This window comes from Chiloscyllium punctatum, chromosome 32 (genome assembly GCF_047496795.1).
Source record: "Chiloscyllium punctatum isolate Juve2018m chromosome 32, sChiPun1.3, whole genome shotgun sequence".
NCBI classification, from domain to species: domain Eukaryota; kingdom Metazoa; phylum Chordata; class Chondrichthyes; order Orectolobiformes; family Hemiscylliidae; genus Chiloscyllium; species Chiloscyllium punctatum.
The window spans coordinates 53763451-54916883 of NC_092770.1; the positions used below are offsets into that span (position 1 = coordinate 53763451).

General features: G+C 41.8%; 1 protein-coding gene across 13 annotated transcripts; it reads right to left on the reverse strand.

Moving 5' to 3' along the window:
• Positions 1-20026: 20026 nt before the first annotated feature.
• On the reverse strand, positions 20027-766681 carry LOC140458187 (calcium-dependent secretion activator 2-like). 13 transcript variants are annotated; one of them, XM_072552408.1, is made up of 31 exons: positions 765826-766681; positions 597437-597550; positions 517921-518253; positions 447015-447095; positions 445198-445434; positions 438437-438558; positions 382483-382594; positions 366669-366808; positions 319327-319393; positions 319018-319126; positions 317773-317985; positions 295517-295653; positions 271199-271386; positions 238735-238836; positions 225420-225483; positions 222353-222476; positions 222008-222025; positions 193660-193763; positions 182419-182575; positions 162699-162840; positions 139002-139121; positions 128162-128317; positions 112475-112622; positions 109710-109724; positions 102533-102607; positions 99985-100068; positions 98569-98601; positions 60323-60430; positions 42501-42548; positions 27081-27185; positions 20027-21961 (listed from the first exon to the last, which is right to left on the reverse strand). In XM_072552408.1, exons 1-31 carry the CDS (start codon positions 766174-766176, stop codon positions 21782-21784), a joined length of 3987 nt encoding a protein of 1328 aa, XP_072408509.1. In that variant the 5' UTR covers positions 766177-766681; the 3' UTR covers positions 20027-21781. The 13 variants fall into 13 exon arrangements, with proteins under 13 accessions (XP_072408509.1, XP_072408508.1, XP_072408516.1 ...); XM_072552407.1 differs by having other exon boundaries at positions 222008-222028; XM_072552415.1 differs by lacking the exon at positions 139002-139121 and having other exon boundaries at positions 222008-222028.
• Between the last annotated feature and the right edge of the window lie 386752 nt (positions 766682-1153433).

Consider the following 1153433-nt stretch of genomic DNA (forward strand, 5'->3'; position numbering starts at 1 on the left):
TTTTATCTAGATGGTGTGCTAATAAGGAGCACTTTGAGACTTGGACATAGTCTTTAGATATATTTCCGAGGTAGGCATATGTCTTAGAATGGAAAACTGTGCGTTCCAGGCACCCCAAGTGATCTACTTGGGCCATAGAGTCAACAAAACCAAGTTACACCATTGGAAGATAAAATGATCAAAAGTGCCCTGGCTCCCACGTCTGCACTGGAGCTTAGGCTCTCCCTTGGATTGGTGAATTATTACAGAAAGTTCATACATAACTGGGTCTCCATCTTGGCACCTTTGGATAAGCTCTTAAAAAAGGGTCAGCCTTGGAAATGGTCATGTAGCCAAGCCATAGCTTTCAGGGAAGTGAAGAAATAGCCATGATCCAATGGTCAGGCAGAAAGAACAGTCCAAACTTTGAAGGCAGGCTTAAAGAAACAGCCTACAGCTTCACAAGGTACTAAATTGTCCCAATTCCTGTTTGATCATAGGACCACCCCTCCTGCAACGACAGGGCTAGCTCTAGCAGAGTTGCTGGTAGAGAGAGGACTCCGCACTGGATTAAGTCTAATCTTCACGGGTCTAGGGGAACAGGCTGAAACAGCATTTGGAATGTCAAAGCCAGAAACAAGACTTCACCAAGCAAGAGAGACAGTTTACTTCAGGGGACACAGTTTGGTGTAGGAACCATGGGAATGGTTCTACATGGGGAAGAGGCATAGCTGACACAAGGTTAGGTCCAGTGGTGTATAAAGTTCAGGTAGGTGCAATGGCCCTGACCAAGCATATGGACCATACGAAAACTTCAAAGTTGCAAATGGTGTGGGAGCAAAATGTACTCGGCTCCTCAATAGACTTTGACTGTTTTGGAAGCCATGGGTTCTCCCTTTCCAACAAGTATTGAAAATATTTTGGAATTGGAGATGGACATGGTGGACGTCACCACTTTAATGCCTTTGCTGCCTGATAAAGAGAACAATTTCTTCTGAGATGCTCTGGGCACGATGAGTGAGCTAATGTGCATTATATATCACCTGTACAAGACACAGTTAGAGAAACCTGGCCGGGTGCTAAAACATCCCAGGAGGAGCTACAACAGAAACAAAAACTGGCCTATGTCCTTGGATTCATGGTGGGAGGGATGTAGTGATTGTAATGAGGGCAGCCAAGTGAAACTCATAGAATATGAGTCCCCTGATTGGGGCTGTTAATCTGGTCCAGTCAGGGAACTCATATTCTACAAGGTCTACTTGGCTGACCTTGTACAATCATGACATCCCTCCCCCTCCAAGTCTTAGGTCATAGCCATTTTGTTTTTGTAGCTCGTCCTGGGGTGTTTTAGCACTAGATCAGGTTTCTCCAACTCTGCCTCCGATACGGGCAGTAAATAATGCACATTAGCATCCTTATAGCACCCAGAGAATCTCAGAAGAAATTCATTCTCTTTATCAGGCAGTAAAGGCATCAAGATGGCAGCATCCACTGAAGATCAGCTTAATGGACATGGCTGAACAGTGCCTCAGGAGACTCAGAGTACCCATTAAGGATGCAGGAGACATTTGCAGCTTGCTGTAACATGACTTAGAAGGATGGACAACATATTCTTACCTTGCCAACAGTGTGCACATTTCATGAAAGAATAAACAAAATATTTGTAGAAATCTGCAGTCTGCTGGCTTCAAGTGCTTCAGCATGTATTGTCTTTGCCAGAGCTGGAAACTATCTCTGCAATGATGCCAGTTTGTACCAACAGGGGTGCAGATTTGCATTTTGACGGGTTCCTACAGGAATCACATGTGGCAATCCAGGTCACCAGAATGTTTGTGAATTGTAAGAGCTTCAACGCCCTCAATGCATAGCTCATGTGCAATGACCAAAAGATTATGAGATAGGTCTGTACAAAACCTTCATGGAGCTGCTCAGATTAATCTGTTCCAAGTCAGTGCATTTTCCCCGAGCTCCTCCAAGGTTAGCACAGGTTTTCCAGCTGGCTCATTGGAGACAAAGGTCATCCAACTGGATGACATGCTTCACACCATCAGCAATGTCCAACAATGAAGGACTCGAGCATAAAAATCGAAGCCATATGATAACAAAATACATTAGAGAGTAAACAATCAGGCTGGTGAAGATATGCTTCAGTTGGTAAGACAGTCTGAAAGCAAACCTTCTATACTTATCAGCCAGGGATTGGAGAATGAGTGAGGCATGCTTGTACAAGCTCATTAAGGAGGAGATGAGCAAGGAGAAGCAAATTGCAGAGGATACTGTTCCTTCACAGCAGGAAAAGAAACAAGCAGAGAAATGTGATGTCACCATGGCACTAGCAGTGACACAGGTAGCTGCTCAGAATGCCCACATATTGGTCTGACTTAATTAGATTGTGTAAGTTCACTCTCAGGCAACTGCAAAATCTTTATTCTTTTACTGCCACGCCTGCATGGCGTTACCACTGTGATTGCAGTCAGGCTGATCAGATCTCATCTCTGAGTGTTGAGATGTCCTCAGCCAAATGTCCTCTTGGTTTTAGACTCTGAATGCCTACCAAAGACTGTTCTACCTGCATCTGTGCAGACTTTGAAATTGGGAAATGATCAATTGGAGAAAGTGGGTGAGATATGAAAGTTTTTGAAATTCAGCCCCATTTCTATGCCCCCTTTGCCTATCCTCCCTTGCATGGATCACCTATTGTTCTTTCTTGCAGTGAGATGAGGTGTGCTTTACCGCAATTCAGAGAGATGCTGATTTTCCGGTGCAATGCTTTGGTCAGTTCTGCTGAAGGTGGTATTTTGAGAGTGCAAACCCATTAGTGAGGATCAGCACACACTTGTTAGACTGCTGCATTTGATCCTTCAAGCTAGTCACACCTCTTTTCATGGATAAAGGCATCATTGTATAGGTCCACACATTAAAATGTTTCTGCTTAAGGAATACACCTCTAATCTCTGTGCAAACACGCTCAGTGACACTGGAAAGTCTCCCTCTACCTCAAACTTAGTCTACAGTTGTTCTAAGGTTACCAGCAGGCTAAGTCTCTGTGTCCAGCTGAGCAGATCTTCTAACGTCTTTCTATCTTTGACATGCGCTCTTCAGTTTTGCACCAGGTATTGTAGAGAAAGGCAGGTAGTACAGGAGTCGTCTGTGTCCTTCCCCCTTTCAAACCGACATACTGATAGGGGAGATGATTGTGCATAGGAAAGCAACCAACTTCATGGTACCATGGGTGGGTCTACTGCACAAGAGGGGAGAAAGCAGCACTCAAGTCATGGAGATTCAGTTGTAAGGAGAACAGACAGACCTTTCTGTGGCTGCAAAAAAGACTTCAGGATGATAAGTTGTCTTCCTGGTGTCAGGATCAGGGATACACAGTTGCCACAACCACTTAATGAAGGAGCAGTGCTCCGAAAGCTAGTGCTTCCAAATAAACCTGTTGGACTATAACCTGGTGTTGTGTGATTTTTAACTTTGCACACCCCAGCCCAACACCGGCATCTCCAAATCAGGATCAGGAATGTCACTGAAAGGCTACAGGGCATTATGAAGGGATAGAGCAAACAGAGATCATGGTACATATTGGTACTAATGAAATACAGGTATGCAAATATAAAGGATGAGGTCCAGCAGAACAATTTAAGGAGCTATAAAGTAGATTAAAGAACACAGCCCTAAAGGTAATAACCTCTGGGTTACTTCCATTGCCATGTGCTACTGAGTATAGAAATAGGAGGTTAGTGTCGATGAATACGTGGCTAAAGAGATTGTACAATAGGGAGGGCTTTAGATTTTGAGGACCACTTTTTGGGGGTGGTGGGATAGGTTGTACCTGAACTGAAATGGGATCAGCCTCCTTGTGAGGAGCTTTGCTAATGCTGCTGGAGAGAGTTTAAACTAATTTGCCAGAAAGCTCAAAACAGCAAAAGGAAGGGTAAACTTAACAAAGGACATTATGGGCAAAAGATGGCATGAAAGAATAATAGAAGGTAGAATAGGAAAATTCTAAGTTATTCCACAGACAATAAGGATAAAAGGATAAATTAGGGAAAGAATGGAGTCTATTAAAGACAACAGTGATAATTTGTGCATAGAGCCAGGGGATGTAGTGCTGTAAATGAATACGTTGTGTCAAAGTTCACTCACGAGAGGGACAGTATGGGTATAGAAATTAAAGTCTGTGTTATACTTTAATTTTATACTTAAAGAAATGGGGATAACCAGAGAAGAGACTTTTAGAGGACTGGCAGATTTGAAAATGAATAAATCTCTAGGGCATGATAAAATGTATCCCAAGTTGTTGGGTGATGCAAGGGAAGAAATAGCAAAGGCACTAGTAAAAACTTGCAATTCCTCTCTGTCACAGGAAGGGTGTTAGAGGGCTGGAAGACAGCCAATGTGGTACTGTTATTCAAGAAGGGAGCGAGGGCTAAACCAGGAAGCTGCAGGCTAATCACTCTAACCTCAGTGATGGGGAAACTATTGCAAACAATTGTGAGGGATCAAATTAATCTGCATTTGGAGAGGCAAGGATTTATCATTAAGAACAGTCAGAATGGTTTGGTTAAGGGGAGGTCATGTGTGACCTTTGAAATTTTCAAAGAGGTGACCAAGTATGTAGATGAGGGTGACGCATTTGTTGTAGTCTACTTGGATTTCAGCAAAATCTTTGAGGTCCTTCATGGGAGACTGATAGCAGAGGTAAACCCCATCAAATCTGAAGTGATATGATTAATTGAATCCAGAATTGGCTGAGTGGCAGGAAGCAGAGGGTGATGATAGAAGGTGTTTTTGTGACTGGAAGCCTGTCTCCAGTGGTGTTCTGCAGGGATCAGTGCTGGGGTCCTTGCTATTTGTGGTATGTATAAACAAGTTAGACTTGAAAGTAGGACGGTTGATCAGGAAGTTAGCAGATGATATGAAAACCGATGAGGTGGTAAGTAATGAGGAGGATAGCCTTCAATTACAGGAGGATATAGATAAGCTGGTCAGATGGGCTATGAGTGGCAAATGGAATTCAATCTGGATAAGTTTGAGGTGATGCACTTGGGCAAGACAAACAAGGCAAAGGACTGCATGATAAACAGTAGGACTTTGGGATGCATTGAGGATCAGAGGAACCTTGGTGTTCATGTCCACCAGTCCTTAAGGTAGCATAACAGACAGATAAGAAGGCATTTGGGATAGTTGCCCTTATTAACCAAGGCATAGAGTTTAAGAGCAAGGAGATTATGCTTGGACTGTATAAAACGTTGGTTCAAGTTAGAGTTTTGTGTGCGGTCTTGAATCAACATTATAGGAGTGATGTGATAGCACTAGAGAGGTTGCAGAGGAGATTTCCCAGGATATTGCCTGGTCTGGAGAATTTTACTTATGAAAAGAGATTGGATAGACTGGTGTTGTATTCCTTGGAGCAACAGAGACTGTGGAGAGACATGATTGAGATATATAAAATTATGAGGGACATAGACATGGTAGTCAGAAAGAAACTTTTCCCCTTGATAGAGAGATCAATGATTGGGGTATCAGCTTGAAGTAAGGGGCAGTATATTTAGAGAGGAAAATCTCTTCATCCAGAGGATGGTGGGAATCTAGAACTCTCTGTCTGTAAGGGTGGTAGAGGGAGAAACCTTCATAACGTTGAGGAAGTATTTAGATGTGCACTTGTGATGCCAAGGTACACAAGATTATGGGTCAAGTGCTGGAAAATGGAGTTAGAATAATGAAGTGGTTGTTCTTGACCAGCACTAACTGAAGGGCCTTTTTTCTGCACTGTAGACTTCTGTGACTCTATGACTATGACTCAATCTTCAACATCTGCTCTTATTCATTTTTAATGTGAAAACCTACCTGCCTGTCTTGCTAGTCCCATGCAACCATGTGAATTTGACCTGAAACGTGGTCTGCAGGAGTCCTGTGATAGAGCATGCTCAGAGTGCATATCCTCTTCTGAGGAATCTTCAACTATCTCTTGCAGCATCTCCCGTGGGACACTTGCTGGGCTTGTGGGAGATTAAAGACATATATTTGAACAATTAAAGTTATTGTTCTTAAGTGCATGTGACCATATTACACTGGCGAACGAGTTTGTTTTAATATAACTGAGTGATGTATTCTGTGCACTGTGTAATAAATAACTCCATACCAAATTGCTGGAATACCCTAATTTCCCTATTTTCAACATCCTGGCATTCTGAGACTTGTCTCATCCCCAAAGCTTTGTTGGCAAATGTCAGTATTATGATACCTTCATTTCTCTGCCCCTCCCTCTATCTTCTCCTACAAAGAGGGAAAGAAGAAACCAAAGAGTGAAAATAATGGCATATGCTAAAAAGAGGATTTGATAATAAATGGTAATGATGACTACAAGGGAGTCAGATGACATTGCATTAAGAAAAGGGTGGATGGTTAAGTGGGAAGGTCAGGAAATGCATAGACACATAATAAAGTGGTAGTGTAGATGGTAGGTACGAAGTGATATGCAGGAGTTGGATTGGAAAGGCAGACTGGTGGGGTTGGGATGATACACACATCAGATATTGCTGAACATGCCATTTATACCCACCTTGTTTGCCTGGTTATGTCACTAAATTGTTTCTAACACTGACTATTGTCATGACTATTGTATACAAACTTACACATGTAGCCTGGGTTTGGTGCTTACTGATGTTACTCTACATTACATGCACATTCTAAGTAACTGACTTCATGACACAGAGAGAAGGTGAGGTGAGTATGTTTATAGTGAATGTCACATGTTGTGATGTCATATGACTGTCTAAAAGGTACAGCATCGGTGTGGTCTGTAATCTATGCCATCGTATAACATTGCCCTTACCTTCACTTTTCCCTTTAAGGAATGCAAAATCTTCATCCAATAAACATGCACAAGGATGCGTATAAATATATTGCCTCTGTTGGTTCAGAGGATGCCTTGATAGATGTACAACTTGATCAGAACCATTTCCAATACATTTATCGCATGGGTGTGTGACTCCACTCTGTGGAATGCTGTCATTGTTGATAGATGTGTTTTGTTTGTCATAGATGTGTGGTTGTTGCCTGGCATGGTATCTTCTGTAATCAAGTCAATATCCTATATAATTGGTTATGCAGTTCAGGTATACTGTCAATTTCTTCACAGGAGTTTACCATTGCTCACTACAATACTAGATGACCTTAGCCGGTCATAACAATGTGGTATCTTTCCATAATCCACATGTTTGTGCAAAAATCTTAAACATGTTTTCTTTGTCCTGATTCAAGTTAGGCTAACTGCCTGCATGCTTGTTGAACATAATTGCATCTCCCTTCTTACCTATAATGTGTTGCAAACATGTAGTTAGGTGGTTAGAGAGTTGGAGTTAAGAACTGTGTGAATTTGTTCTACAAACAATAGAACTGCTTGTGAAGCTACTCCATTGCCTCGAGGAATAGAATATAGATTTAACATAGCTATCCAAAAATCTGGATTGGTGGCTTGATGTTTAATAATATTGGGTTTTAGAGTATGAACAATACATTCTGAAGGTGATTCAAACATGGATAAGGAAAAGAAGATCTCTGATGAATATCCCATTTCTTGCATTTGTCTTGGAAGGGTGCGCCAGGGTAATAGAATGGTGTGGACCATTGTTGGACACAATTTGTTGAGGTACATTGAACATTCCAAATACAGTGATCAATGTGTCAATATTGTTTACAAATGTATCCTTGATTTGCTTCACAAAAGATAAATTTGATAATAGAGTCAGTCACTAAATTCAATAGTAACATGAAGAATATCAGTCTCAATCTTGCACCATGGCTCCAAAGAAATTTTGTGTCGAAGGAGAGTTTCTCTTGATTGGTGAGGTTCAGAAGTTCATAAGATATAGAAGCAGAATTAGGCCATTCGGTCCATCAAGTCTGCTCCACGATTCGTTCATGGCTGATCCTATCGGAAAGATGTTGTGAAACTTGAAAGGGTTCAGAAAAGATTTACAAGGATGTTGCCAGAGTTGGAGGATTTGAACTGTTGGGGGAGGCTGGACAGGCTGGGGCCGTTTTCCCTGGAGCGTCAGAGGCTGAGGGGTGACCTTATAGAGGTTTACAAAATTATGAGGGGCATGGATAAGGTAAATAGGCAAAGTCTTTTCCCTGGGGTCGGGGAGTCCAGGACTAGAGGGCATAGGTTTAGGGTGAGAGGGGAAAGATTTAAAAAAGACCTAAAGGGCAACTTTTTCACGCAGAGGGTGGTACTTGTATGGAATGAGCTGCCAGAGGAAGTGGTGGAGGCTGGTACAATTGCAACATTTCAGAGGCATTTGGATGGGTATATGAATAGGAAGGGTTTGGAGGGATATGGGTTGGGTGCTGGTAGGTGGGACTAGATTGGGTTGGGATATCTGGTCGGTATGGACGGGTTGGACCAAAGGGTCTGTTTCCATGCTGTACATCTCTATGACTCTATGACCCTATGTGCTTCTTACCCCCTTTCTCCTGCAGTGTCTTCATATCCTTTCAACTCATTACCAATTAAAAATCTGTCTTGAAAAAACTATGTTTCACATGACAGATGAGTTGATCGATATTCTTATTAATGCTGGGTCAATATATAGATTCATGCACAAATATAACATGGAACATTACAGTGTAGTACAGGTTCTTCAACCCTCAACGTTGCGCTGACCTGTGATACCAATCTGAAGCCCATCTAACTTACAATATTCCAATATTGTTCATATGTTTATCTAATGACCATTTCAATGCCCTTAAAGTTGGTGAGTCTACTACTGTCACAGGCAGGGCAATCCATGCCCTTACTACTCTGAGTAAAGAACCTACCTCTGACATCTGTCCTATATCTATCAGTTTAAAGCTATGTCCCCTCGTGCTAGTCATTACCATCTGAGAAAAAATGTCATCTCTCTAATCCTCTGATAATTGCACTTCACAGGAGGGTCCCAAGCACTGAGGATGTCACCTAGACAGGGGATGAAATGTCTGCAACACAAATTCCTAGCTCGGCGAACAGAACCACAACAACGAGCACCCAAGCTACAAATCATCTCACAAATTTTAAAGCTCTGATCATTGTGTATGTCTCTATTAAATCACCTTGCAACCTTCTTCTCTCTAATGAAAACAGCCTCAAATCTCTCAGCCTTTCCTCATAAGACCTTCCCTCCATTCTATGCAACATCCTGGGAAATCTCCTCTGCACCCTTTCGAATACTTCCTATAATATTGCAACCAGAACTGTATGCAATACTCCAAGTGCAGTCACATCAGAGCTTTGTACAGCTGCAACATGATCTCATGGTTCTGAAACTCAATCCCTCTACCAATAAAACCTAACACACCATATGCCTCCTTAACAACCCTATCAAGCTGGGTGGCAACTTTCAGGGATCTATGTACAAGGACACCGAGGTCTCTCTGCTCAAACACACTACAAAGAATCTTACCATTAACCCAGTATTCTGTATTCCTGTAGTTCTTTTCTGATGTTTCTCTTATTCTTTTCTGTCCTCATGTGACCTGTATGAATGCTTGAGCATGTTGGTAGATCTTGACGAATTGTGACTTGTTTGCCTTTCAAAATTGCACTATTGGAAAATTCTTGGTCCTCTCAGAACAACCAGAAAGAATGTACATGTTCAGAATCCAGAGATAGTGAGGACAGGGGCCAAGGGGTGCTGGGCATGCTGGCTAGGTACAAGGAGCAGGGCAGAATGGTGGTGTGGGTGTGGGAACAGGGTAGGGATTGGATGAGGGTGTGGGACCAGAGTGGAGGGGGCCGGTAAGGGTGTTGGAATAGGTTGTGTGTTGCTGGAGAGACTGTGGGATTGCAAAGGAATCCAGTTAGTAGGAATACATCATTAGGACAAGAGCACTGTACTACATCTGCACAAAGATCAAAGATCGCAAATATGGAAGCTTTGCTGTCCCAGCAGCAGTGAATCTATGACACTGGTCAACTGTCTCAAGTATAAAGCATTCCCATAAAACATTGGTTGGTTGATTGCTGTGGAACGTGGCCACTCTACCAGAACCATCCCATAATTGAAAGCCTCCCAAAAACTCAAATACACAGCAACTCACTGAAATTAGCCTTCGTCCAGCTACACATTTCAACCTGTGATTGTACCTTGCTCTTATCCATGACCATCTGAAACATGATGGAACACTCACTGTTCCCCAAGCATTCTCCCATTTAAATATCCTCCTGCTCAACTTCATATTCCAGAACCTAATCTGCACTCCAGGAATTCTACATCACAAATCCTTTGAGTCATATTTCTGTTATTATTACTCTGTCAGAGTGCCACTTAGTGACTGACTTGTATCTCCCAATCACTAATCCTAACGACCATGCTATGGGCATTTAGGTATATGAACTCAAAGTTTTCCCAGACTGCCTGACATTTGGCCCCTGTCTGATCTCTTCTATTCTAAAGTATTCTGTAAACTCATGAATATTGGTTCTCATGCTCTCTGTCTACCTTAAATGACATATCATCAACCTAAACATGTTCACTGTGTTTCTCTCCACAGGTGCTACCTGACTTGTTGAGCATTTCCAGGATTTACTGATTTTATTTCTGAATTCCAAGCTTTTTGCTTTTTCCTATCTCTTCTCTAATATTTCATCCTATTTCCATCTCTCTGATAAATTAGTTTACTTCTTTCCCTATATTAATACTATAGTTAACTTTCCTCTGAGAACAATGACCACATTGAGGTGCAACTTGTTCACTTGGACAGTTCTCTTTTGCACCAAAACCAATCCTAGTGCCCAGGAATCTGAATGCCTCCCTCCTGTACCATTTATCCAACCACATGTGAACTTGTTTTGCATTATTTCTGAGTTCACTAGCACTTGGCACTGAGTAAAGTCCTGTTTAATTTTTTCCGCTTCCACCTAAACCTCTGAATGTAGTACATTGTCCAAATAAAAATGTTAGTTTATTCCCCTGATATTTGAATTTCTGATGGTGACTGTTCTTCTGTTCCCTCCTGTAATTTGCTCAAAGTGCCATGAATTTTCTTTAGGTTGCATTGCCCCATGAGTCTGCACCCTCACTGCTAATTTAGTACTGAAAATGTCCTAAAGGGATTGTGCTTTGCCTGCTTCTTCCTTCCTTGCTAGATGGCCGCCAATGTACTATTCTCTCAAACTCTCTGTTATTATGCTCCAATTCTCACTTCTAAATCCCTTCATTTATGGCAGTGCATCATATGCCTTCAGTTGAAGCACACCACTTTTCCATTCCTCCTTACTTTTTAATCTGCTCATTCTGTTACAGTTTTGCTCAGTGCATGAAGCAAAATTTTCCATGGCCTTGGACCCTGCTCCATCTGTGATCACTTGGCCTCTCAACCCTCCAAAGTATCTGTGGTCCTTCAAAGGTTAGTATTTAGAGCATTCCTAATTCTAATTCTAATTATCCACTACTGGCACTTATGCTTTCAGCTACCAAGGCCCGAAGTTGGGGAATTCAGCCCTTGCACGTCTAACCATCCTCCTGAAAGAAGCTCCTTAAAACTTAGTTCTCTCACTCAGCTGTTAAGTCTCTTTATATGACTCAAAGTTTTTTTTGAGAAAACACTCGTGTGAAATACCTTGGGATGTTTAATTAAATTAGGTGGATTATCAGTTTTTATTTATCTCATGACAATAACTTGTTTACATTTAGTATTAGTTATCATCAGGCAATTTTCACTGAAGAGCTGCAGCCGGAATATTAGTGAGATAAACATCAAGGATGGTTCCCAAGTTTTGAAGGCAGCTGTTGGAGCACCACCGTCTCAAGTTTCAATTCAATAGAGGATGCGTTTTTTAAAAAAATGTGCATACTTGCATGCAATGCCCACACCTGGATACCACAAGATAAACACTTTTAAATTGCCATTGAAATTCAGCATTAGTTGTGGTGGTCTTTAATGGCAATATTTATTTAGATAAAGAATGCGAGCTATCTGCCTAATTTTACACCATTCAGACTGAAACGATAGTCAACATATTGCCTTAGTACACGCTTACAGTTACAAGTTGAAGTGGTACTGTAACTATCCATCTAAGTTCTACGGCTTTTACTTGAATCCCAAGTATACTGCTTTGTTGACAATATATTTTTGCCGATACAAAGAGTTGTCCATTCGTACGGTTCCACGAAGCCATTTAGGTTGAATTGTTCCAAATGTACACGCAGAAGTAATGGGCAGTGCAACTACACATAGTCCCGCTTTCTTACGAGAGGGACATAACTAGTTGTGGTTTAACTTGAGGGTCATCATATGTGAGGAGGTGGAGAAGTTGGGACCTTCATGGTAACCTCGGTCATACGCGGGAAATGATGCTGTGCAGTTGGTGTTACTCGACCGCACTCTTAACGTTTCGCTAACGAAGCGGTCTAACCCAGAGAGTGGTTGGTATCTGGGACACACTAGCCAAAAGACTGAAAAAGGCAGTTAAGAAGTAGTTAGATGAGCATTTTAAATACGATGCCTGCAAGGCTACTACTGGATTAGGTGCTTCATGTTTGAAATCGACTCAATGGGCCTTTTTCTGTGCTTTCAAAACTCTACGATTCTTTAATTTAACAATCATTTGCTTATGTCTGATGAATTGTAAATAATTCCATTAATGTGGACCTGCGCAAAATATTCAGGAAAGAGTTGCTTTTGATTTGCGATTACTGTTGTGTACAGTACACTCCCTGTATGTCAACTGTAACGTTTATTCCCATTTGACACTACTACGACTATTTTAATCAACGCGTTGAGATGTTATGATATCTCTGGAGCAGATGGAACTTGAACTCGGGAGGTAGGGACACGAGGTCACAAGAGTGTCAAAGAAAGCTCAGACAAACTACGCCTGGCATTCCTGGGGGTCTCCTATTCGAGTGTTGTGTACTTTTTAATCTGCTCATTCTGTTACAGTTTTGCTCAGTGCATGAGGTAAAAATTTCCATGGCCTTGGACCCTGCTACATCTGTGATCTACAGCCTCTCAACCCTCCAAAGTATCTGTGCTCCTTCTAAGGTTAGTATTCTTAATTCTAATTATCCATTACTGGCAGTTATGCTTTCAGCTACCAAGGCCTGAAACTCGGGAATTCAGCCCTTGCATGTCTTGGCAACAAACCTAACTATCCTCCTGAAAGAAGCTCCTTAAAAACTTAGTTCTTTCACTCAGCTGAGAAGTCTCTTTATGTTACTCAGAGTGAAATGTTCTTTTTTTAAAAAAAATACTTCCTACACTCGGGGGTCAACGCAGAACGGCACACCCGGGATGAACTCCTCTAGTCTGGTCTGTGAGCCCCGTAATGATGGAGACCACCGAATTGACCAATGTGCATTACCCAAGTCTCCACATCGTTTTTTCGTTGCTCAACGTGTCGCAGTCGAGTGGGGACATTGCTGATTCTGCCACATTCCTTAGAATTTGAGCCACAGTTAAGTCCACAATCAATTTCAGACTGTAACCCAATACCTATTTTCCAGAACACAGTTGAAGCCCGTTTCGATACTCCATCAAACTGCTGTCGTTTTCCAATGTGCGCGCTATCTCTGTACAAACAATACGCGGCGAAACTGCGATGTGTGTGTGTGTGGAAACACTTAACTGATCTGATGAAAACAAAGCTGATGTGGAAGAGGTGCTCATTGTTGGTGGTGCGGTGCTAAATTGCAACATGAATTTAGCCATTGCTCTGCGCTTTTAAATACAACAGTGCCAGCAAATCGATAATTGAATCCACAAGTAAACGTGAATATCCGCGTTTAAAAAAACCTCAAGGTTAGGCTTTGAGAAGAGTATTGTCACCATGAAATGGTGGCTGATTGTTTTGTAATAGTGATTATGAACGAATAACGCAGCGTTGGCAGTAATTCAGCCAATGAGCTGTAATCGCACACATGTTCTGAGCAGATTGTGGCAGAATTACAATTATTTATTATCTCCCCAGTCACAAATCTGCATAGATGAACCTGGTAATCGGTACATCCTGAATGGCAATTCATAATTCTTACTGATAAATATCTTATCAAACGAATGCAAATGAGTTGTCTGCCTCAGACATAAGGTTCTGAGGACATCACGATTTCTCGTCTGGCTGGTGTGCCTTTTGAGTACTAGTTGTGAATGCAGCACGGAGCAATCTGTTTGTAGAGGCAAGCAAGTTGCTAAAAGTGGGGCCCCAGTTAACACTGAGATTAACAACCGATTGAAAAAGAGTTTAAACTGACTGCAAAATGACAATTCCGTCACAAGTTGAGGTTCTACTGTATCAGCACTTTTCCTCCTTGGAGGTTGCTTCGTTGCAATTAATAGCCAATTCCTCTCGTTTATTCAGCGTGATGTCACCCACATGTCTGGAAGCAGATGGCTGCTAAATTGTAGCGATTTTTGGGAATTCCGTGTGAAAAAAAATAGATTTCGAATATGATCTGTTAGCGCCGCGAACACAAACGGATTCGTATCGTATGTTACACAGTAAAATCAAAATCACAGGCTTAATTCAACATCGGCCTTCTTAGCTCTTCAAGTATTATTTCTTGTACTTGTTCCAAGTTTACGTGGTCAACAGCATGGATAGTCTGACTATTAACACTTGGTAACTTGAACAAACCCAGTAACTCTTATTAGCAAAACGAACAATCCTTAATTCTGCTAGCACAGTTCAGCTGCAAAATAAAACAGCTGATGTGTAATTGTTTCGGTCGCACTGCATCACTGTTTTCACACGAAGTTAGTTTATTTATGAAGTAATTTTTTTTCATGCCGATTAGAAATTGATTTGCTTCAGCTTCACAGCAGGTTGACATCAATAGTGTAGTTGAATCTAAATTGGTATTTAATCCCTACCGCGTGGAAGCAGGTAGTTCGGTCCATCGAATCCACACCGGCCCTCCAAAGAGAGTCCCACCCAGACCCACATTCCTACCTCGTTAATCTCGATCCACCTAACCCTTGGAGGTAGACAGCTCATGGAGAAAATGTGCAAACTCCACAGGGACTCTAACCCGAGGGTGAGAATCGAGCATTATGAAGCCACAGTGCTAACCACTGAGCCACAGTCCGCTCCAACCGGGGCATATAGTTCAGGTCAGATTCTCTTCGAATGCGAGATCTTCCGAAACGGTTTAGTCCACGCTTCTGTGTCAACACTAAAATGCTGTTTATCAATCTTAGGGATCTGTATCGTGTGCGATTCGCCCCTTTCTCGGGGCGAATTGGAATTTACAAAAGTTGAAGCGCCGATACAATTGATAAATAAATAAAATAACGAAGGGCAGAATAGTTAAACGAGAATGTGACAATCTGATGTCACTTATTTTGCAGTTAAAGAAGTATTTAATTCTAGCCCAGCTAAAGCTGCTTGTAAAACCGTGTCGCTGTGGTTTGTACGAGAAAGGAGAAAAAAGCCTTTAACAATGATCCAGTGATGTCCACTTTGTTAATGCTGTAGTTTCTTGGTGGTTTTGTCTGAAATCTAATTAACGCGTGAAGTGCTTTTTTTTGGCGGGGAGGATAGTGGTACAAAAATGTTCAAGATGAACACATTATGCAATGACATGAGTGTAAATGGCAGGGCCAAATTTCAGGGCAATAATTTGTTGGCAGGGGTAAACGTTAGTTCGAAATCAGATGGAGCTGAAAGCTAGTTGCAAAGTTAGGAGTGTATTGTTGGCATGCAACGTTGTAGGTTCAGTCTGAGTCTCTTCAACATTATCCATATGATTGTCACATTCTCGTTTAGCTTTTGAAAAAATCTAAATATTATACTTATAACATCTAGCGTCCTTTTAAACGTGATGGTTTTTCTGGGATTAATCTCAGTTAGAAATGACCAGTTAAAACACGCGAAGAGTGAAGAATTAAGTTGCTCAAGAGAATGAAAAGAAATAAGGCAGATTTGAAGGAGCCGCCGGCTCTTTGAATCTTAAGATTCTTTGTTGGATGTGCACCAAGAATCGCTGGGATCTCCTTTTCAATGTTCACTCTCCTCGGTAAAGAGGGGGGGTGGGGGGGTGCAAAAACCGACGGTGTGACGCGGATTAATCGAATGATGACACGTCTAATGTATCAGGATGAATATAAAACATAAATAAATACGGTGTGTGGTTTGAGGAAGTTGGGAGAGCTGCGGCTTTTTAAAAAATATGCAAAAATTAGCCGAAATTGAAGGTCTGCTGTTGTGAAGATTTCCTCATCAGCATCAATAGTAATAACAGCATAGGTTAAGGTAGCACGTTTTGAAATGGCCGACATAATTAGGAAAATAGTCGGTGGCTACAGAAACTGAACAGAAAGGGTAATAAAAACAGAACAAGGCATCTGATTTCATAATACTGAAATTCGCTTATCTTTACCCATTGGAGATGTATCTATTATCTGAGTCGGTTTTTTCTTCTATATTGTCTTAAAACGTTTTAACTTATCCCCCTGAATTGTAATTTAACGCTCCCAGATACTATATTAGCATTACATTGAATGCTCCTTTACCCTAATCGAAACGCTCTTTCTCTCGCTAACGTGCTGTGAATGCAACACACTCAAATTGGTAGCTCAGGCCCCTCTTCCATTAAACCGCTATTATGTTTGATCTTTTGATGGGGGAGTTAACACAACGTTCGGCTGCTTCTCATTATTACCAATTAAACAACTGAAGAACGATCACATGCTTTAAGCCCCGCTCTCGGCGAATATGCGTTATGGGAAAGTCTGACACAGCACTCTGTTGACAGTGCTTCACAGTACGAGATTGCGGGAGAAGAAAACAAGAGTTTGAACGCTAAAACATTTAGGTGCGTCTGCCACAATACATGTTGTTAGTGACAAGAAACATTGCCAATTACCTCTGCGTCAGTACCATCGCCAGCAGCATTAAGACGACCCACTTCACATTTGGTAACTTTTTGTGGCCCAGTTTCCTAATCTATGGAATGCCCATTAGTGACCGAAAGCAATTTTTAAGCTGCCAGAGTAGTTTAACTAGAAGCGCTTCAATTACAAAAGCACTGACAAAGGAGTCTACTTATTACTGGTTATTGCACTTACATTAACTGTACATCGGGGCAGTGCCATTCCACGTCGTACTGTGTGATGCTGTCATGTCGTCAGTTAAAAGGCTACTGACAAACAGTTTTGTACCTCGGGAAACCTACACTTACTGTGTTTGAAACCCCGTTGCCTTTTACTGACGGAAACACAGTGGTATCTCTCCTCTGCCCTCCTCGATTTCAAAATTACCCAGGTCCCGTCTCATACAGACGGGATAATAATCAGACACTGGATTAGTGGTGCTGGAAGAGCACAGCAGTTCAGGTAGCATCCAAGGAGCTTCGAAATCGACGTTTCGGGCAAAAGCCCTTCATCAGGAATCATTCAGCCTGAACCTGCTGTGCTCTTCCAGCACCACTAATTCAGAATCTGGTTTCCAGCATCTGCAGTCATTGTTTTTACCTCTAATAATCAGACAGTAAATGCACAACGGAAAGAACAGCCCCATAACTTCTGCTATGAGAGTCTTTGCAGTGCAGCAGTGAGGGTTTTACACAGATCAGCCAAAAAGTGGCTCACACTGACCTCCTTTATTGGTGTCAATGGAGCCAGGTTTAGCTCTACACTTATATTTCTCTCCATTATTTCATATTTGCAGACCTTGGAGTATTAGCGTAGCATTAAAAATCCACTGACAAAAAAAAATCAGCAATTAGTTTAATATTAATTAGAATTGCACATTAATGTAGTAAACCAATGCTACGCATAACTGGCGTGTTTTGTAAATTAACAGCAGCGAACCGTGAAACACAAGGATTTGTCTGAATTTTCAATAGTTCGGCAGAAAATCACAAAATATTGAGGACAGAGTCGATTGTAGACGATGACCAGACTGTGGTGCAAGATGTGCACAAATTATTACACGGAGTCCGTGTGGACTCTTAAGGATTTTTTTTGTTTTGTTTCCAGTGAGTACCTTACAATCTAACCCTGTCTCGATTAAATGTATTCCTTTAGTACCGAAAGAACTGACGATTCAGGAATCTGTTGGCTCTCCACCTTTTACAATGCAAGTCAGTTTCCATGTTGGGCGCAGGTTGAAAGCAAAAACACAAACGAGACTACATCAGACTGTAGATGCTATTGCCCAAACCTTTCACCGATTTCAACATTTTATTAGCGCTGTGTATCAAAGGGATGTTCATGTCTTTAGGTTATTTCTCTACACCCCCCGCCCCCACCCCACCCCACCCCTCCACTCAACCCCTGCAGCTGGGAACCTGACAAAGACCATGTCTGTATATAAATGTTGCTGCCTTTGACTCTGTTTTCCACCACGGTTTAAACAAAATATCCTCCTGATAGTGAACAAACGCAAGCACCTTTCCCCTCGCGTGGAATTCTCATCTATATGCATGACAATAATGTATTATTTCTTTATGGGAAGGGAATTACTGCTAGAACAGGAGGACTCTCGGATAATACATTGCATTCTCCAGTCTCTGAAGAATTTCTTTTTTGACCAGTGTCCTCTGGCTGTCAACAAACTGTCCACCTTGTATGACAGTCCAGATGCTGATTGTGAACCGGATGTTGCCTGTACACACGGTGATATCCGGAACCAAGTATTTCACAGGGAATTAACAATCTCCATTGAAATCTCAAGCAAGGTCAAATATTGCAATTTCAAAGATTCAGTAACGAACACAAAAATTTTTGAAACCACTTTATTTTAGGAAGCAAATGGAATACATTCCTGTGGAAGCAGATAAAAAGGGGAGGGGGAGATGGTGAGAGGTGAAATAAAGGGGATAATAGAAAGTTTGTGAAAAGCTCGTATTGATCAGATAGGCCGAATAGCTTTTATTTTGTGCTGTGATGTATTTGTGATTTTTGGTGATTTCAACATAGATGGTTTCATAACGCAACCAAAAATGATCAATCTGTGAATGTTTCTGTTGTGATTCAAAATATCAGGCTGCATCCCTGAATTCCGTCATTTTTGTAGCTCCTTTCTGAAAAAATCTTTGCATGGCTGGTCCACATTTATTTCATGAAACTCTTTTGACACATTTAGAGATGTTGCTCCGGTCAGTTAATACATTTAAATTTCAGAGTGTTTTCATTCCTATTAAAACAATTTTAGAGTGTTTTCATTCCAGTTAACGTTGGCCAATGTATCATTCAGCAGTTATTAAAATCTCCAAAAATATTGCAGAGCCGGAAATATCTGCATTTAGATTGGAACTCGTCTTGTAACCCATAAAGCATCACCTTAGCTCCAACTTACAATATTGTAGTCAACAGGCATATCAACAGATCTGAACAATAAATTAAATAAATGATAATTAATGCATCTCTTGAGGGAAGTAAGATGGGCTATTTTTCTGTACCTCACGGTTTTGTTCACAGTATGTCTAACGCCGCCTGAAGTGACAAAAACACAGACTCAGCAATTACATTTTGACCCCAAATATTGACTGGAATTCATCAAATAATCTTAATTATAAATTTGTTTTTTTTTTAAAAAAGCCATTTTGTCAATTTTTGAAACAAAGAATGGACGGATTGAATTTAACCAATCGAGCTGTCAGTTGGCAGCATTAACAACCACTTCGCCCCATTGACTGTTATGAAACAGGTTCCAATCAAAAAGAGACAAGGAATGGTTTATGTTGATATTACTTCTCCGCAGTGAAATCCAACTGTTCACACCGCATCTTATACCAAAAATAAATATATGGTCAAGTACTCAGAGCGGGATGGCAGGTTGCTACACTGTTTCGTTCATTCACAAAATTTCACCGGGCGCTAATTATCAAAGGCGGACGTGTGGTGATTTTCTGTACGGACCTGAAAGCAGATGTACAAACTGTCTATCCCAAACCCAAACATGTTGCAATATTAAATGCCCTGCAAGTCCAGTCACATACTGAAAATCTGGATATAGCATTGAGTAGAACCGAGCCCACTCTGAAATGGCTGTGCATTTGCACTTGGTTCTGTATTATTCTTCAGTGTTGCTATTGTTTAAAGACTTCGCCACACTGCATTGAGGTTGTACACGCTTTATTTACAGGAAGATGACCACTCACACCACAATTCCAAACATGAGAGTGCTAACCATTTCAGTCTGGATGCTGGGATAAACTGAGTTAAAAATCGCACAACACCAGGTTATAGTCCGACAGGTTTATTTGAAAGCTTCGAGATAAACCCGTTGGATTATAACCTGGTGTTGTGTGATTTTTAATTTTGTACACCCAAATCCAACACCGGCATTTCCAAATCAGGTATAAACTGACATTGCTTCCCTTATCTCTGGCCAAGGCGAACATAGTGAAAGTTCATTTCCATAGCGCTGAACTGCTCAGTTTAAACACAGAGGGCGGGCAATCCCTCTCACAGTAACAACCGCTGACAAATATTCGTGGCTTAGGTTAGAAATGCAAAATTGAACGCTAAATCTTGTCACACTTTATGAATGAGATGATTCATAAAAACTGCAATTTATCGCGATATAAAATGCAAATTAAATCCATTTATTGCATCGATGATGGTGGTTAGATTCCTTTACGCGTCTAAATCATTCAAGAATTCCGATTTTTTAAAAAAACAAATGAACTACACTGGGAAGAAAAGATTAAAAAAAGCCCAATCTGATCTTTTAAACGTTCTTTCCCAGGCACAGAAATACATCTCTTGGTGTTCCAGGTAAGTCTATTAAAGAACACAAATTGGAAATACCAGATGAGAGTTTATTACAATGATGGCCGCGACTTCTTGCCATCGTTTTTTTAAAATGTGACATACAATGGTCGTGACTATTTCGGGAAATACTGCAATATTTTACTCGTCTCCCTGTAGACAGGTGGGGATTTTAATGGAATCTTCATGACTACGCTGGTACTAACGTACAGAGGACAACGGGGTGTGTGTGTGTGTGGGGGGGGGGGGGGGCGGGGAATGCTTTCCTAAATACGCAGACCCTCGATCTCAGCAATGATACCGGAACGATACAGGTTTCAAAATAAAATGCAAGGAAACGTTAGGTCTCAAGTTAGGGTGCTGAACGGGACGATTTCCCACAATTGCTTCATCTCTCGCCTGGTTCTACAGTCTCTCTTTAAAAGCTTGAGATAAAATGTGCGGTATCGCCCTTGTGCCAGACTGCCGTAAGCGCACAGTATTATTGAAGCTGCAATTATAAAGGCATCGCTATATTTACAAAGATGCCCAGCACATTAGGCACAACTGACATCTCAATAATAACATGGCTGTTTATTCTATCATGCTGCCTCATGTCACCAATTAAGACTACAAACAGCACAAATGACTAATAGCCTCGTACACTACTCCGACAGGAGTCCACAATGTATGGTGGTGTTTTCTTTGCTGGGAATGTGTAAACAGTTGGAATGTGTCACGTTGCCCTGGCACATGCGGGCACTTCCCCCACTGCAATCCTCCCTCCCTCCACCATCCTGCCAGTAATACTCCCAGTCCGCGAAAAGTTGGAAGCCAAGACTTCTGGCAGCCCCTCTCTCCAATGCTGTGTGAGTTGGGAGATCTACCCAGTGTGTTGGTATGGCCTGATTCAGGAGCAGACGGACACTCATTGCACAGTTCAACACAGAGTTCAGCCACAATTATACCCTCCCATGTCACTCCCGCCCTACGGTTATGCTCTAAAGTTGGAGAACCTCATTACACCAGAATGATGTTTTACACCGTTCTCTGAAGAAATGGTACAAACACTGGTTGGAAAACAAAATGAGTCCAAACGACCAGCTACCTCCGTTGCATTCTATTTCACATCTTCGCTCTCCTCGTCGCTATCTTTCATAGTGATACCTTGGAGACCTCCACCCTCGGACACCGATGCTGTAGCTTCTTCCACTGTCAAACGGGTGTGGATGGTTTCATATGCTTTACAGTTCAATGTCCCTTCTAAAACTCCTTGCAGCCTGAAGTCCCTGTACGATTTCTGAAGCAAGAAAACACCTTATTTTAAAATTCAACTCTGGTGAGGCATTTTAAAATGTGTTAGAATCTGCAGCTTGCAAAATATGCCTAGGTAACATTTAGTTTTCAAACAAATAAGATCTCCAACAGTCCAAAGATGTGCAGGTTAGGTGGATTGGCCCTGGGGAATGCAAGGTTACAGTGTCAGGGTAGGGGGTGGGTCTGGGTGGGTCCTCTTCAGAGGGTCAGCATGGACTCAATGGGTCGAATGGCTTGATTCCACACTGTGGGGATTCTATGATACTTTTTCTGAGATTTGTAACACTGGGTAATCAAACACAATCGATGTAAGGCAAACACGTTGGTTTCTGTTGTGGTCACATGAAACATGTTAATGACCTCATTAATTTGAACCCGATCTTAACTCACAATGACTTGTAGGTGCAGGTATTGGACTGGGGTAGAGAAAGTTAGAAGTCACACAACACCAGGTTATAGTCCAACAGGTTTATGTGGAAGCAATAGCTTTCCAAGCGGGGCCCGATTTATGCTTCCACATAAACCTGCTGGACTATAACCTGGTGTTGTGAATTTTAACTCAACTCACAATGATGTGTAATGGAGGGCTGCATTGCTGGAGGTGTCCTATTTCCGATGAGATGTTGAAGGGAGGTTCTATGTATCCTCTCAGGTAGTTGTTGTATGCAAACTGGCTGCTGCATTTGCTATGTTACAAAGGTTAATGCACTTCAAAATTGTATTTTATATTAAATAAATCTTAAATATACATTGATATTTAAATCGGTTTAGATGCTAAAATACGTTTCTTTCATTTTCATATTTTTCAGTGCAATTATATAGTTATTGCACTGAAGGGACCCCAGTACTATGAATTTACTTAGTTTGGTCTGTCAATCTAAATGCTTTGTCCCAAGACTGGAATCTAAATGCCAAGTATTGTAGGGAACAGGGCAAGTGTATAGACACAATGATATCTAATCTAGGCACTGCTATGAAGATTTCAGGACCAATGTTGAAGGGAGGTAGTTTAGCTTTTAATTGCTAAGATCTTTTTATTGATTGGAAACATCTCTGATTATTACAAAGAAAATAGCTACACTTAGAGGGGAAGTAAGACTTTTCAAAGTAAAATCACTGTGAATTCTCAATACTACGATGCTGCCAAGAATTCCTATTTCTAGTCAACTTCTCATGGTGTTGACTAAGTTTATTATTTCAAGTCAAGAGAGATAAGGGGTGAGTGTTATTAAAATGAGTGGGATAGAAAAAGGAGATAGGAAGCTGAAAGCACTTGGACAAATACATAGATAGGAAAGGTTTAGAAGGATATGGACCAAGTGCAGGGGAATGTGTTAATGTGGATGGACATTTTGGTTGGCATGGACCAGTTTGGGCTGAAGGGCCTGCCTCCGTGCTGTAGGACTCTATGACTTAGTGAGTTTTGAGAAGATTTGTAACTCAGGTTGGAAGATTCATTTCCAGACATTTCGTTACCCTACTAGGCAACATCTTCAGTGGGCCTCAGGCGAAGCAGTGTTGAAAATTCCTGCTTTCTATTTATATGTTTGGGTTTCTTTGGGTTACTGATGTCATTTCCCCTGGTGATGTTATTTCCTGTGGTGAAGTCACTTCCTGTTCCTTTTCTCAGGGGGTGGCAGATGGGGGTCTAACTCAATGTGTTTGTTGATAGAGTTCCAGTTGGAATGCCATGCCTCTAGGAATTCTTGTGCATGTCTTTGTTTGACTTGTCCTAGGATTGTCCCAGTCAAAGTGATGCCCTTCCTCATCTGTATGTGAGGATACTAGTAGAGAGGATAATGTCATTTTGTGGCTAGTTGATGTTCATGTATCTTGGTGGCTAGTTTTCTGCCTGTTTGTCCAATGTGGTGTTCGTTACAGTCCTTGCACGGTATTTTGTAAATGACATTAGTTTTCCTCATTGTCTTGTATAGGTCTTTCAAGTTCATTAGCTGCTATTTTAGTGTGTCTATGACTCTCTAATCAGGTACAGGTGGAAATGTCAGGTTGTGAGATGGATGAAAAAGACAGGAGAGAAGTAATAGGGAGGAATAAAGGGTGAATAATGCAGATCAGAAGCAGTATGGGACACTGGCGAAGAGAGCAGGAGGAGAGAAAGGATGTTGATTTTATTTGATTTAATTATTGTCATGTGTATCTTGTTAGAAAATACAGTGAAAACTGTTGCACAGTTTTGCCACTTGCTGGTGCCATCTGAAAACACAGAAAAATAAACCAAAACATAGAAAATGAAGGCAGAAAAATGAGGAAATCAGGAAAAAGTGTTCAATTTTACAGTCCTTCATGTTAAGTGCAGCATTATGGTCCATGGGCCTGGTGGTTAGGTACGAGACCCTTTCAGTGCACCACCGCCACTGGAATGAAAGTTACCATTCCTTGGTGCCATCTTGTCTCCACTGACTCCCTCGCTACTGTAAGTACTTAACGGACCTCGCCAATGCATACCCCACCAATGCTGCCGGGTACTGTACTGGCACCAACTCCACCCCCATGCCAGCATGAGTCCGCTTCTGGGCCACCTCACCACCGGGAACCCAAACTCTCTCCAATGCTGCTGCCATGAGTCCATGATGCTGGGCCCACGTAGGGCTCTTCACCCAGCAGGAAGTAAAATAAAAGAGAGAAGACAGCAAAAAAAAGGAAAAGAAAAATGGACAGAGCAGACGAGTCCCAGGCTCAGAAGCCCTGTTCCACTGCCATCTTCCTGGATGTGACAGGAGGGGAGCATGCAAAGGTTAGAAGGGAGTGAGAGGGGTGGCAGAGAGAATGAGATGGAAGTGCAAGTGAGTGAGAGGGTGGAAAAGAGGGGACTGGAAAAGCATGCGTCTAGGAGAGGTTGGGTCGAAGAAAAGGGAATAGAAGAGATAGTAGGCCAAGGAAGAAATAAGGCGAGAGAGAGAGAGACAATAGATAATTTGGGAGGATGTAAGGAGCATGATAGCTGAGTATGAGTTAAATGTTTTTGAAAAGTGAGACCAACATTATTCAAAATCACATTGAAGACAGAATGAATGGCTGCCTTTATAGTTCGCTGGTTAGTCTGGTAAATTCTAGCCTAACAATGTTCCTTCTTTGACTCCCCAGCTCTGTTATCTGCAACTTTCATACATTCTCCAACTGTTATTCTTGATCAAATGATTATCTGGCTTACACCAGTTGGTCAGTATCATGAGAAGGGGTCTTAACCTTCCACGTTGGATGCAGTTGAAAACATTGATCCCCTTAGTGTCTGTGCATGCTGTGAGGAGGACAAGGATTCTTACAGAACATTGGATTAAACAGAAATAACCAATTCTATCAACAAAACACACTTATCACTCCCTGAGAAAAAGAACAGGAAATGTGTCACCACTGGAAATGACATCACCAACCCAAGGAAACCTAAACACATAAATAGAAAGCAGGCCATGCCACCAGTGCTTCATCTGGAGGCTCACTGAAGATGTTGCCTAGTATGATGATGAAACTTCTGAAAATGAATCTTCCAGCTCAGCGAGCAAACCTACATCCAGAAATAACCAATGTGTTGTACAAAAGGAGACAATGGCATAGTCATAATGTCATTGGACTAGTAATCCAGAGACTCAGGCTAATGAAGATTGAGGAGCAATTTGTTCAAATTCTACCATGGCAATTGTTCAAATTGAAACCCAGTCAATAAAATCTGATATATAAAGTTAGTCTCAGTAATGGTGACCATGAAACTATTACTAATCATTGTAAAGCAAAATTGCTTCACTAATATTCTTTTGGGAAGGAAATTGCCATTCTAGCTTACACATGATTCCAGATCCAGAGCAATGCAGCTGACTTAACTACCCTCTGAGATTGCCCAGCAAGCCACTCAGTTCAAGGGAAATTACAAATGGGTAACAAATGCTTGCCTTGCCAGTCATGTTCACATCTCATGAAAAATAATTTTTCAAAAAAATTAGTGCACCTAATGTATCTGTGGTGGTGGATATTGTATAGGATGGTCCAATTAGTTTTTTTTAAGTGCTTCAAATAAAACAGATTGTAGACAAGAGAAGATAGGAGAAGGGGTGGGGGCAGTGAGGGGAATGTCTGAAATGTGACTGGAAATTTCAAGTCTTCGCCATCTGATTTAATGTCAACCACTGACCCTGCAGAGAAGGATCGGGTATAAAATTGGCATAAAATTCCAAACTCTGTTTCTTTCTTCCTAACCAGGTTAATAATCTACCTTCAATTCCACAATCTTAAAATATTCAATCAGATGAGTTAGGTAAAAGCTACCGTTAACAATATTACAGCAGAATATACACATTGAGGAGAATTATGAAGCCCACCAGAGTCAGGTATGTCCAGAATTTCCTCCCCATCACCGCCCCCTGCAGTTTACTTACAGTTGTAGACTACCCAATGGTCAGTCTCACCCATTCTCCCATTCACAAAGGTGATCTAGTATCTATGATCATTTGTATTCCACAAGATTTTAAAAGTGCTGAGAGTCTGCCCTCTCTCTCTCTCTCCCTGATCTGCATTAACAGACTGCAGCTTTCTCTATGCTGATAAGCTTCCTATTGGCACTCTGCCATTGGAAACCCATCCATTGACCTTAATAGTCTAATCCAACAAAAATTGCGTGATACACCCATGTTGTCAGAACCTGGAAGTGACATGGAAATCATGGCCCAGCCACAAAATAAAATTATTCCCACGCACCATTATATCATCTTTACAAGTCTATAAGATTGTATCTTGATCTTGAAAAGAAGGCGTGGTCTTTGTCCTCCCCTTACAGAAATACAGATCTGATCCTGACTTTAATCCCGATCATTAATGATTCACTGAGTTTGCCTTTTGAATAGTTGTTCCTTTACTACCAAATAAAACCTGTCTGACAAATCTCCCTTCTCTTCGCAAGCATGCAATAAGACAATGTCAAATATGTTGAAAAACCTCATTGCATGAAATGCAGATAACGTCAGTGAGGTGAAGATGACCTTTGCCTCTTTTTACAAACTAAATGGAATTTGTCAGTTATATGTCCTCTGAGGGTAGCACCTTTAAATTTTTTTCTAAGTGCCCTACTGAAAAATCAGGGAAATTTTTTATACCTTGACTATTTTTATGAGCGTCTTCAACTGGTAGAGGTGGAGTTGCAGATCCAAACGGTCTGTCAGCCAGACACAGATGACTTTCATTGAGCTGGTATACCATTGCTGGGGGAAGAAAACAAAATTTCTACAGCCATGAGAGCTAAACACTATGAACTGAAAAGTACATTTGCTTTTCTTTGTAACAGGATTATTGACCTTGTACAAGTTATACACAGGGTGTTGCCTAGTCATTGGCCCTTTACTCATGGGCTTCTCATTTTAAACCACATGGAAAGTAGTTTGTCAACAAATTAAAAATTGTGATGAGCTGGTTGGTCCTCTTAACCTTTAATGTAAAATAGCTGAAGGCCAGGCTGGTTGACTTACTTCAAGATGAGTAACATTCAAAGGGAATAAAACATGCATAAACTTTATTCAACACAAATAAACAAATACAGATTTAGATCTGACTTCAATACCACTTCTACCTGCTTTTTCAAAATATTGATTGGTTAAACCAACTCAACATATGACCAAATCCAATATGACCAACAGGGAAGACAGAACCATTTTTGATTGACAGCATCTTTCAGCTTTGGCAGCTAAGTATATTGAGGCAACATTTACTCACTACTAACTTTAAGCAAGTGTAAGACTTAACATACATATACAGTAAAATTAAACAGCATGTAGTTTAAAATCAAAATGCAATCTTCCAATTTTGGTATTATAGACATTTCCCTTTGCAGTTAGGGAGGTGGTGGAATGTCATTGGCCTGTAATCTGGAACCCCAGGCTAATGTTATGGAGACACAGCAGATGATGAAATGTGAATTCAATAAAAAGAAACTTGAATTAAAAAAAGAAAGCTGATCTTATGGTAACCAAGTGACCTCTGTTGATTGTCACAAAATCCTCTCTGGTTCATTAATACTATTTAGGGAAGGGAATCTGCCATCCTTACCTTCTTTGGTCTACATATGATTTAAGACCCACAACAACGCGATTGAGTCTTCATCTCACTCTGGGCAAATAAGGATGTGTAGTAAATGTGGCCAAGACAGTGACATCCTCATCCCATGAATCAATAAATAAATTCAGCTACTTATACAGGTCACTGCAATGTGACCACAATACCATACTATGCATGACAATGGCACGTCTGACTTGTCCAAGTGACTTACCCATTGTAAGATACTTATGCTATAATGTAGAAAACAACAAATAGGAATAAAGATAATTTGGATGAGGAGATCAGTGTTCTTTGTGCTCACTTTACGTAACAAATATATTTCTCTTTTAATCTTTAGCATCACCAGATTAGTCAAAAGCTATTTTTCAACCTATTAACATACAGCCATCTTGCAGAATTTCATTGGATATTATAGAATGTGGTTGTGAGTTCAATGCAAATTGTAAACATAAAACATATGGCTATACTGACCCCACTTGGGCCATGAGCAAACTGTTTCTCATTGCTAAGAAAACAATATTTAAGTGGTGTAGATTCAACATACCATGCTTTGCTGAATTCCCCATCTTTGTTACTATACCATGAGGAGATACACAATGCAGGCCATTGTGTGCAGTAACGGTGCTCTCTGACAGATGAGGAGACAACATCACAGGACTATCCTTGATAAGTCTGTTTCTGTAATGCCCATCTGTCTGTATCTATTGGTTAAGAAACTAGGTGAGAACGCAAGCAGCAGAAGTCTAATCTTCAGACTGAACATCACTTTGGAAAAAATAATCAGGAGTTTTAGGAAACAGAGAGGTTCAGGTTACCATATAAGCCATTATGTACAGAAGTGGTTCCTAACATCACCCCTGAACAATGCATTGTCATATTAAGGTTATGTGACTTGTCCAGTACACCCTTACGTTTGCCCATTTTGTATTACCTTCAAAGAATAACGTGGCTCACAATAAGTCTGACTGTGACTTGGATTTAATAAAACAAATTTAGTCTTCAAACACCTACATAGATCATTCAATTCTGAGGGAAGTTTAGACACATTTTTAAAGAAGGAGACATGGAATTAATAAAGGCTATTATGGATCCTCAAATCTGCTCTTAATTAAGACTACTTGCAGAATACTATTTTGGTTCTACCCCACTTGAAGTCTATAGAACTAGATCCAGTAGTGCAGTATTATTGACTCACCTCCAAATATGGTTTCTCCCCTGCATTTAGAGGTAAAGAACTGTTAGGCTCAAATGTGTTTGTGGCTTTTGTTCTGTCATTTCATTATGACTGGAGTCAGGCCATGCTCCCGGCCCAACCAGACTGATGGGCAATGCAGTTTTAACAGTTCATACAATTGCTCAAGGGTTCTGACAGTCATTTCAGCAGACTGCACAAATGGGGTGAATTTAGCACTGTATGTTCTCTAACATGCATACTTCTGCATGTTAGAGAATTAAGACCTTGATTTTAAACTTTCAATCTGCTAGAATGAACCCAAAAGAAAATGATTCCAAACCAGTGATGTACAGTTTCAGATCCATGAAAGATGAGGGGCGGAATTTAATACCCAACTTCCTGGTGAGTGTTGTGGAGGGATGGGTGGTCATTTGTTTAATCAGGTGAATGGGACCCCTGCTGTTTCCCCTCTTCCACCCTGATTAAATCTGTGACAGGATGGCCCATGGACAACTTTTCTGCCCTATTGTCAGTTGAAATCATTAAGTTGTGGGCTGGGCAGAGTTAGGGGCTCACGAATGGGGTGAGCGCTGGGATCCAACCCTCCTTCCTGTTACCTGGATCCAATGATCACCTGAGGCTCCAGGTGTACTGGCACTGGCCATTGCCTCCTTGGTGGTGCTATTGTTCTATGAGACCGTTGACCTCTGATCCGGGAGGTAGGGCATCAGCCTCCGCGGGGGTCACTGATCCAGGAAAGGCCAACCCCTCTCCAGTTAAGTGCCCAAGTGGCACTTAATTCAATGGGCACTCCCAAAAAGAGGCAACACAGGATCCTGCAGATTATTCAGTCTGTGGGTGAGACCCCTGTTGCTTCTGTTAAATACTAGCACATAATTCTCACAATGAGATAATTAAACATGATGGAGTCACTTACAATCTGTGATTTATAATAGTGACTGCAGTTAAAAAAACTCACATTACCCTGTTGATTCTTCATTTATTTCTTGTAAGACTTTGATTATCCACTTCATTTTCTGCCCACATCTCTCAAGAACCACAGGAAACAAGGGAGAATTGCTGTGTTTGACATGATGTGACCTCTGTATTTCTTCACACCTATTGTCCATGACTCCAGCTTGGCAAGTCACATTAGCAACCCATTGCTTCATCAAGCATCCGCTCGCTTTCCAGCTCAGAAAGGTCCAACAAATCAACAGGAGTGCAGAAAACAGAACATCAGTCTAATCTCACCATTTAAGGAATGTTTTCTGCGCCAGTATGAGCGACGATATTTTAGAGACAGCTAAGAGGTGATGCTGGAAGGATGACTCAGGTGAATTCAACAATGAAAAGCTGCTGAAATGTTCAAAACCTTAGCACTTGTACATTTTAATAATGAATGTGTCAACAGGGACACAGCACACTCAGGGTTGATGGCTTCTAATAAGTATGAAAATTACCTTAGCGGGGCCATAAGCACTCCCACTTTATTGTCTTTCTTTACTGCTCCAAATGCCTGCACTACCTCCTCCCCCAAACACTGCGGACATTTAGTCTTGAATTAATAATCCATTGCAATGAAAAGAGGTAGGACATGAATGCCTGGCACTCATCCCCAACTGTGTTCAGCATTACTACAGGCATTGAAAGACACCCTACCCCCCTCAGCACTTATTGTTGGCGGTCGGTGACAAAGCCGGGAGACTGCACTTGCCTAAACACTACAGCTGAACCAAACTGGGTCTCTTGCAGCTGCGGAGGCTTCACTCACAGCCCACGAGCTCCACAATAGCAAGAGCAAACTCTTTGTCAACCCTAGACTCTGACAAGTATTGCAGGGAGGTTGCCATGCATGACAATGGAAAATGAGGTTCAGCAACATGTCTGGAGGAAGGTGCAATGAGCTAAAAAAGCAATATAACGGAAGCAGCAGTGAAGTGAAAACGGAGCATTTAGTGACTATTTGCATATATTTTCACCCCTTCCCCGAACTCTGTGTGCTCAAACAAGTGGAAATCATTCTATTTTAGATCTGAGTGATCTGTTTGCTTGCATTTTCCATGGGCCTCTCACACTGCTTGAGAGCTGCCACTTAACAAAGAATTAATTACAGCCAAATTTCATAAACACTCATTACATTCAAATTACTAGTGTCAGAAGAGGTTGACAGCACAAAAACCCATCAGCTTTCCTGCTCCTATTCATTGTTAGAGAAAAAAATGACTTGGTGGTGTTAGCCAATCTGCGTGGCTTGCTAGAGTGGTGCATAGTGGAGCGGCTGTGATTTGTCTCAATGCAGTAGCCAGAATGAGACACCAAAAGAAAGATGCTGTGGTTAACAGAGTTACTGGGTTGATAGCTACTATTAAGTACACTTTCCCATAAGTCAAAGTGAGTCTCCGAGCTCTGTACCATGAGCTTCCATGCTTGGTTGAACACTTCCACAGGAGAGCCACTAACTTAGAAATCTAATCACAGATTGTATGCGCTTTTGGTGCTAAATGACCTACCAAAGGACAGGAAGCATACAGCCATTGAAAGGTGAAGTTGAAGGCCAGCACAGAAACAAGATATTATGGCCATTACATAATGCATTGTCTCTAATTGCATACTGAAATTCGACCTGTCCCCGGTGTTACAAAGGATGGGACTGGCCTCACTGCTGCAAAACACTCCAAGTAATTGGACCGTGTCATATCACCTGTCCATCATGGAGAAATTTGCAAAGAAAAACATCTTTGACCACTAGTCCATCAGGACGTGGTTAGCACATGGTGTCCTCAAAACTCTGAGGCAAAAAAAAGAGGGTCCCAGGTTTGATACTAGCCTTGGGTGACTGTCTGTGTGGAGTTCGCACATTCTCCCGGTGTCTGCATGGGTTTCCTCAGGGTACTCCGGTTTCCTCCCACAGTCCAAAGATGTGCAGGTTAGGTGAATTGGCCATGCTAAATTGCCCAGAGTGTTAGGTGAAGGGGTAAATGTAGGGGAATGGGTCTGGTTGGGTTGCTCTTCGGAGGGTGAGTGTGGATTTGTTGGGCCGAAGAGCCTGTTTTCACACTGTAAGTAATCTAATCTAATCCTATCACATGTTCCCTGAGCAGACTGTCAAAGTCATTTGGCTGCATGTCTCATCACTAGAACTTTCCAACAAGCACCAAGACATCGCTTGGCTGGTGGTGAGAAGGGCACTATCTGTGAGATCCTTTATGCACGTTCGGACTCTCTGTGCCACCGCCTGCTGCTTTCGAAGTGGCTGCAGGGTGGGGTTTGAGACTGTCACACACCTCCTTTTGGAATGTGTCTTTATAAAGGAAGTCGGAAGGAAGATGTAGTGGTTTGTGTCGAGCAGCTCCGTGACATGGGACTCTGTGCTATAGGGTCTGTTCCCCGGGATGCACACCAAGACAAACATCAACTCTGCCAGAAGGATCATCAACTCTTTGGTCTGCCTGAAACTTGTTGGTCTTCCAGACAAGGAGTTGACCCTGACTGAGTGTTGCAGACTGGCTTATTTCAAAGTCCAGGACTATGTGTGACGGGACACATTAAAGCTTGGGGCAGATGCTACCTAGGTGCAATGGGGAAAGATCACTGTTTGATTCTTCTTCCTGAAGGTAAATGGAGGTCCATCCAGTTATCGTCCCCTTCTAGTGCCTCAAATATATGCAAATAATCGTACTTTATATGTAAGAGAAGTCTTTGGTTTTTTGGATTGAATCAAAGTCCAATGTTTTGTTTATTTACTTGATATGCAACTGAACAGAACTGAACTGCTTTTGTGACAATGTATATGAACAGAGTGATTTTTTTATGAATAAAGTATACTTTTGAAATAAATAAATCTCATTGAATAATGCATTTTTCAGGCTCTCACTGTGGGGCTACTGTGTCATTAAAATGCAGGTTCATGTTTTTCTGACTGTTGCTTCATTCATGAGCTGCTTTCCATTAGAAGGTCCCATATGAGGAATACCTCTTCTGTATAAATGATAATAATATAGATGGTCTGAGAGATTTCACAAACATACATAGTAGGAGCAGAAGTGGGCCATTTAGCCCCTCAAACATGCTCCCCCATTTAATAATAACAGCTTATCTGAATTCCACATTCCCATTTGCCCCCAAGCTTCAGGTTCCTTCCTTAACAAGAATCAAGCTACTTCCATCTTATATATATATTCAATGACTGTGCCCCTCTTGCTTTCCAAAGCAGAGAGTGCCAAAGAAATAGAAACCTCAGAGAAAAAAAATCTTAATCTTTGATCTAAAAGGGCATCCTCTAATTTCAAAACAGCGTCCCCTAGTTTTGAAACAGTCAATAGGGAAACATCCTTCATCACCCTTAAAAAGAAACATTCTTTCTACACCCACCTTATCATGATCATATGTAATTTAATAAAGGAACCCCTCATTTTTTTACACTCCATAAAAGAAAATAAACAAGCCCAATCTGTCTGACAATTCCTCATAAGAGAAGCAGTCAATCTACTAAACCTTTTCTGAACCACCTCCAATATATTTATATCTTTCCTTTAATATGGAGACCAAAACTGCAGACAATAATCAAGATGTGATCTCACCAATGTCTTGCATAACACAACATCCTTATTTTTGTGTTCAATTCCTCTTATGATAAAGGATAGCATTCCATTAACTTTCTTAATTACTTGCTGATCTGCATATCATATTTTGTGGCTCATACACTGGACTATCTTGATCACTTGGCACCTCAGGTTTTTTTTCCACAAGTAACACTCTGCTTTTGTATTTTTTTCTCTGCCAAAGTGTGCATTTGTACATTTTCCCACATTATCCACCACCTGGCAGATTTATGCCATTCCCTTAACAAAATTGCAGACATAAGTATGTATGTCCTCTTCACAACATACTTTCCAATCGATCTTTGTGTTGTTTGCAAATTTAGCGACCATTCCTTTGCTCCTCTCATCAAAATAAAATACAAGTTGTGAAAAGCTGAGTAGAATCTTTAAGACGTCACTCATCTCATCCTGCCAAACAAAAAAAAAGACCCCTTCATGCAAACTCTGTTTTCTGCCATCATGCTGCCACCTAATCTTCTATCCATGGTAGTGTGCTACCCCATACAGCAGAAGCTTCTACTTTGTGAATTAGCTTTTTTATGTGGCACCTTGTCAAATGCCTTCTGGAAGTCCAAATGTGGTTTGTCAACAATCTCAGTTTTATCCACAGCACACATTACTCCTTCAAAGAACTCCAGTAGATTGCTTAAACATAATTTCCCTTTCACAAAACCATGCTGACTCTTCTTGAATACCTTGAGTTTTTACAAGTATTAATGATCAATTTTAATGTGATGGAAATATATGATTTATATATATTTTAATAACATTGAGTTTTGGTATTTTTGTATATTCTATAGGGAAGATAAATTTGTTCACTTCATTTGCCATTTCCTTACTATCTACTAACTTCCCATTTCCATTCACTAGAGGATCAATGTTCCCTTTATTCACTCTTAACCTTCTAAAGCACCTGTAGAAACTCTTGGTATCAATCTTTTCATTCCTAGCTAGCATTCTGTTGTAATCTAATTTCTTCCTCTGATGTGCTTTATATCTTGACTGGCCATCTGTCCTGCTACTCACCTTTGTGCAGTTATATGCATTTCTTTTAGTATGATCGTTTCCTTAACTTAGCCACAGATGGTTGGTCCACCGCTCAGAATTTTCCTTTAAAATAATAATATATTTATTTTGAGTATGTTGAAGGACCCTTTTAAGGGTCTACCACTGCTTCTCTGTTGATTTATTCCCTTGCCTAGTATGCTAATTTACTTTAGCTGCTCAGCGTTCATGTCAGATAGTTGCCCTCATTTAGATTTAAAATACTAGTCTCAGACACACTCTTTTCCCTTTCAATCTGTTGGTAAAATATTGTGCTTGTGTTACCTAAAGATGCCTTTACTCTCAGGTCATGAATTAATCCAGTCTTGTTAAACAATACCAAGTCTAATACAACCTGCTTTCTGATCAGTTCCAGAATGTGCTGCTCTAAAAAGCTATCTTGAAAGCATTATATGACTTCATCTAGACCATCATTCCCAACTTGATGTTTCTGGTTTCTGTGAGACTAAAATCACCAGTGAATATTGACATCCCTTTAACATATCACCCAATATTCCTTTTTTTCAACTTAGTCCTAACATTGTAGTTACTGCTAGATAAACCACATTTAAGTACTTACTTCTCTTGATATCTTCATTTTGCCCAAATCAGTTCTACATGCTGATATCATGAACTAAGGCAGCTCTAACCATTACATTAATGCCAATATTGAGGACGCAATCCTTGTCGTGCGGCAGCCAGGTCTCCATAATGGCCTCAGATCATATTTATTGACTCCAATGTATGTGATTAATTTGTTTTTTTTTTCCAAAATTTATTTATTTTGTTATGGATACTATGCATATTGAGGAACAGAGCCTCCAATTTAATCTTTTTGTTATCTTTGTAACACGTCATTTTGACTATTGTTGCAGTCATGTTTTTTACCACTGGCTGTTTGTTTTCTGTGACACTATCTAGCTCTCCTGCCTTGACCCAGCCCTTGATTTGCTCCATCTACCCAGTTTTGATCTTTCACGCCTTTTTTTTAAACTTTAACATCCTCTGTTCTTCCCTAATTATGTGGTCTGCTAGAATTGCAATCACAGCACTCTTCAGGTTTAGACTGCACTAAGCTTGCCACAAAATATTATATTTAAAATGATTCAAAAATGAAACCTAACATCAACCTTTGCTAGACTTGTTGATAGATGTGGGACTTTCCATTTAGATGTTTTCTCATGACCTGAGCTCCCATGAATGTGTGCATTGCAAATGCTCCTTTTCCATTTAATTTCATTCTTACAGCCATCTAGATACTACACACATATTTGAATTTAGAGAGAATTAGCAGATAAAAGATTCAGTAGGTTTAGGAAAAGTTAAAGTAATATGTTTTATTTTACATGAAAACATGAGGAAACCGAAATCAGTTACAATAATTTATTGGAATTGAAAACAACATTACTCGGAAGGATGTTAGAACCAAGATCTTATTGCACATGGCTTTCACATCTGCAATGAATGAACAGCTGTGTAAATCTTTGTAACATTTAAGCAAAGTTTTTTAGATTAGATTAGATTACTTACAGTGTGGAAACAGGCCCTTCGGCCCAACAAGTCTACACCAACTCGCCGAAGCGCAACCCACCCAGACCCATTCCTCTACATTTACCCCTTCACCTAAGTTATAGCTCATTAACTGAGATAATTTAACCTAATATTTCTTTGTCTCATAAAATTTTCTAACAAAGTATGAAGAGTTCATGCACATTAATGATTTATGCACTTTCCAACAGAAGTTGCTGTGAAACTGAGGTCTACTGGTCAACATAAAGTTCCAAGACAATATCAATATAAGCTGAAGGCTCGAGATAATTCTCTCAACAAAAATTCTCCAAAACCTCTGTGGGGTACTTCCTGAAAAAATCATCCATTTGAGAGAATTTGTTGCAGAATGTAAAAAGAAAACTATGATTTCATTCATGGTTTTTTTTGTGGTCCTTTGGATCATTATTTCCTCGCCATTCTATATAGTTTCCAAAACAGTACTTGATCTGTGTTATTGAGAATGCAGTATACTATCCCTTTTTTTAATGAGCCTCAATTACAGCTCTGGAGCTGTCAACAATATGAAATTCAAGGATTTGGGTTTATTAAAAGCTTCTAAGCTCAGCTATGAGGTCTTCCCACTAAATTACTAACTGCTGCTCAGTTTGCCCAATCAGATAGACATTCAAGATCCCATGATCCTCTTCAATAAAAGCATGGGAGCACTCCCATTGTCTTGGCCACCATTTATTCCTCAACTAATAACACCAAAGCTTGTCTGGTTATGGATTCATTTCTTGTTTATAGTGTATGGACTGGCTGTCCACTTGCTTATATAACAATAGCACTCTGAGGGTTGGTGTGGACTTGTTAGGCCAAATGGCCTATTTCCACACTGTAGGGATTTTATAGTTGCATATGAATAACACTGTGATAACAGGCAAACATAATAAAATCCTTAGTAAACACAATCTCTTTCTTTCTTTCCTTACTTTTTGGAAAGCTTAGCTACCTGAGAACATGTCATTTCCCTGCATGGCACACAATCAAACTAACACTTGAGTGAAGGTTGGATTTCCAGATCTGCCTCTTTATATTGAAGGGGAATGAGGAAGCAGAGCTGGACTAATAAAATTGATTACAAAGCAAAGACAAAAATTGACTTAAAGTGAAAAAGGCAGCTCATTGGACAAGTATAGCCCTGAAAAAGGGTTGTATAAATCTAAGAGCCATTTTGCATTTTAGAAATAGTAACAAAGTCCCTCACCTTTCGTCCTTGCTGAACTTTGGTAACACATCAGCTTTGACAGTGAGTTGGCAGGAAGTTTCTAGTAACGGGGCCCATGCTGATCAGCGAATAATATTTTGTATAGCACACAGAACAAAACACAAATTGCTCATGCAACTGTGGTGATAAATAGAGAGATGACAACCAGAAAGTGTCAGGAAAAACATTTGTTTTCACGCGCAGAGCTTCCTCTGAGCTCCTCACAGTTAATACCAGCCAACGCAACAGCTACCCTGACAGCAGAAGCTTTCCATACTGGTTGCATTGAAAGGTAATCTACTTTTCGCTCTTCTTTCAGTGCTGCAAACCTGAGTGGATCAGCAAATCAGACTGCTGCTCAAACCTTTGCACCCTTTTGCTGCTCCATGGCTTCCTGCATTAGATTTCTAGAGTGGGAACATTTCTCTTAATTAGTCACAGCTAATTAGTGTTCTGGCATAGAAAAGGAGGCAGAAATGTCAGAGGTACAAGGCTACATCTTCTTAATCCTTTGACAATAATTTAGCCCCCTGGGAGGAGCTCAAGCTGTGGTAAGTAGTAACTGACAATAAGGCAAAATTAGGTGGGCAGCAGACCATTAGAAAGGAAGAATGAGAAGCACTATCAGCTCCTGCTGAGCACCAACAGGAGACTAACTACACTGACAGATGAGGTGCCTGTTTAAGTCTGCTGTGTTAATTAGCTGAATTCTACTTTCTCTGCTACATATGGGCAGTTGCAACATGTGGAGTTGTATGTTTTCCTCTTTTTTTCTGATTCATGCCAAATAATAGCTCTGAACCAAAGACATTCTCAGATTTCACAAATTAACCTCCTCTTTGGATTTTCCAATTTGATCTAAAATCCTTTCACCAGGATATAAATTTCTACGAACTGCGTTGAACTGAATTGAAATAATTTCTGCCTGTAGAAATGGCCATTGTGGTGTACAGGAGAAAGATCTGACAAAAAAAAAATGAAAAATGGAGATGATTAATCAATTGCAAAATTATAAATGTAGCTTTGATCTAATTATAAACACTATTGCATCATATGCAGTAAGCCCCTAAATGGGAATTGTTGCTTTAAAGACACTGCAGTACAGATTTTCAACAGCAGTTCACCTAACACTACCGAACAATTCCCTTTTTCATGATCTCTCTATTTTCCTTTCAGATGCTTCTTCAAACATACCTTTTTGTCCAAGCTTTTGCTTAACTGTTAAGATGTATCCTTCTTTGGCTCATTATCAATTTTTGTCTCATTACAATCCTGAGATACACTTGGAATTCTTTATTACAATATAGATGCTATGTAAATACAAGTTGTTGTTAAATCTGTGACAACACTAACTGGGGAATACAAGCAGAAGAGTGAACTGACTATGCACAGCACACCAAAGAGTACAATCAACAACCCTGCTGTTCCATTCATCGGCGCAGCAATCCTTCTGTTTTCAGCATGTGACACTTGTCTAATTATAAAATCATCAAGGCAAACAAACATATTTCCTTCCATAGTATAGTACCATTTAGAACAATATACAATCCAACTTAATAAGCTTCAGATGTTTTGGGGGAGCACTGAATGTATAAAGTACAGACTGAAATCCCAAAAAAAGAAATCTCACTGCGATCAGTCATAATAGACTGTTGAAGCAGGCAACACGTGATGGTTACAGCTGGCATCAAAGAGCACCTCTGCAATTGGATGCATCTACAGTATTAACCAAAAATTGAATAGCATTAATAAAAATAATAGACATTGAGGGGTGATTAATCGGCTTTAATCTTTATTGGTTCGAGGTTTGTTCTTGCAGATTCGGTTATCACCTGGATCCTTACACTGAATTATTGTTGGAAACATCTTTTAAGTGTTGGTTTAATTTTAGTTCCTTACTATTCAATAGAGGTGATGTGGTTAACAGTGAAAGTACTGGTCACTCAGTAAAGGAGTAACTTTTCATGTACAAGCATGGACAGCGAACCTTGGAAATGTCTAAAATCATGTCTGCCTTTAAAGCCTGAACCTTTCCTTACTTAACAGCTACACATTTTCCAAGTGCAGAATAAATGAAACAAATAGCATATTCATTAGCATTTCACAGCCAAATATATAGTTTTTGGAGTGCAATTATTCTTAAGGAAGTAAATGCAGCAAATAATTCTCTCAAGTCAAAGTCCCATAAACAGTGAATGAAAGAATAACTGGATGATCTATTTTGATGGTGTTGATTAGGGGATGAATGTTGATCAGCACACCTGGAACACTTTCTTGGCTATTTTCCTTTTGACTGAGCCAGAATAAATATACGGTAGCTTGTTGAACACATCATCCATATTATTGAATTGTGACAATGAGGTCTACTAGATAACAATCAGGAACAACAACAACAATGTTTAATTTAGACATGTAGAGGCCAATAGCTCCAGCCATAGCTACCTCATCAGTAATCTATTAGCTCAGCACTGGTGAGAGATTGAACCTGGTCCTGTATCATCCAAATTTTGGTCAATAGGTTGGATAGAATACTGAGGATCACTAAAGATGAAGCATGGGGTGCTGGGAGATCAGTGTCTGGTACGGGGCAATTCTGTTTTATGCTTGTCTTTCAAAATTGGAGTTAATAAGAGTTCATTATAATGAACTCAAAAAAACATCAATCATCCTTCATTCTCTTGGAAAACATTCTTCACTTTGGAAATGACTTCAGAGTTATCAAGATCTTAAGGAACAAACACAAGAGAATGCTGCCGCAACACAACAGATTTGGCAGCATCTGTGGAGAGAGTAACAAATAATGTTTTGAGAGCTGGTATGACTCTTCAGTTCTTAACATGTTATATCAAGACTTAAAATATTAACTGTTTCTCTTTCCATAGACACTGCCAAATCTACTGAATTTCTCCAGTAGTCTCCCTGTTTCAGATTCTCAGCATTCACAGCATTTTGCCCTTTTTTGAAGATTATAGGAACAGTGAACTAAAGACTACACCATAAAACTAAGTCGAATCAGTTGAGATGAATCTCATTAAATTTTGAATACAGGTCAGAAACCGACCTCTTGGCCATTGCAAATTTCTCTGCCCTCCCTTCATCAATGTCACTTGACAGCATTCAAGATTTGGAGCATCATAATTTCCTGTGTTCTAGTCATGAATTAATTGCCCAGTACCTATGTAATACTCTAGCACCTTGCAGTAAAGGATTATAATAAATGATTGACATCAAAAATAGTGTACTCTCAATGTGGTTTTGGCTTTCCCTCTTGGATTGGATTTGGTCAACGAGGATACATAGATTTAACCAACCTGATTAGATGTGTTATAACACACCTCTGCAGCAGGTGGGACTTGAATCAGGGCTCCTGACCCAGAGGTAGGGACACTACCATTGTTCACAAGAGCCTGTGATGGTGCACTAGGATGGTTTAACTTTTCATTGTATTTTAATAATACTCATATGGAACAAATCATGAAAATATGAAGAAACCAACAGAAAGTTATGTTTAATCAATATACTGAAAATCACTATGCCTTAAAAGGAAATTGTGTGATTAAAAAAAAAGCAGCATCTCATCAAGAACTCTTACCTCAATAACAAAGGTGAAATCACACATTTCAATGCAAATTATTTTCTAATTGAACTTTTCTTACAATGTAGTGAGGTTCTAGAGGAAAGGATTTTAATTACCTATGCTGTGTGAATCATACATTTAATAAATAAATAAATAATAAATAGGCTGAGGAGTTGCAGATGGCGTTTAATTTGGATTAACGTGAGGTATTGCATTTTGGTAATGCAATTAAGGACTGGACTTATACAATTAATGGTCGGGCCCTTAGCAGTGTTGTAACACAGAGAGACCTAGGGGTTTAGGTATATAATGCCTTGAAATTTGGGACACAGATAAACAGTGTGGTTAAAAAGGCATTTATCATGTTTGCCTTCTTTGCCCAGACCATTGAGTACAGGAGTTGAGACATCATGTTTCAGCTGTACAGGATGATGGTGAGGCCTCTTCTGGAGTACTGTATGCAGTTCTGGTCACCCTATCATAAGAAGGATATAATTAAACTGTAGAGGATTCAGAAAAAAAAAATTACCAGCAAGTTGCCAGAAATGGAGGGTTTGAGCCATAAAAATAGATTTTAAAAACTGTGACCTTTTGCACTGGAGCGTAGGAGGTTGGGGGGTGACATTATTGAGATTTAGAAAATCATGAGGGGTATAGATAAGGTGAATGACAAGTCTCTTTTGCTTAGGGTGGGGGAGTTCAAAACCAGGAGGCATATTTTTAAAGTGAGAGGAGAGTTACTCGAGAGGCAACTTTTTTTAATACAGTGTGGTTGGTGTGTGGAATGAATTGCCAGAGAAAGTGGTGGATGTGGGTACAGTTACAATGGTTAAAAGATGTTTGGACAAATTTATGAACAGGAAAGGTTTAAAGGAATATGGGGTCTAGGCACAGGCAAGTGGGACTTGTTTATTTGGGAACATGGTCAATTAGACTGGGTGGACCAAAGGGTCTGTTTGCATGCTGTATGACTCTGATTTGATGGGTTGTGATATCTGGTTGGCATGGGCACATTGGACAGAAAGGTCTGTTTCTGTGTTGTGCATCTCTATGACTCTATGATTAAAATTTTAAAATAGTTGAAAATACACAGCAAGTGAAATTGCCATTGGCAAACATCCCAACTTGAAAATAATTATTGCATCCTTTAATAGAGTTTCCATGTAAATTATATGAAAATTACAAAGCTCATGACTAATTAAAATCCAGACATGAAGATAATTCACTAAACTGTGCAACCAACACAACTTTCAGAAGCACAAATTGACGAGAAACACCACATGAAGGGCTTTAGAAAGAAACCATTACCTCAAATAGCCTCAAGTACATCATTGAACTTATACCATCCATCCTTTTCTAAAGGTGGAAGAAGGAAAACAATGATTATGGCATGAAAAAGAAATAGCATTGACTTTGTTCACTGGAGCAATGAAGGAATACATACTGGTGGGGCAACCATACTCTGTCCAAAGCAAGAGGATGCGACTGTATATAAAGCGGATTTAAAAAAAAGAATGCAACCCTTAATACATTCAAATTTGTAGTACATTGATGGTTTAGCTTATGCTTATTTTAGATACAATGGGCAGTCATGATCTTTCATTCCGGCAACAAATATCATCACTAATTTCAACTGGCACATAAGTCTATTCAGTTTACACAAGTTAATGAAAATGGCTCATATGATGACCTATGCAAATTCAGATTCTGTTTATTACTTTGGCATGTTTATCTATTCATCCTTCCAACCCCTATCACACATCAGGTGACATGGCCAAGCATACCTCTTAGAATCTTGGTTTATTTTGTGCATCTGTTCCACCAGGCAGAAGTAATGTGGCATTAATCAAGTCCAGTTATAAGAATCCTGCACAGAGTCATAACAAGCCATAATCTGCTGAATTCCAGTTTGGAGTGTCACTCAATGAAGTATTTAATTAAGTATTTGAATGGCATCATTGCCTCTGTGTCAGAAGTTACAGGGGTTGAATCTTATTCTTTGGGTCAGCAGTAAAAAATCTATAGGGCTTTAAATTCAGGGAGATACCAGCGGTGTTCCACAGGGATCAGTATAGGGCCCACTTTTGTTTTTCATTTATGTAAATAATTTGGATTGGAATATAGAAGGCGTGGTTTGAGGATGACACCAACATTGGTGGTATAGTGGACAGTAAAGAAGGTTATCAAAGATTACGAAAGAGATTTTGATCAACTGGGTCAATGCGATGAAGAGTGGGAGGTGGAGTTCAATTTGGATAAATGCGAGGAACTGCATTTTGACAAAACAAACAAGAACAGGAATTATGTCATTAAAAATAAGGCCTTGGGTAGTGTTGTAGAACAGAGAGACCTAGGGGTTCAAGTACATAACTCTTTGAAGTTTGTGCCATATATAGATTGGGTGGTTAAGAAGGCATATGGAATGCTTGCCTTCACTGTTCAGTCCTTTGAGGAGTTGGGATGTTATGTCGAGATTGCACAGGATGTAGGTGATGTCTCTTCTTGAGTGCTATATCCAGTTCTGGTTGCCCTGTTACAGGAAGGATATTATTAAGCTGGAGAGGGTTCAGAAGAGATTTACTAGGATGTTACCAGGTTTTGGTCATGGGGAGAAGCTGGATAGGTTTGGACTTTTTTCACTGGAATGTAGAAGGCCAAGGGGTGACCTTTTAGAGGTTTATAAAATCGTGATGGGTATAGATAAGGTGAATGGCAGATGTCTTTTCTCGAGGGTGGAAGATTTCAAGACTAGGGGGCATATGTTTTAAGATGAGAGGAGAAAAATTTTAAAAGGACATGGGGGCAATTTTGTTTACACTGATAGTGGTTCGTGTGTGGAATGAACATCCAGAGGAAGTCATAGATGCGGGCACAGTTACAATGTTTATAATACATTGAGATAAGTACATGAATAAGAAATGTTTGGAGAGATCTGGGCCAAGCGCAGACAGGTGGGACTAGTTTAGTTTAGGATTATGGTCGGCATGGACTGTTGGACTCAAGGGTCTGTTTCTATAAAAAAAACAGAAGTTTCCGGAAAAGCTCAGCATGTTTGACAGCATCAGTGAAGAGAAATCAGAGTTAACCTTTTGGATCTGGTGACCCCTGAGGAAGGGCCACCGGACTTGAAATGTTAACTCTAATTTCTCTTCATAGATGTATACAACAGGTAGCAGCTTAAAAGGAGCATGCAAATCTTTCTCCTGTTTTCTGAAAGAACAACATAAAGAGTAATGAACAAATAATATACACAATGTTATACCATGAAAACTGGCAAACAATTGATCATAAGAGATTAATCAAAGGCAAAAACAATGGCTATTATCATACTGACTCTGGGCCTTGTTCAAATCAGAAACCCTTTATAAGAAATCACAATGTTTTTGGACCCTTTTCCTTTTTTTATTAATATTGATGAATAGTGAATTGTAATAATGGTGAAATATAGAGTATAGTTTAGAGACAGGACAAAGTTTCTTTAACCTTTTCTGATTCAGTATGTGGATGTACCCACTAGAGAAGGTGCAAAACTTGACCTACTCTTTGGAAATAAGGCAGGGCAGGTGACTGAGTTGTCAGTGGGGGAGCACTTTGGGGCCAACGACCATAATTCTATTAGATTTAAAATAGTGATGGAAAAGGATAGACCAGATCTAAAAGTTGAAGTTCTAAATTGGAGAAAGGCCAATTTTGATGGTATTAGGCAAGAACTTTCAAAAGCTGATTAGGATCAGATGTTTGCAGATAAAGGGACGGCTGGAAAATGGGAAGCCTTCAGAAATGAGATAACGAGAATCCAGAGAAAGTATATTCCTGTTAGGGTGAGAGGAAAGGCTGGCAGGTATAGGGAATGCTGGAAAACTAAAGAAATTGAAGGTTTGGTTAAGAAACAGAAGGAAGCCTATGGAAGGTATAGGCAGGATAAATCGAGTGAATCCTTAGAAGAGTATAAAGGCAGTAGGAGTATACTTAAGAGGGAAATCAGGAGGGCAAAAAGGGGACATGAGATAGCTTTGGCAAATAGGACTAAGGAGAATCCAAAGGGTTTTTACAAATACATTAAGTACAAAAGGGTAACTAGGGAGAGAATAGGGCCCCTCAAAGATCAGCAAGGCGGCCTTTGTGTGGAGCCACAGAAAATGGGGAAGATACTAAATGAGTATTTTGCATCAGTATTTACTGTGGAAAAGGATATGGAAGATATAGACTGTAGGGAAATAGATGATATCACCATTCAAAATGTCCATATTATAGAGGAGGAAGTGCTGGGTGTCTTGAAACGCATACAAGTGGACAAATCCACAGGACCTGATCAGGTGTACTCAAGAACTCTGTGGGAAGCTAGGGAAGTGATTGCTGGGCCTCTTGCTGAGATATTTCTATCATTGATAGTCACAGGTGAGGTGCCGGAAGTCTGGAGGTTGGCTAACATGGTGCCACTATTTAAGAAGGGTGGTAAGGACAAGCCTGGGAACAATAGACTAGTGAGCCTGACATCGGTGGTGGGCAAGTTGTTGGAGGGAATCCTGAGGGATAGGATGTACATGTATTTGGAAAAGCAAGGACTGATTAAGGATTGTCAACATGACTTTGTGCGTGGGAAATCATGTCTCACAAACTTGATTGAGTTTTTTTGAAGAAGTAACAAAGAGGATTGATGAGGACAGAGCGGTAGATGTGATCTATATGGACCTCAGTAAAGCGTTTGACAAGATTCCACATGGGAGACTGGTCAGCATGGTTAAATCTCATGGAATACAGGGAGAACTAGCCATTTGAATACAGAACTGGCTCAAAGGTAGAAGACAGAGGGTAGTTGTGGAGGGCTGTTTTTCAGACTGGAGGCCTGTGACCAGTGGAGTGCCACAAGGATCGATTCTGGGTCCTCTACTTTTTGCTACTTACATAAATGATTTGGATGTGAGCATAAGAGGTACAGTTAGTAAGTTTGCAGATGACACCAAAATTGGAGGTGTAGTGGACAGTGAAGAAGGTTACCTTAGATTACAACAGGATCTTGACCAGATGGGCCAAAGGGCTGAGAAGTGGCAGGTGGAGTTTAATTCAGATAAATGCGAGGTGCTGCATATTGGGAAAGCAAATCTTAGCAGGGCTTATACACTTAATGGTGAGGTCCTAGGGAATGTTGTTGAACAAAGAGACCTTGGAGTGCAGGTTCATAGCTCCTTGAAAGTGGAGTCACAGGTAGATAGAATAGTGAAGATGATATTTGGTATATTTTCGTTTCTTGGTCAGAGTATTGAGTACAGGAGTTGGGAAGTCATGTTGCGGCTGTACAGGACATTGGTTAGGCCTCTGTTGGGATATTGCATGCAATTTTGGTCTCCTTCCTATTGGAAAGATGCTGTGAAACTTGCAAGAGTTCAGAAAAGATTTACAAGATTGTTGCCAGGTTTGGAGGACTTGAGCTATAGGGAGAGGTTGAACAGACTGGGGCTGTTTTCCCTGGAGCGTTGGAGGCTGAAGGCTGACCTTGTAGAGGTTTACAAAATTATGAGGGGCATGGATAGGATAAATAGACAAAGTCTTTTCCCTGGGGTCAGGGAGTCCAGAACTAGAGGTTTAGGGTGAGAGGGGAAAGATATAAAAGAGACTTAAGGGGCAACTTTTTCACACAGAGGGTGGTACATGCATGGAATAGCTGCCATAGGAAGTGGTGGAGGCTGGTACAATTGCAACATTTAAAAGGCATCTGGATGGGTATATGAATAGGAAGGGTTTGGAGGGATATGGGCTGGGTGCTGGCAGGTGAGACTAGATTGCGTTGGGATATCTGGTCAGCATGGACGGGTTGGAACGAAGGGTCTGTTTCCATGCTATGACTCTCTGAAGCAACAAAACTGCACAAACCTAAATGAAGCAGCACTTCATTCATATTTTCCAGGTGCTAGTTATTTTAGATAAAGATTTCCAATTCATAATGATTTATAATTAGTCCTGCCCTCTGGGAACCTGGTTAAGACTGTCCAGACTCATAATGTTCAGGGCACAGCAATCAACAGAAATCACAGACTTTTATCCCATTAGCCTGGATTAGGTTAAAGCCTAGGTCAAAGGAATCATACTCAGAACTAAAGAAATATACCAAATTGAAAGGGCAAAGATAGACGAGAAAGAGCTTCTTCTGTGTTTTTGAACTTAAATTGGATAATCTGAAGGGAACAAAAGGCCCAATATCTGGATTTGGCTTCAGATGAAGTCTGAAATTAAAAATTGAGATGAACAAATCATGACTGTACTTGCAGTAAATTTATTGGAAAATAATTTTAAGATATTATTGGTCCACTCCACCTCTGAAACTGGGCAAGGGAAGACTGGCAACTGAACTTTTCTTGTACTTTTCATTAACAACTCGGTCTGTATTTTTGTACTCCTGAACTTCAATGCACTGCATCATCACATCTAAAGGACTCCCATGGCACCTTTTCAAGACAAACCTCATTCACTGGATGTGGGCATCATTGGCCAAGCCAACATCTTTTGCTCATCCTGGAGAAGGTGGTGAAGAGCTGCCTAAGAATATGTTACTTGGTAACATTATAAGATTGTAGGAAATAAACATCTTATTTCAAGCATCGAATCTTGTCTTTGGTGCAAAATTAGCTTTTCAATCTTCTTTTGTAACCCAGACCAATACTGAATAGATTAACAAACCAAGCCCCCGCTTATGATCAATGGGAAAACATGCAGTAAATCTAACTGAACAGCTTGATGAATGGGGGTGGACTGGGGGTGGTAATTAAGTTTATGTTATCAAAATAACATGCTATTATTTTATGCTATACTACTGCTAAAAAGAAACATACTTAGTTTCTGAAACATTACAATAATGGACAAGTTTGTGATGCCTCTGGCAATGCTGTAATAGTGCAGATATGGAAGACATAAACTGGAATTGAATCATTCTTTATCCTCACTTTGTTATGATTCTGAGAATACATTTTAATTACAGATTCTCACTATATCCTGTTTTCTGACTGTGTGCTAATCCATGGATCTACTGGTATGCAATTCATCCTCTAGTCCTTAGTCACAGTGAACAATTAATTTCTGAACAAGTGCAACTCGATAAAGGCACAACCAAATAGACTGTACAAGGTTTTAGCACTACAGTTGTTGGAATGTTTTTTGGTGCCCACAGATTTTGCTATATCCAACACACTCTGTGACTTCTTGATGTTATATGTATGAATCAAGTTGGCTGAAGACCGGCATCTGCGATCATGCACGAATACAAATATATTAACAGTTTAATTTGGAAACACTGTGGCAATCAAAAGGTCTTCAGAATGACTTGGTTTCAGAATTGGTTTTTCAAATTTGCAACAAAACCAGAAACTAATTAAAAGAGAAAAAGTAACATGACAACTGAAGACATAATAACGAAGTAGGGAGAAGGATCACGGTCACATTGCAACACACGTATGAAGAAATGAAAGACTCACTCACTGGTGAAAGCTATTTATATGCTAATATGGTTTATGGATTGATGAATGTGTAAATCACATTAAGGGAAATGGTGAACTGCCTAATGTGCTCAATTTGTTTTAGCCACGGTCTTCATGTACTCTGTAAAGAAGCTTTATGATTATAGGATTGTTCAATGTGTATAGGAAGAGTTTTGGGGATTTCTCCATTATTATCATGAATTAAGTTGTAAGCTATTAATAATGATTAAAGGTTTTCCCACCTTATTGGTTGGAATAGGTTGTATCCATTGTGTTCATTTTGTGTTGCCATTAAAACATTAATACTCACTTCTTTGGAGCAAATCAAAAACTAACCTTTGCAACAGGTAGTCCCATAGACAAATTTAAAATAAATGAAATTACTGACCTACTGAGTACTGACAACCATTTCATTAACTGGCTTCTGCACCAGAAAACAAGATGGAAACTGGAGCTCACTTCCTGATCTGATAGGGTAGGCAACTGTGGCTCTACCGACTTCTGCAGGTTTCACCAAATGTTCCTCTTCATTAGTCACCACAATAATTGGGAAAGGGTCAAACTATTAGCTAGCCATTTAGTTGTTTTTTTCACTATTGCTCACAGACTTTGCCCTGCTTCAGTTCTGTCATTTTTATATTTAACAAACAAAAGAGTCCAAAGGAACAGTTCACAACTATGTTCAGGAGATTAAGTTTTCATTCCTGGAGACTCCAGGGCAGTTCTGGATGTTTGATAACACTATAGTCTGAGAAGGCTGCGCTACAGACCTGAACAGAGCTGTGCAATCTTCAGGCTGCAATTGGAGAATGGCAAATGGAAACATGAAGGTAGAAACCTTGTAAGACACGTAAAAGAGTGCCTGACCTTGCCTTTATGGGTTTTATTAATCATTGTACTAATTCTCCTCTCAACTATTCTTCATTACAGCCAATGGAGTCCTGGACAAAGCTGATTAGCAGATTCTTGAGACATCACCTACGGCTGGGTGCATCTGGATTGTAAAGATACAAAATTGACAGGAAAACCTGGACTTCTGCATCTAATTAATGACAATTGAATATCATTTACCATTTAATTCTGTCCTTGGAGGAAACTCTGAAAAGCAGTGGACAGTATCAAGGTAATGGAGGCTCAAAGTAATGAATGAATCTTAGCATCTAAACCCTCGCACTTCAACCTTTTCTGAAATAGGTATTTTCCAGAGAAAAAATTGTCCTGTGATATTTATCCAATACTTGGGCTTGATTTATATCATAATGCTCATTCATTACTCATTCTTTCTACAACTGGACCTGAGTTTGCCTTGTGTCTGCTCATTTGCTCCTCTGATGCCCTCCTATTTAGCCTGTCTAGCTGCCTTCTATTCACTGGAGATGTTTAATGGTTCACTGATGTGCAAGATTATGCCAATAAAATGTTTATTACATGTTCTCAACCCCTCTCTCCAGCTGTGCAGAACGAACCTAAGCATCAACATAACACTATTCCCAGAAAAAAACATAGACATATGTTGAGATTATTAGAAGCTGATTAGACACCCACTGACTACTATGAATAAATCACAGAAATGGCTCAGGGTCACATTAATGGCTTTGTTGTTGCATTTCTAAAATGGGGTATTGAAAGTAACAATGTTGGTTTTAAGGTGGGACTTGCATACAATTCACAGTAGTGGAACATTACTTACCATTTGATCCACAAGCATGCCTCAGGAAATCAAAGGGTTAATTGATATCATAATCAATGTTTATCAATGACTGGCCGCAGTGCCCGGCTGTGACTGGCACTTCAAACGTAGCAATCAACTTTGGAATGCGCAAGTCAATTAGTTTGTTGCCCAATCTTTACCTGTTTCTGAGCTGCTTAAGTCAAATATTGAAAAATAGAGCTGTGAGAAGAACTTTGTAAAACCAGCACAAAATATTGAATTCTCGTTTGTCTTACTTTCTAATGCAGTTGTGCTCAGAGGGTGCGTCAATGTTTTGTGTTTTTACCCCTCAGCTTTGCACAGTTGTAGCGAGCAGAATGTCAGGCTGCTTCCAAAGCACGTTTGGTACTTCTGGTGTTCGTATTGCAGACGAACTACTTGTGTGTGCCAGCCTTATGCTTATGTTACCAAAACCAGCTTCCTTATTTCAATGGCACAATCCTAGATTCACAAAAATCATGGTTATGATCCTGCCATAGCTTTCAGCATAGGAGGTATCTGGTCCATTATGTTAGCCTTGGCTCTTTGCTAGAAGAATCCAACCATGTTCCTATTCTACAAGCCCTGACTCATCTGTTGCTTCAAATATTTATTCATCTTTTTGACCAAAAGTGTCAAGGATCTCTATTTCAAGTTATTTCTATGGTAAAGAATTCCATGCTTCAACAACATTCTTCAATAAAGACACTTTTTCTATTTGATGACTCTCATATCCAACTCCTCGGTCAGAGGAACTAGATTTTCACCAATTTTCTTTATTAAAGTTTAAAAATTTCCTTAGAATCTATTCCAGTGGATATAGCTCAAATGCGCACATCCTAGTCTAAATCTTCTATCTAAACCATAAATAAAAGGGGACTTACCACTGAAGTACATTACTGTCAACTCTTCCTGAATTTGACCAACACTGCCACAGTCTTGCCTTCTGCTTCTAGGTCAGAATGTTGGGTGTTCAAGAGTCACTCTAACTACTATAGACTGACACTGCTGTCCAGTAGTGAGAGAGTGCAGCAGTGTCGCAGGAGCCATTATTCATATGAGACATTAATCTAAGATCTCATCAGCCCACTATTGCGGACATAAATGATTCCATGGCACTATTCAAAGAAAACAGGAATTCTTCCAGTGCCTTGGTCAGATTCCTGATGAAGGGTCCTGCCCGAAATGATGATTCTCCTGCTCCTTGGATGTTGCCTGACCTGTTGTGCTTTTTCCAGCACCACACTTTATCGGCTTTGACTCTCCAGCATCTGCAGTTCTAGTATTTATACCTCAACTAACAAACGAATTTGGCCTTTCAGTCTAAAAAAAATAGAACAGGGTACTTTCTAATTGGGGAAAATGTACAAACAATGGGAGTCCAAAGAGTCCTGAGAGTCTGGGTCTCATCAATATTTTATGAAGCTGTACAGAAAATAATCAAATGGCTAATGGAATGCTGATCTTTACATCCAAAGCGTCAGTATACAAGGAGGAAGAAGCAATGCTTCAGATATGCAAAATCCTGGAGAACAATCTGGGTACCAAACCTCAGGGAGAATATAATGGCCTTGTAGGAAATACAGCTAGTTTTTTTTAAGAATGATATCAAAACTCCAAAGGTTAGGTTATGAGGAGAGATTGTGCAAGCTACAGTTGTACTCTCTAGGATTTAGAAAGTTAAGGCTAAGATTTGCTAACAGTTTTCAAGATACTAAAAGAGACAGATTGAGTAGACAGTAAAACTATTTGCACTGGTTGGGCAACCCAGAACTTGAAGGAACACTGTAAAAATTAGAGTCAGTATTTTCATGGACTGAAATAGGAAACAGTTAAACACATTAAGGCTGGTAGAAAGTTTGGAATTTTCTTAAGTGCCAATTGAAGTTAGATCAATTAATCATTAAATATTTGAGATTGATGGATTTTTGTTAACCAAAAATATTAAAATAACATTGGGAGAAAGGTGGATCTATGGAGCTAGTCCACATATCAGTCAATGTCTGAGTAAACTGCAGAATAGGCTCAAATGGCTAAATGACCTCTCTTGCTCCCAATTATTTCAGACCTGATATTTCTTTTGTTGCCATTTGTGGGAGTTTGCTCTGCTGATTCTTTTCCTGCACAAGTACTCTCAAAACTGGCAGCCTTTGAACTGAGCCCACGCTGGATTTCAGAACTTTCAGCAATGAAAACTCAAAATGCCTTAATCCAGTTAACAGGAACACACATAAACCAAATTATGCAATGCCCAGATCATCATTGTAATTAAGGCGCTGGACAACTAAAGCATTGTGCTTTGCAGATGTGAGTTCAAATCCCACTCTCGTCGCTGTTTCTGTAAACGCTCATGCCAGCACACCAACTGTACGTTTGGCCCACTTGTGCTGCAATGGTAGCATCCCTACTCCTGGACCAGAAGACCTGGGTTCAAGTCTCATCTGTGAGGAGAAAGTGAGGACTGCGGATGCTGGAGATCAGAGCTGAAAACTTGTTGCTGGAAAAGCACAGCAGGTCAGGCAGCATCCAAGGAACAGGAGAATTGACGTTTCGGGCATGAGGCCTTCTCCTGAAGAAGGGCTCATGCCTGAAACTTCAATTCTCCTGTTCCTTGGATGCTTCCTGACCTGCTGTGCTTTTCCAGCAACACATTTTCAGCTCAAGTCTCACCTGTCCCAGAGGTGCGTAATAACATCTTTGCGCAAGTTGATTAGAAAAAATATGTTAAATTAAGAAAAAAATTAAATGACTAAAAACCAAATTATATGATTGCAAAGCATTTTCAGTCAATGCTAATATAAATTCATTTTTTCATGCAGTGAATTTATTACTCTTTCATGATTCTTCTACTTCTTTTAAATTTAGGCAACCTATTTAAAATGAAAAAAAAGATCAATACGTACGTCCAACATTTAGTTAACTCCCATTTCTGGGTAGGCGGTTTTGAGATTCTGTCTGTATTAAAACAGTGACCAAACTTCAAAAATACTTTCCTGGTTGTAAAATAATTTGGAACATCATGTGGTTCTGATAGGTGCTGTATAAATGCTAATTTATTTGATTTGTAAAGTTTATTTTTTTAACCTATGTATCACCAACTTTCTACTTATACTGCTATAATTCACCTTATGCTATATTTATGATCTTCTGGTTATCTTTCTGTATGACACCTTATTGAATGTCTTCTGAGAAAATACATAAGTCCCACAAACCAAGATGTTGCTGGCATTTATTTAATCAGATATTCTTCTGTAAATAATATTTTTAAACAAAATGTTAATTTCATTACACAACTCTATACTAGCTGTCCTGGAATAGGTCATGCATTTCTAAATGCTCCTTTTCCCTGCAAGATGGGTTTGTAAATTTGTCTGCAACTCAAGATAAACCAACAGGTCTGTAATTAGCTTATCCTACTTTCCTTTCTGGAAAGAAGTTTTACATTGACAGCTTCCCTGTCCTCTGACACAAGTTGCATATTTAACATTGCAATTATAATTCTGAACAGATTTTTTTCATTTGGCTATGATACATGTTATGAATAGAAGGGATCTAGTTTTAGTGACATAAAGGTATGTAGCTCCTGCACCTAGGTATCTCACCCACAATTCAAACTGTGGAAGAACAAACTGATACGTGGAGTTGCAAACCAGAGGTCTCAGGAATTGCCCAGCTTCAGCCAGGCACTAGTCCCACCACTTTCTGATGAAGGGCTTTTGCCTGAAACATCGGTTTCCCTGCTCTTCAGATGCTGCCTGACCGGCTGTGCTTTTCCAGCACCACACTCTTGGCTCTAAACTTCAGCATCTGCAGTACTCACTTTCAACCAATCCCTATGACATAGCTAAGATTAGTTACTCAGCATGGCAGCTGACCATTACTGTTATTAGGAGTTAAGTTCTGAACATACTATTTTCTTTTGAATCAATTGTCAGCTTGATAAGTTAGCATTATCACACCTTGAAGACACAAACATATTTAATCAGATCATTTGATAAATAAGCACATTTCTCACTTCAACAAGCTGTCTAACAAACGATATAAGGTGAGATGAAGCTTCTAAACGGATAACAGTGTAAAGTGGATAAAACAGCTTTTGACGGAAGTAATGTGCTTAATGGTTTTTGTCATTCATGATTAGGAAACACCAATTCTATTCTACTATTCTTGAAATGTTCAGCCAGTCTGCCTCTTGAGGATTTAGCACTTAACAAATTGCAACACAAGACAAAAATAAAACACTGGAGAGATGAAGCATATGCTGACATGATTCAGTAGAAGTACCAAACCCAGGCTGGAGTTGCTAATGCAGGTTTGGTGTCTTGTGAAGTGCCAGCTGGATGAATACTAATTATTCTACCCCTGCAGGGCATCACCACTTCAGAAAAAACATCGTCTTCGCACAAATTAGCAACGGGTCCGCTTGAAACAGCTGACAATATTTCCGTTACAACTGCCTAGTTCAGCCTTAAAAAAACTTGGCACGAGAGATAAGTTTCACTTTGGTCACCCATATTCTAACAGACAGAAATGTCAACAAGACTTATCTGGTTCAAGACTGCTACAGAACCTTGCACACAGTACAGCCAGCATATTGAAGTGATGGCTGCGAACTACTGTTATCAAAATATTTGCAATGACACACATATTTAAATAAATTGCCATAATAAATGGGGAGAAGCTTTCATGAAAGAACATACCTATTAAAGAAAAGACAGACAAATGGAGCTATTAGTCTAATGGATTCAATGTTGCACTTGAAGCAATTATTTAAACACATATCATTTAAGCTGTATTATAAGCCTTATGGAAAAGAGAAAGTATCAGTCATCAAAGGATATATTTGTCACAGTTGAAGTGCCACAACTGGGGCAATTATTTAGTCTTTACAGCATATCAGGGTATTATATGCCAACTGGTCAGCTTCTTAGAAAAGGCCCACTTACATTGCCCCACCAACAGGCTGAATCTCAAACTCTGAAGACTGTTCCTTGACAGTGTCAAACAGCTTGTTCCACCAGCTACCATTACCTTTGAATGAGATTCTAATTTGTTCACAACTGGGGACTGTTGTGGAGTTCATTACAATTAATCTTGTGTAAGGACAAGAAGAGTTTTTTTTGCCTCAGCTATTATCTCCCCTGCTCTCCTGAGAGACACTGACACCTTCCTGGTCTCTTCTGAATTAACAGCTATTACGAATGAACCTTGGCAGCGAATGCCAGTCGGCTGTTTGATTACAGAGCGAATCATGGCCGATCTCCATCCTGCCCTCACCTATAACTTTAACCAGCTTGGCCAGTAAGGTCCCTGCTGACTGGATAAACTTACTGGACTATCAGGAAGGGTTGGTGTGGGACACTCATTGCAGTTAAGAGAGTGGAGATGCTCATATCATTTTCCTGCGATTGGTTTAAACTGAGATGTAAGAGATTAAGGCATGCGTTAATCTACAGCCCCACGATACTCCTCGAAAGCAACTACCTGAATCTCTTATTATGGCCAGTGAATTCCACAAGTGAATATCTGAGCCACTAAGTTTGGGAAGTAGGAAGGTTTGATTCTCAGGCTGAGTTAAATTAGCTAAACCCAATTTGAGCAAAGGTTGGTGTGCTTGCATTGGCTTCAGCAGCTTGATGGTAAATAGGGGAAAATACATTAGGCTTCCTGCTGCTGATGCCTGATTACTTGATGGCTTTGCATTGCATATGTTCCATTAATTCTCAAAATGAAGAGGAAAGCCATCACACAAAAGATTAATCAAATTTGCAGAATCTAAGATGGCTAATGAAACTGATTTCTGGTCAACATACAGTGATGTTCAGTGAAATATCGGTGTGGGGTTGTCAGCTGAGGACAACATCTGGACTCTCGTGCTCTCTGTGCTGATTTAACTACATGAGAGTTACATGAACAATGATCCTTTGGGTGAAATGTTCGAGAATAACGGTATAGGTAATTAAGCAAGGAGCTGATGGCTTCTGAAAAGTAGATGAAAACAGTAATCAGCACAAATAAACCTAAGAATATTATCAGGAAATGTTAGGGTAAAATTCAGGTGTGTCTGTTTCCATATTGAAAGAATTATTAATTGAGGTTAGTGTATCTGATTTTTACCCTTCCTCATTTCCAGGTTATCAACTCTAACTAGAAAATCATGTTGAAAATTTACCATATTTGTTTGACCAACATTTAAAAAATTTACAATAGATGGAAATGTATTCGAAGAAGATTAAAAGCAACATTCTGAAGACAATAAAATCACGCAAAGAGAGATATAATTTTCAATGGTATGGTACATAATAAACAAAACAATGCCAAATTCTCATTCTCTTAGTATGGTCTCCTGCATATACCATGATGAGAGCGCTGCAAGTTGATCCTTAGTTTAGATAAAGCTATGCAATCTGATATCTCTTTGAATGTACACTGGAATGCTTATGACCTTGTATATGTGTGTCCACATTCACTCAGATCTGATTTGACTGGTCAGTGTTGAGATAAACCTTAGCTTTAATGACATTTACAAAACCCAACAGCAAGCACAGCTTCCATTCTCAACCAGCTAGCTTGGAATGCTAAATAAATATTCCATAGGGGACCATTACTAACAAGTATGTTGAAGTGAAGTGGTGCATTCTGAGGCAAAGCACCAGCTCAAAAGACTGCCTCATGTCATCCTGGTTTTTACATCAGTGACATTGAAAGGAACACGGGAGAGGATTACTATTACACTTCTGGATCTTTCTAATGGGAACTATGGCTGAGATATTTCGCAATTCTCTTCAATTGTGGTCTGAAAAATTCAGAATTATCTTTGCTAAAAGGCTCCTTATGGTGAATAAAGTAATAAATAAATACATGGATCCAACGAACAAATGTCTTGATATTTTGATTTTTGTTTTACATCTTGCAGTAGTTACCACCTTAACAGGAATAACCTTCTATAGCACCTGGCAGAATTACTGAAAAACTCTATAAACGTGGCACAAAACCCACTTCACTTTTGCCCTTTGAGGCTTAGGAAAGATCAGTAAGTGATTTCTAAGTGTAGATCTAAACCCATCACACTTCAGAACTAATGCGAGATAATTGTACTTGCATTTACAGAGGGACGTCATCTAGGTCTACAACTCAGAGAATAGCATGATAGAAATTAATTAGTTGTTTCAGGATAGCCAATTTCAGCAAACATGCAATTTCAAAAAGGCACGCTGGATGTGAGCTTATGAAAAATTGTCTTCAGCTGCCACTAAGACGAAAAGATATTCAAGAACTTCTGACAGTTTCATATTTTTCAGACAATGAAAACCTGTTGAATATAAGTATAATATCTACAAATATTATGCAGTCTACCAGATAACATTACTTTAGTCATTACATTTTTAAAACTTGTGTATGGAGATTTCCATTAAAGATCATTTAAATGAAGATTAGGAGTTGTATAATTTGCTACTGATTCATTATTATCTGGATTATAGTATTGCACAAAGTTGAAATGACCCCCCTCAGTGTTTTGAGGAATTGCATTCCTTCACTCCTGGAACATTTTATGGGGTTTAAATAGTGCAAAGTGATAAATGTGTTCAGGCCAGAGGCAAATTAAACTTATTTTTAAAGCCAAGATCTATAAACGTGTTAAAAAATGGTATATATTGCAATTGAAAATACTAGAAACGAGCAAATAACTTACAAAATATTATGCTTGCCAAAACAAAACATGAAATATTTGTTTTACAATTTAAGATGGCCAAACGTTAATGTTGGGAAGAAATCCACTTGGAGAAATAACATGGGTCAGTGAAAAAAACATCAGAAAGTAGACAATGGCATAGTGAGATGAAATGATGTGCTGTTCAAACAGTCTGTATTTAAGCCATTCCCCATGATACATTCAGGCTACATGCAAAACATGTAGCAAGACTGGGAAGCTAGTCAATAAATAATCTCAGCTGCATAAATCCAATCTAATTGTAAGTGTGGGATGATTCTCTTAAAATGGGTTCAATGGTGCTTTCTCTGAAAATGCAGATCTAATGAAGCTTTTGACAATCTCGAATTGAAGATCTTGGATTCCTTCAGAGCTGGTAATTTGTCTGAGAAATAGTAGAAAATGGACCTTCCTGGCAGCTGCCCTTACCATATCTGATATTTACTTTGAATTTGGTCAAAAATCACACAACACCAGATTATAGTCCAATGGGTTTATATGAAAACACTAGCTTTCAGAGTGCTGTTCCTTCATCAGGTGCTGGTGAGTGTGGAAGACCTTAGACAGAGAATTTATATGGAAGAGATCAAAGGGTCATGCAAACAAACTGAACACACCTCAGATGGCTTTTAAATCTTTAATCAGTCAGAAGGGAGGTGCAGGTTTTGATTGATTAATATGCAAATCTCAGAATTTCTTTCAAGTCACTGAGATAACTTCAGGTGTTTTCAATATAAAGGAGGTGACACTTCTGGTCAGGCAATGTATTTTAGGCATGAGATCTTGTTTAGAGTTTGTCTGTGTCTTAACCTGGAGTCAGACTGGTTCTTTTTCCAAAGTAGGAGCTCATGTCATATTGACTGACTGTGTGCACACAATGTGTAGACTCCAGGTTAAGACACAGACAGACTCTAAACAAGAGCTCACGTCTAAAATACATTGCCTGACCAGAAGGGTCACCTCCTTTATATTGAAAACATCTTAAGTTATCTCAGGGTAGTGACTTGAAAGAAATTCTGGGATTTACATATTAATCAATCAAAACCTGCACCTCCATTCTGACTGATTAAAGATTAGAGAGCCATCTTAGATGTGTTCAATTCGTTTGCATGAGTTGTATGACTCTTTGACTTTTTCCTTATACATTCTGTGTCTAAGGTCTTCCTCTCTCACGAGCACCTGATGAAGGAGCAGCACTCCAAAAGCTAGTGTTTTCACATGAACCTGTTGGACTATAACCTCATGTCATGTGATTTTTGACCTTGTCCAACCCTGTCCACCACCAGCATCTGCACATCATACTTTGAATTTATAATTCCGTGCATAAGACCTTTAAGTTGGGTATCTATCAACACATGTCTCAAAGTGTAATATATATGCAATATAATATATAAGTCTCGTCTCTTTCATGACTTTGGGAGTGGTGCTGAATAAGATTTGAGTGCTGGTTTAAAACAGGAATATATTTCTTGCTGGTTTTCTAGACAGAGGTCAATAGAAGCAGCTGGATGCTCTAACAGGTAGGATGACAAAGTTGGGGTGTTCTTCAATCAAATCTATCCGGTGACTTTGTGATATATTGACACTGAGACCGAACTACATATTGATGTTAATTGATGAAAGTGCTTTCTCTCTTTAACAAGGGAAATAGAAAAATTGCCCCCATAATATTTAACTACAATACTGAAAAATCCATGTAACCCCCCTTAACAGCAAAATCCATTAGACTAACATGCCAGTGTGAGACTTGCCAATATTAATGTGAAAGGAATGAGGATGAGAAAAGATGATACAAAGGAGATAACATACTCATTTAGTACTACTGATTAGGATGAATTATTTAAAGACATTGTACAACAAGCTAGTTCCTTCACTCGGTATACTACAGGGTTATTTCTGTATGAGTGAAATATCAGTTTAGGTTTCCACATTACATATACAACAAGCTGGAAATAGTACAGTGATGCAATCTCTTGTGATAGGTAAGCTCACAAGTTTGCTCCTAATACTCACTATATGCAGAGAAACACCATGAAAAATAATACAAAAATTAATAAATACATTAACTCATGTAACACAGTCTCAGTTCTGGAGAGCATCCCCACATATGTAACTGAGAGTGGCAGATGGGATCAGTTTGGAAATCAATGTCAACATTTAACAACATGTAGGACAGCGGGTCTCCAAATGCTACTTATCCCTCTCAAGAAACTTTTTATGGCGTTATTTTCTCAAATGCCTTGCAAGGGTAGATACTTACATCAAACATATTTTCTATATACATTTCCTCATTGACCTTGTCCCGAAGTATGTCCTGGTTCTGCCTTACAAATGTGATGTAGGTGTCTGCTAGGTCCATTCCAGGTTGCTAGAATGAAATAGATGAAAAAAAAATCTCATTAATGTGATTTGTCTTGTTAGATCTGCACTTGTGTTCCTTATTCCCCGATGTTTTGATTTAATTTTATTTATTATTGTTACACGTACTGAGATACAGTGAAAAGTATTGTTTTGCATGCTATACAGGCATATCATACCATTCCTAAGTACATCAGGGAAATAGAACAGAATGCAGAATATAGAGGTTTGTAAAATCATGAGGGGCATAGATAGGGTAAATAGACAAAGTCTTTTCCCTGGGGTGGGGGAGTCCAGAACTAGAGGACATAGGTTTAGGGTGAGATAGGAAAGATATAAAATGTACCTAAGGGGCAACTTTTTCATGTAGAGGGTGATGTGTGTATGGAATGAGCTGCCAGAGGAAGTGGTGGAGGCTGGTACAATTGCAGCATTTAAGAGGCATTTGAATGGGTGTGTGAATAGGTATGGTTTGGAGGGATATGGGCCAAGTGTTGGGAAATATTAGATTAGGATATCTGTCCAGCATGGACAAGTTGGACTGAAGGGTCTATTTCTGTACTGTACTTCTCTATGACTCTACGTTTCACTTAATGCATTTGGTGAAAACTAAAGAATGGCTACCGATGGCAAGGGAGTATGATTGAATGGTAACTTTAGGCACCAAACATGTGGAGGTCTGAAGAGCAGACCTCATGAATGCTGATCAGAAATTTTGAAAGGAAAATGTAATCACAAAATTGTATGGCTGACTGTCCAATTGGTTACATCCAATATGGCATGATACATAAAAGGAGTGCTAACAGGCTTAAAAGACTGCTCTTTTAAAAACTGTGAATGTTGGAGTTCTGAAACAAATAAAAACAGAAATTGTTGGAAAAGCTCAGCAGGTCTGGCAGCATCTGTGGAGAGAAAACAGATGTTTTCAAGTCCAGTGAGCCTTCTTCAGAACAGGTAACGTTAGTACTGTTTGCTTTCCATAGATACTGTCTAGAGTGTGCTGCTGCAAAAGCACAGCAGATCAAGCAGCATCTGAGGAGCAGGAGAATCGATGTTTCAGGCATAAGCCCTTCATCAGGAATCTGATGATTCATTCCTGATGATGGGCTTTTGCCTGAAACATTGATTCTCTTGCCCCTCAGAAGTTGTCTGACATGCTGTGCTTTTCCAGCATCACACTCTCGACTCTGATCTCCAGCATCTGCAGTCCTCACTTTCCCTCTCCATAGATACTGCAAGACAAATAAAAACAGAAATTGCTCCCAGACCTGCTGGGCTTTTCCAACAATTTCTGTTTTTATTTGCTTCAGAACTCCAACATTCACAGTGTTCAGAAAAATTAGTCTTACAATTTTAACTGTCTTTAAGTAATGCCTTAATTCTTGTCTCACAAAATATTTGTATGTATAACATAGAAAACTACAGACACTGAAGAGAATAAGAAACATTTCTAGATATTGGAAAATGTTGCCAGCCATTTAGCATTCACGGTAAACATTTGGAAACGAAACAGAAAGCTTACATTCATACATAGCACATTTGTTTCCCCCTTGGGATATCCCCAAGTGCTTCAAAGCCAACACGCTGTATTTTTGTATGTAGTTTAAACACAATCATCTCTGCTGCACTACATGGGTACTGCTTCAAGCTAGAGGTATTGGATCATCATTAGATCCATTTATACAGCGCCAGTGACCTGAGTTCCATTCCACTCTTGGGGGACTGTCTGCATGGAGTATGCACATTCTCCTCGTGTCTGTGTGGGTTTCCTCCGGGTGCTCGGGTTTCCTCCCAGACCAGAGATGTGCAGGCTTGGTGGATTGACCATGGTAAATTGCTCATGGTGTCCAGAGATGTGCAGGCTTGGTGGATTGACCATGGTAAATTGCTCATGGTGTCCAGAGATGTGCAGGTTTGGTGGATTGACCATGCTAAATTGCTCATGGTGTCCAGAGATGTGCAGGTTTGGTGGATTGACCATGCTAAATTGCACATGGTGTCCAAATACGTGCAGGCTTGGTGGATTAGCCATGGGGAAATGAGGGGTACAGGGATAAGTTAAGGGGAGGTGGGTCTGAATGGGATGCTCTTCACAGGGTCAGTGTAAACTCAATGGGCCGAATGGCCTGCTTCCACACTGTAAGGATTCTATGTTTCTAACTGTGCATACAGAGGGAGTCAGTGCATTATTGACAGTGAAACCCAACAATTCCTAATGGATGATACAACAAATGAGTTGCAAAGTAGTGCTGCCACTCATGATTACCTTGATAACTTCTATGATGGTGGGAGGAATGGACTGAACATCCTTTCTCCAGTAAACACTGAGGAGGGGCCACTTTTATTGAATTGCATGATAGATAAGTGAGAAGAGATAAACCCTCAGCATTACTTATGTACACAGCCTGAAGCAAATCTCATGGTCTCTGCAAACTTTGGTAGGAGGGGCAGCGGTGAGCACAATTAAAGCAGTTATGTTGGAATAATAACCCTCATAGCTTTCATTATGTTCAGCCTGCAGGAGTAGTAAATTCACACCAGCAACAGGCTCAGATTGAACTGACACTTCACAAGCCAACTAATCAAGAAATCAAAAGCAAAGCCATGAAAGAATGACATATTCAAAACAAATGGCAGTGAGTTCACTGGGATGAATGCAAGAACTTGCAGAAATGGGGAGGTGGGGATCAGAGAAGCAGAGTGAGAGCAAGTGAAGAAAAAAAACACACAGGATAATAAACCCCTAGGTTTTCACCCCAAGGAATAGCCTGCAGTGAAAATGGTGGATGTGTAAGAAAATTATCTGTTTTATTGCCCATTTTAACCCTAACCACTCAAAAACCAGGATTTTCAAATTTTTAAAGTGGGCTGAAGTTTGACACTTTTACCATCATTTGCTAACTTTCATCCCAAATTGATTGACAGACTTGCTGTGTCTTTTTTAAAGTAAATTTAAGACAGCACTCTCCTTACTGCTCATCCACCTGTCACAGACAAGGAGACATATGGGCATTTCACACCTTGAGAATAGATTTTGTCATGCAGTCTGCAGTCTTGAGACAGTAACTAATTATTACTAGAACATACACAACTTGGATGGATTCACAGCAGCAGCTGCTGACATTTACCAATTAGAATTACAGTTCTTTAAAACAATTTATTCTATATTGTAACTAGCACAGAGTAATTATTTATAATGAATGGCTATATGATACATCCCTTATTAGTGCACATCTTGAAAAACTGTCAAGTTCTCTAGTTTGTCAGCAGGTACCAAGATACTAAGAAAGGAAGCAAACAATTCTTTCATTATTAACACCATTAAACTCCATAGCTCAGCTCATCAGATTGCGCAGGTCACCTTTTGTACTAAAGTAAAATGAAGAGGAAACAAATTGCTTTCTCACACTGAGTTAGCACTTATTAAAAAAATACAAACAACTTGAACTTTGATCTCAGTTCTATCATCTTATTTTTCATGCACTAATGTGTGAATGTCCATGGGAACAATCAGTATGAATATTTTTACAAAATGCAATCAGGATGATGTACAGAATCTGAAGTGTAACGAGGCATGGTGGGGTGGGGGGCAGCATGAGGAGGGGGGGGGGGGGTTTAAATTAGTTATGATTTCTCTGCTAAGTATTGAAGACACAAAGACCTCAATGACAGGTATTGCTGGTTAGTTTTTGTCTATCCTCTTTTCTAGATCTGCCTTCCACCACCCAATAAACTGTTAAGTGTGATTCTAATTCTGTGCTTGTGAAGTCATTCTGTCCAAACCAATAAATTGACTCAGTTGAGAAGTGAACAGTACTAGTACTGAAACCAAGTGTACAATAAAAGCAAGGTGTGGGGTGAGTAGAGGGAGGGACGAAACCAAACGTCTAGCCACATTTCATACCAGTGTTCGGGAGGTGAGCTGGAGTCACAGTGAAAGTCCAACCAATGCCAGATTGTAACTTTAGATCATCATAATTTCCCAACAATGGTATAATTACAACATGAGCTATGTTTCTGCTCTCACTGCATGGAGAGTGAAACTTGTGATTGCAAACTTTCAGTTTATCTTAAACAGCATTGTCAACCTCCAACAAGGTTTGGTTAGGGGCCAATTAGGTAGGCAGCTGAGTTTGTAATCTAGTTTAGCTCTCCTGTAGACAGTTAGTTTAGAGAGGATGGGACCATAATCCAATGCAGTTGCAGCTGCTGAAGGACTGTTACCAGGATTTAAAGGAATGTCCCTTAGAGGACACAAGTTGGGTTAAGGTTTCCAGCTGTTGGAATAAGATTGGAAGTTGGGAATGATTATATTACGGAAGATTCAGATCCTCTTTCTTGATGCATCATGAAGTGTTGTCTCTGCTGCATTAATTGGATAGGGGGTGCAGTGCTGTATTTAATGCTTCAGAGCACCTTAGTTGACAGCAGTCAAACATGTTTTGCAGCAGGTTTGCAATGTACACCTATATTGTAAAATTTGGGAACAGAGGCAGATGTTCATGAAAAGATATTTTATGCAAAGTCAGCTAATTTTGACAAGATTCATAGTGGGTTTCTCAAGCACTGGTTGTCTGCAGCTGTCATTGCCCCAGATATGTCTGACAGACGGAAAATGTCATACTGTTTTGCCAATGGGGACCCGAAGGTCCAGGTGGACTGTGGGTGCATGCAACTGCTGCCACGGAGTGTGCCCTGAGATGTTGGTGTCTGGTGGCTAAGCTGGAGGAATGCGTAGTGAGTTGGAATCACTATGTTTCTGTTCAGATTTTCATGCTGAGAATGGTTACCATCTAATTTCTATCTGGCAGGTTGGAAAATGGGAAACTGTACATCAGTCAGACGGGATAACATAATAATGAGAACGTATTGCATGCCACTGTATCCAAATAGGCTGCACACTGCTCACTCGTGAGAATCTTATCTTGGTTTCCAATACTTGATAGGAGAATGGGTTTTTGTTTGCTTTTAACATTGGGAATCTCCTTACTGCTGATACTATTTAATTTCCCCAATTTTCTCACCCTTGTTCAGGAGCTGGAAAGGCTATGCCCCAGGTTACAGCCACAAAACCATAGTAACATTTACGAAATAGATGGCTCAAGTATGCATGGTGCAAAGTGATGGCTGTCAATACACAGGTTTTTTACTCATCTTTGCAAGGCCGTCCCATTACCTCCCACCCTCTTCCAATGCTTACTTATTAACATTACTACTGAAATTCCAGATACACTGACATCTACTCATCCAGAAAATTGTTGCAGTTACAACCTAGTCACAGGATAAATATTTACGGTCATACAGGACAGGCTAGAGACTGAACAGATCTTTGTCTCTGATATTGCTTCTTCCAAGTTGTTGCTTGGCAATTCTAAGACCTTAGCCTTCTTTAAAATGGCCTATCTCAGCACCAATTCAGAAGATAATGCAGGAGCAGTGAGACTTAGGGCTGTTACTAGTCTATCCTGTTGGCCCTTATTCCTTTTCACTCACTGTTGCATAGCCATATATAAAAATGCAACAAAACAAACAGGGCATCAGCCTTGCCTCCTTCTGAATTGTCAATGTGGCTCAGTTGGTAGCACTGTCCCTCTGAATCAGAAGGTGCTTTTGGACAATAATTCAAAAAAGGGTAATTAGTGGTAAAGCATTTTGAAATGTCAGGTGGTTGAAACAAGTTGCTATATGAATGAAATTCTTTTTTACTTACTCATAAACACACACTCAATAAACACATATAATCCAAGCACGGTTTGAATTCATAATTTGGAAATAGAAATCCAACTCTTGTTCTTTTAGGTCATTACAGTTCGAGATAGGAGACTGCAAACGTTTCCAGTGATCAGAAATCTCCTCAGCACTCCCTCTCACTATGCTTGTGACAGAATTGATATAGCAACTTTACAAGTGAGGTGGACCAAATACCAAAAGTTACAAAAACATTCCAGTCCTCCATGAAGGCACAGCTCAGCATGTCAGCAAAAATTTAGAAAAAACTGAAATATTTTCAACCATCTCCTGCAGAAGTCCTGAGCAGATGATCAATCTTGGCTTCTTCTAGAGGTCAGCTTCATTTGCGGCATCTACTCTTAGTTCATTCAATTCAGTCCAAGTGAAATCAAGAAATGATTGAGCATACTGGGCACAGCAAGGACTTGGGGCCCTGTCAACATTCAAGCTGCAATGCTGATGATTTGTAGTTTAGAGTAGTGATTTTCCACCAGTACGTGTACCATGATAGGGTGAGAAGTGTGCTGTGAAATTATTGTGACTCAGCACTGCTTTACCTGATGTTGAGCTCACATCCATGCTTTCGATCTCTTCCAGAGCCACGCTGTCTATAATTGAAGGTAGCATCTGCTCCCATCTACTATGAAAGCACAAATCTCCAGAGCTGCAGTACATGGATGTCTGATACCATTCATGTTGGGGGAATTCTGAAGATTCAATGGACCTGAAACTTTAACTCTGAGTTCTCTCCATAAATGCTGGCAGACCTGCTGAGATTTTCTAGCAATTTCTGTTTTTGTTGAAGGTGGATGGAGCGTTTGTCCGTGGAGCAAGATTTGCGGGTATTCTTCTCAACAATTCCTTCCCACATCAAAAGGCTTTGCATACACTGGCGGGCCCAGGTTTCCAGCTAACCTGGTAAATTGCTGTTTACTCTATTTGTGGTTTGCTCTGATCCATTGTTCAAGAAATAGTTGAATTGAACAGATTTTGATAATGTGTCTGTGCTCATGGTCAAAGACGATTTATATTTTGCCAGTGAATCTGAAACATTAAGACCATAGCCGTAGAAAATGCAAGTAAATGTGACACTTATGAGCAATCAATTCAGCTGAAAGAAGTGGGTGTGCCGTGGAATCGTTTGTCTCATTGAAGTGTGCCTTGATATTAAAAAGGTTGAGAGCCACTGGTCTAGAATTATCATTGCCTCTATCTAAGCTGCTCAAGTGCAGCTAAAACACCGTCATCCTCCTGTCAAGCTGGAAAATGGCTCAGTTATGCACTGGTCACATGAAACGGGACAAATCCAAACTGGCCAGTTACCCTGACATCAGTTTACACCTCATCACTAACAACATTAGCAAGATTGTGCTACAAGGTGGCACTTAGTATAACCTGCTCACTTACTTCAGTTTCAGTTCAGCCAGGAACATTTAGTTCCAGGCCTCATTAATTATTTGTCAAAAATGGTTAAACAAGAGCTGAATGCCAGAGGTGCATGAGAATGACCATCCTTGACATCAAGGTTGCAGTTAACCAAGTAAGGCATCAAAGTGCCTCATAACATTGAAGTCAAAAATGACACAACACCAAGTTATAGTCCCAACAGGTTTATTTGAAAGCACTAGTTACTCAGGTGATGAAGGAGCAGCGATCCGAAAGCTACTCCTTTCAAATAAACCTGTTGGACTTTAACCTGGTGTTGTGTGATTTTTAGCTTTGCAGAAGTGGGTACTTCAGATGCTGGAGATTAGAGTCAAGATTAGAGTGGTGCTGGAAAAGCACAGCAGGTCAGGCAGCATCCGGGGAGCAGGAAAATCGACGTTTCGGGCAAAAGCTCTTCATCAGGAAAGAGGACAAATTCCTGATGAAGGTCTTTTGCCCAAAACATCAATTTTCCTGCTCCTTGGATGCTGCCTGACCTGCTGTGCTTTTCCAGCACCACTCTAAATCTTGATTTTTAACTTTGTACACCCCAGTCCAACACCAGAATCTCCAAATCATGATTTACATTGAAGTCAGTAGGAATCAGAGAAAATCCCTCCACCCACAGGAACTAACACAAAGGAAAACAGCTGTGGTTATAATCTCCTTAAGCCCAGACAATCAGTCTAAGAATTCTTGAAATCAGTATCCTAGGTCCAACCACTTTCAGCTACTTCACCAATGAGCTTCCTTCCATCATAAGGTCAGAAGTCGGTGGTGTTTATTGATCAATGCATAGTTTTTAGTTTCATTTGAAACTTTTCATAAAGTCCCAGTTTTTGCCTGCGTGTAACAAGACCAGGGCAACATTTAGGTTTGGGCTTTTAAGTGCCATACTACAGAAGTGCCATGGAATGATAATCTTCAACAGGAGAGTATTTAACAATTCCCATGATTCAATCTGCTACCTTTATGGAGTACCCCAGGATCAATATGTTGGTAGAGCTGGGACTGTGGAGAGGTTAATACTGGCTGAAAACTCAATGTAAACAGTTAGGTCAATATTCGCCCCCAAACTGTAAATATTCACCACCCACTTCACCTTCAACAACATAATCTACAAACAAACCAACGGCACACCCATGGGATCTCCGCTATCAGGATTCATAGCATAGAACATAGAACAATACAGCGCAGTACAGGCCCTTTGGCCCTTGATGCTGCGCCGATCCAAGCCCACCTAACCTACACTAGCCCACTATCCTCCATATGCCTATCCAATGCCTGTTTAAATGCCCATAAAGAGGGAGAGTCCACCATTGCTACTGGCAGGGCATTCTTAGAAAGTTAGCCACCAGGATACATGAACACCATTACTGGCAGAAGCGGTAATGCAAAGACTAGAACAAACAGCCCTACCAACCATCAAACCAAAAATCTGGGTCTGCTACGTAGATGACACCTTTGTCATCACAAAACGAAACAAGATAGAAGAGACATTTAACATCATCAACAACACCCTCACAGGCATAAAGTTCACCAAGGAGGAAGAAACGGACAATAAACTCGCATTCCTGGACGTCACAGTCGAAAGAAAGGACAACGGAGAACTACAAACCTGCATATACAGAAAACCGACAAACACTGACCAAATACTTAACTACACCAGCAACCATCCCAACACACACAAACAAAGCTGTATCTGAACACTATTCCAACGAGCCACATCACACTGCAGCACAGATGAACTTCGGAAAACAGAGAAGAACTACCTATACAATGTATTCAAGAAGAACGGATACTCAAAAAATACAGTCCGTAGATTCCTCAAGAACAAACCACGACAAGCAGACCAGACACAGCCAGAAACCCTAACCGCCTTACCATACATCAAAGAAGTTTCAGAAATGACAGCCAGACACTAAGACCCCTCGGAATCCTAGTAGCACACAAACCCACCAACACTCTCAAACAAAAACTAACAAACTTAAAAGACCCAGTACAACCCATGGACAAAACCAACGTCATCTACAAAATTCCATGCAAGGACTGCCACAAACACTACGTAGGACAATCAGGAAGAATGTTAGCCACCAGGATACACGAACACCATTTGCCACAAAAAGACACGACCCTCTTTCCTCATAGCCCTACACACGAATGAAAAAAACCACCATTTCGACTGGGACAACACATCTATCCTGGGACAGGCTAAGCAAAGACATGCCAGAGAATTCCTAGAGGCCTGGCACTCCAACCACAACGCCATAAACAAACACATAGATCTAGATACCATCTATCAACCCCTCAGAAAACCAACAGGAAATGACATCACCACAAACCCCAGTAACTCCATCCAGGACAAACATATAAATAGAAAGGAGGAGACAACTGCTTCGCTTCACTTGGAGGTTGCCACTGATGATGTTACCTATCCAGTTAATGAAACGTCTGGATATCAAACCTACAGCTCAGCGGGCAAACCTACACCCTAAACCTCAACCTGAGCTACAAACCTTCACAAACCTCGCAAAAATGTGTATGACTTGCCAAAGCTTGTCCATAACCTGCAAACATTAAGCCAGAAGGGCAGTGGAATACTCTCCATTTGCCTGGATGAGTGCAGAATCAAAATGTGTGGTGCTAGAAAAGCACAACTGGTTAGGCAGCATCCGAGGAGCAGGAGAGTTAACTTTCCAAGCAAAAGCTCATCATCATGAATGAACTTATGAAGAGCTTATGCTTGAAATGTTGACTCTCCTGCTCCTCAGATGCCAACTGTGTGCTACTAGGATTCCGAGGGGTCTTAGTAGTCTGGCTGTGCTTTTCTGGTAGCTCACGATTTGGCTCTGATCTCCAGTATCTGCAGTCCTCACTTTCTCCCTGGATGAGTGTAGTCACACAAATTCAACTTGGTGCGTTTGAGGACATTGCAACTCATTTTAACAGAATACAATCCATTATCTTAAACACAGACACTCTCCATCACTGATGGACTATGGGAGCAGTGTCTATCATCCACATGATGCACTGCAGCCACTCACCAACATTTCCTTGATTGTACCTCTCAAACCCGTGACCTCTATCGCAAGGAAAGCAGTAATGCATTGGGGCATCAGCCTAGATTTTCAACTCTTCTCTCTGGAGAATCCATAACCCTTTAATACCTGCTTTGCACTCCTTTCAAAGGGCAAACTGTTGAGAAATACGAGATTGAACCAAATTCTTAACTGTCTTGCGATATCATAGAACATATGATGGCATTTTAAAACATTTTTTAATATTGATAGGAAAATAAATTTTTGTACATTTTGTACAGGTACATTTCAGGTCAGAATTGATTGTGTGAAAGGGAATCTTTCCCATTTTCTTAACATTTTAATCCATGTTCTGTGCTGGCAAGGCAATAACCCACCAGCCAAAAACTCTCCTTCCAACATATGCTTCCTTTGTTAAAGGAGATGTTGGCTCTTATACATCTCAAAGTCTTTTCTTTGCTGCACTAACTGGTAAAGCAGCAATGGAAACAGCAGTTATAATAGAGGGTGACCTCCATATTGTGTTGCTAACCTTTCCATTGCTGCCCATATCGAACATAGATAGAGACGGAGATCCCTGACTAGGCTGCAAGTTTTACTGACGATGTTTTTAATTGCTGAAGCAATTTTCCATTTGTCCCTTCAAGCTGCTTGCCACCATTCAGGGCTTGAACTCTGAACTGTGCAAGTCCTTCAATGGCGTTTAGCAGTTGGTTATGAGGGCAATTTGCCTCACCCACAGAGAGGGAATATCTGCACACTTGTGTGTTTCATCCAGTGAACTGGTCCAGCAATGTTAAGGCTAATCAAGCATGAGGCAATTGAGTCGGTCTGACAGGCAGCACTATGAATCAAAGGTTCAGGTGCTTGAGATTGAGCAGTGGGGCCCAACTCCAGCAGAATTCTTCTTCTGCAGACAGAGTAAGTGAAACCTCTGACTTTCCTTTCACATACTGGCGATCTGTTCACTGAAAATTCTCTTTCCACACATCACCAACACATTTGAATACATGCTACAACATGGGGCCTGAGTCCTACCGAATTTCAGCATTGTGCCTCATTGATACCAAGCAGCATTGTGCCTGGGGAGTCAATTATTTCATCCTGTTTTCACATCCAATCGATCCCTATACAGTAAAATCAGAGTGTGTCGGATCTTGGTTGGGGGTGGGGGTGGAGAAAGGGGCTTATAAGCTCTTCAACATAGCTGAGGAAGCCTCTCAGTAAACTGATTTACTGACTGATGTGATTTATGTCAAAAAGTGAAAACACAAAGATTCAGTAAATGTGAAAAATGTACTTATATTTTGACTTGTTCTGACCTTAAAATGACAAGACCTTGTACAGTAAAAGACATTGAAAAAATATTGGGAGTTACCTTTGGAAAAACTCAGTAATCGTTTTCTGTTTCACATGCTTGTGCAATAAAGTCTGCCATGTTGTTAATACAGTTGAACTTGCTCACTGTGCTCATGCTCCTTTGCAAAACCCTGGAGCATCGCTACATTTCATCATCGAACATTATAGAGTGATCTGGTGAAAGGCAATTAAACAGTCCAATTTCATCTGTGTTAAAAAAGGCATGTACTCATTCACGATGTAGGCAAAACCATTTTGTAGACACTGCTACCGCACCCTCACCACTTACAGAAGTCAATGCTGTGCCTTTTCCTGAATTGTGGATTAGTGGTGCTGGAAGAGCACAGCAGTTCAGGCAGCATCCAACGAGCAGCGAAATCAACGTTTCGGGCAAAACGTTGATTTCGCTGCTCGTTGGATGCTGCCTGAACTGCTGTGCTCTTCCAGCACCACTAATCCACTATTTGGTTTTCAGCATCTGCAGTCATTGTTTTTACCTTTTCCTGAATTGGTCCAGCCATACACCACTGCAGATAAACTCTTTCTGGCCCAGCCAGTAATGGTTAAGTTTGCTCTGATTAGCTCACGTGGTCAGATGACAAGCGAGCATAGGTTTGGCTAGTCCGGAGTCACCAATCCATAACTTCTGTTTATCATGGGCACCCTTCTATGGGATTTCCCATTGTGCCAGCAGAAATGGGATTCCCATTCTGCCCGTGGAAATGGCAGACAAGATGAGTTTCAGAACATCTTACAATATCAATGTATACTTTAACTAATAATTTGAAATATAGTGTTATTTGGGAAAATAATACCCCCTCATATCATTTCCCTGAAGTGCATACAAATTGAAATTGGTCAATATATCCCAAGCAGAATTTCCATTAACTTGGTATTGGTAGGCACAGTATATCAGGGGGACGAAAATATCTTGGGTGTTAATAAATTTGAACCTTTGTCTAATACTCCTGTACATTGAAGTGAAAAATCAGGTGTAACACAAATCAGGTTGCTTTCGCACTTTCACCTATTTTGTGAGAATTACCAAATGCAACTTTCTATCTCCAGAGTTCAATACATAAAGAGATACAGATCAGCCACGCATTGTTACACCATTGGGTACGAATAAACTAGATGTTAAGAGTTCCCTAACTGTGGTTTATTTCTGAGCGCAGTATTTGCCTGGACACAGACATCGAACATTTTAACGGCTTATCTTTAGTTGACTTCTGATTTCTTCATTTTGAAATGAGCTCTGTGAACTTCTGATTATAGGATGTCCAACCCACTTAACAACCAATGTGATATTATTGAAATGTAATCACTATTGGAATGGGGGGTGGGGGGGGGGGGGGGGGAGTGTGGGGGTGGGAGGGGGAAACATGGCAGCCAATTGTTCCATTCTTTTTCTCCTTATAATAATGATGCTATTCAGGGTGTGTCTTCCAAACATGGCTTCTTCAGAAATGCAGCAAATAGTTTAATAAGGATTCCTTCTTCATAGCACTTTGTAACATCAGGGCAAGATGAGCCATGCCCACTTTTACGGACTGTAGAGGATGGAGAAATAGTGAGCCAATTAGCTGCTCAAGCCCACTCCACCAGTTAGATCACGGCTGATCTTTCTACCTTGATGTCATTTTCCTGCACTATCATCTCCATAACTCAATGTTGTCCATATCTAGAAGCCGAACCGTATCAGTCTTCAACATGCCCTATGTGTGAGCATGAAACAACCCTCTGAAGTGGAGACTCAAGATTCACCACCATCTGAATGAAGAAATAACTCCGTTATCTCAGTCCTAGTTGGCATGCATCCTTATCTGATACCACCTCCCTTCGTTCACACTTTCTAATGGTAAGTACAATGGGGCAGTATGGTGACTCAGTGGTTAGCACTGCTGCCTCACAGTGCCAGGTACCCAGGTTCTATTTCAGCCTCGGGTGACTGTCTGTATGGAGTTTGCACATTCTCCCCGTGTCTGCGTGGGTTTCTTCCCACAGTCCGCAGATGTGCAGGCTACGTGGCATGGGAAATGCAGGGGTGGGGGTTAGATCTGGGTGGGATACTGTTCGGAGGGTTGGTGTGGACTTGATGGGCCTGCTTCTACATTGTAGGCATTCTATGAATACCCTTCCTTTAGGGCAGGGCACCAAAACTATACATAACATTGCAAGTTATGAAGGCTCCAACAATTGCAGCAAGATCTGTACACTTTTACTCAAATCCTCAAACAATAAATGGCAATATTTCACTTGATGCGTGATTGCTTCCCTTGCCTACACGTTTGCTTTCAATGACTTATAAACAAAGGCACCCCAAGTTCCTTTGCACATCAAGGCTTCCTAAACTCATACTATTTCAGAAATACTCTGGATCTCAGTTTGTTCTATTCCCAAAGTGTGTGACTTCACATTTTCCAAAATTATATTCTATTCGCCATGTTCTTGTCCACTTTATGTTATCTAATCCACTCAAAGCCTCTTTTGGTCGGCCTTACCACTCACATTCGCAGCTAGTTTTGTGTCATCAAGAAACTTGGAAAAATTCCTTTTGATCCCCATGTCCAAATCTCTAGCTGCTGTAATGTTGTAAAATTATTCTAAATTTAGGTCATTTAACAGTTTCTCAGTGTGAAAATGAAAGAGTTTGGGCAAACTTAGTGGATAGGGTGGCAGCTGGGTGTGTCAGGATGCCTGTTGGATAATGGTAGGTGGGTAGATTGGCAGCTGGCACAGTGAAAGGATGTCAGTGTTGACAGGTGCTAGCTAGATAGGGTAGGAGGGAATGGAGGCCAGACTGGTGAGATGGGTTTGGAGGGAAATTAAAAGGTTACAGCAATTGTTGAATGGGTTCAGGCATTAGAAGTTGAAGTATGAGCTGAATAATGGCCTCAAAGAGATTTCTGTGCCCAAGGGTTCGTGAGAAAATTGGTCAGATAGAGGTGGATGATCAGCAGCTGGGATTGGGGGAAGTCGATTGTAGAGGTACCACCAAGTTAAGAAGTTCAGAATTGTCTGAAGTCTCTGACTCTTAACTCAGACTCCTTTTTACCCCAAGGTTTTCAGGGACTGAGGGAACAATCCATACTAACTTCAAACTTCCTAGTCAATTCCCACTGAGGCATGGCATTGGGACTTCTGCATGTTCTTGGACCTTCATGTTTGGTCAAATATCTGGTCTCCAACTATACAGAGACTGGAAAACTTTGTTCATTAAGTATGGAAATTACTGACAAGAGTTAGCCATGCTCGAATTTATTCTGGATCCAAGTGGTTGAAAAAATTAGTATAATGAGAATCTAAGCTTTGTGACACCAGTAGAAAAAGGGTCATTTTCCAACTGCACCCAGAATGACCAACAGTGAAAAACCACAAGCTAGTGTAAGCATGCTGACAATTGTGAAACCCTAGGACTTTATTTCTGGATGCAATGCTTTTCTCAAATCACCCAGCTATTGTTGTAATTAGAAATGCATTAAAAAAAAGGGAACAAAAAGTGATTAGGTGGTGGTGCAGGTGTGCTTCTGAAAGCTTTTAAATTAAATCATTTTAATTTTGACGCAGTGCAGTGGCTTATGTTAAATAGCAAGAATTGTTGATATTATATAGGATTAGTGTCACCGGGACACTGAGTGGGTTTGAGTGTTTTACAAACTTGTATCAATCTATTGTACCCATTTAATCAAAGATGTCAAATTTTTTTTAAACAGCGAGTTGAATCTTACTGTTTATTGGCAAGTCACAATGCATTTGGTGGAGTGATTAATGCTGCAAGGCCAAACATGTTTCCTTTCTATATCTTAACAAAATCACATTAGTTGGCATTTCAGCTATTATGATGAGCATCTCATCTGATTTCCAGTCCACCTTACAACACATCATTCCCAGAGCAACTCACCGCTCACAAGAGATCCTGGAACTGACTGGCATTTCTGGTCTCAGTATCACCTTGCGAAGGCCGTTGTGCACCAGACAAGCATTGCCAGTGCGGAGCTGCCTTGTATTTTCCCGTGACAGGCAGGTAGTGGCACATTAGTCCAGCTGGAGCTGCTGTTGGATGGGTGGGACTTGCTCCTGCCCCGGGACCAACAGTAGAACCCATGCCAGCCTGGCCCGAGGTTGCCACCCAGGTCAGTGCAGTCTCAGTTATCTGGAGGAATGCCGAGCACTGTAGGAAGAAGGGCAATGTCCTTTTCCATCAGCGTGAGCGGTACCACCTTCTCACCGATACCGTCACTATCACTGCCACTAGACCCATCTCCCACCATGGCTCATACTTTATCATCTTTGCTCACCCTAGCCCATGACACAGCTAACCCTGCATGCTCTCTGTGGAGTCCATTCACTCGCTTAGGAAATCTCTCCACTTGCACTGACATTCATAGCAATGCCATCCACTTTCATCTACCTTAACACCTGCCTCTTTCTCCTTCCAGCAGCTAAATAGCCTAAACAGTGGCAGAAAGAGTCAAAATTGGTGATGTGCTGCCTATAATATCGCACCTCACCCCTCGTGAAAGGATTCTGACTCTGACCACACTGAGCAAGTTCAGTATAAGAGTTGCCTTTGAATTACTGAGCCAGGAGCCTGCGAGGGAAGGCTATTTTGACATGACTGAGGCCTGCTGAGAACCTTGGCAAACTCCCTGGCTTTGTGTTCTGCTAAATGGCCAGGCCAGGCAGAAGTAATGTGAGCCTGGTCTCGCTGGCTGAGGGGACAATGCAAAAAATGACAAGGCAAGGCAAGGCAATGCAATGCAAATCAGGAAAGTTTGTGAGCATCCAGGTAGACTTAGTATTGGGGATCAGTTAGCTTAATTGGCTGGACAGCTGGCTTGTGATGTAGACTGATGCCAACAGTCTGGGTTGAATTTCTGCACTGGCTCAGGTCACCATGGAAGTTACTCCTTCTCAACATCTCCATTCGCTTGAGGTGCGGTGACCCAGAGGTTAAACCACCACCAACCATCTCTCTAACGGGACAGTAGACCTATTGTCTCTCGAACTATGGTGTCTTTACTTAGTTCCTTTAGGTTTAGAGTCAATAAGTGCTGTGATAAAAAGTAAAGAACCTGGAGATGCAGCCTGGTCCAGTCCATTAGCTGGGTGCACACTCTGAGCGTACTGCGCCCTTGCTACACATTACAATGATTGTTGCCAGTGCAGGTCGAGGTATTGCACTGAAGTGCTGAAACATCATGTAAGTATATTGGAGATGTGCCATTAGGATTCTTAGAGGATGGCACATGTCAGATGCCAATGTCTGAGTGTGTGTGGCTGGTGCCAATGGAGTTGTGCCCAACATGTTGGTGACCGGTGTCCAAAATACAGGTTTTTTGGAGCAGGCAGTGAGAACCCGCTCTGGTTTCCATCTTGAGTTTTCCCAACAGCTAGTTTACATAACGACTTTGGTAAGATTGCAACTTGTCGTGCATTGGCTTCTTAACAAGGCACTTAATAAACAATAATGTGTGTCACTTGGAAACTTGTTGCTGCCTAGCAAGACCTTTGCCACACCACTTGAGAGAAGTATACATGATATGGCAAAAATCATCTCAACCAATTCTACCACTCATCTCACCAAAGCCCATGTCGTTCTGAGCCTGATAAGATTCTGTCTATATTATCAGTTGTGTACGATTGAAGCTGGGATGAGACAAATTTTAAACGCCATTTCTCATTGATTTACAGATTAGATTAGATTAGATTAGATTACTTACAGTGTGGAAACAGGCCCTTCAACCCAACAAGTCCACACCGCCCCGCCGAAGCGACACCCACCCATACCCCTACATTTACCCCTTACCTAACACTATGGGCAATTTAGCACGGCCAATTCACCTGATCTGCAATCTTTTGGACTGTGGGAGGAAACCGGAGCACCCGGAGGAAACCCACGCAGACACGGGGAGAACGTGCAAACTCCACACAGTCAGTCGCCTGAGGCAGGAAATGAACTCGGGTCTCTGGCACTGTGAGGCAGCAGTGCTAACCACTGTGCCACCGTGTTATTAATGACTATGATTTATCAACCCATTTAATAGCTATGCTTTTCAAATATTCAGATCTGCAAGATTCAATAAAAACAAACCAATAAACATAGGGTACAAATCAGTTTGGTTTCACAGCCCAGAATGAACATTCTTGCTGTATTAGTTGATGTGGGAGTGGAGGAGAGTACTGTCTGCTTTTGTTGGAAGTAATGACAATGTTGACATGTTGACGTTTTCGAGATACCCAGTGACGTGTGACTCAGTTATGTGGAGAGTTAAAATAGGCTTGCATTCTTCTAAAGCAGACAGGGTGAAGCTGACAGTAAGAAAGGCATTCAAAATTATGTGAATTTGTAAGAGCAAACAAGGGGAAACTTACAATGGAGTATACAAACTTAAGATCATTGGTCAAAGAACTAGAAGAAACAGGAATAAAGCATCCACAATAACATTGCAATGAGATATATTCTCAAACGGCGCTGTACATAGCCATGTTGCTACATTTCATTCTCATTCCAGGATCGATAAAGAACCATTTGATAGGTTGTTGTGTATGCATGATTCAGAATGAATGAAACTTGGTCAGAGCTTGAAATGGGGTAAATTTACTCTCAACTTTTCTAGGGGTTTCACCACTGCTAGCAACTAATATTTTAGTGTTGTTAATGGCATTAACTTGTCTTTACCTTTAAAAAAAACTGTGCTTTGTGGGATTCTTAAGTTTTGAAAGGAACTTATGAAAAATAATTTGCTGCACAGGCCTTGAAGGGGTCTGAAGAGTGATACTTATCCAATTCTTCATGGAATCTGTGCATCATGTATTTTAACTGGATCAAGGGCACATACTTTTTTTACACATCATTTTAGCCTTTCTAAATTACACCTGGACGTCTTGGGTATTAATTAGTAATGAACTCATTCACATACGCAGTCACTAGGAAACGGGTCTATATAACAAGTTAGATGGGCTGCCAGGATGAATGAACTTTTGTTAGTCAGAAAGAAAAAGTTGTTTTGTTTTGTCTTACTTTTCTTAAGCAGCCTTGTTATCTAAAAGAATGGCTTTTCACAGGTAGAAAGGCTTGTACAAGTTTAATTCAGGGTGTAGCCTTCAGTAGCTTTGGTGAAGGTTAATCACTAGTTAACCTGACCAGATGAACACATGGGCCAAAAGAACAAAAAATTCCCCACTTAATTATACACTGCAAAACCTCTCACTTCCTGCTGTTAAACCTAATCCCACAGGTGCAGTTTCTGTATCTCAGGCTGTTTAGTGTTTGGTGGGCCTGGCTCTACAGCCTTTTCACAGCAACAGATTTAGCTTGAGAACTAACTGATTAACCTTTCACTGAAGGTCACAGAAACTGATTGTGCGATTAAACATTGTCATGGTGCTATTTTCTAAGAAGTGGAATGGAATATAAAACAAGCTGTTCCCATTTGATTATTCCACTCTAAACTGCACTTCTTCACATCATAATTTCATGACTATAATGAAGAAAGGGTAATTATTTACTGGCAGCTCCTGACCTATTGATAGCTCTTCAGGCTTATTGCCGATTTTCTCCTTAACTTTAACTATCCAAGTGCTTGACTCAGATTTGGGATATCCATCTTCAAACATGCCAATTTAGAGCATGATATAAAGCAATTATGAGTTCACAGGCCAACAGACTTTCTTGTATGGTGTCTTTATTGAGCGAGTTGTGAGATGGTCGCCTATAGTGAATGCCTCATGAAGAGGTCACATGACTATTGCAAGCTAGTGCTGTAGCTGTTGATTGACAAACTCAGAGATTTACAAGTCTATAACTCCCCTCAGAGTACAATTCATTTCTCTTATCCATTGTGCTGTCCCAGTAGGGTATTTTAAGCCTAAGATAATTCTGTCTTTGATGAGATCATCATTCAGGTGCTCAGATTCACAGGATTCTGTGGGTTGTGTTAATGCAGTCACATAACTATCAATAGAATTATAGAGACATACAGCATGGAAACAGATCCTTCGATCTAACTCGTCCATGCCGACCAGATATCCAACCCAATCTAGTCCCATTTACCAGCACTTGGCCCATATCTTTCTAAATCTTTCCTATTTATATACCCAACCAGATGCCTTTTAAATGCTGTAATTGTACCAGCCTCCACCACTTCTTCTGGCAACTCACTCCATACACACACCATCCCCTGTGTGAAAAGGTTGCCCCTTTTATATCATTCCCCTCTCACCCTAAACCTATGCCCTCTAGTTCTGGACTCCTCCACCCCAGGGAAAAGACCTTGTCTATTTTCCTATCCATGCTCCTCATAGTTTTATAAACTTCTATAAGGTCAGCCCTTGGCCTCCAACACTCCAGGGAAAACAGCTCCAGCCTATTCAGCTTCTCCCTATAGTTTAAACTCTCCAACTCTGACAACATTCTTGTAAATCATTTCTCAACTCTTTCAAGTTTCACAACATCCTTCCGTGAGGAAGACGACCAGAATTGCACACAATTTTCCCAAAAGTGACCGAACCAAAGTTCTGTATAGCTGCAACATGACCTCCCAAGTCCTATACTCATTGCTCTGACTAATAAAGGAAAGCATACCAAACACCTTCTTCCCTATCCTATCTAGCTGTGACTCTACTTTCAAGGAACTATGAACCTGCACTCCAAGGTCTCTTTTTTCAGCAACACTCCCTAAGATCTTACAACTAAATGTAGAAGTCTTGCTTTCCTAAAATGAGTAACCTTGCATCATTCTAAACTAAACTCCATCTGCCACTCCTCAGCCCATTGGCTCAGCTGATCAAGATCCAGTTGTAACCTGAGGTAACCTTCTTCACAGTCCACTACACCTCTAATTTTGGTGTCACCTGCAAAGTTATTAACTATACCTTTTATGTTCACATCCAAATCATTTACATAAATGATGAAAAGTAGTGGACCTAGTACCAATCCTTGTGGCACACCACTGGTCACAGGCCTCCAGTTTGAAAAGCAACCCTCCACCACCATCCTCTGTCTTCTACCTTTGAGCCAATTCCATATCCAAATGGCTAGTTCTCCCTGTATTCCATGACACCTAACCCTGTTCACCAGTCTCCCACGTAGAATCTTATCGAATGCCACATATATCACATCTACCACTCTGCCCTCATCAATCCTTTTGGTTACTTCTTCAAAAAACCCAATCAAGTTTGTGAGAGATGATTTCCCAAGTGCAAAACCATGTTGCCTATCCCTAATCAGTCCTTGCCTTTCCAAATATTTGTAAATTCTGTCCCTCAGGATTCCCTCCAACAACTTGCCCATCACCAATATCAGGCTCACTGGTCTATGGTTCCCTGGTTTGTCCTTATCATCTTTCTTAAATAGAGGAACCACGTTAGCCAACCTCCAGTCAAGGTCAATAGGCTCATTTTCACCTTGAGCTGTCATGTGGACACTGTTTATACGTTACCTTCAATTAAGGTTCAAAGTGTGTCTTTAAGGATTTCAGCATTTTTGCCAGCTATTATTTTCTGTTCTTTGCAGAGATTTAGTTCACACCTTGTAAATCTCCCTGATAAGAATGATAACAAGCGTGGTTGTTCATACTCATGAATTATATATCCCAATTGTATAATTTTGCCATTGTGGGTGGAAAAACATGTCACTTGGTTTTTGACCAGTGCCAAGAGAGGGAAATTTGTGGTCATTGTGTTTTGCCTAATGCTTTTAGCAGTGGCATGCTTCTTTGTCCCTTTTTGTGGTTTTCAGCTACTCTAACATTGCTGCATTCCTCTTTTAGTAGCTACGTTTCTCTACAACTCTTCAACACACAATGCCAGTCCCACTCTAACACCATGTTACAAGCTCATTGGTCAACAATTCTTACTTGAAATGATTGTAAGTTGGCTGGCTATAGTGAATGCCTGATGGCAGAGGTCACATGACTACAGCAAGAGGAAGCACATTCATATAATTTCCATCAAAACAAAAGCTGGCCAACATATTAAAAATGTTGACATGTGCCCAGGGAACTCAATAGCTGAAATACCCCCAAATATATGCCTATAAAATATGCAAAGAGTAACAGTACTGAAAAGCAAAGTGGGAGGTATGCATTATAAACTATTTGTTGTCTCATTGAAGTAGCCTTTTGTGGTGGTAGAAATATAAATTGCTAAAAGAAAATTAAGAAAGCTGAATGTGTGATATTATTAAAGATGGTGGGGATGGAGAAGTGATGTATTAAGGTTATGATCCTCAGTAATTGTTTTTCAGGAATCTATTCAGAATGCAGAATGGTATATTGACCAGAGTATTTTACTGAAAGAATGAAGTGTATATTATAGGTGTTTTAGGTGCAATGAGTTAAAGACAAAACATTGCTGAGGCTAAATATCAGAAAAAGATCTGAATTAAAAAAACACTTCTTTCTCTCATGTATTTATCTGAATGAGTGTTAAATAGTCATTTAAATGGTTGAGCAATTCCAATTCTATCAGTCCAAAATAAAACCAATAGCAATGTTAGCCTTTCAATACTGATCACAATTCAGAAGTGGATAATTAGAAATACAAAAAAAGTGACATATTTTGTGCAAAACATGTGTTTTACAGGAGAATGTTTCGGTGCTAACTCTCTACTAGCAGATCAAGTTAAGCATTAGAAAAAAATTATGTTGAGAAAAATTCCCATGGTAACTGCAGCTTTAGGAACAGTTCACATTGTGTAAATCCCAACAGGCTATCACATTCTAAATCACGAAGTCAAAAAAAGCATAACGTAAAAAAAAATGTTCTTCTTGACAAATATGTGCAATGAGCAGAAGACAACGCATACTCCTAAGTGATAGCACATTAAGGCTTGTGTAATTATATTTAGTTACTTCAGGTAACTCATCATCTGTACATCATTTTTCTTACTTACAAATAACTCTAGACACTAAACAAATAGCATTTCTACATGAACCTGATTTAAGTTTTCACGGCCAATGAAAGATGGACATCTTTAAAACTGTAATGTTCGGCTTTCAACTGTTGAAAACTGTTTCTTCATTGACATGTGAGCAAGCATGATTTATTGATTTATTTATGTATCATTAGGGCATTTTACATTTAAAATTGTTAGTTATATCACTCATTTTATTTTGAAGTATGTCAGGAACCTCTTTGGTTGGGGTTGGTTCGATGATTTATCACGCTCGCATCAATCAACAAGCCAAACTCCACTGAGATACATCCACATGAAATGTATGGATGTAGATCAAAAATGACTCCTGAAGATTTGTAAGATGGTTTGGGAAACTGGTGAGGATGGCTGGGAATTCAACCATGCCCATTTGATAACTGAATATAGTCAAAAACCTACATTCCATTTGATGCAGCCAATTGGCACGCATTCATGTCCATGACACCTTGAATTATGAATGTGTTGAGAGAAGGCTCCATATCTAAAATGTACACCATTACTTCAGTCTCAGCATCCTAATGCTGTTTGCTGTCTCACCAGAGAATCTTCTTGTCACATTGGGATTGCTGCTAAGCTGATGGTGCAGAGGTCAGCCAACATGTAGAGTCAGGACCCACCTCATATTTTCTGTTATACGATTGATAGTACCTGTACATTTGTCACATTTCACAGATACAAAATCAGATGTGATTCTCCCCAATGGGGACTTCACACAAGTTAGACAGCTTCATCAATGGATGGAACAAAACAACATGAAACACGTGGCCTGTACAAACATGGACTGCCCATGTAGAAAACAAATCATTGATATTGCCCTTACAGTTGAAAGCTCAAGATCAAAACATGGGAGATGAAGATTGAGCTTGATGAATCTTAGGATTGCGCCTATATTTTGAATGACTAAATTCAAACCAAAGACTGGCTCTAGCATGGCCATCCCTATTGCTGTGTGATTGCAGCATTTAATTTACAAGCCTTAACTCAATGGTCGGAGTTATAGGGAGAGGTTGGACAAGCTAGGACTTTTTTGTTTAGAGTGTGGGAAACTGAGGGGGGACTTTATAGAGGTGTATAGTATCATGGGGGTCATGGATAGGGTGAATACACTTAGTCTTTTTCCCAGGGTTAGGGAATCAAGGACTAGAGGGCATCAATTTAAGGTTAGAGGGGAAAGAATAAAAGGGAATCTGAGGGGCAACCCTTTTTTTTCACACAGCATGTGGAATGAGCTGCCAGTGGAAATGGTTGAGGCGGATACATTAACAAAATTTAAAAGGCATTTGGACAAAAACTTGGATGGGAAAGGATTAGAAGAATATGAGCCAAGTGCATGGAGATAGGATTAGCGTGGACAGACATTTTGGTCAGCATGGACCAGTTTAAAGCACAGTAATGATAAATTGGTAAATCAAAATTATGGGAAAATTTCTGACATGAAAACTACACAGAATTGGGTTGAATGGATAGATGCATCATGTGTAATTGAGGCAAATAGAATCCAATAAAGTCCCAAATATGATGCTACCCATATCTGATCTGAGCTGGATGCCAGGAGTGTTTCACTTTCTGTGAGCATCTCTGGATTAGTAAGAAAATAATAAATTAGGTAGGTTCTCAATTGCTCTTCCAAGTGAAGTGTTCCTCAGTATATAAAATTTGAGGAAAGGTTGGGGAGCTGTTGTATATGGAGATCTAGATACAACTTAAAGGGAGGGTGGTAGAGTCATAGAGTCCTACAGCACAGAGACAGGCCCTTTGGCCCAAACTGGTCCATGCCGACCAAAATGTCTGTCCACACTAACCCCATCTCCATGCACTTGGCCCATATTCTTCTAATCCTTTCCTATCCAAATATTTGTCCAAATGCCTTTTAAATGTTGTTTAATGTACCCGCCTCAACCATTTCCACTGGCAGCTCATTCCATAAGCTTGGAAAAAAAAGTTGCCCCTCAGATTCCCTTTTATTTTTTCTCCTCTAACCTTAAATTGATGCCCTCTAGTCCTCGATTCCCTAACCCAGGGAAAAAGACTGAGTGCATTCACCCTATCCATGTCCTGCATGATACTATACACCTCTATAAAGATGCCCCTCAGTTTCCCACACTCTAAGAAAATAAAATCGAGCTTGTCCAACCTCTCTCTATAACTCAGACCATTGAGTTAAGGCAATATCCTTGTAAATTTCTTCTGCACTTTTTCCAGTTTAATAACATCCTTCCTATAACAAGATGACCAAAACAGAACACAGTACTCCAAGTGCAGCCTCATCAACGTCCTGTATAACTGCAACATAACTCCCTAACTTCTATACTCAATGCCCTGACTGATGAAGGCTAGTGTGCCAAAAGCCTTCTTCACTGCGCTGTTTACCTGTGACTCTACTTTCAGAGAACTATGAACCTGAACTCCAAGATCCCTCTATTTCACTACACTCCTTAAAGCCCTACTATTCATTATGAAACTCCTATCTTGATTTGACTTTCCAAAATGCAAGACCTCACACTTATCTATATTAAACTCCATTTGCCATTTCTTGGCCCACATCCCCAGCTGATTAAGGCCCTGCTGCAATTTCTGACAATCTTCATCACTGTTCACAATACCCCTTATTTTAGTGTCATCAGTAAACTTACTAATCATGCCTTGTACATTCTCATCCAAATCATTGATATAGATAACAAACCGTAATAGGTCCAACACCGACTTCTGAGGCACTCTACTAGTCAACACGCATCCTTCCACTATTACCCTCTGCTTCCTAACATCAAGCCAATTTTGTATCCAATTTGCCAGCTCACCCTTGATTCCATACGATCTAACCTTCCAGAGCAGCCTGCCATGTGGAACCTTATGAAAGCCCTTACTGAAATCCATATCGACTACATCAACTGCCCTGCCCTCATCAACCTTCCTGGTCACTTCATCAAAGAACTCTAACAAATTTGTGAGGCATGATCTTCCACTCACAAAGCTATGCTGACTACTCCTAATCAAATCCTGTCTTTCCAAACGCACGTATATCTTATCTCTCAGAATCTTCTCAAGTGACTTACCCACCATGATGTTAAGCTTACTGGTCTATAATGCCCAGGCTTTTCTTTGCAGCCCTTCTTGAATAATGGCACAGCATTCCTACCCTCCAGTCTTCTAGGCCCTCACCCGTGGCTAATGATGATGCAAAAATATCAGTCAAGTCCCCCACAATTTCTTCCCTGGCCTCTTGTAGTGTTTTTGTCTATATCTGGTCAGTACCAGGAGGTTTATCCACCTTCAAACATTCTAACACATCCAACACCTCCTCGATTGTAATAAGGACTGTCCCCAATATATCACCACTAACCTCCCCAAGTTCCCAAGTCTTCAAGTCTTTTTCCATGGTAAACACAGTGGAGAAATATTCATTGAGAACCTCGCTCATCTCCTGCATTTGTCCACTTTGGTTCTTGAGGGGCCCTATTCTCTCTCTGGTTATTCTTTTTCCTGTAATATACTTAAAGTACTTCTTTGGATTCACTGTGATCTTCTCAGCCAAGGCTATCTCATGCCCCTTTTCACCCTCCTGATTTCCTTCTTCAGTAAATCCCTGTATACCTCCAGGGATTCCCTTGATCCCAGCTGCTCGTACCTGAGCCACGCCTCCATCTTTTTTTCTGGTCAAAGCCTCAATATCGCGTCATCCAGGACTCCCTATTCCTGTCAACCTTGTCCTTCACCCTCACAGGAACATATAGATCTTGAAATCTAGCTATCTCATTTACAAAGGCCTCCCACTTGCCAGAGGTCTCTTTGCCTGCAAACAAACTACTCTAGTCAATCCCTACAAGTCCTGTTTAATTCCATCTAAATTTGCTTTGCCTCAATTTAGAACTTGAACCTGTGGACCACATGTGATGAATGAAAAACAAATGTCAATTTTGAATGATTAAATTTCAAAAAGGAGACTGCTTGGGTACAGCCAGAATAGAGGAATCGGGAGTATTCATCATTTAGTAGAAAATCACATTGTGACAAAGCTCCATTCTTCAGTTCATTTTCTATTTCTTGGATTCCAACCAACGACCCTACTTAAAATTGATTTGGATACAGTGTGCAGTTTTAAATAGATTGGGGCAATAATATCAGCAATATTTCTCAGAAGAATGACTCTGATATCCTGATGCAAAATTAGTTCACGCAATTTGGAATGCAGTTTTTCAGTACCTAATCATGTAGGGTAGCAATTCTTGCTTATTGACAGGATGCAGAGAAATTCAGTTAGGGACTGCCCTTTAGTATTGTGACTGTTATGAGAAAGGAGTAAATTTAAAGATTTTAGGGAGTTTCACATCTAATTGAATGCTTTTGAAGTGAAGTCACTATTGTAATGTAGGCAAAGCAATTTGACTGATACGTGTTTGGTAAGGCACCATAGTGAAGCTTTTCAAAACAAAATTTAAGATGCATGGTATCAAATAGGTTTTACCTGTAAGGCAACAGAGCTAGCAAGGTGCCTAAAATAAAGGGACAGTAAGTTGATATTTCTCATTTTAGTAAAATATAGGTTGTAGCAATTCTCATAGGTATTTGTCAGCATTTATGTTGTCCATTTACATCAATGATTTGAAAATGGGCACTGAAGATTTATATTCATGTTTGTTAATACAGTACTGTCAATTCAGGCCTTTTGGCCAATTGGAGGTGAATGCAATTCATAGAATCATAGAATCTCTACAGTGTGGAAACATGCCATTAGCCCAACAAGTCCATGTCAACCCTCTGAAGAGTATCCCACGCAGACCCATTCCCCTACCCCTATATTACTCTACATTTCCCTTGACTAATGAACATGATGGGCAATTTAGCATGGTCAATTCACCTAAGCTGCCCATCTTTTGCACTGTGGGATGAAACCAGATCAACTGGAGGAAACTCATGCAGACACGGGAGAACACGCAAACTCCACACAGACAGTTGCCAGAGGCTGGAATCAAACCTGAGTCCCTGGCACTGTGAGGCAGCAGTGCTAACCACTGAGCCACCGTGATGCCCATTGACTGTACAAAGTTCACACGTTTGGAAAGGGGGCAGGTTCAATGTATAGGAATTAAAAGTGAATTAGGACATTTTGGGTTAAAGAACTGCGAAAATAAACAAAAATGAAAGTCAAGGTCCTTAGTGAAACTGAGAAGCAGAACAAAATTGTTATAAAAGATCCTTAAAAGATAGGGTGCAATTTAAGCATTGGGGGAACAAATTGGATTCAGGAGTTTATATAAAGAAGAAAAGCATAAAATAGAACAAACTGATATTGAATTTTTGAACAATACTGACATGTGACTGTTGGTGTGTTACATACATTCCTGAGCAAAGAATTTAAAGACTGTCAAAAGCCTGAAAAGATACAAGGAACAATCATGAGGAGTGATGTAGAGAATGACTGGTCTAGTTATGAAAAAAGAAAGAGAATTTTCACTGGAGCAGAGAAGGTTAATTGGTATTTTAATTCCCAAATTATAAATGACTGTGTACATAATCCCAAATATTTTTACTCTCAGAGATTCAGCAAAGAGACACAGAAATAAAAGAAGAAACCTACGGTTATAGAATGCTTTTGACTGTATCAGAACATCTTACAGAAACATAGAATCTAGGAGCTGGAGCAGACCACTTGGTGTTTTGAGCCTTTGCTGTCATTCATCATGATCATAACTGATCCTCTATCTTAGTGCCACATTGCTGCTTTCTGTCCATACCCCTTGATACCTTTAAATATATAAAAATGCATCTATGTAAAATAAACTCTCTCTCTTGAATGCATTTTGTCACTTATCCTCCATAACGTTCTGCAGTAGAGAATCACTAGCTTTTGAGTGGAAAATATTTTCATGATCTCAGTCCAAAATTGTTAACCCCATATCCCAAGACTGTGTCCCTCGTTCAGATTCCACAACCAGGGAAAACAGCCTCCCTGCATCTAGTCTGTCTAGTCCTGTTAGAATTTTATATGCTTCAATCAGATCCCCTCTCTGTCTTCTAAACTCTAGTGAATTGAGGTCCAGTTGAATGAATCTCTCCTCATAGTACTGTCCTGCCATCACTAGTATCAGTCTACTGAACCTCTGTTGCCCTCCTTCAATGGCAAATATATCTTAGCCAAGGAGACCAAGACTGCATGCAATACTCAAAGGGGAAAAAGTTCGTAACTTATGAAATAGTTTTCATGGATTATTTAATTATTGTTCCATGTAGGGAAAAGCAGCAACTAATTCAGACACAAAAATGCATCAGCAAAACGAATAAGTGACTAGAGTCTGTTTTAGGGATTTTTTTTAAAGAAGAGTACTCTGCTGTTTTGCAAAATGGTGTCATGAGATCTTTTATGTGCACTCAAGTGGGAAGAGGGACCTCAATTTGACATCTCATCCACTGTATGCCATCTTTAACAGTGCAGCATTCCCTCAGTACTACACTGAAGTATCCCTTTGGAATATCTGCTTTACTCTCTAGAAGGGGCTTCAATTCTGAATCAGTGAAGAAGTGAAATTGTTATCATTAAGACAAGGCTCAGGGTCAGAATGGTAATAAGTAGAATGAAGATGGAAGCTGTGAATACAATTTGGTAGAGGCTGGTCAAACAGAAAATAAGAAGTGTGGACTTTTGTGCAGAAAGTTTATTGACTGTAACAGTCCGATTGTTCTGTCACCCAGTCCCAGCTACACCTTCTTTATTTTTCTGTACATTTTAATTTTTATATTTTCCTAATCAACCTGTTCAGTGATATTTTTACATACCTCTGGAGTAGGTGGGACTTGAACTTCATGTTTTCTGGTTCAGAGGTAAGGACACCACCACCGTATTTCAAGATTTCTTTTGGGATGTCAATTAATCAACTAGCAGCTAAGACCAAACCGTCTAACCTTAATTACTAGCTATATTAATTAAAATTAGAAGTTATTTATTCACGTAGCGGATGGTTAAGTTGTGGAATACTTGACAAGCTGCTACTTGATGCAAATACGTCATTTAAAATGGAACTGGAAATTGAAAAAAACAGATCCAATTGAACATGGAGACAAGGCAGTGAAATACAACAGAGGCAGATACTCCGTTTGAAGAATTCGTACTGGTGGAAGCATGATTGTCTGCATTGCCTCCAGTGTTATAATTTCAGTGATTCTATAATTATATGACTTGTGTTTGAAACTTGCCCAACTGGTGTGATGAAGGTTTCCTACCTATCTGTTGCTTCAGGAGCTGAGAATGAGATAGCCCTTGGTAACTGCTTATCTCATTCTAGGGTGTGAAGTCCTCAGTACAAAATTCCTATAACTTGACACAAATTGGCACTAAATTAGTAATCTTGTAAAGGGGATGAGTGTGGCAAGTGGAAAATTTCATGCTGAGTTTGGAAATTGTGCACATTTTGTGTGTAATTAGAAAGGTTTAGTTTGCATTCAGCCACTGCTGTACCTGACTCAGGAGTGCTCAGTGCTGACAAGGTGTCAAGATGTTCCATTATCATTCTGATGAGCACAAATGCATCAAGGAAACAACAGGAAGATTTGCTTTTTCTTTTTAAAAGGAAAGAGTTGGCTTTGCTGTTCTGATCAGCTGTGTCCAAGTACAACCTTGACCAAAAGAAACTGAGCTAATCAAGCATGAAATCCAAGTTCCTTTTTGAAAAACTGTGAGAAAAATGCAGTAGCAAGTTAATTATTGTGTTTCTAGTGCTTGTTCATACGTGTAGCTCACACACAAACAAAGGAAATGTTTTGAAGAACAGGAACAAAAATATTCACGTCAAAGATTTATTGTTAAGAGATTGCTTGAATTGTATGTAAGTGTCATTTGGACGCATTGCATGTAACATATAACAGTGCCTTTACGGCCAACTTTAATTGATGAATATTCTATCAATTACTGATCTTTAACGAGGATAGTTGGGAGTTAGATGATCAGATTAAAGAAACAGCAGTTAATGAAGGTGGTCACCAGATTCTGAAACACAAACCATTTGTCTGACAAGTATCCAGGAGAAAATAATGCAAACATGATAAGGCTCTTAACTCTGAAGATTCAAAATACTACAAGTGTTTACAACCTGCCCTTCAGAAATCAACAATCTAACTGCGACAACAGTTTTGAGCAATACAGGGTTAAAATATAGTGCCTGGATCCTGTACCTAAGCTGAATTCCGAGTGGATTGAAGGGAGCTTGAGGAGATTTTCAATTTAATTGGCAGGTGGGCCTCTTCAGGTGGGAGAGCCAATGAGTTGGTGAACAAGGGTGTGCCTTGAAACAGCAGTATATTCTGAAGGCTTGTGAATGGCTCAAAACATACACCTTGGCCAGAGCTACCAGTTATGGTTGAATAGGTTGACCAGTGGCCATGGCTGCTCCACTTGCAGCCCAGCAAGTTTCGTAGGATGTCTCCAGCCTTCCCCACACACCCCTTCACCACTACCCTGCTGCAAGGAGGTGAAGGCTATTCCATCAACAGGCTGCAACCACATTGAAGGGTTTGATCCCCACCCTGTATTCCCTCAAATATCCAGATGACACAGGGTCCTTAGTTCACACTTGGGTTTGCCTGTTTGATTCCCCACTGCTACCAATTCCCACCCTCCCAACCTGTTTCCCTTTCCCAATTTCCCCCACTTCAAGAAAATCTTGTATATTCTGTAGCACTGAAGTGGTACTGGAAGGGAAAGCCAGGGACCTTGCCCAAGATTAGGTATTATTTCTTCATTCACTGTCACACAAGCATAGAAAATAGTACTCTTGCTCCAAATACAGATATAACATACTTTGGAATTCTCCTTAATCCTACTCGCCAAGAATATTTAACTGTCCCTTGTAGCCCTCCTAATTCTTTGTTTAAATATTTTTCTGCTCCCAATGAATTTCTCAAGGGTTTTGTTTGATTTCAGTTTCCTAAACTCTGCACATGCTTCCATTTCCTATTTGAACAAACTTTCACTATCTCATCAACCAGGGTTCCCAAATCTTGCCATCCTTATCTTTCATCCTCACAGGAACATGCTGGACCTGAACTCTGATCAACTGGCCTTTAAATGATTTCCACAAGTCAAATGTGGATTTACCCTCAAACAGTTGCTCCCAATCTAGTTTCTCCAGTTCCTACCTAATATTGTTGTAATTAGCCTTCCCCCTATTTAGCACTTTTCACCAAGGACCAGTGCTTTCCTTACTTATAATTATCCTAAAACTTACAGAATTATGATCACTGTTCCCAAAATTCTCCCCCACTGAAAACCCGGTAATCTGGCTATACCTATTTCTCAATACAAGGTCTAATATGTCCCGTCCATAGATGGATAATCTCCATATAGTTTCAAGGAACTCTCCTGGGTGTTTTAACAAATTCTGCTGCATCCAATCCCATGACACTAAGGGGGTCCCAGCCAATATTGATAAAGTTAAAATCACCTGATAACAACTTTGTTGTTTTTACATCCTTCCATGATCTGCTGACATATCTGTTCCTCTAGACCTCCCAATAGCCAGGAGGAGATAAAGTACAACTCCATAAAGGCGATTGCACATTTCTTATTACTGCCTTCGATCCATATGGCCTCACTGGATGAGCTGTCCAAGATGTTCACTCCTACTGCTGCTGTGATGTTCTCCTTAAACAATAATGCAACCCTTCTGCCCCATTTACATCCCTCTTTATCTTGCTGGAAGCGTCAATTGAATATTAAGCTGCTAGTTCTGATCTTCTGTCAACCAAGTTTTTATAATGGCTAAAACAACATAGTGCAATGTACTATCCATCATCTACCTTAGCTGTCTTAATCCTTGCATTAAAACAAATACACTTCAGACTGCCAGTCCCATCATATTCATTAACCTGGTCCTGCCTGTTCTTCCTATTTGACGTACAAGCATAAGGTAAACGACAACATCACGGTTTACAACAGAAAGCATTGTCAATGAGTATTATTGGATGGAGTGTCAGATAGTTAACTATTGTAAAATACGCAGCTCTTGCATTTCTAAAGGTTTCCTCAAGAGCCTGAAGAGACTTGCACAACATGCACCATCTTTCATTCCACAAGCTGCAGACAGCAGCACAGGCACTAATCCTTTAGAATTAGGTACGAAGTATTGTGAAAACTGAGATGCAGAAAAACAAGTGGCAAGGGCAGACAGGCTATGGAAAAGTATTTGCAGAAATATCAATTTGCACTGGTCAGCATTTGCTTGAAGGATTTGAACAACATTGAACCTCCATTAAAAATAAATTATCTATCTCAAAATGATCACTTTACACATTTGTCTATGACTATTAAACATAATCTGCAAGGTTTGGTTGCTATTGCAGAAAAGTTCATCAGTTACATCCGTGCAGTCATTCAGAGAGGATTAATGTTTCGGAACCAGTGACCCTTCTTCAGTTCTGAAGAAGATTCACTGGACCCGAAACATTAACCCCGCTTTCTCTCCACAGATGCTGCCAGACCTGCTGAGTTTTTCCGGTAATTTCTGATTTTGTTTCTGATTTCCAGCATCTGCAGTTCTTTGTTCATGGAGGATTCTTGATTTTGTTGTCAGCGACAGACAGGTAGCATCTCTGGCATTTTTAGTAGAGATGCTGGAGTTAGATACATGGCATGTTGTTGGAGCAAAACTTGCAGCACCCATGGCAGTTTTGTTTGGTTGCCCCAGGATATGGTTTCAGACAGAAAGAAACATGATATGCGGTTTCACTGACTGCTCTGTTACTTTCTCCAAACTAACGGCATTTCACAAAAGCATTCACATAGCACTCCAACTGTGGAGAATTTTTCAGGCTTACATTACTTCTTCAAATCATCGTCATGACTATAAACAGATGAACTGGACTTTCATTTTCATACTGCTTATAGGATCTTGGCACCTTAAAATGGTGACGAACAACAACAATTTTAGTTCAAAGTAATTGATTGAACATGGATCACTCTGAAAATCCAGACTCATTCATTCCTTCTTTTGTCAGTTTCCGTACACTAGGGGCAGTAGGTTACCAGATGATAATGGTTTTGCAAGGCAGCTTGAAAACTAACAAGAATCCCATGTTGACTTTTCTCAAGACTTGGCTTTGAGGGCTGTTGAACAGAGTAAGGGGGAGGGGATCAGAGGTTGGTGGGCTCAGCAAACAGTGCAGGGGATGGCTGTAATGTACTTTAGGTCAATTGTAAGTAAACATTAGTGAAGTGAACAACTCAGACTCTTTGATGAACAGTTTCCAGTCTGGAAAGATGCTTCCTGGACATTGCTGCCTGAGTTACTTGCTAGATCACTAGCTTAAACACAAGGTCATTGACCAGAAATGTTAACACTTGTTTCTATCTCCAGAGATACGTCATGGCCAAATTTAGTGTTTCCAGAGTTTTATGCTTGCATTTTGTATGTCCAACAAGTTACAAGTTAACTTCATAAACAAAAACAGAACTTGCTGGATAATCTCAGCAGGTCCACAGCATCCATGAAGAGAAATCAGAGTTGACATTTCGATTTCTGTGACCCTTCATAACAGATGCTGCCAGACCTGCTGAGTCTGTCCTGCAATTTCTGTTTCTGATTTTCAGCACTTGCAGTTCTTTCTATGTTTTTTAAGTTTAACTTTATGTTGACTTTGTTATTAGGTCAGGTCAGTCCATTGTGGGAATTGAACATTAACCTAAAGAGATTGAGAAGTTTCCTCTATTTTGATTGTTATTTTGCCTCTTGTTCTAAACTCAGACTGAAAATTTACTGCTCTCAATCCCTCAACAAGGAAATCTACAGAGACCAGCCAATTGAAGAAGTGATATCAATTGTGCCACTTCAGTGGCCAAAAGTAAGAGGTGAATAGAGGATTAAAATTCTTCCTGAAAGATCCGAAACACAAACTGAAGAAGAAACAACAGTTAAATGTGGTAAGACTGCAGCAATGGGGTGAAAATTGCATAAACATTCAAGACATACAGCACAAAATATTATTAATTTAGGTGGAAAACATTCATTATCTGACACAAAGTCTGATGACACATAATCTTGCTGCACCAGGTGGACAGGCTCTGACTCTTCTGGAAATTCAAAGACCCAGCGAAGTCAGGGAAAACTTACAGCACCCATAAAAGTGTGGGCATTGATTAGTCATCCAACTACAATGATAAATAGGGCGAGCAAAATGAGATGCTGGGAAGTTGCACAGAGTTCAATGATGGCAAGATTGGTAGCCATATTATGATGATCTTTCAACCTCCCTCCGTCTTAGCAATAACCCCATTTCAAAGCATTTGAAATTCTAGGGTTCCAGACAGGAAAAAGGCAGTCTACACTATCACCGTTCACTCGTAATGTAAGCCCACATTCTGCCTGAGGACAGTATGTTGGGAGTTATAGAGATAAGAACAGTAAACAACTAATGCAATGAGTTAAGCCATCTTGCCAGACAAAGTCCCTTTTCACCCTGAGGTCACCGAGAAGCACAGGGAATAGTTCAGACCCCAATGGGAATACTTTGGTTAGTTCCACACTCGTTGCCTTACAGCAGATTTATACTTGAGAGTTGTGGTTGACTCTGAGAAAATAAAAGTCTAACATTTGTACCTGTAATGGAAATTACTACTACAACAATGACACCAAGGCATCTCAAAGTTGAAACCATTGGTAGAAACTACTCAAGTTTTGTCTTGTAATGTGATGTCATCTGAAACCAGAGCTAAACACGATTGTAATATAATCCATTCTTTCCTTTATAACTCAATAATAACAGACTACATAAAGAACACTTTGGCTAACATGAGTGGCTTTATACAATTAACAAGCTGCAGTCTAATGAATAAATGAACACATAGAGCTTACAACTTGAATTGTCTTCTGGTATACAGCAGTCACTTTGCTCTTCAGTGAACAGTAAAACTGTAACCTGTACTGAAGCATCATAAAGTGCTCTTTTCTTTATGCATTTTTTACATTTAAAGTAAAACTAGCTTGTTTGTGTTTCCAACTGGATCGATAAAAATTTAATTTTCCTGCCATCACTTACCAAATTAAATTTTTAAAAAGTTTCTTTTAAGTATGGAATAAGATAAAGAATACAGTTTAAAACATCAACTAACATCTTCTTCCTGCCTATCCCTTATCATAACCAGACTCTTAACAGCAAACTATTGTTCCCAGGACTGTCTCATTTGGCGATCTCTCCAACTCATACTAATACTTGTGCTAAAAAAATGCCAGGCAATTACCATCTCCAGAAAGATTCAATCTAATCATTACCCTTGATATTCAATGTCATTACCATCACTGAGCCCCCTACTACCAACATCCGATGGGTTAACTTTGACCAGCAACTGTAGTAGTCTTACCATATAAATACTATGACTACATGAGCAGGTCAGAGGCTCAAAATCCTGCAGTGAGTAAACCCTAACCCTAAGCACATCTAGAAGGTATAAGTTAGGAGTGCTTGTCACTTGCCTGGATGACTGTAGCTCCAACTCAAGACAGCATCCAGGATAAAGCAGCCACTAGATTGGCATCACATCCTTAAACATCCACTCCTTCCACCCTGACACTCAGTAGCAGCAGCATGCATCATCTACAAGATGTGCTGCAGAACTTCACAAAGGCTCCTTTTACTTCCACCTGCAAAAACAAGTGCAGTCGATACATGGGAACACCATCAGCTGCAAGTTTTCCTCCAAGCCGCTCACTATCCCGATTTTGAAATTTCTGGCAGTTCCTTCAATGGCACTGGGTCAACATCCTGGAACTCCGTTCCCAATGTTAATCAATTTTACATCCAACTTTCATTCTTTTCTCATTTTCACCTCATCAATCTCTGACTCTCCCTTTCTCTTTCTTAACTTTGCTGTTTCCATTTCCGGGGATAGACTTCCACAATCCATTATAAATGCACAGTTACAACACTTCCTCCCCCCACTCTATTCCATTCTCCTAGTTTCTCACTTTCACTTGTATTTATTTCAATGATACCACCTTCTATGCAAGTGATTCTGAAAAGTCTCGATTTTGCCTCAACTGAGGATTCTCCACACCGTGCCTGACCCTCAACCATGTCTGACCCATTTCCCATAGTTCTGCCCCTTTCGTCCCTTTGAGAACAGGACAGGGTTCCCCTTGCCCTCTCTTTCCACCTCATCACCCTCTTTATTCAAAGCATCATCCTCAGTTATTTTTGCCACCTCGAGTTTGATATCATCACAAAATTGCATTCTGCAGTTATCATTCTCTCCACCTGTGGAACTCATTGCCGCAGAAGGTTGTGAAGACCAAGTCATTGACTGTGTTTAAGGATCAGATAGATTGATTTTTTGATTAGTGAAGGGATCAAGGGTTACAGGGAGAAGACAGGAGAATGGGTTTTAGAAACACACCAGCCACAAATGGTGGAGCACATTTGATGGGCCAAATGACCAAATTCTGCTCCTTTTGCTCTTATCATCCAGGACAACTTTGTCCACTCCTCTGTTACTCCCAGCACATCTTCATTCAAAGCTTCTCACTTTCCTAAATAATTGCAGAAAGTAAAGTACTTGCCTCTTTACCTCCTTCCTCCAAGGCCCTAGATATACCTTCCAGGTGAAGCAGTGATTTCAAGCTAATCTAATTAATTTGCTGTTCACAATGCCATCTCCTCTACATTAGCAAAACCAAACTCAGACTGAGTGAATGTTGTGGATCACCTTTTCTATATATTGCAAGTACAGACCCCAGTCTTCTGGGTGCTTGCTGCTTTCGTGCTCACATTTCTATCCTTGGCCTCTTGGCGTGATCAGCCAAGTCCAACACAAACTCATGCTCCTTTTCTATGTGCAATAATTTGCCTTTGGGACTCAGCATTGAGTTCAAAAACTTCAGACCATAATTTATGTCCTCCATTTTGATTACTCCTTCTTTCCTGAGTGTCTTGTTTGCAGGAGTTCACACCCAATAAAGTTGACCCTTTTAATGCTGTTAACACCTACTAATAACATCTACATTTCATTTTTATCTCTTCTCTACTACCATTAGCATACTCTTTGCCTTTTGCTCTGGGTGCAATTGTGTCATCTATTTCACTTGCTCCTCCTCCTTGCTTTCAACAGCATAATCACTTCTGCAACCCCTTTCAGTCCAAAGAAGAGTTACTCTTTGCTTTTATCACTGACATATTGGAAAGCTTCAAGCTCAGAATAATAATAAGTGCCATCAGTGTCCTTCAGGTATTTAAGAATTAAAACAATAAGGAGTGTTAAGAAAATTCACTATTCTCCCCTCTGTATCCCACCTCTTCAATCATCTACCCACCCATGAAACAAATAATTCATTAATCAATTGATATGATTGACTACCATTGATCCAGATTGTTGTTTTAGCACAACAGAGAAAATGTCCACACTTTCCTGTATTAGACACTGTGGAATCCAGATAATATCAGCTCCACTTTTAGTATAGCCAGAGAGTAGGACTAAAAATGCTGTGAGGTTAAGAGAAATAAAGCAATAAATTGAAAAATGTGGCATTTTCTGGAAATTTTTCTGTGCACCTCTAGGCGATTTAGGCTTGCACCAGGAAATGCAACACATTCCTAGTTCAAGGTTGTAGTGTCAACATCAATAACTCACTGATTTTCTGAATCAATACTCAAAAAATGAAATGAAAAAGTAGCAATACTTACGGGTACATCAACGTACTTTGCAGCAGCTTTCACCTTCAGGGAAAGAGAAAAAACAATTAGATATGAGGCTACAGTGAAAGCCAGACAACTCTTGAACTCTTTCCCCACCACAGTGCTATGGCTGGAGTCTCCAATCTTCCTGCTCACCAGCTACAAGCTGATATTTGTTCCATATTCACAGGTGATTGCTAAACTGCTTGGCTAGATTTGCAGAATCAGCACACTGGCATTTACATTTAACAACATATTTTGCCCTGATTTGTTTACAGCCAGCCAAGAGTGCACTACTACAACACATCATTGGAATGCACTGGCTGCTTCAGGCATGACCTTATCCTCCTGTGATGCTTCATTCAGAAGAAGTCAAGTAGAACGATAATGGCCAGGCCTACTCCATTCTGAGCGAGACAAGACAGAGACAAGCTGTGGTGTGATGTTGGATAAATGTGGAAAGAGTCTGAGGTATGGCACAATACTTGAGGAAGGGAAAGATTATTAGAGGATAACAGACGATAGAAACCATTTGTCCTATCTTCTGAACAACTGTGGATGTGCATTCCTGGATATCAATTTCAGGACTCAAGAAGCTAAAAGCACTTTACTGTGTTTTGGACCAAATAAAGTTGCTGGCATAGGCCCTCAATATACCGGAATTAATTATTCTCAAAATGGTCACATACTATCAGGATCAGGGGAGTATTAAAATGATGAAGACCTGTGACTGTGAATGGGTGAACCTTGAAATAAATTCTATAATCCGTGTGATTTTCTGACATGCACTCATGGGAGCAAGTTGCCTCACTATTGCAGGCTTAAATCTTGGAGCCAATTTTAATTTGCTGAAATGGAGTACTGGCCTTAGACTAAACACCCATTAACTGGACAACTGTGAATTTTACATGAGACTACTGCTGGGCAGCTGAGACAATTGTTTTGTTTCAGGCTGTGACCTATTCCAATCTGAAAATTGGATTATGACTGCAGGTTTAAGATAGAATTAGCTTTGATCATGCAGGGTGCCCTCTCTGACCGGTTTCACTGGTGTTTGAGCCATATAATCATTTTTGTGGTGACAGAAGAACCTTCTTTGAGCCCCACAGAAGTAGCATGGGCACTGCCTCTTCCCAACCTTGCTCCCAGTAGCACTGGGCTGTTTTGAAACTGATGATTTAGGTTGGAAGGTCCTTTTGGTGCTTGCAACTTGCTGGTTCAATTTAAATGAGTCTGTGGTCTTCAAACAGACTCTTGCAGCCAAAAGTGGAAGGCTGCTTTTGGCTCTCACCCCCGACCAATTTATCCATCCATAGGAATTAAGCAAATGCTTGATTTCAAGACTTTCACTCGTGTTTCAATTCAAATACAGTATTGCAGTACCTTATTCATAAAAGATAAGCACAAATTCCTCAGATTACTTACAGTGAATGATAGAATTGAGGAGAAGAATGTTCCTTCATCATATCTTGACAACTTGGATAGTACACCTTCCAGTACGAACACAAACTTGGGGGAGAGTGGGAGAAGAAAATGTTGTAACCATGTGAGGAGCTATAACACAGATTCTTGAAACACAGAAGGAGACTATGCCACCACATAGGATATGAACACGTTACAACAAAACTCTACTATTTTAACCAGTTACCCTATAAATAATACAGGCCATTCTGTGTTAACGGGCGTTTCATCAGTGTGAATTAGCTATAATGAGATTGACGAATTGTGGATACTGTTTGGATAACATGAACCTTCTACTGAACAGGTACAGCCATTTTCTGTTAGTCATCTTCCACAGCGCGATTTCCTATAGAGCTAGATCGCAGTTTGACACAACTGTCGTGTTATAGCAGAATGACCTGTACACAAGGATAAGCTGTGGAAAATGATCTTACACTGTTTAAAACTTAGCATTAAGTTATATTACTTGTTCAGGAGAGATAGATCTCCTCCCTCACATTTCCTCACCACATGCACTGCATATATGGGATTACAGAGTCATACAGCATGGAAACATGCCATTTGGTCCAACTTGTCCATGCTGACCAAGTTTCCAAACTAAACTAATCCCACTTGCTTATGTTTGGCTCATGTCCCTTTAAACCTTTCCTATTCATGTTCCTTTCCAAGTATATTTTAAATGTTGTAACTGAAACTGCACATACCAATTCCTCTGGCAGTTCACTGCACGTACAAACCACCTTGTGAGAGAAAAAAATGCCTCTTTTAAACCTTTCTTCTCACACTCTGGTGGGCCTTTTGGTAAAGGCATCATGCTGGCAGTAAACAAGAAGTAGCCCTTATCTGGCCACCTGAGTGGTTCAAATGGCCTCTTGACAAGTGTCTAAGCCATTGATGTCCTTACAATTGGCAATCTGACATGGTGACTGGAAGCTCTCAGGCTCCCCTCTCAACCTCTACTCTTGCCACTCTGCTTGTCCTCTCATCTTGTTGGAAAATTCAGCCTGATTACTCCAGTTCTCTCTTAGCTGATCTCCCATCCTCCACTCTCTGTAAGTTTCAATTCACCAAAACCCAGCTTCTTGTATTCTTTTCCTCACTATTCCTGAATGTCAATCACTCCAAATCAACAATTCAAAGGTATTACTTTTGTCCTTCTCGAAAATCAATTGTCTTACCTCACTCCCCCTTTGCCCATGTTACAACACCCACCACACCTTCAATCTCTCTGCTGTACCAACCTGTTCCTTTGTTAATCCTTGGCATCCTTTGGCCATATCATTGATTGACCTGGTTTTAAGCATCCAGATCTAATTGTGTAGAATACCCTTCCTCAACCTTTCCATCACTTGCATCTCTTCCAATGCCAACTTTAAAATCCACTACTCACCTCCAGCTACCTAAACACCAACTCCCATGGCTGGGTACCCATCTTTTTCCTTTGGTCACCGTGAAACTTTAAACACATTTTTTGGTGTTAAGGCACTATAAGCAGACAAAGTGTGTACTGACTTTTGTTTTGTGTGGTTTGTGGGGAATTTCATTCGTGCAACACCTCAGCAGCCGACTTGTCTTTTCATGTTCTAGCCCAGGCATGTTTTATAAAATTAGCAAAGAGGTGTTGAAGTGTTTTGACCTCTAACATTCTAAACACCAAAATTAAACTTTTTCTCCAGATTGCAGGACACCCAATGAAAAATGTAATCAACGCAGGACAGATTACTGACTGGATGCAGTCTTGTATCTCTCAACTGAAGGTAATCGGTCCTAAGATGGTCAAGCTGAACCCAGTTAATATAAGCCATCTTTGGACAGATGTATAACAAATTTCCCTTTAATTATAATAAAGTTGATTCAAATGGGCTATAAACATTACAAGAATGGTAACTGCTGCAGTTTCCAGTGCCAGCATTCTGAGAGGAAGATATTCCTAGGTGATAAAGGCTTGTGGGTTATTATGCTGCTCATGAATTGAGACTCAGCACTGCTGTAAGAAATGTCTACTTGGAGTAGAAACGAAGACGATCATAATAGGCACCATGACATTTGATACTGAGCACATTGTTTCAGATATTTTTACTGACTGCCTCAGGCGCACAAAAAAAGAATCAGCACACACTTTGACTTATCATAACTGAATGATTGCAAGTTCCCAAGACTGATGTTGCCTTTCTGCAGCCAATGATTGATGCCGAGTAAAAACTGCATTCTTTTTTTAGAATCTACAGTGAATGAAGAAACAATCTCTAGATTTGTATAATTCATGGCATGTGATATACATATACAAATGAAAAAGAGAAATGCTCCCAGTTTATTCTAAAGCACCAATCAAGCGATGATTTAAGTGTTTTGAAGACTGCCATAGGCCCACAATGAACTCCAATATGTTCAGTTTTAATTCATGAAGTGACTTGACATCACCTTGCCTTGAAGCAGTGTCGGGAGCAAGGAGAACCTTGTAGCACCATCACATCCATTAAGCAGTGCATCTCCTCAGCAAATCATTTCTTACCTTTGAAACCAGAAGGGAAATCATTTCTTTGAAGGTTCCTTCAATCAAATCATCGATCTTTGAGTGATACTGCTGCTGCAATTTGAAAAAGAGAACAAAGTTACAAATGGACAGAGAAAAGAAGAAGTGATTTTGAAAACAATGCCTTGTTCTACCTCAAGCACAATTAAAAGCTATAATTGGGGGATTTCAAATGAAAAACCTTGAGCCCAATCTCCCCACCGAATGCTGTTTTACATTCAGTGCTGGAAAGCTTCCCATGTACTCTGTCGCGTTAAGCAGCTAATAGATCTATTATCTGAGTGAATTGAGTTGCAGACCTCATTCAGGCACAGGAATGTGAAGGATACTTTTTTGTCGGCTTCTTTGCAATTAGGACAACCATGTGCTTTTTCTGAAGACCCGCCCAGTTGGATGAATGAAAGGCTAGGAGAAGATTCAATTAATGCAACATTTTATGTCTGACAACTCTCTTAAGTCATTTAAGCTGCTCTGTGGAAAAAAAGAGAGACACTGATTGTTAGCTGCACAAGGGGCTCTGCATTCGCACAGCAAGCAGCAGTTCACTTGGGTTCAAAGAATTCTTGCTGACAATAAAGTTAACTTAAGATGAAATTAAATTTTTTTTCTGTCAACAAAGCAGGAAGGTTAGTAATAAATTAACCGGTGATACAGAGCCGAACAAAACATTCTCCAAGAACCATGCCATTCCGCTTTTTTTGTGAACTGCTAGACTTTAAATTGTTACGATTAATAAAATATCAAACGTGTTCCCATCTTTCATTAATAACAGACAATATTGTCTCCATAGGTTCGACTGTCATTTGTAGGGAGTTTTAATTACAAGGACTAACCTGTCAATTCAAGGACTATTGAGTATGAAACCTTAAATATGACTGAAACTAATTAATTCAAGTTGAAACAATGCCAGTTTTCAGCAGTATAAAAGAACCAGCCTTTCATTTCTATTTTCTGCAGTGTTTTCCTGTAATGGATTACTTCATCTCAGTTTAACTACAGAGTTTTCCACAGGATTCGGGCTCACTACCGGAACTAACATTAAGGCTATTCCTAAAACAAGGGAGAAGTTATCCCATTTGTAGTCCGAGTATGTTGGTGAGTGTGTCTCATTGTGTCCATCACTCATGGCGCAGAACTGATTTTCTCTCATTATCTTCTGCTCTTCACCTCTTGAGTGAGTTTCTTGGGCAATCATGTGGCTAGAAAGATAGAAATGCTTGCTACTGCAGATACCTCAGATATCAGAGATCCTTCAAATGCGACATTGAGGACGACAGTCCCAGTGCAGCACTTTAATATGGACCACATGAAGACTAGTGTGCAGGGTTTGTGATAGAACCTGGTTGGCAGACTTCATTCCACACTTTCAAGCACCTTGAGAGAGTAGAGAACCACTGATGATTCCACATATTTCTGCAAAGTTAAATTCAGTACATTTTCAACAGAGAGCTCAGCCATTCAAGGCTGGGAGATATACAATGGGTGGTTCACATGTCCACTCTCCTTCACAGCATTATAGTCTGTTGAGAAAAACTGCCTTTCAAGTGGTACAACACTGTCCTAGAGGACGGGATGGGACCATTCACCACAGCAGATTCGCCGCCGCCAATTAGCCATGGCCCTTTGACCACCGAGGACGCTTAGCCACCACCCATTGGGCGCTGAAGATGATTCGCCACCGCAAATAAGTTATATATTTTGAATATTTTTGGTAGCGTTTACTTGTTTTAATAACCATTTATTTTTGTTAATAGACTTTTTTTATTTAACAACGTTTAAAATGTTAGAGAACAAGCATATCTAAACTATATAAAGTTGTCATTATATTGGTTAAGGTATTGTTTGTGTTGTTTCAGTAACAACTTATTTTCGTTACAGGAGAGCATTTTTTTAAGCTTGTATTTTTTTTCCATTTACCCTCAAGTCTTCAAAATGGAAACAAAAATTATTAGTAAACGAGGAAATAAGAAGTTTTACCACGATGGTTTTATATGTTTTTGATAAACTATCCAAGAGTGATTCAAGTATTAAGTTTTGGCAATGAGAACAAAGAAAATAATTTGACGAGAAAGGAATGATAGGAGACGCAGACAATAGAATAAAAAACATTGTTTTTGAATACGGTGAAAGAGATTGTTTGGAATATAACTATCAAATGAATTAAAATTTCATTGTTTAATATTAATGTGAGATTTTACTGCCATTATAAAGATTTTTAAAATATAATTCATTTTTCTGTTAAAGTTTGTAACTCATTTTTATATATAAACCAATAAAATGATATTTATTTCACCTCTTTTTTTATCAATATGTAGTATGTTGTTGTATAAATAAAGGGGACTGAGAAATCTGAAAGAACAGGCGGGAGGGAAAACAATCAGTACATATATATACTTCTGGTGGTGAATAGTCTCCAGAGGTCAAACGACCCCAGTGGAGAAACGCTGGTGGAGAATTGGCAGTGGCTAATCATCTGCGACGAATCTGCTGTGGCAAATCGTCACCAACCCCCTAGAGGATGCTCAAGCTTTTCAGGGTAATATAGCAGTCTATGCAACTATGAAACATTGAAGAGTGATAAAGAAAGGGTCCAAAGGAGATTCCTCAGGATTCTTCTCAACCTGATGCCTGTCATGAGAGACATCATTATACAACGCTTAGATATGATTTCCTTACAGATGCCGCAAGAGCAACCTAATCTTAGTGCACTGACGTCATATGGGGCTATCTCAGTGACTTTTTATCGTGATCATATCGAACGTGTCATTGAATGTTAACTGTACATGCACTGAAGTGGAATCACTTGAAGCTACCAATGTAAAATAGCATGGAAACAAGACATTTACTCAGTAACATTAAAGAGTCAAGGATTAGAAAAAACAGAAAGGCCCACATATCCCTTGCACTATACAAGGACCACTTGCCAAATTGCCAACAGAATCTGAGATAATTAAATAAAGTTCAAACTCAGCTCAGTCATCCTGGAAATTGGTTTCAATTGGTTTATCTCTGGGTCTGAAAATGTGTTGCTGGAAAAGCGCAGCAGGTCAGGCAGCATCCAAGGAGCAGGAGAATTGACGTTTCGGGCATGAGCCCTTCTTCAGGGTCTGTCATGCTTTCTTGCATGGTCCCCTTGGTCAATGCCCTCATCATCAGTCTCCATCTTCATCCTCAGAAGACTTCTGTCCATTCCCATATTTAATTATCTGCAGCCAGGATGTCATCCCCTTTGCTGGTTTCGGTTAGAAAGGACACAGCATGCTGCCATGATACAGGGCATCTTTGCTGAGCTATACCGCAAGGCCCCATTGATGCAGTCCAAGCACTCGTCTTCAGCATGTTTCAGAGAGATGAAGAAAATGACAGTGACACCTGTAGATTCTCATCATTCTCCTCCATCTCTTTGGTGGATCTTCACCTGCTGCTTCTCCCTGTGGAGGTGGTGTAGCCACCGCTGGAGTCCCTATTCTTGTAGCATTTGCAAGACAGAGCTGTAATTGCTGTTCCTTTCTCTGTTGTCTTTGGAGTTTAGACCAAAGAGAAAATGACCCTAGTGACAGTGTTCTCCGTGTTACCTCCTTGGGCAGGTCAATGTTGTGGCATGTCAGAAAGATGACATTTTTATTAAACAAACTCCTGAGCTTTTACATTTATGACCGTGAAGCTTTCCAAGGAGGTCACTGTCATGCTTCCAGAAGAATCATGGAGATATATTACTGCACCCAAGTGCATGGTGAACATTAAAATTGTTGTGTGCTTTGGGAGTAGAATTCTGTCAGTAAATCATCAAGATAGTCAGCCAGCCAGCACTCCACCCTCCTCCCCCCAACTAAACTACAGATTGCCTTTTGTAACCCCAAACCATGTACCTGCACCACAGTCAGAGCCTCTGGCAGGGTTATCATCCTGAAAAGCATTTGTCAAATGGGAATACCAGGTTCAGCTTTTCACTGCCTTGTTCTCATTACATTTGCTTAGCTGACATAACAAGGAGACAGTTAGTGTGCATGATCTAATAGTCTTGATTGCTTGAGGCCACTATTCTTCATTCTTGGACAATGCCTATGAAGTGTCAACTGATGCTGACATTACTAAGTCAGCGGAGGCTCAATAGTGCAATTGCTTTTCGCAGGACCTCTCAAACAAACAAAAACACAGTAACATATTTCATCCACTTTGCACCATATTTGAAATAATTGCGCAGTTGAATTTCAATGCAACATCATGAGGTTCCAGCTTTGTGTCAGAGTGAGTGACTTTCAGGTTCTGCCTATGTTGTAGGAGTTCTCCCATTCTTTATGTTCTCTATTGTCTTGGCTCCAATGAACGTTTAGTCTCCCCCATTTAGTTGAGCGGCTTGACATAACTATCAATGTCCCCACTTTACCTCCAGAGCCCATTGCTTTGGAAATTCCCTTATCCTTGTTGGGCCCTCTTGATGTTGAGACCAGAGTTACTGTGACCTGTCTGAACCTTTCCTATTGACTCAGACATCCCACTGTGACAATTATAACCAGCCTATTTCACAGAGACCATTCCCTCGAGACACCGAGCACAATGAAGCTTGTTCCCAGATTCAAGTTGCCTGGTTTTTCCAGGACTCCAGGGACAGCCCATGATAAACTCTCTGATCATTAGTGAGCAAATCCTCAGCACTGACTGTGGGCCACTACCCACACTGACTTGGCAGGACAGTCACAAATATGACAGTGTACCTGCTGGGCTACTGTCTCTACAGTTCTCCTGGTATTGACTTATATGCTGCAAGGACACATTTAAGTGCCTGACTGACCATGGACAAACCAGCAGCCTGGAATTGGATGAGCCTCTTCACTGACTGTGACCAAACCCACTGGCTGCCTGTAGTCTCTCTTCACTAGACTAAGGACTGATCTTTCAAACATTGCATTTTGCTTGAAACACATGCAGTGTGTTTGCCATGTAAATTGCTGGTACTTGCTGCAGTTCTGAAGATGACGTGGCATCATGTCCATTCCTGTCTGACCGACAGACTGTTCAGCACTCCCTATTGTCTCATGCTGCATACCTTTCCCTCTGTGCTAAAAAGCAATGCAAACCAGAGAGTCAGGCAGCTTGTGACTGAGCATTAAAGACCATGTGTGCTAAGAAAGCAATATGGGGCTGGTAGGTAAGCACTATTGTGAGACAGCATTAAGAAAGCAAGTATAGAGATATAGAAAGCATGTGTCCATGTAAGTGCAAAAGCATCCTTTGTAGATGCACTGGATAGACGTTTGTTTCCACACACAAAGCAGCTTGGAAAAAGCATGCAATTCATAGATGTCCCTGAGCTCCTAAGAAAGTTGAAGGGCCTGGTGTCTGAGTTGTTCCAAGAGCAGGCATGATGATATGGTGATGCTGGTCATTTGCTCATGCCAACTTGCATAGAAGAGGGGTCAAGGAGGATGGTAACCATGGAGAATGCAGAGACATTGGAAGAAGCAGTTGTATTCAGCAAGTTGCAGTCACCAGCAGCTCTGACATACAGGTCAGGAATTTGCACTGCCTCATTTCTCATGTAAGATAGGAGGAATTGGAAATGATAATAAATAAGGCAAGTTGGGGTTTTAAGGAGATGCAAATGCATAAGCATAAGGCATTCGCCATTTAGTGGCGTGATTCAGAAAACACTATTTAAGGCTCAAGGGAAAAATTAAGAAACCTTTTCTTGAGTTGACAATCTGATCCCAATATTTTTCTACCTTTCTCGCCATTACACATGTTACACAGGGAGGGGAAATTTCTATCGAAAAGTGAAAACACAACAGATTGCATGTTGGTATTGAATTTATACAGATCGAAATTTAAACATTCCTCTGCAAAATTTTATCTTGCAAGATCTTCTTCTAAATGTAACTTTTCATTGATAATAGTTTAAAGTCAACATTCCACATTGTTTATTGGCGTGAACTTTGTTAATTTTCATATTTTTTCTGCCACAGAAGGAGTTGGTATAGAAGAATAAAGTGGCGTCTCCATTGTTACTTGCGCCAGACGATGTAGAAGCCAAACACACAATAAGTATAAGGCCAATTGTTGACTCTTACTTAAATCACAATTGAATGTAGTTGACTCAGCATAGACAGAAGGGCAGAATCAGGGAATTCAAACTGTCTTTTCCCTAATGTAACTACAGACTTAAATCCAGCCCAAACTGATGGGGTGATCACTTACTCTTCTTTGGTTGTTGTAAGGCACCAAAATGAACTGTGGAAATCTCACGGCCTCATTGTGGGTGAGAGCTTAGAGAAAATTATCCAGCTTACTGCCACCAATGGGAATATTCATGTTGATATAATATCAGAACTATTCTGAGTTTGAGATTAAGGTGTCATGTTGAACTAGACACACAAAGATTTGATTCCTAGCTCCTTTGTGAGGCATTTAACCTTGCAATGCTTGACATCAACACCAGGCGAAAAAGAAAGCCATCAGACTAAAATAAATTCTACATTGTGGCATTTCAAAATTATAAACACCGTTAACATATTTATTACAACAATTTAAAAATGCCTCTAATAGTTTTAATTTGTTCAATGACAAGTTCTGCACAACAGCTCAGAGAGAAAAACTGACAAGTTCACAATAATATGATCATACTGAAATTGCTCGTCGAGAAAGAAAGGGGCCTCTTGGTGATGGGGCTGGGCAGAACTGCAAAAGAAAATGAGACGTCTGTATAACATAGATTCACAGAGTTACTGTGCACAAGGTGCAGACTTTTAAGGCCAGCAATTATTTTCAGTGCAACTTCTGTCAGATACTGGATAAAGGAAACAATTCCTTCACTTTTATAAGATGAGAAATTAAAAAAGAATGTTGTATACTGTTGAATTTCTACTGATACTTTTCTTGCACGTTTGACTACCAATACACATGTTTTAAAAAGTTAACAAATCAGGTTCAAACATTTAGACCAACTGCTTTGTCCTCAGTTCTAGTAATGCCTTTGGCATTTGGTATGAGTGGAAGCCAGCTAATAAGATTGCTTGCTTGTCAATTTCCAAATTGTCCAATTTGAAGTCACCAAAATTTGCTCCTGCACATGATTGGATGTCACACTGAGCATCTCTCTTTATTAAAGTCAGAGCTTAATAACAAGACAGCACACAAAATAATCAAAAGCAACACTTACCCATTGCTTACTAAACTGGAACCGGAGATGGGGAACATAAATGAAGAAAAGAAGGCAGAACACAGGAAGAAGCAAAAGGACAATGATGAACATTTAGCCAAAATTCATGTCAATCTGTAAATCATGAGGGTATGATTTAAGACTAAAAATAAACTAATCCAAAATAATAATGACAAAAGCCAACCAAATGAAAGAACTAGATGAAATACATTTATTTTGATACAATGAAGATAGAAGCAAAAGAAACAGATCATGTTTAAATCTCACACTGGGGAGACAATCAATCACTCCTCCATAATGGACACCCCAAGAACACTAAAGATATTGGACATAATCTACTGAGACCAGCAAAGGATGAATGGAGGTGGGATTGGAAGTGAAAAGTCAACATCTGCTCAATAGGCTGCCACATTCCTATGGTGAGTGATGGAATCAGTTGCTGTTTGACAGTGTACCAATTGTAAAGAAAGTAGGATTGTAGGAATGGTGCGCTAGGATCCTCCTAGCAGTTTCCTGCTGAGTGCTGATCCAGGCAGTTCAGTTGAGCCAGTAGGAGCACAGTAGAATTAGATTCACACCTCAATAGATGTTCCCAATAGGATTGGTCTCACCCACAGCACAAATTAATCCAGAGGAAGGTGTTCACTCTGCACAAGGGGACTACCCAGCATTAGTTTTGATTCTGATGCTCATCTCGGACGTCACCCTGATGCTGAGGTACTGACACACTCTCCCTGTTATCTGTGCACCTCTCCTAAAAGGTGCCTTTAAACTGACAAAGCTCTAGGTCCTTTGACTGTTCCTCCAGGAACCTGCCCACCCTTCTTGATTGGACAGGGCTCTGAATTGGAAACTCTCAATTGGCCTTTTGAAAAATATCTCACACGTGGGTGGGACAATCTCTGACAATCGGGAACAGGGACTAAAATGTCCCCGATGGAAGTAAATTTTCAAAGATGACAATACACCCAATAAAGCGTACTGCTTTTTCAAATTTGAAAAGGAGGCCATAAACTACATTGCTTGGGGAAAGTAAAACATACTCTTTTGTAATTTCCCTGGACTCACACTCCTACTTGAAAGTTATTCACGCAGCATGGCTGAGAATTGGAAATCACGTATGAGGTGATTAGGACCGAATACAATCCTGTTAAGCTGGATTCCTATCTGCGAGAAAACCAGAAGCTGACCCTAACCAATCAATCCCTATGTTTTGATGCAATGATTGAAGAAAGCACTCATTCATACAAATAATTCATTTACTAAACACTGCAAAACATTTTCTAATGTGTTCAGCTCATTAACAATGGTTAAATAGCATTCTAAGTACATTTGAAACCACATTCACTTTGTCAATAGAATGGTAATAGTGAGATAATACATGAAATAATATATTGTATTTTTTCTAATTTTATTTCATTTCAATTTGTTGCTTGACAATTGTACAACACTTTCAGAAAAAAGGTAAAGACAGAAAAATAGTTAATTTTTTTTTCTTTAATTTCATTGTGACATGGAATGGATAGTTTCAAAGTTCATATTTTCTGAGGTAGATCTTAACTGAAAAGGGACACTGCAAAGGCCTTGCAGTTTCTATGGAAACCAAGAATGGCAACCAAATATCTGGGAAGACTGAACATGAATAAAAGTCTATAAAAAGGACAATGAGCTATCTGAACTCAGTTAGTTGCCTCATGGTGCAGTACAGAAATCTGAAGAAAGTGAGGTCCAAATACAGAATCTGAAAATAGGAAAGCATATTGTTGCTGCAGATGGTTCAGGTTCTTGAACATAACATCAGAGCCATCTGATCCACAACATCAGACTCTTGTAAATAGAGTTGAAAAGGCTCTGCAGATATGGACCATCTTTTGTGAAGACCATGTCTATGGAGTGTGGATTGGTTGTGCTCTTTTGTTAGCTGGGGATCAGGTTAAATTCTAGAAGAGGAGCAACTTAAGTCCTTTGTGAGACAGGCAAAATTTTGAAGGACATCATGAGAGAGATGTAATGTTGACTGGGCTGCTGAGCTAATTCTTAAGATATGCCTTAGTTGTATTTGTCACCTAATGTTTAATTTTTAATTTATTGGTTATAATTGACAGTAATTTCTCTGTTGATTCATGTTTGACTTACATTGATTTTGAATTAGAGTGTTTGGGAATTTGCCCAACATTTGATTTTGCATTTGTTTTGTTTGACTTTTGCACATTAAAACTTCTTTTGTTTTAAACCATTGAAACTTGTGGCTTCATTTTTTCCACTAAATAACTGGGATTTCGGATTTATTCTGATATGTTCCAATCTCCACCAAGATCATAACGATAGCATATGAAAACATTTTTGACTGTACAACTTCAAATTATCCATGACCTTTCTTTTGCTGTGTACTGAATGATTTCTATTGTGGGATCACACCAAAGCCAGATTCTTATTTTCAGTTCCTATTTAAAGCGGTCTAAATGATAAGGTCCTGATTTCACATAAAGCAATGAACCCAGACAGGTATTTCTATGGAAAGTTCACTGTCAGGAAACAAGCCCACAGCGCGAGGTGTTCATTCCTAAGAGACAACTGTTGGGGCTTTATGGTGGGAGAGATGGTAACAACTTCAGGTTCACCCAAGATGTAAAGTCAATGTTTTAAAATAAAATGACTTTCGAAATATTTGAAAACAGTTATTTATATATAAAAAGCAAGCAATCAATACATAAACAGTGGAAAATACAAACAGAAGTGAAATAATGAATAAAGTTAATGTCTACCTCTTGTGCACCTTCTAAAATGCACAGTTTTGTAGACTGTTTCTTGGCGTCCACAAGCACATTGATCATGGTACAGACAGAAGAAGGAACACGCAAATCTGTTGACTTGTTCATTTTTTGTAACTTGGCTTCAAATGCAACTCTTGTTCTGTTTAACAGAAACAAAAATGTCGTCTTTCAGTAATGGCTGCTTCTAGTAAATAGTTGCTGTTAAACTGCTAATAGTCAAAGAATTAGAAATATGCAAGCAAGCAGATGAAAGGGAACCCATTTAAAATCAGTTATGATAACACAAATCTCAATTTAAAAAAAACCGATGGGTAAACGTTTAAATTTACTCTTTCACACGTCAGCTACATTCTTTTACACGGCAGCCTTTTTCAGACCTCCAAAAAGTACTGAGAGTTGTTTCAGGGAAAAACTGAACAAATTACAGGCCTTTTTCAGACTCACTATTGTCTCACTCACTTTATATCACCCATTCGGATGCAGCTGAGTTAACCAAGTAAAATGGTGTCATGCCATTGCACAATGAGGCTCCAATATGCTAAACTAATTATAAAGATCAAACATCTTTCATGACTGATAATGCTCCTAACTATGCTAACACATATTATTCTTGGAAAATAAATTTCACAGGGTTGAATTCTTCTTGCATGATCAATAAAGAAATCAAAAACTTCAGTTCATGTTTGAATAACTGATTTTAGTCATAGTGAACTTATGAAACATTTTGTCTTTTTAAAACTTAAATGTGTGTGCTCCTCTGTGGTATGGTTAAACATCTGTTAGTCATTGAAAGGAAATCCGCCCAAAAGTAAAGATATTAATAAACATGCCAAACTCAATCCACACTCTACTACAGGCCACTAATGGCATTAGAGAGACTTGGACCAGACAGGGTATTTGGAAGGATAAAATCGACAACCCAGTCTGTTAATTTGCATTATATTTTGAATTGTGTGTAAGATAGTTACAAGTGAATTCTATTATTGAAATTCATTTAATTTCTGTTAATTCAGTTTTAATTATTTTGTTTCTCTGGTCCCTTTGCAGCTGTCAAAACTGCTGCCAAACTCAGTTGGCAACAGACAAGCATTACTGCTGGCATGCTGAATGGGAGATTGGTTGACACTCTGCCACCTGTTAGTGTCTCAGAAGGATTCCCTCAATTAGAACCAACTGTCTTCAATCAGGTTTCAATGTGGACATTGTCCACAAGCTGCTGTTGCACAACTCCAGTGGCTGCTGAAATAACTCGAGAGAAGCTGGTATCCCATCACCGAGCCATCCTTTATTTACATGTGGAGAGTCCTTGACCCTCCACTGGCAGTGGAGGCCCAGTCTCTGGATTCTTTTAAGAAAGAATTGGATAGAGCTCTTAAAGATAGTGGAGTCAAGGGGTATGGAGATAAGGCTGGAACAGGATACTAATTAGGAATGATCAGCCATGATCATATTGAATGGCGGTGCAGGCTCGAAGGGCAGAATGGCCTACTCCTGCATCTATTGTCTATTGTCTATTGTCTATTGACCCTAATCCAGCTCTATCAGAGCCAGCTCTCAAGAGTGGACAGAATCTCTGACACTCCTGTTTATATCTGTCAAACATAGATCCCTGATGGGAGCAGGTTAACAGCCCCAATCAGGGAACCCATATTCCATGAAGTCCAGGTGGCTGACCTTGCTTCAGTCACTACATCCCTCCCCACTCTGAATCCGAGGATATAGGCCAGTTCTTTTTTATTGGAGCTTCAGCTGGGGTGTTTCAGCACCGGGTCAGGTTCCTCTAACTCTGCCTTTGAGACAGGTGGCATGTAATGAAAAGTAGCCCACCTCTTGCGCTCAGAGCATCTTGGAAGAAATGTATTCTTTTGTACAGGTGGAAACGGTGCCGAGGTGGCAACATCTGCCGTGTCCATCTCAGATTCCGAAGTATCATCAACACTTGACTGAGAGGGAGAACTCACGGGTTCTGGAACAGTCAGAAAGGTTGTCGAGGAGCAGGGTACATTTTGTCCCCACACCGTTTGCGAGTTTGCAGTTTTCACGTGCTTGGTTAGCACTGTTGCACCCACCCAAACTTTGTACATCACATATCCTGACCTCGCACTGACCCATGCAGGGCCTTTCCCATTGTCATTAGACCAAGCTTCATCCTCTGAAGTAAACTGTCTCATTTAACAGAATCTCGTGTCTGGCATTGGTGTTCCTGATGCTATTTCACCCTAACCCTACATCCAGGTCCAGAAAGATCAGATTTAACCTGGTGCAGAGTCTTCTCCCCATTTCTGCCAGAGCTATCCCTACAGTTGCATGAGGGGTAGTCCTACAATCAAACAGGAACTGGGACAGTTTGGTATCTGGTGAAGTTGTAGGCTGTTTCTTTAAGTCCGCCTTCAAAGTTTAAACTGCTGCTTCTGCCAGCTCCTTGGATGATGGATGGTATGGAGCTGCCCTTACATGTTGAGTACCATTTGACTTTTGAAAATACTCAAATTCCCTGCTGGTAAACGATAGCTCATTATCTGTGACCAACACACCCGGGAGTCCATGTAGTGCAAAAGACGTGCTCAGTTTTTCTATCATCATCTCAGTGTTTGACTCCAAGATCACTTTGTTCAGCAACACTCCCTAGGACCTTACCATAAAGTGTATAGGTCCTGCTAAGATTTGCTTTCCCAAAGTGCAGAAGCTTGCATTTATTTAAATTAAACTCCATCTGCCAATCCTCAGCCTATTGGTCCATCTGATCAAGATCCTGTTGTAATTCAAGGTAACATTTTTCACTGTCCACTACACCTCCAATTTTGGTATCATCTGCAAACTTACTAACTATACCTCTTATGCTCACATCCAAATCATTTATATAAATATGCAAATGTTTTTCAGAAAACTCTAGGAGCCAATGCCAGCTTGCCTGCTGACCAGGAAGCATTTCCATGATTCTGGTGGGACCGCCATCAGAAGAGTCTGTAATGGTTTTTAATTTTCTGGATACACGTCCAGTCACAGCTGACAATATCAGACTTTGGACACAGAAAGATTCAGCCCTGTCAAAACAGAAACATCCAGTGGTGATGGGGGATACCAAACAGCTATCACAACCACAATCAGACCCAGAGAGACCAGATCACCATCAGCAATGATGTATTACTATGAGGAGCAAGGGTGATTGTCCCAAGCAAATGTTGCTGCCAGATCCTAACTCAACTCCATCAGGGACATCAGGGGGTTTCCAAAATGTAGATGTTGGCAAGACGTTATGTCTGGTGCCCAGGATTGGATGCAGACATAGCTGCATTGGTGGGGCAGTGTCCAGAGTTTAAACCAGGACATGCAGCTCCCCACATTCATGAGAATGGCCAGGTAAACCCTGAACTCAGTCTGTGAAGGTGCTTTGACGGGCTCCTTGAGAGGGGAAAGGGACCTAAGGGGCAACATTTTCACACAGAGGGTGGTACGTGTGTGGAATGGACTGCCAGAGGAAGTGGTGGAGACTAGTACAATTGCAACATTTAAAAGGCATCTGGATGGGTATATGAATAGGAAGGGTTTGGAGGGATATGGGCCGGGTGCTGGCAGGTTGGGATATCTGGTCAGCAAGGACGAGTTGGATCGAAGGGTCTGTTTCCGTGCTGTACATCTCAATGAGTATTTGGAGAGACAGCATGGCTTTGCGCATGGGAAATCATGCCTCACAAACTTGACTGAGGTTTTTGAAGAGGTAACAAAGAGGACTGATGAAGGTAGAGCGGTAGACGTGTTCTATATAGACTTCAATAAGGTATTCGACAAGGTTCCTCATGGGAGACTGGCTAGCAAGGTTATATCTCATGGAATACAGGGACAACTAGCCATTTGGACACAGAACAGGCTCGTAGTTAAGAGACAGAGGATGGTGTTGGAGAGTGCTTTTCAGACTGGAGGCCTATGACCAGTGGTGTGCCACAAGGATCGGTGCTGGGTCCACTGCTTTTTGTCATTTATATAAATGATTTGGATTTGAACATATGAGTTAGTAAGCCTGCAGATGAAATGAAAATTTGAGATGTGGTGGACAGCGAAGAAGGTTACATCAAAATACAATGGGATCTTGATCAGATGAGCTAATGAGCTGAGGAGTGGCAGATGGAGTTATTTGATAAAAATGCGAGGTGCTTGGAAAAACAAATCTTAGCAGGACTTATACACTTTATGGTAAGGGCCTGGGAAGTGTTACTGAACAAAAAGACCTTAGAGTGCAGCTTCATAGTTCCTTGAAAGTGGAGTTGCAGGTAGATAGGATAGTGAAGAAGGTGTTTCTTATGCGTTCCTTTATTAGTCAGAGTATTGAGTACAGGAGTTGGGAGGTCATGTTGCGGCTGTACAAGACATTGGTTTGGCCACTGTTGGAATATTGCATGCAATTCTGGTCTCCCTCCTATTGGAAAGAACTTGTGAAACATGAAAGGGTTCAAAGAAATTTACAAGAATGTTGCCAGGGTTGGAGGATTTGAGTTATAGGGAGATGCTGAACAGGCTGGGGCTGTTTTCCTTAGTGCATCAGAGGCTGATGGATAACCATGTAGGGGTTTATAAAATCACAAATGGAAAGGATACGATCAATAGACTCAGTATTTTTCCTGGGGTGAGGGAGTCCAGAACTAGAGGGCATAGACTTGGGGTGAGATGGGAAAGATATAAAAGGGACCAAAGGGGCAACTTTTTCACACAGATGGGTGGTGCGTGTATGGAATGAGCTGCTAGAGGAAGTGGTGCAGGCTGGTACAATTTCAGCATTTAAAAGAAATCTGGATGTGTATATGAATAGGAAGGGTTTAGACAGATATGGGCCAAGTGCTGGCAAACATGACTAGTTTAGGATATCTGGTTGGCATGGTGAGTTGGACCGAATGTTTCTGTGCTGTACATCTTTATGACTCTATTTGATTAGGACTTCACTAGGGCAGCCATTTTCTAATCAAAAAATGTTGAACTAGTCTAGACAAATCTTTTTCAACCATTAAGCTTGGGTCCAAGCCCTTGACTACAGTCAGCGGTGACTGAACCAGCTGCTTCTCATAAGAAATCGGAACCGAAATTGTACACATAATCCCCCTGGTATAGGTTTACAGTCTACTGCGGTCTTATGTGACCTTAAGGGTCAGAATCAAGAGCGAAAGTTGTCAAAGACTCATTCTGCCATCATTGAAGTGCCGTGCCAGTATCAACCTCCATCAGAATCAGGTGACCATTTAACAAGATGTTTATTTTGATTGGTTCTGATTTGGATGTTGATAAATAATTTAACTGTTCCAAACCAAGTGTCGGTGGATATTCCAGGATGTGCACTCTCCTGGATACCGGCCTATGAGTTCTCTTACTCAATTTAGGACTCTTCTAATGTCTCCAGTCTGCATACCGGCAGCAACTACAGTAGCTTGCCGGCCTGGATCTTGAAGATAATTTTAACCGTTTGGTGAAGGCTTGGCTTTGTCTTGGGGTTTTGCTGTGCGCTAACCTAGAGTCCCTCTGTTCAGGATATGTTCTGAGTGAGACTATACAATTGCCTTCACACAAGTGGTGTTCAGCCAAGCTCAGTCAGACTGGCGAGGGTGTCCACATCTATCAGAACACCCTGCAATTCACATGCTCCACTTGCCACATTTTCCAATGATAAAACCCAGTGGTAGTGCCTGTTTGAAAGCCAGTTAGTCTTCAGCTAGTAGGAGCTTTTGCATCTTTACATCATTAATCCCAAATACTAAACAGTCTCTCAACATCTCATTGAGGGTTAAACTGTCTCAGCCAGTCATCTTAACGTTATCAAAAATCCCAAGATGCATTCCGCAGGTTCTTGAATTGCTGAGTAAAAGCGACTAGTGGAGGCTTGGGTTCGTAATATTACTGAACTAAATCCATAAACTCTTGAAGGGTTTTAGTATCTGGTGCCTCAGAGAAAGTTAGGTTCTCAACAGCAGAAAAAGCTGTGGGTCCACAAGCTGTCAGGAGTATTACTCATTGCTTTTCATCTGCCCAATGCAATTTGCCTGAAAAAAAAAGCACATTCTTTCCACATACTGTCTCCAGTCTTTGATGGCAGGATCGAAGGAATCAAGCTTCCCAAATAATGGCAGAATGCCAGAACTGCTTACCACAACTCAAAGACAACTGTTGGAAATGAATTTCTTCTTCTTGCGAGTGAGATAATGCCACAGAGGCCAGTATTCCATCACCAAGTCTCCCTTTATGTATATGTAGAGAGGCCTTGACACTGATCCAGCTCCCTCAGTGCCATTTCTCAGTGAACAGGATGCCTGACACTCCTGTTTATCTCTGTCAGCCAGGGCTTCCAGATTGGACCAGATTAACAGCCCCAATCAGGGAACTCACATTCTATGAGGTCCACCTGGCTGACTTTGTTAAAATCACTTCAGCTGATTTCACTTTAGCAACAGAAACATTCAAACTGTGCAATCGTCAGATTCCCCACATCTGATTTTATGATTTTATGAAGGTCATTAATGAAGCAGCTGAAGATGGTTGGGTCCAGGATTATCCTGATGAAATGCTGAAGTGATGCTCTGGAGCCGAGAAGACTGACAGCCAACAATCACAACTCTTTTCCTTTATGTGGATATGGCTCCAACAAGTAGGGTTGCAGCACCCAAAGTGATGCAAAGCACTGTACACGTTCACCACAACTTCTTCTGACTTGAACTATACTGGTTGAGCTGAGTTGTTCAATATTTGATTGACTATTTCTGGGACATGTTGACCTTTAAGACGTGAAGAATCCTAATTTTCTCAACTGCATCCTGATGTATTTAGTTCAGTAAATCACAATACAGGCATTCATGCAGCCTGACTGGGTTGCCACTTCTGTGAAAAAGTGGTAAAAAATGATGAGAAATATCTCCCTTTTATGAATCCATAATATTTGCTATTCACTATTGCACAGAGTTTACTTTCAGAAAACAATTCTATAATTCCTACGAAATGGAATTAAGATTATTAGGTCTATAAATGTGTATATCTGTTTTGTTCCTATTTTTATGGATATGGGTAACACACATTAGCCTGTCTTCAGTACACCATTCAACGTTTCGGGCAAAAGCCCTTCATCAGGAATAAAGGCAGTGAGCCTGAAGCATGGAGAGATAAGCTAGAGGAGGGTGGGGGTGGGGAGAGAGTAGCATAGAGTACAATGGGTGAGTGGGGGAGGAGATGAAGGTGATAGGTCAAGGAGGAGAGGGTGGAGTGGATAGGTGGAAAAGAAGATAGGCAGGTCGGACAAGTCAAGGAGACAGTAACTGAGCTGGAAGTTTGAAACTAGGATGAGGTGGGGGAAGGGGAAATGAGGAAGCTGTTGAAGTCCACATTGATGCCCTGGGGTTGAAGTGTTCCGAGGCGGAATATGAGGCGTTCTTCCTCCAGGCGTCGGGTGGTGAGGGAGCGGCGGTGAAGGAGGCCCAGGACCTCCATGTCCTCGGCAGAGTGGGAGGGGGAGTTGAAATGTTGGGCCACGGGGCGGTTTGGTTGATTGGTGCGGGTGTCTCGGAGATGTTCCCTAAAGCGCTCTGCTAGGAGGCGCCCAGTCTCCCCAATGTAGAGGAGACCACATCGGGAGCAACGGATACAATAAATGATATTGGTGGATGTGCAGGTGAAACTTTGATGGATGTGGAAGGCTCCTTTAGGGCCTTGGATAGAGGTGAGGGAGGAGGTGTGGGCACAGATTTTACAGTTCCTGCGGTGGCAGGGGAAAGTGCCAGAATGGGAGGGTGGGTCGTAGGGGGGTGTGGACCTGACCAGGTAGTCACGGAGGGAATGGTCTTTGCGGAAGGCGGAAAGGGGTGGGAAGGGAAATATATCCCTGGTGGTGGGGTCTTTTTGGAGGTGGCGGAAATGTCGGTGGATGATTTGGTTGATGCGAAGGTTTGTAGGGTGGAAGGTGAGCACCAGGGGCGTTCTGTCCTTGTTACGGTTGGAGGGATGGGGTCTGAGGGTGGAGGTGCGGGATGTGGACGAGATGCGTTGGAGGGCATCTTTAACCACGTGGGAAGGGAAATTGCGGTCTCTAAAGAAGGAGGCCATCTGGTGTGTCCTATGGTGGAACTTGTCCTCCTGGGAGCAGATACGGCGGAGGCGGAGAAATTGGGAATACGGGATGGCATTTTTGCAAGAGATAGGGTGGGAAGAGGTGTAATCCAGGTAGCTATAGGAGTCAGTGGGTTTGTAAAAAATGTCAGTGTCAAGTCGGTCGTCACTAATGGAGATGGAGAGGTCCAGGAAGGGGAGCGAGGTGTCAGAGATAGTCCAGGTAAATTTAAGGTCAGGGTGGAATGTGTTGGTGAAGTTGATGAATTGTGCTCCCTCGTGCTTCCATGAGGAGGTTGAAAAACCTCGTGCTCCCGTGAGGAGGTTGAAAAACAGACCATACAGAACCTCATCACCTCAAGAGATCTCCCACCCACAGCTTCCAACCTCATAGTCCGGGAACCCCGCACTGCCCGGTTCTACCTCCTTCCCAAGATCCACAAGCCTGACCACCCTGGCCGACCCATTGTCTCAGCATGCTCCTGCCCCACTGAACTCATCTCTACCTACCTTGACACTGTCCTATCCCCCCTAGTCCAGGAACTCCCCACATACGTTCGAGACACCACCCACGCCCTCCACCTCCTCCAAGACTTCCGTTTCCCTGGCCCCCAACGCCTTACCTTCACCATGGATATCCAATCCCTCTACACCTCCATTCGCCATGACCAGGGCCTCCAAGCCCTCTGTTTTTTCCTCTCCAGAGATCCCCAACAGTACCCTTCCACTGACACTCTCATTCGTTTGGCCGAACTGGTCCTCACCCTTAACAAATTCTCCTTTGAATCCTCCCACTTCCTCCAGACCAAAGGTGTAGCCATGGGCACACGTATGGGCCCCAGCTATGCCTGTCTCTTTGTTGGCTATGTAGAACAGTTGATCTTCCGTAATTACACCGGCACCACTCCCCACCTCTTCCTCCGCTACATTGATGACTGCATTGGCGCCACCTCGTGCTCCCGTGAAGAGGTTGAGCAATTCATCAACTTCACCAACACATTCCACCCTGACCTTAAATTTACCTGGACTATCTCTGACACCTCGCTCCCCTTCCTGGACCTCTCCATCTCCATTAGTGACGACCGACTTGACACTGACATTTTTTACAAACCCACTGACTCCCATAGCTACCTGGATTACACCTCTTCCCACCCTATCTCTTGCAAAAATGCCATCCCGTATTCCCAATTTCTCCGCCTCCGCCGTATCTGCTCCCAGGAGGACAAGTTCCACCATAGGACACACCAGATGGCCTCCTTCTTTAGAGACCGCAATTTCCCTTCCCACGTGGTTAAAGATGCCCTCCAACGCATCTCGTCCACATCCTGCACCTCCGCCCTCAGACCCCACCCCTCCAACCGTAACAAGGACAGAACGCCCCTGGTGCTCACCTTCCACCCTACAAACCTTCGCATCAACCAAATCATCCACTGACATTTCCGCCACCTCCAAAAAGACCCCACCACCAGGGATATATTTCCCTTCCCACCCCTTTCCGCCTTCCGCAAAGACCGTTCCCTCCGTGACTACCTGGTCAGGTCCACACCCCCCTACGACCCACCCTCCCATTCTGGCACTTTCCCCTGCCACCGCAGGAACTGTAAAACCTGTGCCCACACCTCCTCCCTCACCTCTATCCAAGGCCCTAAAGGAGCCTTCCACATCCATCAAAGTTTCACCTGCACATCCACCAATATCATTTATTGTATCCGTTGCTCCCGATGTGGTCTCCTCTACATTGGGGAGACTGGGCGCCTCCTAGCAGAGCGCTTTAGGGAACATCTCCGAGACACCCGCACCAATCAACCAAACCGCCCCGTGGCCCAACATTTCAACTCCCCCTCCCACTCTGCCGAGGACATGGAGGTCCTGGGCCTCCTTCACCGCCGCTCCCTCACCACCCGACGCCTGGAGGAAGAACGCCTCATATTCCGCCTCGGAACACTTCAACCCCAGGGCATCAATGTGGACTTCAACAGCTTCCTCATTTCCCCTTCCCCCACCTCATCCTAGTTTCAAACTTCCAGCTCAGTTACTGTCTCCTTGACTTGTCCGACCTGCCTATCTTCTTTTCCACCTATCCACTCCACCCTCTCCTCCTTGACCTATCACCTTCATCTCCTCCCCCACTCACCCATTGTACTCTATGCTACTCTCTCCCCACCCCCACCCTCCTCTAGCTTATCTCTCCATGCTTCAGGCTCACTGCCTTTATTCCTGATGAAGGGCTTTTGCCCGAAACGTTGATTTCGCTGCTCGTTGGATGCTGCCTGAACTGCTGTGCTCTTCCAGCACCACTAATCCAGTATTTGATTTTCAGCATCTGCAGTCATTGTTTTTACCTTCAGTACACCATTGGCCAGCCATAAAATCCCTACAGGTAGGAGCAGGCATTTGATCTATTGAATCCACACTGACCCTCCAAATAGGATCCCCACCCAATAAACACTGCATATTCCATGGTAAACCCACCTAGCCTGGACATCCCTGGACACTATGGCCAATCCACTTGTGAGGACACCAAGGCACCCAGAGGAAACACATGCAGACATGGGGAGAATGTGCAAACTCCACACAGTCGCCCGAGGATGCAATTGAACCTGGATCCCTGGTGCTATGAGGCAGCAGTGCGAACTACTGAGCTACTGTGCTGCCCCATCCAGTGTCCAGTCACTGTCTCTCAAACTGCGCATGTGTGGCCAGAAGTTTCTTCACTCATCTCTCTCAATTGAATACCAACTACCTCTGGATCTTAATCCTTCTCAGTCTGTCTATTGCTTCAATAATGTATATATCGAAGTCAGTGATTTTGCTTAGGTTAATTCTTTTGCAACACAGCTCATGACGCTTCATGGCAGAGGTAGTCATTCAGAATTTTTATTCATTTTGGTTCATCCTCAGTAGCAAATGCACTTATATTTTAACATTTTGATGGATTCTCTTGCAAATGTACATATTATGGAGTAGCAGCAGATGTGGAACATTTGGTGCCTCAAGTCTGTTTTGCTAGTCAATAAGATTGTGCCTGATCTGTTTGTGTCCTCAGTTGTACTTCACTGCTTATCTCCAAAACCTTTTTTGTGTCTCTTGTTAGTCATGAATCAAACTAACCTCACGTTAAAATATTTAGTGACCCAGTCTGCACGAGAAAATTTCACAGAACAAAACATCCTCAGAGTGAAAAAAATATTAAATCAGAGTCCCTTCGTTATAAAATGTGTCCCACCATTTTGGTCTGCTCGACATGAGGAACCATTCATTCAGAATTCATCCTGTCAATTCCCTTCATGTTTCAATAAAATCAATTTTTATTCTTCTAAATTCCAATAAATGCAAGCCCAACTTTTCCAATCTTCATCCAAGGGATCAATTGTGTGAACTTCTCTGAATGCTTTTCATACTATTCTATTCTTTTTCAAGTAAGGAGACTAAGATTGCTCAACATGCTCCAGATATCATCTCAACAATGATCCGTACAACTGCAGCAAAACATTCCTGTTTTTATATCCCATTTTCCTCTTGATAGACAACTTTCCATTTACCTTCCTTATTCTTGCTCTGCCTGCACAACAGCTCCTGTGATGTACTACCAAGACACCTCTCACTGCGATGGTAGTGAAAATAGATTTTTTTTTAGGCCCCATTTTATCCTTCATTCTATGTTCCTTTTTTACCCTCATGGACCAGGTATCCAACCTGTCGATTTTCTGGTCTGTAAGGCTCTCAACTACTCACTGGATTAACTTGTTGAGCTATCAGGGAAGTTCAGTGTGCCAGCATAACAGAAACAAATACCTTTCATACACACGTAATCCAGCCCCAGAAACCCAAGGCTTTTATTAACTTGTCACTCTCTCTCAACAGCTGTGATTATTATTCTTTAAATAGGTTTATGGAACTGCAACTGAAAGGATTATATTCCCTGGAGACAGCATTTTCCCTTTGTTGTCACATCCGAGGGGGGAAAATAGCTTCAACTTGCTTCATAAAACACAGCTTGGTTTACTCGAATATGCTTCTTCATCAAGTTTATTTCTCTTATAAACTGTAGCTTTGCAAGGATTTGTATTACAATATCAATACCTCCCAGGCCATATAAACCTGGATGATCCTAGTGCAATGTTTGATCTGTGTCAAATTAAGCAAAATGGGGGTAGTAGTAAGACACCATGATTGATCTCTGAGACCACAAATTCTTAACAGAGAATGGGAAACGTAGTGAACCACAAGTCTTGCACTGCTCCTGCTACCCACCACCCCACCTCCCCACCCTACCTCCCCACCCCACCCACCCCCTTGAAAGGTGCATTCACAGATAGGCTCTCAGCTGTGAATTAAAAGCACAGCACTGTGAATATTGGAGATCGAACTTAAAACAGCAAGTACTGGATTAACTCAGCAAGTCTGCCAGCATCTGTGGAGAAGGAAACAGAGTTATCATTTTGCGGCTGGTATGACTTTTTATTGAAACTTCAGTTTGTGGGTAGTGTAAGGTTCAGCTGTGCTGTAATGCAATGTCCCTATTTCCAACACTGAAGGAAATATCCCTCTAATATTTACAGATCAAAGTGCAGAATAAAATTTCCACTTACTTCCAAAAGACATACATGCTATTATTATCATTTTTGAAACAAACACTTTCATCAAACTTTTTGAGGTGACTTGCAAAACATTTCATAAAACTAGTTTAGAAAATTCTGAAAAATTGATCTTTCAATAACACAGTTCAGCTTTTGATATTCAAAATAATTTGCAACACAGACCAACCACATGCATTTTCAAAACAATTCCTTTAACTATATACGTGTGTGGAATATTCCCAGACTTGCACAGTTGGGCAAAAAATTTGTCCATTCATTCAGATTAAAACAAGACTGTGAAGTATTTAATTTGAATCATGAAAGCTAGCTGAGGATGGAAATCTTCCATAGAATGTACAAAGTAATATTGATCACTTTTGAGTAAGGAGCTCTATGAGCACGTTCCATTAAATATCTAAGCCTTGTTTCTCTTTGCTTTTTGCATAAAGCAGGAGTACAAATGACACCACTTGAAGAGTCACTGAGGAATCATTCAGTCCAACAGTAAGAGAGCTGACTCACTGCAGACAGTTTAAATGAGATTTCTACAATACCTTGGAGTAAATAGCTGCCTGCTGTTCTCAAATGTGCTTCCATAACTCTTCAGCTGAATAATATCAAGCAAGTTTCCTTGACTATGTCACTAGAATTCAAGGCTTATTGGAAATGTGAATATCAACAGAAAATAAGAAACCAAATGAAGCCATTTTGAAATCTGATTCACTGTTTAGTTTTTAAATGAAATCCGGATAAAGATTTGTTTTCTCCCTATCTATGACCACATGCAACATTCAACAAAATTAGGTTGTCAAAAGTTGAGATTCGGGGAAACGGGTCAGTTTACTTATCCCCATGACCACTGCTAATCACTGCTAAATGGGAAGTCCAGATGAATAGAGAAGATGTTCACTAAAATGTTTAGCAAGAAACTGTCAAAAAAAATTATGATTAGATTTGATTGTCACGTGCACAGGAGTAGTGACAAGTGTGCAAAGTTGCCATTCTTTGGCACCATCTTGGTTAAATATTTTGCCAACAGTTGTAAAAGTTTTATCCATATGGCCATACTCCCCTTTAGCAAAAACATTTAAATCCCAATGGTGATTTTTTTTCCCAAACAAACCATCAACCAAACACCATAAATTATCTATGGTCTTACCCGAGAAAGAAATGTGCTGCATTCATTTAACTTGAAATTCAATTGGACAGTACCAGTTTTCCAGGTGAAATGTGCACTGTTGAACCCAATACAGCAATGTGGTCTAGGCATGCTCACCCTGCATCAAAAGTGTGTTACACCCCATTTGAGGGATGACAGAGAGTTGATGGGGTCAATGCTGTTGCTCCATTGCAGATGGACTTCCAAAAGATGCCTGATACAATGTCACACAACAGATTTGTGAGAAAGGTTACAGCTCATGGAATAAAAAGGACAGTAGCAACATGAATACAAAATTGCCGGAGTGATAGGAAACAACAGTAATGATCAAGGAGTATTTTTCAGGTTGTAGGAAGATTTGTAGTAGATATTCACAGAAACTGGTATTGGGATCCTTACTATTTCCTGATTAATAATCTAGATCTTGGCATGCAGGGCACAATTTCAAAGACTGCAGAAGATACAAAAATTGGAAGCCTTGTAAACTATAAGGACAGTGTAAAATTTTGAAAGAACTTCAATGGGTTGGTAGAGCACGTGGAAAAGCAGCAGATGAAGTTCAATACAGAGAAGTGTGAGGTGATGCATTTTGGTAGGAAAAAACAATTTTAAAACAGACAGTATAAACGAAAGGGCACTATTCTGAATGATGTGCAAGACCTGGATGTAAATATACACAAGTCATTAAAGCAGGACAGGTGGTGACCTCGGTTTTTAAAGCATACAATATTCTTTAACATACCACAGAATACAGAAGAAGGGAGGTAAGGCTTAACCTATATAAGATATAGTTAGACTGCACACAGTTCTGGATGCTACTCTTTCAAAGGAATGTGAGCACATTGGAGAGAGTGCAGAAGAGTGGTTCCATGGAAGGGATTCTTCAATTATGAAGAAAGATTGGAGAAGGTGGAACTTTTATTTTGAGAGGAGAATTATAGAATCCCTACAGCATGAGAAGGTTAAGAAGAAATTTATCCAAAGTTTTGAAAATCAATGAGCAATCTGGACAGAGCAGAAGGAGAAAAACTGTTCCCACTCATAAAAGGATCAACAATGACAGACTTAAAATGATTTGCAAAGGAATTAAAAATAATGCAACAAAAACTTTTTCACACAGCAAATGATCCAGGTCTGGAATGCATTGCCTGGAAATGTGGTGGAGGCAGGTTAAATTGAGGAGTTCATGACAGCATTTAATGCCACTTACATAGAAATAATATGCAGGGTTATGGGTAAAGAGTAGAAGAATGACATTAAGTAATGCTTATTCAGAGACCTCCTTTGGCACCACAACAGTTCTGTGATTCTTGGATATGATGTATGTTGTATACATTCAGTGAACAGGTTTGAAATGGGCAGTAGCTTCACTGCTTCTTCAGGTCAGGCATAATGCTTATTTGAAACCCCGTTGTGATTGCTTTTGAAAATCTTGTACACTGTGGGAAATTTCTCTGGAGTACAGTTGTTAATTAAGTGGTTTCTGTAGGCACCTTCAAAACCACTGAATAGGTAACTTAACCATTTTACTTGAGTATATCCCTACTGCTAGCCCACAGTTGCACACCCTGTACTCAGTTGCTTCCCTCCCCAAACTTATCTTTGGCATCCAGCCACCAATCTTGGCCAATCATGGTGTGCCTCAGCGAACTGTCTCTGGAATCACTGATGGTCCTGTAGTTCACTTGTAATATACAAATAAGGCCAGTGGCAATTGTTGCACTGTGACCTTTTTAGCCATATGCAAGATATGCTCACCTGGATTATGTCCCTCAATCCTATATTCTTGATGGTGTAATGCTTCATCAAACAATGCTGAAAAGCACAAAGCTGTTTTGTTAACGGATCTTGTAATACTGCACTTACCTTTTCACGCAGGCTTCAATCATGTCACTGGCCATGAGTTTGAGTCTCTGGTCCAAGTGCTGGGAAAATTCAGGTTCTGGCCAATGTAGATCATAAACAAACATCTGCAGTGCATCTAATTTCCAGAATAGATCCTCAGATGTGGAAGAACCATTCCTGAATTGGAAAAGTATTGTGAGATATAGGAATCATTTTGTCTCACCGACCATGTCAATGTAGAGCACTTAGTCAGCAAACAGACTTATACAACAGAGACCTAATATCCACTACAAACACAGACATCCAATACATGAACTGTCATTAATAATAGTTTGGTGTATGGGTGTTCTCATCACTGCCTTTCGCCCAGAGGAATGAGATAGAATGGAGAAAAGCAGTTCCTTTCCACTAGTCATTGATAACAAGTGGCTGCCTCAGTGTCATCTGGTTGATGGAAGATTTAATAAACAGAGCAGCCAACAAGGTAAGCAGTTTAAATGTAGCAGTGATAACAATTTGAAGAGCTTTCAATCCAGAGAGTGATTTTGCAAATTACTAAACAGATATATACCTGAAACATTCATAGTTCTTGATTAAACAGTTGATGAGAATAGCAATTTTGTAATTACCTTGATTATTTTTCACATCTTAGACATGGTTACATATGACAACAATTCAGAGCAGCTCGCTATTTATTGGCCAAGTTTTATGAGGCAGAACTATTGGAAATAAGTGATTAAAATAACCTTCCAAAAAAGAAAATGCACATCAACAAACTGATAGTAAACACTCCTGATGGCTTAGTTCCGTAAGTCAATTAACAATCAAAAGGTCCAAGTTTTTCTCCTGTTTGGGCTGAGCTGTCATTAGTATTAAAGGCCCCGGGGTTAGGGAGGGAATAAGTGCCTGAGATTCCATTTCCTGGTCACCACACAAATACTAATGCTGGAAGTGCATATGGAATTTGTTTGAAGTTGGGTTCAGGCTTGGCTATGGGAAATATGATCAAATAGGCTACTAAGTTCACTGTCTAGGTTAATACATACAAATTAAGTGAGATTGTGCATTGCTTATCAAACCATATCCCAGCAATGACTCAATGCCTTCAGGATAGAAGGCAGAAATGTTTTAGAGAAAAAAAATCATCTTTATAATGTGTACGCACAAATGGTAGTCACTTTTAATCCCTGATTCAAATTATAATGCAGAAATTGAAAGTACCAAGTGCTTAGTAAGAGACAGTTTAGAAGTCAGAATAAATTGTGAACATAATATTTGTGCAGATCCAATCAACTAGCTTTTTGAAGAATTACATATATACACAATATTTGTTCCTGCACTTTGAGAACGTTCAATTTTGATCAAATATTCTTTTCAAATCAGCTCCTACCCCTTCTCCATCAGGCTCTTTGTCCGGAGTAGCAACACATACACAAAATAATCATTTCTGTCGTTGTGTTCGACTTTTTCAATGTTGTGACTTTGAACACACACAAAAAAAGGTCCAAAAGAAAAAGTCAGAAAATGAACTTTATATCGCACAGCATTTTTAAAAAGTACAACTGAAAAAAGTGTGAGAGAGAAGGCTCGAGGGATGTCAAGAAGCAGGTGTGAAAGGATTAAAGGATTAACTCAATGGTCAGGGTTATTCAAGCACTTGTGTAATCATGGAGTTTTGATAGGATAATTTACATCTCGGTTAGAAAAGGTATCCTTCTTTGAATTTCTGACTGAAAAGGTTGGTGGGTTGATCTAGGAAACATAGAGGTCCAATAACAATATCCTGGTTAGTTGGTATTTATTTATCTCAACAAAAGTCACAGTGGTCAAAAACACTGCACAGGTAACTTTCCTACATCTGTTAATCATTTAGACATATGTGCATCTGCATTTAACACAAAGAATAAAGGAGCATTGGAAATGATTGCAAGGCAGTAATTTAATCATGAGGTTCAGGTAACAGCAAAACTCATGTCTTCCAGCTCTACACTTAACCTCCAAACTTCATTACAGTCTTGAAATCTCTCTTTACTCTGTATTCTAACATGAATCATCAAGGTGCTATGCAGCTACCTGTTTAATTGAACTTTTCATAAATTCTTAAGCTGTTCAACCATGATTGTGCTCTATAACAACAGCTTGCACTTATGTAGCACCTTGAACACAATAAGACATCCCAAGGCATTGTGCATAAATATTAAACACTCTGTACACTATTTTTCACATAATCTTACCCTAACTCTAACCAAAAACATGTCTTTAGTAGGCTCAATTCCAAGCTGAATCACAGAAAGATCACCAGAACATCATTATGTATTTTAAAATGCTAGCATTAAAAAGCAACTAATTTCAATTGAATGATTCACAGTAAGCATGATGGAAATTTACAAAAATGATTTGTTTACTGTCTAGGGCATAATTACCCTAACATAAAAGACTAAGTTAATTAAAATATTTTTTTCAACAACAGGTCTCAACGTTCTCTCCCTTGATAAACACTTGCTAAAAGAATCTCACAGTCTTGAGTCTCCTCTAAAGATTCAGTGGGTAAGATTCTCACTGGATCAATCAGTGCAAACCGATTGAGAGTAGAATGGACCCAGAACACTGTACTGCCGAAAGATCATTCAGTTATTAAAAGGTAAGTTTAAAGAAGCATTTGAAAAACAGAGACAGCAGTAATAATTGAAGCCAATGGAAATTAACTCTTGTAGTGCTCACTTCCATCAAAGGTATTTGAGGCCTCCGACCAATAGGTAGAGGCCATTTTGTCATTGGGTGGTTTAGAATACTGGACTTGCTTCAAGCTGGCTGGATACTGATCATCCCAGCTCTTCATTTTTCTCAAGGGATTTCCAAACTTTATCTTTTCTAATTAGTTAATTAGATTTTACAGAATTAAAAAACACTTTTGAGCAGTTGCTTCTTTCCTCTACCTTTATGTCATATGCTTAGAGTCCACTGTTGCAAAGTGCAGGCAAATTTCTCTATTATTTTATTTGATTTCTTTGATCTACCTTCCCCTTAACACTGTTTCTTTTTGTTGACACGAGGAATAACTTTGTTGTCATCTTTCCAAACATTTGGTGCTCATGACCACCTCAAAATAGACGTTTAACTCAAGCAATTAGGCTAGAGCTGAGGTGAATATCAATCGCTTCTACTGTTCCACAATGCTAAAACTTTAGTTCTGGGGCAAAGGGCTACAGCTTTAAAATTAGAACTTGGTCATTCAAAGGCTGATGGTAGAAAATCCCCTTTACACAAAGGGTAGCAAAAAACTGGTACTATCTCACCTTAAAAGATGCTGAGGCATTGCTAATTGAAAATTTCAAAACAGACTGATAGATTTTAATTTCAGATTAGTGGCAATAAGGGAAGTAAATCTGAGCAAAAACGGTTAATATATAAATCGGTATAATTCAATGCTATCGTAGGCCTGAAGAGCTGAATCATGTTATTATGCTGTTATTATGTTTCACATTGTCTGCACTGATAGGGAAAATTACTATTACATAATACATTGGTACCCTCAGTTATCTAGTCACGAACATGGACTCACTAAGTGGATGAGACTGGGTACCTACACACTATAGTACTGATCAATATGGACTATCTCAAAACTTTATCAATCTAAATTGTCAAATATGACGTCTTATTGTTAGTGTTAATATAAATATGTGTATATCTTGGCTGCTCTGTACATCAGGTCAGGCAGCACGCAAGGAGCAGGAGAATTGATGTTTCGGGTGTAAGTCCTTCATTAGGAGAGTGGAGGAGAACGCAGTAGGGTTGAAATCAACTAGGAGAAAGTGAGGATTGCAGATGCTGGAGATCAGAGTCGAGAGTGTAGTGCTGGTTCCTGATGAAGGGCTGCCTGACCTGATGTGCTTTTCCAGCACCACACTCTCGACTCTGATCTCCAGCATGTGCAGTCCTCACTTTCTCCCTATTCAGTACAAGAATCATATTAATGTGAATCAAAGTTACAGTATCAAATGGTCATGAGAAACAATTAAGAGTAACACAGAAGTCAGTGAGCTTTCTAAAACTCCAGCAGCAATGAGAGACAAAAAAATAATTTCAGCTGGACTCTGATAGAAAATAATGTCTGGAAATTATGAAGAGTAATAATTTTGAATGAACACTGATGTATTCATATTAATTTCCTGTTTCTATTATTTTAATAGATGAATTTGGTCGATTTATTTTCAATGCATACATTGAAATAATGGACCACAGAAACTGATAGTCCTGCATTAAGTGTGCATATAATTATGCTGCTCACAGAGATTTCCAGTCTATAAAGCTTAAAAATTTTCTGCAGAGGACTCTGATAGAATTTCATTGATAAGTAACAGTGAAAGTCCTTTACAGCACAACTCCCTTTAAGAATTCACCAACCATCGCACACTGAGAGTGACAACACTAAAATTGATTTTAAAATGTAGCCTAATTAAATGCCAATTCTTGTTGAAAATTAACAGAGGTCCACATAAATAAACAGACCTGCAAATTACATTGCTTTTGCCAGTAATAGTTCCTGAAAGTCAAATATCTCATGTTGAGAACATCTCACATTGAAGAGCTTTTGGTTACAAATAGGCAAGTATTCACCAAGTCCAATACTTTTGGGAAATAACACAGTAAAATTGGCTGGCAAACTAAGGTTATATATAGATAGCAATCCTTCATTCTAAAAAAAACATGAAATTTTAAAAGCAATTTGTAATATCATCTTAAAGGGACTTGCGCCAAACTGCATACACGTGGGAAATAGCTGAAGGTGAGGAACATACGAGTTGTATTCCATAACTGGGGACTGTGAACTAATTAGAGGCTTGAGTTTATAACCTTGTACTTTAATTAGCTCTTTGTCCTCGATGTCAGCATGCAATCTTTGTGTTGACAAACATTTTAAGAGTTTGCTCAACTTTAGTAGGCTTATAGACCAATGCTCATAGTGAAAACAATGGAAAACTAAATCTCCTAAAATGAATCGAAACCTATTCAGAAAGGGATCAGCTAAATACAAGTGCCAGCTACACACATTGGGATTTGTGTAATGAAATATGGAGCAATCAATTTCCTAGCAAAGTCAGCGTGCAAAGAGGACAAAAGACACATACCAAACATATGCACACACATTCAGAGTCATGTTGTTCTTCACAGTAAAAGAAGGATACCTGATAGTTCTACCTGGCAGACAGTCCAGATATCATGTGGCAGCAGGTGATTGGCAGTCAGTATGATATGAACTTATTCAAGTTATACTGTAACTGTCTTTCAAACTTTTGGATCTGGTTGCTTTTAAGTTAACTTAATTTGAAGACTAATTAAAAATCACCTCTTTAATGTCACTAAATTTGAGAGTCTAGTCTTTGTAATTCTTGCCAATAAATCAGTGAGCTGGGCGCGAACTTGTTTGAAACTGCTGCATTATGCATGTTGGTGGCTGTGAGGGAATGACAACTTCTAATTGCAAGCAATCCACAGTTTTGATTAGTTATCAACTGTGCAGGAAGTGTTTGCAACAACTAAACTCCCCCTTGCAATTATATCAAACATCTGTACAGAAAGGCGTTAAGCCAACAGGATTATATTCTTTCAGCTCACAGATCATATTCCCCTTTACAAATACCAACAAGATATCGATTGTTCAAGTCCACATTGCTCTCTTTACTGTGGCATAAATATTTTCACCATATTAACACAATATTTCGGAAGTTAATGTTGACCACCTGCCAATTGATTTGAAAGCGTTTGCTTCAATTTCATGAAACAAAAAGCTTAAACATGACAAAAATAAACCTTACTTATTTTCCAAAGCTGTTGGAGGGATATGGTTAGAAGAGGTTTATTTGAAGAGCCGGTTGGGGCTTGTAATTACACAGGGAGCAACTTGCACAGACAAAACAAACACTGAAATTGCCAAGATTCCCCATTTAAATTATAGAAATGTAGGAAAAGGAGTAGGCTATTCAGTAAGTTCAGCCAACTGTATCATTCAATTCAATCATGGCTGATCATTTATCTCAATGAAACTTGCCTGCAATCTCCACATCCCTTGATGTTATTCGTCTTCAGAAATTTATCAACATTTGAGCCGAACATGCTCAATGACTTAACCAGCACAGGCCTCTGAGATAATGAAGTCTAAAGATTCACCAGACAGATTGAAGAGATTTCTCATCTCAGTCTTAAATGACCCAGCTCTTTTTATTTTGTTATTATTAAGCTAAAAGTATTAAATTACCTTAAAAAGGTTGGGCTTGTCATTTTGATCCTTTTGAATATGACTGTGTCCAAATTGATATTGTACCTTTGAGTCAACCCTTTTTTGCAAATGCTTTTGTAGTGCAGTGTGGAATCTTGCGCTGTCCCTCGGGAGGGCGGGAGGTTAATGTCTAATCGGAGGTTGGTTTGAGGGGGAACTTAAGTCGGGCAGGAGTGTGGCTCATGGAGATCCTGCTGCCTTACTGGTTCCACCTCAGTTAGCAACATAGAAGGAAGGCTTGTGGATGACCTTCATTACCGAATGACAATTGAGACCTTTAGGTGGCCAATTAATGCCTATTTAAAAGGACCTCATCCCACTGCTGTTAGTATTAATCTGACCAGAGTGGGCTGCCCACTCTGTGAGGAATCCCTCACTCAAAAATACTTAATGTCTGAATTAAAGATCAGGCATTAGGAAAGGGGCTACCCACTGAAGCCACCCGCTGCTCTTTATAGTGAGCACCCACCCCACCATGCAACCTTCAAACAGTAACCTCCTTCTGCCATGGCTGACCCAAAAGTCTGGGTCTCTGCTTGGTTAGACACTTTCTTTTCCCTTTTAATCATTCAGGGGAAGTGGGCTGTCCTGGCTGGGCCACGACTGAAAGCCCATCCTTGATGCCCTTTCGAAAATGGTGGCGAGCTACACTCTTTAAAACAAGGGAGTGAATTCCAGGATGTTGAACAGCCACACTGAAGGAACAGCGATGTCTTTCCAAGTAAGGATGGTTCATTGCTTGGTGGGGAACTTGCAAGTGGCACCTGCTTCTACCCTTGTCCTTCTAGATAACTGGGGCCATGGGGGTTTGGAAGGTACAATTCTTGGTGAATTTCTTGTGAATCTTATAGTTGGTATACACTGCTGCTACTGAGCATGAATGGGAGATAGAATGGATGTTTCTGAATATGGTGCCGATCAATTGGGCTGTTTTATCCTGGTTGGTGTCAAGTTTCTTGAGTGCTGTTGGAGATGACTTGACCCTAGCAAGTGGGAAGTATCCTTTCACAATCCTGACTTGTGCATTGTAAATGATGGACAGACTTTGGAGAATCAAGGGATGAGTTACTCGCTGCAAAATTCTAAGCCTCTGGCCTACTCTTGTTGCCACTGTAATTACTTAGCTAGTCCAGTTAAGTTTCTGGTCAATAGTAATCTCCAGGATGTTAATAGTGGGAGATTCAACAACGGTATAAAATTAAATGTCAAGGGGTAACAGTTTGATTCTCTTGTTGGGGATGGTCGTTGCTTGGCACTTGTATGGCAAGATTGTTCCTTGCTCCTTCTCAGCCCAAGCCTGGATACCGTCCAGGATTTGCTGCATTTGGACAAATACTACTTCAGTTGGGATGTCAGTTAGTTCAGCTGGGTAGTCAGCCAGTTTGCAATGCAGGGTTTAAAGCCAATGCCGACCATGGTTACCATGAAGGCAATCTTCTCAACTTCTCACCTTGTCTGAGGTATCATGACCGTCAGGTTAAAGTACCACGAGTCATCTATTTCTCTCCAATGAGGCTGCAACCCTATGGTCCTCTGGAGCTATGGCAACATTACCTTCACCTTCAGTATCTGAGGAGTCACAAATGGTGTGGACCATTGATTATCAGCGAACGTCTGAATTTATTGTGGATACATAGTCATTGCTGAAGCAGCTGAAGATGGCTGTGCCGACGACACTAAGTTAGAACTAGGTGCAGGAGTAGGCTATCAGCTCCTTGAGCCTGTTCCACCATTGATTATGATTATGATTATGATTATGGCTGATCTCATCTTGGCCTCATCTCCACATTCCTGCTTGCTCCCATATCCCCTTAATCCATTTCTAATTAAAACTCTGTCTATTTCCTCCATAAATTTATTCAGTGTCCCGGTGCACTCTAGGTAATGAATTCCACAGGTTTCTGACGCTTTGAACAAAGTAATTTCCCCTAACCTCTGTTTTAAATCTGCCACCCCTTATCCCAAAACCATGACCTCTCATTCTAGATTGGCTCCAAAAGGAAACAACCACTCTATGTCACCTGCTGTATATTGACATGGCCTTCTGAATTTCGGTGGTATATGCTGCTGAACTAACTTTAGAAACCCACCAGGTATCAGTGAGTATCATTGTTGGCATTACCACCATCTCCATAATGCCAGTGTTGAATATTTGCCTGCAGTTTTCAATTAGGTTTGAAGATTAAATCTCCTCTGTCATTTTACACATCTCTGTTAGATTACCTCTCATTCTTTCGAACTCCAGGAGTAAATGCCCAAACTGCTCAATCTCTCCTCTTCAAACAAGTTTTTTACCTCTGGATTTAATCTAATGAACCTTTTCTGAACTGCCTCCAATGTAATTACAAGGGGACCAAAAACTCCAGGTGTGGTCCTTACTGATGCCTTGCACAGTTGCAGCAATATTTCCCTACTTGTATACTCCATTCTTTTTGCAATAAATGCCAAAATTCCATTTGTCCTCCTTATTACATGCTCCTACATACTAGATTTCTGCCACTCATGCATAAAGACACCCAGATCCCTCAGTTCCAATGCACTCTGAAGTTTCTCTCCATTTAATATTAAGCTGCCTTTTTATTCTTCTGACCAAAACGTATAACCTCAAATGTATCTACATTAATCATCATCGACCAAATTTTGGCCCATTCACCTAAGCTATCTATATACATTTGTAAATTTCTTATTTCGTCATTCCAACTTACTTTCACACCCACTTCAGTAATATTTGCAAACTGGGCTACACTACCTTTATCCCTATGTTCAAGTCATCACTACAGGCCATAAATAGTTGGGGCCCTGAGGACCAAACGCCAGGGCATCCTACTAGTTACAGTCTGACAACCAGAAAAAAGATCAATTTATCCTGACTCTTTTGCTTCTGTTGGTTAGCCAATCTGAGCTAATACTTTACCCCTATAATCATATTGTGTGCATTAAATGTTTTTTTGTGGCACCTTATCAAATGCCTTCTGGCAATCTAGATGTATTACATTTACAGGACTCCCACTATACACTTTGCTTGCTACATCTTTGAAGATCTCTAGCATTTTAGTCAAACATGATTTATCCTTCATAAAACAATGCTGACTCTGATGGTTGTGATTTGACTTTCCAAATATCCCACTTCTACTTCTTTGGCAACTGATTCCAACAACATATGTGAAACTAATTAATGTCTAGTTTCCTATTCTCTACCTCCCTTCCCTTTTGAACAAGGGTATTAACATTAACACTTTTCCAATCCCCTTTCCAGAATGTAGGGAATTTTTTGAATATTATAGATATGATTACCAATGTCTTGAGGAGCTCCTGCAAAGGTGTCCCGGAGCTGAGATAACTGATCTCCTACAACCCAGATTATCTTCCTTTATGCAAGACATGACTCCAACCTGCGCAATTTCTCATAGGCTCTAATTTTGCTTGGGCTCCTCAATGCTACCTGTGGTCAAGTGAAGCTTTGATATCAAAGGCAGTCACTCTCACCTCACCTGCTGTATAATGGCATGGCCTTCTGAATGTCTGTGGTATATGTTGTTGAACTAACTTTAGAACACCACCAAGCATTAGTCAGTATCATGCTGACATTATCCATCATCTCCACAATGCCAATGTTGAATATTTGCCTGCAGTTCTCAATCAGGTTTGAAAATTAAGTTCTGTTCTACGACAAATTTTATAACAACTAAATGAATAGGAAATAAGTGTGCAATATGTGCCAGTTCTAACTTACAAGGTGTCAAAAGAACTCCCTTTATATTGACTGCTGGTTGTTAAAAGATGATACTTGCTGGTTAGAAAGAGCAGGATTTTCTCTTCCAGGCCCCACAAATGTCTTTTGGATCACCATCACTATTTTATCCTAGCATCCTCTCCAGTGGCAGTTATTTTGGCAGATCCATCGCCTCTGGAGGCAAATAAGCTACTCCTGGTTGTGTGTTTGATGTCCCCAGGTCACTAACAAAACATTAATGAGACTGTAGCTCAAATGGTGAATTGGTCCGACATTACAGATGCATCTTTACTATTGTACTTACTCAACACCAGGCCAAAAACACTCCCTATTTTCCAAAAGATGATTAACTTCTTTTTAATGACATAATCTGAGAGTAGAACATAGATTTTTAATTGTTGCTTTGCATTTTACTGTACTTGGCACAGATTGCAACACATAATCAGAGCATGCTGGTCCCTTTGATGAAAGCTCTCTAATTCCTTATGACATGCAGTATAGATGTGCCACTAAACCACTCCGAAACTGAAAATGAGTCTTGACCTTCAATTTTTCCTCTGCATCGTTATATGGCTGAGCTTGCAGTGAATGATTTAGATACAGTATGAAAAGGAGACATTGTTTCAAACATTTGTTTCTATTCTCAGCACTTGCGTGCACATGCGCCTCTGTAAACCTCTCTACTGACATTGAATGCTCATGAACTACATGGTGCTCATGCAATAACAGTACAGTAGCTCATTATCTTGAACTATGTGTGCAGCTAAACCCACACATTCGGCACAAGAACAAATGTATACTGCATGCAGACCTCACAAGCAAGCGACTACACAGTTTTGCAATATACACACGTGGAATCATATAAAGATGCCATCCAAGATGGTGGAGAAAAGCTAGGCATTTGAGGAAGATTAAGAGGCAGACTTGGGACTTTTGGTAGGCTCACATTAGCGAGGTTATTGGTGAGGTTCCTGTGGAGGAAAATCGTGAAAATATCAGTAGAAGCAAACTGTCAGAGTTCAGCAATAAGAAAGCAGTTTGTTCAGTGCAATGCAGAAGTAGTGTGTTCCAACTCAAGCTAACAGTTCAGTCAACATAATAAATTAACTTACAAAGATCAATGGGGTATGCAAGGCAACCATAGTACAGAATAACCTTTTACAAGAAGATATAATGATTACCATCTTAAAACAAATAATTTTACAGACAATACCCTTCAAAGCTAATTGAAATAATAATCTAGGATGGTTCATACTGCAAAAGTGATTCAATGAAATTACTGACAATCCACATGATCATTTTCATTGTTGAGAGTTCAAGAACCCAAATACACACATTTTTACATCTATTCCTCAATCACCTAATCATTCAGAACTACTGTGAGATACAAGCACAGCAGACGTATCTGATAATTCCCTATTTAGAAAATGCAAAGGCATTGTTGTATACTTTAATTCAGGTATTGTCTTCGTACTTCTTTAATTTGCTCTGATGACATGTATGCTCGATGTAGCTGTGGGATTATCAGGTTTTACTGGAAAACTACTGTTACTCTTAGCGTGAACTAAGCTACAAAGTGATGTTAGAGAGTGAACACTCAATGAACACAAACAACAGGCAGTTACAATTTGTGTGATTGCAATTTGGAGTTTGTTCGGTATACAGACTTGAGTTGTACATATAGACAGATTGGAGTTGTACGTGTAGACAGATTGGAGTTGTACGTATAGACAGATTGGAGTTGTACGAGTAGACAGATTGGAGTTGTACGAGTAGACAGATTGGAGTTGTACGGATAGACAGATTGGAGTTGTACAGATAGACAGATTGGAGTTGGTCGTGTAGACAGATTGGAGTTGTACGTGTAGACAGATTGGAGTTGTACGTGTAGACAGATTGGAGTTGGCCATGTAGACAGATTGAAGTTGGATGTGTAGACAGATTGGACTTGTAGGTGTATACAGATTAGAGTTGGTTGTGTAGACAGATTGCAGTTGGCCGTGTAGACAAATTGGAGTTGTACATGTATAGAGATTGGAGTTGTACTTGTATACAGATGTGTGGACAGACTGGAGTTGCACGTGTGGACAGATTGGAGTTGGACACGTAGACTGATTTGAGTTCTATGTGTAGACAGATTGGAGTTGTACATGTAGACAGATTGGAGTTGGCCGTGCATACAGATTGAGTTGTACTTGTATACAGATTGGAGTTGTACTTGTATACAGATTGGAGTTGTATGTGTAGACAGATTGGAGTTGGCCGTGTAGACAGATTGGATATATACGTGTACACAGATTGGATTATATGTGTATACAGATTGGAATTGTACATGTACACAGATCAGAGTTGACCATGTAGACAGATTGGAGTTGGTCGTGTAGACAGATTGGAGCTGGCATGTAGACAGATTGGAGGCGTACGTGTACACAGATTGGAGTTGGTTGTGTTGACAGATTGGAGTTGTACGTGTAGACAGATTGGAGTTGTACGTGTAGACAGATTGGAGTGGGCCGTGTAGACAGATTGGAGTGGGCCGTGTAGACAGATTGGAGTGGGCCGTGTAGACAGATTGGAGTGGGCCGTGTAGACAGATTGGAGTCGTACTTATAGAAAGATTGGATTCGCACGTGTAGACAGATTTGAGTCGTACGTGTAGACAGATTGGAGTCGTACGTGTAGACAGATTGGAGTCGTACGTGTAGACAGATTGGAGTTGGTCGTGTAGACAGATTGGAGTTGTATGTGTACACAGATTGGAGTTGGTTGTGTTGACAGATTGGAGTTGTACATGTAGACAGATGGGAGTTGTACGTGTAGACAGATTGGAGTTGTACGTGTAGACAGATTGGAGTTGTACGTGTAGACAGATTGGAGTTGGCCGTGTAGACAGATTGGAGTGGGCCGTGTAGACAGATTGGAGTGGGCCGTGTAGACAGATTGGAGTGGGCTGTGTAGACAGATTGGAGTCGTACTTATAGAAAGATTGGATTCGCACGTGTAGACAGATTGGAGTCGTACGTGTAGACAGATTGGAGTCGTACGTGTAGACAGATTGGAGTTGGTCGTGTAGACAGATTGGAGTTGTATGTGTACACAGATTGGAGTTGGTTGTGTTGACAGATTGGAGTTGTACATGTAGACAGATGGGAGTTGTACGTGTAGACAGATTGGAGTTGTACGTGTAGACAGATTGGAGTTGTACGTGTAGACAGATTGGAGTTGGCCGTGTAGACAGATTGGAGTGGGCCGTGTAGACAGATTGGAGTGGGCCGTGTAGACAGATTGGAGTCGTACTTATAGAAAGATTGGATTCGCACGTGTAGACAGATTTGAGTCGTACGTGTAGACAGATTGGAGTCGTACGTGTAGACAGATTGGAGTCGTACGTGTAGACAGATTGGAGTTGTACATGTAGACAGATTGGAGTTGTATGTGTACACAGATTGGAGTTGGCCGTGTAGACAGATGGGAGTTGTACGTATAGACAGATTGGATTCGCACGTGTAGACAGATTGGAGTCGCACGTGTAGACAGGTTGGAGTCGTACGTGTAGACAGATGGGTGTTGGTCGTGTAGACAAATTGGAGTTGTACGTCTACACAGATTGGAGTTGTACAAGTAGACAGATTGGAGTTGGCCGTGCAGACAGATTGAATTCGCACGTGTAGACAGATGGGTGTTGGTCGTGTAGACAAATTGGAGTTGTACGTGTACACAGATTGGAGTTGGCCGTGTAGACAGATTTGAGTTGCACCTGTAGACAGATTGGAGTTGGCCGTGTACACAGATTGAATTAGATTAGATTAGATTACTTAGATTAGATTAGATTAGATTAGATTAGATTACTTACAGTGTGGAAACAGGCCCTTCGGCCCAACAAGTCCACACCGCCACGCCGAAGCGTAACCCACCCATACTCCTACATCTATATCTACATCTACCCCTTACCTAACACTACGGGCAATTTAGCATGGCCAATTCACCTGACCTGCACATCTTTGGACTGTGGGAGGAAACCGGAGCACCCGGAGGAAACCCACGCAGACACGGGGAGAACGTGCAAACTCCACACAGTCAGTCGCCTGAGGCGGGAATTGAACCCGGGTCTCCGGCGCTGCGAGGCAGCAGTGCTAACCACTGTGCCACCGTGCCGCCCACCAGTTGAAGTTGGATGTGTTGACAGATTGGAGTTGTAGGTGTATACAGATTAGAGTTGGTTGTGTAGACAGATTGCAGTTGACCGTGTATACAGATTGCAGTTGACCGTGTATAAAGATTGAGTTTTACGTGTATACAGTTTGGAGTTGTACTTGTATACAGATTGGAGTTGGCCGTGTAGACAGATTGGAGTTGGCCGTGTAGACAGATCGGAGTTGGCCGTGTAGACAGATCGGAGTTGGCCGTGTAGACAGATCGGAGTTGGCCGTGTAGACAGATCGGAGTTGGCCGTGTAGACAGATTGGAATTGTACGTGTAGACAGATCGGAGTTGGCCATGTAGACAGATTGGAGTTGGTCGTGTAGACAGATTGGAGTTGGTCGTGTAGACAGATTGGAGTTGTACGTGTAGACAGATGGGAGTTGACCATATAGACAGATGGGAGTTGTATATGTAGACAGATGGGAGTTGTACGTGTAGACAGATTGGATTTGGTTGTGTAGACAGATGGGAGTTGGCCATGTAGACAGATGGGAGTTGTACGTGTAGACAGATTGGAGTTGTACGTGTAGACAGATTGGAGTTGGCCATGTAGACAGATTGGAGTTGGTCGTGTAGACAGATTGGAGTTGGTCGTGTAGACAGATTGGAGTTGTACGTGTAGACAGATGGGAGTTGACCATATAGACAGATGGGAGTTGTATATGTAGACAGATGGGAGTTGTACGTGTAGACAGATTGGATTTGGTTGTGTAGACAGATGGGAGTTGGCCATGTAGACAGATGGGAGTTGTACGTGTAGACAGATTGGAGTTGTACGTGTAGACAGATTGGAGTTGGCCGTGTAGACAGATTGGAGTTGGCCGTGTATACAGATTGGAGTGGGCCGTGTAGACAGATTGGAGTCATACGTATAGACAGATTGGATTCGCACGTGTAGACAGATTGGAGTCGTACATGTAGACAGATTGGAGTCATACGTGTAGACAGATTGGAGTTGTACGTGTAGACAGATGGGTGTTGGTCGTGTAGACAAATTGGAGTTGTACGTCTACACAGATTGGAGTTGTACAAGTAGACAGATTGGTGTTGGCCGTGTAGACAGATTGAATTCGCACATGTAGAGAGATTGGAGTTGTACGTGTAGACAGATTGGAGTTGTACATGTAGACAGATGGGTGTTGGTCGTGTAGACAAATTGGAGTTGTACGTGTACACAGATTGGAGTTGGCCGTGTAGACAGATTTGAGTTGCACCTGTAGACAGATTGGAGTTGGCCGTGTACACAGATTGAAGTTGGATGTGTTGACAGATTGGAGTTGTAGGTGTATACAGATTAGAGTTGGTTGTGTAGACAGATTGCAGTTGACAATATATACAGATTGCAGTTGACCGTGTATAAAGATTGAGTTGTACATGTATACAGATGGGAGTTGTACTTGTATACAGATGGGAGTTGTACGTGTAGACAGATTGGAGTTGTCCATGAAGACAGATTGGAGTTGGCCTTGTAAACAGATTGGAATTGTACATGTACACAGATCGGGGTTGGCTGTGTAGACAGATTGGAGTTGGCGTTGTAGACAGATTGGAATTGTACATGAAGACAGATCGGAGTTGGCCATGTAGACAGATTGGAGTTGGTTGTGTAGACAGATTGGAGTTGGTTGTGTAGATAGATTGGAGTTGTACGTGTAGACAGATGGGAGTTGGCCATGTAGACAGATGGGAGTTGTACATGTAGACAGATGGGAGTTGTACATGTAGACAGATGGGATTTGGTTGTGTAGACAGATTGGAGTTGTACGTGTAGACAGATTGGAGTTGGCCATGCAGACAGATGGGAGTTGTACATGTAGACAGATGGGCGTTTACGTGTAGACAGATTGGAGTTGGTTGTGTAGACAGATTGGAATTGTACGTGTAGACAGATTGGAGTTGTACATGTAGACAGATTGGAGTTGTACATGTAGACAGATTGGAGTTGTACATGTAGACAGATTGGAGTAGGATATATAGACAGATTGGAGTGGTACTTGTATACAGATTAGAGTTATATGTGTACACAGATTGGAGTTGCATGTGTAGATAGATTGGAGTCGCATGTGTAGACAGATTGGAGTCGTACATGTAGACAGATTGGACTCGTACATGTAGACAGATTGGAGTCGTACATGTAGACAGATTGGAGTCGTACATGTAGACAGATTGGAGTTGTACATGTTGACAGATGGGAGTTGGCCATGTAGACAGATGGGAGTTGGCCATGTAGACAGATGGGAGTTGTACATGTAGACAGTTGGGAGTTCTACATGTAGACAGATGGGAGTTGTACATGTAGACAGTTTGGATTTGGTTGTGTAGACAGAGTGGAGTTGTACGTGTAGACAGATTGGAGTTGGCCATGTAGACAGATGGGAGTTGTACATGTAGACAGCTGGGAGTTGGCCATGTTGACAGATGGGAGTTGTACGTGTAGACAGATTAGATTTGGTTGTGTAGAGAGAGCGGAGTTGTACGTGTAGACAGATTGGAGTAGGATATATAGACAGATTGGAGTTGTACTTGTATACAGATTAGAGTTATATGTGTACACAGATTGGAGTTGCATGTGTAGATAGATTGGAGTCGCATGTGTAGACAGATTGGAGTCGTACATTTAGACAGATTGGAGTCGTACATGTAGACAGATTGGAGTTGTACATGTAGACAGATTGGAGTTGGCCATGTAGACAGATGGGAGTTGTACATGTAGACAGCTGGGAGTTGGCCATGTAGACAGATGGGAGTGGGCCATGTACAGTTGGGAGTTGTACATGTAGACAGATGGGAGTTGTACGTGTCGACAGATTGGATTTGGTTGTGTAGACAGAGTGGAGTTGTACATGTAGACAGATTGGAGTTGGCCATGTAGACAGATGGGAGTTGTACATGTAGACAGATTGGAGTTGTACGTGTAGACAGATTGGAGTTGGCCATGTAGACAGATTGAAGTTGGATGTGTAGACAGATTGGACTTGTAGGTGTATACAGATTAGAATTGGTTGTGTATACCGATTGCAGTTGGCCGTGTGGACAAATTGGAGTTGTACATGTATACAGATTGGAGTTGTACTTGTATACAGATGTGTGGACAGATTGGAGTTGCACGTGTGGACAGATTGGAGTTGGACACGTAGACTGATTTGAGGTCTATGTGTAGACAGATTGGAGTTGTACATGTAGACAGATTGGAGTTGGCCGTGCATACAGCTTGAGTTGTACTTGTGTACAGATTGGAGTTGTACTTGTATACAGATTGGAGTTGTATGTGTAGACAGATTGGAGTTGGCCGTGTACACAGATTGGATTATATGTGTATACAGATTGGAATTGTACATGTACACAGATCGGAGTTGACCATGTAGACAGATTGGAGTTGGTCGTGTAGACAGATTGGAGCTGGCATGTAGACAGATTGGGAGGCGTACGTGTACACAGATTGGAGTTGGTTGTGTTGACAGATTGGAGTTATACATGTAGACAGATGGGAGTTGTACGTGTAGACAGATGGGAGTTGTACGTGTAGACAGATGGGAGTTGTACGTGTAGACAGATTGGAGTGGGCCGTGTAGACAGATTGGAGTAGGCCGTGTAGACAGATTGGAGTGGGCCGTGTAGACAGATTGGAGTCCTACGTATAGACAGATTGGATTTGCACGTGTAGACAGATTGGAGTCGTACATGTAGACAGATTGGAGTCGTACGTGTAGACAGATTGGAGTCGTACGTGTAGACAGGTTGGAGTCGTACGTGTAGACAGATGGGTGTTGGTCGTGTAGACAAATTGGAGTTGTACGTCTACACAGATTGGAGTTGTACAAGTAGACAGATTGGAGTTGGCCGTGTAGACAGATTGAATTCGCACGTGTAGACAGATTGGAGTTGTACGTGTAGACAGATGGGTGTTGGTCGTGTAGACAAATTGAATTAGATTAGATTAGATTACTTAGATTAGATTAGATTACTTACAGTGTGGAAACAGGCCCTTCGGCCAAACAAGTCCACACCGCCACGCCGAAGCGTAACCCACCCATACCCCTACATCTATATCTACATCTACCCCTTACCTAACACTACGGGCAATTTAGCATGGCCAATTCACCTGACCTGCACATCTTTGGACTGTGGGAGGAAACCGGATCACCCGGAGGAAACCCACGCAGACACGGGGAGAACGTGCAAACTCCACACAGTCAGTCGCCTGAGGCGGGAATTGAACCCGGGTCTCCGGCGCTGCGAGGCAGCAGTGCTAACCACTGTGCCACCGTGCCGCCCACCAGTTGAAGTTGGATGTGTTGACAGATTGGAGTTGTAGGTGTATACAGATTAGAGTTGGTTGTGTAGACAGATTGCAGTTGACCGTGTATACAGATTGCAGTTGACCGTGTATAAAGATTGAGTTTTACGTGTATACAGTTTGGAGTTGTACTTGTATACAGATTGGAGTTGTACGTGTAGACAGATTGGAATTGGCCGTGTAGACAGATCGGAGTTGGCCGTGTAGACAGATCGGAGTTGGCCGTGTAGACAGATCGGAGTTGGCCGTGTAGACAGATCGGAGTTGGCCGTGTAGACAGATTGGATTTGCACGTGTAGACAGATTGGAGTCGTACATGTAGACAGATTGGAGTCGTACGTGTAGACAGATTGGAGTCGTACGTGTAGACAGATTGGAGTCGTACGTGTAGACAGATTGGAGTCGTACGTGTAGACAGATTGGAGTTGTACATGTAGACAGATTGGAGTTGTATGTGTACACAGATTGGAGTTGGCCGTGTAGACAGATGGGAGTTGTACGTATAGACAGATTGGATTAGCATGTGTAGACAGATTGGAGTCGTACGTGTAGACAGGTTGGAGTCGTACGTGTAGACAGATGGGTGTTGGTCGTGTAGACAGATTGGAGTTGGTTGTGTAGACAGATTGGAATTGTACGTGTAGACAGATTGGAGTTGTACATGTAGACAGATTGGAGTTGTACATGTAGACAGATTGGAGTAGGATATATAGACAGATTGGAGTGGTACTTGTATACAGATTAGAGTTATATGTGTACACAGATTGGAGTTGCATGTGTAGATAGATTGGAGTCGCATGTGTAGACAGATTGGAGTCGTACATGTAGACAGATTGGAGTCGTACATGTAGACAGATTGGAGTTGTACATGTAGACAGATTGGAGTTGGCCATGTAGACAGATTGGAGTTGTACATGTTGACAGATGGGAGTTGGCCATGTAGACAGATGGGAGTTGGCCATGTAGACAGATGGGAGTGGTACATGTAGACAGTTGGGAGTTCTACATGTAGACAGATGGGAGTTCTACATGTAGACAGTTTGGATTTGGTTGTGTAGACAGAGTGGAGTTGTACGTGTAGACAGATTGGAGTTGGCCATGTAGACAGATGGGAGTTGTACATGTAGACAGCTGGGAGTTGGCCATGTTGACAGATGGGAGTTGTACGTGTAGACAGATTAGATTTGGTTGTGTAGAGAGAGTGGAGTTGTACGTGTAGACAGATTGGAGTAGGATATATAGACAGATTGGAGTTGTACTTGTATACAGATTAGAGTTATATGTGTACACAGATTGGAGTTGCATGTGTAGATAGATTGGAGTCGCATGTGTAGACAGATTGGAGTCGTACATGTAGACAGATTGGAGTCGTACATGTAGACAGATTGGAGTTGTACATGTAGACAGATTGGAGTTGGCCATGTAGACAGATGGGAGTTGTACATGTAGACAGCTGGGAGTTGGCCATGTAGACAGATGGGAGTGGGCCATGTACAGTTGGGAGTTGTACATGTAGACAGATGGGAGTTGTACGTGTAGACAGATTGGATTTGGTTGTGTAGACAGAGTGGAGTTGTACATGTAGACAGATTGGAGTTGGCCATGTAGACAGATTGGAGTTGGCCGTGTAGACAGATTGAATTCGCACGTGTAGACAGTTTGGAGTTGTACGTGTAGACAGATGGGTGTTGGTCGTGTAGACAAATTGAATTAGATTAGATTAGATTACTTAGATTAGATTAGATTAGATTACTTACAGTGTGGAAACAGGCCCTTCGGCCCAACAAGTCAACACCGCCACGCCGAAGCGTAACCCACCCATACCCCTACATCTATATCTACATCTACCCCTTACCTAACACTACGGGCAATTTAGCATGGCCAATTCACCTGACCTGCACATCTTTGGACTGTGGGAGGAAACCCACGCAGACACGGGGAGAACGTGCAAACTCCACACAGTCAGTCGCCTGAGGCGGGAATTGAACCCGGGTCTCCGGCGCTGCGAGGCAGCAGTGCCAACCACTGTGCCACCGTGCCGCCCACCAGTTGAAGTTGGATGTGTTGACAGATTGGAGTTGTAGGTGTATACAGATTAGAGTTGGTTGTGTAGACAGATTGCAGTTGACCGTGTATACAGATTGCAGTTGACCGTGTATAAAGATTGAGTTTTACGTGTATACAGTTTGGAGTTGTACTTGTATACAGATTGGAGTTGGCCGTGTAGACAGATCGGAGTTGGCCGTGTAGACAGATCGGAGTTGGCCGTGTAGACAGATCGGAGTTGGCCGTGTAGACAGATCGGAGTTGGCCGTGTAGACAGATCGGAGTTGGCCGTGTAGACAGATCGGAGTTGGCCGTGTAGACAGATCGGAGTTGTACATGTAGACAGATGGGAGTTGTATATGTAGACAGATGGGAGTTTTACGTGTAGACAGATTGGATTTGGTTGTGTAGACAGATGGGAGTTGGCCATGTAGACAGATGGGAGTTGGCCATGTAGACAGATGGGAGTTGTACGTGTAGACAGATTGGAGTTGTACGTGTAGACAGATTGGAGTTGGCCATGTAGACAGATTGGAGTGGGCCGTGTAGACAGATTGGAGTCATACGTATAGACAGATTGGATTCGCACGTGTAGACAGATGGGAGTTGTACGTGTAGACAGATTGGATTTGGTTGTGTAGACAGATGGGAGTTGGCCATGTAGACAGATGGGAGTTGTACATGTAGACAGATTGGAGTTGTATGTGTAGACAGATTGGAGTTGGCCATGTAGACAGATTGGAGTTGGCCGTGTAGACAGATTGGAGTGGGCCGTGTAGACAGATTGGAGTGGGCCGTGTAGACAGATTGGAGTGGGCCGTGTAGACAGATTGGAGTGGGCCGTGTAGACAGATTGGAGTCATACGTATAGACAGATTGGATTCGCACATGTAGACAGATTGGAGTCGTACATGTAGACAGATTGGAGTCATACGTGTAGACAGATTGGAGTTGTACGTGTAGACAGATTGGAGTTGTACATGTAGACAGATTGGAGTTGTACGTGTACACAGATTGGAGTTGGCCGTGTAGACAGATGGGAGTTGTACGTATACACAGATTGGATTCGCACATGTAGACAGATTGGAGTCGTATGTGTAGACAGGTTGGAGTCGTACGTGTAGACAGATTGGAGTTGTACGTGTAGACAGATGGGTGTTGGTCGTGTAGACAAATTGGAGTTGTACGTCTACACAGATTGGAGTTGTACAAGTAGACAGATTGGAGTTGGCCGTGTAGACAGATTGAATTCGCACGTGTAGAGAGATTGGAGTTGTACGTGTAGACAGATTGGAGTTGTACATGTAGACAGATGGGTGTTGGTCGTGTAGACAAATTGGAGTTGTACGTGTACACAGATTGGAGTTGGCCGTGTAGACAGATTTGAGTTGCACCTGTAGACAGATTGGAGTTGGCCGTGTACACAGATTGAAGTTCGATGTGTTGACAGATTGGAGTTGTAGGTGTATACAGATTAGAGTTGGTTGTGTAGACAGATTGCAGTTGACCGTGTATAAAGATTGAGTTGTACATGTATACAGTTTGGAGTTGTACTTGTATACAGATGGGAGTTGTACGTGTAGACTGATTGGAGTTGTACGTGTAGACAGATTGAATTTGTACGTGTAGACAGATTGGAGTTGTACATGTAGACAGATTGGAGTTGGTTGCGTAGACAGTTTGGAGTTGGCCATGTAGATAGATGGGAGTTGGCCATGTAGACAGATGGGAGTTGTACGTGTAGACAGATGGGAGTTGTACGTGTAGACAGATGGGAGTTGTACGTGTAGACAGATTAGAGTTGGCCATGTGGACAGATGGGAATTGTACATGTAGACAGATGGGAATTGTACGTGTAGACAGATGGGATTTGGATGTGTCGACAGATTGGAGTTGTACGTGTAGACAGATTGGAGTTGGCCATGTAGACAGATTGGAGTTGTACGTGTAGACAGATTGGAGTTGGCCATGTAGACAGATGGGAGTTGTACATGTAGACAGATGGGCGTTATACGTGTAGACAGATTGGAGTTGGGTTGTGTAGACAGATTGGAATTGTACGTGTAGACAGATTGGAGTTGTACATGTAGACAGATTGGATTTGGTTGTGTAGACAGAGTGGAGTTGTACGTGTAGACAGATTGGAGTTAGCCATGTAGACAGATGGGAGTTGTACATGTAGACAGATGGGAGTTGGCCGTGTGGACAGATGGGAATTGTACATGTAGACAGATGGGAGTTTTACGTGTAGACAGATGGGATTTGGATGTGTAGACAGATTGGAGTTGTACGTGTAGACAGATTGGAGTTGACCATGTGGACAGATGGGAGTTGTACATGTAGACAGATGGGAGTTGTACGTGTAGACAGATTGGAGTTGTACGTGTAGACAGATTGAATTTGTACGTGTAGACAGATTGGAGTTGTACATGTAGACAGATTGGAGTTGGTTGCGTAGACAGTTTGGAGTTGGCCATGTAGATAGATGGGAGTTGGCCATGTAGACAGATGGGAGTTGTACGTGTAGACAGATGGGAGTTGTACGTGTAGACAGATGGGAGTTGTACGTGTAGACAGATTAGAGTTGGCCATGTGGACAGATGGGAATTGTACATGTAGACAGATGGGAATTGTACGTGTAGACAGATGGGATTTGGATGTGTCGACAGATTGGAGTTGTACGTGTAGACAGATTGGAGTTGGCCATGTAGACAGATGGGAGTTGTACATGTAGACAGATGGGCGTTATACGTGTAGACAGATTGGAGTTGGGTTGTGTAGACAGATTGGAATTGTACGTGTAGACAGATTGGAGTTGTACATGTAGACAGATTTGAGTAGGATATATGGACAGATTCGAGTTGTACTTGTATACAGATTCAAGTTATATGTGTACACAGATTGGAGTTGCATGTGTAGATAGATTGGAGTCGCATGTGTAGACAGATTGGAGACGTACATGTAGACAGATTGGAGTCGTACATGTAGACAGATTGGATTTGGTTGTGTAGACAGAGTGGAGTTGTACGTGTAGACAGATTGGAGTTAGCCATGTAGACAGATGGGAGTTGTACATGTAGACAGATGGGAGTTGTACATGTAGACAGTTGGCAGTTGGCCATGTAGACAGATGGGAGTTGGCCATGTAGACAGATGGGAGTTGGCCATGTAGACAGTTGGGAATTGTACATGTAGACAGATGGGAGTTGTACGTGTAGACAGATTGGATTTGGTTGTGTCGACAGAGTGGAGTTGTACGTGTAGACAGATTGGAGTTGGCCATGTAGACAGATGGGAGTTGTACATGTAGACAGATGGGAGTTGTACATGTAGACAGTTGGGGGTTGTACATGTAGACAGTTGGGAGTTGTACATGTAGACAGATGGGAATTGTACGTGTAGACAGATGGGAGTTGTACGTGTAGACAGATTGGAGTTGTACGTGTAGACAGATGGGAGTTGGACATGTAGACAGATTGGAGTTGTACATGGAGTTGGTCATGTAGACAGATTGGAGTTGGCCATGTAGACAGATTGGAGGCGTACGTGTAGACAGATTGGAGTTGGTTGTGTAGACAGATTGAAGTTGTACGCGTAGACAGATTAGAGTTGTACGTGTAGACAGATTGTAATTGGCCATGTAAACAGATTGGAGTTGTTCGTGTAGACAGATTGGAGTTGTACATGTAGACAGATTGGAGTTGTACATGGAGTTGGTCATGTAGACAGATTGGAGTTGGCCATGTAGACAGATTGGAGGCGTACGTGTAGACAGATTGGAGTTGGTTGTGTAGACAGATTGAAGTTGTACGCGTAGACAGATTAGAGTTGTACGTGTAGACAGATTGTAATTGGCCATGTAAACAGATTGGAGTTGTACGTGTAGACAGATTGGAGTTGTACATGTAGACAGATTGGAGTTGTACATGGAGTTGGTCATGTAGACAGATTGGAGTTGGCCATGTAGACAGATTGGAGGCGTACGTGTAGACAGATTGGAGTTGGTTGTGTAGACAGATTGAAGTTGTACGCGTAGACAGATTAGAGTTGTACGTGTAGACAGATTGTAATTGGCCATGTAAACAGATTGGAGTTGTTCGTGTAGACAGATTGGAGTTGTACATGTAGACAGATTGGAGTTGTACATGGAGTTGGTCATGTAGACAGATTGGAGTTGGCCATGTAGACAGATTGGAGGCGTACGTGTAGACAGATTGGAGTTGGTTGTGTAGACAGATTGAAGTTGTACGCGTAGACAGATTAGAGTTGTACGTGTAGACAGATTGTAATTGGCCATGTAAACAGATTGGAGTTGTACGTGTAGACAGATTGGAGTTGTACATGTAGACAGATTGGAGTTGTACATGGAGTTGGTCATGTAGACAGATTGGAGTTGGCCGTGTAAACAGATTGGAGGCGTACGTGTTTACAGATTGGAGTTGTACTTATATACAGATTGGAGCTATATCTGTACACAGATTGGAGTTGCATGTGTAGACAGATTGGAGTTGCATTTGTAGACAGATTGGAGTTGTACGTGTGGACAGATTGGAGTTGTACGTGTGGACAGATTGGAGGTGGACGTGCAGACAGATGGGAGTTGTATGTATCGACTGATTAGAGTTGTACATGTAGACAGATTGGAGTTGGCCGTGTATACAGATTGGAGCTGGCCATGTAGACAGATTTGAGTTGTACATGTAGACAGATTGGAGTTGTACATGGAGTTGGTCACGTAGACAGATTGGAGTTGGCCATGTAGACAGATTGGAGGCGTACGTGTAGACAGATTGGAGTTGGCCATGTAGACAGATGGGAGTTGTACATGTAGACAGATGGGAGTTGTACATGTAGACAGATGGGAGTTGTACGTGTAGACAGATTGGAGTTGTACGTGTAGACAGATTGGAGTTGTACGTGTAGACAGATTGGAGTTGGTTGCGTAGACAGATGGGATTTGGATGTGTAGACAGATTGGAGTTGTACGTGTAGACAGATTGGAGTTGGCCATGTAGACAGATGGGAGTTGTACATGTAGACAGATGGGCGTTATATGTGTAGACAGATTGGAGTTGGGTTGTGTAGACAGATTGGAATTGGCCATGTAGACAGATGGGAGTTGTACATGTAGACAGATGGGCGTTATATGTGTAGACAGATTGGAGTTGGGTTGTGTAGACAGATTGGAATTGTACGTGTAGACAGATTGGAGTTGTACATGTAGACAGATGGGAGTTGTACATGTAGACAGATGGGAGTTGTACATGTAGACAGATTGGATTTGGTTGTGTAGACAGAGTGGAGTTGTACGTGTAGACAGATTTGAGTAGGATATATCGACAGATTCGAGTTGTACTTGTATACAGATTCGAGTTATATGTGTACACAGATTGGAGTTGCATGTGTAGATAGATTGGAGTCGCATGTGTAGACAGATTGGAGACGTACATGTAGACAGATTGGAGTCGTACATGTAGACAGATTGGATTTGGTTGTGTAGACAGAGTGGAGTTGTACTTGTAGACAGATTGGAGTTGGCCATGTAGACAGATGGGAGTTGTACATGTAGACAGATGGGAGTTGTACATGTAGACAGTTGGGAGTTGTACATGTAGACAGCTGGGAGTTGGCCATGTAGACAGATGGGAGTTGTACGTGTAGACAGATTGGATTTGGTTGTGTAGACAGAGTGGAGTTGTACGTGTAGACAGATTGGAGTTGGCCATGTAGACAGATGGGAGTTGTACATGTAGACAGATGGGAGTTGTACATGTAGACAGTTGGGGGTTGTACATGTAGACAGTTGGGAGTTGTACATGTAGACAGATGGGAATTGTACGTGTAGACAGATGGGAGTTGTATGTGTAGACAGATGGGAGTTGTACATGTAGACAGATTTGAGTTTTACGTGTAGACAGATTTGAGTTGTACGTGTAGACAGATTGTAATTGGCCATGTAAACAGATTGGAGTTGTTCGTGTAGACAGATTGGAGTTGTACATGTAGACAGATTGGAGTTGTACATGTAGACAGATGGGAGTTGTACATGTAGACAGTTGGGGGTTGTACATGTAGACAGTTGGGAGTTGTACATGTAGACAGATGGGAATTGTACGTGTAGACAGATGGGAGTTGTATGTGTAGACAGATGGGAGTTGTACATGTAGACAGATTTGAGTTTTACGTGTAGACAGATTTGAGTTGTACGTGTAGACAGATTGTAATTGGCCATGTAAACAGATTGGAGTTGTTCGTGTAGACAGATTGGAGTTGTACATGTAGACAGATTGGAGTTGTCCATGGAGTTGGTCATGTAGACAGATTGGAGTTGGTCATGTAGACAGATTGGAGTTGTACATGTAGACAGATTGGAGGCGTACGTGTAGACAGATTGGAGTTGGTTGTGTAGACAGATTGAAGTTGTACGCGTAGACAGATTAGAGTTGTACGTGTAGACAGATTGTAATTGGCCATGAAAACAGATTGGAGTTGTACGTGTAGACAGATTGGAGTTGTACATGTAGACAGATTGGAGTTGTACATGTAGACAGATTGGAGTTGGCCATGTAGACAGATTGGAGTTGTACATGGAGTTGGTCATGTAAACAGATTGGATTTGGCCATGTAGACAGATTGGAGTTGTACATGGAGTTGGTCATGTAGACAGATTGGAGTTGGCCATGTAGACAGATTGGAGGCGTACGTGTAGACAGATTGGAGTTGGTTATGTAGACAGATTGGAGTTGTACGTGTGGACAGATTGGAGTTGTACGTGTAGACCGATTGGAATTGTACGTGTTGACAGATTGGAGTTGGCCATGTAGACAGATGGGAGTTGTACATGTAGACAGATGGGAGTTGTACATGTAGACAGATGGGAGTTGTACGTGTAGACAGTTTGGAGTTGTACGTGGAGACAGATTGGAGTTGTACGTGGAGACAGATTGGAGTTGTACATGTAGACAGATGGGAGTTGTACGTGTAGACAGATTGGAGTTGTATATGTGGACAGATGGGAGTTGTACATGTAGACAGATGGGAGTTGTACATGTAGACAGATGGGAGTTGTACGTGTAGACAGATTGGAGTTGCTTGGGTAGACAGATTGGAGTTGTACGTGTAGACAGATGGGAGTTGTACATGTAGACAGATGGGAGTTGTACGTGTAGACAGATTGGAGTTGCTTGGGTAGACAGATTGGAGTTGTACGTGTAGACAGGTTGGAGATATACATGCAGACAGATTGGAGTTGTACATGTAGTCAGATTGGAGTTGTACGTGTAGACAGATTGGAGTTGTACATGTAGACAGATTGGAGTTGGCCATGTAGACAGATTGGAGTTGGCCATGTAGACAGATGGGAGTTGGCCATGTAGACAGATTGGAGTTGTACATGTAGACAGATTGGATTATATGTGTAAACAGATTGGATTTGTACGTGTAGACAGATTGGAGTTGGCCATGTAGACAGATGGGAGTTGGCCATGTAGACAGATGGGAGTTGTTCGTATAGACAGATGGGAATTGTACGTATAGACAGATGGGAGTTGTACATGTAGACAGATGGGAGTTGTACGTGTAGACAGATTAGAGTTGTACGTGTAGACAGATTGGAGTTGGTTGTGTGGACAGATTGGAGTTGTACGTGTAGACTGATTGGAGTTGGCCATGAAGACAGGTGGGAGTTGGCCATGTAGACAGATGGGAGTTGTACATGTAGACAGATGGGAGTAGTACGTGTAGACAGATTGAAGTTGGTTGTGTAGACAGATTGGAGGTGTACGTGTAGACAGATTGGAATTGTACATGTACACAGATCGGAGTTGGCCATGTAGACAGATTGGAGTTGGTTGTGTAGACAGATTGGAGTTGGCCATGTAGACAGATTGGAGGCGTACGTGTGTACAGATTGGAGGCGTACATATATACAGATTGGAGCTATATCTGTACACAGATTGGAGTTGCATGTGTAGACAGATTGGAGTTGCATGTGTAGACAGATTGGAGTTGTACGTGTGGACAGATTGGAGTTGTACGTGTGGACAGATTGGAGGTGGACGTGCGGACAGATGGGAGTTGTATGTATCGACTGATTAGAGTTGTACATGTAGACAGATTGGAGTTGGCCGTGTATACAGATTGGAGCTGGCCATGTAGACAGATTTGAGTTGTACATGTAGACAGATTGGAGTTGTACATGGAGTTGGTCATGTAGACAGATTGGAGTTGGCCATGTAGACAGATTGGAGGCGTACGTGTAGACAGATTGGAGTTGTACATGTATACAGATTGGATTGTACGTGTAGACAGATTGGAGTTGTACATGTAGACAGATTGGAGTTGTACGTGTAGACAGATTGGATTTGTACGTGTAGACAGATTAGAGTTGGTTGCGTAGACAGATTGGAGTTGTACGTGTAGACAGATTGGAGTTGGCCATGTGGACAGATGGGAGTTAGGCATGTAGACAGATGGGAGTTGTACGTGTAGACAGATGGGAGTTGTACGTGTAGACAGATGGGAGTTGTACGTGTAGACAGATTAGAGTTGTACGTGTCGACAGATTGGAGTTGTACGTGTCGACAGATTGGAGTTGTACGTGTAGACAGATTGGAGTTGGTTGTGTGGACAGATTGGAGTTGTACGTGTAGACAGATTGGAGTTGTACGTGTAGACAGATTGGAGTTGTACGTGTAGACAGATTGGAGTTGTACATGTAGACAAATTGGAGTTGGTTGTGTAGACAGATTGGAGTTGTATGTGTAGACAGATTGGAGTTGGCCACGTAGACAGGTGGGAGTTGGCCATGTCGACAGATGGGAGTTGTACATGTAGACAGATGGGAGTTGTACGTGTAGACAGATTGGAGTTGGTTGTGTCGACAGATTGGAGTTGGTTGTGTAGACAGATTGGTGTTGTACGTGTAGACAGATTGGAGTTGTACATGTAGGCAGATTGGAGTTGTACATGTAGACAGATTGGAGTTTACGTGTAGACAGATTGGAGTTGGTTGTGTAGACAGATTGGAGTTGTACGTGTAGACAGATTGGAGTTGGCCATGTCGACAGATGGGAGTTGTACATGTAGACAGATGGGAGTTGTACGTGTAGACAGATGGGAGTTGTATATGTGGACAGATGGGAGTTGTACATGTAGACAGATGGGAGTTGTACATGTAGACAGATGGGAGTTGTACGTGTAGACAGATTGGAGTTGCTTGGGTAGACAGATTGGAGTTGTACGTGTAGACAGATGGGAGTTGTACATGTAGACAGATGGGAGTTGTACGTGTAGACAGATTGGAGTTGCTTGGGTAGACAGATTGGAGTTGTACGTGTAGACAGGTTGGAGATATACATGCAGACAGATTGGAGTTGTACATGTAGTCAGATTGGAGTTGTACGTGTAGACAGATTGGAGTTGTACATGTAGACAGATTGGAGTTGGCCATGTAGACAGATTGGAGTTGGCCATGTAGACAGATGGGAGTTGGCCATGTAGACAGATTGGAGTTGTACATGTAGACAGATTGGATTGTATGTGTAAACAGATTGGATTTGTACGTGTAGACAGATTGGAGTTGGCCATGTAGACAGATGGGAGTTGGCCATGTAGACAGATGGGAGTTGTTCGTATAGACAGATGGGAATTGTACGTATAGACAGATGGGAGTTGTACATGTAGACAGATGGGAGTTGTACGTGTAGACAGATTAGAGTTGTACGTGTAGACAGATTGGAGTTGGTTGTGTGGACAGATTGGAGTTGTACGTGTAGACTGATTGGAGTTGGCCATGAAGACAGGTGGGAGTTGGCCATGTAGACAGATGGGAGTTGTACATGTAGACAGATGGGAGTAGTACGTGTAGACAGATTGAAGTTGGTTGTGTAGACAGATTGGAGGTGTACGTGTAGACAGATTGGAATTGTACATGTACACAGATCGGAGTTGGCCATGTAGACAGATTGGAGTTGGTTGTGTAGACAGATTGGAGTTGGCCATGTAGACAGATTGGAGGCGTACGTGTGTACAGATTGGAGGCGTACATATATACAGATTGGAGCTATATCTGTACACAGATTGGAGTTGCATGTGTAGACAGATTGGAGTTGCATGTGTAGACAGATTGGAGTTGTACGTGTGGACAGATTGGAGTTGTACGTGTGGACAGATTGGAGGTGGACGTGCGGACAGATGGGAGTTGTATGTATCGACTGATTAGAGTTGTACATGTAGACAGATTGGAGTTGGCCGTGTATACAGATTGGAGCTGGCCATGTAGACAGATTTGAGTTGTACATGTAGACAGATTGGAGTTGTACATGGAGTTGGTCATGTAGACAGATTGGAGTTGGCCATGTAGACAGATTGGAGGCGTACGTGTAGACAGATTGGAGTTGTACATGTATACAGATTGGATTGTACGTGTAGACAGATTGGAGTTGTACATGTAGACAGATTGGAGTTGTACGTGTAGACAGATTGGATTTGTACGTGTAGACAGATTAGAGTTGGTTGCGTAGACAGATTGGAGTTGTACGTGTAGACAGATTGGAGTTGGCCATGTGGACAGATGGGAGTTAGGCATGTAGACAGATGGGAGTTGTACGTGTAGACAGATGGGAGTTGTACGTGTAGACAGATGGGAGTTGTACGTGTAGACAGATTAGAGTTGTACGTGTCGACAGATTGGAGTTGTACGTGTCGACAGATTGGAGTTGTACGTGTAGACAGATTGGAGTTGGTTGTGTGGACAGATTGGAGTTGTACGTGTAGACAGATTGGAGTTGTACGTGTAGACAGATTGGAGTTGTACGTGTAGACAGATTGGAGTTGTACGTGTAGACAAATTGGAGTTGGTTGTGTAGACAGATTGGAGTTGTATGTGTAGACAGATTGGAGTTGGCCACGTAGACAGGTGGGAGTTGGCCATGTCGACAGATGGGAGTTGTACATGTAGACAGATGGGAGTTGTACGTGTAGACAGATTGGAGTTGGTTGTGTCGACAGATTGGAGTTGGTTGTGTAGACAGATTGGTGTTGTACGTGTAGACAGATTGGAGTTGTACATGTAGGCAGATTGGAGTTGTACATGTAGACAGATTGGAGTTTACGTGTAGACAGATTGGAGTTGGTTGTGTAGACAGATTGGAGTTGTACGTGTAGACAGATTGGAGTTGGCCATGTCGACAGATGGGAGTTGTACATGTAGACAGATGGGAGTTGTACGTGTAGACAGATTGGAGTTGTACGTGTAGACAGATGGGAGTTGTACGTGTAGACAGATGGGAGTTGTACATGTGGACAGATGGGAGTTATACATGTAGAAAGATTGGAGTTGTACGTGTAGAAAGATTGGAGTTCTACGTGTAGACAGATTGGAGTTGTACGTGTAGACAGATTAGATTGTACATGTATACAGATTGGAGTTGTACATGATATAGATTGAAACTGACTGAGTCCCAAGAACCTGCTCGTAGCACCTTAGGAGCAACAACAAGCCAATCTGAAAATGACCTGCTTGTCCTGGTTAATTTGAACTTCCAGTCTTTGGGATATTCAACCAACATACTAAGCATCATATCGGCACTGAATTTTACATAGCACATTACTCATTGTGTGAGAGGCAGAAGACCAAATTAAACAGCATATCCTTTCGGTAGTTTGCAATAAAAATCGTACTGACATAACCAACCAGACTGGACTTGCCAACCAATCAGAATTTTTTTCCCCCATGCTGTATAAAAGTTTGTTTCACCTTTAATTGGTATTCTTGCTAATTATCCTGATGAGTACAGGATGCAAAACTTCAACAAAATGTGAAATAAAAACAGAAAATGCAGGAGATGCTCAGCAGGTCTGTCAGCAACTGTGGCGAGAGAAACAGAGTTAACGTTTTGAGTCCAGAGATTGTTCTTTGCAACTCAAATTCTGAAAAGTTAACTCTCTATTTCTCTCCATAATTGCTACCAACCTGTTGAGTTTTCCCAGCACTTTCTATTGATTTTTTTCATATTCCCAGCATTTGTAGTCGTAGAGATGTACAGCACAGAAACGGGCCCTTCAGTCCAACTCATCCATGCCAACCAGATATCCCAACCATTAGTTGTATATTGCTTTTTGATTAGATCAGATTCCCTACAGTGTGGAAACAGGCCCTTCAGCCCAACAAGTCCACACCGACCCTCCGAGGAGAAACCCACCCAGACCCATTTTCCTCTGACTAAAGGACCTAACATTATAGGCAATTTAGAATGGCCAATTTACCTGACCTGCACACCTTTTGGACTGTGGGGGGAAACAGGAGCACCTGGAGGAAACCCACACAGACACAGGGGGAATGTGCAAACTCTACACAGTCACTCAAGGCTGGAATCGAATCTGGGTCCCTGGCGCTGTGAGGCAGCAGTGCTAATCACTGAGCCACTGTGCTCTTATACAACAAAATGTCTTTGTTCAACAAAACTCAAGCTCTGTACTACAAAATGTGTACTTATTTCTCTTGTTGATTTTGTTTTCACTTTAAATTAACTATAGTATATAAATTGTCTATCCTAGTGATGTTAGCACGGGTTAATAATTTTTCAGGCTGCTTACATTAAAATCATTTAGTTGAGCAATTCACATAATGAGACAAAGACCAATTTAGTTTTGACAATCAAAGTTCACAGTGTAAAAATAAAACTACTGGCTGCCAGAATTTGTTTTTTTTTCCAATATACTGTTCTGTTGAATTTAAGATTTATTTTAAGAAAATAATGTTCAGATACTGATTCATGACTTTTATACTGTAGTTACTTAGTGCAAAAGAGTCAAGCTGCAATTGTACAGGTTCTTAATGAAACCACAGCAAGAATTTTGATGTACTTCCACAAGGGTATACATACTTCAGAAATGGTCCAACGACAATGCTAAAGACTAATTCTTGAATTAGAGGGTTGACCTACAAGAAGAGATTAGTTTTACCAGACTGATTCACGGGATGGCAGGCTTGCCCTGTGAGACCAAATTTGGTTAATTGGACCTGTATTCACTGGAGCTTCAAAGAATGAGATCAGATCTCATTGAAACATGTAAAATTCTGCCAGTGCTGGACAGACTGAATGCAATTGGTTTTTCACCTGACTGAGGATTTAGAATAAAAATCGTGGTCTCAGGGCAAAGGATAGGCCAGTTTGGACTGAGATGAGGAGAAATTCAGTCAGTGGGTGAACCCACTGAATATTCTACCACCAAAGAGTATGAAGTCAAGGCACTAAATATGTAAGAAAGAAAGAGATATATTTCTAGAGGCTAAGGGTGTCACTTAGTATGGTGTTGAGACACAGGATCAGCCATGAATGATTGGCCTACTTCTGTGTCTATGTTTCTAAACTATTTTCCTATGAATACTTCTCTGATTTGGAGAGCATAAGTGGCTTCACTGACCCATGAAATTCTGAGAGGGCTTGCCAGGGTAGATTCTGAAGGGATATTTTCATTGTTGGTACTAGGGGCATCATGTAAAAATAATGGGGTGTTTATTTAGTGGAGGAAAGATTTCTTCCCAAGATTGAATTTTTTTACATCTAGTTGTGAATGTTTGGAGTTCTCTACCCTAATACATTGTGGATCATTGAAGACTGCGACAAACAGATTTCTGGACTAGGGAATCAAGGCGCATAGGCAATGGATGGGAAAATGAAATTGAGATCAAAGCTCATTTATGCTACAGCAGGCTCAGGAGGCTCAGTAGTTCCTATTTTTTATATGTTTGTGATGTGTTCTTTTATTGTTGTGAATAGCTTTTAAGTTTGATCAACTGGGATCCATTTTCCAATCTCTCTGATGAAATTCATAGGTCCTTGCAGCAAAGTAATGCACAATGAATAACAATGAATGGACTGAACCACCAATCTAGATGTCTTATGACATCACAGACAAGCACCTGCTCTGTTAAAGCTAGCTCTGTATGAACAGATTGTATCAATGAGAAAAAAGAAGCTAATTCAAAATTACTTACTTCACTGGTTGCCATGTTTCTTGTTCAAAGCTTTTATGAATAGACTGAGCAATTGCCGATTCCATCAGATCAATATAACGTACCACCAGTGGAACAAAGAATTCTTGCAAATGTTTGTGAAATTTTCCATTGCACAATTGAGCTTTGAAAGAAGAATGAATTGCATTCATTAAACTTCAGATTTATAAATAGATATTTTCAATACATGCCATCATGCATCACTTGGATGTATAGAAACACATAACAGTATTTCAATTAGACCTGGAATAGAAATCAGAGAAGCTGCTGGAGCACAAATTAGAACCAAAATATTCCTGAAATGAGGAAGTCCAACAAATGTGAATAACTCACCTGTGGTTATTATACCAAGATAGATCTATGCAATTTCACAAGAATTCAGCAATACAACTGTCAGTTCATTCCAAGTTCAAAAGTTTTGTGTCAGAACTGCCTTCTCAAATAATACATTTATTACCACATGTCCGAAGAACAGGAATGAAACAATTCCTTTCCACTGAATAGTTTATGTACAGGTGGAAATGGATAGGGTGATCTAATGTAAGAAGACTCAGAGAGGGCTTCTGCAAAGCATTAACCCTAGCACAAACCCATTGGGCTGGATGCTCTGTTTACAATCTGCAAATTCTTTGTATAATTTCCAAATGCTAATATTCTAATAAATATTATCGACAATGTATGCTTGAAATGTACTCAATCAATTTCCCTTCCCCATTTAATTAATAGGTAATTGAAGTCAATTGAAGTAAACAGATTTATTACACACCAAAGTAAATATTAGGAAAAGAGCACCTCTAAAACATGTGGACAAAAAATATCACTGACAGCAATTTCAAAGGTTTTGTTTCATATAACCTCGCTCTGGGCTATTTTCTCTTTACACAAAGAAACATCAGGATTTTCATTCAGTCAGCTTGAACTCACTTCTCCGTATATCTTGTATGATAAATATTTCACTCCTTAGTTGTGCTAGTTTTGTTTTACTTGCTGAAAGTAGAAAACAGCACTTTTTATTTATTTTTCTATGTTCTAGTTTATATTTCAATAGGCTTTTTAAAAACTTGCCTAATGGTGTCTGTTCCCTCTGAACATGTATTCCTCCTTCTCACACCCCAGCAACCATTATTACACAATTTATTGTTTCTGTCAATTTATTTCATCCTGTAGTATGTTTGGAGATTTTAAAACAAAACTGCCACAATAATTATGAACATTTTTTTTCTGTGATGCTTCCAAAGTTGATTTCACTTACTGTTGGATTTCCCAAGGAAAGACGTTCCTGCATTCAAACTACAGGGAAGATATATTTGTCATGACGCAGTGTAGAGTCACCAGAATATGACCTAGGCTTAAATGTGAAGACAGTTTGCATCAAGTTGATTTGTATTCCTGGACATTCCAAAATTTGAGGGGTAATTCAACCAAGATACACAAAATTATGAAAAAGATTGATTGGATAGACTTAGAGAAACTGTCTGCCCTGGTGGGGGTGTTTATAACACAGGAAATAAAATTTAAAATTCAAGCCCAACCATTTAGAAGTGGAACCAGAATGCAATTTTTCCTCAAAAAGGTGTAGAATTTTGGTTAGACAGTCATTGGCAAGTTTAGGTCAGAAATTTATTATCAGGAATGATTAAAACTGGCAATGATCCTGATGGTCTAACTGTGAATGGATTAAGAAAAGTTTAAGTTATATATTTACATTTATATGTTTATAAAAGTTTACATTTACAAATGCACTTTCCATTTTCATACAATGATCTGCTTTCGATCATTTTTGCACTTCAATTATATTATTCTTACTGATATATTCATTAACATGCTTGTTCATGACGATCATCATATGTTTGGAGACAACAAAACAAATACTATAGACCTAGAGATGCGCCTGCGAAGGTTAGAGATATGTGGCTACACAAAAGATAACATGTACAATCCCCAAACCTCCTCAGGTGTTACTTTCCATTTCTAAGCGCATTGGCTGTAAAAGCACACCATCTCATTGTTACAAAAACAAGGCTGTTTCTGCAAAAGCACACTGTATGTGCTTTGTGTGTTTCAGCAAGCATTATTGTCATTACTGTTGCCATTGCCACCCACTGAGACACTGTGACTGCTGCACTGCCTTCACGGTTGCTCTAACTAGTTATCACATCCCTCAAGACTGGGCAAAACAAGATCTTCTGTACAGTAAGCACACTTTATTTTCTACACAGATGTTACTTGCGCTGTGTGAAGGCAACTGAGGAGTCCATTCCAATCTGCTCCAACTGAATTAAACACCTTGCTTTCAGTCACCCCTTCTGTTTCCCTGGCAGCACATTAGGGCAAAGTGTGCAGCAGAATCTGATGCATCTTACAATCAACCATCCATACATTTTGTGCACAGTATTGTCTAAAGATGCTTGTGCTGACAACTGTGTTCCATTTTGGAGCAATGCTCAGATCTACTGTTATGCTAGGTCTAATGAGCTTGTCTGTTTGTACGCTGTGTAATACAGAGAGCCACAGAGAACAATTAGCTAAATTTCGAAAACTGACTCTGACAGTGAACATGCCTTCTTATAGGATTGTGCGATTGCTGCAGCTAGTTGCATTTTTATTATTTGAATACGTCCATAATCTATCCATATATTTGTCTTTTTAGTTGCATGGCCATACAAAGCCTGAAAGAGATACACAAGCAATGATTTTAATCTTGCACTCGCCAGGGCACAATTGCAAGAATACCACATTTCAAAGAGAATAACAATTTATACTGCAGAAGATGGTGCTGATCGATTGGGAAAAAAAATTGTTCCCTGTGAAATTTGATACTTTTGTGCTTTAGTGAAGAATGCAAGATGAAAAGATTTGACAGCATAAGAGTTCTGTATGATTTAAATGTAGAAGGCATTTGTAGTGTATATGCATCATAATTTATACAGAAGCATCAAATCTTTTAAAAGCATAAACAGAATCTCTGATTAGACATGAAGGTTCTATAAAGCCATTTCCAAAATTCAAATCGCTTTGTCCTCACTTATAAATCTCTTCAGAGATTTTTTGCAAAGTAACCTCAGATCCTCTTCACTTTCCATATCCCAGCCCCTTTGCTTTGGCCATTACAGGCTGATTTCATGCACCCTCCTGTATGCTTCTTCTCTATGCTAATCCACTCCTTGCCACTCCATGCCATATCATGATTGATGGTCGAGTCTTTAGGCACCTAGGTCCCATTTTCTGATACCTGCTCCTCAAAATCTTCTACCTTTTTACCATCTGACCTCCTTGAAAAATGTTTTGCAGAGCTAATCTCTAAAGTTGCTTTAGACCACCTCTTGCAATTTTTCACTTACCATTTGTCATCTCTTTCGCCTCACACGCACACTGTCTATTTGTAACTGCAGATGACCCAGCACCCACTCCAAATATAAACTTATTTTGCCTGGTGCATATCCTTCAATGTTCAACAAGGCCTTTCTGTGCACTAATTCTCTTATTTGACCTCCTATAGTCATTTTTGAAAGGAAATACTGTTCCTTTTACCAATCCACATATGGTAGAAAAAATAACTAGTCTTTGTGTGCAACTTTCCCTCGCTGTAATATCAACATTCCAGCCACTCATCCCCAGTGCCAGGAGTAGCCTCGAAAATCAGCTAATCTGAAATTACACCAGTGCATTGTTCCTGCATTGAATTGAATTTATTGTCACCTGTACCGAGGCACAGTGAAAAGCTCGGTCTTACGAGCAATACAGGCAGATCACAGAGTTAAGTAGGTAAACAGCAGTAAAAACAAAACACAGGTACTCGCGAATGTTAAGAGTTTGTGAGTCCATCTAACAATAGTAGGGTAGAAACTGTTGTGAAACTGGTTGGTGCATGTGTTCAGGCTTCTGTACCTTCTCCTCACTGGTAGAGGTTTTAGAAAAACATTGCCAGGGTGGGATGGATCCTTAAGAACACTGGCGGTATCCTTGACAGCGGGCCTGGTAGATGAATTCTATAGATGGGAGGTTGGCCTTTGTGATTGTCCGGGCTGAGTTCACCACTCTCTGCAACCGTCTCCGATCTTGAATGGTAAAATTGCCATACCAGGTAGTGATACATCCAGACAGAATGCTCTCGATGGCGTACCTATAAAAGTTGGCAAGGGTATTCGCCATCAAGCTAAATTTCCTCAGATGCCTGAGGAAGAAGAGACGTTGTTGGGCCTTTGTAACCAGTGCATCCACATGAAGAATCCAAGAAAGCTTGTAGGGAATGACCACTCCCAGGAGCTTGACACTCTCCACTTGCTCCACCTCCATGCTGTTAATGTGTAGGGGGGCATGAGTAACATCCTGCCGAAAGTCAATAATGAGTTATATGGTTTTGCTGGCATTGAGAGCTAGGTTGCTCTCAGTGCACCATTTTTCCAGGTCTTCCACCTCCCTCCCGTCTGTAGTCTGTTTCATCGCCATCTGAGATTCGACTGACTATGGTGGTGTCATCAGCGAACTTGTAAATGGCATTAGTCTGGTATTTAGTGACACAGTCATGGGTATATAGGGAGTACAGTAGGGGGCTAAGTATGCACCCCTGGAGGGCTCCAGAGTTGAATGTTAGTGAAGATGAAATATTGTCCCCAGTCTTCACTGTTTGTGGCCTGTGGGTCAGGAAACCGAGGATCCAGTTGCAGAGAGTAGGTCTTAGTCCGAGTGCATGAAGTTTAGTAATCAGTCTCGAAGGGTTAATAGTGTTGAAGGCTGAACTGTAGTCAATGAGTAGGATTCTTATGTAGCTGTTCTTGGTGGCAAGATGTTCTAGGGAGAAGTGGAGGGCAAGTGACATCTAACGTGAATCTGTTGGTCCAATAGGCAGATTGGAGTGAGTCAAGAGTAGTGGGAGGCTGGAATTGATTAATGCCATGACCTGCCTTTCAAAGCACTTCATGACCACTGAAGTTAGAGCCACTGGGCGGTAGTTATTAAGACATGCTGCATGAGCCTTCTTAGGCACAGGGATGATGTTGGCCCTCTTGAAACAGGCAGGGACAGTGGTCTGCTGCAAGGAGAGGTTGAAGATGTCTGAGAAGATCTCTGTCAGTTGATCTGCGCATGCTATGAGTGCACTATCTGGTACTCCGTAGGTCCCATTGCTTTCCTTGGATTCACACGAAGGAAAACTGATCTCACCTCTGATGCAATATCTGGTGGGATATTTTCCTCAGGACTTGTCGGAATAGGTTTGACGTCTCTGCAGAAATTCTGATCAAAGTGAGCATAGAGGGCATTGAGACGATCTGGGAGTTTTGTGTCATTATCTGCTATCTTGCACTATCTCTTTTTAGAACCTGTGATGTCATTCAGTCCTTGCCATAGTCGCTGGGTGACTGTCTGGGTCTCTAGTTTGGGTCGGTATTGGTCCTTGGCTGTCTTAATGACTCTGCAAAGGTCATATTTGGATTCCTTATATTTGAGTGGGTCTCCTGATCTGAAGGCCTCACACCTGGTTTTTAGCAGGTTATGTATGTCCTGATTCATGCAGAATTTACTGTTGGGGAACACCCGGATTGCCTTGCTTGGTATGCCGTCCTCCACACACTTACTGATAAAGCCTGTGATGATGGTGTTGTGCTCGTCCAAGGTACCTGCAGAATGTTTGAACATGGCTCAATCAGCTGATTCTAGACAGTACCGGAGTTGATCCTCTGCCTCCTCCGACCAACACTGGACCTGTATCCGTGAGGGAGGATCTCCCGCTTGAGCTTTTGTCTGTAAGCCGGTAGAAGACGACGCATTGTGGTCGGAGTTCCCGAAATAAGGGTGGGGAGTGGAGCGGTAGGCATCTTCAAAGTGGTGTAGCACTGGTCTAAAATGTTCAGGCCCCTGGTGGGGCAGGTAATGTTCTGGTGCTACTTAAGCAACACCTTCCTTAGATTGACTTGATTGAAATTGCCAGTCACAATAAACAAGGCCTCGGGGTGCTCCATCTACAGGGTGTTCGTGATGGAGTACAGCACATCCAGAGCTTCCTTGACCTTTGCTTGTGGTAGTTTGTACACAGCAGTTAGTATAGCAGCGGTAAATTCCCATGGTAGATAGAAGGGGCGGCAATTAATAGAGAGGAGTTCAAGGTTTGGGGAGCAATAGCTGCCCAGGATTGCAATGTCCATGCACCACAAGTTGTGGATTAAAAAGCAAGCCCCTCCACTCTCTGTCTTACCTGAGCATGCTGTATGGTCCATACGATGGATAGAGAAACCATCAGCCTGATTTGCGGAGTCGGGAATGGATGGGTGATTTACAAATTCATAACTATACTCATTACATTTCCAGACCCTTGTCATTGTAATACAGTCTATAAAAGCAGTGGCCAAGAATCACTTTCAATTCACACCTAACCATGAAAGGTTTAGCATGTTGCAGGGATGGACTGAATGTCAGTGATTTAATCTCTGACAGCAATCAGCATCCTTCAGATTCCAAATATGTGAATACCATAGAGAAGCATCCAATCTTGTATTTGTTGCCAACATTTTCCATCAGTTACAATGATTTAATCTTTGTTGAAATAGAGATCTGCTGAAATGGCAGACCTGCTATCTATGATTTTCCATCCATTATGAATTAATAGATGGCAAACCTTCAGGAGCATACCTTTGAATTCTCGATATGCAAACCCAGCAGGCAAGGCATCCTGCCAGGAATATGAAGTCATTAAATAGGATGCATTATGTTCTGCAGAATCTTTGTCTTTTTAAAAAAATATAAATCTACCTGAAACAAACCCATAAAGTTCCCACAGTTTATTCAATTAAATAACATTGTGGAGTCTTAATCAATTCAAGTCATCTAATTTATGACGATGATCATTTGCACAAGGGTAGGCAACATCTGAAAGATTTGCTAATAAATATAGGTAAACAAATACCTGTCCACTTTCATTTTTATGCATATGTTAAATATGGATGTAAGTTTGCTCGCTGAGCTGGAGGGTTCAATTTCAGACGTTTCATCACCATACTAGGTAACATCATCAGTGAGCTTCTGGTGAAGCACTGGTCGTATGGCCTGCTTTTTATTTATATGTCTAGGTTACCTTGGGTTGGTAATGTCATTTTCCGTGATGATGTAATTTCCTATGGTGATGTAATTTCCTGTGCTTTTCCTCAGGGAGTAGGAAATGGGATCCACATCAATGAGTTTGTTGATAGACTTCTGGTCGGAGTGCCATGCTTCTAGGAATTCTCATGCGTGTCTCTGTTTGGCTTATCCTAGGAAACATGCGTGGGAAAATTTGATAATGCTCTTTAGGAGGGTTGAAACTAATTTAGCAGGGGAATGGGAACCTAAATTGTAATTCCAGGGTCCAGGGAGGTTGAGAGTAGTGAGGTCAGAAATATGGCTTCAAAGTCACAAGAGTGCACAAGCAAGCAGTAAGGTAGTTTGAAGTGTGTCTACTTCAACTTCAGGAGCATCCAGAATAAAGTGGGTCAACTCGCAGCATGGGATGGTACCTGAGACTTCGATGTTGTGGCCAATACAGAGACATGGATAGAGCAGGGACAGGAATGGTTGTTGCAGGTTCCAGGATTTCGATGTTTCAGGAAGAACAGAGAAAATGGTAAAAGAGGGGGAGGTGTGTGGCATTGTTAGTCAAGGACAGTATTACGGTGGCAGAAAGGACCTTTGATGAGGACTCGTTCACTGAGATAGTATGGACTGAGGTTAGAAACAGGAAAGGAGAGGTTGGGACTTTTCTATAGACCTCCAAAAGTTCTAGAGATGTAGAGGAAAGCAAAACAAAGATGATTCTGGATAGGACTGTGAGTAACAGGGTAGCTGTTATAGGGGCCTTTAACTTTCCAAATATTGACTGGAAATGCTATAGTTCAAGTATGTTAGATGGGTCAGTTTTTGTCCAATGTGTGCAGAAGGTTTCCTGACCGTATGTAAACAGGCTTACAAGGGGTGAAGACACATTGGATTTGGTACTGGGTAATGAACCCGGCCAGGTGTTAGATTTGGAGGTGCGTAAGCAGTTTGGTGATAGTGACCACAATTCAGTTATGTTTACTTTAGCATTGGAAAGCGATAGGTATATACCACAGGGCAAGATTTACAGATGTGGGAAGTGTAATTATGATGCAATAAGGCAAGATTTAGGATGAATAGGATGGATAAGAAATTGCAGGGGATTTGGAGCTTATTCAAGGAACAGCTACTGTGTGACCTTGATAAATATGTACCTGTCAGGCAGGGAGGAAGTAGTCGAGCAAGGGAGCCCTGGTTTATTAAAGAAATTTAATATCTTGTCAAGAGGAAGAAGGTGGCTTATACGAGCATGAGACATGAAGGCTCAGTTAGGACACTTGAGATTTACAAGCAAGCCAGGAAAGACCTAAAGAGAAAACTAAGAGTCAGGAAGGGACATGAGAAGCTGTAGGCAGATAGGATCAAGAAAAACCCTAAAGGTTTCTATAGTCATATCAGGAATAAAAGAATGACTCGAGTAAGATTAGGGCCAATCAAGGGTAGTAGAAGGACGTTGTGTGTGGAGTCCGAGGAGATAGGAGAAGCGCTAAATCAATATTTTCATAGGTATTCACACTGAAAAAAGACAATGTTGTCAAGAAGAATTTGGGATACAGGCTACTAGACTAGGTGGGATTGGTGTGGGAAGAGGTGTTAGCAATCCTGGAAAGTGTGAAAATAGATAAGTCCTCTGGGCTGGATGGGATTTATCCTAGGACTCTCTGGGAAAACAGGGAGGAGATTGCCGAGCCTTTGGCTTTGATCTTTATGTTGTCATTGTTTACAGGAATAGTGCCAGGAGGATAGCAAATGTTGTCCCCCTGTTCAAGAAGGGGAGCAGAGTCAACCTGGTAATTATAGACCAGTGAGCCTTACTTCGCTTGTGGGTAAAATCTTGGAAATGATAATAAGAGATAGGATTTATAATCATCTAGGAAGGAATAACTTGATCAGAGACAGTCAACGTGGTTGTTTGAAGGGTAGGTCATGCCTCACAAACCTTATTGGGTTCTTTGAGAAGGTGACCAGACAGGTAGATGAGGGTAAAGTGGTTGATGTGGTATATATGGATTTCAGTTCAGTGTTTGATAAGGTTCCCTACGGTAGGCTATTGCACAAAATATAGAGGCAATGGGATTGAAGGTGATTTAGTGGTTTGCATAAGAAATTGACGAGCTGAAAGAAGACAGAGGGCGGTGGTTGATGGATAATGTTCAACCTGGAGTTCAGTTACTAGAGGTGTACCGCAAGGACCTATTTTGGGTTCACTGCTGTTTGTCATTTTTGTACATGACCTAGATGAGGGCACAGAAGGATAGGTTAGTAAATTTGCAGATGACACTAAGGTCGGTGGAGTTGTGGATAGTGCCGAAGGATGTTGCAGGTTACAGAGGGACATAGATAAGCTGCAGAGCTGGGCTGAGAGGTGTTAAATGGGGTTTAATGTGGAAAAGTGTGAGGTGATTCACTTTTGAAGGAGCAACAGGAATAACGAGTACTGGGCTAATGGTAGGATTCTTGTCAGTGTAGCTGAGCAGAGAGATCTTACTGTCCATGTACATAAATGCCTGGTTGATAGGGTTGTTAAGAAGGCATATGGTGTGTTAGCTTTTCAGAGTCACAAGTTCATGTTGCAGCTGTACAAAACTCAGGTGTGGCCACATTTGGAGTATTGTGTACAGTTTGGGTCACCACATTATAGGAAGGATGTGGAAGCTTTGGAAAGTGTTCAGAGGCGATTTACTAGGATATTGCCTGGTATGGAGAGAAGGTTTATGAGGAAAGGCTGAGGGACTTGAGGCTATTTTTGTTAGAGAGAAGAAGGTTGAGAGGTGACTTAATTGAGACATATAAGATAATCAGAGGGTTAGATAGGGTGGACGTGAGAGCATTTTTCCTCGATGGTGATGGCTAGCACGGGGGGACACAGTTTTAAATTAAGAGGTGATAGATATATAACAGATGTCAGAGGTTGGTTTTTTTACTCAGAGAGTAGCAGGGGCATGCAACGTCCTGCCTGCAACAGTAGTAGACTTGCCAGCATTCCTGAAGAGGGGCTTATGCCTGAAACGTCGATTCTCCTGCTCCTCGGATGCTGCCTGGCCTGCTGCGCTTTTCCAGCACCACACTTTTCAACTCTGGTCTCCAGCATCTGCAGTCCTCACTTTCTCTTCCTTGCCAACATTAAGGGCATTTAAATAGTCATTGGATAAACATATGGATGAAAATGGAATGATATAAGTTATTATTCCATTATGGTTCCACAAGTCGGCGCAACATCAAGGGCCAAAGGACCTGTACTGCACTGTTATGTTCTATGTTCTATCCGTGTCCACTGTAACATTTTGAAGTCATCAGTACAATGTGCTATCAATAATACAGTACTGTGGGAATGAGTAGTGATGTGAAATAGTCAATTAAAATCAATCCTGTCATTTCATGGAAGTGCACCATTCGTACGTTCTGAGAAATCATTCAGTAGCCCCGCAAAGTCCTTCACGGTCCTCTGACCTCTAACTTAGCTCAAAAAGACTTTCCTATTGGTACCAGTTATTGACTCTCTTTGTCTCTTAAAAAATATTTGGTTGCTCTAATAATGGTTTTTGTAACTCTTAGCTAATTTTAATATCATTGGTACACTATAGACATGCTTAATGAGATCCAATGAGAACACACAATCAGACAAAACCAGCAAAGGTCAGATATTGACTGTCAAAGTCAGATTCTCTTACTTTCACAACTTTCATTTGTAAATGTTTTAACTTTTCCTTCTTCATTGGAAGTCACTTGGGATTGACAATGACTTGCTTTCTCTCTGGCCAGATAGATTCTAAAATGGCTCATAAATCCAAAGGATGGTATACAGACTCTGCTACATGTTGGGTAAATAAGGCTTGAAGAATCAATGAAATAAGATAGATGCTTGCAAGTACTCTCCAATGTCTCACCTTCAACTCTGCATGTTTTAGGCAAAGTCTCTTGAGGTGTTTGGTGCATTTTTGAATAAATCATTTCCATTTTGAATGGTCACAAGCCAAGGACGATCATGAGTCTCCTCAGGGTTGATATGAGGACATCCCTAATGCATTTCCACTGGCCTTCCATTACGAGTTCCTGTTGTGACTGGATTCCAAGTGGAACAATTATTGTGGTGAGCTGATGTCAGGCATATGGACAACCTGTCCAGTCGAGCTGATTTTGAGTGATTAGCATCTCAATGCTGGGCGTATTGGCTTGGGAGAGCATGCTGCTTTTGAACCAAATTTCTGGTTACCAGATTTATAGGATCTTAGGAAGGCACGTCTAATCTAATGATGTTCTTATTCCTGCCAATAGTCTCTCTACTCTCCCTATCGGAGCCTCTACGCTTTCTACAGAAGGTTTTGTGCTCTCTTTTGTAGTCTTTCCACTGACATCCCCATGCTTTCTACTCCTTCTATTGATTCACATGTAACATCTGTGTCTCTTACTTTTTCTATTGATGCCTTCAATGACATGATTGCTGTGCATTTTCCGTCTCATGTGCTTTTTTTCCCCCTCTGTATTGTGTTATCTTTATTCTTCCTCCTGATGTGTTGCTGGACTGTTAGCTTTGTTCTGATGTGATCATCCACTTTTTCTATTTGTCTCCTTGGTCATTCTGCTGATTTCCTTAGATTACTTACAGTGTGGAAACAGGCCCTTCGGCCCAACAAGTCCACACCGCCCCGCCGAAGCGTAACCCACCCATACCCCTACATGTACATCTACATCTACATCTACATCTACCCCTTACCTGACACTACGGGCAATTTAGCATGGCCAATTCACCTGACCTGCACATCTTTGGACTGTGGGAGGAAACCGGAGCACCCGGAGGAAACCCACGCAGACACAGGGAGAACGTGCAAACTCCACACAGTCAGTCGCCTGAGGCGGGAATTGAACCCGGATCTCCGGCGCTGTGAGGCAGCAGTGCTAACCACTGTGCCACCGTGCCGCCCACAAATTGTGTAATGCTGTAAAGCTTATTCAAATAATAACTTTACACTTTCTATTACAGGCTAATTTGCTTTCACTCAAAAGCACTTATTGTACAGAATCAAAAATAAATCATACTAGCTTTTATGTAAATACATGGAAGATTTACCAGATGCATTTGCTCCTATCATAAACGATCTCTGCAAAATAATCAGTAACTGTCATAGAGAATCCGTAATTGTGGAATTGGACTGATTTCCTTAATGAGAAAATCATCATTTCCCAATCCATAATTCTAAGACGTGGCAGATTAATAATTGTCATCATAAAATCTATGCACTAAACAATTTTACTGCCTGTTCTAATTGTTTTGACAAACAGTGAAAATTAGGCTGACTATGAGATATTGACTTCGACTGTGTCGGGACTCCATATAATACAGGCAAAGCACTGAAAAAAATGCACTTTCAGACATATGGTTAACAGTATTCACATAGTGGAAGCCTTCAGAGCAATGAAATGAAGGTGAAGATCACAAATTAATTGTAAACGGTAACAGTATATATGGCTATCACAGATACTGATTAACACAATGTGAATAGCCAAGGACAGCATCATATTAGTACTCTATAACCTGCTATGACAAATAGATTCAGTAATTTATCTTAATGAATGTCTGCTCAGACTTACTTTGAAATCATTAGTGGATTATTTCTTTCCCACTGTCTACACATGCCTTGTCAAACTCATACTGTGTTTCTCTGTCCCAATTTAAGCATCAGTCCTACAAGTTCATTTCTAGAACCCACAAGATATACAGTACTGGCAATGCTTCAATTGAAGGCCTGGTGTTAAGTGTGCAGGATTGCTCTGCGTGAAGGGTTTAAGAATCTACTCACATACAGTTATCTAATCCAGAAAGCTGAGCCGAAATAACTTGAAAAAATATAGTCTTTTTAATTGGCTCAATACAGTTAAAAAAAAACTAATCCACTGAGACCCTCACCTTTTTATTTTAGAATGAGATTCTGATAATGAGAGATGACTTTCTTAGTCACTCTGGGCGGTAATATGGATAATTTGATTCCACTTCACTGTCCCTGTTAATTATTAACACTAGCCTTTTTATTGTCCTGAGACTACATTCTGTTGTTTGACCATTCAATTCTTTTTAAAGAGCTATACTTCAGTAAAGAAGCATGTTGATTTTAAAATGCTTCATTAAAATGTCGTTGTGTTCATTTATTTCAAGCCTACCTGCATTTTCACAGCATCTTTTTCTTGCCTTTGTGAGATTATCCCCCTCAGTCAGAGCTACCAGACTCACAGTAATTCTGTCTTGCCATTTTGTGCAGGAAAACTTGTGGTCGACAATTTCCCTCAGTCAAGGAAGATGGCCGTCTTTTGGAAGATCCAATACAGCAAGTCAAAAGTAGTCTCCGGCACCAGTCCCAGGGGCTTGGAATCAATCAGGCAATCAGCAACTTGGGGCAGTCAAAATGAGGCTTCAGTCCACATAAGGGATGGAGAGCCAAATAACAGGTAACCCACACCCTTTTGGAATGAGAGGGAGATGGGTAACAAGGGAGGTAAAAGTGGGCAGGATAGCTGTTACTTCTGGTGCAGGTAGACAGCTGTGTGGCCTTTTAAATATGTCACAGGCACAAGTAATGCTGATCTTTCAGTAGATACCCGGCGGGAGGCGATTTGTTTTGGGAACGCGTATGGTAAGATGGGGCCAGAATCTGACCTGACCTAGGTGCACGGTAGGTAGTTAATGAGGTCAGTGTGGCAAGATATGGCAAGAAACTTTGAGAATTCTTGTGGTGGAAATTGCTCAGAAATATTTGATGTATCTCGAAGCTGATCATACATAATTTAGATATGACCAGTTACTGATTCTGGTATTTTCAGACAAGGATGAAAATGTATGAAGAGGTTTCATGGTAATAACACTGCTGTACCAAGTTTTCAACAGTGAGCAGAGCTAATTTAGAATCACAGATTCCCTACAGTGTGGAAACAGGCCATTTGGCCCAACAAGTATTGGAACATAGAACAATACAGCACAGAACAGGCCCTTCGGCCCATGATGTTGTGCCGAATTTCCATCCTAGATTAAGCACCCATCCATGTACGTATCCAAATGCCGCTGAAAGGTCGCCAATGATTCTGACTCTACCACTCCCACGGGCAGCGCATTCCATGCCCCCACCACTCTCTGGGTAAAGAACCCACCCCTGACATCTCCCCTATACCTTCACCTTAAATGTATGTCCCCTTGTAACACTCTGTTGCACCCGGGGAAAAAGTTTCTGACTGTCTACTCTATCTATTCCTCTGATCATCTCATAAACCTCTATCAAGTCACCCCTCATCCTTCGCCATTCCAACGAGAAAAGGCCGAGAACTCTCAACCTATCCTCGTACGACCTACTCTCCATTCCAGGCAACATCCTGGTAAATCTTCTCTGCACCCTCTCCAAAGCTTCCACATCTTTCCTAAAGTGAGGCGACCAGAACTGCACACAGTACTCCAACTGTGGCCTAACCAAAGTCCTGTACAGCTGCAACATCACTTCACGACTCTTGAATTCAATCCCTCTGCTAATGAACGATAATACACCATAGGCCTTCTTACAAACTCTATCCACCTGAGTGGCAACTTTCAAAGATCTATGTACATAGACCCCAAGATCCCTCTGTTCCTCCACCTGACTAAGAACCCTACCATTAACCCTGTATTCCGCATTCTTATTTGTTCTTCCAAAATGGACAACCTCACACTTGGCAGGGTTGAACTCCATCTGCCACTCCTCAGCCCAGCTCTGCATCATATCTAAGTCCCTTTGCAAACGACAAATGCCCTCCTCACTGTCCACAACTCCACCTATCTTCGTATCATCTGCAAATTTACTGACCCACCCTTCGACTCCCTCATCCAAGTCATTAATAAAAATTACAAACAGCAGAGGACCCAGAATTGATCCCTGCGGAACTCCACTTGTAACTGGGCTCCAGGCTGAATATTTACCATCTACCACCACTCTCTGACTTTGACCGGTTAGCCAGTTTTCTATCCAATTGGCCAAATTTCCCTCTATCCCATGCCTCCTGACTTTCCGCATAAGCCTACCTTATCAAATGCCTTACTAAAATCCATGTACACTACATCCACTGCTCTACCCTCATCCACATGCTCGGTCAACTCCTCGAAGAATTCAATAAGACTTGTAAGGCAAGACCTACCCTTCACAAATCCGTGCTGGCTGTCTCTAATCAAGCAGTGTCTTTCCAGATACTCATAAATCCTATCCCTCAGTACCCTTTCCATTACTTTGCCTACCACAGAAGTAAGACTAACTAGCCTGTAATTCCCGGGGTTATCCCTATTCCCTTTTTTGAACAGGGGCACAACATTCGCTACTCTCCAGTCCCCTGGTACCACCCCCGTTGACAGTGAAGACGAGATCATTGCCAACGGTACTGCAATTTCTCTCTTGCTTCCCACATAATCCTAGGATATATGTACCCTCGTTCTCGTCATTCTCAGGTTTCTCACATACGCATAAAATGCCTTGGGGTTATCCTTGATCCTATCCGCCAAGGATTTTTCATGCCCTCTCTTAGCTCTCCTAATCCCTTTCTTCAGGTCCCTTCTGGCTATCCTGTATCCCTCCACTGCTCTGTCTGAACCCTGTTTCCTCAACCTTATGTAAGCCTCCTTCTTCCTCTTTACTAGACATTCAACCTCCCTCGTCAACCAAGGCTCCCTCACACGACCATTTCTTTCCTGCCTGATAGGTACATACATATCAAGGGCACGTTGTATCTGCTCCTTGAAAAGGTTCCACATTTCCACCACATCCTTCCCTGACAGCCTATGCTCCCAACGTATTCTCCTCAAATCCTGTCTTACAGCATCGTAATTTCCCTTCCCCCAATTGTAAAATCTACCTTGTTGTGCGCACCTATCTCTCTCCATAACCAAGGTGAAAGTCACAGAATTGTGGTCACCATCACCAAAATGTTCACCCACTAACAAGCCCATCACTTGCCCCAGTTCATTACCGAGTACCAAATCCAATATGGCCTCCCCTCTGGTTGGACAATCTACATACTGAGTTAGAAAAGCTTCCTGGACACACTGCACAAACACCGCCCCATCCGATCTACTTGATCTAAAGAGGTTCCAATCAATAATTGGGAAGTTGAAGTCACCCATGACTGTGACCCTGTGGCTTCTGCACCTTTCCAAAATCTGTTTCCCAATCTGTTTCTCCACATCTCTGCTGCTATTGGGGGGCCTATAGTAAACACCCAACAAGGTGACTGCTCCTTTCCTATTTCTGACTTCAGCCCATACTACCTCCAGAGGCAGATCCCCCTCAAACTTCCTTTCTGCAGCCATTATACCATTTCTAATTAGCAATGCCACGCCCCCTCCTTTTTTACCACCCTCCCTAATCTTACTGAAACATCTGTAACCAGGAACCTCCAACAGCCATTCCTGTCCCTCATCTATCCACGTTTCTGTGATGGCCACAACATCGTAGTCCCAGGTACTGATCCACGCCTTAAGTTCACCCACCTTATTTCTGATACTCCTTGCGTTGAAGTATACGCACTTGAGCCCATCTCTGTGTCCGCAAGTATTCCCTGTCAGTGCTACCTTCTCCACAGCCTCCCTACAGTCTTGGACATCCTGACACACAGCTAGCTTACTTGCTGGACTACAAGTCCGGATCCCATCCCCCTGCCAAATTAGTTTAAACCTCCCCGAAGAGTGCTAGCAAACCTACCCCCCAGGATATTGGTGCCCTTCTGGTTCAGGTACAACCCGTCCTGTTTGTACAGGTCGCACCTTCCCCAGAATGCAGTCCAATTGTCCAAATACCTGAAGCCCTCCCTCCTACACCATCCTTGCAGCCACGTGTTCAACTGCACTCTCTCCCTATTCCTTGCCTCACTGTCACGTGGCACCGGCAACAACCCAGAGATGACGACTGTCTGTCCCAGCTTTTAGCTTCCAGCCTAACTCCCTGAGCTCTTGAATGACCTCCCCACCCCTCTTCCTACCTATGTCGTTGGTGCCAATGTGTACCACGACTTCTGGCTGCACACCCTCCCCCTTAAGGATTCTGAAGACACGGTCCGAGACGTCTCGGACCCTGGCACCCGGGAGGCAACAAACCATCCGAGAGTCTCGCCCATGTCCACAGAACCGCCTGTCCGTCCCTCTAACTAGAGAGTCTCCTATAACGAGCGCTCTCCTCCTATTCCCCTTTCCCTTCTGAGTCTCAGAGTCCATACTGATATTCTGGAGAGGAATCCACCCAGACCCACTCCTCCATTAGTCTACATTTACCCCTAATAAACGCATCTAATCTATACATCTCTGAACACTATGGGCAGTTTGGCATGGTCAATTCACCTAACCTGCACATCTTTGGATTATTCGAGGAAACCAGAGCACCTTGAGAAAACCGACGCCAACACGGGGAGAACAAAACCTACTATATCTTCTGTTTTGAAGTGACTTTACACTTTGAATATTGGGAATGCACTTCACTTCAGGGAGAATGTTCAAACTCCACACAGTCATCAGAGGCTGGAACCGAACTCAGGTCCTGGCACTGTGAGGCAGCAGTGCTAACCACTGAGCCACTATGCCACTCTAATTTACAATTAATATGTGCAGGTTATCCAGATCATCTCTACTATTTTCAAAATTGTTAATCACATGTTCAAACCATTAATATTGGGAAGGCACAATCTTATCCACAGAACCTGTCCCTTTGTTGATTATTTCTTCCTCTTTTCTGATCATTGTCTCAAGTTGAACCTGACTTCTTGCAACCTGTTTCAAATCCCACAACTGTCCATCACAAAGACATTCATTTCCATGTTCCACACCAGGGTCACAGATGCTGATACTTCAAAGCACTTTTGTTACAATACTCCACTTCTTAAATTATTGAGGCATTGGTCTAAAATGTAACAGGAGAAGTAAGACCTATTTAGCTTCTAGCACAGGGGTTACTTCATTGAGTGGGTTAGAATCCGATCGTGAACTAGATTCCCCCTTTAAGCAGTGAAGTGCATTCCCTAGTATTCAAAGTGTGAATCATTTTCAAACAGAAGATATAGTAGCTTTTGTGGAGTTATACCAATGGCAAAAGTCTACAACCATGGGAAAGAGTATCAATGCTCCCGGCTAAAAGTTCTCATATAGGTCTAGTATGGGTCAGACCCTTTAAATTACTGCATGTGTGCTTGTGCAAAAAAAAATTACCCATGTATTCCCAAACAAAAATTAGAGGGAATGTTGTTAGTACACATACAGAATTTAAACTTAGGAAATCAGTGCTGTTCACAAGTCTGCTGCCTCTTAATTTTAATGGGCAGAAAAATCTCATGAGCCTGCCGTGTCTTCCTAAGAGGCAAACAAAGTGTTCCTTGGGTGCCTGTTTGCAAAATCTCCATCTTTGTGCAAAGTACTACTGTTCAAAGTAAAACACAAACAGTAATTTTCCAATGAAAGAAAAATGCTGCAGAAAGCAGGGAATCCAATCAAAGAACAAAGTACTGGAGAAACTCGGCAGGTGTAGCAGCATCTGAGGAGACAGAAACAGAGATGATGCTCCTCGTCAGACTCTTCTACATTGGGGCAAAGTGGGGTTTTTGAAATGGCAAGGAACTGGGATCTTGGGTCATTCTTAAGAATGGAGCATGGACGTGGTCACAAAGTCTGTGTTGGATCTCACTCAAGGAAAGGAGAATGCATTGTGAACAGCGAACACAGCAAACTGGATTGAGAATAATATAACTGCTTTATGTGGAAGGGGTATTATGTGCCTTGGACAATGAGTAGGGAGGAGGTGACTGGACGTGTTAACGGCCCAAATAAGGTAAATGTAAGGCTGTGGATGTACAAAGGAATGTGTGCATTCTTGTACACCAGACAATGACAGACAGGACCGGCAAGCAAGTAGGAAGGCAAATAGTATGTTGGCCTTAATTGCAAAAGGGCTTGCGTTCAGAAGTAGGGTTATCTTACTGCAGTTATATGGAATCCTGGTGTGACCACATTTAGAATGCTGTGCACAGTTTTGGTCTTGCTCTTTAAAAAAGGATATAATTGCCATTGAGAGAGCCCTAGGCTGATAACAATACATAGGCTGAGAGCTAGGAGATGGCAGGACTGCCCTATGAGGAGAGATGTTTCAACTGGCCCTCCATTCACTAGAGTTTAGAAGGATGAGTGGGAATCTGATTGAAATGTATAAAATTGGAACAGGGCGGGACAGATTAGATGCAGGGAGGAGTTAAGGAGTTAAGGAGCCCAGAACGAAGAGATACAATCTCAGGATACAGAGTAGACCAATTTGGACTGAGATGAAGAGAAATTTCTTCACCCAGACAGTGGTGAGCGTGAGGAATTCTGCCAAACAAAGCTTTTGGAGCAAAAGAACTGAATGCTTTCAAGAAGAAGGTAGATATAGTTCTTAGGGCTAAAGGAATCAAAGGGTATGGGGAAAAAAATGGGAACAGGGGACTGCACTGGATGACCAGCCATGGTCATACTGAATGGTGGAGCAGGTTTTAAGGGCTCACAAGCCTAGTCCTACTTCCATTATCTATGTTTCTATGTAAAATGTGGCACGGTTATGAGAAAAGATGCTGCAACAAATCTGAATAGAGCAAAGCTGTACTACTGAAACCAACAGATACTTACGTTCACTCCTTAAATAATTATTGAGAAGTTGAAAAAGTGGAAAGGTGTCCCAACAATCTGGGGGCTGAGCTTCAAGAGTTGCATCCATGTCAACAGCAAAGAGCGACCAAAATATCTCTGCATGCTCCGCCATTAGGTCAGGCCACCAGGCAAAGGCCTATGGAACAATTAGCAAATGTCAACTTAAGGCTATACAATGAGAGCTAGGCCAGACAATTGTTAGATAAAGTTAACATTTCCTATGAAATTTCTGCAAGTACCTGCATAAAAAGAAAAGTGGGGGGGCGGGGGGGGGGGGGCAGGGAATGTAAAATATTGCTCTACTCAAAAAGAACAGAAGTATATCCATATGAACACATTCTTCCCAATTTAAAACTAAATACAGATTTATGGTTTTCAGTTGTATGAGTCCAGTAATAGCTTTGGTTGGAAACACAAGATATGGATATCCCACTCTCATTGCTTTTGGTGCACTTTCCTGACTGGACATTATTGAATAAACCAGAATCATTTTATCAATACGTCATGCATAATTGTGAGTTATCTAGTGGGATAGTATTGTGTACAAAATGTGAATTAAAATTTAGTTTGTTTTTACTGTATAAGCAACCAAGTTGAGCAGCTTCCCAAGTGTTGAAGGCTGGCTGTTACAATGCTTCGGCAAGAAAAAGAGGTGGAAAGGCAAAAACTCTCATTCTGTTTCCTTCAGTTTAGCACCTTATTAGGCAGATGATTTGAACTCTGTGTAAAACACAAGTATTATGTTGGCTTGCCACTTCCATCCCTTCCAGTTTTTTCTCTCATTCCTATTGTCAAACTATCAAAAAAGTAGGTCTATGCTAGTTATCAAGACACCAACTTTTGCCATGTGCTGTACTGACTTTCCAATCCAGGAAATGGATAGGGACCAGGTAATATTGAAGTGTTTTGTTATTGACTCAGGAGAATGACAACAAGTCAGGTGTCCATTTTAATGTAGTCAAATGTCTCCGATAGAAGGTGGGAATGGAGACTGATGGTTTTACACAGGTCGTCAAAGCCTTAAAATCTTATCCTCCACGTTGCTGATGTACTTTTAAAGCATAATTGTGAAGGCCACTGGCCTTTCAAAGGCATTTGTTGACAAAGCTGTTTCTTTAACAAGGTTAGGTTGTCCTTGGGCTTTTTTTCAGAGAAGTTGTAAATGACACAGGTTCTGAAAAGTCTGAGGTTGGATGGTTTTTAGGGCCAATTTGTTTACAGCTAACTGATACTGTCTCAGGCAGAAGGCTATCAATTTTTTAAAAACTTGTATAATGAAAGGGGAGTTGCCAGTTCTCTTGTCTGAATCCAGGTAGGTGTGTGTGTGTGTGTGTGTGTGGCTGAAATGACCTGAAAGAGTCATGACCATCACATGAGGGATATGTGAAATAGGCTGGGAAGTATTAACCTAATTGTGCACGTTGTAGATGTAAGAGATGCTTCCGATTAAGCAACATCCTTAAACCACTAAAGTTGGCACAAGTTCAAAAGGAGAAAGTGAGGACTGCAGATGCTGGAGATCAGAGCCGAAAATGTGTTGCTGGAAAAGCGCAGCAGGTCAGGCAGCATCCAAGGAACAGGAGAAGCGATGTTTCGGGCACTTTTCCAGCAACACATTTTCAGACAAGTTCAAAAGGAGATTGAAAGCTTGCTCCAAGATGAATTACAGTGACTGGTGCTCATCCATAGTCATGGTGCCAAAACCAGATGGTACTCAGCGGTTATGTGTGGTCTACTACAAAGGTTACAAAGACTGATGCATATCTGGAAGAGTGAATTGAGCAAGTCCGACAAGCAATTTATACTTCTAAGTTGGACTTGCTCAGCAGATACTGGCAAGTGCCTATGTCAGAAAGAGTAATGGCAATTTCAGCTTTTGTAATGCCAAATGGACTGTATCAGTTTAAAGTCATGCCATTTGGCATAACATATACGCCAGCCATATTTCAGAGACTAACCAATAAGGTCATTGCTGGATTACCTAACTGTGTCATTTATATAGATGATCAGGTGATTTTTATTCACACATGGAAAGAACATTTACAATATTTATCAGACTTGTTTGATCAACTTCGGAAGGCAGGCTTGGTAATAAACCTGGCTAAACCTGAATTTGCCAAAGCCTAAGTCACCTTGCTGGGCCACGTTAACGGACACATAAAAATGGCCCCACAGGATGCAAAAAGGTCATTTGGGAGTTTCCCATATCATTGACAAAATGGTTCCTGGGATTGAGTGGATTTTACCAAAAATTTGTATCAAAGTTTAGCAGTGTGGCTGCTCCACTCACTGAATTGCTGAAGAAAGGCAAGAAGTTTCAGTGGACAGCGGACTGTCAGAAAGCATTTAACAGCCTGAAAGCTGTGTTAACCACTGCTGTAGTATTAGCCACACCTAATTATGTAAAGCCATGCAAGGTGGCTATCGATGCAAGTGATGTGGGTGTTGGATCAGTTCCCTTGCAAGATGATGAGAAGATAGAAAGACCTAACGGGCATTTCTTTAGGAAGTTGAATATTCATCGGCAGAAATTTTCAATGGTTGAGAAGGAGACTTTGAGCTTGGTGTTGGCGTTACAACATTTCAATGTTTATGTTACCAGTAATGTATCTGAGACATTCATATACACTGATCATAACCCATTGAAGTTTGTGGAGAAATTTAAGGACAAAAATACCAGACTGTTTAGATGGAGCTTGTTGTTCCAGCCATTCACTTTAAAAATTGTGCATGCGGCAGGACGAGAAAATGTGATTGGTGACGCATTGTCGAGACTCAAATGAGAAATGAAGGCGTTCGGGTGGCAGGAGTACAGACTGAAGCAGAATGTAGCTGTGCATGTTTGCATATTAATAGTGAATATAATATATATGCGTGTTTTGGAGTACTAACTAATTTTTTAAGGGGTTTTAAAAATGAAGCCTTCTTTGGATATTGATGGTTCTCTTTTTTAAGGGGGGAGGTATGATACACCTGTTTCTTTAACAAGGGTAGGTTGTCTTTGGGTTTTCTTTCAGAGAGGTTATAAATGATACAAGTTCCGAAAAGTCTGAGGTTGGATAGATGTTAGAGCCAATTTGTTTATAGTTAACAGATATTACCTCAGGTAGAGGGCTTTCGAGTTTAAAAAGGACACTTGCATAATGAAAATGGAGGGGCCAGTTCTCTCAGTTCAGCTGTTCTGTGGTCTGGGGTGTATGTGTGTGTGTGTGTGTGTGTGTGTGTGTGTGCGTGTTTGTTTGTGTGTAAAAGGCTGCTGGATGCTCTCTCTCTCTCTCTGTCTCCAACTTCATTTCTGCAAGAACTTGTGTTTCATTATACCTTTTGTCCCACCGGGTGTTTATGGGTATTATTGCATGTATTTTGGAACAGTATCATTAAATTAGGATAGTCTGTTGGGTTTTTGGATCGGATAAGTTATTTGATATTCTGTTCTGTGTGTTTCATTCAGTAATCTTGTAAATAAATTCTGTTTTGTTTAAAAACTAAGTGGTTTGATCAGCTGATTCTTTCCTGGAATATCCACTGTACATCTGCTTAAAGCAACTAGCAAAGTTAGGGTCAGGGCTATCTTCTTGAAATGTTTTATGGGGTCTGGCCTGGTCCACAACAGATTACTGGAGAAGAATGCAAATTTTACTCTTCTTAACCTGTGCATTTTGTTACAATTAGTGTAATTAATCATGTTTAAAGATTTATCTGATTTCAGAGTTGTTTAAAGGATCTCTGTTTATTCACATTAAAGGGTCTCTAAACACAGCACTTAGAGACAAATTAAGATTCTATTTTGGTCAGTTGAGTTCAAGATACAAATGGAACCACAAATAGGCAAAAAATGAAGCAATGGTGAAGCTCAGATTCTGATCAGGAAAGTTAAGGCAAATTGGAAGAAATGCAAAATTTTCTACCATAGTAGATTTTTGTGCAAATAGCTCTCTTACAAAATTAAGGGAAGGCTCTAAAAGTTTTAGTATTGATCTTTTTTCACATGCTGAAATATCAGAGGCAAGCAATGAGCTTCATATACATAAAGGGTAGTGCACATGAATAAGGCCAGCGGCCAGTGAACTGACAATCAATCATTTCCTCTTTCCCTACCATTTAATGTTGTCTGTGAATCCTAGTTTTAATAATGAAATGCTGATAGCCTGTGAAGAAATTGGGTAAGGGGAGAAAGAAGCAGGAATGATAATGTGGGGGATAGAATGCAGATTCATGCTTGTAAATAAAATCTGAAAATGGGACCCTTACTCATTAATAAACATTGTTATTCAGAAAAAAGGATCTTGCCTATGTAGCAACCCACTACACATTTTGGAATCAGATTTCATTTACAAACAAAACAACAAAAACTCAAATTAAACTTTAGCTATTTTTCACATGTGAAGTACATGCCAATTTCAATCCAAAAATGAAAGAAAAATTAATGGCTCAGTTAAAATAGTTTCAATGAAATATACTTTACTGTGATTAAAACACATTCAAGATTTTAGCCCTGGGACTTTCCGCTTCCATATTGTAAAGTCAAGGGAAAAAGGAGATATGAAGATTATTTCCCTGCTCTGATATCGATCTTTTAAATGATTAGAAACAATGCATGCCTCTTCAATGGTAGCAAATGTTAAGAAACGCCCAATGATAGAATGCACCCCCCCCCATCCCCGGTCACATACCTCTCTTCCCTTTAGGAATCCGCATGTATGAAAGTGTTCATTGAATAGGAAAGAAAAGAATCCAAACATTTAAATACAAGTTAATGACTTAATTTGAATATAACATCATTTTTCTGGAATTACAGGTGACCCTTTATTGACCAATGTCGCATTTGCCTCTTCCTCACTCTCCACCCAAAGTCCAGACATTAATCCATCTGTTCAAAACTTTGAGATGAGGCTTCACAAATACAAATTTTGTGCAGAGTAGCACTTCACAGTACAGCCATAATTCAATTAACCCTGTACCTATTTCCTGTAAAATGCACTGTTAAATCAGTTATATTCTGCTGTCAGTATATGGAAAGGAGGTGTTAACAACAAAGAAATGTAATTAATATTTTCCATTAATACTACTGATATTTGCTGATTACTTTTACAGTTTCAATTAAATAAAAAAAATCCTTCTTGACATTGTCACAATTTAACATTTTCCAATAGTAATTATTGCATAATAGAAAACTGAAATATAGGCAATTTCATTAATCTTGGTTTAAGAGTCAAGGTTCTTTATACAGAACTGGTATTGATAAGAGATAACAGACGATACTCCGACCAGAATTCAGATTACCTGATGTATCATAAGTCAACATCTCTCTAAAATGAATAGCAAACAACAATTTCAAAATATAGTCTGTCTCACACTGTAACATGTCCTGATATTAGTATTGTTAAAGAGTGAACAACTTATTATAATAATGTTCTGTGTGTGCAGATTTTGTATATTCCAAAAATAATTAACCTTGCTCGTTTCTAATCTAATTCACATTTACTTTTTTTTTGTCTTCAAATTGCAGTCAATCATTTTTGCCATTTAAATTCAAAGATAAATGTAACATAAATATGAATCAGATTAGCAACAAACTAGGCTAATTATTTCAGGAGTATAAACATCGTCTCCTTTTAAATGTATGTAGCAAATGTCAAATTTATAATTCTTTCATAAAGCACATTAACTGAATAGAATATTTTAGATGTTCATTATTAATTACTTTCATTTATACTGATATGTAGACACAAGGTGAGGTAGAATAAAGACTGCTCACAACTTCCAACATGTTCGATGTTAGGGTAAAATGGTCAATGTTTTTGAATGATTGTCAAAACGTAGAAACATAGGAGCAACAGCATACTATTCAGGCCCTCAAGCTTGCTCCCCAATCCTAGATCATGACTGATCATCCAGCTCAATGTTATTTTCTTTCTCTGTCCACATATCCTTTGATGTCAATAATATTGACGAATCTCAGTCTTGAATACATTCAATGTCTGAACTTCCACTGCCCTCCAGGATAGAGAATTCTGAAGATTCACCATACGCGGAATAAATCTCATCTCAATCCCTCTATTTTGTGACTGTATCCCCTGGTTCTAGATGCCCAACAATGAAGAAAGTTCTTCCTGCATCTACACTGTGATGTCCTTTCAGAGTTTAGTATGTTTTAATGAGATTACCTTATGTTTTTCTAAACTCTGGAGAATATAAGCCCTTTGGCCAATTGTGCCTGCACCAGCTCGTTCAATGCTCATTAAAGTATCAGGCGTCAGGGAATCAGAGCAGAAAACAGATATATTACCCACAGCCCATATGTTCTACTCTTGCTTTCTAAACTCCTGTCTGGGACTTTATTAAAAGCCTTCTCAAAATCCAAATACACCACACCCACTGAATCCACATTTTTAACTCTGCTGGTAACATTTTCAAAAACATTCCAAGATGTTTGTCAAACGTGATCTCTCTTTCATAAAGCCACATTGGCCCTGCCCAATAACATCATTATTTTCTGCTTGAACTCTAATCACACCTTTTATTATGGATTCTAATATCTTCCCAAATAATGATGTTAGACTAAAAGGTCTGCATTTTCCCATTTGCTCTCCTCCTTTTTCAAATGGTGAGAATATATATGCAACTTTGTAATCTGCAGGTTTATTTTGGATTAGATTAAATCCCCTACAGTATGGAAACAGGCCCTTCGACCCAACAAGTCCATACCAACCCTCTGAAGAGTAACCCACTCAGATCCATTCCCCTACCCTATATTTACCCCTGACTAAAGCACCGAATACAATGGGCAATTTAGCATGGCTAATTCACCTGACCTGTAAATCTTTGGATTGTGGGAGGAAACCCACGCAGACACAAACAGTACGTGCAAACTCTACATAGTTGCCAGAGGTGGGAATCGAACCCCGGGTCCCTGGCATTGTGAGGTAGCAGTGCTAACCACTGAGCCACTGTGCCACCCGTCAGACTAGATAACAGACTAGAATCTATAGAATTTGGAAACATGATTAACTTCATTATCTCTATAGCCAATATTCCAGGGTAAAGATTACTGGTTCCCAGGAATTTATCAACTTCCATTAATTTATCGAGTACTACCTTTTCATTCTGCTAATTTCTTTCAGTTTCTCATTCTCATTATCTGATCCCTTAATTCTGTATTTTCCTCAAAGATTTCTTATAACTTCCTGTCCTCACAAAGCCAGACACAAATTCATTGCTTAACATCCCTTTCATTTCTCTATCTCCCATAATACATGTTCCTGTTTCTGCATGTAATGGACCCATTTTGTCTTTAGCTAATCTTTTTCCTTTTTGTACAAACATACAAATTTTTACAATCTATTTAATGTTCTTAGCCAGTTTACATTCATATTCTCATCTCTCCCCTTTATTCAGTTTCTTGATTCTCCTTTGCTAAATTCTATAATGCTCCCAATCCTCAGGTATATTACTTTTTTTGGTAACTTTATAAGCCTCCAGCTTTGATCTAATACTATCTCTAAACTCCTTCGTTACCCATGAATGACTCATATTGCCTTTTTTGTGCCTTTGCAGAATATATGTTTGCTGTTTAAATTTTAGGGAAAAATTCATTAATGATTCATTAATTAATTTGAATTCAATTCCAAATTTCTACTGATAACCCCCAACAGCAATTTTCTATAGAAAGTGTGCCTGATTATATTTCTCTTGAAGAACCACAAATAACTTTATATTGACAAAACTGCCGTCAATGTTTTGTAGTGGTTGTTATATCACATAGCAACCAGCAATGAAATTAACCTGTTTTATTTTAAGAGTACAATGTTTCCAGGACACCAGGAGAATTGTTTTATATGGAATATTTAATTATTTCTGAAAATTACTCAAATAGCACAGTAGACCATTTGACAAAATAAAACGTTCTTTTGTTGCACTGATAGAACATAGACTGTGTGTGCAAGTCCTTGTATCACTCTCCTTCCCACCTGATTGGCATTTAAATCATTGCCTTTCCTCAAGTACTATCTTTTCAAAGCCATCATCACATGCTTTTTCATAAACCACACAATCGTAGCTCCTCAGCCATTGCAATATTTCTTCCATCTCTTTCAGAAATTATATAATCATAGCCCCTCAGTTTTGCAATAATTGTTCCATTTCCAAAATCCTTGAACATGTGATTATCTCCCAAATATATGCCCATCTTGCCCCCATCTCTATGTTTGAATCTATCCGGTGAGATTTCTACCATTGTTACCACCTTCAGGCAAATGGACATCATGCTCAGAAACTCAACTGGACTTTTCCCAATTTAAATTACTGCTTAAAAACTACTTTCTTAAAAGCTTTTTTTTTGTCACCCCTTCTGCTATCTGTTTTGACTGAAATCCAAATTTTGCTTGGTCTGTGAAGTGATCTCGGACAATATTTGTACAGTAAAGAAACATCTATTAACAAGTTACTGTCATTGTATGACTGGAATCTGATTTAGGATTTGAATGCTGATAACTGAGCAAGTTTTCTTTAAAAGCACATACATGGGATATCAGTCAGACTAATTCATTTATAATAGAATCCGACCACAGCATGCTCCAAAAATGAACAAAATTATTAATCTCTAACACATCAAGACATCCAGATTTCCAACCCTTTATGTACCGGTATGCAGGATAAATGCATTCACAAAATCAACAAGCTCAAACTTGATCTTAAATCGATTTAACAAGAGTGATAAAAAGAGAAAAATGCTCACGTGAATCATAGGTTGAAAGGAGGAGGGATTATCTGACACAAATACAATGTTAAAAAAAGAGATCACACAAGCTGAGAGGCCTGGGAAACATGCATAGTGACTGAATTTAAGAAGATATAAAAAAAACTACTTTAGTCCCATTCAGTTAAAAGGCAAGCAGAGGAAATATACACAAAATCCAGTGGAAACTAAGGAAGATCATAAAATAATTAATATTCTGAATGATTATTTCTTTTAGATATTCAGAAAGACAGACACAAGGAGCAGATCCCTGTCCCAACAGAAATAAGTGCCAAAAAATTAAAACATTGATATAAATAAGATGGAATTCCTGAGTAAACTTAAACAGCTAAACTACATAAGTCAGTATTTAGTTCAGAGTACTGTCTTTGAATATGGACAGCAGAGTGGCCTGTTTGTGATGGATTGGAATTTGGGGCATCCCTGGGTGGTATCCAATAATTCTCTCCTACTTGTTGTCCATAATCAAAGGAGGGAAAATAATGGACATAAACGTTTCAGTAGCACAACTATTTCATAAAATGTGATTAGTGATCGGGAGGAAGTTTGAAGTGTCTCTGTAGAATAATAAGCTATTAGACACAAACCAACATTGATTCAGAAGAGAAAGACTATGCTTGAACAAGCCCCCCAACTATTTTGATGAACTAACAAAGCAAGTGAAATGAAAAGTCCTTTGATTTGGATTTGAGCAGCTTTTTGACAAAGTCTCCCAAAAAAGTCTTTAGTCAAATTCAAAGTTGTGGCAGGCAGGCTGGGGTGGGGGAATAATTCAGATAAAACAGTTCAGAAATTTCAGACAATGTGTTGCAACAAATAAATATGAATTAATATAAACTGGAATTTCAACACCAGCTGAAGGGACATCTATCTGGGCACTTTATCATTCTCTGGACTCAACTTCACATTTAACAATTTGAAAACATTATCTTTCATTCTGATTCATATTTTGATATGTTAAATCCTGTTTTTCATGTCTTTGCATTAGGGCAGAGTGTCGAGTATTCTGTCATTCACACTCACTCTGGACAAATGCTCTTTGGCCTTTGTTCCATCACATCTTTCTCATTCAATCGCTTTCACCACTGACCCTATCCCAGAACTTCTCTTTGATCTTAGTATTAGTCCCTTGCTCCTCCTTTCAAGCTATCATTTGTTTAGTTCTGTAGAAGAGTCATGGTTGACCTAATGTGTACCTGTTACTCTTTCCACCTAAGCAAAAAAATCCCAAAGAACTGTGGATGCTGGAAATCAGAAACAAAATCAGGAATTGCTAGGAACACTCAGCAGGTCTGGCAGCATCTTTGAAGAGAGAAAGGAGAGCTAACGTTTCGGGGCCAATGTTTACCAGCAATTTCTGATTTTGTTTGCTCTTTCCATTTGGGAGCTGAGTATTTCTAGCATTTTCTGCTTATAGATCGTATATCCAAGTTGTGGCTCTTAAAATTTGCTGACAGCTGCTCCTTAAATCTTTGCATCTCTATAACAAATGCAATATATATTTGAGAAGAATCAACTGAACCACTTAAAGTGAAAACTGTGTCGACATGACCATCATAGCAGTAGAAGAGATGTTTAATGATGATTAGTGCAATTTTATTTATCTTTTTAAACAGAGCAATGAACAAAGAAACTACAAATAAAAGTAAGCAATTCAGATCTTAAGCTTGCTCTGCCATTCAATGTGATCATGCCATTTTCCTGCTTTCTCCTCAGACCCTTTGATGCCTTCAAAATGCAAAACATATCAATCTCTTTTTAGATATACTCAGTGACTTGGCCTCCACAAGCTTTTGTGGTACAGAGTTCTGGAATTCTAGAAATGAAGAGATCTTTCCTCATCTCAGTCTTAAATGCCCTACCCTGTATCCTGAGACAATCCCCCCCAGTTCTGGACCTCCTAACCAGGGAAAGCATCTAGAATATTCCAGGCCAGAAGAACGTTATACATTTCAAGCAGATCCTGTCTCTAAAATCTAGTGAAAACCGACCTAGTTTTATTCGATAAATACATGTGGATGCAAAAGTTCTGTACATCACAAGTATCAAGACAGCTTGCAAACTGGATATATTGTTGCTGTGAAGAAAGCACATAGGTAAAAAGATTGATTAATGCTAGAGACAGCCACTTTAATAAGAATTAATGGATTTAAATCAAACTCAGAAACTATGATTAGTACATTGAAAGGTTAACAGGCACCTAGGATGGTTTGAATTGTTACCATGCCACGTGAACTTAAAGACTGGCTCTCCATCATAGAAACCAGCCGACGTTCATTTTCATTAAAATCAATGGGAACCAAAGAAAAAAAATGATGTAGGCAGTGCCAAGTTGGCAATCTAGCCCAAGGCTTCAACTTGTTCTAAAGGAAAACTTGTTTGAGTATGAGCAATATTCAGATGGCAAATCTTAAGGCCCTTGGTCAGTTACATGCCCGTTTTACTGAGTAAAAACAACCCACCTCTGAATGGTGTTCCTCATTCTGTTGAAGTACCTCAATACATAGTTCGGCCAGTCGAATCACATCTTCCAATCTTCTGGCAGGAGCTCTTTGGCTCAAGGTCTCTATTGTTGTTAAATGAAAATTATTTCAGTCCATCTGTTTATAGATGTATAATATGCTAGAGCAAGAATAACTTCAATGTAAAACTGCACAAGGAACAGCAAGCTATTAATGAATCACAGTATTGTTTTAATTTGCATGGAAACACAAGGAATTTTAGTACAATAAACAAAAAGCTGCTTGTTTATTTGGATGTCCTGGAGGGTTGGACAACATTGCCATGTAATCTTCAGTGCTGACAATGCACTCACTAAGTCTCCTTCTTCCAAATCTAATTTCTCCAATACCTAGGATAGGATAAGCAGTTGCAGGGGTACATCACCATCTGCAAGTTCTCTACCAAGCACATAACACCGTGACTTTGGAACTATAATCTCTGTTCCTTAACTATCACTGATCCCAAAACCTGGAACTCTCCTCTGAACAGTACTGTAGGTATACTGACACCTGATGATGTGCCTTAATTTCCTATTTCGAGGTGGGTCATGGGAGTCAGGAAAATTCATTATCTTGGAATGAAGCAAAATATTTAAGGATATGGTCCTATTGATTGGCAATAGAAATGTTTCTCCTGAGGTGCAGGTTGGCTGTGGGTCTCGCAAAGTAGAATACATAGCAGAGTAGATGAATCAGTCTGGAAGGGCAGTTCTGATCCATTTGTGTGCACTGCCGTAATACTGCAAAATGCATCTAACATTCTATTGGTCCCATATGGTCACCCCAGTACCTTTTCTGCGCTTTCTTTTTATTCTTTTTTTTATTAAATCTAGTCTGAAGCAGAAAGAAGCATTAAAGCACAGATTTGTGGCAGCAAAAGGAAATGAAGAATGTAGCTTGGAGAGTTTGGCTGAAAATGCACTGACATACTTTTGCTGCTCCTTTGAAATAGGAAGTTGGATTCAGGGAGTAGGGAGCCTGAAAGGTCCCAGGCTCCTCTATTAAGCAACACCCTGAATGAACTCCCAGCAGCAAATATAGTCCTTGCACAACCCTCTTCTATGGAAGGGCATGTCAGGACTGTAAAGTTTTAGCTCAAGAGGAAAAGGGAAGCATCTTGAGATAATCAATTTACATCCCTTGCATATATACTTCCCAATGACAAAAGTATTTATCCTTCACAGAAATTTCCCAAGAAACACAACAAACATTCATCATAAATGTCTTCTATCTCCCTACTATCGGAATGGATTTCTGGAGGTTACATTCTATCTCCTGTGAAACTCCTTTACTATGATCATGCTAAAAGGAGATCTGTTGTGCCATTAAGTTGTTAATAACATATGACTCCAGACACAATGGAACATGCAAGTTTAAATCTAAATGTACAAAATTATCTTTGTTTACACCTGACCATCACTGTTTTTCATCTGTCATTAAAATGATCACGTCTGCTCCAGATTTCTTTGATCCATCTTTATTTTATATGGCCTCTGTCAGGTGGAAGCAAAGGACATTCTGGATCTCTAGTGGCTTTCCTTCTTTAAGGTCGGTGTGATTCTTTCAATGCTTTGCCTGTCCTGCCTGATGTAAGGCATTTTGTTGATGCATGGCCATCTATCCAGATGCTTAATTCAGAGCAGGATAATCTCATCCAAATCAAATCTAGAATTGCAGTGACTTTGTTCCACTTCAGTGGTAGAGACCTATCCACTTTCTCTTCTGCCAATGTAACTATTTGATCCTCCAAAGGGAGGCTTGTGCACAATGAAACATGCAAAAAAATGAAAGATCATCCTCGGTTTTATCCCATCTCGAGGAATCTGGGTTTCAAGTAGTAGAAAGAAATTGTAGCTTCTTAATGGTAATGTTAGTTGAATGCTTTCCCCCATGTATTGTGGAGAAACGTCACTCACTACCACAATTATTTATGAGCCTGTAATGAGCAGGATAAACCATTCTGCCCTCGCATCTGTCCATTAGATTATAGAGCCTGTCCTGTATCCCTCTCGAACAAAATTCCATTAATCCTAGTCTTTCCAGCAATTTTAAGGGGAATTGTTGAGTGGCATCGCTTTAATTTTTAGATTATATCCTCTCATTCTTGTTTCCCAGACCATAGAGGTTTTGTGTATCTATTTTATGATGTCATTTTCACATTTTAAATGTCTTGATCAGATCTGTCTTTCCTAAATAAAAGGAAATTAAATTCCAAAGGAACTGCTTGTAAAATTGAATCATGCTTAATAAAGTGTTGCTGCATTTCTGTTTCTGACAGGTTTGAATCTATAAGACATACTAAACAAATATTGTCTCATTAAAATATCTAGCTTCAGTTATATATTGATCATTAACCTCCTGACAGTGTAAGAAAATCTGTCTCCATTTGTGCTTAAGACTGTAATAGAATTTCTGTGCAAAAGTCTCACAAAACTAGAATTCTCCAGTCTACAGTAATTTGACAATATTCCTTAACTCATTGAGAACATATGGAATAGAAGCAGGAGGCAATGTAAATTTCTCAAACCTCTTTCATTCATTAGGATCATGACTGATCCTCTCCTTCAGCTTCACGTTCTCATACATCACCTGTATCATTTGATAAAGAGAAACTACGGTATTAAATACACTCAAACAGCTCAAGACAGGCTGGTATCCCATCACCAATTCATCCTTAATGTACACATGGTGAGTCCTTGACACTGGCCCAGTTCCCTGACAGCCAGCTCTCAGAGTGAACAGGATGTCTGACCAACCTGTTTATATCTGTGAGCCGGGGGTCCCTCACTAGACCAGATTAACAGCCCCAATCAGGGAACTCACATTCTATGAGGTCCACCTGGCTGACCTCATTACAATCACTACATACACTTAATTATGTCCACAGCCACAACCTTGTGTGCAAGTTCTAAAGCTTCACAATACTCAAATTAAGAAATTCCTCCTCATCTCTGCCCTAAATGATCAGCTCCTTATTCTGAGATAGGCTTCCATGTTCTGGATTCCTTAGGCAGGAGAAACAACCTTTAAGCATCTAACTTATAAAATATTCTGCACGAGTTTGACATTTCAAGGAGATTACTTCCCATTCTTCTAAACTCAACAGAGTGTAGACCAACTTACCCAATGTTTTATAATTGGACAACTGCCTCATATACCAGGAACCCATCCAATGAGCCTTTCCCCCACTGCATTCAAAACATGCTTATCCTTCCTGAGGTATCGAGATGAGAAATGTATACAGCAATCAAGATGTGGTCTTATAAAATCACTTTAATTTAAAAAATTGTGGAACACAAACTGTTTTTTTCTGAAATTGATATCTCTACTAATTTTCAGTGCCTCAGAGAGGCATGAAGAGGCCTAATTTCCCAAGTTTTTGCGAATTGTAGTGTCTTACTGGCTATTCAGGGACACTCAAGTTATCATGGCTCACGTTTTGAGGGACTTACCTCACATTTAACTGTGCTGACTATTCAGCTATAAAATAAAGATCTGCAGATGCTAGAGGTCTGAAGCAAATAAAAAACAGAAATTCTGGAGAAACTCAGCAGATCTGGCAACATCTGTGAAGGGAAAGTAGTGTTAGTAGTTAGGGTCCAGTGACCCATCTTCAGAACATTCTGAAGAAGGGCCACTGAACTAAAAAAAATAACTCTGCTTTTACTTCACAGATGCTGCAAGAGCTGTTGAATTTTTCCAGCAATTTCTTGTTTGTTTTTGACTATTTAGTTCTTTAACAATTTTAGCTTCTAATACACATTATCATTCCTCATGGACTAAATTTTCACTTTAATTTGTATCCAACTTCCTTTTCAGTTCTTAGGTATCAAAAGCAGCTTGCTATAATTGTCAAGACTATTCTGTGATATGGCAAGGTAAATACAAACTAAAAATTATGAATAGAAATCATGCCATTCAAGAGATTTAATATACAATGGCATGCATCACACAACACAGACGGTCCAAGAACATCAACTGTGATGCTTCTATTTAGTTAAGCAAACACAAGCATTCTGCCAATATATTGAAAAGTCAAGCGACAAGGCTGAATTAAATCTGAAAATCATTTTGAAAAATATCAATTTTTTTTCATAATAACGACTCAATATTCCCTTTTCAAACTAGGAATTTCAATGTTCCTTTGAACATAGAAAAAGAGCACAGTTTTCGTGGAGTACCCAAGAATCATCCAAATATTCAAGGCCTGAATTTAATGGCCAGTGATGGAGGAAATGTCAGTATCATTCAGAGAACACATGGCACACAACTTAATGTAAATGTAGATTCTTACAGCAAACATCTCTTGATATGGATTAATAGCATGTTTAAATTACTGTATAATCAATCAATTAAATTTAGTTTGTTGTTTTCCTATCCTTTTTGTATCATGTGCATTTTCAATGTTTTTTTTGTTTTGCTGCAAATTTCTACGGATCATTGAGAGCTCTTTTTTGTAGCTCCTCTTCATTGTTATGACAAAGCTGTAAGCCAGACAGTGTTTTCTTGCAGATGCCTGTTCATTGTTTATCTGTTATTATTTGGCAGAGAGTTTGATGTTTTGAAAAGGTTAAAGCAATACTCCATTCCTGGCGCAGAGTTTTGCAAGATTGGGCAACAGAATTGACAATCAAAATATAAGAATTCTTGCAGACATGCTATTGCCTACTGAGAGTCCATTTCCATCAGCTTTGTCATATCTGACAAAATTACATCCCAATGAAACAAACATTGGTCTGGTGACTGAAGACCACCAATGCAATATTTTGTTAAGTCAATCAGCTTTTCCATTCTAAGTGGCCTCTGCTATAGCAACTTTTGCGGATTATGTTTTGGTTTTTTTGGCAAAATTCGAAGTGTGAATTCACATGATGCAGATGCAAATGAAATGGTTTGACTTCTACATTTTCACGGAAATGCCTAAGAAAAACATATTCTTAGACTCAGCAGAAGAACTGCATTATCAAATATTGCTTATGCATTGAGATGCATGGTAATTTTATATATCCCAAGATGGAAGATGGGAAAAATTTCTGGCTGTAACAGGCTGCTCCTTTTTTGAGGTATTTTAGGTGTTAGAGGTGATTTCCTCGAATTCCAGGAGCAGCAATTACTGTTTTATATGCTGTTTTGGAGCTTTGGAGAAAAAAAATTAAAACAATGGCACTTCTAAAAGGGAGAGAAATAGACAAAGGCAGCACTAGGTGAGGTCATTGCAGGATAGAGAGAGAGAGAGAAAAAAAACACACACTGCTAACTGACACAGCAGTGAACCTACACAGTTACTGCTTTTGCTGTTGAATCCATGCATCACTAGACATGGGAGTGTATCTGGGAAAATTAACAAACAGTGAAATTCACAACTGATCATGTTTAGGGGAGATCACAGCACAGAGACAGATAAGTGAATAGTTTTAAGTGTGGTCTAGGGGCCTTGCTGTAAGTCTGCATTAGTGACTAGAGTGGTTTCTTTCTTGATTATATGTTATATTGAGGTATGTCTCTTGATTAAACTTAAAAATATAAGCCAGAAGTATTAAGTTAGCCTGGTGCAGTGTTTGTACAGGAATAAGACTATTTTCTAGGTCTGCAGATTGGAGTAAGCAAAAATGGTCCTTAGGAGAATGATATGCTCTTCTTCTCAGATGTGGACATTTAGGGAGAGTTTACGTGTTACTCAGGATTATTTTTGCAATAAATGCCGTTGGTTGCAAATCAGATCGAATGGAATGATTACAGCAACAGTTACAGGCAATGAGGAATTTACAAGAGCTAGGGGGTGTGATGGATAGCAGTTATAGGAAGGGACAAATGTCGCAGATACAGTCACATAGATGGGTTAACTCCAGGAAATGTAAGAGAGGTAAGCAGTTAGTGCAGGAGTCATCTGTGGCTATCCCCAATTCAAACAAGTAAGCTGGTTTGGAAAATGTAGGGGATGATGGATTCTCAGGGGAATGTCGCACGAACAGCCAAGTTTCTGGCATTGAGACTGACTCTAATGCAATGAGGGGTATGTCAAGTTCCAAGAAATCGATTGTGTTATGGGACTCTCTAGTCCGAGGTACAGACAGACGTTTCTGTGGCCAGTAGCGAAAAAGCAGAATGGTGTTTTGCTTCCCTGGTGCCAAGATCAAGGATGTCTCAGAGAGGGTGCAGAATGGGCGGCACGGTGGCACAGTGGTTAGCACTGCTGCCTCACAGGTTGACCCGGGTTCAATTCCCGCCTCAGGCGACTGACTGTGTGGAGTTTGCACGTTCTCCCCGTGTCTGCGTGAGTTTCCTCCGGGTGCTCCGGTTTCCTCCCACAGTCCAAAGATGTGCAGGTCAGGTGAATTGGCCATGCTAAATTGCCCGTAGTGTTAGGTAAAGGGTAGATGTAGACGTAGATGTAGATGTAGGGGTATGGGTGGGTTACGCTTCGCTGGGGCGGTGTGGACTTGTTGGGCCGAAGGGCCTGTTTCCACACTGTAAGTAATCTAATCTAATCTAATGTTCTCAAAAGGGAGAAGGACCAGCAGGGGGTCATCATACACATTGGAACCAATGACATAGGAAGGGAAAAGGTTGCGATTCTGAAGGGAGAATATAGACTTAGGCAGGAATTTAAAAACAATGTTCTCGAGAGTAGCAATATCTGGATTCCTCATGGTGCTACAAGCTAGAGAAAGTGAAATAAGGAAGCTAGAGCAGATGAATGAATGGCCGAGGAGCTGGTGTATAGGAGAAGGATTCACATTTTTGGATCATTGGAATCTCTTCTGGGGTAGAAGTGACCTGTATAAGAAGGACAGATTGCACCTAAATTGGAAGGGGACTAATATACTGGCAGGGAGATTTGCTAGAGCTGCTCGGGAGGATTTATAATAGTGGTGGTGGGGGGGGGGGGGGGGGGGGGGGTGGTTTGGGACCCAGGGTGATACTGAGGAAAGAGACCAATCTGAGACTGGTACAATTGAGAACAGAAGCGAGTCAGGGAAGGTAGGACAAAGCAGAGAACAAGGTAGGATTAATAAAATAAACTGCATTTATTTCAATGCAAGGGGTCTAACAGGGAAGGCAGATGAACTCAGGGCATAGTTAGGAACATGGGACTGGGATATCATAGCAATTGCAGAAACATGGCTCAGGGATGGACAGGACTGGCAGCTTAATGCTCCAGGATACAGGAAGGATGCTACAGGAAGGATAGAAAGGGAGGCAAGAGAGGAGGGGAAGTGGCGTTTTTGATAAGGGATAGCATTACAGCTGTGCTGAGGGAGGATATTCCTGGAAATACATCCAGGAAAGCTATTTGGGGGGAACTCAGAAATAAGGGAATATCACCTGATTGGGATTGTATTATAGACCCCCTAATAGTCAGAGGGACATTGAGAGACAAACTTGTAGGGAGATCTCAGCTATTTGTAATAATAACAGGGTGGTTATGGTAGGGGATTTTAACTTTCCAAACATAGACTGGGACTGCCATAGTGTTAAGGGTTTAGTTGGAGAGGAATTTGTTAAGTGTGCACAAGAAAATTTTCAAATTCAGTATGTGGATGTACTGACTAGAGAAGGTGCAAAACCTGATCTACTCTTGAGAAATATGGCAGGGCAGGTGACTGAGGTGTCAGTGGGGGAACACTTTGGGGCCATCGAGCATAATTCTATTTGTTTTAAAACAGCAATGTAAAAAGACAGACCAGATCTAAAAGTTGAAGTTCTAAATTGGAGAAAGGCCAATTTTGACAGTATTAGGCAAGAACTTTCAAAAGTTGATTGGGGTCAGATGTTTGCGGGTAAAGGGACGGATAGAAAATGGGAAGCTTTCAGAAATTAGATAACAAGAGTGTATATTCCTGTTAGCGTAAAAGACAGGACTGGTAGGTGTAGGGAATGCTGGATGACTACAGAAGTTGAGGGTTTGGTTAAGAAAAAGAAGAAAGCATATGTAAGGTATAGACAGGATAGATCGAGTGAATCCTTAATAGAGTATAAAGGCAGTAGGAGTATACTTAAGAGGGAAATCAGGAGGGCAAGAAGGGGACATGAAAGAGCTTTGGCAAATAGAGGTAAGGAGAATCCAAAGAGTTTTTACAAATACATTAAGGACAAAAGGGTAACTAGGGAGAGAATAGGGCCCCTCAAAGAAAAGCAAGGCGGCCTTTGTGTGGAGCCGCAGGAGTTGGGGGAGATAGTAAACGAGTATTTTGCATCAGTGTTTACTGTGGAAAAGGACATGGAAGATATCAAATGTAGGGAAATAGATGGCAACATCTTGAAAAATGTCCATATTACGGAGGAGGAAGTGCTATATGTCTTGAAAAACATAAAAGTGGATAAATCCCTAGGACCTGATCAGGTGTATGTTAGAACTCTGTAGGAAGCTAGGAAGGTGAATGCTGGGCCACTTACTGAGATATTTGTATCATCGATAGTCACAGGTGAGGTGCTGGAAGACGGGAGGTTGGCTAACATGGTGCCACTGTTTAAGAAAGGTGGTAAGGACAAGCCAGGGAACTATAGACCAGTGAACCTGACATCGGTGGTGGGCAAGTTGTTGGAGGGAATCCTGAGGGACAGGATATACATATATTTGGAAAGTCAAGGACGGATTAGGGATAGTCAACATGGATTTATGCGTGGGACATCATATTTCACTGACTCCATTGAGTTTTTTTGAAGAAGTAACAAAGAGGATTGATGAGGGCAGAGTGGTAGATGTGATCTATATGGACTTCAGTAAGGCATTTGACAAGGTTCCCCATGGGAGACTGGTTAGTGAGGTCAGAGCTCATGGAATACAGGGAGAACTGGCTATTTGGATACAGAACAGGCTCAAAGGTAGAAGACAGAGGGTGGCAGTGGAGGGTTGTTTTTCAGATTGGAGGCCTGTGACCAGTGGAGTGCCACAAGGATCGGTGCTAGGTCAACTAGTTAGCAAGTTTGTAGATGACACCAAAATTGGAGGCTTAGTGGACAACGAAGAAAGTTACCTTGGATGACAACGGGACGTTGATCAGATTAGTCAATGGGCTGAGGAGTGGCAGATGGAGTTTAATTTAGATAAATGTGAGGTGTTGCATTTTGGTAAAGCAAATCTTAGCTGCACTTATACACTTAATGGTAATATCCTTGGGAGTGTTGCTGAACAAGGAGACCTTGGAGTGCAGCTTCATAGCACCTTGAAAGTGGAGTCACAGGTAGATAGAATAGTGAAGAAGGCATTTGGTATACTTTCCTTTATTGGTCAGAGTATTGAGTACAGGAGTTGGGAGGTCATGTTGCGGCTGTACAGGACATTGGTTAGGTTACTGTTGGAATAATGCGTGCAATTCTGGTCTCCTTCCTATCAGAAACATGTTGTGAAACTTGAAAGGTTCAGGAAAGATTTACAAGGATATTGCTAGGGTTAGAGGATATGAGCTATAGGGAGAGGCTGCGGCTGTACAGGACATTGGTTAGGTTACTGTTGGAATAATGCGTGCAATTCTGGTCTCCTTCCTATCAGAAACATGTTGTGAAACTTGAAAGGTTCAGGAAAGATTTACAAGGATATTGCTAGGGTTAGAGGATATGAGCTATAGGGAGAGGCTGAATAGGCTGGGGCTGTTTTCCCTGGAGTGCAGAGGCTGAGGGGTGACCTGAGAGAGGTTTATAAAATCATGAGGGACATGGATAGGGTAAATAGACATTTCTTTTCCCTGAGGCCAGAACTCGACGGCATTGAGCATAGATTTAGGGTGAGAGGGGAAAGATATAAAAGAGCCCAAGGGGCAACTTTTTCACGCAGAGAGTGGTGTGTGTATGTGGAATAGGCTGCCAGAGGAAGTGATGGAGACTAGTACAATTGCAACATTTAAAAGGCATCGGGATGGGTATATGAATAGGAAGGATTTAGAGGGATATGGGCCGGATGCTGGCAGGTAGGACTGGATTGGATTGGGATATCTGGTCAGCATGAACGAGTTGGACTGTGGGGTCTGTTTCTGTGCGGTACATCTCTATGGCTAAGCCCAAGTGTTGCTTTTTGTTTTTCTTATTGTTAATATTCTGCTCCTATTTATACCTAGCATTTTCTGTTCTCACACATTAAGCATAGTTATTTCAAGTGAATGAGAATAACCTACAGAAAAAGAGTGCATCAATTTCACTGCTAAGAAGGTACAAAAAAGCCACTAATGTAAAGTATGCAATTTGTGTTGAACTTCGTTATAAAGGCCATAAGAGTAATGCTATGCTCCCACAAGACAAATTTTAGTGAGAGTGTTACATACCTGATATTAATCTCCACTTTAGCATCGTTAGGCTTAAAATGTAATAATCTCTGGCGACTGCCATCTTGTAAGTATTAATCTTTTTAAAAACCTGGTCCCAAGCAATACTTCTCACTGAGAGATTATCATAGTGCGGGCTGATTCTTGTGTACAAGGCAAACAAGAAAAGACAATGTCCAGTAAAATAGAAATATCTGCAGGGTATCTTCTTTGAGTTTTGTATGATAAATAAATGAACAGACAGCCTTGGCACCTGCCTTGCAAAAAGAAAGACTGGCTTTCTGCCATAATTACATGATCTGAAGAAAGGCACTTTTGGTACAGAATAAATATATCTCTCACATGCAGAAGCCACGCTAATCAACTGCACCACACAGCAGGTACACCACTAAAGTCTGTCAAACACATGAAAGAAGCAATTACAGTACTTGTGTTGTGTTTAGGAATGCCACTTTGCTTCAGATTGGATATACTTGTCTGCTTTTTGGCTGGCAGATTCTGCCATGGAGCATGCTTAGACTTGGGTGACTGCACTGTGATGTTCAGGCGCAGAAGGTGGGTTTTAATATATATATAAAAGAACAGGGGAGAGAGAACAAACAATAACCATGTAATAGAATAATAAAGAGGCTGATGCACAGGCAAGCAATGAGGCATGAACATAAAAATGTCTTCAAAAGAATGCACTTTGCTGAGTTGTACCAAGGCCATTGGCTCCAGGCATTCTCAGCAGTTCAATTAACAGCCCCTACGATATAATGGACTATTGGTAAAAGAGCACTTTGGACAGATATATTAATGGAAATGTGAGTCTCAATGTAGCTGTTCAATTATTGTGAATACTTCAGACACAAGAATGGGAAAAGTAATGAAAAAAAGCACTTAAATGTGCAAATGGATGACCTGTACAGAACAACAGGCGAGCTAGAGCAGATTACAAGGCTGCAATACAATTCAGAAGGTGCAGCCAAAATGATAAACTAGCGACAACGAGGCTCAAGTGATTGATGCAAGTGATCAAACCTTGGAATAAGTAACACTTTTCTTTAATATAACTCAAAAAGTCCAAGAACTGAATAACAATTCAATGTTATGTGGTTCAGCATTACAGCTGCCTGAGCCATGTGACACATCACAGGTACCTGTCAATGTTCAAGAAGGGGAGTAGGGATAATCCTAGTAACTATAGGCCAGTGAGTCTCACTTCTGTTGTGGGCAAAGTCTTAGAGAGAATTATAAGGGATAGGATTTATGCACATCTGGATAAGAATGATGTGATCAAGGATAGTCAGCATGGTTTTGTGAAGGGCAGGTCGTGCCTCACAAACCTTATTGAATTCTTTGAGAAGGTGACGAAGGAGGTAGATGAGGGGAAAGCGGTAGATGTGGTATATATGGATTTTAGTAAGGTGTTTGATAAGGTCCCCCATGGTAGGCTACTGCAGAAAATACAGAGATATGGCATTGAGGGTGAGTTGGAGGTTTGGATTAGGAATTGGCTCTCTGGAAGAAGACAGAGGGTAGTAGTTGATGGCAAAGATTCATCTTGGAGTGCCGTCACTAGTGGTGTTCCGCAAGGATCTGTTTTGGGACCATTGCTGTTTGTCATTTTTATAAATGACCTGGAGGAAGGGTTAGAAGGTTGGGTGAGCAAGTTTGCGGATGATACGAAAGTCGGAGGAGTTGTAGACAGTGAGGAAGGATATGGCAGGTTACAGCGGGATATAGAGAAGCTGCAGAGCTGGGCAGAAAGGTGGCAAATGGAGTTCAATGTAGCTAAGTGTGAAGTGATTCACTTTGGTAAGAGTAATAAAAAGATGGATTACTGGGCTAATGGTAGACTACTTGGTAGTGTGGAAGAGCAGAGGGATCTTGGTGTCCATGTACACAGATCTCTGAAAGTTGCCACCCAGGTAAATAGTGCAGTGAAGAAGGCATATGGCGTACTGGCTTTTATTGGTAGAGGAATTGAGTTCCGGAGTCCTGAGGTCATGCTGCAGTTGTATAAGACTCTGGTGCGGCCGCTTCTGGAATATTGTGTGCAGTTTTGGTCGCCATACTATAGGAAGGATGTGGAGGCACTGGAACGGGTGCAGAGGAAGTTTACCAGGATGTTGCCTGGTATGGTAGGAAGATCCTATGAGGAAAGGCTGAGGCACTTGGGGTTGTTTTCATTGGAAAAAAGAAGGTTTAGGGGTGATTTGATAGAGGTGTACAAGATGATTAGGGGGTTAAATAGGGTTGACAGTGAGAACCTTTTTCCACGTATGGAGTCAGCTATTACAAGGGGGCATAGCTTTAAATTAAGGGGGGGTAGATATAGGACTGATGTTAGGGGTAGGTTCTTCACTCAGCGAGTCGTAAGATCATGGAATGCCCTGCCAGTAGCAGTAGTGGACTCTCCCTCTTTATGGGTATTTAAGCGGGCATTGGATAGGTATATGGAGGATAGTGGGTTAGTGTAGGTTAGGTGGGCTTTGATCGGCGCAACATCGAGGGCCGAAGGGCCTGTACTGCGCTGTATTGTTCTATGTTCTATGTTCTATGTAATGTACATATACTTTTCAACATATCTCACATCATGTGGTATGAAATGTTAATGTAATCCAGTACATCCACTCCACCCAGGAATTCCTAAAAATCATCAAAAACACCAAAATAGAGGAAGACGGAGCAATGATCTCAGTCGACGTAACAACACTGTTCACCTCCATCAACATTGACCTGGCAAAGGAAACACTCACCACACTTTTAGAAGAGACCATCTCACACACACACCAACCACCATCAATCACATTACCAACGAAAACATCATGAAGCTAGTGAACCTGTGCCTCACCACCCATTTCACTTTCAACAACATGGTCTACAAACAAACCAACGGCACACCCATGGGATCTCTACTATCAGGATTCATAGCAGAAGTGGTAATGCAAAGACTAGAACAACAGACCTACCAACCATCAAACCAAAAATCTGGGTCTGCTATGTAGATGACACCTTTGTCATCACAAAATGAAATAAGATAGAAGAGACATTCAACATCATCAACAACACCCTCACAGGCATAAAGTTCACCAAGGAGGAGGAAAGCGACAACAAACTCGCATTCCTGGACGTCACAGTCGAAAGAAAAGACAACGGAGAACTACAAACCTGCGTATACAGAAAACCGACAAACACTGACCAAATACTTAACTACACCAGCAACCATCCCAACACACACAAACAAAGCTGTATCAAAACACTATTCCAACGAGCCACATCACACTGCAGCACAGACAAATTTCGGAAAACAGAGGAGAACCACCTATACAACGTATTCAAGAAGAACGGATACTCAAAAAATACAGTCCGCAGATTCCTCAAGAACAAACCACGACAAGCAGACCAAACACAGCCAGAAACCCTAACCACCTTACCATACATCAAAGAAGTTTCAGAAATGACAGCCAGACTACTAAGACCCCTCGGAATCTTAGTAGCACACAAACCCACCAACACTCTCAAACAAAAACTAACAAACTTAAAAGACCCAGTACAACCCATGCACAAAACCAACGTTATCTACAAAATTCCATGCAAGGACTGCCACAAACACTACGTAGGACAAACAGGAAGAGAGTTAGCCACCAGGATACACGGACACCAGCTAGCCACAAAAAGACATGACCCTCTCTCCCTCGTATCCCTACACACAGATGAAAAAAACCACCATTTCGACTGGGACAATACATCTATCCTGGGACAGGCTAAGGAAAGACATGCCAGAGAATTCCTAGAGGCCTGGCACTCCAACCACAACACCATAAACAAACACATAGATTTAGATGCCATCTATCAACCCCTTAAAAAACGAACAGGAAATGACATCACTACAAACCCCAGGAACCCCATCCAGGAGAAAGATATAAATAGAAACCAGGAGACAACAGCTTTGCTTCACTTGGAGGTCGCCACTGATGAAGTTACTTAGCCAGGTAATGAAACGTCTGGATATCAAACCTACAGATCAGCGAGCAAACCTACACCCTACACTGTAATCCAGTAATTAGAGTGAAATGTATGAAATTTATGCAATATTAAATGTAAACTTGACTGCTGTGATAAGATTATCACTACAACTGTTTGTGGACAATAGTATTTGAACTCTTTAACTTATTTCCAGACCTCAAAGCGGTTTTTTGTATTTCAGAATGGCTTTAACAGTCATTTTCATTTTTGAAATAAATTCAAATACAGAAAAGTAGATTGTTTTAGACTAAACATTATTTCACTGCAAATTGATTACTTGGTCATAACTTCGTTACTAAATTAGTTCCAGAGATTAGCACACACACTTGAGGATTCCTGAATTTGCATTTGGATCAAATTGCTTTCAAAGAAGTAATGAGACACCTTGTTTGAATTTGATAAGACTGGAAAATGACATGCTTGGATATGCAGGCTGGAATTTTATAGGGGTTGGAGTAACGTGGGGAATAGCAAGGCTTGTAATAGAATCAGATGGATTGTCCGGTAAGGCAGGTACACTGGGAGCGTCTCACTCCACCTTTTATGGTTTTTGTCAAGACGCTGAGTTAAGCTTCCCATTAGGCAATGGTGGGTGGGCAATTTAAGAGGATGATTGCTTTTTAAATGCGTCCTTAATGGCCCAACTCATTTCATTAATATTCAGCTTCCTAGCTTACCAAAATAGCTAGACGTCGAGAACTCAACATAAAAATCAGAGCAGGTGTTCTGGTGACTTCAGCTTGTTGCTTTCTCTGAAGGGACTCCATGTTGGACACCCCATGCTAATATCTTGGGTATGCTCCACTCGCCCCGGCCACATATACTGCCATCCAATATGTGCCTGACCCCGATGACAAGTCTCCGATGCTCTTACAGGATGTTTCTGTGCTTCAATGTTGCACTTCAAGGTATTCTAGCAATGACCATTGAAATGCTGCAGCAAGGACTGTGTGCTTTCACGGACACAAACCCAGCTCACAGACTGGACCAGGTTACATCTCTGGCCTCTTTGCTCGGTATCATGGCACCCACTCTTTTGAGGCTACCTGGATGCTCACAGCATCCCTACTTTCTCTTGCTGTGCTTTTTTTTCATTTTGCCCCCTCGATCAAAGATACCAGCCTTGCCACTTACACACAGACAAAGTCAGGAAGCTTGTCATGGTTGTCAGTAGGTCTCAGGCATATCAACGGAGATAGCCTTTGCTCATGTGGTCCTGGCACAAAAAGGCAATGGCTGCCTCGAATACCAGTCCAGAGGCTTGGATGCAACCAGTCACTAGGATGCTCAGAGTCAGATCCTCTCCACATGAAGTGTGAGGAGCTAAATGACAAGCAGCACTCTACCCATCCAACTGCTTCTGCCCATTTGGGGGATGTTTTCCTCTAGACATGGGTAATAAGGGAAATGAAAGAGGTTGGCACAGCTATATTTTTGGTGAGGCTGGGGAGGTGACCTGAGTGTGTGAGCAGACAGCGCAAGGTGCTTGCGGGGTTTGAGCTAGCGGGGTTTGGTATGTTAGAGTGAGAAAGGGAAGACTTTGATGGCAATGGTGAGCATGGTACAGCATAGGACTTCTTAGGAGGTGGGTACAGCAGCAGAGATGTTGCGAGTGTAAGGTATTGCAGAAAAGATGATGGCATTTCCCTTGGCAGATGACCTCCTTCCTACAGTACTGGACACTCCACCAGAAGGCTGAGATTACTTCAATCTGGGTATCAACTTTGGACCAGGTTGACATGGTAAAGGGTCCAGTGACTTCCTCTGCTGGGGTTAGTGGGGGACAAAGAGGAAAACTAACTGTGTGGCAGTCCATCCAGTGGATCTCCAGGTCCTTGCCTGGAAAGCTGGGCACCACTTTCCCTACATCTGAACTGTGCTGGGCAACACTGGACTGACAGTCCTTCACAAGTTCCTTAAGGTTCACCTGATGAAACCTCCAATGCCGACAGACTCTACTATGGCATCGGCTCCCTCCACCTCAACTGAAGAACCAGGGACAACACTGACAAGTAACAGGAGGCAGAGAAAGTCAAAAACCTATTGAGTGGCATTGCTCGCTGTACAATTTCTCATATTTGGATAAATTTGATTCATTTTCAATATCTGTTTGCTTGACCTTCTGTCTAGCCCCGACTATAACTGTGCAAACATGATGTCTAAATTTATGCCCATCCACAATGTACCATGGATTGATGTCTTTTTTGAGATCATGTTGAAGCAAGAAGAACAAATTGTATCTAAGGCTGTGGGTTACACTGGCACCATTGCTTTCACATCTCAGTCAAACATTTGTATTTTCACCCTGGTCTTTGCTTACAAAGGCGTTGACGCTGAATGAACTGGTCAACAATGCCTGGGGCAGGGATGTGTACAGCACTCAGAGAGTCAACACATTAGGATCGCCAGGGACTGGGGAGCCTACAGGTCTGTGTCCAGTACAGTGCATGGGCATCTGTGTGTCACGTCCTTGCCCTTTAAAGAGCTCACATCGTTGCACCCTCCAGCCCCTCCTCATCACAGCTCGGGACACTTAACACATCCCCACTGTAAGGTGTTGCAACCATTTCCTTTCACATTGGTTCAGTTTTCAGCTCAATGGAAAGTGACAGCGAATACCCTCTGGTTTGCAGCCTCTACCTCTATGCGTCAGTGAAGCCCATTCTGATGCCCTTCCTGATAACCCTTCCTACAAAGCCCAGAAGCTTCACAGTTCCCCCACACAACCCATTGACATTAGCCTGCAACTGGCCACCTTTATCCCCCCCTGCTCTTCGTACACAAGAGGTGACCTTGCAGGGTGCAGTCATACATCTTCTCCTCTTGATACCAGGTTAATCCAGATCCCAGACCTCCCACCTTCCTGGGTGATCAAGTTACGTCCATGCTTTATCATACTCCCACCATTCAAATACACCCACCTGTCACAATTGACATTCCTTTTTCCACTCAGCCTACATTTCCCATTCCCCTGAAATAGGTTCCTGACACTTCTTCTGGTGGTAGCAACTCTTGTTCCCAACCCAAGCCCCCATCATGACATACTTCGTCTACTCCAGAGGTACAGATTTCTTTACTGACAATACCCAAATGGAGCACCTAACCATGGCCAATCTTCAGGACTGGTACCAGAGGCTGGCCTTGCCTCACTGTGCTGGAACACTCAATCCTCTGAGTACCAGAGGCTGGCCTTGTCTCACTGTGCAGGAACCCCCAATTCTCTAGACTAGTACCAGAGGCTGATCTTGCCTCACTGTGCTGGAACCACATGACTGACGGGTACCTTCATGCACTACAGTAAGGATGTCTCCTCTAAGACTTTTTGACATGGCTGCCTAAAGGCTATACATACAGTATGTTTGCCACGGATGCTGTAGGCATATGGTGCTGGTGTGAGAGTGATATGGTACACTGCCATGCAGCGAGATGCAGGCCCACTTGACTGAGGATGGTGGAGCAGCAAGATGGTGGCTGTGTGACCGCACTAATAGGAATGGCAGCGCAGGGATGGTGTGAGCGTGCAGGCAGGTTCTAGGTGAATGAGCACTAAGAGAGTGAATGAGTAACCCTGAGATGCAGCCTAGTTCAATCTGTAAGCAGGCTGCATCTCACAAAGAGTTCCTGTTGCAGCCTTTCATTGTTAGTCTCTGCTGTGCCCTGAAAGGTGGATCTCAACTACTTAAATGCCCTGTAAGTGAATATAAGCGATAACCATACTGGCCATAAACAGGTCCAGGCAGCGGGCCGTGGAGTGGGTCGTTATAGCTGACTGCTTGCCCCTCTTCAGTGGGTATGTCAGAGTCCGGGTGTCCTTGGAGAAGGAGCACATGGTATCCACCAACACCCTTGAGCTGTTCAGAGACAGGTGGGCCCCACAGGGAGTGGAGTGCATGATTTCCCCCTCCAATTCTATTTTGATCTAATCCCTGCCCTCTCCTTCACTGTTTGATCACGCAGCATTGCTCTTTGATGAGAAGGGCACTGCTTATCACTGGCCACTTGGGTGTTTCCTTTCTTTCTGGTGGTGGAAATTGAATAAAGATTTGTATGCGTTGTGTCTTTCACTATGTATCACACCTGCACACATATGTTATGAGTGCTGGGAAAGAAAAAACACGAGATTAGAATCTCCTCAGTTGAGGACTGACAAAAAAAAACCAAGAGTCTCCTGGGCCTGGCCAAACTGGCCATAAACAAATAAAAGGAGAGATCAGAAATATATATACATATATATGAGTGTGTGAGATAATATGGGGAGCTGAGGGTTTTGCAACTATTTGATACCATAGTCTCGAGATAAGGGATACATATGGCTGGTGGCCATGTTCTGAGATGCTATTATGTGGTGACCATCATAAAAGTTCTCACCAGGTACTCACTGTACTGACTTCTATTTCGAGAAGTCTTGATGCTTAGTTTGCTCGTGGTGGGTGGTTGGATAGGAAGCTGCATATTAATGAGGTGAGCTATGGCATTATAAAGTCTTTAACAAGCAATAATCCTCCTTAATTGGCAACTTGCTGCCTCGTGAGAATCTCACTTTGGATGCCTAGAGCTGAAATAAAAGTTGCAGTGAGTTGCTCCCAATGTCCAGATTGGCGGCTCCTCACATTTCTCATCATTGTCCACATTTTCCAGACCACATTTTGGCTAGTTCACTTTTAGATTGATACTGAACAAAGTCAGAGAATGGTTTACAATACAGGTGGAGGCAACTTGAAGTCCACACCAGCTCTCTGTAAGAGGAATTTTATTTACCCCACTCCCCTGCTCTTTTCCTGCAACCCTACACCTACAGTTATATCCCATCAAAGGTATAATGAGGAGGAATCCATCAGTGATACTTTACAGATTACACATCAACTTCCAAAGTACACTCAGCACTGTGGGCTACTTAATTCTTGGCTTATGGGCCTTTGTTCACTTCCTCAATATCACTGGAGAATGCTGTGTAGGAAGTAACTGGCCCGAATCAAGGTAAGTCTGGCTTGTTTCTAGCCCATTTCCAGCACCAATGTGAATTAAGGAAAAATATTGTGCAAAAGACTGGTCAAATGAATGCCAATAGTTTTGCCTTCTCGCCCACAATCCAGCAGAGGTTACTGGGTAACAAGCAGGAGGAGGAATCATGACAGCTTTTGTCCCTCCCTAAAACAGAAATGCTCGGACTATGGAAACTTGAACAAGCAAGCTACTGTCTGACTAAGATCAGTCTACTCAGAACAAATCCTCCAAGCAACAAATCTTTAAAACCTGGACTCAACATCTTGCTACCATGCTATGTAATGTAGTTATAGACCCCAGTTGTTTGTCCTCAACAACATCACTACCATCAGTAAAATTTGGTTTTGCATCACAACCAGGTATTTCACATCTTCATAACAACAGCCTAGCTGATTGTTCTCTCATTAGCCAAGAGGTCTTTAGAATAATGGAAGCACACTTATGTGACCTGGCTGAGGTCCAGACTAATTTGTCACCCCAAAAAAATGTGACAAAATCACCATCACCTGCCAATGTCCTTCAAGGTATATAGCACTTCAAGTCACAAATCCTGAAATTCGCCAATACCAATCTAACACCACTGTGGAAATGCTATCGCCACAAACCTGCCGCAGTATGAAGACAAAGCCCATTAACACCTTCTCAAGCATACAGGGAAGGGAAAAATAAATCTGAGCTGGTCAGCATCTAATACATCCTCGGAATAAAACTTCAAGAAATGCATTTACAAAACTCCCAAGCATTTCTATTTATATTATAGTCCCAGACTTTGGCAAATTAAGTATTACTATCATAAAGACCTGGGTTCAAGTCCCACCTACTCCAGTGATATGTCAGAATGTCTCCAGACAAGTTGATTATAAATCAACTAAAGCATTAAAATTATCTATAGTCTGCTCAGTCCATGATGGCCATGCCAGTGATTTAAACGCTCTTTCCTTGCATTCAGGCAGCACATTTCAGATCCTAACAACTCACTGCTAATAAAAAAAGTCCTCATCTTTCAGATCATCTTGCCAGTTAGCTTACCTCTGGTTACAGACTCTCAGGCTAACAGAAATAATTTTTCCTATCTAATCTTATCAAAAACATTCATAATTTTCAGCTCCTTCACCTAATCTTGTTCCTCGTCCATGATACTATTACAGTAAAGCTTCTCTGTACTGTCAAGTCCTTGATATCTTTGGTATCCAAAACTGACCAGTGGAGGGCTAACTGAGAAAGGGATTTATACAGGTTTAGCATAGTTTTCTTGCTTTTATAGTGTATCTAAAGTATATAGGATCTCATGTGTCATTTTTACAGTTTCCCAAATTTATTCAGCTATCAACAAACATTTACCTCCTCACCCTTCCTTCCCTGAAACCTGTCTAAAAGTGTTCCCTTTAATTAAGATTAACTATTATTATACTACCCAGCAGAATGTATCCTCTTTTGAGAAACATTTTTGAATTGTATATTGGTGTTCCTGTGCACTTGTATTTTAATAAAAACAGGAAGATAATAAAAAAGATTTGAAGATTTTCAAAAGTTTTCTGTGGCGGTATTAAGCTTAATGTGAAAATTCCTTGGTAGAATATTTTAACTTCAACAATTCAAATAAAACATGGCAATGAGGGAGCTAAAGGAACATTACACAACCCTGACAAGAAACAATTTATGAAAAGAAATTAGACACATGAGATTAATCTCAGCAACGTATTGGTGTGAGAGTTAACACATTATTATATTGGAATCTCTTATTTGTGTTGATAATTGTCAACATATAATTTGAAAACATTTTCAGTTTTTCACCAATTAGTACATCCAAGTAATTTTTTTACTCTACATTATTCAACAATACACTTTTCATTGTGTTTTCACATTTACTATTTTTAGCTCCAATGTGTTTCACCTTACATTTCTCATGAGATGACGTTAATATGCCTAGTTGTTAAATCTCTGTAGATCCCGTTCAATTATTCATCTCCCTGTTTATCCTATTTACCAATAATGCCATAGTTACACTCTAGCTTCAATAATCTTTATGTTATTATTAAGACAGACTGAATAATTTCACAAAAGCTTGGCAAATTTGGTGTTCATGATTATTCAATTTATATTTATAAATGTGTCATCAACATACATCACCATTTTAATATGAAATTTACAATTCTGTCTCAACCTAGAAACTTTAATTTTAGTACAAGTACAATTTAGTGAGAAGCTGCACGGTGACAGCGGAGTGTTTGTCGACACCCACAGCCTCCATGAGCCACAGCTTAGTAAAGTTGTTTGTGCTGACCCGTCTGTGTACAGCAAGCTCCCACTACAAGTTCCCACTTCCGAAGGAATTTATTAATTGTGATCTGCAATTAAATTTGTTACCATATGTGCCAATTCAGTTATATAAAGGATTCCATTTTGTTCCCCTCAGTTGTGACCCCAATCTTTCAAAATTTTTGACCTGGCATTACTTATTTTCTTGGATAAAGATGCCAATCATTATGAGATTACAAAAAGGTGTCAATTTAACATGTAGTATCCTAATGTTGACCTTTGTTTAAAAACTAATTTCAACTGGTTAGATTTCCCAGTTTTATGAAGAAATGAGGAAGGTATAAAGGGGACGTCAGAGGTAGGTTCTTTATGCAGAGAGTTGTGAATGCATGGAATGTGTTGCCAGCTGTGATGGTGGAAGCAGAGTCATTGGGGACATTTAAGCAACTGCTGGACATGCACATGGATAGCAGTGAGTTGAGGGGTGCGTAGGTTAAGTTACTATATTTTACATTTGGATTAAACCTCGGCACAACACCATGGGCCAAAGGGCCTGTTCTATGCTGTACTTTTCTATGTTTTTTAGATTACAGTGTGGAAACAGGCCCTTCGGCCCAACAAGTCCACACCGACCCGCCGAAGTGCAACCAACCCAGACCCATTCCCCTACACTTCACCCCTTCACCTAACACTACGGGCAACTTAGCATGGCCATTTCACCTAACCCGCATATTTTTGGACTGTGGGAGGAAACCGGAGCACCCTGAGGAAACCCACGCAGACACGGGGAGAATGTGCAAATTCCACACAGTCAGTCACCTGTGGTAGGAATTGAACTGTGAGGCAACTCTGGTGCTGTGAGGCAACAGTACTAACTGCTGTGCCACCATACTGCCCATTTTCTATATTGTTCCATTAGTTGGATGAACTTCGGATCATTCGGGAGGCAGAGGGGGTCATAGATCGGAGCTATAGGGAAGTAGTAACTCCAAAGATGGCAGATAGATGGGTGACAGTGAGGGGGACTGGGAGGAAGCAGCCAGTGCAGGGACCCCCTGTGGTCGTTCCCCTCAAGAACAAGTATACCGTTTTGGATACTTGTGGGGGGGACGACTTACCAGGGGTAAGTAACGGGGCTCAGGCCTCTGGCACGGAGCCTGTCCCCGCTACTCAGAAGGGAAGGGTGGAGAAGAGCAGAGCAATAATAATTGGGGACTCGATAGTTCGGGGCACAGATAGGCGGTTTTGTGGGAACGAGAGAGACTCACGTTTGGTATGTTGCCTCCCAGGTGCAAGGGTACGTGATGTCTCTGATCGTGTTTTCCGGGTCCTTAAGGGGGAGGGGGAGCAGCCTGAAGTCGTGGTCCATATTGGCACCAATGACATAGGTAGGAGGAGTGCTGAGGATGTTAGACAGGCTTTTAGGGAGCTAGGTTGGAAGCTCAGAGTTAGAACGAACAGAGTTGTTGTCTCTGGTTTGTTACCCGTGCCACGTGATAGAGAGGAATAGGGAGAGAGAAGAGTTAAATGCGTGGCTACAGGGATGGTGCAGGAGGGAGGGATTTCGGTACTTGGATAACTGGGGTTCTTTCTGGGGAAGGTGGGACCTCTATAAACAGGATGGTCTGCACCTGAACCTGAGGGGCACCAGTATCCTTGGGGGGAGGTTTGCTAGTGCTCTTGGGGGGGGTTTAAACTAACTCTGCAGGGGCATGGGAACCCAGACTGTAGCTGTAGGGTGCAGGACCTGGAGTGTAGGGAGGTTAGGAATATGGCATCAATCTTAAAGGAGGGTGCCTGTAAACAGAAGACTGGCTTGAAGTGTGTATACTTTAATGCCAGAAGTATACGAAATAAGGTAGGTGAACTCGCAGCGTGGGTTGGTACCTGGGACTTCGATGTTGTGGCTATTACGGAGACGTGGCTAGATCAGGGACAGGATTGGCTGTTGCAGGTTCCAGGGTTTAAATGTTTTAGTAGGGTCAGAGGTGGGGGCAAAAGAGGGGGGGGTGTGGCTTTGCTTGTCAAAGATAGTATTACAGCGGTGGAAAGGAAGATGGACGAAGATTTGCCATCTGAGGTAGTTTGGGTTGAGGTTAGGAATAGGAGAGGTGAGGTCACCCAGTTAGGAGTCTTTTACAGGCCTCCTAATAGTCCTAGAATCGTTGAAGAAAGGATTGCGAAAATGATTCAGGAGAAGAGTGACAGTAATAGGGTGATTGTTATGGGAGACTTTAACTTTCCTGATATTGATTGGGAAAGCTATAGCTCAAGTTCGTTAGATGGGTCAGTGTTTGTGCAATGTGTGCAGGAGAGTTTCCTGACACAATATGTAGATAAGCCAACAAGAGGTGAGGCCATACTGGATTTGGTTATGGGTAACGAACCAGGCCAGGTATTAGAACTAGGGGTAGGTGAGCACTTTGGGGACAGTGACCACAATTCGGTGATTTTTACTCTAGTGATGGAGAGGGATAAGTGTGTACTACAGGGCAAGAGTTATAGCTGGGGGCAGGGAAATTATGATGCGTTGAGGCATGACTTAGGATGTGTGGATTGGAAAAGTAGATTCCAAGGCAAGAGCGTAATTGATATGTGGAACTTGTTCAAGGAGCAACTATTGAGTGTCGTTGATAAGTACGTACCTATCAGGCAGGGAGGAAAGGGTCGTGTGAGGGAGCCGTGGTTTAATAAGGAGTTGGAATCCCTTGTTAAATGGAAGAGGGCTGCCTTTGTAAAGATGAGGCGTGAAGGTTCAATAGGGGCAATTGAGAGTTATAAGGTAGCCCGGAAGGACCTGAAGAGAGAGCTAAGAGCAGCAAGGAGGGGACATGAAAGGTGCTTAGTTGGTAGGATTAGGGAAAACCCTAAGGCTTTCTATAGGTATGTTAGGAATAAAAGAATGACTAGGGAAGGAATAGGTCCAATCAAGGATAGTAATGGGAAGTTGCGTGTGGAGGCTGAAGAGATTGGGGAGGCGCTGAATGAATACTTTTCGTCAGTATTCACTCAGGAACAGGACATTGTTGTCGATATGAATACTGAGGCACGAATAAGTAGAATGGATGGCTTTGAGATATGTAAAGAAGAGGTGTTGGAAATTCTGGCAAGGGTGAAAATAGATAAGTCCCCTGGGCCTGATGGCATTTATCCCAGGATTCTCTGGGAAGCAAGGGAGGAGATTGCAGAGTCATTGGCCTTGATTTTTGTGTCCTCTGTGTCGACAGGAGTAGTGCCAGAGGACTGGAGGCTAGCAAACGTGGTTCCCTTGTTCAAGAAGGGGAGTAGGGATAATCCTAGTAACTATAGGCCAGTGAGTCTCACTTCTGTTGTGGGCAAAGTCTTAGAGAGAATTGTAAGGGATAGGATTTATGCACATCTGGATAAGAATGATGTGATCAAGGATAGTCAGCATGGTTTTGTGAAGGGCAGGTCGTGCCTCACAAACCTTATTGAATTCTTTGAGAAGGTGACTAAGGAGGTAGATGAGGGGAAAGCGGTAGATGTGGTATATATGGATTTTAGTAAGGCGTTTGATAAGGTCCCCCATGGTAGGCTACTGCAGAAAATACAGAGATATGGCATTGAGGGTGAGTTGGAGGTTTGGATTAGGAATTGGCTCTCTGGAAGAAGACAGAGGGTAGTAGTTGATGGCAAAGGTTCATCTTGGAGTGCCGTCACTAGCGGTGTTCCGCAAGGATCTGTTTTGGGACCATTGCTGTTTGTCATTTTTATAAATGACCTGGAGGAAGGGTTAGAAGGTTGGGTGAGCAAGTTTGCGGATGATACGAAAGTCGGAGGAGTTGTAGACAGTGAGGAAGGATATGGCAGGTTACAGCGGGATATAGAGAAGCTGCAGAGCTGGGCAGAAAGGTGGCAAATGGAGTTCAATGTAGCTAAGTGTGAAGTGATTCACTTTGGTAAGAGTAATAAAAAGATGGATTACTGTGCTAATGGTAGACTACTTGGTAGTGTGGAAGAGCAGAGGGATCTTGGTGTCCATGTACACAGATCTCTGAAAGTTGCCACCCAGGTAAATAGTGCAGTGAAGAAGGCATATGGCGTACTGGCTTTTATTGGTAGAGGAATTGAGTTCCGGAGTCCTGAGGTCATGCTGCAGTTGTATAAGACTCTGGTGCGGCCGCATCTGGAATATTGTGTGCAGTTTTGGTCGCCATACTATAGGAAGGATGTGGAGGCACTGGAACGGGTGCAGAGGAAGTTTACCAGGATGTTGCCTGGTATGGTAGGAAAATCCTATGAGGAAAGGCTGAGGCACTTGGGGTTGTTTTCATTGGAGAAAAGAAGGTTTAGGGGTGATTTGATAGAGGTGTACAAGATGATTAGGGGGTTAGATAGGGTTGACAGTGAGAACCTTTTTCCACGTATGGAGTCAGCTATTACAAGGGGGCATAGCTTTAAATTAAGGGGGGGTAGATATAGGACTGATGTTAGGGGTAGGTTCTTCACTCAGCGAGTCGTAAGTTCATGGAATGCCCTGCCAGTAGCAGTAGTGGACTCTCCCTCTTTATGGGTATTTAAGCGGGCATTGGATAGGTATATGGAGGATAGTGGGTTAGTGTAGGTTAGGTGGGCTTTGATCGGCGCAACATCGAGGGCTGAAGGGCCTGTACTGCGCTGTATTCTTCTATGTTCTATGTTCTATGTTCTATCCTCTTTATCTTTATTCCAACAAGTGCTCATCAAGATATCCTGGCACTTTATCAGCAATTCAGATGGATATCAATCCTTAGTTGAAAGATGGATCCATCATTTTCGTCTCTTCCTCAAGCTATAGATTACCGTCAGCTGATTTTCTCTTCTCCGTAGGAGTAAAATTAACATTCTTGAAGTTTCTTTTGTCAGGAGGAAGTAGATTGCCACTAACTAATGCTTTAGTCCAGGTTTATTCTGCAATGTAACAACCCAAAACTCAGCTTAGTTTCTCTTGCTTAATTGTTTTTGATAATATTGGATATAACTAAAGTAGACTGGCTACCGTACAACTGTGTCTCAGTTTCTCTGAAACACAGCTTTCTCGCTCATTTATCAATATGCTCCTTGAAAGCGCTTATTCTCTTTTGAGATAGAAACAGAGAGATATACAGCACAGAAACAAACCCTTTGGTCCAACCTATCCATGCTGACCGGATATCAGAGATAGATTTAGTCCCATGTGCCAGCATATTCCTCTAAACCCTTCCTTTTCATACACCCATCCAGTTGCCTTTTAAATATCCAAGGAGATAGTGAGGAAAGAGATCAGTCTGAGACTGGTACAGTTGAGAAAAGGAGTAAGTCGAATAATCTGGGCAGGCAGGAACAAAGCAGCGAACAAATTAGGACTGATAAATTAAACTGCATTTCATTGAATGCAAGAGCCCTAACAGGTAAGGCAGATGAACTCAGAGCAAGGTCGGGAACACGAGGCTGGGTTATCAGATAATTACACTCATTCATTTACCACTTAATTACTTTCCTTAAAGCCAATCCTAATACATACTTTATTTTTTGAAATACAATTGTTTCCTTGAAAACTTCAAAGTTAATCCCTTCCTTTCCAACTTTTAAGTCCCAATGCTTTGATCCCCTCCTGTGAGTGCAATAGTCTTTGTCCCATTACACGTGGACTTTCACTCTCATTAAATTCCATCAAAATTGGTGTGAAAGAATGATTACTAAAAGAAAGAAAGACTTGTTTCTATAATAAACTTTTCAAGATCATCAGCCTTTTCAAAATACTTTACAACCAATAAGTACTTTGTTGTCATGCAATCATTATTGCAAAATAGCAGCTAATTCAAGCTCAGCAAACCCAAATAGAATAAAATTCATAGAATCCCTACAGTGTGGAAACAGGCCCTTCGGCCCAACAAGGCCACACCGACCTTCTGAAGAGTAACTCACCCAGATGCATTCCTCTATTCTATTATCCCATATTTACCCTTCACTAATGCACCTAATCTACACATCCCTGAAAACTATGTGGCAATTTAGCATGGCCAATTCACCTATTTTGCACATCTTTGAACTGTGGGCAGAAACCCATGCACATACGGGTAGAATGTGCAAACTCCACATAGACAATCGCCCAAGGCTGGAACTGAACTCGGATCCCTGCGCTGTGAGGCACCAGTGCTAACCACTGAGCCACCGTACTACCCCAAATGTACAGAAATGTGGATAATAAGCAGAAAATTGTGATAGATTGATCAATAAGTGGTGTCCAAGATACTGGTCACGATTCCCTTGTTTTTCTGCAAATGCTAGGAGATCTTTATCATCTTCAAAGTTTGGGAGAAGATTTGTAGTTCGGGTGCTCGTTGTTGTGGTTCTGTTCACCGAGCTGGGAATTTGTGTTGCAGACGTTTCGTCCCCTGTCTAGGTGACATCCTCAGTGCGAACAGAACCACAACATCTTTATCAACTGTCCTGGCATATAGCTGGACCTCTGTTTAATGGCCATCTAAAAGAAATGTCACATCTGACAGTGCAGTACTCCCTCAGCACTGCATTCGACTGTTTTTGTGTAGAGATTATGCTGTCTCAAGCCTTTCCCAGAAAACAGCAAATTGTCTTCAAGTTATTAAGCACGATGTGAGGAATGTTCAATGAAGAACTGTACTTTGCATTTTCTATTTTATTTGAATGCAAGTCAAATAAATAACCATAAGCCTCCCCCAGTTGAGAATAGTATCTGACAGACAGTTATTGTTGGGCAATGACTTATTTTAAAGAGGTGTAACCATCAACCAGTGCATCTATCCAATTACCTGGTTCTTTTCCACTGGCTGCTTGAAATGACAAAAGAGTGTAGAAAGAAGAGAAAATAAATTAGCCAATGATTGAAAAAAAATAAATCCACAGAAACTATTTATTTAACAAGGCTCCACAAGGGACTAGAAAAAAACAGCTTTAGTGAAAGGTCCCATGAGGCAGATTAATGCAATGAACTGAAGGAGATTCTGAAGCTCACCAAATGAGATTTTAATGAAGCAATATGCATTTGCAGAAGTATGGTTTAGTTCAATGGGAAACAATACTCATGACAAAGTGTTCAATTAATTATCTCAATTGGCTCTCTATGCCACATGGATAACTATATCAAACATACCAACCTTCGATTTTGGCATACTCTGATAGGTGAGAGTAATTGATCAAAGCAGCCTTCTCTAGGCATTTTCGTACTACTTTCTTGACATCTTCAGGTGGCACAGGAGTGGCTATGTCTTTCATCAGAACCTTTATCAAAGAAAATAAGCAAATGTATAAAGTATGCAATGCCTCACATGACATTTTCTCTCCTAACATCCCCACTTAATTTTCATGGAATCATATCATCCTTACAGTGTGGAAGCAGGCCATTCACCCTATCGAATATACACCGACCCTCTGAAATGCATTCCACCCAGGCCCAGGCCCCTCCACCCCATCCCTGTAACCCTACATTTCCCATGGCTAATCCACCTAGCCTGCACATCCCTGGACACTACATGGCAATTTAGCATGGCCATCTTTGAACTGTGGGAGGAAACCAGAGCATCTGGAGGAAACTTTTGCGGATTCGGGGAGAATGTATTCACACAGACACACACCCAATGTTGGAGTATTCTTTATTATTTTGAAAAGACCCATTTGTGCTGAATTCTCCCTTTTGACTTGTCTACCGACTGCTACTGGAAGTACATATGTGAAAATTATTTGAGGACAGAATTGGTCCTGGTTATGATGTCCACTGCAAATGAACAACCCATTGACATTCACTATCCTGGTTATTTATTGATGAATTGACAATATGAAAGTAGTGGATTACATCTGATGTTCATGAATATATTTACTCTGTATCGTATATCACCAGTAGGAAAGGAGGGAATAAAAGAACAAACTGTGAGGAAAAAATCTTAAAGTCTTTGATTCCATGTCAATATGGCACTGCTATTGCTGCCCTGTACTATGAATAAATTACTAACATTTTAATTTTAATATATGAAAACAGCCCAGGTGCATCTTGAAATGTAAATGAAGGATAATCTGCATTCTCAGTAAAACAAATGCTGGAGACCTGAAATCAAAAGAAACAAGAAGTGTTGCATTTATGAAAAGAGTTATGTTTGACTTGAACCCAAAGAGAAAATGCTAGAAAATCTCAGCAGGTCTGGCAGCATCTGTAAGGAGAGAAAAGAGCTGATGTTTCGAGTCTAAGTGACTCTTTGTCCAAGCTAAAAGCTTGGACAAAGGGTCAGTTAGATTCGAAACGTCAGCTCTTTTCTTTCCTACAGACGCTGCCAGACCTGCTGAGATTTTTTAGCATTTTCTCTTTTGGTTTTAGATTCCAGCATCTGCAGTAATTTGTTTATATTCGACTTGAGCCTGTTTCTCTCTGCAGATGCTGCTGGACCTGTTGAGCGTCTTTCGCATTTGGTTTTAAGAATTTTGTTTGTGATTGTTTCACAGTGAAAAGGAGGTCAGTTTTATCATTGAACTTTTCTTGATGATGATAGAAACTGAACAATTGATTATTGCTGCCTGCCTTTTTATGATCTAACACAAAACTGAATCGCATTCATGCTCTCCAAGGGCATTTAGACCCCTATTTTTCGCATAAATCCTCCCTTCATAAAGGTGGATGCTGCAGAACAGATGGGAACATTCCAATGAAGTCATGCTGGACTTGAAACATTAAATGTACTTCTCTCTCCACACCTGCTGCCAGGCCTTCAGATTATTCCTAGCACTTTCTGTTCCTATTTGTCCCATGTACAGTATTTCTTTAGGGCTGTTCTAATAACCACAAAAACTATTCTGACAAAAAAAGTCCCTTTCTTTGTGAAATCATTAAGTTTTCTAGCTTCTGCACTGCTGTTGGTCATCTGGTCCATGCTCATTAATTTCTTCAAGCTGCATTTTCACCTTTGCTTTATGTGTAATTATAATGTCTTCTGCTTAAATGCATATGGTAGAAGAGTTTACTTGAATCTCATTTATCCAAGCACAGCAAAACCATAAAGACTTCCACCATATCCCTTCTTAGTCCTCTCTTTTTAAGAGAAAAGTCACAGGGTAATCAATCTTTCCTCATACATTACTCCTTTAAATTCTGAGGTTCCTGCACCCACACAATTCACTAAAAATGCCATAAGTTCTGTATATAAAAATAGACAGTTCTCAAAAGGCTGCATCTGCTGACACCAGACACGTTTTAAAAAAAAGCTAATAAAATTAAGCTAGTGAACATTTAAAATGAAAAGAACTGAATGAAAGAGTATGTTGGTAAATGTAAAACAGATCTGAAGCAAGGCAGATTATACAAAAAAAACTTCAATCGGATTTTTTATTGTGCATACACATGTGCAGAATCAGAAAAATCAAAAGTGGGCATGTGCAGTTAGCAATTATCAGTATCTGCAAACACTTCATTCTCAAAATGTCTCACTAATATCAAAGACCGTGTTCGAATAATGTCTCCTCATGTGTGTGTTCTACCTTTGCTATGCATCCAATATTCAATGGCAATGTTGTGCTGATTATTTTAGTGGCCTGTCCAGTGTTATCAATGTACAATGAACCTACTTATTAATAAACATATTAAAGTCCCTTGACTACATCCATAACTTTTTTTTTGCAATTGCACCTGTCAGCTAAAACTAATTAATTGTTCGCAGCTCCTCCTTAATGGTCAAAATAATGAAAATCCCCATTGAATTGCAGCAAACAAATGATTCTCTTTAAATACTTCTACTGCTTCTTGTTTAACTGTCAACGCTTGGGCTGACAAACTGGAAATGGTGCTCATAGCATGCCCTGAATATAATATCTGAAACCATAGGTAAAGGGGGTATTTCTGAATTTAATTGAAGAACCATCTAGCCAATGGATATTACCTTACTATGCATAAACAATCATGGATATTGAAGGAAAGTTTCAATTCATAAAGCCTAGAAACATGTTTATTTCTCTGCTTATTGAAACCTTTCCAAATACATTTGGATGGCTAAGAGAACTAACTGTGGAATCATGAATCACAAATTATACTACAGTTCTATTAAGTTACTTTGCATAAAAGAAATAAGACTTATCAACATGATTTATGAAACATCTTGACTTATTAATGCATGCAACAAAGGGCAAAGGTATTAAAACAAAACTAAGAATTAAGAATACACTTTCATCGCAATTTGAACATACCCTTTCAAGCAAAGAGAGTGTGGCTTTTAGTGCACCTTCTGGTCGTCCAAATGGAAAACAATACCTAGGACATGAAAGAAAAATTCAGAAATCTTTAATGTTAAAAAAAACAATAGCACAATTTATATAATAAGTTACGGACGTCAAGTAGGGCTTGCTAAATGCATATAATCGTATCATCAAATAATCAATTATACCAGTGGTTAATCAGTAAAGAACAAACTGGATATAATTGGAACAAATTACATCAAAGAGCAGGGCACCTCATCTTTTGATTGGGAACTATGCAGAATTTTGGATTCAACTTTAAATTCAAAAATTTTAAATCATTACCCTTGCCCTATTTTGATTTGTTTGTTTCTTGAAGGTTTGGAGTTTCTCTCTTATTTCCTTTACTTTGCTTTCACACGGTAGGTATTCATAATCCTTAATTCAAAAAGACCTTCTTTTCATTCGCTAACCTATTCCACAATCACTCTTTAAGCCATGCAACCTTTTGCAAGCTCCTTAACCCCTCAGACTATCACAGACTCCTTTTTGTGTTTTTTTTCCCTCCCTCCGCTCTACTGGCTCAAACCTTTCTCAGTCCAAATAGAAGGTCACAAACCTGAAATGTTTGCTCTGTTTGTCTCCCCACTGAGTTGCTAGACCTTTTGAGTCGAGAGTGTGGTGCTGGAAAAGCACAGCAGGTCAGGCAGCATCTGAGGGGCAGGAGAATCAACGTTTCGGGCATGAGTCCTTCATCAGGAATGACCTTTTGAGTGTTTCCAGAACTATCCAATGTCTGGAAAGGTTTGACATTTGTTTTAGACTTTCATGTGTATACGCAACTTTTTAAAATTAAAATTTGAAGAGCTAAAGAGAAAATAACCTGCATTTAATTAGTCTTTATAGAGGTTTATAAAATCATGATCGGCATGGATAGAGTAAATAGACAAGATCTTTTCCCTGGGGTGGGGGAGTCCAGAACTGGTTGGCATACATTTATGGTGCAAGGGGAAAGATTTAAAAGGGACCTAAGGGGCAACTGTTTCATTTAGAGGGTAGTGCATGTATGGAACGAGCTGCCGGGGAAATGGTGGAGGCTGGTATTATTACAACATTTAAAAGGCATCTGGATGTGTGTATGAATCGGAAGGGTTTAGAGGGATATGGGCCAAGTGCTGGCAAATGGGACTAGATTAGGTTAGGATATCTGGTTGGCATGGACGAGTTGGACTGAAGGTCCATTTCTGTACTGTATATCTCTTTAACTATGACTCAAGTTACTTTCACAAACTCAGACATCTGAGAGCACTTTGTAGCCAATTAACTAACTTTGTAGTCACTGTTGTAATGGGGTAAACATAGCAGCCAATATGCAAAACAATCTCTTACAAACAATACAATAACCATCTTAAACTGTAACATTGATTGAAGAATACATATTGGCCATGGCACTTGGAAATAAACCTGTCTGCTCTTCTTCAAAAAATGCTTATGAGATATTTTACAAATCAGTCAAGATCACAGATAGGGCCTTAGTTTAATATCTTGCCTCAAAAATGGCTCTACCAATAATGTCGCATAGCCTTAGCTTCACACTGGAGTGACAGCCTGGACTTCTGTGCACAAGTCTATGGAATGGAACTTGAACCCAAAACCTTTTGACTCCAAGGTGAGTGAGTGATTGATTGAGCCATTGTTGACATTGCAAATTACAGTTTTAGTGAATACTTTGTGGTATAAAGCTGAGTGATAAATTTCTGTATTGTCTAATTGGAAGAGCTACATCCTAGAATAGAATCATGCACCTGAAAATAATACAAAAGTGAAAGCATTAAATTGTGTAAAGTTACAGCATTCAAAGGTTAACCAGTGCTGTGGTATCTCAATACAATTCAGCTGCTGACAAGCTCTGCATTCAAACTTCTCATACAACCAAACCATATACTCTTGTTCATCAATGCAAGTTAATCAAGAGTCATAAGTAGCGTTATTTGTTATTTCTACCATGTACCAACTGACACAGTAAAAATGAGACAGCGTTCCTCGAGGACTGAGGGTGCTACATGGACAGCACAAACTGTGCAATCATACACAGGGCGGCATAAAGTGCATAAGAAGTGCAAAACACGTAAGACAGCGTAGAAATTCCTGACATATCAAGACTATAGGCACAATGGTGTACAAATTACAGTGTAATAAAAGAATGACAAATAATAAAACATCGTTCTAGTAGCAATTCAAAGTTTGCAAAGTGTTTCAGATGGAATAGAGTCTGATCATATTATGATAAGGAGCCTGATGGTCTGGGAGAAGAAACTGTTGCACAGTCTGGCCGTGAAAGACCGAATGCTCCAGTATCTTCTGCCAGGTGGCTAGAGGGAGAAGAGTTTGAGTGAGGGGGGTGTGGTATCTTCCACAATGCTATTAGCCTTTTGGATGCAGTGTGTGGAGTAAATGCGGAGGGTAGAGAGACCCCGATGATTCTCTCAGCTGTCCTCACGATCCATTGTAGGGGCTTAAGATCCGAGATGATGCAATTCCCAAACCATGCAGTGATGGAGCAGCTCAGGGTACTCTTAATGAACCTTCCATAGAATGTGGTGAGGATGGGGGGTGGGAGGTGGGCTTCCCTCAACCTATGCAGAAAGTAGAGATGCTACTGAGCTTTCTTGGCTATGGAGCTGGTGTTGAGGAGCCAGGTGAGATTCACTGCCAAGAAATTTAACGCTCTTCACGATCTCCACAGGGGAGCTGTCGATGTCCAGCAGAGAGTGGTCGCTCTGTACCCTCCTGAAGTCAACAATCATCTCTTTCATTTGGTCCACATTCAGAGACAGTAGTAGTTCTTCCATATTTGACACTTCGTAATATTATGGTATTGCTGTGCTGACACGACAAATTCTGCACATCTAAAAGGAAGCTATACTTGCAGTGAGTGGCAATGAGAACAGAAGCATCAGTATCGTATTCCTATTTCTGACCTGTGCTCTTTTCGATTGTAGCTCTCTGCTGGACGTGTGAGATCAGTGCTTAACACCATTGAATCAATCGTCAGTCTTTGACAGTCAGTTCAATGAATCAAATCTGTTTTGGAATTTGCTCCAATATCTGAAATAGACTTTGGGAACCAGGGCACTAGGGTAGGTAGAAAAAGCATATTTGCTTAAACTTAAACCTTAATAATTTTATGAGAAAATAAAATTAAAATAGATTAGGTCATATTGATGAGAAAACATAACTAAAGTTGACGTCTTCAACAAAAAAACTGCAAGCAATGGTTAAATGCTTGAATATTTTATTGAATATTGACTTCCAAATGAAAATTGCTGATGAATAAGGTTAACATTACAGTAATAAAGTAATGTGTAATGCTTAAGCAGCTTTATTCCTGCAAAAATATCATTTTCAGTATGTTAGCTGATAAATCACAGATTAGATAAGATCAAGGTGACTGTTATTTCTCTGGGATTGGTGATGTTTAAGGATTAGTTAATAAACCTTTATATGTTGCTATAGCTCGTTTTGAAGTTTCTATGATTACTTGCCCATCCACACTGCAGATTTCCACCAACTGTCTATGTAGCACTATGTTGCACACTACACCTGTCCATAAACAGTGCATTTCCAGTTTTATATCTCAACTATCTTAACTGGACGAGAAAAAATATTGATTAGAGAAAAATACAATATTGTAATAATTACTTTGTGTTGAGATCTATAAAAGACATGTCAAGAATTTGCTTCTGTCAGATATTGTTCAAAGTCCTAATCTACTGTCAGCATATGAGAGATACTTGTTATTAAGCAGTCAAGCCTGTATGATTAGATTAGATTCCATACAGTATGGAAACAGGCCCTTCGGACCAACCAGTCCACACCGACCCTCCGATGAGTAACCCATCCAGACCCATTTCCCTCTGACTACTGCACCTAATACTATGGGCAATTTAGCGTGGCCAATTCACTTAACCTCCATATCTTTGGACTGTGGGAGGAAACCGGAGCACCTGGAGGAAACCTACACAGACACAGGGAGAATGTGCAAACTCCACACAGACAGTCGACCGAGGCTGGAAACAAACCTGGGACCCTGGTGCTATGAGGCAGCAGTGCTAACCACTGAGCCACTGTGCCGCCACAGTATCTATTTTGTTTCAGCTTAAACACCAATTCTAGGGTCTTAGCTCATAAGTTAAATAATTTTAATCCATAAGTATAACCTATTCAGTTTACTTTTCTAAAATAAATGAGCAACATATTTGTTGTTGTACTTTACTTGCTTCCCTAAGTAGGTTTTCATGAGCAGATAGGCATAATCTCTGTGTTGTTTTGCCAATTATCTATTTCCATTAGGATGTGACTGATTGAATGCTACAGATCCCAAGGATTACATGTACTACTGAATATAAAGGAGATCTCCCTGCAAATGTTCTGAACACTGATCAAAACTTCTGACTATATGATTAACACAGCCTAATTTCTGAATGGGTTCAATGTTTGATTACATAAATCAAATCAGTGCTTAGTGTTTTGCACCAACTGTTTAGTTCAATTTCAGGGTTATTGATCATGGAATAGCTTAGAGGTAAAAACAATAACTGCAGATGCTGGAAACCAAATTCTGGATTAGTGGTGCTGGAAGAGCACAGCAGTTCAGGCAGCATCCAACGAGCAGCGAAATCGACGTTTCGGGCAAGAGCCCTTCATCAGGAAGGGCTGATGAAGGGCTCTTGCCCGAAACGTCGATTTCGCTGCTCGTTGGATGCTGCCTGAACTGCTGTGCTCTTCCAGCACCACTAATCCAGATCATGGAATAGCTTGTCAGCTCATGCAGTGTATGCAGATTCATGCAAGCATTCAACAGATTGCTGAGCAAGTTCCCAGATGTGGCAGATACTGTTGCATTAGGAGGTAGGTGTGATGTCGGATAATTTACCTCATCATCAGTCTAAGATCATGGTTGACCAAGAGTGAGTTCTTTTTTATACATTTATTTTCTCCCACTTTGTTCTTATTTATAAACTATAAATTCACCAAACATTTCGCAGTTCCAATTGAAGGTCTGAAAAGTTAGATGGCTGAGTTGTTTTCATTGATCCTCACTCGATCTCAATTTTGGGTCAGAGACCTGGAAGCAGCCCTGGCAGGATGCCACTTGTAATCTTCCCTGAAGGAGGGAAATTAGGAAGTTGTTCCTGTGTGCTGTAACAAACAATGGATGGTAGTTGGACTAGGAAAGGGTGATCCCAATAAAATAGCCAGTAGGTAGGCGGGAACTACTGAGTGAGACAAATCACTATGATACCTCAAAATGGAGATTATTTCTGCAACTTTGGGAAAAAAAAATAGAAATCCCATATGGCCATAGCTGTCTGGCCATGTTTGGAGATGGAGTAAAGGCATCATTGGCGCCTGACTTGCCAACCAAGTAATCATCTCCAAAGAGCAGGAGGCTGTGCTCGATAGGTCCACCTCAAGTTTCTCACTAATTTGATTAGATTAGATTAGATTAGATTACTTACAGTGTGGAAACAGGCCCTTCGGCCCAACAAGTCCACACCGCCCCGCCGAAGCGTAACCCACCCATACCCCTACATCTACATTTACCCCTTACCTAACACTATGGGCAATTTAGCATGGCCAATTCACCTGGCCTGCACATCTTTGGACTGTGGGAGGAAACCGGAGCACCCGGAGGAAACCCACGCAGACACGGGGAGAACGTGCAAACTCCACACAGTCAGTCGCCTGAGGCGGGAATTGAACCCAGGTGAACTGACTGCCTACCTTCCTTGGATAGCTTAGCTGTACATCATTGAACAGGTTAGACTCAATGAAGGCTACTCTCCTACTTTTTCATATGGGTGCATCAGAACAGTTGAACAAAATTAATATCCTTTGAAGTTGAAAACATAGAATAGGAGCAAGAGTAGGTCATTAAGAGTTTCCAATCTGCACTGCCATTCTATATGATCACAGGGTATCATCCAACTCAATATCTTGTTCCCACATCCTCTGCATATCCATTGATCCCTTTAGATCTAAGAAATACATCTACCTCTTTCCTGAAAACATTCAAATGTTTTGGCCTCAGGCACTTCTGTGGCAGAGAATTCCACAGGCTTGCCACTCTTCAGGTGAAGAAATTTCTCCTAAGAGGAATTTGTTAAGTGTGTACAAGAAAATTTTCTGATCAGTATGTGGATGTCCCTTCGGAAGAAGGTGCAAAACTTGACCAACTCTTGGGAAATAAGACAGGGCAAGTGACAGATGTCAGTGGGGGAGCACTTTGGAGCCAGCGACCATAATTCTATTCATTTTAAAACAGTGACGGAAAAGGACAGACCGAATCTAAAAGTTAAAGATCTACATTGAAGAAAGGCCGATTTTGATGGTATTAGGCAAGACTTTCAAAAGTTTCAAAAGTTGATTGGGGGTGAACGTCTGAAGGTAAATGGATGGCTGGAAAATGGGAAGCCTTCAGAAATGTAACAATGAGAGTCCAGAGACAGTATGTTCCTGTTAGAGTGAAAGGAAAGACTCGTAGGTGTAGGGAATGCTGGATGACTACAGAAATTGAGGTTTTGATCAATCAAAAAGAAGGAAGCATATGTCAGGAACAGACTGCAGAGATCGAGTGACTCCTTAGTAGAGTATAAATGCGGTAGGAGTAGATCTGAGAGGTAAATCAGGAGGGCAAAAAGGAGACATGAGATAGCTTTGGTAAATTGGGTTAAAGAGAATCCAAAGGGATTTTATAAATACAATAAGGACAAAAGGGTGACTAAGGAGAGAAGAGGGCCCCTCAAAGATCAGCAAGGCAACCTATGTGTGGAACCGCAAAAGATAGTGGAGATACTAAACGAGTTCTGAATGTAAGTTTGCTCGCTGAGCTGGAAGGTTTATGTTCAGACATTTTGTCACAGTGAGCCTTGGAATGAAACACTGGTGATGTAGCCCACTTTCTATTTATATGTTTGAGTTTCCTTGCAATGGTGATGTCATTTCTTGTGGTGACATCATTTCCTATTCTTTTTCTCAGAGAGTGGTAAATGGGTTCCGAGTCAATGTGTTTGTTGATAGATTTCTGTTTGGAATGCCACGCTTCTAGGAATTCTCGTGCATGTCTCTGTTTGGCTTGTCCTAGAATGGATGTGTTGTCCCAGTCGAAGTGGTGTCCTTCCTCATCCATATGTAAGGATGTGGCTAAGTATGGAAGGAGGGTGGCTAGGATTTCTGGATGTGTTTTGTCTGCTTGTTTGGGTTTGTTGCTCAAAAATCAGCTAAAAAAAGCACATATATACAGTGTATTCAAGAAGAACAGGTACCCAATGAACACAGTCTGCCGACTTCTGAGCAACAAATCCAAACTAGCAGACAAAACATGGCCAGAAACCCTAGCCACTTTCCTCTACATCAAAGGCATCTTGGAATTGACTGCCAGACTAACTCATACCCCTTGGCATCGTGGTAGCCCACAAACCCACCAACACACTAAAACAGCAGGTAATGAACTTGAAAGACCACATAAAAGCAACTAAAAAGCATCTTGCAAGAACTGTAACAAACAGGTAGAAAACTAGCCATTAGGATGCATGAACATCAACTAACCACAAAACAACATGACCCTCTCTCACTAGTATCCTTACATAAAGATGAGGAAGGACAACACTTCGACTGAGACAACACATCCATCCTAGGACAAGCCAAACAGGGATTAGCATGAGGATTCCTAGAAGCGTGGCACTCCAACCGGAACTCTTTCAACAAACACATTGACTCGAATCCCATTTACCACCCTCTGAGAAAAAGCGTTGGAAATGACATCACCACAGGAAATGATGTCACCATGGGAAATGACATCACCAATGCAAGGAAAATCAAACATATACATAGAAAGCAGGCTTACACCACCAGTGCTACATTTAGAGGCTCACTGAAGATGTTATCGAGTATGGTGACAAAACATCAACAAGCAAACCTACACCCAGATCCTCAACCTGAGCTACAAATCTTCTCAAAACTCGCTAATTAGTATTTTGCATCAGTGTTTACTGTGGAGAAGGACATGGATGACATAGAATGTGGGGAAATAGATAGTGACATCTTGAAAAATGTCTAAATAGGAGGAGGTAGTGCTGAATGTATTAAAATGCATAAAGGTGGATAAATCCCCAGGACCTGATCAGGTGAACTCTGTGGAAAGCTAGGGAAGTGATTGCTGGGCCTCTTGCTAAGAGATTAGTGTCCCTGATAGTCACAGGTGAGGTGCCAGAATACTGGAGGTTGGTTAACGTGGTGCCACTATTTAAGAAAGGTGGTAAGGAAAAGCCAGGGAACTATAGACCGGTGAGCCTGACATTGGTGATGGCAGGTTGTTGGATAGAATCCTGAGGGACAGAATTTACATGTATTTGGAAAGGCAAGGACTGATTAGGGATAGTCAGCATGGCCTTGTGCATGGGAAATCATGTCTCACTGATTTGATTGAGTTTTTTTGAAGAAGTAACAAAGAGGATTGATGAGGACAGAGAAATGGATGTGATCTATATGGACTTCAGTAAGGCCTTCAACAATGTTCCCCATGGGAAGATTAGCAAGGTTAGGTCTCATGGAATACAGGGAGAACTAGCCATTTGGATACAGAACTGGCTCAAAGGTAGAAGACAGAGGGTGATGGTAGAGGGTTGTTTTTCAGACTGGAGGCCTGTGACCACAAAGTGGCACAAGGATCGGTGCTGTGTGCACAACTTTTCATCATTTATATAAATGATTTGGATGTGAGCATAAGAGGTATAACTAGAAAGTTTGAAAATGACACCAAAATTGAAGGTATTGTGGACAGCAAAGAAGGTTGTCTCTGAGTACAACAGGATCTTGATCAGATTGGCCATTGGTCTTAAGAGTGGTAGATGGAGTTTAATTCAGATGAATGTGAAGTACTACATTTTGGAAAGGCAAATCTTAGCAGGACTTATACACTTAATGGTAAGGTCTGGGGAATGTCGCTGAACAAAGGTAGCTTGGAATGCAGGTTCATAGCTCCTTGTCACAGGTAGGTAGGATAGTGAAGAAGGCATTTGGTATGCTTTCCTTTATTGGTGAGAGTATTGAGTGTAGGAGTTGGGAGGTCATGTTGCGGCTGTACAGAACATTTGGTTAGGCCACTTTTGGAACACTGTGTGCAAAACTGGTCTTCTTCCTATAGGAAGGATGTTGTGAAACTTGAAAGGGTTCAGAAAATATTTACAAGGGGGTTGCCAGGATTGGCAGGTTTGAGGTATAGGGAGAGGTTGAAAAGGCGAGGGCTATTTTCACTGGAGCATTGGAGGCTGAGGGGTGACCTTACTGGGGTTTATAAAATCATTGGGGGGCATGGATAGGGTAAATTGACAAGGTATTTTCCCTGGGTTAGGGGATAACAGAACTGGAGGGCATAGGTTTATGGTGAGTGGGGAAAGAATTAGAAGGGACCTAAGGAGCAACTTTTTCACACAAAGTGTGATGCGTGTATGAAATGAGCTGCCAGAGGAAGTAGTGGTAGCTGGTACAATTACAACATTTAAAAGGCATCTAAATGGGTACATGAATAGGAAGAGTTTAGAGGGATATGGGCCAAGTGGGACTAGATTAATTTTGGATATCAGATTAGCATGGATGAGTTGGATCGAAGAGTCTGTTTCCATGCTGCAGAATTCTACGATTCTAAATGGTCTTCCCTGTATCCTTAAACTGTGACCCCTATTCTGGATTCCCCAGTCATCAGGAACATCCTTCCCACCTTTCCCCAGTCTAATCCTGCTAGGACTCCATATGTTTTAATTGGGTCTCTATTCATGTTTTAAACTCTGGTAAACCATAAGAAATAAATAATTCTCTAAATATCGACTGAATTTAAATGATATTGAGCAAAGGGAGACCATTTGATTTTTTTTTGTTGTATCCACGCTTGTTCATACAAGTGACATTTTATTTCAACCTATTTTACTTAGTAACTACATTAACAGTAGCTGATAGTAACAACAGACTATTGTATTTGTGGATAACTCACAGCCCATTTGAAGGATACTGAGAAATACAGACATACTAATATGTAACCTTTAGACTGAGTCTGCCAGTGACTAGTAATTTTAATGAAAATGGCTGGAATTAAAAGTCTATTCATCTGATGCAAAATGTTGATTTTGAAGTCAGCTCCCAACCAAAGCGCATTTTCTAAAGATTACCGAATTGAGATCAAATGAACAGAAATTGAAAAGCACACAACATTCAATCTACTTCAATTCACACTAACTCTTCTCCTTGTAGTGATCGCAGACACTATCATTATTTTAAATTGGAAATAGAACACAAAATAGGCCTAATTGTGAGGGAAAGTGCTGCAGGAGAGGCTTGTCAATTTAACTGAGTCCCTATAAGGTCTCCTATTCTGTCTGAAGTGTTTGATTTTATAAAAAAAAGTGAAAGCGGCATTTTGTCTGAATTGACTTTGATGTTTTAACAGGTGCATCAAAATAATCTCCATTAAAATATTGAACAGAGTAATTTGAGTGACTACATTGAACAGTCATGTACTAATATTTCAGTGTCATTTCCAAGTGCAGAGCTGATCTATGGAGTTGCACACAGTGGATGAAATGTTTGTATTTTAACAGGAAAGTAAAAGCCGGTAATCTCGAATCCGACACGGTTAGACATCCTGCCTGATGTCCAGATGTTTAACAGGCTACCAATCCGATACACTTACTTTACATCTGTGTTAAACCCCATACTCTGCACCACCAACTTAGTCAAGAGTAGAAGTAAGCTTCAACTGAACTGATACCAAGGATGGGGAATAATTAAGCCTGGGCACGCAGTTGAACAATTAATGCTGACATCTGTATTTTGTTGTAAGCACCTTTTAGTAAGCTCATCATTTTGGAATTGTACTCTCTCTCAGTGCAGTATGCTGCAACTGAGAGGCAGGGGTGATAGGTGGACTTACAGCATGACAAACTTCGATTAAAAACAGAATGGAAAAATTATACTGCAAGCAAGTACAGCTGAAAGATTTTTTTTAAAATGCATTCATAATCTACATCTTATACCTTTACATGGAAGTTTATTTTGTTCAAAAATGTTTATTAAGTAAACCTTGTGGTAGTCCCTCAGAATGAAGTGACACAAGAACCTGTGCATCAAGTCCTTTAACAGGGGGAGGTTGACCAGGATATTCTCTAGCCATTACCACTTGCCACTGACACATTGGAAAGATCAGTAGATTAATAGGCAACCAATTTGGTTGCTAATGAAGCACCTTCTTGTAGTTATGAACCTAAAACTTCTGACTCAAGAGGTAAGGGTTCCAACATATCACCACCAGACCTCTCTTTAAGTTAACAACATGCTTTATTTTCTAAACTTTCTTCTGTCTACATGCAAAATCTGACAGAATGGAACAATAGCAATGTCAGGTCACATGTGATTGATATTTGTTCTTCTAATGATAAAAGTGAATAGAAAACTTTGACAACAAAGGAATCACATCATGAGACATGCATTTAAACAGAGAAAAGTAGAACTTCAGATTTAACATGCAGACATTAAGTTTCAACTTCAAGTTAATCACTTTCTGTCTGAATCAGACATCTGTGGATTTAAACCCCAGTCAGATTGTAGTTTGTAACCTATGCTAGAATTAAGTGTGGTCACAACGGAGTGCTGTACTACCAGAAGTGATGCACTTGGATGAAAGTGTTCATTAGAGAGTCAGCGTCCTTGTTTAAATAGATATAAAAGATCATTTGGTGAAAGGCTATAAAACATGTCCTGGCTACATTTTTTGCCATGGCAAATTTCACAAAATCCAATTATTTTGTTAATTCTTTGGTCATTTGTTAGAACTTGTGCACATTTCATCTGCTATATTTACTGATAAAACACCAGGGACTACATTTCAAAATTAATCCTTTGCTTGCCAAACACTTTGGGATATTCTGAGAATGTGTTCAACTGTAGATGAAGGCATCTTAATTCGAGTGGTGCCCTTTAACACTACACTTGAAAACTATTTTGCCCAGTTTAAAATAGAATGAGTTGGAATTCTATGCTCTGTTTTACTAGTTAAAATAGCATCTAGTAGTACTTCTCTTTGAAAGTCATTTCAGCTTGAATGAAGTATTCCTTCACCTACTGCTCAATAATTTGTCATCATCCTAGCAACACCCATGGAGGCCATGGTAGATGGAGGCTTAATTTAAAAAGTCCATGTCATTGACACTACCAAACCGTAACATACGGGGGCGGCATGATGGCAGCCTCACAGCACCAGGGACCCGGGTTCGATTCCACCCTCGGGTGACTGTCTGTGTGGAATTCACACATTCTCCCTGTGTCTGCGTGGGTTTCTTCTAGGTGCTCCGGTTTCCTCCCACAGTCCAAAGATGTGCAGGTTAGGGAGATTGGCCATGCTAAATTGCCCATAGCATTTGGTGCATTAGTCAGAGGGAAATGGGTCTGGGTGGGTTACTCTTTGGAAGGTCAGTGTAGACTTGTTGGGTCGAAGGGCCTGTTTCCACACTGTAGGGAATCTATTCTAATCATCCTGGGAGGTAAGCCACAGTGAAAAGCAACATAACAATATGGTGGGAACTAGCTCAGTTTATTGACATCTTGTAAGTCTTGGAAGGATTCTGTGGTTTAGGTTGTGTTCTGGGATCTATGTGGAGTCTGCTAGCCTTTCCTGCCATGGGGCGAAAGTGAGGACTGCAGATGCTGGAGATTAGAGTCGAGAGTATGGTGCTGGAAAAGTACAGCAGGTCAGGCAGCATCCAAGAAGCAGGAGAATCAATGTTTCAGGCAAAAGGTCTTCATCAGGAATTCCTGCTATGATTCTGTATCTTAAGTAGGAATCCACTCTGCAACCACCACAGACGTGCACACCCAAAACACTTAGCTTGAGCTAGGGGCCATTTCCCTTAGATCCATGGTTGTATCAAATGCTTGGCTCATTCCCATCCATCACCTCAGATGTTGGGCCCACCAGCATTGGATGGTAGATGAACAGACAGACAGGTACCCTGTTTATTTCCAAATTAGCCAGAATTAAAATAGGAATTCACGCATCCAGGCATGAGAACAGTACAACATGGGGTGATCCTCAATGCCAAGGAAGCAAAACCAGCTGCAATAACAACAGAAATTTCTAGAAAAGCTCAGCAGGTCTGATATCATCTTTGGAGAGAATGCAGCATAAAGACAGCCCTGCTGAGTTTGTCCAAGCAATTTCTGTTTCAGATTTCCAGCATTGGCAGTTCTTGATCTTATTGTAGCAAAACCAGCTTACCTGAAGTGGGTGATCTGGTTTTCAAGGAGGCACAGAAGCCTTTCTTTAATTTCATCAAACCTTTCTTTCTCTTCAACTGTTACAGTTCCAATTCCATCTGGTCTGAAAAAGAGAAGGAAAGACACCCTTTCAAAGGTTGGAAGTCAAAACAGAAGTTCACTAACTCACTGATATAAAATGACACACAATTTTATACAATCAGGATACCTCTTCTTCTCTAATTCAGTTATACAATGAGGGCACCACTGCTAGGTCAACATTTATTGGCCATTCCAGAGGGCAGTTAAGAGTCAGCTGCATTGTTGTGTGTCTGGAGTCACATGCAGACCAGACCAAGTAAGGACGGCAGATTTCTTTCCGTAAAGGACATAAGTGAAGCAGACATGTTTTCCTGGTAATTGACAATGGTTTCATGGCTATCATTAGACTCTTAATTCCAGATTTTTATTGAATTTAAATTTCATAACCTACCGTGGTGCATTTTGAACCCAGGTTCTCTGACTCTGAAGGAGCTTTGCTCCCTAAAGAAGCCTGCAGTGCTATCAAAAATTTAGCAAGATACTTCACCCAATTTTCCAACAGTTTTAATCACAAAGACATGGGCTTACCAATCCAGATTTGCAATGTGTGCACTCAATAAGCAGGATTCCAGGTCAGGAAAGCAAGGACAGAATGTTCCTCCCATATTTTGCTGCCTATTTAAGATGAAGGTCGCAAGGGAAAAGACTTACAAGATAGCTGAAGAGGATAGGGACACACCAGATGGACTCAGGAGTGAATGGCTTGAGAAAAGGCAAGAGAGGCTTTCTGAACTGGGGAGAAAGCTAGCAGGGTGTAGGGGAATGGGAGTAAGTTGTTCTCAGTTGGTGAGACAGCCATAATAAAATCTATATACTTATTTTCATTCTCAAGGTATGTGCATTGCTGGTCAGGATTTGTTATTAGTTCATGGGATATCAACATCTCTGAAGAGCCAATATCTGTTGACTATCCTTAATTGCCGTTGAAAAGGTGGTAAGTTGCCTTCCTGAACTAGCGCTTTCCATTTGGTATAGACACACCCACATTGCTACTGGGAAAGTAATTCATTGACAGTTTGAAGGAACAATGATTGCATTAGTCCTGGTTTTAAGAACAGGACAATTTTCCACATTGATGCCAACATTATTGTGGTGGTGGAACATTAATTGGCTTGTGGTATGGTAAGATCTGGAGTGCAAATCTTCAGCACCACTACTGCAATGTTGTCAGGGCCCACATCATGGTCCATGGTATCTATCACCATCAAGCCAGGTAATTGAACCTGGTTTAATGAAGAGTGCAGGATTGCAGCAGCAGCAGCATCGTATATTCTTAAACATGAGGTGATAGTGCTAAATAGTCCCACTACCAACAGTCCTGCAGTCCTATCGCATCCAGTTCTAAAGGGAATAAGTGCAGGAGAGGATCCACAAATATCCCTGTCCATAATAATGGGAGAGCCCAGTACATAAGTGCAAAAGCCAAGATTGAAACATTTGCAATCATTTTCAGTCTGAAGTGCTGAGTTAATAATTCATCTTGGCCTCCTTCAGAGGTCCCCAGCATCACAAATGCCAGTATCCAGTCAATTTGATTCAATCCACATTGTAACAAGACATGTTTGGAGGTACTAGATGGTCTGAGTTCTAACCTTTGATGTGCACCTTATCAAATGGATATCTAGGTACATCATATCCATATTGAATTGGAAACAAAAAATGATAATAAATCAATCAAACACAAATTGTCTATCACAAAATGGTTATGAACTCTCCTCAATTGCATTGAACTTTTCTTAGTGCCCTGCCATAATCTTGTTAATAGTAAATTCCAGCAATCTCCCTCTGATAGACGTTAGACTCAGTGTCTATAGTTTCCTACTTTCTGGCTCCCTACTTTTTTGAATGGAGAAGTCACCTTGGTATGTTCCAATCTGATTACAAACTCACGGATGTTTGGAAAATTAAAACCAACGTATCTACAATCTCAGCAGCCACTTTTAAGATTCTAGGATAAGGGCCTAATACTGGAAAGTGGGATTACTGTTGATTTAATGTCACTTGGGCAGTACAGGCTCGATGGGCTGATGAGCCTCTTCTGTATTGTATGATTCTATGATAGAATGCAGTTCATCAGGATTTGCAGGGACTTGTTAACGTTTTCACTTCCTAAATGCAGTAGGAATCACCTGATGAAGGAGCGTCGCTCCGGAAGCTAGTGTGCTTCCAATTAAACCTGTTGGACTATAACCTGGTGTTGTGTGATTTTTAAATTTGTACACCCCAGTCCAACACTGGCATCTCCAAATCATAAATGCAGTAGTGCTGATATATGAGATAATTTTGGTAATGGACACTGAAGTCCCTCAACCAATGTATATTCTGTGCTCTTGTTGATTCTTGCTTCATCCTCATGGTGCACAAATACTAACTCATCAACTGATGGGAGGTTAATAGATTGAAAATCATACAGTTGTTTCCTTGCCAACACTGGACCATATAACAGAAGGGTTTGGAGTCAATATTGAGGACCTCCAGAGGAACTCCCTGCTCACTCTGTACCACTGATCCACTGTTGGTGGGATGGGTCTTAACAATGGATAATGAAAGTATTGACCGCAATGTTGGTTTGGAGGTTCTGACTTTGTCAGGCTTTCTTTCACTAGTGAGATAGCTCTCCCAATCTTGGCAGAAGCTTGCAGAGGTTAGTAAAAAGAACATGGCATGGATGATAGGGCCAGCTGTCTCACTGTTGCTGTGACACGGTGGCACAGTGGTTAGCACTGCTGCCTCACAGCGCCAGAGACCCGGGTTCAATTCCCGCCTCAGGCGACTGACTGTGTGGAGTTTGCACGTTCTCCCCGTGTCTGCGTGGGTTTCCTCCGGGTGCTCCGGTTTCCTCCCACAGTCCAAAGATGTGCAGGTCAGGTGAATTGGCCATGCTAAATTGCCCGTAGTGTTAGGTAAGGGGTAGATGTAGATGTAGGGGTAGGGGTATGGGTGGATTACGCTTCGGCGGGGCGGTGTGGACTTGTTGGGCCGAAGGGCCTGTTTCCACACTGTAAGTAATCTAATCTAATCTAATCCAGTTTTATGGTTTTGGGTTTTTTTCTGAAGGGATATGTTACAATGGAGTGGCTTGCTAGTCCATTTCAGATGGCAGTTAAACACACTCTTTTGGATTTATAGGGTGTTACATGTAGGCCAGACTAAGTAATGAATGCAGATTTCCTTTCCTAAAAGGGAATTGGTGAACCAGATAGGTTTTTACAACGATGGATTATGGTTTCATGGCACCATTACTGAAAACAGCTTTCAATTCCAGATGTTTAAAATTAATTTAATATATTTCCATGGAGGGATTTGAACGTATGTCTCGAGGCCTTTAGTCCATTGGCATTATCGCTACACCACCATCACCCACTCATAGCTGCCCTGACAGTGTTTGGATAGAACAGAATGACTTGTCAGAGGGCACTCACAGTCAAGTGGATTCACAGAAATGGATAAGCATGGCAGCTTTTCTTTCCAAAAAAGAACCACTTATTGTTGACTTACACTGATGATGTCTTTCAATTTTCAGATATGATTTTAAATTGAATTCAAATCCTTCTAATGTTGTGGGATTTGAACGTGTGTGCTATGCTTGTTAATCCAGTAATTTAACCACCACATTACATTCACCATTTCATATCCAGATCAATATCACACACATATCAATAACCATGTTTTCTCCTAAGAATACAGGGACTATCAGTATCTTTTGCTGTGATCTATAACTATGTAATAAATAAAACATTGGATATATCTACAGTTTAAGATCTGACAATCCTATTTGGTTCCTTCCAGGTCAACAGGGAGGAAATCTGTCACATTAATCAATTAGAAACACACAGGTGCAGCAAAGGGTACTGATGTCTATTTCTGGAAGTAAATGACACAGTTTCTCCCTGTTTTATGATAAACAGGCAACTTGCTGACATGCTTTTGGCCAGTGGCAAGGGGCTGTACCAGGGTACAATGTCAAAGCAACTTATTTCAGTGGAGCTTGTGAAAGGGGATGCTTTTAACTGCAATTAAAAGCTGAGTTCCATCTCCACAGGTAGACCTCTGTTGGTCCTCCAGCTGCTGGAATTCCTGCCACCCCCACCCACCCTCTTACTCAACCCTATCTTGTTTGCACATCAAGTAGAAAATTCCATTTGCCCTCTTAACCATGTCCTTAATTGACATTTTAAATAAGCAACGTGAAGCTTTTGCCCTGAGCTGACTCCAGCAAATTGAGTCAAGGATAGTATGGTGTTGGCAAACCTGCATGCCAGCCAGAGGTGTCACTTCTTGAGCTTCCCTGACCCACCTCCCCCATTATTACCACCTTATCAGTGCAAACATCCTGCCCAGCTGCCAAGTAGTTGTAAACTGAGAGAGCACATACAGTGACTGGCATCCGCCCAACGACTGGCATCTGTCCAAACTGTGCAGAAACATAGGCCACTAAATGCCCACATCATTGAGCTATGTTGAAGTTATCACAAGAAACAACTGTACGATTAAGTCAACAAAGTGTACTCGGCATGTCAGGAAAGCCACTGGGAATAGATTTGACAAAAAAAAAGGCAGATATTAAGGTGGCAAGGAATGAATTCACAGTACCATAATGTACTAAGCACATGGGCTAATCATGATTACCACATACACACATGCAACTGGCCCACGGTACGATCAGACATGCCTACAGTTCCTAAAATCTTTACGATGTTCAAATCCGGAATATATAATAAGCTGCGACTTATATCTAAAAGAGGACTTCACACAAGCACACACAGGTACAATCATTAAGGCATTAGTTTTGGCATTTCTATGCAAAGTATTGGCTATTTTTGTTTGTCTGGCTCACGAACCATTGTTCCCAGTAAACTAAAGGATACAGAATTGTTAGTTCCATGTAAAGTACAGACATCTTAATATACCTCTTCTACTGGTCAGACTTGAAACCTAGCTCAGTTTCTCCCTAAGTCTTTGCAAGGAGTGTCAGATAGCAATCAATTGCTGAAATCCTCTGAAAAGAACACATACTGAGAAACTGAAATATAATCACCTGAATTTAAGTCTCCATTCAGCCTACAATGGATAGCCCCAGTGACGATGTATGATAGCCTGCAGCCTTTGTGCCACCTTTGTGTCGTCTGGTTATTCTAATGCCAGCTGCATTCAACCAGCACAAACTATAATGTTTAATGGCTGCACACATTAACCTCATGCCTAGAATTACTTAAAGCTGAACTACACCTTTTAAAGAGCATGGGCACAGCTGTTTTCACGTTTCATACTGGAGCCCTTGGAGAGGTAGATGGAAAGATTTCCTCATCTTCAGGGAGCTAGAGGGCCCTCAAAACATGTAAGATGATGACAATGGAAGCAGTCATTGAAGTTTACAGCAGGTGATAGCCCCATGAACTTGGCGCAGTACCATAACAAGTTTAATTAATTATTTTAACAACTACTTATATGAGTAGCCAAGGTCAGTAAATGCATTTTCAAACACCATATCTTACCAAGTGCACCACTAACCTCAGTTACTATGAAATGCACATTTCTCCATGACTCTCCTACCACTAAACTTTACTGACCATGACTCAAGCCTAATATTCCTTGACTTCAGCTCATCCTCACACGCAAAGAAAGCCTCACATTCACAACTCAAAACTTGCATACATTGTCAGTTATTCAATCATATCAGCTGTACCACTCAAATATATCGCATGATAATCACTGACACACCATCTGCACTCTCACTGCCTTGTCGGAGACTATGGTGTAAAATTAGAGGCAGCAGGAACTAACTCGAGGGGTAAAGGCATTCCGATATTTTCCAACCACACGAGGAGATTGAGCTGATCATTATGGGAAAGCTATCAACAAAGCTGAAAACATTAAAGATGATAGTGTTCTCACATCTAATCCTCCTACCCAATCCCTACTTCTCTCATTCCATAATTTCTTTTTACTTACAAGCTGTTGATGGTGTCCACATTTTTTACTTGCTTCCTTACTCCCAGAACTTCATTTATGTTTGTCTTTCTTTTCTGATAAAATCATAGAGTCATAGAGAGGGACAGCACAGAAACAGACCCTTCACTTCATCTTGTCCATGCTGTCGAGATGTCCTAACCTAATCTAGTCGCGTTTGCCAGTAATTGGCCCACATTCCTCTAAACCCTCCTGTTCATATACCCATCCAGATGCCTTTTATGTGTTGTAATTGTACTAGCCTCCAATACTTCCTCTGGCAGCTCATTCTATATACGCACCACCCTCTGCGTGAAAACATTTGAAATTTTAAAAATCTCAAACCTATGCCTTCTAGTTCTGGACTCCCCATCCCAGGGAAAAGACCTTGTCTATTTACTATATCCATGCCCCTCATGATTTTATAATTACAAGCTTACTTGTAGTTCAGATAGAAAGATGCTATCAAGTCCAATTTTACCTCTTACAATTAGTTAAATGAAGCACAGTCCAGATCTGCCTCCTTCTTATACATCACAGTAGCATGAACTTTAACATCTCACTGATATCTATGAAAATCACAGTAAGCAAAGACCCTCAAAAACATGCGTTACATGGACATTAGGTTGGAACTTAGTGGTTTAACATTGTTATGCAAGACACATCAAAAGCAATTTGAGTATAGGCTACAAATGATCTTCAGAAAACTGTAAGACAGATTTTTTTTTGAGCTGGGCCTAATCTTGTACTGTGATAGATACGTAAAACGAGCAAGTGCTGAATGTTCTAATTACAGCATCCTTAGAACATCAATACAGCTTAGAATCTATTGATTGTTTTCATTTGCAATTACATCTCACATTTCAGACTGGAAAACAGGAACAGAAACAATGCCTTTGTGAATTAGCTACAGTTTTGTCAAGCTGAATTTCACTTCATGCTGCATTTAACTTCCTGTTTTGTTAATTCACGCAGCATGGAAAAAGGCCCTTCAGTCCAACTCATCTATGCTGACCAAGTTTCCCAAACTAAATCAGTCCCACTTGCTTGCATTTGACCCATACCCCTCTAAACCATTCCTATTTTTGTAGCTATCCAAATGTCTTTTAAATGCTGTAACTGCATCCGCATCCAACACTTCCTCTGGCAGTTCACTACATACACGAACCACTCTCTTTGTGAAAAAGTTGCCTCTCAGATCCCTTTTAAATCTTTCTCATCTTGCCTTATAAATATGCCCTCTAGTTTTGAACTCCCCTACTTGAAGGGAAAGGCCATTGCTATTCACTTTATCTATGTCCTTCATGATTTTATAAGGTCACCCCTCAACCTCCTACCCTCCAGTAAAAAAAGTCCCAGTCTATCCTTATAACTCAAACTCTCATTCACAGCAACATCATGGTAAATCTTTTCTGAACCCTCTTTAATTTAATAATATTCTTCCCAGAGCAGGGTGTTCAGAACTGTACTCCAAAAGTGGCCCCACCTACATCCAGTACAACCTCAACATGATGTCCCAACTCCTACCCTCAATGGTATAAAGTGTTCACATGGAGTTTTGTAATCAATGACTGCAGATTGCTAATAAACTATGCAGCTGTTCTTGCCTATTCAAAAGGATTCTGTAATCCATGCTCAACACAAGGAAAGTTGAATTGTTATCCTTTCCGAAGAAGAGGACATCCATACTGGCATTGTTAGTTAACAGATACAATTTTGCTTGAAGATCTTTTGGGCATTTGCACATTGTGTAAAGTAAATCCCTTTTGAAACACTCTTAATGTGGCAGCTGTTCCACATTCCATTCACTCAATCTGCTATCCAGGAACATGCTGTGAACCAACGTCCTCCAATCTTGAGCCTGTCTTACTGCTTTCCAAAGCTTGGAAACATCAGACTGGCAGCATAAAACAAAATGTCTCCTCTTCTTTTTAAATTTCTTCCACAAACAAATTCAGACACTAACTATGTATTAGGAAGTACTACAAAATTGGTCAGCATTGCTCATTTATTAGACTTGAAATCTTTATGAAAGCGTGCAAAGGTTAAGAGTACATGCATTACTGTAGCAATACTACACTGTTTCCTTATCAATTGTCTGCCATTCTTAGGATAATGACTGGTAGAATATATGGGAGTTAAGAGCTCTTCAATACCCATTTACTGTAGGTAGACCCACAATACCAACAGAGAGGGAAAAGAAGCTTGTAGTTTATGAAGATCCCTTGTTCAATAAGGCAGCGCACCAACTTTTCTCAAGAACAACTAAGGATGGGCAATAAATGCTGCTCCAGGCCGCAACATCCACATTCCACGAGTAAATAAATAAAAGCATCATTGCCACTAACCGCAAATGAAGGTTATTAGCTAATGAGATAGAAACATGAGATAAAAACCCTTTTGATTATATTTCAAACATCATTATTAAAAGTGCTTATTGGCATAGAGAAAATGTGAGAAAATGCATTCACCTGTATAATGATATGTCTTTGTATTAACAACCAATTTCTTTAGATTATAATCTGGTCCACTAGCTCGCTTTTAGTCTTAATCAGTTTCTGCATCATCAGCCCACAAATTTTCCTTTAAACTTCCTAATAGTCAGAATAATCAAAAAGATCCTCAAACAAGGATGTTTAGATTGGGTGATAAGACCTTCCACCTTCACCTTGGGCAGAGATTAAATGCCTCTGGAGTTGCAAGAACCCTACATGCTGAATTGGACAATCTCTCTCCCAACTCTTCCTTTGGACCTATCTGGTCTAGGCTCTTCCCTACCTCACTGGTAGCCAAGCTTACCAATGGGGCTAACTTCCAGGTGGGGAATATATACCCTGTGTTAGAACACCATAGCATACAGGGAATCCGAGCCCATTCAAACCTGCATCCCTACCCATGCTCATGTTAGCCTGCAGTCTGCATAAAAAAATGTGAATGGGGAATGCTTAATTTATTGAATGGAGAGTGAAGAGAAGGTGAGAAAGATTGAATGATGTGTGTGATGAAACAAATGGAAGTAATGAAATTTTTTTGAGTCTTTAAGTATACTGACAGTCTTGCAGGACAGAGTCCACACCAGCAAAAGTAAATTTTCAAGTTTGGCTGTAATTATGACGCACCACACCTGATTCACAGTTAAGTGAGATATCTTCGAATCAACCTGTTCGGAGACAGTATTGCCCACCTCTGGAGCAGGTGGGACTTGAACCCAGGCCTCCTGGCTCAAAGAGAGGACCACTACCATTGCACCACAAGAGCCCTGAAATCCCTTATATCTGAATGCATCAGGAATAACTATTTTGTGCTGTGTTTAATTAACAACCCCCACAAGTTCAAGTCATTGTATAGGTTTCAATGTAAAGTGTTGGCCGTAATTTTAGCAAATGCAACGGGGCAACAGGTTAAAGTGTCAGTTTGGTGACAGTGACTAAAATTCGGTAAGTTTTAAGAAAACAGACAGCGGTGAGGCCGGGCCTTTGGACAATATGGTGAGGGAGTGCGAGTGAGTGTGATAGTGCCCTGCAAACCAACTGAGAGAGAAAACAGCCAGGTTCAAGTGGACACAGTGGACTGTCTCTGCCGCTATTGATGTCAAAGTTATAAATGTAAAAACTCTCACCCCTTTCCTTTCCTTCAGTCTGACGTGTCCGCCTGCTGACTCCCCCCCTGACTCTATCTTATCTCCTGCCCTTTTGCATCTGCTCAATACAGTGACTACCGTTTTCTTCTCGTTGCTATTTTGCCATCTTATAGTCATTTTCCTGCCATTTTTAATCAGTTTTTTTATTTCATGGTTATGGCTGCTGTTGGCTTGGCCTTTATTTGTTGCCCAGCACGAATTGCCCTGAGCTGGTGGTGAGCTGCCTGTGGAACTGCTGCCTCCATGGGGACACCCACAAGAAAAGGGGGTTCAGGGATTTTAACCCAATGACAATATAATTTATAAGCCAGGAAGTCGTGTGACTTGAAGGAGAACTTGCGGGTGGTGGTATTCTTATTCATCTGCTTCCCTTCCCTTAGAGGTTGTGGGACTTAGGGTGTGATGATATTTATGGCTTTAAGAGATGTATCTTGTCCTGCTTTTTAAATTTTGAATGGAGGCTTTGAGACAGAGGTGTTGAGCTGTCTACTCCAAAGAAATAAAGTAAACAGCTTGTGAAGCAGCTGAATTTTTTTTAAAGTTGCAGTATTAGAAGCAGCACGATTAGAGTCGGGATCCTAAACAGTTTTAGTTTAGCTTTCAGCATTTGTTGGGGTCTTGAAGCTGGATGTGGAAGCTGTTATTCCTCTCTCTATTACAGCTAAGTGTGCATTCTCTTTTCAGGTGTTGCATTTGGTTGGTTTAAGTAGGGTGTGCCATTGTGTATTAATGGCTCATTCAGTCAATAAGAGCTTTCTGAGGGTGGAACAAGTCAAATCAGGGTTTTCACAGAAAGTGAGTATAGCAAACCTTTCAGAATTGGCAGACAAGTTGAAGTTGGAGTTGCCTGTGTCTGTAAGGAAAAGGGAAATAATTGCTAGGAGTGCAAACAAAATAGTTGGAAAATGGCTAAAATTCAATGGCAAATAGAACACTTAAACATGAAAAGGAAATGTTATAGTTTAAATTACAAATGAAAGCAGAAGAAAGGGAGAAAGAATTTTTGAACTTCGGAAGTTGCAACTGAAAACTGAAAGTTGATTTAAAATGGCAGAGGTAGAGATGAGAGGTAGGAGCAGTGATGAGGACAGTGATCGAGAGCAATCCGATCAAAGTGAAAGGCAGGTGGGAGTCTGTTTAAATACAAGTTGTTCTGCTATAATGCATGTTTTGTTAATGCGAATTCACTATAAACGTGATTGACAAACTGGGGATACTTTCTAAGGGCTGATGCCCGAAACGTTGATTCTCCTGTTCCTTGGATGCTGCCTGACCTGCTGCGCTTTTCCAGCAACACATTTTCAGCTCTGATCTCCAGCATCTGCAGTCCTCATTTTCTCCTCGAACACTTTCTAAAGTGTATACTTTAGAACTCTTAAAGTGTATATTGTTTTTTTTAGATTAGATTACTTACAGCGTGGAAACAGGCCTTTTGGCCCAACAAGTCCACACCGACCCGCTGAAGAGCAACCCACCCAGCCCCATTCCCCTGCATTTACCCCTTCACCTAACACTACGGGCAATTTGCCATGGCCAATTTACCTAACCTGCACATTTTTGGATTGTGGGAGGAAACCGGAGCTCCTGGAGGAAACCCACGCAGACTCGGGGAGAATGTGCAAACTCCATACAGAGAGTCGCCTGAGGCGGGAATTGAATACGGGTCTCTGGCACTGTGAGGCAACAGTGCTAACCACTGTGCCACCCACTGCTGCATCTAAGGGTCGCATCAGCAAGTAACATTTTAGTACATTTGCAGAACAGTGAGTTCATATAAACAAACCCAGCTCATGGACTGGAGCAGGCTTCAAGTCAGGCCACCCATCTTATAGTGTGATTCCGGCCCCATTAATTTAAATGGTGCTGCCATTACGTGATTTTCTTATAAAATGGGATTGCATGAGAACGAACTATAGTAGAACCGACCAAATGTCCAGTCATTGCCTAGGTTTGACGAGAAGGATGTAGAAGCCTTTTTCATTTCATTTAAGAAAGTGACTAAACAAAAGGAATTCGTCGGTGACCACATTGGTATTGTTAATCCAAACAAAGTTGGTAGGTAGATCTAGTGAGGTTTTTAAATCACTATCAGACGAGGCATCTAAGGCATTCGATGAGGTGAAGAATGTCTCCTTGAGTGCATATGAACAAATGCCAGAAGCCTGCAGACAATGTTTTAGGAAACTAATGAGGGAATCTGGTCAAATGTACAAATAAGGACATTGAAAATAGATCAGATGTTTGATACTCTTAGATTGTTATTTTGGATGAGTTCAAAAATTCACTTCCTGAAGTGGTGCAAACTCTTGTGGAAGAGCAGAGTTAAAACTCTAGAGGATCAAAAATTGATAAAGGATGGTTAGCTTGGTTTTGTGTAACAAAAATAGTGTCGCTCAAACTTGATTGAGTTTTTTGAGGAAGTTACCAAAAAGGTGGTTGTTGGTAGAGCAGTAGACCTTGTATATTTGGATTTTGGTCAAACCTTTGACAATGTTCCTCATGGTAGACTAATTAGTAAAGTTAGGTCACATGGGTTTCAGAGTGAGGTTGCCAATTGGATAAATAATTGGCTTAATGATAGGAGACAGAGTCATGGTGGAGGGTTGCCTTTTGGGCTGGAGGTCTGTCACTGTGGTGTTGCACAGGATCGGTTCTGGATCCTCTTTTGTTTGTCATTTCTATTGGTGCCTTAGATGAGAATATAGAAGGCATGGTTAGTAAGTTTGCAGATGACACCAAAATTTGTAGCACTGTCGACAGTGAAGAAGGTTTTCTAAGATTACAAAAGGATCTTGGTCAAATAGGTCAATGGACTGGAAATTGGCAGATGGAGTTCAATCTGGATAAATGCTAGGTATTGCATTTTGGTATAATAAACAAGGGTAAGATTTAAACAATTAATGGTAGGGCCTAGGGTAGTGTTGTGGAACAGAGGGACCTATGGGTGCAGGTACATCATTCTTTAAAGTTTGCATCACATATTGAAAGGATGGTTTAAAAAGGTGTTTGGCATGTTTGACCTCATTGCTCAGTCCTTTAAGTTAGGACTTGGGATGTTATGTTGAAGGTTGTACAGGAGGTTGGTGAGGCCTCTTGTGGAATACTGTGTCCAGTTCTAGGAAAGATATTATCAAACCAGGATGATGTGGTGTGGAAGGTTTGAATTACAAAGAATGACTGGATGGCCTGGAACTTTTTCATTGGAGCATAGGAGGTTGAGAAGAGACCTGATAGAAGTTTATAAAATAATGAGAGATACAGATAGAGTTAATGGTAGTCGTCTTTATCCTAAGATGGGGAATTTTAAGAGTAGGGGGCACATTTTTAAGGTGACAGCAGAGAGATTTAAAAAAGACAAGGCAAATTTTTTTAAGAGAGTAGTTTGCATGTGAAATGAACTTCCTGAGGAAGTGGGTGTGGGTACAGTTACAATGTTTAAAAGATATTTAGATATATACGTGAATAGGAAAGGTTTGGAGGAATATGCACCAGGAGCAGGCAGGTGGGACAAGTTTAGTTTGGGATTATGTTTGGCATGGACTGGTCTGTTTCCATGCTGTAAAGCTCTATTAGCAGAAATGGCAGATGATTGAATTAGTTCCTAAATCAATGTTTGGCTTCCAACATCAATTTCAGTCTGTGAGGGATAGAAATTGGGAAGTAAAAGAGAAAAGTTCAGGTACTAAAAGAACAGGAGATCTCATTGGACATAGTAAAGATAGTAAGTTTGCAGATGGCACCAAAATTGGAGGTGTAGTGGACAACAAAGAAGGTTACATCGGATTGCAACAAGATTTTGATCAGATGGGGCCAATGGGCTGAGAAGTGGTAAATGGAGTTTAATTTAGATTAATGTGAGGTGCTGCATTTTGGGAAAGCAAATCTTAGCAGGACTTATACACTTAATGGTAAGGTCCAAGGGGACATAAATTTAAGGTGAAGGGTGGAAGGTATAGGGGGGATGTCAGGGGTAGGTTCTTTACCCAGAGAGTGGTGGGGGCATGGAATGCGCTGCCTGTGGGAGTGGCAGAGTCAGAATCATTGGCGACCTTTAAGCGGCAATTGGATAGGTACATGGATGGGTGCTTAAGCTAGGACAAATGTTCGGCACAACATCGTGGGCCGAAGGGCCTGTTCTGTGCTGTATTGTTCTATGTTCTATGTAAAAGTCGAATCTGATTGACGTGCACAAAGTTATTCAGAGCAGAGATAGGGTGGAAAGGAAGAAACTTTTCTTTTTAAGGGTCAATAGCCAGGTGCTTAGATTTCAGTTAAAAACCAAAATTTAAGAAAGGCTTCTATTTTCACCAAGAGGGTAAGGGGTTCCTGGAACACACTGCCTAAAAGTCTAGTAGAGGCCAGAAATATCACAACATTTAAATAGTTTGCAAATGAACACCTGAAGCACCAAAGCATAGAAGGCTATGTACCAAGTCCTAGAAAATTTGGCTAGAGTAGATAAATGTTTCATGACCAGTGTGGACAAGATGGGTTGAAGGGCCAATACTCTGTGACTATGATTAAAGTCTCTCAGTGATATACAAAGTTTCTGGACAGGCTGGGCAATGTGGGAAGCAACTTCCTGATTTTAACTGTGCAAGTGCTGGCACTAGAAGTTGCAGTTTTATAATATTCCCCACAATGGCGGTGAGTGTTGATAGCCTTTTTGATTATTCCTGATGCAAAATCTGGCCCAACATTCTTCATCAAATAAAATTTAACATTTTCCTGTTTTATTGAAAATATCACAGGTAACAACCAGTTTTAAAAAAAAATCAAAGTTCAGATCATTACCAAAATAAACATTTATTTTATTGTACCGAGTGAATGAGAAGGGAGTGGGACAGCACATGAATGGTGTACTGTAGAATAAGGTGGTGGGTTGAGAGTTTCATGTGGGGTGAATCAGGGGAACTGGAGACCAAAGGCCTGGTACTTTCTCATACTAGTCAGGACAGTAGTACTGTTGGCCAAATCATCCACAACACAAGCTTCTCTCAAGCGTTGGTACTTCATTACCTACTGTGAGATGGTGCATACGGTAACCTAATGAGCTTTTAAAGGCATGAATTGATTTGATAAAAAGGATACAGAAAAATAATTTTGACTACCAAATTGAGTTAGCTGACCTCAATCAGAGATGCACAATTGGCCTCACCTTCCCTGAGCTATAAGGAGGAAAATATCGAGCTCCCAACCTCTGCTTAGTGATTGCTGCAAAGATGTTAACATGAGATCATTGCACTGAACATGAAACATGACATCCTCAGATGCAGGAAGCCTCTGGGCCTTTGCTTTTCGGAACACCTGTGACTAAAAATACTTGACTGAGTATCTTTATGGATATAGGAGTGACATATGGATGGTTGCTGCAATCATCAAATCCTAACCCAAGAAAAGGGTTAGAGAACACTGCAAAAACAAAGGGGATCAAAGTTTGCACCAAGTTAAAACAAGTGAAAAATAGGAAAACATATACTTTTGATGAAAATACATGACATTGCCAAAAACCCATTTAGAGGTTAGGCAATTTGGGCATAGAGGACATTTTCAATTCGTCAATGGGCTGAAGAGTGCAGGCCGAGCTTAGTTTGGATAAAAATTAGGTATTGCATTTTGGTAAAACAAACATGACAGGACTCATACAATTAATGGTAGGGCCCTCGGTATTGTTGCAGAACAGAGAGACCTGGGGGTACTGGTACATAATTCTTTGAAGTTTAGATAAGGTGGTTAAGAAGGCTTTCAGCATGTTTGCCTTCATTGAGTACAGGAGTTGAGATGTTATGTTGAGATTGTACAAGAAGTTGGTGAGGCCTCTTCTGGAGTACTGTGTACAGTTCTGGTCACCCTGTTATAGGAAAGATATTAAGACCCTGGAGAAGGTTTAGAAGAGATTTACAAGTATGTTGCCGGGTGGTGGGTTTGAGTTATAAGGAGAACAGAGAACATAGAACAATACAGCACAGAACAAGCTCTCCAGCCCTCGTTGTTGCGTCGACCTGTAAACTCACTTAAACTCATCCCCCTACACTACCCCATCATCATCCAAGGATTGTTTAAATCTCCCTAATGTGGTTAAGTTAACTACATTTGCAGGCAGGGCATTCCACGCCTTTACCACTCTCTGAGTAAAGAACCTGCCTCTGATATCTGCACATACAAGCTGATGTAATCATCCTAGAAAAAAAGACTTTCACTGTGTACCCCTATCTAATCCTCTGATCATCTCGTATGTCTCTATCAAATCCCCTCTTCGCCTTCTTCTTTCCAATGAGAACAGACCCAAGTCTCTCAGCTTTTAAGCATAAGACCTTCCCTCCAGACTACATAACATCCTGGTAAATCTCCTCTGCACCTTTACCAATGCTTCCACGTCCTTCCTGAAATGGGGCGACTAGAACTGTACACAATATTCCAAGTGCGGCTGCACCAGCGTTTTGTACAGTTGCAGCATGACATTACGGCTCAAGAACTCAATCCCTCGACCAATAACGCCTAACACGCCATGTGCCTTTTTAACAGCACTATCCACCTGGGTGGCAACTTTCATGGATCTATGTACATGGACTCCAAGATCCCTCTGCACATCCACACTACCAAGACTTTTATGCTGGACAGGCTGAGACTTTTTTCACTGGAATATAGGAGGTCGAGAGGTGACCTTATAGAGGTTTATAAAATCATGAGGAGTATAGAAAGGTGGAGATGTATTTTCCCTAAAGTTGGGGGTTTCAAGACTAGGGAGCATATTTGTAGGGTGAGAGGAGAAATATTTTAAAAAATGCTGAAGGGAAATTTTTTACACAAAGAGTGGCTCATACATGGAATGAAGTTCCAGAGGAAATGATGGATGAAGTACAGTTACAATGTTTAAAGAAATGCTTGGAGGGAATGGGCCAAGCACCGGCAGGTGGGACTAGTTCATTTTGGGATTATGGTTGGCATGCAGTGGTTGGACCAAGGGTTTGTTTCCCTGTCATGAATTAAGAGGTTTAGTTTTTCAATTCATTTTTTCATGTTAAAGTAAGAATTTAATCAGACTACAGCCTAAACTATCTTTCAAAAGTCTTAATATTTCATAACAAGAAAGTAATTATTAATTGTAAATGGTGCTGTATCTTTGACTTCAATCGTGATGCTTGGATGAACAGAGCTGAACAAATATGAAACAACTCATGCAGATTTAGACAAAGCACTGGTAGCAGTCACATCTCATCATTCCTCACACACAGCTTCACTGCACATGTTAGAAGCTTATAGCAAAGAACCGACTGTTTGAAATATCCCAGTGGAGCGAATGTAAATCATCTTGTCAGAATAACCATGATCAAGCTTTTGAGGGGTCACACCAGGCTAACTGGTTAGTGATACAAATGTATCTTTAAGTTACGTGTGTCATTGCTGGAAGGACAGTTATGTCACCATTTAAGGGCAAAAATGACCACAAATCGGAAAGAAACAGTTTCTTTTAAAAAAGAAAAAAATGTCATTCTGCTAACTAGCTTGGTCAAGGCAGATTGACGAGGTTGAAACTATTCTCAGAAAATACAGAAGTGATGTTATCAGAGCAAAAGGATCTGAGTATTATATCAAAACAATGTGATAAATATGACATGAATTAGTGAGTAACATCCCCTTGATATCCCAGTGCAGATGACAGCGTGTCACCTTCTTTCAGTTCAGTGACAGACGTGAGATAGTAATTCCTGACTAATGTTCACTCTGCCCAGGAGTTGTCAGAGTACATTGGAGTCAGCGCTGAGATGCTGGTGCATTCTGTCGTATTCAAGCTCACTTGAGTGGGTGACAGTTCCAAGTTACACTTGTCAGGAGCCAATTAAGGCTATGTGAGATGACATGTGAGAAAGGTGAGCCAGGAGAATGTCACTTTTGACGACCTTTCCTTGAAACGAGTATCAGTAGACGGTTGAGAACTTGTCACTTTGACCATTGATTTTGATAGCTGCTCAGACAAGTGCCGTCATATCATATAAGGAGGGCCACCTTTCTGTAATGGAAACTATGAAACATGGCTGCATTATTTATTTAGGGAAGAATTATTTCCAGTGGCCACAGAGGCTTGTGCGTGATCCTTTAACTGGAACAGAACGGTTGGAGAACTTCAACATTTTAGTTGAAAGTAAAGGAGGAAAGGCTCGCACTTCCCCAGCCACAGGATGTCCCAAATCTCCAGGCTGGGAAGCATCTTTGAGGTATTGCCACTGTTGCAATGTAGGCAGCAGCAGTGTCCAAACTGTGCAACCTTGTAATCACTGCGACACAATACAGTCATAGAGACAGACAGCACAAAAACAGACCTTTTGGTTGCACTGGTCCATGCGAACTAGACATCCTAAACTGCCCTAGATTCCATTTGCCAGTATTAAACCCTCCCTATTTATGTTGCCTTTTAAATGTTGTAAGTGTACCCTCCTCCACCAGTTTCTCTGGCAACTTGTTCCAGACACGCATCACCCTCTGCATGAAAAGGTTGCTCCCCAGGTCTCATTCCCCTCTCACTTTAAGCCTATGCCTTCTAATTTTGGATTCCCCTACCATGGGAAAAAGACCTTGGCTATTCACCTTAGCTATGTCCCTCATGATTTTACAATACTCTATAAGGTCACATTTCAGCTGCCAATGCTCCAGGGATAAAAGCCCCAATCTATTCAGCCTCTCCCTATAGCTCAAGTCCTCCAAACCCAGCAACATTCTTCTTAATCGTTTCTGAATGCTTTCAAGTTTAATAATATCTTTCATAGACAAGGGAGACCAGAATTGAACACAGTATTCCAGAAGTGGCTTCACCAATCTCCTGTACAGCCGCAAAATGACCTTCCAACTCCTATATTTCATGCAAGTTTAAAAGCCTTCTTCACCACCCTGCCTACCTGTGACTCCACTTTCAAAAAAATATATACTTGCATTCCTTTATTTGGCAACACTCCCAGGACCCCACCATTAAGTGTACAGGTCTTGCTCTGATTTGTCTTACCAAAATGCAAAATATCACATTTATTTAAATTAAACACCATCATTGGCCCACCTGATCAAGATCCCATTGTATTCTGAAATACCCTTCTTCATTATCCACCACATCATCAATGTCGGTGCCATTTGCAAACTACCAATTGTACCTCCTATATTCACATCCAAATCACTTATATAAATGACAAAAAGCAGTGGACCCGGCTCCGATCCTTGCGGCTCACCACTGGCCATGTGCCTCTGGTGAGGATTGATTATTTAGGTTGTGTTTCTGTATGTGGCTGCACTGGTGGTGGAGAGCCTGGCCAGGCTGAGAAGAAGCCTGTCAAGAGTGAAGATTGGGAGCTGGCATGGCCATTTGACACAATGGTCTGTTCATTAAAATAAATGAATGTAAAACAATGTGGGTTGAGATTTGCCCTTTTTGCTATGCATGTGCCAATCAACTTGATAAGTGAGAATAGGCAACTTTCTTGGTTTATTGAAGGTCTCAGTACTGCCCTTCCTGGTCACCAGAAGCCAGAAGGAGGTGAGGAAGCTTCAGTGCCCTAAAGACCACTCCTCGAGGTATCCAATAATGAGAAGGTAAGTGATATTTACCTTCTTGCTATGGAGTGAGGGTCATACGAAAGGAAGATTCATGGTGGTTTTCAGGTGCAAAATCCTTATGCCACACCTATGTCTTTGTTTTCCCATTCTATCAGTTTCATCAGCCATACACTTTTCTCAGCTATCATGATGAGGCTACTTTGTATTCTCAATCCCTATTACTTCATTGCTACCCATTCCCAGATTCAAAGGGGTAACTTTTACAGTTCCTTGATCTCCCAAACGTCCCACCACACCTCCAAAACTGCCTTCCATTGTACATGGGTGGGAAATGCACCAGCCAGTATGCCTGCCCTTGGGGCTATTGAGGCCCTTGCGTGATTCATGAATGGCCACTTGAAGGCCCTATTCTGCCTCCACTACAATTACATGTGTGGAGGGCAGCCTGGCAGCTTTCACTGTGGGACCTGCTGTTGGCAGGAATTGCATACCTCCTTTGAAGGTGCCCCATGCCCCACAAATGAGAGAGAGAGAGAGACACACACACACACACATAAATGCAATCTGCCTGAAGGCTGGAATCAATACTTCCTTCAGCTCCAAGAATTGCCTGTAGACCTGGCAGTGCCCACTTCTTAATTCTAGCACTACAAAGACCACAGAGTTGCTGGCCAGTCAGAGTGACCAGCTGCTTTCTTAGGCAAGACTTCTTCCCAGATTGATATGGGATGGGGGGAGGTGGTGTACAACAGACTTTTCAACATTTCACCATTCAATATAATTGCACCGTTCAGAAAATCCAGTTCATTTAGAACTGTATCTCCCACATCCTGTCCCATACTCAATGTCAGTTCTGCAATATCACTGCATCTTCATAGAGTAACTTCACAACCCAACCCTCTTTACTCAACCCTTCATCGTCTTGCTGCACAACATTTTCAAAGTTTTTTTTATATATTGAGATCATAGATGCGTAGGTTTATAGCACAGGCCATTCAGCCCATTGTGCCTGCACTGGTTAACTAAAACTTATTAAAAATTTGTGTCTGGGATGTGGGCATCACTGGGCTAGGGATTCATTTATTACCAAAAGGCAGTTAACAGTCAATCGCATTAGTAGGTATATGGAGTCACATCTCGGTCAGAACAGGCAAGCATGGGTCTTTTTCTTCCCTAAAAGACATTAGTGAACCAGATGGATTTTTACAACAAAAAAAACCAGTAATTACAGGGCCACCAATAAGCTAGGGCTTTTCATTCCAGGTTTTTACTGAATTCAAATTTCACCATCTGCCATTGTGGGATTCAAACCCATGTCTCCAGAAAAGTAGCCTGGGGTTCTGGATTCCCAGTCCCATTGTCATTCATTGTAGTCTATCAGACTCCACTAATCCAATTCTCCCAGTTTTGGCTCATAGTCCTGGAGGCTATGGCGATCCAAGGGAATATCTAAACACTGCTTAAATGTTGCAAGACTTTCTGACTCAATCACCATTTCAAGCAATAAGTTGCAAATCCCCACCAATTACTGAGTGAAAAAGATTCTCCTCAAATTCCCATTGTAGTCTTTTATCTTAAATCCATGTCCCCCGGTTATTGACTCTTTGACAATCGGAAAAGAATGCTTTCCTATCCACCCAATCTTTGCCCCACATCATCTTACACACCTCTGTCATCCCCCTTTCAATTTTCACTGCTTCAAGGAAAACAACCTAAATCTGTCCAGTTCAGACCCTACAGCCAGGAGGCATTCTCGTAAATCTCCTCTGCACTCTCTCTCATGCAGTCATAACTTTCCTATAATTTAGTGATCAGAACTGCTCACAGTATTCCAGTTTATGGCTTTAACAAGTGTTTTATACAGTTCCCTCCCTGCTTTTGTATCCTATGCTTTGGCTAATAAAGGCAAGCATTCATTGTGTCTTCTTACCCATCTTATCTACCTGCCATACTACCTTCACGGTTGTGGGGATGTGCACACTACTCTCCCTAATCTTCAGTATTTTTCAGAGTCCTATCATTCATAAGACTTGCCTCACTAGCTCGTCCCAAGTGATTTACATTACTCTTTTCTGCCGGGACCTTCTGTTCTTTGAGTGCATTTCAATCACAACCCTCAGACCATTTCCATTCCCACCTTTAGAGGTGCCCCACTCCATAATTCCAAAACTCCTCAGCCATAATCCCAATTCTTCCCTCTTTTAAAAGTTTCCTCAAAATATTTGTACCATCTTATCTAATTTTGGTCTTGATTTGCAGTCTCAGGCAAAGCAAAGGTGCTTTCTGTTGACATTGAAGAGTGACTCACTAAGATCTAATAATCTGTACGGTCAGAATTTCACTTGTCATTGTACAGTGGATTGCAGCATTACAGTGGACTCTCAGCAGGGAATTGTCTTGATGCAGTCAGGCTGTCTCTGGAATCAACAGGTTAAAAAAATCCCACAGGCAGTGAGCTAGGAAGTGAAGATCATTAAAATCAAATCTTTAAACATATTTTACAGAGTATAGTTTGATTCTTACAAAGAGCATGATGTAGTAGTTGGGAGACAGCATTCAGTTAAAATTTAGATTTTTAAAAATCTAGTAATTAATCTTAAAGGACATATTTTACAATTGACCATCAGAAAATTACTTTTCAAGACCAGATTGTTTACTCAGCAATAATTATTACTAAGATTGCTGTCAAAACTTCACTTACACCTGACTGAACAATGTGTAATGTTTTATGGGGGTTTTCATGTGTGAATAAAACAAAGGAAGCACTCACCAGGTGAATGCATTGCTGGTTCTGGGGTTGGGGATGGGGATGTGAAGGGGGGGAAGTACATGGAGCAAAGTAAGACAGTGGAGTGAATGACAGACTGTGTTCCTCTGCCATGCAATACGCCTCACATTCTGACTAGTTTCAGAACTGTAATGATATTGACTTCAAAGTCCTTTATCAAATTTTCCACAAAATTCAGGTCATTACCGCTCTTGCTCTTGACCAACTTTCTTAATTCTTCGATCACTGTTACCATTGCCTTGCCAAAAGGCTTATATATCACAAAGGCGTTCTGCAATGGCAGCTTGTCCAAATATTGCTTTTAAATATGGATCTGTTACTGTCTTGAACTCTTCCTTAAACTTTGGGCTAAATCATAAAAGTAAAGATATAATTGTCACAGTCCTATTAGTCCATAGTAATTGAGAGACAATTGGTGGTGGTTTATCTTGAGAGGCGAAGGGAGGGGTTGAGGCGGATAGTCCTTACGGTAAACTCAGCTGGTGCGGGAAATAAACCCACTGTTGGTATTACTCTGCATTGAAAAATAGCCATCCAGCCAACAGAGCTAACCAATCACTTGCATTAAGATTTGGAGCAGGGTGTAGACGTGTATATTAATTCAGGCTCCAAATAGTGTTTCAGAGCTCATCCCTATAGTTAGTTGTCAATCACATTGCTGTGTGTCTGGAATCATGTGTAAGCTAGTCCAGGTAAAGGATGGCAGTTTCTTTCTCTGAAATGCATTAGTCAACCAGATTGGTTTTTCCAACAAGTGACAATGGTCTTCATCAGATTTTTAATTGCAGACTTTTGTTGAATTCATATTCCAACATAAAAGGTCCCCAGACTCAAGTTCAAACTCAGGTCCCCAGAAAACTACCTGGGTTTCTGGATGAATAGTCCAGTGATAATATCACTAGGGCATCTCTTCTCCTTACAATATGTTAAACACATTAGCTGGTTACAGTCACATCTCCCAATTACAGTTTGTATGAATAACTTATAATTTAGAAGAGATCCTTTCCAAACACATTATTTAGGTATGCAGCCTCAACTCCTGCATGTACATTAAAGTAAAACAAAGAACTATGGATGCTGGAGATCTGAAACAAAAACAGATTGTGGGCAAAACGCAGCAGCTTCTGCGGAAAGCATACCGGCTTAATGTTTTGAGGCTACTGACTCTTCACCACAGTCACCCAACTCAAAATGTTAACTTTCTTTCACCAACAGTTTCTGATTTTGTCCCTGCAGGTACAAATTAGATAATTGTAGACTTTCATTCGTAAACAAAGCACATTAAGAAGGCTTTGTGTGCCAGCAACAAAGAATGCCTGTTTCAGAAAAATGCCTTCGGAAGGAAACCAGCCCTTTCGAGTTATACAATGCAGTACCACCCTGATATCCAAATTTATTACTTAATTATCTTTGATTTGCAAATTATTTGCATGTGCTCTTATAGTTGATATCTATTTGTTTGAAACAAAATTGTTTAATGTCATAACTGTGAATACTTGAGAAATTGCTAGCGTAATTCTTGAAAACCTCTAGTTAGGAACGTAAGTAGCCAGGAACTTAGAGGATGGAGAAGCTGGTTGCGGTCAGTGTAGTGATTATAACGAGGTCAGCCAGGTGGACGTCATAGAATGAGTTCTCTGACTAGGACTATGAACCTGGTCCAATCAGAGAACTCTGGCTGATGAATATGAATAGGAGTGTCAGAGGTTCTGTTCACTCTGAGAGTTGGCTCTGAAGGAGCTGGATCGGTGTCAAGCACTCTCTATGTGTAAAGAAAGGGTGACTTGGTGACAGGATTGTGGACTCTGTGGAGTTCAGTCAGTCTATCAGTTGACCTAATATTCATCCATTTAAGTGAATATGTTATTTGTAGAGCCAAGTTGGCCACTTCATTCAAATTGGGGCAATATTTGTTTCAAGCCAAACATATAGAGTGAAAGATAGGCTTAAATATGAATTAGGTTAAGTAAAATATAATGGAGTGAGTTAAAATTGAAGTTAGACGAAGTAATGAGTAAACTTTGCAACAAATGTATACTTTATATTGAGTATTAGTACTTAGAAGAATTAAAATAAAGAAGGGTTTGTTTAATTACAGTCTGAGCTAGTTCCCTGCCTTTTGCCTATCACACAAGGGAGGAATATCTGGGAAAAATATTTTGAGTACTCCTCTCAGGCACACATCCTGCATTTTCATCATAATTTGAACCTTGCCAGCAGCAGGTGACAGGGATTGCCAAGTTCAGCTGCCGGGATACATGTCCCCAACTTCTATCTCCAACAACAACCTGCATTTGCACTGCATCTTTAACAAAATGAAACACCCCAGATTGCGTCACAGGAAAGGTAGGTGGGTCAAACTTTGACACAGTCACATAAGAATATAATAGGTGCTGTGATCAATAGCTTGCTCAAAACGTACATTTCAAGCCGTGTCAAAAAGAGCAAAGGGAAGTAGAGACGTGGAGAGGTTCGGGGAGAAAATCAGAGCAACTGAAGGCACCAAAGGTAAAGCAATTAAAATTCAAAATGCACAAGAAGCCAGCATTTAAGGAATACAGGTATTTTGGAGAATTCTAGGGTTAAAGGGAGTACAGACATGGGAAGGGGTAAAGACAGAGAGAACTTTAAAAAAATAAGAATTTTCAGATTGGGTTAATGTCTAACTGGAAGACAATGTAGAGCAGTGAACAGAGGACTGGGAAAGAGTACAGGGTGCAAATTTGGAATATGGACATGGACTCAGGATATGATAAAATGATCAAAGCCTTTGCAAGGAAAGGAAACATTGGAATTGGGGTAAGAATTTAATGGGGTCAAGATTCAGTTTATATTAAGAAAGGTGATCACAGTAGATCTGACAATTTCCATTGACTTCATACTGCATTTCCATCTCCAGAAACTGTCTGAGCTTAAACCACGATTGCTGATGATCTATCCAACCTCTCTTACCTATTCTGCTCCTGTGTCCATCAGACAATGAAACCCTCATTCTGCTGTCACTTTAGACTTGACTATTCCAATGCCCTCCTGGTTGATCTTCTTTGTTCAATTGCCTTTAAACTACAGTTCATCCAAAGCTCAGATCCTAACTTTATCAAGGTCTGCATATGGATCATGCGCTTGTTAATACTTATTGACTTCCAGTTACCCCAAGAATTACATTTGAATTCTCATCCTTACCTTTGAACCTTGAACTCCCTGAAGATCCCCATTACCACAAGAACATAGGAACGGGAGTGGGCCAGTCAGCCTGTTGAGTCTGCCCTACAATACAATCATGGTTGACCGAACTCTTCAAAGACATTGATCTATCCATCCCCACAAAACCAGCATGCTACTGGTAATCAGAAATGTATCAATCTATACCTTAAACATACTCAAAGATGAGATAGAAATTTCCAAATACTCCAAGCAAAATAACTTCTCCAATCTCTAGTTTTTTAAAATAAGCTTTAAGATATCATCCTAACATCTGTTTTTCAGCTCAACATCTGTCTATTCAAGTTTTGGTAGACATCTTTACCTAAAATATACTAGATAACTGGAATTTGTTGTCAAACTTTGTCCTCTTTATTACTGGCAAACACTGTTCTGATAGTTTCTATCAAGTATCCATCCTTATCTCCTGCATCACAAGGTATCTTCCCCCTTAACTTGTATTTTCAGCACTTATTCCCTTGCACCATTATGCATTTGTTTTGTGCAAACTTAAATTCTTCAAAGCCAATTTGAAGTGACTAAAGTAGATAACCTGTAAGATTATGAAAATATAAACACACAAATGCGGAATAGTAGTAAGCCATGTGGTCCTTCGCTCTTCAAACAAATTGTAGTTAATCTGACACATCACAGCCCCGTCAGCCACTAACTGCCTTACTTATTAAGAATCTACCTATCTCAACCATTTAAAGAAGTCAAAGACCTGCTTCTACTGTCTTTTGAAGAAGAGTTCCAAAAACTCATGGTCCTGTGTGAAAAAAAATTCTCCTCACTTCCGCTTTAAATGAGCAACCTTTTGTTTCTAACTCCCTTGTTCTAGGTTCTTCCAAAGTCGAAACATCCTTTCCACATCCACCCTGTCAAGATGTCTCAGGATCTTTATATGTCCAACCAAGTCACTCTTAATTTTCTAAATTCCAGCAGATACATGCTTAGTTTGTCAAAACTTGTCTGGAAAATATGGGCTGTCTTATTAGTCCAGTAAACCTTTTCCAACTATTTCCAATGTGTTTACATCCTTCCTGAAATAAGGAGACCAATACTGTACATTGTACTAAATACCTAGCCTCATCATGTATAATTGAATCATACCTCCCTATTTTCATATTCAATTCCTCTCACAATCAATAATAGCATTCTATTACCTTTCCTAATTATTTGCTGAAACTGCATATTAACCTTTCACAAATCATGCACTGGGCCACTCAGATCTCTCTGACTCTCTTGGCTCCGCAATTTATCACAATTCAAATAACATGCTTGTTTTACATTGTTCCTGCCAGACACGTTTTACATTTTCCCACATTATACTCCATTTATCTGATTTTCTTTGTCCACTTGCTTATCCTCTCGTTAAAGCCTCTTTGTGTCCTAGTCACAACTTTACTTCCCAGCTATATGTCATCAGCAAATTTAGCAATCATATCTTTGGTTCCGATTTGGAGATGCCGGTGTTGGACTGGGGTGTACAAAGTTAAAAATCACACAACACTAGGTTATAGTCCAACAGGTTTAATTGGAAGCACACTAGCTTTCAGAGCAACACTCCTTCATCAGGTGGTAGTGGAGGGCTCAAGCCTAACACACAGAATTTATAGCAAAAGTTTAGTGGGATGTAACTGAAATTATACATTGAAAAATTGATTGTCTGTTAAGCCTTTCATCTGTTAGAATACAGTGATAGTTTCACTTCTTTCATGTGTAAATCACAAAAGCTTTTTTTTAATAAGTTGCATTCTCGGGTTAGCTGTTAACAATGGTGATAGCTAGACAATATTTTTGGTTCCTGCACCTTAGCTATTTGCATAAATTGCAAAACATTGCGGCTCCAGCACTGATCACTGTGGCACACCACTTGTTAGATATGGACAACCATTCATATAGAAAATGACCTATTCACGCCTACTCTCTAATTCCTATTAGCTTGTTAATTTTTCAGCTATGTCATTATGATATCCTCCTACACCAGGAGTTTTAAGTTTTCAGCTATGTCATTATGTTATCCTCCTATACCAGGAGTTATAATTTTCCAACAGTAAATTTTGATGTGGCACCTTGTCAAAAGCCTTCTGGATATCCAAGTTCTGTACATCCAAAAGATCCCCTGTATCGATAGCATGTTACTCCTACAACAAACTCCAGCAAACCAATTAAATATTGCTGAAAACAAGACGTATTGTGTTCAATTTTTTCATTTTCCACTCATCAGGTCAATTTACAAGAATACCAATGCAAAGTCAAACAATATATTTATCTTGCACTAGAAGAGTGTGCTGATTGTTAGAAGCGTTGCCATGGATAATGCATAGTTAGCTCAGACTGACAGTTAATATCAAGCTTTGTTTAACATTAAACCAGTTTTATTCTGGTTGATAAAGGCATTGTCCTGAGGAATGAACCAGAGAATAGCATTCACCTAGGTCGTTCAGCTGAAACAGGCACAGAATGTGTATATGTCCTTTAATTTGGATTCTAACTTTTCCCTCCTTTTTCTCATTATTTTCTGTTTTAATGTTCTTTTGACCTACCACCCACGTCTGTGCAATTATATACCTTTACTTTAATTATGATACTATCTTTAACTTTTTTAATTAACCACAGATGTTAAGTGCTATCAGTTTTTTTAATGTATTTATTATGAGCATTCTGAAATATCCCCTTAAATGTCTGTCACTGCATCCATATTAACTTATTCCTTGGCATAACTTTCCTAAATTTAATTTTATCTTTAGACAGCTCTGCATTCATGCCCCATAATTGCCCTGAATTAAGTTTGAAATACTATTCTTGGACAAACTCTTTTGTTCCTCAAACTGAAGATAAAATTCAATCATATTATGAATAGCGTTACCAAGGAGCGCTATGAGTTTATTAATTAATCCTACCTTATTGCACAATACAGAACAACTTCAGTTATTTGAACGTCAATTATCCGAATTTTGGATTATCCGAACATGATCTCAAGGTCCCATAAAAACGCTGTCTGAACAATCAGTTATTCGAACAAAATACTCCCTGCCTGTCTTGTTCAGATAATCGAGGTTGTTCTGCTCCAGGTCTAGTGTAGTGTGTTCTCTGGTCAGCTCCAAAACGTTCTGTTCCAAGAAACTATTCCAAAAAGATCCTTTAAGCTCATCTATTTTAGCTTTGCCCATCTCACTCTAATCTACATAGAGATAAGAGTTTCCAAAATTATTGCTGTGCCTTTCAGATAAACTCCTATTATTTCTTCATGTTCCACACTACCATGTGTTTTGTATGAAGGTGCCTAACTACTCCCACAAACTACTTCCCAATATTACAATCTCTCTCTTCGACCTAAACTGTTTCGACATCCTGCTTTCCTGAACACAGACTGTCCCTCTCAATTGTGCTTTTGCCACCAGTCACTCCTTCACCTTTTCCTAGCTTCCCTGAATGTCAGGTTCCCTCCAAATTTTCAGTTCTAATGCATGCCACCTGTAGCTATGTTGCCACAATGACAAACAGATTGTACTGACATATTTCTATTCACCCTCACCACGTAGTTTAAAACCCTAGTCTACTGCCCTAGGTAAGTGCTTATTAGACTACTAGCAGCAGCATGTTTCAGGTGCAGACTGTTCCAATGATATAGCTTCAACTTTCGCCTGGACTGGTGCCAGTGTTCCAGAAACTGAAATCCACATCTGCCGCACCAGTTTTTGAGATGTATCAGTTTCTCAAACCCTATTTGCCAATGCCAATTTGCCACGTGACTCAGGTAATAATCCACCAGTTCTGCATCTTATTTTGGTACCCAGCTCCTCGTACTGATGATGTAGAACTTTGTCCCTTGCCTTCAAGGAGCACGGTGACTGGATCTTTTCCTTTCTACTGTACATTCCACTCCAACCCTGAGCAAATGTCCCGAACCCTGGCACTAGATAAGCAAATCTGCCGCATATTCTTTCCTGCAGACAGCAGTGTCAATCATCATAATCACTAGCCCTCACTTTGCTGTCTACTGCTACTAATACATTACCTTTTGTTCCCTCCACTTGAATGGTTTCATGTACCATGGTCAGTTATGTCATCACCCCCTACTTGTTCAAACAAGCTAAAAGAACTGCACACGTATTCGATAATTGTAAATGTTGAAGCTCCTATGTTCTGCCCTCTGGGTCTCCTGTCCCTAAACACTGATCAAATCAGAGGAACCAACTGTAATTGGTGTCGCTGTTTCCAGGGAAATGTTTCCCTTTCCAATGTGTCGCAGGTTCTGCAGCTCAGCCTCCAGCTCAATGACTGTGAGCTATAGCTCCTTGAGCTGCAAATGTTTGATGCGGTGCACTTGTCCTTTATTACACTGGCATTCAGGAACCCCCACATGCTGCCACTGTGACTCATCATCTTTCCTGCCATTTTAATGTATTTAGTTAAGTAGCTGCTTCATTATTTTATTCAATTATTTATTTCCTCTTCTATTCACTTTATTCATCTTGTCACCAGTTCCTCTAGGTTTTTAAGCGTATGATTAGATGTGAACCGTCTCCCAGATACTCATGACAGAGCTGGCTTGTACCCCTGTTGTGAAATAAGAACTAATTCCGTAGGGAAGCTCCTTACTCTAACTGCCTTACTCACTCAACTCCGAGCAGTCTGTTCAAAGTCACACTCAGTATTATATCATTGAAATGCCTGTAGTTATATGCTTTGAGTTAATTCACCTCCAAGTACAGAAATAAAAGCTCAAGCTAGCAGCCTTAACTAATTAATTTCAGTTCGTTTGATGGAGACCTGGTAAGTCACAGCTTTAGTCTGAATGAAATATAGAATTTGAGCAGTAAATTTCAGTTGTGATTAATGTAGAATGCAAGCAAAAGTAAATTTTTAGATAGGCATTAAGATTCCTTTACTCATCCAACTTTGTACAAGTCGCACTCAGTGCAAAGTAGCACTGAGGTGCCTATGCTTAAATGGGTTAGCTCAGCTTCAGGTACCGAAAAAACAAGTTTAAGCTAGTTTCCTTAGTTAACCAATAAACTAACATTATTTTGCAGCATTTTCTCCTATTTTCAGTGTGCTTTAAGTATCTTAGGCTAGAAAAACTATTGAAAATAACCATGAGGTTGCCGAATAAAGACCATCAAAGAAGTATGAATGAGAATCGAGCAACTCAGGAAGCAGTGATCAAGTGACGAAATGGGGAGGATTGTAATGTAGAACTAACTGATTATTCAATTTGGTGCTCACTGCAGAGGGAGCAGAAATTGCAGCATACATTGGACAGGAAATGATGGTAAGGAACATGAAATTCCATTCTATCAGCATTTTCTACAGCCACTGCCCTTCACTGGGAGCACTTGATTGGAGAATCAGTCTTGCAAACTTTAACATGTTAAAGTGAACTGAGCAATTTATCAATCAATTGATCAAACTGATGTTACCAATCAAACAAGACTGGAATAAAGCTGGAAATTAAGCAAGAGGGGAAAGCACAATTATTTTCTCCCGAACATTAAGCTTCTCAATTGAATTTGTCAGTGCTTAAGAAAGAGCAGATATTCAGTTCTAGATTATGTGAATTATGTTCCTTGTTTATTTTAAGTCTGTGTTCGATGGAAGTTTTAAGGCTCAGTAGGTAATGGCCCTGCCTCTGAGCCAGGAACTCTGGACTCAAATTTCACTCCAGGACATGTGTCTAAAGGAATGTGCACTAATAACATGGCCAAACAGATTGGGCTCTAATTTCTAATTCCTTCCAACATAACCCAATGGAAGCAGTGCAGGAAAGATTATTGGTCTGCTATGTATTGGACAATATTCAGATCCTCTACCATCATTATCCAGGATACAACATGCATTCAAAAATAAGTGTTGCCACAGTAACTCAGATTCCTCAAGGACATGATTGGTTCAGTTGACTGAATGACTGATACACATCAAATTGGTGTCCAGAACACAGAATCTGATAACCCTGTTCCCCAGATAATGCCATAGAGTTGTATAGTACGGAAACAGACCCTTCAGTCCAACTCGTCCATGCCGACCAGATATCCTAAATAAATCTAGTCCCATTTGCCAGCATTTGGCCCTTTTCCCTCTGAACTCTTTCTGCTCATATATCCATCCGGATATCTTTTAAGTGTTATATTTGTACCAGGCTCCACCACTTTCTCTGGCAGCTTATTCCATACAAGCACAATCCTCTGCATGAAAACGTTGCCCCTTAGGTCCCTTTTAAATCTTTCCCCTCTCACCTTAAACCTATGGTCCCTAGTTTTGGGTCCCCCAGCCTGGGAAAAAGACCTTGTCTATTCACCCTATCACTGTTCCTTATGATTTTATAAACCTCTCAGCCCTCAGTCTCTGACAGTAAACAATCCCCGCTTTTTCAGCCTCTCCCTATAGCTCAAATTCTCCAATTCTCCAAGACTAGAATTGAAAACAGTTTTCCAAAAGTGACCTAACCAATGTCCTGTACAGCTGCAACATGACTTCCCAACTCCAAGACTCAATGCACTGACCAATTAAAGGCAAGCATGCCAAATGCATTCTTCATTATTCTAACTACCTGGGACTCCACTTTCAAGGAACTATGAACCTGCACTCCAAGGTCTCTTTGTTTAATGGCATGCTCCAGGACCTTACCATTGAATGAATAAGTCCTGCTCTGATTTGTCTTTCCAAAATGCAGCACCTCAAATTTATTTAAATTTAACTCTGTCTACTAGATGGAGTTGACTTCAGACCTGTCTTCAAGGCAGAGAAATCAAGAAGAGGAGGACATGATTGATCTAAAGTCCCAAACATACCTGCCCTGCATTTTTAACTGTGCCTTTCTGTGGCCAAATTTCTCAGCTCCTCTCAAAATGCCTTTAGGTTCCTTGCTGGGGTATAGTATCACTGATGCTTGTTGGCCTGCAGGACCTGAGTCAAGTGGCTATCCTTTATCTATGAACCTTGTCAGTATGTATCAACTGATTATTACATACTGTAGTTTTAATGATATTGGTTACAATCACTGCTTTCTTCATAATAATGACTGTCAGTGGCAGTATTATGGCACACAAGGTCCATACATTAATTTGTGAATAAAATAACAGGGTTACATATTAATCCTACGTAAATGACACATCTGTTCAACAATTTTTGGACAACTATCAGTTGCATTATCAGGAAGGGGCTGTATGAGCACGCTGCTTATTGGATTGCATTTGTCTTTTCTTTTGCTTGCACACAATCATTTGTCTTTGCTATTGATTTTTGAGTTTATAAAATCACCTGTTGCCATGGACGTGAGAGGCACAGAAAGCAAAGCTGTAATGCAGCAGAGTTGGATCGATCATTGTGCCACCTTCTGCACGTTCTATCAGCTCCTTGAGATAGCAGAGATGCCGATGACATCCTCGCAGACCATAACGAGAACAGTATTCGTCCAGGACAAAAACTTGGCCAGGACTAAACCAACCCTAAGAAGGTAAACAGAATAGAATTTAGTTACACTCATGTAATAACCTAGAATTGGCTACTATTGTGTGGACCCACAGGAGATGGCGGAGATACTAAACCAGTATTTTCCATCAGTGTTTACTGTGGAGAAGGAGATGGAAGATATAGAATGTGTGGGAAATAGATGGTGACATCTTGAAAAATGTCCATATTACAGAGGAGGAAGTGTTGAATGTCTTAAAACCCACAATCCAAAGATGTGCAAGTTAGGTGGATTGGCTACGATAAATTGTCCATTGTATCAAAGGATGTGCAGTCTGAATGGATTAGCCATGGGAGATGCTGGGTTACAAAGATAGGTGAATCTCAGTGGGATGCTCTTTGGAGGGACAGTGCGGGCTGAATGGCCTGCTTCCACTCTGTAGGGATTCTATGATTCCACGATGATTCTAAATGACTGATGAATGGCCTGGTAAGATTCAGCAAACAGAAACTGCAACATGATCACATTGCTCTTCCAGATTAATATCTCACAGGAAAGTGGAATCCAGTGTACACTCACAGCCAAAACAATACAGAAAAACTTTCCCATCCATTATATTAAGTTGACATATCCAGCAAATTAAAAGAATACAGAGAAACCTTGATTATCCAGCATTCGATTATCTGAATTTCGGATTATCTAGCAAGGTCCCAAAGCTTAGCTAAATTGTGTCATCCCAACATTCGATTATCCTAACAATCGATTATCCGAACAAAATACTCCCCGCCTGTGTCATCTGGATAATTGAGGCTCCTCTGCAAAATTCAGAGAGATGAAGGGAGGCTCAAACTTTGACTTATTGTGACTGCACCTTTAAAGACTTGATCTGTAGGGTTGGTGAATGGAAGCAAACGTAAGACTATTTTGCCGTATAAGGGCACAGTGGTTAGCACTGCTGCCTCACAGCACCAGGGTCCCAGGTTCAGTTCCAGCCTCAGGCAACTGTCTGTATGGAGTTTTCACATTCTCCCCGTGTCTGCATGGGTTTCCTCCGGGTGCTCCGGTTTCCTCCCACAATCCAAAGATGTGTAGGTTAGGTGAAATGGCCATGCTAAATTGCCCATAATGTTAGGTGCAGTAGTCAGAGGGAAAATAGGTCTGGGTGGGTTACTCTTCAGAGGGTCGGTATGGACTGGTTGGGTTGAAGGGCCTGTTTCCACACTGAGGGAATCTAAATCTAAACCTAAATCTAAATATATCAGCTCTGAAAGACTGGGGTAATTGAGGCAAAACTCACTGAAGCACAAAAAGAGGAGTCAACACTTCAAACAAACATGCTCAATACATTCCTGAATTGTTAAAAAGGAAATCTGTATATGTGCAGGATCCAATCATGAAAATCAGGAACCCAACAAAAACTGTAACTGAAGCTGAGACCCCAAGGTCACACACAATTGAGATCGAAACTAGTCAGCAAAAGAAAAGAAACAGTGTGCATTCAACCTACAATTGAGATGGGAAAACAGAAAAGAATGCAAACGTTGGAAACATTGCTATCCAGGGAAACAACATGAACAACATTACCAGCAAATGAGACAACATGAGCAATAGCAAACATGATTCCTGCAATAGCAGGATCAATGTACACAATGCTGCCTGTGCAGTGTGTCAACTTACCAGGAAGAACAATGGATGCTAAATCTACCAGATGGAGGCATTACATTTGTCTGCCTAAGTGACATTATCAGAAATATTTAAAAAAAAACACTTTATACAAGACTCTAAGAAGGGGTTTGGTTTATTTTTAAAAGCCAAATAGTAGCCTACTTTCAAAAAATTAAATAACTGAAGCTGTTACATTCATAGAGGCAATCATTTAAAAAAAAAGTGTCACAAATTCTTATAATATCTACTAATAATGTAAGTTTTCCAGGGGACCACACTCGTGAGAGTTGGGAATACTCCTACCTAACTGTAGATCTAAATATGTGTAAACTCAACTCTGTGCCCCAGAAAGGACCTGGAAATACTCGGGCCCTGGAACAAAGGTCAGTAAATGAAACTCCCATCATCCAGCAAGGTTCATTCAACTGCACTTTCCAAATGTGCAACTATTACCATCTATGAGGACAAGGGCAGCAGATGGATGGGAACACTACCACCTGCAAAGTCCCATCCTGACATGGACGTATATCTCCATTCTCCACTATTGCTGGGTTAAAATCTGGAATTTCCTCCCAAACAATATAGAGAGTGCACCTGGCAACTTGGACTGAAGAAATTCACTACTACATTTCCAATAGTCATTAAGGACGGACAATAAATGGTGCATTGGCCAACATCATACACATCCCACAAAAGAATTAAAAGTAAATAAATTTGAAACTTAACAATCAAATGGAAAAATATTGTATTTTACAATGCCTTTTTTTGACCTTGGACTTTCCTGGTGTGTTACAGCCAATAAACATGCTGTTGCGACTATAAATGGACACAATCACGGAATGTAAATACCAAAGTAATCACAATCTGCGACATCAAGGACTAGAAACAGACTAGTGAAATGATTTAACATTATGCCTAGGATTCAGCATTGTTGGGAGAAGGTGCTGATAATAATCAGTTTTTGTCCTATTTACAGGAACCTGTATTGTTGATTGCATGGAACATCTTGTGAGAATGCCACAAAGGCACTTTAAACATCTTGATCATTATAATGTTATTTCAACATATACTTGAAGATTAAAAAAATGCATGAAACATTTCAGAACTACTTTTGTTCCTTGAGAATGAAGTTTCCATAATTCAGGGCGACTCAATATTCAGTTTAATCATTTATTTATTGCAAACTCTGCCTACTTTATGAAATGAACCCCAGCCTTGACAAACCTGAAAATGGAATACAATGACAAGAAAATGACAAGTAAGCATCATAAGCCTTATACTTGACACAAAAGAAGCAAGGACACAGTATGTGCGAGAGTCATTACTCACAATGCTGAGGTCCACATGCCATTAATGGTGTATTTCTTGTTGGACCCTTAATTGTGCTATGGAAGCAATTCATATTGAGGAAGAACACAATCAACTCACACACCAAATCAATAAAGCAATCTCTATTATCTCTCTCCTTATATGCCAAGGGCAGCAGAAGAGAAAGAATACATTTTTTCATTAAATTTTCTGCAGGAAAGTATTGAATTAGGAACTTTCAATGTTCCAGCCTTTAAGAGAAGGTTGATTCTTGTGTCGAATCATTCAACTGAGCGCTAAACTGCATTTGAAAGGATGTGTTTTATAACGTACATGAGCACGGTGTGCCACAGGACTAAGAAAGGTTATTGCTGAATGGTCAGTTGATGCTTACATGATAGCTCCTCTCTATGGTTATGTAACCACTTAAGTTCAAATACAATTTTAAAATGTCAATTCTGCAGAACTGGAAGGAGGAACAAAACACTGAAGACTGTGCACATGTATAACAGGCAATTTTGCTCATTGCTTCAAACAATCTATGCTCTATGCACCGAAAAAATGATAAATGCAACACATTTCGTGCATTATATATTGCTGCTTCTTTGACCTCAGAATGCCTGAAAACACTTTGCAGTTAAAGTAGTTTTGAAGTACAGTCCCTGTTGAAATATGTGCAAAACTGCAGTTAAGTTGTAGACAGGAAGTCGCACAAACAGTAAAGTGCTAATTGCCAGATAACATGTTCTAGCAATGTTTGGAGATAGATAATGATTAGTCAGGGGAGGATTTCCTGTACTTTGAAATCGTGGCAAGAGACGGCTTGTGTTCAGCCAATGGAAGAGGTAGGGATCAGGTCGAACATTTCATTCAAAAAATTGCATCTCCAACCAGTGCCAGTGTTTCCTTAGTGCTGCACAGGAACTGGCAGCTTAGATTACAGTTCTGGTCTTCAGAATAGGTCTTGAACTCATAAAATTCTAACTAGGTAGCAGGAGAGTTGCTAATGTGAAGTATGATATTTTTTATTTTCGACTGTGATATTTTCCATTTGAACGGGAACACCTTCAGTTTCCACCAAAACCAAAGGAAGACATTATTTAGAAAAACTGGCCCTTGCTGATTTATAAATTTTGCAAGCTAAATCTCTAAGATTAGAAGAGGTAAAATTACTGACTGAATATCTGGAAGTGTATCATTTTACCTTTCCAAAATAAGCTGGATCTGGGCCTGACAAACATACAACATGAACAAGAAATAAACCTAGAAGGCCTAAAAATGCAAACTTTGTTCATTTGTTAGAACAAATGTGTACACTACTCTGCACCAAGAGTGAATAATCCAGTAAAACAAAAAGGGTCAATTTCTACAAGAAGTAGTGGACTCTCCCTCTTTATGGGTATTTAAGCGGGCATTGGATAGGTATATGGAGGATAGTGGGTTAGTGTAGGTTAGGTGGGCTTTGATCGGCGCAACATCGAGGGCTGAAGGGCCTGTACTGCGCTGTATTCTTCTATGTTCTATGTTCTAAGTCCTGAGAAGTCTGTTCCAACTCTGTAATAACAGGACAAGAGTCGAGAGTGCGATGCTGGAAAAGCACAGCAGGTCAGGCAGCATCCGAGGAGCAGAAAGTCAATGTTTCGGGCAAAAGCCTTCATCAGGAATGCTCAGGAACTGATTCGTTATGCCACATAATTAAGCAATTTAGGTAGAAGATCAGACAGTGAGGATTCTGGGTAATCCAAGATGGAAGACGAGAAGAATTTCTGGCTGTAACAGCTGCTCCTTTACTGAGGTATTTTAGGTGTTGGAGATGATTTCCTCGAATTCCAGGAGCAGCAATTACTGTTTTATATGCAGTTGCATTGCTTTGGAACTCTGGAGAAAAGAAATTCAAAACAACAGCAGTTTTAAAAAGGGAGAGGTACAGACAAAGGAAGCACATGGTGAGGTCAGTGCAGGAGAGAGAGAGAGAGAGAGAGAGAGAGAGAGAGAGAGAGAGAGAGAGAGAGAGAGAGAGAGAGAGAAACTGACACCACAGTGAACCTACACAGTTACTGTCTTTGCTGTTTTAATTCATGAATCGCTGGACATCGGAGTCCATCTGGGAAAGTTAACAAACAGTGAAATTCACAACTGATTTTGGAGGAACTATTCGGGCAAAGTCACAGCACAGAAGCAAATAAGTGAATAGTTTTAAATGTGACCTACAGAAAGTCTGCAGTAGTGAGTAGAGTGGGATCTTCCTTGATTATATGTTTTTTGAGATATGTCTCTTCATTAAACTTAAAATATAAGCCATAACTATTAATTTAACCTGGAGCAGTGTTTTGTAGAGGAATAAGACAGTGTTATTTTCTGGGTCTGTAGATTGTGAAGGAGCAAAAGTGGCCTTTAGTAGAGTGACATGTGCTTCTTGTCAGATATGGGAGTTTGAGGAGACTTTACAGGTTACTGTGGATTATATCAGAAATAAATGCTGTTGGTTGTGAATCCTATCAGATCGAATGGATTGGTTGGAGAGACAGTTAGAGGCAATGAGGAATTTGCAACAGCAATGGTATATGATGGATGGCAGTTATAGGAAGGGGGAAAAGTCTCAGATACAGTCACATAGATGGGTTAACTCAAGGAAATGTAAGAGAGGTAGGCAGTTAGGGCAGGAGTCTTCTGTGGCCATCCCCACAAGTATGCTGTTTTGGAAAATGTAGGGGGTTATCGATTCACAGGGGAACATAACACGAACAGCCAAGTTTCTGGTATTGAGACTGGCTCTAACACAATGAGGGGTATGCCGGGTTCCAAGAGATCAATTATGTTAGGGGATTCTCTAGTCCGAGTGACAGACTTTTCTGTGGCCAGCAGTGAAAAATCAGAATGGTCTATTGCTTCCCTGGTGCCAGGATCAAGGATGTCTCAGAGGGGGTGCAGAATGTTCTCAAGGGGGAGAGGGGCCAGCAAGAGGTCATTGTCCACATTGGAACCAATGACATTGGATGGGAAAAGGTTGAGATTCTGAAGGGAGAATATAGAAAGTTAGGCAGGAATTTAAAAAGGAGGTCCTCGAGAGTAGTAAAATCTGGATTACTCCTGGGGCTACGAACAAATGAGGGCAGAAATAGAAGGATAGATCAGATGAATGCATGGCTGAGGAGCTGGTGTATGGGAGAAGGATTCACATTTTTGGATCATTGGAATCTCTTTGGAGTAGAAGTTACCTGTACAAGAAGGACAGATTGCACCTAAATTGGAAGGGGACTAATATACTGGCAGGGAAATTTGCTAGAGCTGCTTGGGAGGATTTAAACTAGTAAGATTGGGGGTTGGGGGGGGGGGGGGGGAGGAAGACCGACCCAGGGAGATAGTGAGGAAAGAGATCAATCTGAGACTGATACAGCTGAGAACAAAAGTGAGTCAAGCGAGTCAGGGCAGGCAGGGAGAAGGAAGGACTAATGAATTAAACTTCATTTATTTCAATGAAAGGGGCCTAACAGGGAAGGCAGATGAACTCAGGGCATGGTTAGGAACATGGGATGGGATATCATAGCAATTACAGAAACATGGCTCGGATGGACAGGACTGGCAGCTTCATGTTCCAGGATACAAATGCTACAGGAAGGATAGAAAGGGAGGTAAAAGAGGAGGGGGTGTGGCATTTTTGATAAGGGATAGCATTACAGCTGTGCTGAGGGAGGATATTCCTGGAAATATATCCAGGAAAGTTATTGAGTGGAACTGAGAAATAAAAAAGGGATGATCACATTATTGGGATTGTATTATAGACCCCCCAATAGTCAGAGGGAAATTGAGAAACAAACTTGTAAGGAGATCTCAGTTATCTTTAAGAATAATAGGGTAGTTATGGTAGGGGATTTTAACTTTCCAAACATCGACTGGAACTGCCATAGTGTTAAAGGTTTAGATGGAGAGGAATTTCTTAAGTGTGTACAAGATAATTTTCTGATTCAGTATGTGGATGTACCTACTAGAGAAGGTGCAAAACTTGACCTACTCTTGGGAAATAAGGCAGGGCAGGTGACTGAGGTGTCAGTGGGGAAACACTTTGGGGCCAGCGACCATAATTCTATTTGTTTTAAAATAGCGATGGAAAAGGATAGACCAGATCTAAAAGTTGAAGTTCTAAATTGGAGAAAGGCCAATTTTGATGGGATGAGGCAAGAACTTTCAAAAGCTGATTGGGGGCAGATGTTCGCAAGCAAAGGGATGTCTGGAAAATGGGAAGCCTTCAGAAATGAGATAACAAGAATCCAAAGAAATTATATTCCTGTGAAAGGCAAGCCTGGTAGGTATAGGGAATGCTGGATGACTAAAGAAATTGAGGGTTTGGTTAAGAAAAAGAAGGAAGCATGTGTAAGTTATAGACAGGATAGATCGAGAGAATCCTTAGAAGAGAATAAAGGCAGTAGGAGTATACTTAAGAGGGAAATCAGGAGGGCAAAAACAGGACATGAGATAGCTTTGGTAAACAGAATTAGAGAGAATCCAAAAGGTTTTTACAAATACATTAGGGACAAAAGGGTAGCTAGGGAGAGAATAGGGCCCCTCAAAGATCAGCAAGGCAGTCTTTGTGTCGAGCCGCAGAAAATGGGGAGATACTAAATGAGTATTTTGCATGAGTATTTATTATGGAAAAGGACGTGGAAGATATAGAATGTAGGGAAATAGTTGGTGACATCTTGAAAATGTCCATATTACAGAGGAGGAAGTGCTGGATGTCTTGAAACACATGAAGGTGGATAAAGCAGGTCTCTGGTCTCCTTCCTATCGGAAAGATATTGTGAAACTTGAAAGGGTTCAGAAAGATTTACAAGGATGTTGGCAAGGTTGGAGGATTTGAGCTGAACAGGCTGGGGCTGTTTTCCCTGGACCATCGGAGGCTGAGGTTGTAGATCTTATAGAGGTTTCCAAAATCATGAGGGGTATGGATCGGATAAAGAGACAAAATCTTTTCCCTGGGGTGGGGGAGTCCAGAACTAGAAGGCATAGGTTTAGGGTGAGAGGGGAAAGATATAAAAGAGACCTAAGGGGCAACCTTTTCATGCAGAGGGTGGTACGTGTATGGAATGTGCTGCGAAAGGAAGTGGTGGAGGCTGGTACAATTGTAACATTTAAAAAGCATTTGGATGGGCATATGATTAGGAAGGGTTTGGAGGGATATGGGCTGGATGCTGGCAGGTGGGACTAGATTGGGTTGGGATATCTGGTCAGCATGGACGGGTTGGACCGAAGGGTCTGTTTCCATGCTGTACATCTCTATGACTCTATTTTAAAATCAAATCCACTATTCCAGATATGTGTAATGTCCTTCTATCTCAGGAATCTAGCAAGTCAATTCATAAAGGTTTGTAATGGACCCAATCTTTGCTCATCCATCTTTCCAAGCGAAGTAGCAATAAAAGCCAAAGAGAAACTGTAGATGTTAACAGTAAAATCAGGCAGCCATTCAATTCATTGGGGCACATCCTGGCTATTTGTTCGAGCAATCCAAAAGTTTTCCTCTGGACTCTTGGATATTCCTTTTCTTTAAGTATTTAGCAACCTTTCTCTCAAAATATGCAATAATCTGCACCTCAATAACTCCCAGTGGCAAAGCATTCCATGACCCTTTGTGATGCAATTTCACAAAAGCTATCTCAACCTCTTAATGGCAATTTTAAATTGGTGGCTCACTGATTGGTGACTGTAATATTCCTTCACACTCAAGCAAACTATTTCTGGGACTCCTGCGAATGTTGCTCTTGAACGAGTTGCTATTATTAGTGCAGCAACAGCACAGGACAAAGCACTCAAACAGATTTCCCTCATTGCTGAAAATGTGTTGCTGGAAAAGCGCAGCAGGTCAGGCAGCATCCAAGGAACAGGAGAATCGACGTTTCGGGCATCAGCCCTTCAGATTCAGCTCTGAGCTCCAGCATCTGCAGTCCTCACTTTCTCCTCGAAGGTTTTGATCATTGCCAGAGAAGAGCATCAATACTTTTTTTAAAATCTTGCACCTTTCTCTCCAAAATTATCACTGAGACTGAGAACTTAATAAATCAAGAGTCAGTGCCTGGATTTATTTACCGTATTTGAAGGCTGCTCAGTTCCTACTTACTCTAACTCAGAAATAATAGTTTTAGTATGGCAAAGATGCAAACATTTTCATCCCATTTTATAATGCAATAATGTTTAAACTTGGTATGTTCCATTATTTACCCATTATCACAAAAACAAACACAGCAGGTTTCAGTGTAAGTAAGATCTGAAATGCAGCTACCTTGCTCCCCAGAATATATACACAAAAGAAATCACAAAATAGGAAGAGACTGCATGAGACTGCAGTAAGTTAATGAAAAGAACAATGTATTTGCAATGTTTGCGTGTAAATATATTAATGCAAACATCCTGCTGTTCAGTGAATGCTGTTTCATTAACATTTAACAACATTAGCGGATAATCCCGTTCAATTGTTCATAGAGTCAGGTGAAATCCAAAATTTCCTACAGAGCTAACAATGGAGTTATAGTTTTTGTACATACAGAAATCAGTTAAGAGTGACTTCCTGATAATGGTGTAACAAATGGGTAATAACATTGTGATGAACAATGTAACGTTGCTGATTAACACTGGGGACAAACAGGCCAAACTTGGAACAAACCATGATATGAAATGTACATGTTATGAAATGAGGAGAAGAATGCATCTGCAGAAGTGTTTATCAGACAGTAAGATATATAATGAATTCAATTAGTTCATATTCTCCAAGGGTTCTATTTAGCTAAATCATATAAATCAGGACAATCTCACGTTCATTTCTTAGTTTGTGTTGAATTATTTGACCCCTGCCAATGTGATGGTGTGGTTTTTACAATTGGTCTGAGCTTGATCCAGGATCAGGGACAGTTCAACAAGCCTAAAGGTGGTAACTAGGGTAGCAAGCCCGATGTAATGGGTAAGACACCAGGCTGGACTTTTACCGTCCCCTCAGTGGGGAATGGTGGGTGGAGTGGCATACAATCCTATCCCTTCTGCCCTATCATTTCGTCCACGGTGGGAAGGGTTGCAGACAGCTTTCCTACCAAGAGCCCAATTTGTTTCCACTGATGCAGCCAATAAATGACATCTTCCAGCCCCTGCTGCATTTAATCAGTGATTGTGGATGGGCAGATATTGGGTGGAGGGGAGATTTGTGGTCAAGAGTTCTGCTGTCTCAAGAAATTAGCCTTATTGTCTTCCAGGTGACCTTTGGGGTTGAGTATAGAAGCTCTGCTATTTAGTCCTCTTTGACCCTTTCTGTTCACTATGTTATGCAAATATATATATAAATATGCACCATCTATAATGACCTATACTTCAGAAATATCATTTGTATGTCACCCTGTAATGTCCTGAAGCTTTGCAGCCAATGAGGTCACAATTGCTATGTGGGAAACATTGAATCATATGATATGGTCAACTTGCCCAGGTCCAACAAGCATCATTATGATAATGACCCAGATTATCAGTTTTTTTTTTCATGATGTTGGCAGAGGGATTAATACTTACTCACATGATTGATGCATTCTTCTTTGAAATAGTGCAACAGGTTCTTCTATATTTAACGGAGGGGACAACCAGAGCCTTAATAAACGTCTTGTTTGAAATATAGCATATTACACCAATACAGTGCCTTGACTTTTCACTTTTGAAGTAACAACAGAAGACTGTTTCTTCAGTCTCAAAGTAACGTAAGTCCTTCATCTCTGGTACCATTCTGGCAAATCTCTAACATATCTCTTTCAGGCCTTGACATCCTTCCTGAAAGTATGATGCCCACAATTCTACCCAGAATTGAAATCCATGTATTTTATAAAGGTTCAACATAACCACTTTTCTTTTGTATAATATACATATTTGCTTTTTTTAAAAACCATATAGTTAAACTTAGAAACATAGAGCCATTGAATCCTTACAGAGTAGAAACAGGCTACTTGGCCCAACAAGTCCACACCAACCCTCCAAAGAGTAGTCCACTAGACCTATTCCCCTATCCTATTACTTTACATTTCCTCTGACTAATGCACCTGACTTACACACCCCTGAACACAACGGGCAACTTAGCATATCCAATTCTCCTAACCTGCACATCTCTGGACTGTGGGAGAAAATCAGAAAACCTGCAGGGAACCCACACAAACAAGGCGGGGGGTAGGGGGGGGGGGGCGAATGTGCAAACTCTACACAGACAGTCACTTGAAGCTGGAATCAAATCTGGGTCCCTGGCGTTGTGAGGCAGCAGTGCTAACCACTGAGCACCCCCCACCGTGTTGCCCTAAACTTATCCTCCGCCTTCAAGGATTTATGTACATATTGCCCTATGTCTCTATATTAATGCAGCCCATATAAAACTAAGGCATTTAGTTCATTATCTCTCCTTATACCAAAATGCATTATTCAGTTTTTGATGCCACATTTTAACTGACATATACCCACCCTTTGCACCATAGCACCTAAAACTTTCTGAATGCTGTTATTATCATCTTTATCAATTCCTACATTTCAGAGTTTTATGCTGTCAGCAAATCTTAAATTTATGTGCTTTATATCCAAGTACACATCATAATATAGATGAATAGTCCTACTAAACACTACGTACCTAACTCCAGTCTAACCACTATTATGTACTTTCTGTCCTTTAACAAATCTTGTACACAAATGCAACTGCCTCTTCAATCCCATAATCTTTAATTTTATCCCGGAGTGAATTGTGTGGTATGTTGTTAAACCCCTTTTGAAAGTCCGTGGACACAACGTCAACAACGTTGCTCTCAACCTTTGTTACTTCAAAAAAATTCAATGCGACGACATCAGTTTAGGATATCCGGTCAGCATGGATAAGTTGGACCAAAGGATGTGTTTCCATGCTCCATAATTCTATGACTCTAAGTTTGATAAATGCATTTAACAAATCTGAGCTAACTTCCATTTATTAACCCAACCTTTCTAAATACCAATTAATTTTGTCCAAGATTATTTCCTTTAAATATTGTCAGGCACTAATGTGAAGCTGGTTAGTCTACAGTTAGCCATTTTGCCTTTATCCCCCTTTTAAACAACAGTGGTGTAACACTGAGTAGTCCAGTCTACTGATGCTTACCTGAAATCCGAAGAGGATTGGGAGATTGTAGCCTGAATGTTCTCAATTTCCATCTTTGCTTCTCACATCCAGCCCAGACAATTAACTTTTCTACTTCAAAAATTGCAATCATTTTATTTATTTTTATTCTATTGAATGGTGCTACTGCCTCCTCCTTTACTGATTGGTAATGAACAAAAATCACTTTGGTTTAAATTATGATTTGCCACTGGGTCTGCTGACTCTCACAGTTCATCAGGCTTCTGTCACTGACTAATAAAAAAAGCATTGCAATCACCAAATGTACAACTCGATAAAAGCTGCCTACCTTCCATCTGTTAATATTAGATACACTAATACAGATTGGAATGCTTTGACTTCAGTCGTATCAAAATGCATTGCCACATGACTTGGTTTCTGGTGTAAGTGTGATGAGAATGATATATAGTTATTCTCCAGCAAAACATATGAAAATCACTTTCATGCCAATTGCTTTGTGAAGTGTAGCACTCTTTGTTGATTTTACTTAATCTGTGGCTTTAATGATATACATTGGCCTCCAAATAAATTAATTCCCTGCCTTTGGACATACCCTTCCATGGTTATGATTTGCAAAGAAGCAGATCTTAATGAAACAAGCTGAAACAGTGAAGGATGATTCTATCTATCCAAAACCTCTGAAATAGGGATATGCTCCACTATTAGTGAGTTTTGAGAAGATTTGTAGCTCAGGTTGAGATTCTGGATGTAGGGTTGCTTGCTGAGCTGTAAGGTTCGTTTTCAGACGTTTCGTCATCTTACTAGGTAACATCTTCCGTGAGCCTCCAGATGAAACACTAGTGGTATAGCCTGCTTTCAATTTGTGTGTTTGGGGTTCCTTGGGTTGGTGATGTCATTTCCTGTGGTGATGTAATTACCTGTTCTTTTTCTCAGAAGATGGTAAATGGGATCCAAGTCAATGTGGTTGTTGATAGTGTTCCAGTTGGAATGCCATGCTTCAAGGAATTCTCATGCATGTCTCTGTTTGGCTTGTCCTAGGAATGGATATGTTGTCCCAGTCGAAGTGGTGTCCTTCCTCAACTGTATGTAAGGATATTAGTGAGAGTGGGTCATGTATTTTGTGGCTAGTTGATATTCATGTATCCTGGTGGCAAGATTTCTGCCTGTTTGTCCAATGTAGTGTTTACTACAGTTCTTGCAAAGTATTTTGTAAAATACAATAGTTTTGCTTGTTGTCTGTATAGGGTGTTCTAGGAAAAAGTGAGGACTGCAGATGCTGGAGATCAGAGCTGAAAATGTGTTGCTGGAAAAGCGCAGCAGGTCAGGCAGTATCCAAGGAGCAGGAGAATCGACATTACGGGCATGAGCCCTTCTTCAGGAATGAGGAGAGTGTGCCAAGCAGGCTAAGATAAAAGGTAGGGAGGAGGGACTTGGGGGAGGGGCATTGGAAATGCAATAGGTGGAAGGAGGTTAAGGTGAGGGTGATAGACCGGAGTGGGGGTGGGGGCGGAGAGGTCAGGAAGAAGTTTGCAGGTTAGGAAGGTGGTGCTGAGTTTGAGGGTTGGGACTGAGACAAGGTGGGGGGAGGGGAAATGAGGAAACTGGAGAAATCTGAGTTCATCCCTTTGGTTGGAGGGTCTGTATAGGGTGTTTCAAGTTCATTGTCTGCTGTTTTAGTGTGTTGGTGGGTTCTTGGGCTACCATGATGCCAAGCGGTCTGAATAGCCTGGCAGTCATTTCCGAGATGTCTTTGATGTAGGGGAGAATGGCTCAGGTTTCTGGATGTGTAACAAGCAGACAAAACACATCCAGAAACCCTAGCCACTCTCCCCTATATCAAAGACATCTCAGACCAAAAGACAGGTGAATTGGCCATAGTGTTAGGTGCAATAGTTGGGGGAATGGGTCTGAGTGGGTACTCTTCAGAGGGTCGGTGTGGACTTGTTGGGCCGAAGGGCCTGTTTCTGCACAGTACGGAATCTAAATAATCTAATCTAAACTGTAACAAACACTACATTGGACAAACAGGCAGAAAACTTGCCACCAGGATACACGAACATCAACTAGCCATAAAAAGACATGACCCATATTCACTAGTATCCTTGATACAGATGAGGAGGGACACCACTTCTACTGAGACAACATATCCATCCTAGGTCAAGCCAAACAGAGACACGCACGAGAATTCCTAGAAGCATGGTATACCAACCAGAAATCTATCAACAAACACATTGTCTTGGATCCTATTTACCACTCCCTGAGAAAAAGAACAGGACATGACATCAGCAAAGAAATGATATCACCACAGGAAATGACATCAGCAACCCAAGGAAACCTAAACACAATAACAAAAAGCAGGTTATACCAGCAGTGCTTCATCCGGAGCCTCACCGAAGATGTTACCTAGGATGGTGACGAAACTTCTGAAAATGAACCTTCCAGCTCAGCAAACAAACCTACATCCACGCTCCACTCTGTTGCTCAGCTGCACAGATGTAGCTAGTGCACCTCTCACATTTCTATCAAGACACTACTTTTGCTGAAAGTAGGTGTAGGTGTTTTGGATCTAATAGTAACTTCTTTTAAGATCCAACACTCTCAGTATTGTAATCAAGAACAGAACAGAGATAATTCTCCAGCAACAAGTGCACCTGTCTACCCACATACTATGGTCAAGAAGCAAACACTGTAACTCCAGGAAACTGGAAACAAAAACAGAAGATGTTGGGAATTCTCAGCCAGTAAGGCACAGTGTGGAGAAACAGAGTGATTGTTTGGGTCAGTGCACTTCAACATGATCCACCTATTGCTCTTGCCCAACATCAGTATTGGCATTCTTTGTGGTATGTGCATGTATGGTGGGTAACTACCAGAGTGGGTGAGATTTCAGTATTTCAATGGCACATATTGATACACATTTTTGGAAGGGTACTGTCTCCTTCAACATCCCCATCCTTTAACTCCACAAAATCTATCCTAGACAAAAATAAATTTTGGCCCACTGGCTATTGCAATAATCTACACAAAGTATTTAGGGCTCACTTGCCCAGCCCTTTGTACTTCAGTGTGTTGTGAATGGAGTTGCAATTGGTTTCAGTGACTGAGTGGCTCTTAAATTTCATTGTTTCTGTCACATACATGAGGGTTGTTACATTACAACTTTAATATTGATAAAAATGCAAATCCCAACAGGTTTAGAGGGTGGGTGAAAAATTACAGATTTTTTCTGTAATTCTACTGTTCAAGAGATCAGTCACAATTACTTTCTAACACACTAGCATCTGCCCAAGGCTTTTCCAGTGACCAACCAAGCAATGTACACTTCTCAGAGTTAAGGCTTTAGTCTTAAATCTAGAAAAATACGTAGCCAATATTACTTTCGTCAATCTCTGTTAAAGGAGTATTTCCCCCTAGGAAAATATTTCCATTTATTCCCCCCTGAGCTATGTGACAAAGCATTTGTCTGCAAATCCATCACCTGAATTATATCAATATAAATTCCTTTGTTAATACTGTTCTGGTTGATTAACATCTAAGAGGAAAACACCCTGCCACTTCCATGTATGAGGTACACAATTTAATTACAGATAGAAACTGAAACACAATGTTAATTTTGAGAAATATTTATTCACTATTAAAATATGGGAGAATTAATATACAAACATATTGTCTTGATTTTCTAACAAATGTATATTCCTGATAAAAATGAATAAAACTATTCAAAAACCTGAGCGCAAGCTATGTTTCTACCTAATGTTCCTATTAAATTATGCTAAATATATAGTGTTCAGCAGTCTGAGAGGCATCACTCATGCCTTGTACTAGGATAAGTGTCACACATACAGAGCCAACCAAAACATATTTAAAAGGACTACATACTAAAAAAAACTACACACAAAACTAAATTTTGCCAGGAACAATGATTGCACCTCACCTCACACTAACTTTCTGAGGAACGTACAGAGATCTTCTCTTCACTGTATGCAAGACTATTTTCTAATTCAGGTTAACACTGTTAATTAATTTGTTAAAGTGTGTGGTTGTGTTTTAATGAAATATCAGCATGTGTATTCTTTGCACCCAGCTATTTCAGAAACTAATATACTGTACAGATACACAACTCCAGTGGTTACCATGGAAATTATTTCCTGGTGGTCCGTTATTGCTGGGACATGTCTCCAGCTGCTAAATAGATAGAAAAACAATGGTTGAAGCATTTATGACCACCAACATATTTGACTGCCTCATGAATTTCTCCTTTAGACTCACGTCAAAAAAAAGGCCAAATATTTACACAAACAAAAAAATTTCCTAAAATTTCTTTTCAAAACATATGGCTTCTGCAGACAGGGTTTCTGCTCATTGTTCGATTACCAATACCCTGTGAAGTTGTAATTGATCTTTCTCCATAGTTACAAACTATGTTTTAATTGCTATTCCTGTGAGTACGTTGTAGTATTTTCCACCGCTGCCACCATGTAATATTGGGCTAGGAGTGGTTGTTGCCACTTACCCTCTTTGGCCCTTGTCTAGGACCTGTCCTATTCTCAGTAGTAAAGGATAGACCACTGATGAGTCCAAATAGAAAAGGCACTTTTCTTATTTCACAAGGTAGGTTACTGTATGATAGCAACAAATACAATTCACATCAGGCATGATTCTCAGGATTACATTAGTTGCTTGCAAAAGCTAGTGCAGAATTCATTGTCACTACCCAAAGATTATTTGACATCATCAGATTGGGTGGAGCTCAATGTTACATGAACATTGATGCCTTTAGAACCATTACCTTATACAACAGTGTTCAGCCAGGAATTCCAGAATTTTGGTCCAGAGGTGATGATGATGGTCATTGCATAGTCAGAATAGTATGTGATATGCAGGGAAGTTTGGTAGTAAAGATGTTACCTTGACAGTTCTACACATACGTCTCTACATAATTATTTTAGAGCTCTGAGGAAGGGTCACCAGACCCAAAACACTAACTCTGATTTCTCTTCATGGATGCTGCCAGACCTGCTGACCTTTTCCAGCAACTTCTGTTTTTGTTTCTGCATTTTTGTGAGTTGTGTGGCTCACTGGCATTATTGATGATCTCTGTACTAATAACAGAAAAGAGTTGAATTGAGGAGTAACTTGTCACATGATATTCATAATTTTTTGAGCGATACATCCTTATGAAATCTTTCACACAGATAGCCAGATGCCAGTTGTCATAGCTACACTGGACTAGCAAAGTGAGGAAGTAGCTCATCCTGGTGCCACAGGCTTCCACCACTACCGATGAGATGTTGTCAGATCCTACATCTTTACTGTGTCCAATCATTTCTCAGCAGTGAATCAAACTGGCTGAGTAGTAGCATCTCAAATGGCAGGGACATAAGAAATGGGAGTGGTTGCAGGAGTATGGCTTTTGAGCTGGCTCCACGCTTTCAGTACAATCATGCTTGATCTTTGGCTTTAACACCACAAATTTACCTGCTCCCTTGACTCCGTGAGAAGCCAAAGTTTTGAATATGTTGAACACAGAGGAAGGTAATAATGGTTCTTCCACAAAGCTCCATGGGAGTGATGTTGTATCTCAGCACTTTAATCTAAGACTGTGCCTCCATGTTTGAGATTTCCCAGCCAGGTGCAACAATTTCATTGTGTTTTGCTGACAAGCCCCTTTAGAATTTTGTATGTTTCGTTGAGATTGCTTTTCATTCATCTGAACCCCAGGGAATATAGATCTAACCTGATCAACTTCCCTTTGTGGGATAACCCTTTCATCCAGGAATCAGTCTAGTGAATGTTTGCTCTAAAACTCATAACTTTTTTTTAAAATCTAGAGACCAAAACTACAAACACTATTCCAGGTATGGTCTCACAAAATGCCAATAAACAATTATAGGGAAGTATCTTTATTCCTGTATTTTCTGTAAATCCAAACAAAGACATATACTGGTTCCCCTTTATTTACCCTACCAGGTACATCCTCAAAAAACATTTAATACTTAATAAACAGAATTTGCCTTTTGCAAAATCATGTTCACTTGATCTGATCAGAGCTGAAAATGTGTTGCTGGAAAAGTGCAGCAGGTCAGGCAGCATCCAAGGAACAGGAGAATCGACGTTTCGGGCATCAGCCCTTCTTCAGGAATGAGGAAAGTGTGTCCAGCAGGCTAAGAGAAAAGGTAGGGAGGAGGGACTTGGGGGAGAGGCATTGGGAATGCGTTAGGTGGAGGAAGGTCAAGGTGAGGGTGATAGGCTGGAGTGGGGTGGGGGCGGAGAGGTCAGGAAGAAGATTGCAGGTTAGGAAGGCGGTGCTGAGTTTGAGGGATTTGACTGAGACGAGGTGGGGGGAGGGGAAATGAGGAAACTGGAGAAATCTGAGTTCATCCCTTGTGGTTGGAAGGTTCCCAGGCGGAAGATGTGGCTCTCTTCCTCCAACCGTCGTGTTGCCATGGTCTGGCGATGGAGGAGTCCAAGGACCTGCACGTCCTTGGTGGAGTGGGAGGGGGAGTTGAAGTGTTGGGCTTACGGGGTGGTTGGGTTGGTTGGTCCGGGCCCGGACCAACCAACCCAACCACCCCGTAGCCCAACACTTCAACTCCCCCTCCCACTCCACCAAGGACGTGCAGGTCCTTGGACTCCTCCATCGCCAGACCATGGCAACACGACGGTTGGAGGAAGAGAGCCACATCTTCCGCCTGGGAACCTTCCAACCACAAGGGATGAACTCAGATTTCTCCAGTTTCATTTCCCCTCCCCCCACCTCGTCTCAGTCAAATCCCTCGAACTCAGCACCGCCTTCCTAACCTGCAATCTTCTTCCTGACCTCTCCGCCCCCACCCCACTCCAGCCTATCACCCTCACCTTGACCTCCCTCCACCTATCGCATTCCCAATGCCCCTCCCCCAAGTCCCTCCTCCCTACGTTTTTCTTAGCCTGCTGGACACACTTTCCTCATTCCTGAAGAAGGGCTGATGCCCGAAACGTCGATTCTCCTGTTCCTTGGATGCTGCCTGACCTGCTGCGCTTTTCCAGCAACACATTTTCAGCTCTGATCTCCAGCATCTGCAGTCCTCACTTTCTCCTCCACCTGATCTGATCAGCCAATTGAGCCACACAACTCACAAAAATGCAGAAACAAAAACAGAAGTTGCTGGAAAAGGTCAGCAGGTCTGGCAGCAGAAACTTTCTTCTCATTAAAATAAAAACAACAGATCTAAGGAGTGCTACAGTAAATTAACAAGAGTCTATTTACCACCACCTTCAAAGTATTCACCTGTCCCATTGTCTTTCTAAGGCTAAGAGTTCCAAAATTGCATACCTCTGTGACAGAAAATAAATTCTCATAATCTCTGTCCTGAAAAGGAAGCAATTAATTTTAAACTGTGCTCCCCAGTTCTGGACTCACCCACAAGAGGAGACATCCTTTCTATGTGTACCTTGTCAAGACCATTCAGAATCTTATATTCCTCAATCCAGTCACTCTTCATTCTTCTAAAGTCCAGTGTAAACAAGCTCAGCCCTTCCAATCTTTCCTCATAAGGCAACCTGATCATTCCCAGTATAAATCTCATAAACCCTCACTGAACAACCTCAAATTACTTCACATTCTTCCTAAAATAAGAAAACTGCAGTATTCAAAATGTAGTCTCACCAATGCTCTAAGTAAGTGAAACACAACATCATTACTTTATGTTCAATTCCTCTCATAATAAAGTAATCTACTAGTCTCCTTACATACTTGCTCTACTTGCACATTAACTTTTTGTTTGCTTCATGAGAACAGCTAGATTCTATTATTATTCTAATTCTATTTGACATTTTTGACAAAACAGCTACCATAAATGTGTTCTTACAGAAAACTTGGACTGCACACACTTATCAAATTACCGACGTTAGACAAATCAAACTGAGTTCTTATTGACCAGTGATGTCCAACAAAACTGCCACTTAATGCATGTGGTTCACCGACCACAAACTCATGGTAAATTGAGATGCTGAGTTCAAAAATGCTAAGCTGTTTTAAACCTGCAGTGGTGGATAATGAGTATGGGTGTCATTTGCTAAATGTTTGTTTGTTGTTCCGAGCTCAATTCAGGACATATAATCACCAAATTGGTGTTTGACAGAAGTCACATACTAGTCTAACCATGACTATGCTTCTTAGAATATAATGCAGTTGTTAAATTTCTAGGGATATGAATACTGATTGTTACAATTAAAATAGTTTATTGTTGGGCACAGTTTCTGTTCCAGTTCTCTCTAAAAGATGATACATTCAGATCTACAGGTCTGCTCTCTGAAGTGCAGGGATAGGGCAGTCAGACTTCAGAATTTTCTTGTGGAGTCGAGTAACATACAGGTTGTTAATTAAACAATTAGTTTTATTTAGCAGGTGGCATGTGGACTTTGTAAAACAGTCAAGGTGAACGAGCAATGGAATAGGTGGCCCAATTGCCAATGAGGATTGAGAAGTGCAATGAACTAAGAGTTACAAATGGAACAGGTCATTTGGCCTCTCAAGACTGCCCATCTATTCAACAAAATCACAGCTGGATTATAGCCTCAACTCCACTTTCCTGCCAACCTCGACTGTCACTGCTATAGAAGCAAGTTACTGCAGATCTGGAGATCCAGAATCAAAACAAAATATGCTAGGGAAACTCAGCACCTGTGGTGAAAGAAACAGAGCTAATATTTCCAAGACCAATAACCACTTCCACTACCTCTGGGAAAGAAAATCCACTTAGCCACAAGCCTCTGAGAGGCACACATTCTCATCTCCAACCTAGATGGGTGACCCCCAATTTTCAAACTGTGTCCTCTAGTTCTAGGAATAGTCACTGGACCTGAAACATTAACTCTGGTTTCTCTCCACAGATGCTGCCGACCTGCTAAGTTTTTCCAGCAATTTCTATTTTTGTTCCTCTAGTTCCAGTCTGACCCACAAAGGGATCCTTTCAGCTTTCGTCGTGTTGATTCCTGAAGAATCTTTTATGTTTCAAGCGGATTGACTTTCATTCTTCTGAATTCCACAAATACATATTCAACCTTTTCTCAAAGGATAGATTCCCCATTCCAGGAATTAATCTGGGAACCTCCATCAATTGCTTCCATTGCAATTATGTCTGTTCTTAAACAAGGAGATCAAAACTGAATGCTGGAGAGGGTTCAGAAGGGATTTACCAGGAGGTTGTTGGGTATGGAAAGTCTTAGTTATAAAGCAAGGCTGGATAGGCTGGGACATTTTTCACAGGTGCATAGGAGGTTGAGCGGTGACCTGATAAAAGTTCATCAAGTAATGAGAAATATAGATATAGTTAATGGTAGTTGTATTTTCCCTAGGATGGGGGATTTCAATAATGGGGGCACATTTTTAAAGTGAGAGGAGACATTTAAAAAAAGGCATGGGGGCACATATTTTACACAGAGGGAGGCTCATGTGTGGAATGAACTTCCTGAGGAAGTGGTGGATGTGGCTACAATTACAATGTGTAAAAGACATTTGGATAATTACATGAGCAGGAAAGGTTTGGAGGGATATGGGCCAGTAGCAGGCAGGTGGGTCTAGTTTAGTTTGGGATTATGTTCAGCATGGAGCGAAGGGTCTGTTTTGTGCTATATGACTCTATGACTCTGTGTGATGAAACCAATGCCTGTACAAGTGTAGGTAAAAAAAACCTTTACTTTTATATTCCATTCCCTCTACAATAAACATTTTGCTTGCCTTCCTAATCACTCATCACTGCACTGGCATACTAACTACTGGTGATTCATGTACCAGGACACCCAGATCCTTCTGTACCACAGAGTTCTGCAATAGGTGTTGTTTCTCAATTTGTTCTGACCAAAGTGAACAAGAAGTGATGTGCCAAACTGAGTCAGTGCAGCAAAATCCAAATCTTGCAGCAAAATCCAAACTTTACCTTCATATAACTGTGGAAATGAGTGACTAAAAGGAATGGACTGCTCTTTGTGTAAAAGGAATGATTAAATGAGGTTGGTCATGAGTTAAACGCCTATTAAATCTTTAGATTCTGTGCTCAGAAATGTTAAGTGAGAGAACATAGGCAAGGCAAGGGTCAGAGCACCGAGGCCAATAGGTAGAGATTAGTCTATTCTTTTCCATCATTCAGGTTCCTCACACGCCAACCTAGAAAAAACAATGCAGCTTGCTCACGACTTCTCTAAATAAAATACTGCACACTCTCAGAAACATAACACTTCAATTAACAGATCTCCAGGTCACCATTGTTCGAGAATATACAGCGCGTTTTGATTTAAAATCAGGGTTGCATTCCTGAAAATCACAAGCTACATGAAAAGACTATGTGAAGTACTACTTCCCAAAGGAATCAATGTTAAAGCTGGAGTTAGGTTCTGAAGAAGTTTTCTTAGGAAAGAATTCAATGTTATGCCTGTACCCTCTAAGTTGAATTATTTTAGAAAAACTAAATTCCTGCATTGGTAAATAAAATAACTGATAAAATAAAAGTTTCAAGGCACCTGTATTTAAAAAAATGCAATATTTTATTTCTTGTGCCTCATGTAGTGGACCCTCTGGTCATGGAGCCAGGTGAGTGCTGGGGCAGGGTCTGTGCTACAAGGTCATCACTCATCGGGTTGTGGACTGGCTGTGGGACTCTCACTTACTCCAGGCTGCATCATGGCCACTGTCTGGTTTTGTATTTTGTGGGGTCCCTTTCTGCTGGGCTGCTGCCTTCTCTGGGGTCCACCTGGCCCATGGCTCACTTGGGCAGCCCCTCATGGCTGTCTGCTGATCAAGGCATGTCTTGACTGTTCTCTCCCTTTGTTCTGCCAGCTGGGGTCTGTTGCAGGTGGCCCCACTGCTTTGGCTAGCATCTCAGGGCTGGGGAAGGGGGGGTTGGGGGGGGGGTGGGTGGAATGGGAGCAGATGGGAGGTATTGGTTTTGGTCCAAAGTCAATGTTACACCATTGACCAGGGCTGTCAAACTCTGATGTTACCGGTGCTCTGCAAGCCAGTTAACAGAGGGCTGGGCATTGGAGAAGTGGCCAAGAGGGGCAGCTTCATCATTTCCAAGCAGGTCCCAAAGGGCGTGGCAGACTCTCATTGGGGGGAGGAAGCGCTACTGGACGGAGATGGTATCATGCCGAGGGGTAAGCGGAGATTCCGGCAGGTGGACTGGAGTCTGGTGGTTGGTGAGGTCCTGGTGAAGACCTCAGGCACCAGGACAGCATGGGGAGAGGCTGCAGGCTACAGACAGGAAGAGGACATGCTCTATGGGGCCAATCAGATTAGGTAATGTTTATGAACAGTACGGAACATACAAAGTTAAAACAAATCTCACTGAACACAACAAGATTTCCGTCCTATTACCTCACTGAATGCAACAATTTTAAATGTAGACTCCCTCTGGGCAGCTGAACTCCTCTGTGCTGATATCCACATTCAACAAACTAATTTACAAAACAAATGACCTTTTGGGTGAGTTGAAGTGCAGCTTTGTTTGATTAAGATTCAAGTCAAAATATTTGCTCTTAATAAACTGGGATGTGGGCAGGGGTGTGTTGTGGGGGCAATACAGGATGGACATTTGGAAAATAATTCCTGACCTTCACAAAATAGATACTGTCTCCAGAGGAAGATACGAGTGATGTGAAAATGCAAACAGGAATACTGCAGCTGCCACAATCAGAACATCCCTCAATGGAAAATGAGTAACTGCTGTATCCTGAACAACTACAGCAGACATGCTGCACTTTGAAGCTTCACAAACTAAAAAGGACTACTATAGATGTAAACAGATGACAACTTTTGATTGTGTGTTGTGCCTTGAAACACCAGTGTAGCTACTTGCAAAGCCAATAAGTGCGCTGAGAGGTTATTAAAGGTCTTCAGTCCCTCTGCTGTCTCTTGACTAACTCATATCATACTGCTTTGGTCTATTCTCTTTTCCCTTTGGTAACACAGCAGTGTATCATTTTCAAGACTGAAATTGAGTGTAGAAAATCCTTAATTCTACTCCTGGCGGGAGGTGTTTAACAGCTAGCATGGCGGGAAGAGTCATTTTGTCCCCGCCACCTCTCTCAGCTGGTTACTCACCAGACAGGAATATGAATCATTCAGCCTGTGCTCTAACGTTTTTCTCTGCAGCATTTCGAACAGGGCGGAATGATCAAACTTGCAGGGATCAGCAGAGATGAATTCGTCCATTCCATGCTTCTGAGCTCGGTCTGCATCTGCAGAAGAAATGACAATAATGAAATTCTGCATTTGGCATGTTTGTTTTCAGTTCAGATTCAGATAAAAACAAAATATATTCCAAAGCAGAATTTTTGTCTGAAAAGTGACCTTTAAGTGGATGGGTATTTGTTTATATTAATATGTAGAGAGAAGAAGCACAGAATATGTCACATGCATGGCAGTGATTGAAACTAATCTTTAACTACTATTGCAAATATTCGAAAACATATTGGTTTTGATTCCACTGTCCTTATATTAATGCTCATCATTACTACAAATTAAATTTAACAGCAACTGCAATCCAGACATTGCCGTCACCAATACTGTGCGCCTCCACAGGGTGTTGAAGGCCGCAATGATGAAATCTGCGCAGAAATCCCTGTAACGGTGTAAATTTAATGTAATTAACAATAGTTATACACTAAAGATAGATTAAAGAAAAACAACTGGCTTCGCAGAATCAGGAATAAGTGAGTTTTCAATATCGTAGCAAGTGATAATTATTGTACAACCTCACTTTCTAAAAACAATAAATTTTACAAGTGAGGAATCTCCATTCTCTAATAAAATTAATGCTGCAGATTTTTAAAAAAATCTTAACTTGTTTTGTTCTCTCGGCTTAGTGTCTGCTTTTTCATGTTTCTCCTTTAATCCCACGTGTTTGCTCCACCATTACGTTTTTCTGTATAATGATGTAAAATTAATTCATACACCCGATTGTGATGGTGGTCTAGTAGACCAGAGTCCTAAGCTAAGCTTTTGGGGACTTCGGATTTGAATTCCAAGATGGTACATTTGAATGTAATCAAATCTGGAATTCAAAGCTAGTTTAACAGCAACAATGTAACAACTGTGCATTGTTGTTATAATTCGATCTGATTTCCAATGAAATCCGACATCTTTAACTGGTCTGGTTTCCATGAGAGTTCAGACTGACATCAATGTGGTTGTCTCCGAACTGACCTCTGACACGGTCCCAGTTAGCCACTCAATTCAAGGGACAACAAGTGCTAGCACAGCCAACAATGTTCACATCTCAGGACAAATAGAAACTCTGTGCGTCTCAGTAAGAATTTCTGAATCTGACTGATCGAAGAGGATGCCCTGTAGTTTTACCTGATCACAAGCATCTTAAATCTCCTGGAGATGAGAATGCACTGAATAATCCCCAAACTGCAAGCAATTCCTGCTAGCAAGCCAAATAATTTATCAGCAACTGTATCCATGTTGGATGGCAAAAGTTATTGTTTCATTGCTCACAGCAAAATTTACTATTATCACCTAGATGGATGGCTTGGATGGAACAGATTATGGGAAAATACACCTTTGCCATGTGGAGGCTATATGAATCACTTCCTCTCTTGGACTACTAAAACCTGCTATTGATTGACTTCGGTCTTATTAGATACAAAATGCCTATTGAAGTGCAATATAGACTCTCACCACATTAAATAAGACAAAAGATATTGCAGCAATATGGCAGGTTTTATTGGTTCCATGCACATTGATGTGGCATCCATGAGGGATTGACCCAGTCATTGCTCTGTGGTTGATTCTACTTAAGGACTCATTTAAGAAGTTAATTGGAATTCTTATTTGCAATTGAATAGTAAATGGGATGTAAATCTTTTGTAGGTAGTCATCACCAAAATCTTTTACTATTCCTAGTTTGTTTGAGTCGATTTAGATGAGTTGCGGATAGAGATCAGATGGATTTCTTTTAGAATTGGTTTGATTTTGTTGTTAGGACTTTATTGTTCAATGCAGACTGTGATAATCCAGATGACATGATTTTGTTTCAATTTTTCTCAACTGCATCACTTCTGTAAGCTGTAAACCCTGCCAAAATCCCATTCACAACTGATAATCTGGAAATAATATAATTCAGGACATCTATTATCCAGATATTAAAATATTAGTTTGGGAGTTAAATTATTGTAAATGGTCTTTGATCCTTTGATTCACATTCAGAATTTCCTATTAACCTACAGTCTTCTAAACCTACTGCCACCTAGATTGACTGTGCCTTCATACACTTCTGTTGATTTTGTGCCTTTTGAAGATACACTTTCAGCGATCCTTTGTCCTGTGACTATTAAAAAAAGCGAATCATTGTAATTTCTCCGACTGGAATCATTTCTTTGCCGCAATTCAAGTGTGCCTTAGCTGTCAACCAATGCACAGAGAGGAAAGCATTATACACTGCTTCTTAAAAGAGGCAGATATTTCCAAGAGGCTCACCTCTCATTGGTTCTACTATACCATAAGGCAAGTTTTTGATCAGCTTAAAATTGATTTTTCTTGCTCTCAATGCTAACTTGGTTCCTTTTAATTCCAAAGTAGGTCAAATTATGTTCATTACCTTAAAACTTTAATGTGTTTGTGCAGCAGCGGCAGGTTTGAGGTCCGAGATAATTGCTTCATGCAAGTGCACTGAACTGCTTCACAAAAATATTCTTCAGAAAGGGAGACAAAAGCTTACAGACAAACCCAGTAACGACAAATCTCATGATAAAATTCATTATTGATCTCTAGGCGTGATGCTAACCTAGTCAGTCATTTTTAGAAATTTAGCCCCAGATCATATTGATCCACGTCAAGTCCAACATTCAGAAATGAGGCAGGATGGAGCCCATACGTAATACAATCTGAAGGATACACAGTGTCACGTGTTTGAAAGGACTGGCAAAATAATCTATCCTACTTAGCAGTATCAAAGAACGAATCAAATCTATGTGACAGATCCTTCAAAGGTGGATGTGGCATATAAAAGTTCCTGACGGCATTAACAGCTGGGTTTAATGGGATTTCAGGTACGATGATGAAAATACAGGCGGTGTTAGACATATTTTACATCTATTTTCAGGCTTAGCAGTTTTGGTGATTTTATCCAAAAAGCAAACAAGGACAGTCTGAAAAGAAGGCAGGCAGTTTGACACAATCTGTAACATGCAGAAAATTCTCTTCAGACTAAGCTCCTGGATTTTAAGTATTCATTCAAAATTGGAGGAGAAAGTGAGGACTGCAGATGCTGGAGATCAGAGCTGAAAATTTGCTGCTGGAAAAGCGCAGCAGGTCAGGCAGCATCCAAGGAGCAGGAGAATAGACGTTTCAGGCATGAGCCCTTCTTCAGGAATCACTCCTGAAGAAGAGTTCATGCCCGAAACATCGATTCTCCTGCTCCTTGGATGCTGCCTGACCTGCTGCGCTTTTCCAGCAACACATTTTCAGCTTCATTCAAAATTGGTCTTTCAAGGAAGGCTAATGAGCGGCAGGAAATGGGATAGAACTCAGAATGTTTTTAGCACATGGACCATTTGGTCCAGATTATCCACACTACCTCACTCTCAAAGCAAGTCTGTTCCACTTACCTACCCTTTCCTCATAACCCTGCCAATTTTCCTGATATAGGAATTAATCCAATTTCCTGTTGAAAATCACAACTGAATGCATCTCAGGCAGCATCTTACTGGCACCTACAGCCATTCCTAAGCTGCCAGGCTCTCAAGGGGATATCAGAAGTCAAAACTTTACAATGATTCTTCTTGGCTGTTTGCCATCTTTAGGTTGCTGGCTAGTTATATTGAGGGTGATGTTGTCATTTGAATTTTCCTGAACATTGTGCTGGCAGGGAAGAGTCCCTCCAACTGCTAATGTGCATTGAAATCTCTGAGCAAAATGTTTGACTGAGAAACACTGATAACATTTAGGCTGCCACAGACACCAGCTAAACTATATTGTTAAATCATGGTGTAATCAGAGGTCAATTTTCCCTTGTACAATGCTTTTGTCCAGAGAGTGGTAGAAGTGTTACATGGATGGTAGCAGGACTGACTGTGGGGCCAGACTGCTCAGGGTTCAAATCGCACTCCATGACTTGGTGGCCATGGAAGAACACAGACACTGGGTACTGGCATGCATGATGCCTGTACCAGGCTTGGGTGAATGAGAAGAGTTAGTGTAGCAGGAAGCACAACAGACTGTAAAACTGCCTGCCAAAAACAAACAAAAAACTCATGGTTGATATGAACAGGCACAGAGACATATGTTCAACCATCAATGGTGACCTCATGAAACACATCGGTAAAACAGAGAGAGAGAGACTTGTCTCCAAAACATTATTTGGGCACAGAAAATATTTTGATGCTTGAACAGGATACCAGAGCCTACCCATTTTTCTCACCCGTACAATTATTTCATTTCCCTCCATGCTGCTGGAGCAGGGAATTCTTTACATCAAACACTAATCAGAGGAAATTCTGTACTCAGAGCTCCTTCAGGTTTTTGGTGTTGATTAATTAGCAGTTAAGAATAGAATTGGATTGATGAGATGGGGTCTAAGGAAGGAAGTGAGAGAAGCACAGTTTATTTGCTGTCAAGGTCGTAAATGGTACAACACAAAATTAAATCTAAGATTTTCTTGGTTGTGATCACACAGGCGACTGACTGTGTGGAGTTTGCACGTTCTACCCGTGTCTGCGTGGGTTTCCTCCGGGTGCTCCGGTTTCCTCCCACAGTCCAAAGATGTGCAGGCCAGGTGAATTGGCCATGCTAAATTGCCCATAGTGTTAGGTAAGGGGTAAATGTAGATGTAGGGGTATGGGTGGGTTACGCTTCGGTGGGGCGGTGTGGACTTGTTGGGCCGAAGGGCCTGTTTCCACACTGTAAGTAATCTAAATAAAAATAAATATCGCAAAGCTGGATTCAAGTGTGAACAGATGAGCAATTTTGATTTAATAACTAAATGGAGATGAAGGAGATGGTGTACAGCAGTAAATTTAACAGGGAGGGGCAGGAAGGACATGTTTAGGGAGGGAAATAACAAGGATCATGTGAGATAATAGTGTGTTTTCTGGATTGGCTTGATGCACTGTTATTTTCTCCGAAATCACAAATTCCAATTAAGTACGAGAAGTGACCCTGAGTGAAGGACCCACTAGAAATTTCAATCACACATTCAATTCAAACATACCTGAAGGGTAAAATGGGGGTCAAGTTAACTTCACTCTTTCAACAATGAACCTTGATACTAAGGACGCACTTTGTATGACACTGTGCTCTGATCACTACAATCAGAGAGTCACAGAGCTGTACAGAACGGAACAGACCCTTCGGTCCAACCCGTCCATGCCAACCAAATATCCCAGCCTAATCTAGCTCCATTTGCCAGCACCCGGCTCATATCCCTCGAAACCCTTCCTATTCATATACCCAATCAGATGCCTTTTAAATGTTGCAACTGTACCAGCCTCCACCACTTCATCTGGCAGCTCATTCCATACACGTACCACCCTTTGCTCGAAAAGGTTGCCCCTTAGGTCTCTTTTATATCTTTCCCGTCTCACCCTAAACCTATGACCTCTAGTTCTGGACTCCTCCCAACCGAGGACAAGACCTTGTCTATTTACCCTATCCATGCCTCTCATGATTTTACAAACCTCGTTAAGGTCATTGCTCAGCCTTCAATGTTCCAGGGAAAACAGCGCGAGCCTATTCAACCTCTCCCTATTGCTCAAATCCTCCAACCCTGGTAACATCCTTGTAAAGGTTTTCTGAACCCTTTCAAGTTTCACAACATAATTCCAATAGGAAGGAGACGAGAATTGCACACAATATTCCAAAGGTGGCCTAACCAAAGTCCTGTACAGCTACATCATGACCTCCCAACTCCTGTACTCAGTACTCTGACCAATAAAGGAAAGCATACCAAATGCTTTCTTCGCTATCCTATCTACCTGCAACTCTGCTCACAAGGAGCTATGAATCTGCACTCCAACGTCTCTTTGTTCAGCAACACTCCCTAGGACCTTGCCATTAAGTGTATAAGTACAGCTAAGAATTGATTTACCAAAATGCAGCATCTTGCATGTATCAAAATTAAACTCCATTTGTTACTCCTTGGCCCATTGGCCCATCTGATCAAGACCCTGTTGTAATCTGAGGTAACCTTCTTCGCTGTCCACTACACCTCCAATTTTGGTGTCACCTGCAAACTTACTAACTATACCTCATATCCTGACATCGAAATCATTTACAAAAATGACGATAAGTAGTGGAATCAGCACCGATCATTATGGCACTCCACTGATCACAGGCCTTCAGTCTGAATAATAACCCTCCACCACCACCCTCTGTCTTCTACCTTTGAGCCAGTTCTGTATCCAAATGGCTAGTTTTTTTTAGATTAGATTAGATTACTTACAGTGTGGAAACAGGCCCTTCGGCCCAACAAGTCCACACCGCCCTGCCGAAGCACAACCCACCCATACCCCTACATCTACCCCTTACCTAACACTACGGGCAATTTAGCATGGCCAATCCACCTGACCTGCACATCTTTGGACTGTGGGAAGAAACTGGAGCACCCGGAGGAAACCCACGCAGACACGGGGAGAACGTGCAAACTCCACACAGTCAGTCGCCTGAGGCGGAGATCTAACCTTGCTAATCAGTCTCCCATGGGGAACCTTGTCGAATGCCTTATTGAAGTCCATATAGATCACATCTACTGCTCTGCCCTCATCAATCCTCTTTGTTACTTCTTCAAAAAACTAAATCAAGCTTGTGAGACATTCTTTCCCACGCACAAAACCATTTTGACTATCCCGAATCAGTCCTTGCCTTTCCAAATACATGTACATCCTGTCCCTCAGGATTCCCTCCAACAACTTGCCCACCACTGACATTAGGCTCACCGGTTTATAGTTCCCTGACTTGACCTTACCACCTTTCTTAAAAGTGGCACCATATTAGCCAATCTCCAGTCTCCCGACACCTCACCTGTGACTATCGATGATACAAATATCTGAGCCAGGGGCCCAGCAATCACTTTCCTAGCTTCCCACAGACTTCGGGGGTACGCCTGATCAGGTCCTGGGTATTTATCAACTCTTATGCTTTTCAAGACATCCAGAACTTCCTCCTCTGTAATAAGGACGTTTTTCAAGATGTCACTATCTATTTCCCTGCATTCTATATCTTCCATGTCCTTTTCCACAGTAAACACTGCTGCAAAATACTCATTTAGTATCTTGCCTATCTCTTTGGAATCTCCTCAAACCTATTTGCCAAAGCTATCTCATGTCCCCTTTTTGACCTCCTGGTTTCCCTCTTAAGTAAACTCCTACTAGCTTTATATTCCTCTAAGGATTTACTAGATCAATCCTGTCTATACCTCACATATGCTTTCTTCTTTTTCTTAACCAATCCCTCACTTTCTTAGTCATCCAGCGTTCCCTATGCCTACCAACCTTTCCTTTCACCCTAACAGGAATAAACTGTCTCTGGACTCTTGTTATCTCATTTCTGAAGGTTTCCTATTTTTCAGCCATCCCTTTACCTGTGAATATCTGGGCCCATTCAGTTTTTGAATATTCTTGCATAATACTGTCAAAATTGGCCTTTCTCCAATTTAGAACTTCAACTTTTAGATCTGGTCTTTCCTTTTCCATCACTATTTTAAAACAAATAGAATTATGGTCGCTGGCCCCAAAGTGCTCCTCCACTCACACCTCAGTCACCTGACCTGCCTTATTTCCCAAGAGTAGGTCACGTTTTGCACCTTCTCTAGTAGGTACGTCCACATCCTGAACCAGAAAATTTTCTTGTACACATTTAACAAATTCCATTCCACCTAAACCCTTAACACTATGGCAGTCCCAGTCTATGTTTGGAAACTTAAAATTCCCTACCATAACCATCCTATTATTCTTACAGATAACTGAGAGCTCCTCACAAATTTGTTTCTCAATTTCCCTCTGACTATTAGGGGGTCTGTAATACAATCCCAATAAGGTGATCATCCCTTTTGTATTTCTCAGTTCCACCCAAATAACTTCCCTGGATGTACTTCTGGGAATATCCTACCTCAGTACAGCTGTAATGTTATCCCTTATCAAAGATGCCACTCTCCCTCCTCTCTTGCCCTCCTTTCTGTCCTTCCTGTAACATTTGTATCAAATTAAATTGCCAGTCCTGTCCATCCCTGAGCCATGTTTCTGTAATTGCTATGATATCCCAGTCCCATGTTCCTAACCATGCCCTGAGATCATCTGCCTTCCCTGTTAGGCCTCTTGCATTGAAATAAATGCAGTTTAATTTATCAGTTCTACCTTGCTCTCTGCTTTGTCCCTGCCTGCCCTGACTGCTGGACTTGCTTCTTTTCTTAACTGTACCAGTCTCAGACTGATCTCTTTCCTCACTATCTCCCTGTGAAATCATCTCTGATGGCAATTGGTCTCACTGTCTGTTGTGTGCTTGTACTTACGAATCTGTTTGTATATCTGTATCTTGACTTGCAGGTGGTGATAAATGGAAAGGATAATACAACCCAGCTGGAGTCAGCTGAAGTGTGCATGACCCTGAACTAAGTCTAGAGCTGGTATCCCATTACCAATTCACCTTGTATTTACACATGGAGAGTTATGCATGGAGAGTCCTTGATGCAGATTCAGCTCCCACAAAGCCATCTCTCAGAGTGAACAAGATGTCTGGCAGTCCTGTTATTATATGTCAGTCAGGACTCCCTGACAGGAGCAGATTAACAGCCACAATCAGGGAACTCATATCCTAGGAGTTCAACCCGGCTGACCGCATTACAATCACCATGTTCCTCCCCCCACAGTCTGCGGATACAGGCCATTGTTTTCTGTAGCCCCTCCCGTGGTGTTCACCACTGGATCAGGTTCCTCCAACTCTGTCTTTGATACGGACAGCGTGTAATGCACAGTAACTCACCTCTTGCACCCAGAGTGTATCAGAAGAAATTTATTCACTTGTTCAGGTAGAAAAGGTGTCGAGGTGGCAAAGTCTGCCATGTTCATTTCAGAGTCTGAGTTATCATCAGCACTTGATCGAGACAAGAACCCTTGGATGCTGGAACAGTCGGAAAGGCTGTCGAGGAGCCGGGCATGTTTTCTCCCAAGCTGTTTTTGAGTTTGCAGCCTTCATATGGTCCATGTGCTTGTTCAGGACTGTCGCACCTCCCTGAATGCTGTACATCACCAGTCCTGATCTTGCACTGACCATGCCCCTTACTCATGCAGGGCCATCTCCTCGGTTCCTCCACCAAAACTTTGTCCCCTGAAGTAGACTGTCTCTCCCAATTAGTGGAGTCATTTGTCCAGCATTGGCATGCCTAATGCCATTTCACCTCTTCCTACCTCCCCCCACCCACCACTCCCCCACGCCCAGGTCTGGGAAGATAAGATTTAACCTTCTCCCCATTAGCAACTCTGCTGGAGCTATCCTTGTAGTTGCATGAGGGGTGGGTCCTGTAATCAAATAGGAACTGGGACAGTTTGGTATCGAGTGAAGTTGTCAACTTTTTCTTTAAGCCTGCCTTCAAAGTTTGTACTGCCCTTTCTGCCAGGCCATTGGCTGGTGGATGGTATGGAGCTGACCTTATATGTCGAATACTATTCAACTTCAGGACATATTCATATTCCCAGCTTGTAAATGATGGCCTGTTATCTGTGACCAACACACCCAGGTGTCTGTGTAATGCAAAAGATGCATGCAGCTTTTTTATTGTCAATCTATTGACATTGTCAGCGTGACTGGAAGTGTCCAGAAAATTTAAAACCATTACAGATACTTCCAGTGGCTGTAGCACTGATGGTACGTCTGCCAGCAGGATGTAGCTCAATGCATCCGCATTTGCTACTGTACCTTGCAGACAGCATTCCAACCTGTAATTACACACAGTACTACATGCAAAAGTGAGGATTGCAGATTCTGGAGATTAGAGTTGAGAGGGGATGAAGGGCTGAGCAGGATGAATTTCTGATGAAGGGCTTTTGCCCATAACATTGACACTCCTGGTCCTCAGATGCTGCCTGACCTGCTGTGCTTTTCCAGCACCACACTCTCGACACTTACTATTACTGCCCTCCACTGAATTCTACCTGAACTTATGGGTGACAATGCCTTGTCCTCTTCAAGTAGACCTGGCAGGGGCTTGTGGTCCATTATTATTACAAATTTGCATCTGTAAATGCACAGACCCAAAATATGATCGCCAAACTATCCTTCTCTATCTATGCGAATTTACACTCTGCATCAGCAAAGATCCTGGATGCACTTACTACTGGACGTTCGTCTCCATTGATTCACCTATGACCTAATACTACCCCCAAGCCATACAGGGAAGTGTCACATGTCAATAATCAAACATGCTAGATCTCACTGGGGTCATAATGTGGCAACACCTCAGAGGATGATTGCTGCTTCTTCACTTCCCTGAAGGCTGTGGTTTGGTGGTGCAACCATTTCCAAAGCTCACACTTTTTAGGAGTTGGTGCAGAGGTACCAGGATGGACGCCAGGGTTTAGCGTCACAGAGTCATAGAGATGTACAATATGGAAACAGACCCTTTGGTCCAACCCGTCCATGCCGACCAGATATCCCAACCCAATCTAGTCCCACCTGCCAGCACCCGGCCCATATCCCTCCAAACTCTTCCTATTCATATACCCATCCAGATGCCTCTTAAATGTTGCAATTGTACCAGCCTCCACCACTTTCTCTGGCAGCTCATTCCATACATGTACCACTCTCTGTGTGAACAAGTTGCCCCTTAGATCTCTTATATCTTTCCCCTCTCATCCTAAACCTATGCCCTCATGTTCTAGACTCCCTGACGCCAGGGGAAGGACTTTGTCTATTCATCCTATCCATACCCCTCATGATTTTGTAAACCTCGATAAGGTCACTCCTCAATCTTCGATGCTCCAGGGATAACAGCCTGTTCAGCCTCTCCTTATAGCTCAAATCCTCCAACCCCGGCAACATCCTTGTCAAGCATTTCTGAACCCTTTCAAGTTTCACAATATCTTTCCCATAAGAAGGAGACTAGAATTGCATGCAATATGCCAAAAGTGGCCTAACCAATGTCCTGTACAGCTGCAACATGACCTCCCAACTCCTTTGCTCCAACTCCATGCCAACCATATATTTTAATTTAGCCTAAATAAAGTGGTGGCACAGTGGTGGTTAGCACTGCTGCCTCACAGCGCAAGGGTTTGATTCCAGCTTTGGGTGACTATTGGTGTGGAGTTTGCACATTCTCCCCATGCCCATGTGGGTTTCCTCTGGGTGCTCCGGTTTCCTCCCACAGTCCAAAGATGTGCAGGTTAGGTGAATTGGCTATGCTAAATTTCCCATAGTGTCCAGGGATGTGTAGGTTAATTAGTCAGGGGTAATGTAGAGTAATAGGCTAGATGAGTGGGCTTGGGCGAGATAGACTTTGGAGGGTTGGTGTAGATTGGGTTGGGCCAAATGGCCTGTTTCCAGAGTGTGGGGATACTATGAATCTAGTCCCCTTTGCCAGCATTGGCCCATCTTCCCCAAAACCCTTCCCATTCATTTACCCATCCAGATGTCTTTTAAATGTTGCAATTGTACCTGCCTCCACCACTTCCTCTAGCAGCTCATTTCATACACACACCACCCTCTGTGTGAAAATGTTGCCCCTCAGGTCCCTTTTAAATCTTTACCCTCTCACCTTAAACCTATGCCATCGAGTTTTTAACTCCTCTGCTCTGGGAAAAGACCTAGTCTATTTACCCTATCCATGCCTCTCATGATTTTATAAACTTCTATAAGGTCACCCCTCAGCCTCCAATGCTCTAGGGAAAACAGCCCCAGCCTGTATAGCCTTCCCCTGTAGCTCAAACCCTCCAACCCTGGCAACATCCTTGTAAATGTTTTCTGAGCCCTTTTCAAGTTTCACAATATCTTTTCTATAACAGGGAGATAAGAATGCAGTCTACCATGCAGAACCTTTTTGAATACCTCACTGAAGTCTCACACCTGCTGTTGTGTCTTCATTAATCCTCTGGTATTTCTTCAAAAAAACTCAATTAAGTTTGTGACACACTATTTTGCATGCAAAAAGTCATGTTGACTATCCCTAATCAGTCCTTGCCATTCCAAATACATGTAAATCCTAAGCCTCCTAATTTCTGCCCCCCCCCCCCCAACAACTTACCCACCACTGATGTCAGGCTCACTGGTCCATAGTTCCCTGGTTTTTCCTTACCAACTTTCATAAATAATGGCACCATGTTCATTAACCTCCAGTCTTCTTCCACCTCACCCATGGCTATTGATGATATGAATATTGCAACTAGAGGCCCACCAATCACTTCCCTAACTCCTCACAAAGTTCTAGGATACATGTGATCAGGTTCTCTGGATTTATCCACCTCTATGTGGTTTAAAACATCCAGCACCTCCTCCTCTATAATATGGACATTTTTCAAGAAATCACTATTCAAGTTCTCTAGCTTCCATGTCCTTCTCCACAGTATACACTGATCCAAAATAGTCACTTAGTATCTTAGCCATCTCCTGTGGTTCCACACAGAGACAACTTTATTGATCTTTAAGAGGCCCTATTCAGTCCCTGCTGACTCTTTTATCCTTAATGTATTTGTAGAATATCTTTGGATTCTCTATAACCCTATTTGCCAAAGCTTTCTTATGTCCCCTTTTTTGCCCTCCTGATTTCCCTCTTGAGCATATTCCTACTACCCTTATACTCCTCGAGGGATTGGCTCGATCCAGGACATCTATAACTGACATATGCCTCCTTCTTTTTCTTCACCAGCACCTCAATTTCTCTAGTCATCCAGCATTCCCTACACCCACCAACCTTGCCCTTTTCACAAATGGTTACATAATACCTGTAGAATCTCATTATTTCTTCAGGAACATGCTTTTCTCTCGTCATCTCCACAGCAGCTAGTATACCGTCATCAAGTCATACTTTACTTACGTGCGGAGAATCCTTGACACTGATCCAGCTCCCTCAGTTACAGCTCTCAGAGTGAACAGGATGTCTGGCATTCCTGTTCAGCCAGGGCTCCCTGATAGGACCAGACTAACAGTCCCAGTCAGGGGACTCAAATTCTATGTGGTCCATCTGGCTGATCTCATTACAATCACTACTACCCTAGATCAAACAGAAGGCTAGAAAGAATCTGGTAGAAAGTGTCTTCTGCTGAATATAGGTAATGACGTGGTAAACATATTTGCAATAATATCCTCTGTTCAGGACTTTAATTGAAGAATACTGATTGAAATTCTAAAAGAGAATTTACAATTTCTTTACAAACATGTTTCTGTCACTGCATTTAATGATCTGAGGAATTCCCACTTCTAAAATGTCTTCAGTAAAACATGAGACATTTTTTATGAATTAAAAAATGAAGAAGAGAGTAGAGTAACACATTCCTAATTATGCTTCATCTGTGAAATTGCAGATAAATGGAACGGGAATGGGCAGCTGAGTCAATAACTGATCAGGAGGTGGAGAATTACAATTTACAGCTCACTCACTTTATCACTTGTGCATTATAAATCTCTGCAAAACCAGGTCTGCTAATTAGGTAAAGTGAATTCTATTTCAGTGGCTAAACCAGCCCTGTGTCAGTGAAGATTGTGATGCATTAAATTTTTTATCCCACAATTTCTTCGAGACATCATTGCAGCAATTCCTCAAAAATGTCAGCGCTGTAGTCCTGCTACAGAACAACTGAGACCTACAAAAACTAACTGGGACATTACAGTGACTTATCAAGTATCTCAGTAATTTACAAAAGATTTTACAAAAGATTTTTTTTTGAGTTTCCCTAATTACAGACCATCAAGAGATTACATTCCTGTTGTGTTGCAACTGGCTCGTCGGAGTTTCTGCTTTGTTTCCTTTGAGTCTTATATCAATGCATGAATAACAGGGTATGTAAAATTTCAGCAATTGAACAACAAGGAGAGATAGCAGGTGTCACAGAACAACCTGTGAAATCTGTCCAGGAGATGCTTCTCAATATAGTTTTGCACCAGTGAAAGGGTTAAGAATAAAGTTTGACAGTTCCTCTACAGAATACAAACTCAAAACTCCAGGTTCATACCTACAGTTGTCACTTGGACAAATGCTAATCATTTGTAATATAAACACTTCACTTTAATGCTCAAAGTTAACTAAACAGTTGTTGAAACTCAGTGGGTTAAAAAAAACATTAAATTTTAATCCTCAGCATTGAGGCTACATCACGGGTCAACGGAAGTCAATAGAAAGTCTAAACACACAGTTTTAAGTTTTCACCAAAAACTTGGCATATGAACGGAAACTGTCACTATTGGATCAGGTTGAAGTAAGTTCCTTTAAATCGGTGTAACAATTGACCTAGTGACACCAGAGACTACTGGCTATATACTATTTGACTGGACCACAGTCTCAAAGTCTTACAAATTTTCAAGTATCTATCCAATTCCCTATTGAAAATTCTAACTGAATGAGCACCCATTGCTCCTTCAAGCACTGAAGATTATACAGTTCATGAATTTAAAAAGAAAATCCTCAGCTTTGTCTTGGATCTTTTGCCAATTATTTTAAATCTTTACCCTCTGGATATTGATCCTCCAAGCAGTGCAAACATTTTCTCCCTATTTATTCTATTAAATCCCTCTATAATTTTTGACATTGGTGTATTTTCCCTTTACCTTCTCTGCACTAGAACAGTCACAGCTTTATGTCTGCATGTACTTTAAGGCCCACATCCCTGGTGCCATTTCAATAAATCTCACTATTCCCATTGTCCAGACATCCGTCCTGAAGTGTAGCACAGAATCAGGCACAATACCTCCAGTTAGATACACTAGAAAATTAATCAGATTGAAGAAAGGCACGTATAGTTTTTCAGCTCGGTTATGCACTTCTTTCATGTAATAAGTGAAATGATCAATAAGTGAACCTCTTGGTCAACAGCAAATTCTTTCATAGAACCTTTGGGATCCACAAGACTTCCAAAACGTATGAGCGTATTCGAAAAAGCCTTTGTTATTCCAGCAATTCCTCTGGGTTGATTTCCCCACCTCCTTCACATTGTGCTCCTTTTTCAGTTGAGGCTATGAATTTACTAAGCAAACTTCACCTGGCATGACCTTAGTTGATTCCTGCTACAGGATTGTACATTAAAAAGTATATCAGTGTTGGATTCTTCACCCAGGGTCAAGTCTTTGACTGCTGTAGCATCAAAATGGCAATTGTTTTAGTCTCAAGTTCACTCAGTTGCATTTTCCTTCATTTTTCAAGAAATTAAAATGACAAACTTGAGGCTATTAATTAATATCCCTGGAAGGATCATTCTTTCCAGGCTGCAATTAATATGAAGTGTTAACTAATCCAAGAATGAGAATTTGAATATTTCACCAAAAAAAACTGCAAGGCAATTAAAACATTAAGTTAAACAAAGCTTTCAAACTGATACATAAATACTGCTTTTAGGCATTGCAAGTAAATTCACTACCAAGGGATAAATTTCAAACAAGGTCTTTTGCACGAGCAAACTAGAAGCACAAATGAGACAAGGCAGAAGGCCACAGCACGTAGACATGTGAAAGAGCAGGTTTCTGCTGCATGCAGTGTTTAAAGGACAATGGTAAAGCAAGATGCTAATACAAGCCTCTAATGACAGTTCACGCAGCCCACTCAAGAGGAACAGAGACAGTTGCCAACACACACCTAGCACTTACCCTTGATTCCGGCTACATGTTAGCAAAGCAAGGAGAATAAAGCATATTGAGGTGAACCAAATTGACAATAGAAAGATTTAGGGCTGTGCCGATCAACAGTCTGATGCGGCCAATTAAAAGTCTTTGACATCAGGCTGAAGTGTTTCACGGAGCATTCCAGCATGACCTTGGACAGTGGTGGTTACAATAAAGGACCAACTGTATATTGCACTCAGCTGCACATTGCAATAGGTGCTATGATGCCATTAATTTTTTAAAAATATATTCAATCTTGGGAAGTCAGTATTGTTGATAAAGCCAGCATTTATTATCCCTCACGACTTGACATTGAGAAGGTGGTGGTAAGATGCCTTCTTGAACCATTGCAGTCCATTTGGTTCAGGTACACCAATGGTGCTGATTGTTCAGGAAAAATTAACTGTACAGATAAGATTTTGCCCAAGGCAAATTTGTTACAGTTGACAATGTGGCAGCAGTGCAACAGTATTTTGTTCATGTGGGCTCTTTCTTGGCTCACCCAACAAGTAAGCCTGCCCACACTTCCCAATTGAGTAGCACTGCCCCTTTAAAGAGTAACAGACAGAAAAAGAGACACAAACAATTATTGAGTTTGTCACTGAGCCACTGATGACGAGTGGAATAATACACCACACACATATACACGCATACAAACACATACCATCTTATCAAATGGCAGAACAGGCTTGAGGGACCGGATGGCCTACCCCTCCTAAGTCAAATGATGGACAAGTTCTCTCTCACACACACACACCACCCACACCTTGCATCAGATGTTATAAATTTATTCCATAGAAAAATGCCATTACCAGATTGATTCAAGCAGTTTCAAATGTTTTATAATTTATAAAAGTCTTTGCTTAAATAAATGAATGTAAAGGAATGAGAACACATTTGGTGTGACATTATTGCCCGAGAATAGTAACTTCATGGCTGCAGATTGCATCCTTTTTAGAAGTCAATATGTTGTAGGACATAATTAACTGGCTCAGTAACAGAATAATCAATTCATTCTGCAGCAACCTGCTGGATTAAAAGTAAATTCCAAACTTGACTGTTCAACAAACATACTGAGAATTCATGCACGATCCTAAAAATGGAGGAGACGAAACATAGACATATTTTTAAAAATTAAACACAATATATTTACTTACAAAAAACTGAAAAAAAAAGCAATCGTCAAACTGTTACAACAGTGTAACTTGGAATATTTGTGGGGAAATATGGTACTTTTCTATTCAGGGAGGCATTTTCCTGAAAATCGTACAGTAAAACTCACATTGCTGAGGGTTGGACTATTTGACCAAGATCCCGAAAGTAAGTGGCCCAGGGGACAGCCTGAAAAGGTGCTCAACTAATTTAAGTATTTGGATTGGTTTCAGGCGCCCAAAACATCACTTCATCGTTTCGGGATTCAACCAGACAGCATGTGGGAAGTACATGCTCCTCAACTTCAGTTGACAATCCAGTTAAAGCCCAAAGGTATGTCCCATTCTGCTTTGTGGGCCAGGAGGATTAAGAAGCCTCTCAATATTATGGTGGCCAGCAGACGAAGGGAGAGAAATTGTGGGCCCAGGAGCTATTTCTGGCCCAGGCCCCCATGTCCCAACCTGAGCACAACAGTCCCCAAAACCCTCAGGCCACAGTTATCGAGCCCTGATGCTCCCCTTGCTTGGCCTCAGCGCTGGTGGCCAGGTAGCAGTCCTGTTCACAGTTCATTGTAAACCTTGTTGCTTCACAGCAACCTAAAAATGTGCATGTAAACAACCCACAAGTTAACCACTTCAACTTACCGCTTATGTGGTCCCTGAAAACAAAAATTACAAGCACACTGCCTAATTAAACAAATTGCCGCTACACCACACAAAAGAGAGTCCATTGGTTCTCAGCACTCAGCTTCAACCTGTAGCTCACCAGCTCTGTGTTAATGAACCTACCACCAAAGCAAACTAGGATTTTTAACAACAACATGTTGCAGCTTTATAAGTCTTTTGTTAGGTCACAGAGTATTGCATTCAGTTCTGGTCACCAAATTACAGGAAGGATGTGGAGTCTTAGGAGAGGGTGAAGATGAAGTTTACCAGGATGCTGCCTGGATTAAAAGGTATGAGCTATAAGGAGAGGCTAGAAAAGCTTGGGTTGCTTTCTCTGGAGTGGCAGAGGCTGAGGGGAGACTTAGAGTCATAGAAATGTACAGCATGGAAACAGATCTTTTGGTCCAACCCGTCCATGCCGACCAGATATCCAAACCCAATCTAGTCCCACCTGCCAGCACCTGGCCCATATCCCTCCAAACCCTTCCTATTCATATACACATCCAAATGTCTCTTAAATGTTGCAATTGTACCAGCCTCCACCACATCCTCTGGCAGCTCATTCCATACACGTACCACCCTCTGCATGAAAATGTTGCCCCTAAGTCTCTTTTATATCTTTCCCCTCTCACCCTAAATCCTATGCCATCTACTTCTGGACTCCCCGATTCCAGGGAAAAGACTTTGTCTATTTATCCTATCCATGCCCCTCATAATTTTGTAAACCTCTATAAGGTCACCCCTCAGCCTCCAACGCTCCAGGGAAAACTGCCCCAGCCGGTTCAGCCTCTCCCGATAGCTCAGATCCTCCAACCCTGGCAACATCCTTGCAAATCTTTTCTGAACCCTTGCAAGTTTCACAACATCTTTCCGATAGGAAGACCAGAATTGCATGCAATATTCCAACAGTGGCCTAACCAATGTCCTGTACAGCCGCAAAATGACCTCCCAACTCCTATACTCAATACTCTCACCAATAAAGGAAAGCATACCAAACGCCTTCTTCACTATCCTATCTACCTGTGACTCCACTTTCAAGGAGCTACGAATCTGCACTCCAAGGTCTCTTTGTTCAGCAACACTCCCTAGGACCTTACCATTCAGTGTATAAGTCCTGCTAAGATTTGCTTTCCCAAAATGCAGCACCTCACATTTATCTGAATTAAACTCCATCTGTCACTTCTCAGCCCATTGGCCCATCAATTATGAGATGCATTGATAGGGTTGATGGTCAGAATAATTTTCCCAGAGTTGAAATGTCTAAAACTAGGGAGCATGCATTTAAGGTGAGAAGGGGAAACTTCAAAGGAGATGTGAGGGTCAAGTATTTTTTACACTGTAGGAGTGGTAGGAGTCTGGGATGCGCTGCCAGGGATGGTGGTGGAGGCAGATATGGCAGAGGCATTTAAGGGACTTTTAGATAAGCACATGGATACACAAGGAATGGAGGGATATGGACAAAGGGCTGGCTGAAGGAATTTGTTTAATTTGGAATCATGTTTGGCACAACATCAGGGGCTGAAGGGCTCCTTCCTATGCTGCACTGTTCTGTGTTCTACGTTTGAGAACACTAGGCAGCTGGCTAGCACACTCTGCCACTTGCTCTGCCACAAACCATGTGCAAGAAAAATCTAACTTCTAGCTTCTTTATGTCACGGTCAACATCATATAAGGCATAAAGAGCATTTAGAAACAGGGTCTTTGAATGGTAAGAAAAATAATGTTTTAAGTAAAGAATTATTTTATGGCAATTTTGCTGATTAACAGATATTGTACAATGGAAGTTTATTTTTCATATCACCTTTGGTCAAAAAAATACTGTCACATGCCACACATAAGCTGGAGTGCTGCCTAATATTGCCTCTAACTCTAAATTAGAACAAATTATTTTTTGTACTTTGTCGCAACAGTTGTACCTGCATCTTGATTCTATTACCAGAGAAGTCACTATAAATAAAGCATATGCACCTTTGTTCATGACTTGCTATTGTTTATCTATTCTTGACGTCTATTTAGATAAGGTTGTCACTTCATGGAGGATTCTGTGGAAACCTCTCCTGCTACATCTTTTAAAAGTATCTCTAATTGATTTTCCTTCATTTTCAATAATACTGCGATTACTATGGCTGAACATATCAGTTGCTGAGCTGACCGATATGGAGAACAACAGTTTTTCTCAGCTCAGTATGCAGATACTGAACCTGGTGTGTAGGCCACAAGCTATATATTTGCTGCAAGATGAAGAGATAGATCAGCTATTGTGACATTTTATTTCTTGCATGCATGGCATGCTTTATCATTGAAAATTTAGAGCTCACAACACTGGTATGAAGCCCAATTTGAGACTTCTTTACCCACACAGCAAGGGAACATTCTTATGGAACAGTGTAAAGATGTTAGCTTTTCCACATTTGTTTAATAGTACAAGAATGCTACACTTAATATGTTGGAGGTGATATTATTTAACAATACTAATATTTGCACAGCTAGTGCTGCTGGCTCCCAAATAGATTTTTGAAACAAAACCATACTATAGCCATGACTCCATATAAACTTAGCCCAGAGTTTACATGAGAAGAAAAAGCTAAAATAGGAAACAAACTAAATGCATGAGAAATGTTAAAAGCAATCAATTAGCATCAAAGTTTGTGATGAAGAGAACTGTCACTGCTAAGTAATGGGAACTTTGATTAACAATACTTATGGTTGGGATTACATCATCATACTGCTGAGGATAACAGAAAAGAATTCTCAGGCTGGTATGATAGACTCCTGCATGGAACCCCTGCTCTCTCCTCTAAACAAATTACACTTGGAAAATATAATGGCACATTTTTAAAAAGCTTCCAAGAAAAGACTTCACAACAATTCTATTTATGAGATAGATGGCCAAGTATGCATGCTACCAAATGTTAAACGTGAGCAAGTTCCAAATATTCAAAGAGTCCATGGCCAAATGTTTGTACTAAGTGGATGTAGTTGTTTGATTGAACTGCTACTCCATCAGGGAATAAATTCAACCTGCAATTCACATTGATGCTATTGGGGCACATATATGTCTTCAAAGAGCTTCGTGTATAACCTGACTGGGCAATCAGCTTGTAGGATAACCAAATAACGAACAGAGTGGGTTGGTAGGTTAGCCACACAGTTACGGTCTTGCACTGTTTCAATAGATTTCAGCCCAGAAGTGCTGGCCCTGCTTGTTTTACTCCTGCATCTTATTACATCTAACAGTCATTTGTGAGAAAGCTTCAATGCCAACACTCTAAAGGTAAATACCAACATGTGCTTTGGTGTTGTTAAGTAGCCCCCTGCCTTGAGAGGTTGCATGCACACACAATCTCTCAGTGACACTGCACAATGTTCTTGAGACAGCTTTAACAAGAAAAAGACAGTCACCCACTTCCATCTGGCATCCACCTTTGTCAAGAAAATCTGAAATGGGAGGGAGTTCCTTTTCTAGATTCATCCCAAGTAATTCCGTAACACAGACTTCTGTGCTCTTTACGCTGTTCCCAGGGATGCCCACAGAGAAAAAGATCAGTGCTGCTGGAGGATCATTAGCTTGCTGAAAGATGCTCATTAGTTTGACAGAAACTTGCTGATTTTCAACCTGCCCTACTGCCAGGTGTTGCAGACTGACATATTCATAATAGAGGACTGCATGCTGAAGGATACAGTAAAGCTTGGAGAAGGCACACAGACTCAATAGGTAAAGACCAAAATCTAAGGTCAACTGGCCATTGTATTTAAAGGGATCGAAATTTGTGTCAACTCCTTCAGGATGATTGCACCAAAGCACTTTTGATGTGAAACATAATTTATAAATTTCACCTGGGACTATAAATGCAATCAGGTTTATCTGAGTGCCATGTATTGTGTTGTAAAGATTAAACTATTGCATTTTGTGCAATGTCAAATTTGCGCTCTTTATATATTGTATCTTTACTAACTTTTTGAATAAATTATAGCTTAGAAAACATCTGATCATGTCTTAATATATTTACAATCAATAATGCTGAAAAATAAGTAGCATTTTTTTCATACTGCTCGACAAAATGGCAAGTCATTATTTTCTAAGCATCTCTGTTTTATGTGTAAAAGCAAATAAAACAGTACTTACTGGAAAAACAATGCTCTTTATGAACAAAAACAGAAATTGCTAGAAAAACTCAGCAGGTCTGGTAGCATCTGTGGAAAGAAATCACAGTTACCTTCTCAGGCAAAGTGACCTTTCCTCAGAACAGTACTCTGATTTCTCTCCACAGATGCTGCCAGACTTGCTGAGCTTTTCCAGTAATTTCTATTTTTGTTTCTGATTTACTGCATCTGCAGTTCTTTTGCTCTTTATGAATGCAGGTTCACAAAAGTTTGTCTCATAAGTCTAATATTTGGCAATTTAATGAAGTGATGCCTGACGCCTGTAGTGAAATGTACAGTTCAGAATTAATGTCGCGGATCATCCGCATGGTCCCAACATGCATCTTTCAGGGTATATCTGGTTCCCGACTTAGAAAGAAGGCTAAGGACAATTAGCAATTAGCAACGACATGCATTGCTTTTGATAGCAACGCTTACACATTAGATAATTAAACGCAGAAATATAACACTGCCAAAAAAAATTACAGGGCTCTCACAGTCCTCTGGTATTTCATTTATATGGATTGTGTTACTGGAAATCATTTACATTTTGCAGCTTCTGAATAAATAAAACATCACATTAATTTGGTTTGGCATACTCACAGAATTGAGAGATAGGCACATCTGGTAGCTGTGCACTTCCTCCCTTGGCATTCAGCTTCTGGACCTGAGATGGAGGGACAGGTTTGTAGGATTGGCCTGTAGCTCTGTACATAGCTTGAACCCACAACACTCGATCTTGTTCGTCATCACTTGCAAACACAACTGTGTCACCTTCTTTAACTGCGTTGAAGAATGCCCGGCCACCATCCAGACCTTTAAGTGAATATGCAAGATCAAGTTATAGTTTCCTTTCTCATGCTCGCCTCTTGTTTAACAAGTCAACTCTTCCTCACTAATCAACTTCCTTCCTGAAACTTGAAACTTCTCTTGGCTTTCCTTGATACTGATTCCTTTAGACCTAGGATCTGGTCTGTAACCCTTCTCAATTCTAGAACATTTTGTAATGCATTATCCAAAAGCTGAATGTAGCACTTCAAGTATAATCAGACTTGTACTTTGTCAAGACTTGACCCAAAACCTGTATACATGTATTTGGATAGACACCTTACTACTCCACTTGAATTGTTGAATTGTATCTTGGACTTGCTCTGACTTTGAGAATGCACCCAAAGTTTCTCCACATACCTATACCTACGCCTCCACACACATCCCACACAGAAGTTTGCTCTCCTTCATTTTAATTAATTGAATATTTATGATTACTTTTGAGAAATGGGTAAACATTTTCAGTCCTTAAAGTTGCAAAAACTCTTAGCAACATAATTTGTGCAGGATAGGTCTTTTTATATATCAGCCGGAGTGTTTTTCATGGATAAGCAGTGAGGATTTGGTGGGATAAAGCTTGACACTGAAAATCTTTATTTTTCACAGAATCATACAGCAAAGAAAGGAACTGTTCAATCAATTGAGACAGCTAGACCACCAGTGTAACCCACTTGTGGCTCTGCTATGTTGGCTTTTGAAACAGTTGAAAACAAAAAGGACGTACTTCACTTGAAACATCACAAGATACACGTTAGTTGCATTGATTTATTGTGATGTGCAGAACGGAACCAATCCAAAATCAGGAACACCACACAAAATGTGCTGCAGAGAGCAAATATATACATTTTGACACAGAAATTGCAGACTTCGACTACAATCTACATTCTTCTTACACCAAAAAATAAAATCACATTAGAAAGTCAACTCTTCAATATATTCCACCCTTTCTGCTATCTGATTAAAACATTCTGATCTGTGAGCACAAAACAATTAATAGTTTTCTCTCTGACAGTATACTACCTGGCTGGTGCTCTGTGTAATCCACTGTGTATCCTTCCAGTTGCATTAATTCCTGAGGTTCAGATTTCTTCTCTCTGTAACTACACATAGCAAATGTGTATTGGCTAACCTGAAACAACAGGCATGATCGAGTTAGCTGGGTGGGCATATTTAACTGGATCCCCAGGTAACTGCAGTTAAGTACAATGCAAAACTTGCTATAGACAAATACACCTCCTTGGAATAAATATGTTTATGTCATTTATACCCATCATCCCAAGGCAAAATAAGAAGAAATGAAAAATGAACTCGAATAAATCACTCACTAACCTGAACCAGGACGAAATAGCGCTTCTTCCATCTCTTCCAAACCTTCTGCCCAAGTGCATACAGGTATCTGTAGCCAAGAAACAAGATTTCAGACAACAAGTAGGTAACAACAATATCCAGCAGGGCATACATTCAGAAGTTTTTCAGGAAGGGAAACAAGATATGGTTTTCAATAAGCCAAGTACTCAGAGGGTCATAGAGTCCTACAGCATGGAGACAGACTCTTTGGCCCAAACTGGTCCATGCTGACCAAAATGTTTGTCCATGCCAACCCAATTTAACTGCACTTTGCCGGTATCATTCTAAACCTTTCCTCTCCACATTTTTGTCCAAATGCTTTTTAAATGCAGTTAATGTGCTCAACTACTACTGCTGGCAGCTCATTCCATATGTGTACCACCCTCTGTGTAAAACACCTACCCCTCACGTTTCCTTTTATTCTTACCCCTCTAATCTTAAACTGATGCCCTTGCATCCTTGATTACCCAATCCCGGGAAGAAGACTGAATGTATTCACTATACTTATGCCTCTCATGGCCTTATACACTTCTATAAAGGTACCCCTTCAGTCTCCTACGCTCTGAACAAAAACACTGTGGCTTATCCAACCTCTCCCTATAACTTTTGATAGGGCTTCTTGATGCCAAACTCAATCAAATACAGTTGGTTCTACTATAACACGTGTTCCTTCAAACTGGCTTTAACGAGATTGAAGAATTTAGACCAGTATTTGTCGATCACAAACTTTCCTTCCTTGTACTGGCTATAATGTGATTCCGGCCCCATTAGTTTAAAAGGTGCTGCTATTGAGTGATTTTCTTATAACGTGAGATCGCATGAGAATGGAACTATCATGTTATGTCAGAACCGATGTAATGCTTTGAAGTGAAGGGCAGGGTCTCTATCGTCTTTAATTTAGCTCTTGTCCACGCTTGGACCAAGGTTAATCATGTGACTCCTGGGAGCCATTTTGTAAGACTGTGTGGGTTCATTTTGAAGCCATATTTACTCTTTCTACAAAATAGATAATAATAATAAAACTACATATATGTGACAATAGTACTAAGAATAATGTAAGTAGGACAAACATGGAATGCCATGTTTATAGCGTTTTTGATTCAAAAAGACTTAGCAGGGTGACCAACAAAGCAGTGAAATCCAATGTCCACACCAACCAAATTATCAACAACATTTTCCACAGGCACTGTCACATCTCCCTTGCAATGTGTATAGGTTAGCAGAGTTAAGAATTATAAGCCAGCACTTTCCAAAGAAATTGTGTTCTCCTATTCAATATCACTTTAAACTTAACTCATAGACATTTGTCTGCTCCTATTAGTCTACCTCCTTACACAAGTCCAAACCGACAGTTCAGTCTGTGGATAATTATGCGGCTGATCTGATATCAATCATTTCAATAATACATTATCATTCTGGCTAGATTTTAGTCCACTCCCAACCAGGATTGAATAGCAGCCCTCTCAGCAAGACACATTGACTAGGCTGACATGTGATATCTACCAATTTTTGAATGTATTCACAGAATTGGGAAAGACAAGTCTTGTCAGAAAGATTTCGGTTTTATGAAAAGCAATGTTACATGCAAAATCTGAGATTTAAAAAATATATAAATATTGGTTAATGAGCTGCGTAAATGAGACAACTGTACAGTCAGATGGAGATGTACAAAGAGATAAATCAGATTACCATAAAATCAGCATGTGTGGAAAAATACAGAATGGTTAAATTTTTTTCTTCACTTTAAACTGGATTATATTTGTTCTGGAAAGTAGCCAAGTAAGGATGTTACTTGCTCCAGTAATTCTGCTAATCATCTGGAGTTGCAGATCATGGACGACAGTCCTTATATAAATGAATCCTGACATTCTGTCACATAATATGACCATTTTGTTTTCCCCTTATATATATAGGGCATATAAATATTGGGTGCCATGCCTCAAGGTTACGTTGCATAACACTGTTTTTAAAGCTCTTGAAGAGTTGATCATCCTGGTTGCCAGAAGAACCAGATATCTCCCCAGAACTCTCTCATAGAGAGGAGGCAAACAGCCTCTTTAAACAGGTGTACTTCACAAAATGTTGTATTACAGCTATCCTTTGTTTATCAGTCCCTATTAAGGCAGCTGGTCTCAGATGTCCAAATGGCAGTCTACTTTAAGCCTGTAATCTGCTTATTTAGCACAGGATTAGCTAACAAAGAAATTAACACACAGTCAGAAAGCTGGGTTCAACATGGTTCTCAGTGTTACAGCACCAGGATTAACAAATTTACTATCAACATCACAAGATAATCCTAGAGATCACATTCCGCCTCACATTTTTACACTAACCAAGGGGAGCTTTACTGGAATCACTCGGGCCACTGCAACATGATGGAAATGCAAACTATAGCAAAATCACAAAGATTACAGATGAGAGAGATACCACAAGTGGCAGCTTTGTTCGTACTTAAATAAAATGTTCCTTTGCTGTAAAAATTTGCAATTTATAGTTGAAGGTCTTCTAAAGTAATACAAATCAAGTTAAAGGAAGAAGAAAATTTTTCAGCAAAGTGGACTCGGAGAATATGTTATAATTTGTGTAGGCTTTGGTTTAAAATTCTAGAGATTAGAAAAATTGAACTAGAAGCACACATTTTGTTTTATTCATTCATGGGATGTTGTCATCACCGGCTGGATCAGCATTTATTGTTCATCACTAATTGCAATTGAAAAAGTGGTGGTGAGCTGCCTTCTTGAACTGCTGCAGTCTATTTGCTGTAACTGGACCCACAATGTCATGAGGAAAGGAGTTCCAAGATTTTGACCCAGCGACAGTGAAGCAATGGTGATGTATTTCCAAGTCAGGTTGGTCAGTGGCTTGAAGAGAAACTTGCAGGTGGTGGTGTTCACATGGATCTGCTGCCCTATCTCTCTGGATGGAAGTAGTTGTGGGTTTGGAAGGTACTGCTGAGTGGACCTTAGTGCACTTCTGCAGTGCATCACATTGCTGCTATTATCATGGTGGAGGACACGAATGCCAATAAGGTGCCAATCAAACAGACTGCTTTGCAAAAATTCACAGAGGGGCAGCCTGTGTGTACCATCATCAAGATTCACAGCAACAACTCAACAAGGCTCCTTCAGCGGCTCCTTTCGGACCAGCAACCTCTATCATCTCCAAGAGTAAGGGGAACAGATGCACAGGACCAACACCACATCTAACTCTGCATCAAGCCACTCACACTCTTACTTGGAAACATAAAGCCATCCTTCAGTATCATTGGGTCAAAGTCCTGGAACTCCCTTTCTGATAGCATTGTTGGTGAACCTACACCCTATAGGTTCAAGAACACAGTAAACCAACACAATTCTCAAGGGCAATTAACTATGGAAAAGAAATGCCTTCTAGCGGCACCACAACCTGTCAATTAAGTAAAACAAGAGCACTCTTCAACATTCACCCCTTCAGGATGATTATCAATCCAACCCTCCAATGAGGATTCACTCATAGTTACACTCTTATTGTGCTCATTCCTGGCACCAACTTAAGATTCTCTCTAACTGCTCACAAGGTTACCAACATTAGCCCCTCCTTCCCTGCAAATGCTGGTGGGGAATTGGAGTCCAATCTTCCATTGGATATTTCTCTGTGTCACTCTCCAGACCTATCCATTGAATAATATCGGTAGTCTGTGAGGCAGCAATGGCAAGGGACCAGATTGTGAGGACGAAACAAAGGTTTGTTGAAATGTCTCATTCTCCCTCTAGTTCCTCTCCCTCCATGACATACTCATCACAGGATTCTCTCTTGGCTGAGGCCAAAGGCTTTCCCACTCCCTTTGACTTCTGGTGGCCAAAGTATTCTGGTGGTGCAGTGTGACTGCAACACTAACGCGATTTCCTCTGCTTCATAGGCAGGTTGCCATTTGGTGCTGGGAATCCTGCCAGTAGATTCACAGAATAGAATTATAAACACGGAAAAGGCCCTTTGGCCCATCCAGTATATATTGCTAAAAATAAACTATCACCGACCACTCGACTCTCTTTCCCGCACTAGGCAAGTGTTCATTCAAGTACTTCTTAAAGATTGTGAGGCTTCCTGCTTCAACTATTGCAATCTAAACTCCCCCAACCCCACCCCACCTTCTTGCTGAAAAAGCTCTTCCTCAAGGCCCCCTAAACACCTGCCTTTCACTTATGCCCCCTTGTTATTGACCCTTCAGCTAAGGGGAACAGCAGCTTTCTATTCACCCTGTCCATGGTCCTCGTAGTTGCATACTCCTCTATCAGGTCCCCCCTCAACCTTCTTTGCACAACAGAAAAGAACCTAAGCCTATCCAGCCTCTCTCTCCTCGGCTGAAATACTCCTCCCAGGCAACATCCTGGTCAATCTCCTCTATACCCACTTCCAGTGCAATCACATCCTTCCTATAGAACTGCACACAGTATTCCAGTTGTGGCCTAACCAAAGTTCCATGCAACTTCAACATGATCTTTCTGTTCACATAATCTATGCCATGATTGATAAATGCAAGTGTCACTAAATGCGCTCCTAACAACCCTATTAACCTGTCCTGCCACCTTCGGGGACCTGTGGACAAGCAACCTAAGATCTCTTTGTTCCTATGAGCTTCCTAACAACTTGACATCCATGGAGGACTCCTTTGCCCTGTTCCTTCTTCCAGCCCACCCTACATTACCTGATGGTTGTAGCGATTGCAGGAGGTGAAAGGGAGAGCAAGTCACTTCCTTCCTCACCACAACTCCTCTGAAAGGAAGCAAATGCACCATTGATCTCTCTCTCTCTCTCCCTCTCTCTCTCCCCCCCTCCAAATATTTTATGGAATGTATTACTATCTACACCTAGACAAAATAAAACAGAGATTCTATACACCTTAAAATAATTTTGCAAATAAAATTCAAATCCTAAAATGTGTCAGCTGTGACTTAATTTGTCCCCCTCAGCTCTCTGGCTGATGAAATGCTGCACTGTCAGAGATGCCATCCTTTGGAAGGGGACATTAAAATAGAGGCCCTCTCCCACAAGTACAAAAGGTCTCAGTTATCAATTGAAGAAGAATAGAGGTTATTCTCGATGGTCTCCTTATCAACATTGATCTTTCAACCAATGTCATTTAAACGTAATTGTCTAGCATTAAACATTTGCAGGGCCTGTCGTATTTACTACTGACAACAGTCACCACTACAATAGTTACCGCAGTCCACCACTGACAATGCTTTAACACCGAAGGGGGTTTGAGACATTTGGAGACAGTGTAATGAGATTCAGAAATGTTCTGAGAAAGGGTCACTCGAAACGAAATGTCAACTCTGATTTCTCTTCGCATGTGCTGCCAGACCTGCTGAGCTTGTCCAGGTATTTCTGTTCTCATTTCTGATTCACAGCGTCTACAGTTCTTTCGGCTTTTGTTCAGAAGTGTAATCTCTTTTCTACTTTCCCCATTTAAATGAAGTAGATTGGAGAGTTCTGCCTTTTTTTGAGCCCCATGTTGTTTTTCTGGTTTGGGAACCATTACAGAAGGCTGATCTCAGACAGACCGATCAACATCGAGATGGGCTATGGCTAAATTCATGGGAAAAAAATTACTATTGTTGGAAGCACGAAACACATTTTTTTCCATTAGTAGTTAAATTAATGCATTGCAAAGAGGAGAATGTGGTTTTCCTTGCAGATCTATATGGGAGCTGGCCTTTTCTTCCTCAGAAATGCACCAATCTAGCTTGAATTACGAGCTCATTGTTTGGACAAAGTTTCAGATGTTCAAATAATGAAAGACAAACATGCTGAAAATCAATAAATAGGGAAATCAATACACATAGCTACTTCTCTCTGTAAGAGCTTCTTCTTATAAAGAAAATACCCTGTCAAGGTCCAAAGAGCAATTTATGCAGTCTGAGAAATCTAGGACATTCTGATCAAGTTCAGTTAACAGCTGGCAAAAGTAATCATCCACTTGTGAAAATGATTTTCAGTTCATTCTCAAACACCTTTCAGACTCTCATGATCCCATTTAGCTGATAACAATACAGGATGGCTCTGGGCATCGCAGCATTCAGTGTTCGAGCCAATGGGAACCAAACACCCAGAGGCACTTTCAGTCCTCAGTGCACAGTCTGTGAAAGGAGCTGTCCGAATACTACATTCCTTCTTTTATTTTGCTACTGCAAAAGTAAGCCATTTTCATCTTCATGCAGCAGTACATGGGAATAAAAAAAACAGCGCGACAAAATAATGTCTAAACATTAACACAACCAGGAGACTGAGTGAATAATCCTCAAAATAATTGAGTTATCATCCAATATTCAGAAAAGGCCTTGAGGAAGAGCTTTTTCAGCAAGAAGGTAGGATGGGGGTGGGGGAGTTTAAATTGCAATAGTTGCAACCGCCTTCTACAGTAAAACTTGAGCATTCAGTGTGCATATCAACTGTTAAATAATCACCTCAATTACTTTTTAAACAAGTTTCAACCAAAATCTATATATACACAATTGTATTCAATGGCCAATCTTTACTTGTTACTTGCAGAATAAAACATTGCAGGTAAAAATCTCCTGACTCCATCCACTTCTTGTGTCAATAAGTGTCTCTTTTTGAATATCACCATCTGATTAACTAATGAAAACAACTAAATACTCCCCACTAGGGCAGTGCAACAACAACAGCAAAAAATAAGGGATAGTAGGAAAAAAAGAAGGGACTTAATTAAAATGGGGTTGTAGGGGGGAAATAGAGCACTTCAGCCCCTGTGGTGCTAGCATTCTGTAAGTACCATCTAATCAATACTCTCCAACTGCACACATTTAACTTCAACTGAAACAATTAGCAATTGAGAGTCACCATTTTTTAAAAAATCAGCAAACTGACAGGGTGAAGATTTGGCACTGTTTTTCAATTAGATCTGCATCTGAGCTACAATGTAACCCAAATCGAAGTCTAATTTCTCTGCCGGCTTTATGAGTTGGAAACTAAAATTTTGAGAAAATCTGGGTGAGAACACTCAGTCCTGATAGTAAGCAATCATGAAGTGTTATATTCTTCAAAATAAATTGTCAAAGGTGCAAACAAATCTGTTTAGACATAAATATTGTAGGAAAATGTCAAAAACCTCATAACAGCTTGGTGCTTTAAAGAGCCACTGAAGGTTGAGTTTTTTTTTGTCAATTATAGGAGCCAAAGTTAGCATCCACTAATGACAAATATCAAGTAACTCCAACTCAGGCTGAAGATATTCAAAGATCACTTAGGGTGTGTCCAAGTCAGGTTGATCAGGAGAATAAAGTAGGTTTTAATTCAGTAAATCCTCATTTAAAGTCACTCCGATTAATGTTGTTACACTTTAACATTGGGGCTAGTCACTGTCCATTACTGTCACATCGCTGTCTTATCCCCAACTTTATTCAAAGACTAAATGACGAGCATTGTGGTCAACTCCAAATGTAGCCATGACTGGGTGGTGACACTCTCTCTCTCAGTTTTCTGAACTGGTGAAGCCTCAGTGACCTTGGACCGGGACAGAGAAAGCGGAATGAATGAAGAAGGACTTCAAATACTGGAAATGGTGTGTGAGAGATTCAGGTGAAGCTGGCTATCTGCAATGCCACATTTAGCAATAAAGGAATTTAGCGATGTAAAGTATTTCAACTTACTGGGTATAATGCTTTTTCTCTGAAAAGGAACGTCCTGCAGAATGTAATGTGAGCTTTAACATTGATTCCTACAGGAAACCAGGATTAATGTAAATGTCGCTTCACTTTAAGAATTTCAGGAAGGCAGCCACAACTTTAAGTGAGGACTTCGTGCATGTAAGAGTGCTCCACTGGACCCAAGAATTCAGTGATATTCACGCACATGACCAAAACATATTCACACACGATATTCACACACATGCCCAAAATATATTCACACACATGACCAAAATATATTCCTTTTGCCAGCTCTGACAATCCTTGCCTCAATAAACAGAAAGGTTCACAAAAAACAAAGCAAATTTCTCAAATAACTTCCATTATCTCAGGGTATTATCAATGTTATGATGAAGGTAACACCACAGCTAATTTGGCTATTTCAATATTTGGCCAAGATTTTTTGGCCAATATTTCAATATTTGAAATATTGTCAAATATTTCAATATTTGACAAACACTCAAAGTAAACGTTTCAGTGACGTTGCTCATGGGATAGATGTTCGGAGAAAGTGAGGACTGCAGATGCTGGAGATCAGAGCTTAAAAATGTGTTGCTGGAAAAGCGAAGCAGGTCAGGCAGCATCAAAGGAGCCTCCAAACAGACCCCACCACCAAGGATATATTTCCCTCCCCTCCCCTATCAGCGTTCCAGAAAGACCACTCCCTCCGCAACTCCCTTGTCAGATCCACACCCCCCACCAACCCAACTTCCACTCACGGCACCTTCCCCTGCAACTGCAAGAAATGCAAAACTTGCGCCCACACCTCCCCCCTCACTTCCCTCCAAGGCCCAAGGGATCCTTCCATACATGTCAGAAATTCACCTGCACCTCCACACACATCATTTACTGCATCCGCTGCACCCGATGTGGCCTCCTATACATTGGGGAGACAGGTCGCCTACTTGCGGAACGTTTCAGAGAACACCTCTGGGACACCTGCATCAACCAACCCAACCGCCCTGTGGCTGAACACTTTAACTCCCCCTCCCACTCCGCCAAGGACATGCAGGAACCCTCCAACCACAAGGGATGAATGCAGATTTCTCCAGCTTTCTCATTTCCCCTCCCCCCACCTTTTCTCAGTCCCAACCCTCAGACTCAGCACCGCCTTCTTCTTCCCGACCTCTCCACCCCCACCCCCTCTCCGGCCTATCACCCTCACCATAAACTCCTTCCACCTATCGTATTCCCAACGCCCCTCCCCCAAGTCCCTCCTCCCTACCCTTTATCTTAGCCTGCTTGGCACACTCTCCTCATTCCTGAAGAAAGGCTAATGCCCGAAATGTCGATTCTCCTGCTCCTTTGATGCTGCCTGACCTGCTGCGCTTTTACAGTAACAAATTTTTAAGGGATAGATGTTAGTCAAGAACAGTAAATGGAACTCATCTGCCCAGCTTTAAAATGGCACCGTGACTTGTTTTAAACATACACCTGAGAGGCCTATTGGGACTCAGATGTAATGTCTCCTCTAAAGGACAACACCTTGGATATTGCTTTCGTGCCAGCCTGCAATTTTGTACTCCAGTCCCTGGAGTGAAGATTGAACCCACAACTTTCTGACTCAGAAGGCATTAAAAAGAAAACAAACAAAAAAGGATAGAATATCCATAATATTGAGTCAACATTTGGACACAGGCTCTGCAGTTTAGCAATGGTTTGAAATCAGTTAGAGGCTGGTAAAGCAGGAAGGTATGCACTGAGAACTGATCAAATTCACCTCTCGCTGTGCCACATGTGGTGTCAATACCTGAAGCCACTTTTCTTGCAGCCCATTCAAAGGTTTCCCAGCCAGCTACAATGCCAACTCATCCTGTCACATGCATTCAAAATGAGTTCCAATCATCACACACTTTTAAGCACCAGCACCAGAAGAGCTAGCTCAGAAAATGGCACTGCTGCTTTCCGATTTAGAATTATCGGATGACTCTGATGATTACTGTCCTTTGTTTGGGCTGGTTAGTCCCAGAGCATAAAAGTGTGGTGCTTGAAAAGCACAGCAGGTCAGGCAGCATCCAAGGAGCAGGAGAGTCGACATTTTGGAAGGGCTTATGCCGGAAATGACAACTCTCCTGCTCCTCAAATACTGCCTGACCTGCTGTGCTTTTCCAGCACCACACTTTTTGACTCTGATCTCCAGCATCTGCAGTCCTCACTTTATCCTAGTTCCAGAGCACGACGAACATGAATTCAAAACACAGCTTACAAATTTGCTCAAGAATCCAAGGTGAGAGTCCCTCTGTTGAGGACTCAACCTGTTCTTTGATTTGTGCAAAGAAACAATTTCAGCACAAAGTGATGGATGGGTCTGCTGTACTCCCGAAAGCTGTCCCACCCTAGAGCAAAAGTGAAGCCTTGGATACAACTTCTCCATCCCTGAAGAAGGGCTCATGCCCGAAACGTCGATTCTCCTGCTCCTTGGATGCTGCCTGACCTGCTGCGCTTTTCCAGCAACACATTTTCAGCTCTGATCTCCAGCATCTGCAGTCCTCACTTTCTCCAACAACTTCTCCAACTTAAAGAAAGGATAAAGCGCCATCTATTGACCAGTGGTTGTTACTACATGAGGATAATTCACTCCAATTGTTGCTGAACTAGCTTAAGAGGCAGCAAAGAATACTGAAGGGGCAAACTGTTCTGATTAAGTGAAGTTGAACTAATAATGCCAGTTAATCTTTTATCTGAGCCATTTTTCCATATTAGCTTGGCTCCCACTTTCAAGGTTCTATTTTGTATAGATAAGTTCAGCAAGTTCACATCTAAAATCATTTCTAACATCCTGTGTGAACTACATAGAGGACATTATGGGTTTAACATTTTTTTTCCTGTTTTCCTTTTGATGCTTGTAAGAGGTATGGAAAGAGGAACAAAGCATTAAAACTCCTTCTCCACTGTCTAATGCAAACAAAATGTCCATTCCTAAAAGTGACATTTAGATCAGGGCCATAGTTCATTAAAAAATCTTGTAATATTTGACGACTATGTACATTTTTTGATAAGCATTAATATATGTCTGATAGATCTGATGTACTCAGATACATTAATAAATTAACAAAATTTTACCCAAGGTGTCAAAAGATGCTCAGACTGTCAATCTCAATAGCTTAAGTACTAATCCTTTTGGCCTAATATGTTCAAATGGCACACAGGATGTTAATGAATCCATTTCTATATTTAATCTAGCACCTTGTGGCATCAGTTAAACTGCCAGACTTTGTCCCATTCTCACTGATCTGCATCAATTTTCTAATGAATGAGGTTATTAGTCTTTCCGTGGAGCAACGCTGCAGGCATCCATATCTGTCCTTGTATTTTTACCACCACTTTGATTGTTTTTTTTGCAACATCAGTATGTAGCTAGAACACAGTTATCAAATCTTAGCTTACAGTCCAACCTTATTTGTTTTCTCGATGAAACCTTTAATGCATTCACTGATTCATTGCTTATATCATTCCCTCATCCACTATTAGCAAACTGCCCCTCCCCTGCCCCATTCCCACCCCAAATAATTCTGCAACTCGCTCTTGCAAAGACCATTCAACTCCACGCGGATACGTGCTTTGGCCAAGACACCAGATGAACATATGGCAGACATGAGTTAGGTTGCTTCCAATGATATCCATGCGCACCCACATGCAGAAAGCAGCAGGGATTGCAGTTATATTTCTCTGACATCCACAAGGGGGAGCCAAACATCCATCTGTGAGAGGAGCTGGAGATGTCACCCCTTGGCTAAGACTCCAGCAAAATGCTACATGTTTTTTTCCCTACATGCTGGCACACCTGTTAAACCAAGATTATGAAATCTTTGTGGAAAAAAAACTCAGTACTACCTTTCTTCTTTTAATGTTATGTTGTGGGGAAAGAATTGACATTCTTATATTGACACCCTTGACACTGAATCAAAAAGGGGGGTCTTAAATATACAATCACCACTTTATTCAGACAATGACACAATCACTCTGATAGCCATTCATCAGCTGCAGGTGAGTCCTCCACTGCAAAAGCTTGTTGGCACCATGATGCATGGTCAATACATTTCATCTGCTCCCATGACAGATTGCATGATCTGCTCAGGGTCCAAAGGGGATTGGAGACTGGAATGTTAGAAAACATCAGCTAATGCCCGCCCCTGAAGTGCCAGCATGTGTGTGGGATTTGAAAGGAATGGGCACTTTTGTTTCCCTGCAAGTATTTATGGTTTGGAAAAGGTGGATGCTAGGAAATTGTTTCTGTTAGGCGAGGAGACTAGGACCCGTGGACACAGCCTTAGAATTAGAGGGGGTCATTTCAGAACAGAAATGCGGAGACATTTCTTCAGCCAGAGAGTGGTGGGCCTGTGGAATTCATTGCCACGGAGTGCAGTGGAAGCCGGGACGCTAAATGTCTTCAAGGCCGAGATTGATAGGTTCTTGTTGTCTAGAGGAATTAAGGGCTACGGGGAGAACGCTGGTAAGTGGAGCTGAAATGCGCATCAGCCATGATTGAATGGCGGAGTGGACTCGATGGGCCGAATGGCCTTACTTCCACTCCTATGTCTTATGGTCTTATTCTCCTGTCAAAGACCGTGAAACAGGCAAATGTGGGATGATGGCTCTGTAAAGGAGATGTCTGAACTGGAAACAAGATTCCCAGTTGGAGCTGCCTCTCCTCTTCAGCATTCATTGGAAATGAGCAAGCTCTGTATGCAGTCCCACATAGAAAGATCGCTCATTTGTATCATTCTTGGGGCTTTGGGTACAGTGTAAGTGAGGGCTCAGAGAAGCGAGAGTCTGTGCTGGTGGTATCAGGGAGCTCTCCAGGTAATTTAGTGCCTTACAATAGGGCATACCATATTGTGAGAACAAAGGATTAAGATATCTTTATCGAGCTTAACATTCAGCACTAAGAAATAATCAGTGCTTTTAAATATTCTGCTGAAAGTTTGAAACTGCCTTGATATTGGGACTGTCCTTTTTTTTTAAAAAGCTCAATTTTCAACATTATTAATATTAATAACACATGAATGGAAATCCTCTTTTCTGTCTCAATCTCTCCTTCTAATTGAATGAATGTGATTCAGTTTGTCAGGATCATTGATGACGTTGCCCTAAGTCCTGCCAATGGGACTCAATTATAACACTGAGGTGCACAGGTTCGATCAGACACTCAGAAATAAAACCGTCCCAACATCGAAATTGTACAGTGGTGGTTTTTTTTCACTGCTGTGGGATACTTTGCAAACTCTTGAGCACGCTAATTAAATCACACCCTGTACTTCAACATATGTTTCATTGAGACTGCAGGCTGAGATCAGTTGCCAAGTAAGTTTTGTGCAGGGTTTGTACTTTAGATGATATGAGTGGGATCTCTTTTATTTCTGCCTCGCCCTGCCTCACCATTAAGGGCAGTCAAACCTAAAGCATGGGGAGACTATGGTACATGGCACACTCATTAAGGCTAGCAATCCTGAGGCTTTGGGAATATGAGTTCAAATCCCACCAAGGCAATTGGTGGAATTTCAATTCAATTTTATAAGTATAAACCTGGAATCAAAATGAGCCTCACTAATGAGGACTATGATATCTATTATTGATTAATGCATAAAACCCACCTGCTTCACTCATACCCTTTAGGGAAGGGAATCTGCCTTCATTATCTGGTCTGATCTACATGTGATATGAGATCACCCATAGGTTGACTCCTAACTGCAATGGCCTACCAAGCCTTTCAGTTCAAGGACAATTAGGAATGGGTGACAAATGCTGGTCTTGCCAGTGATGCAGAGATGTGTCAGTGCAATTTGGATGTGTTGAATGTATAAGCAAATGCAGTACACTGTGGATAAATAGAAGATTATCCACTTTGGTAGTAAAATCAGGAAGGCCGATTATCTGAATGACTATAAATTGGGAAAGGGAGAGGTACTCAAAGACCTGGTGTCCTTGTGCATCAGTTGCTGAAACTAAGTATGCAGGTGAAACAGGTGTTAAAGAAGGTAAATGCTGTTGGCCTTCATTGCAAAAGGATTTGAGTAAGGGAGCAGGGAAGTCTTGCTGCAATTATACAAGGCCTTGGTAAGACCACACCTGGTGTATTGCATGCAGTTCTTGTCTCCTGATTCGATGGATGATCCTGCTAGCGGGTGGGGGTATGCAATGAAGTTTTACTAAACTGATTCCTGGGATGGCTGGACTGACATATGCAGATCGAGTGAGAGTAAGAGCGTGAAGATGACTATATTCACTGGAGTTCAGAAGGATGAGGAAGGGAATCTCATAGAAACCTATTAAATTCTAACAGGACTAGACCAGGGTAAACACAGAAAAGATATCCCCTATGACTGAGAGTCCACAACCAGGCTGAAGGCCACTTGGGACTGAGATAAGGAAGCTCTTCACCTGGAGAGTGGTGAGCTTGTGAATGCTGCGAGCAGATGAGGCCAAAACATTGAACATTTTCGAGGAATGTAATACAGTTCTTGGGGATCAAGGGGTATGGGGAGAAAGCAGGAACAGGAGACTGAGTGAGATGATCAGCCATGAGCATATTGAAAGGCAAAACAGTCTCAAAGGACGAGATGGCTGACTCCTGCTCCTGTTTTCTCAGTTTCTATGCTGCCCACATGCCATGAAAGGAACGAAGAGAACTCATGCAGTTTGATGTGCAATTTTGGACGACAGGTTCTCCCAGTTATCAAAGTCAATGCTGCTATACTTCAAGGAAGGTTTCAGAGTGTCTTCGTATGTTTTCTTCAGTCCTCTCCTGGTAGTTTGGTCATTTGATAGTTCAAAAAATGAGGACCTTATGATTGTACTCGTCCATGCGGACACAGGGTCTAGTCCGTCACATTGGACTTTTTAAGGGTTTTGCTTGAATGTTTCTGAACCTAGCTTTGGAAAGGACAACAGTTCAATGGTGCTCTCATTGAATCTGGCAGGTGCAACCTTATGTGGTGTGGATACACAGTCAAGGTCCAACCGCAGAACAGGAGAGCAGGGCAACTGTCCACAGACTAGGACGTATGTTGAATTGCAGAGGTCCTAGGTGTCAAACAATGGCTACCACAGATTGTCAAAGATTGAGCTGATGCAGCTGATTCAGTGTTGGAGCTCTTCATCAGTGGTGGTCGACAAGGTATCAGAGGGCTGAATATATTCCAGAGCCTTCCCTTCAGTATATACAGGAGGGGACTACTTGGCTGGCAAGATGTGGTCTGACATTTGAGCTTTGTTGGAAATAGCTGGTAACATCTTGAAAAACGTCCATATTACAGAAGAGGATCTGCTGGACATCTTGAAACACAAAAACGGATAAATCCCCAGGAGCAGATCAGGTGTACCCGAGAACTCTGTGGGAAGCTAGAGAAGTGATTGCTGGACCTCATACTGAGATAGTTATATAATCAGGAGTCACAGGTGAGGTGCTGCAAGACTGGAGATTGGCTAACGTGATGTCACTATTTAAGATAGGTGGTAAGGAAAAGCTAGGGAACTATAGACCGGTGAGCCTGACATTGGTGTGGACAAGTTGTTGGAGGGAACCCTGAGGGACAGGATGTACATGTATTTGGAAAGGCAAGGACTGATTAGGGATAGTCAATATGGTTTTGTGCGTGGGAAGTCATGTCTCATGAATTTGATTGAGTTTTTTGAAGAAGTAACAAAGAGGATTGATGAGGGCAGAACATTGGATGCGATCCACATGGACTTCAGTAAGGCGTTCGACAAGGCTCCCCATGGGAGACTGATTAGCGAGGTTAGATCTCATGGAATACAGGGAAAACTAGCCATTTGGATACAGAACTGGCTCAAAGGTAGAAGACAGAGTGTGTTGGTGGAGGGTTGTTTTTCAGACTGGAGGCCTGTGACCAGTGGAGTCCCATAAGGATCGGTGCTGGATCCACTGCCCTTCATCATTTATATAACTGATTTGGATGTGCAAAGTCAAAAATCACACAACACCAGGTTATAGTCCAACAGATTTAATTGGAAGCACAATTGTGTCATCCACAACCCACCTGATGAAGGAACGGCACTCCGAAAGCTAGTGCTTCTAATTAAACCTGTTGGACAAAACCTGGTGTTGTGTGATTTTTAACTTTGTACACCCTAGTCCAACACTGGCATCTCCAAATCATGATTTGGATGTGAACATAGGAGGTATAGTTGGTAAGTTTGCAGATAACACCAAAATTGGAGGTGTAATGGATGGTGAAGAAGGTTACCTCAGATTAAAACAGGATCTTGATCAGATGGGCCAATGGGCTGAGGAATGGCAGGTGGAGTTTAATTCAGATAAATGCAAGATGTTGCATTTTGGGAAAGCAAATCTTAGCAGGAGTTATACACTTAATGGTAAGGTCCTAGGGAGTGTTGCTGAACAAATAGACCTTGGAGTGCAGGTTCATAGCTCTTTGAAAGTAGGTTCATAGCTCTTTGAAACTGCTGTACTCAATACTCTGACCGATAAAGGAAAGCATACCAAACACCACCTTCACTATCCTATTTACGCACGATAGGATAGTGAAGGTGGTGTTTGGTATGCTTTCCTTTATCGGTCAGAGTATTGAGTACAGCAGTTGCGATGTCATGTTGTGGCTGTACAGCACATTGGTTAAGCCACTGTTGGAATATTGCGTACAATTCTGGTCTCCTTCCCATCGGAATAATGTTATGAAACTTGAAAGGGTTCTGAAAAGATTTACAAGGATGTTGCCAGGGTTGGAGGATTTGAGCAATAGGGCGAAGCTGAATAGGCTGGGTCTGTTTTCCCTGGAGCGTTGGAGACTGAGGGGTGACCTTATCGAGGTTTATAAAATCATGAGGGGCATGGAGAGGGTGAATAGACAAGGTCTTTCCCTGGTGTGGGGAATCCAGAACTAGACGGCATAGGTTTAAGGTGAGAGGGGAAAGATACTTAAGGGGCAACATTTTCATGCAGAGAGTGGTACGTGTATGGAATGAGCGGCCATAGGAAGTGGTGGAGGCTGGTACAATGACAGCATTTAAAAAGGCATCTGGATGAATATATGAATAAGAAATATTTGGGGGTATATGGGCTGGGTGCTAGCAAGTGGGACTAGAATAGTTTGGGGTATCTGTTTGGCATGGATGAGTTGGACCAAAGAATCTGTTTCCATGCTGTACAACTCTATGACTTGATAACATTCAAATAACTTATTGTGTGTAGAATTGAAGAGATAGAGAGTTACTTGCACTGAGAGGAAAGTGAGAAAGGCAATGCAGTCATCTGCAAATTGTTGAGCGTATACATTTACGGTGGTCAGTTCACTCACTTATGGCAATCAATGTTCTTAATCTCATCATTATTTGAAACTGAGACCAGCAGACAGCTGATTTTTGATGACACATACAGCCACTGTCAAATAGACTGAAAGTAGCATGAGCATGATCACAAAGCCTTTCTGAAACCTTACTGATTTTGAAGACATCTCTCACTCAAGACAGTGCAGCCATGTCTTCATGAAGTGAATGTAACATTCCAAGACATCCAAACCACTGGAACACAATCTACTCATGATTAACCAAATTTTGTTTTGGTGGGGTCAGTGAATGCAAACGAAAACTTCCTGGTATTCTCGCTTTTTTTTTGGAGGCTTGTTGGCAACAAAGACCATGTTGGAGGTTCCTTTGCAAGGTGTGACGTCCTTCCTGTTGCAGGTTCCTTTGAAGGTCTGAAATCCTTCCTATTGCAGGTTCCTTTGGAATGTCTGAAATCCTTCCTGTTGGAAGTTCCTTTGAAGGTCTGAAATCCTTCCTGTTGCAGGTTCCTTTGAGGGTCTGAAATCCTTCCTGTTGCAGGTTCCTTTGGAATGTCTGAAATCCTTCCTGTTACAGGTTTCTTTGGAAGGTCTGAAATCCTTCCTGTTGGAAGTTCCTTTGGAAGGTCTGATATCCTTTCTGTGGAGGGGCAGTTGACAGACCAAGCTGGGGATACATCAACTGCTGATTAGGAAAGACTGAGAGTGACCCTTGTGCCCATGGATTTGGTTGTGCCATTGGGAACAAAGCCAATTGTAAAACTGAAAAAGATATGATATTTCAGCTGGAATCACTATGTCACTGTTATCATCATGTATGTGTAGGCGCAAAGACATGAAGGACAATTCTATTCTGACCTTGATGAAGTCCTCACTGGCAAAGCAGTAAAGATCATCCCTCTGGGGACTCGAACTCTAGGACTGGCTGTGACTCTAGTGGCTGCAGTAGAAGTGCTGGGATAAAAATGGATGGGAAAAGCCACTGGAAATGGTTTCCATCTGCTGAGAAACTGCTTTGAATGGCCTCCAGGTAATAAGCACCTTCCTCTGCCAGAAGACAAGACTACATGGAAGAATGCTCGATCAAAACATGGTACGTCTTGGAGTATTCTATTATTCTGATCAAAGACCTAAGTGATGGCTGTATCACTCCAGCAATGCAGAGGGCAGATACACAAATAGATAGATTCAATCAGTACACCCACCACTGGATATCACTGAGCAGCAAGAAACCACAAGGTCCAAAGAGAAACAAGCAAAGTCTCAGTCCTAATGGAGCCCAGATGAAGTCAGCACTTTCAAAGAACTGACAAATAATTCAGAAACTCTTCTCACACAACTCAACTCCAGAAGGCTAGCATCAAATGAAGTCAGCTGTGTGAGGCTGCTGTGCCCAAACCATTGAGTTTGAGTATCATCGTTGCCAGGATTGATTCAAGGGAAATGATGATAATATCTGTGATCTCCTGGAACAAAAATGAGCAGCTTTCACTGCCTGTCAGATAATCCAAGGTCACAGGTGAGACAGTGGCATGGGAGATAAAAGGATGTATTGTGGGACTGAAAACAAATGGGATGCACACAAGCTGATCATCATGATATGTGAAGCTTTTTCTTGTAGCCGGTATGGCCACCTACAGGCAGAGATCAAATGGGAAACATTTTCCATTCACTCACAGGATGGTGATTTTCTTCTTCAAGATGACATTGGAAATAACATTTAGATCAACTCTGCAATCGTGAATTTACAGTGGCAATCACACTGTCCAGTACATCCACCTGTGGTTGGATCTCTGGATGGCTCAGTGTCAAATGTTTTTGCTAATGCTCCTATGAAAATCATTAAGAGAATAATTCCACAACACGCAAGTACATGAAATTGTGCATGATGTTGTGGCTTTACACCACTGGGGGAGCTACAACTATTGGAAATACAAAGCCAGTGGCCCTGATGGTATTCCAGTTGAGATCAAAGATAGTGAATTTTTTTCTTGCATCAAGACCTATTCTCATTCATTTGACAGATTCAGGAGAGAATTAAAAAGAAACCCTCCGACTCCTCCCAACTTCAAGGATGCAACGAATGTACCCATTGTTGAAAAGAGGGATAATTCATACTGCAAAAGTTCAATCTTCTCCATACCATGAGTAAAAAGTTCTGAAATGCATTCACCTGAATTGTCTATTTCATGTGTTTGACAAAGTCCCAAAGACTCTGATATACACCCTTCGCCAAAATTAAATGCTTTGTAAACTAATTGCTTTGGTGATCTGACATCTCATTGATGAAAAACTGTTTGTAAGTTGTAGCAATATTAAAGTAGTCTCAAGTATTCTAATCTGTCAAAATTGGCCATTACAGTTCTCTGTACATGCATGCAGATAAAGATAATTGCACTCAAATTGCATATTTTCAGAATGATTTCAAACAGCTTGTCTTGTATGCTGAGATTAAAATATCATGGAATAGAATGCTGGCTCTTGTGTCACAATAAAGCTCTTAGAAATGATATAACAGAAGTTTGACAAGATAGGTCTGGGTTCTGATGTCTATTATGTCTCAAGTCTGAAAAGCTATTTTATTTCCCAAGAATAAAAACAATTCAATCAAAGTACAATTAAAATCAAAACCACACACATAATACTTCCATTTTATAGTTTGTGCAGTCCGCAGCCTTTGAGCTTAATGAATTAAACATGATCTTAAATGAAGAGAAAAAGATACTCAGCAGTGAAATGACTTGTAGTCTGCTGCCACTGTGTGGTCCGAAAAGAACACTTGTATTGCACTATTGCAGCACCACATAAGAATGTCATAATAAATAATGAAAGCAATTGCATTCATTTCTGAATTGAGTTTTTGCTGCATGAATTCTGTTTGTTAAGCAGTCAAAGAACTGAAAGCTAAGACATCATGAACGACACTGTGCTCAGGCACAATGAAACTATCCTCGCATTGCACCGATGGGTTTTATAGCCGCATTTGCAAAAATACTTGACATTGAGCCGTGCAAGCAGAGCTTAGGATAGGTAGAGGTTGGTAGAAGAGGCAAGCTTTGAGTGTTTTAAAGGAAGGGAGAGCAATGGAGGTAGAGAGGCTTAGTATACACAGACCAAGGAGAGTATGAGCCTCATTGAGGCCTGCATATTCTGTCTACCACTCTCACCCACAGGCCAGAAAACAGTCTTACTATTAAGATCAATAGATTGAAAATAATTCATGCAGATATCCAAAGCTGTAGGCTCTCAGCTTTCTACTGGAGTGTGCAATCAACGGTGGGAGAACCATGAGCCTCACAATAAACCCCCTGTAATATAAAGCCATTGACAGATTAGTGGGATTAGTGAAATGAGAGTCAAGCACCTGGCACTCTCCCAATGGAACATTATTCAGAGACGAGAGAAGTGAAAGACACGAGAAATAAAAATTATGGAAGTACCTTGAATGGAAAAGAAACTGGTGGAAGGGTAGGAAACCAGAGCTAAGGAGTGGCATGGTAGCTCAGTGGATAGCATTGCTGCCTCATAGTGTGAGGGACCTGGGTTCGACTCTCACCTCAGGCAACTGTCTGTGTGCTCCGGTTTCCTCCCACAATCCAAAGATGTGCAGGTTAGGTGAGTCGGCCACGCTAAATTACCCACAGTGTTAGGTGCATTAGTCAGGGGTAAATACAGGGTTAGGGGAATGGGTCTGGGTGAGTTACTCTTCGAGAGGGTTGATATGGACTTGCTGGGCCACATGGTCTGCTTCCAAACTGTAGGGAATTTGATCTATCTAACAGTTATGCCAAATTGGCATAGTTTAGAATAAAGAGTGACATACCTAAAGGCTCAGTTTGTAAGTTATAAAGGAAATGCTCAATTTAAGAAGATCAATGTCCATTTACTCTGTCTTCTGCAGTGGTAATTTAATGTCTAGTTTTAGTTGGAAATTCTGTGCACCTATTGTTCCTAAGATCATTGACATGCATTACTCCTCATTTAAGAAATGCCTCAATGTTCTTATCTTGTTATTTAAATCCTTCATTATTTCTAAATTCCTGTCCAACCTGACAATTGTCAGGGAATTCTGTCCTCTTCCAAATCCACACAGTTCCAATTTGCAAAACTTCCAATTACAGGCAGCCATCACTTTCACTCCTTTGGATCGGAGCTATGGAGCTGCCTCCCTAAATCTCTCTTCTTTCATTTACAATGTTTGCTAAAACCACCTCTTCAATCAAAGTTTGTTTGTCTGCGCTTTTATGGTTTTGTGCTAAATTTTGTTCGGCGATCCTCCCATGAAGTGCCTTTGGGCAGTTTAAAATATTACAGTTGTTATATTAAAGCAAACTACTGCTGTTAAAGACTCTGCAAATATTAGTGCATAATTACACTTCAAACCAACCCTAGGTCTGTATCACTAAAAAGGGTTAGGCATGTCAGGTTAATTTCTTCTATCACATTCTTTGCCCCTACTCTCTTCATATTGCGACCCTAAATGGTGGCAGATCTTGCCTGCTCAGTGGTTTGGAATTCTGTGACCTCCTTACCCTCACAGTAGAATCTGGATTCCTCTCAACCTCTTAAGAACCTTTTTCCCTAGAAGGTTTCGACATTGATGGAAGCATACTTCCATACGCATGACTCTTATTCTCTTTGGGCTTCCCCCATCCATAAAACCTTTCCATGTTTCTCTTTGATTGATACTCATACCTGTCTCTGCAGCATTTCTCTTCTTACTGAGATAGCCCAATGGCTGAACTGTCCAATGACTTTGTGATCTCGTTTCTTTTTAGATTAGATTCCCTACAGTGTGGAAACAGGCCCTACGGCCCAACAAGTCCACACCGACCCTCCGAAGAGTAACCCATTCATACCCATTTCCCTCTGACTAACACACCTAACGTAATGGCAAGTTTAGCATGCCAATTCACCTGACATGTGATAGGGTTAGGGTTAGGGTTAGATTTGGATTGTGGGAAGAAACCAGAGCATCCGGAGGAAACCCATGCAGACACGGGGATTATGTGCAAAATCCACAAAGACAGTTGCCTGAGGCTGGAATTGAACCTAGCTCCCAGGCGCTGTGAGGTAGCAGTGCTAACCGCTGAGCCACAATTGCAAACCACCATGTGACTTTTCTCCTCCTCTTCTGCTACATGCTGGATACTCTCTCCTTGTTGCAGGTACACTATTCAGTATTGATCGCCTCCAATTCTGCCTACTGGCAGCCATGGTAAGTGACAGTATTCTCCTGCACTGCATTTTAAACCCAACGATCCAACCACAGGTTCGTCCAACTGTAGGTCCAGATCACACTGAATTAAGGAGCTATGCTCCACCAACATCTCCAAATATGCCCTTCAACACTGCAAACCCACTCTACATGTGATGCTAGATAGGAGATTCCAGCAAAATGGAATGGTTGTGGTTGGATTGCCAAGCTCTTTCTGGACTTGAAAGCAACAGGAGATAGAAATCAAACACATCCAGAAATTGGTGTACAGCAAAGATCTATATCTTAACCACCCATTTCTAATATTCAATTACCATAAGTCCATAGTTTTGAATGTGCTATATGTGGCACACAGGATAACATTCTTATTATTTCAGAGGATCAATTCCAACATAAATAGACAAAGTCTTTTCCCTGGGGTTAGGGAGTCTAGAATTAGAGGGCATAGGTTTAGGGTGAGAGGGGAAAGATATAAAAGAGACTTAGGGGCAGAGGGTGGTACGTGTATGGAATGAGTTGCCAGAGGATGTGGTGCAGGCTGGTACAATTGCAACATTTTAGAGGCATTTGGATGGGTATATGAATAGGAAGGGTTTGGAGGGATATGGGCTAGGTGCTGGCAGGTGGGACTAGATTGGGTTGGAATATCTGGTCGGCATGGACGGGTTGGACTGAGGGGTCTGTTTCCATGCTGTACATCTCTGTGACTCTATGACTGGAACCTTGAGTGATTGATTAAACATGGCTGCATTGGTGCAGATCACATGTCCCGCTGTGTTGCAGTTGCCAAAAAAGCAATTAAAAAGGGGAAACAAAGCCAGCAACTTAAAGTTGTCATTTGTGAACTGCACTTTAAATTTATAATCCATTAACAATCTGCAAGTCACCCCACACTAAATAAAAACTAAGCTCCAAGTCAATTTTTACCTCAATTTGCTCAACAATAATTTTAATCAAATGGGTCCAACCTTAGTACGAATGATTTGAGCTTCAGTTTGGTGACAGTATTACAATTAAGTCACATAGGCTAACGGCAGCGAGATGCATTGTGCATGATATGGTTTAATGCTCCTGTCTTAATAAAACAACATTTACCACGAAGATTAACATGTGAGATATACTGCTTACAAATTAAAAACACTCTCTTGGGTTGCTGTACAAGGTGCTATGTCGGAGAATTCAGTTTCACTTCAATCCGGCTAAATGACTGCCCTCTAGTGGTCTAGGAAGGCAGAAAACTGAAACAAATTGCTATCAACAGTCTAAGGAAGTCTGTATTGCCAAGGGGACTGAAAAGCGTAATAAATCCTGAATTCTTTGTGGCTATTTTGCTCAGTCTAAGGAGTCAAAGGATGATTTTTTTTTAGAAAAGATCGTTTAAAAACTCATTTTCTTGAAGTATTCAGTAACTCACAACATACAGGGCTCATTCTTTGACAGAGGGAAGTATGTATAACAAGATGCAATGCAATCATCCAGTTAATAAATTTTACTTTAAGTGCACCTTGAGTTGTAAAATTCCAGGTTCATGCAAAATTACAGATTAACCGCAACCCAGATGGGCTCTCTTGGAAATTAGAAGTCATTTAAGCTCACAGATAAATGAATAAGAAATGTTTTGGAGGCAGCAAATCGTGGGCGATAGCTGCGCATTAACTGTTGTGATCAACACATCGTCTATCATTAAAATTGTAGCTGCCCCCATTGAAGATGATGGGCAGTTCCAGGCATGCTGGAAATGTCACTGCTGGATTGTATTTCAAGAATTATGTTGATTCTCCCTGATTTTGAAAAAAAAACTGAGTTGTCGAGTAGACAGGAATATTATATCCTGTTCACACAGCTGTGATGAAAGTAGGACAGCAAGTAACTTTGTTTTTGACACATTGTGACTATAAAAGATCATTTCTTGATGGGCGTATTAATACAAGCTCGCACGGCACAGGAATGCAGCAATTATTTCTGTGACGAAAACGTGTAGGTGCACTCCCCCACCCCAAACCTGTCGATACAATTATGAGGCATAATGACAGCTCTTGTGTGTGTACTGTAATTAGTGTCACGCAGACTCCTGAACATTCCTTAGGGTCATGGAACTGCTTTGTTTGCAATTAGCGTAATGGGGGAGAACCATTTTCCCTCAGCTCATCACATCGTTGGTTTCTTTGCACCATTTAGAATTAACAAGTCTCTTCAGACTGTCAACTGGTTCAGTTACAGGTTGAGACAGGATGCTGATTTACAAGAACCTTTCACTGTCCTCACCACCACCTCATGTAAAACCCAAGAAAGCTGCCTCAATACTCTCAATTTGTTACGTTGAGTGTGCAGCAGCCGGGTTTCCATGCTGGACACCTGAATCGGGGAGTCACAGTCCATCCAGCTGACCAGTAGTACCTACCTGCATATTTTCATGATGGAGGGGCAGGAATGGCCAGCAGCCTTGGCACTGGTGAAGATGGAGGAGGGTTGATGTCAGTCTATCACACTGAACCAGGGTTGATCCCCTGGCTTGATGAAGGTTAGAGTGGGGGTTATGCTTGACCATGAGGTTACACATTGTACTGGAGTACAATTCTGCTGCTGTTGATGGCCACAGTGCCTCATGGATGCCTCATCTTGAACTGCCTGATCTGTCTGTCCCATTTAGCACATGATAGTGCGCTACACAACACAATGGAGGTTATTCTCTCTACAAGAACTGTGCGGTTAATCGCTCTTACTGATTTTTGTCATGGATGTATGCATCTGCAACTGGAAGATTGGTAAGGATGAGGTTGAGTATGTTTTTCCCTCTTGTTGGTTTCCCCACCACCTGCCGCTGATCCAGTCCACCAGCTACGTCCTTTAGGACCTAACCAGCGTAAACAGCAGTACTGTTGCCAAGCCAATCTTGGTGGTGAACATTAAAATCCTTCACTAGAGTACGTTTTGTGCCCTTGTCACACTCCGTGCTTCAGAGACCTGATAGAGTTTGCTGAATCATTGGCCTCATTCTGGAGATGCTCACTTACCCTCACCTCTCAGCTCCATCCTGCCTAAATCCCCTCAAATCCCTTACTAATCTAATCTCCCCATGGCACACTCAACTCCATACACACATACCCCCACTATTTGTTTTATATACTCAGGAAGTCTAGAATTACACTGGGATGACTTTGGGAAGCTCATTAATTCAATCAGAATTAGCAAACCTACTCCAAAAACAACTTAAAAACCACAATTCTCTTAACTACTTAAAAATTTATCAAAGTATACAAACTGTACCTGAAAGACCAGTTAAAATCCTTTTGACTGCTTGTAAATCTGCCATCAAATTGAACTCTCAAACACCTTGCCAGCTGTACCAGTGACCCCTGCTGAGCTAATTCCATTAGTGTCTTGGAACTCAGCCCAATATTCATAATGTGATTCAATTAATCAACTGCATCAACAAAATTTCCATAGTAGAATATACTAAAGCCTTTTCAACTAGTTAGGGATGCAATCGTCTTTGAAGTCCTCAACATTGATTTTGCGCCCAATGAAGTCTCATTGCTTTGGATTAAACATGGACAGAGAAACCTTCAGCTTATTACTATATACTGTCCTGCCTTGGCTGATGAATTGGTACTCCGCCATGTTGAAAAGCACATGGAGGAAGCACAGAGGGGGGCAAGGGCACAAAACATACACTAGTGGAGGAATTCAATGTTCATCACCAAGATTGGCTCAGCAGCAGTACTGCTGTTTGAGCTGGTTGGGTCCTAAAGGACATAGCTGGTTATCTGGATCTGCGGCAGGTGGTGAGGAAACCAACAAGAGGGAAAAACATACTCAGTCTCATCCTTATCAATCTGCCGGTTGCAGATACATCGATCCATGACAAAGATCAGTAAGAGCAACACCACACAGTTCAGGTGGAGATGAAGTTCCACTTTTACATTGAGAATAACCTCCATTGTGTTGTGTAGCGCACTATCATGTGCTAAGAGAGGCAGACTATGAACAGATCAGGCAACTCAAAATTAAGCATCCATGAGGCACTGTGGCCATCAACAGCAGCAGAATTGTACTCCAGCACAATCTGTAGCCTCATGGTCAAGCATAACCCCCACTCAACCTTTCCCATCAAGTCAGGGATCAACCCTGATTCAATGGTGAGTGCAGAACGGCATGCCAGGAGCAGCGTCAGGCATATTTAAAAATGAGGTATCAACCTGGTGAAACTATCAAACAGGACTATGCACATGCCAAACAGCATAAGCAGCAAGTGATACAGCTAAGCCAGTCCACAACCGAAAGATCAGATCTAAGATTTGTAGTCCTATCACACCCAGTTGTGAACTCACTGGAGGAGGAAGTTCCACAAATAACCTCAACGATGGAAGAGCCCAGCACATCAGTACAAAACACAAGGCTGAAGCATTTGCAGCAATCTTCAGCCAGAAGTGCTGAGCAGATGATCCATCTCGGCCTCCTCCAGTGATCCGCAGCATTATAGATGCTCGTCTTCAGCCAATCCGATTCACTCCATGTGATACCAAGAAACAGTTGGAGGCAATAGATACTAAAAAGGCGATGGGCCCAAACAACATTCTGGTAATGATTCTGAAGACTTGTTCTCCAGAACACGCTGCTCTCCTAGCCAAGCTGTTCCAGTACAATTCCAACACTGATATTGACCCGACAATGAGTAAAGTTGCCCAGATATGTCCTGTGCACAAAATCAGAACATATTAACACCAGCCACTTACTAACCCGTCAGACTACTCTCAATCATTAGTAAGGTGATGAAAGGTGTTAAATGCTATCAAGCAGCACCTGCTCAGTGACGCCCAGTTTGTGTTCTGCCAGGGCCACTCAGCTCCTGCCCTCAATATAGCCTTGGTTTAAACAATGACAAAAGAGATGAATTCCAGAATTGAGATGAAAGTGACATCCCTTGACATCAAGCCTGCATCTGGATGGGTATATGAACAGAAAGGGTTTAGAGTGCTATGGGCGAAGTGCTAGCATATGGGACTAGATTAGGTTAGGATATCTGGTCGGCATGGACAAGTTGGATCGAAGGGTCTGTTTACGTGCTGTCCATCTCTATGACTCTATAACTGCGTGTAGCATCAAGGAGCCCCTAGTAAAACTGGAATCAATTGGTCATGGGGGCAAACCCTCCACCAGTTGGAGACATAACTAGCACAGAGGAAGATGGTCATGGTTGTTGGAGGTCAGTCATCTCAACTGCAGGACATCTCTGCAGGACTTCCTCAGGGTAGTGTCCTAGGTCCAAACAGCTTCAGCAATGACCTTCCTTCCATCATAAGGTCAGAAGTGGGGATGTTCGCTGATGATTGCATAACGTTTAGCACTATTCACGACTCTTCAGATACTGAAGCAGTCCATGTTCAAATGCAATGAAATCTGGACAATATGCAACCTAGGGCAGACAAGTGGCAAATAACAATAACAGCACACAAATGTCAGCCTATAACCATACCAAGAAGAGATAATCTAATGACCATCCCTTGACATTCAATGGTGTTACCATCACTGGATCCACCATTATCAGCAGCCTTAGGGTTAACACTGACCACAAACTCAACTGACTCCCTACATAAATATAGTGGCTCCAAGAGCAGCTCTGAGGTTAGGAATACAGCAGTGACTAATTCACCTCCTGACTCTCAAAGCCTGTCCACCATTTACAAGGCTGAAGTCAGGGGTGCAGCTTCAACAGAAGTCCAGATGCTTGACACAATCAAGAACAAAGCAACCCATTTGTTTGGCACCACATCCTCAAGCATCCATACCCTCCACCACTGACACCCAGTAGTAGCAAGGTGCATTGCAGAAATTCAACAAAGATCCTTCGACAGCATCTTCCAAACCCACGACCACTTCCATCTAGGAGGGCAAAGGCAGCAGATACATGGAAATACCATCACCAATTGCTAGTTCCCCTCAAAGCCACTCATCATTCTGACTTGGAAATATATAGCTGTTCCTTCACTGTTGCTGGGTTACAAATCCTGGAATTCTCTCCCTAAGGATATTGTGGGTCTACCTGCAGCACATAGAATGCAGTGGATCAAGAAGGCAGCTCACCACCATGTCCTCAAGGGAAATTAGGGATGGGCAATAAATGCTGACCAGCCTGCAATGCCCACATCCCACCAGTGAATGAAAATAAAACAGCATAAGGGCTGATCTGAAATTCTTGGAATATATGGAAAAGAGCATGTGCACAGATTGACATTTTATCCAGTGAATAATGCACTTGCATGCATTTGAAGACTTCTTCCGTTTTCATAATGGTGTTCAACTTAATGGTCACTTACACTTTTAAACTGACCCTTACCATTAATCACAGTATTAAAAACATTTAGAACATATATAGCATTCGATTAAAATGTGAACTTAGCAACACCTTTTATGCATGTCTTTCATACTGTTCTTGACTCCAAATCATAGCTTCCCCATGATTCACAATAATTCTAGGCCTTCAAAACTCTGCTCGATTCCACAGAATCCTACTGTGCAAAAACAGGCCATTCAGCCCAACAAGTCCACACCAACTCTCTGAATAGCATCCCACCCAGACTCACTACTCTACCCTATCCCTGTAACCTCAATGGTTAATCCACCGAACCTACACATTCCTGAAAACTATGGGCAATTTAGCATGGCCAATCCACCTAACCTGCCCATCTTTGCACTGTGGGAGGAAACCACAGTACTCAAAGGAAATTCACGCAGACACAGGGAGAATGTGAAAACTCCACACAGGCAGTCGCCTGAGGCTGGAATTGAACCTGGCTCCCTGGTGCTGTGAGGCAGCAGTGCTAACCACTGAGCCATCTGAAATGCCATCTTCCATACAGGAGATGACAACGTGAATATAGCAGAATGTGGGCTTGCAACCCATCCCCTTATCCCAGACTGATCAAAACTGCTAGGAATGCAGGCAGAAATCCCAGTATTGGACTTTGCCTGCCACTTTTAAAGATACTTGCTGACTCCATTCCTGTGGAAAAGAAATCCAGCCTGAATTTTATCATCATCAACTAAGTTCCTAATCAAGTATCAATGCCCTGCACAGAGTACTTTTGTTTTACAAGGAAGGCGATGTATAATTGGAACTCCACTGCAAGCCACAGAAGCAAAGGCTGGAAAGTTCTGCTTGGGCAGATTTTCTAACTTCCCTCATGAACATTCTGCTTTACTGGGATGTCCTGTTTCCCTTTCAAAGGAAAGAAACTTTCCCAAGTAAGCAGGAGCAGTGGAATTTCTTCACCTGTAAATCTCTATTGAGTACTGTACTTGGCTGAGATGCAGTAAGGTTGAAAGCATGTTACAGTCCACAAAACAAATACCAACAGCAAATTCTTCTGATGTAATACTTAAAGGCAAACCTCTGCCTTCCATCACTCCAGATGCATTGGTCTTGTGTAGATCCCAGTCCAAACTCTTAAGCTAATCAGAAGGCATCACAACCTATAATGTTACACTATAAAGGTAAACACCAAACCTGAATAGTCTGCTTGCAGTTACTATTAATCAATAAACACAGAATCCAGACCATGTGCATGTCTGAGATTACAACAATATAATTGGATAATATTGTATGACTAATTCTCAAGACATCTGTCTCAAAAAGACATTAGGTTTTTGTGTAACATGGGCTAACATTAGGGAATGCTCCAACCATATCATACTGGCAATGATGTTTTATCCAGAAGCCACATCACTAGTCTAGTTATATTTGTTCCAAAATGCTGTTCAAAGAAAGCAAGCAAATTGAAATAAGGTTAACCAGACAGCTTCTCAATGGAATGAGGACTCCTTGTCTGGAGAATTTCCCAAACCTTGTTTGATAAAATGATAGATCTGTGCACCTTCTCACAATAACAGCATTGTTCCAAATATTACCAATATAATTTTGTTTCTGTCGAAGTGAAAAGATTTTGGAACTGAATCTAATATGGAGATCAGGAAGGAAAATGTCTTTGTGGTTGAGAATGGCACAGCAAGCTTGACAGGATGTTTCACCTAATCCTGCGACTATTCCTGATATGATAATGTTTTTAATTGTAGGCCTGAAAATTACCGTGTGTGACAACTTACAAACCTTAAAAGCATGTATATCAAATTCCTCTACGTGCTGTTTAACAGGGCTGGTAACTTATTTCAAATTTAATGGGTTCACATTTCCATCAAAATAGCTGACAAGAAGAACTTGATATCAATGCTTTAAATACACACAGTGTGGGTTCCAGGCTGTGGGCCAATTCCAATTGAGATAGAGACAGAAAGAAATGCAGTGTTATGAAGAGAGTATGGGAGAAGTGGACTAATTTGATACTCCTTTCAAAGAACCAGCACAGGAAGAATGGATTGAGTGATCCTCCAAGGTTACAGGCATTTGGCCTGTTGCTAATATAGCCCATTTTCTGAGAACAGGTCATTTTAACATTTGTGTAGACTCTTTACTTGGAGCTGTACAACAGAGGAGGCAGAATCTAGAGACAAGAGAGAAGGAGATAGAGAGAGAAAGAGATTACAATTCAAAGTCTAAATCGGTCATGGACTTCTGCGCTGATGACCTTTAACGTACTTCAGAATGGGGGGTTGCTATATATGTTGAAGGGCTTTCACCCGAAACATCGATTTTCCTAGTCCTCGGATGCTGCCTGACCTGCTGTGTTTTTCCAGCACCACTCTAATCTAGACTCTGATTTCCAACATCTGCAGTCCTCTCTTTTGCCTGGGTTGCTATATATGTTCTGAGTAGATCCAAAACTAATTTAGTCCTTTGCAGGAAGCAGTGTGGAATTCTTTGCTAGCATGGGAATACCTTGACGCAGTTAGTGTCAAGAATACATTACAAGGGATGGTCTGTGAAGCACCCTGAGATTAGTTTAATGAGTAGAGTGCCTCACGCATGTTCCAGATCATACCATAATTGCCACTGACGTCATAGTTTTCCAAGTAATATCTGAAGGTGTTATATTTCAACACATTTCTCAAAAGGTTATTTTTTTGTGAGAGAGTAAATGATTAAGTTGAAGTGTGCCAGAGGTATTTGTATTGCATTTGCTGTAGGGATAAAGTTTCACTCTAGATGGTGCTCTTGTTTCAGGTTTTCCTGGATTTGGCGCAGTACTTCTCTATAATGTCACAGGATACTGTCAACTGTGTTACCATGGGGAATGAGAAAAAAAGCTGATTGCTAAATCTAATCATGTGACATTAAATATTAAGTAGAATAAACCAATATTGCCCTGGAATTTAGAAGAATAAGAGGTGATCTCTGAAATTTTTCCAGTTGCTTCAGTCTTTCACAAGGCCAATGCTGAAAGGTTGTTTACCTTGGCTTGAAGACTAAGGTGAGGAGAAATAATTTCACTTAGAGCGTTTGAAATCTTTGCAATTTTCTATCCAGATGCTCAGTAATGGAGTATAGTCCAAACAGAGAGGAATTTGCCTTAGGTCACTCATGAATTCATGGAATTTGGAGAATAGGGAGGGAAGCAGGATTTGTAAACTAAAGAATACAGTCATTACACTGAAAAAGGCATGTGTTTTCCACACTGATCTATCCCATTGCTGGGCTTTCTTGCATTGATCCTCTGATCTAATCAACAAGAGGCTCCTGACCAAGAAATCCAAAGGAAACATTGATCAAGATGTAAAACAAATTTCTCCCATCATGATGATAAAATCAGGTTTACCTGGGTCACCATTGCCTTACGTGACTTGGTGTCAGATTTTGCTCTAAAAGGCTCCTGTGAAGAGTGCTGGGACACATTATTACAATAAAAGTACTGTTGGCAAGACCAAAATTGGATTGGGTGACCACTTTCTGCAACAGCTCTGTCCTGTTGCCACATTTAATCATCACCTGTGTGACTCGGAAATTCAACTCTCCCTCTCCCACACATTAACTTACCGTGTTTGACATCTTACCTCATTCCAATCAAACCAAACACAAGCTTCAGAAGCAATAAGGATAGGTATTCAAGTTGTTTGTGTGAAGGGAGGTAGGTGAATGCATTTTCTACGCTGTACTTAGCTGTTTTCATTTTCTCACACTAAGACAATCATTACTTATCATTCACCAATTTGGACAGTTCCTTAGCTTTTTAAAAAGCCAATTTGTCAACTACTTATCCCAGTAACTGCCTCAATTTTCCAGCACTTTGAATCCCTGACCTGACATATACCTACTGTGCTCTCTCACGTCTTCCTTTTGCTCAGTTATGTTAAGGGCGATAACATCTTCCAAATTCTATAATCTGTTGTGTCCTTTCAGGATTTTCTGATTTCATTTGCATCAATACAAAACTTGTATCAATTCTAACATTTGTAAAGATAGCAAAGTCTTTGGCCAAGATTGCATTGATTGCTGTTTGGATGCTGATGAGATCGCTGTGTGGTACAGAATGCGACACAGTGGGACTTGGCGCCAGGCTAGCAATTTCTTCATTCAGCTTTCTGTTGCATTAATTCATTCAATCATTTGAGCAAAACCTTGGAGCTTAAACTTACGCTGACATTTCACAAAAGATGTAATTAGTATAGACATGCATTTCATCTGAATTGACAGACTTGCTATCTTCCTTCATGGCACTACCTGAAATGCACTATAACTAACGTCCTCATTTTAGGTGTCATTAAAGAAAATTGGTGAAACAAAAAGCCTTAAAAGTCAATGCTTATTCTCTTGATGGGACAGAGAGAGACAGGCAGATTTAGAAGTAGATTGAGAGTCACACATAGAGAACGAGATAAACAGAAAGAGTCAGAGGCCAGGATTAACTGTTTCATTAATTAAACTCTTGCAATTTAAACAGCCAGATTCAACTGTGTTATTTGGATGCACAAGCCTCCCTAGGGGAGATGAGATTTAGATTAGATTCCCTACAGTATGGAAAGAGGCCATTTGGCCCAACAAGTCCACATTGACTCTCTGAAAAGTAACCCACCCCGACCCATTCCCCTACCCCATATTTACCCCTGACTAATGCACCTAACACTATGGGTAATTTAGCCTGGCCAATTCACTTAACCTGCACATCTTTGGACTGTGGGAGGAAACCGGTGCACCTGGAGGAAACTCACGCAGACATGGGGAGAATGTGCAAACTCCACACAGTTGCCCGAGGTGGGAATCGAACCTGGGTCCCTGGCGCTGTGAGACAGCAGTGCTAACCACTGAGCCATCATGCTGCTAATTAATTCAGATATAGCTAGCACAGCAACAAGAGAGTTTACCTGGAAACATGAGATCCAAGAGGGAAGAGGTTATGTCACCTCTATAGACAAATGTTAAATGATCTCTCAGTGGGAGGCAAGGTCACGTAAGTTTTGGAAATATTGCTAACTGCAGCCATATAAAATTCATCTCCTCGATAAGCTTGCTGACTAATACTGTTAATTTGTATCTTCTCAAGAGAAATTAATCTCACCAATTTATATTAATTCCAGACACTAATCTCCACTGTCAAATTGCACAGAAAAAAAACTGTTGACTGTGAATTACTAAGACACAACAGAATTGTCTTCGCAATTTCAGTTTTTCATTCTGTCATTTAGCCATTAATTATGCAGATTACTCCGATGGAGTTACGTTAGTGTTGCCCATGAAATGTTAAGTCCTTACTTCATAGTCCGGCTACATTTTTGATGACTTGTGTAGAAAAAATAATTAATTCCCTTATTAGCCTGTGCATGTTCTGATTGGAAATCAGAAGAGTAAGTCATTTTTGGTACTCTCTATCATCCTATAGAGATGGAAGTCTGCTATCCTGAACTGGCTGTGATCCACACCCACACTAATGCAATTGTCCCTTCACAGTCCTCTGAATTGGCAAGTCACTCAATGTAGTTAACTACCACCACCTGCTTAAAACTGTTAGGATCGGGCAATAAATGCTGATCTTGCCAGTAATACACTCATCCTAAAAGTTAATTAAAAAGAAACTGCAAGTATAAACCGCAGACTGGATACAAAATTGGTTGAGTGATAGATTACAGAGAATAATGGTTAAATGATATTTTTCAGACTGGGGAAAGTTTTGTATTGGACTTTCCCAGGGGTCGTTAGTGGAGTCCTTGCTTTTCCTGATATGTATTAATGGTCTCGACTTTGGAGTACAGGAGACAGCATCAATATTTGTAGATGATATGGAACTTAGAAGCATTGTAAACTGCAAGGAGGACAATTTCAAAAGAGCAGCAGGTTGGTAGAGTGGTCTGATAGGTAACAGATCAAATTCAACGCTGATAAATGTTAAGCAATGCATTTTGATAGAAAATACATGGAGACACAGTACAAAAAAAAGGACAACCTCAGAGGGGGTGTAGGTGTACATGTGCATAAGTCATTAAAAGATGGTAGGTCAGATTGAGAGCAGTTAATAAAGCATGCAGTATTCTAGGCTTCATTAATAGGGGCTTAGAGTTCTAGAGCAAGGAGGTTAAGTTGAATGTATATAAGGACAGAGACATAGGGAATAGAATAGTGTGGGAAAAATATCAAATAGAAGGACTCTAATTATAGATGTGAAGAGTCTAATGAAAAAACATGGGAATCAGAGCTGAAAAACACATGTCTCACACACAAAAGGGATACACCATGAATTTCCAAATGCTGAGAACTTGGGAGATGATGAGCTGCTTTGTACATTGCAAACCCAAGTTAGAGCCCAGAGTGGGAGGATCAGATAATTTGAGGGGTAGAAGCTGATGCATGTACCGATCACAGTGAACAAAAGAAAGGCAATGTCACCAGGGACTGTCTGGCTGCAGCAGTTTCCTGGGTGATGTACCAGCCAGAAGAGTCAGATAACTGGATAGTGGAATGAGCAAGAAAGTCTACGGGAAAATACAGAAACTGGTTAAATATCGAAGAGGACGGGCAAGAGATGAGAGCCATGGATTAGCAAAAGGGAGTAGAAGAACGGAGAACAGGGAAACATAACTCAAGTTTGAGAAATAATCTAGGAGATACCTATAGGAGGAGGTAAAGATTATGTATAATGGAGAGGTGCCACTTCCTGTACATGGGCCTGTCTAGATCATGTGAAGCATTTGTGACTCCCCATATGCCAGAGGATGGCCACTCTTATATTATAAAGATACAAGCAATGCAGTGACCTCTTGCAATTATACTCGTCACATCAGGCCTCTCTGTTTCAGCCATTGTGCAGTCCAACAGCTGAAAGAGAGCAAGAGGTAATGCAGTGCTACAAATCAGTACTTCCATCATATTCTGCAGAAGCAATTATTCAGCAGCTGCCAGTCTCCCCTGCAGCCATCTGCAGATTAAAGAAACCATTAAATAAATGGTTTACTGTGCATTGTTAATCATGTACAAAAAGTAAATTAATCAAAAACTGCCACACAGGGAGAATGACTGCCAGGCCTATCAGTGTTGACAGGACTTCCAGAAAAACAAAGAGTCAATCTTCATGATAATATTGCTGCTTTTGAGGGGAGTTATTAGTATAATATTTCCTCATCTTGAAGAATGGATAAATAGAGTGAGTTGCATCTGATTTTCCTCTTTGGCACTTGGCTATAAGAAAATGTCTGAGAGGTGGTAAAGAAAACTATACAAATAGAAGGGAGAATTGCATTTCCATTCCAGCTCATTTGAGCTCTACATTAAGAGACAAAAAGATGGCTGGACGACATTATGGCTGTGAGATCCAATCCAATTAGTTTTCCAACCTGTGCTGAAATCAAGAGAGGCTTTAGGCAAAGTCTGTCCCATTAGGGTCAAGATTAAATTGTTGCTGGAAAAGCACAGCAGCTCAGGCAGCAACTGAGAAGCAAGAAAATTAACGTTTCGGACAGAAGCCCTTCATCAGGAATCAGGCCTGATTCCTGATGAAGGACTCCTGCCAAAACATTGATTTTCCTGCTCCACGGATGCTGCCTGACCTGCTGTGCTTTTCCAGCAACAATTTAATCTTGACTTTGATCTCCAGCATCTGCAGTCCTCACTTTCGCCCTGTCCCATCAGGGTCAGGCCCTGGTTACCCTCACAGTATGTCCAGAGCTGATACCCCAATGGACATGCGAGAGGATTCATTCCCAAAAATAGCTTCACTTTTTGGCTGGTGCTTTTGAAGGAACACAATAGGCTGAATTTTCAGAAATTGGCTAGATATCAATTTTGGTGAATTTCTCCAAGTGCACCTCTTGAACCTGACCACCCCAAGTGGTCCTTTAGCTGAGTCCCAGCATCTGGACTGATATTTGGAGACTGCTCTTGATTTGCCTAACTGAAAAGCGTCTTCCTTGAGTTGATAGACAACGACTCCCTTTAGACTGTGGGATATGCTACTTGGCTAAAGCACATGCAGTGTGTTGTAGGCACATGTTACAGGTGTGAGATTCTTGTAGTGAGGTGCTGCAGAGCAACATAACAACCTGCCTGACTTTCTGACTGTGCTAAAAGGGAATTCAAAACAAAATTACTGGGAGCCTTTAAACTCTGGCTGAGGAGGCAAAGTGTAAAATGCCAAGGTAAGACAGAGATACAGTAAGCACCCGTGCAGGTGTAAAGTGAACAAGTGAATGCCAAGAGAGCAAACGAGGCTTCCCAAGATGCAGCCTGTTCCAAAACATGAGATGGGCTCCTGCCCCTGCCCACACACCCTCCTTGTTGAAGCACGACAATAAAAGCAGCTGTTGTGCTTCGAAGTACTGAACCGAAGTCCAGAAACATCTTGTGAGTGGCTCAGAAAGTGTCTTGAGGTTGTGTGAGGTTGGTCAATGCCAGTGGCCAAGGTCCATGGACGTGGGTGCGTGCAATTGTTGCCCATGGAGTGTGCCCTGATATGCAGATACTAGCTTCCATTTGATGGAGCAAGTTGCGAGCTGTAGTTGCTAGGTAACCACTCTGATGTTCATGTTGGGAAATGCCGTTGCCTAGTTTCTATCCAGCCAGTGGGAGAGTGGGAAATTACATATAAATGGGGCGAGATTAACTCATAATAAGATGATAATATGGGCTAATGCATGCAGAAAGGCCTCTCACTGCTCACTAGTGAGAATCCTTTCTTGCTGTTCCACACTTGGTTGGAAAATGGGACCTTTTGTTCCTGACTTTGAGATCATGTGAGATCAGCAGTGAGGATAAGCTCAATGGTCTCACTAATGCCCACATTGATCAATGCGTGGGAAGATTCTGCTGACTTTTTCTAAATTCAGTTTAGCTGGAATTTCCTTAAATAGGTTTATTCCATCATGGAAGTTTGGCATTCAGCTGCAACAGCCAGTAAGCACTAAAGTAGGATTCTCTGTTGTAAGTGGACAGGGAGGTGGTAATGGGGGCCAAAAATGGATTACCTTTCTAACTCCTGCCAACTAAGTCTAGGTCAGGAAGGGTCAAGATCAGTCAGCCTGTCCAGAGTCCAACTGAGGTCCTTAAGTTGCCAATTAATGATCTCAGCTCATTAGCCATGGTGGGCTAATGCTGCCTTTTGACAAGTTGACAGGTATATATCTTGGTGAACTTGTCAACAGCCTGGAAGAGAAGGATGGTCCCTTCTGCTCAGGGACTGTGTGCTCAATGAAGGGACTCATTGGTTTAAGGGTTGGCACCAAGGTAAAACACCACAGCCCCTGTCCAGAGCCTGCCTGCCTGACCCCACTGAAAGTACCCCACTTTCTGGGGCTCCACTTTCATTTCTCCTCTTGGAGTCTAGTACAGTAACTGGCTATGGCTACCTGCCACATAGTGGCACTAGCATGGACAAGTTTCTATCCTCTAATTGGTTCTCAGCTCTCAAAAGCTGTACATCTGTCTTACAGAAACTGAGAATGCTGAAACTGACCAAGAAGAATCTGGTAGGGCTCTAAATATGTTGGGGCAACTGGAAATGACTGTAGCAGGGTTGTCACTAGCGTTTCAGCAGTAGACAGGTGTACAGAGCAACGATAAAACCAGCCTAATGGGTCAGTTATTGAACAAAACAAATACTGTCAGTTATTCATCACATGTACGGACATTCTCTGGTACTTTCTACAAAAACTTATTGCAAATTAGATTCCTTAGTGATCAGGACGAGTAACTGGACAAATACAGCAAAGGAAAAATGAGATTGAGAGGTAAAGAAGATAGCATTGGATATCTTTTCAAAGTCAACAATATTAATATCTGATGGAATGAGTGAACTCCACATTTCTAAAAGTCAAAGTCCAATGCTAAAGAGATTAATTGGCAAAAAGTAAGATTTACCACACTATTAAATAGGTAGTGAAATTGGTATTGACAAATCCTAATTTTTCTCACAAGTTTTGACTTTCTTTATGTAAATATAGCAACTCCCTGTGGACTGATGTATTTAAATGTGAAGCTAGATAGTGAGATGATGTTTTAAGAGAATCATCTCATTTTGAACAATGACTTCTGGATTTCAACATTGAACTGCACGTGTTCAGAGAATCCCTACAAAGCGGAAGCAGGCCATTTGGCCCATCGAGTTGACGCCAACCCTCTGAAGAACAGCCCACCCAGACACAACCCACTATCCACTACCCAAACTTTGTAACCTTGTATTTATCATGGCTAATCCACCCAGATTGCTCATCTGAAGACACTCTGGGCAATTTAGCATGCCAATCCACCTAACCTGCACATCTTTGGACTGTGGGAGGAAATTGGAGCATCTGGAGGAAACCCACATAGACAGTCACCTGAGAGTGGAATCGAACCTGGGTCATTGATGCGGTGAGGCAGCAATGCTGACCACTGAGCCATAATGCTGGCCATGAGTTGCAAGTTGCTACTGGATATCCATGTAATTAATCATCAGCCCCGTCTGTTATTTCCAGAACAAAACCTGACACTTTACATATGGTCATCATGCCATTTCACAAAGGAAAAAGTTTCAATCAGCTTCTTCATATCACTGTCCTTAAAAAGAATGTGACTGATGATGGTGTAGACAATACACTGAAACCTTCTGACAATCAGAAAAAAATATTTTTAAAGATCCTTCCGCCTGCTCATGGAACTGAAGCTTGTACCCTTGGATCATAACTGATCTCAAGTTGTAATTTCCTTTTTAGTACTTTTGCAAGTACTTTAAGTTCTTGACACAATGCAAAGCAATTAAGCCAAAGCACGCTGCTCACCTAACCTTGCTGATGCTTCAAATCATGATGGAGAACTCAGAGACCATTTCCAATCCCTCAAGGCTCATTTTTCCAATTTATCTGTCAGCGAGGAGCTTTGCCTGACCACTGTGCACATCAGCAAATTGCAGTGTACTGCCTACATTTATAAACTTGAATGAAATCCATGGCCACAAAATACATATTTCTAATACATACTGTCAGCAGGCAAGGCTGAACCTCTCTCTGGTATCACAAACTCACTAACATTGAATTTTGTTGACTTAGAAACTGCTTCCCAGCTTTCATAATAGCCAGAACTTTCTAGAATTAGAACGCATCTAAGGTGTCAACCTATGCATCAAAAGGTGCTGTCCAGAACTATATATTTAAGCTTTAGCAAAATGGTTCACTGTCCGACATCATTCAACTGGTAGCAATTAGTACAATAATTCTGGAAGTAACTGAAATTGAAACCAAAGGTAATGCAACCACAGTAGTGTTGGAACTTATTCACAGCCCGAGTACCATAAAGGAATCCTCCGAGTTTGGCTAATATTCGGCACCTTAAAGGGGCTGTCCCTCTGTCTGGCACAAGTGGGGCAAAAGGCTTCACTGGGGATTAAAAGAAAAGTGGAGGTTTGAGCTTATTTTTCAACATACTGCCATGTGTCTCGGGTTAAAAACAAAATCTATACAAATTCCTAGTTTAGCTCCAGTTGGAAATATGGGTCAAATTCTAGGGCATGTCCTCAAATTTATACGTTGAACTATGAAGTTAACTCTTTATCCCTTCTGGGCATCCAGGGATTGGCAAGAAATGCTGGCAGCCCACCCCAAACATATGTTTCCTTAAGCATGAGGCTAGTGATACTTCTCTAAAAAGCACTGTTTTGAAGTTTCTGGACTCCTGGCACAGCCTCAGCAATGAGCTCAGTAAGCTCAAGTCAATTTCAGCTTCCCAAAGTCATAAGACAGTTTAATATATTTTCAGAGATAGTAATAGCTGATTAGAATGGTATTACAGAATATGTTTACAGGCGCTCCTCAGATAACAAGCATATCAGCCCCTGGACTTTGTTCAAATACCACTTATCAATATTTGTGAAATTCAAGAAGATAGATGACACTACATATAAGTATAATTAAAAATCCAATTACACTAATAGAGAAGGAGCAAAACTTGACTTTCTCTTGGGAAATAAAGAAGGACAAATAACTAAACTGTTAGTGGGGGACACTTTGGAGCCAGTGATCATTGATCTATTAGGTTTAAAATAGTTATGGAAAAGAATAGATTGATTTAAAAGTTAAAATTCTAAAGTGGAGTAAGGCCAATTTTGATGGTATTAGGAGAAAACATTCAAACGTTGATTGGGAGAGGCTATTCACCGGTAAAGGGATGGTTGGAAAGTAAGAGACCTTCAAAAATTATATAACATGAGTACAGAGGCAGTTATATTCCTGTTAGTTTGAAGAGGAAAGCTGGTAGGCAAATGTTAGGTACAGACCCCTCCTATTCATGCATCCATGCATATGCCTTTTAAATGTTACAGTTGTAGCAGCTGCCACCACTTCCTCTGGCAGCTAATTCCACACATATACCACCCTCTGCGCGAAAATGTTGCCCTCAAGTCACATTTAAATCTTTCCCCTCTAAATCTACACCCTCTAATTCTGAACTCACCTACCTTGGGAAAAAGAACTTGGTGATTAACCCAATCCATGCCTCTCATGATTTTCTAAACTTCTAGAAGGAGAAAGTGAGGACTGCAGATCAGAATCGAGAGTGTGGTGCTGGAAAAGCACAGCAAGTCAGACAGCATCTGACGAGCAGGAGAGTCAAAGTTTTGAGCATGAGCTCTTAATCAGGAATGGGGTGGGGGGGGCACCCAAGGGGCCTTAGAGATAAATGGGAAGGGGGGGGTGGGGCTGGTGCGAAAGCTGGGAATGTGACAGGTCGGAGTGGAGGGTGGGAAGTTTCACAACATCTTTTCTATAGCAGGAAGACCAGAATTGTATGCAGTCTTCTAAACGTGGCCTCACTAATGTCCTGTTCAGCTGCAACATGACATCCCAACTCTTATATTCAATGCACCAACCAATGAAGGCAAGCATGCCAAATGCCTTCATCATTACCCTGTCTATCTATGAGTACACTTTCAAGGAACCAATCACTTACACCCCTAGGTCCCTTTGTTCAGCAACACTTCCCTACTACCATTCCAACATTGAGCAGTCACTGAGTTATTTTGTCACTGTTGTTAAAAATTAATTTCTGGTCAAGATTTCTCAGTGTATGATCCAGACCATACCACAGTACAAAATGATTGATAGAAAACTGGATGTTTTGCTTTGTGAGGCTTCACCTGAAATCTTTCCCTCATTTATAATGTTGACAACAAAATCTGTCAGAGATAGGAATATCTTGTTCACCTCAGATCACAACACCTTGTGTTACTCAATTATAGGTAGAAAATTAACTGGCTCGATAATTATAAAGTGGCAGGAACAAGAAAATAACACAGAATTGATGGCTGAAATGGTCTGCTGATACTGAGATGGCAGCCATCCCATTGCTCAATTAATCAGTTAATCAATTCCACACAGCCCTTGCTATTGAATGGAGAAAGATCATGCTGGGCATCTGTATTACGTGCAGTTCTCATCAAGCAGCTTCTAAAATGTGCTTCCTCCAGTATCTGACAATATTAAACTGCTGCTAAGCCTATCCAGACATGGTCATCAGTGTCAATGCTTCCATCAGCCAAAAAAAAAGTTAATTTTGTTCAGTGTTTTTTTTAACCAGGTGTCTAATAAACAAGAAATTATAATTTTCTAAACTGGACCATTAACACACAGACGGAATTTCATTACAAGCTTTTTTAAAAAGTTAAACTGCTACCATTGATTCTTATAAGCAGTTTTTTAAACCCAGCTCCACACCAACCCCTTGTTGTTTTATCAGAAATTCAATTTACTGCGAACAACAGTTGCTTAGTTATTAAGCTGGACACCGTGAGTATGGGAGCACCATTAGTTCAGTCACTGCATCACCACAACCATGTGTTGGTGAGAAAGCTAAATTAAGACATAGCAGTGATGGCACAAATTCAGCTTCTAGCTTCATTAAAAATACATTCCCAATATATACCAATAGATAGGTTGAGAATTTGCTCAGAGAATGAAATGATAAACTAAAGGCTCAGGGTCTAAATGCACAAAGCATTAGAAATAAATGGATGATGAGAGTGCAGATATAAATGAATGAGTGCAGTTTAGTGGTCGTTACAGAGACTCGGCTGCATGGTGACATAAATTGGGACCTGATCTTGAATAGTACTGTACAGGACAGTTAGAGAAGATGGAAAGATAGGAAAAGCTGGAGGACTGGCTGTGATAGTGAATTATGGACATGGGTTTGCTCACTGAGCTGGAAGGTTCGTTTTCAGCGAGCAAACCTACATCTAGAACCCCAACCTGAGCTACAAATCTTATCAAAACTCACTAAGAGTGAATTACGTTATGAGCACAATACAGAAGTTTTCGCAAGAAAATCAAGTGACTTGTTCAATACAATAAAGAGATTCAACGGAGTAACTCCCTGATAGGGTCTGTTATAAATGGAATGAGTCTGCTCCTCCCCTGACATTAGCTGATATTTCTAAGTCTATAATGGATACACTGGTTTTATCCACCACTACCTTTAGTGACAAAGTAACAGTAATGCACGGTAATCTCGCTGGACTCCAGCTCTGCACACTGTTACATGCTCTCAATTATTTCTGTGACTCACAGGTCTACAGCTACCAACTGCAGTCAATGTGTATTTATTAGCCCAGGTAGAAGCTGACAAAACTGTACCACGCTATGCATTCGACATGTCAAAGACAAAAAAGGCAATTGGAATTTGATGGCCTTGCCAACGTTAATAATAACACTGTGTAAAAGGCCATTTCAAGCTGCTCATCAGTTCTGACACATGTAGGACTGGATTCGCTTCTTCACTGATAGGGGAAAACAACTTCTGGCTGCACTACTCCAGCCTTGTTTTCTCGTTGGGCATGAAGAGAATTGACTCCCAGCAGGATCATGGCCTACAAGAGATCATCTCCATTTTCTAACAAGCTCCTGGCAGGATTGCCACTGAAACACTTAGAGATGGGAGACGAGTTAAAACGAGGAGAACATTGAAGGTTATTGTATAAAGCCTTACAGAAGGTTTCAGCAAAGATCAAGGCCTTCAGCAGGTATATAATCAGCATTTGGATGTAAGACTTCAGACATACTGGCTTCTTCCCCACGATCCTAAGAACCACTATGATGCCTCGCACAATGGTCCCACGGTCAGCAGTAAGTTGGAGGAGGATGCAGAGGGAACATGTTAGAGTAAAATACATACAAAAACTGGGTAACATCTTCCCTCCACTTCTTGCATATGTTGGACATACGGGAACAGTAGTAGCATTACTAGCAAGGGTGGAACAGGAAATAAAAATGGTCATCAGAGGCGTTGATTTCTCCTTTCAATCAATCTGGTGTCTGAAGAAAATCTATCCCTTACACCAAAGCCCATACTCTATGATCTACAGGTCTACAGCTGCCAATGTGCATTTATTAGCCAAGACAGAATCTGACCGTACATCAAAGCTCATACAGTCAGCTCTGAGTCAGAGTTTGAAAGCTCAAGTCCCAAATCAATCATACTCAAGTACACCATCTAGGTTCCTAATACTAAAGGAGTGAAGCACTGCAGACTTTCAGGAAAGATGTTAAAAATGAGATCTTGTCAGAACTCTCAGGTGGACATACAAAATCCTATGGCACTATCCTGAAGAGGAGCTGGGGAGCTTCCCCTGGTATCCTGGCCAATTTTGGGTGCTGGCAGTGAGAAGAGAGGGCTCTTCATGCCAGAAAGTAGTAGAAGGAGTCCACCTCATTGTGCAGCTGGGGAGCACCTCTCTGTCCAGCTTCATCTCCCTTTGCCTCCAATTTCTTCTCTTTGACCTCATGCAGCTGTTTCTCCTTACATGAGGATTTTGGCATCTGACCATGGAAGGCAACAGACTCAGACTTTCAGGAGACTGATGACCTGCTCAATATTAGTCTTAATGACAGTTGGCACCTCTGTCTCTGTCTGGTGCACCATTAGAGGAATGAGTGATCATTTCTTTTAGCCCAGGATCTATCCTCATACCTTTGCAGTTAAAGCCCAAGGCAACCTTAATTAAGAGGAGGGATGGCCAATGCCAGGAAAGCAAGCTCATACATGGAGGAAGCTCTTTTATGGTTGACATTAGGATAGGACATTGAGTGTAGAGAAGACTTTCCTGCAAAAGGATCTTCCTGGGCAGCCATTGAGTTCAATTATTGATGCCCTGCATCTGAGGCAGTCCAACATTGGGAGGAACAGTCCAATGTACCTGTCCTGATGGTCACTAAATGAATGTGCTATTCAGCTCTGCACCCAACATGCAGTAGAGGACTGCCATTTTGGAGATGCCATTAAGGTCAACAGCTGATCTTTGGAAGAAGCGTGAAGCAAAGAAGTTCATGGCTGTACAACTGGGCAGTACAACTGACATGGCTAGATGCCCAGTGCTACAAGATGTGAGGTTGCAGTGATGAAAGCACAGACATCTGTGAAACCTAGCAGCAAAATTAGGAAACATTATTATGTGTAAAGAGTGGAAGCATAAAACTTTCTTCCACAAATTGCAGCTGATGCAACAATTGATCTGAGATTGATAGATTTCTGATACCCAAAGATATTCAACAGATCTGGATCAATGGCACGAACACAGAGTTAGACCACAGATCAGCAATGATCTCAAACAGCAGAATAGGTGCAATAGTCTATTCATGACCCGATGCTGCTTGTGGGCCCTTCTGATGTTGTCCTTCTGACATTACAACAGTGACTACACTTGCAAATTATTTAAGAATGCACTCAAACTGCAGTGATTTCCTACCAACGTGATAAGTTTCCAACAAGTAATAGTATGATTCCAACAAGTATGATTCCTGCAGGTTTCTAATAAACAAACAAAAAACACCATTGAAATAAATGCACAGAACTGTCACAAAGAAGGGAATAGAAAGGCTCTTAATGAATCTTGCTCAAAGTCGTGCAAGGCCAATTCTTCAAGGTTGAATGGAGAGGGTGACTGAGAAAGATCCTTGAATATTCTCCATCATAAAGCACACAATACAAAGTAAGGGCAGGGACAAAATTAAACATAGTAAAATAAGGCATAATCTGAGGTTGCTGAACAGTTTTGAATGGAAAAGAAATTATGTTTCCTGCACTTGCATCAGAGATGAAATTGCATTCAGCACAACAAGGATTAGTCCTGGACCTCTTGGTCTGTGTAGCTCACACAAAAGTAGTGCCTTGATTAATTTAGACAGAGAAATGAATACAATATGCACTCAAATCAATGCTTCTCATTTTTCACCTGCCTTTTTCCTAACTTCAACAAATTTAAAAATGTTTACTCAGACTATTTCACGTGGACCTAGACAAAGCTGAAGGTCAGCAGACTGAAGGAGAATGCAACAAAAATCTCCATGAATGAGAGATAGAAGTAGGAGAAATCAGTAACTATAAAGGGGAGTAAAGGAAGGCTGAGAATCTAAGGGTTAGGAGTGTGACACCATGTGCAGATACAAAGAAATGTTGGGGACTGGGAGTTTGATTCTGATTAGAATGAAGTTAAAAAGTCCCACAACACCAGGTTATAGTCCAACAGGTTTATTTGAAACCGCAAGCTTTTGGAGGCCCAGTTCCTTCCTCAGGAAGTAATGGGGCTCCGAAAGTTGGCGGATTCAAATAAACCCGTTGGACTATAACCCAGTGTCGTGTGATGATTGACTTTGTCCACCCCAGTCCAACACTGGCACCTCCACATCCTGATTAGAATAAGTAAAGTACTGGATTAGAGCAGGATCACACTGTCCAGAATGAGATACAACACCATATCCCACAATTACTGCGATGTAAGACTCTTAATTCCAAAGAGAAACCTTGTTTTTAAACATATAATCAGTAGACACAATAATAACATTCCAAATCAATAGCCATCTTTCCAAGTTTGAATAAAATCCAGCACTCTGCCTACTCTTCATAACATATTCATTAAAGTCCACACTCAATAAATTGTGGCTCACTCCAAGAAACATTTAACAACACACCTGGTCATTCAGAGCTATATTTTTTTCAAATATTCATTATGAATTACCACTTTAAAAAAGCCAAATTTATAACTACATGCTTCATAGTTGCTTTAATTCTAATATGCAGTAATATAACTGGGCATATTACTCACTCATGTCCATGACATTTGTAGGCAATATATATGCTCCTGATTTGTTCTCTTTAAGATACAATTCCCTACCATTTATACAATTCCCTACTTCAGAGATTAACCATTGCCATCAAGTACAATCTGATCTGGGAATGAACAAGTGTCATATCAACATTTTTGGTCAGGATTTACTGGTGATAGTTAATACACAGATATTTTGTGTAACCAGGCTGTTTATACAGTTTTGGCTTTTCGCACAACCAGTAAAGACTCCCATTCAACAAGTCACTCCTTCTCTTGGATGACATCTTTAGAATGTTCTTTTCGGTCACACATGTTGTGTTATTAATGAAATAAAAACTCCGATCTGTGATTTTGATAAATGATTCTGCAATCCTCCCCATTGCAATGGTAAGCACAGTGGGTCAGAGTTGGACAACCCATAATTTCTTTGCAATGTGAAAAGATTGCAAAGAAATACATTTATTTGCCTTGGGGAAAGATAAGGGCTCTGGGCTGCTCTCTTGCTTGGTTTTGGCCATAGCATTGTGTGTTAGAGATTGACATTTCAGCGCAGCCTGCAGACCATCTGCAAGACTCTCAAGGACCAATGATCTGAGAATGACACTTTGAAAGCCACTGCCCTGAGCTACAAAAAGGAACTGCTGACTTTGACAGCTATTGACTATACAAATTTATTTGAAACGTGTCAGACCTCCTCTCAATGTTCCAGACTTACCCACAGTGCTTCATGTTGGGAGGTTTATCCATCCTCACAGCTAGTCTTATTTTTAAATCTGAATCTTGGCTATTTTTGGGAATGATCATCTTGTGCCATTCTGGTGTCTTCGGACTATTTGGAGTTGGATAGAGAATTACCTGAAAGACAAAGGATACAGAATCAGGCTTCCAATTGTTGGTGAGACAGAGACAGAGGCAAACAGGCACGTTTCACTTGCAGGCATGAAGCTGCTCCACTTCATTATTGCTGGTCACCTAGTGAACAGATAAAGCTGCTATCAGATGGAGATTTCTATCAGCAGGAGTTAATATATCTGACAGCTGTTTGAGTGCTGTTTTTAGAAATGTACCATTATTGACAACTTAGCACTCTAGATTTCTCTCATATTCGTCCTCTACAAAGAGCTATCTTGAAGGAAAAGTGAACTCAGTTAAATGAAAAGGTGTTAAGAAGGCTATTAAATGAGGGACAGCATTGAGGTGAAGTTGATGAGGAAGAGACTGGTTAAAGGACCAGCAATCAATGGATCAGTCGAAAGTGGCTGGTGCGGAAAGTATTAATGTTATTAAAAAAGGAGCATATCACAGAATCAGAGCAGCACAGGAGGCAGTCACTTGGTCCACTGTGCATCTGCTGCCTCTCCAAATGTGCATCTCAATTGGTGTCATTCACCTGCTCTTTCCCCTTAACACAGCACATTCTCCCTTGTTCAGATACCAGGCTAATTTCGTCTTGAGAGAATCAACTTAGCCAACATCGACACACTTTCAGGAAGTGCATTCCAGACTCATTACTCGCTGCAAGAAATTACTGCTTTTCCCATGTCACTTTTGCAATTCTTACATCTATATCCTCGCATTCTCAATACTTTCACAAGGAGGATGAATTTGTCCCCACCTAAGCTGTCCAGAACCCTCATGATTTTGAATACCCCTATCAAATCTCCTCCCAGCCACCTTTTCTTCAACTGAGGCCAAACCAACTTTAATGAAAGTTCAGCAAAACTTCTGAAACAAAAGCAGAACAATGCAGATGCTGGAAACCTGAGATGGCAAAGAAAATGCTGGAAACACTCAGCAGGCCTGGTGGCATCAATGCAAAGAAATATAGAATTAACATTTCAAGTTCAACATGTCTTCTTTGGAACTGAAGAAATTGGTTTTATATTGTAGCAAAAGGTCAGAAGGAGCAGGTCACCAGAATGGGGACAGATGACAGACAAGTTCTGAGGATGGGTCACTGGACGTGAAATGTTAACTCTGATTTCTCTCCACAGATGTTGCCAGACCTGTTAAGCTTTTCCAGCAACTTCAGTTTTTGTGATGGACAAGGGCTGATATTGTGGAACTCATTACTGAGACAGAGATAGTGCTGGAGATCAAATAACCAACACAATTTCCTTATAGGACAACATTTACATCAAGAAAAAATGGGGACCTGTAAGAAAGTAATTGCAATAATCATGCCTTATCCCTTATTAATGAAGCCAAAGGTTTCTAATCACAACAGGAGGACAGATTTCTGAATGAAACGTTGATGATACCATAAGATTTAGATGCAGTGTCAACGTACAGGAGAAGGATAATGGAGAGAGCACCAGCTGGCATCATAGTGACAGCATCCAAAGAGAATAAATTTGCAAGCTCCTGTCACAGATTGTGTTATTACAATCTGTCCATTACAAATGGGCTCCAAAACGCAAAATAATAAGTTCACGCAGGTCAAGGTTGTTTTATGTTGTTACATTCTAGTTAACTGGACTTACTCTGGTTCAAACCTTGTTATATAAAAGCTTTCAGGAAATAAATGACTTTCTAAATGAACGTGAGGGATAATACATACTGGAAAAAGAGGCTTTTCTTCCAGCTTCCGAAACAGTTGATCATAAGTTAATCCCAAGCAAAACATATCGATTCCCAAGGAAGACTTGGTGATATTTAAAATGGCAGACAGAAGGCTATCTGGTACTGGAATGGACATTGTTGTGCTGAAAATCAGACTGTCCAGTACACAACAGGAATAGAGTCCAAAAGTAGGAAATGTATATTAAACCTTTACAAGACAGTGGCTAGGCCTCAAAGGGCTATTACATGTAACATTACCAAAATAAATCCCCACAAATCCCCACAAAGAGCGGCGAAGGCCTTTTGGTATTATCACTAGACTATTATTCCAGAGACACAGGCAATGTTTGAGGTTCAAATCCCACCACGGCAGATGGTGGAATTTGAATTCAATAAAAATCTCGGATTAAGATGCCCAGTCAACAGTTGCTGATTTTTGGGAAAAACCCATCTGGTTCACTAATGTCCTTTAGCTAAGGAAATCTGCCATTCCTGCCCAGTCTGACGTACATTTGACTCCAGTACCATAGTATCGTGACTAACTTTCAGCTGCCCTCTGGGAAATTAGGGATGGGCAATACATAGAACATAGAACATAGAACAATACAGCACAGAACAGGCCCTTCGGCCCACGATGTTGTGCCAAACTTCTATCCTAGATTAAGCACCCATCCATGTACCTATCCAAATGCCGCTTAAAGGTCGCCAATGATTCTGACTCTACCACTCCCACGGGCAGCGCATTCCATGCCCCCACCACTCTCTGGGTAAAGAACCCACCCCTGACATCTCCCCTATACCTTCCACCCTTCACCTTAAATTTATGTCCCCTTGTAACACTCTGTTGTACCCAGGGAAAAAGTTTCTGACTGTCTACTCTATCTATTCCTCTGATCATCTTATAAACCTCTATCAAGTCACCCCTCATCCTTCGCCGTTCCAACGAGAAAAGGCCGAGAACTCTCAACCTATCCTCGTACGACCTACTCTCCATTCCAGGCAACATCCTGGTAAATCTTCTCTGCACCCTCTCCAAAGCTTCCACATCTTTCCTAAAGTGAGGCGACCAGAACTGCACACAGTACTCCAACTGTGGCGAATAAAAACTGGCCAGGCCAGTGATTCCCATGTCCCATGAATTAATTTTAAAAAAAAACAGGGGACTAGTACCTCTCCAGCAATAGTCAACATTTACAATAATTGGTCATGCATATCCACTGTATCCACAGTAACAGAGATCTTGTTCCCAGAGACAACAGATTCAACAATGACCTGTCATGAAGGTCTAAGCCCTCTGAGGCAACAGATTTTGAAGACACTGACCCTCTGCCTGTAGATCCTGTGTTATCTCCTTTGAGCTGTGTTTCCATGTCTCTTTCTTCCGCTTTTTGGAAGTGCACTCATGAAGGATAACTACATAAGCTGCTCCTATGTGTAATGAAGCCTGAAGCATGGAAGGTCAGATCAAAGTGAGGAAAGTCACTTTGGTGCAATTACATTCAATAATTTGGAAAGCACCAGTGAAGTTTGAAGTCTGGCTCTCTGTTCAAATTTTCTGAGCACAAATCTTTCACATAGGCAGCTTAACAGCTGTTTAAAAATGTGTTGCTGGAAAAGCGCAGCAGGTCAGACAGCATCAAAGGAGAAGGAGAATCAACGTTTCGGGCATAAGCCCTTCTTCAGGAATGAGGAAGGTTTGCCAAGCAGGCTAAGAGGTCTTAGCCTCTTGGCACACCCTCCTCATTCCTGAAGAAGGACTTATGCCCAAAACGTCGATTCTCCTTCTCTTTGATGCTGCCTGACCTGCTGCGCTTTTCCAGCAACACATTTTTAAGCTCTGATCCCCAGCATCTGCAGTCCTCACTTTCTCCTAGCTTAACAGCGGTGCAGACTTCAGGGTTGTTATTTTCAATGAAACATTGCTCCTCACCGTGTTCTCTCCTTGTTGATCATTTGAACTCCATGCACCTTGGGAAATCAGTTTATTATCTGTTAAACTAGAATCCTGGGTCAAATTCTCAACTAGTTGCCTATTCCCCACGTGTAAATTACTTAACCGAACCTCACGTAAAGATGCATCCTTGTTAAACCCAGCAGTGGGTGGAATCATATTGCGTTTCTGACCCTCAAGCATTCAAACCAATTGGCCTTGGCAGTCAAACTCTGCCCATTGCATCCAACTCGGTTCACCACAATTTAGGAAGCTAGTGAAAGTCTGGAGAGAATGAATAAAAAGCTGGTTTGGAATTATCCATGGATGAAAAACTTCAGTTTCATGGAGAGAGTGGAGAAGCTTTGGCTGTTTTCCTCAAAGCACCAAAAGGTATGAGGGAAGTAATATAGTTGTTCAGAATCAAAGAAGATTTTGATCTTTTTCTCATATTTATTCTATTTCCACTGATGGAAGGATCAATAATCAGAGGATAAAAATTTAAGGTGATTGGTCAAAGAACCAGAGGGTAGTATGTTTTCCTTCCTACAGTGAGTTATTGTGATTGAGAAAGCACTGCTTGAAAACACAACAGAAGCAGATTCAAAGCTGGGAGGGAGGATCCATCCAACCATTCTACCTAGGAGCTGGCAAAGATAAAATGGGCAGGATACTCTTGTTCTGTGATCTATCATTCTATCAATTTTGGTGATGAGGTCAGTTCCAAGTCTACTATTCCACCATAGAATCTATGTGTTATAATTCATAGACTGACCTTAAAAATTTTTGCAAAGTTGTGAAATAAATAGATAGATTGAAAAATGTACTATCGCAGCCCATAAGGAAAGACAGAGAGAAGAGGGGTAAAACACAGCATTATGATGCACTTTCTTGAGAGGATGTGTCATAAGTCATCTTTAATCAATGTAGCTTCACTGCACAATGGAAGAATATGCACATAATCAATGGTTAAAAGTATGCTGTAAACAAACAAAGCACCAGCTGGATGTGTCATGCTGTGACCAACCGAATAAGTCACTGGTGTCTGACTTCATCTATATCATGTCTGAATATGTTGTACTGTGGTGAATAAACCCACTGACTTTATCAAATGGATACCAGATGTGTTTTAACACGGACTCATTTATTTTCTGACAATCGGGTGTTTTTATGTTATCTGCTAACAAGTCCTCCTCCAGAGACACTTCAGACTGGATTAACAACTTGACAGGGATCCACACATGACAGTTAAGAAATGTGGGTGTACACCTTGAATCTCAGTACTTGTCTTTACTCTCTATAGAGAAAATAGTTAGAAATGTATCTATTATGGTAATATCACTGACAACCTCATCATAGCAGGCAACAATTACCTCAGATGACTTTTACAGCATAATTATATTTCATTATCCTGATGTGAAAAATGAATTAGAGGTAACAGCCTAAATTCGTATTGTTGTGTTCCATTTTTAGAAATTAGACACACTGTCTTTCCAAGATTGGGAATTTTCCAAGAATGGCAATCGTGCATTGATTTCCAAGTTCATTAACAACTAACATCTGAGCCCACATTGGCAAGATGCGTGGATCTTAGCTCAATAATGTCACCATGGGAAACATCAGAAAGTAGCAAGTTTCATTGTTGATGATCTTCTTGAAAGTGTACAGGTTGCATGAGTTAAAAGATATGCCCTTATCTATGTTAAAGAACTGGCAAATTGCTCTAATTGACATCACTAATTGAGTAAATTGTTGATCATCTTTGTGAAAAGTGAATTAATTCAACCTATTGTGTTGCTCTATTCATTTTACGTAACTCAGTCTTTTATTGATGTGAGTAAGGAATACTCTGGGCAGCATTCCAGGGATTCCAACATTTCATGTGTGCGTGTATGAACAACCATGCCCAACAGTTTGAGTAACGAGTTGAGACAAACTACACATAGTATTAGAATGGAACAGACGATCAGTAATTTTTATTTGATAGACAATACATTGCTATACATTAGGACCACAATTGCATCTTAATAATATAGCCCCTAGCAGTAGCTACAATGTAGGACAATATTTACATCAAGGTAAAATGGGGACCTGTAAGAAAGTAATTGCAATACTCAGAGGAGGTTTTAATGTTCATATAAGTTGAACAAATCAAATTGGCAAAGGTAGTCTGTACGATGACTTTGAACAATGTGTTCAAAGGTAAGTTGATAAGGATATAGGAGGAGGCATTTAAGGAGATATATTCCATTGAGATAACAGAAGATTCTCTGAGAATGGTGTTCCATTCATGACCAACTGAGGGAATTAAGGGTGATATCAATACGTAAGAAAAGATGTACAGTGCTACAAACATTAATTATTTGATGGTACAGAATGGAATTTGCTGAAAAAAAACATGTTCTGCTGAGGCTTTTCATATTGCATTCATCAGGACAATTTGCAAGAATTCAAATGGAAAACCAACATTTATGAGAAAGTGCCGATTGGTTGGCTAGTGGATTCTGATTGGATGTGGCATTGCCATGGAGAATGCAATCATTTATGGCCAGGCAAAGTTAGAAGTTTTTTAGTTTCAAACCAGTCGGGGCTGCCCTGAGAAATGACCCAGCAAACGTCTGTCACCCATTTTGTTCAGTGCATGTACATGTCATTTCTATCTGCAAAGAGCATGGTCCTGTTTATCAATATATGCAGTTTCCAGTATTTGCAAATCTGCTACTCTGAGAGCCCAACTGACACTCCTAAACTGGTGATCAGTGTCATTCCTCGCATGCTCAGAAATATCCAGCAAATGATGTCTAATTGTCGAATTGGGCCTATACGGATTGGAACTTAATTAAACCTAAAAGACTCTGAAATGATTTAATATGGTAAATAATGACAGGAACAAGATACAATTTAAAAATAAGGGATCCCCTATTTAGGGTGAAAATGAGGAGGAATTTCTTCTCTTAGATGGTCATTTGTTTTCTGAATTATCTTCCAAAACTGCAGTTTAATTGTCAGGGGTTATGGGGGACAAGTAACGAAATTGAGTTACGGTCCCAGTCAGGTCAGCCACGATCCTATTGAATCACAGAAAAGGTTCAATTAAGTGAACTGTCTACTTCTGCTCTTATTACTCATAATTTACTAATTCAGCAAGAGTCTGTGTTGATAATATTGTGATTTGAAAGGTACTTTCTCACTCATACTTTATAAATATATGAGAGTACAATAAGCCAGACTTCACTTTCAAAACAGAGGTGAGGCTAATGGCATCATCATAATTTATGAACATATGGTTCAGCAATAGAGGGCTGGTTATTGACTATGCTCTATAAGATTGCTATACAAGTCGTCTTCCTTCACATTAAAGGCATCTCACTATCTGACCCACCGTCAAGATGTATTGAATGATGTGAAGTTACTGTCTGTGTGACAAATGAAATGAAACTCACAACAGGAAGTGATAGCCTGTAATTTCAAATCTAAGCACTTTCTTAATAGAATATGATGAAAATCAAGCATTTAAAAGTAGCTACCGTGAGTGTGAAATTTCATTCCTTCAGGTTTGGATTTTGGAAATTTAAAAATGCACAGTTGTTTTCTTCTTCTTTTGGATTCTTTTCATGTTCCCTTGCTCTAATCTATCAACTCTTTTCTTGATGTTCTTGATTTTACCAGGGGTCACCGATTATAATTGACACTTTGCTGTCAGTCTGTGCATGGTTTATTTCACAATCCTTTGGTGGCCTGTCGAGGAGAGATTTGGTACTTGTGCATTCAGCTCAGATTTCTGATGCCTGGTTCCCTACTTTGCTACATTTTCTGTTCACATTTCAACAACTTGCTACATAACAAGGAAACAACCTCTAAGTTCAAGGGCACTTCTAACTACCAGCCAATACTGTTAGAGATCCTGTCCCAAGAAAGTCTGGCTCATCACCTCTGAAAGGTTTCAGAATTTCTTCCGTGTGCTATAAATTGGTAACACTTTGCAGTCACTATTACAACTCTCTATGAAGTACGTCACTAGAATCTGATTGAATCACAATCACAGCCAGCGCCAACACGTCCCTGAGAGGAGAGAAGAAAAAGGGGGAAACTCAGTGGGCAGAAAGAAACAATGACATTTTAAAATGATCGCAGACAGGTTATGGATAACTTCCATATGTTTTTCCTCAGTTAAACAACTACTTTATGTACCCAGACACATTCAGTAGATCCCTTCAGGCCTACCTGGTCAGGTTCACCTGAGTTATCAGTGGCACCCTCTAGGATTCAACAGTCCAACACACTGCTGACAGGGCAATAATGAAGACTACTCCACGTGTGCATCTCTGAAAGGTCTCAAGGTACAAGGTAAGGTCACAAAAGGTAGGCGGAGCAAGACGGGTAACCGGGAAAGTTGTCTGCTCTAAGGTTGGGAAGTAAGTGAACCCTGTTACCTTCGCAAAGTCCTGAACTTCTCAGCATTATTAATTGCTGGACCCCACTGAGTGTAATACGTAACAGAGGCTGCAGAGTGTGTGAGGGAGAATGAGGGCAAAAGGGAAAGCGAGGTGCAAGAGAGAGAGAGTGAATAGCACCACACAGCTTGATGCAACCACATATATTGGTCCTCTCATGTGAAGCTGCATCATTAAAAATGTACATTATTATCGTTTTTACATCCAGCCCCATCAGCATAACTTTCTGTTCTTCTTTCTCCCTCATGTACTTACCTAGCATTTATGCCATTTGCCTCAACTACTCTGTGTGATAGGAGAATCTATGTTTCGGACATCAGCCCTTCTTCACGAAACATCGATTCTCCTGTTCCTTGGATGCTGCCTGACCTGCTGCGCTTTTCCAGCAACACATTTTCAGCTCTGATCTCCAGCATCTGCAGTCCTCACTTTCTCCCCTACTCAGTGTGATAGCATGTTAAACTTTCAATCATTGAGTCACGCAATTCCATTTACCATACCCAAAATTCCAGAGGCTAGCGTTCTGAATGGGTTCACATGCAAATATCATCTGCTATTTGATAGCCCAAGTTTAGACTCTGTGAATTGTGAACATCTACTGTTTTAGAATTACAACTTCCTACAACTTATTGTTAGTAAATAACTCGACTGAGAGGTTTACATTTAGTTGAGTTAACATATCTACTGATAAGTTTAAATTTAGTTTATATGTTCAGTGTGCTGCAGTAAAGTGGCCATAATCCTTGAGGACCATTGGGCTACCTTCTCATTAGACCGGAGGGTCAGCACTCTTCAGACAAGGGGAGATGTTGAAAAGGACAGTCCTTCCTGGTAACCTCAGCCAGTTTGAGAATTGAACTCATGCTGTTGGTATAACTGCATTCGAAACCAGCCATCCAGCAACTGGGTTCTGGTTGGACACCACTTACCTAGACTATTTACCAAGCAATATTTCATAAGAGAGTGAATGTGACTCCAGCAAATGCTTAGACAAAACTAAGTGCTAAGATTATTAGTTACAACTTCAGGCTTCTTGAAAAGAATATTCAAATCATATTTGTTATGAAGATGTGGGTGTACTGTACCTTTAAGAGAGTTAAAAGCTCGCAGTGACAGTACATATGAAGCAGAATCCCCAAGAAGAAGAAGAAAAGACGACAGGAATACAGAGAAACGTGAAAGCTGCCTGGTTTTGAGATAACAGGTTGTGTTTTGTCAAGCTTAATCTGGGGTTTTATCGGACTAGGCTTGTAGAAGGGAAGGTGAAAGATAGCTTAGAGGAAGGAGTTGTAAATAGTTGTTAGTTCATTATTCTCTGCTATACTTTAAGAAATAAAGTTGTTAAATTTATACTTTAAATAGGTCTTGGCCTCTCAAATTTTCACAGATTATTGCATGGGGTAAATCTTTTCTGTGTTGCTGTTTTATATTAAGCAAGATATTCACAGCTATTATTTTCACTGAATTGCTTGTTTTCCTAAGTTTGTTATCATGGAAAATAAACTTGTTTTCTATTGTCTAAATACTATTGATACATTCACTCTCTTATCAGGTATTGCTTGGTAAGTAATCTAGATAAGTGCTCTCCAACCAGATCCTGTTAGCTGATGGCTGGTTTGTAATGCATGATGCCAGCAGCATGGGTTCAATTCCCAAGTGAGCAAACTGTCTTTCACAAAGGGTGGCCAATGATATGGAAATGGAGTTTGATGGATGGACAATATAACCTGTGAGATATGTAAGAAACATGACGCACTTTGTGCAAGTCTGAGCAAAGGCTTCAATAAGACAGGAATGGAACCAGAAATTAAGTTTAAAGGAACACTGCTTCCAGGGATTTGCTGCTGTAGCTGGAGTGGTCTAGTTAATCACTGAAGACAACAGGCAAGGAGGCGGCCTTGATAGAGTGATTTTCCATTTTAGGTTATATTTATTTCTTTCTTTTTATGATATAGTTTGTAATTTTAAAATTATTATATTCAATAAATTACTGTTTAAACACATTATGTGGTATTGTCATATGTTCCTCTTACATGTCGAGTAAGAATCAAAACACAAAGAATACTCCACAAAGGCACTTTCATGTACACTGTTCACATCAGGATTCTGCTGCCAAATGATTGCATGCCTCGTTAGAAGGACCCAAACATAGCAATGCAAATAACACAGCGGCTGCAATTTGTGATGAGCTGTCAAGTATTAGGGTGAACAGATAAATACATTTATTTCTACAATATAGGGAAGTGCTTTGAACAGACAGGTGCTAAAATGCTAGCAGACACCACGAGTCAGAAGGTATGATGAGAAACCATACAAGGTAGCTGGGAAGACATGGTCAAGAAGGACCTTAGCTGTGTGGATGTGTCAGTAATAAAGGCCAGCAACTCGCGAGGATAACCAAGAGACCTTCAGAGCCCAGACCAACATGATCAGAGGGATTCTTAATGTGATTGAGTCCTTCATAGTTGAATCATCATGCTCTTACCAGCTCTACTATAAATAATACAACAGTTTCCCAATCCTGGAGGAAAGCTGCAAGTTGCAATAGATGACACCACATGAAAGAAAAAAGGAATTTGAAAGGAAAGGCTGGAGTTGCACTGATCTGTGAGGATTTACAGAAGGGCTTGAATGAGTTACAGTCTAGCAGTTGGGAGACGTGGAATAAGGCGAAGAATAGCTACGGATGGGGCAAGTTAGATGGGGAACAAAAAAAAAGTAAATCTGGAATAGGAACCGGCAGAGAAAATCCCCAGCCAGCTCAAGTCAGGCTGGATCTTTAAAATTCCACCGAGGCTTTGGGTAGGGGCAAAAAGGAGAGAACGGTGGCTTGATTCACTCAGGTTGCACTTATCTGAGAGGGTTGAAAGCAAAGGCAGATGAGAAATGGTCAAGGAAGCCCCATTCCAGAATTAAGCTCAAAACAGATGATGCCAAACAAAGACTCAGATTCCTGACATGATAAGTAGCTCCATGACAAGGAATAAGCAGTTTATGTTGAGCTGCTTAATATTTTATGGGTATGTTGAACTTTAAATACAACTTGAAAATTAATAAGAAAAAGTAAATGTGACACCCTACGAGTAAGGCACTGACACATTAAACGTGCAATGGAAGCTCTACAACTGTTTGGAGTTTTATTTACATCAGAGCATGACCAAACATAGTCCTAAAATTCTTGCTCCAATTCATTTCAGGCATTCAGTAGGAAATTCATGGAATCCCCACAATGTGGAAACAGGCCATTCAGTCCAACAACTCCCTGAACAGCATCCTACCCACATTCAGAATCCCAGCCCACTCCACCCCTGCAACCCTGTAGCTCCCACGCAGACATGGGGAGAATGTGCAAACGCCACACAGAAAGTTGTCCAATGTTGGAATTAAACCTAGGTCATAAAGTCATAGAGGTGTACAGCATGTAAACAGACCCTTCAGTCCAACTCATCCATGCCAACCAGATATCCTAACCTAATCTAGTCCCACTTTCCAGCACTTGGGGCCTGTATCCCTCTAAACTTTTCCTATTCATATACCCATCTAGATGTTTTTTAAATGCTGTAATTATACCAGCCTCCACCGCTTCCTCTGTCAGTGCATTCCACATATGCACCACTCTGCATGAAAATGCTGCCCCCCACCCCCCGACAGGTCCCTTTAAAATTTTTCCCCTCTCACCTTAAAACTATGCTCTCTAGTTCTGGACTCCCCACTCTAGGGAATACTTTGTCTATTTATCCTATCCATGCCCCTCATGGTTTTATAAACCTCCATAAGGTCACCCTTCAGCCTCCTACGCTCCAGGGAAAACAGCCCCAGCCTTTTCAACCTCTACCCATTGCTCAAACCCTCCAACCCTGGCAACATCCTTATAAATCTTTTCTGAACCCTTTCAAGTTTCACAGCATCCTTCTGATAGGAGGGAGACCAGAACTGCACACAATATTTCAAAAGTGGCCTAATCGATGTCCTGTACAGCTGCAATATGACCTCCCAACTCCTGTACTCAATGCTCTGACCAATAAAGGAAAGCATACAAACACCTTCTTCACTATCCTATCTACCTGCGACACCACTTTTAAGGAGCTATGAACCTGCACTCCAAGGTCTCTTTGTTCAGCAACACTCCCTAGGACCTTACCATTAAGTGTATAAGTCCTGCTAAGATTTGTTTTCCAAAAATGTAGCACCTCACATTTACCTAAATTAAACTCTATCTGCCTGTCCTCAGCCCATTGGCCCATCTGATCAAGATCCCATTGTAATCCGAGGTAATCTTCTTCACTGTCTACCACACCTCCAATTTTGGTGTCATCTGCAAACTTATTAACTATACCTCCTATGTTCACATCCAAATCATTTATATAAATGACAAAAAGCAGCAGACCCAGCACCGATCCTTGTGGCACACCGTTGGTCACAGGCCTCCAGTCTGAAAAGCAATACTCCACCACCACCCTACCTTCTACCTTCAAGCCAGTTCTGTATCCAAATGACTAGTTCTCTCTGTGTTCCATGAGATCTAACCGTGCTAACCAGTCTACCATGAGGAAGCTTGTCAAATGTCTTACTGAAGTCCCTGGTGCAATGGGGCAGCAATGCGAACCAATAATTTTTGACAGCAAATTGGCTTAAAGGAATTATTAAGATTTCTTTGATCTCAAAGTTACTTAGAATGTCCAGTTAATATCAAAGCCAGTTTGCTTGGTTATTGATGGGTGAGTGACATGGAAGTGAAACAGGTGCCAATATTACTTTCAAAAACTTGAAACTACATTTAAATAAATAGTCTGTTCTGAAGCGAATACGAAGATGAATATCTTGGTATAGGTCCATTTGTTATAAAGTAGAAGCAGAAAGACAGCAAGACTGACTCCTGGGATGACAGGACTGCTGTACAAAGAGCGTCTGTATCTATTAGGAGGGTACTTACTGGAGCTTAGACAAATGAAGGAGGGATCTCATAGAAACCTATAAAACTCTCACAGGACTAGACTGGGTAACACAGGAAAGACATTCCCAATGACTAGGCAAAAGTGAGGACTGCAGATGCTGGAAACCAGAGATTAGATCTGAGTGGTGCTGGAAAAGCACAGCAGGTCAGGCAGCATCCGAGGAGCAGGAAAATCGACATTTCGGGCAAAAGCCCTTCATCAGGAATACAGGCAGGTAGCCTCCAGGGTGGAGAGATAATAACTGCAGAGTCCAGAACCAGGGGGTTCCAGTCTAAGGATATGGGGTAAACCCTTTAGGACTGAGGTAAGGTGGAATTTCTTCACCCAGAGAATGGTGAACCTGTGCAATTCTCAGTCACAAAGAAAGGTTGAGACCAAAATATTGAGTTTTTCAAGAAGGAATTAATTATAGTTTTTAGGGCTAAAGGGGTCAAAGGGTATGGAGAGAAAATGGGAACAAGGTACTGAGTTGGATGATTAGTCATAATCATATTAAATGGCAGAGCAGGCTAGAAGGGCTGAATGGCCTATTCCTGCATCCATGTTCTATGTTGTATCATCAAAAGCTTTACTGGAAGACTCAATTAATGATATTAATTAATAAAGGCTGGGCCCACTATTAATATTCCAAACAGAAAAATTTGCCCCAGTCAAATAACTTTTTCTCAGGCTCATTCAGAGGAAAAGAACAAAAATATATAACAAATCTGAGCAGGATTTGGCCATTCAGTTCCTACTGTGCCAGAAAGATCACGACTGATTTGATTATGGCTTTAATTCCGCTATCCATCCCGCCTTCTATAACTTTCAAAACTTCATAGCTCCCTTGTTAATCAAAATTGAATATATTCAACATCTCAACCTCTGCTGTTCACCGGGATGAGAGTTCAAATACTAACAATCCTCAGAAAAGAAACACCTCCTTATTCCCAAGACAAATGGGAGCTCTACTTTGAAACTGCATCCCCCCCAAGTTCTAGATAATACACAGAGTAAAATATTTTCTCAGATTTACCCTGTCACAGCCATCAGAATTTAAATGATTCAATCCATAAGATCATCTCCTATTCTTCTGAATGCCAATAAGCAAAACTATTCAACATCTCCTTGTAAGACAAATGCATCATCCCAGACTTCAGCTGAATGGAACTTCTTTGAACTGCTTCTAATGGAGCTACACCTCTCCTCAAGTGAAAATGACCAAAACAGTATTCAAAGTGTAATTCAACTAATGCACTGTGGCAAGGCTTCCCTGCCTGCATTCTCCAAGCACCTTGCAATAAATGCCAATATTCCATTAACCTTCCTAATTAATTACTGTACCTGCACACTAATGTTTTGTCATTTATCTCCAAGGGCACACAGGTCTCTCTGCACCACAACATTCCACAATCTCCATTGATTCTAATCTTCTTGAGAAAGTGGACAATCTTCCCACATCATATTCCATCTGCCAAATCTTTGCCGAATCACCTAATCAGACTCATTTTGGGAAGTCATGGAGACTCTGTGCCTTTTTAAAAAATAGTTTCAGGGCCCAAATCCAGAAGTTTCACTCCCATTTCTGGTAAATCTCCAGGAGGAAAGTGAGAGTGGAATGCAATGCACATACGCGGGAAACTAGACTCAAGCAGGGCTATTTGAACTCAGTGCTAAGTCTGAACAGACCATGAGGGGTAAGGCTGAAAAAAATCTAACATTCAATACAACAACTGGGACAAAGCGGTTTGCCTCAGCTTTGGTCAACCATTGTGACTGTCTTCAAACTCTTTCCAGTGGGCAGGCCCCAGTCTAGCATGCACTCTTGCCCAGAATGAAGATCCCATTATTTGAAAGCGTTTCTCTCGAGCTAGGTTAGAAAGTTAAAATGAAATATTTAGAATGTTTCCTGACTGTGCAACTGCCTCAGATGTGAAATTCCTGGCCTAAATATCCTTCTTAAAATTGCTTTCTCAACTTTATATTGGTACCAAATTCTACCCTTCATTTAAGTAATTTATCTAGATCATAAACAATTTTGGAAATAGCACTAATTTCTGTGGTACTCCAGAAGTTAGTTTGCCAAGTTGAAAATGACCCATTTAACCTGATTTTGCGTCCTATTAGCTAATCATCTATTACATTGATACATCACCATCAATCACATGAACTCTTTTTCTGCACCATAATCATTTCCATGGCACCTCATCAAATATCTTTGGAAATTGTGACTATATTGTCTCTGGTTGTATTTTGTTTTTATAAATATCCAACTCCTACTCTTTAACACTGGGTTTGAGCATTTTCTCCAATGTCAGACATGAGATGAATGAGCCTATAGTTGCTGGGTTTCTGTCTCCTGTCTTTCTTAAACAGTATTCTAGAAAAGATAGACAAGTACAGTAGTACAAATGATCCACATCCATCAATGGTAGAGCACAGATACTAATGATTCTCAGATACTTCCACTAAAGAGGAGTTCTAATTGACAGAAGCATGAAGTGGTGAAGAGGTTTTGTCGTCTTGAGTTAGAAAACAGAACATTGAGCTTATCTCGTGTGGCCATCATGAAGTCACAATTTGCATGAAAAAAAAACTAAGGGTTTTCATTACAGAAATGCAACTCCTGAATGTGAAGGTGAGTCTTACCTTCCCCAATTCTTTATCTTCCAGGGCAAGAACTCCTGTGCTCTCTGTGAAGAATTTAATCTTCACAATTGGTCGAGGATGTGTGGTGGTAAAATCTCCCTGAGTGCCCCACCTGCAAAAGATAGAAAGCAAGGAGTGATTTCTACTTTGTTTTTAAATGCACGGTTAATAGCTCCGTTTACATTGTTTTTTTAATCACACAGACATAAAGGATATTTTATCACTATTGTATACATCCAAGTAGGTTGGCAACTTGTGCGGTTATAGCAGGGGTATTGTCATGAAATGGTAAAGCCTCACTTATGCCAGATGAGTTACACCTGCCTCCTTTCTGCTTAGAATCTCACACCAAGCACACTGATCCAATCATACAGAGGAGGTTGCCAAATTCTTAAATTTATCTGAACACTGTGGCAAATGTGATGTACTAAACACATAGATAAAGTCTCAATTGGTTTTAAAAATAAAAGGAATCATTAGCCAGTAAGGAGAAACATTTTTGGTGGTGATACATTGTACTGTGGGAAACCAGCGTGCAAGGAAAAATATCATCAATAAGGCTTCCTCATATCATGCTTTAGCTTTCGTGTCTTTGTTAGTGTTAATGTGGTGTTCTTCCTTTTCAGTGCAAGGACGGGTGCCTAAAAAGATAAGAGGTTTTGAAATTACTCCTGATACGGACACACAGTTCATCTCCTAAATGTAGGCTTACATGTGGATTTTTGCATTAAATTTAATAAGATGTTAAACAATAAATTTTGCAGACAAAGATATTAGTTAATGACTGTTTTTGCACAGTGTGTGTTCTCGGATAAACCTGGTTTTTGAAATCCACAGGTCACAACATTAAATTTTGTGCTCAGATCTCTTCATGGTCTTGTTACTCCCTGTTTCAATTACTTTCCTTAGAGTCATACAGCATGGAAACAGATCCTTCGTTCCAACCAATTCATACCAACCATAATCCCAAACTAAACTAGTCCCCCCGCCTGCACTTTGTGCATATCCCTCCAAACATTTATTTGTGTATTCATCGAAATGTCTTTTAAACTTTGTCACTGTACCCGCATTCACCATTTTTTCAGGATGTTCATTCCACTCATGAGCCACTCTGTGTAAAAAATTGCCAATCAGGGTTTTTTCACAAATCTTTCTCCTCTCACCTTAAAAATATGTCCCCTAGTCTTGAAATCCCCCACTCAAGGTAAAATGACACCTGACATTCACCTTATCTATAACCTGCATGATTTTATAAACCACTATAAGGCCATCTTTCAATCTCCTACACTCCAGTGAAAAACATCCCAGTCTATCCAGCCTCTCCTTGTAGCTCAAACTCTCCACTCGTGGCAATATCCTGGTAATTCTCTTCTGAATCCTCTCCAGCTACATTCTCTCCGATCCTTCCTATAACTGGGTGACCAGAATTGGACACAGTACTCCAGGAGAGGCCTCACTAATGCCCCATACAACGTCAACATAACATTCCAACTCCTATACTCAAAGGACTCAGCAATGACAGCAAGAATGCTAAACATCTTCTTAACTACACTAACTATATGTGATAAAAACTGATCTCTCTGATCTAAAACACTACCCAAGGGCTTTTTATTAACCCTATTACTCTCAGAAATTTCTACACACCTCCAATACTGGCCTGTTGCATGTTGTCATTTTCCATTGTTTCATAATGTGCAATTATTTTGGATTTATGCTCTGGAGTTCCTTCATGCCAGGTCTTTGTTCTTACTTCGCATTCCCTCTTTAAAAAAGTTCACAAAAACCTACCTTACTCCAATCTAGTTTTTGTTTACTTGTTCTAATATCTCCTCATATGGCTTGAAATCAAATTCTTTCATAATTCTCATGCAAAACACCTTGGAATATCTCTCCTCATTACAGGTGTTCTTGTAGCTGTATAAATGCTTGACATTAAGGGATTATCTCTCTCTCTTTACTTCAGGCTAACTACGTACAGCATTTCATTTATTACACTTGTCATCCAGCCTCCAAAGGTTCTGTGCAAAATTTAATGAAACTCTTCATTTCAAATGGCCACAACAGATTTAAGAAAATTATTTAATTTCAGCCAAAATTAAATGCATCTTTTTACAATTGTATGGTTTGAAAGCACCAAGGACTTAGTAAGAGGACATAGAGCAGGCAGTTATTAATGGCTAACATCTCGGTCCCTGATTCCAGATTAGTCATCTCAAATGTGCAGTCTCATTAAATTAATTAATTGAAAAAAGATACAGCATCCTCAATTAAGACAATTCAGCACAACACACTCAAGTACATTTCAGCGTCCTTGCAAAATCTTTTTGCCCGCTGTTATTAGACTTCTGAATGGACCTCTCAAGTTTTAAATTTAATATTCAAATCGTTCTTTGTACAGCTTCTCTGCAACCATAACATTGCATTCCTCATTCTGTTCTATTACCCTCATGTACCTTGTATGGTATGATTTGCCTGTAGTGCACACAAAACAAAACTTTTCCAATTACCTAGGTACATGTGACAATAACAAATCAAATCAAATCAAACTGAGGTATCATTTCCCAGGAGCTCTATGCAACAGCAATAGTTAGATTTTACAAATTAAATATTGCTAAATTCTTTACATCAACTTGTAAAAACATTTAGGATCTACTAAACATCCAGAAATAAAGTATTGATAGTCCTTTATACCAGCAGTATTTTGCTTTTGAAATTGATGAGGCACATTGGCCATTATTGATGTTCTTGTGCATTTCTGAACTTCTCATTTGAAGCTCAGTTGATGCCCAGAAATATTACTGACCGGTTAGATAAATAAATGCTTTTTTCTGTATGAATAGTGGATAGTGAGAGATGCTGAGTGATAACTTTCTCACCTCGATCTTAAAAGCATATCAAACAGACTGGCAATTTTCTTTGAACAGTCCTGTCACAATTCTGTTCTACTTCAGCTGGTCTTGCTACTCAGCAGTCAATCATTGTTGAGGTGTGAGAGTGCCTAGTCCAAGAAATTTGGAGTGTACATCTGAGCTTGCTCGAGTTACTTCATCCAATTCTGGTATAGCAAACAATGACTACCCTTCAAAAAGTATACTGGTGGCTGTTGAGTACCTCAGAGAAAGTGAGGACTGCAGATGCTGGAGATCAGAGCTTAAAAATGCGTTGCTGGAAAAGCGCAGCAGGTAAGGCAGCAAAGGAGCAGGAAAATCAACGTTTCGGGCATAATCCCTTCTTCAGGAATCCTGAAGAAGGGCTTATGCCCAAAACGTCGATTCTCCTGCTCCTTTGATGCTGCCTGACCTGCTGCGCTTTTCCAGCAACACATTTTTAAGCTGTTGAGTACCTCGAACACTTTGGGCTTATGAAGATTCTTTCTTTCAATCGTCAAATTGTGACATATTCATGTTGAAACTTTGGTGGGCTTGAATTGACGGGGTCCAAAGAATACACGTAGATCCTAGAAAGACTGCAGAAAGGGCAAGAAGACACTTTGATAATGGCAGAGGAGGTTTGAAAGGTTTGGAAAACCTACACTTTTAACGAGTTTTGAGAAGATTTGTAGCTCAGGTTGAGGTTCTAGATGTAGGTTTGCTCACTGAGCTGGAAGGTTCATTTTCAGACATTTTGTCACCATACTAAGTAACATCTTCAGTGAGCCTCCGGATGAAACACTGGTAGCATAGCCCACTTTGTATTTATGTGTTTAGGTTTCCTTGGTAGACCTAGACTGTTTCAGTTGAAGGATGAAAATGAAGATTCACTACTTTGATTCCTGGGATGAAAGGGTTGTTTTCCATGGAGGGATTGAATAGAACGGGCTTTTTTTCACAAGAATCAGATGATCGTATTGAAAAGTATTAAACACTTAGAGGGCTGGACTGGGCAGATGCTGAGCAGTTGTTTCCCCTACCTAGACACTCTAGAACTAGCATTCAAAGTCTCATAGAACATTGAACATAACAGTGCAGTATAGGCCCTTTGGCCCTCAATGTTGCCCTGACCTGTGAAATCAATCTGAAGCCCATCTAACCTACACTATTTCATTATCATCCATATGTTTATCCAATGACCATTTAAATGCTCTTTATGTTGGCGAGTCTACTACATTCCACGCCCTTACTACTCTCTGAGTAAAGAACCTACCTCTGATATCTGTCCTGTACCTGTCACCTCTCAATTTAAACTATGTCCCACCGTGCTGGCCATCACTATCTGAGGAAAAAGAGTCTCACTGTCCACCCTATCTAATGCCCTGATCATCTTGTAAGTCTCTATTAAGTCACCTCTCAAGCTTCTTCTCTCACTAAAACAGCCTCAAATCCCTCAGCCTTTCTTCAGGAGATATTCCTGCCATACCAGGCAACATCCTGGTAAATCTCCTCTGTACCCTTTCCAAAGCTTCCATATCTTTCCTATAATGTGGCGACCACAGCTGCACGCAATATTCCAAGTGTGACTGCACCAGAGTTTTGTACAGCTGCAACATGACCTCGTGGCTCCGAAACTCAATCCCTCTAACAATAAAAGCTAATGCACTGTACACCCTATTAACCTTGGTGGCAACTTTCAGGGATCCATGTACATGGACACCGAGATCTTTCTGCTCATCCACACTAACAAGAATCTTACCATTAGCCCAGTACTCTGCATTCCTATTTTCTCTTTCCAAAGTGAATCACCTCACACTTTTCCACATTAAAATCCATTTGCGACCTCTCAGTCCAGCTCTGCAGCTTTTCTATGTCACTTTGTAATTTGCAACATTCTTCAACACTGTCCACAACTCCACCAACCTTATTGTCATTTGCAAATTTACTGACCCATCCTACTATGCCCTTATCTCGGTCATTTATAAAAATGACAAACAGCAGTTGGCCCCAAAACAGATCATTGCAGTACACCACTAGTAACTGAACTCCAGGACAAACATTTCCCACCACATACCACAATCTGTCTTCTTTCAGCTAGCTAATTTCTGATCCAAACAGCTAAATCACCCTTAAACCCATGGCTCTGTATTTTCTGCAATAGTTTACCATGGGGAACCTTAACAAACACCTTACTGAAATCCATATACACCACATCAACCGCTTTACCCTCATCCACCTGTTTGTGAGGCATGACCTATCCTTCACAAAACCGTGTTGATGATCCCTAAATAAATTATTCCTTTCTAGATGATTATAAATCCTATCTCTGATAATCCTTTCCAACACTTTACCCACAACCAAAGTTAGGCTCACTGGTCTATAATTTCCAGGGTTGTCTCTCCTCCGCTTCTTGAACATTTGCTATCCTGCAGACTTTTGGTAATATTCCTGTAGACAATGATGACATAAAGATCAAAGCCAAAGACTCTGCAACCTGCTCCCTAGCTTCCCAGAGAATCCTAGGATAAATCCCATCTGACCCAGTGGACTTATCTATTTTCACACTTTCCAGAATTGCTAACAGAATTGCTTATGAACCTCAATCCCATCTAGTCTTGTAGTCTGTATCTCAGTATTCTCCTCGACAATATTGTCTTTATCTAGTGTGAATACCGACAAACAATATTCATTTAGCACCTCTCTTACCCCTTCGGACTCCACGCACAACTTCTCACTACTGTCTTTGACTGGCCCTAATGTTACTCTAGTCATTCTTTTATTCCTGACATACCTGTAGAAAGGTCGAGGGTTTTCCATGATCCTACCTGCCAAAGACTTCTCATGTCTCCTCCTGGATCTTCTTGCTCTGTCATTAGGTCCTTCCTGGCTAACCTGTAACTCTCAAGCGCCCTAACTAAGCCTTCATGCTTCAGCTTTTCATAAGTCTTCTTCTTCCTCTTGACAGGAGACTCAACTTCTTTAGTAAACCACGGCTCCCTTGCTTGACCACTTCCTCCCTGCCTGACAGGTGTATACTTATTAAGGAGACCCTGTAGCTGTTCCTTGGACAAACTCCACATTTCAGTTGTGCCCATCCCCTGCAGTTTCCTTCCTCATCCTATATCTTGCCTAATCACATTATATTTGTATTCCCCCCAGCTATAACTTTTGCCCTGCAGTATATACCTGTCCCTTTTCGTCGCTAAAGTATACATAACCGAATTGAAGTCACTATCACCAAAGTGCTCACCTACCTTCAAATCTAACACTTGGCCTGGTTCATTACCCAGTACTAAACCCAATGTGGCTTTGCCTTTTGTTGGCCTGTCTACATGCTGTGTCAGGAAACCCTCCTGCACACATTGGACAAAAACTGACCCATCTCAAGTACTCGAACTATAGCATTTCCAGTCAATATTTGGAAAGTTAAAGACCCCCATAACAACTACCCTGTTACTCGTGGTCCAATCCAGAATCATCTTTGCAAACCTTTCCTCTACATCTTGGGAACTATTCGGAGGCCAATGCATAACTCCCAACAGGATGACCTCTCCTTTCCTCTTTCTAACCTCAGGCCATACTACCTCAGTAGATGAGTCCTCATCAAACGTCCTTTCTGCCACCACAATACTGTCCTTGACTAACAATGCCACATCTCCCTCTCTTTTACCACCTTCCCTGATCTTGATGAAACATCTAAACCCTGAAACCTGCAACAATCATTCCTGTGCCTGCTTTATCCATGTCTCCGAAATGGCCACAACATCAAAGTCACAGGTACCAACCCATGCTGCAAGTTCACCCATCTTATTCTGGATACTCCTGGCATTGAAGTAGACACACTTAAAATCACCTTTCTGCCTGCTGGTACACTTCTGCGACCTTGAAACCTTGTTTATGAGCTCACTACTCTCCACCTCCTGTAGAGTGTTGCAACAATTCAGGTTCCCATCCCCCTGCTGAATTAGTTTAAACCCTCCTGAAGAGCATTAGCAAATTTCTCCCCCAGAATATTGGTACCCTTCCGGTTCAGGTGTAGTCCATCCCGCTTGTAGAGGTCCGACCTAACCCAGAATGAGCCCTCTCAGATCAACTCTTTTGGGATTGAGATCAGAAGTGTCACAACATGGGGTAAACCCTCCTGCTTAATGTAAAACCAGCAACACAGAAAAGATTTACCCCATGCAGTAATCTGTGAAAATTCCAGTGGCCAAGGACTCTTTAGAGTAAAATTTAACAACTTTATTTCTTAAAATAAAAGAGAGAATAATTAGATAACCACTATTTACAATTTCTTTCTCTAACCTATCTGTTACCTTCCCTTCTATAATACCAGTCCGATAAAACTCCCAATTAAGATTTATAAAACAACATTTCTTATTTCAACACCAGGCAGCTGTAGGTTCTTGTCTTCGGATCTTCCTGTGTCTTCTTTTCGCCTTGTTAGGAATTCCTGCATCACAGGTTACTGATTGAAAAGGTACTTTTAAGAGAGAGCTATTTTCAAGCAGTCTGTTTACATTCTGGACCATGGCAGTTCTCCTCTCAACTGTTCAGTTTCCCCGGTCTTATACTCCAGAGTATCGGAATGTGTCGTTGGTTTTTAAGATTATCAATATACTCAATTCAAACTTGATTGGAGTTGGTTATGTTTCGAGTATAATTTAAACTGATTGGCCAAATTCGAATTCGTTTTTGTCTCTAAGCAACAAACTAATCCAGTGGTTCGACTCAGTGTTATGTTGTTACCATTTTTGAGTACACTTGGTGTTGGGTCCGGTAGTTCTGCTGTTTTTAACTCTCTTAAAGGTATACCCACATCTTCATAACAGGAGGAATTCCTTCACTTTTAGACTGAATTTTCAGAATTATTTACAACAGACAGCTGTCACTACTTGACTGTTGAGTATATTTTCATGCTCACACAATACAGAATCACAAGTTTATGGAAAACATACACTACTTTTAAACAAATTGGAGAATGGACACTCTGCTTTAGTAGGAAAATGGAGTAGAGGGGTCAAGAGTTCATGGAACCATACAAAGTCCCGGAAGTTAGCCTGATGTTTTGGAAAAGACATTAAAAAGAGAACAACTTTTGAGGACATTTCATTGAGCAGGCATTAAAACCAAACAAACACCCTCATCATGTGGATTAATGGCTGACCTAATTACAGAAACCTATTTGCAATGGGCTTACTTCCTGGAATCAGAGCGGAATTCCGAGGAATGAGTTTGGGAAGAATTCCGTTCGATCTCAACCAGTTATAAATGGTTGGAACTCAAACATCACTGCATATCAGCAACGAAAGCATCAATGAGCATTTACAAGGACAATGAGAAAGAGATGGTCTGGTCAGATGACAAGAAACAGCTTTATGTTTAAAGGCATTTAATGTGACATATCTGTTTGGAACAGATGCATAGAAAGAGGAGAGTTCCAGAACAACAAAGATACAGAACCTTGCCCAAAGTCAATCAGAAAACAGATTAATTCAGACTGATCACTATCTATCTTTTTAAGGAACCAAACCAAGTTTTCACTGTAAAGGTCAAAAGGACTGAAGGCAAAGGAACTTGCGACATCAAGCAGTAAACCACTGCAGATCCATCTTCATAAACTTCAAACATCTGCTTCTTGAGAGAACTGAAAAGGGAATGATTGGCTGGCAACTTTTTGAGGTGAAGGCTTGAAATAGAGAAGTAAAAGAATGATTTTTTTTACTTGTAAGGTCTACGTGCTAGCTATCTCTTTTATAATGACCTTTTCTTGCCTGTGTCCTTGAGGCAGAGTGAGTGGATGCTGTTGCAATTACATTCTGGGTGCTGGAAAATTGTTTATTATCCTTCTTTTTTCATGAAAAAACCTGCCACTTGTCTGCCCTTGAGCTATAACATTCTGGGGGTAAAAAAGTTTTCTTTTGAAATTAATGTTTTTTCAACCAGTAAAGAAATGGAAAAAAGGATCTGTTGTATTATTACTCTGCTATCCCTAAACTATTCAAGACTTGGATTGATAGATTTGTAAACACTAAGGTGATAAAGGGAGATGGGGATAGAATTGGAAAAAAATGTTCTGCCATGATCTTCTGGAATGTCAAAGGAGACTTGAGGATTGGATGGTAGGGCCACTTCCTGTTCCCATTTCTTATGTTTTTAAGCTGGTAAATGTAGTGCAGGGTCAGTAAGTACCATTCAGCTGACAATCACATTCGCTCTGAGTGTCTTAAAAACATCACAAAGTGCCTTAAGGTGAGTTGAGAATTAAAGCAAATTAAAGGAAAGTCTTGTTTGTTCAGTGAAAGTCAATCACTTCGGCTGTAGACTTGTTCCACTAATTAAATCCCACGTTGAGTGGGTGTAAACTGTACTTTCGATCAGACAACACACTTTTTAGTGCTGGGTGCATTAAGTTAACATTGAAATTCTCCTTAGCGGGCTCAATCCTTGAATAAATTCAAGCATGAAATTAATATATTTTTGGATATTAATGGAATCATGAGAATGTGAATCTAAGGCAAAATATCAGCCATGATATATTTGAATGGCAGGGAAGACCCAAGGAACCAGATAGCTTACTGTTGCTCCTATTTCTTGTATTCTTATGAATAACATAATTGTTGAACAGACATATATTCAAACTGAAAGTTTAGCATTTCTTCATGCGAAGGGTGATTAATATCTCAAAAGGCTTTCGAGATAGCTTAATGAAAGCAAAGAGTTTGAGAGCAACCGAGGCACATTTGGGTTTTGTGAAGCCTCCAACCTCCTGTCTTTGCGAAATTCATCCAATTATAGCAGTTTGGGCTGACTTACAATCAAAGTTGAAATTAACTTCCGAGGCCAATATTCCAATTTACTTCTCTTTTCCCTGAACTCATGTTTACCCATTCCTCACTCTTCAAATCAAGTCCACACAGTAGACACAGGCAAGCTATTAGCCCATGGGAGCATCATAGCTGATTTATATCCAAAATTACTTCACATCACTTTTGTATGTTTTGACTGGACTACTGTCAAGGACAGGAGCAAAATCAGAAAGTGCTGGAGAAATGCAATTGGTCTGGTAGAAAGCATTGACAGAGAAGCAAAGTTGAAATTTTAAATCCAGTGAGCCTTCGTCAGAATTGTTCTGGTGAAGGGATATTGGACTCGGAATGTTAACTCTGCTTTCTCTCCACAGAAGCTACCAGACCTGCTAAGTTTCTCCAGAACTTCATTTTCTGTTTCAAATCTCCAGCTTATGCAGTTGTTTGCTTTATCAATAACAGGACCCCTGGCAAATATTCAACCTCTCTAATGAAGGGGCACTGAGCTTTTGTAAGCCTTATTTTTAATCAGGTAGCTCTTCAGTGATATTAGTCAAGGAATGGGAATCCTTCGACACAGTTCATTAGGAAACTGGATAATGTATTTATCAACAGAGCCATCAGAGAGCACACTTAAGAACTGCACTGATTCCACTCCACCAAAGTCTAGCTCTCTCAGTTTCAGCTTTCTAGATTTTGCAACTGTTGTTCATGAACCACATAAATGGTTAGGAATCACACAACACCAAGTTATAGTCCAACAGGTTTATTTGGAGGCACTAGCTTTCGGAGTGCTGCGGAGCTAGTGCTTCCAAATAAACCTGTTGGACTATAACTTGATGTTGTGTGGTTTTTAACTTTGTACACCCCAGCCCAATACCAACACCTCCAAATCACAAATGGTTAACACTTTAACTGGAGACCAATATGATTGGAGTACACAATTAACAACACATCACCATGAAAGAGCTCAATATAGATGCTTTTGGCAGCCTATTGAGAGTAGCAATGTTGATCGTAATGAATGCAATTAGAACAGGATTCAATTGTACACCAAAGCATGAAAGAAGCTCCAAGTGAATTGAGACAACATTGCATAAATAACAACCAATTTGTTCCTACTGATGGTTGCCAGACCTCTGTGTCTTTCGCAGGCATGTTTAAACTTCAAAAATTGTAATTACAGCTTATTTTACTGACTTAGTAGTTCAAGCACCATTAAATGTGCTGGTTTTCCCGCAGCTAGATGGCATTTTATGCCTTAACCACATCATAACCGTCAAAATAGCAATCAATGCATTGGTACGAAAAGATATTACAACAAGCTTTGTGCTTGAGCAACCATGCTGGAGGTAACTAGCTCAAAACATCAAATCAAAAGAATCATCACATTTTCGTTAACTCTGTGATCATGCTGATAACTGCTTGAATTGAGAAATCACTCTTGTCAAGTCAGCTTGCAGTTAACAGCAGTGCTAAATGGGTTGCAGCTTCAAAAATCTGACAGGCTAATCATTTCCTTTCTCCAAACAGAAGTTGACAGACTCCCAGATTCAGAGGTGCAGCAGTTCTCTGGTAACTCACTTTACTGGCTCGCATGAGCAAGGAATTTATTCAACCACAATGTGCATCACAAATGAGATCAAACTGGCTGCTAGCCAGAATCAGAAAACTTACATTTCCATTTGCTGCCAATAACACTGTGATCGACAGAAATTAACTCTATTGTTTTTGCAGGTAAGATTACAAATCAAACTACAGACCAAGGATTAAATCTGAGCCCTTCCTCCTCTGCATAGTTTGGAAGAACGCAATTTCGTGCATTGTAAGGTGAAGTAACTCCACAGAGGCCAGTATCCTGTCACCAAATCACACTTTATTTACACAAGAACAATCCTTGATTTTGACTACTGATTCTGAAAAGGGAGTACTATAGTGTCAGTATCGCTGACACTCCACTTTTTATCTGTCAGCCAGGGCTTCCTGATTGGACTCAATTAACAGCCCCAATCAGGGAATTCATATTCTATGAGATCCACCTAGCTGACTTCAATATGTCTCATTTTATCGAAGTCCAAGGACATATGTTAGTCCTTTCTCTTGGAGAAAATCCTGGGGTATCTTAGCACTGAGTCAGGTTCCTCCAACTCAGTGTCTAATACGGCAGTGTGTAATGCACAGGAGCTCACTTCCTGTGCCAGGACTGCCTCAGTAGAATTGCACTCTCTTCCTGTGATGGCAAAGGCAGTGAGATTCCAAATCTGTCGTGTTCATCTCTGACTCAGAGGACTCGTCAATGGAAGGGATGAACACATGGGTTCCAGCAGCCTTTTGGACTGTCCCGAGGGACAGGGCAGGTTTAGCTCCCACACTGTTTGCATATTTGTGGCTTTCATAAGGTCCACATGCTTGTCCAGAACTGTTGCACCTACCTGAATTTTATACCTGAATTTTATACGTCAACCTCCACCCCATGTCTGGGAAGGTCAGATTTAACCTGGTGCGGATTGGTTTGCCCGGTAGCAACTCTGCCAGCGCTATCCCTGTAGTTGCATGCGAGGTGGCCCCATAATCCACTCGGAACCAGGGCAACTTGGAATCTAGTGAGGCTGGAGGCTGCTTCTTAAAGTCTGCCTTCGAAGTTTGGCTGCTTTTTCTGCCAGGGCATTGCATGATGGAGGGCATCCTTCTATGATGAATACCATTCGACTTAGGAAATCAAATTCCCTGCATGCAAATGATGACTCATTATCTGTAAACAACACTGCCAGTGTTCTGTTTATTGAAAATGGTGCACACAGATTTTCTATCGTCATCCCAGTGTTTGACGAATACACTCTATGCATGTCCAGCCACTCTGAGTAGGCATCCATGATGACCAAGAACACTGAGCCTATGAATGGGCTTGCATAGTCAATATGTACCTGAGTCCAGGGTTTACCTGGCCATTCCCATGAACGTGGGGGAGTTGCTGGCCGTAATTTTTGTCCTTGTCAGCACTCTGGGCACTGCTCTACAAATGGGGCCACGTCTGCTTCCAATTCTGGCCACCAGACATAACTTCTCACCAGCATCTTCCACTGGATGACTCTGGTAGAGTTCAGCCAGCATTGGCTCAGGACAATCACTCTTGCTTCTCATAACAGTTTTCCATCCTCTAGTGCGAGCTGGCCTCTCTGGGTCCAAAAAGGTTTCAATTCTTGAAAGGTTTTAGCAACTGGTGCTTCAGGGAAAGTCAGGATCCTCATTAAAAAAACTGCCACTCCACGGGCTGTCAGGAGAACTACTTGTTGCTTTTCATATGTCCCAACATCATTTGCCCAGAAAAATTAACACATTCTTGCCCCACACTGGGCCCAGCCTTTGGCAGAAGGATCAAATGGGCCAAGTTCCCAAATAAAAGCATGATGGCAGAAATGCTTCCTTCAAGTCAAAGGTGGAAATGAGTTTCTTTAGGATCATGCTTTTCTCATGTCACCACTGAAATAACTTCACAGAGACTGATATCCCGTCATCAAGTCACCCTTTACTTACACATGAACAGTCCTCTTCAGAGTCAGCTATCAGAGTGCCAGTATCTCTGATACTCCACTTTTTAATCTGCCAGCTAGGGCTCCATGATTGGACCAGATTGACAGCCTCAATCGGGGAACTCACAATCCATGTCCAGCTAGCTGGCCTCGTTACCATGACTACAAAGGTATTATATAATTCTTAAAGCACAGGAACAGGCTATTCTGCCCAACAGATCTTTGTTGCCTTTCTCCTTGTTAGTTTAATTATTTTAATTCTCCTTTTAAAAAAGACAGGAATTGTCCCTTCTGAATAGTACTCGAGCACAATCCTATTCCTGCCATCACACTTCCTCCAAAATGCACATTTTGTTCTTTAACTACAGGGGAACCTCGATTATCTGGTGTTCGATTATCTGAATATTGGATTATTCGGCAAGATTGCAAGGTCCCGAAGCTCAGCTAAACTGTGCTATCTGGCATTCAATTAACCGAATGAAATACTCCCTGCCCGTGTCCTTTGGATCATTGAGGCTCTGTACTCTCTACTCCTGTTACAAATGTTCTGGGGACCTGGGCTTGAATCCTGCCATGGCACATGGTGGAATTTGAATTGAATAGATATCTGGAATGCAAGTGTCTAATGAGGACCAGGAAACCATTAACGATATTCAATAAAATCCCTACTGGTTCAGTAATGTCCTTTAGGGAGGGCCTAGCTGGCCGACATGTGACTCTAGACCCACAGCAATGTGGTGGATACTTAACTGTCCTGGGAAATTAGGGATGGGCAATAAATGCTGGCTTAGCCAGTGATGTCTACATTCTGTGAATGAGTAAAAAAATGGTTAACCTTTTTTATCCCTGCTAGGACCCACACCAACCCTTACCACTTCTGACATGCCAGGACAAATCTTTCAGGTTCCCATCTATTTCAACAGTCTTCTCATCCCATATTTTCCTCTTCACTTCCTCACTGAACTAATTATTTTACACTTGGCTCTCAAGTCAAGAATTCACCTGACATGCAACTTATACTCTTTTTATTTTTGTTCCTTATTTTCTCTATTTTCCTCTTCCCTCTGGATGTGGGACAAAGAGGATAGACAGATTTGAATATTCCACTTTGTTTCCAAAGTAGTGCACATTTTCCAAAAACTTGTGATTTTATCTTGCATGTTTATGACAATATACTCAAGTCCTTTGGCCAAGTGAGTTCCAAATGCCAACTTCAATTGGCTTCTGAGTCCCAAGTTTCTTGCTAACCTTGCATTATCTTGCAGTCTCCAAGATTAATTTCTAGTAGACAGTTAGGAGAAACCCAGAGGGAGAACAAAAGGAATATTAAGCATAGAACATAGAACATAGAAGAATACAGCGCAGTACAGGCCCTTCAGCCCTCGATGTTGCGCCGATCAAAGCCCACCTAACCTACACTAACCCACTATCCTCCATATACCTATCCAATGCCCGCTTAAATACCCATAAAGAGGGAGAGTCCACTACTGCTACTGGCAGGGCATTCCATGAACTTACGACTCGCTGAGTGAAGAACCTACCCCTAACATCAGTCCTATATCTACCCCCCCTTAATTTAAAGCTATGCCCCCTTGTATTGTCGTGTGAACAGTTTCATTGATCATTTTTATAAAATATTGGAAATGGGCAGAAAAGCCAGATGCCCAGTAATTAAGAGTCACCAACTGGAGAGAATTCATTTTCCAATCGGTGAGAGGAGGCTCTGCACCATGAGCTATGATGAACCGATAGATCAATGGCATTGCAGTAAGACCCATTCATCCATGGTCCCTTCACTCATTCACTACCCTGGATTGCTCTCAACTTTAAAACTGGTGCCCTCATTTTTACATCCATCCAGGAGCTGCATTCTAGCTCTCGCCTAGTACTATCTTTGTAACTTTCTCTGCTTCCACAAACTACTGGGGTATTCATGCTCATCTGGAAATCTAGCCTCTCCAGCATTGGATTTTTAATTGCTTTACCATTGGCAAATGAGCCTTCAGCTGTCAAAGTGCCACTCTGGAATTCCCTCCCTGAGGGTCATGACCTGTCCTACCTGCCCATTTTCCTTCTCACCTATCCGCTCCACCCTCCTCTCCATCACTTTCGCCCCCACTCTCACCTTCCCCCCAACCCCATCCTCCTCCCATTTATCTTTCCATCCCTGAGGTTCTCAGCCTCCTTCCTGATGAAGGGCTTTTCCCTGCACTTCTATGCTGCCTGACCTGCTGTGCTTTTCCAGTACCACTCTAATCTTGACTCTGATCTCTGGTTATGTTCAATCCAAAGATAAGTAACCCAATTAGAATGTTGGAGAGGCCAACAAGATGAGGTCCTTCCCGAGTTGGAACCACAGCTGTGTGTATTTATCTACTGAACCAGTTAACATCAATTGTCCTTTTTATTCAAACAAGATGACAATCGGGAATGTATGGCGGGAAAGCGTGATGGAAACAGTGATTGTCAAAACAAAATTGAAACAGGCTTGAAACAGGCGTGTAGGACATAATTCAATAGTTCTTTCAAAAAGGACTTGCCCAAGCACAATGATCCAAACGGAATCTCAGGGCTTAGAAGGAAGCTAGATTTCCAAAAGCTCAAAATCCCTTAGCAGAAACAAACAGAAAATGCTGAAAAATATCCAGCAGTCAAGTAGCGTTTTCAGGAGCAGGAGAAAGTGGGAGAGCAAAGGAAAACTAGAATTATTAGCTGATGACTCTTCATCAGACCTTCAGTTAACTAACTGAATCAGTGCTGGGAATTTTAATTAATTGGCATGTTTGGATTTAGTGAGTTATGTCAGCATCTTCAAAGATCAAAATCCTGAACAAAATTTATCAACATCATGCCCAGTTTCCACCTTAAAGGAGGTCAGCAGATGGGAGAAGACCAGCTTAGAGACAGATTGACACTTTAAATGTGATAATGAGGTGGTGTGCTCACTGTTAGGTCCTATTTTGAAGCTTACCCTGGATAACCAGTTTCCGGAGTTGAAGGAATGCTGGCGATCGATCCTGGATGAATGTTGGAGTATCCAGGTGGGTAAGTGCCTTTACACCTACCTGCTGGATTCAGCATACTTGCATGGGCAACCCTCAATGAACTTCCCACATTGTTCCACACCATACATCTAACCTCCACTCCAGGCCTTCTGTCCTGTATCAGCTTAACAGGTCTCTGCTCCATCTTCCATGAATCCCACCTCACTCCCTGTTTTGATCTCAGATCCTCTTCACAGGCACCCACTCCCATTCCCAGAATTCCTTCCCCTCCATAAACCCACCCAACACCAGTTAAAAGAAAACAGTAATACTTGGAAAAGAGCCTACTGGTCGTACTGAATTATTCAAGACAAGTCTAATTCACCCTCTGCCATCCTTCCCAAAAAACCTCCAATCCCCTTCATATTCCTCCAATATTTGTTTCCTTCCCCATCCCATGGGGCTGACTCCACTTCCTGGCATTGAGAAAATTGTCTTGTGTCTCCAATGACCAGTTCCCCACCCATTAAAAATACACAGTGTGCAGCGAATTTTAAGTTGTCCATGTTTTAACCTGCAATCCCCACCATGACCTAACCACTGGTGCTGCGACATTAAAGTCCAAGCCCTTAATTGGTTCTCTCCACTGCAAATCATAACTTGCCATTACATGGAATTTTCTACTTTTGTTAGCGATTTCCAACAGCTGATTTTATTTTGTGCCTTTGACACCTTCCTTTGTTTAGTTAAAGTGGGATTAGTCAAGCATTTGAATAAGAACTGATCCTTTCCTCCTTGTTACAAACTATAGGATGAACTTGTACAGATTCTGCATAGGCACTGTACATTAATCAGATTTTTCACATTGGTCTCTGGGAGACACACATCTATTTGCAGTAGACAGAGTGTCGGGCCATGGCTGATTCTGCCCTGAGATCAGCAACGAGTTGCTGGATTGACTGCAAGGCAGTGAACAAAACTGGTCCCAAAAACAGGAACATTTTATAATTGACTTGTCTTATATAGTAAAACTGTCTCTGTGATGGCAGAAACATGTCCACTACAGAATGAGATGAGCTGAGCTGAGCTGGAAGCTGCCAGATTAACACAGCAATTTAGAGGTGCAAACTGAACAGGAAATTGAAACCGTGTAAGTTGTGGCATCTTATGTGACATTTAGTCACCTGTTTAATTTAGTGAAAGCCTGTTTCACTCAATTTGAAAAGACATAAGCTCAGGCAACAATGGCGACATTTCCGCAACAACTCACCAAATGAAAACAAAGTGCTAAAATCCCCACAGATCAAAGTGGTAATACAATGAGGGAATATGAGAATGAGCATCTGTACAAATTCATCTTCCGAATGTAGTAATGATAGATGACTTTTCATTAGAACATGAATATTGATGAACTAGTTAAATCAGAACCATGTTCCATTTTGGTCACCTTGCTGTAGGAAGGACATTATTAAACTGGAAGGAGTGCAGAAGAAATTTACAAGGATGTTGCCAGGTCTCAAGGGTATGAGGTACAGGGAGAGGTTGGACAAGCTAGAACTTTTTTCTTTAGAGCGAAGGGGGAATCTAACACAAGTGTATAAGACCATGAGAGGCATATGGATAGGGTGAATGCACTCAGTCTTTTTCCCAGGGTTGGGGAATCGAGGACGAGAAGGCATCAGTTTAAGGTGATATGGGAAAAAATAAAATGGAACCTGAGGGGCAACTTTTTTTTACACAGAGGTGCCATATGGAATGTGATGCTGCCGGAAATAGTTGAGGCAAGTACATTAGCAACATGTAAAAGGTATTTGGACAAATACACAGATAGGAAAACTTTAAAAGGAGCTGGGCCAGGTGCAGGAAAATGGGGTTAGTGTGGATGGACATTTTGGTCGGCATGGACCAGTTTGGGCCAAAGGGCCTGTCTTCATGCTGTAGGACTCTGTGTGCAGGTTAATCCAGTGTCATGTAAATCATAAACCAACGAGGTTAAAGAATGAATAGAGCACAGGCTCAAGGAAAGTGCCTGGTTTCATTTGACTATTGTGAAATTATCTTCAGATTTTATCAACAGTTTAAAATATGTCCATGGGACCAAGAGCTTTCCACCAAGTGAAATAGTGACTGTGCCTCAGGGGTGGTAGCACTCTCACACTGAGGGGCAAAAGCAGTTATTTCAAATTCTACACTACAGCCTTGAACAAATAATCCAGGGCAATGCTCTGAAACAGGAGTACTGCAATGTTGGAAATGCCATGAGTTCAAATCTTGATGTGTTACCTGTTCTTTCAGATATATGTAAAATATCTCAAGTTAATTAGGAAAAAGAAATAGTTCTGGCCCATATTTATCATTCTACCAACACAGACCATCTGGTTAATATACCATGGGTGTTCAGGGGTCCTTATGTACAAATTGGCTGCCAGACTTTCTATTTACAATCATAACTAGAATTCAAAACAAATTTCATTGTCTGTCAAATATATCAGGATGCCCTGCGGTTAAAGTAGCTATTTAAATCCATTTTTCTTTCTATCTTATGAGTATGATTTCCAGCAGTTATGTATGCTAAACTTTGTATACTATTACTCATTTTTCAAATTGAAATGTTTCAAATATATTTGTCACTGTTTCCATTGTTTTGTGATCTGGTTTTACAGGAATCTGAAACAGTTGTTTAACAACATAAGAGCACATGAAATAGGAGAAGGCCATATCTCCCTTTAATTATTTCACCATTCAGTTGAATTTTTATATTAACTCACCCTTCATGGTCTATTTGATATCTCTCAATGCCTAACAATGCAAAAGGCAACTAAAACTGTATGCAGTGCTAACCAAAGCCTTACAAATTGCAGCAATACTTTCGTGTTTTTAAATCCTACTTGACAAAGTAACACCCTATTTGTTGGTTGCATGAAGTCTTACTCTAATTAATCTCTCTTCATAAGGATGCCTCATTTGCAGATTAATAGATACACTCTCTCAAGTCTCTGGTAGAACTTCGGTTTTCTCCCACATTTTCTCTAGGACTCTCCCAACCATTCAGAGGCTCTCACAATTCTCATTTCCCTCCTGTGCCTCAAATGGACAAACCCACTGTAAATTGACTATAACGTGGATGATCCTCCAATGGTCCCCAGTGGCACCAGTCTTCAGCCAATTTGATTAACCCCATGTGATATCAAGAAACAGTTGAAGGAACTGAACTGTGCGAAGACTCTGGACCCTAACAACATCCAGCAAATGTACTGAAGACTTGTGCCTAGCTGAGCTTTTCCAGTATAATCACAACACTGGCATCTACCCAACAACGTAGAAAATTGCCCAGTTGTGTCCTGTATACAAAAAGCAGGACAAATCAAACCTCTCCACTATTGATCATTAATAAAGTGATGGAAGCGATCATCAACAGTGTTATCAAGCAGTGCCTGCTCAGTGACATGCAGTCAGCTCCTGACCTCATTACAGTCTTGATTCAAACATGGACAAAACAGCAGAATTCCAGAGACGAGGTGAGAGTGACAGCCCTTGACATCTAGGCTGCATTCAACTGAGTGTGGCATCAAGGGGCCCTAGCAAAACTGGAATCAATGGGTATCAGAGAGCAAACGCTCCCTGGTTGGAGTCATACCTGCCACACAAGAAAGTGGCTGTGTTTGTGGGAGGTCAGTGATCTCAACTCAGGATAGGGTCCTAGGCTCAACCATCTTCAGCTGCTTCATCAATAACCTTCCGCCATTATAGGGTCAGAAGTGGGGATTTCATTGATGATTATACAATGTTCAGCACCATTCATGGCCCCTCAGATACTGAAGCAGTCATATTCAACAAGATCTGGACAATATCCATGCTTAAGCTGACAAGTAACAAGTAGCTTTCGCAGCAAACAAATGCCAGGCTATGATCATCACCAATAAAAGACAATCTAACCACTGGCCCTGGGCATTCAATGGTGTTGCCATCACTGAATCCCACACTATCAACATCCTTCGGGTTACCATTGACCTGAAACTCAACAGAACTTGCGATATAAACACAGCAGCTACAAGAGCAGGTCAGAGGTTAGAGATTTTGCGGTGAGTAACTCACCTCCTGACTCCCCAGAGCTAGTCTTCCATTTACAAGATGGATTCAGGAGTGTGAAAGAATACTCCCCACTTGCCTGGATGGTTGCAGCTCCAACAACATTCCAGAAGCTTGACACTAACCAGGATAAAGCAGCCCATTGCATTGGCACCACATCCACAAGCATCCTCTCCCTCCACCACAGATGCTCAATAGCAGCAGTGTGTGTTATCTGTGAGGTTCACTGCAGAAATTCAGCAAAGATCCTCAGATAGTATCTTCCAAACCCACAACCACTTCCATCTAGAAGGACAAGGGCAGTAGATAAATGGGAACAACACCACCTGCAAGGTCCTCCCCAAGCCACTCACCATCTTGACCTGGAAATATGTCGCTGTTCCTTCACTGTCGCTGGGTCAAAATCTTGGAATTCCCTCTTTAATGGCATTGTGGATCAACCTCGAGGAGGTGGACCCCAGCAGCTGAAGAAGGCAGTTCACCACCACCTTCTCAAGAGCAACTTGGGATGGGCAATAAATGCTGGCCCAGCCAGTGACGCCCATGTCCCATAAATAAATAAACATTTGCCAGTCAGAGCAGGTAATGCTTAGAGATTGCATAGTACTGAAAAAAGCAAGAGTATGAAGGGCTCAAGAGTGTCAGGTTTCCATTCTATCCAAATCCTTACAGCTGGTTTAATCCATGACCTCGCTGCTGTAAAGAGACATTAAACACCACCAATTTTTATTGGGGCCAAATGCAACACACCATAGCTTTCCCTGTCCAAGTCTCCCTAGTTTTCTGACTAGGAACATCTCAAACTTCTCACCAAGCACTCTCCCCTCAAATATATCGAGCACTAGGATTAGAAATGGTCCTCAGCGCATGTGACAACTACTGTGCATTAGCATCACAGCGTGATTTTAAAATGTTCAGTAACTATTCCAAAACACAAGTAAAATACCAAAGTTTTGATGAGTCCAGGGGACCAACTAGCAAACATTACTGGAACATTTTTGTGAGAAACAGAGTCCTGTTTTGGGTGTTAACTCCTTAAAATTGTGCGTTCTTAGCTCAGGAATGGAAATATATCACAGATTTTCTGGGTGTTTGGAAAAATTATAAAATAACTGTGATTGCAAATGTGCAGTAAATAATAAGAAAAGGGAAACTGTCCTTCCTAACTCTCAGATTTTTCACCATTTGGTGACATATCACCTTAATGTACAAGCTAGTCAAATAAATGTCAAATAAAGAATGAATGATCAAATTGAAATTAACTAACCTGACTTGCCTTGCCATCAATCCCTTGCCTTTCCTTGAATTGAATCTTGTCTTCGCTGATGATCAATGATAATTAACATTACTTGCCAAGAGCAGAAAGCTCAGTCATCACGGTCTTTTTTTGTAAACAGTGTGTCTAAATGTTGTGATTTTCATTGTAACCAGAGTGATTACGCAATCAGAATCAATTCAAATATCTCAAATTACAATTAACATTATTGTGCATTTAAAATTCAAAACTGCCAAAATGTGAGCCTTAGTATTGTGATATAAAGTCACCCAGATACATTGGTGTTAGAAATATAATCTCTCCATGGCCAATAATAAATTTCCACCTTTCAGAACTTAACAGATTTGTTAACCGTAAATATCAAACTTAATTCACACTTAGTAAATAAATGAAAAACATGATGGCACATAATTCTAAGGAGCAATGATAAATTCCACTATTTCCATATGAAGGGAAAGTGCTACAGATGCTGGAAATCTGAAATAAATATGCTGGAGAAACTCAGGTCTGACAGCATCTATGGAGAGAGAAACAGTTACCTTTTTGAAACCAATCTTACTGTTCTTCATAACATATATGTAAGAGTCATCTTTGCATTAGAACAAAGAACAATACAGTACAGGAACAGGCCCTTCGGCCCTTCAAGCCTGTGCTGAAATATTTTGCCCTTCCATACTAAAACTGTCTTCACTTACAGGATCCATATTCCCCTACTCCTTATTCATATACTTGTCCAGGTGCTTCTTGAATGCTGAAGTTGTGTCTGCTTCCACCACCTCTTCTGGGAATGCATTCCAGGCACTCACCACCCTTTGTGTGAAAAACTTGCCTCGCACATCACTTTTAAACTTGCCCCCCCCTCACACCGTGAACTTGTGCCCCCAAGTAATTGACCCCTCCACCCTGGGAAAAAGCCTCATACTTTCCACTTTATCCATGCTATTCACAATCTTATAAACAGATCAGATCGCTCCTCAACCTCCAACGTTTCAGTGAAAACAAAGCCAGTCTATCCAACCTTTCTTTATTACTAAAATCCCCCACACCTTGTAAACCTTTTCTGTACCTTCTCCAAAGCATCCACATCCTTCTGGAAGTGTGTTGACCAGAACTGTTCATAATATTCCAAGTGTGGCCTAACTGAAGTTCTGCAAAGCTGCAACATAACTTGTCTATTCTTATATTCAATGCCCCTTCCAATGAAGGCAAGCATGCCATAGGCCTTTTTTATTACCTTATCACCTTCAGTGATCTGTGGACCTGCACACACAGATCCTTCTGCATATCAAAATTCCAAAGGGTTCTAACATTTACTGTATAATTTCCATTGTACGTGACCTTCCAAAATACATCAACTCACATTTGTCTGGGTTAAACTCCATCTGCCATTTTTCTGACCATGCCTCTATTTGATCTATATCCTGCTGTATCCTCTGACAATTCTTCTCACTATCCACAACATTGCCAATCTTTGTATCGTGCAGAAATTAGACAATTAGACAAGCTAATTTTCCTCCAAATCATTTCTGTAGACCACGAACAGAATTCCCAGCACTGATCACTGTGGAACACCACTTTCATTCCAAAAAGCATCCTTCCATCGCTACCCTCTGTCTCCCAAGACTAAGCCAGTTCTGTATTCACCTTGCCAGTTCACCCCTGATACCATGTGACTTCACCTTCTGTAACAGTCTGCCATGAGGGACCTTGTCAAAAGCTTTACTGAAATCCAAACAGACAACATCAACTGCTTTTCCCTCATCAATCATCTTCATCACTTCCTCAAAAAACATGATTCAGTTAATGAGACACGACCTGCCCCATACAAAACCATTCTGTCTATCATGAATAAGTCCATTTGATTCTAAATGCATATAGATCTTGTCCCTGAGAATCTTTTCCAATAATTTTGACCATTGATGAGAGACTCACAGGTCTGTAATCTCCAGGATTATCCCTTTTACCCTTCTCAAATATTGGGACAACATTGGCTGATTCTCCAGCCCTCTGGGACTCCACCTATAGCCAAAGAGGATACAAAGATGTCTGTCAATGCTCTAGCAACTTGTTCTCTTGCCTCCCTCAATATTCTGGGATCGATCCTATCCGGACCCAGGGACTTCTCTGCCTTAACACTTTTCAAGGCGTGCATCACCTCTTTCTTTTGAACAGCAACTTGGCTTAGAGATTTGAAACTATCTTCCCTGAGATCATCATTCGAAACGTTCACTCTGTTTTTCTCTCCACAGATGCCATCAGCTGTGCTGAGCTTCTCCAGCATTACTTGTGCTAATTTTACATTACTTCCATGCTGTTTCTTCAAATGATTGCAAATTTGTTTTTGTCTACAGCATTATTAAAGGAAAAGTCTGCTTTCATATTTAAATAAAATCTGAAACAACTTTAGACCAGAAGACTTAGAAGAAGGACACCAGATTCTAAAAGAGATTGCACAACAATTTAAAGATTAACAGGTAAAGGGACAATATTTTTTCTATATCTCTTTTATTTATCCTTTCTCACCTTTAAAAACATTTTCAAATGTTCGCTATTCAACCCCAAACAAAAAATAAATGAAAAAGACAATGGCTTTTCACTTCAAAATGAATTGCTGTTTATTTTTCATTAAGAACACTCATCAAATTAAAGCTAAATATCTAGAATATTTAAAATTGTAATGTCTCCCAAACATTTTCCAGGCTGTAACTTATCTCTACAGGACAAAACAGTGGCAAAATTAAATTTCAAACATGAATAACAAAAACCAGTAATTTTAAAATATAATATACTTTTATGTTTTCAAATTTTAGCCACTTAATCTTAAACTGGAACAAAACATTAACAATTGCATTAATACTCTATAATTTGAATAACTTAGAAATATTGATTCTTGCAATGAACTCAAAGTTCCAAAACTTGCATTATATTCCCATTCCTGAGCTAAGGACACAGAACTTCATCATTTAAGGCAAGGCTCAAGCTTCCATCAAAATATATGCCCGGTATGGACAGAAGAAGTAACAGACTTACAAACTCAACATTAACACCAGACAACAAAGGCTGTATGACTTCTGACTTTGCAGGGAAAAGCACAAACGTGTCAAAAAATAAACTGAAGCTAGAAGCTTCCAGCACATGCACACACAAGTAACAAAATCAAAATTCAGATCTCATTCCCTTAAATCAGAAAAGGCAGTTATTTCTCTTTCACAAATGTTTTAACAATTGCTCGGGGATTTCTACCTTATTTCTTTTTCTCTTAACCATTTTCCCTTAAAAGTGTTTCCTTAGCACTACAGATGAAAGCATTTAATATCAGCCTTAGTGATGTTTTCAACTTTTGTCATTGCTTTTTAAACCACCCTCTCCATGTCATATTTTACAATTTTATGTTATTTTCTGAAGAATCATTCTCATCCATTTGATGTTTCAACTGGTTTCGAGCTAATTGTGCATTAATCACAGCAGTGCTAGCTTTTAGGATGGAGATTCATTGTTGCAACGTGATTTTTGTTCCATTCCAAACCTTAAACCTGTTGATTCGGTCATTGTCTCCCGATTTCTCTGTTTACAATATCATTATATCTGAGTTCAAAAGTGAATGTTGTAGCAAGTTAGAATCTCAGCCACTCACATTTTAACAACTTCTGGCTTAGCCTATCTTGGACATAACTCTATTTTCTGCTGTAAAAACTGTTTAACGCTTTGAATGTCAAAAGCTTGTTTCGTGTGTAAGTGGGTTTCAACATGGACAAGTCGCTCAAAGTTGTTGCATGCCCCAAAAAATTCCTCTCCCAGAATGCATGCTGCTCAAACTAGTTATCTCAAAGCTCTGACATTCTCTCAAAAAAGTCAGTCAAACATAGCCAGACCCATCTCATGGGATCCCTACAATGTGGACACGGGTCATTCAGCCCATCCAGTCCACACTGACCCTTGACGACCATCCCACCCAGACCCACTCTATCTCTGTAACCCCATTTCCCATGACCCACCAAGTCTGCACATCCCTGGACACTATTAGCATGGTAATCCAACCAACCTACACATCTTTGGACTGTGGGAAGAAACCCACACAGACACAGGGAGTGTGCGCAAACTCCACACAGTCACCCAAGGATGGATTCGAACCTGGGTCTCTGGCGCTGTGAGGCAGCAGTGCTCACCACTGAGCCCCTGTGCCGCCCTGGGGCGCTATTGTCTGTGTTTTGTAAATTCTGAATTTTTGAAGGGATTGGCAGGGATGACAGGAAAAGATTGGCAAAAATAAATCAGTCATTGGGATTATTTTAATGAGATAAAGTCAGAAAAGGTTTATAAAGTTATCAGGTAGACAACAGCAAAAAAGATTAATACTCTTACATAACTTTATACAAACTAAAGGGGAAGTGGTGGTATAGTGGTAATGTCATTGGAATACCAGTTCAGGTGCCCAGGACATGGGTTCAAATGGCAGATGGTGAAATTTAAAGGCAATAAAATTTTGGATTAAAAATTTTAAAAAAGCTAGTCTAATGGCAGCCATGAAAAATTGTGGATTGCTGTGAAACAAATCTACTGTTCACTAATGTCCTTTAGGGAAGGAAATACAGGTCTTGTATGTGCTCTCCATACCTCCATGTGACTCCAGGCCCACAGCAGTGTGGTTCACTCTCACTTTCCCTCTGGGCAATTAAGGATGGGTTAGAATTACTGACTTAGCTAGTGACACCATGCCTATTGAAAAACAAAATTATGACTGGGTGGAAAGCACGTAATGCTGTCTTTTATAATCTGATTTCGCACAGTCAGTCTTCAAGGTCTCAGCTTTCTGTTCCAAATGCAGCGAATAACTCTCACAATCTCTCCACCGTGGCATATTTTCTTTGCTGTATTCCCATATTTAAGTTTTATAATTCTATTAAATTACCAAGACAGCTCCTAATAAAATCAGATGTGGGTTTCTAATAATACATACAGATTTTAAGTATTATCATTCTGATTAGTAATTAATAATCCTACAGTTCAGCTGAACAAACAATATGTTAATAGCAGTAGCCTGAAGCACACTACTGTATCATCGTGTTAAATCATTACTCTACAGGTATGGCTGAAGGAATAGTGCCTTATTTTGACTCATTGCATTGATAACTATAACTAGGATTTAGAAAATTCACATATTTCCAAAGTATTACATACAAAAGTATCATAAGCTACATTTCTATTCAAATCAATCGCATGCACATTAGTTTCTACCAATGGAGTTATTCCTCTTTTGTCAACCACATACTGTAAGAAAATGTGAATAAAAAAATCTTTCTGGGAAACTTAATGATTGAATTAAAATGTTATTCTCTGGGTTGATGATGCACTCCATCGCTTCTGTTGTGCACCAGTCATTCAAAAGTGGAAGTCACCAAAAGGCTCATATGACTGCTCTCTCATTAGGGTGAGAAAACAGGGTTTCCATGGTAACCTGGCCAGTGCGGAAATTGAACCTGCGCAGTTGGCGTCACTAAAACACACATCGTAAAAGAGCCGTCATGCAAGGGCAATAAGCAAACAGGTGGGATACCGTACACCTTTGGTGGATGTACATTTGGAAGTCAGGCCAATCAAGGCACTCTATCATCAACTGTCTGAACAATGGCAAACTTGGTAAGGTCCTGCAGCAATCTAACAGCGAGCTCTGAAATCTGCCGGCCCTCTAAGCATTGGATGGCCAAAGATCAGGAGCATGGGATTGAAATGCAGCCAAAAATGGAGCAGCAGCCCCTTCAGGTATGTAAGAGCAACCTCTCACACTCATAAAACAGGGACCCCGCTGGGCCAGAAACTTATGGGAAGCCCGGGGGTTAATGGGGCATACAACAATAACTGGCCTTTAGTCTCATAAACTTGCTATACTAATTCAAATAGATGCAGCTTAGCTCAGCATCAGTCAACACTTTAAGGAGGATCTGTGAGATGGTGGGGGTTGGGGAGGGGCAGGTGATGTGGCAATGGGGAGAGAAGTGAGGAGAACATAATGATTTAATTCTTCTAAATGCTTGAATCATGAACCAGTTACAATGTAGACTTTAAGTTAGTATTCATTCCAAGTTTACATCAAAAACATAGGAACGTTTTATTGAAATTTAAATATTTTCTAATTACAAAGTCACTGATGTAATGATCTTCCTGGTGAAAATAAGAATTTGGCACTTTTAAGACTGTTCCTATTTGTGAGTCACTTCAATTTAGTTTTAGAAGCTGCCATCCTCAGATGGATTAAATGTTGATTTACATGGAGGAACTGACATTAGCAGAGCCAGACATTCTTTGCCAAGTGATTTGTTAAATGTCACTATATCCATAATATGTTACAAGGTCTACAGCTACCCACAATCCAAAGAAATAAAAGACGCATTTTCTTTAGCTCCTAATTTTGTTTGCTTGTCCATCAATTTCTTTTTTTAATGCCTTGTTCAGTATGTTTTGTTTTGCTGGGGAGTATTGGACAGTCTTAAATCCCAAAGAGCCAAAACTGCTGCCTTGATATTCCTTTCCTGGTGACAGGCCAGCTCTCAAGTACAAAAGAAAGAAAACATAGTGACCTTGTTGGTTCCATCACAGCATCTCAAAAAGGATACATTGGAACCAAAAGCTTTGTATTCATGTAGTGCCTTTCACAACTTCAGAAATGACCCAATGTAATTACAGCCAATGAAAGTGCAAAGACTTGCAATGGAAGAAACATGGTGGGTAATTTGCAATAGTATGGTGCCATAGACAACTGTGTAATAATGAACAATATGCTGTTTTGTTGACATTAACTAAAAACAAAGTGCTGGAGAAATTCAAGTGGGTCTGGCAGCATTTTTTTGGAGAGAGAAACAGAGATAATATTTTGAGTTGACTTTGAGAGTCTTAGAACTGGAGAATCTTAAGGGATTTGAAGTTAACAAGTATATGGTAAGTGTTGTGTCGTCCCTTTTCTCCAACCTCAAGTCCCTCAGATTTAATCCATCTGAGGATGGCAGCCTCTAAAACTAAATTGAAGTGACTCACAAATAGGAACAGTCTTAAAAGTGCCAAATTCTTATTTTCACCAGGAAGATCATTGCATCAGTGACTTTGTAATTAGAAAATATTTAAATTTCAATAAAACGTTCCTATGTTTTTGATGTGCATGTGACAGAATGATTCCTTTAGCTACAAGCTCCTTCTATAAAATGCCTTGTTTTGGCCTCAAACACTTTCTTTGGTGGTGAATTCCACAGGCTCCCCACTCTCTGGGTGAAGAAATTTCTCCTCATCTCAGTCCTAAAAGGTTTACCTCTTATCTGAGTTCCGGACTTTCCCACAATCAGGAATATCCCTCCTATCTAAACCTGATGGAATTTCATAGGTTCCGTAAGGACCTCACTCACCTTTTTGAACTCCAATGAATACAATCTTAACTAACTCAATTCTCCTCACACATCAGTCCTGCCATCCCAGGAATCAGTTTTGTAAGCCTTCATTGCACTCCATCTAGCAAGAACATATTTCCTCAGATAAGGAGTCAAAACTGCACACAATATTCCAAGTGTGGCCTCACCTGCACAATTGTAGCAAGACATCATTGTTCCTGTATTCAAATCCTCTTGCCATGAAGGCCTGCATATAGTTTCCTTCTTTACTGTGTGCTGCACCGCATTTACTTTCAACAACTGATGCATGAGATCACCCAGTTCTCACTGAGCATTCCCCTCTTTCAATTTACAGCCAAATAATAATCTGCCTTCTTATTTCATTATCAACATTATATTGCATCTGCCATGCATTTGTCACAGCTCACTCACTTAGCCTTGTGTCATCTGCACATTTTGAGATCTTACATTTAGCCACCTCATCTAAATTATTAATATTTAATATTATCCCAACCTGCCTTTTGTCCAGATCTTGGACACAGACTGCTTTGAATTCTCTGGAGTCATGAATAATACTGGAGATCACTCAATCACCAGCGAGCATCTCCTCTTTTGACCTTACGATGAAGCAGCTGAAACTAGTTGGGTTTAGGGTACAATCTTGAGGAACTCCTGCAAAAATGCCCTAGAACTGAGATAATTGCCCAGCAACAATCACTACTAGCTTCCTTTGTGCTCTATTCATTGGACAGATTTTCCTCCTATTCTCACAAATTGGGTGCCTTGTATTTAACACACTGAGATTGCTTAAGAAAATTGGAGACCAACATCAATTACGGGAACCTCTTTTTTACTTCCATATCTGAAAGGGTCCAAGTTAATTCTGTCTGTGGCACCAAGTGCTGAACAGTCTAGCCGACAGCTCCTCAAAAGGTTGGCTGTTGTGCAACTGAGGAAACACCTTAAAATACTTATTGAGCGACTTTCCGTGGGGTCATGAAGAGTGCTTCCTCCTGACACCACTAACATCCAGCAGCTTGATCTCTTTCAAGATTTGGGAGCTCTTCTGTTCACAAAATGCTGGCAAGATCAACAATAGAACTGGCTAACTTCTGTGTCGTTCCAGAACCAGGGAGCTGTAGCATCTCACTGGTGGCAGTAACTGCATTAAAATGATGCCTAAATCCTGTAGCAGTTAGAGTGGGCAGTGCAGCCAGTCCGTTAATTTTGCTCTTATTTCTAGAGTACGTTAAAAAAAACCCAAACTAATACCACCACCAACCACTGAGATAAACATCAAATACGGCTGTTCAAAAGTAGTCAGAGGAAATGGCAAATGCCTCTGCAATATTCAAACAATATTTCTCAAATTCTAATTTCATCTAAGTTTAGTTATGAATACAAATTATAAAAACAAGTTCTTGGGGCAGAGAACCACTGACATGACAAGCATTTATTGCCCATCCCTAACTGCCTTAGTTAGGCACCTTCATAAATTGTTACAGTTCATGTGATACAAGAGTTGTTAATGGGGGTCATTTCAGGACTGAGACACAGTGACAGTGAAAGAATGATGATACGTTAGGATCGTGCATGACTTGGTGGGGCGCTTGAAGGTATTGGTGGTCCCATGTGCCTGATGTTTAGTCAGTAAAGGCTCAGAGTTTGAAATATGTTCCAACTTATCAAACTTTCCATGTGACAGATCAGCGATTTCATAGAGAAAACAAATAATTCCAAATGAATGAGTTGACCCAACAGCATGCATTGATGTTACACTAAAATCCAGTACTGAGCACCATGCCGGTTCGCAAAGTTTGCAGTCCATTATCAAACAAATTTTAGAGATACTTTTCTATCAACATGAACTTGTTTTGTCAACTGATGTAGTTGCAAGTTCCAGACACTAGATGATGCTATGGAGCAGGTTTCTGAAGTCAGACCCAAAATTCACCATCCTCTTACACTGGTCAACTGACCATGGGTTGACGTGAGTGCACAAAGAGTTAATGGAAAGATTGTTCATCTATAACAAAGTAAAATATTCAGACTGACACCTTCATCAAAGCCCCTTTCACGACACGACATCATATTTTGTCCTTTCAATGCTGCAGAGAGTGAGCAATGACAAAATTGTTCACATTCAGTTCAGATTGCATCACCACTGCAGGCTGTTTATTTTCTGCACGACATGTAGTAGTTTCATTTCCTTCGAGCTGCATTCAGGATAATTAATTTATGCATTGGAAAATGAAAATAAACAACAAGATTTGGTTCAGGCAGAGAAATCGTAGTCAGTCAATTTTGCAATTTTCTTTTGCTCTTGGGAGCTCTGCACAAGATTACTGAACCGGCCTACCATTAGTCAGTAAAACATTCTCCCCGGGCATGGGTTGCTTGCCCCACAAACAGCTAAAGCACCTCAACAAGCTGTCAAAGTAATGGTATAAATAAATGGCACTGAAATATCAATCAATTGCAGAGCCCCAGCCAATCCCTGTAGGCAACAGTTTGGACAGCCCATCGGACAATAGGCTAAAGCCAAGGAATAAAATTAATTGGCTCAGCTGAAGCACATTTTGGCTCATGTCATCGGTTATAATTAAGTAGGGAGGGGGAAACATATTGGCAGCATATAAAACAAATTTCTGCATCCTGCTACATTCATTACCTTTCTGCTTTACATTGTGTAGATCTGTTCTGACTGATATTTTTCTTCCAAGTGATATTGAGACAGTTACATTTGCCTTGTTGACAATAAACAGATTTTTCATCTCAATGTATTGCGATCTCAATACATTGAGAAGCCTAGTGAATATCAAAGATAAGGACAACTAAAACAAATGGGCTCACAGGGTCAGAAATTTGAAGAAGTGACTTTTTTTTGAGACTTCAACCAGACCTTAGACAGATTGAGAGATCAGTGCAGTATTTGTGCCTTCTAAAAACAGAGGAAGAGTACCTTTACATTAAATGGTCTGTTTTTTTGCCTGAATAAAATTAATTTCTAGAAATCTGCCTGTCAAAGAATTTTTAGTAGATTCCCATGTCATAAACTAAACAGCTAGTCATCATAGAAACATAGTGTGCAGGAGGATGCTAGCTTGCCTGTGCTTGCAGCTAGCTAATTAATCCCACTTACTTGCTTTTCCCCAAAGTCTTGTGTTTTTCTCTTCTTTCAAGCAGTCATCCAAATCACTTTTGATAGTTACTGCTAAATCTGCTTACATTATTTTTTCAATACAATCACAATGCAAAACAATTACTAGATTAAAAAGACAGCTCCTTGTGTCAAATCAGGCAGTTTACCAATCATCTTTTTCTTGTAATTACTAACCTTTCTGCCATTAGAAAAAGTTTATTTCTTAATTTATCAAAACGTTTTTGCAGAACATCTCCATGAATTAAATTTTGTACTTAAACTGCATGATTTAGACTTATTTTGTCATGCTGGCTTGTCCTGTCTATTCACCGATTACATTTTCTTACAACACATGGTATGCATTCACTGCTTCTTTTACTGGAATAACCGATTTGTTATTTTCTTCAGTTAAACAGTGTTGCAGCCTTGGAATGGGACAACCATTCTAGAAGATGAATGAAAATTCCTCAGAGTTGGAAAAGTTCAGAAAGTAGTTGCTAGTATCTCAGGTTCATCCCAATACAGGAACACCTTTATACTTTGGCAGTGTACAAAGGACATTGCAAAATCACCACAGTCCTGCTGGATCATAGGGCTGCTCGCTCAAGAGAGAGAGACAACTGGTGGTGGCTTAACCTCAGGGTCACTGCACTTCAGGCAAGAGGAGAGGCTGAGAAGGAAAGTCCTCTATGGTGACCTCAACCCCTACTGGAATTGAATACTTGCTGTTAGCATCACTCTGCATCACAAACCAGCTATCCAGCTAACTGAACTAACCACCCACCACTGTCCATGACAGCACTAAATACTGGAGCTGTCACAAATATTGCAAAACTGTGCTCAAACACTTTTGGCATTTACTTGACATTATATGGACAGTGTCGAATCCACGGATTAATGTGTTTTGTGGAAACAGTACGCATGATGTTGAAGGGGTGATATTTTATATAACTAAATACCCTTAATGGCACAGCCTAGAAACTGCAGTATTCACATGGCAGACACCAATTAGAAAATGAGACTATTATTCCTAGAATTTTAACTGTGAAAAATTCTTGACAAATGCAGCGGAAAGAAAACAAACACTAATTCTTAGTGCGGAAAAGCTTTTCGCAATTCACCAAAAATGTAAATGCAGCATTTTCCGGGCTTAATGTCAGCGCTAAAATGTCATATTTGCAAAATACATATGCTCTAAAAATCCGGTTAATCCGGTATCATACATTTTTCCCCTCATTTATTTTTCCCACCTGTGCCTCATGTGGCCTCCCAGTCACTGGAGACCAAGTGATAAAGCAAGGAGAGGAAGAAAAGCTTTGAATTCATTGTAAATGGTATAGCCTGCTATTGTGATTCAGGATCAAGGATTGCCCCTTTCTGCTGATGAAGCTCAGAACCCTGCAGCTCCACACAGCAAGTTTTCAAGACCCAAGCAGAGTGCTGGTTATTAGTAACCCCTTGCTGCGAAGCAACCTTTACAATAAAAGCCAAGTTTAATGACAATATTTAATGGGCTGTGCACTGACTGAAGTTTAATAAAAAATTTATCAGTACAGTGCTTGTTTGGCTGTGAAATGAGAGTTCATTAACATTAGTAAAGGCTGATCCTGTTATTATGTGATTATTCTGATTCAGCCAGCTACTTCAGTCACTAATCGATTCATCCTTGACTTCTTCGAAAAAAAGATCGGTACTTCCGGTACCTCACTTAGGATTTCCATGGCAACTCTCATCTCCACTGAGGAGGTCTGCCAGTTTGTTTTAAAGCGACAAAATGGCTTGGATTTGATTTAAAACATGTCAGATTGACAGGTTTCCTGATACAAACTTAAGTTGCAACATTAATGGGAGTTGGTGCACAAAACTTTGTCAGCAAGAATAATAGATTACTCTGAAAGCTGCAATAATATGTTTATGGAATTTTAATATTTGTAATGCTATAGGTTGTGCTTTAGAGCTACTGAGTTGTCAACTTAAAATCTGTTGGTCTTTACTGCCTTGGAACAATCGACTTGTAAAGCTGATTTGAAAAGTAAAGATAAGCATGTTAACTCTGAAGAGGCACGGGTAGATGTATGTCTCTAGAAATCCCACCAGGACCAGGCTTTATGTCTGTCTGACTTTTCAGTATGTTCTGCAAGGGGTAGAGTGCCCCTTGCCTGGTGACTACCCTTGACATCAAAATTCCTGCCTGTCCTAAGGCCACCTATGCCGATCTCCATAATACTATTCAACACTGCCCATCTCAGCTCATCTGCTGCTGAAACTTTCATTCATTAATTCTACATTTGACTATTCCAACACAGTCCTGCCTAGGATCCAATTCTCTACCCGACATAAAGGTGAAGTTATCCAAACCTCCGCCAATGTCCTAACTTGCATCAGTCATTCCTGTGCTTACTGACCTGTACTGGTATCCAATTCATCAGTTCCTAGAATTTCAGATTCTCATCTTTTAGATAGTTTATGTACTTAACTCTTGACAGCAGCTGAGAGTGAGATCAAGGTACTTGGAAGATAAGGTGCCAAGTGAAATGCACAAGATGGCAAAAGGGGTGCAGTGCCCAGGGTAGGGTGAGAGATATTGGGTCTGGCATGGGATGGCTGCTGGTGTGGCAGGCAGTGATGCTGTGCAGACAGGGTGTATTGTCCCTGGGTTTGTTGGGATGAGGGGGGACAGTGGTGGAATGTCAGGACAGGGTTTGGGTAATGTGTAATGGTGTGGTGGAGATCGAAATTAGTTGAAGGGGTTGTGATAAGTTGGGGAAAGGGTCAACTGAATAGTTACTTGGAATTAGACAAGGTTTTTATTGGTCTAACCTTCTTGAGCAACTTTTCTGAACTGCAGCAGAGCCCTTTGAGTTCTTCATTCTAGATGTATTTTGGAGGATTCCAAACATTGAGGAAATGTCAAGTGGAATCTTCAATTTCCTGGGCAATTCCCTTCCAATCTATTACAATGGAGATTCTGCAGGGTACCATGTATACCCTCGTGTAACTCCCAACTATGCTGCAGAAATGATTTTCTGGCCATCAAAAAATCAGGGCTAATATTTCCTTGTGTGGTTTGGTGACATATTTTGTTTTAAAATGCTCCTGTGAAGCATCTTTGGATATTTTATTACATTAAAAATTGTTGTTATAGAGTCATACAACATGGAAAACCTTCAGTCTGTCAACCATGTTTCCAAACTAAACTAGTCTAACCTGCCCGCATTTGGCCCAAATCCCTCCAAATCGTCCCTATTCATGCACTTATCCAAATGTCTTTTAAATGTTGTAACTGTACCTGAATCCTCTGGCAGTTCATCCCACACAGAAACCACTCTATGTAAAAAAAAAGTTGTCTCTCATGCCCTTTTTAAACCTTTCTCCTCTCATCTTAAAAATATGCCCCTGGATTTGAACTCCTCCACCTTAAGGAACAACCTTTGCTATTCACCTTATCTATACCCTACATAATTTTATAAACCACAAAAAGGTCACCCCTCAACCACCTAGGCTGCAGTGAAAAAGGTTCCAGCCTATCCAGCCTCTCGCTATAACTCAAACCCTCCATTCCTGGCAACATCTCAATAAATCTTTTCTGAACTTCATTCAGCTGAATAATACCATTCCTAAAACAGGGCGACCAGACCTGCACACAATACTCCAGAAGAGGCCTCACCAATTTCCAGTACAACCTCAATATAACTTTCCAACTCCTATTCTCAAAGGTCTGAGTAATGAATGCAAGCATGGTAAACACCTTCTTATCGTTCTACAACGCTACCCAGGGCCCTACCATTAACTATATCAGTCCTGCCCTTGTTTGGAGATGGTGAGGACTGCAGATGTTCTCCTGCTCCTCTGATGCTGCTTTACCTGCTATGCGTTTTCCAGCTCCACACTTCATTAACTCTGTCATTGTATGTTTAACCAAAATGCAATACCTTACATTTATCCAAATTAAACCCCATCTCCCACTCCTCAGCCCACTGACTCAATTGATTAAGATCTCTTTGTATCTCTTTGTAATCTCTTTACTGTCTACTACACCATCAATTTTGGTGTCATCTGCAAATTTCCTAACCATGCCTCCTATATTCTCATCCAAATTATTCATATAAATGACAAACAAAAGTGGACCCAATACCGATCCCTCTGGAACACTGCTGGTCACAGGCCTCCAATCTGAAAAACAACCCTCCACCATTTTCCTCCATTTCCTACCATAAAGCCAATTTTGTATCCAATTGGCAAGCGCACTCTGAAACCCAAGTGATTTAACTTTACCAATTAGTTTGCCATGCAAAACCTTGCTTTGTTGCTGATATGAAACAAGTTCATGCTTTTTTATCCTAGAAGTCATAATAGCTAAGAGTCTTTGAATAACAGAATCTAGATGCCTTCTAAAATTGTCTAACTAGTGACTAAAATGAACCTTGCATTTTCTAGAGAATACACAATAAATGCCAGTTGTGCCAATGACATACACGTGCTGAGAAATAAATTTTTTTTAAAATTTCAAATTGCAACTGGGTCACTATTGTTTCATTTTATTTTCATGTACAATCTGGAGATAGAATCATAGAATCGCTACAGTGTGGAACCAGGCCTTTCGACCTAGACCCACACCAATCCTCCAAAGAGCATCCTACCAGACCTATCCACCGATCTTATCCTCTGTAGCCTTGCATTTCCCATGGTTAAATCTTTGGACTGTAGGAAGAAACTGGAGTACCCAGAGGAGACCCGTGCAGACAGGGGGAACAATGTGCGTACTCCATACAGTCATCTGAGGGTGGAACTCAGCATGGGTCCCTGGAGCTGTGAGGCAGCAGTGCTAACCACTGAGCTACTGTGCTACAAAAGACATACTCTAAATTACAATCTTGATGAAAAGTCTTTGATCTGAAGTGTCAGTTTGGTTTTCCATTCTGTAGCTGCTGATGTGACGTGAGCATTTACAGTGTTTTCTGTTTTAATTATGCATCAGAGTCTCATGATTTTATTCCACATTAGGAATGTTTCTCACTAACTTCATTTATTGCTGGGTATGCTGCAAAACTAACTCCTACAGTTCAGAATTGCTTAATTGGCTCCAGCAAGTTTGAATATTTAAATGGAATTTAAGTTTCTGTAAAAAAAAACCTCTTTTGGCACAGTGGTAACATCCCTAACCCTGAAATGAGAAACCTGGGTTCAAGCATCACCTACTCCAGAGGCATGCAATAACATCTCTGAGCAGGCAGATTAGGAAAATAGGTTAAGTTGCTGTAAAATGGCTAGAATCAATCTACGTGTAGATAGAAGTGATCGTACAAATGACCTCTGAGCAGACAGATTCGGAAAATAGGTTAAGTCACTGTAAAATGTAAAATGTCTAGAATCAATCTATTTGTAGATTGACGTGATCTTACAAATAATGTCTGAGCAGACAGATTCGAAAAATAGGTTAAGTCTCTGTGAAATATCTAGAATCAATCTACATGTAGATAGATGTGGTCATGCAAATAATCAGTGAAAGGGGGAATACATTCAAAAGTAAGAACATGGTGTTGTACTTGTGCTATCATATTATGTCATTAGATTACAGAACAAATCACCAGATTACTTTCAACAAGATATGACTAATCTGTCATCACATTAACCATGCTGCTGTTGCCAAACTACATCGAATTCCATTGCAAAGGTTATGGTACATGTGTTGCAGAAATGGAAAATTGTCTTAAAAGCATGACACTTTGAATAATTGGGATTCATGAGAGGTTTTCCATTGAATCCGTGCACTACTTTTGTAGAGATCACCATAAGTATCTTGCAAAAGACCTTCACCAGAAACTGTGCTGAATAAACAATGAGATCAAAGATTATGAAGTGCAGATTAGCAGCTCAATCAGACAGGCCAGAGGCTGGCAGCGGAGTAGGGGGCTGAGCCCGGGGCCTGTCTGTTCCCATTGGCTTACATCCTATTTTTTTCCTTCGCTCATCTTTAGTTGTTTCTCTTTTCTCATCGTTTTTTTTAATCTGGAGAGTTGCAGGTCAAGGAGGAGGCCTACGGTGGCAACAGCGGAAACACCTGGACGAGCTGGACACAGCTCCAGCTGGTGGGCAAGGAGTAAGTCCCTGGTTGACTAATCCGGACCAGAATCGCAGGCTAGGCTGAGGCTGCAGATCCACGGCTAGGCCCAGATACCTGAGGAAGTAGTGGCGGTCTGGGCTCAGAATGGCGGTCTCCTGGTGAGTTGGTCTTATCCCACCTTGGACAAGACCCAGAATGGCAGTCATCTTTTCAGAGGCTTCTGGCCTAGTATTCCAGTGGCCTGATATGGCAGTCACAACCTGGAAAAGTCATCTTGTCCCAGCATGGTGGTCTCAGCCTGGTTGTACTTCAGGTATTCCATCATTCCTTAATTGGCTTTCCCCCAGCTCAGCAGCTGTTAATGAACTGTGATGAATTTTTGTCTTAATTTAAATTTTTTTCATTATTATGTATGACTTCTTCATTATTATGTATGATGTCGGAGCCACGGTGGGATGACTTATAAAACTTTTCACTGTATTTTTCACATAAACGTACATGAGAATAGGTTTCTATTCTATTCTAGAATAGAAAATCAAAATGTGGTATTTATATGTAAAATAGACATGCTTGGGAGATCAATAGAGTGTCTGATGTTTTTCTAGGTGTCAGTCCTGGCTTTATTGGAGCATTTTTTCCATACTCATAGGCTCTTGGGAGCACCATGGTGGTTCAATGATTAGCACTGCTGCCTCACAGCGCCAGGGACCCGGGTTCGATTCTAGCCTGGTCAGAACATTGAGTATAGGAGTTGGGATGTCATGTTGCAGCTGTACAGGACATTGGTTAGGCCACAGTTGGAATACTGCATGCAATTCTGGTCTCTTTCCTATCGGAAAGATGTTATGAAACTTGAAAAGTTTCAGAAAGATTTACAAGGATGTTGCCAGGGTTGGAGGATTTAAGCTATAGGGAGAAGCTGAACAGGCTGGGGCTGTTTTCCCTGGAGCGTCTGAGGCTGAGGGCTAACCTTATAGAGGTTTACAAAGTTATGAGAGGCGTGGATAGGTAAATAGGCAAAGTCTTTTTCATGGGGTCGGGGAGTCCAGAACTAGAGGGCAGAGGTTTAAGGTGAGAGGGGAAAGATATAAAAGAGACCTAAGGGGCAACATTTTCACACAGAGGGTGGTACGGGTATGGAATGAGCTGCCAAAAGAAGTAGTGGATGCTGGTACAATTGCAACATTTAAGAGGCATTTGGATGGGTATATGAATAGAAAGGGTTTGGAGGGATATGGGCCAAGTGCTGGCAATGGGAATAGATTAATTTAGGATATCTGGTTGGCATGGACAAGTTGGACCAAAGGGTCTGTTTCCATGCTGTACATCTCTATGACTGTCTGTGCGGAGTTTGCACATTCTCCACATGTCTGTGTGGGTTTCCTGCCATAGTCCAAAGATATGCAGGTTAGGAGGACTGACCATTCTAAATTGCCTATGGTGTCCAGGGATGTATCGGTTAGGTGGATTAGCCATGGGAAATGCACGTTTACAGGGATGGAGTAGGTCTGAATGGGATACTCTTTGGAGGGTGAGTGTGGACTGGGTAAAGGTGATTGGCTGCTTCCACATTGTAGGCGTTCTATGATTCAGGTTTGAGTTGAACACATTATAAAAGGTGATACTTCAAATCACATGGTACAGTTGAAGTTGGCATTTTTCTGCTGAGATGTTAAAGTATCAGTTCAGGTAGAAATAAAAGATACCATACCAGGATTTCAAAGAAGAACAGTGGAATCCTCTTAGTATTCTGTCCAACATTAATTAGTTGATAAACACAAGTAAAACAAAGCCACTGAAAATTTTTATCTAGCCAGAATATTACCATGAACAAGAATGCACAGTACTGCAGGTAGCAATTAATATGGGGGGTAGTGCAGGAAGCAGAAGGTTGTGGTACAGGATCAACCATGAATTTAATGAATGGCAGAGCATGCTGCAGGGCCCAAACATCCTCCATCTGCTCATGTTTTTTATGTCCTTATGGTTAGCCTGAGAAACAACCATATACCAGCCTCCACTTGGTGTCCAATGGCTGATCCATGTCTTTTTAATCATGTGGCTTCAATTCACTAATGACTATCCTTGGAGCACTTCCTCAAATATTGAATGTACAGCAGAGCAGTCTTGAAAGGTCAACTGACATGTTCCAGGTCTTATGTTCGCAGCTCACAATACAAATTGTATTAACAATGCAAAGTTTTAAAAATCAGTTCAGTACTCCCTCCAACAAATTTGTGATGATCCAAAATGTGACACCCAATTTGGCTTTTGATACATGTTAAGTTGTTCAAAAAAGTTGATATTTACTTGAAAAGCAAGTTATTACAGGATACAGTGATAAGGCAGGAAATTGGAAATAAGATGATAGTTGCCATAGCCAACAAAATGACAGTGAATGTGACATGAATCTGAGGAACCAGCTGCCACCTAGACTGATCTGTGTTATGTATTAGAATCTACAAGAGGAACCCAGTTGATTACCTTTCAGTTCAGTAAAAAGGGTTTAGTAAGTTCAGCAAGTTAGGGTCACAAAAATATGACCCTAACTATAGACTGCTGTCCTTCTTAAAGATCAGCTACAACAAAATGACACTTTATTGTTGGTGGTAAACAGAGGAAGACACTTTGAATGATAAACTTCTGTTTGGCAAAAAGGGAAAGACAACAAAAAGTCAAGTAATCTAGCATTGGTAGAAATTGAAAAAAAAATAGGTGAATGTGCGAGTCAGTGAGTGGTTAAATAAAACTATGCTTGATTAATTTGATTGAGTTACTTGACGAAAAACTAAGGGCAATAAGTTGACGTTTCTGTGTGTATGGAGTAGTTAGAGTTTGGAATGCATTGCCTAGAAATGTGACTGAGGCCGTTTCAATTAAGACATTCAATAGAGCATTGGATGGTTACTTAAACAGAAACAATGGGCAGGGTTATGTGGGAAAGGAAGAAGAATGGCACCAAATTAAAATTCTCAAGGCAGACACAATGAACTTCAACCTGATCTGTAAGGATTCAATGTGACATTGCATTCTATATTAATTATCAATATTAGTGCGTGTGTATGTTTGTGTGCGTGTGTTAGGTTTTTGGGTGGGGGATGTGGGGAGTTTGGACAGGGGAAATCAGTCAGCAGTTTTGTGTTGCAGAATGGTGTCAGTGACGGTGGTCAAATCACAATTCATGGAGTAATGCCCATCATTTCCTGTAACCAATCATCTCTCTAACAGAGAGAGATACTTATCATCCATAGTATATTATGGTTCATCAAGTTATCTAACAAGAAGGTTCCCATAACCAGGCTGGCTGAAGTTATACATGAAAGCATATATTAAAACCACCTGCCTGTTCTCATGATACTGGACATGAATTATTCTTGTTACCATCCCAATTTTGGGGTGGTTGGGCAAACAAATTCGGAAGTAATGCAGAAGTGTGCCAAGTGAGAATCTCAATACATATTTTGTATAGTGGACAGTTAAAGGTACCAGTCTCAAAAAGGTGGGAAGTTCATCTTAATATCTACTTGGGAACATTAGATCTCCACATCAATCTTTTTATTTCTGGCTGTGCAGAACGCCTGATCTCAAGCACCTCCATTCTAAATTTATCTTCTGGTTGCCTGGCATGAGTAAACAATCAAGATGTTGTGAAAAAGCTTCACTTTAAATAAAGGCAAGAATATTTTTAGAAATGCTCAATTAATTCATTGAAATTTTGTGAGTTGTTTTCTCTCTTGGCATACAGTATCCTGGACTTTGGTGTCAACTGATGTAAGTGTTTTTTAAATTACTGGCAGTACTACAGACACTAACATATTTGTGATGATCGGATGAGGAAGACCATGAATACATGAATGCTAGTCAGGTCAAACTGCATGAATTTATGACACTCTGTTCCCATTAGTCAGTACATGGACAGATGCATCAGTGGGAGGAGAAAAATTAAACTAGTTAGGAAAGCCATGGAAGAAGTTGCATTTGCAGACACCAAACTGATCACCGTGACTATCTAACTAACTATAATGTGAGATGCTCTCTCATATATGCTCCAATGATAGAATGCCACACATTCACCTCTTTCTGAATAATCACAACAGTTGCATTAAGTTAAATGAATTGATAACATTAACCAGAAATAAATGAGTATGATAAGACAAACACTACAGAGACAAGTTGAGGCGAACTTGAATATTCATTGATTTTTTTTACATTTCCTGCAGATTGGGAGAACAGACGAGGAAGTGGAATAGCTCTGTTAATAAAGGATGTGATCAGTTCAGTTGTGAACAATGATCCTGGTTCAGAAGACCAAGGTGCATGATCAGTTTGGGTGGAGGTATCAATAACTAAGGAAGGGATCATAGTTGGAAGTAATTCACAAGCCCCTTGTAGGACAAAGAATAAATCAAGAAACAGTTGGCACATGCAAGAAAAGTATTACAATAATTATGGCTCATTTTCATCTTAAATCGTGCAAATTAAATTGATAAAGAGAATGAGATTATACTGAGGATAGCTTTTCTTTAACAACAATACTTTGTGTAATCAACTAGGATGGTTATAACAGTCATAATGTGTAGTCGAGCAGGATTCATTAATTATCTTATTGTAAACGTACAAGAGTCATGAGTGATCCATTGGTAACTTGCAAAAAATATATGTTTGATATGTATTATCTTTTTTTCTACTGTTGCCAAACATTACCCTGACGTTGGTGGCTGGGAAAAGGATGAATAAAAAATTTCAAGGAAGAGAAATAGTAGTATGAGAGAAAACCACAAAAAATGATGAGAGAAAAAGCTTATCTACATCAATAAAATGAAGAGAGTAGCTAAATTAAGTGTTGGTGCCATGAAGGATGAGACTGCGGATTTATGTAATGGCAAAGAAGGAATGGCAGAGGGTTTGAAGAAATATTTTTTCATCTTATAGATGAACATGTGAAATACGAGCAAAAGTAGACCACTATACCCACTGACTCCTCTCCATTATTCAATAGGAACATGACAGATGTGTTTATGTCTCAAATTCCATATTCCCACCTTGTAGGAGTTCGGAGTTCAGTTTAGTTACAATACACAGTCAAAGTATCAAAGTGTAAGTTTTCAATTTATGTTTAATTTTTTAGTGAGTGACTAGGTTTAGAACTACACAATTCCTTTTGACTTTAATCCCTTGTTTTTTTTACTGAATGTCTGAGAATATTTTACCTAGTTCATCTTGGATTGCCATCCACTTACGTTACTCTAATTTACTCTGCTGTAGTTTGATATTTCTTGTTTAATTTATAAATAATGTACTCTGCTTTTAAAAGTAAAATGGCCTTTCCAAACACAGTCATAATTAATACCCAGTAGGAGGCATGCAAAAAGCAGAAAGACTGTCATTTAAAAATAACTGATCTAATCAACAACATAAAACCACAGTTAGGTAAAAGTCTAAGTTAATGAGGCACTTACACTAAATAAGCAAAATTCAAGAGGATTAGCTAATCATGCTTCTTATCTGGAAGAAAGAACATCAAGCAGATACCATGTACTGTATGTGCCTCACTTAGCCCATAAGATTAAATATGAGGTTAAGCTAGCCAGTAATGTAAAGGAAGACTGTAGGAGTTTCTTTAAATATATAAAAGGGCAAAAGAAAGGTAAAAGTGGACATTGGATTGCTGAAAAATGATGCTGGGGAGATAGTAGTGCAGAATGGCTGAGGAACTGAGTATTACTTTGCGGTATAAGATACAAGTAATATCCCAAAAATTCAAGAGAGTCAGGGGCAGAGCTGAGTATGGTGGCCATCAGCAAGGAGAAGGTGCGAGAAAAATTGGTCTGAAGATGGATAAATCACCTGGACAAGATGGACTACACCCTAGAATTCTAAGGGAGATAGCTGAAGAGATGGTGAAGGCATTTGTGATGATCTTTCAGGAATCGCTAGAGTCAGGGAGGGTCCCAGAGGACTGGAAAATCGCTAACCTGACACCCCTGTTTAAAGAGGGAGTAAGGCGAAAGAGGGAGAATTACAGACCAATTTGCCTAGCCTTGAATCCATTGTGAAGGATGAGATTTTTAAATACTTGGAAGTGTATGGAAAAATAGGACAAAGTCAGCGCGGTTTCATCAAAGGGAAGTCATGCCTGACAAATCTGCTAGAATTCTTTGAAGAAGTAATGAGCAGGTTAGACCAAGGAGAGCCAACAGATGTTATCTACTTGACAAGGTGCCACACAGGAGGCTGCTGAGTAAAATAAGGGCCCATGGTGTTACAGGCAAGGTGCTAGCATCAATAGATGCTTGGCTGTCTGGCAGAAAGCAGAGAGTGGGGATAAAAGGGTCCTTCTCAGGATGGCAGCCAGTGACAAGTGTGTTCCGCAAGTGATAGGACCACAACTTTTCACTTGATACTTTAATGATCTAGATGAAGGAACTGAGGGCGTTCTGGCTAAGTTAGAGGGACAGGTAGCATTGAGGAGCGGGGAGGCTGTAGAAGGATCTGGACAGGTTAGGAGAGTGGGCAAAAATATGAGAATTGGAGTACAATGTGGGAAAGTATGAGGTCATGCACATCAGTAAGTAGAATAGAGGCATGAACTATTTTCTAAATGGGGAGAAAATTCAGAAGTCTGAAGTGCAAAGAGATTTGGGAATTCTAATCCAGGATTCTCTCAAGGTAAACTTGCAGGTTGAGTCAGTAGTTAGGAAGGCAAATGTAATGATGGCATTTCTTTTGAGAGGACTTAAATATAAAAGCAGGATTGTACTTTTGAGGCTCTGAGAGACACTGGTCAAACCACATTTGGAGTATTGTATACAGTTTTGGGCCCCATATCTCAGGAAGGATGTACTGGCCCTGGAGTGGGTTCAGAGGAGGTTCACTAGAATGGTCCCAGGAATGATAATCTTCACATATGAGGAACGTTTGAGGACTCTGGGTCTGTACTTGACGGAGTTTCAAAGGATGAGGGGGGATCTAATTCAAACTTACAGAATACTGAATGGCCTGGACAGTATAGATGTTGGGAAGAAGTTTCCATCGGTAGGAGAGACTAGAACCAGACAGCACAGCCTTAAAGTAAAGGGAAGACCTTTTGGAATGGAAATAAAGAGAAACATCTTCAGCCAGAGAGTGGTGAGAATATGGAATTCATTGTCCCGGAAGGCTGTGGAAGCCAGGTCATTGAGTATATTTAAGATGGAGATCAAGGGTTACGAGGAGAAAGTGGGAGAATGAGGTTGAAAAACTTATCAGCCATGATTGAATGGTGCAGCAGACTCAATAGGTTGAATGGCCTAATTTCTGCTCCTTTGTCTATGGTCTAAGATTCTAATAATACACTGCCTTCACCAGTCAAAGTTCAGGGAAACTGTTTGTCAGGCCTGTCCTTGTGATTTGGAAAGAGTTAATAAGGCCTACTTTTCTGTGGTACTGTGTGCAGAAAGATGCAAGAAGAATTTGGCAAGAGATAGGATCTCAGCCAACTGAGGATCAACATGTTATTATGAATCAACTAAGTCCACTTCTGTTGTACTTGTTTTATAACCTTAATATTTTTGAGAATCTTATTTGAATGCACAGGTACACAGAGTCATTTTGTATTTGGTCAGATGATTCTTACAATTAATGATAAATTGGATTTCATAATTCTATAATTTTTGCCCGACATGTTCCCTCGCTAACAAGAATTTCACTTAAAAAATACTAAATGTCACCGTCCCACTACCTTTTAAGGCTGAGTTTCAAAGTCACACAATTCTACATGAGAAATGTATCTTCTCATTGCTGTCCTAAGAATAAAACCATCCCACAATTTTAAAACATGCCCCCTCCACTCTGAATTCATACATAAGTTGGAAACATCCTTTCAGCGTCCACCCTGTCAGGACCAATCAGGATCTTATACACTTCAATCAAATCAACCCTCATTCTTCGAAACTCCAATGGAAGACAAAGCCCAGTTTATTCAACCTTTCCTCACAAATAAACCTTCTCATTCCATGTATCAATCTAGTTAACCTCCTCTGAACCACCTTCCTTTGATATATCCGTCCTTTGATAAGGAGACCAAACCTGCACAGGGTATGGATAGATATGGTCACATCAATACTTTATATGACAGAAGCATGACATTCTTACTCTTGTATTTAGTTCTTTTTGCAATAAAAGATCAGAGTAGAAAACACAAAAAGCACCCCAAGAATATGAGAAAATCAGAAGACAGAGTGTAACTTAGAATTACAATCACTGGAAAAGAAGCCTTTGGAAAATGAATGAGACTAAACCATGGGGACTAACCTGCAACTGAAGACCTGTATCCATTTAAAAGAAGTAGCAGCAGAGGTGATGAATTAGTATAACCTTTCAAAATTCCCTGGATGTTGCAAAGTCCCAATGTATTCAAAAATTGCAGATATAATACCTCTATTTAAGAAAAAAAGGGAGACAACTTGCAGTCCAATAACTTTGGGCAGTTATTCTAACACTTAGCTACAGGAAGCAAGACATTGAGATAATTATAATACAACCAGTTAGAGTCAGTATGGTTTTGCAAAAAGGAAAGTATTTGACAAATGTATTGTGGCTCTTTGAGGATATAATAAGCAGAGTGGTTGAAGGACAACCAGTAGATATAGTGTATTTGGATTTCTAAAAGACATTTGATAATATACTCATTGTGGTAAAAACTCATTGCATTGGCAGTGACATATCAGCACAAATAGTGGATTAGCTAACTAACAGAAAACAGAGTAAGTAACCGGTTTTCAAGTTGGCATACCAAATAGTGGAATGCCACAAGATCAATGTTAGGGCCTCAACTACTTACTATATCAATAACTTAAATGAAGGGACTGAATGCAGACCACATACTCTCTACAGTGTTGGTCATTTAATTTATGAAGAGATATAATTTCACTACACAGTTTAGAGTTCAATAGCTGGATTTTCAGGATGATGAGATTGTCTTAAGAGGAATGGTTGAGCAGATTGTGCCTATACTCATTGAGGTGAGCAGAATGATAGGCGATCTTATTCAAACATGCAAAATTCTGTGGGGGCTTGAGAGTGTAGATCCTGACAAGAAGCTTCCTTTTGTGGGAGAACTTAGAACTAGGATTTTCAAAATAAGAGGCCTTTCATTTATGATAGCAAAAAAAGAACTTCTTCTCCCAGAATCTTTGAAAATTTCTTCCCCAGACAGGAGTAGAGACTGGGTTATTAAATAAATGCACCCTGGCAGTCATACCTATCATGGGGGACTTGCACTTTATGGACATTCAGCAGAGCATTGGCTGAAGCTGCCTTTAGTCACAAGATTGGGATATGAATCAGTGTTCATAATTGTGGGCCTGCTCTCGATATTCTCATGGTGCAAACATCTCTCCTATAAGTAGCCCCCATGTCCTTAACACCCAAAACTTTCTTTACATTTTCCAATATTTAGACACGTGAAAGTGGGAACTGGGATGTAACAATGCTGCATGCTATGTTACTGGTTGTCATAACCTTAGGTACTTATTCTAAGATGCACTTCTTCAATCTTTCAAAAAGTGGACTGATTAACACTTTGAATAAATAATCTTCATCAACTGGTTTTATTTTGCAAACAGTTAAAAAATGTGAAAACATCATCTAGGTACTGGGTAATGGAAATTTATTTAAATCCCCTCTTAATTTACAGAGTAATCGAGTATATTCCTCCTCTACAGAAGATCAAGGTTGAAACCAGATTAATTCTGCAGATGCAGAGAGGTTAGTCCCCCTTGAGGGAGATTCTAGGACCAAAGGGGTTAATTTCAGAATATGGGGTCACATAAAGATGAATTTCATCTGAGTGTATTAAATCTGTGGAATTCCTTATTGCAGACGGGTGTCAAGGTTGGGTCACTAAGTATATTCAAGGCTGAGATAAATAGATTTTTAATCAGTAAGGGGATCAAGGATTATGGGGAAAAGGCAGGAAAGTGAAGTTGAGGATTATCTGTTCAGCCGTGATCTCATTAAATGATGGAACAGATGGGCTAAATGGCCTACTTAGAACATAAGAACTCAGAGCAGGAGAAGGCCATCTGGCCCTTCGAGCCTGCTCTGCCATTCAACAACATCTTGGCTGATCTTTTCACAGTCTCAGCTCCACTTACCCGCATTCTCACCATACTCCTTAATTCCTCTATTGTTCAAAAACAACCTATCTTAGCTTTAAAAGCGTTTACTAAAGTAATGTCAACCACTTCACTGGTCAAGGAAATCCATAGATTAACAACTTTCTGGGTGAAGAAGTTCCTTCTCAGTTCAGACCTAAATCTGCTCCTTCTAATTGTGAGGCTATACCATCTTGTCCTAGTTTCACCTGCCAGTGGAAACATCCTCTCTACTTCTATCTTATCTATTCCCTTCTTAATTTTATGTTTCTTCTAAATTCCAATGAATATAATCCCAATCTACTCAGTCTCTCCTCATGAACCAACCCCCTCAACTCCAAAATTAACTTTGTGAACCTCCTTTGCATCCCCTCCAGTGCTAGTTCACCCTTTCTCAATTAAAAAGACCAAAACTGCACACAGTACTCCAGGTTTGGCCTCATCAGTGCCTTGTACGGCTGTAACATTACCTCCCTGCTTTTAACTTCGATCCCTTTAGCAATGAATGACAAAATTCCATTTGCCTTCCTAATTACTTGTTGTACTTTCAAACCAAACTTCTGCGATTCATCCACAAGAACACCCAGGTTCCCCTGCACAGCAGCATGCTGCAACTTTTTACCATTCAAGTAATCATGCTTTTTACTGTTAGTGCCTACCAAAATGGATGACTTCACATTTATCAACATTGTATTCCATCTGCTAGACCTTTGTCCACTCACTCAAAGTATCCATGTTCCTCTGCAATGTTTCACAGCCCTCTGCACACTTTGTTCTGCCACTCATCTTAGTGTAATAAACAAACATTGACACACTACACATTTAGATGATTTGGAGTGGTCCCCAACTCCAAATCATCTAAAAAGTGAATAATTGTGATCCCTGAAGTACAGCACTAGTTACTGATTGCAAATCAGAATAGTACTCATTTATCCCCACTCTTTGCTTCCTCTATCAATCCTCTATCCCTGCTAATACTTTACCCGTAACACCATGCATCCTTATCTTATGCAGCAGCCTCATGTGTGACATCTTGTCAAAGGCCTTTTGGAAATCTGGGAAACACCACATCCACTGGGTCCCTGTTCTCCACCTTGCTCGTAATGTCTTCATAGAAATCCAAAAGATTTGTTGAGCATGACCTTCCTTTCATGAACCCATGCTGCGTCTGGCCAATAAGTCAATTTCTATCTAGATTCCTTGCTATTTCTTCCTTGATAACAGACTCGAGCATCTTCCCCACTACAGAGGTTAAGCTCAATGGGCTATAATTCACCATCTTTTGTCTACCTCCCTTTTTAAGCAGTGGCGTCACATTTGCTGTTTTCCAATCTGCTGGAACTGCCCCAGAGACCAGTGAATTTTGGAAAAATACCACAAGTGCATTTGCAATTTCTCCTGTCATCTCTTTTAGTATCCTGGGATGCATTCCATCAGGGCCAGGAGACCTATCTATCCTTAGCTCCATTAGCTTAGCCAACACTAGCTCTTCCGTAATAATGATTGTTTCCAGGTCCTCACCTATCTTTGTCTCTTTGTCACTTACTGGCATGTTATTAGTGTCCTCCACTGTGAAGACCGATGCAAAGTACTGTTCAATACCTCAGCCATTTCATCATATCCCATAATTAACTGCCCCTTCTCATCCTCTAAAGGACCAACATTTACTTTAGCCACTCTCTCATTTTATGTATTTATAACAACTTTTGCTATTTGTCTTTATATTCTGTGCTAGTTTTTTCTCATGTTCAATCTTACTTTTCTTTATAGCTGTTTTTGTAGCTTTCTGTTGACCTTTAAAGTTTTCCCAATCTTCTAGATTCCTGCTGTTTTTGGCCACTTCATATGCCTTCTCTTTCAATTTAATAGTCTCCGTTATTTCCTTAGACGCCCATTACTTCTCCTCTTACAGTCCTTCCTTTTCACTGGGATATACTTTTGAAAATTGCTTTGAAAGTCCTCCACTACTCGTCAACTGTCCCACCATGAAATCTTTGTTTCCAGTCTACTTTAGTCAAGTCCTCCCTCCAGCTATTGTAGTCTACCTTGTTTAAGCACAGGACCCTGTTATTGGATTTGATCTTCACACTCTTCATCTGTATTCCATATTCAACCATACTGTGATCATTCCTTCCAAGAGGATCCCTGACTATGAGATCATTAATTATTCCTGCCTCATTACACAGGATATATCTAGGATAGCTTGCTCCCTTGTCGGTTCCATTACATGCTGTTCAAGAAAACTATCACGGATACACTCAACGAACTCCTCCTCAAGGCCACCCTGACCGAGCTGGTTCGACCAATTGACATGAAGATTAAAATCCCCCATGATAATAGCTATATCATTTTTGCAGGTATTAGTTATTTCCATATTTATTGCCTGGCCCAATGTGATGTTATTATTTGGTGGCCTATAGACTACGCCTATCAGTGACTTTCTTCTTAGAATTTCTAATTTCCACCCAGTTGGATTCAACCATATTCTCCATAGAACCTATATCATTTCTCATCACTGCCCTGATATCATCCTTGAATATCAGAGCTACACCATCTCACTTACCTTCCTGACTGTCCTTCCAAATAGTCTGGTCCCCCAGTCTATTTAACTTCCAGTCGTTTCCATTCTGTAACCAAGTCTCATAATGGTGACTAAATCATATTCATTCGCGATGATTTATGCTGTTAACTCATCGACCTTGTTACAAATGCTATGAGCACTCAGGTAAAGTGCCCTTCTGCTATATTTCTTACTCTCATAATTTCCGACATCTCTGACAATATCTACTGAGTAATCCTTCCTTTTTGTTTCTTTCATAGTCTGCCTTGTATTTAAACCCTCCTGCACACATGCTAATCTGCTGCTTACCTTTTTATTTACCATCACACTTCTTGTCATTTTCCCTTTCCCTTCCCCCGACTCACTGGCTTAAAGTCCTAGTGACCACCCGAATTATCCTTTTCACTATAACTTTGGTTCCAGATTGGTTCAGGTGGAGACCGTCCCATCGGTACAGATCCCCCTGGTTCTAAAGCTGATGCCAATGCCCCATGAAATGGAACCCCTCCTTTCCACACCATTCCCTTAGCCAAGTGTTCACTTCCCTAATTTTCTTGTCCTGAAGACAATTTGCATGTGGCTTGAGCAGTACTCCAGAGATTATGACCGTTGAGGACCTGTTCTGTAGTTTGGCTCCGAATGCTTGACAATCCCCAAATGGGTCCTCCTTCCTAGGAGAAAGTGAGGACTGCAGATGCTGAAGATCAGAGCTGAAAATGTGTTGCTGGAAAAACGCAGCAGGTCAGGCAGCATCCAAGGAGCAGGAGAATCGACGTTTCGGGCATAAGCCCTTCTTCAGGAATGAGGAAAGTGTGTCCAGCAGGCTAAGATAAAAGGTAGGGAGGACGTACTTGGGGGAGGGGCGTTGGAAATGCGAGAGGTGGAAGGAGGTCAAGGTGAGGGTGATAGGCCGGAGTGGGGGTGGGGGTGGAGAGGTCAGGAAGAAGATTGCAGGTTAGGAAGGCGGTGCTGAGTTCGAGGGATTTGACTGAGACAAGGTGGGGGGAGGGGAAATGAGGAAACTGGAGAAATCTGAGTTCATCCCTTGTGGTTGGAGGGTTCCTAGGCGGAAGATGAGGCGCTCTTCCTCCAATGTATTGCTATGGTCTGGCAATGGAGGAGTCCAAGGACCTGCATGTCCTTGGTGGAGTGGGAGGGGGAGTTGAAGTGTTGAGCCATGGGGTGGTTGGGTTGGTTGGTCCGGGTGTCCCAGAGGTGTTCGCTGAAACGTTCTGCAAGTTTGCAGCCTGTCTCCCCAATATAGAGGAGGCCACATCGGGTGCAGCGGATGCAATAAATGATGTGTGTGGAGGTGCAGGTGAATTTGTGGCGGATATGGAAGGATCCCTTGGGGCCTTGGAGGGAAGTAAGGGGGGAGGTGTAGGCACAGGTTTTGCATTTCTTGCGGTTGCAGGGGAAGGTGCCGGGAGTGGAGGTTGGGTTGGTGGGGGTTGTGGACCTGACGAGGCAGTCACGGAGGGAGTGGTCTTTTCAGAACGCTGATAGGGGAGGGGAGAGAAATATATCCCTGGTGGTGAGGTCCGTTTGGAGGTGGCGGAAATAACGGCAGATGATACGTTGTATGTGGAGGTTGGCGGGGTGGTCGGTGAGGACCAGTGGGGTTCTGTCCTGGTAGCGGTTGGAGGGGTGGTGCTCAAGGGCGGAGGAGCGGGAAGTGGAGGAGATGCGGTGGAGGGCATCGTTGACCACGTCTGGGGGGAAATTGTGGTTTTTGAAGAAGGAGGCCATCTAGGTTGTACGGTATTGGAACTGGTCCTCCTGGGAGCAGATGCAGCGGAGACTAAGGAATTGGGAATATGGGATGGCGTTTTTACAGGGGGCAGAGTGGGAGGAGGTGTAGTCTAGGTAGCTGTGGGAGTCGTTCGGTCGGTTTATAGTCAATGTCCGTGTTGATTCGGTCGCCCGAGATAGAAATGGAAAGGTCTAGGAAGGGGAGGGAGGAGTCTGAGATGGTCCAGGTGAATTTGAGGTCGGGGTGGAAGGTGTTGGTAAAGTGGATGAACTGTTCAACCTCCTCGTGGGAGCACGAGGCAGCGCCAATACAGTCATCGATGTAGCGGAGGAAAAGGTGGGGGGGTGCCAGTGTTGCTGTGGAAGATGGACTGATCCACATATCCTACGAAGAGACAGGCATAACTGGGGCCCATGCGGGTGCCCATGGCTACTCCAAATCAAAGGTCCTTGGACTCCTCCATTGCCAGACCATAGCAATACGATGGTTGGAGGAAGAGCACCTCATCTTCCGCCTAGGAACCCTCCAACCACAAGGGATGAACTCAGATTTCTCCAGTTTCCTCATTTCCCCTCCCCCCCAACCTTGTCTCAGTCAAATCCCTCGAACTCAGCACCGCCTTCCTAACCTGCAATCTCCTTCTTGACCTCTCTGCCCCCACCCCTACTCCGGCCTATCACCCTCACCTTGACTTCCTTCCACCTATCGCATTTCAAACGCCCCTCCCCCAAGTCCCTCCTCCCTACCTTTTATCTTAGCCTGCTGGACACACTTTCCTCATTCCTGAAGAAGGGCTTATGCCCGAAACGTCGATTCTCCTGCTCCTTGGATGCTGCCTGACCTGCTGTACTTTTCCAGCAACACATTTTCAGCTCAGGTCCTCCTTCCCAGCCTGGCCTATGTTGTTAGTCTCAATGTGGACCACAACATCTGGATCCACCCCTTCCTGCTCCAATATCCTTTCAAGCCAGTCAGAGATGTTCTGCGCCGTCGCACCAGGCAGGCAGCACACTGTGCGGGACTCTCAATTAGGCTTACAAAGGATACTATCTGTCCCCCTAATTATAGAATCCCCTATAACAATGACTTGTCTTTTTGCTCCCCCTCTCTTGATTGGCTTTCTTCACCATGGTGCCATGGTCAGCTGGCTCATCCTCCGTGCAGCCCTTTTCCTCATCCACACAGGGAGAAAGCGTGTCATACCTGTTGGATAAGGTCCAATGCGGAGGTTCCTCCATTCCTGAACTCAGGACCCCCTACTGGCCTCACTTGCAATCACGTCTTGTCCCTGATCACTAATTGAATTTGAACTACTTAGTCTACCAGGAGTGACTGCCGCCTGAAATAAAGCATTCAGTTACTTCTCCCCGTCCTGGGTGTGCAGCAGTGTTTGAAGCTCAGATTCCAGCTCATCAATTCTGAGCCAGAGTTCTTCCAGCCACCAAAACTTGCTGCACATCTGGTCATTCCTGTTCACAATGGGATCAGCCAGCTCCCGCATCATACAGCTGCAGCACATCACCTGCCCAGCCATGTCTACCTAGTTAATTACTTTATTAATTTATATAAATTTATGAGTTAATTAATTTCTAGTACTTCTCTGCTATGCTCTTTTTCAAATAATCTAAACATAGAGAAATGAAAAAAAGAAAAAAATTTTTTTAACCAATCACATGATAAAAAAGAAATAAAAAAAACCTTATCTTCTCAACACACTTTTTTTTGGTTAGAGGAGGGTAGGTAGGAGACACTGCATGTGTAGTGTCTCGGATTTAGCTACTGCCCAAATATATCAGTTAACTCACCTGCCCAGAGCGCAATTTGACCACTCCCACTTCTGTTCCTGCATGTTATGGTCTAATGGCTATTTCCACCGTCTTCTGAAAAAACCCTTCCCACCATTCCAAACTCTGGGCCTTCTCACCTTCAGCCTTTCCTTTCTCAAACTATTTTTTTAAAAACTGAAGTGTCACACCATCACTTTCTGATTTATCTCAATATCTTTTATTTCCTTTATAACTTCAACATGCTGCAGCTCTTTTATTTGACATTTCACCCAACCTTGATAATGAAAAAATATTTCAAGAAATGCACCCTTTAGCCTTGAAAAACACATCCAGCAAAAAGGATGAATGGCTATAATGAACAATGTTTATTTTAATAGCCAACTACCAATGAAAACAGCAATTTGATGAATACTTATTACAGCCCCACTAAATCATGCATCCTTTCCATATTGCTGTATGTGTTTTATTCATTTAGACAGAGAGAAAGCCTTATTTACATTGCATCATTTTGAAAAGCTGTAGTTATACAAACAATAGGCATGAAAGGTACATTTACATTTAATATTGAACTCAAAAGTGATTCAGCTGACATCTCCGCTCCAGCTTCTGTTCCTATTCAACACAGAGAATAACCTTTTGTTCAACTGGCATGCATTAAAATCTAATCTATTGAGTTTACAAAGCTTGGGAGCTCTATTCTCTCAGTGGTATAATAAGACTCCCAAAGAGATCACTATACAGGTTAAAAGCTCTAATGTATTGATAGTATGTTTGATAAAAAGAAAGACCACTCACTGCACTTGGCCCAGGTTTATTTTCCTTACAGTGTGCTTACAAATATTATATACACAGTTAATGGCAAATGTGTGTGTTTTCTGTCCTCCTAATCAGCATATTTGTTTGAGTGAGTAACTATACCTTGCAGACAATATTCCAAACACAAATTGTACTGAGGTCTTGGCCAGGACTGATTCAATGGGCCCAAGGTGGAGAAGAATGAAGCTGATCAGTGCTTCTGTTTTCCTCACTGGATGTATTTGGGTCTGGATTGCAGGTGAGGATAACAACGGGCTCAATTGCAAAGCCACACATTATTGAATCGTCAACCTCACACTTGAAGTGCAAGCAATCACTGGAAGTGACACGCAGATGAGGCAAAGTACAGGAGGGTGTTCATGGAAACATACAACAAAAACTTTAAGGTGAGGCTTGAAGAGAAACTTGCATTAAATGCAGGATGAACAAGAATATGAATATACTTGTGGTATATGGTACAATAGCTGAGGGCCACTTTGGCACAACATGGCTAATATGTCGATTCCCTCTGGATGAACATTGTGACATGTGGCGCCACTTAGGAAAGCAAAAACCATTTGGAAGCACAATGATCTGAAATAAAACCAATAGTTATGAATAAAACCAAGCTTCACAGTTCACAAATGGTAAACCTAGCCAAAAGTCTTATCTGACTGCAATGTTATTTTATTATTAAATGTGGACAAAATCAGAGCTCGAGCAAGCAGAAAACAAGGTGTAGATGTTCCAGACAAAACAAATCTGTATCAAAACAGAGTCACTTACTGTGGCCTTGAGGCTTCTGCTTGGTCAGTCTGAAGTTTTTCTCCACCTTCCACTTCCATTGTGCAATACACAATACGATTGGGGGCCACTGATTTCAACCCCTGAACTTCCATTATAACAATCTAAAAACACAATAGAGAGAGGCTTCAGAAATAGTGAGGGAAGATCTTTGAAAATACATCCTTCTTGCTACAAGGGCCGATAATGCTTACGCATTAGTAGGAGTTGATGTCTCTATCAAGGATAACGTGCTGCATTTAATATTAGAACTGATTAGCTGAAAGTCTGAGGCACAAAAAACACTGGCTTTTTTCTACTGATCCTCCACTAGGGAACAAAGGCACATACAGATGTGTGAGAATGGCACCGCAAAGGATTGGGCCTCTTGTTTGATAGAACTATGATGGAGTGCTGTCAGATATCAAAGTGCGCTTTTGAAGGTTTCTGCTAAGCTTTGCAAACTGTATCACATATGCTTAAACCAAATTCCTTCCTTAGCACTGACATTTCCCTGTCCCCAGTAGCTTCAGCAGCTATAAGTCCAAAGGCTTATATCACTACCCGCACTTGCTTTGATATGTTTCAATGCCATTCACAGACAGACATGTATATGCTGTGCTGAAATATGTTATTCGACACAGCGTTAATTGGGCATCCAATTTAAAAAGTCAATTGCTCAGAATTGGGGTGGGCATGGGAAGATTTATTAGAGTTAGTTAATTCAGCTGCATAGGTTCACTCTGAGTTGATCTTTATTTTTCAAAAGTGGCAATGTCCAAAGAAAAACTGTATTGAAGATCCAATTGGAAGCTCTTCAGTTAAGCTTCTCAACGAGGTATTACCAAATGCACAAAATTTCCTGATCTGGGGCACTGGATTTGAGTGATCACATATGCTTTAAATGAAGGGCTGCAAAATATCAGTGAAAAGCAAAACTTAATAATTTTAAATTAGTCTTATGCAAAGTGGGATCGATGGCAGGTATCCACCATGCCAACTACTCACTTTCTAAACACAGGGCTTGCAGTATGCAAGATGTCCAGTATGGCCCACTGTAGCTGAATGATGTGAAACTGTGCACAAGCCTCATTCAACTCTCCCAGATAATATTCAAATTATGCAACTGCTCTATAATGCAGCTGTGTTGTGGAACAACCAAAAATAAGTCAAACTACGTAAGCTCAGCAACAGTGCCTGAATTATCCATTCCCCTACACCCTCTGTCAAGAAGTCCTCATACATGGGAACTCCCAGCAGCTGCTCACCAACAGCTGGCATGTAAACATCTCACTCTGATCCAACAACAAGCAGCAGGGTTATTTGCAGGAGTACCAGAAAATTACTCAACAGAAGTGACCTCATGCAATTTGGCAAAGGATAATACCTGAATAATCCTGAAGCTATCAAAACTTCTGTAAATAAAGATTGTAATCCCAGGTGACTGCCTGTAACATGAAAGATCAAATCGGATGCATGTCCCAACATTTACAATGCGTGATTGCTTTCATCAGCAGCTTAAGAATATTGATTCTAAATGTTGTAATTCTTGGGAAACTAGTTAACTAGTTGCCAGGATTCAGCTTCTCTCCACTTTGTGAGAATGTGAGTTATGAGAAGATTTGTAGCTCAAGTTGAGGTTCTGGATGTAGGTTTGCTCGCTGAGCTGGGAGGTTCATTTTCAGACGTTTCATCACCATACTAGGTAACATCTTCAGTGAGCCTCCGCATGAAGCACTGGTGGTGTAGCCTGTTTTCTATTTATATGTTTGGGTTTCCTTGGGTTGGTGATGTCATTTCCTGTGGTGACATCATTTTCTATGGTGATGTCATCTCCTGTTCTTTTTCTCCAGGGTTGGCAAATGGTATCCAAGTCAATGTCTCTATTTGGCTCGTCCTAGGATGGATGTGTTGCCCCAGTCGAAGTGGTGTCCTTCCACATCCATATGTAAGGATACTAGTGAGAGTGTCTTTTTGTGGCTAGTTGATGTTCATGTGTCTTGGTGGCTAGTTTTCTGCCTGTTTGTCCAATGTAGTGTTTGTTACAGTTCTTGCAAGGTATTTTGAAAATGACATTATTTGCCTGTCGTCTGTATAAGATCTTTCAAGTTCATTAGCTGCTGTTTTGTGTGTTGGTGGGTATGTGGGCTACCATGATGCCAAGGGATCTCAGTAGTCTGGCAATCATTTCAGAGATGCCTTTGATGTAGGGGAGAGTGGCTAGGGTTTCTGGACCTGGATACTCTCACTAGTATCCTTACAAACGGATGAGGAAGGACACCACTTCGACTGGGATAACACGTCCATCCTGAGACAAGCCAAATAGAGATATGCATGAGAATTCATAGAAGCATGGCATTCCAAATGGACCTCTATCAAAAAACACATTGACTTGGATCCCATTTGCCACCCCCTAAGAAAAAGAACAGGAAATGACATCACCTTAGGAAATGATGTTGCCACAGGAAATGACATCACCAACCCACGGAAACCCAAACATATAAACAGAAAGTGGGCTACATCACCAGCGCTTCATCTGGAGGCTCACTGAAGATGTTACCTAGTATCGTGATGAAATGTCTGAAAATGAACCTTCCAGCTCAGCGAGTCAACCTACACCCACTATATGGGAATGTCCTACTTACTGTTTGCTCTAATTAATTTCTTTCCTCAGCTTTTAACTTTGACCACCAATCTTCTCCAATCCATCTATTAAAGCAAACTGACAGAGCAGAATAATATAATACTTCAGACTAGCATTGCTTAGTGGACAATTGTCTAATGATGGATACATGTTGGTGGTCTATGATAAAGCCACAGCTGATTGAATGACAGAGTTGTAGGCTTTCTTATTTTTTTCATTTTCATTTTCTGCCTTTCTGCAAACTCTTCTGCAGTTAATTCCCAGAAAGGACAAGGACATATTTCTGTGATAAACGTGCTTGTGTTCTGTGACATAAGTGTTTCAGTGACTTCGGGTTATGTAGATTGGGGTAACATGCAAGGTGTAGCTGATGCCTGTCCCAGGAAAATGGTCTGCAGACTTTTAAAGGAAATATTTCAGGTCAATGAGTCACTGAACTATGATCTAGGAGAGAGTGAGGACTGCAGATGCTGGAGATCAGAGTTGAGACTGTGGTGCTGGAAAAGCACAGCTGGTCAGGCAGCATCTGAGGAGCAGGAGAATTGATGTTTCGGGCATAAGCCCTTCATCAGGAATGTATGCCTGAAATGTCAATTCTCCTGCTCCTCGGATGCTGCCTGACCTGCTGTGCTTTTTCAGCACCACACTCTCAACACAGAACTATGATCTGCCAACTTCACATACAGCATGAGCAAATTGTATATTAGATTGCACAGGCTGGGTGCAGAGCAAACAGAAGTTCAGGTAACAACATCTGTTCAAAGCCTGACCTGTATGTATTTGTGCAGCTCTGTGCAGGAAAAAGCCCTGCGACAGGGAGCTTGTCTGCTATTAATCTTGTAGCTTTGTCATCCCATCCTAACCAAGCAGAAAAGCCCAAGGTGAACTGGGAAGTGATGCACATTAGTGTTGATGCTGCTGTCAACATTCTTTGCACTTGTTGACATTGCAGTGAGTTTGTCAGCCAAACTGTGGAACAAAATGATAACCTTCCATTCATTAATGCAGTGGTCAGCAAGATCTATTTTCCATGGCCAAACTTTATCTAGGAAGTGTTCCCTTACTCACAAGCGAATATACAAACAAACCAGACAGGTCCAAACAGCAGAAAGCAAATTTCAGGAATATCAATGCTGACCAACGTTTGATCAAAAATGAAAGTCACCATAAGAATGAATATTTTGTACTTCTTGTGTTGTGGTTACTGGAGAAGACTGTTAATGGCAAAAAAAGTTCCTCATGCAATAACCCTGACAAATGTGTATTTTGGTCAGTCCTTCTCAGACCCTCTGAGTTCATAGAGTCATAGAGATGTACAGCATGGAAACAGACCCTTCGGTCCAACCCGTCCATGTTGACCAGACATCCCAACCCAATCTAGTCCCACCTGCCAGCACCCGACCCATTTCCCTCCAAACCCTTCCTATTCATATACCCATCTAAATGCCTCTTAAATCTTGCAATTGTACCAGCCTCCACCACATCCTCTGGCAGCTCATTCCATACACGTACCACCCTCTGCATGAAAAAGTTGCCCCTTAGGTCTCTTTAGTATTTTTCCGCTCTCACCCTAAACCAATGCACTCTAGTTCTGGACTCCCCACAACTTGTCTATTCACCCTCTCCATGCCCCTCATGATTTTGTAAACTTCTGTAACGTCACCCCTCAGCCTCCGACGCTCCAGGGAAAACAGCCCCAGCCTGTTCAGCCTCTTCCTGTAGCTCAGATCCTCCAACCCTGGCAACATACTTGTAAATCTTTTCTGAACCCTTGCAAGTTTCACAACATCTTTCCGATAGGAAGGAGACCAGAATTGCATGCAATATTCCAACAGCAGCCTAACCAATGTCCTGTACAGCCGCAACATGACCTCCCAACTCCTGTACTCAATACTCTGACCAATAACGGAAAGCATACCAAACGCCTTCTTCACTATTCTATCTACCTGCGACTCCACTTTTAAGGGGCTATGAAACTGCACTCCAAGGTCTCTTTTTTCAGCAACAGTCTCTAGGACCTTACCATTAAGTGTATAAGTCATGCTAAGGTTTGCTTTCCCAAAATGCAGCACCTCGCATTTATCTGAATTAAACTCCATCTGCCACCTCTCGGCCCATCTGGTCCAGATCCTGTTGTAATCTGAGGTAACCCTCTTCGTTATTCACAACACCTCCAATTTTGGTGTCATCTGCAAACTTACTAACTGTACCTCGTATACTCGCATCCAAATCATTTATGTAAATGACAAAAAGTAGAGGGCCCAACACCGATCCTTGTGGCACTCCACTGGTCACAGGCCGCAGTCTGAAAAACAACCCTCCTCCACCACCCTCTGTTTTCTACCTTTGAGCCAGTTCCATATCCAAATGGCTAGTTCTCCCTGTATTCCATGAGATCTAACCTTGCTAATCAGTCTCCCATGGGGAATCTTGTCAAAAGTTGCTCTCCTTATTTCTGATACAGGATGTCCCCTGAGATTTTGAAGCATCTGGAGTTTTTGGACCTAGCTGCGATATTTAAAATCACTCCTCCTTCAGTTTTTTGCGGGTTCCTCTCTGCTGTCAAAAAAAATACATTACCATAGACCCTGGAAATCTGAAATAAAATCAGAAAATGCTGGAGGAACTCGACAGATCTACAGAGAGAGAAAGAGTGAAGGTTTGGAGCCTGATGTGACTCTTCTTTCACACACTTCTGAACTGCCATTTTGGATTTGTTAAGTGTGTGTGAGAAACTGTCTCAATCTATATGTAGATGGCCTTACTGGAGAATGGGCAAAACTCAGCCTCCTCTTGGGAAGTAAGGCAGGGCAAGTGCCTGTGGAGTTAGTGGGGGGGCACTTTCAGACCCGTGACCATAATTCTATCAGTTTAAAATAGTTATTGAAAACGAATAGGTCTCATCTAAAACTTAAAGTTCTAAATTGGGGCAAGGCCAATTTTAACAGTATTAGATAGGATTTTTCAAAAGTTGACTGGGGGAGGCAGTTCACAGGTCAAGGGTTGACTCGCAAGTGGGAGGCTTTCAAACGTGGAATAAAGAGAGTTCAGGGCCAGCATGTTCCTATTCGTGCGAAGGGCAAGACTGGCACAAATAGGGAACACTGAACAATTAGAGATATTGAGGTGCTGGTCAAGAAAAAGAAAGAGGCATGTATCAGGTAGAGACCACTATATCAAGTGAATCCCTTGAGGAGTCAACGGGATGTAGGAATACACCTAAGAGGGAAATTAGGAAGGCAAAAAGAGGTCATGAGATAACTAGCAGTTAAGGTTAAGGAGAATCCACAAGAGATTCAATAAGCAGATTAAGGACAAAATAGCAATCAGGGAGAGAGTAGGGCTCCTTAAAGATCAACAAGACACGGTGGCACAGTGGTTAGCACTGCTGCCTCACAGCGCCAGAGACCCAGGTTCGATTCCCGCCTCAGGCGACTCTGTGTGTGGAGTTTGCACAGTGTCTGCGTGGGTTTCCTCCAGGTGCTCTGGTTTCCTCCCACAATCCAAAAATGTGCAGGTTAGGTGAATTGGCCATGCTAAATTGCCCGTAGTGTTAGGTAAAGGGGTAAATATCGGGGAATAGGTGAGTTGCGGGTCGGTGTGGACTTGTTGGACCGAAGGGCCTGTTTCCACTGTAAGTAATCTAATCTAATTCATGAATCTAATCTAAGACTGCGTGTGGAACTACAGGAGATGGGTTAGACCCTAAATAAATATTTTGCACTCATATTTATGGTGGAGAAAAACATGGGAACTCAGGGAAATAGTGATGTCTTGAAAAAAAAAGAGTCCACATTCCAGAAGAAGAGGTGCTGGAGATCTTAAAATTCCTAAAGGTAGGTAAATCCTTGGCACCTGATCAACTGTATCCCAAGTGTCTCCCAAAGAGAAACGGTTCATGTTCACTTCATTTGTGACCTTTAAAAGCCAAATCTCCCATCTCTCAGCTCCAAGCGCCCACAGCTGTCAGAGGCTCATGCAGCAGGATCTTAGAAGAGAACAAATTTATTCTTGCCGTGCCATTTTTGCAGCAATATGCTAACAAATCATTTTTCAATTCAACAGTGGCAAATTTAAAATTTTAATGTCAGACGGATCCCATGAATCCCAATTGACCAACCTCCAGCGTGAATGACAGGACGACGTCGGATTTTGAGAGCTGGATCTCGTTTTCATCGCCAATGTCCAAAAAGGAGGAATTCTGGGACCGTTTCAGCTTTTGCAGTTTAAACTCTGGTCCTCCCTTTGCCACTGGCAGACTTTCCAAGTTGGCCATGAGCAGGTTAACGGAAGATTTCAGCTCTTCAATGTACATATTCTCCATATCCTTCTGGACAAACTTCAGAAATTTTCGCTCCTTTAAAAAAAGGAATAGAATAATAAAACATCCAGAAGTGTAAGAACAAATAAAATGATAACAATTGTGCCAATGACAGACCCTGCAGGATACTGTGAAAGTACAGTGAATAAGCATGGGCTAGCAATATATACAAGGGCAGCTCCCTCCTTTTGTTGTGATTGGGTGCTTGTCAGAAATGTGTGTCTACATTTAAGCTGATCTCAACACAGCCTTTTTCTGTTATTTGAATTTAAGTTTGAATTCCCCTTGCAGGCCCAAGACGCTAACAGTAACAATGGTGTCTACATGTTTGTGTTTCTAACAGTCCAGAATAGGCCTGGACACTCCAGGCTGATAGATGAATCTTCAGGACAATGCTGTGAGCAACAAGGAAGAGAGAGAAAAAGAGTAAAGGGATGTTAAAAATAAAACTTGCTTCAAACATTTCTTCTCCTTGTTTATAAAATACTAGAGTTGAAAAAAGATATTTAATTGTATGTCAATAATCATTCAATGGGCAATGAAGAATCTATTCACTTCCCAGTTCAGATGGGAAGGCAGTGCTTTGAGGATAGTCATGCTGAGCAACCAATGGTGGGAGTCTGGGAAACTTGTACAATTAAATATTGCAGAATACATACAATTAGTGTTATCAGCCTTATTTAGGGTTGTATAGAATACTTTCACCACTGTCCCACAAAGAGGGAAAGCACTTCTGCTTGCACCTGGTAAATTGAGTACTTCGATGTGCAGGACAAAATCAACCTGCTTAGAGTCTTACAACAGCCACAGTCAAGTGTGGATGCAAAAGCTTAAATAAGTCTGAAGATGGCCTCGTGGTATTATCGCTGCACTGTTAATCCAGAGACCCAGGTAATGTTCTGGGGAGCAGGGTTCAAATCCTGCCATGGTAGATGGTGGCATTTGAATTCAATAAATATCTGGAATTAACAGTCTAATGATGACCATGAATCCATTGTTGATTGTCAGAGGAAAAACCCATCTGATTCACTAATGTCAGTTAGGGGAGGAAATTGCCATCCTTATCTGGTCTGGCCGACATGTGACTCCAGACCCATAAGAGTGTGGCTGACTCTCAACAATTAGGGATGAGCTATAATTGCTGGCCTAGCCAGCAGTGTCCTCATCCAGTGAATTAATAAAAAAAAGTCAGGTGATTTGGCCATGCTAAATTGTCCATTATGTCCAGGGACAGACAGTCCCAGTGGATTATATACAGTAAACGTGGAATTATGGGGTAGGGGGCTGGGTTTGGGTGAGATGCTCTTTGGCGGGTTGGTGCAAATTCAATGAGCCAAATGGCCTCTTTCCACACTGTTGAGATTTCATGATTCTAGTAAGGAAGTAATGTTTTTGGACTGGAAGTGTGCATTGTATGCAGGAATTTTCATCACCTTTAGGTGGATGCTGTTCGTCATCTGAATGTGATCGAGTCCCCATATGGCATTGCTGTAAGATTAGCACCTAATTTCTCTGCTGAACTGATTGCTCAACATGGGTAAACCTGCATTGTTTAATTTCAAATACAGTTCTAATATTCATAATAGGTAGAGTATTCATTATCAGTCAACGCTTACTTTGGCTAACTGTTCGGCCATCTGCAGTCTCCCATCAAGTTCCCGTCGAATCTGAGCTGCTTGTTCATCAGCATTGTCCAGCTAAAATTCAAAATACATTTCGAGAGGTTAGGGCAAAAACCAAAAGGAAAATTGTTGCTGATGCTGGAAATCTGAAACAAAAACTTAAAATACTTCAAACGTTCAGCAGGTAGTGTAGTGGCTGTGGAAAATGGGATTGTCAATATTAATCAGAAACATGCTTGGATATGCTAACACCTCTGACCACCTTACATTCACCTTTAAGATGATTAAGACTTTTCTCCTGGTTTGCTTGCGAGCATTAAAAATTAAATCTCAAGTTCTTGGAGAGTGATCTCCAATTCTACATGATTGTTGGACAACTGGCAAAACAAGTGGAGAGAAAACCAAAAATAACATTTCAGATTGGGAACCTTTTCTCTCAGGGGCTTGGGAGCAAATCTTTACACTTAGGTGGACAGAATACCATGTATAAAACATAATTTACTTTCTCTCTTGCTTTCTTACCCTGTTAAATTAAAAAAAACAAACATATTTATGTGTATGCAAAACTTGGGAGACATCTGATGGACTTAGAAGTAGTAATGTACGAAATAATAATAAATAATAGAAAATGGCAGGCAGTTTTAAACTAAGTCAAATTCCCGGGTAACTGTCCAACTGAATACACTCGGCCTTCCCTCTGAATCCTCCTAAACCCATTCCCTTTTCCCATTTTAAAGGCTGCCAATATGGAGCTGGTGATAATAAATACCTATCATTTCGAATTTGGGCTCTGAAACTCATGAGCTATGAATTCTTAATGATCGCAAAATGAACAAAACATTATTAAAAGGAACTAGCATTTCAACAGACTGTGCATCTGTCATGCCTGAGGATCAATTCTTAATGAATTTCTGGCTGGAAATGGTAAGGTAATGGAGGCAGATTAATAGGACTGATGATGCAGATAATTAACTACATTTCCACATTACATATAATTGTAATTGTTTGCAGATCCATAGTATCAAGTCAGAGTGTTTCCAGTTAGACATTACTCGCAATGATTTACAGCAGTCTGATCAGTCTATCATAACCAGAAAAAGGGAATCTGAAGTGCTGTCAGTTGAAAAGCTTTTCTTCCCTCCCTCTAGTGTATTTGTCTTATCCTAATATATCAAAAGGTTACTGTAAATCCTCTAACATAATAATAATTCAAAAATGTACTGAGTACGTAACTTTAAAAAGGAGTTGCAGACTCAGCAGAGCTATCAATCTTGGTGAATGTTAGAAGCGAGATTTATAATCAGTGATGACACAGATCAGAAATCTATTTAAAATAGGAGAAGCCAGAAACATGTCAAAAATAAGTAAAATTTAAAACACTTGGCAAGCCTAAAACATGATTCTTCATAAGACTCAGAGCTGGAAGGTCATTATCACATTTTGTTATTTGGTTTAACTTCAGTGTAGCTTTGTTTCCCTGGAGATGAATGACACACCTCTGACTGAGAACTTTAAACATCAAATATAGATGGCTTTAATGACACACCTTGGGTTAAAAAAAACATTGTTGAATAGATTCTTTTCATGATCAGATTCAATAATCTCTTCTTCAATTTCTCAGAAACATTATGATATCACACCCAAACACAAAAATAACTTCAATAGGTATTTATTTAAACTTTGAATTTTCTTTACAAAATATATTCCAAGTTGTGTAAACAGAATTCCATGAGATGATTTTTATCCAATTTAATCAAAGTTTCACTTTACCCTCCTAAGAACTGGAGATCTATTGTTTAAAAATATTCAGCCATAACACCACCAAAAAAATCATACATACAGGATTGCAATCCTCAGAATCACAGAATCTCTACGGTTTGTAAAGAGGTCATTTGGCCGATTGAGTCTGCACTGGCTCGCCAATGAGCATCCCATCCAGACTGTACCCCCTACTCTATCCCTCTAACCCCATTTCCCATGGCTAATCCACCTAGCCTGCACCTCTCAGAACCATATGGACAATTTAGTACGGCAAAACCACCTAATCTGCACGTCTTTAGATTGCAGGAAGAAATTGGAGGAACCCCACGCAGACACGGGGAGAACATGCACACTCCACACAGACAGTTGCCCGAAGATAGGATTGAACCTGTGAGGCAGCAGTGCTAACCACTGAGCTCAGATATTACTCATGTTTAGCATCAAAAGGACAACCCTATCCATAACAGGAACTAAAATATGATTTCATATGCCCAATGAGCATATTAAATGAAGTGACAACATAGTTAGTGAATGCACTGGCAGCAATCTTCACAGAATTCTTACATCCTGGAAAAGTCCCAGCATATTGGAAACTGGCACTGTAACAGCATTATGGAAAAGGGAAGGAGACAAAAAACTGGTAACTAGCTGTTTGCTTAACATGGCTACTGAGAATGTTAGAGTATATAATAACGGATGCAATAGCAGAGCATTTGAAGATACATAATATAATTAAGCAGAGTCAGCATGGCTTCATGAAGGGGAAGTCATGCCTGACAAATTTATTATGAGTTCTTTGAGGAGGTAACAAGCCGGATAAAGCGATAGCAGTAAATGCAATATATTTGGATTTTCAGAAGGCATTTGATAAGGTACTGCACTTGCTGCTTAATAAGAGGTATTGAGGGTAATATATCAGCACGGATAGAGAGTTGGTTAACTTAACAAGTACAGTGAGTCGGGATGAGGAGGAAGTTTTCAGGATGGCAACTTGTACCTTGTGGAGTACTACAGGGATCAATGCTGGGACCATAAAGTTTACAATACGTACCACTGACTTGGATGATGGAAGCAAGTTTACGAACGATGCAAAAGGATGGGAAATGCTGAGGATGACACAGAGTCTATAGAGGGAGATGAAGAGGTTAACTGAGTAAGCAAAAGTTTTGTAGATGGAACTTAATATAGGAAAATATTATGGGTCATGCACTTGAGCAGAAAGACTTGAGGAGCTGAATATTATTTAAACAGAGAAAGACTATTGAAAGCTGCAGCCGGGTGGGATTAGGAGTCATTCTGCATGAATCCTAAAAAAGCTAGTATCCAGGTTCAGCAGGAGATCAGAAACATTCCATTTTAAATGCTGACCTTTATTTTAGAGGGAATGGAATGTAACAATAGGTGACTGGCAAAAATTATAAGAGGCATAGTTAGACTACTCCCAGAATACTGTCAATGGTTTTACTCCCTCTATCCAAGGAAAGATTTTACTGGCACTGGATCCCAGACATACAGACTTATTTTTGAGGAGAGATATCAAAGAAAGCACATGCAACGTGCCTTACTGACTATTGCCCAGTGGCTCAGACCTCCATATCATGAAGTGCTTTGAGAGGCTGCTCATGGCCCACATCAACTCCAGTCTCCCAGCCTGCCTTGATCCCCTGCAATTTGCCAACTGACGTAACAGGTCCACAGTGGATACCATTTCCCTGGCCCTACACTCATCCCTGGAACATGTGGATATCAAGGACAGCTACATCAGACTCCTACTCATCGACTACTAGTCCACCTTCAACACCATTATCCCCTCCAGACTAATCTTAAAACTCCAAGATCTGGCTCCACCCTCGACAACTGGATCCTTAGCTTCCTGACCCACAGACCACAATCAATGAAGATAGGCAAATGAACCTCCTCCACAGTAGCCCTCAACACTGGAACCCTCCCCAACAATGGGTCCTCAGCCCCCCTACTGTACTCCCAATATAACAATGACTGCATAGCCAAATTCCTTATGAATGGCATCTTCAAGTTTGCTGATGACTCCACCATGGTAGGATGGATGTTAACAGTAAGCCAGAATACAGAAGGGAGATAGGGGGCTTGGTGTCATGGTGCAATGATAACAACATTTCTCTCAATGTCAGCAAAACAAAAGAACTGATCATCAACTTCAGGAAGAAAGGAAAAGAACGTGGCCCCATCTACATCAATGGAGCTGAGTTGGTGAGAGTGGAGAGTGTCAAGTCCCGAGGAGTGATGATAACCTGGATAATCTGTCGTGGACTTCCCATGTAGATGCAATGGTCAAGATGGCACAGGAACACTCCTCTTCCTCAGGCAGCTTAGGGAATTCAACATGTCCATAAGAACTTTCACCAACGTTAACAGGTATACCACTGAAAGCATTCCACCCAGGTGTATAACGGCCTGGTATGGCAACTGCTCTGCCCAGGATCATAAGAAAGTACAGAAGTTTGTGTGCACAGTCAGGCATTGCGGAAGCCAATCTCCCATCCATGGACTTCATTTACACTTCTCATCGCTGTGGAAAGGCTGCCAACATCATCAAAGATCCCTCCCACCCTGGTAATGCTCTCCTACAACCTTTTCCGTCAGGCAGTAGATACAGAAGCTTGACCACATGTAACAACAGATTCAAGAACAGCTTCTTCCCTGCCGTTATTATCAGAACGGACTCTCTAACTTCATATCATGTTGATCTTGCTTTGTGCACCTCTTGTGCAGTGTAACCTGAATGTCTCACTCTGTCCATGCATCCTATGTACTTCCTTGTTTGCTATGATCTACCTCTACTGCTCGTAAAACAAAGACTTTCACTGTACTTAGGTACAGGTGATTACAATAAGTCAAATCAAATCAAATCAAGGTTTTGTATGTTGGGTCTGTATTCATGAGAGCTTAGAAGAATGAAAGATAGCCTTATTGAAACATGTAAGATTCTTAGGAGACTTGACATAGTAGATGTGAAAGGTTACTTTGCCTTTGTGGAAGAGTCTAGGTCCAGAGGGCACAATCTTGGTATGAGATTAACACCATGGGAGAATTGAGGGCTATCAGGAGTCAGGGATGTTCCTAATATTCAAAGCCCTAAACAAGAATGCATGATGCCTAATGCTAAATTGAAAACTGCACACAAATTACAACTTTGAAGGAAAATATAAGGATGGCTTAGCCAAAAGCAAATTCAAATGACCTCCATGAAATCTTCTACCTCAGGAAACAGCTGTTACATTCAGGAGAAATCAGCTGAATTCCAGAGAACTGTGGCACAACTTTAGTCACAGGAAAAGCAAATGAACTTTGAAGATTTCGTAAAGAAAAGGGAATTATTGGAGGGGAGAAGTTAAAAAGAGTTTCTAGTATAAGTCTTTGTAAACTATAGCAAAAGGTCTACAGCACTAACTTTCAATAAAAAGTTTGGTTTTGTTTAGAATCAGCAAATCTCATGATGTTGTTTTGTTAATTACTGTCTGTTCAAGTTGCTCATTAAATGTTGATCGTCTGTAATAAAATTGTAACAGCGTCGTACATACTTTACTTTCCACTAAGATACCATACAAAAACACTGCACTTACTGTTTCTTATGAAACTGGCATTGCAGACTGGTCAACTTTATAGTGCAGTGCAACCTTATAGACAATCTTACAGCTTGTAAAATGACATTGTATTGATCTGGAGGAAAATGCAGTGGTATGTTTAGTAAGCTTGCAGATGACTTCAAAACAGGTAATGAGAAGGATTGTCAAAGGATATAGCAGGATATAGTCAAATTGATTTTTGGGCAGGCAAATGGCAGGTGGAATTTAACCCAGACAAATATAAGCTGATATATTTTGGAAGACCAAATACAATAAATGGCAGAGCCTCAGGAGCATTGACATACAGAGGGATCTGGGCGTACAGGCCCACAGATCCCTGAAAGTGGCGACACTTATGGTTTAAATGCTCGAGAAGGCATACAACATACTTGCTTTCATTGGTTGGAGCACCAAATATAAAAGTTGTGTTACAGCTATGTGATACTTTAGTTTGACCACACCTGGAATATTGCATGTAGTTCTGATGATCACACCCCCTACCAGAAAGACATGGATGCTTTGGAGATGGTGCAGAGAAGGCTTAGTGGGATGTTGCCTGGTCTGAAGAGTTTTAGTTATGAGGAGAGGTTTGGATAGACTCAGATTATTTTAACTGGAAAGATAGAGGCTAAGAGGCAACCTAATAGAAGTCTATAAAATTATGCGAGACATAGAAAAGGTGGATAGTCAGAGGCGTCTTTGCCCCCAAGATGTTAATGTCAACTACAAGAGGGCACAGATTCAAGGTGAGAGGGACAAAGTGTAGGGGAGAAGTGTGGGAAAAATGTTTTACCCAGAGAGTGGTGGTGCCTGGAACACACTGTCTGTGAAGGGGCTGTAAGCAGACATGTCAGCAACATTTAAGGCATATCGTGATAGACACACAAACAGGAGGTAAACAGAGGGATAGAACTGCATTTGGGCGATAAGTCTAAATAAGGATCAGTGGTTAACACTGTTGCTTCACAGCACCAGGGTCCTGGGTTTGAGTCCAGCCTTAGGCAACCGTATGGAGTTTCCACATTCTCCCCGTGTCTACGTGGGTTTTCTCCGGGTGCTCCGGTTTCCTCCCACAGTCCAAAGATGTATTTATGTGAATTGGCCATGCTAAATTGCCCATAGTGTTCAGGGGTGTGTAGGTTAGGTGCATTAATTGGGGTAAATATAAAGTAATAGAGTAGCGGAATGGATGTGAGTGGGTTACTCTTCGGAGGGTCGGTGTGGACTTGTTGGGACCAAGGGCCTGCTTCCACACTGTAGGGATTCTATGAAGGACTAGGAAGGCCCACCAACACAGGGTTGGTGGGCATTCATCAGGAATGTGGTGGGGGGGAGTGGGAAGGACTGAGAGTTAAATAGGAGGTGGGGGGTGTCTGCCAAGGACATGTAAGTCCTGGGCCTCCTCCACCACCAGATTTCACCAGTTTCCTCATCTTCCTTCCTCCCACCTCTTCCCAGATCCAACCCTCCAACTTAGCACCGCCCTCTTGAACTGTCCTACCTGTCCATCTTCCTTCCCACCTACTCACTCCACCCTCCCCTCCCCTCTGACCTATCACCATCACCACCCACCTGCATCTACCTATTGCCTTCCAAGCTATATTCCCCCCCAGTCCCACCCCCACCCTCCTATTTACTCTCAGCCCCCTTCCCACATTCCTGATGAAGAGTTTATGCCCGAAATGTCTACTCTCCTGCTCCTTGGATATGCCTGACCTGCTGTGCTTTTCCAGCACCACACCTTTTGACTCTGACCTTCCAGCATCTGCAGTCCTCACTTTCTCCTCTCAAGAAACTTTGTCCCAGACTGGGCAAAACCTGTCATGGACCCAAACTGCTCGACCTGAAAGCTAGCAAAGACCAAAATCCAGCAAGGTCTCAGTTTTTTGTCTGCAGTTTTGACAGTGACAACAATAATAGTTCAGAGACCTTTGAGCTCCTCCAATTCTGGCTCACTGTTTAACCTTTTCTATTCAGTTGAGGCTCCTCTGGTCTTATAGAACATAGAACATAGAAAAATACAGCGCAGTACAGGCCCTTCGGCCCTCGATGTTGCGCCGACCGAAGCCTACCTAACCTACACTAGCCCAATAACCTCCATATGCTTATCCAATGCCCGCTTGAATGACCAGAAAGAGGGAGAGTCCACCACTGATACTGGCAGGGCATTCCATGAACTCACAACCCGCTGAGTGAAGAATCTACCCCTAACATCCGTCCTATACCAACCTCCCCTTAATTTAAAGCTGTGCCCCCTAGTAACAGCTGACTCCATACGCGGAAAAAGGTTCTCACTGTCAACCCTATCTAAACCCCTAATCATCTTGTACACCTCTATCAAATCTCCCCTAAACCTTCTTTTCTCCAATGAGAACAGCCCCAAGTGCCTCAGCCTTTCCTCATACGATCTTCCTACCATGCCAGGCAACATCCTGGTAAACCTCCTCTGCACCTGTTCCAGTGCCTCCACATCCTTCCTATAGTATGGCGACCAAAACTGTACACAATACTCCAGATAAGGCCGCACCAGAGTCTTATACAACTGCAACATGACCTCAGGACTCCGGAACTCAATTCCTCTACTAATAAAGCCCAGTACGCCAAATGCCTTCTTCACAGCACTATTTACCTGGGTGGCAACTTTCAGAGATCTGTGTACATGGACACCAAGATCCCTCTGCTCATCCACACTACCAAGTAGCCTACCATTAGCCCAGTAATCCATCTTCTTGTTACTCCTACCAAAGTGTATCACCTCACACTTAGCTACATTGAACTCCATTTGCCACCTTTCTGCCCAGCTCTGCAACTTATCTATATCCCGCTGTAACCTGCCACATCCTTCTTCGCTGTCCACAACTCCACCGACTTTTATATCATCTGCAAACTTGCTCACCCAGCCTTCAAGCCCCTCCTCCAGGTCATTTATAAAAATGACAAACAGCAATGGTCCCAAAACAGATCCTTGTGGAACACCGCTAGTAACTGCACTCCAAGATGAACCTTTACCATCAATTACTACCCTCTGTCTTCTTCCAGCCAGCCAATTCCTAATCCAAACCTCTAATGCACCCTCAATGCCATACCTCCGTAATTTTTGCAGTAGCCTACCATGGGGTACCTTATCGAACGCCTTGCTAAAATCCATATACACCTCATCTTCTGCTTTACCCTCGTCCACTTCCTTGGTCACCTTCTCAAAGAACTCAATAAGGTTTGTGAGGCATGACCTTCCCTTCACAAAACCATGCTGACTATCCTTGATCACATTATTCCTATCCAGATGTTCATAAATCCTATCCCTTACAATTCTCTCTAATTATGCTGGATAATAGACAATTATTTACCCTGTGCAATGCTGAAGTCTGTAAATACCAAACTTGAGCAGTCCAACATACAGGCCAGGGCAAGATTCCAACAATTCATGCCACTCTATCAAAGCAGACTCATGGCTCGAAACATGGGCAAGTGGAAATGACAGCTTACAAAGGTGCTGCTTTTCCAATCACAATTTTGCCCTCCCCACCAGGCACTGGCCCCTAAAGGAGCACAACGCCAAGATAGCAGAGGGATCACGTGAGGCCAGGAAGAAATGGACTTGCAGGAACAGCACAAACCAACGGCAGCTACAATCTCAGATAGGCTGGAATGAGGAAGCGGAGGAAGTCAATCTATGGTCAGGATGGAGATTGTGGGAATGACAGAGGGAAGGAGAAAAACTATGAATGGAAGGTAGAGGGGAGTCTTTGCGAAGGAAGAAGTAACGAATTCTCTATGAAACAGAATCCACCTGAAAGACAGAAAGAATCCAGAAACTGGAAGCGAGCTGGACACACGCATCCTTCCCTCCTACTCCTCCCTCCTCAAAAACCCTTCCAGGAAACAGTCCGAGAGGAAGAAAATCCACAATGAAGGGTGACCCGCAATTGGACATCCATGTTCATTGGAATTCTACTGAATTAGCTCAGAACGCATGCCATTAGTGGTGCAGCAAGGTCAGTGTTAGTTAAACCCAACACCTTAGCTCAACCCCTGACCCCTCTCCTCTCTCTTCCCTGGTGATCAAGGTAGTGGTTTTGAAAGGGTTCACACTGAATATAGCACTGAATACTACACCCAAAAGACAAGATTTGGTTACTAAATTACACAATGTGTGAAATCATCCATTTTGTTCACTGAAATCTCCACTTTTGCCAGAGATAGTGGAAAACCTCCATCTTGGCGGATATATTTGGCTAAGGGACTTGAGGCTGTTTTCGTTAGAGTGAAGAAGGTTGAGAGGTGACTTAATAGAGACATAAAAGATAATCAAAGGGTTAAATAGGGTGGGCAGGGAGAGCCTTTTTCCAAGTATGGTGACGGTGAGCACGAGAGGGCATAGCTTTAAATTGAGGGGTGATAGATATAGGACAGATGTCAGAGGTAGTTTCTTTACTCAGAGAGTAGTAAGAGTATGGAATGCTTTGCCTGCAACGGTAGTAGATTCACCAACTTTAAGTACATTTAAGTCGTCATTGGACAAGCATATGGACGTACATGGACTATTGTAGGTTAGATGGGCTTCAGATTGGTATGACAGGTCAGCGCAACATTGAGGGCCGAAGGGCCTGTACTGAACTGTAATGTTCTATGTTCTATGTTCTATTTAACAGAAAAGTTCAGCTCCCAGTAGAGATTGGAAAACAAGATGAGACTATGGAGCTGGAAATCCAAATTCATTAAAGACAGAATTGTTGGAATTACTGATGAGTCTTGGTCAGATTTGTTTTTTAAACAGTCCAAACAACATTTGACTTTGGAGAAAGTCATTCAGATGGTGACTGAAGCAGAAGTCTGAAAGCAACACAGATCAATCCTAAGAGGGATGATCAAACTTATCAGAGGAGATCAAACTAGAGAAACACAAAGACACAAAGTTAACATGAAGAGTAGCCCAGAAAGATGTTAAAATTTAGTGTCAGCACTGTGGAACAAGAAATCTTCACAGGCACAAGCAGTGGCCAGCTGTTAAAAATGAACGTTAAATCTGTAAAACAATAGAGCACTTCCAGAAAATATACACAATTAGGGCACAGTTTCAGAGCAGTAAGAATCAATTATTCACACAAAGATCTTAATGATGTGGAGCAACCTACAATATAATATTCACAAAAATAGAGGTCCAATATATTCACTGGGGGAAATATGTGATCTAAGCAATTTATTTTGGCAAGAAGCAATTCATGAGCACCTCATTAATTGTAAGCTCAACACTGGAACACCATTGCTACATTATCAAATCAAATACTATATTGGCAAGGCTACATTTGAACTACAGCATACAATTCTGGTCGCCCTGTAATAAGAAGGATATCATTAAATTAGAAAGGATTCAAAAATTATTTACAAGAACGTTACTGACACTGGAAGATTTGAATTATAAGGAAAATCTGGACAGGCTGGGACCTTTTTGCCTGCAGCGTAGGAGGCGGAGGCATGACATTATAGAGGTTTATAAAATCTTGAGGGGCATAGGAAGGTGAACAGCCAAAGTCTTTTCCCCAGGGTAGATGTGTTCAAATCTTGAGGGGAAGAATTTAAAAGAGACTTACAGGCAACCTTTCCACACAAGTGATGCATATATGGAACAAGCTGCCAAAGGAAGTGGTAGAAGTGGGTACAATTGCAACATTTGAAAGACATTTGGATGGCTACAAGAATAGGAGAGGCTGAGAAGAATATAGGCCAATTGGGACTGGTTCAGTTTAGGAAACCTGGTAGGCATGGATGAGTTGGGCCAAGGGGCTTGTTCCTTTGCTCTATGGCTCAATGACTGCAGTTGAAGAAACAGAGGCTACAGCCTACAATATGGCCCAGGTGCAGACCATACGATCAAGGTCATTGTACAAGCAGTGTTGCAAAAAGGGACTTCAGAGAGTAGAGAATGTAAATGCACAACATGAATCAAGAAGTCTTACTCGAGTGTGGATACAGGACTTGACCTCAACACTATATAAATGGTTAAAGGAGTTAAACTAGTCACAGTTGACAGAGAACTGGCCAGGAGATAGCCAATCATACCATGACTGGTCAAGGAGATCTCTGTTACAACTGGTAAAAGATCAGCCTGACATGGAATCGCAGGAGAGAGAAATGTTAGTTGTTGAATATCTAGTGAAGATAAACCAGTGGAATATTTCATAGCTTCCCAGATTCATAGTAGAACCCAGAAAAATGACAAAATCCACACAGATTATCCATGTTGGCATAAGAGAATTATTTCATATGGTCATCAGGATGGAAATATGACTGCACAGGGTTGACAGAAGTGTTTTCCAACTCTATCAAAACCAAAGAGAATTCAGATGACAAAAGTAAATAAATGTTTGAGGTGACATAAATGAGAAAACTAATGCATTTTGAACCTTTTGAGCTCAACAGCAACACAGCCTGGTGAACAACTCATTACGGCTGACTTGAATTTGATGTCAGATGATGATGTGACACGGATTCATAAGGAACAGTCAGATCTTCATTTTCCAATACAGAATCATCAGTAAGAGTGACCAAGACCTTGCTAAGTAAGCAGCAATCCACAAGTAGTATGACTAAAGAAGTTAACATATTGAGTTAACCAGTAAAGCAAGCAGAGGGGGTGAAGGCAAGCTTCAAAATAACCCACAAGATGAAATGCAGAGTCTAAATACCTCAGGCCAGACTTGCCAGCAGTTTGAGAATAAAGATTTTGTTTACTGACCAAAGATGGGTTGCATAGAACTCCACGGATGCCACCAACTGAGGTTGAACATCCACAGATTCAGAATACAATTAAAATGGAATTACCTGATCAGAGATCCAGAATATGAAGGAATGGCCTGATTCAGAAAGCTGGGACACTAGAAAAAAGAAAATACGTGTTTCATCAGGGCAACCATCCTTCATAAAGGAAAAGCATGAAATGAAAGAGGGTCCAGATGAGGTAATGGGTTAAGCAAGGAAATATTTCCCATGAAGGACATCCAAGAGTGAAAAGGTCCTGCAGTGGAGAGAGACTTCATAGATCCCAGAACAAAATCAAGATCAGCAGTCCACAAGCTAAAGACCTACCAATCTTCCAAGTCTGATGAGAATACATTCTGAGAGAACTGAGATTTGAGTGCGAGCAGCAGCTAAGGTAAGACTTTGTTTTAAAAGTACTTACCGGTAGCGGGCAGCGGTGTTTTTTTTCACTCTCTCTTCACAGAAAGAGCGGGAGCAGCAGAGGGAAGTGACGACGACCAGAGAGGCAGCCGAGACCTGGAAGCAGGTAGAGCGTAAGCTTACCTGGGTAGGTTTGTTTCCCCTTTAAAAGCGAGCAGCTGAAGAACCCGAGGCACTACGGAGGTAGAGCCTCCCACCCGCCCTCCTCCTCTAACCTAATAATAAGATCCGTTGTGGTAAGTAGGTAAGTGCTGAATTTTGCTTGTTATATTCTTTAGACCCAGTTTTGTTTTAAAATAAAGGTTAGCTTTAGAGGGATGGCAGTGAAGGCAGTGCAATGTTCTTCCTGCAACATGTATGAGGTGAGGGATTCCATGGACGTCCCTGCTGATTAGACTTGCAGGAAGTGCACCCATCTCCAGCTCCTCCAAGACCGTGTTAGGGAACTGGAGCTGGAGTTGGATGAACTTTGGATCATTCGGGAGGCAGAGGGGGTCATAGATCGGAGCTATAGGGAAGTAGTAACTCCAAAGATGGCAGACAGATGGATGACAGTGAGGGGGAGTGGGAGGAAGCAGCCAGTGCAGGGACCCCCTGCGGTCATTCCCCTCAAGAACAAGTATACCGTTTTGGATACTTGTGGGGGGGACGACTTACCAGGGGTAAGTGACGGGGCTCAGGCCTCTGGCACGGAGCCTGTCCCCGCTACTCAGAAGGGAAGGGTGGAGAAGAGCAGAGCAATAATAATTGGGGACTCGATAGTTCGGGGCACAGATAGGCGGTTTTGTGGGAACGAGAGAGACTCACGTTTGGTATGTTGCCTCCCAGGTGCAAGGGTACGTGATGTCTCTGATCGTGTTTTCCGGGTCCTTAAGGGGGAGGGGGAGCAGCCTGAAGTCGTGGTCCATATTGGCACCAATGACATAGGTAGGAGGAGTGTTGAGGATGTTAGACAGGCTTTTAGGGAGCTAGGTTGGAAGCTCAGAGTTAGAACGAACAGAGTTGTTGTCTCTGGTTTGTTACCCGTGCCACGTGATAGAGAGTCGAGGAAGAGGGAGAGAGAACAGTTAAATGCGTGGCTACAGGGATGGTGCAGGAGGGAGGGATTTCGGTACTTGGATAACTGGGGTTCTTTCTGGGGAAGGTGGGACCTCTATAAACAGGATGGTCTGCACCTGAACCTGAGGGGCACCAGTATCCTTGGGGGGAGGTTTGCTAGTGCTCTTGGGGGGGGTTTAAACTAACTCTGCAGGGGCATGGGAACCCAGACTGTAGCTTTAGGGTGCAGGACCTGGAGTGTAGGGAGGTTAGGAATATGGCATCAATCTTAAAGGAGGGTGCCTGTAAACAGAAGAGTGGCTTGAAGTGTGTATACTTTAATGCCAGAAGTATACGAAATAAGGTAGGTGAACTTGCAGCGTGGGTTGGTACCTGGGACTTCGATGTTGTGGCTATTACGGAGACATGGCTAGATCAGGGACAGAATTGGCTGTTGCAGGTTCCAGGGTTTAAATGTTTTAGTAGGGTCAGAGGTGGGGGTAAAAGGGGGGGGGGGTGTGGCTTTGCTTGTCAAAGATAGTATTACAGCGGTGGAAAGGAAGATGGACGAAGATTTGCCATCTGAGGTAGTTTGGGTTGAGGTTAGGAATAGGAGAGGTGAGGTCACCCTGTTAGGAGTCTTTTACAGGCCTCCTAATAGTCCTAGAATCGTTGAAGAAAGGATTGCGAAGATGATTCAGGAGAAGAGTGACAGTAATAGGGTGGTTGTTATGGGGGACTTTAACTTTCCTGATATTGATTGGGAAAGCTATAGCTCAAGTTCGTTAGATGGGTCAGTGTTTGTCCAATGTGTGCAGAAGTTTCCTGACACAATATGTAGATAAGCCAACAAGAGGTCAGGCCATACTGGATTTGGTTCTGGGTAACGAACCAGGCCAGGTATTAGAACTAGAGGTAGGTGAGCACTTTGGGGACAGTGACCACAATTCGGTGATTTTTCATCTAATGATGGAAAGGGATAAGTGTGTACTACAGGGCAAGAGTTGTAGCTGGGGGCAGGGAAATTATGATGCGGTGAGGCATGACTTAGGATGTATGGATTGGAAAAGTAGATTCCAAGGCAAGAGCGTAATTGATATGTGGAACTTGTTCAAGGAGCAACTATTGAGTGTCCTTGATAAGTACGTACCTATCAGGCAGGGAGGAAAGGGTCGTGTGAGGGAGCCGTGGTTTAACAAGGAATTGGAATCCCTTGTTAAATGGAAGAGGGCTGCCTTTGTAAGGATGAGGTGTGAGGGTTCAATAGGGGCGATTGAGAGTTATAAGGTAGCCCGGAAGGACCTGAAGAGAGAGCTAAGAGCAGCAAGGAGGGGACATGAAAAGTCCTTAGTTGGTAGGATTAGGGAAAACCCTAAGGCTTTCTATAGGTATGTTAGGAATAAAAGAATGACTAGGGTAGGAATCGGTCCAATCAAGGATAGTAATGGGAAGTTGCGTGTGGAGGCTGAAGAGATTGGGGAGGCACTGAATGAATACTTTTCGTCAGTATTCACTCAGGAACAGGACATTGTTGTCGATATGAATACTGAGGCATGAATAAGTAGAATGGATGGCTTTGAGATATGTAGAGAAGAGGTGTTGGAAATTCTGGCAAGGGTGAAAATAGATAAATCCCCTGGGCCTGATGGCATTTTTTCTAGGATTCTCTGGGAAGCAAGGGAGGAGATTGCAGAGCCATAGGCCTTGATTTTTGTGTCCTCTTTGTCTACAGGAGTAGTGCCAGAGGACTGGAGGCTAGCAAACGTGGTTCCCTTGTTCAAGAAGGGGAGTAGGGATAATCCTAGTAACTATAGGCCAGTGAGTCTCACTTCTGTTGTGGGCAAAGTCTTAGAGAGAATTGCAAGGGATAGGATTTATGCACATCTGGATAAGAATAATGTGATCAAGGATAGTCAGCATGGTTTTGTGAAGGGCAGGTCGTGCCTCACAAACCTTATTGAATTCTTTGAGAAGGTGACTAAGGAGGTAGATGAGGGGAAAGCGGTAGATGTGGTATATATGGATTTTAGTAAGGCGTTTGATAAGGTCCCCCATGGTAGGCTACTGCAGAAAATACAGAGATATGGCATTGAGGGTGAGTTGGAGGTTTGGATTAGGAATTGGCTGGCTGGAAGAAGACAAAGGGTAGTAGTTGATGGCAAAGGTTCATCTTGGAGTGCCGTCACTAGTGGTGTTCTGCAAGGATCTGTTTTGGGACCATTGCTGTTTATCATTTTTATAAATGACCTGGAGGAAGGGTTAGAAGGTTGGGTGAGCAAGTTTGCGGATGATACGAAAGTCGGAGGAGTTGTAGACAGTGAGGAAGGATGTAGCAGGTTACAGCGGGATATAGAGAAGCTGCAGAGCTGGGCAGAAAGGTGGCAAATGGAGTTCAATGTAGCTAAGTGTGAGGTGATTCACTTTGGTAAGAGTAACAAAAAGATGGGGTACTGGGCTAATGGTCGGATACTTGGTAGTGTGGAAGAGCAGAGGGATCTTGGTGTCCATGTACACAGATCTCTGAAAGTTGCCACCCAGGTAAATAGTGCAGTGAAGAAGGCATATGGCGTACTGGCTTTTATTGGTAGAGGAATTGAGTTCCGGAGTGCTGAGGTCATGCTGCAGTTGTATAAGATTCTGGTGCGGCCGCATCTGGAATATTGTGTGCAGTTTTGGTCGCCATACTATAGGAAGGATGTGGAGGCACTGGAACGGGTGCAGAGGAAGTTTACCAGGATGTTGCCTGGTATGGTAGGAAGATCCTATGAGGAAAGGCTGAGGCACTTGGGGTTGTTTTCATTGGAGAAAAGAAGGTTTAGGGGTGATTTGATAGAGGTGTACAAGATGATTAGGGAGTTAGATAGGGTTGACAGTGAGAACCTTTTTCCACGTATGGAGTCAGCTATTACAAGGGGGCATAGCTTTAAATTAAGGGGGGGTAGATATAGGACTGATGTTAGGGGTAGGTTCTTCACTCAGCGAGTCGTAAGTTCATGGAATGCCCTGCCAGTAGCAGTGGTGGACTCTCCCTCTTTATGGGTATTTAAGTGGGTATTGGATAGGTATATGGAGGATAGTGGGTTAGTGTAGGTTAGGTGGGCTTTGATCGGCGCAACATCGAGGGCCGAAGGGCCTGTACTGCGCTGTATTCTTCTATGTTCTATGTTCTATGTTCTATTCCTCCAGACTGCCTGAATGTGTGAAGTCAGAGATATGGGAAAAATGAAGTAGAAGTAAATATAATGCACACATGGAAATGAATGTGTAAGTGTTAATCCTAAAAAGAAAAAACTTGGGCGGGGGGGGGGGGGGGGAAGAAACATGATACATGATAATGGTTCATAAAGGGTTATCGTTGAAGACTGTATTAGCCTGCAGCCCATATCCTAAGGACTCAGAGGGGCAATTCTGCTCATCTTAACATCTCAAAAAGGACAAACATATTATTCTAAGTCAGACTTAGTAACAATGTCTAAGACATTTCCATGAGATTGCAAACATGCAATAAACCACCTTGTTTAAGAAATTAATCTATTCTCATCAAAATACCTACGGACTTTCCTCTCACTTTAACCAAAGTAGGCCTTGGGGCCATGATGGAAGCAATCTACCCAACTACACGTTGGTAGTAGTTAGCATCGCATGCCCATATATCAAAGACTTGGAGCCTAATTTATATTTCTAACTCAGACTCTTAAGCAAGGGGTAATAACTTCGCTCTGCTGCTTTCCACTTTATAAATGGCGCTCTCTAGCAACTACCCCTTGTATAAATGGTCAATTCATTGCTTTTACATTAAGTGTGATTTTTTTTTAAAATCAATATCGTGCTATAACTACTCCTTCTGAAATTTGGCACCTTGAATGAAAAGAAATAGAACAGGCTCCTCATGCAAAAGGTTTGGATACAGCCAACTCCCACAGCTACCTAGATGACACCTCCTCCCACCCACCCTCCTGTAAAAACGTTATCCCTTACTCCCAATTCCTCCACATCCGTTGTATCTGCTCCCAGGAGGAGCAATTCCATTCCAGAACTTCCCATGGGCCTCCTACTTCAAGGACTGCAATTTCCCCTCCCATGTGGTCAACAATGCCCTCCAATGCATCTTCTCCACTTCCTGCACCTCTGCCCTTGAACTCCACCCTCTAACCACAATAAGGATAGAACCCACCCCAGTCCTCACCTTCCAACCCAACTAATCTCCAGATACAGCGCATTATCCTCCACCATTTCTGCCACCTATGATCAGATCCCTCCCCCCCCCCCCAACCCCAGCACAGACCTATTTCACTCCTCACCCCTATCTGCGTTCTGCAGAGACCATTCCCTCCGCAAGTCCCTCGTTAGGTCCACACTAACCCACCCTCCACTCCCAGCACCTTCCCTTGCCACTGCAAGAGATGTAAAACTTGCATCAACAACTCCCCTCCTCACTTCCATCCAGGGTCCCAAAGGATCTTTTCACATCCAGCAGAGATACTCCTGCACATCCAAACACCTCATCTACTGTGTCTGTTGCTCTTGATGTGGTCTCCTCTACATTGGGGAGACAGAACGCCAACTCACAGAACGTTTCAGGGAATATCTCTGGGAAACACGCACAAAACAACCCCACCATCCTGTGGCCGACCACTTCAACTCCCCCCTCCCACTCCCCCAAGGACATACAAGCTCTGGGCTCCTCCACTACCAAATCTTAACCACCCAATGCCCGGAGGAAGAACGCCTCACCTTCTGCCTTGGGACCCTCCAACCAGATGGCCTCATCCTCGATTTCACCAGTTTCCTCATCTCCCACCCCCCACCTCATCCCAGATTCAACCCTCCAACTTGGCACCACCCTTTTGTACTATCCTACCCGTCCATCTTCCTTCCCACCCCTCTGGCCTATCATAATCACCCCCCCCAGCTGTCTTCCCCCACCCCCAGCCCCACCCTCCTATTTATCTCTCAGCCCCCTTTCTGCACTGACACTCCTGACAAAGGGCTTATGCCTGAAACGTTGATTCGCCTGCTCCTCGAATGCTGACTGATCTGCTGTGCTTTTCCAGTGCCACATGTTTCGACTATAACTTGCCTATTCAGGCTATACAATACAAACAGTAGCACTATCACCATATCCTTCCCATAATGTACAAACCCTTCAGTCATTCCTGAGTGTGGAAAAATTTTCAATTGTGAAATGGCATTAGCCCTGAGGAACATTCATGGACTATGACCAGTGACCAGTTCAGCAACCACCACAATTTGGGCCCTACATCCATAGGAACTACTAATCTTCTAACTCCCTAGCAGCTTCAACCATGAATCCTTATTAATTCCTCCTTCCCCGTCCTTTCTCTAACTGGCAATATAAATCAATTCCCAATTCAGCCATACATAGATTAGAGCTCTATAGAGGATGGAACATCACTGTGTGGAGATGATCAATGCTTCACATCCTCTCAGCTAAATCCTCAGTTCATTATGGATAACCACAGAAAATTATTTGAAATCCTTTCGGGATAGAAAACAAACGATATAAAAATAAAGCAACACTGTTGGCCATACAGTCTTGAAAGATATATTTATCTTTAAATGTTTAGAGGCTTACTTCAAATTAGTACAGTCAACATAGTCCCTGAGCAACCAAATCCCAACCAAGCCTATGTCGTAAGATGACAGAAGTACACGGTACAATGAGCAATTCATTCAATTTTGCTGTTGGAAAGAATAATGATGTCAATATGAACTTCATATCTGGCTTGTTACAGATGTTCCAAACTTTCCTAATGAGAATCCCTCAAATTTATCCGTTTGGTGGAACAGATGACCAGATTGATCTGAACGAGTTTCCAATTTAAAAGCCCCGCCACTGCTACTATTAATTAGCAACACTGCTACCAAGCAATGATATTTCAAGGTGTCAGAATGCCTCAGAAATGGCTGGGGTTAAAGAAATCATGGGGCCATGCAGAGGACTGCCCCAGGTTGAATCCTTTGAGCGTGCTCAGTTAGTCAATCCCAAGACAACAAAAATAGAAAGTGTCACAGTTGGACTCAAAACGACTGGGTAAGAGAGGGAAATAGGGGGCAGAATTTCCTGTTCTGATTGCTAGAGCAGAACACCAGCACCGGAAAATGAACAGAAGGATAGAAAAATGTTTGAATGTGATGGCCTCAACAATTCAGCTTCACACTGAATACAAGGCATGTACATGAAGTAGAAAGGATCAAAGCCTTAAGGAAATGCAACAAAAAAAAAGAAAAACAACATCGATTTACCAAAGCTTTAAAATTAGTGCAATGATTTCAATTTCAGCAATAATGTGCCTCAAACATATTTCTTTTGTTCCGAGTTCAGTCACCCATCATTAAACATCTCTTTTAAAGGTCTCCACACAGCTGCAAATCAATTTGAATTGATTGATAGATCAAACTCAATGCCTGTAATCAAATCAATAAAGGGATTTCAGACATGTTTCAAAATACATTTGTAAATTCGTTATATGGGGTAAAAGCGACAAGGGAGACTTGTTAAAATCGATTGTTCATCTTCACTGGCAACGGGGGTGGTACCAGGGGACTGGAGAGTAGCGAATGTTGTGCCCCTGTTCAAAAAAGGGAATAGGGATAACCCTGGGAATTACAGGCCAGTTAGTCTTACTTCTGTGGTAGGCAAAGTAATGGAAAGGGTACTGAGGGATAGGATTTACGAGTATCTGGAAAGACACTGCTTGATTAGGGACAGCCAGCACGGATTTGTGAAGGGTAGGTCTTGCCTTACAAGTCTTATTGAATTCTTCGAGGAGGTGACCAAGCATGTGGATGAGGGTAGAGCAGTGGATGTAGTGTACATGGATTTTAGTAAGGCATTTGATAAGGTTCCCCATGGTAGGCTTATGCAGAAAGTCAGGAGGCATGGGATAGAGGGAAATTTGGCCAATTGGATAGAAAACTGGCTAACCGGTCGAAGGCAGAGAGTGGTGGTAGATGGTAAATATTCAGCCTGGAGCCCAGTTACAAGTGGAGTTCCGCAGGGATCAGTTCTGGGTCCTCTGCTGTTTGTAATTTTTATTAATGACTTAGATGAGGGAGTCGAAGGGTGGGTCAGTAAATTTGCAGATGATACGAAGATAGGTGGAGTTGTGGACAGTGAGGAGGGCTGTTGTCGGCTGCAGAGGGACTTAGATATGATGCAGAGCTGGGCTGAGGAGTGGCAGATGGAGTTCAACCCTGCCAACCCTGTGAGGTTGTCCATTTTGGAAGAACAAATAAGAATGCGGAATACAGGGTTAATGGTAGGGTTCTTAGTCAGGTGGAGGAACAGAGGGATCTTGGGGTCTATGTACATAGTTCTTTGAAGGTTGCCACTCAGGTGGATAGAGTTTGTAAGAAGGCCTATGGAGTATTATCGTTCATTAGCAGAGGGATTGAATTCAAGAGTTGTGAAGTGATGTTGCAGCTGTACAGGACTTTGGTTAGGCCACAGTTGGAGTACTGTGTGCAGTTCTGGTCGCCTCACTTTAGGAAAGATGTGGAAGCTTTGGAGAGGGTGCAGAGAAGATTTACCAGGATGTTGCCTGGAATGGAGAGTAGGTCGTACGAGGATAGGTTGAGAGTTCTCGGCCTTTTCTCGTTGGAACGGCGAAGGATGAGGGGTGACTTGATAGAGGTTTATAAGATGATCAGAGGAATAGATAGAGTAGACAGTCAGAAACTTTTTCCCCGGGTACAACAGAGTGTTACAAGGGGACATAAATTTAAGGTGAAGGGTGGAAGGTATAGGGGAGATGTCAGGGGTGGGTTCTTTACCCAGAGAGTGGTGGGGGCATGGAATGCGCTGCCCGTGGGAGTGGTAGAGTCAGAATCATTGGCGACCTTTAAGCGGCATTTGGATAGGTACATGGATGGGTGCTTAATCTAGGTTAGAAGTTCGGCACAACATCGTGGGCCGAAGGGCCTGTTCTGTGCTGTATTGTTCTATATGTTCTATGTTCTATGTACTAAACAATACACAAAGGCTGCGATAGAGGATGGAATGGGTTTTTCAAAGGAGTTTTGAAAGTGTCCCGATGGGAATTGTGCTTATTAATAGTTGTTTCTTAATAATCACAGATTCAAAGGCTGAAATGACATTTCTTATTGAGAAGTTCTAAAGTCATAGTATTAATAACCCATTGCTTCCCTTCCCAGAATTTATTTAGCAACACACTACTTCCTTGGAATTTATCCTTTGAAAACAAGTAATACATGGTTTTACAATTTGAATGAATTATTAACCAACAATAGTGCCTGACTGTACATCTTATATGAATAGGTTGAAGTTTGCCATGTAAATATGCCTGTAACAAATGAAAATGTGATCTTGCAAACACAGATTAAGGATATATCTCCATATTTTGTTGGAGTGCAATTTGGAGAGATATGTGCGGATGTTAGTGGGGCCTTGAACTGCTGCCCTTGTCCTTCTGGGAGGTAGAAATCATGGATTTGGAAGGTGCTGGCGAAAGAGCCTTGTTGAGTTGAGTATTTTGTAGATGGTACACACTGTATGTAGAGGGTCTGAATACTTAACAAGTTGAATGGGGTTCCCATCAAGCAGATGGTTGCCTCATTGGATAGTTTTAAATCTCTGAAGTGTTGAAACTGAATGCAACCAAGAAAATGCAAAATATTCCATTATGCTCCTGACTTTTGCCTTATAGAAGGTAAAAAGGCATCGAGGGAATCACTTTTTGACTGCAGAATTGCTAGTTATTGAACTGCTCTTGTAGCAGCTTCATTTAAGTTTCTGGTCAATGGTAACCCCAAGATATTGATAGTAACATCATTGAATGGCAATGGGAAACCATTAGATTGTTGAAGATAATCATTGATTTATATTTGTATGATACCAGTATTACTTCGCACACCTAAAACACAAGCTGAAATATTGCCAGGGCTTATTACATACAAGCACAGATAGATTCATTATCTGAAGAAACACATATGAAAAGGAACATTGCATAAAACCCATGAACATCTCCAATTCTGACTTCACAATAGAGTGAAAGTAGTTGCTGAAACAGCTGAAGATAGTTAAACAAAGGAAAGTGCACTGAAGAACTCCTACAATGATGTTTTTGGATTGAAATGATTGGCTTCCAACAACCAAAACCATCTTTCATTGCACTAGGTATGATTCCAGTGGGAGGACTGCAGCCTTACCTCCCATCCGCCCCCACCCCATCAATCCCACTACAGAAACCGACCCCCATCCCATTGATTTTAATATTGTGAAGGTTTCTTGATATTACATTCTGTCAAGTCCTTTCTTCATGTCAGGAACAGTCATTTGAACCTGAACTCTGGACATTAGCCCTTTTGTTAATGTTTGAATAAAGTCTATCGTGAGGTCTTGAGCTTAGTTGTTCCTGAGAGAACTCAAAATGAGCATTGGTAAGTAGATCATTGGTGAATACAGTTAAGTGTTGCTTGACTGTACTGCCAATAATACCATTCCTTATTTTGTTGCTGATCGAGTGTAGATTGTTTTGGTATTGGATTTCTCCTCCTTTTTGAAAAAGGAAATAGCTGAACAGCTTTCTGCCTTGTAGGATGGCGTTGAGTATTGCATTATCCTGAAATGCTGTACTTGGTTGGAGGTACTGCATCGTCAAGTGCACATGTGCATTTGCCTAGCTGCGCCACTCTTTAAATTAGGTTGTCCTCTGTTGCAGATTTCTCAAGAAAATTAAATACTGACAACTGACTAAAATAAGAATCTAAATCAGTGCTATTCTCCATCAAGTTTGTGTTCAGAAATAGTTAACCACCCAGGGACAATGCAAAATTATAGATGCAATGCCCTGCATTCTTTTTGTTTTTCTCTTTCCCACTCATTTGCCTTAATTTGTGTAGGTGGTGACATTTTTTCCTCCGACATAAAAGCTTTTTGTAGGAACTCTTATTGATCAGTTCCAACTTTCAGAGATGGCCTCAAAGCAGCAGATTTTTTTTAATACAGCTTGCAAACAGCATGGAATAAGTATTATACAGTCTTGAAACAATATCACACGGTTTTCTAGTGCAGTGCAACATCCCAATGTCTGGGCCAGATTTCAGAATTCAAATCTCATTTTCAAGACATGATGGCCGTGAAGGTTGTGTTCATAACATGGTCAAACGGATTGATTGCCAGTCTGAAAATGCTTCCAATAGACATGATGGTCAGGCAGGAATAGCAACAGAAGGCAATGGTAAATCACAACGTACTTAGAGGAGAAAGTGAGGACTGCAGATGCTGGAGATCAGAGCTGAAAATGTGTTGCTGGAAAAGTGCAGCAGGTCAGGCAGCATCCAAGGAGCAGGAAAATCGACGTTTCGGGCATGCGCCCTTCTTCAGGAATGAGGAAAGCACAACGTACTTAGCCAAACATAAGCATGAACCAATTCACTAGAACTTCAAAGTCACCAACACCTTTTTAGAGAGCGATGGAAACTATATTAAGTCATCAGTATAAATGGTTTGAGACCCATCTATTTGTTGGAAGTTAAATCTAAAAGGATTAAATAGTAAGAGGGACACATCATTTGAATGCCCAAGTTCGTACCGTATCTTATTGAGCATTTACTCAGATATATATGAAATTTAAACTTCGGAGCAACTCTGATACGTGCAGGAGGTTGCTGTCAACTAAATGTCTTCCAGTAGTCCACTTCAATTTATGTCATGCTTTTGAAATCTGCACAAGTCTCAAATGTAATCAAGAACATTTGCGAAACTTTCCATATGTGCTCGTTAAATTGTCATCTATACATCAGACAAGGTAAAGAAGTATCTCAAATACATGTAAAACTAATACAGCCAACCTAAGTTCCATTTAGATTACATTGCTTCACTCACAAAAGACAAATCCACAGTTCTTTCACTATGAAATAAACAAAGCCCAGTGATGGCACAATGCTACAGAAGAAATTGCGAGGTCGGTCCAGCAATCTGAATCCAGAGGTGGTGGTGGACACGCCAATGAGTAATGGACTTCAAGGCTTACACACAGCATTGAACCACAAAACAAAAGCCTGTGCACAAGCACTGTGAAAGAGTACAGGCGGATTGCTCATGGTACAGCATGTGGTGAACAAAGGGCTGGATTTTCCAAGGAACAGTCAGATTATCACCCTGTTCCTAATATTTTACATTAATAAAGAGTTCTGCATTTTTTCCTGACAGGAGATCCCAATCACAGATACTACAGAAATCCGAAGATTTTCTTAAATTCAACTGTGCCCTTATCATGCAGGGTAGTTGGAGGAAGGCAAACCACATCTCTCTTTCTCCTGGCAGTAGTCAGCATGCTCTAAATGTCCAGTAGCACAAGGAGCCGCTCTGACAGTTTCTGTGAAAGGTTAAATGTGTATGGCAAGTGTGAGATAAGTGTGCAAAATGGAAGGATACTAAATGGGCAGAGCACAAATGGGAAGTGTGCCAGGTAAGTAAATAAGAGCTTAGGGTGGTCAGGGTGGATGGGGGACTATAATATATTCCAATAGGAGACGGGTAGATTCATGTGACAAAGGGAGAGGGTGCTGGGTCCAGTGGTTGGTTGTTGTTGTTGGTTTTGGTGGCTGGATGTGGTGTTACGTGCCTGGGGGAGAGATGGGTGACGGGACTGTCAGGTCCCAAGGGGTCCCAATCATGTTGCATTGGTGTTTCAACCAGAGTGCGCTCTGTCAGGGGTTCTGAGTCTTTCATTAAGGAAATGCTACCCCAAGGTGCACAGGAAGTAATTGTAGATCTTGCATCTTTCTGTGAACAATGGTGAGAAGAAACAAGAACAGGGTACACCAAGGATGATGGTGAGCCAACAAACGATGGACCGTAATTTGCTTTATCAGTTAACAGTGAATGAGAGGCAGGCATTCCCTTGTTTGTCCCACTCTGTTAAGATATACTTAACTATAGTTACTCAGCATGTGCAAAAGAAGTGATGAACTGCAAGTATAACTGGATCCCAGATCTATAGGGCTCTCAATAAAGATATTCCGCTTCTTCATCTTAAATTGATCGCTCTATTCAATAAAACTCTTTAGGTGCACTCAGATAAATACAATATTAGAGAAATCTACCAATCAAAGAATTGTAGAATAATACTGGAAAGGAAAAGACTATTTAGTCAATCATGTATGTGCTAGCTCTTTGAAAAATCTATCTGTAGTGATTGTAATGAGATCAGCCAGGTGGACTGCATAGAATATGAGTTCCTGATTGGGTCTGTTAATCTGGCCCAATCAGGGAGTCCTGGCTGACAGATATAAACAGGAGTGTTCAGTGCTTGTCACTGGCCACTTGGGTGTTTTTCATATCTTCCTGGTGGTGGAAATTGAATAAAGATTCGTGCACTTTGTGTCTTTTCACTGTGTCTCACACCTGCACACACACACCATGGGTGCAGGGGATAAAAATAAGCACTACCGCACTTAGGTGGTAGTGTGGGGGTTAAATTAAAAAATATACAAAAAGAAAAAAAAAAGAAAAAAAAAAAACCAGGAGATTAGAATCTCCTCAGTTGAGCACTGACTCTTAGCTGACTGGCCACAGCCAGTGTACTAAAAGAAACAAAAAAAAAATAAAAAATAAAAAAAATAAACAGGAGTGTTCAGTGCTTGTCACTGGCCACTTGGGTGTTTTTCATATCTTCCTGGTGGTGGAAATTGAATAAAGATTCGTGCACCTTGTGTTTCTCACTGTGTCTCACACCTGCACACACACACCATGGGTGCTGGGGAAAAAATAAGCACTACCGCAGTTAGGCGGTAGTGTGGGGGTTTTAAAAAAAGAGAAAAAAAAAGAACAGGAGTGTTTTGCCCTTTGATGTGAAGGGCAGTGTATGTCACTGGCCACTCGGGTGTTTGCCTATCTTGAGAGTTGGAAAAAAAACAGGAGATTAGAGCCCGGGTGTCCTTGGAGAAGGAGCACGCGGTGTCCACCAACACCCTGGAGTTGTGACTGGCCACTCGAGTGTTTCCTTCCTTTTGAAAAAAAAAGATAAACAGGAGTGTCTTCCTGGTGGTGGAAATTGAATAAAAATTTGTACACCTGGTGTCTTTCACTGTGTCTCACACCTGCACACACACACAACATGGGTGCTAGGGAAAAATAAACACTACCGAGGTTAGGTGGTAGTGTGGGGTTGTAGAATTTAAGAAAATATATATATATATATATATAAACAGGAGAATATAAGCACTATTGCTGTTAGGTGTCAGTGTGGGGAAAAAGATTAAAAAAAAGAAAAAATAAATAAACAGGAGATTTAGAGTCTCCTCAGTTCAGGAAAAAGAAGATAAAAAAATATAAACAGGAGTGTCAGGGGTTCTGCTCACTCTGAGAGCTGGCTCTGACGGAGCTGGATCAGTATCAAGGACTTTCCATGTGTAAGGAAAGGGTGACAAGATACTAGCCTCTGTGGAATTATTTCACTATCAACTTAGTCTCACTCCTCCTCTTTCTCCATAGACCAGCAGATTTTCCCCTTCAGGTGACTGGGTGAAATTTCACTGGTTTGTGTGTGAAGTGAAAAATCAAAGAAACATCTGAACCTCTGCAACCAAGGAAGCAAATTCTCAAACATAACACAACCTTGAAACAATTTCTGCTGACAAAACTGCAAGTGAAAATTTGGCAGTTATTATTCTGGTACACAAACCTGAGTTTCAGCTCCAACAGATTGCACGCCTAACTTAAACAAAAACAAGGAGACTGTCATCACAATTATAGTATACCAGGCATTTTGCAGAGGATGGATGCTACCTCTTTGATTATCAAAGGAATAATATCTGACATTCAGTTAACCCTCTTTCTTAATCTGAATAAGCACTTGGCCTTAGGCTCTCCTGAGCTCAAGTAAACAGTCAGTTTCTATCTGCAGCCTGCCAGATACAAATTAACCAACCAAATTTGCTATCCAGAGTTCCTATACAGCACGCTCGGCTAAAATCTCCATGATGAATATTTTTAAATCATAGTACTCATAAAGGAGCAATGCTCCAGGACCAGAAAGCATTAAGTACCATCCCTCTGAATGCAAAGCTGCTACTCAAAAGATGTACACATGCGCATATATAGTATAGGGTGTTGTTTTGAAGCAAGGTTGAAACAGTGTCAATAGGTGCTGTACAAAAAAGTATGCCTGTTCAAAATCTGGATTTAGCACATAATGTTGGAGCTAAAGGTTAATTCTCATGATTTAAATGTCCATGGAGGCATTGAAACAGGCTGTTACATGTTTATCACACAAACACTAATTCAAAGGAAATTTTGTGAAACAGTATATCTGGTGCCCACTTATCCACTTCCATTAAAGGTAAGGAGTAAAATGGCTGGTAGACATCCATTTATTTCACAATGGCTCCACAACTGAATGAGAAAGGGTGCCCACATTTATCTGAATGCAGCAATGGAGTCCTTGTGGGTACAGAAGTGGAAGCATGTTTTATAAGCTGGGGATTTGAAGGAAGCCACAGAGGCTGCGGATCCAGTATTACATGTGTGGAAATCACCAGGTAGGTCACAAACACGAGGCAGTAGTCAAGGCAAGATCCCACTGTCAAGCACGCTATCCTGTATCACCATCTATAACATCAAAACTTCAATACACTGCACTCACCAATCAAGCTCGCTAAACTCTAACATTCACTTATTCACAAGTTCTACACTGCTGCATGCTTCACAGACACACTACACTCTCACTCACATGGTGGACAAGATGGACAGCAGCAGGACCTGACTGGGGAGAGGGAAACATGACTTTGGTCACTCCCTTGAAGATGTGTACTAGTGACAATTGACAGGGACTGTGGCAGATGCGATAGCCATAGGTTGAGTGGGGAACATATCCATGACAATTCCTGATCACTATTCTACAGACCCACACTCACTCCCACGCTCCCTCGTGGGATCCTCATCACACATATCCTCTGCAGTGTCTACACTAGCAATGCTCTGGCTTCACAGCTCCATTCTTGCAGACATAGAACATAGAACATAGAAGAATACAGCGCAGTACAGGCCCTTCGGCCCTCGATGTTGCGCCGATCAAAGCCCACCTAACCTACACTAACCCACTATCCTCCATATACCTATCCAATGCCCGCTTAAATACCCATAAAGAGGGAGAGTCCACTACTGCTACTGGCAGGGCATTCCATGAACTTACGACTCGTTGAGTGAAGAACCTACCCCTAACATCAGTCCTATATCTACCCCCCCTTAATTTAAAGCTATGCCCTCTTGTAATAGCTGACTCCATACGTGGAAAAAGGTTCTCACTGTCAACCCTATTTAACCCCCTAATCATCTTGTACACCTCTATCAAATCACCCCTAAACCTTCTTTTCTCCAATGAAAACAACCCCAAGTGCCTCAGCCTTTCCTCATAGGATCTTCCTACCATACCAGGCAACATCCTGGTAAACTTCCTCTGCACCCGTTCCAGTGCCTCCACATCCTTCCTATAGTATGGCGACCAAAACTGCACACAATATTCCAGAAGCGGCCGCACCAGAGTCTTATACAACTGCAGCATGACCTCAGGACTCCGGAACTCAATTCCTCTACCAATAAAAGCCAGTACGCCATATGCCTTCTTCACTGCACTATTTACCTGGGTGGCAACTTTCAGAGATCTGTGTACATGGACACCAAGATCCCTCTGCTCTTCCACACTACCAAGTAGTCTACCATTAGCCCAGTAATCCATCTTTTTATTACTCTTACCAAAGTGAATCACTTCACACTTAGCTACATTGAACTCCATTTGCCACCTTTCTGCCCAGCTCTGCAGCTTCTCTATATCCCGCTGTAACCTGCCATATCCTTCCTCACTGTCTACAACTCCTCCGACTTTCGTATCATCCGCAAACTTGCTCACCCAACCTTCTAACCCTTCCTCCAGGTCATTTATAAAAATGACAAACAGCAATGGTCCCAAAACAGATCCTTGCGGAACACCGCTAGTGACGGCACTCCAAGATGAACCTTTGCCATCAACTACTACCCTCTGTCTTCTTCCAGAGAGCCAATTCCTAATCCAAACCTCCAACTCACCCTCAATGCCATATCTCTGTATTTTCTGCAGTAGCCTACCATGGGGGACCTTATCAAACGCCTTACTAAAATCCATATATATCACATCTACCGCTTTCCCCTCATCTACCTCCTTCGTCACCTTCTCAAAGAATTCAATAAGGTTTGTGAGGCACGACCTGCCCTTCACAAAACCATGCTGACTATCCTTGATCACATCATTCTTATCCAGATGTGCATAAATCCTATCCCTTACAATTCTCTCTAAGACTTTGCCCACAACAGAAGTGAGACTCACTGGCCTATAGTTACTAGGATTATCCCTACTCCCCTTCTTGAACAAGGGAACCACGTTTGCTAGCCTCCAGTCCTCTGGCACTACTCCTGTCGACAAAGAGGACACAAAAATCAAGGCCAATGGCTCTGCAATCTCCTCCCTTGCTTCCCAGAGAATCCTAGGATAAATGCCATCAGGCCCAGGGGACTTATCTATTTTCACCCTTGCCAGAATTTCCAACACCTCTTCTCTACATATCTCAAAGCCATCCATTCTACTTATTCGTCCCTCAATATTCACATCGACAACAATGTCCTGTTCCTGAGTGAATACTGACGAAAAGTATTCATTCAGTGCCTCCCCAATCTCTTCAGCCTCCACACGCAACTTCCAATTACTATCCTTGATTGGACCTATTCCTTCCCTAGTCATTCTTTTATTCCTAACATACCTATAGAAAGCCTTAGGGTTTTCCCTAATCCTACCAACTAAGGACCTTTCATGTCCCCTCCTTGCTGCTCTTAGCTCTCTCTTCAGGTCCTTCCGGGCTACCTTATAACTCTCAATCGCCCCTATTGAACCTTCACGCCTCATCTTTACAAAGGCCGCCCTCTTCCATTTAACAAGGGATTCCAACTCCTTATTAAACCACGGCTCCTTCACACGACCCTTTCCTCCCTGCCTGATAGGTACGTACTTATCAAGGACATTCAATAGTTGCTCCTTGAACAAGTTCTGCAGTAAGATTCACACTCCAGGTTAATATGTAAGAAAAGGATCAGCCATTTTCTGCATGTAACCGACTCATGGGGAAAGGGGAGGAAAAGGGAGAGGAGAAGGAGAATGAGGAAGAAGGCAGTTTGTCAGTCACTACCTCTGACACAGCCACCAGTTCAGACCAATGGCACTAAGGCAAATTTAGACACATGGGTACAACACAGATCCTAACAAAGGGATACAGTGTGTTTTGGAGGACAGCAACCACAGTATACTATCTTGCCAGGGGAGAGGGGATTCTTTTAGATGATGACATATTTATTGAGGACTATGTAGAGCCGCTACTGAAAAAGTAATATTGGACTAAAATGTTTCTTCTGTTTCTCTCTCTACCGACCTGTTGAGTTCGCCAGTATTTTGTTTTCATTTGTATTCATAACTACTACACGATAATCAGCTAATCCTGTAATAACCTCAAGGTAATGTGAAATATACTTTGAATTTAAACACATGCTACTATAGTAGTGATTTTCTATGGAAGCAGCCAAGCAGTAATAAAACTATATTGATAGCTGGTAGGCTTCTGTCAACAATGCATTGGAAAAGCAAGAAAAGATTTTCATTTCAATACAGAAACTGAGCAGAATTTTGTTTCAAAATTTTAAGGGCAGAAAATGTAAACAACTTAGCAATCCAATGGCTCTAAGCCACACAATTCAGGAAGTGAACCTCGCTCCAGTCAACAAGTGAAGTCTGGATTGCTTGAAATGAGTTCAAATGGTCCTCCTGCATTTGGGTTTCCCCTTTGTCGGAATTAGACTCCAGTCCCTTCTCAACATCATCCCCTCTCACAAAATAAGGTCTGTCGGAAAGCTGGATGGAGCTTCTGGATTCAGTGAAAATCCAGCTCATTAAAAACCTGTTCCTCAGATGTTGCCTGGCCGGCTGAGAATTTCAGTATTTTTTGTTTGTGTGAAAGAAAAGCAAGTGCTTGGTTACAACGCTTGTGCACTGTAACAATCATTATTGCACGCATAAAGTGACATATACTTTGTATTTATCAAGCATGAATTGAATTGAAATGCAAGTGAAACAAGAGATTGACTAAAACAAACAGTTGGGCTGCGTGGATTTGGAAAGCAAAATACCTTCTGAATATCGTTGCACAATGGTGCCACAAATGGTGACATTTTAACAGGTTTTGTCAGCATCACAGTGTGAAATTGCTGCATGTTGGCAACTATCAGAGCACGTAGGGCGCAAAGTCAACAACTGTCAGTATGCTGGTCTAGCCCATGCAAATCTGCTTTGAATGCCCTTCAATTTCATAAAACATGTCAAGTTAAGCCAGCATTTACCCATGTGAATTATGACTGAAACAGATAGTCTGAGTTGAACCCAGGAACAGATTCATCTTGCAATTAAAAGGTTGATGGCAGAGCAGTGTCACATGTTTCTACATCACACACTCAACCATTAATACTTCCATTTTTTTCTACAATTTTAACACAATCAAGGACATATTTCAATGCCCTTTTTTTGCCTTACATAAAATACGCTGCAATATCCTTTTCATTCAAAACTTGTTGTCAAGTTTTATCGCAGATTTCTATTCCAACTTGCAAACAATGTTCAATTGAAGTAACCTAAACTTTCTTAAAATCTGATCATGGACTTGAACAAAACATTGCTTTAGAGAAGATAAATGCAAAAATGTGCAAGAGATACTCAACAGGTTTGGTTGGCAACATCTGCACAGACAAAACCAGTTTTCAAGCCTGATATGACTCTTCTTGGTCAGTTCTCAAGAAGTGACAAATTGGATTCGAAACATTAACTCTGTTTCACTCTCTGCCAGACCTGCTAAACTTCTCTAGCACTGGCTGTTCTTATTTCAGATCTCCAGCATCTGCAGTACTTTGCTTTATTTGAATGCTACAGGAGTATTCTGAGAAAGCTCCACAAATAAAAACTGGACACCATCATAAATTTTGTTCAGGTTCTGCCCTCATGTAACTAATTAGATTAGATTAGATTAGATTACTTACAGTGTGGAAACATGCCCTTCGGCCCAACAAGTCCACACCGCCCCGCCGAAGCGCAACCCACCCATACCCCTACATCTACCCCTTACCTAACACTACAGGCAATTTAGCATGCAAATCTTTGGAGTGTGGGAGGAAACCGGAGGACCCGGAGGAAACCCACGCAGACACGGGGAGAATGTGCAAACTCCACACAGTCAGTCGCCTGAGGCGGGAATTGAACCCGGGTCTCTGGCGCTGTGAGGCAGCAGTGCTAACCACTGTGCCACCGTGCCGCCCACATGTATTAGAGTCATAATTTAAACAATATTCACAACACATTGATAAAAGCCTGTGTAACAGGATTTAAAGGCTTACATTTCTCTTAGTTAGGACACTGGTATTCTCAGATAATTTCTCATTATGACAATGGAGGATTCTCCATGGGCTTACATCCCTCCTTCCTCCCTGGTAAGTATTCTTTTCTGTAGCTCTGATACCTCCACAGTAACATTTTAGGCATTTGCTCAGTATTAGAAACAATGTTTAAAGTTATATCCTGGGGTACTGGCAAAGGTCAATTGGAAAACAGAATTCTATCATGCAAACAATGTACATCAGTTGTAACAATAAAGTAATTGGTGTAAATCCGCATAAAAAAAGACAACTTCCTAAATACATTCTGGTGACAAATTGGTGGTTGGATGAGGACTTATTTCCTGTAATGGTTAATAGTTCATTGATTTGATTTGGCTTATTGCAGTCACATGTACCTAAGTACAGTGAAGACATTTGTTTTGTGAGCAGTACAGGCAGATCATAGCAAATCAGGAAACACTGATCACAGGGTGCTTAGACAGAACGAGGCATACAAGGTTACAGCTGCACAGGGGGTGCACAAAGCAAAATCAACATTAACAAGATCAACATTATTTGAAGTTAAAGAGGTCCATTCAGCAATCTAACAATGGCAGGGAAGAAGCTGTTCTTGAACGTGTTGGTGTTTAAGATTCTGTATCTTCTCCCTGATGGAAGAGGTTGCAAGAGAGCATTACTGGGGTGAGAGGGGTCTTTGATAATGTTGGCAGCCTTTTCACGTGTAAATGGAGCCCATAGATGGGAGGTTGGCTTCCATGGTGGTGTGGGCTGTGCACAGAACTTTCTGCAGTTTCTTGTGGCCCTGGGCAGAGCAGTTGCCATACCAGGCTGTTTATACACTTGGATTGAATGCTTTCTATGGTGGATCTGTGAAGGTTGGTGAGGGTCCTTATGGACATGCCGAATTTCTTCAGCCACCTGGAGGAAGAGGAGGCATTGTTGCATCTATGTGGGAGATCCAGGACAGTTTGTTGGTTAATGTCATTCCTAGGAACTTGATGCTATTGACCCTCTCCATCTTAGCTCCGTTAATGTAGATAATGGTGTATTCTCCTCCTTTCTTCCTGCAGTGACCAGTTTGTCAATAATGTACATGATAAGCACCTGAAAGAGTTAACTTGAAAGCTTTGCAATAGCTCCAAGCACTGATGTACAAAATGATTGTTTCTGAAGGAGCGAGTCAATTATTCTAGTTTGATTTTTATCGTTGGTCAGTTTTAAAATTTATATCTGCACAGCCTAGATCAAATTACTATCTCTAGTGTTAGTCTTAAGCTAATGTAACCTGCTATCTTAATACCTTGTTACTTCAGTACATGCCTCTTGTGCTGGAAACCTATTAGTGATTAAGCCTGCACGATTTAAACGCTAGCTTTGAGCACTGTTGCTACAAAAAGGGTGGAACCAGCAAATCTCCCAAAGATTATTCTAGTAGACTTTGCCTTCAACAGCTGACTCTTCCAAAATTCAAATTCTACATCAGAACTCAAACAACATTCATACTTTAAGTAACTTCATCAGCAATTCATACTCTCCAGCCCACTTCACAATTCATTCAGGCTGTGGCCGATTTTATTGTAAACATCAAACCCGCATTCCCAATAACCACTAAAAACCTTCCATCCTCTGGCTTAACACGAATCATTCTACCTTTACTGTAAAAATATTCTGGTTCCAACAAATTTTCAGGAAGAGCATTCCAAAGACTCTCAACTCTTTGCAAGAACAAAATTCACCTCTTCCCTCTTTTAAATGAGTAGTCACAGATTATTAAACAATGACTCAATGAAATTCTTCCATACTGGGAAACATCCTCTCCGCATCTATCCTGTCAACCCTCTCAGAATCTTTCAATCAGGTTGTCCCTTACACTGCTAAACTCAAAACTTTCCTCATGAGATCCCCCTAATTCCAATTATACTGTGGAGTTGTCAATGTTAGACCGGGGTGGACAAAGTCAGAAATCACATGTTATAATCCAACAGGTTTATTTGAAATCAAACGTTTTTGGGTGCAGCCCCTTCATCAGGTGTGGTGAGAGGGAAGAGCACATAGGCACGGAATTTATGGGCAGAAAGATCAAAAGATCACATGTCGTGCAACATGAACCCAAGATCACAGGTGAGGCTGTCTTCATGGGTACAGAACTTGGCTATCAGTTTCTGCTCGGCGATTCTACATTGCTGTGTATCTCAAGGTCCACCTTAGATGATGCTTCCCCAAAGATCGGATGCTGAATGTCCCAGATCACTGAAGTGTTCCCTGACAGGGAGAGTACATTCCTGTCTGGTGATTGTTGCCCGGTGTCCGTGTCACACTATATGTGACCCCACCATACTGTTCTGTATCTGTAAAATGTTCCTTACTGTCCTATTTTGTCACTGTCACCCTAATAAATTGTTATGATCTCTCTACCTTAATTTTGGATTACTTTTTACTTTGGTTAGATTTTCAGCATGTGACTCTTATACCTATCATGTTATTCCAGTCATTTAGTTTGTCTCCAACACCACTTTATTTCTAATTTTTTGTAATTATCTCTCTGCCTCATTTAATCGGATTATAGGTTACTCCTTCGCTCGTTATTCAGCTATTGACATTTTATTCACTGTCTTACACCCTTGGTCACCTGCAGAGATTTATTATTTAACACTCCAATCACACCAGTTATACGATCTTTTGACCTCTCTGCCCATAAACTCTGTGACAGTGTGTTCTTCTTTCTCACTTCAACTGACCAAGAGGCTGTCCTCTGAAAGCTTGTCATTTCAAATAAGCCTATTGGACTATAACCTGGTGTCATGTGACTTCTGACTAATTCCATAATTTCATAAATCTTCTCTGAACTGTTTCCAATGCATTTACATCCTTCCTTGCATAGTACTTCAGTTGCAGTCTCACCAGCATCCGATACAACTGAAGCAGAGCCTCGCTATTTTTGTGTTCAGTTCCCCTCACAATAAATTATGACATTGTATCAGCTTTCCCAAAAACTTGTTGTACCTTCATACTAACCTTTTATGATTTATGCATGAGGATCTCCCTACATCTCAGAGCTCTGTAATATCTCACCATTTGCATTTATCATTTAGTTTTCCAGCCAAAATTTTGAATTTTGCCATAATACTCCCGTTTGTCACATCATTGCCCTCTCACTTACCTTATTTCTATCTTTCTCTTGTTTCCTTATGTTCTTCTCACAATTCACATTCCTACATTTCTTGTGTCATCAGCAAATTTGGCAATCGTGCCACCACCTATTCAACTAAATCCATTCAATAAATGGATTTAGCATCAGGGACCTGGATTCGATTCCCACCTCAGGTGACTGTCTGTGTGGAGTCTGCACATTCTCCCATGTCTCCATGGGCTTCCTCTGGGTGCTCCAGTTTCCTCTCACAATCCAAAGACGTGCAGGGCAGGTGTATTGGCTATGGTCAATTGCCCATAGTGGTAGGTGCATTAATCAGGGGTAAATATAGGGCAGGGGAATGGGACTGGGTGGGTTACTCTGCAGAGGGTTGGTGTGGACTTGTTGGGCCGAAGGTCCTGTTTCCATAATGTAGGGAATCTAATCTAAATGATCAACAATTCAGGTCCCATCACAAATTCTTGTAGTGCAACACTCATTGTACTTTGTCAACCTGAAAAAAGATGCAGACTTGCCTTCTTGTTTCCTGTTAGCCAGGCAATCATCTATACATTCTAATATGTTACCCTATATAACATAAGCTATCTTTCTCCCCACAATAAACTTTGATGGGGAACCTTATCAAATCCCTTCTGCAAATCTAAATACAGTAACATCCAACAGTTCTCCATTATTCACAGCATGTAACCTCCTGAAAAATGTTCAATAGATCGGTCAAACATGATTTCTGTTTGATGATACCATGTTCACTAAACTTGACTGACCTGAATTTATCCTCATGCCCTAATATAGACTTCTTTAATAATAGCTTTTACTACTTTCCCTGTGACAGTCATTAAGGTAATTGGCCTTTTGCTTCTTGCTTTCTGTTTCCCTTCCTTTTTGAATAAAGAATTTACATTTGGTCACCTTTTTGAAAGAAAATATATCGGCTAGTTCACCAGCCACCTTTTCTTTAAGGCCAAAATAAAACAAAGAAGTAAAGGTGCTTGAGATCTGAAACAAAACGCAATGTTCTGGAGAAACTCAGCAGATCTGGCAGCATCAGTGGAAAGGAAATAGGAATAGGCTAGCCACTGATATGCATTACAAATCCACCAAGTCCCAAAATTACCTTAGCTATCCAACCTCACACCCTCTTTCCTGCATGGACTCCATTCCATTCTCCCACTTTCTTCATCGCATCTGTTCTGATGATGCCACCTTGAAATATCCATTTTTTTCCACAACTGAGGACTCTCAGCTGTGTTCCACCCATCCCCTTACCTCTGTCCTCAACCCTTCTAATTTCTGTCTTTGCAATATTGTACACTTTTGTTTTTAGTTTGATAATATAATTGATATTACTATTGAATGACAAATGGTAGGTCTATCCCTTGGAATTTTTCTTAATTAATGGACTGTATCTATTCTATGCACTCTGAATATTCCATTGAATATCTATAACTGTACTTCATCTATCCTTTAAACTAAGTTGTCAAATTACTTTGCTTTCATACCCTCATAAGTCTCCAATTTAAATCTGAAAATAACACAAACTTGAACCCATTTCTCTCTCCCTCAAGCTGAATGTAAAATTCAGTCACTGCGACCTATGGGCATCTTCATAATGCGATCAAGTAATCCCACTTTAGCACAAGTTACCAGGTCTAATCTAGCCTGTGTGACCCCAGAACATGCTATTTGAAAAATCTTCCCCCAAAACATTCTAATGAACTCCTCATCCAGGCTACCTTTGCCCATCTGACTTTTCCAGTCAATCTATAGATTAAAATCTCCTATGATTATTGCCATGTCTTTGTATTAAGCATTCATTATTTATTCCTTTGTCTTTCACCCTATTGTGTGGTTGCTGTCAGGGGGTTTGTACACCACTGTCCCAAATGAAATCTTGTCTTTATCATTTCTACCCAAATAGTTTCCCATTTTTATTTCCTAAACTTAGGTAATCTATCTCTATGGTGCTAATACCATCACTAACTAACAGATCTATCAGTCCATTTTCTTCAAGTTCAGTATCATTCCGAAGAATGCCAGCTTCAGCACAGTTTAGGTGGAGACCATCCCAACAGTCCAGATGTCTGCAACCCACTTCTCCCCCACCATTCTTTGAGCCACACATTCATCTTTCTCAAGTTATTTGCGTTCTGCCAATTTGCACGTGTCTCAGCTCGTTATGGAGAGATTATGATTTTTGAAGTTCTGTTCCGTAATTTGACGCCTCGCTCCTCATACTGACTCTGCAGAGCCTCCTTCTTTGTTCTGCCTCTGTCATTGTTACACCCTGTGTAACTGTCAAACATTGCTCTCCAGATCTGAGCAGTTACCCTGAAGCTTGGCACAGCAGTCTGCTCTCATGGTCCTTCCCTTCACTAAACTGTCCTATACTATCACTACATTCCTTCTACTCTCCCTGTTTTGAATGGCTTCTTGTACCACTCTATGGCCAGTTAGCTCATCCAGCCTGCAGACCTCACTTTCAACCAGAGACGCTGAAAGAAACTCAAATCTGCAGGACAATTATAAAGATTGAGATCCTGCCATTTGAGTTCCCTTAGCTGTCTCAGTCAAAGTCACACTTTCCTGTCCTAGAATACTGACTGAATCAGACATTCTAGCCCTAGTCTGTGTCTTAGTAAAAAGAATCCAGGTCACTTTTCCCTTCCTATATGTGTTTCAGTGTCTGAACTAAGCCTCCCACTCAAATTCTTGAGCCAATGGCTTTCAAAACTTTCTTACAGACGTTTTTGGTCTGGACCAATTGGCAGAACTTCCACATGCGACAACTGTGACACATTACCTGTCCTCCCCTCCTCAATGCATTTTAATTATATTGCTTTCCATATATTTTATAAACTTTACCACCACTTTGTATATGACATTTAAACTTAAGAACAGCAGACAACAACTTAACAGAGGCTCACCAAACAGCTAAAGGCCAATATCAATCAGCTGTAATGAATCTACCTCTATTTCTTCTCGGGATCCTCCCCTCTCCTCTGGATGCTGCTGACCTATTGTCACAGGGTTATCACCTGACCCGCACCTCTCGACATACCTTGGTTCTCCTTTCTCAAATTTCATTAAGGAAACACATCGTTTTATAGAATGGTTAACCAAGATCCTGGATGCTGTGGTGCTGTTATCAGTTCACACTTCCAGTGATATTTATTACAAAACTTTAAACACAATCACATAGGAACAATGCTTTGAGGCTTGTTTGAAATGACGACTGCAGTAAAATTTAACTTGTACTCTAATTATGAGCCTGTACATTTTATATGCAGGGCAAAAGTTTGCAAAAAACAGCAGGGCAGAAATTGGAGAAAGCAAATGTGAAGCTATGTAATTAAGTTACAGATTCAGCTAGAAGTGCTTCAAGAACTGATTGGATAAAGAATATCCGTCTTCAGATAAATAAGTATTTTCTAATCACGTATATTTCCTCATGGTGGTTACCTGTTCTGCATTTAAATCCGAGATTGCATAGACAGCAAAGCATGTGAAGCAAGACAAGATTATATTCAGTGTTATTCACCAATACATTATACATTTTGTTCTCATCTCTGTCTGGTGTTAATCAGCAAATTCCATCAGGAAACAACAGCCTTTAAGAAAAAAAAATCTTCCTTTGAGTCAGATGCGAACATAAGAATTACAGTTAGTAAGTTTGCAGATGACACCAAAATTGGAGGTGTAGTGGACATTGAAGGGGGTTACTTCAGATTACAACAGGATCTTGACCAGATGGGCCAATGGGCTGAGAAGTGGCAGATGGAGTTTAATTCACATAAATGCGAGATGCTGCATTTTGGGAAAGCAAATCTTAGCAGGACTTAATGGTAAGGTCCAAGGGAGTGTTGCTGAACAAAGAGACCTTGGAGTGCAGGTTCATAGCTCCTTGAAAATGGAGTCGCAGGTAGATAGGACAATGTAGATAGGATAATGTAGAAGGCGTTTGGTCAGAGTATTGAGTACAGGAGTTGAGAAAGATGTTGTGAAACTTGAAAGGGTTCAGAAAAGGGTTCAGAAAAGATTTACAAGGATGTTGCCAGGGTTGGAGGATTTGAACTATAGGGAGAGGTTGAACAGGCTGGGGCAGTTTTCCCTGGAGCATTGGAGGCTGAGGGCTGACCTTATAGAGGTTTACAAAATTATGAGGGGCATGGATAGGGTAAATAGGCAAAGTCTTTTCCCTTGGGTCGGGGAGTCCAGAACTAGAGGGTGAGAGGAGAAAGATATAAAAGTGACCTAAGGGGCAACTTTTCACACAGAGGGTGATACGGGTATGGAATGAGCTGCCAGAGGAAGTGGTGGAGGCTGGTACAATTGCAACATTTAAGAGGCATTTGGATGGGTATATGAATAGGAAGGGTTTGGAGGGATATAGGCCGAGTGCTGGCAGGCGGGACTAGATTGGGTTGGAATATCTGGTCAGCGTGGACAGGTTGGACCGAAGGGTCTGTTTCCATGCTGTACATCTCTATGACTCTATGACTCTATGACCATTTCTCTGAAAGCTTATTCTGCACCGATATAACAATGATTTGGAGGTGCCGGTGTTGGACTGAGGTGTACAAAGTTAAAAACCGCAAACACCAGGTTAAAATCCAACAGGTTTATTTGGAAGCACTAGCTTTTGTAGCACTGCTCCTTCATCACGTGGTTGTGGAGGATAAGATTGTAGTATGTAGAATTTATAGCAACAGCTTACAGTGTGATGTAACTGAAATTAGATATTGAAAAAGACCTGGATTGTTTGATAAATCTCTCATGTTTTAGAATGGGCATATTGGTTTCAGTTCTTTCTGAAACCAAGAATCCTGGTCCTTTTCCATATATAGTTTCAGTTACATCACACTGTAAACTTTTGCTACAAATTGTGTGCCTGAAGATCTTCTACTCCACAACCACCTGATGAAGGAGCAGCACCATCAACTGCTTTACCCTGATCCATCTGTTTGGTCATCTTTTCAAAGAACTCAAAAAGGTTTGTGAAGCACAACTTACCCTTCACAAAACAGTGCTGATTCTCCCGAATGAAATTATTACTTTCTACATGATTATAAATCTAATCGCTTATAATCCTTTCCAAAACCTTACCCACAATCGAAGTAGGGCTCACTGATCTGTAATTACCCAGGTGTTCTCTACTCCCCTTCTTGAACAAGGGGACACCAATTGCTATTCTCCAGTTTTCTGGCACTATTCCTGTAGACAATGACGACATAACATTCAAAGCCAAAGGCTCTGCAATCTCCTCCCTAGCTTCCTGGATAATCAGAGGATAAACCCCATCCGGCCCAGGGGACTTACCTATTTTCACATTTTCCAGAATTGCCAACACCTCCACCTTATGAATCTCAATCCCATCTAGTCCAATAGCCTGCATCACAGCATTCTCCTCAACAACACTGTCATTTTCCTGTGTGAAGACTGGTGAAAAATATTCATTTAGCACCCCTCCTATCTCCTTGGTGTCCACACAGAACTTTCTGCTACTGTCCTTGACTGGCCCTAATCTTATCCAGTCATTCTTCTATTTCTGACATACTTGTAGAAAGCTTAAGGGTTTTCCTTGATCCCACCTGTCAAAGACTTCTCAGGTTCCCTCCTGGCTCTTCTTAGCTTTCTCTTCAGGTCCTTCCTGGCCAACCTGTAACACTCAAAGTGCCCTAACTGAGCCTTCATATCTCATCTTTACATAAGCCTTCTTCTTCCTCTTGACAAGAGATTCAATTTCTTTAATAAACCATGGTTCCCTCGCTCAACTATTTCCTCCCTGCCTGACAAGTACATACTTATCAAGGAAATGCAGTAGCTGTTCCTTGAACAAGCTCAACATTTCAGTTGTGTCCATCCTCTACAGTTTCCTTCCCCATCCTATGCATCCTAAATCTTACCTCATCACATCATAATTGCCTTTCCCCCAGCTATAAATCTTGCCCTGCAGTATATACCTCTCCCTTTCCATCACTAAAGTATACATAAATGAATTGTGGTCACTCTCACCAAAGTGTACACCTACCTCCAAGTCTAACACTTGGCCTGGTTCGTTACAGAGCACCAAATCCAATGTGGCTTCGCCTCCTGTTGGCCTGTCTACATACTGTGTTAGGAAGCCCTCCTGCACATATTGGACAAAAATTCACCCATCTAAAGTACTTGAACTAAAGTATTTCCAGTCAATATTTGGAAAGTTAAAGTCCATCATAACAGCTCCCCTGTTACTTTCCCTGCTATCTAGAATCATCTTTGCAATCCTTTCCTTTACATCTCTGGAACTATTCAGAGGCCTATACAAAACTCCCAACAGGGTGAACTCTCCTTTCCTGTTTCTAACCTCAGCAGACGAGTCCTCATCAAACGCCCTTTCTGCACAGTAATTTTATCTTTGACTAACAATGCCACATCTCCCCCTCTTTTGCCATCTTCCCTGTTCTTACTGAAACATCTAAACCCTGGAACCTACAACCACCATTCATGTCCTATCCATGTCTCCAAAATGACCACAACATTGAAGTCACAGATACCAACCCATGCTGCAAGTTCACCCACTTTATTGAAGTAGACACATTACATTACATACACTCCTGCAACGTTGAAACCTTATTTATGACCTCCTGTACACTGAAGCTACAATTCTGGTTCCCATCCACCTGCTGAATCAGTTTAAACCCTCCCAAAGAGCACTAGCAAATATTCCCCCGCCCCCTCCCCCGCCCGCCCAGGATATTGGTACCCCTCTGTTTCAGGTGTAGGCCTCCCATTTGTAGAGTCCCACTTACCCCAGAATGAACTCTAATTATCCAGGTATCTCAATCCTTCCCTCCTGCACCATCCCTGTAGCCATGTGTTCAACTGCTCTCTCTCTCTCTCTTCCTCGTCCCTCTAGCATGTGGCACTGGTAACAAACCAGAGATAACAACTCTCAAGCTTACACCCTAGCTCTTTGAATTTCTGCCATAAATCCCCATCCCTTTTCCTACCTATATTGTTGGTGCCTACGTGGACCAGGACTTAGGGCTGCTCTTCCTCCTCCTTTTGGATCCCGAAAACATGATCTGAGACATCACGGACCCTGGCACCTGGGAGGCAATACACCAACTGTGAGTCTCTCTCGTTTGCACAGAACCTCCTATCTGTTCCCTTAACTATGGAGTCCCCAATGACTAATGCTATACTCCTCTCCTCCCTTCCCTTTTGAACAAGGACATTCTGTGTAATTATATGCAATGATGCCAGTGAAAAATAAAAGCACAAAATGGTGAGGGCAGTGTGATAGTTTGCAAGTTTCATTTTACGACAGTCAGGCTTTCCTTCCAATACTTCAGTATTTTATCAATGTTAGCCATCATCAGAAGAATAAATGTCATCTCCCTGCCACCCAATGAGTATGAATCAAACCGCACCAATCTTCAGTTATTTTGCCTCACTCTTCTTTCCTGGATCCATCTGGTCGAATCAACATGACCATCTTAACCAGTTCCAAGAGCAGATTATATTGCGTTATGCACGTAACTGCCTTGTTAGGCAAAACAGCTATCGTGCACCTACTAAAACAGTTTTCAGTGCAAAACAATCCATTGGATCTCACATATTCTTTTGCTGCATCAACACTGAAAAAAATAAAACCAAAATACTCCCTGAAAGCAACTTTGCAAACAATCAGGCAATCAAGCATTTGGGGAAAATAGCGCAATGGATTGAAAATAATTTGAATTCGCGAAACCCAATGCAGAGAGATTCTTGCCTTACAACAAAGCATTATTCACTGTCTTCTTGAAGAGACAATCAATGTCAACAGTAAGAGTGCACGAACTGCAAACACCTTTGTGGTATGAAGAGGGTCAGGGACCTCATTATTAATCACAGGCTGGTCATAAAGGTCTCGCTTGAAAGTCTCACAGAAGCTAGGAATTCATTTCCTTAGCTGACAACCTGACTACCGTCCCCAGCTGTGAAAGAAAAATCATTACCTCCTGCTTCCCCTTGAACGGTGCAAGGATTGGGACAGAAAACACATTATAGATATATTCAACAACAACTGCTTTCATATAGCATGTCAGCCTGGTCAAATATTTGCTAAAAGGAAACCTGAGTTAAATATTATTGCCAGTCTTCAGGGAAAATGAAGCTTGGTGGGCATGATGCAGTGGGGAGAGAGACACCAATATCATTTTCGGTGCTTGAAATGTCAAACCGCTATTTGAAGTAGTGCAGACAGTTGTGATTGTGATGGCTATAAAATATTAATGCAGTTTCTTCAAAATGATGCCCTTCTAGGAAGCAACACTGTCATTATTCTGTCTGTAGTAATGATCCAAAACATGGATTATTGAAAGACTGCTTAAATGATCTGTGAGAATCAGTAATAATGGGTTTGAATTTAATTAAGGGATTGTCATTTTCTTTTCAGCACTAAACCCTTGTTTAAAGTTTTTATGCATAGAATACTAATCATTCTTCCTTTTGATTAGTATTTGCACCCATTGTTCTCCTTACCCATTCCCCAAGTCTCCCGCCCAGAAGATAAAATACTGTGCAATTTTAAGCAGGTCACTATCATACTTCAATGCTGAATTAGAATGGCACTTTTATTAAAGCCAATTTTTATTACAGCTAAATTTCAATTTGAGGGATGGATAATAAGGCAAATGTTAATAATGTTGCAGTGAGGAATATCAGCATTGCAAAGACATACTGTTTCAAATGGTTGATTGCAGTTTTGATCTGTGTATTTGATCTCTTACACACTGGCACCAGTCCTGAAAACCTCTTTTGTATTTAGTGTTATTAGTGGCCCAGTAGGTCGCACTCTTCCCTGTAATGTGTCTTGGGTTCAATTCTCCAATCCAGAGACTTGAACATATAATCTACACTGAAGCTTCACTGCAGTACCAATGGAGAGCTGCACTGTATGCTATCATTTGGATGAGATGTTAAACAGAGGGCAGTTCTACTCTCTCAAGTACAACAAAAAGATCCCATCAGTCATACTTGGCTCCCTGGCCAATATTGTTCCCTCAATTAATGTTACCAGAAATTGATATCTCTGGAATGGTGCACACAAATTGGCTTCCACATTTTATACATAAGAGCAACACTTCATACCCAAGAAAGTGCTTAGAAACATCTTGTGGTTATTAAAGGCTCTATATAAATCCAAGACTTGGATAGGGAACAGGTAGTAGTACCGATTTTACGTAATGGTCAGAGAATTGTGGACACTGCATAGATCTAGCTACAGCAAGTACATTCCTCAAGAACACGTGGCAGCAGGCCTTTTTGTTGAATTGCTCTGATCATCTATCTATAACTGGCTTTTTGGCACCTGTTTTGCAGAAGTTCTTCTTATGTCTCTTGGGATCAAAAGAAAGTGTGAGTTTAGCTAATCATAAGATCAGACAGGTGACCTTCCCCGAGACTTGCTTGTTATGTTGCTCATCAGCAGCCCTTAAGAAAGTACACAATACAGACCAGTATGATCCAAAAACACATGTAAGACAGATGTGCAGGAAAAACAGTGTTCTGGACTCGGCCTCCTTTTTGTTCTGTCACCCTGTTAATGATCACACTGTCTCTTTTTGATCCTTCCTCTGATGGGACACTATGAAGCTAAAAATTAAATGTTAATCCATATTTCACGAACTTTTTAGCACAGCCATGGCATTATACCAACTCTATCTTTGTGATATCGTTTTCTGAAATGTTAGAGAGATTGCTAACAGTAAACCAGAAATTAGATCAGACACAAGTTACTTTTTGTCAACCCACTGACAGGGAAATTTAACGATCGTCCGCCCATTCCTGTTCTACTGCAGTAGTTCTGCACGTTTAATTTTCTTCTGATCTCAGTGTAATCTCAGCTTCAACTACACTCTCAGATAATGGGTTATGGTTGATTACTTACTGCTGCATGAAAAAAAAACATTTTTTTCCCAATTCCGTCCTGCATTTCATCCAAAATCTTAAATCTGTGACTCTTCATCCTTATGCCATTAGATGACAAGAACAGCTTTTCTTTCGTTTACTTTCCAAACTTATCTAGTACATCTCTACCCCTTAATCTCCTCTGCTTCAAACAGAACAATCTAGTTTCTCCAACGTGCCTGCCTCCTGCAATCATTCCAGTAAATCTCCACTGTAACCTCATCTCCTTCCCATACTGTGGTGACCGGGAGTGAATGCCACACTCCAGCTGTGGTTTAGTCAAAGTTTCAAGAAATGTTTACTATAACTTTGCTGCTTTTGGAGTCAACAGTTCTGTTTATGAAGCCCAACATCTTGCATGATTTGCTAATAATTCCCTCAAAATATTCTCTTGTTCAAGGATTTGTATTAACGGTCTCTCTGTCCCTGTACACTGACTGGATCATTACAGTTTATTGCCTTTTCCTGTCCCTTCTGCCAACATGTATTGTCTCACAGTTCTCTGCATTTATTCCACCTTCTACTTGTCAACCTATTCTGCTAATCTATCCAAGTCCTGTTGCAAGCAATTTCATATCACCTGCACTGTTCATCATCCCTCCAAGTTTTGCATCATCGATTTGAAATGTTACTCTGTATTCCAACATCTAGGTCATTAATATATTTCGAGAAAAGCTCAAGCCATAAACTTGCGGAACATCACGGTCTCCAATGCGCCAGTCTGAAAAAGAATCACTCCCCACCAATTGTTATTTTCCATCTCTAAGCTAATTACTTATCCAAGTTGACACGGACTCTCCTATTCTATGAGCCTCATTTTTCTTCTACAGCTTTTTATGCAGCACTTTAGATCCATATAGACAAAATCTTTCACATTTCTTTCATCTATCCTCTTATTATTTTATTAAAATAAAAATCCAATTACATCTATTAAATAGGATATAATTTTTGCAAATTCACACTGCCTCTCCTTAATTAACTCAAATCTCTGCAAGTGCCGATCATGTTCTTCCCCTCGATTACAGTTCCTGGGGATGTTGCTATGGGGACAGCTACTGGCAACATGGTGTCCCTCTATGAGTCAAAGAGTGACAAAATGAGGAAACTGGGTTTACCTGGTCATTTCTCTGCAGGGCGATGGGTTCTTCCAACAGGGGGAAAATGCCTTTGGAACTGAGAAGACATTCACAAGGCTGACTAAAAGGGTCAGTTAGATTCGAAACGTCAGCTCTTTTCTCTCCTTTCAGATGCTGCCAGACCTGCTGAGATTTTCCAGCATTTTTTCTTTTGGATTCACGAGGCTGACTGTGTCGTCAATGGTTGAGTAATCTGCAATCCTTCATGCCACTGTTGAACAGTCACAACAGCTGAATGATGTCAGGCACATACTAACCAGTACTATCAGAATACCCGAGTCTCCCCAGATCATTTTCACCTACCCCTAACATGTCTTAGACTCTTGCGATTTCCTTGCTGATTTGTTCAGCTATTGTTCTGTTTAGATGCCTGGAGAATTCGTGTACTCATTGCTACAATCAGCTTAAGAGGCACCCACACACAAAGTATTTCAGTCGCATCTGCCGTTGTTGTGGCTAATAGAACATAGAACATAGAACATAGAACAATACAGCACAGAACAGGCCCTTCGGCCCACGATGTTGTGCCGAACTTCTAACCTAGATTAAGCACCCATCCATGTACCTATCCAAATGCTGCTTAAAGGTCGCCAATGATTCTGACTCTACCACTCCCACGGGCAGCGCATTCCATGCCCCCACCACTCTCTGGGTAAAGAACCCACCCCTGACATCTCCCCTGTACCTTCCACCCTTCACCTTAAATTTATGTCCCCTTGTAACACTCTGTTGTACCCGGGGAAAAAGTTTCTGACTGTCTACTCTATCTATTCCTCTGATCATCTTATAAACCTCGATCAAGTCACCCCTCATCCTTCGCCGTTCCAACGAGAAAAGGCCGAGAACTCTCAACCTATCCTCGTACGACCTACTCTCCATTCCAGGCAACATCCTGGTAAATCTTCTCTGCACCCTCTCCAAAGCTTCCACATCTTTCCTAAAGTGAGGCGACCAGAACTGCACACAGTACTCCAACTGTGGCCTAACCAAAGTCCTGTACAGCTGCAACATCACTTCACAACTCTTGAATTCAATCCCTCTGCTAATGAACGATAATACTCCATAGGCCTTCTTACAAACTCTATCCACCTGAGTGGCAACCTTCAAAGAACTATGTACATAGACCCCAAGATCCCTCTGTTCCTCCACCTGACTAAGAACCCTACCATTAACCCTGTATTCCGCATTCTTATTTGTTCTTCCAAAATGGACAACCTCACACTTGGCAGGGTTGAACTCCATCTGCCACTCCTCAGCCCAGCTCTGCATCATATCGAAGTCCCTCTGCAGCTGACAACAGCCCTCCTCATTGTCCACAACTCCACCTATCTTTGTATCATCTGCGAATTTACTGACCCACCCTTCGACTCCCTCATCTAAGTCATTAATAAAAATTACAAACAGCAGAGGACCCAGAACTGATCCCTGCGGAACTCCACTTGTAACTGGGCTCCAGGCTGAATATTTACCATCTACCACCACTCTCTGCCTTCGACCGGTTAGCCAGTTTTCTATCCAATTGGCCAAATTTCCCTCTATCCCATGCCTCCTGACTTTCCGCATAAGCCTACCATGGGGAACCTTATCAAATGCTTTACTAAAATCCATGTACACTACATCCACTGCTCTACCCTCATCCACATGCTTGGTCACCTCCTCGAAGAATTCAATAAGACTTGTAAGGCAAGACCTACCCTTCACAAATCCGTGCTGGCTGTCCCTAATCAAGCAGTGTCTTTCCAGATACTCGTAAATCCTATCCCTCAGTACCCTTTCCATTACTTTGCCTACCACCAAAGTAAGACTAACTGGCCTGTAATTCCCAGGGTTATCCCTATTCCCTTTTTTGAACAGGGGCACAACATTCGCTACTCTCCAGTCCCCTGATACCACCCCCGTTGCCAGTGAAGACAAGAAGATCATTGCCAACGGTACTGCAATTTCCTCTCTTGCTTCCCACATAATCCTAGGATATATCCCGTCAGGCCCGGGGGACTTGTCTATCCTCAAGTTGTTCAAAATGTCCAACACATCTTCCTTCTCTTCTAGCTTATCAGTCCGTTTCACGCTCTCCTCTTCAACAATACGGTCCCTCTCGTTCGTAAATCCTGAAGAGAAGTACTTGTTCAAGACCTCTCCTATCTCTTCCGACTCAATACACAGTCTCCCACTACTGTCCTTGATCGGACCTACCCTCGTTCTCGTCATTCTCAGGTTTCTCACATACGCATAGAATGCCTTGGGGTTATCCTTGATCCTATCCGCCAAGGATTTTTCATGCCCTCTCTTAGCTCTCCTAATCCCTTTCTTCAGCTCCCTTCTGGCTATCCTGTATCCCTCCACTGCTCTGTCTGAACCCTGTTTCCTCAACCTTATGTAAGCCTCCTTCTTCCTCTTTACTAGACATTCAACCTCCCTCGTCAACCAAGGCTCCCTCACACGACCATTTCTTTCCTGCCTGATAGGTACATACATATCAAGGACACGTCGTATCTGCTCCTTGAAAAAGTTCCACATTTCCACCACATCCTTCCCTGACAGCCTATGCTCCCAACGTATGCTCCTCAAATCCTGTCTTACAGCATCGTAATTTCCCTTCCCCCAATTGTAAAATCTTCCTTGTTGTGCGCACCTATCTATCTCCATAATTTTCACACAGAAATAGATTTACTAGTATATTTACTGGTATTACAGAAATGTTTTACTGGTATTTACTGAGGGATAAATATTGGCCAGAACTCTCGTGCATTCTTAAAGCAATTAAATAATAGAATGGTTATTGCCCAGAAGAAAGCCTATACTGACGCTGTTCAAATACAAGCTAATTCTATTCTTTCCTAATTTGCTCATCAAATTCTCATTTCAATGAACTATCCAATCGCCTTCTGAAAGTCAAAACTGAATGTGTGCCTTCACCACATTCTTCTGTAGTCCACTCCACATCCTAATGAGCCACCGCATAAGGAGATGTCATTTCATTAAAAACCAAAAGAACTGCAGCTACTGTAAATCAGAAACAAAAACAGAAGTTGGTGGAAAAGCTCAACAAGTCTGGCAGCATGTGTGGAGAGAAATCAGCATTAACGTTGCCGGTCGAGTGGCTCTTCCTCATAACTTCCTCATATCATGCTGGCTTTGGTTTTTGCTTTTCACCTGAAATCAGTGCCCTCTAGTTGGGTCTTTCCATGAATCAGAACATTTTCTCCCCATCTACTCTGTCTTGACCCCTTACTTGGAACACCCCTACCAAATCTCATTAGAAACTGCTCCTCTCCCCAGCTTTGCCAATCATTCACAGAATGAAGACACACTTATGTATGGAATAATTCTCGTCAACCATTTCTGCTGCCTCATGACCATCGACCTGAAAGTGAACACAAAAACTTGATTTAGTATCTCACTCAAATGACGGCACCTCTGAAAGTACTGTAGTTCACCTTGCACAGAGGAACCTCAATTATCCGGCATTCAATTATCCAAATTTTGAATAATCCGAACAAGACTGCAAGGTCCTGATACTTGGCTAAACTGTGCTATCCGATATTCGATTATCCGGCATTTAATTATCCAAACAAAATACTCCCTACTCGTATCCTTCAGATAATCGAGCATCTTCTGTACTACACAGTGTTAAACTCAATTTGTGTTAAATTCCCTAGAGAAGAGCTTCAGTGCATTATCTTTTGACTCAAGGACCAGGTATTATCATAGAACTAAAATGGACACGTCAACCTTTTTGGAAGAAAGCACATTACACCTTTTGTATTTAATTCCTTATTAACATCAACAGGGCTAGTTAAATATACAGTTTAACACATCAAAACACCCTTGTGGAATTGTAACTCGACAGCATCAACATAGACACATAGGAAATAGGAGTAAGATTAGGCCAGTTGGCCATTTGAGTCAGCCCTGCCATTCAATACGATCAAGGCTGATCATCCAACACAGTGCCCTTTCCTTGCTTTCTCCCTATATCCTTTGATTTCTTAAGATCTATATCTTTTGTGAAAATCTTCATTGTTTTCACCTTGACAGTTTCCTGTGGCAGGTTCACCACTCTCTGATTCCTCTTCATCTCTGTCCTAAATGGCCTAACTCTTTTAACTTAGACTGTGACTCTTGGTTCTGGACTCGCTGGTCATTGAGAACATCCTTCCTGCAATGACCCTGTCTAATCCTGCTTCGTTTTTTTTAAATCTGGGTTTCTGTAAGATCCCTCTTGTTCTTCTAAATACTAGTGAATATGGAATCATAAAATCCTTACAATACAGCAAGAGGCCATTTGGCTCACTGAGTCTGCAGCGACGCTCCGAAGAGTATCCCACCCCATTCCATAAACCCGCATGGAGTTTTTCACTATGCTAACCCACCTAGCCTGCACATCCCTGGACTCTACAGGGCAATTCAGTATGACCAATCCACCTAACCTATACACTTGTGGGCTGAGGGAGGTAACTGGAGCACCCATCAAAAATCCACGCAGACACAGGCAGAATGTGTAAAAGCCACACAGACAATCGCCTGAGGCTGGAATCAAATCCAGGTCCCCCGTGCTGACAGGCAGCAGTGCTAACCACTGAGCCACCCTGTTGCTCCAGTCCTACCCAGTCTAACATCTCCCCAAATGTATGTCCTGCCATCCCAGGTATCATGCTGGTAAGTCTTCTTTGTGCTCCCTCATAGCCAGAGCATCCTTCCTCAGATAAAAAGAGCAAAACTGCACACAACACTCCAGGTTTGGTCTTATCAATGCTCTCTACATTTGCAACAAGACATCCCTACTCCTTTACTCAAATCCCATTGCTATGAAGACTAGCATATCATCTGCCTTTTTCACCACCTGGTGCACTTGCATGCTTACTTTCAGTGACTGGTCCCTGGGGACACCCAGGTCTTGCTGCACCTCCCCTTTTCACAATCACTATTCAGATAATAATCTGCCTTCCTGTTTTTGCTATGAAAGTGGACAACCTCACATCTGCCCACATTGCACCAAATCTACCACAGATTTGCCCACTTCCTTAATTTGTTCAAATCACACTGAACCTTCTATGCAGGTTCGCCTTCCAACCCAGCTTTGTGCCATTTGCAAAGTTATAGACACGACATGTAGTTTCCTCATCAAAGTCATTAATCGTGGATAGCTGGGGTCCAAGCAGTGACCCTGGTGGTGATCCACTAGTCACTGTCTGCCATTTGAAAAAGAACTATATATTCCTACCCCTTGTTTCCTGTCTGCCAACCAGTTCTCAATCCATTTCAGCACACAATCACTGTTCCATGCATTGTAATTATGTGAGCTAATCTTTTTATTTATCGAAAACCTTCTGAAAATCCAAGTGAACATATCAACTGGCACCCCCTAATTCACTCTACTAGATCCATTCTCAAAAAGGTTTCAGCAGATTTGTCATTAGTTTAGTTTAGTTTACTTACAGTGTGGAAACAGGCCCTTCGGCCCAACATGTCCACACCGCGCCCCCAAACCACAACCCACCCATACCCCTACATCTACCCCTTACCTAACACTACGGGCAATTTAGCATGGCCAATTCACCTGACCTGCACATCTTTGGACTGTGGGAGGAAACCGGAGCACCCGGAGGAAACCCACGCAGACACAGGGAGAACGTGCAAACTCCACACAGTCAGTCGCCTGAGGCGGGAATTGAACCTGGGTCTCTGGCGCTGTGAGGCAGCAGTGCTAACCACTGTGCCACTGTGCCGCCCATTCCCTTTGTAAATCCATCAAACTCTGTCTGCCCTTGACAGTGACTTCTAGTGCCCCACTATTACATCTTTTATAATGAACCATGGCAAGTTAAAAGGTCTATTGTTGCCCTTTATAGCAACTGTTCTAGAGTCTTCAGAACTCTAGCTGCTCTACCTGCTCGAGAGACAAAAATAACTGCAGATGCTGGAATCCAAAGTCAATAAACAGGAGGCTGGAAGAACACAGCAAGCCAGGCAACAACAGGAGGTGGAGAAGTCAACATACTAGGTGTACAGGACACCTGAAGAAGAGTTATACTTGTAATGTTGACTTCTCCACCTCCTGATACTGCCTAACTTGCTGTGTTCTTCCAGCCCCCTGTTTGTCGAGCTGCTTCTACGGCCACTTCCTTAAGTAGTCCGGGAGCTAATGAAGCTAGTTTTCTGGAGAAATCATTCACATGCTATTTATAATCATAACCTCACTTCTAATTAATGCTTTCTGATGCCAAGAGGTAATGAGGCAGTCAAGGCAGAGCTAACATTTCATATCTCCATTGTTTCACTTCAGCCATCTGTCAAGTACTGACGCCATTACTCCAAATGCCCCAGCACCAAAGGCAAGTCCAAGAGTATTTCCTAGTGACTACCTAACCTTGAATGCTGTTTTCAAAGGGACAATGACATTCTGTTGACCAAAAGAGCTGAACTGACTTGGCTGGTACTAGCTCTTTGACATCATTGACTCCACATTCATCTAAGGTTCAACCAATCAGTTCAGTCCAGCAGTTCAACTTTCATAACACTGACCCCGTACAGTCTTTCATGAACCCCCACCCCACGCCCCCATCCGCCTCCTTAGATCCTTGTTTTATCATCTGAAGACTCAACTTCTCTAACACCCTTCTCATTGACCTCCTGAGATTCCCCCCCAACATAAACTCTAATTCAGCTAAAATGCTTATGTTTGCATATTGACCAGTGTGAAATCTCACTTACACCACCCTTGTCGGTACTGTTTTAATACTCTTTGCCTCTCAGTGTATCAAATGCAAAGTCATCAATAATAAAACTCTTTACAGTCTAAGTCTTTAATCATACAATCTGTATTTTTAAAATCTCTACTCTTCTATTTCTGACCAACTTGTGTTCCTCACTCTCTATTCTCAGTAGAAATTTCCCTATGTTGCTGTATCCAATCCACCTTGAAAATGCTCCTTAAATTCTTATTTTCTGTGACTGTGCCTTAATCCAACTCACTTTATAATTCTCACCTAGACCAGACCCCAAACTATGAAGTTCCAGTGACTTATACCTCACTCTCTTGGCGGAGCAGGTAACGACTGTCTGATGGTGTTTAGTTTAAGTCATGATATAGTCCAGTTATTTTTTTAAACGGTTAAAGTTTAAAGTTTTTTTTAAACGCCTAGCGGATCCAGAAGCTGGTGACGTGCTAGCTTATCTGGGAAGGTTTTTTTTTCCTCTATAAAAGCGCGCAGGCGAGGAATCTGAGGCACTACAGGGGTAGAGCCTTCCACCCGCCCTCCTCCTCTAACCTAATAATAAGACCCGTTGTGGTAAGCAGGTAAGTGCTGCATTTTGCTTGTTTGTTTCATTAGATCCAGTTTTCTTTTTAAAGTTTATATTTTAGAGGGATGGCAGCGAATGTTCCTCTTGCAAGATGTTTGAGGTGAGGGAAGCCATTAGCGTCCATGCTGATTACACTTGCGGGAAGTGCACCCATCTCCAGCTCCTCCAAGACCGTGTTAGGGAACTGGAGCTGGAGTTGGATGAACTGCGGATCATTCGGGAGGCAGAGATGGTCATAGATCAAAGCTTTAGGGAAGTAGTTACTCCGAAAGTTAAAGACAGATGGGTGACAGTGAGGGGGACTGGGAGGAAGTAGCCAGTGCAGGGACCCCCTGCGGTCATTCCCCTCAATAACAAGTATACCGTTTTGGATAATTGTGGGGGGGACGACTTACCAGGGGTAAGCAACGAGGTTCAAGCCTCTGGCACGGAGCCTGTCCCCGTTGCTCAGAAGGGAAGGGCAGAGAAAGGTAGAGCGATAGTTATTGGGGACTCAATAGTGAGGGGCACAGATAGGTGGTTTTGCGGGGGCGACAGAGACTCACGTTTGGTATGTTGCCTCCCAGGTGCAAGGGTACGTGATGTCTCTGATCATGTTTTCCGGGTCCTTAAGGGGGAGGGGGAGCAGCCCCAGGTCATGGTCCACGTTGGCACCAACGACATAGGTAGGAAGAGGGGTGAGGATGTTAGGCAGGTTTTCAGGGAGCTAAGTTGGAAGCTCAGAGCTAGAACGAACAGAGTTGTTGTCTCTGTTCTGTTACCCATGCCACGTGATAGAGAGTCGAGGAAGAGGGAGAGAGAACAGTTAAATGCGTGGCTACAGGGATGGTGCAGGAGGGAGGGATTCTGGTTTCTGGACAACTGGGGTTCTTTCTGGGGAACGTGGGACCTCTATAAACAGGATGGTCTCCACCTGAACCTGAGGGGCACCAGCATCCTTGGGGGGAGGTTTGCTAGTACTCTTTGGGAGGGATTAAACTAACTCTGCAGGGGCATGGGAACCTGGACTGTAGCTTTAGGGTACAGGACCTTGAGTGTAGGGAGGTTAGGAACATGGCATCGATCTCGAAGGAGGGTGCTGGTAAACAGGAAGGTGGCTTGAAGTGTGTATACTTCAATGCCAGAAGTATAAGAAATAAGGTAGGTGAACTTGGTTGGTACCTGGGACTTCGATGTTGTGGCCATTACAGAGACGTGGGTAGAACAGGGACAGGAATGGCTATTGCAGGTTCCAGGGTTTAAATGTTTTAATAGGGTCAGAGGTGGGGGTAAAAGAGGGGGAGGTGTGGCATTGCTTGTCAAGGATAGTATTACAGCGGTGGAAAGGACGATGGAGGAAGACTTGCCATCTGAGGTAGTTTGGGCTGAGGTTAGAAATACGAAAGGTGAGATCACCCTGTTAGGAGTTTTCTACAGGCCTCCTAATAGTCCGAGAGATGTAGAGGAAAGTATTGCAAGGATGATTCAGGAGAAGAGTGAAAGTAATAGGGTGGTTGTTATGGGGGACTTTAACTTCCCAGATATTGACTGGGAAAGCTATAGTTTGAGTTTGTTAAATGGGTCAGTGTTTGCCCAATGTGTGCAGGAGGGTTTCCTGACACAATATGTAGACAGGCCAACAAGAGGTGAGGCCATACTGGATTTGGTTCTAGGTAATGAACCAGGCCAGGTGTTAGACTTGGAGGTCGGTGAGCACTTCGGGGACAGTGACCACAACTCGGTGACTTTCACTCTAGTGATGGAGAAGGATAAGTGTGCACTGCAGGGCAGGAGTTATAGCTGGGAGCAGGGAAATTATGATGCGTTGAGGCATGACTTAGGATGTGTGGATTGTAAAAATAGGCTTCAAGGGAAGGACACAAATGATATGTGGAGCTTATTCAAGGAGCAGCTATTGGGTGTCCTTGATAAGTATGTACCAGTCAGGCAGGGAGGAAAGGGTCTTGTGAGGGAGCCGTGGTTTAATAAGGAATTGGAATCCCTTGTAAAAGGGAAGAGGGCGGCCTATGTAAAGATGAGGCGTGACGGTTCAGTTGGGGCGATTGAGAGTTATAAGGTAGCCAGGAAGGATCTAAAGAGAGAGCTAAGAGCAGCGAGAAGGGGACATGAAAAGTCCTTGGTTGGTAGGATTAGGGAAAACCCAAAGGCTTTCTATAGGTATGTCAGGAATAAAAGGATGACTAGGGTGGGTATCGGTCCAGTCAAGGATAGTAGTGGGAAGTTGTGCGTGGAGGCAGAGGAGATTGGAGAGACACTAAATCAATACTTTTTGTCAGTATTCACGCAGGAACAGGACGTTGTTGCTGATGTAAATATTGAGTCACAAGTGATTAGAATGGATGGCCTTGAGGTATGTAGGGAAGAGGTCCGGGGAATACTGGAAAGGGTGAAATTAGATAAGTCCCCTGGGCCTGATGGCATTTATCCTAGGATCCTCTGGGAAACTAGAGAGGAGAGAGCGGAGCCATTGGCCTTGATTTTTAGGTCGTCGTTGTCTACAGGAATAGTGCCAGAAGACTGGAGGATAGCGAATGTGGTCCCCTTGTTCAAGAAGGGGAGTAGGGACAGCCCTAGTAACTATAGGCCAGTCAGTCTCACTTCTGTTGTGGGCAAAGTCTTAGAGAGAATTGTAAGGGATAGGATTTATGAACATCTGGATAGGAATAATGTGATCAAGGATAGTCAGCATGGTTTTGTGAAGGGAAGATCGTGCCTCACAAACCTTATTGAGTTCTTTGAGAAGGTGACTAAGGAAGTGGACGAGGGTAAAGCAGTAGATGTGGTGTATATGGATTTTAGCAAGGCGTTCAATAAGGTACCCCATGGTAGGCTACTGCAAAAATTACGGAGGTATGGCATTGAGGGTGCATTAGAGGTTTGGATTAGGAATTGGCTGGCTGGAAGGAGACAGAGGGTAGTAGTTGATGGTAAAGGTTCATCTTGGAGTGCAGTTACTAGCGGTGTTCCACAAGGATCTGTTTTGGGACCATTGCTGTTTGTCATTTTTATAAATGACCTGGAGGAGGGGCTTGAAGGCTGGGTGAGCAAGTTTGTGGATGATACAAAAGTCGGTGGAGTGGTGGACAATGAAGAAGGATGTGGCAGGTTACAGCGGGATATAGATAAGTTGCAGAGCTGGGCAGAAAGGTGGCAAATGGAGTTCAATGTAGCTAAGTGTGAAGTCATTCACTTTGGTAGGAGTAACAAGAAGATGGATTACTGGGCTAATGGTAGGCTACTTGGTAGTGTGGATGAGCAGAGGGATCTTGGTGTCCATGTACACAGATCTCTGAAAGTTGCCACCCAGGTAAATAGTGCTGTGAAGAAGGCATATGGCGTACTGGGTTTTATTGGTAGAGGAATTGAGTTCCGGAGTCCTGAGGTCATGTTGCAGTTATATAAGACTCTGGTGCGGCCTCATCTGGAGTATTGTGTACAGTTTTGGTCGCCATACTATAGGAAGGATGTGGAGGCACTGGAACAGCTGCAGAGGAGGTTTACCAGGATGTTGCCTGGCATGGTAGGAAGATCGTATGAGGAAAGGCTGAGGCACTTGGGGCTGTTCTCATTGGAGAAAAGAAGGTTTAGGGGAGATTTGATAGAGGTGTACAAGATGATTAGGGGTTTAGATAGGGTTGACAGTGAGAACCTTTTTCCGCGTATGGAGTCAGCTTTTACTAGGGGACACAGCTTTAAATTAAGGGGTGGTAGGTATAGGACAGATGTTAGGGGTAGATTCTTTACTCAGTGGGTTGAGAGTTCATGGAATGCCCTGCCAGTATCAGTTGTGGACTCTCCCTCTTTCTGGTCATTCAAGCGGGCATTGGATAAGCATATGGAGGTTATTGGGCTAGTGTTGGTGAGGTAGGCTTCGGTCGGCGCAACATTGAGGGCCGAAGGGCCTGTACTGCGCTGTATTTTTCTATGTTCTATTTTCTATGTAAATGCAAATTGTTCTCATTTCAATCTCTTCACTGAAAAGTACTGAATTCTCAACGTATTGACTGGATGCTCAGGCACTGCCAAATGAGGTATTTCCACAACATAGGTGGCAAATTATTTATCTTCCAAGTTGATATTAAAAATGTCTCGGAGGATCACGTCATTTGGGATCCTTACTTAGAAACAAGATTTCCAAGATGAAAATTTAATTGAGATAAATTAACCTGTTTGCCTGTAGATAATGAAACAGAAACTATTTTAATCATGAGACAATAAGCTGCAATCAATAAATTCATGCAGAAAGGTGAAAAAAACTTAAATAAGCATTCATTCATTAAAGCATTACATAGATAGCGCATCAGCAAAGTTGCTACTTAATGTTCAATTCATAATACTTTGACAGAGAAAGCAAGGGAGGAAAGTCACAAGCAATAACTTGAAAAATATAAACCCCAAGCAATCATAGAAATTACACTGCAGAAGAAAAACATTTGTCCGCTTCAATCAATGGAATAAAATTGCTATCTATTCTAATCCCATTCTTACTGTTGAAATAATCTAATTTATTGTAAGAGATGCCATAGTCTCTGTAACAGTTGTCACATGAAGCGGATAACACTGCAAAGTTTAGTAATGTTTTCTGAAGCAATAACATTGAGTTATACCAGCCAGGCAAAATCAAACTTTATCTATTCACCACGTGAAAATCTTTCATCTCCTCAAACACAAAATGATCCTTTCAATCTTCTGTTTAGAAGATTGTATCTTTGTATCATATTAGTGCAACCCAAAGCAGTCATTGTTGTTATGTATGCAAACATGAGTCAATATTCACACAACAAGATTTCATATAGTATCTTGAGATGATGAATAAGGAATTAATCTGTCTTTTTGTTCGGTCTTATTGATGAAATTAATCAGGATATGGGAAAAGTCGACACATTTCTCTAAATGCTGTCATAGAATTTTAAAACCAGAGTGTGACAACTCAAAAGAAAGATGACATGACTCATACTATAGCACTCTAGTACATTATATTGATGTGAATTTCACTGCACCTTACACATGGTGCCTACAGTCAAGTGTCTCGGTGAATATTTATTTTATAGCTGCTGGGAAAGTCAAGTAAAGAGCAGGGGACTGAAAATGGGCAGGCTGGAATTCAACAAGGAACATTTTAAAAAGCTAATAATTCAGAAATTTGCACATTCTGGTTACAAAGCAGACATTAGGGTGGCACGGTGGCTCAGTGGTTAGCACTGTTGCCTCACAGCGCCAGGGACCCAGGTTCAAATCCCACCTTGGGCAACTGTCTGTGTGTAGTTTGCACATTCTCCTCGTATCTGCGTGGGTTTCCTCCCACAGTCGAAAGATGTGCAGGTCAGGTGAATTGGCCATGCTAAATTGCCCATAGTGTTAGGTGCATTAGTCAGAGGGGAATGGGTCTGGGTGGGTTGCTCTTCAGGGAGTCGGTGTGGACTTGTTGGGCCTAAGGGCCTGTTTCCATACTGTAGGGAATCTAATCTAAAAAAATGTGAAGCAATGTGGTAATTCAGCAGCTGAGAATTATAATTACCGTTATTGAAAATTATGGCCTGGGGCTATGTAATTTCCAAAGTTCACTCATCAGTGTTGTTGGGATGAAAATGTGTCCAAGGAACATAATTGATACTTTGGAATCGTAGAAGGGTTACAGCACAGGAGGCAGCTATCCAGCCTTCCATAACTATGGTGGCCATCTAAAAAAGCAACTGATCTAGTACCACGCTCCTGCTTGTCTCATTACCCCCCAAGGCCTGCAAATGCTTCTTTTTGGATAGTGATCCAATTCCTTTTTGAATTCCTCAATTGAACTTACCTCCATCACACACTCAGAAAGCATATTCTAAATCCTAACCACTCACTGCCTGAAAAGCTTTTCCCTCATGTCACCATTTCTTCTTTCAGCAATTACCTGACATTTTTGTCCTCTGATTCTTAATCCTTCCATCATTGGAATTAGTTTACCACATGTATTCTGTCCAGGTTCCTCATGATTGCCAGTAACTCAATCAAATTCTCTCAACTCTTTCTTGTCCAAGGAGAGCAAACTTAAGTTTGCCAATCCTTTGACATTACTGAGCTTCCTCGTTCTTGGAAACATTCTTGTAAAACCCTCATTGGTACCTTCACATCCTTCATACAGCGCGACATCCAGAACTGGGCACGATACATCAGATGATAACAAACTGTTGTTTTACACAGATTTAAAATAACTTTGTTGCTTTTGCTCCTATGCCACTGTTGATGAAGTCCAGGATGCCATATGCTTTGATGGGTCTCACAAATTAACTTCCACCTTCAGTGATTTGTACATAAATTGGTATCTCTGCTCCTCCATCTCTTTTAGATTTTAACCCTTAAGTTTATCTTCTCTGCATTAATTTTATCAAAATTACTCCCTTTCACACCTCACTGCATTATATTTCACTGGCTACTACTTTGTTCATTCCATCAGTCAATCACTTCTCTTTATTCATTCCTGGAATGCGGGCTTTGCTCGCTAGGACAGCATTTAGTGCCCATCTCAAATTGCCCTTGGGAGGTGGTATTGAGCAGCCTTTTTGAACCACAGCAGTCTGTGTGTTGTAGGAAGATCCACAGTGCCATTAAGAGCAGGTGTCCCAGGATTTTGACCCAGCAACACTGAAGGAATGACAACATACTTCCATGTCAGGAGGGTATATTGTTTGGTGAGAGATTGGCGGACAATGGTGTTCCCATATATAACTGCCATTCTTTTTCTAGATGACAGTGATTGCTGGTTTGGAAGGGGCTGTGTGAGAAGCCATGGTACATTTTTGTAGCACATTTTGGAGATTTCTCAATAGCAGCATAAGACCATAAGACATAGGAGTGGAAGTAAGGCCATTCGGCCCATCGAGTCCACTCCGCCATTCAATCATTGCTGATGCGCATTTCAGCTCCACTTACCAGCGTTCTCCCCGTAGCCCTTAATTCCTCTAGACAACAAGAATCTATCAATCTCGGCCTTGAAGACATTTAGCGTCCCGGCTTCCACTGCACTCCGTGGCAATGAATTCCACAGGCCCACCACTCTCTGGCTGAAGAAATGTCTCCGCATTTCTGTTCTGAAATGACCCCCTCTAATTCTAAGGCTGTGTCCACGGGTCCTAGTCTCCTCGTCTAACGGAAACAATTTCCTAGCATCCACCTTTTCCAAGCCATGTATTATTTTGTACGTCTCTATTAAGTCTCCCCTTAATCTTCTAAACTCCAACGAATACAATCCCAGTATCCTCAGCCGTTCCTCATATGCTAAACCTGTCATTCCAGGGATCATCCGTGTGAATCTCCGCTGGACACGTTCCAGTGCCAGTATGTCCTTCCTGAGGTGTGGGGACCAAAACTGGACACAGTACTCCAAATGGGGCCTAACCAGAGCTTTATAAAGTCTTAGTAGTACATCTCTGCTTTTATATTCCAACCCTCTTGAGATAAGAGACAACATTGCATTCGCTTTCTTAATCACAGACTCAACCTGCATGTTTACCTTTAGAGAATCGGTGATGAAGTGAGTGAATGTTTGTGAATGTGGTTCCCATCAAGCTGCCTGTTTTGAATGGTATCAAGCTTCTTGAGTATTGTTGGAACTGAACTCATTTAAGGGAAGTAGGGAGTATTCTAGTTTAGTTGAGAGGTGGTGCTGGAAAAGCACACCAGGTCAGGCAGCAACCAAGGAGCAGGAGAGTCGATGTTTTAGGTAAAAGGCCTTCATCAGGAAAAAGGGCTTTTGCCTGAAACCTTGATTCTCCTGGTCCTCAGATGCTGCTGGACCTGCTGTGGTTTTCCAACACCACACTCTTGACTCTAACCTCCAGCATTTGCAGTCCTCACTTTCGCCTAGTATTCTATCTCACTCCTGACTAATAACTTGTAGATCTTAGACAAGCACTGGGACTTCAGAAATTGATTATTCATTGCAAGCTTCCTCGCTCCGGCCTGCACTTTTAGTTACTGCATTTATATGACAAGTCCAGATCAGTTTCTAACAATGACAACCTCCAGGAAGCTGACAGTGGAAGTTTCTGTGATGGTGATGCCACTGAATGTCAAGAAGCGTTAGTTAGATTCTCTCGTTGGAGATGGTCATTGCTTGGTACTGTGCTGCATGCATGTTACTTTTCACTTGTCAGAGTATATTGTTCAGGCTTTGCTATAGTTGAACACGGGTTGCGTTAGTATTTGAGGAGTCACAAAAACTGCCGAATATTGTGAAATCAACAGTGAACATCCCGTTTTCTGACCTTATGATGGAGGGAAGATGATTGTTGTAGCAGCTGAAGATGGTTGGATCTAGGGGATGACTCTGAGATGTTCTCAAGCTGAGATGACTGACCTCCAACAACCACAACCATCTTCCTTTGTGGTAGGTACAATCCCAATTCAAACGTTTTCCCCTGATTCCCACTGAATCTAGTTTAGCTGGGACTCCTTAATGAAAAGAGTCTTAATGTCAAGAGAAGTCACCAGTACCTCATTGCTCGAAATCGGGTATTTTAGCTATTGTTCCCTTCTTTGAAGCCAAAGCTCTCATGAGTTCAGAAGCTGAGTGGCACAATCAAAACCCAAATTGAGTGTCAGTGAACAGGTTGTTGCAAAGCATGTGCATTGTAGGGTAGAAGCCAGTATTTTAGCTGGACTGAAACCGTTTGTCCATGAGCACAGCAAGTTCTGGGGCATATGTCTTCGGTTCGATTGTTGGAGTATTGTACAGAAATAAAGTATTTGCAGTATCCAGCGTTTCAGCCAGTTCTTGATATCATTTGAAGTGAACTGAATTGGCTAAAGATTTCTGAAGAGGTTAGATCCTTTTTTTGGTCCACAACAGCCAATATGTTTAAGTTTATGAATGCTTGCAAATTTTGAAATTGTGTAATGAACAAACTCGTAGTTATTAACATACATTAGGAAGCAGAGAAGTCTGAACATTGGGTACTCCATTATGAATCTTCCTCCAGTCTGAAAAATAATCATATCACCATTGCACTTTGTTTCTTATCACTCAACCAATTTCATTTTTATGTTACTACTGCTAATCCACCAGCTCTAACCTGGCTATAAGTTCATTCCATAGCAGTTTATCAAATTGCTTTTGAAAGTGCTTGTACATCACATCATCAGTCATTCTCTCATTGACCCTATCTGTCATCTTATCAAAAAAACTCAAGTTAGTTCACCTGACCTTAACAAATCCATGCTGGCTTTCCTGAACTAAATTGGATTCCCTCAAGTCACTCTTAACTTTGTCTTGAATTATCAGTTCTAATAGCTTCCTCAGCATTGAAATTAAGCTAACCAGCTAACATTGAAATTAAACTAAGTGTTGGGCTTATTTTTAAACTGTTTTTGTCCAAAGGTACCACATTTTCAATTCTCTAGTCCCTAACACTACCACTCCCTCTAAGGAAGATGAGAAATTATGACTTGTGAAGCTACAATTTCCACTTTTACTTCCATTAGCAGCCATGGATGCATTTCACATATCCCTGGGCCTTTGCAGCTTTAAGTACCAACATCTTAACCAATACTTTTTTCTCTTCTTTCTCCATGATTTGGACAGTATTTTGTTCCTTAGGAAAGACTGGTGCAAATTATTCACTGGATGCTTCAGCTATGCACGTTGCTTAAATGCATAAAGCCCTTTTTTATCCTTAATTGGCACCACTCCCCCTCTTCCATCCCTTTACATTTCATATAGAAGACTTTTGGATTCCCTTTCATGCCAGCAGTGAATCTATTCCTATGCTTTCTCTATGATTCACTTACTTGCTTTTCCAATTCTCCCTTGAACCTTTTATATTCAGTCTCATCCGAAATTCTATTCTTCACATGGTGTTGCCATAAGTACACTTCTGCTGCTTCACCTAAACTTCGATTTTGTCATCCAGGGAGCTCTGGACTTATTTGCCCTGTTTTTCCCCTGCAGGATCCCTGGATTGTACTTGAACTCTCTTAGAGTCGTAGAGATGTACAGCATGGAAACAGACACTTCGGTCCAATCCATCCATGCCGACCAGATATCCCAACCCAATCTAGTCCCACCTGCCAGCACCCGACCCCTATCCCTCCAAACCCTTCCTATTCATAAACCCATCCAAATGCCTCTTAAATGTTGCAATTGTACCAGCCTCCACCACTTCCTCTGGCAGATCATTCTATACAGTACCACCCTCTGCGTGAAAAAGTTGCCCCTTAGGTCTCTTTTATATCTTTCCCCTCTCACCCTAAACCTATGCCCTCTAGTTCTGGACTCCCCGACCCCAGGGAAAAGGATTTGCCTATTTACCCTATCCATGCCCCTCATAATTTTGTAAACCTCTATTAGGTCACCCCTCAGCCTCTGACACTCTAGGGAAAACAGCCCCAGCCTATTCAGCCTCTCCCTGTGGCTAAGATCCTCCAACCCTGGCAACATCCTTGTAAATTATTTCTGAACCCTTTCAAGTTTCAAAACACCTTTCCAATAGGAAGGAGACCAGAATTGCACACAATATTCCAACAGTGGCCTAACCAATGTCCTGTACAGCCGCAACATGACCTCCCAACTCCTGTACTCAATACTCTTACCAATAAAGGAAAGCATATCAAACAGCTTCTTCACTATCCTATCTACCTGCAACTCCACTTCAAGGAGTTATGAACCTGCACTCCAAGATCTCTTTGTTCAGCAACACTCCCTAGAACCTTACCATTAAGTGTATAAGTCCTGCTAAGATTTGCTTTCCCAAATGCAGTACCTCACATTTTTCTGAATTAAACTCCATCTGCCACTTCTCAGCCCATTGGCCCATCTGGTCAAGATCCTGTTGTTAGCTGAGGTAACCTTCTTCGCTGTCCACTACACCTCCAATTTTGGTGTCATCTGTAAACGTACTAACTGTATTTCTTATGCTCACATTCAAATCATTTATGTAAATGACAAAAAGTAGAGGGCCCAGCACCGATCCTTGTGGCACTCCACTGGTCACAGGCCTCCAGTCTGAAAAACAACCCTCCACCACCACCCTCTGTCTTCTACCTTTGAGCCAGTTCTGTATCCAAATGGCTAGTTCCCCCTATATTCCATGAGACCTAACCTTGCTAATCAGTGTCCCATGGGGAACCTTGTCGAATGCCTTACTGAAGTCCATATAGATCACATATACTGCTCTGCCCTCATCAATCTTCTTTGTAAAACTCAATCAAGTTTGTGAGACATGATTTCCCATGCACAAAGCCATGTTGACTATCCCGAATCAGTCCTTGCCTTTCCAAATACATCTACATCCTGTCCCTCAGGATTCCTTCCAACAACTTGCCCACCACTGAGGTCAGGCTCACTGGTCTATAGTTCCCTGGCTTGTCTTTACCGCCCTTCTTAAACAGTGGCACCACGTTTGCCAACCTCCAGTCTTCCGGCACCTCACCTGTGACTATTGATGATACAAATATCTCAGCAAGAGGCCCAGCAATCACTTCTCTAGCTTCTCACAGTGTTCTCGGGTACACCTGATCAGGTCCTGGGGATTTATCCACTTTTAACAGTTTCAAGACATCCAGTACTTCCTCCTCTGTAATCTGGACATTTTGCAAGATGTTACCATCTATTTCCCTACAGTCTATATCTTCCATATCCTTTTCCACAGTAAATACTGATGCAAAATATTCATTTAGTATCTCCCCTATTTTCTGTGGCTCCACACAAAGGCCACCTTGCTGATCTTTGAGGGGCCATATTTTCTCCCTAGTTACCCTTTTGTCCTTAATATATTTGTAAAAATCCTTTGGATTCTCCTTAATTCTATTTGCCAAAGCTATCTCATGTCCCCGTTTTGCCTTCCTGATTTCCCTCTTAAGTATACTTCTACTTTCTTAATACTCTTCTAAGGATTCACTCGATCTATCCTGTCTATACCTGACATATGCTTCCTTCTTTTTCTTAACCAAACTCTCAATTTCTTTAGTCATCCAGCATTCCTTATACCTGCCAGTCTTCCCTTTCACCCTGACAGGAATATACTTTCTCTGGATTCTTGTTATCTCATTTCTGAAGGCTTCCCATTTTCCAGCCGTCCCTTTACCTGTGAACATCTGCCTCCAATCAGCTTTCGAAAGTTCTTGCCTAATACTGTCAAAATTGGCCTTTCTCCAATTTAGAACTTCAACTTTTTGATCTGGTCTATCCTTTCCCATCACTATTTTAAAACGAATAGAATTATGGTCGCTGGCCCCAAAGTGCTCCCCCACTGATACCTCAGTCACCTGCCCTGCCTTATTTTCTAAGAGTAGGTCAAGTTTTGCACCTTCTCTAGTAGGTACATCCATATACTGAATCAGATTCTCAACAAAGGCAGTCTATTGTTCAGTTCAGTTTCAATGCCTAACCTTTGAATCCAATTTATCACTCTCAGATCCATTCTTACTCCATTGGTTGACACCAGTTAATTATTCTAATTCTGGATTCTCCTTGTCCTTTCCCATTGGCAACCCCGACCTTATGATATATAATGAATGTGTCCTAATGAATGCGACAAATAACCTACTTGCCCCAACTTATTCCCAACAGTCAGATTCAGCACAGTCTCCTTGCTCATTGGATAGGCAACATCATCCTGAACCGTTGCCCCTCTGCCCTTTACCCTATGACTACCTCAGTCAATATCCAAATAATTCAAGTACCCCCTCATAGCCACCTTATAATTCATGCACTTCTCTGTAAATCCTTGTAAATTTGTTACCCTTAATCTTGTCCACTAATTGATTTCATATATAAAGTACACTGAGAAAGGCAAGTGTGCCTCTTTTGTGCCTTAGCTGTAGTCATGTAATGTTCTCCCACACAATATTGCCAACACTCCTCCTTTCCTTTCTTTTCTATCTTTCCTGAATATCTTGCATTCAGGAATATTTAAACCCTAGTGTTTACCTTGTCTGAGCCATTTCCCCAAGCTATGTTGGCAAGTCTTATTTATAGCATTCACATGCACTAACTGGAACTCTAACTTAGAATGTTTTACTTTTCCTCTCACACTGAACTGACCCAAAACCTTACTACTTCCTCTTCTTGAAGTAACTGTATTTCTCAGCATTCTTTGTATTTTGATATCCCAATCTGGTATGACATTGTGGTTCCCACTTTCCTGCCAAGTTAGTTAGAACCCTCCCCCAAGCACCATCACATCACATCACCTCACAAGGCAATTGGTCCAGTTGTTGTTTTGGTGCAATTCATCATGGCTGTAGCAATCCCACCTGCCACGCAACTGATCCCAATGTCTCAAAAATCTAAAGCCCTCCCTTCTAACACAAATTCAGCTGCTCTACCTTATATCTGTTCTGACTTGTGTGTGGGGCACTGGGAGAAATTTGGAGATGACTAATTTTGCAATCCTGTTTTGCTAATTTCCGACGCAGATCCTTAAATTCTGACTGTAGGGCTGCATACTTCTTCCGACTTAAATCACTGATACTGAAATTAAACACAACTGCTATCCCTTTCCAGGGGGCCTCTGGAGTTCTTCATTGACATTCTTGTCTCTGGCACAGGAAGGCAACATCCCAGCTCAGATTTAATCTTTCTCTGCAGAAATATCTATTTTGATGCCCTTGTAATTTGTTTTTTTTTCAGATCAGCATTGTTCTTCCACTATTATTTGTGGCCCCAGTACAGTTAAGGCATGAATGGTGTTATAAACACAGCCAAACCCCCACAAAACACTTTAAAGAGGTAGCCCAGACCTAACCTATTCTTATTTGAAAAGGCAGACATATAGTGGATATTCCAGGAGCAAGACAGCCCATCAAACCAGCAAAACAGAATTGATTTACACATTACGGTTGAAACATCAACAAAAGAAAACAGAATTTAGAATAACTTAACTATTTGGAAACCCAATAGACTCAAAATCGCTAACAAAGGAGCTGTTCCAATATCCTCAACATCCCAAAAACACACCCCTTGGCAAATGGTAAATTCAAATTCAGATTCTTGCAGGCAGGTGAGATTACAAAGAGAAGAGTCAGGCAAGAAAACACACATCGAAGCATGGAACCTTTTTTTCAAACAATAGCAGCTTCTCTGCTACCAGTACTTTCTGACTGTCTGCTAAAACAAACCAAACTGGAAAATAAAACCTGAACTGGGCAAACTAGTCACTCCCCTGCCATTGTTTAAAGTAGCCGCTTCCAGAACTATTGGCACCTCTGCCTTTACCACCTCTCTTGAAAAGAAACAAGAACACAATAACCTTGTGGAAGGGGCAGCATTGTCACAATGGCCACAGACATGGATCTAACTGTACCCTCCTGAGGAACCAACACTTCCACCAACTTTCAGAACAGAATGCTGGCTGAAAAGGGGTCTCCTGTACTACCTGCCTGCCGATTCATGAGTCCCTTACAGTCATCAATTCCTTCTCTGCTGCATAGTCGTAAACTGTGGGGTCACATCTATAAAGATGCTATCCATGGGTTGCTCAACCAGACACACCAATGACACAGCTGCAGTTCAAGTTCAGAAACCTGGAATTCAAGCTGCTGCAACTAAGCTGCACATACGGGTACCCAGGAACCTTACAACACCAACTTGAAGTATTCTACTGAATGAGTCAAATGTTGGTCTTTATACTGGGAGAAAGTGAGGACTGCAGATGCTGGAGGTCAGAGTCGAGACTGGCGGTGGAAATGAACAGCAGGTCAGGCAGCGTCAGAGGAGCAGGAGAATCAATGTTTCGAGCGTAAGCCCTTCATCAGGAATCTTATGCCTGAAATGTCGATTCTCCTGCTCCTCAGATGCAGCTTGACCTGCTGTGCTTTTCCAGCACCACACTCTTGACATTGGTTATTATACGACTATCAGTGATGGATTCACATTTCTGACTTTCACTAGTTATCTCATAAGCTGATGAGCAGCTAGTCTTTCCTGCCTGGAATCAGTAAAAGTAGCATCACTTCTCTCCAAAGGATCCCAGCTCAAATTACTTCAGGGAACCCGAATCCAGTGCCCAAATCATGGAAACTAAAGCACAGCAGAAGAACTGCTCATAATTTGGCGTTGTATTACCGCCCGCAGTCCGAAAGGCGATAACAATGCCAGTTCCGGGACTGATTTACACTTGGCAGAGTTCAGAACATTCACATGATACAGAAGTAAACCACTTTAAATCATGCAGTTCAATCTCCAGAAGTATACCACTTTAAATCATGCAGTCCAATCTCCAGCAGCCTGTCAACCAGAACAAATTGCTATGAGATTTACTGCTGGCAACAAAATCACTTTGGAATAAACAAATCACACAGACTTCCAGGGCATTGTGACCTGACCCTTCGCCAAAGCTGGAGTTCCGAGATTCAATGTCATTTTATTACACGCTTACCTCAACCCTCAGAAATGGCAGGATAGTGGGTTATTGTTGGACTTCGAAATCTCCAGTTTTCAAGAAAACAAAATCTAAAAGCATTATTTTAAAGGCTCCTGACCGCAATCAGAGTCTCATTGTATGATGCCATCCACTGGAATCCCCTCCAAAGAGTGCCACAGCAACTGATATTCCCTGTTAAACCATGGCAATGTGCACATTCAAGGGGTTAGAACATACATAGAACATAGAAGAATACAGCGCAGTACAGGCCCTTCAGCCCTCGATGTTGCGCCGATCAAAGCCCACCTAACCTACACTAACCCACTATCCTCTTGCAGTGAGTTCCAACACAGCTGATCTGCTGGCCTCCGCCTTCCCAGTCTTCCACAGTCCAACCTTGGACAGAGTCAACTCTAGCAGCAGGCAGGTTCATTACATGGCAAGGTGAAGTGTTCCTCCTATTTGAAATCCTTTTTATTGAGTGAGATTATAAACTAAAGTGCTCTCGGTCTGGTCAGGTGTGCATAAACGATCATATTGCACAATAACAGGGAACTGCTGAATGCCTCACCAAGTACTCTAGTCTATGTTTAACCTTCAAGCAACATACTGAAGCCATTTAACTCATTGCTTATTTTGAGAGATCTAGTTGAGGAGAAACAGGCACCTGTGTAACAATAGTGACTGTGCTTCAAAAGTCCTTTATTAACTGTGAGATCTTCCAAAGTGGCATGAGATCATGAAAGATGCCTTATAAATAAAAATTCAAGTCCATGCCCTTTCTTTACTTTCACCAAACCTGGAAGTAATATTATATAATCAGATTATAGTGGCATCAATTTTAACTTTAATGAACTTTAAAATCCATTATGTGCATTGTAAAGGAGTAACATCAGTCTATTAGAAATTATATAGCGCTGTAAACTGTGCTACATCACTATAAAATGATGCTACTGCCATGCTTTTTAAGGTCAATATGAAAACCTGGCTCAGCAGCTTACCTGGCAAGCATTATAAAGCAATTGATGTTCAATTTTCTTAATCCCAAGGATCTGCTGGAACATTTCATACAACTGCTCCTTGCTAAGAATGAGCTCTGACACTGCACTCATGGCCATCCGTGTTGGCTTACTGCGCAGATCTTCCTCGCCTCTGTAAATAGCATCAAACTTGGCCATCCAGGAACTAAGCACCGTCTCCTTGCTGAGGCCATCGATCTCTGGCAAACTGCGCACTCGCTTTTCAATGTTCTTTTTAAAGACATCGCGAAAGTCATTTGCAGAACACCCTCCGCTGTGAACCATCCTGGCCACACGATCACTTTTGAGAAAACTCTGGATTGGGGAAAAGAAAAGCAAATTATCACATTTCAGCTGTACATAACTTAGCAGAAAAAGCACGGACAGCCACAGAAAATGTTGGCAATGCAGAGCACCTCCATTGTCATTTGTAAAGAGCTACGGACCTTTGTAAGTCTAAAAATAGTCCTCAAAACAATACAGAACTCAAAATGTGAGAAGAATCTTTAAGTATTCCAATTGTGAAAACAATCAATGATGGAATGGTCCACAGAACTATTTTTAGAAAACCAGAAACCTTGTATAGAATGATGCAAATAAATGGTGGGTGGCATGGTGGTACAGTGGTTAGCACTGCTGCCTCACAGCGCCAGAGACCCGGGCTCAATTCCCGCCTCAGGCAACTGTCTGTATGGAGTTTGCACATTCTCCCAGTGTCTGTGTGGGTTTCCTCCGGGTGCTCTGGTTTCCTCCCACAATCCAAAGATGTGCAGGTCAGGTGAATTGGCCATGCTAAATTGTCCATAGTGTTCGGTAAGGGGTAAACGTAGGGGTATTGGTGGGTTGTGCTTCGGCGGGTCGGTGTGGACTGGTTGGGCCGAAGGGCCTTTTTCCACACTGTAAAGTAATCTAATCTAATAAAATCGCCTTAGTGAAGCTATTAAAAGAACAGTTCAAGTCCCACCATGGCAAATGGTGAAATGTAGATGCAATAAAATAAAAGTATGGAGTGAAATACTTAAACAAGTATGTAATTACAGTTGATTGTTGTAAAAACCCATCTGCTTCATTAATGCCCTTTGAGGAATAAGTATGCCATCCCTACCTGTTTTGGCCACATGTGACTGTAGACCCAATGAAATATGGTTGTCTCTCTACTGACATCTCAGCAATTGGGAATGGGTAATAAAAACTGGCCCAGCCAATGCCACTTACATTCACTAAAATTCACTAAAGAGGAGGAAAACAACAATAAACTACCATTCCTAGATGTCGCAGTAGAGCGAACAGCCAATGGGAATCTTCCAACCAGTGTGTACTAGAAAACACCACATATGGACCAAATACTGATCTGCAGATGCAATCATTCCAACATCCACAAACAAAGCTGTATTAGAACATTATTTCAATGAGTCACCACACACTGCAGCACAGAGAACTATAAAGAGCAAGGAAAACCACCTATACAGTGTATTCAAAAAGAATGGGTACCCAATGAACACAGTCCACCGATTTCTCAGCAACAAACCCAAATAAGCAGACAAAACTCATCCAGACACCTTAGCCACTCTCCCCTACAACAAAGACATCTCGGAAATGACTGCCAGAATACTCAGATCCCTTGGTATCATGGTAGTCCACAAACCCACCAATACACTGATAGAGTAGCTCATGAATTTAAAATACCCTATTCAGACAACAAGCAAAACTAATGTCATTTACAAAATACCTTGCGAGAACTGTAACAAATACTACATTGGACAAACAGGCAGACAACTAGCCACCAAGATACATGAACATGTCACATTAGCTCTGCAGCGGTGAGTGAATTTCTAATTTATAGTCATGCATGCAACCCTTTATGATTGTTCTTTTTAAGGAACCAGATAATAATAATTTATCCTGTAAATGTGTTACAATATAGTTATTCATTCATTTGTTCACAGAAGTTAACAACATAGGTACAGCCATATCACGATTATGGCCCACATCAGAATGATTCTGGATTAGTGGGGGTGCTGGAAGAGCACAGCAGTTCAGGCAGCATCCAAGGAGCAGTAAAATTGACGTTTCGGGCAAAAGCCCTTCATCAGGAATACAGGCAGAGAGCCTGAAGGGCGGAGAAAGAATGATATCAAGTGCAAGAGGCTATCAATATATTAACTATCTTCCTCATGTGCCTGGCTTGTTTCCCCTTAAATGCACCTACATTTTATTGCCTCAACTATTCCCGGAGGTAGGTGATGAGTTTAAAGTTACGCCACATGAAATTTAATTTGAGAGAGTTGATCACTCTCTTGATTCTACAGGAGTAGAATCCCATGTAGCTGCAAAGGAATCAGAAAGGTTGCTCTGTTTGTTATTCTAGACAGATTGCCAAAAGATTGCTAAGAATCCTTAAATTCCGCCTAAGTCAGAGAGTTGGCATATACTTATGGGCATAGTACTATAATCAAACCCACAATACAAATTGAAAAAAAAGTAATAGTCCATACAAGGAAAAAGGTGTAAAGTTTTTTCAAATTCCAATCACAATGGGAGTTTTCACCCTTTCTGTGCTCCATACTATTTTCTTCTCTTCCAGTTCCAATTATGTCTTTAAAACATAAATTGGCTATTTCTCTTCGTGCATATTGATAGAAATTCTACCTTTTCCACTGTTTTCCATTTCGTGATTTTCTTTTTGCCTTTTGCTTGAAGACTATTTTTGGGTGGCATGATGACTCAGCGGTTAGCGCTGCTGCCTCACAGCACCAGGGACACAGATTCGATTCTGCCTTCGGGCGACCGTCTGAGTGGACTTTGCATGTTCTCCCCATGTCTGCATGGGTTGCCTCCAGGTGCTCCGGTTTCCTTCCACAGTCCAAATACTGCAGGTTAGGTGGATTAGCTATGCTAAATTATTCATAATGTACAGGGATATGTAGGTTAGGTGTGTTAGTCTTGGGAAAGCAGAGGTACAGGGTAAGGATAGGGGTGGTAGGTCTTGGTGGGATGCACTTTGGAGGCTCAATGTGGACTTGATGGGCCAAACAGCCTGCTTCCATAATATAGGAATTGTATGATCCTAGGATTGCCAATAGTGAAAATGAGCGCAGTATTCAATGAAGTAAGATTAAAAACAGGCTATGCAATGCATGGATTATTCAATCCTTATTCTAAAAGTGATCGCCACTTAACAAATACTGCTAATTTTACAGGCTTCATAGTTAAATGGTTAAAATTTACAACACCGTGAGAAGTAGCGTTTGTTGGAGTACAGGTGGGACGGTGGCACAGTGGCACAGTGGTTAGCACTGCTGCCTCACAGCGCCGGAGACCCGGGTTCAATTCCCGCCTCAGGCGACTGACTGTGTGGAGTTTGCACGTTCTCCCCGTGTCTGCGTGGGTTTCCTCCGGGTGCTCCGGTTTCCTCCCACAGTCCAAAGATGTGCAGGTTAGGTGAATTGGCCAAGCTAAATTGCCCATAGTGTTAGGTAAGGGGTAGATGTAGATGTAGATGTAGGGGTATGGGTGGGTACGCTTCGGCGGGGCGGTGTGGACTTGTTGGGCCGAAGGGCCTGTTTCCACACTGTAAGTAATCTAATCTAATCTAATCTAATCTAAACAGGTGTCTTCCTATTACAATAGAACCTTGATTATCCGGACATCGATTATCCGAATTACAGATTATCCAAACAAGATCTCAAGGCCCTGTAAAAAGGCATTAGGCAACACAGCATTCAGTTATCAGTTAAATGGCTATGTTGCCGGATAACTGAGAAATTATCCATAACCGGCACTCACAAATTACCACTTGTTTCCTGTTATCCGCACAATCAATTATCCAAACAAAAATCCCCGCCCATCTCGTTTGGATAATTGAGGTTCTACTGTATACAAGTATTATGTAAGATGTAAAGCTGAGGTACTACAGCACCACCAATGCAGAAAGATTGACTTACAGTGTCAATGTTTACATAGTTGATTTTATCATAGGTGTTGGCAGAGGAAAGTAAAATGAACAATGACAAAACACAAGGAAACACAAATGTGACAAAATATGATATCAGTAAGGAAGTATTCTCAACATCAATGGAAACAGCATAGTGTTTTTCAAAATATACATTAACCTCCAAGACATTGAGTGCCTAATAAAGCCACTATAGTTCTAATGGACAATAGGGCTGCTCACTCATTACAGAGAGATGACTGGCAATGATTTAACCTCAGGATCACCATGCATCTAGTGAGGGAAGATGGAGGGTCCTTAATAGTTACCTGCCACACTGATAATGGAAATGGAAATGAACACACGCTGTTGGTATCATTCCGTATCGCAAACCAACTTCCAGCCAATTGAGCCATTCCTTAAAATTTAAGAAATCCAAATGAATAGATTGAACAGAGAACTAACAATTGTAATATCACTAGCAAGCCACTATGTGAAAACTACTCCTTTTATTAAATTAATGCACTTCCAAGTTATTTGATATGGGAAATACTCAGGACATTTTGAATTCTAGGTTTTAAATAAATTCAAATATTATTAAGTTAATGAAATTTATTTCCTAAAATGAAAGCCAATAAAATGAAATTTTAGTGTAAAGGATAAGCATTTGAATTTGTGAAACATAACTCTAGATCAGCACCAATTGTTGCAGAATCTGTGCAGACTGGTTGCAAATTACTCATGATTATATGACATTTTCACAGGGTATTGTTAGATAAAATTGGGACGTATGGAACAATTACTCATTATTTAATGCTCCTTAGTTGTTTCTTAAGGTGTGCTCTTTTAATCCAGTAAATATTCATCAGTTTAAATGCAAGGAGTCATGCAGAGATGATAAAGGCCATTGTGTCCAATTCTAAAGACAAAACTGAATACTGCCAGCCTGTTAAAAGGCAATTCTTTTCCCTTCAGACTGCAGACAGTATTTACTTAACAACGCACAATATCATTTGTAAAGTATTATTTCACCACAATTCAGAGCACTTGTCTTTGCACTAATGTTTCATTCCAGCGACCCTGCTGCTCCTGGTTCCAATGGGGTAGCTGAAATGTGGTTCAGGCTCCGTGGTTGGCTGCTTCCTGGCACATGCCGTTTCTCTGGCAACACGTCAGTGACAGATGCCAAGGTCTGTGCCTGAGCCCAACAAGCACAATATTGTTCCAGCCACAGTCACAGGTACGTGAGCCATGTACAAAGTAAGATGGAGATTCTCAGACAGATACAAAGGGATGCTTCTATTGCAAACAATTCTGCATTTTGAACATCATACTACAATTTCTCTCTAAGGAAAAGGTTCTTGAGGGCAGCAGTCATGTACCCAACTCTGGGCCAAAAGACTCAGGTTCCACCTGCTCTAGAGATATATAGTAACATCTCTGAACAAGTTGATTTAAAAAATTGACACTTTGAAAACAACAGTAAGGTTCTTGCTTCAAGGCAGAGGCATGGATAGGGTAAATAGACAAGGTACTTTCCTTGGATGGGGGAGTCCAGAACTAAACGGCAAAGGTTTCGGGTGAGAGGGGAAAGATTTAAAAGGGACCTAAGGGGCAACATTTTCACACAGTGTGTGTATGGAATGAGCTGCCACAGAATGACCTGGACAATTATAACATTTAAAAGGCATTTAGATGGTAATATGTTTAGGAAAGGTTTAGAGGGATATGGACCAAATGCTGGCAAATGGGACTAGATTAGTTTAGGATATCTGGTTGGCATGGGAGAGCTGGACTGAAGAGTTTGTTTCCGTGCTATACATCTCTTTGACCACTCCATGGGTGAAGCACCAAAAATCCACCCAGTCACTCGAGTGTTGTTTTGAAGAAGTTCTGCATTGTCAAAGGCGCTTTCACATGATGTTCAAACCAGCACTCGTCTACTGGTTCAGCTGAATATTAAAATTCACATGACACTATTCCAAAGAAAAGCATCGGAGTTTCAACTTTAGTCATTGTGGTCCTGCAGGAAATTCTTTACATATCAGGACGCTTCGTGATGCTAACTTTCGTTTTAACCACAAGTATTTGTGGAATTAAATGACCCCATCCTGGCAGATTTGGGAGGTTGAAGATGGAACATCTGATCAGACAATAGGAAGAGGGTTGGAAATTCTACGACTCACACCAATCAAATTCGAGTCGGGAATTTTGCGAGGTGCCTTCCAGAGGGGTCCTTATCCCCGGATAATTGATGCCTAATTAAGGAACCTAGCATCCCCAAGGACATTGGGGGAAGGGTTTCAAGCACTCAAGAGAGCACACTCTGCCCTGGTATCCAAAGCCCCAACACCATCAATGGAGACGCCACTTGTCATGACCCTAGTCCTGCCTACATTCGCTTATCTCCAAGAATCCATGGGTGATCCTTGATGAAAATCCCAGTGGCTACTAGCACCATTGGCCTGTAATTAACTATAAGCTCAAGAGCAGAATTTTCAGACTGCTGGAGGCTTAATAGAACAGATGGTTCATTACTATCAATGCATGCTTTGAATGTAATACCATTTGACCTCTTAGAAAAAAGCAACACCGAGCTCCCCCATTGGTTACTCCAACAGATGGATGAGACCATCACTCCCAGACTAAATCCAGTCTGGCTTTGGCTGTGATATATGTAATGTATAATTAAACGGACGGCATGTATAAGTTTGCAGCCTGAGAGAGATGAGAGTCAAGAATGTGGTGCTGGAAAAGCACAGCAGATCAGGCAGCATCCAAGGAGCAGGAGAATCAACGTTTCGGGCAAAAGCCCTTCATCAGGAATGAGGCTGGGAGTCTTGGGGATGGAGAGATAAAAGGGAGGGGTAGTGGGGCTGGGGCAAGGAAACTGAGAATGCAATAGAAGGATGGAGGTGGGGGCAATTGTGATAGGTCAGAGGGGAGGGTGGAATGGATGGGTGGGAATGAAAGACAAGTGGGACAGGTCATGAGGGCATTGCCGAGTTGGAAGGTTGGATCTGGGATAAGGTGGGGGCAGGGGAAATGAGGAAACTGGTGAAATCCACATTGATACCATGGGGTTGGAGAGTCCCTAAGCATAAGTCGAGGCATCCTTCCTCCAGTCGGCGGGCGATGGAGGAGGCCCTTGACAGTGTAGGAGAGGGAGTTGAAGTGTTCGGCCACAGGGCGGTGGGGTTGGTTGGTGCGGGTGTCCCGGAGATATTCTCTGAACCGCTCTGCAAGTAGGCATCCGGTCTCCCCAAAGTAGAAGAGACCGGATTGGGAGCAGCAGATTCAGTAAATGATAGGTGTGGAAATGCAGGTGAAACTTTGATGGATGTGGTAGGCTCCTTTGGGGCCTTGGATGGAGGTGAGGGAGGAGGTGTGGGTGCAGGTTTTGCAATTCCTGAGGTGGCAGGGGAAGGTGCCAGGAGGGGAGGGTAGGTTGGTGGGGGGGGTGTGGACCTGACGAGGGAGTATTAGAGGGAACAGTCTTTATGGAAAGCGGATAGGAGTGGGGAGGGAAATAGACCTCTAGTGGTGGGGTCTGCTTGTGGGCGGTGGAAATGGCGGAGGATGATGCAATGTATACAGAGATTGTTGGGGTGGAAGGTGAGGACCAGGGGGACTCTGTCCTTGTTGTGGTTGGGGTGATGGGGTTCGAGGGTGGAGGACAGGGCGTCCGAGCCCTCCGTTTTTGCCTTTCCTGATGTCCTCACCAGTACCCTTCCACTGACACTCTCATTCGTTTGGCTGGACTGGTCCTCACCCTCAACAATTTCTCCTTCGAATCCTCCCGCTTCCTCCACATGAAAGGGGTAGCCATGGGCACCCATATGGGCCCCAGCTATGCCTGTCTCTTTGTCGATTATGTAGAACAGTCCATTTTCTGGAGTTACACTGGCACCACTCCCCACCTCTTCCTCCGCTACAGTGATGACTGCATTGGCGCCACCTCGTGCTCCCATGAGGAGTTTGAGCAGTTCATCAACTTCACCAATACATTCCATCCCGACCTTAAATTCATCTGGACCATCTCTGATACTTCCCTCCCCTTCCTAGACCTCTCCATCTCTATCAACAATGACCAACTCAATACCGACATCTTCTACAAAGCCACCGACACCCACAGCTACCTGGACTACTCCTTCTCCCACCCTGCCTCCTGTAAAAATGTCATCCCCTATTCCCAATTCCTCCACCTCTGCCGCATCTAGTTCCAGGAGGACCAATTCCACCACAGAACACACCAGATGGCCTCCCTCTTTAAAGACCGCAATTTCCCCTCCCATGTGATTGATGCCACTCTCCAACACATCTCATCCACTACCCACACTTCTGCGTTTAAACCCCATCCCTCTAACTGCACCAAGGACAGAACCACCCCACCCCCCCAACCCTGGTCCTCACTTTCCACCCCATCAACCTCCGTATACATCGCATCATCCTTCGCTATTTCCATCACCTACAAACGGACCCCACCACCAGAGATATATTTCCCTCCCTACCCTTATCTGCTTTCCGTAAAGATTGTTCCCTCTATGACTCCCTCACCAGGTCCCATTCCCCCACCAACCCACCCTCCCCTCCCAGCGCATATTCCCCTGCCACCACAGGAATTGCAAAATCTGTGCCCACACCTCCCCCCTCACCTCCATCCAAGGCCCCAAAGGAGCCTTCCACATCCATCAAAGTTTCACCTGCACTTCCACACATATCATTTACTGAATCTGTTGCTCCCGATGCATTCTCCTCTATATTGGGGAGATAAGACGCCTACTCACACAGCGGTTCAGAGAACAGCTCCAGGTCACCTGCACCAACCAACCCCACGGCCCATGGCTGAACATTTCAATTCCCCCTCCCACTCTGTCAAGGACATGCAGCTCCTGGGCCTCCTCCATCGCCACTCCCTAACCATCTGACACCCGGAGGAAGAACACTTCATCTTTCACCTCGGAACCTCTAACACCAAGGCATCAATGTGGATTTCACCAGTTTCCTCATTTCCCCTTATCCCAGATCCAACTGTCCAACTTGGCACCACCCTCATGACCTGTTCTACCTGTCCATCTTCCTTCCCAACTATCTGCGCCGTCCTCCCCTCTGACCTATCACCATCTTGCCCCCCCCAAACCTCCATCCACCTGTCACACTCTCAGCTAGCTTCCACCAGCTCCATCTCCGTCCACCCCCAAGGCTCCCAGACTCATTCCTGATGAAGATCTTTTGCCCAAAATGGTCAATTGTCCTGCTCCTCGGATGCTGCCTGACTTGCTGTGCTTTTCCAGTATTACACTCTCGACCCTAACCTCCAGCATTTGCAGTCCTTACTTTCACCTGCCTGAGAGAGAGATGTCAATTACTCTTGTGATTCATTGGTACAATTGCATGGATCAGTATCATTGCAGAGGTGATTATAAATTCTGGACTATTACAGTTCGAAAACTACTGTGAGGAAAGAAAGAGTTCAAAATAGAAATCAGACCTGCTTTAGAAATCCAAGATCAGGTATTTGCAGATTAATATTAATGTCTAGTTTTATACAGGGCACTACACCGGAAGCAATGTGAAAGGCATTTCAAAGACCACCGGTAGTTTGTAAAGTGGACTGACTGACACAAGCTCGAAAATATGGACAATGCAACTTTAAAAAGCAGTGTTACAGTATTACAGGAGCTGGCTCTGCAACAGGTCAGCCCACTTGCAACAGCATCAGAATCTGACAGCCTTGTCTAGATCTGGAAGATTGAAACATCAAATGAAAATAGACTAAGCCAAAAAAGGAAGGGTCTTTAATCTGAAGGTCAGATTGAAACTTGATCAGTGCTGATTAGCCTTACAATCAAAGGGCTTCTTGCTCATTCATGTTGTCAGTATGCAACATTTCTCACTAATGGGATTCAGGTATTTGATGGTCATATTAGGAAAAGGGTGATGCTTTGGATAAATTATAGTTGCATTGTTTAACATTCAGAAGTGTCCAAGCATTGGGATGTATGCATCAACTGCAAGAATATGGAAATGATGCATTAAATCTTGTTCCATCTGAAAACTGACCACAATATTTACTTTTTGCTTTGCATATATTGCATATTTAACACTTATTAAACTGAGTGCTTGTAGACTAAATGCAGGAATTTATTATTTGATTTGCTTCCAAATATGCCAGGCACTATCATTCTGTTGCAACCTAAGTGTAGGCAGTTAATCTGATTTGTTTTCTAAACTGACTATTGAAACAGCAGGAAACAAACCCATAATTCTTAATAATAAAGTTGGTCTGATAATTTCAACAATGAGTATTCTAGCTTTAATTTATTGTTCAATCAAACCTGCAATAAACTCAATCTCCAATTGCTTACTATTTGTTTCTCAGGTTATTTGTCTGCTCCTTTTTCGGCCTAATCAAGAACTCCCTACATCTATATTCAAATGTCTAAGCATCAGCATAATTCACATGGAAGTAGATTGAACAGCAACATTTAAACGGAAGCTGGGTGTAACACTTGATCAGAAATATTTACAGCATTATAGGAGTTGAATAATATTGAATAGCTCTTTCAAACAGAGACCTAGGTATGACAGATTGAAGAACCACCTTCTCTAGAGTATAATATTATAATTTTCTGGATTAAGGGAATAAATTAGACATGAACGCAAGTCCTAGTCATGACAAGACCCACATAAATTGATGCGACAATTTCTGATGGAGGGTTCACCATGAACAGGATTTGACAATTTAGCAGAACTTCAGTTTTTATATGAAGTTTAATTACTTTCCATTGAATCCAATGGACACAGTAAGGTTTGCTGCTTGCTGCAAAGAGTTATCAATGCAGGTCCCTTCAACATTCAAACAGAACAACTCCAGAGTTGATTGAGAGTAAATGATACTCAGTCAACTTTATATCGAATTAGAGTTTAGAGTTTAAGAGTTGTCCTAGAGGTGTGTAAGAACATGACTGAACAGGTTGATGAAAAATAATGATAGAGAACGGTTTGAAAGGAGGACGGACTCCAAGTTAGAAAACCCCTCAAACAGCGACCATTAAGAGTGAGTCCAATTAAAAACTGACATCAAAAAAAAAGAGTTGGGTTCTTAAACCTCAGCTCTTGTGGAACAGAATTCCTTTCCTTATTCTGAGCCAAGAAGAACTGAGAGTTCAAGTCCCACCTGCTCCAGATATGTATCAGAACATCTCTGCACAGGTTTACCTATAATTGGTCTTCCACCCATATCATTAATAATTTTTTTCTTAAAACAAAAGAGTTGGGGTCTTATGGTGCACTGGTGCACTAGTAAGTAATTCTTCAACTTGACCTGCCCCATGGCTCCTACTGCTCCAGAAGGCCTTGGTGGCAGGTAAGACTGACGAATTTGGCATATTTTTCTTTAAAATCATTAACTTTGGTGACCTCTGTGGGAATAGTGGGACTTGATTTCCAGCCTGCTAGCCAGTGAGTCATGACAAAAACAACCATCACTGTCTATAAACCACACTGCAATACTGCTCCATAAGTTGTACAGATTCAATAGTACGCACAAACACGGATCTCAGATCTGTCTCCAATGACACCATGCTTCCATTGAACCAACAATGTCTATCCAGATATCCTCACCCAAACACTGTGTAAATATTGGGGACCACGGCGCAGATGTTTAAAATACTAGAAATATATAAGATGGGTGAATGGAAATGTTTGCTTTATAGCTTTTCCTGCATGCTCTGCAAAAATAAAACCTTCTATTTATCATTTATTTGACGACAGCTTAAATCGTCCTGGATTGAATGCAAAAATAACCAACATCTGGACCTCAGTGCTGTGTGGCAGTGCTACTTGAACTCAATCTGTCAGCTGTTGCCTTTCAAGGCAACATCAAATCAGCCCAGATCTCATCTCCATCCATATGTTGCCTTTTCAAATGCAGAGCTAAGGAAGCACTCAAACCAGGATGCCAAATGAAGTTTTACATAATCAGTCACAATAATTAGATGGCTTGAAACAATGCAGATAGCAGTCAAGACATTTTGATGGACAGAATGGGGGAGCTAATTGATAGCTAATCCTAGACTCTGTCAACTGGAACTGACATCTATTAGGAAAAAGAATCAATGCCAAATAACCACTAGACTGTCAAAGCCTGCAGAAAGATGATTTTAAACGACTGAAGGACTTTGGTTTATGGGCATTTATCTTCTGAAATTAAAATCTGGTGAGCATGCACTTCTCAGGAAGGTAACAAGTCAAATTTACGAGGCAGTAGCAAGTTAACATGTACTCTTCTTAGCCCTGGATCAAAGTCACTGCCACAAAGTGCAATTCTGAACTACATTCTCAATCTCATGAGTGGTACCACTGTGTGTATCGTGGGGGGGGGATCAGTAAAGGAGACTTCTCAGTTTGAGCTGCACGTCAGAGAACAGGAGGCACATGCACAGCCAAGGTGACCGAACACACCTTCAGAATGGATGGCCAAAGAGGAAATGCTAGTTCATTCCGCAATGTCAATGACCCATTATCTTGATAAAGGAAATAATCACCATAAATACCAATTTACACATGTCCAAATTAAGAGGAGATGTACTTGTCATCACAATTTTCAAAGTACAGGATGACCCCCGTATCCATGGGTCCGGTTTCCACGATTTCAGTTACCTGCAGTTTACCAAGGCCCGAACATATTATAGGGAACCTTCTGGAACCAGGGGCCAGGGGCTGCCAGGAAGGCAAATTTCCCGTTTAACTGAATGGGTTCGCACCTATCCGCAGTTTTGGGCTTCCGCAGTAGGAACACATCCCCCACATGTACGGGAGGAATACTGCATTACCAAACTGGCATTGCTCTGTCTCGATTAGTTAGCAACCAATTGCAGCACATTAGTAATAACATACCCTTAATAGTTCTCAAGCAGCTACTTAGCAATTTCTTCTATATTTCAGTGTCAAAAAGTTTATTAGTACAGCAGCAACATGAATATTTGAGAATTAACAGCTGCGCAGTTGAGAAACCCAGGTCAGAGGCTTTTCAACCGCAGCGTACCAATGGGCAATAACAGCTTCTTATCAGTGCCATTTCCTGAATGGGAATATCCACCTGTACTGTGAGGTTTGGAGGGAATGGAGAATGGAGGCAAGTCCAAGTCCAGTCTGGCGCAGGAGACAAGTTGGAGGCCATGCCAGCATGCCAGACGAGTCCCAGGGGCGGGTTGCCTGATGCAGGAGTTAGTCTGAGCTTAGACCTGTCTGGGAGATGGGTCCCAGAGGCACGTCACAGGCCAGAGTCCGGAGCAGGATGCAGTCTGAACCCCGGCTGACCTGGAGATGGGTCCTGGAGATGGGTCTCGGAGATGAGTCCAGGCAGGAGGTCAGCACGTGCAGGCAGCAAGGCCTCATGTTCTGCAGCCCGTCGGGCAGGAGCTCAGTGAAAAGGATTATAATTTGAGTGCCTTTTAAAAATAAACTTTTATTCTTGTTCTGGACCTGGAGTAATTCAAGTAATTTTTAAAACTTTGTATTCCTATGCAAGACTAATTTGTTTACTCTTTCAATTCTGCAACAAACACTTAAAGTATCTGTACCTTGGTACCCAGTACCTAAGATGGCGCCAAAGTGGTGACATTACAAACTTTTGACTGCACTCATTCGAGTGCACATGTCTATAGAGACTACTCTAAGTCTAAAATGTTTATAACACCCTGCCAACAAAACATATTTAAAGCATAGCCCATAGCATTAACTAAACTTTATTATTGCACTCACAACTTGTGAGTAGGGAACTGAACAAAAAGCTAAAGCATTGGACATCTAAAAGGCTGGCTTTTATTTGTATTCTAGTTGAGATGCTACAAGATCCCAGGAGTAAAAGGGAATATTTAATGGATGTCTACTGTCCTGTGGAACAATGTGGCACAGACCACCATCCCGGTTGCGGTTGAGACAGGCAGAGGCATACATATACACTGAATTAACTTGCGACTACACCTCACCATTAACTGCTCAAAGTCATTGACCAAATCCACTGTCCTCTGAAGCCATCCTCTCCTCCACTTCTATATTTTCCAACAGCTACTCTACTCTATTGATATAGTTCTTTTGGGTGTTCTATACTGAAGTAATTAACTAAAAGGCTTAAACTAAGTAGAACAGGATACACAGACATCATAGAATTGTTAATAGTACAGGAGGCCATTCAGCCCGTCATGTCTGCATCAGCTCTTAATGAGCATTGTGTCTTAGTCCCAGACGCCTGCCTATTCCTCACACTAGTGCACATTGTTTCTATTCAAATTTGCATCTTCAATACCTCAATTGAGTCTGCTGCATGTCTCGACAGTGCAATCCAGACTCCAAATACTCAGTGTGAGAAAATCTTTTCTCACAACATATTTGCAAATCACTTTAAATGTGTACTCTCACTATATCAATTATTTTATGATTGGGAACAGTTTTTTTCCCCATATCCAGACTTCCCATGATTCTTAAAACTTCCATGATATGCCCTACAGGCTTATTTGGAAGGACTAGTTTTCGGAGCGCCGTTCCTTCATCAGGTGGTTGTGGAGATGAAGATCGTAATCACAGAATTTATAGCCAAAGGAGTCCAGTGTCATGGAGATGTGATACATTAAACAATTTTAGTTTGAATCTTTCATCTTTTCTAATGGGATATGCTGGCTTCTGTTCCTTGATATGTAAATCCCAGAACTTCTTTTAAATTACATTCTCAAGGCAGTTCAGCTTTTCTAACGAAGTCTGTCTGTGAATCAATATTTAGTCAGACTGACAAGCCCTCTGCATAGTTTTACAGAGTTTTACATGGATTCATGAAGTTTTTGAGCAAAATAAAGTGCAATTCTGCAAAAACAAATTCACCCCATAAATTTTTGTGTGCACGTGTGTAGGAGCAACAGAATGAGTGTGCATGTGGGTGCGAGTGCACATGATAGAGCATGTGTGTAAACTTGGTTAAGCATGTATGTGAGTGTGGCGGGGTATGTGTCTGTGAGTGTGTGTGGGTGTGAGTGCAGGGGGTGTATGTCTGTGCATATGAGAGCAAGAGAGAGAGAGAGAGAGCTTGTGTATAAGGGAGGGTCTACATGGGGTTGAGTATGTAGGAGTGTGTGTGTGTGTGTGTGTGTGTGTGTGTGTGTGTGTGTGTGTGTGATAGAGTGTATCATGCAGTGGGGTCACCTGTAGTATGACATGAACCCAAGGTCCCAGTTGAAGCTATCCTCATGGGTACCGAACTTTGCTATCAGCTTCTGCTCGACCACTTTTCACTGCTGCTGCCTGCCCCGAAGTCCGCCTTGGAGGATGGTCACCTGAAGGTTCAAAGACGAATGAAGTGTTCCCCAACTGAGGGGTAACACCCCTGTCTGCTGATTGTTGTGTGGTGTCCATTCATCTGTTGTCATAGCATCTGCTCGGTCTCGCCAATGTACCTTGCCTCAGGGCATCCTTGCCTGCAACGTATGAAATGGACCATGTTGGCCGAGTCATGTGAGTACTCAGTGCATACACGGTGGGAGGTAAGTCCATGTGTAATGGTGTTACCAGTGTTGATACTTTGACACGTCTTGCAGCTGCTGCTGCTGCGACAGGATTGGACGGTGTTGTTGTCCTGAACGCTGGGCAGTTTGCTGCACACAAGGATCTATTTAAAGTTTTTAATGAGGGGTACCCTGTCGGTTGCAGCCTGTGTCTTTCTCCTGAGGAGGTCATTACGATTTCTCGGTGTGACATGTTGGAACTAGCAGTTGATGAGTTGTGCATCGTACCCCATTCTAAAGAGGTCATCCTTGAGCATTTTCAAGTGTCCATTACTTTTCTCATCTGATCAGATCCTAAGTGTGCATAGGGCTTGTCCGTAGAGGATGGCTGCTTTAATATGTTTCGGGTGGAAGCTAGTGTAGCATCATGAGGTAATCCATGGGTTTGCGGTACAGTGAGGTTTGAGGTGCCCATCCTTCGTGGAGATGCATGTGTCCAAGAATGAGACAGATATGGAAATGAAAGAGTAGTCCATGGTAAGTCTGATGGTGGGATGAAATTCATTGATATCTGTAGTTGTTTCAGTGACTCCTCACCATGGGTTCATGGGAATGATCTCAACCAGGACTTGCGTTCATGTCACACTACAGGTGATCCCACTGCATGATACATTCTCCTCACACACAGGCACACACACACACCCTTACATACTAACACACCCATGCAGACCCTCCCTCATATACAAGCTCTTTCTCTCATATGCACACACATACACCCCCCACACTCACAGCTGCAAGCATCCTCTCAAAGACAATAACCCATCACACTCACACGTAACCAAGCTTACATGTACACATTATCATGTGCACTCACACACATATGCACACTGACTCTGTCGCTCCAGTACATGCACACATAGAAAGTTAAATAGAATGGGGTGAATTTGTTTCTGCAGAACTACCTTTTATTTTGCTCAAAAACTGCATGAATCCATGCAAAACTCTGTAAAACTATGCAGACGCCTTGTCAATCTGACTAAACATTGGGACACAGACAGACTTCACACCTATTGTTAGAACGCTGAACTACCTTGAGAATGTATTTTACAAGAAGTTCTGGGATTTACATATCAAAGAACAGAAACCAAATTATCCCACTATAAAAGATGAAAGATTTAATATAAAATTGTTTAATGTATCACATCTCCATGACACTGGACTCCTTTGGCTATAAATTCTGTGATCATGATCTTAACCCCCACAACCACCTGATGAAGGAGTAGTGCTCTGAAAGCTAATGCTTCCAAATAACCTGGTGTTGTGTGATTTTTTTAACTTTGTCCACCTCAGTCCAACACAGACACCTCTGAGTCATTCATTATATGTCCTCTTCACCTTGTCTCCAAGGAGAAAATCTCGATCCTTTCCAGTCTATTCTTACATGTATAGTTTCTCATCCCCGGAGCGCCTGATGTCAGCAGATAGTGCCTTCAATAACAGACACTGAGGCTCCAGAGGAAACATGGTCACAACCTCGATGGTCAGGTGACGCACTGCTGCTCCCGAAAATGTTGCAGCACGCGTCTTGCCTTGCCATAGCACATTGGTTGAAAATCACTGTTCTGCCAAATGCTCTCCAGCCATGCCCTACCACCTTCACTGATCCATGCGCCATCCAGGTCCATCTATACCAACATGCCCTTAAATATGGTACCCTTTATGATATATTGTCTGTGTGTGTTCTTAACAAAATGCATCATGTCACACTACTTCACATCGGTCCTATCTGCTCACTCTACCAGTTTGTCTATGTTTGCTGGAGTTTGACACTGATCTACTCTCAGTTTCGCAAATTTCAACACTATCCTCTGCACACCAAGATCTAAAGTATTAACATATATTGAGAAAAATAAGCATCTCAATTCCAACTCTAGAGGTAATCCAGGAGAATTCTAGTATCCTTATTATTCAATTGATGCAAACTCTTGGAAGTCCTGTTGAATAAGTTTGGAACTAAACACTGATTGCAAAGATATTTTAAAGAAATGACGAATTTTCCTACTGTACTGCTTTCTCGACCAAAAGTGATCAGAAGCTCCAGCAGAGAAATAATACCCCAGATTTTCACCTTTTTCCAAGTTCTGAACAAACTTTGTTTTAAAATTCAGGCTTCTACAAAGCAGAGGAAAAAAATCGTCTATCATAAATGGCTACTCTAAGTGATGCCATTGTCAGCAAAACTGTGCCTGCTGAATTCAGCAGAGCCTGGGATAGGAGAAAGTCTCATAAGATTTACCTTAAGGAATATACAGACATCACGAGCATTTCATGATACAAATAATTTGAAGTTAAATAAAGTAAAAGAGCATTATAGTATATTTGCTTTTAGTGGGAATAGGATTCTTTGAGAAAAAGTCTTCTTCACAATCCAGAAAAGAACCCATTCTTAGAGCAACCAAGTTCCACTGCTACCTTATTAATTTGACTGAATTTTTTTTAATGATTGTGACTCTGGATTAATGAAATGATCTAAAATAACTCTTGGTGTATCTGATGTGGAAGATAAGAAGGCATAAACACAAACTGATGTCAGAAACTGACACAGTCTGGGGTAATCTGCTAGAGTTTTTCTGGAACCTTTAGAAGCAATGGATGGAATTCTACGTTTGTGTGAATCATGAGGTGAATGTATTCCTTCATCTATTCTGATGTTTGAAATTAGAATTAATATTGCTTAATTTCTTCAAACTTTTGTCATTTAATCATTCTTGCTCCTATTCCATCATACACCTTCTCCTTTTGTTAATTTTTTCACACCTTGCACCCTTTTATCTGGAACTTGACTGAAAGTTTTGCAGCTCCAGCATTTTCTAGCTCTTCAAGGAAGATTACGACCAAAACTTGCAACTCTGATTTGCTCTCTTCAGGGGAGGTGATGGCCTAGTGGCATTATCATTGGACTGTCAATCCAGAGATCCACGGAATGTCCTGGGGACTCAGGTTCGAATAGTGCTACTGCAGATGGGGGAATTTAAATTCACCTATTGTTGGAAAAATCCATCACTTCACTATATCCTTCAGGGAAGGAAACTGACATCCTTACCTGATCTGGACTAAATGTGACTTCAGACCTACAGCAATGTCATTGACTCAACTGCCCTCTGGACAACTCGGGATTGGCTGTAAATACTAGCCTAACATGTGACACTGTCATCCTGTGAATGAATTTTTTAAAAACTCTCAACACACATTGCCAAACTTACTCAGTATTTCCAGCGGAAAAATATGCTGGAAAAGTACATTCTTTCCTATCAAGCAGTAGGACTGACCACACAAAAACCCAGCAGTTGGTTCAAAATCAGGGGTAAATCTGTTCATGTCCCAATGAAATTATAATCTCAGAACATCCCAAATAATCCACGTTTAGTCACCTTTGTAATACCATTACAGCAATAACTCTTTATACTGTCAGACACATTAACATTCATATTGCATCAATTGATTTTGATTCCACACAGATTTTATCAGGTACACTTTTCATGTATTAGTCAGCAAAACTTACTGAAAAGTAAGTTTTGCTGAAAAGTACTGAAAAGTACTTCAATTGTTTTGTTCTAACTTTATGTTTAAAAAGAGAAGAGGGAGTCCTCAACATAATCTTGCAAATTATCTTCCTGGAACATATCTCTGCTGTTATCTAACAGAGGTGAACAAAGTTCAGAGAACCACCTGGAATGGTTTCATGTCCACTGCGCTGGCATTACTGACCCAGTGTTGCCACTGATTCTATCTCTCTCCCTGGTAGTGGTCTGACGCTGGATGGAACTGCTTGGAAACCTCATGTATTTGATCCCATAGAACATAGAACATAGAACATAGAACAATACAGCACAGAACAGGCCCTTCGGCCCACGATGTTGTGCCGAACTTCTAACCTAGATTAAGCACCCATCCATGTACCTATCCAAATGCCGCTTAAAGGTCGCCAATGATTCTGACTCTACCACTCCCACGGGCAGCGCATTCCATGCCCCCACCGCTCTCTGGGTAAAGAACCCACCCCTGACATCTCCCCTGTACCTTCCACCCTTCACCTTAAATTTATGTCCCCTTGTAACACTCTGTTGTACCCGGGGAAAAAGTTTCTGACTGTCTACTCTATCTATTCCTCTGATCATCTTATAAACCTCTATCAAGTCACCCCTCATCCTTCGCCGTTCCAATGAGAAAAGGCCGAGAACTCTCAACCTATCCTCGTACGACCTACTCTCCATTCCAGGCAACATCCTGGTAAATCTTCTCTGCACCCTCTCCAAAGCTTCCACCGTAGGGCGGCACGGTGGCACAGTGGTTAGCACTGCTGCCTCACAGCGCCAGAGACCCGGGTTCAATTCCCGCCTCAGGCGACTGACTGTGTGGAGTTTGCACGTTCTCCCCGTGTCTGCGTGGGTTTCCTCCGGGTCCTCCGGTTTCCTCCCACACTCCAAAGATGTGCAGGTCAGGTGAATTGGCCATGCTAAATTGCCCGTAGTGTTAGGTAAGGGGTAGATGTAGATGTAGGGGTAAGGGTGGGTTACGCTTCGGCGGGGCGGTGTGGACTTGTTGGGCCGAAGGGCCTGTTTCCACACTGTAAGTAATCTAATCTAATCTAATCTAATCTTTCCTAAAGTGAGGCGACCAGAACTGCACACAGTACTCCAACTGTGGCCTAACCAAAGTCCTGTACAGCTGCAACATCACTTCACGACTCTTGAATTCAATCCCTCTGCTAATGAACGATAATACTCCATAGGCCTTCTTACAAACTCTATCCACCTGAGTGGCAACCTTCAAAGATCTATGTACATAGACCCCAAGATCCCTCTGTTCCTCCACCTGACTAAGAACCCTACCATTAACCCTGTATGTGCTACTGACCACATACCTGCTCCATTCATCCATTCGTTCCACCTCAGCTCATCTTTTAATGAAAGCACCATCCATTGACATTAGCTACTCCAATGCAAGCCTGGCCAGCCTCCCATGTTCTCCTCTCCCAAAAGCCTAAGGTCATTCAAAGTTCTGCTACCCATGAGCAAACTCTCAATACTTCTGTTCAACTTTCCTTTGTTTTTGGTCTGGCTCCTACAGTAATGAGAGATTCAGACTCTAAGTGAACAGTAATGGGCTGTTGTGGATAAATCAGCAGAAGTTACCTTTAATTTGACTACTTAAGAAATCTCACAGACAATCAAGTACTGAATTAGTGATTTAAACTTTATTGCATGTAGCAAGCAAAATGAGACGCCTCAAGTAAGCAAGTCAAGCCTCACAATCCAAGGTGGCAACTATCTGATTAATGATGGAACAGATTCCACCAACAGTGCCTGCCTCTGGAGGTGTCCAAGGGTTGATGCTTGAACAGTGTTGTTCTGCAAAGGTGCAGTTCTGGTGTTCGATTCTTTTACAGATTTTTATCCTTCAGGTCATTATTGATAATTCTTTAAGTTCTTTCATCCAAATTCCTGCAAGTCTGCAGTTTGTTTTCTCATCCGAAGTAGCTTCTTTGTTCCTTGTTACATTTGACATTGTCCGTCTGTTTGAAGACACAGTTCTCCTGTGATTAATTCCTTACATGCTTCTGCAGGGCAATCCTTGTGGTGAAAAAGCATCCAGTTTATCAAGCAGGTGTCAAAGCAGTTCTGTTCATGTCATTTTAACGCCCTGTTACCCCCAAACATGGCTATTTGCTTTCAATTCCTATACAAGTCCTAGTTTTTATTGGCTTATTCTTGACCAAGTTATTGCTGTTTCTTTTTGTTCACCTTTTGTTTATTCCTTCAATCTATGAACAAAGTGTTGAAGTTTATAATTTCACGAGACTCTGTTGAACTTCACTACGTACAGAGGGTGTTGAGACAGGACATCTCATCCAGAGTCCTTTAGATCCAGGTTTCAGTTCAGTGTGATCTCATATCATCATGACAAAGCTCCTTTCACATGTTCAGTGACTATAGAACAAGTTACAAATTACTTAAATGGGAGCTGCAGATTAAAGAATACCTTAATTCCACTTTTTTGTCTTTGTTCCAAAAGCTCTCCATGGGCTCCCCCTTCTCATTCTTGGCCCAATCCTCAAGCCCAAGTACCACTTAATATGTCTTCATTCCTCCTATTCTAGCCTCTTGACAGGAACAGTGCTGCCTGTATATCTAATCCACATTGTGGCTGTCAACGTGTGTTTAACTGTTCCTCATATCTTTCTGGACAGCACAAAAAATCTGGGCCAGCAAAAATTGCCTGTAGAAATACATAAGAAAAGAAAACACAATTTGCCAGCAACAAAATTTACTTCTGTTCTCAATCCATAGTAGGATCTCAATCTGAATGAGACTCAGAGAGTGCAGCCTCCTTAAGCTAAACCTAGCTATTAAGGTGCTATGGCACAATCAGGGGAACACACTTGGTAGATAATGGAGCTCCTATTCCCAGATTCATGGTTTCAAGACCCACATTATTGTTCTCCTTTAATATTTGAGAGAAATGGCTTCAATTGTTTTCTTCCCATAAATTGTCTTTAAACTAAATATTACAAATCAATTTTCCATATTTGAAGCTGAGAATTTACTCAACATCCTTTCGTGCCCTGATTAAACTAAATTTACTGCATCATTCACTACATTGTCAGAAGTAGGCTTTACAAGGATAACCACTGATACATGATTTACAGACAACATAGAAGAACCTGTAATTGTTTATGGACTGCACAGACTAGAAAATGTGTTATTTTAAACTTTGTTAGTCTGTGTCAAGCCAACTTGTTTATTTTTCTTATATCCAGTTGGCAAGTGCTCCCTGAGTGTTGTGACACAGCTAATAATTTTTCATCACATCTGTGTGATGAACAATGGCATGTTTTAGAACATTAAAAAGTACTGTGTAAATTCAAGACATTATTATTTCCATTCTGGATTCTAGTGCATGCTTGACTTCCTTCTCCTTACTATTTGCGGCATTCCTTCAACTCTTGGCCAAATGCTTCTCTACCTTATTCTTCTCCCTTGAGATGCTCCCTAAAATGTAACTCTTTGACCACATGTCCCAATATCTCACGTGGATCTGTCTCAAAGTCCTTACTGGAAACAGGGTGGGATGTTACTAAGTTAAATGCCTGTCGTTATGGCGAGAAGGTAGTAGGTATAATTGCTCTATGAAAATGCTCCAGCCTATTTGGCAATTGTTTTTCATAAGTGTTTTTCAGAAGAATTACTCCAATTCATTAAACTTTAACCATACTTAAAAGTTACCTTTAAATACAGTGACTCATTTTCATTAATTTTGCAACATAACCTTTGTATACATAACCATAAATCTGGAAGAAATAATTTCAAACTGCTTGATATTAAATTCAGTGACAACTACTTTGAATAATAACTTTCAGTTCTTTGGATGTTCTATTATGCTGTTGATAAAGGCCAATGAAAGTTCAACGTGCCTAAGGATTTCTGGACCGAGTGGTAATTCTGGTGCTCCACAGGAGGATGATGGGGATTTGGAATTGTTTACTTTAAGACGACCAAATGCAGCTTTCAAAACATTGAATTAATGAACAGCTATTGACAGATTGGCCGATAAGCCCCTCAACTCCCAAACATCTATGGTTTGCCCGAGACCTGCGTATTACTAAACTGAAGTTGATTTGAAACCAATTGAGTGAATTGTACGAGTCATACCTAAATAGTCTTTTGCGCTGGAGGGTAAGAGAAAAAGGTAGTCAATATTCCCAGCTACCTTCACATTAATTTTTTAAAAATTTTGATAACAGAACAGAGGGAGGAAGGGGGAATTTGATGAAGTGTGCGTGATCTATATATAATTACAACTTTAACGGTTTGTATCTTAAATTAGTGACATAAGTGCTGGTCTATTTTTGTGAAGGGTTTAAACTGAACTATTATTTTAAATGAGCATGTATCAGAGAGCAGGTGACGGCAAGGACCCCTGGAGTGTTAATGGAAGCTTGTTTATACTGTGCAGGTTAACAGCAGGAGAGGAAAAAAAACATTAAGCCATTGGTTTTAGGATGAGAAGTTTTAAAAATTTAGCTCAAAAGATTTTGGTTCAGTTCAAAGGGAACCTGGTTGAGATGCAAGTCCTCTCCAAAAAGAGGAGATTGTTCAGAACAGCGAGGAAAGAAATCTCCTCAGTGAAAGAGAGCGGTTTGTGAAACTTCCAGCCCAGGGCTGCTTGGTTGGAAATCACTGATTATTCAAAGCTGAGAAATTCAAAGAACACAGTTGTGTGAGTTTTGAAGGAAAAGGGTTTCAGAGCTCATAGGACAAAAAGGTCTGTTTCCGTGCTGTATATCTCTATTACTCTATGACTAAATGAGAAGCAGTTAAAACTAACCGGCAGACTGGACAGGTAAACAAAATTTCACTGGATTTTGATTACTTATGAAGTGATGGTGTTGGGGAATAGATGCATCATAGAAGCAGAGGTAGGTATGTTAGTCAATTTAGCTTCTTCTGCATTTAATATGATCATTACTTATCAACCATTGCCTTTCCCCTACACTATCTGTAATCAAACATTTATCAATATTTACTTTAAATATACTCAAAGACTGAGTTTCCACAGTTTTCTGTGGTAGAGATTACAAAGAGTAGCAACACTGGATGTAAGTTTGCTTGCTGAGTTGGAAGGTTCGTTTTCAGATGTTTCAGTACCATATTAGGTAACATCATCAGTGAGCCTCTGTTGTCCTAGGATGGATGTGTTCTACTCAAAGCGGTTTCCTTCCTCATCTGTATGCAAGGATATTAGTGAGAGTGGATCATGTCTTCTTTTGGCTAGTTGATGTTCATGTGTCAACCAGGATACATTCATCAGACATTCCTGATGAAAGGCTCTGCCCAAAATGCTCCTTAGATTTGGCTTGAACTGTTGTGCTTTTCCAGAATCACACTTTTCGACTCCTATTCAATTGATGCAAGGCCTCACCACATCTATACTCAAATCTTCTTCTGATAAAGTCTAACCATTCCATTAATGCTTCTAGTGACTTATCAACAAGGATATCAAGGTCCCTTTGCATATGGACACTTTCCAAACTCTCACCATTTAAGAAATACTCTGAATACTTACTGTTCCTATCATAGTGGATAATGGCAGATTTTCCCACATTCCATTCCATCTGCCAATCATTAAGCCTGTCCAAATCCTCCTGAAAACATTTTACTCTTACCCACAACAGGTATTCCCATTAAGCTTTGCATCATCTGCAAATTTTTAGATATCATTTTTGGTTCCCTACTGCCATATCATTGATATACATTGCAAACAGCTGGAGCCCCCAACCAAATCTTTGAGGTACCCAACTAGTCTCAGTCTGCAAATGTGAGAAAGGCACATTTATTCTGATTTCATTTTCTGTCTGTTAGTTAATCCTTAATTCATGCTGTTGCTTCAGAAAATGAACCTCATTTTCGAACATAATGCAAATTACTATCATGCCATAGTTACTCACTACTAAAGGTTCTTTTGCAACAGGATCATTAATTAGCCCTTTATCATTACATAATTCCAAATACAAAATAGTCTATACACTAGTCCGATCTTCAGTATGCTGCTCAAGTCATCCAGAAACTTCTCATTCCTGATGAGGGGCTCATGCCTGAAATGTTGATCCTCCTGTTCCTCCAATGCTGCCTGACCCGCTGTGCTTTTCAAGCACCACACTCTCAACTCAGAAACTTATCCTCCACAGATAAAGTGCTCAGTTAGTTTACCCAGTCTATACACAGATTGAAACTGCCTATGATCATGGTTTGCTCATCCTATATGCTTTTCTCATTTCATGCTCCACACTAATACTATGATCTGGTGGTCCAGAAACTCCAATGTCTGTTCTATGTTATTGTTTTTGAATTATACCTAAACAAATCCTATTCATTGTTCTTCCAATCTAAGGTTTTCTCTTACTAATTCAGTCCCTAGTCCTGGTCACCATGCAGCCACGTCTCTGCTATTATACTATACCTATTGAACTCGAATTGTGCCTTTAGATCATCTAACCTTGCTATAAATGCCGAGTGCATTCAGATTGGACACGCTTAACTTTCTTTCTTGACAACAGTCTGCATTCTCGGCATCCTTGATGCACAGCTTTATATTTTCTGTCTTCTAGATCCCTTACAGTTTTTTTCTACTTCCTGTTACCAGCTTAATTCCCTTCTGAATTGGGTTATAATCATCCCCAGAGGAGCTAGGTTAAACCAAAGCTGATAACAACAGCGAAGATACCTGTCTCAGTCCTGTTAAGATGTAACCTGTCTTGCTTGTAACAGGCCTACCGTCTCCTGAACTGGTCAAAATCCCTCAACAATTGGATGCTCTCACTCCTGACTTTTCCAGCAATGTGTTAAATCAACCAATCCTCCTGCATGCTCACTCGTGCTAAGATTTGAACATGTATAATGTGGAATTTCAGAACGCTGAATGAACACAAATGCAAATAGTCATGCAAATTCTGGTCTCTCTCCTATAGGAAGGATATTGTGAAACTTGAAAGGGTTCAGAAAACATTTACAAGGATTATGCCAGCTATATGGAGAGGAGGAAGAGGCTGGGGCTGTTTTCCCTGGAGCGTTGGAGGCTGAGGGGTGACCTTATAGAGGTTTGTAAAATCATGAGGGGCACAGATAGGGTAAACATACAAGGTCTTTTCCCTGAGGTGGGGAAGCCCAGAACTATATGGCACAGGTTTAGGATGAGAGGGGAAAGATATAAAAGAACTCTAAGGGGCAATTTTTTCATGCAGAGGGTGGTTGCATGTATGGAATGATGCCAGGGGAAATGGTAGAGGCTAGTAAAATTACAACAATAAAAAGACATTTGGATGGGTATATGAATGAGAGGGTTTTGGAGGGGTATGAGCCAGGTGCTGGCAGGTGAGACTAGATTAACTTAGGATATGGTCGGCATGGACGAGTTGGATCGAAGTGCCTCTTTCCGTGTTGTACATCTCTATGACTCTATGTGAGCCAATTAAGAAAAGATTACGTCACACGTGCTGTATGGCTAAGAGATGATGCTCATCAAATCAAACAGAAGGCAGTGGGTTAACACAGGAAAGCACACCTGGACCAGGATTTTTTTTTTAAACCTTAGCCAACAAGCTTAATAACCACAGTGACAATGCTGCAAGTACAAAATGTCAACTGTCGCTTTCTAACATCAGCTAAAATTCAACCACTGCTTGATGTTAAGTGTGACAGACAAGCTGATTTGGAATGGTTGTTTCCAATATTCCCTTCAGCATGCAGCAGCTGCAATTCAGTTCCTGTCATAAGAGCTCTGTTGGGAACAACAGTGCCCTGAGCCACAGGACAACAACTAACAGTGCATGTTCAGCCTTAAAACCTTATGGACTACCAGCATCAATAAGACTCTTCCTTGACTCTAATTAGACTGTCAGTAATTACCAAAGCACTGATGAAGCAGGTAAATAAGACTGTACATTGTCAATCATCACAAAATAGATTTTAAGCAATTTCAATTCTGAATTTTATTTATTTTTTCCAAATGGATCTAGGTGTCAGTATGAAGGTGGCACATTTATTGCCCATCCTTAATTGACCTGGAGACAGTGATGATGAATTACCTTCTTGGACTACTGCAGTTCTTGTGGTGTACAGGCATCCATAGCACTGTTGGGCAATGGGGTCTGTGAAAGGTAGTGGTGGGGTGTGGTTCCATGATAGTGTAGGCATAGCAATATAGTTTCAATTCAAGATAGTGAGACTCTTGGAAGGATCTTGCAGGAGGTGGGGTCCCATGTATCTGTGGCCTTTGTCCTTTAAGATGATATCATTGTTTTGGAAAGTGAATCGTTGCACTGGTAAATGGTGCACACTGTTGCCACCGTGTTTGTGGTGAAGGGAGTGAATTCTCAAGCTGATAGATGAGGCTCCAATCATGCAGGTTGCCTTGTTATGCATGGGGTCGAGTCTCTCGAATGTTGTTGGAGCTGCACCTGTCCAAGCAAGTGATAAATATCCCATCATACTCCTGACTTGGGCCTTGTCGATGGTGGACAAGCTTTGGGATGTCAGGAGGTGAGTTACTTGCCACAGAATTCCCATCTCTATCTTGCTGTTATGACCATCATATTCATATGGTTAGTTTAAGTAAGTTTCTGGTCAATGGTAACCCAAAGGATTTTGATAGTGGGATTTCCACAGTGGTAAAGGCATTGAATGTTTAGTAATGACAATTAGATTTTCTCTTGTTGGAGATAATCCCTGCTCGGCACAAGTGTGGCATGAATGTTACTTGCCACTTATCTACCTCAGCCTGTTGTCCAGATCTTGCTGCATTTGGATATGAACTGCTTCAGAATCTGAGGATTGCAAATGGTACTGAATGCTGCAAATAATTAACTGGCCTCCCAGTTCTGCTTTTATGAAGCACAGAAGCTGTAGTGAGATCAGGAGCTGAATGGCCCTGGAAGAACCCAAACTGAGCATCAACAGCAAATACTGTTTATTATGTACTCCTTTTATAACACTATTGACAATGCCTTTTGTCACCTTGCTGATGATAGAGAGTAGACTGGGTTGAAAACGTGTTGCTGGAAAAGTGCAGCAGGTCAGGCAGCATCCAAGGAGCAGGAGAATCGACGTTTCGGGCATAAGCCCTTCTTCAGGAATGGGGTCGAGACGTCGATTCTCCTGCTCCTTGGATGCTGCCTGACCTGCTGCGCTTTTCCAGCAACACATTTTCAGCTCTGATCTCCAGCATCTGCAGTCCTCACTTTCTCCTGTAGATTGGGTTGCCTGGGTACATTTGTCCTGCTTCTTGTGGACAGGACATTTCAGGGCAACTTTCCACATCGGCAAACTGATGTGTACCTAGCAATCTTTTCTTGGGGAATGGAGAACACAAATTGAGGGACCATTCTCAGCAAATGCACAAAGGACAGATATCTGAAAAAATTGATTACAATGCATTAGTTTCTGATTGGGCTGACTGGGTTAAGTGAAGAAGATAGTTAAAGTTCCTTACAGGAAGTGAAAGCCTGAAGCAGTATATAACAATGTGGAAAATGACTAAAATAAAGTGACAGGTGTAAAAAGATGGGCCTTTTCAAGGCAAGATAATCTGTGAAGAATGCATTTAAAATATACATGTGCTGTTTCCAAAAAAAAAGTCATATGTGGCAAAGGGTTGGCTACCGTGGTGAACCATTCCAAGTGTTTTTTGGTAACTAAGCAATACTAATTGGGTTTTTATCTTTTGATGCTCAAAACAGCAAGACTTTTAAAGAGGTTTCAGTGTCAGCAACCTCCAGCTACATGCAAGGAATGCAAGTCTTGATAAAGTAACGGTACACAGGTCACATGGCAGAAATACTTTCTATATCAAAATGAATTGTGGTTCATCTGATATCATATGGTAATCACACATGAATACACAATCTCTGGAAGATATGAAGTCTATTAGTCAGTTTATTCAGTGTACAGGAGATGGGAGGTCATGTTGCGGTTATACAGGACATTAGTTAGGCCACTTTTGGAATACTGTGTGCAATTCCAGTCACCCTCTTGTAGGAAGGATGTTGCAAAACTAGGAAGGGTTCAGAAAACATTTACAAGGATGTTGCCAGGATTGGAGGGTTTGAGCTATAGAGAGAGGCTGAATAAGCTGGAGTGGCTTTCCCTGGAGCATCACAGAGGTTTATAACATCATGAAGGGCATGCACAGGATAAATAGATTAGATTAGATTAGATACCGTACAGTGTGGAAACAGGCCCTTAAGCCCAACTAGTCCACACCGACCCTGTGAAGACCATTTCCCTCTGAATGATGCACCTCCTGCTATGGGCAGTTTAGCATGGCTAATTCATCTGACCTGCACATCTTTGGACTGTGGGAGGAAACCGGAGCAAACCCACACAGACACAAGGAGAATGTGCAAACTCCACACAGACAGTCACCTGAGGCTGGATTCAAACCTGGGACCCTGGTGCTGTGAGGCAGCAGTGCTAACCACTGAGCCACCGTGCCAACAAGGTCTTTTTCCTGGGGTGGGGGAGACCAGACCTAGAGAGCATAGGTTTAAGGTAAGAGGGAAAACATATCAAAGGAACCTAAGGGGCAATTATTTTCACACAGAGGGTGGTGTGTGTATGTAATGAGTTGCCAGAGGAAGTGGTGGAGGCTGGTACAATTACAACATTTAAAAAGGCATTGGGATGGGTACTTCAATCGGAAGAATTTAGAGGGATATGGGCCAGATTTACATAGGATATCTGGTTGACATGGACAAGTTGGATGAAGGCGTTCGTTTCCGTGCCGTACATCTCTATAGCTCTATTATGTGGTCTTCACAAAATCTAAGAGGCAATACCAGAGATAATCATAGATGTTTACATACTACAACACACTTAAGCAAAGCTGTGATTTCTCATGGGTGAATAAATGAAATGAGGAAGGAAACGGTCAGGGCATAGAAGTCTATTATACAAATCACTCAAAATCCACTAAGTTAACATGGGAACAATGCCATTAGAGATAATTACAGTTTAACTGATTAACTGAATGCTCATTCTTAATGTTGAAATGCGAGCTAAGTAACTTGTTCCATTCTTTGAGCAAAACCCTATTGATAGCAATTGGCAACTAAACAGAAGAAAAGCAGGAAGCTTTTAAAAGCAAGTGGTTAAAACAGCTTGAGAATACAGCAATAATACCTATACAACTGGGGATGCTACAGCTATCAACAGTATTCTTTACATAGCTTTCCTTCAATACTGCTTTGTTACTGAACTTGAATTCTCAGCCTTAACAATCACCACCAGAGGATTATTTTTCTCTTGTAGGTTTCTCATGAACCTCTGAATTGAACTGAGAACATTTACATCTACATGAAGCCAACAATACAATTGAATCCCTACTAAATATTTCAAAAGAACGCACTCAAAAATCAGATCAAAGAGTCTAATAAAGAAGGATAACTGTCTTCACCACCAAGGAAGAGGAAAACAAACTCTTGTGGAGCAAAAATAATGCCAAATATTATTTGCTGCCCTACAATGGGCCCACAAACAAACAGTTCACATTATGTACATGAGTTAAAAGGAATTTCTTATCCCACCCAGACAAACTGAATTATCACAGGCACAGAGAATGCTGAAGACACTCAATCAGCATGGCAGCATCTGCAGAGAAACAAAGTTAGCATTTCAAGTCCAGTGAGACTCTTCTTCAAAGAAGTTTATCTCGACTAAATGCTGTTCATTCATTTTTGAAATATCTGAGGATTGGCATTTTCTGCACTTATTCTCCATCTAAAAGATGCCCGAGATGATAGGACTTTCGCCACAGGAAATGAGCCAACGAATATCTAAAGGAGTTCCAGGATTTTGGCCCAACAATGAAGGAATGGGGAGACCCTGCCCAAAGTAGAATGCTGTGTGTGACTTAGTGATCGTGATATTGCCATTCCTTAATTTACTCTTCTAGGTGGTAGAGAAAACCTTGGTTGATTGCTGCATGGCATCTTGTGGATGATATATACTGTCATCATGGTAGAGAGCTCACTGTTTCTAATGGTGGAAGAGGTGCTAATCGAGTAGGCTGCATTTTCCTGGATGACATTGAGCTTTGAGTGCTGTTGCAGTTAGACCCTTCCAAGCAAGAAGTCACTATTCCATTGTACACATTAAAAATTTACTTTGTAGTTGACAAAAATTCTTTGAGGAATCAGATAATGACTCAGAATCAGACTCTATAATGGCGAGAGTACAACAGGGCTCAATAACCACAGCTCAGAACTCTAGGGACCTGCAATGCTCAGGTCCAGAGCTCAGGAGGAGAACTGAAGCCTGTAATTTCTGTCCCTGCCCTTATCCTGAACACGGAATGTCTGATCGGCTCTTGCGGCAACAGTTATTCTGTTACTGGCCCAGTTGAATTGATGGTCAATTGTTATACCAAAGGTGAAATATTTGGTGACAGCAATGCCATCAACTATTGAGGAGTGGTGATGAGACTGTCTTGTTGGTGATGGCTATTCATTGGCCCTCATGCAGTACAAATATTATTTCCCATTTGTCAGCCCAAGTCTGCATGTGAAGCGAGTTTTGTTGCATGCAAACCTGGATTGTTTCATCATTAGAACCGCTTTGGAGGAAGGGTCACTTGACTGGAAATGTTAACTCTCATTTCTCTCCATAGATGCTGCCACACCTGCTGAGATTTACACTATCTGCAGTTCTTCTGGTTTTTATAGGGTGAAATTGAACTGCTCCTTCAAACAGTCAGTGCTGATTTGAGGGCCACATGACCTCCTCCTGTATGTATATGTCTATAATTCTGTGACCACAATGGAGAAAAGATCATTAAAAAATAACTTGAGGGGTTTGCCTTGGATGAGAACCTTCATCCAACAATGTTCAGTAGTTGAAATGATTGGCTTTTAACCATTGTAACCACCTGTCCTTGTGTTGACTCCTGCAAAATATTTCCCTAATTCTCACTGGCTTTACTTGGGATTTGTAATACCAGACTGAGCTGCTATGGTGTTAAGGCCGATTGCTCTCACTTCAGTTCTGGAATTCATCACAGATGCATGTTTCCATGAAGTCTTTGAGGGTAAGGAGTGGAGTTGTTCTGACTGGAGATCAGTGAGGACATATCATTTTGACAGCATTGATAGTAACTCTGCCATTATGGTGATGATTGAGAATCAGCTCATAGGGTGGCATATGGAACGTTTGGATCGGTCCTGTTCTTTGGTGAAAGGGCATAACAGTCAATTTTCCACATGATTGGGTAAATTTCAGCACTGGACCTGCATTGAAACAGCTTGGTTTAATGAGCAAATGGGTTCTGGAACATGTCTTTATCACTGCAGTATGGTTAGGATTAACTGGTGTGTTGGCAGGGCCTGTAGATGTCCTCCAGCGCAAATGGAGCAATCATATCAACAGTGCTTCTTGCTTAGCACCTTCCATGATCTGAATCTTACCTTAGACATCCCCAACAAATTGAAAACAGCAATAATTTCATCAAAGTTGTTTCTTAACCCAGGGGAGACAACACCTAAGGTAGACAAGCAGGAAGGTGGAAGAACACAGCAAGCCAGGCAGCAATCAGGAGGTGGCGAAGTCAACGTTTTGGGCATAATATAGGTCAATATAGAATCTTATATTGGTTTAAGGGACATGAACTATGCTGAAGTGTGTGGCAGACTCAGATTATAGATGTAGCAAGGTCCATCTCAATGGCGGAAGTACCTGGTGGCAGTTTGTATGCTTTTCACAGACAGCTTTGCAGCAGCTGCGTGTTGCCAATTAGGGAGGGATTATTGCTTGTTAAACACCTCATTAATATTCAGACTCCTGTCTGACTAAACAAGCTCAACCATCAGGAAAACCCAACAAGGAAACCGGAGTCAGTACCTAACGGATTCAACTCCATTTGCTCCAAGTGACTTCCATATTGGAAACTGGGCACCAACGTCTCCATAGATACTGACCACATGTCCAAATATATCTGACATGCGCCAGCCTCTGAAATACCCTCAAGGCACCTGTCTGATCCACATACAGGGTGCCTATGCACTTCAATGCTGCACCAGCAACTATCATTGTGGCACTGTTGCAAGGACACTGTGTACTCTGGGGTATGCTCATGGACTTGATCAGGTTGCAGCTCTGGCCTTGATGTTTACTGCCGTAGCATTCACTCACTTCACCTTACCTGGAGACGCTCAACATCTCTGCCTCGCACTACTCTTTTTTAATATATACACTAGCTCCTCAGTCAGAGGGAGCAGGCTCACAGTACTGCTGTCCTGCTGTGCTGTTTAGAACATACACAAATCCAGGAATCATGCCATAGTTATCAGTGCAATCAAGGGAAATTGTCTTTACTCAGGGATTCCTTGCACAATAAATCCAGGCCCAGCTCGAGAGTCAGGCTCCTTTTCGTACAAGGGGTGAGGAGCTGAATGATTCTTCCCACCCTACTGGCTACTGTTTTCCTCCTGGATTAATAGATGCTCAGGTATTCGAGAAAATCAATGCAATGGCAGAACTATTACTGCTTCTTCACGTGGAGAGGTGACCTGAATGAGTGAGTAGGCAGCACAGAGGGCATGCAGAGTTAGTGGTGTTGGGGTTGACAGTCAGTGGGGAAGATGTTGCAGTAGCAGTGAGAGTGGTCGAACATGAGCCTTGGAAGGAGGTGAGTATAATAGCAGTGACTGAGTGTAAGGTAGCAGAGAGAGAGGATGATGGTACTTACCCTGGCAGAGTGGTGAAGGACATGTGCCTTCGTCCCCCAGTTCCTCCAGGTGGCTGAGACCACAACACAGATGACAACCATTATCCAGGCTGGCACGGTCTCCTGTTGTGGCCTTGACTGATGGCCCTCGGGAGGAGGACGTCTGCATCGGCAACACCCCACCTAGCAGGACCTCTGGGACCATGCCTGCAAAGCAGGGCACTGACTGCCTTGTTTGCCATGTCTGGCGCAAACGTTACTAACATATAGGGCAACACTGGACTGACTGTGCTTCTCTGAGTGCACAAGGGATACCAGTAAATTCCAGGATATCCACAGAGTGGTGACTTACTCCAGCAATAGCACATGGTAAAATGGGGCAGAAATCAAAGTTTAATAAGAAAAGGGCCTTTGTAGTTTGATCCAAAATATTTACTAACTATAAAACCCACTTTGATTAGATTTTCAATGTGCAAAAATATCATAAATGAGTGAATTTAGTGAAAATCCATGTTGAAAAAATGCTCTTAATTTGTCACCAGGTTGCAGTGGAAGAAATTATTTGAAAATACATCCACTTAAAAAAGGACATTACCATATCCTCAAGTCAACCCAAAATACGTCATGACCAGGAAATAAAATTATAATCAATACCATCCAGGTTAACTAACTTGCATGCAGATCTCAAAAGGAGATGTGTTTGTTGTTTGTTTAGCAAGGAAACCGATTTGTGCAAGGCATGAGGAGGAATCCCTGCTTCATATTGTATCTTGCAATTGGAGCTTTGGGATCCAGTTCAACAATCAAAAGGTCTCAGTTTTACAAGTGAAAGACAGGACTTTTCAACACGAGAGGAGATCTTCCGCATTAGACTGAAGTGTCAACTGAGATTACAGATTCAAGTTCAAGAATGGAGCTTCAAGTTGGTTTGCAGGTGCAGCGGGTAATTAAGAAGGCAAATGGAATATTGTCCTTTGTTGCTAGAGGGAGGGGGGTTCAAAAATGGGGAGGTTATGTTGCAGCTGTAAGGGTGCTGGTGAGGCCTAGGTTGATTCCACAGTGTGAATTTAAATTTGTCCACCCCAGTCCAACACCGGCACCTAAACGTCATGGATTCCAGAGTTGCGAGGGTTGGCTTATGAGGAGAGATTGAGTTAAGAACAAACTTCTTAACTGGGACTGTACCGATTGGAATTGAGAAGAATGAGTGAGGATCTTAAAGAAACATACAAAAATTATGAAGGTAATCAATAAGATAGAAGCAGGGAGGTGAAACTAGAAATAGGGGACATAATAAGGGGGAGCAGATTTAGGATTGAGTTAAGAACAAACTTCTTCATCCAAAGGGATTCGTGCAATTGTCTGCCCAGTGAAGCAGTTGAGGCTACCTCGTTGAATATTTTTAAGGCAGAACTACATTTCTGAACAGTACAGGAATTAAGGGACATGTAAGAGCATGGGTAAATGGAGCTGAGGCCACAAAAAGATCAGCCATGATCTGACTGAATGGTGGAGTAGGCTCGACGGGCCAGATGGCCTCCTCCTGCTCCTTTCTCCTATGTTTTAATGTAAATGAAACATGAGAGATGTTACAGGAGCACGGGTGGAAATTAACAAAGCACATTTGGTAAGACAAATCACAGAAACCCGCTAGAACTCTCAGTGAGAAACCCATGCAACTCAGAATTAGACAAAAAAAAACTTAACACCAGCCCTGTTATGATATCACCTCTTCAACATTAGTGTATGCTGTAGTGCCTATGTCCACTTGGCAACTCCTGTGTTATGTTTCATGATTATGTGTCAGAATACCTCTGGATGGAGGTTTGCTCACTGAGCTGGAAGGTCTATTCCAGATGTTTCGTCACCTTTACTAGGTAACATCTTCAGTGGGCCTCCGGGCGAAGCACTGCTAATGATTCCCGCTTTCTGTTTATATGTTTGGCTTTATAGAGTCATAGAGAGGTACAGCATGGAAACAGACCCTTCAGTCCAAACCGTCCATGCCGACCAGATATCCCAACCCAACCTGCCAGCACACGGCCCATATCCTTCCAAATTCTTCCTATTCATATACCCATCCAAATAACAGGACATGACATCACCACAGCAGTGCTTCGCCTGGAGGCCCACGGAAGATCAAACCTAGTTTGGTGATGAAACATGTGGAAATAAACCTTCAAGCTCAGCGAGCAAACCTACATCCAGAACTCAACCTGAGCTACAAATCTTCTTAAAACTCACTCAGAATACCTCTTGTTGGCTGCCAATAAAAGCTCATGCTTGGACTTGCCCAAGTGCTTCGTTGTCAGTAATGTTCCTCTACTGGACAATGACAAGATGAAGGTGACCACCGTGCATTGGGGAAAGAGTATCGGGCACTCAGAGTGGATCCTGAGGTGGGACACATAGAGAACAGACAAACTGTGAACCATGGTGGTTAAACAACTACTAGAGTGAGCAATTGTGTGAGGGTGTGTTAGCCACGGCCAAGGTAACTTTATGACTGCTGTGCTATTATTCTGTCAGTGAGAGGCAACCCTGAATTGCCAATGCTTGGTCTGGTGCACAGTAGCTTATTAAAGGTGGCACAGTCTTTCAGTGAGCATCTAGAGAGTTGTGAGTTGTACCAGGAATGGCACATGGTGAGATGGGACTGAATTAGATGTGAGACACACCGCATGAGTGTGCCAAAGAGATGGGTTTGGTAAGATACAGTGATATATCTCACTTAGAGTGGGCCTCCCTACAGAAAATTCGATGCAACTCAGATCTAGCTAGAAAAGTACAAGGTTTAGCCTATTATGTTTGAACATAATTAACAGATGTAATAAATATCTGTAGGATTCTTCAATACCACAATATCCACTTCCAGTTTGTCATATTATTTGAGAAAAGATAAGCATTGCCGCATCAGGACAGAACACCTTGCTGGAGCATCCGCAACTGCCAAACTATTTGGCATCAAGACTGATAAGAAGGCTTGCTGAAAACAATTAAATCTAAACTTCAAAAATTTGACAGATGCATGGGTGGGTGGGGAGCAGAGGGATACAGATGCTTAGGAATTGGGTGACAGGTTTAGACAGTAGATTTGGACTGGCTCAGGCTTGGAGGGCCGAAGAGTTTGTTGCTAGGCTGTAAATTTTCATTGTTCTTTATTCTTTGAATGCAGTTCCTTTATTTTCCATTACATTGGTGCACACTTAACCCAGAAGTGCTTTTGAAAAGATTGCCGGCATTAACTATTGAGGCCAACTCAATTAAAAATTTCAAAATGGACACCAGTGTTTTTTTGATTCGAACAAGGTTCCTGCATGGTCACCAAACCAAATGTGTAAAAAGACTTACAATCCAGATCAACCATGACTTGGTTGAAAGGCAGTAAAGGCCGAGGTGTGTTAAATGACTGTCTCCTGTTCCCAAGACATCCCCAGAGCAGCCTTTATCTCACAATCTAAGGGTTGTAATTTCCTGCAGAGTTATTACAATGCTGCTGGTGACAAGTCCCACTCCTTGATAGCTTCCAAGTTGCTGAGAAGCAACCACTTTTCATATAATTGCAGGACACTGGGTACCAGGAATGGTTAGTTTATTTCAAACTGCAAGCAGTTTTGTATCTGGAGTGGTACAGGATACACAGAGGATAAATGGAATTATTTTAAAGTGGCTTGAGAGGTGTAATTATGCAATGGTGAGTGATGTGTGATGAGTGATCACTGCTAACATCTGCCTTGGGAGGCCATTTTGCAGCAGAAAAGGTTTTAATTAATCAGCTACCCACAACTGTGATAATCAGGATTGTGTTACCATGGTGCTAAATAAAACACTTAACCATGCACTTGGTTCCTGTTCTTACTTGACTTGTGTTGGTCAATTTTAGCTCCAGCAATTTGAACATTTCAAATCAATTTCCATGCATGATTAATCATCTGGAAATTGCAGAACGCCTTTAGTGAAAGAGCTCAACAATTATGAAAATGCAGGAAGAAAGCCTTGTGGAAAAGTTAGACATATATAATAAATTTTGATTAACATATAGAGGGGCAAGGGGAAGCCTTGTATTACTGTTGTATGTTTCAGCTTTTCTCAATCAACATTGAAACGGTGGCTGATTAAACAAACCCCATTAGAAGGTTGGCTAAGAATAATGTTGTTTCATGAGGGTAATCTGAAACAGATTACTTTATTTGTTTTAGGACATCCTTCTCAAAGGATCCCAGTTAAATTGGAAATGGCTAGAGAGCAGTTGCATCCTTCCTCTCACATCATTATTGACAATTCGGGTCATTTTGCAATACATGGAACAAATGGGCTCCATGCTCATCCAAAGACGACAAAGCATTATCAGGCCAAGGTCTATAAGTATACTTAATGGTACAGTATTATACTTAGGTAGTTAAATTATTTTTAAAAGCATTTGCAGGTTGTGAGTGTCATTAGCTTGGCCAGCACTGACGACAAATTCCCTGATCAATGTTGCGAAGGTGATAATAGGCTCTCTTCTTAAACCACTGCCTTCTGTAGGATGTAGATTCACAGTGCAATTATAGAGAGAGTTCCACGATGTTGACCTAGTTACAGAAAATGACCATCAACATTGTTCCCTGAGACTTAGAAATGCTAGTGTTAGACTGGGGTGGATAAAGTTAAAAAATCACACAACACCAGATTATAGTCCAACAGGTTTATTTGGAAGCACTAGCTTTTGGAGCACTGTTCTTTGATCAGGTGATTGTGGAGATTAGAGTGTGTGTGAATGTGAGAGTGTGCGCGCATATGAGACAGTGTGCATGAGGGAGAGTTTGCGTGCATGCGTGTAAGGGAGGGTGTGCGTGTGCGTGTGCGCAAGGGAGGGTGTGTGTGTGCGCGTGAGGGAGGGTATGTGTGTATGAGTGAGGGTGTGTGTGTGTGTGAGAGGAAGGGTGTGTGTGTGTGAGAGGAAGGGTATGTGTGTGAGAGGAAGGGTGTGTATGTGTGAGGGAGGATGTGCGTGTGTGAGAGAGGGTGTGCGTGTGAGAAGGTGGGGGTGCATGTGTGCGAGGGGTGTGTGTGTGTGAGGGAGGGTGTGTGCGCGTGCGTGAGGGAAGGTGTGCGTGTGAGGGTGTGTGAGTGAGGGAGGGTATGTGAGTGTGCGTGAGGGAGGGTGTGCGTGTATATGTGAGGGAGGGTGTGTGTGTGTGAGGGAGGGTGTGCATGTGTGTGTGTGAGAGGGAGGGTGTGCATGTGTGGGAGGGTGTGCATGTGTGCGCATGTGTGGGTGTGCATGTGTCATGCAGTGGGCCCAATTAAGGACATTCCCATGGGTACTGAACTTACTGAAAGTTCGGTACCATGGGATTGGCCTCAACTGGGTCATTGGGTTCATGTCCCTGTGACCCCCACTGCACAATGTATACACACACACATTCACATACACGCTCTCTCACATATGCACACACATACATACACCCCCCACACTCACACCAACACAGGCAACCTCTCACATACACCCCATCACATTCACAAACACACTTAACCAAGCTTACACTTACACACACACACACACACATATATATTATATATACACACTATCACGTGCACTCACACCCATATGCACACACTCACATGCACACTCAATCTGTCACTCCCTTATGTGTACACATTTAAGTTTATGGGGTTAATTTGTTTTTGCAGAATAACATTTTATTTTGCTCAAAAACTGCATGAATCCACGTAAATCTCTGTAAAACCAGACAGAGGGTTTGTCAGTCTGACATAGCATTGGGACACAGACAGACTTCACACTTAATGTTTAAAAACCTTAGCTATCTTGAGAATGTAATTTGAAAGAAGTTCTGGGATTTACATATCAAAGAGAAACCAACATATCCCATTATAAAAGATGAAAGTTTTAATCTAAGATTGTTTACTGTATCACATCTCCTTGACACTGGACTCCTTTGGGTGTAAATTGTGTGAGCATGATTTTAATCTCCACAACCACCTGATGAAGGAGGGGCACTCCGCAAGCTAGTGCTTCCAAATAAACCTGAACTATGTCCTGGTGTTGTGTGATGTTCCCAGTCGGGATTGTGTGGAATTTGGAGGGAGCTTGCAGGTGGTGACGTTTATGTTGCATCTGCTGTTTTTGTTCTTCGAGACAATACAGATCTTAGGTTTGGACAATGCTGTCTAAGGGCTCTTGGTGAGTTGATGCAGTGCATCAGTGGTTGGAAGAGTGAATGTTGAAAGGGTTAGATGGGATATCACTTACCTGAATGGTGTTGAGCTTGAGGATTCAGACAAGAGAAGAGGTTTCAATGCACACCTGACGTGCCACGTAGATCGTGGAAAGTCATTCAGTCAGAACATTCGCTGCAGAGTTCTGAGCCTTTGACCTGCTCTTATAGTCACTATATTTATTATGGCAGGTCCAGTTTGGGATTTGGACAATGGTAACTCCCACGATGTTGACATTGGGTGATTCAGTGATGGTTAATATGATTGAATGCCAAGGGCAATGACTGGATTCTCTCTTGTTGGAGATAGTAATTGTCAGACACTTGTGTGGTGCAAGCGTTACTTAATAGACCAAGCCTTTTTATTGTCCAGCACTTGCCACATTTAAGCATGGATCAGAGTTGGGAGGGGGGGTTCCTGGGGAGAAGGTAGCAAAGTGTACTGTAGGTGAATGGGGGTGAGAATGGAGGTGATAGGTTAGAGGGGAGGGTGGGAAGGGAGATTGGCAGGGAAGACAGGTCATGAGGACAGTGCTGAGCTGAAAGGTTGGAACTGGGGTAAGGTGGGGGGGGAGGGGGGGGGGAGGGGAAAGGAGGAAATTGGTGAAGTCCACGTTGATGCCCTGGGGTTGAAGTGTTCCAAGACAGATGATGAGGCATTTTTCCTCCAGGCATCGGGTGATGAGGGAGCAGCGGTGAAGGAGGCCCAGGACCTCCATGTCCTCGGCAGAGTGGGAGGGAGAGTTGAAATGTTGGGCCACAGGACAGTGTGGTTGATTGGCATGGGTGTCACGGAGATGTTCCCTAAAGCGCTTTGCTAGGAGGCATCCAGTCTCCCCAATGTAGAGGAGACCACATCTGGAGCAACGGATACAATAAATGATATTGGTTGGTGTGCAGGTGAAACTTTGATGGATGTGGAAGGCTCCTTTGGGGCCTTGGATGGAGGTGAGGGAGGAGGTGTGGGTGCAGGTTTTGCAATACGGGAGGGTGCCAGAGCAGGAGGGTGGTTTGTTGGGGAGTGTGGACCTGACCAGGTAGTCACGGCGGGAATGGTCTTTGCGGAAAGCAGAAAGGGAAATAGATCTCTGGTGGTGGTGTCCGTTTGGAGGTGGCGGAAATGTCAGCGGATGATATGGTTTATGCGAAGGTTTGTAGGGTGGAAAGTGAGGACCGGGGGGTTCTATCCTTGTTACGGTTGGAGGGGTGGGGTCTGAGGGCAGAGGTGCGGGATGTGGATGATATGCGTTGGAGTGCATCTTCAACCATATGAGAAGGGAAATTGCGATCTCTAAAGAAGGAGGCCATCTGGTGTGCTCTGTGGTGGAACTGGTCCACCTGGGAGCAGATACGGCGTAGTCAGAGGAATTGGGAATATGGGATGGCATTTTTGCAGGAGGTAGGGTGGGAAAAGGTGTAATCCAGGTAGCTGTGGGAGTCGGTGGGTTTGTAAAAAAGGTCAGTGTCAAGTCGGTCGTCATTAATGGAGATGGAGAGGTCCAAGAAGGGGAGGGAGGTGTCAGAGATGGTCCAGGTGAATTAAAGGTCGGGATGAAATGTGTTGGTGAAGTTGATGAACTGCTTAATCTCCTCGAGGAGCACGAGGAGGACTACTTTACTGTCTGAGAAGTCACAAATGGTGTGAGACATTGTGCAATCAGTGACTATCAGTACTTCTGACCTGATAATGAAAGGTGAGTGCTGGGGGCACACAGTAATAACCTGGAGGATAAAAAATTAATAAAAAAGTTTCTTGTTTGTAAAGATATCCCCAAAATTTGATAAAAGGTGACAGAAGAAGAAAGTCTTCTTGGCAGTGTGATATCAGAGATAGTGAGGACTGCAGATGCTGGAGAAGTCAGAGTTGGAAAAAAACACAACCCTTCATCAGGACCTGGGTTAAGCCTGGAACATCAACTCTCGTGCTCCTCAGATGCTGCCTGACCTGCTATGCTTTTGGCAGAGTGATATGATGATCTGGAATGCCTGAAGGGAAGCTGGACATAAATTGCAACTTTGAAAAGAAAATTGAATACGTGAGGAGGGGAAAATCGCACAGTTATGTGAAGAGCGCAAGTGAGAAATACTAACTGGATAGGTCTTTCAGAATGCTATGAAAGGAACATTGGGTTGAGAGTCCTCCTTCTGTGCTGCTGAGAATCTATGATTCAAAGTCCTGCACTTCCAAACAAAAAGCTGTTTAATGATTTCATACATTCATGAAATTTCACTGAAGCCTTTTCTAAGATGATCACCAAACTCAATTCCAGATTTTACGAATCGACCAAATGATTGGTTTCAAAATATTTGTCATAAATTTTTCAACTTGGCATCTTATATTTCAATATAAAGTGAGTCAGAAACAGAAAATCCTTTTGATGCTGACATCAGGTTAACGAGTCAGCTATAAAATCAGTGCTTCCCAATCACTAAGGGAGGTTTTGCAAGCTGAACACATTCTACAGAGTTTTGCTGCAATATGAACTAGTCATAGTTGATGTCACAGGCTCTACTTGCGTCAATGTCACTCATTTGCGAATGCAATTGTTTATCCTTCTTTTCCTATTGAGCATGAAAATCTGAGAAGGAACTGAACCTTTTGCTGCCTTGTAATTAGTGTGCAGATACATTCCCATGAAATGTAGTGTATGTTTTATTTATAACAATACGCTAAAGACATCACTTCAGTTATTTGATAGATGTCAAGAGGTTTTTGTAAAACATTTACAACAATATTTTTTACACAAGGCATTGCCAAGGGTCAATTAAAAATGGTCCTACTGCTAAATTTCTGTCACTTTGAGCTGAATTCAGCTCTAATTGGCTTTCAAATTTTTAAGTCCAACTTATGCTAGTTATGTTGTACTGTTCCTCAGCCAGAACATTTACAACAACTTGTAATATATCCCACTTCACAAATGCATTGTTGAGCAGAACCTGGCACAGATTCCTTCAAGTATAGAGTGGGAAAGGTGGCCTCACGGTCAGTTGGTCAAAGACAGGTTTCAGGAATATCTGGAAGGCACAAGAAGAGAGGAGTAGAGGAGCAGCAGAGGTGATTATAGTGAGAATGCTAGAAATTTCGACAGAGGCAGCTCAAAGGACGGCCACCAGTGGTGGAGTGATGAGAACCACAAATCTGTAACAGAGATTTCAAGGAAGTCACAGCATGAGAAAGGGGTGTGAATTTGGAAGAATTTGAGGGAGAATTTTTAAATCAAGGCATTGCCTGACCAGGAACCAACGGTGGCCATTCAGAACAGGATGACCAGTGATTGGCGCTGGTATAGTTTAGAATACAGAGCGAAAGGGAGGACTGCAGATGCTGGAGATCAGAGTCAAGATTCAAGTGGTGCTGGAAAAGCACAGCAGGTCAGGCAGCATCTGAGGATCAGGAAAATTGAAGTTTTGGGCAGGAACCCTTCATCAGAATACAATCAACAGAATTGTTTATTCTGTTTATAAAAATTTATGAAAGTTGCAAGGTGGAAGGCTGACCAGGAGGGAATAATTCAAATCTCTTCATTTAGTTCCTGTCCTGGGTGTGTTTCAATCCATATTTATTCTAGTACCACTCATATACTCAAAGGATCTGATGAGATACCCACTTAAGAGCAGAAAGTAAAACCGGATTCCAGTATAAATTAATACAATAATTTTTGCCTCCCTTCAGGCAAGTTACATCAGAATTAATCTCTGCACACAGTCTCTGTCTATTTCTCTACACACCATTCTGAGTTATAGAGGTCTACAGCATCAAAAAAAAGGCCAACCAGTCCACTGACTCTGCACTGGCCAGAAACAAACACCTAACTATTCAAGACCCATTTTCACCAGCTTGTGGTTGGGTTAGACTGCTACTACCATTCTTCTTCCCTGGCTGTAAGGGGCTGTATGGTCTACAATGATAGATGAACATGGCATGGGTGATATGGTGGCTCAGTGGTTAGCACTGCTGCCTCACAGCACCAGGAACCCAGTTTCTGCACAAGCTCCCCGTGTCTGCATGGGTTTCCTCAGTGTTCTGCGGGTTCCTCCCACAGTCCAAAAGTGCGCAGGTTAAGTGGATTCGAGTGTGTTGCTGGAAAAGCATAGCAAGTCAGGCAGCATCTAAGGCTCAGGAGAATCGAAGTTTCTGGCATAAGCCCTTCATCAGGAATGGGACCTGCATGGGACCCAGCTGTGCCTGCCTCTTTGTCGAGTACATGTTCTCCAGCATCTGCAGTCCTCACTTCCTCTGGTTAGGTGGATTGGCCATACTAAATTTCCCCAGTGTCCAGGGATGTGTAGGCTAGGTGGATTAGCCATTAGAAAATGTAGGGTTACAAGGACAAGGGTGTTGGTCTGAGTGGGATGTTCTTCGGAGGGTCTGTGTGAACTTTATGGGTTGAATGGCCTGCTTCCACACAGTAGGGATTCTTTGAAAATCATTAATAGGTCTTAAAGAGAAGAGCCTCTTGTCTGAAGTAAAACGTACTTGACTGCTACTGCAATAAACTGCTGAATTTCAATCTGTGTTCATTTACTTTGCTTTCCAAGTGGAATGCTCCACAGTGCAACACCCTCAGCCCTGCATTGGCCGCCCCCTTTCTCACAGTTGTCCCCCAAGTTAGATTCTTGACCCTTCCCATGCTCTCAGTCCTGTTGCTTATTCTGGAAACTTTATTAACTTCTGCTGAGCTTCCTCCCCTCTCACTCCCCTCAGTAAGACAAAGGAAGGCATGAGTATGATGAAAGGCAATTGCACAGGCACTAGTAGTGATGCAGGGGCAGGAGAGGTGCGCTTAGTCAATGAGTGGGAAATGTCTGGAGAAGAGTTAATATCTTGGGAGGTGGCTGAAAGCTGTTGAGTGGACATGATGCAAGCAAAAGTGAGAGCTGCCCTCCATGGTCAGAGGCATGTGCAATAGCAGAGTTAGAATGAGTAGTGGTGTTCCTGCATACATGTCATAGCAGAAAACAATTTGTGGCACTTCGCTCCTGCAGAGTGCAGGTGGTTAGTAAGCTTGTTCCTGCATTTCTGAGCATTTCATCGCACCGACCCAGGACATTATCAGTGTCAGGATGGCTAGGTCTAGTGACAGCAGCAGTGCCCTTCTCTCTACCACCCCATCCATCAGCAACTTGAGGGCCCTGTCAGAGAAGTGGAACAACAGCTTGCCTTTCTAGGCCATGAGCTCAGTTTCAGTGGTGCAGGACCACAGGGAGGGGCAGCTCCTGAGGTGCTGTAGGTCTGCGGTTTAAATACTGCACCAGCAGAATGCAAAGTCCAACCAACAGTGCACACTACCACCACCTCCTGCCAGACATGTGCATGAGCCACACACCATACAGGTCACTCCCGTAACTAAACAAGCTGAAGAGCAGAGAATGGTGTGAGAAACGTCGATGTGGGCCAACATGAATCGCACTTGAAAAGAAACATTTTGCCAAAAACTTCAGCCCTTTTCCTCTGGTAAAATAGTGTCTAGCTTTCTTTGAAGCCAAAACCAACCTAGAAAATAATGTCAGCGATATTTCACTCCAAGTTATCAGAGTGGACAGAAGAATGTCATACAAACATGTTACACATCTTATGGTTCATCTGTTCGTGTCACCAGTCGATCTCTTTGATAGATACACAAATTAATCCAGTCAAAATTCCCAAATGGGGAGAAGATTGGCATGAAAATTGATGGCCCATTTACTGAAGCAAATAGGCACTGAATATTTAAAACAAAAAATGAGTGACTCTTGTCTACCACTACGCATACTGCATATTAATATCGAGGGATTCCAGAAAAGCAGCAGAAATCAAATAGGTTTGACAGTGCCCTATGATACCATAAAACATTGAGTAGAAATGCACTTCACTACATCTCATTCCGGTTTTGAATAAAATTTTATTGAATAAAATCTTCCGACCAGCAACACCAAGACCTCAGAATAAAAACTAACGTTGCTTGTTATATGAAACCAACTAATCCTTTCAGAATAAGTCAAAACCATATTAGTTCATGATGGTCAGCTTTTTAATCTTCATTCATCAGTGAACTTAGTAGAATTGCTGTTATCAGCACCATTCTGTTGCTGCACATGAGCTCACAGCCTCACCAAATCACTCACAACTGAAGCTGTGCTGGGGTATCATCAAACTAATGAGAACTGGATTCCTCAAGCCTTTGTAATGTAGTCTACAGCCCACTGATTGTAATTAATTACAATCATGTTCAGCCTAGAGTGTAGTTTAACAAATCAGCTCGAAGCAAAATTAATCTGGAGCATATGAATCCAGCTGATGATACAAGCGAGGATTCAGACACTTCATAAATCAGATGTATTCCCATTCTCATTCCAGAGAAACCTTGCAGGGTGTCTTCATCCTAAAATTACCCTAATGTGACATCAATCTTCCACATACTCCCATGCGAGCTCATCAGGGTGTCACTGTCAACAGCTTCGATTCTCATACACCGGGAATTAAAATGGATCATGGAACATTAGGCACTATACATCCAGCCTATCAAGGATACCAATTCTGCAGGCTAACAGCGGCAATCATTGCTCTCCACCCCTAACTCCATACCCGATCAGAAAACAAATTCTCAGCAGATCAGTGCTTTTTGCAGTTGGAGTTGATGTTTCAGTGTTGAGATGAGCAGCCCAACAGACCCTGTTCCTCAGCCACTCCACTGAAAACACAATGGGAAGCATTGCCAAAATCCACAACACATTTTTCAAAGTTTCACAAACCAACATAGGCCATTTTATGATCTTTTGGTTGTGGCTAAGCTTCTGACTGAAAGAGTCTGATAAATTCAGAGGGAGATGACAAAACAGCAATAATGAGTACAAACCTCCAGATACCCACTTCGGTAGACTCCTTAACAGGTCAACATACAACTGGAGCACTATTGTTCTAATCATGGTCTTTATAACTAAAGTCCCAGTAGCATTCCCAACAAGATAGAAGAACAAGTGGCACAAAAAGAGAAATAAATGGTATAAATCTATTCACTAGCACAGAGCTAAGGTTACAGGGTGCTCTTGATTGGAAATAAATATTCCAGGACAGATGTTTTAAAAAATAGGATGGAAAAGGAGGCATAGTCCTATTTTGTTCCAGGAGTCACAGATTAATCAATAACGGGGTCAAAACTTTAAAGCAGCCAAGCAACAGTTTAGTTTCTGATATATAAGCCAAAGAGGTTCAAATGAGCAGAGCGAACAGGAGATTCCTAGAGCAGGGGCAGAGTGAACGAGAGATTCCCAGAGCGGGAGCAGAGTGAACGGGAGATTCCCAGAGGGGGGAGGAAGAGCGGATGGGAGATTGCCGGAGTGGGGACAGAGTGAACGGGAGAACAGCAATGGGGGATCCCCGGAGCGAGGGCAGAGCGTACGGGAGATTTCCGGAGTGGGAGCAGAATGAATAGGAGATTCCCAGAGCGGGAGAAAAGCAAACGGTAGATTCCAGGGGGGCAGAGCGAATGGGAGATTCCCAGAGTGGGAGCAAAGAGAACAGGAGGTTCCCGGAGCGGGAGAAGAGCAAACGGGAGATTCCCAGGGGCAGAGCGAACAGGAGATCCTGGAGCGGGAGAAGAGCAAACAGGAGATTCCCAGAACAGGAGCAGACAGAACGGGAGATTCCCGGAGCAGGAGCCGAGCGAATGAGAGGTTCTGGAGCAGGGGCAGAGAGAACGGGAGATTCCTAGAGTGGGGCAGAGAGAACGGGAGATTCCCGGAGCGGGAAGGAAGAGTGGACAGGAGATTCCTGGAACGGGAGAAGAGCGAACGGGAGATACCTGGAGCGGGGGCAGAGCATATGGGAGATTTCCAGAGCGGGAGCAGAGTGAACGGGAGATTCCCGGAGGGGGGAGGAAGAGCGGATAGAGGATTCCTGGAGTGGGGACAGAGTGAACGGGAGAAGAGCAACGGGAGAGAGAAGGGTGTGTGAGTGAGTGAGTGAGTGAGTGAGTAAGTGAGAGAGAGAGAGAGAGAATGGATTGTGAGAGAGCGTGTCGAGTGAGAGAGAATGTGGAGTGAGAGATAGAGGAGTGAGAGAGAGGAGAGAGAGAAGAGAGGGTGGGGAGTGGAGTGAGAGGAGAGAGAGTGTGGAGTGAGACAGTGGAATGAGAGAGAAAATGGAGTGAAGAGAGAGGGAGGAGTGAGAGAGAGCGGAGTGAGAGAGAGAGTGTGGAGAAAGAGAATGGAGTGAGAGAGAGTGGAGTGAGAGAAACAGTAGAGAGAGAGAGAGAGAGAGAATGGAGTGAGAGCGAAGTGTGTGTGTGATAGAGAGAGTGGAGTGAGAGTGAGTGGAGTGAGAGAAAGTGTGGAGAGAGAGAATGGAGTGAGAGAGTGGAGTGAAAGAGAGAGAGAAGTGAGAGAGGAGAGGGAAAAGAGGAAGAGAAGGAAAGAGGGAGGAAGGGAGAGAGGGAGTGGAGTGAGAGAAGAGAGAGTGTGTGGATTGAGAGAGAGTGGAGTGAGAGAGTGTGATTGGGAGAGTGGAGTGAGAGAGAGAATAGACTGAGAGAGAGAGAAAATGGAGTGAAAAGAGATAGAGAAAGTGGAGTGAGAGAGAAAAAATGGAGTGAGAGAGTGGAGTGAGAGAGAGACAGAGAGAGAGAGTGGAGAGGGAGGGAGAGTGTGGAGTGAGAGAGAGGGAGTAGTGAGAGATAGACAGTGGTGAGAGAGAGAGAAGTGTGGGAGAGAGGGAGGAGGGGAAGAAGGCGAGTAGGAGAGAGGGAGAGAGGGAGAAAGGGAGTAGAGTGAGAGGAGAGAGTGTGTGGAGTGAGAGAGAATGAAGTGAGAGGGAGAGTGGAATGAGAATGGAGTTTAAAAGTGATAAAATGGAGTGAAAAGAGAGAGAGAGAAAGAGAGGTGTAAGAGAGTCGGAATGAACAGGAGTGAGAGGGGAGTGGAGTGAGAAAAAAATGGAGTGAAGAGAGAGAGAGGAGTGAGCGAGTGGAGTGAGAGAGAAAGTGTGGGGAGAGAGAGAGAATGGAGTGAGAGAGTGTGTGGAATGGGAGAGAGACAGAATAGAGTGAGAGAGAGAAGTGAGAGAGAGAGATTGGAGAGAGAGAAAAATTGGAGACTGGAGAGAGAGAGAAAATGGAGACAGAGGGAGACAGAATGGAGTGAGAGAGAGGGAGAGAGAGTGTGGGGAGAGAGATAAAATGGAGTGAGAGAGAGAGGAGTGAGAGAGATTGAGTGGAGTGAGAGAAAGACGAGAGAGAGAGTGAGAGAGAGAGAGACAGACAGACAGACAGAATTATTGTTATAGTATGCATTAAACTCCTTAGGATTCAATAAAGTTACTTATTTCATCCTGAACTATCATGTTTATAAAGAACCTTGATGAGAAAGGATATTGGCACAGAAAAATCAGGAAGTAGAATCAGTATGGGTTAAGATTAGGAACAAGAAATGGCACAATACATCGAAAGGAAGGGTTTACTTTTGCTGTATGTAGCTACATCCATCAGGAAATGTTATGTCAGGATATGCTCTGCTCGTTGATCTTGCATTATCCTCACATATCTGCAACATCAGTCCTTCATCTACACACAAGTCAATTCCGCTTTCTACTGCCATCTACATGCCCACTTCAAGAGATCTCAATAACTTCAGCTCTGACCAAATGGTGAAACCCCCTTATATTTCAAGGACCACCTCTACAATTGTCTGACTGCACTTTGAAATATGAATGTTCAGACTTATGTTAAAAGGGCCCTTATTTTCATCCAAAGATCTTCCTGTCCAACATTGAGGTAGACAGGAAGGTGGATAGGCTAGAGCATTGAGACTATTTTCTCTTGTTCCAAGTTTGCTTACTTGAAAAGACCATGTCTTCTTATTCTCCTGTATCTTTGTTTGCAGACTGAAATGGGAAAAGAACTGTTTTTAAAACCAAAGATTGCTGTAAAATTGGAATCTTTTCTAGTTGGCCTGTTGAGACAGGTCATTTAATCTCCTCTGAAGCAGGTGGCACTTGAACCTAGGTCAATTGGCACAGAGGCAACGACACAACCATTGTACCACAAAAGCCCCCCATTGCTGAAAGGTTCCTGCATGATTTTAAAAGCAAGTGACCTGATCCTCATTGTGAGTATTGTTTACACAGCTGCTGGTTCAAGTAGCAGTGGAGAAAGTGCAACTGATCTGGAGCCATGTTGTGTACAAAAGAAGATTTAACTGTCAACAAGGAGCTGATCAGTCTCTGACTAGTGACCAGTTATCCATGACGACAATGATGTGCTTTATTCTCTGATGACTGAACAGCATGGGGCTATGAACAAGTCAGATAAGTGATCATATCTTCACCAGCACAAGAGCAATGTCTGTTCTCTATAGCAAAACCCACTACATGTCTTAAGAAAGCAATATATTTTTCCTTTATTGTTCGCTGTGATGGTTAGCGAATAAATCAAGAGACGATATATCAAGAAGTGAACCAGCCACCCTGTGCCTCTTACAAGCCGGTGAAAGCATCTGGAATAGGAAGGCCAAGAGCACCATTCTGTTCAGCACAGGAACCATCTCAACAGATCTTGTAAACAGACACAGATACAGGAATAGGCCATTTATCCCCTTCAGGGAAAAGTGAGGACTGCAGATGCTGGAGTATCAGAGTTGAGGGTGTGGTGCTGGAAAAGCACAGCTGGTCAGGCAGCATCTGAGCAGCAGGAGAATCAATGTTTCGGGCATAAGCCCTTCATCAGGAAGGAGGCCCATCTATCCCCTTCAGCCTGTTCTGTACTTCTATGCGATCATGACCGACCTGTGGTCTAACTCGATATACCTGCCTTTGGCCCATATTCCTCAATATCTTTGCTTAAACAAAATTCCCAGGTTTAAAATTAACAACTGACCCTGCATTGATTATCGATGTAAAAGACTGTTCCAAAATATCTACCACACTTTCTCTATACAAGTGCTTCCTAACATCTCTCCTGAAAGATCTGGCCCTAATTCTCAGACCCTAACTCTTAGTTCTAGAACCCTTAAGCAGTGAAAATAGTTACCTTCATCTACCTGTCCTTTCCTGTTACTATCTTGAAAATGTAGATCACAACACCCCTTAATTGCCTAAATTCTAGAGAAAACAGATCTAATTTGTATAATCTCTCCTCATAATTTAACCGCTGATATCTAGATTCCATTCCTGTAAACCAATGCTGTACTCTCATCTCAGGTGTGGTGCCCAAATCTCTCTCAGTATTTCAAGTGGAGTCTAATCAGGGTTTTGTATAACTGCAACATAACCTCTACATCCAATCCTCAAGATATAAGGACTGGTATTCCATTAGCTTTCTTGATTAAAATACCACAAACAGATGCAAAAACTAAAGATCAAAGTACTGAGCCACCAAGTATCTCTGGATTTAACTTTATACCATTTAGAAAGTACAAGGAGAAAGTGAGGACTGCAGCTGCTGGAGATCAGAGCTGAAAATGTGTTGCTGGAAAAGCACAGCAGGTCAGGCAGCATCCAAGGAACAGGAGAATCGACGTTTCGGGCATGAGCCTGAAGAAAGGCTCATGCCCAAAACGTTGATTCTCCTGCTCCTTGGATGCTGCCTGACCTGCTGTGCTTTTCCAGCAACACATTTTCAGCATTTAGAAAGTACCCCAATTATTGATTTTTGTTTCAAAATGAATGACCTCACACATGCTGACGTTAAAATCCAATTTCACCTGAGTCCCTTTGTAATGTTATCATCATCTATCATCTACACTGTTTACAATGCTGCCTAATTCTGTGTTGTCAGTAAATTCGATGTGATGACTTGCTATACCATTATCCAAGTCATTTATAAATAACACGTATAATTGGGCCTGAACACAGACCCTTGTAGGACATCAGTGGTAACATCAGGCCAACACCCCCAGCATCGAGGCACTGATTCTTCAAATTGGCTATGATAAGCTGGTGAGGTCATCCGCATAACCGACACAAGACTCCCCAAATAGGTGCTCTGCTCCCAGCTCCAAAACTGCAGGCAAGCCATAAGTGGACAGAGGAGGTGCTTCAGTGATACCCTCAAGGCCTCACTGGCAAAGTGCCGCATTCCCACAGAAACCTGGAATCACTGCCCCAAGATTGTCCAAAATGGAGGAGCAGCATCCGCAAAGGCATCGGGCACCTCAAGACTTCTCATCGGGAAAAATCGGAAGCCAGGTGAAAACAGTGAAAGGAGGGCACTGCCACAGCAATGCCCCACCCACCCTTTCCCGTGACCACCACCTTCCCCAAATGTAGCAGAGGCTGCAGGAGGGTTATATCGGACTGTGGAGCCACCTACACAGATTCACCCCGAGAGTGGAAGAGAGTCATCCTCGTCTGTGAGGGACTGTTGATGAATGAATAATGAATGAACTCAAACAATTTTCCAGCCACGTTAGTAATGCACCCTCAATTCCACTTGTATCTTACTTAACAAGCACTTAGGTGATACTTTGACAAATGTTTTCTGGAAGACCATCTGGACAGTACTATAGATGTTACTCTACCTTAGTCACTTCTGCAAAACATTCGATGAGTTTTCAAATGCATGACCGAGGTGTCATGAATCCACGCTGCAAACCCCCTGCCCCCCAGTCCCAAATGATTAACACAAAATGTTCACGTTATTCATGTTCAGTTATCTTGTCTTTGATTTATAGACTCAAACATTTCCCCACCACACGAGTTAAGCTAACTGGTCTCCAATCCCTAGTTTTCCTATTTCATGGATGACACGTAATTTTCCAATTCAGAGGGACAACTTCTGAATCGAGGGGATTCTGAACAATTATAGTTAGGACATCTACAATGAGCTCCCTTCCTTCCTTCCTTTAAGACCCTTGGATGGAAAATGTCAAGTCCTGAGGATTTGTCACTCTTGAGTTCCTTGGATTTCCTCATTATTGTTGCTTTGTTTGCATTAACTTCATGTAGTTTCTGTCCCCAGTCTACTGTTAATTCCCTTGGGACATTCAGCATATTATTCTCCTTTTTGACTGTAATTACTGAGGTACAGTAGTAATTGAACATAATTAAACAAAGAACTGCCAGTGCTGAAAATGTTGCAAGAGAAATTCAACAGGTCTGGCAAGATCTGTGAAGTGAAAGCAGAATTAGTGTTTCAGGTTCAGTGACCCTTCTTCAGAACCGATGATAGCTAGGAAAAGGTGAAATGGACACTGAACATGGGAAAGGGTGTAAAGGAGGAAGCCATAAGGGAAGAGGGAGTCCAGAGGGAGAGGAAGACAAGCAAAGGGAAGGATAATGGTAAGCCTGGAAGACAGAAAACCTGATTATGAGGACCATAACTGTGCAAAAAGCAGCCCTTGTAATGACAGGACCAGGGCTATGGGAGTGGGTAAAGGACATGGAAGGTGGAATTCAGGCCTAAAAATTATCGAACTTGATATTGAGTCTTGAAGGCTGCAGGGTCCCCAAGTGGAAAGTATCTTTTACCCACCCAGACACCTCAGACCCTGTCATCACATGGCTATTTTCTGCATTACAAATGGGTTAGAGTTTTGACTAGTGGAGTTAAGTGCTGATGGTTCATAATGGTTTACAGGTGACTGGAATCAATGTATTTATAATAGATAGTGATTCTTGTTAAGTTCAGAAAATCTGGTTTGTCCTTTTTCAAATTATGTCAACATAACAGGTATCTTGGGAAATTCTGGATACTTTTAAAAATCTTTGATGACTCCAAAAGTAGCAAAGCTCGACTTGCAGCATGCCAGCCTTGGTGAACCATACCACCCTAGGTGGCACATCCTTTGTCTTCATAGAATCACTTCTGGCTATCTCTGTCCTCCTCTGATTTAAGCACTGCATTTATTATCCTTTGTTATCATAACTTGATATAATTGTGTGTGTGGTACGATCTAATTCAATCTTACCTCTAGTTTTGGCAAGTGTATTCCTTCTAAAGGGCGTTCTTGTTTGTTTCTTTTTAGTGTTTAGCTCAATTCATGTTCTAAATTTTAGATTTTACTTGCACTTTTGTGGGACTCTTCCTATTCTGCAACAAGCACTGTGTCAGAGTACTAAAAGCCTATATTCCCTAAAACTCTATCTAATTCTTTGAATAGTTGTTGTGTATACATTTTAGGAACACTACACAGCCTTGTCATAATCCTCTCTTCACTTCGAACATAATGGATTGTCCATCTTCAAGCTGATGCTCACTGTTTGGTCCAAAAGTAGACACTGGATAAAACCCACATCTTTACAATCAATTGCATATTTCAGCAACACACCTACAAACCTTTGGTGACAAACATGATTAAATACTTTGTCTTGGTCTATGAAGCGTACATAAATCTTCCTGTTTACTTCTGCATATTTACCAAACATTGCTTTAAAGTGAAATATTCTGACTCATATATTTACTCCAGCCCATCTTTCACCAATTTCTACTTCAAATGTGTTATTATTCCTTTTCATAATAATAATAATAATAATAATAATAATAATATGATTAGATTAAAAATCACAACACCAGGCTATAGTCCAACAGGTTTATTTGGAAGTACAAGCTTCAGAGCACTGCTCCTTCATCAGGTAGCTAGTGAGGCAGGATCATAGGACACAGAATTTAAAGTAAAAGAGCAAAGTTTCATACAATTGATGCAATTGAATTGAACAAACCTAGATTGCTGTTAAGTATTTAATCACTTAGAATGGGGATGCAGGTTTCAATTGAATAATATGTAAATCCCAGAGCTTCTTTCAAGTCACAATATGAGATAACTTAAGGTTTTATTAAAAAAAAGGTTGACACCTCAGCTCAGACATTGCATTATAGGTGTGAGGTTAGAGCCTGTATCCCAACCTTGAGTCAGACTAGTTCTACTTCCAAAGTAGGAGTTTATAAAATGTCACGTGGATTGACTGCTGACAGATTGTGTGCTTTTTGAACAAAATAGAATGCATCTGCAAATATGTGACAGAGACACAGACTTGATAGAGTGTGCACACAAACAGGACAGAGTATTTGCCTATGAAGGTGAGAGAGAGTGAGTGTGTGTGTGTGAGTATGTGTGTCTGAGAGAGAGCATGTGCATGAGAGAGGGTCTGTGTGTGTGCGAAAGTGAGTGTGAGAGAGAGAGGGTCTGCATGAGTGTGTGTATGTGTGCTTGTGTGAGCATACAGAGTAGTGGGAGTGTGCTTGTGTAAGTGTACAGTATAGTGGGATCACCAGTAGTGTGACATAAACCCAAGATTCTGGTTGAGGCCATCCTCATGGATGTCGAACTTGGCTAGCAGCCTCTGCTCAGACACTCTGCGTTGTTGTGAATCCTGACGCCCTCATTGGACGATGGTGACTCAGCGATCAGGGATATTCGGCATTGGATCTTAGAGGTGTTCCCTGACTGGGAGGGAACACCCCTGCCTGGGGACTGTTGTGCGGTGATTGTTATCTCATCAATTGTATGACAATTTGATCTTTCTCTATAAATTCTGTGTCCTATGATCCTGCCCCACTAGCTACCTGACAGAGGAGCAGCACTCTGAAAGATTTAAACCGTTTAGGAGAGTGGTCCAGGAAATAGCTGATGAAATTCAACGTGAGTAAATGCGAGGTCTTGCACTCTGGAAAAAAAAATACAGGCATGGACTACTTTCTAAGCGTTGAGAAAACTCATAAAGCTGAAGTACAAAGGGATCTGAGAGTGTTTGTCCAGGATTCTCTGAAGTTTAACTTGCAGGTTGGGATTAAAAAAGCAAATGTAATGTTGTCATTTATCTCAAGAGGGTTGGAATGTAAAAGCAGCAATGTGCTAATGAGACTTTATAAAGCTCTAGTTAGGCCCTATTTGGGACACTTAGTCCAATGTTGGGCCCCCCACCTCAGGAAGGACATACTGGCACTGGAACATGTCCAGCGGAGGTTCACGTGGATGATCCCTGGAATGGTAGGCCTAACATATGATGAATGGCTGAGAATCCGGGGTTTGCATTCATTTGTGTTTCGGAGGTTGAGGAGAGATCTAATAGAAATTTATAAGATAATGCATGGCTTAGAAAGGGAAGTTGTTTCCGTTAGGTGGGGAGACTAGGACTCATGGGCATAGTCTTGGAATTAGAGGGGGTCAATTTAGAATGGAAATGAGGAGACATTTCTTCAGCCAGAGAGTGCAGAATTCATTGCCCCAGAGTGCAGTGGAGGCCGGGACGTTAAACGTCTTCACAGCAGAGATTGATAAATTCTCGATCTCGCAAGGAATTAAGGGCTTTGGGAAGAGTGTGGGTAAGCATAGTTGAAATGCCCATCAGCCATGATTAAATGGCGGAGTGGACTCGAGGGGCCAAATGGCTTTACTTCCACTTCTATGTCTTATGGAAAGCTTGAACTTCCAAATAAACCTGTTGGACTAAAACCTAGTGTTGTGTGATTTTTAATTTTGTCCACTCCAGTCCAATACTGGCACCTCCACATCATTATTATTATGATCACTTTGATTCATTAAGTTTATAGTTCTGAAATGATTGCTTTCCACTGCTTCAGGTTTCTTAACAAATAGTGTGTGCGCGGTGAGTGTGTATGGGCAGTGAGTGTGTGGGTGGTGTACACATATATATGTGTGACCAAAATTTCTTTTTGCACTTCTAATTTTGTTTCCTCAAGGCCTTATAGATGTTCTATTGTTACTTTATCCATTCCTGGAGCCTTTCCATACACATCAATTTCAAATAATTCCTTACTCATGACAACATATTTCTTTCCAATGTTTGGCTCTGTATGCTGAGAACGCACTTGATTTGGAACACTGAACAATTCATTTAGATATCCTTTCCACCTTTCTCAAATGATATTTTGCCATCGTTATCTTTTCTGTGCCCGCTATTTGTGCCTTCCTAGCTCCAACACATCTCATTATAGCATTTCTCTTTAGCCTTTCTGACTACAGATGGCCCTCATTTTCTTTTCAGTTTCCATCACACTTAGGAGTACTGTTTTTTTCTCTAGCATCACTGGTAACATCTTATAGGTCATCCATTGTTTGCCATGATGTTTTTTGCCAAATTGATTGTACGTACTCTGTAGCTTTGTATACACACTCTTACATTTCCTGTTCTAAGTGTTTTTTTTTCTCTCAGTACTAAGACATTCTGAATTTTTAAAAAACTTTTAAGAACGAATGACTTTGATATGCTCGTCCTTCAGCATGACATCTTCAAAGTGGTAACACCTTTTTTCTTTCTTAATATTTGTCACAAAGGGACAAAGATCTGAATGTACATCCATATCAGGATACTTGTATGTTCTTTATACCATTTCTAAAATGCTTCACCATCTAAATTAATTGATATACACATCAATTGAACTTCTCCATGCATTTCGTCTTCAAGTTGGTTATTTCAAAAAGATATATGCAATCAGATCATTTTTCTGACCAAACTAATATTAATCCCTTCTGTTTCAATAGACAATAGGCGCAGGAGTAGGCCATTCTGCCCTTCGAGCCTGCACCACCATTCAATGTGATCATGGCTGATCATACTTAATCAGTATCCTGTTCCTGCCTTATTTCCATAACCCTCGATTCCACAATCCTCAAGTGCTCTATCCAACTCTTTCTTAAATGAATCCAGAGACTGGGCCTCCACTGCCCTCTGGGGCAGAGCATTCCACACAGCCACCACTCTCTGGGTGAAGAAGTTTCTCCTCATCTCTGTCCTAAATGGTCTACCCCATATTTTTAAGCTGTGTCCTCTGGTTCGGCACTCACCCATCAGCGGAAACTTGTTTCCTGCCTCCAGAGTGTCCAATCCTTTCATAATCTTATATGTCTCAATCATATCTCCTCTCAGTCTTCTAAACTCAAGGGTATACAAGCCCAGTCACTCCAGTTTTTCAGTGTAAGTTTCTGGATGCAAGGACATTGGTAATCTTACAGTAAAAGCTCCTCAGTGAAAATGTAATCACTACACAACTCAATTCTGCATGAAGTGTGAACGCGATACACTCTCAAACAAGAATTTAAACTTAACAGAGTCAATTATACAGATCCTAAAACAGGTAGCTCCAGAGATAATGGATGCACTGGTTTGAATTTACCAAAACAACCTAGATTCAAAACCTGTCCTGGTGCATTGTAAGTTAGCAAATGGAAATCATTATTCCAAAATAAGTAAGGAAGGAAGGAATAATTGGAGAAGCTACAGACTTGATATCAGTTGTCAGGAAAATGTTGAAATGTGGTCTTTAGGAAGAGAGGCGATAGCCTAGTGGTATTAGCGCTGCACTGTTAATGCAGACAACCAGATAATGTTCTGGGGACCTGGGTTTGAATCCCAAAATGGTAGACAGTGGAATCTGAATTCAATAAAAATCTGGAATTAAGAGTTCTATGATGACCATGAATCCATTGTTCATTGTTAGAAAAACCCATCTGGATCACTAACGTCCTTCATGGAGGTAAGCTGCCATCCTTACCTGGTCTAGCCTATATGGTATCTCATATTATGATTTGAAAGCAGCTCTAGGATTTACATATTAATCAATTTAAACCTGCATCCCCATTCTAAGATTAAATACTCAACGCCAATTTGGGTTTGTTCAATTCAATTGTATGACACTTTGTTCTTTTACTAAAAATTCTGTGTCCTACGATTCTGCCCCACTAGATACCTGATGAAGGAGCAGTGCTCTGATAGACCCACAGCAATGTGGTTGACTCTTAACAATTAGGGATGGGCAATAAGTGCTGCCAAGCTAGCAACACCCTCATCCCATGAATGAATTTTTAAAAAGTAGAAAATAATGTAATAATCAGACAAAGTCAACATGGTTTTACAACAACAGTAATGAAGGGAAATGGCATACTAGCCTTCATTAAAAAAGGCATTGGAGTACAAGGGGGAAGAAATCTTGCTATGATTGTACAGAGTTTTGAGAGACCTCATCTGGAATACATTGCACAATTTTGATCTCCAAATTGAAAGGAGGAGATATTTTCCTTGAAGACAGTACAACATTTTGGGGGATGGTGGTATTGAACTAGTAATCCAAATATCCAAGGATCAATGCACTCAAGACACAGCAGTAGAATTTGCATTCAATTAATTAATCTGAAATAAGCTAGGCTTAGTAATAGAGCCCTGCATAAGATTTGAGATTTTTTGGCCAAGTAACAATACTCTGATATTATGTAATGGTCAAAGAGCTTAATAAGGAAAAGTACTACTCTAACAATTTTAAATAAGTTGTCATACATTACACAGATTACATCTAAAATTCAATTTCCAGAGAAAGGGCTGCTGTAAAATGTTACACATGGGCAAATGTCCAATTACTCCATTTGCTGCACACCATTTGCCAGTCCAGTGTGGAATAAGAAAGAGCAGAGGAGCAATTTCTGCAGTAACAGGGGACTAAATTATTGTAAAAAAACCTTATATGTTGCAAGATATATTTTTTTGTCTGCTTTTGACACCTTCTGATGTAGTCTGAAGTGCTACCTGCAATCATTTCATGACTTATGATCAATGAAAAAAAAACAAAATCTTATGCCACAAAATCGTCTCACACTAGAGGCATGCCTGAAACATTTTGATGAACAGATAATTGCTTTGTAGCGCAGCCCATCAGCTGACCACCAGAAAGAGCATCACATAATTGCTACAAATAAACATACATTTGATCAACGGAAGCTGCTGTTTTCTCGTTCTGCAAAGCACGCTTTCCATGAATATCAAAGCAATTATAGATGATCAGTAAATCAGCACTTAATACGTAGAAGAATTTGCATTTATGTCACACCTTTCATGATCTCAGAATATGCAAAAGTCCTTTAATGACTTACTTTTGAGGTGCACTCAATGTTGGCATGATGGGAAACATGACAGGCAATTTGCACACAGTAGAGTGTCACAATCAGCATTGTTATAATGACCAATAATCTGTTTCTTTCTAGTGATGTTGCTTGAGGATGGTTTGTAGCCAAAAACACGGAAGAGAATTCTTCTTTGAAATAAAGTAATGGAACCAATTACATCCCAATTGGAGGGCCGAGGTGGCCTTATTTAAATTAGATAATTATTAGCAAATCCACTTGTAGTTTATGAACCCGAGTTTAGGAACTTGCTACTGGATAGAAATTAGACACTGCTTTGACACTAACTGCAAAATCCAACCCAATGTCACATACTGCTGACCTTGAAAAAAGCTGCTCACAGTGATTTATCAGTGTTGGTCTGGGTTAGACAAGGTCAAACATCACACAAAAATCAGGTTATAGTCCAACGGGTTTATTTGAAAACACTAGCTTTCGGAAAACTGTTCCTTCATCAAGTGCTCATCGGGGGAATAACTTAGATGCGGACTTTATAACAAAAAAATTAAAGGGTCGTACAACTCATACGAATGAATTGAACACACCTAAAATGCCTCTTAAAGCTTTAAATCAGTCAGAATGGAGATGCAGGTTTTGATTGATTAATATGCAAATCCTAGAATTTCTTCAAAGATAATTTAAGGTGTTATCGATAGAAAGATAATAATCTCAATCCTGCTACTTGTGTGCAACACTTAACCTTTCCCAATGTCAGTTAGAACCTGGCACCAAGTTGCAGGGATCTCCTGTAATGCCAGCCACTCACATTGAAGCATTCTCAGATCACAAACCAGAAAGTAAAATTACTGGTCCCCTTCACTTCTGATAATTTTAATTTTAGAGATCGTGAAGTAAATGGTTGGGTCATACGTAGAAATTAAAATATCAGAAACTTCTTTAAAAATTAGGATGTGAAATTTCTGATAATAGGAAATTATATACTCAAACATAAAATTACATTTGCAGTCAAAGAGAGGCCGTTAAGCAATTGTAACTGTAGTTGATCATTAAAAATGCAGTTACATTTCAGTCAACAAGCTGCAATGTTTATTTGGATTTTAACAATAAGGCCAAGAGTCTGAAAGTTGTATTTCCCAGGAGCTCAATAATTTCAAATTTGGGGACTGGCAACCACACGCACTCCAGAGAATCACAGAATCACTAATACCATCTTCTGGTGCTCAGCATTTAACCACAAATGTGTATACAATACCTGAGAAATTCTTAGCAGTTCCTCGAGAGTAATGACTCACCAACAATTTTTACCTCATTACCATTGCAAAAATCTAAGCCATTGAAAATGCATGATGAGAACGATTACCTCTCAAAAGAAAAAAAGTGACCATATTTACTAAATTTCAAAAAAAATTGCTAACAAAGTGAACATTACTTTAACTGTACACCTTTCAATGTATTCTTTTCTGTGTGCCATAGGTGAATGCGAATTCATATGTAAACACACTTGCTTCCTACAGTTTTAAGTTATGCTTCCAAGCCATTCCTGCCCACACAATCTGTGTATCATAGAAAGCCGTTATAATGCATACAAATAAGCTTGACCCAGCCCCTTTGGCAGTTAATTGGGAGTCACACAGAGACCTAATCCCAGCATGTCTGTCCTGCTTGCACCTGTCTTCCAAATTTCCAGTTAACTGGCAGATTTAACCCCAATGCTCCTTCAGGATTTCTCCAGCATTTTTACAAACTGCCTTAAAATTTCACAATGTCGAGGAGCCGCTGTTGGACTGGGGTGGACAAAGTTAAAAATCACACAACACCAGGTTATAGTTCAATATGTTTATAAAATATTACATGGATTATACTCTCACAGGCCTATACTCCATCACACACACTTTACCAAGCATGCACACATGCAAACATACTTTCTCAGGCCCACTCACATGCACACACTCACACTCTCTCTCACATGCATGCGCACACACATATATGTTTATGGGGTGAATTTGTATTGCAGAATTTTACTTGCAGATACGTTGTTTTTCTCAAAAAGTGTCCAGTCTGCAGTCAGTCAATCCATGTAATATTTTATAAATTTCACTTTGGAAATAGAACCAGTCTCTAGCCTCACTCCTTTGTGCATTGTCTGAGCTGAGATGTCACTTTTTTTTTTATAAAACCTTAAGTTATCTCAGGAAAGTGACGTAAAAAAAGTTCTGAGATTTCCATATTAATGAACCGGAACTTGCAACCCATTCTAAAAGATGAAAGGCTTAACAGCAATCTAGGTTTGCTCATTACAGTACATCATTTCAGTTGCATGACTTTTGCTATAAGTTTGTATCTTATGGTCCTGCTCCACAACTACCTGATAAAGGAGCAGCGCTCCAAAAGCTAGTGCTTCCAAATGAACCTATTGGACTATTACCTGGTGCTGTGTGACTTTTAACTTTAAGATTTCAGGTTCAGCAAAGGACCAGATAATAGCGTGAAGACAGCAAACTTCATTCTAGGATGTAGCCCCTGCTTCAAGCACTATGTTCTCGATTCAAAGTCACATTCAGACCAATTGAGTCAGTATTAAAATGAATTGTGGAGTGACAGTTTCATTCTGGTTCCTTACTTCCCCTCTTCTCTACCCCCACAAACCATTGATCCTACACTGCTCCACTGTATAAGGTGAGAAACTTGACATGTACAATTACTCCAGCACTGGATTAAACCAAGAGTTGCACAGCTGGTTACATAAGGAGAAAGTGAGGACTGCAGAATCGAAAAGTACTGTGCTGGAAAAGCACAGCCAGTCAGGCAGCATCCAAGGAGTAGGAGAGACGTGTTGAGCATGAGCTCGTAATCAGGAATGAGGCATAGCCCAATGACGCTGACATCAACAGTACAGGTTCAATTCCGTATCAACTGAGATTACCATTAAAGGTCTCACCTTCTCAACTTCGCCCTTCACCTAAAGTGTGTTGACCCTCAGGTTAAACCACTATCAATCTTCTCTGTCCAATGACAGAGCAGCCCTATGGTCCTCTGGGACAATGGCAACTGTACCTAAACCAGGCAACATCACTCAATGTATCCTTGCAGATCTGTGCAATTAGTACAGATTACAGTTCCAGTAAAGTGCAGAAACACACTCTCTTTCTTCTTTTATTTCACCTTTCTTCTATTTCAAAATGTTCCATATGGTCTCTATTTTCAGGTGTCAACCATGGTAGAAGTCAAAGACTGTGGTTTCTAGTCCCATTTCAGTGTCACCTGGCACCATTGTAAATAATAGGAGGGAAGTTCTCCCTGATATTCTGGCCAATATTTACCCACCAGCTACCGATATAACAGACCACTGGTCAAGATCTTGGTGTGTGCAAACTGGCTGCCATGTTTCTGATGCCAAAACAATGAGTAATCTTCTCAACCAGCTCACTGGCTATAAAGCACTGTGGGATTTCCCCACAGCATCAGGATCACAGATTTGATTCTGACTGAATGGTGTCTGCGCGGAGTTTGCACATTCTTGCTGTGTGTGCATTGGTTTCCTTCAGGTGCTCCTGTTTCCTCCCACAGACCAAAGATGTGCAGGTTAGTGGATGGCCATGGTAAATTGTCCAATGTTCAGGGATTTGTAGGTTAGGTGTATTAGTCACAGGAAATGCAGGGTTCCAAGGATAGGGTAGAGGGATGGGTCTGCATGGGATGCTGTTCAGAAGGTCAGTGTGGACTTGTTGGGTCAAATGACTTGTTTCCACACTGTAGGGATTCTGTGATATGTAGGTTGATAATAACAGGCTAAGATTTGGTGAGATAGCTATCAGTAATAAGAAGTTAATAGCATACCAGAGAATGACATTCAATGCTTGAACATAATTCTGAATACCAAAACACCATGATAACAAAAGAATGCAAAAACATCCCATTTGCTCTTGCAGTTCAGAAATCAGGTCATGAGGGTCTCGCGGATATGATCTTAAATCTCAGCCAAGTTTTACTTGGAGCCAGCACAAAGCTGTTCCACCAGCCTTGATCATCCTTCTCCAATCAGTCACCCATTTCTCTTCCAATCCATTCCAGTCTCTCACCATCACATAACACAATTGCACTTCTAATAATCACTCCAACACAAGCTTGGACCTCTGAATACTACAAAATCATTCCCAAAAAAGACAACTAGAAAGAACTGCAAGATGTCCCCAGTCCCAATATCTCATTAAACTTGACCCATTATCACTGTGTGTCAACCACCCAACTTCCTTTTATTAAATTGCCATGCTGCCTGGAGCGGCCGTTTTTCTCTGCTCTATTTTCCTCCCCTTCAAATAAAACTGCTATCATTGCTTACTTTTCAAACAAAAAAAACATGATTGCTGTACTCCATGCAAATCACTGCCTCATCTCCAACATCCCTTTCTCTCCAAAACTGTTGATTTTGTTATCGCTTTCTTATATCCTCACGGTCACAATCTCAGACCAGACTGCCAAATGTATATGAAGATCTGGTTGGGGAACACTAACATTTCTTTAGACAAAATGAGAAATCCAGGAGGCTTGGTAAGAGAATTAAACCACAAGTTTCCACAGTTCTGATCAACAAATTTTATTATTCCATGTTAGAACATGTGCTATAATACAGATTCAACTAATTGTTGGATTAATGTGGAGTAGAATCTGATCGAACATACAAATGTGTGTGTAAACAGCAAACACAATCAAGACAGAAACCATGGATTTCTTAGCAACATCTCCAGACATGAATAACAGTGGATCATAGGGCGGCACGGTGGCACAGTGGTTAGCACTGCTGCCTCACAGCGCCAGAGACCTGGGTTCAATTCCCGCCTCAGGCGACTGACTGTGTGGAGTTTGCACATTCTCCCCGTGTCTGCGTGGGTTTCCTCCGGGTGCTCCGGTTTCCTCCCACAGTCACAAAGATGTGCAGGTCAGGTGAATTGGCCATGCTAAATTGTCCGTAGTGTTAGGTAAGGGGTAAATGTAGGGGTATGGGTGAGTTGCGCTTCGGCGGGGCGGTGTGGACTTGTTGGGCCGAAGGGCCTGTTTCCACACTAAGTAATCTAATCTAATCTAATTGAATCTCATTACACTTTCACATTTGCCAATCTGGCCTTGAAAGCCCTCCCTCAAGAGCCATTCCCTCAAGAACTGCCTCATTGACTGCACTGGTCAATCGCCCTCTTTTCCTGGGGCTGCATTTCCCCTGGACTCAAACCTCACTCCAGTACTCATTCACAAAGATAACTCTACCTTTTCACCAACAGTGAGCCTAACTGACCCAGTTCTGCCTTAGATGTTATCTGAACTCCAATCTTATTCAATTGTATCAAAATCATAGAATCCCACAGTGTAGAAACAGGTCCTTTGGCGTAACAAGTCCACACTGACCCTCCAAAGAGTATCCCACCCAAACCCATTTCCCTACCCTATTACTCTATATTTCTCCTGACTAGTGCACCTACTTCACACATCCCTAAACACTATGGGCAATTTAGCATGGCCAAATCATCATCAAGTAAAAACCACACATGAGCTTTTCAATTCCCAGTCTCTTGGCTGCACTGGAGTATTAATGGTTGATAGACAGGAAACAGAGAGTGGAAATAAATGGATATATTTTGCCAAATGGCAGGTTGTGCCTCAGGAGGTACCACAAAGATCAGTGCTCGGACCCCAGCTATTCACGATGATCTGGATGACAGAACAACATGCAACATTTCTAAGTTTGCTCACACAAATCTGAGTGAGATTGTGTGGAGGATGTAAAGAGGTTTCAATGTGATTAGGTGATTGACAGAGTAAGCAAACACGATAGCAGATGCAGTACAATGTTGCTCAAAGTGAAGTGATACACTGTAATGTGAAAAACAGAAAAGAGTATTATTTAAATGTTGATATATTGGTAAGTGCAAATATACAAAGGAATCTGAGTTTCTCTTGGTACACCAATGAAAGTAATCAACAAGCAGAGCAAGTGATCAACATGGCAAATGCTATGTTGGTCTTCATTGCAAGAGGATTTCAGTTCAGAAGTAGGGCCGCCTGACTGTGTTTTACAGGGGCCTTGATTAGACCCAGAATATTGTCCACAATTTTGGTCACACTACCTAAGAAAGAATATAACATCATAGAAGGAGTGTAATGGGGGTCCATGAGGCTAATATCAGCAATAGGAGGACTGCTCTATGAGGACATGATTGGTCAAAATGAGAATGTACTCACTAGAGTTTAGAAGGATGAGAGGGGATCTGGTTGAAACATACAATTCTAACAAGGTTTGACAGGCTAAATGTGGGGAAGATGTTTTCTCTAGTTGGAGAGTCTTGAGTCAGGGGACACAGTCTCAAGACATAAGGTGAAAGTGAGGACTGCAGATGCTGGAGATTAAAGTCGAGAATGTGGTACTTGGAAAGCACAGCAGGCCAGGCAGCATCTGAGCAGGAGAATCGACATTTCAGGCAAAAGCCCTTCATCAGGAATTCCTGATGAAGGGTTTTTGCCCGAAACGTTGATTCTCCTGCTCCTTGGATGCTGCCTGACCTGTTGTGCTTTTCCAGCACCACACTCTCAACTCAAGATATAAGGCTGACCATTTAGGACTGAGATGAAGAAAAGATTCTTCAAAGGATAGCAAATCTATGAAATTCTCTACTATTGAGGTCAGGCCACTGAATTAAAAAAAACTCATTCTTGAATGTTAAACATTTTAAAGACATCAGGGTTATGTGGACACAGGATTATGGTCTTCAGATACATGATTGGCCATGACCAGACCATCAGGCTTGAATGGTCTACTCCTATTTCTTATTTTCTTATTTTGCTATGGTGTCAGGTGTAAGGTTTACAGATTTATAGTTAAGGACTAACTGGAAAAAGCTGTGAGTTTTTTGTAGGTATTTGGACATTGTATTTGGATTGAAGAAGGAATTCTTTGGAAATAAAGCCAACAGATTAATGAGTACTATGGATTTTTGGCTTCTTAATGGAAATCCAGATGATTTGACAAACAGCTAAGCAAAGTATTCAAAGAGATGGAGGTTATTGCCTTAATTACTTAAAAACATGGCTTTGAGAGGACGATGGGACCCAGGAGTCAGTAAAGGAAACCCCCTATACAACTCCTTGCCAAAATCCAATTTTGTGTACAAGTCCCATCTGAGCCCTGACTCCAACACCCGGCTGTCTATTAATTGCAAGAGCTTTCGGGTGAGTTCTCGCAGGGCAGAGCTATGCAAATGCACTTGGCTTATCAGCAAGTATTTAACCAAATTGGTGTGGTTCAGCTACCTCTTCTACTGTACGCCTACTATGGAATCTGCTTCTCTTTGTCAAATTCATCCTTCTCTCAATGTTGCTTCAAAACCTTTGAGCTCCTCCCCTAAACTACCAAACACTTTGCAATAAACATCTACTCTTGCCAACCAGAATTGAATTATGCCATCGAGCAACTCTTGGAACTGGGTAACCATAGATGTTACCAAGTCACTGGTTGCTAGCCTGATCAGTGCAAACCAAAGGGACAGAAGGAGAAAATTTCAGCAAAATGCACATCATTCTCATAACTCCAAGTTGTAATCTCTCCAGTTGGGTTTATACCCTTGCCATTGCATTGAAATATTATCATAAAATTATACTGACCAGACTTCATTATCCCTCCCACACTCCTAACTACCTCTCTCTAACTACTGACAGTCAATCATACGATTATCCTCTTGTCAGTAATCCAGTTCAAGATGATATTGGTCTCACTTGGACTAACAGTCTATGGTCAGAACCCTTCCAACATGGACTTCACTTTCCATCCTTTGCCTTGAAGTTCCACCAAGAATATGTCCTGACTCCGTCCTTTTCCTCATCTCCATCTTTCCTCTTGGAAATTATTCACAGAAATTGGATCAGCTTAATAATCTCTCTTGGTCTTTCCCTCCATCTGTGCTGCAAGACAGCTTGTACAACCCATCTAGGCCTAGATGGGTTGCATTTTCTCCAGTTAAATAGTGAAGAATTTATGCCATCTTTGACCCCACCGTATGCACCTTACACAGCTTTGCTGATGGTTTATTATCCTCTTCAGCTACTGTTGTTAGCAGAATCACAGAGTTTACCCATTCAGGAATAATACTGCACTCCAAAATGAGCCTCAAATGACACACCATTAAAGCATGATTTGCTTCAACCTCTAACATCAAGTAGCAACACCCCAACATCAGCCACCTGGTGCTGAATCCCTCAGTTATGCATTTCACACTCAAAGATTTGACCATTCACTCTGTATTAACTCTGTAGTCTCCTTCAAACATACAGATCCATCCTCCCTGAACTTACCACACATTCACTATGACATCTTGCCCACCTACAGTATGGCTGCTGAAGTGTTAAAGGGTTAATGCTAATGTATAAACAAAATGGTCCACCAGAGCTTTGTAAGACTTCAAAAGAAAATAGAAAATAGGAGCTGGAATAGGCCAATTGACCCTCTGGGCCTGCTGCATCATTCAACAGAATCATGGCTGATCATTCAACTCAGTAGGTGTTCCTGCTTTCTCCTCTTTGACTCCTTTAGCCCAAGAACTATTTCTAACTCCTTCTTGAAAACATTCAATGTTTTGGCTTGAACTGATATCTATGGTAGCGAATTCCACCGGCTCACCACTCTCTGGGTGAAAATTCACACACAACTAGCAGAACTACTGGCAGATAGTTCCCTCAAAAAGGTAGTGTGTAAAGTCTTGCGCCAGACTTAATAAATCTTTATAGGCAATCGCTCGCTGATAAGTACAATTGTCCACCTAGGAAATTCCGTGCCACTGCTTGTGAGTTCTGATGAGCCCTGGAACTACATCTCCAACCACACATTTGGTAGGTATGTCTTTGGCCTTGAGATCACGGGCATTCCTTCCTCGGATTCCTTCCCTCCAAATATTCTCAAAAAAAATTGTGTTCCTTCTTACAGGAGGTTCCTCTAAGTCTGTTTCTTCTGAACAAAAGTCTCCCACACACTGACATTTCTTAAGGGAAGCCTTCAGGGAGTCTTTGAAGTGCTTCCTGGGTCTTGCTCAGAGATGGGCAAAGAAGATTGGCTGTGGGGGTGGAACTCAGGCACCTGCAGCATATGGGCAGTGGAGATGGATTCTGATAATCATGGCCTCAACACGAGTGGTATTGGCCTCTTCAAGGATGCTGATGTGGAGAATCCATTTCAAACACAAAACAGTACCTTCTATTGCATGAGATAACTTCAAACTTACAATCAGACTTTGCACAAACCGCATCACCTGTAAAACCAGACCAACGTAACTACCATCTTAGATGACAACTGGCCTTCACTGCTCTGCAATTCCTTCCATTTTCCTTGTGTGTATCCTCTTTCACTTTACACCCTACATTTTAATGTTACACTTCCAGGGTAACACTTTGTCATTAAAGGTGCTACATAAACGCAAATTGTTGTTACTCTTATGTTGAGCAGAAGTGAAAACAGTGCAAATCACAGTCAAATGAACCACTGAAATAAGAATGCTTAATTAGGATGATTCCCTAAAAAAAGATTAGGGAGTAAATTCAGTTAATAGCTGCTAAAACTCAAGGTTCCATCACTGGTCTGCTTCAGGAAAAATGTAATTGGCTACACAACTGTGGCTTTGGGAAGAATTTTATCCTAACTCAAGATTCCTGCTAACTACTGGAAGTGAATTGCCAGATATCAAGTGAGGATTGGATCCAGCACAACTATGATGCCATTCCTTGACAAATTCTCACCATGAATGCTGCGATATGAATTATATTTATTGAGTCAGGCAGTGGAAGATGCTTGGCACCTCTGAACACTTATCACAGCAAGGAATCAACACCTTCAACAGGACAGGAAAGAGAAAAACTGACATTTGTGTCATCAGCACAGCAAGAATACTGTTGCGTCATGAATCACAGCAGGCTAGCTGCAGAAGGGTATTCATTTTCTGTTCTCTGGCAGAGGTAGTTCAATTTTCATTTTATTACAATGTTGTCACAGGAAACAGCATGATAAATGCAGTCTCTGAAAAAGGGAACACAGTCTCAAAAGGGGTTTCTCCAAAAGCCCCATGCTCTTCTGGCTTCCTCTGCAACTGCAACTTTCCCCACTCAGCCACTAACAGCCATGCCTTCAGCATGCCTCAGCACTAAGCTCCGAAATTTACTCTGCACCTCTATCCCTCCCCCACTTTCAGGCATTCATTAAAACCCACCTCTGACTAAGTTTGTCTCCTGTCCAGAGCTCTGTAAAATGATGTTCAGTGACACTGCTGTGGAATTTGGACATTTCACCACATTCAAGGGGCTATAGAAATCAAAGGGTTGTTTCTGGCAACAGTAATTGGCTGCCAGCATCATCCAGCTTTTGAGTTGCTGTTTTAATCACAGTTTGCTGATATAGAATGGGCTGTGAACTGAATGTGCAGTATATTATTCATGCCAGCAAGGTTAGGAAAGCAGTACAAACACAACAATCTGAATTAATAGAGAAATCGCACAAGGATTTCACAAAATCCTTATATAAACATATCTACTGACACTGAGCCAAAGGTGAAGACTTTAGGAAGAAAATGATGAAATTTAAGGGATGCAAGTGCAGACATAGAATCAGATCCCCTAAAGTGTGGAAACAGTCCATTCTGCCTATCCAGTCTGCTCTGACCTTACAAAGGGCATCAGACTTAGCCCCCTACCTAATCCCTGTAATCTTGCATTCACCTCGCCTCCACACCCCTGCATACTATGGGGCAATTTAGCATGGCCAATCCATCTCTAACCTGCACACCTTTGGACATTGGGAGGAAACCAGAGGACTTGGAGAAATCCCACGCATTCACGAGGAGAATGTGCAAACTCCACAGATGCACAGTCACCTGAGGGTGGAATCAAACCCGGGTCCCTGGGCACTGTGAAGCAGTAGTGTTAACCAGTAGGTCACCACACCAGCTTTCATGGAGATGATTATGGGTGCAATTCATAGACAGTTATAAGGTGACTTTATTTAGAGAGTCAACCGTTATTTTCTGAGTGCTTTGAATTATCCCTCACTCTGACAGCCAGCGGCAGTGTTTCATTTCCTTTCCTTCCTGAGCACTCTCCTCTCACTGTGGTGATTTACAAGTAAAAGCATCTTGACCTGTAGGTTACCATCCATGACATTAAAATTAATAGCCTTCAACCTAACCTCTGTTCCACAACATTAAAACAACACGTATCACATTGAAAAATTCATGCCTAGAGGATAAAAACACAACTTGGAGCAGAGCTAAGTTGTGGGCTCACATTTCTCATTGGTAATGTAACAACCACCTCAGTTACGTGTGATGACAATAAAGTATGGTCTACTGTTGCATATTTGTATGTGAACTTTGGAAAGCCGAGTAAGTGTCACTATCTCGGTCACGTAATTATCAAAACTTCTAGCAGATGCATTGTCAGGTGAAATAGTCCCCAGCCTATTTTGTGTTCTGACATGGGCTTTTTCCTTTGGTGCTGAAAATGTGTTGCTGGAAAAGCGCAGCAGGTCAGGCAGCATCCAAGGAGCAGGAGAATCGACGTTTCAGGCATGAGCCTTTCTTCGGGAATGAGGTAAGTGTGCCAAGCAGGCTAAGATAAAGGGTAGGGAGGAGGGACTTGGGGGAGTGGCATTGGAAACGCAATAGGTGGAAGGAGGTAAAGGTGAGGGTGATAGGCCGGAGTGGGGGTGGGGACGGAGAGGTCAGGAAGAAGATTGCAGGTTAGGAAGGTGGTGCTGAGTTCGAGGATTGGAACTGAGAACGTGGCTGAAGAGCTTCTGGGCAGGGATGACAACCTGGGGTGTGCAGTGAGAGAGGGACTCACTGAAATCCTTGTAGAGGGAGGAAGAGAGCTTCTTCAAGGAAGATTAGATTAGATTAAATTAGATTACTTACAATGTGGAAACAGGCCCTTCGGCCCAACAAGTCCACACCGCCCCGCCGAAGCGTAACCCACCCATACCCCTACCCCTACATCTACATCTACCCCTTACCTAACACTACGGGCAATTTAGCAATGGCCAATTCACCTGACCTGCACATCTTTTGGACTGTGGGATGAAACCGGAGCACCCGGAGGAATCCCACGCAGACACGGGGAGAACGTGCAAACTCCACACAGTCAGTCGCCTGAGGCGGGAATTGAACCCGGGTCTCTGGCACTGTGAGGCAGCAGTGCTAACCACTGTGCCACGGTGCCGCCCACAAGGCATCCTTGCAAGAAGCTCTTCAGCCACATTCTCAGTCCCAACCCTCAAACTCAGCACCACCTTCCTAACCTGCAATCTTCTTCCTGACCTCTCCGCCCCCACGCCCACTCCGGCCTATCACCCTCACCTTTATCTCCTTCCACCTATCGCGTTTCCAACGTCCCTCCCCTAAGTCTCTCCTCCCTACCCTTTATCTTAGCCTGCTTGGCACACCTTCCTCATCCCTGAAGAAGGGCTCATGCCCGAAAATTGATTCTCCTGCTTCTTGGATGCTGCCTGACCTGCTGCGCTTTTCCAGCAATACATTTTCAGCTCTGATCTCCAGCATCTGCAGTCCTCACTTTCCCCTAGAAGATGTTTCCTTTGGTCTCAATTTTTGGTTCTTGTACACAGCACTTATTGCAGGAGGTGCCTCCTCTCAAGAAAAATATCTAACTATTCACTGTATCCCATCTCCTGGCTTCCCAAACAGGGCAATTCACCTGTGCTACACTTCTCACAGTAAGAGTTCCAAAACTACACCACAAGATGAAGTTCCCTAGATCATTAACCACTAGCCACTTGCAGATTTTGTCAAAGGAATAATGATGCAGCCTTTTAAATAGTAATTTCAGCCTTTTAAGTGCTCTGCTCACTTGTCCCTGGTAAACACTTTCCCAGAGCAACTCAGTAGAACCTTGGACACCATGGCAACGTGCATTAGAGCACACCCACACCATGTGACTAGGCCATCTGCTGACATCAATCCTTAAAGCACACGACAAAGGCCAGCATGCATTGTCATGTTATCACATGATCAAGGCAGAATTAGCCTCCTTGGAATGATTAATGTGCAGGTTTATTAAGGGATGATAAATAACAAATTGTAAGGAATTATTCAACACCAGAACATTTTGGATATTGTCATAATGGGGCTATCATGTTAATTTAGGTCTCACTTAAAATTAAATGCAGATTCCTGCTCAGAGATGGACACTAAGTTCAGTAAAGGGTCAGAACAGACCAATACATTTCTGGTAAAGCTTAACAAAGGTTGTCCACATTTTGATTAATAGCTGCTTTATACCTAACCAATTAAAAATAAGAGCAAATTGTAATTTCCCCCAACACAAAAGGAATAAAGATACGGGAAGTATTTTTGCTTTGTACCTCATTTCTCATTAGTTGTACCTGGATTCCTGCCAACTTAGATTTGTGACTTAGATTTTGATTTTAATTAAATTCAATATTTCGTCACAAAGCTTTGAAACATCAGCTATCTGGGGAAGGGTAATGGCTCAGGAAAAAAAGTATAAATTGCTTGTTCGTATAACCTTACCATTTTGACTATGACCCATGGTGTCCTCACTGTAGCCACAAGCCAATTTAAAATGCATAGATCATCCTACAGCTCTAATGATCATTCACATGTCACAGAGGTCTGGGTTTTAGAAGTGGAATGATCGCAAATACTAATTCCAGATTTCAGGCATTAAATCATCCAAAATGAGGAAGATATACTAAACCACTGTCAATTAATGTTCTTGGCTCAGACAATCACTTTAGTCTCCAAGACATATTTGCATGTGCAGTGAAGCAGGTCCCACAGTGACATACATTTCACCTCAGTAGTATAGACTGAATTTTCCTTGAGCACAGCAGGAAGCTGGTAACATTTGATGAAAGCTTCTGACAATCCCTCACTCTTGTCGATGCCTTTAACAACCTTTCATTCAAACATGAACTAATCTTGGTTCAGATCACCCACAAAATATACAGTGTCTGAAAAGCATTCAGTCATGCCAGAGCAACGAAAGATATGGACAATGTTAAAGTAGGTAATTGTGTTCTATAACTTTCCTCAACTTGCTTCCCATAAAGACTCCCAGTTCCTCCATCTCTGTCGCATCTGTTCCAATCATACCAACTTCGAGGAGGGAGCCTCTGAAAAGTCCACCTTCTTCCGCAACCTAGGATTCCCAGCACCATCATTGACAAGGCCCTCAACTAGGTCTGACCCATCTCTTGCACTTCAGCCCTCACCCGCTCCCCTCCATCCTGCAACAATGATAGTTTAGATTTAGATTAGATTACATTACAGTGTGGAAACAGGCCCTACAGCCCAACAAGTCCACACCCACCCGCCGAAGCGCAACCCACCCATGCCCCTACATTTACCCCTTACCTAACACTACGGGCAATTTAGCATGGCCAATTCACCTGACCTGCACATCTTTGGACTGTGGGAGGAAACCGGAGCACCCGGAGGAAACCCACGCAACCTCCACACAGTCAGTCGCCTGAGGTGGGAATTGAACCCGGGTCTCAGGCGCTGTGAGGCAGCAGTGCTAACCACTGTGCCACTGTGCCGCCCACGGGTCCCCCTTGTCCTTACCTACCATCCCACCAGCATTCACATCCAGAGGAGCATTAGCCACCATTTTCGCCACTTCCAGTGGGACACCACCAGATTCCTCTCCCCTCCCTAGTCAGCATTCTGCAGGGACCGTTCCCTCCGGGATACCCTGGTCCACTTCTCCTTCACTCCCAATACCACCTGCCGGCTCCAGGGCACCTTCTTTGCAACAGCAGGTGTAACATATGCCCACTTACTTCCTCCCTCAGTATCCAAGGGCCCAAACACACCTTCTAGCTGAAGCAGCATTTGATCTGCACTTCACACAAACTAATCTATTGCATTTGCTGCTCACAATGTGGTCTCCACTACATTGGGGAATACAAAGGGTAGAATGGGTGACCGCTTTGTGGAACACCTACGTTCTGTCTGCAAAAAAGATCAAACTTCCTCTTGCCTGTCCCTTCAACATGCCATCCTTTTCTGTTGCCAACGTCTGCATCTCAGGCTTGTTGCAGTGCTTCAGCAAAGTTTAGCGCAAGCTGGAAGAACACCACCTCATTTTCTGCATGGGCACCTTGCAGCCCTCCAGACGCAATATCGAGTTCAATAACTTCAAGGTTTGTACTCCTCCCATGTCCTTACCCCAGCCCCAACACTCCAGGCCTTGTTTTCACATGCTATGCTATTACAAACAACCCACTATCAGCCACTAACAATCCCCATTAATAGCCATTCATCCTCCCAGCCAGATCATTCTCCACTCCTTTGTCTGTCCAACTGCTCTTTGGGCTCTATCCCCGCCTATCATTTACTCCTTACCTCCTTCCCTCCACCCTATCTTCTGCATAAAAACATAATTTTCCTGGACTACAGTTCTAAGGAAGGGTCACTGGACCCAAACGTTAACTCTGACTTCTCTCTACAGATGCTGCCAGACCTGCTGAGCCTTTCCAGCAGTTCCTACTTTGGTTCTATAGGAATCTGACTAGTCAACAAGTATGTTGGAAGTGACTTGTACAGGCAGCCTCGTTGTCCCTTATGCTCATTCTTTGTGAAGCAATAATTTTAGATGTTAAACAAAATTATCTTCACATTTATTAACAACGTTCTATCACATGGCTCCCTGCAGGTAATAATTTATAAAACAGTTTATCAGTTAAAATCATTGACTGAATATTTGAAAATGCCAGCTATTTTGATCCACTTTAAAATATATTTTGAACATGGAAAAAAATTGAAGTCATTAGTTAAATTCCTTTTCTGAGCCATTTTAGTCAGTGCAATTGGTAAAAAAAAACCTCTCATTTAGAAGGTCCACTCTCAAAATTAGCATTCTTTTAACTTTTCATTGTAGCCACTTAATTAGTATTGAGCGACTTGGCAAGCATTTAACTGTAAGAGGCATCACAGATTATTCTGATAATAGGCTTTCCTAATGACCAAGCATGGGCCTTTAGCCACTGAACAGAAGCAGAGACGTTGCACCCTTTGAGAAATATGACCAATGTTAATACCTAAACTTGAGTCTAGAACTGAAAGGAAAGCTTGGTTTAAAAAAAGGGAACTGCAATCCATTTCAGTGCTTTGATTCATGTGGCGCAGTCAGACAAATATAGAATTTACTTGACTTCTGGCTTCCAAATTTACATCTATTCTCCAAACATAATTACACCAGTCTTGATAAAACTAATTGCATGAATGAGATGTACAGCACCAAAACAGGTTCTCTTAAAGAAAAATAAAGCCCAAATCTGTTCAATCTTTCTTAATAGCTGTAACGTCTCAGATCCAGTACAATTCTTGAGATTTTTCTAGCGTTTCCATATTGATGTTAAAAGGTTAGAACTCACAAAACCAGGTTATAGTCCAACAGGCTTATTTGGAAGTACTGCTCCTTCAGCAGGTGGTTGTGGAGTATAAGATCATAGGACACAGAATTTATTTCGTATAAATTCTGTATCCTAGATCTTATACTCCACAACCACCAGATGAAAGAGCAACACTCTGAAAGCTAGTGCTTCCAAATAAACCTGTTGGACTATAACCTGGTGTGTGATTTTTAAACTTTGTACACCCCAGTCCGATACCGACATTTCCAAATCATTGATTTTAAGAGAGAGAGACTGGAATTACGAAATGTGCATGGCATTTTCAAGCTGAACATCACATTGCTACTTTTGAAGTCTACTTTGGGAGTCATTTGAAGTCGTGGTCGGGTTTCCGAAAAAAATGACTTGAAGCAAAATAACTTTAAGTGAAGCAAGGTGTCCCATAGGAATCAATGAACCAGTTAGGTTCCTGCAGATAAAAACAAAAAGAACTCAGCAGGTATGGGTGCACATGTGGAGAAACCACGGAAGTCATTGGACTCAATGTTATGTCTCAATGTTATGTTATGTTTTGAGCTTCTCCAGCATTTTGTTTTTATCTCAGATTTTCAAAGCTTTGTACGCTACTATTGTAGATTCCTGTGGGTCATCAACGTACAAGTTGAAATACTGCACCATACATGTGCACTGTGCATTCTTAGCTAAACTAAATTCAAAATTAAAAACAAGTTTCTAAATATTGTAGAGGTACCATTTTAATTGAAGGGAAAGAATTATTATAGGAAGAATCTTTATAGGAAGGATGTGGAGGCACTGGAACGGGTGCAGAGGAGGTTTACCAGGATGTTGCCTGGTATGGTAGGAAGATCCTATGAGGAAAGGCTGAGGCACTTGGGGTTGTTTTCTTTGGAGAAAAGAAGGTTTAGGGGTGATTTGATAGAGGTGTACAAGATGATTAGGGGGTTAGATAGGGTTGACAGTGAGAACCTTTTTCCGCGTATGGAGTCAGCTATTACAAGGGGGCATAGCTTTAAATTAAGGGGGGGTAGATATAGGACTGATGTTAGGGGTAGGTTCTTCACTCAGCGAGTCGTAAGATCATGGAATGCCCTGCCAGTAGCAGTAGTGGACTCTCCCTCTTTATGGGTATTTAAGCGGGCATTGGATAGGTATATGGAGGATAGTGGGTTAGTGTAGGTTAGGTGGGCTTTGATCGGCGCAACATCGAGGGCCGAAGGGCCTGTACTGCGCTGTATTGTTCTATGTTCTATGTTCTAATTGCAGTTCACATGATGGGTGGCACAGTGGTTAGCACGGTTCAATTCCCGGCCTCGGGCGACTGTCTGTGTGGAGTTTGCACATTCTCCCCGTGTCGGTGTGGGTTTCCTCTGGGTGCTCTGGTTTCCTTCCACAGTCCAAAAGTGTGCAGGTTAGGTGAATTGGCCATGCTAAATAGCCCGTAGTGTTAGGTGAAGGGGTAAATGTAGGGGAATGAGTCTGGGTGGGTTGCTCTTCGGAGAGTCGGTGTGGACTTGTTGGGCCGAAGGGCCTGTTTCCACATTGTAATTAATCTAGTCTAAAATGGCTATTTTTGGAATGTCAGTGTGCAGCTTTTCTACTGAGGCAACATATTCGAAATACAAAGTGGGCAGTATTTATTAGACTGGAAACTAGTGATGACAGTCAACCAAATGATATAATACCAACAAATAATATTAAAGCTCCACTTCAGCAGTGAAAATGGAAAGCAAGGGTTAATAGTTGGTAAAGTGCTGTTTTCATCTCTTTCTCTGGAAGTGCTCTGCTTCAAGCCTGAATTTTTAAATTAGAAATCCAGGAGCAGGAAAATGAGAAATCGCCATTATTCCCCACGTGATCTTCAGAGCCCACCCCTCTCCAGTACACAAATGGTGCAAAATATCAGGATAGGTGCATGAATTGGAAAGGCCATGACTGTAGCAGTGGCAGCAAATTCACACTTTGCCCACAACTGCCAACACTCACCTCAAGCCCCACCTACTTTCACTCCTCACCACTAATCACTTGCGTAAGTTCCAACCTTGTTTTCAGTCCCATCACAGTAGAGAGCAGTCTTTCCTCCTGATTCTACTTCACTCTCCTCCCCGGGATGAGAACAAATGGACTGTACCAGGAATGGCCTGAATAGGCCATTGTGAAGTCCCCTTGCACATTGCAAAGAATCAATAGAAGATTGCAGATAGACACTGACATGCAATGATGCACAATTCCAATGACCACAATGCATGTAAATTATGTTAACATAAAACAGCAATACAAAACTGAAAAAGGCCCCAAAAATTAACCAATGCTATGAATAACTGGGATGAAGCAGAGCAATCTAAAACAAGGCCTTAATGTACCTGGAAAAATAGATCCCATAGTTTAATTAGTATTTTGTATTACTTATAAGAGATGGCATTTATTTCCATAGTAACAGATGTTTTATCTCTACGTTCATTTGTTCTTCTCTCCCATTCAGCTTATTTTAAAGTATAGGTGATGCTTTGGTTTATCCTATCAAAGTGAGCGGCCTCTCAATTATCAATGTTAAAACTATTTGACCCATTCTGTGGAATTCATTAGCGCAAAAGGCTGTGAAGGTCCAACCTTTGACAGTGATAGAAAAGTTCTTGATTGGTAAGGGGATCAAGAGTTAGAGGGCAGGCAGGAGGACAGGGTTGACAAACACATCAGTCAAGATTGAATGGCAGAGCAGACTCAAGGGGCTGAATGGCCTAATTCTGTTCCTTTATCTTATGTTTCTTTGGCCATTTTTCCTTGGTGTTAGAGCTACTTCCCCGTAGTTTGGAATCATCAACAAATTTTGGTTATGAGGTTTTGCTCTTTTTTTCATCTAGAAGTGTTCTTGCGCACAACTGAATATTGATTTTTAACCATCACACCAAATCAGTGACTTTTTTTCCATGTATTAACCAACACCAGTAAATCATCCATGTTTCCAATTGGATAATTTACATGTAAAACTCATTAAGGGCAATGGAAACCATCAAAAGTGGGGAGAGAAAGGATCAGGGGAAGAGAAGAGGGGCTAAATCAAAATGGAGTTGGAGGGGGCAAATCTCAGTTTCTGTTCTAAGTTAATTAACCTCTATCAGTTGAGAGTTGTGGATTCTATAATTCACCTCAGCAGGAGAATAAATGGGTCAAGATTCCCTTTCTGAATGTCAATCCAGGAACCACTGCAGAAAAGACAATAATTCCAATATCACAGGTGTTGCCCTTTAAGGTCAACCATAAAAACACCCAGCAGAACAGAATACCTTCTGAAGAGTGGCAAAAAGACTTGAAACAGCCAAAGATCCAAACGAACAGCCAAATCACTAAGGTTCACCCATACCTCATAGTAGCTTTGAATTGCATTCCAAAATGCTTCATCTGCAATAATCTGTGTTTCACCATTCAAGAAGGCCTGAAATCGGTCTTTAACTGTCTGGAGCTGTTGCTTGTTCAACTGCAACAAAACAAAAGGAAAAAGTTTATTACAATACTTGTCAACTGTTTTTAAAGGTACTTCTGTTCAGAAGTGCCAATTATCTAGAAATCTCTCTTAAAAGGCATCATTTTTTCTTGTCACACTACTGAATTACAAACTGGTGGAAATATTCTGTTGCAGCTCATCACAAGAAATGTAAAATATTCTATTTTTCATTGCATTTGCACCTCTCTGTTCTGAAGAGGCTCACTGCTGCTGGCATATGGTTTTATTACTATGGGTTGCCATCTGGCATTTCACACAAGTGTTCAATTCTTGCACGCTTGACCCTTCAGTTATTATTTGCTCCTTGTTCCTGTCCAGTTAGCATCACTGATCTGCTCAGTCTGCCTCTAAGCCAAGCCACAGTGCTTACTTCTGTGAAGCCCTCTGCTTTCAAAAGGTTGAACATAACACTCCACAATCTTATTCTCAAGTTTCCGGTTGCTCTTCTGTTCCATGTCCAAATGTTATCACTTCCCTCTGAAGTGCTTTGGGATGTGAAGGGAAGGCCAAAAAAATGTGTTTTAGTGGGAGGATGATATGAGCTGGTAAATATGTCTCCTAACTGTGCATTTCCTTGCACATAATTTTATTGGTCAATTATGAAGTAATGCTGCAACTCAAGAATTAGTGGACTTCAATCTGACATAAAACAATAGCACCAGAGGTCCATCAACAGATAAAGAATGCAAGCTCAAACAAAACATTAATATACCTTTACAAAAGCAGGTTTTGTTTAAATAATTTAGCACTGAGGGCCAGCAAGAGTAACCACAACACTAAATGGTTTAAATTTCCAAGCATTGCAAGTGGCTCAGAACAGCCACCAGTTTTACCCAGCATATGCAAAAGATGGTCCAACTGGCAAATTGGCCATGTAACCTGATATGTGTCATTGCAGCAGTCAGTCAGGTTTCTCCAAGATGTAGAAGAGGCTGAAACAAGCTGTCTTGGTGGCAGACGGGCAGAGATTTCCAGCGAGCCAACAGATACTCAAGTGTTGTGACAACCTTGGCTGCAAACAGCAGAGAGTCGACCATTTTGTCTGCCTCATGTGTTTCTTTGGTAGAAGCTTTTTTAATATTTTGGACAAAGCAGGAATGGGAGCAAGTTTTCCCCTCCAAAGTCAATACAGCACGGTATTGTTTGATGCACTCCTTTCCTTTTGAACTTTTGTCCTGCATAGGATCCCTACAGTGTGGAAACAGGCCATTTTGGCCCAACACCAACCTTCCGAAGAGTATCCCACCCAGACCCATTCCCCTACCCTATTACTCTGCATTGCCCCTAACTAATGCACCTAACCTACATATCCCTGAATGCTATGGGCAATTTAGCATGGCCAATTTACCTTAACCTGCACATCTTTGGATTGTGGGCAGAAACCAGAGCACCCAGAGAAAACCCACGCAGACACGGGGTGGATGTGCAGACTCCAGACAGACAGTTGTCCAAGGCTGGAATTCAGCCTGGACTCCTACACTCACTCTCTGGAGGTCAAACAGCAATTGACTTTGAATCCCGGAACTATATACTGAAATAATTCAACAAGGTCAGCTTTCAGTCATGTTACAAAGACAAGCATGTTAAGTGCTGGTGCCCATCTCAGTGGGCTAATTGGAAGAATATTAAGCTAAGAGTGTAGCTTTGCCTCCTCCAGACTTTCCATTGCAAGTGAAGAGGTAACTGTAATAGCATTCATAACCATTTAACATTATGAGCTTTGGGGGTTTTCTTTGTCCAGAGTTGACTAGAGGCAGCCCTTGGTGTCTTCTGCTGGAATATCTACATAATGCAGGGGGCCCAGAAGATTCAGAAAATATGATCAGCCTCAGCTATTTTATGAGTTTTCCAGAAAACCAGCAAGTTGTCCATTTTTAAAAGAAGATAAACATGGAAAACTAAAACAAAGTAGAGTTTTGCTATTTATATATGCTATTTGTGCACCTGTATGGCACTGTATGGTTGCATCCTGATATCCAGTCACATTTGGAAAAGTAATATAGAAATGGTTAGGTTAAATAGACCAAGATCTAGCTTCGCTTCCACAATCCTAGTAGTCGCATGAGACAACGATAATGGAGGTACTGAAGATTCATAGCAATCAATCTTTCAGTTAGTCTATGACATATGATCAAAACCCAAGTGATAAAACAACCTTGAGAACAATTGACCTAAAATAAAAATCAATCATACAGTATATTCTAAAACAATTTTTGAAATAAATAACAGAGGCAAGGCAAGTGAAATACCTCTACATTTTATATTCAGTGGAAAGTTCACCTTGCAATCCAAGTTCAACATTATGCCATGACCTCCTCCCTGCTCTAGCTCATGCGCTATATGAACAGAAAACCTGATTACAATCAAAAGAAGGGCAAGTTTCTTTTCTAAAGGACTTGGCAAATGCCGTTAGAATGAATTTTGATCAATGCATCCTCACTAAGTAAGTAACTAAGACTTATATTATTTTTGCCAATGTTTGATTGGTGAGTTGGCAGATGTAATACACAGGTTGCCAAAAAAAAGTTTGCTCAAACATATAACCCATGTCAATAAGCAACATTCATGCTGAGCTTATAGTTCCTTTGTTCATAGTAATTACACTGTGGTGTAATGAATAATGCTATGCTTTACTAGATAGGAAATCTAGCTTTATGTTTAAGTAATATAGTATGCTAGTCTACTGTAATAGAAGTTAACCTTATCTCAAGTGCAAAGGATTTGTAAATGCAGGATTGCTATGGCAACCATTTGTTTAAAACATACCCATCAAACATGGAAAACAGGTACACATCATGGAAATAAAGTTGCATATAAATGTTCTGTCACTGATTCTGTACCTAAATATATGATGACATTCTGAATTTAACTTTGTTCTCCTTTGCAAACATTATCACAATAAGTTGATCTTGAAAGCATATTAAAAATGAAATAATAACTGGAATATTAGGTTCAGTATTCAATTAAATTACTATAAATTTTATCAAGATTGAACTTCAAACTTCAATTAAAATTACATAAAGTACATTGTTGCATTGACCTATAAAGAATCCGCTCCGATGGTTATTTTATGAAAATGCAGTCATTAGCTGCATTTTTTCAGTCTCCATTAGATTTTCTGTTGTTTAAGAAAAATTGGCTTAATGAAGTCTTTTGTGTTAGCATTCACCCACTACGATTTATTTCAGCAAAGAACTACTTTGTGAATAAATTTCCTTTTCCAAAAATGTTCACCTAACTGCACTTTCTATCAGACCACAGATGGTGATTGCCTACAGCAAAGCTACGCTTCAGTCCCACTGACAATGTCGGATCTCCCAAAACACATCTGAATATCTGAAAATGGAGTGAACAGTTGGAAAGTAAAAGCAAAATGAAACAAATTCACTTCAAAAACTTTCACCACATTAACTGTGATGCAGTGCAGGGATTGAACTGGACAGAGAATAGAATTTCTTTGTTCTCAGCTTTTCTCAAATAAACTGACTGAAGTGTGAAATTAAGATGAACCTCTCAGCATGAAACAGTGCAGGTAAAATGGACACATTGGTACTCAGACAGACCTTAAATACTGTCCAAATTGGCGAAGCCCAAGGCCTCTGAGGTTCTGCTAGAATTCTTTATCCATAAGGTTGATTAAGAAAGGGGATGCATGTGACAGTAAATTACTGAAGAAAATGAGTAAATATGAACAACATTTTTTTTTAAAAAAGGTATCTTTTGGTTTTAAAGAAAGAAATGATTGGGTACTGTGGGTTTGGGAGAATCTTCAAGGAACAATATGGCCTTTCAATACAGGAGAAAGTGGATACTGCAGAGGCTGCCGATTAGATTCAAGATTATAGTAGTGCTGGAAAAGCACAGCAGGTCAGGCAGCATCCGAGGAGCAGGAAAAATCAACGTTTCAGGCAAAAGCCTGACCTGCTGTGCTTTTCCAGCACTACCTTAATCTTGACTGTCAATATAAGAGCTGGATCCATCCCTCACAAGGAGGTTAACAGATTAAACATTATTGAACACTGTTGCTTCAAGGAGATTGGTACGACAGTCATGAAGGAGAAATCTGACCAACAGTCTGAGGAGGAATGGGTTCAATTATAAAGGAATTGGCAACTTCAAAGACTGTGTATTAGAGATGTATTTGAGCATTCTAATATCAGGCATTTTTCAAGCATTTATTTGATGGTTTTAGAGTAAGGTAGTAGCTTTGTCATCTTTGTGTTATTGTTTTATTTTCTCTTCCTTCTCAATCTGTTAAATCTGTAACTATTTTCTACAAATATTTTAAGTAAACCTCATTATGTGTTAGAACCTTTCAGGTGAGTCAATAATTTATCCTCTTGTAATTCAAGGGTCGAAATGAACTCTGTGGGTTTCCTCCGGGTGCTCTGGTTTCCTCTAAAAATGTGCAGTTTAGGTGAATTGGCCATGCTAAATTGCCTGTAATGTGAGGTGAAGGGGTAAATGTAGCGGGATGGGTCTGGGGGGGTTGATGTTTGGAGGGTCAGTGTGGACTTGTTGGGCCGAAGGGCCTGTTTCCACACTGTAAATAATCTAATCTAATCTAATCTAATCTAAACTTCAGCCTGAGTGAACGATTTATATTAAACAAAAACACAAGGCTTTTGGAACTGGGACAGAAAACTTTATTCTAATTTTGGTAGCTAGTACATAATGGTGCTGCATTATGATTCACTAGATGTATCAAAAGTGAGAGTTAAACAATCACAACAGAAATTTTGAATTGTTGCCCTGTTCCCACAACCAACCACAAGGAGCCCTGGTGCGTGGACCTCATGAGTAGCAGTAAAAGGTGATCAGTCTTTCCACAGGTTTTTCTCCCCCCATGGGGGGAATCAGTTGGACCCAGGCCCAGATCCATTGCTTGGAGGCTTCAGTGTTGACAGTGGAGGAGGCCGGAGCCAGGACCCCATCGCTGCCTGGAGGAGAGTCAAAGTGGGGAGCAGGAGATACCAGACCATCTCAGACACAGCAGTTGCGGGAGTGGTGGCGACATGCAGAGTTGGGCCTGTAATCTAGGCCCTGGAGCCCGTTAGAAACTCCAATCAATGTCCAGGAACAAACGGAGTAGCTGCAGAGGGTGCGAGAAGAGGGAAAGATGAACTCCATTGCAGCAAAATCTTTCATTATGTTCCAGCGTTTCAAGATGGTGCCAGAGCATGACAACAATTTGCAGTTTGCACACAAGAAAGTACTTTTCACTGCATTTTTATATATGTGTGAAAATAAATCTAATTCTAATTCTAAACTAAGGCTGGTCCTGTGTGAGGAGGCAGTACAAGGTAAGGGCTGCCAGTATTACCAGGACTGGGGACACTAGGCAGCTCAAGGCAGGATGAGTGGGAAGAGGGAAGAGCACGGGAGCCAGAACAGTCGAGCTGAAGAGCACGTCAGAGATTTCTGGTGAAAAGTTAAAACTTGGGAGTTGTAAACAAAAGAAAGCAGAATCAAAACTGAAATAATAAATTGCAAAGAGGTAAAGGCACCTGTAGTGATCCCAGTGAACCAAGACCTGAACAAAAATTCAGCAGCTCCTTTCCTCTTTGCTCTAAATTATTGCACTACTCCCAGAGACCAACAGAGAAGTGGTAAGATATTGTGCAGATCCGAAATGTTTCGTTTCCACCATGCATTGCTTATCTGCAAAAATATAAATTCAGAATTACAAAGAAGCATGAAGGAGAGCAAGTAAAACTTACCCTAAATTACTGCCCAGGATCACAATACAAAAGTTGCTCAGGTAAAGGACAATGAGGTAGAAATTTTGAATCAGCACCGAAAGCAGTTTAGTCACAAGCATCAGAAATTGAAAATTGGGTTTTAGTGAAAAAGGAAAAAGTATTTCCGTAGTAGATTTTGGGGCAGGGGAGTAAAAGGAGATCATATTCCTTCTTTAATGTGGTATACAAGTCATTTAATGTTCATGCACTGTCTCTTTAAAAAGCTTCTATAAATATTCCAGTACCGTTGCTTTGACTCAGATCCTCTTTCTCAATTATTGTCACCCATTTGTGTAAGACTGCAACAAATATTTCCTTTAGCTATAAAGCTTAATTTCTTCAGTTTGTTCTGATTGTCCTTAAAAACAAACAAGTAACTCATTTGAAAACATACCTTAAGTATGAAAAACAGGCTGAATTTCAAGCCCTCCTTAAAGACAGGAACAATGTTGAAAGTGTGCAGATGTTACAAGACCAGTCAGCTTGCTGAATCACTGGCATGGACATTGGTTGCTGCAGGGTCAGGGTTGGGGTTGGGGTCAGCAAAGACTGCCCAGCCCAATATGGCGGCAGACAATTAGGCTTAAGAATCTTACTCATCAGGGATTGAGCTCCCAGATAGGGAAATTCCAGTTGGTTTAAAGTTTCATGATCTAATGGAAGTGGTTGGGGTCAGGTCATCTGCCTGGAAACCGGTTCCCATGAAGCTGGATGCTAGCATTCTAAACAAAAGCTTATGTGGCTTTCCCACCTGTCTAGATGAAAGTACAGCCATATGCTATACTAAAGAGGGCCCCCTCCACTCCCACAAGTGGGTGACTGAGCTGCTCCCTTAATGTTTAAGGTAACAGTTTTAAGAAGGTGACAAAGGATGTACCTTCTGGTTGAAATGCCCACTCAGTTACTGAAACTGCTTTGCAGTTGTACCCTCTTCTGAGGCATACTGGTCCTCCAGCTTCAAAATGTTACTCTCTACCATTTATTGGACAGTCAACCTGCCCTCATCTCAATTCAGGGAGCTGTCTGGCTACAGTTTCCTGTTCACGAGGCAAAAAATTGAGCCCAAAAATAAAAGTGACGCAATTCACTAGTTATGTGCCATTTTAACAATTTTATTCACTGTGTAGGAAGATTGCTTACTTGGTTATTGGGGTAAACTGATTAACTTTCATTGTTACAATTGTGAAGTTCTGGCTATTCCAACACTATCATGCTGACAACCTTATGGCTCTAGTAAACTAAAGGTTCAGGGCAATGCTTCTGAGATAGCCGCTCAAATCACACACTGACGACAAAAAACCTTATGGCATCAAGCCAAACTTGAGTATAGAGAACACTGCACTCATTCAGGTGTTGACTGTGACTTAGAAATTGAAGATTATAAGGACACAAAGAAAATAAGGACACAAATGCATTCTGGAAGGGGCTTCAAAGTCCAACATAAAGAATCTCTCAGTAGTGTCAACAATAACTGCCAGACCCTTGCAGGAAATACCTGGGAGACTGACACTGCAGCAGGTAGTAAGGGAACCAACAACATAGCATATGGTGTCTCCTTAACTCAGAAAGAATATTTGTGCCAAAGCAGGAATGCAACAAAGCCATGTTTCCAGGATGGCAAGATTGTCTTCTGGAGAGAGACTGGGTAAATTTGGCCTGTACTCTCCAAGTATCAAAGTGAGGTGATCTCAGTGAATTCTATGACACATTAAAGGGATAGATGGAATAGATGTTGGCATAGCATGATATCTCCTCTGAATAGGGAGTCTAGAACCATAATTTAAAAATAAGTGTGTGTGTGTGTGTGTGTGTGTGTTGGGGGGGTGGGTTGGCATTTAGAATGGAGATGAGGAGATTTTCTTTATTGGAGGGTTATGAATCTTTCAAATTCTCTACCAAAGGGGGCTATGGAAGCTCAGCCATTGAGAATATTTAGACATTGATAAATTTGGATTACCAATGGCATACAGGGCAATGGGAATAGTGTGGATGAAAGGGACTGATGTGTTCAATCAGCCAATGTCATATTAAATGGAGGGGCTGACTCAATGGAATGTATGGCCTATCTTGCTCCTGTTTTATCAATAACCTTCTCTTCATCAGAAGTGGTGACAGTTGCTGATGATTGAACAATGTTCTGTGCCATTCATGTGCCTCTGATACTGAAGCAATCCATAAACATATCAGAAAGACCTGATTCTGCTGTACAATCACAGGTTAGAGGCTAAGAACTCTGCAATAAGTAACTTGTCTCCCGACTCCCCAAATCCTGTCCACCATCTACATGGGACAAATCATGAGTGTTATGGATTATTCTCCATTTGTCTGGATTAGTGAAGAAAAGCTGATTGGCACCCTATCCACGAACTTCAGCATTCACTGTCCTCACCACTGACACACATTCCAAACCCATTACCCATATCCAATGAAAAGAACAAAGACAGCAAAGGTATGGTAATACCACCAGCTGTGGACAGCACGGTGACACAGTGGTTAGCACTGCTGCCTCACAGCGCCAGAGACCTGGGTTCAATTCCTGCCTCAGGCGACTGACTGTGTGGAGTTTGCACATTCTCCATGTCTGTGTGGGTTTCTTCCGGGTGCTCCGGTTTCCTCCCACAGTCCAAAAAATGTGCAGGTCTGGTGAATTGGCCATGATAAATTGCCCGTAGTGTTAGGGGCAGGGGTAAATGTAGGGGAATGGGTCTGGGTGGGTTGCGCTTCGGCGGGTCACTATGGACTTGTTGGGCCAAAGGGCCTGTTTCCACACTGTAAGTAATCTAATCTTAAGTAAGTCCCCCTTCCAAGTGATACACCAACATGACTTGGAACTGTTACCACTTCTGAAGTGCCACTGTATTAAAAACCTGAACTTCCTTTATAATAGCACAATGGGTTTACCTTCATGCCGGACAACAACATTTCAAGAAGGTGATTCAATGATATCTTCTCAAAAGGAAATTAGGAATTAGCAGATGCTGCTCTTGCCAAAAACGTTCAAATTCTGTGCACAGTTTGAAAGAAAAGTTCAAAACCTCTGGACATGGTTATAGAGAAAATTGACTTGAGTGATTGGAGAATGATATTAACATGTATGAAAGCTGGTTCAATACACTCCATGAATTTGGACTCGAAACATTTGAGAGGACTATTTGCTTTATCATCTTGGTTATACTGGAAGATGATAGCCTTTAGCAAACGTACACCACCCTTTGATCCTTTGATTGGCTTTAATCAAAGCAAGACTGATCAAAAAGAATAAAAACAGTATGATTAAAGTATCTTACTGTGATCTCTATGACAACAATCTGGAGACATCTTGTAAGTGAAATAATTCCGCAGTATAAGCCAAAGAGTCATCAGTGATGCCATCAATGAATTCTATTATTTTACTGGATTTTAATTTGTAAGAAGAGAGAGTTTTGTACAAGTTTTAACAGCAGCACAGCTTGATTAAAGAAATCAAATATCCTTTGCTTCTTTGTTTGGCAAATTTCTTTATAAAAAATTACTTGAAAGCAGCAAGAAACTGTGTGACAGATTGATCATGTTTGGCTTCATCTTTTTCCAGAAGAAGTTAACCATTTTCAGAGAAAGCAGATTTTAGTTTTTCTGTTACTGGATTCACTCTGTTTAAATCTTTACAAATTTTTTTTTTTAGCAATTTATGATAGTTATTTCTAAATGACTTAATCTAAAAAGTGACTTCAGCAAGCTATGGAGCATTCTTTTTGTGGCATTTGTTGGAGCAGGTGATTCGACTGTACTCGGAATTTAAGACCTTATCTTCATCATTCAGTAGGTATCAATTCTCCCGTCCTGATAAAAACTGGACCGCGATTGTTACTACTATCATGTTGGTTTTAACATATACAATGTCATTTGTCGCCTTCTAAGACATTGCTTAGTGATGACAGGGCACGTCAGAAAGAAACATTGATGAAACTAAACATGTAGGAGTAATTAATTTTAAAGAAAAGTTCTAGCCTATTACGATGCATCAAGGATGGATGTTCTGGTGAAATAAAAATTAAAAACAAGTCGTCCAATCATTCCAACAATACTAGTCCAGTTGAAATCTATTTCGGGGTTAGGGACAATAAGACCATTGTATTATTGCACAAAGTGAACTTTCTCTGAAATTGGAATAGTTTTAAAACACTATAATCATCTCAGACTATGTCATAGGATAGTTTAGCGAAAAATGTACTAGAAGAGGCCAAGTAAAATAAACAAAAAATTACTTGTCAATATGATGTTGTGATTACCAGCTAAAGTTCCTCCAGCGGTCACAACAGCAATGTAAATGGTGTACAAAATTGGCTGAGGGTAAGCAATTGAAGGTATAAAATAGGAACAGGGAAACTACACCAGAACATGAAAATTTCTTTAGGTGATTATGCGATAATTGCAACCTTTTAAAGTTAGTGAAAGGATAAATCAGATGGCATAAATCAGATAAGTATGGTTCACCAATTATGCAGCTTTAGCCTGACTGCATACAGGAGTGTACTAACCTGGTATTAATGTACATTCCAGTGAAAGTTAAAAAGGTTTAAGTGAGAATTGATAACTCTCCACTGGAGATGTATGCGTCCATATGCCTATAGAAAGCCAAATTAACTTGCAGCTTATTGCAGGAGAGGAAGAGGGACATCAGGTCTGACAAGTGCCTCTTATGAATCATTAGTGGTTCATCCTCTCCTATGGTCAACCAAACAGGCCCCTTAGAACCAACATGGGATAGATGTTTTGAATAGTGCCCTGTTACCAATCGTTAGCTGATTCCACAACACACAACAGAAGCAGCGATCTGAATACCATTCAGCATCACTGGATTTGCATGACAAAGGGCAGAAACACCAGATTATTAAACTACTGCATGCCTAACCCTAACCCTATTGCAGTTGGGCTAAAGTTGTGGGCATCCTCTTGAGACAGGGTGTAGAAGTGACTACTGCAGCTTTCAAGTCCATCCTTGAGGCATTTGCTGCGTATTTCAACTGAAAACAAACCTTGTAAATGAGTGAGTGTGATTTGACGAAAGTTCTCAGTGGCTAGGGAAATCCATAGAATAGCTCATCACTGACCTTTTTAGCACATGAGCCATGGTGGATGGGGAAGCATTAAACAACAAACTCATTCACAGAAAGGCAATGGTAGGCAGCTCTGATGAGAAGCCAATTTGACTGCGGAATAAGCAATTCAGTACATGACACAGGCTTAGGTCAGACTTCAGAACTGGGCTATTATCTGAGGAAACACTGAGACTTTGGCTCAACTGGTGAGTTGGGTAAGCCACAATATGGCAATGTCACCCTCCTTGCCATAAGCAGAACGAACTAGTACAGCAGCGATTTCAAACGCTCACATGGTGCAGCAAAGCAATACCACAGGTCCATAAATGCTCAACAATGCAGAGAGACTGCAGATTTAAACATCATCGTGACAAAAGCAGCGGAAAAGAAAAATCCCAGAAAGAAAAATGAAAAAAGTTCTCAAAATTCAGAAAGATCAATAAATAAACAATGAACAGCCAGAAAAGGAAAACCAATTTCTTGAATGAAGTCAAGGAAGGCATTTAGAGGTTCTTGACATGCAAATTGGAAGTGAAGAGATAAAGATTAAACTCGAAACCAGGGCAGTAGTTTCAGCTCTGACCTGCTGGGATCTCCAGCATTGTTGTTTTCAGCAGTTTCAGTTTTAGTCAGCAACTTCACATCTTAGATCAATGAACATTTTGGGGACAGATCTTCAAGTATAAGGTCAGTTCACTACCACATTAAACCAGAAAGGGTGAGAGATCAACAAGATTTTCCATGTCTTAAAGAACAATACAACTTCTCCTTCAAGTAGGAATGCACACACTCAATTAGGTCTTTGGAAAACAGGAATGCAGTATCACAGGGCAATAATGGAACTGTATTTCATCAATATTTCCCACAGTTCTTACAAAGTCCATGAAGCTCGAGGAGGAATATCACTTCACCTTATTCAAGATGCCAAGCCAGTACGTTTGCGCCCTCCCAGGAGGGTTCCACATTCATTGCTGAATTTAAAGCATGGCTCAACAGCAGACTACAGAGTGGTAATATCACCAATCACACAGCCTACAAGATGGTTTATTGGGCTTTGACAAGTCCCTAAGCCAAATGATATGCTCAGGCTACACACAGACCTCATATTCAATTGAATAAGGCTGTGCATAGGGAAATCCACCAAAGTTTTTCAGTGGATGGCAGTCTGGTAAAACTAGCCAAGAGCATACTCATCATGAAGTTAGATGCTTATAGATGCTTTTTTGCAAACACCCCGAGACTGCAAGTCAAGGTTATTATTCATCTTCATTGCACCTTTTGAGCAATTTTGCCTTAACAACTTAGCCTTTGGCATATCATCAGCCCCAGAAATAGTTCAATGTGCAATCACTCATTTTTCAGAAGGGCAAAAATTGGATTAATCTATCATGTAGATGACATATTCATACAAAGCATTATAAAGCAAGAGCACAAATCAGTGTTTTGAAGTTCAGAAAGCATTACAGAATGCAGGCTTCACTTTGAATAAAATGTATAAATTTGCCTGGACTGAAATTAGATTCTTGGGCCATTTCACCAGAGAAGACTCATCAGAACATGAGCAGGCTGTCCAATCCATCGAGCCATTCAATTAGATCATGGCTGACCATCCATCTCAATGTATTTTTCCTTGACGCCATTAGTCTGCAGAAATCTATTGAGTTCTATCTTAAACATATCAAAACTTGAGCTTCAACAGACCTCTAGGGTAGAAAATTACAAAGCTTCACCATCTTTCAATTATATCCATCTTCAATGGCCTACCACTTATTCTGGGGCTAGATTCAGCAGCTAGGGAAACATCTTGTCCATACCCACCTTTGTAATTTCAATTAAGCCACCTCTCATTCTGAAATTCTAGAGAATACAAATCCAGGTTCCTCAACCTTCCTGCATAAGACAATTCCCACCATCCCAGGAATTAATTTGATAAATTTCTGGTGCACTCCCTCTACGGTAAGTAAAGTCTTCCTTCGATGTGGAGACTACAACTGTACACAGTTCTCCAGATAAAATCTGATAGCTATTCTATTCTATACAAACTGCAGTAAAACATCTTCACTTCTACTTACTCAAAGCCTCTTGTGATAAAGGCCAACATTCCATTTGCATTCCTAACTGTTTGCTGCAACTGCATGCTAACTTTTAGAGACTCATGAACAAAGACACCAAATTTCTTTGACATCAGCGCTTCCCAACCTCTCACCAATCAAAAAAATACTCAACCTATGGGTAACTTCACACTTAGTCACATTGTGTTCCATCAGTCACGTCCTTGTCCATTTTGCTAGCAAGTTTAAGTCTGCTTGAAACTTTCCTGCATCTTTCTTACAATGTACATTCCCACCTGCTTTTGCGGCATTAGCAAATTCTGAAAATATTACATCCCAGTCATTCAACAGTCAACCAGGGTCAGGGTAACAATAGCTAAAAGCTAGTCTATTTCACATTCAGCATCAACTGGAACAGATTATGCAACCAGAGGGAAAGAGAGAGAGAAATGTTTTAGCAGTAAAGTGGGAATGTGAATGTTTCTCGGACTACCTGATGGGATTGAAGTTACAAACTGAGACAGGACACAGATCATTGTTACACTTTGTTGCCATGGAGACAGTCAAAATGCTATTATGTATCTAGAGATTCAGACTCAGATTTATGTCTTATAAAGTCTACATGCCCGAGTTTTTCCTGGTAATAGTCTGTGCATTCTCTTGATGAAGATTTAACACTTATTGAGGTAAAAAAATGTCAGTCATAGATTGTTTACCAGCCTTTGCAATGTAGTTGCAGGAAATCTGAGAAGTATAAAAAGCAGCTTTATGAACTCATCAGGAAGTTTCACCTAGATGGTTCATACAGTGAACAAAGGAAACATTTGGCGATAGGAAGTGATCTTCTAGGTTTCAATCTCAGGCTGTAATACCAAAACTAATGAGCGAATAATTCATAAAATCCACAAAGGCCACTTGGCGAGCTCGACATGGACTATTCCCTTCAGCTGTAAGGTGACCAGTCACTTCAAAAGAAATTGAAGATTTCATATCATTTTGTCATAATTAATAGCCAGACACGAACAAAACTCTGAGCTTCTACTTTTCCAAACAAGGTTGGGACTAGACCAAACCCACTTCCAAGGTAAAGGATATTTGATCAGGGTAAGTTACTGTACAGGTGGAAATAAACTTCTAAACTCCACACTTGTGCAATTGTGGCAGTAATCAAAGCATTAAAGAAAAGTTCTTCCACTCAAGGGTACTGAGGCAAGACTGCTTCAGGCAACAGTCCCCAGTTTGTGAAAAAATACTTGCACTGATTCACAGTAGAATCAATTAGATATCAATCACATCACTCTTCCTTCACCCACAGGGCAATGGAGAATAGGAGAAAATGCATCAAGCCATGAAGTTGTTGGCAATCAAAACAGTGACTGGAATTTAGCCTCAGTGAATCACTGATCAACACCCTAAAAGAATTACTTAAGGGGAGATGTTAAAAGCTGAAGGTCCACTTCCACACCAAAACTTTAGATAAAATATTACCTCTCAAGACCATGTGGATTGAGAAGAGACAAGCTAACAAAAGAATTGGTAGAATTGGCTTGCTAGGACCATACCAACCACATATGTGGTCTGAAGTCACACAATTCGGATCAGATAAGGGTGAGAGATTTCCTTTCCTAAAAAGGAAATTTGTGAACTACTTGGGTTTTATGACAATTAGCAAGATTGCCATTCAGTTAGCTTTCCATTTTCATTTATATTTACATTTCACCATTTGCCATACCCAATGCATTAGCCTCGGTCTTTGCAAAACTAGTCCAGTGCATTACCACTGTGTCTCCATCTGCACTAAACATTCAGAGTATATGAAGGACAGGTCTCAAAACATACTCAGTTGTTCTACTCTAGAAGTACAATGCTCTTCAATGGAGTCCAGGTATACACATTCTAGTGAGTTCTATTTCAGCCATCCACACACTGTAAAAACCCTCTTAACCTTTGCTGACTTGTCTTTATATAGTCATAGTCAGAGATGTGCAGACCATACGGTGCAACTCCTTCATACTGACCATACACCGGAGGCTAATCTAGTCCCATTTGCCAGCACCTGGCCAATATCCCTCGAAACCCTTGTTCTTTTTTTCACTTTTTAAAAATCAACCTGTTCAAACGTGTCAATTCACACCTCCACGTGAAGTGGGACATGAATCTGGATCTTCTGGCCCAGAAGCAGGGACACTGCCACTGCACCAGAACAATTAACTTTCATTAGTTCACAACACCCATTTGCATTGTACTAGGTACTCAGCATCTTATTAGAACAGTATTGCATGAAATGGTTAATGTGCCTCAGGAGGACTAGGGAAGTTATAAACCAAAAACTTTAGATAAAATGTTACCTCTCAAGACCATGTGGATTGAGAAGAGACAAGCTAACATAGAAGATTAGATTAGATTACTTAGTGTGGAAACAGGCCCTTCGGCCCAACAAGTCCACACTGACCCGCCGAAGCGCAACCCACCCATTCCCCTACATTTACCCCTTTATCGAACACTACGGGCAATTTAGCCTGGCCAATTCACCTGACCTGCACATCTTTGGACTGTGGGAGGAAACCGGAGCACCCGGAGGAAACCCACGCAGACACAGGGAGAATGTGCAAACTCCACACAGTCAATGAGTTGGGAATTGAACCCAGGTCTCTAGCTTGTGAGGCAGCAGTGCTAACCACTATGCCACCGTGTTGCCGCACAGAGTTGACTGTGGAATGAAGAAAGATAGAGTTAAACACATTGGTACTGGTCAGATGGAAGGATTTTAAAATAAAATAGAATCCTTTGAACTAGCAATAAAATTAAGACAGAGGTCAGGCCACGCTTGCAGCAATGCGCCGGCACCTAACCTCTCTACAGTCAGCCCTGCCTCAGCTGAGGGCCACACTCTCTCAGAATTGCAAAGGTCCCACTCTGTACTACATCCTTATGAGAATTCATACTCTCAACAAACAGTATTTCAACTCCATCTCAAACATCAAAAACTGTAAGTACAACAAATTTTTATCCACCCACCTCCATAACCAGCGCTCCTCAAACATTCCAGAAGATTCCCCTGGCCTCGGAACCTATTCCACCATTAGCCATGTGGCTGATGCAGCTAGCACCCCCACGCTGATTGATGATGTCCCTTCTGCCCCCATCATGGGCACTCCTACAACCACTTCCACCCCTCAATTCCTCATGCATCACACCTCACATCACTTCTGCCCTTCACAGCATCGCTGATACCACATGCTCAGTGACTTCCGCCTCCCCTACTGCCGTGGTCACCACCACTTCCACCCCCACCAGCACCACTCACCTGCATTCTGCTGACATGCCCCCCACAGACCCCACTGTCACTATCCCCACCCCCCAGAACCCCAAGAGGAACACTACTCCTGCTCATTACCCCACCCCCATTCCCCCCACCATCACACCCACTCCAGTTACAGGTTCCGCCCCCACTCCCAGCTCCACACCCACACCAGATCCCAGCTCCCAGCCCTGCCGAGTTTTCACCATCCCCCATACCTCCCCCTCATGGACGACGAACCATCAGTCCTCAGCAAAGGACTCACCTTCATCCCCCTCCGTCCACGCATCAATGGATTTAATACATGCCGTGATGTCGAACAATTCTTCCGTCGCCTCCGCCTCCGAGCTTACTTTCACAATCAGGACTCCCGCCCACCTTCTGAGGACCCCTTCGCCCACCTCCAACACACTGCATCCACCTGGACACCCCACGCTGGCCTATTACCTCCCCTCGACTTCTTCATTTCCAACTGCTGCTGGGATATTAACCGCCTCAACCTGTTGACCTCCCTCCCCCACTCCAACCTCTCACCATCACAACGCACAGCCCTCCAATCCTTCTGCTCCAATCCCAACCTCACCATCAAGCCAGCGGATAAAGGGGGCACAGTGGTAGTCTGGCGCACTGACCTCTACACCGCTGAAGCCAAACGTCAACTCGAGGACACCTCTTCCTACTGCCCCCTCGACCATGATCCCACCCCCCATCACCAAACCATCATCTCCCAGACCATACAGAACCTCATCACCTCAGGAGATCTCCCACCCACAGCTTCCAACCTCATAGTCCGGGAACCCCGCACTGCCCGGTTCTACCTCCTGCCCAAGATCAACAAGCCTGACCACCCTGGCCGACCCATTGTCTCAGCATGCTCCTGCCCCACTGAACTCATCTCTACCTACCTCGACACTGTCCAATCCCTCCTAGTCCAGGAACTCCCCACATACGTTCGAGACACCACCCACGCCCTCCATCTCCTCTAAGACTTCCGTTTCCCTGGCCCCCAATACCTCATCTTCACCATGGATACCCAATCCCTCTACACCTCCATCCACCATGACCAGGGCCTCCAAGCCCTCCATTTTTTCCTCTCCAGACGTCCCCAACAGCACCCTTCCACCAACACACTCATTCGCTTGGCCGAACTGGTCCTCACCCTTAACAATTTCTCCTTTGAATCCTCCCACTTCCTCCAGACCAAAGGGGTAGCCATGGGCACACGTGGGGTGGGGAGGGAAATATATCCCTCGAAGGGGTCTGTTTGGAGATAGCCGAAATGTCGGTGGATGATTTGATTTATGCGAAGGTTGGTAGGGTGGAAGGTGAGCACCGGGGGCGTTCTGTCTTTGTTACTGTTGGAGGGGTGGGGTCTGAGGGCAGAGGTGCGGGATGTAGACGAGATGCATTGGAGGGCATCTTTAACCACGTGGGAAGGGAAATTGCGGTGGGCCCCAGCTATGCCTGTCTCTTTGTTGGCTACGTAGAGCAGTTGATCTTCCGTAATTACACCGGCACCACTCACCACCTCTTCCTCTGCTACATTGATGACTGCATTGGCGCCACCTCGTGCTCCCGCAAGGAGGTTGAGCAATTCATCAACTTCACCAACACATTCCACCCTGACCTTAAATTTGCCTGGACCATCTCTGACACCTCCCTCCCCTTCCTGGACCTCTCCATCTCCATTAATGACGACCGACTTGACACTGACATTTTTTACAAACCCACCGACTCCCATAGCTACCTGGATTACACCTCTTCCCACCCTACCTCTTGCAAAAATGCCATCCCATATTCCCAATTCCTCCTCCACTGCCAGATCTGCTCCCAGGAGGACCAGTTCCACCATAGAACACACCAGATGGTCTCCTTCTTTAGAGACCGCAATTTCCCTTCCCACGTGGTTAAAGATGCCCTCCAACACATCTCGTCCACATTCCGCACCTCCGCCCTCAGGCCCCACCCCTCCAACAGTAACAAGGACAGAATGCCCCTGGTGCTCACCTTCCACCCTACCAACCTTTGCATAAACCCCTTTTTTGTAGTTCATTACGACTTCTTTCTCAAATATTTCATTAGTTCGCAGGATCAGTGTCACCAGCAAGGCCAACAGTTATTAAAGAGAATCCTTAATTGCCCTTAAGATGGCGTTCAGCTGTCTTTTGAATCATTGTAGTCTATGGAAAAGTACTCCGTTCCAGAATTCCTGACCCACTGCCAATAAAGGCATTTTTAAGTTAGGATGAGTCACCTGGAATTGGTGAATATCCCATGGATTTGCTGGTTCTGTCTTTCTAAATAGTAATAGTTGTAGGTTTGGACAGTTTTGTTGAAAAGGTGTTGGCAAGTTGCTGCATTAAATGTTACAGATGGTATGCACACTGCACTCATAGTATGTGGGTGGTGCAGGAGGTGGAAGCAAATGCTCAAGGTGGTGGACAGTGCTTTAATCAGACAAGCTTGCTTTGTCCTGGGTAGTGTTGAACTTCTTGAATGTTATTGGAACTGCACTCCTGCAAGCAAGTTTTCCCCCGTAAAACATCGCACACAGACTCATGCCCTGGAGTTAGTAAGGAGGCTTGAGGGAGTCAGGAAATACATCAGTTTCCACAAAACAGCCAGCCTGCCACAGCACATTCACTAATATCATTAACAATTTTCCCTGAGCTGTTCCAAAACAAATCTGTGGGATTTTAATTTACATTTAGAAATTTCTGCAAAAACCAAACTATACACTGAGCCAGACAGATGGTCATCCAATTCCTATCATCATCACGCTTCCTTTACACCATGTAGAGAACAGACAACAAGACAGTTGAAAGCTGTTTGACTCCCAATACCAGAGCAAGGTCATCAAAAGGGCATATCAAAAAGCAAAAACAAAATGCTGGAAATCCAAAATAGAAGCTAGAAATAGTCAGCAGGCCAAGAAGCAGCCATAGATAGAGGAACACAGTGAACAATTCAGTTCTGGAAAATCTCATTGACCTGAGTCAACTGTATATTTCTACATGGGTGTTGCCTGACCTGCTGAGTACTTCTAGCAGTTTTGTTTCTATTGTACATCACATTGTACTAAGCAACATTGGAGTTTGACTTCAAAGGGAGTCACGCAGCCTTTATGTGCAGACTGTACAATAATCATTTAACATTTTACTCTGCTGGTTGGTAACTTCCATAATCCTACCCATAGCACATGGGTCTGAAAAGGAAAATATTGAGGTATGCATTAGACACCACACACCACATGGACAAAACAGCTTAGGCCATCAAACAAACGAAAGCTTATACCAGGTCCTTTTCAAAGTCTCTGTTGTTACAGAAGGGGGCAACTTCTGAAAGGGATATTACTGACAGTATTAAGGATTGAGCTGACAACATCTTATGGACTCAGGCAGTGGATCAAATCTGGATTGCAAAGGTGCTAGAAGGTCTCCCTTAAATTCAGTACTAATGTCTATCATAACAATGCACAAAACTACTCCCCCCCCACCACCCCCCACCCCCCACCCCCGTCCTCACCTTCCACCCCAACAATCTCCGCATACATCGCATTATCCTCTGCCACTTATGCCACCTATATACGGACCCCACCACCAGAGACATATGTCCCTTCCCACCCCTATCAGCATTCAGGAGAGATCATTCCCACCGCTACTCATTCGTCAGGTCCAAGTTCCCCACCAGCCCACACTCTATTCCCCGCACCTTCCCTTTCCCCTGTAAAACCTGTGCCCACACCACTCCTCTCACCTCCATCCAAGGCCCCAAAGGATCTTTTCCATATCCGATAGAAATTTACCTGTACCTCCACCAATGTCATCTACTGTATCCGTTGCAACCGATATGGTCTCCTCTACGTCAGGGAGACAGGACACCTACTTGCGGATCATTTCAGAGAACATCTCTGGGACACCCGCGCCCACCAATCCTACCATCCCATGGCTGAACACTCAACTCCCCCTCCGACTCAGTCAAGGAAATGCAGGTCCTGGGCTTCCTCCATCGTCAAACCCTTACCATCCAATGCCTGGAGAAAGAACGCCTCATATTCCACCTTGGACCCTGCAACCACAGAGGATCAATGTGGATTTCACCAGTTTCCTCATTTCCCCTCCCCCAAGCCACCAACTCCGCAACGCCCTCAGGACCCGTCCATCACCTTTCCCATCTATCCGCTCTCCCCTTCTCTCCGACCTATCACCTTCTCCCTCACCTTTATCTACCTATTGCATTCTCAGCTACCTTCCCCCCAACCCCACCCATCCCATTTTTCTCTCAGCCCCCCGGCCCACAAGCCTCATTCCTGATGACGGGCTTATGCCCTAAACATCGATTCTCCTGCTCCTCAGATGCTGCCTGACTTGCTATGCTTTTCCAGCACCACACCCTAGACTCTGATCTCCAGCATCTGCAGTTCTCACTTTCTCCTTCATCCTGAGAGTAACCTACAGCATTCTGAGATGACATACCAATAAAACACCACCCATCCATGTCAGGCCAGTGGAAAGTAAATTTTTAGATTAGATTACTTACAGTGTGGAAACAGGCCCTTCGGCCCAACAAGTCCACACCGCCCCGCCGAAGCGTAACCCACCCATACCCCTACATCTACATCTACCCCTTACCTAACACTACGGGCAATTTAGCATGGCCAATTCACCTGACCTGCACATCTTAAATGAATTGGAGATAAATGGGTTTGAGGATATGTTCTAATTTTGTAAAATAGCTTTTTGTGATTTTTGACATTTGGGCTACCATGAATGCCCACAAACCTATCAACACACTTAAACAGTGACTAATAAACAAAGGACTCTATACAAACAACCAGCAAAACGTATGTCATTTACAAAACACTATGCAAGGACTGCAACAAACACTACATTGAAAAACCAGGCAGAAAACTAGCCACCAGGATACAGGAACACCAACTAGCCACCAAAAGACATGACCTACTATCACTAGTATCCTTACATACAGACAAAGGAGGACACCACTTCGACTGGCACAACATATCCATCCTAGGACAGGTTAAGCAGAGACATACACGAGAATTCCTACAGGCCTGGCATTCTAACTGGAGCTCCATCAATAAACACATCAATTTGGACCCCATTTACTATCCTCTGAGAAAGAGAAATGGAAATGATATCACCCACCGTAAGAAACCAAAACACACAAACAGAAAGTGGGACACAACACCAGCACTTCACCAGAGGCTCACTGATGTTGTACCTAGTATGGTAACAAAACGTCTGAAAACAAACCTTCCAGCTCAGCGAGCAAATCTGTAAAATAGCCTTTCTTTGAGTCGAGCATCAGCTTATATCTGAATCTGATTTAATTGTTGAATATCTCCAATATTGTCGCCAATACAATTGGCTTTGTCGCCAATATAATGTTCATTTAATTAGTACAGCTTGTGTTTTAATCTATCAGCAATTCAGCTTCTGAAATAGCTTCATTTTATTGCAGTTGCCAGTCAATATGATTGCAAATGAAATGTTAGTAGAATCTAGTACATACATTCTGTTTAAAGCGATTGATACATCCTGCATATCAAAAGAACCTTGTGTCAATAAAAAGGGGCCCAGAGCTACTCGCATTGACGCAATGTAGAATTCAAAACCGGTCATAATACAATTGAAGATCTCAAATGGACCTCTAATTGAAACAGACCTCAAAAGCAAAGTCTTCATAACAATCAACACTATAAAAAGAGACACAAAGTACTGAGCCTGTAAGTGCTGCATTATATTTCAGTCCTAAATAACTTGCTCTTCATGGACACAAATAGTATAATTCACACAAGATTGATTATTATTTTCATCCTGTGATCACTTCTTTGTATCCCTCAAGATATTGCCTTATTCCTTTCAAATGACACTTCCTTCTGTGTTCACCCTGAAAAGACAACACCATTTTGCAATTGCACTTTCATGCGTCCAGTCACAAAACCTCTACTCTTCACCATATCTCTGCTGCCAATGATTTACTTACTATATCCCGACATTCACCCAGTAAAGCCTCCACCTTCCAGCTAAAAACAGTAACTGCAGTGCATCATTCTGCTTTGGGCCTCAAGACAACTCTGCAGTCTATGATAACATTGGCCAGATGATCCTTCCCAAGTATCTCTCTTTCAACATCCAGAAACAACCTCTCGATGGTACCACAGCATCTCCTCCCAGTCAGTCTAGAATCCCACAAAGATCCATAGTTGGTTCCTTTCTCTCCCATATTTGCATGCAGCCCTCTTGGTGAAATTTCTGGAATACAGAGGAATAGCTTCCATACCTACACTGATGCTATCAGTTTCACATTCCCTTTATTGTCTGTGCTGTCAAATGCCCCAGCACCTGTAACCTAAACAGATAATTATAGATGTACTCAGCAGGTTTGGCACAATCTGTCAGAAGGGAAAGAGATTCAATGGTTCACATCTGAGACTTTGCTCACCTTGGTCAGATGCCTGAAACATTAATAAAACCATTTTCTTTCCATCAATACTGTGTTTTTCAGCATCTTGTGTTTTAATTTCATACTTCAGGCATCTGCAGTACTTTGTTCTTGTATCTAACATCTGTCTTAGCTCGAGAAAACTGTGGCTCATCTAATGATTGAAAAGTATAAAGCAGTTTCACCTGTGGCTTTAGTGTAAATGCCATCTCCTCAGCACCACCTTTTGTCCTCCTCCATGTCATATCAAGGGCAGAATCCACTCATTAACAACCTCAGCGTTCTATTCAAGCCAGAGCTGAGTATCTATCCTCCTGTCTCTCTGTCAGGAAAGCTACCTACTTAAAATCACGAACATTCTTTACCCTCACCACCCCTGCTGCTAAAGCCTGCACCTATACCACTGCTGTCCCCAAAAACCTGCTCAACTGAACAGGTTCCCACTTCTGCCATATACCCAACTCCCTTACACTACAGCACAACCAAAGCTATCCAACATGACATCCTGTTTGCCATCCATGCTAATGTTTATTGGCTCTTGTCCACCAATGCTTCAAATTTAAAATGTTCCTCCCTACGTTTCCAATGCTCTATGGTTTACTCTATCCCATCTCCAACATCCACTGACTTCACAAACCCTTAAACTCCCACTTGCTTCCATTCATTATTGTTGGGTCTGTGTTTTGAACTCAGTACTAATGGCTGACATAAAATGATTGCAAATTCACATTTCCAAATCCAGTAGCTGGTTGGTAAAGTGAACCAATTTCTGATTTGTTCCTGCTTTGTTTAATCTGCTCCTAATTACCAACATTGCAGGAACGACAGCTAATCACAGGCCCGGCAGAACACAACATCATAAAGATATTCCTCATCCTTGCCTGTCTAATTATGATCTCTGTCTCCTCCACACAGGAGCAGTCAGCATGGAAGCTATTATCAAGTCCCACAATCACTTTGGTTGCAGTTATTCAGCTTCACAGTTTCAAAGCTTTGTGGCATTGATCTTCCCTTGATCTGTCAAGGCCAGGACAGACATGGACAAGTACTGAGAGAAGCAAAATGGAATTCCATTTTAAAATCTGCATGCTGCTCATTGTGTGGGATGTAAGGCAATAAAGGTTAATGCCTGAAGAGAACAAACATTACTACCAGCAGGTCAAAAACAAAAATGAATAATTAAGTGTCTCTGAACTGTTTGAAACATAGGTTGGAAATGAACTTCATTTCATTGTCAATAATTCTCGTCACTCTTTTAATAAACTGACTGAGCAATGTCAATTAAAATAAAAGAGCATTCGACACAATTTAACACACCAACTGGTCACAGAATGGGAGATTAATGCTTCCTAATCAGTTAAATCGTTGTTATATACTTTTATTTTGATTAGCAGAGATGGAAGAGAAGAGGACAGAGACAGAGTACAGTGCAGGAACTGTAGTTCAGTCCTTGTAAGGATATTTCATCTCAGGCTCCTCAAACTACTGCTAACCCACCTTCTTAAAAAAATTCAACACAACTTTGATTCATAAAACACAAGTTCCATCCATTCTTGAACACAGGACATTTGATTGCATTTGGGTCTGAACACCCGCACATCAGCATCAATTGTGATGTCTGGAATGTGTCAGGATCAGCAACCTGCTACCAATACTGCTGGACTGGCCGAGTAATGGACAGAGGTTGCATTCGCCATCCTGACTGACCCTAAAGAGGAATTCATGGGCTTCTGAAGTTAGTGAATGAATAAGAGGCTTTTTTTTTGAGGTTCAGTTAAAAAAAAGAATTGGCATCCATCTTGGAAGCATTTCTCAGCAATTTTGAAATTTAATAGAAAGACCTTGGCTTTAGACAATAATAGTGCATGGGGACAAACACACAGAGCGATCGATGGCTGCAGGTCTGGCCTTATATAGGCAAGAGACTTCAGAGATAGCCTTAAAATGATGATCTCTAACCAACCACCAAACAGTTGCCTCTGGGCACCTGTTATGTTCCCAATACTGAGGGGGCCAAGAAAGTATTGGCTCTTGTGGTACAGTAGTAGTATCCCTACATCTGAGCCAGAGGCCCAGGTTCAAATCCCACCTGTCCCAGAGGTGGTGTCATAACACCAATTAGAGAGTATCGACCATCTGAACAATTCCAGTTTGACATGAAATCATTCACCTCAATTGGCCTTTTAATTATCTTAACCTAGCCTTTCAACCTCTAATCCAGCCTGCCAAGAGGTTAGGGTGTAGGTTAGGGTGGTGCCAGCAAACTGATACACCAATACTGGACTGAAAATCCAATTTCACAATGCAGTTGAATCTGGTCAGAGACACACGGATTTTATTTGCAATCTGAGGAGAAACAGAATTAGCAACTCCAGGAATTCATAACAATAAGGGACTAGAATGATAATGTGCAGTGACTCGAGAGAGCTAGAGTGGCTTACTGATAGTAGACCCCCTTGATGTCTATATCATGAAGATTAGGTATTGCTTAAATTTGATCATGACTGATTCACATCTTAACTCCATCTAGCTGTTTTGGTTCCATATCCCATGAAGGGGACACTGTCAAATTTCCATTACTCTTGGTATGAAAATTACTCTAACCTTTTACCCAGGTATTCTTCCCTTGTGAGACAGACAAAAGGCAGGGAACTGACTCTTAACTAAATTAAACAAACCCTTCTTTATTTTAACTCTAAGTACTAATACTCAATACAAAACATTTATTTCATATCTCATCTAAGCTTAATTTCTGTTCTAACACACTTCATTTGACTTCTCATCACATTTCTTTACTTCACATTGAACCCACACTCTAACTTTAACTCTACAAGTTATGCTTGTAATTCCTTTCTCAAGTTCACCAAGTCAATCATTACGAGTAATTCTCTGCCCATATTTTAAAAAAGGGACCAGAATTGCTACGATGGCAAAGGCCATTGTAAACTATCATGCCACCCAATCCCTGCCCTTGTCTCAAAAGCCCATCTAGGACCCCCAGTCCACGACCCCATCCCACACTTCCCTTTGACCCGAGCCTCAGGTGGGTTCAATGTAGCCAGCAATCACATCAAGAGCTACCGGACAGGCTGGGCATCCACCAACAGGAACCTCAATTGCAGGCACTGGCAGCTGGTTAAGTGTCTCCATTGGGCCATTCCCACAGAACTGATGAAGGTTCCATGTCTGCTGTCCAGTCAGGGTGGGAGCAAAAAATATTTCTATTCGGCAGACAAAATCCTGCCCACAGGCTTCAGCTCATTCAAACACTTTGCCATTTTTGTCAACTGGTGTAGCTCAGTCTTATGCAGCTTGGTAAATGAGCAGTGAATACACAGTTTTGAACTAAAATGGGGCACATACAAAATTTAGCACATGAAGAAAGCACAAAATACTAGAGAAACACAAGGGTAGCAACGAGCAGGCAGGACATGGGCTTTTGCTTTTCTTCCTTCACAAATGATCATATTTGATTTACGAGTCAGGAACATACAGTTAACATAACAGTAAAATATCAATATTTTGCATGGCTTCACTCCCACTCACTAGACAGGAAGAATAGGAGAAAGAAGAAAGGCAATAACAGGAAGGAGTGGATTGGGAGGAAAATAATATAACCTTCTACTTATGCAAAACAATGCCTAAAGCAGTTCACAGTTGTTAATTCCTTTTTAAGTATAAAGTTTGTTATTTTACAGGTAAGTGAGGGATTATGAATAGCCAGGGGTGTAACTAAGTAGTGACAGTGGCACTGTCAGATAAAACTAGCAACGCTTCATGTCTAACAGCATGCTTTTGAAAAATTACTATCTGGGTTACACTTGCTTAAAAATGACATTTTTAAAATTTGCTATCAGTTTTTTTTCACAAAAGGACTTTGATTCTTTAGTTCTTTGGAGGAAGGGAAACAGGCTTATTCATATTTTAAAAATATATAAACAGCAAGAAACTATCCAAAGAAACAATGAAGTCTTTCATCAGTCATAACCAGCCTTTTAGTGACCATAACCGATGTGTGGTGGCAAACAGCTTGGGCAGGGCTCTTGATGAATGCTTTGCATGTTTTCAAAGAAGATGCAAATTATCTTAGGATCAGGAGGACTGCGAAACATTGGATGAAATTAGCAGTTGACAAAGTACTTACATCTTTGAAAATGAATCAATAGAGCAACTATATCTTGGAATTGAATATATATTTGACATTTTGTTTAACATTCCTGAAAGATAAAGGAGGCGGTGCTGAGCTGATAATGAATGAATAGGATCAATACACTAGTAAAGGGAGGACCTCAGATTGTAGAATCTTTTGAGCAGAGCAAAGGAACAGCAAGGGACAAATATTGTCAGGAATATATACATATATATATATAAATACCATACCCATGTTTGGAGGTGTTTTATATATACACATATTAATACCACGCCGTGTGTGTATGTATACAATGTATACAATGCCCACGTTTGGGTGGGTATACACACGCGCACGTGCACAACAGTCACGCCCCCCCCCCCCAAAACATGGGTCATAGTATTAATCAAGAGATTAGAGAAACATGCGATATGTATAATGAGCGACTTCAATAGACTGGGTAAACCTGTTGAGTACTAATATGGTGGAGAATGAGTTTCTCAAGTGTATTAGGGTGATTTCCTAAAGCAATGTTTAGGGTCCAACTTGAGCTTGGGTTATTTTCGATGTAATGTAATGAAATATTAAAGAGCTAAATCAGTAATCTTGTTCTGAAAGAATCTTTAGGGATGAGTAAAAAACAAAATTTTTGGAAGTGAGATAGTCCAATCTGAAGCCAAGGTGTTAAGTTTGGACAAAGGAAGTATAGGGAGGGGCAAATTGACATAATGTATTTGAACAGCAAATTAAAAGGTACACAGGCAATAGATGCCCTTTGAAGTATTATATAATTTACACCAACAATAGATTCAAGTCATTCAAATTCAAAGTAAATTAGCCAAGTGGCAACAAAGGAACTTAAGAATTGCACAATGATTAAAAGAAAATGTCTATACAATTGTCAGAAGCAGTTATAAACCTGAGGATTAGGAGGATTTTAGAATACAGCAAAAGAACCAAGAAAATCTACAATCAAAAGAGGAAAACAAAATCTCAATGTATACTAGGAAAGTGATTATAGATATCTGATAAGGAAGTATATAGCAGAGATGTACACAAGTCCAACATAAGGGAGAGTCAGGGCATTTACAATAGGTAATAAAGAAATAGCAGAGAGGATAAACAATAACTTTGTGTCTATCTTCATTTTGGAAGATGTAGGAGATTTCCCAAAATTATAGATCAAAGAGACTAGGGAGAACAAGGAATTGAATGAAATTGAATGAGAGAGTTGTGTTGGAAAGTTTTGAGAGACTTAAGATTGTTAAGCTCCCAGGACATGGTATTCTACATTCGAGACTGTGAAAGTAGTAATTATGAAGATAGTGGTCATCTTCCAAAACTGGAATGGCTCCAACAGGTTGGTAGAAAGCAAATGTTATCCCAGGAACTACATTCCTGTTAGCCTTGTATCAGTAATTTTATCACTTTCCTTATATACTTTTATATTATAAAAAGCTGAGATAACAGGTTCACTTGGTTAGTAATGATCTTGTTGTGAAAGGTTAGCATGGATTTGTGAATAGCATGGTTAATGAAGCTGTCAACCTTTTACAAGGATGTTATCAACAGAATTGATAAAGGGAAGTCAGTGAATGTATATGCTTGGGATTTTCAGAAGTTTAGTTTCAGCGGATTGAGCATTGGCTAACAGGCAGAAAACAGTAGAAATAAATGCATCATTCTCACATTGACAGGCTGTGTGGTACCGCAAGAATCAGTACTTTGGGCTCAGTTGTATACAGTAGAGTCATAGAGATGTACAGCACAGAAACAGACCTCTACAAGAATCTCAGGGAGTCCCTCTATGAAGGGCTTTTGACCGAAATGACGATTTCAAAGCTACTTGGATGCTGCCTGAACTGCTGTGCTCTTCCAGCACCACTAATCCAGAATCTGGTTTCCAGCATCTGCAGTCATTGTTTTTACCGAGTTGATTTTAACTCTACTGCGAATCCTCTTGCAAGGATGCCTGCCTTGAAGAAGTTTTCCTCCTCTCTCTACGAGAATCTCAGGGAGTCCCTCTATGAAGGGCTTTTGCCTGAAACGTCAATTTCGAAGCTACTTGGATGCTGCCTGAACTGCTGTGCTCTTCCAGCACCACTAATCCAGAATCCCTTCAGTCCAACTTGTCCATGCTGACCACATATCTTAACCTAATTTAGTCCCATTTGCCAGCACTTGGCCCATATTCCCTCCAAACCTTTCCTGTTCATATACCCATCCAGTTGTCTTTTAAATGCTGTAATTGTATCAGCCTCCACCACTTTCTCTGGCAGCTCATTCAAAACACACACCGCCCTCTGCGTGAAAAAGTTTGCACCTTAGGCCCTTTTTATATCTTTCCCCTCTTATCCTAAACCTATGGCTTCTAGTTCTGGACTTGCCCACCCCAGGGAAAAAAAACTTTCTCTATTTATCCTGCCCATGGCCCTCATGATTTCCTAAACAGCTATAAAGTCAACCATCAGCCACCAATGGTCCAGGGAAAACAGCCCCACCCTATTCAGCCTCTCACTGTAGCGAAAATCTTCTAATCTTGCCAACATCCTTATAAATCTTTTCTGAATCTTTTCAAGTTTCACAATATCCTTCCAATAGGAAGACCAGAACTGCACACAATATTGCAAAAATGGCCAAACCAATGTCCTGTATAGCCGTAACCTCAATATATATCAAAGATTTGGATATGGGGACTAAATGTAATATTTCCATATTTTCAGATGATACGAAGCTAGATGTAAACATGTGTTGTGAGGAAGATGCAGAGTGAGTTCAAGATGACGTGGACAGACTTGGCGAGTGAGAAGTAATATTGCAGATGGAATAGTGCAAGATAAGCAGAATGTTTCCTAAATGATAGGTTAGAAAGTGCAGATTTACAAAACCTCAGTGCCCTAGTCAATAAGTCAAAGTAATCTAGCATGAGGGCTTTTATGAAAGCAATTACAAAGGCTGCACATATTAGTCTTTATTGCAAAAGGATGTGAGTGCAGGAGTAATGAACCCTTGCTTACATTGTACAAAACTCAGTTAGACCACATATGGAGTACATGCTGTTTGGTACCTTACCCGAGGAAAGATACTATTCCCATAGAGGGAGTGCAATGAAGGTTCCCCAGATTGGTTCTGCAAAAGCAGGATTATCCTAGGATAAGGGATTGGAAAAAAACTGCATCTATATTCTCTAGACTTTTGAAGAATGAGAACTGATCATGTTGTCCCCCTGTACAAGAAGGGTAGTAGGGATATTCTGGGTAACTACTGGATTAGTGGTGCTGGAAGAGCACAGCAGTTCAGGCAGCATCCAACGAGCAGCGAAATTTCGGTGATGAAGGGCTTTTGCCCAAAACGTCAATTTCGCTACTCGTTGGATGCTGCCTGAACTGCTGTGCTCTTCCAGCACCACTAATCCAGTATTTGCTTTCCAGCATCTGCAGTTATTGTTTTTACCTCGTTGATAGTCTGGGTAACTACAGACCAGTGAACCTGACGTCGGTGCTGGGAAAGTTGCTGGAGAAAGAACTGAGGGATATGATCTATTCATATTTAGAAAAGAATGGGCTTATCAGTGATAGGCGACATGGTTTTGTGCGGGGGAGATCATGCCTTACCAACTTAATAGAGTTCTTCGAGGAAGTGACCAACTTGATAGATGAAGGAAGGGCTGTTGATGTCATATACATGGATTTTAGTAAGGTGTTTGATAAGGTTCCCTGTGGTAAACTAATGGAGAAAGTGAAGTCACATGGTGTGCAGGGTGTTCTAGCGAGGTGGACAAAGAACTGATTGCGCAACAAGAGACAGACAGTAGCAGTTCAAGGGAGTTTCTCGAAATGGAGAAAGGTGACCCAGTGGTGTTCCACAGGGGTCAGTGTCGGGGCCACTGTTACAGTCACAGAGATGTACAGCATGGAAACAGACCGTTCGGTCCAACCCATCCATGCCAACCAGTTATCCCAACCCAATCTCGTCCCACCTGCCAGCACCCAGCCCATATCACTCGAAACCCTTCAAATTCATATACCCATCCAACTGTGACTTAACTGTTGCAATTGTACCAGCCTCCACCACTTCCTCTGGCAGCTTATTCCACACCGTACCACCCTCTGCATGAAAAAGTTGTCCCTTAGGTCTCTTTTATATCTTTCCCCTCTCACCCTAAACCTATGCGCTCTAGTTCTGGACTCCTTGACCACAGGGAAAAGACAGTGAGGGTGGAGCAGCTTCCTTCAGTGCTGTAATTTCTTTAATGATTCTTAAGTGGCTAAAATGTGACTGAAGTCAGCAATATGCAAACTAAATGAAAAACAGCCCATTTGGATGGCTTTCAGCTCAGAATCTGACCTACTTGTCTGATCTCCAATATCTATCCTATTCTCTAAGCTTCATGCATCTTCACACTGAAGAGAATTACAATAGCCCACAGCACACAATAAATACTGGAAGGTTTCTTAAACCCTTCTCCAATGAGTAGCACTGAACAGAAACAAGCTTATCAGAAGCCTTCTTTCTGATTTACCTGCTGCTAGGCACATCATCAGCAAATCAGGAAAATATCAACTTCAAAACTAGGATATGTTGAGTTAGTTGACATGACAATGTTAGGAATGCTAAAGCTGGCTGGGGTAAATGGAGGTGGGAGAAAGTGAACAACAACAAAAAGCACAGAAAACATGTGCTTTTTTTTCCTCCTCTAGTGATGGTTGCTAAAAGTGTATCTGTGCCAACACTGGATTCTTCTCACATTAAGAAAGCTACCAACACTCCCCATCAAGGCCAGCACATCATTCAGACGCTGCACCCATAAACTTAACTGGTACAAATGAAGACAGATGGATTGCTGCTCTTGCCTGTTCCAACACTACAATAAACTCTCTGTATAATTAAATGGGCTTCAGGCAAGAAATAACCTTTGCCAATATTGTCAAGCCTGTCACAAAGCAACACAATCCATCAGAGTTAATTGTATAACAGCAAAACTAACTTCAACATCAGATTTTGAGGCTACATGGCAACCTGAGGAGGTTCAAGTAACTGAATGCAAGTACACTTTATAAGTTGCAAGTTCTCAAGATCAGCTCCCAAAGACTTCACACAAATAACATTAGGCCAAGTGACCAAAAGCATAGTCAAACAAGTAGGTCATAGAAAGTATTTTTAAAAATGTGGTCAGCACTGCCATCAGTAGTGAAGTGACAGTGATTGGGAGTGCACAAGAGGCCAGAATTAGAAAAGAGTGCACATAACTCAGAGGGGCTCGTGTGGTTGGAGAACATGACAGAGGTAGGGGAAGGCAAGCCACAGAAGGATTGGTGATCAAGAATGGAAATTCTAATATCAAAAGGCTTCTTGACTGAGAGCTGGATGTAGGTCAATGCACATTGTCATTAACTTCTGCTGCCAGAAGTTAAAAGACAAGCAGAGTTATGAACAGCCTTCAAGTTTACCAGAAGTAGAATGTGTGTTATGACTCAGGAGTCCATCAGATTAGTTAACTCAAGAAGTCATCAAAGCATGACTGAGCATATCACCAGCAGATGAGCTGGACACTGGCAGAATCTACCAATGTTAAAAAGGCAAAAAAAAGACAGACAGACAGTCTTACAGGCAGTGTGAATGTGAGGTCACAAACTCATTTTGGGATCAAATGCGATTCCAAGATTGTGGGCTGTCTGGCTTAAACTCAGACTGTTGCCAGAGGGATGGAATTGGTAGTTAGCGAACAGAATTTAGAGCCAGGATCAAAAACAATGGTCTCAATCTTCCCAATATTTACAAAAAAGAAATTTCTTCTAACTAAATACTCAAAATTGGAGAAGCAATCTGACCAGTCAGCAATGGGTTTGGGAGGTAGAGCTGGTCTTCTTAAGATCTCATAATGAGTAAGAAAGCTGAATCAGTGAATAATCTAACAGGGAACATCAAGAGAACAGTGACTGAAAACAACTGAATTCAGTTTCAGAAGGAGAATGCTGAATTGCTAATAGTTTTAAATTTCAGTAACTCTGATTTTGGAGGAATGAGACAGAAATTAATCACAACAGTCTGGCAGAACCATTAACGGATAACACAATGAAAGTCAACATAGTCCCAGAGGATCACAGGCTGCTGTCTCAACAGAGAGACGATTGACTGTGAATTTAATCAAAGGGTCATCATGCCTCAGGTGAGGGGAGAGCCTGAGAAGGTAAAATCTTAACAGTGATTTCTGTTGGTATGGAAACTGAACTTGCACTGTTGGCATCACTTTGCATCACAAACAGCCATTGAGCGAACTAAGCTTGATCACCAATGGCCAACAATAGAAAATATTCACAAAAGATACAGGGCATGAGCTTGACTTGACTGATTAAACAAACCATGGTCAATAAAAGATGTCCATTTAAACATTTAAAGAGCTTATCCAAACTCATGTAACAGCAGAGTTCCTTTAGGTCAGGAGTGATTTTAAACAAAAAAATGATACACTGAAGAGGGACAGAGTCAAGAGAATACAAAAAAAAAGTAACTGACTAAAGTATGCTATAGTTAACACTGAGGAGCAGTAACAATGTTTTGACAGAGAGGCAGGCACTGGTAACTCTGAAGTTGGAAATCAGGAACTGGTAAATTTATTTAAAATACTTTGTACAATAATAGGCAAAAAAAGACTCATTTTTAATGAATTATCTAACACTTAAAAGTACATCAAGAATAGATTCAATAAAACTAAAAAAAAATCTGGCAATGGAGAAGTTAATGTTAAATAATCAAAGATTCAATGGCTTCCCTCACCAAACTTCCTTTCCAAGAACATTAGAAAGAATTTAATGAGGAAATTAATGATGTGTTATTGTCCAAAATTCTCAATCCAATAATTATCCCCTTGGATCTGAAATTTGCAACTATTATTCCATTTTGAGTAAGAGTAAGAGAGATTAACTAGGAAACGTTGATTTCGCTGCTCGTTGGATGCTGCCTGAACTGCTGTGCTCTTCCAGCACCACTAATCCAGTATTTGGTTTTCAGCATCTGCAGTCATTGTTTTTACCTTGTTTTTACCTAGGAAATTACAAAGAAAGGTCTATTATTCTAACATGAATTATTGAGAAATCACCATAACCTTTTATTAGGAAAAGAAATGACTGGACAAAGAGCAAAACAGAAGAAGATTTCAATCCAATTGCATTTTTTGAGAGTTAGCCAACACGCATGAAGAAATATCTGTCATTAAGGGGCTCACATTGCCATTGCCTTCATATATTCATTTAGGTGGGTGTTTAAAAAGTCGTTAAACAATGTTCTACATAAAATAGACTGTTAACCAAAACTGGAGGCATCCCACTGATTAGATAAGGAATTGGTTACAGTAGTAAAAGACAAAGTAGAGATATTGGCCAGCAACATGTCATTGTTTGCATCAAAGAATGAGATACAGCTCATTCTGCTGTACCACAACAGCTGTGTTCCTCTGCGTCCCCACGCTCCAGAAGATCACGCGTTGGAAAACCGCGCTGTACAAGATCCTTATAGAAATTCACTATACACGGTGAGTAGAAAGTTCACATTATCCAAACAGCGTCAACAATTCGTCAATCATGTTATAGCTAATTTGTATTAATGAAACACACGTTATACGAGAACGAACTGTACACAAGAAGTCACCAAGTTCCTGGTGACAAACCAGGTTTGAACTAACCTGGAATGAGTGGTCCTCATCCAAAACACGTTCAGCATGGGCAAATCAGTGCAGGCAACTTTCACTGCTGGGGCTAAACTCCTTAGTGGCTCCTTAGCCACTTTTGCAGCATTCTGTTTGTCTCCAAGCATCACTTGATGGAAATGATGGAACTAACTGCTTTAAACTCAGCAAAAGAGGAGACTATCACTTGCTTCCAGGGATGCAATAAATAATGGCTGTGCACTTAAGTTGGCAGGATGTGACTAGTGCCACCTTCCAAGGATTTGTGTATCTTGTATTTCAGCAACAGATGTTCTGTAGATTTAAAAATTACTTGATGGAAGAACAGAGAACCACTTGCCCGAATGTCATCAATGCATTTAAATACAAGTGGCATAGCAAATAGTGGAAATGGGTGCAGAAAGTTGCAAAGGGGCATGAACAGATTAAATTAATGAGGAAAACAATTATATATGGAAGGTAAATGCAGGGAGGCACAAGATTAACCACTTTTGAATGATGAAAAGTAAATCACATCAACGAATGACATCAGCAGAAAAATTATGGAATTCAAATACAGAACTCATTGCAAGCTAATGAACAGATACAAAAAAAACCTGCAAATAGTATGAGACGCTGTCCTTATCTCCAGAAAATAAATTGTTTTGAATCTCACAGGACTCTCTCGGAATACATCACCATAGGACTGATTTCCTCTATTTAAGTTCAATGATATGATTACATTACGCTAACGGCATTTTCCTTTGCATCATGAAAGTTCATTCTGATTTGATCCTTTGCTGAATGAGACGGGCCATCTATTGCCCTTATATTTTCCTACTTCAAGCTCCTGAACAACTGGAGGTAGGACACCAAATTTGTTTCAGTGTGAATGTGGAAAATCAGATGGTGTGTTGGAGCACTTTCTTTATGGCCTATACTTGGTGTTGTATTAAATGTCAGAAAATAACTTGAAAACTTTTCAGTAAGGTTTACACAAATAAATTAGGCAGTCAGTTAAGATGCCTCAAGCTTGTCACAGGTTGCAGCACTCAAGATTTCAAGAAGTATAGAAAAACAATGGAAAGACAAAGGAAGACCTTTTTTTCAGAAGAATTACTTTCATGAGAGAATAGCAATTTTAATACACCATTTTGTTGCATAACCCAACCACATGTGTCAAGCTTGACTTGGTAGGTCAAGCCCTTGAGCAGGTTATCTAGGGGAGCACATATCAATATTGAGGACACACTGAGGGATTGTCTTTCGGATTAGATATTAAACTGATGCGCTACTGTCTCCAGTGAACGTAGAAGATCCCATGTCACCATTTGATGGGATAGTAAACATGTTCATCTGGATCCTTTTCAATGTTCATTCCCAACCAACAGAACTCACTTATTTCATTGCTGTTTGTAAAACCTTGTTTCTATGAAAACCTAGAAATTGATTTATACTATAGTGCAATTTTTTTTTCATAGTAGAAGTGCAAAACATGAATTTTTAAACTTATTCACAGAAATAATTTGAAACAGGCAAAAAGGGGGTGAATTCAGTCAACATCATGACATTGCTATGGCATCTAAATGATAAGTCATCAGTCATCATTAACTGGTAGAGATGTTGCTATGGTGATTGCAGCAATCAGATTACATTTGCCAACCAATCAGCACTCTTCTCTCATATGGTATAAATATTGGTTTCTCTTAAACCGGCATTCTTGTAAATTGCCCTAATGAGCAGAAGATGAAAAGCTTTGACAAAGCTTTTCCTAATGATACTCAATGTCAACTTGTTCAATACCTAACTTTGAAATGCTGTCATTCTTGTACTACACTTCCAGAACAATGACATTTTTGGATAAAATGAAAACATCAACATGGTTGCTACAATTGGTGATGTGAAGCACTCGGACATGACACAAAAGGATACTGTTAGAACCTATAGCAGAAAGTGAGTACTGCAGATGCTGGAGGTCAGAGTCAAAGGATGTGGTGCTGGAAAAGCACAGACAGTCAGGCAGCATCCGAGGAGCAGGAGTGTCGAAGTTTTGATCATAAGCCCTTCATCAAAATTTAGATAGAACCTATAGTTCTGTATATGTTAAATAACCCACATACTGCTCCCGCCCCCTTGATCATGTTAAGCATTAAATAACTTTGTCAAAGTCCTGACAATGAGGATTGGAGGAAAGGAAGGGTGTTGGTTGTGGGGATGGGGGGGTGGGGGGAGCTGTGAGGGAAAGAACCAAGTACAACAGCTTACCTTCAAATAGTAAACAGACCACATCAACTGCTGGATGAATTGTTAAAGACAAATGCCTAAGTCCCATTCAATCTAGGATTTTTTGGGGATCATTAAACCCCTTAATCAGTAATGAGCTACAGAATGTACAATACCCTTTTTTCTGTCATAAAGGTAGCACCAGTGACAGCTTTGGCTGCTGAATGACCACTTCTCATTATAATGTGTGTCTATTGAAGAGCACTGCCGTTGCATTAAGTTCTAAGCAAGCCGTAATGTAATTCAGTACACAGCTGACCTAAGATAGCACATTGCCTTTACATTAAATGAACTGTGGCTGAGTAAAGACAAGCGCAGACCTTTCACTGCAGTATGATCATCACTCCAACCATCTGGCTTGCAATACTGGCTTTCAGATTAATCTGCATATGGTGCTCCTTTTGTGCCTGTATGGTACAGATGGGCAGTGACGCAATGTAGCAAACTGTGACTGGTAATGGCAATCTAACGCAAACCTACAGATCTTCGCTGCAAAAGAAGAAAACTAGAAACCAATTGAACTTCTCCTTCACGCAACATAAGCCCTCTCTAAGGAACAATTCTTGAGAAATTGGATAATAGAATTAGATGTTTATCAGTTGACACAACATTAAAATCACTGCAGTCAATACACAAGTTGCTCTTCATTCTGTAAATACCTCGGGTGTGGGGTTACTTCCATTTGTGTCAAACAGTGATACTTTACAATTCAGATAGATCTAAAGTGAGAATTCAAGAGTAAACATTGGTGGTTTTGATCAGAAACGAGATTAAAAATCTGATTCCCAATTTTAACCCACCCCATCTTTTGTCATTTCCGCCCTGTTGAAATGAATGGAAAGTAAAATTGGACAAGGTCTAAAAAAGGATACCAGATTCAAACAGGCTTGTTCTGCAAAGGTTTGAATGATGTGCAGAATGGTGGCAGGCTTAGACACAGTATTCCAGAATCCAGGATCTAAACATGAAAAAGTACCCACAGCAGAAAGCAAAGTCGGGAGACAGGAGTTGAGACATGCAAACAGAAAGACAGGCATGGAAGAGGCTTCAGAGCTAGGAGTACAAAATAATGAAAGACCACAGGATGAAAAAAAAGTTATATAGAATGCAGTGCAGGAAAGTACCAGTTGAATTATGTTTTTATTTTTCTGTGGCTTTTGTTATTGACTGAAATGGGAAAAGAACTGTTTTACAAACCAAGGATCGTGGAAGAGTTACTGCACATTTAAAAGACAAGCTATCAACATTAAATGCAAATGTTGTTTGTTCAAGCACTGGGAGCAGGTTACTGCAGACAGACTGGCACTGAGGTGTGTATGAGTAAGATGCGGCCAACAACAATAGCTGATTTGGAGTGACTTTATTAGATTCCCTACAGTGTGGAAACAGGCCTTTCGGCCCAACCAGTCCACACCAACCCTTCGAAGAGTAACCCACCCAGACCCATTTCCCTCTGAGTGGTGGACCTTTTGCCTGCTAACTGTGGCACTGAAACAATTTGGAGATGTGGACAACGTCGCTAGCAGTCTTCTGTCCACCAAGATGGGTGGTGTCTTTTTCTCGACCTTAAGCCTGAAGAAAGCCAGTTTAATTTTCCCTCACCAGGTGCGATAAGTTGACACTTGTTATGTAATCAGCCAGAGACTTTAGTTGTGAACCAGTTGCTCTGTGCTTCCTCCAAGCAAGACAGATCAAGAAGCAGCAAGCTAAAAGGATAATCTCAGATAACCCTGGGAGCACGGACCATCAGATACAGAGGGAAAACAAAAATGGTCTCTGTCTACCTCTCTCTCTTGTGATATAAGGGGGGAGAAGAATTTAATCTCAAGTTACATGTTGACTGTTCATAGTTGTTAACCTGCAGGTAGAATCTGTTAATTTATAACAATAAATCTTGTTAAATATATTGAAAAAATGGCAAATCAACAATAAAAGGATGATGCAATTCCACAGAAGATTCATCCATTTCAAGCCCAACTTTGCTACAGCTCTGCTAATAGTCCTGTTTAATTTAAATAATTAAAATTTTTAAAAAATGTTTCTGTAAAGCTTCACAAAATTCTCATTTTGTAACATATTATTTAGCGCAAAGGATGGCCTCAATTATTCTTCCCCATTTGCAATTCCATCAGATAATTAGCTCAATAAATTAGATTAGATTACTTACAGTATGGAAACAGGCCCTTTGGCCCAACAAGTCCACAGTGACCCGCCGAAGCGCAACCCACCCAGACCCATTCCCCTACATTTACCCCTGCCCCTAACACTATGGGCAATTTAGCATGGCCAATTTACCTGACCTGCACGTTTTTGGTGAAGCAACAGCAAAATGAGCACTAACATTTATTGACATTTGTGTAATCTATCTTGTCGCATCAGAAGTACACAGTGTGACATATTTACTATGTAGGAAAATGCAACAGTCCCAGATTTTATAACATATCTTCACACACAATACAACAATTAAAAAAACTCATGTTTTACATTTTTTTAAATGGCAATTAAACCTCGTAAATGTACAATAGATTGTGATTTAATTTACAATCACAATCTCCATTGCTGAGACAAACATTTTGAAATATCAATTATGACACATGGCAGCCTCATCTTTAGTCAAACAGAAGCCTTGGTAGCTTTGCAAGTCCTATAAATTCAAACCCAGAGCTTTTCAGAAATCCTCAATGTTCCTACATTCGAAAGTTATTCCAAATTCAGGAAGTGTTATGGTATGTTTCAGTTTAATAATTTTCTTCAAAAAAATGTATAATTTCAACCTCACTTACAACAGTATCAGACATGGAGGTTTTCTTATATAGTTTCCGGTCTCTGATCTACTCCTGTTTATCTACCACTGGTTACCCTTCATGTCCTTCCTGAGCACAAGCATTTCGACAAACAATTGGAAAGTGAAGCAAACAATCTCTATACAATTGGATGACACGTGAATTAGCAAAAACTCTTGTTCCCTCATTTCCAATATTTTCAGAATTAAAGTGTTCAAAGAAATTGGAAGATAAAACAAAGCAAGGTAAATTTTCTTCTTGATTGCATACATGAAGACTGATCACCTCGACACTTATAACACTGAAGACTGAATTGCTGGCAATCAGATAGATTGCCTGTGGCTTTGCTCAAGATTCATCCAGAACTGAAACGTGGCTTCTGATGTTTACACTTAGCCTGGTGCGGGCTAGATGCACCAGTGATTCATTAATCACAATAATACAGCAAGTCTACTGAAGCAATGTGAATTACATGACACATTCAGAAAGACAGCATTGCATACAATGTGGATACTGAAAGGTACCAATCATACAAATAAAATATTGGAAATATTACTTATCAAGCATTTTTGCTAAATTCCACACAAGCTGCAAGTAACTTTGGCTGTTTTGCAAAATATTTTACATTGAAAGAATTTTATCCTACATTCCATTGTTAATCTTTTCAATCTTTTCAATCAGATGTAACTCATCTGATTGAAGCAAGATGTAACTTGCTTCCCACATAATCTTATCCTAGGATTATGTGGGAAGCAAGAGAGGAAATTGCAGTACCGTTGGCAATGATCTTCTCGTCTTCACTGGCAACTGGGGTGGTACCAGGGGACTGGAGAGTAGCGAATGTTGTGCCCCTGTTCAAAAAAGGGAATAGGGATAACCCCGGGAATTACAGGCCAGTTAGTCTTACTTCTGTGGTAGGCAAAGTAATGGAAAGGGTACTGAGGGATAGGATTTACGAGTATCTGGAAAGACACTGCTTGATTAGGGACAGCCAGCACGGATTTGTGAAGGGTAGGTCTTGCCTTACAAGTCTTATTGAATTCTTCGAGGAGGTGACCAAGCATGTGGATGAGGGTAGAGCAGTGGATGTAGTGTACATGGATTTTAGTAAGGCATTTGATAAGGTTCCCCATGGTAGGCTTATGCGGAAAGTCAGGAGGCATGGGATAGAGGGAAATTTGGCCAATTGGATAGAAAACTGGCTAACCGGTCGAAGTCAGAGAGTGGTGGTAGATGGTAAATATTCAGCATGGAGTCCAGTTACAAGTGGAGTTCCGCAGGGATCAGTTCTGGGTCCTCTGCTGTTTGTAATTTTTATTAATGACTTAGAGGAGGGAGTCGAAGGGTGGGTCAGTAAATTTGCAGATGATACAAAGATAGGTGGAGTTGTGGACAGTGAGGAGGGCTGTTGTCGGCTGCAGAGGGACTTAGATATGATGCAGAGCTGGGCTGAGGAGTGGCAGATGGAGTTCAACCCTGCCAAGTGTGAGGTTGTCCATTTTGGAAGAACAAATAAGAATGCGGAATACAGGGTTAATGGTAGGGTTCTTGGTCAGGTGGAGGAACAGAGGGATCTTGGGGTCTATGTACATAGATCTTTGAAGGTTGCCACTCAGGTGGATAGAGTTTGCAAGAAGGCCTATGGAGTATTATCGTTCATTAGCAGAGGGATTGAATTCAAGAGTCGTGAGGTGATGTTGCAGCTGTACAGGACTTTGGTTAGGCCACATTTGGAGTACTGTGTGCAGTTCTGGTCGCCTCACTTTAGGAAAGATGTGGAAGCTTTGGAGAGGGTGCAGAGAAGATTTACCAGGATGTAGCCTGGAATGGAGAGTAGGTCGTACGAGGATAGGTTGAGAGTTCTCGGCCTTTTCTCGTTGGAACGGCGAAGGATGAGGGGTGACTTGATCGAGGTTTATAAGATGATCAGAGGAATAGATAGAGTAGACAGTCAGAAACTTTTTCCCCGGGTACAACAGAGTGTTACAAGGGGACATGAATTTAAGGTGAAGGGTGGAAGGTGGAAGGTATAGGGGAGATGTCAGGGGTGGGTTCTTTACCCAGAGAGTGGTGGGGGCATGGAATGCGCTGCCCGAGGGAGTGGTAGAGTCAGATTCATTGGCGACCTTTAAGCGGCATTTGGATAGGTACATGGATGGGTGCTTAATCTAGGATAGAAGTTCGGCACAACATCGTGGGCCAAAGGGCCTGTTCTGTGCTGTATTGTTCTATTTATTGCTCCTAATTATAAGCCAGTTTTCTTATTTTCTAATTATTTATGATTAACAACAATTTCTCTCTCCTTAGCAGCATAATAGGTATTTTCTGATTAACCTGAAAGTTTAACCTTGTTCTTCTCTTGTAGCTGAATATCTCAAACATTAAAATTTCTCATTTAAATTTCAGTGTCCTCAATATTACACTTTTCCATTTTTCCCCCTCTTAGTCTCCAAAATGGAACAGTTTTCATCATAAAAACCTACCCAAAGATATTTCTTCCATTGAAAGATCCAGTTGTTCTTCATAACACAGACTTGGACAGAAGCCCAGATATTTCATACCTCAGAGGGACAACTTAGGTGTTAGTTTCTAAGTGGTTATAGTAAAAGATTGGGCTTGTATTGGGAAATGAATCTTTAAACACACAAATTGGTGTGAGATGAATGTGTTGCTGCTGAGCAAAGAAGGAACTGTCAGAAGATTTGGGGGGGGGGGCAGAGGAGTGGGCACAATGGCAATAAAAAAGGTACCAGGTTTGGTAGGATCCTGGAGGTCTTGCAGAATGGAGTGGTACATTGGCAGGACTTTCTCTTCCCAGGACCAGTAGTAAAGCACATAACACCACAATATAAGCCAGAGTGAGCACCTGGCAGATTCAAGTTTATTGATAGAGCAATTGAGTTTCAGAGCCACAATGTCATGTTGCAGTTGTACAAAAACTCTGGTGAGGCCACATTTGGAGTATTGCATACAGTTCTGGTCATTGCATTATAGGAAGAATGTAGAAGCTCTGGAAAGGGTTCAGAGAAGATTTACCAGGATGTTGCCTGGTATGGAGGAAAGGTCTTATGAGGAAAGGCTGAGGGACTTGAGGCTGTTTTCGTTAGAGAGAAGGTTGAGAGGTGACTTAATTGAGACATTCAAAGTAATCAGAGAGTTAGATGGGGTGGATAGTGAGAGCCTTTTACCTTGGATGATGATGGCTAGCACGAGGGGAAATAGCTTAAAATTGAGGGGTGATAGATATAGGACAGATGTCAGAGGTAGTTTCTTTACTCAGTAGTAGAGGCGTGGAATGCACTGCCTGCAACAGTAGTACACTCGTCAACTTCAAGATTATTTAAATGGACATTGGATAAACAATATGGATGAAAATGGAATAGTGTAGGTTAGACGGGCTTCAGATTGACTCCACACGTCAGTGCAACATCGAGGGCCGAAGGGCCTTTACTACTCTGTAATGTTCTGTGTTCAATGTCCAGAAGTAGGAGGACTACCACCTCATCACAAAAGCACCCCTCTCCACCTCCCTGCCGCAAGGTGTTCTATACTGAGATGTTCAATTAGACAAAAATTGGAACTACCTTTTGATCTCCCTGGAGAGTGAAACAAATGTATTTTTTTCTGAAAACAAACTATAATTATTGCTTTCCTTATGCCCTACAATTAGATAAATAAAGTCACTACAGCTGTATTAGTAGTGAATGTGTTTTTCTCCATCAGATTCAGAAAAAAAAAATATGAATAGAGAAAGGGAACCAACTCAATTCTTTGTCCCTCCCTCAAAGTAAAAATAAACATTTAAGAATAATGTTTTTGTTAAACCATACCTAAAAGTGCACATCACATCTTGTATTGAAATAGTGAGAACACAATTATTACAACCAGAGGAAAGACCTATTACTTTTTGTCTTGCTAATAGATAATGTAACCATACAAGCATTCTGGAGGTTTCTCTACGAAACAAACTGTATTATCATGGCAATATAAGCACATGCCCAACTGCTAGCTCTCTGCTCCTGAAGAAATAATCGCACTTGGAAGAACATCAGTACAAACTTGAGGCTTTTCAGACAAATAGAGAAGCTATTCAAAAGACACAAAATATAATCTTTGTGGTTAAATTCAATCTAGTTATCCATACACATATATGCAAGTCGGTATATGCCAAATGTCAGGTCCTCTGCTCATTTCTTCATGTCTCACAATAATTCCTTTCCTCTCTTGTTGCTCACAGCATTGCAACTTCAATAAGCAATACTATAAGGGAAAACAATGAGATGGCTGTCTATTGCCTTCCTGGTGTGAAAAAGGCATAGAAAAAGCATGCACAAACACATATCTTTTATCATTTCAGACAGCAACTGGAATATTTTACCCATAACTAGTTTGCTAGTTCAAGGAAAAACATTGCATCGGGTTTTTTTTTGCTGACTCACTTAATTTGGTTCATTTTCAGATTTTAGTATAGTGCATCCTTTGTTTATAGTTCCTTAATTCAGATTTAATCCTCTCAACAAGGAAGGAAGCACTTAATTAAACCTATTTTAATTAACTGGTTTAACCAGCTTTGAGAGAGTTTTCTCAATACACAACTGAGACTCGATTTTTCTTTTCCTCCACAATTATGAAATGGCTGCCAATTCTATGTACTTCTATATCAGGAGGGTAACTCAAAAGTTCTGACAAATAAAACATGTACTTCATTCCACACACTCTTGTTCTTACAGTCACTAGCAAATTTCCCATGATTCATGGTGACAAAGAGCTAAGAATTTTCATAAAGAATTTTATTAACAGCCTAATAATGCATAAGTATTGAGTTAATAGTGATCATAACATGATCAAAATCAAGAAAGAGAGTGTGAAACTCAAAGCAGCTGGATTTAGGGGCAAGGATTACTTCAAAGTTATGAATCAAAGATGGTAATTGGAATAACAGTTTACAGAGCTAGAAGTTGTACTCCCAACTGTACACCAGTTCTGGGCACCACACATTGGGAAGAACATAGATTTGACTTGGAAGGCATACAGCATATAGATTTACTAAAATGATATCTGGACACCAAGGTTTGGAATTAGAGATAGACCTTTCAGGAATGAAATGGCGAAATGCTTACACACACACACATTTGGGATTCTCTTCCTCAAATGACAACTTATGATCAATTGTCAAATTTTAAAACAGAGATTGTTAGATTTTTGTTTACTCCTAAAAGGGATTGAGAGGTAAAGGTGGGTTTATGGAATTAGGTTACAGGTAACCCATCATTTTACTGAATGGCAAAACAAGTTTAAGGGGATAAATAGCACAGCGCTGCTTCTATGTTCCTTATTGTTAGGCCCGATAATAAAGTGTTATCATGGCCATGGAATATAATTTTCATAGAATATAATTTGACTCATTCAATCACTATTAGAGCAGGTCAGCCTCTGTAAATAGCAGAGTTGCCAACACCTCATGATCAAGGAGTAGCTTGAGCCTTCTGTACAAATGAGTTACAGACACAACAACAACCCAACACTCTTTGGGAATGGATGCTGTTGAGAAGACGACAAACCTAAAGGCAAAGAGAAAACAATTCCAACACCAATGCCATCAGCCAGAAAATACTGCTCAATTCGCCTTAACTTAATGGTCTAGGAAAACAAAGGCATGGAAAGGACTGGGCAACTGGCAAAAATCATTAACTACAGTCACAGGGCTATAGGCAATCTCTTAACTCATTTCAGAACACCTTTTGCTATTTATTCAAAACTTACTGGGCGAAGGAAAAAAAAGTGTACAAAATCTCCTGACTCAGCTTGACACCTCCTGCTTCAACAGTTTCAGCTTCCTGAACACTGCCAGCAACAAGCAGTCACCTCAGCTGAAGAAGGAGAGTTCTGTGGATTGCTTCAAAATAGTCCACAGAGGTCAATGATGGAAAACTTTGACTTCATTAAGTTTCATTTGTGCAGATAAACTGGAACTTGATAATCTGCTGATTGGAGGTTGTTTGAGGGTGCAGCCTTAAAAATCACTCATTTGCCAGAGCTGCAGTTTATTTTGTGACAAAAACAAACTGCAAAGGTTTAATCACAGATTGGTTTTTGAGATGTGCTCTGAAGCCCGATCAATTATCACACAACTCGAGCTGTTTGCAGTCAAGGTCTATTCTAATATCAAACGTGAAATGAACCAAAAATAGTGTGAAGAAAGTCTCAAGATTGTACTGCAACGTCAATAAGGAGAAAGTGAGGACTGCAGATGCTGGGGATCAGAGCTTAAAAATGTGTTGCTGGAAGAGCGCAGCAGGTCAGGCAGCATCCAAGGAGCAGTAGAATCGACGTTTCGGGCATAAGCCCTTCTTCAGGAATCAGTCCTGAGGAAGGGCTTATGCCTGAAACGTCGATTCTCCTGCTCCTTGGATGCTGCCTGACCTGCTGCACTTTTCCAGCAACACATTTTTAAGCTGCAATGTCAATATCAAGCTTTAAACTAAACTGTTTTAAACAGAGTTATCACAGCATGATTAAAAATTATTATTTTTTAAACAAAACAGGCATGCAAGCTAAAACGTGACACATTTGAAATGCCGTCCACATTCACATGAAAAAACATGTACTAAACTAACAAGATTACTGCTGTCACCACCAGCCACACTGAAAATTATACAAATTACAGACTACAATATAGAAAGTGCTGAAAATTACAGGGATTTATTTCATAGTGTAACCTCTTTCTATTTTAAAAGGGAAATGTTCAAAACTGTTTATTTACAAATGAAATAAGTTTAATCAACTATACTTCAAAAAAGAAACTGTGCCAAGGCATTACTTGCATTCTGAATATCTCAAAAATATTAAATGTGTCAATTGCAGAAATATTTTATGTTATAATGCTATATTGCCTAATGTATGGTAAACTAATCAGCTTTCCCCCAAAATATCCAGTGTATTGTTTAAAATGAAAATCCCATTGTACGCAGTTTGTACATCCGGATAATATCTATTTGTCCTCCCTCTGTTAAAGTAACAGTCCACCTGGTTGCTTTGCCATGGTTACACTTGACAAGTTTCACAGCAACAGACATGAATTTCACCAACGATTGGATGAATTCTGGCTCCACTTCATTATCTGATTCATCATCCTCCTCACAAACAGGTTGGTTGAACAGTAAAATTTAACTGAGAAAACACTGAGTTGTAATGCAATTGCATATATTCAAGCACAAAATTTAAATTAAGAAGTCAAACTCAAGTTAAAGTGCCTGTTGCCTCCAGACCAGGTTGTTAAAGGATGACCGGTTGGCCTGGAGGATACTTTAAGTTTCCATAAAAGTCAGTTTTGCTGCCAATATGTTGACTTGTACCAGTTCCGAGTCCTTTATGATCCCTGACCTGCTTTGGCTCTCTGCAGCAGGATTAGGGTTGATGTTAGGGTCGTCCCAAATTTTAAAAACTCATCCTGGAGTGCTCAAATCAATTCATGACCTCAATCCACAATCTCTAACCTGTATCAGTCCCACAATCCACCCCAAAAACTCTAATTATCTAACTCTAGTCTTTGAGCATCACCTTTAGTTGCGCCACCATCACTGACCATTGTATCTTTAACCATCTCAGCTGTAAACCTTGGAATGACTTTAAACTCATTGACCTTTGACATTCAGTCAATATTTTGAAGAGTCTAGTTAAAACCCATTTCTGACCAAATGTTTAGTCAACCCTTCTAACAGCATTGCATCAAGATGGGTGAACTGCATGGTCTTTCTCTTGTCCCACTACTCCACTGGTCACAAAGCAAGGTTTTACACAGTTCCTAACATGGCCAGTCATAGGCTTTCACTACACTTGATTTAAAAGAAGAGATCTATCAACTAGGTTTCTTTAATAAACCCAAAATTATTGACCTATTGGCAGCACGGTGGCTCAGTGGTTAGCACTGCTGCCTCAACGCCAGGGATCTGGGTTCATTAGATTAGATTACAGTGTGGAAACAGGCCCTTCGGCCCAACAAGTCCACACCGACCCGCCGAAGCGTAACACACCCATACCCCTACATTTACCCCTTACCTAACACTACAGGCAATTAGCATGGCCAATTCACCTGACCTGCACATCTTTGGCCTGTGGGAGGAAACCGGAGCACCCGGAGGAAACCCACGCAACCTCCACACAGTCAGTCGCCTGAGGTGGGAATTGAACCCAGGTCTCTGGCGCTGTGAGACAGCAGTGCTAACCACTGTGCCACCGTGCCGCCCAAATTCCAGCTTTGGGCAACTCTGTGTGGAGTTTGCACATTCTCCCCGTGTCTGCGTGGGTTTCGCTCGGGTGCTCCAGTTTCCTCTCACAGTCCAAAGATGTGCAGGTTAGGTGAATTGGCCATGCTAAATTGCCCATAGTGTTCAGGGAAGTGTAGGTTAAGTACATTTTTCAGGGGTAAATGTAGAGTAATAGGGTCCAGATGGGACACATTTAGTAGGGTCGGTGTGGACTTGTTGGGCCAAATGGCCTGTTTCCACACTGTAGGGACTCTATTCTACTGTAAAACACTAAGCTTATTTCACAAATATGCAAAGCTGATTAGAACAATTTATAATCAGGGAAATAAATGCTTACCACTTAAAATATTCCAAACCACCCACCCACTGCTCTCCCCAAAACACACACACACACACACACACACACACACACACACACACACACACACACACACACACAAAGGGGGAAAAAAAATTCTCTCTACAAAAATTTTAACAAACATTTGGCCTCAAAGTCTTCATTCTTAAAAGGCAATTCAGATAAGGTATGTGATGTTCAATGGTCTGCTGAACAAAGACAGAAGTCACTGAACACATGCAGTTGTTTGTGGGGAACATTTTAGACACAATCATTCAGGAAACATCAACAAAATCTCTCAGGGCAGCCAGGTGGACATGAGCTCCAGATAAAATGGACCCATAACAAGGAGGATTCGGCCCCAGAACGGAGAAAGTTGAGCAAGAAAGCTTGTGTTTTTGAGTAGACTTCTCCACAATTCTTCCAAAACATCCAAAGCAGAAAATGGAACTTCAGTCATAAACTCCAGTAAATAAGCAGTTATGTCAAGATATGTAACCACCAAGCAATACCTTGTAAATAAATTCCAATACCCTTCAATTGACTAATTAAAAGAAAACAATTCCAATATCTATAATCCTTCAAATTTAAACCCACCAAAATTATTACATATGATGCCTTCATAATATGTTCTTTTCAACTTAGTCTAAAATTTGTCTAATTGAGCCACTGTGAAAGCTTTGGAAACATTTTTTGTGCATTTAAAAAAGTGGTATTTATTACAAATTGCTTCTGTATGTTTCTCTCATGCAGGATCCCACTTCTGATGGTTGTCTACGGACGTTTGTTAGAAAGTATACTTTGAGGACATTTGGATGACAATAGACTTACAAATGTACAGCATGGAAACAGACCCTTCAGTACAACTCATCCACGCCAACCAGATATCCTAAATTAATCTAGTCCCATTTGCCATCATTTGGCCCAAATCCCTCTAAACCTTTCCTATTCATATACCCATCCAGATGACTTTTAAATGGTGCAATTGTACCAGCCTCCACCACTTCCTCTGGCAGCTCAATCCATACACACACCATCCTGTGCATGAAAAAATTGCTCCTTAGGTCCTGTTTAAATCTTTCTCCTCTCACCTTAAATCTATCCCCTCTAGTTCTAGACTCCCCCACCCCAGAAAAAAGACCTTGTCTATTTTCCTTATTCATACCCCTCATGATTTTATAAACTTATATAAAAGGTCACCCCTCAGCCTCTGACGCTCCAGGGAAAACGGCCCCGGCCTATTCAGCCTCTCCCTGTAGCTCAAACCCTCCAACCCTGGCAACATCTTTGTAAATCTTTTCTGAACCCTTTCAAGTTTCATAACATCCTCCCTATAGGAGGGAAAACAGAATTGCACACAATATCACCAAAGTCCTGTACAGCCACAACATGACCTCCCACCTCCTATACTTGATACTCTGACCAATAAAGAAAAGCATACCAACCACCTTATTCACTCTCCAATCTACCTGTGACTCTACTTTCAAAGAGCTATGAACCTGCCTCCATGCTCTCTTTGTTCAGCAACACTCTGCAGGACCTTACCATTAAGTGTATAAGTCATGCTCTGAGTTGCCCTTCCAAAATGCAGCACCTCACATTTATCTAAATTAAATTCCATCTGCCACTCCTCAGCCCATTGGCCCACCTGATCAAGATCCTGTTGTACTCTTGAGGTAACCTTCTTTGCTGTCCACTACACCTTCAATTTTGATTGTGGAATCAACCTATATCAAATGCCCTTATCATTATTTCAACTTTCACAATTAAAACGTGACGACAAGAGGTACCAGTGGACAACTGACACCTGCAAGAGGTTCAACAAATATGATTCTATTTATATTGAAAATATAGAAAATGTAGAAATGTTTATCTCTCTATTACTGGTCATTATGCTAGCTACTGACAGGTATTTGGGCAGAAGGTCTGGAAGCCCCTCCCCAAAATCACTGGGGCTCAATTTATACTGCACCGTGTCTCTTACGCCTGGAATTTGTCCCGTCTTACCAAATGCGATCCTGGACTCTGACACATCCCAAGGTAGTACCTGGACTGGTAACAGACTGTTCTAGATTTACTGACAAGACTGCAAGATTGTTGATTGAGTGCCTGTGCGAAGTTGGGCAGCAAAACAGCAATATATTGACCGCAATATATCTCTGGCTGAGAGGGGGCAGGGATGCCAAGAGAATCCAGGTAAGGTCAGAGTGATTGACCACTGAGAGAAAGCAAAGAGCTCGAGATGCAATCTCCAGTTCTTGAGTGCAGTGTGTGTCCCTGAGCACCAGTGTCCTTGCTGCAATATTACAATGATAGCTGTTGAGGCAGCCAGAAAACAGCATTGAAGTGCAGGTGCCCTATAAATGGATCAGACATGTGCCACTAGGGACGAGAGATACATTCAGCCTGTGTCCATGAAGCATTCCATGACATGTCGGCACCCAGTTTCCAACATGGTGGTCACTTAGAGCAAGCAGCAAGCTGAATTGATCAGGCATCCATTTGGATTTGCTTTCAAGCTTTCCTCATGTCAAGCTGGTTTGGCAAGTCTGATATTCAGCCTCCCATTTTACCAATAAAGTGAGGTGGGCTGTTAACAATGCATTTAACCAGCAATAATTGTCAACTGTTAACTTATTGCGGCCTAATAAGAAAGGTGCCACACTGTTTGTGAAAAGCATAAATGACAGTGTTGAGTTATTCCCAACATCGAGACGGACCTTTGTCAGCTATCTCTGACCTAGAACTCACCATAACCAACATTGCTTAGACTTCAGATTCTGCCTTGTGTGTCACCAGCTCCAATTTACGAAGTACACTGTACTCTAATTTTGCTGAAAACTCTCCTGCAAACTAATGCTTTGGGACATTTTCCTATATTGCAAAGAGATACTATATAAAAGTTCAAGTTGTTTGTATAAATGCTAATACAAGTAATTCCCATCCACAATGGTACTTCAGGGAAGGAGACAGTTACTAGCCAATGTGCACTTTGTTATGTAAAAGGATGTATATAAAAATAATCAATTTTCATCATTTTGACAGGACTCTTTCAGGAGGAAAGTAAGCAATAATAAGCTTATGCCCTTATGAATAACACAATAATTATTAGATGGCCTCTTGGTTGATTAAGCCATTATCTCAAACACTTGCTGTCAATTAAACAATTACAAAGCAGCATTCACCATTCTACATAACAAGCAATTTAAATAAATTACTCACTGCAAATACACCTTCAGGGAATGAGAGGCATAAATAAAGGCAGAATAGTATGGGCAAAAACAAAGGCAAGATTAATTATGAAAGCATTCCAGTGCTGTAGGTTGTCACAATGCACGTGGACTTCAGTTCTGATCGGTCTCATCACGGACTGCAAAATGGAAGGCAAAATGAAATGTAGTACAGCAATCACAAAGCACTTAAACCACATGCAGTGTGCAATAATTGTGACAGATAAATGAAGTCTTATTTATATCAGAGCTGCACAGCCAAAACCATCCATTTAAACCCATAAAATTGCATCTCGTCCTCACAGATGAGAACTTTAGTATGGTTTCTGAACTTGAAACAACTCTTTTCTGAAGTTGTTGCTGAACCAAGGATGCAACTTTGTACTGTTCTTTACTTCCACACTCACTCGATGTATACAAAATTGTCAACAAGTTGTGCTATTGAATCGTGTCCACTTACCAATATTATTTTGCATTCCCTACCCACTAAATATGGTCATGCAGGGTGACAACAGGCCCATCACAAGGAGACATTTCACTCTTTCACCATTCAGGCTCGGCAGTGACTGGGATTGATTTTACACATGATTTGCATCTTTTGACTTGCAGTTAGCTTTGGTTATGAGCTGGAAACTTAAATTAAAGCCACAAATCTCACCTCGCCTCCAACTACAGGTTTATAAAAGAATGACGGGCACAGAGAAGGTGAATAGCAAGGGTTTTTGCTTAGATATGGGGGGGGGGGGGGGGGGGTTTGGGGAAGAGTTCAAAACTAGAGGGCATTTTTTTTGTAAAAGGTGAGAGGTGAAAGAATGTTTTTAAAAAGGGGCATTTTTTTTAAAGAAAAACAAAGGGTGGCTTATTTGTGGAATGAATGGCCAGACGAAGTAACGGACGTAGATACAGTTGCAACATTGAAGACATTGGATAAGTATATGAATAGGAAATATTTGGAAGGATATCAGCCAAATGCAGGCAGGTGGGACTAGTTTGGTTTGGGAACATGTTTGGCGTGGACTAGTTGGCCAAAGGGTTGGTTTCCATGTTGTATGACTCTATGACTCCTTGAAAGCACCATCAGCCAATGCTCACTTCAGCTAAGCATTATCCCCAATTATATTACTTTTGGTCTAAGAAAAAATAAATATTCTTACTGCTGGAAATCTGCTTTCATTAAAGGGAAGGCTATTTTGCAGTGTGTGGCCTGATTACATCCACATACTTGGATCTGTAATGTCCCGGTAGGAGCTGGTGAAGGCTGAGGGCAGGCCTATTTGCAGCAATAGATGGGAAGCTGGACAGTGTTATTGTCTTTATCTTATCTGTTTGTGGATTGCATTGGCGAAGGCTTCTCGTCGTCTGTCTGCCCCAGTGTCCACGGAATGGCAGACCTTCTGTTAACTGAAAAAGTGACAGCTACACAGCTCTGCCATCTTTCTGAGTTTATCCAGAGAGTAGCTGAGTCGTCCAGGGCAGGAAGTTAAGAGTCCATGACCCTTAAGTTAACTGATCTCAGCCAGAAACACTTTAATGCACCTCAATAAAGATGGAAAAGTTGGGAGTTTGGTGGAGTGCGCATTAGGTGCGGACAGAATAGAGTTTGATTTCACACCCACATCTCACACACAAAGAATTATTGCTTGAATGTTGTATCAGAGGCCAAAGGACTTTGGTCAAATGACTTCCAGTCAGGAAATCAGCAGCCTCAGGAGACCTAAGTTTCCCAAGCAACAATCAGAACACCAAAGGTAAGTGCAAATTTTCTTTTTCTTCAAGCTAATGCACCTTATTTTGCTGACAAAATATAACTTTTATCTTGCTCTTTTTTCAGCCTGTCTCCTGCTTTCTCATGCTCTCACTGTCTTCCTCTCAAGCCTCATATCTTTGTATAACTGGGAGCAGGAGGAAACAATTCTGGCCCTTGAGCCTGCTGCTCCATTGAATACGATCATGGCTGATCTCATCTCAGCTTCAACTCCACTTTCCTACCTACTCTTCATAGCCCTACTAATTAAAAGCTGCCTGTTTCCTTAAAACTTACTCAATGTCCCAGCATCCACAATACTCTCTGGTAGCGATTCCAGATTCATGACTCAGAATTAATTTCTCCTCATCTCAGTTTTAAATCGGGTACCTCTGACCCTAACACGGACTCCTTTTTCTAGATCGTCCCACAAGAGGAAACATCCTTTCGACATCTACTTTGTAAATCTCTTTTAGCAGCTTATATACCTCAATTAGATCTCCTCTCATTCTTCTAAATTCTAGAGAATAGAACCCTAAACTAGTCAAAGTAGTTGAGGGTGGCATGATGGCTCAGTGGTTAACAATGCTCCCTGTGTTTGTGTGGGTTTCCTCCCACAATCCAAAGATGTGCAGGTGAGGTGGATTGGTCATGCTAAATTGCCCCTAGTGTTCACGGACATGCAGGTTGAGTACATTAGGCAGGTTGTAAATGTAGAGTTAACAAGGTAGGAGAACGGGTCTGGGTGGCTTACTCTTCAGAGGGTCAGTGTGGACTTGTTGGACCGAATGGCCCGTTTCCACACTGTGGGGATTCTATGATCCCAAACACTCATCTCCACAATCAATCCAGTGAACCTCCTCTGAACTGACTCCAATACAGGTACATCCTTCCTCAAGTAAGGGTCCAAAGCTGTACATCAGGTGCAGAGTCACGAATGCCATTTTGCCATTTACAGTTGCTGCAATTCTTCCCATGTTTATATGTTGCAATAAATGACAAAATTCCACTTGCCTTCCTTGCTACCTTCTGTACCTGCAAACTACTTTTTTGTGATCATGCACAATGACATCCAGATCGTTCTGCACTAAAGCACTCTGACATTTCTCTCCATTCAGATAAGTTGCAATTCTATTCTTCTGACCAACGTGGATTACCTCACACTGATCCACATTAAACTCCTTCTGCCAAATTTTCCCCATTCACCTAACCTCTCCATATCAACTTGTAATACCTTCTTTCTTCAACGCAACACGTTTTCCCACCTATTTCCATCACCTGCAAATTTGGCTATAGTATGTCCCACTCCTACATCTAAGCCATTCATAGAGATTGTAAATAGTTGGGGCCCTGAAGACCAAATCTGCACTAGTTACATCTTTGCAATATCCACCTCTTTCAGTTTAGGCAGTGCCCTTCTTTCGAAGGGTTATTTTTAAGCCTGCTATTGGTTTCCCAACCAATCGGCATGCCTGCAAATGCATTATTCACTCTTAGAACTGGCATTATACTCAAAGAGGCTCCTGGCACCCAGACTTAAAGCCTTGCCACCCACAGTATGATTTGCCCTTTTCCATCATCGAGTCATAGAGGTCCACTGCACAGAAAAAAGCCAGTCGACCCATCAAGTCTGTGCTGATCAAAAACAGCTGTATAACTATTCTAATCCCATTTTCCAACAGTTGGTCCATAGCCTAATGTGTCTTGGCATTGCAATCCTACCTGCTCCAGAGATTTGTAGCAACATCTCAGAACAGCAGGATTCAAAAATATCTACAGAATGCTCCTGATGGAGACGATGGAGAATGCCTGCAATTCCTGTTTGCATTTCAGATTTCCAGCTGTTCTTTGCTCCACTTTAGTGTTTTACGCACTGCAACATCTCTTCTAGGTTAACCAACATTAACAGAGTTAATGTTGCCAGACCTGCCGGGTTACCGGTTTGTGTTTCAGATTTTCAGGATCCTCAGTTCTTTGTTTGATATATAATTGAGAGTGTACTATTTAACACTTTTCCAAGCTGACTTGACATTTTAGGTGATAGGAGATCTCTATGATTTACTGCAATAATAGACAGCTGGAAGAAAACCTTAGACATAAAAGCCAAGGTGCAAAAGCAGCCTTGTGAATGAGATTTACTTGGAACAAAACTATCCAAATTGGACAGCTCCCCACTCCCATGAACTACAGCAGATGAAACACTCGATATAGATATATTTTGTAAACAAACTGGTGAACCTTGGAACAGACGAACGGGCTGCTGAAACTGGCTCACAGAGTCAGCGTTCGGCACCACCTTCCCACAGGACATTTCACACTTAAAAACAGCCACAGGTGATTCATTCAACAAGCCAAACAACATGTTTTCTACTGAAATCATTTGAGAGTGAAGTGATTTTTAAAAAAAAGTTTTTCAGCTTTTATCAATTCAAAGTTGATGTACCTAGGCCTTTGCCACTAAATCAGATTTTAAAAAAGGGTCTGAAGTGACAGATTTTCAGCAAATTCATTCATTAGATGTCCTGAGTTGATTGCAAGGCGATATCCAAGAAATGAAATTGCTGCTTGGCACAATATCAAGATGACAGCTTTAATTAAGAGACAGGCTGAGTCCCTGGATGAATTTCCTTACGCCCTGAGGCAAATTGACTCCAAAGAGAGTGAAAAGCAGCTTTTTAATTGTCATGTGCTGATGACCAGCTGCAATGAGGTGTACACAGTGCCTTATCCATTCCTTCTGAACGTGCTTTTATTATGTGCCTGTTGTCAATTTATCAATTCAATAGTCCTATTTATTGGTCAACAATATGCTTGTTCTGAGGGAAGAAGGAACAAAGGCAATAGATCCCTATTTTCTCTGACCCAAATGAGTCTCCAGTATTGAATACACTTATCACAGCATTGATGATGGCTTTTTGGCCCTTCAGGACTGTACTGGCCCTCTGAAGGAGGAAATCTTTACGATTCACTCATGGTACGTGGGCATCTTTGGCTTTTCCCATTCCCGATTGCCCTCGAGGTGCCTTCTTTCAATGCTGATGAGGAGGAGTCTAGGTAACACCTGGATGGTGTAAAAACAATGACAGCAGATGTTGGAAACCAGATGTTGGATTAGTGGTGCTGGAACAGCATAGCAGGTCAGGCAGCATCCAAGTAGCTTCGAAATCGACGTTTCGGGCTAAAGCCCTTCATCAGGAATAAAGGCAGTGAGCCTGAAGCATGGAGAGATAAGCTGGAGGAGGGTGAGGGTGGGGAGAAAGTAGCATAGAGTACAATGGGTGAGTGGGGGAGGGGATGAAGGTGATAGGTCAAGGAGGAGAGGGTGGAGTGGATAGGTGGAAAAGAAGATAGGCAGGTAGGACAAGTCATGGGGACAGTTACTGAGCTGGAAGTTTAGAACTAGGGTGAGGTGGGGGAAGGGGAAATGAGGAAACTGTTGAAGTCCACATTGATGCCCTGGGGTTGAAGTGTTCCGAGGCGGAAGATGAGGCATTCTTCTTCCAGGCGTCTGGTGGTGAGGGAGCAGCAGTGAAGGAGGCCCAGGACCTCCATGTCCTCGGCAGAGTGGGAGGGGGAGTTGAAATGTTGGGCCACGGGGCGGTGTGGTTGATTGGTGCGGGTGTCCCGGAGATGTTCCCTAAAGCGCTCTACTAGGAGGCGCCCAGTCTCCCCAATGTAGAGGAGACCGCATCGGGAGCAACGGATACAATAAATGATATTAGTGGATGTGCAAGTAAAACTTTGATGGATGTGGAAGGCTCCTTTAGGGCCTTGGATAGAGGTGAGGGAGGAGGTGTGGGCGCAGGTTTTACAGTTCCTGCGGTGGCAGGGGAAAGTGCCAGGATTGGAGGGTGGGTTGTAGGGGGGCGTGGACCTGACCAGGTAGTCGCGGAGGGAACGGTCTTTGCGGAAGACAGAAAGGGGTTGGGAGGGAAATATATCCCTGGTAGTGGGGTCTGTTTGGAGGTGGCGGAAATGTCGGCGGATGATTTGGTTAAGGGGTAGCCACGTATGGGCCCCAGCTATGCCTGTCTCTTTGTTGGCTACGTAGAGCAGTTGATCTTCCGTAATTACACCAGCACCACTCACCACCTCTTCCTCCGCTACATTTTTGACTGCATTGGCGCCACCTCGTGCTCCCGCAAGGAGGTTGAGCAATTCATCAACTTCACCAACACATTCCACCCTGACCTTAAATTTACCTGGACCATCTCGGACACCTCCCTCCCCTTCCTGGACCTCTCCATCTCCATTAATGACGACCGACTTGACACTGACATTTTTTACAAACCCACCGACTCACACAGCTACCTGGATTACACCTCCTCCCACCCTACCTCTTGCAAAAATGCCATCCCGTATTCCTAATTCCTCCACCTCCACCGGATCTGCTCCCAGGAGGACAAGTTCCACCACAGAACACACCAGATGGCCTCCTTCTTTAGAGACCGCAATTTCCCTTCCCACGTGGTTAAAGATGCCCTCCAAAGCATCTCGTCTACATCCCGCAGCATAAACCAAATCATCCGCTGACATTTCCGCCACCCCCAAACAGACCCCACTACCAGGGATATATTTCCCTCCCCACCCCTTTCTGCCTTCCGCAAAGACCGTTCCCTCCGCGACTACTTGGTCAAGTCCACGCCCCCAAACAACCCACCCTCCAATCCTGGCACTTTCCCCTGCCACCGCAGGAACTGTAAAACCTGCGCCCACACCTCCTCCCTCACCTCTATCCAAGGCCCAAAGGAGCCTTTCACATCCATCAAAGTTTTACTTGCACATCCACTAATATCATTTATTGTATCCGTTGCTCCCGATGCGGTCTCCTCTACATTGGGGAGACTGGGCGCCTCCTAGCAGACCGCTTTATGGAACATCTCCGGGACACCCGCACCAATCAACCACACCGCCCCGTGGCCCAACATTTCAACTCCCCCTCTCACTCTGCCGAGGACATGGAGGTCCTGGGCCTCCTTCACCGCCGCTCCCTCACCACGACGCCTGGAGGAAGAACGCCTCATCTTCCGCCTCGGAACACTTCAACCCCAGGGCATCAATGTGGACTTCAATAGTTTCCTCATTTCCCCTTCCCCCACCTCACCCTAGTTCTAAACTTCCAGCTCAGTAACTGTCCCCATAACTTGTCTGGACTTGTCCTACCTGCCTATCTTCTTTTCCACCTATCCACTCCACCCTCTCCTCCTTGACCTATCACCTTCATCCCCTCCCCCACTCACCCATTGTACTCTATGCTACTTTCTCCCCACCCCCACCCTCCTCTAGCTTATCTCTCCACGCTTCAGGCTCACTGCCTTTATTCCTGAAGGGCTTTTGCCCGAAACGTCGATTTCGAAGCTACTTGGATGCTGCCTGAACTGCTGTGCTCTTCCAGCACCACTAATCCAACATCTGGATGTTGTCAGGGAGGGGAGTTCCAGGATTTTAACCCTGTGACAGGGACGGAGCAGTGATAGAATTCATAATCAGGATGATGTGTGCACCTTGGATGGGAACATGCATCAGCTGCCCTTGTCCTTCTGGTGTGGGAAAGCATACCCAACTAAGGGGAGAGTGAGCCCTCTTGGCAAAGTCCAGATTGGAGCATCTGCAGGCCCAAGACTTAATAAAGCTCTGGAATGTTTGACTTTTTGAACTTTATTTTTCTATTGCTATACTGAGAAAACAATGCTGAAATATTTCTATTTCTGCCACTAAGTTTTTGTACCTAAGATGGTGTTGTGTGGGGTGACACTGTATACTTGTCACTATCCTCTTGTACCTCATAATTGAGTACACAAGACAATAAAACCACATATCTAAAACAACCTAAACCTAAATGCCATGGGCTTGGAAAGTGCAATTGTAGGAGGCTCGGTGAACGGCCAAACATCAGTAGTGAAGGTGGCGGATAAAGTGTGAATTAGTCCTAAATGATGTGGGCTTCTTGAATATTTTTGCCTGCACACATCCAGGTAAATGGAAAGCATTCCACCACATCCCAGGCATGTGCCTTGAAGATGGTGGACAGGCTTTGAGGATCCAGGTAGAGAGATATGCAATAAGATTTCTGAACCTTTTGACTCACTCTTATAGCCACAGTATTTATACAGCCAGTCCAGTTCACTTTCTGGTCAAGTGATAACCCTTCAGGATATTGACATTGGGGAAATTACACTATCAACCAAGTAACAATCAATCAATCGTCAGTCAGACTTGTAGTGCGGCTCACTTGCCCACAAAGAACATGTTTCAATTCAACGAAACAGGTGAAAGCCATTGTCTACTTCATTGACCAGGGCAACGCTTTGCTAACCAAAGTTAACCTGCCTGTTGATTCAAATTTGATTTCGCCCTTATCAAATCTATGCCAGTTTTCCTTAATTAATCACATTTGCCCAAGGAGCTTTGTCACGAATGATTATTTCTAGAAACCTACCCACCATGGAGGTTAAACTGACTGGAATGTAGTTGCTAGATTGCTCTGTATACCTTTTGTGAACCATGGTTTAAGATTTTCAATTCTCCTGCCCTCTGGCTTGACTCAGAGTCAGAGGAAGACTAGAAAATTTCGACCAATGCCTTCACAATTTCACTCATTCTTCCTTCAGTATCTTTGGCTTCACCTCATCCGCTCCTGGTGCCTTATCAAGTTAAGGAGAAGCTTTTTGTTGATGCATATTCAAGAGTGGGACAGGGAGCAGCCAGCATTAGCTTCGACTTGCTTCAGTCAACTTGTCTTGTCAACTACTCAGCATGAGAACGTCAGAGTTGGAATTGAGCGAGGGGCAGAGGTAACACCCCCTTTCAAGTGATAAATACACAAATAAACCCAATTCACTCATCACATTTCCGCAGTATCTTATCAAGAGTGACACCATTTGTACTCAAAGCAGAGAAAATAATAAGTGAACAAAACAGGAATAAGTCATTGAATTCCTCAAACCTTGTGCTGACATCCAGTTAATTTATCTCTGATCTGTACCATACTTTTCGCTCCATACTCCCTCATATTAATGGCCAATGAAAACTATTAATCATCATCTCCTCTAATCTTCAAAACCTATCCATTTATTTGCACTGAAGTAAAATTTGCTTCAAGAAATGGTCAATTCATTCAGCTGAATGGTCTTCTTGCCTTGTAATTTTATCACTTTCAACATTTAGATAGAAACCCATCTCAGTTCTGTTGAAGTATCATCTCAATAAAATTTATTACAGTCCAAAGTTCTCTCAAAGCTCTTGGCGTTTACTTTTGGAAAGCAGAAGAAAAACAAAATAAAAGCATGGCACCAAAGGAAAAATAGAAACCAAAATCCTTTTGATAATAATCTGTCTTCCAGTTCAGTCTGACACAGTGGAAAACTGCTCATTCATTACGTCCTTTAATTGGTTAATTTCCCCATGCTGTAAATGGGGATACATTTGGAACCACTGATATTTTATATCTATTAGAGGAATAGTTTAAAGTGCTTTAAAGCGAAGTACTCATGAAAAAAAAGCAACAATTACTTCAATGTGAGGCTTCCACTGCCCAATGGGTGCTGTTCTCTATACCAATGAACCCATCACAAGGTGCGAGTTCCAAGCAAGAGTTATCAGTTCAAGCCATACGTTCTTAAATATCTTTTTACGAGTAATATGTTTAATTCTTAAAATGTCACAGCTGTCTCTACTTCAATGTCCACTTCCTGTAATGCATCCAGATTGCTAATAATAAGGGCAAGATGTCAGTCAGTTTGGATCAAGAGGGTAGTGTGGTAATGCACTCTCCTACAGCCATGTTATACTCTCTCCTCTTTCGGTCTTCCATTATCCCAATGGCCTGAAAACAAGTGAGAAAACGCACGTGCATTTATCTAGCACCTTTCATGATCTTGGACAACATAATAAGTGAACATAAGTTGGTCACTAGCATTACCTCAAAATGTGCACACCAGCATCATGAGCGAGATGATTACCGTTTTTAAGCAGAGTCCAAGTCCACTTTTTTAGCCAAAGAATCTCACAGTGTGGAAGTAGGCAATTTGGCCCATCAGGAATAAAGCGAACCTCCAAAGAGCATCCACCCAGGCCCACTCCAAACCTTATCTCTGCCGCTCCCATTGCTGATCTGCCTAGCCTACACATTCCTGAACACTATGAGTAATTTACCATGGACAATCCACGTAACCTGCACATCTTTGGACTGTGGGAGGAAACCGGAGCACCCAGAGGAAACCTGCACAGTCAACAGAGGGTGGAATCGAACCCAGGTCTCTGGTACGTAGGCCAGCAGTGCTAACCACTGAGACACTGTGCCACTTTTAGTAAAGGTTTTATTTGAGTTAACGATTATGAAATGCACATCTAGCCGATTACTAGCTCCCCATATTTATGAAACCAACTTAAATCAAAATTGGCCCTTAATATGTCTATCAGAGCTTAGACATTCCCTCAAACCATGTCAAATGATAACAGCATGGTGGCATAAATAGCAACATGGTAATGGCATGCTAATCTGTGTTCGTAATGTTAAGAGAGTTATATATACCACATTTCTGTGCAATGTGAGGGATTGGGGGAGGGCAGTACTTTGTTGAAAGATGGAGAGTTCAGAATATTGAAGTCTGACAAAAGGATTCACAGTGGATAGGGCAGGACCAGTCACGGTGGTTGCATCAAAGTAATGAGAGAAAGAATTTGAGAATTGTTTTGTATCTCTATGATGGATGAATAAGTCAACTATAGTCTATTAGAAAAAAAAAGTCATCACAAAAATTCAAAGATACCACCAGTGATAAATACAATTCAACTGGCCAGTATCTCATATCCCTAATAAAAAGGCAGCAGGCACAGTAGCACACATCTCTGGGAAATGTTCACATCACTAGTCATGTTAAAAATTATCCTTGCTTCTGATAACTCCACATCTCTTTTTACTGATGGTCTGCATACCACATGCACATTTTAAAAAGATAATTCTACTGTTTGACTAAACCACCTTGTTTACCTTTTGTTTCCAGTGGTGGTGGATTTTAATGAAACCTACTTCTAATCAGCCCTGAAAGTTCATTCACCGCTCTAAGTCAGTTCAACAATGTCTGCACAATATTCTACTCATTAAAACGGAACAAACTAAGCAATGTAGATTCAGTATTAAGGTTAACACTCATGGAACACTGTCTATAAAAACACGTGGTTGTCAAATTGTCCTGTGGAGAGGTCAGTGGAGAAATATTGACTGACATGCTCCCTGGGATGCTCAGCAGATGCTTACATATTCCTAGGGGATGTATTGCAAACACTGAGAAACACCTACCAGTCCTTCTGTAAATGTTGAAACTTTGCTGGTGAGGCCCAGTACATATTGGTGCAGTCGTCTGGGAATCACTGCCAATACTGACACATTATCAGCGATATCGATGGCGGTGGAAATGGCAACTTTGTACACTTTTCACTCTCCTCCATTTTTCTGAACCTGAGTACGTGACAATAAATTTAATTCTAATTCTATATTCCCAGTGACCCTTCTGGTAAAGTTTGTATCCTTGTAGGCATTACAACTGTACAAACCATATCCTAACTTCTAATCATGATGCTAACCAGAAAAGAAATATTCAGTATCTAAAGTTACACAACAGAACAAACATGCCAGTGAGTCAATACAGTTGTATCAGCTTGCATATGTTAAGACACACATCCAGGGAACAGCCTGGATTGTCTGGCAGAGGCAGGGACACTATCACTGTACCACAAGGCCCCTCTGACACAGTATATTTGATATATTTGACAGTATATTTGAGAAATATGCAATTTGCAAAGATTGTTGACCCAAACTATTCAAAATATTCATCCAAAAAGACTCTTTCCAGTTTGACAACCTACAAACTCTAAGCATGTCACATCTCCCACTTAAGTCTCGTATAACTAATTGACTGCTTAAAACATAGGTTCTATATCACAGTCCCATTCCTTCCCCCATCCACAGCTTAACCATATTTGAATTTATCAGATGTGCTCTGACACACAGTAAACCGCAATTGTCAGCTACAAATGACAGACTTGGTTGCATTCATTGGCTTGCAAGAGATCATAAATTTTCACAAACAACCTTGGGGAATAAGTCAGTCTACAAATCATGTCTCTTGTACAAGGCAGGATATTGGAACACAGGTTTGATTCTGAATTACACAGGCAGCAGCCAGTCAGTAACCTAATGGAAACAGCAGTGTGCTTGGAATTATGCTTTACAAAGGGACATTACATATCCTGAAAAATGACATCCCTGATATTTGCTCGAAGACCTTATTTGTCTTAAATTCAATTTGCCAATTTCAAAATTCAGTCTTCCAGCTAAGTGATGCCCAGTCTAATATTGGGATGGGTAGTAATCACTATTTAACTTGTTTTGGCATAGTAGACAATCTGGGTAATAGTCAGATATGCCCTGCCCTTCCTCTCTACAATTTTGCAGGAATAAGAATTTACAGTAATAGAAAGAAACAGCACATGATTATTTCTGACCAACTGAGAGTTTCAATAGTGAGAGAAGACTAGAAATACAAAGTCCAGCACCTGGGTGAAAACCACCTGAGGTACTGAAGTCAGAACTCAAGGCGACTGACCATTGACATCAAACACTCTCTGTTTCTCTCTCCAAAGATACTGCCTGAGTACTTTCAATTTTATTTCAGGTTTCTAGAATCCACAGTTTCTTGCCTTTTTAACAGTAGGCAAAGCTTTACTTTCTTTTAAAACAAGTTCTGGACACTTCCAAATAAGGCACACGAAGAATGCATTGACAACAACTCCTCCTCCAATTGCTCTCCCAGCCAATCCCAAATAGCAGCTTTCCCTCTCCAGCATATCTTTTCAGATGTTTCTTCCTTCCTTCTCCCCTGAAAGTGATGGCACTGACCCTTCGCAAAGTCCTCTACCATTTTCCTCCAGCATTTTGTTTAAACATCTTTAAATCCTTGATAAAAGCAGCCTCATCAGCAAGTGTTGTCAGTGTGGCTCTATACTGGAGATATCATAGCTCATGTTTCAATAAATCAGTGACCCTATCTCCCTACCAAAGCAGACCCTTCATCCAACTTGCCCATGCTGACCTGTTATCTTAAATTAATCTAGTCCCATTTGCTAGCATTTTGCCCAGAACCCTCTAAACCTTTCCTATTCATATACCAATCTAGATGTCTTTTAACTGCTGTAATTGTACCAGCCTCCACTTCCCCAGGCAGCTCATTCCATAGATGCACCACCCTCTTCATGCAAATATTGCCCCTTACGTCCCTTTTAAATATTTCCCCTCTCACCTTAAACCTATGCCCTCTAACTCTGGGCTTTCCACCCCAGGGAAAAGACCTTGTTTATTTACCCTATCCATGCCCCTCATGATTTTACAAATATCCATAAGGTCAGCCTCCCTCAGCCTCCAATGCTCCAGAGAAAATAGCTCCAGCCCATTCAGCTTCTCCTTATAGTTCAAACCATCCAATCCTGGCAACATCCTTATTAATGTTTTCTGAACCCTTTCAAGTTTCACAATGGCATGGGTTCAAGTCCCACCTCCTCTGAGGTTGTAACATATCATTGAACAGGTGGATTAGAAAATCAGTCAGTAATTTCCACACAGGCAGAAGTCAGTAGCTATTATACACATATTATGGAGATCAACAGTAACTTCCTGATTACTGCCAATCTGGGTGGAGAGACTATCAAAAAGTCTAGCTTCTAATGACAAATTCTAAGAGCGAAAAGGCTTATACATGTAACATTATAGCTTCTTTTGTGGGGTGAGGCTCACATGGGTGACATGGTGGCTTAGTGGTTAGCACTGCTGCTTCACAGGGCCAGGGACCCGGGTTCAATTCCACCCTCAGGCAACTGTCTGCATGTTGTTTACGTATTCTCCACTGCTGTCTTCTGGGTGTTCCAGTTTCCATTCAAAGATGTCCAGGTTAGGTGGATTAGATGTAGGAAATTCAGGGTTCAGTGATAGGGTGGGATGCTCATCTATGTGTCGCTATGGACCAAATGACCTGCTTCGACACCGTAGGGATTTTACATATTAAGAAAATGACAAAGCACCATGTCATGCCCTGCCCTTACTGAGCAGTCCAGATCCTTCATTGTACTAATTATCCAAGAACTCATTTTCACAAATATCATGAGCAGCAAGGAACTGCATGGCTACTTAGCAGAGAAAGAACAACTCACTTATTCTTTTAAACATGTCACACTGCAAAAGTACAGCATTGATGTAATCGGCTGACAACCTTTACTATCAAGACAAAAGCAAAAAATTGCTGGAAAAGCTCCGCAGGTCTGGTAGAATCTTCAGAGAGAAATCAGAGTTAACATTTTGGGTGCGGTGACTGTTAGAAGTTAGATACCAAGACAAGTTGGTTGATTGCTAGGCTGTGTTACCACTAGGGAAATAAATTCCCACCCACTTTTCCAGAAAAAGAAAGTGGATAAATGTGGGTTTCTCTAATCCTTAAGACTCATGGCTTATTTTAACAGCTTTATTACTTAGGTAGTGACTTCTGCTTTAAAAGCACTTCAACACAAGCAATAGCATTTAAAAATTTAAAGCAATGGTGAATATTACTTTTTTGTCCTTCAGATTACTTCAAAACCCACAAGTGCTATTGAATCTTCTAAAGCCTTCAAGCAAAATAAATTTTGGATGCCTGAAGAGGCATGAAAACCAAATTTCTTTTGTAGGTTGCATCTTCTCTGCTACACTTCATGGTATCAGGAATGTTACTTCAGTTGTTACCTGTCAAAGAACTGACAGGTTAAATATAATTCATTCAACTGGCATTGAAAAAGAGTTGTATTAGAAATTGGAATAGCCTTCTCGGCAGACTCACTGTTTCAAAGACAGCACAGAATGCTTCATTTCTGTAAGTATGAATTAGACCTGAAACTAACAGCCAGACATCAGAAAACAGCTGAAGTCTTCAAACACTGAAATCAATGTTATTTTCAATTAAGTATGATTAGATTACAGTGTGGATACAGACCTTTCGGCCCAACAAGTCCACACCGACCCTCCGAAGAGTAACCCACCCAGACCCATTTCCCTCAGACTAATGCATCTAACACTTCAGCATTGCCAATTCACCTGACCTGCACATCTTTTCGATTGTGGGAGGTAACAGACACGGGGAGAATGTGCAAACTCCACGCAGACAATTGCCCGAGGTTGGAATTGAACCTGGGGCCCTGGCACTGTGAGGCAGCAGTGCTAACCACTGAGCCACCGTGCCACCCATAGTTCCATACCAAACGAGTTCATGACAGGTTTGGTACACTTTTTGTAGCACTGAAGTCAAAGGCCAACTCACAATGTTTTGGTTTATAACTACAGCACAGTTACTAAATAAAGTGAGCACTTTGTTATGCATCTTGATGTTTAATGGGTTGAACTGGCAGTGACTGTGCCACTTCCTTCATTTAACCCCTCCTCTAAACAGATTACACTGCAAGCCAACTATTCATTCTTTGCACTTCGCTGTTCACGTTTAAACTGCTCATCCTGATGTCTGCCAAAATGAATGCCACCGAACCTGCCAACCATACAAGTTCAATCCAAGTCGTCAAAATACATCCTGAGGGTCTTTTCAATTTATTTTACTGCTGACCAGTCAATTGGCTCTAGTTGTATTAATGACATATCCATTCAGGAGCAGTTATGCGTCAAAACAAAACTTGCCAAGGGCTGACCCTATCATAGTGCAAAGCTAAATAGGTCATCACTTTGATCCACAATGCTATTACTGTACACACAAATCCAACAACAGTCCTCTGAAGTTAAACAATATATTGACAGAGAAGGAACAGCTTACTCTCTTTCAAACACAGTAAGAGTACAGCAATTACCTTGCCTATAACCAATTTGACACAGTATCTACTTTTAGCTGTGGATCAATGGACAGTATTCTTGGTTTTGCTACAGAAGGCTGTGGGTTCAAGTCTCACTCCAGCATAGAATTTAGGTTAACACCTCAGCACAGTACTGAAGCACTGCACGCTGTGCTGCTGGAGATGTCTACTTTCAAATGAGATTTTAACCTCATTTAACACGTGCACATTAAGTGGAAGATGCTGGAAAGCTATTTTCAATGGGTCAGGGAGTTAGCCCACTGTCCTAGTCAACATTTATCCCTCTTAAAGACAAAAGATTTGGTACCACATTAACCACACTGTCACAATGACCATATTTCAAATGTACATTGCTGGCTTTGGAATGTCCTGACACCATGAAATAAGTTTTGTTTTTCAATGTGTGAAATACACTACTCTTGATAAGTGTCCAAGGCCTAATCCAAAAACCACTGCAATTATTTAACAGCTGGTAAACTATCCCAACTAATCAAGATTAGAATGCATAATTAGGACTTCTTTCTTTCAAAAATGAGGAAGCTCTGTCTATAGATGATATTATTTTCAGCAGCACATTCAAGTAGTACAATTGATTTTGCACTGATCGATATTGCAGTTAGAGTTTTACATTTGATTGATTTTACTGCAGGTAATTTCTTACAATTTAATCAATCAAGCATTTTCAATGTGAATTTAAGAATGAGTCACTCCTGGGTAATCCATACTTCAAAAGAAACCCAATGCAGGAAGGCAGTTTAAAACTCAAATTTCACAGGAACCTCACGAGAAATGAAACAGTTTACAACTTGTTAGCAATCAACCTCTCAACACAACAGTGTGGGAGTGTATATATTTAATTCTTAATAGCAAATTGGTTTGCACACAATTGACTGAATACAAAATCGGTTCCCTCATCGAATTGAAAAATTAGATGACTGTGGTTTCCTCAGTATTGTCCAGCCAAACAAAAATAATCAACAAAATTGCTCCCTTTTTAAAAGGAGCATGAAATGCAAACATGCAAATCACAAAAGAGAAAGATTTAAATCAGTTGAAATAAAATTATGCATGCACTCCAGTTCCTGTGATTGCAGAAGACATAATTGGTCTCAGTTGGAGGATTTTAAATTTGGTATAACATTTTTCCTAGGGCCAAACATAATTGGGTTCACTGGGACAAAAAGGAGCTCAAAGTCCTTACAGAATTATTTGTGGCATTTCCATATTAAAAAAGGTTTAGACATGCTAGCTAAAAGAATACTTCTTCAACAATGCAAATAATTTGTGTCCACCTCATTTCCACATATTCTGTTGGAAAGGTACCTTCTTTTGATAGGAATCAGAGAACACCAATTTCTAGGCTTGGGTTGACTGAATTCGAAATCCACTTGCCTAATAGCCTAAGAGCCCTAAATCTCCAACACCAACTTGTCTTCTCAAATATTGGCACTGAGTGTTTCAGCCTGTGTGTAACAAATCCCCAAAGGAGGATGACTGCAAGCCTGGAGTCCCTGACAAATTGTTATTTATGAAATTCTCGTACTTCAATGAGCTGCGTAAATTCACATCCACTACAAATGCAAAAGGTTCAAGGACTTTTGAAAATAGAGTTGGTGCAGTAAAGGTAAATGAGACATACTGAAAAGCAACACAAATAGATTGGACTTTCTTGCTCAGTTGGAAGATATAGACTGTAGGGAAATAGATGATGACATCTTGGGCAGCACGGTGGCACAGTGGTTAGCACTGCTGCCTCACAGCGCCAGAGACCTGGGTTTAATTCCTGCCTCAGTCGACTGACTGTGTGGAGTTTGCACATTCTCCCCGTGTCTGCATGGGTTTCCTCTGGGTGCTCCGGTTTCCTCCAACAGTCCAAAGATGTGCAGGTCAGGTGAATTGGCCATGCTAAATTGCCCGTAGTGTTAGGTAAGGGGTAGATGCAGGGGTATGGGTGGGTTGCGCTTCAGCGGGCCGGTGTGGACTTGTTGGGCCGAAGGGCCTGTTTCCACACTGTAAGTAATCTAATCTAATCTTGCAAAATGTCCAGATTACAGAGGAGAAAGTGCTGTATGTCTTGAAATGGTTTAAGGTGGATAAATCCCCAGGACCTGATCAGGTGTACCTGAGAACTCTGTGGGAAGCTAGAGAAGTGATTGCTGGGCCTCTTGCTAAGATATTTGTATCATCGATAGTCACAGGTGAGGTGCCGGAAAACTGGAGGTTGGCAAACGTGGTGCCACTGTTTAAGAAGGGCGGTAAAGACAAGCCAGGGAACTATGGACTGGTGAGCCTGACCTCGGTGGTGGGCAAGTTGTTGAAGGGAATCCTGAGGGACAGAGTGTACCTGTATTTGGAAAGGCAAGGTCTGATTCAGGATAGTCAACATAGCTTTGTGCATGGGAAATCATGTCTCACAAACTTGATTGAGTTTTTTGAAGACGTAAAAAAGAGGATTGATGAGGGCAGAGCAGTGGATGTGATCTATATGGACTTCAGTAAGGGGTTCGACAAGGTTCCCCATGGGAGACTGATTATCAAGGTTAGATCTCATGGAATACAGGGAGAACTAGCCATTTGGATACAGAACTGGCTCAAAGGTAGAAGACAGAGGGTGGTGGTGGAGGGTTGTTTTTCAGACTGGAGGCCTGTGACCAGTGGAGTACCACAAGGATCAGTGCTGGGTCCTCTACTTTTTGTCATTTATATAAATGATTTGGATGCGAGCATAAGAGATACAGTTAGTAAGTTTGCAGATGACACCAAAATTGGAGGTGTAGTGGACAGCAAAGAGGGTTACCTCAGATTACAACAGGATTTGGACCAGATGGGCCAATGGGCTGAGAAGTGGCAGATGGAGTTTAATTCAGATAAATGTGAGGTGTTGCATTTTAGGAAAGCAAATCTTAGCAGGACTTATACACTTAATGGTAAGGTCCTAGGGAGTGTTGCTGAACAAAGAGATCTTGGAGTGCAGGTTCATAGCTCCTTGAAAGTGGAGTCGCAGGTAGATGGGATAGTGAAGAAGGCATTTGGTATGCTTTCCTTTATTAGTCAGAGTATGGAGTACAGGTGTTGGGAGGTCATGTTGCGGCTGTACAGGACATTGTTTAGGCCACTGTTGGAATATTGCGTGCAATTCTGGTCTCCTTCCTATTGGAAAGGTGTTGTGAAACTTGAAAAGCTTCAGAAAAGATTTACAAGGATGTTGCTAGGGTTGGAGGATTTGATCTACAGGGAGAGGCTGAACAAGCTGGGGCTGTTTTCCCTGGAGCGTCGGAGGCTGAGGGGTGACCTGATAGAGGTTTACAAAATTATGAGGGGCATGGATAGGATAAATGGACAAAATCTTTTCCCTGGGGTCAGGGAGTCAAGAACTAGAGGGCATAGATTTAGGGTGAGAGGGGAAAGATATAAAAGAGACCTAAGGGGCAACCTTTTCACACAGTGTGGTAAGTGTATGGAATGAGCTGCCAGAGGATGTGGTGGAGGCTGGTACAGTTGCAACATTTGAGAGGCATTTGGATGGGTATATGAATAGGAAGGATTTGGAGGGATATGGGCCAGGTGCTGGCAGGTGGGACTAGATTGGGTTGGGATATCTGGTCGGCATAGACAGATTGGACTGAAGGGTCAGTTTCCATGCTGTACATCTCTATGACTCTTTGACTCTATAACTGACTGTCAATAGGAAAATACATATTTCTGGAGAGACTTGTACCCAGATCTAAAAACTCAGTCAATAAATCATTCATGTCTAGAGGACTACGTGCTTACAGTTGTCCTTCATGTATCTAAAGTATTACTTCATTCTATCAACAAGCACCATTCTCATTACTTTCCATACTCATAAGCAACAAGACATTGGGCATTATCTAAATATGGCCTGAATGGTTAAAAATTCCAAACAAACATTCCCTTAAAACTAAAATTAAACATTTGTTTTCTTACATAATATTGGATAAATCCAGCTGCAGATTAGATTCACTCCATATACTGTAGTGATGCTGCTCCTTTAACAAGGTTATGTTGTCCTTGTTTTTTTTCCCAAAAGGGGTTGTTAAGGCAGAGGTTCTGGTATGTTTGGAAATGTCTACTTTAAAACAATGGCAGGGGAGTGGCAAGTTCTTTTTTCCCTAGCTTGGTTTTGTTTTAGCAGGCAGTCAAACAAATTGCTGGGGACCCAAAGAAGCAGCTACTATGAAGAGAGGTCTATGCTTCAACGGAGGTCTTGCCTGGACTTTCTGAAATCACACCTGCCTTCAAGAACCCTGGCCTTTGAATTTATCTTTTGCCAATAGGTGTGTTTATGGAATGTTGCAGGGATTGGAAACAGCTCCTTTGTTATGTTGTGATAGAGTCAGTTAGGTTATAAATTAGCTTAGCTTATTCTAAATTCTGTTTTCATTTGTTCGTGTTTCATCCATTGTGTTTAAATAAACTTACAGCCGAACGGTTTGCCCAACTGCATCATTCCTGGAATATCCACACTACATCTGCCAAAAAAAATTAGAGTTTTGGCTACGTTCTTGAAACGCTTTGAGGGGTTATGACTTAGTCCATAATAGATTGGAAAAATCCTGAACTGGGAGAACTAACCACTCCTCTGCCATTGTTTTAAAGTAGACACTTCCAGACATGTTGGAACCTCTGCCTTTATGATCCCTCTTGAAAAAAAATCAAGGACAACATAACTTTCTTAAAGGGCCAGCGCTGTCACAATTCAATGGGTGAAATAATTATACTATTCCATAATGATATCTATGAAAATCGAGGAGTTCTAAAAAAAAAGCTACCCAGAAACAATATCACATCTAGAACAGAGGACCAAACTCTTGCTGATGGTGGAACTTGCGTGGACTTGGTGCAAGTAATGGTGGCCAGATTACGGAATTCATGAGATGACAACATGTGAATGTGAAAAGATACAAGTAGTGAAGAGATTTTGATATTAGTAGAATAATGTCAGCTGCTCCTATCCAGTCTAAAATTATCAAAATTCCAATTTAATTTCACACACTAGCCTAGTGATAATCAGATTTCAAGGCAGAGCTGAAGATTTCCATCAATGAGATGCCAAGTAACATGAAGAGGAAAAACAAGATCACAAACTCAAACTGACTGGGTCATTACTTCACTTAGGAGGTCCCAGGTGTCTAATCCAAAGCAGTTAATTATATGTTTCAATGAAATAGTTCCCCAGTTACAGGAAATCAATAAATAGTAGAAAGCGAACACAAAACAAATGATGGTCAATAGGCAGTTGAAATGGCTGTGCCTCAGAGACTGTATTCAACACATGCATACAAAGTACTGCATTGTGTGTGCTTTCAAGAATAAACATATCATCCAGAAAGCTTTACATACAGATTACACCACATGCGTTGATCAATGCTTGAAGTATTGTTAGAGATAAAATAGATACATCAAGTTGTTGAGAAAAGAAATATGGTTTAATAGTTCTTATTTGTAGTTTTTGACAAGATAAAGCCAAGAGTGTTGAATTTGGAATCTTTCACTGCGTTCATATATATATATATATGTGTGTGTGTATTTTTAAATCAAACAATATGAACAGAGGAAGAAAGTTCCTGCTTTCTCAGCGAAGCTGACATTACAAACAGTGGATGAAGCTTTCCCAGTATTGATTCGGTGCCAAAAATCCCAGGAGAGAAGGTGGTACCCCAGTTCAAAATTATTACAAAGTCTAATTTCTCTACCCAGTTGTCTTCCCAGAGCCTTCATATTCCTCAACTTTCAAGTACTTATTGCCTATTTTATCCTATGACTGTTAGGAAGGTCTCTGCCTCAACTAGTCTTAGCGATAAAGTATTCTATTACATTATCATAAATTTTGTGCAGAGTTGCTGAGTCGCCTTCCCAGAGAAGAAGCATTGCTTTGCCAGGAGTCACTGGAACCAAGGAAGAAGTGAAGGCTTGTGATATCAATAAACAACATTGAACTAAAACTATCCATAAACTTCTGAAGCAAACATTTCAGCCTCAAGAACATGACAAGTATTCCAAGAGCTGGTGAAGATAGAAAAGAAAGCAGAGGTTGGGTCTACACTAGATTTCTCAATTATTGCGAGTTGAAAACATCAATCATAAGGATTAAGAGCTACGATTTCGCAAAATGCCTCTGTCTTAATGTCCAATCACAGAATTAAACCAATGATAAAAAGAATGAGGTAGAAGTTGCAACTCCTTGAGAAAACGTGGGCGACGTGAAGAAACTTTATTTTTTAAGAAGTGTAACTGGTTAAGAACATGCATGCTAGGCGGTCTTAAAACAATACCTCAAGGATAGATCATCAAAAAGTCCCACAGAAATGAACTGCCCTCCCTGTTTAAAAAAGGAAGTTCAAAGGTTTGCCGTAAATAATTCAATTATAAAACCTCAATACTTATAGAGTCAGAGGTATACAGCATGGAAACCGGCCTTTCGGTCCAACTCATCCTCCCCGACCAAATTTCCTAAACTAAATTAGCCCCATTTACTTGTGTTTGGCCCATATCCCCCTAAACCTTACCTATCCATGCACCATTTCAAAATGTCTTTTAAATGCTGTAATTGTACCTACTTCTACCACTTCCTCTGGTAGCTCAATCTGTACATGTGCCACTGTGTGAAAAAAACTGCCCCTCAGGTTACTGTTATATACTTCACCTCTCACGTTAAACCCATGCCCTCTGATTTTGTACTCCCGTACCTGGAGAAAAGATCTTAGCTATGCCCCTCATGATTTTATAAACCTCTAGAAAAGGTCACCCCCTCAGTATCCAACGCTCCTGGGAGAAATGTCCCAGCCTATCCAGTCTCTCCTTATAAATCAAACCTTCCAGTCTTGGTGACATTCTTTTAAATCTTTTTTTGCACCCTTTCCAGTTAAATAACATCATTCCTATAGGAAAGCGACCAGAATTGTCTGCTGAGAAACAACTGCTGAATAAATGCTCACTGGTAACCTCCCAGAGATTACAGGTGGAGCCAAGGAAACCCCATAGAGTTTTAAAAAAGTGGTGAGTAGGATCCTGTTAAAGGGATTCCAGTTCCATTGCTTGCATCTCCAAGTATCAAATCAGTATGGGACAGGGGTTCAGAATGGTGTAATTTGCAAGCCTACATCTTGAACTATGCTGGCAGTGTAGAGAGAGAGCCATCTTCTAGCCCACTCCACAATTTTTGAGTCGAGTCAGTTCATTCTTCGTCTGGCACCCAACTGGCTGGGTGAGGGCACCTTCTGAACAGAACACTTGGAAGGTGCAGGCAATGTCCTCATCCAAGCCATGTCCCTCCACCTACTACAATGTCCCATCATACCCTTCCATGCCAACGTATGGCATATCCACAGCATGAGGCATGAATTCAAGTCTCACTTGTTCCAGCGGTGTCATCACATGACTAGATTAACAAACAATCCCTCAGAATGTTTTCAATGCCAGCCCTTTGTCTGAAAAGAGAGTTTATGCTAGGACTTCCATCTGAAACAACGGAGCTTTGTAGAGGTAGCTGAGGATGGAGAGGACACTGGAATGTTTGGAATTCTAGAGCCAATATCTTTACTCTGTCTGGGCCAATGAAATGTATAAAAGTGGCATGCATAGAAAAGTTTTTAAAAGTCACCCATAATTTTCTTTTAAAAAGTGCTTCTACTACACAATCCTGTACGTTTTAATTCTGCAAACCTCTAAGGTATCAGGGCAGAAACAACCCGCACCTGACACCTTTTTATGTAAATATACATTGAACAATTAACAGAATAGATCACAGAAGAAGGTGTCAATCACATACCAAAGGTTGTGATAACAGGATATTTAAAAACAGCGAGGCATGACACAAAGTCAGCATCAATTCAGAAAGAGGAAATTATTTATGACAGACCTATTGGAGCTTTTTTTTGAGAGTATGCAACTAGTAGAATCGATGAGGAAAATAAGTGGAAGTGGAGCATTTGGATTTTTAGAAAGCTTTTGATAAAGCCTCTCAAAATCAAAGTACATGCTGATATACTGACATGGACAAAGAACTGGTTTGACAGCAGGAAATCGATCGGGAATAAATGGGTCATTTTTAAATGGCAAGTACAGTATGACAGGAATCAGTGCTAAGGTCCCACCTATTCCCAATAGGTCAACAACATGATGGAATCGAGTGCAATACTTCCACGTTTGCTGATGACACAGAACTAGGGAGTGAGAGTGTGACGAGGTAAATGCAAAGAAGCTTAAAGATGATTTGGACCAAGTTGAGTGACTGACAGATGTGTTATAACATAGATAAATGTAAAGTTGTCCACTTTTGTAGGAAAACTAAAATAGCAGCAGTTTGTTTATTTTCTAACCTGTTCGAAGAGGTAATTCAGATCTCCTGGCTCATGGATAGGGACACCATCACCTATGCCTTCTCTGGCATATTAGTTAAATGGTAATGGAGAATGGGACCTCCGTGTCCTCACACTCTAGTCAATGAAAAAAAACATGAAGGTGCAACAAGCATTTAGGAAGGCCGACTTACAAAAGAGGGTTTGAATACATGAGCTAGGTAGTCTTACTGCAGCTGCACAGGCCTTGATGAGACCACCCTGAATTATTGTGTGAGAGGCTTTAGTCTCCTTATCCAATAGAAATATATTATTTGTCACAGAGAGAATACAGCAATAAGCACAGAGGTGAAGAAGAATGACAGAGAATCTAATTAAAATGCATAAGATTCCAACAAAGCTAAAGAGATGGAGTAGGGCAGGAGGTCATGATTTCAGGATGTGTAGTAGGCCATTTTACAGGGAGGAGGAGAAATTTCTTCAAAGAGTGGTAACCTTTGGAATTTTCCACCACAAGGCAAATCACTAAACAATATTGAGGGAGGGAAAGAGGAGGGGGGGAAAAAGAGGTAATAGAATTCTCAGGGTTATAGATGCAGGGGTTAGAGTGGAAGTAAGGCCTTGAGATAGAGGATCAGCCATGATCATACTGAATGGTGGAGTGAGCTGGGAAGGCCAAATTGCCCACCCCGTTACTACTTTCAATGTTTGGATTGCTTTTGTTCGGATGCAGCTTTTTCAAGAGACTAGTGGGTGACTGGGCTCTCGGCCAAATCTTACTGTGTATTCTTGGCTGAATGCCCACACAGACAGCGGTCTTAGGCTTGACTGTACTCAATGAGCATTCACGGGCTATGAGGTAGAGAAATCAAGATTCTCTGCTCTCATTGAAAGTTTGAGGCACAAGGTGTTGAGGGATAGGTGGAACCTGAAGTCCATGTAGAAATTTAACCTTATGGATTGATATAGCAGCCTGAAAGGGCCAAATATTTCTTTCCCCCCTCAGGATTCCCAGACTCCTCACTAACTGGTTCCTCATCATGGCAAAGTGATAACTGACTATTATAATGCTCTGGTATCTCAAAGAGATGACTCGCTCTCCTACTTGCCTCCACTGAATCATCCTATATAGATGCAATACAGGTGGGCAGCTCAGTGTTTTAGGCTGATACAGACTCTATTTCATTGGTTATTGGTATTTGCTCCATGCTGGACCTTTTTATGGTATCTGGAATCTACCAAATTACCACTGACATCATGTTGCCATCTGATCCGATCACTGGACAAGTCAGACCACATACTGAAATTTTGCTTAATAAATTGAAAGCAAAATACCATCTAACAACATGGTCTTTCATCCAGAGAAATAAGCACACAAAGCTGCAATTCTAGTTTTAACAATAAAACTAAAATGTTTATGATAAAAGAAAATTGAAAGAAACTAAACCATTTTCAGTATTAATTTCAAAGATACACAATAAAAATAAAATCCTATTTTTCCTGATAACATCACTTTAATTCCCGATCAAGTGTACAAGCTTAACAGTTTCTTTCAATTCCCAGCCTTGAGAGTTTGGTCAGCACTATATTGATTTGTCTTAGCTGTTAATGGCTCCTTTAGAATTTTAACCAAACACTCAGGTCTGGCTTGGTGTGGTCTCTCTCTATAACATAGTTCCTTATGCTCACACATTCCAATTTGCATTCTGACAGTAAAGGTATCATTATCCTTTTACTACACATAACATCTACCTTTGAAAACGAAGTATTATCAGTGAAAAAAAATGAAGGTATAGCCGGCAATGGATGGAGTTAACTGATGTATGTACAATTAAAGAAGTGTAAAGGTAAACTGCCTTGTCCATTTCGGATGAATCTGTGTTATGCTGAATCTCAATTACTAGAGTTCTGGTAAGAAAATTCTTGAGGTACTGGATGGAAAATAAATGCACCAAATAGTTTTTTTTGTTCACTTGAGGGATTGCAGGTTGGCCAGCATTTATTGCCCTATTTATTAGTTACTCGAATGAGGGTAGCAGTGAGCTGTCTTCTTGAAGCGCTGCAGTCCACATGCTGTAGATAGACCCACAATGCCCTTAGGGAGGGAATTCCAGGAATTTGGTATGTCAATAGTGAAGGAATGGTGACATATTTCTAAGTCAGGACAGTGAGTGGCTTGGAGGGGAACATGCAGGCAATGGTATTCCCAAGTATCTGCTGCTGTTGCCCTTCCAGATAGTAGCGATCAGCGATTTGGAAGGTGCTGGCTGAGGATCTTTGGTGAATTTCTACAGTGCATCTTATATATAGTATGTAGTGCTATTGAGCATCAATGATGGAGAGAGTTGATGCTTTTAGACGTGATGCCTATGAGGCAGATGCTTTGATGCTATCAAGCTGTGAGAGCATTGCTGGAGCTGCGTCTGTCAGGAAAGTGGGGAGTATTCCTGACTGTACCTTGCAGATGATAGGCAGAGTCAGGAGGGAAGTTACTTGTCATAGTATTCCTAGCCTCTGACCTGCTCTTATAACCATTGTATTTATATGGAGAGTCCAGTTGAGTTTCTGTTAATGTAAGTCCCAATTGATGGTGGATAGTTGAATGTAATGCTGTTTCTTCAGATGCAAAATGCAAATTGACGAGCGTTTATCATCTTGTTTATACACTGACCTGTCACTAATTTACCCTTCCACCTCCACCCTCCACAAACATCAATTGTATAAGAACCATACAATAAGGATGTCAAATGTTATCAATGGTATATCACAAGTTTTCTAGCAAGGATTCTGCTTATTGATCTCAGGGATTGTCAATCATCTGCATGAGTGAAGCCACTCCACTTTGTTGAATCCAATAAGATGCCATTTGATGTGAGTTTTACACAATTTATTGTCTGTGATAAAAATTAGACCAGCATCTGCAATTCTGTGCCATTTGAGTGTGTCAGAGGCCCACATGTGATAGAAGTGCTTCCTATTGTTTAAAATCTCACTGTGCATGCTTCGATCTTCAGAGTGCAGTTTCCACAGCTAGCTAGCCCACAGCTGGACCAAGTTCAGAACAGCAAGTGAGTGAACAGTGGAAGAAGAAGCAGGGGGATTTGGTACTGGAACCCTCTGGGAATGCAGCAAACAATATTCACCATCAAATAACCACATCCCTCGGCCTGGCACCATGACGCAATGAAGTGTAGAGAATGTTAGTAATGGATTAAAAAGTTCTAAAAAATCAGAGTATGGTGGGGGAGTTCACATATGCATTAAAAAAGACTAGCATACGACTGAAGGCTTCAGATGCCTGGGACATTCGGATCAAGTCAGTAGCATAAGAAATCTGTCCAAGGTTACACTGAACTGAAGCAAGGGTCCAATCCTCAATAGCTGGTTGCCAGGACAGTGGGTAGGTTTAACCTAGTTTGGTTACAAAAGGTACAAATTACATGAAAAGAAAAAAACTAAAAAGTGCACAGACAATTGGAATACACAATTAAAGAAAAAGACATTACAATTTGATTCGGAATATATGTATATGCTGGAACTGCAGGTCCAGATGGCTACATGGGACAATAGCTGTCAAAGCAATTAGAGACCTGCCTCAATAAATGAGAAAAAGAGGGCTTCATGCTCAATACTTTCAAAGTACAGGAAAAGTTGGGAAGGAACGTGAAGGGATTGAGGTCAACTAAGGGAAATTATGATAGAGGTGGTCATTCAGTCACCCTCTTCCCACTACCCCGTAATGTCAATTACAAGGGTATACAAGGGGGGATCTTTAAAAAGGAGATGTGAGAGACAAGTAACTCACAGAGGGTAAGTGCCTGGAACGCACTGCCAGAGGCAGTGGTGGAAGCAAATACAATAGCAATGCTTACATATCTGTAAGCATATACTTAAATAGGCAGGGAAGAGAGGAAAATGGACTGTATGGAGGCAAAACATTTTTAAATTTTAAAGGCATCAAGAGTAAGCATAGGTTTAGTGGTCGAAGGTCCTATTCCTGTGCTGTTCTTTGTTCTTTCTGACTTGACCTCTGAACAAAGAGCACCATCACTCAACCTTTTAAAAGTTACATTCTCAAGTGAACTTTAATTTTAAAAAAGTTCTGCAACTTACATATGAAAGAACTGAAACCAACATGTTCATTCTAAAAGATGAGAGACTTAACAAACAATCCTGGTCTTTTTCAATATATAATTTCCGTTACACCACACTGTAAACTTTTGTTATAAATTCTGTGTCCTACGATCTTATACTCCACAATCATTTGATGAAGAAGCAGCACACCGAAAGCTAGTGCTTCCAAATAAACCTGTTGGACTATAACCTGTTGTGATTCTTAACTATATTGAATGGGGCAGTGAGTGTCAGGGACACAGAAGGACAGCAATTTCTGAAGTCTGTTAAACAGAATCCTCTTGATCAGTATGTTTCCTGGCCAACAAAGGAAGGAGGAATCAATTGCAAGATTTAGCGCTGAGGAATGAAGTGGGTCAGGTGGGAAATGTCACTGCTGGTGAATATCTGGGGGAACAGTGATCCTGTCACTCAATGTTTAGATTAGTTATGGAGAAGGGTAAGGAACAATTTCAGCAAATTGAGGAATCTTGTCATGATAAACTGGTATCAAAGGGCAAAATGTGACATAACAATGGGCAATCTGTTAAAAAATTAGCTGGTTGATTGTCTACATTTCTCCAGATGGGAAATAGAAAAAGCAACGATAACTAGAGCTCTCTGGATAATAAAGCAGAATAGGAGCACAAAACAGTTGTCAACTTGACATTACAAAAGGAGAATCAATAGAAGTAGTGAAAAAGGAAGAAAAAAAATGGAAAGAGAGACAACAAGCTTGGAAAAGTGGGAGAAAAAAAAAGGATGTAGAAGAGCCGGAAATTATGCTCAATATCCTTAAAACATGCATTCAACCCCAATGCTGGATACCATTATTTAGGAAAAATGCAATAGATTTGGAAATTGGATGGATGGTTTGAGTTGGGAATCTGGGGCGTATCCTCCTCCTGAGGAGGCAGTGGCCTTAGTGGTATTAAATTGCCGGATTGTTAATCCAGAGACCCAGACAATGTTCTGGAGAGCTGGGTTCAAATCCCATCACGGCAGACGGTGGAATTTGAATTCAATAAAGAAAAAAATTGGAATTAAAGATCTAATGATGACCATGAAACCATTGTCAATTGTTGGGGAAAACCCATCTGGTTCATTAACATCCTTTAGGGAAGGAAATTGCCATCCTTATCTGGTCTGGCCTACATGTGACCCCAGACCCACAGCAATGTGGTTGACTCTTAATTGCCCTCTGGGCAGTTAGGAATGAGCAATAAATGTTGCCAAGTGAGCAATGCCCTCATCCAGTGAATCAATAAAGAAAAAAATCATGGGGGCCAACAGAACATGCATAAACACTGCAGGCATTTCAGCTCATGCAAGTTTTAGACAGAGTAAAGAGAAGAAATGGTTTCTGATTGCTTTCAACCACTAACCACAACCACAAAGCCTGAAGGTGATTGGCTGAATAGCCTGAAGTAACAAGGGAAAACCTTTCAAAATACACTGCTTGATAACGCTCAGGTTGCTGAGGGGGAGGGGGAGGGGGAAAGGTGATAGTTTAACTTGAGGGTCTACACACCTCATGTGAGAGGAGAGGTTGAGAAGAAGAATATTTCATGGTAACCTCAGGCGGTGTGGGAAACGAAGTTGCACTTTTGGTTTCACTGTGCTTTGCAAACCAGCCAAATAACTAACTGGGTTAAACCAACAACCTAAGGGGTTGGTACGGTCAGATACAATAGGGAACTTGATAAATACTTGAAAGAAAAAGGGACAGTGAATAGGGAAAGAATAGGAGTGGGACAAACCTAAATGCTCTTTAAAAGACCATCACAGAATCCATGCATTGAATGTCTCCCTTCAGTGCTGCAATAGACCTATGATTTATGTACAGTCTGAGCTTGAGAATAGCCTTTTTTAGATGTAAAGTGCGATTGCACACAGAATCATGAGCATTTCTATCCAGAGGAAAGCCACTTGCCCACTGTGCCAACTCCATCCTCCCAACTCGGTCCTTGCAGTTAATTTCAACCTACTCAGGTGGATGCACAGCTCCAAGTCAGATAGGAATTGGACCTAGACCTATAGTCCAGAGGTAGGGACACTACCACTGTATCAAAATATCTCATACTCATTCCTTTTTAGCTGTAAATGTTTGTCAATAATCATTATGTCGCATATAGCCTCAAATCCAAAGTTGTGGTTATACACTCCATCTTCACACAACTTCTTGGTTCAAAAATAAATTCCAATTTCCTCTGCATGTACCTTATCTCAAAAATCAATTCACTGATATTGTTTCACTATGTACTATCTCGGTCTGTTCCAAAGCATATCAATCCTCTCAGAACTCAATTAATTGTGACCAGACAATATCTTCTCATTCCTGAAGTTTCCTGGAGTCTAGACTGCAACCTTTCCAATATTCTTTTAATCCTATATTTAGCATTCCAATGATGTATTGACCATTTGCAGCTACAGATAACTGCAATTGTAGATCACTCTACCCCTTCCATTTCACTGAACCTTTTTTTTAAAATTTTAAAATATTTTATGGTCATTTTCTACAGTAGTGGATATAACTTTGCTAAAATCAAATTGCTTTATCAACATTGAATATAAACTATTTTTAATGAAAACTAGAGTGGTTAGTATGTGCAATACACTACTACAGAAAATCAAGGTGAACAGCACTAAAACCCCAAAGGAGAAGCGAGTTAAGGACACAAGGAACAAAGGAGTAGAGGGATATGCAGATACAATTAGGTGAATGAGTACTGGGATTGGACAAACAGTGTTGACTGGTTGGGACAAGAATGGCCAACTTATGCAATGTAAATTGTAAAATTTGGGTTATAGGAGGACTTAGTTGAATATCCCAATGGGTCATTTAGTATAAACTCACTCATCCTGAGTTACTTAAAACACAGGGCAGTTGCAGGTCATGTTCTGAATATTGCTATCATTTGAGTAACAAATCAGATTAACAGTTTGGATTTCAGCCTGGTCTTCTTTGAAATTTGTAAATTCCAACTTTGGAACAGAAGTACGTAAGAGTTACAACACTGAAAAAGGTTTAAAATCACAACACCAGATTATAGTCCCACAGGTTTATTTGGAAGTACTAGCTTTCAGAGCGCTGTTCCTTCATCAGGGGATTGTGGAGTATAAGATCGTAAGAATCAGAATTTATAGCAAGAGTTGACAATATGATGTAACTAAAATTACATATTGAAAAGACCTGGATTTTTTATTAATGATGAGAGACTTAACAAACAATCCAGGTCTTTTTCAATAAGTCTCTCATCATTAACAAACCATCCAGGTCTTTATCAATATATAATTTCAGTAACGTTACACTGTAAATTTTTGCAATAAGTTCTGCGTCTTACGATCTTACACTCCACAACCAACTGATGGAGGTGCAGCGCTCCAAAAGCTAATACTTCCAAATAAAGCTGTTGGCCTATAATCTGGTGTTGTGTGACTTTTATTAACTTTGTACACCCCAGTGCAATACCAACATCTCCAAATCAACACTCAAAAAGACCTATCAGCCCACCTGGTCTGAGTCAACATTCAACAATAGTACCCAATAAATTGTTTACCCATTATATTCTTATGTCCTTCCATCCTCTTTACCCCACCCACTTATCCAATCTAATTTTAATGAGTGAGGTAATAGTTTACATGACAGTCCTGGTCCCTGTGGAACTTGAGGGACAGGGGGACATAGGGACATGGACAGATTACAGCTAAGACAGGAGATCAATCCTACAAGAGGTAACCGACATAATATAGTTGTAAGGGTTATGTGCATCAAGACATCTCTACCTATGAGCATGCTGGAAATCGTGAACACTGTCATTTAATCTTGAATCTATAACTCCTTAGTTCAGTATGTTCAACAATTTGAAGCATTCCGCTTGAAAACACCCTACCTCAACATACAAAATTTCAAACATCATATTGATCCCATGATTTACATTTCTCAAAATAAGTAAACAAAACTTTTCTACATCTGCCTTGATATTTGAATTTTGGGAAGCATTCTCTAAATCTGTCATGAATGAAACTGCAACAATAAAATGGTCTCCTCTGCTTACAAGGCAATGATTCTGAAAGGGTTAATAATGGAGACAGTGTTAAGATTCAACCAATATAATGATGCCATACAATCTTGGGTGGGGATAAGGCAGACATCTTAGATCTTGGAGTGAGGACCTATATGCACAGGTCTCTTCTTAGTCTTGAGGAATGTCTAACAAACTAATGTAACTTATACCTAAATTCTAAAATGCAATAGCTACATTTTGTGAGGACATGTTTCTACTTGTTAACATGCAATCAATCGCCAGGTCTAAGAGCCTAATTAGTTTACAATGGTAGAGGTGAACAAAGGAAAGACGGTTGGTGGCAATTTCCCTCCATCCATAATATCACAACTTCAACAAAGAAATAAGAAAGGTGATAGCAATGAGGGGACAATTCATTAAAATTAGACATTCCATTCCAAACTCACGACCACTACCATGCAGAAGGACAAGGGCAATAGATAAATGGGAACACCACTACCTGCAAATTTCCCTCCAAGCCACTCACCACTCCTTTAGTGTTGCCGTGTCAAAATCCTGGAACTCCATCCTTAACAGTATTCTGGGTCTTCCTACAGTATATGAACTGTAGCAGTTCAAGACAGCTCACCATTTCCTTCTCAAGAGTAGCTAGGGACTGGCAATAACGGTTGACTTGGCCCACAAAGCCTGCATCCCATGAATGAATTTTTCACAGTGGCTTTCTGGTTAGCACTGCTGCCTCACAGGGCCAAGAACCCGGGTTCAATTCCTGCCTCAGGCGACTGACTGTGTGGAGTTTGCACATTCTTCCCATGTCAGCATGGGTTTCCTGGATGTGCAGGTTAGGTGAATTGGCCTTGCTAAATTGCCCATAGTGTTCAAGGATGTGTAGGTTAGGTGCATTAGTCAGGGGTAAATGTAGAGTAATAGGGTAATGAAGGAGGTCTGGGTGGCTTATTCTTCAGCGGGTCAGTGTGGACTTGGGCTGAGTGGCCTGTTTCTGCACTGTAGGGATTCTAAAACAAAACATGCTCAAGACGTGAGTGAATCAGAGAATGTAAGAAGTGTTACCAACACAAAACAACAACAGGAGGCATAATAGAACCAGGGATCAGAGAAGAGGGGAATCCTGGGGTATCTTGTATGATAGATACTTTATCTAATTCTGTGAACTGACAAGTGTTGACACAATATTTAGCTTGCAAGGTGACATCACTTCTTACAAAAGAGAGAGAACTTGGAGGCCAGTGAGCTCCTGAACACTGAGTCAGAGAGGAACTCTAAATATACACCAACCTCAAACTGACCTACATTTTTATGTCCCTTTATTTTCCTTTCCACGTGATATAGATGTGGGATTGATAAAGGGAAGGGGGAGGGGGTGGAGAGCACGAATGGGAAGTGGCTAACGGGTGGCGGGGGGGGGGGGGGGTGGGGTGGTGAAGCACAGGAAAGCAAAACATCAAGCATTGGCAAGATAAGGTGGTTGGAGAAGCTTCTAACCTAAGACTGAATCAATTTCTGTCACGCACTGCCAGATACTCTGGCATACAGACCTCACATCAACTCCCACCAGAAAGTGAAGGCAAAAGTGAAGGTCTGAAGTTACTGAAAGCAAGATTAAAGTTACAGATCTGGAGTGATCAATGGGTTAAATATGACATATAAAAGCCAGAACTTGGAAAAAATGGCCAAAAAGATGCCTGCAAGGTATTTTAGAACTGTTATCACTGATCAGGTGTGCTGCTGGTAACATCACAATTTGTGAATCAATGTAGAACAGAGAAGATAATTCAAAAACTGTCTAGTGAAAGCAGGGAAAAAAGAAATCATTTAAACTGCTTTCTTAATGATTGCTAGTTTTCTACATAGAGATAACCTGAGCTAAAATATTCCTTAGCTTGCTATTTCAAAATAATTAGAGAAATCATATTTTAAAACAGAGTATGTTAAAGAGGGTAATGTTTCTTGTAAAAATGATGAGCAGGGGATATCACAAGAATTCGTCCACTATTGCAATTAATTTGTAGTCATAGAGTTATAGAGATGTACAGCAGAGAAATAGACCTTTCAGTCCAACCCGTCCATACCGATCAGATATCCCAACCCAATCTAGTCCCACCTGCCAGCACCCGGCCCATTTCCCTCCAAACCCTTCCTATTCATATACCTATCCAAATGCCTCTTAAATGTTGCAACTGTACCAGCCTCCACCACATCCTCTGGCAGCTCATTCCATACAAGTACCACTCCCTATGTGAAAAAGTTGCACCTTAGGTCTCTTTTATATCTTTTCCCTCTCATCCTAAACCTATGCCCTCTAGTACTGGACTCCCCCACCCCAGGAAAAAGACTTCGTCTATTTATCCTATCCACACCGCTCATAATTTTGTAAATCTCTATAAGGTCACCCCTCGGCCTCCGACGCTCCAGGGAAAACAGTACCAGCCTGTTCAGCCTCTCCCTATAGCTCAAATCCTCCAATCCTTGCAACATCCTTGTAAATCTTTTCTGAAGCCTTTCAAGTTTCACAACACCTTTCCAATAGGAAGGAGACCAGAATTGCACGCAATATTCCAACAGTGGCCTAACCAATGTCCTGTACAGCCACAACATGACCTCACAACTCCTGTACGCAATACTCTGACTAATAAAGGAAAACATACCAAACACCTTCTTCACTATCCAATCGACCTGTGACTCTGCTTTCAAGGAGCTATGAACCTGCACTCCCTAGGACCTTACCATTAAGTGTAAAATCCTGCGAAGATTTGCTTTCCCAAAATGCAGCACCTCACATTTATCTGAATCAACTCCATCTGCCACTTCTCAGCCCATTGGCCCATCTGGTCAAGATCTTGTTGTAATTTGAGGTAACCCTCTTCGCTGTCCACTACACCTCCAATTTTGGTGTCATCTGCAAACTTACTAACTGTAACTCTTATGCTCGCATCCACATCATTTATGTAAATGAAATACTGCAAATTGCAAATAGGGTAAGCAATTAATACATACTATGGAAAATAAATGTAGGTATTGCACTCTTGCAAAGTCTGGCTTAAGTTTCAATAAAGTCATAGAGTCATAGAGATATACAGCATGGAAACAGACCCTTCAGTCCAACTCACCCATGCCGACCAGATATCCCAACCTAATCTAGTCCCACTTGACATAATAATATTAAAATTATGGTTAGTTGTAGCATGTAAGAATTAGATTTCAAACAACAGCTGCAAATATGTAAGTGCATCAATATTTCATGATTAAGTACAGCAAATTGCTCAGCATCATTAAAATGGTCCAACAGCAGCAATAAGGCTTTATAGGTAGCCACCTCAGTGAATGTATAATTCTCCTTCATATTCAACTTTGCTGCTTCTTGGTCACAAGCCCCATTAGAAATTTATTCTTCAACATGACCAACTACTTCCAAAGCTTTGTCAACACCACTGCAATGAAAGGAGTATTGAAGCTGGCAAAAAAAATGTAAATGCTCTCTACAAGCAGTAAAGATGACCAGTGAGAGTAGCTGCCATTAGTCAGAGATTAGGATCAGGATGGGAACACAAATCTCATTCTTGCAATGATATAGCATCAAAGGCCCGACCAAACATTGATATAACTATAAGGGTTAACAAAGTTAATGGGTTGCTCTATTCTGTGGAACAGTGGAGGTGACCCTATCTTGGCCAGAAAGACTGGATCCCAAAAACTGACCTCAGGATGGTGATGACTGGAGACCATGATGTCCAAACAAGTTGATTTTTTAAAATTCCAAAGGATAATAAGACACCCGTTCCTAGCAATATGTGACCATTTTCAGAGTTGTATATATTCAGGGCTGCCCACCATCTGCAGCACCTGTGAACTCAGATACACTTAAAGGGAACCTGGCAAGGAAAATCTACGCAATAATAACACGCATCTCTGGCTTACAATCTCCTGAATGTCAACTAGTGCACATTTCCTGCTGACATCTGCCACAATACTACCCTTTCACTGCATCCCATTACTTAGCAGCACGCAAAATTCAACATCTCACTGCATACATCTTAAAAGGCTGCATTTCCTCACACTTTCGCAAAACAGTTGCACACTCACTCATTGACATTCTGACTACTACACAGATTATGCAAATGCCCATCACCTTGCTGAGGATCCTTCAACGTCCAGTTTCTTGAGACTATCTACACTTGGAAAACCTAGCTCCAGATGCTCCCCCTGCTTTCTGATGTCAAAAACAAAAATCAATTTCCAAAAGAAATATCCAAAAATCTGGACAGGGGTGCGTGTCAAACACATTGGGGTGGGTATTAGTTTTAGACAGCAAAACCAAAGCGGGTTGACTTCAATGGAGTTGTATTATGCTACCATCCAAGATGAAGTGACATCCTCTTGAAAGATGTGTGTGCAGTGTGCGTTGGCTGGGGAGCTTTCACAAAATGATGGTCAAAACTCAATAAAATTCCAAACAAATACAAAACGAGTAGAACAAAAAGAAACAAAACAGCGGCCACAGGACAACTGCTCAATTAATAGATGCACACAGCTCAAAAATGATCATGAAGGCATTTCTCTTAGCAAGATGCCTGGTAAAGTCACGTATATTGTGGAGCAGGAAAGTTTGAGGTTGTGAAGGTCAAGATTTTCAGATTCCCAGATAACATTTCCTGTCGCCCTTTCTTCTGTCTCCCAGATGGAATTGTCGCAAAGCTGGTCATTTTTTTCTAAAAGCTGTTCCTTTTCTCATGGATACAGTGTCCTTAATTTTTTTCAGAAGAGTCATAAAATACTCCGGGCTCCGAAACGGCTGTGTTTTGGACAGAGAGGAAAGGCCGTTTTGTTCATACGCAAACGGCTGAGTCTTTAGGCCAAGTTAAAAAATATGCTCCCTAGTCGTGAAATCACCAACCACAGGGAAAAGACACCTGTCAGTCATCTTATTGATACCCCTCATGATCTTAAAACCTCTAAGGTCACCCTTTCACTTCCTCCACTCCAGTTAAACAAAAGATTCCAGCCTGTCCAGCCCACCATTCCCACTTAGACCCACCATTCCCAGCAACATCCTGGTAAATCTTTTCTGAACCCTCTCCAGCTGGATAACGTCCTTCTTATTACCATACTCCAGAAGAGGCCTTGCCAATGTCCTGTACAACCTCAATGTGACATCCCAACTCCTAGACTGAAAAGGTCTGAGCCATGAGGGCAAGCCTGCTAAACACCTTCTTAACCCCCCTGTCTTTGGTTGAAGAGGTTGCACATTATTATGCATTAATCTGTCAGGCATTTGTTCTGCAATGAGACACAGTTCTGAAGAAGGGTTACACTCTAAACATTAACTTGTCCACCTCCTGATGCTTCATGTTGGATGGTAGCACAATGCAACTCCATTGAAGCTTTTGTTTTGCTGCCTAAAACTAATACCCACCCCCAATGTGCTTGACACACACCGCTGTTCAGATTTTTGGATATTTCTTTTGGAAAATGATATTTGTTTTTGACATCTGAAGACAGGGGGAAGCATCTGGAGCTAGGTTTTCCAAGTGTAGATAGTCTCAAGAAATTGGAAGTTTGTGAAGGTTTGTAGCTCAGGTTGAGGTTTAGGGTGTAGGTTTGCTCGCTGAGCTGTAGGTTTGATATCCAGACGTTTCATTGCCTGGCTAGGTAACATCAGTGAAGCCAAGAAAGCAGGAGACAACAGCTTTGCTTCACTTGGAGATCGCCACTGATGTTACCTAGCCAGGTAATGAAACATCTGGATATCAAACCTACAGCTCAGCGAGCAAACCTACACCCTAAACTGGAAGTTGAAGGATCCTCAGCAAGGTGATGGGTATTTGCATACTCTGTGTGGTAGTCTGAATGTCAGTGAGTACTGTGTTGTTCCAGCTCCTGCCTGTCTAGATTAATGCAATGGCAAAATAAATTCTGTGCCTCTGAAAAGCCATTTGTTGAGTTATTTCAAATTAGGTTGGCACTGATGTGTGCTGCGAGGCAGAAAACTGGAGTGCAAGCGGTGATGGACTTAATTCAATCAGATTTTGATGCAGATATATCTCACAATAAAACTAAATCTTTTTACTTTCATCTCTCCCAAATTGGGAGAAGTTCAATTGTACATTTCTTTCGAAAGAAGAAGAAAAATTTATGTATGGAAAATGGAAAGCGTATACGAAGCTTAAATGGTGCTCAGGCATAGCAAGCTAAACTTTGAAGAATCTCTGCAGTTCATAATTTCAAATGTATTTCTGTAGTTTCTGGCAGCAGAGGAGATCAGAGTTTTGCACACTATTACTTGACCCCTAAAAATACTGTGATTAATAAGTAATGTTGGACTAATTTTACAGATGGAGCAATTTTCTCTTAATTTGGTATTGGGAAAGCTAGAAACTAACTGGGATTCACTGTCTTCCAACTGAGAAAGTTGATGTTTTCACTTATGCAGAGAGAAAAAAAAGATACCCTCAGTGTAATTGTGGCCAGTGGCTTATTTTAACAAGATTTGGTCATTTGTGATTGATTGGACAGAGTTATATAGCGAACGTAAAACTGGAACAACTTTTGAGGAAGTGGCTTAAAGTTACAGAAGATATTATTCTCTATTGAGAACAGGGTAATTAGGATAAAATGATGGCTCAAAGATATAATTATATACTCATTTATTCAATAGGAATCGCTTTTGAATGGCTATCAATGTGAATCTGGGTATATAGCTTATGTTTGATCAAAATCTCAGCCCAGAACTAAGACCAAGCAGGGTGAGATCCCAACAAGAGGTACTCAATGCTTGGGAGTTTCTTACGTTTTCGTCTTAATAACTTTTTTTTTGTACTTCTTTGAAGTGCTTTCTGAAATCCATAGTAACAGCATCCGCTCCTTTTCCTTGGTCAACTTACTTCATCAGAAAATTCAGTCTGGTTAATCAAGACTTATCTGTCTTTTACAAATCCATTCTGGATTACTGCCTAACTCAGCCCTCAAATGCCTGATTTTAATTTTTAGATTTCCACTCTGATTTTTTTTTTCGGAAACCCTGTCCACTGCTGAGGTATGTATGATGCTAAACTGTTGAAAAACTAGAAACATGCCTATAATCTATCCATTGAAGGAGTGTTACATGTAGCACCTGCCAATTCACTGGAGCTTTCCTGTGTATCTGTGAAAGAATATGACAAACCCTCTGCTATTTCTATTCCCACCTCCTTCAAAGGCTTTTGAATGCATGTGATACAGAACAGACAACTGGTCCAAATTCCTCATAGCAAGTCTTTCTAGTGTACACTAATCGATCCATTTTTAGAACCCCATTCATTACCTTTACTTTTGCTTCTGCCCATATTTTGTCAATGAACTCTTTAAGTAAACACTAATACAAAATATCCTCATTGCTTGGTCTCTCTGAAAATCATCTTATCCTTTCTATTAGCTAATGGACCTACCTCATCATTTGCTCCTGTTAGTCTTTATATACTTGAAGAGGATATTTGGGTTTTATTTTGTTAGTAACTGTTCTGTTCTCATTCTTTTTGTCAATCTTATTTTGTCTTTTTGTCAATCTTGCCTCCGACTTGTATTTGGTTCAAATACACTCAAAAGTCCCTGGCATCCAATAAACATATTTTTGTTTCATTATATCCCCTTTCTTCCCAATTAACCAAAATGCCCTGGCTTTGATTCTCTCGCCTTCACTCGTGTTCAAATAGACCTAGTCTTAAGTAGAAACGACTACATTTATTTTTAAGCTCAACCATGGGTCCATTACAGATTTCCTCCATCAATCATTGGTTTTATTTTAACCCAGGCTAATCTCTTGTCATTTCATTAAAGTTAGTCCTCTTTAATTTCAAACTTCAATTTGGATTATTCCATGCTAAGTGAAACCTCTCCACGATACAATGAACACACTTACGTATGAGTGTTTCTCCCAAGTACACGACTGTCATTCCCCCAGCATTGTATTCAGCAGTGCCTCCTTCTCTGAACATTCTGGTCAAAGTTGCTTTACAGAGGACATTTCATAAATGTCCTCCCCCTCCTAACATTTTTGTTTTATTTCAAATATTATTTGGCTAAATACTGATTGTACAGAGTCTCCTAATGCTACTGCTACTGATATTATAATTCATTCAATTTGTCTGTCTATTTTTTTCACGTGCATGTGCTATTTACAGTTCTACTGATTATTCCTGGTAGTATGTTGAAAAGCAAAATGATCATGCTAAGTGATACTGAAATTTCCCTGAGGACATAATCCCTTTCCAGAGCTATTGTGTCTTCCTGAATCAATACTGCCACCCAAACTCTTTTGTTTCCCTCTTTCCCATTCTTCTCTGAACACAATAAATATTAAATGCCCAAACCTCAATTCTTCAAATTGTTTTTGGTTTACCATTATAACCTATTTCCACATTTGTGCTTGTCGCTCCTGGCCTAGTTCACTGCACTTTGTACACTAGCAAACCTGCCTCTGTATTCCTTGCTGTCCTTATTCTGTTTCTATCTAATATGATTACGTTCCTTCCATAGTTGTACACAACACTCATTTGCTTGTTTTTGCACCTTTTTAAAATTCTTCATTTCAATTTTTATACACTGGTGCCCCTCACCCTTCAAATTTAGTTTTAAATTTTCTTCAGCCGAGATGTAAGAGACCCTGACTAGCTCAGAACTAGTGCCGATGCCCTCAGCCATGTGAGTCCTCCCTCTATCATTGCAATGCAAATGATGTACAGCAGTATTTTCCACAAGGTTTGCAATCTTAGCTATTGCTGTACTATTTTATGATGTGAAGAAAGTCTTTAGTTTGGACTTTTAAAATAATAAAGCATCTCCAATAGTTTTGACCATCTACGGTTTTTAAAACTAAATTCAAGGAGGCAGCTTTAAAGGTCAAATGATTACTTTCAGGCAATAAATCTAGAAGGCATTATTCTATCATCAAGTTACTGTGGAAGAACATTACAGTAACTACCTACAATTTAGTTCTTTTAAAAGAATGGTTTGATTGGAATAATGAGTCAATTAAAGCTGCAATTCAAACTGTCTTCAGGATAATAAGCACATTCTCTGAACTCTTACCATCAGTTTGTGCTTAGTGTGAATTTCAAATTCAGGCAACTATCTGGAGATGTCCTTTTGCACTATAACTATCCCCATTGTAAGCAAAATGAGTTACATTATAGAAAGTATTTTTGTTAATTTTGTTTACAGGATACAACTGTCATTGATAGGGCCAGAAACATTCCATTGTCTTTGATGGTGGTGATGAGTTGCTGTCTTTAAACTACTGCACTCTATGAGGTCGGTACACCTAGAGTATTGTTAGGAATGAAGCTCCAAAATTTTGAATCTTTTAATCTCAATAGTCTGTATCTTGAAAGGGGGATTGTAGGTGATAGAGGGTATGGTCCTGTACAGACAAATAGAAATGCCAAGTTGGAGGTTTGTTCAATATCAATATTTGTGATATGCAGCAAAACCTGTTTGCACATATCTTGTGACGCTTCCATTCTTTCTTTAACTATTCAATTTTTCTTTTCTGGAAGGGTCTTATTGCATGTCCTGCTCTGCTTGTAGTGACTCCTACCAGGAAATCTGCTGTCATGGTATGTCACATTTGTTTGTCTTATATCACTGTCACATGCCAACTGTAGCTCGTGAGTAACCACTGACATCTATCATCCAAATACACCTACATTAACTCTTCTGCTGGCTATCCTGATCAAATGCTGAAATGTTATTGTCTGGAAATCTCTTCTTGGTTCTTTTATGCAACTTTAAGTCATAGAGTCATAGTTACACAGAACAAAAACAGACCCTTCAGTCCAACTTGTCCATGTCAACCAGGTAATCTAAACTGATTTAGTCCTGTTTGGTCATTTCCCTCTAAACCCTTCCTATTCATGTACCCATCCAGATGCCTTTTAAAGTGAAATGTTGTAATTATACTAGTTTTCCCCATTTCCTCTGACAGCATACAATGCTCATTCCATACACGCATCACCCACTGAAAAAATTGCCCCATGGCCTCCTAGATTTCGACTCTTCTACCCCTGAAAAGTCATTTTTCATTTGTCTGATGGTCTGTATATAACATTTTAAGCATGTCTTAGCATCAAAGATCTTTCATCTACAGACCTTTTTCCCAAGTTTCTGGGATATAAAGGACACTGGGTAAATTGCTCTAAGATGTTTCAAAAAACTCATTACCGGCTTGAATTTTCTCATTAATACACCTTTTTGTCACAAAATTACTTCTGGCTCTCTCTGTCCTCAGTATTTTTATCTATGTTCGTCCTACGCAAACAAGCTTCGCTACTTGTTCCTGTATGACATCATCCACCTTACTTCAAACTTTACTGTTTGGATTCTTCAAAAGGAAAACCTTTTGATAATCATTTAAATTAGTCTTTTGGTGTTTATACTTAAAAGCTAGATGCTTGGAGTAGAGATTATTTGATCTGTGTTTTGAAGAACTTCTCATTGCTGCAAGTAGTGCTTACAAGTTCATGTTCTTGCCTCCAATTTTTATTCCTGGAAGTGCCTCTTTTTGAATGTTTGTGTGCATAGTATATCTTGTTTACTCTTCACTTGAAAAGGTATTGAACTGTTGGTCTTTGAACCTGATGCTCAATGCCTGATCTCTATATGCTTTCATACCTCAACAATACTTGAGGTTTTTGGTCATGAGTGCTTTCTCACAGTCTGCAGAATATGCATAAATGCTCTTGTTTAAGATGCAATACTTGAGATGGTGGAAACCTTTATAAACAGGCACGGTAGTTAGCCCTGATCTATTCTTTGTAGATACACTGAGGACTTAAGACTTTCATCAGCGGATTTGTACCTGATGACGTGATACTTCTCTTTTGTCCCGTGACATAAGAACTAAATTTTAGAGATGTAGGCTGAAAGAATCCATAAATATTCATTGCAGTGCTTGGATCCACACATCTGTGCTTGTACTGAGTAATTCAGTTACAAACGATAGCATCCTTCCTTTGGTGTATCATGCTGTATGTGGCTTCAGGGAGACAGGGACCAAGTCCATTTTATACCATTGGGTCACATGCTACTATATAGGAGTGATTTCCTGAGCATCTTTCTTTAAAGTTATTTTGCATATTAGGTGTGAAAAATACCACAACCGTTTTAGCTGCAAATTGTATATTAAAGGCTTTTCGTGGGTTAAGTAGTCCATTGTCTCCTAAACCAGGTTCCACTTTAAGCTTCAAAGGTATGATTTTTAAGATCACTTAAAACCAAGCCTAAACAATCATCGCATTTAAAATCATTGCTTTAAATGTTTATGTGGGTTGCTTAATAAATAATGTATGTCTCAAATCACTTGCAATGTATCCTTTGCCAAAGATTTGATCATAAATTTCTGTTGTCACGTTAGTTCTGTTTCTCTAAGAGCTTTTAGCTTTTTCTGCTGATACTTCATCAATGTCTGGCTCTCTTCCTGTTCTCATCAATCTCAAGGCATTCTTTACCTTTGGCAGTGTGTTGGTCAATTTGTTCACCTCTGTCTTGAGGGATACCATTACAGCATTACAACAAGTAATGTAATTATCAGTGACAGCACGAAGGTATGTCCAATATGATATCCATTAGGATATCATCTAATCAGACACAAACAAAATGGACAGATTTTGAATTGAATGCTTCAAAACATAATCTTAAATTGCAAACCTGTCACCTGATTGGTTAGGTTGGCTGTCAGTCAAAATGAGAGGCACAAATTGATCTGTCTGTCTCAATTCTATAGCTGATTAACCAAATCAACTGTCATTAATAAAAAATGGGCCTTGCCACAACTGAACTGTAGAGACTGAAGGTTGTACAGCTGTCTTTTCAATTTTAATTGGCCACTATCTGTTTTTGAGTTTTTCTTAAACCTGACCTAAAGCAAAATGAAACCCTTGCTGATGGGGAAAATAACAGACCAAAATCACTTTATCCTAAAGTTTGGCTTAAATTCCTAACGCTGATTCAACCATTTCTATCCTTCCAAGTGCCAAGTCCCGTTGAGTCAAAATTGCTTGATCTAAACTATTTAACTCATTAATGCTTCCAGTGTTGAGGAGTGTGAGGGAGCAGAGTGCAACTATTTCAGAATGCATCCTTGAAGTAGTGTCTTTTGGAAATTGCATTGAGTTTTTTTTCTCTCATGTTTTTCCATAACAGCAGTGATAGCCATCCTCTAATGAAATGATCTTTGAATACTCCTCCCAAATATTTGAACCTGAAGAATAGGGCTTCATGGCAGGTGATGCATACATTCTAATCTATGCTTTTGATCATCATAGTGGTTAAGGTACATGGTAAAATGTGGAACATTGTATCATGTCCCAGTTAAAGTAAAATATGCCATTGTATGTTAAAGAGCATGAAGCAGCCATATGGTGCTTGCCTTGCATCTCCCTGCAGAGCCAGCCTCCACACCTGGGACCTCTGCAAACCTCTTGTGCAACTGTGGAGTGTCAAGTAATTAATATCAGAAGTGAGTATAATGATGTAAGAGTCTTATGACGGAAGTAGAGGAAACTGGAAGGGAACAGAAGCTTTTAACTGAGTGCAAAGAGAACATGTGTAGGCTTAAACTGTGAATAAAGGGTTCTGGCAAAATGTAGCTTGAACTCCAGCATTTAATCTGGAGAGCCCAAAAGGTGACAAACCATTTGGGAGTAGAACAAACAGTGGCACTCCATGACATGTGCAACTCTATGGATTAAGTAGACTACACATCCTGCACTAGCAAATATAGAGCTGTCACTTTATCTCGAAGATCTACATTCTCTGAATAAAATAGCCCAACCCTTGCAGTAACAAACATGCTTTGAGTAACTAGGGTTATCTCTTGTTAACAAGAAGAAATGCAGGAAAGTATTCCAGGTCCCCATTGGAGGGGTGTGTGTGTGTCCATGTGTGTTCACCAAATTGCTCACTTGAGCTTTGACAGCTCTGAGACGATTCCACATCATCTTTTCCAATTTCTTTGCGTCACCTTAATTGGTCGTAGAGGTTTTCGGGCACACAAGTCCCACCAACTCGTTCTATAAAAGGTTTCCTTGACAACGTGAAGATACAAAGTGTGTTCATTCAATATTTGCTAACAACATCCTCTAGAACAGATAGTAATTCTGATATTTCCATCATCCCTTCCCTCTCCAATTTTAGCACCTATTGCTTCTGACATTCACTCCCTCTGAATCCTATGAAAATGCAGATATTATAAACCACTTACTTCATGTTACTACTCTGGGTGAAAGGGAGCATAGGGGACTGATTTTTATTGAGTTGGTACCTGATTATAGAAAGCACCCTAGGCCATATGCACTTCAGCTAGTGACAGAGCTGGTTAATTATGAAGAAAGCCAGCAGCATGTGAGAAGTGTGGTCAGTAGCATTGCTGCAATGTGCAAGATTTTAGTAACCGCTGAACTATTCAGAATATTACCCATATACATGTATCCAGACCAGGCTAGAAAAGTATGTGAAGGTCAGCAACAGTTACACATGTCTCAGAAATTGCTGGAAAAACTCAGCAGGTCTGACAGCATCTATGAAGAGAAAGCAGAGTTAACATTTTGAGTCCCATCACCCTCTTCAAAACTGGGTTCTGTAGACGGGTTTTTGAACTTGTAATGTTAACTTTACTTTCTCTCCACAGATGCTGCCAGACCTGAGTTTTTCCAGCAATTTGTTTTTGTTTGATTTTTCCAGCATCCGGAGTAGTCTACTTGCTTCATTCAAATGGCACGTTAACATTGTAATTGAGTATAGCTTACCTTTTTATTTGGTTTTTGCTCTTGTTAAATCAAAGAGTGATCTGATTTTCAGTTGTTGCAGGAAATATATATTTCCTTTCATGAAAAGTTAAATAGCAATGGACAGAACCTTAGTTTACACTATTTTAATCACTACCTTTCATAAGAGTTGGAAGAACAGAAATGATGCATTACTAGAAAGTGCCAAAACAGATTCACTATCATTTTTAAAACCCCCTTCATATATACAGTGACTTTGCAGTAAAATGTACCAGTGTGCTTCAAGGGAAGGTTATGAAACAGAATCCACACAGCCACTTAGAGATACTTCCAAAAAGCTAGCGGACCTATGCCTTACCGCCCACTTCACTTTCAATTACAAAACTTACGACAAACCAACAGAACATCTATGGGATCTCTGATTATCAGGGTTCTTAGCAGAGGCAGTAATGCAGACTTGCACAAACAACTTTGGGTCTGCTGCGTGGATGACACCTCGTGGATGATCATTAAATTAAACAAATTAGAGGAAACCTTCAAGACCAAATCAATAATACCCTATTGGCATAAAATTCACTAAAAGAGGAGGAAAACAACAAACTGCCATTCCTAGATGTCACAGAAGAGTGAACAGCCAATGGGGAACTTCAAACTAGCATCTACAGGAGTTCAACAAATACGGACCAAATACTGAACTACAGAAGCAATCACCCCAACCTCCACAAATGAAGCTGCATTAGAACATTATTTCAATGAGCCACCACACACTTCAGCACAGAGGACCTTCGCAGAGCAGAGGAAAATCACCTATTCAGCATATTCAAAAAGCATGGGTACCCAATGAACACAGTCCGCCAATTTTGTCTCAACAAAAAAAAAAACCCAAACAAGCAGACTAAATGCATCCAAAACCTCTAGCCACTTATCCCAGTCATTGAAGACATCTTGGAAATGACTGCGACACTACTCAGACCTCTTGGCATCATCATAGCCCACAAACCACCAACACTAAAACAGCAGCCTAATGAACTTGAAAGACCTTACACAGACAACAAGCAAACCGAATGTCATTTACAAAATGCCTTGCAAGAACTGTAAGAAACATTACGTTGAACGGGCAGAAAACTAGTCACCAGCAGACATGAACATCAACTAGCCACAAAAAGACATGACCCACTATCACACGTATCCTTACATATAGATGAGGAAGGACACCACTTTGACTGGGACGGCACATCCATCCTAGTATGAGCTAAACAGAGATGCACATTAGAAAAATGTGGGAGGCTGGCAACAGACGTGTTGGGAGGTTTAGCAGGAAGAATCAAGAATTGAGTGAAGTTGCAGTTGAACAGTGGAGAGCAGACAATTTAACGGAGATGAACATAGGTGGCTGTGTTTGCGCATATATGTAGTCAGAAACTCATCTGTGTCAAACATGATCACAAGCTTGTGAAGACAAGGTCAGCCTCAGGCATTTTCCAGGTAGAATAATGGTGCCATTTGGGTGTGGCATGCGTTAGGGGTGAGGGGCGCTTAGAAATAAATAAATGGTTTTGAACTACAAGACGTTTCCACTCCAGTACTGGAATGTTAGACAAAGCAGTCTGATAATTGAAGACAGCAAAAGTGGTGTTGAGGTAGAACTGGCTGTTCGCATGTAGAAATGCTGCTTTCTCGCATCTTGTTGCTGAGGAACAGCAGGTAGATGAGAAGTGCAAGTGGGTGTAAAGATGGATCCATAAGCAACACCAGAGAACCTAGGGGCAGGTGAAGAGATGATTGCAAATCTATCTTTGCTCCGTTATTCAACTGTCAATGTGAGTGTATTCCAATCCAGCTTGACAACGAGAGACTTAGGATGGTATGGTCCATTGTGTGAAAGGCTGTAGATGGTCAAGGAGGACCTGGAAGGAAGCTTCATCTTTGTTAGAGTTACATAAGTTTGTGACTTTGTAATTAGATTTCCATCCCAGAGAACCAGAGATCCAAACATGGAGTTCTGGGAAAATTGGACAGGAAATTTTTTGTAGTCTTCACTTTAAAGGACTTTAGAGAAGGAGCACAGGTTGGATATGGGCTATGGAAACAGGAGCAAGTCAATGAGTCCCTTGAACCTACTCCCCAATTTGAATAGAATAAACCTGATCTCTGACTTAACTCGATGTCGTGTGGTTGGAAAGTCAAGAGTGCACTTTTTGAGCAAAGTGTTGTTGGCAGCAGATCTCAAGAAGAGAGGGAGTGGTTAACCTAATTTAGGAGTGAACAAGGGGAGTTTATGTTTTGCAGACTGAATAGGAAAGTGGTTGAGGGAGCAGCAGGTTGGCCTTGCAGAGAAGAAGAGTTTGGTGAAGGGCATTAGGGATCATAGGAGAGAAACCAGAGCAAAAAAAGGAGTTCAGTGCTAAGATACCAGGGAGGATATTTAGCGCATTTGGGCTAGGGAAAGGGTGGGAAGTGGTAGGCACAGGAAACAAAGTTTAATGAATGCAAATGCAGCAAACTTTTTAAATTAATTGGCACCAAGAATGTGCCAGTTGATCAAATATCCCAAATAATCTAGATCCACATAATCAAATGTAAAAACACACTAATAAAAATGTAATGCCAGGGGTATAAAGATCACTTATGTTTTATTTACAGCGTGTGAGTGGCACGGTGGCACAGTGGTTAGCACTGCTGCCTCACAGCGCCAGAGACCCGCGTTCAATTCCCGCCTCAGGCAACTGTCTGTGTGGAGTTTGCACATTCTCCCAGTGTCTGCGTGGGTTTCCTCTGGGTGCTCCGGTTTCCTCCCACAATCCAAAGATGTGCAGGTTAGGTGAATCGGCCATGCTAAATTGCCCGTAGTGTTAAGTGAAGGGGTAAATGTAGGGGAATGGGTCTGGGTGGGTTGCTCTTCGGAGGGTCGGTGCGGACTTGAGCCCAAAGAGCCTGCTTCCACACTAAGTAATCTAAATCTAAAAAAAAAATCACTTAAATAATCATGCAACTTTGCCTTACGTAAAACTTACCAGCAGAGAGCCTTCTCACTCGCACCCTCAGCTGACTACTCGGACATCACGGTGTTTGAGGAGATATTGAATCAACTGTTGCTGTTCAATTAAATGGCCACGCAAAATATCAAGTATATTTACAGTCCAATGAATATATTAAAATAATTGGACAGAATAATACAGCATTTGAGGGAGATATTTGCTAATTAAACATATGCCATATTTGTATCAGTGTGGACAAAGTTGAAAATCACAACACCAGGTTATAGAACATCAGGTTTACAGAGGAACCTTTATTATCCAGCATTCGATTATCTGAATATCAGGTTATCCGGCAAGATCGCAAGGTCCTGATGCTCAGCTAAACGATGTTATTGGCATTCGATTAACCAAATGAAATACTAGGTAAAAACAATGACTGCAGATGCTGGAGAGCAAATACTGGATTAATGGTGCTGGAAGATCACAGCAGTTCAGGCAACATCCAACGAGCAGCGAAATCGACGTTTCGGGCAAAAGCCCTTCATCAGGAAATCTGCCTGCCCGTGTCCTTCGAATTATCGAGGTTACACTGTATTTGGAAGCACTGGCTTTCAAGGTATTGCTCCTTCGTCAGGTGGTGATTACCTAATGAAGGGGCAGTGCCTCAAAAGCTAGTGCTTCCAAGTCAATCTGATGGACTATAACCTGGTGTTGTGATTTTTAAACTTTGTCCACCCCAGTCCAACACCAGCATCTCCAAGTCATCTATCAGTTTGAGAAGAGGAACTTAACATTCAAAATTCACGTTCCATCTTTCCCTCCACTTTATATTTCTGGCATTCATTTTCATTGTTGTATGACCTAATGTAAAATGCCTCATGCTTCTAACTTAATTGGATAAGCTAACAATACTAATAGGAGCAGTCATGACTGAATTGGAACACACTGACCTCTGAATCACAGGGTTGCGAGTTCAAGTTGCACTCCAGCACTGTGGGGAAAATTGCACAGTTGGAGGTGTTGATTTTCAGATGAGATATTAAACTGAGGTTCCATCAACCTGCTCAGGAGGTAGTTTTTAAATTTTAAAAAATAACATGATATTATTGTAAAGAGGAGCTGGAAAGTTATCCCAATCCGCATCACGAAGAACAGATTAAGTGGTCATTGTCAAATTGCTGTTTGTGGCAGTTACAAGCACAAATTGACTGGTGTAGTCCAACACTACAACAGTGACTACACTTCAAAAAGTATATTGATTGTAAAGTAGTTTAGGGTGGCATGATGGCTTATTAGTTAGCACTGCTGCCTTACAGGGCCAGGGACCTGACGACTGTCTGTATGGAATTTGCACATTCTCCCAGTGCTTGGGTGGGTTTCCTCCCACAATCCAAAGATAGAATCATAGATATGCACAGCATGGAAACAGACCCTTTGGTCCAACTCGTCCATGCCAACCAGATTATCCTAACCTAATCTAGTCCCATTTGGCCCATATCCCTCTAAACACTTTCCATCCAAATGCCCTTTAAATATTGTAATTGTATCAGGTGCCACCATTTCCTCTAGAAGCTCATTCCCTACATGCACCACCCTCTGCATGAAAAGGTTGCCCCTTTGAACCCTTTTAAATATTTCCCCTCTAGTTCTGGACATGCCACCAAAGGGAAAATGATGTGCAGGTTAGGTGAATTGGCCATGCTAAATTGCTCAGTGTTCAGGGATGTGCAGGCAAGGTGCGTTAGTCATGGGTATTGTACTAGAATAGGTGTAGGGGAAAGGGTCTGGGTGGGACACTCTTCAGGGAGTCGGTGTGAACCTGTTGGGCCAAATGACCTGTTTCCACCTGTAGAGATTCTAACTCTAATTCCTGAGACTTTCAGTGGTCATGAACAAAACTTAAACAAAAGGCAACCTTCATACAATAATAATTCTTACAGAAAGGGAAAAGGTTTTCAAAACCTCATGTTAGTTCATCATTAATGTTAAACCTAATTGTTAATTTCTTACTGTGGGTATAGTACCCTGTGCGTCAACCTGCAAGTATCTTAAAGACTCTGAAATGTCCAAAGATGTTTACATGATCAAATCCTCAGTCTCAAGCTGCCAATAACCATTGTAAAATAATGGATGTACTTTACTGTCAGGAAGCACTTCAGTTGTGCTGAGCAGTAGCCCACAAGATTAATGCCTTTCTCTCTTTTTCAAGAAAAACCGTGACATTTTTCAATTGGCAGAAATTTCATCCAATGGCACCCCTTCAAATTAATGTGGCACCTGTCCAATCCTGCAGGCTGGAACATCTTTCACTGGTGCATAGCAACTTGAGTGGTGACCTTAGGAGGTGTATCAAATCATGAGGGGCATAGATAGTGAATAGCAAGAGTCTTTTCCCTAGGTGGGGAAGTTCAAAACTAGAGGATATATTTTTAAAGTGAGAGGAGAAAGATTAATAGGGAAAAAGTAGTTCATATGTGGAATGAACTGCCAGAGAAACTCGTGAATGTGGGTACGGTTACAATGTTTGAAAGACATTTGGACAAGTTCATGAATAAGAAAAGTTTGGAGGAATATGCGCAACATGCAGACAAGTGGGACTAGTTTGGTTGCACCAAAGGGTCTGATTCTGTACTGTATGACTAAATTGCCGCTGTGTATGTCAGAAGACAGACTATTCAAAAGGGCATAGCCATCTTTAGTCTGGAGAGTCTTCAGATCAGATTCTGAAACAAAAAATTGCTTCTGCCAAAATAATTAATAACATGTTTTTCACCATCTACTATATTCCTGTATATATCACATGCTGTTTGCTTTTTGTGGGAGATTTCCCAAATTAACATCTAGAATTGAACCAATCTGTTCCCTTTTCCTAAGGAAGTCACATCCATTGGAACAATCAATCAATCAATCACTTTCATGGTACGGGCATAAGGCAATATAAAAGAAAAAGACAAAGCTGGTGCAACAAGTGGAAATCCATTACTTCCAAAATGGAGAACGTCACCGACGATTTGCCAGATGTGGTGGAGTTTGTTAACAAACTGATTGCTCTTAGCAATTCTCTGTCCCCCTCTGTGGGAAGCACAGGTTCATGGCTGGGGTAAAGATTAAAAGGGACTAGGCAATGCTAAACAGCACTCCAAATTTGTCAACATTCACATGCAAGATGTGCAAAGTGTTTTACCAGGCTTCTGTTCTCAGAGTCAAAGTCATCCCTATCAAACTCCTTTGGCTTGATGAGATCCATTCATCCACTCATCCTAGGGCTAAAGATAGTTAACTGGGAGGAATAATCCTGCATAGTATTACTGCTGAATTATGGCATACTGCCCCAGTACTTGCTGGAGCCAAGATCCGATGGGACCCTGATAACCTTTATGACTCATATACCCACTGAGCAACTCTATTTGGATTCTCAAAATGATACTCCTTTAATATGGAGATTAAGTAAACAAGGGAACTTGATCATAAGTTTATGTCCCAAAAACAAAGGTAGAATATGGATGCAGGAGACCCGAACCCAAGAAATCCAGGGCAAATACCCAACAAAATGGCTTCCATTTTGCCTGGTCAACTTGCATACTTTCTTCAATGCAACCACATGGCATTTCTCTCTTCCTTCCCCCATCCAACATATTGTCCCACTGTAGATTGGAGCACAGATACCAAGAGACAGATTTTCTTTTCTGGATGTGTGCCCATTTCAATTACAATTTGAGCTGAATATTCCTAGTAAGAAATTCATTAGACTACAAAGGAATTCAGTTCAGAAAAAAGTGTGTTAATATGGTATCTATAATTAAGGAAATGTGCTCAACCAATTGAGAAGAATCTAACAAGAACAAAGTCAATTTGATTCTTTTAAAAAAGTAACTGGAGCAGGAAATTAAAAAAAAAGTGATCACACATCCCAACCTCATCATGTAACATTGATATTCTGACCTACATTTTGCCTTTTTATTCTATATTTTCATTGCACAGCTCCTTGACAATAAGACTGCCCAACGGGGAGGTTATGCAAGGTAGCCTTCATCCCTTTATCAAAACATGAAGTCAACACATTTAATTTGAGAAGAACTGAGTTATATCAATACAGACAATACAACTATCTGTTGCATCCTGTGAGATTAAATTATAACTGAATTGAGGGGAGTAACAGTCACTAGGGAGGTGGATAGTCATGAGCTCAGGGAGACTGGGAACCTGTGGTGCTGGCCTTGATCTCAGGAACCCCTGCTTAAGGTTTTGTTAACTTGGGCTAATCAGGGAGCCCCAGCTGTCAGATACAAACAGATAGGTCACAAAGCATTGCCCTTTGATGTGAAGGGCACTGCTTGTCACTGGCCACTCAGGTGTTTTCCTATCTTCCTGGCAGTGGAAATTGAATAAAGATTCATGCACTGTGTGTCTCTCACTGTGTCTCACACCTGCACACACAACATGGGTGCTGGGGAAAAAAATAAGAAAAAAAATAGATGGGTGCACTGCAGGGAGTGGAGTATTTTGGCTCCCCTTCAACTCCTGACATGGGTGCTAAGAAAATTAATTAGGTGGTAATATATGGGAAAATTTAAAACAAAAAACAGATGTCTTAGAGCAAATTTGTTAAAAACAGATTCTGCAATCACTGATACTGCTGCGCCAGTATTGATCTCCATTAGAACCAGCCAACTAAGCAGATATTTATTTTGAATGGTTCCGATTTGAAAGTCACTGAATGGTATAACTGTTCCACTCCATACGCAGGTAGACTTTCTGGAGTGTGCACTCTCCTAGATACCGGCCTAGGGAATTCTTACTCAAATCAGGCCTCGTAGGCCTCTTTTGCTCTCCGGTCCACGTACCAATAATAACTACAATGGCTTGCCAACCCAGATCCTGAAGGATATTTTAGTTCTTTGGTCAAGGCTCGGCTTAGTTTTGGGGTTTTGCTATGGGCTGCCTTTGGATCTGTCCTGCAGGAAGCTTTGATTGCCTACCCTCAAGTGCAGTTCCCTAAGCTCATTTGGATGGGTTCCACTTCCAGGGGGATGCTCTGTACATCCCATGCTCTACTTGCCACATTTTCCAGTGACAAAGCCAGTTGTGGTGCTTCTTGAAGTTTGTTGGGCTTCAGCTGTTTGGTACTTTTGTATGATTAGGTCATCAGTCCCGCTCATCACCACTAAAGTAATACCACAGAGGCTGGTATCCCATCACCCTTTATTTACATGTGCATAGTACACTGCCTGTGACCAGCCACTTCAGAGCCAATCCCCACAATGAGGACACTCCCTGAATCTCCTGTTTATATCTATCAGCTGGTTGGCCCAGGTAAATGACCCCAAACAAGGATTCTGTACTCAATGAGATCCACTTTGCCCTAGTACCCATCACCACAGAAACATAAGCTCTGCATGTTAAGTTGTACTTAGTAGAATTCTCTAAGACCCAGATTTTAAAAAGGTTTTAGAAGGCGAGACACTGATGAAGGATTCATAGATTTTTCCTGCAGTAGGTGGGAGGCAACCTGAAAGTCTGACCCCCAAAACATTGGCTGAAGAAGTCGAACACGTTTTCTAACCTTTCTCACAGGTTTCCCACCATTAGCGGCTTGGCCTTCAACTGTCCATGCCCCTATTCCATAACCAGGTCTCAATCTCTCCATACTCATTCAAAGCCAAATCTTTTGACAATGCCTCTCCTGGTCAGTCAAGCATCATTAGATGTAGCATTACAGAAATGCTGCTGCAGGGGGGATACTGGACCCATACTAGTGCAACACAACCACCATACTGTGTGAGTATAAAAAGGGACTGGAGGATGCCTCTAGAATACTGCCCCTTAAAAAGGTCAGCACAGATCCACTACCAGCTCTTACAGTGAACCAACATTTTAAAAAGTCCCTGATGCTGAAAAGGTAGGAAAGCTCTCTGATATCCCTGCACTCAAATCACTCTCTGGCTGAGGTCTAATTGGTTTACAGAGGCAGAAGTGAACAAAGGAACAGGATTGATAGCAAATGCCTTCTACCCACAAATATCACAACTTCAAGAAATGACAACAAGGCATTAGTAGTGATGGGACAATGCATTAAAACTGACCACTCCATGACAGCACCTTTAAACCAAAGATCACTTCCACACAGGTCAAGGGCAGCAAATAAATGGGAACACCAACATCTGCAAATTCCCTTCCAAACCACTGGAGGGGACCTTGCCTGGGAGATACGTTGCTGTTCTTTTACTGCCACTATCTCAGTCTGGATCTCCCTCCCCAATAGCAATGGATGGCAGCAGTGCTAGGTGGCACTCACCACACACAAGGACAGGCAGGGAGGAGCAAATTATGCTGATTTACTGAGTGATGCCCACATCCCATGAATGAATAAAGTACAACAGAGCTGTATTTTTCGCAGTGCTGATGTCTTTGCATATTAATTGGCATGCCGATTAAATCAAACCGAAGCTGATATTTTGCCTCTCAACGCAGCTTTTGTTTATTGCATCGCACTTCATAGTAGCCTAAAAGTGGGAAAAAAAAGGAATCAACTTGAAGATTATAAAGATATTTTTCAAAATGTACACTTGCTAGAAAATCAGAGCAATACAATGACAGCTTTTGACTATCCTCTCCCACCTCCCACATTCACTTAGCTTGTGTGGGTAATGTAAATTTAATTTAGAAAATTAAATTTTAAAGTTGAAGCCAGAAATTCTTGCACTGGCCCCATTTGAAAAGCAACCACTGCCAGCACAATGTGAATGTGTACAGCACTCCTAACATTATAAAAGTTCAACGTGATACAGGGGCATGATAAAGCAAGATTTTAACAAGCAGAAATTGGGCCAGAGAGGTAGATTTTATAGAGCTTAGCAAAAAATGAAAACAAAGTGAATATGGGTGAGGTTTAGAGAGGGAAGTTCCAGAGCTTAGGATCCTGACAGCTTATGACCATGACCTCAATGGTGGAACCAGTAAAAGCAGGGATGTTAAACAAGCAGGTGGCACGGTGGCTCAGTGTTTAGCACTGCTGCCTCATAGTGCCAGGGACCTGGGTTTAATTCCTGCCTTGGGCAGCTATCTGAGTGGAGTTTTCACATACTCCCAGTGTCTGCGTGGGTCTCCTCCCACAATCCAAAGATGTGCAGGTTAGGTGAATTGACCATGCTAAATTGCCCATAGTGTTAAGTGCAGGGGTAAATGTAAGGCAATGGATCTGGGTGGGTTACTCTTCGGAGGGTCGGTATGGACTTGTTGGGTTGAAGGGCCCACACTGTAGGGAATCGAAGAATAAGCCAGAATCAAAGCAGCACAATAGAAAGCTGTGGGGCTAACTAAGGTGACAGAGATAGGGAGGGGTGAGGTCATGGTAGAATTTGAAAACAAAAATGAGAGTTTTACAAATCAAGCACTGGCTTCTGGTTAAACAATGTGGGCCAATGACAGCAGAGTGAATAGGACATAAGTCGAGTTATAGATGGCCTCATGTTTATATGGGGCAGAGTTTGGGAGGTCAGCCAAGTCATTTAATTAGCCAGTTGAGGAAGTTTTTCTCAAAAATAAAAGTGATTTTCAGTAAATATCAGATCTGGGTAAAGAGATGGAACTATCAAACAGATTACCATCTGCAAGTTAATGGCTTTATTTTAAAAAAGTAGATTGCTGATATTTTCCTGTGAATTTCATCCCGGAGATGTGTAGCTTCACATTGCAATGCTCACTTTGCTTTATTAAGCTTGCTTTCTTGATCTTCCTTTGGCTGATTTAAGTGGCCTGACTAAGACATGATAATTATTACCAATTTGTATTTGAATCGCTTTACTCCTCCATCAGGTGGATTTATTCTGCAAATGAATAATAGTATTGCTCTGATTTTGTTGCATCAGTACATTTGAATAATATCTTTTAATCTTCTAAAAGTTGATTTTTTTCCCCCACTTTCAGGTTACTATGAAGTGTAATGCAATAAGTATGCTCCCTTATTCTTTCTACTGTCCCAACAATAATTTTCTGAAAAAAGGGAAAAAACAGAAGGTCCTCACCAGAAATATAGCTCACTAAACAGCTCAGCTTTTATAACTGATTAATTTGTTTGCCCCACTGCCAAAATTTATTTGGAATATTGTTACAACACAGAAATAGTGTGGAGTTCAAGGGCCACCTTAAAAACTCATTAACCCCTTTAGTGTGGGCAGGTTTTGTTCTCGTAAAATGAGAAACTTTAGGGGATTTTCACCTGTCCAATTTTGCAACCAGTGTGATAGTAAAAGATTTCTTCAATAAACAGCTACATTTTGTACCACATCGAAACAGTAGTCACTGCACAAATAACAATTTCCTCATTTCGGTTCTTTAAAATGTTCTTGGATGTGTCACCAGGAAATCTTCCCTCCATGTAACAAGGAGCAGATAAAGCCAGGTTCATGCCCTCCTTTCTGAAGGCATCACAATAGACAGTCTGCTGCCGTTAGCCCCTCACCCATTTGTGCAGGCCAATAACCATTTCTGATAAGAGATAATCCAACGATTTAAGATTTGTAGCTCAGGTTGTAAGTTTGCTCGCTGGGCTGTAGGTTTTGTTCTCAGACATATTCACCATGCTAGGTAACAGAGTTAAAAATCACAACACCAGGTTATAGCCCAACAGGTTTATTTGGAAGCACTAGCGCTTATCCTTCATCAGGTGGTTGTGGAGAAGAAGACTGTAAGACCCAGAATTTATAGCAAGAATTTACACAGTGTAATGTAACTGAAATTATACATTGAAAGAAGACCTGGATTGCTTGTTAAGTCTCTCATCTTTAAGAATGACTATGTTGGCTTCAGTTCTTTCATATGTTAATCGCAAAACTTTCTTTTTTAAAAAAAAGAGTTAAAGTTCACTTGAGAATGTAACAATTGGTGTTAACAATACAGATAATGTATTGCAGGTACAAGCTTCCCTGTGTGAGGCTGTGTCACAATGGTCAGACTGATTTACAGAATCTTACATGGATTCATGCAGTTTCTGAGCAAAGTAAAATATAATTTTACAAGTACAAATTCACCCCACAAATATATGTGTATGTGTGTGTGCATGTGTATATGCATGCAGGGTATCAGAGACTCACTGATGATGCTACCTAGCATGGTGAAGAAATGCCTGAGCACAAACCTACCAGCTCAGCAAGCAAATTTACAAAACACATAATCCAACCACTGTCATTGAAATTTAATGGCGTTACCATCACGGAATCTCCCACTGCTAAACATCCGGAGGGTAACCATTGACCAGAAAATTCAACTGGAACGGCCACAAAAACAATGGCTACAAAAAGCACGTCAAAGGCTAGGATACTGCAGCAAGTAACTCAATTCCTATCCACCATCTGCATGGTACAAGTCAGGAACGTCCATGGAATACTCCCCACTTGCCTGGATGAATACAACTCCAACAACATTTGAGAAGATGGATACCATCCAGGACAATTCCCCATATGATTGGCACATCACACCAAGCCCTCCACCACTGACACTCAGTAGTACCAGTGTGTAACTTGATGTCCTTTCAATGTCACTGGAAATCCCTCCCAAGCATTGTGAATGTACCTAAAGAAAATGGACTGATGTAGTTAAAGAAGGTAGCTCACCACCACCCTCAAGGACATCTGGGGTTGGTAGATAAATGATGGCCTAGCCAGCAATGACAACATCACATGGGTGAATAAAACACACTGACTGCAGAGTACACTACAACAACTTTCCAAGGTTTCAATGGCATCTCCATAACCTATGGGAGAAAGTGTCACAGTTGCATGGAACACAATCATCTCTAAACTTCCTTGAAATTCATACCATCCCAAAAATTGAACATCCATCATTAGTGCATGGTTGGTCAAAATTCTGTAACTAACTTGTGGAATAGGAAGGAAAAAAAGAAAGAGGAGGAAGAAAGGACTCAAATAGCCTTGCCAGCAAGCTAAAATCGGTCTCCACAGAGGTAATCAATCAGTTAAAAGAAAAACAGAAATTTGCTAACTACTGTGTTGTTAAGGGTGTACACAAGCAAACCATTCAGCTTGAAGAAAGTGAGGACTGCAGATGCTGGAGATCAGAGTTGAAGAGTGCAGTGCTGGAAAAGCACAGCAGGTCAAGCAGCATCCAAGGACCACAAGAGTCGAGGTTTCGGACATAAGCCATTCATTAGGAATGAGGCTTGTGGCCCAAGGAGGCTGGGGCTGGGAATGGAGATATGCAGATGAAGGTGGGGGGGGTAAAAGTGATAGGTCAGAGAGGAGGGTGGAATAAATAGGTGGTAAGGAAGATGGACAGGTAGGACTGTTCAAGAGGGTGATGCAGAGTTGGGAATGGGATAAGGTGGGGGTGGGGGGGGAGGTGGAAGGAATAGGGAAACCCATATTGATCCTGTGTGGTTACACAGTGTCCCAAGATGGAAGATGAGGCGTTCTTCCTCCAAGTGTCAGATGGTTAGGGTTTGGCAATGGAGGAGGCCCATGACCTGTATGTCCTTGGCAGAATGGGAGGGGGGAGTTAAAGCGTCCAGTTTGTGTATTAATTGCCTCCAGGATCAAGTTAGCCTGGTAATGTGTAGATTCATGTGTGGATAAAGAAAAATGCTTGTGCTAGCCCAGGACCCACTCTGGGGTTGGGGGGGCGGGAGGTGGGGGGGGGGGGGGGGGGGTGCAGAAATTAGGAAAAGTGTAAACTCATGACTGAATACAAATGCAGTTGCAACGGAGGCTAAAATAGACACCAAGCAAAACCCACACCATGTGTTGTACAATGGCAGCTGCATTGACTCAAGACACAGCCAGCTACGAATGCTGTCAGGTCAAAACGTTTAGCAGTGCCACGTTGAAATATTAGAATGTTCAAAACTTGACATTGATTCTCTTTCCTTAGGAGTAGACTTTTAGTTACTTTGTGCTCAAATACACCTGTGCTTTCCTGCCTTCATTTTTTGAAGAAAAACCATGCAAAATCAAAAAGGTAAGGGAGCGAAGACTTTAAAAAAGGCTGAGGTGGTTTGAATGGTGCACCCACAGGACAGTCAGTGTCACTTTGGATAATTTTACAAATGGATGCTGATTTATGCCAATTATAAAGTGAGGTAACATTAGAAGAAGTTTAAAAGAACAGAGACAGAGACAATTTCGATAAGAGATACACAGCTGCCTTAAATCCTCATTTCCTCAGATGACTTCTCTTCTGTCAGGATATAGAACCACAAACTGTTCTGTGCTGCTCTGTATTCAGTCAGAAAGACACACACACACACTTTCTTCTGCTGTAGCAAGGTGACCTTAGTATCAGATTAATTATTACGGTGTGCATGGGGCACTGGATATGACTCTGCTGATAGGAAAAGCCTCCAGGATCATCTGAGAAATAGTTATTGCCACACAATATTGGAGAGTTCCACTAAACCAAACTTTGTTTCTAAATATGGAATCATTATCCAAATTTCTTTAATTGATCAGAACTAACGTGACACACAACTTCAGGATATGGATATCATCTACTGAGTGTTACAATGCAGAGGACAATCCCCTCTGTTAATTAAAACCAAAACACTCAGAAAAGCTCACCTCACCTCGTAATCTGTTAAAAGTGTGAGGGAGTGAAAGAGAACTCGTACTTTCCATTATTTAAAGAACAAATTTTCCCAGCAGAATACTGAATAAAAAACAAGTCCAAGCCCCCTTTTTCTTAATTACTATCTGACCAACTCTAAAAATCCATCTCCCGTAACAATTATTAAACATCGACTTAATCTCCAGTCCACACAGTCTGTCTTCTCTGCTGTCTTTAGCCTACCATCTGCTGATCTTCCCGGGTTATCTTCTTACTTTTTACTGCTTTTACAGGAAAAATAGCTACCTTTTGATAGATAGCATCTTCTAATTTCTTAGAGAAAGATGTTAGATGGTCAGTTAGCTCTCTGGCCCTATGACAGTTGCTCTGCTGTTTGTTGGCAATTGCTCTGACCAATTTTCAAAGTGCCCTGGTTTTATACACACCAACATTGGTCTGATGTTGTCAATGCAGTAAATTCAAACTCAATTGGGTTTTAATTTCTTGGGCATAATTTAAATTAATTGGTTAAATTTGAACTGTCGTGAAAACAACCACCAAACCTCAGGTATGTGTTTAACAGCCAATTGTTACATATATGTATTTTGGAACAGCCCTTCTCTTAGCTATTCTGTTTGGCAGTTGTGACTGAATGTTAAATTCAGAAAACACTACCTTAAAAGTGAACATACTCTTTCAGCTTCGTAACAAGTCATTGCAGCATTGACCTTTGACTTAAAAAAATCACTCAGCACATGGCTGGGCAGAGTTAAAACCTTGTGCCAAATGGAAGATTAATATTAGAGTCTGAGCCACTCCTGTTCATACATTAATGTGACAATTACATGGAGACTCTGGCTTGGCCGGTTCATGAGTAAAACAGGATATTTAAAGAGGAACTAAAACACATCACCAATTGGGCAGCACGGTGGCTCAGTGGTTAGCATCACTGCCTCACAGCACCAGGGACATGGGTTCAATTCCACTCTCGGGCAATTGTCTGTCTGGATTTTCTCCCCCCCGTCCAAAGATATGCAGGTTAGATGGACTGGCCAGGCTAAATTGCCCACAGTCTCCAGGAATATGCAGACCACATGGATTAGCCATGGGAAATGCAGTGTTACAGGAATAGAATCCGGGGATGGATTTGGATGGGATGCTGTTCAGAGGCTTAATGTGGACTTGATGGGCTGAATGGCCTACTTCCATGCAGTTGGGATTCTATGAATTACTAAAATAGCATATATAGCGGAACCTTGACTATCCAGCATTCAATTATCAGATTATCTGGCAAGATTGCCAGGTCCCAATACTTGGCTAAAAACCGAACAAAATACTCCCCACCTGTGTCCTTCGGATAATTGAGGTTCCTCTATATCTCGTTAAAATAGTTCTCTCTTCACTGGAAAGAGTTATTAACAAGCCATTCTTGTACCTATAGTCACTCATTACCAGCTCATAGCAAACAAAGGTAGATTATTAGAAAAGGTAATGATTACTCACCCTTTCTGAAATAAATTTTGAAAAAAGTGCAGTTTGACAATTGTCAAAATGTCACATTGGCACCTTGATTCAAGTCTGGCTTCCAGCACCACTGTTCCACAAAATTACAATATCAGATTCTTTTAATAAGCTATTCTCATGTACTGACAGTCAGTCAATCTTTAGTCAAAGGGGAACAAAAAGAATCAAACTTTCAAATCTCAGGAGTAAAAATCTCGTGATCAGTTTACAAAGCAGATTGTAATTTTTCTAAACAAATCAATACGCTTAAAACAATTTTAGAAAGGTTACCAAATTCAAGAACAGCATCATTTAAGAGCAATGTATTTACAAATATAAATTGGCAAATTGAAGTACAGATATGGGTCCATTACATCTGATATCATACCTTTCACAAATGTTGTAACATCAAGAACACATGTGAATGAGATGGAGCTAAAAGGATAAAAAGAGGAAAGACTGGAAATGTGACAAACCAGCAACAACCCAACATACACTGCAGACATTAGAGCCTTTTGAAAAGATGGTGAGCAGTCTTGAACCAGTGCAGGCTGCACAGCATGGATACAGACACACAGGGCTGTCCAGGACAGGACATACAAAGATTGCTGTTCTCCCAGCATCGCTGGATCAGAGTCAGGATCAATTTACCCTCTAAAAACTAAGCTTTTGCATAGCTGGTTTTTCCACTGAAAACTCCATTCATTTTGTTTTGCATGCACATTAGTTAACAATGACTGGCAGCACCTTTCAGGCTTTTGTGCAGCTCTACACCCACACAGCTTGTAGGAATATTTGTTTTTGTATGTAACTTTGAAGGGAACGTGGTGGTATTCACATTAGTCCTTGTTCTTCTAGTTGATAAGAGGCTGCAAGGTTGGAAGCTGCTATCTAATAAGGAGAGAGAAAGACAGTGTTACTGCACTGCATTCTATAGCTGGTTCTCACTGGTGTACCAGTGGAGGAGACAGTAAATGTGGAAGGTGGAAGTGCTAATCCAGATGGGATGCTTTGTCCTGGACTGTATATAGTTGAATGTTGTTTGAGGTGCACGCATTCAGAAAGTGGGGAATATTCCATCCCACTCCTGACTTGTGCCTTGTAGACAGAGGAAGGACTAAAAAAGGGATCTCCAGAGGTGAAGGTCATTAATGAAGCAGTTGAAATTGACTGGTCCTGAGTCATCTTTTCTAAAGAACTCAGCAACGTCCTGGACCTAGATGATCGCCCTTCAACAAATCAAAGCCTTCATGTTAGCTAGGACTCCGACCAGAGAAATACTTTGCCACTTACTCCCAGCCAGCCAACTTCCATTCCTATTGGCTGAATTTGCCAATAACTCATTCGTACTCCAGTCCAATAAATCTTGTCAAATTATCACTCTCCCATCCCTATTTGAACCTGGACTACAATGTGGTCAGGAGTAAAGTGTCCTGGGTAGAACTCAAGCTGCTAAATAGTGAGCAGGCAGTTAGAGTTGATAATTCTTGATCCCAAGGTTGATATCAACTTCCAATGAGGTAGAAGCTGGCCAGCTTCTACCTGTGCTGCTTGTGTATGGGACATATCTGGGCAAGTTTGTACATTGTTAGTACACAGCAGTGTTGTAGGTGTACTGGAACAGCTTGGCCAAGGGTACAGTTATTTCAGGAACACAGGTCTTTGGCAGGACAAAATGTTATCAGGGCCCAGAGCCTTTGCTGTATTCAGTTTGCTCAATAGTTTCACAATACCATATTGAACAATTCAAATTGCCTGAAGACTAGCATCTGTAATAGTGTTTGTTCCAGGAGTAGACCAAGATGGATCAACCACTCAATGTTCTGGCTGAAGATGGCTGGGAATACTGTGGTAGAATAAAAATAAAAAAAAGAAAAGGACAATGTTTTGGACACTCATCATTGAGGATGGGGGTATTTGCGAAGCCACCTTCTCCACTTGGTTTCTTATTATCCAGTCCCTATCATGATTCAATGTGGCAGGACTGCACAGCTTGACTGGATGGATACACTTAAGGGCTTGGGTCACTGGATAGTGTCTATTCCTCTGGGCCAAAAGGTGCACATTCAAGTGCCACCACCCCAGGTATGTTCCACATGGTTGATTAAATGTCAATATAATTTATTTCTTTCTAGCAAATAAATTGTTCTGCATTTTTTAGAATGGTCGCAAGTCTGGCATTTCTTTTGATTATACCTGGAATTGCTCATCTACACTTTTATATTCATAGGTGTTAAGACTCAACCATTCTGAACACATTCCTGGTTGCATGCCCAAATTCTAAAGTGGAGGTCATCCAAACTCTGCTCCATGCTAACTCTCAGAGTCCCATCACCCCTGTGCACACTGACCTACATTTGCTTTGACTGGGAGCCAATGTCTTGATGATAAAATGGTCATTCTGGTTTTCAAAGCCCTCCATGGGTTTGGTCCTCCACAGATCTATGAACTCCAATTGATCATACTAAAGGAAACTCTGCTCCTCTAATTCAGATCTCTCATGAATCCCCATTATAATTGCTCTACTACTGATGGCCATGTCTTCAGTGGTAAAGGCCCCAAGCTCTGGCATACCCTCCCTGCACCTCTCAATGTCTCCTTCCTCTTTTCTAGCACATCTTCAAATCTGCCTCTTGGCCAAGTATTTGGTCATCTGACTTAGTTTCTCCGTGTCTATTTTAAGAATGCTCATGTGACGAATCGGGGAATATTTTATCCACCCACTTGTCATGTACTTGAAGTTCTACACTTGCTGCTCTAAATCTACACAGCTTGTAGATTTCACATCTACAAATTGTAAAAACCATTCTGCACACTATGGTTTGGATTAACATACATCCAGAAAAGCAATGGTTGCAGTACAAACTACTGGTAAGCTCCACTATAAATCTTCCTCCAGCCTGAAATCCATTCAGCTGTTTCCTATCACTCAGCCAATATCGTACACCTTGCTACTCCCTTTTGTTCAATAACTTTGTAATGTGTTGCACTGCATTGAGAAAGTTTTCAAAGTCCACATATACCACATCAACAGCACTACCTTTAACCTTGTTATTCTTTCAAAACCTCCGGCAGATTTGTGCAGCACAGTGGCTCAGTGGCTAGTACTGCTGCCTCAGGGACCTGGATTGAACTCCAACCTTGGGTGACAGTGTGTGGAGTTTGCATGTTTTCCTCATGTGCATGGGTTTCCACCAGGTGCTCTGGTTTCCTCCCATAGTGGAAAGATGTGCTGTTTAAGTGGATTGGCCATGCCAAGTTGCCCTGTAGTTCTAGGGATGTGTAGGCTGGGTGGGTTTGGCATGGTACATGTGGGTTTATAGGGTCTGGGTGGGACGCTCTTCTGAGGGTCACTGCAAACAGAGCCAAATGGCCTTTTTCCACATTGTAGTTATGATTCTGTAAAAGCTAGTTAATGCACTATCTTCTTGGGAATGCCACGCTGGCTGTTCCTAATTAACTCATTTTTTACACATGACAGCTAACTGTATCCTGAATAATTATTTCAGGAAGATTCCCAATCACAATAAAATCCAACTGATCTCATTTGTTGGTTTTATGCGTATGCTTGAAAACAAAAATGGCGTGATGTTTGCAAATTTCCAGTTTTCTGTCTTCCCCTCAGAGCTTATGGCCAGTGTCCCAACTTACACTCGCTTTCCTCAGTATCCTTGGATGCACCTCATCAGGTGCTACTGTCGTGATACTGCAAGCTGGCAAGAGTTTAATCAAACACATCTTCATTATCAATTTTGAACCCTTCTAATAACAGTTTTGCCTCTATCATTACCTCACATTTACCTCCTTCATTCAGAGCAATAAAAAGTATTATTTTAATATTTCAGCATCCCCCATGGTCCATATGTAAACTCACTTTTTGGTCAATAATCAGCCCTAGTGTTTCTATCTTTGTCACTTATACAATTAGAAGACTTTAGGATTGCTCTTCAGGTTGGTCAGTCTCAATCACTCGTTGCTTCTTTATTAGTCAGTCATTGTCATGTCCCCTCTGAACCTTCTGTATTCCTCTTAGGTCTCAGTTATAATTTTCTACCTGACATCTTTCTCTTCATCTCAATTTCTATCTACTTTGTCATCCAGGGAACTCTGGCTTTGTTTGCTCTACCTTTCCCATTTGAGTGAGTGTATCTCAACTGTATCCAAACCATCTCCACTTTGAAGGTTGCCTATTGTTCAGTTTCTCCCACCAACTTTTCATTGGGCAGTCTATCCTGCCTATCTCCATTCTTTCCTATTTAAGTTGGATTGCTGCCAACTCTTTTTTCCTTACTTGGGATCATCTGGTCATTTTTCAACTTTGTCATTTAAACAAAACAAACATACATACAGTGATCATTGTCAATTAAAAAGGCTGCAGCACAAACACTTGCCTCATTTAGAGGATTCATATCCAAGAACTAGGTTCAACAGTACATCCTTGCTTGATGGATTGGATACATTGCTACAGGAAGTTCTCCTGAACACCATCTCCAAACACTTGCTCCTTACTGTCCCTTTCACTACCAATATCAGTTTATATTTTAGGTAATTAAGATGTCCCACATTATAAATACTCTAAGGTGTTGGCAAGTCTTTACTTCCCCCTCACTGCAGATTTGTTCCTTCTTTCCAGTTGGCTAAGTATTTGGTCATCTGACTTAGTTTCTCTGTCATATTAGATCAAGATAGGTGATACTGAGCAATGTAACTGCATCCTTTTTGTCTCTTACCTCTAAGGAAACGGATTCCGTCTTTCAATCTGAGACATCTACTCTCTCTTCCTGATCTCTTTCACAAGATAAAAGCAGAACTGGGCACAGTGGTGTGGCCCATAAAAATAAATCGGACTTCCTATTCTCTCATCTCAAATAACACTCCAGTGTTTTATTGCCAACTTGCTTCAACCCTTTTCCCCAAAATGCTGGGAAAATAATACATCATTCACTTTAATCAACAGTGATAACTCTGCTAGTGCTAGAGAGAGAGAGAGAGAGAGAGAGAGAGAGAGAGAGAGAGAGAGAGAGAGAGAGAGAGAGAGAGAGAGAGAGAGAGAGAGAGAGAGGGAGAGAGGAAAAAAAAAATCAGTCTTCAAACTGTAAGGAAAAAGAGTGCCAAAGAACTGCAGTGTAAAACATTTAGTATCATCATAATTTTTGACTTGCAAGACTCAGTCTTGCAATTTGTCTTCAGGTACTTTGGTGAGGTACTGGAAATTGTTAAAACAAGAGCATTTTAAAGATAACTTGCTTTGTAGAAACGATAGTCTGGCATAAAGATATTAAATGATTCCAAACAATGAAGAATGTTCTACACTGTAAATATTCTGCTTGAAATAACATTCATTGAAGCATATTGTCGAGCTAACACCAATTGTTACAGCTAACCTGAGAATGCAACGTTTTTAAAAAAGGTTTTGTGATTTACACAAGAAGTGAAACGATCATGGTAATTGAACAGATGAAAGACTCAAACAATCAAGTATAATTTCAGTTACATCAAACTGTAAATTTTTGCTATAAATTCTGTGCCTTACAATAGTGTCCTCCACAGCCACCTGAAGGAGCGACGCTCAGAAAGCTAGTGCTTCCAATTAAACCTGTTGGATTATGGACTATAACCTGGTGTTGTGATTTTTAACTTCGTACACCCCAGTCCAACACCGGCATCTCCAAAAATCATAGAAAAAAGAAACAGGAACAGGAGTAAGCTGTTCAGCCCTTGAGCCTGCTCAGTCTTTCAACAGGCTGATTAAACATTCATCATGGCCATTTTCCTGTGTTTTCCATGTAACCATCAATTCCCCTCCTAAATCAATGACAATATATTGCACAATTTTGCTCCCTGTTAGTTCAGCACAAAAAGGTGACCTAATACACACCAAGTGTGATACCTGCTACAGGATATAGAGACATTGAAGGAGAGAAGATGATTCATGAGATGGCACCAGCATAGAGTTAAAATAGCAAAAGGAGCTTGACAAGCTGGGGTTTATTTCCCTAGAACTTAGATGACCAAGGGGTAACCCAAAAAAAAATGTTCTTTTCAATAGTAAAACATATTATAGGATAGAAAAAGATAAGACATTCCATATATTGGGAGTCCAAAACTGGAGGTCATAAATGCAAAACTGTTAAAATGGAGGGGAATTTTTTTAAGTGCTAGAAAAAATATCATTATCCAGAGGAACAAGAATGTGGAATCTGCCACCACAAGGAGAGATGGTTGAGGAAAACAGCTGATGTAATTTTGGGAAGTTAGGTCAGCGCAAAGAAATAGAACAATGCTGTTAAGTTTAGATGAAACAGCATAGAAGAGAAACTTGGGTGGAGTGGAATTGTATGAATGCATGAATAGACTAGTTAGGCAGAGTGGCCTGTTTCTACACCATATGCTTTCTGCTGTAATCCAGGTACATGCTCCTCTTCAGTAATGACTAAGACAAATTAGACCAGCCTACCCCACCACTGCCCTCCACAAAACAAAAAGGAAAACCTCAGCATCTTTGGAAGGTCGATAGGAGTCAAATCAAAATTAGACCTTTTCCTCAAAAAAAACTCCTAAAATTGAATGCATAAGAGTGACCAGAACCAAAACAAAGGAGAAAACACAAGGAAAAATCTTTGAAGTGGTTGGGGGTGGTAGAAAGAGGTAAAACAGGTAGAAACAACAACTAGTCAGGAGAAGGCAATCGGGAACCACCCTGTTGCCACAAATGTGACAGCATCAAGTTTCACACATCAGTGGCCATTAGACAAAGCCCCTCAAAAACTGAGTGCCATCTATTTGAACTGAATGTAGTGAGCACGCAAATCAGGAAGTATACTCATCTAGGTAAGCACAGATATTTAAAATGAAGTAGAAAATGTTCACTTCCCTTGGAAAATAGATCTAGAATTTGAAAGTATGCAGTCCACAAGATTCCAGACATCATGTAATTTCCTGATCAGGACTGAATTTGGAAAAAAATCATCCCAAACTCTTTACTAGTACAAACTACATGCTTAGTTCTTAGAAGTGGTCCCCAACAGCATTGATTATGCACAAATGTTATGATGCAAATTTATTATTTTGATGGAAAGTTCCTTTCTCTATCCTTTAAGACATGCTAAGTTACAAACTGGAGAGCTAACCTGGTCTCCCCTTGCAAACCAACAACCAGCTGATATAGTGAGAACCACACAAATTGGCAAAGAAAATATAAGCATCCTCAAACATGGTAAGGAGTACCTAATTTAACGTATTAATAAACTGGTCACTTATTTCACCCAAAGTAAAAACAAAGTCATTGCTCCATTTTCACATGATCACACAAGCCAAAAAAGAATACACACGATTGTAATACTTCACTTAAACTGCACACTTGAGCAAAATCAGGAACTAGTAAAACATGAATGGGAGACAGAGGATAATTCTTTCCCACAGGGCTAGAGTCTGTACCTGTTAATAGATGGAAATGGTTCTGGATTTTGTAGATATTGAACATCATGACCGTTATTAATCCTTACGTGTCACCAGCAACAAATTTCAAAGCTTTGAAATCATTAAGGGTACCTTGCATCCTTTTGTCGATGAGCATAATTCAGAAAAAACAACCCAATTGTTACAGCACAAATGGCTATTAAGTCCAGTGTTCATACCGACTCCTCAAATAGAGAGTGTAAAATTCATGTCAATCTGTTTTTCTTTCCGAAACCCTCCAACTAATTTTCTATTTGAATTATCATCCTCTGGGCCCTTGACTGCTTTGATTGAACTGGACTCCACTATGGAAGTGGTGACTGGTTGGATACTGCAAGGATCAATATTTAGGGCCCCTGCAGCTCACTATATTCATCAATGACTTAGATATGGGGACCAAATAAATGTTTTCAAGTCTGGGACATGACAAAGATGGAGTTGAGAGAATGATATAAAAAAAAGCTTCATGATGCTTTAAAACAGACTTCACAAAAAGGGCAAAAAACATGACAGTTGCAATAGAATGTGCAAGATGCATGGTTATCCACTGATAGGGAGTAAGAAATGTATGGAGTATTTCCTAATGTATGAGGTTAAAAAATGTAGATGCACAAAAAAGGGACCAGGGAATCCTTGTCAATAAGGTTATGAAAGCCATCATGCAAGCAGTTAGGAAGATTAATCCATTATCACAACAGAATTTGCATACAGGAGTAGCAAATACATACATGTGAATAAAATAAAAATGACTTTGAAGTGAATGGACAAGTGGACAACTGGCCATGATTGAAGTGAACAGTGGAATTGGCTTAATAAACTAAAAGGCCTATTCTTGCTCCTGGATGTTTCCAATTTGAGGCTTGACAAAGATTAAATGCGTAATTAAGTAACAGGATGAGAGACCTACCGATGGCATTGCTCTTCCCAATGTTTAGACAGAGTTTTGTACCTCGATCGTCAGACCGCTTGTTTGGTGGTCAGTCAAGAGTTCAGGACGAATGGCGCATGTGCTTTTGGTAGGCTAAAAATGCCAGCAGATAGGAAAAGGAGTCATCCAAATGATAGTTTTAGGGGAAACTACAGCCAAATGAGATGAAAAGAAAAATAAACATTGGCAGAACTAGCCAGTTTACTATCATTTAGATTGGATTGTGAAATGAATATTGTTTAATGCAAGTTAGATGACTAATTGCATCAAAATTTGGTTCGAAACAAATAATGAGAAACAGTAACAAGAAAAGTGAGTTGTGATATCATTCAACGCAATAGGAATAGTGCAAATCTTATTTGGAGGATTCAAACACAGCCTCGACAGTGGTTAGGTTCCAGTCAAGAAAGCAAATCAGCCCTGAAACAGAATGAAATGTATAATATAAATCTTTGGCTGGCACTTTACTGGAAAATACATACTACAGGATCATTAAGGACATGGAAGATATAGACTGTAGGGAAATAGATGGTGACATCTTGCAAAAACAAAAGTGTCCAGATTACAGAAGAGGAAGTGCTGGATGTCTTGAAACTGGTAAAGGTGGATAAATCCCCAAGACCTGATCAGGTGTACCCAAGAACTCTGTGGGAAGCTAGAGAAGGGATTGCTGGGCCTCTTGCTGAGATATTTGTACCATTGATAGTCACAGCTAAGGTGCCAGAAGACTGGGGGTTGGCAAACGTGGAGGGTAGTAAGGACAAGCCAGGGAACTATAGACTAGTGAGCCTGACGTCAGCGGTAGGAAAGTTGTTGGAGGGAATCCTAAGGGACAGGATGTACCTGCATTTGGAAAGGCAAGGACCGATAAGGAAGTCAACATGGCTTTGAGAGTGGGAAATCATGTCTCACAAAGTTGAGTTTTTTGAAGAAGTAACAATGAAGATTGATGAGGGCAGAGCGGTGGATGTGATCTATATGGACTTCAGTAAGGCGTTTGACAAGGTTCCCCATGGGAGACTGATTAGCAAGGTTAGATCTCATGGAATACAGGGAGAACTAGCCATTTGGATACAGAACTGGCTCAAAAATGTAGAAGACAGAGGGTGGTGGTGGTGGTGGAGGAGGGTTGTTTTTCAGACTGGAGGCCTGTGACCAGTGGAATGCCACAAGGATCGGTGCTGGGTCCTCTACTTTGTCATTTATGTAAATGATTTGGATGCGAGCATAAGAAGTACAGTTAGTAACTTTGCAGATGACACCAAAATTGGAGGTGTAGTGGACAATGAAGAGGGTTACCTCAGATTACAACAGGATCTGGACCAGATAGGCCAATGGGCTGAGGAGTGGCAGATGGAGTTTAATTCCGATAAATGAGGTGCTGGATTTTGGGAAAGCAAATCTTAGCAGGACTTATACACTTAATGGTAAGGTCCTAGGGAGTGTTGCTGAACAAAGAGACCTTGGAGTGCAGGTTCATAGCTCCTTGAAAGTGAAGTTGCAGGTAGATAGGATAGTGAAGAAAGCATTTGGTATGCTTTCCTTTACTAGTCAGAGTATTGAGTACAGGAGTTGGGAAGTCATGTTGCGGCTGTACAGGGCATTGGTTAGGCCACTGGTGGAATATTGCATGCAATTCTGGTCTCCTTCCTATCGGAAAGATGTTGTTATGGAACTTGAAAGGCTTCAGAAAAGATTTACAAGGATGTTGCCAGGGTTGGAGGATTTGAGCTATAGGGAGAGGCTGAACAGGCGGAGGCTGTTTTTTATGGAGCGTCGGAGGCTGAGGGATGACGTTATCGAGGTTTACAAAATTATGAGGGGCAGGGATAGGATAAATAGACAAAGTCTGTTTCCATGCTGTACATCTATGACTATTTGTGCCCAGGATATTCAAGGCAAACTTGAAAACAAGTTATCTCATATATGTAAATCAAGATGTGGGTTGGTTGCTGGATGTTGGTGAGAACACTAGGAGAACTCCACTGATTAACGAACAGTGCTTTAGAATTCGGTGCTTAATGAGGAAGGCATATGGGGCTTTAGGTCAATGTCTCCACTGAAAGATGGTGCAGCATTCCTTCAGCATGGACATTGCACACAACATGAACCACAATTCTGTGCCAAAATGTCTGGAATGGGACTTGGCCCCAGTATTTCCTCATTGAGAAGAAGTGTTCAAAGCTGAGGTGGTCAGGGGATAATCTTTGCAAAAGGAGCAGGTTTCAGTGAATTATTAACTTGGCCTGGATTTGGGTAGATTGCATAAAAAGGGACATTACAATCCCAGTAAATATCAGGCACACTGCTCCAGACGAGAATAAATGTCGTTATTTTTGTCATGTCCAGATACTGCAAGTTCGATAGCAAATACACAGCAGTATTTAAGTCCAGCTCTGAAATGCTTAACACTAGTCATAGTTAAGTGAGAAAGTCCCTTAATAGCTTCTAAAGATCAGTACATAAGCTCTTCAATTAACCAAATAAAGGGCTCCAGTGAGAAAATATTCATTCATGAGATTAAAGCAAAGTATTCCAAGACCAATTTGTAAAATAAATCCTGTAATAGAGATAACTGTGGCATCTTAAATTAGTTTTTTTTGCCATGGAGTTTAAGCCCCAGTTATAAACAGCATAAAAGATTTGAGTAGGCAAATGTCTGAAGGTTATCACCACTTATCACTAGCCATTTATCCTTGGTATAAAGCCTTGGGGAGGAAAGTAACTTTTTCCCAATATTGTGGAATCATCTCCCATCCCACAGATTTCAAGGTAGATTCCATTCCAACATCCCAGTACAGTAAAGAGAAAGTGCTGTCCTATCAGAAGTATTACCTTTCAGATGAGATGCAGACTAATGTCCCTTCTCATTACACAAAAGACAACTTTGAGAAGTGTTCATTAGCCGTGAAGCACTTAGAGGTGCAGCGTTTCCATGATAATGCACACGCTTCTTGAGTACTTAGGTTTGAAAAACATGGCTCCATGCCAGAAGCACAAAATTCATTTTTCTCCAAGTGTGCGGGCAGCGAAGCTGATTCAGAGTTATCCATGACCACAATCCAACTGAATGGTCAGTTTAGGAGACATCATTGTCTCCAAGTCAGAAGACTGCAAGTTCATACTCCACTCCAGGAATAAGCACATTGCCTCGCTCCAGCACAGTATACTAGACAGTGGCATTATTCAAGAATGCCATTGTCTGCTTGTTATGTTGATACAACAGGCTCTACAACACTATTGGAAGAAAAACAAAGTATTCACAAGATCCTCACAATGCCACTAAATATAGTTCAACAGGTCAGTCACTTCATCGAACGTTAGGAGATTTTTGATACTTTAAAAACAAAAAGTGGCAGTAGAAACAAGGAAACAAGACAAATAGTGCATTAATTTTCCATTGAGTTAAACACTTGACATCAATTTTTAAATTTGTCTTCTTAGAGGTAACACCGTCTTGTTATGAGACCCAAGCGAAGATGTTCAAAGACTGGAAAAATGAATAGAATTAGAGTCAGATCATGCACACTAGCTCCACACAGATCACACCTGTTCATTCTGAATTTCTTTGTGTGTATTTAAGCAATAAACAAAATGTGCAGGATTCTATTCATAACTTTATTGTGGAGCTCTTACTACAATGAAATAAGTAGCGTTTTAGACAAAACTAGAGCTATGAATATCTATCAAAAATGGACATGTATGCAAAGCCAACAAAAATTTTCAAGAATCAAAAAGTTCTACTTTGCTTATGCTATGAAGCGGAAGCAGAACAGGAAATACTAAGTGAGCTCTACCTATTTCCTTCAATTGTTTCAAAGACTGGATTAAAATGCCAAATTTTGGTGACAACTTCTTTCAAGTTCATTACAATAATTAAGTATTTCATGTGGAACATCCACTGGTGTTGTCAGGAAACGAATGTCTCTTCACACACACTTTTCTTTTCACAGAGTCAAAACCCTATAATTCTGTTAAAGCAGAGAGAGTAATGCTCACTCCTCTTTCGATAATGCTATTGTACAATTCATCTCAATCAAAGTCAATAAGGCATTTGGACAAGACAATGACCTCAGAATTTCATAAACAAAAAAGTGTGCTGTCAAAAATCAAATCTAGGTTACATAAGTTAGACATAATGGGTACCAACCACTAGTTGGTGTTGAAAGATTTTGCAGCCAATGTTCCCTTATGAATTGTTGCCTGTAGTAGTGTGAATAGCAATCTATAATACACAAAGCAAGTAACTAGAGGCAGCATCAAACTAGTAGTTAATCTTGGTATTCTTTACACTATAGTTACTGGCATTGTAGAGAAAGAAAAATATCTATTCGTTGTTATTTTCTTTTTACAGGGCTGAAATCATCATTATGCTGCCTGCCTAGAGTTTCTAAAAAATCATTCCTTACATTGTTCAAAATGATTATACTGCCTGAACATGGATTCGATGTGGGGTAAGTATTCTGTCATAGAAATACAGCTGTATGGTACATCCTACTTCAACTGCTTAATAGTATGTATTTTCACATTCAAAATAAGACGTGTTTAAAATAACCTTGTCCAATGGGCTGAACAAGGCTTCAGTCATTTTCTTTCATGTGACATTACAATAATGACAATCCATGAGCAAATTGTAAATATTATTGAGTCACCCACAACATGAATTTCTATGTCACAGTCACAAATTAAAATTAAAAAGTCCTAAAATGCTTCAAAAGGAGCATTACCGAGCAAAATGCAACACCAACCGAAATAAAAATGACATTTGGGCAGATGGGCAAACACTCAGACAGTGGCAAGCTTTAAGAGACGTTGAAAATGAAGAGGTCATGGCAGTTTGAGGAGGAAATTCCTGGGACTTGACAGCTGAAGTAGTGGTCACAAATGGGGAAAAAACCTTAAAAAAAGTTGGGAATGCTCAGAGCGGTTTGGGATTTTTTTTGGGGGGGGGGGGGGGGGAGGAAACGGGATCGTCCAAAGACGGGAAGGGATGAGACAATGACAAACGGAAACCTGGTGACTATAGGCCAGGCCACTTAGTTTAAAATCTATGTTATGATGCAATCGCAAAGCACACCAAAATACATAATTGGATCAAGCAGAATCAGCATGGTCTCAGTCTGGAAATCATGCTGAAAAAAATTAAATGTTCTTTGAGGGTAACATCCATGAAGATTTGAGAAGACATTTGTTAAGATACCATACATTAGACTATAAGAGTCCTTGGTATTGGAGATAGCGAATCTTCCACCTAAGTTAATTCACTAAGGAAAAGGGAAAGAGAATTGGAACTGGAGAGGGGTAGGGGACATTTTCAGGATGATAACCCACAACTAAATGGAGTGCCACAGGGATCAGTGCTGGGGCCACAATTACTTATTTACATTCATCATTTGGATGAAAAAAAGTGAATGCACTGCAGCCAAGTTGTGGATGACAAAAATACATGTTAACAGGTAAAAATTGCACAAAAATCTCCACAGGAGAATATAGACGTGTTAAGCAAGTGGGCTAAAAGCTGGTAGATGAAATATAATGTAGAAAAATAAGGTACCACACTTGACAGAAAGAACAGAGGAGCTGTATATTATTTTTTATAATGGAGAAAGACTGCAGAAAGCTAGAGCATAGACACAGACTTGGGTCTCCTCATCCATGAAGTCACAAAATAAAAGCAAAAACTCAAAAGAATTGCTGATGATGTAAATCAGAGACAAAGATAGAAATTGCTGGAAAAGCTCAGCAGGTCTGACAGTATCTGTTCTGAGGAAGGGTCACTCGACTTGAAATGTTAACTAATTTCTCTCCAGAGTTGTGCCAGACAACTCCTGTGCACAAATGAGAAATTTCAATTTTATTTCTTCACTTCCCAAATCCAAGATGCCACAGCCCATCTATCTGGGACCAGTCAACCTAATATAGTTCAGGAAATGAGCAGATAATCCGATTTACTGACGTACGAGACCAGATATATTTATGCATTGTGCTCGGGTATATCTTGATAGGATTGGTGTTTGGGTGGGTGGGGGGAGGTGGAAGTGGTGGTGGTTAAAATACTTAAAAAAAAGCAGCTTGATTTATTTTCAATTTGATGCAGCTGCTAAGCACAACAGCTTCACCATCAGATTGATCTGCTTGGCTTACCTTGTTAAATTGACATGTAATTGCTGGCAAACAGCCTGCCAGCAGACAGATTAGAAGACTTCCTTTGTGAACTAAAGTAATACAGTTGCAAAAAAGGTTTGCACCCAAGGATGCACAAGCTTTCAGAGCCTATTGACAGAATAGGATGGCACACTTTAGAACATCTATTTTAACTTTGGTTTAATGTACACAAAATAAAAATTGGATTGAGGGCATGAAAATTCCTCAAGTACTAACAATGAACCTCCAAGACATCTGCTTAGCTCACAATAAAAACAAACAAATCCACATGTAGTACTGGACATTTAGACACTGCTGACATGGGTACATTATCAAAATGTATACTCATTCTTGAAGGTCATGCTGAATTGATAATGAGCAGTGATATAACTCAACCCATTCATTATGGAATTTTGCCACCTTCCCAATTAAGAGCCAAGAGAAGTCCAGCATCCAATATTTACAATTCATGAGTTTTCAACTGGCTTAGGCTACCCAATTCTGGGCAACAATTTTTAAAGAATGCCAAAGCCTCAGCAAGGGTACAAGAAGAATGACAAGAAATGTTGGCTTCAGTCATGGAGAAATAAGGGAAATTGATATAGTTGTCTAAATCAGAGAATGTGAAGGAGAGAGGGGTACAAAAAAAGGGCCTGATAGAGTCAGTAAAAAATATATAATAGGATCAAGCAGAGTCAGCAAGGTCTCAATGTGGAAATCATGCAAAAAAATGTTTGAGGGTAACATCTATGAAGATTTTTGAGAAGACATTTGATAAGATATCATACATTAGACTACACAAGAGACCTTGGTATTGGAGATAATGAATTCTCCACCCAGGTTAATATACTAAGGGAAAAAAAGAATTAAAATTGGAGAGGGGTAGGGAACATTTTCATCTAGTTGTGGGTTACCATCCTGGAGTGTCATAGGGATCAGTGCTGGGGCCACAATCATTTATCATTTACATTCATCATTTGTATGAGAAAAAAAAAAGTGAATGCACTGTGGCCAAGTTGTGGATGACAAAAATACATGGAAAGTCATCAGGTAACAAAATGGCACAAAGTCTGCCCAGGAGAATATAGACAGGTTAAGCAAGTGGGCTAAAGGCTGGCAGATAAAATATAATGTAGAAAAATGAGGTTACACACTTAACAGAAAGAAGAGAGGAGCTGATTATTTAAAGTGGAGAAAGACTGCAGAAAGCTAGACAGACTTGGGTGACCTTCGGCCCAACCAGTCCACACTGACCCTCCGAAGAGTAACCCACCCAGACCCATTTCCCTCTGACTAATGCACCTAACACTATGGGCAATTTAGCATGGCCAATCCACCTGACCCTCACATCTATGGACTGAGAGAGGAAACCGGACCTCATCCATGAAATCACAAAAATAAAAGCAAAATCCCAAGAGAACTACAAATGCTGTAAATCAGAGACCAGAGACCAAAGATAGAAATTACACACTCTACACTTCCTTTAGGTGTTCACTTTTTTCTGAACAAGACATATCCTTACCTGTATCATTTCAAATGGCAACTTCTTGAACAAAAATTGAGTCAGCCAAGTGCAGTAGTGCCAGGCTGCGTCATTTGCCTGATTCAGAGTCTCTGGAGAAACCAGATACTAATGAAGCATCACTACATTAAGGACATGGATGATATCATGAAATCAGTGCTGAAAATCTTTATCATGTTTCTATTACCTTATCAGCATGTCCAACTATATTAATCAAAGTACCTCCCCCTAGCTACACAATAAACCAGTGATGTTAGTTCCCATTATCTCTTTAGAATAACATTAAGTAGAATGAACAACTAATGTCACAGTTAAATATTTATTATCACCTCTGCTACAGTGGGCTTCCATTCCAGACAAACCTGTCATGATTAGATGTTTAGCTATTCCATCTATTACAAGAGTCTGCTGTCTCAAGCTGACTCTGCTAACTATTAATTAGATATTTAATGTCATGTCCCAATCTTGTCACCATGACACTTAACAGGGAGACCACCTTGACTAACTGTTATTTCATCTTGCCATTGTGATCTTTCAGCCTCACCCTTACTCTGCTAATTGGTGTAAGAGCAATTCACTATTCTTATCCAATCCTGCCTTTCATAGACCAGATTCTCAGAGGTCTTCATGCTTTAACCCTTCCCATGCTTCCATGCTCTTTATTTTCCATAAAACATATACACACACTAATATTCATTCAGACTCTGCCAAGGCCACTCAGCTCATGGTCTTCTTCCAGTCTGGATACAACCTTGGTGAGCAAGCAGAATACTGGAGGACATGATGCAATATGTCCTTGACACCAAAATAGAACATGCTGCAATATCGGCTAACATGAGAAAAACGGAAATCACAAGAAATCATGGGATAAACACTCCGCTGGTTACAGTCAAGAGAGGGGTACTGGAAAAGCACAGCCGGTCAGGCAGCATCTGAAGAACAGAAGAATTGCCATTGACAATAAGCTCTTCATCAGGAGCATCTATTGGTTACAGTCATACTTCGCATAAAGACAGATGATTGTAGTAATTGAAAGCCTCTCGCTCAGTTTCAGGACATCACAGTCGGAACTCCTCATGAAAGTCACCTAGATCCAACAATCTTCAGTTACATCAGTGATCTGACCTCCACAAGGTCAGAGGTTTTCTGATGAATGGATGTGGTGGAGAAGATGTTTCCACTAAATGAAGAGATTCAAACCTGAGGGTATAGCCTCAGCCTGAAGCAATAACCTTTTAGAGCAGAGAGGAGGACGTGTTTCTTCAGCCAGCAGGAGGCCAACCTGTAGAACTCATGGCTTCCAGAGCACTCTTCAAAGTCATTGAGTATTTACTGCAGAAATAGTCAGGTTCTTGATTGGTGAGGGGATTAAGGATTAGGAGAGAGAAGGCAGGAGAATGGGCTGGAGAAACATATCAGCTATGACCAAATGATGCAGCAGACTCAATAGGCCAATTTCTTGTGGTCTTATGGGTTCACCTGTCACCAGTCACAGGGCCAGTCCATCAGAGATGGGATTCTACCAACTCAGTCAGTGAGAGATGCATTCGAATCACTTTGTGATAAGCAGTTGTATCCTTGCTCACTTCAGTGCTTATTGTTTTTGTTGTGGTTTGATACAAATCAGTGGCTTGGCCATTTCACAAGGCAGTGAAGAGGCACCACACTGCTGTGGGTCTGAAGCTGCATGTAGACCAAATCAGTCAGGGAGTCGCTGCTTCCCTCTCCGAAAAACAATACACAGAACTCAAAACTTTCTCACTTGCCATTACCTAAATGGCTTTTGGTTCCAGATTAATTACATTACATTTAACTTACACCAGCAATCTTAGTGGGATTTGTACTCCCCAAAGCATTAGTCACAATCCATGGACTACGAAGAATCTCAGAATCAGTAAAGTGCACAAGGCCATTCAGTTCATCAGCTCTTCTCTAGCTCTCTGAAAGATGATTTCACTTAACTCTGCAATTTGTCTCTTTAGAAATTGTAGCTCGTTCCCATTTTGAATGCCTCAACTGAACATGTTGCCATCACATGCTCTGGCAATACATTCCAGATCATAAGTACTCACTACATGGAAAAAAAAATGTGTTGGTCATTTCATTGAAAAAAAAGAGAGGAGGAATTTCTTCAGCCAGAGAGCAGTGAGTCCGTGCTGCGGAAGGCTGTGGAGGCCAAGTCGCTGAGTGCACTTAAGACAGACAGAAAGGTTCTTCATTTGTAAGAGGATCAAATGTTAGAGAAAAGAGGCAGGAGAATGGGGTTGAGAAATATATCAGTCATGGTTAAATAGTGGAGCAGATGTAATGGGCCAAATGGCCTAATACTGCTCCTATATCTTATGGTGTCCTTTGACTAATGTACTTATTCTGGTTTCTTACCAGTTTAAAAAAAAAGTTGTCTAGTTTCGCTTTTCTCAATACAAAGTGGATGACTTCACCATTCTATTGGAACAAACGCCATCTGCAGTAATTATATCCTTTCACAATTTCCATGGGACAAAGAATAATCATTGTGGATATTTCCATTCACTCAAATTAGTGAATACACTTGGGAGGGACAGAACAAACAAAAACAGAGGAAATAAACCTCATCCTGAATAAGTTATTTGCACTGTCCCAGTATCAGAAAAACATTGGAGAAGTATTTCTTCATTAAAAGAAAGAAAGCATCTTCATTTATTTCAGGTGCTGACATGCCCATTTAGAAGTTTAAATAAAATCTAAACAATTCAGAAATGTTATTCAAAGCAGTAGAACTCTCAAGCCAGGTCACATGGAAAGCATGTTCTAAAATTTTATTTAAACAAGATACCAGCTCCTAGCAAAATAAGCAGCTTAAAAGGGACACAATTTTAAGTCCTCTAATTACAAACTTTTGATAGAGAAAGAAGTCCTTCAATTCAGAGCTGTGCAAATGTTAGCAACATCTAGATTAGATTATGCCTTTGTCCACAATGTAAACAGAGATAATACCTATTTATTGTAACAAGAAGAAAAACTTTAAAATAGCCAAACAAAACATTAGACTGTGCATAATACAAATGACAATGTCAAGGTTTGAAATACAATATTCAGGCTTTATTAGTTGAAAGTTGCTATGAAAAGGTGAGTAAAATTGGCTAATCAGTGGGAAGAGAGAATAAAAGCCGATAGAATATCAGAATCTGACAATAATATCATGTCAGTTGCTCTCTGGTCAAGGTTAAAACTCCTAGTTTTGGTTCACAGCAAAATGGAGAGAATCTGGCAGGAGGCAATAGCCTCCACAATGCAAAAAATAAAAATCAGAAACCACAGCATCTCTTAATTGCAATTACCCTCATTTTGCAGGGAAAGAATAGAGTCTTTCTGGGTGACATAATAGCTGAATCCAGTTCCAGGGTATTGAACACCTCCATGGAAACCCAGATTGGAATAGTTTATCTAATAAATCCAAAACAGCTGTCATATGCATGAAAATCCCACACATCTAATACTACAATAACAAAAATGTGTTTGTTCAATTCTGACGGAGATTATGTTCCACTGTCCTGGAATATTACTATCCCTTAAAACAAAAACACAACCCTCCCCTTCCCCACATATTTAACTGGCTTCCTCAGAGATATATAGATATTAAAAAGTCACATTATTGTAGATTATAAAGACTTGTAATTTGAATAAATTATTAAACAGCTTGAACCTTGCTGAGAGCCAACATCATCATATCGTCACCAGAAGGTGTAAACCAAAGCTCGAACCAGGTACTACAATTGTCCTCATTAGAGACTGCATAACAGTAAGCACAGAATGTGAATCCAATGGGAGACTGTGCATCCATCTATTATACTTCATGTTGAAATACCTTGTACAGCAGAAGGAAGTGGTGCTGCTAATGGGTATCATCTCAGATATCTGTCAAATGATAATCATGGTCCCACTTATCGGAGGAGAGTTCTATTGACTCCATATGAGCAAGATTATCCCAATAGCTGGAATGGGAGCAGCACACTACAGACCCTGCACTTTAGAGGAAGCTGGAAATGGCACAGCACACCTAGCTAAGCAGGACTAAACAGGAAGGAACAAAAGCAGAATTTGCTGGAAAAACTCAGCAGGTTTGGCAGCATCTGTGGAGAGAAAGCAGAGTTAATATTTCAAGTCCGATGAATCTTCATGGAATTTGAATTCAAAAAAAACAAACATGTGGAAAATAGGAATCGGATGACAACTTTAAACCATTGCTGATTGTCAGGAAACACTATCTGGTTCACAAATGTCTTTAGGGAAGGAAACTGCTGTCCTTTCCTGGACTGAACTACATATGATTCCAGACCACAGCATTGCAATTGACTCTTAACTGCCCACTGGCCAATTAGGGATGGGAAACAGTATTCAGGATGGGATGCCCTCATCTTGTGATCAAATGTTTGAAGAGGCAGCAGTCTGAGAAACTTTACCTCTTTTGCACACCTTGGCTGAGTGGGAGGAAAAGCGCAGGAAGAAAAACAAAACGTTTGGCCAAAACCTGACTTGATGACAATGAACAGACTCACACAAACAATTTGGAAGTGTTGCAAGTACAATGTTATCTTAGTCATGTAGTTGCTAATGCTACCACAACCACCAGAGTGATGGTAGAGACACATTGCATCTTCTTGCTAGTTTCATGGAAAGGTAAAGGGAATGCCAAGGAAAGACAAGTGAGATTTTAGAAAATGAGCAGATTATGATGCCTTGAGAAGGTGATGACAACCCCACGCTGTTCAGGCTGACATCAGGAAACATTTCTTCATGGAAAATGTGGAGAGAAATCTGGAACACCCAAATAGGGTAAAGTTGATCAATTGAATATTTCAAACTGAAGATGATCAGTACCACTGACAAAAATTTAACGGCTACCAGAGCCAAAATGGGCTTAGGATTCAGATCAATCACCATCGAATGTAATGGCCAAACATCCATCACTAATAAATGTGAAGGAAATGAGGCAACCTCATTTACAAAGGCTGCCCATCATACTTTTTAAACAGAGCATTTCAAGTTAGATTATGCACAGCCTCGCATCATCTGTTAAAGTCTGAACCAGCCTTCTACTTAAATATCTAACCACGGAGATTCCCACTTCTCAATTTATCAAATTGTCAAAAAGAGGTATGCAAATTGCCACACCCTGACTTAATGACCACACATTTGTGTGTTTTGGAGACTCGTGCTTGGGACCTTAAAGCCAAAATGATAGAGGCTTCAGAAGGAATTCGTAAACAAGGATGAATATGTAAACATTTGTTAAAGTGTTACCAGACCAGCAACAATGGAAAAGCAAAAAAATGATGGGCAAATGAGACAGCAGTAGAAGGCATAAAGAGTTTTGGATTACTGTAAATTTGAGAATACAAAGATACAAGTCAGCAACGCAAAATAGTTAAGTTAAGGGGTAACTGAGCACAGAGGGAGGGTTTAAGCAGCTTTTGAATTGAAAGTGTGAAATTAGGAAGATGGAAGGTAATTTATTCACTTGTGGGACGTGGGCATCACTAGCTGGTCAGCATTTACTGCTCATCCTTAGTTGCCCTTGAAGAGACTAGAGAGATTGGTACAACTAAGTGGCTTTGCTGGGCCATTTCAGCAGACCATTCAGAGTTAACAAGATTACTGCGGGTCTGGGAGTCATATATAGGCAAGACAATGTGATTCATAGAGATGTACAGCACATAAACAGACACTTCGGTCCAATTCATTCATGCCGTCCAGATATCCCAGCCCAATCCTACCAGCACCTGGCCCATATCACTCCAAACCCTTCCTATTCATATCCCTATCCAGTTGCCTTTTAAATGTTGCAATTGTGCCAGCCTCCACCACTTCCTCTGGCAGATCATTCCATACATGTACCACCCTCTGTGTGAAAATGTTGCCCCTTAGGTCTTTTATATCTTTCCTCTCTCACCCTAAACCTGGACCAACAATGCAAGCAGCAAGGCACCATGACAGGGCTGTTTTAGATCTAGTAGTGTGTGGAGATAGGATTGAGAGATTGTGCAGTTAAGGATCCTTTAGGGATTAGCAATCAATGTGGGAGAATTTAAAATTCAGTTTAAGGGACAGCAACTTGGGTCTCAAACTGATGTTCTCCACTTAAGAGCAATTGTATAGAGATACAAAAAGGTAGAGGATTCTATTCTCCCAGCCCACTTTAGACAAAATAGAAAGGTGAGTGCTTGAACACTAGTGACATTTAATTACAATCCACAAAAACATTCCTGTCAAAAAGAAAGAATCAATAAGAAGGCTTAAGTACTTGTGATTGGATACTGTCCTTGAGTTTCTTTGTTCCAATCAAGAACTAAAGCACATGAAGCAATGAAAGCTAGTGGTAGCTCAGAGGATTATACTTGACACCAATATTATGCATTTGACGTCACTGTTTCTCCCTTAATGGTCTCTAGAATTTCAAACAGCAGGTCATCTCGAAAGCTTAATTCAATCAAAGTCAACATGTGAAGTAGAAATCATAATTGAAAACATTGATAGTTTTGAGGCTATAACAAACAGAACTGATCAAGGGGCACAGGGAATTGAAGTTTATTCGGATTTCCAGAACGCATTTGAAAAAAAAAGGTGTCACATGAAGAGATTGTTCCACAAGATAGGAGCTCAGTCAGTTGGGGGCTTAAGGGTGGGAAAGGGCGGGGTGGGGGGAGAATGGGCTGCAATCAGCACTGATTTTCAACTGGTCTTGTGTTACCTGGTCAGGATAAAATGGTTCTTTTTCACGTCAGAAAGATTGCACCTTAGAGTGCCACAAGGATCTCGATTATTTACTACCTGTATTAATGACTTGGAAAGTTAGGGAAGAGTGTAATGGATCCAAGTTTGCTGATAATACAAAAACAGGTGGCAGGGCATGTTGTTGATGGGGACGTGAGGAATCTGCAAGGGGATACACATTGGTTGAGTCGACAAAGATGCATCAGATGGAGTTTATGCACTTTTGACATGAAGAATTTTTTTTTTTAAATCAGACTATTACGTAGATGGAGAGAGACTCTGAGGAATGTGCAGCAGAGGGAATTGGAGTGTTCTTGCATGTTAACATTCTGTTTCATGCACAAGTGCAGAAAGCAATTAAAAGGTGACTTTATTGCTGGGGGAGGAGTTGGAGTTGGACTTAAAAATAGCAATAGGTGTTAGTGAGGGCACATCTGGAGCACTACATCCAATTTAAAAAAAAAGGACATTCTGATCTTGGATGCAGTTCCAAAGAGATTCTTTTCTGAGATGAGGGGGTTTATTGATTGAGGCAGGCTAAACATGTCAGGCATTTAATTTATCGGAGTTAAGAACAAAGGGGTTTAAATTAGTGAAGGAATAGTGAACGAGGGGACAGACTTATGGGAAAAAGGGAATGCTCAGATAAAACTCAGATGCTCAGGGATTTCATCTGAGGGTAGGGCATGTCTGGAATTTTTTTTACCAGTTATGTAGGCAAATATTTAAAAAGGAAGTAGACAGATTTGAGAAATAAAAGGGAGTTGAGGGGCAATGAGGAACCAGGAGTTAAGGCCTGGGCAGATTACTCATAATTCGACGGAATGGCACACCAGCTGTGAGGGGCAGAATGACCTTCGTCTGTTTGTATTTCTTATGATGAGCAAGTCATCTCTGCACAAATATGGCAGCTTATTAAGCGCGAAAATCCCCAAGAGATGCTTAAATTCAGACACCACACTAATTCTTTTAGCAGTACGGTACAAAAATAATTGGATTCTCATTGAAACTTCATTAACATTTCAGGCAAATAACTGGACTATATGCTAATCATATTTAATTGTATGCAGGTGGTGGACATTAACTGGGGATTCACTTGTGGTTCTATAAATAGAAGAGTGCCACTGTCATTGCTATATTAGGAGGTGGACGTTTGTAATGTGTTTTTTTTCTTCCCTTTGAAACAAATGTTTACAAAATTCTGGAACATTGATGATGGATCATTTCCATCATTCATCTTTTAGGCAAAGAAAGAAAAAAATAACTCCAAGTGACTGTGGAAAATGGCAGAAAACCATTGGACATAATTATATGTGATCTCCCCACTGAGAACTCCTCTCAGAACTGATCACTAATGAAAGAAGAAAATGGATATGGATCCCAACCAAGAGAAAAACAAAAAACAAGGTAATGTTTGATTCTGTCATTTCTGATGAGAAGCCAAAAAAAAAGAAACCAATAGTGTTGTTTCGCCCTGCCTGATAACGATGAGTAGCGTGGGGACTAAAATGGATTGGCCTTTGATAGAAACTCACCCACTGAACACACAACTCTAAATCGGGAACACTCAACTTGACAACAATTACAGCTTTTAAGTGGACCACTTGAGGGCCTCAACTCACCTTGTCAGCAATTATCTACCACTCTGATAGGTGAGAAATGTGGTGAGTTTTTAGTTGCCACTTATCAGGTTGCGGGGGAGGGGGGGGTGCTGCAAGGAGGAGGGAGGGAGAGAGAATGGGGCATTTGGAGCCAATCTGGGAGCATAGGCACAAGAGTGGAAAAATTGTTTCTTAGCAACCCACCTCAACCGCACATACCCTCCACCCCCAACCTTAGCCATCACCCCCTCTGTTAAGCCCAAATATAATCATCCTGTTGTTGGATTCCCAGAGGTCTAGACTTCAGACAGGGGGCAGTTTTTGACCACTCAAGGTTGCTAATGCTGAGACTACTGATTATTCACTCTTACTGAATCATCAGTTTTAAATGAGCTGAATGACAGACAAAATCAGGTGAGTTCTCTTTGCTGGCAGTCCAGTGTTTGATAGGTAACAACGGTCTCACTCATTTTTCAAAAAGAGGGAATTTCCATCCCTAGTATTTTGAGGGCTAGAAAGTTAATTTGACAGTGTAGTAGTTTTAACAAAAAAAAACTTTGGTATTTGGGCAAAATCTACAAATAAACAAAAAAAATTTAACCATCCACAGGGCTCAAGATTTTCAATTTGAGATTCTTAGATTATACCAAGGTATCTTAACAGGTGAAGAAGTGTCTTTGGCTATGAAATATTAACTTTGTCACTATGCACAGATGCGGACTGGGGTTTCCCCAGTATTTTATGTATACATCATTCTAACTGGTGTTCAGTTCTTAAAGGAAAGTGTAACGGATTCAATGTCTGCATTCATAGAGTCAGATGTACAGCAAGGAAACAGACCATTTGGTCCAACTTGTCCATGCTGACTAGATATCCCAACCCAATCTAGTCCCACCTGCCAGCACCCAGCCTATACCCCTCCAAACCCTTCCTATTCATATACCCATCCAAATGCCTTTTACATGTTGCAACTGTACCAGCCTCTACTACTTCCTCTGGCAGCCCATTCCATGCGCATATCACCCTTGGAGTGAAAAAGTTGTCCCTTAGGTCTCTTTTATCTTTCCCTTCTCACCCTAAACCTATGCCCTCGAGTTCTGGACTCCCTGACCCCAGGGAAAGGACTTTGTCTATGTATCCTATCCATATTCCTAAAGATTCTTTGGGAAACACAGATTTTTCCCCTCAGTCTGATTTGGTTCATGAAGGCTTTCTGCCGTGACAAGTCACAGAAGACAAATTGAGAGATCCAAACAGTCCAGATAGTGGATTGGATTGAGAGTCAAGGAAAGACAGTCAAAATGATTTAGAAGAAAAGACAATGGTTGAAAGGTCTAGTGCACAGAAGTCCGACAATGCTTAGCTATGTCAGTTGGTAGCTAAAGCGATTCTTCACAGGATAATAGATTCTGAGCCCTGTGTTGAGTGAGGAATGTGTGTTGTTATTTAAGTGTCCTAAAACTCAAAAGTTAGAAGTTCTCCCATCAGAAATTGTTCCAAGTTTAGAATGTCACTTACTGACTAACTGAATTTCCTCAATCAGGAAATGAACCCAAGGGGATCAGCTGATAAATCTTAGACAATCAACATTAAAATAACTTTAATTGTTTAAGAACTGTATAGATTGCAACAAAAATTGAAGAAATAGCTTTTAAACTCATTACGTTGGCGAAAGTTTCATTACTATAGCATCACCAAACAGCTATTTATATAGTTTTCAATCTTGATCTAACCTTAGAGAAGCTAAGTAGTGTTGTTATATTAACTCATATGAATATGAATAGCAATTAATGATTACTAATCAAGATTTTAATAGGAATTTTAAAAATCGGTTCCTTGTGTCTCAAGAGTTTGCCAACAAATAGCACCATTTGCAACTCCTCAGATAGTGAAGCAATCCGTACCCAAACGCAACAAAATCTAGACAATATCCAGGCTTGCACTGAAACTGCAAGTAACATTCATACCATAGCAACATCATCCCCCACATGAAACAATCAGAATGTCAACAGTCAATGGGCAAATACACTATCACTGAATATCCTGGAGTTACCATTGACCAGAAACATAACTGGACTAGCCATATAAATGAAGTGACTACAAAAGCAGATCAGGTGCTAGGAAACCTGCAGCAAACAATTCACCTACTGACTGTCCCACTGCCTATGTACTATTTAAAAAAGGCATAACACAGGAGTGTGGTGGATTAATCCCCACTTATCTGAAATGTGTGCAGCTCCAAAAATGTAAGAAAATTGACACCAATCACCTTTGATTGGCACCACATTCAATCCTTTCACCACCTACATTCAGTAATAGCAGTGTGTGTGTCATCTACAAGATGCACAGCAAAAATCCACCATGACCATTTACAAGGTTAAAGGCAGCAGATGTGAGAACACCACCACCTGAATATTCCTCTCCAAACCAGTCCTCACCTTGACTTGGAAATATTGCCATTCCTTCACCATTGCTGAGTCAAAAATCCTGGAAACCCCTTCTTAAAATATCTTGGCTTGCACCTACACCAAATAGGTCAAGGCGACAGTTCAATCCATCAAGGGCAATTAGTGATGGACAATAAATGGTGATCTAGCCAAAGTCTAAACCCCACATATGCATAAAAAGCTTCAAGCTTTCAAGGAGTGGAGTTTCCAAGAGAAAACTATGATGGTCCCAGTTGCATGCAAGTAGATATTGGAAAGAAGTGTGGTCTGAGGACTTGTTCAAGATTCAGAGAGGAAATCTCATCTGGGATTGACAAAACCAACTACTCCTGCACTGAGAAAACAAATGCTCTATTTCCTAGTTCCTCACAGCAGCTTCTTGCTTCACCATCTATGCAACCTTACTGTCAATATGCAAAAAGTGACATTAATTGAAACACTTGACTAATATAAAATTTTAGACTTCACTGTTTAAAAGAGTAATATTTTCATGAGTGTACCAAGGTTATTGCCATCATTTGCCATGACACAGTTAGTAAATTGTGCCATGTCAAACCTGATGATCAGTTTTCTAGATTCTCTCACATTCTTAAAAGGGTTGCCAACTTTACTTGCCATGAGATCAGGACATGTGTATGCATTCCATGCCTCAATCACACCAGGCACCATTTGTTCATTTTACAGAGCAACTTAAGTGCTTTTCATATCCCTCAACATCTGTATAATACTTTCTGTAGGGCAATTGAAACCGCAATTGTAGTATTTTTGCTGCCAGCCCTTTGAGAATCTGGCTCAATTTTATGCTACAAAACAGAAGAACAGAATATGTATTCGGAGCGATTACAATTAAATGGATCTGTGCAAACTAGATGTGACAAGAGGGGTAATGTTCACTGCATCATGTGTATATAAGCAGAACTCAGATTGTCAAATTGCCCGTGTTTTGCAAATACTACACCTGCTTTCTGAAACATGTCCATGAGTAAATTCTGATGCACTAATCAAATGTTGCTCAGGCTCAAGATAATTGGCCCTTGTGTGTTTGTAGGCAAAAGTACCAGCGTGTTGAGCACTGTTACCAGCTAGTTAATACTTTTGATCAACTCAAAAATGAGGGAATTGAGATTATTTTAGGGTTGATAAAACTAAGATTCCAAGAAAGAATGAAACATTGTCTTAATTTCCACCTGAAGATTATATCCCCTTTGAATTTAGTTAAGATGGTGAAACCTGATCAAATTGACAAGTTTTTGTTAAATTTAGAATTACAACACACACTTAGCAAGAAGAGGACGGGATATATTGAAGTGAGGAAAAGCCTGTTCAATTCTCCCAGGCAAATTAAAGTGCAATTTGTCAAATTTCCAATTAATATTTCAATACTGTCAGTTCATCTTTAATGGAAACTAGTATGTGAAGTTAAAATCTTCATTTTGTTGAATCCCAAAATAGTTTCCAAGAGTTCAATGGAGTTTAGGTCAAGTGGGCAGCATTGTGGCACAGTGGTTAGCACTGCTGCCTCAGTGCCAGAGACCTGGATTCAATTCCAGCCTCAGGCAACTGTCTGTGTGGAGTTTGCACATTCTCCCTGTGTCAGCGTGGGTTTCCTCCCACAGTCCAAAAATGTGCAGATTAGGTGAATTGGCCATTCTAAGTTGCCCGTAGCATTAGATGTAGGGAAATGGGTTGCTCTTCGGAGGGTTGGTGTGGACTTGTTGGGCCGAAGGGCCTGTTTCCACACTAAGTGATATTAACATTACATTGAAGATCATGGAATGCTTATCCCACAGATATGGGGCAGAATGTCATTTCTGTTCCAAATAGGTATTGGACCCAGTTTTAAAAGAGAAACCCTGATTGGAGGGAGGAAGTGTTAAGCTTTTTGAAAACACTGCTCCATGAGAGGCAATGGACAGGCATCTCGGTTGCCAGCTGCAGACATGACAGAAGTCCTATACTGCCTCCATGGAGGGTTGACCCACTGAATCAAGTGCCAGAGGCCAGTGCTGCGCTCTTCAAAGCAATGCTACTCAGGATCTGAGGGATTGAAAACATTGTCGAGTGATGGTCATGGAAAGGAAGAGAGCTATCAAGGCCTCTGATTAAGTAACTACATCAAAATTCCATCCACCTTGTGGCTATAAATTAAAACCACCAATTTAGCAGCAATTAGACAGTGGTTTGAACATGGCTCACAGCAACAGGAAACTAAACTACGTCAGGTACCATGGCTGGGTCTGAAGTTGCAATATTTAATGACTTTGAACTGTTCCAATCCAGTTTGTGACACAGGGCGGCAGGGAGAATTGCACAGGAGGAATGTCTTTGACATGTTTACGTATATACAATTCCTGCATATTGTTTCAAATCCAGAAATGTTCCTGACTTTTTCTTCAAAAAGTACACGTAGGCCTCCGTTCTAATGCAAGTCCTGTACAACAAACATTATATCGGGAAGGAACCCCAAACGCTTCAGTTTTGATGGCATCATGTCACTATTGTCGGACTTGCATTTTAATTGCTTTCGATGTCAGTTAAGTCATAGGAACTCAACATTTATATATGTTGCTGTTGGATAGGAAAAGATGTCTTTGATACCTGCCAAGAATAGGTAAAACTGCAGACTGGGTATGTAACTCAAGCCTTTTAAAGAGAAAATACTAGAGAAACTCAGCAGATCTGGGGAGAATGACAGTTATTGTTTCATGTTGAAATGCCTCTTCTTTAGAATTCATTTCCCAAGGAAGAATCATATCACACAAAACATTAACACCTCCTCTCTCCACCGATGCCGCCAGACCTGCTAAATTTCTCCAGCTTTTTCCTCTTTATTTCCTTTTAAAGATCTACCTGACTGATTTCCGTCAGGCAGGTCCAGCATTCCGAATCCGACCAAGCTTTTTACATATTCTTCATACATAGAGCTGCACATGCAGGAAAATCAAAGTTAACACTGTGACTTAACCTGCTTTGGTTGGTTTTCATAATTGACCTCCACAAGCTAAACTCTGCATAATCACAATCTTTAGTGATTTGGTTCCTTTTAAAACAAAAAAGCTGGTGCAAAGTAGTATATTCTTGTTTATAGCTTATGGGTAATCATGGAAACCTCAACCACCATTTGAACCCTCAACATGCTGCTAACAACAATGTCTCATCATTCATTGATAAAATCACCACTAACCTTATGCCTTATTCAAACAGGCATTGAAAAATAATGGTTAATATTTGGAACAATGAAATAAACTGAGTTAGACAACTGCAACTATCTTTGTTGCCCAGGCTATTCTGGCCTTAAAATGGACACCTTTTCAGTTGGCAGACAGTGGAGAAATAGCAGGAATCCTCTGTTAGGAATTGGTCATGGGGACTTTTATATTCTTCCAAATTAACCCCAATTTAAAAGAAGAGTGGACAAACAAGGCAAGTTTTTTTTATAAACGGTGACAACAGTTCATATTGAATTATATTTCATGGTAATCAATTGCATTGGGATATTCGCTCAAATAGCCCTCGTGTTTCAGTTTAGATGTGAAGCACGAGTATGCTTTTAATTAATGGGGATAAAAACTTAAATGAAAATTATAGCCAACCCCCAGCTACTTCACTTGATTTATCACCCAATTAGCTTCCCCTCAGGGATCAGTTGATTGCAATTGGAAGCAGGTGTACTAAGTGATTGAAATTCAGTGTAATACCATTACTAGGGCTCTTGGTAGCACAATGGTAGTTTCTCTACCGCTAGACCAGGGTTCAAGATTGACCATTCCAGATATGTGGAGTTACTGGGCACATACATTTAGCCACAATGTGAATGGCAATTCACAGATATTGCCCTGAGAAATAAAATCTTCACCCCTCTTTCCTTATTCCACTCTTATTATCCCCTCACCTGTTTCCTGCAATACTCTTCTTACAAGTCTCCTGGGGCAGAACGGTAATATCCCTACCTCTGGGCCAGAAGGCACGGGTTCAAGTCCCACCTGCTCCAAAAAGATATAGAATAACATATGGACATGTTGATTAAAATATCTGCAATACTCTTACTACAGTATAGTCCAGGAAATTTTCATTTTAAAATGGGCTATCAAACAACTTATAATTGCAGATTTAAACCAGTTCTTCAAAAGACTCCTATTAATAGACTTTAAACTTCACCTGTTTAAAAAAGATTCCAGTGCACCATCAGGAGTTTGTGATTAAACTTTTGAAGAACAAGCATTAAGAAGTTGCAGAATAACAATCAAAGAACTGCAGGTGCTGAAGCAAAAAATAAATAAATTGCTGGAGAAACTCAGCAGGTCTGGCATTATCTGTGGAGAGAAAGCAGAGTTAACGTTGAATGCAGTGACCCTTCAGTTCTCGGCTGCTCTTTGGCAGTTTCTAATGTTGAAGAACAAATGATTTAGAGCTGGATACACAATCCATAACAAAGTGTCCCTTTTGATCTAAGTAGAGGCATAGAAGGAAAGCAGTTTGTTGCTGCATGTCTATACATTACTACTATGTGGACCCACAACAAAAATACTGCCAGCTACCCAGAAATCTGTGTTGGCAAGCACAGTTCTTTCACAGCATCCTGATCCACACAAATTCCACATCTGTGCACTGCTATTGTGTAGCACAGAATTGTGAAATAGCTCCACAGTCTGAAGTGACAGCTAAACAAAAGTTTCATATTCATCAAGTGATTTGTACAGATTTCCAAAGAAATTAAGTATCTCCTGCTCCTAGTCCTCATTACAACCTATGAGCCATCCCACATTTTCAATCTTGATTGGAACCAAAGGGCAAAATCCCAATCGCCATATTATGTCTAATCAAATACTGTCAAAGCAGACAGCCATCTATCAAGAATTCACCAAAGAAAGAATGGTGAACAGAGACTTTGGCAGCTGTGGTTCAATTTAAATCCAAGTCAAGATGCAAATTCAGGGCTGTCACAATATACAAATGTGTTTTCACCACAAGCATCAGTTCTTCCCATACACTGACAAGTGAGTCTGGTAAACAGCTTGCAGTTACATTATTTGGTATGTGAGATTACTATAGCAACCTTCACCCAGATGCTGTCATTAATACAATTGTTTCCATGTAAAAGGAGGTCAGTTTGCATCAAAATCTCAAACAAAAAATGCACCCTCCCATCCAAAAAAAATGAAAATAAAATAATTAAAAAAGGTACAAATGCAACATAAAAATAACAAACGTCATTGTAACCTGCATGCTGGTTTCAAATTAAACCCAGGACTGCAAAGAGCAACTGTGGATACAAGGCACAGTAAATGATTGTGACCAAAGGGTAAATTCTCCAATCCTGAGCTCCCAAAGGGGAGTCCATTTGTGTACAGGAGCACAGGGCAAAAATGAGTACAGAACTGCAGTAGCCATGGCCAATTTGATCTTCATTGCATGCTCAGATGGTTGAATTTACCACAAAGTTTCAGAGACATGCATAAAAACTTTAAGTACTACTTTCACATATGGACATTTATCATATTAGAAGACATAATTCTGTTGCTATATTAATGCTGGGTATCAAGATTTATTATTGGATAGCACTTCTAGTGATACAACATGCCCCAAAAAAAACCAACACTGGTGATTATGTATTGATGTTAACAAATGATAGCTTCTCAGACATTTCAAGAGAGAGAACAAAAAAAAACAAATGGACAGCCCCTCACCTCATAACGTGAGCCACTATTACATTCTGACAGGCTCAGCTATAAATTTTTGTCAGTTGGCACATCATGAACACAATTAACATCCAAATCAGAAGCAGGCAGGTTTCTCACATGAGTTCCTTGGCACCTCCAACTTAATCAATAGGTTTCCCAGCAGGAAGCTGGTAATAATCTCTCCTGCCTGGAAATGGGCCTGGCACATACTTATCACATCTGGCTGGATTAAAACTTTGTCCTTCAACTTAGATTCAGATATTTGCTGCTTTGTTTTTAAGAAGCCTGTAAATCAACACAAAAAAAGGGGAAAATAAAAAAGCAGCTAACCTGAAGGATGGCCCATTGTAGTTCTAACATTGCACATTCAAACTCAGGGCACACTAGTATTCCAACAGAATGTTTGAATAAAGAGCACAGACTACTGTGGACTTCAGCTGCCTGGATCAGTGCTTTTTGGTCATCATCCAATTAAACACATGTCCAGGGCTTCTTTCCCCAAGGGGAAACACAGTGGCTCAGTGGTTAGCACTGCTGCCTCACAGCATTAGGGACCCAGATTCGATTCCAGCCTCAGGTGAAGTGTATGAGGAGTCTGTACATTCTGTGTTTGTGGGGGTTTCTTCCCACAGTCCAAAAATGTGAAGATTAGATACATTGGCTGTGTTAAATTGTCCCATAGTGTCCAGGGATATGCAGGCAAGGGGTCTTAGCCATGGGAAATGCAGGGTTATGGAGGGTCTGGCTGGGATGCGGAGGGTCAGTGCAGAATATGGATTGAATGACCTCTTTCTGTACTGTGGGGATTCTATGATATCTGAACAGAAACATTTAAATATTGTCAAAGGTACTATTAACCACCTTCTGGACAGCACATTCCAGATTACGAAATTTGGTATGTTAAAAAATCCTGTGTTGCTTCGGTACTTCAGCTAATCAGCAAAGCAAACAAACTACTTCTGAATTAGCAACAAGAATAGGTCACTCAGCCCTTGAGGTTGCTCTGCTATTTAAGATGATTGTGGCTGCTCCAACTATGACCTCAACTGTACTTTTGAACCTATGCCAGATAACCTTGGGCTGTTGACTAACAAGGGATGTGACCTATCACAAGTTTGAAAATATTCTATGATCCTGCCATTACAGCTCTCTGAAGGAAAGAAGGTTCCAAAGACCCAAAACACTTAAACAAGACCCCCATTATTCTTAAATTGCATCCCATAGCCTCCGAGAAGGGAGCTATCCTTTCAAGAAGCTACTCTATAAGTCCTAAGATTTTGTCTTAATAAAATCATCTCCTATTCTTCAAAACGCCAATGAATACAAGCCCAATCTTCTCAAACTTTCCCCTCATAATCCCCACGCTCATTCCTGCAGTCAGTTGAATTGACCAACTTGGCACTTATTTTCACAAGTGTATTCTCAAAATAAGTCAACCAAAACTACATCCAGTATTCCACATAGGGTTTCAATGACCTAACTGCAGGAAGATGTTTTTAGTCTATTCCTTCACAAACAACATTTCGTTTGAAGTTTTTACATTCCAACTTCTTGATTCATGAAGCAGGATAGCAGAATCCTTCTGTACCATCAAGTATTGTGGCCATTGAACCAATTAAGTTTATTCTCCACTTGGCAGAAAGAATCACACATTTTCCCACATCCAAATTTTTGGCCACTCTTCCTTTTGGTATTCCTTTGTATGCTCCTTGTGTCCTCTTTATAACTTGGTTCTCTTATCTGTATTTGTATAATTAGCTAATCAGACATTCATTCAAGTCACCTCATTGTTGAGAATAGATTACAATTTTCCCATTGGTCTCTATGACACACAATTATCATATTTTGCCAATACAAGAGTGACCATTTTTGCAAACTATTACCATTAGCGAAATAATCTTCTATCCGTGCTAATGTTATCCCCTCTTATTTTGTGCAATACCCTTGATCGTCAACTTGTCAAAGGCCTTCTGGAAATTTCAGTACAGTATAGCCATGGAGGAATAAAGAGGAACCTGTGTATCTAATTTGCTTTAATAAAACAAAGATGTTGGGGATGGTGGAAATTTGAAAAAGAAGAAATTGCTGGAGAAACTCAGATGTGGCAGCACCTGTGGAGTGAAAGCAGTGTCAGCATTGAGGCCAGCGACCTCATCAAAATTGATCATCGTGGGGGGGGGGGGGGGGGAAGAAAGGGAAAAAAGGTAGTATTTACCTTGAAGGCTAAGGGGAGGCAATAGCGTAGTGGTACTATTTGTTGGACTGTTAATCCAGAAGCCCACATACTGTTCTAGGGACCTGGGTTACAATCTTGCCATGGCAGATGGTGGAATTGACATTCAGTAAAAATATCTGGAATTAAGAATTTGGTAATGATCATGTAGAAAAAATCTTCTGGTTCACCAATGTCCCTTAGGGAGGAAGCTGCCATCTGACCAGATGTGGCCGACATGTTACTTCAGATCCACAGCTATGTGGTTGACTCAACTGCTCTCTGGGCAATAAATAAATACTGCCTAGCCAGTAATTCCCTCATCCCATGAATGAATAATAAAATAACAGGTGGGGAAATGAGTGAGCTGATAAATGGAGGCAGAGAGGAAAAGCTAGATAGGAATAATGGAGACTGAGTGGGTCAAACAGTTGGATATAAACATGGTGTTCAGGATCTAAAATTATTGAACGCAACAGACCTGCTCTATGGGCTTCATCTCTACCTGTCAGCACACTCCTTTCCACTCCCTTCTTGTTATCAAAACACCTCTTTCTCCCAGATGCTACTAGTTCTGACACAGGGTCGCTGGACTCAAAACATTAACTCTTCTCTCTACAGATGCTGCCAGACCTGCTGAGGCAAGGTTAGGTGCTTGGTACTTTCTCAAAGAACCCCTACAAAATTAATCAAACATGATTTTGTTTCCAATTCAAACAAACAGAGTCACCATGGTTTTGAAAGAGCACCCTGCCATAACCTCTGTCATGGGAGGCAAAATGCTGGAATCTATTAAGCAGGTTAAGCTAACTGACCTTTAGTTTCAGGTTTTATTTCCCTCTAGCTACGGCCTCTTAAAAATGGTGACTTCTATACAGTTCATTTAAACCTCAAATATTTTCAGCTCTAATAGCAACCTCAGCTTTTCAAATTTCTCCTCACTGAAGACTCTCTTCCATGTACCAGTCTAGCAAATATGTTCTGCACCCTCTTCAAGATATTCTTCCTGGTGTGCAGAATTCAATGTAATACTCCAATTGACAGTGGTTTATTGCAGTTGAACAAAACATCATCTTGTTTTGGATATCTAAAAGCTAGGCATCCCAAATGCTACAGATTTGCCAGCATGCTCTGCAGTCTCAAACATACCACTTAATGTTCCTGAAACTCTGTTCAAGTTGTACCATGGAAAGTTATGCAGCATAGAAACAGGGCCTTTGGCCACCGTGTCGACACTGACCAACAAATCAAACTAACCTAATCTCATTTACCTGTATTTGCCCACTGCTTACTCTGCCCTGGCATTTCAAATACTTATCCAGATGTTTTAGATGCTACAAGTAGTACCTGCCCCTACCACCCTATCAGGCAGCACATTCTATACACCTCCGACTGAGGAGAAAACTCTCAGATTTCCTCTAAACACCTGAAACTTATACCCTCTGGTCTCAGGCAAGTCTGCCATGACGCAAGAGATTCTCATGACCTACTGTCTATGCCTGTCAAGTTTTGCATACCTCAATCAAATCCTTCTTCAAAGGAAATAAACTCACCCTATCCAATCTCCCCTCATAACTGAGGGCTTTTCATCTCGGCCAACATTCTGGTGAATGTCGTTTTCACCAGCTCCAGTAGAAGCACATTCTTCTGTGCGTGCGCAGTTCTGGTTGCCATAGTTTTCCATCTGCAGCTAATCCAAAGTTGTTACAAGATTTCCTTGCTCCTATATTCTGCACCCCAGCTAATGAAGGCTTCATTTTCTTCCTCACCACTGTATACTTGTGCTGACACCTTCAGGGACCTATGGACTTACACATTAAAGGTTGATATTGTCTTTCCTCAAAATTTTCCAATTTAAAATTTAATCACTGCCCTTACAGTTCCACATTTGAAATTTCAGTAAGCATTAAAAAAATGCTAAGAAATAATTTTTTAAAAAGTCTTTATTAATCCACATTTGAACAAAAAAAAGACCAGGATTAACTAAATAAGTATTTCCTAGAAATGCATAATTTGGCCTAAAAAAAAGGACTCACTTCCTACAGCAAGTTGTTACAGCTACTAAAGAGATATAAATTAAGTCCACATAACTTTTAGAGGACCCTACAAATATCTTGAAGTAATGCACTCAAACGGAGATTTCACACTACATAGCATAATGAATTCCATGTTAATGGAAGATCAGGTTCTTTGATCAAAAATCACTTATTCACCAACAAGTGACAAAAAAAACCTTCTTTTAACAATATATTCATTACTTGATTATATAGCTTTAAGAATAGAAACAAAGTATAAATACAATTAAAACTAAAAATACAAAATTACATTATCAGGACAATGTTCAGTATGGCTGAATGAAAATACATTACTCGAAATCAAGTTAATGAGGTTCTGGCAGTCATCTTCATTGGTCCATAAGTACAAAATGATTTCACCAATTTAAGTAATGGAAAAATGATGAATAATGAAAGGGAACATATAAGTAGCATGTGTCAGGCTGCTTCACAATGCATAGGATCTTTAGATAAGGGATATATTTTATATATATTCTGATAAAGAAAACATTGTTACTCCCACTGCAGAATAATTTCTACTAATATCACATTGCTTTACACTGCATAAACAGTTTGTGACATCACTCAATGGGTTGGATCATCTTTTATTATTAGTATTGGAAATGACAGTGGAAAAAGAATTTATTTTTATTTGTAGAAACAAGCCAGTTTTCTCTCCATAGAGATCTATATTAAAAAAAAACAAAAACAACTGGTGTTTGGGTCTTAGATCCCTCTAACCAATTTGTACTCATGATTTTACAGACTTTTCATTTTCTCACTCAGTGGTAACAGTCCAACCAATTACTGTGAAAGGAAAAAATCAAAACATTGAATCCATGCAATACATACAACTGTTGTAACTTTCAGACAGTTACTTTTGTTAAGACATCAAAACAAAAGTGGCTACAACACTCTCCAGAGCCTAAGGATGCTGTTGGCTTCAGCTCTCCTTGCATTTGAAGATAATGGAGGCTGAAGTTTAATATGGAGGCAAGTAACAGAGTTGGGAATCACAAAAATACATTTCTTTAAAGTCCTGCTGGAAACTAACTGCAAAAAATGCCTTGAAGTGGCATTCTGGTCCAAAGGGAGCTTGGAAACGTTATGGATGGAGCAGATGCTCGACAGAATTGAAACAGCCAAGGACAAGTACGTGTATTGGTGGGGTCCTATGACAGTCATTTGGAGGTTGGGTTGAGTTGGGAGGGGTATGGGCAAGCAGATGAGACGATGTCTGTGCAAGTTCCACACATTCTCAAGGATAGAATTGAACCCAGGTCCCTGGTGCTGAGACAGTAGTGCTAACCACTGAGCCACCAAGACTTTTCTTCTTGGAGAGTCTAAAGCTAAGGCACTGCTTTAAAATTAGAGAGTTGTAGTTTAAGGAGAGATGAGGGAAACAGAGTCCAAAGTCTGAGACACCTTGGAACTCTGCTTTAAGTGGATGGAAATTGAGTTACTGAATTTTTACAGACAGAAATAGAGGAATTCTTCTGAGGCAAGAGAATTGGGGAAGATCGGTAACAAACCGATCAGCAAGGAACTGACAGACTAGTGTAGCTGAGAGTGTATGGGCTGAATGGTTTATTTATTTGAGTTCTTTCTTCATATGTTTGTATAAAGATGAAAGCATACACAGTCTTTATATTTACATGATTGACTCTTCTATTAAGAAGTGGGTCTCTTAGCACATCTTACAACTGTTGAAGTTGAAAGTGGGTAGACTGGATTTCAGTTTCAGATTTCTAGCATTTTAACTCAAGTCCCTGTTTCAGAGATTTAAAATTCAGCTCTTTATGATACAAAGACAAAAAGAAAACAATACCTGCACCAATTAACTAAAAGTCAATAGTCACTTTAGCAGGGAAGATCATGTCGTGAGATGATTTTTTAAGTACAGTGCTGACTCTGGAATCCGAACGTCCTATTGCTTGAACAAACTGGAATCCGAACAATTATTTCGAGAAAAGTTTGCCCTAAAATCCGAACACATTTTAAGAATCCGAACACCACGTACTGTTCAGGTTGTGCATTGTTTGTTCAGTTTGTCCCAGGGTGTAGTCGTGAAAACATCTCATGTGTCCATCACTAGTTTACCTTGTTTTCACCTTGATTTGTGCTTTTTTTAAAAATTATCACCCTTGTGCATTCACCATAGCATCCAAGAAGAGCAGTGAAGCAAATAAGAGTAAGAGGAAGTCCACGAGAACAACAGCTTAATTGAAGAAATAACTTATCGCTCAGCATGAGAGCGGTACGAGTGTGTCTGATCTCGCTGCCATGTTTGAGATGCCGAAATCAGTGTGTACGATTCTGAAAAAGGAAGAAGTGATAAAAGCACCTGATCTGGCAAAAGGTGCTACGACTCTGACCTCTAAGAGATTGAAGTTTATAGAGGAGGTGGAAAAACTCCTTAGTGTGGATAAATGAAAACCAGTTGGTGATCCCATGTCTAAGGGCATAATTTGTGAGGAAGCCAGGCTCCTGTATCATGACCTTAAAAAAAGATGTGCCTGGAAGTAGTGCTGATAGTGATGAGTTTAAGGCTAGTAGGGGGTGGTTTGAAAACTTTAAGAAAAGAACTGGGATCCAGAGTGTTGTTATTCATGGAGAGGCTGCTAGTTCGAATGTGGATGCAGTGGCAAATTTTGAGAAGAAATTTAGTGAGTTTGTGAACACAGAGGGGTGTGTGGCACAACAGGTGTTCAGTTGTGAGGAGACAGGCCTCTTTTGGATAAAGATGCCAAGGAGGACCTATATAACTAAAGAGGAGAAGTCTTTACCAGGCCATAAGCCAATGAAAGACAGGCTTACTCTCTTGTGTGGTAATGCTAGTGGAGACTCCAAGATAAAGCCTTTGCTTGTGTACCACTCAGAATTCACATGTGTTCAAAAAGAACAATGTTGTTATTAAGAGTAAGCTTAATGTTATGTGGACGACAAATGTGAAAGCATGGGTTACCAGGCAGTTCTTCACCGAATGGACTCATGAGGAGTTTGCCCCTTCTGTGAGGGCTTATCTTGAGGAAAAGAATCTACCCCTGAAAGCACTTCTTGTGATGGACAATGCTCCTGCTCATCCTCCAGGCTTGGAAGAAGATTTGGTGGGTGAATATAGCTTCATCAAGGTGAAGTTCTTGCCCCCAATACAACTCCTTTCATCCAGCCCATGGACCAGCAAGTTACCTCAAATTTCAAAAAACTGTACACCAAGGCTATGTTCCAGAGATGCTTTGAGGTGACAAAACAAGACTGAACTGACCCTCTGTTTTGGAAAGATCATTATGATATCCTCCATTGCTTAAGAAATCATAGACAAAGCATGGAGGGAAGTGTCCCTGAGGACAATGAACTCTTCCTGGAAGAAACTCTGGCCTGAATGTGTTGTAGGGAGAGACGTTGAAGGCTTCAAAGAACCGCCTGTTGTGCCTGTTTTTGGGTCTCTGGGCAAGTCCATGGGCTTGAAGGTGAGTGAAGAGGATGTGGAGGAGTTAGTGGAGGATCACAAGAATGAACTCACCACAGAAGAACTTCAGCACCTCCACAAGATGCAGCAAGAAGTGGCAGAGGAAATTTAAGAGGAGGAAGGAGGAGCTAGTGGGAACATTTCCAGTGCTGAAATTAAGGAACTGTGCTTCCTGTGGTCTAAAACAGAGGCCATTGTTGAAAGGTGGCATCCTAACAAAGCAGTGGTCAACAGGAGCATAAACATGTTCAATGACAATGTGATTGACCACTTCAGAGAGAAAAAAAAATCGCCAACACCAGACAACTTTGGAAAGGTGGTTCTCTAAAGAAAGAGTCCAGTGAGCCCCAGCCCTCTACAAGTGGTCTTAGTGTTATGACAAAGAAGAGACAGAGAGAGCAAACAGCAGAAGCACAGTTACCGGATGTTATTATGGAAGATGATTCACCTTCCAAGCAGTAAACCCTCTCCCTCCTCCCGCCTCTCCAGCTTCCACATGCACCATTAGCACTCCTCACCAAGGTAAATGAAGTTATTTTCATGTTAGTACATTTATTTCTTGTTTTTATTATTATTATTACTACTGATAGGTAGGTCATTTACTCATCTTATTTTACCTTAACCATGTGTATTTGCAGTTAAAAGTGTCTTGAAAATGTTTTTTTGGGTCCAGAAATGGATTAATTCACTTTCCATTATTTCTCATGGGGAAAATAGTTTTGGAATCAGAACTTTTCACAATCGGAACAGCCTCCTGGAATGAATTAAAGTCGGATCCAGAGGCACCACTGTACCTTCAAAGCTTGTTTCCGTACATTCATTTTATAAAATAAACATTTTCCTATTAATTATACAATAGGCATGTACATTTTCAACACTGGACTTGTATAGTAGATTCCATGTGGGAAACCTCACTCTAAACTTGACAAGTAGCCTTAAACCCAATACAGAGCTACTCCACTTAATGACTCTGAAGTATATCTCACTGAGTGTCTGTAAAAATTACTGTCCACCACTGGTACACTTCACATCAGTATGCCAGACTGTAATGCTATATCCATGACACTTCCATACCACAAGATCAAGATGCACCTGATAAGGCTCAAGAATGAATAAATGTTGTGTAAACTTTATGTTGGTATGCATTCCAGATGGACTGATAATCAGGTTTATGCATTTAACTTAATATGTAGAACAGATTCCTTCCCTAATATTCAAAAAAGAAAAATACTGTGTGTCCAGACATTAGTGTATCAAATCATTTGAAATCCTCAAATTGTCTAAGGAAGTAATGTTCTGGACTTTCATTATGAAATGGAGTCAAAATGATATATGATGTTGAGAAGAGAGCACTTACAATAGTTGGTAAAGAAGGAATGAAAGATTGCTATCATACTTCTTCCTCTGCAACCAAGTCTCTCTCCTATATTTTCTAATAAGTTAGATTTTGCGAGCACTGATTTTAAGAATTAAAAAGGAAAGTCAAGACTCTTCCAGGAGTCCTAGAATGTCTTCCTCCACCCGCTTCAAGTTAACATTTAAGCACAAATTGTGCAACTTAGGATGATTAAAATTGTAAAGGATCGTTGAACATAGAGGAAAAAAATCTTAAATTTTCCATTTATGCCAAACCCACTATCCTTCACACTTCCTATACTCTTGTAACACTTTCCTTTTTAAAAAGAGAATTGAATTATCATTATTGAATGCCTACTGTGAAAGCAGGCCATTCGACTAAGAGTCCACACTGATCCTCCAAAGAGAGGTTCCCAACCAGATCCACTCTCATAACCTATCCCATGGCTAACCCGCCTCACCTGCACATTTCCTGGCACTATGGGCAATTTAGCATGGCCAATTCACCTAAACTGCACACCGTTGGACTGTGGGAGGAAACTGGAGCACCCAGAGGAAATTGGGAGAATGTGCAAACTCCATACAGACTCAAGCGTGAAATCAAACCCAGGTCCCTGGTGCTGTGAGGCCACAGTGCTAACTACCAAGCCACTGTGCCACCCCAAAAGCTTTGAACAGAATTTCCATATTCCCACCACCTTGCACATTTTAAAATTTCAAATAGGTCAGCTCTTAAGAAATAAATTCTAAGGAATTAAATGTTTTTAGACAACTGGAGTATGAAAATATTCATTATGAAGTTATCAACTTTATTTGAAATCACAAATTATCATAAAGTTGTTATTGGAGTGTTCTGAAAAAAATATTGGAGTTGGATGGGGGATTGTGAGGAAAAAAGTTGACAGTTCCTGCTATAACAATATTTTCAGACAATGTGTGTAATTGCACATTATGATAAACTATCCTGATTTCAGAATCTTTTTTTCCTTCAGGGTTACATTTCCAGTGGTGGCCCTTTCTACTTAACATCAAGTTCTTCAAGGAGACATACATAGTATTCTTTTCATGAATTCAAGCAGAATTTAGAAAAAGAAAATCAGACTCTTTTGATTCAGGGAATTAGAGAGTGAGTAATTGAAGCCAGAGGTGGTTGCCCAGTCTATGGTCAGGTTTCCTGAGATCAGACAGCCAATCCCATTGAAAGAAGAAAGGAATCCATCAGGGTGTTCCAACAACTACTTACCATCCAACAAGCCTAATGAGTGAGCATTAGTTTGTGGAACTTGGGCATTGCTGGCTGGCCAGCATTGATAGCCCATCCCTATTTGCCCATGAGAAGGTGGTGGTGAATTGCCTTGTTGATTCGCTGCAGTCCACTTGCTGTGGGTTGGCCCACAATGCCAGCTGGGAGGGAATTCCCAAATGGGTGGCATGCATTACTGAACACTGGTATCACCCATGGCTGAATAACAATCCATTCTTTGCTAAACCCAGCAAGCAAAAGAGTCACAGGATTTTATGTATTTTTAAAAATTTGAATGTCAAATAAAAGAAAAAAAAGGTAGATGGCTGTTAACTTCTGTAAATGATTTTCTTTCGAAAGACAAAAAGGGTCTTGACTATTCTGATACATAGTCATTAAATCCAACAATTGTCATAAAAACAGATGGCTGAAGTCCACTGACATTTATGAAAAATGTGTTTACATTGTCATGACCATGGAGAGAGCACATGAGACCTACAATAACTACAATCTCAGCAAATATGTCAGACTGTGAACATGATAGAGAGAGAAGAGAGAGAAGAGAGAGAGAGAGAGAGAGAGATTTGAAAGATTCGGTGCTGGTCTGTGCAACAGTGCTCTGACAACCTTGTTTGTACACGATTATGCTGTGAAGGTCACAGCTTCAAGTACAACCATTAAACATTCCTGCAACACAGTCAATGGAAAGGGAAAAGACATACATAGTGCTGGAAGCCAACTGGCTAGGCAAACAGAAGGACTCTCTCTCTGTGCTGCCACTGTCAGAAGGAAATCAGACAAAAGAGATAAATTGGTTAAGTCAGAAACCCAAAAGTCAACTGCTCGACTATCAACATTCCTATTCATCACAAATGACGCAGACTGAACCATATACCTTTTATCTTTTTTGGACTCACTTTTCATTTCTAATCTGTGCAGAAGTGAGTTCTTATTTTCTCTTGTGTTTGGTCACTTTTGTTAACCAAAGAAAGCATTAATTAATTAACTCCTCTTAAAACAGATTAATTTGGATTGGGAGGATAAAATTCTATAAGGGTGGGAATAATTTGCAAATTAATCCACCTGCGAGCAACTGATGAGGTGGGATGGGTGGGATTTGGAGTGAGTAAAGAAAGGGAACCATTTTAATTCTTCCTCACCTAGTGACTTATCAATTTGGGCCATTCCATCTGGAACCATAACACTGGGAACCTCACTCAGGGTTCTAACAATATAACATGGGTGTTTATGACAGCCAAAGCAAACATGCAATGACATTAGATTTGCTTTCAATTTGGAAACTCAAGGGACAAGCTTTTTTTTTGAAAACAATAAAAAGCAGTTCAGCAGGCACCAGAACAGCATTTGGAAGCCATTTTCAACTCTAAGAAACATTTAGGGTAGTTCAGTGAATCAAATCAACTCAGTGGAAGGGTTGGAGTAAGATTTCCAAAACAGGAAAATTTGGTTTGAAATCCTCAGGTTTTTAGAACTATGTTAAAGCACTCAGACTTGTGAAAAAATTCACGTTGAGACCTCTTTAAATTTGCCATTGTCTTGAGCTATGGAGCCAATTCAAAGAAGTGAAACCATGCAGAGATGGTATAGAGTCAAAGAGATGTACAGCACGGAAAAAAATCCTTCGGTCCAACTTGTCCATGCCGACCACATATCTTAACCTAATGATTTGCCACACTCAAAGCCACATTAGAGATAGTTAATCAGTCCTTGCCTTTCCAAATACATGTAAATCCTGTCCCTCAGGATTCCCCTCCAACAACTTGCCACCACTGTTGTCAGGCTCATTAGTCTATAGTTCCCTGGCTTTTCCTTACCACCTTTCTTAAAAAAGTGGCATTTCATTAGTCACAGCTGAGGTACTGGAAGACTGAAGATTGGCTATCAATGACATAAGATGTAATTTCTCTAGACATGTTTCCGTAGCAGACAGGGTCAGGAAACACTGTTTTAAAACTTTATTTTGCCATATCTGATCTTACTATTTTCTAGATCTAAATTTTTTTTTTTTTTTGCTTCTTGTGTAAGAAGCATCTGACTTTTGTTGTTCAAGAAAATCTGCAGCATTATGCAAAACAGGTCATAATGACTAACCACCATGTTAAACTAAAACTTGAGGTATCGTTTTCTGGATATGTTTCATTCCAAGGTTTGACTAACCCACGAGTAACAGGAGCTGGATCATAATACTAGTGTGGTTGTTGTCTACACAATCATACTCCAGTAAGGTTACAATTTAGGAGGGATGGAGTGGGGAAAACACATTCCTCTGCTATATAGAGTAAAGTTAGTCATTCCTTCTACACATCTTTCAACAGAAAGGATATCCATTTGGTGCATTAGATAATGGTTCTGAAAAGGTTCAACATGCACATTCCATCAGCTCCACTATTCTATTGATGTCACAATTTATAGGTGAAATAGAGTTCTCCTCTAGCTTTTATTGACCTGTTTGCTCCAACTTTAAAAGGTTCGAGTAATTATACCAAAAACACTGTTTGGTCAGGTATCACACAATAATATCTCATTTATCCAAAGAACACTCCCCTTCCGTAAATACTGCAATGGAGATTATACCTTACTATAATCACTAGATAAGTCAGAGGCAAACCAAAACAGAGAGAAAAGGAAGATTGGTGGCAACTACCCATCCCTAATAATTCTTTCCCACTACCACATTCTGGTAGAGTTGGTAAACACTACAAAAAGATACCAGGAGTTGGCATCTTGTAAAAATGTTCACATTTGAAGTAGTGAAAAGCCTCATTGAAAACTTTGCTTTATCCATGCTCCACAGAAATGTTCCACTTTGCTAGGCAAAAATCCTTCCAGCTTATGATTTTGCATAACAAACGAACCAATAAATTAGAAGATCCTGAGGTTAAAAAAAAAGAAAGAAATTGTGCTCAAGACTGAAAACAGTGACAAAAATAGAATTCTTAATGCTTCAGAAAAGATGGATTTCAGAGATAACTGCTTAGGATATTGAAAAACATGGTTCAAATCGGACAGAGTGTATGGAAAAGGTTAGCAATCTAACTTCAAGCACACTAGACGAATGAATGACAATGAGAAGAGGGACAGTTAGTACAGAACTGAAGGGGTTACATTGGAATACACGCAGTATAAGCAATAAGGTAAATGAGTTTGTGGCGCAGATTGAAAGTGGTAGGAGGGCACAGATGTGGCTGAAGGGAATTAGGATTGGGAGTTCAAGGATGCACATCCTATTGAAAAGGTATATAAGTGGGCAGACAGGCTGGGGTTACCTTATTAGTAAGAAATGAAGTCAAATCAAAAATAGAAATGATGTAGGGTCAGATGGTGTAGAATCAGTGTGGGTAGAATGTAGGTACTTCCAAAATTTAAAAAAAAAACAAGGTTGGAGTTATGTACTGGCCTCCAAACAGTACTCAGGAGCTGGGGCACAAGATTCACCAGGAGATAGAAGAGATGTGAGGGAAAGGCAAAGTTAGCGATCATGGGGGATTTCAATATGCAGGTGGACTGGGGAAAAAAAATCAAGTTGGTAGCAGATTGCAAGAAAATAAATTTGGGGAACATTACAAGATGAGCTTTTTGAAGCAGCTTGTGATGGAGCCCATGAGGGAACAAGAGAGAAACAAAAATAAAGAGAGGTCTGGGATGCTGAATGTCAGCTCCCAATCCTAATCCCCTTACAGCCACATCTCTGTGATGCCCTCCTACCACTTTCAATCTGCGCCACAAACTCATTTATCTTATTGCTTATACTGAGTGTATTCCGATATAAGCCCTTCAGTTCTGTACTGTGTGGCAAAAAGTGTGGCACTGGAAAAGCACGGCAAGTCAGGCAGCACCTGAGAAGCAGGAGAGTCTGCCCACCTGCCTATCCTTTCGATAGGATATGTATCCTTGAATGTTCAGCTCCCAATCCTGATCCCCTTGCAGCCGTGTCTCCATGATGCCAACCACATCATACCTACCAATTTTGATATTCGCCACAACCTCTATTTGATGAGGGGCTTATGCCCGATACATCAATTTTCCTGTTCCTTGGATGCTGCCTGACCTGCTGTGCTTTTCTAGTACTACACTTTCCAACCTCCACGAGGGAACAGGAAATACTGGATTTAGTGTTGCGCAATGAGGCAAACTTGATAAGGGAGTTTAGGTGGCAGAATCTTAATGGGTAAGTTTATTCTGTAATTTGAGGGGGAGAAGTTAGAATCTGAGGTAATGGTAATATAGCTGATTAAAATCAACTAGAGAGGCAAGAGCTGGGTGGAACTGATTGGGGGAGGAGTCATGCAGGAAAGTTAGTGGAACAGCAATAGGAGTTTCTGGGAGTAATTCAGGAGACAGCAGAGATTCATCCTGAAGGAATAAGCAGCATGGTATAGGGAGGATTAGGTAACCATGGCTGACTAGGTAAGTCAGGGATAGCATAAAAGCGAAAGAGAAAGCATATAATGTGGTAAAGGGCAGTGGGAAATCAGAGGATTGGGAAGTTTACAAAGAGCAGTGGGCAACAAAAAGAGAAGATTAAATAGGATAGTAAGCTAGCCAGTAATATAAAGGAAGACTAAGAGAGTTTCTTTAGATATATAAAAGGGCAAAAGAGAGGCAAAAGTGGGCATTGGACTGGTGTAAAATGATGCTGGAGAAATAGAACTGGGGAAGGAGGAAATGGCGGAGGAACTGAATAATTACTTGGCATCAGTCTTCATGGTGGAAGACAAGTAATATCTCAAAAATTAAAGAGTGAGGGGATAGAGCTGACTATGTTAGCCATCACCAAGGAGAAGGTGCTAGAAAAACTAAATGGCCTGAAGGTGGTTAAATCACCTGGACCAGATGGACTGCACCCCAGAGTTCAAAGGGGACAATTAAAATGATAGTGACGGAGTTAGTGGTGATCTTTCAGGAATTACTAGAATCAGGGAAGGTCCGAGGACAGGAAAATTGCTAACATAATGTATGATGTGTTTTAAAAAGGGAGTAAGGCAAAAGATAGAAAATTATGGACAGATTAGTGGAACCTCAGTCATGGGTAAGATCCTGGAATCCATTGTGAAGGATACCTGAAAAGTGTATGGTAAAAATAGGGCAAAGTCAGCACAGTTTCATCAAAGGGAGGTCATGCATGACAAATCTGCTAGAATTCGTTGAGGAAGTAACAAGCAGGTTAGACCAAAGACAGCCAATGGATGTTACCTACCCGGACTTCAAGAAGGCCTTTGACAATATGCTACACTGGAGGCTGCTGAGTAAGACAAGGACCCATGGTGTTAGAGGCAAGGCGCTAGCATGGACATAAGCTTGGCTGTCTGGCAGAAAGCAGAGAGAGTGGGGATAAAAGGATGGCAGCCAGTGACGAAGTGGTGTTCCGCAAGTGTCAGTGTTGGGACCACAACTTCTCACATTATACATTAATGGTCTGGATGAAGGAGCTGAGGGCATTCTGGCTAAGTTTGCAGATGATACAAAAATAGATAGAGGGACAAGTAGCATTAAGTAGGTGGGAAGGCTGCAGAAGGATTTAAACAGGTTAGGGGAGTAGGCAAAGAAATGACAAATGGAATACAATGTGCTAAGGTGTAAGGTAGGAAGAATATAAGCATGGACTATTTTCTAAATGGAGAGAAAATTCATAAGTCTGAAGTGCAAGAGACTTGGGAATTCTAGTCTAGGATTCTCTTAATGTAAACTTGCAGGTTGAGCCAGTAGTGAGGAAGGCAAATGAAATGACATGTATTTTTAGGAGGACATGAATATAAAAACAGGGATGTATTTCTGAGGCTTTAAGAGGCTCATTTGGAGGTGTGTGTAGTTTTGGGCCTCATATCTCAGGAAGGATGTACTGGCCCAAGAGTGTGTTCAGAGAAGGTTCACGAGAATTGTCCCAGGAATGAAAGTCTTCATGAGGAATGTTTGACGACTGAGTCTATACTCAACGGAGTTTGGAACAATGAAGGGAGATCAAATTGAAACATACAGAATACTAAACAGCCTGAACCATAAGACCACAAGACAAAGGAGTGGAAGTAAGGCCATTCAACCCATCAAGCCCACTCTGCCATTCAATCATGGTTGATGGACATTTCAACTCCACTTACCCGCACTCACCCCGTAGCCCTTAATTCTTTGCGAGATCACGAGTTTATCAATCTCTGCCTTGAAGATATTTAAGATCCCGGCCTCCACTGCACAGCGTGGCAATGAATTTCACAGGTCCACTCCTCTCTGACTAAAGAAAATGTCTCCTCATTTCTGTTCTAAATTGACCCTCTAATTCTAAAGCTGTGCCCATGGCCACAGTAGATTTTGGAAAGATTTTTCCATTAGTAGGAAGTAAGAGGACCAGAGCGCACAGCCTTAGAATAAAGGGAAGACCTTTTAGAATAGAGATTAAGAGAAACTTCCTCAGCAAGAGAGTGGTGAATCTATGGAACTCATTGCCATAGAAGACTGTGGAGGCCAGGTGGTGGAATATATTTAAGACTGAAATAGATGGGTTCTTCATTATCAAGGGTTATGGGGAGAAAACAGCACAATGGGGTTGAGAAATGTATCAGCCATGATTGAATGATGGAGCAGACTCAATAGGTTTAATGGCCTAACTTCTGCTCCTATCCCTTATAGTCGAATTCTGTCCTTGGGTGGACTGACACAACTGAATGCAATCATTGTGAAATGGTTTTGATTGATGAAAGTAAAATATCACAACAGAAAAGTGAAAATAAAAGCAAGTTGCAGATGCTGAAAATTTGAAATAAACCATGTTGAAGAAATAGCATTTCTGCCAGCTCTGGGAGAAAGGAACTGAGTTAATGTTTCAAATCTAGAATTCTTCAGAACTGGCAATGATAATGTGGCACACTTAAGTAAATTACAATTTTTTTTTCAAGTACAGGTAGTAATAGAAAATAATGAGTATTGCTTTTAATGTGATGTACATGAACTTCCAAAAGGTTCGATACAGAGCTGTACGGACTAGAGAAAGAGTATAGCGCTTGGAATAAAAGGAACAGCGACAATGTGGATACAAAATTTGATGCGTGATTGAAAAATAGTAAAATGCTAATTACCATTTTCTGGCTGGAGGAAGTTTTGCAGTAGAATTCCCCAGGAGTCAAAATGATGTAGACCTTGGTATACAAGGATACTTCAAAATTTGTGGATGATATTAAATTTAATCATCATGAGCTAAAAGGGTAGCGCAGAAATTCATAAAGAGATGTTGGCAAATTGCAGTGGACAGACAGAGGAGGTTCGTTTGTGGGGAAGTGTTCACGTTGATGTGAAGTATGTGGAAATACGATAAAGTTTATTATTTTAAAGGGCGTACAGGAACAGAGGAACCTGGATGTGCATGTGTTTCAGTCATCATAAAGAAATAGGACAGGTTGGGATAGTTGTCAAATGAAACCTAGGATCATGAATGGCAATAATTGGGGCATAATGTAGAACAGCAAAGAGGTTATGCTGAACTTTGAGATACTAGTTTGGCTTCATTTGGAATACTGCATACAGTTCTGGACCTCACACAATAGGGAAGATACAAATTCCTTGGAAAGACAGTACAAAAAGTTTTATGACATTACTTCCAAAAGATGATAGATTGGAAATATTTCTTCTCACTGTAAAAGACTGATTTTCTTGGAAGGAAGAAAGCAGAGGGGAAATCTGATACAAGTTTCCAAAAGCTGCAAAGAATCTGGAAAAGTAGATAAGTAGATAAGCTTACAACAAAAGGACACTGATTAAAGTAATTTACAAAAGAAGCAAATGCAAGAAAAACAAAACTTCCACACAGCAATTACTTAGGATTGCAAGACATTGCCTGGATGTGTGATGGAGGCTTATTCAATGGAAAATTGTACCCTTAAAACTTGCTATTCCTTACATATGGTTTGGTTTGGGGTGGTTTATCTACAGACAAAAAAAGGAAAAAATATTGTTAATCTCTTCATTTTGAAATTGACTGCTGGTGATTTGAATACTGGACAGGAAAATTGATTTTTATTTGTCCAGTACTACAGTTTCCAACAAAGACAGCTGTTTTTAAAACGGTTTAATCTAGACACAGTGGGTTAAAATTCCAGTTGTCAAGAAGTGTGGTGCTGGAAAAGCACAGCTGGTCAGACAGCATCTAAGGAGCAGGAGCGTCGACATTGAGCACAAGCTCTTCATCAGGAATGTGCCAGTTATTAGCCACAATTGAAAGATAAATCACCATCTGTAAGCATGATCTGATAATACCCTTGGAACCCAACTTTATCCAGGTCAATCAAGACACAATAAATATCAAGATTAAAAATGTCGAACACAGGAGCAGCCAAAAACAATTCAGATGAAAATATGCTGAAAGATATCCTAAGGTTGCGAAAGACCAGCAACCTTTGTACAGGGTCTTTCTTTAGCCTGGGAAAATGTTTTATTCTGGCAAAGGAAAATGATGCCTCAGAACAAATATTTCCATGATAAAATCCACAGAGAAAAATAACATTTTGTTCACTTGGTCACTGTTGGACAAGTTACTTTGTATGTACTTGCACTCAGTTGCTGCATAATCCCTCAGATACAGGGTCAAAGGCAAAACACTCATCTCTCGTACCCGGAGGACTATGCAGGTCACAACAGCAGGAAGGAAAATAAAAATTCATCCTTGAGTACCATCAAGCTGACATTTAAGCAGATAAAATGAATTATGATTATTTTCTTTTGGTAATGGTCTCTTGAAACTTATACGAAGCTGCTATGCATATGATAAACCCAAAAGACATTTGGTCTTCGCAGAGAGAGTCAAAGGCACTGCACATGACCTGCAGCGATTCCTTCCGTGAAGACAGCTGGTAAGCATAAACAGCCAAACATAGCAGTCAGCAAGCAGTGACTTAATGAAAATACACAGGTACAGATGTGACCACACAAACTGGCAGGGATTCGAAGATCAAAACACCTTGGAGATAAAGAACATTTTATGTCAAGAATCACTAAAAGTAATCCACAGGTGTATAAATTGCATTAAACAAATATCACTGAGGTAATGCAATGGGCTTATAGACATATCATAACAGATACATCCCCAGAGGACTGAACATACAAGAAAGAAAAAGCTCGTCACTTAATGCTAACTGCTTCTAAAAAAAAAACTTAGAAGTCTGTCCCCTTGCAAATTAACAGTTCAACTCAAATTAATCCGATTATTTGTTAACTAAAGACACAGCTCTACCACATGAATGAAACAAATGCACTATGTATTAAATTGTGTAACACTGATTCTTACAAAGCAGTACATTATGATAAGCAACAAGTTAGTGGACTCAAAACAAAACATGACAACATGTCATGAGGAAGAAAATCCCCTGTCACTTGCATTAACAGCTCAGTGAAATGATATGCCCTACCAAGACTACGAGGATGAATGTAGGCAGGATAGAACAAAAGCTTCAGACAGTCTGGGAAACTGACCCTGAAGTATCAAGTATGATGTCCAATGCGATTGCAAGCCCATCGTCTCTCATTAATTCAGACAATTTACAGAGAGTAAAAATTGAATTATTGGGAACACATCAAAATTACATTTCAAAATGTAAAAAGGAAATACAGCTTCAAGAACCACAAGTGTCCAGGGAAGTAATAATGTTTCACAATAAACTGAAGGCTAAGAGAATTGCACTGTAATGTGTCACATTTCCCATCTCTATTTTGACTCTAACAGGCTTAAAAGCAGGGTGATATATAAAAGCAAGACACGAGTGGAGTTTTATGTTCTACTCGGAAAGGTTTTAACAAACTGCACAGAAGTATTCACTGAAAAGAAAGTGTTGCACTTGTTCACTGAATTGCAAACATTGTTATTGAATGTCCTGCCAAAAAGTCTCCTCTTGAATAAAATCAAGATACCATCAAAACGTAGACCGACATTTGATAAACCACAGCAGGAACCACAAAGTATTTCCAGTCACCATGTAGGTTAAGTTTGCAGTGGCAAGGTCACACATTGTCAATTTGTTCAGAGCAATGCCATTCAATGTTACAGGAAAATAAACCAAGCTTCAAAACCCAGGCCCATTTAGACAGTGCAAGCTATAGAATCATAGAACACAGAAGGTGGCCACTCGACCCATCATGCTGGTATAGGCTCTTTGACAGAACTATTCAATTAGTCTCACTGCACTGCCTTTTCACCATAGCACTGAAAAATTCTCCATTTCAAGCAGAGATCGCTTTTGAAAGTTGTTATTGGATCACTTCTGACTGCCATTTCAGGCAACCTATTACAATCATAACCCATTGTATTGTCAAAAGAGATTCCCCCTAGATTTTTTGACAATTAACTTCATACCAATATCATCTAGGTACTGACACTCTCACTGATGGAAGCAATTTCTCCCTAGGCATTAAAATGCCTTAATTTTTTAACGCATCTATTAAACAGCCCTTTAATTGTCACCATGCTGAAAGAAAGCAATTCCAGTTTCTCCAGACCTTCTAGTAGAAGTGTAGTGTATAAAGCAGCAAAGTCTGGGATACACAACAGTCCCTCAACTTGTACTGTTAGATATATGGGATCCTTGATTTGATGATTAAAAACAAATTCAGAATGAAAACAGCACAGTCATTTGGCTTACTTTATCTAAACCAGCTTTCTACAAGAGTAAGCAACTGGTCTCATTTCCCTTCCTTTCCCAGTCGCTCTGGAAAGATCTCTTAAGTAATCAACCGATCCTCTTCTGAAAGCTGCATTCGGACTTGCCTCCATCACACGTGCAGTCAGTGCATTCCAGATCCTAACCACATTTTGCATTTGATGTAAAGTCATCATAGTTGCACCAAGTTATACCTGCTTTTATATATAGAGAAATGACTGGTAGTGCGTTCACTCAGTCAACACACTTCAGGCACAGGGAGACATTGGCAAGGACAGTCCTTCACAGCAAGCTGAGCCAACATAGGAAGTGAACCCACTATTGGTAAATCAGCCCTCCAGTCAAGTGAACTACCTGAGTATTTCCCTCTTGTCACTTTTGGTATCCACCTCATCGAAGTTCCTCTTTATCTGTATGAAGCACTGCTTAGGCAGGCCCCAGCAGGAGCATATGGCTAGCTCTTGGCAGCAATTTCACAAGGACTTCAAGGCCTTGGAGAAGACACAGAAGAGGCTCAGTAGAATGGCATCAAGATATTAAGCCACAAAAGCCAACCAGCCTTTCAGGCCAATGATCTCTCAGCTGATCTGATATCCTCAGTTCCACTTTCAAGCCTGCTCCATGTAACTCTTCATTCTCCTACTGACTAAGTATATTCAAGACTAAGATTTTTAATAACCTCACTTCAAAGCCCTGTGTAGTTTAAAAAAAAATCAACAAATTCACTATCCTCTAAGAGATTCCTCCTCATCCCTGACTTAAATGGGTGACCATTGCTCAGATCATGCCACTGGGTCCTAGCCCTCTCTGAAGGGAAGGGGATCTGGTTAATTGGAGAGACTGGAGAAGCTGGGATTGTTCTCTTTAGAGCAAAATATGAGAGGAGATTTAATAGAGAAACTTCTATTAAAAATCTTGAAAAGGTTTTAATAATTTATGGTGATTCCAAATGTCACAGTTAGTGCAAACATACTAACAATGAGGGAAAGGAAAATCTGGAGTGGGGGTATAGTGGGGACAGTGTTGAAAGCAGAGTAACTTTCAAAGAGAACTTAATGAAGTAGTTGAAGAGAAAAAAGGGAGAGTTAGTGGGACAAATTGGAGCCAGGGTGGGGACTGAATGATCTCACCCTGGGTGGTTAAATTCCGAAAGGATTGTAGCTTCAGGTTGGGAGATTTTTCTGATTAAGAAAACCTCAGAGGATTGGTCGAGTATAAGGCACTCAGGTCAGTTTAGATTCTGTTTCATACGGTGGCATCTCCAAGCTACAAGCACAGACTAGATAACATTAAGGACAGGGGGAGGGAATCTGTGGCCAGATTGAAAAGTTTTTTTAAAAAGAAAAGGCACATGTTGAAGTGTGCTGAGCAGACTTTGCATTGATCAGCGTACAGCAACCTGTTAACTTGCCTGGGTGTAAGCAGCAGGCGCATGGCTGCACAGTGGGAAGTGGTGGGTATAATGTAAAGGCTACGGGCTCTCCATCGCTCCCACACTCACCTTCTGCTGCCTCCGGGCCATGTCAGTGGGTTGCTTGGCGTTAAAGGGGTAGGCGATGCACCGCAATAGGAACACGTAGAGCTGCAGCGCCTTCCTCTTCTGCGAGTCCTCCTCCTCCCGCTGGATCCTCTCCTGCTCTTCCCTCTCCTTCTCGCTGACCAGTGACGGGCTCGGACTGACCGAGCGAGCGCTGCCCGACCCTCGTCCTTCGCTGCCCCGGGTGGCCGGCAGCGAACGGGCGCTGGCGCTGCTGCTACCGCCGCTCCCTCCGCCGCTCAGCGGAGGCTCCTTAGCGGCATCGCCTTCCAGCACACCGTCCGACTCCTCCTCGCTGGAGGACGGGTCCAACATGGTCCTCTAAGGAAATACAGAGACGGGGAGGGGGGTTGGGTGAAAGAAACCCGACACTGAGGAAAGGCAGACTCTAGGGTATTGGGGGAAACTGAGAGCTTTTAAAGAGAAAGGCAGACCTCTCCCGCACCTCTTAGTTACTGACTCCCTACACACAGTCTCAATCGCACTCCACCTCCTTCTTAATAAAGTGGAGCCCGAGATAGGGCGGAGTTGGTGTTCAGTGAGTCCCGGACGATTTGCTTGCACAGACCTATCACAGATGGGAAGTTAGCCAGGAAGCTCCAAGTCACAGGTATCCAACCTGTAGCTTACTGAGCGATCAACACGTGGGGCTCTGCCAGCAGCAAGCAGACTCCCTCAACTTAACAGTCAGTGTTCAACCTCTCCCTCGCTGCTCACCAACTGTTTACAAACCCTGGGTGGGGGAGAATCGGATCTGAAAACAAAACTGTAATGTCACTGTATCACAACCCGGAGCCCCAACACAGCAGGAAGTCAGCTGCTCATAGCGAGCAGCTTCGCCCTCCTTTCACCCGATCCAGGACTGCAAGAATTGAGACGATCCGCTGTTAACTCTTTGAGTGTCAAACGTCATCATTAAACATCCAACACTTGTGAAAGACTTTTTAAAAAATAATTTCACCTGGGAAACGCAAGCCGTCGACCAGAAAAATAAAGGCGTTAAAGAAAATGTAATTCTGTTTGCTGAAATGATTAGAAAAAGATTACAAGCGGTGAGCAGGAAGAGATCCAAGCAGATCAAGTCGAAAATAATAACCATCAGAGATTTATTTTGTTCCGTTAGCTGCATGCGAAGCTCCCGCCAAGGCTGTATTCACACAGGATCAATATTTTTTATATTTTTAAAAACACCATTTATGAAACATCTTATTTCCTATCCCCAATTATCAATGAGGATGTGAATTGGACCCGGAGATTTCCAGCAATCTAGTCGTGTGGTAGACATTATTACTCAGTGTAGATTCTTATCCCCTATTCCACATTTACCTCTTCAATCGTATTTAAATTCTACAATTGTGGAATTTGAACTGAAGTCCCCTCAACAGTAAAGATAGGGCGACAGATTATGAGACTAGCAACATCACTACCTTCTTCGTGCTCACTCTCAACAATCTGAGCCAAATATGTGGTCCTTGCAATGGAACAAGGGCAAGGTAGAGAAAAATTAAACACAAGTGTTATTTTTTAATGTATATATTCAAGCATTGTTGTAGGCACGATCTTCCCTTCCTTCACAAACACTGGAAGTTTGGGACATCAACACAATAAACTCACTGAGTGATGGGTAGTCTGACGAACTTTCACCCAGTCCTATGAAATCAGATGTCTGCTGGAGAGGAACAAAGAGAGAAAAATTGTCAGGTGAAGTTTTATTTTCAAAACTGTATCTGCCATCTACTGCGTAGACTGGGGAATACTGCATTAAAGTTGTAAGGAACTTATCATTGGAATTCTGAGAGGTGATGAGACTGAGCAAGGGAATTCTAATGCATCAAGACTAAGCACCTGAAAGCGTCACCATAATTGGAGCGAAGAAAATCAAGGATGGGCAAGAGACCAGAAGCACAAAGATCTCATCCAATTGTCACACTGGCTAAGGTGATAGTGATTCAGGGAAGCAAGACTGGAATGGTTTAAAATAAGAATGTATAAAAGTATAATAGAACAGTTTGAAAAGTCCCCAGATATTTATCTTTTAATCTTGATTTTTGAATGGTGGCAATCAGATTTCGTTTCTTAGAGATTAATGCAGGATTGAGAGTGCATCTGGACTTAGTTCAGTACAATCAGTGCACTTGACTTTGCAAGCCAAGGGAGCAACAAATGTCTTCAAAAATTTTAACTTATCCCAGGTACTTAAGAAACTGTACTGCAACAAATATGAAAAAAAAGTGGATTCAACATTTGTCCCAAACATGGAAAGTATAAGGAGTTAACCATTTAGATTGACTCTCCCATTCAATATGATCATGCAACTCCATAAGGCTTTCCTACTTTCATCCCATTATCTTTGATCCATTTAGCCCACAGAACTATATCCAATTCCTTGAAAACATTCAATGATTTGACCTCAACTGCTTTCTGTGGCAGGTATGGTCTCACCAAGGCACTGCACAATTGCAACAAGTCATCACTACTGGTGTATTAGAATCTTCTTGCTATGAAGGCCAACATGCTCACGCCTTCTTCAGTGCCTGCTGTACCTGTTGTACATGGACAATGATAAGCTAAATCAAACTCAGGTAAGATTTACACCAGCGCTTGTGAAACATTTCCCCCATTGTGCCTCCTTTTCAGGGTTTGAAAACCTTCACGTTTGGGAATCGGAGGGGGCAGGGTAATGGATAGCAAACCTGTGAGGTGCGGAGGTGATGGAGTGGAGCAGAATTCCATAACAGCTGCTGCTGCTGCCTTAGCCCTTGAAACCCAGAATTTCATCCGACAACCCCACTTGGGATCATTTCAGGAAGACTTGATTTGTACTCATCTTAAGTTAATACTTTTAAAGGAAAGGCTGGTGAAAATATTTCTTGTGAATATCCCATGCTCTGTTCTATTTTACATATTTCTCCACATTTCATCTTTTAAATTAAGACACATTTGTACGCCACAACATACATATATACAAATTAGGAGCTGAAGTAGACCACTTGGTGCTTTAAATATGTTCTGCCATTATGCTACATTCCCATCTCCCACTGAAACCTTTTGCCCCCTTCCCCTTTGCTGACTAAGGGCTCTGTTCTTCAAAAGATGTTCCAAAGCAGAGTTCCAAAGAATCGTAGGCCAGAGATTTTTTTTAAAAACTCCTTAAATGGACAACCTCATATCTTTAAACAGTGACTCATAGTTGTAGATTCTCCCACCAGAGAAAATATCCTTTCAACATGCACCTTGTGAAGACACTCGGGATCTGATTTGTTTCAAGAGAAGTAATCTATCACTCTTCTAAACTCCAATGGTTACAAATCAAAACGCTACTCACTCATTCCAGGTATTAGCAGCAAATTACTACAGCTGCTGGGATCTGTACTGAAACAAGAAAATACTGAAAATCACAGTGGGTCATGCTGCATACGTGGAAAGACAGCAAGCTAACATTTCAAGTCTAGATGACTCTTCATCAATGTTAGCTTGGTCTCTCTCCACAGATGCTGCCTGACCCATTGCAATTTCCAGCATTTTTTGCCATTATTCCAGATATTAGTCTGATCAATCTTCTCTGAACTCCTTCCTTTAGTGAGAAACCTGTAACATATGCAGTATTTAAGATGTGATCTCACTAATGCCCTGTATAACTGAAACCATGTACTCAATTGTCTTTGCAATAAATGATTACGTTAATGAGTTTTGAGAAGATTTGTAGCTCAGGTTGAGGTTCTGGATGTAAGTTTGTTCGCTGAGCTGGAATGTTCGTTTTTAGTTGTTTCGTCACCGTACTAGGTAATATCGTCAGTGAGCCTCTGGTGAAGCACTGGTGCTTTTTAAGCACTTCCTTGGAATGTGGGTCACCAACACTGTGCTTCACCAGAGGCTCACTGATGATGTTACCTAGTATGGTGTTGAAACGACTGAAAATGAACTTTCCAGCTCAGCGAGGAAACTTACATCCAGAATGATGATATTCTGATATCTTTCTTCATTACTTGCTGTACCTGTAGACTAACCCAATGCCATTCAGGACATCTATTACCAAGTGAGAAGAAGTGATCCGCTCCTCTCTTTTTAAGCCCCTATGGATAGGTCACAATAAGTGTTACTTTTTTTTTAAGGGTGCAACAGGCAGACAGCAGTTAAAGCTTAGTTTACCATTTAAGGAGTAGTTAATTACTTTTGTGGAGTGAATGAAGGATTTAAAAAAATTAATAATATACATTTTTCAAAATGCCTGACTTGTAACACTGTCAAACAATGTTTCTTAAATTAACTTGATTAAACTCCTGATGAATTAATTTACTCTCAATTATGCACATTCACAAAATACAACTGTTCAGGTTTACTAATTGATGTGAAGTATAAAGCCAGCTAACCCATCAACATTGACTGTATTGCCAAATTATTTCATTTGTAGTTACTAGATCATGCAACAAACTTGCTGGTGGTGTTTGGAGTTTAGATGTCTCTCAAGCTGACAGTCAGGGGTGTACATTTTGCAAGAGAGTTCATTCCATGGTCTGTTGCATAGCCCATGAGATACCATTCACCACAAATGATGGTTTATAGATTTGTTAGCTGCGCATTTGAAGTAATGATCACATTTGAAACAATTGGTTATCCTTTGTCTCTGAACTACAGAAATGGTTGAACTGTTGCCTTGGTGACAACAATACTTCCAGTAAATCCATTAAAAATGGAATTTAAACTATCTCATAGTCAGTACATTGATAACTTCAACTACAATTACACAATCAGTAATAAGTATACTTTGGGAGAATAATTTCCCAATACATTTAGATAGTAAGAAATTGGTTTTCATGTTGCAATATCACAATGCTCTTCCTTATTTTTCCATTTCAACTCCATTGTAGATCTGCTTTTAATTCAATGATTTCTTTTTATTTCTCTGTAGCACATTGTTGACCTTAAAATAAGAAGTTATCAAACAAGGGGAGTGTTCAGTTCATGTGAAAGCTCCATGTGTGATAGAGTAGTCCAGCTTTTGCAAAATATTTGTTTCAGAAATTGGCACAAGTTGGAAATGTAGGTCATTATTTTCACAGTCTTTAGTTTGGCAATAAGTCTACTCAAACGCATTGTTCATGTACCATAGCAGCAGCTAGGGCAAAATTCACAGCTGGCTCACTTTCTCATGCAAACCCCACGGGATTTGGTGAGGCCAGATCAATTATTTAAGCTCCTTGTCCTTCTGTCCCACAGGGAAAGAGAGTGTCTTAGGAATGGGAAGCTCGGGGTGTAGCATCTCTGAGAGGACTCCTTAAGATGTCAAAAAAAGAAATGAAAGCTATTCTTTCAATCTGATGGCTGCTAAAGAGACAAGTCATTTTTCACTCCCACAACACTATCTATTTTTTTCACCAGTTCACTTCATGGGACCTATAACCATCTGCATATCCTCTGCTCGCCATTAACCAGGTGAAATGAGACAGACTGAGGGACACCATATAAAGCCCTTTATGCACTAAGTGTGCCTCCAATTTTTTTTCAAGAAGAAGGGCAAACATAATTATTTGTGGTGTTTCTTGTGATAAAATTAATTGAGTTGTAGCTGGTAATGAACAGGAGTCTGATTTGGTGTATTGTATAGGACTGTGTGTCTGAACTGGATGTGCTTAAAGTCCTAAATTGGCAGATTTTCGACTTCACCAGCTAAGCAGTGATGTGAAAGATCAGGTCACATGTATTTCACACATCATGCCTGATTTCCACATTCTGCCTTGCCTGATAATTACTCTGCAGGATGGTGAAAATATCAATCTGCATCAAAGCCTAATTGTTGTTAAGGAAGCACAGCCTGTCATTCAAGACTTTAATAGTCTCATTGAGGAAGCTAGTAGATTGGAAAGTGCTCATCAGTTTAAGGTTGTAAATTAGATATTTCATGATGTTATTACATAGCCTTTGTAGCAGGTGGGACTCGAGGACATTGAAGCTTCCCTCGTATTAAGACTATTTTGTATCTATAGCACAGCAGGACATTAATGGTGTGATAGTTACAGGGTTTGTTCATGGGGCAGAGGCATGCACTGGTCACAATGTGAACTCTGTAGTGAAGCCACAGGATGAATGAAAAGTTGGCTGGGATGCTTCTCGTCACTACTGGTCCGGCTTCTGTTGTGTGTGTGAGTTCCTTCAAGCCTACAGTTATCTAGAATAGATGAGGATAGCCACATTTCTGGTCTAACTAGAAGAGTCTCGTAGCCTAATCAATTAGAAGTTTATTGCTTTTGTAACTATTTGTAGATTGCATGAAAATAGTCTTCATTACTGCAGAGACTTTTAGGAGCACACTTTACGCTCTTCACTATTTCTTTGAACATCATCACAGTGGGGATGGTGCTTACTGCAGGGTACAATCAAGTACTAACTCTTTCCGAACTAGGTTCAACAGCCCTGAGTAGCAGGGTGTCCGAGTGGCTACATCATGAGCATTCTACAATTATGCAAAGTGGCTGAAATATAATGGTGAACAGCTCCTAATCATGATCTGCTTTTTCAGATGGCGCAAGACTAGTTCATCTCATCATCACTGTGACCTGTATTATTTAAAGGGCTAACCTCCCTAATTTTGCTAACTTCTTGAAATGTTAATGGTGGTGCTGGATTCCAATAAGGACAATAGATTGGCCTGGGGAATCCGGGCTGCAGTGTGCATGACTTGGAAATGGAGGGTAGGAAAGATGAGTGGACAGGGATGAGGAGAGAGAGGAGGAGGATTCAGGTGATACTGAATGCAATGACCTCAGTTGCAACTGTTTACATGTTACAGAAAACTGACCTAACTGGGGACAGGGTGATGGGTTAGGAGTGAGATGATGCAGGCATGCCTGTTGCTTGTCTATTCTGCCTTGTTCCATTCCATCCCCCACCCACCCAAGTCCCCACCCCTCCCATCTACTACCAACCCATTATGGGGTGATCCTGTTCTCCAAGAAAGAGGACAGAATGTTAATAATTGTGTCTTAATGAGTCTGGATGATGCATGCAGCATAACTGAATCATTGCAAGTGTGTTGAGACAGTAACAGGAGGATATAAAGCTGTAGCGTTGGAATGAAGGTATGTGCAGGTGAAGCGGAATATCTGAATGATAGGCATGAATGGGGCCTATTTGCTTAGAATTGCATATGGGTGAGTGATGGAGCTTTGAGCGGCCCGAGGAGCTAGTGTTATGGAAAATGATAATGTAAGGTGAAGATGTAGATCATTGGAATCCATGTGGCATTGCAGCCAGCTCCTCAGGGACAGACCCTAGCACTTGACTCCATAGACAGTTGTTCATATTTCCCTGTCAGAGTTTGTCATGAGGACCTCCTCACTCTCTGCAAAAACATTGCTCATCTCCTCCATTCCACCTAGAATCTGCCAGGGCATGCATACCAGCTCCTGTAAGAGCTACAGCTTGTACAACTCTTGACTTTTCCTCTGAGTCTTGCAATTTTTTTTCCTTTTCAGATAATTAGCCACCTCTCTTTCCAAGCTCACAATTGAATCTGGCTCTGCCATACTCACAGCATTGCATTCCAGATTTTTGGCCACTTGCTGCACTTACAGAGAGAAGGTTTCTGCCACATTGATGTTCTTTTACCCATCATCTTAATTCAGTGTCCTCCCATTTGCAAAACTTCCATCAATGAGAATGATTTATCCTTACTGATCTACACTGTCCAGATTCTCTAGGACTAATACTTCCATTACGACATCAGCAAACCTGTGAGTCCACTCTCTTGCTGGTTGAGCCAATTTCAGTGTTTTTGTTTCTATCAAAGCCTTCTTCCAAAGACAGTCTGAAGTAGCATCTGTGTAGAAAAGTACCGTTGAGTGAGCTTTAGCAAACTTTATTAAACATAACTATTTCCAAGTCATAGTAAGACAAACCCAGCTTCCAGTTCCATGTGATGTGATTTTGTTATGTCAAAGCTCTTTTTGCTCATGCTTAGTGGATATTCTTAGAATAAAAGGTATAATTCATCCCTTACTCAACAATCAGTCCAAGAAGTACAGCTCCCCTTTAAGAAAGGAAGGATGTCTTTGAGAGGTACATGTTAATCTCACACGTTGCTGATCCCCCCTTTCAATATGCAGCCAGCCAGCAAAATGTTTCATGCTGGGTTGCATGCTGAATTCACTTAGATGCACCGAAACACAGTCATAACCTCCAGGGCTATAGAGCCTGTACTGAACCAGTGGGATTTTACTGGATAATTCTTTCCACAGAACATATTTAGAATCGACTGACTGGCTTCCTTCCTTTTATGTTTTTCTTTGAGGATGCAGCACACATTTTGCAAGCTGCCTGCCTCAATTGGAGCTGTACCCTGTGCTTGAAAATGGACCTTGACAACGATTATCTCTCTACTCTTTCATGTGGGGAAGACTGTTACAGGATGATAATTTAAAATAAAAAAATCATAACTCAATAGAACTAAAATTGCATGCAGTTTATCAGCTGCTTTATAGTTGTTCTACATTTTACGAAAAATGCATTGCATTTTACTTTACTTTCATGTACTTTGCAATTCCTTATTCATAATAACCCATATTAGTCACTGCTCAACATCAGTTTCAATTCAGTTATCTGGATAATTTTAAAGCTAAATTTCAAACTGGTTTACCAATTTTGTGTTACCTTCTGTTTACTTCATTATGTAAGGATGTCTTTCTGTGATTAATATCTCAGTATGAGTACTGGTGATACAAATGACCATGAAAAACAAAACTCTCACTCCATGGAAATTAATGGGTATGTCACAATGTTTAAATGTACTTCAGGGCTGCCTCCCAAATCCTGCATTTCAGCAGATGGAAGTTATGGGCAAACATAGACTCTGACAGGAGTGGAGAGTGAAAGACAAGCCGCAGTGTAAGGAAAAATTGTGTACAATTAATTAAAACTCAAACTCGTGTTTTAACCTAGTGAGTCCAACAGAAATTTAGCATTAAAAATGATTAATTTATTTACTGAGCCAATTAGTAAAAACTCAAAACCATATTTTAACCTAGGAAACCCAACAGAAACTTTGCATTAAAAATGATAAATTTATTAACTGTCCAAATTAGTTAAAACTCAAAACCATATTTTAACCCATTGAGCCCAACAGAAACTTAACATTAAAAATAATCAATTTATTTATCATCCTACACCCGTCAAAACCACTGTGACCACCGATTTCAAATGTGGCCGAGGTGTCAAAAGCAGCTGTTAGAAACAGACTGATCCCTCGTTGGTGTTTCATCACAAGGTGAAGGCATCAGTGCTATTTTAACCAAGTGGGTCAGAAATCCCAGCCAGCAGCAGTCCTCTGGAATAAAGGCCGAAATGAGGCTAACTTCAGCAATCATGTCTGCATTTAAAAGATCATTATAATCTTTTTTCCATGGTATTTCATGAATGGCATTGTGACAATATCACTGGTCTAATGACCTGGGGAAAGGGGTTGAAATCCCATTGTGGTAGCTGATAAACTTTGAATTTAATCAATAAAGTCATAAACAAGAGCTTATGTTTATGACTTTTCAATTATCATGATTTCAATGCTTTTATCAAATGTTGCAAAACCCAACTGCTACGTTGTTGTTCTTGAGGGAGGGTAAGTGGCTATCCTGACTTGGTCTGGACTACACGTGGTTTCAAGATCCACAGCAATATTGTTGACTCTTAACTACCTTTTAAATTGGCCAAGGAAGACATTTGGCTGAATGGCAATTGGCAGTGGGAGACAAATGCTTGCCTGCCAATGACATTTCCATCCCTTCAAAACAATAAAGCAAAAAAAAAGGACTGTTGAGTTTGGGATTTAGTTCCTTCTGATTTTCCCATTCCTTACTTGCATTGCTTATTGGTGTTATCTATGCTTTTCATTACTTTGGATGAAAAGATAGTCACAGAAACGGGAGCAGTAGCAGGAGGCTCAGTAATCAGGACAATCCTGCAGCTAGAGCTCTTCGATGTGCTGCACAGAAAAGTTATCTACTCATAAAGCCTGGAGACCATGAGCCATTACCTCTGAGGAGGTACACTGCTTCAACAGGCTTCACTTCATTAGGCAGACTATCATTCATCAATACAGCAGGATATGTTGTATCTAGGAGCTCATAAAGATAATTCCATCAGCACAATTCCAAAAGATGGCAGAAAATATGAAGCCATTAAAGATGGATAACAACTTTCACCACATTAGGTGCATTCCCGAGTAATAGTGCTGTAGTTAGGACACAAAAAGTAAAGAAACTATGCAGGAAATGTGATCCGTTATGTCCATTGCAAAGATGTGGTCGAAGATCTTTTCAAATCACGCAGTGCAAACAAGCACTGGGCATTCATGTGCAAGACATCTAATTCCAGAAATATAATCAGAGGCTACTGAACAAAAAGTATATGCAGTCAGCAACAACAAGTGTGCCAATGATTTACATAAGCATAAACACATACATTGTTAACAGCTAGACTAACTGTGGTCAAGATTCAGAATGGAAGAAGTTCCAACCAAAAGCAATAGAGTTTCCACATTGAGCATGTGACATATTATGTGGATGAAATCAAAGTTAGAAACTTTTGTCACTGATAACATCATATGCTTGAACATACACTCAAGACCAAAGTTGACATGGGAGCTAGTGCAAACATCCTGTTAGTCTGAATACCTCCACTGTTGCAAGTCAATGATACAACATACAGTGGCAAAACTGACTGCACATAATGTGACATCCATCCAGTGCATTTGTGCATTGATGATGAAATGCCGCCAACACAATTCTGCATGAGCATGAATGGATGAGAAATGGCAGGACTACTAATGTGCATGGAACTCAACAGCATGACCGTTCATAACATCACCAAGTTACCTAGTACAGCAGGACAGCCGGAGAATACCTGCATTGAATCAGTCCAGAACATGCAACAAAAAAGTCCAGACAGATTTTTTGCCCAATTTCAAAGCTGATGCTGTATTGCACCTGAGAAGATGAAATTTTGTCAATCTACCTTTCCAGAAAGTGCAGTGGTCACAGACAAGAGAAGCTTTAAAGTAAGCTGGATGAAATGAAGAACTGGATTATATGAAACGTATTGGCACAGCAAGAGTATAGAAGCAAATACAGTTTTGTTATGTATGTGCTAAAGACAGATTGCATAGTAGAGGTACTCAAGAGGTGAAAGTGAGGACTTCAGATGCTGGAGATCAGAGCTGAAAATGTGTTCCTAAAAAGTGCAGCAGGTCAGGCAGCATCTAAGGAGCAGGAGAATCAATGTTTCGGGCATGAGCCCTTCATCAGGAATGAGGAAAGTGTGCCCTGCTGGACAGACTTTCCTCATTCCTGAAGAAGGGCTCATGCCCGAAACATCGATTCCCCTGCTCCTTGGATGCTGCCTGACCTGCTGCGCTTTTCCAGCAACACATTTTCGGTACTCAAGAGGTGCCCACTCAAAATCTCACAACGAGGAGAATTGAATCCAAAACCCACAGGAGCAAAATTCTTTCTCAACCTGGATGCCAGCATTGATATTGGTCCATTCATTCAAGAAATCACTTCTCCCAGAACCATACTTGGAAGATTTGCCTTCCAGGAACCACGTCTCAGAATGTCAGTCAGGATCTGTACCAGCACCATATGGACAGAATGACGGAAAGGTTCCTGAGCATGTGTATTGTTGATGATATAGAGTCATAGAGTTATAGGGATGTACAGCATGGAAACAGACCCTTTGGTCCAACACGTCCATGCCGTTCCATGCCAACTTCTGTACTCAATACTCTGACCAATAAAGGAAAGCTGTGGGAGGAAACTGGAGCACCTGATGGAAATTCACGCCAACAATAAACAAACTCCATACAGACATTTGCCCAAGGCGGGAGTCGACCCCAGATCACTGACACTGTGAGGCAGCGGTGCTAAGCACTGAGCCACCATGCCATCCTAAATTTGTAAGTATGTTGGAATTTGAATATTCTTATTCAGATTTGATAATCTACTTAGTGTGTGAAAACATACACACTTTAGTAACACATTTGTAGCAGATGTTGAAATCGTACTCCTGTACTTTTTCGAGATGTCATTGTAGTTGTTTACACCAAATCATTTTCAATATTTTGTGCTTAATTTCAACATTGAATTGCTTACCAGACAAATATGTCTGAAATATTTCTGATTTCAAACTAAAAATGAAGTTTTGCATTCTATGTTGGAATAATTGGATTGAACATGCAATAGACCTTTGGATTCAAATATAATTGATGTGCCATCTTGTGTGATATTCTCAGTCAGACCTTTCTGAAATGCATCGCCTTCCAGGATTATTATCTTCATTGGGTCATTGTACTATTGGATAAGGATTTCTGCAGGCAACACTTATTTAATTAATTCAAACATGTGTCAATGGTCCTCCTGCCATTTATATGAGGCATTTCAAAAGTTTGATCTGTGTGATAGGAGGAATATTAAAAATCTGAGACAACTCCACAGATCTTCTTTGCTTTGGGGAGTAGGCATAAGTGATACGATTCTTGGTCTCACAGCCTGACCAGATCAAGCCAGATGGGTTGATCTGACCTACCTGGTACTTCTTAACGTTGAAGATGAGTCCTTCAAAATGAGCTGCCACCATCAGTGTGTGTAGATTTTTTTATTGTGCTCTTTGGTTTTACCCTTCACTACAAGGGAAATCATGTCTCACAACCTTGATTGAGTTTTTTGAAGAAGTAACAAAGAGGATTGATGAGGGCAGAGCAGTAAATGTGATCTATATGGACTTCAGTAAGGCGTTCAACAAGGTTCCCCATGGGAGACTGATTAGCAAGGTTAGATCTCACGGAATACAGGGAGGACTAGCTATTTGGATATGGAACTGGCTCAAAGGTATAAGACAGGGTGGTGGTGGAGGGTTGTTTTTCAGACTGGAGGCCTGTGACCAGTAGAGTGCCACAAGGATCAGTGCTGGGTCCTCTACTTTCTGTCATTTATATAAATGATTGGGATGCGAGCATATGAGGTAAAGTTTGCAGATGATACCAAAATTGGAGATGTAGTGGACAGCAAAAAAGGTTACCTTAGATTACAACGGGATCTTGATCAGATGGGCCAATGGGCTGAGAAGTGGCAGATGGAGTTTAATTCAGATAAATGTGAGATGCTGTGTTTTGGGAAAGCAAATCTTAGCAGGACTTATACACTTAATGGTAAGGTCTTGGGGAGTGTTGTTGAACAAAGAGACCTTAGAGTGCAGGCTCATAGCTCCTTGAAAGTAGAGTTGCCGGTAGATAAGATAGTGAAGAAGGTGTTTGGTATGGTTTCCTTTATTGGTCAGAGTATTGAGTACAGGAGTTGGGAGGTCATGTTGTGACTGTACAGGACATTGGTTAGGCCACTATTGGAATATTGCGTGCAATTCTGGTCTCCTTCCTATCGGAAAGATGTTGTGAAACTTGAAAGGGTTCAGAAAAGATTGACAAGGATGTTGCTAGGGTTGGAGGATTTGAGTATAGGGAGAGGCTGAACAGGCTGGGGCTGTTTTCCCTGGAGTGTCGGAGGCTGAGAGGTGACCTTATAGAGGTTTACAAATTATGAGGGGTGTGGATAGGATAAATAGACAAAGTCTTTTCCTTGGGGTGGGGGAGTTCAGAACTAGAGGGCATAGGTTTAGGGTGAAAGGGGAAAGATATAAAAGAGATCTAAGGGGCAACTTTTTCATACAGAGTCTGGTACGTGTATGGAATTAACTGCCAGAGAAAGGGGTGGAGGCTGGTACAATTGCAACGTTTACGAGGCATTTGGATGGGTATATGAATAGGAAGGTTTTGGGGGAATATGGGCCGGGTGCTGTCAGGTGGAACTAGATTGGGTTGGGATATCTGGTCAGCATGGACGGGTTGGACCAAAGGGTCTGTTTCCATGCTGTGCATCTCTGTGACTCTATGACTGTATGTGCAGGTTATGTGAATTGGCCATGCTAAATTGGCCATAGTGTTAGGTGCATTAGTCAGGGGTAAATATAGGTTAGGGGAATGAGTCGGGGTGGGTTACTCTTTGAAGGGTCGGTGTGGACCTGTTGGGCCAAATGGCCTGTTTCACACTGTAGGGATTCTAATCAAAATTGACAGTACAGACAGTGTGATGAGATGTACCTTAAAGATAATTTGTTGTGTCCTGTTTCTCCTGAAGAGGGGTGTTGTGAACCTGGTGCTGAGGTGTCTGCTCCATGGAAAGCAGAGTGAACAGCTTTCATTCTTTTTTTAAAGTCGACCAAAGAAGCATGAATGGGTGCAGTCAGACCCAGGGTTTTAGTTTTGCTTTCAGTTGTTAATGTTGGGGTTTTAAAGTTGAAGCTGCTAGATACAGTTCTCTCTCTGCTGCTGCAAAAGCTTGAGTTCTCTCTCTGCTGCTAGATTGATTCCATCAGTGTTCCTTCTCCTGGAATAGAGGGGATTGTAATGAGAAATCTGTTTTGCTGGATTTGCCTTTGCCAGGGGTGTGTTTATGGAATGTTTATTGGAATAGTTGATGAGTAGTAGTTAAACCATACTTTTTTGTACGTATTTTAATAGAATAAAATTAATTCTTCTTTTTTGTTTCAGCTGTGGTATAAGAATAAAATGTGTTCTGTTTAAAGCCTAGCGATTTGACCAATCGAATCACACCTGGAACACAGCTCCTTATATATGCCTTAAAATAAGATAAAAGTGAGGGTCTAGGCTATCTCCGTGATATGTTTTGAGGGGTTTGATCTGGTTCACAACAACAACAATGCCTCAGGTCCATCTGATGAGTTTTGTACATTTGCATCCAACTTCATGAAGAAAAAGCTAATGATCCACAACTGAAGGCATGATGGTAATTTATGGCAGAAGGATGGTCTGACGTAATACAAAAGGCGCCAGACACAAAGCTTTTCACTGTGCCTCAGTACATGTGACAATAAATTAAAATCAATTCAATTCAACAGTTTTGGTCATGCAGAGATGCATTAGGTTATAGGCCTGGATTTTCTGCTTGAAGGGTAGTTGTTACTTCACGTGCTGATGTGAGTTTCGCAGGGGACCTTACAAAATATAATTTATAAAGGAATTATCTGGGAAATGGAAGGACCCCCCGATCAATTCCCTTATGCCTGTAACACTCCAAAAGTTTCCACCTAAATTTGAAAATGCAGCGAATTCCAATTAAATTGAACAAATGATCACTCAGGAAAAGTTAGATTATTAAATATATAGTCTAACCCTTGAGTAACTATTTAACTGACCCCACACTTTCCACACACACCCATCTACACCTCGCCCAGACCATGTACACACCCAAGAACTTGATCGTAGACCCTGGGACCTGACCCCACTGTCCCTGTTGATGAGCCTGAGCCCTTTCTCCACTCCGTCCCTGATTCTGCTTTCCCCACCAGTGGAGCCACCCCAAACCCACCCCCACCCTGTCACTGTTGACAGACCCAAGCATATCTTCCAGATCTTGCTCTAACACCCCTCACCCTTGGCAAACTAAGTTTCCGCCACCCACTCCAAACATCCCAAAATAGTGCATCATTCCCTTGGCCCTCTTGCCACTTTGCATCCTGGTAGCCTGCTCACCTGGCATCGTATTTACTTGGAAGCCTAACACGTATGCGCAATTGGCATCCTATCCCCTGGCATTCTACGGTGACAACTGGTACCCCACCTTCCTACCCATCTTACACCCTGCCCTCTCAGCACCTTAACATCACACTTATCTTGTGTACTTACCGTCAGATAGCGGCTGTCAGAATAAATTACATTTCAGATTATAACAACTGACGGCTGTGAAAATGGGCCATGACTACCTACCCATGAAGTACTGTGCACCAGAAAGGAAATACCCCTCCACAGTTCTCTCTAGTACTCCTGAGCACGGCTTCTCAGAAATGTGGAGCTCCCTCTTTTCATAAAAGAGAAGAACAAAGGGAAGGGCTGGAGTAGCAATCTGCCTGAAGTTGATGCTCCTCAGAAAATCCATCCCATAATATTTAAAGGGAGGCAAGTGATTTTTTTTCACACATTTGTGGGATATGGGTATTACTGGCTGGGCCAGCATTTATTACCCATCCCTAACTGTTCTGGAGAAGGTGGGGGTGAGCTAAATCCTTGAACTGCTACTGTTGGTTGACCCAGGGTGCCACTAGGGAGGGAATTCCAGGATTGTAGCTGAAGAAGACTTGTACTGAAGGTCTTTTAGTTCCTACACAAGATGTTGTACCTGCCTATAAATTTAATTTTGCTACTATTTGCTATGTCAGCCATTGCTCGTTGGGAGCACACTCATCTCTGAATCAGAGGAACGAGGATTAAATATCCACTCTGAGGACTTCAGTTCACTCCAATGTAGCATTGAAGATGTTTCATTGTTGGAGATGCCACCTTATAGATAAGGTTTTAAACAGAGACTCCACCTACCTTCTTAGATCGACATAAAATATCCCGTGGCACTACTGAAATGAAGAGGCAGGAGTTATCCCTCATGTCCTTCCTTGTTGACTAACATCACTCAAACAGATCACAGGATGTAGAATCATGTAAGATTGTTGTTATGTTGTGTGTAGGTTAGTCGCTACATTTCCTGTATTAGAACAGTGACTACACTTCAAAACAACTGGATCAGTTGTAAGACATTTGGGACTTCTTAAGGTCATGAACAGTGTTACATAAATGCAAATCTTTCTATGTGATCAGCACATGATGAGGCAGAATCTTATACGGGCACAACAGTTTTAGCTAGAGAAAGATTTGTGGCAATATCAGAAGAACCACTGCATCTTTAAACTAAATCTGAGGTGAGATTTTCACTAAACAACAGCAAATTGTATATTAAGGGGAATTATTGTCTGTTAACAAATTTATTAACTGCACATATTGCCTCAATATGCAAAATTCTATCCTAATACTCATCACTCAACATGGAAGCTAGGGCAGTTAACTGGAAACTGCAGCTCTCCACTGGCTGTGAGGAGTCTCCATGTTGTTCAACATCACAACAATATCCCAGGGCATTATCCATGGGCAGCAGCTGTATGCACTCCTTGCCAATGGACATTGGAATCTGATATTTGCCAATACCTCAGGATTCTCATGGCACCTCTCTGAACCATTTGCAGGATGCAAAGGAAGAGCAGATGTGCACAAGAATGTAGAACAGTGCAACAATCCCATCAGCCCATCATGTCTGTGCCAACCATGATGCCATTCTAAACTAATCCCACCTGCCTGCACATTGTCTACATCACTCTATTCTCTGCTTCTTTATGTGTCTGTCTAAATGCCTCTTAAACTTTTCTGGTGTATCTGTTCTACAACCTCCCTAGGCAATGTTTTCCAGGTGCCTAAAACCCTCTGTGTAAAAACATGGTCCTTTCACATCCCCTTAAAACGTCGCGCATCTCATCTTAAGGCTATGCCCCCTGGTATTTGACGTTTCCACCCTGGAAAAAAGATTCTAATCATCCAATCTATCCATGTCTCTCATAATTTTGTGTACTTCTATCAGTTTGCCCTTCAACCTCTGACACTCTAGCAAAACCAGTACAACCATTTCCTTATAGTTAATATACTCCAATCCAGGTAACATCCTGGTAAACCTCTTTTGTGCCCACGCCAAAGCCTCCACATCATTCCCCATCTTAGTGACGACCAAAGCTTCACACTATACTCCAAACATGACCTCACCAAGTTGTCGGGCACCACCAGCAACTAGCATTGAAAGGTTGCTGCAAAGATATTTTGGGTGCAGGCTCTGTCTCCGGGCTGTACGCTTACCCAATTACTGTCTACCTGAATGCTCACAGCATCCATACCTTGCCTAATCTTGTTGTGACATATCAGCTAGAGTGTTGGCTCTTCAGCTAGAATCCAGAGGCTGTCAGTGCGATTACATAGAACATAGAATGATACAGTGCAGAACAGACGCTTCGGCCCTCGATGTTGCACTGATCTGTGAACTAATCTAAGCACATCCCCGTACACTATCCCATCATCATCCGTATGCTTATCCAAGGATTGTTTAAATTTCCCTCATGTGGTTAAGTTAACTACATTAGCAGGCAGAGCATTCCATGCCTTTGCCACTCTCTGAGTAAAGAACCTGCCTCTGACAACTGTCTTAAATCTATCACCCCTCAATTTGCAGCTGTTGTATTGACACGTTTGTAGATGCAGACACATAGAAAGACTGCTTCTCATGCATATCAGCCAGGATAGGGATAGTGGAATACTAAGGTGGGTATGCACAATGGTTTTTTCATATGACATTGTAGGCTGCAGAGGGGATTTATTGGCAGTGCGCACTTCCATAGCCTCAACATATGGAGCATGGAGGATCAGGTTGGATATCATTAAGGTATACGTTTAGGGCTCAGGGGGATGGAGAACTGTTGGAGGCAAAGCTAAATGTGATGGGTCTCCACAGGCAGGAAATGGTTTGAAGTGAACTGTCAGGTTGAAGTGGACATTGGGATAGGTTTGGTGGCTAATGAGACAAGTTTGGTAAGATGTGGTGAGAGGTCTCACTAGACCTTGCAGTGAGAAACCTTCCAAGAAGCTCGACAAAACTGACAACTCGCCAAAAAACTGCAAGGTTCAGCCTAGTAACACTGCAGAGGCAACTATTATAGTCAAAAAGTGTGGTGCTGGAAAATCACAGCTGTTCAGGCAGTATCCAAGGAGCAGGAGGGTTGATGTTTCGAGCATAAGCTCTTCATCAGACAGAGCTTATTTTCAAAACATTGACTGTCCTGCTCCTCGAATGCTGCCTGATAGTCTGTGCTTTTCCAGCACCACACTTTTTGACTCTGATCTCAAGCATCGGCAGTCCTCACTTTCTCCTAGAGGGAACTATTATACTAAATACATGGAGCTAACTTCCAAATTAACTAACTTCCCCAACTGAGGAAAATGATCTTGGCTATTCACCCTATCCATGTCCCTTATGATTTTATAAACCTCTACAAGGGCACCCCTCAGCCTCCAATGATCCAGGGAAAATAGCCCCAGTCTATTTAGCCCCTCCCTATAGCTCAAACCCTCCAACCTTGGCACCCTCTCAAATTTAACAACATCCTTCCTATAGAAGGGCAACCGGAATTGTATACAGTACTCCAAAAGTGCCTCACCAATCTCATCTACAGCCGTAACATAATATCCCAACTCCAACACTCAATGTTATGACCACTGAAGGCAAACATGCCAAATATCTTCTTCAGCAACCTATCTACCACTCAACTTTCAAGAAACTATGCACCTGCAGCCCTAGGTCTATTTGTTTAGCAACACTCCCCAGGGCTCTACCATCTACTGTATAAGTCCTGCCCTGGTTTGACTTACCAAAATATAACCCCTCACATTTGTCTAAATCAAACTCCATCTGACACTCCTCGGCCCTTTGACTCATCAAATCAAGGTCCCATTGTCTTCTTCACTGTCCACTACACCAACTATTTTGGTGTCATCTGCAAACTTACTAACTATGCCTCCTATATTCACATACAAATCAATTATATAAATGATTAAATGCAGTGGACCCAGCATCAATCCTTGTAGCACACCAATGGTCGTAAGTTTCCAGTCTGAAAAACAGGAAAATGGACATTTTTGGTAAAAGCCCTTCATCAGGAATACAGGCAGAGTGCCTGAAGGGTGGAGAGATAAGTGAGAGGAGGGTGGGGGTGGGGAGAAAGTAGCATAGAGTACAATAGGTGAGTGGGGTTGGGGATGAAAGTGATAGGTCAGGAAGGAGGGTGGGGGAAGGAAGCAAAGAGTACAATGGGGGGATGGGGTTGGAATGAAGGTGATAGGTCAGAGAGGAGGGTGGAGTGGATAGGTGGAAAAGAAGATAGGGCGGTAGGACAGGTCATGGGGACGGTTCTGACCTGGAAGTTTGTCATCTGCAAACGTATGAATCTTGCCTTGCACATTCTCATCCAAATCATTGATATAGATAACAAACAGCAACGGGCCCAGCACCGACCCCTGAGGCACTCCACTAGTCACAGGCCTCCAGTCTGACGAGCATTCTTCCACTATTACCCTCTGCTTCCTACCATCAAGCCAATTTTGTATCCAATTTGCCAGCTCACCTTGGATTCCATGCAATCTATCCTTCCAGAACTGTCTACCTTGTGGAATCTCATCAAAAGCCTTACTCAATGCCATATAGACTACATCTACTGCCCTGTCTTCATCAACCTTCCTGGTCACTTCATCAAAGAACTCTAACAAATTTGTGAGGCATGATCATCCACTCACAAAGCCATGCTGATTATTCCTAATCAAACTCTGTCTTTCCAAATGTATGTATATCTTATCCCTCAGACTCTTCTCAAATAACTTACCTACCACAGATGTTAAGCTTACTGGTCTATCCATTCTCAGGCTTTTCTTTATAGTCCTTCTTGAATAATGGTATAATATTCGTTACAATCTTCCAGGACCTCATCAGTGACTAACGATGATACAGCGAGAGCCACCACAATCTCTTATCTGGCTTTTTGCAGTACTAGAACATAGAACATAGAACAGTACAGCATAGAACAGGCCCTTCAGCCCACGCTGTTGTGCTGACCATTGATCCTCATGTATGCACCCTCAAATTTCTGTGACCATATGCATGTCCAGCAGTCTCTTAAATGTCCCAAATGACCTTGCTTCCACAACTGCTGCTGGCAATGCATTCCATGCTCTCACAACTCTCTGTGTAAAGAACCTGCCTCTGACATCCCCTCTATACTTTCCACCAACCAGCTTAAAACTATGACCCTTTGTGTTAGCCATTTCTGCCATGGGAAATAGTCTCTGGCTATCGACTCTATCTATGCCTCTCATTATCTTGTATACCTCAGTTAGGTCCCCTCTCCTCGACCTTTTCTTCAATGAAAAAAGTCCGAGCTCAGCCAACCTCTCTTTATAAGATAAGCCCTCCAGTTCAGGCAGCATCCTGGTAAACCTCCTCTGAACCGTCCCCAAAGCATCCACATCTTTCCTATAATAGGGCAACCAGAACTGGACGCAGTATTCCAAGTGCGGTCTAACCAAAGTTTTATAGAGCTGCAACAAGATCTCACAACTCTTAAACTCAATCCCCTGTTAATGAAAGCCAAAACACCATATGCTTTCTTAACAACCCTGTCCACTTGGGTGGCCATTTTAAGGGGTCTATGTACCTGCACACCAAGATCCCTCTGTTCCTCCCCACTGCCAAGAATCCTATCCTTAATCCTGTACTCAGATTTCAAATTCGACCTTCCAAAATGCATCACCTCACATTTATCCAGGTTGAACTCCATCTGCCACCTCTCAGCCCATCTCTGCATCCTGTCAATGTCCCACTGCAGCCTACAACAGCCCTCTATACTGTCAACGATACCTCCAATCTTTGTGTTGTCTGCAAACTTGCTGACCCATCCTTCAATCCCCTCATCCAAGTCATTAATAAAAATTACAAACAGTAGAGGCCCAAAGACAGAGCCCTGTGGAACACCACTCACCACTGACTTCCAGACAGAATATTTTCCTTCTACTACCACTCGCTGTCTTCTGTTGGCCAGCCAATTCTGTATCCAGACAGCTAAGTTCCCCTGTTATCCCATTCCTCCTGACCTTCTGAATGAGCCTACCATGGGGAACCTTATCAAATGCCTTGCTGAAGTCCATATACATCACATCCACAGCTCGACCCTCATCAATTTTTCTAGTCACATCCTCAAAGAACTCGATAAGGTTTGTGAGGCATGACCTGCCCCTCACAAAGCCGTGCTGACTGCCTTTAATCAAGCCATGCTGTTCCAGATGGTCATAAATCCTATCCCTCAGAATCCTTCCTAACACCTTGCAGACGACAGACGTGAGACTTAATGGTCTGTAATTGCCGGGGATTTCCCTATTTCCTTTCTTGAAGAGAGGAATTACATTTGCCTCTCTCCAGTCCTCAGGTACGACTCCAGTGGAGAGCGAGGATGCAAAGATCTTCACAAGTGGCGAAGCAATTGCATTTCTCATTTCCCAAAGCAGCCGAGGACAAATCTGGTCCGGGCCTGGTGACTTGTCAATCTTAATGTTTGACAAAATTTTCAGCACATCAGCTTCCTCTATCTCTATCCATTCCAGCATGCACACCTGCTCTTCAAAGGTTTCATTCACTACAAAGTTTGTTTCTTTTGTAAAGACAGAAGCAAAAAACTAATTTAGGGCTTCCCCTACCTCCTCAGACTCCACACACAAGTTCCCTATGCTATCCCTGATCGGGCCTACTCTTTCTTTGACCGTTCTCTTATTCCTCACATTAGTGTAAAATGCCTTTGCGTTCTCCCTAATCTGTTCTGCCAAGCCTTTCTTGTGCCCCCTCCTGGCTCTCCTCAGACCATTTTTGAGCTCCTTCCTTGCCTGCCTGTAATCCTCTAGAAGGTAAAAACAATGACTGCAGATGCTGAAAACCAAATACTGGATTAGTGGTGCTGGAAGAACACAGCAGTTCAGGCAGCATCCAACGAGCAGCGAAATCGACGTTTCGGGCAAAAGCCCTTCATCAGGAATTCCTGATGAAGGGCTTTTGCCCGAAACATCGATTTCGCTGCTCGTTGGATGCTGCCTGAACTGCTGTGCTCTTCCAGCACTACTAATCCAGTATGTAATCCTCCAGAGCTGAGCTTGACCCCTAGCTTCCACCACCTTATGTAAGCTACCTTCTTCCTTTTGACAAGAAGCTACACCGCTCTCGTTATCCAAGGTTCCTTTATCTTACCCCTTCTTGTCTGTCTCAGAGGGACATATTTATTAATTACTCGCAACAACTGTTCCTTAAAGAGTCTCCACATGTCTATAGTGCCTTTACCATGGAACAATTGCTCCCAGTCCATGCTTCCTAACTAATGACTAATCACCTCATAGTTTCCTCTTCCCCAATTAAATATCCTCCCATTTTGCTTAATCCTCTCCTTCTCCATAGCTATGTAGAATGTGACGCAGTTGTGGTCACTATCACCAAAATGCTCTCCCATCACAAGATCTGATACCTGCCCTGGCTCGTTTCCAAGCATCTAGAATGGCCTCTCCCCTCGTCGGCCTGTCAACGTACTGAGTTAGGAAACCCTCCTGAACACACCTTACAAAAACAGGATCAGGACCAGGAGATTTATCCACCATCCCACATTCTAATACATCCGACACCTCCTATACTGTGATAAGGTCTGCCTCAAAAATATCACCACTAACTTCCCCAAGTTCCCAAGTCTTCCTATCTTTCTCCATAGTAAACACAGACAAGAAATACTCATTGAGAACCTTGCCTATCACCTGCAGTTCTACACATACATGTCCACTTTGTTCCTTGAGGGGCCCTATTCTCTTGCTGGTTATTCTTGTTCCTGTACTATACTTAAAGAACTACTTTGGATTCACCCAATTCTCTCAGCCAAGGCTATCTCATGTCCCCTTGTTCGCTCTCCTGATTTCTTTCTTCAGTAAACTCCTGCATTCCCTGTATACCTCCACTGATTTTCTTGATCCCAACTGCCCGTACCTGAGCCGCACCTCATTCTTTTTGGTCAAAGCCTCAATATCTCTTGTCATCCAGGGTTTCCAATTCCTATGAATCTTGCCCTTCACCCTCACAGGAACATATCGACCTTGAACTCTCGCTATCTCACTACTAAAGACCTCTCACTTGCCGGCAGTCCCTTTCCCTGCAAACAAATTCCTCCAATCAATCCCTGCAAGCTCCTGTCTGGTTTCATCAAAATTCACCTTGCCCCAATTTCGAACTTGAACCTGTGGACCAGTTTTGTCCCTCTCCATAACTATTTTAAATGTTATAGAATTATGGTCACTTGTCCCAAAGTGCTCCTCCACTGTCACCTCATTCACTTGTCCTGCCCTATTTCCCAAGAGTAGGTCGAGTTTTGCCCCTTGCCAGGTAGGACCCTTTATATACTGCTTGAGATAACTTGCCTGAACACACTTAACAAATTCTACCCCATCTAAACCCTTAATGCTCTGGCAGTCCCAGTCCATGTTAGAAAAATCAAAATCCCTTACTATGACAACCCTATTGCTCCTGCAAGTCTCCCCTCTCTCCCTGCATATTTGATTAGATTACTTACAGTGTGGAAACAGGCCCTTCGGCACAACAAGTCCACACCGACCCTCCGAAGAGCAACCCACCCAGACCCATTCCCCTACACCTAACACTGCGGGCAATTTAGCATGGCCAATTCACCTAACCTGCACATGTTTGGACTATGGGACGAAACCAGAGCACCCAGAGGAAATCCACGCAGACACGGGGAGAATGTGCAAACTCCACACAGACAGTTGCCTGAAGCAGGAATTGAACCCGGGTCTCTGGCGCTGTGAGGCAGCAGTACTAACCACTGTGCCACCGTGCCACACATTCCCATTGACTATTTGGCGGCCTATAGTACCACCTCAATAATGCCACCATCCTACCTACCTTTCCCCAGCCCTACTCCCTTCCCCCTAATGATCTCTTAGTCCCCTTCCCCCTCCCCATTCCTGAAGAAGGCTCCTGCCCGAAACGTTGACTCTCTTGCTCTTCAGATGCTGCCTGACCTGCTATGCTCTCTCCAGTGCCATGCTTTATTAACTCTGACTCTACAGCATTTGCAGTCCTCACATTCTCCGAATTGATATCTGTTTCTTAGCTCCACCCACAAAGCCTCACTCGACAACCCTTCATCTCTGATTACTGCTGTGATACTCGCCTTCATCAAAAATGCAATTCCCCCTTCCCTCCTTCCACTAGCTCTGTCCCGCCTCAAGCACCTGTACCCTGGCACATTAAGCTGCCAGTCCTGTCCCTCCCTAAGCCATGTTTCAGTAATAGCTACAATATTTCAGCCCCACATACATATCCATGCCCTGAGTTCATGGGCCTTATTCATCAGCCTTCTTACATTGAAGTAAAAACAATTTAATCCAACGGACATTCCTTGCTCCCTGTCACATTCCAGCCTGACCTGTCTCTTCAATTTACTATTTCTGATTACTGTATTTCTTTCTAGCCTCACACTTGCCTCCCTGCTGTTGAGGATCCCACCCCCCCACTGCCAATCTGGCCTAAACTATAGTCAAATGCTGGCAAGTGGGACTAAGATCAGGATGTCTGATTGGCACAGACGGTTTGGACGGAAGAGTCTGTATCCATGCTGTGTGATTCTATGACTCTATTGCAGATCAATATTTTATCAACCAATTAAACAATACTCAGAGCATTCACATATAAATCCAGCCATTAGCTAATAGCAAAAACAATTGGTCCCAAGATACACACAGGTCAGACATTGTCTTGCACTATTCCATTTAGAATCTGCTTGGGTGTAATGAGTGTATAACCCTTTGGAAGGTAAAAACAATGACTGCAGATGCTGAAAATCAAATACTGGATTAGTGGTGCTGGAAGAGCACAGCAGTTCAGGCAGCATCCAACACAGATATCAATTCGGAGAATGTGAGGACTGCAAATGCTGTAGGGTCAGAGTTAATAAAGCATGGCACTGGAGAAAGCATAGCAGGTCAGGCAGCATCTGAAGACCAAGAGAGTCAACGTTTCGGGCAGGAGCCTTCTTCAGGAATGGGGAGGGGGAAGGGGACTGAGAGATCATTAGGGGGAAGGGAGTAGAGCTGGGGAAAGGTAGGTGGGATGGCAATAGGTGGGCAAAGGTAGGAGGTGCTGCTGAAAGTATGGAGTGGATAGGTGGGAAGGAAGACGGACAGGTATGTCCAGTCAACACCTGAACTTCCTCTTTGGGAGCCTACAATCACACGACATGAACATTGAGTCTAGTTTAGAGTGGAGCTGGAAAAGCATAGCAGGTCAGGCAGCATCCGAGGAGCAGGAAAATTAATGTTTCGGGCAAAAGTCCTTCATCAGGAATGGAGGAAGGGAGCCTGCAGGGGGGAGAGATAAATGGGGGGTGGGGGGGAGGGGGGGTTATGGAGGGGGGTGCTGGGGAGAAGGTAGCAAACAGTACAATGGGTGGATGGAGGTGGGGATGAAGGTGATAGGTCAGAAGGGAGGGTGGAGCAGATAGGTGGGAAGGGAGATTGGCAGGTAGGAAATGTTGGCGGATGATGCGGTTTATGAACTGCTCAACCTCCTCGCGGGAGCATGAGGTGGTGCCGATGCAGTCATAAATGTAGCGGGGGAAGAGGTAGGGAGGGGTGCCGGTGTACATAGAGACAGGCATAGCTGGGGCCCATACGGGTGCCCATGGCTACCCGTTTGGTGGGAGAATTCGAAGGAGAAATTGTTAAGGGTGAGGACCAGTTCAGCCAAATGAATGAGAGTGTCAGTGGAAGGGTACTGTTGGGGAAGTCAGGAGAGGAAGGAGCGGAGGGCTTGGAGGCCCTGGTCATGGCGGATGGAGTGTATGAACATTGAAGCCACCAGTTTCCAAATCTCACCTCACTCATCCCCGCCCACCCCATCCTGATCCGACCCTCCAACTCAGGTCCCCCTCTTGACCTGACCCACCCTGTCCATCTTCCTTTCCACCTATCCACTCCACACATCCCACTGACCTATCATCGTCATCTCCTACCATCGCCCACCTATTGCCATCCCACCTACATTTCCCCTTACCCCACTCTGCTCCCCCTATTTATCTCTCAGCCCCCTTCCCTTTCCCCAGTCCTGAAGAAGAGTCCTGCCCGAAACGTTGACTCTCTTGCTCCTTGTATGCTGCCTGATCTGCTGTGCTTTTGCCAGTGCCACACTTTATCAGTACAGACATCAATTATAACATAGCAGGTCTCTCAGCACTGAAGCTTCCTGTATTATTCAACCATATGCATCAATCACTGTGCAGCTGAATCCTGTTCAGAATAAAGCCCGGTGAACATTCATGGTTTGTATTACATCTCTGCTTTTCTTATTTATGCATTTATTTACCAGTCCTCTGAACATTGGGTCATTAGTTCACTGTCACAATCTGTCCTCAATGCCAGAAAGAATCATCAAAACTAATGGAACTAACACCTTTGGTGTCACATGTAGCACTATACAACCTTGGCACCAATGTCTGATTGCTTAAATTTTCTTGTCATTGAATCTTTGAGAAAACAGCAAAAGAAAATTAGCATAAAATATTTGTGCTTTCAAAATGAAATAAAACATTTCTTTCCCTCGTCTCTCCTGAATGATGCAGTTCATGCACTCACGTTTGACAAGGATCTGTCTTTCACATGCAAGGCTTGAGAGGTGATAAAGGACTAATACTTGAATGCATAATCCACACCTAATTCTGTCCACACCCAGACTTCCAATACAAGAGTGACTGAATATCAAGCTGGAATGGGTATTTGTTGTTTCCTTTCTTGGTCCAGATATTGAAACCAATTGAGTTTACTATCAAAACAGTTGATTGCTGTTCCATTGGCTGGGATCATTTAACTCAGTAAGTTTCAAGATAACAATGAATGCAACACCAACATATTGCTTCACTTACTGGGGAGTTAGTTCTAATTGTTACCATACAAGATCAAACATGTAATTGAGGCGTTGGGGTGTAACCACAGCCTAACAGCCCTCAGGGCTTTATTGTTAGGTTAAACACTACACCTTAGTGACCATCTTACCAATAATTTCAGTTCACTGAAACATTATTTTTTACATTTTATTTTATGAATTAAATAATTACCAGTTCTTATTGTCTATGGTTATACAGCAAATTAAATTATTCTGGCTGTGAATGATTCATAAATTGTTGCACAATGCTTCAAACAGCTTGTACAACAGATTGTCTGCATCAACCTATCCACTAAAAGCTGCCTGTTTTATTCCCTGGGAAAACTATCACTTGGCTCACTATTGCATGTTGCTAAAAGCCAAGTTGCTATCTTTTAAGTGAGAAACCTTTGATTTGAAAGTTTCAGGTTTTTCCATTAATTTTGATGTGTATAAGCATTGATGATGATAAGAACACAAAAGCTCGAGCAGTTTATGAATAAAAAGATTGAGGGACAAGCAAAGAATTCCTTAATACTCCACCAGTCCTGTCCCACATAAATATGATGTATTATGATTCCAGATGCATTTACACCTCAGCTGTTAGTCATCTATTGGGGATGATCCAGATATCAAGATTAAAATAAACCCAGAAAACTCCCCCCTCCATGAACATGTTACCAAAACGAGACGAGGTGATGACTCTCACATTAAATTAAATTATGGAGAGCTTAGTCCCTGTAAGAGGTGATCTCCACCCCTAGTGAGAAACCACAGTAGCTCTCACTCAAAGGAATTTAAAGTATCAGCATTCACTGCACAAGCCAGAAGTCTTTTCTAGAATGTAAATATCTCAGGGAAAAGAAACATTTGCTGGCATCCATTGTCATTCTTGCAATTAAATAGAGTCATAGACTCATAGAGATGTACAGCACAGAAACAGACCCTTCAGTCCAACTTGTCCATGCTGACCAGACAATATCCAAATAATTTGAGTTTGCAACTGAAAGGACCTCTTTGTTGGAAGCCAGGCACAAACATCTCAGGACATGGTCTAGGGCACTAGCCACACACACCCCATGCCCATGAAGATTGCCATCTGCCATGTTCCAGCCTCTCAGAACCTATAATAACACATCTCTGATCCACCTATAAAATGCTTCTACACTTCAATGCTGCATCCTGGGGCATAACAGTAACTAACATTGGAATACTGCAGCATGGACACCAAAGGACATGCAGCCAGTTCATGGACAGGGCCATCTTTGGTGTCTACACCTGCTCCTTTAGCGCTCATTCAATTTGAGCCTTGTTGGATAATTGTTGCACCCATGCCATTCCTTGCCTTGCAGTTCTGCACCTCACACCTCAGCCAGACATACCAGGAACACACTGGGTGTATCGTTGTGCTATTTAGAACAGAGGCAAAGCCAGTAGGCTTGTCCCAGTTATTCCTGATGAAGGGTTTTTGCCCGAAACGTCGATTTCGAAGCTCCTTGGATGCTGCCTGAACTGCTGTGCTCTTCCAGCACCACTAATCCAGAGACTGCAGTTAGATGAATGGAGAAAGTCATCAGCTGGGGCCCCCTGCAAAATAAGTCAAGGTAGCCTCCAATACCAGCCAAGGGCCTCTGGCTTGAACACAGTCAGTAAGCTGCTCAGGACACTCAGTCAGAATACTCTCTAGTTAAGTTCTGAGGAGACAAATATTGGGCGGATCCTTTTCAGTCTTGAACCCTTCTGCCTTGTTGTGTGAAAATTTCCTCCTGGAATGAGATACAAGACAGTATTAGGGAGAGGAAAATGGGTGGCACAGCTGTAATTGTGGTGCAAGTGGGGAGGTGTCCTGTATGACCGACTAGACAATGCAGCAGGATTCAGGGTGTCAGGGAGATGGGTTGGATGAGCCTAACTGGAAGGTGGGTGTAGTAGGAGAGACAGAGTGAGTGAATGTGAGGCATTGGTGAAAAGATGGTTATGTTTACTGTGGCAGAGTGGAGAAGGTCATTGACTCACTTCCTAAAGTGCTGTGCGTTCTGCCAGGGGGCCATCACTGGGTGGCAACTTGGACCAAGCTGACATGGACTGGTGTTGTGGCCTGGGGTAGTGAACAACCTGTCTTTGCACCACTTTCTGCACCAGTGCCTCCAAGTCCCTGCCCACAAAGTGCGTATCAGTTTCCCCTTGCTTGCCATGTCTGGGGTAAATGTCAGCAACCATGCAGGGCAGCTCTGGACTGAGTGTTTTTTGGAGTGTGCAATGGCCTAGTGAGGACTGAAACCCAGTCGATGTGGTCTATCTAGGGATCAGGGAAACCCAGTGGATGTGGTCTATCTAAACTTCCAAAAGGCCTTTGATAAGGTGCCACACGGGAGGCTGCTGAGCAAGGTGAGGGCCCATGGTGTTCGAGGTGAGCTACTGGTATGGATTGAGGATTGGCTGTCTGACAGAAGGCGGAGAGTAGGGATAAAAGGTTCTTTTTCGGAATGGCAGCTGGTGACAAGCGGTGTCCCCCAGTGTTGGGGCCGCAGCTGTTCATGTTATATATTAATGATCTGGAAGAAGGGACTGGGGGCATTCTAGCGAAGTTTGCCAATGATACAAAGTTAGGTGGACAGACAGGTAGTACTGAGGAAGCGGGGAAGCTGCAGAAGGATCTAGACAGTTTGGGAGAGTGGTCCAGAAATGGCTGATGGAATTCAATGTGAGCAAATGCGAGGTCTTGCACTTTGGAAAAAAGAATACAAGCATGGACTACTTTCTAAACAGTGAGAAAATTTGTAAAGCCAAAGTACAAAGGGATCTTGGAGTGCTAGTCAAGGATTCTCTAAAGGTAAACATGCAGGTTGAGTCCGTGATTAAGAAAGCGAATGCAATGTTGTCATTTATCTCAAGAGGGTTGGACTATAAAAGCACCGTTGTGCTACTGAGACTTTATAAAGCTCTGGTTAGGCCCCATTTGGAGTATTGTGTCCAGTTTTGGTCTCCACACCTCAGGAGGGACATACTGCCACTGGAGCGTGTCCAGCGGAGATTCACACGGATGATCCCTGGAATGGTAGGTCTAACATACGAGGAACGGCTGAGGATCCTGGGATTGTATTCATTGGAGTTTAGAAGATCAAGGGGAGATCTAATAGAAACTTTCAAGATAATACATGGCTTGAAAAGGGTGGACGCTAGGAAATTGTTTCCATTAGGCGAGGAGACTAGGACCCGTGGACACAGCCTTAGAATTAGAGGGGATAAATTCAAAACAGAAATGCGAAGACATTTCTTCAGCCAGAGAATGGTGGGCCTGTGGAATTCATTGCCGCAGAGTGCAGTGGAGGCTGGGACGCTAAATGTCTTCAAGGCAGAGATTGATAAATTCTTGATGTCAGAAGGAATTAAGAGCTACGGGGAAAATGCGGGTAAGTGGAGTTGAAATGCCCAAGAGCCATGATTGAATGGTGGAGTGGACTCGATGGGCCGAATGGCCTTACTTCCACTCCTATGTCTATGGCCTTATGGAAAGCTGTTCAATTAAATGTGATGACCTCGGCTTTCAGTGAAAAAGAATGCAGAGGAAATTACCAAAATGATTAACCTCTATAGATTTGAGTTATGTCAATAAAATGCTTCTTTTCATGGGCTAGAGCTATATAAAGGTTTACAAGATAAACAGAAAAACAAGCGAATGTTCCTTGACAAAGAAATGTGACCAAGCATGATTGTGACCATGAATGATTAAACTACAAGTTTAGTGGTTAGTTTAAGGTGAAGGTATAGATGGGAGGGTTGTTTCTGAAGATCACCTGTTAATAAAACTATTTATCAAAAGGTTCAAAAGCAAAGAGGTCAGAGTTTTGTTTGAGGGAGCCATCTCTCATTTTGAAGTTTTCAAGGGTGAATTCATCTTATCTGTGGCATTCATCTTTGTGTACAAAAGTACATAAAGGAACCTGTTTTCCAACAGTTAATGGTAGAGCTCAAACAATATCGAAATTGTAAAGTTACTCGGTATATAGTTATCCTGATCAACCATGTGGCCTATGTATAATGTTTGTTAAAATACCCCACCCATCAAGAGCCTAGTGCTTAGTTGAGACATGCCATTAGAAAGTATAGCAGGAAGGAGATTGCCAAAGAGTTGATCCTACATCATAGTTAGAATGATGTGGGGGTGGTGGAACTGGGAGTCTAAACATTTTTTTGGTTCATCAGGACTGAAAGCTCTTCAATTAAATCTTGATGATTTCGGGTTTCAGTCAGAAAGGATGCAGAGCAAATGTCCAAAATGATTTGAGTTATGTCAATAAAATGTTTTCTTTTCATGGAGGTAGAGTTATGTAAATAAATAGCAGAGGATTTTGATCGAGGAAACAGCAGAAACACATAAATTTGCACATATGGAGGATTGTTTTTATGTCAAACTGGCATTATTCACGTGAATGCCATTTTACTTGGGAAATCTACAAATCCTGTCTTAAGTGTAGCTCTGTTGAGAAGCTCCAGAGAGTTTTGACCAGCCAAATTACAGAAGTAATTATTCATTTATAACATCATGGTTATACATTTTTAAACAACAATTTACATTTATATTGCACCTGTAACACCAGGGTCCCACCATTGATCCCTGCAGAACATCACTGGTCCCAGATCTCTAGTCAGAAAAAACCCTTCCACCGCTAATCTGTCTTCTAGGACTAAGCAAATTCTGTATCCACCTTATCAGCTCACTGTGAATCCCAGTGGTTTCACTTTCTGTATCAGCCTGCCATGTAAAAGACTTTGCTAAAATCTATATAGACAACTTCCACTGCCCAGCCCTCAATCATCTTTGTCACTTCCTCAAATAAGTTTGTGAGGCACGTCCTTCCCTGCACAAAGCCATGCTGCCTGTTGCAAATAAGTCCATATTTTCCCAAATGTGTGTAAATCCTATCCCTGAGAACCTCCAATAACTTCCCAATAACTGACGTAAAGATCACCAACCTATAATTTCCCAGGTGATCCCTGTTGCCCTTCTTAAACAAAGGAAAAAGGGTGGCTATTCTCCAGTCCTCTAGGACCTCTCCTGTGGCGAAAGAGGAGACAAAGATTTTGTACAAGGTCCCGGCAATTGCCCTACCTGCCTCCCTGAGCATTCTGGGATAAATCCCATCAGGCCCTGGGGAATTGTCTACTTTAATGCTTTTGAAAAGACCCAACACCTCTTCCTTTTTTATGTTGACATGCCCCAGAACATCAACTTACCCCTCTTGAGACTCACTTTCCAATATAACCTTCTCCTTTGTAAATGCAAGTTCAAAGTATTCATAAAGGACCTCACCTATTTTCTTCAGCTGCACATATAAATGCCCCTCACTTTGTCCTTTGACTGGACCTATCCTTTCTCTAGCTATCCTCTTGCTTCTTATATATGGATAAAATGCCTTGGGATTTTCCTTAATCCTGTTTATCAAAGACATTTCATTTTTGTTCAGCCCCTTTAGCCATCCCTAAGCCCTTGTTTGAGTTCTTTCCTGCTATCTTTGTACTCTCTGAGGGTTCTCTCTGTCTACAATTTACTAAACTATCCGTATGCCTCCTTTTTCTTTTTAATGAACTCTCAATTTATCTTGTGATCGAAGATTCCTGAATCTTGCCATCCTTATCTGTCATTTTTACAGGAACATTCTGTTCCTGAACTCTAATGAACTGGCTTTTTAAACGATTCCCACCGGCCAGATGTGGATTTACCCTCAAACAGCTGCCCCCAATTTACATTTCCCAGCTCCGACCTAATTTTGTGGCAGCTAGCCTTCTCCCAATATAGTACTTCCACTCAAAGGCTACTCTTATCCTTATCCATAAATAACTTAAAAATTATGGTCACTATTCCCAAGATGCTCCACCACTGAAACTGCTATCATCTGGCCAGGCTCATTCCCCAGTACCATGTCTAATATGGCTTTCCTACTAGCTGTATTACTTACATGTTGGTTCAAATAAACCTCTCTAGACATACTGAACAAACCTGCCGTCCCCATACCCGTGCCCACCCCTCCCCCCCATCCCACCCCCACCACCCCCCCCCACCCCATCCAAGCCCCTGGTGCTGAAGGAGTTCCAATTGATTTAGGGTGTGTGCCCAGTGGAAGTGTCCCCAATTCCCCACATATTGCAGCAGGAGCATTCCATAGGGCTACGTTCTGCTGCCACTGTGAGCCTTATCGACTAAATCCATCTTACTAACTACAGACAATAATCCAGGAACTGATTATACAACCTTACCCACGCATTACCTCAGCTCTCTCACTCTTGTTCTCTATTCCTGTAGTTGCAAAATGCAACTACAAAGCGTGAATATTTTACCTCTCTTTCTGGACACTACTCCCTCAGTCTGCAAACCTGATTCGTGAGCAGCCGAGCTGAAGTCATTTTTTTGAGTCATGACCTCACCTCTGGAGCTCTGCCCCAGGATTCACCCACAGGCTCTCTCTAACTGACAAGCAGCACGATGGCTCAGTGGTTAGCACTGCTGCCTCACAATGCCAAGGGCCCAGGTTCAATTCCACCCTCAGGCAACTGTCTGTGTAGAGTTTGTGCATTCTCCCTATATCTGTGTGAGCTTCTTCTGGATGCTCCAGTTTCCTCCCACAGTTCAAGGATGTGCAGGTTGGGTGGATTGGCCATGCTAAATTGTGCAGGCTAGGTGGATTAGCCATGGGAAATGCAGTGTTACAGGGATCAGGTTGGCATGGGCAGAATGGCCAGCTTCCACACTGTTGAGATTCTATGATGAGTGACCATGCTCCTCATGTATTTATACTGCTGTCACTGTCCACCCCAGTCGGTTCACTCTACTGTACTTGTTTCTGTGCTACTGCCACTGTTTGGACCAACTGAATCCAAGTACATTGCAATTACAAAGAGCTGAAGTATGCTGGGTGAAGACCTGTGTGGAACATGAACACTGGCACAAATTTGTTGAGCTAGCCAGCTTGTTTTGTCCTGTAATCTATAGGTCAATTTATTATGGCGTCAGAGAAATGTACAGCACGGAAACAGATCCTTTGGTCCACCTTGTCCATACCAACCAGATATCCCAGCCCAATCTGCCAGCATTCATCCCATATCTTCAAAATCCTTCTTATTTATATACCCATCCAAATGCCTTTTAAATGTTGTAATTGTACCAGCCTCCACCACATCCTCTGGCAGCTCATTCCATACACGTATAACCCTCTGTGTGAACAAGTTGCCCCTTAGGTCTCTTCTATATCTTTCCTCTCTCGCCCTAAACCTATGCCCTCTAGTTCTGGACTCCCCCACCCTGGGAAAAAGACCTTGTCTATATACCATATTCGTGCCCTCGTGATTTTATAAACCTCTGTAAGATCACCCCTCAGCCTCCGCTCCAGGGAAAACAGCCCTAGCCTATTCAACCTCTCCCTAAAGTTCCAACCATGGCAATATTCTTGTAAATCTTTTCTGAACCCTTTCGAGGTTCACAACATCCTTCCACTAGGAAGAGACCAGAATTGCATGCAAAATTCCAAAAGTGGCCTAACCAATGTCCTGTACAGCTGCAACATGACCTTCCACCTCCTGTACTCAATATTCTGACCAATAAAGGAAAGCATACCGAACACCTTCTTCATATTCCTATCTACCTGCGACTCTACTTTCAAGGAGCTATGAATCTGCACTCCAAGGTCTCTTTGTTCAGCAACACATTCTCGGACCTGACCATTAAGTGTATAAATTCTGCTAACGTTTGCTTTCCCAAAATGCAGCACCTCGCATCTGCCACTCCTCAGCCCATTGGCTCATCTGATCAAGATCCCGTGGATAGGACATCTTTTTGTGTTTGTTTGTTCTGTAACTTTCAGGATAGTTTGTAATGGTGGACTGGCAACAATTTTAATTCTACTCAGCATAAAAAAGGTTCTCAAAATGTCACGCAGGTAAGAAGGAAATTAAACCTCTGCAATTGAAGGAGAAGCTCACGGGATGATTCCTTTACCGAAAGGGATCAAACATTAAATTAAAGAAGTTATGCTTCAATTATACAGTGAGTTGATGGGACCACATATTGAATACCATGTGCAGATTTGGCCTCATTAATTTAAAGAAATATCAAAATACATTGGAGGCAATTCGGAGGAGGTTTAATAGAGTGACACCAGGGGTGGATGGTCTGTCTCAGGAGGATAGGTTGAACGGGCTGGACTTGTTTCCAGCGGAGTTTAGAATAGTGAGGTGTTGATATGATTGAGTTGTGCAAGATTCTGAAATGGTGGATGTGAGAAGGATGTTTCCACTTTTGAGACTCCCAGAGAGTTTTAAAAATAGGGGTCTTCTTTTAGGGCATGATTAGAAGAACGTTTTTCTTGGAGTTGACTTTGAATTAGTCTGCCCCAGAAAGCAGTAGAAGCAGGGGCATTGCATTTTAAACAGAGAGACAGATATATTCTTGATAGGCCAGGAAACAATTATTAAGGGAGAAGGAAATGTGGAATGCTTATCACAAAGAGATCAACCATGTTCTTTCCGAATGGTGAAAATGACTCGAGGAGCCTAATGGTCGAATTCTGCTTCTATGTATTTGTAAAACGGTTACCACGCTCCTAGAAACAGCTGAACTAGAGCTCTGACAAACAAAGGATTAATGACTAAATGCAGAATGGAAAAAAGTAGCAAAAGTGATTAAAAAAGCCATGATTTACTTTCAGTTAATAAAGGCAACTTCCCTCTAGAGATACACACCATTCTCTCATATCAGAAAATAAAATATTCAAACTACAGACGTGTGCCTTACATCCCTGTTCAAGTAAACCAGCTGACTTTCACAAGCTCTGAGTAAAATGACAAAATATTCATCAAAAGGAAAGCAGAGGTATTACATTCTCAAAAATAACAGATAATGGTCGTCTTTTAAACAAAAACTGCAGAGGAATAACAATTCCAAAACCTCTTTCGTCTCATTTCTTTTGTGTGGCAATTGTCTAAGTGCTGTAGAATGAAATTGGATAGTGTCATGTACGGCTGGTGAAAGCTGACGGAATGAATTCACAAAATGTGATGATTTGCAAATGGCAATATTATTATGTGAAAAGAGAAGGTAGTATCACTAATCACTGTTGACATGTGGAACTTCAAATACTCTGCTTTTGGCACACACTAATTCAAAACTGTGCATTTGCTGCACGCAATTATACACACAATGCTTGCAAAGGATGGCAAGTCAGAGATGGGGAGCGCATAATTTTGCAAAGTATATGCTAAGAGTAGGCATTTTGTGACTTTTACTCTTTTGCGTGTAGTCAGGACTGCTCTACATTAAGAAAGATTTGGAAAATGAGCAGTAAAGTTCACAATGATGACACCAAGAATGGAAAGCATTAACTGTGGGAGACCACAGAAACTAGAACTCTATACAGCATGAAAGATGAATAGCAGACCTGATGAAGGTGATCAGTTGAGCACATTCTGAAGTTTACAGACAGTCAGCATCAGGAATGGCATCATTCCATAATGCCACTGGGTGTGGGGAAACAAGGAGTAGTATTAAAGTAACGCAAGTGCCTGTTTCACGAGTGCCATAACAAATCTGTTTGATCATGGATATTCTTGTTTGAGTCCTTCAGGTACTGACACAGAGATTTTGATTCTTCTCCATGTAAAGGTAAGGTCACCATTGTTTCGAAGGGCTGCTCTCACATTAGAGAGAGATGACTGATGTTAATTTAACCTGAGGGTCACCACACCTCAGGCAAGTTGTGAGGTTGAGGAGGAGAGTCCTGCATGGCAGCCTTAGATGTACAGAAATTGATCCCAGGTTGCTAACATCAGTGTTCTTCACAAACCAACTGTCATGCCAACTGGGCTAATCAATCCCAACTCCTGTGCAATACGTTTATTGTCATATTGGATCCAATGGTAAGGGCATGGACCAGCGGCACAGTTTTGTATAATCATGGAACCCCTACAGTGTGGAAGCAGGCCATTTGGCCCATCAAGCCTCCAAGAAGCATCCCACCAAGAGCCCAATCCCCCTATTCCTGCATCCTTACCCTATAACCCTGTATTTCCCATGGCTAATCCACTGAGCCTGCACATCCCTTGGACACTATGGGCAACTTGATTAATTGATCTGACTTGATTACTTTATTGTCATGTGTATTTTGTTACTAAATACGGCAAAAAGCTTTGCATGACGTTGCCACCTCCCAGCTCCATCTTAAGAACACAGGAAAATAAACCAAAATGTCGGATACAAAGACGAAAAAAGAAAGAAATGAAGAAAAAAATGTTTATCTTTACAGTGCCTCATGTTAAGTGCACCATCTTGCCTGCACCAATGCCCTTGCCACTATGAGTCCTCAATGGATCTCACCAATGCAGGTGCCACCGATGCCTCTGGTGGCCAAAATTTTACTCCGCCACCATTGTGAGTCTACTTCAGGCCCACCTCACCAACGCAGCTGCTGCTGATGCTGATGCTGCCAGATCTTATACTGAGCCCAAATTTGCCTCTGCTACTGCCTCCATTAATCTACATGGGATGCAGACACTTCCGGGAATCTAAACTCCACTGCTGCCACCACAAGTCCATGCTGCTGGGCCTACTTGAGTCTACATTGGGCCTGCTCGAGTCCATGCTAGGTTCACTCGCCATCGTGGATGCTATCACTGGGACTGAACAAAGGATGTGTAAAACAAAAGAGAAAAAGAAGCAAACAACCAAGAAAAGAGAGAGAGAATAAAGGAAAGAAACATAGACAAGCTGCAGGCTCAAAAGGACTAGTCCACTGCCATCTCACCGGAAGAGCTTTCAGCCTAAGTTTCAGGAAAATGCATCTGACTTGCACATCTTTGGACTGTGGGAGGAAACTAGAGCACACCCATGGGGAGAATATGCAAAAGCCACACAGACAGGCACTTGAGAGTGGAATTGAACCTGGGTCCCTGGCATTAGGAGTGAGTAGAGCTAATCACTCAACCACTATGCTTCCCTGAGAGTAAGGGACAACTTTTTCTTTGAGCTCCAACACACAACACTGAGGTCACAATGACATCATTGCTTACCTCGGAGTTCTATTTACATAATCATCAAACCTTATCACGACAGTACACTATTTTTAATCCAGTACACAGTAGATTCAGAAGCTGTCTGTTATTCAGAGAGAAAGGAGATTACTCACAGTACACCACTTGGCCATTTAATGCACTTTTAGGAAGTGAATTAGCACACAGCAAATTTCCACACACGAAAATCAAATAAAAGGCCATAAAGTGTGTTTTAAGTGCTGGGAGAGAGATGAATATTTGCCAGGACACATCTTTTATATTTATCCTTCAATGGTACTGTGTAAACAAAGCAGACACAAATAGAAATATGTCTCAACTTGTCTTCAGTTAAGATTACAGGGTGGAAATTCTGCATGTCCATGATTCTGGCAGAACAGTGGCATGTGGGAGAAACTGCCTGCTTTCAATTCAAGCTCATTGTTTTTATCAGGAATTTGAAATATTCCTAGTTACCTACTCTACTTAACTTAATCTGCACAGTGGGAGTTCAAGTCCACTGAACAGAAATTTTGAGTTAGTGCTGTTGATGTTCAAATGAAGGATTAAAGTTGCTTTTTTTGACATTTAATCCCTTTCACACCATAACATTCTGAAACCTAGGACAAAAACTCTTTCTCAACTCAACACTTTCACAACTTCTTTCTGAGTGAGGCTTGGTCAGTTATGAATGTACCAGATAGGTTACAGGTTAGATACATGTATTCATGCAGTTTGCAATCTTTCCCAAGCTACTTCCATACTTGAAGAGCAAAATGATACATAAGAGAAAGAAAAACATGGAGGGAGCTCAGAAAACTCAAGCTCTTTACCACGGAAGAGAACATCACTGATGTCTTTGGTTACAGACTATTGAGGAAACAGAAGAAGGTGAAAGTGGAGATCTCTCTCAAACTGTGGACTAATAAGATCTACTGTGTTGTCTGGTCACCTGGGCTAAGCAGATATTGTTATAAAGTGCTCAGAATAATGTATGACTGCAGTTCACTTATGGTGTTATCTCACCTTAGTATTTGCAACAGCTGTTTAAAAGGCTGAAATTAGTTGCTCTTTTCTATTCAAAAGAGTGCTAATTTATTCACACTTTATCGAGTCAGTTAGAAAAATCTCACATGCAACAGGGCACGCTGGTGTACAACAGAATTTCACATGCAACTGGTCATGCTGGTGTACAACAATGTGTTATGTCTGAAAGGGGCATAGCCATTTTGTGCACAACAAGGAACTCACAAGCTGCAACAAAATATATAATGTGGTTAGAGTGTTGTCATTGGAGTGACTATTGGTCAGAGCTCTGGCAGAATTGCTGTCCGACTTGAAATAAAGATGTCGGATCTGTAACTCTCAATAGAATAGGATGAAATAAACTTAGTTTAAGGACTGGAATGAGAGAGGAAGTCAAATGGAAAATGATATTTAAATTTATTAAAGTATTAACTAGAATCTGGGATGCATACAAAGGGTCAAAGGCAGCAAGTGGTGGAGGTTAGGTCAAATGTATAACTGATAGATAATAAGATGGCTTCGGCTCATGAGTGGAAAATTTTGAGAAAAAACCCTCATGATATATTTTTCCACTGGTGTCAACATTGAATTTGGTACTCTGGAAACTAAATGTTATATTTACAAACTCCCATCTGTATTTTGCACAATTCAAGATAAAATTCAAGAAAAACAAAAAAAAACTGCTCATATTGGCCAACTATTTGTTGTTGAATTATTTTAAATCCCAGTCTAACAATGATCCTTGAATTTAAAAAAAAAATGTATTAAGATGCATTCATATTGTCAATTCTATCCAATGGGAAAGGCATTCTGACCTGATCATAATTGGTGCATGAGTGTATTATGGGCCTCCCGGTGATTGCTTAATGTCACTGACACAATTTTCATTCTAGTTTGGGCACTTAATCATCATGCTAGACAAAATGACTAAGCAGGGCTGTAACCACATTTTGAAACTACCAGTGACATAAATGGCAAATCACAGCTGTGCACAAGTCAGGAGTGTCTAGGCTTGACCTTTATCATGTTGATTATTGTTGATCAGTCATTTCTCTTCCCTAAATGGCAATTTTACAACAACACTTGTAAGGATTGAGACAAATGAGAATGGTAACAGCAAGGTTAGGATCGTTACTCTCTCTCTCTCTACACTTGTGTCCCTCTACCCATGACTAGTTTTTGTTTGACAAGTCCCTCGGGTGTTGTGTTGGTGCTGGACATTTCACCATTTCAAAACAAAACAGGTCCAATTTCTTTTCAGATCGAACTAATTTATAAAGGAGTAATATTCAAGCTATCAGGACAAAACTATTAACCTGTTAGCCAACATTTTTATCTTGCCAGCCATGGTTGCTTCCTCAAAGGTGCTCTCTGATGCCTCTGATAAAGCAATTAATAAAAACTTGTAAGGAAAAAGTGTAGGACATTTCTGAAAACAATTGTTATTCTTTAGCAACGCTTGCAGCACTCATGAAATATATCTCAAAAGTGAAGAAAGTTTTGTCAGGTTTTGTCATATGTTTGGCTGACAGGGTTATTCTCGTTTATGTCCATAGCATACAAGCATTTCATTTTGCATGTACAGAAAGTTTTTTATATAATCCTTCAAAGTGATGAAGACAGTTGTAACCTGTATATGACCACATTTGTTCGAAACAATTACCTTCGCTATTGATGTAGGATGCTCATTACAAACAAACAGCTCCAGTTTTGTAACAAAAACATTTTAACATAAAGTTGAATATGTAATAAACACTTGTTCACTATGAGGGCACAAAAATAGCATCGCTAAATAAATAATAATTAGCTAATGAATAGGTAAGTCATTTACTCCAGAGTTTGAGAATGAAAAAGTGCAGCCCTCTTTCTGCACAATATTCTCATTCAGAGAAATGCACAGTGTTACATTGCAATAGTAAAGTTACAGTTTGTTCCCTGTTATTACTAAAGTCATTGGAAATATTCTTTTAATGTAGATTTGTAGAAGCACCAATACAATGGTTCTCCTTTGAAAAATGTTCCAGTTGGTTCAGGTAAACGGAGATATTTAATCGTGTTTCTTGAGTTTGACAAGGTTTTGCTGATTTGCACAACAAAATGAAAGAGCCCTACCAGGACTGTTATAAACACATCTCTCAAGAACTTTCAGATGAGTGTACACCAGCAGGATGATTGCTGAGGCCAGCTGTAAATTTAGGGTTTCCTACTCAGTTTAGTAGAGTTAGTTCATCCTGTGTAACTGCACTCAAATCTTCTTCTATCATCTTCCCCCATTTTACTTTTGGTCACCACAATCGTTTTTCCCTATCTATTCCAATCAGTCACGCACTTTTCTACCAATACTGCTGCATTTAAGTCTCTTGTATCTGGTCTTAGCCACGTAAATTGTGAGTGGCCTTGGAGACATTGGGAACAGGCAAACAGGCCCAGGCAGTTGCAGGTTGCAATGCATAAGTTGTACAAATGCCGCAGTGATAGCCATTGCCAATGTCAGCCAGCAGCCCCTCTGTGGGCCATGAAGTGCCTCCGAAAGGAAAAGACCATACCAACACCCCTGAGCACATCATGAGGCTGTCTGGGTTTTACTGAATGGTCTGTGCTATTGGCTGCTCAACACTCAAGCTCCCACCAACAAGAGGCAATTCCCATTCAAGTGGCAGGTAACCCTGAGTTTGTGAATTGATAAAGTGGCTTTGTTGTCGGCATCCGGTCGATTAAGCTGACCACCTCTGGTCAAATTTTTCATAATAATTGAGAGACATTGACCCCCACATTCACTATTTTCTTCCCCAATTTGTTAGCCTTCCGGTTGCAAATCCACCCTCAAAAGGCCCTGAAAATTTCTGCTACTGTTGCATTCTCATCTCTTTCTGAATAGCCGAAAGGCACACGGCAACAGGAGTGCTGTAAACAACTCACTGTGACAGAAACATCAGGCTAGACATTCCAGAGCAAAAGGCACCAGACTGGAGAACCATCATTACCCCACATAATGTTAGGACAACATTCCTTGGGTGAGCAAACGTCATCAGGAACGCACTCAGTTGGCCATCTTTTACTTTAGGCTTAAATAGCTGAAAATTATTTTAATATTTTGTTCACTGTAGTTGTCTGCTTTGGTTTATCATTTCTCATCTTTCAGTTAATCATTGCAGACTTGGGGGCCCAGATTTTGATGTGGATGAGTCGGGAAATTTCTTGATTCCCCACCAACAACAACAACAACAACAACAGGCAGAAATTAAGAGGTGAATTTTAATCCTGTACAGGAAGCTGGGAGTGAATGTGGCCCTAATTCCAACTGGCACAAAGGAGCCGCTGACCAGCATCTCGCAGAACAAAACCCCAAGGTGCCGAAAGGCCACATGAGATGGATGGAGATTTGGGAACACTTTGCTAGTGAGAATGTGCAAAGCATGAGATAAGGATTTCTTTGAGAGACTTAGTGGAAAAGTATTAACTGGCTCCATAAGGGACAGGTTTGACTTATCTTACAGGGATTCCTCTATTTTCTCACTAAGGAAGGCACTAAGTAGATTTTTAAAAATGCCATTTGACTTCTATTGATGTAATTTGACCAAAATCAGCATAAACTAATGAATCTAAAGGAAAGGCCCAGTTAAAACAACAATAGTTTAGAATCAATTACCAATGTGGTGGCAAATTTTTCTACAGCTATGTAAATTGCACAGAATCACCCAACTTCGATGCAACTTGTTCACATTGACCAGATATCTTAAACTAATCTCATCCCATTTGCTAGCATCTGGCCCATGTCTCTCTAAACCCTTCCTATTCATATACCTATCCAGATGCCTTTTAAATCTTGTAACTGTACCAGCCTCCACCACCCCCTCTGGCAGCTTGTTCCATACTCACCACCTTCTGCGTGAAAATGTTGCCCCTCAGGTACCTTTTATGTCTTTCCCCTCTCACCTTAAACCTGTGCCCTCTAGTTTGGGACTCCCCTACTCTCGGAAAAGATCTTGCCAATCACTCTATCCATGTCCCTCATGATTTTATAAACCTCAGCCTCCAATGTTCAGGAGAAAAGCTCTAGCTTATTCAGCCTCTCACTGCAGCTCAAACCCTGCAACCCTGGCAACATCCTGGTCAGGATCTTTTCTGAAACCCTTCAGGTTTAACAGAATCCTTCTGAGCAAGAAGACAGAATTGTACACAGTACTCCAAAAGTGGTCTCACCAATGTCCTGTACACCTGCAACATGACACCCCCCCCCCCCCCCCGCACCCCCCCGCCCCCACTCCTATACTCAATGTTCTAACCAATGAAAACAAATGTACTAAATGTCTTGTTTACCACCCTGTTTACCTGCGACTCCACTTCCAAGGAACTATGCACCTGCACTCCCTAGGTCTCTTTGTGCAGCAACACTCCCCAAATACCATTAACTGTATAAGTCCTGTCCTGGCTTGTCCTACCAAAATGCAACACCTCACAATTATCTACATTAAACTTCACCTGCCACTCCTCAGTCTATTGACCCATCTGATCAACGTCCTGTTGTACTGTGTCTGCTATGAAATAACTTCACAGAGGCCGATATCCCATCACCTTTATTTACATGTGGAAAATCCTTAACACCAGGCCTTAGAGTGAACAGGACTTTTAACACTCCTGTTGTATGTATCAGCCAGGGCTCCCTGAGTGGACCAGATTAACAACCCCAATCAAGGAACGCATATTCTATTAGCTCCACCTGGCTGAGTTCATTAAAATCACAGTCTACTAAACCATCAATTTTGGTGTCATCTGCAAAATAATAACTGCATCACCTTTATTCATACCCAAATTATTTATGTAAACGACAAAAAGCAGTGGATCCTGCATGTTTCAATTGCCACTGGATGGGATAAGTTAACACTTATTTCCAAATTTCTGAAACTAATATACATCATAATTGAAGCTTTAAGAATCATCAGAAGGAAGAAATCAAATGAGTTCAGTGATTGGATAATGCCCTGTTTCATCTGGGCTGGTCATCAGAACAACTGAAGGAACTTTCCTAACCCAGAGGGGGAAAAGCAGTTCAAAAAAAGGTAATACTTGGAAATGATTGACGAAGACAAGTCAGACCATTATGCATCATTTGTAAATTTTACAGGTGTTTCCTTCTGGTAAAAGACACAATAGATAATGAATGGTGTCCAAACTTAAAATATATGCCAGTTTACAAATTAAATCTTCTGAATAAGATAGCTTAAATTTAATTTTATGCAAGTGTCCACTCATTATTGAATATTTTTGGTTAGCACTGCTGCCTCACAACACCAAGGTCCCAGATGCGATTCCAGCCTTGGAATGTGGAGTTTGTACATTCTCTCTGTGTCTGCGTGGGTTTCCTCCGGGTGGTCCGGTTTCATAGAGTCATAGAGTCATCGAGATGTCCAGCATGGAAACAGACCCTTCGGTCCAACCCGTCCACGCCGACCAGATATCCCAACCCAATCTAGTCCCACCTGCCAGCACCCAGCCCATATCTCTCCAAACCCTTCCTATTCATATACCCATCCAAATGCCTCTTAAATGTTGCAATTGTACCAGCCTCCACCACATCCTCTGGCAGCTCATTCCATACACGTACCACCCTCTGCGTGAAAAAGTTGCCCCTTAGGTCTCTTTTATATCTTTCTCCTCTCACCCTAAACCTATGCCCTCTAGTTCTGGACTCCCCGAACCCAGCGAAAAGACTTTGTCTATTTATCCTATCCATGCCCCTCATAATTTTGTAAACCTTTACAAGGTCACCCCTCAGCCTTCGATGCTCCAGGGAAAACAGCCCCAGCCTGTTCAGCCTCTCCCTGTAGCTCAGATCCTCCAACCCGAGCAACATCCTTGTAAATCTTTTCTGAACCCTTTCAAGTTTCACAACATCTTTCCAATAGGAAGGAGACTAGAATTGCACGCAATATTCCAACAGTGGCCTAACCAATGTCCTGTACAGCCGCAACATGAACTCCCAACTCCTATACTCTTGGGCGGCACAGTGGCACAGTGGTTAGCACTGCTGTCTCACAGCACGAGAGACCCGGGTTCAATTCCCGCCTCAGGCGACTGACTGTGTGGAGTTTGCACATTCTCCCCGTGTCTGCGTGAGTTTCCTCCAGGTGCTCCGGTTTCCTCCCACAATCCAAAAATGTGCAGGTTAGGTGAATTGACCATGCAAAATTGCCCGTAGTGTTAGGTGAAGGGGTAAATGTAGGAGAATGGGTCTGGGTGGGTTACGCTTCGGTGGGGTCGGTGTGGACTTGTTGGGCCGAAGGGCCTGTTTCCACACTGTAAGTAATCTAATCTAATCTAAAGGAAAGCATACCAAACACCTTCTTCACTATCCCATCTACCTGCGACTTCATTTTCAAGGAGCTATGAACCTGCACTCCAAGGTCTCTTTGTTCAGCAACACTCCCTAGGACCTTACCATTAAGTGTATAAATCCTGCCAAGATTTGCTTTCCCAAAATGCAGCACCTCACATTTATCTGAATTAAACTCCATCTGCCACTTCTCAGCCCATTGGCTCATCTGGTCCAGATCCTGTTGTAATCTGGCCCTCTTTGCTGTCCACTACACCTCCAATTTTGGTGTCATCTGCAAACTTACTAACTGTACCTCTTATGCTCACATCCAAATCATTTATGTAAATGACAAAAGGTAGAGGGCCCAGCACCGATCCTTGTGGCACTCCATTGGTTTCCTCCCACAATCCAAAGATGTGCAGGGCCGGTGAATTGGCCATGTTAAATTGCCCATAGTGTAAGGTGCATTAGTCAGAAGGGAAACGGGACTGAGTGGGTTGCTCTTCAGAGGGTCGGTGTGGAGTGATTTCCACAATGTAGGAAATCTAATTTTTAATTAGTTCAATCACACAAGCTTTTGTACTGTACTGCCTTGGGAGATCATCAGGGGAGAATGTGCATCCTTCTTTCATTCACAGCTATTCATTGGCAGATTAACCAGTCCACAGCATTCAAACAGAATTCTCAGCCTGTCCATATTACAAATGAACTTAAAGAGTAATTTGATAACATGAATCAATGAAGCAGTTACTATCCTTTGGTGCGCACTAGTTGCAGAAATCTTTATCCCTCAATCAGCATCAATGAAAACTGATTATCAGCTCATTAGTGTGTTTGCATAAACAGATGGCTGCATTTTCTACGTGTGAGGGAGCCTTGGTTGACGAGGGAGGTTGAATGTCTAGTAAAGAGGAAGAAGGAGGCTTACATAAGGTTGAGGAAACAAGGTTCAGACAGAGCAGTGGAGGGATACAGGATAGCCAGAAGGGACCTGAAGAAAGGGATTAGGAGAGCTAAGAGAGGGCATGAAAAATCCCTGGCGGATAGGATCAAGGATAACCCCAAGGCATTCTATGCGTATGTGAGAAACCTGAGAATGACGAGAACGAGGGTAGGTCCGATCAAGGACAGTGGTGGGAGACTGTGTATTGAGTCGGAAGAGATAGGAGAGGTCTTGAACAAGTACTTCTCTTCAGTATTTACGAACGAGAGGGACTGTATTGTTGAAGAGGAGAGTGTGAAACGGACTGATAAGCTAGAAGAGATATCTGTTAGGAAGGAAGATGTGTTGGACATTTTGAACAACTTGAGGATAGACAAGTCCCCCGGGCCTGACGGGATATATCCTAGGATTATGTGGGAAGCAAGAGAGGAAATTGCAGTACCGTTGGCAATGATCTTCTCGTCTTCACTGGCAACGGGGGTGGTACCAGGGGACTGGAGAGTAGCGAATGTTGTGCCCCTGTTCAAAAAAGGGAATAGGGATAACCCCGGGAATTACAGGCCAGTTAGTCTTACTTCTGTGGTAGGCAAAGTAATGGAAAGGGTACTGAGGGATAGGATTTACGAGTATCTGGAACGGCACTGCTTGATTAGGGACAGCCAGCACGGATTTGTGAAGGGTAGGTCTTGCCTTACAAGTCTTATTGAATTCTTCGAGGAGGTGACCAAGCATGTGGATGAGGGTAGAGCAGTGGATGTAGTGTACATGGATTTTAGTAAGGCATTTGATAAGGTTCCCCATGGTAGGCTTATGCGGAAAGTCAGGAGGCATGGGATAGAGGGAAATTTGGCCAATTGGATAGAAAACTGGCTAACCGGTCGAAGTCAGAGAGTGGTGGTAGATGGTAAATATTCAGCATGGAGTCCAGTTACAAGTGGAGTTCCGCAGGGATCAGTTCTGGGCCCTCTGCTGTTTGTAATTTTTATTAATGACTTAGATGAGGGAGTCGAAGGGTGGGTCAGTAAATTTGCAGATGATACAAAGATAGGTGGAGTTGTGGACAGTGAGGAGGGCTGTTGTCGGCTGCAGAGGGACTTAGATATGATGCAGAGCTGGGCTGAGGAGTGGCAGATGGAGTTCAACCCTGCCAAGTGTGAAGTTGTCCATTTTGGAAGAACAAATAAGAATGCGGAATACAGGGTTAATGGTAGGGTTCTTGGTCAGGTGGAGGAACAGAGGGATCTTGGGGTCTATGTACATAGATCTTTGAAGGTTGCCACTCAGGTGGATAGAGTTTGTAAGAAGGCCTATGGAGTATTATCGTTCATTAGCAGAGGGATTGAATTCAAGAGTCGTGAGGTGATGTTGCAGCTGTACAGGACTTTGGTTAGGCCACATTTGGAGTACTGTGTGCAGTTCTGGTCGCCTCACTTTAGGAAAGATGTGGAAGCTTTGGAGAGGGTGCAGAGAAGATTTACCAGGATGTTGCCTGGAATGGAGAGTAGGTCATACGAGGATAGGTTGAGAGTTCTCGGCCTTTTCTCGTTGGAACGGCGAAGGATGAGGGGTGACTTGATAGAGGTTTATAAGATGATCAGAGGAATAGATAGAGTAGACAGTCAGAAACTTTTTCCCCGGGTACAACAGAGTGTTACAAGGGGACATAAATTTAAGGTGAAGGGTGGAAGGTGAAGGGAGATGTCAGGGGTGGGTTCTTCACCCAGAGAGTGGTGGGGGCATGGAATGCGCTGCCCGTGGGAGTGGTAGAGTCAGATTCATTGGCGACCTTTAAGCGGCATTTGGATAGGTACATGGATGGGTGCTTAATCTAGGATAGAAGTTCGGCACAACATCGTGGGCCGAAGGGCCTGTTCTGTGCTGTATTGTTCTATGTTCTATGTTCTAATAGGTGATGCAGGTCAAAAGTACTTCATTAGGTGTGGTCCTAACATCTTGAAAGGCGTTATATAAAAGTAAATATTGAACAGGTGGAAATATATTGGCTTGTACCAAGCAAAATATGACCTCAATAAACTTCATTTTTGTAGTTTGAGCATTTATAGATTATCAAAATGGGCCCTGACAACATTCTGGCATTAGTTCTGAAGACTTATACCCCAGAACTTGATGTACCCCTAGCTTAGCTCCAGTACAGCTATGACACTGGCATTTACCTGACAATGTGACAATTTCCCAGGTATGTTCTGTACCAAAAAAGCAGGACAATTATCATTCTACGACAATTGGAAATCTAGTATCAGTAAAGTGATAGAAGTTGTCATCAACAGTGCTGTCAAGCATCACCAGCTTAGTAATAACCCACTCAGTGACATCCAGTTTGGGTTCTGCCAGAGACACACAGCTCCTGACCTCATTACAGCCTTGGTTTAAACGTGGACAAAAGAGCTGAATTCCAGAGGTGAGGGGAGACTGACAGCCCTTGATATCAAAGCTGTATTCAACCGAATGTTGATTCAAGGAGCCGTTGTAAAACTGGAATCAATTGGTACTGGGTGCAAGCTCTCTGCTGGTTGGAGTCATACCTGGCACATAGATGGTAGTGGTTGTTGAAGGTCAGTCATCTTAGCTCCAGGACATCACTGTAGGAGTTCCTCAATGTAGTGTCCTAGGCTCAACCATCTTCAGCTGCTCCATCAATGGCCTTCCCTTCCTCATAATGTCATAAGAGGGGACGATTGCACAATGTTCAGGATCATTCCTGACTCCTCAGACACTGAAGTAGTCCATGTTCAAGTACAACAAGACCTGGACAATATCTCAGTCTTGGGCTTATGAATAGCAAGTGACATTTGCACCACATAAAACCAATCATCCCCCCTTGACCTTCACTGAATCCCCCACTATCCACAGCCGAGGGGTTACAAATGATCTAAAACTCGACTGGACTCACCACATGAATAGAATGACTACAAGAATGGGTCAGAGGTTGCAATGAATAACTCACCTCCAGACTCCCCAAATCCACTCCACCATCTACAAGAAACAAGTCATGAGTGTGGTGGAATACTGTCCACTTGCCTGGATGGGTGCAGTTCTAACAATGCTCAAAAAACTTGACACCATCCAGGACTAAGCAGCCCTCTTGATTGGCACCATATCCAGAAGCATCCATTCCCTCCAATCCAATGCTCAATCACAGTTATTTTATTATCGACAAGGTGCACTGTAGAAATCCTTAGTTAATACTTTCCAAACCCACAACCACTTCCATCTAGAAGAACATGGCAGCAAATACATGATAAAAGTGGGTACTGCAGAATCTGGAGATTAGAGTCAAGATTAGAGTAGTGCTGGAAAAGCACAGGAGGTCAGGCAGCATCCGAGGAGCAGGTAAATCGACGTTTCGGGCAAAAGCCCTTCATCAGCTCTGTGCTTTTCCAGCACAACTCTAATCATGATTCAGCAGATACATGAGAACACCACCATCTGCAAGCTCCCCCTCTGAGCCACTCATCATTCTGTCTTAGAAATACATTGCTGTTCTTTCACAGTTACTGTCAAAATCATGGAATTTCCTTTCTAACAACATTATAGGTCTACCGAAGCAGTTCAAGAAGGCAACTTACCACTATATTCATAAGAGCAACTAGGGTCAGGCAATAAATGCTGACCAGCCACAACACCCACATCCTATGAGAGAAATTTTAAAAAGCTGACAACGTCATCATTGCACAAGAAATTAGGTCCAGAGTACACAGGTGATGGATTGTAAGGTAAAGTGGAGAATATGCCAATCCAGGGTAAAAACATTGATACAATTTTAATACCTTTTTTTCATTCGGATAAGTCGCAAAACAAGATTTAAGTAAGACTTTTCCGTATTGAGCCATATTTGATCTCATCAAAGACAATACTTTTCTTATTTTGAGAAGGCCTAATTTAGACATTATCATGTAATAAGATGCTACAAGGCTCATAAATGCTCTCAAATATTTTTCAATGCTCGCAACCTTGTACTGGGAATTAAAGCAACAGCCGATAAATCCCAGGATAAATATTTCTTTCTTGAAGTTATTCCTTTTTTATCGATTGAAATAACTGTCTTTTGCTTTCAGAGGTTTTTTATTTTAACATCACAATGTTTATGGATCCGAATGTACTTGGATAAGAACCATAAACCCTAATTAGAAAATCATTTTATTCAGTTCTAGATAACAACAAGGTCCACTTGCATATCATCACATATCGCAATGCTGTCCTCAATGTTACGAATATTAACGGGTGAAAAGCCAGCTTATCAAGGAAAAAAAAGGTTCTTTTTGAAAATTCTCTATTTTCACGTGATTTTAGGTTTCTAATTTGCTTTTCAATTGATTTTATTTTATTTTATTTATTTATTGTCATGTGTATTTTGTTGCAAATACAGCGAAAAATGTTGTATAGTGTCACCACTGTCTGGCGCCATCTTAAAGCAAAGAAAAATAAAGCAAAACATAGAGTATAAAGATAGAAAAATGAAGAAATAAAAAAAGGTGTTCAACTTTACAGTTCTTCTTATTAAGTGCTCTGCCATGGGCTAAGGGCTTGGTGGCCAAGCATGAGTCCCCTTCACCACACTGCCACTGGAATGAAAGTTGCCATTCTTTAGCACCATCTCACCTCCACCGACGCCCTAGCCACAATGAGTCCTCGCTGGACCTCGCCAATGTAGACACCACTGATGCTGCCAGCGGCCCAAACGCAACTCCCTTCATCGCCATGAGTCCACTTTGGGCCCACCTCACAGTGCAGCCGCTGTTGATGCCGCTGGGTCACATACTGGGCCCAGACTCACCTCCACTGCCACCTCCACTAATGTGCTTTGGACACAGATGCTGCTGGGAACCCATACTCACCTCCGCAGCAACAGCTATGAGACGGTGCTAGGACTGCCTCATCAATGCAGAAGCCACCGGGAACCCAAACACGCCTGCAGCTGTGTGTCCGCACTGCCGGGCCTATTCGAGTCTGCGCTCGGCTGCACTTGCTGCTGTCGATGCTGTGGTTGTGACTGAACTCTTCAATGAGAGGTAAGTAGTACCAAAGTATTCTGCAATGAATTTATTCAGTCTACTCTGTTGTAAGTTGAGACTTTTCATTCCTCAGCTCTGCTCCCAACTGCCTTTATAACATCATCTAAGTTTGCTCACTGACATTGAAACCTCTGAATCATTTGAAATGAGTCAATCCTTGTCAGTACTGCCCAGTGACACACACTCTGGCTTTGGGAGATTACCAATAGAGTAACTGACTAGCACCTGCCCCTCTGTATTTATTTTTAAGTCTCCTTTATGTCTCTTTTTTAACCAGTACAGGCGCATGCACCAGCTCTATCATCTTTACAGAGATCTCACCCAGATTATTGCAAAAGTGTGCCAACTCACTACACAGTATGAGCAACTGCTGATGGTAAAGTTTGTCAGCATCATCTACTTTGAGTGTAGGACACTGGAGGACTTGGTTGGTGCAGTGTAGTAGAGAAAACCCACGCCTTGATCTAACTAGAAGAGACTCTTGTAGTTAACAACACATAGTTTGTTTGAAGGTTAACAATTACTTACAGCTTACATTGATATGATAGCCATTGTTAAAGAGACTTTGTGGACAACCAAATGTTATGTCTCCTTCCTTTGAGATCATAAGCTGTTCTGCCCACAGGTCCACATGACATCAGCGCATGGCACTCCCCAGTATTAACCCTTTCAGGGACATATTCAATATCTAACCCACAACTCTCAAGTTTGTATTTGTGTACATTATCACATTTACCCCCACCATTCTCTGACTTTATAAAATGCATGCCATATGGAGCCTAAACTATTTGCCCAGCACTCATTCTGCTCAGAAGATGAACATCTGTCTGAGTGGAAGACCAGTGGGTAGAATCTTCACAGTATCTGAATGGCATGGGAAATAACAAGGAAGTTGGGAGAATATAGCAAAAATGAAAAAGAAATGAGATTCTTGACGTTGAAAGGAAAAGTAGAAAATGAGGACTGCAGATGCCTGAGATCAGAGTTGAGAGTGTGATGCTGGAAGGGTTTCCTGATGAAGGGCTTGTGCCTGAAACATCGATTCTACTGCTCCGCGGATGCTGCCTGACCTGTGGAAAAGAAAAGTCCAATTTTCCCCTGAAAGTTTCAATGGTTGGATGAAAATTTCATGAGCAAACTGAGGGACTTTTCTGTGTTCTTCACCATCATGTTATTACCTAATGTTTCATCATGTTTTTGGAAGGAGAAAGTGAGCACTGCACGTGATGGGGATCAGAGTTGAGAGTGTGGTGCTGGAAAAGCACAACAAGTCAAGTAGCATTGATGTTTTGGGCAAGGGCTTAAACCTGAAACGTCGATTCTCCTGCTCCTCAGATGCTGCCTGATCTACTGTGCTTTTGCAGCACCTTGTCTCATTTGTATGGAAATTTGCTATTCTTCCAGGTACTGGTGATAAACTAGAGGGCACCAAATCAAAAGACAAACCTGTAGGTTTCAGATTGCCAGCATCTTCATTAGGCCTCCAACTTGGCCAGAAACCCCGAAGCATCCGAGGAGCAAGAGGATCAATGTTTCGGGCATAAACCCTTCATCATGCCCAAAACATTGATTCTCCTGCTCCTCGGATGTTGCCTGACCTGTTGTGTCTTTTCAGCACCACACTCTTGACTCTGATCTCCTGCATCCGCAGTCCTCATGTTCTTCTGCTGATATAGTAATCGCTGTGAGACAGAAGTGATCGCAGGTAACATTAAAGTCTCACCTGCAGTGTGCAATTCCTAAACACGTTCCAAGGGTGTCATAGGTTGCACTAGGGTACGGAGCTGCTTTTCTTCCCCTTTGAACCGTAAGTATATCAGAACGTACTTTGGAGGTGGGTGGATAAAGTCACGCTAATCTTACCACATTTACAATCTCCTTTATTATTTGCAGGACATGGTTTTTGCAGCATCCATCTAAATAAGTCTTAATATGCCAGAGGTTCATGTAGAGGCATCCAATTGCCTCCATGTCCCACAGTATCAAGCCCTAAGGTAAAGTCTAATTTGTACATCTCTGCTGTCTAGTCACATTATTCAGAAACTGTTTTGTTTCTGATGTTCCCACAAAGCCACTCATAATGGATCCAACCACAACACCTCAGCTCTGGCTACCTCCTTAATCACTGAAGTCTAGCTTGATGGTGAGAATTGGATATTTTGCTCTCTCGCCCAATTGAGTTCACGTGATGGATATTATTTTTGTCATGTCGGGCACTGGAAAATCCAGCCAGTGATCGAAGTTAGTGGGTATAATCAGAATTAGAAATAAAGGTTCCATTCATAAATCGGCTTTCAGTGATGTTTCTGGGGCAAGAACATTTCATTAAGGAATGGAAATTCCTCCCCTCAAAGCTGCAGACTCTATGACATTATGTCACAATCTCTCTATCTACCATTTTGCAAATGTTTTTGATATTTGTGTATGTTGGACAGAAAGAAACCTGATAGGAAATTGGGTTAAACCAGGGGAGGAGAAAAACATTTACCTTATTGGTCCACATGTATTCCAGATGAACTTTATTTATAACCATTGATTGCAACTAATCATGATCCCATTTGTAACCGGGCTTGATGGATCTTTTGTTAATTGTTTTGTTTGGTTAGTCAACATGATGGTTAGTTACTGAAACATATTCACACAGGCTGCAGGTTTTATTAAACAACAAAACAAATATTTATTACACTGAAGAAGAAACAAAATAAAAAGTTTTCTGAATATAGTTAACAAGATCTATAAAATGTCAGGAAATAAAGTTTCCTGAATCTACCTATTACAGAGACACAACCCCAAAGAAATTACATCCCTATCTCAACTTTTCACTGCTTGACTTAACTGACTCCTGACAGATTCTTTTATTGGAGATAATTCAATGTGACCTTTTCAAATTTGCCAACATTGAACTTTTTACAAATCCAAGAATCTAATTTGCTGAGCTCTAATAACCTCCAGTTTCCTAATCAAACTCTCCCAGCTTGGATGTTTCACAAACTAAACCCTTTTGCTTAAGTGAATTTTTCCCTGAACTGCCCTAAACTCCTTTGCAGAGAGAAACTAAATTTGCTTCTAAACTCAGCATTCTAAACTGAATTAGAAAAGACTTTTCACCTTAGATTCAGTTGAGCTGAAAACAAAGCTAATGGTTTTACAAGTTTACCGTACCTCTTGTAAGTGCTATGGTATAAATAAATTTCCATTAACATCACAGAGAACTGCAGTCACCACAAATGACAACCGAAAGAACAGTGAATGCTAAAAAATAGAAACAAAAACAGAAATTGCTGGAAAAGCTCAGCAAGTCTGGCAGCATCCATGGAGAGAAATCAGAGTTAATGTTTTGGGTCCAGTGACTCTTCCTCAGAACTATTCTGAGGAAGAGTTACTCAACCCAAAACGTTAACGCTGATTTAAGGGGTCATTCCTGTCCAGCAAGAACAGATCCGAACCTGGACATTATATGACATTTAACTCATTTTAACATAAGGGACAAGTGTGTAGTGTGTTGGAATACTTGCTTGAATGAAGCATTATCCAAACAAAGAGTGGGACAGGAATGCTGGGCCTTGGAGCTGCTCCTGCCACAGGACTCATGCTCATTCATAGGTCAGAAGCCCTGTTCTTAATGTGTACAGAGTGTCCCAGAATTCCAAATCCGAGTACAGTGGCACTGCCCCCAATCTGAACACAGCAATCCCACTCCTTGAGCCATGAACAATGATCCCAGTCTCCCCAACCTGAGCCTACCCCTGACCTGAGGTCAGTGAGCTCCCTAGGGCCTCAAGCCCCTGTTATTGGGCCCTGATGTGACACACACCTCCCCCCCACCATTTTCCCTCTGCCCCGAACCAGTCCCTGGTTTCACCAAAAAACGTGAGGTATGACTGTCAAAGACAAAACAACTTTCTTTATTGGCACTCCATCCACCATCTAAAACAATCACTCCCTGCACATTTCATGTCCTGTGGCTGCAGCACACCCTAACTACAAGATGCATTGTAGAAATCCACCAAGAATTTGTCAATTTTACCTTCCAAACACACCACCAATACCACTTGGAAGAGTTAAGAATAATAAATGCATGGAACAGCACTTGTTCCAATTTTCTTCAAGTCATGTATCATCCTGACTTTGAAATATATCACTGTAAATTCATCCAAGTTGGGTTAAAATTGGAGCTCTCTACCTTAGGCTCTGTGGGAGTATCTTCTCACAGTTTGTATCTGTGTGTTGATACAGCCTGTAGTGGTTCCAGGAGGCAGCTTGCCAGTGACGTGCTCATCTGTGAATGAGTTAAAATAAGAAAAGAGACGAAAGCTCAAGTAAAACCACATTAAAAGAACTGAGATCAAGATCAAGAATATGGGAATCAGAACAGTTCTGAAATGAATGTTCGAGCATGCGTTTGCTTAAAGTATATTCTGAAACACCCAGCCTGGAAACACATCACAAAATACTTTTGCAGGCTGCAGTATGAGAATAACTTGTATTTATGTAGCACCATTAACATCTTAAAATTTCACAAAACACGTCCCGGGACAGCTATAAAAGAAAATGTAGCACTGAGTTCCAGAAAGAGATAGCAAGATAGGTGACCAAAATATTTCTTCAAACGAGATATGTCTTAAGGAGTAATTTTACTGAGAAAAAGTATTAAGGTGTTCTGGACTGTTAGTTACCTGTCTTTTCAGAACTAGCTGTATTTGCAGAGATTGTGTGTCATTTCATCCAATTTTCATAATGAAATGTACAATGTATGCAACACTGATAGAAATGAGTTTTGTGACTTTAACCTGGAAGTAGTAATGACTCCATTTCCCTATAGATATGCATTACAAAACCTTAATATTCCAAATGGTGCTTCTCCACATTCCAACAAAAGCCTCTAATCTATTTTCTACAGCAGTTTTCCAATTAGAAAGGCATTTTACAAAGAAAACTCCTGACAGGATTTCCATTCTATGTTGTTCAATCACTCCAGTGTGAGTAAACATCGCAAAAGGGTGCAACTTTCTTTAAATCCTTTAAGCTTGGTAAACCAGTGGGGTTGAAATTCTACAGAATAATCATGAATGTATAATTTAATCAGAACATCACATTAATTTTGAGAATATTGTATTTTCCACTGCAGTGACTGGAGCACTTATTTCCATCTTTCCAAAATTAAACCTCAAGTGAGATTAACTTCCCTGCAGCTCGTAAAGACGAGGTTAACTGTGATCTATAAATAATTGATCTCTTTGCAAATCAAAATGAAAGGGTGCTACATTTTTAAATTAAGGGAGCCTTTTATTGAGGGATATTGTACAGGATGTCATCCAGTTTGTTTTTTTTATATCTTAACATGTGTTCCTTTAGTTTTTGCACTAAAAAAAATCTAATATTTGGTTTTAACATGTCACTGACCTTTAATTTACAAACTACAGATGTGTACGACCATGATGATCTGTTGGAAAATTGCCACAAATCTGATTTCACAATTGTCATTCCATAACTGCCATCCCAATTTGTTGATCAATTAGATATAGCAAAGAATGTTTTAAAATGTATCTTAATGTGCATCCTTTTTTAATATGTTGATTTGAAATTTGTTCCCAAAAAGACTGAATTTCGTGCCTTGTGATTTATTAACCTTTCATGACACTCATGAGCTGCACTTTGAGAAATTTTCCATATCAATGCAAGTAATTATTTTAACCTCTAGGGAGTAACCTGATTCACATTAACTACAATAAGAGTTGAGAGCTTTATATCAAGCAAATCTACATTGAGTTTAAATGTGATTTCATTACCACAGGCAACTGTGATCAGAAAGGCATTGGATACATATCTTAATAATGATTTTTGCTCATGATTTCTAATAAATCAGTATTTTATACATATGAATAAATGGGCAGCTGAGTATATAGATATTTGCATGGTAAATTATTAAGTGTGATTGAATCCAAGTCACTGTAGCTTTGTGAAAAAGCAAGAGATGACTGAAGTTTTTATCATTAAAATTTCAAGAACAAGTCATTCCAATATTTTGGGTTTCATTGTGTTGATAAAGAAAATTTGCAGTCTGCTGAGGTGTGGAAAACATTGACTTTACTTAGGAAACATCATGCTTTAGATTCATCATGCAAGCAATATCGTGAGAATTGCATCTTTTTTGTGTGTTGTAACCTGTTTAGATTATAACAGATAAATGTCCTTCCTGGTCTGTCATTGTTAAGTGACCTCTACCATGAAGCATATGCTGCAGGCAACCATTTTCCCGATACCTCAATAAAGAATTCATTCTGACCAGACCTCTGTTTGTTGTAATCAGGACATTGTATCACATGTGGAGCTGAGACTGAGTCTGTAAAAAATGTACATGCACTGGAAACATGAAGATTTGTTGAATGCGACAACGTAGTTATGAGCTGCAAGAATTTAATCATTGTTAGGAAGAAATTATGTGTCAAAGTGTAGTCCATTCTGAATGTCTCCAAAGAACGAAAACAAAATTGACTCCAGAAATTCTGAAAGTTTTGAAGGCACATTTTGAATCCCAATTAAATGTAACTTCTGAAAGTTTTGTGACACAAAGTACTTGGGAAGATTAAATGTCTGATGGCCATTTACCTGATGTCTGGAAGCCTCTGAGAAAGCTCCGAATTCTGAGTTTGAGTCAGGGACTTGGAGGTTCTGACTCACTTGCCTTAATAGTTATACAGGAAAATATTTGAGGGATTAATACTTGCTCTAACTCCTAGCTAACTATAAAACTGACCCATCAAACACTTACCCTGACATCAACACCTCCACCCCAACACCTCCCAACCCCGTCTCAACCCTTTACAGACACCTAAGGTCACCACGCACAATGCAGATATTTATAGTGCTCTGGGACCATCCTGATCCAACCCAGATACAGATACAGTGTGGAAAGTGCCGAAGCGCAACCCACCCAGAAACATTCCCCTACATTTATCCCTTCACCAACACTATGGGCAATTTAGCATGGCCAATTCACCTAACCTGCGCATTTTGTTTTGGACTGTGGGAGGAAACCAGAGCACCCGGAGGAAACCCACGCAGACATGGGGAGAATGTGCAAACTCCACACAGTCAGTCGCCTGAGGCGGGAATTGAACCCGGGTCTCTGATGCTGTGAAGTAGCAGTGCTAACCACTGTGCCACCGTGCTGCACCTATGATACAATCAGACTTCCCTGGCATCCTCCCAACACACCAATCTGCTATAACTAGCCCCAACCCATCTACCCACTTACCCACCCTGCCACCGTATTTGCCATGCCTCTTGCTACCCACCCTAATCCCTTACCCAGTTACCTTGACTTTATACCTGAGACAATCTATGCCTCTACCAGCAGGAAATGGTTGCTATGATTATTTGACAAGCTCAGAAACCCCATTTGGAATATATGAAACTGGTTACCTCTTAATCACCAATTTAACCAGTGAAGTGACGAGAAATTCACATCTCTCATTCACTCACACTTGCGGAATAAACTCAAACTTTGATTGATGAGCCTCAGTTATTCAGCTTGGAATGAAACAAAGACACAGGCATCTGAATTTGCAAAGGAATTGTGCATCAGCGGTTAGAATTCAACAACAAAGAAGAGAGAAAGCAGAATGGACTGATAACACCAAGGTCGCTGAAAGTTCTTCCCTCCCTCCATCTCTCTCTTCTCTCAATCTCAGAAACCAGCACCAGTGAAAAAGTAACTTGGAAAAACTATTTCTCACTGGAAAATCAGCATTACCAGAAAGCTTTGCCACTCCTCAAGAAACACGTTTCACCGTCATAATGCAAGGATTCCAAAGAGAAAGTTTAGGCAGAGATTTATAGGGATCTGAGTGAAATAGATTTTGGTGAGATGTGTGCAGAATCAGGTGACAAGTGAACAAGACCCATCTTGACATTGTGAGCAACCCATCCCATATTTTAGCATTTTGACCAGCAGCATGGCAAGACTCATGCTAGCTACTGGTGACTTGCAAATTGACGGTGATTATTGAATGCTAAAGGCCTTGTTCAGAGCCCAGTTCACTTCATTAATATTCAGTCTTCCATCTTGCCAAACTCACCAACGAAGCAGTTTGTTCAGAAAACTCAACAAGAAAACCGGAGCAGGTGGACTCAGCTCTCCACTTTATGTTGGACACCAGGTACCAACATTTCAGGGTATGGGGTGTGGGGGGAAGGGTGGGGGATGGGGTTGGTGGGATGGGGGGATGTAGAATGCAAAGGGCGAAAAGGCAATGCAAGGAAGGGATGCTGTGACCATACACATATGCTCATAACATATTCCATTTGAGTCTACTGTTTGTTTGGACATGGTTTTCCAAGCAATTTTATTTCAGATTTGCTGCCCAGTTTATTGTGGTTTATTATATTGTTAAGTTACCCCTCAACTTTAAGTGGTCAGATAATGCTTCATCTAAGGCACAAACAACTGTTCTGTTTCTGATTAGATTTGCTTTCATGCTCAGTTCTCTGTATAGATCATTGATAAAAAATAACAATATTTTCCCCCATTGCTGCGTTCACTTATTAAATTTATTCTGATTGACAATGGGAATTTTATGCAGATTGACGTAGGAATTGATGGCTTTTATTAGAGCTCGGTATATAACGTTTTTGTTCATTGAACCCTTGACGAAGCTCCCATTGCATATAATAGAGTCCAGCTCTGCTCACTGCTTGGCTCTGCTGTGAGGCTAGATACACCGCAATACTTTGTAAATGTTTGGTGCCAGTTCAGTCACTTTTCTGGCTGATTGGATCTACGACCGGCTCAAAGTTTTTCCAAATGACAGAAGCTATTCCATTTCATTTCACTTGCCACCACCAATTAATGTTGTGTTGCTTAATAAAATTTACAATGTCTGTTGAGGAGAGAAAAACATTAATTTTATTTTAAAAAATATCTTTATGTTTTTGGTTTGCCATAATTTGCACACAATCATGTGACATTGCAGCACTTACTGTGATGATGTGTCTGAATAGCATATCACATAATGATATTTAATTCCCTATTGTAGCATTCATAACTCTGCACAATGTTAGTACATTACCATAACCAACTTCAAAAAGAAATCTTTAGCTTCTGCCTCAATGTGACACAGAAGATCCTTAGTGAGAGTGTGTCCCACATGTAGGTGTGCGATATCCTGTCAGAGGCCTTCTCCTGGTCCAGGCTGATGAGGCAAGCGTCCACCCCCCTGTCCTGTATGTGGGCGATCATATCTCTGAGGAGCGTGAGACTCTCAGAGGTCGTCCTGCCCTGTATAGCACAGGTTTGGTCGGAGTGGATCACTGATCCCAGAGCATGCGGACTACATGCGGAGGGATGCACTAAATCCTGAGTCAGCTGCTGCCAAAGCACTGTGGGGAAAGATAACTATGCAAGGTCCCTCTGCCAAAGAATAACAGAGTTCATTCAGTAATTAGGCCTGGCTTATACCTCAGCTAAATGGTTATAAATATAGAGAATGGTAAACATCAAGGCTTAATTTGTTCTTTGTAAGTAAAGAGAGTATGGATCCGAACAACTCCATTAGCTGTACACGTACAAAAAAATTACTTTCTATGAATAAAGTATATTATTGCATTTAAAAAAAGGCTTTCATTTATATAACACCTTTCATAATGTCAAGGTACACCCAAGTGATGTATGGCTAATGATGTACTTTAGAATAAGATGCAATTGCAGAAATACTACCATCAATTTGTGCACATTTTGCCCCTCAAACAACATTGTAGCATTAGGAATATTATCTGTCTTCATGATGTTAAGAGAGAACTGTTGGCTGGGACAACAACATTCCCCCGGTTTTCTTTAAATTGGTGCCATGGGATTTCTGATAGGGCAGGCAGGGTCTTGGATTAATATTTCATCCAAAAGGTGGCAACTTCAACACTCCATTGGTACGACATTGTGATTTCAACCTAGAAATTAGTACTTAGGTTTCCAGAATGAGACTTGAGCTCACAACATTCTGATGTAGAAATGTGGGTGCTCTCAACTGAGCCATGTATGACACGACAAAAGAGATCATGATACAAATCATTTTGCAACCTAGGATTGTGTGAATGCACCTGTAGTATTGGTCTAGGGTTTGGGCATTCAGGCACTACAAAGCTGCTTAAGATTCCAGGCAGCAACCATTTGATTTCACAGTCAGAGTCTTTTCCACAGTGCAAATTATTTATGAGCTGGCATTCATGTTTAAAAAAAATGTTTGCATTCTTTTCATCAACTCTGAGCACACCTCATTGATTTTATTATGCCTCTGGTTTCTGTGATTTAAATACAGCTTAAACAACTGATGTTATTGAAATTACGATCACACTTTTTTTCTAAATGTACTGTATAAAGCAAAATATGTTTTTAATGCAAACAGTCCCTTTCTTAATACTGTCATTAAGTACCATACTGGATCAAAATTATTAGTTGAGTGCCAATATTTGTTGTCTTAACTTTTATATTTTATCCAAAGATACTAAGTAGATTTACAACATTTAAATACATTATTTTGATAATGTTGCCTTCAAGTGTCCATATTATTTTGATTTAATGAGCAAATTTGTTGTGAAGTTTTGGCCATTAAAATAGATCAATTGGATGTCTTGCTCCTAATTTCTGTCCAATGCTCCTAATTTCTGTCCAGTGACCATATGTAAGAATTGAATTGTGTTGACTTTCAGGGATCGGACTTGGATTGGTAGCTTTAATTGTTTATAAGCTTTGAAGCTAATCTTAATACATTTCAACAGTGACAACACTTCCAAAGTATCAAATTGGCTGTGATGCTCTTTGGAACGCCCTGACATCCTGAAAAGCATGATAGAAATGCATTGTTACTCAATGGCAAAGTGCCAAAGGCAACTTGTACCTGTGAATCAACTCTTTGAAGAAAGGAGGCAAAAACTTATCGAATGAAAATCGACAGCACATTATACTCAAAGTTAGCTAAGTTCCTCATACCTTTGGAATGATAAAGTAATGACATCACCAAGTACACCCGATTGATACAAAATAGTAGTCAACATACAGGAAAAGCTGAGTGAGATGGAAAGTTTAGGGGTAAATAAAAGTTTTAACACAGTAAGCAATGAATGTTGAGATGTCCCCTTCATGTCATACAAAGTAAAAGCTTTAAACCTTAAAACCATTGTTTAGGATTTCATCTTGATCAATCAAGGGTACATTATTTTCATTCATTCCCAGGATATGAATATCATAGAACATAGAACATGGAATTTTACAGTGCAGTACAAGCCCTTCAGCCCTCAATGTTGTGCCGACCTGACGAACCAATCTGAAACCCGTCTAACCTATACTATTCCGTTCTCATCCATATGTTTATCCAATGACCATTTCAATCCTTTAAAGTTGGCAAGTCTGTCAATGCCAGAATTTATTATCCATCTCTGTTACCCTTGAGAACTGGTAGTGAACCATACTGAACTTAACAGTTTGCTAGGTCATTTCAGGTGGTGTTTACCATGTTGCCTTGGGTCTAGAATTACACACAGACCAAAATTGAGCAACGAGAGTAGACTGCTCAGGGTAATTCATGAATCACAGTTTTGTTTAAGCACTATTAGAAGGAAAGCTGGTCATCTATTGCATGAACAATCAAGGTCTGTGTATCGGTGAGTACCTCCACCTCTGCTGAATGCAAAATTACATGAAAGCAGCAACAAGGATGCTAGATTAATGTCATGAATTCATTCGTTCGCTCATTAATTAGGTGTATACTAGAGAATGTGTGAGCAAACTCACCAGGGCTAACAAAGGGAATTTTTCTACATAAATCCCCAAAATATCGAAAACCTAATTTTTGTGGAATTTAGTTTACCTGCACTTTTTGGTGAACCATATCAAATATCTCCCATTGTAATTCTAAATCTTGATGCTTGTGATTCCAATGTTTAAACTGTTAACACAACTTGTAAACAGTAATTTTTCCCAGCATTGATCCTCATGGAATACGCCACTTCCCAATTTCCATCACTTTGAATAACTACCTTTTACTTCTATCACCTTTTTTTTGTCTTGCAACCAGCTAACAATTCATTCTATCATTATTACCCTGTCTTCACATTCTCCTTAATCATTCATCTAAACTGAGGTGCCATCTTGAAGACTTTTTTTAAAGTTCAGACTTCATTGCCACAGAGGCTGTGGAAGGCAGGTCACTGAGTATATTTAAGACTGAGTTAGATAGGTTCTTGAGTATCAAAGGGATCAAGGGTTATGGGGAGAAAGGGGGAGAATGGGGTTGAGAAACGTATCAACCATGATTGAATGGTGGAGCAGACTTGATGAGCTGAATGCCCTAATTTCTGCTCTTATATCTTATGGTCTTATGGTCTAAACTACATCTATCACAATATTTACCCTCTATTACCTCCTTAGAAGAAAATAAGATTAACTTAGCAAGATTTTTCTTTTTAAAATCCATGCTGACTATCTATTATATTTTCATTTCTCATTATGCTTCTATTCTCTCCTTTAGTTAGCTCAGGTTTCCTACATCCCACATTAAGCTGACTGACCCATAATTCCTTCAGCATGTTCTGTCCCCTTTCTTATATATAGGAATTACATTAGATGTCAGACAGTCCACTTGTATTTCACCTTTTTAAACGAATTATTAAATACATGTAATAATGCCCCTAGTCTCTCTTACCAAGATTCTTTTCAATTATGTACTGTAGGTGGCATCATTTTGGACAAAAGCCTTTATCTTCTTTGAACTTGATTAGTTTAAAATCTTATTGGATATATTTCATTGTTGATCTCATCGGTCAATATCAGTTCCATATTTTCAATCTTCCCAGTAAATGCCCACCTAAGAGGATTATTTAATATTGTGCCCCTTATTGTCACCACTGGTACTCTCCTGTCTAGTTGGTTGGTTTTATTCCCATTACAGCCTTCCTTTATTTTATTGATGCATCTGTAGAATCTGTAGATTTTCTGGATGTATCACTACCTGGTATGGCAACTGTACCATTCAAAATCGGAGACGGTTACAGAGAGTGGTGAACTCAGTCCAGTCAATCACAAAGGCCAACCTATCATCTATAGAATTCATCTACCAGGCCTGCTGTCAAGGAAAGGCCACCAGCATTCTCAAAGATCCATCCCACCCTGGCAATGCTTTTCTACAACCTCTGCCATCAGGTGGAAGGTACAGAAGCCTGAACACATGCACCAGCCGGTTTCGAAACAGTTTCTACCCTACTGTTGTTAGAATACTGAATGGGCTCACAAACTCTTAGCATTCACCTGGACCTGTGTTATGGTTTTTGCTGCTGCTTACCTATTATTCACTTATCTATGGTATTTAACTCTGTAATCTGCCTGTATTGCTTGGTACATGTGACAATAACTTCAATTCAATATTTCTTCTTTGCTAATTTCATTTTGTGGTCCCTCTTTGCCTTCCTAATGCTTTTTTTGTTTAACTTCCTTCTATTTCATCTACTGTCTCCATATTTAATCTCTGCCTCTTTCCTACCCCTCATTTTTTTCCCTTATGCATAGATTTCCTCATAGTGTTTAGACTTCGCTTTCATTTTTGTAGAATTTAATTTTCCTACATTCTTTGGACACTATTTCACGTAATTTCCATTGTTGTTCTGCATATTGTTTGCTAATATTGCAATCCATAATATTCGCAATATCTATTTGCAGCCAATAAAAATCACCTGTTCCACAATTATTAACCTGGTTACCACCTTACTTCTGTCCTTCACTATCATTATCTTTAAGCTCACTATATTTTGCTCACTACTGCCTGAATAATCCCTTTTACTTATACTTTCTTAGTATTACAGCAGTGGAATGAAGTATACATCTACTTATTGCAATACTGTGAACAAATTGTTAAATTAATATAATTTAATAGAACTTAGCAAAAATTAAAAATCAATTCCTCAACTTAGCTCTCAATGGCATTCTTTAATTATGTATGATTCTCATTGTTTGGGGTATAGAATAGGCATACTTTGAGCAATTATTAATGCTTCTGATATTCCTCCAAGGATTACCATGAATGAGTTTTAGATTTGCAGTATAATCATGATCATCCTGGGGATGCATCTCAATAATCATAACATATGTATTTTACTGATTTTTACAAAGCATGTATTTAGAATGCTGATTAAAATTGCAACAATTTAGAGAAAAAGATTTTAGTTTCTCAAATGCACCAGATGTGATTAGTTCATTGGAAAATGTAACCAAGTGATAAAAGCTTAATTAATTTATGTTTGAAGTTAATTGGGCAATTCTTTTGTTTATCTTCACATCCTAGATTAAATACAATTGAGGCTTTACAAAACCACTTTGCACCGCCGACAGTGTTCAGATGTTTCATAGGAACAAACAATATCATTTATCATAAACAGCACTGAAATCGCTGTGATATACTGAATGTTGTAGATACAATATTGAAAATAGTTGCTCCTTGAAATGTAATAAGCTGATGTGACAGAATTGAAAGACTTCAAATGATATCACTATAAACCAAAACAAATGTGCTCAGGTATGTGATACATGCTCAGTAAATGAAAATAGATTCATCCATTTTATGTGTTTATTCCTTCCAATATCAATAATATGCTTTGATGTTGATATATCTTTTTGTTAGTTAACTATTGGAACATTGGTATCTGTTAGTGCAAATCTATGTTACAGTTGATGTAGTCAAAGCAAAGCAGCTTTGCATCAGTATCAATCACATTTATTTAATTTTAGGTATGGCACTTCCTATCCTCAGTTGTTCTCACAACTATAGGTGGTTAAGAGTCAACCACACTGATGTAGGACTTAGATTTTCTGTCCATGTGTTTTTATTTCGTAGATAAACATCAACGGTAATAATCATGTGTACAAAATTGGTTAACAAAAAAAAACTATAGGCTCGTTCATTAAAGAATTGCAGGTATTACACAGTTAGAAAACATTTTGGTAACAAGATAAAAGTGAGGTGAAAAATAAGTCACATCATGCCAAAGAAGGAATTGACAACGTGATGTAGGCAGAAAACATAACCATATCCACCTAAAAGGCATCCCTATAGCAAGTTTGGATTCACCTACAGCCAAACTGCATGAATACTGTAAGTTTTCTTCTCAAAATCACATTTTGAACCAATATGAAATTTTATGGTTGCTTTTTATTTACAGAATTTTAAATGATCTAGGTGGGCAAGTAAGCTATGAAAATGGTGCATAGTGTTTGTAAAGGAATAAGGGCAGGTTACATGATTTGACAAAGAGTTGGTGGTGAAATATAAATGTGGGGAAATCAGTAATAATTGAGCTTAGTGGAAAGATAGAGAACAGAATAATTTTTTAAAGGTGGGAGACTAGTAAATATTTGTATACAGAGATATTTGAGTGACCTTGCACACGATTCACAAAAAAAACTAATGTTTAGGGACAGTAAGTGATTAGGAAGGCAATTGGCACATTAGCTTATATTGGAAAACAAAGGTAAGGTCTTCTTGTTTCACGGGACCCTGGTAAGACTTCTGAAGTATTCTGTCCAGCTTGAATCTCTTTACTAAGGAAGCATATGCACGCATTATTTGAAATCTCCAATTTTCCTCCATTAGTTTCTATGGAAACCTTCTTCTTTTACACATAAAAGTGCCCAATCCTGCGGTTGATACCCATATATATGATTGAAAATGCTGATCCCTTAATGGATTACCTATGATTGCAGCATATTTCAAAGTTCTTCAGATGGTTCAATAGAAAATTATTTCTTTAATTAATTAGTTTTTATACAACAGTGTGTTTTATAATAATTTGATATTTCAAGTATTTCAAGAGTACAGCAAATTACAGAAAATTGGTTAGACACTTCATAGGAGAGCACTTCTGGAAGACTCGAGTCAAAAGGCATCCAAGTATAGTTGCTCCACACCACCTATAGGTAAAATCAGAAATTACAAATCACATGCTGGATTCAGTCGATAAAAGTCTTCAAATATTTTATTTGTTTATAGTATAATTCTGAACCAGCTACCAATGAAAAGAGAAACAAATTCAGTCTCTGTTATTCAGTTTCAAATCAATGAACGTGTAATTTTATACTCCTGCTGTATGCTGTGCTGTTGCATAAATTCCAGGCAAGGGAAGCAGTGCATCTTTAAAACAGTTGCATGACATCCTGACATTTGAGATTGTGGTATTAATGTACCTGCCTCACCATCAGCCATTTTCACAATGCAATGGCATCAGTATAGTGCATGGGTACAGTAATATCAGTAAACACAGAACCAGGCTATATAAAAGTTTGCGATATTATAGAACAGCAAAAGTTAATGTCATTAATACATTTGAAGACATCTGTCTCCCCAAGAACCCAATTTTTATTGTATATGTTAAGTGAATTAACAAATTGGACAATATTCAAACCATAGCATTCTGGCAGTGGTATTTGATTCAAGAAACCATCATACTGGCAGCAAGTTGGTACTATAAGCTACCAGTGACACTTGTTAGCAGCAGCAATTCATTTTAAAGGCTCCAAAAATAAAAGAAGCAGTGACAGTTTAGCAAACCTTTCTCATCAATTAGTTTAGTGCTAAAGTTATGGCTATGAACCAAGACTAATGTGCTACAAACTTATACTGAAGCTAGAAAGATTCGTGAGTACTGTACTTTATCTCTCTCTCTTTAAGAATAACACAGGGGCAACAGTGGATCTGATTTAAGAAATAACTTTTTAACAGGCGCTGAACATCAGGTCTAACTTATCAAATAGTCATACATTAAACTACTGTCCAAACCAGTTTTGTACATTAAAAAGACCCTTCCTATATCTGGGTATCAGCCAATTCCTCCATCTTACTCCTTGGAAAAGGCTCAAAAAGCAAAACAAAAACTCAGTTTGTAAAGACCACACTTTTCAGATTGCAGACTAATCAAAATAGGACAATATTACTTTATTTCACAGAAAATGAGGAAGAAAATGTTGTATTTTGAAAAAATGAGTTGTTAGAACTCAATGTGAGCTGTACCAACAATGCTGCCTTCATCAACTAGTGGAGAAAGAGGCTAGATACATCAGCACTGTGTATCAGTGTGTAAAAGGTAGTATTTCTTTTTCCAGAAATAGATTGGTTTTTCAATCAATACTGTTATGTGGATCAAGAATGCTCCTTGTAGTTGGTTGGTTCTTGGTCAAGAGGCAATAATCTTTGATGTAGAAGAAACTTCTGGACTGCAAAGGAAAAGTACCTGAATCTCTCTCTCTCTCTCTCTCTCTCTCTCTCTCTCATGTCTATGTAAAGACATAACAGAAAATCTCCTGGTAATTGCTCTTACTCACCATTTTTGTACATTTAGCTTTCTCTAAAACAAACTCGTTGGTGAGGAAAGACACACAGTCAAAATCTTCATTACATTTGGAAATTAACAATTCAGAGTCAAATGCTTGAGTATTTCTAATGTTAACTGCAAAGGTCCTGACAAAATATTCCAAGCATTAAAAGAGCAGCTTAAAGTTCAAATCCACTTCAGGAGGCACAATTTTGAGTTTGTGTCATACCAACTACAGCCAGATGAATCAATCAACCAACTCATAGGCAAGTGTTGACATAAACTTATGGAAAATGATTTCAGCAAAGGTAGCTTAGTTAAAGGATCACAGAATTGGTTTTTATCCCTAGTCCCATTAAATCCTTCAGAAAGACACTTCTCGACAAATCCAAAGAGCATACCATTGATACACTGTTCGAAGAAAGAGTGGAAGTTTGAAGCAATTGTACCTTTGTCAGCAATATTTTTAGGTTTTTGGTGCCATAATGATTGCTACAGTCAACAGGTTTAGTGAAACATCCAACTCTTGTACAAAATGTGGCTTGTCTCACCCACCAAGACAGTGTCAAGCATTTTGTAATGTATGTAAGCTATGTTCCAGAAGAGTACATGAGGCTAAAGTGTGCAAGCAATCCAATTGCCCAGAGAAATATAAAGTGCAAGACAATGCATCGTGTGAGGACGAACAGTGTCAAGGACATTTCCAAAATTCCATCTCTGGCACGCAACCATGTCAACAACATCACAGTGTATAGACATCAGTCAAACAGTACATTTGACATACTGCAAATACATCACTAGAAAAGTTGAAGCTTTTACCTCCATTAATGTGATACACCTCAAAAATAATGGTCAACATGCACTAAAAGCCAAGACTGACACTGGTGCAAGTGTGAATATCATTTCTACACCCATCCTACAAGATATACTCATGAAACATGTACAATATGATACAATCCCCATCCAAGTAAAATAACTGCTTTCAACAGGTCTGAAAGCCTTGAATTGTCTTCATTGTTAATGCAGAGCCTTGTTATGGACATCAGAAATTATGTAGATTGTTGATATATCAAGACCTTCTACTACTGGTCCGTCTGTATGCATGGATCTACTTCTTATTAAGATCCATAAGATAGTTGAAATACCAAAGATTCCAGGCTGTAATATTGAGCCCATCCATCACCTGATTAACACGTGCCCAGACAAGTTTGATGCTATTGGCAGCTTAAAGGTAAAGCAGTGCTACATTTTAAAGATAATACCTAAACCAGCATTGAACACCCTCACAACATTCACATTCAGTATAAGATTGAGCAAATATTGGATTCATCATAACATCATCCAGAAAATCAAATGTCATACTGACTGGTGTACCTCCATTACTTATATTTTGTAAAGGATTGCATTGTATATGATTGTTTGGCTCCGACTAAATATTGAACTAAAGAAAGGGCTACTCAAGATTCCTCTCTTGGAAAACATAATCACAAGTTCTGAGAGGTCAGTTATCTTTCTAAGCTTGTTATCAATAATTGATTTTGCAGCTTTCTCTGGAGTCACAGGAACAGGCAACATTTAGAACACCTTTCTGGAGACCATCTTAAAGCTACAGCCCCTGTCCCCCCACTTATTGCTGCCAGGAACTGGAACTCACTTCTCCCACAGCCATATCTGAGCTGCATGTTCATCTCTGTAATGTTATGTGCCCCAATTTTCAAGTATCTCATGCAGTCATTAGAAGTGAATGATGCAAAGGCTTTCTTTTCTTCAGTGGACAATCCAGGTAAGTTATTGCCCCATGCAACAAACTATGGTATTCATAGTTCCACTTCACTGCAAACAGCATTATTCTGCCCAAAAAATACACTGTTGTCATGAATTTTCCTACCGTTGCTCCAAAACGTTGTACTCAAACATAGAATTCTCCGTGGAAAATTAACTTTCGGAAAGGGAATTAAAAAAAACCAAGTAACTTCTCGTGACTATAACATTGTTAAAATCTGTTAGCCATAGCCATGTGTTTCTGGTATTTACAGTATGAACAGTCTACAAGAAGGCTTTTGATCCATTCCAAGGATGTTAATTGTATGATAGATGATTAGCAATCCACCCCTCCCACCCACCTCCCCCCCTCCTCCCACCCCGACCAGCCCCTCCCCCCCACCCCACCCCCATTATTGAGGCTATGATCTGATCTGTACATGATATAGATTTGTGTTGAAAAGCTTCTATCCTCCAGAAAGGTTTTGGCAAACAGATTCTTAGTGATTGTCTCTCAATTCTACAGTGTAAATTATAGCCACATGCATTTCAATTGCACATAACACTTGGAAGAGGGCATTCATGAGCTTTCTGTTCCTGGAAATGAAGATTTTGCCTAACAGTTTTCTGTTAATGACGACAAATACACTTTAAGTGAAGTTGCCTACCTTCTAGTCAGGTAGTATGCTTGTCACTTGTAAAAGCTGAATTTTTTTTATGATATGCATTTTGTATTAATTTGAGTATAACTTTATGAAGATACTTAACTACTATAAACGCTGACATGGAAGGATGAGGATATAAGACAAAAGCAAACCAATACCAAGAAAGGACTGCTTCAGTCATGTGTGTAGTAAATCCCAAATGAAATAATTTCTGAACCAGTCGCTGAAAAAAAATTAATGATTATGATTTATAGAAAATTGCAGTATATAACGCTATATTTACACTATTGGTGTGTCAACCTCCATCCAATCAGATAGAGAAACAAAATTGCTTTCTCCACTGAGAAGGACCTCAACATTTTGCAAGCCTTTGCATTTATACAGTACCTTTCATGGTCTCAGAATATCTCAAAACTTAGGGCATCAATGAAACCACATTGCAAATACTTGTGCAGTTTTAGTTTCGGTTTATGGAAGCATACAAATGTGTTGAAGGCAAATCAGAGGAAGTTTATAAAATTGATACCTGGAATAAGTGGGTTATCTTCTAAGAAAAGATTGGACAGACTGTGCTCATTTTCACTGGAGTTTAGAAAGAGTGAAGGGTGATGTGATCAAAATACCCAAAATCTGGAATGGTTCTGACAAGGTGGATGTGGAAATGATGTTTCCTCTTGTGGGTTAGTCCATTTTAAACTTAGGAGTTGCCTTTTGGGACAGAGGTGGGAGAGTTTTTTCTCTCAGAAGGTTGTGCCACTTTGAAACACTTCCTCAGACGTCAGTGGAGATGAGATGATTGAATATTTTTAAGGTGAAGGTAGTTAAATTGTTGTTAGGCAATGGAATCAAAGGTCATCGGAGTAGCTGGAAATGTGGAATTCGAAATACAAACGGATTAGTCACAATTTTATTCAAGGTGAGGGCTCGAGGAGCCAAACAGACTCCTAATTTCAATGTTTGTAAAATGTTTTATGGGCAATTAATTATAAGCACTGTTGTGTTGTGGGGAAACCTAGCAGCCAATTTGTGGGGAAACTTATGCACATTAACATAATTGGGCATGAATCAGCAAGTGTGTTGGGTCTGAGGCTACAAAAGGGAGCAAATAGTAATGGGATAGGTTAAGCTGGGAGCCTTGTATACACACTGATTGTGAATTGCTGGAAGTAACAATGTCCAACTCTGTGGCCCAAATTTTGATGCATTATCACCAGTATGTTTTCGGCTGTTTTGAACATAGTCCACATTAAAAATATTTTTGAAACATTCAGGAATCATGCTGGAATTATTCTAATTGCTTTAATTAGAGTAAACATGAAGCATGTGATATCCTGCTGGGAATTTTGCAACGTGCTCACATTCTTATAGCTACAGTTACCATGGGAATTTGCTTAACTGAAGCTGGTATACACAGTATGCAACTAATGACAAAACTATCTTTCTGTAAAATACCTCTCATGTTTATATCAGAGAATGTGTGTCTTTGAATTGTCAGTAAGGCCTGATGACTCTGGGAGGTAATTAATTGGTTGTCATTGCATTATCACACATTCAGAGTAACACTAGAACAAATATGTTTTTATCCAGCAACATTAGTGACTAATATTTGTGATTTTGTTAGTGTCTGCATTTAATAATATTTAGTAAGACACCCAAACTGTCCTGCTTCTTGAATGGCAGCGGCACAGTGATTACTGATCCCAGCAATGAGAGGAGACTGGATTGGAAGAAACTGTAGGTGTTGGGAATCTGAAGCAAAAACAGAAAGTGCTGGTCATACTCAGGAGGTCTGACAGCATCTATGGAGAGAGAAATAGGGCTGTCATTTTGAATTAAATCATTTCTTCAGAACTGCGCTGCAAGATGCTTCAATATTTATTTTTTGTCAGAGCTTTTGAAATTTCCTTTTTGATAAATCCTCAATCTAGGTTTGATCCTGCACTTCTATGAGGTAAGTCTTCCTCACACTGAATTTCTTTGAGTTAATCTTTTGCATCTCCATTTTCTTCCCTGTACCTTAAAGTACATACACTTGCAACTGCAAAAAAATCACAGGCAGTAGAGGGATCTACATTTCCACATATGGTCTGGAATGCATTGTCATATGGGACACAAACCTATATTTTTTAAACTTTAGGTTAAAATCATTAGCTGATTTTTGGTATTTTGATGAACAGTCCTGAGAATGGATTGGAGAGGAACTGCAAACTAAATATGCTTTGTAGCAAAGCTCACCTTGTTGTAGGAAGCATTATTAAGCTGGAGATTGTTCAAAAGAGATTTACCAGGATGTTGCCAGGAATGAAGGGTTTGAGGTATCGAGAGACGCTGGGAATGTTTTCACTGAAGCATAGGAGGTTGAGGGGTGACCTTACAGAGGTTTATAAAATCATGAGGGGTATGGAGAAAGTGAATGGTAGGTGACTTTTCCCTTGGGTGAGGGATTTCAAGATTAGGGTCAGATTTCTAAGATCAAGATTAGAGTGGTGCTGGAATTCCTGATGAAGGGCTTTTGTCCGAAATGTCGATTTTCCTGCTCCTTGGATGCTGCCTGACCTGTTATGCTTTTCCAGTACACTCTAATCTTGACTCTAATCTTTAGAATCTACAGTACCCACTTCTGACTCATATTTTTAAGGTGAGAGGAGAAAGACTTAAAAAAGATATGGGGGCATTTTTTTCTACACAGAGAGTGGTTTGTGTGTGGAATTAAATTCCAGGGGAAATAGTAGACGTGGGTACAGTTACAATGTTTAAAAGACATTTGGATAAGTATATGATTAAGAAATGTTTGGAGGGAAATGGGTCAAGCTCAAGCCGGTGGGACGAGTTTACTTTGGGATTATGGTCAGCATGAACTGGTTGGACTGAAGGGTCTGTTTCTGAGCTGTAGGACTCTGACTGTGAGCAGAAGAATAAAGGCACCACAAGGGAAGTAAATTGCAGATTTTTCCTCTTGATGCAAGTTGCCTTTCTTGGAAAAATGTCTCCCCTCCTGTGTTCAAAAACTACTTTTTTTTGTGCTGAAACCGAACTTGTGAACTAGTTTAGAAAACTGAAATTTTTAAATAAGTGAGTTTGAAATCCTGTCCAAATATTTTCCTTTTTAAGGTTTTTGTTGTACTTTACATAAAGTTGTGAAAGAATGTACATGGTAGAAGAAACACAAGCAGAAAAATAATCCATTATGATGTGTGAATTGCATTTTGAAAGTAAATGATCTGTGATAATGTTTGCCATCAGGTGACAAATATCATTTTTAAAACATATACAAGTTGGTTCCATGCACCTCATGCATAGAGCCACTAAGTGGCCAGAGGCTGTAATTACATTAACTCCCTTGATATAAGTAAATCGATTGGGAAATGTTGACAGAAAACCTTGGCCAAAAATTGAGAGAAGAATTGTGAGCACAGAAGAACACACTCAAGAATGTACATCAAAATTAATTAATCATCCTCCTCTATTTTGACAATTACCAAGACGGTGCTTCTTTTCCATGTTAAGACAGTAGTCTCAGACCTTTGCTAATAAACAGGGAATAGCAGAATAGAGAATGGGCTCACAGTGAGCTGCTCTAATCATTTCTCATAACCTGAAGCAAAACAGTTGGTTCCTTCTCAGCAATTCTCCCCTCTGGTTTGTGCAATACTGTCAGCATATTGTGTAATCACAAGTGTGAACCTGCCAACTTTTCTTCACCATGTAGTTTGCTAATGCGGAACATATTGTACTGCCTACCATCTAAAAAGCAAGCATAGTTTGCATTTATATAGTACCTTCTACAATCTCCCAAGTGCCAAGATCCAAAATACAAGAATGGTTTTATTCAGTGACAAAACATTATGTATTAAATAAAATTTCTGGCAATATGTTTTCCAGTAAATCAGCAAAACGCCATTTTATCTGAGAAGCTGGAGTCTATATGAATTGTATTGTGCATAGAGAATTAATTGCAAACCTTGTACAATCACAAAGTCTCAACAGAAATATATTCACAAATGAAATATTGCAAAGTACAATTTTCTGAAATGAATGTGTCAATAAACCTTCATCTATACAGATTTTCAGTCACTGTTTCCAGTGACCTCTATGTTGCTCCTTACTTGTTTGTTAGAGCAGTAGCTGTACTTAAACAGGAAGAAATCCTATTGGATAAATTGCAGTATTTGACATAGATTCTAGATACAGTACAATCTAGATTGTATTCCAACTGTTAGTTTGCCTCATTCAGGGTACAATAATCAGAAGTCCAATGAGGTTTTGTCTAGCGATACACCATTCAAGTATAAGGGAATTGTTGCATTTCCAAGCTCAAGTTAATATTAGCAATTATCATAATTAAAGTAGCAATCATATTAACACCCAATCCTGCTTTTATTTGAGAAAGCAAACATGTTAGAAATGTCTTGCATCTGGAGTTTAATAGATTAATTCAAGAAATATTATCTTTTATTGGCTCTATCACATTAAGATGGTTTTACCAGCAGAGTACAATATTGTATTGATAGACATTGAAGGTATAATGATGATCAGTTGACAAGCAGAACCTTAAATTTTCATCTTTAAGAATGATACTATGATTTGAAACCTTTATTTCAAGATGGCTGAATGGGTACAGCTGACAGAATAGAAACACTGGTTCAATCATATTGATTCCATTCAAAATTAATCACTTTGTTATTGACAAAAAATAAAAATCTAATGTTGGTATCAGACCCATTCAGTTTGTTAATCTTGCTGTTTTTCATTTTCAGGAATGTAGTTCAAGCAACACCAAGAGCAGGAAAGAAGCTTAATGCCATCCAGGACAAAGCAGCCCAGTGATTAGATCACCATTCATCACCTTCAATATTCATTACCCTCACCACTGACACAGTGACAACAGTGCATACCATTCCCTAGGTGCACGCATCAAATCTCCTTAGACAGTGCTTTCCAGACCTATGACATCTACCATCTAGTAGGACAAGGGAAGCTGACATTTGGGAACATCACTACCAGCAAGGTCCTCTCTAAAATACTGAACACCCTGACTTTGAAATATATCACTGTTTCTGGAACAAAACTCTCTCCCTGACATCACTGTGAATATCCCTAGCCCTAGTAGAACTGATCTTAATGGAACCAGGGAGAGAACTCCTTGCCAGTTAGAGTCATGCCTGGCACAAAAGGAAGATGGTTCTGGTTGTTGGAGGTCAGTTATCTTAGTTCCAGTACATTTCTGCAGGAGTTCCTCAAGAGAATTATCTAGGTCCAACCATTGTCAGCTGCTTCATCAATGATCTTCCTCACATCATAAGGTCATAAGTTCATTGATGACTGCACATTGTTGAGCACCATTTGTGATTCCTCCGATACTGAAGCAGTCAATGCCCAGCAAGATCTGGATAGTATCCAGACTGACTAGTGGCAAGTAACATTCATGTCCCAATGGCCATCTCCAACAAACCTAACTATCATCTCTTGATATTTACTGGCACAACTATGACTGAATCCCTCATTATCAACATCCTGGGGCTTACCATTGGCCAGAAATCAAGTCAGATTAGCCAAAGAGATATAATGACTACAAGAGCAGGTCAGATGCTAGGAAAACAGTGAATAATTCACCTCCTGACTTCCCAAACGCTGTAAACACTGTCTATCATTTACAAGGTACATGTCAAGAGTGTGGTTGAATGATCTCATAACACTCAAGAAGCTTGACACCATCTGGGACAAATCAGCCCACATGACAGGCACCACACTAACCATTCTCAACATTCACTCCTTCCGCCACCAACTCTCAGTAACAGCAGTATGTACAATTGCAATGCAGAAATCAGCAAAGTGCCTCAGACAGTGCCTAACAAGTTCAAGTCTATGACCATGGCCATCAAGAAACACAAGAGCAGCATGTACATGGGAATACCACCACCTCCAAGTCACTCACCACTCTGACTTGGAAATATATCGCCGTTCCTTCAGCATTGCTTGGCCAAAATGCTAGAACTCCCTCCCTAAAGGCATTGAATGTCAACCTACAACAAATAGATTGCAGCAGCTTGAGAAGGCAGCTCACCATCACCTTCTCAAGGGCAACTCGGGATGAGCAATAAATGCTGGCCAGCCAATGATGCCAACATCCCACAAGTGAATGAACAAAAGACTGAAGCAGGTTATGAAACTAGCTCATCACTATTTCCAGGGTAATTATGCCAGCAGTGCTCAAATTCCATGAACAAAGAACATTTAAATTAATTACCTTTGCTTAATTTTTGAGGACTCTTATTAGTATATATGGAATTGCTGATGGTCTGTTATACATTTTTGGGCATTTTGTTAGTCATTTAACCACATCAAATTTAATTTCTTCAAATAACTAGTGCCTGACCCGAAGCCTTGAATGTATATTAATGTTCATTTAAGGAATTATTCAAACAGGCACTTATTAATAATGAGGTCATGAGTATTGAATTATGAACATCAAGTCCAAAATCTGAGCATGTACTAAGTCCAGGAACAAAGGGAATAATTCTCACAGCTTAATGAATGGGCTGGACGCTCGTGTGAAGTTGGGCTTCAGGGTTCAATATCATTAAACTCGCGAACTTTGACACCCGATTGCCATTAACAGATATCAATTGACAAAGATCAAATGAGGGTTCTTGTGGAGCAGAGGTAACATCCCTGCCTTTGCATCAAGTAATCCAGATTCAAGCCAACTTACTCCAAAGGTATATAATAACATGTTGATTAGAAAATATCCTAGTGAAGTGACATTAAAGTTTCGCCCACTATTTGTGCAATAAAAATCTTCATTAATTTGTAAAAGTACATTATCTAACAATTCAAATTTGGTATTACATGAAATGCAACACAGATCAGTTCTTCATAATAACATAAGTCAGGTGCCTCTTTATACCACTTCCTCTGCAAGTTATGTTTACAATGTAATTGTAAAATTCAAGTCAAATATCTTCTGATGCATATAGCTGGAGAAGTGTCACACAGTTTTCAGCTGTGTGGTATATTACAGCATATGATATTAATCTTAGATTGGTCCTTCCCCATTGCGCCCAAAGGTGTTAGCGAATTTTGAGAAGATTTGTAGCCCAGGTTCAGGTTCTGGATGTAGGTTTGCTCACTGAGCTGGAAGGTTCATTTTCAGACATTTCGTCACCATACTAGGTAACATCATCAGTGAGCCTCCGGACGAAGGGTCTTTCCCCATTTGCAATGCTGCCCTGACTTTTAGTACTTCCCACAGTATCTTGGACTGTGAAATATAAAATAGGTAAAATCGACATAGCCCCAGAGGAAATTGGGCTGCTCTCTCATTAGAGATTGTTGGTGATTTAACCTGAGGGTCATTGCACCTCAGGTAAGGAGCAGGGTTGAGAAGATGTGTCATTCATAGTAACTGTGGACAGTCATGGTCAGCTCTCTGTACTGGAAGACCAGCAAGTTTTGAGCAGACCCAAAGAGCATCTTTCACCAAGGACTTCTGAGTCACCTGAGGTCTGATCTAGCCTGACGGACATTATCCATGATCCTGTGGGACTGCCAATGATGGATCTTTACCAATGTTTCATATGAACAAGACAGGAGAGCAGGTATTGACTCCAAATTTGATCAGAAAGCTTTCCAATTCCCATACCCACTGGTTGAAACCTCAATACTCTCATTTGCATGGAGCTGTTGGATCCAATCATGGATTCCATGCTCAAACCCTATTTTGGGAAGCACATCATCATGTAGGTGGTCATTATTCTGTCAGAGGGTGTTCCTGCCCAAGCTGATAAGGAAGGAACCTCTCTACAACCTCAGCCTCAATCTCCCTGCCACCACCAAAAACAACACCAACCCATAGCCCATCATGCACAGGAGCAATAAGTATCCCTCAGTAATGCAAGGCTCTCAGAGAACATAGAACAATTATGAGTAGGTGCAGGCAGTTCAGCCTCTTGAGCCTGCTCCATTATTTAAAAAATCATGGTTGATCTCATCTCAGCTACAACTTCTTCTTCCTCCCTGCACCCCATAACCATTTGACCCATTGCTAATTAAAACTCAGTCTCTCTCCTCCTTGAATTTGTTCAGTGTCCCAGCATGCACTGCACACTAGGGGAGTGAACTCCACTAATTCAAGATCCTTTGAGAGAACTAATTCCTCCTCATCTGAGTTTTAAATCTGCTACCCCTTATTCTAAGACCACGTCCTCTCATTCTAGATTGCCTTACAAGGAGAAACATTCATTCTCTGTCTGCTTTGTCATTTTTTTTATTCATCAAAGGGAAGAAGGCATCACTGACTGGACTAACATTTTTTTGTCCATCCCCATTTGCTCAGAGGGCATTTTAGAGTCAATCACATTGCTGTGGGTCTGGAATCACATATAGGCCAGACCAAGTAAGGATGGCAGATTTCACTCCCAAAAGGGCATGAATAACAACACCCCCACCTGCACAATTGGCAATGATTTCATGGTCATCATTAAACTCTTATTTTTATATTATTATTGAATTCAAATTCCATGATCTGCTATGGTAGGATTCAGTCCCAGGACCCAGAACATTACCTAGGAACAAGCCTTAATAAATCTAGTGGTAATACCACTAAGCCATCGCCTATCCATTTAGCACCCTATACAACTTAATTCAACGGTTGCTCTGTTTTCTGAACTCGTGCGAGTATAGGTCTAAGCTGCTCATTCTCTCCTCATAAGACAGAGCTTTCATCTCTGGAATCTTCTGGCTAGATGTAAATGCAAGTCTGAACAGGGTGGATCACGAAGAACAGAGGACACTTCACTCAGTTGGTGATGTCATTGCACAGAAAGTTTAGGACTCATTAAGCATTGAAGTGAATGATCAAATTCTGAATTTCTAATTTCCTCCCTCTCCCCCTTCCACATGTAGGTGAGGGTAATGGTGACTCTCCTCATGGATTCTGATGTACTAGTCTTGTATACTTCCACAGATCTGGGCCAGTCAGGTTACACACAATCAAATACAATTTGTTCAGTAAACTATCACTTCTTAATGTTTTACTCATATTAAACCACCTAATGCCTTTTCATCCACAGTGAGCAGTTGGTTTGGATTCTCCCAGATACTATTAACTAAAACCTCTGCATTAGAAGGCATGAAAAGCATGAAATGCAGACAATATTTTACATCAATTTACATGCTTGTGGGTTTAGAATCATAGAGTCATAGAATCATAGAGATGTATAGCACAGAAACAGACCCTTTGTTCCATCTTATCCATGCCGGCCAGATTACCAACCCAATCTAGTCCCACCTGCTAGCACCCCGCCCATATCTCTCCAAAACCTTCCTATTCATATACCCATTCAAATGCCTCTTAAATGTTGCAATTTTATTAGCCTCCACCACTTCCTCTAGCAGCTCATTCCATACACGCACCACCCTCTGTATGAAAAAGTTGCCCCTTAGGTCTCTTTTATATCTTTCCCCTCTCACCCTAAACCTATGCCTTCTAATTCTGGACTCCCTAATGCCAGGGAAAAGACCTTGTCTATTTACCCTATTCATGCCCCTCATGATTTCATAAACCTCTATAAGGTCACCCCTCAGCCTCCGACGCTCCAAGGAAAACAGTCCTAGCCTATTCGACCTCTCCCTATAGCTCCAACCCTGGCAACATCTTTGTGAATCTTTTCTGAACCCTTTCAGGTTTCACAACATCTTTCCAATAGGAAGGAGACCAGAATTGCATGCAATATTCCAACAGTGGCCTAACCAATGTCCTGTATAGCCGCAACATGACCTCCCAACTCCTGTACTCAATACTCTGACCAATAAAAGAAAGCATACTAAATGCCTTCTTCACTATCCTATCTACCTGCGACTCCACTTTCAAGGAGCTATGAACCTGCACTCCAAGGTCTCTTTGTTCAGCAACACTCCCTAGGACCTTACCATTAAGTGTATAAGTCCTGCTAAGATTTGCTTTCCTAAAATGCAGCACCTCACGTTTATCTGAATTAAACTCCATCTGTCACTTCTCTGCCCATTGACCCATCTGGTCAAGATCCTGTTGTAATCTGAGGTAACCCTCTTTGCTGTCCACTACACCTCCAATTTTGGTGTCATCTGCAAACTTACTAACTGTACCTCTTATGCTCGCATCCAAATCATTTATGCAAATGACAAAAAGTAGAGGGCCCAACACCAATCCTTGTGGCACTCCACTGGTCACAGGCCTCCAGTCTGAAAAACAACCCTCCACCACTACCTTTGAGCTTCTACCTTTGAGCTAGTTCTGTATCCAAATGGCTAGTTCTCCATGTATTCCATGAGATCTAACCTTGCTAATCAGTCTCCCATGGGGAACCTTGTCAAACGCCTTACTGAAGTCCATATAGATCAGGTCTACTGCTCTGCCCTCATCAATCTTCTTTGTTACTTCTTCAAAAAACTCAATCAAGTTTGTGAGACATGATTTCCCACGCACAAAGCCATGTTGACTATCCCGAATCAGTCCTTGCCTTTCCAAATACATGTACATCCTGTCCCTCAGGATTCCCTCCAACAACTTGCCCATCACTGAGGTCAGGCTCACCGGTCTATAGTTCCCTGGCTTGTCTTTACCACCCTCCTTAAACAGTGGCACCATGTTTGCCAACCTTCAGTCTTCCGGCACCTCACCTGTGACTATCGATGATACAAGTATCTCAGCAAGAGGCCCAGCAATCACTTCAACAGTAACATCATAATACTTGGCAAATCAGTCAGTGACAATATTGCTGAGCTACACTCCTCCTTCCGGCTGCTCTTAGTAAATCTTTCTTTGCACTCTTTGGAAAAAGAAACATGAGTGCATTCATTCTGTTACCACAGAGCAGCGTGCATTCAAATAAGAGTTCGAGAGACTGTTAAAAGTGTAGGGCCTTGGAAACCAATTTTTATGTGGCAAGTGGTTGCTTTGTTTTTGCTCTTTTATAGTTTGCATTTGAGCACTTTACCCAAGAGAAGAAGGCAACTTACAGTGTAAATAATGTATTTGGAAGTCTTCTTATGGTGAAGATTAGTATTGCTTGCTATTTACTCATATGGGCATCGACTTAACACTTTACTTCCTGAAGATAGTATTCTCTACAAGGTATACTAAATGAAATGATGTTGAGAATGACTTGCAAAAATACATAGGAGTAATTGAGGACTGCAGATGCTGGAGATCAGAGTTGAGAGTATGGTGCTGGAAAAGCACTCCAGGTCAGGCAGTATCTGAGGAGCAGGAAAATCGATGTTTCAGGCGTAAGCCCTTCATCAGGAATGAACATTCCAGATGAAAGGCTTATGCCTGAACTGTCAATTCTCCTGCTCCTCAGATGCTGTCTGACCTGCTGTGCGTTTCCAGCACCACACACTCGACTGCAGAAATACATACTTCTGTATCCCTTGTTAAACTACAGCAAGCAATTGCTTCTTTATCATCTAATCATTGGACCTTTATTAGTGCTGAGTCAAACAACATTTGTCGCGAACATTAGTCAAGTAAATGCTGGCATCACCAGCATCACAGCCTTACCACATCCATGACTGTGATCTAGCCATATCCATAGACAAGAGCATTTGGAGGGCTGGACATAGGCAGTAGGAATGCAAATTAAGTGCAAAGGGATGGAGGAATCAATAAATAAATGGGTTTACATGAATCAATAAATAGATGGGTTGTCACTGGGGTTGTAATAGTCGTTGGACTACTGGCAACATCTGGGACACTGGTAACAATCTAATAGGACACCAGTATGATGACCCAATTGTTAAAGCATCAAGGGCTCTAGTTTTCTTTCCTTCTGTAGGGAAATTGCAGAGACTTGGATACAGCATATACATAGACAGAAACAAGATCAACATTTCAATTCAAAGATCTTTCATCAAAACTGGAAAATGTTAAGAGATGTAATCGTTTCCAAGTGCTCTCATGTGGGAGGGCAGAAGAGAGCTGAAGAGAAGATCTGCGATGGGGTGGAAAATGTAAGTAAGATTTGGTCATTCCAAACAAAAGGGAATGATATCAATAACATAAAAATGGCAGATATGAGGTAGGATGGTCAGATTTTCTGCAGAGAAGGGGCAAGTTAGAAGGTTAAGCCCAGTCAGTGCATCTCGGTCAAGAACCAGACCCAACCAGAACAATCCAGCTTCAGTGACATTCCCCAGGCCTGGTGGCAATTCTGAATTGATGGCCATTTCTCCTGGGGCGGCTTTAATCTCTTTACCAATGGATACACCCTCATTTTCTTTCATTTTATGTTTCTTTTCCTCGAAGAAACAGTGTGGAAGTGAACTTTTACATGATAGCTGCAGAACACAAGACTCCTGTCTCCTTACCTTGCTGCTCCTCCAATCATAACAGCAGCAAGAGTGTGAGAGAAACCCCATGATTGGAGCATCTGGAGCAGCATGGGAGAGACAGTCTCTATGATTGGAGGAGCAATTCCTCACTGTCTTTAGTCTGGGGTGACTTTTCCTTGATTGGTTATCCCTGTGATTGAATTTTCACAGGTGTGTGGTGGGTTTTTGGGAGCAAATTTATTGCTGTCTCTGTGTATTTTGAAAATTGAGCTGCAATCGCAAATGCAGAGTGCAAAAATAACATGGTGGTTATCCTGTGACTTTAAGTGTGACTTAAAAATGGCAATGATTGTGGATGATGGAATTTCCTTAAGGGGCCAAGGACAGAAACTATTTGGTTGGAGTTGTGACAGAAATTGGTATGATCGAACTACTGGGATGATATGTGTTTTGGCAGTGCGATTTGGCTATAACGTTGCTGAAGAATTAGGGAACGGTATCTTAGAGAATGCTTACCTCTGTTAGCAATAGTGCGATTCCAACAGGGATCGGTTTGCACACTTCCTTCTGCGCTTGTGCTGATGTGCGCGCTGAAATCTCCATCGGTGTCCACACACACGCACTGTTGGTCATGGTGCTGCACTGCGCATGTGCTGATGTCAGCTACCGACAGAGCAGCTTTCTGTGAGAGGTACTGTACAGAGAGCAGCATTCTTACATTTTTAAAAAATGTACTGTGTTAAATATACCTTTATTTGTTAATAAATATGATTTCAACCTTCATTCAGGCTATGCTATACTTTGCATTAGACTTCTGGATGACTTTTGAGCAATCATGAATGACATATTGTGCTGGTCTGTCCCAACTGCATTATTCCCATAGGCCCAATATTTCTATTAAGTGATTTTCTATTCAGCGAGGTTTCACTGGACCACAACAATAGTGTTACAGGAGAACCACCTGTACTGGGGGATGTTAGATGTCTCAATGGTTAGCAAAAAGAATGTGTGATATGGTGAAGCAAATCTCCAGGAAATTGAAGAGATGTGCAAGAATTATAGACTGGTGATATTTATGGATTTAATTTGACTCTAGTGACTGGGATAATATTAGATTAAGGAGTAAGAAGATGTTGGAAAATTTGAAATGTATTCAAGAGTTGCATAAGTAATGGTTCTGAATGGGTTAATGTGCTGCATTAACCTCCACCCAATCTGATGATATCATATTGAATTGGTTGCGGATGAGGCAGGCAAATTTAGCATCTAAGTAAGTGAAAACCTATTCCACAGGTCTCCTTTTAAATATTTTAATCAACTGCTCAGACATGAGGAAGTGGCGAAGGCTGTTACAGTTACAAAATTTAAAAGGCATCTGGATGGGCATACTAATAGGAAAGGTTTAGAGTGATATGGGCCAAGTGCTGGCAAATGGGACAAGTTATTTAGGATATCCGTTCAGCATGGACACGTTGGACCAAAGGGTCTGTTTCTGTGCTGTATGACTCTATGTATGGAGCAAATGGAACTGGAGTCCAGGTCTTCAACTGGAAGACTTGATGACAGCGCCACAAGAGCTAATCTCTAGCATCCAGAACTCACTTCTGGGCTGAGCTGGGTTCTCGTTGACTTTTGTACCCAAGGACTAGTGTGGGACTTGAATCTAGATTCAGTTGTCCTTCAGGCAACAGTGTTACCTGCTAAGCCACAACTGACACTGAGCAGGTCTCTTCATAGTCTTAGTAACAAAGACTAATGTAACTTGCACTGGATTGCAGTGGTATTTTCCCAGTTAACCGTAACTGGAACTTTGTAGTATTTGTCTTTTCTACCAGGATGTGGTACAACAAAAGGGTTGTTTGAAATAGTTCACTACCACTAATCACTCTTTGAAGTCCTGCTGTTTTTCACTCTTCAGGATATGACTGGGATTTATTCTGGTTTCCAGCACATTTTGAACAATTTTCTCCAAAGTTACAACTTCCTTGGACAATGAGTAAACTGGTAAAGTTTCATGAAGAATTGCAGCAAGAACTCTGTCTCTTATTAATTCTGAATTTGAAACTCTATATTCAAACATTTTAACTAACCAGTAGAGGTTTTAGTTTATCTTATTTACAGATTTTGCTGGAAACTGAATTCTTCTATTAAATCTCGCTCGTTCAAGTATTGTATTTCACTTTAATGTGAAGTAATTATCAAATGTTTATAGAAGTGTTTACAATTGCATGTTTAAGGAACAAATGTAGGACATTGGGAGAATTCATTCACTGTGCCAGGAATAAAATCATAGGACCTTCTATATCTGTCGAATTAGGAAATGGACTTACGTTAATCATTTCATTCAAGATTTGGCATATCCTTTACACCAAGACTAAAACATCAGCCAAATCCTTGCATGTGTCTTAACCTCACAACCTTTTAATTTTCTGAAGGGAGAGTTGTACTACTGGGTCCAGGTGGAAAATAGTGCTTTTTGGTAGGTATTTCGGTCAGACAGGTAGAGTAATAATTTATTTCTCGTATGCACTCAAGACTAAAAGGTATATTTTTACTGTTAGCACATGTCGTGACAGAGGAATCACTTGCCTATCATCTGGAATAATCCACACCTCCATTCTATTGATACATTTATGCAAGTTTTGGGCATTTTATTTGTTCATCCTGCATAAATGATGAAGGCATTACATGCATTATTTATTACCCTAGCGAACATCAATTACCATTCATTTTTTTACTGCCTCATTTGCCAGACACTTAAGTCAATAACTGTGCAGCAGAATAAATGGACAATAGCAGGATTTTCAAAGAAGACAAACTATTGTGAGAGAATAACAGTACATCGGAGATAATGAGTTCAGCATGAACATCTATTCAAGAACTTCAGATAAAGTTTATTGGAGCTTTGCTCTTATTGTCGAACAACAAATGGATTGTATTACCTCAGGCAAAACTTCCACCAACAAGTAATGATATTTCCCAAGGCAAACATGACTGGAACTCTTTCCAAGTAATTAGTGTAGTGTACCACTTCAGTTCCATTAGAGAATCAAAGTAGGGAGCAAAAGACATAGACAAATTTTGGTATCCAGGCTAACAAACTCATTTTGTAATGGATGGCTGGTTTAAAATCTATTGTTATAAATACATTAGATAAGGCAAATTTTGAAACAGTCTTCTAAAAAGCAAAGCTTTTTCTTCATTTTGTATAAATACAGCAACTTCCACCCCTCAACCACCTTACTCACTTCCCATCTACTTAATAATCATAGGCAACAAATTTCAATGTTTCTATCCTCAGCCTCAGTAATATCCAAGATGGATTCACATTTACATCAGATTTCAGAAAGAAAAAATGCGCATGACCTATATATGTGTATAGTGTGTTAAAAGTTCCTTCTTCTGGTTTGACAGGGTCACTCCTATTCCTGGAATGAAAGATGTAATTGTATAAAAGAAAAGATTATTTCGAGACAGAAGCAGAGACTATACCACAAATGCTACAACATTCTACTTTCTGAAGTTTTCAATATTAGCTACCCCTATGGGAAACTCTGAGTAAAAACTAAAGGCTCACTATTTTATGCGGGAAGGCAGTGGAATGATAAAATGTATTTTGCATTTCTTGGATGTTTCTACTACCATACCCAGTGCACCAATTGCATTGGAGTTGTAACAAGTCACGTGCTTCACTCATAAATTCTGAAAAGTAAAATATTTTTTAAAAAAAGCAAGAACCTTCAGTCTAAACAAACAGGATTTCTTATACGAATCAAATTAATTAATAGATTAATCAACAAAACTTTACTAAAAAGTAAAAGACAATTTGTAATTTTTATTCTTCAAATATACAACTTTTGTGGATGACTAGAATGTGAAGTAAGTCATTGTTAGAAAGAGGCATTGGTCTCTGTTCATGAAATTTTAACTTTAAATTGGCCTCGTTACCTCGAGGTTCTACTCAATCCCCTTATGTTGCAAATAGATAAAATAAAACAACATTCACAATTCTGCCTTTATCCACATTACCTCTCCTTAATATTTAAATACTTGTACAGTTGACATCAGCAGCTCAAAAGGGACTACAGTACCCAATATCTTAAAAAGCAGTTTTAGAGCATTTTCAAATGCCTTTTCGCTCATGTTAAGATCACAATTGATACTGATACCAATTGCTTATGTAATTATATAGCAGGATGTTTTAAAATGTCACATTTCATACTGTTATAGACTCTTACATCAAAGAAAGAGACAATTTTCTCTTTGGAAATCTAATTGTTTCTACTCCCCTACTGCTCTCCCATAGCTATCTAAATCTTTCATTTTCAAATGTATAACTGATTTCCTTTTATAAGTTACCACCTTATCTCTTTACACCTCCTTTAACATAGTGAAATCCAGGTTAACTGAGGTGATGTATATCACAATTCCTTCTCATCTCACTCCAGTTCCTTTGCCAATGACCTTAACATGGCATGCTCTGGTTATTGATTCATCCAGCAGTGGAAACAAGTTCTCCCTTTGAACTTATGAATTCTCACAATTATTTTGAATGCTTCTATCAAATTACCTTGTAATCTTCTCATCAGCTTCTTTCAAGCTGTTAGTCAGGGTCCCTGGGCTGCATTTTATCAACACTCTGAGGAAGGGCTGGGAGGTAGGAAGTCTGGAATGTGGTGAGGGGAGTTAGGGGTGTTATGATTAGATTAGGTTCCCTACAGTGTGGAAACAGGCCCTTCGGCCCAACAAGTCCACACCGACCCTCAGAAGAGTAACCCACCCAGACCCATTTCCCTCTGCCTAATGCACCTAACACTACGGGCAATTTAGCATGGCCAATTCACCTAAGCTGCATATCTTTGGACTGTGGGAGGAAACCGGAGCACCCAGAGAAAACCCATGCAGACACAGGGAGAATGTGCAAACTCCACACAGACAGTTACCCAAGGCTGGAATCAAACCTGGGACCCTGGTGCTGGAGGCAGCAGTGCTATCCACTGAGCCACCGTGCCACATTATGCCTGGCGTCTTCCTGCTACCATATCCTCTTGCAAAACGGAGGAGGTGACAATATTACTCCTGCCCAGCAGACAATTAATTCATTTAAGTGCTCAATAAGAACATTGCTGGTGACATTTTACCATTGCTGGGAGGGAAGGTACATGTCCCCAGTGGGGTTATCTGCCACTGACAAGATGAGACACTAGATCCCACACATTATTCAAGCATGATTGCAGTGCTACCCCAGCTGTTGGACACTTGCTGCAATGATGAATTAATTTCCCTTGAGAAGGCAATGTCTTCTTCAATCATTGTAGTCCATTAAGATTTGGCACACCTACAATGCTGTTGGTTGGGGGAGTTCCAGAATTTTGTCTCAGCAATAGTTAAGGAACAACAATATCTTTCCAAGTCAGAATGGTGTGCAGCTTGCGGGAAACTTGCAGGTGTCAGTATTTCCATGCATCTGCTGCCCGTGTCCTTCTAGGAGGTAGAGGTGATGGGCATGGAACACCTTGTGCTGAGTTGCTGCAATGGATCTTGAATGTTATCGGAGTTGCACTAATCCAGGCAAGTGGAGAGCATTTCATCATCCCTGTAGATGGTGAGCAGCTTTCAGGAGTCAGGATGTTAGAAGCTCATTGCAGAATTCCTAGCCTCTGAATTCCTCTTGTAAACCACAATATTTATATGACTCATCCAGTTTTGTTTATAGTCAATAAGCCCCCATGATGTTGATGGGATTTAATAATGGTAATGCCACTGAATATCAAGGGACAAGGGTTAGATTCTCTCTTGTTGGAGATGGTCTTTACCTGGCACGTGTGTGCGGGGTGCAAATGTTACTTGTTACTTTTAAGATCAAGCCTGGAAATTGTCTAGGTCATTCTGCATAGACTGCTTTAGTATCTGAGGGGTTCTGAATGGTGCTGAATATTGTACAATCATCAGCGAACAACATCACCTCTAAACTTATGATGAGGATAGCATTGATGAAAGAGCTGGATCTAGGAGATGGCCTGAGGAACTCCTACATTGATGTCCTGGGATTAGTGATTGACCTCCATCAACTACAACCATGTACCTTTGTACTAACATGACTCTAGACATTGGAGAATTTCCCCAGTTCCCACTGACTCTGGTTTTGCTATGGTTCCTTGATATTATGCTCAATCAATGGCTAAGCTGATACCAAGAATAGTCACTCTTACCTCACCTTATTTTTGAGTTCATCTCTTATACCCATTTGGAACAAGGTTGAAATGAAGTCAGGGCTTGAGTGCCTCGGTAGACTCCAAACTGAGTATTAGTGAGCAGGTTATCACTTCATTCAGGTCCCTGTTAACTGGAGGGCTTTTGTTGATAATACTGTGTAAGTCACTGCTATTCATTGGATCCTGCAAGATTCAACTGAAACATTTCTCTAAAGGTATTCCTACTATATGCAAGTACACAAACACTGACAGAAATGTGTTTGCTTGTGCATTGAAGTTTGAATTTATCAATTTTTGCTCCACTGCATTAAGATATATGAGTTAGTAAGCTAGAGACAGACTATTAGAATGGAACATTGTCGAGAAGTTCACAAGTTCTAGTAAGCCATAGTTCATACCACTTTTGTGACTCATTGTATGGTCTGGAAACTTGTGTTTTCTCCTTCAAGCCACCGGTCTCTCTTAATTTCCCATCTCGTGTTATTCATTAATGGGCTTTGTGATTTTGCTGAAGGCAAAGGACAGTGTCAAGTTTGTGACCAAAGGCAACAAATTATACAGCAAAGTTGGCATGCATCATCTAATTAAACTCAATTGGCTGGGGTATTCTATTTCAATGTATCAGATCACAATCTACATTTTGAGAGTGGACAACAATTAATGGGGTGATTGTTGACCCGGGTCAGATTATAGTTAAAACTTCTAAATTAAATGAAAAATCTGAAATAACTACTCAAGTCTCTTTTATACCTGAAGCAGATTTACCAATAAGCAAGATGAAGAAAAGGAGTTCAAGCGAGAAGTCCTTGCAGAATTTGTGGCAAACCCTTTGTTGCTGTGAAAGAAAAATTTCCATTTAATTTGCATTGAGCTTTGCTAATTGACAGTAAAGTTCAGCTCCTAAAAACTGTCAGCACTTGCAGCAATATTTTATGGCATGTTTAAAAACAACTTACATTTGAAAACATATTCTGATTCTATATCTCACTATTAATCAACTTTCTATCAACCATGCATGTTATAGTCACCCGCGGTCTGAGGCTGAACCAGGCTGTGAGCAATCTTGCCATCCAACCTTGCCATCCAATTCGACCCCAACCACAAATTCTCTTCAGCATCTAAACCTAATAATTTCTCATTGTCCATTTCTGACCCCACCTCAGCTCATCTGCTGCTAAAACCTTTATCTCTGCTGTTCTTTCACTGTGGATTTGACTAATCCAAATTTGTTCTGGGTTGTGTCTCATTTTCCACTATTCATAAAACTTGAGGTCATCCAATCTTCTGCTGTACAAATCGTAAATCACACGAGTTCCAGTTCCCCGAACACCCTCACACTGACTGATCTAAACTGACTCACTGTTCAGCGATGCTGCAGTTTTAAAATTCCTCCATTGCCTTGCCCTGCTTTTGAAATCTTCTCAGCCCTACAATACTCTGCTATCTCGGCATCCCAACAATTTGGGGTCCTTGCTCATCCCTAATTTTAAATGCTTTACCTTCAGCAACCAAGCTTTAAATTCTGAATTTCAATTGTTATAATGTCTTCCTCTGTGACTTGCTATCAAATTTTGTTTGGTATTGCTCCTATGAAGCAGAGTGGGATATTTTACAATGTCAAATGCTAGTGCTTGGCAATGGAAGCTTTTGTCATTGTAACTAATAATGGCTGAGGTATTTTGAGCTGATAAATTCTGTTATCATTGATGTGCAGCTACAGTTCAGTGGTAACTATTCCTCAGTATTTGTGCGCTCTGTGAGAGTCTTACTGCTGCACTACAGATGTGAAGCTGATAATGGAAACTCAAATAGCAGTGCATTGTGGGGGGTATAAATTCACAATGTATCCCCTGAACAATTGTACTTTGTTCATCATACACACAACACTGACCTTTATTCTCAGCGGACTTGTATTAGCTATTTAAATCAAACTTTTCGGACATGTTATAACACACCTTCAGGGCAGGTAGGACTTGAACCTGGACTTCTGGCCCAGAGCTAGGGATAATACTATTGCACCATGAGACCATGTAGCCTTGCTACGTAATGTACAATTTAAATGCTAATTATATTTTGACACTTAGACAAAATAGTGCAAAGGGATTCAAACAGCTGCTTCCAAAGACAAAAACTACAAATATTCATAAAATAAAAAAAAAATGGCAGTGCGAAAGTAAGAAGATACCACACTCAAGCAATAGGTTATCCAGCCAGTGAAATAAACTGAAAGCATGACATCTATTTGATAGAGATTTGCAATTTAAATCCTGCACATAAAAAGCTTCAAGATGGCTTTTCTGAAGGATAGGTTGATGCTGTTTCTGTTTTGTACTATTGATCAGGAAAGCAACGTTTGATTACAATTCAGAAAGAACTTTGATCTTCCTTGAAAACACAGGTCTTCTGTCCATGGCTGTAATATGTTAAAACCAATGACGATTTTTGTGTGGGAGGCTAGGACACAGGCCAACAGCTCTTTAAAATCCAGAAATAGATGTTATACTATGAAATATTTAGCTTAGGACATAAAAGATTTTCTAAAGTGGAATTCTGCTCTCACCTGTGTTCAAATTGATTGTATCTGGTGACTCCTGAGTAGACTCATAGAGTCATAGAGATGTACAGCACAGGAACAAACTCTTTTTTCAAACTCATCCATGCTGAAGAGATATCCTAAGTTAATCTAGTCCTATTTGTCAGCATTTGGCCCATATCCCTCAAAACCCTTACTATTCATACTCCACCACTTCCTCTGGCAGCTCATTCGATGCACGCACGACCCTCCGTGCGAAAAAAGTTGCCCCTTAGCTCTTTTATAAATCTTTCCCCACTTACCTTAAAACTATGGCCTCTAGTTTTGGACTCCCCCACCCCGGGAAAAGACTTTGTTTATTTACCCTATCCATGCCCCTCATGATTTTACAAATCTCTATGAGGTCACCCCTCAGCCTCCGATGTTCCAGGGAAAACAACTCCAGACTAGATTACAGTGTGGAAACAGGCCCTTCGGCCCAACAAGTCCACACCGACCCGCCGAAGCGCAACCCACCCATACCCCTACATTTACCCCTTACCTAACACTACGGGCAATTTAGCATGGCTAATTCACCTAACCTGCACATCTTTGGACTGTGGGAGGAAACCAGAGCACCCGGAGGAAACCCACACAGACACGGGGAGAACGTACAAACTCCACACAGTCAGTTGCCTGAGGCGGGAGTTGAACCCGGGTCTCTGGCGCTGTGAGGCAGCAGTGCTAACCACCGTGCCACCCACCGAGACTATCTAGCCTCTCCCTGTAGCTCAAACACTCCAATCTTGGTAATATCCTTTCAAATCTTTTCTGAACCTATTCAGGTTTCACAGCATCCTCTCTATAGCAGGGAGACCAGAATTGCATGCAGTATTCCAAAAGTGGTCTAACCAATGTCCCATACAGCTGCAACATGACCTCCCAACTCCTATACTCAATGTTCTGACCAGGGCAAGCCTCTAGCCCACGATGGTTCATAGTACCAGAGAGATGTTGAAGACTGTCACTACATGACAGTTACCTGTGTAGTTGCTGACAGGATTTTAGCACACTTCCTGTATTTCACCATGTTCTGCAATAATTAGCCTGGAGCTATTGATTTTTGCCACCTGTCTCCAGGTACCTGTCAGTCTTGGTAAACTTCCACTAAATCTTCCACTGAGACCTGGTGCACATCCAACATGTTCCTGAGAAAAAAAGTTCTTGCAGCAAAATTACAGAACAATCAGGAAGTAGGAACATCAAACTTTCTTTTCAGATACATATTCCATGGAAACATGTTCAAAATTACACTGAGCGTGTGGGCAAGGTTTCTGTTCCTGGTGAGATCAAGTGGGAAGCTTCCTAGCCCAGATATGTTATTAAGGCTGAAGGGTGCTTGTTGCATTTACAAAGTGAAAGTTGGTGTATGTTAAAATCAGTTCCTTTGTTTTAAGATTGCATATTAAGCAATGCAACAGAACTTCAGCCATTACTAACAATCCTGTAATATCACCATAGCAGATGGTTGAATGTCATTGTTATGTTTACAAAAAACAATTTTCATAATTCCTGGTCAACTTAAAATCTTAATCCCATGGCTTTCAGATATGGAAAAAAGTTGTTCTGCTTACACTTCTTGTGGGAAAAGAAAGGATCAGCCTTTTTGGGAAAAATCCAGGATTGCGTGTAATCCACACTAAGGCCATTAGCCAAAAGATAATGAGGGTAAAAACCTCCTGACACCTGAAACACGTAAAACAAATCTTTAGCTTTTATTTGTTTTGAGGTGACGCTTTAGTTCTGGCAGAAAATCTCAGACCCAGTTCACAAAGACTGTAGGAAAGGAATACCAAACCCAATAATAAAAAGACTGAGAGGAGGTGACCAGAAACATGCTCCAAAGGGGAGATTTGAAGATGAGGATAGAAATAAAGGTGTTCATCCTGAAATTGCCATAAAAAGCAACAAGAAACACAAACAATGTCGATTTTCTTGAAGATGCTTCTAATCAACCACCATAAATTTCCTATCTATACCCCACTTGTTGAGCTTATCTCAACATTTCTAGCACTAAAGATCCTCACTAATTAATTTGTGATCTACACCCTAACATGTTCAGTGCTTCCTATGCAGATCTTTCATTTTTTACCCATGTTAATCTTCAGTTTATTCAAATTTTTAAAAAATTCATTCACATAATGTGGGCATCTCTGGCCAGACGAACATTTATTACCCATTCCTAATTGCTTAGAGGGCATTTAAATGTCAACCACATAGCTGTGCGTCTGGATTCACGTGGCAGCCGGACCAAGTAAGGTGGCAGCTTCCTTTCCTAAAGGTCATTAGTGAACCAGATAGGTTTTTTCTGACAATTGACAATAGTTTTGTGGTTATCATTAGACTCCTAATTCTAGATATTCATTGTACTCAACTTCCACCATTTGCCATAGCAGGATTCAAACTGAGGTCTCCAGAACATCACCAGGGTATCTAGATTAATATTCCAGCAATAATACCTGGCCATCCTCTATCTACTATGCTGTATCTCGATTCCCTTATCAATGAGGTGCACTGCTCTTACTGACTTACATTGTCTCTTCATTCTTCTAGTTCTTCAAATGTGATATTAACAGTTACTTGGTAGTATAAAACTCAAACATTGCTAAAAATAGATACAAAATTGAACATTTTCTGTCTTTCACTCAGTAGAATTGACACATAAGAAACCAAACCCAGAAAGGGAACACCAAAATCTACAGCATGAGAAAAGGATACTCATGAGTTAGAACCTGGTTGACCCACATATCTAGCATGATGTGGGCACTGAAACTTATATATCATATTGCTCATTTGTGTAGTTGGCAAAATATCATTTTGGCTTGAAATTTGCTATCTCTTCACTGCAACAATGCAGTCAACGTGTGAGTGCTTTTCAACATTAGCAGGGTGCTGCTATCAATCAAAACAAATGACATATAGGTTGTAGATTTCAATGTCTGGAGAATTATATCAAACAATATATACTTTTGACTGTTCACAGCAAGTAATATGCTAACCATGTTTAACCAGCCCATGTTTGAAAACCTCAGAAGACCGAGACCAATATCATGTTTGATTATGATACTGAACAACACTTATTGAAGAATCCTGACTCTGCTAAGAATTACATCAGAAACCAGGAATGTTAAGTTTATCGATCAGGCTCACCATGTGTGCTTGGAAGAATCTACAAACATTCATAATCAGAATTCTGTTCATTGTTGGAGGTACTTGTCCATACAGTGCTTTTCTTTTCATTGAGGAACCCTGCTTCATTCTCCATGGCAATTCCCTGGAAATTCCATGGCAATCAGAATCTACCTGCCTTTCCTAAGTTTAATTTACAGTTAATTTATAGTGGGCGGCACGGTGGCACAGTGGTTAGCACTGCTGCCTCACAGCGCCAGAGATCCGGGTTCAATTCCCGCCTCAGGCGACTGACTGTGTGGAGTTTGCACATTCTCCCCGTGTCTGCGTGGGTTTCCTCCGGGTGCTCCGGTTTCCTCCCACAGTCCAAAGATGTGCAGGTCAGGTGAATTGGCCATACTAAATTGCCCGTAGTGTTAGGTAAGGGGTAGATGTAGATGTAGGGGTATGGGTGGGTTACGCTTCGGCGGGGCGGTGTGGACTTGTTGGGCCGAAGGGCCTGTTTCCACACTGTAAGGAATCTAATCTAATCTTAACAGTTTCTGTTGCATCTCCATTGCCAACCAAGTAATTATTAATACCACATTTGAAGACCATCTAGATTGGTCTACCCAATCCACACTCTCTTATCATATTGTATAAATTGATGTTTGCTGTCCTGATGAGTGCAAGACAAAACCCTTCTATTTTTTCTTATCTCTGAAGCAATGTCTGAACTTGATATTCTTATTGTGTTTAGATACCATCATGGTTTTGCTCCTCTGTATCTCTAAAACCTTCCCTGCTTTTACAAATCCCATCCCAAACTCTTCCTCTGCCAATTGAATCCTAATCTTATCACACAAGTTCAAAACAAAATGTTGTCCATCTTGACACTGATGACAACTTACCTTTTACGTGTTCCTACTATTTCATCATTTTATAACATAATTATTATGAAAGGGGACCCATAAAGAATATTAGTTAATGGCAATAATAGTTGCAAAATCTCAAATGATAATGGATAAGGAACATTACAGGAAGCCCCGAGTAGCAAATGGATTCTGTTCTTGAGTCCATTTGCAAGACTATTGGTAATCAAGTCGGAACGCAATGCAGGATAGTAGAAAGCAGCTGTTCAAAAGTACAGGAAATGTTTGTACGTGAAATCTTTAAAATTATATCTCTTTATAAGATCATGTTGGTAAGTGTGAGTGTTTGTAAGTCAAATGTTCATAAATTGGAGACCCCCTGTAATTAGGTTTTACTAGATGTACTAAAGATGTTGGCTCATGTTTTTCTTAAGTACATTTTGGCCATATCTTTTTCTAGCATTATGACTTAACAAGGCACTCAATACTTCAGAAATGTCTTTTCAGTCAGCAATTAACCAACTTGGTCACAGATTCTTCTTCCATAACTGCCACCAATGCTACTCTAGATTAGGTTAACAGGAAATAAGACCATAAGATCATAAGACATAGGAGTGGAAGTAAGGCCATTCGGTCCATTGAATCCACTCTGCCATTTAATCATGGCTGATGGGCATTTGAACTCCACTTACCCGCATTCTCCCTGTAGCCCTTAATTCCTTGTGACATCAAGAATTTATCAATCTCTGCCTTGAAGACATTTCGCGATCCGGCCTCCACTGCACTCTGCGGCAATGAATTCCACAGGCCCACCACTCTCTGGCTTAAGAAATGTTTCCGCATTTCTGTTCTGAATTTATCCCCTCTAATTTTAAGGCTGTGCCCACGGGTCCTAGTCTCCCCACCTAACGGAAACAGTTTCTTAGCGTCCATCCTTTCCAAGCCATGTATTATCTTGTAAGTTTCTATTAGATCTCCCCTTAACCTTCTAAACTCCAATGAGTACAATCCCAGGATCCGCAGCCATTCCTTGTATGTTAGATCTACCATTCCAGGAATCATCCGTGTGAATCTCCGCTGGACATGCTCCAGTGCCAGTATGTCCCTCCTGAGGTGTGGGGCCCAAAACTGGACACAGTACTCCAAATGGGGCCTAACCAGAGCTTTATAAAGTCTCAGTAGCACATTGCTGCTTTTATATTCCAACCCTCTTGAGATAAATGACAACATTGCATTCACTTTCTTAATCACGGATTCAACCTGCATGTTTACCTTTAGAGAATCCTCAACTAGCACTCCCAGATCCCTTTGTACTTTGGCTTTATGAATTTTCTCACCATTTCGAAAGTAGTCCATGCTTGTATTCTTTTTTCCAAAGTGCAAGACCTCGCATTTGCTCACATGAACTTCATCAGCCATTTCTTGGACCACTCTCCCAAACTGTCTAGATCCTTCTGCAGCCTCCCCACTTCCTCAGTACTACCTGCCTGTCCACCTATCTTCGTATCATCGGCAAACTTCTCTAGAATGCTCCCAGTCCCTTCATCCAGATCATTAATATATAACGTGACAGCTGCGGCCCCAACACTGAACCCTGCGGGACATGGCTTGTCACCAGCTGCCATTTCAAAAAAGAACCTCTTATCCCAACTCTCTGCCTTCTATCAGACAGCCAATCCTCAATCCATGCCAGTAGCTCACCTCGAACACCATGGACCCTCACCTTACTCAGCAGCCTCCTGTGTGGCACCTTATCAAAGGCCTTTTGGAAGTCTAGATAGACTACATCCACTGGGTTTCCCTGGTCACCTCTTCAAAGAATTCTAACAGGTTTGTCAGGCACGACCTCCCCTTACTAAATCCATGTTGACTTGTTCTAATCCAACCCTGCTCTTCCAAGAATTTAGAAACCTCATCCTTAACAATGGATACTAGAATTTTACCAACAACTGAGGTTAGGCTAATTGGCCTATAGTTTTCTACCTTTTGTCTTGATCCTTTCTTGAACAATGGGGTTACAACAGCGGTCTTCCAATCATCTGGGACTTTCCCTGACTCCAGTGACTTTTGAAAGATCTCAACCAACGCCTCCACTATTTCCTCAGCCACCTCCCTCAGAACTCTAGGATGGAGCCCATCGGGGCCAGGAGATTTGTCAATTTTAGCTTCTCTAGCACTATCTCTTTTATAAAGGCAACCATACTCAACTCAGCCCCCAACTCCATTTAATTGTTGGGCTATTACTCATGTCTTCCACTGTGAAGACTGATGCAAAGTACATATTAAGTTCTCCAGCTATTTCCTTATTTCCCATCACTAGCCTTCCAGCATCAGTTTGAAGTGGCCCAATGTCTACTTTTGCCTGTCGTTTGTTTCTTATGTATTGAAAGAAACTTTTACTATCATTTCTAATATTACTGGCTAGTCTATCTTCATATTTGATCCTCTCCTTCCTTATTTCTCTCTTTGTTATCCTCTGTTTGTTTTTGTAGCCTTCCCAATCTTCTGATTTCCCAGTGCTCTTGGCCACTTTATAGGATCTCTCTTTTCCTTTGATACATTTCCTGACTTCCTTTGTCAGCCATGGCTGTCTAATCCCTCCCCGGATAACCTTTCTTTTCTTGGGGATGAACCTCTGTACTGTGTCCTCAATTATACCCACAAACTCCTGCCATTTTTGCTCTACTGTCTTCCCCGCTACGCTCTGCTTTCAGTCGATTTTCATCAGTTCCTCTCTCATGCCCTCATAATTACCTTTGTTTAACTGTAACACCATTACATCCAATTTTGCCTTCTCTCTTTCAAACTGCAGACTGAACTCTACCATATTATGATCGCTGCCTCTTAAGTGTTCCCTTACTTTAAGATCTTTTATAAAGTCTAGTTCATTACATAGCACTAGGTCCAAAATAGCCTGCTCCATTTTGGGCTCCATGACAAGTTGTTCCAAAAAGCCATCCTGTAAGCATTCCAAGAATTCCCTTTCTTTGGATCCACTGGCAACATTATTTACCCAGTCCACCTGCATATTGAAGTCCCCCATGATCACCGTGACCTTGCCTTTCTGACATGCCTTCTCTATTTCCCAGTACATGTTGCACCCCTGGTCCTGACCACTGTTAGGAGGTCTGTACATAACTCCCATTATGGTTTTTTTGCCTTTGTGGTTCCTCAATTCCACCCACACAGACTCCACATCATCCAACCCTCTATCATTCAGTGCCATAGATTTAATTTTTTTCTTAACTAACAAGGTCACCCTGCCCCCTCTGCCCACCTTCCTGTCTTTTTGATAAATTGTAAATCCTTGGATGTTTAACTGCCAGTCTAAACCCCCTGCAACCATGTCTCTGTGATGCTTACCACATCATAATCATTCACGATGATCTGTGCCATTAGTTCATCTACTTTGTTACGAATGCTACGAGCATTCAGGTAAAGTGCTTTAATGTTAACATTCTTATCACTAGAGATATTGGAAGTCATAAGATGTCCTAAGTTATCCTTCCTTTTTGTTGCTATCCTAATCTGCCTCAAGGTTAAATCCATCTGCATACATGCTATCCTCCTGCTTATCTTTCCATTTAACTCCATACTCCCTGTCACTTTCACTTTCTGTTCCCCCCAACTCAGAAGTTTAAAGTCCTACTGACCACCCTATTTATCCTCTTCACTAGAACATTGGTACCAGATCGGTTCAGATGGAGACCATCCCAACGGTACAGATCCCCCCCAGTTCCAAAACTGATGCCAATTCCCTATGAAATGGAATCCCTCTTTCCTACACCAATCCCTTAGCCATGTGTTTACTTCCCTAATTTTCTTATCCCTATGCCAATTGGCATGTGGCTCGGACAGTAATCCGGAGATTATGACCCTTGAAGACCTGTACTTCAATTTCCTTCCTAGTGCTCGATAATCCCCAAATAGGTCCTCCACTCTAGATTTGCCTATGTTGTTAGTCCCAACATGGACCACAACAACTGGATCCTCCCCCTCCCGCTCCAATACCCTTTCAAGCCGGTCGGAGATGTCCCGCATCCTGGCACCGGGCAGGCAACACACCATGCGGGACTCCCGATCCAGCTTGCATAAGATACTATCTGTCCCCCTAATTATAGAATCCCCTATAACAACTACTTGTCGTTTTGCTCCCCCCTCTTGAATGGCCTTCTGCACCATGGTGCCGTGGTCAGCTGGCTCATCCTGTCCAGAGCCCTTTTCCTCATCCGTACAGGGAGCAAGAATCTCATACCTGTTGGACAAGGTCAAGGGCTGAGGCTCCTGCACTCCTGAACTCAGGTTCCCCGTACCTGCCTCACTTACAGTCACACTCTGATGTCCCTGATCACTAACTGAATGTGAATAACTTAATCTCCCAGGTGTGACTGCCTCCTGAAACAAAACGTCCAGGTAACTCTCCCCCTCCCGGATGTGCCGCAGTGTTTGAAGCTCAGATTCCAGATCATCAACTCTGAGCTGGAGTTCTTCAAGCAACCAACACTTTCTGCAGATGTGGTCACTGCCATTCACAACGGGATCAGCCAGCTCCCACATCATACATCTACAGCACATCACCTGCTCAGCCATCTCTGCTTAGTTAATTACTTTATTACTTTGTATAGGTTTGAGTTAAAATACTTTCTGATACCTCTCCGCTATAGTCTTTTTCTAAAAACTAATTAATAGATAAACCATAAAAAGTAAAATTTTAACCATGCACCGATAAAGAAATAGAAAATCCTTACGTTAACAAACCAGAGTCCTATTTTTGGTTAGAGGAAGGGGGGATGGGGAGGGGGGTGGGTGGTTGGGAGACACAACACGTGTAGTGTATCGTGTTCAGCCACTGCCCAGATATATTACCGGAGGTCCCCTGGTTGTTACTCCCGCTCTTCCTACTTACTAACTAGGTTAGAGGAGGAGGGCGAGTGGGAGACACTACAGTAGTAGAGTCTCAGGTTTAGCCGCCTTGCTGATATATATGATCACTGCTTTCCTTCCTGGTTGCCCCTCTGGTCCACGTCACTTCCTCGGCTGCTCCCGCTCCTTTTCTGCTGCTGCTCACACTGAGCATAGCATTAATTTCCCTTCACAGTTCAGATTGTCTTCTTGTAAGTCATTTCATGCAAAAACCCTGCACCCTCTATTGCCAATGCATTTTAATGAAAGGCAGAACTGGAAATTTAACCTGTGGCAGTGACTAACTACAATGTCAAGTTGGAAAACAGACCCCCTACCGTCTGTGTGAACAGTCCTTATACATGTTTTATTATTGACAGATGCACAGTATAACAACTTCTTCAGAAATGTACATTTAAGTTCATCGACAAGCAATTATGCAATTGTATTATTTGTACTAACTGCAAGTACTTTAAAACCAAAAAGAGTACCTAATTGCTGGAGACTGAAGTGACATTGTAATGGCAGCCAATTAAGCACTGACCTCCTATTCCCACAGTTATAAGTGTGCTCAGGGAACTCAATCTTTTTATCATATATGATGAAATATTAATCACATTCTGTCCAAAGTTTAATTTGGCAAGGAGTTCTTGCTAACACAGAAATAGTCTGATAACTAACAGATTCAGCATTGATTGCAATGTTTTTTTAAAGTATGGTGCCTGACCAGTAACAATTCCATACTAAACTTGTTGAGGGACTTCAAGATATTATCCTGACTTCACAAGAGTAATATTCACTGTTCAGCTTTGGCCCTATTGAAGCCACATAGCCTAGATCTGTATCCTAAAATTACTGTTTGCAGTAATTCCCAAAATGACTTCAAAAACTACACTTACTTTTAGAAATCAGCCAAGGTTGATAAATGTTGAAGCATTCTTTTAAGTCTGACTCCTTAGTCAATCAAAGCCGTTTGAAGAAATGGTTTTAATCTGGAACTGCAATTAGAATACACTGATGAACCCTTGATACATTTCTTAGCATGTGAGGGAGATAAAATGCTCCTCGCAGTGTCTTCACAAAACCTTTGAAAATAGCATCCTTTCCCAAAGTTAAAATGATTTTATATAATCAGGATGTGACCCAAAGAGTCATTAGATCTTAAATAAAATCAAAAGGCAATTGTTTTGACATCAAAACACAAATGGAATTCCTCCCGATCAGAAGTTCATTCAACATTTAATATTATCGTAGAAGCTTCAGATTAGAATTTAAAATATGATGAGTTGAAAGAATATATTTGGTTAGTAAAAAGAAAAGCCCTGAAATTGTAATAACAACACATTGTCTGAAAAACTCATTAGTAATCATTTAATGGAGGGATGAATGTGACTAACTTAAATTAGGTTTTAACCCTGCTGGCTTAGCAGTCAAATTACAGATGATTCTGTTAAACATTTCTATGATTTTACCAAAGCATAATTTCTTGACAACATCTTATTTTTCCGGTGATTAAAATGAATTATTACACTTGATGTGTCACCCCAATGGTCCAAGATTCTTGTAATCTTCTTCTTTTGTTGATGCTTTTTCTCTGCTGTTTTGAAATATGTCTGAAAAGCTGTTCTGTTTGAGAGATGGCAGTTAAACTGTTTTATACTGTAAAATTGAAGTTATTTCAAAAGTAAGCTTAAAAGCTACAACTGAAAATATTAATGGTCAAAGCTTTGAAGGAGTCATATGATATGCTTCTGTCTTCAATCGTAAGCCAGTAACACAATCAAAAGAAATAGGTTTGCATGAGGCAAATTAATTTTATAGAAATAGTATTCATTTAAGCACGGTGGCTCAGCGGTTAGCACTGCTGCCTCACAGTGCCACAGACCTGGGTTCAAGTCCATCTTGGGGTGACTGTGTGGAGATTGCACGTTCTCCTGTATCTGCATGGGCTCTCCTGGGTGGTCTAGTTTCCTCCCACAGTCCAGAGGTGTGCAGGTTAGTTGGATTGGCGGTACTAAATTTTCTTTTTGTGTCCACAGACATTTAAGTTAAGTTGATTAGCCATGATAAATGTGAGGCTATGGGGATAGGTTCGGCGGGGCAGGGTCTGGGGGGTTCTTCAAAAGGTTTGTGTAGACTTGGTGGACCAAATGGCCTCTTTCTGTTCAGTGGGAATTCTATAATTTATGGTTCTTCAATAGTACATGCAAATTTCAGTGATAAATTTGCCCTATTAGAAAATGATGACTAAGAGCTTGTGCTTGTGAGGGATATATTAGAATCGGGTGTAGGAATTGTGGAATTCAGATGATATATTGACTTTATGTTGACATAACATTATGGTATTTTCTGCACGCAGCCATATGTTCCCCCCCTCCTTGTGCTGTCCACTGGTTGCACAGATAGATAAGCAGCCATTAGTAGTCATTAGCAGTCATTAGTAACTCGCTATACTTAAACTTAGCCTGCAGTTCTTAAAGAGGAGCTACACCACAATTGGTACAATTCTGTGAATCATTTAGGTGAAGAATTTGGCCAGGGAAAGCGAGAAACCTGGCTGGCCAGAAGGCAGAGAGTCACCTAACATTTTTTAACTGTAGGCATTGGTGGAGAAGTTGGAAAGGAGGAGGTACATGTGCTGCACACACTCACACACATTGGGGTGAAATTGTATATTCCATTTCCATCTGTATTTGAAAGCAGAGGAACATCTAAAGCAAATATCCAGTCCACTAGTTTCCAAATGACCCCTACAACGTCTCCTCCATATTATGAAGTGAGTAAGGCTTCACACTATCCACTGTACTTCAGCCTATTGAGGATATGAAGATTTTTACCATTGGTTATCAATGTGGCTATGTGGCTATCAATGGCTTGGTCAGCTTTTATTGTCCATCCCAAACTGCTTTAGAGAAGGTGATAGCGAGCTTCCTTGAACTGGTACTGTACTTGGGAAGTGAGGAAACGCAGAGTGCTGTTAGGAAGGGAGTGTGTGGCTTGCAGGAAAACTGACAGGTGGTGGCATTGCCATGTACTTGTTGCCCTTGAGCTTCTAAGTTGTAGAAGTCATGGATTTGAGGTGCTATCAATAAAGCTACTGCTGTGCATCCAGTAGACTGTACACATGACTGCCACGGTATGTCAGTGATGAAGGGAATGAATGTTGAAGGTGTTGGATTGGGCGCCAGCCAATTGGGCTAGATGGTGCCAAGACTGCTGAGAAGCTTTGGAACTGAAGCTAATCAGGTAAGTGGACAGCATTCCATCACACTCCTGACTTACACCTTGTAGATGGTGGAAAAGCATTAAGGAGCTGATTAGTGATCTAATTTTTCTTCTGATACAGCAATCTGTTTAGTTTGGGAAGGTGGAAGTAAGGCCAAGTAGAAAAGCAGGCTTCAGGAGCTAAATACTGACAGGAAGTCCCACCTTCAAATTGAGACAACCCTCCATTGTGTTATGTGCCACTTCTACTGCTAAATAAGATAGACTTCAAACTAGCACATCAAGACCAGGAATCCATGGGGTATTATGAGGCATGAGGCATGGGATGAATCCTCCATTTTAGCTACAAAAAGGTGGGATTCTTAGCCACAAAATTTAGGGAAGTCCTCCAGTTTGGCAACAAAAAGCAGCAGAATAAATGCTGAAAATAAAGGTCTTTTAAGCAACCAGAATATATAATCACATTAAGAAGACATGATCTTAGAAATGATATTGCCAGGAAGACTTTAATTCTAGAACTGGACCCACTGACCTTTATTGGTCAGGGAATTGACTACAAGAGTCAGGGTGTCATGTTGCAGCTTTATAAGACTTTGGTTAGGCCACACTTAGAGTATTGCATTCAATTCTGGCCGCCACATTACAGCAAGGATGTGAAAGGTTTGGAGAGGGTGCAGAAGAGATTTACCAGAATGCTGCCTGGCGTAGAGGGTATGAACTATAAAGAGATGCTAGAAAAAACCTGGGTTGTTTTCTATGAAATGGTGGAGACTGAGGGAAGACTTGATAGAATTCTGTAAAATTATGAGATGCATAGACAAGGTTGACGCTCAGAGTTTTTTTTCCCAGAGTTGGAATGCCTAAAATTAGGGGGTATGCATTTAAGACGAGAGGGGAGAAGTTCAAAGGAGATATGAGAGAGCAGTAGGAATCTGGAACATGCTGCTGAGGAGGCAGATATGATTCGGGCATTTATAAGACTTCTGGAGAAGCACAACAATATGTGAAGAATGGAGGGATAGGGACGAAGGGCAGGCAGAAGGGATTAGTTTAATTTGGCATCATGTTTGGCACAACATCATGGACTGAAAAGCCCGTTCCTGTGCTAGACTGTTCTGTGTTCTATGTTCTATAAAGCACAGAAATGGACACCTTGGAGAAAACAGTTTTTGAGATTTGGTGTCACTTCCAAATTAGATACTAAATTATAAGCTGAATAGGTAAATGTAATTTTGTAGATAACTGGGAGGATGGCTGATGATGTTGTAATTTGCCAAGAGTTAAAAAAACAACTAATGCTTTTGAAGAGGTAATGAAAGCCTTCAAAGTTATTTCAACCTCAGAACTAATAAAATGACTGAAAACACAAGGTACCTACAGATCTCAGATTAGCAGGAAGGAATCAAAGTTGTTTATTTTCAACCCTATGAGAATAGTGACGCAACTAGATCAGCTGAATTTCTGAAATCAGAGACTTGGGAAAGCTAAGTGATGTGGAAGCTGTAAATGTAATTATACATACAAATGTAGCAAATTAAAGAAATAAATGCTTGGGGAGATGCAGGAAATGGATTTGAAAGGGGTAGTGCTGAGGAAAGCCATAGACACTACCCACTATGATGATATCAAATGGACTTGAGAGCAGAATAAATTAGAATTTTGAAACAAAAAGACCTGGCCCTCCATAAAGTCATTGTATAATCTCTATTATATTACTGTAACCATAACAAGTTGCTAATATGCAATAAACATTTCCTTGTTAACAACAAGAAACTCCTCTAGTTAGACTTTTTCTAGGTAATGGCTTTCCTTTACCAGACTGGAATAAGCAGGGCCTGTACATAAAGAAAATAGTGGCAGTAACCCTTCAACATGAGCAGCAGTTCATACAGCTGGAACACCCATACCACAGATCGAAGCTGGGTCTTGTATCTCTATATTCATAGAAATCCCTACACTGTGGAAGCAGACCATTTGGCCTATCGAGTCTACACTGACCCTCCAAAGAAGAGTATCCCACCCACACACACTGCTCCCCAATCCTGTAACCCTGCATGTCTCATAACTAATCCTCCTAACTTACACATTCCCGGACAATATGGGCAATTTAGATTGGCCAATCCACCTTTGGACTACACATCTTTGGACTATAGGAGGAAACTGAAGCACCTGGAGGAAACCCATCCAGGAGTGGGGAGAATGTGCAAACTCCACATAGACAATTGCCCGAGCCTGGAATCAAACCCAGGTCCCAGGTGCTGTGAGGCAGCAGTGCTAACCACTGAGCCCATCGTGCCAGGACATCCTGAAAGTTTTCTCCAGTGAAAGCCAACTACTTCCCATCAGTCATACTACAGTCACTAAAGTGACACTATAGAGGAGCTCTAGGCCACTCAATGCTACCTGGAAGAGGCACTGAAAGTGATGCACAAAAGTTGGTTAGCTTATTCTGTATGCAAGATGATACTATTAAATTTATAAATTTGAACTGGAAGGCATATTTACTCATAGGTTCTATTTTTGCATCATGACCCAAAGAACAATGTAGTTATCAGTACCACAGGATAGGTAAGGGACAGTTTGTGAATGAGAAATGAGAAGGTTCTGATATCTCCATATAAAGGCCAAAAGGCTGGAGAAACCCCTCCCTATATTTTTCTTGTGCATTCATTTCCCTCTGGACTCTGCTGTAGTGATAAAACTGCTGCCTCATGATCATCAGGCTGTGAGGCAGCAGTGCTAACCACTGAGCCATCGTGCCAGGACATCCCGAAAGTTTTCTCCAGCTGGCACAATTTGTGGCTATGGTCACCCACCAGATGACTGTTGAGTGAGTGAAACTCCTTTCAGTTTAAGTCCATGATAGAACCGCAGGAGGTTCTCCACAGAGACTGAACATTCTATAAGGAAACTAAAACCATGACACATTTCAAGCTCCATTCAACCAAATACTTCAAGGTTTGTCCAGAGTGGTTGAGTCAGCAAATTGTTATGTCTGGATATCAATGGCCTGACTCTCATTGAATGCCTGCTAATTCTGAACATGAGTTATGGATCCTGTCACCAGCCAATTGCCTTTGTTAACTGGAGGTATGTCACAGTGTAACATCTGGAATGGAAGACAACATCTAACAAATCCATCACATTCCCTGCCAGGATATTGGGCATTGACTGTCATAATTCATGGCTATGGTCACCCACCAGATGACTGTTGAGTGAATGAAGCCCCTTTCAGTTTAAGTACATGATAGAACTGGCAGGAGGTACTCCACAGAGACTGATCCTTCAATAAGGAAACTAAAATTCTTGTTCACAGCTAAAAAGGTAGCATGGCAAGGTTTCGTTTCTTGAGACTATTCTGTAACACGTGACGTTCAATATGTCTTACAGAGTACTCACAAAGGACAGGTAAATGGTTGAATTTCAAAAGACTAAAACCATTCCAAAGTCAGGCTTTTCAGATAATGCCATGATAATCATAAAATATGGACTACTGACATTTTAATGTAATCACTTGCTGCCAGCATGATTTGCTTCAATATGTTAGCTCAAGGAATATATACCACAAAGAGTCAGGTACATATTGAGTCAGAGATCTGAAAATGTATTGACAACTAACCATGTACACGAGTTGTCATAGTCCCAGAGGCTAGAGTGGGAACTGAACCTGCACTGTGAGGTTGTTTAGCTCAGTAGGCAAGTCAGCTGGTTTGTGGTGCAGAGTGACGGCATGACATTTCAGACTTACATATATGTAGTTTGGTTTATCTGGGTCCATAGATTACTATTAACCTATAGATATATCTGCTTCCTGAAACAGACAACTGGCAACTAACAGAATATATGATGTATAATATGATCTATTTCTTCTGCAATGCAAGCTTTAATCTTTGATGTGTTGACTGCCTTTGTAGACAGATTTGTAATTAGCATTATGGATGCCAGATTATTGTTGGATTTGATATCTTCTGCATCAGAAACTTCATCTAGTATGATAGACAGCTGGTCATGTACAGCTAGGATATGTCACCTGTTTCATTTTGGACTTGACCAGTGTTTGTGACTATGTCATATGACCTCATTCAGTCACAATAGAGGAAAATTTTTCTATGAATCATTGCTAACAAAATCTTTTCAGCCAAGCAAGGAGGTTGGAACGAGGGGAGCCAATTCACCTGCAATCACTGGATCATAACAGTAGGTTAAATCAGTTGCCAAATACCTTGACTAACCACAACCATTACAGAATCCTTGAGGTAACTCTTCAAGAAAGTGCAAGGATGGTGAGGATACTTATCAAGAGAATGCTTTTCAGAAGTTTAAAAGAATGTTGATGTCTGTAGCTACCTGAGAACATTATAATCATTATCATAATCCAATGATAATAGCAGGCAATGCTTCAACTGCAGGTTACCAGGCAATGCTTTTCCAGGAACAGCCAGAAGGGTGTCACAAGCCAGTGTGGTATACAATATCAAACACAGAAGGATGATATGTCGTGACTGAGAAGGAGGTACCGTCAGGCACATGGGCTCATGATGAAGTTTCAGATTACATCCTTCACCTGAAAATGGTCATCAAAACAGATGAGAAACTTTTAGTTTCTGGACAAGAAGGAACTTGCAAGAACGTCTCCAGGAATTCAAAGATTTTGACTTGATTGCTTGAGCTTTGTTTATGAAAGAGAATATGAGCAGGGAGACAAGGTTGTTAAGAGACAGAGAACCCAACATATAATTTAAATTCTGCTTGATATCTGTTTTCCTTTCCAGGACCAAGACAAAGGTGACAGAGAATGTGGGAGTATTCTCTGTGGCCCTCTGATAAAGTAATTCTTATTCTCCCTTATACGCCATTTACAAAGGCACTGTCAGCAGTCTCTGAGAGGTGCGTGTTCGCTTTAAGCAGTATAGACCAGGTTTAGTTCATGATAGCCTTGCATGAATTGGACCCCCATGCTATGTGTACAGTTAGTCAGAAGTATGTTAAGTGTTGAGCTATACTTCTCAATCATGCTGTTGAGTAGGAAGCAAAGGTTTGCGTGCTGCTTACTCATTACATTGATTGGATGTGATAGAATCCTGTATCAGAAATCTTTTTTTCTGTAAATCAACTATATCAAATGTTTAGCCTAAAGCTCAGAGAATAAACATTAAATTAAATGTACAAATGAAACCCTCAGGATGTCGTTTGGTGGATTATTGGGTAGGAGTTGGATTGTCTCTTTTTGGAGATGGTCATTGCCTGGCATTTGTGTGGCACAAATGTTACTTGCCACTTGTCAGCCCAAGCCTAGATATTGTTCAGATCTTGTTGCATTTAGCATGAACTGTTTCAGTATCTGAAGAGTTGCAAAGTGTGTTAAACATTATGCAGTCATCAACAAACTGCTTGTGAACCTTATGATGGATGAAAGGTCATTTATGAAGCAACCAAAGATGGTTGGGCCTAGGACACTAACCTGAGGAACTCCGGCAGAGATGGCCTGAAACAGAGATGATCTGAATCTCTAACAATCACAACCATCTTCTATGTGCCAGGTTTGACTCCAACTGTGGAGAGCTTGCCTCTGATTCTCATTGATACCAGTTTTGCCAGGGCTTCTTGATGCCACGCTTGGTCACATGCAGCCTTGATGTCAAGGGCTGTCACTCATACCTCACCTCTGGAATGCAGTTCATATTTGAACCAAGCTGTATTGAGGTCAGGAGCTGAGTGGCCCTGGCAGAACCCAAACTGGGAGTCACTGAGCAGATTACTGCTGAGCTGGTGCTGCTTAATAGCACTGTTGATGACACCTTCCATCCCTTTTACTGGTGAATGTGAGTGGACTGATGGAGTAGTAATTAGCCAGGATGGATTTGTCCTTTTTTTTGTCTACAGGACATACCTGGGCAATTTTACACATTGTTGGTAGGCATCAGTATTGTGACATTACTACAGAGACTGTAAGGAGCACACTAACCCCAGGCCTGTCTCCCACAAGATTCTTCTGAGCAAATCCCCATGACATCTTTACACCAAGGATTAACCTTTTCACGACTATAAACAAAACAGAGTAACTGGAGAAGTGTGACCAGACTGCTCAGATAACAGCACAGCTCTGTAACTTGCCAAAATAAAAATCAAATTACCAAAAGCCTGAGACAAAGTGATTTGTGAAAGAATAAAACATGAGGTGAAAACAAACTTTTTCATATAGCAAGCAGCTAGTGTCTGGAACGCATTGCTTGGGACTGGGAAGGTGGCACATTCAACTGAAGCATTGAAGAGAGCATTGGATGATTATTTGAACAGAAACAAAATACAGATATAGGGGAAGCGGCAGGAGAATGGCTCTAAAGCAAAACACTCATTCAGAAAGCCAGACACAAATGGGCCAAATGGCATCCTTTTACACCAGAAGGAACAGATGGAGGAAATGGCCCCACACATTGAGTTACAATGAAAATCAGACATAACCCTGGTGGAAATGTATCCTACTCTAAAAACAACCCCACAACATTTGAGATTATCCACATTATATGTTTCTAAAAAATGTATTCATGGGTTGAGGGCAAAATTGTCCATCCTTAATTGTCCAGAGGACAGTTGAGAGTCAACCACAGAGGTTGAAATATCAAGTGACAATCAACAATGGAATATGGTCATCATTAGATTCTAAATTCCAGATTTTATTTTATTGATTTCAAATTCCTCCATCTACCAAGGCAGGGTATGAACTTGGGTCCCCCGAACATTACATGGGACTATGGATTAATAGTCCAGTGGTAATACCACTAAGCCATCGCCTCCCCTTCGTATCTTGCCAAAACAAAAATGTTGACTTCTTCTTTTAGTGCTGATATACAATTAACCTCTGCAGATATTCTAACCATTCATGAATCATTAAGTTCTTTTTTGAGATTGCGTATACATATTAGAAAGAATGATATATGCTACAATTGGAAGTAAATATAATTTGTGTTGTAAATATAGCAAAATACAAAATCCACGAATGATAAAAATGCTAATATTATGTTAAAAATTATTTAGATAGCAGCAATTCTTGCTATGTCTGTGGACAGACAATAAACTTATTTTCATTTAGTGAACACAAGCACACATTGCAAGTATTTATAAATGCTCCCTCCAGCAATTCAGACAGTGCAATTCCTAAGTTTATTCCCTTAAAGCCAAAGTAAATCATATGCCAGGGTCAGGTGAAATGCAGAAGGATTATAATGATGAGAAAATGAGGACTGTAGTTGCTGGACATCAGAGTCGAGAGTGTGGTGCTGGAAGGGGGAGTTGAAGAGTTCAGACACGGAACTAACGGCTGCAGTGGACCCTGTGGCAGTCAGGCCAGCGGAAGTTTCCCTGGCAGTTGTGAAGGTGGTTGGGTGGACGGCGATCACGGAAGTGGTGTGGTCACCAGTGGCTGCGGTCCATGCGGTGGCGGTGGAAGGAGTGGCCGCATAGCTAATGGCATCTGGGCGATTCCAGAGGCCAAGAGAAGTTTCCAGAAGTTTTAAGAAAACCATGTATAAATCCATGGTCAATAGCATGGAGCAGAGGATCCGGAAATAGAATTGTTGTTGAATGTTTCCGATTAATAGTGGGTACTGGGTATCCTGTTCGGATCCAAACTGAGTTGGTCTGAATGTGGTCCAGAGTCCATGTGGGATCAGACGGTTCTGTAGGCAGGCACTGAGGATGGAGATGTGGCTGTGGTAGCAAGTCTGTTTCAGGATGTGGCTGAAGAGTTTTAGGGCAGAGGAGAGGACTTGGGGGTTACAGTGAGAGAGAGACTCACTGAGATCTTTGTAGAGAGAGGAGGAGGACTTCTTCAAGGTAGGCATCCTTGGAAGAAGCTTCACAGTGAGGTTAAAATCAACCAGGAGAAGGGCACTGCAATTGTTTACAGTTTACATCGATGATTTAGAGTTGAGGGCCAAGTGTAATGTGTCAAAGTTTGCAGCTGAAACTAAGATGAGTGGTAGAGCAAAGTGTGCAGAGGACACTGAAAGTCTGCAGAGAGATATAAATAGATTAAGTGAGTGGGCAAGGGTATGGCATGTGGAGTCCAATGTTGGTAAATGTGAGGTCTTCCATTTTGGGAGGAATAACCGCAAAATAGACTATTATTTAAATGGTGAAAAATTGCAGCATGCTTCTGTGCAGAGGGAGCTGGGCGTCCTTGTGTATGAATCACAAAAAGTTGGTTTGTAGGTGCAACACCTAATTAAGGAGGCAAATGGAACACTGTCCTTCATTGCTAGATGGATAGAGTTTTAAAATGGCTAGGTTATGCTGCAGCTGGATAGGGTGCTGGTGAGGGCACACCAGGAGCACTGCGTACAGTTTCAGTCTTCTTACTTCAGAAAGGTTTCACTGGCACTATAGAGGGGGCAGAGGTGGTTCACTAGGTTGATTCTGGAATTAAGAGGGTTGGTTTATAAGGAGAAATTGAGTAGACTGGGACTACATCATTCGAATTTAAAAGAATGAGGGGGATCTTATAGAAGCATATAAAATTATGAAGGGAATCAATAAGATGGAAGCAGTGAAAGCAAGTGAAACTAGGGGGCATTGCTGCAAAATAAGGGGGAGCAGATCCAGGACTGAGTTGAGGAGGAACTTCTTCACCCAAAGGGTTGTGAATCTGTGGAATTTCCTGCCCAGTGAAGTAGTTGAGCCTACCTCACTGAATGTTGTTAAGGCAAAGATGGATAGATTTTTGAACAGTAAGGGAATTAAAGGTTATGGTGAGTGGGTGGGTAAGTGGAGCTGAGACCACGAAAAGATCAGCCATGATCTTATTGAATGGTGAAGCAGGCTCGACAGGCCAGATGGTCTACTTCTGCTGCGATTTCTTATGTTTTTCTAATATATACATACTTTATAGGGTCTCAGCTATCCAATCTCAATACATGCAAGAAGTCTTTCTCATAGTTTTCATACCAGTCTCAGAGACGTCCTTATACTGTTGGTTTATACCAGTGGCTGATCTTAGTAAACACATTGGGCTTCAAGTTCTGAGGAGTGGCAACCACCATCAGATTGCCATTCCATTTGTCTTTGACTTACCCAACACTGGAGCTCTGTATTTCTGGCCTAATATCGGACTCGGCCATCTTTGGAAATCTGGAGGGTACATGACCTGGAAGCCTTCCAGCACAGTGCAGGATCAGCACTGGAAGCCAAACTGCATTTTACTGCAGTAACTGCCTTATTCCTGGGTTTAAAGGACCCAAAGATAATTTGACAAGCAACGGAGATAAGGTAAAGAAGTAAGATAAGTGGGTAAGGGAATAAGATGGCAGGCGGGTGGGTGAGAGTTGAGTGCCAGGTACATGGATGAGATTGGGTGGCAGATAGATGGGTGAGAGCATGACAAGTAAGTGGGTGAGAGTAATAGGTGGGGCTAGGAGGGGAAACACGGCAAGGATAGGGTAAGGGGGTTTTGAGATCAGGGGGCTGTTAGCTATGGATTTATAGTATCAAGTCTGTGCATAAAGTCAAAGTGTGCTGGGTCGGCAGAGGGTCAGTATAATGAGGTAAATGAGTTGGAACCATCTAATGTTTACAACTCTAACATAGAGTTGAAGACTTTCAGAGGGCTCCAGACACAGGGTAATTGACCATTGGAAAGCTGAACTTCTGTTCAGCCTTCTCAATTCCATTGGAAATAAGTTCAACCTGTCCCAACCATCTGTGCCCCCTCAGTACAGTGGTCTGGAATTGGTTGCAGTGGTCTCAAAATAGAAGAGGGAAAAGAATTTGAGTTCATGTAGGGATCACAATGAATAACTGGATTGAATATGATATAATCCCCATGTGTGCCAAAACTCATTACCAGGCTTGCATACAATTTGGGTAATGCACTGCCTGGAACTGTGCTGCAGGTAGGTTCAGTCAAGACAATCAAAATGATATTACCTTCCTCATTTATTTTTTTTTAACATAAACAATGTGCAGGGGTGTGTGGAAAAGGCAGGCATGAAGTTCAGTGGTGAAAGAGCCTGTACAGACACGATGGGCTGAATGGCCTCTGCCTGCACTGTAACATTGCGATTTTGTCAATGGTCATTTGACAAAGTTACTGTAGGCTTTGGCAGCCCATGAAACATAAACCAAATCCAGCACCTTCAAGAGAGGAGGGATAAATTGTCACTCAACCAGTTAGATACTGTGGGAGAAAATACAACCATCAAAAGTACGTTCATGTCCCATAACAGGGAATTTTATAAGAGCTTCGTCAACAATAATGCTATATTTAGCTTCGTGCATGATTTTGCTTTTAAGTTGAGCAACATTTAATTAAAGAAAAGCTTTACGTCACTGGATTCTATTTTGTGTGCACAGATTTCCTCACCAATGTAATAGCTGGGTGAAAAGAAACTGGAACAAAGCTTCTGATGTAAACATGAATTTTAGCAGATTTGCTGAAATAGTTTGGTGCAGAGCATTTTGATTGCAAATCATCGAATGTTTAAGCATTGAGCCTGAAATTAACCTACAGTAAAAATGTGGAAATTAGTCACGACTTTATGACAACTATAGCAATTTAACTGAGTGGGTTTACTGAAAAAAATCACAAGCAACAATTATTGTGAATAGTTTTTTTTTCTGGCCTGGAAATTAACAAAATGCCAAGGATTTACGTAAGGCATATTTTCTTTAAAAATTGAAGAAATGTCCACTCAGTGTATGGCAGGAGAGCAGAAATAAAGAAGGTGATTAATATTTAATATATACAAATAACTTCACATCACACAAAACTTGCAGATTAGTAGTAGGTTGGCTGACAATTGATGATCAACATTGCAAATAAGATCTGAATAACACCATGCATCATTTAAACTGTTTATAACAAACATCTGAGATGTAATTAAAGCCAAAGTACTGGATGGAATTGACAGCTTTGAAGCACATAGCGTACAGTGGGGCAGCATGCAGACTAATCCAGGTGAATTGGGGAGGCAATGGCGTAGTGGTAATGTTACGAGATTAGTAATCCAGAACCACAGACTAATGTCCTGGAGACATGTGGGTTTGAATACCACTATGGTAAATGGTAACATTTTCATTCATGAATGATGATGGGGTAGTGTAGGAGAATGAGCTTAGATTAGTTCACTGGTAAGCGCATCATCGAGGGCTGAAGGGCCTGTTCTGTGCTGTATTGTTCCAGGTCCTATGTTCTAATTCAGTTAACAATCTAGAATTTCTTTCAGGAAGGAAATCCACCATTCGTACTTGGCCTGGTCTCTAAGTGACCCCCACAGCAATGTGGTTTTCTTTTAATTGCCCTCTGAAATGGCCTAGAAAGCCACTCAGTTTCAGAGCAATAAAGGATGGGTAATTAATACTAGCACACCCAGCATCACCCATATCCCATAAATGAATTTAAGAAAAATTCATTAAAGATTTGTTCCTCTTTTTGTGCTAATTTTTATTAGCTGTGGTGTTACATGACAAACTTTTTTTTGCAAATTATTCCATTGGCTTCATGAAATTCTCAGCAATGTCAGGTCCCAGTCACAAGTTTTCACCATGATCTCTCCTGCCTCAGCAGGAATGTTTGTCAGTTTTCACCGAGAAACTGAAAACTAACTTTCCCTCCAAGGGGAATTCTGTTGGATGTGATGGAAAAGCTAATACCATATATATATATCTAGACTCCCTTAAGTCTGATCACTCATTGGTCACTTACAGAAGGATGGTAGAAAGTGAGCACTGCACATGCTGGAGATCAGAGACGAGAGTGTGGCGCTGGAAAAGCACAGCCGGTCAGGCAGCATCCGAGGAACACGAGAATCAGTGTTTGGAGCATGAGCTCCTCATCTGGATTGAGGGGGTGGCCCAAGAAGGCTGAGAGATAAATGGGAAAGGGGTGGGGCTTGGGAAAGGTAGCTGGGAATGCGATAGGTAGATGAAGTTGCTGGGTGAAGATGAATAGTCAGAGAGGAGAGTGGAGTGGCTAAGTTGGAAAGAAGATGGACAGGTAGGACAGCTCAAGAAGGAAGAGACATTCTTCCTCCAGGTGTCAGGTGGTAAGGATTTATTGATGGAGGAGGCCCAGGACCTGAATGCCCTTGACAGAAGGGAAGGGGGAGTTGACGTTTTCGGCCATGGGGCAGTGGGGTTGCTTCATGCATGTCCCCAGAGATGTTCTCTGAAAAGTACCACAAGTAGGCACCCTGTCTCTCCAGTGGAAGCTCCTTTGGGGCCTTGGCTGGAGGTTAGGGGTGAGGTGTAGACGCAGGTTTTGCAGTTCTTGCGGTGGCAGGGGGACGTGCTGAGAGGGGACGGTGGGTTGGTGGGGGGCTTGGACCTAACAAGGGAATCACGGAGGGAATGATCTTTATGGAACGCAGATAGGGGTGGGGAGGGAAATATATTTCTGATGGTCAGGTCTGTTTGTTGGTTGCGGAATTGGCGGAGGATAATGCGATGTACTCGGAGATTGGTAGGATGGAATTGATGACCGAGATGTTTCTGTCTTGTGGCAGTTGGAGGGGTGGGGTTCAAGAGCGGAGGTGCAGGAAGTAGATGAGATGCGCTGGAGGGCATCATTGACCGCGTGGGAGGGGAAATTGCTGTCTTTGAAGAAGGAGGCCATCTGGGATGTTCTATGGTGGAATGAGTCCTCCTGGGAGCAGATGTTGGGGAGGCAGAGGAATTGGGAATAAGGGATAACGTTTTTACAGGAGGCAGGGTGGGAGGAGGTGTAGTCCAGGTGACTGTAGGAGTCAGTGGGCTTGTAGTAGAAGTCCATGTGCAGTTGATCATCGTTAATGGAGTCGGAGAGGGCCAGGAAGAGGAGGGAGGTGTCCAAAATAGTCCAGGTGAACCAGAGGTCAGGATGCAAGATGTTGGTGAAGTTGATGAACTGTTCAATTAATCTTCATAGGAGCATGAGGCAGCAGCGATACAGTCATCAATGTAACAGAGGAAAAGCTGGGGATTGGTGCCAGTGTAACTGCAGAAGATGGACTGTTTCATGTACCCAATGAAGAGACAGGCATAGCTGGGGCCCATGCAGGTGCTCATGGCTACCCGTTTGGTCTGGAGGAAGTGGAACAATTGGAAGGATATGTTGTTAAGGGTGAAGACCATTCTTTTGGGTCCTCGGATGCTGCCTGACTGGCTGTGCCCTGACAAAAGGATATTTGAGATGAAGGTAGATATGGTTCAGATTGTCTTCACCTTCTCAACCCAGATAACATATACAGCGACAAGTCAAAGATATTTGAGAAAAAGAATATTTTTTGAGTTGTACTCTTGGATCCTGTCATATTCCAAACAAATTTAGACATGTGTTGGAAAGATTTTATTATATTTTATCTCTATTTTAATAAATGTATAATCATTTTGATTCAAATCTTTAATGCTGATTATTAACACGAAACATTTAAAGATATGCAGTTAATGGGGAACCTTTGGAACATTTATTCCCGTTGAATCTAATTTTCTGTGCCTGGCACATTTTTGCTGCAATCAACCTAGAATTACACTTGGATACAGATATTATCATCATCTGCAGACATTATAAATCAGGTTTTATTACAATTTCAAAATAATTATTGAATGCAGCTCAGCATGGTGGGGAACATAGCAAACGTGCTCACTTAGTTGTGGGAATGGCTGCACATCTCCATGACAAAGGAATTAAAATTTAGATAAAATCTAAAAGTCAAATGCCAAAAGAAAACATAAAATATTTCTGCATTTGCTCTGACTGGAAGAGGGATTGTTCTCTTTAAAGTCAAGGTGCACTTTTAAAATTAAGTTCCACTTCTGCAGGTATACAACAAATATTCTATTTGATTTTTTTTTCCAACATGACTTTGACTACCAAAATTTGAATCTAGGGCATTCAATGTTGCATGATAGACCTCATCACCCTGAAGTATCACCACAAAATTTAGTTCAAATGCCAACACAATCACAGTATTTGAACTGATATGTCACAAAAAATTCTGCACAAAAATGCTCTCTCTTTCAGTGCAGAACCAAATCTTTGAGTCATATTCTGTTGCAAATGACTTGTAGGTATTGCTTAATGTAATCTAATGGTCTGGACAATTGATTCAAAATGGTGCCAAGAAATGTGTGTGCAACTTCAAGGTGATATTTATCTGTTGGTTAAGTTGCTTGATTATCAGACCATTGACCAATTTGCACTGGAAAAGTCTAAAAAATCTCAGTAGGGCTGAATTAAACAAATATGTTAGAAACAAAATGGAGGTCTATGTTATAATCACCATACTGAGATCAATAGATTTTTGGGCATGGAAGGAATATAAAGGATACGATGATAGGGTAAGAAAATGGAGACGGTATCAAAGTTCTGCTATTACTTTACTAAATGTCAGAGCTAGCTTGATGGGCTGAATGGCCTACTACTATCCACATATTTTTCAACCTTATGTTCTAACTTTATCAGCTGTAGGTTACTGGCTCAAGGGGCAGAATGGTCTATTTCTGTTCTTACTTCATTCAGAACTTTAACTTATGAAAAAACTCTCTGGTCCTCAAGATATGTGATAACTTTAGTAGTGATATTGGACTGTCCAATAAAGTCTGGTCTATAAACACAGAAGTCTATTAGATCACAAAAGGAAAATATATGAACAAATAATTTAGTTTCCGTCTCAGAAAGAAAGGCTAGCCATCTAGCTCTTTGGATTCCTGTTTTGTTACTTTATTTTCTTCGGCCTGCATTATTCCTTATTTATACAACACAAGTTCAACGTTTCTTTTTCTTCCAGTTTCTTCAATTTGGAGTTTTCTTCGTTGATTCAAAAGATGATAAATGAAGCATTAAATTGAAAATACAAAATACAATCATTTAACCAAAACAGTAACTCACTGCTTCTGCATAAAACTCAATTAACCCTTTTACACATTACCGTCAATTCTAAGGCATGGTGCTTTGCATGATACCAATCACTCCATTTGCATGCATAACCTGCTGAATTGAGGTGTAACTGTGCCACAGAGAGAGGAAGGAACAACTGAGCACAAAACCCATCATTAACCTGTTAAGGTCAGTGATCCATTAACAGAAAGACTGCAGAAAGATTAACAGGATAGCAATAATATTGATACGTTCCTTTGGAAAGCAATGATGTGGAGGTACTGGTGTTGGACTGGGGTGAACAAAGTTAAAAATCACACAACACCAGGTTACAGTCCAACAGGTTAATTTGGAAGTACCTCCAAACAAACCTGTTGGGCCATAACCTGGTGTTGTATGATGTCTAACTGTGTAAACCAATGATATTTACATTGATGGTAAAGGAAAACATTTATCTTTTGGGAAGTGTCACATTTTTCCATTTTATGATTAATCTAGTAGACTGATTTTTTGAAAATAATGAACCCTGAGGCTGAATTTATGACCCACAGTGTAGTCTGGCAGGTGGGAGGGGCCATAAGATTGGTGCAATGCTAACATCTTCCACCAGGAAAAAGTGAGGATTGTAGATGCTGAAGTATCAGAGTTGAGAGTGTGGTGCTAGAAAAGCACAGCCAGTCAGGCAGCATCCGAGGAGCAGGAGAGTTGACATTTCAGGCAAAGGCCCTTCATCAGGAAAGTTGCACGGTATGATTTAGAAATGAGTAGTGCTACTAGAGCATACAAGAGTACGTAAATTCGTCAGACAGGGCCAAAATGCCTGGTCAATATGTTTCTATCGGCTTAACCCAGAATTATAATCTCCTTTGGGAACGTGATGATAGAGTTTTGTAATTTACAATTTATTGCCCAGTTTTGTTCTTTAAAATTCAGGCCGGATGTTGTTTGGATACCATCAAAGTTTATACTTATAAACAGTAACAGAAATAATTAACAGAAAGTTCTGTTGATTAACAGAAAGTATCATTTGAGACTTCATATGAGCAGTGCTAAGAAAAAGAACTTAGTCTGCTCACGAGAAAATTTTTCCAAATTGCTGACACTTTTCTCTCTTTTTGTGTAATAATCTTATGTTCTTTTGTTGGAGTATATTATGTGAATATATCCAGTGACTGACAATGACAGGACAGGTAGCAGAAATAAGTGGAATGGTCTCTCAAGCCAGACTTCCCTCTGGATCTGACTTGTCCAGTATTGCCATCAGCTGAGATCAAAATAATACATTTGTAGTGCTATTCTAATTAGCTCAGCCTATTACCCACCATCCAGGATTGACTCCCACCAACAACACCATCCTCAGGGCTATTCTTCTGTGTAGATTTCATTTCTCAAAAGATGTGGCCGAGCAAGTAACACTGATCACAAAAGGCAGAAATCTTTGAAAAGGATAGATGCAGGTCAAAAACATAAAATCATTATTCAAAGTCATGATGTGGGGAGAATTCCATCTCTCCATTTGAAATATAGAAGTGTGACTCATTGGGTTAGATTTAATATTTCTGGTGTTTATCCTGCCCATTGGCTGGAGAACTGGTGAGAATCTTCCTTGTTTTCTGGGAGAGGCCTGATGTAATTAATGGACCAGCGTTTAGCCCTCTCTGGGATATAGGACCCCAGTGATGGAAATCCTATTTAACAACAGCAAGCAGCCAATCTGAGGCTGACAGCCCTACCTTCCCAGCAGTGCCATTGGGAGCAGTAGCTGTTGTTAGTTGTATTCCTTGGTCTTCACTCGGGCTGGTTACATGATCATCAATGAGTAGCCCATCTTTGCAGTCTGCTCTCAAACTCCATAAGATCATAACTGACTTGATTGTAGCTACACTCCACATTCCTACCTATCCTAGAAAACCATTGACTCCCTTTGTCAGTCAAGGATCTATCTCGCTCTGTCTCAAAGGCCCAGCTTCCACTGCTCTTGGAGAAGAGATACCAAAGACTCATAATCCTTTGAAAGTGTTACCCCATTCTGAATGGGAGACCACTTATATTTAAGCTGTTTTCCCTAGTTTTAGTTTCCCCCAACCAGGGAATGTCATTTTAGCATCCAAACCATCAAGTCCTGTCGGGGATCTGATATGTTTCCAGAAGATCAATGGCGATAGCCAAGGCAACAAAGGCGCCTCCTCCCAGCGATTGGTGATGGCAGCGACAACAGCAAAAGGCAGAGCATGTCACAGGATGAGGTTTTCTGAATTTCCAGGCCAGGGCTACACCCAAGGAAATAAGACCTTAAAATCTAAACATTTTCCTTTTTGTCTGAATAAGGACTTTAAGATCTGGACATTTTTTTTCCTTTTCTTTTGACTTTGTTTCTTTTATTTATTCCTTTGTTTTTTAAATTCTGTTTTTGTATCTTTTATTTTCAGACGGTGCTGGAGAACGGCGGTTTTATATAGTTTTTGCTGTATTCCCGCATTTCTGTGCTTGAGTACACATGACAATAAAATCTAATTCTAATTCTAAGATCACCACTCATTCTTCGAAAATCTAATGAACGTGGGCCCAACCTGTGTAACCTTTCATTGTAAAATAACCCACCCCAAACTGGGTATCAGGTGAGTGATCTTCTCTCAAATGCTTTTAAATATTTCCATTCTCTTTTAAATGATGAGACCAAAACTCCAGACGTAGCCTCAACCATGCTCTACACAGCTGTTGCTGAATATCCTTACATTTATGTTCATCCCATTTTCCTTCATAATTACATGCTGTGCCTGCATACTAACTTTGAGTGATTTACGTACCAGACACCTAAATCCCTTTGTACCACAAAGTTCTCCAATCAGTCTCCATTTAAATAACATGCTGATGAGATTGCTTTACAGTATGGAAGCAGGCCCTTCAGCCCAACAAGTCCACACCAACCCTCTAAAGAGCAACCCACTCCCCTACAGGCAATTTAGCATGGCCAATTCACCTAATCTGCACGTTTTTGAATTGTGGGGGGAAACTAGAGCACCCGGAGGAAACCCATGCAGACAATGTACAAACTCCACACAGACAGTTGCCTGAGGTAGGAATTGAACTTGGGTCGCTGGTGCTGTGAGGCAGTAGTGCTAACTGCTGTGCCACTCATGGTGCTTTGCTTTGCTCCCTGCCAAAGTGGACAAGTTCCATTTTCTCCCATTATCCTCTGTGTGCCAAAGCTTTGCTTACCTACTGAACCAACTAAACCCTTTTGAAGACTGGTTATGCCCTCTTCATAATCAGTTAAATTAGCAACCAGGTGAGCGAGAGCGGAATGGGACTATGGGGACGGAATTTGAATGGTGGGTGACAGGGAGTTTGGAGGCAAGGCCAGGGTTGGCTTTGGATTCCTGATTGGGGGCAGAGCGACTGGCAATGCAGGACCCACCTCTGGTCAGCCACTGGCAGATCTGAGAGTGTTTGCTGGATAACATATCAGAAGCATGAAAAACATGTGCAAATCCTAATTAATCCAGGAGGTACCACTAAATTCCGACAAATGCTTGGTATCTATTGTAAAATGTTTAAAGTTAATTGTGGATGTGGAAACAACTACAATATTTAAAAGGCATCTGGATGGGTACATGAATAGGAATGGTTTGGATGGATATGGGCCAAATGCTGGCAAATGGGACTAGAACAGTTTAAGATATCCAGTTGGCATGAGTGAGTTGGACCGAAGGATGTTTTCAAGCTGAACAACTCTATGATTCATTACTGAAATCAAGTGTCGCCCTAAAGTGAGATGGTGAGTTTCACTAATTTTCTGAATTAATTCCAAGATGTGTTTCTACTGCTGGGGGATTGATGTGCAGCCATTCCCACAACTAAGTGAGCACGTTTGCTATGTTCCCCACCATGCTGAGCTGCATTCAATTCCACCTGCATTTATTTTAATATATTGCTGAAATTATCAAGAGCCAACTTCAATTTTTAATAATTCAAAAGCATTTTAATAATTAAAACTGTATTCATCAAAGCGTACACTGTTAATTTGTAGAAAAGCTATACCATTATTTATTTCCTTGGACTGTGTGATGCCAAATAGAGGAAATGAGTGCTGGGAGTTGGGCTGTCATAGAAAGAAGCATTGCTTCTGTAAGCCAATATACTGCTACCACAAACAGCATGTGTGCACATTCTGACTCCTATTGACAGGGAAAAAGAAACAGAAAAAAGAACTATTATAATCCCATTCTAGCAATATGGAGAGGCATCAAATAGAGTCCGACAGCACAGAGACAGGCCTTTTGGCCCAAACTGGTCCATGCTGACTAAAATGACCATCATTTCCCTGCACATAAGCTATATCCTTCTAAACCTTCCATATGCATGTATATGTCCCAATGCCTTTTAAATGTTTTTAATTTACCCACCTCAACCACTTCCGCTGGCAGTTCCTTCCACATGTGTACCGCCTTCTGTATAAAAAAGTTGACTTTCAGGTTCCTTTTTATTCTTTCCCCTCTCACCTTAAATTGCTGCCTTCTAGTCCTCGAGTCTCCAACCCTGGGAAAAAGACTAAGTGCATTCACCCTATCCACGTCTCTCATGATCTTAATATACTTCTAAAAGATCCCCCTTCAGACTCCAACTCTCTAAAGAAAAAGGTCCTAGCTTGTCCAACCTCTCCCTGTAACTCAGACATTGGAGTCCTGGCAACATCCTTGTAAATTTCTTCTGCACTCTTGTCAGTTTAATGAAATCCTTCCTCTAGTAAGGTGATCAAAACTGAACACAATACTCCAAGTGCAGCCTCTCCAATGTCCTGTACAACTGCAACATAACTTCCCAACTTCTATTCTCAATGTCCTGACTGATGAAGGCCAATGTGCCAAAAGCCTTCTTCACTGCCCTGTCTACCTGTGACTCCATTTTCAGAGAACGGTGCACCTGAACTTGAAGGTCTCTCTGTTCCACTAAACTCCTTAAAGCCTTCCCATTCACCATGAATATTATCTTTCCTTCCTAAATGCTGCAGAAAATTTCCTCAGTGATTTTTAAAACATTGGCTGCAGTAATTTTAGCAGCTCATTAGCAATCCTGTTGACTTACTTTCCAAGTTTTATTATCAACTATATCTAATGTTTTGTTTTTACCTCCCTTGAATGTTAAATTGTTGCAAATCCTTTAAATCTGCCAGCAATAAGTTTGCCTGATCTCAAGTGCTAACCAGTGTTGCCTCAAGCTTATCACAAATATTGCACTCAGGTTAACCTTAAAAATGACAGCAAGTAGTCAGTAGCACTGCAGTCATGTAACTGGCTTAGTAATTCAGAACCTCAGGCTTGTGGTCTGTTCAAAACCCAACATGGCAGATGGTGAAATATGAATGAAAATAGTCCAGTGTTTATGGAAGCTACCATGTAATAGCAAAACTGTTGATAATTATGAAAGAGCATATCGTTCACTAATATCCTTTAGAGAAGAAAGCCCGTTATTTTTATCTGCCCTGTGACTCCAGTCTCACAGCAATGTGATTGACTCTTAGCTGCCCTGGAATGGCTCAGCAAGGCATTCAATTCCAGGACAAGTAGGGATGTGCAATAATTGTTGGCCCGGTTAAGGACAGCCCGCATGAGGGGCAACATTGGATTGGCAACACTTCTCTGGGTGAACTGCCAGCCTTTAAAATATAGCACTAGTGCAAGGGATGCCAGTGAATATCGGTTGTTCTAGGAATAGCACTTGTTAAGATGGAGCCTGAAAAGCACCATAATGGTGGGGTATTTGGTAAAGCGGTTTCTTTAGTAAGTTAAGGTGAGGCAACATTCTAGACTTTGCAGCGAACAACTCTTGAGAAAACTCAATGTGCACTCAGTCAAAAATCCAATATTTAGTCCGTGGTGGTGTTTTAACATCTTATAAAATCCAAAACATTCACCTGGCTTTAAGATATTGCTACTGTCCTGTGTTCTTTACTTTTGACAGTGCGGGTTCCATGACATGTTTTGGCCTAAGACACACTCAACTTGTAATGTAAATGGCTGTGGCACCAACTTCCATTGAGATAGCCTTCGATTCCTGGTTTTAAACTTTTTAATGTACTCCAGGTTGTGTGCTGCATTGACGAGCACCTTGATTTTACTTTTGTCCTGGTGCTTTTCAAAATCTGAATGAGATTGGCAGAGCCTGGATGCTTGAGTCATATTTGTGACAGGCCTAGAAGTTTGATCTGATTAACATCAATCGTAATATTGATGAAAAACCACCGAACCTCTCAGGCCTGCTGACTATAAATTAGAATCCGAGGAGGAATTACCTGTCCTATCACTTCTTACTCTTTGACTTCATTGGTATCCTTTGTAGCAAGAATTGTCAACATAGAATCCCTCCAGTGTGGGTGCAGGCCATTTGGCCCATTGAGTCTACACCAAACTATTCCATCCAGACCCACCTTCTACCTTGCATTTCCCACAACTAATCCACTGAGCCTGCGCATCTTTTGATTGTGGGAGGAAACCGGTGCATTCAGAGAAAACCTATACTGACACGGGGAGAATGTGCAAACACCTGCAGACAGTTGCGTGATGACTGTCCAGTTAAACTACCGCCAGTCGTCTCTGTCTAATGACAGAACAACCCTATCCTCCTGTTGGGGTATGGTGCCTTACCTTTCCATTTCTGGTCTACAGGTTTACTCAGAAACCGCTCCCCTGGGGAACTGCTGCAGAGCTGAGATGGCTGCTCTCCACCAACCCCAACCACCTTCCTTTGTGCCAGATATAACTTCAGGCAATGCAGGTGATTCCTATTTGCTCCAGTTTTGCTGTTAATCCTGGATACGACACTTGGTCAAATGTAGTTATGATGATGTTAAGTGCAGTCACTGTTGCCTCACCTCTAGATTTCAGCTGTGTGTTCTCTTTTTGTACATCGTTAAACCAAGGCTTCAATGTGTCCAAGGAATGTTAGTCCACAGTGAGCTTCAGTGAGCAGGTTAGTGCTGAGGAAGCGCTGTTTGATCCCACTGTAGGTGATATCTTCCATCACTTTATTAATGATAAGGATTAGAGCAATGGGGCAGTCATTGATTGTCTGATGTATTGTCTGTGTGTGTCCAGGACACACCCGGATAGTTTCCCACATAGGACCCAGTGCAATATCCCTGCAGGAACAGTTTGAATGGAATGTTATCAGGGCCCACAGCCTTTGCATTATCATATCCCTGCAGCCGTTTGGAGTTACCACACACAGTGAATCGAATTAGTTGATGACTGCCACCTGGAGGAGATTAAATAGATCATCCCATCGCCACTTCTGTCTGAACATTGTTGTGAATGTTTCAGCACTAGTTTTCTATTGTTGTGCTGGGCCCTTCCATCGTTGAGGAAGGCGATATTTGTGGATCCTACTCCTCCAGTTTGATTGACCACACAATTCACACTGATTGCATGCGACAGGATTGCAGAGGTAAGGTCTGATTTGTTGGTTAGAACTGTCTGTCACTGGCTGTTTATGCTATTTGGTGAGTAAGTGGTCCTATTTTGTAACGTCACCTCATTGTGAGGTGTACCTGGTGCTGCCCTTGGCCAGCCCTCCTGTATTCTCCATTTACCAAGAGCTTATCCCCTGGCCTGATGGTCAGGGTAAAGTGGAGCATATGCCAGGCAGTGACAGTGAAAATTGTGCTGGAGTACAATTCTGCTGCTGTTGGTGATGATTGGAATCACCTCACACAGGCCAGTGCTGAGTTCCAGATCTCCGAAATCTGTCCCATTTAGCATGGTGAAAGTGTCTGTCTGTCTCTCTCTCTCACTCATTCTCTCTCTCACACACACACACATAAATGTGGGACTTTGTCTCCAGAAATATTGTGTGCAGGAGTCACCTGTCCCAACATGATCATCGATTAATATGTCTGCTGCCGGTAGGCTTCTCCCAGTCGTTCCCCCCCGCACCCCCCCCTGCCCCCCCCGCCTCGACGCCATCCCGACCTGGTACAGACGCAGCCTCACAGTTATGTCCTTTTGGAACCAACCATCTTTATTAGCAATGCTGCTGAGCCCCTCTTGGTGGTGCTTTTGAAATAGCCCACCCAGTATACATTCTCCAGCTCTGTCACTCTCAGTGCTTCCACCAAGTGTTGTTCAATGTGAAGAAACACTGATCCTGAGGGAGGGAGTCAGCAGGAGGTTTCCGTGTCAGTGTTTGATCTGACACCATGAGGCTGAGGGAGGGGAGTCAGCAGGAGGTTTCTGAGTGAGTGTTTGATCTGACACCGTGAGGCTGAGGGAGGGGAGTCAGAGGTTTCTGTGTCAGCGTTTGATCTGACACCGTGAGGCTGAGGGAGGGGAGTCAGCAGGAGGTTTCTGAGTGAGTGTTTGATCTGACACCATGAGGCTGAGGGAGGGGAGTTAGTAGGAGGTTCTGTGTCAGTGATTGATCTGACCCCGTGAGGCTGAGGGAGGGGGGTCAGCAGGAGGTTTCCGTGTCAGTGTTTGATCTGACACCGTGAGGCTGAGGGAGGGGGGTCAGCAGGAGGTTTCTGAGTCAGTGTTTGTTCTGACACCGTGAGGCTGAGCGAGGGGGGAGTCAGCAGGAGGTTTCCGTGTCAATGTTTGGTCTGACACCGTGAGGGTGAGAGAGGTGAATCAGCAGGAGGTTTCCGTGTCAGGCTTTGATATGAACCCATGAGGTATTGTCATGTCACATTGTTGCTTGACAGTCTGGAGGACATCTCTCTCAATTCTGGCTTAAGCTCCAAAGCATTAGGAAGGAGGAGTTTGCACGGTCTACAGTGCCTTTTATTTTTATTACAGTCAGCAGAAGAGCCTCTCCTGTGTGGATGACACTGACTCCTTGGCTCTCGTGATTGGACACTCCAATATCTCACTCCTTCAAATACTCTCTGTCCCTTGTCTACCCATTCATCAACCAATCTATCACTGTAAATATCTGCAGAATCTTCCTCCTCTCTATCTCTTAAACTCCTCCAAACTCTATACCCCTCCCTATCTCTGTAACGTCTTCTATAGCCTACACCCCTCACGATCTCACTAAGCACCTCCAAACCCTACATTCCTCCCTATCTCTTTAACCTCCTCAATCTTCTATATATCACCCTTTATCTATGACTTAATTCAGCCCCTACAAACCCTACATATCCATCTAAGCTGCTCTCCCATATACCCTGTCACTGTAACCTTGTCCAGCCACTTCCCGCTCCCGACCTTTGTCAACCTCACCCAACTACTAGACTCTCATGATCTTCGTAACCTCCTCCAGCATTTCCATACCGCCCCATAATTCTGGCATTCTCTAGCACCTCTACCTTTTATTATGTATATAACCATCAGAAACACGTTTTGTTTAGTTATGGAAAGCAATAGGTACATGCCACAGGCCAAGAGTTATCTACGGGGAAAGGACAATTGTAACGCGATTAAGCAGAACTTATGATGCATAGAATGGGGTAGCAAAATGCAGGGGATGGGGATCATCGAAATGTGAAGTTGGTTTAAAGAACAGACATCGCATATCCTTAAATAGCATGCCCCTATCAGGCAGGAAGGAAGTGATAATATAAGGGAACCGTGGTTTACTACAGGAATTACATCTATTGTTAAGAAGAAGAAGGAGGTTTATGTGACAATGAGACGATGGAGAGTTACAGATTAGCTAGGAAGGATTTAAGGAGAGAGTTAAGAAGACCAAAGAGAGGACATGAGTAGTCTTTAGCAGGTCAAATAAAGGAGAATCCTAAAGCTTTGTATAGGTACGTTAGGAAGAAAAGGATAACTAGGGTAGGATTGGAGCCAGTCAAAGACAGAAGTGGGAAGTTGAGTGTGGATTCTGTGGAGATCGGAGAGGTGCTAAACGAACATTTCTCATTAGCTTTCACTCAGGGAAAAGAGAATACTATAGAGAAGAATGAGATGCGAGATATTTGACGAGAAAGTATCGAGGTTGATAAGGAAGGGGTGTTAGCAAATCGAGAAGGATTGAAAATGAAAACGTCCCCTGAAACGAATGAGATTTATTCAAACATTATCTGCAGTGCTAGGGAGGAGTTGTTGGAGTCTTTGGCTTTAATAATTGAGTCTTCATTTTCTACAGGTTTAGTACCAGAGGACTAGAGGATTGCAAATGTTTGCCCTTGTTCAAGAAGGAAAGGAAGATGGACGAAGATTTGCCATCTGAGGTAGTTTGGGTTGAGGTTAGGAATAGGAGAGGTGAGGTCACCCAGTTAGGAGTCTTTTACAGGCCTCCTAATAGTCCTAGAATCGTTGAAGAAAGGATTGCGAAGATGATTCAGGAGAAGAGTGACAGTAATAGGGTGATTGTTATGGGAGACTTTAACTTTCCTGATATTGATTGGGAAAGCTATAGCTCAAGTTCGTTAGATGGGTCAGTGTTTGTGCAATGTGTGCAGGAGAGTTTCCTGACACAATATGTAGATAAGCCAACAAGAGGTGAGGCCATACTGGATTTGGTTCTGGGTAACGAACCAGGCCAGGTATTAGAACTAGGGGTAGGTGAGCACTTTGGGGACAGTGACCACAATTCGGTGATTTTTACTCTAGTGATGGAGAGGGATAAGTGTGTACTACAGGGCAAGAGTTATAGCTGGGGGCAGGGAAATTATGATGCGTTGAGGCATGACTTAGGATGTGTGGATTGGAAAAGTAGATTCCAAGGCAAGAGCGTAATTGATATGTGGAACTTGTTCAAGGAGCAACTATTGAGTGTCGTTGATAAGTACGTACCTATCAGGCAGGGAGGAAAGGGTCGTGTGAGGGAGCCGTGGTTTAATAAGGAGTTGGAATCCCTTGTTAAATGGAAGAGGGCGGCCTTTGTAAAGATGAGGCGTGAAGGTTCAATAGGGGCAATTGAGAGTTATAAGGTAGCCCGGAAGGACCTGAAGAGAGAGCTAAGAGCAGCAAGGAGGGGACATGAAAGGTGCTTAGTTGGTAGGATTAGGGAAAACCCTAAGGCTTTCTATAGGTATGTTAGGAATAAAAGAATGACTAGGGAAGGAATAGGTCCAATCAAGGATAGTAATGGGAAGTTGCGTGTGGAGGCTGAAGAGATTGGGGAGGCGCTGAATGAATACTTTTCGTCAGTATTCACTCAGGAACAGGACATTGTTGTCGATATGAATACTGAGGCACGAATAAGTAGAATGGATGGCTTTGAGATATGTAGAGAAGAGGTGTTGGAAATTCTGGCAAGGGTGAAAATAGATAAGTCCCCTGGGCCTGATGGCATTTATCCCAGGATTCTCTGGGAAGCAAGGGAGGAGATTGCAGAGCCATTGGCCTTGATTTTTGTGTCCTCTTTGTCGACAGGAGTAGTGCCAGAGGACTGGAGGCTAGCAAACGTGGTTCCCTTGTTCAAGAAGGGGAGTAGGGATAATCCTAGTAACTATAGGCCAGTGAGTCTCACTTCTGTTGTGGGCAAAGTCTTAGAGAGAATTGTAAGGGATAGGATTTATGCACATCTGGATAAGAATGATGTGATCAAGGATAGTCAGCATGGTTTTGTGAAGGGCAGGTCGTGCCTCACAAACCTTATTGAATTCTTTGAGAAGGTGACTAAGGAGGTAGATGAGGGGAAAGCGGTAGATGTGGTATATATGGATTTTAGTAAGGCGTTTGATAAGGTCCCCCATGGTAGGCTACTGCAGAAAATACAGAGATATGGCATTGAGGGTGAGTTGGAGGTTTGGATTAGGAATTGGCTCTCTGGAAGAAGACAGAGGGTAGTAGTTGATGGCAAAGGTTCATCTTGGAGTGCCGTCACTAGCGGTGTTCCGCAAGGATCTGTTTTGGGACCATTGCTGTTTGTCATTTTTATAAATGACCTGGAGGAAGGGTTAGAAGGTTGGGTGAGCAAGTTTGCGGATGATACGAAAGTCGGAGGAGTTGTAGACAGTGAGGAAGGATATGGCAGGTTACAGCGGGATATAGAGAAGCTGCAGAGCTGGGCAGAAAGGTGGCAAATGGAGTTCAATGTAGCTAAGTGTGAAGTGATTCACTTTGGTAAGAGTAATAAAAAGATGGATTACTGTGCTAATGGTAGACTACTTGGTAGTGTGGAAGAGCAGAGGGATCTTGGTGTCCATGTACACAGATCTCTGAAAGTTGCCACCCAGGTAAATAGTGCAGTGAAGAAGGCATATGGCGTACTGGCTTTTATTGGTAGAGGAATTGAGTTCCGGAGTCCTGAGGTCATGCTGCAGTTGTATAAGACTCTGGTGCGGCCGCATCTGGAATATTGTGTGCAGTTTTGGTCGCCATACTATAGGAAGGATGTGGAGGCACTGGAACGGGTGCAGAGGAAGTTTACCAGGATGTTGCCTGGTATGGTAGGAAAATCCTATGAGGAAAGGCTGAGGCACTTGGGGTTGTTTTCATTGGAGAAAAGAAGGTTTAGGGGTGATTTGATAGAGGTGTACAAGATGATTAGGGGGTTAGATAGGGTTGACAGTGAGAACCTTTTTCCACGTATGGAGTCAGCTATTACAAGGGGGCATAGCTTTAAATTAAGGGGGGGTAGATATAGGACTGATGTTAGGGGTAGGTTCTTCACTCAGCGAGTCGTAAGTTCATGGAATGCCCTGCCAGTAGCAGTAGTGGACTCTCCCTCTTTATGGGTATTTAAGCGGGCATTGGATAGGTATATGGAGGATAGTGGGTTAGTGTAGGTTAGGTGGGCTTTGATCGGCGCAACATCGAGGGCTGAAGGGCCTGTACTGCGCTGTATTCTTCTATGTTCTATGTTCTAAGGGCAGTACAGATGACCCAGGCAAATAAGTTGGACTTATTTGTGTGTAGGAATTATTTTGGACAGGATTATAAGAGATAGGATTTATAATCATCTGGCAAGCAACAATTTGATTGCAAATAGTCATGGTCATGTCTCTCAAACCGCATTGAGCTTTTTGAGAAGGTGACCAAGCATGTGTAAGAGGGTAAGGTAGTTGACGTGGTGTACATGGACCTCAGTAAAGCATTTGATAAGATTCCACATGGTAGGCTGTTGTAGAAAATACACAGGCATGGGATTGAGGGTGATTTGGCAGTTTGGATTTGAAACTGGCTTTCTTTAAAAGGCAGCGAGTGGTGGTTGATGGAAAATGTTCAGCACAGAGTCCGGTTACTAAGGTGCGCCACAAGGATCTGTTTTGGGACAACGACTGTTTGTCATTTTTATAAATGACTTAGATGCAGGCATAGGTGGATGGGTTAGTAAGTCTACAGATGGCACTAAAGTCGGAGGTGTAGTGAACAGTGTGGAAATATTTTGCGCACTTGGGGCACTTGGACAAACTGCAGAATTGGGCTGACAGGTGACAAATGGAGTTTCAACGCAGCTAAATATGAGGTGATTCCTTTTGGGAAGAATACCAGGGAGGCAGAATACTTGGTGAATGGAAAGATTCTTGGTCATGTGGATATGCAGATGGATCTTGGTTTCCATGTACATAGATCCCTGAAATTTGCTTCCCAGGTTGATAGTGCTGTTAAGAAGTCATAGAGTGTGTTAGGTTTTATTGGTAGAGGTATTGACTTCTGGAGCCATAATGTCATGCTGCAACTATGCAAAATGCTAGTGCGGCCACACTTGGAATATTGTGTGCAGTTCTGGTCGCCCCATTACGGGAAGGGTGTGGAAGCATTGGAAAAGGTGCAGTGGAGATTTATCAGGATGTTGCCTGGTCTGGAGGGAAGGTCTGAACAGGAAACGCTGAGAAACTTGGGTCTGTTCCCATTGGAGAGAAGAAGGCTAAGAGGGGATTTGATAGAGACATACAAGATGATCAGAAGACTAGATGGGGTAGACAATTAAAGCCTTTTTCCTCAGATGATGACATCAGCTTGTACGAAGCTACAAACTGAGGGGTGACAGGTTTAGGACTGATGTCAGAGACAGGTTCTTTACTCAGAGTGGTAAGAGCTTTACTTTGTTATTTAGCTCTGAATATTTGTAGACGTCGGAGTGTCTCTGGGCTTGTTTTCCCAAACTTGATCTTAGATTGTAACATATTGGGCCCATTCTCTCATCAATTCCATTTTGAGCATAGACACTCCTCCCTACTGCACGCTATTGGATGACAGCTTTACCCAGAAGTAAATGTCCCCAGACTACTTTGGCCAGATCCTGTTTTCGAATAAACTCTGTCTCCCCAATCCAAAAACGTTATATTTTGAAGACTTTTTTTTGCCTTTCCCTTAAGGAACTTAAAATAAATGATGTTATGGTCATTGGTCCTCACCTTCTCTCCCAATCCTGCCTTGAACATATGACTGGCTTCATTCTATTAAAGATTCTCCACAATAAGGCCCAGCAATGCACTATCCCTTGTAGTATCTTCTACATGTTGACATGAGAAGCTCTCAGCCATAAATTTCAACATATTTGTCGCCTCTCAAAAGTACATGACTGCTCCAATAAATGCTGGATATTGAAAAGCATAAATACAATTAACCTCTTATTGTTTTATACACAACAGTGATTGGTTAAACAATAGCTCCTGTACTTTCTTTTAACTGGGCGTCTTAATATGACCCTAGCAATGTATCTGTCATCTTTTTATTCCAGTCTCTATCTAAGAAGCCTCAATTGGACACCCTGCCACAATATCGTCCGTCTTTGCTGCAGTAATTGACTCCTTAATTAATAAAACCAAATCATGTCCAGCCTATAGTTCCTGTACTACAGAATATAAGTTGTCAATTCTGATTTCCTTCAACCACATCTCTGATGGCAAAAATGTCACTCTATCCAAAACACACCTGCCTATCTCGGTACGCTCCTACCAACCCTATAGACCTCCCAATCTCTGTAACCGAGGCTAGACTCTACATGTTTCCCAATCTCTGTAACATCCTCCAGCCCCATAAAACTCTCCCTGTCTCTGGAATCTCATCCAACCCTAACAACGCTCCCTACCTCTGTAATCTCCTCCAGTCACTACACACCTCCCTATCACTGTAACATTTCCACCCCTCCACCCCAACTGATCTCCAGCATCTTCACCTCTTTCTGTCACTGAGGATTCCTCCAGCACGTACGTCGCTCCACAGGACTGGAATCCACTCTCGAAATTACATACCTCCCTATCGCTATAAACACCTCAAGCTCCTCCAGTCCTCCCTATTGTTGTAAACTCTTCCAGCACCTCCAGCCTTCTCTAACATCCAACCCATAAACCAATCACTATCCAGGCAGTCTCTCTGTCCTGTTACAGCTTCCCTATATCTGTAACATTCTACAGCACCTATACATCCCTATCCCTATTTCTGTAACCTCCTCTAACCTTGAGCTCCTCCATATCTCTGTGAATTTTTCACTGTTTTCATTCACAGTGCATCAACAATTCTTAAGGTGGTTAATACTAAACACTTTTATACCCTTGGATTGAAATTATTTCACATCCTCTCGACCCAAATAAATTGCCCGTTATCCCAAGACTCTGGACTTCCTGACTCACAGAACTGCCCAATCAAGCCCTTGCAATTCAAAATCTTTTATATTTCAATCAAATCACGGATCCATTTCCTGAAACTCAAGAATATAGACCAAATTTATTCCGAAACTGAAACCCAGATTGCAAGCTGTTAAACATTAGTGTATTATTCAGGTATCAGACATTGCTGGCTGGGCCATCATTTATTACCCATGTAATGTTGTTCTGAACAAGGTGGCGGTGCTCTGTCTATCTGAGCATTTGCAGTCTGTTTGGTGCACGGGCACCCACAATAATGTGAGGAAAAGAAAGCCAGGATATTCATCAAGTGAAAGAGATGTATTTCCATGTCAGGACAGTTATTGACTTTATGTGTAACTTGCAGGGGGTGGTATTTCCATGGATTTGTAGCCCTTGACATTGCAGAGGCTCATGCATTGGATGGTGCTATGAAATGAACTGTGGTAAATATCTACAATGATTCTTGTTGGATACACTGCCTCCATTGAAAGTTGATTGTGGAGGCAGTGAATGTTGTGGATGTGATGGCAACCAAGGTGGACAGCAAATGCAATCTGAGCAGGAAAGAAGAAGGGCTTATGCCCAAAACTTGGATTCTCCTGCTCCTTGGATGCTGCCTGACCTGCTGCGCTTTTCCAGCAACACAGTTTCAACTCTGATCTCCAGCATCTGCAGTCCTGATTTTCTCCCCTAGCAAATGTAACCTTCCTTATACATGGACAGCATAACATTTCAGGTATGTTCCTACAATTTTTTAACAATAAAAATTCATTATGTTACAATCAGTGACGCCATATAATTTAATTAAGCATTTATCTGTTGTAAGGAATTTGTAATTGGCTGCATGGTCACCATGCCATTGCAACATTGAACATAAGACCATAGGAACAGGAGAAGCCTTTGTGCCTGTTCCACAATTTAAGGACATTTGTTACATAACTCCGTTTACCTGCCATTGGCCCAAATCTGTCACAACCTTTCCTTTTCAAAAGGGTTTCTTTCTCAGGTATAAAGGTGTAATCAAAGAACTAAACAATACCAACCAAAACAGGGAAGAAGGTGGATGTCGAGCAGATAACTTGAAACGTGTCAATTCAATCTTGACTATAGAAGGCTGCTGAGGGTCAATTTGAATGCCGAGGTGATGTACTTCATTCATTGCCTTTTCTTCGGTTGATAATATTTACTCAGAGGAGATTATTCTTCAACAACGACAGTTAGATTGCTTTTCACGGAAAGAAATAAAATAAGTAGATTGTGTCCAGGATGAGTCAGGGAGGATACAGAGGAAAGGCAGGATATTGGGTGGCGGTAATGATGTGCACTTGAAGAGCCTGTGAATGCACACTGGGCCTCCTAACAATTCTAGCATTACAAATCCACCCGATTGATTAATTATTAGTGAAAAGACAGTAAACAGAATGTAAACATAATTCTTATGTGGGAATGCGTGCAGTGAGGAAGATGTAAAGATTTATGAAGATTGAATTGACGTCCACATGGGCAAGATCCGTGCAAATATCATCATGTGGAAATAGAAAGTTATCTAATTTTTTGCGAAATTTATGTGCAGTATAAATCTTAAGTCTTAAAATGTTGGAAAGTATAGTTTAAAATAAAGCCTAAGTTTATAAGTTTATAAGTTTATAAGCTGCCGACATCTAATATACAGGTGCAGCAAACTACTTGGAAAGTCAATGGAATTGGAGCCTTTATTGTCAGATGATTTCAGCACAGGACGAGTGAGGTCTTGCTTCAGTTGAGTAGGAGCTTGGCCAGATTGTACGTGAAGGACTATTTGCAATATCTCAGGAAATATATTACTGCCACAGAGAAATGGCAAGCAAGGTTCAATTGACTTCTTCCAAGGAACCTTCTATCAAAGAGGGCCATTGCAAACAAGATCTGTGTTCCCTCGTGTTTCAAAGAATGAGACTATATTTCGTTGGAAGTTATAAAATAAATATTGGACTCCTGCTTCAAACATATTTCTGGCTATCGGTGTAGCATTTATAAATTCCTTGAATTAGTCAGTTGCAATCTGAACTGTGTCTCAGAGAGAGGTTGTTGTTCCTGCAAACACAGGGATAGTAGCAGACCGAATACCATAAGGCATAGCAACAACAGTAGGCCCAGCAGCTCACCGAGTATGCTCTGCCTTTCAGTTCAATGATGTTTGTTCTGATAATCCTCAAATCCATTTTCCTCATAACTTTTGATTCATTGACTGATTAAAAATATGCCTCTCATCCATAAAGAGACTGAATGATCCAGGCTCAATAGCTTTCAGAATTTTCTACAATTGTTTCCCTCTCACCGATATGAGACTTGGTGCTTTTAATTCTCTCGTTTGTTTCTAGCACACCTGGTTGAACCTACATTTGATTGCATTCTGTTCTATTGCACATCCTCTGTGGCAAAAGCACAGTAGGAAAAGAGGGTCAAAACATGTAATTTCCTCCTTCTGTTGCCATATCAGTTAAAATACAGCTCATCCAGATCTGGGGATGTGTCCACTCTTTATTCTGCTACTCTTCCCGATTCCAATAAGTCACTCTCTAAACATTCCAATAAGTCACTCTCTAAACTGAAGACTGATATGAAGGATGTATTTAACATATTCTCTGGATCCACGCACAGGCTGCCTCCTTGATCCCTAATACCCCCATTCTTTCCTGAGTTATCCTCTTCCCTGGTATAGTGATAGAACACCCGCTGATGTTTTATCACACCCATTTTTGCTTTTCTACTGATTTCCTTAAGTTCAGTGTTACACTTTCTACATTCTTCTAGGGATTCCATTGATCTGCTAACTTTATAGCTGCTGTAAGCTTCTCTTTACTTTGTTATTCAGCTCTGAATATTTGCAGATGTTGAAGGTTCTGTAGGCTTGTTTTCCTTCATTGGATCTTAGATTGTAAAGTATTGGGCTGATCCACTCATCAAATCCATTTTGAGCATGAACACCCCTCCTCACTCCACGCTGTTCAACTACAGCTTTACCCAGAATTAGAATTGCAACATTTATAAGGCATCTGCATGGGTATATTATTAGGAAGCGTTTGGAGGGATATGGGCCAGGTGCTGGCATGTGGGTCTAGATTAGGATGGGTCCAGCAATACACCATCCCTTGTTGTATATTCTACATGCTAATATAAGAAGTTCTCAGCAATAATTTTCAACATATTTGTCCCCTCTTAAAAGCACGTGACTGCACCAATAAATATTGCATATTGAAAAGCAGAAATATAATTACCCTCTTAATGTTTTACACACTACAACGATTGGTTACACATTGACTCATGTATTGTCTTCTAACTGGTGATCTTTAATATAACCCTAACATTGTATCTGTCATCTTTTTATTCCAATCGCTATCCTCGAAGTCTCAGTTGAAGGCCCGTCCAGTAAATCGTCCCTCTTTACAGTAGTAATTGATTCCTTAATTAATAAAAGAACACCAATTCCTGCCTATAGTTCCTATGCTACAGAATATACAGTTGCCAAACTTGACCTCCTTCAACCACATCTCTGATGGCAAAAAATGTCACATTTTCACATGTCAGTCTATTCGCTTACCACATCTGTCTGACAAGTAATAATCCTAACACCAAGGTAAAGGACATCCAGCCTGGAATATAACACCAGGAACAGTCTGTACCTCGTCTGTACTTCGGAGTTCTATATCCATTCACTGTTTGTTATCAGGCTTCCCAATCTCCGGCTAAAATTTAAAGTTTTTTTAAGCGCCTAGCGGACCCGGAAGCTGGTGTCGCGCTAGCTTACCTGGGAAGGCTTTTTTCTTATAAAAGCGTGCAGGCGAGGGACCCCCTGCGGTCATTCCCCTCAATAACAAGTATACCGTTTTGGATACTTGTGGGGGGGATGACTTACCAGGGGTAAGCAACGAGGTTCAGGCCTCTGGCACGGAGCCTGTCCCCGTTGCTCAGAAGGGAAGGGCAGAGAAAGGTAGAGCGATAGTTATTGGGGACTCAATGGTGAGGGGCACAGATAGGCGGTTTTGCGGGGGCGACAGAGACTCACGTTTGGTATGTTGCCTCCCAGGTGCAAGGGTACGTGATGTCTCTGATCGATCTCGAAGGAGGGTGCCTGTAAACAGGAAGGTGGTTTGAAGTGTGTATACTTCAATGCCAGAAGTATAAGAAACAAGGTAGGTGAGCTTGCAGCATGGGTTGGTACCTGGGACTTCGATGTTGTGGCCATTACAGAGACGTGGGTAGAACAGGGATAGGAATGGCTGTTGCAGGTTCCAGGGTTTAAATGTTTTATTAGGGTCAGAGATGGGGGTAAAAGAGGGGGAGATGTGGCATTGCTTGTCAAGGATAGTATTACAGCAGTAGAAAGGGTGATGGAGGAAGACTTGCCATCTGAGGTAGTGTGGGCAGAGGTCAGAAATAGGAAAGGTGAGGTCACCCTGTTAGGAGTTTTCTACAGGCCTCCTAATTGTCCGAGAGAAGTAGAGGAAAGTATTGCGAGGATGATTCAGGAGAAGAGTGAAAGTAGCAGGGTGGTTGTTATGGGGGACTTTAACTTCCCAGATATTGACTGGGAAAGCTAGAGCTCGAGTTCGTTAGATGGGTCGGTGTTTGTCCAATGTGTGCAGGAGGGTTTCCTGACACAATATGTAGACAGGCCAACAAGAGGTGAGGCTATACTGGATTTGGTTCTCGGTAATGAACCAGGCCAGGTGTTAGACTTGGAGGTAGGTGAGCACTTCGGGGGCAGTGACCACAACTCGGTGACTTTTACTCTAGTGATGGAGAGGGATAAGTGTGCACTGCAGGGCAACAGTTATAGCTGGGGGCAGGGAAATTATGATGCGGTGAGGCATCACTTAGGATGTGTGGATTGGAAAAATAGGCTTCAAGGGAAGAACACAAATGATATGTGGAGATTGTTCAAGGAACAGTTAATGGGTGTCCTTGATAAGTATGTACCAGTCAGGCAGGGAGTAAAGGGTCTTGTGAGGGAGCTGTGGTTTAATAAGGAATTGGAATCCCTTGTGAAAGGGAAGAGGGCGGCCTATGTAAAAATGAGGCGTGAAGGTTCAGTTGGGGCGATTGAGAGTTATAAGGTAGCCAGGAAGGATCTAAAGAGAGAGCTAAGAGCAGCGAGAAGGGGACATGAAAAGTCCTTAGTTGGTAGGATTAGGGAAAACCCAAAGGCCTTCTATAGGTATGTCAGGAATAAAAGGATGACTAGGGTAGGTATCGGTCCAGTCAAGGATAGTAATGGGAAGTTGCGTGTGGAGGCGGAGGAGATTGGTGAGACACTAAATCAATACTTTTCGTCAGTATTCACTCAGGAACAGGACACTGTTGCTGATGTGAATATTGAGTCACAAGTGATTAGAATGGATGGCCTTGAGGTATGTAGGGAAGACGTCTGGGGAATACTGGAAAGGATGAAAATAGATAAGTCCCCTGGGCCTGATGGCATTTATCCTAGGATCCTCTGGGAAGCTAGGGAGGAGATAGCGGAGCCATTGGCCTTGATTTTTAGGTCATCGTTGTCTTCGGGAACAGTGCCAGAAGACTGGAGGATAGCGAATGTGGTCCCCTTGTTCAAGAAGGGGAGCAGGGATAGCCCGAGTAACTATAGGCCAGTCAGTCTCACTTCTGTTGTGGGCAAAGTCTTAGAGAGAATTGTAAGGGATAGGATTTATGAACATCTGGATAGGAATAATGTGATCAAGGATAGTCAGCATGGTTTTGTGAAGGGCAGGTCGTGCCTCACAAACCTTATTGAATTCTTTGAGAAGATGACCAAGAAAGTGGACGAGGGTAAAGCAGTAGATGTGGTGTATATGGATTTTAGCAAGGCGTTCGATAAGGTACCCCATGGCAGGCTAATGCAAAAACTACGGAGGTATGACATTGAGGGTGCATTAGAGGTTTGGATTAGGAATTGGCTGGCTGGAAGGAGACAGAGAGTAGTAGTTGATGATATAGGTTCATCTTGGAGTGCAGTTACTAGCGGTGTTCCACAAGGATCTGTTTTGGGACAATTAGATTAGATTAGATTACTTACAGTGTGGAAACAGGCCCTTCGGCCCAACAAGTATACTCCGCCCCGCCGAAGCGCAACCCACCCATACCCCTACATCTACCCCTTACCTAACACTACGGGCAATTTAGCATGGCCAATTCACCTGACCTGCACATCTTTGGACTGTGGGAGGAAACCGGAGCACCCGGAGGAAACCCACGCAGACACGGGGAGAACGTGCAAACTCCACACAGTCAGTCGCCTGAGGCGGGAATTGAACCCAGGTCTCTGGCGCTGTGAGGCAGCAGTGCTAACCACTGTACCACCGTGCCGCCCAATTGCTGTTTGTCATTTTTATAAATGACCTGGAGGAGGGGCTTGAAGGCTGGGTGAGCAAGTTTGCGGATGATAAGAAAGTCGGTGGAGTGGTGGACAGCGAAGAAGGATGTGGCAGGTTACAGCGCGATATAGATTAGTTGCAGAGCTGGGCAGTAAGGTGGCAAATGGAATTCAACGTAGCTAAGTGTGTAGTCATTCACTTTGGTAGGAGTAACAAGAAGATGGATTACTGGGCTAATGGTAGACTACTTGGTAGTGTGGATGAACAGAGGGATCTTGGTGTCCATGTACACAGATCTCTGAAAGTTGCCACCCTGGTAAATAGTGCTGTGAAGAAGGCATATGGCGTACTGGGCTTTATTGGTAGAGGAATTGAGTTCCGGAGTCCTGAGGTCATGTTGCAGTTGTATAAGACTCTGGTGCAGCCTCATCTGGAGTATTGTGTGCAGTTTTGTTCGCCATACTACGCATAACTTTCCTCCTTTGTCCTTGAGTGGTCCAACTTTTCCTCTAGCTACCCTCTTGCTCCTTATATATGAATAAAAGTCTTTAGGATTTTCCATAATCTTGTTTGCTAAATATATCTCATGACCTCATTTAGCCCTCTTAGTTCCTTGTTTCAGATTGATCCTACATTCCCGATATTCTTCCCAAACTTTGTCTGTCTTCAGTCGCCTAGACCTTATGTACACTTCGTTTTTCCACTAAACTAATCTCACAGTTTCACCTGTCATCCATGGTTCCTTAATCTTGCCATTCCTACCCCTCATTTCCACAGAAGCATATCTGACCTCAACTCTTATCAACCTCTGTTTAAAAGCTTCCCACGTATCAAATGTGGATTTATCTCCAAACAACTGCTCCCAATCTATATTCCCCAACTCCTGCTGAATTTTGGTATAGTTGGCCTTCCCCCAATTTAGCACTCTTCCTTTAGGACCACTCTTGTCTTTGTCCTTGCGTATTCTAAAACGTATGGAATTGTGATCAATAGTCCCAAATTAATCCCCAACTGAAACTACAACCACCTGGCCAGGCTCATTCCCCAACATCAGGACAAAAATGGCCGCTTCCTGAGTTGGACTGTTTACATACTGCTCAAAAAAAACCCTGGTTGCTCCTTACAAATTCTGCTCCACCCAGTCTTCTAATATTAAGTGAATCCCAGTCAATGTTGCGAAAATAAAATCGCATATCACCACCACCATGTTGCTCCCACATTTTTCCATTATCTATTTACATATTTGTACTTGTATCTCACACTCGCTGTTGGGAGGCCCAACATTGTTCCTGCACCCTTCCTATTTCTGAGCTCTACCTTTATTGCCTCACTGTTCGTGTCCTCCATAGTGCCCTCCTTCAGCACAGTTGTGTATCCTCTTTGAGTAGTAATGCAGCTCCTATACCCCTTTACTGCCCTCTTTATCCCGCCTGAAGCATTGATATCCAGGGATATTTACTTGCCAATCATGCCCTTCCCTCAACCAAGTATAATATCAACTCCCAGGTACTAATCCAAGCCCTGTGTTTGGACTTGTGGCATTTTTTGCATTAAAACACCTCAGATAACCTGTCCCTTTGTATTCATCATCTACTCCCTGCCGACTCTTCCCCTTACTCATGCTGACTTCATTATCTATTTCCTTACAGGCTGCAGTTGCTATTTCCTTCATGTCGACTAACCTCCTCATTTGGTTCCCATACCTCTACAACATTAGTTTAAACCCTCCGAAGCAGCATTAGAAAAAGTACCCCGAAGGACATTGTTTCCATTCCAGCTCAGGTGTAGACTATCCAATTTGTATTAGTCCCACTTCCCAGATAACTGGTCCAAATGTCCTAAAAATCAGAACTCCTCCCTCCTGCACCATCTCTCAAACAACGCAGTCATCTTGCCTATTCTTTCATTTCTTCTCTGACTAGCATGTGGCATTGGTAGCAATCCTGAGATTACAACCTACTTCTTAACTTGAATCCTAACTCCCTAAATTCTGTTTGTAAGACCTCATCCTGATTTTTTAAAACCTATTTCATTGGTGCCTACATGCACCAATGTTCATCCTCCTCCTTCAGAATGTTCTGCAGTCGATCTGAGGCATTCCTGTCCCATGCACCTTGAAGGCAACAAACCATTCTGGAGTCTCGGCTTCGAACAGAGAAATGCCTATCTACTCCTTTTACAATCGAATCCCCTACGACTTAGCCCTTCCAGTCTTTTTTCACGCCCTTCTGAACAACAGAGCCAACTAAACCTTTAAACCTGGCTACTGCTGCCTTCTCCTGGTGAGCTATCTTTCCCAACAATATCTAAAACAGTATACCTGCTAAGGTGGGAGGTGACCGCAGGGGACACCTGCAGTGCCGTTCTGCTCTTTCTCTGCCTTTTGGTCACCAATTCCCTTTCTCCTTCAGCAATCCTAATCTGCGATGTGATCAGTTCACTGCATGTGCTATCTACAACCTCCTCCTTATTGTGTGTACTCCAAGGTGAGTCCATTCGCCGCTCCAGAGCCATCATCCCGTCTATGCGTTCTTCATAAGAAGTGTCTTTGGTGCAAGGATGAGGGATGTCTCTGAGCATACTCAGGGCATACTGAAGGGGAGGGTGAACAGCCAGCGGCCATGGTACACATTGGTACCAATGACATTGGCAGGAAACATGACAAGATCCTGAAAGGAGAGTGCAGGGAGATGTCCTGCACGTGAAGGAGTCAGGGACATCAGCTGTGTCCCTGAGCTCCCACATTGAGCAAGTGGAGCATTTCATGGCTCTGTGATCTCCTGCCACTTTTACTCTGAAGCTTAACTTGGTCCTAAATTAGATAAACGGAAAAGGAAAGGCTTTTCTTTCACCAATCACATGATTTAAAAAAAGAAGAGAAGCACCTGATCAACACAGTAGAGAGTTCTTTTGTTTTGGTTAGATGAGGAGTTCAGTGTTGGATACATTACACATGTAGTGTCTCTCATTCAATCGCTGCCCAAATATATCAGTTCACTTACCCTCCCAGCGCACAATTCGACTATTCCGCTCCACTCCTCGCTCTCACCGCTGCTACCAATGGAGATCTGATGCTCGAGGTAAGTCCGTTTTTAGTGGGAAATTAACCTTTCCGGCAATCCCCCTGGTCCCAATCCCCCTCTCTTACACCTCCCAAAAGATAATGCACAAAACATGCAAAAATCTCTTTTCTTCATGGATTGGCAAAGTGAACAAATGATGATCAAAGACCAAACAAAATAATTTAATGGATATTTGCTGTATCTTGAATGACCAAGTGTTGGGTTTTCTATTGAGAAAATAAATTTAGGTTTTTTTATTCAAATGTGAATTGGATAGGTTTTGATCAGTATGTGATCATCATTGGTGACAAAACCAGAAGTTGCTGGGAATGCTCAGAATTACCGACAGCATCTGTAGTGCGAAAGCAGAATCAGCATATGGTAGGGGATTGGCTCTGGCCAGATTACTATGTTCATAGTGTTCAGTGATGTGTAGGTTAGCTGCATTAGTCAAGGGTAAATGTAGAGAATGAGAGAAGGCTAATGGGTATGGGTGGGTTATTCTTTGGAAGGTCAGAGTGGGCATGTTGGGCAAATGTCCTTTTTCCACAATGTAGGGATTCAACGAATCAATGCATTCTTCATAAGAAGTGTCTTTGGTGTGAAGATCAGGGATGTCTCCGAGCATGTTCAGGGCATACTGAAGAGCGGGGGGAGCGGGGGGGGGGGGGGGGGTGGTGGTGAACAGCCAGCGGCCGTGGTACACATTGGTACCAATGACATTGACAAGATCCTGCAAGGCGAGTGCAGGGAGATTTGCCTGAGTGGTAAAGCAGGATGTCCAGGGTTGTAATCGTAGGATTACTCCTTGTGCTCAGTGGAAGTGGGATAAGGAAGATAAAGATAGAAAACTTTAATATGTGGTTGAAGACCTGGTTCAGGAAGTGAGTTTCAGATTTATGGATCATTGGGATTTCATCCAGGGCAGGTGGGATCTGTAAAAAAACGACAGCGTCCATTTTAACTGGAGGGACACCAATATCCTGGCAGGGAGGTTTGATGATGCATCTCGGGTGGATTTAAATGAATAATGCAGTAGACTGAAAACCAGAGCAGCAGGACAGCAAGTGAGCAGAAAGTAGAGTTTATAGAATAGACATGCAGGGCCAGTCTAATGACTATACTGAGGAAAATAATCATAGCAATTTTAAAAATGTGAGTGGAAATGATAGCTTCAGTATTATCGGAGATCAAAAAATAAGAATGGAGTGTGTGGAAAGTGAAGTGTGCCAAAAGTATTAATGGAGATAAACAAATCCAATAGAACTTATATAAATACTTTGTATCTAAATGCATGGAGTATTTGGAGAAAAATGAATGAACTGGCAGCACAAACAGAGTTAAAAAGATACGGCCTGGTGGGGATTACAGGAAGGTCAGTGTTGGGAAATGAAATGTCCAAGGGTCCTCATTACTCAGATAAGAAGGCACAGCAGGTTGAGTTGCTGCATTGATTAAGAATGAAATCAAGGCTGCATTAAGAATTGACATTAGCACAAGGGAGCAAGATGACAAATCAGTTTGGATCCAAATGCAGCGTTAAACTCACAGGCTGTTGCTAGGAGAACAGAATAGTGATAGTTTTGAAGGTGGCAGTTAAGAGAACTTGTTGTCGATACTTTCACAGACCATTGTCAGGGTTATGTTTGGGCGCTGCCTGTGTTGGACTGGGGTGTACAAAGTTAAAAATCACACAACACCAGGTTATAGTCCAACAGGTTTAATTGGAAGCACTCTAGCTTTCAGAGCGACGATCCTTCATCAGTTGGTAGACACTACCGCCTGATTAAGGAGTGTCGCTCCAAAAGCTAGTGTGCTTCCAATTAAACCTGTTGGACTATAACCCGGTGTTGTGTGATTTTTAACATTCTCAGGATAAGAGCTTAGGAATGTGCTGACAGTCCATTGCTCGGAGAACTGAGTTGGAATGGGTTCAAAAGTCATTGCTAGGGGAACACAGTTTGGATGGGTTTACACGATATTGCCAGCAGAACAGTCTGGCGTGCATTCTCAGTGTGTTACCAGGGAAACAAAGTTGGGGTAGGATAATCAGGAGATCAAAGCTGAGATTGGGGTCGCATCGTGGCTCAGTAGTTAACTCTGCTGCCTCCCAGAACCAAGCACCAGGGTTTCATAGCAATGTCGGGCGACTGTCTCCACAATCGCCCTGTGTCTGCGTGGGTTTCCACCGGGTGCTCCTGTTTTCTCCCACATTCCAAAGACGTGTAGACTAGGTGAATTGACTATGCTAAATTTCTCATATGCTTTAGGGGTGTGTAGGTTAGGTACGTTTGTCAGGGGTCTATATAGGATAGTAGGAGAACCTGGCTCTAGGTGGGTTACACATTTCAGAGTCGCTATGGACCTTTTGAAATGAAAAGCCTTGTTCCACACTGTAGGGACTCTATTAATAACAAACCATTGCGAGAACAGCAGAATGTGGATGGGTTCACAGACCGTTGCTAATAGATAAGGCTGGGGATGGATGCACAGTCATTGCTATGGCAACAGGCAGGGAATGGTTTCAATGGATGTTGCAAGGAAAACAGACTGACTATGAATTCAAAACTCTTTGCTAGGACATCCCTCTAATGATGGGTTCGCATGCCATTACTAAGTTAGCAGAATGGGGACGGGTTCTTGCGAGGAGAAGAGAGTGGTGATACTTTTGCAGGTCGTTGCTAGGAGAATAGAATTGAAATGGGTTAACAGGCCGTTGCTAGGAGATCAGAGATGGCGTAGGTTTTTCAACTGTTGATCAGATGGGGACTGTTTCATATGCCATTGTTGGGAATGCAGAATGGGAATGCATTCAAAGACTATTACTGGAAGAACAGAGTTGGGACGGGTTCACATGCCGTTCCTCGGAGAGCAGATTAGGGAAGTGTTCATAGTACATTGTACAGAAATATACTGAGGATAGATTCACAGGCTGTAGTTCTGAGAATAGAGTGCAAACAGATTCACAGTCAATTGCCATGGAAACAGACTGGAAATGGTTTCACAGTTCGTTGTGAGTGGAGCAGAAGGGGTTTGAGTTCACAAACTGCTGCTAGGAGGACAGAGTGATGGTTTAGTAGGCCGTTGCTAGAAGATGAATCTGGGTAGGAGTTCAAAGATCTTTCCTAGGATGCCTTCAGAATGATGTGTTCACAGGCTTATGCTACGGGAACAGGCTGGGGTGGTTTTCCAGGCTGGATTCAGGGGAAAAGAGTAGCAGTGGGGCCTCTGACTGTCGATAGGAGTACAGAGTAGGGATGTGGTGATAGACCGTTGCTCGGGGAACAAACATGGGGAAGGGGTCTCAGGCTGCTGCTTTGAGAACAGTGTTGGAATAGATATAAAGTATATATATATATACTCGGAGAACAGAATAAGAATGGGTTCACAGGTCTTTGCTCAGATGACAGAGTGGGGTTGAATTCACAGGCTGTTCCAAGGAGAACAGTGTGGGGATGAGTTCAAACCACTGTGAGGGAAACTGAGTGGGGTTGAGATCACAGGCTGTTGCTAGGGAAACAGAGTTGGGATGAAGTCACTGTTACTTGGGATTCAGAGTGAAAATGCATTCCAGGCCATTGTTACGAGAACTGACTGAGAATGGATTGACAGGATTTTGATAAAAGAATTGGGTGCAGATGGGTAATCAGTCCAGTGTGATGCGAACAGACTGGAGATGGTTTTACAGGCCGTCGTTGGGACTAAAGGGACACCAGAGTGTGGATGGACTTGCAGAATGCTGCAAGGGTTTGCCGGATTTTCTGAGAATGATGGTTTGCCAAGCTGTTCCAAGGCGATGCCATCGAGTTTGGATTCACAGGCTGTTCCTAGGAGAACCCAGTGGTGGTGTGCTTACAGACCGTTGCTGGGACATTCCAAGTGGTGATGGTTTCGCAGACAGTCTCTGGGTATACCACTGGTGAGGTATTCACAATCTCTTGTTAGGAGATCAGGGAAGGGATTATCTCACAGGCTATTGCTAGGATAACAGAGTGGTTCTGTTGTCACAGGTCTTTGCTCAGGAACAAAGGGGGAATGAGACGAGAGGCTTTTTCTAGGAGAGCAGAGTGAGGATGGTTTCAATGGACTTTGCTGGGAAAACAAAGTGTTATGTGTTCAAGGATCGTTGCTAGGAGTATTGAGAGGTGATGGTTTCGCAGACCATTGCTCGGTGAAGAAAGTGGGGATTCGTCCATACGCCATTGCTACGAGAACAGAGTGTGGATGGCTTTGCAGGACAACGTTTCGAGAAAACAATGGGGATGTAGTCACAGGCTGTTGCTAGGAGAATAAAATGAGGATGAATTCACTGACTTTCACCATGTGAACAGAGTGCAGACAGTGGACATCACACTCCACTACATAGGGTACAAATTGGATTCATAGGATGCTAATGGGCGATCAGACTGTTCATAAGTCTGTAAGGTATTTGCTCGAATGTCCCACTCATGATGGGTTCACATGCAGTTCTGAGGGGATAGGTGTCACAGGTCTTTGCTATGGGACCAGAATGTGGATTGTTTCACCGGCTATCGCTTGGGCAACAGAGTGGGAATGGTTTCACAGGCTGATGCTCAGGTAACAGAGTGATTAAATTAGATTAGATTAGACTACTTACAGTGTAGAAACAGGCCCTTCGGCCCAGCAAGTCCACACCGACCCACTGAACCGCAACCCACCCAGACCCATTCCCCCTATATTTACCCCTTCACCTAACACTATGGGCAATTTAGCATGGCCTGCACATTTTTGGAGTGTGGGAGGAAACCAGAGCACCTGGATGAAACCCACGCAGACACAGGGAGAATGTGCAAACTCCACACAATTAGTCATCTGAGGCAAGAATTGAACCCAGGTCTCTGGCGCTGTGAGGCAGCAGTGCTAACCACTGTGCCACCATGCGGCGCCTACGTGGACGGGTTCACAGATCATTCCTCAGGAAGCAGCGGGAATGGTTTTCAGAGTCTGGTCTAAGGAGAGCAGTGTGGCTTGAATTCACAAGCTGTTGTCAGGAGAACAGAATTGGCATGGGTTCACAGGCACTTTGGCGTTTAACGAATTGTGAATGAGTCCATAAGCTGTTGCTCAGAAAAGGGTGAGGATAGGATCACAGGCCGTTCCTAGGAGAACCGAGTGGGGATCAGTTGATATGCCATTACTAGCGACACAGGGTGGAGAATTGTTCACAGACTGTTGCTAGCTAAAACGAGTAAGAATGACACTATAGGCCGTTACTAAGGAAACAGAATGGGGATGGTTTTACAGGCCGTTGCTCGGAGTGGCTGATGATAGTGACTGTTGCTATTAGAATAGAGTGGGGATGGGTTACCAGTCCATTACTACGGGAACAGAGTGTGTATGTGTTCACAGATCGTTAGGAAAAAGTGGAGACTGCAGATGCTGGAGATCAGAGCTGAAAAATGTGTTGCTGGAAAAGCGCAGCAGGTCATGCAGTATCGAAGGAGCAGGAGAATCGACGTTTCGGACATAAGCGATAGGGTTAGGTAGAAGGGCTTATGCCCGAAAGGTCGATTCTCCTGCTCCTTGGATGCTGCCTGACCTGCTGCGCTTTTCCAGCAACACATTTTTCAGCTTCACAGATCGTTGACAGGAGAACAGAATCTACAAGCATTCACCGGAAGTTTTTCTGGACATTGTGTAGTGATGGGGTCACAGGATGTTGCTGGAGGATCAAAGCAGGCATTGGATTTAATGGCCAATGCTAATCGAACAGTTTGATGATGGGTTCACAGGCCATTACGATGAAAAGAGAGTGATGATAGATTCACAGGGCTGTTGTTGGGGGAACAAAGTGATGACGGATCCATAATGCATTGTTGGACAACAAAGTTGGGATGGTTTCAAAGGCTGTTGCTTGGAGAACAGTGTGGGAATAGTCTCATAGGCAGTTTGTCGGAGAACTGAATGTGGTTAGGTTTATAAACCGTACCCAGCGCAACAGAATGTAGATCAGTTGAAATGCAGTTGTACCATATGTTTCATAGTGAGTGTCCCAGTCTGATGGTAGATTCAGTTACAACTCTATCGTGGTACAACTTTGTTACATCTTCAGATTTTGAGAGCAATATGTGAGGGAGTTTGTTCAATGTCATAGATCCCAATGAGTATCGATGTTGCAGGGAGGTTTCTGCACAACTTTATTGCAGGTTTAGTTTTTATTCAGCATCATCCCTCCAGAATGAGAAATCCCTCGGGATCTACACTTGTCCCACATTTCCCGGCCCCAGTTCCAGCTCAGGGTGTGAGGGAGTGGAGGGCATTGTGTGAAGGCTTTTCCCTTCATTCCCCTCCTCTGTCTCAGAGTGGAACTCATTGACACCTATACATTACTGAAAGGGAGGGACAGACAATTATAGGCAAAGACATTATGCTCTTGTTGGGGTCTACTACAGTGAGTGGGGTGTTATGAGAGAAGGGGTGATGCCATTTAGAAAAGAGAATACATGAAGCACAGAACTGCTTGTTCTGAAAATCTGAAACAACAAAAGAAATCGTTGGTCAAAGTCTGTGATATGTTGAATTAAAAGGCAGTGTTAACTTATCTAGTCCAGGGTCCCTTCTTTGTTAACTCAGTTGGAGTTCAGTCATAGATTCATAATTATGCAGAAATGAAGCTGACCCTTTGGTCTAACTCGTCTACACAAAAATGTTGCGGTGTAATGACCAAATGATTTATTTAACACGCAGAAGTTAATTTCCAGCATCAACAATTTTATTGCAATTACACGAGTATAAAGAACCTCTCTGAAAATCTAGAGATGTGTCCTCCAACAAAGGAAAACATAATTTTTGTTTCACCCCATCTGTGGACATTTTGAAAATTGTGTGATTAAGCTTCAGCATAACAAGAGTCACTTTTGCCAATGCGGTTTGATAATCGGTTTAACGCTGACTTAGACACATGCGTGACAAACGGACTGCTACCTAGATCTTATAGTTACAATGTGAAGTGCTTACGATTAAGTAGACTAACAGAATGCACTGACCGTTTTTATGCAGTTTTGGCGAGGATCACGTAAAATATACATGAAGAGCATAATTAAAGCTGTTGCTGAACGGGTCTAAACTTGTGGGCCTGTAGTTGAAATATTGAAAGAAATAAAGACGGATAGCTGAAAAGATCACATGCTCTTTCGTTATTTCTTATGAATCGAAAAATTGGCGTAGCTGGCAGAATTACAAAGACGGATATTGGAACGCTGAAGTGCCCATAGACCATATCGGCGCCAAACGTAAGGCGTCTTCTTCAAATTTAATATTCTCAGTTGAGATTGAAAACCCAGACCCACTTCGTCTGCCACAATCCATAACCTGTCCATGAACTTCCACTTGAGCCCATATTACTTACAGACAGCTGCAGTTGTCAGAGAAAGCAATAAATCACCCTTCCACCCTAGCTATATGACTAGCCTATTAGCCGACACCCATTGTCGAGTGGAATATATCTCGTAGTCTTCTAACTGATGCCTGTAATCGGCAGAGAGGGAGACAGCGCGAAGACTGGCCTTTGGCTCATTGAGTCAATGTAAATGTGGGCGGCACGGTGGCACAGTGGTAAGCACTGCTGCCTCACAGCGCCAGAGACCCGAGTTTGCACATTCTCCCCCGTGTCTGCGTGAGTTTCCTCCGGGTGCTCCCACAATCCAAAAATGTGCAGGTTAGGTGAATTGGCCATGCTAAATTGCCCGTAGTGTTAGGCGAAGGGGTAAATGTAGGAGTATGGGTTTGGGTGGTATACCCTTCGGCGGGTCGGTGTGGGCTTGTTGGGCCGAAGGGGCTGTTTCCACACTGTATGTAATCTAATCTAATCTAAATATCTAGAAATAATGTTTAAGTCTAAATTGCATAAGCAGTGAAAGAAGCACAGGCTCCAAACTGATGTTTCTGAATGAAGTTCTCCAAACTTTAAGGAATACTTGGAAGAACATTTTGACAATCAAAACTTTGTCAAAAGTTCATAAGACGTCGGCAATCTCACGTGCCAATGGTCAATGCATTATTATTATTCATTTGTAGGACCTGGGCGTCACCGTCTGGCCAGCATTGACCGCCCTATATATTCGATCTTGAGAATTTGGTGGTGCTGTGTAGTCTTGAATCTCTATAGTCTACTTGCTGTCGTTTGACCCACAATGCCCATTGCTAGGGAATTCCAGAATTTTGTCCCAAAGACTGTGAAGGAGGGGTGATATATTTCCAATTCAAGGTGTTGAATTCCTTGGAGGGAATTTACAAGTAGTGTTGCCCTCACGTACCTGCTGCCCTTGCCCTTCGAGATGGAAGTGGTCGTGGGTTTGGGAGGTGCATTTGAAGGATCTTTAGTGATTTTCGGCAATGCATCTTGTAGATAGCAACTGCTACTGAGCGCCAGTAGTGAAGAGATTGCATGTTTGTAGATGTGGTGCCAGTCAACTGGTTTGTTTTGTGTTGGATAGTGTCAAGCCTCTTGAGTGTTTTTGGAGTTGCATGGATCCAGGCAATTGGGGAGTATTCCATCACACTCCTGTCTTGTGTCTTGCAGATACTGGATAGACTTTGGGATGTCGGCAGGTCAGTTACTCGCTGCAGTATCCCTAGTATCTGACTTGCTCTTGTTGCCAGTGTCTTTACGTCATGATTCCAGTTATGTTTCTGGTCAATTGTAACCCCAAGCATGTTAACAGTTGGGAATTCAGTTTTGGTAATACCGTTGAATTAGATTAGATTAGATTAGATTATTCACATTGTGGAAACAGGCCCTTTGACCAAACAAGTCCACATCCACCCGCTGAAGTGCAACCCACCCAGACATTTACCCCTTCGCCTAACACTATGGGCAATTTAGCATGGCCAATTCACCTAACGTCAAGGGGCATGGTGAAAGTATCCCTTCCTGCTGATGGTCATTGTCCAGCCTATGTGTAGCGCAAATGTTACTTTCAAGTTGTCAATACGAGATGAAATATTTCCAAATCGTGTTGCATTTCAGTGGCACAGTGGTGAGCACTGCTGCCTCACAGCGCCAGAGACCTGGGTTCAATTCCCGCCTCAGGCGACTGACTGTGTGGAGTTTGCACGTTCTCCCCGTGTCTGCGTGGGTTTCCTCCGGGTGCTCCGGTTTCCTCCCACAGTCCAAAGATGTGCAGGTCAGGTGAATTGGCCATGCTAAATTGCCCATAGTGTTAGGTAAGGGGTAAATGTAGGGGTATGGGTGGGTTGCGCTTCGGCGGGTCGGTGTGGACTTGTTGGGCCGAAGGGCCTGTTTCCACACTGTAATGTAATCTAATCTAATCTAATCTGACGAGTCGCGAATGGTGCTAACAGTTCATTGGCGAACATCCCCAGTTCTGACCTTATGACAGAGCAAAGGTCATTGATGAAGCAGTTGAAGATTGTTAGGCCTCTGTCATTACCCTGAGGGACTCCTGCAGAGGCTTCCTGGAGCTGAGATGTCTGACGGTCCACAATCACAACCATCTTCTTTTGTACTGGCTATGACAGATTATGAAAGTTATTAAGTGTATTTGGGGTGAATCCACCTGCCAAAAAATGAATTTGCTGGTCTATTTGTTTAATGCAGCAGATTAGACAGCGACAAGAATTCATAGCCAACTCTAATTATGATCGGGAAATTAATCAACTAAAAGAACAATGGAAAACTTTTGTGAAGAACTTAAAATGATAAAAAAACAAACATTGGCGTTAAAGCATGAAGGTCTCGTAATGAAAATTCTTCGTCCTTACCATGTGTGAGTATTCCACTCTTGACCATCTCTGGGACAAGCCAAGACGAGGATAAGGCGAAAGTCCTGGGAAGTGGACGAACAATCTGGTCCCAGGTCCAGTGAGTCTGAAGAAGATGACTAGTAAGTAAATTTATGGCTGTTATAGAGCAGGAGCCAGAAGGAGGCGAACAAAGGACTAGAACGGTGTAGTCACAGTGGGGGAAAAACAGAGCTGACAAGCCAAGTAAAGACTGTTTGCGAGAAAATCAAAAGTACCAAAAAAAAAGAGAAACCTGAACAAATCTTTCGACAAAGTAATCCAGATCCCCAACCATCCCCTCCTAACTCCACCATCCAGGAATCTAGAAGACCACAGTATCCATTACTCAGCCATTTGGAATCCTAAATACGAAAGAGAGAAAGAGTACTGAATCCTCCACTGAATGGAGCATTGGCAAGAGGCCCTGTTTATTCCCGTTACAGACGAAGCAACACAAAATCTGATCCTATCAAAAAATGAAATTGAAATTTCTGGACAATGGAATAAAGGTACAAACGGGACAGCTGGCACAGACATGAGCCCACGCTGCCAAAGTTATCTGTCCAGAACAGGGATTTCTGCAGACTCCAGCAGGGCACTGATCTGTAAAACTGGACCAGATATCTGTCCAGCACCGGGAGCTGTGCATACCACAGCAGTGTATTGATCTATAAAGTGGGACTAGATAACTGTCCAGCAATGGGTTCTATGCAGACCACAGCAATACAATTGTTTTCAGGCCAATCTGAGTGAAGCTTTTATTAGAGGTTGAGATGAATTTTATTGTACTTTCCCTGACGTTCAATGTTTTTTGATGTAATTATCCAAATTATAGTGAGATTGGACAGTAAAATCCAGAAACAAACCCAATGGCAGCATTTGAATCAGCAATGAGCATATTTATATCCTTCTGTTCTTGGGGACAGCATTGCAAGGAACCGGACAAAACTGCTGTGAGTCTCCAAAGTCATTCTTTGAGGAAGGAAACAGCGTGCAATGTCCAAAAGATGGAGGCAATGTCGGAATTTTTCAGCCGAAACTCATCTGTGCTGTCTGTTCTTTTTTTTCTGATTTTCTTTTATATTCTGTTTCCTGAAACATTTTTTCTCTAAATTTTTAATTAAAATTTCTAGGGGAATGTAGAATGAGTGAGCCAGAATGCAAATAAGGTGTGAAGGTGCAAGACCACGAGTTCTGAAATCTAGTAGGGTCTTTCGTCTGGGCCTAGAAGAATTCCTCCAAGATGGAGGACGGGAAAACTTTCTGGCTGTAAGAGCTGCACCTTTTTTTGAGGAATGTTAGGAGTTGGAGGTGAGTTCCTCGAATTCCAGGAGCAGCAATTACTGTTTTATATGGTTGCATCATTTTGGTACTTTGGAAAAAAAATCAAAACACCAGCAGGTTAAAAGGGAGAAGAGCAGACAAAGGAAGCACATGGTGCGAGAGAGAGAACCTGTACAGTTACCGCCTTTGCTGTTTGAATTCGTGTATCGCTGGACATCGGAGTGCATCTGGAAAAATTAACAAACAGAGAAATTCACAACTAATCTTGGAGGATCTCTTAGGCGAAGTTCACAGCACAGAATCAGATGAGTTAGTTGTTGTTTTAAGTCTGTCCAAGAGAAAGGCTGCGGTAGTGAGTACATTGGTTCATTCCTGATTACATGTTTTTGGAGCTAAGTCTCTTGATTAAACTTAAAATATAAGTTATAGCTGTTAATTTAACCTGGGGCAGTGTTTGTAGAGGAATAAGATGGTGTTATTTTTCTGGGTCTGCAGATTGTGAAGGAGCAAGAATGGCCTTTGCAGTGATAAGTACTTCTTGTCAGATGTGGGAGTTCAAAGAGAGTTTAAGGGTTACTGCGGATTATGTCTGCCATAAATGCTGTTGGATGCGAATCTTATCAGATCGAGTGGATCGGTTCGAGAGATAGATAGAAGCAATGAGGAATTTGCAACAGCAACATTGTGAGATGGATGGCAGTTATAGGAATGGGAGAAAGTCTCAGATACAGTCACACAGATGGATTAACTCCAGGAACGGTGAGAGAGGTCGGCACCTAGGGCAGGAGTCTTTTGTGGATATACGCATTTCAAACAGGTATGCTGTTTTTGGAAAATGTAGGGGGTGATGGATACTCAGGGGAACGTAGCACGAACAGCCAGGTTTCTGGTATAGAGACTGGCTGTAATGCAACGAGGGGTATGTCGGCTTCCAAGAGATCAATTGTGTTAGAGGATTCTGCAGTCAAAGGTACAGACAGACGTTTCTGTGGCAGCAGAGAAAAAGCAGAATGATGTGTTGCTTCCCTGGTGTCAGGATCAAGGATGTCTCAGAGAGGGTGCAGAATGGTCTCACGGAGGAGAGGGGCCAGCAGGAGGTCATTGTCCACAATGTAACCAATGACATTGGAAGGGAAAAGGTTGAGACTCTGAAGGGAGATTACAGAGAGTTAGGCAGAAATTTAAAAATGAGATCCTCAAGAGTAGTAATATCAGGATTACTATGAGCTAGTGAGGGCAGGAATAGAAGGATAGAGCTGATGAATGCATGGCTAAGGAGCTGGTGTATGGGAGAAGGATTCACATTTTTGGATTTGAGGTAGAAGTGACCTGTACTAGAAGGACGGATTGCACCTAAATTGGAAGGGGACTAATATACTGGCAAAGAAATTTGCTAGAACTGCTTGGGAGGATTTAAACAAGTAAGGCGGGAGGGTGGGACTCAGGGAGATAGTGAGGAAAGAGATTGATCTGAGACAGGTACAGCTGAGAACAGAAGTGAGTAAAACAGTCAGGGCAGGCATGGACAAGGTAGGACTAATAAATTAAACTGCGTTTATTTCAATGCAAGGGGCCTAACAGGGAAGGCAGATGAACTCAGGGCATGGTTAGGAACATGGGACTGGGAGATCACAGCAATTACAGAAACATGGCTCAAGGATGGGCAGGACTGGCAGCTTAATGTTCCCGGATATAATGCTACTGGAAGGATAGAAAGTGAGGCAAGACACGAGGGGGAGTTGCATTTTTGATAAGGGATAGCATTCGAGCTGTGCTGAGGGAGGATATTCCCGGAAATACATCCAAGAAAGTTATTTCGGTGGAACTGAGAAATAAGAAAGGGATGATCACCTTATTGGGATTGTATTATAGATCCCCCCACCCCCACCCCCAATAGTCAGAGGGAAATTGAGAAACAAACTTGCAAGGAGTTCTCAGCTGTCTGTAAAAATAATAGGGTAGTTATGGTAAGGGATTTTAACTTTCCAAGCACAGACTGGGACTGCCATAGTACCGAGAACAGGAGTTGGGAGGTCATGTTGCGGCTGTACAGGATATTGGTTAGGCCAATATTGCGTGCAATTTTGGTCTCCTTCTTATCGGAAAGATGTTGAGAAACTCGAAAGGGCTGAGAAAGCTTTACAAGAATGTTGCCAGGGTTGGAGGATCTGAGCTACAGGGCGAGGCTGAACAGGCTGGGCTGTTTTCCCTGGAGCGTCGGAGGCTGAGCCGTGACCTCATAGAGGTTTACAAAATTATGCGGGGCATGGATAGGATAAATAGAAAAAGACTTTTCCCTGGTGTTGTGGAGTCCAGAACTAGAGGACATAGGTGTAGAGTAAGAGGGGAAAGACATAAAAGTGTCATAAGGGGCAACTTCTTCACGCAGATGGTGGTACCTGGATGGAATGAGCTGCCAGAGGATGTGATGGAGGCTGGTACAATTGCAACATTTAAGAGGCATTTGGATGGGGATATGAATAGGAAGGCTTTGGAGGGATATGGGCTAGGTGCTGGTAGGTGGGATCTAGATTAGGTTGGGATATCTGGTCTGTATCGACTGGTTGGACCGAAGGGTCGGTTTCCATGCTGTACATTTCTGTGACTCTATGGTGCAGTCTGGAGACTGTGGCCGGTATGGCCTGGAAACTTGGCCAGCCGCGGTTTGGAGACTGGGCCTGGTGTGACCTGAATTTGCTCAGTGCTAATGAAGACTGTGACTGGTCTGGTCTGGAGATTGGGCCCATTACGATCAGCAGACTGAGCCTGGTACGGCCTGATGAGGCCAGAAGATTGGGGCCAGTGTCGTCTGGAGACTGGGACCGGTATTGTCTGGAGACTCATTGCTGGCACAGACTCGGATGTAAGGGACTTTCCTTTGTATTCTTCTGTTGGACATGCATTTATTATTCTTTTAATTTTGCACCAAATGCATTCGAATCTATACCTTGGTATCTTGATCCTAAGATGGCGCCACAAGCAATGACATTGCAAACGTTTCACTGCATTCATTATAGTGCACGTGACAATGAAGCCAGTAAATCCCAATGTGACAGAATCACTGCCTTTGATGTATTTTTCAAACAAAGCTCTTCCTTCTGCAGTGGCGTGGGGTGGCCTGCAGTTGGTGATATTGCAACACTTTAAACACAAGATTGCGAATCAAATGGAGAGAGAATGAAAGAGTGAGGAAGAGCATTTTTATCAACATTTCAATGGTTTCTCTCCCAAAACAATAGAAACCATATGATCAGAATTGCAGATACAGAGATACATTACAACTCTTACTACAGTTGTGGGCAAATTGTTGGAAAGGGTTATAAAAGAGAGCATTTATAATCATCTCGAAAGGAACAAGTTGAGTAAATATAGTCAACATGATTTTGTGAACGGTAGGTCATGCTTCGCAACCCTTATTGATTTCTTTGAGATGGTGATCAAAGAGGTAGATTAGGGTAAAGTGGTGGATGTGGTGTATATAGATTTCAGTAAGACGTTTGATACATTTCCCCATGGTAGGCTATTGCGCAACATACTGAGGTATGGGTCTGAGGGTGATTTAGCGGCTTGGCTCAGAAATTGGCTAACTGAAAAAACACAGAGGTTGATCCTGGAGTTCAGTTACTATTGGAGTACACGATCTGTTTTGGGTTCACTGCTGTTTGTAATTTTCATAAATGACCTGGATGAGGGCATACAAGGATGGGTTAGTAAATGTACAGATGGCATTAGACCAATTGAGTTCTGGATGTGGCTGAAGGATGTTGGATGTTTCAGAAGGACATAGATAAGCTGTAGAGCTGTGCCGAGAGGTGGCGAATGGAGCTGAATGCAGAAAAGTATGACGTGATTCACTTTGGAAGTGCCAACAGAAATGAAGTGCACTTGGATAATGGAAGGATTCTTCGTAGTCCAGTTTAACAGAGAGATCTGGGAGTCCAGGTATATAGATCCCTTAAAGTTGCCACCCAGGTTGATAGAGTTCTTAAGAAAACATTCAGTGTGTTGAGTTTTATTAGTTCAGGGACTGAGTTTCGGAGCCACAAGGTCATGCTGCATCTGTAAAATACTCTGGTGTGGCTGCACTTGGAGTATTGCATAAGTTCTGGTCACCACATTACAGGAAGTATGTGAAAGCTTTGGAAAACATTCAGAGGAAATTTACTTGTATGGAGGGAAAGTGTTACTAGGAAAGACTGAGGAACATGTGACTGTTTTCGTTGCAAAGTAGGTTGAGAGGTAAATTAATTGAAACATATAAGATAACATATACATGTAACATAGGGTTACATAGGTCGGACAGTGAAAGCCATTTGCCTCGAATTGTGATGGCGAGCTCCAGGGGACATAATTTAAATTTAGGGGTGATAGATATCGGTCAGATATCAGAAGTAGTTTCTTGACTCAGAGAGTAGTAAGTGTGTGGATTGCCCTCCCTGCAACAGTAGCAGACTCGCCAATTTTAAGGACATTTAAATGGTCATTGTTTGGAAATGGAACTGTGTAGGTTAGATGGGCTTCAGATTGTTTTCACAGTTCGGTGCAACATCGACACGCCAAAGCGCCTGTACTGCGCTGTAATGTTGTTGTTTTATCCCACATGGAGACACAGGCGAAAACTTCACCTCCACCCTGTCCCCGACACACACACTCAACCATAAACAAAAATGTATATGCAGCCATTTGGCCCCTCATGCCTGCGTGGCCATGGGAAATAATGCAGGACAAGTGACTGAGCTGGTAGACTGCGAGTCTTTTGGACCAGTGACTGTAACTCTCTTAATTTGGAAATACCTCTACAAAAGAACAGGCCTGGTGCACAAATTAACGTTAGAAATTGGCCAAGGCCAATTGTTATAGCATTAGGCAGGGTTTTCTTTCTAGAAATGAGTGAGAGGAGACTGCAGATTGAGCGATATCTGGCAAATGGGAGTCTTTCAAAAACGAGAAAGCTCAGGGACACGTTGTTCCTGTTAGTGTGAAGTGCAATGCCAGCCGGAGTAGGGGCAAGGCATGACAGGGGATATTGCGGCTCTGGTCAAGAAAAAAAGAATGACGTACGTCATGTATAGGCAGCTGGGATCAAATGAATCCCTTGAGCGTACGTAGTGTAGGAGAACACTTACCAGAGAAACCAGGAGGGCAAAAGGGGAGCACGAGATAGCTTTAGCTGATAAGGCTAAAGAGATTGGAAAGAGATTTTACAAGAATATTAAGGGGAAAGGAGAAACTAGGGAGAGAATAGGGCTCTTAAAAATCAATCAGCCATCTAGGTGTGGTTCCACAGGAGATTAATTAGGTTTATTAGATTTATTTTCACGTGTACTTACATGAGGGCAGTGCAAAATTTACTAGTCGCCGCATGTGACACAATCTTATAAACAAAGTTCCCCTCCCCCCAAGGTCCAGGATCTTGGTTAAAAGTAGAAAAATAACGAAAACAAAGTTTGAACATACAATATTGCAGCCCTTCTTATCATGCTGGAAAAACACAGAAACACAGTCAACAGTTCAACAACAGCGTCCTTATGAAACTGTCCATGCTGGGTTCACACTCCTCACAAGGATTCGGCCGCCCATCCTCCCAACTCAGCTCTCTTACAGCCTGTTCCTGCTCGATGGGTGAGATCTTGTGCAAATATATTGCGTCATATTTACTGTGGATGAAGGCATGGAAGCGAGGGCACACGGAAATAAAAAGACGTGACTTTTGAAACGAGGCCATATTACAGGGGAGGAAGTGCTTGAGGTCTTAAAATGCACAAATAACCAGGACCTGTTCGATGTATCCCAGATTATTGCAGGAATCTGGGGAAGTAACTGAGGGGCTGCTTGCTGAGATATTTGTATCATTCTTTAGAGTTATGATGAAAGGTTACTGGATCCGGAATGTTCACAATGATTTCTCTGCATAGATGCTGCCAGGCCTGTTGTGCATTCCTAGTACCTTCTGGTTGGTGTTCCTGATTTACAGCATCCGCAGTTCTTTAACATTTTATTCGTATGATTGCCGGCCACGTAGATGGCACTGGAGGACTGGAAGACAGCTAATATTGTGATATTATTTTAAAGAAAAGTCTGGTTAGGGAAGCCAGGGAATTGCATATTGGTGACTCTGATGTCAGCTGTGATTCAATTTCGGAAGAAATTCTGAGAGACAGGATCTCCATGTATTTGGAAAGGCAAGGACGGATCTTGGATTGTCAGCACGGCTTTCTGTGTGAGAAATTGTGTCTCACAAACTTCAATGAAATGTTTCAAGTGGTGATCTGGAAGTCATATGAAAGTAAAGCAACATACGTAGTGGACGTGGACAATAATGAGGCCCAACAGGGTTCCATATGATAGCCCAGTTAATAAGGTTAGTTTGTTCATTGTTGTTTGTTATTTCTATAAATGATTTGGATGAGATATATGAAATAAGTTCGTAAACAATGTCAAAAGTGCTGGTATAATGGACAGTGAAGATGGTTACTTAAAAGGAAAATGAGATCATGATCAACTGGGCCAGTGGGCCGAGGTTTGGCAGATGGATCGTCATACATATAAATGTGAGGTGTTTCATTCTGTCAGACAAACCAGGGTCGGATTTATACATTAGTGGTAGCGCCTAGGGGAGTGTTGTCATTCAGAGGGACCCAGAGGTGCAGGGAGATATTTCCTTGAAAGTGGAGTTGCAGGTAGACAGAATGGTGAAGAAGGCAGTAGGAACACTTACCTTCGTCGGTCACAGCATCGAGTATAGGAGTAGGGACATCATGTTGTAGCTGCACAAGAGAATGGTAAGGCTGCAGTTGGAGTATAGAGCACAATTCTTTCCGTCCTGCTCCAGGATGGATGATATGAACTGGAAAGTGTACAAAAATATTTATTTTTTGTGACAGAGACTGAAAGTTTTCGGATGTAATGATAGCCTGGATAGGCTCGGAACTTTTCTCAATTTTGCGTACGAGGCTGCGGATGACCTGAGAGCGAATAAAATAATGAGGGACATGGATTTGGTGAGTAGCAAAGGTGTGTTCCCAAGGGAAGAGTTGTTCAAAACCAAAGTTGACAGTTTTACATGGGGGCTGGGTGTTTGTGGGGGTGGGGGTGGGGGTGGGGCGATAGATGGGTAGAGATTTAAAATGGATCTCAGCGGTAAATGTTTCAGACAGACCGTGCTGTGTATGTGTAATGAGCTGTCAGATAAAGTGGTACGGGGAATACAATTGCAACGTGTAAAAGACAATTGGATGGGTGCATGGATAGATATAGAGAGTTATGTGCCAAATGCAGACAAATATGATTAGATCAGTTTAGGAAACCTGGTGAACATGGACAACTTGGACCGAAGGTTCTGTTTGCGTATGGCATGACTGTAAGACTCTGTGACCCTATATCACATATTTCATCACCAATTCTTTGTTACCCACAATTCATTTCTCAGTTAAAAAACCTTTTTAAAGATCGAGCTCCTCTTGCTTTGAAAACAGAATTCCTCGCATTGACGTGGTAATGTACACCACAACAGTAGCAGAAGCAGAATTATATGCAAAAAAACCGTAACTTTTTGCCTGGAATAATCCCTTTCCAACCCGCTGATCAGTGTCGAGTGTGGGTGAACATGCGATTGTCAGAACCATGTGTACAGAAACCTGATGATAATCCGTTAAAGCTCCTGCACTTGGTTGCCTACATGCCAAACAGCAAAACTAACAGACAGAGAGGCTGAAATGATCACAAGATCAACTGATCAGATCGAAGCGCTGCAGTGCTACCATATTCAGTCATAAATATTCAGGGACGAATAAACAATTTGTCAGAGTAGAGGACTCCACGAATATCCCCATCCTAAGTAATGGAACATCCTTGTACATCAGTGTAAAAGTCAATGATGAAGTATCTGCGTTATCCCCAGCCAGCAGTGTTGAGTCGATGATCCGCTTCACCCCCGACATGATGGCAGTCTTCAACCAATTCCATTCACTATATGTGACATGAAGAAACAGCTCAACACAAACAGCTCGTGCTGCACAACGAGCAATGCTCCCAGGGAAGCTGTTACATTCCAGCTCCAACTCTGACATCTCCCTGGCAATGTATAGAATTACTCCACGATGTTCCGACACCGAGGAGGGCAATAATTACAATCTGACCAGTTACCGCCCCCTTAGTCACATCACGCTTGTCAATTAGTAGTGAGTCTTTTTGAAAGAGCTGTCAAGCAGCACAGAAATAACCTTGCTCAGTTTGGTTTCTGATGAGTCCCTATTTTGAGATGATGCTGTTGTGGAAATGCCACTGGATTGCCAATGCTCTGGCAGGTGCTGGAAATTGATAACAATTAATAACATATCGAGATATAAAATCTGTTAGTAATAGTGACATTGAAGCCAATGTTCATTGTAAGCACACATTTGCTTCTCTAATGTACTTTCAGGAAGCAAATCTCCGGTGCTTTCCTAGTCTGGCTTAAAAGTGACTCCAGACGCACAGACATGTGATAAACTCTTCAGTGGTCCCTGAAACAGCCAAGAAAGACACCCAATTGTATCAAGGTGCTCCGATGTCTTAAAGGTTCCGATGTCTTTAACCAAGCACAAAACCTGACACCAGCTTTGGTATCGGAAAAGGGAATGGGAAACACAGTCCTGTTGACTGTGCAGAGACTTCCTTGTTAACATCTGAGAGCTTGTGACAACATTTATAAAGGTTTACCAAAGACTGCACAGAAATGTCGGGGAAGAATACGCCATTTAAAATATTCAGCCTCCCCGATTCTAGTTCAAGGGAGAATTCTACGAGTTCAACACTCTGAGTGCGGACATTTATCCTCATCTCAATGCAGAGAGGCCTGTATGTACCTCATATTGTGTTGCCTTGTTTTAGACGTCAAAGTCAGGGGAATTATCATCCCTGCTTCCAATCTATCTCACCCTGTCAGAGTCTTATATATTTCACTGACATCTTCACACATTTCCCTGAAGCCCATGGATACAGGCCTAGTTGACATAAACTCTGCTCTCACAACAAGCCTGTCATCCCAGAGATCAGTCTGTACATCCTTCGCTGCACTCACTGAATGTCAGTTTATCCTTTATTAAGTAATGAGACCAAAACCGCATTCAATACTTCACAATGTTCATGGTGAGGTCTCACCAAGGTCCTGTGGAGCTGCAGTAAGATATCTTTACTCCTGTACTCAAAGCCCCTTGAAATGAAGGTAAACACATCATTTATGTTTCCAACTGCTTTTCGTTCCTGCAAAATCTCTGGTGTACAGGGTCAGATTCAGCTCTCAGGAAATGCAGGTCAGATTCATTGTTACACCTTCACACTTGATGGGACTGTGTACACTGGGCAGCGTGCCAATGTCATTCCCAGTATCGACTCTGACTTTAGAACTCACTGCTTTGCATTGACCTCTGAGGTCTGCGAAGGAGGAAACAAGAAACGACCATATTCCCTTTCTGGATCAACATGTTTAACCAACCCCTTTTCAAATGGTCGACTGCCATTCTATATTTCACAGCAAAATGCACAGCATCATAACTATCCCCATTACCCTTCATCTGCCAAGTATTTGCCCATTTACTCCACTTTCTTAATCAGCTTCGTTTTTTTTTACAGACTCCTCACCACTCACAATCCCACATCATTCAGTGCCATCAGCAGGTTTGCGAGTAATGCATTTGATTCCCTCAACTAAGTGTTTGAGATATTTTGGGAATAGGTGGGGCCCGAGCACTGCTCCCTGTGATATCTCACGATACTTTCACTCCAGAAAAGGATATTTTTAATCCTATAAACTGTTTCCTGTCAGCTCTCCTATTCTAACACCATGTTCATGTATTAGCCCCATTCCCATAAGCTCTTATTTTACACATTGGGACTACATCAAAAATCTTCTGAAAACCCAAATGCACTATATCCATTGAGTCTCCATAATGAATCTGACATTCACTTTCTCAAAGATGATTCCCATTTCATAAACCTATGTGGACTGTGTATATACCCATTAGTTACAGCACCAATAGTTTGTTCTAATCGTTTATTTACTAAATGCAATGGAAAATTTACAAACTATACATTTACTGTGAAATCTGAAAGAGAATGCTTTTCTAAATTTACTGCTGTGCTGAGTGCAGCCAGGAGACCGCTTGTCTTTGTTTGAAACTTTGTAAACATTCAACTTGACCTTGCCACAGTCGAATTCAGCGAAAGCTGAGGAAAGCATAAGGGCAGTTATGGCCACGACCAGGGAATGAGAAAATAACAACTTAAGTTCTCCTTGTCTTTGCCCATGGGGAGCGTGATAAGAATGGTATAAGAAGAGTGTCTGAATTCTGCTCAAGTGGCCTTCTCATAAGACATCTGATCGAATGTATTAGGGCGGTTCTTCGGAATCTGAATAAAGCTCTTTTCTTGGCTCTTGCTAACAGTTGAGTCCAGTCGATTTAATTTCCTCGAGATTAAACTTTTTTTTGGTTTTCTTCCCTAGGTTAGTTTCTCTAATATTGCTGGGAAGATTTTTTTTTGCTTTGTTTTCTGTGAAAACAGAACTTCACAGGTCTGTCATTTCCCTATTTGGCTATTCTCTATTCTCTGGGTTCAGACTGGAAGGAAGTTGAACTTGTTTTTTCGAACCTTTCCCATTAACTGTTATAACTCTTGTTAATATACACTTCAGAAACCCATCAATTTCTTTCTTAGAATTTTCAATGATTGACCTTCCACAATCATACAATCACAGAAACAAGGACTCTGCGCCATCAGAAATACAAAACAGTTTACATTAGTCTCCCTTTCCTGCATCAGGCCTTAAGCTAGGGGATGTTATACACTTCGAAAACTCGTCCAAGTACTTTTGAACAGTTGTGAGGTTAATTTGACAACTCCGCTCTCAGGAAGTATATTCCAGACCTCAACAATCTCTGGGTGAAACACAATCCTCAAATCCGCTCTAAACTTCACACCCTTCACTTTAGAAGGGTTCTCCCTTGTTCTTGGTCCTTTGACAGAAAGGAACAACTGCATTCTATCCGCCCTGTGCACGCCCATCGTAATTTTCTCCTTCTGAATCACATCCCCTCCGCTCCAAATAAAAAAAATCATGAGCTTATCCAAACTCTCTCCATAGATGGTATGTCATATTCCAGGGAACATGTTAGTGAATCTCCTCTGCACCCTCTCCAGTACAGTCACATCCGCCCAGTAATTTTGCTCCCAGAACTGCACACAGTTTTACATATTTGCCTAACCAATTTCCTGTATAGCTCTTATAATCCATGTCTCGATTAATAAAGGCAATGTCTGTTGTCCACAATGCCTTCTTAACTAGCCCTTTTCTTGTCCAGTCACATGTAGTGATGTGTGTAACTTCCTAGTGTGCCGCCAATCATTGAGTACTCTCCTTTCTGGTCCTTCATCAAAATTGCATCACTTCATATTCAGCAGGGTTATGTTTCATCGGCCATGGATCTGCCCTTCTGACCATTCCATCTATATCTTCCTGTAACATAAGGCTTGCCTCCTCATTGCCAAACATACACTTATTTATCACAATCACCTACCATCCTCAACATTCACGTCGACACCATTTAGAAATACCACAGTAAAAGGGCAGAGAGGACTGATCCATGTTACACCAGGGGACACCTGTCTTCAGTCACGTAAACAGCCCTCTCCCACCAGCCTCCGTCTCCTGCCATGAAGAAAAGTTTGGATATAACTTGCCAAGTTACCTGTCATATCATTTGATTTTACTTCATATATCAATTTCCCATGTGGGGTTTTGTCAAAGCAATTGCTGGGAAGCCATAGGAATGAACTCGTTGAAAATTTTCAATAGAATTCTGTTGGCATGACTTCCCTCTGATAAAGCCATGCTGACTGTTCCTGATCAAACATTGTCTCTCAAAATGCAGATCCATTTTCTCTTTCTCTGTATTCCCCAATAGTTTCCCTAACACTGAATTGATAGTCACTGGTCGATAGTTCGTTGATCTATCTCCACCACCCTTCCTGCAAATGCAACCACATCTGTCCTCTAGCATCTCTCCGGTGGCCAGATTCTACTTAAAAAGTTAATCAGAGCCTTTCCTCCCTTGTCTCCAACATCAGCATGGGATAAAAGTCATCCAGAGAATTTGTTCAATTTTACACCAGCCAAAACTATCAATCCTCGCTTACATCTTTCATAAATCTGTTCAAGACCTTGCCAGTTCATCTTCTCGATTTCTGTACCGTCATCCTGATTCTCCCAAGTAAAATAGATGCGAAACTCTCATGCAATCATCTGTCAGTGTTCCCTAGCTTCATATAATGATTGTCCCCCTGGTTTCTAATGGGTTATAATTGTCCCCTGACAATATTATTCTCCTTGATTTCCTTGTGGAATATCATGGGATTCTCCTCAAACTTACCTGCTCACACAACTCCATATCCCTGTGGTAGTCAGTCCTCTCAGTTTCGTTAAGATTACTTCGCATTCATCGAAGCTCGAGCGAACAAAGTATTCGAAGAATACGGTGCAGGAAAAGCACAGTCCGTCAGGCAGCATCCCAGGAGCAGGAGAATCGACGTTTCGAACAGAGGCTATTCGTCAGGAATGAGTATGTGGCCCAGGGATCTGAGAGATAAATTGGAAAGGATGGACTGGACAGAGGGTAGCTGGGAATGCGAGACTCCACCCGGCTCTCCATTCTATCACTATCACCCCAAACTTCATCTACCTATCGCATTCATATCTATTTTTCCCCCAGCTCCACCACCTCCCATTTATCCATCAGCCCGCTTGGGCTAGCCCCTTCATGAGTGAGAATGACCTTGTGCTCGAAACATCGATTCTCCCGCGCCTCGGATGATGCCTCACGGGCTGTTCTTTTAGAGCACCGCATTAAATTGGATTAGATTACTTACAGTGTGGAAACAGGCCCTTCGGCCCAACAAGTCCACACCGCCCCGCCGAAGCTCAACCCACCCATACCCCTACATCTACCCCTTACCTAACACTACGGGCATGGACCAATCCACCTGACCTGCACATCTTTGGACTGTGGGAGGAAACCGGAGCACCCGGAGGAAACCCACGCCGACACGGGGAGAACGTGCAAACTCCACACAGTCAGTCGACTGAGGCGGGAATTGAACCCTGTGAGGCAGCAGTGCTAACCACTGTGCCACCGTGCCGCCCACTCTTTGTCTCTTTGGAACACAGACCGAGTTGCCTCATCAGACAATCTTGCCATTTGAGATATTAATCTGGAGAATGTTCATTCAGTATGTTCTTCCTTAGGTCACGACACCAAAACTGTACACTGCACTCGAGGTATAGTCTCACCAACATCCTGTATAAGCAATGCAGGACATACTGATATTTAGTAGGAGTAAATTACTGCTGATACTGGAATCTGTAGTGAAAACAGCAAATGCTGGAGATCACAGCAGGTCAGATAGCATCAATAGAGAAAGACCAAGATAACGCTTCTAGTCTGGATGTCACATCATCATGTAAATTCTCATTCCATTTAAATGAATTCAAACCTAAATTTTACCTTCATTTTTTGCACAGGTTCCTCCTAATACCTAATGCTTTTTTCTAATAAATTACTGTTTGACTTATTTTTGAAAAAAAAAGAATCCTGATGAATACCTAACGATATCACATCCATTAGTTCTTTATTGTTGATATCTCACAAGAGATGTTTTCAAGCAAAACATTTGAAAATTATGACTTTCCTTTCGTAAATGCAGAACTTTTCTCTTGAAGGTTGCTATCACTTTCTACATGACTAAGATCGTATTAGATAAAATAGATTCTATCAGATTTCCCACTGGAGATGACAATTTAACTAGTCTGAAGTTCTCTCCCACTTCTTCCCATCTTAAATCGTTTGACGCATTTGTCACCTTCCAAAGAGAATACGGAAAAATACAGCGATCCCCAAGGCAATCAAAACGCGCATTTCTGCTTTCTGTGAAATTTCAGTACGAATTACATCTGGTCTGTCAGACTTGCCAATCCTGAATCCATGTATAAATCACACAACATCAGGTCAGAGTTCAACAAGTTTATTTGGAAGCACTAGCTTTTGGAGCACTGCTCCTTTATCAGGACAATCATCTGATGAAGGATCAGCGCTCCGAAAGCTAGTGCTTCCAAATAAACCTGCTGGAATATAACATAGTGTAGTTGATTTTTAATTTTGGACACCCCAGTCCAGCACTGGCGTCTCCAAAACATGAATCCCTCTATGTTTTCAAATACTACCTCGTCACTGATATGAATGTTTTTAGTCATTAGTTACGCAAGTGCCTTGGTCACTGAATTTCTGGAAGATATTCTGTACCTTCCTCCATGACTTGATGGCTTGGCAGAACGCCCCTCCCAGCTTCTTAACACAACACACCTCACTCCCTCACACAATCACAAATTGATGAGAATCTGCACGTTGCGTGAAACAGTCCGTGCTTCACGTTAACTTGTCCCACCCGATAATGTCCTGTTCAACCTACAGACTGGCTGCTTTCCATTTCAGGGCTATTTATGATGCTGCCTTCCTGAGCAAGTAGGATTCCCAATATCTTGTGGATCCTGGAATGGATAACATAAGAAGGCATCAATCATTTCTTTGTGACAATCTCAGCCTGGTGAGGGGAGTTTTGAACTACCAGGGCAAGAATGATCATTGCTCACAAAGGGTCAGCGCAAGCCTGTACCTTGCACAGACTAGCAGCGTCACTGGGAGCACATGGACTTGTGGAGATGCACAAACAATATTGTCCCATTACTGCGATCTGTCTCCTCTGTACCCTGAGCGGGGTATGAATCGCCAGAAACTCATGCTATGTGGAGGTGATCGCTCACTTCGGGAAAGTTGCATTTGATGCATCAATTTTAAGAAAAAATATTACTCAACAAATATTTTTACCGTCTCAGACTTACAGTTTCTTTCATAGATTGTGATGTCTGATTGCAGAACTCCGAGGTACAGACTGTTCCTAGTATTATGTTCCAGCTGTATGTCCTTCACCTTAATGCTGGGAGTATTAAAGGTCAAAGAGATTTTGTAAGCGAATGGATTGACATGTGAAAGTGTGACATTTTTGCCATCAGAAATGTGGTTAAAGGAGGTCAGGATTGGCAGCTCGATATTCTGACATGTAGGAACTATAGGCAGGAGATAATGTTGTTTTATTAATTTAGGAGTCAATCATTGCAAAAGGAAAGATGACGTATTGGAATTAGCTATGACACAGGGTAAACCCATCTGCGAATTTAAAACAGCCACACAGAAAAAGCTCAATTCGAGCTGTACCCAGTTAAATTTTGTGTGTCAAAGAACTACTCCAGATCTCATTACTTAAAGTAAAAATTAACTACTTTAATCTTTAAGTCCAAAAGACAGCAAGTATTTATAACATCTTTCACTCAACCGTAACGTTTAACTCCCTCTCGAAAATGCTGGTCAGTTAAAAACTCTGATTAAGATTTACATTTAAAAACTTATTATTTCAAGCTTTCGGTTCTTCTCCGCAGATTCTTGTCTTCTTCTTCTTCGGTATTCCGCTTCACGGGTCTTTCATAGATAAAGCGACCTTTCAGAGAGCAGGTCTTTCTGTAAGCAGGCTCTGCTTCTTGGTGCTGGCTGCTGTTTGGGCTCAGAATAATTGTTCAAAATGTCTAGTATTTATACCCCGAAACATCTAATCGTCTCATTGGACAAGTGCTGTCAAAAAATTCGATTGGGTTTTGTTAACTTGGTGCATAAAATAAACTGATTGGACAAATTCGAATTTGTTGTGTACTATTGCAATACAGCTCCAGCTGGCAGTTTCCATCCACGGATATATTTTTAAATTATTCACAACACTTCGTGCCAGCCAATAATTTCAACTCTTTTAAAGGTACGGTACACGAATAAAACTTAATTATACCACCCTGGCTAAGTAAAAAAAGAACTGTCATAATGAAAAGATAGCTTCATTCCCTTTGCACTCTTCCATAAGAACATTACCATAACGTACAGATAACGTTAATCTAAATTCATATTAAATTTTTCGTATGAATTTTATATTGGATAAATACAAATTTCATCTCAACATTATCAGTTAAATCTGCAAAAACGCATCGGCGATTGCATTCTTACGATGGACAACATGTACAACCTTAAAATTAAAAGTCTGTCACATGCGACTCCAATAAAATAGTCTCATATTCTTGCGTTTGAAGCATTTTAAGAATGTAAACGGATTGTGATCTGTGTACACGTCGGTCTCCAAAATTTTGTTCATGACATCCACATTAGAATCGTATAAGGCCAGTACTAAACTCAACAGTTCTTTTCCAATCGTGGAGTATTTCCTCTTTTGGATTTTGAGTTTCTTCGACAAGTAACCAACTGGTAGTTCAATCCAACATCATCTTCCTGCAGCAGGACAGCTGCAACTCCTATGTGATTAGCATCAATGCTAATTTAAATGTTTTTGAACAGTTTGGGGTAGCTAAAACTAGTTTGGTGGTTTATATTGCTTTGAAATGTTCGAATGCCTCCGGGCATTCTTCTGCTTTCCAAACATTTGTGTTCTTCTTCAGCAAATCAGTTAACGCTGCCACTACACTGCTGAAGATTGGAGCAACCTTCGATAGAATCCACTTAGTCCTATGAATTGAAGCACCTCTTCGAGGTTGGTCTTAGAAATTATTCAATGGTCTTCGTCTTTGCATACCATGAGGTCAACCTTCCATGACCAATGTTTTGACCCAGGAACATCACCTCTGTTTTGCTGAATTCAGTTTTGTTTAAGTTTATTGCCAGTTTTGCTTCACGTAGTCGTTCAAAGAGCTCTACTAACTGTACCATGTAATCATTCCAGGACATACTAAAGTTTACTACATTGTCCAAATTGACTGCATCGTTTGTAGACACAGCCATAACGCTGCTCATGAGTCTTTGGAAAGTGGCAGGTGCGTTCTTCATTCCAAAGAACATCGGTTTGATTTGATGTAGACCAATTGAGTTTACAAACACAGATATTTCTTTCGCCATCTCTGATTAAGGTTTCTGCCAGTAACCACGCAGTAAGTCCAACTTGGTGATGGAACCAGCTCATCCAAATTTCTCAAAGCAGTCCTCCAATGTCAGCATTAGATACACATCCGATTTTGTAATGGCATTTAGATTCCAATAATCCACGCAAAAGCTTTAAGTCCCATGAGGTTTGGGAACTAAGATGATCAGCGAATTTCACTCGCTCTTGCTTGGTTCGATGCTGTACTCACAGAGCATGGACTATGCCTCCCTTCTGGACCTCTCTGGCTTTGATAGAATTTAGCCAATGGGGTGTTTTTTTTTATCCGAACTGCATTCCCTACGTCTGCTTCATGTACAGTTGCATTAGTCCTCCCCGTCTGATTTCTACACATCATCATACTGCAGTAACAAATCTTCAAAAGCATTTTTGCTCCTGAGTCAGAATTTTCACTTACCTATCCCACTCCTCAAGGACGTCTTCATTTTAACATATTCTGAGGCGCATCAAAAACCATAACATATGGATTTGATTGCTTTCTCTGTGGGACAATAACTAGCAGCCGCTTCTCTGTTGTTTTTCTCTACTATAGTATGATTTCAACATGTTTATATGACCTACCAATACAGTATTTTTTTCTGCGTGGCATCTTTAGTAATTAGTTTGCCCGACTCAACTTTTTCTCAATTCAATAAGAACCACTAAAGCTGGCTTTAAATGGATCTCCTATCACTGGTTACAATACTAACACAAACACATCCATTACGGTTAACAAGTATGGGTAACCAATTTTAATTCTGGAGGAACTTACAGAAACCAGGAAGGAGTGTAGAAATGGGGATGGGTGTGTAGGCTGCTGGAACTTTTAGAAATATGGAATGATATACCTGTTTGAGGAGGAAACAGAGAAAGGTGGATTTGTAGGGATTGCAGGAGGGTACAGAGATCAGGAGTTATATAGGGTCTGGTGGAGGCTATATAGAGAGGAAGGAGTGTCGGAGTTGGAGATAACAGAGATAGTGTGGGATGTATCTGATAGTGGAGGTTACAGTTAAAGGAAAGGCTGAAACAGGTGATGGATGTTACAGTGTAAAGGAGGGGTCTAGGTGCTGGAGGCGTCACAGAAATAGGGAAGTGTGTCTGGACTGGAGATTGCTAAAACCTTGGGGAAGACTGGAGAAATTGGAAAAGGTTTCAGTAATAGGGAACATTATATATGCTGTAGATGAGTACAGAGATGAGAAAAGGAGTAGTTTATGCAGGTATGTACTGAAATAAGAGAACATATGGAGATGGAGGAGACAGCAGATATGGAGGAGTGTATTGACTTGAGGAGGTTAAATACATTGGGTGGAGTGTGGATTTTGGAGACATACTCAGCAATAATGAGGGCTGGATTAGGTGGTACAGACTAAAGTGTTAAGGATAGAATGTAGGTACTTAAGGAGGCTACAGAGATAGGGAACATGTCTAGGTGCAGGAGGAGAATGCAGATATGTGGAGAGGTGTATTGCGGAAGGACGATACCGAGGCAGGAAGGGGTGTAGGGATTGGAGGGGGTCACAGAGTCAGGGAGTGCGTGTCAGGTCTGGAGGAGTTTACAGGGATATGGAGTGGTGTGTTGCTGGAGGAAGTTACATTGATAGGGAGGGGTGTAGAGGTTGGAGGGGTTCACACTGATAGGGATGCAGATTAGTCTCTGTAGGGGGGCACAGAGATAGGGAGGTGTATAACAGCTGGAGTGTGTCACAGAGATATGGATGGGTTAAGTTGCTAGGGTTCACAATGGTAGGGATGGGTGTAACAGCTGGAGGCGTTCAGAGAAATGGGTAAGGGCGTAGTCGCTGGAGGGGGTCACAGGGATTGGATGGGTGTAACAGCTGGATTGGCTTACAGATTTAGGGAATAGTGTAGGGGTTGATAAAGCTACAGATAATGAGTGGGGGAGTAAGAGCAGGAGGGGTCACAAAGATAGGAAGACTGTTGGGGCTGTAGGAGGTTAGAAATAAAGGGAGAGAGTGTACTGCTGGCATTGGTACAGAGATATGGAGGAGATGTAGGGCTGGAGGAGGTTACAGAGATAAGGAGGAGTGTAGTGCTGGAGAATGTCAGAGTTGGGAAGGGTGCAGCATCTGAAGGAAGTTACAGACATAATGAGGGCTTGTCGAAGCTGGAGGAGGATGCAGAGATAGGCACAGTGTGTAGGAGTTGTCATAGGTTACAGAGATAGGGAGGGGTGTATGAGCTGAAGGAAACCCCAGAGATAGGTAGGGGTTTAAATTAGATTGGGTCTTTGGCCCAACAAGTCCACACTGACCCTCAGAAGAGTAATCCACCCAGACACATTCCCCTACCCTATATTTAACCCTGACTAATGCACCTAACACCATGGGCAATTTAGCTTGGCAAATTCACCTGTCCTGCACATCTTTGGACTTTGGGACGAAACCAGAGCCCTTGGAGGAAACCCACGCAGACACGGGGAGAGTGTGCAATCTCCACACAGACTGTCACCGAGGCTTGAAATGAAGCCGGCTCCCTGGTACTGTGAGGCAGCAGTGCTAACTACTGAGGGAACATGCTACCCCTGGAGTAGTGCTGAAGGAGGTTACCGAGAATGGCGGTGTAGGGGCTGGAGGAGGTCAGAGATATCAGGAAGCATGCTTTGGTGGAAGAGATTACAGAGATAGGGATGGGTGTAGCAGCGGGAGAGGGTGACAACGATAGGGATAGGTGTGGTGGTGGTGGAGGTCATGAGATAAGGAGGGAATGAAGGGGCTGGAAGAGTTTTCAGAGGTAGAAAGGGTTATATTTTAACTGAGTCGGTTAAGTGATAGGGAGGGCCGTAGGCGCTGGAGGACGTTGCAGAAATATGGAGGGGTGTCGGGTCTGATGGAGGATGCAGAGATAGGGAGGGATGTAATAACTGAAGGAGGACACAGAGATATGGGGAAGTGTAGGGCCAGAAGGAGCTTACAGCGATATGCAGAGGTGCAATGGCACGAGGTGACTAAAGTGATCGGAACGAGGTGTAGAGAATAGAGGAGGTTGCAGAGATAAGGAGGGGTGCAGTAGCTGGAGGAGATTACAGTGGTAGGAATGAGTTCTAAGGGTTGGAGGAGGTTACAGAGATAATGAGGGGTGTAGTGGCTGGAGGACATTACAGAGATAATCCAGAGGAGGATGCAGAGATAGGGAATGGTGTAGTACCTGGAGGATGACAGGTACATGGAGCGATGTAGGGGCTGGAGGAGCTTACTGAGATAGGGAGTGGTACAGTGTCAGAAGGAGGTTACAGTGATAGAGAAGCGTGTAGGGGCTGGAGGAGTTTGCAAAGATAAGTAGGGCCTTATTGTTGGAACTCGTTACAGTGATAGGGAGGTGTGTACGAGCTGGAGGAGTTTACAGAGACATGGAGGGATGTAGGATCTGGAGAGGATTACAGGGAATTGATCTATTGCAGGAGATGATGGAGGTTACAGAGACGTGGGGAGGTGCAGGAGATGGAGTTGGATGCAGAGATAAAAAGAGGTGTAAGAGCTGCAGGAGGTTACAGACATAGGGCAGGTTGCAGGACCTGGTTTAGGTTATTGAGGTAGGGAGGGGTGCAGAAGCTGGAGGTGGATGCATAGATATATAGGAGCTGGAGGTGGTTACACAAATAGCGAGAGGTGTTTTGCTGGAGGAGGTGACAGAGGTAGGGAGGGCTGGAGGGGCTGCAGGCTGTTAGCAGTAGGGTGAAATGCAGGGGCTGAAGGAGGTTACAGAGGGAGGTGGTGTAGGCATTGTAGGAAGATACAGAGAGGGATGTTGGAGCTGGAGAAGGTTGCAGAGATAGGAATGGGGTGTAGGAGCAGGGGTAGGTTGCAGAGATAGTGAGGGATATTGCAGCTGGTGGAGGATACAGAGGTAGGAATGTTATAGTAGCTAGAGGAGGTTACAGTGATAGGCACGGGGTGCTGCAGCTGGAGGAGGTTACAGAGATAGGGAGTTGTGTAGGAGCTGGCAGAGGTGACAGAGATAGGGAGAGGTGTAGTGCTGGTGGAGGTCACAGAAAGACGGAGGAGTGCAGTGTCTGCAGGAGGTGACAGGGATAGCGAGGCGGTGTGGGGGCTTGAGGAGATCACTGAAGTCGAGAGAGGTGCATTGCTATAGGTTACAGAGAAGGAGAGGTATAGAAGCTGGGGAAAGTTACAGGAATAGGAAATGGTGTGGGAGCTGGAGAAGGTTGCAGAAATAAGGAGGGGTGTACAGGCTGGAGCAGGTTACAGATAAAGGGAGGGGTATCCTAGCTGGTGGATGTTGCACACATAGGAAGGAATGTAGGGGCTGGAGGAGGCTACAGATATAGAGAGTGGAGTAACAGCTGGAGGGCTTCAGAGAGATAGGGGCGGAGTGTAGTTGCTGGAGGGGGTCACAGAGATAGCGGGCAGTTATAAAAGCTGGAGGAGTCACAGAGATAGGCAGAACTGAAGGGGCTATAGGGTGTAACAGAGTTAGGGAGAGGATGCAGTACTGGAGAAGGTTACAGAGAAAGGGAGGGGTGTCGGAGCTGGACAACGTTGGAGATGGGGAAGGGTGCAGGGATGGGACGTGGTTACACGTACAGAAAGGGGTGTAGGAGCTGGAGAAGGTTGCAGAGTTAGGTATGGGGTGTCGGAGCTGGAGAAAGTGTGAGATAGGGAAAGATACAGGGGTGGGGCGTAATTACAGATACAGAGAGGGATGTTGGAGCTGGAGAAGGTTGCAGAGATAGGAATGGGGTGTAGGAGCAGGGGTAGGTTGCAGAGATAGTGAGGGATATTGCAGCTGGTGGAGGATACAGAGGTAGGAATGTTATAGTAGCTAGAGGAGGTTACAGAGACTGGGAAGGATGTAGTGCTCGAGGAATTCACAGAGATAGGGAGGAGTGTAGGGGCTAGAGGAGGGTGCAGATACAGGCAGGGGATGTTGGAGTTGGAGGAGGCTACAGAGATAGGGAGGTGTGTATGAGCTGGTAGAGTGTACAGAGAGAGGGAGGGTTATTGGGGCTGCAGGAATTTACAGAGATATGGAGAGGTGTTGTGCTGGAGGAGATCAATGAGATAGGGTGGTGTTTAGTGTCTGCAGGAGGTGATAGGGATAGGAAGGCGACGTGGGGGCTGGAGGAGGTCAGCAAATTATGGAGAGACTATTGCTGGAGGAGGTTACAGAGAGAGGGAGAGGTGTAGCAGTTGGAGAAGATTTCATGAATAGAGGTGAATGGGGGCTGGAGGAAGCTGCAGAGACAGGGAGTCGTGTAGGCACTGGAGGAGGTTACAGAGATGGGGAGGCGTGTACAGACTGGTGGACTTAATAGGGATAGGGAGGGGTGTACTACCTATGAGCAGGCTACAAAAAAAGAGAAGATTGTAGGGGCTGGAGGAGATTGTTGGAACTGTGAGTATCTAGTAAGCTCGAGGAGGTCACAGCAATAGGCAAAAGGTTTGGGTGCTGGAGGAGGTTTCAGAGATACGGAGGGGTGTAGTGAATGGAGGAGGTCACAGGGATAGTGGATGTAGGGGCTGGAGGAGGTTGTAGAGTTTGAGAGGCGTGTAGCCGCTGGTGGAGTTTACAGAGATAGGGAAGGGTGTATTGGCTGGAGAGGTTTCAGAAGATGTCACATAGATAAGGAGAGCTGTGGGGTTTGGAGGACGTCACAGAAAAAGGAATGGGTTTCATTGCTGGAGGACGTTACAAGATAAGGAGGGGTATACAGGCTGGGGCAGGTTGTAGATATAGGGAGGTGTGTGGTAGCTGGATGATGTCGCACAGAAAGAAAGGTGTGTAGGGTCTGGTGCAGGCTACAGATATAGGGAGGTGGAGTAACAGCTAGAGGGGGTCAGTAAGATATGGATGGTGTGAGTCCCATGAGGGGGGTCACAGAGATAGGGAGCGGATGTAACAGTCAGAGGGGGTCACAGAACTAGTGGGTGTTTAGGGGCAACAAGAGGCTACAGATAAAGGGAGTGGAGTAACAACTGAGAGGGGTTACAGAGATAGGGAGGGCTGTAGGGCTTATCAGATGAAATGGGGATGCATTGCTGGAGAAGATTTCAGAGATAGCGAGGGGTGTTGGTGCTGGATAATGTTAGAAGTACAGGGTTTGGAGGAGTTTACAGATACAGAGGGGATTGTAGGAACTGGAGAAAGTTGCACATATAAGAATGGGTTGTAGGAGCTGCAGGAGGTTACAGAGATGGTGAGGGGTGTTGAAGCCTGGGAACGATACAGAGATAGGGAGGGATGTATTACCTGGAGGAGGTCAGCGAGATAATGAGTGATGTAGGAGCTGGAGGACGGTGCAGAGATAGGCACGTGGTTTTGGTGTGGAGGTGCTTACATAGATAGGGAGGAATGTGCGAAATCCTCGAGGGTAAAGGGGACGGGTGTTGGAGCTGAAGGAAGTGACAGAGATAGGGAGGAATGTGGGAACTCCTCGAGGGTAAAGGGGATGGGTATTGGAGCTGAAGGAAGTTACAGAGATGGGGGGGGGGCTTGTCGTGATGGAGGGGTCACAGAGGTAGGAGGGTTTTATTGCTGGAGGAGGGTACAAAGACAGTTGTAGCTGTAGGACGTCACAGAGTTAGGGAGGGGTATAGGTGCTTAGGTGGTCACAGAGATAGGGAAGTGGTGTAGTGGCTGGAGGAGGTGACAGAGAGAGGGTGGGGTGTAGAAGCTGGAGGAGGTTACAGTGGTCGAGAGGAGTGTGTTGCTGGAAGACGTTACAGAGATAACAAAGTAGTAGAGACTGGAGGAGGTTGCAGAGATAGGGAGGAGTGTATATCTAGAGGAGGTTCCAGAGGAATGTAGGTTCTAGGAGAGGTTACAGAGGTAGGGAAGGATGTAGTAGTTAGAGGAGGTTACAACTGCCACAATCCACGTGACCATTCTGTAAATATGGACACACTGCCAAAGAACCTTCCTGAAAATACCAACATACTCACTGGGAACCTCCTTTTAATCATGGCACACAATCCAGGGGCCCTCTGTAAATACTGACATACTCCACAGAATCCCCTGTAAATACCGCACATTCAATCAGAACCCTATGTAAATACCAACATTAACCCCAGGACACTCCCTGCAAACACTGACACACTCCCCAGAACACCAGTGTAAATACAGACACTCTACCAGTGCACATTCACTGTAAATAGCAACGCACTCCCTGGGAACCACCGTATGTACAACCACAGTCAACTGGAGCAGTCCCCCGTAAACCCTGACACACAATCTATTACTCCGCCATAAATACCCGGGGACCACTCGTGTAAATAGCGACACATTCCCAGATTCCATTTAGAGTACCGACGCACCACAGAGCCCCCCCCCCCCCCCCACCCCCACCCCCCAGTAAATATCGACGCTCCTCCTGTAAACAGCCCCTGTAAAAAGCAACCCACTACACGGGATCCCCATGGTCAATACAGAATGTCTCCCAGGACCCCCCTATAAATATCCACGCTGCGGAAAACCCGTGACCCCCATAACTACTGAAACACTGTTCGGATTACCCCTATAAATACCACCACACTGTCAGGGACACCCATCCAGTAAAACCAACACTCTCCCAGGCCCCACCATTGTAACTACCAATACACTACCTGTAACGCCTCTGCAAATAATAAAATAGTCCCCAGAACCCCCGTAAGTACCGACACAATGCCCGGAACCCACCCGAATAAATACTAACACTCTGCCCGAGAGCTACCTGCTAATACTGCCACGCTTTCTGGAACCCCCTTGCAATTACCAACACACTCCCTGCGACCTTCCTATAAATAGCGACACACTACCTGGGAACCCCATTGTATATAGCGACACTCTCCCCTGGATCACTCCCCCTGTAAATACCGATACCCTCTCCAGAACACCCTGTAAGTGGTGACTCGCTCCCCAAGAGACCCCTGTAGATGCCAACACATTCTCTGGGACCCCTTTGCAAATACAAGCACTCTCCCCTGATGTCCTGTAAATAACTACACACGCTCACAGACCCCCTTGTAAACACTAACACACTCCCTGTAACAACCCCTTAAAAACTGACACTTTCCCCGGTACACCCTGACACTTCCCGGAACCCTGCTTTAAACCTGGAAACATTCCACGGGAATCATTTTTAAATACGCACTCATTCCCTCAGACAAACCATGCAAATACCAAACGCTGCCCAGGACCCACCGTAAGTGCTGACGCACACCTTGGGACACCAAGACATACCTGTTGACCTCGCATAAATACCATCACCCCCCCTTGACCCCACTGTAATTATTTTCACTCTGCCCAGGACCCCATGGTAAATACCTACACACTGCCCAGGGTCCCCATGTCAATACTGACACAATCCCTGGGTCCACCCCATTAAATGATGATACTTCCATTGCGTTCCCACGTAACTTCCAACACACACCCGGGACTGATCCCGTAAATACTGACACTCACCCTGGAAATCCTGAGTAAATACAGAAACAAACCCCGTGACCCCCTGTAAATACCAACACACACCCGTGGACGCCACTATAAATACCGGCTCACTTCACAGGGCCACCCATAAACACTTGCACACTTTCCACGACAGCCATGCAAATACTGACATCATTTCATGGGAATTCATTAAATACTGACAGTCTCACTGGATACCCCCGCAAATATTTTCATGCTCTCCAGGACCTACTTGCAAATAGCGACACACTAGCCAGGAAACGACTGTACAGACCAACACACTCAACAGGATCCGATGTTAATATTTTCTCACTCCATGGGACCACATGCAAATATTGACACAATCACCAGGACCCTATAAATATTGACACACTCCCCGCACTCCACTGCAAATACTAGTACTCTCACCGGTGCCCTCTGTAAAGGTTTTAGATTAGATTAGATTAGATTACTTACATGTGGAAACAGGCCCTTCGGGCCAACAAGTCCACACCGCACCCGCCGAAGCGCAACCCACCCATACCCCTACATCTACACCTTACCTAACACTACGGGCAATTTAGCATGGCCAATTCACCTGACCTGCACATCTTTGGAGTGTGGGAGGAAACCGGAGCACCCGGAGGAAACCCACGCAGACACGGGGAGAATGTGCAAACTCCACACAGTCAGTCGCCTGTGTCGGGAATTGAACCCAGGTCTCTGGCGCTGTGAGGCAGCAGTGCTAACCACTGTGCCACCGTGCCGCCCTTGACACACTTCCCAGACTCCTTGTAAATAAATGCACACTCCCCTTGACAACCCGGTAAATATTGACACATTCCCTGGGAACCCCCTTTAAATACTGAAGCACTTGCTGGGACTGCCCTGTAAAGTTTGGCACACCTACCAGGACGTCCCCATAAATAACATCACACTGGCCTCGACACCCGTAAATCCTGACACACTCTCCAGGCCCTACTGCAAATATCAGCACAACAGAGAACACCCTATAAATACCAACACACTGTCCGGGAATACCAACACAATACCCAGGAACCTTCCTCTAAGTACTGACATACTTTCTGCGACACCCGCTTTAAATACTGCCACCCTCCCAACGTCTCCGTGTAAATACTGGCACACTCCCTGGGTTGACACTGCAAATACTGACACAATCCCTGGCTCTGTAAATACCGACAGACTCCCCAGAACACTGCTGCAAGTACGAACACACTCCTCAGGACATGCTGTAAATACAGACGCACTCCCCAGGACCTGCATTTACATACCGACATACTCCCTGGGGCCACCCTTGTAAATATTGCCACATTCTCTGGCAACTGCCTGCAACAACTGACACATACCGGTGACAACTCTGTAAATGTGGTCACGCACAGCAGGACCGACCACCCCCCAGTAAGTACTGACACATTTCCAGGGATTCCGCCCATGAATGCCAAAACACTCCCCAGAACAACGCTGCAAATACGAACACTCTCCTCAGGACACGTAAATACCGACGCACTCCCCAGGACCTGCATTTAAATACCGCCACACTCCCTGGCACCACTCTTGTACATTTTGCCACATTCTCTGGCAACTAACTGTAAGAACCGACACACACCGGTGACAACTCTGTAGATATGGTCACACACAGCGAGACCACCCCCACCCACCCCCCAGTAACTACTGACGCATTTCCTGGGATTCTGTTTGTGAATTCCTGGGATTCCGTTTGTCCACATGCCCCTGGATCCCACTGTAAATAATGACACACTCCCCGAAAACCACCTGTAAATATCAACACACTCGGTGGAAACCCCCGTAAATCTGCACAAACTCCCCAGGACCAACATATAACTATTTTAACATCCCCAGGACCATCCGCTAAATACAGACACAATTCTGTGGACCCACCTCAAATACGGTCACACTCAACGGGATGAACTGGTAAGCACTGACACCCTCCTCGTGACGCCCCTGTAAACACGTGCACACTCCCCGGGACCAGCCCGTAAGTACTTACACACTCCCCCGAGACCCCTATAAACACTGACACACTCCTGGTTAACAGCCATGTAAATACCGACTCACTTTCCAGAACACCCCTGTTAATAATGATACACTCTATGGTCACCTGCGTAAATACCAACACAATCCCGTGGCCCCTTGGTAAATACCGACACACTCCCCAGGACGCCACTACAATTATGGGCACAATTCCCGGGAATCCGATGTAAATACTGACACAATCCTGGGGAACACCTATGTAAATGGACAAACACTTCACGAGACCTCACTGTCATAACAACACTCATAGCGATTCCCCTGTAATCAATAACTGGCTTCCCAAGATCCCTTTTGTAACAACCGATACACTCCTCATGCAAACTCCCTGTTAAATACTGACATATTCCCCGCGAAGACCTGTAATCAATGACATACTCTCCAGAATTCCCCTGCAAAGACAGAGACATTCCCCACGATGCCCACTGAAAATACCAACACACTCCCTGGGACAACCTCCTCAATATTGAGTAGGTAAAAACAAGGACTGCAGATGCTGGAAACCAGAGTCTAGAATAATGTGTTGTTGGAAACGCACAGCAGCTCAGGCATCGTCGGAGGAGCAGGAAAATTGACGTTTCGAAGAAAACGACTTCAGCAGCCTCCCTTCTCAGTGTTGACACTGTCCCCAGGATTCCCCTGTAAATATTGACGCACTTGCATTGTAAATACGGAGAAACACACCATGACACCCCTGTAAATACTGACACACTCACAGGAACACCCCCGTAAATACCAACACAGTTCCTGGGAGACCCATTGTAAATCCTGATACACTCACCACTCACCGTAAATGCTGACTCATTCCCCGGGAGCCCCCTGCAACATAGGCTCTGCATTAAACATTGACATAGTCCTGGGGAGACACTTCAAATATTGACACACAGTCCCAGGCACCACTATAAGTGCTAACACTGCCCGGGACCCATGCTGTAAATACTGACACATGTCCCAGGAACAAAACCTTTGACACTCCCCAGGATGCACCTTCTAAATATTGGCACACAACCTGGAACCACCCCTGTAAGTATCGATACTCTTCCCAGGACCTACTTGTAAATACCGACACGTTCACCGTGACGCACATGTAAATGCCGACACACTCTTGGGACAACCCTTGTAAACAACAAGAACCTTCCCAGGACCATCCCTGTAAATATCGATGCACTCGATCGTGACAGACGCTGTAAATATGGGCACACTCCACAAGCACATTCCCACTAAATACTGACGCACTCCCCGGATTCACCCTGCGAACTCTCACCACTCGTCAGAGCCCCTGTCAATAGTGACAAACATCCTAGGACCACCCTTTAAATAGCGACACACTTCCCAGAACTTTCCTTAAACGCACGGCCCGGGACACCCCTGTAAATTCTGGCGCACTCACTGGGAGCCACGGCAAATACTGACAAACTGTGCGCCCCCTGGTGCCCCCTGTAAATACATACCCACTCCCTGGGAATCTCCAGAATTACCAACACACACCTGGTGAACACCCCTGTAAATACCGACATACTCCCCGAGAGCCCACTGTAAATACTGACACATTCCCTGTGAATCCCTCTAAAAATACCAGCACATTCATCGGGACCACCCCTATAAATTCCGACAAACTATCCGGTAACTTCCGGTAAATTTTGACACACTCTGCGGGACACACTGTAAGGTCCTACACACTCACTTGGAGCCACAGCAAATACTGACAAACTCCCCAGTACCAACTGTAAATACAGACCTATTCTTGCGAATCCCCTGGAATTACCAACGCACTCCTGGGGAACACACCTTTTAGTGTCAACATACTCCCCGGCAAACGGCTGTAAACAACAAGACAATACCTGGGTCCCCCGTGTAAATACTGACACTCTTTCGAGCATCCCCCTGTAAGTCCCAACACACTGCCCAGGACCGCACCTGAAAATACTGACTCATTCCCCGGGACACTCCTGCCCATAGCGGCGCACTCCACGTGAGTTCCCTGTAATTATTGACATTCTCCCCGGGACACCTTTACAAATAATAACACACTCTCCGGGATGACACTTTTATGTGCCGACATACTCCTCGGCAACCTACTGTTCATTTCAACAGACAGCCCTGGACGCCTCTGTAAACTCCAACCAACTCGCTGGACCACCCTGTAAATCCCCGGGACGCCCGTATCAATACTGACACACTACCCGGTACACTACCTGTAACTCCCAGGGATCCTATTTAGATACTGGACCCCAAATTACAAAACACTCACCAGAAAACCCCTGTATGTACAGACATATTCCACATGACTCCCCAGCATACTGAGATCCTACCTGAGACACCCCCTGTCAATACTGACACACACCATGACCCCCTTATAAATACTGACACACTCCCCAGGACGCCCTGTAAACACTGACCCACTCCCTGGATCCTCCCTGTAAATACTGACACACGTCCTCGGCACCATCTGTACATACCGACTCAGTGCCGAGGACCCCATTGTAAATACCAACACGCCCCAATGACAACACACACCCCAGGACGACAGTTTAAATACCAGCACACTTACTGGGACTTTCCGATAAATACGGTTACACACCCTGGACCCCAAATTACAAAACACTCACTAGAAATCCCCTGTATATACAGACACACTCCACAGGACTCGGCAGCAAATACTGACATCCTCCCTGGGACACCCCCTGTAAATACCGACACACACCAGGACCCCCTTGTAAATTTTGACACACTCCCCAGTACCCCCTGTAAACAATGATATACTCCCTGGGAATTCCTTTAAATAATGATAAACCACCGAGGATCCCCTTATAAATACGGACACACTCTCCAGCACTGCCCTCTTGATACCCATATACTCCCCAAGGTCCCTGTGTAAATATCAATACAATATCTACGACGCCTTCCTCCTGTAAATACTGACATACGTGCCAGGATCCACCTGTAAATATCGACAGTCTCCGTGGGACCCCATGTTCATCCGTGTAAATATTGAGTCACACCCCGGGCACACCCGCGTAAATATCAGCACTCTGGCCAAGGTCCCCCTCTAAACACACGGCCGAGGACCCACCTGTTAATACCGACCACTCCACAGGAAACCGCGGTAAATACTGACACGCTTCCTGGCACGACCTCTGTAAAAACTGACACACTCTCAGTGAACGCCAATAAATATCTACACACACCCCTCGTCACCCCATTAAACATCAACACACTACTCTGGACTTTCCCTGTAAGGACTGACACACGAACCAGGACACACCTGTAAATGCCAACACACTTCCCAGAACACCCTTGTAAATGCCAACACACTAACTGGGACCGCCCTGTAAATAATGACAGACTCCCAGGGAACCCCCTGTAAATCTTGACACACTCCTTCTGTCAATAGCGATTTGCAATCCAGGATAAGGATCCTGGCACAATTCTCTCGACCTCCATGTAAATACGGACATACCCCAGAGGAGTTCCCTGCAAATACAAAATGCTTCCTGAAAATACTGACACCCCCCCCCCCCCCCCCCCAGGAAACCTCGTAAATACCGATGCAGCCCCTATGACCTCCTGTAAATACAGACACTCCCCACTGGATCCTCTCCGTAAATATAGACACCCGCCCAAGGCGGCCTCTTTCAAGACCGGCACATTCCCCGGGACTACCCTATAAATACTGACACACCCCCCAGGAACCCCATGTAAATAATGACATGCTCCTGAGGATAATCCTTACCAATATTGACACTACTCAACACAGCCCTGTAACTACCGACACACTTCCATGGACTCCTGTGGAAATGCCAACACACTACCTATGAAACCCCTGCAAATATTGAAACCCACCCCGGAACACACCTGTGAATACCAGCATACTCCGCGGGAACCCCACCACCCCCATGTAAATACTGAGACAGTCCTTGGCCACACCCGTGTATATACCAAACCTCTGGCTGCCTCCCCCCCCCCCCCCCCCCCGCCCGTAAGTACTGATGTACTGCCCAGGACCACCTGCAAACAACGGCACACTCCTCGGGACCCTTCGTAACTACGTACATATTCCCTGGGACCCCATAGTAAATACTGACACATTTACCAAGGACCCCCCCCCCCCCCTATAAATACCGTCACAGACCCCAGCTGACGCCTGCAAATATCGATTCACTTCACGGAGCCTCTGGTAAATCCTGATGCACTCCCTGGGGCCTCCCCTGTAAACACTGACACACACGTCTCCCAATCTCCCAATCTCTTCTTAGCCATCTCTTTTCCTCGTCTCTCTATCGCTCTCTCTGCCACCTTCCGACAATCTCTTGCTCTCCTCTCCTCCCGCTCTCTCGCTATATTTACACCCACCTTTTTCTCTCCCTCCTTCTCTCTCACTATTCTCACCTCAGGCACTCTCGCCACCGTCTCTGACACCTCCATGTCTCTCTCACTATCCCGTTCCACACTCTATCTCGACCCCGTCTATCTCTCTCTACCTTCTCAACTCTCCCTCTTCCACTCTCCCTATCCTCCTCAACTCTCCCTCTCTCTACCCTCTGCCCACTCTCTCTCTCAAACCCCCTCACACGCTCTATCTCTCTAATACCCTCCCACTCTCTCGCTATCCTCCTCCCAACCTGTGCCTGTCTCTCTCTGTCCCCCCCCCCCCCCCCCATTCTGTGTCTCTCCCCGACTCCCTCTCTCCCTCCACTCACAAATTCTCTGTCTCTACCCGCCTTCTACTCTCACTGTACGTGGTCCCACTCTCTCTCTCTACGCCCACCACATTTTTCTCCCCCTCTCTCTTAACATCTCTACTCTTTCTGTCTGTACTCCCCCACTCTTCTCTCTACCTCCGACCACTGTCTCTTTCAATATCCCGCCCACTTTCTATCTCTCTTCCCCGTCACAATCTCTCTGTCTATCTCCCTCCCTCGCTATTCTCCTCCCATTCTGTCTCTCTCCCCAACTTCCACGCTCTTTCACTCACACTCTCTTTCTCTCTCCCCTCTATCTCCCCCACTCCCACTTTTTCTCTCTCTCTCCACTCACCTCCCGCGCTCTCTCTCTACCCTCTCCCACTCTCTCTCTCTCTTGCTATATCACCCTCTCTGCCCCTCCCTCTACCCACCCACACTCTCTTCACCAAACCACTTCCTCCCACTCTCTCTCTCTCTCTCTCTATCCTCTCTCTCTGCCTGTCTCTCACTCCACCCTATCCCAGTATCTGTCTCTCACTCTCTCCTGCGCCACTGTCTCTTTCTATCCATCTATCTGCCTCTCACTGTCTCTCTACCCTCTCACTCCCTTTCTCTGTCCGTCCCTCTGTCTGCTTCTCTCCCCACCCTCTTCCACTCTCTCCCTCTTGTCTCCAACACTCTCCAGCCTCCAGCCTCATCCATCTACATCTCTACATCCTTCCCTCTGTCGATCTCTGTCTCTCCCTCTCCATGCTCGTCCCACGTTCTCTCTCTACACTATCCCACACATTCTCTCTAACCCCCTCCCGCGGTCTCTCTCCAGACTCCACCCATTGTCTCTTTCCTTCTCTTCCTACCACCCTCCCACTCTCTCTCTACCCTCGTCACACGGTCTCATTCTCTCCCCCACTCCCTTTCTGACTGTCTCTCTCTTCCCCGTGCCAATCTACATACTCCCACACTCCCTCTCTCTGCCCGCACTCTCTCTCCATTTCTTTTCACCCCTTCCCTATCTCTCTATTCCTGTCCCATTCTGTCCCTACCCTATTCCCACACTCTCTCTCAAAGTGCACCCATACTCATTCTCCCCACACACTTTATCCCCCTCTCCCTCCCCTCTCTCTCCCTCTCGCTCACCCCCTCAACGCTTCTCTTCCCCTATTGCAACATTTTGCTCTAAACGCCTCCCAATTTCTGTCGCTCCCTCTAACACCCACTTTCTCGCTCTCTCTCGCTCCTTGTGTGTGTGTCTTTCTCTACCTTCTCCCACCCTGTCGCTATACCCCTCTCACATTCTCTGTCTTGACACCCCTCGCACTCTGTCTCTCTGTACACCCCTCCCATTCTCTCTCTATTTCAGCTCCTATTTCTCTCTAAATCACTCGCACTCTCTCTCTTTGCATCCACATACCACCTCGCGCTCTCTCTCACTCTTTCTCGACCACCCTTAAACACTCTCTCCACTCCCGTTCACTCTCCTTCTCTACCCCCCTCACTCTTTATCCCCTCTCACTCTCTCTACACCATTCTCTCTCTCCAACAGCCGCCCTCTCGCCGACATTCATTTTCTACCCCGCTCTCGCTCTCTCTATCTCAACCCTATCCCCCACTCTCTAACTCGCTTGCTTTCTCTCTGCTCCCACTCTCTCTGTCTTTCTCACGATCACCTTCCCACTCTCGCCCTACCCTCATCCAACTCTCCCTGTTACTCTTTCACTCTCCCACTTTCACTATCTCTCTTCCCACCGCTCTCAAGACAGGGCGTGGGGAGGTAGGAGCGAGAGCGAGGGTTGGAGAACGAGAGAGCGAGACGTAGGCGATTGAGTTGAGATGGGGCCAACTGGCTTGAGAAATCAATTCTGCTGAGGCTATGTCGGCGTGGCGCACCCACTGGTGAAAACAACCCAGAGTGACTGAAACCCAAATCCTGAGCTCAGGCCCAAGGTCCCTCACCTTCCCTGAGGACCAGGACTTGGGCCTGACTCTGTTTCTCTCCAGCCCAGCTTATTCAACACAGACAAACGACAATGTTGTTCACTCTGCTGCTCAAAACTTTTTAATTAACATGATTTTTGTTTCCAAGTTAAAATGATAGTTACAGTGAATGAGATGGCGCTTTTTTTGACTGGCCCCAGAGTTTACAGGAACATTGAAAAATCTCCCTCGACACCCACCGCCACCACTACCACAACAACAACCCCTCTGTGGGAAACGGTTGGACAAACAAACGCTATTGTAAGTCTGTTGCCATAGCGCACGGTCCTTCACGTCCGAAACACTGAACTGAATTGAGAAGATTGATTAATGAGTTAATTTGGTTGATTGATGAATTTGGCTAAAGGGGTATTTCAGCACCTTCTTCAGCTGCTGCCTGAACTTTGTCTGCGTCACAGCATAAATTGCGGTGTTTGTGCAGCAACTGAGGAGCTGTAGCATGAAACCCAATTCCCGCACAAAGGGATCTGGATACATAGACCGATACCCAAAATCACGCATCCGGCTCCAAATAGAAAACACCATTAACGTTGACCATAACAGGATGAAATTGGCCGAGATCACAAACAGTAAAATGATGGATTTTTTTCGAATTCTCATTTCTGCGTCAGACTGAGCGTCCCCATTGGAGTGAGTCCGGAGTCTCCTGCGGGCTCTGCTGGTCACTAAAATGTGTCTGACGGTGAGAACATTGAGCAGCAGAATCAGGAGAAATGGGACACACGGGGTTAGAATGTGGTGGAGGAACTCGATTGTGACCCAGACCCAGGAAAACATAATTGCATTTGGTGTATCACAAAACCAGAGGGTGCTCCCCAGCCGATAACGATCTGAGAACATAAAATACCAGAAAATGTTCTTTAAACAGCTCAGCACTGTCACTGCTCCCAGAACCACAGCCGCCGTCTTCTCACTGCAATATTTACTTTTCAGCTTCTGGCAACAAATGGCCACAAACCGATCAAAGGTGAAAGTAACGGTGAACCAGACAGAGCAGTCAGTGGCTGCATAAAGCAGTACGGCGTGGATATTACACACGGGGAAAGAGTACAGGAAATAAAAGTGCTCCTGATAAACAATGGGAATTTGTCTCAGTATAAGGTCGAGGATAATGACCAGGAGATCCGCCACTGCCATGGCCCCCAGGTAACGTCTGACACATGGAGACAATCCACAATCTTTACAAAGCAGAACGTAGATCGTCACTATGTTAACTGTGAGGAAGGAAAACAAACACATTATCCGTCAGCCTGGAGGCAAAGTGATCAGTTTGTTGGAGGATGCAGTCGGATTTTCAAATCTATCACTGCATACGGAGATTTATTAAAATAATTGAGCTGAAATAACAAATGAGACGGTCTACATTACTGAGAAACACGTGCCATAAAACTCAAGAAACGCTCATTCCCCAAACACACAGAAATACATACATAAGAACAGATGGTTTCTATAACATTCCCACAGACTCGATCACTCGTGAGCAGGTTCTGGATCAGTGGTGCTGGAAGAGCACAGCAGTTCACGCAGCATCCGAGGAGCAGTAAAATCGACGTTTCGGGCAAAAGCCCTTCATCGGGAATAAAAGCAGAGAGCCTGCAGGGTGGAAAGATAAACTAGAGGAGGGTGGGGGTGGGGAAAAAGTAGCATAGAGAACAATGGGGTTTCCACACTGTCAGTAATCTAATAACTGCGTGACCCCTCGTCGGCCGACCGGCTTAGTCTGAACTAGACTAGCAGTACCAAGGGGTGTGGGGGGGAATGGGGCTGAATGGCCTTCCTTGGTGGAGAGAGCCACGTGCCTGGCATGCGCAAGAGAGCAGGCAGAGCTCACTTCTTTCCAGTTCCTGATATGGGGGGTGAAAATATTGTTGTCCTGGAGAATTCCCTCCCGGTTCGTTGAAGACAAATAGAGGTTGTAAGTTTCTGTTTTTTATTTTAAATTATAGTCGATCCTCTGTCATAAAGAAATGTAAACGCAGTGAAAAAGTATTCACCTCTTTATGCCTGAGGGAACTTCGGAACAGTTTCTCGTTCTCCTTAGAGAGGGATCTCTTCACTCATGATCTTACCTTTTGCTCAGTTCACTCTCGTCCGGCAATTCAAAAATAAAGTCAGGTATAGAATGTTCCAGGGAACATCAGTTACAGAATAGTTCGGAGCATGTTGGGGTCAGAATTTTGTTAGATCCACCTTAATGAAAATGCAGATGTCATCGCTTCTTCAGCTGTTTCCCCCACTTGCTTTTCAAATTTGTCTCACACTCCAAGCTTTAAAATGTTCTTGATATTCAGTTCCCAATATCGGTCGCCCTGTAGACCTGTCTCTTTAATACCATTTTAATCATATCTATTTCCCTAAATATATGGTTTAAATTCCTCAGTCTGTTTTGAGAATACAACACACATTTAGTTGGAGGAACATTCATTCAGCTTTCTAACCGACTACTCCCTGCTCTATTGTCCCTTTATTATTGACATATTGACACTATCAATAAACAGTCTGTTATCGTCATACTCACAGAATCGGACCTGATGGGTCATGTTTCATGAAGCTCCATTGCCATTCCTGGGGATGACCCATCCCACCGGCAGGACAGACCCACCAGTGGTGGCTATGCTGTGGGAAATAGTCGGGGAAGGAGTTACCCTGGAATTCCTAAACATTGATTCCAGAACCCCTGAAATCAAATGATAATACGTCAGAGATACCCAAGGAAATCTGATGATGGATATCTATTGGCTTTCACACCACCCCTCGGTGATAACCCAGTTCCCCTCGACGTTGAAAACAAGTCAGAGGAAGCACTGAGGGTGACAAAGGCACAGAACACATCCTGGGTTTAGGACCTCAATGTCCATCAGCAAGAACTTCTTCACAGACCCACCAGTGACTGACCAGATAGAGGTTTCAAATGCACAGCAGCCAGATTGCGGGAACTGATGGCGGAACCAACAAGAGGGAATCATTCTCAACAAACCCCATGTCACAGATGGATCTGTCCAGAACAGTATCTGTAGGAACAGCCTTGCGCCACTTCTCCGCAGAACACAGAAGCTTTTAACCTCTGCGTTGCTGGACAAATCTACGCCAGGCTGTCTAAATTTATAAAACTGGTAACCTTGCTTTAAACAGACCGTACTCCGAGAGATTCTGCTGACCCGGATCATTAGTTTATTAAAGTTAAGGCATCTTGATGCAATTCTGTTCATTCTTTTAACTGATCTTGAACCAAGAGGCCCCTTTGGATGTGTCTCGATCTTCAGCACTACCACGTGTGAAGTAGGACAAGCTTCTAAAGGACCAACAAATGGAAACTGGGCATCCATGAGGCATTGTGCTCAAACAGCAGCTGCAGCATCAAAGGCCTTCCCTCCACCATAAGGTCAGAAGGAGGCAGTTCACTGATGGTTCCAATATGTTCAGCAACATTCACAACCGCACTGACACTGCAACAGGCTATTCAGTCAATTGCAGCAGACCTTTTGATCTCTCATATCTGTTACCCCGGAAATGGAAGGGAACATTCAGCCATTCCAAGCTGCTACATAGGAATATGGGGAAGACGGGTTTCTGCACCATAAGCAGGAATAAATTAGGGAACAATCAGTCTTTAGTAATTTACCGAATACGGTGATACGGTGAGCAATGCTGGGGCCTGAACTATTTGCAACCAATGTCAACATTTTCGAAAGTGCAAAAATATATTCTAACTAAGATAGACAGGAACATCATTTATCTGGAGGAGGTAGAGAATCTCTAACTGGATAGTAATGAACAACAATTTGGCAGCTGGAATATAATATGGCTAATCATGAAGCTATGAAATTTTAAGGAACACAAAAAGGCTGTATATTACATAAATGGAAAGAGATTACAGGACTTAACAACATCGTCCTGGAGAGTTCACTCTGACGCATTCAAAAATCAGAAGCGTTGCTCCAACTCTCTGATTTTCTACTCCAATGATGTTTGTAGTGCTCTCAGTACACTCGGGATATTTTGATGGGGTTGGTTAGTGTGGGGAATGGTGAGGTGTGGTGTGGGGCAATGCTTTTATGTGTATCAATGGCACGGCCTTCATCCGAGAGGCCATCCTTTCTTTCTATATGGATCACCAAAGACGATGGGAATGGCTAACTGCAACTGAGTGAAGAGACTGTGCCTGCTGTCAGAAAAGTGTGCATTCACCAACATAGAGTCATAGAGTCATAGAGATGTACAGCATGGAAACAGACCCTTCGGTCCAACCCGTCCATGCCGACCAGATATCCCAACCCAATCTATTCCCACCTACTAGCACCCGGCCCATATCCCTCCAAACCCTTCCTATTCATATAACCATCCAAATGCCTCTTAAATTTTGCAATTGTACCAGCCTCCACCACATCCTCTGGCAGCTCATTCCATACACGTACCACCCTCTGTGTGAAAAAGTTACCCTTTACGTCTCTTTAATATCTTTCCCCTCTTACCCGAACCTATGCCCTCTAGTCCTGGACTCCCCAACCCCAGGGAAAAGACTTTGCCTATTTCTCCTATCCATGCCCCTCATGATTTTGTAACCCTCTATAAGTTCACCCCTCAGCCTCCGACGCTCCAGGGAAAACAGCCCCAGACTGTTCAGCCTCTCCCTGTAGCTCAGATCCTCCAAACCTGGCAACATCCTTGTAAATCTTTTCTAAACCCTTTCAAGTTTCACAGCATCTTTCCGATAGGAAAGGAGACCAGAATTGCAATATTCCAACAGTGGCCTAACGAATGTCTTGTACAGCGGCAAGATGACCTCCTAACTCCTGTACTCACTACTGTGACCAATAAAGGAAAGCATACCAAACGCCGTCTTCACTATCCTATCTACCTGCGACTCCGCTTTCAAGGCGCTGTTAACCTACACTCCAAGGTCTCTTTGTTCAGCAACACTCCCTAGGACCTTATCATTGAGTGTATAAGTCCTACTAAATTTGCTTTCCCAAAATGCAGCACCTCGCATTTATTTGAATTAACCTCCATCTGTCACTTCTCAGCCCATTGGCCCATCTGGTCAAGATCCTGTTGCAATTTTAGGTAACCCTCTTCGCTGTCCACTACACCTCCAATTTTGCTGTCATCTGCAAACTTATGAACTGTACCTCTTATGCTCGCATCCAAATCATTTATAAAAATGACAAAAATAGAGGGCCCAGCACTGATCCTTGTGGCACTCCACTGGTCACAGGCCTCCAGTCTGAAAAGCAACCCTCCAACACCACCCTCTGTCTTCTACCTTTGAGCCAGTTCTGTATCCAAATGGCTTGTTCTCCCTGTATTCCATGAGATCTAACCTGGCTAATCAGTCTCCCATGGGGAACCTTGTCGAACGCCTCACTGAAGGGCATACAGATCACATCTACTGCTCTGCCCTCATCAATCTTCTTTGTTAATTCATCAAAAAAGCATATACTGTGCATGGTCATACTGCAACATTACTGGAGGGAATGTCTGAGCGTTCAATCATATGAATGAGAATTAAGGCGTTGCCACATCAGCTAAAATAGTTTTCATATCACATTATTAATGCACTACAGGGAACCATTAACCCAGAGGAGATCTGTGATCAACGCTGAGAACTGTGTAGATCACGTTCTGTTCGGTCCAACCCAACAATCTGCCGAGTGTGGAAAATTGTGCAGACCATGCCAGTGCATTGGTCTATAAACCCGGACTAGATATCAGTCTACCACGGGGAGCTGCGCAGACCACTGCAGTGCATTCATGTATAAACACGGACTAGATATCCGTACAGCACTGGGAGCTAAGCAGACCACAGCAGAGATATCATCTATTAACTTGGATTGGATAACTGTCCAGCATCGTGAGCTATGCAGAGCAAAACATTGCATTTATCTATAAACCCGGGCTAGATATCTGTCCCGCACGGGGACCTGTGTAGACCACAGCAATGTGTTGATTTATAAACGCAGACTAGATATCTGTCCAGCACCGGGAGCTATGCAGAACAACACATTGCACTGATCTATAAACCCAGACTAAATATCGATCTAGCACTGGGAGTTTTGCAGACACAGCAGGACATTGGTCTATAAACGTGGACGGGATATCTGTCCAGCACGAGGAGTTATAGAGACCTCAGCAGTACATTGATCAATTAACACAGCCGAGATATCTGTCTAGCACAGGGAGCCATACCGACTACAGCAATGCATTGATGCATTAACCTGGACTTGACATCTGTCCAGCAAGGCGAGCTATGCAGCATATTGATCTCTCAACATGGAATAGATATCTACCCCGCACTGTGAGCTATGCAGAGCACTGCCGAATATTTATCTATAAATCCGGACTAGATATCCAGCACAGGGCGTAATGCAGAAAATAAGAGTATATTGAAGGATAAACCTGGTATAGCTATCTGTTCAGCACACGGAGCAATGCAGACCACAACCGTTGGTTGATCCATAAACTTGGACTTGATATCTCTCCAGCGGGGAGCTAAGCAGACCACTGAAGTGGATTGATCTATAAACCCGAAGCAGACACCTGTCCAGCACTGGGAGCTAGAAATGTCAAAGCAGTGCATTGATCTATAAACTCGAACGAGATGTGTATATCACATCCAGAGATATGCAGGCCACAGCCGTGCATTAATACATATGCCCGGACGAGATGTATGTCCAGGGCGGGGAGCTATGCAGGGAACAGCAGTGCATTGATCAATAAAGTCCGACTAGATATCTGTCCAGCACTGGGAGATATAAAGACCACAGCAGTGCTTTCATGTATAAACCGTACGAGATACCTGTCTAGCACAGGGAGTTATGCAGTCAACAGCAGTGAATTGATCTGTAAATTTGGAAAAGGTAATCATCCAGCACTGGGAGCTACGCAGAGAACAGGAGTGCATTGAACTATTAACCCGCACTAGATATTTCTCCAGCACGGGGAGAAATGCAGGGCACAGGAGTGGAAGTATCTATAAACCCCAACGAAATATCTTTCCATCACTGGGAGCTATGCAGACTGCATCAGTGCATTGATCTATAAACCGCAATAAGCATCGGCCCAGCATTGGCAGCTATGTAAATTACAGCAGTGCACTCATCTATAAACCTGGAGTAGATATCTGTATAGAACCGGGAACGATGCAGACCACTGCAGTACATTGATCTATAAACCCGGACTAGATACCTGTCCAAAACGGGGTGCAGTACAGACCACAGCAATGCATTGATCTATAAACACGGGGAGCTGGGCACACTCCAGCTGTACTTATGTGTCAAGGCCACTTTGATTAAGGCATTTTGGACGATGTGAGATGATATTTTATTCACTTTCTCTAACTTCCAATGCTTTTTTGATGCACTGTTCAAAATTAGCGTGAGGATTGATTGTAGAGTCCTGAAACAAACCTAATGGCAGCCGAAGTGCCAGCAATGGGTATGTTGTTCTCCTTCGTTAATATATCAAAGACAGCATCACAAGGAATCGGACAAGAATGCTCTGAGTCTCCAAAGTTATTTTTTGAAGAAGGAGAAAAGCTGGGAAATGTCCTTAACATGGCGGCAGGTTTGGAATGCTCCAGCCACAACTCTTCTGCTTCGCCCACTCTTTGGCACTTTGTATTTTTATTCGGTTTTCAGGGTGGCACGCTGGCTCAGTGGTTAGCACTGCTGCCTCACAACGCCAGGGTCCCTATTTCGATCCCAGTCTCGCACGGTTGTCTGTATGGAGTTTGTACGTTCTCCCTGTGCCTGCATGGTATTCTCCGGGTGCTCCGATTTCCTTCTACTGTCCAAAAATGTGCAGGTCAGGTGAATTGGTCAATCTACATTGCACGTAGTGTTAGGTGCATTAGTCAGATGGAAATAGGCCTGGGTGGGTTACTCCTCGAATGATTAGTGTGGACGTGTTTGCGTCGAACGGCGTTATGCACACTGTAGGTAAACTAACCTAGGAGGAGTTTGTTTACCAAAATTTTAGTTTTATAATGTTACACTGAAAGGAAAGGAAGAGGTGAGTTCCAGACCGGAGGCTGATGCAGGGATGCAAGATTTCAGGATTGTGGTCGACGCACAATTCAGTCTGGAGACAGGGCGCAGGACGGTCCAGAGATTGGGCATGGGATCAAGTGAATCCCTCGAGCATACGGAGTGTAGGAGTACACTTAGCAGGGAAATTAGGAGAGCAAAAATGGAGCGTGAGGTAGCTTTGGCTGATAAGGTAAAGAAGAATGGAAAAATATTCTGCCAATATATTAAGGGCAAAAAAAAAGTAGAGTGACACTCGGGCCCCTTAAAAATAAAACTGCCTTCTATGCGTGGAACCATAGGGTATGAATTAGGTTAATTAGGTTTATTGTCACGTGTATTTACGCGAGGACAGCGAAACGTTTACATGTCGCCACATGTGACACAATCTTAAGTACAAATGTACTCACCCCCATAGGTACAGAATCTTGGTGCAATGTGGAAAAAAATAACGAAATCAAAGTTTCTTGTAAAAATCTCTTTCTGTAAAAGTGAGAAAAAATAACAGTTAAGAGCTCATCGATACAGTCCTTAAATGCAGGGCCATGTGGCGTTCACACTTCTCACAAGGACTCAAACTTCCACACTCTGCTGCCTTACAGCCAGTTCCCGCTCGATGGGTGAGGTACTACACAAATATATCACATCAACATTTATTATGATGAAAAATATGGAACCTCATGGAAATAAATACGTGAAACGAGCCCACATTACAGAAGCGGAATTCCTGCAGGTCTTGAAATGCATAACCGTTGATTCATACCCGGGATATGTTCCACTGCATCCCAGCGCATTGCAAAAGGCGGGGGAAGAAGTTTTGAGCCACTAGCTGACAGATATGTAATTTCCAAAGATATGCAGGTTAGGTGAATTGGCCATGCTAAATTGCCCCATAATATTCAGTGATGTGTAGTTTAGGTGTATTTGTCAAGGGGTAAACATCGAATAATAAGGTGGAGACCTGGAACATTAACTTTACTTTGTGTTTCCTTATGCTGCCAGACGGCTGAGCTTTCCCAGCACCGTATGTCATTGTGTCTGTTTTACAGAATCGACAGTTTGTTCAATATTTATTGAAACTTTCACAGCCAAGGATGGGGTGCTGGAGGACTGGAAGGCAGTTAATGTTATGGCATTATCTTGAAAAAAGGCTGCACAAAAAGTCCAGGAAGCTATGAAGAGTGGAGTGGGATGCTTGGTGGCTCAGTGGTTAGCACTTTAGCTTCATTGTACCAGGGTCTTGGGTTCGATCCCATACCTCGGGAAAGGGCCTGCATGGAGCTTATCCAATTTACCAGTGTCTTCCGGGTGCGCCGTTTTCGTCCTATGATCCAAAGGTGTGCATCTTTACTAAATTGGTCATGCTGAATTAACCATCGTGTTCAGGGAGGGGAAAGTTAGGTCCATTAGTGAGGGGTTAAGCGTCGAGTAGTAGGGTTGGAGAATGGGCACTCATGGGATGCTGTTTGGAGTATCGGTGTGGAGTTGTTGGGCCGAAGGGTCTGTTTGTACACTGTATGAATACTTTAAAAATGGTGTTTGGAGCAAATTCTGAGAGGTAGGATCTACATGCATTCGAAAAAGCAAGGACTGATATTGGACTGTCAGTAAGGCTTTGCGTCTGTGAAAACGCTCCACACAAACCTGATTAAAATTTTGCAAGAAGTGACCAAGAATACTGATGAAGCTAAAACAGCATGTGCTGTCTAGGTAGACCTCAGTGAGGCCCAACGGCGTTCCACATAGTAGTCTGGTTAATAAGGTTAAATCACAGGAGATCACGGAGAGCTAGCCACTTAGGTACAAAATTCGCTTGACAGTAGGAGACAGAGGTTTCTGGGAGAAATTTGTTGTTCTAACTAGTGGTCTGGGACCTGCCATATTTAAAAGGACGATGAGACCATGATCAACTGGGTCACTGGGCCAAGGAATGACAGATGACGCTTCATGCAGGTAGGTATGAGGCATTGCATTTTATTGGATGAACCATGGCAGAATTTACAGTTAACGGTCCGATTCTGGAGAGTGTGGTTGAACAGGCAGACCCAGGCGTGCAGGTATATAGTTCCTGGAAATAGTGATGGACGATTAAACCGCTCAGTGGAGGAGAGGACTCCACAAATAACCCCAACCTCAATACTGGAACAGCTGTGAACATCAATGAAAAGGATGCAGTCTCTAAAACATCCTCAGCCAGACGTGTTGAATTTATGATCCACCTCACCTCAGTCATGATACCCACAGAATCACAGATGCCAGTCTTCAGCCAATTGGATTCGCTGCACGTGACATCGCAGCACGGAAATAGCATGCTCAATGTGCTTTCAGGTAGGCCCCCATATTGATATGGTGCTAAAGTGAAAATGTCACGAGATTGCTCATCCACACCAGGCCAATGTTCTGGAAACTGATGGAAGTTTTCGAGATCTAAAATCTTGTGTCAGTAGCAGTGACCCTAAAGTGAATGTCGATTGTCAGTACCAATTTCCTTCCAAAATCAACTTTCAGGAAACAAATCTCCCGTGTTTTCCTGGTCCGGCCTAGCAGTCAGTCAAGACACACAGACATGTGACAGACAGTTCAATGGTCTCTGAACCTGCCAAGCAAGGCAGTCAATTGTATCAAACTGCGCCGAGGTCTGAAAGGACAAATCCGGACAGAACACCCGGCACCATCCTCGGTATTGGAAAAGGGGAACGGGAACAACACTCCTGTTGATACTCTACAGACCTCCATCTTACTTTCCGGGCAGCACGGTAGCACAGCGCCAGAGACCCGGGTTCAACTCCCCCCTCAGGCGACTGTGTGGAGTTTGCATACTCTCCCCGTGCCTGCGTGGGTTTCCTCTGGGTGCTCCTCTTTCCTCCCACAGTCCAAAAATGTGGCAGTTAGCTGAATTCGCCATGCTGTAAACAGTTACTAATTGTGGATCTGACTTTAATGAAACGAGCTCCCGTTCCCTGCTGCACGATTCTATCCCGGTACCGGCTGAATAGCAAAACCCAGCGTCTGCAAAATGCACATGCATTGTGTTCAGCTAATCCAGGAATGTAATCACCTCCACAAGCCTTGAACCGCAGCTGAAACTGGGATTTGTAATCTACATTTAGAGGAAACAGTATTTCAAATCAGGGGGAGAATCTTGTTGAGATCTGAAATTTCTTATCGGTGTCACTTGGTCTGTCAGGTCACGCGCATTCTCGTGAAGAAATTCTTGAAAGACACAGTGCTGTACTCAGTGACTGTAGTGTTAAAGTGCCACATTTACTGTGCTATTTCATTACTATATATATGATTTAGAATGTACATAGACTGCGCAATTGCGTGTGTTAAACTAACCTTAATTTTTGTTTTTTATTGATATTTTTGGCGGCGTGCCCTTTTTCTGCTTTTTTTCCATCGGCCCCATAATCCACATTATGCAATTTTCTACAACGTAGTGTTGCACAAGAAAGAAGCTACCTCATTATCGGAGTAAAACCTGAAATGTGGCTGACCTTCCATCTAGACACTATACACCAAAACTCCCCATCCCTTCTGTCTCTAGAAATCATTATTTATATTCTATGATTTGGTTTCCACAGCCTTATGTGATAGAGAATCCGCCAGGTTCACCCGTCTCTTAGAGCAGACATTTATTCTCATCTCAATGCAGAGTGTCCTTCCTGTATCTAATACTATGGCCCCTTGGTTTAGACATGCCAGCCAGGGGAATTATTATCCCTGCTTCCAATCTGTCGCACCCTGTCAGAGTTTTGTATATATTTCACGGAAATCTCCACTCATTTTCCAAAACCCGATGGAATACAGGCCACATAGACGCGAACTCTGCTCTCACAACAATCCTATCATCTCAGCAATTAGTCTGTTCATCCTTCATCACACTCCCTCAATGTTCGGGTTGTCCTTTATTTGGTAAGGATGTCAAAACTGCACACAATATCGCACAATGTTCAGATGACGTCTCACTAAGGCCCTGTACAGCTGCGGTAAGACACCATCACTACTGGACACAAATGCCGTCGAAATCAAGGTCAACGCAGCATTTATCTTCCTAATTGTTTTCTGTTGCTGCAATATCGTTTTCAAGGACTGGCATAGAAGAATCCTTTTCAATGTTATAGCTACTCACTTTGTGTATCTAGGAACACTGTCGAATAGTGTGGTGCTGGAAAAGCACAATCGCTCACGCATCATCTGAGGAGCAGGAGAATCGACGTTTCAGGCATAATCCCTTCATCAGAGTTGAGGCTTTTGGGCCAAGGGGCCTGAGGAAAAGATGGGAGGGGGATGGGGCCGGGGAAGGATAGCTAGAAATGTGATAGGTAGGCGAAGGTGGGGGTGAAATTGATAGTTCGGAGAGGAGGGTGGGAGAGATAGCCGGAAACGAAACTGGACATCTAGGTCAGGTCAAGAGGGTGGTGCCGAGTTGGAAGGTTGGAACTGTGATATGGTCGGGTAGGAGAAATGAGGAAACTGATGAAATCCACACTGACCCCTTGTAGAGTCCCAAGATGGTAGATGAGGTATTCTTTCTCCAGACGTCGTGTGGTTAGGGATTGAGGAGGACCAGGACCTGCATGTCCTTGGCGGAATGCAAGCCTCATTCCTGACGAATGGCTGATACACTAAACCTCAATTCTACTGCGCCTCCAATGCTGCATATTCAGATATGCGTTTTCAGCGCCATACTCTTCGACTCTGTTCTCCAGCATCTGCAGTCCTCTCTTTCTCCGTGTGTAAATAAAGTATTCAGTGTGGTAAAAATAATGACTGCAGATGCTGGAAACCAAATTCTGGATTTGTGGCGCTGGAAGTGCACAGCAGTTCAGGCAGCATCCAAGGAGCAGCGAAATCGACGTTTCGGGCAAAAGCCCTTCATCAGGAATAAAGGCAGTGAGCCTGAAGGGTGGAGAGATAAGCTAGAGGAGGGTGGGGGTGGGGAGAAAGTAGCATAGAGTACAATGGGTGAGGGGATGAAGGTGATGGGTCAGGGAGGGGATGAAGGTGATAGGTTAGGGAGGAGGGTGGAGTGGATAGGTGGAAAAGGAGATAGGCAGGTCCGGACAAGTCATGGGGACAGTTCCGTCGTCATAATCCGTCGTCATTTAGTGCTGTCAGCAGGCTGGGAACTATTGCATTTCATATCCTCAACAAATATTTGATGTGCATAATGCATAGCTGTGGCCGAAGCACTGACCCCGGCAACCTCCCGGGCACCTTCCCGTCCAAAAACAGATGGTTTTATTTTTGCTGTCTGTTTCCTGTCAACTCTCCCATTCTAACAAATGTCCACATAAAAGCCTCATTCCCACAAGATTTTCCCACAGAAGCATAGACTCTATATTATCAGAAATACAACAATGATCCACATTAGTCCCACTTTTCTATGCCATGCCCATAGCCATAAATGTTATGACACTTCAGGTGGTCTCCTAGGGAGTTGAGGTTAACGTGACAATTCCACTCTCAGGACGTACATTCGAGACCCCAACACCCGCTGGGTGGAAAACAATTCTCAAATCCTCTCGAAACCTGATGCCCTTCACTTTTACCTTGATCCTTTGACGAAAACGAACAGTTGCTGTCCATCCACCCTGTCCATGGTCCTGTTAATCTTATATTTCTGAACTCAACTGTATCTGCTTCAAAGCAATCTACCGATCTTATCCAACCTCTCTTCAGAGCTGATATGCTCCATCGCTGGGATTATCCTGGTGAATCGCCTCTGCACGCACTCCAGTGCAATCACATTGTTCCTGTAAAGTGGCACACCAAACTCCACATGATATTTCAGCTTGACCTAATCGAAGTGCTACATAGCTCTTACAAGTGATACCTCAATGATGAAAGGCATGTCTAGAATCCTCCGTTAGCCATCTATTATCATGCCCAGTGACATTCATGGATCTGTGGACAAGCATGCTCTATGATTCCTAGTTGCTGCCATTCCTGGTGTTCTCCCCGTCTTGTTCCTTCTTCGAAAGTGCATCACTCCATATTTATCATATGCCATCTGCCATTGATCTGCCCATTTGACCGTTCCATTTATATCTTCCTGTAACAGAAGACCTTCCTCTTCACTTCCAACCTCCTGGCCAATCTTTGAGCAAACTTAAATGTATTTATCATACTCCCCTCACCAGATAATGTTACTTTCTGAGGGATTACTCGGGAGAATGTTTATTGCACTTACTCTGTGATGACAATATTCTTCCTTAGATTGGGATACCAACACTGCACACAATACACCAAATATAGTCTCACCAACACTGTTCAACAGTTTCATGGTGGCTCAGCAGCTACATGTGGGAGGTAAGGGTTACCACCAGTGTCACTGCTGACTACGTGTGCGGGAATTGGACCCAACTCCAGCTCCTCGAAAACCGCGTCAGGGAACTGGAGATGGAGCTGGATGAACTTCGGATCTTAGAGGGGGTTATTGAGAGGAGTTATAGGGAGGTAGTCACTCCTAAGGTACAAGAAAAAGGCAAATGGGTTACTTTCAGAGGACGGAAAGGGAACAGGCAGGCAGTGCAGGGATCCCCTATGGCCATTTCGCTCAACAATAAGTATATAATTTTGGATACTGTTTTGGGTGGGGGTGGGGGGGAACGACTTACCAGGGGAAAGCAGTGGGGTGCAGGGCTCTGGCACAGAGTCTGTCCCTGGTGCTCAGAAGGGCAAGGGGAAGAGGAGCAGAGCAGTAGTCATTGTGGACTCCATAGTTAGGGGCAAAGATAGGAGGTTCTGTGGGAAGGAGAGAGACTCACGGTTGGTGTGTTGCCTCCCAGGTGCCAGGGTTCGTCATGTCTCTGGTCGTGTTTTTGGGATTCTTAAGTGGGAGGGGGAGCAGCCTCAAGTCGTGGTCCACATTGGCACCAATGACATGGGTAGGAAGAGAGATGGGGATTTAAGGCAGAAATTCAGGGTGCTACGATGGAAGCTCAGAGCTAGGACGAACTGAGTTGTTGTCTCTGGGTTGTTGCCCGTGCCACGTGCTAGTGAGGCAAGGAATAGGGAGAGAGAGGAGTTGAACACGTGACTACAGGGATGGTGCAGGAGGGAGGGTTTTGGATTCTTGGATAATTGGGGTTCGTTCTGGGGTACGTGGCACCTCAACAAGCAGGATGGTCTTCATCTGAACCAGAGGGGTACCAATATCCTGGGGGAGAAATTCGCTAAGGCTGTTGGTGTGGGTTTAAACTAGTCCAGCAGCGGGATGGGAACGAAAATTGTATTTTGAGTATAGGAAAGGTTGAGAGTATGGAGGTCCAAAATAAAATTTCAGGGACGCAAGATAGCACCAGCAAGCAAAAAGTTGGTTTGAAATATGTCCACCTCAACACCAGGAGCATCCGGAATAAGGTGTGTGAACTTGCAGCATGTGTTGGTACCTGGAACGTCGATGATATGGTCATTTCAGAGACATGGTTATAGCAGGGACAGGAATGGTTGCTGCAGGTTCCAGGATTTAGATATTTTGGTAAGAACAGAGAAGATGGTAAAAGAGTGGGACGTGTGGCATTGTTGGTCAAGAACAGTATTACAGTTGCAGAAAAGATGTTTGGGGACTCGTCAACTGAGATAGTACGGGCTGAGGTTAGAAACAGGAAAGGAGAGGTCAGCCTGCTGGGAGTTTTCTATAGGCTTCTGAATCGTTCCTGAGACGTAAAGGATAGCAAAGATGATTCTCGATAGAAGTGAGAGAGACAGGGTAGTTGTCATGGGGGACTACAACTTTCCAAATATTGACTGGGAACACAATAGTACGAGTACTACAGATGAGCCTGTTTTTGTCCAGTGTGTGCAGGAGGAATTCCTGACACGGTATGTAGATAGGCTAACAAGGGGCAAAGCCACATTAGATTTGGTACTGGGTAATGAGCCCAGCCAGGTGTTAGACTTTGATGTAGGTGAGCACTTTGGTGAAAGCGATCACAAATTCTGTTATATTTACTTTAGTGACAGAAAGGGATAGCTGCATACTACTGGGCTAGAGTTACAGCTGGGGGAAAGGCAATTACGATGTGATTAGGCAAGATTTAGGAAGCATAGGATGGGGAAGGAAACTGCAAGGGATAGGCACATTAGAAATGTGGTGCATATTCGAGGAAAAGCTACTGTGTGTCCGAGATAAATATGTACCTGTCAGGCAGGGAGAAAGCTGTATATCATGGGAGCCGTGGTTTACAAAGGAAGTGGAATCTCTGGTCAAGAGGAAGAAGAAGGCTTATGTTAGGATGAGATGTGAAGGCTCAGTTAGGGCGCTTCAGGGTTATAAGGTAGCCAGAAAAGCTGTTTACAACTGTAAGCCTGCTTTCTCTTAAAGGTTTGTCATCTACCCTCCACTCTATAACAATATTGCACCAATAAAATCTCCTATTAAAAATTTCAAAACCGGGCAGAAGTTGTTGTCTCCTGTGTCTGTATTCCTCTGGCTGAGATCACCCTGGGTCACCTTCCAATTTTTTTCTGCAAAGATGTTTCAAATCAGAAAGTTACCTTTGTTAGAGGGTATCCTTTTCTGATAGTCACGATGAAGATGGCAGTTCGTCTCTTGTTCTGGCTCTCAAATTGCTAACTTCTTTATATCCCAAATATTTGATTGCCTCAATGGTTCAAGGTTGTGAAAAAATAAAATGCAAATTCGTTTGGATTTTAGTATGCTGGGGCATATTTTAAACTGATTGGTTAAATTCCAGCTGTTGTGAAAACAGCAAAAAAGCTCAGGTAATGTGTAACAGTCAAATGTAACATAATTTCGATTTTCCAGTACAATCTGAGACTGCTAGTCGGTCACATGACAGGTGTCTGCAAACTCTCAGCTTTCACTCTCCTTCACAGATTCAAAACATGCCTTTAACTTCATAACACTAAATTCCAGTTATCCATAATTACTTCCGGCCTCTGCAGACGTTCAGGAAATATAAAACACAGTCAGCAACAGTGCAATTAATACATCTATTGTTATGTTTTCCTGACATTTTGAAATGAAGTAAACCTTGTCCCTCAGATTTTGCAGTGCGTAATCTAGCTAAATTTTCATGTATTACCCTGTTACTGATATGTCTTTACTGCAAAAAGTCTCAGATGATCATTTGATATTTCTGGGAGATTTTCTGGATCTTCCTCAATGAAGACAGACGCAAGGTGACTGGTTAGTTTCTCCGCCATTTCTCCGTTATCCACAATAATTTTTGCTGCTTTTCTTTCACAATTGACCTTACCTTTATTTTTTTTTTGAAAAATAGATGGTAAATTTGTCAGTCTTTGTGTTTCCTATTCTTTTGTGTCCTCTTCGTCAGTTCTAAGGCCCTCCGTTTCAGTGTTGTAAATTTCTCAGAATTCGCAGGTTTCATTCAGGACTGGAATTGTTTTGAAGCTACTTCCTTTGATTTAATCCAATCTTTAAGTTTTGATGTTATCCATCAAAACCTCTCCTTTTTTTGCTGTTTGCACCTGAGAGAAATATATGAAGCCGTCAGACGTTGCAATATTTCTAGAGGTAACAACTATTGCTTGTCTACCACGACATTATGTATTGTACTTTCCCTATTCTCTGCAATTTATTTGACCCTCGAGCCTCTGGGCTTCCATGATGTTTGACCGTACTGTTCATGAGTTCTATATTGTATGCAGATACTGTGTAAAATGCAAGAGTCTTTTGTCACTATTTCTCAAAAACTGTTTCATGGCAAGGTTATTAAACAGCTCTTCTGACCACATAACACGAAATGGGAAATAATCTGCTCTCTGGTTTGATTACAACACACCGGTCAACCTGCCTCAATTAACACTGATTGAAATTAGTTTTCACAGCATTAGCAGTCACTTAGTTAACGTAGTTTACTTGCAACTTGAGATCATCCATTATTATTGCAGCACCCTCTTCTTGCACATCTAGTTTCCAGAGCATAATATGCACAAATTTGGATTAACATTTTTGATTTAGATATGTAACTTACTAATGTTTGCTTCTCTTTTCTATTTGTGATCTCCACCCAAACTGGCTTTGTAGAATCTGAGGGCCATGGTCTGTTTAGTTTTAATGACAGGCTTGGCCAAAACATTCTGGGAGGACCACCTCGATGATCTGAAGAAATGTCCAGCAATACAGGACAGCAACAATAACATTTCCCGCTTGATTAGTATAAATGTCACTGTATTCTGAGCCACTGAGTACGTTTCCCCCACTCCACCCAGACACCACGAAACACACAGGCTTATACACCAGATGGACAAAAGGAGACGCACAAATATACAGACGCACAAACACATGAACAAACGTACACACGCACACGCACAGACACAGAGACACAGCCACTCGTGTCTTTAAGACGGGAGTAGATAATTTTTTGACAAATAAGGCTATCAAACATTACAGAGAGAAGTCAGGAGAATTATGTTGAGAAACCTCTGAGCTATTTTGAAATGGCATTTCAGACTCGATGGGCCGAATCGTTGAATTAATCTCCTTATTTTAATCCCGTGTGTTGTCAAAATATCTGGTATTCTCTTCCTGGGATAGGAGCGTGGCTAACTGGCTAACTGGACACGTATTTGATTGGAAAGAGTCAGAGGCAACATGGGCTAGGTTTGGAGGGCTGAATGGTTTATGTTTATTCTTAATTATTGTGTCCTTATATCTGAAACGATGTGACGATTTGATGATCAGTCAACACAATCGTAAGGTAAAGGGTCTCACATTGAATGAAGGATATCCCTTTCACTTTAGTGTTGTGCTGTCTGTGATGCCCTCATCCTCAGGGAGCAGTGTAGACTCGGTTAGTGAAAATACTCAAGGCTGAGTTCGACTGATATTTGCTGGGCAGGAGAGTCAACGTTTACTGGGAACAGACAGGAGATGGATGGTCAGACACACTCGGATCTGCCATGAACATTCTGAATGGTGCAACGGAATGCTGAACTGCTGCTCCTCCTCCATGCGTTTTTACCCTCAATCCGCCCTCGAGACTGTTACAGAGGTCATGGTCCACCCCATTCAACCAGTCAGGATCGTTACCATGAGACGGGAGGAGAACATTCCGCCACTTGAAGGAGTTACATAGAAATATCGAATGAAGTAATTTGGTTCTTTGAGTACATTACACAAGAAAGGAGGAGGCCATTCAACCCAGTCCAAGCTTCTACAGGAAGCTGTCACTGACAGGAAATAGAGAGCAGAGATAAATCTTTATTTTCAGGTTACAAAGCTGTAACTTGTGTAGTGCCTCCGATCACTGTAGTGTCATCAATGATCAATAATCCGTGTCAAAGTTCAGGACGAAGCAACGGGATGAATTGAAGCTCAATTAGCTCTTGCTCCAAAATGATCACTCAATATGTCGTCAAATACACTTAGCGAGTCTGCATTGTGATTCCAGACAAATGCAGTTAGTGAGCAAACCATCGACAGAAAGAGCATGAGTTGTCTATTTTGGCAGGATGAATAACACATTTGCAAACAATTTAAATGGAGAGAGATTGCATAATTCTGTGATACAGATGCTTTGTATATTCCTGGTTCATGAATCATATGTAGTTAGTCTGCAGATACAACAAGTGATTTGGAAGATAAAGAGAATGAAGTTGTTGTGGTTTTGTTCGCCGAGCTGGGAATTTGTCTTGCAAACGTTTCGTCCCCTGTCTAGGTGACATCCTCAGTGCTTGGGAGCCTCCTGTGAAGCGCTTCTGTGCTGTTTCCTCCGGCATTTATAGTGGTCTGTCTCTGCCGCTATAGGACCCAATATACCGGCCACTACAGTGGACAGCTCGAACTGACAACCGGAAGCGGCAGAGACAGGCCACTATAAATGCCGGAGGAAACAGCACAGAAGCGCTTCACAGGAGGCTCCCAAGCACTGAGGATGTCACCTAGACAGGGGACGAAACGTTTGCAAGACAAATTCCCAGCTCGGCGAACAGAACCACAACAACAAGCACCCGAGCTACAAATCTTCTCACAAACTTTGAAGAATGAAGTTGTTTGCGGCAATGGATATCAGGATTAATTAGGTGAATCTTTTAATGCATCTGTATCGGGAGACTGCCTATGCTTGAGATCGGAATCGAAAAGTGTGCCACTGCAAGAGCCCAGCAGGTCAGGTAGCATCCGACGAGCCGGAGAATCGACGTTTCTGGCATAAGGCCTTCATCAGGAACGTGCACGAAACGTCGACTGTACTGCTCCTTGTATGCTGCCTAACCTGCTGTGCATTTCTGGCATCAGTGTTTTCGACTCTGTATCCGTACAAAGTCATTGCTCAGAGCACATCTGACACATTATGTGCAATTGTGATCCGATAAACTAAAGAAAAGATATAATTATTTCAGAAGATTCTGTTTACACGTTTCTGGAAAGAAGACCTTTTCTAATGAAGCATTATCAGTTTAGGTCTCAGATAAGAAATCTTTTTGAAGCATGCACGATATTTAGAATAATAAGCTGGATACATACTTTCTCCTGTCAGCAAGTCTAAAATTATGGAATAAAGTTTAAGAATAAGATGCATTGAATTTAACTCAGATATTAGGATGATATCAAACGATTTTTAAGCATTAAACAGACGAGTGAAAACATGTCATCAAATTATAAAGCAGGATTCTTTTTGCCAATGAAAGATATTGTGTAGTACAACAGCAATGATGCATCTGCGTACGGTCCATTATCATCCATTCCAGAGAATGTTCACAAAGAGCGCGCATGGCCCATTTTGTTGTTCAGTTGACATTATTGCATGTTTCAATACACAGAAAGAGAAAAATGTTGCCTCCCTAAGAAGGGGAAGCCTATTGCTCTCTTTCGCTCCTACTTTCTTCCGCCTGACAACAGAAAAACCATGAATTATCTTCACCACTCGTGAAGATTCCACATGAAAGATTAATTGGCAACTTTACTCTATATGAAGCAAAGGGAATTCGGCCAATTCCAACTGTTCTGGGTTAAAAAAATACATTGCCAGCAATTTGTCTGAGCAAAATAACTTCACGTTACAGAATAACATTTGTGATACTCTCCTTTTTTCATTTGTTATGAGTGCAACGAATATAAAACTCTAGAAAGCTGTTGTTTTTTCTATTTTCTCTTATGATGTCTGTGTACGTGTGTGCACATGTGTGCGTGTTTTTGTGTATCTCACATTCTCCGCGAAAATGACCAAACTTGGCACATATGTCATTGGCCTTCTCACTAAACTTTGAAATTTGTTGTAACCAGTGGAAGCATGGGCTGTAAAAGGCATCAGGGACCGGCTACACTGGTGGGAACACGAATGAAAAATTCTGAAACGGCTGTTCAGGTGGGAATTCTCCAGAACTTTGTGGTGACTGGGTGTTTGCGTTTATTCAATATTGTGTCTGTAAAATAGTTGGCAGGCAATTGAATGAAGGAAAACTTATGCCTACAGAAACGTCCTGCTGAGACCACAACCAGATCAGTCACGAAAGTTGTGCCTGGTAGAACAGTGAGAAAGTAGCTAATGACCCACTCCTGTTCCTCATCAATTGTTACTCTGTTTTGTTGAGCCTCTCAAAACGCCTTCACAGGAGCAGATGAAGGCCACTTCCTCAAAATACCTGGTATACAGTAACACAGGATATCATTCAGTCCCGCAAGACTGCAATGCACGGCCTTTTGTGGGTTTTAAAATGTGGTTTCAAATCCAGGCTCGGTTCAAAAGATGCTTCTCGTCTCTTTGCAGAGTGTGTCTCCTCTCTGCAACTGGTGCTTCATTCGTTGATCATGTTATAGACACAGATTCACTGTGAACACAGCCCCCATACATCACCCAGAGATGATTCACAAAATGTTTTGCTCTCTCGGACTGCAACATTCAGTAACAGAACTTTCACGAATATTGCAATCATTAACTTTCTAATTACACAATATGAGAACATAAGGAACTGAATAAGGTAATTCGGACAGTAAAGCATGCCGTGTAATCGTATAAGATCATGGATGATCTACGGTTGAGATCAACTGCGCTTTAGTTCTCAATTCTTCACACCCTGCAACTCCATAACAGGGCCAAAAAAAAATCCATAGATCTCCTCTATAAATATTTTTCGTGGTAGAACTCTCCGAGCTCTCTCGACCAGATAATTCCTGACAATCACTACCCTCTGTGGGAAGAAAACGCTACCAAACATACACCATAATCTATTGATATATTCAAAGGAGGTGAATACAAGGTCTCAGGGAAGAGTGACAAACTGCGATATCAAGGCAAAAAATTGACTCAGGATGGTATGAAGGAACGCTGACAAAATTAAATTTAATCGGAATCAGGCGCAATCTCTCCACTGTTTGTGGTCATCCAGTGCCCAAAGGATGATGTTCGTGGTTGGTGGACATCAACCTTTTCAGTCCCAGGACCTGTCTTTGGGAGATCTTAGTCTAGCTACCTCAGCTAGACTTGTTTTGTGTCAAGTCTCAAGGCTCACATTCTCTATTACTGAGGGGTGAGTCAAAGTGTGCTGTGCTGGAAAAGCTTAGCCGGTGAGGCAGAATCTGAAGAACAAGAGAATCGACATTTTGAGCATAAGCCCTTCATCAGGAATGAGGCATGAGACCCATGGGGGCTGAGAGATAAATGGGAGGGGTGTGGGGCTGGGCTAAGGTTGTTGGGAATACGATAGGTTGATGAATGTGGGTGTGAATGTGATAGGTCGGAGAGGAGGTTGAAGTGCATAGGTAAGAAGGAAGCTGAGCATTTCAAGAGGGCATTGAGGAGATGGAAGTTTGGAAATGAGGAATCTGGTGAAACCTGCAATTATCCCGTGTTGCAGGAGAGCCCCAAGGCGGACGTTGAGGCATTTTTCCTCCAGGCATTGCACCGTTAGGGTTTTGAGGTGAAGCAGGCACAGGACTTGCATGTCCTTGGCGGAAGGCAAGGTGGGGTTTAAAGTGTTCGGTTACGGAGCGGTGCGACTATTTTATGTTTATGTCCCCCAGGTGTTCTCTGAAATGTTCTACAAATTGGCGTCCGGTCTTTCCAGGGTAGAGGAGACCACACTGGGAGCAACAGGCACTCTTAATGACGTGTGTGGAACTACAGCTAAATCTCTGTCGGATGTGGAAAGATCATTTGGTGGCTTGGATGCAGGTTAGATTAGATTGGATTACATTGCAGCGTGGAAACAGGCCCTTCAGCACAACAAGTCCACACCGACCCGCCGAAGCGCAACCCACCCATGCCCCTACATTTACCCCTTACCTAACACTACGGCAATTTAGCATGGCCAATCCACCTAACCTGCACATCTTTGGCCTGTGGGAGGAAACTCACAAAGACATGGGGAGAATGTGCAAACTCCACACAGACAGTCGCCTGAGGTGGAAATTGAACCCGGGTCTCTGGCGTTGTGAGGCAGCAGTGCTAACCACTGTGCCACCGTGCCACCCATGTTTCTGGGCGCAAGCTTTGCACTTCCTGCATTGGCCGGCGAAGGTGTCGGGAATGGAGGGTGGCTTGATCGGTGGTGTGGACCTAACAAGGGAGTCGCAGAAGGTGTAGTCTCTCTGGAACATAGATAGAGTTGGGGAAGGAGAGTAAGGCCCAGAAATATAATGATGTTCAATTAAGTAATGCAAAGTGGAGATATATTAAAAATTAAGGAAAATTCAAAGAAACGCAAATATTATTTAAACATAAAAGGCCGAGTAGTGGGGTCCGTTTGTAAGTGGCAGAAGTGGTGGAAGACTTTGTATTGACTCCAAAGTTTTGTGGGGTGGAAAATGAGTACCAGTGGGGTTTTATCTTTGTTGCGATTGGGGTGCTGGAGTTCAAGCGCAGAGGTACGGGACATTGAAGAATTGCGCAGAAGTGGATCATCGACCATGTGGGATGGTAACTTGCAGACTTTAAAGAAAGAGGTCATCTGGAATGTCCTGTGGTGGAATTAGTCCTTCTGGGAGCAGGTGCGGCAGAGGCTGTGGAATTGGGAATTAGGGATAGAGTTTTAACAGGAAGCAGGATGTGAGAAGATGTAGTCCAGGTGGTTGTGGGAATTGGTGTTTGTAGTCCATGAAAATTCGGTCGCTGGAGATGGAGATTAAGAGGGCTGGGAAGGGGAGGGAGGTGTCCAAGATGGTCTTGATGAACTCAAGTTCGGGTGAAAGGTGTTAGTGAAGTTAATGAACTGTTCAATATCCTCGTGGGAGCACGGGGCATTCCCAATACAATCATTGATATTGCGGATGACAAGGTGGGAAATGGTAGCTGTGCAGCTTTGAGCTTCCTCAAAGACAGCAACTGCCCCTCCTCCGCAGTCGATTGTGCCTTTCAGCGTATCTCTACCATTTACTGCACATCCATGCTTGAACACCACCCGTCAAATCACAAGGACAATAACAGCTTGTCTACACATTCCACCCGAACAACCTCTGCCTCCGCCATTTCCACCAGCTACAAACCGACCCCACCAACAGAGCTATATTCCCCTCCCCAATCCTATCTGCGTTCTGCAGAAACCATTCTCTCTGCGCCTCTCTTGTCAGGTCGACATAACCCCATTAAACCATTCTCCATTCCCAGCACCTTCCCATGCCAACGCAAGATGTTCAAAACCTGTGCCCACACCTCCACACTTACCTCTGTCCAAGGCGCAGAAGGAACCTTCCTCATATCAACCACCCACCTCTCCGACCTATTTTCTTCAACACCACCATCAACTATGTATCTCATTCCTGCCTCCCACACCCCTCTAATGTATGTCACAGCCCCCTTGGGGGACCAGCCGCATTCCTGTTGAAAGCTTTATGCTTGAATCATGGATTCTCTTGTTCCTCAGGTACTGCCTCACCAGCTGTGCTCTTCCAGCACCACACATTTCGGGTCTGATCTCCAGCATTTGCAGTCCTCACTTTCTCCTCCATTAGTGGTGTTTGGCACAGTGGCTCAGTAGTTAGCCCATGGGAGCCGGCTCCGAATTTCAGCCTCGGATAAATGTTTGGAATTTGTATATTCTCCCTGTGTCTGCGAGGGTTTCCTCGTACAATGGAAAGATCTGCAGGTTAGGTGGATTGACCATGTTAAAATTGCCAGTATATTGGGTACATTAGTCAGGGAAAATATAGAGAAGTAAGGGAGTGGGCCAGGCTGGCTTACTCTTCGGAGGGTTGTTGTGGACTCTCTGGGTCAAAGTACCTGTTTCCAGGCTATAGTGTTTCTACGTACTTTTGATTGTCGCTGCTGCATGCTGGGTGGAGAATTAATCACCGGAAATTTATGGTATATTGAGGTAATAGCTCAGTTCTAGAACGTTGCATTTGATGAACACGTTGCTTTAAAAAAAGAAATTAGAATTCAACAAATTTTCATTTAGTCTTAGATTACAGTTTTGGTTCACGGATTGAACATCCTGATTACAAACAGGGAATGCGTGTTGAACTCCGAGGTACAGAGATTCGGTGTGCTAGATGCCCTTCACCTTAATGCCGGGAGTATTATTGGGCAGGCAGATGTGGTAAGGGAATGAGTTTACATGTCAAACTGTGACATTATTGCCATCACAGAGATGTGGTTGAGGGACGTCAGGACTAACAACTCTATATTCTGTGGTGCAGGAGCAATTGGCAGGACATGAGAGGGTATAAAAGAGAACATGGTGTTGTTTTATTAATTATGGAGTAAGTGACTGTAGTAAGAACGGAAGATGTCTGGGAAGGGTCACAAAATGAGGCTTTATGGGTGGAGCGTAGGATCAATACAGTGACAGACACACTGCTCTGGATATATTATCGAACTCGAGATACAAGAAAATACAGGAGCACACATATAAGCCATTTACAAAGGTGTGCAAAAATAGGATAATTATATTCAGGTAGTTCAATTAGACATTTATTGGGGTAGTGATGACTTCCTAAGAAGGGACAGAGAGTTTGAAATGTATTCCAAACAGCTTCTTTTATTAACATGTCGAAGATACAACAAGGGGCGATGGAAAGCTATGCCCTCTTTGTGGCGAATGAAGCCAGGCAGTATTGGGGGACCATTTTTGGTCCAGTGTCAGTGACTCATTCATTTTAATTTTGGTAAAGAAAAGACAAAAACAAAGGTTTGAAAAATAAAATGTTTTGGATTGGGGAGGCAGATTTTATTAAAATTTAGATAGTATCTCACCAAAGTACAGTTCCTTCTCGGTAAACTGTTGCAAACATCGTGGATGGGATCACATGATCAAAATGGAAATGATGAGAGTGTCAGCCCAACATGATATGCCGAAGATGATATTTAGGAAAACAAGTCCAGAGAACCTTGGATGTCCACAATTATTCGGAACTGAATTAAAAAGGAAAGAGAAGCTTAAAGCAGGTATAGAGTGAGCAGGTCAATTGCGTCCCTTTCAGAGTATAGAATGTGTAGGAATAAAGTTAAAAAAATAAGTAAAAGAGCGAAAAGGAATGTGATAAAAGATTAGCAAGAATACAACTATATGTTGTCGGTTTATTAAGGGAAAGAGGATAACAAGGGAAAGCATGCTGAGTGCTCCAAACCCAGAAGGCAATCTGTGCACGGACTAGAGATTATGTTAAAGACGTACTACATATCGATTTTCACTTTGGAGAAGCAGTTCCGGGATTAAGGGAGAGGGACCGTGTAATCCTTGAGCAGATTGACAGAGAAGTTGAGGACGAATTGTAAATTCATGCTGGAGAAACAGTGGGCAATTCCCAAATCCGGATGAGCTGTATCTTAGGCTGGTGTGGAAGACGAGGGAGAGGTTTACAGGCTCTGAAACATGGTTTCTTAGCGAGCAAACCTACACCCTAAACCTCAACCTGAGTTATAAACCTTCACAAACCTTGCAAAAACATGGTTTAATTTTGTTTTGCCTCTGCCCATAGAGAGTTGCGATAGGACAGTATAAAATCTAATATACGTTCAACTTTCACAAAGAGAGTTAGAAATAAGACAAAGGCATTAAAAACCATCAAATCTCACATTATTAGTAGGGGGACAGTTGTAGACAATTCTGAAGGCTCTTTCCGCTGCATCATTAAATGTCTTGAAGGCTGAGATAGACAGTCTTTTAAACAAGCGTAACAGGGAAATCGCAGACAAAATGGAATAGAGGACTATAACAATAAAAATATTTTGATTGAAAGGAAAAGCAGTCTCATTGAGCAGATGGGCATTGTGTTGCTCCCATGTCGTATGGTATTCACTGGAACATCAACCTGTCTCCCTTTGGAGTGAGACACAGAAGTTGGTGGGAATATCTAACTATTTCAGAGCGTGGCTGCTGTCAAGTTTTAAACATCGTGATATTCAGCACAGGGTCACACACATTGAGGCGGTGAAAGTTCATTCAGAGCATGGAGCTCTGTCTCAACAAACTAGTGGACTCCACAGAGATAAGTAAACTATCATAGAGTCACAGATTCTTACAGAGACAGTCCCTTCATCCCAGTCTGGACCATGCAGACCAAAATGTTCATCCACTCTAATCCCATTTCCCTGCCCTTAGCCCATGCCATTCTAAATGTTTCCTATCTATATATTTGTCTAAATGTGAAAACATGTAAAAAGGGAAAACACATGTTATATTTGATGCTATCAATCTTTTCTTTTGGAAATAATGAATGTTGGTCTATAACGCTCAAGTTTTAATGCCTTTTAGTCTTTTTAGCAATACGGATTAAACACTCATTTCCTTCACACGCTCCTCATGCTACCATCACGAAAGGGATTAGTTCAGTGAAACTCCTTGACATTGTCTCTCTATTGGAAAGGAGATCATTCCTTATCAAAGACAGAAGTGATGTAAACAGTGCCCCAAGTACTGTCTCAACAACATTCTACCACTGCAGGAACATTCTACCACTCCTCTACTTGAATCATTTTGCAATGAAACACAGCATGCAATTTACTGTGCTGATTGCTTCTGTCCGTGAATCATGACCAAGGAAATCCAGTTCCATTTCTCCAAGAGCATTTCCCACCATCTCACCTTCTAATATATCTATCTATCTATCTATCTATCTATCTATCTATCTATCTATCTATCTATCTATCTATCTATCTATATTATATTTATATATTAAGAAGTATGGTACGTTTTGCTGTCATTTCTTTGCTTGTGAACAGCTATATTTCAAGCACAGCCTCACTAACAGCAACGCCAGTATTGCCAGTAGACATGCAGGGGGACGTCGTGGAGACGATGGCCCTGCGGTAATAATCCCGATATCTAAGTAATAACGGCGAGCCTGGATTCGAATCCCACCATGACAGATTTTGGAATTTAAGTTCAACAATGTATAATGAATTAAGAATCGAATAAAACTACGAAAAAGTTTTGGATTGTCAGAAAATCCTTCCTGGCCCGCATTCTTCTGTCTTTCACGGGAAGAAACTGCCATCTTCACCTGGTAGAACTTACAATTGACTCCAGAGCCACAGCAATGTGTTTGACACTCGCTTGCCCTTTGAAATGGCCAAGCCGGCCACTCAGTTATATCAGTCACTACAAAGTCTCAAAGAAATGAAACCAGACAGACCTAAGCACTGACTACTGACAGCCCACGGACTGCAGTGGGTCGGGAAGGCAACTCAACAACACCTTCTCAAGGACAATGTGGAAAGGGAATTAAGTGCTGGCTCAGAATCCCATGAAGGAAGAAAAGAAGATCATCACACTCAGGGAAGAAAGATAAAGGTACATAATTCCATTTAAACAGGAACTTTGATGTATACCCGACATAATATTCAGGAATATGGGAACAAGAGAAAAATAAATAACAATAATTTTGTTTTCTATTTCCATTCCACCTGATCATTAACAGTCATCTTGTTTGTTTTTTTCTATCTTTCTCTTTCTCTATCTGTTCAACTCAACTCTTCTTCCCTCCGCAATAGACATTCCTGTCAACAGCATCAATCTCACTATTCCCCAGCTGTGTCCAGTTCTCACGTCTGGACAGACGACTCGAAATGCCAATTATGTTTCTCCCTCGAGCGGATGTTGCCTAAATTCCTCGGTTTCTCTGGCACTTCCTCGTGCTTTTTATTTTTGATCTCTAGCATCATTATTTGTTTTACTTAAACTTTGATTTTGTCATTACATAGGACGCCTGGCAAGGATATTCGTTCGTTGTGCTCACGAAACGCACATTATTGAGGCCACTCCTTAAGGTAGCACAGAGGAAAGCATATTGCTGTTGTCCTGAAATCACTCTTAATCCGGACCAGGGAATAATGTTAGATTAGAAAAATTTATATGCTGTTAGTGTTATCGTTGCCATTGGAGAAATTCAATTTTATTTCCATTTCCTGTCAATTGAATTTAAGTTCTGACATCATCTGTGGTTGCACGTGATGCATGCCTTTCGTATAAGTTTAAAAATGGTTTGAATGATTCTGCATTATATTTCCGGAAACATTATTACTTTGACACAGTGCCCCTATCATGAAAATACTTTAGAGACAAGAATAAGGATAGTGATCGAAATATTTGCAATTGAAAAAGTGCTTAGAAGAGAGTTGGAACCGTAAAGTCTGAATTTTACCAAGGCATAGATAGGCGTTTATTTTGCAACAACACGGACACAGTGGTCGAGACTGGGGAAATTACGAATCCGGTAGTAGAGAGGTTTGGCAATGGAAGTAGTATCGAGACATAAACCAATTCAGGGCAAAAAGCGATCTCGGGATTGTGAACATTTTTGTTGTCAGATGTTTGTCTGGCTGAGGTGGAGGTCTTAAATATGCACGTAATGAATGAGTTTGTAGTTGAAACTGAAATCAATAGTCCCTTCTTTACAAATGCAATAGAAATAGCAATGAAGTTCACCATGGTTTATTGGATTAATAAATGGATAGCGACAGAGAGACTTACCAGGAACACCAACAATAGCGAGGATGGGATAGTAGCCCGCCTGAATAATCAGCAGTAAAGAGTATATTCGCCATGGCAATGTTGCCCAAGGCGCAGAAATCCAGGAAAGACCGAAGAATAAACCCCTGTCCATTGTTGTGAAGTTCCACTCTAATATTCTCAGATTTTGAATATTTTTCCACTTGTCTCTGCGGCTGCTGATCCCTGTTAGTTTTGGAGGTGATGCATCTGCTGCGACAATCGGATAACACATTGCAAGAAACTACTTATTAATAAGAGAAGGAAAATCTCCAGTGACACAATTAGAATCCATGGAGACTGATGTTAATCACAGTTACCGAACAAACTCCTTCCAGCATGAACTTTCAGTTCACACTAATAACTGGATTGGATTGGATGTTGACATCTCTGGCGATTGGTCTCATCTCCCATCGTCAATTATCTTGTGAATTTAATTGTAAGGGGGAATGATGCATGTTTTCTTTTCGCAGGCTAGATTATTGCACTGTGTCGTCCATGTATAATGCTGTAACACGTCTGAACCCTCCCTCACCCCAAAAATAGCACAATCAAGATGTTCTTACTGTGCTGATCTCTTCTCAGAACAGGCGCCTATCAACAGATTACGAGTGGGCATATTTCTCTTGAAGTGACAAAGGAAGTATGGATTTATCTGGACATTCCTCTCGTTGTTTTAATAAGGAAATTATGTATCTTCAACACACAATACGCTTCATCAATTTTTTATATGAATTTCAAATATGTTAATACGATTTATTGGCTTTAAAGCAGTGAGACTTCCATTTATTTGACTTCAGTCCAAAGCCAAATGTGATGTAGACGATAACCTGGTTCATTAAAATCCATTGATTAATGACTCAGTAATAGAATGAATATGACATTGTCTAGGACACAGAAAATAGCGATGCCAGTGCCTCTGGAGACTTGAGGGGAGAATAGTAATATCTCGCAGTCACGAATATTCAATTATCACTCGTTCAGATAAACAGAATGAATTGAAATGTAGACCAAAGGAACAGATGACATTTGGGAGATGGATTCTGAGAGGCAATGTGGATTGAACAGGGCAATTTTAAAGGTCATTCAGGGAATTGTGTTTTACACAGACTGTTTAATGACAGGTGATACAAGTTGATAGGTTTGTTTACATCTGGACAGGATATTCAGAATCAAAAAGAGACACAGATAAGAAAATGTGTAGGGGTACAAGGAGTTACAACACAGTAACCATTGGAATATAGCTCTTTCTGATCTGGTACACAGATGATGGGCTTTGTGACCAACATCTTTGCTGCAATTATTCTGAAAAAAAGTATTTAAAGTTTTCAGAGCCTTAGTGGACAAGCCTATTCAGAAAGGACATAAGACGACTTCATCATCAATAGTCCATTCATGTTGTTTGACAAAGTTTAGCTGTCTCTAAAATGCATCTTAAATCAAAATGTATTTGCTGAGATTCACGTATTGAAAAAGATATTGGGAAAAAGATATTTTTTTTGAATTTAAAGAAGAAACAGACTCCAGTGTAACACAAATGTCACCAGTGCATGTGATGGCAACAGGAATGGAGCATATTGTCCAAATATAACCAGGTCCAACATCTAGCCCCGTCATGAAAGGCAAAATATTAGAGATAATGGAAATTTGATAAACACGCTCAAAATAGTGAAGACATTCAACAGGTGAGGCAAGATCTGAAGAAAGAAAAACAATGTTAACATATTGAGCCTGATATGAACCTGTTCTGAACAAGTCATATTGGACTCCGAAAAGTTCGTTCCATTCCGCTCTGCTCCGATGCTGTCAGAACTGCCGAGTTTCTCTCCAGCATTTTCAATTGGCGTATAGGCAGGAGACAGAGAGTTACGCTGGAGTATTGCTTTTTGGTCTGGAGGTCTGTGACCAGAAGTGCTCCATAGACATTTTTCCAGGGTTATCAAATAAATGATTTGGATGAGAATATAGAAGAGAGGTAAGTGAGTTTGCCGATAACACCAAAATTGTTGGCACATTTGCCAGTGAAGAAGATTTTCGAAGATTGCAAAATGCTCTTGATCAAAAGGGTCAATGATCTGACAAATGCAATTTCAAGTTCAATCTGGATAAATGCGAAGTACAGTCAATAGGGTGTGTTTGACACTGTCTGATGCAACGGAAAAGGAAGATTTGTTCATCGTCTCCTGGTGTTCAACACAAAGATGTCCTCCTTGATCTTTAAGAGATCTTACCCTCTCCTTCGGTGCTGTATTGCTCTTCAATGAGTTGTCGAATCACTTTGGATAATACTTAGCCCTATCTATCAATGTTATCCTATATCCACTTTTTGCCTTCCTGATTTCCTTCTTATGAATGGACCAAACTCTTTATATTGATGAAGAGATTTAATTGAAACAAATTGTCTATATCCAGAATAAGATTCTCTTGTGTTTGAGTAGAAGCTCACTAACTTTATTCATCAATTATTCCTTAATTTGCCAGACTCACCCTTCAGTCTACTAGGAAATCTATCCCCTCTAAACACTTGTCGGTACACTGTTGAACACCATCTACTTGTCAGATTGTGAACTGTCTACTCCAACCAAAAGTTGAAAGTCTTTGTCTCATACCATTAAAATTGTTCACCCACATTTACTTCAATCACCTAACCTGTCTATTGCACAAAGGAAGTTCTAAATTTGCTCCGTCTCTCGTAGGGACAAGCACGCATTGATTGCAAAGAAATTCTTTTACAAATTCTTCACCAACCAAACCTTCAACACTATAGTAGTCCAAGTCAATGTTTGAAATATTAAAATTGCACGTTATTCCAATATTATTATGCTTACAAATATCTGAGAAATCCTGATATAATTTGTTTCCCAATTTCTTTCTTGACATTGGGCAGCATATAGTAAAAGCTAGGACAGACAGAGTCGTCATCTCTGGGTTGTTGCCGGTGCCACGTGACAGAGAGGCAAAGAATAGGGAGAGAGTGCAGTTGAACACGTGGCTGCAAGGATGGTGTAGGAGGGAGGGCTTCAGATATTTGGACAATTGGACTGCATTCTGGGGAAGGTGGGACCTGTATAAACAGGACGGGTTGCACCTGAACCAGAAGGGCACCAATATCCTGGGGGGTAGGTTTGCTAGCACTCTTCGGGGGGGTTTAAACTAATTTGGCAGGGGGATGGGATCCGGACTTGTAGTCCAGCAAGTAAGCTAGCTGTGTGTCAGGATGTCCAAGACTGTAGGGAGGCTGTGGAGAAGGTAGCACTGACAGGGACTACTTACGGACACAGAGATGGGCTCAAGTGCGTATACTTCAATGCAAGGAGTATCAGAAATAAGGTGGGTGAACTTAAGGCATGGATCGGTACCTGGGACTACGATGTTGTAGCCATCACGGAAACATGGATAGATGAGGGACAGGAATGGCTGTTGGAGGTTCCTGGTTACAGATGTTTCAGTAAGATTAGGGAGGGTGGTAAAAAAGGAGGGGGGGTGGCATTGCTAATTAGAAATGGTATAACGGCTGCAGAAAGGAAGTTTGAGGGAGATCTGCCTCTGGAGGTAGTATGGGCTGAAGTCAGAAATAGGAAAGGTGCAGTCACCTTGTTGGGTGTTTATTATAGGCCCCCCAATAGCAGCAAAGATGTGGAGAAACAGATTGGGAAACAGATTTTGGAAAGGTGCAGAAGCCACAGGGTCGTAGTCATGGGCGACTTCAACTTCCCAAATATTGATTGGAAGCTCTTTAGATCAAGTAGATTGGATGGGGCGGTGTTTGTGCAGTGTGTCCAGGAAGCTTTTCTAACGCAGTATGTAGATTGTCCAACCAGAGGGGAGGCCATATTGGATTTGGTACTCGGTAACGAACCGGGACAAGTGGTGGGCTTGTTAGTGGGTGAACATTTTGGTGATGGCGACCACAATTCTGTCACTTTCACCTTGGTTATGGAGAGGGATAGGTGCACACAACAAGGAAGTTTTTACAATTGGGGGAAGGGAAATTACGATGCTGTAAGACAGGATTTGAGGAGCATACGTTGGGAGCATAGGCTGTCAGGGAAGGATGTGGTGGAAATGTGGGACTTTCTCAAGGAGCAGATACGACGTGTCCTTGATATGTATGTACCGATCAGGCAGGAAAGAAATGGTCGTGTGAGGGAGCCTTGGTTGACGAGGGAGGTTGAATGTCTAGTAAAGAGGAAGAAGGAGGCTTACATAAGGTTGAGGAAACAAGGTTCAGACAGAGCAGTGGAGGGATACAGGATAGCCAGAAGGGACCTGAAGAAAGGGATTAGGAGAGCTAAGAGAGGGCATGAAAAATCCCTGGCGGATAGGATCAAGGATAACCCCAAGGCATTCTATGCGTATGTGAGAAACCTGAGAATGACGAGAACGAGGGTAGGTCCGATCAAGGACAGTGGTGGGAGACTGTGTATTGAGTCGGAAGAGATAGGAGAGGTCTTGAACAAGTACTTCTCTTCAGTATTTACGAACGAGAGGGACTGTATTGTTGAAGAGGAGAGTGTGAAACGGACTGATAAGCTAGAAGAGATATCTGTTAGGAAGGAAGATGTGTTGGACATTTTGAACAACTTGAGGATAGACAAGTCCCCCGGGCCTGACGGGATATATCCTAGGATTATGTGGGAAGCAAGAGAGGAAATTGCAGTACCGTTGGCAATGATCTTCTCGTCTTCACTGGCAACGGGGGTGGTACCAGGGGACTGGAGAGTAGCGAATGTTGTGCCCCTGTTCAAAAAAGGGAATAGGGATAACCCCGGGAATTACAGGCCAGTTAGTCTTACTTCTGTGGTAGGCAAAGTAATGGAAAGGGTACTGAGGGATAGGATTTACGAGTATCTGGAACGGCACTGCTTGATTAGGGACAGCCAGCACGGATTTGTGAAGGGTAGGTCTTGCCTTACAAGTCTTATTGAATTCTTCGAGGAGGTGACCAAGCATGTGGATGAGGGTAGAGCAGTGGATGTAGTGTACATGGATTTTAGTAAGGCATTTGATAAGGTTCCCCATGGTAGGCTTATGCGGAAAGTCAGGAGGCATGGGATAGAGGGAAATTTGGCCAATTGGATAGAAAACTGGCTAACCGGTGGAAGTCAGAGAGTGGTGGTAGATGGTAAATATTCAGCATGGAGTCCAGTTACAAGTGGAGTTCCGCAGGGATCAGTTCTGGGTCCTCTGCTGTTTGTAATTTTTATTAATGACTTAGATGAGGGAGTCGAAGGGTGGGTCAGTAAATTTGCAGATGATACAAAGATAGGTGGAGTTGTGGACAGTGAGGAGGGCTGTTGTCGGCTGCAGAAGGACTTAGATATGATGCAGAGCTGGGCTGAGGAGTGGCAGATGGAGTTCAACCCTGCCAAGTGTGAAGTTGTCCATTTTGGAAGAACAAATAAGAATGCGGAATACAGGGTTAATGGTAGGGTTCTTGGTCAGGTGGAGGAACAGAGGGATCTTGGGGTCTATGTACATAGATCTTTGAAGGTTGCCACTCAGGTGGATAGAGTTTGTAAGAAGGCCTATGGAGTATTATCGTTCATTAGCAGAGGGATTGAATTCAAGAGTCGTGAGGTGATGTTGCAGCTGTACAGGACTTTGGTTAGGCCACATTTGGAGTACTGTGTGCAGTTCTGGTCGCCTCACTTTAGGAAAGATGTGGAAGCTTTGGAGAGGGTGCAGAGAAGATTTACCAGGATGTTGCCTGGAATGGAGAGTAGGTCATACGAGGATAGGTTGAGAGTTCTCGGCCTTTTCTCGTTGGAACGGCGAAGGATGAGGGGTGACTTGATAGAGGTTTATAAGATGATCAGAGGAATAGATAGAGTAGACAGTCAGAAACTTTTTCCCCGGGTACAACAGAGTGTTACAAGGGGACATAAATTTAAGGTGAAGGGTGGATGGTATAGGGGAGATGTCAGGGGTGGGTTCTTCACCCAGAGAGTGGTGGGGGCATGGAATGCGCTGCCCGTGGGAGTGGTAGAGTCAGATTCATTGGCGACCTTTAAGCGGCATTTGGATAGGTACATGGATGGGTGCTTAATCTAGGATAGAAGTTCGGCACAACATCGTGGGCCGAAGGGCCTGTTCTGTGCTGTATTGTTCTATGTTCTATGTTCTATGTTCTATGTCCCATTAAAATTATCTTTCCTTATTTTTAATTTCTACCGACATATTTTCACTGAATGATTTGTTTCAGAATTACCTTTCTTAGTTACAGTTAATTTATTTCTTCATCAAAAATGCAAGGATCCAACCCCATATCTCATTTTCTACCCTTGCTACAGCACCTAACAATGGATGTTGAATTGCTCGTCTTGAGCATCTCTCAACCAAGTTTCTGGAGCAGCCAGGATGTCGCAATCGCATGTTCATAAACATGCTGAGTTCATCAGCTTTCCAAGTAAGACCTAACACATTGAAATGAATACTATTCAGAATTATTGTATATTCTGACTCTCTCATCTTTCTTTTCTAACTGGTGTGCTCTCATCACATTCATAACCTTTTCCATCCATCCTACCATTTACACTGCTACTTAGGATACCCCCACTTCCCATCTCAAACAATATAATGTCTCCCTACATCGAGTGAGCAAATCTCCCTGCCTTTCGATTTGGATTAGACCAGTACTTTGTGAACAGATATTTTGTATCCAAAACACATTCCAATTTCCCAAAAACTTAAATCTCTGAACAACACACCAGCTCTTCAGCCATTGATTTTTTCTCCTTTAACCTTTTGTTTTGCTATCCCAGTTGAGTTTAGCATTCAGAATACAACAGAATTTGCTATTTCTAGTGTTTATTTTTTAATCTTCTGCCTCACCTTTTAAATTCAGTCTGTACTGCTTTAACCCTTTCCCTGGAAATGCCATTCCCTAACAACATTACAATAATTTACGGCTTCTCAATCTCACCTTTTACAACATGCTTGAAATGTTTCAAAATGTTCAGTTCTTAATCTTCGCACTAGAGAAGTCACATACCAGCCTGAGTCTAACCTCACTGCCACAGACTCTCCTAGTTATGGGTCTGACGGGAGAGTGCCTGTAGCAATAACTATACTAAATATTGTCAAATGCTGACTAATATAAGAAGCATTCCCAGTACCCAAGAACTGACCACTCTTCCATTTCCGACGGAGACTCTAACCCTTTCAACAGTTCCAAGAATTGAACATTTGTTTGATTTAGAAATATCCACCTGAGACTTTTGAACTACTTTTTTATCTTTCATGACAGTCACCCATCAATCCGACTGATTTTGCTGGATAATACATTTTTAAAAATATTCTAGACTACCCTCCCTAGATATAGCCTTCATAAAGTTATGCATAAAGGCATAACACGACTTGTTGGCTTTCATTACCTACAGAGTATAATGTTCAAATGGAAAAATATGAATACATGTATGTGTATACATCAAACGTATAAAATTAAACAAAATCTGGCATTTTGTGAATTAAATAATGAAGAAGATTCCTCTTCGGTAAATAACACAAAGAAAAGTATTTTCTACAGTGCTGAACACATGTAGGACGCTCCATAATTAAAGCACAGCTTTTTACGTAAAAAATTGATTGGTTTTTCGAAACTAAAAGCTTTTGCAGGGTCAAGAAAAATAAATCTTTAAAAATATATATCGTGCAGACTTTTCTAAATTCATTGTAGACCACTCTTAGAAAGCTCGATAAAAAACAAATTGTTTGAAAACAAATATCAATTTTTTTTGTTTGAATGGCTTTTTCTGTTCTGTTTCTGCATGTTAATAAAACAACATGGAAAAATAATCTTATATTAATAAACTACAATGACTATATTAATTGTAATAAATACGACTATAATAAATCTTTAACTATGCCTGCTATCTGAGAAGCTGCTGTAAGATCCATAATGGTCTCAGAATACTTTTAATACATCTTCTTATACAATATGGACAACAGTGGGCGTATATTCTCATAATTTGCTTCCAATTCAAGGTAGACTTGACGATATCGATTGATCTCTTATCCTGTATCTTTAATGTAAAATTTAACAGAATCTTTATCCTTGTAATTATAGCTCTTCAAACAAACTTATAAGTCTATGTGCATTCCCGCTCACGAAAAATTCCGTCAGCTCTAACTATTGCAGGAATGTTACAAAGAACTATATTCAGGTTCACGTAAATTTCAAATGTTGCAGTGCAAGGCACCTAAACCTAGTATAATATTAATTGCACACAAGCCATATGAATAAAGCGTACAGAAGGGCAAAGTATAAAAAGGGAATTCAACTCCATGTCCAATATAGAATTTGTGGCTCCCTCAGAAAAAGACCTCCACTGCATCACGCTGTAAATTCACCAACATATAAAGAACAAGAAACATGAATTCTCAATTCTTCTTCTGTGAATAACATCTGAACCACGGGAAGAAAATCAAGGCTTATTTATGAGCTTCATAAATGATGATGAAGTGAACGTGGCAGATAGAGTTTGGGTGTATTGATATACAATGGTATGGTTGACACAAAGATTCGCTATGTGGCTCACTGTGAGGGGGCAAGTGCTCAGTTAGAGGAGGGTATAAACTGTTTTTTTTGGGTGGCCACATCAATGCCTGATTAAATTGAACACAGATAAATGCGAGCTGATGTTTTTGAGAAGTAACAAGACAAGAGAGTGCTCAAACTGAGTAGAAGCTCGATTTGATTTTGAAACTGAGGAGGTTGAGACAGCTTCCTGTTCAAGAGCACGAGGGGCATAGACAGGGGGAACAAAGAGCATCTATTCCGATTACTCAAAGGTTCAATAACAAGGAGATATATTTTTAAAGTGAAAGTGGTCTCATCATTAATCTATAAAACTTCGAAATAACTTATCTACTTCGAATTGTATTCGGTTTAGAAATAGTTCAACATTTATGTTGCCTCCCAAAAAGCTTGTCATTCATGAAGTTTGTTTTGGTGACCCAGGTGCCCCATTCCTTCTGCCTCAGTTTTGCAATCAATCCATTGAAATATTACACTGCTTTTCTATTCAACTCATCAACGTGCTCCGACACAGGTATATTTTCCCAACTTTGATCCAAAGACCCACCTAAACCTCTTTATAGAATCATATCCACTTCGTATTTTCCATTTCTAACCTTTCTGAAGTTTGCATTCTTCCACAACACATTCAACATATTTTTCCAAAGATATAGATTATGGCCACATTCCAATTGAATTGATAATGTGATATTTTGTACTCAGTATCAAATCTATCAAGTTACTACAATGTTGAAGTCTTTAGGAGTCCCGTAACCCATTTCCCAGCCTACAGTTGCAGAAAATAATCATTAAATCTCAAAAGAATGGCCAAATGTTTACTTCTTATCAAAACGGTCATTTGTCCCCTTATTATGAAATCAGCGTGCTAGTTATGGATTATCTGTCTGACTGTAGCGTTTCGATTTGGTTTAGTCATGGCAACTAAACATCAGGAATTAAGAACAGGGATAGTCCACCCATTTGCCAGACCTTCTCTGGCAATCAGCAAGGGCTGACTGCGGCCTTTTGTTCACATTAATGTCTTTTCCTCGACACACAGAGCAACCTGCACTTCCGTCAACCAAACACCTTGGCTCCTGACATCCCAACAACCAATGGTGAATAAAATCCCAAGAACTACATTTGTAACAACACCAGAACAAAATGAAAAGTAGCAGTGGGAATAGGAAAATCATCTCTTTGACTCACTACAAAGTTTAATGTGGTCATGGCCAATCTAACCCTGGTCTCATTTGCCTGCTTGTGCCCACAGCCCTAACCCTGATCGTCATCAGATAAATATCTATTTCAATCTTCAATCCGATGATTGATTCTACCTCCACGACACTCTGGTGTAATGAGTTCCACAGATGTACAATACTCTGAGAGTAGTTTCACCTCATCTGACCTTTAAGCCTACCTACTCTCACTTGAAATCTATGACTACTTGTTCGAGAACTGCCTCACAAGGGGCACCTTTCCAATATCCACCTGATGAATACTTTTCATACTTTCTTTGTGTCAATCAGATTCTTCCTCAGTCTTCTTCACTCCAGCTAGTACAAGCAGAAGCTAAGTAACTGCTCCTCGTACGACAGACATTTCAATCCTGGAATCAACCGAATGAGCTTCGTCAGATGTGTCTCCAATGCCAGCAAATCCTTCCTGAAGTAAGTCGAACAAAACTGGACATAATACTTGAGATGTGGAACGAAGATCTTATCTAATTTTAAAAAGTTAAAAATCACAAAACACCAGTTATAGACGAACAGGTTTAGTTTAAGCACAAGCTTTCGGCAGCTTCCTGACAAAGGAGCAGTGCTCCAGGAGCTTGTACTTCGAAATAAGACTGTTGGACGAGAATCTGGTGTTGTGTGATTTTTTAAATCTTTATCCGCCCTAATCTAACACTGGTTCATCCACATCATGGCAATATAATTGTAGTAACACTACTTTGAATCCAGTTTCTCTTTTGCCATAACTGTCAGGCTTTTATTTCCCTTTCTTAATATATGTTGCACTTGCATATCTACTTTCTGCAAGTTATGCAAAAATATGCCTAGAACTTACATGGCTGACGTACTTTGAATCCGTTTCCTAATTAATTGATCATTTGCACTTTAACTTTTTTTCCCGCCAAAGCAGACAAGCTCGCACTTTTCCAAGTTAATCTTCATCTGTCTGGTGCTGTCCCAAACTCCCAGCCCATCAATATTCATCTGTAACCTCCTTGTCTCCTCATCACAACCTGTTTTAACACCTATTTTAGTAGCATCTGCAAATGTTGTTGCTACACTCTGTCTCTCCTTCCAGGTCATTCGTAAAGATTGCACATAGTTTAAGTCTGAGAGATGAACCCTGCAGCACCTCACTCGTTTCAGTTCACCAGAGAAGGGCCATTTAACCAGATGCTCGGCTTTCTGGCATTCAGCCAATCCTCTCAATAGTTCAATACTCTACCTATAACCCCTTGGGTTCTAACTTTCCAGATCAGTCTTGTCAAATGCCTTTTGGTTCTATACTACATCTAGATATACGACTGGATCTTCGTTATCCACTTTGCTGGTTACATTCGCAGTAGACTCCTGTAGGGTTGCCAAGCATAACCTGTCCATCATGAAACCATGCTGATACTAGTGAATCCATGTTTGTGCTTCCAAGTGTTCAGTTATTTCCTACTTTGCGATTGACAGAAGCGACTTCCCCACAAAAGTGGTCAAACTCACTAGTCTATAGTTACCCAGTTTTTAGCTACCTTCTGTTTTGAATAAGAGTGCCAGATTACTAATTTTCCAAAATATTGGCAACGTTCTAGAATCCAAGGGTTTTTTTGAATATCCTAACTGGCACATCCACTATCTCTGCTGTCACGTCCTTTAATACCACAGGGTACAGGCTATCTGGCCAGAGGGCCTTAGCAGTCTTTAATCCAATCAGTGTACTTCATACCTTCTTCCTCGGCATCGTACTTCCATGAAGGTCCTTTGCAGTTGCTCATAACTTTGGGAAGAATTTATTTTCCAAATGATAAAAAAAAAGTACTGGTTATGACTCTGCCAGTTCGTTCTCTAAAAAGCCAATATTGCTTTCACCATTTTTTTCGATCTTATATACTCGGCACAGCATTTGGTATCAATGTTTATGCTTTCTACTCGTTTTGTTTAACAGCTTTTTTGATTTTGTTTAGGGTAACTTTTTGCTTACATTCATTCATAGGACAAGGGTATCACTGGGTTAAACAACACTTATTGTCCATCCTTGATTACCCAGACGGCAATTAAGCGTCATACAAATTGCTGTGAGTCTGGAGTCACACGTCGGCCAGACCAGGTCAGGATAGCGGTTTCCTTCACTGAAGGACGTTATAGGGAATCAAATTTTTTTTCCGAAAATGAGCAGTGGATTCATTATCAACATAATGTTCTTAATTCCAGATTTCTATTAAATTTAATTGCCATCATCAGCACTGGCGGCATTTGAGCCCAGGTCCCCAGAACATTTCTTGGATACCCAGATTAGCAGTCAGTGATAATACCACCAGGCCATCAGTTTCACGTTATCATTGACTTCCATGTTAAAACATGGAAGTCAATGATAACTTTTCACTGCTTAACAATTCCTGTTCCACTCAGGATTATTCTTTAATTGAGGGACTTTTACTATATCCCTCAGTATATGCCACTGTTCTTCAACTGAACTGTCAGTTAATGTTTTTGGCAACCTGTTCCACAGGCCTTTATAATTATCATGACCCAACACTACCACTTGCGTCTTTGACTCCGTCTTCACTCTTTCATCCCGAATGTAAAAGTCAGCATGCTGCAGTCACTATTTCCTGTACTACAACATCATTTATCACTTCTTCTTCATTACATAACACTAAACCTAAAAATAGCCAGTCGCCTGGTTGGTTCCATGACATGTTGCTTTAAGAAACAATCTCTCGTACATTCAATGAATCATTCTTTGAGGGTACCCTTCCCAAATCTATTAATCCAGTCACTATGCACGTTCCAGTTACTTATAATTACTTTGGTACCCTCCTCTCTCAAACCATCGATATTCCGTGGTTCATGCTATTCCCTACTTAGAAAGCAATTTTGGAGGCGTGGGGAGGGGGTGGGCTGTTGGCTGGAATTACACCGATCAATGGGTTTCTTTCCATGTGCGTTATTTTGTCACAGACTGATTAAGCATTTTGGTCCCTCGTGTTACAATCATTTCTAACATAGCCTTGATATCATACTTAACCAACATAGCAAGTCCACCTGCCTTTCATTCTTTTCAGAATACTGAGGAACCTTGGATATTTAAATTCCCACTCCTGACCTTCCTGTAACCCCGTTTCAGTAATTCCTATCTTTTTGTCTCTGTTTGAGCTGTCAGCTCATTAATATTATTCCAAATATTGCATGTATTTAGGTACACTTATTTAAATACGTTCCCTTGATCTGTCTTTCCATTTTAATACTTTATGTGCACTACACTTTCCACACTCTCCATCATTATTTATCGATCCCCGAAAGTACTGAGCCTCTCATTTACTCCAACTTCCAATTCACATTTTTAAATTGTTATGATTCCTTCTGTCTGAGTGGTCGTTAGACTGGCTGTGCCTGTTTAAACTATTAATCTCTACTTTTTGTTCATTTTCTGCCCTGCTGTTTTGTTTCCCACGCTGCTATTTTATTAGTTTAAATCCACCCAAGTTGCACTATCAACCCTCCCTACCATGATGTTGGTGCCCCTCCAGTTAAGGTGCAACCTGTCCTATTTGTACTCGTCCCACCTATCCTGGAAGAGATCTCAATGATCCAAAAATATGAAACTCTCTTCACGCAACAGCTCTTTTGCCGCATTTTAAACTGTACTGTCTTCCTCTTGTCTCACTTGCACGTGGCACGGGGAGTAATGCAAGGTGACAACGCTGGTGATTCTACTTTCCAACTTAGGCCGAGCTCTCTGCACTTTCCTTGCAGGACCTTGTCACTCTTCCTCCCTATGTCATTGTTATTAATGTTAACCACAGCCTCTGACTGACCATCCTTCATATTCACTGTGCCCTGAGCATACTTAGTGACATCCGTGAACCTGGCACCAAAGACCATTCTTATGTAGAACTCACACAGTCATAGAAACTGTGCGGTGTGGAAACAGGCCTTTTGGCCCAACAAGTTCTCCCCGATCCTCTGAAGAGTTACCACCCGGACCCATTCCCCTCCTCTATTACTCCGATTTACCCCTGACTAATACACCTAACCTACATATCCCTGAACACTATGATCAAAGTAACCCACCCAGATGCATTCCCCATACCGATTATTCTGCATTTATTCCTGATTAATGCACCTCATCCACGCATCACTGATCACTATGATCAAAGAGTATCCCATTCAGACGCATTCCCAAAATCTATTACTCTATATTTACCCCGATTAATGCAGCTAAAATGCACATCCTTGAATACTATTTGTGGACATTTGTTCACTTTACCAAATGATGAATAAAAGAGATTCTTACATCTTTGTTGACATCAAACAGTTTGGAAACGTTGTACATTTTCTGAAAAAATATGTGAATGTAATGACATCTCAATCTTTCATTTCAGTACCATTACAGGGGATTGTTCACAACACATAAATATACAGTTGCACACCCAAAGTCACAAACAAAAGCACAAATATACAGATTAATAACAACGAAGAATATCAGTACCTTTATAAGTAATGAGAATGATTACTACAACGAAAGGTTTAGATAAGGAAGAATGAGAGAAATTCCAAATACTTTTTTCTTGAAAAGTCTAACACAATACCGGGTTGAAGATCAACAGGTTTATTTGGAAGCACCAGCTTTCGGACCGCTGCTCCTTCATCGGGTAGTTGTGGTGTGTAAGATCATAAGACACAAAATTTATAGCAAAACGTATCATGGCTGGTGCAGTGTCATGCAACGAAATGATACACTGAATAAACATGGATTGTTAAATATTTGAGTTTGAGAATGGGTTGCAGTTTTCGGTACATTAATATGTAAATCCCAAAACTCTTTAAAGTCACCTTCTCGGATAATTTAATAGTTTATAACCAAAGGTGTCATCTCAGCTCAGACAATGTGTTAAAATGTGAGATTAGAGTCTGTCTGCATCCCATGCTTGATTCAGACTGTTTCTATTTCCAAAGTAGAATTTGCAACTTCTTACATATTGACTGCTTCTATTGACTGCCTGCAGATTGTGTATTTTTGAACAAAATAGAACGTATCAGCAAATATAATTCTGCAAATATAATTATATTTGAACTGATGTGGTGAGTTATGCGGATTTTAAATTCTCCAATGCTTCTTGACAATATACAGTCCAAAGAAATTTCGTATTCTTCTTTATAAATCTGTTGGAGCTGTCACCATGCTGCTGAAGTTTGCAATACACTTCCTGTAGCATCCGTTCTGTACCAAACATTGTGACACCTATTTCGTCGAGTATGGCCGTGCAAATCCCTCCAGGGCTTTTATCGACACGTTCCTTGGGGTCATCCATCCATTTCCAATGTATGTCCAAAGAACGTCACCTTTTCCTTCACGAATTCTGTTCCCTTTAAGTTTATTTCTAGTTTTGCTTTTACAAATCATTCAAAGATCTTTCCCTCGGTATCCTGTAATATTTTAAAGAAGAACTAAAGATCACCGCATCATCAGGATAAACTACACGTTTCTTAAACTAACCACCACTCTGTTTGTGAGACTTTCGAATGTGGCTGGTGTGTTCTTCATACCAACACTTTAATTTGATACAACCTATTTGGAGTTACAAATGCAGAAAGTTCTTCTACTGCTTCTGAAAAAGGTACCTGTGTATACAAATGCAGGGAATCAGCATTTGTGATGTAACTAGCTTGTCCAACTTTCTGTATGCTGTGCTACAATCTTAGTATTTGATACTAGTCCGGATTTGTTACAGTGTTGACTTTCCGGTAGTCCACAGAAAATGGTTGAGTCCCATAAAGTTTGGAAACTAACACTATCTGCGACCTCCACTCAATCTGACTCCGTTCGATGATGTATCCATTGAGATCACATCCACTTTCATTCTGGGCCTGTGTGGCTCGGAAAGGATTAAGACTATAAGGGTATTGTTTTCTGGAACAGCATTCCCTACTTGAACCTCATGCACAATAGTCTTTCCATTTTATTTCTGCATACGTCCTTACACTGCAGCATGAAACATTTCAACCTAGTTTTTTGCTCTTAGCCCTTTGTTCAAGATACTCCTTGTTATTTAACGTAATTTGAGGCACATCGAAATCCTCGACATCTGGAAGTGATTCCTCATACTCCAGATTGGAATCTAACACCTGTTTCGATAATTCCCTGTCTCCATAGACATAGGTTTTCAAGATATTCACAAGGCATGCCCGATACAGTTTCTGTTCCATCCAGCATCTTTGCCAGATAATTTACCTGAATCAACTTTTCTCAATTTGACAGGGATCACTAAACTTGCCTTTGAAGGGATCTGCTGTCACTGGTAACAATACTAATATGTTATCCCCACGTGAAAATGTCCGCATTTTAGAGTTTCGATATGGCAAACGCTTCTTTCTATGCTGTGCCCTTTTCAGTTGCGGTTTAGCTAATTCATCTATCTGATTGAAGCTTTCCTCACCTCTGATATATATTCCAAATGCAATATTTCTGATTTCAGTCCTATCAGTTTTTCATGATTTAGTTTCAATGACCCTGTTACTATCTGTCTAAATATTAACCCAAAGGGAGCAAAATGAGTAGATTCATTGGGGGCATCTTTATTGGCAAAAGTATGAATAACTTACCATGATTTGGCTTTGTAACAGACAATTTAATAAAACAAATCATTTATTAAGGTTAATACACAAAGTGTATATCGAATTATTGTTATATCTAAATTATTTGGAAATTGCTAAAACTTGTACATTTCAATGAGAAATTAAGTTGGTTAATTAAATATAAATTCGAAAGAATGCTAACTATTTTATTGTTCAATTGTTTGTTAACTGTGAATATGTAATGGTTTAGAGAATAACAACTTTGAATTGTTAGAATGTCAATGTATTCACTTGAATATGTAATTGTGACCACCACGACATTGAGACAACATATTCCCTGTTCGGTATAAGATAACATGTATATGCTTTATTTTTATATTATAGAGTGCTGTCCTGAGTTTATATTTTATTTCCATAAATATAACAACAATCTTGGCAATTGTTTTAAATGTCGAACAATTATTGGGGGCAGTCATGTGTTTTTAAGAGGGGACAAATATGTTGCATAATATTGCTGAGAGCTTTTTATGTCAACATGTAGAAGATACAACTAGGAACGGTACAGTGCTGGGCCTCATAATGGGGAATGAAGCCAGACCAGAGTTCCAGGCAGGATTGGGATCGCTTTATAGGATCAGTGACCCTGACACGTACATTTCAATTTGTTAAGTAAAATACAAGAAAAGGGTTTGTGGATATGGCAGCCTGAGTTTATTACAAATAAGACATGATCTGACAGATCTGTAATCTGTGTACAAAGAACAAAGAATATGGAAAATTTACAGCCCAGGAACAGGCCCTTCAGCACTCTAAGCCTGACCCGACCAAATGTACTATCTAAACCTGTCAGTCAATTCCTAAGCATTTGTATCCCTTTGCTCCCCACCTCCACATGCATCTGTCCAAATGCATCTTAAATGAATCTACCTTGCCTGCCTCTACCACCTCTGCTGGCAACGCGTTCCAAACGCCCACCACCCTCTGTGTGAAGTACTTGCTGCCTTTCCACTTCTCACCTTGAAATCATGAACTCTCGCTACTGATCCTTCATCCTTGTAAAAAGCTTGTCTCTGTCCACCTTTTCTATACCTTTCATGATTTTGTAAATCTCAATCAGGTCACCCTCAATCTCCTTTTTTTCTAGTGAAAATAAACCTAACCTACTCATCCTGGCTTCATAGCTAGCACCTTCCATACCAGGCAACATCTTTGTAAATCTTCTCTGCACCCTCTCCAACGTGTCCACATCTTTTTGGTAATGTGGTGACCAGAACTGTACACAGTATCCTAAATGCGACCGAACCCAATGTCTTGTACAATTTTAAGATGACTTGCCAGCTCTTATACTCAATACCCCGTCCAATGAAAGCAAGCCTACTATATGACTTCTTGACCACTCTATCCGCCTGTGCAGCAACCTTCAGGATACAATGGACCTGTACTCCCAGATCTCCCTACACATCAACTTTTCCCAAGTCTTTTCCATTCATTGTATAATTCGCTCTAGAACTAGTCTTGCCTAAATTCATAACCTCATATTTGTTTGGATTGAAAGCCATCTGTCACTTTTTCGCCCAACTGTCCAGTCTATCTATATCCTCCTGTATTCTCTGACAGTCCCTTATGCTTTCTTCTAATTCTCCAATCCATGTGTGATCTGCAAACATGCTAATCATACCAACAGTGCCCTCTTATAGATCATTGATGTATTTTACAAACAACAGTGGCCCCAATACTGACCTCTGTGAAACATCACTGGTCAACCTTCTGCATTTTGAGAAACTCCATTCAACGACTACTTTCTGTCTCCTGTTGCTCAACTAATTCTTTATCCAGCAGTTTGACAGGCTAAACCTAAGGGACATAGTTTTAAAAATAAAAAAGGTCGCCCATTTCAAATGAACATGTTGAGGCTTTTTTGCCTCAGAGGCCATGAGTCTCTGGAACTTCCATCCCCACAGGGTAGTGAAGGTGGGGTCATTGATTTCTTTTAAGGCAGATGTAGATAGGTTCCTGGTTAAAAAAGGAGCCACATATGTCTTTTCAATCAGTCAGTGACTGAAATGCTGCAGGGAAAATGCAGAAAAGTAGAGCTGAGGATTATGAGAACAAATATAATTGAACTGAAACACTCTTGAGTTTTAGTTACATCTGGACTTTGCAACATTTTACGATTTAAGAAATATACTGCACATCAATTTCTCCAACAAATTGGATAATTTCACATTTCCGCATGATATGAAATTTTCCCTGATCTTGCCCATGTGGAGGCCTGTTCAGTATTCAAAAATCTTTACATCTAGCTCACAGCACATGCCTCCAAACAAGAATGACATTTTAAATCCTTCACTCAGTTTACGGTCTTTTCACCAATAATTAATCCATACGAGTACATTCATAGTGATAAAATTGTTCGGGCCCAGAAGTCCCATAGTGGTTTCACTGGTCGTTGAAATGAGCATCATCACCTCCACCCAATATGTTGCCTTTCCTCCGTACTCTCCCTGACTCAATCTGAACACAATCTTCATCTTTTATTTTCTATTTTGAAAACCACTATAACTACCTTGGTTGAAGAACATTCTCGTCTGAGTAAATATTCTCAACAGAATCAAAGGCAATGAACGAAGTACAGTGTCTTATAATTCAAATTGGCCCTTCTGTACTCAACACTGAATTGATAAGGTTTATGCTGTGCACACTACATCCACCTTATTCCCTGTTCTCGTTGTTATTATTTAGTTCCTTGTTTACACATTAATACTTGAGATAGGAACACTTTTGCTAAGAAAAGGTCCTGACAGATTCGGGCAGATATACGGACTTGGGCAACAAATCAACTGCAATATTCTTAAATTTTGGAACAGGCGCAGGGGATTCAATGACCTTGTCCTGTTCTCATGGTTTAGTATTCCATGTTGCAATGGCATGGCAACCATGCGGCCACTTACAAACTAATTTCTGCACACACTTGTTTAATTAAATTACATGGAGTCATTGATTGTAACAAAATGAAGTTGTATTGCCTTTAAACAAGCTAAGGACACCTAGCGCATTATGCTGTACATGCATAAGATTAGATTAGATTACTTACACTGTGGAAACATTCCCTTTGGCCCAACAAGTCCACACCGACCCTCCGAAGAGAAATCCACCAAGATTCATTCCATAAGGAAGGGTATACTTGTATAGCAGGTTGTTTGCCATCACATCCAGAATATTCACTGCCTCCTCCAAAAATCTCAACGGAGATTGTGTGTTCCAGCTCCAAGATACATTGCAGGAATTTATCACATTTTTTTCGACACCATTTAATTCCCACCTCAGGCAACTGTCTGTGTGGAGTTTGCAAATTCTCCCCGTGCCTGCGTGGGTTTCCTCCGTGTGCTCCGGTTTTTTCCCACAGTCTAAAACTGTGCAGGTTAGGTGAATTGGCCATGCTAAATTGCCCGTAGTATTAGGTAAAGGAGTAAATGTAAGGGAACGGGTCTGGGTGGGTTGCTTTTCGGAGGGTCGGCTTGGACTTGTTGGACTGAAGGTCCTGTTTCCACACTGTAAGTAATCTAATCTATATCTAATCTAACCTAGCCCTTTCTAGGCCATGACCATCTGGAATGGCAAGGACAACAGAGTCATGCAAACATCATCTCCTACAGGTCTCACGTAAAGCGATTTGACCATCTTGACAGGGAAATATATCTCTGTTGCACGGGTGTCGCTTGAGTAAAATTCCGGCTTTCAGTCACTCACATTATTATGGGTGTACCTGCACCCAACTCACTGCAACTATTCAAGTCGGCAGTACACAACCAACTTGTCCAGAAAACTCTATTTGGGTACTAAATGATGGCACCGCCAGCAATGTCTGGTGCCTATCAATGAATTTTACTCTAACCTTTCACTGTTTGGTATTTTGGTTCCAATTGCTGAGTTTGTGAATAAATTTGGTCTATATCTTTGAGTTTCAGGAAATTGCTAAGTGATTTGATTTAAAAGTAAAAGCTTCTCAGTGGCAAGACCTTCGTAGTGCAGACGCTGGGAAATTATGTCTGAGTATCTGGGAATCCAAAACAGGATGATAGAATTTCAGGGTAAGGGGCAAATTATTTGGCACTGAGATGATGTCAGAAACTTTCAGTCAATGTACATTAGAGTGTTTATATTCGCCATCCCAAGGAGGATGCACTGTCAATTAATACAGTGAAAATTTACAGAGCTATGGAGGAGCTTAAGGATGGAGGAGCTTACAGTGACAGCGAGGTATTGGTGCAGGAGGGTATTGCAGATTTGGGAAAGCTGCTATCAAACAGAGAAATCACCTCGATAAGGAAAGGTATATGTGCAGAAAGACATTACAAAATTGGATAAGGCTGGAGGAGACTGAAGAGTTTACTATGAGAGGGAGGATTAGAGAAGTTTCAGGAGTCTATAGCAACAGGTTGGTAATCATTGCTAGAGTGGGTTCCAGAGATATGGAGGGATATACGCCCTGGAAGCATCCACAGTGATATGAAGGGTTGAAGATGCTGAAGGAGATTACAGCAAAAGGGAGGAGTGGAGGGTCTGGAGGCGTTTACAGAGGTAGGAGTGGTGTAGTGGCTGGAGGAGGTTATGGTGATAGGGAGGTTTCTGGGGACTGGAGGAAGCTACAGAGGTAGTGAGGGTTGTAGGGTCTGGAGGTTGTTACTAAGATAGGGAGGGTCCTAGGCACTGGAGGAGGCTACAGTGATTGGGAAATGCATAGGTTCTGTGAGAGATTACAAAGATAGCCAGAGATGTATTGGTTGGAATATGTTGCAGAGGTAGGGAGAGAACTAGGCACTGGGGGATGTCTGAGAAATAGGAATGCATTATCTGGAGAAGCTTACAGAGATAGGGAGAGAACAAGCGACTGGAGGAGGTTACAAAGAAAAGAAGGGGTATAGGGGATAGAGAATGTCACAGAGGTGGGAGGGATGCAAAGCCTGGAGCTCGTTGAAGAGATAGGGAGGGCTGGACAAGCTGGAGGAAGTTACAGAGAGAAGAAGTTGTGTAGGAACTGGAGAAAGTTATGGATATAGGAATGGGTATAGGTATTGGAGGAATTTATATGTATTAGGACAGGTATAGCTAGTGGAGGAGGTTACAAGTAGGTGGTAAAGAAGGCAAACGAGACAGTGATTGGTATCGGGGCTGGAAGAGTTTAGAATGTTAGAGGGGGAAATAGAGACTGGAGATGATTACACCGATAGACAATGATGTAGATGCTGGACAAGCTGACTAATATAGGGATGGTATATGCTGTGAAAGCTATGACCGATGCAGGAATGAGTGTAGGTGCTGGAGCAAGATATAGAATTAGGAAAGAGTGTATGGACTAAAGAAGGTTACAGCTAGAGGGAGAGATGGAGATGCTGGAGGAGATGACAGAGAGGCGGATGAGAGTATGTTTAGGCAAGGGTCCAGGGATAGGGAGGAGAATGGGACCTGGAGGAGTTTACATCAACATTAAGGGCTGACTGACTGGTGGAGATTAAAGGGATAAAAAGGATTGTTGGAGCTGAAAGAAATTGTGGAGGTATAGAACAGTACAGCACAGTATAGGCCCTTCAGCCCTCATTGTTGTGTCTATCTTTTATTCTACTCCAAGATCAAACTGGCCTACATACCCTTAGTTTTACTACTATTTTTGTCCCTATCCATGAGGTTCTTAAATATCTCTAATGTATCTCTACCACTGCTAACAGTGCATTCCACACATGCATCAACCTGTACAACTGACACCTCCCCTAAACCTTTCTCCTTGTGATAGACATATCTATCCTGGGGAAAACATTCGCTGGCTTATAGCTCTGTCTATGCCTCCCATCATCATGTACACCTCGATCAAGTCACCTTTCACTCTTCTTCACCCTTCTTCCCTCCAATGAGAAAAGCCATTAGCCGACTCAACCTTTCTTCCGAAGACACGCCCTCCAATCCAGGCAGCATGTAAATTTCCAGTCAACCTCTACTGCACCCTCGGTAAGGCTTCCACATTCTTCCCATAATGAGGCAACCGAAACTCAAAACTATATTCCAAGTGAGGTCTAACCAGGGCTTTACACAACTGCAGCATAATCTCACGGTTCTTAAATTCAATTCTCCTGGTAATGTAAGCCAACACAACATACGGCATCTTAACAATCCTATCGATTTGGGTTACAACTTTGAGAGATCGGTGTACATGGATTCTAATATCACTTGGTTCGTACATGCTGCCAAGAATCCTGCCCTTAAACCTGAATTATGGAATCAAATTCAAACTTCCAAAATAAATCATTTCACGCTTTTCCATTTTGAACTCCATCGGCCACTTATCAGCCCAGATCTGCATCCTGTCAACATCCCATTAGAATCTAAAACAGCCCTCTACACTATGCACAACCCCACCAAGCTTCATGTCATCAGCAAACATACTAGCACACCCTTCCACTTCCTCATCCAAGTTTATAAAAATGACAAAGAGAAAAGGTCCGAGCACGGACCCCTTTGGAACACCACTGCAAAACGAGCTCCAGGTTGAATACTTTCCATGTACCACCAACCGCTCTGTTCCATGGGCCAGCCAATTCTGTATCCTGTCAGCTAAATTTCACGGTATCACATGTTTCCTTACTCTCTAAATGAACCTATCATGAAAAACATTATCAACCAATTGCTAAAGTACATCTACACCACATCCACTGCTATAACTTTTTAATGTGTTTGTCACATCCTCAAATAATTCAATAAAATGAATGAGGTAAAACCTGCACTCACAAAGTCCTGCTGACTATCTCTTATCAAACTATGGTTTTTGAAGTAACTACATATCCCGTGTCTCTGAAAACTCTCCAATAATTTGCCCACCACCGACATAAAAATTCAGGTCCGTAATTCCTAGGATTATCCTTATTCCTCTTCTTGAAGAAGGGCATAACATTTAGCAATCTCAAATCATCATGGCCTTACTCCAGTGGACAGTGAACATGCAAAGAGCATCGCTAAAGGTGCAGCAATCTCTTCCCTCTGTTTCCACAGTAACCTTGAGTATAATGCATCTGACCGGGGGGAATTATATATCAACATGTGTTTCAACATTTCCATCGCAACCGCCTACTCCATATCAATCTGTTCGAGCATATCAGCCTGTTTCACGCAGTCCTCACAAAGGACAAATTTTCTCTCACAAGTGAAGACCTCTCAACCTTCTTCTCTCTAACGAAAAACACCTCAAGTCCCTCAGCCTTTCTTCATAAGACCTTCCCTCCATACCAGGCAGCATCCTTGTAAATCTCCTCTGCACCCTTTCCAAAGCTTCTACATTCTTCTTATAATGTGGTGACCAGAACTGTACACAATACTCCAAGTGCGGCCGCACTAGAGTTTTGTGCAGCTGTAGCAAAACCTCATGGTTCCAGAACTCGGTCCCTCTATTAATAAAAGATAAAACACAGTATGCCTTCTTAACAACCCTGTCAACCTGGGTGTCAACTTTCAAGGATCTGTGTACCTGGACACCGAGGTCTATCTGCTCATCTACACTACCAAGAATCTTACCATTAGCCCAGTACTTTGCATTCCGGTTACTCTGACCAAAGTGAATCACCTCAGACTTGTCCATATTAAACTCCATTTGCCACCTCTCAGACCGTCTCTGCAGATTTTCTATGTCTCTCTGTAACCTACAAAATCCTTCGTCACTATCCACAAGACTTTAGTGCATCTGCAAATTTACTAACCCACCCTTCTACGCCCTTATCCAGGTCTTTTATAAAAATGACGAACAGCAGTGGACCCAATACCGACCCTGCGGTACACCACTGGCAACTGGACTCCAGGATGAACATTTCCCATCAACCACCACTCTCTGTCTTCTTTCAGCAAGCCAATTACTGATCCAAACTGCTATATCTTCCACAATCCCATACCTTCGCATTTTGTACAATAGCATAGTGGGGAAGCTTATTGAACGCCTTATCGAAACCCATATATACCACATCAACCGGTTTACTATCATCTACCTGTTTGGTCACCTTCTCAAATAACTCAATAAGGTTTGCGAGGCACTATCTACCCTTCACAAAACTATGCTGACTATCCCTAATCAAATTATTCTTTTCTCGATGATTAGAAGTCCTATCTCTAATAATCTTTTCCAACACTTTACCAACAACGGAAGTAAGGCCCACTGGTTTAAATTACCAAGGTTGTCTCTACTCCACTTCTTGAACAGGGAACCACATTCTTCTAGGTGTGCCCAGGAAGGACATACAGTCTTCTGGCACTATTCCTGTAGACAATGACGATTTAAAGATCAATGCCAAAGGCTCAGCAATCTCCTCCCTGGCTTCCCAGAGGATCCTAGGATAAATCCCATCTGGCCCAGGGGACCTATCTATTTTCACACTCTGCAGGATTTCTAATTCCTCTTCCTTATGAACCTCAATCCCACCTAGTCCAGTAGCCTGTATCTCCGTATTCTCCTCGACAATATTGTCATTTTCCAGAGTGGATACTGTTCAAAACTATTCATTTTCTCATCAGAATTTCTTCCACCCTAACTTCCCTTGCTTGCCTCTCTCGGACAAACCTATCCAGCATTCGCAGCAATTGCTTCCCAAATAACCTTCACATGTCTGTTCTGCATTTCCTTGAGAATTTATGCTCCACGTTTCGGCCTAATCACATTGTAATTCTGAGCCCCAATTAAACATTTTCCCATATGAGCTCCTCCTATGTCTCTCCATTAGTAGAAATAAAGGTTACAAAGTTGTGATCATTATCACTGAAGTGCTCTCCTGTCGAGAGACTTACCAACTGCCATGGCTTGTTGCTAATCACCAAATCCAACATGACCTCCCGTCCAGTCAGCATATCTGTATATTGAGCCAGGAATCCTTCCTGGGCACACCTAGAAAAATCTGCTCTTTCAAAACTGTGGGGGAGGAATTTCCCGTCAATATTAACGAACTTGAACAACAACCCAGTTACTTGTGCATCTTTCCAAAATTTGCCTCCCAACCTTTGTGACACTTTGTGACACTTACTCTGACATTGACTCTGTAGAGAAATCCACCTGAATGACCTCCTTTTAGATTAGATCATTTACAGTGTGGAAACAGGCCCTTCAGACCAACAAGTCCACACCACCCCACCGAAGCTCAACCCACCCATGCCCCTACCACTACATTTACCCGGGTCTCCGGCACTGTGAGGCAGCAGTGCTAACCACTGTGCCACAGTGCTGCCCACAGATTTTCTTCAGCAATGATATACCCCTGATTCGAAATGCTGCTCCCCCATTTCTTTTGCTTCCCTCCCTATTCCTCTTGACACATATAAACGTCGGAACATCCAATAAATGTTCCTGATCCTGTGATATTCAAATCTGCATAATAGCCATATCGTATCTCCAAGTATTTATCCATGCACGACTTTCATCGTCCTTATTTCGAACATTTCTTGCATTAAAATAGGCACACTTCAATCCATCAACATACTGCACCTTCATCCTATTAATTGTATATCCTTGCTCATAGACTCTGTGCATGCAGTATCTGCTTGTTCACCAGCTACCCCATCCTATGATCTGTCACTCTGGTTCCCATCCCCCTGTCAAATTCGTTTAAACTCTCCCAAAGCTCTAGCAAACCTCCCGCCCAGGATATTGGTGCCCATCCAGTTCAGGTGCAACCCATCATCCTTGTACAGATTCCATATTTCCATGAATGTATCCCAATGATACACATATCTGAAGCCCTCCAACCTACACGAGCTCTGCAGCCATGTGTTCATCTGCACTCACTATCTGTTTGGAGCCTCACTAACATGTGGCACCATTAGCAAACCTGAGGTCACTGACCTGGTCGTCCTGCCTTGTAGCTTCCAAAATAATTCCCTATATTTACATTTCTCCTCCTCCTACCATTCCCCAGCTGTGTGATTGGTACCAATTTGAACTACAACTTCTGGCTGCTCACTCTCCCACTTCAGAATACTGTGGACTTGCTTCGAGACATCCTTGACACTGTCACCTGGAAGGCACCACACCATCCAGGAGATTCACTCGCGAACACAGAATCTCCTGCCTGTTTGTCTCACCGTTGAATCTCCTTTCATTATTGCGCTCCTATTCTCTCCTCTTTCCTTTTGACCCATAGAGCTAGGCTCAATGCCAGAAGCCTGGCAGCTGTTGCTTTCTCCTGGTAGGTCATCTCCCGCAGCATTGTCCAAAGCTGTATACTTATTATTGAAGTAAACAGCCACAGGCGACACCTACACTGTCTGCATATTCCCTTTCCCTCTCTAGACGGTCACTCTCCTAATTTACCATGTAATTTAGGTGTGACTCTATCTCCCCCTCAGCCTCCCGAATGATCCAACATTCATCCATCTCCAGTTTCCAAACATGGAATGTGAGGAACTGGTATTTGGTGCACCTCTTGTGGATAGTGCCAGCAGGGACTCGAGTGATGATATTTAATTCTCACATTCGGCAAGAGGAACATGCAACTGCCCTTTCCATTCCATCTCCTCTAAATTACTAAAAGAGTTCCTTTATATTAAACAAATTGAGCTTACCAACCTCCACAGTCTTTTTTTCTTTCCTTAGAATAAGAGGATGGGTGAGAGTCACTATCCGTGCACTGTTTTGGGTTTAGCTGCTTGCCAGAATTCTTGATTTCTTTCAACCAGCAATCCTCGTGTCCACTTCTGCTCCTGTTCACCCTTCACTCAGCTGATTCAAGAGGTAAGTATTTTATATTCAAATTTATCTTCCCTCGGCTCACACACTTTTCACATTCACTGGTGAAATGGAGGCTGCTGATTCAAGAGGTAAGTATTTTAGAATGTTGAGAAACACAGGCTGGAGGAGATTCCAGCAACTCGGAGGAGGGCGGATGCTGGTAGAGAACACAAAGTTAGCGAGTCGTGCAGGTGCTGGATGACAGCACATTGATAAGCTTAATGCAGATGCTGGAGATGGTTACTGTGATAGGGATGCAAATATGCTCGAGGTGGTGATTGAGGTAGTGAGTAACGTCAGTGCAAGAGAAGAATATAAAAATAGGAAGATATGTATCGACTGGAAAAAGTGACATTTATATGGAGCGGTGTAGGAGCTCATAGACACCAGACAGATCGGAGTGTAAGTGCTGCAGGTGCTTACTGAGATAGGTAGGGATACATTGGCTTGAAGCGTTTATAGCGATAGGGAGAGCTGCAGGTGCTTGAGTTGCTACCAAAGATATAGAGGGATTTAAGTGTTGGTGAAAACCGCAATAAAATGGATCAGTGAAGATGCTAGAGGAAGCTACAGAGATAGCAGTGGTGTATGTACTAGAGGAGATTACAGAGATAAGGAGGACTGGGCTAAGGAGCTGTTGGAAGTTACAGAGATAAGGAAGGGTATAGGGGCTGATGGGGGTTTAAGAGATAGGAAAGGATGTAGTTGCTGATGGAGGTTATAACAACATTGAGGCCTCTCATTTTTGATGTGGGTCTCAGAGATGAAGAGGGGAGAAGGGGCTAGAGGATATTTCAGAGATGGGAATGTACCGCTGGCGGAAGTTGCACAGACTGGAGGGATGACTCGAACTTACAGAGATATAGAAGAATGGAGAGTTGGAGCATATTGCAGAGGTATAGTATCATGCATACTACAGGAGGCTACAGCGATCGGGAAGACTGGAATAGCTGAAGGAAAATTGTCAGGGCAGAAGCAAGTTCAAAGGATATGGAGGGCTGTTATGGCTAGAGGAGATGACAGAAACAGGAAGGAGTGTAGAAATGGAGGCTGGAGGAATTTATAGAAATATGGAGGGATCTACATGTTTGAGGAGATTGCAATGACACAAGGGTTTTGGGTTTAGCAGGATGGTACAGAGATTAGGAGGTATGTAGGGGCTGGTGCAGTTGATGGAGATAGGGCAGTGGGAAGGACATGGATGTAACAGAGACAGTGTGGGATGTATATGCTGTAAGTGGTTATAGTGAAAGGAAATGTTTAGATTAGATTACTTACAGTGTGGAAACAGGCCCTTCGGCCCAACAAGTCCACACCAACCCGCCGAAGTGTAACCCACCCTATCCCCTACATTTAACCCCTTTACCTAACACTACAGGCAACTTAGCATGGCCAAATCTCCTGATGTGCACATCTTTGGACTGTGGGAGGAAACCCACACAGACACAGGGAGAATGTGCAAACTCCACACTGTCAGTCGCCTGAGTCAGGAATTGAACCTGGGTCTTTGGCGCTGTGAGGCAGCAGTGCTAACCTCTGTGCCACCGTGCCGCCCACTAATGCGGTTGTATGTGATGGATTTTACAGAATTAACAGAAATAGGGAAGTGTGCTTGGGCTGGCAGATGCTGCAAAGTTAGGAAAGATTGTAGAAGCAGGAAGAGTTTTCTGGCATGGAGAGGATTGAAGGTGCTGGATGAGATTACAGAGATGAGAATGGGAGGAGTGTATGCAGTTGGCTAATGAGATACAAAAGTGTGTAAAATATTGAGGAACAGGCAGGTATTGAAGGGAGTAGTGTTAGATGATGTAAGAGATTGGGAGGGCTGTTGGTTCTGGAGAAAATCACAGCAATGAAGAGGGATAGATTAGCTGGTACAGGTCACAGAAATAGGGAAGGGTCTTGTAACTGGAGAAGTTTACAGAGGAAGCAAAGGGTTTAGTAGCTCAAGGGTGTCTCAGAATTAGGGAAGGCTGTAGGGGCTGGAGCAGGTTACAGAGTTGGTGGGGTATAGTGTGTAGAGGAGATTACATAAATAGGGAAGTGTGTAGTGCCACAGGACGCTACAGAGATGAGAGGAGTGTAGGAGCTGGAAGGGGTCACAGAAGTAGGGAGGGATGTAGTATCTAGAGGAGGCCAGGGAAATCAGGAGAGCCATGATTATTACGATGGGGAGGAATGCAAGTGATGGTAGAATCTATGCAGATATGAATGGTTGTAGGGTGCTGGAGAATATCAGTCATTTAGGGAGTTATGTAGAGGTCGCAGGAGATGACAGAGGTCAGGAGTCGTGGATTGACTGGAGGAGGTTCCTCAATTAGGGAAGAGTGTTGTGGCTCGAGGAGGTTACAGATTGTGTCTATGTGTTTGTACGTGGGGGTGAGGTGTGGTTGTCGCGGCTGGATGTGGTTACAGCAATGCAGAGAAAGATGGAAATGTTTTGGACATAAGCATGGGCATACATGCTGGAAGACACCAACGTTATCGGGAGGAATGAAGATGCTGAAGGAGGTTACAGACATCAGGACAGTGTAGCCGTTCAACGAGGTTTACCAAAGTTGAAAGCAGCAGAGTGGCTGGAGGATGTTATAAAGATTGGGAGGGGTGGAGGTGCTCGATTACCTTGCTGGGATTGGAATGGATGTCGATGCTGGAGGAGGTTAAAAAGATAGCGAAGAGTGTATATACTGGAGGACGTTACAGCATTCGGGTGGATTTTAAATTCAAAGGCAGGTTAGAACGACATGTAGGGTTTGAAGGGACTGGATTAAGTCATAGAGATAGGGAATGGCGTAGGAGTTGGAGGAAGTTACACATACAGGGAGATGTGTCGCTGCTGGAGGAAAATAAGGTGGTATGCACATGTTTGACGAGGTTACAGAGTTAGAGAGTGTTGCCGGGGAAGACTATGTCAGAGAGATACGGAAGACTTCAGGAAATGGCGGAGCAGGGTTATGAAGAAAAAGGAGGAATGCAGATCGTGAACGAAGTTACACAGATGGACAATTGCCGAAGCTGGAAGAGGGTGCATAGATAGGGAGAAATGTTGGTGTTGGAGGAGGGTAGACTTGCAGGAGATGTAAGTGTAAGTGTTAGAGGATGATAGAGAGATAGGGAGAGGTGTAGTAGACGGAGGAAGCTACAGAGTGAAGGTGGGTTGTAATAACTGATGGGAGTCATGGCGACGGGGAAGGGTTTTAGATCTCAACTTGGCATTCAGATAGGCGGGCTGAAATACGTGGTGGAGATTAGAGAGGTTAGGAGGTCTGTAGAGACTGCAGCAGATTGCAGAAATTAGTAGGGTTATACGGGCCTAAGGAGGTTACAAAAGCAAATCAGAGTGGAGTGTGGAGGGCGTAACATACAAAAGAAGGTTTTAGTCGCTGGAGGAGGATACAGAGAATAAAGAGGCGTGTACATGCTTGATCTGGTAAAAGAGATAGGGTAAGTTGTAGGTCATAGAGGAGCATACAGAGTGGGGAAGGCGGCCCTGGAGAATCTTACAGGGATAAAGAGGGATGTAGATGATGGAGGAGGTTAAAGTATTATGGACGGTGGAAGGGTTTGGAGGAGATAAAAAGTGGAAGAGAAACTGGGTCTCATGAGAGGGGCTTGGAACAGGGGAAGGAGGGCATTAGGGATTTTCAGAGCAGTACAGATGCTGGACGATGTTAAAGAAATCGTGAGGAGTGAAGTCTGTCGGAGATAATCTTAGTTTCATGGGCAGGAGGAGGTTACAGCAATAAGAAAGCTTGGCTGAAGACATTATAGAGATAGCGAGGCGTGTGAATGCTGGAAAGGGCACACATTATTTGTTCAGTTGAAGGATATGGGGAGTGATGTAGCAGCTGGACATTAGAGAGATGGGAGATGCGGAGGCTGGAGGTAGTCAGAGAGATAGGGCAGATGTAGGACTTGGAGATGTGGTTGGAGATGGTTAGTGAGATAGGAAGCGGTATGTGGACTGGAGGTAAAATCTCGAGGTAGTTTACTAGAAAGGGAGGGGTGAAGGGGCTGGATGTGGTTAGACCAATAGTGATGTAGGAGCTAGAAGTGGCAAGTGAGAAGGGAAGGGTGTGGGAACTGCAGTTGGATTGATAAATAGGGAGGTGTGTGGGGTTTGGAGTTGATTGCAGAGATATGGAGAAGTGCAGGGACTGAGGGTGGTTCGAGAGATAGGTAGGGATGTGGGGCAGGAGGTGATTAGAGGGATAGAGAAGGGTGTGGGCGCTGAATGTGGTTAGAGAGGTAGACAGGGGTGAGCACATAAGTTGGTTCGAGTCAAGGGCAGGGTGTGGGGGCTGGAGATGTTTAGAGATATAGGGAGGGGTCGGGTACTGGAGGTGGTTAGAGAGATAAGGAGATGTTTAGGGTCTGGACGTTGGTTGAGAGATAGGGAAGGGTGTAAAGGCTGGATGTAGTTAGAGAGAGATATAGGCGTTTTGGAGCTGGAGTAGTTTGGAGACAAGGGAGGGATGTGGTGGTTGGAGATGTTTCGAGATAAATGCCATTTTTAAGGTCTTTTAAATAGTCATTAGATAAAAATGGAATAGTGTATGATAGATGGTCTTCAGATTGGTTTCACAGATTGTTGTAACATCGAGGGCCGAAGGACCTGCATGGCACTGTGATGTTCTCTGTTCTGTGTTTTAACACAGGAGGGCCTGCCAAGAACAGCAATAGGCAACATGAAAATGATGTGAAGTTACCAAACATATCCACTTATTCACCAAATAGCATAAGCTGCAAGTGACCATAGATCTAAGTGAAAACATAACCAACAAATCAAAACTCATCTCTGCAATTCTATCACATGCAGTTTGGTGAATGGTGGTTGGACAAACAAACAGCTGACTGAAGGAAGCGGCAACACAAATATACCCTTTATCAATGATGGAAGAGTCCAGCATAACGATAGAAAGGATAAGGCAGAAACATTCACAACGATGTTCAGGCAGAAGTGTTGGCGTGATGATCTATTTTCGGTTCCTTCAGTTGGCAGTCTTCAGCTAATTCGATTCATTTTGTGTGGTATGTCCAAGGGGCTGGAAGGATTGGGTAATGCAAAGTCTGTGGGCAATGATAAAATTCCATTCAAGCTGCTTCTGCTGGGCTACAGCATTGGCATCTACGTGGCATTGTGGAAAACTATCCGGGTGTGTCTTGTACATACAGAGACACAATATCAGTCAATGACTGCTCCTTTGCTCTAATCCCTATCATTAATAGAGTGATGCAAGGTCTCATCTGCCGTGGTATGAAGCAGCACTTCCTCAGTTTGGGCTCTTGCCAGGGCCACTCAACCCCTAACCTCATTGAAGCTTTGGTTTAAAGATGGACAACAAAATTTTAAAAATACTGAAATCTCGAAGTGAGGCGAAAGTGACTGCACTTAACATCATCATAACTCCATTTGTCCAAGTGTGGCATCAAGGATTATCAGTAAAACTGGAGCAAATGGAAATCATGGAAACCTCTGCACTGGGTGAAGTTATACTTTGCACAAAGGAAGATGATAGAGAGCAGCCATCTCAGCTTCAGGAGAGCTGTGCAGCAGGTCCCCAGTTGGAGATGTTTCTGGATAAGCCTGTAGATCAGAAATGGAAAGGTGAGTCACTATACTCTATAGGGTTGCTGTTGTAGGAGGTTAGTAAGGACTGGAAAGTACACAGACAAGGGCGGTCATTGAATCATAAAAACCCTAGAGTAGGCAAACAGGCCATTCGACCCAACAACTCAACACTGTGCATCCAAAGAGTAACCCACACAGAGGGTTTGATTGACTGCAGGAGGTTACATAGAAAGGGAGACTTGGAGTGACATGGGGAAGTTACAGATATGGGGGATTGGAGTGACTGGAGGAGATTATAGAGATAGGGAGGCTTGCAGTTACTGGATGAGGTTATAGAGATATGGAGTTTTGGAGTGACTGGGGGAGATTACAGTGATAAGGAGGAATGGAATGACTTGGCGAGGTTGCAGAAAGAGGGACAGTTTGCGTGACTAGAGGAGTTTTCAAATATTGGAAGGCCTGCGGATTCTGATCGACATTAAATAGATAGAGAGGACCAGTCAGCCTGGAGAAGATTATGGAGATGTGCGGAGCTGTGGAGGCTGGAGAAAGTGGCTGAAAAGGGAGGCATGTAGGAGCAGCAGTGGCAGGGAGAGTTGTAGGAGGCAGTGTTTGTTATAGAAATAAATATCATTGCAGTTTCGGGAGGATGTAATAGGTAAATATTTCCAATGATTAAGGAGATTACATGCATTGAGAGGGGAGTAGAAAGATGAAGATTTTCCTGAGAGATGAACTGGGTTTTAGAGATAGAAGAGGTTCATTTTAAAAGTGAGGCTTGATGATATGAAATGATTTGATAGGGAGGATAGTTGGAACAAGATGAGATACACGTATAGGGAGGAGCTGGAAGAGGTTCCTGCGATAATGAAGTTTGTGGAGTTGGTGTTTGTGTTGAATGAAATTAGTAATAGGGAGGTGTGCAGAAACTGGATGGTTCTTCAGACTGAAGGACGTGAGAGAAATTGACAGCTGTCAACTCTGGAGTTGGATAATGAAGACGGTGTTACACGTACACGAATGGTTTTAGTTCCTCCCGGAGGGCACAGAGATAGGAAGGTTGGTAATGACGGGAGGAGGAAGAGTTATGGAGAATTGTAGTCATGGGAGAAATTCACGGTGATGGAGGAGATTGCAGAGACTGGATGCGTAAGCAGACATCGAGAGGGTTAAAGTGGCTTCCGAGCACTATGCACAGGGACGGCTGTATGGATTGGAGCAGGTTGCACAGGCAGGAAAGACTGTAGGGACTGGACGAGTTTATTCAGACAGGGTGGTCAGTTGGGTCACTAGACTGGTACAGAGGTCATGTAGTGATGCATGACGTGAGGCAGGAATGTTGTAGGGATTGAAAGTTATCGTGATATCATGTGCTATAGATGCTGGAGGAAGGGTCACAGAGGGAGCGGTTGGAAAGATGTGAAGAATGCTACAGAGACAGGATGGGAAGTAGATACTTTGCAAGATGACAAGAATATGGATTATTATAGTAACTGGAGGAGGAGGTTACTAACATTAGGCATGTCATCCAGACTAGAACAATTTTCAGAGATAGGGAGGTAGTCAACATTGGAGTAGGTTCAAATATATAAAGTGATTGTGAGCATGGGAGGAGGTTACAGAGATAGGAACTGTTGTCAGAGGTAGAAACATTCAAGGCACTGGCACAGATTGAATGGAAAGGTCTGTTCTCATTCTGCAGAACTCTACGATATAACAACAGAGAGTATTGGAGAGAGAGTAGAGAACAGAAAGATCACAGGCAGCATTATCAAAATCTCGTGGGATGCCTGCTTTCACCTCTGTTGTCCTGATGCTCACGAAGGCAACACAAGCTTGCATTAATGACTATGATCTCCCTATACTGTGTCAGGACGGTTCAATACAGCAGAAATGAAAGTAATTCTCTCACAAGCAGGTGGAGATTGAGTCTGGGAGATTTACGTTGCGTTCACCCTTCAGCACTGCATCTGCATCACGTCTTGAGCACCGAAGTGTCCAGCCCTTTAAATGCTGTCTGCTCTGTTCCGTGTGGGTGATGTTACTTCGTTGCAGGATTTATTAAAGCCTAGAACTCTCCCTGCACTCTGGCTGACCAAGCATCTTCACTGAGATAATGAACAAGATACACAGCAGTTGGAAAATTTGTTGATTCAGAAATGTCCTGAGTACCCACAGGAGGCAGAGAAATAGACAGAAGGGGAAAATAGACTGATGCAGTGAGTGTTACACATGGAGAATGCTACTGTGTCGCACAGAGATCTGGAATATCCCAATCTCCATCCCTGGCCTGTGATGCCTCATCTCTCTGGAGTGGAGAATTCTGTTGGCTCAGAATCTGGATAGCTGCAAGAGAGGGACGGGTTGACAGAGGCAGCATTTCAACCCACACATGAGGGAAACCACATGGAGTGGGGCGGCACGGTGGCACAGTGGTTAGCACTGCTGCCTCACAGTGCCAGAGACCTGGGTTCAATTCCTGCCTCAGGTGACTCTCTGTGTGGAGTTTGCACATTCTCCCCATGTCTGCGTGGGTTTCCTCTGGGTGATCCGGTTTCCTCCCACAATACAAAAGCCTATGCAGTTTAGGTGAATTGGTCATGCTAAATTGCCTGTAGTGTTAGGTGAAGGGGTAAATGTAGGAGAATGAGTCTGGGTGGGCTGCGAGTCGGTTTGGACTTGTTGGGCCGAAGGGCCTGTTTCTGTACTGTAAGTAATCTAATCTAATAGTGGAGAGATACTGAGTGATACCATCAGAGTGGAGGAAGGTATCAGGAGCAAGCAATGGTCAGGAAGAGGAAGCTTGATGTATGGTGCATGTATCAGTAGTCAGTAACCGCTAAGCTACGAGTGGGAGAGGCGATGGCCTCGTATTATTTTCACGAGACTGTTCATCCAGAATTTAATGCTGGTGTCAGGTATACCCATCTGAATGCTCAATATCCTTTAAAGAAGGAAAACTGTTAGAGGCAGCAGGTCTGGTCCACATATGACTCCAGACCTAGATCAATGTGGTTGACTCTCAAATGCCCGAGCAAGCCAGTCAGTTCAAGGGCAGGTAGAGATGGGCAGATATGCTGGCCAGATTTCAGAGTAAGGTGCTGGAAAAGCACTGCAGATCAAGCAGCATCAGAGGGGCAGCAGAATCGATTTTCAGGCATTAACCCTTCACCTGATGCAGACCTTATGCCCAAAATGTCGATTCTCCTGCTCTTTTGATGGTGCCTGATATGATATGCTTTGCCAGCATGACACCTTTGTCTTTGATCTGCAGTCCTCAATCTTTGCAAATAAATGCAGGCCAGCCAGAGACAGCCATAGTCCATGAGGGAATTAAAAAAAAACTCTGCTGGGACCAATGTTCTTGTCTATCGTGTTGGTAGGTTTATGGAAAGGGCTGTAAACTCACAGAGAAGATACAGGGATGAGATTCAAGCGAAAACAACTTTCCAAATCCAAAGAGGAAAGGTGAGTATCAGAATACCATGAGGATGTGGCTGAAGTCAAGAAGAAAGGAACAGAAAGGGACAGAGTTTAACTAACACTGTACATCAGCGAATGGGTTTTTGACAGGAAATAGGGGGATAACGTCAATAATAATGTTTTTTTTGGAATGTTATAAGATAGATAGAGAGACATGGTTATAGGGTGAATAAAAAGTGGAGCATGAATATTGAATGGTACACTTCCTTGAGGGGTCTCAGGAGGAATGGGACAGCAGGATGGGTAACCCTGACACTAATGGGTAATAACAGCATTACATAGAAAACATTTGGCCTCAGATTATGCAGCGGAATCAGCTTGAAAGTAAATTCTAGGTCAAGCGTGTTCAAAACACAAACAGGAGAACAGGGTTTTAGGCTTCTCAACAGCATTTCATTGTTCGTCACTGCATTAAACAGGAATTCATTGGAATTTTTAACTAACACACTGTGATAATTTTGTGGACTTAAATAATCAGGAACAGTCACATTGGCAAAACTAATATTCTCAAAATACCTATTCAAATGTTTTTGTCAATGTATCTTGGACTAACTTGTGCAAATGGCTGAGGACATAACTATCTCAGATTGTCAGGAGGGTAATGAAGCTGTGTAAACAAGTAATGTTACACCGAGCAATCCTCTGGGAAATTGTAGTATAGCGGAATTCAAAGATATTATAAAGTTTTAAGGTTATAAAGCACACCCGAAATTCGGTAACAAAGCCAATTACATCAGTTTGAGAGGATAACTGATCAAGGTAAACAGGCTAAATAGACTGAAATGTATGACTGTAAATGAATAGTGGAAAACATTTAGAGTCAGAGAAATGTACAGCACAGAAACAATATTTCAATCCAACTTGCCCATGCTGCCCGCAATCCTAACAAAATCTAGTCCCATTTGCCAGCACTTCGTCAATATCCCACTAAACCCTTTCTCTTCATATACATATCGAAATGCCTTTTAAAGGCCGTCATTGTCCTATCTTCCACAACTTCCTCAGGCAGTTCATTCTATAAACGCCTGAAAACGCACCACCCACTGCCTGAAAAGCTTGCCCCTTATATCCCTTTAATATCTTTCTGCTCCCACCCTGAATCTGTGCCCTGTAGTTCTGGACATCCCCCATCCCAGGTAAAAGACTTGTCTGTTAAACCTATACATGCCTCTCATGATGTTATAGGCCTCTATAAAGTCACCCCTCAATCTCTGATGCTCCAGGGAAAACAGCCCCTGCTTATTCAGGTTCTCCATGTTCCTCAAGTCCTCCAACCCTGACACTATCCTTCTAATTTTTTTCTGAACCGTTTCAAATTTCACTACATCCTCCTGACAAGAAGAAGAGAATTGCACAAAATACTCCAAAAGTGGCCTCATTAGTGCCCTGTGCCTGCAACATGACCTCCCAACTACTATACTCAAAGTTCTGACCAAGAAAGTGAAGCATATGAAATGTCTTCTTCGTTATAGTATCAGCCTGCAACTCTATAATTAAAAAAACCATGAACCTGCATAACAAGGTCAGTTTGTTCAGAAACATTCCTGAGGAGCTTAACATTAAGTGTATAATTCCTGCTAAGATTTGTTTTTCCCTAAAGCAGCACCTCACCATTATCCAAATTAAATTACATTTGGCAATCCCGATCCAATTGGCCCATCTGATCAAAATCCCATTTAATCTTAGATAACCTTCTTCGCTCCCCACTACACCTCCAATTTTGCTGTCATCTGCATGTACCTCCTTTGCTCACATACAAATCATGTATATAAATAACTATATGTGGTCTGCACAGAACCGATCCTTGCGACACACCGCTGGTCACAGGTCTCCAGTGTGAAAAACAATCCTCCACCACCACTCTCTGTCTTCCACCTTCCAGCAAATTCTATTTCCAAACAGTTGGTTTGCCTGGTATTCCATAAGATCTAACCTTGCTAACAAATCCCCCATGTGGAACCTGTCGAATGCCTTACTGGCGACCATGTAGATCACGTCCACCGCTCTGCCCTCAACAATCCTCTTTGCTACTTCTTTTAAAAAAATCTATCAAGTCCTTTAGACATTATTTCCCATGCACAAGGCAATACTGACTATCCCTAATCAGACCTGTCTTTCTCAATACATGAAAATCCTCTCCCTCAGGTTTTCCTCATTCAACATGCCCACCAACAATGTCAGGCTCACCAGTCTACAGTCACCTGGCTTTTTTCTTACCAGTATTCTGAAGTAGCGACACCACATTAGCCATCTTCCAGTCATCTAGCACCTCACCTGTGATGACTGATGAAACAAATAGCACAGGAAAGGTCACAACAGTAATTTCCCCGCTTCACATAGAGTTCTAGGGCACTCCTGATCAGGTCCAGAGGAATTATCCATCTTTATACATTTCAAGACATCCAGTACCTCCTCCTCTATTTTTTCAAGGTGTCACCATCTATTCACCCACATTCCATATAATCCATGTATTTCTCCACAGTAAACACTAAAGTGAAATTCTTGCTGACTATCTTAACCCCTCTCCTGCAGCTCCATGCATAGGCTGCTTTGCTGTTCTTTGAGAAACCCTATTCTCTCTCTCTTTACCCTTTTGTCCTTCAAATACTTACAAAACGTTTATGGATTCTCCTTAACCCTGTTTACCAAAGTGATTTCATGCCCCTTTTACCCTTCTGATTTCCTTCTGAAGTATACTCCTGCTTTTTTAATATATTTTAAGGATTCAATTGATTTCTCTTGTCCATCCCTGACATATGCTACCTTCTTTTTCTTTAACAACCCCAGAATTTCTCTATTCATCTAGCATTCCCTACATTTGCCTGCCTTTCCTTTCACCCTAACAGGAATACTGTATACAATTTCTGGATTGTTGTTATCACATTATTGAAGGCGCCCTATTTTCCATTGATAAACACTTCAATCTCTGAAACTGGACTCTCAAAAATTCCTCCATCTCACAAATCTGCCAGGTAAAAAATCATGAAAAAATAAAGGACATTCTAAATGAAGGCTTTGGTGAGGTGGTATCTGGTTAGTCATTCAGATCTGCAGATTACCAGATGCACGGAGAGTGCTTTACTACCAGAGAGCACCAGGTCAGTGTCAGGCACACAGACACAGTGGGCAAATAGATTCACATCTGAACTTACAACTCCCATCATTGGAAGTCGAAGCTATGCATAACCACTCTGGTGAACTTCTCCAAAATTGGGTCGTCAAGATCGGCTCAATAGTATGATCAAAATCAAAATCCGTGATTCCACTTGTGACATGCTTCAGGTTCCAGAACCCATTATCAGTCCCATCCTGCAATGTCTATGATCTCACTCCCTCTAACGTCTTGCAGTATCCACGTCCCTTCCTACATTTGTGCCACCCTCCAGGTTCTGCACTCTTTCCTACCTCCATAACATGGTCCAGTCTCTACAACTCTTCCTTTCTCTGCGATGTTCCCCTGAATGGCAGTGGAGGGTGGTGGGGCTTATCAAGATTGGGAGGGATATCAGGACGGGAGGGTTTTGCAGATATTAGGAATATTGCAATGGCTAAAAGAGTCTTCCATAATTTTGATGGTTCATACTAATGAATGAGGTTACTGAGATAAGCAGAATTTTAGGCTTGAAGAGGTTTCACAGTTCATGCGTTTTGCAGGTACTGGAGGAAGTTACAAAATAGGGAGGGTTTATAGAGTCATAAAGTCATAGAGGTGTACAGCATGGACACAGGCCATTTGGTCTAACCTGTCCATGCCGAGCAGATATCCCAAACCAATCTAATGCTACCTTCCAGCACTCGGCCCATATCACTCCAAACCCTTCCTATTCATATACCCATCCAAATGCCGTTTTAATGTTGCAATTGCACCAGCCTCCACCACGTCCTCTGGCAGCTCATCCATACACGTACCACTCTCTGGATGAAAAAGTTGGCCCGTAGGTCTGTATTATATCTTTCCCCTTTCACCCTAAACCTATGCCCTCAATTCTGGACTCCTCGACCGCAGGGAAAAGACTTTGCCGATTTACCCTATCCAAGCCCCTCATAATTTTGAAAACCTCTATAACGTCACCCCTCAGCTTCCAAAGCTCCAGGGAAAACAACCCCAGTCTTTTAAGCCTCTCCCTGTAGTTCAGATACTCTGACCGTGGCAACATCCTTATAAATATTTTCTGAACACTTGCAAGTTTCATGGCATCTTTCCGATAGGAAAGAGACCAGAATTGCAACGCAATATTCTAAAAGTGGCCAAACCAATGACCTGTACAGCCGCAACATGACCTTCCAACTCCAGTACTCAATACTCTGACCAATAAAGGAAAGCATATCAAACGCCTTCTTCACTATCCTATCGACCTGTGACTGCACTTTCATGGAGCTATGAATCTTTGAATGTCTCTTTGTTCAGCAACACTCCCTAGGACCTTAACATTAAGTGTATAAGTCCTGCTAAAATTTGCTTTCCCAAAATGCAACACCTCGCATTTATCTGAATTAAACTCCATCTGCCACTTCTCAACCCATTAGCCCATTTGGTCAAGATCCCGTTGTAATCTGAGGTAACCCTATTTGATGTCACTACACCTCCAATTCTGGTGTCATCTGCAAACTTACTAAAAGTACCTCTTATGATCACATCCAAATTATTTATTTAAATGACATAAAGTAGAGGACCCAGCACCGATCCTTGTGGCACTCCACTGGTCACAGGCCTCCAGGCTGAAAAACAACCCTCCACCACCACTCTCTGTCTTCGACCTTCAAGCCAGTTCTGTATCCAAATGGCTAGTTCTCCCTATATTCCATGAGATCTCACCTTGCTAATCAGTCTTCCATGGGGAACCTTGTCAAACGCCTTACAGAATTCCATATCGATAACATCTACTGCTCTGCCCTCAACAATCCTCTTTGTTAATTTCTCAAAAAACTCAATCAAGTTTGTGAGACATGATTTCCCACGCACAAAGCCATGTCGACTATCCCTAATCAGCCATTGCCTTTCGAAATACATGTACATCCTGTCCTCAGGATTCTGTCCAACAACTTGCCCAAAACTGACGTCAGATTCACTTGTCTATAGTTCCCTGGCTTGTCCTTACCATCCTTTTTAAACAGTGATACCACGTTAGCCAACCTCCAGTCTTCCAGCACCTCATCTATGACTATCGTTGATACAAATATCTCAGCAATAGGCCCAGCAATCACTTCTGCATATTGACGGTTTCCACAGAAAAACCTTTACAGGGTTAACTGCAGGATTCTTGGTAGCATGGAGGAACAGAAGGGTCTTAGGGTCCACGAATGTCGATCCCTCAAAGTTGCCACCAATTTGATCGGGTTGTTAAGAAGGTGTATGGTGTGTTGGCTTTCATTTGCAGGGGGTTTGAGTTTAAGGGGCACAAAGCTCTGCTGCTACTCTACAGAGCCCTGGTTAGACCACACTTGGGATATTGTGTTCATTTCTGGCTGCCTTTTTAGAGGAAAGATTTGGAGGCTTTAGCGAGGGTGCAGAGGAGATTTTCTGGGATCCTGCCTGAACTGGAGAACAGGTCTTTTGAAGAAAGGCTGAGGAAGCTTAGGCTTTTCTCATTGAAAAGAAAAAAGGATGAGAATTGATTTGATAGAGGTGTACCTGAGATGAAGCGAGACATAGATAAAGTGGATAGCCAAAGACTTTTCATATTGTGAAAATGGTTATAACTGCGGGACATAATTTGAAGGTGATTGGAGGAAGGTTCAGGGAAGATGTCAGAAATAGGTTATTTTCAGAGAGTGGTGGGTGTGTGGAATGCTCTGCCAGCTGTGGTAGTCGATTCAGCGACATTAGTGACATATAAATAACTGTTGGATAGTCACATGGATGATAGCAAAATGTACGGTATGTAAGTTGGAACTTAGAGTAGGATAAAATGCCTGCACAAAATCGAGGGTTGAAGGGGCTGCACTGTACTTTACTGTTCTATGTTCTAATTGGGGATGGTTACAATGGCAGGAAGAGGTTTCTGGAAGCTGGAGAGGATGGGATATGAAGGAAGAGTCATAATAGGAAGTGTTGCTATGAATGTCAGAGGTAACATAAACAGCAATGGTCTGATCTGGAGCAGAATACCCTGGTTGGGAGGCTAGTGGGAACTGGAGGTGATTTCACAGAGAGGGAGGACCATAGAGCCACAGGGGATCACAGAAATGTGGACAGTTGTAGGACTTACAGGAGTTCATGCAAATGGGCAGGTTGGGAGGGCTGGGACAGTTTACAGGGATAAGGATATTGGTAGGATGGATTTTTTGAACAGATAGGTATGTTTTAGGTGAATGGAGCAGATTACAGAGAAAAATAGGTTGTATAGAGTGGAAGAGCAAACAACTATATGGAGGGTAGTGGTGACTGAAGATGTCCATTGATATAAGAGGACTTAGGTTCTGCAGATTATTTAGATATGAAGAGTGTGGAGTCTGACAGATTTTCTCTGATATGAGAGCAGCAACTTTGGTTGGTGTCAGTTTCACAGATAATGAAGCATCGATAACCTCCTACTTTGTTGTCAAAGTGGGAAGGGTTGTAGGAAAGGCTGACTTTTACACAGAAAGCGGTGTAAGGGCTGATTATGGAGATGAGTAGATAGATGGAGAGACTAGAGGAGTTTACATTGACAAGGTGGGTGCCAGTGATGAGAGGACATTACGTAGACAAAGGGGCTTCAATGAACTGAATCGAGAGTCGCAGGCATTGGAGTGAGTTCTACAGATCAGACAGAATTGTCGGGTCTCCACAGATTGATAGTTTATTGAGATCTGGAAGAAGTTACGTATGCATGGATAACTTTCATCCAATGCATGTCCTCTTCATTTTTCGGAACCATAGCCTCAATATCCCTCATAAGCCAGGGATCCCTCTGCCTGACAGCATTTTCCTTCACCCTAACAGGGACATACTGACTTCGGATTCTTGATATCACACTTTTAAAAGCCTCCCATGTGCTAGTCATTCTTTTTCCTTCAAACAGACTCACCCAATCGAAATCTGCAGTTTCTGCTTAATGGTCCTAAAACTTTGACAACAAAGTAGGAGTTTATCAATGCTTCATTATCTGTTCCAGTTTAGCACGTTAACCTGTGGACCTGTCTGAACTTTTTCCGTAAATGTGTTAAATCTAAAAGAGTTGTGTTCACTTGACCCAAAGTGCTCTCCGACTGAAGCTTCAATTACTTGCCAGACGCTTTTCAGAACATAGAACATAGAAAAGTACAGCTCAGAAGAGGCCCTTTGGCCCATGATGTTGTGCCAAGTTTTAATCCTAATGTAAAATATGGTAAAGTAAGCTATGCACTCCTCAACTCACTGCTATCCATGTGCATGTCTAGCCGTTGCTTAAATGTCCCCTATGACTCTGCTTCAACAACCACAGCTGGCAACGCATTCCATGCATTCACAACTCTCTGCCTAAAGAACTTACTTCTGACGTCTCTTTTATACCTTCCGCCTGATATCTTCAAACTATGACTCCTCGTACCACTCAATCCTGTCCTTGGGAAAAGTCTCTGGCTATTGACTCTACCTATTCCACTTATTATTTTGTACAACTCGATCAGGTCTCCTCTCTTCCTCCTTCTCTCCAGAGAGAAAAGTCTGAGCTTATTCAACCTTTCTTCATAAGGCAAGCCCTCCATTCCAGGCAGCACGCTAGTAAATCTTCTTTGCACCCTCTCCAAAGATTCTGCATCTTTCCTACAGTAGGGTGACCAGAACTGGACACAATATTCCAAGTGTGGTCTCACTAGAGACTTTTAGAGCTGCAGAAAAACCTTGCAGCCCTGAAACTCAATCCCCCTGTCAATGAAAGACAAAAACCCATATGTTTTCTTCAAATCCCTATCAACTTGTGTGGAAACTTTGAGGGATCTATGTACTTGCACACCCAGATCCATCTGTTCCTCCACACTGCTAAGAATCCTGTCTTTAATCCTATATTCAGCACTCGAATTCGACCTTCCAAATTGCATCACTTCGCATTTATCCAGGTTGAACTCCATCTGCTTTCTTAACCCAGATCTGCATCCTATCTATGTTGTGCTGCAGCAAGTGGTAACCCTCTATATTATAGATGACACCTCCAACCTTTGTACCATCTGCAAATTTAGTAACCCACCTCTCAACCTTCTCATACAAGTCATTTATAAAAACTACAAAGAGCAGAGGTCAAAGAACAGAGCCATGCGAGACCCCACTCAACACTGACCCCCAGACAGAATGCTTTCCATCTACAACCACTCTCTGCCTTCTGTCAGCCAGCCAATACTGAATCCAAATAGCCAAATCTCCCTGTATTCCCACTTCCTGACTTTGTTAATGACCCTACCATGGGGAAACCTTATCCAATGCCTTGCTGAAGTCCATATTCATCACATCTACTGCTCGACTGTCGTTGACCTGCCTTGGCACCTCCGCAAAGAAGTCAATGAGATTTGTGAGGTAAGACCTGCCCCTCACAAAGCCATGCTGACTGTCTTTAATCACGCTATGCTTTACCAAATAGTCATAAGAGGAGGTTCAGTGTTGCAGCCGCCTGAGTAGAGGAAAGCCCTCCACAGATTGATTTAGGAAACTTTCTTTGGACACATTTAACAAATTCACATCCGTATGGTCTTATCACACTCTGGATAGCGCGTTCAATGCATGGAAAATTAAAATCTCCAACCAATACTACTCTATTATTCCTATAGGCATCTGCAATCTCTTTACAATCTCTGCTCTCTTGTGCCACTTGGCTCTTTGGGGATATTTTATACAGTCCCAACAAAGAGACAGTCCACTTTTTGTTTCTAAGTTCCAGCAATATGGCCTCATTTGATTACCAGTTAAGAGTATCCTCTCCAAGCACTGTTGTTATGTCCTACCTTATCAAAGGACAACTCCCCCTCCTCACTTACTTGTACTTCTGTTGCGCCTGTAGCTTCTGTATCCTGGAACATTGAGTTTCCAGTTCTGCGCACCTCTCAGCCATCTTTATGTTAAGTAACAAATGCCGCAGTCCCCAGTTCCAATCCATACTCTGAGTTCGTCTGCCTTACCAGTCAGGTCACGTGCATTGAAATAAATGCGCTTTCCACCAGAAGTCTTTTCCGTCCCTTTACAGTGCACCTGGATATCCTGAATAGCAATCTTACTCTCGATGGCTGATATATTTTTCACTGACTGGTCGATGGTCTCTCTCTTATTCAGATTCCCAATTACTTGTCAATCTAGTTTAAACCCTCCGGGGTAATACGAGCAAATCTCCTCCAAAGGGATACTCGTTCAGGTCACTTCTACCATAAAAGAGATCCAAATGATCCAAGAACTGAAAAACCCTGCCCCCACCATCATCTCCTCAGCCACGCATTCATCTGGCTATCTTTCTATTATTATCCTCACTGGCACTTGGCCCTAGGAGTAATCTAGAGATCACTACCCTTGAGGTCCAGCCTTTTAATTTCTTACCGAACTCCTTGTATGCATTTCACAGGACCCTACCATTTATCTACATCTGTCATGCGTACCGATGTACACAATGACCTCTGGCTGCTAATCATTCCACTTCAGAATGTTCTGCGTCGCTCAGAGACATTGTTGACCCTAGCACCCGGGAGGCAACACACCATGCTGGGGTCTCTTTGGCAACCACACAATCTCCTCTGTGTGCCCCTCACAAGTTAGTCTCATATCAGTATTGTCTTCATTAGACAGTATATGGCAAACATAGCCTCATACAGACTACCTGCAGTTGGGTCTACATTCGGAAAGTCGTTGAATTTTAAAATGATGCATTGAGAATACAGGGCCAGAAGAGTGAATAGTAAAGGCAGCATGTCCAGCGAATACTGATCAAATGGTATAGTGTGTTTGATAAAGTAAATACAGTGCAATAAAATAAAACAGGTGAAGCCCTCCACAAGTACAGAGAGTGTAAGTTCGTCCTTAAAAATGAGGGGCAAACAACGGTCATGTGATATAGTGGCAGACGCTATTAAGGAAAGGGCTTAATTTTATATTTTATGAGTATAGTTAGAGGAAAAGGATTCTCAGCTAAAGAATGGGGCCTGTTTGAAACTAAAGGGACAATCTGTGCCTGAAGCTAGAGGAAGTAGGTAGCTCGGAAATGAATACTTCCTATCTGTATTCACATAGCAGAATGTCACTGTAGCAGGGGATTTCATTGTGTTGGAGAGATTTTCGAACATGTTAAGGTCAATAAGAGGAAGGTATTAAATGTTTTCACAGACATGACGGTGAAGAAATCCCCAGTGCCCAAATGAAATGTTTCCCAGGCTGCTATGGGAGAAATGGGAGGTGATTGTTGGGGTCCTGGCGGATATCTTGATTACATTGTTGGCCATAGGTGAATTGCTGATAAGTGGAGGATAGCTAATGTGGTTCCTTTCACCAAGAAAGTCAGCAAGGGAAAGACAGATAATTATAAAGCAGATAGTAGGACACCAGTAAGAGGAAAATGATTGGAAACAATTCTGAGTGACAGGATGAATCAGCACTTGGAAAGCCAGAGATCGATTTGTGATCATCATCACGAATTTGATGGAGAAAGAAGATTTGGTGGCGGGATATTTTTGTTTTGGAAATTCTTTCACCAGCGGGTGTAACACAGAGATCTGCACAGGAATCACTGCTGGTTATTATGCACGTTAATGACTTGGATGTAAAAATAGAAAGTATCATTAGAAGGTTTGCAGATGACAGGAAAGGTAAGAGTGTTGTCCACTGTGAGGCGGACGGTCTCAGGCTACAGTCTGACCTTTGACGTTGGGACAGAATTTCAAGAGAGAAATTTGAACAGACAAGGTAGGCAAGAGCACAACAGATACTGAGGGAAAACTGATGAATTGAGATGCATTTATTGCAATGCAAAATGCCTGACAGGTAAGTCAGATGAACTCACGACATATTTGGGAACATGGGAGCGGGCTATCACGGCAATTACAGAAACACAGGTGAGGTAGGGGCAGGACTGGAAACTCAATGTTCCCAGGAACAGAGGCTACAGGAAGGGTAGGCAGAGAGGAAAGCGATGATGTGGAGTGGAGGTTTTAATCAGTGAAAACATCACTTCAACAAGAATGTATCATCAGTTTGGTATGACTGTACTACAGGCACCCAATAGTCAGTGGGATATGAAGCAGTAAATATGTCGGGAGGTCTCACATATCTGTAAGAATAATTGGGCTGTAATGCTCGTGAATTTTAACTTTCCAAACCGAGATCGTGACTGCCATAGTGTTCAGAGCATGGACGGGAGCAAATTCTTATGTATTTTCAAGAAAACTGTCTCCTTCAAACTGTGAATGAATCCACTGGAGAAAGCAGTAAAACCTGACCACCCCTTGGGCAACAAGGGAGGCAAAAAAACTGGGATGTTAGTGGGGGAGCACTTTTTCAAAGTGACCACAATTGCATTAGTTTGAAAACAATTATGAAAAAAGGACAGGTCTTGTCCACATGTCAAAGATTAAATTGCCCTTGTCCAATCCAGAAGGTATTGGTCAGGGCATTTAAACATTTGATTCCTGGAGGCTATTTGCAGGTAAAGGGACATCTGGAAAGTGGGAAGCTTTCAAAAGATAGGTACAACGAGAGTTCAGGGCAAGCATATTTGTGTTAGTGTGAAGGCTAATACTGACACAAGTAGGATTCAGTGGGAGAGTAGGGATATTGAGGCTCTGGTAAAGAAAAAGGGACACGTCACATGTAGCCAGCAGGATTAAATCAATCCTTTGAATAACATTGTGCGTGTACTAATGCACTTAAAAAGGAGATCAAGAAGACTCAAGCGGGACCTGAGTAAGAGTTGGCAGATAAGGTTCAGGACAATCCAAAGATATTCTACCTCAATATTAACAACTAAAGAATAACTAGGGACAAAATACGGCCCGTTAAAGATCAATGAGGCCATATATATGTGGAACCAGAAGAGATGTTTGAGTGCGCAAACGAAACTTTCACGTCTGTACTGACTGTGGAGAAAGACTTGAGAAGTCAGGGAAATAAATAGTGATGTCTTCAGAAGAGTACACATTACAGAACAGAAGGTGCTGGAGGTTTTAAAATGCATAAGAAAATAGCCAAGTCTCTGGCAATTAATCAAGTATATCCCAGAACATTGTCGGAAGCTCAGGAAGAAATTGCAGGGCCCTAAAAGAGATATTTATGTTATTGACATCCACAGGTAATGAGCTGGAAACTTGGAGGGTGGCTAATGATGTTCCAATATTTACGAAAGACTGCGAGGGAAAGGCAAAGATCTGAAGACCAATTAGCTTGATGTCAGTGGGGCGTTGTTGGAAGTGACTCTGTGGGAGAGGAGTAACATGCATATGGAAAGGCAAGGATTGATGAGGGTTAGTTGGCACAGCTTTGTCCAAACAAAATAGTGACTCTCAAACTTGACAGAGTTTGTTGAAGAGGTGACCAAGAAGGTAGATGAAGGTTGAGCAGTAGATGTCATCTATACTGACTTCAGCAAGGCCTTTGACAGGGTTAATATGTTTCAGTAGTAAGTAAGGTTCAATCACATGGGATCAGGGAGAGCTAACCAGGCGGCCCAAATTTATCTTGACAGGAGGGGCATAGGACGGTGGGAGACGGTTGTTCTTCAGATTGGAGACCTATGGCCAGCGGTGGATCCACTTTGCGCATCATTTACTTGCACAATTTGTTTCAGAATATAGGAGCCATTGTTAATGCTTTTGTGGATTTGAAAATTAGCGTCAAAGTGGGCAGTGAATACAATAATCTAAGAGGAACTTAATCAACTGGATCAGCGAGTCAAGGAGTGAAAGATGGAGTTTAATTTAGGTGATGGATATAGTTAAGAAAAACTAGGGAGGACTAACACAGTTAATGGTTTGGCCCTGGCAGTATTGTCGAATAGAGAAAGACCAAGCGCTGCAGTTAAGCAGTTTCTTGGAAGTAGCATCAAAGGTGGACAGGGTGGGGAAAGCAGCGTTTTGCACATATGTCTTCACTGGTTAGAACAGAGAGTATAATAGTTTATATGTCATGTTACAGCTGCACACGACATCGTTGGGTCTACAGTTGGAGTACTGCGTAGAATCCTGATCATCTTGCTTTCGGAAACATTTTCTGAAATTGCATTTGCAGCAAATATTGACAACCAGGATGTCACTGATACTGGCGGGTTTGACTTACAAGGGCAGGCTGAATAACCTGCAAAGTTAAATGCAGGGATAAGATAGCTTTGGGAGTTAATGTTAAGGAGAATCCAAAGAGATTCAACAAAACACAAGGATAATAAAGCAACTAGAGAAACAATGGGGCCACTGAAGATCAATGAGTTGGGCAAGACCCGAAATGAATATTTCATGTTGGAACGTACTGTGCACATAGACTAGGAAAAAAAGGGAAAGAAACTGTGTTGTGTTGAAAAAAAAATCCCATTATAGAAGAGGTGGTGTTGGAGGTACACAATCACAAAGGTTGGGAAAGCCCTAAGTCCTGAACAAGAGCATAACATAGTGGAAAAGTAGTGGTGAGAATCCGTGCAGAGATAATTGTATCATTGCCCTTCATATTTCAATTGTGCATAGGTGGCTGAGGGGTGAGCTTACAAAGGTTTATGAAATAAATAAACATTGTACATAAGGTGAATAGCTAAGGGCTCTACCCCAGGTTGGAGAGGCCATAATTAGAATGCAGAAATATGAGGTGAGAGAGGAAATACTTCATAGGGACTGAGGTGAACATTTTTCACACATGGCATGGTGCATGTATTGAATGAGTTGTCGGGGAAATGGTGGAGAAAAGGAGGCTTACAACATGTACATAACATCTATGCACGTACATGGAGAGCTAAAGGTTCAAGGGATACGGGTAAAATGCAGGCAAATGCATCTCCTTCTGGAACTGTGGTCAACATGCACTAATTGGAATGATTTTGTTTTGTTTCCATGCTGCATGACTGTGTCTCCTCTTCTTGGTGGTGGACACTACTGAGATGTAGCATGTTGTAGAGACTGAAGCAAGTTACAATGATAGGGACATTAGTCTGGAACACAATACGTTTCAAATATGTGGAGGGCCTATTGGGAAAGGAGGAGATTACAGGGACAAGAACTGTTATAGGGCTTAAAAGTTATTAAAGACACTGTTCCACAAAGACATGCCATAGATACAGTGTTGTAGAAGGAAAACAGAACAGAAAGGTTCCACGCAGCATTGACACCCTCTTGTGGGAGACCTGCCTTCAGCTCTGTTGTACTGATGCTTACAAAGACAGCACAGGTCTGTGTTGATAACTGTGGACACCCTATGGTGTCTTAGTACAGCATAACTAAATGTAGGGGCGGTGATTGAGCCTGGCGTCCATCACACTACCTTTGCCATGTCTTGTTGAACGATGTTTCGAGCTCACTCATTGCTCTCTGCTCTCTGCCCTGTGGGTGCCCTTACCTCACGGCAGCGTTTATTGAAGGCTCCAGCTCTCCCTGCCCTTTGTCTATCTTTCTGAGCAAACATCTTCAATGAGATGATGGACGAGACACACAGAATTCGAGAAGTCTATTAAGTCACGAAGGTCTTGATAACCTACAGAAGACAAAGAAATAGACAGAAAGGGAAATTAGACTGCTGTATTGAGGGTTGCATATGTTGAATGGTCCTGACTCCCATCAAGATCTGGAAAATCCCAGTCTCTGTCCCTGACCTGTGCTGTCTCATCGCACTAGAGTGGAGCATTCTATTGCCTCAGGATCTGGAGGAACTGAAAGAAAGAGAGAGACACTAATAGACGCAGACATTAAACACAGTGAGGGATACCACATGGAAAGATGCTGAGTGATATCATCAGAGATCAGGATGATTTTCGAATCAAACAATTGCGTAGGAAGAAAGCGTTTTGCTTCGTCGTGCAGTGGTATCAGTGTTCATGAATGAGCATCTTGTGAGCAGGTGAAGTGATGGCTTCGTGGTATTATTGTTCAAGTATGCATTCAAAACATCAGCCATAGTTTGAATCACACCATGCCAAATGATGCAAAGTGAAATCCATAATTGTAAAAAATAATAATTAACAATTCATAAGTAAGTATGAAGCCATTGCTGATGTGCAAAAAAAACCAAACATTCTCCCTTTAGAGAAGGACACCTGCAATTTTCATGTGGTCTGCACGTCATAACCTCAGAAAAGTGTTTACCTCTCAGACCCCCTCAGAAATGGTCTAACTTCCACTCAGTTCAAGGATAGCTAGAGCTGACAAGGAACACTGACCAGGCAGAGACATTCACATCACAAGAGTGAAGAAAAACAATTCGATTGCACTGGGCCCCATGGAACCGTGCTGGGACAGGTTTTAGAACATAGAAAAAAATACAGCGCAGTACAGGCCCTTTGGCCCTCAATGTTGCGCCGATCCAAGACCACCTAACCTACACGAGCCCACTATCCTCCATATGCCTATCCAATGCCCGTTTAAATGCCCATAAAGAGGGAGAGTCCTGCTACTGGCAGGGCATTCCATGAACTCATGACACGCTGAGTAACATCTGTCCTATACCTACCACCCCTTAATTTAGAGCTATGCCCCCTCATAATAGCTGACTCCAAACATGGAAAAAGATTCTCATGGTCAACCCTATCTAAACTCTGGATTAGTGGTGCTGGAAGAGCACAGCAGTTCAGGCAGCATCCAAGTAGCTTCGAAATCGACGTTTCGGGCAAAAGCCCTTCATCAGGAATAAAGCCTGAAGCGTGGAGAGATAAGCTAGAGGAGGGTGGGGATGGGGAGAAAGTAGCAGTCTCCTCTACATTGGGGAGACTGGGCGCCTCCTAGCAGAGCGTTTAGGGAACATCTCTGGGACACCCGCACCAATCAACCACACCGCCCCGTGGCCCAACATTTCAACTCCCCCTCCCACTCTGCCGAGTACATGGAGGTCCTGGGCCTCCTTCACCGCCACTCCCTCACCACCAGACACCTGGAGGAAGAACGCGTCATCTTCCCCCTCGGAACACTTCAACCCCAGGGCATCAATGTGGACTTCAATAGTTTCCTCATTTCCCCTTCCCCCACCTCACCCTAGATCTAAACGTCCAGCTCAGTAACTGTCCCCATGACTTGTCTGGACTTGTCCTACCTGCCTATCTCCTTTTCCACCTATCCACTCCACCCTCTCCTCCTTGACCTATCACCTTCATCCCCTCCCCCACTCACCCATTGTACTCTATGCTACTTTCTCCCCACCCCCAACCACCTCTAGCTTATCTCTCCACGCTTCAGGCTCACTACCTTTATTCCCGATGAAGGGCTTTTGCTCGAAATGTCGATTTCGAAGCTACTTGGATGCTGCCTGAACTGCTGTGCTTTTCCAGCACCACTAATCCAGAATCTAGTTTCCAGCATCTGCAGTCATTGTTTTTTCCTCATTGATTTTAAACCTATCTAAACCCATAATCATCTTGTACACCTCTATCAAGTCACCCTAAACCTTCTTTTCTCCATTGAAAACAGCCCCAAGTGCCTCAGCCTTTCCTCATACGCTCTTTCTACCATACTAGGCAACATCCTGGTAAACCTCCTCTGCACTCGTTCCAGTGCCTCCCCATCCTTCCTATAGTATGGCCACCAAAACTGCACACAGTACTCCAGATGCGGCCGCACTAGAGTCTTATACAACTGCAACATGACCTCAGGACTCCGGAACTCAATTCCTCTACCAATAAAAGCCAGTGCGCCATATGCCTTCTTCACAGCAGTATTTACCTGGGTGGCAACTTTCAAAGATCTGTGTACATGGACACCAAGATCACTCTGTTCATCCACACTACCAAGTAGCCGATCATTTGCCCAGTACCCCATCTTCTTGTCATTCTTACCAAAGTGAATCACCTCACACATACATACTTTGAACTCCATTTGCCACCTTTCTCCCCAGCTCTGCAGCTTATCTATATCCCACTGTAACCTGACACATCCTTCCTCACTGTCAACAATTCCTCCGACTTTTGTATCATTCGCAAACTTGCTCACCCAACCTTCTAGCCCCTCCTCCAGGTCATTTATAAAAATGACAAACAGCAATGGTCCCAAAACAGATCCTTGCAGAACACCGCTAGCAACTGCTCTTCAAGATCAACCTTTACCATCAACTACTACCCTCTGTCTTCTTCCAGCCAGCCAATTCCTAATCCAAACCTCCAACTAACCCTCAATGCCATAACTCCATATTTTTTACAGTAGCGTACCATGGGGAACCTTATCAAATGCCTGACTAAAATCTATATACACCACATCTACCGCTTTACTTTCGTCCACCTCCTTAATCACCTTCTGAAAGAATTCAATAAGGTTTGTGAGGCACGACCTGCCCTTCACAAAACCATGCTGTCTATCCTTGATCACATTATTCCTGTCCAGATGTTCATAAATCCTATCCCTTACAATTCTCTCTAAGACTTTGCCCACAACAGAAGTGAGACTCACTGACCTATAGTTACTAGGGTTATCCCTACTCCCCTTCTTGAACAAGGCAATCATTTCGGTAGGTTTTTGGACAGGGCTTTAAACTGCCAGCGAATATGTAGGGACAGGGTTCAGGTGAAATGAACTTGCCAAATCCCATAAGAAACAGTGAAGCATGGGAACAGCATGACAATATGGCTGAAGACAAGCAGGAAGGAACAGGAGAGGACAGAGTTAACCCGAAGTGTACAACAGCGAATGGGTTTGTCACAGAAAATTATGGTAAAGAGTAAATCATAATGTGCCTTTTTGGAATGGACAACATCTCTGCAATAAGAAGGATGTACTTGTGACATTGACATTAATGAGATTTAATCAGCAGGCAGACATGGTTACATGGTGAACGAAAGGTGGAATATCTATATTCGATGGGGCTCAACCGTGCGGGGTCTCAGGCAGAATGGGACAGCAGGTTGGGTAATCTTCACCTTAATCGATAAGTATTAACGAGAGACCATTTGGTCTCAGGTCATGAAGTAAAGACAGGATGAATGTAAATTGTGGCTGCTACTTGCCAAGGACACAAGCAGCGGAATAGTTTTCGACTACCTAACAGCATTTCATTGATCATCACTGCATTCATTGTAATTTGTAAAAAAAAATATTGTGATAATTTTAGGAAACTTCAATAAAGTATAATCTGGGACAATCACACTGGTAAGAGTGATGTTTGAAGAGGAGTTCAAAGAATGATTCTGTCACTGTTTCTTTCAATAATAGATTGTGCAACTGGCGAGGGACATAACTATCTCTGATCGACGATTGCGTGATGAAGCTGAGGGAATGGGTGATATCACATGGAGAGGTCCTCCGGGAAATTTTGATAAACTGCTGTATAAAAGAATGTGAAGTTTTCAAGTGAATCGCAGAAAGGGTAAGCTACAACCAGAAACAAGAATAGCCAATGATATGAGTTTGAGAGGAGAACTGATGAAGGTCAACAGGGCAAACAGACTGAAATATGTGTCTCTAAACGAACATTGGAAAACATTTTCCGGAACAGTCTAAAACACTCAACAATGGACATTCCATTGAAACAGACAAACCTCAGCAAAAAAATGCCACCTGTCCCTCACTCACGATGAAATGGATCCGATTAGAATATCAGGCTGAGAAAATCACCAAAAAGTATTAACATTTGTGAAGTGAGAGAATGTTTAAGAAGTAAGTGTTAAAGGGATTGTGAATGGTCTCCTAGCAGGAGGCGGGCAGTCGGAAGGGGAATCATTGTCAAGATTTATTGACACGACAGAAACTTACAGAGTTGAAGATACTGTAGGTGGTGAGAGTTTTACAGAGAGTGGCCCGGGCCTGATAAGTGTCACAAAGCCAGTGCGAATTGATGGAGCTAGAGGTGTCTATAGTGGAAGGGAGGGAAGGCATGTACTTTTATTTATTCATTCATGGGATAAGGATGTCACTGATTAGAACAACATAATCTGGCTCACTGCTCATCACCTAGAGAGCAGATCGGTGTCAGCTATATTGCTGTGGGTCGGGAATCACATTTTGCCAAACTAGTTTAAAACGTCAGATATTCTTCCCAAATGGACATAAGTGAACCAGATGAGTTTTCCTGCTGAACAGCAACGGCTTTATGGTGGCCTCACCAATGCATTGTGCAGTCACAGCATGACATCCCTACTCCTACTCTCAATGCTCTGACCAATGAATGTTAGCACCACAAACATCTGCTTCACCACGCTGCCTATGTGTGATGCCAATTTCAATGAACTGTGGACCTGTATCCCTGGGTTTCTGATTGAGAACATTAACCAGGGGGCCTGAACACGTGCTGTACAATCCCTCCCTGGCTTGGTTTTACCAAAATGGAACACTGTGCATTTATCTAATTCAACCCATCTGCTATTCTTCAGCCCACAGTTCCAACAATGCTGTAAATACTGTTGCATTGTAGATAATAATCATCACTGTCCAATATATAAGCAATTTCAGTGTTACCCACAAACCTCTTACCAGGAAACTAATATTTTCAGCCAAATCATTTATGCAAATGACAAACAACAGTGGACCGACTTTACCGCTCGTCACATGCGCGCAGTCACAAAAACGAAACATCTGCCACCACCTTCTCTCTCATACAATAAAGTCAATTCTATATCCAATTGACTAGCTCCTCCTGGATGCTGTATCCTTTTACTTTGATCTAAACTTATTACTCAGTGTACCATACAGAACGTAGAACAGGGAACAGTGCTGTATAATTATGAAGGGATTCAATCTTCCTCTCTCTTCACCTCAATGGCAGTGGGTCACAGACAAGGCTAACTCTCTCCCACTGTCAAGAGGAGTCTGTAGTTGGCTGTGTAGACTGTTGTGGCTTCCACAGACTCTGATACACTTTGAGCAGAGGTAGGCCATGGGAATTGATGGGTGGAGCTGTGCTGTGCTAGCACACTGGAAGCAGATCTGGACTCTTCATCAATATCTGATTTCATCGACAGGACATTCTCAAGGTTTGGAAGGTCCAAGGCATCCTCATGGACCTTGATGATCGGAGATACGATGTGCAGTGCTAGGCCAGATTGGTGGACGGCTTTCATCTTCTGGATGTCTAGGGTGAGACCATTGTTTTCATACGTATCTGCAAAAGTGCTGACAATGGTCTGGAGTATGCCCTCTGAGATTGCACACACACAAATACCATTCATCTCCTGCAAGTCGATGACACTGGTTGGGGTAAGTTTGGTTTTGGTTTAACGGTGCTGGGAGGTTGAATAATGTCCTGTTCACTCTGTGTGTTAGCCCCACTCCAGCAGGGAGCATGTTGACGGTGAGGTGAAGCATTTCAGTTACATAGGTCGAGAATAGTGTAGAGGCAATGACAAAGCCCTGCTTGACTCTGGTCCGTATGGGTTAGTGATTGGCCCATTTGTCGTTACCATGACTTCCATGTCATCGTGGAGCAAGTGGCAGATAGTGACAAACTTCATGGTGCAGCCGAAGCTGAGAAGGACGCTTGATAATGATTCCTGGGTGAGTGTGTCAAAGGTCTTTGTAATGCCCATGGAGGCCAAGTGCAGGGGGACGTTCTATTCCCTGCATTTCTCCTCAGCTGTCACACAGTCACAATCATGTCCATTCTGTTCCTTCATGTTCAGAAACCCCACTGTGGTTCCAGAAGGAGTTCCTCAGCCACCAGGCGGAGATGGGTGCGGATGACCTTGATGATGACTTTTCCAGTGGTCGACTGCAGGGAGATTCTACTGTCGTTATCACAGTCAGAAATGTTACCTTTTCTGACAATAGTGACAATGGTGTCCTGGGAAGTTTTCCTCTTTCCAGATACGGCAGACAAGGACATGGAGCTGCACTGCGATCTCTGCGCCACCGCACTTCAATGCCTCAGCGGGGATACCGTCTGTTCCAGCAGCCTTGTTGTTCTTGAACTGGTGGATGGCCTTGTGTAATTGGTGTGGGCCTGGGGCGTTGCTGAGCTCTTGGCGTGTAGTGTGCTGTGGGATATGATCAACAACACTCGGATCGATGATTGAACCCTGTTTGAGGGGGTCTGTGAAGTGCTCCAGCTAGCGTTGTTTGATGGCTTATTTGTTTTTGATCCTTGGCCAGCAGTGAGGTGGAGCCTTGGGGGTTTGGGTGATGTGGTGGAGTTCAAATGCATCATGAAGTTTTGCAGTGATCACTTCAAGTGCATCCAACAAACTGAGCTGAAACTAATCAAACTACATGGGTAGACAGGGGAACTGCCCAGGGATAACAGGATAAACAGATTGAAATATGTGAATCTAAATTAATAGCAAGAACATATTTAACAATGAAGGTTCCATTGACATGGACAAAACTTCAGCAGGAAAGGTCAATCTTTAACTCCCACAGGTCTTTAAGGAACATATTAGATTAAAAGATACTTCGAAGACAATCAATAAAAACTGAAAATTCTGAAGATAGAGCATCTTAGAGACTAACAAAAATGCTATCAAACTGTTGAAGCAGGTGTTAAATGGAGACCAAGGATTCTCCTTGCAAGAGGAGTGTTGTAAGATACGGAGACATTGATAGATTTTAATGAGATGATAAAGGAGACTTGAAGGTGCTGGAAGTATGATAATGGCCTGAATGACATTATGAAGTCGATATGAATGATGGTAGGAGGAGTTTGCAGAGTCAGGGTGTGCAATATGTGCTGTTGTTCCTTCAAGAGATATGGAGGGTTGTTGGGCATGTAATTAATTTCAAACAGACCGTATTGTGGCATCAAAAACAGTTTACAGAGATAAAAAGTATCAGTAGGGTTTCACCAGACATTAACAGGGCTGTAAAGGATAAAAGAGGCTCGATACTAGGAGGAGTGTTAAGAACAGGAGGATGTTTGTGCCTATATGCAGTTGCAGACATTAAGAATACTGGTGATTGGAGCAAGATAGAACAATAAGAGAGGGTTCTGCTGCTTTAGGAAGAGATGACAATAGACACACACACACAGAACTGAACATTGACACCGAAACACACATACATACACACACTAGTTTTGAGAGGATCTGTAGCTCAGGGCGAGGTGTACATTTGTTTGCTGAGCTGGTAGTTTCGTTTTGAGATGTTTCAAGACCATATTAGGTAACATCATCAGTGAACATGCGGATGAAGGACTGGAGGCATAGCACATTTTCCATTTGTGTTTAGATTTCTTTGGGTTGGTGATGGATTTTAATGTGATGACGTAATTTCCTGTGTTGAGGTAATTTACGATTCTATTTTTTGAGGGGGTGATAAATCGGATTGTCAATGTGTTTGTTGGTAGAGTTCCCGTTGGAATGCCATGCTTTTAGGAATTCTCATGCATGTCTCTGTGTGGATTGCTCTAGGATGCATGTGTTGTCCCAGTCGAAGTTGTGTCTTTCCTAATCTGTATATAAGAGTACTGTTGAGAGTGGATCATGTCTTTTAGTGGCAACTGAATGTTCATGTATCCTGGTAGTTAGTATTCTGTCTGTTTGTCCAATGTAATGTTTGTTAGAGTTCTTGCACGACATTTTGTAAATGACAATAGATTTGCTTGTTGTATTTCCGAGATATCTTTGTTTAAGGAGAGAACACCAAACAAGTCCCAAAACCTCTGTCTCCTACCATCAAGCTAACTTTGTATCCAATTGTCTAGCTCTCCCTGTATCCCACCTTATTAACCAGTTGACCATACAGAGACTTGACAAAATCTATCACTCTTCCTCTTGTCCACATCCTCAAAAACTCAATCAGGTTTCTGAGAGATATTTTCCCAGGCACAAAGTCATGCTGACTATCCCCAAGCTTCATTTGTTTTGCCAAATGCATGAGGATCCCATCTCCTGGAATCCTTTCCAATAATTTACCCACTACTAATTTAGTCTCACTGTTCTACAGCTTTATCGCGTTTCCTTGCAGCCCTGAACTGATGGAACAGCATTAGCCGCTGATCTGTCTGGCTGCACCTCACCAAGGAGATCAATGAAACTAATATCTCTGCAATGGGCCTTGCAAGCTCTTTCCTAAATTCTCACAGATTTCTAGGATACACCTGATCAAGTCCAGAGGATTTATCTGTCTTACTGTGCGTTATGACTGTCAGCACCTCCTGCACTACCTTGTGAACTCTTTCCAACACGTCATTATTTATTTCCCCCAGATTCTGTGCTTCTATGTCATTCTTCACAGTTAATACTGGAGCAAGACATTTGATTAGGATCTCGCCCAAATCCAGTGGTTCCACACAGACTGCCGCATGATCTTGAACTGGCCCAATTCTCTCCCGCATTACTCTTTAGCCCTTTGGAATCTTGTCAAAAAACTTGTGAAATTCCAATAAACCATATCACTCTCCCCCAACCTTATCTAATCTGCCATTAATAGCTACTGCAAAAGATAAAATCTAACATCTTCATCAAAAATAAATCTCTCTTGTATAAGTGCACATGTCTCCCATTATTTTTTAGAGTCCAGTTAGTGCTTGTCATATCCTTTACCATACATTCCAGCACCTTTATTCCTGATGAAGGGCTTTTGCCCGAAACGTCAATTTCGAAGCTACTTGGATGCTGCATGAACTGCTGTGCTCTTCCAGCACCACTGATCCAGACTCCAGCACCTTCCCGAATTATGTGTCAGGCTAACACTGTTCTGTTTCAGACTGACTGCACAGAAGGTTTTGGGAATCCTTGTTTTTCAAACTTTAAAAAATGATCACATTTTCAGCAGGTAATGAAGAAGGCAAGACGTTTATTTCAAAGGGAATGGAATCTAAGTTATATGGAGTCTTGCTAAAACTATGCAAGGTACAAGTCAGATCTCACTGAGCATGTCATGTACAATATGAGTACCAAAAAGGAATGGTATTCTTGTGTTGCAGGGAGGACAAAGAAGGTTTACAAGGTTGTTCTTGGGGCTGGATGGATTTTCTAATGGGACGAGACGGAGTAGATGAAGTTTGACGTCATTGGAGTTCAGGAGAATGAGAGTGAAATTTTATGAAACATCCCGGATTCAGAATTGGCGGGAATGGCGGAGGATAAGATGCATCTGAACATTAGGGCGGAAGGTGAGGACCAAGGAGTTGGACATGGAGGCGTTGTTTTCAATGCCAAGGTGCGTGCAGTGGAGGAGATGTACTGGATGGCATTGTTCACCATGTTGGAGGGCAAATTGCAGTTCTTGAAATCGGAGGACATTTGGGATGTCCTGGATTGGAATTACTCCTCTTGGGAGCAGATACATTGGAGCAATTGGGAATAATGAAGAGCATTTTTGCCAGGAGGGGAGTTCGGATGAGATGTACACCAGTCAGCTGTGGGAGTCAGTGAGTTTGAAATCGATGTCCGTGTTGAGTTGGTCACCGAAGATGGAGAGGTCCTGGAAGGGTAGGGAAGTGTCTGAGATGAACCTGAGATCAGGATGGAAGGTGTTGCTAAAGTTGATGACTTGTTCTACCGCCTCGTGGACGCATGAAGTAGTGCCGATGCAGCCATCAATGCAGCGGACGAAAAGGGAGAGAGAGTTTTCGGTGTAACTGTGGAAGATGGACCGCTCCATGTATCGTCTGGACCAACCTACATGCCTCATTAATGTTCATGTCAACTACATTCATTGCCTTACCCTCAATTATCATCTTTGCCACTTCCTTTGCTTTCCCTTATGCGAAGATGTCTAACCAGGGGGCATAAAATTCCCGAAAGTGATCAGTCATTCAAGATGGTGATGACGAAGAATTTCTTACCTTAAACGGGAGTGAATTTGTGACATTCCTGACTACAGAGTGGTGGCAAGGTTGGGTCTGTCACTTTATTTAGAGCAGATGAGATCTGATTTTAATTAATCAGGGAAACAAGGGTTACTTTGGAAAGTCAAATAAGTAGAAGTGGAGAGTATTAGATAAACTATGGTGCCATTGAAGGGTGGTGCATACTGGATAGGCCAAATGGCCGAATTCTACTCCCAATTATCATAACTGTTTCTCAATCAGTTTCAACTTATAAAGAAATTCCATAATATTATGGTTTTCTGCTCACAAAGCTCACATAAAATGAAATTTACAGACATTTCACTTTTCACAACATTTGATCGAGAAGAGACGATTCTCTTGAGAGCTCCTTGACACACTACTACAGAAACCCATCTTGTATCCAATCCAGGATTCCATCCAGTACAGCCCTGATACTCATTAGTTATTCAGTTGGGATGGAGACCACTATCACGTACAATTACTGTGATGCAATTGCTGTAAGTACATTCAATTTCCTGACTGAAACCATCTTTGCACTACCATCACTTTTTGGTGCCTATAAAGGAATTCCTATAGCGGTTGCTGCTGCTTGCAATTTCTTAGTTTTACCAAAAACGAGACTAAATTTTAGTTATTTTCATAAATGTCATTTTCTGTGAAATTACCAATTTAAGTAGGTCATCTCACCAATTCACAAACTGCATCCTTTCTTCACAAATCACTTGACATTGTTTGCCCTTTTCCCGAACGTGCCTAAATCCAGACAACTCTTCAAAGTTCACTTCCCAGCCATGGGCATTCTGCAGTGGGAGAAAAGGTTCTAGCATTGGAGGAAGTTACATAGATAGAGGGGACTGAATTAGATTCCAGTCATATATGTGGGTGTAGGGCTGCAGACCATTAGAGACTACATTGAACAGGGTATGGCGAAATTCAGGGGATTCAAGGTTGTGGAACATTTAATGCCTGTTGTGGCGTATCCAAAGTATTAAAGTGGTGGGGAAAAGTTTATCGACCGGAGAATCTTATACGAAAAGGGAGCATAGTCTGGACTGGAGAATGAGAATAGGGAAGATGATATGGACTGAAGAATTCTACAATGATATGCATGATGGTATGGAGTGTAGAGTATTAAATGGACAGGGAGTTTGATATGGACTGGAGAATGTTAGATAGAGAAATGATTACATGCACTGAGAGATATTTCAGAGAGTGTGAGTGTTGTGGATGCTGGAAGATGTGACAGGGATGGGGAGGCTTGTTGTGGCTGGAGGAGCTTATAGTCACAGAGAGCTTTGTGAGAGATTTGACTCGCTTAGGACATTACGATCGGTGATAATGAGTTGAGCTGTTAACAGACAAAAGGAGAATATAATGGCCTCAAATTTGTCACACCGATGGGAAGGTATATAAGAACTGAAGAAGATTTCGCAGTTGTCAGGTTTTGAAGAGCTTAAACAGATTGGGAGCGTTTTTGGACTGCAGGATATTATACAATAGGGATGGATTTAGCGACTGAAGAATGTTAAGAAATAGTGAGATTTGCAATGGTGAGAGAAGGTTTCAGTAAGATTGAGGTTATGGGGAAGAAGGAGGTTGCACAGATAGCAATGGCTGCAGGGGATGACCCAGACAAGGATGTTGCAGGGACAGGGGGCATTTACCCCGATAGGGAGAGTTTTAGTTACAGGCATAGTTCACAGAGATAGGAAGGATTGTAGAGGCTGCAGGAGATTAGAGAAATGAGGAGGGTTGCATCAATTAGATGGTGTACACAGGCAGATCTGTTTTAGAGACTGGAGCAGATCACCACATTTTAAGTCTGGAAGATGTTATAGAATTTTTGATGTTTGAAATCACTGAAGTCAGTCAGAATGAGTTGGAAAGGTGTAAGGCCTGGTGGAGCTTCCACAGATCTGGAGAGTTGTAGCGTCTTGATAAAATGTAAGTAGGATTGCCGGAACTGAAGGTTGTTTCAGAGATAGCGAAGGCTGTCGTAATTGTAAGGGCTGTGGTGTCCAGAGGAAGTTCCGCAGATAGTGATGGTAATTGGTGCTGCAGGACCCTTCGGAGATAAGTGAGTTCACCGAGACAGGGAGAAATGTAGTGACTGGAGGATGCAGAGATGGTGGTGGCTGCAGGAGAAATTAGAAATTGTGAGTATTGCAGAAGCTGGAGGATTTCACAGAAATGAGATGGATGCAGAAGCATTACAGAAGTAAGAAGGTGTGTAGCATTCCCAGTAATGCGTGATTTGGAGTATTGTCCAGGCTGGGGCAGGCTTCCCAGTTAAGAAGGAATAAAGCAACTGGAAGTGGTGACAGAAATAGAGAGGGATATGGGTCCTCTTCCCGCTCAGGATAATCAAGATAAGCGATGACCTCATTCAATTGTACAGATTCTCAGGGGAATTGACCGGATGCTGAAAGGATGCTTCCATCCTCTTATGGGAAAGACAAACGAGGAGAGTCAGTTTGACAAAGAGACTTCCCGTGTAAGTTGGAGAAGGGGACCTTTTTTGGAAGTGACCCAAACGTACTTTACGTTTGTTTCGAGAAAGCATCTTGGAATTTGACAAGATAACAAAGAACAAGGTCATTGCAGACTGCAGGAGATAACAGACGAAAGCCAGGCTGTCAGTGCTGGAAGTGGTTGGAGAGAGGGGAGAGCCGCAGAAGGGGTTAACAGTGCGCATGTCCTGTCAGGACTGGAGAATGGATAGGCTCACTTAATAGGAGATATATAACAATATGGCACAAGGCCAGAAACAACAGGAATATCCCAAACTTTCTATGTGTCATTTACTCATTGAGTTGCTCTCACCCAATCTGGTGCCAAGCTCCATATACAAACAGCATTAGGTTTTCCAGCTCCTAGTGCTCACAGCACAACGCACAAACCTCTGGCCCAATCGGTGAGATACCATCGGACAGGTATTTACAGTGGTTAAAAACAAGGAGGACTGCAGATGTTGGAACCCAGAGTCTAGATTAGAGTGGTGGTGGAAAAGCACAGCACGTCAGGCAGCATCCAAGGCGCAGGAAAATCGACGTTTCTTGCAAAGGCCCAATTCCTGATGAAGGTCTTTTGCCCAAAACGTCGATTTTCCTGTTCCTCAGATGCTGCCTGACCTGCTATGCTTTTCCAGCAGCAATCTCATCTAGACTCTACATATTTACAGTGTTACAGCCTGCCCACAAACACACCATCTCTGTTACGTTCACATGTTGAATAACTCTACACAGCAAACACAATCTGCACTCAACTGCCCTCGTTATACAATCCTCTAAATGACCGTCTGTACAAAAGTACATAATCCACAAAACCCCATTGCATGAGTCACGGTTAATGAGAAATGTTACATTCTCTCCACTTGGAAACCAATTCCTGCAACTCATAAAACTGATAATTTAAAAAATGAAAAATAAATTATTTTCGAAGGCATTGATTAGGTGAGCTCTGTTCAGTTATGCCAATCTGGAGATCACATGAGTAGCACCAGGTCAGTGTTAGGCACACATACAGAATGGGAAAATGTATTCACATCTGAACTCACAAATCCCAGCCAGGGAATCTGATGTTGTGTTCAGCCAATTGTTTCTGGAGAACGATCTACTAGGGATATGACTGCTAAAGGGAGTTTACGTGGAGAGGAATTATTGTATATATTGGAGACTTTTACACAGATAGATATTGTTTGGGATTGGCGAACCTGACAGAGGTCGTTGGACTTCTATGAATTAGAGAAGCTTCGAAACAGAAACATATAGCAACTGAAGGAGATTATAGCGTAGGGAGGGCAGTAGAGTTGGAAAAAGTTACCGTGATAGTCAGTGTAGAGATGGGGGTTAGTTAAAATGATATGATGTGATCGAGGGGGACTGAAGGAGTGACAGTGAAAGGGAATTTTATACAATCCAGATCAGTTTACACAGACGTATGAATGGTTCTGGAAGTTGCTGGCAGTAGCCTGTGATGGAGAGTGCTGTAAAGAATGCCTATGCATTTTTCTTCACTTTGTTCTGTTAGTAAGGATTGTGCCGAGGTTCTCTGCACCTAAGATGACTGTGTGTTTGTGATACTGTTGCACTGCGCCTGATCTTGTAACTGAAGAGATAGTACCTCATTAAGTTTGCGATTCACATTGAGCCGTAAGTGGCGAGTTAAATACTTTTCACTCCACTCATTTGAGTACATGTGACAATAAAGCTAATTCAGTCATTCATTCGACTGTTATAGTCACAGGGAGAATTTCCTGGCAGGAAGAAGTGCTCGTCATATGGAGCTTTGTAAAGATGAGAGAAGCTGACGGTGGCAAGGAGTACAAAACGGGCTGTTTAAAGATTTATGGAGAATAGAGGGAAGCAGGAAAGGTCCAAGAGATAAGGATGGTTCACTGGAGGATCAAATAATGCTAAAGAGCATAGCAAAGATTGGACGAGTTCACAAAGTTCACAAGGGTTCTGGAACAGTTGGAGGATATAGTCGAGGTATGATATAGCAATAGAAGTAGGACAGTTTCAGGGTGTGGTGTAGGCGCAGGAGGAGATTATATTGACAGTGTTCATGTCAGAGACTGAAGACGGTTACAACAATAGGGAGGTGGAGGAAGCTCTTGTCCATTACAGAAATAGGGACGGTGATTGAGACTGGATGAAGTTAGCTATACTGAGGGTCGCAGATATAGCAAGAATGCATCAGACTGACCAAGGTTACAGGCAGAGAGAGTTGTACGAACTGGAAGAGGTGACAGTAATAAAAAGGATGTTACACATTCACAGATGGTTTTAGTGACAGCAAGATGCTACAGATTTCAGAAAGCTTCTCGTGACGGGAGGATGTCACATGCACAGAGAAGATTGCATATATTGAGTGAAGTTATAGATCAAGGGACAGTCAATTAGCTTCCTAGCGTTACACAGTGGGAGGGTTGGCAGGAAATCATGTAGGTACTGGAGGATTTCATACAAATAAGGAAGTTTGCATCGATGGTAAATGGTTAGATGAAGTGAGGTGTTGTCGGAGTTGGAGGAGTGCTGCCGATACTGGAGAATGGAGCAGTGATATCAATTGCTGTAGAGTCTGGAGGAAGATGCACAGAATGGGCAGGTTGATAAGGGCTTGAGGATGTTGCAGAGGCAGATTGGGCTGTAGGTACTAGACAAGGCGACAGACAAAAGGAACAGGTTTTTGGGGGTATAGACCATTAATTCTGTAAGTTTCAAACTAATTATGGAAAGAGATAAGGATTGTGGATAAGTTAAGGTTCTAAATTCGGGGAAGGCCACTTATCATTAGATTATCACCATTACTCATCGTTATCACTGTCATTAGAAAAGATCTGACAAACATTAGATTCGGAAGTATCATTTGCAGGTGAGTCGACAATCAGAAAGTGGGCGTATTTTACAGTGATACAGTGTGTAGCATGAAGAGTGAATGGCAAACGCAGCAAGTCCAGAGAATACTGATCAAGCGATATCATGAGTTTGATAAAGAAAATACAGTGCATTAAAAACAGGTGAAGCCCTTCAAAAGTATAAAGAGTGCAAGGGGGTTCTTAAATATTGGGGTCAAACAATGGCCATGAAATGCACTTGCCAGACGAAGGCAACAACAAGCAAAACCGCAGCAATAATAAGACCAATCTTGACAAACCATGCTCCCCAAGATCCTAATATGTTATTCAGCCAATCAAAAACCTGATGAACAAATCCCACTTTGTCTTTTAGCTCCCATCTTAGATTCTTTAGGTTATCCATTGCTTTCATAAACAATACTCCAGGGATAGTGTTGTTAGGTATAAAGGTACAGCAATTCTCCCCAAACATCACACAAACCCTGCCTTTTTCTGCCAGTATCGAATCGAAGGCCCGTCTGTTTTGCCATGTCGTTTTGGTAGTAACATCCACTTGTTCTCCCAAGGCCACAAAGACATCATCAGTATAATTGATAAATCTCTCTTTGTTGTAATAAATGTAAATAATCTATTCAGCATTCTTGCTGACCCCTATCACTGGGATGAGAGCCTCCTAGCCCACGGCAATTTCCTTGCGGGCTTTAAACTCATTAGGAATAACTCTTGGCTGTCCTATGCTACCAATCCAAAATGCCGAAGCAGGGACATAATATCGCTTAGTTCAGCGCAAAGCTGACTGTGACAAAGCATCAAGCTGCGGGTGTGGTGATATAAGTATCTTGTGTAGGAGCATTACATGGGCACAGCTGCCACTCCAATCAACAGTCAGCGTCGGGCAGAACTTTCCTTTCTTACCACACAGGTACCAAGTACCTGCCAGTGAGATGCGTTGAGAATTTAAAACAGCCCCAAATGTGGCGTCCACTGTGAGTTCCATCGCATTCCTGCAAAGGCCTTTAAAATAACCTATTGGCGTGGAGCCATTTCGGTTAAAGCATTCAAAACTCAACCCTTCCCGTATCCTGAAAGTGGTACTACAGCCACACTACCATTGGAGGTGCTGCCTACCCGCATAATCCTGCAGATTGAACATAGAAGCCTGAAGTAGAAGGCACCAAAAGAGGCAATGGGATTGCCTGTGAGTTGATGAAGCATCCAGATTAAGAGGTTGCTAGAGTTCTGCAAACACCATTGAGTACAGGTGGTCAAGTTATAAGGCGTAGGGACAACATAGTATGAGGGGGTTGCCTTTATACACAAGAAACAGTCCTGTCTAGCCATCATTACAGCCGTTTGGTTTGCCCACTGATACCAGTGATTGTCACAGGCGCGTATCCATGTTAGGGCAGCAAGGTCTGCACTTCTAATACGTCTTTGCCTCCCAGACTGAATGACTCTGATAATACCAGTCCAGATCCTTCCTCATTGACAGGTGTCGGTTCCCTTTGCGTTTCCTGCAGGTGGATAGTCTCATTTATCATAGTTACCTGCTGCATATATTGCTTAAGTTCTAAGCTTAACCACTCCAAGCTAGGCCCTTCATATGGGCCTCTCCACCTGTACACTGTCATAGGTCTGCCTGTGAGCATCTCATGCGGTGTTAGATTCGTCTTGTGATTAGTCTGCATACTCATTAGCGCCAGTGGCAGCGCATCAACCCATTTAAGGCTCATGCTTGCGCAGATCTTGTATAATTTGACTTTCAATTTCCCATTAATTCTCTCCACCATGCCCTGTGACTGGGGATGATACATGCGCCCAAACCTCTGTTTGATTCTCAAAGACTGCAGCACCAAGTTAACTACATTCTGAATGAAGGCAGACCCATTGTATGAACTAATTTCTGATGGTATACCAAACCTTGGGATTACTTCATTAGTCAGAAATTTCACTACCGTCCCAGCTCCTTGCTTCAATCTTATTTCCACTGGGCTAACTGGTTTCACTCTCCCCAGATCCATATCATGCTGCAACCACAATGTAGCTGGAAATGCATACAATTGCTCATATTGATCGTCTTTCTCCATTATCACTGGCATGCTCCGCTGGGGAGTTACCATGACATCGTTCCGATTCCCTGTCAAGCTGCAGCATGCTAGGATTTTAATATAGTTGCAACCTCCAGATTTCCAAACCCTTGTCGTGAGCATATGATACTCTCTGACTGTTTCAACATGCCTGGCCTAAGTCCTTAGATTGATTTCCCATATTTATCAGTAAGGTTACATGTGGTGGAGCGCCTGATACACTATACCACTTTTCCAAGAACACATTTCTCTTGATTTGCAGGATCACTCTCAAAGTGAACTTTGAGTTCACTTCTCAAATGTTTTGGAGTAGTGGCATCATTATGCCACTGTCTCTCTAACACCTCATCTTGAGACACATCAAATATCAATATTCAGTGCAGCTCAGACTTAGGTGGTCTTGCTTTAGTCAACACCATCAACACTTCTGCTTTCCACATCCCCCAAAATGTCTAGAATATCACTTGCTATATCCCCTATCCAATAAACATTAACATTTTAACTTCTTGTATCACTAATTGTGCATTGGCCTTTTCTATGACCAAGCCCTGCTGCGTGCAGTCCAATCTTACCTCTTACTGTAGTAAAGCATCCCTACCTAACAAGTTAATTGGCATCTCTTTAGGCATTAATATTGGCAGAACTGTCTCCCTACCTTCCATTTCTAATCTTAGTGGAGTTGTAAATCGAGTTAACTGTGATTTCCCTGAGAACTCTACAATTTTAACAAATTTACTTGATTTGGGAAGGTGAGAGGCAGTACATAAGTTCCCCAGTATCTATCATCCCCAGTGTCTGCCGCCCTTCTCTATTAACTTGCATTATTGGTTCCTGATCGCCAACAGGGTGTGTCCCTTCCCACCCAGGTTCTCAGGGCATCCTCAAAACATCCCACACAGGTTAACAGGTCCTGATGGGCCTGCAGGTGTCTGGGAAGTTGCCACTGAGGATTGTCATCTTCTAAACCCACGGTAGGGTAGAGAGTGTCGGGTACAATAAGGGCAATTCCTCCTAACGTGGCCCGTTTGATGGCATCCCCAGCGCATCATTTCTGCCCCCACTTGAGCCTGATTATTTATCATGTACCTTAGTCCCCCATTCCTACGTTCCTGTCCTTGGGGACTCCAGTTCTGTTTAGGCTGTTGTTTAAAGCTGTTGGAAGCCTATCGAATAACCTCCATTGCTGGCATGTGTCTTTCTGGCCCCTGTCTTGCTATCTGATAGGATCCCCCTTGCGCCAGCACTTGGTTCACGCCAGTGTTGACTACTGTGTCGGTTCTTGCTGGCAACACCTTTTTAGCTTTCTCGTTTTCTTTCTTTTTGAGCTCTTTGAGCTGCATTTGTGCCAGCTTCTTTTGTACCTCTCCTGAAGTTCAAACAGTTCCTCTTTGTCGAAACTTTTCAATTGCATGATTTACATGATCTCTAGATTTCTGTTGGCTCATTGATGATGTCAGACCCACCACCTCTTCCAGTCTTGACTTGACTTGCCTCAATGATGGAATTTTGGAACACTGTGGTCAGCAATGTCTTGCTCTGTTTCCAGCCTTGACTTCTTTAACTCTTTTTCCAAGTAGGCAGCCGGGCTTTCACTTTCTCCCAGTGGATTCATTCTCAGACCCTGGGGGTCTATTTTGAGTGGATAACAGTCTAGAAAGGCCTGCCATACATTCTGTTTCACTTGATCAAACCCAACCCCATCAATCATTGGATTGTCTGCTGCATTTTTCAAACTGGTTTGGACCATCATTTTCTTTAACTTCTGGGGCCCTACCAAACTCACTAGCAGTGCCTTCAAGACTCCTATAGCCATCAATCGTGCTGTGGTTTCATCTTTAGAAGCCCTGATCCACTTTCCTGCTCCCTCAGGTAAATTGGGCAGCGCATTTTTCAGCTCTTCCAGATACTGTGTTCCCCAAGGAATGTATTGTGGGTTTCTCCCCTCTTTTATAAGGAGCGGTAGAATCCTTCCATGTTGGCCCATTTTCCCTTTACCGACACTAATTCTCAATAAATCCCCCTCGGGCTCTTAGTCCTATGCTATTTCTAATTCCTTCCATTCTTTATGTACTGGGGCCTTTTTCTTTCTATGTCTCTCACCGTCCCTTTCTGCTTTCTCTGCATCACTTTCACTGCTATTCTATTCAGCCATTTCTTTTGTATCACAATGAGTATTCCTCAATTGCTTTTTGTTCCCTTAGCCCACACAGGGCACTAATCTCATTTTTCAGCTTTTCTTGTTCATGTTGTACAGCTTCTCTTTGCTCCTGCTGGCCCTTTTCTCTGTTTCTCTTCATTGTACATGTCCTGTTTATACTGGTCCCACCTTCCCCAGAATGAGCCCTAACTATCCAAGTCCCTGAAACATTCCCTCCTGCATCATCCTTGTAGCCATGTATTCAGCTGATATCCCTACTCCTTGCCTCGCTATCACCTGGCACGCATAAAAAAAAGAGATAACAAGCCTGTTTGTTCTAGTTCTCAAATTACAACCCAGCTCTTTGAAATATTATCTTATATCTCTATCCCTCTTTCTATCTATGTCGTTCGTTGGTATGACGACTTGAGGCTGGTCACCCTCTCTCTTCGGGACCGCAAAGACATGATCCGAGACATCATGGACTCTGGCACCCTGAGTCTCATTTGTTCCCAATAAACCTTCTGTCTGTCCCTCTAACTATTGAATCCCCAATGCCTGACACTCTTCTCCTTTCCCTCCTTCCCTTCTGTGCAACAGGGATAGGTTCTGTGCCGGAGACCACGGACCCACTGCATGCCCCTGGTAAGTGGTCCCCTTCAACAGTACCCAAAACGGTATATATGTTTTTATTCAGGGGAACGACCACAGGGGATCCCTCCACTGACTGGCTTTTCCCCCTTCGAACAATCACCCAGCTTTCTTCGTGCTTGGGAGTAACTACTTCCCTGTAACTCCTATCTATCACAGCCTCTGCCTCCCGAATGATCCAGAGTTCATCCAGCTCCCGCTGCAGTTCGCTAACACGGTCTTAAAAGAAACGATAGTTGGGTGCACTTCCTACAGATATATTTAGATGGGACACTAATGGTGTCACTCACCTCAAACGTCATGCAGGAGGAACATAGCTCTCCCATGCATTGACATCCCTGCTAGTCACCTTCTCACACTGGCTTATATGGCTGGACGGAAATAAAAAGAAGTCCATCCTTTCCCAGATACCACTGCTCTCTAATTTCAAATATAAAATCTCAAACTAGTGACTCACGTCTCCGGGCAGGCCTCTGGTCCAAGCTCCCAGCCTTCGAGTTGCTGCTGCTGCTGAAAAACAGAAATGTTGTGTGTACTTCCATTCCCACAAATACCTCCGTCTGTAACCTCAGCCAGTCCACAGAATCCTTGCTAAATGTGTAACCTCACCCAGTGTGTACAACTCTGAGTATGACCAACCTCATCCAGTCTCGCCAACCGACGCTTCCTCTGTAATTGTTTGAAGACTCCACAGCCCTTCGTATTGCTGTAATCTCCTCCAGTCCATGAGATAGACACCATCTGTGTAACTCTGTTCTGTTCCTGACTATATTCTCCTCCTGTTCCAATAACCCTTGTGAAGTTTGTGACCTGGTCCAATCTCTGCAATTCTCTGTATCATCATACTCGGGTGATATGCTGGCTCAATGGTTAGTACTGCAGCCTCACAGCATCACACCCTCACACCTGGGTTTAATTCCAGGAATTAAATTTGCACAGTCTCCACATTGTGTGGGTTTCTGCCGGGTGCCCTGATTTCCTCTAAAAATACCTAAGTACGGTGGGTTGGCGAACATAAATTGCCCATAGTGTTCAGCAAAGTGTAGGTGAGATATGTTAACAATTAGCAATGTAGGGTTACATGACTATAAAGAGGATGGGTTTGGTAGGATGCTCTTCGGAAGGTTGGTATTGGCTTGCTGGGCCGATTGGCCTGATATACACCGTGGAGAACCTATTCAGATCTTTGTCCAGACCTGCCAACCATCCCTGTCTCTTGAACCTTGCCTCATCCCCAATACTCTCCCTACCTCTGTAATATCCTAAAGTCTCTCCTGTTGTTACAAAGCTCCATATGACTGTCACCTCTTCGTGCTCTTAGAATTTCCCTATCCCTATTGCCTTTCATTATACAACACCCCTTCTCTGTTACCTCTTGCAACTCGCAGAATAATTTGTATCTGTGTAAATTCATCTGGATTGTCTCAACTTCCCTTTGACAGTTGCATCCTGAGACCTGCTCCATGTCAATAAAGAGAATAAATTCCTCATTATTATAACTTCCCTCCAGCTTACAGCACTGATTATCTGAATGAGTTTTTCCCAACCCGACAGCTCTCTTGGTGCTTGTAATCTCCTCCACTCCCTATAACACGTTGTCTGTGAACTCCTCTGTCGTCCATTAAACACTGCCTAACACGCCCTGGAGATTGTAACCTTCTCCAGGAAATGCAAACCTCCCTATCTGCCTAAACACTTTATGCAGTCCTTATCCCTGAAGCTCCTTGTACAAACACAACCCTCCTTGCTTGTGTATTCACCTTCAGTCCCTGCATGCCTCCCGATCTGTGCAACTTTCTGCATGTAAAATGCTTCAATCTCTTCATACCCTCTCAGTGTAATCTCTTCCAGAATTAAAAAAAGGCTTTCCCTCTCTTTAACTTTCTCATACAACACAACCCTCACGATCTGTAATCTGCTACTGTCTGAGAAACCTCCTTCCTACTGCAAAATGCTACAACTTTCCAAAAGCTCCTGCATCTCCTACAGCCTCCCTATCTACATAACCTCTTCAAGTTGCAACAAAATCATCACTCTGTGAAAATTCTCCCGAAAGATGTCATGCGCTCAGATCTCTGCAACACTTCCGATCTTTAGAAAACACTGCAATACCCGTGACTCTCCTGATCCAGTTTCTACAAGTCTCACTATGACGGTAACATCCTCCTCTCATTGTCAAACACCTTGTCAATGTAAGCTCCTCCAGTCTCTCCAACTATCCACTCATTTTCATACTCTTCTCCAGCTCTTACACATCTATCTGTATAAATGTTACCCTCTCCTACAACCTTCCCTACTGCAGGAACTTACTCATGTTTGTGCAATGCTCCTTTATCTGTCAAACTGTCTTCAACCAAAATTCCTCTTCCCTATCTCAGGGAAATTCTGCCAGATTCTATACTCTCAATATCGAAATAACCCCCAGAACATAGCCTTCCTATATCTTAAAGATCTTCAATCACGATTGCTCTCCTTATGTCTGTTTTTCTTCTAGTCTTTACAACCGTCTTTATCTCTGTCATCTGCTCCATTCCGTAAAAAAATCTCTGTCTGTGTAAAGCATCGCATCTTACAAACATCCTTATCCCTGTAAACTGATCCATTTCTCCCAAACTCCCCATCTCCATGAACTCCTGTTGACCCTACTGTTGTCCACATGTCTGTAACACCCTGTGGGTCTATGGTTCTCCCTGCCTGTGGAACCACCTCCACGCCCTACAACCCTTCCCATCTGGGTCATCAGCTCCAGATTAGACCATTGCTGTCTCTGTTAACTCCTTCAGTCCCGACAACTCTTCCAATTTGCGTGACCTCTTTCAGCGTCCTGAAACCTCTTCCCACCATTACAACCCCTCCAAGTTTATGTAAAATCCTATGGTGCTGAAATCCTCCTCAACTTGTAACCTCCTGCATACCCCATGATACTCCCAAACTAATATCTTCATGCACCTGCAATCCTCTCTGCATTCTCAACCTCCTTCATCAGCATGAACACTCATAGTTACTGAATCCCTCTTTGCCACTGCATCCTTCCCAACGTCTGCAAAACCCATTTGTCCTGAAATCCCTCCCTTGCTCTGTCATCCCTACAATCCCTCCGTGCCCTTCTGGGGAACATTGCAGTATTAGAGTCCGGGCCAAAGTCTAGAGTTCGGAAGGGCTGCAGAACCTGGAGAAGGTTCAAATGGAGGCTTCATGATTTCATTCAGGCCCTTAATAGACTTGGTGTGTTTTTTATTATATTCAAGGCTCCCGCATCATCTAATTAGAGACCAACAATGTTTCCGCTTCCTACAACACTAACCTTGCTAGGAGAACCCTTACTCGCCCTTTAACACCTGCTTCAACACTTCGATAACCCTTTTGTCATATTCTTAGACACCCTATCTTCAGAGTTGTTAGTCTTTATTGACTGTCTTTGAAGCCCCTTTTAATCTAATATGATCTACGATAACCTGAGGGAGTCACTGATTGGTCTTTCTTGCTGAAGTTTTGTCTGTGTGAATGGAATGGAATTTAGTTGAATATTCTCTTGCTGTTAACTTAGTTTCTGCCCATTTACCCTATTATCCTTAGACAGTTTTCCTCCCATTCACATCTAATTTGCTTTGTTTCAATTTCAGATTGTTGGCTGTATTTGGAGTGGTCACTGAAAAACTTCAAAATCCATTTGAATTCCACCTTATCACTTACACCACTCGGGCCCCACCCCACTGCTAACCAAAAATGGGGTGACTCTTAACAAAGATAAACACACCATCAAAAAAACGCTGGGGGAACACTTCAGAGACCTCCTCAACCAGTGCTCTGTCATTGCTCCGAATGTCCTTGACCGTATGTCACATCATGCCTCACACCACGGCCTCAGCAATGCCCCAGCCCCACACGAAATAGAGAAGGCTGTCCACCAGCTCAAGAACAACAAGTCTGCAATAGCAGACGGTATCCCCACTGAGGAATTGAAGTGCGGAGGCGCAGAGCTTCCAGTGCAGCTCCAGGCCTTTGCCTCCCTTATCTGGAATGAGGAGAGTATCCCGGGAGGTCTTCGAGATGTCAACGTTGTGAACATTTTCAGGAAAGTGAACATGTCCGATTGTGGGAATGACAGGGGTATCTCCCTGCTGTAGACCATTGGAATATTCAGCGTCAAGGCCCTCCTCACTCAACTCCTCCCTATTGCTAAGGAACTCCTCCCGGAATCGCAGTGGGATATCTGGCCACGGAGGGGCAGAACAGACATGATTGTCACCGTGTGAGAGCTTCAGGATAAATGCGGAGAACAGAACCTTTCCCTGTATATGGCCACCTTACAAAAGTATTTGACACCATCACAGGGGAAGCATTATAGAGCATTCTTCTCTCCTTTGTATATACCATGAATTATGTCCTCATTGTTCGCCTGCTCCACGATGAAATGGAAGTCATATTAATTACGAATGGCTCCATCACCGATCCATTCCTCATTCGGACTGGGGCCAAGCAGGGCTGTGTCATTGCCCCAACACTGTTCCCGATCTACCTCGCTGCAATGCTTCACCTCACCGCCAAGAAGTTCCCCGCTGGAGTGGGGCTAACCTCCAGAACCAGCAGGAAATTATTCAACCTGCCCCCGCTTTCAAACCGAAACTAAAGTCACCCCAACTCTGTGTGATTAAGCTTGGTAATCCCTTTGTTTTCCCTCACAATTTCTCATCCTGCTTCCCATTTTGCCTGACTTTCCATAATGTAATGTAGCTGGGAATATTGATACCGCCGCCTTTTTGTTCACCCCGTTAACACATCCCTCTGATTGCAATTAGATAGAAAGTATTTACCTCCCTGTGTCACAGGTGCACATATATTATTGCAGATTCCTTGTGCATTCAAATCTAGGAAGTATCATTTACTTTTTTAATGCATAATTTCCTGTCACAAATCGATTTTCTGATGTGGTATTTTAATTCAACTCAGTACTTTCCTGTTTCTTTCAGCTTGTTTTCAGCCACCGCCCCATGATATTCCAATATTTCAATCTTTCGCTTTGGACTTGGGAATTTCCTTTCATCTGAGCCCTTGTCCCTCCTCATTTGTGTCAGTTTAAAGCATTCTGCATAATCCTGGTCATATAAGTTACCAAAGCACTGGTCCTAGCACAGTACAAGAGGAGCCCATCCCAACAAAATAGTTCTCTCCTCCCTGATTTCCGGTAGCAGTGCTCTCCGGATCAGAACCACTTCTGCTGAAACCATTATTTGATCCTGACGTCTTCCTGCATACTGGTGATATCAGTCAGTAACTCTCCATGTGGTATCCATCCCTGTAAGTGTCGAATTGCTGCCTCTGTCAGCGCCTCTCACTCTATCAGTTATTGCAGACCCTGAGCCAGCCAACATAATCCTCCAGTCCAGAGAGAGACAGCAGCACAGGGCATGGATGGAGACGGGGATTGTCCATATCACTGTGGGACTCCATTTCATTCTCCATGTTTAACCTTTACTGCATCAGTCTAATTTCCCATTCTGTCTATTTCTTTATCTCCTGTCGGTACTTAGGATGTTCCTGACTCATCAGAATTGCCAACTCCTGTCTTGTCCATCACCACTTTGAAGACAGTTGGTCAGCCAGACAGAGATGGAGCGTGAAAGTTGGAGCCTTCAGTAAATCCTACAGCTGGTAAGATCACTCACTGTAAACAGCACATGGAGGAGATAGTGAACTTCAAGTTAGACCTTGAGGACATGATGTAGAAATAATGCTGGGAAAGGAACATGAGAAAAATCCCAGTGTTCATTATCACCATCTTGCCTGTAAATGCCTCTGGTCCATTGAACACGCCCTATGTCTGTCCGTTTTTCTAATCCCACACACTGTCTGTATCAGTGTAACATTTTCCAAAGACACGACGTGCCCTATCTCTGTCAGCACCTATAATCCTGCCTATCCCCGTAAGGTCCTCCCGCCAGTACAACTCTCCATATCGCTGCCTTTGCCTTTAATCACTAAATCTATCGCAGCTCTCCTTATCTGAGAAAAACAACTCTTCGGGTCCTTTAGCACTCCCTGTCAGTGTAATCCGTTCCAGACCTGAAAAACCACCATGCCTTTCTGACTATATCAAACTGCTGCTACCTTCATGATCTCTGTAACCTTCACCAACACAACAACAAAAAGCTCCTCCTTAGTCACCTCCTCCAGTTGTTAAACTTCTCCTTGTCACTGGACACAATGCAGATCGACCCTGTCTCTCATCAATTAATTTCGACAATTCCAGTGATGACTATAAACTCTTCCTTTCTCTAAAACACACTCAGGCTCCGTAAACATTGCACTCTGTATCTCCATAACCTCTTTCAGTTCCGCAACTCGCCCTATCTCCATAAGCTCTCCCAGTCCCAAGACACTTCCTACTTCTATAACCTCATTTATTCCGCACGACCCTTCCTATCTTCACTCCCCACAGCCCTCGCTATCTCTACAACCTCTTTCTTTCCCAATGATCCTCCATATCTGTGTAACCTTATTCTGTCCCCACAGCCCTCCCTTCCTGTGTAACCTCCTTCAGTCCCCATGGCCGTCCCTGTCTGTCTAACCTAGTTAAGCTCTGACACTGCTCAGAATGACTGTAAAGATCCCCTTACAAAAAACCCGATAACACTCCACTTATATCACGTTTGCTCCAGTGCCTCCAAGTCTCCTTGAAATTTGTAATTTCCTAAGCTTGCTAAACCCATCTTATCTCTGTAATATAATATCCTATAGTGTCTAAATCCCTCGCTATCATTGTATGGTCCTCCAGTTGCTACAACTGCCCCTGTCTTTGTAACATTGTCCTGCACCTTGAAACCTTCTGACTGCTGAAACCTCGTCAGGCACTGTACTTTCTTCATTTCTGTTGCCTTGCCCTGCTCTTAGAATTCCCCCGTCTGTATGATCCGCTACTGTCTCTGCTCCCCTCCCTATCTCTAAAGCCCACCACCCTCCACAGCCCTCCCTACATCTGTAATCTCTTCCAATCCCCTCAGCTCTCTATTTTCCTTCCAACCCTTCCAGCCCCTCTCTCACTTCACTTTTACCAAGCCTATTCCAGTCCATACAATATATGTCAGTGTCCGAAGCCCTCTCAGTAATCTCCAAATATCTACTAGTCTGTCCATATATCATGAACATCTGCTGCTCCACAACCATCCATAACTCGTCGAACCCTTCCAGACCCATGACGCTTGCAATTGCTTCATACACTAACACATGGAACACTTTTTCTGTTGTATCCTACGACTGTGCCAAAAACATTTCCTCTCTTTGTAAACTGCTTCACCCCACCCCACTATCTCCATAAACACCTGCAGCACCTAAAGTCCTCCCTTTCTGTGTGACCTCTCCCAGACCTGACAACATGGGTAAACTTTGGAGCCCATATAATCTTCCCTAGTTCGGTAATATCATCAAGTCCCTGAAAAATCCCTGCCCTGTAGCACCCGTTCTACTCCTTGTGACTCTACAAGGTAACTCATTTTCAATATCAGCCCATCCAGTCTCTCCATCCATCTACTTATCTAAATATGCTTCTGCAGGTCTTACACCAAAATCTATGTCAAGTTCAGTCTCTGGTGCAACTCACACTATCGAAGGTGCCTCCTACAGTCTGTGCAATACTCATTATGTATGTAACTGTCTCTGGCCCAGAAAAGCTGCCACACTCCACAGCCTTCCTGCCTATGTAATTTCGGGATCATCCAAACGTTCTTATAATTGTAAACTTCTTCATCGCTACATCCCTAGATAGGTCCAGTCTTCTTCTAAAGCACTCCTCCCTGTGTGTGCCCCTCTCTGCCTGCCTTTCCCTACACCCATCCACAAGCCTGGAATCTAAAGAGTCTGTTGTTATCTCTGAAAATTCCTCCAATCCCTAAAGCCTTTTCTCCCACTAACATGGTCGATTACTTATAACAACGCACAAGGCTGTAAATCCTCGAGCCTCTGAAAGCCTCCCTAACTCTGGCCCAATTCCATTTCTTTAATCTCCATAATCACTGAAATACTGCCGGGATTTGTAAAAGGGCAGATGGAACAACAGCATTAACTGAAGTGAACAGATATGATCGAGATGTCATTATGGAGAAATGGCTGCAGACTGATCATGGCTGGAAAGTGAATATTGAAGGGTTGTCGGGATTTCAGGAGGATAGGCAAAACAACAAACAAGGTCAGTAACATTGTGAAGAAAGGAAGCGGTCGTTGCATTAGTGAGACAGCCACGTGGATCTGAAAATCAAAATTCACATTCTATTTGGGTGGATTTGAGAAACAGCAAGGGGCAGCAACCTTTAGCAGGAATTCTTTTATAGGCACCAAGCAGTGCTGGTAATGTCGATATGGTTACAGTCAGGAAATTAAATGTTGTTGCAAGGGCAGTACCGTAACTGTGTGTAATAGTAGTCTCCATCCCAACTGGATGAGTAATATGTAATATGGCGGTAATGGATGGTTTTCAGTAATAGCATGGCACAGACCATCAAGAGACTGGCCTCTTCAAGATCAAACATTGCGTCATGACAAATGTCTAGTACTCACATTCTGAAGAAGCTTTGTGAGCAGAGAACCATAATACAATATAATACTTTATTGAGGTGCAGTCTGATGAAGCTAAGATCACGAGACGTAGAAGTGGAATTCGGCCATTTGGCCATTGAGATTTTTCCGGCATTCAGTGAGATCAAGGCTGATCTGTTGATCCCGAATTCTGCTTCCCTGTCTTTCCCATGGAACAGTTGTTTCCCTGATGAATTAAAATCTGACCATCTCTGCTCTTGATGTACTAAGTAACCCAACCACGTCAGCCTTCTGCAGTCAGGAATTCCACAGAGTCACTACCCTCCGAGTGAAGACATTCCTCCTCATCTCCATCTTGAATGTGTGACTCCTTGCTTGGATTAGATGCCCCCGGTTACAGATTCTCACACAAAGGAAACCAAAGGAAGTGGCAAAGGTAATTACTGCAGACTGCATGAAAATTGGTGGAGTTGTGGACAATGAGGAAGGATAACAAAGATTGCAGCAGGATATAGATCAGCTGGAAAGATGGATGGAGAAATGATAAATGGAGTTTACCTTGACAGTTATGAGATAAGGCACTTTGTGTAGTCAAATACAAGGAAGTTAGGATATGGAGGGACATTGATATATAGAGGAATCTTGGTGCATGTCCAATTCTCCATGGATGTGGCAATGCAAGTGGTTGAGATGTGAACAAAAGTACACAGCATGCTTGCCTACATCACTCACAGCTGTGAGTATAGGTGTTTGCATGTCATGGTGTAACTGTATGGAATGCTGACTTGGGCACATTGGAATACTGTGTGCAGTTCTCTTTGCCTCACGGTTGGAAGAATGGAGAGTATTTGTGAAGGGTATAAAAGCAGATTACCAACATGTTGCCTGTGTTAGGTATTTTAAGAGACTGTTAGCTGTCAGGTGAGATTGAGCAAACTTGGATAGCTTTACCAGAGCTCCAGTGGCTGAAAGGTGAATGGGTGCAGGAATATAAAATTAGGAGTGGCAAGGATAATGGGAATGTCAGAATCTCCTGTTCCAGTGGAGAAAATTCAAATACAAAGGTGCATAGTTGTTGTGGTTCTGATCGCCGAGCTGGGAATTTGTCTTGCAAACGTTTCATCCCCTGTCTAGGTCACATCCTCAGTGCTTGGGAGCCTCCTGTGAAGCGCTTCTGTGATGTTTCCTCCGGCATTTATAGTGGCCTGTCTCTGCCGCTTCCGGTTGTCAGTTCGAGCTGTCCGCTGTAGTGGCCGGTATATTGGGTCCAGGTCGATGTGTTTGTTGATAGAGTCTGTGGATGAGTGCCATGCCTCTAGGAATTCCCTGGCTGTTCTCTGTTTGGCTTGCCCTATAATGGGAGTGTTGTCCCAGTCGAATTCATGTTGCTTGTCGTCTGTGTGTGTGGCTACTAAGGACAGCTGGTCATGTCATTTCGTGGCTAGTTGGTGTTCATGGATAGGGATCGTTAGCTGTCTTCCTGTTTGTCCTATGTAGTGTTTTGTGCAGTCCTTGCATGGGATTTTATACACTACATTGGTTTTGTTCATGTTGGGTATCGGGTCCTTCGTTCTGGTGAGTTGTTGTCTGAGAGTGGCTGTTGTGTGCTGTGATTAGTTCTAGTGGTCGCAGTAGTCTGGCTGTCAGTTCTGAAATGCTCCTGATGTATGGTAGTGTGGCTAGTCCTTTGGGTTGCGGCATGTCCTCGTTCCGTTGTCTTTCTCTTAGGCATCTGTTGATGAAATTGCGAGGGTATCCGTTTTGGTGAATACCTTGTATAGGTGTTCCTCTTCCTCTTTTTGCAGTTCTGGTGTGCTGCAGTGTGTTGTGGCCCTTTTGAATAGTGTCTTGATACAATTTCGTTTGTGTGTGTTGGGGTGGTTGCTTTCATAGTTTAGGACTTGGCCTGTGTGTGTGTCTTTCCTGTATACCTTTGTGGTGAATTCTCCGTTCGGTGTTTTTGTACCATCACGTCTAGGAATGGGAGTTGGTTGTCCTTTTCTTCTTCTCTAGTGAATCAGATTCCTGTGAGTGTGGCATTGATGATCCGGTGTGTGTTCTCTATTTCTGTGTTTTTAATTATTACAAAGGTGTCATCAACATATCTGACACAGAGTTTGGGTTGAATTTGCGGTAAGACTGCTTGTTCTAACTTTTGCATTACTGCTTCTGCTATGAGTCCAGAGATGGGTGAGCCCATGGGTGTTCCGTTGATTTGTTCGTATATCTGGTTGTTGAATGTGAAATGTGTTGTGAGGCACAAGTCCAGTAGTTTCAGTATGCCGTCTTTGTTGATAGGTTCAACGTCTTGTTGTCTGTTATGTCTGTCCAGCAGGTTGGCTATTGTTTCTCTGGCTCGGGTTTTGTCGATAAAGGTGAACAGTGCCGTTACATCGAATGAGACCATAGTTTCTTCCTTGTCTATGTGTATATTTCTGATGATGTCCAAGAATTCCTGTGTTGATTGTATAGATTGTCTGGATCCGCTGATCAGGTGTTTCAGTTTCTGCTGTAGTTCTTTGGCCAGTTTGTGTGATGGTGTCCCTGGTAGTGATACTATGGGTCTGAGTGGGATGTCTGGTTTGTGCACTTTAGGTAGTCCATAGAATCTGGGGGTGTTGTTGCTTTCAGGTTTCATTCTTTGTAGGTCAGACCTGGTTATCTGTCCGTTTTTTTGTAGATTCCTCAGTGTGTTGTTTATCCTATTGGTGAGCTGTGGGGTGGGGTCAAACTCCCTCTTCTGGTAGGTGTTGGTATCTGCAAGTAGTTGTTGTGCTTTTTGGATGTACTCTGCTTTGTCCAGGATGACCGTCATTCTGCCTTTGTCTGCTGGTAGTATGATAACGTTCTTATCGTTTCTTAGTGATTTTAGTGCTTCCCTCTCCTTGGTGTTGAGGTTATGTGTTTGTCTTTTTCTTGTTATCAGCAGTACGATACTTTGTCTCACTGTTTGTTGTGTCTCTTCCATCAGTCCATTGTTCCTGAGTGTGCATTCTAGTGCTGCTAGGAAGTCTGCTGTCTTGGCATCCCTGTGGTTGTAGTTGAGTCCCTTGGCCCGTATTGTTCTTTCAGTGTCTGTGAACTGTCTGTGGGAGAGGTTTTTAACACAGGTGTGTGTTGTGGTGTCCTCTTCTTTGTGTGTTAGTTTGGCCATTTTTTTCTTTTAGTGCCGTTTTTTTGCGGTGTGTTGTCCTGTTCTGTCCTATGGTGACGGCCTGTTCTATGGTCCGGGTCCATTCCTGATTGGTGGTTTTTGAAATTAACGATTTTTGGCGTGCAATTCCTTGTCTGTATTTGTGAAGTCTGTTGTGAGCATCTAATCATTACCTGGATCATCCTGAATCCGTTCTGCCTGGCTGTGTCCCTGGCTTGTGGATTGTTTACTGGTGGTCTGTATCTGACATATGTTGGAAGGATTCGATTCTTTCGGCATTCATGCAGGAACCAGAGTTGTTCGTATGTGGTGCTGAGGCGGTTGGCACAGGATTCCCATTTCCTGGCTTGTCTTAGTGTTTCTCGCCCGTAGGTGTTCAAAGTTTGGGAGTAAATTTGTAGCTCGGGTGCTCGTTGTTGTGGTTCTGTTATCTGAGCTGGGAATTTGTCTTGCAAACGTTTCGTCCCCTGTCTAGGTGACATCCTCAGTGCTTGGGAGCCTCCTGCGAAGCGCTTCTGTGATGTTTCCTCCGGCATTTATAGTGGCCTGTCTCTGCCGCTTCCGGTTGTCAGTTCCAGCTGTCCGCTGTAGTAGTCAGTATGTTGGGTCCAGGTCAATGTGTTCGTTGATAGAGTCTGTGGATGAGTGCCATGCCTCTAGGAATTCCCTGGCTGTTCTCTGTTTGGCTTGCCCTATAATGGTAGTGTTGACCCAGTCGAATTCATGTTGCTTGTCTTCTGTGTGTGTCGCTACTATGGATAGCAGGTCGTGTCGTTTCATGGCTAGTTGGTGTTCATGGATACGGATCGTTAGTTGTCTTCCTGTTTGTCCTATGTAGTGTTTTGTGCAGTCCTTGCATGGGATTTTGTACACTATATTGGTTTTGCTCATGTTGGGTATCGGGTCCTTCGTTCTGGTGAGTTGTTGTCTGAGAGTGGCTGTTGGTTTGTGTGCTGTGATTAGGTTTACAGGAAAGCCACACACACAGAACAAGTCCTAAACAATGAAAGCAACCACCCCAACACACACAAACGAAGTTGTATCAAGACACTATTCAAAAGGGCCACAACAACTCACCAGAACGAAGGACCCGATACCCAACATGAACAAAACCAATGTAGTGTATAAAATCCCATGCAAGGACTGCACAAAACACTACATAGGACAAACAGGAAGACAGCTAATGATCCGTACACGCGAACACCAACTCGCCTCGAAATGACACGACCAGCTATCCTTAGTAGCCACACATGCAGAAGACAAGCAACATGAATTCGACTGGGACAACACTCCCATTATAGGGCAAGCCAAACAGAGAACAGCCAGGGAATTCCTAGAGGCATGGCACTCATCCACAGACTCTATCAACAAACACATCGACCTGGACCCAATATACCGGCCACTAAAGCAGACAGCTGGAACTGACAACCGGAAGCGGCAGAGACAGGCCACTATAAATGCTGGAGGAAACATCACAGAAGCGCTTCACAGGAGGCTCCCAAGCACTGAGGATGTCACCTAGACAGGGGACGAAACGTTTCCAAGACAAATTCCCAGCTCGGCGAACAGAACCACAACAATGAGCACCCGAGCTACAAATCTTCTCCCAAACTTTGAACAAAGGTGCATAGGTAAAGGGGAGATGGGGAAAGTTTAAATGAGATGTTCAAAGCAAATGTTCTTTTACAGACAGAGCGGAAGGTGTGAAGAGAGTTAGTAGAAGCGGAAATGTGAGCACAGTTTTGAAGTGGCATGTAGACAGACACGAGAACCAGAAAAGAATGTAGGAATATGGACCATGTGTAGACATAGGGGGTTAGTTTATAGTAGCATCATGGACAGCACAGCCATGGCTGGCCGAAGGGTCTGTTGCTGTGCTGTACTGTTCTACTTTCTAACTTCCCAGAATCTACCCTTGCAAAGCCCCTCACAATCTTGGATGTTTCATTCAATTTTTCTTTCATCCTTCAAAATTCCAATGAGGTCAAGATCAATCAATCCACTTGTTCCCATTAAAAAATCCCTCCATTCCTCAGATCGGCTGAGTCAACCTTCGCTGACCTCCCTCTAATACAAGAATATCTTTCCTTATGGCACTCATACTATTCCTAATACTCTAGGTGTAGTCTGACTTTTACCTTGCATCATTTTATAAAACTTCCCTATTTTTAATCTCCATTCCCTTGGTAATAAATGCCAGCATTTGAGTTGCCTTCTCTATTACCTGCTGATCCTGTCGGCTACCTTTTTCAGACTGATCCACAAGGATTCTCAAAACACTTTGTGCAGTCGGTCTGAAATCAAACAGTGTTAGCCTGACAATACGTCGGGAACATGCGGTAGGTATTATAAAGGGTATGGCAACAAACAATTTCTGAACCTTTCAAAACAATGGGAGAGGCGATTTATGAAAGAGAATGTGTTTTTGAACCTGTTGGATTGTATTTGTTGGTGTGAATATAAATGGTAGAATAAGTAAAGTTGGTAACAAGAAGTAATGTTTGGAGGGGGTGGTTTATTTGAATTTTCAAAAGCCTTTAGATAATTTCGAAAAAGAATGGAAGAGTAACTCGGGAGAGAGTAGGGACACTAAAAGATCAACGAGATGGCCTGTGTGCGGAAGCAGAGGAGATGGATAGGATATTAAACAAAAACCTCCTGTTAGTATTTACTGTGGAGAGAGACATGGAAACTCGGGAACTTGAGGAAATAAGTAGTGATATCTTAGAAAAAATCCACAACAGAGAAGAGAAATTGGTGGAATTTTAAAATGAAAAAAGGTAGATCGATCCTCAGGTATTCCTCAGGTCTAACCCAGGCTATTGTGGGAAGCTGGGGACTGGTTTGCACGGCCCTGAACAGATATATTTGCGTTATCACAAACACAGCGAGTTACTGCAAAACTGGAGAGCGGTTAATGCTGTTCCATCACTTAAGGACTGCAGGGAAAAGCCAGCAAATTGCAAACCAGTGAGACCAGTGATGGGTAAGTTGTTGGCAGAGATTCAGGGAGAACAGAGCTACGTATATTCGGAAATGCAAAGGCTGATTAGAGATGGTCAGCATGACATTGTGAGTGGAAAATCACGTTTTAAAAATCTGATTGACTCTTCGAGGAGGTGACCCAGTTGAGATGAAGTCATGTGGTTAACGTTGCCTTGACCTTTGGTCAAGGCTCCAAGGAAATAGAACTTTTATTCAAGAATAAGAGGGAAGCTTACTTAAGATAGCAAAAGGAAGGATCCAACAGAGCTCTAGCGAGTTACATGGGGCAGCGCGGTGCTGCAATGGTTAGCACTGCTACCTGATAGCACCAGGGACCTGCGTTCAATTTCAGCCCTGGGGGACTGTCCGTGAGGAGTTTGAACATTGTCCCCATATCTGTGCAGTTTCCTCCAGCTGTTTTTGTATGTCCCCCACCGTCCAAAGAGTGGCAAGTTTGGTGAATCAGCCATGCTGAATTGCCTGTAATCTTCAGGAATATGTAGATTTGCAGCATTAGTAGGGGGAAATGTTGAGTAATACGGTTGGGGAACAGTTGTGAGTGGGATAATCTCCGGAAGGTGGGTATGGAGTTGTTGGATAAATTGGCCAGTTTCCACGCCGTCATGATTCTATGAAGGTAGCAAGGAAGGAACGGAAGAATGGACTTAGAAGAATGAGATGGGGGAATGAAAAATGTTTAGTGGGAACGATTAAGGAAAATCGTAAGGCATTCTACAATTATATGAGGAAAAAGGGGGATGGCCGGAGTGAAGTTAGGGCCGATCAGAGACTGTAGAGGGTACATCTGCCTGGAGTCGGAGGAACACTAAGCTTCAGAATTCACTGGTGAGAGGGAACGTGGTCATTTGTGAGTACAGTGAGAAACAGGCTGATATATCTGCACAGTTGGATGTTAAAAAGGGGAATGTGGTGAAAACTATGAAAAACATAAGGATATATAAATCCACTGGGCCAGGCAAGATATCCCCCAGGTTACTACACGAAGCGAGGGAATAAATTGTTGCGCCTTTGGCAATGACTTTGCGCCTTCACTGTCCACTGGAATCGTACCAGATGATTAGACAATGGGAAATATTATTCCCTTGTTCAAGAAATAAAATAGGGATAATCTTGAAATTACAGGTTTACTCTTATGTCTGCTGTGTGCAGATTATTGGAGAGGACTCTGAGAGACAGGATTTAAGATTACTTGGAAAATCATAGCTTAATTAGAGACAGTCAGCATGGGTTTGTGAGGGGCAGGTCATGCCTCACAAATCTCATTGAATTCTTTGAGGATGTGATGAAACGCATTGATGGCTCATTCAGAAAGTACGGACGCATTGGATACAGGGAAATCTGGCTGTCTGGATGGCCCAGAGAAGACAGAGAGTGGCAGCAGATGGAAAGTATTCACCCTGGAGCTTGGTGACCAGTGGTGTCCTGCAGGGATCGGTTCTGCTCTTTATGACTTTTAAAATAGTGAGTTAACAAGTTTGCCAATCACACAAAGGTTGGTGGAATGGTGGGTAATGCGGAGCGCTGTTGTAGGTTGCAACGGGACATTGACAGGATGCAGAGCTGGACTGTGAAATGGCAGAAAAAATTCAATTTGGAAAAATGTGAATTGATTCATTTTGGAAGGTTGAATTTGAATGCAGAATACAGGGTTAAACGCAGGATTTTTGGTGGGACCTGGGTAATGTTGTCAATCAGAGACACAGAGATGCAGGTTCACAGTTCTTTGAAAGTGGTGTCACAGGTAGACAGGCTGGTGAAGCAGTTGTTTGGGATGATTACCTTCGTTGGTCAGAGCATTGAGAGTAGAAGTTGGGATGTCATTTTGTGGCAGTACAAGACATTGGTGGGGCCACCACAAAAGCATTGTTGCTCAGTAGGAATAACTCCTCAGATTCACTTACATCTTTTAGGGAAGGGCATCTGACCTTCTGACCTGCTATGGCATACATGTGACTCCAGACCTGCAGTAGTATGGCTGACTTAAGCTCTGGGTAATTAGCAGTGAGCAATGTATGCTGGTTCAAGGCACTGATACCTACACAACACGAACGAATAAATAAAAACGCATATGTCTCTCCCTAGATCTGCAAACACCTCCAGTTACTGAAATTTGCACTGTCTTTGGAACACCGCTCAGGCCCCGACCACTCTCTGTAACACTCTCACCACCTCCAGCACCTTCACCTCTCCCTGTTCCTGTCATGTCATTAAACCCTGCCAATGATCCCACTTCCCATTGCCCTTCCCTGCTCGCAGACAGTGTACAATCCCTCTAACACTTACTGAATAAACACTCTCTCACTCCAGAACTGTTTGTACTTTTTCTTGATCTTCAATTTAACCTGAGTGAGGGACAGGTAGGAATTTTTTGCTGAGATTTTATCTGTTTCAATGGAATGTTCTTTTGTTGAGTGTTTTACAAGTGCCTTCAAATGTTTTCAACTGTTCGTTTACACACATTTCAGCCTGTTTGTTCTGTTAAACTTTGGTCATTTCTCCTCTCTAACCTACCACGAAAATAGGCATTCTTTGTTTCCAGTTGTATCTTGTCCATTCTGTGATTCACGTTAAAACTTTATAATTAATTAATTTTCACTTTATCCATATTTCCCGGAGGATCTTTCTAGGTGACTTTACTCATTCACTCAGCTTCATCAGACAACGGTCGCTCTGAGGTAGCGAAATCCCAAGCCAGGTGCACAATGTGTTATTCAAAGAAACATCGAGGAAAAAAAGAGTTATCCGAACTCCTCTTCGAATATCAGTCTTGTCAGTGTGTTTTTCCTAGATTATAAGAATACTGAAGTTTCCAAAAATCATCACAATGCCTTTGTTAAAAATTCCAATGAATTTCTTTTTAACGTAGTAATGAGCAATGATTTGCTGTTCGGTGGCCAAAATTGTTCTGCTGCTTTTGTCCTTGGCAAGCAGTAGCCAGAATTTACATTCATACTGACCCTACGTCATGATCTGAGGACAAAGGCTTTGTTATCCATTTCCCATTCTGCCTTAGACCCCAGCAAGATTGTGTACCATTGAATATTTATGTTCCAGCTTTTGTTCACCCTGTAACCATGTCTCTCTGGTGTCTAAATCCCATTTATCTCTGTGTCACAAATCCATCTACGTTATTGCAGAGAATTTGTCCATTCCAGAAAAAAAAACATAATTCACTCTTTCCCACAATCTCCTGTCACAAACCTTTTCGCTCGTGTGCAGTTTTCGTTAAACTCTGTCCCTTCCTGTTCCTTTCTGTTTCTCTTCAACCACATCCCATACTGTTCAGATGCTTCATCTTTTCTCTTTGGATTTGGAAAGCTCCTTTCAACTGAACCTTCTCCCGAAATTGTCCATGTTGGCCGAAAACTCTACCAATAAACCTACCGACATGATTGGCCAGGACACTGTTCCATTGGGGCCCAGTTCAATGGGATTGTTTGTATTTACTCATAGCATGTGCATGTCTCTGAATGGCCAGAATCTGCTGCCAACCATCTGCTTGCTCGGCTATTTCAGAGGGTGATTGCGAGGCAAACACTTTGCTGTGGGTTTGTCATGCAGACCACGTGAGAATAGCAGATTTCCTTCTTTAAAGGACAAGTGCTTTTCTTTTGATGACCAATTTTTTTTTACATCAGCAATGGTTTCATACTTATTTATGGATTGTTAACCACACATTTTAAAATTATTGATCTAAATTGCACCATTTCAGATGGTATGATACAAACCTGAACAATTCTCCATCTGGAGAGACGAGGCAGTACAAGCCAGCGATGGAGACTGGAATATTTCAGATCTCTGTGGGACTCTATGCCATTGACCATGTGTAACCCTTACTGTATCAGTCTAATTTTCCATTCTATCTATATCTCTGTCTCCTGTCGGTAAGAGGAAGATTTAGACTCAATAAACATCCCAGCTGCTAGGTGTAGAACATAGAATAATACAGCACAGAACAGGCCCTTCAGCCCACGATGTTTTGCCGAACATTTGTCCTAGCTTAAGCACCCATCCATGTACCTATCCAATTGCCGCTTAAAGGTCACCAATGATTCTGAATCTGCCACTCCCATGGGCAGCACATTCCATGCCCCCACCACTCTCTGGGTAAAGAACCCACCCCTGACATCTCCCCTATACCTTCCACCCTTCACCTTAAATTTATGTCCCCTTGTAAATAAATTTCCCCTCTGTTGTACCCGGGGAAAAAGTTTCTGACTGTCTACTCTATCTATTCCTCTGATCATCTTATAAACCTCTATCAAGTCACCCCTCATCCTTCACCATTCCAACGAGAAAAGGCCGAGAACTCTCAACCTATCCTCGTACAACCTATTCGCCATTCCAGGCAATATCCTGGTAAATCTTCTCTGCACCCTCTCCAAAGCTTCCACATCTTTCCTAAAGTGAGGTAACCAGAACTGCACGCAGTACTCCAAATGTGGCCTAACCAAGGTCTTGTATAGCTGCAACATCACTTCACGACTCTTGAATTCAATCCCTCTGCTAATGAACGCTAATACAAGCCTTATTACAAGCTCCATCCACCTGAGTGGCAACTTTCAAAGAGCTATGAACATAGACCCCAAGATCCCTCTGCTCCTCCACCTTACTAAGAATCCTACCGTTAACCCTGTATTCCACATTCCTATTTGTCCTTCCAAAATGGACAACCTCACACTTGGCAGGGTTGAACTCCATCTGCCACTCCTCAGCCCAGCTCTGCATCATATCTCAGTCCCTTTGCAGCCAACAACAGCTCTCCTCACTATCCACAACTCCATCAATCTTTGTATCATCTGCAAATTTACTGACCCACCCTTCGACTCCCTCTTCCAAGTCATTAATAAATACTACAAACAGCAGAGGTCCCAGAACTGATCACTGCGGAACTCCACTTATAACTGGGCTCCAGGCTGAATATTTACCATCTACCACCACTCTCTGACCAGTTAGCCAGTTTTCTATCCAACTGGACAAATTTCCCTCTATCCCATGCCTCCTGACATTCCGCATAAGCCCACCATAGGGAACCTTATCAAATGCCTTACTAAAATCCATGTACACTACATCCACTGCTCTACCCTCATCCACATGCGTGGTCACCTCCTCAAAGAATTCAATAAGAATTGTAAGGCAAGACCTACCCTTCACAAATCCGTGCTGGCTGTCCCTAATCAAGCAGTGTCTTTCTAGATACTCATAAATCCTATCCCTCAGTACTCTTTCCATTACTTTATCTAGCACCAAGGTAAGACTAACTGGCCTGTAATTCCCAGGGTTATCCCTATTCCCTGTTTTGAACAGGGGCGCAACATTCACCACTCTTCAGTCCCCTGGTACCACCCCCATTGACAGTGAAGACAAAAAGATCATTGCCAACGGCTCTGCAATTTCCTCTCTTACTTCCCACATAATCCTAAGATATATTCCGTCAGGCCTGGTGGACTTGTCTATCCTCAAGTTGTTCAAAATGCCCAACACATCTTCCTTCCTAACAAGTATCTCTTCTAGCTTACCAGTCTGTTTCACACTCTCCTCTTCAACAATACGGTCCCTCTCGTTTGTAAATACTGAAGAAAAGTACTTGTTCAAGACCTCTCCTATCTCTTCCGACTCGATCCACTACTGTCCTTGATTGGACCTACCCTCGTTCTCGTCATTCTCATGTTTCTCACATACGCATGAAAGGCCTTGGGGTTATCCTTGATCCTATCCGTCAAAGATTTTTCATGCCCTCTCTTAGCTCTCCTAATCCCTTTCTTCAGCTCCCTTCTGGCTATCCTGTATCCCTCCAACGCTCTGTCTAAACCTTGTTTCCTCAACCTTATGTAAGCCTCCTTCTTCCTCTTTACAAGACATTCAACCTCCCTCGTCAACCAAGGTTCCCTCACACGACCATCTCTTTCCTGCCTGACAGGTACATACATGTCAAGGAGACGTCGTATCTGTTCCTTGAAAAAGTTCCACATTTCCACGACATCCTTCCCTGACAGCCTATGCTCCTAACTTATGCTCCTCAGATCCTGTCTTACAGCATCGTATTTACCCTTCCCCCAATTGTAAAACCTACCCTGTTGCACGCACCTAGCTCTCTCCATAACCAAGGTGAAAGTCACAGAATTGTGGTCACCATCACCAAAATGTTCACCCACTTACAAGCCCATCACTTGTCCAGGTTCGTTACCAAGTACCAAATCCAATATGGCCTCCCCTCTGGACAGGCAATCTACAAACTGAGTTAGAAAAGCTTCTTGGACACACTGCACAAACACCGCCCCATCCAATTTACTTGATCTAAAGAGCTTCCAATCAATATTTGGAAAGTTGAAATCGCCCATGACTACTACCCTGTGGCTTCCTCACCTTTCCAAAATCTGTTTCCCAATCTGTTTCTCCACATCTCTGGTGGTATTGGGGGGCCTATAGTAAACACCCAACAAGGTGCTCCTTTCCTATTTCTGACTTCAGCCCACACTACCTCGAAAGGCAGATCCCCCTTGAACTGCCTTTCTGCAGCCGTTATCCCGTTTCTAATTAACAATGCCACCCCCCTCCTTTTTTACCAGCCTCCCTAATCTTCTGAAACATCTGTAAGCAGGAACCTCCAACAACCATTCCTGTGCTTCTTCTATCCACGTTTCCGTGATGGCCGCAACATCGTGTCTCTTCCGTTTCCTCATTGTAGGTGGTTCATCAGCCAGAGAGACAAAGAGAAGGGAGATCTGGAGCCTTCAATAAATCCTGCATCGAGGTAGGATCACTCACAGTGCACAGAGCAGAGAGCAATGAGAGGGCTCCAAATCTTGGCCCACAAGACATGACATAGTGACAGTGCAGGAGAGGGCGTGCAGTACAGACACATTGCACGCTCAATCACCATCCCTACTGTAAGTTCTGTTGTATTTTGACTCCCTACACTGCAACACTGTATCTATGCATGTCTTGTGGACCAGTGTCTCCTATAACAGTTCATATCTCTGTAACCTCCTCACTTCCTGAAAGTCACTCCACATCTTTGAAGTGCACTGCATTCCAGACTACCATCCATATCTCTGTAACTTGCTTCAGTGTCTACAACATGCCTTACCTTGGTAGTCACCTCCTCTAAGAACTGGAGACAGAGTCATGCAGCATGGAAACGGTTCCTTCGATCCAACTAGTCCATGCTAACCAGGATCACTGAACGAGTTGCGTTTCCCTGCATTTGATCCATATCCTTTCAAAACTTCTCTTCTCTACGTAACTGCCCAACTGTCTTTTACATATTGCTATTGTACTTTTTCGACCACTTCCCACTACCATTACCATATATATATATTAGAAAAGCGGTTTGATTTTATAGCAATTGAATTAAGCTTTCTTGTTTAGTATTGGGTGGGTGTTCATGCTACGGCAGTTGCTTGCTCATCTTGCAGAATGTGGCAGGTGAAAGACTTGTAAGATGTCTCCGCTGGCTACATCTGCGGGAAATGCACCCAATTCCAGCTCCTTGAAAACCATGTTTGGGAATTGGAGCTGGAGCTGGATGAACTATGGATCATTCGGGAGGCTGAGGGAGTAATTGAGAGACGTTACTGGCAGTTGGTCACTCCTGAGGCTCAGGAGAAGGATACATGGCTTACAGTCAGGGGGAGGAAAGGGGACAGACAGTGCAGAGATCCCCTGTGGCCATTCCCCTCAGCAATAAGTATATCATTTTAGATACTGCTGGGGGGGATGACCTACCAGAGGAAAGCCATAGTGGTCAGTTCTCTGGCACTGAGTCTGCCACTGTGGCCCAGAAGGGAATAGAAAAGTGCTAGTGGTAGGAGATTCGATTGTTAGGAGAATTGAAAGGAGATTTTGTGGTCAGGATTGGGATTTCCAGAAGGTATGTTGCCTCCCTGGTGTGATGTCCGGGACGTCTCCGATTGGATGTATAAGATTCTGTAAGGTGAGGGCGAACAGCCAGAAATCGTGTTACATATTGGCACCACTGATATCGCCAGGAAAAGGACTGAGGATATAAAAAGTGATTTCAGGGGATTAGGGTTGAAGCTGCAGAGCAGGAAGAACAGAGTAGTGTTCTCGGGTTTACTACCAGTGCCACAAGATAGCGAGGCAAGGAACAGGGAGCGGGCGCAGCTGAAGACGTGGCTGCGCATCTGGTGCAGGAGGGAGTGCTTCAGATATGTAGATAATTGGGATGCCTTCTGGGGAAGGTGAGACCTGTACATGAAGGAGGGATTGCACCTGAACTGGAAGGGGACCAATGTCATGGGTGGAAGGTTTGCTCGAGTGGTTCAGGCCAGTTTAAACTTTTATGGCGGGGTGTTGGAACCTGAGCCATATACCGGTGGTGAGAGTTGATGGAGATGAGGCAATAGCAAGAGGTAGCGCAGCCAGTGGGAAGGAATTTCCTGAGAAAGAACCAAGTGTGTTTGCTATCATGCAAGGAGTATCAGGAATCAAAGTGAAGAGCTGAGAGCATGGATCAGTACCTGGTGATATGATGTTGTGGCCATAACAGAGATGTGGGTTTCTCAGGGGCAGCAATTGTTGCTGGATGTTCCAGGGTCTAGAACATTTAAAAAGAATAGGGAGAGGGAAAAAGAGGAGGGGGTGTAACATTGCTAATCAGAGAGGGTATCACAGCTACTGAAGTTAACATTATCAAGGAGGGTCTGCCTACTGAGTCAGTATGCGTGGAAATTAGGAACAGTAAGGGAGCAGTTACCTCATTAGGGGTTTACTACAGGCCCCCCAATAGCAGCAGGGAGATTGATGAAAGCATAGGTCGGCAGATTTTGGAAACGTGTGAATGTAGTAAGGTTGTCGTAATGGGTGACTTTAACTTTCCTAATATTGATTGGAACCTCCTGCGAGCAGGTGGTTTGGAAGGAGCTGTCTTTGCAGGGTGTTTTCAGGAGGGTTTCCTAACTCAGTACGTTAGCATGCCGATGAGGGGAGAGGCCATTTTGGATTTGGTGCTCGACAATGAACAGGGGCAGGTGTCAGATCTTGCGATGGGAGAGCATTTGGTGATAGTGATCACAACTGCCTCACATTCTACATAGCTATGGAAAAGGAGAGAAGCAGGCACAATGGGAGGATATTTAATTGGGGGAAAGGAAACTATGATGCTATCAGACGTGAGTTGGGAATCATGGACTAGGAACAATTGTTCCATGGAAAGGGCACTATGGACACGTGGAGACTGTTTAAGGAATAGTTGTTGCGAGTGATGCATAAATGTGTTCCTCTGAGACAGGCAAGAAGGGGTAAGATAAAGGAACCTTGGATGACGAGAGCGGAGGAGCTTCTCGACCAAAGAAATAACGCAGCTTACGTAACGTGGAGGAAGCAAAGGTTTTGCTCAGCACTAGAGGATTACAGGCAGGTGAGGAAGGAGCTCACAAATGGTTTGAGGAGAGCCAGGAGGGGGCACATGAAAGGCTTGGCAGGAAGGACTATGGAGAATCCCAAGGCATTTTGCACATATGTGAGGAATAAGAGAATGATCAAAGAAAGGGTAGTGCCGATCAGGGATAGCACAGGGAACTTGTGTATAGAGTCTGAAGAGGTAGGGGAAGCTCTAAATGAGTTTTTTTGCTTCTGTCTGTACTAAAGAAGAGGCCCTTGTAGTAAATGAAACCATTGGAGAGCAGGTAAGCATGCTGGAAAGGATAGAGTTTGTGGAAGCTGATGTGCTGAAAATTTTGACCAACATTAAGATTGGCAAGTCGCCAGGGCCAGACTAGATTTGTCCTCGGCTGCTTTGGGAAGCGAGAAATGTGATTGCTTTACCGCTTGCAAAGATCTTTGCGTCCTTGCTCTCCACCGGAATCTTACCGGAGGACTGGAGGGAGGCAAATGTAGTTCCGCACTTCATGAAAGGAAATAGGGAAATCCCCAGCAATTATGGACAAGGCAGTTGTACATCTGTCATCTGCAACGTGTTAGAAAGGATTCTGAGGGATAGGAATTATGACCATCTGAAGAGCATGGCTTGATTAAATGCAGTTAGCACGGCTCACAAATCTTATTGAGTTCTTTGAGGATGTTACTAGACAGGTTGATGAGGGTCGAGCGGTGGATGTGGTGTATGTGGACTTCATAAAGGCATTTGATAAGGTTCCCCATGGTAGGCTCGTTCAGAAGGTCAGGAGGAATGTGATAGAGGGAAATTTAGCTATCTGGATAGCTGGTTGACAGAAGACAGTGAGTGGTAGTGGAAGGAAAGTATTTTGCCTGGAAGTCAGTGGTAAGTGGTGTTCCACAGGGCTCTTTTCTCGGGCCTCTACTTTTTGCAATTTTTATCAATGACTCTTTTAGATTGCAGCGTGACATTGACAGGATGCAGAGATGGACTGAGAGGTGGCAGATGGAGTTCAACCTGGATAAATGCGAAGTGATGCATTTTGGAAGGTTGAACTTGAAGCTTGTGTACAGGATTAAAGATGGGATTCTTGTCATTGTGGAGGAACAGTGGGATCTTGGTGTGCAGGTGCATAGATCCCTTAAAATTGCCACCCAAGTGGACAGGGTTGTTAAGAAAGCATATGGTGTTTTGGCTTTCAGTAACAGGGGGATTGAGTTTAAGAGCCGTGAGATCTTGTTGCAGCTCTATAAAACTTTGGTTAGACCGCACTTGGAATATTGTGTCCAGTTCTGGTCGCCCTATTGTAGGAAAGATGTGGATGCTTTGGAGAGGGTTCAGGGGAGGTTTACCAGGATGCTGCCTGGAATGGAGGGCTGATCTTACGAAGAGAGATTGACTGAGCTCGTACGTTTTTCATTGGAAAAAAGAAGGACGAGAGGGGACCTAATTGAAGTGTACAAGAAAATGAGAGGCATAGGTAGATTTGATAGCCAGAGACTTTTTTCCCAGGGCAGAAATTGTTACACAAGGGGTCATAGTTTTAAGCTGTTTGGTGGAAAGTATAGAGGGGATGTCAGATGCGGGTTCTTTCTGCAGAGAGTTGTGCGAGCATGGAATGCGTTGCCAGCAGCAGTTGTGGAAGCAAGGTCATTGGGGATGTTTATGAGACTGCTGGACATGCATATGGTCACAGAAATTTGAGGGTTCGTACATTTGGTTTAGTTTAAATGAGGATCAATGATCGGCACAACATAGTTGGTTGAAGGGCCTGTTCTGTGTTCTATGTTCCCCTGGAGGCTCATTCAATATGTGCACTACCTTCTGTGTGGAACATGTTCTTCAGTCCCCTTGAACTCTTTCCTTTTCACTTCATATTTATGCCCTCTTGAACATAGAACATGACAGTGCAATATAGTCCTTCGGCTCTCGATGTTGTGCCAATCCGTGGAACCAATTTGAAGCCCATGTAACCAACACTATTCCATTTTCGCCCATATGCCTAATCGATGACCATTTAAATGCGCTTAAAATTGGCAAGTCTACTACTGTTGTAGGCAGTGTGTTCCATGCCCCAATCCTTTCTGACATTTTTCCTAAATCTATCACCCCTCAACTTAAAGCTACCTCCCCTCTTGCTAGGCATCGCCATCCAAGGGAAAAGGCTCTCACTGTCCAATCCATCACACCCTCTGGTTATCTTAAATGTCTCAGTTAATTCACCTCAAACATCTTCTCTCAGATGAAAACAGCTTCAAGTCCCTCAGCCTTTCCGCATTAAACCATCCTGCCATACCAGGCAACATTCTAATAAATCTCCTCTGAACTCTTTCCAAAGCTCACACATCCTTCCTGTAATATGGTGACCTAAACTGTACGCAACACTCCAAAATGGCTGCACCAGAGTTGTACAGCTGCAGTATAATTGCATAGTTCTGAAACTCCATCCCTCTATCAATATAAGCTAACACATCAAATGTCTTCTTAACAAGCCTATGAACTATGAACTGAGGGCGGCACGATGGCACAGTGGTTAGCATTGTTGCCTGATAGTACCAGGGACCTAGGTTCTATTCCATTCGTCGGCGACTGTCTGTGAGGAGTTTGCAACTTCGCCCCATATCCGTGTGGGTTTCCTCCCACAGACGGAAAATGTGCAGGTCAGGTGAATTAGCCATTCTAAATTGCCCATAGTGTTAGGTGCATTAATCAGAGGGAAATGGGTTTGGGTGGATTACTGTTCAGAGGGTCAGTGTGGACTTGCTGGGCTGAACGGACTGTTTCCACACTGTACGGAATCTGATCAACCTTGGGTGGCAACTTTCAAGGATCTATATACCTGGACAGTGAGATGTTTCTGTTCATCTACACTATCAAGAATCTTACCATGAACCCAATACTCTGTGTTCTTGTTACTCTTTCCAAAGTGAATCACCTGACACCTTAACCTATTAAACTCCATTTGTGAACTCTCAGTCCAGCTCTGCAGACTCTCTGTAACCTACAACATCCTTCGTCACTATTCACAACTCTACCAACCTTAGTGTCATCAGCAAATTTGCTGACCCATCCTTAAATGCCTTTTTACAGGTGTTTTAGATGAATGACAAGCAACAGTGAACCCAAAATGGATCCTGGCGATACCCCACTAGTAACTGAACTTCAGGATGAATATTTCCTATCAACCACCACCCTCTGTCTTCTTTCAGCAAGCCAGTTTCTCATCCAAACCGCGAAATCACCCTCATTCCCATTCCTCTGTATTGTCTGCAATAGCCTACCATGTGGAAGCTTAACAAACGGCTTTCAGAAATCCATATACACATCGACTGGTTTACCCTCATCCAGCTGTTTGATCACCTTCTCAAAGAACTCAGTAAAGTTTCTGAGGCAACATCTAACCTTCACACAATTGTGTAAATAACACTTATTCCTTTCCCGATGATTATAAACCCTAGCTCTCACAAGCCTTTCCAACATTTTACGCAGAATCGAAGGAAGGCCCTCTGGTCTATAATTACCAGGGCTGACAGAGCTAGGGCTTTTCTCGTTGGAATGAAGAAGGGGGAGGGGCGATTTGCTAGAGGTGAACAAGATGTTGTGAGGCACAGATAGTGAACATTGACGGGATATTTTTAAAATTTCCCCATATCTTAAATGTCCGTTACAAGTGACTGTAACTTTAAGGTGATTGGAGGAAGGTTAGGGGAAGATTTCAGAGGTAGGTTCTTTGCACAGAGAGTATTGGATGGGTGGAATGCACTGCCAGCAGTGGCGGTAGAGTTCGATACATTCGTGACATTTAAAATACTCTTGGATAGGCACATGTATGATAGTAAAATGAGGGGTGTGCATGTGAGTTAGGTCTTACAGTCGGATAAAAGGTCGGCATGACATCAAGGGCCGAAGGGTCTTCTGCTACACTTTCTGTGTTCTACATTCCATATGTTAAACTGGGTAATAAGCTCAGATCAATGTAAATGGGTATGCCATTCAGGCGGAGCTGGTCAACTGTATACAAAATTGCTCTATTTCTCTGTCTCCTCTAGGTACTCAGGAAGTTCCTGACTCCATAGACTTCCCATATGCTGAGTGACTCATCTGTTAACTAATCTAAGGTAGGGAGTTCTGGAGCCTTAAATAAATCCTGCAGTGAGGTAAGATCGCCCACAGTGAACAGAGCAGAGAGCAGTGAAAGTGCTCCAAACATCGGTGAACAAGACATGACTTTGAGACAGTGCTGGAGACTGAGTACAGTATGCACACAGCCATGGCTCAATCAACATCTCTACTTTAACTTACGTTGTACTGAGACAGCATCAAGAGTTCACAGTTATCAATCTAGGCCTATGCAGTCTTAGTGAGCATCAGTACAACAAAGGAGAAAGCATACCTCCCACGAAAGGGTGGTAATGCTGCCTGGGATCTTTCTTTTCTGTGTTACCTCTCCAACAATTTATCTATGGCACATCTCATAGTCTAGTGTCTTCAATAGGTTATAACTCCTACATCAGTTTCAGTCCCTGTAATCTCCACCCTTCCATACAGTCTCTCCACATATTTGACACGTACTGCATTCCATACTACCAGGCCAACATGCGCTATCTCAGTAGTCTCCTCCTCTAATAACTGCAAACACAGTCATGCAGCACGCAAACAGAACCTTCAGTCCAAATCATCAACGCTGACCAGATTTCCCAAACTGAGCAAGTCGCATTTGCCTGTGGTGGGCCCATATCTCTTCAAACTTTCTCCTCTCCCTGTTCCTGCCCAAATGTCTTTTCTATGTTGTAATTGTTCTTGTTTCTCCCATGAGCCCCAGTCATTTTGTTCCATATATGCACCATCCTCTGTAGGTAACATTGCCCCTCACCTGCCTCTTGAAATCTTTGTTATCTCACCTCCCATTTATACCCTCTAGTTTTGGACTCACCTACTCTTGGCTATTCACCTAACTAAGGACGCGCATGTTGTTGTAAACCTTTGTAAGGTCACCCCATAGCCTCCTCTACCCAAGGAAAATATTTAAGACAATGTTACAATTATCTCCAACTCATGTACTTAATGCTCTGACCAATGAGGGCGACTACGATAAATGTCGCTTTCACTACACAGTCCACCTGTGATGCCACTTCCAAGGAACAAAATAACTGCATCCCTTTGTCTGTCTCTGTAAAACAACACTACCCAGGGCCCTACAATTAACTGTGTCTTAACAAACTCCAACAACAGAATTGAACTTCATCTTTCATTCGTTGGTCCACTGGCCCAGTTGTTCAAGATCCCCTTTGATAACCGTACTCACTGCCCATGACACCATTAATTTGATCATCCACAAACTCACTAACAAAGGCTCCTGTACTCTCAACCAAATCATTTATGTAGATGATGCAAATCATTGGACTCAGCACCGATCCTTATATCACACTGCTGGTCACAGGCCTCCAGTCTGAACAACAAACCTCTCCCACAACCCTCTGTCTCCTACTGTCAAGCCACTTTTGTAACCACTTCTCTAGCTTTCCCTGATCCCATGTGATCTAACCTTATGAACTAGTATATCATGCTACATCCTTTCAAAGGCCCTGCTGACATTAGAGTAGGCAATATATGGTCACCACTTCAACAAAAGCAATCAAGTTAGTGAGACCTAACTTTGTACACACAAAACCATGCTGACTATCTTTCACCAATCCTTGCCTTTCCAAATGCATGTTACTCCTGTCTGGCAGAATCACTTCCCTAACTTTCCCACCACAGACATCCAGCTAATTGGTCTTTATTTCCATGGCTTTCCATCGCAGCCTTTCTTAAACAATGGAATATAGCCATATTCTTGTGATTGAGTCACACAGCATTGAAACTGACCCTTTGTTTGATACCAACTATAATCTATAAATAAACTCATCCCACCTGCCTGTTGCTGGCCCACATCCCTTCCAGCCCTCCTCATGTACTTACCTAAGTGACCTTTAACTGTTGTAGTTGTATCCACATCCACCCCTTCCTCAGGAAGTTCATTCCACTTTCAAACCACTCTCTGTGTCATGATTTGCTCATCATGTCATTTTGTTCTGAACATCTCTCTCCTCTAACATTAAAAATGTGACCTTCCTCTTGAGAACCCCTCGCCCCCAACCATCCTGGGGAAAAAGCAAATGCCATTAAATCTATCTATAGCCTTCATTTTTTTTCATAACCTTCCATAAGGTCAACTCTCAACCTCCGGGATCCAGTGAAAAAAGACTCAGCCTATCCAGCCATTTTTCATAACTCAAGCCTTCCATACCCAACAACGTACTGGTAAATCTCTTCTGAACCCCCTGCAGGTTAATAATATCCTTCCTATAACTGGGCGACCAGAACTGGACAGAATATTGCAGAAGACGCCTCACCAATGTCCGCACAACCTCAACATGACGTCCCAAATCCTCTACTCATTGGACTGAGCAATAATTAAGCATGCAAAGCACTGTTATCCATTCTGTGATGCAAACTTCAAGAATTATGTACCTGAACCCTGAGGTCCCTCTGTCATAATACACTCACTGAGTCCCGAACATTAATTGTGTAAGCTCTACCCTTGTTCGTTTTACCAAAGGCATCACCTTGCATTTATTGAGATTGTATTCCATCTACAATTTTTCAGCCCATTCACCCATATCATCAAGATCCCTTGGTAATCTCGGAAAAGCTCCTTCAATATCTACGATGCCACTCTTCAGCCTTCCAGCACATCACGCATGGCTGTCATTGGTACAAATATCTCTGTAAAGGTCTCCACAATTCCTTCCCCAGCACCTCACAATGCCCTGTGATACACTTAATCAGGTCCTGGAGCTTTAAAACCTCCAACACCACCGCTTCTATAACATGTGCTGTTTTCAAGTCATCGAAATGTGCAGCATGGAAACAGACCCTTCGGTCCAATTCGTCCATGCTGATCAGAAGATCTAAATAAATCCATCCCATTAACCATCATTTGGTCCTTGTACCACAAAATTATTCATAAACCATCCAGATACTGTTTAAATGTTGTAGTTGCATCAGACTCCGCTACTTTCTCTCTCAGCTCATTCCATACACGCATCACATGTGTGCATGAAAAAGCTGTCCCCCCCACCCACCCCAGTTCCCTTAAAACTTTCTCCACAAACTTTAAATCTATGTCCTCTTGTTTTGGACTCCCTAATCCCTGGGAAAAGATCTGGCATATTTAACCTATCAATGCTCCTAATGTTTATATAACCCTCGATCAGGTCACCCATCAGTCTGCAATGCTCCAGGTAAAATATCCCCAGCTTATTCAGCAACAATCCTGGCCAACAGCTTGTAAATCTTTTCTGACCCTTTTCAAGTTTCACAACATCCTTCCTGTAGCAGTGAGACATAGAATTGCACGAAGTATTGTAATTGTGACCTAATATATTACTCTTTAATTCCCTGAGTTCCACAACCTTTCTCCACAGTAAGTTCTGGAGTAAGTTCTATATCCTGCAATTCCACATATCAATGGCCTCATGCATCTTTAAGGGCCCTTATTTTGTCTCAAGTTAGTCGTTTAATCTTAATATATTTATACAATCACTCCTGGACACCCCTTGTCCTTCTCTTCCAAGGCGATTTCATGTACTCTTTTGGCATTCCTGATTTCCACCCAAAGTGTATTCCTACATCCCATATGCTCCTCAGGGATTCCCTTCATCCAGCTGGCTACACCTGACATGTGGCCCATTTTCCTTGACCAGAGCCTGAACAGACATCTGAATGCTGTCAGCATTGACCTGTATACAAACATGAACATGCTGGCGCTGAAGGCTCAACTTATCAAACTTATTAAAATATTCTCACTTGCTATACGTCCCTTTCCCTGCAAAGAGACTTCCCAGTCACATTCTGAATGTTCCTGGCTAATACTATCAAGATTGGTCTGGCAGCATTTTATAACTTGAACCTGTGGACCAGGTCTCCCTATATGTGTAATCTCCTTCAGTCCCCTCAGTCCTCGTTGTCTCCGTAAACTCCTTCAGACCCCAGGACACTCCCTATCTGCATAACCTCCTTCAGTCCCCACAGTCCTGCTTGTCTGCGTAATCACGTTCAGTCCCTACGATACTCTCTATTTAACCATGTTCATTCTCCATGACATTCCCTATCTGTGTAACCTCCTTCAGTCTCCACAACCTTATCCTCTCCCCACAACCCTCCCAATATGTGTAACCTCCTTCAGTCCCCACCTCCATTCCTATCTGCATAACTTCCTTCAGTTCCCACATCACTCCCTATCTGTGTAACCTCCCTCACTCCCCACAACCTCCCTATCTCCGCAACCTCCTTCAGTCCACATAACATTCTCTATCTCCACACACTACTTCAGCCCCCACAGACTCTCTATCTGTGTAACATCCCTCAATCCTCACATACTTCCCTATCTCCATACCCTCCTTAAGTCCCCTCAATCGTCCCTATATCTGCAGCCTTCTTCAGTGTCTCCATGACGCTCAGTATCTGTATCATCTCCTTCAATCCGCACGGCACTCCATATCTGAGTAAGCTTCTGCAGCATCCACGAACCTTCCGATCGGTATAACGCCCGTCAGTGCCCATGTGCCCTCCCTATCTGTGTAACCTCCATCAGTTCCCACTGTACTCCCTATCTGTATAAACTCCATCAATCCCCACAATCCTCCCTATCTGTGTACCCTCAGACTGTACCCACAATCCTCCCTGTCTGTATAACCTCGTACAAATCCCACAACCGTCCCTATGTGTATTGCACACCTCATCCCCCATTACACTCCCTATGTGCATAACCTCCTTCATGTAACCCCAGCCGTACCTATCTGTGTAACTTTCTTTGTTCCCACAATCCACCCTGTACCTATGTCCTCCTTCACTCCCCATGTCCCTCGCTATATGTGTAACCTCTCTTCAGTCCCCAAACCCTCCCAGTATGTGTAACTTCTTTCAGTCCTCACATTCATTCCTATCTGTATAACCTCCTTCAGTCCCCATGAAGTCCATACCTGTGTAACCTTCCTCACTCCCCACGAACCTTGTATCTCCATAACCTCCTTCAGTCCTCTCAATCACCCCTATCTGTGCAGCCTTCTTCAGTCTCCACTACGCTCCCTATCTGTGTCACCTCCTTCAGCCCGCATGGCACTCTATATCTGAGTAAGCTTGTGCAGTACCCACGAGCCTTGCTAACGGTATAACCTCGATCAGACCTCACGGGCCTCCCCATCTGTATAACCTCCTTCACTCCCCACAACCCTCCCTATCTGTAAAACCTCGTTCAGTTCCTACAACCATCCCCATGTGTATCACATCCTTCTTTCCCCATGACATTCCTATATGCATAACCTTCTTCATGTAACCACAGCCGTCCCTATCTGTGTAACCTCCTTCAGTCCCCAAACCCTCCCAGTATGTATAACCTCATTCAGTCTCCACATCCCTCCCAGTATGTGTAAACTCCATCAGTCCTCCCTATCTGTTTAAACTCCTTCATTATTGACAGCCTTCCCTATCTGTATAACCTCATTCAGTGTGCACAATCATCCCTATCTGTATCATGACCCTCCCTATCTTTGTAACTATGTTAGTCCCCATGACACTCCATATCTGTGTAACCTCCTTCTTTCCCCGCAAACCGCCCTAACTGAGTTAACGTCGTTGAATTCCTGCAAGCCTCCCTATCTGAGTAACCTCCTTCAGTGCCCATGATCCTCGCTATCTGTATAAGCTCATTCATTCCCCAAAACATTCCCAATCTCCATAACCTCCTTCTCTCCCCACAACCGTTCCAATATGTGTAAATTCCTTCAGACCCCGCTTCTGTTCCTATCTGCATAATCTCCTTCAGTCCCTACATCCCTCTCTAACTGTATGAGCTCTTTCATACCCCACCAACCTCCCTACCTCCATAACCTCCTTCAGTCCCCATGGGCCTCCCTATCTCCATAGCCTCCTTCATGCCACCATAACCGTAACTATCTGTGCAGCCTTCTTCAATCCCCACTACACTCCCTATCTGTTTCAACTCCTTCAGTCCACATGGCACTCTATATCTGAGTAAACTTCTGAGTAAACTTCGAGGTTAAACCTGTTGGACTATAACCTGTTGTTGTGTGATTTTTAACTTTGTACATCACAGTCCAACACCGGCATCTCCAAATCATGACTAATATCTTGAAGTCTCTATATCCCTTCCTATCAGTGTCTGCCCCTCCAATCGCGACAACTGTTCCTGTCTTGGAACATCATCCTGCAGCTTGAAACCTCCTGATCGTTGAAATGTCTCCAGACGTTGCACTTTCTTTATTTCTGTTATCTTGCCCTGCACTTAGAGACTTCCCCGTCCATATGATCCCCTGCTGTCTCTGCAGCGCTACCTATCTCTAAGCCCCACCAACCTACTCAGCCCTTCCTACATCTGTAACTTCTTCTATTCCTTTCTGTTCCTTCTTTTACTGCAAACTCCTCCGACCTTTCCTAGTTGTGTAATCCTCTCAAGTCCCTGCAAAATTCTTGACCATATCATGTGTTCTAATCCTTGTCATTATCCAGTTCGTACAAGACTCATTTATGAATATCAGCTCCTCTAGTCTCTTCATCAATCTACTTATCTCAATATGCTTCTGCAGCTCTTACATCCAATCTATGTCAAGTTCACACTCTCCTTCAACCCTCCCTATCGAGGATGCCTCCTGCAGTATGTATGGTAATCCTGATGTATGTAACTTCCTCTGGCCTGGAAAAGCTGCCAGACTCCACAGCCTTCCAATTTATGTAACTTCTGGAAAGTAAAAGACTTCTCATATTTGTAAACTTCTTCAGTAACTACTAACCTCCAAACCCCTGTTAGCTCCTCCAGTCTTTTCTGTGAAACGCTCCTCTCTCTGTGTGCACCTCTCTGCCTGCCTCTCCCTACACCCATTCATACGTTTGGGATCTAATTCAGCCTGTTCTTCTCTCTGTAAATTCCTCCAATCCCTAAAGCCCTTTCTCCCACCAACATTCTCGACTGCTTGTAACTATGCATGGCTCTGTAACATCCTTGATCCCCTGATAGCCTCCCTATCTCTGAGACCTATATCCATCCCTTTCAACCTCCACAATCACTGAAATACCCCCGAGATTTGTAATAAAGGTGATGGAATGACAGCATTAACTGAAGTGATCAGATATGATCGAACTGTCATTATGGAGATATGGCTGCAGAATGACTATGTTTGGGAGCTGAATATTGAAACATTGTCGGGATTTGTGCAGGATTGGCAAAAAGCCAAACACACTCCAGTAATGATTTGGAGATGCCGGTGTTGGACTTAGGTGTACAAAGTTAAAAATCACACCACACCAGGTTATAGTCCAACAGGTTTAATTGGAAGCACACTAGCTTTCAGAGTGAAGTTCCTTCATCAGGTGATTGTGGAGGGCTCGATCGTAACACAGAATTTATAGCAAAAATTTGCAGTGTGATGTAACTGATATTATACATTGAAAAATTGATTGTCTGTTAAGTCTTTCATCTGTTAGAATACAGTGATAGTTTCACTTCTTTCATGAGTAAATCACAAAACCCTTTTTTTAAAAGTTGCATTCTCGGGTTAGCTGTTAACAATGGTGATAGCTAGACAATATGTTGAAGGTGTTACCCCCCTGTGTTCTCTGTCTATGACCTGATGTTTGGATTGATTCTAATCTAAAAAGTGAGATAACAGAGTTTTGCATAAATTCATGCAGTTTTTGAGCTCAGAGTTCTACATGAATGTATGCAGGTTTTGAGCAAAGTGCAATGTTACTCTGCAAGTACAAATTCACCGCACAAAATATGTGTGCATGTGGGTCTTTGTCTGTCTGTGTGTGTGTGTCTATCTGGGGTGGGGGTTGTGAGTGTGAGAAAGTGTGTGTGTGTGTGTGTGTGTAGTGAGTGCTAGTGTGCTTCCAATTAAACCTGTTGGACTATAACCTGGTGTTGTATGATTTTTAACTTTGAACGCTCCAGTAACGTTGTGAATGAAGGATGAAGTCAGCGAGTTAGTGAGACATCTGAAAATCATAACTTAGATTCTATTTCGGTGGAACTAAGGAACAACAAGCGGCAGTAAACGTTAGCAGGACTTTTGGTAAATGCAGCAAACATGATATTGTAAATATGCGTGCAGACAGGAATATTGAATGTACTTGTAGCAAGGAAAGTAAATTAACTGTGCCTGACGGTCGTCTCCATCCGTACTGGATAACTAGTGAGTATCAGGGCTGTAATGGATGGAATCCTGGAATGTATACGTTATGGTTTTCTGTAATAACACGTCAAGGAGCCATCAGGAGAATGGCCTAATCAAGATCAAATGTTGTGTAATGGGAAATGTCCAACAATCACACTATAAAGAAACTTTGTGAGCAGATAACCATAATACTGTACAAGCTTTTATTGAGTTTCAGTTTGATTAAGTGAAGACCATCAAACGTAGAGGTTCAATTAGGCCATTTGGCCCATTGAGTCTTTCTGCCATTCAGTGAGATCATGGCTGATCCGATGACCCCAAATTCTGCTTCCCTGTCTTTCCCACGTAACCCTTGTTTCCACGATGAATTAAAATCTGACCATCTTTACTCTCAATATGATTAATACCCCAGCCCTGATAGCTCTCTGCAGTCATGAATCACACAGAGTCCCTCCCCTCCGAGTGAATAAATTATTCTTCACCTCCATCTTGAATGAGTGAGCCCTTGCCGGTATTTAATGCCCCTGGTTACAGATTCTCACACAAGGAAAACCAAAGGAATTGGCAAAGGTAATGACTGCAGACTACAAGTAAATTTTTGGAGTTGTCTATAATGAGGAATGACAACAAAGGTTACAAAAGGATGTTGATAAGCTGGAAAGATGGATGGAGAAATGACAAATGGAGTTTAATTTGACAGGTGTGAGATGATGCATTTTCTGTGGTAAAGTGCAAGGAAGTTAGGATACTGAGGGATATTGATTTTCAGAGGGATCTTGCTTCATGTCCAATGCTCCTTGAAAGTGGCAATGTAAATAATTGAGATGGGAAAGAAAGCTCATAACATGTTTGGCTCCGTCGCTCGCAGCTTTGAGTATGGATATTTGCACGTCATGTTGTAACCGTATGAAACATTGGTTTAACCACATTGCAATACTGTGTGCAGTTCTCATCACCACAAGACAGGAAGAATGCAGAGTATTTGTGAAGTGTATAAAAGCAGATTACCAACATGTTGCCTGTGTTAGACGTTTTAAGAGTCTGTTAGCTATAAGGTGAGATTGAGCAAACTTGGATTGTTTTGCGAGATTGTCAGAGGCTGAGGGGTGAAAGGGTACAGGAATATTAGATTAGGACTGGCAAGGATAATGCGAATGTCGGAGTCTCTTTTCCAATGTAGAAAAATCAAATACAAAGGTGCATAAGATTAAGGGGAGATGGGGAAAGGTTAAATGAGATGTTTGAAGCAAGTGTTGTTTTACGGAGAGAATGGAAGATGTGAAGGGAGGTAGTAGAAGCTGCATTGTGAGCAAAGTTTCGAAGTGGCATTTAGACAGAGACGTGAACAGGTGGAGAATAGGGGAATATGGATAATGCACAGACAGATCGGATTAGCTTAGAATAGTATCGTGGCCAGCACAGCCATGACGTGCAGAAGGGTCTATTGCTGTGCTGTACTGTTCTATTTTCTAACTTCTCAACACCTACCCTGGCAAAGCCGTTCAGAATCTTGCATGGTTCATTCAATTTCTCTCTCATTCTTCGAAATTCCAATGAGGTCAAGGTCAATCTATCCACCTCTTCTCATTGGAAAATCCCTCCATTCCCAATATCAGCCGAATGAACCTTCTCTGGCCTACCTCCAATGCTCGAATAACTTTCCTTATGGCACTCATACTCCTCATAATATTCTTGGTGTGCTCTGAATTGTAGCTTGCATCGTTTTAGCAAGATCTCCCTGTTTTGTAGACTCCATCCCTTTTGACATAAATGCCAGCATTTGATTTCATAGAACATATAACAGTACAGCACAGAACAGGCCCTTCAGCCCACAAGGTTGTGCCAATCAATGATCCTCATGTATGCACCCTCAAATTTCTGTGACAATTTCCTTTTCTATTACCTGCTGACTCTGTAAGTTGCTTTTTTCAGATTGATACGCAAAGCTTCCCCAAACCTTATGTCAGTCAGTCTGAAGCCAAACAGTGTTAGCCTGACAGTAAGTTGGGAATGTGCTGGTCGCTGTTATGAAGAATATGACAATAAGTAATATCTGAAGCCTTCAAAACAATGCGAGAGTTATTTTATAAAAGAGAACGTGTCTTTGAACCTGTTGGAATTTATTTGTTGGTTTGAATGTAAATGATAGAATAGATAAGGGTGGGAGCAAGAAGTGGTGTCATGAGGGGATGGTTTATTTGAGTTTTCAAAAGCCTTTAGAGAAGTTTCAATAAGCATGAAAGAGAAACTCGGGAGAGAATAGGGCCCCTTAATGGTCAGTGAAGTTGCCTGTGTGTGGAAACAGCGGAGATTGATGAGATATTAAACAAAAACTTCGTGCTAATATTTCCTATGGAGAGAGACATGGAAAATCAGGAACTTCGGGAAATAAATAATGATGTCTTAGGAAGATTCCACAACAGAGAAGAGAAGGTGCTATAATTTTAAAATGAATAAAGGTAGATCGATCCTCAGGAGTTCACCAGGTGTATCCCAGGAATTTGTGGGAAGCTAGGGAATGGATTGCAGGGCCCTGAAAAGAGACATTTGTATTATCAACAGACACAGTGCGATGCTGCAAGAGTGGAGGCAGCCAATGCTGTTACATCCCTGAAGGAACGCAGAAAAAAGTCAGGAAATTGCAAACCAGTGAAACCAGTGATGAGTAAGTTGTTGGAGGAGATTCTGGAAGAACGGAACTACAGGTATTCAGAAAAGCAAGGGCTGGTTAGAGAGAGTCAGCATAGCTTTGTGACTGGAAAATTGGGTCTCACACACCCTTGCAAATACTCTCTGAGCCTCCCTCAGAAATTCATCGAATGGTTTCTCACTCCATCCCTCTATTTTCTGTATTTTCTTCTGAATATCTGGCCAAGACTTAGTCACAAAGTGTATTTTCAACAATCCTTCCCCTACTGGCCCCTCGAAATCCATCCCAGAATATTTGCACAGAGAATCCTTCAGCCTTTGTAAAAACTCCGAGGGACTCTCTTCCTTTCCTTGACAGGCCTCAAATGCCTTCGTTAAATTCTGTGACTTCGGTGCGGCTTCTCCAATTGTCCTTATTAATAAATTGTTCATAATTTTCATCTTTTCCATATCTTCTTGTTTTTGATGATCCCAATTGGGATCTCTTAAGGGGAACTTATCCTCTGCCTGACCTGCCCCTTCAGTTCCCATGGGTGTTCCCTGTCCCAGACCCCAAATGCTGCTTTCCTTATTAACCCTCTTTCTTCTCCACTAAATAAAATATTTAGTATGGACATCAATTATGTCCAAATATATACATGCGGACCCACGAATTGATCAATCTGTTCTGACAAACCTATCAGGTCTTCTAAAAGTATTTTCATTTCTCGTTTAAACAACCTTACTTCCCCACTAGTTAAAGGGGCATTAACAAATCCAATTTCTTTTTCCCCGATCGGGACCTCTCTTAATGGAAGCATGTTTTAGACCAACATTTCTTCCGCCTTCCCTTCACTTTCTTCTAATCTTTCCATTTGTTTTCTGGTGCGTTTTGCAATCGGAACCTGACTTTTGTCTATTTCCAGTTCTGTCTCAGACGTGGTGGGACCTTCATCCCCCTGCCCCTGTCCCACTGCCTGCCACTGACTCGGTGCACTAGAGATTATCTTATTAGCTATTTTTACAGTGCACATCCGTATTTTAGATCCACCCTTCCAACAGGAGGCATAATCAGACTCCTCCTGATTAAAGGGTTCTTTTTCATGAACATATAAATTTAAATATTGAGAAACCCAGTCCTCGTCCGGCCTGTACTTTGGCCAGAAGATGGCAGGACGAAGAATAGGTTCCTTAATCCATACAAAACAGCAATATTTTATCATCTTCTTTCTACCTTTTTGTCGTGTGTGTGTGTGTGTGTGTGTGTGTGTTCATTTCCCAACATCCTACCCAACGGACTTTCTGGAGGAATGTTGCCAGGGATGCCTCCCTTCTCAACAGAGGATTTTCTTTTACTACTTGTTGCACAACACATTTCACCCTGGTTCGCTACCCTGTGGCCTCAATCACTTCTCCCAATAGGGATCCAATCCCTACCGAAGCTGAGGATACTTTCCCCAGAAAATCTTGAGTCCAACTGAAGGTAGGGCACTTTTTAGGGGTTAGTCTGACCCCATCAGGTGATTCTGGTGTCCTTGTAAACCGCAAAAAGGCAATCGAGTTAGGGGTCCGACCCCTATGAACCAGAAACCTAGAGTCCATCTCGAGGTAGGAGTTTGGTATTCCCGAACCCCCAGGTTACTTTCGTTAGTCCCTCATAACTACTAAAACCCAAACCCCACCCGCCAAGGTAGTACTTAAATGTTAGTTTTCTTACCTTGGTCTGTGCACAGAGTTACCTGGCTATCAGACGTCTTCCGATTATGCCTTCCCCCTTGAGTCCAACTCAAGGTACATACACTCACTACCAACTGGTTCGGAACGACCCTTAAAGATTTCAATTCAGGCAATCCCTCAAGCCACCCACCGCTGAAAAACACAAGACCGTTCTAAAGTAATGGGACGTGCCTTCTCAGTTATCGATGGGGGGAGCCTTTTCAGGAGCTGAATTTCATCCCAGACGAGCCCCCAGTTGTGGGAAACGAACCCACTTAATCAATAATTTTCAGTCTGAATCAAAGAGTTCCGAAGCAGTACATTTATTCGAACATCTTTAAAGATGGGTGGCTCTACTAGGAGTCTCTCGACACCCCGACACTAAGCAATAAACCTATCATAAGTGTCTATTTCATTGTATCCTTTTATTTGGTTATTAGTTGCGCCCGTCATTCCCTCATTTGGTAATTCCCTGCACCCAAGCCTAAGCCCATCATACTTATTAATTACCTCACTTGTGTTCCTTTTAAATCTGTCTCATTCGGCTGTCCTTGTTCGTTACAGCCTTCCTGTTATTTTATCCAGTTCCTCTTTGCTTACCTTCTGACTTCTGAGATCATCCTTGACGATTTTGATAGTCCAAAATGCGGACCTACAAACTACGAGCTTATTGCGAAATGCCCCTGCTTCTTCTTTTGTGGTCAAGTTACAACACTCAAAGTTATTTCTTAGCTTAAAACTATTTCTTTAAAAGAACCTCTATATTCGTTAAAATCAACATACACCTGACAACCTGAAATTTTTCTCGTTCATCCTTGAATAAAGATTAATGGAGTTTCTGAGAGATTATTTCTGAGAGGAGGAAGTTATGGAACTAACCAGAGAATGGACTAATTTAGATTTGATATTATGTAACAAGGAAGGATTGGTGGATGAGCTTTGTCTTGGAAGGAGTAACAACAACATGCTGAAGTTTCACATTCAGATTGAAGGAGTAGAGACTGATTCATACATGAGAGTTTTAGTGTTAGGCAATGATAATTATGACAATAGACAATAGACAATAGACAATAGATGCAGGAGTAGGCCATTCTGCCCTTCGAGCCTGCACCGCCATACAATATGATCATGGCTGATCATTCCTAATTAGTATCCTGTTCCAGCCTTATCTCCATACCCCTTGACTCCACTATCTTTAAGAGCTCTATCCAATTCTTTCTTAAAAGAATCCAGAGACTGGGCCTCCACTGCCCTCTGGGGCAGAGCATTCCACACAGCCACCACTCTCTGTGTGAAGTAGTTTCTCCTCATCTCTGTCCTAAATGGTCTACCCAGTATTTTTAAGTTGTGTCCTCTGGTTCGGCACTCCCCCATCAACGGAAATATGTTCCCTCCTGCCAGAGTGTCCAGTCCTTTCATAAGCCTATACGTTTCAATCAGATCCCCTCTCAGTCTTCTAAACTCAAGGGTATACAAGCCCAGTCGCTTCAGTCTTTCCGTGTAAGGCAATCCTGCCATTCCAGGAATTGACCTCGTGAACCTACGCTGCACTCCCTCAATAGCCAGAATGTCTTTCCTCAAATTTGGAGACCAGAACTGTACACAGTACTCCAGGTGTGGTCTCACCAGGGCCCTGTACAGCTGCAGAAGCACCTCTTTGCTTCTATACTCAATCCCTCTTGTTATGAAGGCCAGCATGCTATTAGCCTTCTTCACGACCTGCTGTACCTGCATGCTTGCCTTCATTGACTGGTGGACAAGAACACCCAGATCTCTCTGAACAGCCCCTTTACCTAATTTGATACCATTATACTGGTCTAAGGAAGGATTTGGCCTGGGTGGACTTGGGTGGGGTGTAGGGTGGTGTTGAAAAGAACAGTCAAAGGCAGGACAGATGAAGAAATTTGGCAAATAATTATGAAGGTACTGAAGACCAAGCAGGAGTTGCATAACAGAGAAAAATCATCCATATCTTGATAAGGAAGTCAGTGAAATCATGAATGTAAATCCCAGGGCATATCATACTGCATAAATTAGTCACACTGTGGAGGCCTCATGGTGTTATAACTGAATTCTTATGTGATGAACCCAGATAATGTTCTGGTGACCTGGCTTTGAATCCTGCCACAGCAAATTGGGGAGCTTGAATTCAAATTTGGAATTAAGAGACTGATGGTGGTTATGAACCGATTGCTAAGTAAAACTCACCTGGTTCAAGAATGTCCTTTAAGTAAGGAAACTGCCATCCTTACCATAGACTCACCACTCTCAGGCTGAAGGCATTTCTCCTTATCTTTGTTCCAAAAGATTTTCTCTTTACTCTAAGACTATGCCCTGGATTCCTTTCTCTTCTAACAATGTAAGCATCTTCCCAACATCTACTCGGACCTGGCATTCAGTATTCTGTATGTTTCAATTAGATCCCCCTTTATCCTTCTAAACTCCAGTGAGTATCAACCCAGAGACCTCATATGCTAAGCTTTTCATTCCTGGGATATTGGGCCCAAAACAGCACACAATACCCCAAAAGTGGTGTGACCAGAGTCTTATAGAGCCTCAGAAATCCATCGCTGTTTTAATATTCAAGACCTCTCAAAATAAATGCCATCACTGTATTTGCCTTTCTAACCGGGTGGGCCACCTGAAAGAATAATTTTACGATGGGCAATAATATATTTACAATGGAGTTACAAAAATGAACAATGCTTAACGGATGCTGGGAAGTAGATCCCAGCCTTGACTAAAGTCTCTGTGCTAATCTACATGCTGCAGGATCCAGACAGGCTCCAGCTCCCCAGAGCTGGTTTGCAAACAAACCTGACAGCTCCAGACCCTTCAATACCCACATGAAGTTGAACCTGAATGGGACAATAGAATGTCGCCCTTGAGCCATCAATGTGACAACAGTGGGTTAGGTCTGATTGTTCAGGGTAAATGAACCTGATCATTCCATTGGCAGATCCTCCACACCCTCACAAAAAGGCGTGAAGAATTGGAAAGATAAGAATCACTGTAAAACCCTCAGAGAGTGGTAACTCGAGAAAAACTACTGAATGAGAAGAGACCTACAAGACCATCAGAAGAACAAGACTTCACCACATGGAATCCGGTAAATTTCTAGTTGGGTGGTATGTGATCATCCAAAGTGAAGTTAAACCATAAGATAGTTTGTAGTGTTTTTCATGACATTATAGTACGTTTTATTGCTCTAATATTAATCATGTTCAATAAACAAATATTATTGTTTATAAGAGTTGACTCTGTTCTTTTGATGAATATAAGATTTCGAACACATTGTGCGGCAGATACAACACCTTCCTAACTACTGACTCAGCTTGCACGCTTACCTTGAGACAATCATGGACTGGAACTCGCAACACTCTTTGTACTTCACACTTCTGAATTTTCTCCCCAGTTATAAAATAGTCCATGCCTCTCTTCTTCCTACAAAAGTGCATCACCTCACACTTTCTCAGGTTGTACTCCATCTGCCATTTCTTTGCCCACTTTCCTATCCTGTCTAAATACTTCTGTAGCCTCCCTGCCTTCTCAATAATACCAGTCCCACTATCTACCTTTGCATCATCTAAAAGTCTCGCTGGAGCGCCCTCAGTTCCTCCATCTAGATCTTTAATGTACATGGTAATGAGTTTTGGTTCCCTTGCGGAACACCAGTTGTCATCGGCTGCTATCCTGAGAAGGACCCTTTTAGTCCCACTCTCTACTTTCTGCCAGACAGGCAAGCTTCGGTACACGCTAGTACCTTGTCTCTGACACCAGGAACTTACCCAAGACCGAGGTTAGACTAATCAGTTTGTAATTTTCTGTTTTTTGCCTTTTTCCCTTTTTAAACAGGGTGTCAGCGAGATCCAAGATGGCGGGGACCCAGGAGGTCTGAGTCTCCAGAGCACTGTCCAAGACTGAGGCAAAGTGGGGTACCCACCCTTACCTCATCGGTTAAATTGCTTGAAATAGTTTTTGCCCAGCAGCCTTGGCCATTCTACATCAAACTTTAGCAATTTGATGCTTTTTAAAATGACCAAAGGCAAATGCACTCGCAGTTCCCAACAGGCGGAGACCACTCCTCCCTCAACCCCGCAGTGAGACAGCTGTCCACAGCTGCCCTGGGGGACTTACCTGCAGAGGTACGGGTGGGCGGCACGGTGGCACAGTGGTTAGCAATGCTGCCTCACAGCGCCAGAGATCCAGGTTCAATTCCCGCCTCAGGCGACTGACTGTGTGGAGTTTGCATGTTCTCCTCGTGTCTGTGTGGGTTTCCTCCGGGTGCTCCTGTTTCCTCCCACAGTCCAAAGATGTGCAGGTCAGGTGAATTGGCCATGCTAAATTGCCCATAGTGTTAGGTAAGGGTTAGATGTAAATGTAGGGGTATGGGTGGGTTACGCTTCGACGGAGCGGTGTGGACTTGTTGGGCCGAAGGGCCTGTTTCCACACTATAAGTAATCTAATATAAGGTGAGCCTGATCTCGGAACTTGTTAAACTCCGAGAGAAGATTGATGTGTCCATTGAAGAGACCCAGTCCAGGTGGGAGTCAATCTCGGTCAAGCTGCAGAAACATGCTGGAGATGTCGAGAAACGCGGGCAGCATGTCAGGGGAGTGGAGCAACGGGCCGCGGCCTCTGAGACCACTGCTGAGTCTCCATGGATCATGTCTGGGCTCTGGAACATCGAGTCCCGACCTTCGAGGAACATATCGACGATCTCGAAATTCGAGGTCATCAGGAAAATATTCGGTTGCTGGGCCTCCCTGAATGGGAGGAGGTAGGCCAGCGTGTTGATTTCCTGGAGCAATGGCTCCCTCAGCTGCTGAAACTGGAGCCGTAGCTGGGCTGGGTGTGGTTTGAGCGGGCCCATTGGGTAGCTGTGCGCCAGCCCATGTGGGACCAGCGCCCCAGCCCAGTCCGAGTTCAACTTCAATATTACAGGGAATAACAGATGCTGCTAGAAGCCTCCAGAGTGTTGGGGAAGGATCCCCATGCCAGGATATACAAGGACTCCAGGATAATATGGTCCGTAAGAGGAAGGCATTTGATGAGGCGAAGAAGCGTCTGAGGGATTTAAATATTCAATATTCTATGTGCTGCTGTCATGGAGGATCTGTATATAACTTCAGATCACTGGAAAAAGTAAAATAATTCCTGGATGCACTCAGATAGACTGCAGGACTTGAACTGTATGGATAATGACTTCATTTTGCCCCCACATTTATTTTTTCCTCCTTTCTTCCTCTTTCTCTTCTCCATCTTTCCTTGATGAGGGGGTGTGGGGGGTGTGGGGGGGGGGGTTGGGTCCCATTTCTTATCTTTTCTATAAACTCTTATCTATAGCTTGTGCGGATTATTTGATTATTAGGAGATGTTTGTGAGTTTTTTTTTATTTTGTTTGCTTATTACTTGCTGGGATTGTAATTTTGTAATTTTATAGACTTTCACCTTGTGTTGTTTTTCTAAGTGTACCTAGGTGACGGTGTGGGTCGGGGGTGGATTGGTCACTTTTAATGTCTGACTAATAAGATAGTGGAATTTATTTACTCTACTTTGTAATGCCTGAGCCGAGGGCATGGTTCTGGCTGGGAGATGTTATGGCGGGATTATTGGAAGGTAGTAGTGCCTCTTGTGAACAAGGGGGAAAGTCTCCTTTTAAATATTTTTTACGCTCTTTGTTTTTAGGAGTAGCTTTCAGTTTTGATTTCGCTGTTTAAAGAGTGTTTTTATGTGTGAATCGTTTTTGGTTTTTATTCAATGTCTTTTGGGTGGGGTTCTTCCTCCTGGGGGGTCTCGGGCTTGCTTGGACAATCATGGTTAGCCATTCATTTAGGTGGTGCATCGGGAATGTTAAGGAGAGCCACTCACCAATCAAAAGGAAAAGATCTTATCAAGTCTTAAAAAAGAAAGTGGATGTAGCCCTTCTACAGGAGACACATCTACTTGATAAGGAGAATTTGCTGCTGAAATAGGGTGGATTTGGCAAGGTGTTCTTTTCATCTTTCAGCTCAAAAAGTAGTGGAATAGCCATTCTTATTCAGATGAATCTTCCTTTCCAAATGCTAAGCCAATAAAAGATGAGTCTAGATTGTATATATTAATTAAAACCCTAATATATGGAGAAGAATATGGGATTTTGAATCTCTATTGCCCCCCGGCGCACCCTTTGAAATTTATGATGGAAGTGTTCTCCAAGTTGATGGCTCTCAGGGTGCACCACATAATTATAGGGGGAGATTTTAATTGTATCATCAACCCAGGGGAGGACAGAATACCTAAGAGCTCTGCGGGCATATCTATGAAGTCTAGGCAGTGGGCGAATCTGAGTAGCGAGTTGGCACTGGTAGATGTGCGGAGGTGTCTTCACACTGAGGGTAGAGACTTTACCTTTTATTCTAATCCACACAAGTGCCATACAAGAATCGATATGCATCTGTCCCCCAACAATTTTGAACTCAATATTGTTTTGTAAAGTAGGTAATATAACTATTTCCGACAATGCCGCAGTATATATGGAGGTTAAGACTAGTGATGATGAGATAGGTTCCTGACATTGGCGAATGGAATCTTTCCTATTGAAGGATAGTAAGTTCATAAAATATTTCTCGCAGGAATTTAAAACCTTCTGCGATATCAACACGGGCACGGCCAATAACCCTTCGGTGATGTGGGAGACTGCTAAGCCATATGCGTGAGTCTTGGTTATCTCATATTTTGTGATCCGGAAAAGACAAAAAGGAGAACAAAAGTGTCTACTCGAGGCTCGCCTGAAGGCAGCTGAGACAGTGTATGTTGACAGACCGTCCATTACTAGCCTACAGCGGATCACAGCCCTTTGCATAACTTTGAATTCCACATTTACTCAAAAAGCAAAGAGGGAGCTATTACTTCCGAAGTAGCGATTATTTGAATACGGTGACAAGCTTGGCAGGTATCTAGCATATCTTGCCAGAAAGAATAAGGCTCTGCAAGCCATTACCTCTATTAGAAACAGTGCTGGTACCATGACTTGTGATCGTAAAAAGATCAATGTAGTCTTTAGAAAGTTCAATTTCGATTTGTATAGGTCACAGAGCTGTGAGGATGGAACGAGGAAGATAGAGTTTTTTTTTAAATCTGGCCCTCCAGGGCCTCAGCTTGGAACAGGTGTTGTTCTTGAATGCCCCCTTGGCAACCCAGGATGCACAGGAGGAGGTAAGGCAGCTCCAGAGTGGCAAAGCACCTGGACCAGTCGGATTCCACGCTGAGTTCTACTATAAATTGATTGGGCAATTGGTCGGGCCACTTATAAATATGTTTAATTATTCACATAGTCAGGGCTGCCACCCGCCTTCTCTGAGAGAAGCAAATGTTTCTCTCATTCTTAAAAAGGAAAGGCCCTAGATGATTGCTCTTAGTATAGACCATATCCTTGTTGAATGTGGATTTTAAAATTCTCTCAAAAAGGTTGGCATTAAGACTGGAGAGGGTTTTGCCATTCATCATTAAAGAAGACCAGACGGGGTTTATAAAGGGTCGCAGGTCAATTAATTACATTAGAAGAGTCTTAAATATGGTACAAGCCAGGGAGTGATACCGGGATGAGTTGTCTCCCTAGAGGCACAGAAGGCATTCAATCGGGTAGAATGGCCATATCTCTTATATACGCTGGAACGTTTTGGTGTTGGAGAGATCTTTACTAAATGGGTTACAGTATTATATAATGATCCCAAAGCAGTGGTGATCACTAACAGTTTAAGTTCAGATAGCTTTCACATTGGCAGAGGTTGTCGTCAGCAATGACCTCTCTTACCATTATTATTTACACTAGTGATTGAGCCGTTGGCGGAAGCTATACGAGCTGACCCTAATTTAATGGCTCCGGAGGTTGGATTGGGTAAGCACAAAATTACTCTCTCGGCGGATGATGTCTTCCATTACTTAAATGATCCATTAACTTCTGTGCCCCACTTAATTCAAGTCGTTAACTTATTTGGCATGTTCTCAAGTTATAAACTCAATCAGAATTCAGAGGTCATGCCGCTGGGAGGTCTTGACAGTACATCCAATTTTCCGGATCGATCCCATTTTCCCTTTCAGTGGTCACTGGGAGGTTTTCTTTACTTCGTTATTTTTAATACTCCGGAATTTGGTCAGCTGTATGAAGTCAATTATACACATTTATTGCAGAAAATAAGATAGGACCTTCATTGCTGGGAAGATCTCCCGATATCCTGGCTAGATAGAATAACTTTGGTCAACATGAATATCCTACCTGGCCTTTTATATGCTATGAGAATGTTCCCCTTGATACTGCCAGGACAGGCGCTATGTAAGCTTTCTGGTTGGCTCGGCTCCTTTACTTGGAGTCATAGATGGCCCCTTATTAAATTAGAAAAACTGCAGCTTCCACAAGTAAGGGGTGGGCTGGATTTTCCAGATTTCAGGAGGTACCAATTGAGCTCTCTATTATACTATGTAGCTGATTGGTTCTCTTGTGACCCACAATCAATCTGGTTAGATACTGAGGCCTCCCAAGCAAAATATCCCCTCATCAAACTACTATTTATGGACAAGATCATTGTAAAAATCCTATTTAATTAACTATAATCAAGGAGGATAATGCGGCAGGATGAGGGAAGCTTACAAAAATCTTCCCCCTATACCCCTGTAGTGGGAATGTTGGGATTCCAGCCAGGGCTGAATGATGCTGTATTCAGAACCTGGGAGTCCAGAGGTATCTCCTGTTTGGGAGACCTGTTCGATGGGAAGGTCATGATGTCCCTCAAACAGCTGCATCATAAATTTGGGCTGCCTAGTAAAGATCTTTTTCAATATTTTCGAATACAGGACTTTATACAAAAGAAGACCACATTGATAATTAATCGATATAAATCGGCTAGGGAAAGGAGAGTGCTTCGGCCGATGGGTCCACCTGCAGTCAGTACTCTCTACGACTAACTGGTTAATAAGGTATCAAAGGACATGGAATGGTTATATAAAACCTAGAATCAAGAATTGGGGTTGGAAATCTCCTTAGAGGCGTGGGAGGATGTCTGGGAAAATGCCAGGAAGATGTTTATCTGTAACAGAACTCAGGATATCCAATTGAAGATACTTCATTGGGCTCACATGGCACGTGAGTGACTTGCAAAGTTCAAGGCAGGAGCATCTCCAGTATGTCCTACATGCAAAATAAAAGTTAGTACTTTCACGCATTGTCTGTGGACATGCCATAAGATCCGCATGTATTGGGACAGTGTAGCCTTCTCAAAGATTTTGGGTACGGAGATTGGGTTGGACCCAGTGCCTCTACTTTTGGGCTCCCCAAATTTCTCTTCTTTTGGATGTTTACGGGAGGAAATTATTCATTATCCTTTCCTTTTGTCCGGGGAAAAACATTTTACTGAATTGGATATCCCGAAGGTCCCCCAAGACTTTCAAATTGGCACAGGATAGTCATGGAATATATCCCCCTTGACTTCCTTATGAATATGGTGAACCAAAAGGCGGAATTATTTTATAGAACATGGCAGCCCTTTTTGAACTACATTGACACAGATATATCGGCCACATTGTTCAGAGTCTTTGTTTAGGCGTGGGGTTGGATCTGGCTGGTTTGGGGGCCCCCAAGAGGAGGAATCGTGTATCAATACGCGTTCTGTTATGTCTTAACATAATTTTGAAAAAAATATGTATCTAGTTATTTATTTACTTATTTATTTTCTTTTTTCCTTTTGTTTATTTTTAGTAATGTAGGATATCCTGTTTTATGGTTTGTTGGTTTGGAGAATAGATTAGTAGTTTGTTTTTAAAGTCGATTTTGGGGTTGTTATTATCTTCTAAAGCAGAATACACTATTTTGTACTATTTTTGTAATTTTGTAAAAACTTTCAAAAATCTTCTTGTTTCAATAAAAATATATATTTAAAAGCAAGGTATCATGTTCGCAATTTTCTCGTCTTCTGGAACCCTCCCTGATTCCAAAGATTTCTGAAAGATCACCATTAGTGTCTCCATCTAGCTTATTTTCCCATTTAGTTTTTTGAGCAACTTCTCCTAATCAGCTCTGCCTCCTCACTCTCTTGAATTTTTGGGATATTATTCATGTCTTCCGCCGTGAAATCTGATGACATAATTATTCAGTTTCTCATCTACTACTTGTTCCACAATACTATCTCTCCAGTGTCATTTTCCAGTGCCCCAATATCCACTTCTGATTCTCTTTTTTGCCCTTTATCTATTCATTCTCTTCCTTTCTCTTCTGATATTAGTCATTAAGCAAACTGCTTCATTTGCGATTGAAGTTTAGTCATCTGTACACATCATACAGGAGTTTCCAGCAAATTGGAATGGTGAGCCACTGCTGCAAGCATCTCATCTTTCCTCACGTTAGGAGGTAGCTTCAACTTCAGCTCGTCCACTAATTGCTGCAGCTTGGACTTAAAGTGCATTTTGTAATCTCCAAAACATACTTGGTGACTACAAGAGCCATTGCTATCCGAAGCTCTGTTTACTCGACCAAATCAATACCCGAATTAAGAGACACTAACACCCGAATTAAGCCACTCGCCGACTAAATCCCACAAATGGCCCACCATCTGTTATGGACAAGGCCCGCCCCCCCCCCAAATATTTTTAAGCAGGTAGCCCAGACAGTAATTTTGCTATTTGTTGAAGTTTAGTGTATCATAGATATTCCTGGAGTGAATTAACTGGTCAGAATGCTGAGTTTTTAACAAACAGAATGTATTTACCAAATTACCGAATGAAACACAAGGAACGAAAATGGAATACCTGAATTACTTGTCCTATCCAAACTCGACACGGTATCCCGACTTAAGGATGCTGTTCCAAATACTTGAAAAATGCCAATAAACAAGCCCCTTAGCACAAGGAGTAAATCTGATGCAAAAATCTTACAGGTTATGCTGTCAGAAGGGCAGAAGAAAGGGGAGAGCATCCAGTTTCAACAGTAACCATGACTCAACTAACCTCCAAACTGAACCAGTCTTCCGAGCTAGAGAGATGACCACATCCTCTTGATTATACAAGACATTTTTAAAGGCTTGAAAGCCTACTGCCTGAGGCATTACCTGCTAGCTATAAATAAAAGGGACCCAATAAACAATTTAAAATTCAGACAAATTGGAATCTTGGATCGTTTAGACCCTGTCTGACCAAAAAAAAATCAAGGACAACATGACCTTTTAAAGGGACCAGCTTTGTGACAACATGCCATATTTAGCTTTGGACTGAATTCAAAAAAGTGTGAGTCTTATTCCTTTGAAGCCAATAAAGTGTATTAAAGTGTTTGTGAGTTAATATAAAACAGTGCTGACGCACATTGTGTGTTGAAGAAATAAAATTGCCTTATTAGAGCAATGAGAGGAAAGGCCAGACAGATCCACACTTCCTGCGCGTGGTCAAGGCAAGTATGTCCACTATAAATCTACTGGTTGACACCTGTTCTAGTCGAGGAGGGATCAGCATGGTAACTACATCTAGATTGTGTTTTTTGGGGGTGGTGGTGGTGGGAGGTTCAGGTGGTTACAACATTGCGAACAGACAACACAGCAGAATCATCTTGCCTACGATAAGAAAACATCCATCATTCTCTGTCACAACAGACTTCACGAGAGCAATTGGTGATGGGAGATGTGACCAATATCCAAGTGATGCCAACATTCAATTCAGTCCAGTTGTTATTGTGATATGAAGGAACCACACTGAAAGGAGTTAACTGGATCTGTTTGTTCAGTGACTGTAATTGATGTCAGTCTCCATGGATCCTAATTGTGTCACTGAATAGTTTCTCTCTTCAATTAGTAAGGGGCTTCTTGCAATGTTTTGTCCCATTGTAGCAGCAGATGCTTCACCTCCACATTAACAGGGATCAACAGCTGCAGAGACCGGAAGAGGTGAGATAAACATCTGAGAATAGTCTGGAATGTTCCATTAATAGATCAGAATCTGAGAACAGTAGACTGGAATGCTGTAATGATGGACAGGGGTTTATCCGCTGGTCTTTTGCATCTTTCATGGTCTTGGCTGACATTACCAGATCGGATATATGGTGTACTGTTGATTATACAGGCAGGTTACTATCCCTTCCTCGCTATTGTTGGTGCTCCTGGTAAGTGTCCGCATCTCTGTCCATTTATTAAGCCCATAAGCCATGGTGAACTCATTTCTATTTCTGTTATCTATATCTGGCAATGATGATAACTATTGTCTTCAGTTTCAAATGTAAATTCCATTCATTACCCACAAATTTCAGAATCACCCACACCTCCAGCCTCACAAACATCTCAGAACAAGATTGTTCACAATCCCGATGTACCGTTTTGTCCTGAATTCATTTATGTCTCAGTATTCTGTCCATCACTCAAACTATCCACGACCAGCTCGATTATACCCCCAGTCCCCACACTGGCGTCAATGCTGATGTTTAATAAACCGTTATCTATGCCTTGGTAAAATTCTGACTTTATGGTTCCAACTCTCCTGTAAGCACTCTTTCAGTTACAAATATTTTGATAACAACCTTGTTCTTGTCTCTAACGTAACTTCATGACAAGGACAATGTGTCAGAATAGTAATATCGCAAGAAATGTAATTCAGAGGCACAGATTATTACACATAAAGACACTGTTTCACATGCTACCACAGATGATGCCAGAACATGTATTCAAATGCAGGAATTGAAAATAAAAGCGAGTTTCACTAATAACAACCATAACATCATCAACATTTTACCTATAATTTTATCTATTTCACTGATAGTCTTTGGTAAATAAATCGAGCATTATTATCTGGTCTGACTCAGTCCCACAGCAATGTGCTTGGCTCTATACTGCCCGAAAGAATGACATCACAATAAAAGGCATTTGTGATGGTCAACAAATGCTGTCCTTGCCAGTGATGCAGGCATCCCATGTAATAACAACATTAAATAAAACAAAGCATGATGCTGGAGATCAGAAACAAAAACAATAAGAAATTCCCAGAGAAACTGAGCAGCATTGGCAGTTTCGGGTCGAGAGAAAAACAAAATTGGCACTTCGAGTCCAATGACCATACATCAGAACTGAATGTCGCTGGGAAATAGATGTTGGTGACAGGGACGTCTGTTGGGAACTGGAGAAGGAGTGAGTTGAATAGGTGTGGAAAGAAACATGTTGACAGAATGAAGAAAACAAAGGAATTGTTGATATCAGCTGGAATGGAAATATAAACGAGATTAATCTTATCTATTTTTCTCCTGTTCCCATATTATTAAAAATCATATCCATTTAGGGTATACATCAAAGTCCCTGTTTAAAGTGAGTTATGTCCCTTTGTCTCTCTTTGGTAAAGTGTGATCATTTACTTTTATTCAATAATGGGATGCTGGGTCGGTATTAAATTCCCTTTCCTCATTGTCCTTGAGAAGGTGTTGGTGAGCTGCCTTTCTGAACCAATGCAGTCCGTGGGCTGTAAGTCGTCAGTGCTGAGGTCCATACAGTTTCATTTCTTTGAGACTTTGTAGTGAGTGATATAACTGAGTGCCTGGCTTGGCTAATGCAAACTTCAACTGAGAGTTAACCACATTGCTGTAGGTCTGGAGTCACATGTCAGCCCGACCAGGTGAAGATGGTAAATTTCCCTGAAGGGCATAAAGGTGCCAGATAGGACAATCAACAATGGCTTCATTGTTTTATTTGATTCTTAATTCCTCATATTTTATTGAATTCAAATTCCAACATTTGCTGAGGTGGAAATCAAATCTGGGGTCTGGGTCATTGCTTGGGTCCCTGGGTTAATATTTCGGAGACAATACAGCCTAGGCCATTGCCTCCTCAGCATTTCCAACCATCTCCAATGACAATAGCGATGTTGCTGTTGGTCTGGCTTTGCATCATAAGGCAAAGAAATGATTTGGTAAAACATAGCATCCTTCTCATTTTGTATTTATGAGAAGGTGAAATAGTCCTTGGTCATGAGTCACTGACAGAATTCATATGGAACAGGAATTAATCAGCACAGTAAGTGAGTGGTGTCCTTCATTACACGATGATTCAGTCTAATAGTGAAGACACCATCCTGCAGTTGTAAAGTGTTGTTGAGACAGTACTTGGGGCAACGTGAACAGATTTTCTCTCCTTTATAATGAATTATAGAATTATAGAATTATAGAAAAATACAGCACAGTACAGGCCCTTCGGCCCTCGATGTTGCGCCGACCGAAGCCGACCTAACCTACACTAGCCCAATAACCTCCATATGCTTGTCCAATGCCCGCTTGAATGACCATAAAGAGGGAGAGTTCACCGCTGCTACTGGCAGGGCATTCCATGAACTCACAACCCGCTGAGTAAAAAATCTACCCCTAACATCTGTCCTATACCTACCACCCCTTAATTTAAAGCTGTGTCCCCTAGTAACAGCTGACTTCATTAGCGGAAAAAGGTTCTCACTGTCAACCCTATCTAAACCCCTAATCATCTTGTACACCTCTATCAAATCTCCCCTAAACCTTCTTTTCTCCAATGAGAAAAGCCCCAAGTGCCTCAGCCTTTCCTCATACGATCTTCCTACCATGCCAGGCAACATCCTCGTAAACCTCCTCTGCACTCGTTCCAATGCCTCCACATCCTTCCTATAATATGGTGACCAAAACTGCACACAGTACTCCAGATGAGGCTGCACCAGAGTCTTATACAACTGCAACATGACCTCAGGACTCCGGAACTCAATTCCTCTACCAATAAAGCCCAGTACGCCATATGCCTTCTTCACAGCACTATTTACCTGGGTGGCAACTTTCAAAGATGGACACCAAGAGCCCTCTGCTCATCCACACTACCAAGTAGTCTACCAAAAGCCCAGTAATCCATCTTCTTGTTACTCCTACCAAAGTGAATGACTTCACACTTAGCTACATTGAATTCCATTTGCCACCTTACTGCCCAGCTCTGCAACTTATCTATATCCTGCTGTAACCTGCCACATCCTTCTTCGCTGTCCACAACTCCACCGACTTTCGTGTCATCCGCAAACTTGCTCACCCAGCCTTCAAGCCCCTCCACCAGGTCATTTATAAAAATGACAAACAGCAATGGTCCCAAAACAGATCCTTGTGGAACACCGCTAGTAACTGCACTCCAAGATGAACCTTCACCATCAACTACTACCCTCTGTCTCCTTCCAGCCAGCCAATTCCTAATCCAAACCTCTAATGCACCCTCAATGCCATACCTCCGTAGTTTTTGCATTAGCCTGCCATGGGGTACCTTATCGAACGCCTTGCTAAAATCCATATGCACCACATCTACTGCTTTACCCTCATCCACTTCCTTGGTCACCTTCTCAAAGAATTCAATAAGGTTTGTGAGGCACGACCTGCCCTTCACAAAACCATGCTGACTATCCTTGATCACATTATTCCTATCCAGATGTTCATAAATCCTATCCCTTACAATTCTCTCTAAGACTTTTCCCACAACAGAAGTGAGATTCACTGGCTTATAGTTACTTGGGCTATCTACTTGCTACAGTGTAATGGAGTTTCACCAGACTATCCCTGCAGTGGTGGTACCATGAGGAGACTGTGAAGGAGATGACTGATTAATCTGTATCGCTACAAAATATAAAAAACTGATTGCATTAAAACTTGAGTGTTATGAAATAAAACTCAGTATTTTCAAAACAAAATGTTGATACCGTGAATTTTAACGTGTTTTCTGCTATACACGTCTTCACGTTTGTACAAATATATGGATAGGAAACTTTGAGAAAGGTATTGGCCAAGTGCAGGATAACTGGATGAGCATGGATGGACATTTTGGTCAGCATGAACCATTTTGGGCTAAATGGGTTGTCTCTGTGGTGTTGGACTCAATAATTCAATGATAGTTTACATAGCTCTGTGGACCCACATGTTGGTTGAGAGAAAGCTCCAGGTTCTGAATGAACTTTCACCACCTCAATGTGCAGTTAGTTTGTGACCCTGCACTGAACGTCTTCTTGTTCACAAACCTGTCAGCTGTCACACTCTGATAGAGTTAGCCAATCCCACCAGCTTCTGACCTCCGTACAGAAAACTAGCCCGTCTTCTCTGTCACAAAGCTAGTCGCTTTGATTTCTCAAAGCTTTTCCTTGGTCAAAGTTTGTGAGAAGATTTGTAGCTCGGGTGCTCGTTGTTGTGGTTCTGTTCGCCAATCTGGGAATTTGTGTTGCAGACGTTTCGTCCCCTGTCTAGGTGACACCCTCAGAGCTTGGGAGCCTCCTGTGAAGTGCTTCTGTGATGTTTCCTCTGGAATTTATAGTTATTTACATATATGCTGGAGGAAACATCACAGAAGCACTTCACAGGAGGCTACCAAGCACTGAGGATGTCACCTAGACAGGGGACGAAATATCTGCAACACAAATTCCCAGATCAGCGAACAGAAGCACAACAGCTTTTCCTTGGCTCAAGGAGACTCTGTCCTTCATTGTTTTCAGAGCAGCATTAAAATGGGGCCTGACTCCGATCAGTCTGGCTTCATACAGAGATGATATATGGAAACAGATGAAACTTCCAGCCAAAGTGGTCATGCTTTAGAAGGGACCTGTGTAATGAAAGAGGAGTGGTCAGCTTTTATTAGCTGAACCAGCTGAGCTGAGCTGAGCTGAGCAGGTTTCAGTTGAGTCTTGAACTGGGAAGTTCAACAGGGAGCTGTGTGGAAACTCTCTCTCTTTTCTGTCCTTCAACTTCTACCTGAAAGCATTTGTTCCATTTCTACTGGTTTTTAAAGGGAGTTTACATATTGGAACTGTTGTGTATATTTGGAACAGCATAATTAAGTCTTGCTGGATAGGTTGAGTTTGGTAGGGCGTCCTTATTCTGTTCTTTGTGTTTCATTGTGTAATTTTATGAATAAAGGTTTTGTCTGTTTTAAAATTTAGTTGACAACCTCCCTATCTTACTCCTGGTAATTTTTGTTGTACACTTACCAAAACAAATTGCAACGTTATGCCCAGGATTGCATGTTTCAGAATATTTTAAGTGGTCTAGCCAAGTCCATAACAGATTGGGGCTCTTTGAGGGATTTTAAACAGCAAGCGTGAGGTGCTCATGTCTTTATTACGGGTTTTGGTCTTGTTGTGTAGACAAAGCTTGGGATAGCAATGGCTCTTTCAGTCTCCAAAAGTTTTCTGCATGAGGATGCAGTGACTCGAAGTTTTGTAGAAAATGAATAAGACCAAGTTGCATGAACTAGTAAAGAAGCTGGAATCAGAACTGCCTGCTTCTGTGAGGAAAGGAGAGTGAACATAGAACATAGAACATAGAACATAGAAGAATACAGCGCAGTACAGGCCCTTCGGCCCTCGATGTTGCGCCGATCAAAGCCCACCTAACCTACACTAACCCACTATCCTCCATATACCTATCCAATGCCCGCTTAAATACCCATAAAGAGGGAGAGTCCACTACTGCTACTGGCAGGGCATTCCATGAACTTACGACTCGCTGAGTGAAGAACCTACCCCTAACATCAGTCCTATATCTACCCCCCCTTAATTTAAAGCTATGCCCCCTTGTCATAGCTGACTCCATACGTGGAAAAAGGTTCTCACTGTCAACCCTATCTAACCTCCTAATCATCTTGTACACCTCTATCAAATCACCCCTAAACCTTCTTTTCTCCAATGAAAACAACCCCAAGTGCCTCAGCCTTTCCTCATAGGATCTTCCTACCATACCAGGCAACATCCTGGTAAACTTCCTCTGCACCCATTCCAGTGCCTCCACATCCTTCCTATAGTATGGCGACCAAAACTGCACACAATATTCCAGATGCGGCCGCACCAGAGTCTTATACAACTGCAGCATGACCTCAGGACTCCGGAACTCAATTCCTCTACCAATAAAAGCCAGTACGCCATATGCCTTCTTCACTGCACTATTTACCTGGGTGGCAACTTTCAGAGATCTGTGTACATGGACACCAAGATCCCTCTGCTCTTCCACACTACCAAGTAGTCTACCATTAGCCCAGTAATCCATCTTTTTATTACTCTTACCAAAGTGAATCACTTCACACTTAGCTACATTGAACTCCATTTGCCACCTTTCTGCCCAGCTCTGCAGCTTCTCTATATCCCGCTGTAACCTGCCATATCCTTCCTCACTGTCAACAACTCCACCGACTTTCGTATCATCCGCAAACTTGCTCACCCAACCTTCTAACCCTTCGTCCAGGTCATTTATAAAAATGACGAACAGCAATGGTCCCAAAACAGATCCTTGCGGAACACCGCTAGTGACGGCACTCCAAGATGAACCTTTGCCATCAACTACTACCCTCTGTCTTCTTCCAGAGAGCCAATTCCTAATCCAAACCTCCAACTCACCCTCAATGCCATATCTCTGTATTTTCTGCAGTAGCCTACCATGGGGGACCTTATCAAACGCCTTACTAAAATCCATATATACCACATCTACCGCTTTCCCCTCATCTACCTCCTTAGTCACCTTCTCAAAGAATTCAATAAGGTTTGTGAGGCACGACCTGCCCTTCACAAAACCATGCTGACTATCCTTGATCACATTATTCCTTTCCAAATGTTCATAAATCCTATCCCTTACAATTCTCTCTAAGACTTTGCCCACAACAGAAGTGAGACTCACTGGCCTATAGTTACTAGGATTATCCCTACTCCCCTTCTTGAACAAGGGAACCACGTTTGCTAGCCTCCAGTCCTCTGGCACTACTCCTGTCGACAAAGAGGACACAAAAATCAAGGCCAATGGCTCTGTAATCTCCTCCCTTGCTTCCCAGAGAATCCTAGGATAAATGCCATCAGGCCCAGGGGACTTATCTATTTTCACCCTTGCCAGAATTTCCAACACCTCTTCTCTACATATCTCAAAGCCATCCATTCTACTTATTCGTGCCCCAGTATTCATATCGACAACAATGTCCTGTTCCTGAGTGAATACTGACGAAAAGTATTCATTCAGCGCCTCCCCAATCCCTTCAGCCTCCACACGCAACTTCCCATTACTATCCTTGATTGGACCTATTCCTTCCCTAGTCATTCTTTTATTCCTAACATACCTATAGAAAGCCTTAGGGTTTTCCCTAATCCTACCCACTAAGGACCTTTCATGTCCCCTCCTTGCTGCTCTTAGCTCTCTCTTCAGGTCCTTCCGGGCTACCTTATAACTCTGAATCGCCCCTATTGAACCTTCACGCCTCATCTTTACAAAGGCCGCCCTCTTCCATTTAACAAGGGATTCCAACTCCTTATTAAACCACGGCTCCCTCACACGACCCTTTCCTCCCTGCCTGATAGGTACGTACTTATCAAGGACACTCAATAGTTGCTCCTTGAACAAGTTCCACATATCAATTACGCTCTTGCCTTGGAATCTACTTTTCCAATCCACACATCCTAAATCATGCCTCAACGCATCATAATTTCCCTGCCCCCAGCTATAACTCTTGCCCTGTACTACACACTTATCCCTCTCCAATTGAGTGAGTCATCAATTAAACTTGCTGAAGAAACCATCAGAATTTATACAGATCGTAAGAATTCAATTGCAAAGGAAGCAGCTTGACTTAGCGGTGAGAGGTAAGGAATGGGCAGCAGAAATGAAACAGTTTCAGTTACGATTAAAAGCAAAACAGAGGGGAAAATAGAGGGCAGCAGAAGAGAGAGAAAAAGAGAGAGCAGCACAGGAGAAAGAAAGAGACAGCTTTTGAACAGCACAAACTGAACTTAAAAAGGAAAGTCAGCGTAGAAGGTGGGAGATAAAGGTTGGGGGTAGGGTTCGTGAGGAAGAGAGTGAGGATGAGCAAAGCCCCAGGTAGTCAGAAGCCTAGCTGATTACAAGCATTGTCTAAATTTGATGACAAGGATGTGGAAGTCTTTTTCAATTCATTTGAAAAGGTGGCTAAACAAATGCAGTGACCAGAGACGATAAGAGTTCTGTTGATCCAAACAAAATTTGTAGGTAGGGCTAGTGAGGTATTTGCGTCCCTATCAGAGGAGGTATCTGCGGAATATGAGTAGCTGAAAATAGCCATTTTAACTGCATATGAACTTGTACCAGAAGCCAATAGACAAAGTTTCAGGAATCCAACAGATACCCTGGTCAAACCTACATTGAGTTTGAAAGGATCAAACAGAGTAATTTGGATAGAAGGATAAGAGCTTTAAAAATCAAGAAACCTATGCCCTTAGAGGGGTAATTATTTTGGAGTGATTCATAAATTCACTACCTGAAGTTGTGGGAACTCATGTGGAAGAGCAGAGAGTGATAACAGCACTGTTAGCAGCTGAAGTGGCTGATGATTATAAGCTGTTCCATAAACTCGGTTTGGCTTCCAGAATCAATTTCAGTCCATCAGAAATACTAATTGGAGCAAAGAGATGTCCTCATGTGGAAACAGAAAAGTAGATTTCAGTAAAGATCCTAAGCCGAATTTACCACAGGGTCAAAAATGAAACCCTTGAGGGGAACAAACAAGATAAAAGATCCCAGCATTTTCATTATAATAAAGTGAGTCACACAAAATCACAGAGTTGTTGTGCGAGGAGAAAACCAGATGTAGAAAAACCAGAGAAGACTGTAAGATTTGTTGGAAGGTAACAAAAAGCTCAAGGGAAGTTAGACAACTGCCTCAGAGTGTACAAGATGGTCAGAGGTTGATCAAGGAGGACGTGCCAGATCTGCTTAAAATATCTACATGCAAGGGCAAAATTTATTCACATTGGCCAGGAGTAATAGATATGGTGGTTCCAATATTATGGGACACATGATCTTCTCAGTCTGTAATGCTGAGGAATGAGGAGATATGTACTCCTGAGGGACTATTGCCGGAAAATGTGCGGGTAGCAGGAATTCAAGGTGAGTCAAAAAGTGCTCAGTTATGTAAAGTGAGGTGAGAGAGTCCAGAGAAGAGTGGAGAATGTGTGGTAGGAGCACTGGCGCCCAAACTCTCAGTTAGAGGAATAAAATTTGTCCTTGAAAATGATATAGTTGATTCACCAGTAGGCGTGTGGAGATCTGGAGAACGGTTTCAAGGAAACCATTTCAAGGAAGTTTCCCTGATTGTGTGACCACAAGATCACAGATGCACAGTTTGAAGCAGGAGAGATCAAAAGGCACAGAAAAGGAAGCTGACATAGAGTTATCCGAATTCTTTTTTTTGACCAGGTAAGTGGAACAGAGAAGGAGCAAGTAAAAAAAAATGCAAGTATTTTTAGCTCTGCTAAGCTGAATGATTTGCACCAGAAAGATGGGGAATTCAAACAGCTAAATCAAAAGACATTGAGCAAGAAAGAGAAGGAATGCATTCCCGTGTGTTATTACTTAACAAATGATGTCTTAATGTGGATATGGAGTTCAGCGCACATTGAAGCAGATCAGACGTGGGCAGAAATTCATCAAATTGTTTTGCCTGTTGGGTATAGAAAGGAGGTGCTGCGAGTGGCACATGAGCTACTACTTGTAGATCATTTCGGGGTGAGCACAATGCAGGTTGAAATACAAATATATTTTCACTGGCCTGGATTACACAAAGATGTAGTTGAATTTTGCCAGACGTGTCAAACATGTCACACAGGCAGTAATAAAACCTGCAACTTTAATAGCTATTCCAGCATTTGAGGAACCTTTCACAAGTGTCTTGATAGACTGTGTAGGTCCCTTACCTCAAACAAAAAGTGGGAATAACAATTTATTAACAATAATGGGTGTGTCGACTAGATGTCCAGTGGCAATCCCATTATGCAGCATCACATTTAAAATAATTGTCGAAAAAATATTTACTTTTTTTTACTAGATACGGACTACCAGTCGAAATCCAGGCAGATCAAGGATCAAACCTCACATCCGAGCTATTCAAGGCAGTGATGGAAAACTTGGGAATTAAGCAATTCAAATCGACCAAGTTCAGACTACTTGAATTAATTTTTGGGCATGAAGTAAAAGGACAATTAACATTGGATAAGGAGAAATTAATAAGTCAGAATTCAGAGACCACCCATTTGGATGATGTGTCAAATTTTAGGGAACGATAAAATAGAGCTGGAGATTTGAGTAGACAGCATTTAAAAGTATTGTAGCATACAATAAATCAGGAAGTGGATCAGAAATCCCAAATTTGGAATTTTGCAATTGGGAAGAATGTTACTTCCAGTAATAGTTGAGCCTTTAAAAGCAAGTTTTAGTGTACCTTATCAAATTGGGAAGAAATTCAATGAGGTAATCTATTTGATACGGACTCCAGACAGGAAGAAATCTCACAGGGTGTGTCATGTGAATATGCTCAAAAGGTTTTTTGATAGGGAAGGAAAGCAAGACAATAATAGAAAGGAGATTGTCAGAGGTTCTTTAGATATATAGAGTGCAAAAGAGAGGTAAAAGTGAATATGGACAACTGGGAAATGATACATTACTCAGGGGAATGACTCAGGAGCTGGTGCTGGGAGCACTACATATTACAAATATCTATGATTTAGATGAGAATGTACATGCATGATTTGTAAGTATGAAGGCGACACTAAAGTAGACAGCATCATGGAGAGTGAAGAAGATTATCACAAATTTAGAAATTACATCAGAACCTTGATCAGCTGGGGAAGTGGGCTGAGAAATGGCAAATGGATTTTAATATAGATCAGTGTAAGTTCTTGCATTTTAGAAAGTCAAATCAAGGTTGGAGTTTCATGGTGAATAGTTGGGTCTTAAGGAGTGTAGTGGAACAGAAGAACCTTGGAATTCAGATGCATGTTCTCTGAAAGATGATTCAGAGGTAGACATAGCAGTGAAGAAAGCTTTTGGCACACAGGCCTTCATCAGTGTATATCACTGTGCATCGAAATTAGAGAGTTATGTTGCAGTTATATAGGATACTGGTGAGGCCATACCGATAGCGTTATGTTCAGTTTTGTTCACTGGGTGGCAAGCAATGATTGTTAGAGTCATAGATGTTATTAAGCTGGAAAAATTGCAGGAGAAATTTTCAACAATGTTGCCATCTCAATGATCTGAGTTATAGGGAGAGGTTGGACAAGCTAGGACTTTTTACTTTAGCGTGTGTGAGACTGAGGGGGATCTGACATGAGTGTACAAAATCATGACAGGCATGGACAGAGTGAATGCACTCAGTCTTTTTTCCAAGGGTAGGGCAATCACAGACTAGAGGGCAGCAGTTTATGGCCAGAAGGAAAAGAATAAAGGGAACCTGATGAAGAACATTTTAGACAGGGGCAGGTATATATATGGAATGAGCTGCCGGGGAAGAGGTTGAGATGGTTACATTCACAACCTTTAAAAGGCATTTGGCCAAATACACGGATAGGAAAGTATTACAAAGATATGGGGCAATGGCAGGTAAGTGGGGACATTTTGTCAGAATGGACTATTTTGGACCAAAGGGTCTGTCTCCATGCTGTGGGACTCTATGACTCTAACAACCATTGTTTGCCTCCCACTGAATGCTATATTGTATTTTCCCAATTCACTGGAGCGAACTTGACCTTCTAACCTCCAGGCTTCCATGATGTTTAATCAGAATGATCAAGCAGACACCATTGTATGCAGACACCATGCAAATGCACCTTATTAACGTCACTATTAAAAGCTGCTTCAGAGCAAAGTTAGTATTTCGTCCTTCTGACCACACAACACCAAATGTGAAATGACCTGCTCTCTAGTTTGCTTCACAACATACTCTTCAACCCACATCATATACACTTATGGAATTTATTTTTTACAGCACGAGCAGTCACTTAGTTAATGCAGTTTAGATGCAACTTGAGATTGTCCAATAAAACTGCAGTATCATGATACTTGCATATCTAATTTCCAGAGCTATGATGTTCAGATTTTCTGCAGCCGTTTTGCTTTCGATATATAACACAACAATATTTGCTTCTCCTTGCCATTTGTAAGCTCTAACTAAACTGATTCCGTGGAAGCTGAGGGACAGGTCTTTGTCATTATTAGTGCTAGATTTGGACAAGACATTCGGGGAGACTCACCTCGACGCTGTGATGATCTGAAGAAATGTCCATCAATACAGGACAAGCATCAATGTCCTCCCCGCTCTGTCAGGATATTCTCTATCCTCCCTCACACTCATTTTATATCTGTTATAGCACCTATCCCCAGACAATCCTCATGCTCTATTGCTCTATCTCCAAACAAGGCTCAGGCACTACCACTCTCATTATTGAATTCAGCAACCTCCTTCCCACACTTTATCTGTCACCCATGCAAAACCCCCCACACTAATAACCCTATATGGATTCAAAACTGTCATTCCGGACACCTCACAATTCCCCCTACCCCACCTCCACTAGCAATAACAGCAGGGCCACCCACTACTGCTCTCACTCCCACTTTCCCTCCCTTTCTCCCATTCCAAGAGAAGCAGCCTAGAATAGGATAGAAATGGCCAAGCCAGATGGTGGGGTGCTCAATATCCATTCCCTCACCCGCCTACTCCCGCCATGTGGAGAGGACCCGAGTATGGGATAGAGCGGGCTGGGATGCCTCGCGTGAAATTTATGAAACATCCATGTCCCACTGACCGGTTCAGGTGCAGCACTCAAAGAAAGACAATTCTCACTTTAAACCACCTGGTAGTTCCAACGACAGTCCTTTCAGTTGCCCCCAAAAAACACGGATACCTCACTGCACAGAGATGCAGACACAGAAATACACAGAATTATTGGTAAACACCCCAATATGCAAACAAACACAATACATAAAAGGGGATAGGCATACAGACATGTAGAAACACACAGACATATAGAGTCACACACACATAGACAGAAACACAGATAGAAATGCACAGGCTGATACACAGAAAGACAGACATAGACACACAAATACACATATGACAAGCAGATGGATACACAGACACAAACACTAGTGTCATTAAGACACAAATAGATACGTTTATGATTTATAAGAGGATCAAGGATTCTCCGGGTAAGGCAGGAGAAGGAGGTTGAGGAACATATAAGAAATTATTGAATGGAATATCAGACTAAATGGGCCGAATAGCCTCATTCTGCTCCTTTTTTCATGCTCATGTGTTATTATGCTATCAGGTATTCTCGTCCTGAGACAGGAGCAGAGTCTCGGTTTGATACATATTTGATTGGACAGGGTCAGTGGCAATGTGGGACAGGTTTGGAGTCCGGAATGGTTTATGGTTATTCCTAATTATTCTGTCTTATGTCTGAAAAGAGGTGGTGATTTGATGTTCAGTTAACACAGCTTTAAAATAACAGGTCCCACAATGAAAAAAAGGATGTCCCTTTCACTTTAGTGTTGTGCTACCTGTGGTGTCCTCCTCCTCAGGGAGCTGTGAAGACTCGGTTATTCAAGGCTGAGATTGACTAATCTTTGCTGGGCAGGAGAGTCAATGTTTATTGGGAACTGATAGGAGATGGATGGTCAGACACACTCGGATCAGCCATGAGCATTCTGAATGGTGCAGTCAAATAGACAACTGCTGCCCCTATGCCATGTGTTGTTCCTCAATCCTGCCTTGATGCTGTTACAGAGATATACTGCTGCCCCTACACAATGTGTTGTTCTCTCAATCCACCCTCGAGTCTGTTACAGAGCTATATTGCTGTGCCTCTCCATGTGTTGTTCCCTCAATCCAGCCCTTGAGGCTGTTACAGAGATATACTGCTGTCCCTACACCATGTGTTGTTGCTCAATCCACCCCTCGAGGCAGTTACATGGTAGGGGACCACCCCATTCAGTCAGACAAAATCATTACAATGAGACAGGCGGAGACCATTCTGCCCGTCTAAGGAATTACACAGGGATGTAGAATGAAGTAATTCAGCTCGTTGAGTACATTACACAGCCCAGGAGGAGGCCATTAAACCTGCCTGAACGGATACACAGGAACAGGGAAGCTGTCGCGAACAGGAAATAGAGAGTAGAGACAAATGTTTATTTTCAGGCTGCAAAGCTGTAACGGATGGAGTGCCTCAGAGATCGCTGTGGGGTCATCAATGATCAATAATCTGTACAAAGATCTGGAGGAAGGGGAGGGGAATGGCTTGGAGCTCAATTGGCTCGTACAGCAAGATGGTCATTCAATGTATCGTCAAATAGAGGTAGTGAGTCTACAATATGATACCGGCAGGGAAGGTTAGTGAACAAACCTTCAGCAGAAATAACATAAGGTAAATTGTCTATTTTGGTATGAAGAATAAAACAATGGTAAACAATTTAAATGGAGAGAGATTGCAGAACACTGTGATACAGGCAGTTTCCATGTTCCTGGGACATGAATCATATGAAGTCAGTCTGGAAATGCAGCAAGTGACTTGAAAGGTAAGTGGAATGATGCAGTTTTTGGCAAAAGGTATCAGGTTTAATTGCAGGAATGTTTTACTGTATTTGTACAAGGCATTGCTGAGACCACACCTACTGTATGTGTGCAAGTTTGATCCCCTAAACTAAAATAAAAAGATATAATTCTTTCCGAAGATTTTCAAAGAGGTTTCCCTTTACTCATTCCTGGAAAGCCAGCCTTTTGTTGTGGGGTATTATCAGTTTCGATCTTAGCTGCGAAATAGTATTGAACCATCCATGACTTTCTGAAAAGTGTATCAGCTGGATGTGTAATATCTCCTGTCAAGGAGACTAAAGCTAGAGAATAAATTTTAAGAAAAAGATGCATTAATATTAACACATACTATGAAGACACGTACCGATATTTAAAAATCACACAGATACATGCAAGCATGTCATCAAATTATAAAGTGGGGACATTTTTTACGATTTGAAGGAATTGTGAACAACAAGAGCAATGATGCCCCGGCATATAATCCATAATCAGGTTTTGCAGAGAATGTTCCAGGAGATCGCACATGGTCCAGTTTGGTGTTCAGTTGACATAATTGTATGTTCCAACACAGAGAGGGAGAAAAATGTTCCCTGCCTAAGAAGCAGCAGCTGATTGATCCCTCTCCCTTACTTTGTTCCACCCGATTGCAAAGTGTGAGACCATAAACCCCTGAGTCAGCGTTACCACTTGTGAAGGATTCATTGGAATCTCTTCATTGCCTGAAACGAAGGGAATTCAGCCAAATCCAACTGTTCCAGATAGAAATCCCACTTCCAGTAGCTTGTGTGAACTCAATAGTTTCAATGGCAGAGTAACGTTTAGGGCACTCTGTCATTTTACCATTTGTTATGAGTTCGACTTTCTGTGTCTCACATTTTTCTCGAAAATGACCTACTCTGAGACCTATATCATTGGTCATCACAAAACTGGTTGCCTTTAAGATTAGTTTAACCAGTGGAGGAGTGGGACTGGAAAAGAACATAGTGACCCTCCAACATTTGTTGGAACACAAATGAGAAATTATCAAAGGGCTGTTCAAGTGGAAATTCCCTTCCCCAGAAGATTGTGGTGCCTGGATGTTTGCATTTATTCAAAGTTGTTTTTGGTATGTCGTAAATGGTGTACTGACAGAAATGTGCTGCTGAGACCAAAAGAACATGGAGCGGTGGCAAATTATCTAATGGCCCACCCCTGCTGCTCAGTCCTGTGTTGCTATGTTCTATTCAACCCCTCACAGCTTCTGCAAGGAGCAGATGGAGGCCACTTGCTCCAAATACCTGGTCAACAGATACACAGGATCTCATTCAGTGCCTCAAGACTGTCACACATGGTTTGGTGTAGGTTGGAAAATGTTATATGGTTCGAAAGACGCCTCTGGTCTCTTTACAGAGTGTTTGCTCCCTGTAACTTGTGGTTCATTTGTTGATCATATTATGGGCCCAGACTCACTGTGAATACAGACCCCATACCTCAACCAGCGATGACTCACTCTCTGATTGCAACGTTAAATAAAACAATGTTCAGGAAAATTACCACCATTAACTTTGCAATTACTGAACATGAGGGAAAAAGGAACAGGATCAAGTAATTCGGATGATCAAAGCATTGTATACCATCATGGCTGATCTACTGTTGACATTAATTCCTCTTTAATGCCCAATTCTTCACTCCTTAGCTCTCTGACCGGTCAAAAATCCATCTACCTCCTCCTTAAATGCTTTCAGTGGTGTAGCTCCCCTAGCTCTCTCGCCCAGATAATTTCTAACAGTGATTACCTTCTGTGAGAGGAAAACACTCCCAACACATACATTGTCACCCATTGATATGAGCAAAAGGCGAACACAGGGGCTCAGGAAAGAGTGAATGACTTTGATACCAAGGCAGTATTTGACTGAGGATGGCATCGGGACCACCTACGTATTTGAGCAGAATGGAAATCAGGTGTAGCCTCTCACTTGTCTGGGTCTTTCCTAGCACAAGTAAAGAGGTTTGGGGTAAGTCGCCAACAATCCTCTTAGTACAGGGACATCTCTGCAGGAGATCCTCAGGTTAGCCTCCTCAGCACAAGCATCTTCAGCTGCTCCATCAATGTCTTTTCCCATCATAAGATCTGAAGTAGGTATGATGTCTGAAGATCACACAATGTTCAGAACATTTTGTCCCCATCAGCTCCTAAGCCATTCTGTGTCCATGTGCAGCAAGACCCAGACAGCATTCCGGTTTGTGCTGTTAAAGTGTCGGTAACATTTTTGTAACAACACGGCCCAGACACTGCACATTTCCACAGTTAAAGGAGGAGCTCATTCAGCATCTCAAGAAGGTTGCACACATGTATGAGCAATCATTCAGGAACAGGAAGAGTGACAGCATGTTCAATACTCCTGCCTGTTACACAGGAAGAAGAGTGGTCTGTTCAGTGCATCGAGCTGTTAAACAAGAAGAGGCAGAGCCCAATCAGACCACTAAACCTGTTCCATGAGACCAGGAGGAGGCTATTCATCCCTTTGAGACTGTTATACAGGAACAAGAGGGGCTCTTTGATATTCCATCATGACAAACCAATGAAACGCAGACTGCACTGATAGAGAGCTCCATGATCTTAATCATTGTTCCATTGCTTGTAGAACGTGTGCTACTTTAACATGGTTTGCTGGCAGTGATGAGGGAAGCCAAATGATTTGTGCCAAGTCTCAATGAGGCATCTTTCATCTCCGAGAAGACACACCCATATTCTCCATGGAGATCAGAATCTGGTGGGAATAGTTAACTGTCTTCGCATGAAAGTGTTGTGGCTGCTGTAGGGATTGCAGATAATGAGACTTTCAGTGCAAAACCACACACCAAATGCACTGTATTAATGTGGGGAGAGTTTATTCAAAGACTGGCCCTCTATCTCTCTCATGCGACATGGGGATTTGGCGCGGAGTAAGGGGAATATTCTCAGAGGCTCTTAAACTATCGACAATTATGTAACCCGGGTAAAAAAGAAGCCATGGAATCTTACACCGTATCAGTGTCTCATTAGAATATCATGAATGACTGTCCCTCCCCCTCAAGGTTCAATGCAAGCGCCTCTCTTTCGATCACAACGCCAGAGATTAATATTCACTCTCTCTTCATGGTACCATCATCCCAGGGATTAGTCTGGTGAAACTCCATTGCACTCTCTCTGTGGCAAGGCGATCATCCCTTATAAAAGAGAGAAAGTCTGTCCACAGTAACCCAAATACTGCCTCAACACCACTCTCAGCGATATTCACAATAACTCTTTTTCCTCTAAGACATCTCCATTTCTTTCCCGTGGCGTAAAAAGTCTTTCCTTCTCTCTATACTGCTGGAAAGAATTGACTCTTTTATAATGAAGGTATTGTTGCTGCTGTCGGGATTATGGATAACATAATGTTCAATGCAGGATCACGCACCAATTGAACTGTATTAATGTTGGGACAGTTTATTTAAAAGCCTGAACTTCTCTCTCTCTTTCTCTCTCTGTCTCTCTCTCTCTATCTCTCTCTATCACTCTCTCTCTCTGTCTCAGTCGAAATTGGGAGTGGCGATGGATTGGTGGAACGTTCTCAGAGGCTCTTAAACTATTGAGAATCATGTAATCTGAGTGAAAGAAATGCCATGGAACATATCACCGTATCAGTTCTTATTTAGAACATCATAAGTGATTGGCCATCACCTCTTATTCTCTCACTGAACTTCACTCACTGCTCATGGTGCCATCATCCCATGAATTAGTTTGGTGAAACTTGAGAGAAAGTTTCCCTAATACTGCCTAATACTACACAGTACCCCTAATACTGCCTCAACAACACTCTCAGGGATGATCACAAAACATCTTTCCTCTCACTTAGACATCGTCATTTCTTTCCTGTGCCACAAAAAAGCCATGCCTTCTCTCTGCTCTATGACTGACATGGAATTTATAAGTCCCTTACGTCAGCATCAATAAAACCAGCACCAGAGACGCCTATGGAGATGTGCATCACTCTCGGGGAGAATTTCAATGAGATTGAATACACCTAAAAAAGGGGATGATCACATACCTGAATGGAAATGAGATGTAGCAATACAGAAAACAGGCAGAGAAAGGGAGCTATCTTTACTTTTGTTCTTCTCTCACGGGATGTGTGCAGCCCTGGTCAGGGCAGCATGTTATGCAGATCTTGAACTGAGTGGTTGGTTCAGTTGTTCCACAGGACAGTAAAGAGTAAAACGCATAGCTGTGGGTATGTAGTGTTACAACACAGGATAAATCTTCCTGCTTAATTAAAACCAGCAACAGAGAAATGATTTATCCCATGCAGTAATCTGTGATAATTCTAGAGTCCAAATCTATTTAAAGTAAAACTTAACAACCTTATTTCTGAAAGTGTAACAGAATAATAAATGAACCGACTATTTACAACTTCTTCCTCTAACCTGTCTTTTACCTCCCCACCCCCACCACAATACTAGTCCGATTAGACTGCTAATTAAGATTTACAAAACAAAACTTCTTATCTCAAAACCAGGAAGCTTTCGGATCTTCTCCATATTCCTGTCTTCTTTTCTTCTTGCGAATTCTGCTTCACCAGTTAATAATCAATATAGGTACTTATAGGAGAGCTATTTTTCAGGCAGTCTTTGCATGCTGGTAGGTTGGCAGTTCTCGTCTCAACTGTTCAATTATCTATGTTCTTTAACCGCCAAACTATTGGATTGTATCATTGGCTTTTAAGATTGTCAATATAATAAATTCAAACGTGGTTGGAGGTGGGTATTTTGGGGTATTATTTAAAATGTTATGCTGAATTTGTTTTTGTTTCAAGACAATCAGCTAATCAGGTTGTTCGACCAAATGTTACATTATATCTATTGTTCAGAACACTTGGTGCAGTCAGGTAGTTTTTGCTGGCTTTTAATTCTCTCAAAGGTACAGTTCATCACAGAAGTCACACAGAAACCTGACAAGGGAAGCATGACACATTGACTTCCCTAAAGGACTTGTGGCAAGCAGATGGGTTTTTTATAACAAATGATAATGGTTGCTTTTAAACTCCCCAATTTCCTTCATGAGGTATCAACATACCATTATTCTGTGGCTCTAGATTATGAGTCAATGGCTTAACCACCATAAACTGTCTTCCCGCATATGCAGAGAACAAGTTAAACATTCTCAAGAGCAATTATTTAGTGACGGACATGTGATTAGAAGGAACGTGAAACTGTTGCATCCGGATTGAACAAAGACACAAATGGTTTATTCAAATGTTGCACTGAGACTGAGGACGAGACTGGGATATCATGATGGTAGTACTGGACAGGATTGGTGAGTGGGGAGGACATGGTGATGTACATCTTTGAAGGACAAAGTGGATTGTGGAGTTTGAGAACAGTCTGGTCCCTTCTCACATATCAGTGAGTAATTTGTAAATAGTAATTTGATTGTTATAATATATAAGGAAATGAATTTTTGTTTGGAACTGAGGACATTGACTTGCACTTTCCAAAATTTATAGATCATGAGCAGAAATTCAGTTCAACCTGGTTTAGTAGACAAATATAATGACTTACCAGGAACACCAACTATAGCGAGGATGGGATAATAACCATCTCGAGTAATGTAAAGGATATCCTGGATCCGATATGCTAATGATATCCGAGGCAGAGAAAGCCAGTAAAGACCCAAAGATAAACTCCTGTCCATCGTTGTAGCATTCCAGTCTAATGTTCTCAGATTCTGATTCACTGTTGGAACAATACAGTCTACTGTTCACAGATTCTGATCTATTGTTGAAACATTCCAATCCAAGGTCGTCAGATTCTGAACCATTATTGTAACGTTCCAATCTGATGTTCTCAGATTCTGATCTCTCATACCCCTCTCTCGCTCCAGCTGTTGATCTCTGTTAAAGCCGTCAATGTTTTCCTACTCATACTATGGAATAACACATTGACAGAGCCCATTTATCATTCAATGATGGAAATTCTTTACTGGGATAACTAGGATCCACGGAGATTGACATTAATCACAGCCACTTAACAAATAGCTCCAGTTAACCCCTTTCAATTCAATACTGATTTTATTAAAATTCCAAAGAACGTTTAAAATGTATCCATTTTGCATGGGATATGTGGGGGTGACTGAAAGAAGGAATTTGGAGATGGTAGATTGATTGTGTGCAATCATTCAATCTGCCTTGGATATGGGAATAATGTCAAAGGATTGTCAGAACATAACCAAGTTTCTCCGTTTATGAATGGAAACATACAGTCTTTAACTTCTGATCAGTGATTATAATGTCAGTGAAATATGGAGAGAACTTTTCTAGTCCATAATCTGACAGGAAAATATGCCTATGACAACATGAGTTATAACAGACAGTTGGCATGGATATGTGAACAGAGAATATGATGTGACACACAATTCAGATGGTTACTGGAGAATCAGAGAGGGCAGGTGGGGGTCATGCTGTTAATGTTATCAATTTCAATCAACTGTGATTAAGTACCATTCACTGGACTTCAATTGCAGTGTGATTATGATATTGGGGACATGGCTGCTGAGACTGGAGGGAGGGGATATGATATTTCCCAGTCATCAGTATTGGAATATTGTTCTTTATAAATCATGTGAATATCAAATTCCAGGATACATCTCCAATGAGGAATGAGCAAAGCCAATATTAACCATACGACCAGAAGACATTGTAGCAGAAATGTAGCCACTTCGCCCATTGACTCTGCTCCGCCATTCAATGATGGCGGTTAAGCTTCTCAACCCCAATCTCCTGGTTTTTTTGGTTCCCTTTACAATCAAGAATGTATCTGTCTCACTATTAAATATAATCAATTACCTGCCCTCAACAGCCGTCTGTGGCAGTGAATTCCATAGATTCACTACTCTCTGGCTGAAGACGTTTCTTCTTATCTCTGTTCTAAAGGTCTGCTCTTTACTCTGTACCCTCGGGTCATAGTCTCTCCTACCATTTGAAATATCTTCCAAAAATCCACACTTCTTCTGAACTCTATCAAATATAGACCCAGAGCCCTCAAATATTCTTCATATGTTAAGCTTCTCATTCCTGGCACCGCTCTCGTGAAACTCTTCTGAAAACACTCCAGGGCTAGTACATCCTTCCTGAGATATGGGACCCAAAACTGCACACAATAATCCAACGTGGCCTGACCAAAGCCTTATCAAGCCTCAGCGGTACATCCCTGCTTTTATTTTCAAGCCGTCTTGAAATAAATGCCATCATTGTATTTTCCTTCCTAACTATTGACAACTTGCAAGAGACTCCTGGAGTAGAACTCCTGAGTCTTTTTGCACTTCAGACCTCTGAATTTGCTCGCAATTTAGAAAATAGTCCATGCCAGTATTCTTCCTGGCAAAGTGCATGGCCTCACACTTTCACATGCTATACTCCATCTGCCATTTTTTTTCTCACTCCCCTAACCTGTGCACATCATTCAGCAGGAGAAACTGAGGACTGAGTGGATTCTATCGGAAGTTTGTTCCAAACTTCAGCAGCGTATTTGCACCACTGATGGATTTATTAAAGAAGAACATAGAATTGTGGTGGACAGTACAATGCCAGGAGGCTTTTGAGAATTATAAAGCAGCATTAATCACTGCACCAGTTTTAGCTGCGCCAAATATTTTGAAACCCTTTGAAAATTGTATCTGATGCTCGGGATATAGTGGTCAGAGATGTATTGATACAGAAAAATGATGATAGAATTGAACAGTCAGTTGGCTACTTGTCGAAAAAACTCAATATCCACCAGAAACAAAATAGAATATCTCCATCATTGAAAAAAAATGATTGAGTTTCGTACTGCCCGAGCAATATTTTAAAGTTTATATGACAAACAAATTGTCGGAGTTGGTTGTTGACAACAACGACAATCCTCTCACATTTTTTAGAATATTTAAAGCCAAAATATGAGACTATTTCATTGGAGTCTTATGTTACCGACTTTAAACCTACAAAATGGATATGCTATGGGTTCTAAAAATGTGATAGCTGATGTGTTATCGCAAATTTAAAGGAAAAAGTGTAGATAAGATTTGACTTATTCCAGTGTTATTTATGTGTGCAGAATTAATATGAATGGTACAACTTAGATTAATGACTTCTGTATTTCATAATAATGGGACTAAGAATTAAAGGAAAAGAAATGAAGCCATCTTTTTATACTGACAGTTCATTTTATTTCTGAAGGGGGGAGGTGTTATGAAGCCGAAAGTATGTCTGGACACTTTAAGACAGAACGGGTCTGTATAGAAAGTACAGCCACAGATGCCAGCTAAAGGTCAGGCTGTTCCACATGTCACTATTAGCTGGGAAATGGATATCTGAGTTTTGGTTGCTGTTTTGACAACAATTCAAATACAACTAAAGAGTTTAAATGATGCTTAGCAGACCAGAAGCCAACGGAATTTCAATATTATTGTTTGGACACCTGGAAAGTATGAGATTTATTATAATATGGGAAGTATATAAACACAGGATTTTGAACATTAGAGGGAGAGTCACTGCCATCCAATAGCAGAGTAACTGCTGTAGAGCAGTAGCGCTAACTGGCCATCTCAAACACTCTCTATCAAAGATACATGTTCATGTGAAACCTACTTGCAGTAAAACACATCATGACCCTGAGACACCAGCAGCTGGAAGAGTGAACACAGCGAGAAGATGGAGACTGTGCGCATTGAGATGATAATGTTTAATATGTGGGTTGTTGGAATAGCATACTTTTATAGAATTGGAGTCAGATAGTACGTAGTTAAGAAAAGAGGGGCTTGGATTTGTGAATAATTGTTGTTTAGTGTTCACTATTTAAGTTAAGAAACTAACTTGTTAATTTTTGTTTAAATGGTGGAATGTATGAGATCTGTGCCAGTAATATTTTAACAGATTATGAGGTGAGGCGAGCCTTTCTGGGTGTTTGGTTTTAATTAACAGAGGGGTTCGACTCCACTTGTAAATGTCCATCCACGCTAACCCCATTTCCCTGCAGTTGGCCCATATCCTTCTAGTCTTTCCTATCCACATATTTATCCAAATGCTTTTGAAATGTATTAAATGTACCACCTTCAACTACATCTGCGAGCAGTTCATCTGCATACCAGCCCTCTGTGTAAAGAATTGACCCCTCAGGTTCCTTTTTATTCCTTTCCCTCTAACCTTAAACTGATCAGATCTCGTCCTCGATTCTCTACACCTTGAAAAACACTGACAGCATTCACCCTAACCATACCCCTCATGTTCTTATACAGCCCATAAGGTCCCCCCTCTGTCTCCTACACTCTAAAGAAAAGGTCCTAGCTTGTCCAACCTCTCCCTATAACTCAGATCATTGGGTCCTGGCAACGTCCTTGTAAATTCCTCCTGCAGCCTTTCTAATTTAATAGCATCCTCCCTATAACAAGGTGACAAACACTGAACACAATACTCCAAGTGTGGCCTTACAAATGTCCTGTGTAACTGCAACATAAATTCCCAACTTCTATACTCAATGTCCTGCCTGATGAAGCCCAGTGTGCCAAATGTCTTTTTCACTGCCCTGTCTACCTGTGACTCCACTCTCAGGGAACCGTGCACCTTAACGCCAAGGTCTCTTTGCCTACTATACCCCTTAAGACCCTACCATGCACCATGAAACTCCCAGCTTGATTTGAGATTCCAAAATGCAAGACCTCACACATCTATATTAAATTCCATTTGCCATTTCTCAGCCCACTTCCGCACCTGATTAAGGTCCAGCTGCAATTTCAATAAACTTCCTCACTGATCATGCTCCCACTTATTTTAGTGCCATCTGCAAACTTACTAATCAAACCTTATACATTCTCAACAAAATCATAGATAACAAACAGCAATGGACTCAGCCTCCAGTCTGACAAGCATCCTTCCACTAAACCCTCTGCTTCCTACCAACAAGCCAACTATATATCCAATTGGTCAAATCCGCCAGCATTCCACGTGCTGGAACCTTCCAGAGCAGCCGGCCATGTGGAACCTTATCAAAGGCCTTACTAAAATCCATAGAGACTAGGTTTACCGCTATGCCCTCATCAACCTTCTTGGTCACTTCACAAAAACACTCTAACACATTTGGGAAGTATGATCGACCACTCACATGTCCATGCTGACTGCTCAAACCCTGTCTAAGTAATGGGTGCAGTCAATGGTATGCTGTCCATTAATGTATGATGATTCGAGTACATAAGTAAAGGCATCTTCCTGCTGTTGTAGAATGTAGAATCTTGCTGAGAGAGCATGAGGGGAACTCTGCACAGATTTGATCTCCTTTGTAAGGAATGATCTCCTTACCACAGACACGAATGATGGTATCATGAGGATAGAGTAAAGAAGCTGAGTGTTTAATCTGTAGAGCTGTGAGAGCTAAAGAAATGGTGATACTGAAACAAAAGGAGTGGCAGCGATCACTTAGTTCCAAAAGAGATATTGATCAGGTGAGAAATTCCATACTTTACCCAGGATTGATTGGTTTGATTTATTGTCACGTGTACCTAAGTACAGGGAAACACTTTATTTATGAACAGTGGAGGAAGATCATAGTAAGCATGACCAGACAGATCATAGGGTGGAAATAGACTTGGACAGAGTAAGGCATACAGATTACGCTGCACAGGATGTGCATCTGCAAACTTATTAATCATTCTCAACCAAATCATAGATAACAAACAGCTATGGACCCAGCCTCCAGTCTGACAAGCATCCTTCCACTAAACCCTCTACTTCCTACCAACAAGCCAACTGTATATTCAATTAGTCAAATCCCCCAGCATTCCACGTGAACACGATCAACATTACTTGAACATAGAGAGTCCATTCATCAGTCTAACGTGACTTTCCTAATAGTTTATATGCCTAAATTAACTCTCCCCACATTATTGTGCAGTCGGGGTGTGAACCCGTACTGAACGCCATATTGCTCACAATCCCCAACAGCAGCCACAATACCTTTCATCTGAAACAGGTAGCCATTCCCATCATCTTCCGCCCTACATAGAGAACACCAGGCTGTCTTCTCGGAGATGGAAGATGCCTGCTTGAGACTTCACACAAGATATATGGCTTCCCTGTTCAACACTAGAAAACCACGTTAAATTCCCACGTGTGTATCATGAGTAATAGAGCCAGGAGGAACAACTTGGAGCAGTCTGTCTGTGCAGCCTCTGCTCCACTTGTCCATCATGTTAGAGCATCAATTAGGAGACACTTAAGACTGCCGATGCTTGAGATCAGAGTAGAGAGTCGATTGCTGGAAAAACACAGCAGGTCAGGCAGCATCCAAGGAGCAGGAGATTCGATGTTCCAGGCAGAAGCAGTTCATCAAGAATCAACATCAACTACCTCATTCGGTCCCTGTGTAAGTGCGTTGATGGGGGAATGACCTCGTACTGTTCCTGCCTAAAGGCTTAAAGGGATAAACGGCCTCCCTTGTTCCTGTGGAAGTGACGCAAGGGGCTGAATGGCCTCATCCTGTTGCTGTGTAAGTGACTCAAGGGACTGACTGGCTTCTTCCTCGTCCGATTATACAGGGCCAAGAGCCTGATTTGGTTACCCCTGGTTCCTGTTTGACAGCTCGATGTGCTGACAAGTGTGATGATGCTGCAGCTTTAAAAAATTATTTTGTCCTGGTTTCTTATAAGAGAGAGATTGAACGATTGTTACCAATCTGGCTAGTTAAGACCACTTGAGTAAACAGCTAGCGAGGCTTTGGGTTTATTTTAATGCAGCCTGAATGGGTGTGGCCAGCTCTCACAGATTAGGATCTCTGGGTTTTGGTTTCTCAGTAACTTCAGAAACTATTACGGTCTCCACAGCGTTGGAAGCTTCAGTGACTATCTCCTGGCTGCTACTCTCCCTGAATTTTCTCTTGATGCTGTTTTTAATTCCTGGATTGGAGAAATGTTTGTGACAATCTGTGTCTGAATATTTCTTTTTGCCAAGGGCTGTGCTTATGCGACTTTCCTATATTGGAACAGTTCATTAGTAATAGTTCCTAGATCTAGTATTCTGTTAACTTGTCCAATAGAATTACGTTATTCTAAATTCCCCTTTCTTTGGTTTCATTTTATCTTCCGTGTTTAAATAGATGGTGTTTTGCTTCACACCGAGTAGTTTGACCAGTCACACTGCATCTGGGACAGACACTTTACATTTCCTTTAAAATATGAAAATATTAGAGTCTAGGCTACCGCCTTCAAATATTTTCGAGGGGCTCTGGTGTGGTCCATTACACTAGACTCCTTCTCTTCCTGAGTAATAGGCTGGAGGCACTGAATGGGCTGTCCCTGTTCTTCTTCAATAGTGTCAATGGGCTGAATGGCTTCCTCATATTCCTGTGAAACCAGTGTGAGGTGCTGAATGAACTCTTGTTTTACTGTGGCAATGTGCAGTGTCAGGCAGTCCTGTTACATGAATGTTACAGACACTTTAACAGAACAAACCTGAGTGGTGTCTGGGTCTTGCTGCACATGGACACAGACCAGTTCAAGAGCTGACGGGGGTCAAAACACTTTGAACATTGTGGAATCTTCAGTGACCATCCCCACTTCTGATCATATGGTGGGGAGGGTGGGTGCGGGGAGATATTGATGAAGCAACCGAAGATGTTTGTGAAGAGGAAGCTACCCTGAGGATCTCCCACAGATGTGATCCAGGACTGAGATGATGGACATCTTCCTTTGTGCCATGTTTGACTCCAAACACTGGAGAGTTTACTCTGATTCCCATTAAGTCCAGTTTTGTTAAGCTCCTTGATGTCAACAGAAGGCAACAACTGCCTTCATATCAGGGTCAGTCATTTTTACCTGAACCCTTGTGTCAGCCTCTTTTGTTCATATCAATAAGCCATGGTACAGGAGTAGCAAGGGTTTTCTTCAATCAGGTGGTATTGAATGTCAAGATTTCTCTTCTCAAGATTGTTCAGGGAGCGAGATGACTGAAAGTATTTGAAGAGGAGGTAGATGGATATTCCTGTGTCAGATAGTTGAGGGCTATGAAGAATTGGGTATGAAAGAGGGTTTTAGACCAAGAGCAGATCAGTCATGATCTTAGTGAAGGGCAAGGCAGGCTTGGGGAGTGAACGACCTGCCCCTGTTTCTGATGTTCTCCCAGTCTGTTATTGGAAAATTAGTGGGTGTTTTTCATGAATGTTTTGTTATTAAATGTTGCCGTCAGGGAGACCAGAGGATATTGTGAGCCATCTCTGGGTGAGGTATGTGGGCTGTATTCACAGTGAATTTGGGTCTACAACATGACCAAATCATGAATCACAAGGTGCAGAGGGGGGAAGCTCTGTAAAGAGCGATGAGGGGCCTCTTTCATACCCAGCCTTCTTTTCCAATAACATTTCCCAAATCACCTCAAATCATGTGTGATAGTCTTGGAGGGCTGAATGGTCTCCTCTGTTTCTGTGCACCAGGTTATAGGAGTAAGTAGCCTCCAACTGCTCCTGTCTAGCAGGTTTGAGGGGCTGAATGGAACACAGAAATATGGGACTGAGGAGCAGGAGTGAGTCATTAGATAGTTTGAGCCTTCTCCACCAGGCACTAAGATGGTGGCTGATCAGGTTGTGGTCTCAGCCCCACTTTCCTGTCTGTGTCCCATTATCCGTGACTCACTTCCCTGTCAAATATTTAACTAAAGCAGCTTTCAATCAATGTGATCATAGAGTCACGATAAACTTCCAGTGAAGAGAATTCTGACTTGAAAGGTCCTTTTAGAATTTTTTGTCATCCCTCTTATAGAATCAGAGACTCATGGAGAAGGGAAACAGACCCGTTAGTCCAATCTGTTCACTCTGAGCAGATATCAAACCTGATTTAGTCCCATTTGTTAGCATTTGACCAATAACCCTCCTCTTTCAGATACATTTTAAATGTGCGATTGTAACCGCCTTCACCACTTCCTCTGACAGCACTTTCTGTACACACACCACTCTCTGTGTGAAACATTTATCCTAATGTCCCTTGTAAATCATTCTCCCTCTCCCCTCCAACCTATGCCCTCTTGTTCTGGACTTTCCTACCCTGGGAAACAGAACATGGCTGTTCAGAATATCCATGTCCCTGATGGTTTTATATACCACTATAATGTCACCCTTCAGCCTCTGACACTCCAGGGGGAAACACCTCAACCTAATCAACCTCTCCCTAAAACTAAAACCCTCCAGTTCTGGAACATTTGTGTCAATCTTTTCTGCAGACCATCAAGTTGTTTGCAATATTCTTAAAATGGCCACACCAGCATTCTGTACAGATGCAAAATGCCACCATAACTCCTATACTCAATGCTCTGACTGATTAAGGCAAATGCGCCAAATGTGTTCTGCACCACTCTGTCTACCTGCAACTCCACTTTCAAGGAACAATGTACCTGCAGCCCTCGGTCCCTTTGGTCTACAACACTCCCCAGGATCTTACCATTAAGTGTATAATTTCTGTCCTGATTTGCCTTCCTAAATGCAAAACCTCGTATTTATCTAAATTAAACATCATCTGTCACTCCTTGCACTATTGTCCCATCGAATTGCGGTCTCGTTGTAGTCTGAGATAATCTACTACACCACCTTTCTGATGTAATCTGTAACCTTACTAACTATGGCCCCGATATTCACATCCAGATCCCTGACATAAATGATGAAATGCTGTGAAGTCAGTACCGATTCTTGCAGCACACTGGTGCTCACAAGCCTCCACTCTGAAAAATATCCCTCTTCCTTCAAACGAATTGTGACTAGCTTCCTCTGTGTCCTATGTGACCGAACCTTACTGATCTGTCTACCAATCGGAATGTTATGAACACCTTGCTGAGGTCCATATAGACAATGTCTACCAAACTGCCTTCATCAATCTTCTTTGCCACCTCTTCATAAAACTCAGTCAAATTAATGAGACATGACTCCCCAGGCAGAAAGCCACGTTGACCATCCCAATCAGCCCTTGCCTTCCAAAATTTATATAAATGCTATCCGTCAGAATCCCCTCCAACAACTTACCCACCACTGACATCAGGCTCACGGGTCTATAATTCCCCGGCTTTTTGGTTCACTGTTTCCTTTTCTGGTCCCACTCCCTCCACTGCTCACAACAAATGTTAATTGTAACCAGGTTGGTGATATGGCCGATGATATCGGTCTCAGACTGGGTCACGGTCAGTTCTGGAACAAGTCAGGCCAATTTCTTTAATCTGCAAAAATAGCACATTTATGATCCAGAGCAATGTTACTCAAACAATGATGGAAAGATGAATGGCAAACTGTTTGGATATTGCAAATAAAGAATCCATATTTCTGTATTTAAAACACTGAGACACACACACACACACAGACAAAATGATAAACAAAATCTCTGCCATATTAACTTGAAAGAACATTGTCCAAGTCTTTTTGTAACTCATGACAGAAGTAAAAATTGAGAGATGGCCCAAAATGTTATTCTGTTTCTGAAGATATTCTACTCACACAGCTGCTAGCAATGGGATTTCATCCTGGAACAGTTGTATTTGGCAGAATTCCCTGAGCATTAGGCAGGGAGGAGATTCCAATGGATTCTGGTCAAGTATCACCCAAAGAGTAGCATGATGGCTCAATGGTTAGCACCGATGCCTCATACCACCAGGGACATTCTCCCCTTGTCTGTGTAAGCTTGTAATGGGTGTTCCAGTTTGTTCCCACAGTCCAAAGCTGTGCCGGTTAGGTGGATTGATCATGCTAAATGGTCCATAGTGTTCAGGGATTTATAAGTTAGGTGTATTCACCGGGGTAAATATAGGGGAACGGGTTGGGAAGGTTGGTAGTGAGTCATTGGGCCGAAGGGCCTGTTTCCACATTGCAGGGATTCTACAAAAATAAGAATGGAAACGATGACTGTAGAGTTTTTTTTAGCTCGCACACATTGCTATGATGAGGAACAATGAAGGAGAGAGAGTGTAATAGGCCATTCCTTCTCAGGAAGATTACATTTTCTGCCCCTCTGAGTCATCCTCTTCCAAAATAGATCATGTGAGGTCTCCTGGTACATTGTCCAAACAATTTCTCCATCTCATTCCCTGTTCCAAGTAGGTGCATCATTGCTGCTATCATACACAGAGCCATATCCTTAGCAGGAAACGGTCTCGGTCGATTTGAATATATATTTATATGTCGCTGCGTCATTAAAAAATAAAATGTTAGTTTATTCAGAATACCTGTGTTAAAATGAATGCATTTTGTAACAAATACAACAATTGCTGGAAAAGCTCGGCAGGTCTGTCAGCAGCCAGATGCCTTTTACATACTGTAGTTGTACCAGCCTCCATCACTTCTTCTGGCAGCTCATTCCATAAGCACACCACTCTCTGCGTGAAAAGGTGTCCCTTAGGCCTCTTCAAAACCTTTCCCCTCTCACATTCAACCAATGCCCTCAAGTTTTGTAAGCCCCTAACCTCGAGAAAAACCCTAGCTACTCACCCTATCGACGACCATTCTGATTTTATAAACCACTACTTTGGCGAAATGTGACTCCAAAAAACACGAATGGCTGTAATTTCAGTCATCCTGGGCCTAAATTCTGAATTCAATACTGACACCTCTTCTTTCTCCATCAGGTCACAATTCTAAATCCATTTTAATCAGTTTGTTCAGATGTATCCTGAGACACTTCTGTGGGCTTTATACCTTTGTGCCCGGAGGTAGGGACACTAGCATCGCCTCGGCAATACCCATAAAGCTGTAACATTATTATCCTGTGTGTTTGCTCATTAGCATGTTATGACATGCTGTGACATACCTCTGCCACAGGCAGGACTTGAATCCAGACATTCCAGTTCAGAGCGAGGTACGCTACCACACAAGTTCAGGAACTGGAATAAAATGCAAAGCTCTGGCTCATAGGCAGAGACACTACCCACTACACTTCCATACCCAAATTTTCGGTCATATTTTAAGTAACAGCGTTCAGCTTTGAGTGGATTTATTATAATCAGGTTACCATTATTGAACTACACAAAACACTTTGTATTGTTAATCAAATGCAGGACATTTGTCTCAACTGTAGGATGTTGAGTGCACGTGCTGTGCCATCGAAATTAACTATGACCATCTTTAATTGCTAATATCTGTAGTCTACAATATTAGGGAAAGTTATCCTGCAGGCACACTCCGCCCAAAGAAGGGTCTCGAATAGATATTTATTACTGAACACCCGAGACGGAGAAAGACCATAATTTCTGGCCCCAAAATACTGATCAGTATTACCCACCTCTCATGTGTGACTGTCCTCTTCCTCAAACAATGAAATGATACCAGGCCGCTGATTACTGACCAGCCTCCCCACCCCACTGATTGTGTCTGCAATCTGTCCCTCCTCCCCCTAACCACACAAGGCAATCCAAGTTCAGGCTCTTTGTGAAAATCAAGGCCGGAATCAAGGCATCCTGGAGAGGGGGATAGAATTTTAAAATTAAACGGGGAAATTGAAATTAGGTAATATCACTGACTGGGTTGAGGAGTGGCAGGTGGAGTTTAGTTTGGATTAATGCGAGGTAATGGATTTGGTAAATCAAACAAGAGCAGGACCAATACAATTAAAAGTAGGGCCTTTGTCAGTGTTGGAGAACAGAGACCTAGGCCATCAGGTATAATTCTTTAAAATTTTAAAATAGTGTGGTTAAGAAGGTGCTTAACATACTTGTCTTCATTGGTCAGTATCGGAATGGGCATGTCATGTTGAGGTTGTACAGGGCATTGATGAGGCCCCTTCTGGAATACTGTTTCCAGTCTGGTCATTCTGCCCACTCATTCCATAGCCCCCCGCCCCCCGCCTCTGGGTGAAAAAGTTGCCCCTTAGGTCACATGTAAATTTTTCCCATCTTACCTTAAAACTATGTCCTCTAGTTTTGAGGTTCCTGTACCCTTAGAAAATACCTTGACTATTCACTTTGATATTATTGACCTTGATATTATTAAACTGGAGAGGGTTCAGAAGAGATTAACCAATATGTTGCTGGGAATGGAGGGAGTGAGCTATAAGGAGAGACTGGATAGGTTGGGTGTCTTTTCACTGGAGAGTAAGAGATTAATGGGTAACTTCACAGAAGTTTATAAAATCATGAGGAGTAAACAGATAAGCTGAAGGTCTGATGTCTTTTCCAGAGAGTTGGGGATTGAAAACTGAGGGATATTTTAAGGTGCAAGGAAAAATGATTTACAAAAGTCATGAGAGGTGGGTAGATATTTTAGCCAGCATCTGGCTTGTGTGTGGAATGAACTTCCAGATGAAGTGGTGAAAGCAGGGACAGTTACACCATTTAAATGATGTTTAGATCAGTACATGGATAAGGGGATGCAGGAGCAGAAGGCACTAGGTGTATATGAGCACAGATTGTTGAAGATATCAGGACAGATGGGGAGGGCAGTAGCTATCACAGATTAGTTTCAGTATCTGAGCTGTTTACAGCAGGAGGTATAGGTGGGAGCCTCCGTGCACCCTTCCTGGGAGGTGGTGGTGATGATGTGTTGTGAGCCCACCGTCCTGCCCACCGAGACAGTGGGGATTCCATTTGTACCAGCTCGACACAAAAGGAAGATGGCATCAGGGTCACAGCTTCTAAGTTGTGCCGGGGGATACGGAGCTGCCAGTGGGTTTAAAGTGAGAATTGCCCTTCACGGAACATTGCTCCTTACTCAGTCGGTGGGACGTGGATGTTTCAGAATCTCCACACAAGGTGTCCCGGTTCTCTTCAGCTCCTACCAGGGTCCACCCCACATGGCGGGGGAAGGGGGTGGGGGGGGGCGGTGAGGGAACGGATATCGACCACTCCACCAACCAGCTTGGTCCTTCCTGTCCTATTCCGGGCTTTTTCTCCTGGAATGGGAGAAAGGGAGGGAGGGAGTGAGGGTGGGAGTGGGTGGCCCTATTGTTAGTGCTGGTGTAGCGGGGGAGGGGGGGGGGGGGCATGGTGAGGTGTCCGTAGGGAGTCAGTCCACAGTGTTGTATCCATGCAGTGTTATTAATGTGGGGGGGTAAAGTGGAGGGAGGGAGGGAGAGGGAGAGACAGAGAGAGGGAGACAGAAAGAGAGAGAAAGAGAGAGAGAGACAGAAAGAAAGAGAAAGCGAAAGAGAGAGAGAAGGTGCTGCATGCAGTGAGAGTAGTGGAGCATAATCCTTGCTCGGGGGCTGTTACTTTAACAGATATACAGTGGGTGTGAGGGAACAGAGAGAATACAGTGACCCTTATCCTGACAGATCGGGGAAGGTTATTGATGCTTGTCCTGTATTGCTGGATATTTCTTCAGACCACAGAAACTGCACTGAGCTGGGTGGTGAGCTCAGACCATGCTCGTTGGGTCTGGTGGTGTGGACCCCTCTGGGAGAAGAATGGTCACCCTCTATATTGGCCCATTCACCAGGACCTCCATGCCCCTGTTGACAAACTGTGGTGTAATTGCCCCTCATCTGCCATGCTCGGGGTAAACTGTACAGGGCAGCTCCAAACGGAGAAAGCTCAAACATGTGCCCATTGGCTTGTTAAAGATGACACCAGTGCCAGGGATCATACAATATCCAGGAGTATCCAGGAGATGGTGAGTACCTCTAGCCATGATGGGTGGGAGAATCGGACTGGCATTGAATGTTAAGGACACCATAGGGTGGGTGTGTATTTAATGAAGTGAATTCATTAAGATATCACCAGGAAACTAGCTCGGCCTTGTGAGGATAATCCCTCTGTTACACTCAATAAAAATGTCACAGAGATAAATTATTGTTAGATTCAGCCCAATGAGTCATAGACTCTGTTGAAGCCACCTCCAGTTACAAAGATGCAGGAGAAATGTTCATCTGACCTCAAACCAAAATCCCCTTTTCCCATCTTTCCTGGGAAGACTGTCTCATGTTACAGGATGGTATCGAAGTATCTACATTTCAGCATTCTGAAACCTGGGAACACATCCTTCCATTGCACTGTCTCTTCGTCTCCCCCTCTCTGTCTATTTCCCAAACCCCTGCAATGTGGTGATATTTAAACTGATTCCCCCGCCATCTCTCTCTGGCAGTGATGTTCACACCCACAACACCCCCTTGTCATGGCACAATAGAGATATGAAGCTGGAAATGGATGGGAGCTGTACATCCTGTCACTTCTAGCATGGGCTGCAAGTTTCCCCTCACTGGGCAGTAATCTAACACAGTGTTACAGATCAATGCACTGGGGTGGTGTACACAGTCCTACATGCTGGGAGGGTAAATGCTCCTGGTTTACAGATTAATGGACTTGGGTGGTGTATGCAGTCCTACATGCTGGGAGTGTAACTGCTCCTGGTTTACAGATTAATTCACGGGTGACTACTACACAGTTCGCTGTGCTGGTCAGCCTATCTGGTAGAGGTTTATAGATAATGCAATGATGTGGTCTGTGCAGCTCCCCATGCTGGATGAATATTTGTTTCAGGTTCACACATTAGTGCTCTGCTGTGGTCTGCACATCTCCCTGTGCTGGACCGATATCTACTCCGAGTTTATCGATCAATACACTGATGTGGTCTGCACAGCTCCCCGTGCTGGACAGATTTCTATTCTGGGTTTATAGATCAATGCACTGCTGCGGTCTACACAGCTCCCCGAGCTGGACAGATATCTAGTCCGGGTTTATGTATCACTGCACTACTATGGACTGCACAGCTCCCCGTGCTGGTTAGATATCTAGTCCGGGATTATCGATCGATGCACATCTGTGGTCTGCACTGCTTCCGTGCTGGACAGATATCTAATCCGGGTTTATAGATCAATGCTATGCTGTGGTCTGCACTGCTTCCCATGCTGAATACTTGCTGGAGGAACACAGCAATTCACGCAGCATCCGGTGGTGTAGAATTTGATGTTTCAGGTGTATCCCTCCTTCAGGACTCTTGCAGACGGTTTACACCCAAAACGTCGACTTCTCCACCTCCTGATGCTGCCTGGCTTGCTGTGTTCTCCCAGCTTCCTGCCTGTCTACTTTGGATTGCAGCAGCTGCAGCTTTTCTGTCTCTTTCCCCGCTTTCCATACTGGAGAGATGTCTTGTCTGCACTTGAAGATAAGTGCCCTGACATGATCTGTGCAATGTTCCACTCTGGACAGATTGCTCGTTGTACTGAGCAGTACACTGGCCTGGTCTGTACAGTGTTCCACGGTGAACAGATATCTCCCCTGGGTGTATGGTGTCTGGGCTGGTTCTGTGACGTGGATTGGGAATGAGCTATATCTACCCCTTTCAGCTGATCTAGCAATGCCTTTAGTTCCCATTCCTGTGGTTGGACCCTCGGTCTCTCACCCCATTAATGTCACAGTGTGCCCAGGCACTGTACATCATGTTGGTGGGGTGAGTAGGGGGGGGAAAGGTGATGGACAGGTCAAGGATATCCCCAGAATGTTCTGTCCCTAACATTTTATAACTGACATTCCCCGGAACAATCTGTCCCCGACATTCTATAACTGACATTCCCCGGAACGTTCTGCCCCTGACATTCTATAACTGCCATTCCCCGGAACGTTCTGCCCCTGACATTCTATAACTGCCATTCCCCGGAATGTTCTGTCCCCGACATTCTATAACTGACATTCCCCGGAACATTCTGTCCCCGACATTCTATAACTGCCATTCCCCGGAACGTTCTGTCCCCGACATTCTATAACTGACATTCCCCGGACCGTTCTGTCCCCGACATTCTATAACTGACATTCCCCGGAACGTTCTGCCCCTGACATTCTATAACTGACATTCCCCGGAACATTCTGTCCCCGACATTCTATAACTGCCATTCCCCGGAACGTTCTGTCCCCGACATTCTATAACTGACATTCCCCAGAACATTCTGTCCCTGACATTCTGTAACTGACATTCCCTGGAACATTCTATCCCCAACATTCTATAACTGACATTCCCCGGAACGTTCTGTCCCCGACATTGTTTATGAACGGCCGGACAGCAGTGAATTGAACAAACCATAAGATCCCGAAGGAAGAGATCGCGTTCCAGGGAGAAGGAGACACTGTTCCGAAGACCCCACAGGCAGTTAAAGGCCTGAATACATTTTCCCTGCGTTGACATTTCTTCACGACACAGGATCAACCACAATTTAGACCAAACTACAGGAATTCCCAAACTCTGCTTGTCTTCAGGAAACTGGGTGTGGGAAATAAGAAATGTAGTTTCCTGAAGGCAGTATAGAAATGTAATTGCTGTAAGTGCTCGTGGAGTGTAATTTGTGCAGATGGGGGGGAGGGGTGAGACATTATCCAAACGGTCATGAATTCTTCTAGCTTAAGGATACGACTTTAATGAATATAGGGGGTCTTTTAAAGAAGTAGTTTTAAAGAAAATAGTTTTAAGCTAGAAAATAACTATGGAGTGTTGTAGCTGACCACAAAAGAAGTAAGGGTATTTTCACAATAAAGCTTACAGTAACAAGACAAAGAACGCAGACATCCAAGGTCAACCTGGTGCAGAGATAAGGAAAGAGAAAAAGAAGTGAAGTAATCATCTTAAGGTTATGCCAAATAAGGGAATGAAATGAAATAAATGATTATAATAGGGTAAGAACAGAGAAAGCGCGGCGGGTTGGGGGGGGTGGAATGTCAGCCTGCGGTACACAGACTGTACAAAAATAATTGTATAACTGATATCTTCACACTCTTTGCAGGCGAGCGGAGTATCCGGACGTGCATGTTTGTAATAAATTGTCATTGTTTCCATAGCTCTGTCTCCGGCTGATTTATAAGTGCGTTTTGTTTCTAACATGGAAGAGAATCCTTCAGGACAGCAACATTTCCACCTTCCGTATTAGGAACTGGGAAGGAGTGACCTGTGTCTGCTCTCGAGAGATTGAGTGTGTGGGAATGTTCTAGAAACCATCTGTCCTTATGAATGCGTCTCTGTGTGTTTGGGGAGGGAGGGTTTCTTGTGGTTTATGTCACATTTTTGTCAGTAATTCTGACCTTCCCATTTGTTATTCCAGCTCCAATTATTTTAATAATTCCCTATATACAGAGACACATTTGAAAATCTCACTGGGTCCCCAATCAAACGGGTCCCTTTGCCTCTAGGCTGATGGATAATGGGTTTGTTTTCCTTCATACAACATAGAACATAGAAAAATACAGCACAGTACAGGCCCTTCAGCCCTCGATGTTGCGCCGACCAAAGCCTACCTAACCTATACTAGCCCAATAACCTCCATTTGCTTATCCAATGCCCGCTTGAATGACCATAAAGAGGGAGAGTCCACCACTGATACTGGCAGGGCATTCCATGAACTCACAACCCGCTGAGTAAAGCATCTACCCCTAACATCTGTCCTATACCAACCTCCCCTTAATTTAAAGCTGTGTCCCCTAGTAACAGCTGACTCCATACGCGGAAAAAGGTTCTCACTGTCAACCCTATCTAAACCCCTAATCATCTTGTACACCTTTATCAAATCTCCCCTAAACCTTCTTTTCTCCAATGAGAATAGCCCCAAGTGCCTCAGCCTTTCCTCATACGATCTTCCTGCCATGCCAGGCAACATCCTGGTAAACCTCCTCTGCACCCGTTCCAGTGCCTCCACATCCTTCCTATAGTATGGCGACCAAAACTGTACCCAATACTCCAGATAAGGCCGCACCAGAGTTTTATACAACTGCAACATGACCTCAGGACTCCGGAACTCAATTCCTCTACCAATAAAGCCCAGTACGCCATATGCCTTCTTCACAGCACTATTTACCTGGGTGGCAACTTTCAGAGATCTGTGTACATGGACACCAAGATCCCTCTGCTCATCCACACTACTAAGTAGTCTACCATTAGCCCAGTAATCCATCTTCTTGTTACTCCTACCAAAGTGAATGACTTCACACTTAGCTACATTGAACTCCATTTGCCACCTTTCTGCCCAGCTCTGCAACTTATCTATATCCCGCTGTAACCTGCCACATCCTTCTTCGCTGTCCACCACTCCACCGACTTTCGTATCATCCGCAAACTTGCTCACCCAGCCTTCAAGCCCCTCCTCCACGTCATTTATAAAAATGACAAACAGCAATGGTCCCAAAACAGATCCTTGTGGAACACCGCTAGTAACTGCACTCCAAGATGAACCTTTACCATCAACTACTACCCTCTGTCTCCTTCCAGCCAGCCAATTCCTAATCCAAACCTCTAATGCACCCTCAATGCCATACCTCCGTAATTTTTGCAGCAGCCTACCATGGGGTACCTTATCGAACGCCTTGCTAAAATCCATATACACCACATCTACTGCTTTACCCTCGTCCACTTTCTTGGTCACCTTCTCAAAGAATTCAATAAGGTTTGTGAGGCACGACCTGCCCTTCACAAAACCATGCTCACTATCCTTGATCACATTATTCCTATCCAGATGTTCATAAATCCTATCCCTTACAATTCTCTCTAAGACTTTGCCCACAACAGAAGTGAGACTCACTGGCCTATAGTTACTAGGGCTGTCCCTACTCCCCTTCTTGAACAAGGGGACCACATTCGCTATCCTCCAGTCTTCTGGCACTATTCCTATAGACAACGACGACATAAAAATCAAGGCCAATGGCTCCGCTATATCCTCCCTAGCTTCCCAGAGGATCCTAGGATAAATGCCATCAGGCCCAGGGGACTTATCTATTTTCACCCTTTCCAGTATTCCCTGGACCTCTTCCCTACATACCTCAAAGCCATCCATTCTAATCACTTGTGATTCAATATTCACATCAGCAACAATGTCCTGTTCCTGAGTAAATACTGACAGAAAGTATTGATTTAGTGTCTCTCCAATCTCCTCTGCCTCCACGCACAACTTCCCACTACTATCCTTGACTGGACCGATACCTACCCTAGTCATCCTTTTATTCCTGACATACCTATAGAAAGCCTTAGGGTTTTCCCTAATCCTACCAACCAAGGACTTTTCATGTCCCCTTCTCGCTGCTCTTAGCTCTCTCTTTAGATCCTTTCTGGCTACCTTATAACTCTCAATCGCCCCAATTGAACCTTCACGCCTCATCTTTACATAGGCCGCCCTCTTCCCTTTCACAAGGGATTCCAATTCCTTATTAAACCATGGCTCCCTCACAAGACCCTTTCATCCCTGCCTGACTGGCACATACTTATCAAGGACACCCAATAGCTGCTCCTTGAACAAGCTCCACATATCATTTGTGTCCTTCCCTTGAAGCCTATTTTTCCAATCCACACATCCTAAGTCATGCCTCACCGCATCATAATTTCCCTGCCCCCAGCTATAACTCCTGCCCTGCAGTGCACACTTATCCCTCTCCATCACTACAGTAAAAGTCACCAAGTTGTGGTCACTGCCCCCGAAGTGCTCACCTACCTCCAAGTCTAACACCTGGCCTGGTTCATTACCGAGAACCAAATCCAGTATAGCCTCACCTCTTGTTGGCCTGTCTACATATTGTGTCAGGAAGCCCTCCTGCACACATTGGACAAACACCAACCCATCTAACTAACTCGAACTATAGCTTTCCCAGTCAATATCTGGGAAGTTAAAGTCCCCCATAACAACCACCCTATTACTTTCACTCTTCTCCTGAATCATCCTTGCAATACTTTCCTCTACATCTCTCAGACTATTAGGAGGCCTGTAGAAAACTTCTAAAAGGATGACCTCACCTTTCCTATTTCTAACTTTAGCCCAAACTACCTCAGATGGCAAGTCTTCCTCCATCGTCCTTTCCACCGCTGTAATACTATCCTTGACAAGCAATGCCACACCTCTTTTACCCCCACCTCTGACCCTACTAAAACATTTAAACCCTGGAACCAGCAATAGCCATTCCTGTCCCTGTTCTACCCATGTCTCTGTAATGGCCACAACACTGCAAGTTCACCTACCTTATTTCTTATACTTCTGGCATTGAAGTATAGACACTTCGAGCCACCTTCCTGTTTACCGGCACCCTCCTTCGAGATTGATGCCATGTTCCTAACCTCCCTACACTCAAGTTCCTGTACCCTAAAGCTACAGTCCAGGTTCCCATGCCCCTGCAGAGTTAGTTTAAACTCTCCCTAAGAGCACTAGCAAACCTCCCCCCAAGGATGCTGGTGCCCCTCAGGTTCAGGTGGAGACCATCCTGTTTATAGAGGTCCCACCTTCCCCAGAAAGAACCCCAGTTGTCCAGAAACCGGAATCCCTCCCACCTGCACCATCCCTGTAGCCACGCATTTAACTGTTCTCTCTCCCTCTTCCTCGACTCTCTATCACGTGGCATGGGTAACAGACCAGAGACAAAAACTCTGTTCGTTTTAGCTCTGAGCTTCCAACCTCGCTCCCTGAAAGCCTGCCTAACATCCTCACCCCTCTTCCTACCTATGTCGTTGGTGCCAACGTGGATCACGACCTGGGGCTGCTCCCCCTCCCCCTTAAGGACCCGGAAAACACGATCAGAGACATCATGTACCCTTGCACCTGGGAGGCAACATACCAATCGTGAGTCTCTATTGCCCCCGCAAAAGTGCCTATCTGTGTCCCTCACTATTGAGTCCCCAATAACTATCGCTCTACCTTTCTCCACCCTTCTCTTCTGAGCAACGGGGACAGGCTCCGTGCCAGAGGCCTGAACCTCATTGCTTACCCCTGGTAAGTCATCCCCCCCCACAAGTATCCAAAATGGCATACTTGTTATTGAGGGGAACGACCGCAGGGGGTCCCTGCACTGGCTGCTTCCTCCCAGTCCCCCTCACTGTCACCCATCTGTCTTTAACTTTCAGAGTAACTACTTCCCTAAAGCTCTGATCTATGACCACCTCTGCCTCCCGAATGAACCGTAGTTCATCCAACTCCAACTCCAGTTCCCTAACACGGTCTTGGAGGAGCTGGAGATGGGTGCACTTCCCGCAAGTGTAATCAGCAGTTAACGTAGTGACCATCTACGTTCTGCTTTATAAAGATTGTGGATTTTGCCCGAAACATCGATTTCGCTGCTCCTTGGAAGCTGCCTGAACTGCTGTGCTCTTCCAGCACCACTAATCCAGTGATTGTCTCCATGTGTCAGACGTTAACTGGGGGCCATGGCAGCGGCGGATCTCCTCGTCATTATCCTCGACCTGATCCTGAGACACATTCCCATTGTTTATGATGAACAGTTTTATTTCCTGAGGGTCTCCGTCCCCGTGTGTAATATCCACGCCGTCCTGCTTTATGCAGCCACTGACTGCTCTGTTTGGTTCACCATCACTTTCACCTTTGATCGGTTTGTGGCTATTTGTTGCCAGAAGCTGAAAAGTAAATACTGCAGTGAGAAAACGGCGGCTGTAGTTCTGGGAGCAGTGATTGTGCTGAGCTGTTTAAAGAACATTTCCTGGCATTTTATGCTCACTGCTCGGTATTGGCTGGGGAACCTCCCCTGGTTTTGTGATGTAACAGCCGTTGTTCTGTTCTCCAGTGTCTGGGTCACAATCGAGTTCCTCCACCACATTCTAACCCCGTGTGTCCCATTTCTCCTGATTCTGCTGCTCAATGTTCTCACCGTCAGACACATTTTAGTGACCAGCAGAGCCCGCAGGAGACTCTGCGCTCACACCAATGGGGACGCTCAGTCTGACACTGAAATGAGAAACCGAAAAAAATCCATCATTTTACTGTTTGTGATCTCGGCCAATTTCATCCTGTTATGGTCAACGTTAATGCTGTATTCTATATGGTTCCGGATGGATGATTTTGGGTATTACTCTGTATATTTCCATCCCTTCGTGGCAGAATTGGGCTTCATGCTGCACCTCCTCAGTTGCTGCACAAACACCGCGATTTATGCCGTGACCCAGACTAAGTTCAGGCAGCAGTTGAAGAATGTGCTGAAATATCCCTTCACCCAAATACATCCATCAATCAAATTCACTCATTAATCAATCCATCAGGGATTTTCTCATTTCAGTTCAATGTTTCAGCGATGGGGCAGCCTGTCGCTATGGTAACAGACTGAGGGTAGCGCTGGTTTGTCCATCCTTATCCCCCAGTGGGGTTACAGGGACACATTTCAATGTTGCTCACAACTCAGGGGCCAGTAAGAAAAGGCACCATCCCACTGACTGTGTCCATCACTGCCATTTGTAAACAATAAAAATGTTCATTAAACATGCCGAGCAGCAGAGTGAACGATGTTGTTTGTGTGTCTTTGTGCTGGAGAAGCTGAGCTGGAGAGAGACAGACTCAGCCCCAAGTCCTTAGCTCAGGGAAGGGGAGGGCACCACGCCCTGAGCTCAGGAGCTGGGTTTAAATCGCTCTGTCCCCTCCCCAATGCAGATCGGCCTCCCCATTTCCTCTGCCTACTCTTTCTCCACATTTCTCCCCCTCTCTCTCTGCACACTCACTCTTTCTCGCCACCTCTCCCTTTCACTCTCCCTCATCCCGCCTCCCTCACACAGACACCCCCATCCCTGGTTTCTCCACCTGCCCCCACTCTTTCCTTTTTTAGATTACATTACAGTGTGAAACAGGCCCTTCGGCCCAACAGGTCCACACCGACCCGCCGAAGCGGCGGCTCACCCCTACCCCTACATTTACCCCTTACCTAACGCTACAGGCAATTTAGCATGGCCAATTCACCTGACCTGCACATCTTTGGACCAGAGCACCCGGAGGAAATCCACGCAGACACGGGGAGAACATGCAAACTCCACACAGTCAACCGCCTGAGGCGGGAATTGAACCCAGGTCTCTGGCGCTGTGAGGCAGCAGTACTAACCTCTGTGCCACCATGCCGCCCACTCTCCCTCCCGCTCACTCTCACTCTCACTCTCCTGACGTCGCTGTCTCCCTCCGACAATTCAGTCTCTTCCTCATTTTCCCTTTCTCCCACATCTCACCCCAACCCCCACCCCCACCCCACATGCAGCCTCACCACCAAACCCCCAGTCTCCGGGTCAGTGGGAGACTGAAGGATCAGGGAGACAGTGTGTGTCCGAGAGAGAGGGAGGGAGGGACAGGAGGGACAGAGATTCAGTCAGAGAGAAACCTCAGAGTTACTGCTTCACTATCAACAGGACCCCCTCACACTAACTGTGATCCTATCACCCTGACCCCCTCACATTAACTGTGTCACTATCACTCTGTCCCCCACTCGCTTACTTCATCACTATCACCCTGACCCCTTACAATTGCTGCATCACTAACAGCCTCTTCCCCTCACTCTTACAGCATCACTGTCACACTGACCGCCTCACACTTACTGCGTCACTATCACCCTGATTCCCTCACATTTACTGGGCCACTAACACCCTGACCCCCTCACAATTACTGCACCACTATCAGCCTCTTCCCGTCATACTACGGTGACACTGTCACCCTGACCCCCTCACACTTACTGGGCCACTAGCACTCTGATCCCCTCACACTTATTGCATCAAAATCATCCTGCTCCCTCACAATTACTACGTCACTGTCACCCTTACACACTCACACTGACTGTTTCACTACCACCCTGACACCATACAGTTACTGCGTCACTGTCACCCTGATCCCCTCACAGTTACTGTGTCACTATTACCCTGACTCCCTCATACTTACTGTGTCACTGCCACCCTGACACCATCGCACATACTGTGTCACAACAGCCGCTCCCTCTCACACATACTGCGTCATATCACCGTGACAACCACATAATAACTGCATCACTGTCACCGGGACCCCCACACACTTACTGCATGACTGTCATACTGACCCCCTCAGACATACTGCATCACTGTCACCCTGACTCCATCGTACTTACTGTGTCACTACCAGCCTC

Bases quoted from the DNA above. Each gene is read 5' to 3' on its own strand.
- LOC140458187 (XM_072552407.1), bottom strand. From the start codon at position 766,176: ATGTTGGACCCGTCCTCCAGCGAGGAGGAGTCGGACGGTGTGCTGGAA. The intron at 295,654-317,772 runs GTGAGTATGCCA...TTTCTTCTGCAG, and splicing joins TGTGCCTATCTCTCAATTCT to ATGCAGACCGAGCTCAGAAG. The intron at 98,602-99,984 runs GTAAGTAATCTG...CTTTCCCTGAAG, and splicing joins CCTCAATTCTATCATTCACT to GTGAAAGCTGCTGCAAAGTA.